The 1,153,433-nt window shown below is 41.5% G+C and overlaps 2 protein-coding genes across 3 annotated transcripts; one reads left to right on the top strand and one right to left on the bottom strand.

The window, feature by feature from the left end:
• Positions 1 to 592,302: 592,302 nt before the first annotated feature.
• On the bottom strand, positions 592,303 to 1,142,533 carry CTNNA3 (catenin alpha 3). Of its 2 annotated transcripts, XM_035137674.2 has the most exons (18): positions 1,142,424 to 1,142,533; positions 1,139,263 to 1,139,371; positions 1,131,770 to 1,131,962; positions 1,121,409 to 1,121,575; positions 1,112,819 to 1,112,938; positions 1,044,552 to 1,044,815; positions 1,035,754 to 1,035,957; positions 854,272 to 854,352; positions 852,311 to 852,463; positions 793,333 to 793,425; positions 763,019 to 763,175; positions 728,292 to 728,492; positions 692,466 to 692,617; positions 653,093 to 653,185; positions 636,553 to 636,734; positions 610,845 to 610,950; positions 602,002 to 602,136; positions 592,303 to 593,008 (listed from the first exon to the last, which is right to left on the bottom strand). In XM_035137674.2, the coding sequence occupies exons 2-18, from the start codon at positions 1,139,362 to 1,139,364 to the stop codon at positions 592,721 to 592,723; spliced, it is 2,691 nt and encodes an 896-aa protein (XP_034993565.2). In that variant the 5' UTR covers positions 1,139,365 to 1,139,371; positions 1,142,424 to 1,142,533; the 3' UTR covers positions 592,303 to 592,720. The 2 variants fall into 2 exon arrangements, with proteins under 2 accessions (XP_034993565.2, XP_034993568.1); XM_035137677.2 differs by lacking the exons at positions 592,303 to 593,008; positions 602,002 to 602,136; positions 610,845 to 610,950; ... (2 more) ...; positions 692,466 to 692,617; positions 763,019 to 763,175 and having other exon boundaries at positions 728,331 to 728,492.
• LRRTM3 (leucine rich repeat transmembrane neuronal 3) lies at positions 900,507 to 993,209 on the top strand. Its single transcript, XM_035137678.2, is given in 3 exon segments — positions 900,507 to 900,669; positions 900,672 to 902,239; positions 992,977 to 993,209. Coding segments are annotated over 3 exon segments (1,785 nt in total). The 5' UTR covers positions 900,507 to 900,641; the 3' UTR covers positions 993,166 to 993,209.
• Positions 1,142,534 to 1,153,433: the final 10,900 nt, after the last annotated feature.

Here is a 1,153,433-nt window from a genome sequence, read left to right as displayed (position 1 = left end):
CACGCACGCACGCACGCACACTCCTCCTCCTCCAATGACAATGGGTAGATCATTGCCAGGTTTTTAATACTAGGAGTAGATTGCAGTCTCTTGGGAGTTGGATGTGCCTGCTATATATTGATCTCACCTTCCTGCAATCTATCAGCAAAAACTTCTCCTGATGTCCATATAAGAACAGCTCACCTGTGTGGCGGAGCTACAGCAATAGCCTCCCTCCAGTGGCATCAGCAGGGCAGGGCGAGGAGTGAGATTGTGATGATTCTGTCATGGCGATGAAGTCACAAACTTCATTTGCATTTGTTAGCCATCTGCCATGCGAATGGTGGTAGTAGGCTGGGCCTAAGGTTGTCAACTTTTGATTTCAAGAAGGAGTGAGGCCAGACAAGCATAACAGAATTTGGTTATGAGGACCTGGTATCCTATGGTTGTAACTGAAGGAATTAGGATGGGTAGGGCTAGGATATAATTTTTCAGATCACGGCATACCCGTCAAGATTTCACAGACAAAATAGGCATACCCTTGAAACATCCCAGTTCTTGTACAGTTGGAGAGCATCCCTGGGTATAGCTTGCTGAAGGTTCTGCCTTGCAACAGACTATCAGCAGTTCAAAAGGTATCTCTGGAACTGCGTGTTATAAAGTGGCAAGCTGTGCACCGCAAGGTGCCTTAGCATTCATATCTATGTGCCTGGAGGCAAAATACAGTGGTACCTTGGGTTACAAACGCTTCAGGTTACAGATGCTTCAGGTTACAGACTCCTCTAACCCAGAAATTGTACCTCGGGTTAAGAACTTTGCTTCAGGACTAGAACAGAAATCACACGGTGGTGACGCGGTAGCAGCGGGAGGCCCCATTAGCTAAAGTGGTACCTCAGGTTAAGAATAGTTTCAGGTTAAGAACGGACCTCCAGAATGAATTAAGTTCCTAACCCAAGGTATCACTGTATACCCTACAATGAGATTTAACTTCGAGGGTCCCTTAGGGGGTGGGTGTGCGCAAATCCTCCTGAGGAATGACCCTTCTAGAAACGAACACCAATGTTTTCTAACATCCCCAAAGGGCAGAAATGGGGGTAGTGATCCACCAGAAATTAGAATGGCTGGAGTGTGTGAAATGTGACTGGTAGTATGGGTGGAGGTTGGTAGAAGGTGGAATTTACTACGTTTTCAGGCCCCAGTATTGGTTGGCAGACAAAATACGGTATTATAGACCGCAAAATACCAGCTGGTACTGGGGAAAGGACATAGCTCAATGGTAGAGCATCTGATAAGAGCTGTTCAGCAGTGGAATGGACTTCCTCAGAAGGTTGTGGATTCCGCTTCACTGGAGGTTTTTAAGCAGAGGTGGGTGACCGTCACGTGGATGACCATCATGTATAATCTAGTTGATATTCCTGCATTGCAGGGGGTTGCACTAGATGGTCCTTGGAGTCGACCTCCAACTCTACAGTTTTGTGCTTCTATGCATGTGCAGGTCCCAGATTCCATCCTCAGCATTTCCAGCTAGCGGTGGAATAGTTCCCTGTCTGAAACCCTGCCAGTCAGTAGTGCTAACTTGGATGCATCATCTGTCTGATTTGGTTGAAGGCAGCTTCTTATGTTCCTACCAAGGGGATGTGCTGAGAGACAGAAAAAGCCAATGTAACAAACATAGCTGCAGCTGGAACTAGGTGGAAGCCATCCCAGCAATACTGTATTATGTTGGTGCAAGCTATAAGGCATTGACAGGCACTCATGCAGACTGGACCTGGGACAGTTGTCCTTTTGGTGGTCATTAATCAATATCAGAGTACATGTTTTGCATGTAGTTCAGCCCTCAACCTATTTAATACCCGAAGCTCTGTAGAGGCACTTCCAAACAAAGCAGTGGGTTGCATGACCTTAAGCACAGGTATTTTTTACTGGGGTTACAAATGATACATTTAAGAGATCTCTCCATGCTCTTCAAATTCCCTACTTTTGGCTAAGAAGCTACAGAAACCCTTTTGCCACAATGCAACTACTTCAGAAAAATCGGTTGAATGGTCATACTTTAAAGGATGCCTTTATCTTAAATATTAGAACCATGGACTTTATAAGAGTTCTTTATTGAGAGTATAAATACATGCAACCAAGGACACATGCAACCAAATGTCTTCTGCCCCTACCCCACTTTAAAGCTGGTGCAGCATGAATAATCTCACCAATAGCAGAGGATCCATCCATGCAATTTCCAGCTAAATGGCTCACTGCTAGGAGACAGCTTGCTTTGTTTGTCTGTTGTCCAGTCCCAATGGATGGTTGCTTGATTCCATGCACATGTGAGCTGGCCCTTCAGTTCACCATCTGGCAAACTGAAACTAGTCAGCGTTTTGCACTGGATAGCCTTGCCACCAAGGAGACCTCAATGGATCTCAGAACACCATTCCATGCCAACATCTTTTAATAGTGCCTGTCAAAACTTTATGATCTTAATCAGATGCCCTCCTTCAAGTCCTCCTTAGATGGGAGGTGAAAAGAGGTCCTTCTCAGTTGTGATGCCCTGTCTATGGAATGCCCTCCCTAGGGAGGCTCCCCTTTGTCCCCAGGCAAATATATTTGTATGCGGTTGGGTTCTTCCAGCATGTTGAAGGTGGCTTTAACTGATGGTTTTATCTCTCTGCTGTGTTTCTGTGGTTCTCCTAAGTTTATTGTACTTGATAAGATTTTTGTAAGTTGTGCCTGAATTTTTTTTATAGACAGAAGGGCAGGGTATAAATATTTTAGATATATAAATAAAAACATGATACCCACTGCAGGAAGAAAGAAATGTGGTACAGGCTTGCTATTCCAAGCCCTTTCACTGGGAATTATTCCTCCATTGCTTCTTATGTCTTTTTCATTTAGTTTCTGTGCAACAAAGAATGAACAACCCATCAGAAAGTTTGCCCATTCACTTTACGTGCTCTTTCAAAGCCTTGTTCTAAATGCAGATAGCCCTAGTTGCTTTCAGAAATGTTTTGAAAACTAATTAGCTAAGTTGGGGTGATGTGCAAAGCATTTAGAATTCCTGTTATCCCTTGAGTCTGATAAACCATGAAATCATGCATAAGTCACCAATTAAGCTCATCCAATGTTTAATGGGTAAAAGATCAGATATATTTGAACTTCATTCAAGCCAATTATGTTTCCCCCACAAACTGGTGCAGTGAAACTATTAATGGATCTTGACTTTGCCTTAGGCTTGAAGCTACCAATTTGTTCCTTTTTGCATGAAACTTCTTACTCTGTACATGTTACATTTTCTTGCTATTTAAATTATCTTGATCTGTCAGATGCTCCGAGAGAGAATGCTGCTTAATGTTCTGAGGTGGCATATTAGTGCAGCAGGAATAAATTAATTGCACTCAGTAGTCACTACATGTGCAGAGCTTGTGGCCTACCAAGATGAGTGCAACCAACCAACCATATATCAAGGACTGAAAAAGTGGGTGGTAGGTGACAGAAAGCACCTAGCCACCATCCATGGCTGGTGAGATGCAATGCGCTCGGAGTGTCGGAAACAGTGCAAACCTGCTAAATTTATCATGTTTTAATAAAGGAAATCACTTTAGTTTACTTCTTTTCTGAATTCCTTTTCAGTTTTCAGTTTTAACTTCTTATAGCCTCGTGGCTGGCCTTACTGCAAGTAGCCTTACAGTGAAAGCCTGACCCAGAAGCAAGCCCCATTGAGTTCAACTGGGGCTTACTCCTAGGTAAACTACTATAGGATTGCAGCCTTAGGGAAGCATAGAATCATTTTGAGAATATTAAGATGATGTTGTAGAGGAACTAATGGGTATGTAATTGGGAGCAGAAATTTGCATAAAAATTTGAACATATATTTCAAAGCTTGGAAACATCAAAGCACATTCAAAGCACATCCTATCAATGTGGATGTTCAGTGTTGTTTTTTAAAGAAAAATGTATGAGTTTCAGTTTTAAGGTGACTAATTATATCAAATAATTTCAGACAAATGCAATACCTTCCCTTTTTCTCTTTTTCCTGAATGTGGCTAATGTGCATTTTCAGTATATATGGTAGGGACAAAGTCCTCCTGTTTTTCTGAAAGCAATGGGCTTTAATGCTGCCCTTGACAATGCGATAAAGGTGATGCTCTGAGTTTTATTGCATTTTAACATATTTATTTATTCAACCAGTGCTTTTCCCCCCTGCGGGGTTCTCAATGGTACGCAGTACCAGTACCTTTTTTTTCTAGAAGAAAAGTACTGTATGCAAATATGTATATTTATAAACCTTGGGTGAAAGTACAATTTATTTTAGTGAATCATCATGCTTCATGGCCAAATGGTCTCCTTAATAAAAAAAAATCATGGTGTTCACAACAACATTAACATTTCAGTAAACCAAATAGTGGTGTCAATTCATGTAATGAGTCATTTTCATGCAGCATATCTACAGCAATTCATTTTGAATGCCATTGATGTCCATTAAAATCCCATTGATATTGATGGGAGAATGAAGCACATTTTGGGGACTTTCCCCCTTGAAAACAACAGGTGCTTAACATTGGGTCAATAATATATGCATGGGTATGAAAGTTGCAGTCCCACTACCTCTCCATTCCAAACAGGAGGAATAGAGCATTTGACAGCTCATGGAATCATTATGAGATTGCAGAAGAAGGCCAAGTCCTTGCAAATTGTCCAACAAAATGCATATGCCCCACGTTCCTTGGCAACGGAAGTTTCCGTTAAGTGGGCATGAGGGGAGGAAGCCATGGCAGATTGGTACAAAACCAACAGAAGTTTGTCATGCTGATATACCCTTATCACTGGTGTCACTACTCCTCGAGGCTGAATGAGTCAACTGGACCTTTCTGAGCTTTATAATTATTTATATTGGTTGCATAAAAAAGGAAAGCCAAGAGTCTGAGTAGCGAAAGAAAGTACTGCTGTTGAGGATAGGACAGTCCACACACCCCAATATGGAGACTTGATGCACTTGTTCTTCCCTTCCCTCAGTCATTTCCCACTGTTTACACTCCTGATGGCACATTCCAAAATAAAACTTAGAAGGAAGGTCACAGTGCTTTGGCAAAGATGCCCATAAATCGATAACTTTCCTTGGCGTCATCGTATCTCATTCATTATGTCATTTGGTTTAGTAATTCACCTTGAAGAGTGTGCTAACTAGGCAATGGCACAGCCAGGTTCAGGTGAGCACAGGACTGCAAGGAACACTGAAGCACAGAAAGAGATTGCTTGAGAGAAGGAGGGGGGAAACAGTCTAAATGCAGGGTGTCCTGTTGATGGAAAATAGGCAGAAAATTCCATGGATCTAGCCTGATGCCATCTTTTTTGAGGCAGCTGGAGTTCCAGGTTGACCACCCATGGGGTGACCTCTCCACTGCACCCCTCCCTCCTGCTAAGTGGTAGCAATATCACAGCTGCAGGGAAGTGCACCCCCACCTCTTCCCACCAACCACTTCTGGTGACAAGTGATCTGTGGGGTGTTTTGTTTTGTTTTTAAATGCATCACAAGTTGTAAAGGCAAGGGAACCTGCAGCCCTCCAGATGTTGTTGGACTCCAACTACCATCATCCCTGACTGAGGTTGATGTGAGTTGGAGCCATGCTGGTTGAGGTTGATAGCAGTTGGAGTCCTTATGGAAGGCCGCAAGAAAGATGATCATTGTTGACACCTGCCTGTTTTGTGTTTGCCTTCTTTGAGTCTATCCTCTTGCCCTCTTTTCTTTTCTACAGGTTTTAAATAGCAGCTTCTCTTCTAAATTTATTCCTGCCAAATCCCCACACGAGCACATGTACTTTTCCTAAGAAATAAGCCGAACTATTGTCTGAAACTATTTCACCATGCCTAAACCTGCGGTGGAGTTTGGCTCCCATGTATTACAGAACCAGTTTTATCCTGAAAGCAGGTGGGCTGGTGGTACTTGAGTGAACATTTTCATTAACCTGCATTGTAGCACATGCTCTGAGAAGATTTTCATAGTTTTCGCAATGCTTGGGAAAAGATGCTTTATGACTGAAGCCAGCATATGTGTATATAGCTGAAACTTCACACAAGGATTTTCCTGATACGGTGACACCATGCTGTTTTTAAATGGGTATCATGTATGTATGTGTGTGTATATCAGACAGGACAGTAGAGGCCAGTAAGGTGGCACGGATTGTTGCCCTTTGAGCTTCCTAACAGCAGTTTGCTGGCACACATCCCCATTCCCACATATGGCAGCGATCAGAGTGCCCAACTTAAGACTGGGAACAAACATCCCTGGTCAAATCCCATTCAGCTATGAACCTCACTAGGACATTTTGGGTCAGGTCATGTGACCAGCATGACAAAGCTGCTTCTGGCGAACCAGAGCAGCACACGGAAATGCCAAGCAGTAACTCTTAACAAAAGAAGGCCTTTACTCCCGCTGGGTCCATCTTACAAGGGGTGTGTGTGTGTGTGTGACTTTATTTGGCAGTTCTGACAACTTTTGAATCCCTGAGTTGTCCCCAATGCATCTCCGAAGTGTACCATCTGATCACCTGAAGAAATTCTGACAGATTGCAAAAGCACATCACTGTGAAATGGTTGTAGAATTTCATAAGCCCAACTCTACAGCACATTCATACCCATTTCTTTTTCAAAAAGTTAATATGGTTTATTTATAAGCGGTTTGTAGCTGTTAGAATATTGTGTTCTTTTAAAAAAATAACATTGAAGCAAATTAAATTAGTTGCTTTAGTAACCAGTTGTAATTTCTGGATTCATTAATAACCCATTCATAACCAGTTGTATCTTATATTGAGGAATAATAGAAATGTTTCCCAACCCCCTGCAATGCAAGCATGTGAACACACTGTTCCCCATACAATTTGATTTTTTTTTGAATAGATATTTATTGATTTTCACAATAGAAAAGGGATTTACAAAGGTTTAGAAAGGATGGGGGAGATACAAAAAAGCAAAAATACAAAAGTCAGGAAAAACAGAAAAAACCAGAAAATAAAAAAGAAAAAATAGAAAACTATATAACTTATCTTTATCACAGTGTATATTGGGACCTCCTCGGGTTCCCGTCCCTGTGTTTCTCAAACACACTTCCAATTTAGCAAATTCTACCTCTAAATATTCACTTTTAATACTAAGTTCTTATTTTCTATTCTAAAATAACCTCTTTTACCTAATCCACAGATTTATTTACCACTTAATTTCTATTCTTAAAATATTACTTTAGCGTATTTTTTAAAATACAATTTAAAATCTTTCCACTCTTCTTCAATTGCTTGTTCTCCCTGGTTGCGGATTCGTCCGGTCATCTCTGCCAATTCCATAAATTCCATCATCTTCATCTGCCATTCATCAATCGTTGGTAACGTTTGCTGCTTCCAGTATTTAGCGATCAACAGTCTCGCAGCTGCAGTGGCATACATGAAAAAGGATACCTTTCTCTTGGGAATCTCCTTCCCTACAATGCCCACTAGGAATGCCTCTGGTCTCTTCACCAATGTGCCTTTTAGCACTTTCTTAAGTTCATTATAAATCTTATTCCAGAAGTCATTCACCAGTGGACATGTCCACCACATGTGGTAAAATGAACCTATTTCTTTCTTACATTTCCAACATTTATTGTCATTGTTGTGGTAAATCTTTGCTAGCTTTTCTGGTGTAAGGTACCATCTGTACATCATTTTCATTATATTCTCCTTTAATAAACTACACGCAGTAAATCTAATATTTTCCTTCCACAACTTTTCCCAATCCTCTATCATAATATTATGTCCCACATCCTTTGCCCACAAAATCATAGCATTTTTAGTTTGTTCATCTTTTGTATGCCATTCTAGCAGCAATTTATACATTCTCGAAAGTATTTTCGTCTTAGGTTCTAACAATTCTGTTTCCACCTTTGACCTCTCAATTTGAAAGCCAATTACTCTGTCCATTTTAAACGCTTCATTTATCTGATGGTATTGGAGCCAATCATCCAATTTACCTTTCAACTCCTCATATGTTTTTAATTTAAATTGGTCTCCATCTTGAATCAACAAATCTCTATATTTCAACCAACCGGTCTCCATATTTAATCTTTTGCGAACCTTGGCCTCCAAAGGCGAGAGCCAATTTGGCGTTTTTCTTTCTAATAAATCTTTATATCTGGACCAAACCTTGAACAGTGAATTTCTAACAATGTGCCTTTTAAAACTTCCATGGGCCTTAACATACACAATTTGAAACCATACTGGACTCTGCTTAGCTTTCAAAACATGCTAACAGTTTTATTGCTACAGCAAAAGAGGCTGTTGCTCTTCGCCTTACTCAAATATCTACCAGTTTATCCACGATCCAGGTGTTTGATTTTCTACTTGCCATAACCATATTATACCATATTTTCCCATCTATAAGACGCCCCCTATTTTTGGAGACTCCGATTTAAGAAAATGGGGGGGGGGGGAGAGAGATGCATCCATGTATAAGATGCCCCCTAATTTTTGACATTATTTTAAAGGAAAAAACCCTAGTCTTATACACAGAAAAATACAATATTTCACACAATATTTCACAGATGACCCCCCCCCAATATTATGCAGGATTTCACTAGCCCCAACCTCTGAGCATTGGTGAAGGTTATTTTCTACATACTATGCACTTGCTATGCAATAGCCTGTTCTGCACACATAGGAAGGTTTACTATTAGGATAGGCTCTTAACAAAGGAAGGGGAAGAGAGGAGTAGAAGAGATGCAGTATGTTGTCATTTGGTGTTTAAATGGCCAAGCGAGAACATACAGCCACAGTCTGGACTTAAATAATAATAATAATATATTATTTATACCCCGCCCATCTGGCCGGGTTCCCCCAGCCACTCTGGGCGGCTTCCAACAAAATATTAAAATAAAGAAATCCATCAAACAAACATTAAAAGCTTCCCTAAATAGGGCTGCCTTGAGATGCCTTGGTGATTGCATGCTTTCAAAAGCATATTTTTGTTTGTTTGCTTTGATCAAAGGTACAATGGTACCTCGATTTATGAACTTAATCCGTTCCGGAAGTCTGTTCTTAAACCAAAGCCATTCTTAAACTGAGGCACACTTTCCCTAATGAGGTCTCCCACCACCATCCAGCTTCCGTTTGTAGACCGCAGTAAAGTTCTCTAACCAGAACACTACTTCCGGTTTTGCGGAGTTTGTAAATTGAATAGTTGGTAAACGGGGCTGTTCTTTTACTGAGGTACCACTGTACACTTAAAAAACTGCAATTGTCTCTAATACATTATAGCTCAACACTTCAAGCTCAACTTCCCTGCAGCATGGGCAATACAATGCTTTCTACTAAAGGATGCTGTATATTTTAATCCCATGCATGTTTATTCAGCAGTAAATCCCACTGATTTCAGTGTGCCTTACTCCAGAATCAGAGGGCATAGGATTGCTATGTTCATGTATATGCACTGCATGCACATGCATGTGGTCTGGAATCAAGCTGTCTGTCCCCATACAGAAATTTCACTTTTGGATGAGGGATGAGAATGGAAACACCAAGAATGGCAACCCTGGTCCACTTATGCAAAAACTAATACAGTTTATAAAAGGACACCCCAAACAGACTCCTCAAATAGCAAAATAAGAATAGGAGAAGCACCAGAGAACAGGGCTGATCCCTGGTGCATAAGGATGTTTGCAGGGCAGTTAAAATGTTTCTTTTTGGGACAAAATAATAGTGCCTTCAGAAAGGCCAACAGGAATGGTGGAGTTCCAGAACATCAGGAAGTTCCCCATCCATGGTTAACTTTAAGTGAAAAGAGCCAGGAGAAAATTCTTTGCTGTAATCATGAGTGGTGAAATTGGGCGAATGCGACTTCATTGAATATTCAAAATGGAGGGGAGCAAAATTCTCTAGCCATTTCTTGGGAGTGAAACTCACCAACACAACTTATTTCCCCTGTTGTTATTTTGTTGCTACTCATGCAAATGGCAGCAGCATTCCTGGACAGGCAGCCTGACCATCACTCTGCCCACCCTGCCCATAATTCTCCTAACCTTCCAGGGCATTGGTGTGGGGAGGTGGAAATAGTGGCTGCCACAAAAAATAGCGCAGATTTTTTCTTTTTGCAAAATTGATGTATTTTTGGGGTGGGGAGAAAATATCTAAAACATCTCCCAAAAACTCTCTTCTGAAAAATTTCAGATTACTGTACCTCTAAACTCCCTTCTTCTCCTGCTCTTGTTACTATGCTGCTGCAGGTATGGTTGCTTGTTCAATCTGCCTGTTAAACCATCACTTTAAAATGAGGTGAGTGCTTGCCCCACAGTGGGTAACAGAGGCTGTCAAATGGGACAGCACTTAGTGTCTGTTGACTTTGCTGATCTCTGATGCCAGTTACAGCCGCAGTCGTTTCTGTGTGCACAGCTCCTGCACTTTGAAGCTTAGAGAGATGTGTTTGCTGAACGCGTGGTCTGCAGCTGTTGCAGGAGAGAGCAGCAGGAATACTAATAAAACCTTAAACAATAAAGCCGCCACTTCTTTTTGAGCATGCACTACAAAAAGCCTGCAGATTTAGAGAACGAAAGCAAACAGCCTGGTCCTGAAGGCAGCTTACTTGTGAGCTGTACTTAAATACATCCTTTTTGCAAAAATCCCACTGCTGTGCATCTATGGCAGGAAAAGCCTGCGACTTTGCTGAAGCGGTTTGGGGAGCTGCTACAAGACTCTTGAGAAGTCCCAGCATTTGCATTCTCAACAACAGCTGTCCAACAGAGGCTGTGCTAACTCCAAGTGCATCAGCACCCAAAGCAGCTTGACAAACAAGTAGATCCAATTTATCTGGCAGTGAAGAGATGGCTCCAATTCAACCTTCCAAAACAGTTACATTTTCTCAGCAAAGAAGGAAATTAAATCTTGTCAGAGCATGGCAGAGAAGATGTGGAGCTGTTGCTCCAGAAGTGTATTTTTTTTTTTAAAAAAAGGCAACCAAGTTAGCTTTGTACCAATATGCTATGCTTAAGAATAGAATACCATGGTCTGAGTATGTCTGCAAATCCACAGATTGGACCAGCAATGTTCTTGATCATGAGAGGGTTTACCTGACCTGAAAAGGATTCTAGAATGGTTTTCTAAAATGCATTTTCATGGACTTTTTATGCAGTCTCAGGAAAAAAAATCACAGTTCAAACCCCAGGGACAAAATATTTATATCACATAAAGTACTGTGCTATTAAATAATATCAGTTCATACATTCAGATGACAGTCACCAGATGTCCTGTAATCATATACAGAGAAATGGAAGTTAAACGTACACTTTTGCAAACTAGTCCTATGCCGTCCTTCATCAGTCCAGATCAGTGGTACCTGCTGCTCCATAAATCTGCTCAGTATGAGAAACAATACTTCCTAAAGCAGCATGTTTAAAATAGCTTCTATAGCAAAAACAGCTGCTCTTTCTTAGGAAAACGTGTCTTAAACAATAGTTCCATCAAGCCAATAAAGTCATTGCATTTAAACACATCACATCAGTAGTTTGCAATTAAAATGCAGTGACATACCAGAAGAACCTGGGTCCTTGCTGAAGAAGAAGGGACAGAAGGAAGAATGAATGGTGAGAACATTAGATCACCCCCTTCAGGATTAATTAATTTGCCAGAAGCTGACAAATGTATTTCTGAAACAGCTGAAGGCAAGTGTTAATTGGAGACTTATCTTTCCTACTTTGAAGAACGTTTCAGCCCAAACTAAAATGGGTTTATTTCTGTTTTCAACTTCAGTTCCTGAAGTTGTAGTGGAGTTGTTTACCTGATCACTTATGTGATAAGGTGGACAGATGCTCACAGGGTCCTTGCTTACACCAAAAACTGTAATTGGGCATGTGGGTCTTATATTACACAGCACACAGGGATGCTCCCTCTACTGCTATTACTTGGCTTTTGATTTTCTTACATCACAGGTTTCATCTTTTTAAGGATAAATCAGAGTACCCGCATCTTTGTTCAGGCTGCCACTGCTGCCTGCCAACCAGAGGTGAGTTCCTCTTCTGTCTCATGCAAAACAAGCAAACAAACCCATGTGCTTCACCCCATGCCTGGGTGGCAGCAATGGTGGCTGCTACAAAAAAAAAAAGGGATAGTCAATATTTGCAGAAAATTATGCAAAGTGATCTACCTCTTCAGGGGGTGGAATGCCTGGCTGAATGTATATGTGAGGAGCATGTGTGCATGAAGTGACTGACTGATGGCCACTTTGACCATGCCCACTGCTGGCATGTGCCCCTTGGATGTTTGGCCAACCCTCAGTTAGCTACTCCCGGCCTCATGTCTCCACAAATTGAGCAGGTCTGGCCTTGCTGTAAACTGACTATACAAGGAATGTGTTGTTTCTGTTCTGTTCTACTGCAAAACACTGAACTGCAGTTTTGCAGGCATGCCTCCCAAGGAGTCTGCTTTGATAGTTTGCTGAACCTTCTTTCGATCCTCTCGTGCTTCTGGCATCTGCTCTGTTCTCACCCTTCCACAGGCATTTGCATTTTCCAACACCTAAAATGCAGCTTTTCCAGATGCCAGTGTGAGATGCATACATTTCAGAGAATGACATATTGTGTCAAGAAAGGTTAACACAATTTATTCATCATAAGCAGCAAGGCAGAGAAATTTCTTGATCAGTGGAAGCTGTAAATGCAACTCAGAACCCTATTGATTTTCAGCAGTTTTTGTCCCATGATTAATTGTTTACACTATGTTCAGTGTTAGGCACCAGATAACACATTATTCTTAGTGTTATGACAATATTCCCCACTGACAGCCTTTAGCTGTCTACACTGTCTCCAGCAGATTTGGCAAACATTTCCTGAATTTTTAATGTTGGCTTGTTTTTCACAAGCTGCATGGCTTTTTGTTTTTGTAAAAAATGAGAATTTAGTTAGGAGCAGGGAACCGCAGACCTGCATTGCTCTACATGATTAATTTGAGATTAATTTCAGTTTGTACCTGTACATATTTAATGGCATTCTATGCCCCCAACTAATTCTTTTTTTTTTTTTTGTTACTGTATATTCACTGCATGTTCATGAAACTGACAAGACTGAAGGCATACTCTGTAGGGCACAAATTAGTTTGTAAAATATTAACAGTGTTCATTGGGAGAAAGATATTATCAGCCTTAACCTCCCTGGTTTGATTTAAACGTGAATATTTTATTCCTGCAGCAGTTCTCAATATCCCATGACAGGGCAATTAATTGTGAGGTTTTTATGCCCATAAATGTTTGTGTGCAAATCACATTTTTTTACTGTGCTTCTGATCCTATGGAGGTTGCCATAGATTTTCAAAATGATCTGCCCTCTGTTGATTCTGAGTTGTTATGACAAAATTATCTCTAACCATAATTTAGAACAGGTCAGCACAACTTGGAACCACCAAGGTATTTGCCAACCTTTCCCAGCCCCCAAATATTTTGCCTTCCTGATGTTCCGAACGGCAACTCCCATAATATCTTACCTTTAGCTAATCTGGTTGGGGCTGATGACAGTTGTAGTTGAGCAACAACTGGAATTTACCAGGTTGGAGGAGCCAGCAATCATGCCTTGTGGCCTGCTAGGTGCTTTATGACTTCCTTTTCATAGGAGCTCTGCTAGTTTAAGTATCTAAAGGTGAAAGGCAATCACCTCTGAAACTTATTTGAGTGATAAAATGGGGGTTCTTAGAGGGGAGACAGTGCTGTGTCTTACTCCTATTTAGAATAGACCCATTGAAATTAGTCAACATGACTAACTTAGGTCTAATGATTTGAATGGGTTTACTGCACACCCTCCAACAATTCTCTGATGAAAATGGGGACATCCTATTCCATACTGTCACAGGCGCGGTAGCGGCTACTCTAGAGTAAAGACTCCTCACGACGTTGCCTTTCCATGCTTTTATTCAGTGAAAGCTATTTACAGTGCAGAGTCAGTACTATGTACATGTTGTCAGTCTGGTTCAGAACCTCCGAATGGAGATTCCCGCGTTTTCCTCCAGCAAAGTAGCCTGGGGATACTAAATCTCCGCCCACGACGTTTCCTACGCAATTCCGGGGTCGCAGGGATCGGTCTTCTTCCTGCGGTTTCCCTGTTTCCCCCTTCCGTTCCCAAGCGGCGCCTTGGCTCGGCTACCTTGCCCAAGCCCTGGCTCCTACTTCCTGATTCCTCACTAGAAACACCCCCCTCCCGCTCCCACTTGCGTTTGGCGAAGAGCTTGTGGTTAAGATGGGAGGCGGCTGTCTATAGCTTCTGTCCCTCACACATACCCTAAACATTTCTCCGATGAAAATAAATATTTCTCCTCCAACATTTCTCCAATGAAAATAGGGGTGTATACTTTGACTTTATGTGAACTATAATATTTAGGTTCAACAGCCAACCCACTTACTATTTCCATTTTATCGGTGCATGGAGTGTGTCCATTTATTTATTTATTTTGGTAAATTTTTATTCCAAGTAACATTTTTACAGATCAATTTCATTTGTTGAGACATTAGTGTTACATTAGGAAGAAAAGGGGGAGAGAGGTGGAGATGGGGGGCGAGTGGGAGTGGAGGCGAGTGGCGATGTTTCTATTTTACTTAATATATGTGTGGGGTTTCGTGTCAGCGTTACTTGTGCAGGTTCTCTGCTATTCACTTGTCTTCCTTTGGTGGTGAGAGAGGTTGCAGGGGTCCTAGGGTGTGGTTGTTCATTTGTGATTGGCTGTGGTGAGCTTTGTTTTCATGTGTGAGTGGGGTGGGTGGGTATTTTTGATCAGGTTAGCCATATTGATTCGTATGCTGTTGGTGGATTCTTGTCATCTTGTTGGGCTAATAAAGGGGAGCCATACCGGGGTGAAGGCGTCTTCTTCTATTTGTCAGTTTCAGTTTATTTCTTGATTTTTCTAGTAGGGCTGTTTTTGGTACCATTGGACCATGCTTACTCCTGACAGGTCTCTCCAGTGTCTGGTTATGTTGTTTCTGGCTGCTGAAAGTAGGTGGGTTATGAGTTCTTTGTGATGTAAATGGGCGTTATTGTCTTGAAAGATGTTTAGTAGGGCCAATTCTGGGGTGATTTCTAATACTTGCTTAGTTATTTTACATATTTCTCTTTGGCTGTTGTCCAGAATAGTTGCATTTTGGGGCATTCCCACCACATGTGGAGGTATGTGCCTGTGGCGGTGCACCCTCTCCAGCATTTAGGTGAAGTTCCTGGGCACATTAGCGCTAGTTTTCTTGGTGTTAGGTACCACCTGTAGGTGAGTTTTAGGTTGAGTTGTTTCCTTTTCGTTGATATGGATTTAAAGGGGGGGGTTTAGACCGTATTCTGGTCCACTGGGTGGGGTTAATCTCATAGCTTATGTCGTCCTCCCATTGTATTATTGTTTTGAGTGCTTTTTTCCTACATCTGTTTGCTAATAGTCTGGAGTTTTTCCCTCCATATGAGTGTCTCCATTTAGACTTGTTTAGCACCTGAAACATTTTCTGTGCTACAGATATGCAGGTGGACAAAGGCTAGCTTTGAACCTGCCTCCTGTACTTTAATCAGGAACAACATTTCGGTCAAAGAAAATATAACACTAATTTAAGGTGTTTCTAGGTTGTTGTTTTCAACCGTTACTTAGAGTGTTGTCATTGCTGTGTGTGATAGGTCTTCACTGAGACATATAGCAAGGTTATTGGATGATACCTGTTTGAGACAGATACTAATGCTATATAAAATGGAAGATGCCCCGCCCTGCCCACCCCCCACCAATGCAGGCCCTCACGGCATTAAAACATTACTTGCCAGTTCCAAGTTATTGTTGCCCTTGATGATTCAGCGTAAGCCTGAGTCTGTAGAAAATGTGTCTTTTCGAATAATAAAAAAGGTTTAATGTGTTTATTCTGTTCCCTTTTCAGCCGTTGTTTCTATAGAGGGAATAATGGTGATGGATGGGCCTGTAATTTTCATATTCACTACAGTCTTTTGAAATTGGTTTTTTCATGTGCTCAGCAGGGGTGGGTGGAGAGAACAGGTGTGTACTTTGAGAGACTGACATTTATGGTGATTTGGTTCACATTTGCTGCTTTTCCTCATGTTTCGATCATACCGCCTTCTTTCCTCTCTCCTCTCCCTTCCACTTTCCTTTACTTAATTTTTAACACAAGCTAATTCCAGCTCTGTGTGCATCTGTTCCTTACTTTCAATTCATTTTAATGTTGCGTTCTCCTAAGACAGTTTAGAGGCTCATGTATTTATCAGGCAATTCAAAACAGATTTTCTGAACTTTTTGCCTTACCAGTGAAGCATCAATACATACGTCAGATTTTGAATAACTTTGGAGTGTCAAGTAATTTCCTAAATCTAGACCACTCTTCTCCAGCCTCTTACCCTACATACGTTTTGCCCTGTAACTCCCATCCACCCCAGTCAGCTTCACCATGCTGGCTGGGACTAATAGGAGTCGTAATCGAGACTGGAGGAGGTCAACCTATATATTTAATTAGCAGGGCTGGATTAAGACCAATAAGAGGCCCTGAGCACATAAGAGATTTTGGTGCCCTCATATACATCTAATTCAAAATATAATCAATAATAAACTGTAAAATAAAATTTTGTCTCTCAAAATGAAACAAAATCTACAGTAAGATGGAATATAGTGTTCATTTTTGTATATTTGTATAAATAATGTTTATTTTTGTTTAGTTGCACCATATGGTCCATGGTAAATCCAGCAATGGAAAACTTCTGTGGTGCTCCCTTCCCTTTGCACCCTAAGCACGTGCTTATTTTGCTTAATGGTTAATCCAGCCATGTGCACTGTCAGCCTTACAGGGATGTTGTGAACAAAGCTTCCTCCAGACATGGGGCAGCCATCTTTCCCCCATACAATATCACAGGAAGTGATGGCATGTCACAATGTACTGCCACTTTTGGGAGCTTTTCACTCAAAACGTTCCAGGAAGCACAGCAAGCCCCACACTTTGTGGCCGCTGCAAGTAGTTAGAAGTGATTCTAAAAAAATAAAGAAGAGCCAGAAAGTCCTCAGATCACTTAATAATAATAATAAAAACCCAAACCTTTCATTAGGAGTAAGATATGCTTGGAAAGATTTGCAGATGAGCTCTCTAATTTGCATGTTTGTGTTCCAATCTGAGCATGATCTGTTGGCTGCAGATTGTGGAGGTTCACTCCAAATGGTTGAGCAAAATCATTTTGCATGCCAAGTCTTCTGTTTGGGAAATGAGGAAGTAAAAAGACTGGCCACTGTGAGAACAGAATACTGTGCTATGCAAGCCTTTGATCTGATCCAGCAAGGTTCTTTTCATATCTCCAACGGGGAGACTTAAAGAATGTATCTGTCGTGAAAGCCCACGCCTGATGCTACTTCTAGCCCAGTGTTCACTTCTGGATGCTTTTGAAGTGATTGCAAAAGGACCTGCGGCTGCGGAGTGACGATGCACAGCATTAGAGTTGGGCAAGGCTGTTGAGGTAGATTGGGGAAAGATGTGTCCCAGGGAGTAACAGCTGTGGGAGATTTACGAGTCTTAGGGCAGGTTGTTCTCTGCCCATATTTTTCTAATCTCCTTCTCTGTTGATAATGCCATCCAAGCACAATTCCATAGGTGTGCATAGTAATTAGGTATGGATGGACTTACTGCCTGAGGGCAAAGTGAGAGCTTGGATAGAGCAGAAAGGGAGGTATAATTAATGGACATAATATGGAAATGCATGTAGGATTGTGTGTGTCTTACATTGTGCAGCAGAAATGAGGTGATGGCAGTCATTCATATTGTTGATAATCTGCTAATTTTCTAGAAAAAGAGGTGCCGGGCATCACCATGAACAATTCCCTTTTCCTCTTATGATGACAATGTCACCCACCTGAGAGGCAGCAGAACTGAGTTCTGGCTAAAGAAAAAGCCCTGTTGATCTCTTGTTGTTAATGTCCAAGAAGGCTGAGGCACATAGAGGAATGTTGGCATTCCCCTCTAGCCTCTTGTCAGCCTTCAACCATATTTGTCCAACAATGGAGAAGTATATGTATCAGCACATATAGTTGGGGGAGCATGAGACTCTTAATCTCAGGGTTATGGGTTCGAGTCCCACATTGGAGAAAAAGACTCCTGCTTTGTAGAGGGTTGATTCTAATGACACAGACACAGAATCATAGACCTGGAAGGGACCCACAAATATGATCCAGACTAATCCCCCAAACCTATAACAATATCCTACAAATATGGCTTCCACTTATCTCCTAATTCCACATTTGACCTGGTGAACTGGGTATGTGAGCTTTGGAAAGAGCTGGAGAGAGAAGCTTGACTCTCTCAGCTATGCTGAATCCAAATATATGCCTTTTTGGGGAAGGGGGGTCCCCTAGGGACCTAATAGGAAGGCAAAATCTGTTGGAGTATTAATATTGTGAGCCGCCCTATCCTCTTTTTGCAATGAAATTTGAACCCTATTAATATTGTATTGGATTTTTATTTTTACATGACTTTGGTGGCATCAGGAATGCATTTTTGAGCTGTAATCTTAATAACAAGGATTCTAGTAGCTCTAATGTGGCCTATGTAGTTGAAGAGTAGAACCTTAAGCTTTAACAATTTTTAGAAGATAGATGCCTGCTAATGGTTAGAAAGCACCCAAGTGCTTTTCAGGGGTCTAAGGAGAGCTAAGTGGCACTTGAGCTTTTTGGTGACTTTTGCAATTTTGCCTGTGATGCTGAATTAAGTTTTGGTGATGAGATTTAGCAGTGCCATGCTACACTCCCAATGCAATGGTAGCCACCAACAAAATGTAAACCAAAAAAGCAAAAAAAAAGCCATTGTAAGAAACAAGGCATAACATAGCAAAACACACATATATAGGAACACTGCAAAACATAGGCATAACATAGCAAAACACACATATATAGGAACACTGCTATCACCAGTAGCAGCACAGGGCACCCACAAAACCTGCCCATTACCTATGCATAGAGAGCATCAAACAATGCCCAAGGAAAGGCAAATTACTTAACCAGCATCATGACATTGGGGGATGGAGCCGTGGGCTTGGAGGAAGAATTGAAGGCTGAGAGGGAATTGCTCACAGGGCTAACTACAGTGGTCTCCAGAAACTGCAGTACACGATGAGGCTATTCTGCCAACACATCTGTGACCTGAGAAAGTTGCATTGATGCTCTCTGACCTTCAGGCTGCTAGCCCAGAAGTCCCACCAAACCAGAGACTTCGCCCTAAGCACATCTAGCAAGTCCCTGTTAAGCAGAGGAAATTTACCCACTGCATGCTGGAGATAGCTTTCTGGATTGAGTGGCACCCTTTTTAAAGACTTTGTCAGGGATAGTCTGTTTCTAATGTAACATTCTTCATTTGGTCTGGCTCCACGTGGAACCGCTTGTTCTGAATATTTCAACCATTTCAGTATTGTTTCACCTTGTTCTACTAGAGTCAGCTCCTGGATCAGAACAGCTACTTCAAAAAAATAAATAAATAAAAATCCTGGACAAAGCGTGCTTTCACCCGATTTCCTACTTGTACAATCTGAGTTCTTTAAACATGGTGACAGGATGTTATTATCACATGAATTGACATCTGAGGTGTGTATCCTCTTGCTAAGACATCTATTCCATTGTTGGTATGGCATGACTAGGTGCAGAGTAGGTCTGAATCCTATCTTCTGTTGTGGCTTTTGAGAGTGGGGAGGCAAGGGGCAATCAGTCTGGATTTTTAGCTTCAAAAGGTGTGCTTAACAACTTAAAGTTGTTTTTTCCCCTGGAATAACATTATACCATAATTGGGGCTATGACTCAACCACTGAATGAGCTTTGGATTCCTCCTAGGTCCCTTGCTTCCTTGCCTCATCTGCAACCTTCTAAACTAGGGTTTCCCAAACTTAGGTCTCCAGATGTTTTTGGACTACCAACTCCTATCATCCCTAGCTAGCAGGACCAGTGATCAGGGGTGATGGGAATTGTAGTCCATAATCAGCTGGGGACCCAAGTTTGGGAAACTGCTCCAAACTGTCCCCTTATGTGCCAGTCTTGTCATGCTACTCATGCATCAATGTTTTACCCTGGTTACACCAGCATAGATCCATCTTATCATCATACCTTTGGGCTCCACCACTACAGCTACGCTATCCTCATCAAGAAGTTATAAATCAAGGATAGGGTTGTGCTCAAAGATTTACTTTTGAAAAACTTATATAGAAGACCCGGAATGACTAGCAGACCAAAGGGCTGAACCTTCTTAGGTGCTCTATGGCAACCTGGTTCCTTTATCAGAAGAACATTTCATTTCCAATACTCCATTTTATTAATAAAACTGACCTAGCCTAGGGCTTGCTGATCAGAAGGTCGGCGGTTCGAATCCCTGTGACGGGGTGAGCTCCCGTTGCTTGGTCCCAGCTCCTGCCAACCTAGCAGTTCGAAAGCACGTCAAAATGCAAGTAGATAAATAGGAACCGCTACAGCGGGAAGGTAAATGGCGTTTCCATGTGCTGCTCTGGTTTGTCAGAAGCGGTTTTGTCATGCTGGCCACATGACCTGGAAGCTATACGCTGGCTCCCTCGGCCAATAATGCGAGATGAGCGTGCAACCCCAGAGTCGGTCACGACTGGACCTAATGGTCAGGGGTCCCTTTACCTTTACCTTTACTTACATTTCAGAAACATGATATGGCTGAAAAGAGTACATTGTAGTCTACATGTTACCTTGCAGCTATTCTGTAAAACCCCTGAGCGGTGGCTCTTTTTCATGTTACTATTGTAATTCTGATGCAATTCATACAGGTATCAGAAGGAGAGGATGAGCAGCTTCTTAGTTCTTGATTCTTACCTTACACATGCTGGCCCTAAAAAAAAAAAACACAACAGAAAGTTAACAGAAATATTCAAATCCCCAATGCACATATATAGCCTTTCAGGGGAATATCTTGCAGAAAAAGAGAGAATGAAATCTTTATTCACATTGCTTTTGGATGGCATCACTCTCTTCTGTGGTTTTCAGTCCTATGGTTGCCACTGTTTTCCTGATAGAAACTCTGTGCTGTTCACAGTGGCATAGGAGAATTAAACAGTGTTTCAACAGTAGGCAAAGTTCCCTCCTGTTGAATTTTTCATCTGCCATGTAGCTGTTAAAAGCAAAGATCCTCTTATCAACAAATGGGGCGGGAGTGGGTGGGAAGCAGCTCTAATTGGTGCTGGAAAGAGGCGCATAGATTAGTTTTCTGACCAAGCATTTTCATACAGTTTCAAACACAAGCTGTGATTTCCCTTGAATCCATCTGGTTTTTTCTGGTAGTAATAGGAGGACTATCATTCACATAGTTGCCTCTATGTGGTAGGTAGTAAGCAGGCAAGCATCCTTATTGATTCTGCCATGCAAGCTTCAGCTGGACTCACGGCAGCAGCATCAATCAGTTCAATATAAGAAGACTGCATTTAGACATATTAAAATTTATTTTCTTCAATACTTTTTAGCCCTCCTGGTAAAATAAGTTATCAAAGTGGCTTACAACATAATCCTTTGGATGCACATTTAATATGCTGGAAATATGTATTTAAGAATGATCCATCATCATATCATCTGCTTCCTGACCTTGTCCAATCATACAATTTTAAAATTAAACTTCACGGGGGATCTCTAACTCAAAGAAAGGAAACCAAATTGCATGCCAAACCAATATCTTAAAATCTTAAGTTAATATTGAAAATCCTGCAGGTCACATTTACTTATATTTAAAAAATAATTATGCAAAATCATCAGTAGGCGAGCTATAATATGCATAATTGAAGTGAGTTAAATGATATGAAGAGTTCCTTGAACAAATAGCTATGGGGAACATGTACTTATACATATACAGAGCCATTAGTGAGAATCCATAAGTCTGCTTAATTAGACTTAATTTCAATACTGCTGCAGTCAACACAGAAGCGGGGAGATATGAATATAGACGTTGATGTGGTTGTATGATAAGGGGCTAATTGGATGAATTGGTTTTGACTAATCAGGAAACAGAAAACTTTGAAAAAGGGATACGTGCTGTAGGTCTATTCAGCAACCATATCCACCATCTCTTCTGACTTGGTGAAAAGAATCCTAAATGACTTTCAGGACAAAGATCATACAAGCACTTAATCAGTAGTATGGCTTCTACAGATACGGCCTAGAATAGCTCTGATAAATCTTATTATATATAAGGTAGCATTTCCTAGTTTCATCTCTGTGTGGTTTGAGTCCACAGATGTTTTGAAATCCATGGATTGTGGGAGGGCTCTTCTGGAGAACTTTGGGCATGGGGCTATTTTGTAAGAAGTGCGTGAGAACTGTATAATGCAAGAATATTACAATTACGTTTATTGCATAACTCCCTTTCTCTTCAATCAGCATGGTACTTGTGAATTATTTCTATAGTAATGGGGAAAATGTGGGCTTCCAGATGTTGCTGGCTACAATTCCTACAATCCCTGACTATGCTGGCTGGGGCTGATGGAAGTTGGACTTGAAATTCAACAAGATCCACAGGACCACAGGTTCCCCATCCCTGCTATATATAGTAACTTGCAATTGGCCAGCATTCTGGTGTCTCTCTTGAGGTCTAATATACCTTAGATTCCTTGCTTCTATAAAAGAATAGTATTTGTGTATGCTGCTTGCTTGTGATATTTCCACCTTCCTATGTGAGTTATTGGTTTACAGTGAGCTGAATGGAGTATAATCAGAAATCTAGATGTGTTAGCAATGAAATGTTTGAAAACAGTATACTGAGCTCAGTTTGTGCAGCATCAGTCTGCAATTTGCCCCAGCAAAGATTCACATTTAAGTCGGTTAGGAAAAGATGTGACCTTCTCTTTTCGCTGGGAGGTTTAGGCTGTTAACAATGGTTGTCTGCTACCAACTGGTTCCAAAGGCTGGAATGTGAGGGGAAGCACCAGGCTCCCATTTTGCTTTTCTCGTGACACCTGCTGTGATGGAAATGAACCACATGGTCTTAGTCATTTTCACTCACAGCAGGTTCTTCAAATTGTGGCACAAGATTCTATAACACGCCAGGTGTCTCCCCCCCTCCCCCTTGAACCCAAGGAAAAGAGAAAAAGTAAAAGTATGTATATAGAGAAAAGCTGTATATGCAAAAGAAGAAAGCGGAGAATATGGGAAACCACTAAAAAGATATGCTGCTGCAGAAATAAAATCTGTGTGCAACATTGTAGGTTTTGTACTGAAACATTTAAAAGGCTGTTGAATAGGAGATAAAGCAGCAATTCTTGTTGGGAAACTGGCCACCAGGAATGCACATGACAGTTGAGGTTGCATGGGAATCTTTAGCAAATGCTGCTAGTGCTCTTCTAATCACATGGGATTCCAATTACTGTCCTCTACATGTACTAATAATGGATACTGTCTCTCCAATGAATTGCTATTTAGAAGACAGACACATCTCTGCCTCCTGTGGGCATGGCATGGCCAAGCCTTGCATTGTCAGGAGGAGGAATGGGGAAGGAGCTGAAGAAATCAAGTGCAACATTCTCCTTCCCATTTGATCTAGGCAAACAGATTTAAGATCATTTAGGAGTGGGGGTGGGATAGGGGAGAGAAAGAGACAAGACTATAGTGCTAAAATATATCACATTAATGTGTCCCTTGTTCTGGAAAAGAAGCACATGGAGGCATTGCATTTGTAGCCCATGTGTATGAAGAAAATAACTCAAACAAACTACTGCTCCAACACACAACTTACTGGGCTATTAATCTTGCTGTTCGTGGGGGGAAATACTTTCAGCTAGAAAACTATTTAGATTACATGGGAGGTAGCATAGAGAGAGATTGAATTAAATTCAACATTAAAAGAAAAAATAGCAAAATTCTAGTCAAGGATTTTATTCCCTCTCTTCCTCTTGCCTAAATGAAATATCCCTGCTGCAAGGACATATTGCAAAGCATGGCTGAATGCCTGCATATCTTGGGGAACATATCTAAACTCGATGCATAGGAAGACACAAAAGAAATGATGAACCCATTTAATGGTGAATTGTTCCTTTCGGAATTGTGCAGCTAAAGAGGAAAAGCTCGGTTAGCTATAAGAATGTAGCTCATGAATTTTCTTCCAGGTGTAAAAAATAATAATATCCAAGCAACCAATGTATGAAATTAGAATAGTTGTAGCAAAAAGCAAACAAATGTATGAAAAAAATGATGCACAGTCAAATATGCAAACATGAACATCGGTTAGAATCTTGAATCTAGCAGTACAAATTTGTGTCCTTTTCTTTGGAGTCTGTCTATGCCAGCCTTCCCCAACCTGTATGTTCCAGATATTGTTGACTACAGCTCCCATCAGCCCCAGCAAACATGGCCAGCGGTCAGGAATAGTGGGAATTATAGTCCAACAATATCTGGAGCACACCAGGTTGGAGAAGACTGGCCTGTGCTCATGTACTTATATGTAAAGATGTCTGTGGAGGAAACAAATTGGATAAAATGAGCTCCATCTGTTTGTATGATAGATTAAAGGCAATGTAGCACCTATAAATTCAGGGGACCCAGGTGGCACTGTGGGCTAAACCACTGAGCCTAGGGCATGCTGATCAGAAGGTCGGCGGTTCGAATCCCTGTGACGGGGTGAGCTCCCGTTGCTTGGTCCCAGCTCCTGCCAACCTAGCAGTTCGAAAGCACGTCAAAATGCAAGTAGATAAATAGGAACCACTATAGCGGGAAGGTAAACGGCGTTTCCATGTGCTGCTCTGGTTTCCCAGAAGCGGTTTTGTCATGCTGGCCACATGACCTGGAAGCTATACGCCGGCTCCCTCAGCCAATAATGCGAGATGAGCGCGCAACCCCAGAGTTGGTCACGACTGGACCTAATGGTCAGGGGTCCCTTTACCTTTACCTAGCACCTATAAATTCAGGGGTTGCCAACCTTTTTGGGCCCATGGACACACTAGCAAACCCGACAAACAGTTTTGTGCAGTACACATATCAAAGCCAAGCTGCAATGGAATGCTTCTTTCCAATGCTCTGTCTACTGGAAAACAAACCCCAAGGCATTCAAGAATCAGTTGGATCCCATTAGCCTAAAGGACAGACCATTCTAGTCTTAATCTGCCCACCACCCTGCAGGGCTGGTTCAGAACTATAAGGCTAAATATTAAACTAAATATATTATGAAACAGCAATGCAAAATGCTATTGTTGCAAACAAAGCAGCAACGAAAACTTTCTGAACCGGGATGGATGAACAGTAGATTAATCACAAACAAGGCAGAGAAACCACAAAAAATCTAAGGGCATTAAAAAAAGTGTGTTTTTGTTTTTGTTTTAAGTATGTTTATGTAATTCAGTTGAGAAGCCTGGCCAGCTAAAATACAGTGATATTGGCCAGCTTAAATACAGTGATATTGGATAACCTTCCTGGCCAGCTAAAATACAGTGATATTGGATAACCTTGGGTTACAATCATCTCGGGTTACAAACGGTTCGGGTTACAGACTCTGCTAACCTGGAAGTAGTACCTTGGGTTAAGAACTTTGCCCCAGGATGAGAACAGAAATCATTCGCCGGCGGCAGCGGGAGGCCCCATTAACTAAAGTGGTACCTCAGGTTAAGAATGGTTTCAGGTTAAGAATGGACCTCCGGAATGAATCAAGTTCGTAACCAGAAGTACTACTAAATATTAAAAAATCTGTTTTAAAAACTGATGCACATTTTGGGGCTTGGGGAAAAGTATTTTGTTGGCAAATTGCAAATAAATGAAAGACCAAATAAACTACTGTTGAAGTGAAATTACCAGGTGGTCACTCAATATCATTTTCTTTCCTTGTCTGCCCATCTTGAGTTTATAGCCACAAACAGCATGGTTGTTTTTCTCTTCCAAGCACTGTGTTGCTAGTATATATGTACATAAGATTAAGGACAATTTATAATCAGCTCATATAAATCTGGTGCCTCAGGTTTTTCCTTGCAAATTAAGCCCTCTATGAAGCTTAAGAATTGGAACCTGCTTTGAAGTTGGAAACTAGATTGCACATATGTAACTTTCCTCACTCCTCTGGGACCATTCCTACCTGGCTTTGAGCTTGCACAGAGTTACACTTCATATGTATGGGTCTTTAAAATCTGAATACATTAACAGCAAGGAACCTGCATTGTAGGAGATATGACTTGAAAGGCACGCACACTCACTGTGAAGTTGAAGCATATGAAAGCCTGCTCTGGCAAATGGCATCCACATGTGGAAGGAGACTTGTTGCTTGTGCCCTTGTTGCAGATACCAGCTGATGTGCATCGGGACAAACATCCCCGCCGACACTGAAATGCTCAATATCCCTCCCCCCAAATCAGGCAGAGGCACCTTCTGTGACCCGTATCCCTGCTCGCAGAAGCTGGCATTGCCTGGTTTTCAGGAATCCCCATTTCTCTCAACCTCTTTGCTGCATGCCTCCCTATTCTGCAAGGTCCTCTAACATTTTGTAAAGGGGCATGATCAGAGGGCTATGGTGTGTGGGGGGTAGATGGGAATAAGGAAAGTTTGCTTCCCCCTCCCCCCTTCTGTGGGCATTCTCTGGGTCCAATACATTCTCTTTTTCATATCGTGTAGTCCTCTGGTTGACCATTCACATTCCTGGAGGGCACTTTGAGAAGTGAGAGATGGACCAACATCTCCACCTCTAGCCCTCTGTCACAGGGCCAGGATTCAGTTTTGCCTGCCTGAAGGGGGAGAAGGCAGAGTGACTCCCACTTGCAACTGATTAGCCTTCAAGGACACTGAGGAGAAGATGTGGATAAGGGCCAGCTGGCTTCAGCCTTCTTAAGCAGAGCTTCCAGTAGCAGTCAGATGCTGGTAACAGTGCTTGTATTTCCTGGCCCTACCTTGCTGCTTCCTGCTCGAATTGACCCTTGACCCCCCGATCATCAGATTCCCTGACCCCTGGACCATGCAGATTGCTGTGTGCCCGACCCTAGGACTGGATCTGACTTCGGATGCTGACTCTGCCTCCAGGTAAGTACACCTCAGAGACACTCCTGGTTGGGTGGCCTCTCCCTCCACTGAGCTCTGCAAGTTGTTGCTCAGCAACGAGATTATGACACCCTTCAAAGTAGCCTGCTTGTAAACTTTGCTCTGGGATACATATTTTCCTCACCAGATGCTTCTAAGTAGGCTGCTATTGGACCTGGTGGCTTCTTGGAGGCTATATTTGACTGAGGAGTTGCTGATCCATAATGTAGTCTATATTCTTTGTTGCTTTTAGTCCTCTTTCAGGTTAATCAGCCATAGTAATTTCTACAGACTCCCTTGGCTCCAAATTCATTTTCGTGCTTTTAGTTCTTCAACCTTCCTATTGTTAAATGAAAAAAGTTCACTTCACTTTATAAAATAAGCATGTTTCACCTCTTTCAGTTTTAACATATGCGCCCCAGTTTTATTTACTTTGTACAGTTTTGATGTGTTGCATCAAGCTGTATCAATCATATAGCACAGTTCTATAAAGCAGTGTGATTGACAGCAAGGAGCTGACACATAGCAATCCAAGCAGTTCAAGTTCTAAATCAAGATGTATTCAATGAATATATTTACAGCTGGAAATACTTCTTGCTCATCTTTATAAATGAGATTGCACATTTTTGGTTAAAAAATATAGCACAGATCTTTTCACCTTACTTTTTTACCTGTCACTTAAACTGTCCTGTGACATTGAGTCTCATAATCACCATTCATAACCCTGTCGATATTAGTTGATGTATGGAAGCTTCTTTGAATATAACTTTACTTGGAGCATGCTCATGGACATTCAGTGAAAACCTGTGCATTTCTCACATCTGTTGTGTCACAGGCAGCTTAATCTTTCTACTACCTGCATGTGATCCTTGAGCTGTTTATAATTATCACTGCAGTACAAGAGGAGGAACTGAGAAGCTGCCATATTTTAGCTCTTTAACATCCCGTCCTTAAGAGACCTGAAGTCAACTGATGTCAGAGGCTTCATTGGCACTAGGAGTCATCATGTAGCATCTATTGGAAACACTCAGTTTTGTGAGTGGATGTAAATACTAGCCTACTATACAAAAGTGTAGAATGTTCATTTATTGCTCTACTCACTTTTGCCTCTACCACACCAGCCATTGGTAAGTGCAATGGCTAATGAGTGCAGTGGCTGATGGGGTTGCCAACTGTTGTTTCCTGCTCTCCTGACTCCTCCTGCTGTCCTTCTACAACATATTTTGATTTCCCCTTATTTCCCCTGCATTTTTCTTATTTATTGGTTGGTTGGTTGGTTGGTTGCTTGCCATGTAAGGTAGTGTTCACATAAGTAAAATGAGTGTAAGTTGTGGGCTTACTGTATTTACAATCCAGAGTGTTGCCATCTGCTTAAGTTTGTGAAAGGTATTCAGTCAGGGTGAGTGATACTTGTCAGTATTTTGCTTTAATCCAGACAGTTGAAATTTAACTTGACATTCTACAACATAATATGTTTTTTGATTACATGAAGAGTTTTCATTCCACATGCCTCTGATAAAATGGTATGTTTTGGCTCTATGTCCCCTGCCCCATTTTTGGGTTAATGAATGAGAATATTATTTTTTAAACATCCTGTAAATGAATAACGTGATAAATTTAGATTTGGGAATTGAGACCCAAATATATCTGGAGTTTCATATGATGAATATATACGATGCACAGGATTCAGTATACTAGTCTGTGATGCTAGATAACACAATAGTTACATGAGTTTAAAATGTTTTAGTGAGCATTTGTGAATCAAGGAAGTTCTGTCATTGGCAAAAATCTTTTGCCATCCCATGTTTCTCATGGATGAGGTTCTGGAAAAGCAATTCCAGAATGGGATCAGCCCCTAGCAGATTTCTCTGTGTGGAAGGAATAGTAGGCACGCACTCAAATGATAGAAAGATATTATGGACGAGCAGAGACAGGAATGGTGATGTTCAAGCTCACAGACCAGATGGGCTACTGTGTCTGCTCATAAGGAGGATCAATGTTCCAAAATGCCTCTGTAGACTCTAGAATATATCATTGGTACTGGAGGTTAGAGTAAGCACAGAGGAGAGGCTTGTGGTAACACCAAATTATAGTGACTAAGGAGCCCTAGCTATCAAAGCAGCCCCCATGAGCACATTTAATTTCCATAGCACTGTTTGTCTCCAGAACTTTCTTATTGTTAGAAGAACAGAGAGCTAAATACTTCCCCAGGAAATAAAGCAAGGTCAGAAATGAATTTTAACAAGTTTTTACTGAAAATCATAAAATAGAAAATACAATATGCTTAAATTTCACAGCATTTTAATAAGGTTTCTGAATAAATTGAAATTAAAGTAATGATACAGAGAAATAATTAGGTTTTAACAGCTTGTGCTATCTGGAAATAAAGAGTTACAAGAGAAAGGATTAAGATTCCTATAAAAGAAATAAGAATTAAGAGAGATTCAACCTAATTAAAGTAATAATTCTTTTCCCTTCTACTGGCCAGGCTGGAAATAATGTTTCATCTAAAAAGAAAAAGAAAAAAGGTACTTTTCTTTATAAGCTACTGTACTTTAGAGAAGGTATCCTTATTACTAGAGCACAAATATACCTTAATTCCCTAGAATTATACATATTGTATCTACCTTTGAATCTTCATTTATATTATCCCTACAACTAAAGCCTAGAATTACATATAGCCAGGTAGGTCTAAAAAAAAACACCTGTCAAGTCTACCAGCACATCCTGGAGTCCCTTTGTCCCATGGATATTGTGAGAAAAATATTACACAGTTTCTCTTTCATTGGGAAGGTCACCTTATTTTATGTTTCTTGACCTATTTTAACTACAATATTCAAAGGCTTAGTGAAAGAATAAATTATATTAAAGCATTCTCTGTAACATTCTTAACATATGTCTTTCATATAGAAGCACAAAACTAATTGGTAGAAACCATTACTCTCCCATCAGAGCTTGCCCACAATCTAAGATCTTGGGTAACATGGTTCACATGAGATACTATGCAATGGATGTATGAATAAACATGACTCAATCGGTTCCAAAAGTCATTCATGCTTTCATCTGCTATTTTCCATTCTGCAGCAATTGGTTTATTTGCACAAGTCTTTCTTCCATTTCATCAGCTGCTGATGCAGTAATATATGTTTTGGTGTTTTTTTCAACAGATCTCATAGTGTACAATAGACACACGTATCCCAGCCATCAACAGATATTTACAAATAAGCTACCATCTGTGTGCTCCCTTTCAACACTACCCAGAAGGAAGTCCTACTGAAATTCAGTGAGGTTTACTCCCATCTTAAATTGGGTTAGGGCTGCAGGCTATCTCAATAGCTGGAGTTCAGTATTAACTTGACATAATGTTTCATTTCCCTCACTCAGGCATCAGGGAGGGCTGGTTTAGCACCCTGCTGATATTTTGCATTTTGTATCTTGCATTATATGAATTAGTCCTGCCACTGAACCGCAAATAAGTCTCCCCCCCCCTCAATTGTAACAATTTATTTAATAAACATGTATTTTATTCAGAAGATGGCCATGTGTCAGCTGAAATACAACATTCAAGGTAATCTCATGCGAAAAGAATGATTTCTCCATGTGAAAACAACAATAATGCATTCTATTGCTTTTTGAAATTCACAATGGGAAGCGAGCCCCACTGACTTCTGTGAGATTGACTTCTCAGCCTTAGTGCATATAGTCTGTCTCAAGCAATGACCAACCTCAACAAACAACACTCCCGAATAAAGAAATGCAAAGGTCAGCGGCAATTATACGTCAATGAATATGTAAATAACATATATTGCAAATTAATTTACATATCTGTTTATGTATAAAGTGTGCAAGTTAGTTGTTGTTTAAATAATCCATAGCAAGAACCTGTGCCATGGTAAGGTTGAATGCGTAAATGTAAGGACAGCCACTTGATAGTCCTTTTTCAGTGGATTCAATGGCCAAAGTGTGGTCTCCGGCCAAAGCTGTGGCTTGACATTTCTTCTTCCTCACTCCCCATAACATTCAGTTAAACAAAATGTGAGAAGTGAGATCACTGTGTGGTATGTTTTTCCATCCCCAATATGCTTCATTGCCTGCTATTTGCCTTATGAAACACTATGTGAGGGTGAGGAGAAGAGGAGGAGGAGGAGTTCCCAACATTAATTGCCTATCAGCTGCAATATTTTATTCTAGCTCCAGTAGAGTCAAATTATACAAATTCTTTATTCTACTGGCTCAACATCAGCATTCACAATCAATCTACTTTCAAGCTCTAAAAAATGAGACAATTGCACTTTCCCTTGAGCTTCAATTTTCTTCAGGCAAACTGCCCATCTAAATAAGCCAATACAGGAGATGGGGGTGTCACTTTGCAAGCCCGCCTTTTGCATGGCAGCAGAGTGCTGTGGAATGCTGGTCCTCAGGGAATAGCGGTGTTGCCTGGGCAACCAACTGCCAGAGGGCAGAGCTGAGGGAGGAAGTATAGAAAAACTGTGCTGAAATTGAGACCTTTATTTCTTCTCTGAAAGAACATTGATAAGTGTTGGGCACTCAGGCCCGAGACTGGGCAAGTTCCTAGGGCAAGTGACAAGCAGGTAGATAGAAATGAGGTAGTATGGTGGTATTCCTCGGTGGCAGTTTGCTTAAAATGGAAGAAGACAGCAAGTGAGTCTTGGGGTGGTGACCAAGAGGATGAACTGTGGTGGTGTTGCAAGCCCCCAAAGGCTATAAAAACTACTAGGTCAGTGGCCAATAAAACTCAGGAGCCTGGAGGAGATAATGTCCAGCCATTTATTACTTTCCAAGCAATAGGCTGGATTGCTCCGCAAAAACTGCAACCACGATTCAGCGGTCTGGGGGTGATATTTATAAGCTTTTACACAAAGTATTTCAATTTTCTTATGCATAGAAGTATTCCTCATTACCTCATTCAGTTATTGGATACATCTCATGTTAGTGCGCTTGCGCAAACTTAGCATAAGCACCAGCTGTTTTGCTGTCATCTATAGGACCTTGTGTTGCATTTTTATAGCAAAATCTATTGTGTGTTTGTTGAACCTACGTGTATAGCTGCGTATGTTCTGCAATAAAAACGTTAGCAGCTTCTCTTCCCATGGCAAAGGGCGCTTGCATAACAAAAGCTTTCTCAGCAGTTTCAGAGCTTTTGCAGTTTCTTAAGATTTTCTTAGGGACCCAGGTGGCGCTGTGGTTAAACCACTGAGCCTAGGGCTTGCTGATTGGAAGGTCGGCGGTTCGAATCCCTATGACGGGGTGAGCTCCCGTTGCTCGGTCCCAGCTCCTGCCAACCTAGCAGTTCGAAAGCACGTCAAAATGCAAGTAGATAAATACGAACCGCTACAGCGGGAAGGTAAACAGCGTTTCCGTGTGCTGCTCTGGTTTGCCAGAAGCGGCTTTGTCATGCTGGCCACATGACCTGGAAGCTATACGCCGGCTCCCTCGGCCAATAATGCGAGATGAGCGCGCAACCCCAGAGTCGGTCACGACTGGTCCTAATGGTCAGGGGTCCCTTTACCTTTACCTTTAAGATTTTCTTAAAGCAATAGGCTGTCAATTTTGGGGTCCCTTGGGGCCCCTCCCACAGTGTGAAGACCCCAGGAATAACAGTTGGTCATTCCCTCTGCCCTGCTGGTACAAGGAACAAGAATCCACACAGTTCTTGGTTTCAGCCCCATAGCATCTGATAGTAAGGAAATACACAATCGCATACTTGTACACAGCTGTTGTATGAATAAGTAAAAAATACCATCTTAAGAACACAACAAAAGAGTTATTGACTGTTGGTTGGTGTTCCTTTCCAAAAATTATACCAAACTCCTCCAAAAATCATTGAGTTTCTGGCATCTGAAAAGGAAATGAATCACATGGCACAGGGAACATTTGGTATAAAAATTCCTTTCCACTCCATACTCATTTTGTATTAGCAACATTCAGATGCGATGCAGTTCATGGAAGTTTCCCTGCGATGCAGTTCATGGAAGTTTCTCAAAGGTGTGGGGCAAGAAAAAAGTTTAATGCTATATAAAACTCAAGTTTTTAATAAATAAATAAATATGGGGGCAATTTGGGGACAACATCTATAACTTTCAACACTTAAAAATATTGCATAGGTTGTTTTTGATGCAAGGATCCTGTATTTCAAAAATACATGTACTTGATTAAGCATTTTTCCATGGTGTAAAAAATCCAAGCTGAATGTCAGGAAGGAAAACACAGAAAATCTCTTTAAATGTTTGCCTCCATATCCCCTTTTATTCCATTCAACATTTGAACAAATTAAAGTGCTCTGTAAAAATCTATGTACATATGTGTTTTGATGGATGTATTCAATGAAAGGTACTATTTTTGACTCAGTGTGCAGGCTGTGTTTTACTGTAAGAACACTGTAGAAAGTTATAAAGGGCTAATTTCTTGTAGAAATGCTTAAGATAGTTATTGGCTTTAAATTAGTTTTATAACTTATGTAACTGTGTTGTGTGTATTGCATTTTATAATTGTAAAATGCCTTTATTTTGGACTCTGGATGCTGGCACTGTTTGCCATAGCCAGTATGGGGTGTTGATAAGTAATGAATCAAATATACACACAATGCTGCTGGCTCTCTATGAGGAAAAGCCACACCAGGGCATGGATGACTCCATATATGTAGACTATGCTTGCAATGTGATCTGAGTCTAGTGTCAGGGGAAAAAATCTCAAAGCAGAGTCAGTGGTATCTACTAAACTCTCTTGGTAAATGTCTACTTACTCCCGAGTCTCCACATTACAATTACCAGTTATCTGTAGGTTTTCCTGTCATCAACACCCACTTCTTAGTTCTCTTCCAGAAATGCAGCTCTTACATGGCATGTGTAGCATCTCCTCCCATATTGATTTTCTGATCCAGACCTCATATCCTAGTGGAGGAGTCTTCATGTCTGGCACCAGAAATGAATGAGATAACATCAACAGCAACTGCCTCATCTGTTAAAAGACCTACTGATAGCAGTGGCCAATGCTTCCATCTTGATATCCAGTTGGCATTAGGCAGGCATGGCCAAACGTGGCCCTCCAGATGTTTTGGGACTAGAGTTCCCATCATCCCTGACCACTGTTCCTGTTAGCTAGGGATGATGGGAGTTGTTGTAGAGGGCAAGGTTTGGCCATTCCAGGCATTAGGGATGGGGGAGAAAGTCAACTCAGTATGCTTTTAAAGGAAAATCTATCCAGTTCAGATTTTCCAAAACAATATGTGAACCAAAACGCAGCTACCCTTCAAAATGCACACTTGCCTGACTTTCACAAAGTTTTCCAGCCAAGTAATGTTTACAAAAATGCATACATGAGGGGAAATTGTGCATCAAATGCACATATTAGTGAGAACAACATGGGAAAATGCATTATTTTAGGGGAAATTGCAACAAAAATGTGTTTATTTGGAGACATTTGCGCTGAAATGCAATGAATTTTCAACAGGAGAACTGAATTTAAAATTGGAAGAGTGAGAAACTGAGAGAAGTGGAATTAACAGATTCTTCTACCCCTAGCTGGCGTAGGGCCTGGCCAGTGTGGATGTGATGTGTGTATCTTTCAGATCTTGCAAAGCTTTGCAGAAAGTAAGTTTTCCAGAGTGTTCACTATTGTTTGTGATGTACTTAGTCTGGGGCTTGACCCAGAACGAAGACTAATGTCCTATCCTGAACGTCTCTTTGGCATGGTGAAGGGACTAGAATTCACATTAATTTAGCTTGCTCTAGTGAAAATAAATTCCAATCAGTATTATTATAGAGAGTGACCCACAGAGAGGGAGAATGAATGAATGGCACCTTTGTACTGGTTCCAAGCGTGCTTGTCTTTTTGAGGAGGGGAATGGAGAGCTATGTTTGCTCTAGTGGGTTTGCTTAGCTTAGTGAAATTACTCAGTGAGCAGGAACCAGCTTGCAACTACTAAAAATTAGTCCCACTCATTACCTGAATTGGATAGTTTTGCAGAAGTCTGGTATCACTTGGTTAAGTTAGCTATAAATGGATCTGAAGAGGTCAAAATGCATTTTTTCTGCATTGCCTTTGATTGTTTCAGGAATTGTTTTTCTATTCACTGTTCAATAAAGGAAGATTACTGCTTTATGGTCTGCCTTCATTATTAATAGCTGAAAAAGGAGTTTGCCAAGAGCTTCATTTGAAAACATTTAATTTTTTCAGCATTTAAATAAATGTAATATATTATGATACAGTAATTAAAAAGCACCACTTAGAAGGCTTTAAAGTATAAATCAGGCTATGTAAACATAAAAAGATTATATTATGATGATGGATCTATGAATATATATTCTTTCCTAAATCAGAGGGAATCAGTAATCAAACCTTTATATGTAATGAGTGAGCAAAGCTCCAAAAGGCATAGAATGTTTTGCCTTAGCTACGTTTCTGTTTTGGAATATTCCAGGAGCCAAATAAAGCTTGAATATTTCCTTACATGTCTAAATGGCTTTGAAACAGCAACAGATATAGTTTGGCAGAAAGAAAGAGATGATGAGTGCCATTAAAAGAAAGTGGAGATCTAAGCAAGAACATGAATGAGATTAAATGGTTGAGGAAGGTTGGCAAGTGTTTTCTATTCTTTCCCTGAATGCTTTTCTTACAGAAGTAGGTTTGAAGCTGGTGTTTAAATCTAAAATTAATGTGAGGAAAGTAAACAGAAGCTTCAAGTCCTGATTGGATCATTTCCCCCACTCAATTCCCTCCTTTAGCTAAGACAACATGGCTGAGATGATTGGGGGTGTTTGTGTGTAGCTGTCAGTGAATTTTCAGAGACAGCAGCTGGGTTGGAGACCCTTGCCCATCGATATTTGGTCATGTTGGACTGCAACAATGCTCATTATTATAATGGGTTGTATTTGTAAAGCTTATCCTCTGTAGGCTCCCAGTTGCCATTACAAAACTTTGTTGCCAAATGCAAAGCTTAAATTTTGTCCATATGAATGGGTAGAAACCACTCGGCTATATGAGAATGCTCTTGGCACACCTTTGAATAGCTAATTTTGCTCCATGCTCTTGTCCCATCACCTAACCCCATTCATTTAGAACCAAACTATCAACACAGTTGCATTCTAATCTGGGCTTTTTAGTCATGCTGTTGGGGTCTGCCTTTTATGTGTGTAAATCTTGTATTAACCTGCTGTTAATACCACAGAGCCTAGGGCTTGCTGATCAGAAGGTTGGCGGTTTGAATCCCCGCGACGGGGTGAGCTCCTGTTGCTCGGTCCCAGCTCCTGCCAACCTAGCAGTTTGAAAGCATGTCAAAGTGCAAGTAGATAAATAGGTACCGCTCTGGAGGGAAGGTAAACGGGGTTTCTGTGTGCTGTTCTGGTTCGCCAGAAGCGGCTTAGTCATGCTGGCCACATGCCCCGGAAGCTGTACGCCGACTCCCTCAGCCAATAATGCGAGATGAGCGCCGCAACCCCAGAGTTGTCCGCGGATGGACCTAATGGTCAGGGGTCCCTTTACCCTTTACCTTTAAGCTCACTGAAAGAGAAGAAAAAAAGTTGGTTTATCCTATGGAGGATTATTAGTTTCTAGATAGAAATTAAGCTATACTCTGGCACAAGTAACCTTTAGGAAACCATAAATTTGTTGGTTGGAAAAGTACTTTCCAGTTCTGATGTTTTAATGGTTACATTTTGGCATGATGAGCCAGCATTGTAGATCTGGAAAATAATAGAAATGTCATTTCAAAAGTCTCTAGAAATGTTATTCCTCCTAGTTGGTATCTTGGTAGATTCAGACTACTTGACTAAGAATGAGAGGGACAAGCCCCACCTCCCTTGACAATATTCAATTTGGAGGTGATGCACAACTAATATAGCACATTTTAGACTTGGGTCCCTGATATTGCAAAAACGTGTCACATGTGCATCATTAAGGGCCAGCTTATGTAGAATAAAGTAGTAAAGCTGTCTAAGACTCCATCTCCTCAATCTGCAGGGGGGTTGAATGGTCTGTCTAATGAACCTCCTGCATGTAAAAGCTAGTAATTCAAAGGGGGGGGATTCATTCAAATGCCCCAACTTGATATCCCACATTTCTTTATAGTGAGAACCTTCCTAGTAGAAGAACATTCAAATATCCAACCCCCTCACCTGCAGGCTGAAATCATACAACCCAAGGAACTTGTATCTGACCTCACCCTTTTTGTGGCATCCTTGCTTATAGGATCATACCTGTCTGATCAGCTGTTCCCTAAAATTAAATGGGCAGTTCCAATTGTGGAGTGAATTTTTGCTTTCCTTTTTTTTCTGGCATAACTCTTCCAAGTCTGTAATTTCCCTCTAAGATGCTAACCTTTTGAGACGATTGACATGAGAAAGCGCTCTTTCCTCCTTAGCCTGTTCATCATGCTCAGATGATAAACCTTCACCTAATTTCATTTCAGTGAGACAGCTCCTGAAGCATTCCCCCAAGAAGTACATAATTTAATGGTGGAGCATCAGTCAAGACAAATTAGACTGATTGGTTCTGTATATGTTCCAGCAAGAGCAACATGAGATAGGAGGTGGCTGAACATTTAGATTATTGACAAAGTACAGTTCGCTCCTAAGAAACTATGTAACATTGTTTGGTCTTATAATCAATAATAATACACTATTCCATGCTAGCCAGGAACAACAGACACAGAACAGAATACAAAGCAGCCTTGGACCTGTCCAGTGGAGTTATTTAATTGTTCGATGCTAAGAATGAGTGCTGACCTTCCGGATAAGTCTAAACTCATTTTTCTCCTCTTAGACAAAGACCATAAGACAACCTGGATGGTCTCCAGATTCTGCATGCAGATTTGCAGGCGCAGACCACCCCCCAAAATAAATTAGTTCGCTAGGAAAACAGTTGAAGTCGGCCTCCAGGGTATCAGGGCCAATTTGTTTGGTAGCCCAAATTTTTAGGTCTTTATGTGTTTATGCGCTTATCTTAGATTTTAATCTTTAAGCTGTTGTTGTACACTGCTTTAAATGTATATTTTATTCTTGTGAAAGCCATCCCAGTCGTGCTTTTATAGCTGGTCTTTGACCGTAATAAATTATGGTGGTGATGATGAGTGCTGACATAGTTGTAAACACAAACAGCAGTGGGTAAAGGATAATACTTTCCACAGTAGTCGACAGTTGGCAACAGCCCTCCAAATCTCAGTTTCTAACTGATACTGTACATAATAATTTTGATAAGCTGCTAGTTTAACTCAGATAAATAAATACCTTATTTTCTAAGCCATTTTCTTCTTTTGTTGTTTTAAACTTGCTTTCCAGTTTTCCCCCCACATGTTAATCTGGCTGGTATTAACATACAAAATAGGGGCACGCACCAACCACAGGATGTGGTTCACATCCTGGCTGGGCACATTGGAAAGCTGCCTGCTTTGATTCAAAGCAATGTGGAGGCCGTCCAATTCAGCTCACGGTCGAAATCCAAATCTGCTTTGAGGAGAAAAGAGCTTTCTTTATCCCCATCAAAAGCAGCAATATAGTTTTGAAAAAAGCGAATGAAATTCACAGACTTTAAAAAATATTTGGGGAAAATATAGCTATATATGAATTTGCTAGCTGGGTTTTATCTCTTTTTATAGAATCTGTATCTACCTGGTGCTTAGAATTAGAGAGGGGTGAATTTGCATTTCGGTTTCTCTGTTTTTCATGTTTCCACTCTTAAGTTTGGTTCACCCAATGCTGCATTTGTGAAACTCCCCCCCCCCCTCAGTTTCTGTGTGAAATTTGGACACTTCTCATTATGTGCAATTTTTCTAGTATATGCATTTCCTAACAAAATGTTTTTTGGTACATGAATTTCATTATCGTATGTATTTTGCAAGCACTTCTGACTAATACCTGCAAGTTCGTACACATTATTTTGTTGGGGAAATGCATCACAGAATTTGGGGACATGCACATTTTGAAGCAGAGCTGTGTTTCTGCTCACATATTGGTTTGGGAAATGTGAATTTGGCAAGTTGATGTTAAAATGGTAATTGAATGCATTTCTCCACCATCCCTGCTCTAAATACAGTTCTGGTGAGGTTGAAAGTTGTGCTGGTTTAAAATTACTTCTATTATCATAAATCATAAAGGCACCACAATCAAAGTGGGAAGCAAAAAATAAAATAAAAAATAAGGAATGTAATGCATGCTATCACCACAATCAAGTTTCGCATTATGTTGAGATAAAATTCCTCAGACATTTAAAAATGAAACTACCAAGTCAATGCTTAAATCTTCTATTGACTTTAGCTCAGACTATGTTTCAACCTCATGGCCTCATAGCAAGGAAGTGTTCGTGAACTCCAAAAATCTTTCTTCCAGTTCTTTTGCTTAGCCCACTCAGGACTCAATTGACTATGCTCCTTGATTCTCCACTTAATGAAGAGCTGAATGTTCCCATCTCTATATTCACTGAGTCCATCATTATAAGCATTATAAGCATTATTCTCACAGAAAAGAATAAAAGGAGGGTATAATCCTTCAAACAGAAAAGAGATGAAATACCAGGAAGCCAAAAATTGTCCAGGAGTCATCCCTTTAAAAATGTCCATCTGGGGAAACGAAATGGCAGGCAAATTTAGAACCTCAATTACAGTTGTTCAAAGTATCAAAGTTACAGAAATTTGAACTTGACAATATATTGCCTCCCTAAAAAGCCAGGGTCAGACATATTTCTGAATCATACAGAGAGAACCCATTTTGTACCCAGCTTGATTGTATGACTATGTATCTTTCACTTGATTTCTCACTTGCCAGATATGCAGGGTCTTTTTTTCAGCCAGAACTCACTGGAACTCAGTTCCGTCACCTCTCAGGTAAGCACCATTGCCATTATAAGAGAACAAGGGAGGTGTTCATGGTGAGTTCCAGCACTACTTTTTCTAGAAAAATAAGACTGCAATTCTTTGTGGTGGCATTTTTAGGTTGAGATTATTGATTCCTCTCCTGGAATTCTTGGATTTGTGATGTATATTTAAAACAAGGGTAGAAATGTTCACAGGGGTGTCTTAAGGTTATCTGACGCCATGGTGCAGGGATCCCTCAGGCGCCCCCCACCCCCACGTTTCCCTCTGGGTGGGCAGCACCTCTCCTTTGGGGCCCTCTGTAGCCAACCTTGCTCCCCCCCCTGGCACGCCTTCTACTTCTTGCCCACCGTGGGCAGGACCGCCGACGCCGGACTTGTGCTCCGCCGGGCAGGGCCAGGTGCGGTGGGCAGCCGGAGGGGGCTGCCCGATAGACAGGGACGCTGCCAGCTGTGCTCCACCTCCGCCTGCTTGGCAGAAGTGGCTGCGTGGTGCTGCCATCCAGGGAGCCCTGGCTGCCACGCCAACCAGAGGCTCATGGCCGGCTTCCCCGCAACGGCGCCTGCAGCCCGAGAAGAGGCGGGCGAGGGCGGCGCTGCCGGCGGGGCTTGAGGCGGCTCCTCTGGTAGGGAGGAGGCTTCGGGCGTGGTGCAGCATGGCAGAGGCGCCCTCCAGTGCCCTCCAGAACATGCCGCCGTGGCGCCCTGCGCCAGTAGCCTCTATGGCTAAGATGCCCCTGAATGTTCAACTACAACTCTATGATCCTTAGATCCCAATAAATTCCTTTTAAAATCATAGATCAGGGCTTGCCAACACAGAATTTATGTATTTATGCCTTTATCATTCATTGGTCTACGTGTTGTCATAAGTTTCGGAGTTTGCAGCACAGGGGTTAACTGATTATTTGCTTATACTGAACACAGTAGCCATGACTGCCAGTGTGCCTGTCAGTCCCTCCTATGCCGCTTGCAAAAAGTCTCAGCAAACACCACCTCGAAAATCCCCAAGCACAAGGGACTGTTCCTGCTTAGTTCCTGTTTTCACTGGTTCAGCTACATTGAACTCACATCCCTCCTTAAGCATGCCCACATTTTATTGTTTGGCAGGTCTGGATGCCCCACGGTGGCTGATGTAGGTGCCTTTTCTTCCATTGATGGAGAAGCAGATGGTCCTGCCTCTCTTTCAGCCATAACACGACTTCACCATAGTAGCCATTTTGTGTTGCACTGCATCTCACAGCAGCCATTTTGTTACTGGTGTCTGCAACACTTTCTCTGAATGCCAGGTGTGCCCATTGGGTCGGTGACCTCTTCAACAGCACTGATTAGTTTCCTATGGATGTATGAAGCTGTGTTCTGCTCAGTCAAGCCATTGAGGAGGGTGCTGTCTCCTCCCAGCGAGGTTCTTTTGCATTCCTGCCATCTGAGATCCTTAACTGACTCAACCTACGGGTCTTATGCGTGCTATGCCTCCCCCTCCACGTCCCCGCTGATCAATTTCTGTATATAATTGTATCATTATTCCTGACATTAGAATCAACCTTCATATTGTACATATGCAGTTTGCATCAGTACACTTTTAAAACATCATTGGATCGTTTCAACTCTGGCTGATTATATCGTTATTTGTTACTTATAATACAGACTAAAGTCTCATGAGAATATGTTTCTCCTGAGTTATCTATAAATTGCTTCTCTTTGAATGTGGACAGGTGGTGTTAGGACGGTCTAAATTACTGTTCTGCTACGGAAAGCCAGGCAATTAAGGGGGGAGTCTGCAATGCTCCCACCAATTGTGTTCCATACTGCTGCAGCACCCGTGTTCTCAGCCCTGCCGTGTTCCCGATTAATGTTTAATGGGAAAGCAGCAGGACCCAACACATCAGCATTCCAGGCTGCAGAATGACATTGGAAACTAAAGTGTGATTGCTAAGAAATGATTTCTTTCCCCCAGTCTGAATACCTGGTTAACTGCCGTTAACAAATCCATATTAAAAATGCAAGTGAATCTTACTAAGGCAGGACTTGGCAGGAAACTACACATCATGGATGAGTGTGTTTGACGATGACGATAAAATAAGCCAGGGCATGGATAGCAAGCTTGTGTTGTTGTTGTTGAGCTCTTCATCTGTACTTTTTGTTTAAAAAATAATGTCCAAAGTCTCCTATATGAATATGAGTGCCATATTAGGCTAAATTGATTGTCCATCTTAATTTAGCAATCTGTTCATTGCAGAGGTCAGACAGATTACCCCTGAAACATTCATAACAGGACAGGATGATGGTGGTATGTATCCCTTGTAGTTAATCTCCAGCATCTGTTGACCAGAGGCACACTGTTTCATTGGCTGTTGTGGCTTAGAATCCACAAGCAGACCATGCTGAGAATTGGCACAGAGTAATTGGCTCTGCAGAGACTGGCTTTCCACAAACCAATGCTCAGCTGAGAGCCGAGCTGAGAGCCGAGCTATGTATCTGCTTTGCGGAGCCTTTGTTGACTCAGATGGTAACTGCAGCACATGTTGCCAGAAATTGAAACAAAAGGAACCTACCCACTTCAATTTTGTTTCTTATGAAATGACCAGTAAGTGAGTGACAGAGGGGTTGGTTTTCTTTATCTCATTCATCACTTATTTGAGGGGGGGGGGCGACTCACAACTTTCTTGACAACAGAGTTGATTTGGGCTGCTGCCATTTTGTTTCCCAGAATACCCCAAACTTTGTGGTGTTCCAGGGGATTCCAAGAAAAGAGTCAGGGTGGGGAATGAAAATAAAACCTGTGGTGAGATTGGTTCAGCTGTGGTAGCAGCAGCAGGGGGAGTAACAGAAATAAGTAAGAACACAACAATGAAAACAAATTATTTTAATGAATGGCTTTAATGTGATTTTAGAGAATGAATGTGTTATGCTGCTTGCTCCATTGGCCTGAAAGAGAGATGTGCGCCGCAACCCCGGTCGCCTTTGACTGGACTTAACCATTCAGGGGGTCCTTTACTTTTACCTGCTGCAGAGGGTTTGGGACATGTTCAAAAGAGTACACTTAATTCATGCCTGCATTGGCCATATGCATCATAATGTGCACTCTGCGCTGCCCTGTGACTGTGCATTTTCAGTGCAATTAATATTGATGAGAAAGTCATCTTTTAGGGAAGCTAAATGCCAATTTCTGTTCATCTCATTTGCAGTGATTGCTACTGATAAGCTTCTGAGGAACCCCTGGGTTCTGAGCAGCACAGTTTGAAGCATTGTGGACCAGATAAACGCAAGCAATCAGATTTCTTTCACTGGTAGCAATCATATGGAGTTCTCCCTGTAATTAAAGCAGATATTAATAGTTAGGTTTTCTAGAATTTGCTGGCAGATGGCAGTGCATATTGGAGAATTTCACATAAATAGCAGTATTATGAACATATGTCTGATACATATTTTAAAATGTTGCATTCTTAAAGTACAGTGATGTAAAAAGATTTCATGGGATACTTTTAAACATAGCTGAGCAAACAGCTGTTCTGTGTTTTTGATGAAAGATCCACTTTTTCATGTCTGCTTGTACAGGGATATTTAAAAAAACAACCACAAAGTTTCGGCTTGATATGTATAAAGCAAAAGGGAAAATCAAGATTTGACGAGTAAGATCGAGAGTTAAGTGGTCTCATTAGTATATCTGGTACCTAGAGAAAGCCAACTCCCATATCAACATGCCCAGAGCACAGTGACACTTCACCACAGCAGTTTTTTGTGCATATTTATTATTTTTCATACCATGGAGCGCTGTGAGTATGCATACTGGTGCAATTGAACTGAAGACACATGATCTCCTCAAAGCTGAAAGTGATTGTAGGTGAGTACAAAGTGGCAGAGTTTTGAAAGCAAATTACCTTGGCTGTCCCCCTGGAAATTATTCAAATAAATACTTTTTTGAATACACTTTTGAAAAGCAGAATGTTAATAATAATAATAACAACAACAACAACAACAATAACAACAACAACAACAATAATGGACAAAACTATTCATGGTGAATAGTTCTGGAGTGGGGGCCCTAATTCAGTAGTAGGCTACATGTTTTGCATCCAGAAGATCCCACTGTCAATCTCTGGTATCTCAAAAGAAATTTAGGTAACTGTGCTAAGAAGGATCTTGCCAGACAGCTGCCCTGAGTCTAATTTAATGTTCTGGGCCACATAGAGCAGTGGTCCTACTCTGTGTAGGGCACCTATATATACAGATAGAGCAATGGTTTGACTCAGTATACGGGTGCTTCACATGTGCGGACAAGATTCACACATACACTTTCACATAGTTATGCACTGCTTCCACAAGGTACATGCTCAAAAGGGTGCTTTTTGGTATTATGGTATTGATGTACGGGGGGGGGGGGGAGGACCATTCCTGCAAAAAGTGCTGCACATAGTACTGGTATGTGCCAGTCTATTCTAAGTGGATAGCAAAAATCCCTTCCAATAGCAATCCTATAGTGCTTTGCATGTCACAAGTTCTCATGGAATATGTCCTTATTAGTAGTAACAGGACTTGTGCACATTCTCACCAAGGTTTTGTGCATTAACCAAAAGCTCAGGACCTGAGTGCTAGGAATGTCCTTTACTAAATTTTCCCTTCTCAGAAGGTAATCGAGGAGTTTATGGAGGGAAAAAGGAACTCCCATTAAAGAACTTTACGATGCACAATGGGTTTCTGACCTTGTGTTTTTGGCAGGTATTTCCACACCTCTTAACTTCTGAAATCTCACACAGCAGAGTGAAGTTTAATTGGCATTTTATCTTATGCACTAAAAAGATTTGAGGCCCAATTCCTCATTTTGTGGAGCACTTTTGAATAATTATGATCATTACCAAGGTATGTAATTAAAAAATAAAACAAAAGGGAACCCCAGGAGTGCTATGTTACCTTTTCTGTACCTAAGACAATACTAAATAGCTGCCCAGGGGCTTCCAAACTGCAGACTGTAATTCCAGTTTACCGTAATTCCAACTCTGGGGAAACACCTCATACTTGGGTTAATTTCCCTTGAAATCTATGCAACTTTGATAGGCCATGAGTATGTGCCTTAAACATATATTCAAGTGGTTTTCATTTTCTGAAGATCTGAGTGAGCCACACCATTATTGTGAAAAAGTAGCTAAGCGTTTTGTTAAGTTGCTAATGGGAGGAAAAATACTAAACTTATTTCTTGCACTATGATTGAATTCTTAAGGTACTCTGGTGTCATGTGAATATTAAGGTGATAGGATAAATACACAGATGTGGTTTAGGTGCCAAATCAATGTCTACTTACCTATGTGTAATACTGACAAATACAGACATGAAATATATTCCAGATAACCCTGAAAAAGACCTAAGCATTACGTGTACCAAGTTATTGAGTCCAGGAGGTGGTAAGTTGCACTCCCCTGAAAGTAGCAGGTCTGTAGCTTGTGGTTACACCTGGTCCAACATTGGAGGTTCAGGTGCCATTGGTGTGTATACCTTCCAACACAATGCAGCTCAAATCTGGAACTGCATCCGAAATTGCATCAGAGCAAGGTGACCAAAATGGCCGCTGTACTCGCATGGGAAAAAAATGAGATGTCCCAGTTTTTGCAGGGTAGTTGATGGGTGCTAGGAGTATTTCCCCCCGACTTTTGCTGATTTGCTAACTACAGCCTCTTTTGAACAGTGATGTCTTGCCCAAGGTATTCCATGTTCTGGTAACTTCCAAAGTGGATTACTGCAGTGAGGCTATGTGAGGCTGACCTTGAAGGCCCTCAGAAACTTCAACCAGTCCAAAAAGCAGCAGCCAGATTATCAGCATGGGTTCCATTTAGAACTCATATAATACTCTTTTTTAAACAGCTGCATTGGTTGCTAGTTAATTTCTGGACCCAATTCAAAGTCCTAAATTACTTAGGCCCCAGATCTCTGGAAGAGTCCCTCCTTCTCTTCTGTTGTTCTACTTGCGTGTTTAGACCTTTAAACCTACCCTCAAATAAATTCAGACAAGACTCAAATTTTGGTTTGGTTTTTGGCAGAATTTAGGCCACAACTTTATTGATTACATCAGGTGAGTGGTTGCATAGGCTCTGGTTCTACTAGCTCCATGCACCGTTGCAGGTAGTGCTGACCCAGGGCACCAGCCTAGGTCAGCCTAGGGTGAACACCCGGAATGGCGAAAAGCCGGGGACATGCTATGTCCACCACCCAGATGTCCCCCTGGACTCAGGCACGGGCACAACCCCTCGCAGGGTTGACCAAACCATTGAGTCCCTGGATTCCTTTAACAGAATACCCCTTCACATAGGGATGACGAGAGCGTTCCCCCATCCCTATCACCTGAACCAGAGCCTATCCGCAACCTTACAAGTTGTGATGATTTGCTATGCGGCAGGCGAAACCCAAGTGGCACCAGCCAATCAGCCAAGTGGGGAAAATTCATGCCGTGCCCCTGTCCCAACGACAGGCAGCACACGACGGCATAGCAAGGTCAAGCGTGCAAGCCCTAAAAGTAGGGAGAGGTGGCCGGGTGTTCCGGTGCACTGACCAAAAGAGGAAGCTCTGAGTCACGTGCATGGGCATATTTGATCAGTTTGGCTAGCGTCCCATTGGCCTGATTACACCCAGCATCAAGGGGGTGTTGTGGCTATCCAATTGTACCCACCCACAACACAGGGTTCGGTTGCCAGGTCGCACCACAACATGTGCCCTCTTTGAGGGAGGACACGATTTACAGAACAGATTTCTGCTTCAGATACAGTTTTCCTAGTAAAGGGCCTCTGTGATGTTGAAACTGCACCAGTTGAATCTCTTCTGCTGAAAGGTGCACAGCATCTGTTAGATCAGTGTTTCTCAACCTTTTTTGGGCCAAGGCACACTTGTTCCATGAAAAAAATCACGAGGCACACCACCATTAAAAAAAATTAAAAAAATTAACTCTGTGCCTCCCTATATTGACTATATAATTATGACTGTAAGAAACACTTGCCAATTGCTGTGTTGGTTGCAATCTCCTGTAATAAGGCTTCACAAGCCGCTGATTTCTCTGCCAGCACAATCCTTTGCTCAGCAAGTTTCAGGTTGAGCTCATCCAGCCAGCTTCTTTAAGTTTGTCTAAAACCACCCTCCTGTGGTGGTGGCTGTTGAGAGCTGCGCTCGCCCCGCATCGTGACCCGGCCGGCTTCCTTTCCGGTGGGCCAGTGTTGTGTATTGGTGGCCGCCAGGCACGTGACAATGTAAATCGCCCTTCTCGTCGCCGCACGTCGCGGCACACCAGCCAGCGTCTCGCACACACTAGTGTGCCGCGGAACAGCGGTTGAGAAACGCTGTGTTAGATTAAAGAGTGGCAACTTTAGCCATTACAGTCATCATTCCTCTTTATTGTCTTGCAAATCCCACCCCCTGATCCTGTTGGCAACAGGATTTGCCAATTCCGTAAGGAGGTTCACGGTTGTGACTTTAATACATAAGTTTGATAGCAAGGCAAGGTATATGTTGATATTATCTATCTAGTTTTCAAGTCACTGAATTTTCCTTGACTTCTTAGGTAGGGATTAAACTTTGTTTCATTTTTTAGTTGAATCCATTGTTTGAATCTGATTTTTTGTTAAAAGATTATTCATCTCCTATTGCTTTCAGAAGTTCTTCACTTTAAGGAATAATCTCCACTTTATGGGCAGAACTTTCTGAATCCTTCCCCTTGTGTGCATGGCACTGCTGGAGAAAGTATAGAAATGTCTATGGCAATAAGATCTATTCTGTATTATGACCATTATCTGTCTTAATGTAACAACGTTCAAGCCCAGACAGTCCGTGATCAATGCACTCTGAGAATATCACAACAGCTATTGAAAAAGCAGAGATAACACTAGTGACAGTAACCTAACTCAGGGGCAGGTTTAAATGCACATCAAGGAAGCAATGAAACCAAGAAGAGATAAGTGGGAGCTCAGAACTGTATCTCTAGTGACAAAGGCAATACACTTTGAGTAGTGATTTTCAGACTGTCGGCTGAAAATTTTTCCATCAGTAAATAACACAAATAAAAGGAGGCTTTCTTGTGCAGCAAGAAAAATGGTTGTAGGAAGAGTTCAGAATTATTACAATTTTTTTCAGCCAACTAGCAATATATTGAATTAGCTTTCCAGCTCTCTAGCCTGTTTTTGGTGTTTCTGTCTTTTTAAAAATCTGGCTGTGTTTTTTTTTAAAAGGGTGCCAGTTACATAGCAGAAACAGAAAAAAGATGTGATTAAAAAGATGTGAGGAAAAAGGAGTTGGATAAAATCACTATAAGTTGTTTTGGTGATTAGGAGGTTTAATCTGAAATCACATTAGATTTAAGCTTGTTGGCGTCTATGGTATCTTATCCTTCTTACACGATGGGTGTTTGTTTCTGTTATGCATATATGTTCTTTATTGATATATGTTCTCTATTGCTACAAGGTTGTCATGACCTTTGGATGGGACAGTGTGGATTTTGTTATAAGAGTAGGTAAGGTCATTTGAAACTGGGCTATGCTTTTGGAGCTCTGGCTCATATATATATATATATATATATATATATATATATATATATATATATATATTACACACACATACACACACACACACACACACACACACACACACACACTGTATATATATTCTCAGTGAACTCTTCTGTCTCTCCATTGCAAGATTGCTGAAGGGCTGGAATACTGGGATCATTGAAAGGTTCTTAAGAGACATTAAATTAAGTATAAGAAATGTGTGCGCTTCATTTTGTAATACTGTTTCATTTATTTCATAAAATTGGCAGTTCACTTTACTCTGTGACTTTGTATGTCAAGTAGAGTCTCCTACCCATCTCTTACTTTCTGTGAAAGCTTATAAGATGTGTGTCTGTGGGTGTATTTAACCTGTGCTAAAAAGAAAGCTAGATCACAACTTGATGCCATTAGCAGTCATGAGAATCCTATGACTAATTACTGAAATGCCAGCAAACTGGGTGATTGCTGAAGTTTAAAGAAGTCCTCTTTACTCAGCACCCCACTTTACTTCTGTGGTTTTCTTTTCGTGAGCAAAACAAAATAAGAAAGAGAAACAGCTAGCAGGCTTCTATATCAGTAGGTGCAAAAATATTATTTCCTGTATAACTTTGGTTAAAAATAAATAAACTTATTATATCTTATTCACATGATAATGCTTGCATAATCCCATCTTATAATAAAGCATGAAAGCCTTGATTCCCATTACAACTGTAAACCACTGTATAAACCACAAAGCAATAAATGTACAGTATGGTTTCTCCATCTCTTATTGATGCTATAAATGAAGGCTGTAAATTGCTTTCTCACAGAATTTGTGCAATAATATACTTAATGGATTATGAATGACATGGGTGGAAGTTGACATTAGCACAGCAATTTCTATTTAAATGTGCTTCAGACATAAATACATGGCGTCTCAATAGCAGACTGTCTGAATACATACACCCTTGGATTTGTATTTAGCAGATTTGGTGTGCTAGAGATTGAGGTGGTGAATCATTATTAACTAATACGTACCTGTGCATGTATATCTGTTATAGATCTAAATGACAGGTTTCTCTGGTCTCTCAAGAAAAGTGGATTTCTTAATAGCAAAATTATTTCAAATAAGAATGCTGTTCTCATTTACATAAACCAATCAGCTCAGAGCTAGAATCACCATTACGTTGAATCTGTTACAAAATGATGCCTTAACCAAATTGAAGCCACTGAAAACGTGAAGTTATCTGAGAGTTTCCTTATGTAAAGTATACAGCTGTCCTGCCTCCTGTATTCCTTGCCACAGTTTAGAACATTATTTGCCAATCTCTTCCTTCTAGAGTTTTTTGACTACAACTCTCATTAGCCAATGGTAGTGGTAGTCCAAAACACCAGTTTGGCAAAGGCTCTTTTAGAACATGATGGGAGATGAGGGAGAAATTTAATTAGTTCACATTTAAAGGCAAATTACCAAATCTGCAGTTTCTGAAACAATAAGTGAACCAAAATGCAGATACAGACCCTCCAAGTGTCCCCATTTTCCAGGGACACCCCTGATTTAGATAAGCTATCCCGGTTTCTGATTTGAACCCAGAATGTCCTCCTAGGATGTCCTTATTTTCATTGGAGAAATATCGGAGGGTATGGAGTTATCCAACCCCTGAGCTATCTGAAGGCAAACCTGTATAGGGAAGTTTTTTTAAAAAAATGTTTAACGTTTTATTATGTTTTTATATATGTTGGAAACAGTCAAAAGTGGCTGGGGCAACCCAGCAAGATGTGTGGGGTATAAATAGTAAAATTAGCATTATGGAATGGGACGTCCCTATTTCCATCGGAGAAATATTGGAGGGTATGCCGCTATCATTAAGAATTAGAACCATCATTTTGAAATACTCCTCAGATATGCTTCTAAGATAACTAAATGAGAACATGATTGTGTACCATTGGAGATAATAGTCATGGATATTTCAAGTTGTCATTATACATCTAGATCCATTTTGACCTATACTTTAAAAAACAAACAAACACCAATAGCACTCCTGTCATGGTCAGCATATTTACAGACCTTACTTCAGAAGCCAGTGCAGCTTAGACTATTGAAGGCTCACCAGACATCGTGGGATGGAGTGTGCACCATTGGTGTGAAAATATGGGTGTTATAAGAGTGTCTCCCGTTTAGCTCTTAAATATTCCAGGATGCTTCTGTTCTTTATGACATACATCCAGTGAGAAAGGTGGAAGAATCTTTAGAAGAAGGAATAAAGTGCACCATCTTTTGAATGCAGCATTTTCCACAGGAGACCAATATCTGTCACATATACTAAAATGTCAGCACCAGCAATAACCTTCCAGTTCACGAAGAAAGGATCGTGCTGAATGAATGTGGATTTCTTGGTCATTCGAAAGTGTTTATAGCTTGGACAAGCCATTACATAAAGCCTTTAGTGCTGTAGAATTACAGATGGAGAAAGGGATTTTACAGATGGGCAGTTTTAGTTGATCAGGTTATAGTGCATGCCAGGGATCATCTCCATTTAGCATCTAGGGCACCAAGAGGTGATAGCTAAAGGGGGGGGGGAATGAGAGAGTTAAATGCCCAAGCACTACCACATGAAAAACACTAGTTAATATCTGAACGAAGCTGTTTGGATTGCCTTCAGACGACTTGGAGTTCGGATTTGTATTCCACCATTCAATCCAGAGCAATCCTCAAGGAGAGCTTGCATAAAATGATAAAATGCATAGTTACATTAGGCTGCTTTATCCCAAGACAAATAGTATTTCTCTGGGGCAGCCCATTCCCTTCTGAACCTTAGTTCTCATTAGATTGTTATGGCTATTCTCATTCCTTTTTACCCCATCTCACTTCCCCGACACTACTGGCAACAAGATGGTCACTTGCCTGGCTGTGTATTCCTTTCCCCATGGGCATAGCTGCCAAGTTATCCCTTTTTTTAAGGGAAATTCCATTATGCTGAATAGGCTTCCTCGCGAGAAAAGGGAAAACTTGGCAGCTATGCCCATGGGGACTGCAATTTACACCTATTATTAGAAAGATGATCTATGATACATGAAGCAGCTATTATACTTAACAAAGATGCTGTTGATTCCTTGGATGTCCATATCCCAGTGACAGCTCAGAGAAGTAAAATAGTTAAAACATTTCTCTCCTGGTCATATTAAATTCAAAATCTTTGTAACACCATTGTTTACTGATATATTTGAACTGGCATCAGGTACAGAGGTTTAGATCCAAGATTATGGTTCAGGAAATGTGATACCGACTCATAATTTCCCTTCCTCTTTGCATGTGTTGAGTATGAGCTAGTCAAAATTAGTACTCTTAAGTCCCAGGAATCACACTGGGCATGCTTTAGTTTAGGTATGTGTTGTGTAGTGATCCAGGTTTGCTCAGAAGTGCATCCTACTGTGTACAATGAAGCTTACTAGCAGTTGATTTTGCATAGGATTGCAGCCTAACTCTCTCTGGGTGGTGGCCCTTTCCTTGTTGCCTTTTTCTGAACACCCCTTTCAACACCCCTTTCACCTTAAAAAGGTGATCGGAATCAAGGCCAAGCCAGTGCTGAGTTTTTAAAATTTCCTTTTGGCCAATTCACTCTGAGATGTCATTGGCCTTCCTTTCTGCTGCACCATGCCCCTCTCTAAAGTTCAGCTTGTGATTCATTGCAGCTTCTAACTCCTTGACAGGCCTAATTCCCCATTTTATTGTATGCATTTGCTGTATGTGATCTCTTGCACTTGTCCACTTTATAGTTCTCAGATGATTATTCTAATTTATCAAGGTCACTTTGATGAAATTCTTGGTTTTCATAGTTCCTATCGTCCTTCCTAGCTTTGCATCATTAACAAATTGGATTCAAATATTCTTCACTTCTTCGTTTGAGTATGCAATAGAAAGGTAGGATGGCATCAGTTAACAGAACAGCCTCCTTGTCAGTTTAGCATTCACTTATAACTATGGGCTCAAGGCAGCCAAAATTAAGCACTGCTAAGCCCCATTGATTTCAATGTGAGAATTAACCATTCTCTCCCTTTGAAACCAATAAGACCTATAAATGTTAGATTTTAGTTCAACTGCATGTGGCTTTTGGAATGTGGCCCGTTTCTAACATTTGTGGACCATTTTTCACCACTGGTCAATTGAAGGTGCATTCTTGATCATTTAAGAACTCGTGGAATAAGAGGAGAGGTCTTCTTATGACCAGGAACTGATTAAGGAATCGGAATTAGAGAGAGGGACAATTCTCTCAATGGAGGAATGTAGGAGATGGAGTCCCTTAAGGATCAGTATTGGGACTTGTTCATAACCACTCCAGAGTTACGGGAGAGCAGCAAGGTAGCCAAGTTTCTTGATGATACCAAATTGTTCAAGATGGTTAACACAAAATCTTCTTCTTCCTCCTCCAAAAGGATCACTCCAAACTGAGTGTATAGGCAGTGAAATGGAAAATGTAGTTCAGTGTAAAAAAGTGTACACATTGGGACAAAACAAATCCTAAGTTTACGTATGCACTCATGGGGTCTGAACTGGTGGTAAATCACCAGAAATGAGACCTTGGGGTAGGTAGTAGTGGATATCTCAATGGAGATGTTTACTCAGTGTACAGCAACTACATTTGGAATTCTGCGCATAGTTCTGGTCACATAACCACAAAAAGAATATTGCAGATCTGGGGAATTATCAAGGGATTGGGACATCTGCCCTTTGAAGAAAGGTTGCAACATCTGGGGCTGTTTAGAAAATAAAGAGGAGTAAGGTCTCCACCCCCATTGTTCAGCCCAGACACTAAGGTCCAGCGCCAAGGGCCTTCTAGTGCTTACCTCACTGTGAGAAGTGAGGTTACAGGGAACCAGGCAGAGGGCTTTCTCAGCAGTGGTGCCCGCCGTGCGGAATGCCCTCCCATCAGATGTCAAGGAAATAAACAACTACCTGACTTTTAGAAGACATTTGAAGGCGGCTCTGTTTACAGAAATTTTTAATGTTTGATGTTTTAACGTGTTTTTAATATTCTGTTGGGAACTGCCCAGCCAGATGGGCGGGGTATAAATAATATATTATTATTATTATTATTATTATTATTATTATTATTATTATTATTATTTTATTAGGTGGGCTATGAAAGAGAAATACAAAAATTTGCATGGTGTGGAGAAAATCTGTCTCAGAATTATACAATTTAGGGCCACCCAGTAAAGCTGAATGTTGGAAGATTCAGGAAAGACAAAAGAAAGTACTTTATTCACACATCTATGGAATCTGGTCTGACATAGTGATGGCCACCAACTTGCATGGCTTTAAAATAGGATTGGTCAGCTCATGGAAAGTAAAGGCTTTTAGTAGCTACTTGACATAGTGGGCATATTCTCACTCCTCTATCAGTATACAAGTGTTGATGGTGTTTCCTGCTTGGCAGGGGGTTGGACTGGATGGCCCTTGTGGTCTCTTCCAACTCTATGATTCTATGATTCTATTCTATGATTCTAAGTTGCTGGGAATCACAAATGGAGAGAGTGCTGCTATAATCAGGTCCTTTGAGAAGTCTTCCCATAGGCATTTGGTTGGCACAGTGAGAACATAATGTTGGACTAGAAGGCTCTTTGGGCTGATCCAGCAGGATTTTTCATTTCTTCATGGGTCAGAGTATCTAAATAATGAAATAGTACATACTTTCTCCATGTATCAGGAGCCTAACACACACACAACTCTACACAATTAGAAGCCTTAGTGAAGAGGTAATTAGAGCCAAAATACAACTAATTTAGGTGCCAGCAGTATTTCAAGAGGAAAGGTATTCCACAGCTGTAGAACCACCACTTTGAAGGCCCTCTCATGAGTCACAGTACTGGGGACCTTGCACGGTGATGGTTTAGCAAGTAGGACTATCCTGGGAGATCTAGGAGTCTGTAATGGAACTTAAGCCATTTAAGGCTTTATAAGTCAACACTAAAACATTGAACTAGGTCTTGGTAGTGTAGAGCACTCCTATTGTGAATGAAATTCAGCTCAACATGTCAGTGTACCAGTCAAAAAGCCACAGTTCTACCATGGAACAGGTGCGGCAGTATGAAAGCATCATTATGAAATGAAACAGAAGCTCAGGCATTATAATAAAGAAAAGTAATGCAATATTCCCCACATTTGAATACACCCCAAAAGCATATGTAATCTATGCACTCATTACATCCAACCCCATCCAATTCTGAAATACAGGAACTATATCCACAAAACCTCCATCTTCCCAGGATTCAATTTGAGTTTGTTAGCCCTCATTCAGCCCAGTATTTGTATGTCCAGACATTATTTCTATGTCTAATAATGTGGCATCATGATGGGAAAGACAGTGAGCAATTGAATTGGGACATACCTGTCTGCCTGCATTTAAAAGTCCTCAAAGTACAGTGGGGTGAACAGGCTATTGAAACCAGTTCCATTACTTGTCCCAGATGTCCCAAGCTTTGCCTTCATTTCAGAACTACCTTTACATCTTAGAACAAACTGTTTCAACAGTGCTGTGGAAATGCTTAGATCTCTTAAATACAAAGTTGCTAATTTGGATGGATCACTTGGAGGCCTAGCTTTGATAATGGCAGAGGTTTCATCAGAGCAATTTCTTGTCTGGTTGAAACAGGTTCATTAAGCTAAAAACACACTCAAATCAGGCATCTGCTTAACAAATGCTCCTGGCAAAACTAATTAGATTTGCCAGGTTAGTACGAATCAACAGAAGTCCTGTGAGATTTAAGCAATATTATGTCTTCTGAAATAAGACAGGCTAGTTTTGCAGGCAAATTAACATGTATTCATTGTAAGATGGGTTCAGTAAAAATATTTTTGAAGAATTTGTTTATGTATCTTCAACAATTAGACATGTCTTATAACGAGAAGTGTTGAAACCTTCTGCAGGTGTAATATGCTCCTCTCTTTTTTAATTACTCTAAATTTTGACCTTCAGAATTGGCTTTCCAACTTGCACTGTCTCTATAGTGGCAAGGTATCCTTTCTGAGTGGAGCATCGATTTGAACCCAAAGAACTAACTGATCAGTGATGCTTATCTAGATAATATCATGCTTAAGTCCCATTGTGGCCAGGGCTGGCTCAAAATATTTTTCTGCCTGAGGCAAAGGACAAGAGCCCCCCCTCCGTAATTCTACTTGGAGAAGTCCTCTGCCACCTCTGAGGAAAGCAGGTGGTACAAGACAGGTTGTGTTGCATGCACAGTTCTATCCTCCAATAGAAGAATGCCTGGTGAACTTGGGAAGAACGTACAGCAGGTCACTGCTGCCTGTCCCCCAGCACCTGCTGCTTGTGGCAATCATCTCACTCTAATGGTAGGGCTGGGCTTGATCATGAAGCTTATATCAAGCACAAGCAACTTGTTCTACTGATGTCAATGGGACTTGACTAATTTTCTCTAGGTTGAAGCCTTTGCCTACACCAAGGGTGAGAAACCTCTGGCTCTCCAGATGTTGCAGCATGACCAGTGTTCAGAGATTATTGAAGTTGTAGTCCAGCAACATTTGTAGGGCCAAAGGTTCCTCATCCTTGATGTACACCATACTGGCTCTACAGTGACAGGAAGTTGCTATTGTATGTTATCCAGCCTTGGACACAATTGGTTGTTACTTTCTTACAAATGGGACTTTAAAATTTGTTTAATTGCAGAAGGGAACACACTTCTATTTTATGCTCTGCAAATATTTTATGGAAATCTTTTGTTCTCTCCCTCTTGTTCCATGGTATCCAGTTTCGGTGAGCCTTCCTTGTCTTTTGTAATTATTTCTTCTCACATGAATACTTCCACACCCCTTAACTTATACTTGTTCTATATTTTGCGTTATGACAGGATTGTTTGCATTCATTAGGACAGTACTTTGTTTGTTTCTGTCCTTTGTGGATGTATTTTACTTTTGTTTACTGCTCTGTCCTTTGATTTTCATGCCATCTTTATTGTAGCCACTTTTTTGCTGCTGATCTTTTCCCTACTGATTTATCCTTCCATTATAATGGTTTTTCTTCATGTTCTCTCCCATCTATCTACTGTAGTCAGCCAGAGAGCACATCTTTCTACCGCAGTGTTTTATTCTTCTGATCAGCAGATTGCCTTTGTGCTCTGCCTCACTGCTGATTTACACTCTTCTGTTACGAGCCAGGTTATGTAGTAGCCTCCCTTCTCTTTATAGGTTAGACAATTTTTGTGGTGGCCAATTGTTCTATTTACTCTTTGCTTAAAGATTGCGACCAGAAGACAAGCTTTTTTAAAAAAAATAAAAAAGCAACCACAACCAATGTTGAAATAAGATCCAAATTATCAGTTTCATTCAATATTATTTTAACTTGTATGGTGCTTTGATGGTGTTTTCTGCTTAGCAGGGGGTTGGACTGGATGGCCCTTGTGGTCTCTTCCAACTCTACAATTCTATGATTCTATGGAAGGTTGTTGGCATAGAAATACTTCTCAAACTGATATGAAATGATTTAGAAAACAAGGATGTCTACATCCTTTGATTGATTAGCTGTCTGGCCTTTCATTCAATCATTAGAAACAAAGATAAATACCACAGAATGCCACTGTTGGAGAAAGTCTGAAAATATTTGATTTAAAAAGCAATTGACCTAAACATATATGGAATTTATTTAGGGGATGGGGATAATTTTAAGCAACTCACCTACTCTAGGGATGTACACATCCTAGGTGTTTGATAAAGGATGTGGTTACATCCTAAGGAAGGTGCTACTAGTTGAAAAGAGAATTAAGACTTCCAACATCTTCTTGTGTCTGTTGTTCCTGAGTAGGGATTACCTTTATGTCACAAGCACTTTGAGCCTTCAGTGGCAACCCACAGAATGTCTGTAAGAGATACAGTCTGCATACACACCATACCCTGAAGGCAAATTTAAAGCACATGGCTTTCCTCAAAGAATAATGGGAACGGCAGCTGGGTGCTGGGAATTGTAGGTCTCTGCAAAGCCAGCTCTGGCCAAAGGTTGAAACAGCAGGAAGACCAGCAACAAAAGCCTGGAAACCTCCTTGCACTAACAGACCAGAGAGGGTCCACTAGTATACCCCTCCCCCTCCCCCTACACAGATCAGGCAGTTCTGGGCACCAGAGAGGCTATGCTTTTGTAGTTTCTTATTGGCCATGAACAAACTCATCTTGCTTCCTAGTTCTCAGCCTTTGTTTTGCCCTGTCCTGGACACAGTTTATCAGGAGCTGAGTGTGACATGGTCATGATGCTTCTCTCACTTTTCAGGACAACATAAATGAGGCTGGAGATGCCACTTATTTTATTGGCAGTGGATTTCATCTATTTCTCCCCAAAGTACTCATTTCCTGGCATTTTCAAATGTGTTTTGATACACCTTTTTTGTCAAGAACAGTTGGGAAATGTGAAGGCTGTTAGATCACCAAGTTCCAGTATGCACACTAGTCCAAGAGATACAGATCAGGTCAATTTGTACTGGAATTTGCAAAGATTGAATCCCTCAAGCATCTTTCATTGTAACTCATTTTGGTGGGGAGAGCTCAGCTTTTCAGTTGCAACCTATGTCCCTAGGCTTTCCTTTTCCCTTTTCTGATTGTTTGAAGTTCTCCATTGGTCGGCAACTGCCACAAGCAGAGGACCAGTGGTTGCCTTAAGCAGAGCAGTTCAATGGATCATCCTATATTCTGATATCCCTAATAAACATCCATCTGGAATGGAGAACTCCAATTAAAAGCTGGTTGTTTCAAAACTACACTTTGCAGTTTATAAGTCAATTACCTTTTCGTAAATCAAATGAATGCCTTTAACCACATTAGAAAAATATTCTGAAAAGGTGTTCCAGTCTTGTTTACGCTTTCATTTTAGATTGAAAGATGTTCTGAAATAAACTACCTCCCAGGAATAAATTCACAAGGGTAGCTGATAGCATGTTTCCACAAGCTTCTTTTAAAAAATAAACTAAACCAATCAACCGAAAAAGAAACCTTTAAGGAAGGCTCTAATTAACCACAAGGGAAACATTTTATTATACATTTTATTTTATTTTTATTTGAGAGTGGCATTTGTGAAAGGTGTATGATTATTATACTGTGGTTATAAATGCTTAGCTTACAAAGTTAACTGGGATGATAAGTTCATATAAAAGCCTCTTCCCGGCTCGAAGGGAGGAGGGGTTGTGGGCTGCACGCGGGCTTCACGTGATGGGGGAATGGTTAGCATTCCCCCCAGCCCATTGGTTGACCTCCTGCCGCGGCACGCCTGCGGTGCGTCCAATCGGGGCGCACCGGGAGGGCGTGGCTTGCCTATAAAGGTGAGCCCGCGGCAGGAGCTCGACCTCTTGCCACCTTTTGGACTCACCTCACCTTTTTCTCTTGCTTCGTCGTCGCTCCGTGGATCACTGCCGGACTCGCCGCAGTTCCTTCCGAGGATCGTCGCTGGAATCTTCAAAAAACAAACGGCGTTTTTAAACGCCACCTTTCTCTGAGGGCTACAGCTGAAATCACACACCCCCCCCCCCCCGCAGATCGCTGCCGGAATCATCAACAAACGGCGTTTTTAAACGCCACCTTCCTTCGCTGGATCACAGCTGAAATCGCTGCACAAAGGCGTTTCTAAACGCCACGGTCTCTGGCAGCAGGCTCCGTGAAAAGCCCCACCGGATTCGTGTCGGGCTCGCCTTTTCAGCCGCTCGGAACGCGCACGCTTCTTGCGGGATCGCTTCGGGGCGCCTCTCCCGTCCACTTGGAATTCGGACTACCGACGGGTCCCCCGTCTCCTTCGGACCCGCCTCCCCTCTCCGCATCCTCGCGGCTGCCTCCCCGCGTTCCCGTGGGCCGGACTCTTTTCATCGCGGCTGCGGAAGGGCACTTAGAGCCTCCTCCTTCGAAAGGTTCGCTACAGTTGCCCGGCAGCTCCTTCGGTGCGGCGTCGGCGCGGGAGCCTGATTGGTATCGTATTCCTCCTTCCCGGGGGCTTTGTTTGGGGGGCCTTCGTGCGTTCGGTTTGTAAATTAACAGGCTCAGCCTCGTATGCTTGGGGAACGCCAGGGGTTTCCATAGTAACGCCCTAACTTACCCGGCGTTCTCGCGATATTTTCGCCTCCCGGCCCAGCCGCCATTTTAGGTGCGGCCAACTCCCGGCCCAGCCGCCATTTTAGGTGCGGCCACGTGCGTCCCTGTGGGCGGCCATTTTGGGGAGGTCACTTCTGTCGGTTCCCGGTCCCCTACGCGCTGCCCTTTCTTGGAATCCTAGAAGGCGGCCACCGGGACCTTGCCTAGTCGCCGCCGCCGACTTAGGGCGCCACGTGCGTTCTCCCGGCCGCCATTTTGAGTGGACTGCGCGGGCCTTTAGCGCGGCCATTTTGAGGGTGTCGCTACGCCGAGTTCTTTAATATACCTAGCGCTACTTCTGGGTCCTCTCAGCAACCTTTGAGGGTGCGTTCGGTAGGGTTCCGTAAGCGCACCCCCCTCCCCCTTATTCGGACAACTTTGCTGCCTGGAGGGACCCTACCACTTAGGGTCCGTTTAGCTACCTATACCTCTTCATCCAAAGGGACCTACACGTGGTTCATTTTGGTTGCATGTATTGGAGCCTGTAGCTTATTTGTGCATCGATTACATTGTCGCTGCGTTGATAGTTTCTAATTAGCTGTAAAGTCAGGGGGCTCTTATTCAGGGTGCAGCTTCGCCTTTAAATCCCTCGACACTAATTAGTTACTCAGTGGCGGGCGGTGCAGATTAGCGCTCAGTCGAGATAGGACATTTAATTGACCGGTTAGCGCATTTAATTGGAAATTACCTCGCTTTAATTGCTACATCGGGAATTTAACCAGCATATTAGTTGCCGAAAATTCTGGCTTCGGCGTCTCAATCGGTAATTCTAGCCCATTGGATTTTGATATAGGGGTATGATTTAGTTGCTATCTTTACCATTCACTTGGCTTGTCATTCCTGCTGTCCTGCAGTGCGGTATTTGATCTTCCTATCCAGAGGCTTGATTTAGGTATTGGGCAACACAGCCAGTAGCACGTTATAGTTTGCCGGTTCCACTGGGGCCTTATCAAATTTTCCATCACCCAGAAAGCTCATTTGGACACTGATTTCAACGCCCGGTTTATCCTTTGGTGTTCGATTGTTGATTCCTTCTGTAAGTCATTTTTTGCTATAACTTAGTGTTTCTCTGCGACTGGGCGTTATGGCTCCGAAACGTAAGCAGACTGCATCTGCCTCAGCGCCCGCAAAGAAGCGGACCGCAACTGCGGTCAACGCTCCTAGTGCGCCTACATTCACTACTATTTCCTTTCCTCCTGAGGCGGTAGCTAACCTTTTCTCAGGCTTGCAGAATTTTTTCCAACAGGTTTCAGGGCCAGCGGTCGCTATACAGGAACTTCCCACTGAAGAGTCTCAGGATGTGGTCCCTGAGTCCCCAAGGGAGGATGATGCTCGCCCTGGGACTTCCGCTTCCTCGAGCACTGCCAAAGCCTGTCGCATTGGAACCAGATCCCAATTGGCTGCTGCGGCTACAACCCCTCCTGACCCTATGGGTATCGGGCCATCTACGCCTGGCAGTACTAATCCGGTTTCCCAGCTATCCCTGGGCACCCCCGCTTGTTTGCGCAATCTTTCCCAGGATAACCAGTCTAGGTCAAGGAGCTTGTCTTCAAACACCACCTCTGACGGCGAAAGCCAGGAGCCTGCGCCATCCACCAGTTCCAAGAAGGCATCGGGGCAGTCAGATAAATCGGAGGGAGTGGCGCCACAGAAGACCAGCAGAAAGAAGACCAAGAAGACCAAGCATACGGATTCCCGGGACGACTCAGGTACCTCTTCTTCTAGTTCGGATGACGAGGCCCCCACCTTAGAGGGCTACTGGGGCGAGGGCGAGGACCTTGTGGGTTTGCCAGTTTGGGCGCACGAGAGGCGCGCGAACTCGCACCGCAAGACCTTCAATGGTACATTAGAGTGGAGAGACGGTGCGCTTGTGCCAGATGTAAAGAAATCCACATTTGCGTCGTCAGATTTTATTTTGGGGAATCACTTGTCTAACAAGAAGCGGAACAGGATTCTAAATGGTGATTATGTAGACATATTTACTCTTCTTCCTCCAGCTAAGATTAAGGGAAAAGGGGAGAAGAAGAACATTTACGGCAAACGTAGGTACCGGGAGCCTAGGGCCGAGCGCACCTTCGAAAACTGGTTGGATGGTTTCCAAGTTTATATGGGCACCATTGTGGCCTGCTATCCAAAAAGGGCAATGCACCTCCTGGCCTACATGGCCCACGTCAGAAAGGCCTATGCCCTAGCTGGGGAAGGTCCTGCATTGCTGTATGATGAGGACTTTCGTAGGAATGCCTCCTTGTTGTCTAGCACTAGGTGGGACTTGAGGGACCAGAATTTTTGGGGGGAGCACGTGGGTCCATACATTGAGAAGAAGCAGCCAGACTCTTTTAGATCTGCAAGGGCGGAGTATAAAAAGTCTAACCGTCGCCTCGTGTGTTGGGAGTACAACAAGGGCTCCTGCAGCAGGGCCTATTGCAAATACAGTCATGAGTGCGATAAATGCCAGGGTTCACACCCAGCCACGACCTGTTTCAAGGGCAGGCAGTCCTTTCGGGGGAGGCGAGGTAACTTCCAGCACGGATCAAGGGGCGGATCAGCAGCCAACCAGGGCGCATCAGGTAACCGCTACTGATCTGTCCTTGGCTTTGGCTTACTCCCCGATCAAATTGGACCCCCTAAAATCAATGCTGCAACTTTATCCTAATAGCACGGCAGCCAGATATCTATGGGAAGGTTTTTCATCAGGTTTCAGAATCCCTGTAACTATCCCCCCCTTGTCAGGTGAGCCACCGAATCAGAAATCCGTAAGAGAGATGCCTGAAGTTGCTAAGAAAAAGATTTCTAAGGAGATCAGCGCACGAAGGGTCGCCGGCCCTTTTAGCACACCCCCTATTGCAAATCTACACATCTCACCGTTGGGCGTAGTTCCTAAAAAGAGCCCCGGTGAATTTAGACTCATTCACAATCTATCGCACCCTAAGGGTTTCTCAGTGAATGATGGCATCCCCCAGGAGCTATGCACCGTCAAGTACGCTTCCTTCGATCAAGCCATCAAACTTATTAGAAGGTTTGGCAAGGGCGCCCTTCTGGCAAAATGTGATATTGAATCGGCCTTCCGCCTTCTACCGGTACATCCTCAGGATTTCAGGTGGCTGGGCTTTAAATTTGAGGGGTCATATTTTGTGGACAAGGCCATGCCCATGGGCTGCTCCGTGGCGTGTTCTGCGTTTGAGGCCTTTAGCACCTTTCTGGATTGGGCTATCCGCTTCAGGACAGGTTTGGAGGGTGTCACACACTACTTGGATGACTTTCTTTTCTGTGGGCCAGCTAATAACCAAGATTGTGCTTATCTCTTAGAAGCCTTTGCCTCTTTGACCGCCTATTTGGGAGTTCCTCTGGCTGTTGAAAAAACGGAGGGACCTGTGTCTACCATAACATACCTTGGAATTGAGCTGGACACAGTTGCGCAGACTTCGCGGTTACCAAGAGAAAAGTTAATAGCCTTAAAACAGACTATCTCGGAGTTGCTACCCCTTAGGAAGGTGACCCTTAAACAGATCCAGTCTCTCCTGGGCCATCTTAACTTTGCTTGTCGTGTGGTATCTCCAGGGCGTCCCTTCTGCGCCAGATTGGCCAGATTGTCGGCAGGCCTCAAAAAACCGCATCACAGGGTGCGCCTTAATAAGGGAGTAAAGTCCGACATGGAAGTATGGTTGGAATTCCTTGAAAATTTTAACGGGGTATCCCTCTGGCAGGATAATTTGAGACTCCAGGCGGATTTCCAGGTGCAGTCGGATGCTGCGGGCTCCCTTGGGTTTGGTGTTTATTTTCGCGGCCGTTGGTGTGCTCAACGGTGGCCACCCGAGTGGCAAAATAAGCCTATTACTCGCGATCTAACCTTCTTGGAATTCTTTCCCATAGTAGTAGCCGTGTACTTATGGGCAGAGGAGTTCAAGAATCACCGGGTATGCTTTTGGACCGATAACCAGGCCGTCGTCGGAGTGCTATCCAGACAATCCTCCCGCTCTCCTAGGGTTTCTGCCTTGCTACGCGCCTTCGTCCTGCTATGCCTGAAATTGAACATTTACTTTTCATCCAAATTCGTACCAGGCGTTAATAACGATATCGCGGACGCCTTATCTCGTTTCCAGATGGACCGTTTCCGCTCTCTAGCGCCAGAGGCTCAGGAGTTGCCGGAGGCTTTCCCGGAACACCTTTGGAATCTTGGGAACGAGACGTCCTAGAGGGAGTATTGGCGTCGGTTGCCCCTTCCACTCTTAACACCTATAAAAAAGCTTGGTCTGATTTTGTGAATTACAGGATTAAAACATTGGGGTCGCGGCCTTATATCCCGCCCAATAAGCAGGAAGTTCTGATGTATCTAACAAACTTAAGGTGTTTAGGCAGGGCCGCTAGGACCCTTCAAATTCAAACGGCAGCCATTTCTTTCTTTAGTAAAGCCAGCTATTCCATCGACCCTTGTGCAGATTTCTTAGTCCGGAAGGCCCTAGAGGGTTGGCGCAGGCTCCAGCCGCCGCGTAAGGACTGTCGCAAGCCAGTAACCTTTGACATTTTGATACAAATTCACAAAATCCTTAGGGACCTCTGCTGGTCTAAATATGAGGCTAGGCTTTTCTCCGCAGCCTTTTCGATCGCCTTCTTTGGCGCCCTGAGGGTTGGCGAAGTGGTCTGTGAGGGCCCTTCCAATGACAAGTTTCGAAGGGGCATTTTGCTATCTGACCTGTCATTGTCCAGCAAAGAACTAGTTGTTTGCATTCGCCAATCTAAAACTGACCAGCAGGGGAAGGGCACCTTTATGCGGTTACCCGCTACAGGCCAGATCGGTCCATGCCCAGTCAAAGACACCAGGCGCTTCCTTCATCTAAGGCCCCCTTCGCCTGGCCCCCTTTTGATTCATGCAGATGGTTCCCCCTTAACCCGCCACCAGTTCACGCGCGTCATGCGTCGGGCAATTTCGATTTGCGGCCTACCCCCCTCGGAATTTGCAGCCCATTCCTTCCGGATTGGGGCTGCCACGACTGCAGTGCACATGGGCTTGTCTGCCGAAAGGATTAAGGATATGGGCCGGTGGAAGTCCAAAGCATACAAGGGGTACCTCCGCCCCTCTAAGTAATATCCTCCTACGATAAGTGGCGGCCACGCTTATGGTTTTCCTTTGCTTCACTTTCAGGAATGCTAATTAAGATCTGGATGGTGGGTCATAGCATTATGCATTGGGCCCGTGCACGCGCTTGTGACCGGAACCTGGGTCCTAATCTCGGCCTGCCACGCTGCTTCAGAATCACGTGGATAACTAGACGGGGCATGCGCTGGTCTGAATTCCTGCCTGCTGTGAAGGCCAGGATTGCCTCGGGCGGTCCCCCCGACATCTTGGTGGTGCAACTTGGCGAGAACGATCTGGCGTATCGCAAAGGCCAAGACTTAAAATGGAATATATTTCAGGACTTTGACGAACTGCTGGCTGCTTGCCCGACCTTGACCATCTTTTGGTCTTCGCTGCTCGAGAGGCGCATCTGGCGTGATTGCGTTTCACCGGCCGCCGTGAACAAAGCAAGGAAGTTTTTAGATTTGGCAGTGGCCAAAAAGGTCTTGGCCTTGAATGGACTCGTGATATCACACCCTGCTATAACCTTCAGAGAAGAACGCGTTTACCGCAATGATGGCGTGCATCTTTCAGATTATGGCAATGATGTCTGGCTGGCTGACGTCCTGGTTGCTCTTAGGTGTTGGTTGCGGAGATAGAGGTATTGGCGGCGAGCCCTTTGGGCCCGATTGGCGGTAGGCATTGGATTGATTCTCGAAGGTCCAGATGTGGTGGGGAGGATGCTGCCATCACCTCCCCAAAATGCGGAGGGGTACTCCCTTAAGGAGTCCTAGGGGCGTTGCCAAGTCCGAAACCGTGGAAGGTGAGGGCCTGAGGGCACGACCCCGAATGGTGGCCCCAGGATGGGTACCTAGTTGATGTGCATCGCAGGACCCATCCAGTGGTGGTTAACCCTTCACAGACTGCCAGCAGAGCGGGCTGGAGTCAGATATAGTCGGTTAGATCCAATGCCTATGCCAATACCTCTCTTCTTCGTAATCAATAAAGTTGTGGCCAATTCGACCCATTAACCTTAAGCTATGTGTCCTGTGTCGTTATTCCTTCCGGGGAGACCGCGTGTATTGCCACACAAAGCCTCTTCCCGGCTCGAAGGGAGGAGGGGTTGTGGGCTGCACGCGGGCTTCACGTGATGGGGGAATGGTTAGCATTCCCCCCAGCCCATTGGTTGACCTCCTGCCGCGGCACGCCTGCGGTGCGTCCAATCGGGGCGCACCGGGAGGGCGTGGCTTGCCTATAAAGGTGAGCCCGCGGCAGGAGCTCGACCTCTTGCCACCTTTTGGACTCACCTCACCTTTTTTCTCCCACCCACCTCCCCCCGTTCAGGCAGGGTTTCCTTCTTTTGACGTTGCCTACGGACTTCGGTTGGTCGCCGTATTCGGGGCCTGGTAGGAATTTTCCCACCTGGCAAATTGGCTCAGGCCAGGTGGTTTTCGCCTACCTCGGGGTAATCGTCACAACTGGGGTTTTTTGGCGGTAGGCATTGGATTGATTCTCGAAGGTCCAGATGTGGTGGGGAGGATGCTGCCATCACCTCCCCAAAATGCGGAGGGGTACTCCCTTAAGGAGTCCTAGGGGCGTTGCCAAGTCCGAAACCGTGGAAGGTGAGGGCCTGAGGGCACGACCCCGAATGGTGGCCCCAGGATGGGTACCTAGTTGATGTGCATCGCAGGACCCATCCAGTGGTGGTTAACCCTTCACAGACTGCCAGCAGAGCGGGCTGGAGTCAGATATAGTCGGTTAGATCCAATGCCTATGCCAATACCTCTCTTCTTCGTAATCAATAAAGTTGTGGCCAATTCGACCCATTAACCTTAAGCTATGTGTCCTGTGTCGTTATTCCTTCCGGGGAGACCGCGTGTATTGCCACACAAATGATAAGGAAGGAAATGATTGAATGGAATTCATCTATTATCTATGAACTAGGTATAACAGATTTAAGGTTGGACTGTTCACTGCTATAAAGGAAATGAATCTAAATTTATTTCTATTTTTTATAAGCAAACACAATTATTTAATTATTTGATATGAGATTTTAGAGGTAATTTCTATATGCAATGGATTTATCTCCAATAGATAATAGATTTACATTTACATTTTAAAGAGAAAATGAAATATAATTATGATCTTAAAGGTCTTGTATTATCATATTGAATAGTTTATATAATAGGATGTATTGCACTAAACAATATGCTTATTAATGTTCGTATATTTAGAGTTTGTATGGCACATGAATTGTCTATATTCATTAAATAAATAAAAATGTTTAGCTTAGGTTTAGCTCATTATTGGGCATAAAATAAAAGGTTAGCTTGGACACAATAAGAGACAACATAGAAAGCTGTATTATTGATAGGACAGGTAGAAACTATTGACCACATACTCATTTGTAATGATTACCGTAATGAAGCAATAACTATTATAACTAAAAGTATCAGAAAATGAAATCACCCTTGTCCAACCATATTTGACAGTTTGGAAATTTGTTGCTAGGGAAAAGGATAATGAAGTCCTTATATTTGATGGTGAGTTTACTAGGGAATGCACTGACCATCCAAAATTTAAGGGAAGAGTAAAAGGATGTTTAGATATTTATCATCATGAGGGTGATGGATGACATCTTTCAGCCATTGGTAATGGGATTTTAAAAATTCAGATAGGAGGGAATTCATACTTATTTTAGATAAACTATCATTCATCCAAAAAAGGAGTGGGTGATTTATTCTGCATAAATATATGAGCTGGATGGACTCCGTTTACATATATTATTTACATATAAATGGCATAATTTGCATGAATTTGGGAACATGTTTGCATTTGGTGGACAGGCCTTTCTTCACTGCTCCTGTTTCTCAGGGAGATTAGAAGCAACAGTTCTGAGAAAGTTCTGGAAATCAGAGTTAATAAATATATTTATTTGTACTTAATGTTTAGGAACTTGAAATGTTTGCTCACAGAACATGCAGTGCTGAATTACCAGATAGGCAGAATAGGCGCCTATGGGCCTTACACCTTTTAGGGGCCCTGTGACAATATTGATTTGATCTTGGAAGAAAATTACAATCAAGCTTTCTTAGTTCAATGTTATCTGACTAGAGCGCACACATGAGCTGCCCCCCCTAGATGTACTACTGGCAAGTCAGGTATCCACCGTCTTATATTTGTGCAGCTGCTTCTTCCTGCCTAAGTGTAGAGCCTTACATTTGTCCCTATTGAAATTCATTTTGTTAGTTTTGGCCCAGTTCTCCAATCTGTTAAGGTCATCCTGAATCCCAACTCTGTCTTCTGCGGCATTAGTTACCCCTCCTGCGTCACCTGAAAATTTGATGAGTGTGCCCTCAGTTCCTTCATCCAAGTAGTTTATAAAGACATTGATCAACAACGGGCCCAGGACAGAACTCTGCCACAGTCCACTTGTCACTTTTTTCCAGGATGATGGCAAAGAACTATTAGTGAGCACTCATTGGGTATGGTTATTCAATCCCCAAAATTTGAGATGCTGAGGAGAGTCCCCTCAGCAGTTTATAATGATTCAAGCAAGACTATATTGTCATGAGACAGAGGTGCTCTCTCTCAGCTATCAAAATTTTGAGACAGTTAGGGCTTTAAATGTCATTAATAATAACTTGAAATTGGACCAGAAGCATTTGGGCAGCCAGTGGAGTTCATGTAGGACCACTTTTATGTGGTTCTTGTATGATGTTCTTAAGAGCAGTAGGGACACCACATTCAGAACTAGCTGCAGCTTCCATGAAATCTTCAACAGCAACCCCAAGGAGAGTGCACTGCTATAATCCAATTAGAAGGTTACCAGTATATGGACTACTGCAACCAAGCTATTCCTGCCCAGGAATGGTCATAGCCGGATGGCCAACTAAAGCTGGCCAAAAACACTCCAGGCCACCAAAAGTAATTGAGTCTCAAGTGGCAATGTTTAAGAGCACTCCCAGATTATTTATCTGTTCCTTCAAGGGAAGGACAATCCTATCCAGGATTTACTTAATTTCTGGATCAGGCCCTACGCTGGCTAGCACCAGCTGTGAGAGCAGTTTGGGATCCAAGGGAATCCACGACAACTCAGCCCTGGCTGTCCATACATTTGTTTGCCGGCAGGGAGGATAGGCAATCTCAGATTACACTGATAGTAGGCTTTGGTAGAAGAGGGCAGAGAGATGCCTCTTGCCATCAGCCCATTTGGATTGCAGTCTTATTGTCATGTACAGTTTGGTTCATAATGACATTCAGTTTTGTTGTATTGTCAGCATCATTCAAATATTAAAAAATATGTTACCCACTGCTGAATCCAAAGAAAAACCCCTTTTAATCACAAAATACCTTTGCCCAATAAACTGTTTTAAGAAAGGACTTACAGGCTCCCATTAAAATTGATAGCAAACCTACACATATATTTCATCCTCATTTTGCTGGCTAGTGACTATTGTGAGCTTTGCATATAGCTTTCAATACTGAGAATCTTCTATACTAGAGGGCATACTTTCATTGTAGAGCACTAAAGGATGTATTAATAGAAAAAAAGAAAAGGAAGAGAGAGTTGCTAAATATGGTAGTTTAATATCACAAAATGCTTTTCGCAAAATTGCTGTCCCTGGGTGCCATTTGGGAACAGTTCAACAGAGGAGCTATTCCATTTGTCTGCTGCTTTTGAATTGTGTGTTAACTCATGTGGAATGCAGGGAAATAATTCATTCTTTTTATCACTTTTCAATTTGGTGGGGAGAAAACCTGAATAGGGAATGATCTCAATGAGGTTAAGTAGAGCTGGCTGGTGGCCATTGGGTAAGTTGGGGCAGAGGGCAGGCCAGCTAAAGTGGACAGAGCTATACACACAGAGACACAACCACACACCTTTATCACCCACATGAACATAACTACAGAGACACACTCAACACAAACTGTCACACGTGGACAGATGCAGGGTAAGGGAAGAGCAGGGTGTGGCGTCTCCCGTTCAGCACTTGAAGGCTTCTGCCACCTGAGGCAGTGTCAAGGAGCTGTCAGGTAAGCACAGATCATTCATGGGGCAGGAAAGAACTTGAGACACAAAATGCTATTAGCTTTTATTCAAAGAAAGTGACAACATGGCAGAGTTCCTCTGGCTCATCTCCTCTACTTGGAGATATTGCTGAAATAATAATAATATAGTAATAATTTATTATTTATACCCCACCCATCTGGCTGGGTTTCCCCAGCCACTCTGGGCGGCTTCCAACCGAATATTAAAAACAGTACAGCATTAAACATTAAAAACTTCCCTAAACAGGGCCGCCTTCAGTTGTCTTCTAAAAGTAAAATAGCTGCTTATTGCCTTGACATCTGCTGGGAAGGCGTTCCACAGGGCGGGTGCCACTACCGAGAAGGCCCTCTGAAACTGACCACTACCTGATGTACATCTGATGAGAGTGGTATTCCCACTGCAGTGTATGCCATTTTTTTCATTATCTCTAGTAAAGCAAGAGTATAATGCTCCTTAATGTATGAAATACATTTTGACTCTGAGTGATATTTTCCTACCATGTGTTGCTTTCTTTCCCTTTCTCTCTCCCCACCCCAATGTTTTCTTTTTATAAATAGTGGCTAAAGGGAATGCTGCTTGTTGTTGTTTAGTCATGTAGTCGTGTCCAACTCTTTGTGACCCCATGGACCATAGCACTCCAGGCACTTCTGTCTTCCACTGCCTCCTGCAGTTTGGTCAAACTCATGTTGGTAGCTTCGAGAACACTGTACAACCATCTTGTCCTCTGTCGTCCCCTTCTCCTTGTGCCCTCCATCTTTCCCAACACCAGGGTCTTTTCCAGGGAGTCTTCTCTCCTCATGAGGTGGCCAAAGTATTGAAGCCTCAGCTTCAGGATCTGTCCTTCCAGTGAGCACTCAGAGCTGTTTTCCTTAAAAATGGATAGATTTGATCGTCTTGCAGTCCATGTGAATGCTACAGTGTTTTAAAAGCTTTTAAAGTTTGATATTGGCCAAACGTATCATTTCTTTTCCCCGTTAGTGGTGTAACTTAACATTGATCAGGTTAATATTTTATGGACCAAACTTCCAGTTCCATAAAAGCCTCTAAATGGGGAATTCTGCCTCATTTAGGTTTCTTTAGCTATAAAAAATACCTCTTTATTTCACCCCCAAGGTACCTTGTGATCTGTGCATATCTCTCTTTCAGGATAGCTGTGTCTGGTAGGGTGAGGGGGACCATTAGCTCTATGCTCACCAGGCTAAGTCCTGCTCCATTGACTGCTCTGTTCTCTCATCTGTGAGAGCATTACTTCAGGGCCAGAAATAGCTACGCCCTCCCAGTACTGTCCCTTAGGTATATTGCGGTCATTTGATTTGTGGCATCCACCATAAATATGCCACTTTGGGATGAACTGGCTTCTGTAAGGCTGCTTACCAGTGGCAAGTGCTGACCTGCCATACCTTTCTCCAGGTTGAGTTATCAAGACTTCCTGACTGGCGACCTGTAAATAAAACGGTGACCAAATCTTGATAAAGATGTAAAAATGAAAAACATTTACAGGCATTCCAATCCACCAGGTTTGGGTTATACACTCTGTCGGGGTTCTTTCATCTCTGTACATGCCAGCTAGACTGACCAACCAAAATGTCACCATATAGAAGGTATGGTGTCAATCAGCTGACAACCAATCATCTTGTGACCATGTTTGCATCTTCACAATCCATAAAGTGTACAGCTTCACTCCAGCTGGCGGCACTCTTAGAAAATGCTGGTTTGCATGCCTGTAATTAGGGCGCAGTTACAAAAATAATCTCAAGAAAATAACGAAAACAAAATAGTCCTGTGACTGACTACATTGAAGAAATTTGCAATATTGCTCAGTTTAGCAGAATATGGACAGACATGAGTTTGAGGATCATCTTGTCTGTCTCTTAGTGGACCCATTTCATCAAGCCAGAGCTTCCACAGCCGCTGGCTGCCATTGGCAAGACTGGCAGTACCAGCAGCAGATGTGTTCTATGTTTATGGTAATATTTTATTCTCTTGTTAATTATGCTGTTTTAAATGTGCATTTTATATATGCAGGGCCGGCTCTAGGTAGAGCCCCGGTGGCGCGGTAACCATGCTGCACCCTGCGAGGGCTGGGGCGCCGGAGCGATCTCCGCCCCTCAGCGGCAGGGCGCCCGACCTGCTCGAGACTGCCCTGTATATATGATTTCCTTTAGTAATGTTTTCTCTTGAAACATTGACTTTGCTGCGTCAAATGTGCACTCTGTTGCTGACCTCCTTTGTCCTGTTTTATTTTGAAGTCTTTAAGATAATTTAGTGCAGAATCACCTTGGTTTGTGCACATTCTCCATTGATCCCGCAAGTGCGACAGCATATGAACAATACAGCTTTAAGATAATATGAGTCGGAGGTAGGAAGTAAAGTGTTAACCAAAGAGTTTGCCAAGTTTCCACTGTTCCTGTCTTAGGTTAATTGGATTTTCATTTTGTGGATTTCATTTTCATTTTCTGTGGGTTCTTCTTAAACAACAACATAATTATGATATAACAAGTCTAAGGTAGCTGGCTCTAACTGATCTTCCAATAAATTCAATGACAGATGAGGTATTAGACAGCACACAATTACTTCAAAATGATATTTCTAATGTAGCTGTACTGTGTATAGAAGCAGGGGGCGAGGGCGGGGGAGTAAACAAAACTAATGTACTTTGAAGGAATCCTAATTGTGACTTGTCAATTTTATTTCCCAGGGGGTATTTTTTTTTATAATACCTTTAGATGCCAGTCATTTAAATGTAGACTTCTGTTTTGCTATCACGAGACAATTACGCTGAAGAGAGACAGGAGAACATAATTGCAGTAGGTTGTTGATCACTACTTTTGTGATTGTTGAGTGATATGCTTAAAATCTGCTTGTTTGAGTAACAAACTGAATGTTTTTATCAGTTTAATTGTGTAATTGTAATGAGTTATGCAGCATAGTAACATTGAAGTGAAAGCCAATTTTGCTGCAGACAATTCTGCTAGACTCTAGGAGGGCTTCTGTTGGCATAGGGGGTCAGAGTTCAATGTATTTCCCTTAGATATTATATATGATTAAGCCAGTGCTATTTTCTAGGAAAAGAGGTACTGAAACTCACCATGAATGTGTCCCTTGGTTCCCTTATAATGGCAATGGCGCCCACCTGCAATGTACCAGAACTGAGTTCCAGTGAGTTCTGACTGGAAAAAAGCCATGGATTGAGCACTATATAAATTTTTACCAATAAATTAATTATGTGTCTTAATTGTTACTAATTTTTACTGATTGTGCCCAGTATGTTCCAAATACATTACTTATTCTTAAAGTGAATAATCTGATATAATGGAAAACAACATCCCACATTAAAACTTTCCCTTTTCCTAATGAGTAGCCTGTATATAATTCAAATGAGCAGGCAGTCATTAAAGAGCTCAGTCTGTGGCTTATTGCAACTAATTATTCAGACTTTAGCACATAATTAACATCTTTTTATAGGCTCTAACTCTCCTATTCTCTCTCTCTCTCTCTCTCTCTCTCTCTCTCTCTCTCTCTCTCTCTCTCTCTCTCTGTAAATAACTTCAGCAATCCCGAGTGTTCACTTGTGTGGAGTTGGAGAGTTCTCTAAGAATGTCAGGACACCAGGAGACTCCATAGATTTGAAAAGCAAAAGGGATAATAAGCTGGCTGTTGGATGGAAAGGGAGCTACATGGAAGATATTGTTGCACACACCTCCGATCTGTGAGCAGTGTGAGATTCCAGGGGTTCCAGGCACTTACCCAGGGTTCGGTTTCCTTGGAATGAGGGACAGTGGAGACTGTGGTGTCTTTATGATATATGGCTCATTTCAGGGAATATTTTCAGCCAGAAATCAAGCATGACTTTCCCTCACAAGCTTCAGGCTGCTACCTGCCTCTCTCTCTCTCTCTCTCTCTCTCTCTCTCTCTCTCTCTCTCTCTCTCTCTCTCTCTCTCTCTCTCTCTCACACACACACACACACACACACACACACACACACCTCAACCCTGGCTTTTGTCCTTCTAACAACCAGCCAGGTGAGTGGAGTCACTCATTTGTCCGGTGGCACAAAGCCACTTCCTTTGTTACCTTCACAACCCATACTTAGTAGGCCATTACTAAGAACCTGGCCTTGCTATTCCAACAACCGAATCTTTTCTGAATCCAGGAATTAGGAGGGACTCAGGCATCCTGCCAGCCCAACCCCGCCCTAACTTACAACAGTATTAAAATGCTGGAGAAGCTTTAAAAATATTGGCACCTCTCATCTGGCTGACATGGTTGGAGGTTTAAAAGGCATCCTCCAGATTATGGAGACCTGTGTTTTAGAGGAGAGCTGTATTTCACATTTTAAAGCCCTTTGCTCATCAAAGTAAGGTTTGACAATACACTATTTCACTGGCTGGTGTTGGTGATGGGTTTTTAATTTGTCACCTTCTAGCTCTAACAGCCTGGCAAGGGCCTGAAGAAATAGCTTTACATTTTTCATTTCTTCAGTAAACTTTTAAAAGATTGGCATAAGGCAATACAAGGTTGCTGAGTATGATCCAAATGCTTGAACTTTTAAAAGAAAACCACACACACAACGTAACTTATACACCTAAACCCCTGTTTGGCATGTGGAGTTAAGAGAACTGAGCTGTAAGACTGAAAGTCCCCATTTTAAATCTTACCTCAACCACAAAAAACATTGTGGTCTTAGATAACTTTCAGCTTTGCTTCGTTGCCCCCTCCCTCAATCTGTAATAACCTATTAATAATATCAGCCTACCATACCAGGTTGTTGTAGGGGATGGGGATATCTGCTATAGCTTAACCCCCTAAAATAGCAAATATCAGGGGGTTAAACTGAACAGTAAATAGTTTATTTCAGTTTATTAAAATACAGAAAAAGGAGGAGGGAAGAATTATTAAACAATTCAGGTTCTATTCAACACTAGTTCTACTCAGTATTTAGAAACAGAGTGCAACAAGAACATTTCAATCTAAACCAGATGCAAAGAATGTTTGGCCCTCTAGTTGTTGCTGAATGACAATGCCCATCAACTCTATCCAGCAAGTCCAATGGCCAGAGATGATGAACGTTTAGTTCAGTAACATCTGGTTGGCCAAAGGTCCTCTATATCTGGTCCACACAACACCACCTTCACTGAAAATTCCTGTTCATCTCTGGAAGAGGCTAAGTGGTCCATATGTGTATCTACCATTTTGGGTGTCAAATATTTTCATTCTCACATCCACATGCAAAATCAATATATCCTTGAGGTGATCTGTAACCTAGGTGGTTAAGTTTGTTTGACATAAAATTGTTTTCATGACACAGCTTCCCCCTTCCAGCCCCACCGTTGTTACCATTTTTGGCTTGAGTTCTTTTTTGTATTGCAAGATTTAGGTTATGGACTGTAGTAATGGAACTGCATTTCAAATTTAGCAAAATACCATTAAGAATTAATTAAAGAGTCTGGCTGCGTTCATGAATCACAGCTGTGTGGTCATGTAACACTTTGGATAGACTTTCTCAGCAAAGCTCTGATGATAATTTTTAGAGTGCAGACAGTTCTTCCTTTCATTGTGGTGAGATTCATAGGTATGATTTAAGGGAGGTGCTTTAGCAGAAATGCTGAGAGAGTAGAAAGCAAAGTTATGGATAATATTCGGGAGGTAGGGAAACAATAGATGGCTGTTCTGAGCCTATGTCTGCAAATGATATAAACAGTTGTTAACTTCAGTTCATGAAATTTGTAGAATGTTACATTTGAAAAGGAATAAATGAAATACATATTAAGGAAGAATCATTGCAATGATTTACTTGAGATCACCCACTGGACTGCATTAAAAATTCATCTGGAGGGTACACACAAATCTCTGGATGTTCGTGGTTGTCTCACATGCCTCGCTAGGCGGCGATCCTCTTCTGGTGGCAGTAGATCAAGACATTTCTTTAGCCTTGATCACATCACATAATGTGATGTGAGGTCTGAGCATTTCAGTTGGGGTTTTGCCTGCATGGAGGAATGTGCATGATGGAGAGGGACACTTGCACCAGCTGCTCTACCACGCGTTGGCTGCATGCAGAAGCCATTTCTCAGATGTCTGCTTGAATAGGAATAAATAAGTAACTAACAGTATATTGGCAGGGGTACATATTAGGCCAGCCAAAGTCATACCCTTAGAAATGCTTCTCAGCCCACAACAAACGCGGGGGTTACATTCCGTGGGGATCTTGCCTAAAGCCAGAATCACACATAGTCAGAACACATTGGGTGTCAAGATGCAAGGGATCTCAAAGTCTTTTTTCTGGATGCCCAACCCCCTTTTAATTTTAATGTGTCTTTTTTTGTCATGCATGTGAAGCTGAATGCACACAAGTTAAATGTGTGTAAGTTGCAGGCTTCCTGTACTTTCCCCAGAATGGCTGGCTTGGGTGGACTGGCTCAGGAAAACTCTGCCAAGCTAAACACGGTGTGTGAGCCCTATGCTGTTTATCTCTGCTCTACATGAAATTGGATTTTAATGAATTTCACCAAGTTCTTATATTTCCCAAATGTCAGATGCATAACATTTGTGGGAATTATCAGTGTGCACCTTAAGCCAAGGTGGGCTTTACTTTTAATCTTTTCCCATCACACTGAGCAGGTCACCTCTGGTTGTTCTTGATTTCTGCCTCCTTTCTGACGTCACTCTCATGTCAATAAAACATCCCAGCCATAAGCCACACACTTTCATACAGCTGGTACTGGCATCAATACACCCATCAGCATTCCCAGAATGGAAAGGTAGCAGCCAAATATCTTCCCCTCTCCCAACCCAATGGTTGGTGGGTTTGCCTAGCAAAGTGCCTTGCCATGCAATATTGCTTTGGAATATTTAGCCTAAACTCTTTGAACCTTGAATTTCAATACAGAAAGAAACACTCATTCTGACATTCATTTTGACTGTGCTTCAGTGTGCTTCCATGTCTTCAGTGCTAATATTAGATTTAAACACCCCAAACCGCAAATCGTAACAGAAAATACCCAGAAGCTACCTTAGTTGCAACATTCAGAGGGTTAAAAAAAAGTAAATTAGTAGAGAGTTTTGTAACAGGTTCTATATGCTGTAAATTCTATGTATTTATTATTCCCTAATGTACAAATTGGAGTGTGTTCAAGAGGCTCATAAAATCAAGAAAGTGGATATATGCACAACGTGGCTTGACCTCTTTTGCAACAGGCATCATCATGCCTAGAATTTTCAATGTTGTTTTCCAGGAAAGCAATGGATCAAACAAATTGCGGGAGAGGTCTATTATATATCAGGTTATCTTCCTAATGTATGCTCTTTATCAAAAGGTGCTTTCACATGTCCCTCAGTTGGCCTAATGCAAGAGGTTTTCTGGGTTGATTTGTGATACAGAAAGGCATTTTCCCATGTGTAAATAAGGAGCAACTTGGTAAGTGGAATGGCTGCAGAAAATTGAATAATGTCACAGCGGTTTTCAAGCTTATCCCTATTCCATTGGTCTAGTTTTGTATGGTGCATAAGTCCACACTGATAATAAAGAAATATGGATAGGTATTTTAAAGACTTAGGAAACGATGCATGTGTTCCTGAACCTCCACTTTTAAGTTAAAAGTGTGCATTAAGCATAATCAGAGGATAGTGAGAAAATATTGCACAATGAGTCAGGGATAAAGTGTCATATGTTGCATTTGATTACAGAAACAAACCCTTTCTTTACTAGATGAGAACTTTGGCTGGTATAAATCAAGTGTTGCATTCCTGGAACAATATAGATTTATAGAGAGAAGCCTGCCTTAGTCTCAGCTTCTGCGCCATATAATACATTGTTTGCAAATGTATGCAACTCAAAGGTTCGCTAGCAAAAGTCTGGCAGCCTCGCACACCCATTAGACAAAGAGGCATAAATTTGTCATTTGAGTTCTGCTGAGATGATAAGAATCTGGACTTGAATCAAGGATTGGTTAAACATTATATCTGAGCTTTTATACACTTAGGTGGATAGAGGATTTCCCCCCTGATATCTCTGATATTGGTGGCAGTCTTGACAAAGGTAAACTGAGGAGAAGGGATAGTTGTGTAATATTTCTTACTGGGAGTACCTGCAGATGACCTGTTTATTTGAACACTCATCCTGATTTGATTGCAAGGAGATTAGATGAGGTTGGCATCCATTCTGGTTTATTTCCGGTGAGGTTCGATGATGTGTCAAAGCAAATGTTATCCCACACTTTCCAGTAGGTTTGTTGTGCAAGAACTCCCAATCAAATATAATTGTGCCTCCTGAAATTGCCAGCATGGGATTGAATCCCACTCAAAAATAGTGAGCCTGGAAACACATCCCCTGCGTTTCTACTGTATGCACATTCAATATTTCTGAATGTTTCTGAATATTTCTAATTGCACCTGATAAGCTAGCCACAATGGCTGTACTCTGCCTCCACAGTTGGGGGCAGCAATGCTTCTGAATACCAGTTGCTGGAAAACGCATGTTGGCTCTTGAATCCTGCTTGTGGTTTGGCCACTGTGAGAACAGGATGCTGGACTAGATAGGCCACTGGCCTGATCCAGCAGGCTCTTCTTATGTTGTTATAATAGTTGTCAGGGGGCCTTCCTACAGGGAGCCTCCTCCCCTCTTGCTGACCAGCACTTCGCCCAGTGAGAGCAGCAGCAGTGGGTCAGGTGAGGGGAATCAGGAAGTGAGCAGGACGGAGGCATCAGGGCTCAGCGATGTTGGAGAGCCCTTGCGCGGCCAGGATCAAGAGGTGGAGGGGAGCAGGCAGCCCCTTCCGGCACCCGAATTAAGGTGTGCCACCAAACATAAGGTCAGGAGGAGGTGTTTAGGGGTGCCCAAACTCTTATGCTGGTCCCGTAGCCGGAAACATCCACTCCCGGATTCTGCGAGTGACTGAGAGGTCATGTTTTCTGCTATCTCTGCACTGTAAATGCTATGCACAATAAAACTCTTAAAGACAGAGCAGACTCAGGCGTCTTTACTCAAGAGTAGCCGCAACAACACCCTTACAATAGTAATGCCCATCAATGCAATGCAGAGTACTTAGGCATGCTTGTCACGTATATTCCTGTGCAGCTAACTCCTTCTAGATTCTGCTCCATGCTTATATTAAAGACGCTAAAGGACACTGCTGTAGAGATAGCTGGTCTGGTCACCATTTCTCCCTCCATGTTTAGTTCAACTGTTCATTTGTCTAAAACAAATCAACTCTGATATTCTGGTGCTGATGCCAGGGGCCTTCTGCATTTCCTTCGCCATGGTCAGGCCCGGCTCTAGGTAGACCCCTGGTGGCGCAGGGCACCATGGCGCCGGCCCGCCAGAAAGGCGCCGCGAGCTGCGCCCACCCGCTGGCCGGCCGATCCGCCGGTCCGCCGCGCAGCTGTGCCTGGGAAACGGGGCAGGAGGGCGCCGGAGAGATCATGCTGTGCCTGCCCGCCCACCCGCCACTGCGCCCACCTGCCCACCGCGCTGGGAAACGGGGCGGGAGGGCGCCGGAGAGATCCGGCGCACCACAGCGGCAGGGGCGTTTAAGACGGCCCTGGCCATGGTGCAACTGCAGAGAATCACCACACAGAGGCAGATTTGGGGGAGCACAAGAACTTTGGTCACACTGGGTGCAGAGCCTCAGGGATGCCACGTGGGGTGCTGCAGCTTTGATTTAGAATGGTGTGCGAGAGGTGGAGGGTTGCTGAATTTTAGTGTCACACTGAAATTTGAGGCCCCAAGGTCTGCCACTGCTCCACACACCAGGCTTTAGGAGAAAGGTATTCGGGATCAGAATTTCCATATGGATTTTCACTCTCTTCCCAAAATTAAACATTGAATCCTGGGTTTAAAAAAAAGGAGCTGGAGCTGTCTTGGATCAATTAATGCCTTCATATAGAAATGAAAACCACAGAAGATATAGATAGCTTAGCAACAACTGTTTATTTATGTAGGAAGAGCTTACAATTTGCATTAAACGAACAAAAATGAAAGAGGTAAATATAGAAAGGGGGGGGATATGGAGCTTAGCTACCAACCCAATTTTCCTTTTGTAATACTGTATATACTTTGTGCCATTTGGTTTCCAAGGAGAAATTGACTGTAACTGTTTTCAGCTATATGTGTTGCAGAATAGATATAACACAGTAACATTCTGATGAGATTAGGTTTTAATATAAAAAAGGCAGAAATTAAGTGGATAGTTCATTCGCTTAAGGTAGCCTTAGGCAAACTACACTGCCTGCACAGTCAAGATAACAAGAAACTTCAAAATCTTTGCTCACTTAAAAAGCTGTGTGGTCAGCCATAAAGGAAAACTACTTGCTAACCTCCAAAATGCATATCTTAAACATTTTTCTTTTCCAGATGTTATTCTTTAGTGTGTTTTTTAAGGGAGGCAATAGGCAGTTGCCAAGAAGCCAGTTGCAATTACTGGATGTATTGGGGCTGGGATTTCTAGAAGAGATATTAAAGAATTCACCCTAGAGTACAAAGGAGGCCTCCTTTTAGAAAAGGGTTTCCTGGTCTGATCTCCTGCATTCAAGCAGGAAGCATTCAGTCAACAGTATAGGGAAGGAAGTAAAATGCTTGTAAGATTGGAAAATATGAATTGATTTACATGTAACTCAATGTGAACATAAAAACATAACAAGTGACCATAAAAATTAAGAGCTCTTCTGGATTAAATGCAAAACCCCATCTAGTCCAGAAGCTGCTCTCAAGGTGGGACAGAGCCACTATGCTAGCTTCCCGGCAAGTGGGTCACAGTTGCTTAGTGGGAGGAAGAGGGGTGTGGTGTGGACACTGCAGTTCAAGAACAAACTGGGAAGCTAATGTAGCATTTCCACCCCACCAAACTGGTTGGGGAAACATCCAGAACATAGGGGGGGGGGAATTATGTTGCACAGCTTACAGTCATGGAACTGCTTAGTTGATTTCCCTTGTTCTTGTGCAGAAACCCCTGTGGGAGACTTGCCCTTAAAGGGAAGAACGCCACAATCTGTCCTCCAGTTTCTCAAAAGCTTTTCTCCCCATGAAAGATGCTTTTGTTTTTCTGCTTGTCAGGGCATTCTAAAAATTTATGGTCAAAGGGAGTATGCATGTTTTGCTTTCTGCTAAACATACTCCAGCACATTGCCGTCTCTCCATCTGTACGTCCTTCTTGAACTGGAAATGCCCCATAGGAGGAGACACTTCATAATATATTACCCTGGGATTTAACTGAATTGCAGGTGTTCAGGAATGATGCAGAGTGCAGACCGATTGTAGAATGAAAGGACCATTAAAACATTCCTCGTCCTCCTGAAAATCAAGTAAGCATGGTGGAAATCCTGTATAAGAACTGATGCGCCCATAAGAATTCCCCTGAAATTTCTTTCCCCTTTGATAACTTTTGAATGCAGTTTCCTTTTCTCATTAATTAATGGAATATGATAGAAAGGAACACAAGAGAATTTTTTGGAACAACTACACAGTTTCCTCTGCTCTTCTCTCCTTGGAAAGAATGAAGTACCGTAAACCTCTATTGCTGCTTCAAGATAAATCCTTGATGGCAATTTGTGTTCTTAACATCTGGGGCATGTTGTGGTATTCACAGTGCTTAGCTAAACAAGCACTGAGACAATAGGAGTGTGCCATTTACATCTGGTTACTTTTGGGACTGCAGCTTATCTTTGGTTTAACTGGTAGATTCATCAACTAAACTTTAGTTGATGATTGGTACAGGCCAATTTTAATCAAGAATGGCAAATTTTAATCAGTGCTGCTGTGGGTTAAGCGTACATTTAATTAATTGCTTAGGATATTTTTGGCTCTGATATGTTCTTATAATAGTGAATGAAAAAGAAAAAAATAAGGATAGTTTCATACTCTCTTTAAAAATTAATTCATCCCACTATTTCTTACAATGCCACATTGAAACATAATGCAATAAATTAACCAAGTTAAGCAATGTAAAGTAACACATTGATGACAAATCAAAAGAAAAGCACACTGCTCTCACTATCTGAAAAGCGTATTTATACTGATGTCTGTTTAAATGTAATCCATTAATTGACAAAAGGGAAGAACATTAGTAAGCTAAAAAAAATCAGAAATTTGGCAGCTCTCATTATAATTATGTATGGCCATCTGTATATATTCAGAATATATTCAGAAAACATGTTCTTTTCTTATCGTTTGGGTGTAGGAGGCATCATGTTTTAAGACACAATAATCCATATCTGATCACATAGCTTTTATATTTATCAGAACCTAGTGTGCCACCTTGTTGGGTCAGTTTGGAGATGGGAAAAAATATGAAAAGTGGCCCAATAAATGAATCACTTATTTTGTTATTTATTTAATACATTTCTAATCCACGCTCCCTCCCAAATGAGCCAGGGGCTTTTATGTAAGGATCAAATAGCTGCAGATGGCTTGCAATTTTCTAAGAACTCCTGTTTCTGGAACCATGGGGCTTGCTGCTGAAATTGAAATTTCTGTGCTCAGCTTTCCCATGACCTTCTGTAAGCTATTCCAACAGGGACCTAATGCCATGACATCCTTACATTGTGTTTCCTGTTGCTGCGCCATATAATTCACTGCTATTAGGGATGCTTGATAAATTATTATTTTTCCAAACTCTGATTATGAACGGACCTGTACTACCTGGAATAATGTGCAGGTTAGCTAAAAATAAAACGCATTGAAAATGTGTATTTTGAGATTGAATATATTTAGAAATGCTTATTTTGAGAGCTAGTTTGTTTTTTAAAAGTATTTAAATTTGCATTTACATGCATTATTTTTATTTTAAATCATAGATTAGGCAAGAAGAAGATGGAATGAACTAATGAATGAACTGAGGTGAAGGGGACACGTACTGGAAACAGGCTATTCTGTTCATCCCTGGCTGTCACTGGTGGGACTGGAGAAATGCACAAAGTGAAAACCATATTGCTGGGTAAGTGTTTCTTTTTTAATAATATTTTATTTGATTTTCAAAAATAAATAAAGAAAAATAAAGAAAAAGAACAAAAGAGAGAAGAAATAAAGTTACTTCAAAATATAAAAATTCCACATATCAAGATTGCTCTGAATTTCCTGACTTCCCCCCATCCCGTCAACTGCATATCAATACTTATCCAATTTTTCATATTCCCAATTTATCCATACTTTGTTACATTACGAGTGCATTTAGAATCCTGCTAATATTTTGACCTGTTTGCAATGATTTTGGCTGGGTGTTTCTATATGTTACAAGAGAGAAGGATTTGACAATGGGAAAAGAATTTCATTGTCATCCCCATGTTTCTGATAAAGTGATATTTAACTATAAAAGTATTGTGAATCATAGACCAAAGCCCCTGCAATACACACCCCTATGGGGATCAAACCCATTATCAGCACCATGTTCTAACAGAGGTAACCTACAAGGCTATAGTTTCTGAATGATAAAAATAATAAACTACATACTTATCCAGTCTTGCAATTTATTATTAGAAGTAAATGGAGAAGGGAGCAAGCTATTTGGAATCCATATTGGGTGACAGATTCAAATGAGTGAATCTTTTTATATTCAGTAATGGACTTCTGTTTCTAATTGGTAGGGTGTGCTTGTGTGAAGTATCTATCTTATTACAACCTTTCCGAAAGGACATCAGAGTGGCATACATGGGATTCCCTAATGAATGTCTCCTGCCCAAATACTAACCAGGTTTAAGGCTTGTTCAGTTGCACAGAGAGAGATTTATGAGATGCCTCATTCTCTGAACCATTTATTTGTTTTAATACACACTTTCTAGGGAGTGAGGTCCATTGAACTTGATGGTGCAGAATTCCGAGTAGGCATGCATCAGGTTGCACTGTGGATTAGCATAACAGGTTCGTTCAATTTAGCTGAGAACACAAAAAGCATAAAAGTAAACCTTTTGTGTAATTTCCCCAATATCTATTCTACTGTATTCCAGATTTAATCCAAGTACTAAAATGAAGCAAACTGAACAGGACCACAGTTGCAACTAAATTGTAAGCTGTGGCTTGGAAAGCTGCTTGTAAAACGAAATTATTAAATAGTGTGATATATACATTAGCTTATCCATGATGGATGAGAATGGCACATAGCAATAACCATTGCTCCTGAACTCATAAATATTGAAGGCTATGGCTCGAAGGTTTATAGGCAGGGAAAGCTTTTACTGCCTCACACATCCTTCACTGTGTAATTGCGGTGGGTCTTTTTCAGATAGTCATTGTTATAGCAAGCAATATTATTTTTCCTTTCCGTTCTGGCTTAGGTTTCAGTTTTGTTTAGGGCATATTTAGAATGACACAAAGTAGACTGAGAGGTGTTTTTTTAAGTCTTCCACCATATGTGGTGATGATTTGCAACGCAGTGGCTGCCATTTGTCCCCTTTATGCACAGAACCCCTTTTGTGTCTTTCCTTTATAAAATCTGTAGTTTGGGTACTCTTATACATAGGGTCTGGGGACCCAGGTGGCGCTGTGGGTTAAACCACTGAGCCTAGGGCTTGCTGATCAGAAGGTCGGCGGTTTGAATCCCTGTGACGGGGTGAGCTCCCGTTGCTCGGTCCCAGCTCCTGCCAACCTAGCAGTTTGAAAGCACATCAATGTGCAAGTAGATAAATAGGAACCGCAACAGCGGGAAGGTAAACAGCATTTCCGTGTGCTGCTCTGGTTTGCCAGAAGTGGCTTTGTCATGCTGGCCACATGACCTGGAAGCTATACGCCGGCTCCCTCGGCCAATAATGTGAGATGAGCGCGCAACCCCAGAGTCGGTCACGACTGGACCTAATGGTCAGGGGTCCCTTTACCCTAAGGATGCATCTCACTAATTCATTGTTTCGATATTAAGTCACTGAGATAGCTCAAAGAATTTGTGCATTTTGCTGCTCATTCCATGTCCTGTCACTGCTTGTCTCTGCTCAATATCCCACTTCTCATATTAAACAGAAACAAACTAACCTCTCATGAAATAAATCCAGCTGTGCTGCTGCCTTTTTGGAAACAAAGTGGAAGGGGGAACTTTTCATACATAAAGGAACACATGAAGAGGGGAGCAAAATCTGCCCCCTTTGCTGCCTTATCTTGCCTGCTTTAAGCTGCTTCCCTTCCAGCCAATCTCTTGGAAGTTAGCAAGGCTAAATTGCTCATAGCAGCAGAGTGTAGTGAGGTAAAGCAAGGAAGAAGGAGTTCCTGACTCCAAGGAGACTTCTAAGGGTGTTCAAGTGAATGTGCTTCCAAGCCCCCTTCTGAACTTCCCATACATGCAGTATTGGGACATTCGTGGCAAGCGTGGTGCCTCTCTCCAAAAAAAGCTTCCACATGAATCCCCTCTCATGTGTTCAGGCTGGAAAAAAGAGAGACAACCTTGGCCACCAAGTATTAAAGTAAGAATTAAGAATTAAGAAGGCCCTATGATAAGATATTTGTTAACGGTAACTCTAAACAGATACACACACAGAGAGAGAACTGGGTTCACAACTGAGGATTTTAGTTCAGTAAGAAGCACACCATTTAAAACTAGAAGATAACAATCGAACAGTAGGTTCAACACAACCTGATATTAAGTGCAGATTCACTTAGATTCAAACATATAGCAATTACCCTTCCTTCAAGATTGAATACTAGAAACAAAATTGCATCTGAAAGTATTGATGAATAACCACAGAGGTGCAGGAGCACAAATCAAGTCTCCCAGCTTGCATGCATTTTTATTCTGGATAGTGCTGGTCCTTTTCCTGCACACTTCTTTGTAGTCTGCCAGGGTCTGCGCAGCCCACTAGCTGTGGCACATTAGAGGAAACTGGGTGTTCAACAAAACCGCTTGGTGGTCCATGGTGGAATCAGCTTCTCCTTGCAGCGATGGAAATAACACAGATTGTTCTGGATGTTATTTCAGCAGCCTTTGTGAGTGTCACCTCTGAGTTTTGCAGCTGATCAATGCAATGGCCCCGCATCATATCAGGAGATGCCTGGACAGTATATGACAAAGGACCTGCCTGGTTATAGACAGTATCGTTTAGACAGATAAAACTATCCAACACCTCACTGAAGGTCATGGTATCCCCCCACCCTTTGGTGCAGGATGAGTGCTCCCATGAACCAGAGGGAGGAACCACTTAGCAAATCCGGATCCATTTTGTAGGTGTTCACACAGAATCATGAATTAAGTTTTACTAATTTAATTCCACAGAAAACTACCCTAGCAGAAAGAACGAATAAACACTGAAGAAATCTATGTCATTACTTTTCACTCTCAGAAGTCTTTTTGACAGATACGGAAACAGAAACCTTGCCACAGGCTGACAGCGCTCTCAGCCATCTCCCAGCAGGAAGACTGCTTCTTCCCCTTCAAACTTCACACAGCATTTTCTATGTGTGCTGGGTTTTTTTATATACTTTTTACTTTTTTTGCGCTAACCGTCCTGTAGAGTTAGAAGCATACACTCTACATGTGGTATGCATGAATGTAGTAGTGACACAAGTACAGGTTGCCAGTTAAAACAGTTTTGATCCAGCAGTCCTGGCAGGTATTGAGAGCAGACATATCAGTGCCTTAAGAGAATCTACTTTGATCACCTAAGCCATCTGCTATGAGGAAGAAACCTCTTGCCAAGATTGGAAGTAAACTCTTTCTCTCATGTAGTCCTGCAGCTGGGCATAAAAATGGTTTGAATGAGTAGCTTATTAAGGACAAAAGGAGAAGCAATGCTAAAGATGTACAATCAAGATCACTCACATTTTGAAAATTAATAGCAGCCCTGTGGGGAGGGGAATCAGATCAGGGCTGTAGTGCTGTGGGCTGTAGTGCTGTGGGGAAAGACTTTAACTCTCCCTCTAGTCTGTTTGCTCACTGGAAATCCCCTGAAGCTAATCAGAAACAGACAGCTGTTCAGCTCCCATGACTTTTAATTTGCTTTTAAGAATATGAAATTTTTGTTATAGGACCTGGTGGTTGTGATGGGCACAAAGGATAATGGGTGTCTAGGGGCAGCATCAGAATTGGAAGCAAATGGATTGCATAAGACCTCCCCCCCCCTCAAGTGTAGACATGAACAGTTCCTGACAAAACTATGTGAGCAGATGCCTATGCTCCAGTAAAGCTGGTAATGAAATACCCATCTATTTTAATGAAAGTTCTAGAAATAGTTGCCTGTTATTTCTAGTTCTGTGCTGATAACTGGACTACAATTTCTTGAAAAGTTACCCTATTAAAAAGGCCTCCTTTTTTCTTTCTCCTTCTCAGGGCCCTTAACAATTTATTTAGAGTTTGGAAAAAATGATGATTGAGCTTGTCTTATTTTTGTGAGATGGCCAAGGGTGGTGTGGGCACTTTTCTTCCCCATTCTACATTCCCCAGTCCTCTAATGGAAGGCTGTCATGGACCGGCTGGATGCAGAGGAGTGGTGGGAATGTAATTGACTTAAGTAATTACGTTGCCATTATATTATTCCCTCACCTGTGCCTCCTCAAATCTGTCAGAATATGACAGTGGCCACGCCCTAGGAATGGTTTTCTGACTGGCTGGCTGAACCAGGTGAGGGTAGCCGATGGGTGTCAACCCTCGGGGAGGTAGAGATTTCCCCTGCATGCAAAGTCAGACTCCGGAGGATTGAGCGGACAAGACCAATAGTGGGTCCAACTGCATGTGCTATAGAAGGAAGTGAGGGGCAGATGGGCTCATCAACTTGGGAAAGTGGCCCATCTAGGAGAAGGAAAACTCTGGTCCCAAACCTCTGGTGCCTTGCAGAACATCTTCAGGAGAAGAAAAGGCTTAGGTGTAAACCTTAGACACATGGGCGTACCCAGCATGGAGCAGGGGGGGCAGATGCCCCCCAGAAGCAGTGCCAGCGCAGCCATGGGCGAGAGCGGCGCTGCCAGCAGGGCTGCTGGGCAGAGGCGGAGCACAGCCCGGCGGAGTGCAAGTTCGGCGTTCCCGCCCACCGCACCACGCCCTCCCTCCAGCTCCCCGCCGCGCCCTCCGGCAAGGCCAAGCACGGTGGGGAACCAGAGAGCGCGACAGGAAGCTGGAGGGCATGGTGCGGCGGGCGGGAACGCCAAACTCGCACTCTGCTGTGCTGTGCTCCACCTCTGCCTCTGTCCACCAGCCCCACCAGCAGGCTTGACCCGGGTGGGCGCCGAGTGCGCTGCCTGCGCGTACGCAGGGGTGTCTCTGTGGGAGGTTGCTTTTTCATGGGGGGGTGCTCTCCTATTCCACAGGGTGTGGGGGGTGATCGTGAGGCAGCGGGAAGGCAAAGCGCTGGATCGGCTTAGGAGTCGGCGTCAAGCGGGTGCCTCCTCGTTCCCGCTCGTCTCCGACGGATCCAGGCGGAGAAGGTCGCCCTGCCTTGGAGAGCCACATTGCAGGGGCGCCCAGGATCGCCCGCCACTGCTTCCCTGCGTGTCGCGATCAGGAGGAGGAGGAGGACCCCCCGCTGCCTGTTTCTCCACCCCCGGCCCCTCCCACGCCGGCTTCCTCCACCCTCTCCCCACCGTCTGGCTGCCTTTTGGAAAAGACAGAGAGGACTTTCCCCCCATGCGGCGTCTCCTCCTCCTCTTCCTTCTGCTAACCATGCATGCTGTCAGCGGAGCCCCGGCACCTCCGACTGCAAAAACCTTCACCTGGGCTCCGTAGCCCCGCCCACGTCCCCACTTTGTGGCCCCCTCCCCTCTCGTGCCTTGGCCCCACCCCTTGCCCCCCAGTTTTGATCCTGGGTACGCCCCTGCTTAGACAAATGCAGAGTAGAGTCCTTAGGACAGTTGAATGGTGCCATGTGCGCCTTCTTCTGGCAACTCCTGCAGCCAAGCTGGTGCCAAGCATATTGATCTACTTTCCTTTGGGCCACATCAGCAAGGTCTTGTCATCTGGGCAGCCCAGGACCTCCATACACACTGTCCAGGCTTGCATCCCAGAGAGGTCAGTTTGGTGCTGCTAACTCAGCAGTTTGACTTCAGCCCCGGAGATGCACTCCGTTGCTTCTCAAGACAGACAGATGCCAACAATGTCATTCCACCACATTTATTTCAGTGTAAAAGAAAAGACACTGAAAATTGGGCAAGAAAAATGTATCATTTGTGGACTGAATGCAACAATGGCAGTTTTATTTATACTGACTGTATTCAATGGATTTATTTCCCTTTGAGGCATGGGACAAATAAGTGATCGTCAACCATTTCCACTCCCATTTTTGTTTTCGTCAGAACTCTCTGATCTTCCTGTTAAGGGAGTCCTTCCTTTTACCTCTGAAAGGTCTTTCCAGAAAGATCTATTTAAAAGTAGAGAGATTTTACTTTTAAAAAGTAACAATGAAGAGCTGTCAGGTGCACAGTCTGCAGTGTCCCTGCATTCCCACGCTTACAAGCAAGGGCAGCCAAGGATATCATGGAGTTTTCAAGAAGCATGGACATGCAGGGAGGCTGCAGAATGCAACCCACTGGAGAGGTGATTTGTAGAACGAAAGAAAGGACAAAATCCTCCAATCACCTCAAAAGTAAGGTAAGCACAAAACCTCACTGCCCCCCATCCATGAGAATTTTGCATAAAAAATAAATCATTTCCCGTTTGCTCATTTTCTGATGCAATTTCTTTTCTTCTTAATGAATGGGAAATAGTTGGCCTGAGTGGGGGAGCAGAAGAAATTTTTGATCACAGTTCTAATTACTTCTCTTCAGGTTCAATTCTTGCTAAATGTGTTGTTCTCATTCCTGACTATAATGTGTAAATTGGGCTATTTACAGTTTTTTGTTTTTAAAAAAGCAAAACAAAACAAAAACAAATCACAAGTGGAATAAGGCAAAAACGAGGATTTATGAGAAGCAGAGCAAGTTTCTTTCTTCATTGTGAGTCTCCCAGGGGAGCTCTCATTCAAATAATGTGCAAAATTATGACAGCAAGCTTCTGGAAAATTCAGACTGTTGTGAAGGTGAATACCAAGGGAGCATCTGAAATTTAAAGCATCAGGTAGCTATAATCATTCAGCTACACTGTAATCCACTGACAAGCCTGGTATTCTGTGAAGAATGTTGCTCAAATGCAAGTCTTTGCCATCTCTCCTTGGGGCAAGCAATTGTATAACTCTTTGAGTGGAGATTTAAAATACTTTTCATGGGCTAACTCTCAGGCTTCAGGAAGCAATTGGATGTAGTTCAGAAATGGTCACAGAATTGTACCTGGAAATGTGTTTGTGCATGTGCGTAGTGACGGAAAGGGTATGAAAACAAAGGCTTACCTTTAAATTCTGAGCACATATTCCCCGTTTCCTCTCCCTGAATTAATTTCATTTAAATAGTAGCTTGAAATCAGTCAGCATTTTAGGCACCCTGTTGACTGTGACTTCTCCAGTCTTTTGAAGGTAGTTTTCATATGAGAAAGGGGAAAAAGCCATGAGGTTCACAGAAAGTGCAGTTGGGGGCAAAAAAAGGGGGGGATTTTCTGCAAATGCTAGGAAGAGGAATAATGGCAACACTCTCACCCTAAACATATTGTTATGTTAGTTGAGATGCAAAATTGTAGTGGGGAACTGTAGTTTATCCTTCACTGAGCTACAATTCCCAGCAGCCGTCCCAAAGGCTCACGATCAGAGTTCAAGGAGATAGTCCCACCAGGGGAAAACACTCAAGAAGGATGTAAAACTGGTGAGGGGTGTGGCCTGGACCAGATAGAGAGGGCTAGATAGACAGCCTCTGTCTCTCAGCTCCATGTCCATCTTCTTGGGTGTTGACCTTGTGACTGGAGAAAATGCAGCCAGAGTTCCACACACCCTCTATGTAATGGTGGATCCAAGCACAGACAGCTGTTCAGACAGCTTGCCATGGCCAGCTTCTTGGTTTATAAACAGCTACTTCGGTAATACAAGTATTCAAGCATAGTTTATGGTAAGCAAGATCAAGGGAATGAAAGGAAAGGAATTAGAGCTGAGTGTGCTTTATAAGGGGTAATGGAAAGGGGGGCAAAAAGTGTTTGCCATCATGACATCACAGTGGAGAATCCACAAGGGCAGTCAATAATTACAAGACTTTTTTTTAATGACAAATTTGGAATGGGATATTGGGAGACATCCACCCACAAAATACTTTTCAGGGCCTGCTATGCTTCACAGGTTAGCAGCTCTATTATAAACAAGAATCTCTGTTCAGATGCATATAGTTTAAAGATGATTGAAGTATGTAGCATAGTAGAAAGTGTCACATCTCCCTGGAACAGAGAAATGAGTGATAGAGTACAGCTACTCTTGTCATTATAAACCTTATATGTAGATGGTATATGGACTCAGATTTGGTGGATTCATCATTAGTTCTGTGCAGTTTGAAGATCTGAGGCAATTTTCTGATTTTGCCTCAAGAAAGGAAGAGTGATAGCCAAGTTTTAAGATCAAGGCTAGTTCAGCAGCTGCCTGTCAAGATTGCCCAGGGCTAGTTGATACCCTGCTGCACACCTGCACACACACACACACACACACACACACACACACACACTATATGTATGTCTATAAAATCCTGCACTGTGGAAACTTTCTGGATAATTTTGAGATGGTTTTTTTTCTCACCAACTCTTATATTTTCATGAATATAATACTGAATATTAGCACACAGTTTGAAGCCATATTTATATTCTAATCAATTCACTTCCAATTTAATCCCAGCCTGTGCTCACGGCATCTTTGAAATATTAACCAAGGAAGATTTTATCACTTGCTCCTTCTTGCTTCTAACACAAAATGTATTGCTTTTCTGTAATTGTCAGGATGACGCCACAACATAGATAATTGGGGGTGGGGGAGATCTGTGTATATATACAGAAAGAGAGAGAGAGAGAGAATTTTTTATCCTTTAATGCTTAATACAGAAAAAAGAAGCACCTGAGGATTTAATCTCCCAAATATCACAGTAAAATTACACACACATGCCTATAAAATGATTGGCAGTATCTTTAGTCTCCCTACTACCCATATCAATAAGATTGTATCAGGAATTATGGCAGCATGGCTCACTCCATTACACTTAACAGTTGTGTCAGCATTTCCCCGGTAAACTCATATTTTCAGGGCTCTAAAGCTTGGCTATAAAAATTTTCATTGAGCTAAAACTCATTGCATATGTACTATATATCTTGGCAGGATAGGGTTTTTTTTATTAATTGTAAAAGGAGAACAGAAAATACCCATTCATTTCTTTTAAATTTAAAGTGCAGGGGAAAAGAACAGAGGTTAATTGACTTCAGTTGCTTTGAGAATACCTACTATAATTTTAAAACGCATGTGGTGTTATCTGTTGGCATCCTTACCCTTTCCAAGACGTTAAAAGATCCTTGAATGTCTGACTGGCTATTTATATGATGCCAAATACTGTAATATCTTAGCACCAGCTGGGCTTGCTGCTCCATTTTTAAAAGCTGCTAATCAATTTCACTGGCTCTAATCCCAAGTTATCGAATATTAATAGCATGACTTTTTTCCCCACCCAAAAAACAGGCTCTGTGTTCCCTCTCCTTATACTTCAGCAACAACACTTAGTTTTTGTGCTAAGGATCCAATTTGGTTTCAATATGCTCCAAGGCGCAATGGGGTCATTGATTGTGGGGGAGTCAATATAATTTTTCATTTTGAGAGAAAATGGACTGGACTCATTAGATGTGCACTGCATATAAGTAATGAACATAATAGATTGAATAATACAAAATGGCAAACTTAATGAAATAAGGAAAGGTTATGCCGTTGCATTGCTTAGTGCATTGCTCCAAGCCATGGTGATTCTTGCTAAGATATTTGATATGTATTTTTTATGTATTATGCCAACATGTACGATTTCCATGCTTTCCAGGGCAGTAGTGTGAGCACACTGCATTTTCTGTACTTTACAGTTAGTGAATCTTTCAGTTAATGTGGATGTAAACGATGAATCAGATAATTGCTATAATTGCTATTGCGATATTAAGATTGTATAGTGAAAATTGCACACAATTTACAATGACCATTGCAATTGGCTTCTTGTGCTGTCACTCTTTTGGTTACATGGGCAGGCTGCACAGAGACAGGGCTAGCAGAGAACACCATATGCACATTCAACAGGAAAAGTCCAATCCCAGACTATGCCTAGTAACTCCCCCCCCCCCCCCCGGACTTTGCCACCAACTGCAATAGAGGACTGTATTCAGTAGGAGAATTCTGTCCATTTGTAGGGGTGGGGGAAGAGAGAGAGAGAGAGAGGTCTGTTCCTTCCTCTGAATCAGAAATACTAGCTACAGTGATCTTTGCTCCAGTGCACACCCAGCCCAAGACATTTTGGCACCTAAGGTGAACCACAAAATGGTGTCCTCCCCTGGCCTAGAAAGATGGGGTGAGGAACAAGAGGGAAATAAAGATCTCTATCAGGAACAAGGGGTGTGTGAAAATCTATATTGGGAACAAGGTGAGGAATCAAAGGCTGTTGTGGGGTGGGGAATCACATTGGGCAGGTTCAGAGCCCAGGAGGCCCCAGAGGGCAGCTCCCGCCATTTCCTCCCTAGTGGTGGGAGGAGATCAGCAGCAGCAGCACCTCCTATTTGCCAAGAGGCTACTGTAGAGGTGGCTGAGGGAAGAGATCTGCTTCTGTGCTAATTGCCCAACAACAGAAACTAGTACACAGGATGATAAAATAGATAATTATAGCGATTAAAGTATGGACCAAAGACAAGATGGTGAAATGGTAATGAGCGCCCCTGCATTCTCTGTGAGCTGTACAGAGCCCCCCACCGAGTACTCCCAAAGATAAAGCCTCTTCGATTAATCTTTCTGTCTACATTCAGCTACTTGAAAATATCACCTTGCTGCTCTGGCACTTTCTGGTGAAACAGCATGGACAAATTCACACAAAGTAAGAACAGATGTGAGCCCTTTCCTAAATTCACCTCCACAAGAGCTTTATTTAAGGGCCTTCTCCTGTCTATGCCAAAAAGCTCTTCAGTTTCCCTTGCCACAAATCAGAATGAGCAGCAGCTGCTTTTATAGCTAATCTAATACATCAAATATGGCTCTGCTGGCAGAAGGCTGACTGGATTAGGGATAACACTATCTGTCGCCTACCCAATTTACATGAAGAAGGAGCTGCACTGATAAGTTTGGGAAGCAGGCACTTATTTCAAGGTTTAAATCCTCCTTTCTTTTAAATAAGAGAGTAAGCTGCTTGGCTGCTATTTAGATCTTACAGCATGGCAGTCTTGGGTGCTCTTATTTATTTGGTTTTTGTTTGGATGGTGGATGATATATACAGTGCTTTTTTCTGGGGGTACACAGGGGTACGCATACCCTTAAACATTTTGTGAATCTAAGTTTGGCCTCATTGAGGGGCAGTATTTCAATATGAGTAGGAAAATGAGAGTACCCCTAAACATTTTTTAAGAAAAAAAGCACTGGATATATATCATAGGAGCCACTCTTAGGGGCCGTGGGGGCTTCGGCCCCCACAATAAAATATTTGATGGGGCTGGGCTCCCACAAAGTTGATAGGCATTCCCATTCAAATGGTATGTGTGCACTGCATCATGTGATTGATTATGCGTGGCAGGGCTTACCTGGGCCCCACAGTATTTTATAAAAGTTGGCACCCCTGATATATACACACAGTGTGTGTGTGTGTGTGTGTGTGTGTGTGTGTGTGTGTGTGAGAGAGAGAGAGAGAGAGAGAGAGAGAGAGAGAGAGAGAGAGAGAGAGAGAGAGAGAGAGAGAGAGAAGCAGCTCAGGAGTTGGAGGACCCCAGTATTCACATCCAGAGAACCTCCTTCCCTGTGGCAGCCAAACAGCCAGATTTTATTTATTTATAAGTGGATTTCATTTCAGGGTTGTTTTTTATGATCCTTAAAACATCATAAAATTATAAAATCGTGAAAGCCAGAACAAATTACCAACACTGAATCAAATTAATTCTCTAAAATTGTTTGGCTAAAACCACCCAGAAGAAGTGGAGTAGAAAAAAAGCACCAACAAGTTATGCCCAGTGTCACTTGCCACAAAAACTGTCTGTTGGGAGACATAGTTATTCATTTCATGAGTTCCACTGATGTTTAATATGACACCCTTAGCCTGGTAATAATGGTTACATTAATAATCATCATTAATATTTTTTTGCTCAGAAATATGGAGAGTTGGAGTAGGTGCAATTGAGCTGAAGCCAGAGTAAACACCTACGGTGAGAATGGGAGGATTGGATTTAGGCTGAAGGAGATGCAACAGGTGAGACTGTCAACAAAGAGCAAGTTAAAGGAGTTCAGAACAATTTGATAAATACTGGACAAAGCTAAGATGTAATACCTTGTGCTTAGAGAACATAGGCAGCAGCAGTGCAGCATTATGACACCTAAGTGATGAAAGAATGATGACATAGTTCTGATGCTGCACAGAGTGACCATAGCTGGTCTTGACTTTGAGGTGTTAATAAAAGCAGCTTAGTTTAACTTCTCCCAGAGGTAAGCTTAAACAAGAGATGCTTTCTTCTGAATTGCAAGTCAGTGGCATGTTGTCACGTAATGTCAGTGGGCTAGTTCAAATGTAATAGTCATGCCAGAGTTTCGCTGTTATGTCTGAGTTTCAGGCTTACGCTTTCCACCCCCACCCCCATATTCTGAGACCTTCTTAAATTTCAGAGGTCAAACAAACCATAGTTTGCCATTACATCTGAAGCTGCAAGTTATGGTTTGGGTTTGCTATGAAAAGGGCTGGTGCCAGGCCGCACCACATATATTGTCAGGATCCACCCTTTATCTGTATACTTCTCACTCTAGCAGGTCCATGAATTAAATTTATCACAACGAAATGTTATCACTTATACTTCTCCTCCAACAGGAAGCACAGCCGTGTTTTTGTTTACTCAGCTACTCATCTGTGAATTTGTTTCTCCTTTCGTCTCTTGTTGAAATTTTCTCTTCAATGTAATGGCTTTGGGGGAAAGACATTGAAAGACTCTCTCCAACATCTCCTGGTGAAAAAAGGAGAGCAGTTCATTACAAAAGCCCAATACTGCTAGAGTAGTGACATCTGCAAGTGCAGAGTGTTGTATTATCCACGATTACACATCTGACCCTCTGGAACCAGAAAATTAATAGCACTGGCAAAGCTGATTCTGTGTCACCATTCTAACTGGTATCAAAACAAATAGCATCCAATATGGTATGTGAGTTGCCTTGGCTGTCTACAGTGCTTTAATTATACTGAGTCTGTGTCTGGACCTTATTTTTGGGGGTCCCTAGACCATTTAGTTCAGCAACTAATCTATCACCAGCATGCTCTAGTTAACTCTCATTTGTTGTTATTTGAAAGACCCAGGGAGAGCAGGGCCAGACAAGGTCTGGCTTTCATTATTATCAGACTCAAGGTGCACTGGTGCCAAGGTAATCTTGGCACATGAAGGGATGTAATTTAGAAAGATCATTTGCATCCCAAAAATCAGATCCAAACCAACACCAAACTCGTGACTGCCTCCTTGTGTTCCTGCTTGCTGTTGCTGTAGGATTTCCCTCTTCCCCTTTGATTCTCTTCCCTGTTCTCCTACCAGCTTCCAGCTGATGATTTATGCCACCATTAACCCTATGAATAGGAATCCCACGGTGATGACATTTTTACATTCTGTGTAATTGAATGAAAATGGAGGCACTCTCATGTTTCATCGAGACCTCATATTTGTGCTGAGCTCACTCCATATAGGAATCTTAATTTGAAATGTGTTTTATGTCCTGGAGGAGATCCAGACACATTCAAATGTAATCACAAGCTTCATTATGATGTGGCTGGAGCAGCTGGAGCAGATTCAAAGGGCAGCTACCAAAAATGATAACAGAACCAAAAAAAGTAGATTTATGTGAGAGGTAAGATGAAGAAACTGGATTTCTTTATCCTGGGAATTAAGATGCAGGAGAAATACAACAACTTTCAGCTACCTCCAAGGGATTAGAACATAGGAGCATAGGAAGCTGGGTCAGATCACTGGTACATCTAGCTTAGTATTGTCCACAATGACTGGCAGTGACCAGCGTTCGGAACTCCCATTGTTCTAGGCGCGTTTTGCGACAGAGAATTTCATTAACGTGAGCAGTTTCTGAGCTCTGGGCGCAGTACTGAGCCTAAGGTTTCAGATTAAAACTGCCACTGCTGAAAGAAAAGGAGGGTTTTTTTCTGCCTCCCAGCCACTCTCTGAAGACTGGAGAAGAGACCCTCATAAGAATAATTAAGGAGGCGGGCAGGGGGAGTATGGCTTTGTTTTTTGCAAACATGTGAAGACCATGTGAAAAGTGAACGTAAGATTTTAGCTGCAGTTCATTCATTTTCAGCTTTGTATTCTTGTTATAAAGCATGCCTAGACACTCCATTGCAGTGCCCATAACTCAGGTTTAAGGTGCCATTTAGCTCCTAGCTTTCATGTTTTTACAGTGACTCTCCAGGATTTTTTGGTGATATTCACCTAGGAGTAAACACATTGAATACAGTGGGGCATCCAAGTAAACATGGCTAGAAATGTGCTGTAAGCCTGCTATCTTGTACATGTTTAGCTAGGAGTAAGCTCCATTGGGAGAGGGCTGTAGAGCAGTAACCTGGGCATAAAAGGTTTTAGGGGTCCCCTCCTGCGCACACACCCCTATTTTGTCAGTAGGTAACATTTAAGTTACCTACTAACATTCAAGTTACCTTTCATCATGTGAAAGGCTGGACTGGATGAATCCCAAGCCGGAATTAAGATTGCCGGAAGAAATATCAACAACCTCAGATATGCTGATGACACAACCTTGATGGCAGAAAGTGAGGAGGAATTAAAGAACCTTTTAATGAGGGTGAAAGAGGAGAGCGCAAAATATGGTCTGAAGCTCAACATCAAAAAAACTAAGATCATGGCCACTGGTCCCATCACCTCCTGGCAAATAGAAGGGGAAGAAATGGAGGCAGTGAGAGATTTTACTTTCTTGGGTTCCATGATCACTGCAGATGGTGACAGCAGTCACGAAATTAAAAGACGCCTGCTTCTTGGGAGAAAAGCAATGACAAACCTAGACAGCATCTTAAAAAGCAGAGACATCACCTTGCCGACAAAGGTCCGTATAGTTAAAGCTATGGTTTTCCCAGTACTGTACAGTAGTGATGTACGGAAGTAAGAGCTGGACCATTAAGAAGGCTGCTCGTCGAAGAATTGATGCTTTTGAATTATGGTGCTGGAGGAGACTCTTGAGAGTCCCATGGACTGCAAGAAGATCAAACCTATCCATTCTTAAGGAAATCAGCCCTGAGTGCTCACTGGAAGGACAGATCCTGAAGCTGAGGCTCCAGTACTTTGGCCACCTCATGAGGAGAGGAGATTCCCTGGAAAGGACCCTGATGTTGGGAAAGATGGAGGGCACAAGGAGAAGGGGTCGACAGAGGACGAGATGGTTGGACAGTGTTCTCCAAGCTATGAGCATAAGTCTGACCAAACTGCGGGAGGCAATGCAAGACAGGAGTCATTTAAGTACATTGAATATTGACAAAACAGATGTGTACTTTGGTACAGAGTATATAATGAATATACATTGACTAATAACCATGAATACTAATTCACTAAATAGACAAACCATTTGCCTATCTGGTGAATCAGCATTCATGTTTATTAATCAATTAATCTTTTCCATCTAACTTATTTTGCTGAATGCAGAATAAATATATTACAATCTCTGGTAATTACAAATCTTCACAGAATCTATAAACGTGATTTATAATCTCTAAAATTAAGACCAGAAATTATCAGGCATTTGTGCAATTCTACCAAATTGTTCCTTATTACTATAATTAATTAATTAATCAATCATCTAATACTTAAACAGGTAGCCCTGCTTGAGCGACTTCTTCCTTGTTTTTATTTGGGGGAGCCTATCATTTAATTTGTCAAAAGATGTTTGCCAGCAAGCATACTTTCTGCTGAGAGCATAATAAAGTGCTTAAGGCTTACTTGTCCTTTGGCAGACCTTTCACAATACTTCCCCGGGGGAGATGCATAAGCAAAGAAAGCTGGCCTGCCTTTGCTGCCCTTTGCCAGCTGTGGTTGGTACCGTAGGAGATGGCAAAGATGCTTCATTTGATCCCTGACCTCATGCTGAATTTCAAAGATGAAGCATGAGGTCATGCTGGGGTTTGGAGCTGGGACATGTCCTGGTAACTACAAGAGGGCATGGGCTCTATCAGTTTTGGCTCTGGTTCTGGCTGCACACTGTTGTTGTTGTTGTTTAGTCGTGTCCGACTCTTCATGACCCCATGGACCAGAGCACGCCAGGCACTCCTGTCTTGCACTGCCTCCCGCAGTTTGGTCAAACTCATGTTCGTAGCTTCGAGAACACTGTCCAACCATCTCATCCTCTGCCGTCCCCTTCTCCCTTCTCCTGCACACTGTTAGCTCCACCCTAATTCATGCATCCCATGAATTCTCAAAAGAAAATGGCTTCCCTACCTAAGCTGTACCAGTTTTGGTTTGCTCAAGGGATGCCTACCTGATGTAACCAAGATGAGGAGGCAGCTAAACATTCAAAGAGTAATGTATATTTACAGAAATACATTTAGTTCAAGGCAATGTACCGTATATATATATATTATATTGTTACACAGTCTTCTTGACTCTTTAAAATTTGAAGCTCTTTACACATTACTGCATCGCCCAGATTTGTTGGATACATTCTGCTGAATAAGTGAGTGCATATTACAATGGCTGAATAAGTGAGTGCATCAGATGGCTGAACCAATACTCTCAACTCTGTAGGTCCAAAGCTTTTTCCCTTTGTCCCCATCTTGGCACCCTTGTATTGGGACTTTCTTTGGGGTAGATGTGTATAGGCTGGACTGCCAGTATTGCTTGCAAATGGCCAAGAGATATTTAAGAATATGTCTCCATTAGCACTCCAAGGCCTTGCTGAGTATGGACCTGACAAGTGTATTCTCTGACAAGTGTATTCTCGAGCCAAGTGGTTTGACATCATGGACTGGAGGCTAATGTGTAAGGGGCAGACCAAGCAAGGTCAGATGGCCTGGCCTATCCCAAAATGTCATACATTTCCCAACTGAAGATGGTTGTGAGCCTTCAGCTCACAGGGTCCCATTTTGTTCATTAACATGCATATTAGTAGAGTTGCCAAGTGACCAAAAAGAAACTGCCTTGCCCTGCTGCTGTTCTTTTAATACCACAAAAAGAGGCAACACGTCGACCGATTCCAATGGGCGAAATATATATCTATTTTTATCTTTATACACTATAACGACATGCGATGACAGTGATCCAAGGTAATCGTACTGTTTTGGTTTGGTCTTCTTCAGTTTTTTAACTTAGTGTTTGTATACAATTTGCGGAACAGGGGTCGTATGACCGAAACAGTACGATTACCTTGGATCACTGTCATCGCATGTCATTATAGTGTATAAAGATAAAAATAGATATATATTTCTCCCGTTGGAATCTGTCGACGTGTTGCCTCTTTTTGTGGTATTTTGACTCAAGTCTGCAACACAGGAGTTGTTTCATTAGCGTTGTTCTTTTAATAGATTTTTGAGCTAAAGAAATCAGCAGGTGAAGCTTTTCACAGTGCAGTGATAAACTTTAGCATCTGCTAATGTCTGCACATCAAGCTTCTCTAAAAGGCACTGCTGCTTAAACAGGAATGAAAGAAGTTGCCTTATAATGAATCAGACCATTATTCCTCCTAGTTTTGTATTTTCTACTCAATGACGGGCAGCCTCTCTCTAAGGTTTCAGGCAGGAGCCTTTGGCATGCAAAACATGTCCTCGGCCACGGAGCTATGTCCCTCTGACAGCTTGAGATGCCAGTCTGAAGGCATGTGATTACTTCTTCAAGCCCTGAAGTCCCTGATATATGCCAGCAAATACTATGAGTAGTTTTTTGTAGTTTGCGCCCAAGCCTATCCTGACTAGTGCCCTTCTAATTAGGGCTACATATGAGCAGTGCTGGATCAGGGATCTGTGCATTGTATGCTCTTAAAATCTGAACCAGGTGGCAAATGTTGAGGAAGAAGCCACAGTCCTAAGGATGCATTTGAGAATAATAATGGTAGCATTTGGGGGTCCATTTACTCTGCCACTCAGAGAGAGTTTGTTGCTAGAGGATCCAATGAACCATTTATATTGATCATGACCGAGTGTTCCACTTGCATGTCCAAGGACCTGTAAGTTTAAAGATCATTCAAAAGGGAGTCTTTATAAGAATGCCATCCAGTAAGCATTACCTTATTTCTCTCCCCCTCCCCCTGTATGGGTTCTGTCTGGCATGCATTTGAGAATAAGGAGAGGTTTTGGAAATGCCTGCTTACTCAGTACTTATGCTCAAATGACTACCACCTCAACTTAACTTCAAGTGACTCAGAAAGCCAAGTATATAGCTCTTGTATATGGCTAGCTCTTCATCATCCTGTCATCAGACTACAGAGTTCTATATTTTATTGTATAGTGGCCTGGTGCATGATTAGTCTTGTGATTGTTTACAAGTTGAACAACAATATTTTGCCAATTTCGAGTAAGCATTATAGTGTTGCCTTATTTCACAGGGCTCAATACCTGACCCTTTAAAAAAATTGAAATAGCTAAGAAGTACTACATTTGTTTTTTGAGAACTAATAAATAAAAGTCTCTCTCTCTCTCTCTCTCTCTCTCTCTCTCTCTCTCTCTCTCTCTCTCTCTCTCTCTCTCTCTCACACACACACACACACACGTAACCCTCCGCAATATGTAGGGGCTTATTCTGAATAGGGTTTGTAAAAAGATTATCCAGAATATCAAATGAGTCCTTATAAATGAGAAAGGTGGCTAGTACTTCAGTTTTGCCTTCACACTTCCCATTTACTTTACATTTATCTCTCTCCAAACGTGTACACCCATCAAAGCAAGATATACATATACTGCTAGAGAAATTTGACTGTGGCTATAGAAAAGCTTTATTGATCTGTGTTATCCTTTACAGCAGGAATGGCTCACCTTTTGGCCCAAGGCCTCATTCATCCTTGGACATTGTTCTTGGGACTCCATGCCAGTGACTGGTAGGTGAGGCCCATAGTGCTTGTGGCCACCACACACACACACACACACACACACACACACTTGTGCATGCATGCACCACACATACATTTATTACTGTATGAACAATACACACACACAGGTCACAGGCGCACATATACAGAACACAACATGATGCACACACTGCCATACCCACACAGCCTCTGCCCCACATCTGATCCATGCAGATCAGCTGAGAGCAGGGTGATTCTACCATTCCTGCTCTTCAGATGACTGAACTGACAAGCGGAGAAAGTCCCCTTCTGATCACAGCATATCAGAAACAGGGAGGAGCAATCCAACCTGTTATGATGTTTACTGAGTGTCCAGTAAGATCGGAGTAGATCAGAGCACTCCTTTCTTTTGCTGACCTGCTCAGTTCAGGTTGGGAGTTCCGGAAGAATGGAGTCCTTCACCCTCGGAACTGTGCCAGGCAGTGGCACGTGACTTGCATAATAAATGCAGGTTACATCAGCAAGATTACCAAGAGCTGGTTTTATGTCTTGGTTTCTCTTACACAACTTTTAATCTCGCATCCATCTTGGAACCACTCCCAAGAACACAGGGTTCGAGTATGCTCAGTTTCAACTTCTGTGTTGTTGTTGTTGTTGCCGCCACCACTGCTAAAACTGGAGTGATACTAGAGTCAAAAATAAGAGGTTGGGGGACTGGACCTAGGCTGGTGGTACAGGATCTAGCCCACTCATTTTGAGTTTTTGTGAGTTATGAAAGTATACCACAAAGTATACCACAAACTCTTATATCTGCATAGAATGCATGTCTTTTGAAAAACTGTTTTAACCAAAGGGCATCTACATGATGAAAAAGAGAGGGAGATGAAAGCCAAAGTTTTTCTCAGTAGTAGTTTTGCCTTTCCAGGAAAATGAAAGAAGGAATCAAGGAATATAGATTAAAATGTATTAAGGAGTAATCAACGGTTAATTAAAGATTAATCAAGGGGACAGGCATTAGGAAGCATTCTGATTTCTTTCCTCGCCATATATAATGACTGCCCGAAGGAGGAAACCATAGGCTGTCTTGTTCTGTTGATTAGAACCATATTTCATAATTCTGGCTAGGTGAATATGGCAATTGCCAAATACCTTTTGGCACAAGAGGGCTCATTTGGTGAATAATTCCTTCAGCAGGTATCATAACAGGATCCTAATGCTATTCAGTGATTTATATCTTCTAGTGCCGTGCCAAAACTTGCCAACTAATTTCTTGAAAATGTTCTTCCTCTGCAAAAGAGGCTCCTGTTTTTCTACTTCATTCACAGGGCATTTTAGAATTTATAAAATGTATGTGGTTGAGGTTGGCTGGGTGTTGCAGTGTGACCAAGGGTGGTGTGTTTTCTTCCTTTTTATGAAATATTTCTTCAGTGCTCTGCAGGGCTGCCTGATCTGAAAAACCTCTGTGGGAGGAGTTACCTCACGACATCTTCAAGTTTGCTTTAATTGAAGTGTGTGAAGTCAGTGAAGCTGCCTACTCAGCATTTGAGAATACTGTGCTCAGTGACCTTTTCTTTTGAAAAAGCAAAGTCCTTCCTTTTCCTCTTTAAAAAAAAGTCTTTAAAAAATAAAAGGACTTTGTTGTAAAAAATCTAACAATGAACAGCTGTCAGGCACACCGCAAGTACCTTCCCTGGCTTCTTGCACCTACAGGAAAGCAAACTGGGGGAGGGCATCATGAGATTGTCAGGAAGTGTGGACCACTGAAAAGGCAACTTACAGAATGAAAGGAAGGACACTGAAACAATGCCAGCATAAACATTAAAGCTAGCACAGAAACACTCCATGAGAATGTCACTGAATTTTCTCTACATTTTGCTAATTTCCTAATGCATTTCTTTTCTCATTAATGAATGGAGAATGGTAAAATTAGCAATTAGTTACTTTTCAATCATCTTCCTTATAGTAAGATATACCACTACACCAGTTGCTTAGCTGATTAGGATTGTACTGTTAGTAACTACCGGTATGTCTCTATGGAGAACTAAGTCCTATTGAATTCAATGGGGCATACTCCCAGGTGGTGTTAAGATTAAACCCCAAGTAATATTCATTTCAATAGCCATTCTCACATCATCTTTAAACTTTACATACATCAATTCTATTTTCAAGCGCTTGCACAGTTTTCCTACATGATATATTGTTTGGAAATATCCCAATTCCCATTTCAAGAATCTTGATGTAGAATCATAGAATCCTAGAGTTAGAAGGTACCTCGCAGGTCTGAAGTCAGTTATGATTCATTGGGCCAAGGATTTGGGTATAATATACAGCTAAAAGATTGGGAAAATTGTGGAAAGAAGGGAAAAAATTACAGCTTGCAATACTCTGAAAGAAAATATGATGGAAATGATGTAAAGATGGTATACTACACCAGTGAAATTAGCTAAAATGTATAAAATAAGTAATAAATGTTGGAAATGTAAGGAAAAAGAAGGATCATTTTATCATATGTAGTGGGAATGTAAGGAAGTTAAAGGCTTTTGGGAAATGATATATAATGAAATGAAAAAGATGTTGAAATAAACATTTGTAAAAAAAACAAACCCCGAAGCATTCTTGTTGGGCATTGTAGGTGAAGATATTAATAGACAGGATAACAAACTGTTTATGTACGCGATGACAGCAGCAAGAGTATTGATGGCACAGAAATGGAAGCAAGAAGAATTACTGACGAAAGAAGAGTGGCAGAGGAAATTAATGGACTATGCAGAACTGGATAAGATGACAGGAAGAATTTGAAACCAACGGGACCAGAGGTTCTTAGAAGATTGGGAAAAAATTGTGAACTATTTGAAAGATAGCTGTAAACAACAGATCATGCTAGTAGGACTACAAGAAGTTCTGTATGGAGGATTATATGAAATATCGCGGGGAAAATTTAGGAAGGACATTGAGTTATGGTGTATTTATAAGTAATAGTGAAGATAATGAGGGAGTTCCGCTTCCGCCTGCAGGAATGGCTGACCCTTGTTCCATCCCTCCGACCTTCATGAGGAATTCGGCGGTTGCCAGGGGAGTTAAAGGCAACCCCCTTACCTCTCCGGGGGTTACGGAGAGGGCCCGCGGGCCCGCGATGCCCCCAAACCCACTCCGACTGTTCAAGGAGTGGGGGGGGGCTGGGCTGAGAGCACTCATGAAATGTCGGATCTCCCGGACGCCAACTTGCAGAGCGGGATCTCCATGATTAAAGAAGATAATTAGGCGTATTCATGGACATGCTTCGGAAGGAGGGGAAGAAGCTCTGTTTACTGCCAAGGAATTTGTGCTGCTGAGGGTGAGAAGTCAAAGCTGTATTTTATCTGGAAGAAAGATTGATGGGGACGTAACGAGAAGGGAAGCGAACTTTTTTATTATTTTTCATATACTCTATGAGTTACTCCATACCTTCCCGGACGGGACGTCCTTGTTTGTTTGGAACAAATGAGAGATAAAGAATACCTGAGTGAGTAATGAATTATAAACTATTCTATTGAGCATATCCTTTGAAGTTGTAAAACTACTGAAGAGAGAGGCCCCCCTTTAACTGGACGGTCGGAGTCCCTGGAATGCGTTCGGTGGATTTATGGTTGTGACGCACTTTGAATTTGAACAGCGATCTGAAGCTAAGTTCAGCTACAGGGCAAGGAGAGCCACAAACTTATCAAGAGTCTATGCATAATGTGACTGCTGTTTCTTTGCCTGGAAAATCTGTAAATTTTACAAAGATCGTTGGTTTAAAAAATAAAAAGCTTAAGAAAGCGAAAGTGATCTAAGCTTTTTAAGATGGCGCTGCTCCGTGTTGAAATGCTGACGCAACAGGACATTCCAGACAGAAGATATATGGGGGGGGGGCAGGACGATTAAAACTCACACAGGAGAAGAATATATGTGAACTCTCGTTTGATACTTATTTCAGCAGCTGTGAAAAAATCGGATGAAAGAAGAAAATATTTTAGTGACTGGTGGGGAAAGATCGGGATTATTTTGGATTTTGAGTGAAGATTTGGACTTTAGAAAAAGACGGCAGTAGACGGGTGCGAGGAATCCCCAAATTTTTGAAGCATGGGAACTCCAGAAAATATTATATGATTTGGCATAATATTTGGTTTAATTGATATGTATTTGTATAATTTGAAATAATGAAGGTGATATAATCATGTTTTAATTGGAAAATTAATAAAAATAGATTATAAAAAAAAGATAATGAAATGAAAGACTAAGTGATGAAGAGGGGAAATGAGGGAAGTCCAAAAATTGTATGATATGAATGAATGTAATAAGATGTTTGGAAATTATATGCAGAAATTATATGTGTGTGTGTGTGTGTGTGTGTGTGTGTGTGTGTGTGTATATATATATGAAGGTACCCCACGGTTCATCTAGTCCAACTCCCTGCAATGGATTTTCATGTTTTAAGCTTATGTTTCAGATCCATTCCTTTTCTGCTCAGGATTCCAGCTTTATATGACTTTTATGGTTACATAAATGAAAGCTCCGTTAGCATCTAGCCCAGGACGGGCCCCAACATTAGACAAACTTGAAGCCACTGCCTCAGGTGGCAGGTGCTATGTGTTGGCAGCAATTGTGGCAGCCACCTGGCTGTCCTTCCCAAGGCCTCTGGCTGGTCCCTTGTATTGGAAGATAGAATGCTCTCTGCCATGTGGCCTGCCATACACTCTGTGTAGCATCTTACTCCCCTGCTCCTTCCTCCTGGGCCATGTCCAGAAAGTGGTGGTGGGGATGAGTGTTCAGACCCCTGGGCCCTCGCTTGTGGGGTGCCTCAGGGTTCCGTCCTCTCCTCCATGCTATTTAACATCTACATGAAGCTGCTGGGAGAGATCATCAGGGGGTTTGGGCTGGGTGTTCATCAGTATGCGGATGATACCCAGCTCTACCTCTCTTTTAAATTGGAACCAGTGAAGGCAGTGAAGGTCCTGCGTAAGTGTCTGGAGGCAGTTGGAGGATGGATGGCGGCTAATGGATTGAGGTTGAATCGTGACAAAACAGAAGTACTGTTCTTGGGGGACAGGAGGCGGGCAGGTGTGAAGGACTCCCTGGTCCTGAATGGGGTAGCTGTGCCCCTGAAGGACCAGGTGCGCAGCTTGGGAGTCATTTTGAACTCACAGCTGTCCATGGAGGTGCAGGTCAGTTCTGTATCCAGGGCAGTTGTCTACCAGCTTCATCTGGTACGCAGGCCGAGACCCTACCTGCCCATGGACTGTTTCACCAGAGTGGTGCATGCTGTGGTTATCTCCCGCTTGGACTACTGCAATGCGCTCTACGTGGGGCCACCTTTGCAGGTGACCCGGAAACTGCAACTAATCCAGAATGCGGCAGCTAGACTGGTGACTGGGAGCGGCCGCCGAAACCATATAACACTGGTCCTGAAAGACCTACATTGGCTCCCAGTACGTTCCTGAGCACAATTCAAAGTGTTGGTGCTGACATTTAAAGCCCTAAACGGCCTCAGTCCAGTATACCTGAAGGAGTGTCTCCACCCCCATCATTCTGCCCAGACACTGAGGTCCAGCTCCGAGGGCCTTCTGGCGGTTCCCTCACTGCGTGAGAAACAAAGTTACATGGAACCAGGCAGAGGGCCTTCTTGGTAGTGACACTCACCCTGTGGAACGCCCTCCCACTAGATGTCAAAGAGAAAAACAACTACCAGGCTTTTAGGAGACATCTGAAGGCAGCCCTGTTAGGGAAGCTTTTAATGTTTAACAGATTATTGTATTTTAATGTTTTGTTGGAAGCCGCCCAGAGTGGCTGGGGGAACCCAGCCAGATGGGCGGGGTATAAATTATTATTATTATTATTATTATTATTATTATTATGTGTGATGGAGGATGCTATCCTGTCACTAATGTTGAATGCAGTCAGTTCAGCTTCTATACATGAAATGGGATCATCATCGAGCCCTTTGCCTCAGGCAGCAAAATGTCTTGGGCTGGACTTGATCTAGCTGGAGTTCCATTGGGCTGGATCCAGAGTGTCCCTGCAAATGTAATGGCACAGAACACCTATGGTACAGATTGGAGCTGTGATGATCTAAGACAGGCATCCCCAAACTTTGGCCCTCCAGATGTTTTGGACTGCAATTCCCATCTTCCCCGACCACTGGTCCTGTTAGCTAGGGATCATGGGAGTTGTAGGCCAAAACATCTGGAGGGCAGCAGTTTGGGGATGCCTGATCTAAGAGCTTGGCAAAGAAGCTTTTCAGCAGCCACTGTAGAAACTAATTTTATAACAGAGCTGTTAGAAATGCATTTTTTGACTAATGGGGAAAATGAGGAGTACAGAAATTTCAAAAGCAGCTGTGGAAGTGGCAATAGCAAGGAACAGAAAGCTACACTGCAGCCAAGTCAATCTCCCCAGTGTATTTTCTCCCTCACAGTGCCTCAAGAGTAGAGAAGTAGTAGGGGTGCTTAACCCTTCCCCTTCCAGTCACATTCTCCCAGCTGCCTTTACCCCTGTGGGATTCCAGGACTGTGTTTCAGTAAAGCCCTTAACTCTAGTAAGGGTCAAAGCAATGGGAAGGGGCAACTTTCAAAGGAAATACTAAGCTGTTTCTTCTCTGATGCAAATTACCCACTCCTGAAAATGGATTGTCGGGGCTTCATTAAAAGCAGCTGCTGGATAACACGTTGTTTGCTCATTAGTGGATGTGAAAACTTTTTAAAAAAAATATGGGGGGGGGGACATTTCAAACATTCTGAGAGCTTGTAGAGGGCTGTGTATCTGAAATGAATATGTGCAAATGTGGATGTGCTGTATATTTACAATGTTCTAATCCCAGTAGAACAGGAGGAATTTAGAAGCGAGGTGTATCATTTTAAAGAGCATTTATTTAACTGCAAAGAAAATTAATGCAGCATCATGTTGACTTTGAAATAAAGCTTTCACCATGGAAATGTTAACAAGCTTCTACTGATGAGCACTGATTAAACCTAATCCTGAGTCGACATAATCCTTTGCTGTTTGGCTAGGGTTGCATGTGAGTTTTCATATAATTCCAAGCCTCACTTGTCTTTTATCACTGCATCTTATGTGGATTGGCACTGGTCAGGTATGCAAGACCAAACTCACTTTGCCTTGTGGCAAAAATAAATAAATAATAAATAAATAAATAAATAAATAAATAAATATTATATTACATCTGAAGCAGCCCTGTTCAGGGAAGTTTTTAATGTGTGGCATTTTAATGTATTTTAAATCTTCGTTGGAAGCCGCCCAGAGTGGCTGGGGAAACCCAGCCAGATGGGCAGGGTACAAATATTATTAATAATAATACTTTAGGGGTGAAATCCCACATTCCCTTTTGTCTGCTACAGAGTGATTTTCTTTAACCATGTCTTTCAGTTTAAAGGAAGAAGACGATGTTCAGGCGAAGGAAATTTGTGGTGATTCTTACAGTCCTGGCATGTTTTGCAAAAGGACAACCTCTTCCTTATCCCAGCATCAACTGAAAATGAGCTTGCTCACATGAGATAATAAATCGCAGTGGCTGCGGAGTATTTATGAGTGCTGCTTCAGCAGGCCTGGCATTTTATAGGAGGGCCCATTAAGTGTTTTTGCTTTCACCAGGTTTATAGGGTTGGCTTATAAGGCAGCTGCAAAGGCAACAAGGGGAATCCAACCTAACAACTGTAAAATAATATATATATTTAAAAGTCAAAGAGATATTTGCATAGAAAAGAGATGGGCATTATTTATTCCCAGTGTGTTTCAAGGATAGCTGTTTCTCAGTGTGGTGTAGTGGTTAAGAGCAGTACACTCGTAATCTGGGGAACCAGGTTTGCGTCTCTACTCCTCCACATGCAGCTGTTGGGTGACCTTGGACTAGTCACACTTCTCTGAAGTCTCTCAGCCCCACTTACCTCATAGAGTGTTTGTTGTGGGGGAGGAAGGGAAAGGAGAATGTTAGCCGCTTTGAGACTCCTTCGGGTAGTGATAAAGTGGGATATCAAATCCAAACTCTTCTTCTTCTTCAGAATATATAAATGTTTCTCAGATTCCTCATTACCCACATCAGTGAGCAAACCTGATCTGGAAGTCTTTATCCAGGGGTTCTCTGGGAGTCCCTCACGGCTGCTGCTGTGGCTTGACATTATTAAGAAGTTCCTTGGCTTGATTCGCTGGTGTCCTTTGTGCTGAACTGGATAGTGCAGCATACGCAGAATGCCCCCCTCAAGTCCCAGGTTTAGAATCTGCTGCAGATTCAAGTGCTGCCAACTTGACAGGTACCCAACCCGTGCAGACAGGATGGCTGCAATGTTAATTTCGTCGTCTAAAGCTGTAGTCTATTAAAGGAGGAAGTAGTCGTAGTCTACAAAAGATGCAGTCTTGCCCCATTCATCTGACTTGGTTTTTTTTTGTCTTTCATAAGCCAACCATCCTAATGTATGTCTCTCATCTGCTTTCCTCGAGGCACTGTTTTCATTTATTAGCATTGCTTCAGCCATATAAGCCCTTGCCATCGTGCCTTTGGTTGTTGTTGTTGAAAATGTGCACTGCCTCCTTGTTTCTTAAGATTCCCTCCTAGTTACCTTGCAGAGCAAGAAAGAAAAAGTGGCTAGGCTGTGTGATTGCACACTAATAAGCAACCAGGAAGATTTTCAAAAGATAACATCACACATGAGTGTCCTTGAAAGTCAGGATGAGATGGGCACCTAAGGAAACTTTTTGCCTTTGAACATTTATTCCAGATTTCCCGGAAAACAGCAAACTAGTCTTTGCATAGAAAATCTGGGGGTGGGGGTGGGTGGGTTTCAAGTTCATAAACCTAAAGGTAATGAGCTTGATTGAAAAGGCAAATTTGTCATTTAAATCTTTAGCAGAAGATACTTCATGAGCGAGCCAGAATACTAATCGGGCCATCTGAGCATGTGCATGACAGGCTGCCACCCAGGCTAATGAAGGTGAGCTTCTTTTGCCTTTGTTTCTGGTTGAATAGTTTGGCCTTGGCTGGTTTTTATTCACTAAAGTATCCATAATCACCTGCCATGCTTTCTTTGTTAATGATCACTCACTATTCAATTAACCATCCATTAAACCACAAGTCTTCAATACCTTCATTCTTACACAGGAGCTTTTAACCTTCTATGTCTCCATAATAGCAGAACCTGCTATTGCCTTGATTTGAGCTAAGTAAATCCTATGAGGAAGTAAAAGTTAATAAACCTCTGAAAGGATTGATTTGTGAAAGAGTAATCTATCAAGGGCATACATTGTTCACAGTTGTCAAAAGGAGAATCACATGGAGCAGATGTTTCGTGTTCTGATTATTTTTAATTTTCTATAGCACCTTTCCCGCTAAAGTGGCATGCAAAGTTGTTTACCTCATTTAAGACAACAGCCACAGTCGGTGAGAAGCCCAAATAAAACCAAAAGAAGTCCACAATATAAGATTATGAAATGTCAGAAGGAAAATAAATTGCTGTTGGTTTATACCGTGTTTCCCACATTTTAAGACACCGTCTTATAATTTTTTTACTCAAGAAAATAAGCCTATGGCTTATTTTCGGGGGGTGTCTTAGTATGGTTCCTGCCTCCTCCTGCCGCGACCGGCGTTGCTGCTGCTGGGCTGGCAGCACTCTGCGAAGGCAGGAGAAGCCGGCCAGACCGCTGGGGGGGTGGGGTAGAAAAAAGTTCGGAGCGCGTCCCAATGGCAGCACTCCTCATGCGCCACAAAAGCTACCAAACAACTGGGGGGGGGAGGTTAAAAAGGTGGCCGGAGCGCAGCCTTATGGCAGCGCTCCTCACACACCACAAAAAAGACGCAGAAAACTGGCAAACAGCTGGAGGGGGCTAAAAAGCAGCAGCGGCCACAGCTTTAAATGGCTGGATCGCGCCTTCCGTCCCGCGCTTGCGCTGCGCGCCAGGTTTTGCCCGATCCGTCGGGGAGCAGGGAGCGCTCAGAATCTGGTGAGGGGGGTCTTTCTTCCCATTTGGGCGCCCGAGCATCGCCGCTCGAGAGGCCGGAGGCTCTCGGCGGAGTGGTCTGGAGGAGCGAACGCAAGCTCTTGGCTGGCTGGCTCGCTTTCTTTTTGTTGCTCACGGAAGGCGGAAGGGGCCAGCAGGGCTCCCGCCACCGTCAGTCGCCCCGCCGCCCCTCTGCCTTGGGCCATGCAGCCCACAACGTTCCGGCAGCGCGGCTCCCGCTGCCGTCAGTCGCCCCAGCGGCGCGGAAGGGCCAGCGGACCCGGCCGCCGCTCTGCCGTGGACCATGCCGCCGCTCTGCCGGCCGCCGCTCTGCCGTGGACCATGCAGCCCACAATGTTCTGGCGGCGCGGAAGGGGCCAGCAGGGCTCCCGCCGCCGTCAGTCACCTCCGGCCGCTGCTCTGCCTTGGGCCATGCGGCCCCAGAACGTTTCGGCGGCGCGGCTCCTGCCGCCGCCTGTCACCCGCCGCCGCTCTGCCTTGGGCCATGCGGCCCCAGAACGTTTCGGCGGCGCGGCTCCTGCCGCCGCTTGTCACCCGCTGCTGCTCTGCTTCGGGCCATGCGGCCCCACAACATTCCGGCAGCGCGGAAGGGGCCAGCAGGGCTCCCGTCACCGAGGGGTTTCCCGTCACCGAGGGGTTTCCCGTCACCGAGTGGGGAGGCTCCCAGCGCGGCTCGCCTGGCGACGCCGAAAGAGGGCCGAGCGCGCGGTGCTTGTGCCTCCTCCTGCTTCTCCCCCCCCCCGCCCGTGTGAGAAATTAGCAGTTGAGGGCGAGGACGGATAGAGAGCTGCACGGCGCTTCAGCAGCAGCAACAGCAGCAACCAGTTCCAGGTGGCTCGGGGTATGGCTTATTTTCGGGGTATGGCTTAATTCCGCAAAAGTGTAAAAATCCTGCTACGTCTTATAAAATGACTACGCCTTAAAATAGGGGAAACACGGTATATATTAGTAACTTTGTATCGATATAACATTTTTTATATGTAACTATGTATTTTTGTAATACAGTGGTACCTTGGTTGTCGAACTTGATCTGTTCCAGGAGTCCGTTCGACTCCTGGAACCATTAAAAAACCTATTGGCTGCAGGAGCTTCCTGCACTCAACCAGAAGCTGCGGAAGCCGCGTCGGATGTTTCGCTTCCCAAAAACGCCCACAAACCGGAACACTCACTTCCGGGTTTACGGCATTCGGGAGCCAATTTGTTCGGGAGCCAAGTCATTTGACAACCAAGATACCACTGTATTTGGTTTAAGTTGTCTGTTGTTGCTTCAGATTTCTGGGCACCCCTTAGAGATATTTCTAATATAATAAGTGGTTTAGGAATTAAATAAACAAAAATCAAAGCAAATTCTGAGGGTTTATGGTTGCCGAAGGCTGTATAGAAAATATTGTTTTCCCATCAGCTCCTGAAATTGCAGTGGCCTTTGGGGATGGGAACACCTTATTTCCCAGCCAGCATTGCAATACAGTCCACAAGACCTCAGAGAACACACTCCTTCCCTCAACCAGGCACCAAATGTTGCTGCCTATTGACCCTTCTGTTGTTAGGAAAGGCAGCTTCAGGAGGTCTTAACCTTGGAGGTGGAGGGAAGTCTGGCAGGGAGGCAGGCAGGCTTGCAGTTTGGTAATACTGTACCACCAGATCTTATCAAACAAGGGAGCTACAGCGTAACTATCCAGACCTGCAAGGAAGCATCTTGAACAGAGGTTCCTCTTGACAGTCAGTGGTGTAATTCCTGACAAAAAGCTTCCAGATCAGAGTTGTCTGATCTGAGCAACAAGGGAGATTAGATTATTGCATGTCCTTTTTTGCCACACCATGTCTTGCTTCACTCCCAATACTTTGCTCCCTCTCTCTGATGTGGCAAAAGCTGAGCCTGATAACCTTGGGAATGAAATCCAAAACTCTGGTGCCTCCACTGAAAGAGTTGTGTTCCAGGAAGTCACTGGTAAATTTTCCCATAAGGTGAAATTTAGAGCAGAACTTCATCTGAAAATCTAAATGGATGGAGAATGGCATACACTTAAAATGAAACGCTTTAACATATACTTAACCTAAGAATGAAGGACTGTTTGTTATATCTGGCACATTGACTCATGATTAGAAGTCAGCTGGAATCTGGAATAGATCTAATATGCTCCACATGCCCAGCGCCAAACAGAAGGCATGCAATGACATTCTACATCAGCTGCAGTTTTTGCAATGTCTTGAAGGGCAGCTATCACAAAAAGCATATTGTACTAATTAGTTTGTGAGGTTACCACTGAGAGTAGCAATTTTGTTCTCTTCCACAATAGCACAGTCAGTGAGGACCTAATGAAAAGACGTCACAATTGCCAAATGGTTTACATTTATTCAGTGCAGCTACATTATGAGGCATATTGCAAAAGTTCTCGTGTTGTTAAGAGTTATACATCCACAGAGAAGGCCCTCTATCTTGTCTACACTGTAGAACCTAACTGGAATTATAGTATAGGGACAGTACTATTTCTGTGGCTTAGTATGTCATCCGCATAGTTTTATCAAGGTTTTAGATGGTTTTCCACAGCTCCATAGGGCACTCAATGTATTATAGCCAGCAGAAATATGTAATAAATCCCTCCCACCCCACCAGTATGCCTAGAGGTGCTATAAACTTTATTGGATGGAGAAGATAAAAATCCCCTCCCCTGTTATAACAGATGTATGGACAAAAGCATAAAGCAATCAGGTGCTCCAACGACTTCTTTTTTTTTACTGAGTGGGCAAACTGAGGAAAGTAGTGGGCGGGGGGGACGGACACAATCAATCCAGTATTCTGGCTCAAAGGGCTTTTTACCAAGAACACAGGCAAGTGCATCACAATCCACCCCTAGAAGAACTGAGCATGTAAGTGGTACAGTAAAGTAACTTGCAAGACTAAGGGGCCGCATAATGACTTATCTACCTACTCATTATCCAATAAGGAATTAGATCAAGGCTAAGAAACCAACTCTTCTCAGATCTACCTGTCTTACTGCAGCTTTCAAGGCATTAAAATTGTGTAACTGTGTTTGGGGAAGCAGCGGCAAAATGGCTGCTCTTATTTGCTGCAAGTTCTACTTGACTCTTTTTAATTTGGGCAGAAATGTTACAAGGGAGGTGGGACTGTCAGATTATACATAAGCAGAAGATCTGAGCTGAGCTCCATTACTGAGACACAGTCTAGGGCTGATAACTGCCAAATCCAATTGTAATGTTGATCAAAAGCATTTTGGGAATGTTTCAGCTTAATCACAGATTTAGCGGTGGGGGCTGGATAGCACATATCGGAGTACAGTATCTGGATGGCTTGATTTCAATAGACGTAGATTACTCCATACCAATTTACAAAAGGAAAACAAAGCTGAAAGCTTAGCTTTTTGGCTTTAGCAGGCCACAAAATGCTATCCTTTGGTCAGGAGAAATGCCAAAGTTAATAAAGAGGTTGGGGTCGATAAGACCCTCATATATTCATGCTGAATGTTGGCTTTTCTCAGATAATCTGCACCTGTTTGATGTATTAAAGCATCCCAATATACACTGTGAAGAATAATGGCAGGCTTAAAATTATACAAGAAACACTGGAAATTGTTAAGAATATCCCACCATATGGACAGAAATCTCTATGAAGTGTTGCCTTTTGTTTCCAAATAACGGAAGAAAACGAATCAAATGTGCAAAAAATATTTCAGAGAAATATTTATTGGAAATGTGTGATTAACTTGTTTGCAGCATCTGCTTTTTCTCTCACTCTCTCAATAACCTAGATTTTTGTTTCTACTCTTTTTAATTAATGAGGTCAAAGTGACTAAAACCCAAAGTCAATTCATATTATGACAAAAATTCTTGTATTAATGTGTTGTTTTATTTGCATAATGAATACAAGTGCCTTTAGAAAGCATGTTTTAACCTTGCTGTTTTAGTTTCAACAAAATAATTTGTGACACTCACTGTCCATTATCATTAACCAAAAATTGTAAACATGGATATGCCAAAAGGTCATTTGGAAGTGATTGATCTAAAAATGAGAAAGCCAGTGTGAGCTGCTAAAGGAGAGCTACAATTACAAGCCTCATTTATTTCATATAGTAAACTTTTCTGAAAATAAGTTAGACCATCAAAATTGGGATTTGCCATGGGCCAAATGCTCAGTACTTCTCAGTTGTCTTTTGGAGACAAAGACGAATAAGCTAGATAAATTATGAGAAGAGCTGCTTGCTTTGATAGTCCTTGAGAATTGACCAAGGCTGAGATCCCACAGAGTTGTACATCCATAAATTGTATGGAAAACAGTGGGATGCATGTAGCTTTGTGCAGGATTCTGGCCATGGTGGGATGAGGTTTGCTTTGGTGGGTGAATTATTATTTGAGGAATGATCTCCGAAGTGTTAAGGAAAGGCTAAATTTTGGTCCTACAGTTGGTCTGTGTGTTTTGTTCAGTGTTTTTGTAATCTTTGTCTTCAGCTATGTGAGCTGCTCTGTGGCTATCCGGACAGTATGGCGGAAAGAGGCATAGAAATTAAATGATTTAATTAACATATAGTGTCTTTTTATTTACAGGTAGGTAGCCGTGTTGGTCTGAGTCGAAGCAAAATAAAAAAATTCCTTCAGTAGCACCTTAAAGACCAACTAAGTTTATATTTTGGTATGAGCTTTCGTGTGCATGCACACTTCTTCAGATACACTAGAAACAGAAGTGTCAGACCCTATATATATACAGAGGGTGGTGGGGTGGGTGGGAATGGGAGATGGGCTGATGGGAGTGGTAAACCTGTAGATGGGTGTTAATGGCTGCTGATGGCTGCAATTAGTCCTGGGCTGAGGTGCTAAAGAAAGCTTGATCATGCATAATGAGATAAGAATCCGATATCTCTATTCATCCCAGGTGCTTCCATGGTTTTAAGCTTGGTAATGATTTCCAATTCAGCAACTTCCCTTTCCAGTCTGTTCCTGAAATTTCTCTGTAATAAAACAGCTGCTTTGAGATCTTGTATAGAATGTCCTGGGAGATTGAAGTGTTCTCCTACTGGTTTTTCAGTCTTATGGTTCCTGATGTCAGATTTATGTCCATTTATCCTTTGGCGTAGGGTTTGGCCTGTTTGTCCAATATAGAGAGCTGAAGGGCACCGTTGGCATTTGATGGCATACACAATGTTAGAAGATGAGCAATTAAATAGTCCTGAGATGGTATGTTGGATGTTGTTGGGGCCAGTAATGATGTTGTCCGGGTGTATGTGGCAGCAAAGTTGGCATCTGGGTTTATTGCAGGCTCTGGTACCAGTGTCCATGTTAAGTCTGGTGGTTGTATTATTGTGGGTGAGGAGTTGTTTAAGATTGGGTGGCTGTCTGTAGGCAATGAAAGGTCTTCCTCCCAGAGCTTGAGAAAGGGAGCTGTCATTGTCCAGGAGAGGCTGTAGATCTCTGATGATGCGTTGTACTGTTTTAACTTGGGAGCTGTATGTGATGACTAGTGGTGTTCTGTTATTTTCTTTTTTGGGTCTGTCTTGCAGCAGGTTCTCCCTAGGTATCAGTCTGGCTCTGTTGATCTGTTGTTTAACTTCATCAGGTGGATATTTTAGTTCTAAAAAGGTTTGCTGTAGATCTCTTAGGTGAGATTCTCTGTCTGTAGAGTTGGAACAGATACGGTTGTAACGTAGGGCCTGGCTGTATACGATGGATTGTTTGGTATGTTTGGGATGGTAGCTAGAAGCATGTAGATATGTTTGTCGGTCAGTTGGTTTTCTGTATAAGGTGGTGTCTATACGTCCATCCTGTATTTTTATAGTAGTGTCCAAAAAATGTATTTCTTGCATAGATTGGTTCATTGTTAGGTTGATGGTGGGGTGAAAGTCATTGAATGTCTGGTGGAAGGTTTCCAGGGTCTGTTGTCCATGTGTCCAGATAATAAAGATATCGTCAATGTATCGTAGGTACAAGAGAGGTTTGAGTGGGTAGGAGTCTAGGAAACGATGTTCTAAGTCTGCCATGAAGATGTTGGCATACTGTGGGGCCATGCGGGTGCCCATGGCTGTGCCGCTGATCTGGAGGAACAGGTCATCACCAAATTTGAAGTGGTTGTGGGTAAGGACAAAGTGGCAGAGTTTGGTAGCAAAGTCCGCTGTGGTTTTATCTGAAATGGTGTTCCTTATGGCTTGTAAACCATCATTGTGTGGGATGTTGGTGTATAGAGATTCCACATCCATAGTGGCTAGTATAGTATTGTTAGGAAGATTGTTCAAAGATTGTATTTTCCTCAGAAAATCTGTGGTGTCACGTACGTAGCTGGGAGCACTGATAGCATATGGTTTCAGAACAGAGTCCATATAGCCGGAAACACCCACTGTAATGGTGCCAATACCTGAGATGATGGGGCGTCCTGGATTTCCTGGTTTGTGTATTTTAGGTAGAAGGTAGAAAGTTCCTGGTCGAGGTTCCGCTGGTGTGTTTGTGAAGATCTGTTCTTGGATGTGTAGGGGTAGCTCCTTGACAATCTTGTTCAGTTCTTTTTTGTATGCTTGTGTGGGGTCTGAGTCCAATTTCATGTAAAAGGCAGTATTGGAAAGTTGTCTGTGGGCCTCTTGGATGTAATCAGTTTTGTTCATGATGACGACAGCTCCACCCTTGTCTGCCTCTTTAATTATAATGTCTGGGTTGTTCCTGAGATTTTCTATGGCTCTCCTTTCAGCATGGTTTAGATTGCCTACAGACAGCCTACAGACAGCCTACAGACAGCCACCCAATCTTAAACAACTCCTCACCCACAATAATACAACCACCAGACTTAACATGGACACTGGTACCAGAGCCTGCAATAAACCCAGATGCCAACTTTGCTGCCACATACACCCGGACAACATCATTACTGGCCCCAACAACATCCAACATACCATCTCAGGACTATTTAATTGCTCATCTTCTAACATTGTGTATGCCATCAAATGCCAACGGTGCCCTTCAGCTCTCTATATTGGACAAACAGGCCAAACCCTACGCCAAAGGATAAATGGACATAAATCTGACATCAGGAACCATAAGACTGAAAAACCAGTAGGAGAACACTTCAATCTCCCAGGACATTCTATACAAGATCTCAAAGCAGCTGTTTTATTACAGAGAAATTTCAGGAACAGACTGGAAAGGGAAGTTGCTGAATTGGAAATCATTACCAAGCTTAAAACCATGGAAGCACCTGGGATGAATAGAGATATCGGATTCTTATCTCATTATGCATGATCAAGCTTTCTTTAGCACCTCAGCCCAGGACTAATTGCAGCCATCAGCAGCCATTAACACCCATCTACAGGTTTACCACTCCCATCAGCCCATCTCCCATTCCCACCCACCCCGCCACCCTCTGTATATATATAGGGTCTGACACTTCTGTTTCTAGTGTATCTGAAGAAGTGTGCATGCACACGAAAGCTCATACCAAAATATAAACTTAGTTGGTCTTTAAGGTGCTACTGAAGGAATTTTTTTATTTTGTCTTTTTATTGTGACTGTCTCCGCTGCATGTTCCCCTATCAAGATCTGTTAACTAGGGCTGAGTGCTAACCAAGTCTCAACTCACAGTGAGTGAGTTGAGACTTGGTTAGGACTGTACATAATTTGTCTTGCGTAGAAGGGAGAGTGGGTTCACACTCACAGAACCCCTAAATTTGGAGGATTGTCTGAAAGAGCCTAAACACACAGAAATTGTATGCATGTATACATACATGCAGGAGAACCTGACTGTGTGGATAGAGCTTGTGGACAGTTTTGTATATATCCTATCACTCTTCCCAATCTGATTGCTGGAGGTGGAAATGGGAGAGATCTCTAGTGGTATGGAGTTGCCTCTCTGCTGGCTAGCTGGAGGCTCCAGCTTTAACCCAGTGGACAGAAATCTTACATTGGCAATTCTCTTTGTCCCCAGATGTAGCATTTCAGAGGAGAGTGGTGCACTGGTAGCTTTGGATCTGCTGGATGCAGATTCACGAAGGGGTGAGCCTATCTACTGTGCCAGCCTTGGGGCCTGGCAATTGCACCTACACAAGCCAGCAGGGCCTTGGATGTGGTGGAAGATATGCCATGTTGCTCCTCCCTGGACTCTCATTAGGATTGCTCTGTAAACACCCTGATGCCTTGAAGGTCAATACAAATTCAGATTTTCATTTAAAGAGAGTCAAGCTTTCTCACTTAGCTAGTATAGTTATGTCAAAAATTAATTAAATGTAACCAAAAAAGGACTATTTTCTCATTCCGTTCTATAAATCCCAGGGAGCAGCAGCCTGAGGGATTTTCACCCCTATTTTCAACTTGCCTTCTCTTGTGAAGGCAAGAAAATGAGCAGCATCAGTGATTTGCGAGGGGACTTGCATATTACTATTGTACAAAGATATGCAGTGTTTGTGGCACTGCTTATTCATTAATATTTGTGTCTGAGGCATTTCATTTATTCTGATCTAGTACAACTAGAAAAATACTTTCCCTAAACAATAAGAAAATTATATTTGCGGAAATTATCAATTTTAGTCAATACTAGCGATTTGCTTCAGTTGATAAATGGTGAGGAAGATGAATAATTTTTCAAATGTTACAAGTTTCAACAATCTGTCTTCTCTGCAAAGAAACAAGCTCAAAAATGCTAATTTCAACCTACAGGGACATTTGCTCAATACATATTCAAAGTTGATTTAAGAGTGCTGCATGAATGAAAAATAGTCTCTGCATGGTGCTGACCTAGATCACTGAAAAAATAATGTAGGCTTGTTTTATTATGTATTTGAATTTACAACAGTCTCTGCTCTCCTCCCAGCCCAATCCCGCTCTTGAATAATTCCTAATTTTAATTGAGCTGTGCATATGCTCAAAATAACAGCAATCCTAAAGCATGCTCTAGGAATGAATTGGTGGAACAATAATTGCTTCCTAAGCCCTGCTGCTCACAGCTGCTGGCATGCAAGGTGTGATGCTGTTTCCTTTTGCTGTGCTAGCTCCAGTCTGATGCAGATAGGTGCTTGAGGACTGGGCCCTGCAGGGGATTTGTTTGCAGGACTTTGGGAGAACTGCTGGTGGTAGCTTGTAGCCTTGATGGGTGCAGGAGGGGCCTACCCAGTGGTAGGCAGTAGCAGATGACATGGCGCAGGCTTCCTCAGACTTGGCCCTCCAGCTGTTTTGAGACTACAGTTCCCATCATCCCTGACCACTGGTCCTGCTAGCTAGGGATCATGGGAGTTGTAGGCCAAAAACATCTGGAGGGCCGAGTTTGAGAAAGCCTGACATGGTGGGATGGAGGTGTTTACCTACTTCCTAGCAGGTCTTGCTGCTGTTTACCAGGAGAGAAAGATGGGAGGAAGCAGAGAGGGCTTCATTGTGCAAATGAACCAGCAGGAATACCAGATTGGCTCTGCTGCTGTACTTGCACCACACTGACCTTCCCACTGGGCACCTCTTCCTCCTGGTAAGCAGGATCAACTCACCTTCCAGGAGGTCTGGTAAGCACCTCTTGCCCCACTACCACACCATCTGCTGCAGCACTGTTCTCCCTGCTATGGATGGATCTGGGGTTAGGATTGCACTTAATGTATTTAAGCTACAATATTTGCACCAATAAACCTACTCATACTGAGGTCACCCTGTCTACATTACCTGGTGGGGCTTACTTCTGAGTAAACATGTATGGGTTTAATTTGATTTGCATCCTGCTTTATCTGTGCATAATTCCATAACTATCCCATTATTCTGCCTAAAAGCAAAAGGGAGTACATTGGTACATACCTGGAAGGAAAATGGTTCCACCTCAAAATAGGATTATGTCTTCCTGCATCTGGAAGCAAGATTTGGCGAATGAATGATAAAGCAGATGCAGAAAACTGCCTCATGACCTGGTTTCTCTGCTGTTGAAGGCATTTTCAGAATCAGGGCATACACTCTTTTGCAACCCCATTAAGCATTTCTTAAAGCAGCACAGACAAAACAATAGCTTTACCTACAAATCCAAATATCATCTTCATTGAACCATTAGGAATGTTTGGTTAATTGTAACGTACTCAGAACAGTGCCAAAAATGGTATATTAATGAAGTACTAATAACCACTTTCAGATGCATTAAGAAGCAGAGAGGAAGATTCAAAATAAGGTTTAAACAGCATGTGCATTGATGCAGTTTATATTCCTCTCTACTTCAAAGTGGGGAGCTTCCTAAATTAGCTTAGAAAAGTCCTGGCCTAGCTGGGTGTGGCTTGTGGCTGTGTTCACCTCTGTTTTACATTACAGCTTTATTCATAATGTTGACAGTAAAGCTATGTTTCTTTATCTCATTAACAGATTGAAGTTGCAGTGTCGGACAATAGACATATCTTGTGTTGGGAGACTGGCTGTTGCTCCTAAAATTAATCCGCCTGAAAATGAAATTGATTTTCTTGTTTCTCCTAAGTGGTTATCTATTTTCTTATGGTTTGGAGGGTAATATAAATACTCTTAGGCAAAGCCATCATCAACAACTGACGCCAATGGAATTTATCATTTCCCATTGTATCTTAAATAGTTTCTGTTTTTAAGCAGGTAGATTGAAAGGTTTCAAAGTGACCCACCCAGGAGAAACATTTCTTTTTTAAAAAATCTGATTAGGTAGTGATCTACTAATGAGAGTGTGTTTGTAACTTACATATAGTTTAGCTATCCCATCCTTAGGTGTTGTTCATTCTTACAAGATATTTTTATTAAGAATAAAGGGGGGGGGATCATAACAACCAAGAAGCATAATACAATTTATCCAGCACCAATTCATGAATGATGTATACTATGTATAAGTGAACTGCATTTTGAAATAATTACAATTTCTTGTTTCTTTTTTTACTATTGATAACTTTTTCAGTGTCCTAGCCACAAAAGTATGCTGTTTCATACTGGGGTAAATACACTCAAGCCAGAGTAAATTGCTTATCCCCATAAGTACCTGCTACTCAGACCTACCATCCATCAGGATCCATTTTTATATTTGAACGGAGGACATATTTGAAAGGAGAAATTGATATATTTGAAAGGAGGACATATTGGCTAAAATAATTGCCACATGTCCGCATGTGAAAGTACCTGTTGCAGTATAATGCAGACCAAAATAGTAATATTTATGTAACTTACCTTGGATATTGGTGTGATGGGTTTCCTGAAGAAATGCTGCCAGTGGTTTATATTTCCTAACCTGTTCAGAGGCTCTTTGTCTTTTTGTAACATCTCCCAGACTCCTAACGTTTTGGCTGCTTATTCTGATGTCACTCATTACAACATAGGGAAATACACCTTTATATTAGGTCAGTCAGTTACCCTTTCTTTAGTCAGGGAAGAATACATGAATCTTTGCGAACTAGATCCTGAATTAATCCTCTCATACAAAGGAGGATTGTGCTGCATATATTTGGTAGACAGTGGGTGGCGCTGTGGGGTAAACCACAGAGCCTATGGTTTGCTGATCAGAAGGTCGGCAGTTTGAATCCCTGCGATGGGGTGAGCTCCCGTTGCTCAGTCCCAGCTCCTGCCAACCTTGCAGATCAAAAGCACGTCAAAGTGGAAGTACACTAGATAAATAGGTACCGCTACAGCGGGAAGGTAAATGGCGTTTCCGTGTGCTGCTCTGGTTCGCCAGAAGCGGCTTTGTCATGCTGGCCACATGACCTGGAAGCTGTATGCTGGCTCCCTTGGCCAATAACGCGAGATGAGTGCCACAACCCCAGTCGGTCACAACTGGACCTAATGGTCAGGGATCCCTTTACCTTTACTCTCTTCCGTTCTGTCATTCCCATAGACTCTTCTGGATCCTTTTTGCCATGCAACTTGGTATGTCAAGTAACGTAAGGCTATGAGCTGCAGGTCTGTGTCTGTTAGCTCTGTGTTGATATCATTCACCTCCACTAGCAGTGCAAAGGGAAAGACTCACTTGTATTTAATTCCTGCTTCTAGGAAACATTAGCAGCCATCACATTTTTCTCCTTTCCATACTAAGAGGTAGAAATAAAATAGCTCTTCTCTCACATTCCAATTGCCTCCTTTGCCCAAAAGGCTTTTCTTGAGGTGTCTTTTGGTAGAATGCTATAATTATGTCCCAAGGAAAAGAATTTTTGTTCAGCTTGTGCCCAAGGCTTCTGTGAGTATGCTAATGTCTGTTGGTCCTATAGTGATGTTTGGAAACAAGCTCACCAGTTAAGCAAAAATCCAATTACCGGTAATTCTAACCTTCAGCCAAGTCTTTCAGATGCAAATGTTTCATCTGTAGCTGTGGTACTTGAGATCATCAGTCTTTATATGATTTTACCATGCATTTTTAACCCCTCTCCAAAGCCTCTGAGCCTGTTAGCTACTTCAACTTTGCCTGTGAGTATATCAGTATTAGTTTCCAGAGGCTTAAAATCCTCCTGCTAATCTTTCCCTAAGTCTGCCCATTTGAGAAGTCACCTATTTTATCAGGTTGGTAGCAAGGACCATTGCTTCCCCTCTTGTTGCCTTTTGAGAGTCTGGCCAGTATGTTGTTTGCTTGTTAAATTTCTATATTGCCCTTCATCAGAAAATCACAGGGTGGTTTACAATATAAAAACACAAAATTGCATGTTCACGCCCAGAGACCCCCCTCCTAAATAAATTCACACTTGACTCAAATTTTAGTTTGGTTTTTGGCAGAATTTAGGCCACAGCTTTATTGATTACAGAAAGTGAGTGGTTGCATAGGCTCTGGTTCGACTAGCTCCCTGCACCCTTGCAGGTAGTGCTGACTCAGGGCACCAGCATAGGTCAGCCTAGGATGAACACCTGGATAGGCGGAAAGCCGGGAACAGACTATGTCCACCACCCAGTTGTCCCCCTGGACTCAGGCATGGACACAACCCCCTCACAGGGGTTGACCAAACCATTTGAGTCCCTGGATTCCTTTAACAGAATACCCTTCACATAGGGATGGTGAGAGCGTTCTCCCATCCATATCACCTGAACCAGTGCCTATCCTCAACCTTACAAGTTGTGACAATTTGCTACCCGGCAGGCAAAACCCAAATAGCACTAGCCAATCAAGTGGAGAAAATTCCTGCCGTGCCCCTGTCCCAATGACAGACGACACACAATGGCATAGCAAGGTCAAGCGCAAAAAGCCCTAAAAGTAGGGAGAGGTGGGCGGGTGTTCCGAATGTACGCACCGAAAGAGGAAGCTCTGGGTCATGTGCATGGTATATATAGGTCCCTCAATACGTTTGGACTGCACCCCATTGGCCAGATTGAGGCCCTCTAGACCAGTGTTTCTCAACCTTTTTTGGGCCACGGCACACTTGTTCCGTGAAAAAAATCACGAGGCACACCACCATTAAAAAAGTTAAAAAATTTAACTCTGTACCGCCCTATATTATGATTATGACTGTAAGAAACACTTGCCAAATATTACTTTCCGGCGGGTTAGTGTTGTGCATTGGCGGCCGCCAGGCTCGTTTGCATTGAGCTTTGGGAAAGAGGAGGAGAAATATTGCTTTCCGGCGGGTCAGTGTTGATAATTGGCGGCCGCCAGGCACATGACAATGCAAATCGCCCTTCTCGTCGTCGGACATCGCGGCACACCAGCCAGTGTCTCGCGGCACACTAGTGTGCCGCGGAACAGTGGTTGAGAAACGCTGCTCTAGACCTCTCATGGAGGAGTCACATGAAGAAGGGCTTCAGATGACTATCGCAGTGTCTGGGTCGGTCCATGTGGGGAGTGGCGGTCCTTGAGGTATTGCTTAAGGCTTTATAGGTCAAAACCAACACTTTGAATTAGGCCTAGAACTAATTGGCAGCCAGTGCAGTTTCGCCAGGATTGGCGGTATATGCCCCTTACTTGGCCTGCCCCACCTCCCACACCATCCCTTCCCCTACCCTGAACCACTGTGATTGCCTTCCTCCCTCCTCAGCTTCTCTTCTCCCTGGGAGAAGCATAGAACCACCTCATTCACCAGCAAAGTCATGTTTCGCTCTTTACCCAGTTAGGTACTGGCAAGCATGACTTGCCTGGCCAACCGCCTAACAGCTGATTTGCAGCACAATATCTGAGTCCGTGGTTGTTTTTTAAAGGCTAATTGTGAAGTGATGGACCCAAGCATCAATCTCTTGTTGCCTGTCATTTGTTTTGGTAAAGGTTATTGTTATTTGACTGTAGTTGAGGATTCTGGTTTTAAACTGTGATTTGTTCATTTATTTATAAATACTGTTGTGTGTTCCCTGCTTCTCCAAACAGCACCAATGATAAGACAATTCCTGTCTTATATCAAAAGGCTTATAATCAAAATGCACAGATATGTAAGTGGAGCATAAATAGGGACAATCTGGGACTTCTGCAAGGTAGCAGATTTGCTACTCCAAATCAGAACCCCAGAGAGTGGCCCTGTACAAAAAGGGCTTCACCTGTAGGGAAATCAGGTATTTCTGTGCCTATAGTTCTGCTAACTATTTTTTGTTACACATCCATTTGCCTGTCACTCATCTTACCCATTCAGGAAATCATCCAAAGCCATTAAAGAAACATTCAGGTTCTTTTGTCCAATCTCGGACTCTTACCAGGCGACTCTTTTAAGGCAAAGAATAGTGATTGACCCATTCACAGTAATCAAACAGCAAATTCATGGCACGACTCAATGTTGTGTCTCAGTGGTGCCCAGACTTTGACAAGAGTAGCACCAAGGTCCCAATTATTAAATGAGTGGTTCCCAAACGTCTGAGAGCTCAGCTAAGGCACTTTTCTCTGAGCTAAAATTGCAGGTACACTTCCAGATATTTTTGTATGAAAAACATTATTCTATTTCTTATGCATTCCTCAAATGTAGACGCCTCCCCACCCGGTTTGGAGGACTTTTAAAGTTGTTGCAGGAATGTGTTTTTGCAGAAGTTTTTCAGGCTATTAATGGAAATAGCTGACTAATCACTTAGAAAGGGAACAGAAGAAATTAAAGGGGTGAGTGGGTGCCTAATTAGTCTACAGGCCTAATTACTGAAGACTATCAAAATGAGTCAGCATGTCAGTGTGTGTGTGTGTGTGTGTGTGTGTGTGTGTTAGAGAGAGAGAGAGAGAGAGAGAGAGAGAGAGAGAGAGAGAGAGAGAGAGAGAGAGAGATTATTAGTTTTTGCCATTTGAGGGTACATTTTAAATAGTGACACTTGCTTCTGTTTGGCAACTGAGGGGAGGGGCCCTGTAAAGACTACAGTGGTACCTCGGGTTACAAACACCTCGGATTACAAAGACTTTGGGTTACAAACTCCGTTAATCTGGAAGTAGTACCTCGGGTTAAGAACTTTGCCCCAGGATGAGAACAGAAATTGCTCGGCGGCAGCACAGCGGCAGCGGGAGGCCCCATTAGCTAAAGTGATACCTCAGGTTAAGAACGGTTTCAGGTTAAGAACGGACCTCCGGAATGAATTGAGTTCATAACCAGAGGTACCACTGTATTTCCTCTAATCCTCTACTAGTAGACCGTTCCAGCCTCTTCCTGCCCTCTACCCGCAGTGTTTACCGCCACTGGCTGGCAGCACATTTTAAAAACCAGGAAAAGGGGAAAATATCGAATGAACAAGTGAGTAGTTGGAGCAGGATCCTGTAAATTCAATTTATCTTTCCTGAAGTTGACAATTGGAGCAGGCTTTGCCATAGGAAAGAATGCTGGAACAGGACTGTGCATAAAAGGAAGAAAGCTATTAGAGGGTCGAATTCTAGCTACATATGCAAATTGGAAAGTATTCAAATGCTTCAGAACAGAGGATGCACAATGAAGTGCTCATTTTAATGTATCCTGGGTATTCGAGGCTTGGAGTGATTAACAATCCAGCTAACACTCCATCTTCCCCTTGAAAGGCAGAGCTAAAAAAAGCTCCTTGTGTTGAACAGTGCAGGGAATTTATGGAATGTGTCTCTTTCACAATCATTACTTTAAATGGAGTTCTGTTCTGGAGCATTCAGTGACTGTGGGAAGGTAAAAAAGCCTCTGAAATCATGACACTGGTGGGGTCAATAGGAAAACCTCTATGGACGTGATCAGTGCTCTTTTTAAAGAGGCTGCAGATTTATCAAAAGAGAGATGTGGAAAGAAGGGGACATTTTCTTACTAACTCTATAATGACAAAACCCAACCTCCCACCAATGGTTCTCCTAAACATGTGCCATTGTTCAGTCTTACATATTCCCTCTGAATTCTTAACTTGCCAGGAACAGGCCATGTGAGTTACAATCATGGAACAAAGCTAGTCAGATACAAAAGTATTTACATTTATTTATTACAAGAATAAGAAGTGTGCAAGCTTATCTTATTACTTTAAAATAGTACAGCATTTTTAAACGAGTGTACACATTGTTGACTTGCTACTGTCACTTTAAATGCCCACAGCATTTATTCAGCTATCAATGATATACCAAGACAGCTTTAAGGAAGCAATTCATTAGACTATTAAAGCCCCTTAGGCAAATTGATGATTTATTATGTCCACCCCAGGTAAGTCTCACCAATAGAATAACAGGGCTCTGCTGGAAAACTCTTTTCCAAACCCTTTACTAACCTAGTGAAGTGCAGGTTTGTCTTGCTGTGGAACTCTTCCCTCTGGTAGTCCAACCAGTCAGTAGAGACCAACATCCCAAGCGTCTTCTCTCTTCTGCAGACAGGTTTTCCCCCTTGTCTCCTCAGCCTAAGACATGTGATTCAGCTATACCCAACAAGCCTTTGGCCACCAAGCCACACCACTTGCATCTCGGGTCTTCTACCTTCTTCCCCAATCCTCTTCTTCCGAATCCATGAACACCAAATATGAGTAGCTCCAACTCTAACCAACCAATCCCCTGCTGACCAGCACCTGGCCATAGATTCACTTCTTCTGGGCCCTCTATTCCAGTCCCAGCCAATCCCATTGTCTAACTGAATTCTAAACTGCCACTCACCGCTTGGAATATGCATACAGTACAGTAGTTCTATCCTTTTGCTTTCTGAGAATTTCTAACTCACACCTGCCAGTTAAGGTCCCAGATGACAGTTAAACCAACAATCACCATATCAGACAGAAAACATCCCACATCAAATACGATTCGGTGGTGGGGTGAAAGCTGATTGGCTGGGGCTGTCGCACAAGGGAAGAAACCCAGCAACAGTGACACGACTAGCATGACACAGGGGAGAGGTGGCGTTCCTCCACTCTTTAGGTCGGTAGGCTGTTGTGACTGGCCGCCCAGCCGCAACGCCACCCACTGGGAAAAGGTGAGTGGACTTTCCAATGTACATTACAATACAAATGTCAAAATGCACACAATACCCATTAGCACTGAATTCAAATAAACAAGAATTTCTTCACAGGATGTAAACTGGTGAGCCCATTCCAGTTGCAACTCCAAACTCAGAGACAGTTGTCTGACTGTTAACACAGCGCTACACAATGGGAAACTGTTCATGTGAATATCACAGGGAAGCAAGCAGTGGGGGACAATACACAAGGCCTGGCTAGTATCTTTTTGATACTTAATGGGGATGTCTAGTTGCACCCAGGGCCATTAGTTGTTACTTGTGATGTCTCTTACTACAACAGGATCAAAATAAATGTCTGCTTCAAACAAAAGAGAGACAACACAGTTTTTGGATTTTTAAAAAAAATATTCATCACCATATCCTGATTTCTCATCTACTAAAAGGCTTGAGGGCCAGAGAAGAGAGGTTATTTCCCACCCAGCATTTTAGAAGTCTGCAGTCATGCTAAAGGGACAACTGCCCAGGAAAGCAGGAAGCACAACGTGGATGAAATGATCTCATACATTCCCTGTGTATACTGGCTCTCCATGCAGTTAGTGGAAGCTACCACATAGAAACAAGTCATAAGGTCTTTTAGTAACAGATTTGATGGAAAGAACTGTTGTATGTTAATTTGAAGGGGGGGGGCACACACAATATTGAGAACTTAAATAGTGACCAGGTTCAAACATCTGGTGTAGACCTTTTCTCTACAGCTGTTAAATTCCAACTAGCACATTATTTTTACCAGCATTTTTCTTTCTAGCAAAGAAATCTAGTACAGAGATGAGGCTTATTACGTGTCTGACATTAATTTCTCATTGTTAAACTTATCTACAAAAGGCAGTTATAAAATTGCTCACAGCAATCAAGATCCTGGTTTCATGCCAGTTTTTCAACAGATAAGCACTTTCAAAAATAATTATTTTTCAATAGTTCTATTGAAGTTGAAAACAGTTTTCCCCCTTCAATCTTTTCAGTTTTCCTCTTAATTAAATCTATTTTCTAGAATTGCATCATGCACTACAAATACAAAACACTATCTTCTGCATTCAACAGCATCCAACATGCCTTTGATTATGGCATGGTCTTGTTGCGGTATTTGTAACATGTTCAAAATTTGTTATCCCATGCTCATATGATGCTAGTTTTTATTTTTAATTATTGGCTGCCTGGGAATAAATCTCATCCACATTGGGGGCAGAGGGAGGTTAAACCAAACTAAAGAGCTTATGACCCATGTCTGACTAATACTAATAGGGGCTAATCTCATTAATGCACTCTTCTTAAAAGACATCTAGTAGTGGAAAATGTGCCTTGTAATAGTTTATTCCCGTTGGAGCAAGTTTGCATCATTTAATACCACTGGGTTTGAAGGGGGTTAGACTGATGAGTAGTCACAGACACTGTGTTTTCATGCAAATGTATGGATACTAAAAATTTAAGTAGTTTAGTAATGCAGTAGTACTAAAAATGTGAAGTTTATTTTCACTTGGGTTTGTGACCAGTATTATATTTTTTTTAAAAAAACTATGCCATTATGGCAAATGTGTTTCATTTATTTTCAATCTTTGTCACCCTACGCTAAATCTAAGTTGCTTTAAAACTCATTTAATGGAAGTAGTAATAGGTTTGTAGGAAGATTTAAGGAGCCCCACCCCCCTACATCAGGCATCTCGCTCCAGGCCCAGTGCCAGCTCTCAGCAGCCCTGGCTGCCATTGTCTCTGCAGAATGAACTGTGTCCACATTGAGGAGGAAGTGTGGCTTCCTCTCCTGTCCCATCTGTTATTCTGTCTCTGCATTTCCCTTTCCTGCAACCATTAACATGTGGCTAGGAGGAGCTGGGTCTTAGGACACATTAATGGACTCATTTGAAGTCTGCTGGAATTAAATTACCTTTCTTTGGCTATTAGCAAGGCCCCAGCCTAAGAGATGCATATGAAGCTGAAAATAACCACAAACACCTCTCCCTCTTCCCCGGCAGTAAAAATGCAATAATCATAAATTAAATAACTAGCGGTTGGCTACATTTTTATGAGACCCAACATCAGCCGCCTGAACTGGCTGCCTCACTCTACTGGCTGGTAGGGCTGTCTTTGTGATATGGGTAGAACAATTTCTGCAAAGGATTACTTTGGTTTAAAAGTAATTCAGCATTCCTTCCCAAAAGCTTGTGCCAGACAGCAATGCTCTGGGCTTCTGCAAGGGGGTTGGAGTTAGTGCCCAGCCCGTCCTAAGGAAAGAATAAGCATTTTCTTTTACCTTTTGAAGTTTTGTGATGCAAAATTGCACACCTTTCCCTAGATAATTAGGGCATCACGATGTGCTTTGATGGCAGAGTACATTTTCTGCCTCTTGTTGAATGCTATCCTGCCCAGCTTTGTTGCTTAAAGCCATTTTCCAATTAATATAAATGATGTGCCCATTGGTTTAAAAGCACAGCTAATGGAAAATGCACTACAGCTATTAAAAATATTACTCTGTCAGTTGAATTAACTAGTATATGTATTAACACATTTTCTTGGGTTGGGTTTTGCTATTTCTATTTCTGAGCCCAAATTTTTTTGTCGGGGTGGTGGCAGCTATTGTAGCTATCAAAAATGCTGAATGAAGGTTGTTGGTTTAAAGTCAAGGGTATTTCAGGAACATCTGCAAGTAATCACTGGTAACCCAAAATAATTAAAAGCAGTATCTGCAAAATGGTTGGAGTAAACCTAATCAGAACAAATTTAGCCAGGTTAAAAAATTATTCTACTTAGTGGATAGTGGATAAGTATGGAAATTCCTTTCTATGTACGCAGGTGGTGCTGTGGTCTAAACGACAGAGCCTATGGCTTGCCGATGAGAAGGTTGGCGGTTCGAATCCCCACGATGGAGTGAGCTCCTGTTGCTCAGTCCCAGCTCCTGCCCACCTAGCAGTTCGAAAGCACGTCAAGTGCAAGTAGATAAATAGGTACCGCTCTGGTGGGAAGATAAATGGTGTTTCCGTGCATTGCTCTAGTTTGCCAGAAGTGGCTTAGTCATGCTGGCCACATGACCCGGAAGCTGTATGCCGGCTCCCTTGGCCAGTAACCCCAGAGTTGTCAGCGACTGGACCTAACAGTCAGGGGTACCTTTACCTTTATGGAAATTCCTTTCTATGTAGCTCATGTTTCCCCTCCCCCTTCATTTTTCGGGGAAAGCATGCATTTTGATACCAGAAGAAACATGTATGATCAGTGCAAATGAAGTGATTGTGTTCTCTTTACTGGAGCTGCTTGTCCAATGAAGCATAACAAAACATGGATCCAAAGATGCCAGTAACTTTCTTTCCCACTTTTTTCTTTCATGGTAGAACTCTCAGGAATCTCCAGTGCAGGCACTAACCAGTCTCTAGCTTTAGCAAATAATAATAATAATAATAATAATAATAATAATAATAATAATAATAATATAATTTATTTGTGCCCCGCCCATCCGGCTGGGTTTCCCCAGCCACTGGGCAGCTTCCAACAAAGATTAAAATACATTAAAATGTCACACATTAAAAACTTCCCTAAACAGGGCTGCCTTCAGATGTTTTTAAATGGTAGTTGTTTATGTCTTTGACATCTGATGGGAGGGCATTCCACAGGGTGGGTGCCACTACTGAGAAGGCCCTCTGCCTGGTTCCCTGTAGCTTTGCTGGACCTCAGTGTCCGGGCAGAACGATGGGGGTGGAGACGCTCCTTCAGGTATACTGGGCTGAGGCCGTTTAGGGCTTTAAAGATCAGCCACAACACTTTGAATTATGCTCGGAAATGTACTGGGAGCCAATGTAGGTCTTTGCAGGGTTTTGCAAAGCCAGACAGGGTTTTGCAAGGAACCACTAGAGGCAGAGGGAGAAGACCTGACTTGAGTGTGCCACACATTTCTTTCAGAGAGTGCTCAACTGAGAGTGCTCCGCCCACATGGAAATCACAAATTCTTACTTAGAATCATAGAATTTTTGGACGGGACCTCAATGGTAATCTAGTCCAATCACCTCAGCCCTCCACTAGTACTGGTAGTTCTCTACATAAATTCCCTCCACCATAAGTGGCTAAACTTTATCTTTTAAGATGCTGTTGTACATGCTATAATGTATTGTGTAGTTTGTTTTGAATGGAGGCATTGACCAACTCCGACACAGAACCACATTGACCAGGTGGCTGGGTGGAAGGAGGCAAAACCCAGGGATGGTGCTGCCGGCCTTTATGCCTTGCCAGCCGCAAGGGCACACGTACAGCCAATGTCCTCTTGGCCTGTGACAGACAGACAGACAGACAGACAGACAGACAGACACACACACACACACACACACACAGAGAGAGAGAGAGAGAGAGAGAGAGAGAGAGAGAGAGAGAGAGAGAGAGAGAGAGAGAGAGAGAGAAGCCACTGATTGGCCCATTTGAGATGGAGGAGCTGGCGGGAACTTGAGTCAGATTGCCAGGTGGCCAGAGGAATTTCCCTAACAGCTGCCTGGCCATGTGTGCTCTATTTTCACTGCCCAAAGATGGCCGCTGAACGTGAGAGCCCACAATAGGCACCCACCCAGGAAGGGGTAAGTGTCCATTTGGGGGTATTGTTGCTACTTTGTGCCTAATATTTACCTCAGTGGTGCAAACAAAAATGATGGTCACAATAATGCATCTTGTTTGAATTTCAAAGCAAAGGAAATGGTTAAAATGGGAATATATCTGCATTCTTAGATCTAGTTGGATGGGGCTACTTGATACAAGGCTTCAGTTTCTGATTGGAACAGGGGCGTAAAAGCTTACGAACACACACTTACATATGTAATTGTGTTGTGTGTATGTATAAATTCTCCCTTGACGTTTCTTATTACCTATAAAGTGTTGTAATTATCAGATTGCAAAAAAACTGTTATCCATTATTTATTAACATTGACTCTTTACATAAAAGTCACTCAATTCATAACCACAGATTACCTCAGAAAATGCTGTTTACTGCAGTTCTTCTGTGTTAAGAAAATGAAGTACTTAATTATTAAAGAATTGTACTGGTGTTTTCAGTTAATAAATTTTGAAGGAGGCATAAAATAGAGAAGAGAATTAGCTGCAGAATAAAAACCCACAAACATTTAGGCTGCTTATGCTGATTTGGCAGGCCAAAGGAAACTGGCCCCTTGAACCAGTGCTCTCTATAAACTTTAAAGTAAACAATGTTTGCCTTTGAACCCTTTTCACTGATGTGTGACTCAGGAAAGATTCAAATAAGTATGGAAATGATTTGAAGGACCCAAAATATTTTGGAATGGCCCAAAGTGTGTCGTGAATGCAAGTCTACATTATACAGCAGCTTCTGAGGCAGAGCTCTTCCAAGCAGTGCATGGGGAGGGGGGGAATCTGTTTCTGGACTGTACCACTTCTGAGTGTGAGTGAGGCAAACAGGACGGTCCAACCTACTCAGAAGTCAACCTTCCATATTTTCAATGAGATTTACTACTGTGTAGAGGGATGTAAGGAGGCAGCAGCTTGTGTCCCTTACTGTGATTGTTGCAAACAGCACTGTTAGCAATCCACTATAGTTTAGCATTTGCCAAAACCTATGTTAGTCATCTCATTATCTGCTATGGTTGAAACTAACTTAATTGCATCATTAATTTCAGTGCATTTCAGTGGAAAGGAACCCTCAAATGCAGAAAATGATAACCACTTGTGTGAGGGACAGGGGATATCGCGAAGTCCCTCCCCTCCTGAGTTCAAGCCCGTCCCCGAGCAAAGGGGAAAGCAGGGAGAGTTCCGATTCCAGTGGGGAAGCAGGAAGTCGTGTCCGAGGCTCAGGCAAGGTAGAGGAGCCAGGGTCCCAGGTGGGACAGGAAGGGGCAAGCAAGGGGGGAAGACCCATCCCTCCAACTCCAGAATTACGCAGGAAGAGGAGGGGCAAGAGGATGGGTCTGCCAAAGCTTTTGTGTTGGAGAAAGACGCGCCAAAAGCCATTAGGAGGTTCTGAAACCGACTGACAACATCGCTCCGTGTAAATAGCAATGACTTGAGCACTGTAAATACGCAGCACCAATAAAAGAATAAAATGCAGAGCTGCGTAGCGTCGTTACTCTGAAGTAGTCCACTCCGGCCACTGTGACAGCAACCTCCTAATCATTTTTGGGCTACTTCGGAGTTGCCGGGATGAGCGTGTCCGAGGCGGAGAAGTGGCGGCAGATCGCTGAGCAAGCCCAGCTAGAACTGCAACAGCTGTCGCTGCAGGCGCAGGGAGAATTGAAGGCAGCTAAAGAGGAGACTAAGAAGGTCCAGGACGACCGGCTACAACTTGCGGAACAGGTGAGAGAGCTCCAGGAAAAAGAGCAGCATTTAAGGGCGGTGGCGGTAGACCTCCAAAACAAGCTGGATGCAGAGAAAAACAAGGCGGGAGGGGCTCCCCAAGTCCAAGTGCTGCCAGGAAGGAGAGCAGGGACCCTTGTAAGCAAGTTCAATGGAGACCCGAAGGAGTTTCAGGGCTTTGAGACTGAGATCGTGTATGCTCTTGAGCTGCACCAGAATGAGTTCCCCGATGATGAGCACAGAGTAGCGTTTATTGTGGAACATCTCACCGGAGCAGCCAGGGAGTGGCTAAGACCATTAATCGCAACCAAAAATCCTTGCATGAAAAATGTCCAACAATTTCTAGAAGGTTTGAGGACGATGTATTCGTCCGATAGTCATTTGGACCAGACTAAGGAGGAACTGCATAATTTACGCCAAGGAAATATGACAGTTCGCGCATATTGGGCGAAATTCACCATGCTGGTGCACAGACTGGGGTGGGTTTTGGATTCGCCTCCCATGCAAGCTGCGTTTTACTTGGGTTTGAGCGAGGAGGTGAAGGATGAACTCTCGAGAGGTCCAAAGCCCAGTACTATGGATCAGCTGAGCAAAGCAGCTCTGGCGGTGGGGGTGAGGCAGGAATCCCGGTGGAACGACAAGCAAGCGACGCGCGCAAAGCGGGCTTGGTTCCCACGGTCGCAGGAGAAGCCACTCCCTCAACAACCCTTTCAGGCCACGCCTGGAGCCAGCCAGGACCAGGAGCCCATGCAGATTGATAGCGCGCGCGCGCGGGCTTTTCAAACCCCAGCGGCGCCAAGACGCAAGGAGGGAAGGGGCGGGAATTGCTTTCTCTGCAACTCACCCCAGCATCTCGTCAGAGACTGCCCACATCGCAGGGAGTGGCAAGGAAAGGCGGGAACGGTGGTGCCCTCCTCCACTGACGCAGCACCACAGCAGGGAAACGGGAAAGCCTGGCTGCAGGAGACAAGGGGCAGCAGCCAGGCACAGTCAGCAGACAACAGCCCCAGCCCGCCCACCCGCACAGAGAGGTGCAGAGCCAGCCCACCCCTCCCAGAGCAGGAGTGGTTCTAGAAGTGACGCTAACGCTCCCAAATGGCTATCCCCTGACGGTCCTCGCCTTAATTGACAGTGGGGCGTCCGCCAACTTCTTCTCGAGAAGCTTTGCAGAAGAGCACCAAATCCAGCTTTTGCAGTTGGATTTTCCTCTGCACGTAGCAACCATTGACGGCAGGGAGCTGCTGGGAGGGGCCATCACACATCAAACCCCCCCCATGAGAATGACGGTGGGAAGGCACTCAGAGACACTGGCGTTCAACGTCACCACCATCTCAGACCCCCCCATCGTCTTGGGCATGAGCTGGCTGGCGCGCCACGACCCCTCCATCAGTTGGCACCAGAGGTGCATCACGTTTGGGTCAGACTTTTGTCTGGAACATTGCATGCAGCACCAACCAGGGGAGGGGCCTCCAATAGCCACGGTGGCCACCATGCATATCAAAGGGGGTGAGGCAATACCCAAGCAGTACTGGGACCTGCAGGAGGTCTTCAGCGAAGCGGAGTCCGACCACCTACCCCCGCACAGGCCTTTTGACTGCCAGATCAACCTGGTGCCAGGGGCGACGATACCCCCAGCCAAGCTGTACGCCATGTCAGACCAGGAGCTGGAGGATCTGCGCGCTTTCATCGACAAGAACCTCAAGCGGGGGTTCATAAGGGAAAGCAAGGCAGCAGGGGGCAGCCCGGTCTTCTGGGTGGACAAGAAAGACACGCAACAGCGCCGTCTTGTGGTGGACTTTAGACGGCTGAATTCGGTGACAGAGCCCGTGGCTTTCCCCATGCCCAGAGTGGATGATCTCCTGACAGCGGCACGCAGGGGCAAGATTTTCACCAAGCTGGACCTAAGGGGGGCGTACAACTTGATCAGGATCCGGGAAGGAGATGAATGGAAAACCACGATGTTCACGCCTCTGGGCTCTTTTGAATATCTGGTGATGCCCTTCGGTTTGCAAGGGGGCTCAGCATGCTTCCAGGCCTTCATGCACCACGTCCTGGGGTCCCTCCTCTTCAGGAAATGCTTGGTCTTCCTAGATGACATCCTTATATACTCGAATGACCCAGTGCAGCATGTGAAAGATGTCAGAGAGGTGTTGCAACGCCTGAAGGAGAACCACCTGTATGTGAAGCTGGAGAAGTGCAAGTTTCACACCAAAGAGGTGGACTTCCTGGGCTACAAGCTGTCAGACAAGGGGCTGGCGATGGACAAGGACAAGGTGCAGGCCATCCTGGACTGGCACAGCCCCAGGACGCGCAAAGATGCCCAACGCCTACTAGGCTTCGCTAACTTCTACAGGAAGTTCATCAAGAACTTCTCTCGCGTTACGGCTCCCATCACGGACTGCCTGAGAGGCAAGCAGAAGTTCAAGTGGACACCAGAGGCGCAAGCAGCGTTCGAAAGCCTCAAGAGAGTGTTCGCCTCAGACCAAAACCTGTTCCATGTGGTGCAGGACGCGCCCCTACGCATTGAGACAGATGCTTCTGAAAAAGCTGTGGGCGCAATTTTGTTGCAACTGGACGCCAACAGGGAGTGGAGACCCTGTGCCTTCTTCTCCAGGAAGCTGACACAGCCTGAACGCAACTACACAGTGTTTGATAGGGAACTTCTTGCGATCTACGCTGCGTTCCAGCACTGGCGACACTTCCTGGTGGGCGCGAAGCACCCCATCCAGGTGTGCACAGACCACAAGAACCTGGAGTTCTGGAGAACTGCCAGGGTGCTCAACCAGCGGCAGATACGGTGGGCAGAGTTCTTCTCGAACTTCAACTTCTCCATCCACTACATCCCGGGGGAGCAGAATGTCAGGGCGGATGCCCTCTCCCGCAAGCCAGAGTACATGGAGGAGGAGGCGCCACCAGCCCCAAGGCACGTTTTCCCCCCGTCGGCATGGTCCTGCGGAGCAGCTGTGGTGAGCGAGGCAGAACTCACAGCACTGACGGCAGCGGATGAATTTGCCAACCGCATCTTCAGAGAACTGAGAGGGGGGAGGGAGCAGGCAAAAGACTTTGCAGAACGCAGAGGGCTGCTTTTCTACAAGGGTGCGCTGTACCTACCCACCACCCAGCTTCGACGTACGGTCCTCAAGCAGATGCACGACAACCCTACAGCGGGGCATTTTGGAAGGGACAAAACCGCTCACCTAGTCATGAGACACTTCTGGTGGCCAGGGGTGCGGGAAGATGTTCGAGACTATGTAAGGGGCTGTACCACCTGCCAGCGGGCGAAGGTGGTCAGAGCAGCGCCACCAGGGTTGCTGGAGCCCTTAGCCACACCACACAGGCCGTGGGAAGTGGTGTCCATGGACTTCATCACAGATCTGCCTTCGTCCAGGGGTAAGACTGCAGTGTTGGTGGTGGTGGACCTTATGTCCAAAATGTGTCACTTTATACCGTGTGCCAGGGCAGTCTCGGCAGAAGAGACAGCCAAACTGTTTGTTGATCACATTTTCAGACTGCATGGATTACCTTTAAGGGTTATTTCGGATCGTGGCCGCCAATTTGTTTCCAGGTTCTGGCGGCGGCTCATGAACCTCCTGCAGGTGGAGGTCAGCTTGTCGACGGCTAGACACCCGCAGACCAACGGACAAGCGGAGAGGGTCAACGCCATTCTGCAGCAGTACCTGAGATGCTACGTCAGCCAGCGGCAAACGGACTGGGTGGATCGCTTGCCACTAGCAGAATTTGCCTACAACAATGCAGTGCACGTCTCCACAGGGGTGTCGCCCTTTAAGGCCAATTACGGGCGCGACCTCAGATCTTTCCCAGAGAGGGAGAGGGAGGAGGAGGAGGAGGAGGGCCCACAGGCTGAGGATTGGGCAGAGGAACTGGAGACGGTGCACCAGCAGCTCAGAGAACACTTGGAGAGGGCCAAGGAAGCGTACAAAAAGGGGGCAGATCGCCACAGGCGACAAGGGGAGGTCATCAGGGTGGGGGACAAGGTGTGGTTGTCCTCGGAGGGCCTTCCCACCAGAGGGAGGTGCAAAAAGCTGGCACCCAAAAGGCTGGGCCCCTTCACGGTCACGCAACAGGTAAACCCGGTGGCATACAGGCTGGCACTGCCAGAGGACATGAGGGTGCATCCAGTGTTTCATAGATCGCTGCTGTCGCCGTACAGGGAAAGCAGCAGGCTCCGAGACGGCGAACAAACCCCCGAGGGAGGGGGGGAGAGGGAAGGCAGGGAGCAACTCAATGAGGCCACGGCCATCCTGGATTCAAGGTGGGGGGTGGGGGGACTGGAGTACCTCATGGCATGGGAGGATGCTCCACCGTCCCAGAATGAATGGGTCCCAGCCACTCAGATACAGGAGGAATTCTTGGTGGAAGAATTTCACGCCCTCTTTCCCCACAGACCCAAGCCCTGGCACATGGAAAGGGAGGGGGAGGAGGAGGAGGCACGGGAGAGCAGCTCACCATGGCGCTGGGAAGCGGAGTTTGAGGAACCAGAGGATGAGGTATGGGTGTCACCGAGATCCACCCAGTCAGAGGAAGGAGCAGATTGGCAGAACGTTTTTACCCCCACCAGCTCTGACGCCACGGACTTTTTGGGATTCCCGTCCGCCCAGGCGGAAGGGGGGGGCTCGCAGGACTGGGGGGAGGTATTCACACCAACGGGCTCGGAGAGCACTGAGTTCTTAGGCTTCCAGTCGTCACCGACACATGGGGGGGGCCTGGGGAGGGGTGAAGGAGAGCTTGGGAGGGGGGTGGATGTGAGGGACAGGGGATATCGCGAAGTCCCTCCCCTCCTGAGTTCAAGCCCGTCCCCGAGCAAAGGGGAAAGCAGGGAGAGTTCCGATTCCAGTGGGGAAGCAGGAAGTCGTGTCCGAGGCTCAGGCAAGGTAGAGGAGCCAGGGTCCCAGGTGGGACAGGAAGGGGCAAGCAAGGGGGGAAGACCCATCCCTCCAACTCCAGAATTACGCAGGAAGAGGAGGGGCAAGAGGATGGGTCTGCCAAAGCTTTTGTGTTGGAGAAAGACGCGCCAAAAGCCATTAGGAGGTTCTGAAACCGACTGACAACATCGCTCCGTGTAAATAGCAATGACTTGAGCACTGTAAATACGCAGCACCAATAAAAGAATAAAATGCAGAGCTGCGTAGCGTCGTTACTCTGAAGTAGTCCACTCCGGCCACTGTGACAACTTGTATAATATCTGTAGACTTAAAAACCAACAATAGTCAATACCGCCTGTGCAATTTCCATTCCTGACCTAATTTTTTTTTTTTTAAATGCAGATTGCTCCAATTTTCATTTCTGTTTCTGATGAAATTCTTGGACATCCCCACTCCCAAGTAAGTGGCTGTAAGATTGCTGCCTGAATGCTCCTTTGTATGAAATAAAGTTTCCTGGGCCTAGAAAACGAGGTGTTGGGGAGGATGCTAGACTAGCTTTCCCCTGACACACAAATTTTCAGGGTTCAGGAGTGGGGAGGGAGGGCTACAGAAGAAGATGCACTCATGTACTTGGAGACTAAAATGTTACAGACCAGAATAAATTCAGCACAGGTCAGAAATGTGAAGGTTTTTCAAAAGGATCTTCAGTGATCATTTTGCATATGTTTTCTCTGCAGAAAGGTAAATGGTTTACAGGGTGAGGGGCAGTGGTAGGGGTTGACTGAAAGGCAATAATGAAGAAGTTTCTTTTTCTGGCCATCAACTTGCATATTGCCAATTTTGTAGCATGAATGTGCACCATATTCTTATCATAGTCTTGCAATGCTGTCTTGCAAATAAAGTGAGGAAAATTGCAACAGCAGAAGCAAATGCTCTTTCTGTGGTATTTCTGTCATCGTCCATTTCCCCAGTCATTTGCAAAGTGAGCAAAGGATGCCCTTTCCTCACACCATTACACAGTGCTATCAGTCTTCACTACTGCATTGTCTACATTTGTGGAAGCTTACGGCAAATTGCATAGCAATTGAGATGAACATTATAATAAACCTTCACTTACAAAACAGCTTTTCTTGGAATTGATTTATTTCTCCCAACTCTATATATGGGCAAATTTGTGGATCAGCTGTTCTTACTGATTTTCCTCTGATAACAATAATACTAAGGCTGCATTCCTATGGGAATTTGCTTGGGTTTATCTTTTATTTCTGGGATTTATTTCTGAATAAGGAGACATGTGATTTGGCTGCATAGCTCTCTTATATCAGATCAAATCAACTCAGACAAAAGAAAGATGATGTAAACTTTGGTAGAATGTTGAAGTGTGACAAGCTTTTTCATGCATAAATGAATAAGGCATGAGCCAGCAGGAAGTTCTTTTATACAAGCTGAACCATGGGAGTGGTGCAAGAATGCACATTCATTTAAATGATTCTTGGGCACGTGAACTCTGCCACTGCTTAGACTTTCCTCACCAAAACTAATACCATACATTTAGCACACATGATTTTTCCTCAAGTAGTCAGAGAACAGTAATTTATTGAGGATGCTGAGAATCATAGCTGCCAACTACCTGGGGCTCTGGGTGCCTGAGCACCCACAAAATTCCCCATGAAGGGGCCAGGCACCCACAAATTTCAGTGCCAGGACCATGCATGCTGCGTGACATCCACGGCCCCGGGCACCCACGGTCACAGGGCCAAGTTGGTACTCCTGCTGAGAATTATAGCACTGTTGATGGGTTAACTACAGATTCCATAATTCTTTAGGGGTAAGTTACCGGTATGCGTTTTAAAGGTGCTTCAGATTAGCTACTGTGTGTGTGTATACACTAATTGTAGAACACCCTGTTTTTTAAAAATATAAGACTTCCCGGAAGGGGGGGGGAATCATAACTTACAGAGTAGGGGGGGGGGAACATATTTGTGACTTTCTCTTAGTACATTCTGATCAATAGCAAAGGCATCTGAGGGTCTTGTAGTCCAGAAAAAGATTTGCCATGCAGTTGCAGAAAATACCACCCAGAGACTAATGGAGTGTCAGAGAGTTTAATTAGATACTGAGGTAGGAGTTATAGGCATCATTATGTACAACAGCACAGCCTGCAACTTAGAAAATCCTCATATTGTTAAAGAGTTGGTTAATATTGAACAAGCACTTCTGTGTTTCCTCTGCTAAAGAAACCAGATCATTGTTTTCGTGCAATTGGAAGGGCAACATTCATTTATATGTAGTAGGAAAGACTGTATCTTGCTGAAGCTCAGCCAGATTTCAAACCCTTTGGCCCCATTCCAATTCTTAAATCCCACTGAAATCATTACTTACGAGTCATGACTAATTGGGTCTAAGTGCAACTAATCTAAATTGGATTGGGGCCATTGGCTTGAATCCTAACGTTTAGCTATGTGACTAGAAAGAAATTCTGTTGATGGAAGAAATGTTGCACTTATGGAAAGACACCTTCCATGAGTCTCACTCTTTTTCTGTTCATGGAGGAAATAGTTAGAATCCAAGCCATATTTTAAATTTATATTTGTTCCCCAACATAGTTACTTATTTAACTACATTTTAGCCTCCTCCTTTTAGCCTGAGATTGGGGATACCTGAGCAATTCACATCACTACCGCAAAATCAAACCTATTAAAATACATTTTAAATGTAGCCACATAACACATCCCAATACCATTAGATTTGAATTGTGTTCTAATAATTGCTTTGCTATTGCTTATGGATTGAAGCTGCCGAGGGAGCCCAGTTTGGGGCTAAAAGGTGGTGTGTGATAAAAATAAAACAATAAGTATATAGGAGCATAAACAAGAATCAATGGAAACAATGGCAGCAGTTCAACTGAACTTAGTTGCACTTAACGCCCAATTTATTGTGATGAAGTATTTCAGGTGAAGTTAATATCTGAATTAAGGCCAATAGGTTTGAAATCTAGTTCAATTTCAGCAAGCTATCTGGAGAAAGGTCTTTCCTACATTGTATAGGTAAAAGGTACCTTTCCAGTTTCATGAAATGATCTGATCTCTGGACTTTCTTTAGCAGAGGTAAAACAAGTTTTAAAAAACAAAACCTTATACAACAGCAAAGGCAGTCCATAAAACAACAGAAACGATCATTTTCCATTTACAGATGGAAGAGGAATCAGTTTTAAATGGATTTATACATGGCAGAACAGAGCTTTTTTCCCATCAGACCACCTCTCTCATTGCGTACCTGCTTACATCGTGCAGTGTCAGGGATTTTGTTTTAAAGCCCAACTAATTATATACAAACAATACATATATGTGCAATACATATAAAAGAGTCAAGCCCTATGTTGTACTATATTTCTGTAGCATAATTATCTATTAATACATACATATTTTATACACTTAAATGCATTACTATGCATCTGTTTGTGTGCTGGTTACTTTTGCAAACCTGGAATATATGTATTTATAATATTATACATATATTATAAGTACTGTATAATGTATTTAATATAAGAGAATTGTACACTTTTTAAGCATATTTAAAGTGGCAGGGAATATTTTTTTTAAAAAAAATAATAATCATACAGCTAAGCTTCTATGGGGGAATGATTCAACCAGCATGTTGCTATGCTTCCTGGTAAGCTGAATAAAACATTTATATATGATCTAACTATCCAGAAGAACGAGCCCTGCTCAGACTGTACACTTCTTTCATGTTTTAAAAATCCTGCACATAGTGAACTAGCACTTTAGGAAGAAAAGCTCTCTTCCTGCACACAAATTTTCTATGGAGGTGCTTTTTTGTGGTGGTACGTTCAAATATGCAGTCCCCTCAAGTGATACAGGCCAAGCAAGACAGTGCTGTGACAATTCTGAAAGTATTCTCAGGACATGTCACTTACCATTCGAGTGGCCTTTTAAAACTCTTCCACACCCTCCAGCATTTCTCCAATGAAAACAGGGTCGTCCTATATTATTATTACTGTATTATTATTATCATTATTATTACCTCACCCATCTGACTGGGCTGCCCCAGTCACTCTTGGCATCTTCCAACATATATAAAAATATAATAAAACATTAAACATTTAAAACCTTCCCTGTACAGGGCTGCCTTCAGATGTCTTCTAAAGGTTGTACTGTATAGTTATCTCCTTGGCTTGTGGGTCATATAACTCCGTATCCTCCAACATTTCTCCAATGAAAGTAGAGACGTGCTAAGAAAATTAGGACATTCCGGGATCAAATCAGAAACTAGGACGGCTTCTGTAAATCCGGGACAGTCCTTGGAATATAGGGACAAGTGGAGGCTCTGCTCTTCCCTCCAGATCCTCGAGCCTCTTTATCTGTCAGATGTCACACTTTGGATTCAGGAGTAATCATGTACAGATCCAGTAATTAATAATGTCCTGAATTCAGTTTTGCGAACTGAAATGAAGCACTGTGTATGAATGATTGTTACTAAACATGGAAGTAATATTTTATTAATCAACATTAATGTTTCAGCTCTTATGGACCAACTAAATTTGGAATTAAATGGTATTTCCATGAAAAAGAGCTATCTGTGTGGTTGGAAGTTTAAGAGAGTTGCTTCTGTCCTGTTAGACAATTGGAAATAAATATTTCCATGTGATTTATGTAACTAAACAACACATTCTGGGCAGCATCAAGCTAGAGAATAAACAGTTTACATTAACATTTGAATAATGAATTAATCTGACAAAATCAATGTTTGTGGACATTCTGGGAAGAAAGAGAGGCGATTAAATTAATCCTATAAATTTTTCATGATGAAATATATTCAGCATTATGACGTTCAGTATTTGCTGGGTTTTTGAGTAGTAGAACCAAAATATTGACCTAAGCATGCATGGCTGGGAAACTCATAAATAGTAGCAGTTCAAGAAGGAATTAAATGAGAGAAAGTGAAAGAAGAAGAAATAGTGCACATTTTAAAAATGGAACTTGAATCAAAAACGGGTGTTGAATCTCAATCCTTCACTGCCTCTGATGCACATTTAAAATTTCACAGAGGCTAGAAAGTAAATGGAGAAATTTGCTTTTGATGCAAGATCTTTCCGGAACAAGAGTACAATACAAGCCTTTCTATTTTGTTCTAACCCCCTCTCTGTTTATAGTGGTTCATCAGGGCTTTCGTCCATAGCGCTTATCCAGTTTTGCAACCCGGTTCATAAACCCACACACCCTGTTAAATGCTAGTTCAGTTATTAGTCTTGTCTCTCCATGCTTCAAGCAGGTTATTTTGACTCGGGGAAAAAATCCTGCATATGCAATATATATACACAGTATATAAAATTCAAATATATTTTCAAGTTACCCCATTGCTGCTTGGAATGAAGGTCAGACTGAAATTGTCAGTGGTTGCTCTCCATAGCAAGCTTTCCCCTGATTCAAACTAAAGCATATTGCAGGTCAGGTCCCCCCCCCCCCCAACAGCTCATCTCAGAAATGAAAAAGGTTCCTTCAGGGAACTTCCTTGTAACAATATAATTTTCAAATTGCCACTGCTGCTCCCTCTGCTGTAAGAGGGATGCTGACAAAGACGCTCAGAAGTTGAGGTATTTTTATCTGTTTCAGTGTTTTAGCTTTTGTATGTTTTAAAGTAGGGTTGCAATTTTTTCTTGATTTTACTGTTTAATCTTTTATAAACCACTGAGGTGAGTTGCTTTTTGTTTTGTTTCTTAAATCAAGCAGTGAAACAAATGATAAATAATTAAAGTTTCCGCCCATAGGCCCCCTCTGACATCAGAGTCCTACCCCCACCAGATTGGGGGGGGGGTACAGCTGTAGCAGCACGTCACAGTCTTACACACAGGAGATTGCAAGCCACCCAAAAGCACTTTGTGGGCAATATTAAACTGGCAGCTTCCCACTTGCCTGCAGCTGCCTAATAAAGGCAGAGTTCTGGACAAAGGATAGGAGGATGAGCCCAGTAGAGGGGTTGTGCTGGTGGATAGGGCCCGTGGCCCTGTCAAATCCCAGAGGATGCCAGTGTATTATTGCTGTGCCAGCTCTCTGCTCTTATATATTGTTTTTTATCTTTCCATTTGATTCACTACACTTTGCAAAGTTTCTGATTTGGAATACACTTTGAACTTCTGCACAGCAACAAACCATTTAAATATGGATTTTCTTTTGTCTAATCTTAACTTTTCCACTGAAAAAGATTGCTTCTTTGATTTAAGTAAAAACATTGGACTAAACTTACCTGTTTTATTTGGATAGTTTTCCCTAGTACGTTTTCCTATTTTATTTCCCCTGGGGAATTAAATCTGATAATGATAGTTATAGGTATAGGCATTCATAATTATTTTCTACTTGTGGCTGAAAAGAGAGAAACAGATTCCTAGGCTGCAATCCTATGCACGTCTACAAGTCCCACTGAGCACAGGTGTACTCAGTGCTATTTCTATAGAAAAAGAGGTGCCAGAACTCATCGTGAACTTGTTCTCTTATAATGGCATTGGCACCCACCTGAGAGATGCTGGCACTCAGTTCCGCAGAGTTCCCACAAAAAGAAAAGTCCTGGGTGTACTTAATTCTGAATAAGCATGTATAGGATTGCATAGGGACCTGAAGTTGTTGGCTTTGGATATTCAAGGGTTCCATCTCCTGATCAGTACAGGCAATTCATGAAGACCTATGTGACCAGACAGAGTCTCAGCTAAAAGGCTCTGGCTGATTCAAATGGGACTGTCAGGCAAGGCTTAAGACACTTTCAGACCCTCCAAGTGTCCATATTTTCCAGGGCCATCCCAGTTTCTGATTTGATCCTGGAATGCCCTTCTTTTCCTTAAGATGTCCCTATTTTCCTTGGAGAAATGTTGGATGATATGTAGTTATCCGACCCCCGAACCATCTGAAGGAAATCCTGTATAGGGTAGGGTATTTTTTAAAATGTTTAATGTTTTATTATGTTTTTATGTATGTTAGAAGCTGCCCAGAGTGGCTGGGGCAACCCAGTAAGATGTGTGGGGTATAAATAGTAAAATTATCGTTATGGAATGGGACGCCCCTATTTTCATCAGAGAAATGTTGGAGGGTATGCACTTCACTTCCCTCAAAGTGGGCTCCTGCCAACTTGGTATACAACATCAATTGGTGGGGTTACACAAATTTTGCGGACACCCCTAGTTAAGAGGCATGTCAAAGAAGAACACCAACGTTAATCAGAAAGGGCTGACCTCTGAGACCCCAGTCCAGCTCTAGCTCTGCTTAGTTAGACATGAGGGCAACTAGTGGCTCTGAAAACCCATCCTCACCAAAGATGTATCAAGGCAAATCAAGAGGACCAGAGTGAGCTCCTCAGTACACATCCATTTGTCCAACTTCGTTAACATAGGTTGGATATGCAGAAGCCTAGTTTTGCAAGAGGGTATCTCTATGCCAGAGTGAGAAAACTCTTTTTAGGGAGCAGCATAAGGAACAGCTTCTTGCGGTTTATGTGGACCATGATGGCTGTGCCCCACCTGCCTTCTAAAATCCATTGATCACGATTCCCTGATAGCTCCTTACAACTTCAATTTGCTTGCACAAGGCTGTGCTGAGGGTGGTAGGCTAGGTCACAAATAATGGTTAGTGACTCTACTTTGTGCACACCATATTTCCCCATTTCCTTGCACAGCAGAGCCAACTGTATGTATCCAGCTATATCCAACTGCAACTTCTCCAGAGTGCCGATGTGGCAGTGCATTCATGAAGGCTGCAAAGCCAGGTCACAGTCACAGGAAGAGGCATTGTTTCATCTTTGGGTTACGGTGTTGGTAACATATACCAATGTTTGTCATGTTTGATTTACCAGCCTTGACTGGTATGCCAACTATGGCCAGGAATAGCCTCAAGCTTCAATTACTCTGTGGGGCTGTCAAAATGCAATTTTATTTCACTTCAGGTTGGGCGATTTCTTAGTTAGATTAATACTATCAGCAATTTAAGAAAATGTTATCAAATTGGTTTCTGACCACACACATTTGTTTAGTCTGTCTTAAAGAGAATATACCGTAGATAAATGCATATCTAATGCTCCAGATCACTAAATGCAATGCTCAATGCCTCTTGTATATGGCTGTCAATTCTGATGCCAATGTAGCATGATATTAAGCTCTTTCTAATCTTTTGTCATCCCAGTCATGGGAAGTTACATATGGCTTCTGTCACTTGTCAGTGGCCACATACAGGTCCTCATAACGGTGAGGATAAAGAGAGGCGTTATGCTCCAATAGCCATCAGACTTGACAGTTATATACAGGAGACACGATTCCTGCAGTTTCTCATCTTTCTTTCTTTCATGAAAAGTATCTTGTCTCAAATGCTTCCGTGTCATATTGGCTTTACATTTGCTCATCAGTTTTTGGAGTGAGGTCTGTGATTACCAGTTTCAACATTAAGTTCAGCCCTCTTCACTTGTTAAAATTAGAGTAATGTAAATACATAAGAGGGAGCAGCAAGGTTAGGGTCGCTAGTCCTCTAATAAGATGCATAGTTGATGGCCTTTCAGAGAGTCCAAGAAGAGAGGGGCCTGAATGAATAACATAGGCCAGAAATAGCCAACATGGTGCCCTCTACACATTCTTGAATTCCAGCTCCCATCAGCCCCTTTCAGCTTGACCAGTGATCAGGTATGGCTGGAGTTGAAGACCTCCAACATCTGAAGGGGTTCACACTGTGGAAGGCATAGACCGCCAAATATCAACCATTAGATATCAAATAGCATGGCTTATCGGGTATCACATGAGATGTGTAGGTCAGAGTTACTGCCTCTACATAGATTTTACAATGTGTACACAGGATTAATCATTTAAGTCGCTGGACAGTTCCTGGGTACTAATGAAGTGGCAATGGTTTTGTTTTTTAATCTTGCAAAGCCACCCTGTCATCAGCAAGGAATAGAGAATGAAATTGATAATTTAGTATTCAGACCAAGCCTCTGGTGGACAGTAGATGCTGATGGCATTTAGCAGTACTTGTGCTTTTCAACAATGATTCGTCGTAAAACATTTGTCTCCTGACTCTGTTATCAAACATTCTTTGGCACTCTCTCTCTCTCTCCTTCTCTCTCCCCCCCCCCCCACCCCGGCATGTCTCTAATGCCAGTTGAGATTTGAAATAGTCTAAACAACTGAATACTTAAACTACAAGGAGTCTGGGGCAAAGAATCTTGTATTTGTAAAAGGGCAATATTTGCATTTTTAGAAGATAGTAGTAGCAATGATTCCTGTAACTCCATAAGCCCTCTGACAAATAAGATTCCATTTATTTATATAGCTATATGGAAGAAAAGATCCAATATAATAATTTTGCTTTCTGCATCATTCCCCCTACCCCTCCATTTCTAAGTACCATTTGTTGCAAAGGCTTCAACAGAAAACTGGAAGGCCTTCACGAACAAAAATAATGGGGAATTACCACCCGATGGGACCCAGGTGGCGGTGTGGTTAAACCACTGAGCCTAGGGCTTGCTGATCAGAAGGTCGGCGGTTCGAATCCCTGTGACGGGGTGAGCTCCCGTTGCTTGGTCCCAGCTCCTGCCAACCTAGCAGTTTGAAAGCACGTCAAAATGCAAGTAGATAAATAGGAACCGCTACAGCGGGAAGGCAAACGGCGTTTCCATGTGCTGCTCTGGTTTGCCAGAAGCGGCTTTGTCATGCTGGCCACATGACCTGGAAGCTATACGCTGGCTCCCTCGGCCAATAATGCGAGATGAGCGCACAACCCCAGAGTCGGTCACGACTGGACCTAATGGTCAGGGGTCCCTTTACCTTTACCTTTACCATGTAATGTAGGGCTAGCCAACTTGATGCCCTCCAGAGGTTGTTTAAAAATACTCCCATCATCTTTGACCATTGCTCAGGTACCTGGAGCTGATGGAAGTTGTATCCATGACATAGTGCAATCTTGTGGATGTTTACTCAGAAATAAGCCACACTGATTTTAATGGTGCTTACTCCAAAGTAAGTTTGTACAGGGTTGTAGCTTGAGAATGTTTGTTCCTAAGCAACTTTCCTAATGCCACTCTTTATTTTTAACCTACTGTATTCAGCACTGGATATTTTTGTCATCCATCATCACCATCACCATCACCATCACCACACCATCTCAATTTAATAGTGTGCACACAAATAATATACATAACACTAAAATTAAAACGATGTTACAATTTTGTAATCCCTAAAGCAGGGTTACCAGTGCTTCATTGCCAGACAGTATGGCCCCATCCCTACGTGGAGCAAGGGGAGGGTACAGTAGTAATTACACTCAAGGATGCTTGAGTTAGGCAGACGGCAAAAACAGAAGCATAGTCATGGCCAGGGCAAGTTCTGTAGTCTAGTGAAGTGCAGGCAAAGCAAGGCAAGAGGAGGCATTCCAGTCAGCTCAAATTCAATTCACATCACATTCATTTCAATTCACTTTTCAAAACAATATGCAGACTGAATCCCAGCTGTCCTTCAAAATTGGCCCTTTGCTGCATTTTGTCACACCAAGTAATGCGTACAAAATGCATATACTATGATAAACTGTGCATATAAATGCATATATTAGTGAAAATAAGATACAAAAATGCATCAGCGGAAATTGCTTTGGAAAAACATTTGCACACAATATTTTTTAATAGGAGAAATTAGCAGGAAAATGCTGACAAGCTCTCTTGAGAACTCCCTCCTCTGCTTCCAAACTGCAGGCTGATGTGGAAATGTGGATAACTGAACCTCAGAGTGGAAAAATGAGAAATTCTGTAAACTTTCTTGTGATCTTCAGCTGAAGGGTGGTATATACATTCAAATAAATAAATAAATAAATGGGAAGAAAATGAAATTGAGATATTCTTCCATTGCTAGTGATGGGTTGTTCAGATTGAGGAGCAAGCTCTGAGGCCAGAGCTTTAGAAGTCTGGGTAAGTGAGTATTGTCCTGTGGACTCAGCTGGCAATTCCTTGGGTAGGTTTGTACTGTCTATGATTGCATCCTTCCTGCAGAGCAGGAATAGTGCTGGTGGCACTGGAAATAAAGCAGCAGGTGGACCTGCACTTTGAGACCCCTACTATCAATTTTGACTCAGGAATCAAAAATATAGGAAACGCTGTCCTTGTGCATTACTTTATTCGTAACCTTCTATTTGAATCCTTACTTCTGAATTGGTGCTTTTATCAGGCTAGTAGAGATGAAAATGTTCTTCTGTTCTGTTTCCCTACAGTGGGATAGAGTGGTATTCTATTCAGTGTAATTTGGATTCAGAGCTACATTTCTTCCTGTTTTCCTCCACTGAAACTATAGAATACTGATGAATCTCAGGCAAAATTCACTGAGGGAGCTTGCCTTGTTTTTCTTTGTTGTTTTCTAACCAGTTTTCCCCTTTCTATGTACTGTTTTGTTTTTTGAATCCCTTTCCTGCTTTCATCTTGTCCCAGCAAAAAAGCTAAAAAAATTAGGAGCTTTGGAAATGAGAGCTTCACTGGTCTTGTATGTCATACTTTCAACCTGAGTGCTTCATATTTCCTGTATTTTTGTGTGTGCTTCTTAAGCAACACCCTACACAGGGCACATGCACAGGGAGGTTCCTGGTGTGGAGCTGTGTCAGCTGTCCCTGAGCTGGGAGCACACACAGCTTCTGGAAGAGGAAGACGTGTATTGCTTCAGGGTTCTGGAAGGGCACATAGTGGTAAGGTTAATGTAAAAAGTCATTGGAATGTCCAGGTAAAGGGATATAAGCTACCAGTGCTAACCAGGGACTTAAGGCTGATACCTTGGAGAGCCATTGTTGGAGTGACAGCCAGCAGTGGTCTGACCCAACATAAAGCAGTTTCTTATGACCATAAGTTTAAACCTAATAAACAATAAAAGGGGAAGGGAAGCACGAGAGGCTTCTTTCTGTCACCTCTCTTTCCCACAGAGACCTTTCAGGTTTGAAGCCATTGCCAGTTCTTTCTTGACATAAATCCCACAATATACCATTGCAGCATTAGCCCTATTCAGAACAGTTGACAGTGGAGTCGACCAAAGTGGTGGCAACCCTGGACTGAATTGTAAGTAGTGCCGAACCCAGGACCTGATGGGAGATGCAAGTGTGGTTGAACTGACCACGAAGTTGTCAAATTCAACATATACACAACATACACACAACTGAATTGGCAAGAAAATTGAACACAGCCACATTTGATTTCAAAAGAGGATGAAACTTACCCGTAATAGGGATTTTTTGAGCCTCCAGCACTTGAAAGTATGATAAAAATGTATACCTAACAAATAGTCACCTTGCAACTTCTCTTTCTATAATAAAACTTCTATAATAATGCCCAGTTGTGTAGATTGACATATAAACTAAACAATATCTTAGATTTCTTTTCAGACCTAACATACAGGATAGATTATCCCAGGACCATTTCCTCCCATTTTACTTTAAACAAAGTGTTGTGGTTTGTTAGTCAAACAAATGGTGAGTTGGGTATGCTTACATCCAAAAAACTGGCTCATATGTTTTCTGACTAAATGTCAGTTGATGCTGCTGTTCATCTTGTACAGAGCAGTATTTTTAGTGTTGCCCACTAAACATTGAACCCTGGGCATACGTATGCCCTATTTCTCCCCTCGCCCCCACTGCCACCACCAAAATGGTGCCTCTATAATCACTTCTGATAAGGGCTCTATTTAATAGGTTCAAAATGATTTGGCCCCAAGTCAGCCTGTCTTTGCATCTCCTTAGAAATTGAAACTTAAAAAGAGCTACTTTGAAATCATTATTTTATTAAAAGGAATTCACTTCTGAGGGGAACAAGATAATTTGAAATTAATTACCATCTTGTAAAAAACAGCCATCCAGTTGCTTGCTATGCAAATGCTACACTTGGAAAAAGTAACAAGAAGACCAGGAGAAAAACAAAACATGATGTGGAAAGAAATCTTTTATGTTGTTATTTCAAACTTTAGTCACTGTTCTTGTGACGGGGACTCATTATAACTGATGATACATATTGGCTCAGTGGAAGCCATTAGGGAGAAATCCAGTGAACTATCTTCTCCATTTATTATCTACCAGCCAGCAACATTCTCCATGAGGGAAGAAAAATCTATATTCACTGTCTGAATCATCAGACAGAATATTAAGAAAACCAGCAAACAGGACGCCAGATCCAGCACTCTCTACAAGTAGCAGCAGCTTGGGAAAGAGAACCAAAACATGGACCATTTGTAGTATCTTGCTCTGGGTGATACAAAATTTATTACATGCTGAGAATCTGGTTGAAATGGGAAATTTCCTGGGTCAGCCACCAACCGATCAAAACAGGAAGAATAATGTATTGGGAGAACATTGTATTGGAAGGGTCATATCTCAGCAAATATGCTTTGCATGGAAAAGATCCTAGGTTCATTCCATGGCATCTCCAGATAGGGTTGGAAAATATTTCTCTCTGAAATCCTGAAAAGCGGCTGTCAGTAACTGTAAACATATTGAGCCAGGTGGGCTAATGTCTTCATTCAGTCTAAAGCAGTTTCCAGTTTCCTGGTGCCAGAAGTCACAGTTTGCTGGGACATACAGGAGCTGTACAAAAGCATTTGCCAGATTACTGTATACTGGATTTGAAGTGTGAGTGTCTAGGTACATGTGCAAATGGCCATCACAGTGAGCAAGAAGAATAAAGCAGCTTTGCTCTCCAAGGTTCTTCACCCCATGCTCTCGTGCTGCTTAATTCCTCCTCTCTTGTCCTAGATATAGATACTTCCTGGTCAGGCTTGGATGTCTAGCCTGTGTTTTGTGCTTCCCAAGGTGGCTCTCTGTACCAGCAGAGTCTCTGTTTCAGACACTCCCACAGTGCTCCTTTCTGACTGGGATTCCAAACCCACATTTGTGAATAATGCATGCACTGCCAAAGTTCATTGCACAGTGTTTTTATACACATGAAAAATGTGTAATTTAGAAATCTAAAAATCATTACCTCAGATAAATTTGTATCTAGTCATCAGACTATCATCTATTATAAGCAAGAATAACAAACAAAAGGGAACTACGTGGCTAAATAAAATTAAGAAATGTTAAAATAAGTAAAATAAATACAATTTGCATAGACCTGAATAAAATAATATAAAAGCATAATCCAACTTAAAATTATATCGAATATGATAAAACTATCAAGTTTGGTTAAGGTAAGAGAGGGAAGACAACCTTTACAACTGCTTTGTAGAAAAATGAAGTACATATGTTCGTTGTGTATGGTACACGGAAATGAACATTTTATTGTTATTATGAAAATCTTCTGTATTTCTAACACACCCACCCACCCACACCCACACCCACACCCACCTCTGTAAATGAATAAATCTGAGTCTCCCTGCTCTGACAGAGCATGCCCCTGTAAAACTTGCTCTTAAAATTTGTTTAACACAGGTTGAAATAACTTCACACAAACGTGAACAAAAGTACAGTATAGTCCTATAGAAATAATAATGTAGCAAAATTTTGAACTTCCCTAGCAAGCCACAACATTCTCTCTTAGTTTTTCCCCCTTACCCTCAATTACAGCAGATAGAAAATGTGGCTTTTATTGTAGTTTGGCTGCTCACAGCTCTTTATGTGCATCAAATATATTTCCCCTCTCATGCTTTTGAAAACCTTATTGATTTAGTCAGCTCACAAAAAATGCCATAACCTTCTATTTAATATCTCATGCAGCAACAGATATCAAGATTCATTATAGAAAAAGAATTCACCTTAAATAGTTTTGCACTCCTTTTTGTATGCTACTTTTGTATAAGCAAAATTAAAACAGTTATCCTTCAAATGCTGGGGATGTATTCCCCCCCCAATATACTGTACACACCTGATAGTTGCTAACTTCTTTGTAAGGCCTTCTAGAAATGTTTGATATGTCTGTGCTTGATTTCACCCACTCTATGGCCCTATTTTGGCCATATGTCTATAGATTCGCATAGTGGTTAGTAAATGTATATTCTGGGATAAGAATGCAAAACTGATGCCAAAGGTATCTATGGAATGGCATACCAAATTGTTAACAGGACCAAAAGCAGTGGAATTTTCTGTTACCTATTGCCATGGGTTTGAGCTTTTGTGGAGTCTGAACCCTCACCTTTATTGATTGATCATACTCTGCTGCCCCTTTATGAGAAACCAAGTGGAACGTTGGAAAAATTGGTGGGTAGGGCCTCTGCTCTGTCTGAGGATGTTTCCTACAATAAACATTTGATTTTCTACATCTTTTTGCTAGAGCTAGCTAACAGCCAGCAGAATACAAATAAGTTGAATTCATGTCAATTCTGTCATTGCCCCAGCATGCACACTCTGCACTAGACCTGTCAGTTTATTGAGAAATTGAAATGTGGAATTAAAGCAGTATTGAACGGTCAACAGAGCTCAGTTGCCAGCCTCCCTTTCATCCCTGCAAAACTTGCCTGTGAACAACCATCAGCATAAAATTGCTTGCTGAACTCCAATCCCACTCGCAGATGGTGAAACAGTTGCAGTTGTTCTGTTTCCACAGAGGAAGACCAAGAGATGATCACCACCCCAAAGCACGGTTGCAGTCGTCAACTAAGGAAGCATTTTGGGCTTTAATCAGAAGGGGAAACTGGGGAAGATCTGTGCATTCTTGATAAGGAATGGGCAAATCTGTCAGCTTTTGAAACAAAATAAAAAAATTCATTCCAGCAGCACCTTAGAGACAACTAAGTTTGTCATTGGTATGAGCTTTCATGTGCATGCACACTTCTTCATATACATTGAAACAGAAGTCACCAGACACTTATATATAGTGAGAGGGTGGGGAGGGGTGTTACTCAGAAGGGTGGTGGGAAAGGGTAATTGACTGACTGATAGCTGTTGACGACTGTTAACGACTGAAATTGGTCTTACAGGAAAAAGCTGGGGGTGAGATGGCTAAAGATAGCTTTATCATGTATAATGAGATAAGAATCCAATGTCTTTATTCAGACCAGGTCTCCATGGTTTTAAGCTTGGTAATGAGTTGCAATTCAGCAACTTCTCTTTCCAGTGTGTTTCTGAAAATTTTCTGTAATAAAACAGCTACTTTGAGATCTTGTATAGAATGTTCTGGGAGATTGAAGTGTTCTCCTACTGGTTTCTCTGTCTTGTGATTCCTGATGTCCGATTATACCTATGACAAACTTAGTTGGTCTCTAAGGTGCTACTGGAAGGATTTTTTTATTTTGTTTTGACTGCGTCAGACCAACACGGCTACCTACCTGTAACTATGTCAAATGTCTGTGGTTGATATCTGATAGCCCCTTCACAAGTGGAACTCATCGCTTGATCCTACAGTTATCAGGTGGTGAACATGCACATGTGAATGAATTCTTAAATTCAAATATATCTTTATTATTTAAAAATTATAAAACAAACAAATTATATACAAACACATACAAACACATATTATACTTACAAACATAAATTATACATTCCAATAACAAATAACAAACAATGAACATAAAACCAATTATTCTATCACTTTCAAACTTATAATCTATTATCTAAATTTTAAAATGACTTCGTTAAACTTGCTGTATTTTATCTATTGTTTAGATATTTTTGCACAGTTTTATATACATATTACCTTCCCCCCCTCATTTATTCATGTATTTAAACATTTGTAATATAGATTTATAATATATAGTACAAGTGATACAAGTATATATACAAGTAATATACATGTGAATGAATTCTTAAGTGTTGTAAGTGACCTCTTACAACGCTCAAGTTTTGTAGCTGGAGTCAGTCAGGGTCCCGCCCACCCATGCCAGGTGGGGGGAAAAGCCAGCAAGGCACTTTCTGTCTTTCTTTTATAACAAAAGGCATTGCCAACATTCCCATTGGGACATTCTGTGGCAAATGAGGAAGTTGCTAGGCTGCTCACTGCAGTGAGCACTTTGAAGTATTGGCAAATCTTGTTTTTTTAAAAAAATAAACAAAAGGAAGATACTGCAGGGGAGGAGGGAACCCTCTGTTCCCTTGTGAATGGCAAATCCACTCATCTCCAATTGATTTCACTCACTGCATGAAAGCAAATTGTTTTTTCAACCATTCTTCCCCCACTCCTCAAACAAGTGAAAATCTGGGCCAATGTTTTTAGTCCTGCATTAAATACTTCTTATTATGTTTGGTTGATATGATCATTTCATATGCATTCACACTTTCAACCATTCTCTTTGCCATTGGAATAAAAGATCATCCTCTTTCCTGTTCTACTGCTGCAGTCCTGATGGTGCAAACAACACTACTGTACACTCGCTGTGAGTTGAGAAAATCACACTTTTCAGTAGATACTCCTGTGAAGGAAATCAATATGCCCAACCTAAGTGAAATAACTGCTGGCAATACAGTAATTAGGTCATTAAATAGCAACACAGAATGCCCTCAGCTCTGTTAAAAACAGCACATGCTAAAGCTGGAGGTAGTTAGCAATATCAACTAATTAGATTCAGAACAAGAGAGAGGATAAAGAATAAACTATTTTTTAATTGATAAGGTTCCCGCAAAGCTGTGAGAAGAGATCACAATAGCTAGATTTTTGGCACTTTGTGAAATATCAGCTTTAATCTCTTGAGCAACCTGCTATTAATAGACGCTAGAAGAAACAGACGCTAGAAGGAATACTCCAAACACATGGAAAATACTTCTGAGCTTAATTATTATGAAGACTAGGTAATCAATACAGATACCATATCTCTCTAAAACCAGAGAGTAAAATCAAAAGAGAGAAACGCAAATCCTTCACCGTTTTCTGATTTTTTTTGAAATAGCAAATAAGATAATAAGTAGCTGTATGTTTTAACAATGCGAGAAGAAATATATTTGCCAAGGGAAGATACAAATTGATCACAGTGCCCTGTGATTCAATGAGGTATGGGTTTACCTATCCACAGCCAGTGGCCATTCTGAATTGTTAAACAGAATTTTTTTAATACTAAAAATGATAAATGCATTTTTACATGCATTTTAGCGTATATACTTTAGCTTTGCCTGTTCAACTACTGGTTGATTCTACATTAGAGCTGCTAGAGGAATCTTTCCTTCCTTTGCAGGTTCTGATACTGACCTAATCCCCACTTTCTACACCTATGTGTGGATTTGAAGGTACTTTTATGCATTGCATGGTTTGGGCCTGGAAAACTGCATGGTCTAAGAGTCACCCAGTGGGCTCTATGACTGAGGTTGGAGCTGAATGCACAGCACCTTAACCCAGGGCTCTTTTTTAGCTAGAACTCACCAGAACTCAGTTCTGGCACCTCTCAGGTGGGCGCCATTGGCATTACAGTGGTACCTCGGTTTGCGACCACAATCCGTTCCGCGGAACCAGTCGCTCCCCGAATCAGTCGCCGAAGGCATGCTTCTGCGCGTGCACGAAGCACCAATAGAGCACTTCTGCGCACAGGCTGCGCAGATCGCTTCTGCGCATCCAAGCACCGCAGAACCCGAAGGTAAACACTTCCGGGTCCGTGGTGGTCGGAAACCGAAGCGGTCGCAAACGGAGGCGGTCGCAAACTGAGGTTTGACTGTATAAGAGAACAAGGAAGGTGTTCATGGTGAGTTCTGGCACCTCTTTTTCTAGAAACATGGCACTGCCCTAACTGCTTCAAATTCTGTCTACAACCCCATTGTATTATAGTAGGGCTGATATGTTTTCAGCATTTCCTTTGCAAGTCTGGACATAATTTGATGTTCCTTGGTCGCTCAAATTCCTTGTGGCCATTTCATGAGCAATATTCCTCCCATTACAGCAACAGCATTACCAGTGCTATAATCTGAATACTCCCTTATAATGTGAACTTTTATAGGGCAATCAAACATTTTGTTGAGCTGTTAGATATTATGCTGTAAAATGCATCCTTAATTAATAGATGCCTGACAGGTTCTATCTGGTGTATTTTACATATGCACAACCTCTTGGGTTTTTTGGTTTAATTTCCTGCATGTTAGCATCATTCAGTGGGATATTAAAGATGTCCAATTTATTTCTCCTGTCAAATCTACAAAGCAGGAGCAAGTTCTTGTAGTGATTGTGGTATTCTGGAATAAGCTATGAAGTTGTGCCCCCATTTTATGCTCTATAAAGCACTGAGTGTATACTGCATGTGAGTGTGTAGACATGGTTGGAACTGCAGATCGAATCCAAGAGATTATTAAAATGTCCATCAGACAATTGAAAAGTTTGAAATCTGCAACATGGCTGTGAGCAAAAAGGGGAGTGGTAACTTCGTCCAGTCACATCCGGCTCTGTGCCGTCTCTCTATACTTAAAGGCAGTCAGGTCATGTATTCACAGCAGTGGCTAGAGAAGAAAGTACATTTAACTAGTACTTTCCCTATTTGTTTTCTTCACCTGGGGCTTATGTCTATTTCCCCCTTACTCTTCCTTATGATTAGATGTTAATGCTCTTTCATTGGGCCATATATATACTCGTGTATAATCCGACTTTTTCAGCACATTTTTTATGCTGAAAAAAACAAACCCCTCGGCTTATACTCAAGTGAGGGTCCCACCTGAGTGCATTTCTGACAGCAGCAAAGGTGGTGGCAGAGGAAGGAGCAGCCTGAAAGCAGACCTTTCGGGCTGCTCCTTCCTCCTCCTCCGGTTTGTGCTGTGGTGAACTGGCTTATACTCAAGTCAATAAGTCTTCCCAGTTTTTTGTGGTAAAATTAGGTGCCTCGGCTTATATTTGGGTTGGCTTATACTCAAGTGTATATATAGTATTTGTATACCATCCATGATGTGTAGCTTTGTATTTCGCTTTTTAAGATGTATATCCTTTTAAAGATGATTTAAAAATGAACAGTTAAAAGGGGGGAGTTTGCAGATGAAGGGGATTGGTCTACTGATTGCTGATGTCACAATGACAAGTCGCTTGGCAATGGCTGCTTGCCATCTTGCTTCCTCTCTTCTCTGGACACACAGCACCATTTTAGATTGTTTCCCTATCTCCTCTGGCCACTATGGAGGCTCACAGGTTCCTGCCTCACCCATCCTTCAAAGGAGCCAATCTGCAGCGGCCTGGGGGGGGGCATGGCCAGCTACTTAGCCCGGCTGACCACTCAGCACAGCATCTAGTCAGCCGGGAGCATCACCCATCCCTTCCCCTCCCTTCATTAATAGTTGATTACTGCTCTAACTGTTTATTTTCAGCTAGCCGGACTTTACTGTGGTCTTTTGGCGGTTGCCGTATTCGGAGCCGGGAAGGAATTTCCCCTGCTCTGCAGGTTTCACCTTCCCCATGGTCACAAGTTTGGCGGTTTAGGCCTTGGGCGGAATCCTATAGTCTTTCATCCAGCCGGGGTGTGGTGAAGTGGTGACTCACCCACCCCATTTCCCCTGTAGTGGCGTTAACAGGGTGCCCCGTTAGAGGGCTCTGGAAGGAAGTCCAAAGAGCCAAGTGCGTAGGCCTAGTGGACCATAGAGCTTCCCTCAGCATTTGGGGGCCATCTGCATAAATATGTGGTTTTTTTTTAAACATAATTTTTATTAATTTTACAAATTACAAAAAACGGTACATACATAAACACCTTTTCCACCTCCTTCCCACCCCCCTCCATGGGTCCTCCCCTGCCACAGAAGTATCCCATGTAAGTGAACAGTCAGAGATGGTCCATTTTATGCTTGGATTTCTGTCCTCCTCCCCCTCCCCTGTCCCCAAAGCCCCCCCCCCCTGCCACCAGGGAGCTCCAGTAAACCAGGGCAGTACGCAGGAGGTCATCCATCCAACCATCTATTATCATACCAAAAAAAAGAGTAAAAAAAGAGAAGAAAAAAATATCAAAAAAGAGAAAAAGACAATACAAAACAGAAGAAATCTTTCTTTCATTCATAATTATTAAACCATATTTTGTGGGCTTCCCCACCCTCCCCCCTTCCCCGGTTTTCATCCCTTTTTTATCATCTTCAACAGTTTCTTATTTTATAAAAATACACCTTTATACCTTATACTACTTATAAATTGATTATTATCATTTTCACCTAATGTCCAAATCACTGAAAAATCAAACTCCCATTTTATCTTCCCGTGCCTAATTTTTACCCCCTCTATAAGCCTCCATATTTTCACATTTTTCCAAAATCAATTCACTTTTAAAACTATAACTATTCCCAATTTAACCTTACATCCCCGATTACCGGCTCCACCCCCCCAATCCAGCAAATTCCATAATCAGCAGACCAGTTATAATCCTGTTAATCCATCCTTATAATCACAACTTCACTTTCCCTTCACCCCACCCCCTGTTTACAACCTTTTGCCATCCAGGCCTCCATACAAGACCCCTGAGTTTCTTCTCTTCTCTGCATATTTTTTCCCTCTTCCCTGTGGGCATTCTGAAATTCCAGTAATACCAATCGTGCCCCCCTCAAAGGGAAGGCACTCCATCCAACTTTTTGTAGAGTAAAGTCATCATTTTTTTCGTGGTGGGCTTCATTTTGTGTTAAATCATCACAGTCCTCATCTTCATCTTTTCCTTCCAAATCACAGTCACCATCATTGTCATTCTCACATTTGTCTTCTTCAGTTTCAAAAGCTTCATCTTCTAAGAAATCATATTCTGCCATCACCATCTGGAATTGTTGCTGTAACTCTTGCCGTTGTGTCTCCTCTTGACATAGTTCTATTCTTGCTTCCCACATTAAGGTCAAAACAGACCGCTGGAACTCAGGCGAATACCTTTTTGTTGACATAGTTCAATCCTGCCAAGGTCAAAACTTGTCACATGGGGTGGAATATGATCACAGTTTATTTTCTCGACTCCATTTTAACAAGCTGGCTGCATTCTTCAAGTCTTATTAAAAATAAAGTTTGAACTCATAAATATGTGTTTTGCAATGGATCCACCCCCGAATAGACCCTGTCATGCCTCAGTTCCCCAGTGGGGGCAGGCTGAGAGGGATACATGCCCAAGACCTTTGCCAAAGCTTTCTACATCTGAAATCAATAGAGTTGTGGCCATTTGAATCCCAGACAGTTGTTGTGTCCATTTATTTTACCACTCAGATTCTGCGGCTGGGCACGAAACCGATGTTGTCCTTTCAGAATCTGCTACTAGACTATGCTGTTGTGAATTAAAACAGTGTTTTACTTCAGTTCCGCTTCTCATGAGATATATAGTCACTGCTTTTCTTCCATTTTGTGGAAATAAAGTATTCATTACCCATGAAGAAAATGATAGTAACACTTAAAAATTCTGGACAAAAATGCTCATCAGATCTGCACTTAAGCTAAGATGCTGAGTTCTCTGTGTCATCACAAAGAAATCAATGGCATCTTTAAATTGGCAATCAAAGCTTTGACATCTGTGAAGGCCTCTGCTGAATTAAGACTTGGTGTATTCTGGGTTTTCTCTAGGGCTTGTCTTCTCAAAAAGAAAAAGAAACAATTTCACATTTATACAAAAGAAAAGAACCGGGGGGGGGGGGGAACCAAAGCATACTAAGCAACAATAGGAAATGAAAAAGGCTAGGGAAAGTATCAGGTAAGTGATTTATTTAACCTGACCCAAAGTCCAAAAGGAAGGTAATACAAAACAATGTAATTTAAAGGCAACATATGTTATCTGGAAAAAATAAATTAAACTGGATTCCTAACCTACAAAATCCAAGCCTATAAAATACAGTGATAATCACACTGACAGTTAATTAAGAAGGAGAGCAGTGTAGAGAAGTATATCTGAGTCTGTCAGAAGTATGGACAATTCCTTTTTGGGTTTCCAGATAAGTAAAATGATAGCTACGATTCACAGGAGTTTCAGCTCCCCTCTTCCCTTGAATCTGGCAAATGGACTCTTGCCCCAAATGGAAAGCAGATTTCTGCATCTGATTGTAAGTTGCTCCAAAGAATAGTGTTGCTCTGCTGCTGAAGTCTCTTACCTGGGTTGTGTGGCAGCACCCATGAAATGGCAACAACAGCAGCGGGTTTCAGCGAGCTCTCACAAGATCTCACAGAACTCTCATGAGATTTGGTGAAGCTCTTGCAGGCTCTTGCTGGAAGCCACTGCTGCTTCTCCACCAGAAGTGGAGAAAGTTGGGGTGCCTTTGAGGTCACTGGCCCTCGGGGTTGCGCCACCCAAGGCTTCACATTGCCTCATGGACCATGCTCCAAAGAGATGTATGTCCAACATAAAAAAATATTAAACACCAGCATACCAATGATTGGATAGAAATTACAGTTTCAGCTCTACTGCTATCTAAGGATAGACCATTCTATTTCCAGTTCATGTCATTTTTCATATGTTATGCATATGTCCATTCCATTCTATTTCCACATCTTTTTTGGTGTTTATATCTTCTGTCTCAACATTTTTGCCTGCCAATGTTATATTTATATACAGTTCTAGATGTTCATTTTAAATAGATACAGCTTTTTATCAAATATTATCAAATTGGCCTGTAAGAGTTGTGTGGCAGACAGAAATTAAACAGGCTAAACCTTTTCCAGCATGGAAATGCAATTACGGGGAAAGCTTCACCTGTTGACATTTTGTCTGTCCCATATCTATTTACTTGTGTGTGGTTGTCCTTCACCACCACCTGCAAAAGAGGACAACTTTGCATAAGATGAAGCATATGAAAAATTTGTGCAAATTTGTGCCTTATTGAATGAGTGTAACAGAGACCCCAATCTACATATGGTATTCTGGGCCCAGAAAATCTTGGAGGCACCCCTGTTATTCCTGTGATTCCATACAATGCTGCACCAGGTAGACAATGTCCACTGCTGATCTACTCTTACATTTTGTGGCCGGCAACGCAAGCACCAAAGGCTTCAGTATCTGTAAACTATGTAGGATGAACTTTGTATTAAGTCAGGAATCATAGCTGTCAAGTTCTCCCCTTTTTTTAAGGGACATTCCCTTATGCTGAATAGGCTTCCTCGCGAGAAAAGGGAAAACTTGACAGCTATGTCAGGAATAGCCATCATAGTGCATTTCAGGTGCTGATGGCCTCCAATTCCCATCAGTCCTAGCCAACAGTTGGGGATGGTGGGAATTTTAGTCCTGCAACATCTGGACTAAAATTGGCTACTCCTTTATTTAATCTTATAAGAACACTAGGGGCAACTTTCTCTGACTTACATAGGACATTGGCATGTTACTGTGTTTGGTAGTAGGTTGCCTGGAAAGTATAAATACATATTTGGCTTGCCTTTGTCTCTCCGTCTGGCAGGTGTTACTTTGTTCTCAGAGATTTCTTTTCAGTGTTTAATTAGTTTTGTCAGTCAGCTGTCTCATATGGCATTTCTTGAGTCATTACAATTTTTATCCAATTAACAGCAATATTTTTTGAAAGGCATAATGACTAGAATGCCACTGGAGGTAGAAAAATGAGGCCCCCCCTTCAGTGTGCAACTACATCTCTAGAGAAATTGTTTATAAAAAGCAAATATACAACTATTTGATTGTTTCATTGAAAATACAGCGGTATTCCTGTTCTTGATAGGAATAGACTAAAAAATGAGGCATTTCCTTGCTCCACACAGCCGTTACTAGGGATGGGTGTATCAGTCTATTGGTGGCCCATGCCACTTTTGAATGTGTTTGCCCTGAAAGCTGTTGTGTCTGGTGCAAAAATTAACAACTGCATGAAAAACCACATTTAAATAAGTATTTAAACCTGCATTTCAAAATGTATTTTCTCTGACTGAATTTCTTTCAAAACACATTTCTAACCTGCTTTTGAGCTGGGAACTGCTCCCTCCTCTGTGCCAAGGTTATTATGTCCACTAGAATATAGTGAGGAACTGTGATCCAGGCTCATAGCCAGAGGGAGACCAAAAAAGTGTGCTTGGGAGGAGTGTTACCCGGTCTGCTGGTCTTTTAAATACAAAACTGTAACCTGTTTTTATCAGTGTATCCTGTACTTACAAGTGTGATGCATCAGAATTTGCAACAAACAGTGCAAGATGTCCTGCCACTCCATGATTTAAACCAGGAAAACAGAATCTTCTGAATATGGCCAGCCATTATAGATGGCCCTGCATCTGATGAAAGACGAGGCTGTGCAGGTTTAGTCTCACCTAAGTCTATTGTATGCTTATAGGTGAAGTCAGCTGAATTTCTTGCTAACTGCTCAGATGTATCTTTTCTTTCCAAAGCAGCTCCAGGCCTGCTGATAGTAGAATCAGTGTTTTCTCCATTGGTTAAAGGTGCCACCACACTGCCTCCGACAGAAATTGCTGTTCAAAATTTATTTCTAGCAAAGAAACTTATGGTGGATATTTGTTTTGAAGTTATGATGATAATAATAATGCTGGTGAATTGGGTGTCTGCAACTCCCCTAGCCAGAGGGAAATATAACTCTATCGCTCCCCCCGAAAAGGCATAAAAACATGCCCCCCTCGACAAGAGGCAACTTTTTCTGCTGTTGCCATTGAGAATGTGTGTGTTTGGTCAGGTAGGAAAAATCTGCATCCCTTTTGAGTCCCTGATTGGTGATACATAAAAACAAATTGACCAAGCCTGTCGATATTCCTTCTCTCCATTTTGACCTGTCTCCTGGCCCTTGTCCATTGCACCCCCTCCAAATAATAGCACATGTATATTTAAAAAGAAAAATCATTTTATGTTGCTCTCTAAAATTTCTGTAGTAATTTTTAAGTATTTGTTTGTAGAAAAAGTTAAAATAGGGAGCGCATAGAAATGTCACATATTTGTGAAAACAACATGAAAATGCATTTTATTAGGGGGAATTGCTTTGCAAAATGTATATATTAGGCGAAATTGCATTTTAACCTGTGCATATTAGGAGAAATTCACTGCTGAATTGTTAGGAGGACTTTAAAAAGGTAAATCACAAATTGGTGTGGAAATGTTTAAAAGCTAAAAATGGGAAAATGAGAAACTGATATTGACAGAATTGCCCATCTGTATTTCTGGGTTACAACCCAGTTGTAAACCAGGAAAGTAAATGCCTTACAGGAACAAGTATAGAGGTAAAAGGGAAGGGATAAAGAAATTTCCACAGTAAACCAGAGGGAGAGCTAATTTGTGAGAAGAGATTCATCCCTCCTATACCAGGAGCCAGAGACTTGCCAAGATCTGTCTAGACAAATGAGGTTTTAGGGCTCCAAGCTTGTGAGAGCTTGGCTACTCTCATCTGTGGGAGATTTCAGAACAGGAAGGATGCTACAGCAAGCAGCGAGACAGGGAGCGATGAGTGCATATTTATACATCAAACCAATGCAAATTGTATGAACTAAAGTAGCACAATTTGAATGGAAGCTATGGTGAAGAGAAACCCTCAGAGAATAGTACACAAATGAATTCTGGGGAAAGAAATGTTTAAGTCCTTAAAGATTCTGTAACTAGAAACAAGATTAGAAAGTAACGCCAGTGGAGCAATACATCCAGAAAAGAACCAGTGCCAGAAAACAAAGTTTGGTATCACCAGCTTTGCTTCTTCCTTTGCTTTATTCTTCTAGCAACGCTTAGTTAATCGAGGCACATCAGAAATGCTACAAAAGAAATAATGATACAGACAGCAGTAGAAATAACAGCCAGTTTTTCATTTTCTGTAATGGGACTTTGATAATAATATAGCATTGTAGTTGATTCACTGTAGTGTCTGGAGGCAAACTCAGAAAAGGAAAAATGTTTCTTTAAAAGCTTTCTCCATTCGAAGCTTTTCATTTTCCCAGGACAAATGGAAGAACTGAATTGCACAAAGAGCGTTGTGCCATGAGTTTTATAGTCAACTCTGAAATTAGTTCTTGGGGTTTGATAAATGGATTAGTAATGCCTAAGATCCAGGCAACTATGTGGATAGTTCCATATGCATAGCCACAACTTATGTAGCCACATCATATAACAACATCGCCTTATATATATAACAATTTACTAGTGTTCAGTGTTGTTAACGTGCTTTTCAGAAACAAAGGAAGAGAAAACTAGGAATGCATAAGCGTATTTCCATTTCAGTCGCAGATGTGTTTCACCTCATTTCTGAATTAATTGTTATTTTTAAAAAAGAAACAATAACAACCCCAAAATGAAAATAGGACTTTAATCTGTACTTTATGACAAAATATTTATTTAACAGCAGCCCCATCCTCCATCATACGCTAGAGCAAATGACTTTTGAAACTCTGGGGAAAGCTGTTTCTGGGCTGACAAGCAGAGATGCTCTTCTGTGAGTCAGTGTAGTGTAGTGGTTAAGAGCGGTAGTCTCATAATCTGGTGAACCAGGTTCATGTCTCTGCTCCTCCACATGCAGCTGCTGGGTGACCTTGGGCTAGTCACACTTCTCTGAAGTCTCTCAGCCTCACTCACCTCACAGAGTGTTTGTTGTGGGGGAGGAAGAGAAAGGAGAATGTTAGCCACTTTGAGACTCCTTAGGGTAGTGATAAAGCAGGATATCAAATCTCCTCCTCCTCCTCCTCCTCTTCTTCTTCTTCTTCTTCTTCTTCTTCTTCTTCTTCTTCTTCTTCTTCTTCTTCTTCTTCTTCTTCTAGCTATGAACACCATAGCTTGCAGAGGCATACCCAGGATCAAAACTGGGGGGGGGGCAAGCCATGGTCATTCAGGTTGTGACATTTCACCACGGAAAAGGCGAATGAAACCAAAATTTAAAGAAAATTATATATAATTATAGCAGTGCTTTATTACGGTAGTTATTACAATTATTTGCTTGAATTTTTTAAAATTAGTTACATGTCCTATACTAATAACATTTTTCTTGGGTTTGAAGAAAACTTGTTCAAAACTTTTGTTTCAATCCAGTCCTGATTTTCCTTGAAGAATTTCCGATGGATGCTCATCAAACACAACCCAGTCAGTCTGTCCTCTCCCATTGTACTTCTGAGCCAGGTCTTTACCCTTTAAAATTTAATTTTCTACAGAAATTACTTAACTTACCTTTTTAGAACCAGTTTCTTATATCCATTTAGGCAGCCTCAATGTCTTCTAAATGTGAATAAGAAGGTAAACTAATAGCGGGCAGCTCAGTTTAGCGGCGGGCGGCTCAGTTTAGTGAAACGGAACTCATTAGACCCCTCTAGAAGATTCCCTCTTCTCTCTGCTAGAGCTCGCTAGAGACCTCTCCCTCCCTTGAATCCCAATGGCTGGCTGACATAGATTACCAGTCGCTAGGTGGCTCTAGATCAGGCACCCCCAAACTGTGGCCCTCCAGACGTTTTGGCCTACAACTCCCATGATCCCTAGCTAAGAGGACCAGTGGTCAGGGATGACAGGAATTGTAGTCCAAAACATCTGGAGGGCCGAAGTTTGGGGATGCCTGCTCTAGATATTTCTCGGTTTTTACACCATTTCAGTGTGGAAAACAACTGATTATTCAACATCGCCCTACCTAATTTTGTTTCGTTTCATCACTTTATAACCATTTAATTTTATTTTATTTTGCTTCTGGGGGGCCAGCTGCCCCCCTGCCCCTCGCTGGGTACGCCCCTGGTAGCTTGAATGATTTGGAAACAGTGAGGTAGGCACAGCCTCCTTTGAATGCCGAAGTGCATATACCTGATTTTCCCTATGCACCTTGAATGCAAGCCACTGCTGCCTTCTCCTTCCCCAAGCGAGAGAAAGAAGAATTTGCTTTTATGGAATGTGGTAGGGGTGGTGGCTCTGGCTGGGCTCATGGAATGTCTATTTCTTCTGAGGATCCTGAGATCCATAACATGCAAGTTCTAGTTTAAAAAAAACAGAAACAAAACTATTGTGGGTCAGAATTAGATCAATTTCTAGAGAAGGTTTGCTCACTCTGAAGGAATGGATCATGCCAAATTTTGAAGGATAGCTGCAGTGGTTTTATTTTGCACTTTTGGAGGGTGAAAGAGAATTATGTACTCTCCCTAAATGTTTTGTTGAGAATTTTGGTCTGAAAATTGCAGAATTAAGAGAGGTGCCGCTGCGTAAGAAATCTTCCAGACTTTAGATAAATAGGTCCAAGGGTTTTAGTACTAGGTGCCATTAAAGATAGACCCCACTCAATGAAGCTGTCTAAAATGTCTATGTGTGTACAAAATTGAGTGACATTTGTAGGCAAAGTCATACCTTCCAATGGGTGGAATCCTAAATTTCAGGATGGCAACAGCTGTTTCCCCACAAACACAGTATTTATAGTTGTGTGGTAGGTAAGAAAGGAAACAACCTCCCTCTTGTGTTTTCTAGGCAATTGGTCTCAAAATTGCAGACACAAGAGAGGCACTTCTGTGTAAGAAGGCTTCCAAATTGTAGTTAAATTCATCCTAGACCTTTAAAGCTGTTTTTTGGGGGTGGGGGTGGGGAGAAATGGAAGAACTAAAAGGCATTTGCTTTTTAGGTCAAACTATTCCTCTGATTAATGGGTTTGAACCGTCAATCAAATAGCTGTCCTCCGGCCCCCTTCCCATGCTGGTGTTTGCTGTTCCTTCCCCGATTGCTTAACTCTGGCATTTTAGCTATATGATTTTAGCTTACAGACATTTAGCTAGAGCTAAACTGAATGATGACAGAGCTGTTGGTTATCAAGTCACCCAGTGGCTGGCTTGAGAATTACTTCTTTAGGATGCAGTTGCCTGACATCTGCCATCATAAGATTCTTAAAGGAGCAGTCTCTTTCACATGCAGATATTGGCAGCCAAAATATGGTGTAAAACGCACTTCTGTTTTTCTCCAGAAAAGTGTGCCAGAGCTCTAAGATTCCATCTAAGACAGAGTTTCCCAAACTTGGGTTTCCAGCTGTTTGGGGACTACAGTTCCCATCACCCCGATCACTGGTCCTGCTAGCTAGGGATGATCAGAATTGTCCAAAAACAGCTGAAGACCCAAGTTTGGAAAACCCTAATCTAAGAGATGGTAGTGTAGTGAGTGGCTTGTACTTAAGGTATCCTGAAGAGAGAGTTTCGGAGATGACCAAGTGACAGGCAAGGAAGAGTGGTCCTGTATGAGAGACCCAGTTTTACTTCCCTTGTATCCCCCTGTTCTACTTGGCTGAAGTCTAATAATTCTCTATCATATGTCCTGTTCTTCGTTTATCATTGTATCAGAGAAATAAAATGATTGTGCGAAATGCAATAGCACAACATTGTGAGTTACGGTATCTACACCCTCCATATGAGCACAGATTATACATTCCAATAAGGAGCATTTCTTCCTCCCTGCTGCGTCAGAGGCTTCCACCTACATTTGTGTAAAGGTAAAGGGACCCCTGACCGTTAGGTCCAGTCGCGGACGACTCTGGGGTTGTGGTGCTCATCTCGCTTTATTGGCCGAGGGAGCCAGCGTACAGCTTCCGGGTCATGTGGCCAGCATGACTAAGCCGCTTCTGGCGAACCAGAGCAGCCCATGGAAATGCCATTTACCTTCCCACTGGTGTGGTACCTATTTGTGTGCACTTTGACGTGCTTTTGAACTGCTAGGTTGGCAGGGGCTGGGACCGAGCAACGGGAGCTCACCCCGTCATGGGGATTCAAACCACCGACCTTCTGATCGGCAAGCCCTAGGCTCTGTGGTTTAGACCACAGCGCCACCCACATCTTTGCTTGCTTTAGTCAATTTTCCACTGTTCAAGAAACAAGGGGGAGTTGGATGTTTGGCTAAATTACAGTTCTAAGCTAATCCTTTTGGAACAAAACCATTCATTCTCGTGTTGTGCAAGAGAGTAAAAATATAACGGGAGATAGGTGCATTAATTTTTGCCTTACAAAATGTTCCAGAAAGATAAAATGCTATTACCCAATGAGTTTTAAAAAGCACCTCTGCTGCTGCTGCCGGTGAATTATTACTACTTAGGAAAATCAATAATGACATTTGATTTTTCAGGACATTTGAGAGCCTGGATGATCCACTGTTTAAATACAGAAATCTGTCTTACTTGAAGTCATTAATAGCGAGAAATGTCAAGCAAAGTACTTTGTAGTCAAGGAGAAAAATGAGCTTTATTTTAAAGTCTGGGATGACAGTATACCATACAGGCCTGACACCAGATGTTTGTGGATTTTGCACATTCACATACCACAAGGTCCACTTTCTCCCCTCCCTCCTGGCAACATTTCACTTCTTGGTAATGATGCTGCTTAGACTGTAAGTTCTCTGTGATATGTTCTGCTTTTTCTCTCATTTTCTGTATTATTGTTCACAGTTCCAAGGAGTGAATTTATGCCCCCTTCAAGCCTTGGTTAGGAATTCTGATCCTTCACATGTCAAGGGTAATGTCAGGGAGTGTGAGGGCATGCAGCTATGTGCACTATTCATCCAGCACATCACTTTCATCCAGCCATGCAGGAGTTTGAGGGTGGAGGTCTGCAATGGTTTTCTTTGGAGCTCAAGAGTTCATCTCAGGCTGGACCCTGAGTGCTTGAGTCTCAGTGGATGTTTAGTAGAAGTTTCTTGGTTAAATGGTAATGTGGCTATATTGTAAACCTGTAGAATGATTGCATTAATTTAGCAGGAATTGCATGGTGAGCAAAGAATTATGACATGTTTGCTTGTTGTTGTTGTTGTTGTTGTTGTTGTTGTTGTTGTTGTTGTTTTTGCTTCATAGCATTTTTATTCTGGAGTAACTCCTGTAGCTGAGAGGGGTGCATACGATATGAATTGTTGTAAGTTTCCAGGCACGCCTTTCCCTCACAATTCTAGGCATTTCTTTTTTTCTCCTTGGTCCCCCCCCGCCCCGCCCACAGGTAGGGCCTATTGAATTCAGCCAGTAAACTAAAGTCCCTTGGTGCTTGGCTCTTGGCCCCCTTCTCTTCACTTTATGTATTCTTCATTTTGACAATCTGTTTCTTCTTTTGACTTGAAGTATCAGTCTTATGCTGTCTCCCTCTGTTCTTACTCACATTTCCAATTGTCCTGTGGGCTATATGTGATTGGATGTCCAAAAATAAACTCCAACTTAATATGCAGATGACAGAATTTATTATGCATTCTCTAAACCTTTCATTTCAGCTGTCAACATCACCCCCCAGCCCTCTCAACAAATTATGAATGTGGACACTATCCTTGATCCTTCTCTTTGGCTTTCAGCTCATGTTATTGCTCTGAGGTCTGCTATCATGTTATCAGCTAAGGTCTGCAAAGTTCTTCTGTCACATACGTTCCCAAAATCTGTCCTTTTTATCTACTGACTCTTAGTAGATTCTTATTCATACCTTCATTCTATCATATTGACTTACATAACATTTTGTGCATCAGTCTTCTTATCTCTCAGCTTAAGTCTATTATCTCTGTTTTCCTCTGATCTTTTAGTCTGCAATCCTACACCTCCTTCCCTAGGAATAAACCCCAATGGAACACAGTGAGACTTATTTCTGAGTAGACGTCTATAGGATTGCAGTGTGTGTGTGTGTGTGTGTGTGTGTGTGTATTCATGCTTATATCATGTTCCTCCTCTGTGTTTCCTTTCACAAATTTCCGCTTTTATTTTTTATCAACCTATTTTAATTTTAATCAATTTGTCTTAACTTTTCAGTCTTTCCACGGTCTTGTCTCTTATCTATTTTTGTTGCTTTCTCTCTCCTCTCTTCCTTGATCCCTCTGCTCATCAAACACTAATCTCCTTATAAACCTCCATGCCTGTCTTGCCGTTTCTTGTCTCCTTGCATTTTTCATTGTGACAAGCTGAGCTGAGTGTATCACCTAACTGTCGCAGTACCATTTTGTGGCTGCAACAGTGAGGAGCTACTTTCAGCACCTTTCAGGGTGGGCTGGTGAATTCTCTAAGCTTTGGGGCACAGAGAATTTATGTTTATAATATCTAGGAATATCTCAAAACCAGCAGTGTGTGGTAGTCCTGGGGCTCTCCAGCACCATGCTGACCTACAGACTTTCCTCTGTGGAAAGTCACATTGTTGGCAGAAGAAAATGGCTCCCCTCAGTCCACACTTCCACTTGTCCTGCCGTTTTAGGCATGGGTCTGAGTGGTTTTGACTTGGCCCTGCCACTTCCCCCTGAAAAACCTACTCTTTAGTGCTGAATCAGAGCAACCAGCATCTCAATTGCCATTTGTTCTGATTCAGTGCTAAAAATTGGATTTCCTCAGGAGAAAGTGGCGGGGCAAACAGAAGTGTGAATAAGCCCTTAATTTGCTTAATCCTGTTTGTTTGTTTTTATTAATACAATTATATCTCAACTTTACCCCAAAGAGATCTCTTCCCTGCCACATTATCCTCGCAGCAACCTTGTGGGGTAGTTCAAGCTGCATTGCTGTTTTTCTGCCACTGAATGAACAATCAGTTTGGTTTTTACAAAGAGCTTCGTATTGCCTTCAGCCGAGTGAATTTGTGGGTTTCATGCCATTTTAGGCAGGGCCGTCTTAAGTGTACCGGGCGCCGTGGCGCGATTATCCCTCCAGCGCCTCTTGCTTGGCGGGAATGCTCCACTTGCCAGGGAGCCCTGTTGTTCTTCCTCTGTATGCCTTGAGAAAGGATTTTTTTGGGGGGGGAATAAATAAATAAAAGCACCCCCACCCCCGTGTGCAGAGGCAGCTGCGATCTGGGCAGAGCAAAGCGAGCGTAGCGAGGAGAGGAGCGGTGGTGGTGGTGTGAACCCTGCCCTCCACCCTCTGACCGCCCAGGGAAATAGGTGGCACTGCTGCTCATCCTCTCCCACTCAGTGGCGCAGGTTCGAGGCATTAGGGAACTGCAGGGGGACGTGAGGGGACAGCCCTGGCGCAGCCTCACCTGGGTGGGCGCAGGTTTCCCTTAGCCGCAGCCGTTGGCGCTGAGGGCCAGAGCTCTCCTGCCGGAGTTGGGCTTCCCCGGGCGGGGGGGCGGACTGCTTCTTGGTCTCGCCCCGCCGGCCCTCCTCCAAGTGTGAGGAAGAGGGGGCGGCAGCAGCTCCTCCTGCTGCTGCTCACTTGACATGCAGCCCACGGCTCGGCTCGGACGGCTGTTGGGGGAGGCGGGCCCCGCTCTTGTTGCCACGACACACAACAGGATCTAACTAAACTTCCCTCCTGGAGAGCGAGCAAGCGGGCAGAGCAGCCAATGCGGGAAGCCGTGTCTCCTTCGCTCACCAGCCCAGAAGAAAAGGAGCAAAGCGGGTGAGGCGGAAGTGCGGGCGGCTCTGTATGCCCCCTTGATGCGCCCCCTGCTGAGCGGGTGCCCTGGCGCACCGCGCCAGTCAGCTCAATAGGAAGGACGGCCCTGATTTTAGGGCAAATCCCTAATACTACCATTTGTCTGTCGGCTACTATGTGCTTCCAGTCTTCTCGTATCAATAGCCTGGAATAATTGTCTGTTTCACTGATTTGATAAAAATGCATCATCTTCTGTTGGTATCGCTGGTTATGAAGCGAGGAAGAAAAGTTTTAGAGATCACATTTGATGAATTATGTAGGCCTCTTACACAGTCACATAGTCATTTGACACCTGTGACCTACTTAAACTATGGAAAATCCTGTTAGAGCAGGGGTCCCCAGACTTACGGAGCGGCGGGCCGGTGCCCGCCGCGCCGACCGCGCGGTGGGCCGGACTGCAGGGGAGTGCGCGCGCAGCGGGCCGGAGGGCGGGGGAGTGCTCGCCCGTGCGCATGCGCACACGCACACGGGCGGAAAAAAAATCGGCGAAAATCGCTTGTGCGCATGCGTATGGGCCTCCCCCGACCCGGAAGTGCACCAGAAATGACCTCTTCCGGGTCGGGAGAGGCCCGTACGCATGCGCACAAAGGATTTTCGGCGATTTTTTGCCGATTTTTCAGATCGCCGCTGCGCTGCGCGCCGTGAGAGCGGGCGGCGGCAGCGGGCGGCGGGGGTCGTCGCGGGCCGGATTGGAAGGCCGATTGGGCCGCATCCGGCCCGGGGGCCGTAGTTTGGGGACCCCTGTGTTAGAGCAATCACAGATTTGGAGTGACACACGAGTAAGTAGCTCACAGAACTTTAAATAATGTGACCTTAAAAAAAAAAAAAGGAAAAAGGAAATGGCTGGATTTTCTAGCCTTGAATTAATTTTACATTAAACTGGCTGAAAGAACATGGACCTACTTTTGTGGCACTTTGCAAGCACTTAAGGAGAGTGTTTCTGGGCAATTATATCACTTTGAGCAGTTACTTTGATAGGGCCAAGCTTAATGTGACATGCAATTGTGTGCATCTTCTTTCTCCTGATAGTTTAAAAAGAAGAAGCCCTAAGCAGCTTCAGCGTGTTGTAAAGTTAGATCTGAAAGTGTGTGTGTGTGTGTGTGTGTGTGTTCGTTCTCTCCAGTTGCTTCCCACTCAAAGTGCCACACCCAAGTTGCTTTTCTCTCTACAGGCTAAAGATACAGAAACCCATATTTTTCTCCATGGGGGGGGGACATTCTTGGAGGGATAATTTTAAGCAAAAATTATACCACAGGGAACCTAGCCTTCTGCTATTCCTCCATACAAACTCACAGTCCCCTGAGACTGCATTATAACTGACCATGTGCTGGACCTTAGGAGATCAGATTTACCACATACACTGATGGCCACTATGTATTTCATCTTGAGAAACAAATAAATATCTGTTTTTGATAGTAATGCCTTATTTTATACCAGGCATGAACAGCTTCTCCCATCAAGATATCAGACCCTCCAAGTGCCCCTGTTTTCCAGGGACAGTCCTGGATTTACAGGTGCTGTCCTGGTTTCTGGTGTGATCCTGGAATGCCCTGCTTTCCTCTTAGGATGTCCCTGTGGGTTAAACCACAGAGTCTAGGGCTTGCTGATCAGAAGGTCGGAGGTTCGAATCCCTGCGACGGGGTGAGCTCCTGTTGCTCGGTCCCAGCTCCTGCCCACCTAGCAGTTCAAAAGCACATCAAAGCTCCGGCGGGAAGGTAAACAGTGTTTCCGTGTGCTGCTCTGGTTCGCCAGAAGCAGCTTTGTCATGCTGGCCACATGACCCGGAAGCTGTCTGCGGACAAACGCTGGCTCCCTCGGCCTATAGAGCGAGATGAGTGCTGCAACTCCAGAGTCGGACACGACTGGACCTGATGATCAGGGGCCCCTTTACCTTTACCTATTTTTATCAGAGAAATGTTGGAGGGTATGGAGTTATCTGACTCCCAAGCCATCTGAAGGCAGCCATCTATAGGAAAGGTTTTCTTTAATGTTTAAAGTTCTACTATGTTTATATAAATGTTGGAAGACGCCCAGAGTGGCTGGGACAACCTAGTCACGTGGGCGGAGTATAAATAGTAAAAAATATTATTATTATTATTATTATTATTAATGTTGGAGGGAGACGAGCTTCAGCGATGGAGAATGACTGAATTACATCACCACCATACGTTCCAGAATCAGAGGCTGAGATGGGAGTAATCAGCCTCCCTGGGGAGTGGCAGCTCATCCGCAGATTACCCAACACCTGCCCCCAAATTCAGAAGGAAGGAGAGGCTGGGGCGCTGGATGGAAAGCCCGGAATGTTTCTTGGCAACTCTCCAAAGTCGCCTCCATTTAGCAGCAAGCTTCCAATTCTTAGGATGAAAAATTGGTTTTAAGCTTTGGACATATCTGAGCAAAGGGGGAGAAACTACTTTGCTAATTAATTCAGCCACTGAGGTGCTAAAAAGTATTTGAACGGAAGAAGGATTAACATCTATGTAGACTTGGTATGTTGGAACTGAAAGGGGGGTGAGCCTCCTTTGTTATTATATTTCGTTTTGCTATGTTATATGGCAAAATCCTCCTCTGAAAGAACCAACTGCCTGGTTATTTATAGCAAGTGAAACTGGAGAGGTGGTGTATTTGGTGACATAATATGACACTAATAATCATTAACTGTGTGGAAATAACAATTATTCAAAAGTGGAAAACCAAGCTCAAAGTATTCGTCTGCAGATATATTTGGAAGAGGATAAAGAGTTTCCCAACTTTGATTTGGAGAATGACTGGAGAGACGCCAAAAAAACTTTGGAAGTTTGCCTGGAATTTCAATTGGAATGACACAGCCCCAATTAACTGAGTGGCCATGACCGGAAGTAGAGCAGCTTGTTGAATTAAATGCAGAGCCTTAGGGGGATAGGTGCCTTTTAATATCTTACTTAATATTTGCATTCCCAGTTTTATATGGCAAAACCTTCCCTGGACAGGTTAACCATTTGAAGGACAGCTGGTCTTAAAAGTATTGGGCAGATGCCTTGATTTATTTTTATCTGGACTGACTTGGCTGCTGCCCGAGGTGAGAAGATTTTTGGACTGGCTTGGCGGAAACATCTTTTTGTGAAGAGATATCGTGAACATACAGAGGGAACTCTGGAAGTAAATTCCACACAGAATATATTGTTTTGTTTTATCTTGCTTGTTTGATAAACTCACAGGCTGTGAAAAGTAATGAGGATTAACACCGGAATGATTTATGGGAACTATCATGAAAATTATGAAAGCAGTAGAAGTATGAGATGATCAGAGCCCCTCGACCTCAGAACATGGGAAGATACCTCCAATTATATATATATATATATATATATATATATATATATATATATATATATATATATATATATATATAATTTGGCATGATATTTGGACTGTTTGATTATTGAATAATATGTATAATTTGGAATATTGAATTGATTGGATTGTTAAAGTGGAAAATTTAATAAATAGTATTTTTTATATATAAAAAAGAGAAATGGTGGAGGGTATGAGATGTACATACTAAACAGCTGTATATTGGGGTCTGCCAGGTGCTTGCACATTGTTTATTTCCATGCTGTGTGCTGTTGCAATCACAGCTGCAGGCAGGCCTTTCCTACCTCCCTGAGCAACCAGTAACTTTAATGGAGGGGTGGGAGGGATGTAATTCCAGCAACTGCTGCTACATTAGCATTATGTGTAGGGAAGGAACAGCTGGCAAAGGTCATTGTGAATGGAGCACTGGTATTGGAACAACATAAGTGAAGAACTGGATGTTTAGCACCCGGCACTTTGGGTGACCTCCGGCATTTTGCTTCCCCCCGGTCTCCATTTTCAGTTTAAGATGGTACATCAGCCACTTGGAAGGCTGCGAGTCTCAATCCGAAAAGAATCTCTTGCCTTTGACACAGCCTTTGATAAGGGCATTGCTTTGGGCTCGCTGTTCAGCCAACTGTGTGTGCAGCAAGAATCGGTGCTCTGCACTGTGACCTTGGTGTATTTGACTTGGGAGCCCCGGAGAGATGTAAAGAAAATAAACAGAAAACCCCAAGTGTGTGTGTGTGTGTGTGTGCGCTGATCAGCAGAAAACATGAATGAATACGCTGCAAGGTTGATCGATATTTTAGTTCTTCTATTAGCAGTTCTCCTTTTGCATGACCCCCCAGACTAACAAAGCCATGTGGCTCCTTTTTTCCAGTGCCTCTTTGTACTGTGACACAGTGCCCTGCCATCTTTAAGGAAATGGGATTCCTTGTATTAGCTGTTGCCAATAAACCTAGCTCAGCTGTCAAGAAAGGCAGATTTTTCCTATGTGCTTTATGTCATGCAAAGTTTGTATTAGGCATTCTGTGTTTATTAGGTATATGCTTCTTCAGACTCTATCTTCAGTTGTCCCTTCATGTAATTATGGTTGGTTTTCTGGTCATAAATAAGGCTTACATGGGAACTGAAGGCAAAGGGGAAATATATGTAGGTGAAGAAAATGGTCTCTCCAACCATTTATCATTTCATGCAGCAGTTATTCTTTGAGTGTCAATGGCATTTGTGTGAGAGGAGGAGTTTGGGGGGGGGGATGATTGTGAACTCATACTCACTTCCCCTACAGCAAGTCATAGAATCTTAGAGTTGGAAGAGACCATGAGGATCATCTAGTCCAGCTCCCTGCAAATCAGAAATCTTTCAACCAACACAGGACTTGAACCCACGACCTTGAGATTAAAAGTCTCATGCTCTACCAACTGAGCCTATTTCAGTCCCATTAAGCTGGTGAAGAAGAACTGTGAGATGCTGATGAGGTCTGTTAACCCCATTCCAGAGATCTGTAGTTCTGACATCTGCACCCCTAAATTGTCTAAAAGAGTATACTTCCAGATGGACCATCACTCACTGGTAGAGAACATACTTTGAGGTCTTAACTGAAGCTGTAATCCTGCACAAAGATACTTTCAAGAAAGCACCATGGCAATCAATGGGGCATGATGCTGAACGAATCCGTGTAGGTGCATATACAGCCTCAGGCGGATTTGCTATGACATATTCTCTTTCAGACAATTTGGTTCCCTGAAGAATTTCCATTTCTGAAAAATCTGCCACAACTCAATTGGAAATAATAGAGCAGACTTATAATAAAGTGTGTTTAAAAAGTAAGGAAAATGACAAACCCAAGTGTTTCTGATGTGGTGATTATTAGCATCGATTATGATTTTGTGGTAACAATAATGTGAGATGTACAGGAAGAGGGTCCACCCTCCCTGCACAGTCGGCTATGAGTCACAGAGAAATGAAATTTTTAATACATAAGGAATTAACTTTTATTGAACCAATCATTCAGTGTAAAAAGCACACAGCCTTGCTTGCTGCCTGCATATCACTCTGAATTGGGGAAGTGTCCATTTCCATCCTGAAATGCCAATCTGTATCTATTTGCTTCTCTCTGGTGGAAATCAAGTCTCAGACTATTTTGCTTTTGTTTTCCCCCATCAGGCCATTTTATATAATACCCAACACTCAGTGCTTCCAAGAGTAAAACTTAAGTCAATGTGCAGAGCTTGCATGCTGCACCCACTGTAGTGTAGATTAGTGCCTAAGGGCCAAACTGCACATTATGTTAAATGCATGACCATATTTCACGTATCTACATTTTGTTTTTGTTTTTAAATAGCAGCTGTTGTGGGTTAACATTTTTCCTTGAGCTTTGGTGTCAATGAAAATCACCACCTGCAAGCAGCTACAGTATATGCTCCGTAGGGGAAGCTTCTACAGTATTTGGCATCAGTGAGTTTCCCAAGTGAAATAACAACTTCTGGGGTATGATCTCTGCTGTTGTACTTCCAACAGAGATCAGGGTTGTTGTTGCCTTTACTGCATTTTCAAGGTGGTCAAAGGGTGTTTGCAAGCATCTTTGCTTTAATTCCACAAATCATCTCTCTGGTGGTTTGTGTAAGGATAAATGTTAATATACCTTTAGACACACTTCCCATATCTAGTTTAGGAAGTTAGGCCATGGAGGTGGCAGGGGTAGAAGCAGAAGGAGAAAGTTGCCAAAGGAGAGGGGTTATGTTGTACTGAGTTCTATAATCAAGTATTTCTTGTTCAAGCAGCCTCCCTGACTTCCCATGATTCAATTGAAGCTTTGGGAAAGATGTCATGAGGTCAGTTCACCCATGAATTTTTTTGTGATCAGGAAGCACAGGTAGTTGGGGAAGCTGTAGAGTGTAGGATAAATGTTTAATGGAAAGAAAAACAAGCACCCCACCCACAGCCAACTTGCAGCAAGAAGGTAATCTCACCTTTGCCCCCACTAACGTTCTAAAGAAATATTTTAAGTGCCTTGAGAATTGGACAGAAAAATGGAAGCTTCTTTTTGCAATGGAAGAAAACTTTTAAGAAATTGGAGAACAGGTTTGAGCACAGTACTAGCTGAAATCTAACCCCTGCCCTGAATTTAAAAATTGGACTTAGATAGCCATTCTCTGTTAGCTTCACTCTTAAATTGTCCCCTATTGGCGTAATAATACTGATATCCTCTGCCTTTAAAACTCTCTGCCTTGCTTACTGGGCAAGGCCCACTCAGCATGCCAGCACTGGGAGGGTAAGGCCGCTTGTGTAGAGGCAGTTCCAAGGGGGGTGTTTGTCATATACGTGGTTTTGCATACACATGGAATGCTTGGAACTGATGCATGATGTGATAATACTGTATTGTTGTTACCCTTGTTGAGCGTAGACATCTTTCTGTTTTGCAAGGTGCTGAAGGTAGCGTATGCCAGTCCTTAGGATTTGCTGATGGTATCAGATACAACCTTTTTCCAGATCCACCTTTAGTCCCAACTTCCAACAAGTGATTCCCCTTTCTCCTTTGCAGTCTTCCTTTTTCTTTTCCCATTCTGCACAAGTGCCCAGCAGCTGCCATTTTAGATTGCCTTCTCTTGCCCAACACTACTTTCCGTGTGCAACCTTTTCTTCTTTGTGTTTCCACTTTTCCCCTATCAGTGGTTTTTTTTAATGACTTACTAAAGGGAGGGGGAACTGTATGGTGGTAAAGCCATTTATGTAACCCATCTCCTATCATGGTGCAACCAAGCGGTGAGTCATGTCAATGGGCATTTATTTATTTCAGCATCTAGTTTTGTAAAAATGTTCCACAGGCAAGACTGATATAGGTGAAGGAAGCTTATGTGACTTGATGGCTATATCTCAAAAAGATCTGAAAATTAAACCTGCCATAGTGAAGTTACATTCTCTCGGCCTCAGATTGGCTCTGTGAGAGGGTGTCTAGTGTGTAGCTGCCATTAGGATCATCCAGCTGTCACACAAAGGGGATGTTTTGCCACCAGCAGTTTTTGTTCAAGTGATGCATGTTGTCTGTTGGTATATCTGGATGAACTCAGCATCTACTTGGTGAATCACAGCAAATGTTCACCAGACTACTTGTATGCAGGGGCAGCCTTTCAGGTTCCCTTGATTGGGAGTGGGAAGAGATTTTAGCATACATGTGGGATGGGGAGCAAGAGACACAGCAAAAGTGAAATGCCTGCATTTTTAAAAGCATTTGTTACTTATTTTTATTTTCTAACCTCCCCCCCATCCTTCTTCTGTCATGGAGCCCACATAAGTGTATATGTGGTTCCCAGGCAGTCTCCCGTCCAAGCACTGATCAGACGCAGCTTCATGTGGTTTTATGCCATACCCTGGGACTTCAGAATGGCCACATTTATGGTGGTGTTGAAGGAAACAATATGGCTTGAAATGGGATAGAGCAGCTACCTACATCCACTTGGCTTACCAAAATAGTGCCTTGACAATTCTGTGGCCGTTTGTATTTTAGGTAGAAGTAGCAAGTCCCTTTATAAAAGTGACCTACACTAGAATGAAAGAGCAAGGAAATCCAGAGGAAACTGTAGCAACAATAGACTAGTGGTGGCTGGGGACCATCAAGACTGGTGGGGCAGAATGCAGGGAGCCCAAACAGTAGGCAGAGCCCAAGCCAATGACAGGTTGGTTTTGTTTTTTGCCCCCAGTCTCCTCTCTGCTGAGTTCTATAAGGACAACATAGAGACTACAGAGGAAGAAGTCGACCTGTTGTGCAACCACCCCCTGGACTGGTGGTAAGAAAGATGGCAGACAGGCGGGGGCTGGGAGAGGGCAGGCTGAGGTTGGTGGAGCAGTGCCCCACTTGCCATAACGGACCTGGCTCCACTGCAACAGGCTATAGGAACAAAAGTCATATTGGCCACCCATCTTTTTTCCATGTACATTTTTTCCATGTACGATTATCTACATTGATCGGAAGGCATTCTGCAAGCAGTATTGCTTCAAAAATCTGATAGTAAAGTTTGATCACACCAATTTATAGTTTGTTCCAGGCCTCCATTGGTATTAAATTACCTACTTTCAAATTTGTATCATTTAAATTTGATATTTTATGTCTAAAAAAGAAATTGCATGACTTACCATTCCCTCAGTTTCAATATTTGTCCATCAAAGTTAACAATGGCCCAGGGAAATGTCCATATTAGTTCTTAAGGAAAAGCAAGCAAGGAAAGGAACAACTTTGTTTTCAGGCTGCTAACATCTTCACATCAAACTTCCACTGTCATAATATGTTTACCTGTTTCATTGATTTCAATGTCAGGGTTCCCCCCCTCCCCCGGCGCAGATTGTCAGGATATGAATATGCTACAATTTGAAATAATTTTATTTGAATATTTATATCCCACTGCTCTTTTGTAACTTCTGAGGTGGTTCATGGCATACTTAAAACCAACAATATATAAAAACAGCAAAATAAAACAGAAACCCAATATTTAAAAAGCAACAAAAACATTTAAAGCAGTAGGAGAAAATCAGATGAAAAGGCACAGAGGTCCATTAAAAACCTGTGCAACAGAAATGTCTTCTTCAGCTGGGATGTGAAAACTATGGACAGGGGCACATTAAGGAGCAGAGGCAGGGGATTATGTAAGTGAGGTGCCACAACCAAAAAAACCCTCTGTCCAGAGATGGTGGAGCTCTCAGAAACTCACCTTGGATTAACTTGAAAAATCAGAAAAATGTAAAAAAAAATTAGTCAATCTGGAGGGGGTGATGATGGCCATTTGAATTGAACGCAGCTTATTATTGCTGATATTGAATATATCCCTGTACTATACCTGTTCAAGCACAGAGAGGAACCAAGTAAAAGGTTGACTTAGGAATCCCAAAGCGGGGCCTGACTCATACACCCTGCGTTATGCCAGAGGCCCCAATGAAGTAAAAGCCTTGAGAAAGAGACATTGCAGGAAGACAGAGCAGCCTTGCCAAAAGGAAAACATTCCTAGCAAAAGGATTCCCTTATCAGAAGGGAATGATGCGCTAAACTGCCCCCAGACAGGGAACATGCCCAAGGGCACAGAGAGAAAGTCAGAGATAAGTAACTGACGGCATGCACAGATGATGTGGAGGAGGGGGCAAGGATGCACAGACCACCATAGTGCGTCTGTGCTCTATGTTTCTGACCTTTTGCCTTGCGTGGATGCTTTAGATCCTGCGTCTGTGTCTTAGGAAATCATAGTCAGAGAAGGGTATAAGGGAGCTTTGCGATTTGTGTTGCTTTACTCCTGTCGTGAGCTTGACCACCAGGAGTCTCTTAAATTTAAGAATTAAATTCTTTCTCTGGATTCAAACCCCCGGTGTCATTATTGGCTATCTCTGTCCTGCCTGGGCGCAACTTAAAGGACCCTTACTAGCTGATAAGGCTGCAAATCCAAGGGCTTGAAAATATTACCTCTGCCCTTTGTCTACTGTCCTGCAGCATTCCTCTCCCCATATTCTCATAGAGTGGACCCATATCATTATATTGCGCACCATTGTATTGTATTGTATTGTATTGTATTGTATTGTATTGTATTGTATCGTATCGTATCGTATCGTGGAGGTGGTGGTGGTGGTGGTGGTAGAGTGCTTTGGGGGCAAAAACCAAGGGAAGAAGAGCCTACCTCTTGTAGAGGGCTCACAGGTGTTTAGTTTGCCTCTCTCACTCTGTGTTTTGGCCCTGTACATCTTTATTCCATCCCCATTTGATTTAATGATGGGTATCCATTACACACTACTGCGTACTGCTCAGTCCAAGAGCTGATCTGACCATGTTTGTCAATGATTGGAATGTATGCTTCTATTTTCTAACAACTTTACCAAAGTGAATGTTTTCTAGTTTCTTTAGGCATACAATCCAAATAACCAACGGCATGTGTTTGTTTGTTTCTGTGTGTGTGTGTGTGTGAGAGAGAGAGAGAGAGTATTAGTTTTTGCCATTTGAGGGTACATTTTAAATAGTCCTGCTTCAGCTTACTTTATCAGTTAGGAATGGCCTTTTGAAATGGAAATCAATCTCTTAACTTAATTTGAATCTAAAATTGCTTGGACATTCAGGGCTCGGCTCTGTGGTCTCCTTAAGGCAGTTTTCATGAAGTTCCAATTAGGAATATAATCAAATTTTTGAAACTCTTCAATCACATTGTGCTCACATGTTATTATATAACTAAACTTGTTTGTGAATTCAATGTGTTTATATTCTTTAGACTCTTTTTATCGGCTATTAGACATGCAGCTCTCATGACCTCCCTTCTGTCCTTTCTTAATTCTGTACTTCAGAAGAATATAAAACAAGAAGTTGCTGTCTGTGAACATCATTCTTATTTGGAAAGGAAACCAAATCCACTTGTCATTCTAAAACTCACTTATAACCACAAGATGGGCATGCCATTTATGTAGGTAACAATACAAACCTGAATGTCCAAGTGATGAGCCATTTTGAGAGATGTCGGTTTTTGGGTGCCCTCTGCTTGTGAGACAATATAAATGGGCCTACAGTATTTCCCTATATTCCAACTACTTCAATTTTAACACTGGTAATTTGAGGAAGAGCTCAAAGTTCTGCCTGATGCAATAAAAAGGCTTATTCTACCCCGTTTTCCCGAAAATAAGACATACCCATAAAATAAGCCGTAGCAGGATTTCTAAGCATTTGCGCAATATAAGCCATACCCCGAAAATAAGGTGCAGTTCTGTAGGGCGCCAAGGAAGAGGCGAGGCTGGACGCATAATTAAAAATAAGACATCCCCTGAAAATAAGCCATAGTGTGTCTTCTTGAGGAAAAATAAATTTAAGACAGTGTCTTATTTTCGGGGAAATATGGTAGTACACCAGTTTGAGAGCTGGACTGTAAGACTCTTAATGTGCCAAGAATACTTTGGATTCAAAACTGAAAACTGTTAAGAGCTGTTGGAATTATTGTAGACAGAAACTCTAGACCTCAGTTGTATGCTGCATCAAGAAAGAAAGAGTTTGCAGTTTCTTCCTATGTAGCTAGTGTTTGAATTGCAACTGACTTTTGCTGAAAGGTGCAGGATCCCCAGACTGGATCAGAAATCTGAAGTCTGGAAGGGGGAGGGTGTTTTAACGCTTGTCCCCCTGCTGTGATCCTGATCCACACTGGGAGATGTGCAATTTATCTGTAAAAATCCAAACCTATAATTATTAATTGCATGATCGATATCTCATCTAGTTTGGCCAAAAGACAAATATTCCGAGGCTTGCGCACAGCAGAATGATAGAATGCTGAGGCGGTACAATGGCCTGTACACCTTCAGAATGCTGGCAGGAGAGGCAATTTTTAATGCTCTACAATTGCATGTGTAGGCGTGTGTGTGTGTGTGTGTTGTTTTACACCATTCCAATCTCTGAGAGGTGGGAGATTCCAGAGGTTCCAGGTGTTTAGCCAGGGTTTGTGTTTCCTTTTGGAATGAGGCACAGTGGAGACTGTGGGGTCTTTATGATATATGGTTTATTTACACATATATACAACCTGAGCATACGATGGAGGGGTTGGCAGTATTAACACCCCATTAACACCCCAAGAGGGTCTTGCTTCTGTCGCAGCCACAGCCTTGGGATTCTAACAAAAATCAAGCATAGCTCTATCTCCCGGCCTGGAGCCTGCCAGCTTCTAGCTTCTGGTTCACAAAACTCAACTCTCAATTATGGCCGTGCTTTCTAACTACCACCTAGTTGAGGGGCCCACCTAGGGTTGCAAAACTGCAAAGAAATTGGATGTTTTCAAGCTTTTTCTGAGGAAAATGGACTGCCATACGTCCAGATTTTCCCAGTTATTTAGCCGATTTCTGCCCAGACACTGCTTGCCACTGCAATATTCCAGATATGTCTGGGTAATTCCAGACATATGGCAACCCTAGGCTTATCTGTTACAGAGCCACTTCCTTTGTTACCTTAGTGGTCCATACTTAGAGGACCCTGACCGGGAAGCTAGCCAGGCTATCCCAGGAATTGAATATGTGTTGGATCCAGGGCATACACAGCCCAACCCACTCCAAACTCATATTAGTATGTAATTTACATAGCATATGATGTTTGAGTTAGATCTGTGTTACACTGCTGAATTAGTAAGACTTCCTCCTATTATTTCTTCTTAAGAAACTCAATTCTCTTTTCTTTTTCTTGAGATCTTTCCAGGCTTTGTTTCATTTCACTAGAGAGCCTAACAAGATCATGATCATGAATGCAATGCTTGTAAAAGTACTGGCTTAAATGCTGCAAAATGCACCGGTTTTTCCACAATATCTCATTAATTTGTTTTAGCCAAATAAAGTAAAAAGAAGATGATGCATTGCACACAACATCTTTAGGCTGTCATTTTATATATAAGAGGGGTTTGATTAATTATACAAAATCATTAAAGGAAATGTCGGTGCTAGAGGAATAAAGAAAAACTCCCAAGTACAGAGCTCAGATCCAGGTAAATGTGATTGATGCTTATTGTTGTTCTCGCTGTGAGGCTCCATCAATGTAATTAAATTAAAAGTGAGGAAGTGGGCTGAAATGGTCTCATCACTTCTTAGAAACATGAGAATGATGGAGAGAGAGAGAGTCTAACAAGTAAGTAGCATCCGCATACAACAAAAATGCAATAAAGGCTGGGGCGGGGAGAGGACCTTGGTCAATTGGATATTGTTGAATGTTTCATCTTAATTTTCTTCTTCTCTGCTGCAGAAACAAGCTTGTCTCATTGGGAATATTATAGTTCATTCATGTCCAAACAAATTAATGTCTCAGCTTACCCAAACCATTATGTCTGTTCTATATCACTTGGTATTGCCAGGCATGAAACCTGGAAGGCTTGCTGTGGTTTGATTTGAATAATTTAAACAATTTCTCTTTGGAAACCTTTTGTGGTATGGCAAGATGTAGTCGATATCAGCTAAAATAGATGTGCTATTTTGTTAGCTGGGACCCTAAGTTAGGGAAGTAATACTTCTATGTTAGATGGCTTGGTTTTAAAGATCAGTTGTGCTTAGCACACTAGAGTGAACATACAGTCTAATACTCATGGACAGGGGCACAAGAAATATCTGTAATTTGAGCAGGGAGGGAGCAGTGGCAGCATATTCACAACCATTGCTAAGGCTGTTCTGAACAATTTGAGCAGCTCCATAAAGAAGAAGAAAAGACAGCTCCATGATCACCACATGTTTTGCCCTCATTATCATCATATCATATACATATGTTAATAGCACACTTAGGTGATTGTATGCTATTAAGTTTGGAAGCAAAACAGGGCCACGTATAAACAAAATGGTAATTTCTAGATACAGGATGGGGCACACAGAACTACGTGAGTTTGTAAATTAAAAGAAAAAAATGACAGGACACTGAGTGCTAGGTGGAAAAGAAAAGTGAGAAAAGCAGATGGGAAGTGAATTGGTTCGATTCAGCTTATAGCAAGGCATGGTTGGCCAGAACTCTGAGCAAGAGCTTTCCTGTTAGGAACTGAAGATATACTGCAACATTTTTTTTGAAGATCCCACTTCAAACTTCCTTCCACATCAACTTGTCTGTTGAGGAACACTCAATGCCTTCTATAGAGTCCTTGTGTGTTGTCATCCAGAAGAATTTGGGACATGTACAAGGATGTTCATTGTTGGGCACTGACCAGGTCTGTTAAGCCTGACAGTTACTTTGTATTGATGTCCCTTAGAGCTCATTAAAAAGATTCCCTTGACAAACACAGCTTGAAAATGGCCACTTACCCAGTACAGAGGTGGGTGGTGGTTGCGACCCAGCACAGCGCTTCCCCCTCCTTCTGAGGCCATGCCATATTTGCCCCGACTGTTGGCTCCTCTCCCCTGGCGGCCGCAGTGCCTGCTGGATTCCTGCCAAACCCAGTTTTGAAATTTCTGGCCAATCCGTGGCAGCCCTGGCGGTGGGGCTATTGGACTGGTCTGCTCCAAGAGAACAAAAGGAGGCTGGCGCTGCTCTTGGCAGTGCAGTCAGCCCCAGTGTGTCACCCACCCAGCCCATCCTCTAATCTTGTTTTCTTGCAGACTAACCTTTTCTTTCCAGGCGTGCGGCCATGGCCATGGTCATACAATGGTTGCTGTCTTCAGAACTGGGAAGGTTTTGCCTTCCCCATAGCAATTGTCACAACTTCGGTAGTTTGTTCCTTGGGCAGAATCCTTTAGTCAAACATCTGGGGAAGGGGTGAAGGGGTGACTCCACTTCCTGAGGCAGTAATAACAGGGTACCCCATTAGAGGGGTCATGAGAGTAGTCTCTGTCCACAAGCACACGGCGGATGGGCCATAGAGCTACTCTTAGCGATTTGGGGAGGGGCCAGTTGCGTAAACTCGCGTTTTGCGTTGGTGCCATCTCCCCCTCACTGACCCTGTCATGCCTCAGACCCCCAGCAGGGGGCTGAGAGGGATACCTGCCCAGTGCCTATGCCAAGGTATACCTACATCTGAATTCAATAAAGTTGTGACTATTTTTATCCCAAATATATGTTGCCGTGTCTTCTCCTTTCACCATGAGGTCTGGTTCCTGGGGGAGGGAGTACTGTGTTTGGGTACACAGCCACTGGGTTAAAGCCGCTTCTGATTTGTTTTAATTTGGGAGTAGAGAACTTGTGACCCTCCAGACATTTTTGGATTACAGTTCCCAACAGCCCCAGCTACATAGCTGCCAAGTTATCCCTTTTTTTCAGGGATTTTCCATTATGCTGAATAGGCTTCCTCGCGAGAAAAGGGAAAACTTGGCAGCTATGCCCAGCTAGCATGGCTAATAGCCAAAAATGATAGTTCAGCAACTACTGGAGGGCCCACACCTGTTTTAAATTGCTCATCTATATTGGTACTTGTAGTTGGGGAATAGGATATATGTTTATTCAGACCAGCAGGAATTTTTCAAAGTCTTTGGGATTTTTCCTTGCTTGGCTGTGCCAGGAAATTGGACCCGGGATCTTTGGCATGCAAATCATTAGCCCTATCCCTGAGCTATTGTCTTCTGCAATAAAGGCATGGGATGCTGCTGGAAACAGTAAGAGAAATAATAGGCCATGGAAGACAGAGTTGGTAGTGAGAGCAGAAATACTTTGGAAATACTGGAAATAATTGGGTAGTTAAGCATATCCATGTCACCAGGACTGCAATCTCAAATGGTTAATAAGTCTCATTGAAATTAGTGAGACTTGCTTCTGATTAAGCTGTAAAAGAGCTTTTTTGCATTCTCCACCCATAATGTAAAAGAAAACCTACATAAACTAGAATGGGTGTTGTATTTTACCATGCAAAGAGTAAAGAGAGTTTCTGCTCCAATCCTTATACCCATTTACCTAAATAAACTGAACTCAGTGTGAGACTTACTTCTGAATGAACCTGTATAAGATTGCTCTGTGAGGCATGTTGTTAGTGTCAACATCTTGAAGCACCATGCGGTTTAAAACTGGGGAAATCCATCTTGTGGTCCAGCAGCTTACTGGATTCAAATGCCTTTGTGGGTTATAGAAAATACATATTAGTCATTTTAAAAAAATCCCCTCTGTGAGTGAAGATCAGAAGAAATTTATTTTCCAGAAGACTCACATTCTGAGGACTTAAAGCACTCTAAAATTATGCCACCTGCTAGTAAATCAAAAGAATGGGCAGCCCTATATGGGTCTCGAGATCATTTGAAAATCATGTTATTTTGTTGTAGGCATTTCCTTGCTTTTAGCTGCCATTATTTAAACATCCATTTCCTTAAAGCTGATATCTAAGTTATAGCTTTTCAATATTGTAACAGTGAACATATTAATGCATTCTAATTTATACCTGAAATGGGATGGGGAACATGTGAAAAGGTTGTCCAAAAAGACATGCTGTTTGGAGAATGGAATTAGATTTAAGTACTAAGGAAGGAATTTGCAATACTAGTATGTCTCTTCTCACTTTCTCATTCAAAAGTTTGATGCTTCAGCCATATTCTTTGATAAGCAAAAGCATACCTTCTTCAGATGTGCAGTAAGTCTAGAATTCTAGCAATAAGGTTGTACCAAATAGTATGGGAAACAGCCTTATTAGAAAAACTAAATTGTTTCCTGAGAAATCTCTATGTGGGACAAGAAGCTACAGTTAGAACTGGATATGGAATAACTGATTGGTTCAAAATTGGGAAAGGAGTACGACAAGGCTGTATATTGTCTCCCTGCTTATTTAACTTATTTGCAGAATTCATCATGCGAAAGGCTGGACTGGATGACTCCCAAGCCGGAATTAACATTACCGGAAGAAATATCAACAACCTCAGATATGCTGATGACACAACCTTGATGGCAGAAAGTGAGGAGGAATTAAAAAATCTTTTAATGAGGGTGGAAGAGGAGAGGGCAAAATATGGTCTGAAGCTCAACATAAAAAAACCAACCAAGATCATAGCCACTGGTCCCGTCACCTCCTGGCAGATAGAAGGGGAAGAAATTGAGGCAGTGAGAGATTTTACTTTATTGGATTCCATGATCACTGCAGATGGTGACAGCAGTCACGAAATTAAAAGACACCTACTTCTTGGGAGAAAAGCAATGACAAACCTAGACAGCATCTTAAAAAGCAGAGACATCACCTTGCCGACAAAGGTCCGTATAGTTAAAGCTATGGTTTTCCCTGTAGTGATGTTTGGAAGTGAGAGCTGGACCATAAAGAAGGCTGATCGGCGAAGAATTGATTCTTTTGAATTATGGTGCTGGAGAGTCCAATGGATTGCAAGAAGATCAAACCTATCCATTCTGAAGGAAATCAGCCCTGAGTGCTCACTGGAAGGACAGATCCTGAAGCTGAGGCTCCAATACTTTGGCCACCTCATGAGAAGAGAAGACTCCCTGGAAAAGACCCTGATGAAAGATTGAGGGCACAAGGAGAAGGGGGCAACAGAGGACGAGATGGTTGGACAGTGTTCTTGAAGCTATCAACATGATTCTGACCAAACTGCGGGAGGCAGTGGAAGACAGGAGAGCCTGGCGTGCTCTGGTCTATGGGGTCACGAAGAGTCGGACACGACTAAAGGACTAAACAACAACAACCAATAAACTGAAACTGACATGGGGACAAGTGGAAGAAGATGCCTTCACCCCGGTATGGCTCCCCTTTATCACATACACATCCCAACAAGGCAACGACAAGAATCCACCAACAGCATACAAATCAATATGGCTGACCTGATACAAACACACACACACACACACACACACCACTCACACATGAAAACAAAGTTCGCCAATCACAATCAAACAACCACACCCTAGGCCAACCCCAACCTCTCTCACCACCAAAGGAACACAAGCGAATAGTAAATAGAACCCACACAAGCGACACTGACACAAAACCCCACACATACATAGTACCTGAGTATGCAAAGCATTTAACCTCAAAGGGGCTGAAAGTACATAAGGTAAAACTTAATGATTTAAGATGGAGTAAAATTCTGAATTCTTGTTGATCAGATAGTAGGAGCAGCATCAGCCTATCTTGCAACAAGTCTGCAACAAGTCTGGTTCCTTCTGTCTAGTCAAAAATAGCAGGGATTTCAGTCACATATCTCTGAATGTCTCCTCCTTTTCAATGGCATAACATTACACAGCCTCTATGCAGGGTGATATGTGGCTTTCTGTTTAATAATTCAAAATATAACGATTACCAATTTATATATGGTATGTCTTTTGAAGCACATTTTCTTTTTCTTCAAAGGCATTTTAATTGATTTTCTATTGCAAATTTACGGTGAAGGGAGAAGGGAGGAAAAAAGAGGGAAGGGAACCCCCCCCCCGAACCCCTCCCCCACCTCGTTTGCTCACCCTAGCAATCCAATAACCATCATTATGCCCACCTTAATTTATACATATAGCTTGATATATGCTATCCAAATAGGTATCCAAGCAGTGCTGGTGTTTATAACAAGTGTTCAAATGCAGCAAGGGTGTACAAACAGTTGTGTAATAGACAGTGGGTATTTATCCTTCCAGCTCAAAGTACAATTCTCTCATCTTTTGTGTGCTTCTGTCTACATTGCACCAAGGGCTGATGTCCCTATTGTCCCATTCTGAATTCAGGACTGCAGCTGGAATCTGGTTACTATGGCAGTCCTCCCAGTGAAGGCAGTGCTAAGCAGATCTGGGAGCAAACCTAGTACAGGGAGATGATGCACATTTCTACATAATAATGCAGCAGCTGTGTAAAATTTTAAACCCTAAATAACCATGAGTGAGTCATTCTAAAAAAGAGAGAGAGAAAATGTAAAGGTGCTAAGAAATGCAAATTATTTGCTGGAAAAATCAGAGGAGCCAAAATGGCTTTGAAGAGATTAAGAAGTGTGCCTATGTATCTGCTGTATAATCCTGAAATTATATCAGTGTTCATTATGCAAAAAGTATGGAACACAAGTCTAAGCATCCTGCAGTGGCAATGTCTTGAAGAATACGCAGGGCTTATCAGAAAATTAATATCTTGTTTAACGGATTTGTAACAGGTTCCTCTGAACAACACTTTTCTCCTTAAAGTTACTTTTGGAAATAATAATTATTTACGAATACCAAGTTTACATGTTTTACTCCGAAGTCTCTGTCAGACACATTTTATCTTTTTCCTTTGACAGCACCTCACTAGCTTATTTTTGCTCCATTAATCTTCCCAGCTTCATATATCTCCATTTTGTTATCATGTTTTTACTTATTGACTTCATTTAAAAATTGCAATATTGAAGGTATGGGTCTATGGGTGGGGGAGGAAGCATTTTGCTTCGATCTTTTGAAGCGACTTATTTCTTTCATCTTTCCCCTTGAACTGAACAAGCAACAGACTAGGAAAGCAGATCTGTGGCTTGTCAGGTAACCAGAGGGTGGCACTGGTCTTTCATATCTAGATGGTTTAGGTCACGCCGTGAAATATTTAAAAGAGTTTATGTAAGTTGCAAGCAATGTATGCATTATATAGTCTCTCCCAAACATCTATGCCTGAAACAAGTAAGCGTGACATATTTATATATCCTCTTATCTCTAGAGACTTGTAGTTTAGAGCTAAGCTATATATAGCCAAAGATGCAAGCATCAAGGTAACCATTGTTACAATATGTTTAGTTTCTGCCATTATGATGCCAATGCTTCTAAGTAGTATTTTGTACAAAAATTAAATCAAATCAGCAAACAGATAGGCAAGAACCCCAAACAATGCCTCAGAATTCACAGGACCTGTTTCAGTTAAATATTTCTTGAAATAAGGAAGTTTTTTTTGGTTTTGTTTTTAACTGAAGCACCCTAGATCTGGCTCAACCTTATATTGTAATTGCAAACATTTTTGCTGGTGTACTTGCCTGCAGTGCTGTTACATTATAGATTTTGATGTGGCAGTGAACCAGCAATGTAATTGTTTGGTTTCCCCTAAAGCAGAAGAAAAGAAAACATTGTTGTTTCCCGCTTTAGTCCCTGGGGAATATTTGGGGGCTTTGAACTAGAAGTAAGGTTGAAGGTTCTATAACCATGTCAGAAGAGGCCTGGTGAATCAGGCCAAAGGGCCATAATCTAAAACGGCCTGTTGTACTCGCAGTAGCTAACCAGGTGCCTGTGGAAAACCGAGAAAGAAGTTATGAGCACAACACTCTCCCCCATTTGTGATTCCCAGTAATGGGTAGTCAGAGGCATTTCAACTCCGATACTGGAATTGGCTGAAATCTTTTAAAAATCTGAAAACAGAAACTTGGGGATGGGACCTGGAAAATCCTTAAAGGTCCTGCAGACTCTGTTCCTCAAGTCTACAGCATAGCCCCGTGATATAGGGCAAGAAGGTGCTCATGTGGCAGAAGGCAAATAGTTAAGCGCTCCAATTGAATAAACCATGTACCTGTACCCAGGATATTAACATTGCCTGAATCTCTTATGTGGAGCACTGTGTTTTCATTTATTCTTCTGCAGTGCCCAAGAAACAACAGAGTTTCAATGCTTAAAAGAAAAATATGTCCCAATGCAGCAAAATGTATTTATTTGCTTGAAGCTAAAACTCAGATGTGAAATTGCAACCAGACAGAGGCATTTCTGAGTAAAGTGGTCTCATTTATTCTTCATTGCAGGCTGATCTCTCAAAAATTTGCTTTGAAAATCAGAACACTCAACCATTTACCACGTTGGGGCTGTCAAGGAAATTCAAGGGGGATCAGAGTAATTCTACAATTAAGGGCTACAAACAAGTATGAGCAGAGTAATAGCCAGTGCACTGTAGAGATCCAGAATCTACAATCCTTTTATAAAATGAAATGAACATTAAGATGCTTACCTACACTTCTCACATTCTGCACTCTATCGTGTATTCCTTGCATGCACATGCTTCTATTGATCAAAGCTTGGGTGAAAATCAAACTGTAGCATACTGTAAGCAACTGCTATAAGAATACATCAGCCTGGGTAGAAAAATTCCACATACACGATATGTAAATTTATTTATTTTTATTAAAAAAACCCTGCCTTCTAAATTTTGTAATATCAGGTGTTGCTGTGGCTTATTTATTTTTATACACCCCAGTCTTGTAAGCAATATACATTTGGGTGTCTATTTAAGAAATTGTCATAACATTGTATTGAGAAATAGTTCTTCCCCAAATCACCATGTTTTCTTTTTTTTAAAAAAAGATAAAATATATTTTATCCAGCATTTAACCATTAAGTATCTATAAACATTACATACTTTGAAGTGCATCCAGTCAGCATTCAATGCTCTCGTTCATTCCTGTTGATGCCAGCTGTAGAGCATTCCAGTTGCAGAGCATATATTTTACATGAAAAAGGTCCCAGTTTCCATGCCTGGCATCTCCACAGAAAACTTGAAAAGACCTCTGTCTGAAACCCTGGAGAGCTACTGTGAGTCAGTGTAGAGCAGTGGTTTTCTGATTTGGGGGCACCTTTAGTCCAAATGTGCATTTGTGAACCCACTTTTTAAATTTGAAAGGGGATAGTGCTTCTGTTGCCACCTGGCATGGATGAGCCTGCAACTCTACGTCACACCATTGGTGTGGGTTGGCACAATACTTACTGGTTATAACTAGATTAGGGCATGTCCTCTGGGGCACTAGTCAAAGCTCTTCTGGGTAGACTTCCCCACATCATTTATTTTTAAAATGTTTCTTTTCAGAAGTTTTGAACTGCAAATGTTACACTCCTGTGCAAAGTACTAACATTTTTATTTGTTTATTTATCCATTCCTAATTCCTGTATTAGGGTTGCCATATTTCTAATAGTGAAAAGTTGTTGAACTATTTTTAAGGAAAATTGCCAAAAATGACATTGCTGACACGGGTTGCCATATGTCCGGGTTTTCCTGGACTTTTTTTTAGTGATTTCTGCCTGGACACTGCTTCTGACTGCTGTATTCCGGATATGTCCAGGAAATTCCAGAAGTATGGCAATCCTGTAAGAATCTTTGATAGGTATGGGACCTGAGCCTATTCTTCTTTGAGATCAATTTTTATAGTGTTGAGCCTTTGTGCCATTTGTGACTATGTTCCAACAATTAACAAACATCTTTGCAATTATGTATGCGGCACAAATGTTCACTTTCATTCATGGGCAGTGTATCCCTTTCCCACAGGGCTCTTATCTGAGGTCTGCACATGAGCATCTAATTGTTTTCATTGTTTACCTTTTTGCATGTGATGCTATGAGCTCCTGGAATACTTTTTGAAAGATGGGTAGAATATGGATTTTTTGAATGAATGCAATATAGTCTCAGCTCACGTAACATCTTACCCATCTTTCAATCATTCTCTCAGAACTGCCTTTTTAATTCTTTGTAAATGTCTAGCCTTATGCTTGCTGGAATTCATGGGGCAATCTTTGGTGGTAAAGACTCTCTTACATTTAGACAACGCTAAGTGTCAAGATTATAGAATCAATCAGCAAATAGTCTCAAAGCTGCGGAAAAGATTTCACTCGGCTTCTGCATTTCAAAGGGAAATAGGATAACCTTAGGATCACTCAGATAAGGACTATGTCTTAAGTGATTTACGAAGCAGTGCCTCAGTTGGGAAATGTATTAGCAGGCTTGCATCAAGGCAGATAAAAGGCTTTACGTGCTGGTCCAAAATGTTTGTGCTGTCTCCAATCCCTGAACTATGTTTCTGTAAATGTGACATGAGTTAACATCATGGTTTGTGATGTGCTGGCAGCACAACAGTAGGTATTTCATTTCATCCCACATTCTTATTTACAGTTGTTTGTCCACCTTATGCTCACATGCTGGTGCTAAAACAAACCTATGTACAAAACAAACTCCGTGGATTCACTGAAACTGACTGTGAAATTATGGGTGTGGTGTAGTTATAGCTTCCCCAAGATTTCATATCACCTGGTAACATCATGTTAAAACTATCTGGGAAAGGGCAGGGTCATGTGGGAGAAACCACATTCTAAATCTGCCTCCAGTCCAGTCTTTGGATGCATTCTTCCAACAATGTTCCCTCCTTCCTCACATGCTTTTTGTTGTTGTTTTGTTTCTTTTCCTCTAATTCTGTTCAATTTCATGATGGGGCAGCATCCACTCTCCTAATTTAAGAGTAGTCGGATACAGACATGGGATGAACAGAGATTTGCTTCCAAAAAGTGTGTTATGATTTATTAAAGCTTATTTAAAACAACAGCAGGAAGATATAATATATTGCAGATTGGTTATCTAACAGTGCTTAGTTTCACAATTGCTTAAATATGGTTACTGTTGCTTTAAAATCAGTGGCTATTACTGCCCTAGTTCTCACCCCCATGTAAATCTAATATGCTGTTCCCCATTCCTCCTCCCTTAGTTAACTCACACTAATTTAGAGGACTTCCCTTGAAATCTTTTCATTATATGGAATCCAGTTCACATTCCAGGTTCTCGGAATAGTTTGGAAAGATGCGAGTAGACGTTTGCTCTGACCCACTTCTACCTATGTGATTAAGCTGTTTGTGAATTTGTCCTTAAGTTACTAGGCTGAGGCTCTTAATAAGGATGTATGGATGGCCTAGTAGCAGAATCAGTCAATACTTGCTGTGTGTGTGTGTGTGTGCCTGAACACACACACCATTTTAATTAGGAGGGAAAGGATAAACTTTCCACATGGTATGATCCCACTGAAAAAAGCCTCCTACCCCTCTGGCCTATCAATTTTTAAAAATCCATTCTGCGTGGAGTGGCATGTTTACCATCAGTTCTAGTTGGGTGATTAGAACATTCCAGACTCCAAACAGCTGGCTTTCTGCTTCATTTCTGAGGTGGCAGTTCTGAGGAGATGCCTCAGTGTTGCGAACTATGTGGAGAGGAGAAAATTGTATCACTTTTGTGATTTTCTTGTGGTTTTTGTTTCCCTGATAAAAAGGCTGTTACATAGAAATGTTGTTACTTTTGTTCAAAATAGGCAGAGTTCTCCTCTTCAATTGTCATCATTTGTTGGTGTTTTGTTTTGTTTTGTTTTAGAAGACTCTTTAACACATTAACCCTGGTTTCCCCTTTATATACCAGCATCCATCATTGTAACTCCATTAGCATTAATAGGGTCATCCTGTATTGTGAAAGAAAACCAAGCTTGTGAATATTTTGGGAAAGGAAAGCTGCATAGTGAGAGAACTCAAAAGATTGCTTTTTATAACCATGAAATTCTTTTTGTACTCAAGTGAGAAATACGATACGCTTTCTCTCCAAGGCCCCAGCCTTTCTGTAAAGACCTAGAAAAACTTTCCTTGAAACATCAGAGAGATGGATGAGGATCTAAATTTTTTGACCAGTGGAAAACCTGAACAAGCCTTAAACTGTTTTGAACATCCCTCATTGTTACAGAAAACTCCTGACTGAAGAGAAGATATAATATGAAGGTGATTTTCAAAGGTCTGAATAAGCTCTAAAGCTGAAGAGATCCACACAGTGTCCGTGAAGTTGTATTTTGGAACATTGTTTCATCAGTAAAGCACCATGTTGTGTGGACCTACTATGCACTCCCTGAGGTAATTGTTCTTAGTAGCTGGACATGGAAGAAAGAGAAAATCTAATGGGGATGTTTGCTGTTAAATTTGGCTTGTTCAGAGTACCATTCATTTCAGCAACAGCAGTGTGAAATGCATTCCTTGGAGGTTGGATTTGCCTGAGGCAGTCACCTCCACTTGCCTCATGGGTGGACCGGCCCTCCTTACTCTACAACACTGCAGCAGTTTGCTGCAGGAATGATCCACTAGCTTGCTTTCTACAGTACTGCACTACATCTACCAACAGCAAGGATCAGTTAATGCCAGGAGGCCAATGGGCTTCCATTTGGTCCTATAAAGCAGTACACTTCCTCTGGCCTGCTTTTTGGTATATAAAACACCACAGCTTTGTAAACATACTGCTTTTGGACTCCCCTGCTTGCCTACAAACCACAAGACTCTTTCCCTGAACCAAAGTAGAAAAGTTGCCTGGTGATTAGATCCCTTACTCATCTCTTCTCTAAGGTATGTTTTATGGGTACCTGAAACCCAGCCACAGTCAAATGTTTGCATTTTTTTTCACTCAAGGTGAAATGAACACTCCACCCCAAACATGCATGTGTGTATGTGTGTGTGTGAGAGAGAGTGTTGTATCTCTCTTTCAAAACAGCTATTTATGTGGCAAAAGTTTCATGGATAAAACTACCTTCAAAAGCACCAGGATGGATAGGACATACTACATCAAACACAACTGCACCTGCAGTATAATTTATATCAAGTGAAAAAAATCAGAAAGTCATATCAACTAAGCACATGTTTTGGAAACCATAAATCTGCAATTTTGAACAAAAATGTGGAGAAGCCAGTTGCTAAACATTTCAGGTCTGAGAACCACTTATCAACAACTGCAGCAGAGGTGCCAACTGATCCCACAGCATTAGCGAAGACAGAGAACTTCTGGGCACATTAATATCACATGGCTTCAACCTGGCGGGTGGTACCAATATCACTTAGCTTTGCAAATGATGCCTTTCTAAACATTCCATCCTCAAAGCTCTGTAACTGTTGCCTTGTAAACGACAACCTTTCATTTTTATCAGAGTGGTTGACAAAGGCACAAGTCGAAACATTTTGCCACATAAATAAAATCTGTTTTGTTATCTGCAGTACCATATATTTAGTTACTAACCATATCCCCAAAGGGATATAGGGAAAGCTTGTGTAAAGTGTTGTTTGATGCTATCTACCTATCTGTAATTCTTGTTGCTATTATTTGTATCTTGGTTTTCAGGATACAAAGCCTTACAAGTAATATTAAAGCACATTTTAAAAAAAGTAAACAATAGCAAGATATAAAAAGCCATCACGATAATTCCCATAGGGTAGCTGGTGTTACCTGGTTCTGTGAGGAAGTGGGGGAGATATGTGATTTCTTAATAGTCATCCAGTATTCTCCTTATGCATGGAGACCTGAGAAGAAAAATACAGAGCTAATCCGAGCAGCTCAGTCTATGTACTCCTTGGTTTGGGCCAGTGAGTTCATGGTGGAAGTTCTGCATTCTGTAACTGCAGGACATATTAATAAATACACGTGTACAACATCTACTGGGGGGAATTCCATTTGCAAAATTATTTTGTTTTGGATTATCATTGAACAACCATTTGCCTTTTCAAACTCAGTCTTGTGCTATTATGCTGCCATTCCTTTAAAAACATCCACTGCTCGCTTCCAGCAAAGGTTTCGTATTCATGCTTGCTTAGTGCACAAATGAATTAGGTAATTGTTTCAGTAGACAGATCGTTCTTGCAGATTTATTATTATTATTATTATTATTATTATTATTATTATTAAAGATAATGCAGTGTCTCTGGTAACATTTTTACAGATCAGTTTCATGTGTTGAGACGTTGGGAAGAAATGGGAAAAGAGGTAGATGGGGGAAAGGTGGGTGGGGGTTGGGTTGGGTGACGATGTTTCTATTTTACTTAATATATGTGGGGGTTTTTCATCAGCGTCGCTTGTGCAGGTTCTCTGTTGTTCGTTTGTGTTTCTTTGGTGGTGAGAGATGCTGGGATTGGCCTAGGGTATGGTTGTTCATTTGTGGTTGGCTGTGGTGGTCTTTGTTTTGTGTGTGAGTGAGGTGGGTGGGTGTTTTGGATCAGTTTAGCCATATTGATTTGTATGCTGTTGGTGGGTTTTTGTCATTGTCTTCTTGGGCTATGTATGTGATAAAAGGGAACCATACCGGAGTGAAGCCATCTTCTTCTATTTGTCCCTGTGTCAGTTTCAGCTTATTGGTTAATTTTTCTGGTAAGGCTGTTTCCCATACTATTAGGTACCATTGGTCTATGCTTACTCCTGACAGGTCTTTCCAGTGTCTGGTTATGGTGCTTCTGGTTGCTGAGAGTAAGTGGGTTATGAGTTCTTTGTGGTGTAATCGGGCATTATTGTCTTGGAAGATGTTTAGTAAGGCCAGTTGTGGGGTCATTTCTAATGTTTGCTTGGTTATTTTGCTTATTTTTCATATGGTTGTTGTCCAGAATAATTGGATTTTGGGGCACTCCCACCACATGTGGAAATATGTGCCTGTTAAGGTGCACCCTCTCCAGCATTTTGGTGAGGTTTCTGGGTGTATTAGCGCTAGTTTTCTTGGTGTTAGGTACCACCTTTGGATGATTTTCATTGTGAGTTCTTTCCTTTTTGTTGATATGGATTTAAAGGGGGATTTAGACCACATTCTGGTCCATTGATTGTGGTTAATCTCATAGCCTATGTCGTCTTCCCATTGTCTTTTGATTGTGTCTAGGGGATTCATGGGATTTTGGAGTAGCATTTTGTATATTGCAGATACCATCCCTTTGCCGTGCCCCTTTGTCATTTGGAGAAGGTTTTCAAAGGTTGTCAGGGGCTTGTGGCCATCTGCATCCTGGTTTTGGCCAAGGAAAAGTTTGTTCACATGATTGGGCAGAATTATAGGGGGTTGTTTGGCACAAAGGGGTTAAATATCACATGAATAAAGATATTGTAAAGACTTGTAAAGACTTAGAAATGAATTGGAGCACTTCTTGGATTAATGAAATATTGAAGATTTGACCAACATTTGCAGATTTCAGCATTCTTTTTTTGCCACCCAAAGCACCCTAGGAACTGTAGTTCTGTGGGGACTAAAGACCTTTCAAAGCAGAACTCCTTGGAATCTTTCAGGGGGAAGACATAGCGCTTAAACTAGTGTAAAAGCAATATATGTTAATGGCGTGTATATAAACCTAACATAACTGGTAAATATGATCACATTTACAACATTGTTCTGTCATCTGTTTGTTTCTGGGACCAATGAAAAATGCTTTCTTTAACCTTTAAAGCACTAAAAAGCTTGCAGTCATATAATTTGAAGGATTGTCTTTTCCCATAGGTACCTGCCAGGGCTTTGAAATCCTCATTGATGGCTGGAATGCTTCTTCAGGTTCTCCCACCTAATAATATGAGGTTGATAGCTACCGGATAGGAGCTTTTTGGTGTTGCTGCTCCATTTATGGAATGGCCCTACCAGAGAGTCTTGCTTGGCGCTGTGGTTGTTCAGTCTTTTAACTGTCATGTAAAGACCTTTTTTGTGCTCCCAAGCCCTTTAATTTTAATTTTAATTATAATGGCTACATATACCTAGTACATTAGTTCTTTGTGCCAACTTCTCCCTTTGCTGGTTGCAAAGGTTGCTGCTGTTGCAGCAGCAGCTGTTTGTTTGTTTGTTTATCTATCCATATACCTATCTATCTATCTATCTATCTTGCTGTTGTGTTTTTCAAAATTGTCTTGAGTGTTTACTGGGTTGCATTTTAATGTCTCAGTAAACTGCCCATTGAACTCAATGATAGGTAAGTATAATAAGTAAATGTGGTAATACAAATGAAATACAGAAAGAAAAAGCATTAAATTAATAAGAGTGCTGGGTATTTTAGAATACTGTATCACTTTAACTGAACGCCATATTTCACACAACTTTCTCATTTTTTTCAAAACTAAGCAGCAACTCTCATTAGACCTTTGGCTGCAGGACTTTAGACCTTGGCCCCAGGGTCCAGCCCTAGATGCACCAACATTTGTAATCCATGAAGGGGGTTTCTGTCATCACTGAATATCCACATTATCCATCTAGAGAGCTTCTTCCCCACTCCCCCACAATGTATTTCTCATGTCTTGGCTATTTGTTCTTACGAAACTCTGCAAGTCCCTGAAAACAGAGAAAGTGCTTAACACTGTCTTAAATATAGTGCAGCCAATGTTCCACAGTAATTACTTTTATCTATCATCAAATTTAGTTTCAAGTATCTGGCTCTGTGAATGGAGCTGGTGATCAAATGCTCTATCACGCTGATATTTTTCACGGGAAAAATACTGCTTCCAGAACATGACAGAGCACCTATACAAAGCAGTAGTGACAGCGAGCAGAAAGAGACTGGTGAAATTAATAGTCTGGTCCTATATATGTAAGAGAATACAAGTGCTGAGGTCGAAATTACACTGGACTGCTACTGAAAACAGATGCCATCCCCAATTATGTAACATCTAGTTCAGGCTTCCTCAAACTCGGCCCTCCAGAAGTTTTCCCAGTTCAGGGAAGTTTTTAATATGTGACACTTTAATGTATTTTCAATTTTTGTTGGAAGCCAGATAGGTGGGGTACAAATAATAAATTATTATTATTTGAGACTACAATTCCCATCATCCCTGACCACTGGTCCTGCTAGCTAGGGATCATGGGAGTTTTAGGTCAAAAACATCTGGAGGGGCGAGTTTGAGGAAGCATGATCTAGTTGAACTTATCCCTAGGATTGGCTCCAATGTTGATGAGGAGATTCTTGCGAAAATGTAACCTATTGCGCCATCCTACTGGTGTCCTTTGTGGGAAAGCTGAGGAATAAGGTGGCCAGGTGCAAAGAGGACAGAGCTCCTATACCTTTCACAGTTCTGTAGAACAGGTAAATTTTAGCAGGCGTAGTTTGTATTACAACTCATAATCATGCAGGAGGTCTGTCTTCTTTTGCATCATTAAATGTCTGTCTTCTTTTGCATCATTAAATGCACATTAAATGTTCCCACAGCTTCCCAGTATGATACCGCATTGGGTGCTCTGATGGACTGTGGTAAAATTAAACGGCCAGGTTCCATCCATCATAGGGAGACAGGATAGGTGCCAGTGGACCTTGCCAGGCTATTGGGACCAAATTCCTACCCTTACCTCTCAGAACTTGACAACCACTGGAAGGCCTAAAGCAGGTGTGGGGGACCTTTGGGTCTCCAGATGTTACTAAATTATATCTTCCATCATCCCCTGTCAACATCTGAAGGGCCAAAAGCTCCCCACACCTGATCTAAGCAACTAGTGACATTATGTGGTCATGCTAGGGGATAGGGCAACAGACTCAGTTTTCATTATGACCTAAGAACAATACTTGCTGACCTCCAGATGCTGTTTGAATACAGCTGCTGTCATCCATGACCTTTGGCCAAGGTGTATGGGGCTGATGGGAGCTGGAGTCCAACAACCTCTGGAGAACCACATATTACCTACCCATTGTACTAGACATGTAGAGAGATCCTAGGTGCAGAAAGTTGGACTGTCCCTCTCCTCAGGCCAGGTTTCTTTCTTAACTCATAGGCAGGGTCTTCCCAGTTTCTTCCCCCTGTCTTCCTTTGATGTACACTTGGCTGCCTTTTTTCTACTCTCACCCCTTTTTTCTATTCTCACCTCTCTACTTCTACCCCACCCCAATCACATCAGCTGGCTTCCTTAACTGCTGTTTTTTCTCCTCCCTCTTCTAAGCATTCTCTCACATCTCCCCGGTAACTAACTGCACTCACCTGCCTGCCACTCACTCCATTCTGTTCCTCCCAGCTGGCCTGTGGTATTCTTGTAGGTTTGGGAAGAGTAGGGAAACCTTGCAGTTGGCTTGCCTGAATGCCAGGAAGCAGCAGGAGTCAGGACAACTTCAATAGTTTTATTTATTTGTGAACCAGCAGATCAACAGAATAACAGTTAGGACTTGCTGCACAGGTAAGGCTAAGAGTCCAGCTAGTTCCCACCAAGCTTTGGAGAGAACCACAGACACCCAACAAGGGGAAGGGAGTTTATATTACAGACTGAGGGGCCACACATGCTTCAGGCCATTCCCTGTATAAGGTTCATTGCAAAGGGGAAATCATGAAGGGACTCAAAACCAGCTCCAGGGCAACAGAAATCTGGGGATTTATCCATTGAGGAGAAATGGGAGGGACAGGAATTACTATCTAAAGTTATTGTTGATAGAAGGGTGCATACTGCTAATATGTTTGCACTATATCACACTATGCTAAGGGTTACAACAGGCATCCCCAAACTTCGGCCCTCCAGATGTTTTGGACTACAATTCCCATCTTCCCCGACCACTAATCCTGTTAGCTAGGGACCATGGGAGATGTAGGCCAAAGCATCTGGAGGGCCGCAGTTTGGGGATGCCTGGGTTACAACAAGGCTACAGAGCTGGTAGAAATGATTTCCATTTTATTTATTTTTAAAGATGCCTTTACATGGTGCCTATGGAATTCTGTTTGTAATTAGGTGACCTCTACCTTTTAGTGCTTTAGCAGTCTTTTAGTGCTGCTGGGGCATTGATTTTCCACAATTATCTGAAGGTGGAAATAAAACAGACCTTTCATATAGCACCAATAATAACTCTTCATTACCCAGCAGTGCCTTTCCCCATGGCCAAGCTATTTCTGTAACATTCACTCACAAGCAAGTTTCATTCAGCTAAGGTGCCTCCAACATTCATAAAAATGACTATTTTTCTAAGTCGGGGATGGAAAACCTGTAGCCTTTCAGCAGCTATTGGCCTACAAATCCCATCAGCTCCAACCATTGGTCTTGCTGGCTGTGTCTGGTGGGGGTTGGCATTCAACAATATCTAGAAGGCCACTGGTTCCATATCTCTGGCCTATATTCAGCTTGTCTAATTGCTTCCTGTTCCATACAGCTGAGGGAGATTAGTGTTGAATTAGCCTTAATTTGTCAGCTTCTGTTCTCTCTTTGCAGGTGTGCTACATTTCTAGCTCATAGCCTTCCATCCTTCTTCTTTCTTTTATAGAAAAAAGTGCATTATTTTTCTATAAAGCAAGAGAAACATTGAAAGGACATCAGTAATTTAACACATACAGAAATAGAGGACAGCAGCTGACTAAAGGGGCAATTCATCACTAATCACCAGGTTAGGCTGAATACCCAGTAATAGAGCAGGTGGAGCCACCATAATACTCTTTGCGACACTTCCCATAAAAGTGAGTGAACTGGCAATGGGAGTTCCAGATAAAAGAGCCAGTATGGAAGTAATTTTAGTCTGAACATTGTAAATGGTATAAACTGTGAATAAAAAGAGAATGATTAATTGATTGCTCCCAATGTGTGGCTTATCAGAGTCTATTAAATGACATAAAACATGGCAGTTTAGGTAGGGAGTGGTGACTGGTTTTGATCCCATTTTCTAAAGCGAACATCAGTTGGGCTATATCCTGTCCCAGAACCCCCCCCCCCCATGCTTGTTTCTTCTCCTTTAAGACCTATAGTGAAAATATAAGCAAAATATGAGTCTCTATTTTCCAGCATCATATCATAAAGGGAGTCATTTAAACCCCTACAAACCTTTAACACAAGTCTCATCCAGACTTGTGCTTGTCTCACACCTAGAATGCAAGAGTCTGAGCAGTTTTGCAATTGTCCCACACTACATTCCCCTGAAAAACCTGCTATTTAGTGAAAAATCAGAGCAAACATCAATCTGGAGAAAGCCCAGTTGACGTTTGCTCCAATTCAGCAGTAAATTGTTTAGGAGATTGGACAGATATTTTTTTAAAAAAATATTTTGCATATGCACAGTTTAATCAATCAATCAGTTTATTGTATATAGCCAAAGCCCTTTACAATGTACAGCAGGAGATAAGAACAAGGCTGAAATCACACAACATGACCGATCCAAGTTAAATCAGTTTAATCAAAATAATCAAGATAGTTCATCATATTTCAGTGAATTTGAAATGCTACTCTTTCGACTTGAGTCATGCACTGGCAATAAATGAACAGTGGACATGATGCAAAGTAATGAAACATCAGATTTACAGAATCTGGTCCCTTTTCTGCTGTGTCAAGTGTATTAAATTAATATAACTAATTAAACCAATCCAATGGATCCATATTTTATTGAAATACAGAGACCAGGACCTACACAAGTGACTCTTCTCCCTGCAGACACTTCTAATTTGAAGGTGTTAATGGAGCCTTTACTCTGCTGTAAATTGGCACCATAAAATTCCATGGGCCATTAACAGCAGACTTTTCAGGCCTTACTTTCTGAGAGGATATTCACAGGCTGAGCCTAAAGGCACTGGCATGAACAATTCCATTGAAATTAAGTGGGTTTACTTCCACCATTTTTTCATTTATAGGATGCAGAGGAGGGGGTTGAGGGAAAAATGAATGTCAAATTTACTTAACCCCAGCATCATATGGCCTAAACATTGTTTCCCAAAATCCTGATAGCTGAGACATCAATTTCTTTTTCTGGATAAAAATAGGACACACACTTTACTTTGACATGCCAAAAGGTCTGTATGCTAAGTGTCCAAGAAGAAAAGTGACCAGCTTCAGTGAATCCCACCTCTTTGTTTCTACATGAGTCACTGATATGGGTTTGCTTCTTCTTATCCTGATGGAGGCAAGCCACGACAGCAACTGATGCATAGATCCTACCTTTGAAGGCAGGTAGTTTTGCTGCATCTTTACGCTGGGAGTCACACAGAAGATTATGTCTGATACAAAACAATAAGTAGGTGGGAAACCTCTAGATGTTGTTGGACTCCAACTCCCATCATCCCTGCCAGCATGGCCAATGGTCAGGGATGGTGGGAGCTGTAGTCCAGCAACATCTGGAGGACCTCAGATTCCCCATGCCTAACTTAGGTGGTAGAACAAACAGAGAAGTCAATGCCAAGGAGCAGGGTCAGGGGGGGGAAGTAACCCATGAAAATGAACGTTATTCTGCTTGATTAGGTCCTGTGGGGGTGAGTGGCTCTAGTTCCATCCTTGATGGTGACTTAATCTTACAAGGATTCAGGAGGGCTCAAAAAGTAAACATTTTAATGACTTATTTGAGAACAAATTAGGCTGATCTCTGTCTGTGCTCCCTTTAGCCTGTGGACATGGTCTATGTGGGAAGCCTATGGTATTTGAGATGCTCCAGTTCTGAAAAATGCGATTAAAGGAGAACATGGTTGAAGTTCATAAAATTATTCATGATGTAGAGAGATTGTGGCTAGAGAGAGGTTCCTCTCTCACAACACTAATGATCTACAGTTATCCAATGAATTTGCCTGGAGAGAAATCTAGAACGGACAAGAGAATGCATAGCATCCTTCACACATCACATAGACAGTTTATAAAACTTGCTGCCATAAATGTGATGGCTCTGGAAGGGGAATTGATGGCTGAGTGGAGGAGAAGGGAATGGATGACAATGGAGGATCAGTGTCTCCCAATCAAGATGGGTATACATTTCCTCTGGATTCAGAAGCAGTGCGCTCCAAATTGTTGGGAAAGAACAGGAGATTGCTGTTGTCATCACCTGCTTAGGGCTTCCCAAAAGCATATGCTTAGCCAATGTGGCAAACAGGACACTGGACTTGGAAGGCCTGTGGTCTGATCCAGAAGGTGTCTCTCTTTGTTCTAACCATCCACCATTGCCACAAAGCTGATGCAGAAAAATTGTGGAGGAACTAGTTTTTGGGTTTTGTTCACATTTTCTGGTGTTAGATTTGAAAATCATGGGAGTATCTTAACCCAGTTTTCTCCTGTGCTTGATGGTATGGTGGATCAGGTTGCTGCTGTGCAACTCTGTCTCTCTATTTCCATAGAAATATGGATTAATATACCATGCACAATCTGCTTGTGGTTAGTTTTCATGCACAACCATGGCTTAGCTCACTAGAGCTTGCTTGTAATTTCTTAGAAAATTTCCCATGTTGACAGTAGACTTACATTTTGTGAACATAACTATTATTCTAAAGAGATTGTTCACTTCTAAACATGATTGCTTCCAAATTGTGAATATTCCAAACTGATAGCATAGTTCTTGCGGGAATAGCCAATACTTAAGGCAAAACTTAATTTAGCAGCATTATTTCTGGGAAGGTAGCATTTACTTGCACTGTTTTTCTGATGTTAAAAGGCCAATTGCAGAGGGAGGAGCAGCTGAGCAGTGACATTTAACAACAGCAATTGGGTAACCAGTATATCATTTTAACTATAATATCTCAAACTAGTTTGAAAAGCAGAGAAGTGTGTTATATCTGTGGAAAGGATAGCTAGGTTGGTATTTGGCTAAAATACCTGAATATAGGATTCATGACACTGGACAAATGGTAATGGAATTATGAGGGTGTTGGTCTTCTTTGTGCGTGCCCAATGGCAAATCTGTATTTGCCAGAACCCAAATTAATTCACAGTGAGGAAACTGCTTGGTTCCTTTATCTAGCACTGCTTCATTTAGCTATTGTTGGTGTGTTTCCTATACAATGAAATACAAGCAACACTCCACATTTTAATCAAATTCTGGCTCAGCGAGGCTGAACGTTTACACAAAGGCATATTGCAAAACACAGTTCCAACAATTTAGGACACTCTAAGAAAATGACTTTTATTCTTAATAATTAACCAGTGGTTTTGGACTTAGGACTCTTTCCAACATTACCTCAATGACATGGGAGGCATTGCAACATGTCGTCTTCCCACACTGCTCTAGTGCGTTGGAAGCCCCACATCATTTTCATTTCATTTTCACTTTTAATTTGTATGCTGCCTTTCTATATTACTATACACAAGGCGGTTTACAAGTTGAAAAAACAACAAAATAGACAGCAAAGATCACACGCCTAATAATAATAATCTGATCCAATACAAGAAATCATCATAATTAAAGCATAACTTTAACATAAAAAACTTATATCAAATAAAGCAAAGCCAATAATCTATTAGACTATAATAATAAACAGTAAAATTAAATGTCAGAAAATAATAATTAAACAGTTTACACTTAACAATTACAACAAATAATTACTAAACTATAATCAATAAAAATAATGGCAAGTCACAATGCATAAAATCCCACAAAACATACAAAACCATGTAAAATGATCAATTTGAAAAAATAATCACTTGGTGGTGAGAGAAGTTGAGATACTGGACTTCTTCCAAGTGATCTTGAACTTTTGTCATGCTCTCAGCAAACAGGAAGGTGACGTGCTAGCTCCCATATTGCTTGGTAAACCTCTGTTGAAGGAACTACAGTATAAAAAATAGCTTAAATGTTTGTTTTCATTTGAATGCAACTGTGGCACAATGTCAGATTCATTGGCAAAAGTAATTTGGCTCAGCAGTAGACCTCATCAGACATTCACCTCTGCATGTTTTCAGAAAACAGGCAGGCAGGCCCAAGCAAACATGCTAACTCTGTCCGCATTGTCCCCATCCTAGATTAGCTTTATGCTTCAGATCTTTGCATGTTAAGTGGGGGGGGGATTGTTTTTGTTTGGCTGAAGACCCTTGGAAAGCTCCCGTGCACAATGAGGGTTCACATTTATGTGCAAAATCCTAAGCATGTCCATCTGAATGTGCTAAGATTTCTTCTTCAGATCTTCTGCTCGATGCACGAAGGTTGGAGGTGGAGCTAGTGGGAAAACTGGAGGCATGCCCAGTGTATTTATTGTTGTAAAGGGGAGGTTGATTTAACCCTATTAATTTCTACTTGCCCTTCCGTACATTCAGACTAAAGACCTGAAGAGGGCCAGGGTCTCAATCTTCATTTTTGTGGGTTTCTCAGCAAAAAATTGGAAGATTTTCATGCCCAAGTAGGTTTCCTCCTCTGTTAAGCTGTGTGATTCTTTAGAATCCTCCTCCCTTAAAAATTAATGCTTGATATTTACTGCATATGCATAAACTTAACGTAGGTCAATATTTTGACTGAAAGGAGAGGCAGATGGGTTGAGAGAGAACAAAACATTCTGTTGAATGATCAGATTCCATGAGATGAAAGTCTCATTCTTAAGTTATTGCAGATCTTAGCATGCAGCCATGAGAATCTCTCCTAGAATTAAAACAAAAAGCAAAAAAAACCCCTTCAAGCCTGGTTCATTCAAAGTTCATGGAGTTTTTATGAGTTCCATATAAACCCAATTAACAATTTAGGAGAAAAATGGAATGAGAGAAGCTGGTAAAGGCAGTATTTGGTAGTGGGGATATAGTTTTCTTTATAGGGGTCAAGTAGGAAGGAAATGGGGAAGAGAGAACACTATCATTGTTACTTCGCTTTGCTTGGACATTTATGTTAATGGACCTAATTCCACTGACCAGAGCCAGCATGCTGGAGAGATTAGCTTGCAACAAGTGGTGACAGGCGGGTACATCATCTACTGAATGCAAAGCCATAGGCTCCCAAATGTATAGTGAGTAAAAGATAATGTGGAGGTTTTCCTGGCTTCCTACTGGTGTGTGCAGCTCAAAAGCATCCATGTTTGTAAATTAGGTCTGAGTGGCATCCATGGTCCTTACCTGGATAGTGACAGCCTGCTACTAAGTGTGCAATTATAAGGATTTGTATACCATATGTATTCGCTCTGTGTGTGTGTGTGTGTGTGTGTGTGCACCCACACACACACTATGGCACTTTTCACTAAAATATTGACCACAAATATTGTATGGTGGTCAGATGCCTTTTGTTTGATAAGAATACAGAGGAAGCAGGAAGGAAGAGAAAGGCACCTCCTTTGTTTAATAGGGCAGATTTCTATACCATGGTACCTTGGGCACACAAACGCCTTGGTTCCCAAACGCCGAAAACCTGAAAGTAAGTGTTCCAGTTTTCCAACGTTTTTTGGAAACCAAACATCCAATGTGGCTGTTGGCTATTGTTTCCGGGGCACCTGCACCAATCAGAAGCTGCGCCTTGATTTTTGAACATTTCGAAAGTCAAACGGACTTCCGGAATGGTTTAAGTTTGGTGCTTTTGTTTTTGAGGGTTTTTGGTTAATTTGTTTTTGTGACTGTGTGGAACCCAGTTCAGCTACTGATTGATTGATTGGATTGTGTGACTGTGGAAATAGATAAAAGCCCCACATACAAACAATGACTACCATCAGTGCAGGTAAGAAAAAAAAATACTGTTAATTTTTATCAGCTACAATACTGTCTTATTTATTTTATAGTATAGTACATTGATTATTGCTTTCATTTTATGGATCAATGGTCTCGTTAGATAGTAAAATTTATGTTAAATTGTTGTTTTGGGGTTTGTTTTTAAAAGTCTAGAACAGATTAATCTGTTTTGCATTACTTTCTATGAGAAAGCGCGCCTTGGTTTTGGAACACTTTGGTTTTGGAATGGACTTCCGGAACGGATTAGGTTTGTGAACTAAGGTACCACTGTATGTTGGGAGGTTTTGTTTATGTATAATAGCCTTGAACCAGGATTCTCCATCTGAAGCCATAAGTGGCAGTGTCACACAACAGCTGACTGTGTAGCTCAGCTCCAGGATGAAGCAATTGCAGTGGCAAATTAAAATTCTGGGCTATATTTGTTTAGCTGGTCATATGTGTTGCTTGTCAGTAGCTGCAGGTTGTGGCTCATGAGACCATCAGGAATGAGCACGATAAGCACATGTTTTGTTGGTTGGAAACAGGTCACAACTTTACTTGATATATACAGCAGGTAATGCAGGGTTGGCAGGAATTTGACTCCATTCTAAGCAGCCCTCTCTGCTGACATGTTGTTTTCATTTTGGTGGGAAGCATCAATAAACACCCATGAGAGTCGACCAGTGTTAGATCCTGATGTGGTGCAAGTGAGGGATGGATGCAATGCTGGTCCGCTCCCAAGCTAAGGGCATAACTTGTGCATTCCCTTCCCCTGCGGCTTTTGGGATCCCCCAAACCTCCCTACCCAGAGCCAGTTGAGGTTGGGAGTAAAATTCCTCCCTGGCCCTATCAACCAGTGGCCTAAGACCCAGTGGAATACTAGCACTGAGGGCAGGTGGGGAAGCTTGTGGGGCAAAATGGCCCTGACAGTCAAGTGGCTGAGACTTTAAAGCTTTCGGCTGCCCCACACACCTCTTGTGAGATCCTGCATCTTCCCTTGGAATCTCATGAGAGCTGGCTGGATAACCAAACCCCTCTTCTTGCCCTCCAGATACACAGCAGTGCTGGGCAATTTCTCTCTCTGTCTGTCTCTCTCTCTGTCTCTCTCTCTCTCACACACACACACACCACCACCACCACCACAGAGAGGGGGGGGGGAGAGGGAGTGCAGTGGCACACATATTCACAGTTTGCCCATATCTTCTTATTAATTTATTAGTTTTGGATCATTGGTCAAAAACCTTTCATGAAATATTTAAAATCACCAAGCCATGCGTAGTTAAATGCATTTAAAAAAGAGTTGCCTTCCCAAATGTATCATGTTTCCCCCTATATTGCTCCCCCATTGAACCCAGAGAATTCTTGGAGAATAATCAAACTTGAAAATGTATCTCACAACATACATTTAATCCACGCTCTGATGTGGTATCACAAGTGTAATCAACAAGACATTCAATATCCGAGCAGAAATGAACATTTGGAGCAATTGTATACTCTCCACATTGAGGATTTCCAGAAAATCATTTTAGTAGCAGTGTTTCTGTAGGTGTGATACATTAAGAAATTTTATCAGTGTTTATCAGCTCTCAAACATAGTGTTTCCCCTATAATGGTGTAGATTTTGATGTTGCAAAAGGTTACTGAGGTTCTAAGCAAACAAAGATATTTTTCTGAAAACAGAACATTCAAATGAAAAGTTTTGTGCCTAGAGATTGTGTTTCAATTACTTTTCCTTCAGAACAGATGCCCATTAGGTTCACTTAATTTGAGTCATCTTAAAAACTAGCAACAGGCAACTGGACCCCAGTCTGACACCCCCATAGTTCCTCATCTGAGCCCAACGATCATCCTCAGATGATGCACCACAGAGGAAAGCCCTTTTAAGCTTTATTCCAGGCTCCAGTGTGAGCTGCACCTTAATTGGCCAATCCCATGTGCGAACCAAGAGACAGTCAGATGAGAATCTATTGCCAAAGCATCTGTTGCTGTTCTTGTTGGGAAAGGAAGGATTAAAGAGCCCATTGGTTGCTCCTCCCTGTATTTTGCATCTAGTTACAAGCTGCATATACACACCATACCATAGCTGGCAAGTTATCCCTTTTTTTTAATGCTGAATAGGCTTCCTCGCGAGAAAAGGGAAAACTTGGCAGCTATGCACCATACATTCAAAACACATGACCAAGAGAATCCTGGGAACTGTAGTTTAACCACACAGAGCTACAATTCTCAACACCCTCAACTAACCACAGTTCCCGTGTACTTTAAATTTTCAGTGTGTTTGCAGCCACTGTGTGTGTGTGTGTGTGTGTGTGTGTGTTTTACAAGATGGAGGATACTCTTGTTCCTCAGCAATACTAAACAAATCCCCCCTGCTCTCCTCCAGCAACAAGCGTTTTAGAATATGAATTGCATTTTTGCATTCTTTCGCCGTAAATTTGGAAAATGCCAGAGGACTACCAAGGCTCTAAAAAAAAAGAAAATAAAAACTAATATACTGTACAAAGCTAGATTCAGGCCACCCCTGCTCCTAGATGCCTCTGAAATTCAGCTGCAACATGGACCGCATGAGGGAATCCAAGCGTGTTCCTTGTTTCTTTTCTTTGGATGTCACCACTCATACATCAGTAGAGAGTGGAGAGATCAGTGGTGTATGAAGATTCCTAACTCCGAATGGGCACAGACAGGCGGCTGCATCCAACATGCTGGTCTAATTGTTCAAGGCACTTTGCAGACCCTCCCATGGTAGACTAGAGTGCTCCAACACACTGTTCAGAAATCACAGACAGTGAGCCTTGTACCACTGTCAGTTTTCTGGAGTTAGAGCACTAAACCCCAATAAGCAAAATGTTTTAAAATATTGTTTAAATTGTTTCATTTAATCTCGGTGTTTCTGTACTTCCATTCTGCGTAATCATTTAATTTAACGCCTTTCTTGGTCATTTCTATGGCCCACTCTCAGGAGGCTCCTTCTTCTCCTTTCTCTAATATGTAAGGTTAACCGGCAGGATTTTTTTTAAAGCCTCTTTTCTGTACATTACCATATTTTATCTCCACCTCTGTAGCTTTCTCCCTCAGCCATTAATCTCTGGTGTGAAGCTTTGTCAAATTCTATTTTGAAAATTTATCTTCACTACATCAATTGAATTCCCCTTCATCTGTTATGGCAATAATATTTTCAAAGAACTCCAGCAGCCTAGTTAGCCACGACCTCCCCTGCATGAATCTGCACTGCCTAGCTTTAATCTGCCTATCACAGGCCCACACTCGTACTTAGATCTCTTAAGATAATTAATCCCTTAAGAAAACATGAATGTTAATACTTCTCCCACAAACAGTATTTTGATTGTGGCTAAATTGAACTGTTGAGTGGGTAGAATAGGAGAAGCTTTTGAGAATATAGCCCACACTACAGATATAAACTGGTTTAAAAGACATCCCCTCTTCTTCACGGATCGCTGGGAATTGTCCTGTGTGGAGGCGTTAGAGAATTGTAAAAGATAATTCCCAACTCCTATTGAAACTACAACTCCCAGGATTCTTTGAGGAAAGCCTATGCAAGAATACAGTATTTAATGGGGGGGGGGAATCTAGGGGATTAGAAACTGGCAGAGCTGCAGCTACTTTAGTTAGATCTCTCTCTCCCTTAATAATTATAGTCCTACGACTTTTTGTCCCAGTAGGTGGCGGCACATCATGATTTGGGGTTGTTTGGGGTGGGTTGCTAATGGTAAAGACGGAGCAACTAGACAGGTCTAATCTGGTGTATTTGGTGCTTTTCCGGGGTGCCAGGGTAATAACTCTTCAAATGACCCCCCAAGACACCACAGTTGCCCTTCTTGAGGGGGGAGAGAGGAAATTGTTCAGTCATTCAATTGAATGAAACAATTCATTTAACTTCTCTACAGTCTCCTTATTCTCCTCCAGCAAGCTTCCCGCTCCTTTGTCATTTTGTCACAGAATGATCCATCAGCCTCCTAGCTTGGTTTGTACTTCAGATGCATTTAAAGATTTTTTTTGTCTTTGTTTTAAATGCCATTAGCAATATGCTACTTTTCTACTTCTTTGCGTTATTATCAACCTAATTTTGGTGGGACAGGGGAGTTTGTGTTTCTCTTCATTTGGAAAATACTACATTTGTTTTAAGGGGGTGGGGAAGTCTTGCATTTTCGAGTCTTGCATTTTATAGGGCTTCTTGTTACTCTTCATAGTCCTATCAGCTCACATTATCCCAGACATAATTTGTTTCTAAGGTGGCAGCTTACATGTTCAGCTGTACATAATAATAATGCATTCATGGGTGAACCCCCCCCCCCATCGAAATACTGAAATATTAGATATCTATGAACACACACTAAGCATTTTCAGCCTTAGATGGGAGTGTGTTTGTCCTTGCACTGAACTCCACCAAGAAATTACTATTGTTTAATCACTGAAAAATCCATAAAGACACCATCCATAAGCCTTGTAACAGCTGGGTACTTTAGACTCCATTGTATGTATCCTGAAAACATAAGAACCATGTTTCAGAGTACTCCCAGTTTTTCCAGTTTCATAATTATAATAGTCCCTGGAAGAAGAAATGCTTTGCTAGCACTGTTGCCTATTCATCTAGAAGTTCTTCATCAAGGACTGAGCAGGTTGTAAGAGAACCTGTGCTTGTTACAGAGCAATCTTTCTCAGCCTTGGGTTCTCTCCTCAGATCACAACTCCTGTAATTCCTGGATATTGACAAGGTTGGCTAGGGATGATGGAAGTAGTCCAACACCCTCCGGTGACCCGAGGCTGAAAAGGTTGTCGTAGAGAGTAGAAACTCAAGCTGTACATGGCAACAGGAGACCTAAAGTCAGATTAGTTGCAGCCAATGGGCTTCAAGTACAATGGGAACAATTCTGGTGTTGATTTGTATGCTGGTGAGGCTGTTAGCCTGTTGTTTTCATGCATCTTTGTATAATGCTTAATAAATATGTAAGTAGCTTGTAGAGCTGTTTGCTCTTCCAGTGAATTATTGTGATCCTTAATAACAAGTGTGATTATGTTTTTCCGCTCTACCAAAATGAGAAGTGATCTGAAGTCAGCCCATTAACTAGGAAGGCAATGTACAATAGACTTGGCAAGGGAATGGTCTGCTGAAGTTTGGGCTGCTTGATTCACAGTCCACCCGAGTGAATGCAGCTAGCACGGCCAATCCAATGCATACTTATTTGGCAGTGAGTCCTATTGAACTCAGTGGGACCCACTTTTGTGGCAATCCTGCCAGCATACACCCATCATAGAGGAACATGCCCATGACCCTTCCATGTTAGCCAAGGATGGATTGAGGCTATCCACATGCAGAAAGGGGAAACACCCCAGTGAGCTTACTCAAATGGACACCACACACACAAGGAACAATCCACCAAGCATGAAGCCCCCATGGTGCTCTCACCATAGCTGCCAAGTTATCCCTTATTTTAAGGGATTTTCTCTTATGCTGAATAGGCTTCCTCGCGAGAAAAGGGAAAACTTGGCAGCTATGGCTCTCACATCAACAGCCAGTGGCACAGGCAATACTGAGAGCGCCCCTCCCATGATGAATAACCACCATTTTGAATGACCAACCACAGGGAAGGGTGTATAGGCAGTCCAATGCAACAGCTTGCTTGGGAGGGCGCATGCATGACAAGTGCGTAGGCTTTTCCTCGGACCAGGGTTCAAATCCCACTGCAGGAGCAAAATCCATTTAAAGAGGAATTATATGGGGTACTCTAATGGCACTATCAAGGGTAGCTGGTAGCTCACTCAACAGGCCACTCAGCTTACCTTGAGCAGGCAAGGTAAGTTAAGGCCAAACTCATCTTATGAGAATTTGCTTACTTCCAGTGGGAACGCTGAGTCCTTTTGCCTCTTTCTTTTGGATGAATGATTGACACTCCCGGAGGAAATTTCATAAAAGCTTTATTCTTATCTCTCTCCAGCATACAATAAATGGTCATTTAGGGTTTCTAGTTTAATTCAGTAGGAGTTATCAAAGTAATTACAAGAAAGAGAGGCACCTTTTAATGTATGTATATATGAAACACCCCCTACTACTCCGTTTTCATTATAGCATAAGTGTTTTGTGACCTGCCTCCTCCCTCTCCCACAAATTTGGCAAAGTGCAAGAGATGAAAGGAATATAGGAACCTGTTTTTTATAGAGTAAGACTTTGGTAATCTAGCTCACCATTGTCTGGACTGACTGCTCGCCAAGCTTTCTGGCAGGATTCATTTCCAGTTATACTTGGAATACCAAGGATTGGATTTGGGACCCTTTGCATGCTAAGCATCTGCTCTAACACCAAGACCCCAACCTTCCACCATCCCCTTCCTATAATAAAAATCAAATAGTCACAATAACATAGCTGCCAAGTTATCCCTTTTTTACAGGGATTTTCCCTTATGCTGAATAGTGAAAAGTGAAAACTTGGCAGCTATGCAATAACAAAATGGAGCCTCCATATTCAGAAGCAGTATACCAGCTCAGTTGGTGGAGCATGACATTCTTAATCTCAGGGTTGTGGGTTTGAGCCCCACGTTGTGCAAAAAGATTCCTGCATTGCAGGGGGTTGGACTAGATGGCTCTCATGGTCCCACCCAACTCTACAATTCCATGATTCCACTGATCAACAAGTACAGGAAATGGGCAAAATGGGCGTGGAGCTTGCATTGATGCTTTGCTTACAAGATCCCAGAGTTCCTAGAGACTCTAGCTAGCCACTTTTGTAAACAAGAGTGTTTGATTTAAAGTCATTGTGGCCCAGTGGTTTGAGTCTCAGCCTAGGACCTGGAAGACCAGGGTAAAAATAGTCAATCAGCCATGAAGCTCACTGAATGAACTTGAACTAGCCATTGGATTATATTTAAAGTAAAGGTAAAGGGACCCCTGACCATTAGGTCCAGTCCCAGAAGACTCTAGGGTTGTGGTGCTCATCTTGCTTTACCTTCCCGCCAGAGCGGTACATATTTATCTACTTGCACTTTGTGCTTTCGAACTGCTAGGTTGGCAGGAGCAGGGACCGAGCAACGGGAGCTCACCCCGTTGCGAGGATTCGAACCACCGACCTTCTGATCAGCAAGCCCTAGGCTCTGTGGTTTAACCCACAGCGCCACCTGTGTCCCTTATTTAAAGTAAGGTAAAGGTAAAGGGACCCCTGACCATTAGGTCCAGTCGCGGACAACTCTGGGGTTGTGGCGCTCATCACTTTTCTAGCCGAGGGAGCCGGCATACAGCTTCTGGGTCATGTGGCCAGCATGACTAAGCCACTTCTGGCGAACCAGAGCAGTGCACTGAAACACCATTTATCTTCTACTTGCTCAGTCAACAAAGTAAGGATTTCTGTTCGTGTAATGCAATGTTCTCCATCTCTCCTGCCCCCATACCGCCTAAATATTTTCTAGGAATTCCCCAACCCTCCAATTTGGGGAGGGTGCTGGATGTGTGCAGGGGACACTGCAAGTTCAACTCTGCAAGTGCAAATCATTGTACTAACAAAACACGTGCATTGGATACCACCCACTATCTCACAACCTAACCTTCATCACAGGGTGGTTGTGAAGATAAACTGGGAAGGGAGGGAGGGAAGGATAGCACCTTTGGCTCCCTAGAGGAAACGTGAAATATAAATGTAATTAAATAAAAACTAATCTTGCTGTAATCTAGCAAAGCAGTTCCTATTAATCATGATACAAAGCATGAAATGTTAAAATTATTTTTGTCTGTAATTTCAAACTAAATACGATTTCTAGAGGAATAGGATCTTTTTCCTATTTGCTGTTTGTCATTCTTTCGAAATAACGTTGTTGCCTGCCATAGAAGAAAATAACAGCCTCTAAAACATCTTTGGAGTTAAATGGTGGGCAGTTTGATGCTAACTAGAAATGATCAAATCTGTAATGAACCTTCCCCCCCACACACACACAATGGGGGAAATGTTTCCATTTTCAAATGATAGAACTAGGGAAAAGGAAATTTATGATCTAAACTTGCAGCAAATCATTTGTATTGATCTGTTTGTTTCAATTCTGCTGAGGCTAATGGAAATAATTTGTCACCTGACTTGTCCCAGTTGATTTGAAAAAGTACTGTATCATTTATCAGGCCAGTTAAAGCCCTGGTACAAGTGTGCTGATACAATGTAAAGCATCTAGGAACAGAGTGAGCAAATTATTTCTTTTATCCTTTATCTTTTGGTTTCCCACGCTGAATGCAGTGAAACCATGCATTAGAATGCCAAAATTAGGAATTTGGTTTTGCAGTCTCAAAAGGACAGCTGGTCTAAGTTCATTTTCATGGGATGCCTGATTCTTAGTTGGTCATTTACTGTAACTAGTATAGCTCAAGTTCTCAAAGTTCTCAGGAGACTCCTCAGTCACAGAAAGAACATTACAGTACACATTTTTTTATTAAAGGTTTTCTTGGTTTACAAAGATATGTGCAATGTCTCTCATAATATTTTTACAAATCAGTTTCATTTGTTGAGACATTGGGAAGAAAAGGGGAAGAGAGGTAGATGGGGGGAGGGTGACGATGTTTCTATTTTGCTTAATATGTATGTGGGGTTTTGTCAGCGTCACTTGTGTAGGTTCTCTGCAGTTCGCTTGCACAATTGACATGCAGGTATAGCAGAGTTGCCAATCAGCTAGGAGAAAAATAGCCTGGCTGGGTTTTTGTTTTGCTTTCATGCTGCTTGCCATAAAACCTCAGTGTACTAAACCATTGTTGTTGTTTTTTAAAAGCTGTATACCTCTTGTGAACAGGCAGCTTTGCACTGGTTCTTGCTCCAAATCATCTACAAATAATGGCAGCTGGTAGCTGGTACAGATATTTTCATCCAGGGGAGTCGGAGTGGGATAAGCAATTCCAGTGAGTTGTTTGGGCAGCTGGAATCACGTTTCCGCATCAAACATAGCCTGTAAGAACCTCCAAACCAGCCCATACACAGGATTAAGACTTCAGCCTCATATGCAGTTCTTTTCTGGTGAAATTTAAGCTCCTCCAGTTTTCTTTTTGCTATTTCCCCCTCAGTTTAGCCTTAGTCTTCGTTAATGAGCCATTTTAACTGGCTACACTTGCATAAAATTAGCATGTGCAATTTGCGTCTCCCCCTGTGCACCCCATTACACTGGCAGCAGTGGCAAAATTAGGCCCATGTTGGGCTGTCACAGCTGTGGTCATATAAAATGCTCTCCACCATATTAGAGCATACTGCAGGGTTTTGGTTTTTGGTTGGGTGCAGTTTTGTGGTTTACTTGTTAAAAGTGCCAAAGGATGGCTATATTTTTAATTGCAATATCAAAATGCATGAGAATGAGACTGCATTTTAAATTATAAAAATGGAAAGTGAAAAAACAAATTTACAAGCAACACAAGATTGGTGAATGTTGTATCCTAGTACTTAATAGATTAATTGGTCATTTAATTGATTAGAAGCAACACAGTTAATTAACTAAACATTATAATTGGTCAGCAGCCCTTGTAATTACCCAATTCCCAAAAGACAAATGTCCTACTAGCTGTTGTTAATATGCATGCAATTATTCTAAATTGTAGAGCTTTAGGCTTCAAATGTTACATCTTAATCAGAATGGAATCCAGAAAAGGTTTCCATGTAGCAGTGGCTCCTTCAACTTTCCACAGTCCTGGGCTGCTAAGAAGAAGGGCTATATAACCTAAACTAGCTATTGTTTTAAGTGGAACTTGTCAATCCAAAACCTATTAAAAATAATCAATAATTTGTTTATTGAAAAAGATTTAAAAAAACAGTTAGAGTAAAATGTCAGCCATTTGAGAGGTGCTCTAAACAATGGCCGAGAGAGTAAAAATCAATACACCCCCTAATCCTCTATTAAAAGTAAGCCTGTGTTCAAAGTGAGCTCTGTTCTTCGTATGACACTCCTAATTTCCCAAACTTTCTTCTTTCAAGGAACACTTTCTACATCAACTTGTCTGCTGAGAAACTACTGATGGAACCCTTGCACATTGCAGTGGATTCTGGGGCATGTTCTCTCAGTTAAAACAGAGCATTGGCCAGAATTGGTCAGCCCCATTACTTCTCCTTGCGAGCTGAGACCACACCATTAAATAATATTCAGCAATCCAGTGCAACTACTGTACCTGTTCCCATATAAATCTACCCACAAGTTGGGCTATTCCCCAGAGGTCTTGTCTGAGTGCCCCCACCCAGTGAAATATGACATATGGTAAAGGACTTGCCAATCCTAAGGTTGGCAGTTTGGATCCTCACAGTGGGATGAGCTTCCTTTGCTTTGTCCCAGCTCCTGCCAACCTAGCAGTTCGAAAGCATACCAGAGCGAGTAGATAAATGGCAAGGTAGAGCAGTGCCTTGTTAGAGGAGTGCTCTCCTCCTCTTTGGAAATTTGCCTTGTTCCTTCCGTATTCTCTTTTAGTAACAAGCCATAGGTAGCTCTGAGAACTTTTTGCTGGCTCTGAATAGTTTCCTCTTGTTTCCACTGTTGTGATTAATGTTTCTGTTAGCAAGTGGGACTAGCAGAAAAATGGTGCAGTGTATCCCCACTTCCCTAAGAAGCTTGCTCCTGCTTCAGCTTGTCTCAGAAGCATTGTTCAAGCCTCTTGGGGAATGGGGATGGTCATCCCTTTGCCTTCCTCTCCATCCTTCCTGTTATAAAGCAGGAAGAGAAGTTTAACTTCATGGCCTGCATCTCCCAGCTCTAATAATCCATGCACTTGATAAAGCTGTTAGGAGTCTCAGCAAGTCCATTCTTTCTCTCTCCATGCCCTTTTTCAGCCAACATCCTAACATTCTGTGAGTCAACAGAAGTGAGCGCTGCCCATAGAGAACAATAGAGAAATCCAGCATCATAGCATAGCTGTGCGTTTTCACCCACCTCCAACAAAAAGTGGGAGTTTCTCTCTTTGGTGTTCAATAGGATCCTGGAAGTTACACTTCCTAGAGAATGTGGTGAGTTACTCTATTCTTATCTGCATATGCTCAGAGTCAACTGTGTTCAGTACTTTTCACATCATGGAAGCTTGCAGGTTCCTGTTGGTCTGTTGCTGTTTAATTAAAACTAACCATTTAATTCTTTTAAATATAAAATAAGATACTCTTCTCACCTTTTCTTAAATTGTTGGACTACGGCAGCCAGACCAAGCAAATTATGCTTTATATCTCTATTATCCCATTGCATGCTATTGTTGTGTTACATTGCTGTGACAATATATATATATATATATATATATATATATATATATATATATATCCATATTCCAAATTCCAAATTCCAAATTTCTACTCAGCCACCCAACTTTGCCCTTAGAGGGATCATTTTTGGTGTGTGTTTTTCTATGATTTCCTTATGCATGTGTTGTGTCTTGCTACTGTCTTAGAGATACTCACTCAAAAGATGGGTTACAAATATTTTAAAGAAAATACATAATACATCTCTGGGTGATATAATGGATTGTGGGCAATCTGTTTTTCAGGAAAGCTTGTCTGACATCACTGAGAAACCCCTGGTAATCTTCCAAGGAACTTCAGAGTTCCCATGGAACAAAGTTTGAAAACCATTGCTGTCATGCTGCAGTGGATGCTAACCAGCATGCAGCCATTTTCATTCCCGACTTCTCCAGATATACAGAGTGGAAGTCAATTTATGGCTAATTCCTCAGCAGGAATGCTTGCTCAAACCCAACAGAGCTTCTAGTGGGTATACCAGTTTATGAGGCAATCTGTCATATTTAAGCAGATCTCTGTTCCCTGACTAGCCTAAAGCAGAAGCAAGCCATCTGAGTACTGCATACTGCACTGTTGTGAAAATGTACTAAACAATCATTATGGAAACTGTAATGCTTTGAGCATATTTCTACTAATGGATCAGTAACTTGCATTCTGATTGGTTGAGAGACAATATGTTTTAAGTCACCCATACAGAGAGATCAGGGCAGCCAGCAGCGTTGTAGACTTAAAGCTACCTTGCTGCCAATCCTTGCTTATGAGGCAGTTTCAAAACTATAGATTTTCATCCTATAATTCATTGTGTTCTACTCCTTTGTATTCAGTGGGAGTTGTGGACTTGGAGTATAAATGTGGAAAAGTTCCATAACATCTGCTACTAATTTCTGCCAGATGAAAGTGATAATGATGATGAATATTTCTGTTGATGCTACTGATACATTGGCGCATCTAAGCTCACTTCCACACTGTATGAATATCTAATTGAAAATACATGGCTTGTAACAGAGACTTGTTGACTTGGACACAGTTTTAATCGTCTTCATTCACTTTAGGATTTCTGCTTTCTAATTTTAAAGGAATAGCATTTATGGTGAAAGTTTCTTGGTGGAAGTTTTGCTATAAGGTGTTTGACTTTACCTTGGTAAATGCATTTTATGCTATTGACCTGGAAGACTTGATATTTTTGTGTCCTCAGCTGAAACTGCCCAGCATTGCCTTGGAATTCTAAGAAATGGGGGAAAGAATGAAAGAGAGAGAGGGGAGAGAGAGAGAGAGAGAGAGAGAGAGAGAGAGAGAGAGAGAATGAGTTATAAACGGATAATGTAATTTGTTAGCTTTAGGCTGTGCAAAGTTTTCGCTCCCGCCAACCCAGGGCCCCAACCAGACCCAGAGAACATATGTCTTAGATCTGTTCCTGAATCTATTTGAAAGTAGGGCCAATATTTGATTAGGGTTGTTTTTTTTTAATCCCACAGTCAGGAGGAGGGCTGGGGAAGAAGACACTGCACCTCTTTCGCCTCTCCTACTGTATGACCATATTGCAGAGAGCAGAAGGATTCATTCCTGCTGAAGGAACATTGGGAGGTCTCACTGGAGACACAGGATATCCAAGCTGAACGCTGATAAATTCAGACATACAAAAAGAACATACCAGAGGCTACTGGCTCATGCTTCTGCCTCTGACTGTCAGGCTAGCCGCCCAGAGTGGCTGGGGGAACCCGGCCAGATGGGCGGGGTATAAATAATAAATTATTATTATTATTATTATTATTATTATTATTATTATTATTATTATTATTTCTTTCTTTTTTGGGGGGGGGGAGGCTGCTCTACCCAGGAATCCCAAAGAATGAAAAAGTTATTGTAAGTTCCGTTTTCCCTTTCTCCAGTGGTTTCAGGTTTATTCATTTATTTGGTTTGATTTATAAACCCTCCCTTCTGCATACAGATAGACAAATCCATTTAAACATAGAGCAACCATTTAAAATTATTCATAGCACATCAAACAATGTGGTGGGTGAGGTACACAGTCGCAGTTGACCACTTCACTTAACTGCTTCCAAATGCCTGGATAAAAATATGCATTTTAAAATGGTACCAAAACTCACGTGAAGTTGGCATCATTTCTGAGAAGAAGGAATTCCAGAGAAGGAGTGCTACTACAGAGAAAGTTTCATGCTACTATCACACAATGCACTTCCCCTGGTGGCTATTGGTAAACCCAGCACTGGCTGAGAAATTTCAGTTATTTCAGTCAGACTTTACCTATCATGCTAATCCCCACTGTATGGATAATCACTCTGTGGATCCTAAGCAGGAACAGCGGAACCAGGTGTCTTGGCTAAAACGTGTATATGTATATATTTATTTGACATGCTACCCATTTTAAAATAATGGTGATAGAGAATCCACTCTGACTCATTGATGAGCCACTCCGCTGCGATAATCTCAGTCATCCCTCCTACGTGCACTGCTTGAAAATGTAGTAAAATTTATCACCACCTTGATTGTGATCTTGCAGACTTCCAGTTGGAGAATGAAAGACGTCATGTTTCTCTGGTGAATAAATAATACAGGCTTTGTCAAAATGGATGAGAATTGTTAACTCCTTGATACCATTCAGAGAAGGCCCAGAATGCTAACCTGCTTACCCTCATAGCCAGCTAACTAATCCTTTCTTGGCTGTGCATCTGGCTTCTGAAGTCAGGATACTTTGCTAATGCGGTAGTTATCAAGCCTAAGGAGAACACTCTGTGGGCCTTTATGGGAGCCACTATGTCAACTGTTGCTGATAATAGACACCAATATAGTGATGAGTAAATATCCTTGTCATGCCCTCCAGTGTTAAGGCGTTTTGAACCTCCTTTTCTTCACAGGCTCCATTGAACACACTGGTACTAAACACAATATGACCATAATTCAGAAGTGCTTGCTAGTTATAGCTGTAGCACTGTGGAGACATTAGCAGTTCAGCTGAGCTCAAGGCATGGACAAGTGACAGAACCTGGGGTCTTTGAGGAGAAAGCAAAATCCTTCCTCCTCTCATCATCACCTCATAGGACATGCAAATATACTTCTCTTCCTGGCTTGTCTACTTTTTGAGCTTCCCCCTAGTTCTTTCCCCTAGCCAGTTCCTCTTCCTGGGATGTCCATCCTCTCCTTCTTCAACCTTGCTATCTTGGGTGCCTGGGGAGGTGCCTTGGTAGCTCTGCATGTGGTGACCATTGTTGGCTTCCAGTTCCAGTCTCCCGACATCTCTTTTCCTCTGCTGTTCTCCTTCTGGTTTCAGGGACTCCCTCCATACCACTTTAGCCTCATATTTCCCACTTGCAGGTGACAACTCCCCACAGATGTGACCAGAGCTGATTTTTGATCCAGTGATGGCGCCCAGTACCAGCCACATGTACTGACATCAGCCAATAAATCCTATCCCCATGTGCTCTTGCCCTTCATTCAGCTGTGGCAGCATGGGGAGAGTCCTTCACTTAGAGGGGAAGGCTGACAGCACTCCATGGCCTACCTCTGTAGTCATACTTGTTTTGACATCTCAGACTAGAAATGAGATAAAAACTCTCTGAAAACAGCCATGTTGTGAAATCCAGAACAATCACTCCTATCAGAAGACAATCATGTCTAGTAGTGGTTGACCTGGTATAATATCCACAAATGGTCCAAGTCCTGGTCAGTGTCTCACTACTGGATGTTGTAATAAGCAGTGCAATTTTGTCATGAATCTAGCATTTCTCATATCTGCGCTGAGGAAAAAGAGATCTCAAGCTTGTTGAGGGGGGGGGAATGAAGTAGTGGTCTCTGAGACAGGCAAAACAGGCCGCTTCCCTGGACAAGACCTAAGAAGATGATGTTTGGGTAGGGAAAAACTTGCCTCTTGCGCCCAAGAGGGTGCCAAAAACTTGCATAAACACCCTCAGAACCGAAAAAAGATAACTGGAAATCTTCTGAAGTGGAAATATTTAAGGAGACTGTTTTTGAAGGATCAACAGATGCCACAGTGATCTTAATCCTGGCACCACTACTGTCACTCTAGGATGAAACACTCTTTAATCATTGATTCCTCTTGCAATGAGCCACTTCAGGCTTAAAAGGATTGAATATTGCCATTCTTGGTGGTCCTATAATTTACCATTTAGTGTCTTTGAGACACCTTGCTTTAGCATTCTGCAGCTGTGAGAACAATGAAATGTTTGGCTGGCATTAGGGACTGAAACCTAATGCTTGTAAATACAGTAAAACTGCCTTTGGGCAATTTGGCAACTGCAAGGCATAGCGTTGGAGGCGGTCTTCTGTTCCCACTGATCAGATATTGTCTGGGGTAATTTCTGCTCAAGGTGCTTATTTTGAAGCCAGGAATTGCACTGCATATTTGTGTGACTTCAAGAACCACTCTTGTTTCTTTTATTCAAGGAGGGTGATGAGAGAAATGCTAACATGTTGGTAGTATACAGATGTACAGTTTGCTTTCTTTTAATGGAAATTGTGTCCTCCCTAAAAGAGGGCATGTATTGCGGTGAGACCTGGAGGCTGACCTCCTGTGTTGTGGGTGGTAAGATTGCTCAGCCACGCCTCAAAAAATGGCAACAAGAAATATCTAAATTTATATGGGAGGGCAGGAGACCAGGATTAAACATCAAATTCTAATAGATATAAAGGATAGAGGTGGCTTCACCCTGCCCGATTTGAAATTGTATTATAAGGCAGCCTGCCTCACATGGATGAAAGAATTGTCCTATTTGAAAGATATGAATGTGTTGGAATTGGAGGGACATAATAACTGTTGGGGTTGGCACGCTTATTTAATATATGGAAAGGCAAAAATACACAGAGATTTCTCAAATCATATCATAAGGAGATCACTTCTTAAAGTTTGGGAGAAATATAAAGATCGGTTGGAGTTCAAAATTCCATGGTAGGCCTCTCTAATAGAGGCCACAGTGGCGAAGAAAAAAATATATGTTGGGAAATTGGCCTACCTATAAAACACTTCTAAAAGAAGAAGAGAACCAATGGAAACTTAAGAGTTTTGAGGAATTAAGAGATGTCATTACAGATTGGTTCCAATATTATCAAATATTCGAAAGATTTAAAGTAGATAAACAAAAAGGGTTCACCAAGGAAACCTCGAGATTTGAATCTGATGTAATAAATTCAAAAAGTAAAACCCTTTCTAAAGCTTACCGCCGCCTCCTCTACTGGGAAGTCGAGTAGGAAGAAGTTACATCAGCTATGATAAAGTGGTCTCAAGACTTTGGGTATGCTATAACAATGTCCCAATGGGAAAACCTGTGGAAGAATAGTTGGAAATTTACTATGTGCTATGCCATAAAGGAAAACTTGTTAAAAATGCAACACCGGTGGTATTTAACTCCATGGAAATTAGCCAAAATGTACAAAGGAGCCAAAAGTAATTGTTGGAGATGTGGAGACCAAACAGGCTCACTGTTCCATATATGGTGGCAATGTAGCAAAATAAAGAAATTTTGGGAGGAAATCCACTTTGAACTAGAAAAAAATGTTAAGAATCTCATTTATTAGGAAACCAGAGGCATATCTGTTGGGCATTACTGATTCAGATATTCCTAAAAAAATTAAAGATTTTTTTTTTGTATGCAACAGTGGCAGCGAGAGTTCTTATAGCTACAAGGTGGAAGAGCAACATAATTCCTTCTAGACAGGAGTGGATACAAAAATGGACTGAATATGCTGAATTAGATAGTCTATCTGAAAAATTAATAAATCGAGAATTGAATTTGTAAAAATGGGAGACCTTCAGAACATACCTTAAACCAAATTATACCATGTTAAAATCTGTAGCAGCTTTTGAGTGATCCCAGCAGTTTTTATTAATTGCTTATATAAATATAAACATTTATAAAATGTGAAAATATTAATATAAAAAATATTTTGATATGGCAGTAAATTCATGTAAAAAGAATTAAGGAATAAATGGGAGGTCGGGTATAAAGGATAATGAGATTTTTATTTTTATTGCAACATGAAATTGCAATCACAAATTTATGCCATAATTTTTATCTTATTAACAGATTGTGTAAATTTTATTTTATTTCCCTTTCCCTCCCCTCTTAAGTTGTATCCCTTTTCGGTATTTTTTTTTGTTTTGCATGTAATAAGCATGGAAATAAGCATGACAAAAATAAAACAATTTTTTTAAAAATATTGGTCAGCCACAACACCCTTGATGTTGGGTTCAATCTGGCCAATGAGGCACAGTCGAAACGGATCAAGGGACCTATATATACCATGCACGTGACCCAGAGCTGCTTCTTTCAGTGCATGCATTCGGAACACCCACTCACCTCTCCCTACTTTTAGGGCTTTTTGCGCTTGACCTTGCTATGCTGTCGTGTGTCATCTGTTGTTGGGACTGGGGCATGGCAGGAATTTTCCCCACTTGGCTGATTGGCTGTTGCCATTTGGGTTTCGCCTGCCGCGTAGCAAATCGTCACAACTTGTAAGGTTGCGGATAGGCACTGGTTCAGGTGATAGGAATGGAAGAAAGCTCTCGCCATCCCTAAGTGAAAAGTATTCCGTTAAAGGAATCCAGGGACTCAAATGGTTTGGTCAACCCCTGAGAGGGGGTTGTGTCTATGCCTCAGTCCAGGGGGACATCTGGGTGGCAGACATACAGTAGTCTGTTCCCGGCTTTCCACCTATCCAGGTGTTCATCCTAGGCTGACCTATGCTGGTGCCCTGGGTCAGTGCTACCTGCAAGGGTGCAGGGAGCTAGTTGAACCAGAGCCTATGCAACCACTCACTTTCTGTAATCAATAAAGTTATGGCCTAAATTCTGCCAAAAACCAAACTAAAAATTGAGTCAAGTGTGAATTTATTTAGGGGGGAGGTGTCTGGTTCTGAACACGCAAATGTATCCTCTCCTACATGGGCCAAGCCCCTACCTGAAAGAGTGCCTCTCTCTTGCAAAAGACATAAGCTGCTGAAGTAAAATTCAAACCATGTCACAAAAGCTCAGATACAAGCCACACCAGAAACCTTCTGTCTGTTATTCAGGGCTGCCCAAGTTGCTCAAAGGAAACCACTGTTGGTGGACATCCTATCTCTCAGCCAAGAGGAGGTTCTTCTCAAAAGTAAAGACTGCCAAACCAATGAAGTAGTTCAAATTGTTACTATTTCTTGATTAAAAAACAACACTGAATCTATGCGCCCACTGATGTGCAAACAGACACAGCTGTGCTGCTTTGCTTGTCTGACTTATTAGTTTAATAATCATGGAAGTGACTCCTAAAAACTGAATAGGTTTCTTGTTTAGTTTTTTAATAATAATTATTATTATTGCAGTCATTGGTGCAAGAAAATGTTTCTCCTGCTACAATCTCTTGTTCTTTTGTCACAATCGATTTTCAACTGTAGATGCATACTTTATTAATGTTGTTGATGTGGAAGCACTTGTTAGTGCCATTAAAAAAATATTTATAGGTACAGACAGTACCCAAGAATTTACTGCACTTGCTAATTTAAACCAGTAGGCAGCTTAATTTGACAGGTATTAATCTGGGGTGCAAAAGGGTCACTCAGCGAAAAAGTTGAGTTCAGAAGCCAATGAAACTGCTCAGAATCACCTTCCCCATTTAAAGCTATGCTTAAAATAGTTACAGGATCTTGGACATGCAAATTAGCATTTTGTGAGGATGGAATAACTACTTTGCTGGTAAGGCTGCAATCCTAAACAAACTTACTTGGGAGTAAGGCCCAATGAGCACAATGGGATCAATATACAGTACTAAGTAATCACATATTAGATCAGGCTTGTTGAACTGCTATAGTCATACATATCACAGCCATGCAGTTAACTACATCTGGGTGAATGTTTCTCTATCTCCAGAACACAATCCTGCTCCAATAAAATCAGTTGCCATTGTACCTGTGTGCTGTTATCATCTGTATAGTTAGGCTGCTTAAGCCCACGACTTTAATGGGATAAAATAATCAGCCTAAGCAGGTACAGGGATTACAGAAACTGCTTTTGCCACTTTATAATGATGCTTGCCTTACAAATTTAGAAAAGACATGACTCTCATTCAGAAAAAAAATGTTGTGCTTAGGTCCTATCTGATGCCCTTTTAAATGTGTTGTGGGAAGAAAGGATTACAGTTGTACCTTGGTTGTCAAACTTAATCCATTCCAGGAGTCCGTTCAATTCCCAAAATGGTTCGAAAACCAAGGTGCGGCTTCCAATTGGCTGCAGGAGCTTCCTGCACTCAATCTTAAGCCTCGTTGGACTTTCAGCTTCCGAAAAATGTTCTCAAACCAGAACATTCATTTCTGACTTTGCAGCATTCGGGAGCCAAAACGTCCAAGTACCAAGGCATTCGACAACCAAGGTACGACTGTATTGGTTTGTTGTTCTTAGCTTTACAATGTATTTGTGGTTTTAATATTGTAATTTTATGCTGTGAACCACCCTGAGATCTGTGGATGAAGGGTGGTGTACAACCAACAACAACACTAATAAGGGTTGAGTGAGTTAATAACAAGATAATAATAATAATAATTAATTTATTCCCCAGCCACTCCGGGCGGCTCCCAACCGAATATGAAAAACACAATACAGCATTAAACATTAAAAACTTCCCTAAACAGGGCCACCTTCAGATGTCTTTTAAAAGTAAGATAGTTGCTTATTTCCTTGACATCTGATGGGAGGGCGTTCCACAGGGCGGGTGCCACTACCGAGAAGGCCCTCTGCCTGGTTCCCTGCAACCTGGCTTCTCGCAACGAGGGAACCGCCAGAAGGCCCTCGGCGTTGGACCTCAGTGTCCGGGCAGAACAATGGGGGTGGAGACGCTCCTTCAGGTATAGAAGACCGAGGTCATTTAGGGCTTCAAAGGTCAGCACCAACACTTTGAATTGTGCTCCGAAACGTACTGGGGGGCCAATGTAGTTACCTTGTCTCATTGATTTTTATTTGGACTCAAGTGTGGCTAAGACTGCACTCTTATTTTCTGAACTCCATTGAATGACATACTTCAAAGTTAACATCCATAAGTTTAGCCTGTACCTTTCTGGGTTCATAGCTCCCTGTTTATAACTCCCACAAATATATATTTTTTGGTAATGCTATCCTAAATTTTCAGAGAGAACTTTCTGAAATGAGTTTCTAGTCTCAGATGAGACCTTGCAGTTTTTCCTTTGACCTTAAATAATTGAACACTTTAGATGTTTTTGATTGAGCTTTAAACATTCAATACATTTTAACTAGTCTTGAAATGTGTCATATTTTACTTTCATACTCTTCCATCTGTGGTCAGAGGTCATGTCTGAAGATAAAACTGTATCGTCATTTCAATGCATTTTAATATAGCTTTTAAGATTCAGGTAGGAGTGTGTGTGTGTGTGTGTGTTTTAAAGGGTATCAGTTGCTATTGGAGTGCATTAAAACATGGGAAATATTTCTAAACTTGCTATACCAGCAAAAAAATTAAAAAGGGGGGTGGGAAGCAATAGCACATATGTACTTAATGTTATGCCAGTGTAACATTACAAAGCATATTATAAAGCACAGGGTGGCAAACAACATAATGACAGCAATGTTTGTTTGTTTGCTGGATATTTCTCGCCCACCCTTCATCAAACCATCCCAGGGCCAGATTACAGTCCAATTAAACAATTTCAATTAAACTGAGAACAGGTGTAACCATGGCATATCACTAAAAAATCTCAGTCATAAAACCTGCATGGAGCCCTCAACAGTTTTCATTGCATCAGCTAGCTAACGTCACAAAGAAATTAATATTCCACAAAGTGCCTGGGCAAACAGGTATTCTATCTGGTGCTGAAACGGGAACATTTAGCAGCAGCAGTTGTATATGCAAGAGGAGGGCGTCCCATAGTCAGGCCACTACCACAGAGAGGGCCTAAGCCTGTGTCACCACACAGTGCTCTTCCCCTGGTGATGGAATAACAAGGAGAGCCTCCTAGCACTTTAAAAAAAAGAGTGCATATAGGTAGAACATACAAAACAATGATGTTATACAACAGTATGCAATATAAAGATGTAAGAGTTCTATCGTTCTGGATCAGTTGTTCGTCATTCCCACTCTTTCTAAGCACCTACAGATCGTGATGTCGCAAAAGAAAATAGTACTTCCTTAGAAGATGAGGTGAATAACTTGAAGTAAATGATGTTTTCCGGAACAAGTCCCCAGGTCCTCTCTGTTCAAAGCTACGAGTGAAATTTATTCTCTTTCCTGAGCCATGTTTCTGATCATGGGGATCAATGCAATGCAACAAAGTGCTGTGTTTCATGACCATAGCTGCCAGGTTTTCCCTTTTCTCACGAGGAAGCCTATTCAGCATAAGGGAATTTCCCTTAAAAAAAGGGATAACTTGGCAGCTATGTTCACGACACTTTTGGAAGTAAGGATACGTTTGAGTTGGGGGTGGGGGATTGGTCACCAAATTTTAGGTGTGACACCCCTTCCTCCATTTTGAGTTCAAGTTCTTGCCCTATTGCATGAAAAGACACTATATTTGCCTCCATGCCAATCATAGTGCTCCTAGAGTTCTTCCAACTGCCCCATAGCTGTCAAGTTTTCCCTTTTCTTTCGAGGAAGCCTATTCAGCATAACGGAATTTCCCTTAAAAAAAGGGGAGAACTTGACAGCTATGAACTGCCCCTCACCCAGCTACACTATACAAAAACCACAGTAAGGACCAAGGACTTGATGTGTAGCACTGGTGTCGCTAATTTAGGACAGGCAATGTGGCTGGTGCTTACTGGGCTAGAGCTGTGCAGGTTCACTAGCAGAGGTGCTGGTGCTGCGCTAGTGTGTTCATGTAGCTCAAACCCCACCCAGTACATAGCAATTGTGCAGTCAAGCATATGTTAATTGAATTGCAAGTTTTTGGATATGCTGACGCAATCATGTAACTACTTTGGGATGCAACAACAAATGTGGGATGGATGTTTGAGCTAAATCAAAACTATTGCTTGAAGTTGCCCGGTGAGGAGGAAGAAACAGAGGAAGGACTTGAGAAAGAGGGATCAAGGTGGGTTTTTTTTTTTAGTCTCTGTAGTCTTATACTTTAAGCTGTAACAATACCCAATCCACAATACATCTCTCCCCCAAGCCCTCCAAAACAGGGTTGGAAGGGAAATTAGCTAGCTGTACTGAGTGAATTTTACCTTCACCTCTTTAGCTGACCTGGATACACAGTATGTTATGGCCTTGCAAGCATCAACTTTATCCAGTTCAGTGAATTTTATGTTCAAGTCTTTCCCCAGGCATTTAAATAAACTAACTTGTTACAAAGCTCAGATTAAATCACTGCAGGCAAAAACATAGAAAGCTTGCGGCAAGTGAACCAACACAAAATGGCTTCCAGAGAAATTAGGGTAGTGTAATATTAATGGTATTTGTCTTGGGTAGGAGGATGTGAGATGTATGTATATGTGAGTGTGTGTAAGAGAGGGATATTTATTTCTTTTTTATGCATACCAAATGCCAGGTTAAGTAATTAGGGCCCTCTTTGCATATTATTGTTTGGGTTACAAACCACCCTGACAAGTGTACATATGAACATAATATTGAAGTCAATTCACTACTTTCTGTAGCACTGGAGTCTACCATAGCCAGAGAACAGGATTGGGGAATAAAGAAGCACAGAGTTGAAGTCAGGAAGAAAGAAGCCGACTGCCCTGGGTCAAATAAAGCTCCAGGAAACCCAAGGAGTGTTAAAACCTTGCAGAAGCTAAGATACAGCAGCCACCTTGTTTGAAACCAGTCCAGGAGAGGAAATAGGCAGGAAGAACCAGCTGCACAAATATAAGAGGGGAGACGACACCTGGCTTACCAGTAGTGCATGCGAAAAGGATCTAGGGGTCTTAGTGACTCAAGCTTAACATGAGTCAACTGTGTGATGCAGCAGCAAAAAACAAACAAAACTGATGCTATTCTAGATGGCATCAACATACTTAGTGTCCCCATCAAGGGAAGTGATAGTACTGCTCTGTTCTGTTCTGCCTTGGTCAGACCACACCTGGAGTGCTGTGTCCAGTTCTGAGTGCCCAATTTAAGGAGGATATTGACAAGCTGGAATATGTGCAGAGGAGGATGACCAAGATGATCAAGGGTCTGGAACCAAGCCTTATGAGGAACGCTTGAGGGAGTCGGGTATGTTTAGCCTGGTAAAGAGGAGACTGAGAGGATATATGATAGCCATCTTCAAATATCTAAAGGGCTGTTGCATAGAGGATGAAGCAAGCTTGTCTTCTCCTGCTCTGGAAGCTAGTACCTGAACCAATGGCTTCAAGCTACGAGAAAGGGGATTCTGACTAACATCAGGAAGAATTTTCTGACAGGAAAAGCTGTTTGGCAATGGACCAGACTGCCACAAGAGGTGGTGGGTGGACTCTCCTTCCTTAGAGGTTTTTAAGCAGAGGTTGAATGGACATCTGTCATGGATGCTTTAGCTGAGATACCTGCATTGCATGGGGTTGGACTAGATGACATTCGGGCCCCTTCCAACTCTTTGATTCTATGATTCTATGATAATCACACTGCAAGTTTCACCACAGTATGACTATAAACTTAGTACATGTTAAAAATGCTATAATATTAATAAATGTTGATGACATGATATTGTAGAGTCACAGGAACTGTCAGTTTACACCAGGGAAAAGAACAATATGAGCTGATCTCATTTCAATACTAGGGAATGTGTGCTATTGAATTTCATTATAGTTGCTTATAGTTGTTATTTGTTAGTTGTTATTTTGAAATTGCTAGTATCTCCAGGGCAAGTGAACACATCTAGAAAATGAGTTTTGAATAAACAAAATTGCACACTATACACCTAATTATTACCTGCATTGCACTAATGGTCAAAAATTTAAAACTTCAAATTTGTAATATAGTAGTCAACATTCTTTGTGGTTGTGATTCTGTTCCTCAGTCTTTATATTTTCAGGGAGTGAATTGTATAGAAATAAATGAGACTTACCTCTGAGCAAAATCAATCCCAAACACATTTCCCTAGAAGTAATTTCCATTGAAATCAGCAAGGACTTGTGTTTTAAGACTCTCTCTGGTAAAGAGCACTGGAGAAATAAAAACATCAGCTCGAACAGAATGGGCCAGAATGGCCCCCTCATAAATATAAATGATGCCAAAAAATGGGATGTATTAAAGATAAGTAAGAACAATTTTTCAGAACTTAAACCATTACAATGTTATATTTTGTTAACCCCTTCAGATCGCTTCTAGTCTATAAATGGTATTCTAGAAAAACAACCCAGAATGTTAGTTTTCAAGCTAGCTAAACCAACAAATTCAGCAGACACACATACTCAGATGAGATTTATGTAGTAAGCCAAAATGTGTTAGGAAATATAGACCAACTACTGGCAGGGGCGGACTTTGCTCTCTCAAATTTCCTGGGAAAGGTCAAAATTCAGTGCCCCCTGCCTCCCGTTATGCACGTGCAGTACAAAATAGTTGTGACACCCTGTGGTGCCCATCTCAGCTTGGTGCCCAGTGCAAGGGAACTGTTTGCACTGCCCTAAATCTGCCTCTGCTTCTGGGTTATCCAAACCAACCAAATTCAAATCTGTATTTTATGGATAAGAACTACTATTGAACCATAGTTTCTGCAGACATTTTTGTGGCTAATTCCATGAATCCCATCTAGTCATGTGAAGCTGGTGTTCTGGATCACTTTTTCCAGAATAATATTGCTTAGCTAGAATGGATATCCAAGCTTACCTGGTCTTAGGAGAGACTCACTTGGTGAGCTCACAAAGCCTGCACACCTCTGCCCTGCCTCTCTCTGCCTGGATCTGGGGTGGTGGTGGGGTTGGGGACCAGACAGCCTTATAAACAGTCATTCAGTGAGCTCACAATGACTTGCTCACTGACATCTTGAGCAGTTCACAGTGAAGTCTCTCTAACCTTGTTTTACTCTGTAAAGTTCTAAACCACTTGTACTGAAAGCACCTGATTCCTCATGATCACTGAGACCCTCCAATGGGGCACTTCTGGTGGTTCCCAATTCCCCTGAGGTTCAGTTGGCCTTAACTAGGGACCAAGCCTTTAGCAGGCCCTGCCCTGCGAAACTCACTGCTGATAGAGCTTCAAGCAGGAGCCAACCCTCCTTTTCCTGAGATGTCACTCTTCCAAACACTTTTTTGTCTAGATGGGTCTTTACAACATGCTTTCTAAACATGGAGGTTTGGTTGATTTCATACTTATATGTTATGTGCCATCTTTCTGGATTTTTATGAAACTGCAGGTGATGACTTCGTAATTAATTAATTAAGTAAGTAAGTAAGTAAATAACTCACAGGAATCACCCCCTGCCCCTGGCTTTCTAGGTGGCCTGGACCTGGTAGATCAGTCTCAATTGAATATAATAGTCAAACTTGGCCTCTGGATCTCTGCAGAAGTCCCAGGGGGTGGTTGGTCTGTCACACGTAGTAAGGACTCCAGGAGTCCGGGAAGTATTTTGGAACCATCCTACTTGGAAGTTGGTGTTGTGTGCTGTTTGTCTGGAATAACAGTTATTTCCCAGGATGCTTATGCAAGCATGGTTTCTGTGAAGGTTTGATGGCTTACTGCACGAATCTCAAGTTCTTATACGTGTACTGTTAATTTTGAGGATTGATGTAGCTTAGAAGTTGGTGTTCGGGGCCATTCCAGCTTGGTTCCGGCCTTTACACCGTTCAATTTTCAGTTTATATGCTCCCTACAAAGGCAGTTTAATATGAGAGACATTTGTGTTAAAGGTGAAGGAAGGCCAAAACACCTGACCTGTTTATTTCTACGTGTTTCTATTTTACTAGGGATTCCGTAAATATGAAATTTATAGGAAACTTAGAAGTCTGTAGTCAAACGCCTGGCTGGAGAAGCTTATTTATTTAAGATATTTATGTACCACTTTTCAAACAGACCTCACAAAGCAGTTCACAAAAGGGCATTCAGCACAGCAATAAGGATCAGTTTAAAAAGAGGGTGAAAAAGAAAATGTTACAAGACTATTGTTTAGAACAAGCTATAATGGCTTCCTTAGCATCCTACCCAGGTCAGGGTGCCCCTGTGGTAATGGCTGGAAGAAGCAAGGGGAACCACCATGGACGTCTGGATGGTGGCAGCTCACCTGGATGGTTTATTTCTTCTCCCTTCCCCTCAAGACAAAATAGTCTTTATTGATTTTAAATCAATACAGAAAAAATACAACTATTCAGGTTAAAGCTGCAAGCCCTATTGACTACAGTGGTTGATAATAAGGCACCTGCTTTATAGTATAGTTATCTTATGTATTTTTACTTGGAAATAAACCTCACTTGAGGGGGGATTCACTTAATGCTCCCCATCAGTGGAAACCCTGCACAATGACTTCTGCTTGCCTAAAAGGGTTACCCCCTCTCCTCCCTCCATGCCCCCAAAATTGGCTTGGTGGGTGGTCGGAAGAATCTCTGGAACAATATGCAGGGGGACAAGGGGAGATCATGGCAAGCTGCAGTGCTTCTGTAGATGGAACATTTGTAACAGAGCAATGTTGAATTCCTCCCGTTGTATTTAATGGGTCTTATTCCCAGCAAAGTAGAAATTAGTGCCATTTACATCCCAGTGCAGCTATGGTTTATTTGGATGTTATTTCCATGGGACCTACTTCCAATAACACGTATTTGGGAGTGTAGGCCTAAAGGGGGTGAACTTTGTTTGGAGCATGCTCAGTGTGGCTATCAAACATTCCTCAACTATTTATATAAGCTTCAGGGTTATTAAAATAAGAGAGGCACATTTATGGTAGTTTTGAGGGCATGTTTTTCTTTAATTCTTACATGAGGGCCCCTCTCCTTCACTATAACATATAGGAAGGTTTTGTTTAATTATTGAAAATCTTAATATTTTAATCCTCTGAAGTAGCCAGCTCTAGAGAGGGTATTGGTCATGCAACTCTAACTTTCATTATGGATCTGCCAATATCCCAGCATAGTAATGTGCCATTGATTTTGCTATTATGGCCGATTACCTGCTTCAGCTAAGGGGTAAAAGGTTCATGGATTAATTCAGCCACATATTTTCCCTTTAGTATTGTGTACAAGACATGCACAGACATGAGATGTATGTGAATAGACCATTATGGGAAAATATCTACTTAGTGTACATTTTAAAAAGCACCCTTCCGCAGCCTTCCTCTATGAAAGATTTTGTTTGGTTTAATGATAAAGCTGATGAAACATTGATCCCGTGTTCTCTTCTGAAGTCTTGAAGCAATTATTGTTAATCAATGTAATGGAGATATCACGAATTCCTTGAATATAAGCTTGGTTATTGTCAAGATCATGGTCTGAAGTCTACCATACTTACTCAATTAGAAGCCATTTTATGAAAAATTATGTATAAGGTAGAATATATTATCCCGATAACCTCCAAATTTGACTCCAAGACCTTCCAGATTCTATGTGCAAAGTTGTGGCCCTCAAATTATTGGTTTGCTTGAAGAAGGGGTAGCTGGCCAAACTGAGGCTCATTGTTTGTGAGTGGCTTCCACCAGTTGTTTGTTGATTATCAGAGTCAATGGTCTCAGGTGGTGAGTATGCCAGACAGTGAATTGGAGTTTGCCAGGGCTCCTGCTTGCCTCACTCTTAGCTTGGGTGACCAGCCACCCAGATCCCTAATGGGGCAAGGCTCTTTGCTGCCCCCTCCACTTCCACTTCCCTCCCTGCTTCAATCTAGAAATATCTAAATTTTAAACTATCTTGCACCAGGTCTTGATTACTTTAGCCAGAACTTACTGTCATATTTGGATAGAGGAGATTAACGCATGGAATGTTTTATACCCACACTATTTTATCCATCTTTCAGTACACCAATAGTTCCTATAGATTAAGCTACAAAGCAAGTGTACTTAGGATTGCTTCCTTAAAAACATAATTTTAAAGATTACATATTGTAATCCTTAATTAGAATAATAACTTTGTAAAGTATACAGTTTGGGGTTTTTTTCCCTCCCCCCTTTACTTTCCCTTCTACATGGGTGCTTCTTCTCTTTTATTCACATCACACCATGTTTAGTGCACATAAAATTACAGTATGCACTTTTTAACTTTCAAAAAAGATGTCTGAAAAAAATAAAAAAATAAAAAGGATTTCTTCCTTAAAAGCATGAAACCTTTGGTGGCAAGCATCAGACTCCACTGTAAATCACACTTGAGTGAGACTTTGTTGTTGTTGTTGTAAATCCCAGTATAGTAGGCAGAACCAATTCAGAGTGGGAGGTAGGAAGGCTATTTGGCCTGGTTCTTGAGGCTCAAAGGGGCCTCAGATTTCGACACTTGTTAGTTTGTTTTTTACATTTGATAAGCTCCACGACTTGTTTTTATGCACATTGGATCAAAATGTAAAACACACACTCAGCTTAGCGCTTCAGATTTAAACTATTAAGAGATGTGGTTTGGAAGAATTCATTGTTGTGGTTGCTGATAGATTTTATCATATTAAAGAGTTTAAAATGTTCATAAATATTAATTAAAATGTATCTATTCTGAGGGCACAGGCTTAGACCGTGATGATTGTGTCCTCTCAGACAAACTAATTATACAAACAAACCACTCGTTCTTTTACATGGTGCCTTACAGGAAAACAGTATTGCCATTTTTAATATTTATTATGGCTAGTGGCCTCAAAAGCTGGAAGTGGCCCAGCCTTTGCACCTGGGGCCAAATTGCAGGCGCAAAGGTTAACCATACCTACAGGTCTCTTTTTACATTTGTTAATTTCCTTACCCAGATGTGAGGCTGGGATCCCCACAGAAGCTCAGGTGTTTGGCTCCAAATACTCTTTTTAGAACCACCACCCTACAGACGAAGTTCTAGCATTTTTAAAAAGAAGCCACTTTTGACAGGGGTACAAAGCATCAAAACAGATAACGATAGTGGTGATGATTGGTTTTTTAAAAAAATCTAATGGGTGATGTGTATTTTGGGGAGGAACTCATCCAAGACTCCATTGCCACAGTCCATCCCAAATCCCAAAAACTTTGTTAGGGATAAAATCAGACTATCACAATTGTTCTGACAAGTATGGCTGCCAAAATTAGATCAGTGTTCATAGGAGAGCAGTAATTTAGTTCATGTCAAAATGACATGCCTTCAGGCACTTTGCTGCTCTGGTTCAGCGAAGTATGTGATTTTCCAGATGGTTATACTGTGATATTTAGTTTTTATAGTGAACATGTGATTGGTTTCTATGTCTGTTTTATGGCGAGCTGTTAAACTGACCTGACCATTGCCAGAAGGTGCTATGTAGCTGCAGTAGTTAAAGCCTCTTTTATTAGCTCTCTTGATACCATGGGCAAACAGATAGAAGCTACCTGCTTGAATACAAACAGCATACCCATCCTTTGGTGATAAATTCATCACAACTTTTCCGTTATTGGCAAGTCCTGCTGTTCCGTGCTGAAATGACTGCTTTGTATAAACAACCTGTTGCATGATAATGGCAATTATTATTTGAAAGGCAGTCATGAAAAATTGAGTCCCCAAAGGGTATCAACGGATCTCACTAGGTTTTTGAATGCATCTAGGCTTAGGTCTCCTTCTCCTGCAGGGATGCAGAATTTCCTTTGGGTGCATGCAATTTGTGAAGCAGCATGAAGCTGAAAAGGCAGATGTTGTGCAAAATCATTATATGAACTTACTACTTACTACTGAGGAGTGATACATTTTAGGGCAAAGGATGGAACAATGTTATCTTCTCCCTAGAGTTGGACATGTTTATAATCAAAACATGATTTTTGTACTTGCTTCCTGACTGACATATCTTCCTCCACCTTTTGGCCCTAAAGCTGAATATTATTATGGTTTCAGATTCTTTGGCAGTGACAGTTGACTTGAAATTTACTATAAACCTGTGGCCTCTTCTCCCACTGTACTCTTTTGTGACCTCAGGGCTGAAGTTAAATAGCACTTCACCTTGCCATCTCTCTCCAAGAAAGGTGATAGGGTTAATAGAGCAGAATAAATTCAAATGTGCCCTTGATAGTGTATTAAAAGACTGGCTGGGATGCTTTGGCTTCTCTTGCCTCTGACAAACAGCCAAACACAACCTTTTCTGGTACCTGCAATGATTTGTGCACATCCAGTGGGATATTCCTTTGAAAAGCAGGCCATTCCACCCAACCTATATCACAAAGTGGTTTTGAAACTCCTTTCAGCTTAAAAAGGTGGTTTCCATATAACACAGCCTTTGCGTCTGGCCTTTGCGTCTCTGTCATGAACAATCGGTATAGCTGAAAAATTAGTTTGGATAGGCTCTACTAATCTGAGGTCAGGGGGAAGCATGTTACTTCACTATTCTCGAAAGCTGTCAGTTGAGTAATGTGTAAATGTTTCATGGGGAGATTCTGCCTAAAGCCATGGTGGTGGACTTATTGACATTTGATTCCTCTTCTTTTGCAAAGTACTTCTTTGCAGACTAGATAATTAACTTACAGAACTTGTTGCTGCAAAGGGTGGTGGAAGTTACTCAGGTTCAGCACTTTCATATGACAATTATTTCAGGTAATAGCTGCATAGCTGCCAAGTTATCCCTTTTTAAAGGGATTTTCCCTTATGCTGAATAGGCTTCCTCGTGAGAAAAGGGAAAACTTGGCAGCTATGAATAGCTGCAAGGAAGCAGTGAAATCTCCACTGGGTCCCCTCTTACTTGCTTCATCTTTGCTGCTGCTGCTGCTACTGTTGCCACTAACCAATCTCTCAACAAAGCTCTCTGCCCCTTCTGCCTCCCTCTGAGGAAGCCTTCTTGTTCTGAATTAGCCGGTCCAGGGGAGGACATGGTGGGTGCTTTTCACAACCAGAATGCCTCACTCTGAGGAAGGATGCCCGTGGCTCTTCCTCAGAGCAAGGCAATGAGAAAGGCGGTGGGGGGGGGGGGGAGAGAGAGACCATCAGTGTTTGGCTGGCTCCTGTTAGGACTATGGTGGGATCCAGTAAGGCTGCCCTTTAGGTGGAGTTTTAAAATATATTTAGGAGTAAGTGACCCAGTACACACAATCGTATCACAGCTTCTTGGAGGCATTGTGGCCCTTATAGCTTTTATGCACAGTGCTTAATTCCTATGGCCCTACACCGTCTTGCACGTTGGGGCTTTTAAAGCAGTAAGAACAGTGATATGTTAAATGGTCATAAGAACAAACCATGATTTCAGGTCAACTGTGCTCTACACCAGGCACCCCCAAACTGTGCCCCCCCCCGATCTTTTGGCCTGCAACTCCCATGATCCCTAGCTAACAGGACCAGTGGTCAGGGATGATGGGAATTGTAGTCCAAAACATCTGGAGGGCCAAAGTTTGGGGGTGGCTGCTCTACACCCATTCTTCTGCAGTAGCAATGCCAATGTATATTGTCTTTATTTTTAGAAAACGAAACAAAACACATAACCAATATCAGTAGGAATGGGATAAACATCCTTAGCAGTTATTAATTTGCTTTCTTGTGTGAAAACCATAAATACAATCTTGAATGAATGAATAACCTTCTCCCCATTACCACAGAAGAGCAACTAAAGAGTTAGTTTTCCTATGGAGCTGCTTTAAAAAAAACCACACACAACATAATATTTAGATCCATGTGGGAGGTTTGTTTCTACATGGTAACTTTGCAGGCAGGCATTGGCAATAGAAATTTTAGCCAATGCTGCAGTGTCAGGTTTGGACGACTAGGTATATGTATGTGGCTCTGGGTGGAAATGTACATTGTTATTCACATCAAAAGTCACATTCAGCTGTTTCAGTAGGGCCAACGTGAACCTTGTTGTGTGGATGAGGAGATGCATTCAGGTCTGAATCAGCATAATCTAGACATTTTGGGGCTGCTTCCATTTGGCCCGCTCTCTTTCCTGTTTGCTGCACGGCTTTGACTTCTTTTTAATTCTGGCAGCCATTTGGTATGGCCTGCCAGGTTGAAGATTCTTTTGTGGCATCCCTCTGGTTTTTTAGATTGGTTTTATCAGCTGCACCTGCCTCTGTTTTCACTTGCTGTTTATTTTGCTGCTGTTGTTTTATGTTGGATTTTATTGAATTTTTAAACTATTGAAGGCCACCCATAGGATCGCAAATGCAGTGTAAGGGCAGGATATATATCTCTTGCCAATCTTTTTGTCCTATGAGGGTTTTATTGTTGCTGCTGCTATTGGTATTATTTAAATTTTATTGCAGGCCCCTTTGGAGCCATCAAACGTAAAAGCAGCAGGATATGAATTGGAATACGAAATAAATTAATTTATCTATTCTTCTCTTTTTAGCCTGTCCAGTTTATGCATGATTTCCACATGTTTGGGTGCTGTTGTGGGAAGCCAAGAATTAATAAACAGAGTAGAGCAAATTTTCTAGAGAGGGGTCTCCATTAAAGGTGGCTATTATTATAGCATTTTGAAGATTGGAGAAGCACTGAGAATTGCAGTATTCCAATTGAGCAAATTATTCTGCACATTCACAGCTCAGTGACTGAGAAAATAGCAACAGTGCTTTAATGGCAGTATCTGTGCTCTGATAGGATTACTCGCGGCCAGCTAACATGTAAGAATTGACATTTTAATAGTAAGATTATTGTTTCGTCAATTGTACATGGATTAGCCTCGTCAAACACCCACTGACAATAATAAAGAAATTATATAATTGTGTAGTAGGGCATTGGCATGCGCTATCTTGCATTGCAACCAGCATTCAGTTTTAGAATAATTGTTCATAATGTAGCCAGATAAAATGTTGCTGTAACTGCTGAAAAAGATACATCCAGTTGCTTTTACTGATTATCAGTCTAATCGCTGGCGTCTACAATTTGCATCACGTAATAACTAGTATTAACAAACTTTTTATCAAGGAGTCTTTTTGTCCATCTCCTAATCTCACATTCATGCTTTAGAAAAATTGGATTGTGAATTAATCTCTGAAACCATGAAGACAAATGAAGCATTATGCATGGGGATCAGACAGGCTTCTAGAGACACCCATCCAATAATTAGTGTCTGCCATGAAAAATGTAAAGAGAGCTGGTATACCGTAATCAAATTACTTCTACACACAATTGTCACAGGAAATAACTTGCGACTCCTCGGGTTGCAGATCATGTTTCTTGTAAAATGTTTTTGTGGTCCATCTTTGGCCCAACGCATGCATTGCTGAGTCAGCATGAGAGGAACTGAAAACTGCCCTCCTATAGCTGGTTCCTCTTGTCTTGGCAACACATGGAAGCTCTGGTCCAATCAGACACCCCTCTGCTCCTCTTCCTCTCTATGTGAGCACCATTCCCAGATCTAGTTGCTGTTGCTGGCATGGGAAGAAATAATATGTCAAGATGTCCCATGTGACTGCAACCTCTGTACACTATAGAGACTATGTGGAGAACCACAGTTGTTTTCCCTATAGCTACTGCACACATCTGTTGATAATGTATGAATTTTGTGAGTTGTTTGATGGTTTGGTTTAAAAGAATAAAATGAGAATTTCCTGAATGCTTAGATCCAGATTTGGGGCAAATACTCTCTTGGTGAGAGAACCCAAGCAGAGATTTAAAATCACAAAACATGCAGCAAAGTAAAGCACGAAAATATAGGCTTTTAGACCTCTAAAAATCCCATTTTAATTTGCTTCCCAAGCTTCCTCTGACTTCCCTTTTAGCACAGAAAAGACTACACAGTTTGCTAAGTTAATTTTTTTTTACCTACAAACTCTTCAAAGGTCAGATTTATAAGCTTTTCCACACAGCAGTCAGAAAACGCAGGCAGCCAAATTACCAATTACTGCAAAAATTGGTAAAAATATTTCTAAATTGTTGGTCTAGAAACACAAAAATGGCCTGTAAGCCATGCACACAGTCTGAGCCTGGAGCAACCAGGTTCTAACCTCCATTACATATGAGGTTCACATGGTAGATGAAGTGTTTCTAAATGACTTGTTGTTGTTTAGTCGTTTAGTCGTGTCCGACTCTTCGTGACCCCATGGACCAGAGCACGCCAGGCACTCCTGTCTTGCACTGCCTCCCGCAATTTGGTCAAACTCATGTTCGTAGCTTCGAGAACACTGTCCAACCATCTTGTCCTCTGTCGTCCCCTTCTCCTAGTGCCCTCAATCTTTCCCAACATCAGGGTCTTTTCCAAGGATTCTTCTCTTCTCATGAGGTGGCCAAAGTATTGGAGCCTCAGCTTCACGATCTGTCCTTCCAGGGAGCACTCAGGGCTGATTTCCTTAAGAATGGATAGGTTTGATCTTCTTGCAGTCCATGGGACTCTCAAGAGTCTCCTCCAGCACCATAATTCAAAAGCATCAATTCTTCGGCGATCAGCCTTCTTTATGGTCCAACTCTCACTTCCATACATCACTACTGGGAAAACCATAGCTTTAACTATACGGACCTTTGTCGGCAAGGTGATGTCTCTGCTTTTTAAGATGCTGTCTAGGTTTGTCATTGCTTTTCTCCCAAGAAGCAGGCGTCTTTTAATTTCGTGACTGCTGTCACCATCTGCAGTGATCAAGGAGCCCAAGAAAGTAAAATCTCTCACTGCCTCCATTTCTTCCCCTTCTATTTGCCAGGAGGTGATGGGACCAGTGGCCATGATCTTGGTTTTTTTGATGTTGAGCTTCAGACTTCAAACTTATGGTTCATAAGTTTTAAACTTATGGTTCATAAGTTTTAAAAAATGACTTGTACAGAAACACAAAGATGGCGTGCTTAAGCCATGCAGCCATCTCAGCTTGAAGCAATCAGTCCAGAGGTCCTTCCTGGTTCATTAAGTGCTCCTGGTTCATTAAATCATTAAATGTTGGAAAAGAGAGAGAGAAGAAACAAAGTGACTTGACTTTATTCTTTCCAAGGTGAGGTGGCATGCTACGTGACCTAGCTAAGTCTAGGAAAACAGCTTACTCTATGGTCTTAACTCCTTCCTGCATGAACTAGAGCTAAGCATTCTGGTTATATGCTGATTTATCCCATAAATTATGCCTCTACATTGGTAAAATGTGTAAAGAAAAAGATTAGGGGAGGTCAGATCTTCCTGTGAACTAGGTCTTGTAGTCCACATAAGTCGTGAGCCTTTACTGTTCTTCTACTACAAATTTATATTTACAAAGCTTGTATTAATGTTTAGGGCATTCACCTCATTACTCATTTTGGCATAAGCTTCTTTGGGGCCAACAGAGGGAAGCATTATGCTATTCCACGGAGCAGCTACTTTAGTCAGAAGTGGTTTTATAATTTTGTTCTACTGTCACTTGTGGATGTTCTTGGACTGAGACCAGGCCCTTTTATAAGACCCTAAGACTCCAGGGCTGAAAGTTCATTTGAGAACTTCCTTTCTTCTCATTGCACCCTGTGCCAATGTCATTTTGTCTGAGGGAAGAAAAATCCCTAGATTTGACAGCATTTAATACAGCAGCATGCTAATATCATCAGCTGACAAACAAGGTCGCCATGACAACCAAGAATTTAATTCTGGTGAACAACCAGAAGAAGCCAAGTATCTTGCCCTTTTTGTTCATATTTTGACTGGCAGCATCATATGTTTTAATTTAAATTCTTTGAGTGCTATTCTTTGTCACCCAGCCACACACAAGAGGAAGAGACTTGTGTGAAACCAAAGCTTTATGGATAAGTTTTAAAAAAGTGTCTCAGTCCCCAATTCCCCCCAAATTCCCAGTTAATACTGGGCATGCTTAGTGGAAGCAGAATGTTGGCTGACTGTTGAGGGGAAAATAGAATCCCTAAGAGAGGGAAGAATGGAGTGCTATGGGGCATTTTGTTGCACGTCACAATTGTTTTCCCTGTTGGAACTAAAGTTCACTGCAAGAACAGGCCATTGCCTTTTACTTTCTTTTTGTCTCTCGATAGCAATAGTAGGGTGTGTGGGTGTGGCTGTGTATGCATACACACACTTTATAACGCGACACTAATTATTTTTTGTGACAGATAAATATGATAAATATGGAAATAATTCTTTAGTATACTTGAAAACTCATGTACCTTTTGGAATATTAAATTTTACCACAACGTTCTGGAGGAGTTTGTGGACTTGATAACAGGAATTATTTTTAAAGGCTTTTATATGGCTGGTTAGCAGAGCGCACATAAGGCTGTTTTATTGTAATAAACTATATTATAATGGCAAATAAATTATACTATAGTCACTGTGCTTTGTTTTGACATTTAGCAGATGTCGTCCTTCTAGAAAGAATAATGAATGGAACAAATTTCCACTCAAATTGATGCAAAATTGATATAGTCTAACTATTAACAATTTGTCATAAAACTAAAACTATGAATTGCATTTTAAAGCTTGTCATTTCTGTAACTAGGTTGATTACAGGGTAGGCATTGGGGACTTGAGGCACAAGTCAAATTTCATATGAATGATGTTTCATAAAATGTTTCTACTCCTTTTAATACAGTTGGGAATCATTAAGAATATATTTTTTCTTATTAAAAACTGCTTTCTGGTGGTAATTCCATTTCATTCCAGAAGCATAATTTACAGCTCTGAATTTACTAAATTCACTACTTTTTGTTTGTAATGGAAAATTTATACATAGTGTTTTCATAGGGAAGGAACGGCCCTGGTCGCACTGGTTGATGATCTCCGGCGGGCTAGGGACAAAGGTGAAAGCTGTTTCCTAGTCCTGCTGGATCTCTCAGCGGCTTTTGACACCATCGACCATAACATCCTTCTGGACTGTCTAGAGGGGTTGGGAGCTGGGGGCACTGTCATACAGTGGTTCCGCTCCTTCCTCCTGGGCCGTGTTCAGAAAGTGGTGGTAGGGGATGAGTGTTCAAACCCCATGGCTCTCACTTGTGGGGTGCCTCAGGGTTCTGCCCTCCCCCCCATGCTTTTTAACATCTACATGCAGCTGCTGGGAGAGATCATCAGGGGGTTTGGGCTGGGTGTTCATCAGTATGCGGATGATACCCAGCTCTACCTCTCTTTCAAATCAGAACCAGTGAAGGCAGTGAAGGTCCTATGTGAGTGCCTGGAGGCGGTTGGAGGATGGATGGCGGCTAACAGATTGAGGTTGAATCCTGACAAGACAGAAGTACTGTTCGTGGGGGGCAGGAGGCGGGCAGGTATGGAGGACTCCCTGGTCCTGAATGGGGTAACTGTGCCCCTGAAGGACCAGGTGCGTAGCCTGGGAGTCATTTTGGACTCACAGCTGTCCATGGAGGCGCAGGTCAATTCTGTGTCCAGGGCAGCTGTCTATCAGCTCCATCTGGTACGCAGGCTGAGACCCTACCTGCCTGCAGACTGTCTAGCCAGAGTGGTGCATACTCTAGTTATATCCCGCTTGGACTACTGCAATGCGCTCTACGTGGGGCTACCTTTGAAGGTGACTCGGAAACTACAACTAATCCAGAATGCGGCAGCTAGACTGGTGACTGCGAGCGGCCGCCGAGACCACATAATACCGGTCTTGAAAGATTTACATTAGCTCCCAGTAAGTTTCCGAGCACAATTCAAAGTGTTGGTGCTGACCTTTAAAGCCCTAAATGGCCTCGGTCCAGTATACCTGAAGGAGCATCTCCACCTCCATCATTCTGCCCGGACACTGAGGTCCAGCACCAAGGGCCTTCTGGTGGTTCCCTTGTTGCAAGAAGCCAAGTTGCAGGGAACTAGGCAGAGGGCCTTCTCGGTGGTGGCACCTGCCCTGTGGAACGCCCTCCCAACAGAGGAGAACAACTACCAGACTTTTAGAAGACATCAGGGAGGCTTTTAATGTTTAATAGATTATTGTGTTTTATTTTTCTGTTGGAAGCCGCCCAGAGTGGCTGGGGAAACCCAGCCAGATGGGCGGGGTATAAATAAATTATTATTATTATTATTCCTTATACCACCATTGAAGATGAGCCAAGACCACCTATTCCTTCCTTCATTTCCATATGATCTTGAAAAACTAAAAACTCCTATCCCACAGTGAGTTTAAACATTTGTGAAAATGTTTAATTGTTCTTTTCATTGCTTTTTCCTGACCAAACTTTCATCATATTCACTTCATTAGATCTGGCTCCATAGCATAATGATCATTGTAGTCCATGCATTGTGAACCTCAAGGTTGGGTTACTGCAATGTGTTCTGAGTGGGGCTGCCCTTGGACCTGGTCTAGAAACTCTAGCCTGGTGCAGAATATGGCAGCCAGACTGCTAGTCGGGGCACATGACTGACAGCATATGAGACTGTTGTTAAAACAAATGCACTGGCTGCCCATTTACTACTGAGGTCCTTGTGCTAATTTACAAAGCCCTGAACAACTTTAACAATTTTAAATCCTAGGTCCAGGGTACCTTAAACGGTAAAGGGACCCCGGCCTGACCATTAGGTCCAGTTGTGACTGACTCTGGGGTTGCGGCGCTCATCTCGCATTATTGGCTGAGGGAGCCGGCGAACAGCTTCCGGGTCATGTGGCCAGCATGACAAAGCTGCTTCTGGCGAACCAGAGCAGCACATGGAAACGCCGTTTACCTTCCCGCTGTAGTGGTACCTATTTATCTACTAACACTTTGATGTGCTTTCGAACTGCTAGGTTGGCAGGAGCTCACCCCATCGCGGGGATTCGAACCGCTAACCTTCTGATCGGCAAGCCCTAGGCTCTGTGGTTTAACCCACAGCGCCACCTAAACCCTTATATCCCAGCTTGACCACTGAGATCATATGTAAGAGCATCCCAGTCACCCTCCTCCCCAAGTTGGTGAGGCTCATTTAACATTGACATGAACCTGAATCTCAGCCCAGTCCTTTGGAATGTTCTTATCAATTGAGAATTAGGTGGCACCCTCCATTTTAACCTTTAAACATTTGCTGAAAATGTTTCTGTGCAGACTTATGCAGACAATTAAGGAAACATTTTCAGCTGATGATCCGTAATTTTAAATCCTGATGCGGTTTTAATTATGTATATATATAATTGTTGTACGCTGGTTAAAATTGTGGCATACACATATTTTTAATAAATAAATAAGATAATTAAAATGTCACTTCCTGACAGGACAGGTTCGCATTTGTGACTGATCTAGAAACAGAAAAGAAGCAGCTAACAGAGAGAGAACAGCACTAAGGCAGTCAGGGGAGCAATGGGGCCAGTGAGAGAAGAGGAAAAAAATAGGGTGCATTTTTGCACAGTCGTTTTTTTAGGGGGGGGGTGGATCTTACTACAGAACATTTGCTATTTCCTAAATCAAAACTGGAGAGAATTCAGTGCAGTTCCCCCTGCCACAAGCGCACGGGCATGTTGGTAGGGAAGGTGGAATCTCTTGCACTCAGCTGCTGCTCCATTGAGTAAGTGGAGCAAGTAGATTTCCAAAAGGTAAAGCAAAGGGAGCGCCAGACCCTCCAAAGGTTTCTATGACGAGCTTTTACAAGCTACAGCCTTAACTTATATTACTAGGGTTGCATGCTTGTATCTGTTTAACGCAGGCATAGGCAACCTTGGCTCTCCAGATTTTTGGAACTACAACTCCCATGATCCCTGACCACTGGCCCTGTTAGCTAGGGATCATGGGAGTTGTAGTTCCAAAACAGCTGGAGAGCCAATGTTGCCTATGCTTGGTTTAACAGATAGGTGAATCCACTGAATGTGAGTAGACTGAATAAAGCACTGGCTGATCTGTCCGTACCAGTTCTAATCAGTAAGGCTTGGAGTAAAGAATAAATTTATTGTTTGAGGCTATCTAAGTCCTGGTGGTTTACTGTAGAAGGCAATGAAAAAGAATAAGTGAAAGATGCCATTTCTTTCTACCAATAAGTGATACTTTTGATTCATTACATTATAAATCCCCAAATTTAATCTTGGATTTAAGCAATTTAACTGTCAGAGCAATCGTGACATGCTGGTCAGAACTACTGAAGGGGATTTGGGTTAGATAGAGGTGTCCCTCCACTGAGAAATGAAAGTGAGGAGAGGGACTCCACCACCACAGAGGGCTCCTTTGCATTTGCTAAAAGCACAGGCAGTTGAGAAACTCCTACCTGGGGTATCAGGAGCTGGAGTCAGTTAAGTGAAGTTAACTCTTTATTCAAAGAAATTGAAACAGCGCAAGCCTAGTGATCACAGCAACTGTTCCCAGTAAGGCTTGCCCCAATGAGGCAGTTGTGGGGTCTGAAGGTCCCCACCTTCCCACCACTCTCTAAGGCTCCCACCCTGGTTCCTTGTGTGCCAAGGCCCTGTGACCTGCAGTTCCCTAGTGGATAATCAACACATGGACACGAATATTAGGTTTATGGGTTCAAATAGGCCACAACTTTATTGGTTACTGATGTGAGCGGTTTGGTTTAGGCATTGGGTGAAGCCAGGCTGTATCTATTCCTTACTACAGGAATGGTGGTCTTGCAACCCTTCCTGACCACTGGGCATGCTAGGCTAGGGGCTGGGAGCACAATATGGAGGGTATACCCTCTAACATTTCTCTGATGAAAATAGGAGCATCCCATTCCATAATAATAATTTTAATATTTATACCCCATACACATCTTATTGAGTTGCCCCGGCACGCTTGGCACCTTCCAACATATATTAAAAACGTAATGAAACATTAGACATTTAAAAAAGCTTCCCTGTACAGGATTGCCTTCAGGTGGCTCAGGGGCTGGATAACTCCATACCCTCCAACACTTCTCCAATGAAAATAGGGACATCCTAAGGGAAAGTGGGACATTCCAGGACCAAATCAGAAACTGGGACAGCTTCTCTAAATCAGGGACTTCCCTGGAAAATAGGGACACTTGGAGGGTCTGGACTTCCTAGATTCTTCAGCAGTCTGACAGATCTCTGCCTCTTGACCCCCCCCCCCTGCTTCAGCCTCTGATTCTGGACTGCTGTCTGCCTCAACCTCTTCCTGCTCACTAAACCCTGTTACCTCTCCAGCTTCCAACACCTCCTCTTCCCAGTCTGCCCCCTCTTCTCCTTCTGACCATCACCAACCCCCAGGCTCTGAGCCTTCATCCCCTGGGGGTTCCCTTCAGGGTTCTGCAGTTGCTGCCTCCCACCACTCCTCTGCATCTAGCTGGTCCTTGACATGGGGTGGGGTGGAGCAGAGCCAGCCATGAGAGTCCCTGGCTCCAGAGCTGATCAATTCCCCTAAAATGGGCCTGGCACTGGACCCTCAGGGGTGCTGCCTGGATCTGGCGCAACAGAAACTCGGGGGGGGGGGGGGAGAGCCCTCCTCACTTTCCACCCTGGTCAGTGCGAGCAGCAGGGCTTTGGATGTGGTGGTGGTTCTGGGGCTCCAATTTACACCCTGCTGCGTTCCTCATGCTGATTGCTCTGCTCATGCAGGATTGTGGCCTTGCTCTTTCTGTTCATACATTTCTGAAGGATGGGCTGTAGCTACAATTAATTAAAAGCACCTATCAGTTTCAGTTTGCAGCGTTCACCATGCTAGAATGCATAATTCTGCCTTGCAGTTAGGTTAGGATGTACTGAATGCTAATAGGTAACGCTTAAAACAATAACATTCCCATCAGTTTGCTTTCATCTTCAATATGTGTTGCTACATACCCATAGAATTAGGTCTCCACCCTCTTAATTTTCTTTCATATTTTATCATCATTCAATGTATTATTATTCTATTGCATTGATTATATTATCTCAGTAAAAAGGATTTTTAAAAGCCTGTAATTATAGTACTACGTAGCCATAATGCATTGATACTATTATTTTCAGAACATCCTTTTGTCGTTATAGTTAATGCTCAAAATAATGCCAAATGATGAAATTCCAAAGCAGTACTGAAAATGACAAAATTGGGTCGTTTTAATTATCCATTAGATACCATTGTTGCCATATGATAGTGGGACTAGAATAACATTTCCCCCCTCAATATGTGCGTCTATTCTTTTAACTAAAATGGATGCACAATTTTTTTGTGTGTGGTTCTATGTTGTATCGGAATAAAGATGAATCCACCAGGCTAATCTGCAAAGATTATTCAAGTGTTAAAAGAATATAATTTCAATAAGATTGGATATTTAGTGAAAAAACACCATGCAACACGCAACTGCTAACTGATAGCATTTCCAGGCCATTTATCATAAAATGCATTGCTGGTTTTGTCATTAAGACAAGATTTATATCCTCCAGTTAATTGCTTTCACTTATTATTTTAAAGGCCATATAGTATATAAATCATATTGTTTTAACTTTAAAAGTATACAGAGCCTCTTCATGTGCAGTAGAACTGATGAAGGACAAAATGTATTTTGTTTCATATTAGACTTAAGAATTCCACCAAAGGTTTCAAATAAGACTATGACCAGTGTGCCATTAATATTTTTTTAATCCACACCATTGAAATCAATTTACATCTTGAAAAGGAAGTATGGGATTAAATAACCATGAAGGTTGAATTACTTTGAAATACAATTTGGCTTAGAGTGAATGGCAAAATACTCCAGATATCCTCCAATTGTAGCTGTCAGCACTATTTCAGGATTGCTCAACTTAGTCCGTACATCTTTGTGCTTGCTGAAGCCCTATGCCAGACTCTGGTTCAGAGTGTTGTACTCCTTATACACCCAAGGAGCTTCCTGGTGGCCTTTCTAGCATCTCATGTAGGGATTCCAGAGTGAAGGATGGGTTATGGGCAGTGAGTATGATACATAGGGGGTTCATTGGCTTTGGTGTTTGGGTACCAAACTGATGTCTAGTAACCTATTTCTGGTCCATGTCACTTTTGCATGTGTTTACCCATAAGTCCCCCTGTTCTGTTTCTAAATTAATATGTGAAAAATATGCACACATGAAAATCTGCATATAAATACATATCAAAATGCACATTTCTAGACATACGAAGTATCAATATGCACAATTAAAGCACGCTTCGAAATGCCTTTTGAGCTGAGGATGATGCTAGATTATTTGGGAAATACAAATTCCAGTCGATAACTAAGTTCCCATCACTATGCTAGTTTGTGAAATTCAATATTGGAAGTTTGAATTCTCGAAATATTTCTAGTTTCTTTTTAACACCCCCCCCCCAATTTTTTAACAGTGTTCTTATACATTTGAATCATTTTAATTTTTTGCACATCTGAGATTACTCTTGAATCCCCGGACTTTCCACCCACCCACCCCTGGTTTCCAAGATTTATCTATTATTTCTATTGCATCTACTTTTTTCAAATTCATTTTATATCCTTTTTTAACTGTAGTCTTATTACATTATACGTGTTATAACAACCCTGCTAACGTTTTTAAATATCTACGGTGATCTTTAAGATACTCTATAAATTTTTCCCACTCTTTGCTAAATTTCTTATCATCTTGGTGACTGATGAAAGATTTCTAGTTTCAAGGTACATCAAAGACTCCTCCTCATAGAAGTTTGTGTGCTCTTTGCCCATGGACTTGGCTTTAGCCAGCGTTTAAAGCATTTGGGATTTCTGGTGCCTCCATTGCATAGCTCTCAAAAGTTGTCGTTTGTGGCCAGAGTCAAACAGTTGAACAGGCGCAAATTGGATCCAGACGTACAAGTCTGTTCAAATATATGCTTGAGTCCTCCCTAGCAGCCACTGACACTGAATGCGTCCTGCAACTTTCTTGGGAACTCCTTAGGCCACACTGTGTCACCACTGCCATCTTTCTACATAGCTGTCACATAAAAAGTTCAGTACTCATGTGTGCAATGTTTCAAAGGCCAGCAAAGAAAAGATGACTGTAATTGAATATGATGGTGATACAAGACCTATGCCAGGGGCCAAGAGGCTACAAGGAGGTAATATAAAATGCTCTGGAGTTTGAATTAGGGCTGGGATGGGACAGATAGTGTCAAGCAGGAGACAATTTGTAGCTGCTAGTACCCCGTGATTTACCATCCTTGGTACTGAAGCCCCAAGGTTAGTGTGCAAATGTTCCTAAAATTCTCATTTGGTTCATCTTTTAAATTTTTCCCTCCGCATTAGGTTGCAGGATCTTTGCTATCTTACATAAATCTTTGCGCTGTAGGGTTTTGTTTAAGTTATTGGGAAATTGCCCTTATTCTGATGCCGGTGTTTTGGACCTGTTGGTTAACAGAAACTACCTTTTTAGAGTTCCCCCCTCTTCCTTTCCTAGTGGGGGATTTCAGGAGAGAGAGAGTGCTGTGGTGTCTTTCCTCCCCTGGGAGTTCCCTGAAGGTAAATTCCCAAAATGACCTCCTGTTGGTCTGTTAATCTTAGCATGTGGTAGCAGTCTACCTTTAGTGAGTTTGTTGTCACCTGAGGACTCCTGCTATCCTGACACCCCACTTTCCACTCTATGGCACTCCCAATGCACGTTTACATTTCTGAACTTGTATTTGGAACCAAGATTAGGTAAAATTCAGGGTGGAGGATTCAAAGTGGAGAAGTGACAAGTATGCAAATGGTTAAACACCCTTCGCTCACTGCTTCTCCAAACCAAATTGTATCCTCAAAAGTAGCTGCCCTCATCACCTCCAAGGGTATCAGGGCAGGTGCGCAAAACATTTCCTTAGGCCCTCAGACTCATGTCTCTGAATGATGTCAAAACACCAGATTACTGTCCTTGAAACATGACATTTAAGATGTCAGCAGAGGAACACATTGCCTTTAGAAGCCAAGACAATTTAGATGCTTCATGCATATTGCTGCCCACTTCCCCCGCCACCACTGCTAGAAATGCTGGTTGGTTTATCTTGCCTTCAACTTGTATTTGCATCCTCTTGCTTCGCTAGCGTTTCTCTGTATTTCTTAATGTGATTATTTATATGCCAGGAGTGCTGTCTACACTGTTATCAGTGGTATAGTTTCTGGCCATGTATTTGTTCCCTGGAAATAGTTTTTCTTTTCTTTTCTCGCTGTAGTTTACTGCTAAACTTTGTTTTCAGGCGTTTTAAAACTATTTTATTTATCCCTAGCATTACATTTCTTTAATAAGTTTTCGCTATCGCACCGCAACATTTTCAAGAAAGATAACTGGATTAGTGATTTGGATGTTGGGTCACCAAGGAAGTTCACTAGACAACAGAATTATGCTAATCATAAAGACGATTACTTCATTTTCTTTTCAACACATGATACTTTGCATATACGGTATGAATGACATTTTCTTCAGTATTTCATCTTCTATGTTGTGGGCGTTATATAATTTTTCACATTATGCCACTCTCTTTCCTTTTTCATACTTCCAGCTATCTTAGGTCTGCTAAATGTCTCCCTCTAGCCAGCTTGACAACTCTGCCAAGTGCTCCACGTTCATTCCCCAATTTTCTTGGTGCATTCTGGGGAGGGACCCACAGTTGTGGGAATCATCACTTGCTTTTTGCCTGATCTCTTGCTTATGTTATGCAGGACCAGGAGAAGAGGACACCAGGTATTCCATATTTCATGTTCAGGAAATGATGGGATCTTCAATATGAATGTTGAAGTAATCACCACCACTGGCACATCCCATAGGAGAGGAAGTATGGGAGTGGCCCCCTTTTCATTAAGTGAGAGAAAATGAGCTGAGAGGGGTATTCAGGTGGAATACCATAAGGGTAAGCAAAGAACAAAGAGAGGAATTGGGAATCTTGGCCATTTAGAACCAAATTACAATTTTTGTTAATTGTGCATAAGTAATTAATTATGTGTGCCTTTGAATGATTTAAGTTGCTGTTCTTGGGGGGGGGGAGCAGGACTTTGGCACTCCTTCTGACTAGGTACCAGGCAGGAAGGAAGAAGAGCAAAGATACAGTATTCAATGCGTGTGTAACAGAGTATGAGTCTTGCCAAATAAAATAGAAGCGTGTCAAAGATATATTCTCAGATTTTAAAAGGTGGACCAGTGGACTTGCATGCAACAGAAAAGCAGGAGTTTGTCTGTTTTATTTTAAAAAATTAAAATGGATTCTAAATGTTTTATTTGAGGAAAATGCAATACTAAATCCAACTTATTAGCTATTAGCAATATAAAGAGAAAGATCAGAGCTTTCCACAGTTATCTGTGTGGATCTTCCTTTAAACATTCCCTTCACTCCCCAGTGAAATTTCCAGAGATAAATGGGAAGTTGAGAAATGGGAAGTTGAGCAGTAAGTAAAATGAAGCATTGAATGATATGGATGACTGGAAGATATCACGCTAAATGAAGAAGAGGAATCCTGAACTTATTCTGTTTTGGGGTAAATTCAGCAAAATACAAGCCGAGGGCTGCAAATATGCATTTGGCTTTGTATGGAAAATATTATGTACTTTGAGTAAATGAGGCTCGGCTGAAGAAAAAAATGAAAGTGGTGTGATATTCAAAGACGAGTGTGGGTGTTCACAGAAGATGAAGAAAACAGTGTGGCACAGTACTGACAGTGAAAGGCTGCTCATGAGCCAATATTTATATTTCTGTTGTTTTCATGATTTAACTTTAATTATGTATGGGTGAAAATGCTAAACTCCTAAGTGTCACGGATGAGCCAGTGGCTTCCTGTTCCCCAGAGGGGAACCTGGGGGGGGGGGGAAGAGGACATTGTGCCCGAGGAGGAGGGAGATAATGAGGGGAGAGCTGTCAGAGTAAGTCTAGAGAGCCAGGATGTTCACAGGAGCAGCAAGGGTTAAGATCAAGCTCAGAATGGGGGGGAGGTTTACCCCAGCTCTCACAAGACCCCAGCCTCTCACAAGGAGGGCTGAAAGGCAAGGCGAGAGACTTTGTCATTTTACAGGTTGCTGGAGGGGCAAGCACAGGCCTCAGCAGAGATCTGAACTGAGTGACTCTGATGAATGATTATTATGTGCTACTGACCTGTTGTAAATACAGTAAATAAAGTCTATAAAAACGTCAGGAGACTCTCGCGGTGATTGTTGTGAAGAGAGGAAGCCCTGTCAGCCCTGACACTAAGTAGTAAACCCTCCCAGAAGTCTGATAGTTGATCAGTGCTTGCATGGTGTCTACCTCACATCACATGAAATCAAAAGTGCTTGTGTTGTTTGACTCCTGCCACCAAGGTTTGAGCTAGAGGTTAGCTAGAGATATCCCTGAGGTGACAGGGTTGTGCTCTGTTCCAAGGGCAGTTCTGCCAAAGAAAACTGAGAGTTTCTCTCAGTAGTAGTCTGAAATCTTTTTGTTCTGAGATGTGTGCGCATGCTGCTTTGTGTTGGCCTTTGATGTCATTTTCTTCTTTGAGTGAAAACTTCGAAGTAATCATTCCTGCCTCCTTTAGGCAACTTCCTCTGGAATCATTCAGACACATACATAGGCTGTTCCATTTTTCCATATAGCGTTCTCTCCCTCTCCCTCCCCCACCTCCTTTTTCCCTTCCAGCAGACAAGTACTACCCAATAAAGGCATTTTTTCTTTCTTAGTTTTCATTCAGCTCCAAAACACAGCATCCTTACAGATGAAATATAAATTGCACATGCCAGAGAATGGAGTAGTATCTACATTGTATTGGAAAGCAGTTAATTTAGGGCTGATGTTCATTTCCCTTTTTTGTAGTCAGTTCTTCATAATGATGTACAAAATATACATGTGTCCTGTCAAGTGTGAATATTGTAAAGGTAGGCATCTGCCAATTTAAAAGATGAAATAGGCAGTTAGGGAAGGTTATTGGAGTCATTGTCCCTGAGCTTTTAAAAGACATATATACACAAGACATATTTACTCAAGAGTTCCTTGAAATCAAAGATTTTCTCAGAGATCCCATAGGGCATGGAGTGGTCAACCTGTGGCTCACAAGATGGTTGGACAGCTATCAGCTCCAGTGAAGATAACCAGTAGCTAGGGATTATGAGAGTTGTAGTTCAATGACATTTGGAAGGCCACAGGGTAGCCACCCCTGCTATAAGTAAAGAGGCAGCGGTACACAGTGTTTGATGGTCACTTTGCTTGATCTGTTGCTTGCTACTTGCAGTCCCGATGTCAAGAGCTATGTATGGAGATTAGGTTCTGCCCATGTAGGTTGCAGAGCCTGAAATGCTTCTAGCTTCCTGTTCTGATTAACTATCCCCAGTCCTGCCATGCTAAAGGTAAGGTAAAGGGACCCCTGACCATTAGGTCCAGTCGTGACCGACTCTGGGGTTGCGCGCTCATCTCGCATTATTGGCCGAGGGAGCCCGCGTATAGCTTCCAGGTCATGTGGCCAGCATAACAAAGCCACTTCTGGCAAATCAGAGCAGCACATGGAAACGCCGTTTACCTTCCCACTGTAGCGGTTCCTATTTATCTACTTGCATTTTGACGTGCTTTCGAACTGCTAGATTGGCAGGAGCTGGGACCAAGCAACGGAAGCTCACCCCGTCACAGGGATTCGAACCGCCGACCTTCTGATCAGCAAGCCCTAGGCTCACTGGTTTAACCACAGCGCCACCTGGGTCCCTCCTGCCATGCAAACTCTGTCCTAATTCTGTGCATTACAACTGCTCCGTTGCAGGACAATGCATTTACACTTGGGGGGGGGGGAGAAGAAATGACAAAGCAACCAATTAATGTGTGTACAAATCAGCAAAAAAGAAAAGAAAAAGTGGTGTAGTAAAACAAGTGCCATACTTGGATTGATGAGATCTGGGTTCAAATCCCCACTCAAGCATGATGCTCACCTTGGGAAAGCCACCTTCTCTTCCCCCTAACTTACCACATAGGGTAATTGTGCTTGTGAGGATATAGGAGGCATAGCTGCCAAGTTTTCCCTTTTCTCGCGAGGAAGCCTATTCAGCATAAGGGAAAATCCCTTTAAAAAGGGGATAACTTGGCAGCTATGATAGGAGGATAGCACCAGGGTATGGAGTCCTGAGCTCACTGATGTGTGATAAATATTTGCAAAAATGCACAGGCATATGAATACACCCACCACTTCCTAAATCTTATTAGCAAAAACCAGAAGAATATTAAAGGGATCTCAAATTAGCATTGGTGCCCATTCAGGTTTCCAGATTTCATATCTTCATTCTGAACTGATATCTAGGGAAATGTTAGAAAGCAAGCTGCTGTAATGCAGATGATGTTCCATTTCTAGATAGCTGCTGGATTTTGCACCACATAATCTGTAGTGTTCCAGAAATTAAATCTCATACATTGCAGTGGTAGTCCATCACTTAATTCTTGATGTGTTTGTTGTTTGATGGTGTTAACATCAGGCACATAAAATTGGGTAAGCCGAAATTGGTATTAATTATCCTGTGTCAGACAGTTCTAATACTTCTATTATTACTGTAATATGACTATATGTTTTGATTTTATTGCCAATCTATCTTTAACCTGTCCTTTTAATGACTGCAGTCTAATTTCCAGTGTGCTTGCAACGCTATTGGATTTCCAAATGAAATGAAATAAAGTAAACAGTTCTTACGTTAAATTATTTAAGCTGCTGGTGAAATGAGGATTGCAGAAATACAAGTGCTTTGTATAAAGTACAAACAGCGAAGAGATTTAACCTTTAAGCCAACCTTTATGTTCTTAAGAAAATAAGTGAAAACTCCTTGTGAAGAAAGGCCAAACTAGGCATTTTCCACAGATGCACATAACCATATCCCAACTGCCCTTTTTAAATAGGAAAGGCTGCTTCCAGGGAGGATAAATGATAGAGAGGGAGGGGTGCTGTCAATTGTTTTCATGCTCCAAATCCCTCTCCACCAGCTTTCTCCCAAGTCAGAGTCCCTAAAGGGGCCAACATGTGTTTTGGAACTCCAGTAGAGGAGGGCTGTTTGAAGGTGATGAATGGCGAGCAGAGAAATGATATAGTTGCATGTGTCTCTCTGTAAAGTTTAGTTCGGCCCTTTAAGGACACCCAATGTCCTTTTCCCTTTCAAGATGTTTTTCTAACGCCTCATTCACATCACAGATGTGTACCGAGGTTAATGCTGGGTTCTTGGATGATTATAAGGCTGCTTTGCTCTGTATCTTTAAAGAGTTTTCCAAGGAAAGTTATATGACTCTCACATTGCACGAACTTGTGAAAAGGAAAGCAGCTTCACACAGCTTTCCAGCTGCATAATTACTGTCTAAACAGGACAAGCTTACTGCCATGATGTGTGCAATGAGAGCAGCAGAAAATACCTCAAGTAAACAGGTAATGAGTCAGGGTCCTGGGGAAAAGAGTTGTTCTAAGATTTTATGGGTTTTATCCTGCCAAACTCGGCCTACCACAAGGTCTTGTGTCAGTGAGCAACACTAAAATCTAATAAAAACTTAACAATCAGACATCAAACTTTGGAATAGCCACAGCAGAACACACAAATTGCCCATGTAGCTTCTCTCAAAATACACATTTGTAAATGTCTTTTGAAGTGAGAACTTAATTGGAACATTCACAAAGGGGGAGTCTGGAGGATAACATGTGAATATGGAAAATTGGATTAGTTCATATCAGAGTGTGCTAAAATCCATCTCCTCAAGCGTTTTAATTTTATGCTCAGTAGGAATGTATAAACTGCCATAGGTTAGGAGAAATTAGGTGCCCCTAACTCTTTGAAAGAGGCTTAGAGTATGGAAGAAGATCAGGATGAGGTGCTAGACAGAAGACAGTGACTGCAGTCATTTCCAGACTTCCCTGGGTTTCTTGGGAATGGGGTACAGAACTACAAGGGATGGGAATCTACCTATGTACTCCAGCTATGTACTTGAATTGCATCCCATGGTATATAGCCAACTTCTAAGGCAGGGATGGGGAAACAGATATTGATGCACTCTAACTTCCAACAGTGACAGCCAGCATGGCTAAAGAACAGGGACGATGGGATTTATAGTCCAACAACACCTGGAGGGTGAGAGGTTCCCCATCCGTGCTTGAAGGTTAGGGTGACACTTTGAATGAGAGGGTACACTGAGTGTTTATAGACTGGTGCCAGAATGAAATCTTCTCACTCACCTAAAAGATGAACTGGAGTTTATGGTGCTCCTGCTTATAATCTATTTGACTAGCTGAAAACCCTGCAATTCCCTTTCCATGAATAATCCATTAAGTTCCTGGCTGTTCCTAAAACAAATATGCAGAGGCTAAAACAATCCGTATTTTCAGAATATCGCTTCCTTAAACAAGAACCTAATCACATGCTTTAATGCCCTATACTGAGAAATTCTTCTAAACGGAATCTTTACTAGCAAGCTCTATTTGTACTTTAATTAACACTGTCTGCATTAACTAACATCCTTGTTCCTGGTCTTGAGAAAAGAAAAGCTAGCTAAGCACCGACCATTGATTTGTTTCCTTTTTTCTCATTGCAGGATTAACTGAACATTGGCAAGTAGAAGGAGTGCAGGAGAAATTCTATTCAGTTCGCATTTAAAGGTAAACCTACTTAATGTTCACTGTCCAAAAAATATGCAAACCGAAAAACAGCTATCCTTTAAAATTTGCACTTTTCCAAATTTTGCAATGCAAACTGTGCATATAAATGCACGTGTTAGGGACAATAATATACAAAATGTATTCAATGGGGGGAAATTGCTCCCCCAAAATGTGTATGGTAGACAGTCCAAATTGCACACCAAAATGTGTATATTAGTAGCGGAGCCTAGTGTAGATTAGAGGTTATAGGCAGTGCTTTATATAGTAAAAAAGATGCCAGCACTCACCATGAAGGGGGGAAAAGCACTGGTTATAGTGATGATGAAACTAAAGTATTGTCATGCTGAAGATGAAGCTTTCTCAGCATAGCTCGCCTTTGAGCTTATTGACTTGGGGATGTTTCCCAAGGAAAACTGTCCTTTCTATAATGTGATGGCAACCCAGGAAAAACAGATAATTTGAATTTTGCTCATAAATGATTCTACAAACAAGCTGTAATATCAAAATTATATCACAAGGCAAGCCATAAAGTATATGCAAAGAACTATCTGGTTCAGTACCTGGCTTCCCAAAGTGGCCAAGCAGAGGGTATAGTTAGCCCAAAAGAAAGACCAGCACAGAACCCGTTCCCCGCTGTTCTTCCCTACCAGGTGCTGTTCAGAGGCATACTGGAGGTAGTAGCATACAGCTGTTAAGATTAGTAGCTATTACTAATGGCATCTTAGTGTGCCTTGAATTGGTCTGCTCACCATTTAAAGCCATCCAGATCCATTTGGTCTGATCCAACAGGCCTCCTCTTTTAGTCTTAAAAGGCCAGTTTAGACATATTTGACCAATGGGAAGTTACTGAAGCTAAGCTTCAAGGGCAAAGCCAAATGCTAATCCAATATGGCTGGCTGCTACATTGGAACCTCCCTCTAGAGGAGTCTGTCTTATCAGTTTAGAACTTTCCATCTTGGGGTTGGTGGTGTCTGCTGCACCCCCTCAGTACACCTTTAAGATCATTGTGCTCAGAGGAGCAATACATGGGACTTACTCAAGACTGTCACAGAGCACCCTGAGAGATCAGTTGGATATGTGTTTTCCTTTGTTTTCAGTTCAGAGCATCAACTGTTCTCCGTCACTAGAATGGATGAGGTACTGGGCTGAAAGCTCTTTCTGTAATGAAAATGCAAGTCTTTTTTGGCTCCCACAGATTTCCACAGCAGTTACCAAATGTCAGGGCCTGACCCAGAGTGTTCAAAATTGATGGTCCTGAAACTTTTCTCTGTTGTTGTTCATAAAGAAAAAGGAAAGCTTAAGAAAAAAAATCATATGTGTTTTTTTTTAAGTAGCACAAATCCTATGCTTGCTTTCTAGTTCGGCTTTTGCTAATCATTCATACAGCACAAATTTTCTCATTAAAATGAGTATCCCAGAGAGGCATTTGATAAAAAAAATACCAGAAGTATATTCAGAAACACATCAAAATGTCACAGTAATATCAGAATCTCTGTACGCTGAGCGTTGATTTATAAGTTCAGAAGAATCTTGCGCTACGACTCTCCTGGGGACATACTGCTTGAGAATGTGGGCAATAGATTGCATAATTGAATGCTCCTCCAGATCAAGAATTCCACATACCAGAGAGAGAGAGAGAGAGAGAGAGAGAGAGAGAGAGAGAGAGAGAGAGAGAGAGAGAGAGAGAGAGAGAGAGAGAGTGCTAACAGCAAGGTTTCTCAACTGCTCTCCTACCCAAAATGCTGCTTTCCATGCACAAGAAGGTTTTGATGTTGTTGTTGTTGATGATGATGTTCCCTTCTGCAGTATGTGGATTGGGTTGCTTGCATGAGTAATTAACAGTTATCTCTTATCTCTATAAGCTTGTGGAAGATTTTAGCCTGGACAGTGTTCTCAAACCTACTAACATGAGTTTGACCAAACTGCGGGAGGCAGTGGAAGACAGGCGTGCCTGGCGTGCTCTGGTCCATGGGGTCATAAAGAGTCAGACACGACTAAACGACTAAACAATAACAACAACAACAACAACAACAACAACAACAACAACAACAAATAAGGGATGATACGAGGTAGGGTTGGTGTAAACCATGATTATGATCCAGTAGCGGACAGCAAGATGGGGCAGGGGTGCTTACTGACCTCCTAGCAGGTAAGTCACTGCTCTTTACTGAGAGGGTGGGGGGCAAGGGGGTGGTGAGGTCAGTGCAACTGTCCCACTGGAGCCAGTCCAGTGCTCCTGCTTGTTCTCACCCCATTGCCCTCTCTAGCACCTTATCCCTTCTGGGAGGTCAGGTAAGTGCCTCTTCCCAAGCCCACCAACTGCTCCCAGTGTTATCATTAGGACTCTTACTTTGAAGCTTGATATGTGTTGGAAGCTGAGGATGCATTGATTGGCAGCAAAGTTCTTCCCACCGGATAGTAAAGATTTTCACTTTCACAACTTCTGGGCTTCTGAGTACAGATGGCACTTAGCTTCTCAAAGACAATTGGCTTTATCTTGGCTATAAATTGAGGAATTTCTTATGAGTGTGCTTTGATTCAGTCACATTGATTGCAGAAGCAATCTCTGTAGACTCTTAAAAGTTTAGAAAGGACCCCAGAAGCTATCCTCATTGGCTGCCGTGAAATATGCACTTTAAGCTCTGCAATTGTCATTGTCCAGAAGCTCCTTTCTTGTATTAATGTCCTGAAGATGTAATCCCTCCTTCTCCCCACTTTGTCTAACTGGAAAGTTTTGAAGTTACCATTTCATTCTTAGCATTGCTTTCCTTTTTTCTTTTCGCAGACTGAAAAATAAATAAATAAATAAATAAATAAATTTTATTTATACCTCGCCCTCCCTGGCCAGAACCAGGCTCAGGGTAGCTAACACCAATAAAATTACAATAAAACGTAAAAGAAAAAGAAAAAACAGTTAATTAAAATACAAGTTAAAATACAATTTAAAATGCAGCCTCATTTTAGTAGTAGCCCATAAATCAAAACCATAAAGGGGGGGGGGGAACATAAGGGTCAGACTGAGTCCAAACCAAAGGCCAGGCGGAACAGCTCCGTCTTGCAAGCCCTGTGGAAAGATGTCAAATCCCTGGTCTCTTGTGACAAAGCGTTCCACCAAGTCGGGGCCCGTACTGAAAATGCCCTGGCCCTAGTTGAGACCAATCTAACCACCTTGCAACTCAGGACCTCCAAAGTGTTGTTATTTGTGGACCTTAAAGTCTTCCGTGTGGCATAACAGGAGAGGCGGTCCCGTAGGTACGAGGGTCCTAGGCCGCATAGGGCTTTAAAGGTCAAAATCAGCACCTTAAACCTGACCCTGTACTCCACCGGGAGCCAGTGCAGCTGGTAAACCACTGGATGAATCTGGTCCCCCAGCAAGGACCCCGTAAGGAGCCTTGTCGCGGCATTCTGCACCTGCTGGAGTTTCTGGGACCACTTCAAGGGCAGCCCTGTGTAGAGCAAGTTACAATAATCAAGCCTGGAGGTGACCATCACATGGATCACTGTGGCCAGATCAGGGTGAGAAAGATAAGGGACCAACTGCTTGATACGGCGGAGATGGAAAAATGCCACCTTTGCTGTGGCTGCAACCTGTGCCTCCATGGAACGTGAGGTGTTGAAGGTTACATCCAAGCTATTGACAGAAGGCGCTGGCACTAATTGAGCCCCCACAAGAAATGGGAGTTGGCCCCCCAACCATGGGCGTACCCAGGATCAAAACTAGGGGGGGGCAAGGGGAGGGGCCAAGGCACGGAAGGGGAGGGGCCACAAAGTGGGCGGGAACAGCGAACTCGCGCTCCGCCGGGCTGTGCCCCTCCCTAGCAGCAGGGCTGGTGGGCGGAGGCGGAGCCCAGCCCAGCGGAGCGCGAGTTCAGCGTTCCTGCCCGCCGCGCCGCGCTCTCTGGTTCCCCGCCGCGCTTGGCCTTGCCTGAGGGCGCGCCGGGGAGCTGGAGGGAGGGTGCGGCGCGGTGCGGCGGGAATGGCGAACTCGCGCTCCGCCGGGCTGTGCTCCGCCTCTGCCCACCAGCCCTGCTTCTAGAGTAGGGCAGCTGCCCTAACTTGCCGCATGGTGGGTACGCCCTTGCCCCCAACCCCATGTCATCCCGACCCAGCCATAGGACCTCTGTCTTCGAAGGATTTTACTTCAACCGTCTCCCACGCAGCCATCCAGCCACAGCTTCCAAGCATCTGGTCAGTGTGTCCGGGGCCATGTCTGCAACGCGGTGGTCCAAAAGTTTGTGATCGACCATATCGAAGGCTGCTGACAAATCTAAAAGAATCAGCAGTCCCGACCCGCCTCAATCCAGCTGTTAACGGAGATCATCTGTTAGGGCGACCAAAGCCATCTCGGTCCCATAACCAGGGCGAAAGCCAAACTGAAATGGATCAGCTTCATTCAATTCATAATAGCTCTAGTAGGTACTTTCAGCTTGCCTAGATTTATCTAATAATTAAAAAGCAGGTTTTGGCTATGGGATGTGTATTATTGGAGTAATTATGCATATGTTTGTCCACAGTTATAGCTTATAATACTTTCACATTACGGACATTGTCAGTGACTAAAGCAAATGATTTTCCAATATCATGCTCCCCAGACACATCATAATTTCACTCCCATTGTATTTTGTGGTGCATTATGGCACTTTTCTCTTATTATGGTATACTCTGGGGGTGAGGTGCTAGATTTATCACCAAATATTGGATTGTCTAAACCTGCATTTGTACTAAAAATTACAGAGCCTTGTTGGTGGTAACAAACTGAAGATGTTTGCTATTACAGTCATACCTCGGTTTAAGTACGCTTCGGTTTGAGTACTTTCAGTTTAAGTACTCCGTGGACCCATCTGGAATGGATTAATCCACTTTCCATTACTTTCAGTGGGAAAGTTTGCTTCAGGTTAAGTACGCTTCAGGTTAAGTACAGACTTCCGGAATCAATTGTGTACTTAAACCGAGGTACCACTGTACACACAAGCATACCTGGCTGCATCTGCTACTAACTGAATGGGGAGAGTCCTGGGGCCTCAGCCTCATGCTGTTATTTATTTAGTTAGTAGATATCTACCCTGCTTTTCAACTAGAGTCCACAAAGTGTCTAAGAACTAGGACTGGGCAGATCTGTCAATTTTGGTTTCTCATTTTTCTACTCTTAAGTTCAGTTCTCCTCATTTCCACACCAGTATTTCGGGAGGAAGTCCTCATGAAAATTCACCAGCATTTTAATGTGAGTGTTGTTGTTTATTAAATTTGTATACCGCCTGTCAGGGAGTTGTTGCGGCTACTCCCAAGTAAAGACGCTCCAGTCCGTTGTGTCTTTAAATGTTTTATTGTGCATACTATTTACAGTGCAGAGATAGCAGAAAACATGATCGCCTAGTCACTCTCAGAAGCCGGCAATGGTGCCCGTCGGCTTCGGGGCCAGCCTGCGTTTGGGGGCGCGCCTCAATTCGGGCGCCGGAAGGAGCGGTGTCCCTTCTTCCCCTCGCTGGCTGGGATGGCTTTGACGCCTCCCTGAGCCATCCCTCCTCCCCTAGATGGTCAGAGTGGTGCAGGGGCTCCAATACGTCGCTGAGCCCTTCTTTCACCGTCTGTTCTCCAGAGCGTTGCCAGGGCTCTGATGCCTTGCTGAGCCTTCTCCCTTCCATTCCACTTTCCCCTGACCGGCTGCTAGCGCTGTTGTTAAGTGAAGTGCTGGTCAGGATGATGGGGGGAGGCTCCCTTTGTGCATAGATCTCAGGGCGGTTCGCAACATCAAATTAAAATATAAAAAACACAATGTTTCTTACTAGACTCTTTTTTATGCAAGTTTGCCTACTATACTTTTTGCAAAACAATATCCTCTCCTGAAATGCATTCTATATCTTATTTCCCCAAACATGTGCATTTTTATGGACACTTTCCCTCAGTATATGCATATTTGTACATCTTACTTGGCTGGAGAGCTACACTGCAATATTTGGAGAAACAGGAATTCCAAATGATGTATCTGTTCTTGTATTGTTTTAGAAAGTGTGTGTTAGCTAGGTTCTCATTTAAAACCACATACTCACAAAACAACCAGCCCCACTAAGCTGGAGACAGCCTCAGGTGTTCTTTCCCACAGTGCAGAAGTGATGTTGACCCAGAGCGTGGCAGTGGCAACAGTCTGACTGAAGCAGGCCCTGATGTCACCTGTGTCCTTGTTTAACTTTGCAAAACTTACCATGTGTTGACTTGTACTGTCAAAATATAAATGCAACGTCTAAGAGCAGACAGAGTTTCATTTTGCAAATCAAACCACTCTTGTGGATATGATTATTCATCAGTGAATGTAACTGTGCAATCCTGCCCAGAATAGCTAGCAATTTATGATGGCTGTGCAAATGAAATCTAACTTTGAGGTAGGAAAAGTTTGTGTGTGTGTTGTCACAGAAGTCAGTAAGGGAACCTGGTAGAAATGGGTTTAGATGAAAATGTAAATGAGGGCAATTCATAAAAGCAGAGGTGGATGAAGTATTGGCTCCATGCCTATTTCATGGCCAAACCATGAAATAGCTTTGGCCATCAGGGCAGTGCCTCAGATTTGTGTGCCCCCCTCCTTCTCCTCCCCCCCCCACATTCCCATTTTCTCCCTCTTGTCATGAAAAATATAGCTTGCCATAATGTCTGAACTAGACCAAAAATCTGTATCCTGAAACAGCAGGGTAGCATTTAAAAAAGAAACAACATAAGGCAAAACAGAAATAAAGCAAATAACAGAGCGAGGTCACACAGAGAGTCTCTGGTTCCTACTGCAAGAAGATGGAACTATGGGTGGTCTTAATAACTCACCTTTGCCACTGAAGGCTGCTTGTGGCCCTGTTCCTGTTAGATGTCTGAAGTTACCACAGGGGGTGAACAATAGGAAAAGCTGTGATGTGCTGCAAGTTTCCTCCCCGACTGCTCTAGGGTTAGGAGGCAAGTGATATTTCTGCTCTTGCTAACAAATAACACCATAACGATTTTTTAAAACAGCTTTCAAACCACAGTAACATATTTGACTTTGTGGAATATCTGACAACATTTGACCAGGGTAAATAACAGGCAGTCAACTGGCCATATTTAATTGACTGTTGTGTCAACCCTATATCCAGTTCCTACGTAAATCCTTTATTAACCTTGTCTAATAATCCTAACATAACCACTGTCTATCCTACTGAGCTAGGAGAATTGCACACAAATGGCCTGTGACAGGGAGAAGGTTAAGATCAAAGTCGAACACTGCAATCTAAGCAACATCTTGATAAAACGACAGAGGAAGAAATACTATGGTCTGTGTGCCTTGCTCTGTTACGTCTGGAGGTCGGCCAAGATTCCTATCTATCTTCTATTAAGACATGATAGAAGTTTTTTTAAAAAAATTATACATGGCATGAAGAAAGTGGATAGAGAAAAGTTTTTCTCCCTCTCTCATAAGACTAGAACTTGTGGACACATAATGAAGCTGAATGCTGGAAGATTCAGGACAGATAAAAGAAAGTACTTCTTCATACAGAGCATAGTTAAACTACGGAACTTGCTCCCCCAGGAGGTAGTGATGGCCACCAACTTGGATGGCTTCAAAAGAGGATTGGGCAAATTCATAGAGGCTAAAGCTATCAATGGCTTCTGGCCATGATAGCTATGTTCTGCCTCCATGGTCAGAGGCAGTAATGCTTCTGAGCGACAGTTGCTGGAAACAGCAGGAGGGGAAAGTGCTCTTGTGCTTGGGTCTTGCTTGTGGGTTTGCCATAGGCATCTGGCTGGCCACTGCAAGAACAGGATGCTGGACTAGATTGTCTTTCAGATGATCCAGCAGGTGGTTCTTATGTACTCACGTTCCTGTAACTGCCTCCATTATGTGTTCTTCATTTGATGCTGAACCACCCTGTGTAATTTACTGTAAGTAGAAGCTCTGTAGTAAATGGGGTGCCTGCCTGGTCTCTCTTGCCCTCGCTCAGCTGCCTGTTTCAGTGAGAGAGATACTGAAAGCCACTGTGTTTATCCACTGTTGCCAGTCACCTCAGTGACCTCATGCTGATACAACCTGGCCATTGTGACTTGATGATGATGCCCGAAGAAAAGAAAACACTTATTCTTGTACCCACATCTTGCTCATCACTTTCATGAAGAAGGTGTTGTTTTGCATCTCAGAACAGATGAAGTCTCTTAACTGTGTTTCTTACTCTCCCATCCTTTGGCCTTTTCTCAGGGAGGCATCATGCCATCCACCACTGTTTTTTTAGGCCTCTGGCAGCTGCCCTGTAATTTATGTTGGCTGCCACTATCTCACTGTTATACTCATCTGCTACCTGCCATGCATTTCTCTAATGCAGGGCCAGAAGGCTACATTTCCTTTTGCCCAAGCCAATGTGTGGAGAGGCAAGAAGAACAAAGAGGGTGCAGCAATGGATGTGATCCTTAACTTTGTTTCATCCTGGGGGGAAATTAGGAGAAGTGAGGTATTGACTGCTTCATGGCTCAAAGAGAGGTGCCAGTCACCATAGTTAGTTGAAGGAATCTTGAGACTCCCTGCTCGTCAACCACCAATACTGTTTCTTTTCTTTTTCTTTTTGTTAAGTGTAATACTTTTAAATTGACCGCATCTCTGAAATGAATAGTATATATTCATTCTCTTTCTCCAGAAGTACAAGTGTGAGTACAGACTCTTGCTATTGCTTTTACGAAGTACATAAATGTATATTTTTATATGCCCAGTGACTGTGACCAGTATGGGCCATGCAACCAGCAAAGAGCATGAAGCTGCCTATGCATTACAGTATTTCTCATTTTGAGCATGTTCCTGTGAAATTAAGCACCATTTATTTCAATGGAATGGGGTTAGAGGGCAATCATTGGAATACAAAGGCCGTCTTCTACTCCCCACAGAAATGTACACCACCTACCTTGGAAATATAGAAAATATACATTTTAAGAAGTTTTGTAAAAGTTATCTGTGGCTGGAGTTTCATGTCATTTCATACAGAGTCTGAGCAGAATCTAAGTCAGTGGATGATGCGCAGGTAATAATTCATTTTTCTGCAGAGAAAATCAAATTTCATGTCCTTGCAAAATCTAGGCTTCTTTGAAATGTGACATCCACTTTTCATTTAGCAGATGATACAGGTGCAACAGAACTGATGTGGCTGAAAGGATATTTTTGATGGTTAGGGGGGGTTGCTTCCTGTGACACACACAGTTGGCTACAAGAATTGGCAGAATTTGCCTGGGACACTCAGTCTTGTTTAGCATGCTGGACAAGAGAGAATGACATGTTGTTTGGGGGATTATGATGTCCTCTAAACAGAAGGGAGATGGGAAAGACTTTTCTAGGGATAACGGATTACTAATGAAACTTTTTTATTTATTTTTTTAAAAAATCCCTAGACACAAAACTCCTTGTGAGTCTTGGCTTTGGATATAAGAGAACTGTCACAGAACTGAGGTGTGCTTAGCACACCCAGCCCAAGGAGGACAAATGGCTGGTAGCTTAGTTCTTTATTGACAACTAGCTGGCCCTGCCAGAGTTGCTATGGCTCACTCTGTTAAATGGAGACTCAGAGTCCCCCTCCAGACTCCCCTCACCTTCAGAGTCCCCCTGTTTTACGGGTGTTCTGTTTACGCAGGCACATCCCTGTGATTCCCCCCACCCTGTGCCGATCCATGACGTATCATGCCCCCTCTTCCCCCCCCACCCCCAGTTCATTCCTGTGACTGGTCCCACCGTGTCCTGACCTATCCAGTCCCCTCCTCCCCCCCAACCCCCACCCAGGTGAGTCAGTACCTCCATTCGGTCTAGTCTGTAAAGGCTTCGGCCTAGTATATAAACGGGAGCCGAGGTGCTGTTGAGAGGGAAGGTTTTATAGGTGCAGTACCAGTTTAGCCGCCGCTAGAGGGCGCTGGTTTGCAACCTGGTTCTTTTCCCAGCATGCACTTTTGGCTGAGTGGTGTGTTCTGGAACAGGGGTTTGGGGGGGTCTTATGTGGCCCAGGTGTGGCAGTTGTCTTTGCAAACTTTCTAAGATCCTTTGAACATTTGTATGGGGCGTTGTGTCTGAATTTGAACACAATTGGTCAAGCGGTTTCGGAGAAAAGTTGAGACCCACCCACATGCCCCTTTTACATTTATATAGATATAGATATAGATATAGATGCACACACTTAATAGTAGCTCCAAAGGGGCACAGATTAGACACACACATGCTTCTGGCGAATAAGTAGTTGGTGTCCTATCCCCCAGGCTTGTGCTCTGAGCTGGATTGTCAGAGCAACAGTGTGACCACCCCCACCCCCACAAATCTACATCTTATGGCACGCACACAAGCAACCTGGGATTTTACCTACACAGAAGCTGTCGCTGTGCCTGTCTCTTCAAGCCCCTCCTGGTCCTGGAGGACAGTGGAGAAGGGGGCAAAGGGGATTCTACTGCCATCTCTTTCTCTGCTGCTAGTCACACTCTTCCCTTCAATCCAGCACTGGTTTCTACCCCACCAGATGCAAAACACCCCATAAATTGCACTCCCCTGGGTGGGTCAGCCTCTGGCCTCATGGCCTTCATCACCCGCTCCTTAGTGCCCTGCCAGTCCTTGTCAAATAACATTCCCCTTTCGTCCACTTGTCCTTTGTTTTTGTTTTTTTGTTTTTTAAAATGTTCCCTTGCTAAGCCGCAAAGTACAATGACAACAGACTGTGAATTAGTTACCTGGAAGGACCAAGGGCTTAGGATACACACCATCCTGGACAGTGTAGAATGAAAGAGGTGGAAGAGTATTTTTGTAAAATGGATGGGGTGGATTGGTTAATGTCTGAAATACCTAAAGAAATTAAGTCCATTTTGCTTGGCCAAAGTCACGGATTTCCCCAGTAAGTTGACCCAACACACTGATTCCTTCCTGGAGTCCAGATACATTGTTGTGTATCATATATGCATGCATACTTAATTCAGTTGCAATCAATCAAGTGTCATGTTGTCTGTAGCTAATGGATATTAAGCTTTATTTTATGCAACACCAAATAAACATTTTTACTATGGAGAAAAACCTGTTGTTGGAAACCACAGGAAAGGAGAGTGGTCTTTTGTTCTGGTCCTTTCTATGGGTATCCCATAGGCATCTGATTGATCACTGTGAGAACAGGATGATGGACTTAGATGGGCCATTGGCCCGACCCTGAAGACTCTTTTTATGCATTTAAACATGCATAGGATTGTGCTGTGAATGTCTTTCTTGGTCCTTCTGTGTCCTTAATTCAATTGAATCACTAAAGTGTGACTGTGCTTTTGTAGGTTTTGTTGCCAGCCTATTGGCCAAGACAACATTGGCTCTTTCTAAGGAACCTGCCAGTTGTCAGATTCAGATTGAGTTGGGAACAACTGGATTCTCATATATATATACGGAAAACCCATTAAACCAAAGTCACTCTGATTCCAGTCATTTTCTGTTTAACATTGTGTATGTGTTTTTAATATTTCAAAGCAGTAACTTTCGAAATTATTGCTTAGTTTTACATTTGCTGGGAATATCTAGGAAAATAGTTTGTATGAAAACAGAGTTGGAATTAACAAACGAATTGCCATAAAAGACATTTCCTGAGAGAGATTAATGCACGCTACATGAGTCTAAACTTCCTTCATAGCCAAGCACTGCAATATATTTGTTAGTCATTTTTCATTGGTTCCATTCGACACTGTTAGTGATTTCATTTCCTCCGGGAGGAGTTTCTAGTTCCCAGTTGTTACATCTCATATTTATTGGGCTCTCAGTGAGGATTGTATTACCTTCAAACAATGCAAATAACTCATAATTCAGATTATTCACTTTAAAAGAAAATGGAGAACTGCAACATTAAAAGTTTGGTAATCGGCCCATTCCTGAGTTCGAAAAAAGACTCCTGACTCTTGGGACTATGATACTAATGGGAACTGACTGGCAAATTAAATAATTTGTCAGGGTTTACTGTTACATGGAGAAATGCTCTCTTTTTTTAGTAATTCAACACTTTAAAGCAAAATAATGGTAATGTGGTTTCATTGGATGGTGGAGAAGGAAACTTTTTTGAAAAGCTAATAACTTGGAGTATTCCTAGAAGCAAAAGAAAGCATTGTTTCAGTACCCAGACTGTGAATCAAAAAACATAATTGCTGAGTGGTAGAAACATCTGACCACATCTGATGTATTACTTTAAAGCCACTGCAAGGGAAAGGAGAGAGGAAGTCTGAGTGCCTCACACTTCCTCCACCATCACTTCTGGGTCTAGTTCAGATATGCTTGTTTCCTCCACCTATGGGGATATTTACCTTAAACCTGTAAGTGTGATTGGTGGGGGAGGAAATAGAACTCTAGGTTCCTCTCTTGCTGCTTATGCAATAAGTGAAGTTACAGGGAACCAGCAGAGGACCTTCTCGGCAGTGGGATCCTTCCTGCGGAATGCCCTCCCATCAGATGCCAGGGAAATAAAGAAGTGCACACCTTTTAGAAGATATCTGAAGGCAACCCTGTATAGTGAAGTTTTCAATGTTTGATTTTTTTATGATTTTATATGTGCTGGAAGCCACCCAGAGTGGCTGGGAGGGGAATAATAATGATGATAATAATAATAATAATAATAATAATAATAATAATAATAATAATAGATTGGAACATGTTGCCAGAAATAATATTTTAGCATGTGTGTCTCTATATGTGTGTGAGTGAGAGTGGGGGGGAGGGATGCACCAAAACTCACACACGGCAATGTGGTGGGTCAGGGGAATATGTGGCCCTCCCAGACCCGCCAAGTGTCCCTATTTTTCAGGGACATCACTGATTTAGAGAAGCTGTCCTGGTTTCTGATTTGATCTCAGAATGTCCCGCTTTCCCTTAGGATGTCCCTGTTGGATAAATGTTGGAGGGTATGGAGTTATCCAACCCCCGAGCCATCTGAAGGCAATCCTGCATAGAGATGTTTTTTAATGTTTAATGTTTTATTACGTTTTATATTTTTTGGAAGCTGCCCACAGTGCTGAGGGCAAATTAGTTTAACAAATTAGTGTATTTTAATGTTTCTGTTGGAAGCCGCCCAGAGTGGCTGGGGAAACCCGGCCAGATGGGCGGGGTATAAATAATAAATTATTATTATTATTATTATTATTATTATTATTATTATTATTATTATGTGTGGTGTATAAATAGTAAAATTATCATTATGAAATGGGACGTCCCTATTTTCATTGGAGGAATGTTGGAGGGTATGCCCTCCATATTTGTGCTCCCAGCCCCTAGCCTAGCATGCCTAGTGGTCAGGAAGGGTTGCATGGATCAGGAGCACTGCCCAGTTTGATGTCTCTCGTTCACAACAAGTAAAGATTGAGGTCAAAGTATTAGAAGTATGGTAGCTTTCTAAATACGGTAATTGCACACTGCTGCATGTGATACTCTGTAATCATGTGATACTGTGTAATCATGTGATACTGAATAAGGAATGCCATGCTCCAGAGTAATTTAACTATAAGCCACATCCTGGTAAGTGGACATATTTAAATGCCTATTAGAGAGGATCCTAAATAAATATCTTGCATAGGAAACATACCAGCCTCATTTCTTTTCCAATGCATGACAGGGATACAATAGAAAATTTGTTTACTGTAGCAATTTGTTAATCAATGTATTCATAAGACCATTAACTAACTAACTAACTAACTATATCTATCTAAAAATACAAATTCTACTTCATATGATGGTTGTGTTTATTGAATTTCTGTATCAGGCACCCTCAGAAGGGAGTCAAGTGTGAAATTATTCTTCTGAATTTTGCCAATGGGTGGGTAATGATGACTAATGGAAGATGTAAAGCGAAGCATGATTTATTCATGCACTGTGTCTCAAAACTGCATTATCTTTCCTCCAGTTGTTTCCTCAGAAAATGCTAAGATTAAGGTAACTTTCACAACATCACACATTTAGCTAATTTCAATATGTGGGAGGGTTAGTGCCTCCTATGGGACCCTCTCCTGATAGAGGTTGTCCATCGGGGCCACCAAGACAGACTGAACCCACACAGTCACACACACAGAGAGAGAGTTAGCTTGCTTCTGTGTTAATGATCTAGTAGACTCCATTCACTTTTAGAGCAAAATAAAGCAGCTGTATTTAAGGAACTTCTCAAGGAGGAAACAAGGTAAGGCATGAGGACTGCATACCGCCCCAGCCCCAAGATGCAGAGTGGGTGGGCAATAAGCTAATGTTCACCAAGGGCAGCAATACAACTTGACATGACTCCAGTTGGACATACTGGAAGCTGCCCATCCAGTGGTAACTAGTGACTTGAGCCATAGTTTCTTCCTAATGTATAACTAGTAGAAACAATAGCTTCAGTTAAACTGATGGTACTAATTGCGTGTTTAGACCTTTAAACCTCCCCCTATAAATAAATTCAGACAAGACTCAAACTTTGGTTTGGTTTTTGGCAGAATTTAGGCCACAACCTTATTGATTACATCAGGTGAGTGGTTGCATAGGCTCTGGTTCGACTAGCTCCCTGCATCGTTGCAGGTAGCGCTGACCCAGGGCACCAGCATAGGTCAGCCTAGGATAAACACCCGGAATGGCGAAAAGCTGGAGACATCCTCTGTCCACAACCCAGATGTCCCCCTGGACTCAGGCACGGGCACAACCCCTCACAGGGTTGACCAAACCATTGAGTCCCTGGATTCCTTTAAGTGAATACCCTTCACATAGGGATGGCGAGAGCGTTCCTCCATCCCTATCACCTGAACCAGAGCCTATCCACAACCTTACAAGTTGTGGCAATTTTCTACGTGGCAGACGAAACCCAAATGGCACCAGCCAATCAGCCAAGTGGGGAAAATTCCTGCCGTGCCCCTGTCCCAACAACAGACGACACACGATGGCATAGCAAGTCAAGCGTGCAAACCCTAAAAGTAGGGAGAGGTGGGCGGGTGTTCCAATGCACTGACCAAAAGAGGAAGCTCTGAGTCAGGTGCATGGGCATATATAGGTCCCTTGATCTGTTTAGCTAGCATCCAATTGGTATGATTCAACCCAGCATCGAGGGACCTACCAATGGGTTGTTGTGGCTATCCAATCGTACCCACCCACAACATAGGGTTCTGTTGCCAGGTCGCACCACAACACATGCCCTCTTTGAGGGAGGACACGATTGATAGAAGACCACTTTGGCTGGTTACTTCATCAAGCCACTTTCCTCAGTTTTGCCACAGTTTTTTCAGGTAACAGCTGTCTGCAATCAAAGCATTTGGCTAATGTTCTTATTTTTGAAATATTGCCGAACAGCTTAAAGACATCTATTTGTCAATATTAACAGGATGGAAGAAATGCAAACTGCCCCTATTATGCATAATATATGGAGACAGAATGCTAATAAATCCTGCAAATTGCAGGGGATATTGGGTATGATCCAGCCACAGCAAAGCCCATTCATTTCAGCAGTACAAAGTTGCAAAATACATGCTTAAGGAAGGCTGCATTTCTGTCCATATTTAGGATCTCAGTGGGATTCCTGAATAAACATACATAGGACTGGGCTAAATGTCTCTTCCACTAGAATGGTGACTTTTAAAATGTTTAACATTTGGAAGGATCATGTCCATTCTCTTTGGCTTTTTCCATTCTACATCCCAAGCTGCTCTAAAGTTTTATTTTTGGAATGGCTTTTAAGCAACATTTTCTTTTAAAGGTCTGTGAAAAAACATGGTGTGCTTTTCAGCAAATCAAAGCAGGCTAATGTGCCTGTAAAATACTAATGGCCTCCTATGGAAAACAACAACGACATACAGCTCTTTGGGATATGTCTGTCCAACCATACAAGTTTTCTATTGTTTTTGGTAGTAAAGGTCATATTCTGAGAGAGTTGCTCTCCCCCCTGCTTGAAACCGCAGTGTATGATTTCAGCTAAAATAAAAGATGAAGCAGGGAAAGAAGGACAGCACCAAAACAGAAGAGAAGCAAAAGAAGAGGTGGGGCCTTAAAGCAGGGTCCTATCCAATGCTACTGTTCTACTAGCACAGCACACAGCAAAGCTAGTGCCAAATGTATTGCTCTTTTTTCCTTTGGACCACATCAGTGAGGCCTAGAGGGGGTCTTGTTGTCTGGGAAGCCCAGGACCTCCATACACACTGCCTAGACTTGAGCCCTGGGGAGGTGACTTTGGTGCTGCTAATGCAGCAGTTTTAATTTATTCCAGGAGGCACACTCCATTGTCTCTTGAGACAGATGGATGCCAACAACAGCAACAACAAATCTTATGAAGACTGACAGTTGCATCCAATGCCACGCACACCAACTTCCACTTGAGCATATTTTGAGGGTGTGGAGAAGAGGAGGGGATGCTTTCATTCTGCAAGTGGATGTCTGCTGTGTGCTAGAAGAAGCATGACGTGTGTCCTTGCCCCCCCTCCCCCCCCCCGGGCCGGTACTACCGCTCCTCTAATACCCCAAATTATACTTTTGGTAAAATACTAAAAAATCTAAAGGGTTTTTCATTGATATCAAGACTTTATGGCCTATTTTTGACAAGTGCTCCTGAAGAAGCTTGTTTTGAACCATAGCACCCTGGCCTGGGCTTTTACAATAACTTTTAAAATCAAAACTAAGGGCCATTTCACACATTTTGCACGGCAGGGGTAGTCTGATACCTTGATGCCTCTACCTGTATGGTGGACTTGTTTGTCAGTAGCAGGCAGTGGGGTGGGGTAGCAGCGCTCCCCTGACCTCTGGTTGACTACATTGCTGCTGTATACCAGGATGGATAAAGGGAAGGGCGAGGTGGCAGCAAACTCTGCACAGTGAGATTGTTCTGGCGACGCCAAGCCATCATTCCCACAAGTCTGTTTGCTCCATGCTGGCCTTGCCCTTCCCTCCAAGTGTATAGGAGCAATGTGGGTGACTGGTCACTGCTGTGCTCCACTGTTGTTTGTTTTCCTTCATGTTTTACATATTGATGAGCAAATATAAATGTAGGTTCTAATCAAATACATAGATCAGTTTGGCTGATACACATGTAGCCAGCATCTTTAGAATGCTAAAATCCTGTTGATTGTGTTGTGGAAGGAGACGTTTGTATGCATGGACTGAACCTGGCACTACTCCTGAAGAGCCAATCAACAGAATTTTAGATTTTTAAGAAGGGGCTGTTGAATTAGGGAGAGAAAGCTGCTCGTGCAACACCCAGTTGTGTATCCCTCACTCAGTGAAGGCAGGGGTGGGGATCCTATAGACCCTCTCGAGTTTTTTTGGGTTCCAGTTCCCATCAGCCTCAACTAGCATAGCCAGTGATCAGCAATGGTGGGAGTTGAAGTCCAATGGCATCTGGAGGGCCATAAGTCCTCTATCCCTGACCTAAAGACATATATGCAAAAGTCTGCTTTCTCACACAGTTACCTGGGTGGAAATGTACCAATAAGCTGAAACAAACTCAGGGCTACTTGTCCGCACTCCACTTTTCACCTGCCAGTGTTTCATTCTCCTATCCCTTCAGAGTTGTTGCAGTTCAGTGATTCTGTGGTTTTCTTCTTCTTTCATTTTCATTTTCTTTTGCGCAGGAAAGTCAGGCACAGCAATTTATTAACAATATGTGATATTGACAAGAAAGCCAAATCATCCTCTAGGTGAGTGCTTGTGATTGATGTGTAACTTTAAAAATTGAATTTGGTATTGCAACTCACCCAGGTCAATTTGTTTAATTGTATTAGAAGATCATAAACCAGACAGACAGCAAACTGTTTTAGCTCTTGCAGTGTGGTGTGTGGCCATAACTTAGAAACGATAAGTGACTTATTGAGGTACATAATTGAATCCTGAGGAATCTCATGCATCATGCCCACTCCACTGCCACGCAGTCTTCTAGTGATCTGTAATACCCGTTCTGTTGGATGGAATATGGTTCAGTGAGCTTGAAGATGAAGAAGAAATAAAAATAAAATGTGCAGATGTAGAAGAAAAAGAGAATATTGGCTTAGATCTGCAGCTAGAGTTTACACACCCACATACACCCCCACCCTTGCTCTTTTTATCCTTTCAGATAAAATAGAATCCAAACAACATTATATGAGAGGAAAAGAAAAAGAGGATAGGCAATCTAAAGCTACAAGGTCCAATTCTAAATGTCTACCTCAGCTAAAATCTTAATTGATTTCTGTTGGACTTTTGTCACCCAGAGCCTATTAAGTCAAGAGTACTTGGATTTAGTCTTACTGAGAAATAATCTTTATCCAATGGAACAAGAAAGCACAGGCAAACCTATTTATTCACTGTGTTGAATGAGCTACCCTTGTTCTTCTGCCTTCCTCCCCACTGTGGATTTTACTTTAAAGTATGGATTATACCTGCTGCTTGGTTGTACTGGATTCTCTGCTTTCATTTGAACCCTTGAATCTATCCTGTTGTATCATAGCCACGCAGAAGTATGGAGTTTGCTGGATCTATGAAAGGGAGAGGGTCCCTCCCTCCTCACCTTGCATGGAAGAGCTTTCCATGCAGAGACCCCTTTCCCACAGCACCCAAATGAGCAGCTGGGTGGCAAAGCAGAGAGCAAGGGGTGGGGATAGTCTGTGTAAATCCTCCACTCCCATATGTTCTTTGTGAACCCCCCTACTGTAACATAGGTGTCGTCTCCTAGGGGCCAAGGCAGTTTTGGCACCCCAATATTTTTACGGGTGGGACCCCCCCTCACTATTCAGAGGAAGTCATGCAACGTTGTGCCACCGCTCCCCCCCCAGTCCTCTGGAAAAGCTGGCACCTCTGTACTGTAATATTGTGATACGATTACATTAACTTTCAATGTCTCATTGGGTGGAATAGCCCATGTCAGTAATACAGGAATGAAAAAGAAGGACAACAATAGCACTGAACAGGATTATTATTTTTTAATGTTAATAGTATCACAGATAGAGCATTTGGGGATGGGGACACTGCCTCCCCAGCTATTTCAGCTTGTTAATAATAATGGAGGACATATCAGACTAACTGCAATATTACTTAGTTTTTCCTTCTCTTGATTCTGATGTGATTCTGTCTCAGGGGAGGGGGGAATCAGTGTTGACCAACTTCTGACCCAACCTCAAAAAGTGCAGACCCCCTGCCCACGAAACCTTCATTAATTGTAGCAACTGAGGGGTGAAATGTTTGTTAAACGGTAGCAAACATTTAATGCAATATAATCAGAAGAGAAACACTGTATGCATCTCAGAATATTTTTGTATCGAGGATGTATGATTTGCACTGTTGTCTGGGTTCTTTTCTTCAGGCTGAACAAATATTCAAGTTCACAGTACATAGCTATAGCTGTCTGCGTTTAGGTGATAAATACAAAACATACTCTTGTCACACTGTATAGATAACATCATTTAACTGAACCCACAGAGCTTTATCTGCAGGTAATTGAAGTTATAATTACAATGGTGTAGTACTTTTATAGAGTGTAGCTGTCACCTAGGAAACCAGTGGCATACAGAATAAAAACATACCTATAAAATACACAACTGGTAGAAGTGAACATCTAAGTAGCAATTGTCCTCTAAATATAAAAAACACCAACTCTTCCGGTGCAAAAGGTTGCTTTCAAAACATTATTTCCAGAGAAAATGTTCCCATTAAATTTCTCTAGTAGCTTTTGAAATTGTTACTGACCACATTTGTCTGTGTCTGGATTTCTACAGACCTCCCGGCTCTTTCACGCATTAGCCTTTTTCTTGATTTGTGTGTGTATTTTCACATATTTCTACGTTTCATGGCCTGACCTTTATAGAGATACTGGCACCTAAACGTGCGCAAAGGACAAGATGGTGAGTGTCAACTGCCCTCTGGCAAAAAAATGCTATCCAGCCCTAGCACTGATCAGAGAACTAAGGGTTTCTGGGAGTTTGTTCCAGCTGTAAGATCTCCAAGAAGGCCAGGCTATTGCAGACCCATCTCTTTCTTTCTGTGATGTCGTGCCTGTTTCCTGTGCATCTTCTTTCCTTGCATCAAGTCTTCTTCAAAAGACCATTCAGAAGGTCCATTCACTGTCACTGGTGCTTCCTGGACCCTCCTGTTGTAGAAATGCTGGACAAGTCACCTGTACAGCACTGGCAAGAGTCACGTGTGTGTGTGTGTGTGTGTGTGTGTGTGTGTGTGTGTGTGTGTGTGTGTGTCTTTCTTTGGGCTTATTGGTAGCTTTCTTTGGACTGTGTAATAAAGCATTTAGTCTTCTCCCCATTTCTGTGTTCATTGTGTTCCAAATCTAAAGAGAACCTCTGCCCTTGGTAGAACACTGGGGTGGGGTAGCTTTTTATGCCTGTGGCTACATTGCCTTCAGGGTCCTAATTAACTCTCTGGAAGATGCATCCTGAAGGTAGGTGTAGCCAAAGCAAAAAGTCGGTGTGGCCAAAGCAAGAAAGTGCTTGGAAATGAATTTGTAATGAATGACAGGCTTTCCCCCTCTTGCAGTTTGGAAGGCAATCCAAATTAACTTGGAGGACCCTGCTTGTTGACTTGCAGCCCCCTGCCTCAATTTTAAGCGACCCTGAGAGGCACTTTTACTTATTGATGTAATATCTTACATCTTTTTGATGTAATATCTACTGATATGTTCTCAGATATCTCTTTAAATTTGCTCTTTATATTGATAATGCACATCTAGTGTTCTGGATAGGGTTTCAGAAAATGTAGGGAATGTAGTGCAGAGGAAGAAAAGAGAAGTACTGGTTGCTCACACAACCATTTATTAAAAACTGTATAAATAAATGGCAACAATTAAATTCTATTTGACATTGAATTTGAGTTTCAGATAATGAAATTACATTAAAATTTGAATGCCAACATTTTGAAATTTTGCCTAACCTTGTTGAAACTCAAATTACTAGTAAGACTACATTTGTAATGCAATTATGTTGTGAATTGTTAATGTAGCCTGAGAACTATATCTTGCTTCTCTTCCTTGGTGGGAGGGTGGACCTTTAAACATTCTAGCCCTGTGAAGATTGTTTTTAGAGTTTTGACCTTGGCTAAATGTAATGCATGATTTTGTCATTCAACATTAGCAGATAAGCTTTCAAGTAGAACTCAGATACAAAGGCTAATATATTTTTAAATATACTTGGTTTGCTCAGTAATAGAAATGATTAATAATGTAATATTAGGAGAGCTAGATTCATCAATCATAATGAACACAGAATTTGGCAGTAGATATAAAATGTTTTACAAGTGCTTAGAATGGATAGACTTGCAATGGTGTGATAATAAAATGGTATGATAAGAATGTGAATCATTAACACTTCTAGTGGTATAGTTGCCCATATGTAGAAGTAAAAAAAAAAGTTTGCTGGAAATGAGATGAAAAAATGATTAAAATGAAAAATGTAACTGCATTTATCTTCTGCAACAATGGATTTGCTATGTGGAAACATATGTAAACTCCTGTGAGATGGAACGAGAGCAAGATTAACCAGAGCCAAAAAACAGCTGGCAGATGAAAATGCTAAAAAGGAAATGAGAATATGTTGTCAAGATGAAGAAGCAAAGAGCAATGGAGAAGATGGTGAGTGATTCTTGATTAAAAGGCAGGTGGATTCTGAAATAAACAGTACCAAAAGAGCAAAAAAAAGACTAGATGGCTGGATGCCATACATGGATGTTTTATGGAGAATTTGGGGGCAGGGGCATCCATGTTATGCTGGGATCAAGAAATTGTGGTGACCAGAGAAGAGAATCATGGTCACATTTCTGCAACCCTGATTATGCTGTATAAATATATTCCTGTTTTAAAGTTGTTTTGTTTGATATTGCTACCAAGAAAACATTGAATATCTCATAGATAAATTGTGCAGATATAAATAACATGGAACATTGCGGAGATATGAAAAGTTTGGAACCTTTTGAGTCGTCTTGATAGATGGGTAGTGCTGTAAGACTCTATTTTCTTTAAGAGCTGACCACCTATGTTCAGCTGGGTTTGCTGCTGAGTGTAGGATCAGAAGAAACGTGCCATATATATATATATATATATATATATATATATATATATAGTGTTTTTATAACATGTGAATAACAAAGCTTTGCATTTATATACAGTAACTGCATTAGGGCTGGCTCCTCTTTCATTTTTGACTAAACCATGGTTGAATATGAACCCTGAAAACTGTGGTTTAGTTTTTAAAAATGGCAATGGAAGCTTTCACTACCCCCACCCAATGGAAAATAGAAGGGGAACACATGAGGCTTCCCACAGCTCATGTATGAACCTGTGGCCCTCCAGATACTCTCGAACTCTAACTTCGATTAGCTCCAGCCGGCATGCCCAGTGATCAGGGATGATGGGATCTGTAGTCCGTGTGCTGCTCTGGTTCGCCAGAAGCAGCTTTGTCATGCTGGCCACATGACCTGGAAGCTATACGCCGGCTCCCTCGGCCAATAATGCGAGATGAGCGCGCAACCCCAGAGTCGGTCACGACTGGACCTAATGGTCAGGGGTCCCTTTACCTTTACCTTATCAGGAAATAGGGATGGCTGAACCTGGACTAAAAGGACTGTTTACTTACCAAAGCAAAAATGAATGCTATCTTTGAGAATATTAATGCAGCTTGGTAGATGAAGATGCCCTGCTGTTAATAAGAGAGGAAGGGTGGTATAAATATAGACTCTGTGTTAGCTTTTGGTGTGGAGTGGGTATCAAAATATTCTGAGTGCAATTTCTAAGTGTCAGCGTACAAATGAACAAATGTTAGAAATGTTTTTGTACCTCATAGTGTATCCACAGGAATAAATATATTTGGAATCATGCAGAGTTACAGCTGCTGCTATATTCAGTCACTAGTCAAAGCAAAGACAAAGTGAACTAATACTGACACAGAGGGATAAATGCCATGGTAAGATACAAACAGTGAAAATTCCATTGAAGGTTTGCCTCACTGAAAAGAAAGTCAGCAAATTGACTATGGTACACAAACCTGATACACATCAACTTGACACATATCAAAAGGATACTTGCCCCAAAGTGACACTCCTTGATTTCCTACATCACAAAGGGTTGTCAACAAGAGATATTATATTTCAAAGAAGCAACTGATTCATCACACACTGTCAATTCAGTTTCTACTGAAAAAACACACCTTTATTTGTCTGTTTTTCAAACTTTTCGCTATGGATAATTTTGACATCATGGTTGCTTATTTGACTCTTCTGTCAAAATCAGAGGTAGACATTTCAAAATGCTTATTTGTTAATACGGTAGAATTGTACACAACAGTATTTTACTCAGTGTTTTGTTCTTTTAAAGTTATTCTCCAACATGGTGTCCCCGAGTCATTCCTGGCTCATTGAATGATATGCCATCTGGATGATCATGGCTAATCTGCCTGATATCTTGGCTATAGAGGACTCTAACTCAGTTCAGTAGGTTGGAATACACTATGTTTTGGAATACAGTATGTGGTGACTGTGGTGATGCAGAACAAATTTGGGGCATGTCTGAATGCACTGGCACATTATATATGCACATTGTGACATGTATCTCACCACATACTGTTTCTAACCACCATGTGTTCCGTTTCTAGGACATGGTGATGTCACTATGCATATGCATTCACAATCATGGTCATGGTGTGGAAAAATTAATGGTATTATGATGACATCACATCAGTGATGATCACTTCAGTATTTTGCCGCTGTCCATGCTTTCTCCTGATTCATAAGTTACTGGAATATCATGGGAGTCCACACATCTGCTTGCCGCTTTAGGGGATTTCTGCATCTGGAATCTGTGCCCCCCTCCATTAATGACACAGTGTCAAATCTATGCAGTAGTTGGACAGAAGATTATCTTACATATATTCTTGTACATAGAGCCAGTGTGATGTAGTGGTTAGAGTGCTGGTTCTGGATTGGGGAGATCTGGGTTCAAACCCTTGATCAGCTATAAGGCTAGTAAATATCTGAGTTGTTTGGAGAGTAAAAGTGGAAGGCAGAAGTGTGTAAGTGGCCCTGAGTTCCTTGAAAATAGGATGTGATTGTGGTGATATAAGTACAGTACAACAAGTAGCAGTAATGTGTGCCAAGTAGTGTTCTCAAACGTTATGGGACTCTTCCTCATTTCAAGGCATTCCTTTAAGACCCTTCTGTTCTCTGATCTCATCAGTAAGTATTTTTAAGGCATGGAAACCAGAAAGTCAGTAGCCAAGATACACTGTATGTGCATTTATCTTTTGGAGTTATTCCAGACTTGGGGGTATCATTTCCTGTGCTTTTTTATACTGGAAGTGGCATCACTGTGAGATATTGTCCTGTCATCTCAGGACTTTGCCTTCAGTACAGTCTGCACACCAGGAAAATACTCTGTTTTGGTTGCAACTGGATGTTCCTGGTGTCTGAACGAAGCTAACCAAACCTGATATAAACAGAATCAATTCGGGGGAAATATTGATCTAGCCTTTTTGTCCTCTTTCTCTTCCTGAGAGACTGTTAAGATACCAGCCATCCTAATACAACATTTTTGGCAAGTGTGCTGCAAATCAAGCCTAAGGTATGAGTAGGGGTGTAATCTGATTCCTGGTATCAGTTTAGGTGACAATTTGCCAGACTCATCATCCATTCCTATTTCATTACAGATCTCACTTCGCAAGTTTTAATTAGTTCTGATCTGGTCCTTTATGTTATTGAAAAATAGCACCGTTGTTTTTGTGTGTTTTTCTAATGATTGCAGATGAGCTGAAAAATCGATGTGCCGGTAATTGCCCACTGAAGGATGCATCTTGCCTTAGGGTTATTGTCTGTTCAAGTGAAGAAGGAGGTCACACACACACACACACACACACAGTTGCTGTTGCTAGTCCTTTTTTCTTTTCCACTAGCTAGCATATTAACAACATATATCGCCCAGCAAATGTATTTCCTATTTCATTGATTGTTTCTTTGGATTTAGCAAAGCAAAACACCTCCTCCCCAATCGCTGGTACAGAGACTCCAGACTCCTTGAGAAAGACACCTAAAGTATTCTGAGCTAAGCTGTGGTCACATTAGTTCAAACGACATCTATTTAAAAGGTATTGATTCAACTAGGGTCATGGGAAGTTTGCAAAACGAAAAACATTTGCAAATGCAGTTGTGTGTGTGTTTTTTGTACTTGTTTGGTTGGGTATACTCCACTGCTTTGCAAAGCACAACTGATGGTCACCTGCTCCTCAAGCCAAGGGGAGAAGAGACATTGTTTTATATGTTCTGTGTCATCCTCCCTCCCCACAGATGAGAAACTGAAATGATGCACTGTATCTGCAAGAGAAAACTATGCAAGGGGCAAATCAAATCAAGGGGTGGGGGTGGGGAATGTAGTCCAATAGTGCTGATACCTCCATGTCACACAGGCATGGGCAGGACCGGGACATTCACAGGGAAACCAAAATGCTAGTTTACAAAGCTATTGTACTACCAACCTTACTATATGCTTGTGAAACATGGACCACTTATAAACGCCATCTCCAACTCCTCAAAAGATTCCATCAACGGAATCTTTTACACATCACTTGGGAAGACAGGCGAACTAATATCAGCGTACTGGAAGAAGCAAAGATCACCAGTGTTGAAGCAATGATACTTCAACATCAACTTCGTTGGACTGGTCATGTGCGGATGCCTGATGATCGTCTTCCAAAACAACTACTCTACTGCAAACTTTAAAATGGAAAGTGTAATGCTGGTGGTCAACAAAAGAGGTTTAAAGACTGTCTCAAGGCAAATCTAAAAAAATGTAGTATAAATACTCACAACTGTTTGTGCTGGCCTGTGAGTGCTCCAGTTGGAGAACAGCCTTTACCAAAGGTGTCATGACCTTTGAAGACACTTGAACTCAGGATGCTAGGGAGAAACATGCTAAGAGGAAAGCATGCTTGGCAAATCCACACTGTGATCAACTCCCACCCAGAAACCAATGTCCCCACTGTGGAAGGATGTGTGGATCCAGAATTGGCCTCCACAGTCACTTACGGACTCATTGTTAAAACCGTCTTTATGGAAGACAATCTTACTCAGCTACGAGTGATCGCCAAAGAAGAATGGCTCACAACTTACAGTGGATGCATTGTGAATTCATTGCAGTCAGTTTCCTATTGTTCTGATCAGAAAGAGTGACTGCCACTGAAAGTGGAGACTCCATTGGAGGCAGTGTTCTTTTTAAAAATAGTACTTCTGGAATTGTAATGAATTACAGGGGGAGTGGCTTAAGCTAATGGATAGGAATTTGAGAGGCGGTGGAGAAATTAACATTAGCAGACTTTATATAAAAATGATTGTGGATGGAGGAGAGTCTCTCCCTGAAAGGGAAATCAAACTGATTTGGAGGAGAAACTGCTGGAAAGTGGGAGTGGGGTAGATGGCAGGATAGGCTGTTTATTATTTCCCCAATCCACCAAATAAAAAAACCACTTTCTTATATCTAGAATAGGACACATTTCAGGGCAGTGTGGTTTATGATTCCCCCCCACACACCTAACCCACCTCCAAAAACCCAGTTCATTTAATTCAAGGCTTAGCTTGCAGGGTGTGCTTATGACATTCATATTCCCCTCACAGAGCTACTGTTCTCAGAGTTCCTTAAGAAGACGGCTTGACTGTTACACCACTTAGAGAACTCTCAACTTTCAGCATCCCTTAAGTTCCCAAGCTTCTTTGGGAGAAACCATGTCACTTCAAAGTGGTATGATACTGCTTTAAATGCATAGTGCAGATGGAGCCTTAGTATGCAGTATGGTACATTTGCATCCTCTCTCCCCTGACCATTTATCTCTGGTCTGTGGAGCAAGCACAAGGCAAGAAGATCACACAAGAATACAAGCATAATTCTGTTTTACAACAATACAGGCCAATATCCTGCTCCTGCCCAGATGTGTTACAGTGCACACAACTTGTGCCGTGGACTGTCCATCTGGGCCTCCTCAATTGCTTTGGTTTTATTTGCTTCCCAGAAACATCAAAAGCAATTGTCCATTTTCTGTTTCCCAGCTCTCCTTATTACAGTTAACATCAGACAAGTGTCAATGTATTAACACATGACACACACATCACAGTTGTGTGGAATCAATACAAATAAAAATGCTACTTCAGATAAAAATAACTTTCCAGACAGCCCAATGGACCATCCTTATTGTACTGATAGAACAAGGATAAAACACTAAATTATATGTTTGTATAGACTGTTGACATCTGAAATTGATTACCACCTGACATTTTAAACCTAATTCTGATATCTTTATAAAAGCCTTTTTGTCCAAGTAAGTTGTGTACAAATTGTTCTCCTAACTAGATGGGACATCTTAAGCATCACAAATCTATCCCTCTGCTTTAACAAGACACAATATAGATCACACGTCTGGGGTACTAAATGTAAGTAGAGGATGAATGAAGTACATTCAAGTGATTTGGGCTTTGTTGCATTTTTTAAGCTGTAAAACGTTACCGTTTTTAATGGGAGTCAATCAATATTTGTCTGGTGAATATCAGAATTCACTTGAGCCACGTGTTCTCATTAAATAGAATAGCAATGTTCAGTTAGGGTGGAAATGTTGCACATTAATAGATCACTTATAAAAAGTGTATCTAAGAGAATGTGGTGAAGTGGCAGATGCAGATGCAATAGGGGCTCATGTATGGAGGAACTACTACCGGTATATTCCTGCTTTCTGCTACTTCTGCATGACAAAAGAAGTGCCCTGCTAGATCAGACAAAGATGCTTCTCGGCCAGCATCTTGTTCTCACAGTGGCCTACCAGATGCCTGTGGGAATCCTGCAAGCAGGACACAAGTGCAATTGCACTCTCCCCACTTGTGCTCCATAGCAACTGGTACTTAGAGGCACACTGCCTCAGATATTGGAGTACATAGTACACAGCCATCATGACTAGTGTAGTTGCTAGCTTTGGTCTCAATGCATTTGTTAAAACCAAGAACCTTTCCGTCGAAGGGCCTTCAATCTCCTTGAAGTTGCTGGGGCTTTTGGGGTGGTGGTGGGATTTTTTGGCATATTGCCATGAGACATCATCATCATCATTCAGCTAGTATTTTAGAACAATGTACTTAAATAACTTTTTTTCCCTTCTATGGGAAAAACACACCCCAGTTTGGGTGTGGAGAGCTTGCTGTTTGGTGGGTGTGGTTTGGGAGACTTCTGTTGCCTGGCATTTATCTCTGGCTGCTGCAAGCTGCCACTTTGCAAACTCAGAAAATAGGTATGGCAGATAGAGACACTGGCACTGAGTCAACTGACCGCCAGCGACAATTAGCCACAGACAAACTTTCATCACAACAGGCAGGTTCTCCATAGCTCTGGAAGACACATAGTTCATCTTCTAACCTCCTATATTCCCACAACATTAGAATTCCATAGTACTCTGCATTCAATGAATAAACAAATAAAACCATGAAAGTGATATCCCCATGTGCATGCTCATAACCATTCCTCCCCCAGCCTGGGAGAGAGAGAGGTATCCACTGACTTGCATAGGGGAAGCAGGGGTGGAAAAATAGGATAAATCCACAGGAAAGACGGGGCAGCGGAAATGCCACTCCCAGTAAAGACCTTTTACCCCAAAGGTCGCTGATGGGGATGTGAGCTTCAGCTTCTCCCCACATGTATGTGTGAGAATGCAGTGGAGATTTCTCTGTTGACTTGCATCGAAAAAAGCAACACAGTTCTCAATCCCTTCCCCAAATACTGTGATCGGAGAAATAACTTACTGTGATTAAAAGGTAGAGCTGCCCATCAAAACAGATATCCCCCCCCAACCTTTTCACACACAACCCTCTCAAGTTCAGAGAGTTTCCCAGTCAGACTGGTATCATTTCTCACCATGGGGTTGAGGTGGGGCAGGGGAGGTAATTCATTTTTTTATCACTGATGTCGCAAATCTGCTAGGAAGTTGAAGAGGTCCTGATCCAGCCTGAGATGCCTTGCTAATGATACGCTTCAACTTGGAAATGTGAGAACCTTTCCTGAATCACCCTGATTTGCCTCACAATTCAGGGTACACTGGGAACCAATGTAGAGCCCTAGTGATGACACATTGTGAAATTTCCCACTAGCCTCAGGGAGGCAAACTACGTAAAATTTCTTATGCAGGTTCACATTAGAACTTCAGCAGGAGTCTGAACCACTATCGGACCAACACTGCACTTGCGACTGACCCGCTGTCTCTAAGAGGGCTCTAACTTAGGTATTTTAAGCTCTTGCCACATCTCTGTTACTAAGTAGAGTCTGACTTCTAAGTTTTATTACTAACTTTTGTTGTTGTCGAATGGGGTGGGGAGAAGGATAAGGGATTTTTGTGACCTTAGTTCTCTACCTGAAATAAATAAACCTCATCATATCTTGCTTAATATTTCTTATGAAGAAAAACAGGTCGTAAATAGCATTGGCAATGTAAATGCATTGACTTTTTTTTAAAGAGATGAGTTTGACATTAACATGAGGCAATCAAAAGATGAAGCATATGGGAATACTCATAATGGCTTATGAATAAGGAAAGGTGTGTGCGCGTGTATGTGTTCCCCAGACCATTTGGAAATATCTAAAACATATTTTTACATCTGCAACAGGCTTATATAAGTGATGCTTAAAAAACCAAAAACTTGCCTTTATCCAGTCAGCTTTCATGGTGTGCCCATTGAAACAATATTTAATTTTTAAAGTGTTTTTATTTTTAGAGATACCTTCAGCACCACCAATGGGTATAGTTGCGATACACATCAAGAGTCTCTTCTCTTGTCTCAGGGCCAAATTGGATGTTCCATTGATTGAATTAATACAGTTAATGTGCATAAAAACACCAGGAGAACCTGCTGGATTGGGTCAATGGCCCATCTAGTCCAGGATCTTGTTCTCACAGTGGCCATCCAAATGCCTATGGAAAACCCACAAGCAGGACTTGAGCACAAGAACACTCTCCCCTCCTGTGGTTTCCAGCAATTTGGTATTCAGAAACATTACTGTATCTGACTGTGGGGGCCAGGGCCACCTTAAGCCCATCCAGCGCCCTGGCGCTGAGGTCCCTCCAGCGCCCCCCTCCAGAGCCTCTCCAAGGGGCCAGGAGTGCCAAGCGGACCGCGGCAGCAGCGGGAGGCCACCTCTGAGGACTGCGCCTCCTTCTCGTTTCCCCAGCGCTGGGTTCCACTCAGTCAAGCTTTGCCACCAGCACGCGTACTGCGGGACCAGCAAGAGCGGCTTGGGCGCTGTGCGCGTGCTGGTGGCGAAGTTCGACTGAGCAGAACCCAGCACTGGGAAAACGAGAAGGAGGCGCAGCGTGGAGTCCTTGGAGAAGGAGAGAGACGCGGCGCAGCCTCTCAGCTCGTGCAGTCCTGGTCAGATCGCCGGAACCCTGCGCTCACTTGGCGCCCTTCCAGTGTGTTTTCTACAGAATATGTAGGGTTTTTTGACAAGTCCATATAAAGTGCTGCTTGGGGTCTGAAGGAATCTAGCGCTAGACTCACTCAATAGATATCTCTGTCATGAAGGAAATATGTACAATTGCCTCCACCCAGCCAACATAATGCAATCTAATTACAGCGGGAGATGATTTGGTGCCATTCTCTACATCATTTGGCAACTAAAGCAGTCCAGAATGTACGTTCAGTAAATTTGAACAGTCAAAATTATTAAGCGACCAGGCATCTTCCTCTGCTGCAATAAGATTGCTATAAAGGAAGCAGAACCTCTGAGGGGGAAATGTCCCTGCTTCACATAGTACTACAGATAGTTTTTGTTGTTGTTGTTTAGTCGTTTAGTCGTGTCCGACTCTTTGTGACCCCATGGACCATAGCACGCCAGGCACTCCTGTCTTGCACTGCCTCCCGCAGTTTGGTCAAACTCATGTTCGTAGCTTCGAGAACACTGTCCAACCATCTTGTCCTCTGTCGTCCCCTTCTCCTAGTGCCCTCAATCTTTCCCAACATCAGGGTCTTTTCCAAGGATTCCAAGATAGTTTAGCAAGTCACAATTTTGAAACTTTCTACCTCCAGGCAGCGGCATTTTCTGCACTGATTTGCCAAGGAATTCTTTGAGCATCTGCCACAGAACCCCTTTGTGTTTCAGAAGATTTTGAGTCATTGCCATTCAGTTCACATGAAGCACTAGCCAGGCCTGTGTGAGGGTCGTTGCAGGGTAAGGAGATCAGTAGTACTGGGCAAGCTTAACTTTGTTTTGTTTGCCATTATTGATCTTCTCATTGGGGGTCTCCAGCATTCCTTGGAAACATGTTCGTTTGATAGGATGAAACAGGGTTGTCTTATGTTGTTCACATGGCTGGATATTGAGCTGGGATAGCTCAGTCGGTAGAGCATGAGACTCTTAATCTCAGGGTTGCGCCACACATTGGGTGAAAGATTTCTGCATTGCAGGGGGGTTGGACTAGATGACCCCTGTGGTCCCTTCCAACTCTACAATTCTATGGTTCTTTTAAAAACAAAGCTCCAGCAATTTGGCTTCAGTGTAGTCCTTCCAGGAAGATTTGTTGAGGGGGGGAATTTTAAAACGTAGATAATATTGTCATGAAAATAAGTATATGTTTAATTTTATATTTCCCTCCCTCTCTCTTCTGGAGAAAACTGTCGTCTCGTGTGTGTGTGTGTGTGTGTGTGTGTGTGTGTGTGTGTGTGTGTTAGAATTATCCTTGTGTTAAACTCCAGATATAACCCTACTGATTGGAATCAGTTAACAAAGGCATTGGCTTGCACCTTTTTGAAGCTGATTGAATTCTCATTAGAACCTCCCTGGGCCAGAGAGAGAGAGAGGGAGGGAGGGAGGTTACATTTCATGTGTTAGGGAGGTTTTTAACAGAGGTAAATGAAAGGCACCCATTTTGTATCACAGCTGCTAGAAGCATGTCTCTAATTAGGGAGGCTGCTTCTGAGTGCTCTGTTTTAGAAGAAAGAATCACTTGATCTATCATAGTATTTTTCCATTTGTACAATCTCTTCAGGGCTGCCAATTTGTAAATGTACACACACATCAGAATACAAGAGGAGCCCTGCTGGATCAGTCCAGCGGCTCGTCTAATCCAGCATCCTGTTCTCACAGCGGCCAACCAGAAGCCCCAAAGCAAGACCTGAGTGCAGCTACACTCTCCCAGCTTGTGATTTCAAGCAGCTGGCATTCAGAAGCACTTGGTTCTTCCTACAGTAAGAATTACCTTCATGGGACATTAGTGTGGCATAATAGCTTTTCCATATAGGCGGAGCTTTTCGGGACGGCAGAAACTTGAGTTTTCCATATGCTTAATAATAATACAACATTGCAATAATGAAGCAGTTTAGAGTAATGAAGCAGTTTAGAGCAACCTTTTTGCCTGGTGCCTAAAGGTGTATAATGAAGGTGCCAGCCAAACTGCCCTGGGAGAGCTTCATTAACTGGCCCTGCGGCCAGATTTGCTTCCCTTTTATGCTTTGCATTTTGATTCCAGCATCTGGGCTTGATGAGGCGTATGACCCTCATCTCCTCCCCAAGATAGCGAGCCCCACCTGGGCTGTGGGTCCTTGCCTGCCTTAGCCTCTGTGACATTTGTGACAAATATGTAAACTGAGTGACAAAGCAGGGTGCAGATAAATTGGTCAGGCCTAATTGTTTATGTGTTAGGAAACATCACAGTGACCTAAAGATCAAATGAGCAATCATGATGCCATTATAGAATGGTGTGTGCTCGTATTGGGGTCTACTTAACAAGCGTCCTTAACAAGATATATAGTTGAATATATATTCTAGGGATGAAGAAATTGTTGTGCTCCAAATGTTGGAGTATAACTCCATGCTAGTTGGATTCCTGTAAATCTGGGGGGCATAAATTCCCCTTCCCTGTAGATACATACAACTGCCAGAACTAGTAATGGAGCACCAGGAAAATTGTATTACATAGAAATATAAAGCCAGGTCTTATTTCAATTTCATCTAAGCCTTAGCATAGTGGGTATTCTTTTTGGATCATGAATCCAAAGATCTGCCAACGAATATTGGCATGTTTCAAAACATTGTCAATATAGTAATCCCTAATGTTCAATTTATTTGTTTGTGCCACTGAGTTCTTTACAAATATTTGCAAGTTTGCTACAGGACCAGAAAGATGTTTTCTCAACCCATTGTTTGTTTAGCTAATAACTACTTGATTGTGCTGGTGTATTTTGACCAAGGGAAGTTTCTAATCTTACTTATTTAAGCTGCAGTCTGATACACAATTAATCTGGGAATAATAACTATTGAACTTGATGTGAGTTACTTCTGAGGAGAAATGTATAGGGGAATTGTTCCAATGGATAAAGAGATTTTGCTATCCTTTAACTTCCAATGTAAATAAACAGTTAAAAGATTTTGAGAAGGCCTTTAGGAGTTTTACCTCTGGACAGCTATGGGTGAAAGCTTCTGTTCTTGGTACTGATAGCATCTCATGTCTTCTTTTAATGTACATTGAGTCTTGTATAAGGTTTTGAAAATCTATGCTGTTGTGATAATTAAACTTTTAGAAAGCTGAAATCAATGGTGCATGTTATGAGTGCCTAGCCTTGGTTGGATCATTGTTTATTGTTTTTAGGGTCCCTGTGGAACATCTACCAGCTGTTGGATCCACAATTTTGTTTTCGGTATCAAGAGTTTGGAATATGTCTTCGATAGCTTTGTTTAGGCCTTCACAATAATGAGGGTGGTGAATTGAAGTACATTTAAAAAAAAAGTGCCAAATTTTCATTTTTTAAAAGCAGTATATGTGAATTGCAAACTAACAGCAGACTATTCAGAGCATAATTAGTAGCTTACAAAGAAGAGCTTTAGTGTTAAGCCAGCTAAAGCTTTAAGCATCTGAATATTGTTTAATGCTTTTCATGGTGGCAGGGTAAATGCCTTTTATTAGGATGATTTCTGGCCATTTATTAGGATGGTTTCTGGACATATCAATCATGGAATCCATTCATTTCTACTATATGGAATCCATTCATTTCTGCAGTTCAGTGAGCAAAGCATTGCTTTTAGTGCAACAAAACTGAATAGTCAGATATCAGAATGAAATGTAGCATGCACATGTAGTGAACAATTCTGTATTTAAACCCCAGCTTAGATTCCCCTATCTGATTTCAAATTTGTTTGGGGGCCTGGGAATGCAGCATCTCCTGTGATTCAAAGTAGCAGCTGGTGGGGCAGGGCACTGGCAAGGTCAGTGCAGTACAAACATATGTGGGGGAAGCATGTGGGGGGGAATGCAAATAAATTGCAAGCTACTATGAACTGCCAAAGCACAGTGGTCTGTGCAAAAAAATCAGAAATGAAAAAGCAATTTCTATCACATCAATTCACTTTGGAAAGAAGACGTGGCAATTTGGGACTTTAAAGCTCCTAATAGGCAGGATTCCTGATTGCAAAGAGGTTCATAAGTGTTCAGTCAAATGTTCTTATAAGCCCCTTCAGACATTCCTGCTCAAGTGGGGAACATTGGGTTGGCCTTTTGAATGCATGAATATGTAGGACCTGTGATGTCAAGACAAATGAACCAATGGCAGCCAAGGCACTAGAAGGGAGGTTTGATGACTCTCACAACTTGTGGCACAAATGGGCTTTTTGCTAACATGAATATAACAGGAAGAACATTTAAGAAAATGACAAGTAGAGAGCAGATTTCTAAAAAAAATTAAAAGATGCTGCTTTTGCATTTTTTGGGGACTCCTGGCAAATAATTTTATTTCTTATATTCAGGCATTTTATATATATATATATATATATATATATATATATATATATATATATATATATCAAGAACAATGTGAATAAAATGAGAAATATGATGAATGCATTTTTAACACTGTGAAATGAATATGTCAAGGTAGATGGACAACTCCATATTTTTGGTGTGCATGATGAGGTCAAGTTGTGAATGATAGATAATTTTGAGAAAATTGGGTCGTATTTGTCCCATTGTTGATGCCAGCGCAAGGGAAATCTAGATTTTGGCAAGAGTTCTTTTCTGCTTAGCTTGACCTGCAAAAGCTCATGAATTAATTTTTGATCTGGTTGTCAGACGGAAGAACGGTTTAGTATTTAATGCTTCTATGTGGGTGGGAAACTAAACAGAAGCAGCTGTATGCCATGCATTTGACACATGCCCAACTTTTCTAGATATTGGGCTTAATCTTTCTAACCACCACTTTTTCAATTTCAATTAGCCAATAAAATTTCCTTCCAATGAAAATAACACCTAGGTCTGAATTTTATTAGTGGAAAGTAAGCCTCATTCAGATCAGATAATGCTAAGGTTTCCAACCAAATTACTATGATTTAACTGTTGATTTCAAAACACTGGGGGTGGGCAAGTTGTCTGTTCCTCCCCTCATTTTTCCAATCTTAAATTAAGTTTTCTGTAAGTTTTCTGAAAATCGGTTTTCAATTTCAGAAAAAAATCAAGTCCTCATGAAAATTCATCAGCGTTTTAGAACAAATTTCTTCTAATATTCACACCTTGCCCAATTTACACATTTCTTCAAAGCAAACTTCCTTATATAATGCAATTTTGTGCATTCTTTTCACTAATATATGTATTTTAAGGTACTCTTTACCCTAGTGTGTGCAGTTTTGTATACTACTTCTCGCATTTGCCCATGTGATGAAATCAAACAGTATGAGCAAAGAAAACATTGCCACCTGATGACTTGGTGGTGTTAGATGGTTGGCAGGTGGGTAGTCTCACCCACCCGAGTGGCCTGTAGGGGTTGGGAGAAGTCAGGAGCCAACCTGCCAGCCAAATCCAGTTCTCCACCCCCAGTTGAAGAGGTATGTAGCAGGAGTCATATGTGACAGAATTGGCATGGTATATGCAGGAGCCATTGTTTGCCTGATGGAATCCTGGTCTTTTATAAGGAACTAGCTGACCCTGCCATGCGTTGCTGTGGCTCATCCGTGTGATTCCCCCACCCTGTGCCAATCCGTGTCGTATCACGCCCCCTCTTCCCCCCACCCCTGGCTCATCCCTGTGACTGGTCCCACCATGTCCTGACCTATCCCGTCCCGTCCCCTCCGCTCCCCAACCCCCACCCAGGCGAGTCAGTACCTCCATTCGGCCTAGTCTGTAAAGGCTTCGGCCTAGTACCGTATGTAAACGGGAGCTGAGGTGCTGTTGATAGGGAAGGTTTTATAGTTGCAGTACCAGTGTAGTCGCCGCTAGAGGGTGCTGGTTTGCAACCTGGTTCTTTTCCCAGCATGCATTTTCATCTGAGTGGTGTGTTTTGAACACACAGGGTTTGGTTTTTTTTATCTGGCACAGATGTGACATCTGTCTTAGCAAACTTTCCTATAGCCTTCGGACATTCGCATGTGACGTTGTGTCAAAATTTCATCTCAATCGGTCAAGCGGTTTTGGTGAAAAGTGGAAACACACCCACATGCCCAGTTTATATTTATATATATATTGATTGGCACTTTATAGACTACAGGCAACTCCCCCTTTGCACGCATTCAAGGCACATGTAACTGTGCATGAGCGCATTGTCATGAACCCAGAAGTGGCATGAAAAGGGCCCAAAAAGAGTCTGAAGGTGGCAAAAATGGCATGAAAGTTGTGTCTAGCAATCTCATGAGCCTTTGCACTGACCTCTGAGGCCTATGGAGACTTGGAGTTTTGAGCAAGGAGATTTGGAGGAAGCGATTGTGGTGGAGTTTGGTGGATTTTTGGTTTTTAAAAAAATGTTTTTTCAAGGGTTTGCAGAGGTTCAGAGGGCATCTGCAGGCATTTTCAATGATGTTCCCAATATATAAGAGTTTACCTAAACATGTGGTGACTCAGAACATAACTCCTGCGCAAATGGGGAGTTGCCTGTACTTTGTTAATGTACAAAATACATATTTCAAAGGGTTTCTTGGGCATAATTACGGTATGTTTTAATCAAATACTCAGATTTTGAGTTCCTAACACAGTATCCTAATATACGAATATAAATGGTTTTTAATAAAAACATACCTGTGCACAATATTAATGCATATAATTTAATACTTAACAGCTGAGTGCTTATATACATATTAGTTTGATGATTTAATCTTTTCTTATAAGAAAATTATAAGAATTAAGACCTTGATACATTTCAGACAGTTTGGTGTGGGTGGGCGGGCTTGTGGTGGGTGCCTTTAAATTTCTGAGTTATTTAGAAAAAGGAAGGGCTAAACTTAGGGCGTTTCCAGATTTTTATCAGAATCCCCCCCCTTTACTTCAGAGAAAATGCTGTGGCTACACAAGTGTTAAGAATACAATTGAGTGTTTACGTCTGAGCAGCTGTATAACACTCAAGCTTTGGTAGAGAGAGAAATTGAACCTCATCAGATTTTCCTGCCCTTTTGCTCACAAACATTTGTGCCTTTAATGGGGAGGGGAAACAAGTTGAGACCAGGCTCTATTTATCTTGGGGAAACTGTCCCACCTGAGTTTCAAATGTATGATTCCTTAAGGATACTCCAGTGCTGAACTGCAACATCACTCAACGTCAGCCACTGCTTATCTCTCTTTATTTCATTATTCATCAAATGTTACTGTGATCTGGCAGGCTTTCAGAGTTCAAATGCAGGGTTAAACAGAATGGTAGCATTAGACGTAGACAGAAGCAAACATTTCCATCATCTTGGCATGGCTGGGCATGCTGAATGGGAGAGAGGGAGAGTGGTAAAAATAACTTTACATCTGACAGTCGTGTGTGTAAAAGACGGCTGTACAATATGTCCAGCTATTCTGAATTCCAAGACCTGAGCATTGTTACAGCCATTCTTCAGTAACACAGTTCCTGAGTTCAGCAAAGAGCATAGAACTATATCATACAGCTTGTCATTTACCAAATGCTTATACACAATTTTTTATTCTAGAATCAATAGAGCAACATGTTATATGTGGGGCCACCTCTGAAGATAGTTCAGAAACTTCTGCTAGTGCAGAATTCGGCAGCCAGGTTGCTCACTGGGTCAAGACAGTTTTAGCATGTTACACTGATCCTGGCCCAACTGCACTGGCTTTCCCTCTGGGACCAAGAGAAGGGACTCCTTCAAATATCTCAAAAGCCAGACAGGTTTGTATGAGGGAATACAGTCTTTCAAATAGTTTGGACCTAAGCTGTGTAATAGTTTTTGTGAAGATTCTATCTAGACAAGGCAGAGGTGCTATTGCTGCATGGTTCATCTAGCCATGGGAGGTAGTGTTCAGCCTTTCTCCAGTGTGGCCACCGGAGGTTCAGTGGGTGGGTGGTGTGGGACTTTAATATGAGGTGGTGTGGGACTTTAATATGAAACTGGTTACTGGAGGCTTAAGTCGCCTTGGTGGAACAAAACATTTTTCTCCACATGAAGCTGGTGTACCAGTAACAGCCCCTCCTGGACAGAGACCGAATAGAAACTATTTGCCCTATTTTTGAGGAAGGCATCTATGTGTAAGTAATGTTGCTTTTATCTTGTAGTTTAATCACCACCATGCCATGATATGTCTAAGTAAGAATTTGAGAGCCTTGTTCAGTCCTTTAGTTTTAAAAAGACTTGCATGCATCAGGCAGTTCAGCAATCGGCGAGGGTGTGTTTAAACTGGTAACCTAAATGCGTTTGAGGTCTCTGAGCTCATTAATGGCATCTTGAGGCCATTTTGCCCTGTGTCCTTCTCACCCCCCTTTTAAATCATGTATTCATACCATGTCTGAAATTTCTGGGTTCTTGGTGCTCTTCCTATATTTCCAGACAATTAATAGCTCTAATTATTAGCCCTCAGACAGCAGCTGCAGATTAATATTGTTGACGGATGACAAGGATATTTGTCTTCTTGTATCAAGCAGGACACATTCTGTTACCCAAGTCACACGGCATACAATCAACTAGGCTTAGGAGTGCAACAACTCCCCAGATAAAGGGCAGCCTGCCTTTCAGCAGAGTTTTCATTAGCATCCCATTCTAAAGAGAAGTTTTAGCTATAAGAAATTTCAATGCAGTGAGAAATCCATGTGTATATTAAATTACCTAATCCCCACCCAGCAGCTTCTGGTTTCTAATAGCACTGGTGTGTGAATCATTTGAGCTAGGCTTTTTCATTAGTTTTAAGGGGGTGGGTGAAAAACGGTCCCTGAAGATTGGAATGATCTTCAGGGGCCTGCCAGCATTGAAGTGGTGGCAAAGTTTACACACAGAGTGAGAAACCAGTATTTTCAGCTCCATCCACCCCTGAAGATTAATCCAAATTTTGGGGGTGCTTTTGTCCTCACCTCCTGAAATTGCTGGAAAAATCTGAGCCAAAGTATTCAGTCCATGGCAATGCAGAGCACTCAGGAGTGCGTATGCGGAATTAGGAATCATAACAATAATAGCTAACCAATCAGTGCATGATTTTGAACTCTAAACTGGGAGCGGGGGGAGGACTTGGATTGCGAAATATCAGAAGAATCCCCAGTGCAAATCTCACTCCCAGTTTTTCCATCTCAAATTGCCACCCAAATCTACTTTGAGGGGATTTTTCTCTTTCTTGATTTAGTAGTATAAGAAATTTAAGTATAAATAAATAACGTAAAATGTTGCAGTGCTCCTCAAATCAAAGCTTCTATGTGCTTGTAGTTATTGTGGGTGGGATGGGGAACACAAATACAGCCACTTTGAATGGGAAGTAATATCAAGCCTCTGCTCCATGGTCTTTCTATTGGAACTAAACTAAGTGTTCGCCAGATAATCAGAGTCACATAGATAATCCCAGAAGAGCATTTTGTTCTCATTCCGTGAGCGTAACTGATACCATCATTCTCAAATGTCAATATAGTATAGCTTGGACCTGCCAAAAGCTGAGATACCCACTCTCTGCCTAGAGGGACTTGGAGGAAAGTTCAACAAGGAGACTATTGGGAGTCTCTAACAATTTGTTATCAAGAGCATTGAAGTGAAGCTCCAAATGGTCTCTGACTTCCCATGCTGCTTGCTCCAGTGACAAGAGCAACAAAGTGGTCATTTTCAATTACCATTGGACTTTAAAACATAAACTGTATTACTCCACTGTCAGCTGCTCAGAAACCTGGAAAAGAAAATAGCCTGCATTTTTGTTAAATTGCTTTCTTAAATCAAAGGACGAGCTTCTCCTCCCTTTTTTTGCACTGATAATTTTTTTGCACTGATTTTCCAGATCTACACAATTGAGAGTCCTACATCCAAGGATGATCTTCATCCTGGACTTCTGTTTGCTGGTGCCCTTTTCATGGGATAAGGCCATCTATATATATATAAATGTAAAGGGTCCATGTTTGGGGCTTTCTTGGAAACCGCTTGACCGATTGCATTGGAATTTTGGCACAACGTTCCATGCGGATGTTGGAGTGTTTGCATATATATAGATTATATATACATCATACCTGACACAGGTAAAAACTAAGTTTTCGGAAAATCCAGACAAAAAACAACAGAAAAGGTTGCAAAACATCACCCTCTAGTGGCGACTACACTGGTACTGCAGCTATAAAACCTTCCACGTCTCGAGGCCAGGCCAGGCCCAACAGCCGCAACTGCCAATGGAACCGAGCCCCGAGAGGCAGCCCACCCCAGTGGACAATCTGGCGATGGAACTTTCAGCCCAAAAAACGTGCTGCCAGACCAGCCCCCATCACAAACAGAACCGCAAAAAACCCACGCCCCAAAGGCCAGGCCGTAACCCACAGGCACAGCCACCGACGGAGCACACGCCCCGAGGTAAGGCCAGGCCCAACATACTCAGCCAACCGGCGGACAAGAGACCCGAGAGGCAGCCCGCCCCCAACATCATTGAAGCGACAATCTTGACAGGACCTTTCAAAGGTGAAGATGTCCTCATTCCACGCATTCCTGTCATTCCTACAGATATACCATTTCCATTTAAAAGATTACAATTCCCTATTCGAATAGCATTTGCAATTGCCATCAACAAATCTCAAGGCCAATCTTTGAAATTCTGTGGCTTGGATCTACAAACAGAATGCTTCTCACATGGAAAATTGTATGTTGCATGATCGAGAGTTGGAACACCAGAAAATCTCTCTATCTTAACAAACAATGGAACAACAAAAAATACTGTCTATCAACAAGTATTGTAATATTCTAAAACTTTACAATGTCAAATTTCTATTTCCAAATTGCCACAGCAACGCGTGGCCGGGCCAGCTAGTCAATTATAAAGACAACAGGAGACCTATGGCGTTGGAGTCAAATGCTAATCACCCCTGACCATTGGCCATATTGACAGGGGCTTATGTGAGTTGGAGTCCAACAATATCTGGATGGCTACAGGCTCCCCATTCCTGCAGTAGATAATGGGAAACTATGGTTTATTCAACAGGGAAAGCTTTTGGTCTTCTCCTCTCATGCATGCAGATGGAGGAGAGGATCAGGGATGCACTCACCCAAGCTTGCTGCAGCTTGTTCCCACCACCCAAACCATGGGTTAGATCAATGGTCCCTAGCCCTTTGGGGACAAGGGCTGCATTTGGAAGTGGAAGAAACTGTTGTGGGAATCCAAAATAGCAATTTCACAGAAGACAAACTGGTGACGCTCCCCCTCCCCCCCAAAAACAGGAAAAGCACCTACATATGCTACACACACCCCTAAAACAGGCAAAACACCTAGACACAACCCACCAGTAAAAGACAGACAATAAAGCAGGCAGCACCCCCTCAAAAAACTCAAATAGGGAGGGGTAGCAGGCCTTTAGTGGGCCCCAAATGGGGTCTGAAGCTGCTGAGGTGCCCAGAAGTGCCACATTGGGCACCCCAGGGTTAGTTCAGTGATAATTGGAAATAATTTTGTTCTCTTAAATGCTTTAGAAATGTTATTGTAAAATATTTTAGCATCCTATTGATAAATATAAAGGACTGCTTTGCCAGTGATTTGGGGAGAGTTTAATAAAGAGTTACTGACATTTGCTCACAAATTCCTAAAGAATTCTTTCCAGAGTCATTTGTGATAAGATTCTGGAGTGAATGAAAAGGTCCGGCTTAGGCATAGACAGTTATTAAGCTGCTTATTATAATCCTCTCTAAATATTTTAAATTATGTATATTTGCATGTGAAAGTTGTTGCATAATCATTTGAGTACCAAGATGCCAGTCATTGCTGAATTCATCTTAATTTGTTTTTAGCTAGTTAAAATCTTTCTGGAGAAGCACCACCTCTTCTTGAATTGCCTTAGGATTTTACAGATGGAGTGAAACCCCTTAGGTGAATGATGCTTTGTTGGGAACTGATAGGATTTCTAAGTCTCTTGACCCAGTATAAAATTGCCGCCATTGGAGACAAAAGAGAAGCAATTACCTACTTTTACAATTCCAACACGGAGCATTTTTACAAGACATACAGTACTTTACGTGCATACATGTGGGAAAGCAGAAGGCTTTTTGTCAATGACATTGAAATATTGCTATAAATATTCCCCAGTCTTACAGCTTGTTATACCAATGAATAGGTGCTTAAATAGGATTAGGGCTGTCTAATGGCAGGGGCAACCCAGTCAGATGGGCGGAGTGCAAAGAATAAAATTGTTGTTGCTGTTGCTGTTAATCCAGACCATGCCATCAGGCTTGTGCTGCAAGTGCATTAGGCTTGCACGTGTATATGGATACTACTACACCTTCTGAGTGTTTGTCTGTACTCCTCTGGTTTTGCCTCAGGGACAGTGGACCGGCCCCCTGATGAAAAGGTTTGCTGACCCCTGCCCTAAACTATATATAACTTTTAAAAATCTGCTTCAGCTCCTTGTTTTTCTGAAAACCCTAAACTGACATTTCACACACACACACACAGAGAGAGAGAGAGAGAGAGAGAGAGAGAGAGAGAGAGAGAGAGAACACATTAATTCTGCTATGGTATTAAGGCTGTGCTGAAGAGCAGTATATACATATTTTAAGTTAAATATTTATTAACCATATTTATATACAGCTCAGGAGATGCATAATAAGAGTACAGGTCCAGGGCTGTCATACACTGTCAACAGCAGCATTAACCATAATCTCAAACCTTATGGTGGGAGACTCTAATGGTATACCCAAACCTGTATTCAGCAAGAAAGTAAAACCTTTGAAGAGCTGCTTTCTCTTCATGATAGAGGTATCTGGTGAAATAAGAGGCATAAAGCTGGAATAATTTGAAAGTTCTTTCATATATCAGATCCAGCTGTTTTATCTTAGTTTGTTAACTGACTTTAAACCAGAGTTTCTGGCTTAGGCATAATGGGCAGCTCTGGTTCAATGCAAGAAAGCATCTCTGGGTGAAGGCAGAGCACGCAATCAGAATGTTTGTCCCTGACTTTTATGAAGCTGGGGATAAACATCTAAATGACTGCCTCTGGCTAGAGGACAACCTCACAAAAAAACAGGGCCTGCTCTCTATTTTTTAAAAAACAATGGGTATCAAAGAGATTACCGAAACCAGTGCTGCCTGTCAAGCAAGCCACTTGATGACTCTTCTCTCCAGATGACCAAGCAACTGTGATCCAAGCCTCTTTGAATTGCTTTTATTGATGTCCTCTCCAGTGAAAACATAAAAAATGAGCCCCAACTAATTGCGTATGAAATTATTCATCTCTTTTGCTTTAATGCTATTCCAGTCCTACACTATTAATTCCCTTTTAGTTGGTGGTTTGTGTTGGGCATACAACCCAAACATGAGAAGAAGAAATTAACAGGATTCTTATATTGGAGAAAAGATAAGAATATCTTGTTTATTGAATACAGTTCTTAAAATCAAGGACCTCTCTCTCTCTCTCTCTCTCTCTCTCTCTCACACACACACACAACCTTAATCAACATGGTTAAGACTAATTGATGCATGAAGGGATTAATACCATAGAATAAGCACTGAGGTCACTCAAGCCTATTGTTCAACCAGAGAAGCTCAGCATTTGAGGAGCTCTGAGCTGATTGGTGCAGTTCAGAATACATGGCTCTTACAAGCCACTCTTGATTTCCTACACCAGTAATTTAGGAACTTTCAGCACTTTGGAACTTAGTTTTACTGCCTGTGCAACTTTTTCTGAATGCTGTATGGAAAATTGCCTGACCTTTGAATAGCTTGTAAGTAAACCTTTTTTGTTTGCCAAACTGTGTTTTTTTTCCTATGCTGGGGGAAGAAGAGAACTTTGGAAGAAACTCACAATGGCATATTTTAAAGGTCCAACAGCCTATATTTTAATGTTTTACTTGCTGCATATTTGGTTATTTTAAATCTCTGCTGCGGATCTCTCACCAAAGAGTACTTGCCCCAAACTTGGATCTTGGCATCTAGGAATTCTCCCTTTATATCTATATTTTTCCTTGAACCAACATAAACAAACTCATACATGAACAGCATTGACTACTGTTGCAAGGGACGGGTGCTCTGACTAGGAGTTTAGAGTGACAAAGAGAAGGCAAAAAGTAGGAGTGTGGCTGTGGCATCAGGTGTGTTAAGCTGCTTCAGGTAGATGCTTGATTATGAGAGGCTTGTCATGTTTTCAGAGGAAGAACATACATGAGCACTTGAAATAGAAAGAACAAGTAGGAAATCCGGGGGATTTGCGGGATTTTTCTCTATTCGGGATAACAGCGGAAAACGGGTTTAAATACGGGGATTTCCCGTGAAAAACGGGAGACTTGGCAGCTATGATTATGAATTAACTCCTCCCATAGGGCTTTTTCAGATCAGGAGCATGAGCAGCTGGGAAGGCTGCAGAATGCTAGAGAAAAGTTTACCAGAAGAAAAAATGCACACAACACCCTTGGTCACCTCAAACTGACTGAAATTCTAAAGAAATTCTCAAGTGCTATGAGAATGAGACAAAAGAAAGGGGGAGGCATTTTACAGAGGAAGAAAACTTTCAAGAAACTAGAGGATAGGCACAGAACTAATTAACACTGTCTCGCACCTAATTGTGGATTTCATAGAACAAATCCTGTCATTCACAGTAGTTGAATATCTTCAGAAGGGTGAGCTAAAGTTACAGCTGTCCAACCTACTGATCAAGTATCTCTCACCGGGCAAAGGTCAGTGGCAATGAACAATGGGGAAAAGGTCTGCAGAAAACCTGGTACTCCCACTAGTTCAAATCTCTCAGAAATTCTGTAGACTATTGGCACTACCAAGTCTCTCAAGTAACCCAAACAATTAAGATATCAACAGACTATAGTTTTTAAAGTAAAAAATGGGCTTCCCCTTTTTTTGAGACCGAACATCTGTACCTCCACAAAACCTCACAGCAAGCAGGTCATCCGCAAAGAGGAGAATCTCTTCAGGTGAAGACTTTACTAATGGCCCAATCTCTGAAGCAAGGGACACAGAGGGTAAAGGTCTTGGAAACTTAGACACTGGAGTAACTCTACAATAGCATGTTAGAAGGATCTGACAAATACTTTGTTCTTGGCTTCATAAAGGTTCCTTGGGCCACACAGTGACCTTCATTTCCCACTCATAACAGGCATGGAGGAAGTGCTTGTTCATAATTCTTACTTCAATGATATTGACTGAATAATGTAGTGGTCTTCAGCCAGTGTGCCTTGGCACCCTGGGGTGCTTTGAATGATGGTCAGGGTTGCTGCAGGCGACACTGGCCTCTCTCCCTCTTTCCTTCCCTCCCACCTCTGATGCCCTCTTGCCTCTCTGCCTCCCAAAAGCTTGCATGGCTGTTTGTTGCAGCAGTGCTGGCTGCAAGCTCCCCAGGTGAATGGTGCCTCTGGGGCTGGCCAGGGGTTGCTGTTTGCCAGGAGCTGAGGCGACCGTGGAAAGAGGAGAGGAGAGTAGGCTGAGGGAACACTTCACAAGGAAGGATGCTTGAAAAGGGATGAGGGGCTGCCGGCTCTGCAGGCAAGGGGTGACATAACTCAGCTTCTGAAGCTTGGAGTGAGTTTCCCCACATGGGAGCCACAGAAAGAATGTAGTTGGTCAAGGGAGCTGTGGACTCAAAAAGGTTGAAAATGTCTGGAATAATGTATTCTTAAATTGGTATGACAAAAATGATTGTGTCATGCTTTACACATTTCAGTTTGTTTTGAAAATCATTCTGAATATGTGACTGGGACTTGATTTTCACATTATTTTGGACCACACTGTTGGAACTGTAGTTATCAGATTACAAGCATTGCTTTTATTCCCTAGAGCCCCATCAGGATGAAGGGGTTGGTAGCAACAACATCACAGCAGTGCAAAAATGTGGCCTTGCAGCCTAATCCACTGGGTGATTTATTTATTTTTAATTTGGAAGTGACTGCCACTGTGTTCAATTGGGCTTGCTTGAGAGTAGGGCTGCAATCCTATACACACTTTCCTGGAAGTAAATCCCATTGTACTTGATGGAATTTCCTTCTGGGCAGACTTGGGTGCTGCATGTCTGTTTAAGAGTGCACAGTACAGGATCACACCCTTACATTTCAAACAGCTGGTTTGGTTTCAGGCGCTAGTCACTACTTAACAGTGGCTCTGAAATCTCTGACAGAGTATCATGGGCTGTTTCTTACACTGACACTTTTACACTAAAGTTTATTTTCTCATCCTTATGCACATTTCACCTACTGTTTATTACAGTGTTTTCTCTATCAGTGCAAACAAAAAAACAAACAAACAAAACCTAAAACCAATAACTATCAAGGCACAATTTTAAAGATACATGCTGATATACAGGGGAAAAGGAAGAAGGAAGAGAAATTATAATCTAGTTGTGTATTGATTCTGTAAACATTTGCAATGAACGCCAAAATGCATGGATGTTTCAGCAGTGCAATTTGGGATGAAAAACTGGATCTGTCAGGATCCAAGTTTTGCACAATATGTTATTGGGAAAGTGCACCCAGGGCATCCATTTTCTATACAAATAGTTATTTTTAATACTCTATTCCCTTGAATTATAGTGGACTTTACTTTTCCCACAGAGAGCACTAAGATAGCATAACAATGAAAGTCATTGTGGTTTATTTACTGGCTGATACTAGGCGCTCTGCTTCCTCAGAGGGAATTTGCATTTCAATGTTTTTTGTTGCAATTGTTTTAATAACTGGCAATACTTATCCCACAGCAATTTCACTGGTGTGTAGAAAAGATTGGGAGATGGGTTCCCCCATACAGACGGCACATAAACATGTCAGAAGCATGTTGCTGTTCTGATGCATTTGTTTGGGGCAAGTCACGTAAGCACAGATGCACAGAAATTTCTGGCATGAATCTCTAAACACAACTTGAACATTGTGGAATAGGTCATACACTGGTGTTAGCTCTTAAGGCAGGGGGAAATGACAGTGTTCATCTAATAGTCTTTAACAGAAAGCAAACTCTGCCTGTACATCTTTAGGAGCAGACCAGTTGCCCTAGCATAACCTGTGCACTGCCATATGGCTACATGAAAGGATAGGAGAAGAAACAGATGTCAAAAGACAAATTTATATGAACAGCTGTACAAAGTACAGTTGTGTAGCCTAATAAATGTTGGCTTATTTTTCCAGTATTTTCAGTCCAGTGCCAGATAAATACACAGAAGAGAGCTTTGCTGTTACCTGTATTTTGTATTACATTACATCAGGGAATTAAATTAAATCAGGGAAGAACATGGAGTTATCTCTATATGTGGGCAGCTAGTTTTGTTTGTCTGTTGTGCCTTGAGTCAAGAACAGAGGGGAAAAAGAAAAAGAATTTGGGGACAAAAAATTCTCAATCAAATTCTCCTAGACATATATATTAAAAAAGGAAAAAAAAACTTTACGTTTGAAGCAATAAGGAAATACAGAAAGGCATAATGAGAGTGAAACAAAGTGTTGTGCGGCCGGTGGAAGTCACTATATTATTTATTGCGGTTATGTAATGATGAATTTGGTGGTGGTAATGTGTTAGTCTTTTCCTTTTTTTCTTCTTCTTCTTCCCTTTCTTTCTTTCTTTCTTTCTTTCTTTCTTTCTTTCTCCCTCTCTTATTCTCTTCTTTCTTTCTCGATTACTAGTAGTATGTTTCAGAATGTAAGATTTTGAAATTTTTCTTTTTCATTTTTTTGGTGTATCGTTCCATTATGTAGTTTTAATCAATAATTTTAAAAAAATTAACAAAAGGGTCACCAGCACTATCAGATAGTATAAAAGGCTCATGTCCACTTACATCCAGTGAGAATCTCAGTGCAGACCTCACTGTTGATACTGGGTGATGCACCTATTGCCTGTGAGGAGTTCGAACCTGTGGTCTCCTTGGAAGAGAGGGGATTCTCCAGCAGCAGAAACGGTCATAGGATGATATGAGCTTCTTGCTTTGCTTTTTATTTTCCTAATCTTTTAAATAAACCTGTTAAAGAGCAACTCTGGTAGTAGAATCCTAGAACTGCACAGTTGGAAGTGACCCCGGCGGCAATGTAGTCCAACCCCTGCCTTGCAGGAATATGCAGCTGACCCATAAGGGGATTGAACATGCAACCTTAGCATTATCAGCACCATGCTCTAACCGACTGAGCTATCCCAATGGCTGTCTGAATCCAAAAGAACTACTACCTTTGGAAGCCAAAATCTTTGGCAGAACAGGTCCCAAGGACAGTCCCTTATAAGAACTGTGCTATGCGGGGGAGATGCTCTCTTTGCTGTTTGTGTTATTTTTGCTGCCTTTCTCCCTTTCATACACAGACGGATGAATCAATAATGGAAAATTGGGAACGTTATTTATGATGACCGGCAATAATGCACTGGCATGGAAGCGAGCGTTCCCACTGTTGCCAGAACATTCAAAATGCTAGTTCAGTCTTCAGATGTAATGAGGCATACAGTAATGGGACCACTGAAGTAAATAATGTGCTTCATAGCCCACTCCTGTTGTACTATTAAGAAGAGAGGGATTCATCTCTTTTGCACTCCATGCTCTACCGAGTAAGTAGCTCGTGTTCTCTTTAGAACTCCCCAGCCAAACTCCCCCAAGCAGAGATGACATAAAGATTAAAAAAAAACCTTCTGAATACATGTAATTTAAAATAATAATTTTTGTATCTCATGCAGCTGTTGTAGTGCTATGCAGAGTAGAACTAGTTTAAATTGAAAACAAAGAAGTGCAGTAGCTCTTCCTATGAATGGAATTGCTTTGTGGAAATGTTCTGAAAGGGGAAAGAGGTGTAGCTCAGTAGAAGAACATAGGCTTTGTATAAAACAAGGCTAAGCCCCTGGCATCACCAGGCAAAGCTAGAAAAGGCTTTGCCTAAAACCCTAGAGAGTTTCTGCCAGTCAGTACAGGCAACAACTGATGGAGTTGCATCTGAGTGATACGCAATCGCCATGCATGCACAGCACCAAACCTGGAAGTAGCCCAAAACGTTGTAAAGATGTGATGAAAAGGTTCAGAAAAGGGCGTTAAGGGTCAGCAAGGGGAGGTGTGGCAGAGCGGGCTTACGTGCACTCCGCCAACATATGTGGGGGTCCGGAACATAACCCCCGCGCAAAACGAGGATTGCCTGTATAGACAATACAAATATAGAAGGATCCCTTATCTGATTCAGCAGGAAGGTATGTTCCTAAAGACAGGAATCCAGCAATCTCTGGAATGTTTGTACCCACTGGTACATAAATACCATTCTACTGTTATCCCAATCTATTCCCACCCCTTAAAAATGCTGGTGGTTTAGAAGGAACATAAGAAAACAGGAAGCTGCCTTATCCTGAGTAAGACCGTTGATGCATTTACCTCAGTCTTGTCTACATTGATTGGCAGCAGCTCCTCGGGATTTCACACAGGGTTAGCTTAACAGGTGACAAGGGCACAGGAAGTTAATGTCTCCCTTCCTTCCAGTGTGGTGTAGTGGTTAAGAGCGGTAGACTCGTAATCTGGTGAACCAGGTTCGCGTCTTTGTTTGTTCCTCCACATGCAGCTGCTGGGTGACCTTGGGCTAGTCACACTTCTCTGAAGTCTCTCAGCCCCACTCACATCACAGAGTGTCTGTTGTGGGGGAGGAAGGGAAAGGAGTATGTTAGTTGCTTTGAGACTCCTTTGGGTAGTGATAAAGCGGGATATCAAATCCAAACTCTTCTTCTTCTTCCTTTTGTTTCTTTTTTTCAATTTCTGGAATTTCTGTCATTTCAATCTGTTGTAGAAGAGATGTGTGAACAATAATAGTTCTGTGACTTCAAGAAACTTCCTCAATCCATCCCTATAACTAGGGATGTGTGAAAGCTTCCTGATAAATTTTTGCTAACATATTGAAAGCCCTATTGTCTTTTACCTGCTCTGCGGTTTTACATGCAGAAGAGTCTAAACTTGCTATGAATTTTCTTCTGGTGCCAAGAAGGGATGCAGGAAACCCCATTGAGAGTTCTAATTGAAAATTTGGCTTTCATAAAAAATTCTTCAGAGGTTTCTCCTAAAGATGAGCTGCCACATTCTTTTCAAATATCACTGCATGCTAGTTATGGCTAGAAATGGATGGATCAGTCTGTTTTCAGACCATGTCAATTTCAGATGTAGTCGTTCATCAGGTTGTTTCATTCCATTTGTGCATTAATGTGTGAACTTTTTTTTTAAAAAGTACAAAAACTCATATTTAAATATGTTTTTGACACATTTAAATACATATTTTATATCAGTGTTAGCATTTCTAGATGTACTATATTCTAAAGCATGCATTCTTATTGAAATTTGGTACATTGTACCAGATTTCATTTCACCAATACTACATCTTTTTTCCCCTTTAGCTTAAAAATTTATGGCAAAATTCAGAAAAGTGAGATAGTATCAATTCCTGGATTAGTCCAGGAGCTGCAAATTAGGTCAGTTCACTTAAAAATGCAGACCAAATGAGATTCTCCTCCATCACTGTGCATGAAACCAAAGATAAAATCTAATTTAAGCTGAATAACTTTCCTTAGTTGATCTGTCAGGAAAATATTCTGCACACCATCCATCAAGCAATCTGTCTGCTCGGCACTGCAAATCACCCTCCTGCTCTCTCTTAACTTTCATATTTAAACAAAACTCCTGCAATGCAAACAGCCAGTCGTACCAGATGCTTCGGCACAGATGTTCTGTCCAAGCATATTGCCTTGGTGTTCCAAAGGCATTATCTTGAGTCCTCCCTCAACGTGACAGTTGTTTCATTTCACCTGTTGGAAGCCATCTTCTTTCACAGATGGTTATATTCAGTTCACTGACAAAATATGCAAATGGCGATGGGTTATATCTACCTAGTCTGCGCTGTATCACCCAACGCTGCTGCAGCTTCCTTCCAGCTCATCCAGTAATGCAAATCCTTGCCCTTTGTGGAAGGGACGAGTTTGCCAAGTGCCCAAGGGGGTCTATTTAGACCTGAATGTCTACTGACATGGAGAGATGACATATTGCTGCTATAATTCTGAGGTGTGAACCCACCAGGCTGGAAAGGATTAGCAGAGAATCCTCTCAGCTCCAGGCCCAACAACTGAACTACTCTCTTTGCTCAAGCTGCTGGCAAGGAAACAGAACAGACCAAAGCAGGTCAGCAGCATAGGGATTGGCTCTAAGCTGTTATTAACTGTCAGCCTGCTCAAAGGCTCCTGATTTAGAAACTAACATAGGAGGTAGAGGAAAGTCAGAATTATATCTATATTGCAGTGCTTGTTGTGGTGAAATCTCTAACACCAATTTGACTCATCTGGCGTTAGCGTTTCAGCTAATTCCAAATATGTGTATTTATTTCCTACACTGATATGCCACCACTCTGCCAAGCACTCAAGGTGTTTAATGTTTTATAATAATGGCCTGCAATCTCAGAAGACGGGATACAAATGGGAATTTGAGAGGAAGAAGGAAACTAAGATTATGCAGGTGCCAGTGCTTTCATAGGATTACACATCATGAAGTCCCATAACGGCCAAATGGAATAGTTGTTGTGGCAGACAGTTCTGGGAGGGGGAGGAGCCAAATGACAGTTGCTCTGAGGGCTTCTTGCTGTGTCATTTCTCCATTTGCCTCACCTTTCTGGGATGGCAGCTGATGAAGGTGGCTTTGGGAGAGGAGGTGCAAAATAGCAGTTGGTCTTACCTGAGCTAATGGAGGATGCCCCACTTCACTCTCTTGGAAGAAGCTATGTGGAATAACTAGCTGATGGACTCAAGGATGCATAGAATTGCTTAGTCGAACTCAAGGCTGGGGGACTTGCGGCATTCCAGATGTTGTTGAGCTACAATACCCACCATCCTGTCATGACCCATGGTGGTCGTTTATATGGGAATGTTAGGGATGTGGATTAGGATATATTATTAGATAGATCCTATCCAAGCTTGTGTTAGCAAGCTTCCAATATCAGCAGAGTGACATTCCCCTTTTGTGCGCAGCAAAGCATGTGCGTTAGATTCGCTAGAATCTCTATAACAATATTACACTTTATAGTTCAATATTACACTTCCTGGCAAAGGTCCCCTTTGTCCCTCTTAAAAGAAATACACAACACAGTGTTTATAAAATAAGATAGAGTTTACTTACAGTTTCATCCTGAGTTACAGCATAATCTCAGAAAGGCAGGCTTGCTTAGAAAAGTTACAAGTATATATATATCTAGAGACTACTTAGTAAAGTAAGACTCCATTTGGTCTCACTCTTGGCTGCAGGCCTAGAGTGAGAACCATGCTAACTAGAGATTCTCTGGAGATGTGTCCTCATCGAAGGAGGAAGTAGCTAAGAGAGCGAGTGATTGCAGGCTAGGGCTTTTGTCCCACCTAATCTCTTCAGCATATCTGGAGGAACAGGAACTGACCTGTAGTCAGGTGTCCCTCCAGGTGAGTTCCTGTTAGTGGACACTCTAGGAACTGTTGTGACTTGTCTGCCCCAGTGTTCCATCCCACAGTTTAACTGGCCCATGGACCCCTGCTGCCCGCTTGGGGACCTCCCGTGCGCCGCGCTAAACCGGCGCAGATCAGAGTGAGGACCGCCTTCCTGCAGCCAATGGGAAGCTGTGCACGCCTCCTTCACATTGGAAGGAGCGCCAGAAATAGCGTTTGCGCATGCATGTGTGTGTGCACACTCCGGCCCACCTCAGCGTCTGCGGGACCATGAACCGGCCCAAGCCTCAGAAACTTTGCCACCCCTTTCATACACTATACCAAAAATGCTTAGTTTTAATCAGTGCTATTCTTCTAGAAAGAGAGGTGCCAGAACTCGCCATGAATGTCTCCCATGTTCACTTATAATGGCAATGGCACCCACCTGAGAGCTGCAAGAACTGAGTTCCAGTGACAGGTAGGTAGCCGTGTTGGTCTGGATCGAAGTAAAATAAAAAAATTCCTTCAGTAGCACCTTAAAGACCAACTAAGTTTTTATTTTGGTATGAGCTTTCGTGTGCATGCACACTTCTTCAGTTCCAGTGAGTTCCAGCTCAAAAAAGTCCTTATTTTAATTACCCTGTGTTGTCACATAAACCTTGGGGAAATGGCATGCTGTATAAGCTTAACCTTACAATGATGCCAACAAAAAGTTTTAAACATCAAATTATGTCTTGAAACCAGAGACTGCCAGATCAGGAAAAGGGCAGAGTTTTGTCAGATTAAAAGTGACAATGTACTTTATAGATAAGGCATTTTTTAAAAAATCTCAAATTACCTTTCTATAATCTCTGTAACCTTTACCCTCCATGACTCTTATTTCCATCCTTTACCTTTTTAATATCTTGGCCTACTGAGCGAAAAGTTCAAATTCTCTGCTGGTTTTTTTAAAGAAGAAAAATTCTTTGAAATGCTGGTGGGAAAAGATTGCTGCAGAGTCATCATTCCCTCTGATTACGTCAATTCGGCATGGGTCAAAAATGGGTTTGATCTCCAAGACTGTGTCCCCATGTATTATGAAGGTTCAGAGCTGACAGTGCTTAGCATCGCACCTCCAAACTACCTTTGTGATCATCTGAGAGAATGAAAATGTAAAAAGAAGTTATAGGTGAGGCTTCAGCAAGTGGGACAGTAGGGATTGAAAAGGTTCAAAGGAACATGGTCCTTGGTAAAGTTTTCCTCCCTAGAATGTCAGTGGACTAATGACTTAATACCTGATTTGAGAAGCTGGTTCAGACACTTGATTTCTCATGATCTGATCACCCTGCCCTCAATAAGGTGCTATGGCTTATTGAGGTGCCCTCAATAAGGTGCTATGGCACTCACAAGTGCTATGGCTGCCTGCTCCAAGTTTGGTCTGAAGCACATGAGAACAGTGGCCTTGAAGTGCCCATAAAAAGCTAGCATACACACACACACACACACACAAATGCAATTTTTTATTTGTGGATACAGAGCAGGGATGGACACAGCAGCTAATTCTGTCCCATTATGGTCTTGCTAGCATTTGATTATAGATGTGCCCTGTGGCATGAAATTACGTTCCAAAGGAAAAGTGTAGGATCCAAAAAAGGGACTAAATCTCTAACACAGAGTTACGAAATGTCAGATTCCCAAGCAAACTCACATTTTAGAAATAAGTATTTGCTTTTAGATCTCATACAAAACATGCCCTGTATTTATGCACTATGTCACAGGAAATTTGGGATCCGTTGCCTGTCAAATCCAGCATCCCATTACCTGACACTGATGATAGATATACTTTGCTCCCCATGATTGGACACAATTTCAAGCTTTAGGATTTTCATTAAACTACGGTATCTTTGAACAAAAAAAATCTCCCTCCCCCTCAAAAAACCTTCCTGTATCAGAGACAAGGATTGTGGCAGAGTGGGTCTACATAATCCAAAGTTGGCAATGTCGTCCTACAACAGGTTTGCATATATTCATAAATATATTGAGGCAGCCACAAGCTTCAAATTACCTATTTTTTTAAAAAAAGTATAACAAGGAATGGTTTTTACTGTTCCAGGAAATAAGCTTTTAAGGATCTTCAGTCAACCAAGGAGTTCCGTTGTGAAGGAGATCAACAACTAAATAGTTGTGAAGGGATCTTCTAACAGCTGCTAACTTTTATATTTTTGTCAGAGCCAGACTTGGGCTGGATCTAGACACTTCAAAAAAAAGTTTCAGGAAAACGTGTTGTAAACTTCATAATAGGAAATCACGTTGCTGAAAGACGGAACTCCACAGCACCATCTGGTGTCATAGTGTTATAATGCATTTAAAACACTTTTTTTTTCCTTTTCTTTTTACTAATGTAGCTGAGTCCTTGATCACTGAGGCATCACACAAATCCAGACCTGGGATGAGAAGTTTCCAGCCAAGCTGGCACACCAACTTCATGGGGCTGAGGTGTCTTCAGCCCCCTGAATATTTGTTGGAAGGGAGCTGAGGAGGCCAAGCGTGGAGCTGAGTTTGACACAGCTTCAGTGGTTGGCTCCTCCTGAGCATGAGAGATGAGGAGCCACCGGCCATTGAAGCCACCTCATGCTGGGCTCCAGTGGGCTCCCAATGATGTGTCATCACATGTGTCGCACATTGAACGCACAACATCACACACATGTGATGCATGCTGGGCCCTCTCAATCTTGGGTGCAAGTTGGCACCTCTGCAGCCAAGAGTCCCTCTTGTCTGCTAGAACCAGAACTAGAGAAGTGCAGTATGCAGATCAGAGACAGCATGTCTATGAATTACCAGCAGTAGAGGGCTGTTCATGGGAAACTACAGCAGTAGAGGGATGTTCATGGGCTTCCCATAGTAGTAGTAGTAGTAGTACGGTAGTAGTACGGTAGTAGTAGTGGTAGTAGTAGTAAATTTATTATTTATACCCCGCCCATCCGGCTGGGTTTCTCCAACCACTCTGGGCGGCTCCCAACAGATTAAAAACAGAATGAAAAATTTTCCTAAACAGGGCTGCCTTCGGATGTCTCCTAAATGTCAGAGAGTTGTTTATTTCCTTGACATCTGATGGGAGGGTGTTCCACAGGGCAGGCACCACCACCAAGAAGGCCCTCTGTCTGGTTCCTTGTAACCTCACTTCTTGCAGTGAGGGAACCGCCAGCAGGCCCTCGGCGCTGGACCTCAGTGTCTGGGCTGAACGATGGGGGTGGAGACTTCAGGTACACTGGGCCAAGGCCGTTTAGGGCTTTAAAGGTCAGCACCAACACTTTAAATTGTGCATAGGCATTAGATGGGTCTGTGGTCTGATCCAATAGGGTTCTTCTTATGTTCTTAAGCTCTGTTGACCATGAAGACCAGAAGGGCAGGGCTTTTAATATTTAGATCAGTCTTTGCCAATCCAGAGGCTTTATTGGAACAGTGAGTTCCACTCGTAGAGGGGAATGGCTGTGGGGTGTCACAGGGAAAGGTGTAAGGGGATAACCTTTTATGTAACTCTCATTGAGTAACAATGTAAAAACTTCCCTGTATAGGCCTGGCTTCAGATGTCCAAAAAGTTGTGTAGTTCTTTATCTGCTTGACATATGATGGAAGGGCGTTCCACAGGGCAGGCACCACTACCGAGAAGGCCCTCTGGCTGGTTCCCTGTAACTTCACTTCTCACAGTGAGGGAACTGCCAAAAGGCCCTTGGAATTGCTCCAATGGGACAATTTTTGTGCTGATGGCAGCAGAGAGGAAGATATTAAACCCATTTCCTGCTGCCCCAATGAAAACTGCCCCTCCACCTGCTATTTCTACTTTAAAATAAAATAAAAAGGTTGCCGATACATTTAGCACCACACCTACTTTGACCCTTAGTCACAGGCTTCCAGCCTCAATGAAAGGTTTGATCCCAGTTCAAGTTCTAGACTTCCTGACAATTCTCTCCTTTGTGCTATATGTTTAGCCTTTGGTCCAAACAGTTATCTTTTCTTATATGATACATTCTGCTTCAATTGTCATTCATCTTATACGATGATTGAGACCTGGATGGTGTTATTGCTTCAGTTAAATCTTTGACCTAGTTGAGCTTTAAGTGAATCGTGACTCTCCCTCACTTGGTATTTTAACTGTGTCAGTCACATTAACATTTTAACATTTAAACAACACCCTTTCACTTGTTTGTGTAAACATGCATCTTATCCCTGAATAGCCATAAGTACATTGCTCTGATCCGATACACCAGTGGCACTTTATCCCTCTTTTCCTTTTAACCACTCTTCCCCACTATAGCTGAAACAGAAGTGTAAAATGCTGAAATACCACTATCAAGGTCAACAGTACCAGTAACTATTGTGCACACAGAGAAAATTTGAAGTGTCCCCATTATATAGGTTCAAATGGAGGATATGATAGAATGGTAGCTTTGCTGAGGATAAAAATCAAGTGAAAATGATACCCCTTGATGTGTCTAATTGCATCATTTCATTTGTAATCACTGACCTTTCTTCCTTGCACAACGGAAAAGAGATAGGAAGGCAAATTCCTCCTTCCTCCTACCACCCCGCTTCATTTGATTTGGTGCCAGCAAAGGATTATTCACTCTTTGCCCCATCCTGGGCCCAGTTACAATATTGATGCTCAGTGCATTTCACTTGAATGTTTTTGAGCTTCATGTTGTTTGTTTTTATGTGAAAGCAGAGGATACCAAATAATAATCAAAAAGAGGAAGAAAGGACTTTCATATACCAGAGTAAGCAGATATTTAAGGTTTCATTGACTCTGAACACACGGTAAGGTTTCATTGGGGTTTTTTTTTTAGCTGTCAGTAAAAATCTATATTGATATAAGAAGGGCAAAAGCTGCAAGCTATCTGCGTAAAATACTTAGTCTGATGGCTTGACAAGAAATGACATTTGTCACATTTCTTCATGCAGCTGTAGAAGGAATCATGAGACATGAGTTCATTCTTTCTGATTTGATGATTGTGGCTACACCCAAAGACCCTCATGTCTCTGAAAACTGGCGGACAGCAACTTATATCACCTGGGCCAAATCTGCCCCATAAATTGTATCTTCTGCTAAATTGTATCCAAATGGCCTGCTTCAAAGTAAAAAAAAGAAAAGAAGAAGAAGTATACACAAGCAACATTTCTAACAATAAGATTGGCAGCAGACCACTGGAGTGGAGGTGGAACATGGTGAATGGATCCCTCCTCCCTTGTAAAAAAAAAAAAAAAAGCCCTCCAGCAAAATAGTGCATATGTGGATACATGCTGGCATTTACTCCGATTATGTTGTTGTCAGCTGACCTTGTAGCTTGGGTGAATTAGATTGGAACAATCACTTAGTTTCTGGAGTTCAGAGGCTTTATTCATGTAGGAACTATTTACAGGAGGAGCGGAAATGAGACAGAGAAAATATCACATATTGTCTGGAGAGAGCAACAAACAAAATGGCTCAGTTTTTTGGAGTGGACAAGCAGTGCCCTTGTGTGGTTTAAAATAACACATGCATTAACTGGAAGCTTAAGAGAAGGAAATGTATTTGCTTTTCTCCAATAGTCGTGTGTTAGTGTGAGAGGAAAGGATCTCTATCTCTCTGTGTTAGATATGTGTCAATTACTGTGTGTAAATGGCTCTACCCACCACCAGCATTGGCCATATGGCCTCCGAGGAGCAATCCACCTCCACATGTGGACCATGGACCAAAAAGGTTGTTCACTTTTTAAAATATAGCTCCTTGAGGCTGCAGCTGTCTTTCTGAGCTGATCCTGTCATCTGTGGCACTAGAGCACAGATGCCATGCTCAGAATCAGATATGCATAAATAAAATATATAACGTGTTTAGCTCCAGCCAGAGAGCTGCAGCCAGTCATGATTTTGGGAGTACTGTACGTGCATGATGCATGCATTATCAGAACTCATGCTTGCATCATTTAAACATTTTTAGGCTCACCCATAAAATCTTAGGCGTACTTCTAAAAACATGCAAAGTGTCCCAGTGTGTTTCTTTCTTTTCTTTTCTTTTAATATATTTATTGGTTTTTTTCAAACAAAAACAAAACTAGCACACCAAAATAGCAAAAGAAAAACAGAAAATAAAAATAAAAAGAATTACAGAAAAACAAGACAATAAAAAAAACCTATCATTATATAAACTCAATTCATAACACAATTTCGACTTCCCCATCCCTCCCTTCCTGAGCCTTTATGAGCCTTTATGATATCCCAATTTACACAGCTTTCCAGTGTCTTTCTTAACATGCTTAAACAGAACCATACTTGTTGAAGAGGCAGGGAGTTTTGCCCTACTCCTCACTCTCACTCTCTGAGACAATGTTACAGGTAGGTAGCCGTGTTGGTCTGAGTCGAAGCAAAATAAAAAATAAAAATAAAATTCCTTCAGTAGCAGCTTAAAGACCAACTAAGTTTTTATTTTGGTATGAGCTTTCGTGTGCATGCACACTTCTTCAGATACACAGATTCTGTTTCAGTGTATCTGTGTATCTGAAGAAGTGTGCATGCACACGAAAGCTCATACCAAAATAAAAACTTAGTTGGTCTTTAAGGTGCTACTGTTTCTCTGAGACAATGTTTGTAGTTTCCATATATTTTGAAGATGATGCCATGAAGGCCCAGTCATACTGTTCTGCAATGATGAATTAAATAATATCCCCTGGGTGTCATCCGTATTTTTAGCTGTCAGTTCCTTCTACCCTCCAATTGCCTCCTCTGTGTGCTGTTTCTCATGAAGACATTAAAGGAGGTTTAGAGATCACAGGAGGCCTTTAGTTAGAGCAGCAGATAATGATTCTCAATTAGTTCAGGTAATGGTAGTTATCAGCATTTTGGAGGAAATGGAGCTTGAAATGTTTTGTGGATGAAAGGTGAGCAGGATCTCACAAAAGAGGGGAGGAAATGCTCCTTCCTGTTTATGCATGCGGTTTGTACAGAGATATTTTATTTCATTGTACAATCTTTTGCGGGAAACAGTAGTTTATTGTTGAGTGACTTTAACATCATTTTTTAAAAAGCAACAATCCTTAAAGAAAAGTCTTCAGGAAAATCTACTGAATCCAACAGCAGAGTCTACTGTCTGATGTGGGTGCAAACCTGGGTTGCCATGTGTCCTATTTCACAGAGGACAATGCACTCTTTGAAGGGCTGTCAGAGAACAATCCTCTGTTTCCAGGGTAGGCAGATTTCAGACTTGCAGGATATACGTTGTGGAAGTGCAGGAGACAGAACTAAGAAGCGGACTGCCTCTGAGCTCAGCCCTGTTGGGGATCTGAGGTGAGATACCCACAAAGTGGAAGTTGTTCCTGGTTCCAGTCACCACACAGCGGCAGCTTAAGGTATAAAACAGTTCACTGCTGCAGAAGATCAGGCTTCAGTAATACAGTTCTGGATACAGAAATACAGGTGAAACTCGGAAAATTAGAATATCATCTAAAAGTGCATTTATTTCAGTAATGCAACTTATTATTTTTTCTTTTTCTTTTAATTTTTACAAATTTTCGGAATTTTTCCGTTTCCAATGCATTCCTATGGGAAATCGCGTTTCCAATGGCATTTTTTGACTTACGAATTTTTTGACCTACGAAGGTGCCTTCGGAACGGATTAAATTTGTAAGTCAAGGCACCACTGTACAACAAATAAAAGCTTGACATATCTTGCTTTGCATGTCATGCATCTATATCATAGATTGGTTTCACCTTTTAAGTTGCATTACTGAAATAAATGCTCTTTTCGGCTATATTCTTATTTTTCCGAGTTTCACCTGTATACATACAGCTTGTAGGCTTTGCATATACAGATACTGTACTGTAAGTCAAAAGCATGTCTGTTGCAACAGCAATTCAAGACTTAACACAAACTCTGACTCATGGACTTACAGACATGAGCTGACATGCCTTAATCACTGGACCATTGTCACGGCTGACCTTTCCCCTATTGGCTAATCTCATATGGGTCTATCAATGAAATCAACTGCTTTCTCCATGTCCAGTTCCTCCACAAACCCAAACTTTTCTTTTCAGTACAAGATTGTGAACTCAAAACCCTATCACATAAAGCCCATGCCTAGTTCTCCTCACCCCCAAGCTTTCCTCATCTTAACAGCATCTATTGTGGAACAAGTGAGGATCAGAACGCTTTGCTGATCAACTGGGAATCACCCAGAGCTCTTCAAGTAGATCCTGATCTACCTTCTTTCCGCCCCCGCTTTATTTGAAGGCATCTGTTTGAAGGGCTGTCTTGTCCAAAGCCACTTTAAGGATTCAGAACCATTAATAAGGGAGACAAGGCATTTTAAGGAAGTTTTATTAATAATTAATTTTAACTGATTTTATGCACTATATATACTTTCTTGCTTTTCATAGTTTTTAGGTACACAGTGTAGAAACTTCAGGAATGACACAGAATATAAATAACTGAACATACAACTTGTTTGCAAATCTTTGTCTTCTGTTTTTGTGATGGGTGGCTACCCTAGTCTAAAGGTGCATCCACATTGCATCATGATGCTCATTAAGTCCCCACTCTGAATGCAGCTTGTGATGCTGATAGGATCACACATCTAGGGCCAATAGTTGCTATGGGTGACTAGTTGTGCTTTACTTTTAGTTGAGCTGAGATCTCAGTGCTTTCATACACAAAACAATGAGTAACATAAGCATAAAAAATGCAATCATAACATTTTATTTTACAAGATAAAGAAACCCACAAAGCAATGTGTGTGTGTGTGTGTGTGTGTGTGTGTGTACGTACCCTATACACAAAATCTATTTACAGTCTATTCGGTTGCAATGGCATGTTCAGCTGTAGATGTCAGGAAACTACTTTGCCCTTTTGTTGCAGTTTTAATTTTTTCCCCTGAAGAATCAATACTTGTGTTCTGAAAGTCACTGTAGCCCTAGAGCTATTGAGTCTCTTCTGAAATTAATTTTATTTTCTAGTCAAAGGAAAATAGATTGAAAATGCCTTTAATAAAATAAATAAATAATTTCAATAAAATATAAGTTAGGATCCAATAGATGTTTCCTTGTGCAGAAATAGTCTTTCACATATGGAGGGGCTTATAGGAATGAGATGAATTATCCAGAGAAATGCAATTTAGTCTAAATGAAACTCTTTTTTTGTTGCCCTTGACACTCTTTGGATTTTTTCTTCTAAGCAGAAAATTCCACATTTACCTTAATAGGCAGATTTCTGGGTCAGATGCAGCTCTGATCTTACCAACTTTGTCCACTGATGGCAACTATTGGACAAATTCATAGAAGATAATGCCTACTAGCCATTCAGTAGAGCAGGGGTGGCCAACTTCCAAGAGACTGTGATCTACTAACAGTTAAAAACTGGCAGTGATCTACCCCCCTTTGGGGGGTTCAGGTCAAAGTTGTTGAGGTTTTTTTATAGGAAGGAAAGCCCTGTTTTGGCGGGGGTTCATGTAAAAATTGTTGAACTTCTTTAGAGAAGAGGAAAGTGACATTGAGCTTCTTCTTTTTTTAGGAAGGAAAGCCCTGTTTTGGGTGGTTCAGGTCATTTTAGGGGTGCAGGGCAAAGATGTTGAGCTTTTTTAGGGGAGCCAAAGGTTTTTTAGCTTCTTGGGGGGGAGCCACTGATCTACCGGTGATCTACCACAGACATCCAATGATCTACCAGTAGATCACGATCTACCTGTTGGACATGCCTGCAGTAGAGGATAATACCTAGGTTGGAGAAAGTATGCCTTTGAATATCCATTTCAGGGAATCGCTACTGGAGTGAGTGCTATTTGTAGGAAAACTCCCCACCACCACCACCACCCCAAAAAATCACACAAGAACTTTGGACTCATCTAGTAACTTCTTCCTAGGATGTGGCCTTCTTGAATTTACAGAGATCACAATAATGTGTAGAGAGAATTCCATGCACACAGTGCAGGGTGGGGAGATGGGATTCTTCTATCATCTTCTCTAAGCAGGAGAAAGTGTGATGTGCTTTGACTCAGTAATCCCTGGGTATCTGGCCCAAGCGGCTTTGGTTTGTTGTTGACCTTTAGTCTTGAAGCACAGCAGCCTGGAAAATCTGATGAGGCCAGGCATGCTGCATCTCTGCTACACACATATCATAAGAAGCTCAGGGGGCGAGAACATTTGTAGCCAGCTGAGAGAGAAATAAGGCAGGGAGAAGCACCCACAGAGGTGTGCCACTGATTGCTTTTAACAAGGAAGTTATCAGTGGGACAAACTGGTGAATGGTGAAGTTTCAAGACTGATTTCTTAAGTAGAAAACTTGATATATCCAATTATGGTTCTTTGAGCAGAACTAGACTGCAGTGTGTTCAGTAATCACACTGCACATGAGGTGTTCTGAGTAATATTCTTGGATGAAGAAAAAAAATTCATGGAGGGAAGGGAGACTTCATCAAGAGAGTCTGTAAGTGCATGACTTAGATGAGCAGTGGCAATGCAAGGTCTTCATCCATACTAATCTCTCTAAATTTCACTGATGATGACAGATTTCCAAATAAGACGCAAAACAGCAGTAAAAAAAAAAACACCATGGGATTCTTATTTAAACCCCCCCCCCCAAAAAAACCACAGCCTTTCCTCCACTGAGTAGTAAATAAAAGCCATTTGATGCTAATATCATATTTGGGTGCAGAATAGAAGGAAGTTGCAGTCTGGAAAGAGCAACAACTGACAACCTTCCATCCCCAAATCTTGGGAAAGATTTCTTTCCCAGAGTCAGGCAGAGGAACTAAAGTTGTTATTCTCTAGGAAGTCTACATTGGGGCACTGGCATGCCTATGCAGTTTGCATATGGTCTCCTGTCCAGAGGCACAGATCTGAAATAACTCCAATTCCTGCATTTACTCATAGGTAGGACACTCATCTTTAGCAGCAGGAGTAGAGTTTGACATACTGCACAGAATAATTGCATAACATTAAAACATGCTAAATTGGAAAACAAGAATTTAAAATCTACAGCCATAGACTTTTTCAATGAATTGATATGAATAAATGATGCAAATATATATGCCTATCTATGAAAATGAGAGGTAGCTAGCATTTGTTTTAAAATCAGAAGAGAAAGTTTTGAGAGGGGTTTTTTTATAGCAAAGATGAAGTTACAATCAGCAGAAGTGGCTCCTTTCTTATCAGTTGAGGAGACTAAAATAAATAGTTATGATGTTCTTCATATTCTCTCAAAGGCTGGCCTGAAGTTCCCTCTCACCTTTCATGGTACCATTCTCCACCTGTAAAAATGGACAGAGAATTTCTGTCCGTTTATAGGGAGAAGGGAGACTTTCTAATACATTTTCATGGTGGGCTTGCCTGATTTGAATAGCCAGTGAGTTGCACCTTCTCCCTGTAGTGTTTTTGGAGTTGTCCCAGTCAATCAGATTCCAGGAAGTATGGAAGCGAGGGCAAAGAAGGCCAAGCGGTTTTTTGCCTCCATCCCTGTAATCAGTTAGGTTGCTTCAAGTCATGTGCTAATCTAGAAGCAAATGTAGAAATTAAACTTCACTGCAGATGCCTCCTGAGAGAGAGAGAGAGAACCAAACCACCTAAAGAAAAGAGAGTACCATGCAATGCTACAAATCCCTGGGCTGCATTCATTTTCCTAAAGTCAACACTCTGCTATTCTTATTGTTCCTTAGCCTAATGGAATTTATTGAGGCTATTCATCCTCTGTGTGCACAGCAAAAGTGCACTTTTTAAAGCTGAGAAAGCTATAGAGTTAATAGCTTAATAATTCACCAAGAAAAACTGATGTGCTGCTGACCCATGTATCAGGCTGTCAGCAGTGCTTGAGGGTAGTTCATAAATTGCATGGGAAGACTCTGTGGGTGCTCAGGACCAATCCTCTTTTCAAAAGAAAATGGCCTTGTATAGGAGGTCATGAGGGATTAATGCAGAGTTATTCTCCAATTTAATTTGCATGCCAGTGAAGAAGGTGAAGGGGCAGGAGAGAAGTAGCTCCACCATCAAGAGCTAATAAAGAGAAGTCCATTTCTTTAAAGACAAAGCAATCCCATCATTTTGTGTAGTAAGTAGCTTGATCTTCACTAGGAGTGCAGGCATTTCATTCCCTAGAGCTCCCTTGCAATTTGAGTGCAACATGGATAAAGGTATATGTGTCATCTGAGTCCACTGAAAAGCATTATGTTTTGAGGCATTGTGAAACTGGTGTAAGCCCTGTGGTTGTAACAGCAAAAATATTGTAATACTAAACTAAGTAACAATGCTAGGTGCTGCTTTTCCTGGTGCTGCTGTCAAAGTTCACCCTTGTGCTCTTAAACATAGGCAACGGGGGGGGGGGATTGAATAGCTGAGGTGCTTGAAATGAGAAGACTCTTCCAAAGACTCTTGGCAGCCATGCACTTTACCTCCATATTGGCTTGAGGCCTCCAGTGGATAGAGCCAATATGGATCGCTCTTTGGCCCTTGCTCATTTCAAAATATGACCCACACTACTACTACTACTACTACTACTACTACTTTTTTTAAAAAAAGATTGCTGGCAAGGGCTATGTGTAGGCTTCTAGGTGGCCAAAAAGTAGGACTGTGGGGCCAGCATTGTCTTCATGGCCAGCTTTGTGTTACACGAACCATTCAACATCTCCCAACTCCTTCACATTCAGTCTTGGCACTATTATGTTTTTTAAACCCATTGCTGACTGCAGTCATCTATATCCTGCACATCTGATCAGTATTCTTCTCAAGCTTCCTCTCAGATGTTGAGATCAGTAGAGGGGGCCCTCTAGGTAGTTCCACTGCCATGAGAAGCATGGGAGCAGGGACCTGGGAGGAGAGGGCATTCTCTGTAGCAGCCCCTAAGCCAGGCATAGGCAAACTCGGCCCTCCAGATGCTTTGGGACTACAACTCCCATCATCCCTGACCACTGGTCCTGTTAGCTAGGGATGATGGGATTTGTAGTCCCAAAACATCTGGAGGGCTGAGGTTGCCTATGCCTGCCCTAAACTATGGAATTCTCTTGCTACTGAGGTGCATCTGGCACCTTCACTCTGCTGTTTTGGTCATATGCTGAATATGCACTTCTTTTCCCTGCCCTTTGAAACTTGAGATAGATGGACAGATAGGAACATATTTTAGGACTTGCCCTGGTTTGTGATTGTAATTTGTTTTAAACTGGTTTTAATGTTGTATGCCGTCGGGCACTTGGAATATTGATTGAAGGGGAGAGGGCATGGGAGGAGTGGAAGAAGGAGAGAAGGAGAAGAATAATTTCAGTATTATTTTACTATATTCACCTTGGTCTTGAGAACTGTTTTCTCCTATATGTATTACACATCCATTGTGCATTTGATTGTCTTGTCAAATGCTTGACTGCTGTCCTTTTTCTTTTTCTTTTTCATGTTTCTTTTTTGTCTCAGTTGCAAACATCCCTTTGCTTCCAGGGAAACTGTCCATGTTTTGCTTAGATGCTACACTGCCGAGCCATCTGGGTCCATCTGGGTGGCAAATTGTTCACCCTAACAAAACAAGACAAGAGAACCAGCTCCCATCCCTCCGCATCTCAAACTCTGTAAACAGAAGTTTAAATAGTGCATCCCAGGTGACCTACACTTGGAACGCACCAGGTCAGTTCATCAACTGAGTGACCAGTTAAATCCACTTCAGTTTAACATGGCTCTGGAGGACAGTATGAACCAGAAGGGAAGAGAGGGACGTGGCTAGTGCGTTTTGCCTATATTGTGTTAATCTTTTCAGTGACAGGAGGCCTGGAACAGAAGCACTGGAATGCAAACTGTTGCCAAAGGGAGCAGGAAAGATATATTCCAAGTGCAAATTTGTGAACAGCTGCAGTTCCTAATCAGAGGAAACATGACAGTACAATGCCACTTATTGATTATAGGAAGATTGAGAAGGGCTGCTGTTTTGGCTCAGGCAGAACAAAAGGGATGTCACTGATATGGACATAATTGTATGCAATGGGTTCTATGCAAAAAGAAAAAAATTAGTCAGTACAGTAATCAAAATAATAAGTAATAAATTTGATAGAATCCGTGGCACCAAAATCTGTGATTCACAAAGGAAGCAAGATAGTAAGGGTCTGCCTCATATTACTCTTGCATCGGCCATTTTACAAGACACTGCTCTGAGCCCCATCTTCCTCTGAAGTTGACATGAATGGCTATCAAAGCTCAGGGCTTTTCTCTTCAGTGGTGCCCCCATTTTGTGGATTTATTCCAGAAGGCCTTTAGATTTTCTTGCTGAAAATTTGTTTGCGTGTGTGTTTTGTGTTGCATTAATTTTTAATATCATTTGGTTTTCTGGTCCCCATCATTACCATGTTTCATTGGGATTGTTTTTGTAATGATCTTTTAATATGTTTCAAAATGCAGTTGCTTATGCATTTTGTTATGGACAAAGATGTGTGTTATGAGTACTATAAATGAATTAAAAAAATTCCTTCCAGTAGCACCTTAGAGACCAACTAATTTTGTTATTGGTATGAGCTTTCATGTGCATGCACGCTTTAGATACACTGAAACAGAAGTCACCAGACCCTTATATATAGTGAGAGGGTGGGGAGGGCTTTTACTCAGAAGGGTGGTGGGAAAGGGTGATTGGCTGATAGGTGTGGTAAACCTGTTGACGACTCTTAACAACTGCAATTGGTCTTGTAAGACCAATTGCAGTCATTAGCAAGGGACGCGGGTGGCGCTGTGGGTTGCGATACATGTCATGATGCAGGTAGTTATATTCCCTTTGCATGACATTTCATTCAGTGGATGCACATCCCAAGTTGAGGGAGCGTCAATCTCTAGCTGCTTCATACCATCTATCTCTCTCTCTCTCTCTCTCTCTCTCTCTCTCTCTCTCACACACACACACACACACACACACCATTGCACCCTTTCACAAAGGTGTATAAAACTGCCCAAAGGGAGGGTTTTGTTTAACAGTAGGTGTGTTCTTGAAAGCTCCTCCACCATTTTAGTTTAGCATTATTGGAAATATTGTCAAGGGTTGGTCTAAAGTGTAGGTTGCAAGTGTAGTTGGAAAACAACCCATTTACACAAATCAATAACAGAGTAGATGGTGAGGGGTGAGGAAAGCTATTACAGTGGTACCTCGGTTTATGAACACAATTGGTTCCGGAAGTCTGTTCATAAACTGAAGCGTTCATAAACTGAAGCGAACTTTCCCATTGAAAGTAATGGAAAGTGAATTAATCCGTTCCAGACGGTCCGCGGAGTAAGCGTTCATAAACTGAAGCAAACTTTCCCATTGAAAGTAATGGAAAGTGGATTAATCCGTTCCAGACGGGTCCGCGGAGTACTTAAACTGAAGCGTTCATAAACTGAAGCATGGGTGTAATTGGTTCCGGAAGTCTGTTCATAAACTGAAGCGTTCATAAACTGAAGCGAACTTTCCCATTGAAAGTAATGGAAAATGAATTAATCCGTTCCAGATGGGTCCGCGGCGTTCATAAACCGAAAATTCATAAACCGAGGTGTTCATAAACCGAGGTTCCACTGTACAGGATGTTCACTCTATCTTAACTTATATTTTGTAGGCTCGTGGCATACAGTATTTTACTTTTTTAAAAAAAAAGTTTGAAGTTTCTCATGCATGGCTTTCAAGTCCACCTAATAATTCCCCCCCCCCCCCGACAAAAGAATTAGAAAGAGAAAGTTGTGTTTTAATAAAGAAGCATACTGTTCATCTGGGTAAGACATAGTGTGTAATCTTTCAAGTGTAAGATGATTTACAGTGGAGTTTCAACTGATCAGTTCCCTAAAGAAAATTGTATTGCATTTGATTTGCTGCCTTGTGCTTTCTAATTTTGTTTTCCTAATGACAATTGATTAAAAATAAACTAATAGAAAGTCAGTTGATTGAGCTGGTTACTGGCTAGGGGACACTCCACTCATCTGCAGTGCTGTAATGAAGTATTTATCTTAGCAGGAGTCCAATTTCCAGAGCCATGTGAAGAGAAATCAGAAACAGGGTGGGGGTGGGGGGAGATAGAATACAGAACACTTTGATCTTGGGCTTAAACTTCTCTAAACCACAGAAGGGTTTTCTATCCCTATGCATAGTCTGCATGGGTTTACACACACCTGTCGATTTTCTCACACATTTAACAAGTTGGTTTAGAGGAAGTAGTTCTGAGTCCATGAAAGCATGAAGGATGGCACAATGCGTGAGCAAGTGAACATATGGGTAAGAGAAAGTTCCTACTCTTCTATGACCCTCTTCAACCTTCAAGGTCAGGAACAGAGTTCCTGCAAGCTGTCCCATTTATTCATGAGGCCAGTAAAGAGAGGTGACCTTTTCAAGTCAGTCTGTTTGTCCATCTGGCTCAAGATTCATTACACCAGTAGTAGATACTGTGACTAGAGATGTGTGAATCTGTCAATTTTGGTTTCTCATTTATCCATTTTTAAGTTCAGTTCTCTGCTTGACCCCCCACTTCATAGGCATGGGTCAGAGTGCTTTTGTCTTTGCCCCATTGCATTTCCCTGGAAAACCCACTCTTTGGCACTAAATTGGAACAAATGGTAATCCGCAGAAAACCCAAATGCTATTTGTTCCAATTCAGTGCTAAACCAAAGATTTTCTTGGGGGAGATTGAACCTGGGACTCAATTATGGAGTTATAGCCCTTAACATGGTGCCCTGCAGATTTGCAGGTTCCAACTCCCACCAACCCCCACCAGGGATGATGAAAATCGAAGTACAAAACATCTGGAGGGCACAACAGTGGGGAAGGTTTCCATAAGGGAACTCCTTGTCAGTGGAGATCTTCCATGTTCCCTCCAATATTTAGACTGGCCAGTTCCAGTCAGCTTTTAAAACATGGGTTATGGTTTATTGTGATAAAACAAATTGCTATTGTAGCCTGTTTTTAATGTTCCGCTGGCTTGTTTCCATTTTCTTTTCGTTGTGATGCATTTCCTTTTTTTTTGTAAGCTGCTTTGTGAAAGTACCCTGCTTCGTAAGCTACAAGGCAAAAGTAATAACATAAAGTTGTTGTTGGATATGCCAGCTGCCACAGTCACCCGGAGGCATGTGTAGGTAGCCTTGCTTATATTTTCTGTGTGAATTAGGGTAAAACAAGGCGGAGCAGCACATTTGGTAGATTCGACTTCAAATGTGAGTGGATTCAAATGTCTCCCCCAAATACAGTGGTGCCCTTTTGCCTAATATATTCGTTGTGACTTCACGAGTGTGTACAGATCATGCAGACCAGTTTGTGTTGGCATCCGATGTTATGAAAGTTCTGTCTGTGGTTTGCTTCTCAACAACTGAAACCAACCACTTGCTGCTACAGTTGCTATGGGAGGAAAGTATATGTATGAGCAGGTTCAGAGTCTCACTGATTTAGATGGGACTTCAGCACGCCTAATGTCTCTGCAATGTGGCCATTATCTGCAATCACGAAGCACAGAAATTTGAAAAATCAAAGCTAGTATCATATTCTTCGCTACTAACAGATGTCCTGGTCACTCAGGAAAAAATCATTTACTCGCACAACATGAAAACCAGGGTTGTTTGCATGTCTATTTAAAAGTTATTGGATGAGTGACAATTTTCCCCAAGCTCTTCGTGAACAGTCTTTTCATTGTCTATAATGGGGAGCAGAAGGTAAATGTCAACACCAGACGCCTGGGGCACACGCAGAGTACATTCATCTAGCAAAGTCGCAATTTGCTTTAGACTCATCCGTGCTGCCTTAACTATTGCCTGCTTCCCTCTGTTGCCTGAGGAGAGCACCACAGAGTGCAAGATCACAGAACAGTCTTGAGGCAGGGAAGACTAAGGCAGCCTTGTGCGCTGTTAGGAAAATAAACGGAACGTGAGGGATTGTAATTAGAGCGCTCTGAAGAAATGTTCAAAATTTGATTTCCACAAGCCAAGGTTTCCTCCGCTTCCCACTTTCAGAGTATTTCTAATTACATGCGCTGAGGCAGTCTTGCAAAAATCTATCTTGTTTTAAATCAGCATGGCAAATAAGGTAATTTTTCCTACATGCACATTAACATGAACTTTTCACTTGAAGCATGGCACATGCATTGAGATACTGATAAATATGGTTCCTGGAAGACTCTTACATTTGAGCTGACATTGCACGTACTCATATGACTGGCTGAAGGCAGAAGCTGTTTACTAGTATATTGCAAAGGAAATTGCTAGTGGTCAGTTGATATTTCTAGTGTGAAAAATGTGAGAAGCATCTACGGAGAGGGGAAGGAGAACAGGTTATGAATAGCAGCAGTAGCATTAGTGTTTACTACTATTCCCATATTGCAAATTGGAGCAAGTGCTGAAACTGGGAAAGAGTGCCTATATATGATAAAGGTAAAACTCAAACCAGGGACTTCTAATTCATAGCTCTATCATTGCCACTATAGCAGGGAGGGGGGAGCTAGTGCCCTCCATGCATTGTAGGCTTGCAACTCCCAGCTTCCCTCATAACTGGCAATGATGGTGGATTTTTATATGGATTTTTACCCTGTTTCTCCGAAAATAAGATGTAGCCATAAAATAAGCCACAGCAGGATTTTTATGCATTCAAGGAATATGAGCCATACCCCGAAAATAAGCCATAGTGTGTTGTTTTTGAAGAAAAATAAATTTAAGACGGTGTCTTATTTTCGGAGAAACACGGTACCTAGGCTTTTTTTTCTTTTATTGTAACGATTTAATTTCTGACTTATTTATAGCATTTTTAACCTGTGTCTAGATCCACCCCAGGGCTGAGTCCAGTTGTCTTCCATGGTAATGCAATCCCATATCCAAGACAAGTCAAAGTTCTGTTCCCTGATTTGCCTTTCTACTGACCAGAATCACCTCTGTCTTGTCTGGATAAAGCACCACATGGTTCCAACTCATCCATTGCTTTATTGACAGACCGCAGAAACGTATTTAGAACTTGAACACTTTCCTTCAGTTGTGATGGAAAGAGATAGAGTTGGTTGCCATCAGCATATTAAGTCAGAGCCACAGTTTCTCAATGACCTCATCTAGTAGTTTCATTCAGGACAAGAAGGAGCCCTGAGGCCCATCAAAAGCCAATGGTCATGGGGCGTAATAGGACGCACCTTCAGGAACTGCCCTCCCATCCAAGCCCAGTGATCCAGAAGGGTATTGTGATGAGTGGTATTGAAAACTGCAGAGAGCTCTAGCAGAGCCATCGAGGACACACTCCCTCTGTGCAGTTCCCTTTGCAAACCCGTAGCTATTTAAACCAGTAACATTTCTTTATTTGAGAAAGCATTCATCCAAGAAGGCAATGTGTCAGTTTTGAGAGAGTGTTAAGAAGCACTTGTAAAATCACAAAAGGAGCACTCTTCAAAACATTATTAGAAGACCCAAAGCCTATCATCTGGATTTTATTTATTTTTTTGCAATCAATTAGAAATATGAATTTTCCTTGAACTTGTAATTGCTGAGGTCAGAATCTAAGTGATTTAAAGTGGGGGGGGGGCAAAATTACCTTGTGGACCATGAAAACACTGGTGCTGTTTGAGTTTCGTGCTATATTTCTTACCATAACATTTAGCACTGATCTAGAACATTGCACATAGATTACCACAGTAATGTAATAATTAACTCCTTATTACACCTGAGGCATTAGAAATTCCTCATCCATCCATAGATCATTCTTCTATCCAGTGTTATTTTTCAAGAAAGAAGTGCCGGAAGGAACTCATCATGAACACCTTTCTTGTTCTTTTATAATGGCAATGGTGCCTACCTGAGAGGTGCCGGAACTGAATTCCAGCCCTGCTTTTATCACTTTCCCTTCATTGCAAGGGTAACAATTGTGGTGCCCTCCAAATGTTGCTGTCTACAACTTCCACCAGCCCCAGCCAGCAGAGCCAAGGAAGATAGGAGCTGTAATCCCATTGGCTACCCCTGCCATACAACAATACTCAAGTTAATGCAGATTCAATACCCTAACTCGCCAGCATAGCAGGTAGACCTGTATACAAGCACTGTATTTGAAACCATTCATTCCTGAATCGGGAAGCATTCATGGCAAGGGGTTAGATAGTCTGATTGGTTGCACTTGGATGGTAGTCAGTGCGTGGATATACAGCCCTTTCAGGAGTTAGGGGGCACATGACATCCCACCCCCCTCGCTAAAGAGGGTCTAAAAGTTTACTTTTTAAGAAAAACACTCCTTAGCATTAAAGCAAGAGCCCACAGACTCCTCAAAAAGACTCTGGAGACACACACATTTCCTACCTGTGGCAAATGAGTGTATGTCATTGTCTGAGAAGAGATTCACTCATCTTACAGCGCATGGAAGTCATATGAAGACTCAGAGGTGCCCAATTCTGTCTCCCGTGTAATGACTGTAATCCCAATTGTCACAAATTGCATCCGCCTTGAAACCCCAGGAATTCTTAATAGATTCTGAAAAAACACAAAATAGACATAAATCTGGAAGAATTACCTACTGATAACAATTGTCCAACCATGAAAGAAGCTCTATAAATCCTGCCTAGAGTTACTTGCCTACTTTGAAGCCAATTTTAAAATCATATATTATTGTGTAAGAAGCAGCACACTTCACTAGCTTGAAAAGAACAGTAGTTCACCTGCTGGCTCTGAAATTAAAAAGTTTAGAATGTAAGCTTAAATGTGATTATGGCTAAATTGTACCCCAGTGTTTTAATTTAATGTGATTCTTAAAGAAAGAAAAAAAATCAGAGGGATCCTAAGATAAGTTACCATATAAGGAAGTTTGTGGAAGGAAAAGTTCACCTCACTTTCTCTCCCCTTCGTTCCCCACCAACAGTTCCCTACAATCACTGGAGGGGCTTTTCAAGGGGTTCAGGTTGTGGGGGGAGAAAGAGATGGAAAACTTTCATTTCATGAAAGTGTTCCTGTTGGTTAGAATCCGTTATGAAGTGACATGTTGCAGATGTCCAAATAAACTGTCTTTCATTTCTGATTTCCACAATGGCCCAGTGCATTCCTAAGCTTTGCTAGAATTTGCACATTTCTGCTCCACAAACTGGGATGTCCTGCTTAAAGTGGGACAGTTGACGGGTATGATACCATCACCTTAAATTGGGTCTGGAAACAAATAGGCAGCCAATCTTCTCTAGATGAGGTTGCATCTAGCGAACCAGCTAAAACTGGGGTGGTGGGTGGGAAAGCGCTTCTAGCTACCAGTGCCAAGCTTTACCTCCATAGATAGTGCTAACTGCATGAACACTCCCAAACTACATGCTGACTTCATCTAGGAGCAGCAGGATATTGCCTTCCAGAATGACACCTTTCCTGGCCCACAGTGTTTCCAGAAACGCCACATCCACAGTATATATTTTAAACAGTTTGAGTTCCCTAGGAAGAGGTGATGACTGTAAAACAACTCTGGAAATTGTAGCCCTGTGAGGGGAATAGGATCTCCTAACAAATCTCAGCACCCTTATAAACTACAGTTCCCATGATTATTTCACGGAAGCCATAACTGTTAAAGAGCGCGTCCTTCTGTGGCTACTCCAAAAGTAACTGATTTTGTGTGAGTACTTTAACTCCTCTTTAATCAATGCATCTGATTTCTGAGAGCCAGTTTTAATCTTTAGGCCTTGATTAAATGAGAGGGGCAGGAAAACCATTGGAAGCACTGGGTTGAGCAAGGATTTAATGATATAGAATTAGAAACTTACCTGTGGGCAAACATCTTCAGAAGACTGTCAAGAATTGCTGTAGGATTTCCCCCTCCCCCCTCTTAAAAGCGCCATCATTGCAAGACATAGAGCTTGCATGATTAACACACTTTCCTTTCACCATGGCAATTAGGAATAATGAAGATACTCAAGGAGTCAACATTGACAGAAATGAGTAGAATATTTCACTAATGGGGAGATTAGTCATTCCACTGAATCGTGACATAGATGTGGTAAAAGAGAATCTATATCATCTATCTATCTATCTATCTATCTATCTATCTATCATCTATCTATCTAGAAACACAAGGTGAATTGGTATAAATCAGAATAGATTTTAATGTAAGTCAAAATGATGTTTGCTCAGAGCATGCATATGCACTAAACCCAAAATGAGGTCTAGGGGCAATTTAGGGGTGGATGAGGATGGACAAGCTACAATTTTATCTAGACTAGGGTCACATCCACACTATGATGATGCTTTATTTATTTATTTCATGAAAATTATACATTGTTTGAATGTTTAAATAAAAACCTCAGAGTGGTTTACAAATGAGTTAAATTTGACAGCAGGCACAGTTGGTTGAATCTCCCATGAATCTTCTAGCCATGTCCTAGGGGACAAAAATGAAGGTGTGCACACACAGCAACATCCATATGGCAACATGCTTCTAAGTTAGAGAAAACTCTCTGAAACAGACAAGTTGTTTTCCAAGTACACACTAAAAAAAAGTTCGAGAGCACAGAGCTGATTCCGAACTGAGCAGAGAAGGGTGTGCCCATCCCTACTACCAACCAGTGTATTTGGGAATATTATAAGCAGGTGGTATTCTTCCACCTTGAGATACATTTGGTCCCTAGAGAGGAATTTGATGGTTTTTGCAATTTAGAGCTCATTTTTCAGAGCATCCAGCATTCTCCAGCATTCAAAACTATTCCTCCCCCCCCCCATCCCAGAATAATCAAGAGACCAGTTAAAGTGTTTGCAGTCCATAAATCTTCTGGGGCTTTGCAGCTTTTATTTAATTAGTGTGTTAAAATTAGCTATGATTTCAATTTACCCAAATTGACACTTGGCTTTCATGTCAGTCAATTGCGATTTTCTGTTATTAGTCCCATTTTCCCCTGGATATATAACAATTTTACACACTGGGAAAATTTCACACCTTTAAGTAACACCCTCCTTAGCATTTAACAGAAGATTGTGGCAGGAGTTTTCATTAAAATACAAATTGCTCTGAAGTCATGGAGTGAGGTGGGTGCTTTAGGTACTCCTTACACAGCACAACTTAAATCTGTGGGTCACTTTTTTTAAGGGGGGCTGGGGAAACCAAGTGACAATTAGGTTTTTTTTTGTAGGGCTGTGCACTGGATTCAGCCGAGGGACAAGCCTAATCGAGCCTGTTCAGAGGGATCTGGGTTTTGCTCAAGGCATGTTGAGACAGCTATGCATTGATACAGCTCAGGCTCCATGGACTAGAGTGATCTACGACTGTCAGGGAGTGGGGCATCAGGCTGGAGGGAGAGGCAGGCATCACATGGGAAAACCTCCAGAAAGGCCAAGACCTACCTCACTGGCAGCAGCATCTTCCCAGGAGAAGGTAGGAGTCTGATGCCCCCTGACTCACCTTGCTGAGTGGAGCTGATGAGCAGAAGCAGTTCTACCTGAGTCTTCATTGCCTTGAGTGAATTGCAGGGCAGTCCTCCTTCATCCTCTGCTATGTTGGCCACTCTGCCCTCCCACAAATTGGCTGATGGCTTCAATGACCCCACCAGGCTGTGAGAAGCAGGTTGCAGGTTGTAGTTAAAGGTGGGTCTGAAAAGGCTGGAGACTACCTCTTTGAACCACAAACCAGTTACCTCAGAAGTTCTACACAAACCTGTACACACGTACACTGGCTTGCCGTTATCTAGCCACAAATTTTAAAATAATGAGATGTGAAATCTGATAGCTTCCATCCTGAGGGCCTTGAGATACTTTTGCTTCCCTGTGCCTGCTTCTCCCACTCCTTGGGTTCCTCATCCTAACGCATGATCCTATAAGTAAAATCTCCCCACAATTATGTGCTATTTAGCCAGCTACACTCAGTTGTGTCAGGGTTCCTGTCCATGTCACATTTGGTCGCTGCAGGTCTGCCACTCCTCTGAGTTAAAGGAAAAACACTCCCAGATGTTGGCAAAGAGTGAAATCTATGCAACAGCTGCTGTCTAAAGTAAAACTTTATATGCCGAGCTGTCTCGTGCGGAAGAATCCAGCATTCTTCTTTCATGATGTGCATACATTTAGCTTGGCAGGTGGCATCATTTGAGCCCAGGGATGTGTGCTTGGGAGAGGGAGAGGTGAACAGCTCTTTGATAGGTATATAAAATAGCATCCTTCATGTAGCTTGAGATCTCTTAAATTAGTTATGTGGTACCAATACGAGGGTAGGTTTCTGAAAGTATATGTACATGGCACTTCATGTATATTGCATTAAGCATTATAAGTGAAAAACAATTGTGGAAATGGCTTTGTTTTCTTTCCAAAGTAAACAGTCTGTCTTATCTTACATAGTAAATAGCGCTTTGGACTCCTGCAGAGGATAATTTCCTAGATGCAAAAAGTGTACAGATGTAGGATAATGTATTCCTCTAGTCTCATTGGTTTGCTGTGTGTGCAGTTTGATGCAGAAATGTTAGGAAGCAATTTCAACTTACAGGTACAGTACCGTTCTCAGATTGCCAGCCAGGCAGCTGTGAAGGTTTCAACCCAGCCAGAATCAATTTCTTGCCAGTCGCATCTTGATTCTTCTCTCTCAGAACCAGATTTACACTCGAGAGTAGAGGACAGAAAAGATGCAATTCATGGATGGTAACCATTCGTTCAGCTAATGAAAACTGAAAAATGCACAGGGGAATAACATGCAACTCTTTACTTGTAAGATCTGACTAAAGTTCCACACCCTCCAAGATTATTTGTATAGGTGACTTTGAAATGTTGGTTTCTTTGTGTCTCATCTATCCAGTAATTGAGGTTTTTCGTTTCTGTTGTTGTTGTTGTTTGAAGGACCATGGTGTGGGGAACAGCTATCCCTCTCTCCCAGCTCAGTGGCCCCAATCCATCTCACCCCTCCTTGAGTGGCTACTGTTAATCTTGTTTTGTAAGTGGGAGATCAGTCCTGTCACTGATTTTCATCTAAGCTGCATTTGCAAATGTACCTACAGGATCATTTACACTCTTGAGGCAAATTCTATAAAAGTGTTTGATTTTCTCTTGTTGAGAAGCTGCACAATTTGAATCTCTGGGAGTGGAGAATCAGTGCTGTTCTAAATAACTTGAGTCTGTAACATAAGAATATTTTCCATATATTTTTAAAATAAAAATAATTGTTCATTTGTTAAAAACAGAAGACGAAAGAGAAGCCAAAAACATTGAGTTTATAGCATTTTTATTTATCCAATTAGGCTGCTGTGAGCTAAAACTTTGGAGGAATACTCTTTTTTATTTCCATGAACGTTGGCCCTGGCTGAGCATCTTAGATATCATTCTTGGCATTTGCTTGTAAGTGTTAACAGTTTGAACAGATGGATCCATGCTCTCTTGGCTGGTTTCCAGATTCATGGGGAAAGGGTGTAACAGGGACATCAACTCCTATCATATGGACCAAGTCTGCTCAGATGTTTCTCTATATGAAGGTTTCAAAGTTCGTGGAGATTTTTTTGGCATCTTAATATTCCCAGCAGGGGATTTCATCAAGATTAGGATTTTTAGGGCTATCACTCAACAGGGAAATCAACACCTATTAGGGGCCTAAACATATGGGAAGATGCTACTTTATAAAGATTTCAAACTGGGTTAGGCACGTTGTGAGAAATATCATGCTCATTTCTACGTTTTCTGTATGAAACAGGTTAGTAGACCTTGAGCCTCTTGAAATGCATTTACAGTGTGATTAAAGATAGAGCCCAGTTTTTTTTATAGGGACATGCACCAGATTTGGCTGAGGGCTAAGCCAAACGGGAGACTTAGGGGGCCTCAGACAAGTCCACATAGCTACAGACTACTGTGAGTCAGGTTGGATTGGCCCAGAACAATCCATGGCTGTCAAGGGGTGCAGCATTAAGCAGGAGGTTGTGGCAGTCAGTCAGGAAACCACAGGAAAAGGCTGAGACCTACCAGACTGGCAGTTGCATCTTCCCTGCAGAATTTAGGCTGAACACCATGTCTTTCCGTCTTGTTTGATGCCTTGCCCTGCAGGATCAATAGCTTTGCTCAACAGCTGTTGAGTGGAGGCATCAATCCGGTGAGTTGCGGGTGCTGCTTTGCAGAACCACACAGGATCAGATCCTCCAGCTTATCATTTGATAATACACATGATTACATCCCATACAAAGAAACTCTTATCACTTCCAATTATGAGCAGAATTACCACTTGGCACAATTAGGCCAGGATAATTTCATAGTCACTGCATTTTAAAATATTCCCTCACTGCATTTTAAAACATCCTAAGGAGGAGTGATGACAGCGATATATTCTCTGGATCAAAGTCTGATTTCCCTTGGATGTCAGTGTGTCGCTAGATTGACGTACCGAAGCGTTTTATTCTATCATATGTGGATGCTTTTGAGCCATTCTAGAGGCAAGAATTTTCAATGCTGTGGATCTCAAAATAAGTTATGAGCTGTATGATTACAAAAGTGGAGTGAGCTAAATTATTAAACAATTATTGAAAAATAAGCATTCTCCATGAGTAGTCACTTTTATTTATGAGCTCTTGCTGATAAATGTATTCTTGCCTGTGAGGCTTTGTTAAAAATAAAATCAGTGAATTAAATTAATACCCCTGGTTTCTAAACAGAAATACATGAATTAATGCTTCCATTACAGCCTGTTTAGGCTATGATGCAATCCCATTTCCTGTGGGTTTTATGAATACAAACACCAGGGGCAGGATATTTAATATCATAGAGATTTGCACAGCAAAATGTCTCTCAGGATGTCTCAGTGGTTGACTTTTGTTAATGTTCAGGGTCTCACTGATGCCTGGATGTGGGTTGGAAAATGAATTTTTCAGCCAGATCTACATGAAGTAACTCTTCCTCAAAATTTGGCTTATAAATTCATATATTCATACTGCAAGCCAATTAATGGTTCTATCTGGGGTGGAGATGGTAGGACCTGGATGAGTAGTTGTACAAAATATTTTGTCCGCTGTTTGTTTTACTGTTTTAATGTCACATTGATTTTGCTGGGATGGGGTGAGCCTGTGCTCAGCCTGTACCATGCAAGGTCATGAACTGGAGTGATGGCACCGAATCCAGTGAGGCTTTATACCAGCACAGAGGGGGGGCTTGCTGCCTCTTTCTGCTTTGCCACTACTGTAGTGTAATATGTGAAGGAGGAGCTTGCATGAATCTCCTGCTGGAGAAGCATATGAGCTGCAGTGCAGCAGGACAACAGAGGCATGACTTTCCCTTTTTGTATGTTCCCTAGAAAATAAATAGAAGTCATTCAGTTTGCTCCCCCTGCTTCTCTGTAATGCGTGATGCCTTTGTTACATTGATTTAGTTTAGAACACAAATGCAGTCACTAATGACGTTTGAGGAAAGAGTAACAGCCTGACCTACAAATCAATCTGAAATACTTGGATTGACTTCTGTTGGACTAAATTGCCTTGCATTCACATGCTGTCTCTCAATTGGTTCAGGAATCAGGCTGCCTGATATGACTTTGCAAAGGGGGCCTTGCAGATGACTTGGAGCCATCATGCAGCCTTATGTTGAGTATGTGTAGCGTATAGCACCTGGGCTGCCCATTTCTACTCACACTTGGTTGTCATGGCAAGCAGGCTGATAAAGGGTTGCACATGCCAACATTGACACAACTTATAGATTCTGTTTCTTGCTATCAATGCACCGTAGGTTATTTTCTGCCTCCTCAAGTAAAGTCAAGCATAGCAAAACTAATAATTATGGTACATTTCTGCATCTTGGAGCATCTGACAAGGGCTATTGAAGTTGCCCTTGGGGAGGGAGGAGAAATCCATAAGGAGACAATTATGAAAGGGTTTGTATGAGTGAGTTGAAACACAAGCTGAATCCTTCTCATGTTTTGAGCCTAAGTGATCAATCAAGCAAAGCTGTGCTTGTTCCCTTCTGAAGAGAGCTATGAATATTGTGTTTTTCAGCTGTGTCTTTTTGAAAACACAATACCTGAAACATTTGTACTAGAGAGAGTTAGTCAAAAGGTTAATTGCTTCTATCAGATTTTGAACGTTGTGGAACATCCAGGTTTTCTTTTGCAAGCATCTCTTGGCAAAGCCAGGTATTTTGCTCACCTTTTAAATTAGCAAAATACCGTACACTCCCAGGCTCTCAAAACAACACTACAGGATTCACTTTTTTCTTGAAGGGTCTAGAGACTCCACAGATGCTCATTGGTAATTCTGGATCTCTTGAGTTGCCTTCCACTTAAATTGCCATTCCAGATATGTGAGCCTGTGCATGGCAAGGCTGCTCAAATCAAGGCTGAAATAAATCATTGGTGAAGGCAACAAGAGTTTCTGTTAAGCATTTCATTAGCTCTCCATGCAGGTCTAGAGACTTCAAATAGTAGTCAGTGAACAAACTGGAAAACAGCAGACCTGAAAAGGGAAGACTTTGCCATTGGAAAAGAAAGAAGAAAAGAACATTTAAATAAAGAAGTATTAGGATTTTTCCTTCTTAGCGACATGAAGCACCATGGTGGGTTTGGTTAGGGAAGATTGCCCAGAAGGAAATGTGTTCCTTGAGCTGAAGAAGGTTCCCAGTCCCTGCTCCTTCTGGCAGTGAGGGAAGAAACAAGCTCCCTGCAGCTTTTCCTTCTCTGGTTTATGGTTGGAGCTAAGCAGCCCTCCCTTGCCAATCTTTTTTTCACAGGAGACAGGGGGTTCAACTTCTGAGTGGCTCTTATATAAAGGTAAAGGTACCCCTGACCATTAGGTCCAGTCGCAGATGACTCTGGGGTTGCGGCGCTCATCTTGCTCTATAGGCCGAGGGAGCCGGCGTTTGTCTGCAGACAGCTTCCGGGTCATGTGGCCAGCATGACTAAGCCGCTTCTGGCGAACCAGAGCAACGCACGGAAACGCCGTTTACCTTCTCGCCGGAGCGGTACCTATTTATCTACTTGCACTTTGACATGCTTTCGAACTTCTAGGTGGACAGAATCTGGGGTCAAACAATGGGAGCTCACCCCGTTTCAGAAACAAGACATTCCAGTCCCAGCTGGAGATCCCAGGAATTGAACCTGAGGCGTTCTGCATGCAAAACAGATGCTGTACCTCTGCATGGTTCCCTTTATGCCCTCTGATTCAGCCAAGAATGGGGAGCGCTTGAGGACTCAGAGTAGAGGAGGAAAGTTGAGACTATGCAGTGGAACCTGCTTCATTAAGCTGTTGCTGCCTCCCTGTGAGGCTGGACCTGACAAGGCAGGGAACTCCAAGGCTACCCTTTCCTAGCCTGTGGATGATGGGGGGGCCAGCCTGCTTTGACAGAGCAAGAGAGTTCAAAGGACAAGAGAAGAGAATAGGAGCAGACTCACCTTGCACGTGGAGTGCTCAACTTCAGGACAAGAATTCATGCAGGGAGAGGGAAATTTCCCTGCCTCTGGACAGGTAGGTGGGGAAACTTGCTGGAACAACTTAACAACTCCTGTGCAGTTTTAGACTTCTTCATGTTGTTGGACTAGGTATACTGTAAATGCCTTGTAAGCAGAACTGTACTCGATTCTGCTAGCCACTGAGTTTGTACCGTAAATTGCTATAAAAAAAGTTTTCCATACAAGTGAGCGCCTCTGTAATCTCGTCTTGGGCAGGAGACAGGAGAGTCCCATGGGGCTACAACCCTTCCGTATCAGGAAGCGGGGCAGCCATCTTTTCAGCTGAATGGAATTCCTGTCAGGAATGGTTCCAGACTCTTTTAAAACAGCAGCTGCTGTGCTTTCAAGCCTCTCCAGGCTGCTAGAACAAAAACAGTTTTAAAAGAAATCAAAACTTAAAAGGCAGCCTTTGGATGTGCTGATGAATTTGTAAATTCCTAATTTTGCTTTGTTTTCACACATTAAAAAAATAATAATCACAGATGTAGCCTGAAATGGTATTGAATAGATTTAACCCTGTTCACATGTTAAATCAGCATGGATTGAAATGAACCCCATTCAACACAATAGGACTTCCAAGTAAATTTGTATAGGGTTGCATTGCAATCGGTTATTGGTGAGACTGTTGAAGAAGTCTTGCACGAAGTATTGGTTGTCTTGAGAACTTGGGAGGTATTCCCATCATATGAACAAAGTTACCCCACCGTGATAATTTTCATGATTGGATAAAAGACTTGCATTTGAAAGGCGCCTAAGGAACGTAACCGTTGATTTTCCTCTGCCATTTTCCACTTCGGTTTCTGCCTTTCATATGCCAACAAAGCCAGACTCGCTTCAGACAGTTTGGGTTGTTTACAAGTTCTTCATGCTGATTTCTATGATGCTTTGAGAGAAGAATAGCTCCATGATGTCTGTTGCTTTTGATTTCATTCAAATGAAAACAAAGGACAACATGGGGAAAAGACACTTCAGAGGAAAGCAGAAGATCCCGGCCTATGAATAAAAAAGTGCATGTCAGAAATCGATTATGTTCACCTTAAGAGAACAGAGGCGGGGAATTCTTCTGAAATATTTAGATTTTAAAATAGGTTTGCCAAGGATTCCTGCCATAAAGAGCATGACTTAAGAGTAACTCAGTCCTGAAACTTAAATACAAAAAAACCCCAACCTTCCGCACAGAAAATGTCAGGGAAGAGGGTTACAGGGTTGCCTTCCCATTTTTGTCAGGGGGGCATTTTGTCAGATTGAGTGTTGCATATGTTGCTCAGCAACCTCCTGAGGGGCACGTGGTAGTGACAGACAGGATCAGACACAAAAGTAGGCAGAGCAAACAATGTGCATTTACCTTTGTATATAGGGTGGTTTCCACATACACTTGTATCCTCCATTCAGACCAGCAAGAAGCATTTTCAGCATTCAGGACATTCAAGGAGGGTGCAGCGCTTGGCCCAGTAAGTGGTGTGGCCAGGTGAATGGAAATATGATGTGGAGGGGTATGGGCAGAATAAAATCCTAAGGGCCAGATAGGGAAACCTGGAGGTTCACATTTGATTCCTGAGCCTCAGGTTCCCCAATCCTGCCTTAGAGTTCATAAGTAGGACCTGAGTGTTGAATACTTCTGTGAGGGACGAGGGATACAGGGAAGTCCCTCCCATCTTAAGTTCCAGCCCATCCCCAAGCGCGGGAGAGAGTAAGGAGAGCTCTGCCTCCAGCGGAGAGTCAGGAAGTGGTGTCCGAGGCTCAGGCAAGGTTGTGGAGCCCAGGCCGCAGGTGGGACAGGAAGTAGGACGCACAGGGGGGAGGCCAATTCCCCCAACTCCCGAATTGCGACGCAAACGTAGGGGGAAGAGGTTGGGTCTGCCAAAGCTGTGGTGCTGGAAGAAAACGCGCCAATCGCCATTCGGGAGTTCAGACACCTCACCTTAAGGATGCATTTTTACTGCTCTGAACACTGTAAATAATCAGCACTTAATAAAAACCTTAAAAGACCATGCTGGAGTCGTTACTCTAGAGTAGCCATACCAGGCCCTCTGACAGCAACTCCCGAATCTTTTTTTTGGCTACTTTGGAGTGCAGCGATGAGCGCTCAAGAGGCTGAGCATTGGAGGCTGGAGGCCGAAGCAGCGAAGCAGGAGCTGCAGAACCTCACAGCGCACGCACAGCAGCAATTGCATGCCGCTCAGGAGGAAGCGCGAGGGGCGCAGGAGGAGCTGAACAAGCTGGTGGACCAGGTGAGGACAAAAGAGGAGACTGAGAAACAGCTAAGGGTGATGGTTTTGGACCTACAGAAGAAGTTGGAAGAGGAGAAAGCCGCTAGAGGTGGGGGGGTGCCCCAGCCGCAGCTAGTCCAAGTGAGAAGGGGACAGAGCCTAGTCACCAAGTTTAGCGGCGACCCTAGGGAGTACCTAGGATTCGAGACAGAAATAAATTATGCGCTGGAATTGCATGCAGCAGAATTCCCAGATGACGCGCACAGAGTCTCCTTTATCATAGAGCATTTGACGGGGGCCGCCCGAGAATGGGTAAGACCGCTCATCGCGCAAAAAAATCCTTGCATGAAGAACGCAAAATTATTTCTAGAAGCTTTAAAAATAATGTACGCTAGTGACAGTGAAATGGAGGCCACTAAAGAGGAGCTTCATAACTTAACACAAGGAAAATCGACAGTTAGGGACTACTGGGCGAGATTCACCATGCTGGTGCACAAACTGGGGTGGGATCTGCAAAGTGAGCCAGTGAAATCAGCCTTCTACATGGGTTTGCACGCAGACGTTAAGGATGAGCTGGCAAGAGGTCCCAAACCACGAACTATGGATGAGTTAAGCAAAGCGGCGCTAACGGTGGGGGTGAGACAGGAATCCAGATGGAATGACAAACAAGCGACGCGCGCAGCAAAACCTTGGTTCCCACGCTCCCAGGACAGACCACATCACCAAACCCCACCCCAGGGCCCGCCCCCACACCCGCCCAGGCCAAGCCCAGAGCCGGAACCGATGGAGATCGGAGGAGCGCGCGCGCGGGCTTTTCAAACCCCGGCGGCGCCAAGACGCAAGGAGGGAAGAGGCGGGAATTGCTTTCTCTGCAACTCCCCCAGGCATCGCGTCAGAGACTGCCCTCATCGCAGAGAGTGGCAAGGAAAGGCGGGAACGGTTGTACCTTCCCCAGCTGACGCAGCACCACAGCAGGGAAACGAGACAGCCTGGCTGCAGGAGACAAGGGGGAGCGGCCAGGCACAGTCAGCAGACAACAGCCCCCGCCCGCCCACCCGCACAGAGAGGAGCACAGCCAGCCCACCCCTCCCAGAGCAGGAGTGGTTCTAGAAGTCACGCTCACGCTCCCAAATGGCTATCCCCTGACAGTCCTCGCCTTAATTGACAGTGGTGCCTCAGCCAACTTCTTCTCGAGAAACTTTGCGGAAGAGCACCAGATCCAACTTCTGCAGCTGGATTTTCCCCTGCACGTGGCCACCATTGACGGCAGAGAGCTGCTGGGAGGGGCCATCACGCATCAAACCCCCCCCATGAGAATGACGGTGGGAAGGCACTCAGAGACACTGGCTTTCAACGTCACAACCATCTCAGACCCCCCCATCGTCTTGGGCATGAGCTGGCTGACGCGCCACGACCCCTCCATAAGTTGGCACCAGAGATGCATCACTTTTGGATCGGACTTTTGTCTGGAACATTGCATGCAGCACCAACCAGGGGAGGGGCCTCCGATAGCCACGGTGGCCACCATGCACGTCAAGGGGGGTGAGGCAATACCCAAGCCGTACTGGGACCTGCAGGAGGTCTTCAGCGAAGCGGAGTCCGACCACCTACCCCCACACAGGCCTTTTGACTGCCAGATCAACCTGGTGCCAGGGGCAACTATACCCCCAGCCAAGCTGTACGCCATGTCAGATCAGGAACTGGAGGATCTGCGCGCTTTCATCGACAAGAACCTCAAGCGGGGGTTCATCAGAGAAAGCAAGGCAGCAGGGGGCAGCCCGGTCTTCTGGGTGGACAAGAAAGACACGCAACAGCGCCGTCTGGTGGTGGATTTTAGACGGCTGAATTCGGTGACAGAGCCAATGCCCAGAGTGGATGATCTCCTGACAGCGGCACGCAGGGGCAAGATCTTCACCAAGCTCGACCTAAGAGGGGCGTACAACTTGATTAGGATCCGGGAGGGTGATGAATGGAAAACCACGATGTTCACGCCTCTGGGCTCTTTTGAATATCTGGTGATGCCCTTCGGGTTGCAAGGGGGCTCAGCATGCTTCCAGGCCTTCATGCACCACGTCCTGGGGTCCCTCCTCTTCAAGAACTGCTTGGTCTTTCTGGATGACATCCTTATCTACTCCAATGACCCAGTGCAGCATGTGAAGGATGTCAGGGAGGTGTTGCAGCGCCTGAAGGACAACCACCTGTATGTGAAGCTAGAGAAGTGCAAGTTTCACACCAAAGAAGTGGACTTCCTAGGCTACAAGCTGTCAGACAAGGGGCTGGCGATGGACAAGGACAAGGTGCAGGCCATCCTGGACTGGCACAGCCCCAGGACGCGCAAAGATGCCCAACGCCTACTAGGCTTCGCGAACTTCTACAGGAAGTTCATCAAGAACTTCTCTCGCGTCACGGCTCCTATCACCGACTGCCTGAGAGGCAAGCAGAAGTTCCAGTGGACACCAGAGGCGCAAGCAGCGTTCGAAAGCCTCAAGAGGGTATTCGCTTCAGACCAGCACCTGTTCCACGTGGTGCAGGATGCGCCCCTACGCCTGGAGACAGATGCTTCGGACAAGGCTCTGGGAGCGATTCTGTTGCAACTGGACGCCAACAGAGAGTGGAGACCCTGTGCCTTCTTCTCCAGGAAGCTGACCCAGCCGGAACGCAACTACACAGTGTTTGACAGGGAACTTCTCGCGATCCACGCTGCGTTCCAGCACTGGCGACACTTCCTGGTGGGCGCCAAGCACCCCATCCAGGTGTGCACAGACCACAAGAACCTGGAGTTCTGGAGAACTGCCAGGGTGCTCAACCAGCGGCAGATACGGTGGGCAGAGTTCTTCTCGAACTTCAACTTCTCCATCCACTACATCCCGGGAGAGCAGAATGTCAGGGCGGATGCCCTCTCCCGCAAGCCAGAGTACATGGAGGAGGAGTTGCCACCGGCACCCAGGCATATTTTCCCCCCATCAGCATGGTCCTGCGGAGCAACAGTGGTGAGCGAGGCAGAACTCACAGCACTGACAGCAGCTGATGAATTTGCCACCCGCATCTTCAGAGAACTGAGAGGGGGGGGGAGCAGGCCAAAGACTTTGAGGAAAGGAGGGGTTTGCTTTTTTACAAGGGAGCCCTGTACCTGCCAACCAAACAGCTGAGAGGTAAGGCCCTCAAGCAGATGCACGACAACCCAACGGCGGGTCATTTTGGAAGGGACAAAACCACTCACCTAGTCATGAGACACTTCTGGTGGCCAGGGGTGCGGGAGGATGTTCGGGATTATGTAAGGGGATGTGACACCTGCCAGCGAGCAAAGGTGGTCAGAGCGCCACCAGCTGGTTTGCTGGAGCCCTTAGCCACACCGCACAGGCCGTGGGAAGTAGTGTCCATGGACTTCATCACAGACCTGCCGTCGTCCAGGGGCAAGACCGCAGTGTTGGTGGTGGTGGACCTCATGTCCAAAATGTGCCATTTTATACCGTGTGCCAGGGCGGTCTCGGCAGAAGAGACGGCCAAACTGTTTGTTGACCACGTATTCAGACTGCATGGATTGCCTTTAAGGGTTATTTCGGATCGTGGCCGCCAATTTGTTTCCAGGTTCTGGAGGCGGCTCATGAACCTCCTGCAGGTGGAGGTCAGCTTGTCGACGGCTAGGCACCCGCAAACCAATGGACAGGCGGAGCGGGTCAACGCCATTCTGCAGCAGTACCTGAGATGTTACGTCAGCCAGAGGCAAACGGACTGGGTGGATCGCCTGCCACTGGCAGAATTTGCCTACAACAATGCGGTGCACGTCTCCACAGGGGTGTCGCCCTTTAAGGCCAACTACGGGCGCGACCTCAGATCTTTCCCGGAGAGGGAGGGGGAGGAGGAGGAAGAGGGCCCACAGGCAGAGGATTGGGCAGAGGACCTGGAGACGGTGCACCAGCAGCTCAGAGAACACTTGGAGAGGGCCAAGGAAGCGTACAAGAAGGGGGCAGATCGCCACAGGCGACCGGGAGAGGTCATCAGGGTGGGGGACAAGGTTTGGTTATCCTCGGAAGGTCTTCCCACCAGGGGGCGATGCAAGAAGTTAGCACCCAGGAGGCTGGGCCCCTTCACGGTCACGCAACAGGTCAACCCGGTAGCCTTCAGGCTAGCACTGCCGGAGGACATGAGAGTGCACTCAGTGTTTCATAGATCGCTGCTGTCGCCGTACAGGGAAAGTACCAGGTTCAGGGACAGCGATCAGCCTCCAGAGGGAGGGGGGGAGACGGGAGACGCCCGACAGCTCAATGAGGCAACTGAGATTTTAGACTCAAGGAGAGGGGTGAGAGGACTGGAGTACCTGATAGCATGGGAGGACACTCCGCCGTCCCACAATGAGTGGATACCGGCCACAGAAGTACCTGAGGAATTTTTAGTGGAAGAGTTCCACGCCCTGTTCCCCCACAGGCCCAAGCCCTGGCACATGGAAAGGGAGGGAGAGGGGGAGGGGCAGGAGGAAGGGATAGCAGGCAGCAGCTCTCCATGGAGATGGGAAGCGGAATTTGAGGACACGGAAGAAGAGGTGTGGGTTTCACCGAGGTCAACGACGTCAGAGGCAGGAGAGGACTGGCAGAACATTTTTACTCCCACCAGCTCTGACGCCACTGACTTCTTGGGATTCCCGTCTTCTCAGGGGGAAGGAGAAAGATCGCAGGATTGGGGGGAAATTTTTACACCCACAGGCTCGGATGCCACAGACTTCTTGGGGTTTCACTCGTCCCCAGCAAGCGGAGAGCCACTAGGAAGGGGGGGAGAGGAGCCTGGGAGGGGGATGGATGTGAGGGACGAGGGATACAGGGAAGTCCCTCCCATCTTAAGTTCCAGCCCATCCCCAAGCGCGGGAGAGAGTAAGGAGAGCTCTGCCTCCAGCGGAGAGTCAGGAAGTGGTGTCCGAGGCTCAGGCAAGGTTGTGGAGCCCAGGCCGCAGGTGGGACAGGAAGTAGGACGCACAGGGGGGAGGCCAATTCCCCCAACTCCCGAATTGCGACGCAAACGTAGGGGGAAGAGGTTGGGTCTGCCAAAGCTGTGGTGCTGGAAGAAAACGCGCCAATCGCCATTCGGGAGTTCAGACACCTCACCTTAAGGATGCATTTTTACTGCTCTGAACACTGTAAATAATCAGCACTTAATAAAAACCTTAAAAGACCATGCTGGAGTCGTTACTCTAGAGTAGCCATACCAGGCCCTCTGACAACTTCTGTTCAAGATGGCAGCCAACCCGCCATGTCCCTTTCCCAGGACACTCCATTCCATATTAAAACCTGGTTCTTGTTTTTCCTTCAGCAGCTGGTTGCCATTCTGTGCCCATTGAGCATGTACCACCCTGATTCAACTGTTTGGAAGGCTTATTTATTATTTAAAGTATTCTTACCCCACTCTTCAGCTGTAAAGGCCCACGGTATGGCTTACATTAAATCAATAATAATAAAAAATGGTCCCTATCCACAGTTTTGTAATCTAGAAGACACAAGACAAAAGGAAAAAGGATTGAGGAGGGCAGAGAAAAACATTCAAACTTGGACACCAGTTCTTAAAGTTATATAATAGTTTCGTACCCTGCTATGTAAATGGTAACAAAAACAATAAAACGTTTTCTGAATCCACACAAACACAACATTTTAAGAACAATTGACAGCTGATATAAGAAGCAGCTAAAATGTCAGTGGATGCAACTTGTCAAAAAATGAAATGTAACAAATGATATCTAAGAAGCTAAATAAATAAAAAGGACAATGAAAAGCAAATGGGGGCATGCCCCATGTTTATTTGATTGATTGAGCCTGTGTAGAGCTTTAAAATCAACTCTCAATAGCCTGTGTGTGTGTGTGGTGTGTGTGTGAGTGTGTGTGTGTGAGAGAGAGAGAGAGAGAAGAAAGAGAGAGAGAGAGAGAGAATCCAGCTTTATAAGACTCTGGAAAAATATCCTGGAGAAAAGCCCCAGTCCCTTTTCAAAATGTTCTTCCAACAATACAAAATTTTGAAGTGAAGTGACTAGCTTTTATGTTGTTATATTGTTGGATAGTTGCAAAAGAGCATTGCTGGAGTGAGGGAGGGGGATCTATCCATATTATATCTTAGAGGAGAGATGCCTGTAATATTTGTCTGGTAAGAGAATCCTGGGACTCAGCTGTATTAGTTTTTTTAAAAGTGTTTTAAATGTGTTATAACACTGTGCCACCAGATGGCGATGTGGAGTTCCATCTTTTTGCAACATGATTTCCTATTACAGTATGAGGTTTACAACATGTTTTTCTGAAACTTTTTTTTTATGTGTCTAGATCATAGCTGTCAAGTTCTCCCTTTTTTAAAGGGAAATTCCCTTATGCTGAATAGGTTTCCTCACGAGAAAAGGGAAAACTTGACAACTATGGTCTAGATCTAGGCCTTGTTCTGTTTATTCTAATGGCAACAAGGGTTGTCGAGACTCAGATGTAGTGGGGTGGGAAGCAGTGATAGTTGGCTGTCTGCCAGCTTGCTTTATCATTTATTCTGTTTCCAATTAAATTTCGTGTGTGCTCACATGAAGATAGCCTTAATAGGCAAGGCTGGCTCAAGACATTTTGCTGCCTGAGGTGAAGAGCAAAATGGCTCCAGGGCCCCATGTTCTTGTAACTGCCTGTTTGTGATCTAGAAGCTGGTCTAGAAACTTCACCAGCAGGTGTCTTAACTGAGACCAGGCATTATAAACATAGAGAGTTGGGATGAATCAGTTAATTCCATATTCACTCCGTTTCTCACTTTTCCAATCTTAAGTTCAGTTCTCCACATTTCCACATCGGTTTGCAATTACTATTTTTAAAAGCCTCATGAAATTTCTCCTAATAAATAATTTTTGTGTGCAGTTTTGGCTAAATAATAAACATTTCTGCAAATGAGTTTTCCTATCACACTGTGGTATGTTATTTTCACTACTACAGGCATTTCTGTTCGCATTTCTGTCCAATATGTACATTTTTGTTTTGAGGTTTTTTCCTACAGTCAAGCGGTATATAAATCTTATGAGAAAAATAAAAATAAAAATTTATCTTTTCATGGCTGATGGTCCGGGGGGGGGGGGGGTGGAGGTTGTTTTCCAGACACTCCAGGCTGGGGGAGGCTGCTCTGGAGTGTCTGAAGCAGCTGAATTGCAGCTGGAAACTTTTTAAAATTCAGTTTCTAAAATTTTTTATTGGCCTTTATTTGGAAAAAGAAAAGAAAGCCAGTAACCAGGGTGATTTTAGGTGGGGGGGGGTGCCAGCCTGAAGAATTTGAAGAGTTGTACAGCTAGTTCTATTAATTTGTACTTTAAAAAACCCACCTAACTTTGTGTGGTAGGTTTTGAAACTTCTCTTGTTTAGTGATGCATTTAAATTAGATCTGCACTCCCTGTATCCTAATTTGCATTATGACTCCTTGTCAAGAACACCAAGACAAATCTGCTTCAGCATTGATATGAACCCTATTTGCAGACAAGGGGACCCTTCAGCGAAGGTCATAGAGACATTGATTTACAGAGACAGTTGATTAATCAGAAAATGAAAAATAACATGCCATTGTTTTGAAAGAGATGAAGGCATGAACAACCTCTAGATAAAAGAATATTGGAGGAGATAGGTTAAATGGTTAATGATGAACTAATACGAATACTGTATGAAGTCCTGTCGATTCTTTAGCTTAGGAAATAGATTCACTCAGCTGCGCATTCCTTAGGAAGTAGTAAATGCAGACAGAATTGGACATTGCAAGATCTTGCAACGTCCCTAGCTCTTAAGAAAGGGCTGCTTTGTACTTCCATTTTTTAAAAGTGCCCTTAGGACATATTGAAGACGGTCATCTCTAGTTTAAATGACTCTTCTCCAGTTTTAATTATTGTGTATGCACCAGTCTTTATCCAACAGGATTGGTTGTTCTTCTTACGCTATCAGAAGTGGCTTTTTGGTAATGTTTCTTCACCACAAAAGGAAAAATGGGGCTTAGGAGGAGATTAACTAGCTACAACTTTATGAAGGATGTCGGCTCGAGAGGTTATTAGCTTCAAGTCATACTGTCCTAACCTTGAACCCGGTGGAAGTAATCTGACCTCCCTCATAAAAAAGTAGGAAGCTGCCATTGCAAGCTGCCTGCATAGATGTGTGACCCTTAAGATCCACTGTCATTTTAACCACCAAAGTTGTATTGAGTTTCTGGTCTATTTAAAACCACAGATTTCCAAGCCTACCCCAACTTGCTATACTTGTATAAAGCTTAACTGAGGGAACGCTTACATGGACCCAGCATATGCTGCAGCAGCTCTTCCCATGGTGTTACTCTCCTGATGCTGTTGGAATACAGCTCCCATCAGCCCCAACCAGCATGGTGAGTTGGTAGGGATGATGGAAGTTGTGGTCCAACAACTTCTGGAGGTCAAAAGGCTGGGGAAGGCTGTGCCATAGTATGTAGATGCCTGATTTCCCCCTTCCAGATCTGGCATTAAGCTCATCCTACATTGTGATAAACCCTCCAGAAAAAATGAAATTTTACCTCTTTTATGGCCATAGGTTTGAGTACATGGATTTAATCTGGGTCCTCTAAACCAGATCCAGAGAAAGCTATGAAGCTCAGGCTTCTTCTCCCATTCTTAACTGCTGAAACACCAAACGGGTCTTCCACGGGTTGCTGTTTGTTCTGATTTAGCACAAAAGAGCAAGTTTTCTGGGGGGGGGGGGAGTGGTGGGGCAAAGGCAAAACTGCTCGTGCCCATGCCTAGAAAGTGGAGGACAAGTGGGGAATGGCTCAGACTCATGTTTTCTAGGCACAGGACAAGCAAAAGTATGGATGAGCCCTATGGTTTGGCTGCTTCATTGGGTCATGACACTTATGGAAAAGAGTCACTCTGTATTTTACATTTAATGTAAATTTAATGTAAAAATTTGGCTGTTGCCATATTTACTGGGAAACGTGGTGGTACTGTTCATTTTTATGACAATGGTGCTGTTTTCTTTTTCTTTTCTTTTTTTGTATATTTGACCTGAATAATTTTATGGATGTGTTTCTGTTGCTTTTATGCCTTACTGACTGCCCTGAAAACTTTTAGGTGGGGTGGTGGGCCGGGGGTTTTATTTCAAATTTTATAATAAAGAAATGTAAGTTGTTTGCCATTGCTAATTTAAGAAGTAGGAATAAACATGAAAGGGACAACTACAAAGTGCACCCCTTCTCCAATTGCCGCATCTGCGTCTGCAGCATTAAAATTGAGATAGATTGCAGATGTTCAATGTTTCATAGGGAGCTACATGTACAGTTCATAAGGACAGGCGGGTAATCACAGGCTGCTGAAATTCCAGATGCCACGAGCTATGTAACTTGCCAGTAAGGAATACATTCCCACCAAGATCAGACAGACAGACAGAGAACTCAGTGTCGGCTCTTTTTGAGCAAGAGGATAATGCAGTCGGATGTAAGGTGCAATTGTTCTGCATCTACATTGCCATTCAATTGCTACACACTTCTCCCAGCAGCTTCATTGGTACTGACTACCCATCTTGTAATTACCATAATTATATGGCTTTGGTCGTGTGGAGTTGATTTCTAAAGCAGCTCTATCATTCGAATTTCTCCGTAGCTTTTTGTTGGGTGGAGATGGGGGGAAAACAGGAGGTCTGTGCAAAAATGTTCCTTCCCAGCAGTCCTGAAGCTGTCTCCTGTTGCAGACCAAAATGTGGTTTATGGGTGCAGTGTTTTGAAGACTGGAGCAGAAGTAAATTTTATCAGGGGGTTTAACTAGAGGTTGTTGACATGGCTCTGCCTTGCTGAAATAGAAATATAAGATACCATATACATCTTGTCCCCTTTTGACGTGCCCAATAAATATCCCATCGCTGCTCTTACACATCCTCCTGGTGATCATTGCAACTGTTCTAGAGTTTTTGACACTTTGCTGACCAGGTTAGTATTGCTACTCAAGTGCAATATGTGCTCTGCATGATTCTGTGCATTGCTGCATTCCTTTGTTTTTAAATAACTTTTCTCACTTTAAAGTGATAAACACAAGCTTTTCTAGTTCTCTTTACAACTTATAATAATAAACTTCAGATTGGGTCCAGACTTGAGCAACCCATTAGCGATTGATGCTTGGGAAGAGTGAGGAAATAGTGTTGGGAAGTAACCTTGGTGAGAGCCATGGATACGCTGAGATGTTTGCTATTGGTGGGAAATAAATGCTTAGACAAAAGATGTCCAGAGGGTTGGAGAGTACGGATCTCTGGGGAAGAAAGCTGTGGGCCAGATAGGACCCCTGACTCAACTGAAAACAAATTGTGGTGTTGCCGGCAGGTCTCTCCCCTCCCCCCCCGGCAGCCCATCCTGTCCCCATTGCCCTTCAGAAGGCAGCAAAGGAAGCTGAGTTGCTGCTGTCACCAAGGAAGGTGTGCCCTATTTCTTTTCTGGAGGTGATATTGGGAAGCAAGCTGAGAGATGGAGGAACTGAGTGTTTCATGACCATTGTATCCCTTGCGCTTGCTGGCCATAGAGTGATTTGGGACATGCGGGCTTCATCAGGATTAAGGCTCCATGGGAAGTGGACACAGTGGTGACCAACAAGCCCCCCAGCTATGGAGTACTTTGAGATGAGCTTCATCAGTGGGCAGGCCACCATCATAGGTGTGCCATGTTGCCTGCAGCATGGAGGTTGGCACATTTGCTCTGCAAAAAGAAGAAAGCAATGAGTGTATCTACCAATCTCTCTCCCTTCACTACACCACATCCTGAGAATGAATGTTTCTTCTGTGTTCTGCTAAAGTCTCACCCCAAATAATAAAAAGAGCGCAGGGAGAGCATTGTTTTCAGCCAAATGTCTTCAAGGTATCAAAGCAATCATCTCTGTTTTTGACAACCAACAATGGATATTCAGAGGTGTCTTCCTTTGGAACATGGAGATTCAGAGGAATACAGTGAGCAATAGAGGAACATATTGACCATAGCCTATAGTAGTTGGTAGAGATTGTTTAATCCCCAAACTGGTGACAATCCTTACATCTTGCATCATCCTAGGACAAAATGATACTTTGAGGGTTTTGAGCTTGGGCGGGGGGAGCACTATAAAGTGTATGTAATGAAGATAATTGAGGTCTGTACAATTCTGCATGGTGTGAAGAAAATTAGCATAATTATTTATGCTTTATTTCATTTCCCTCTCCCACCCACTTTTGGCTCTGCCCACTGTTGACTGCAATCCCCAGGACTGGGCCTTATCATTAGGCAGAGTGAGACAACTGCATCAGGCAGCTGGTGTTGAGTGTTGTGAAAGAGTAGCAAATTGTTAATGATTTAATTTGTTATTACTGTATTTGTAATCTGAGGGAGAGGTACTTGTGAATTTTTTTGCCTGAGGTGCCAAAATAACCCAATCAGCTTTGGATACTATGTACCTTGTCATGTGTGTGTTTGGTGGGAGACTATTTGCTGTTCTGCCCCAGGTAACAAAATGTTTGAGATCTGATTGATATTTCCTGTGGGTCAGCGGATGGAGTTGTGTGTGTGTGTGTGTACGCGCGCACACACACAGTCTCTTTTCTGGAGACTGATAGAGATGCTGTACCTTTAAGAGAAGAGGATTTTTACCTTTGTGGCTTCTGCTGTCATTGCAGCAGAATGACATTGACATTGACAACCCTAATGGGGCATCAAGAAATGGGATGAATTTCACATATTGATTTGAATCAAGCAGCCTGGTCTTTGTCTGTAGGCCCCAGACACATAGCAATCAGACACAGGGAGACAAGAAAAAGCTCGCAAGTATTCCTGAAACCTCTGCTTTCCAGAGGTGATGATAGCTGAATTTTATTGCAGGCCAGAATACATGATTGCCAACCACATATCAATGAGAACTGTCATGCAGTAAAAGGCTCAAGGGATAGGATGCTAAGAAGAAGGAACCGAGAACTCTTTTAAACTTTGTTCTACCTATCAATAAAACTGCAGACAAATATAATTCATGTGTGACAATACCTTCATAATCCCTCTAGCATTTTGGGTATACTTAAAAATAAGAATCTCTATATCAGTTTCATAATATTTGACACTTGATTTGGAAAGGACTAGATACTTAGGAGCTTTATTGGTAAGCATTCAGTAAACAAGTGTGGATGTTTCTGTCTTTCCTTGGAATGTTGGCAGTTGTGCCTTGATGTATCTTGTCATATTGGGAATTGCAGTTCCTAGTATCATCTGTGACTGAGAACTCTTTGAAAACTCAGCTGCCCCCAACCAAACACACCCAGGAACAAGGGAGAGTTTTTAAATTAGGGATAGTGGTGACAGAAATGGAGAGATCTTTCTATCCTCAACACACACACACACACACACACACACACACACACACACACACACACACACACACACTATGCTGCATGGAGTCAAGCAAGGGACATTATCAAAGTTCTTGGATACATTCTAGGTGGAGAGAAGCTCTCAAGGAAGACAGTGACTAGGGCTGGTGTGGGATGAGATGTGGTCTGGGGGTGAGAATGCCGTCTAGGGAGAGTCATGAAGGTTGAATAAAGAGGCCCAAAGTGCCAAATTTGGCCCCTTGACAGGAGGTTTTCCACTCAGTTTAGAGCGAAAATAGCTGACCAGCAGGCTGCTTGACCAGTTGGTCTGGTCATGCACTTCCTAGCAACCAAGGAGAATTACATTGATTGGGGTTTAACATTCAGGGATTGGGGGAGCAGCCTGCCAAATCAGCCTGAACAGTGGATGTGGATGTGCAGAATCTGGTTTTGCATTCTGAGCAGGCAAAAAAAAGAAAAAAAGAAATAAAGCTAAAAAAAACATTTTATGTGCTGGTTGGGATATACCCTTCAATTTGCTATTTAGCACCATGATCAGTGTTCCAAATTAGTTAATGGTGAACTTTGGTGGCATCTCTAGTTTTTAAAACAGAAATGGTCGAGCAGTTCATTTCAAATGCCGCAGGAAAATGAAGCGAAATACAGTGTTGGTTCTTATTCTGTATCTAAATGGCCCTGACCTAAAACTCCCCATAAATTAAGCCACCAAAGAGCAATACATAACCAACCAGATATTCTGCCAACTCCACGAAAGGGCTCAATGGGATTTACTGTAAAAAGCATCAGAGAACTAATTGCAGAGCTAAAAAAAGGAATCAGCGTGTTGCAAGAAGTCATTACTCACCCCAGCAATACACCTTGTAAATTATTAGCACATTTAAGCAAAGCTTCTTGCGCTGGTACTGTGATGGTGACCTGCTGCCAGACTCTGATCTTTTGTAACAAATCACTGGCAGACAAATGTGCTTTTCCTTCAAGAGGCACCAGGAGCTTGCACGACATGGAGAGATTAAAAACAACTCTAAGAACAAAAAGCTGGGTTGCAGGAAAGGCTGCATGCTCTCAAGGATAGTGAGAATCAGATTCCTCCAGTCAGGAGACCTCCTCTACCAGCTTGGAACATGTGACACTGCCTTGTCACCCAGTCAGTGGCCCATTTAGCTCTGTAACGCAATGGCATATCTGAAGACATACAGTATATGTCACATGCAAAGGTATTGTCTCCTACCAAAGAGACAATGGCTCTAATCCAAAGGAAATTCATTGCACTTATCCTGTTGAAAGCAATGGGAGATGTTGTGACTAATTTATATAGGCATTTCTGTCAGTTGTGGCTAACTTATGTATTTGAATCATAGAATCATAGAATCATAGAGTTGGAAGAGACCACAAGGGCCATCCAGTCCAACCCCCTGCCAAGCAGGAAACACCATCAAAGCATTCCTGACAGATGGCTGTCAAGCCTCTGCTTAAAGACCTCCAAAGAAGGAGACTCCACCACACTCCTTGGCAGCAAATTCCACTGCCGAACAGCTCTTACTGTCAGGAAGTTCTTCCTAATGTTTAGGTGGAATTTTCTTTCTTGTAGTTTGAAACCGTTGCTCCGTGTCCGCTTCTCTGGAGCAGCAGAAAACAACCTTTCTCCCTCCTCTATATGACATCCTTTTATATATTTGAACATGGTTATCATATCACCCCTTAACCTTCTCTTCTCCAGGCTAAACATACCCAGCTCCCTAAGCCGTTCCTCATAAGGCATCGTTTCCAGGCCTTTGACCATTTTGGTTGCCCTCTTCTGGACACGTTCCAGCTTATCAGTATCCTTCTTGAACTGTGGTGCCCAGAACTGGACACAGTACTCCAGGTGAGGTCTGACCAGAGCAGAATACAGTGGTACTATTACTTCCCTTGATCTAGATGCTATACTCCTATTGATGCAGCCCAGAATTGCATTGGCTTTTTTAGCTGCTGCATCACACTGCTGACTCATGTCAAGTTTGTGGTCTACCAAGACTCCTAGATCCTTTTCACATGTACTGCTCTCAAGCCAGGTGTCTCCCATCCTGTATTTGTGCTTTTCATTTTTTTGCCCAAGTGTAGTACTTTACATTTCTCCTTGTTAAAATTCATCTTGTTTGCTTTGGCCCAGTTGTCTAATCTGTTAAGGTCATTCTGAAGTGTGATCCTGTCCTCTGGGGTGTTAGCCACCCCTCCCAATTTGGTGTCATCTGCAAACTTGCTCAGGATGCCCTCAAGCCCATCATCCAAGTCATTGATAAAGATGTTGAACAAGACTGGGCCCAAGACAGAACCCTGTGGCACCCCACTAGTCACTACTCTCCAGGATGAGGAGGAGCCATTGATGAGCACCCTTTGGGTTCGGTCAGTAAGCCAGTTACAAATCCACTGAATGGTAGCATTGTCTAGCCCACATTTTACCAGCTTCTTTACAAGAATATCATGGGGCACCTTGTCAAAGGCCTTGCTGAAATCAAGATAGGCTACATCCACAGCGTTCCCTTCATCTACCAGGCTTGTAATTCTGTCAAAAAATGAGATCAGATTAGTCTGACATGACTTATTTTTCAGGAACCCATGCTGACTTTTAGTGATCACAGAGTTTCTTTCTAGGTGCTCACAGACTGTTTGCTTAATGATCTGCTCTAGAATCTTTCCTGGTATTGATGTCAGGCTGACTGGGCGGTAATTGTTTGGGTCCTCTCTTTTCCCCTTTTTGAAAATAGGGACAACATTTGCCCTCCTCCAGTCTGCTGGAACTTCGCCTGTTCTCCAGGAATTTTCAAAGATTATTGCCAGTGGTTCTGAAATCACCTCTGCCAGTTCTTTTAATACTCTTGGATGTAGTTCATCTGGCCCTGGAGACTATTTGAATCAGTCTTTTATTCCCATTTTATGATTCATCTGATTGGTGGAGCATTTTAGGTAAATCCTGAAAAGGGGAAAGAGAAGGTGCAACAAATTTGTGCCATTTCAGAGGACTGGGGGAAAGGTCTTACAATTGCAGCGGGGGCTTGTTACATCCCACTGTTCTGGAAATGGAGTCATGCTGGGAAGGAAGGCATGGCCTTGAAGGTCAGACCCATAGCTGCCAAGTCTCCCGTATTCCCCGGGAAACCCCCGTTTTTTCAGCTGTTCCCAGCCGGAAAAAAACACGGATTTTTTTGTTTTTCCCTGGTTTATTCTGGTGTGGTGGCCATTTTGGAACTGGGCGGAGCATGGTCAGAAGCGACTTTTGATGCTGCTCTGCCCAGTTCCAAAATGGCTGCAGTGCGACTTCTGGTGCGACGGCCATTTTGTTTTTGTTTTTTATAATAATTTTTATTAATTTTATAAAAAGGACACATACAAAGCATACAACATAAACTCTGTCCCTTCATTTTCCCTCCACCCACAGGCCCCCTTCTGCCACCAGTGAGACCCATGGGCATTGGGAAACAAAGGGGTCCATTCCAAGCTGGGTTTGACCTCCCCCCTCCTTCCTCCCCCCTCATCCCCCCCCCTGCCACTGAGAGGATAAAGACGGAGGATCTCTGGGGTTTGGCTTGTCCCCCAGCTATTTCTTCGCTATATTGAAAAAAGGGGAAAAAATAAAAAGAAAAAAGAAAAAAATATAAAAAGGGAGAAAAAAGAGGGGGGGAAAAATAAAAAAAAGAAAATATTAGTGGCTTCCACTACTCTCCTCCTCCTGGATTTCCCAACTTCATTACATAATTATGGCGGGTTTTCTACTCCAATACAAAATCTTATTCTTACAATATTAACACAATCCTCCTCCTCCTTCATGCTGTCCCCCCCTGAGTCCCCCCCCCTGCCACTGGGGCAGCCCGAGGGGCCCAGCAGTCAAAAGGTTCCATTTTTGTGTCTGGGTTTCCCTCCACCCCTCCCTCTCTCCCCAAAGCACCCCCTGCCACTGGGTACTAAGAGTAAGGAGAGGGAGACAAGCAGTTCTCCACCCAAACAACTTCTGATCACCAAAGTTACTAAAAAACAAACAAACTCTAAGCATGTTTCCTCAGCCATTCTTCTACTCCCTCCAGAAAACTCTTAACCCTAAACTTTTTTTAAAAAAATCTCTCCTCCCCCCCCCAATGTCCCTCCTCCCAATTGGATCAGCATATCCTTTAACAGGCCAAGACTCCGACAATGTTATTCATAAGCCAAAAGTATACCTTAAACTAAAATTTTTACCCCGCACCAATTCTATCCCACTTCCACTTCCAGGCCTTTGCTCCCCCCTCTTTCTGCCTTTCCCTCCCTTCACTAACACCATTCAACATTTCAGTCTCTCCAGGAATTTCACTTCCATCAATCTTCTCCTTGTCGGCCTCGTCTCCTTGTTCAGATCTTTGTTTTTCATCATCCAACACATATTTTTTTTGGTCTAAATCAGTCTCCAAATTGTCCTCAAGTTGTTGCTTCTCACACACAGTCTCGTATTCAAAATTGTCCTCTAAATCTTGCTCTTGCACCTCATTCTCCTTTTCTGTTGGATTCAAACATTGCCTTTCCTTGTAGATATCTTCCCATATTTGTAGGTAGCTCCGCACAGCCTCCTGGAAAGCTCGAGAGAACTTTGTTTTCATAACTCACTTAACCACAGGCAGACTAGAGATAAGGGCCGAAGGGTACTGGAAAATTCCTCTCTACCACGTTGTCGGCTCCATCTTGGCTGTTCTTATCCTTTGTCTTTAACCTCATCAGATTTCAAATTTACAATCCACTTAAATCCTTTTAAAACCTTTTGAATCAATTTTTCCAATTCACAGGAATAAAATCGTCTTTCTTAGTCCTTTAGCAATTTGACAGCTTTTGACAGCTGTCAAAGCGTCCTCCCCCTTGTTGCTGCTGAACCTCAAGGGGCAACGACACCGGGGGCTGGGGAGGTTTGGAAAAGTCTTTCTTTCTCTCGGGGCCGCAATCTTGAAAGAAGTTTTCCCTTTTCGGCTTGGGAATGTTTAATGCGCCTCCCGATTGTCCATTTGGAAGAGATCGGCTTCCGTTACTTTAGAATCTCTTCCTATCTTCAAATTTAAAATTTTTAAGATCCGAATGGAGATTTGACTTACTTTGAATAAGTCTTTTATTTCCTTGGAAGAATCCGCCGCTTGCAGGCTGAGGACTCGGAGCTTCACTTCAAGGAGGTAAGATGAAACCCAAAAATGGCTCCCGCGACTCCACTCCGCTGGCTCTCGATTGCTCTACTGAGCTCTCGGGCAGCAGAGGATTCGCGTCCGGAGCAAACAGCTGGGCACTATGTCACCGGGACTCTCTACCCGGTGTTTTTTCGGGGAGTCCGCTCGCTCTGCGGACTTCCCCCCCCTCCACGAAGCCAGGGACCTCGGAGCACGAAGTCCCTGCGTCCAACTTCACCAGCGCGACAGACCGGAAGCCTCCGCGACGGCCATTTTGGAACTGGGCACAGCAGCATCAAAAGTCGCTTCTGAGCATGCTCCACCCAGTTCCAAAATGGCGGCAGCGCTACTTCCGGTCTGCTACTTCCAGTCCGGTCCCTTATTTCTCGGGCTGGAACTTGGCAGATATGGTCAGACCTCCAGGGCTGAACCTCTGGGGAGGAGACAATTCTATTTTATAGGGGTGCAGAATTGTGGCCCATTGAAGTTAATGAAATTTCAATGGGTTCATTAATTTCAGTATGTCTACTCTGAGTAACACTTTGTTGACTACCACCCCATTTCCCCACCCCCAAAGTTCCTAATGCAACAACAAAAGAATATATTATTAGATGAACAATGTACAGGCCTTTCCAAAAAGCAAAACAAAAACGAACTCCATAGCAAGTTTTTGAGCCAGATGATTTCCTCACATTTGTTTTTTGTGGATTTGTGCGACCAAATCCTATACTGGAAATTTATAGATTTCATTTCTAAAATAAACTGCCGGGTTGGGTGGGTGTCACTCTGGTTTGCTTGCGTTGTTTCCATTCCAGAAAAGACTTGGCTGTTATTTTCCAAACATCGCTTAGTAACAGATCCAGCGCTCAGCACCAGCCGCTGAATATAAATCGTCTTTTTCCTCTCTTGATATCCAGCTAATTTGATTCAGTTCCATTATTTAAATATGGCATTATATACACCTCCTGGTCTCATTCCTTTTCCTAAAAGAATCGCTAGGCTTAGCAATAGCTAAGGTACAGCAGCCTTGTCTATATTGCTAACACAATGTAATTTTCACCAGCCATGTTATGCAGTGTGCCTTTGTTAATGCTGTCAAGTCTGATTGCTTCTCCCACACAGATGTCCTTTTTAGAATGTACTTGAACTTCTGAGCCATTTCCAAATTGCTCCAATCAAACTCTTTCTTTTGGAAAACAGCCCTTTTGGAGGATGTGAACTGACGTGCCTATGGTCTATGTGCTTTCACCCATGCAACTAGCGCATTTGAGCATAATGGGGGAAACTCTGATGATGATATCAATGCTAAATCACCTCCATTAATTGCAAACAGATGCCAAAAAGATGGTTTTTCATAACGCATGGATATAAAACTGGGTCCAGAAAGCATAATGAAACAATTCAGCCAATTTGGTGATTCTGATTTAACGCGAATATACCTATTTGCATTTGGCCGCTACTGCTAAGTACCTTCCTCATCTTGACAATGTCCTGTGATGCTTCAGGGGTGGGGTGGGGACAATGCAGGATGTATACAAATAATTCTGCAGATCACCAGAAAAAGAAAAACTGTAAGGCCCGATCTGGGTCGATGCTAGAGTGCAGGACTTACATGGAGGTTTCCTAAACCAGAATCCATAATGTTTGCGCGACGAAGCTCCCAGAAATCCCATAAATAACTCACAACTCACACGATATTTTAGGTTTGGGTTTTTGGCATTATTTTGGCCACAACTTTATTTAAATACAATTAATTCTGAGTGTTGGCTTAGGCTTTGGTTAATCTATCTGTCCACTCTAAGGGGTCAGGTCCAATTCCATCTGCCCGGTTTGGGCAGGACCAATTCCATCTGACCCCTTTTGGGTCAGGGCCATTTCCATCTGACCCCCGTTTGGGTCAGGACCAGCTCCAACTAACCTATGGGTAGGTAAGTCAAGTAAACACCCCAAGGAAGTGGAGGTACTGTTAACAGACACTCTCCTCTTGACCCAGGAATGTTCCCCAAGGCTCGGCTCTGTAATGGCCGCACCATCCTTGCCTATGGCAGGATGAATGGACTAGAGTCCCTGAGGCCCAGGATTCCTTTAGCGGAATACTTCTATGAGGAGCAAGATAGGGGGGTAGGCAATTTAATGCCATGCCCCTCCTATAACCAATTTATTAACCAAAGCCTAACGGCCAACCTAACAAGTTGTGACAATTTGCTAAGCAGTCGGCAAAAACCAAATGGCAACAGCCAATCAGCCAAGTGGCAAAATTCCTACTGGGCCCCTGAATACAGGCGACCCCTGAAAAGGCAAAGCAGGCAGGTGGGAGATTCGAAGGCTTGCCAAGAGTGAGCTGAAAATGAAAGTACCTGAGTTTAAATAAGTGGCTCCTGTCAATCAAAACTGTGACACGACCCATGACTCAGCCTAACTACAGCCCACCCCCTCCCAGATTTCTTTTGAGCTCTTCCGCAACCCCCACTACACTCTATGGAGTATAATGGGCTATGTTGCATACCCTCCAGCATTTCGAGATGAAAATAGGTGTGTCATTTTCAATAATAATAATAATAATAATAATAATAATAATTTTGTTATTTATTCTCCACCCATCTGACTGAATTGCTCCAGCCATTCTGGGCAACTTCCAACATATATAAAAGCATACTAAAATATTAAACATTTTAAAACTTCCCCATACATGGCTGCCTTCAGATGTCTTCTAAAGGTTGTATAGTTACTTATCTCCTTGGCTTGGGGGTCACATAACTCCATACCCTGCAACATTTCTTTGATGAAAATAGGGACATCCTAAGGAAAAGCAGGACATTCTGGGATCAAATCAGAAACCAAGACAGCTTCTGAAAATCTGAGACTGTCCCTAGAAAATAGGGAAACTTGGAGGGTCTGATGTTGCTGGGACTTAAATTTGAACCTGTGCAGGCAGAAAGTACTGCTGTGCTGACCTGGGAGTTGCAGAAGGTTCCTCTGATTTCATCCTGGGATGCAGAAACTTTTCCTGCCTGATGGCGACATTTCCTTGTGGACAACTTTCCGTGAGCCACACACAGTGGATAGGACTGGACCCCAAAGTAGTCATAGCAACAAGCTTTTTTTTTTTTGGTACAGTAGGCTACAATCCAAATGTCATCAGCCCCTAAACACTCACACACATATAGGCAAGTGCACACACTTCTCCATCCATCTTCCACCCAGGTGAGCAAGAAGCACTATCACCGTTCAAAACAAAAGCACTAAAAAAAGACATGAGCCACATTTGGTCTGCAGAGTTTTCCCCACTCTATTTTATATCATACTTGGCCTGTTCAGAGGCTTCGCCCTACCTGCCAACCATGAGGTCCCTTGCTACACAGTTTTATTCTGTTGTTCTGTTCTGGAAAAAGGCTCTGAGCACCCACATGCCTGAATTGCTCTGAGGTTAAATCCCATGAGGTTCCCAGTACAGGGTCTGGAGTCCCTGCCAATAGTTTCATTCTGTACAGAAAGGATCCACTCCTATCTGCAAATTGGCACCATTTTTATTTTATTGTGTCATCGCTGTAAACAACTCCATGTCAATGGGCCAGTTTTAGTGAATGCTGTCTGTGCCCCAGTGCGAAACAGACAAATTTATATTCCTCCCCCCCAGCTTCTTCAAATTTCTATGTTTAAGAAACACAGCAGATTTTACTGAATTTAGCTTTCTTGCATTCTTAACTGCAGTAGTCCTAGATATATCATTTGCTGTGGCACAGTGCTGCCTGAAATATAGAAAACAATAAGGCATGGCTATAAAAGTTGCTTCCATCTGCACATTATAGTACTAAAGCGCTTTTAAAAACTCCCACCCGCTATATACAAAATGATGCTACGGAGTCTTTAGCCTGGTACGAGCATCAGAACAGTTGGTACTTCCTCCCCCAATCCTATGCCAGTCAATCAATGTTTCATTTTTCAATAGCCTTGTTGGAAAGGCTAGATACAGGAGAGTTGCCAACCTTAATTCATCAAGTATCTTATCTGTGTCTAGGAACAAGCTCCTGTAGGTGATGAGGGTTTACATAGAGCATCCATCTTACATTATTGTTCATTTCTGAATCATTGGCAGGCTGCCATAGATGGTGTCCATTGATTCGGCAGTCTCTTGCCCTTCATGCAAGGTTACATACAACGGCATCTCTCTTTCAGTCTCCAGCAGGAGGCTAGTTCCCATTGCAGACGGCAGGAGGAAGCCTTTTTCTACCACCAGCTCTTTTGTTGTTTGCAATCTTCTTTCTCAGTGTGTGTGTGTGTGTGTGTCCTGAATTGGCAGCAGGAAGATTACTGTACCTTTTAATTACTTGAAAGGCGGTAGGGTGGAATAATATCACAATATTTTTCCTCTTCAGTATGGTGCTGTGGTGTGCCACTACTTCCTAGTCCCTTGCATGGGGAAAATAGACTGTGAAAACGTATTAACTATCTTCACAGTTTATTCATGCTGGTAATAGTTCTTTTTCAAAGAGGTCAATAAAACATTTTCTCCTTTCACTGGAGTTATTATCTTTTTCTTAGGGAAATGTTTTGGCTCTTAAAAAAATAAGATAGTTCACAAACTTAAAAGTATCACTATGTGTTGTGTGTAATTTCACACTGTAAAATAATGATTAATCACACATATATACATTCTTCCCAGCCGCCCTCATCAGACAGTTTCTTGCTTTTCAAATCTTAAGTTCGGTTCTCCACATTTTCCCGTGATTTTTTTAAACTCATGCAACTTTTCCAGAATTTTAGCTCAAATTTCTCCTGTACACACTTTAGTGTGCACTTTTGCCTCATATGCATCTTTTTGCAAAGCAAATTTCCACAAAATAATGCAATTTTGCATGTCGCTTTCACGGATATGTGTATTTTTATGTACTTTTATCCCATTACATGCAACAGCTGCTTTGAGACCCATATGAGATGGAAAACAGAGTCATTTAAAAAACAAAACACTTTTCTGTGCCCCATACTTGGCAGAACTGCATTGCAAAATCCGGAGAGATGTCAATGTCAAAGGTCATCAGTGGTTTGGTTCTCATACTGTTTTGGAAAGAAAAGAGCAGATTAAGCAGGCATGCCTTTAAAACCAAACTAAGTAAAAAAAAAATTCCTCAATCTATTTTCTGGCCTAGCATCTCGGTCTCAGTAAACCCATTACTCAGGCATAGACTCTGCTACTGTTCTCCTGCAGGCTGGATCCGAGTTGCTTTCCTGGATCAACTATTAACTTGATTTCAGTTTGCCAGTCCCAATAGATTTCAGCTCTGAACAGATCTCAAGTCTAATTTGCAAGCTGTGTTTGTTTTTAACTCAAGGCAGCTGATGTGTCCATAGTCCATTGTTCTGCACAGGGCACTCCAAGCACAGGGAACTCTCACTTTCTATTTGTTTTGTGTCATCCATCTAGAAAACGGATGACATAATTAGCTTGTATCCTATTATAATGGACAACAGTCAAGGCCCAAGTTCACTGAGCATAAGTCATCAATGTACATTTAAAGTACCCATTTGACTTGCACTGAGAGAACTTTATCAGCCTCCTTTTTCTTCCGATTCTTCCTCTGCCAGTTCATTTGACAGTCCATTTTGCTGCTTATGGAACAGGTTGACTCCCCTTGCCATAAGTTCTCTAAATCTGAGTCAGAAGGTTCAGGAAAAGTGAAAGGTGCTTCTAGAATGTAAGAAACGTAGGTTTTCACAATTGAAAGTGGATTATAGCCTTCTATTGCACCAGTGCAGCAAATCCACTTGAAGAAGGGGGCGGGGAAGGCATTTTCCAGTTAGGAAGGCTATGGAGAAATGCCCTGAAAAATTAAGAAGACATATAAACACCCTGCAAGAAAATCCAAATGAAAGTTCATGGCTGTATAACCTCCCCACAAACAAATGGAGGAGATGAACAGAGCAAATGTTTAATATAGAGCAAAGATAGTCTAACTTCTGTGTAAGATTTGTGCAAACAAATCAGGATGAATGCACAATACACAGGCCATCTGGAGGAGCCTGAAATCATCTGGAAATCTATGTTTTCATCAGCACATTACTCCAGGAGCTGCAGATCATAATGCTTTAAATTTCCAAAGATCAAACTCCTAAAGGATCTTAGTTAAAAGTCTTCTGTTTCTTTTTCTTTTCTTTTTCTACATGTGCACATAATTTATTTTGCTACTAAGAAATCTGATGACTAATCCTATTAAAAAAAATTCCTGTGAGGTGAATAACTTTGAAAAGCATCTCCTAGCTCCCCTCCTCCAGTCTCCTAGAACCCACAGACAAATGAAAGGGGCCGAGCAGATGGTGATTGTGGGCAGGCGCAGCCTGAGACTGCGTGCGAAAGACCCCGGAGAGTCCTAGTGGGCACTGGGAAGGTGGGGAACTTCAGTCCTCGCAACTGGTTCATTGGGGCAAGACCTCCTCGAAGGAGTTGCTGGGGCCACTAGGCCAGGACTGCGGATTGTTTCCTTGAATAAAACAGTTAACCGATGCATTGTTTTGTGCTGATTCCAGCTGAGACATAGCCACCCAACAACTCCTCACTCAGAGGAATTCCATTTGGAAGAGTTATCAATTTGGTTACTTAGCAGCACACTGGCCTTGGTTTAATGACAGGAGTCTTTATTTCAGAAGAAATGCTTGTATTAAATGAAGGTCACCTCTCATGTTCAATTTAAGGTGTCATATTTATGGCAGGTCAACTCCCATTAAGCTAATAAAGGTTGCTATGTCACATCTTTTTGATTTCTAGTGGGATGCAGTCATCCTTAAGAGAATAAGTTGCGTACGGTGCATTCCTACATGATGAGCAACACATTACCATGTTAAACATTTTCTCCTGAAAATGGGAATAAGCCTAATAAATGCTGTTCGGTCTTCAGTGCCTTTTAATTAATACATGAGGCTCACTGGGATGAAATTGGTAGGGAAACCAAACAATTACAACTGTTTGCTAAAATAACAATTAAAAAAAGCTCAACTAGGTTTTTTTTTTATCAAACTGCCTTCATGCTCATTAAAGTCTCTCTCTAATTCTGTAGGCTTCACACCGTTATTGTAACTGTACCCCCTTTCCCCCCTTTGACATTTCTGATTCCAAAGTTTATAATTGCATTGATGCTTCTTAGAATAAAGTTTTCTACTGATTTAAGGTTTTGCTGGAAAGCAGACAAAGAATGAAAAGTACAAAGGGATAGGAGGTCTCAGGATAGGAGGAAGCCTAGGGAGGTCCAGTCCTCAGGGCCTCTTGGCTGTTCCCTCACTGCGAGAAGCAAAGTTACAGGGAACCAGGCAGAGGACTTCTCGGTAGATGTCAAAGAGATAAACAACTAACTAACATTTAGAAAACATCTGAAGGCAGCCCTGTTTAGGGACGTTTCTTAATGACTGATGTTTTAATGTATTTTTAATCTCCTGTTGGAAGCCGCCCAGAGTGGTTGGGGAGACCCAGCCAGATGGGCAGGGAATAAGTAATAAGCTGTTGTTGTGGTAGTGGTGGTGGTGGTTGTGGAGAGCCTGCTTCAGAGCCCTCACCACCTTTCCAATACAACTAGGGTATGTATGACCTTGCCCCTGTTACTGGGAGGTGATATAAAGCCTCTGGATTGGACTGGCCTGATTTACATAAAAGAAAGCTGAACATTTAGCCCTTGCTTAGTCAACACATAGCACTGACTGCATTTCAGAGTTCAGCTCCTCTAGTTTAAACTCCAACCCTCACCGCTGTCCATGCTGAACTCTGAAGTGAAGAATGCCCAATGTCTTTTCTATAAGAAACGGGGTCCTGATATGGATTTGGGCCATAATTTGGATCAGGGAGGCTGCTGATTTAGATCTGGTCCATGATCAGGGCTTTTTTTTTCAGCGGGAACTTTCCAGGACTCAGTTCCGGCACCTCACAGGTGGATGCCATTGCTATTCTTAGAGAATAAGGTGAGTTCCAGCACCTCTTCTTCTATAAAAATAGCACTGTCCATGATATAATCCCAATATTGCCCCCTTCCCAGCTGCATTTTATAATGGAAAAAGAAGGGTGTCCCAGATATGCATAGGGTAACCCTTTGTTTAATGGTGAGAAGAAACCAATATTTGGCACCCCATTTGGAGCATGTGCCAATCTTGAGTGATGAGCAAAGGAGACAGAATTCTGCTCAGTGCATGAAAATGTGTCAGAGGCAGAAATGCTCCTGATTACCAGTTGTTGGAAACTGCAGGAGGAGAGTGCTCTTGTGCTTGGGTCCTGCTTGCTAGTTTCCTGCAGGCATCTGGTTGTGAGAACAGGATGCTGGTCTAGATGAATCATTGCCCTGATCCAGCTGGCTTGCATTATGTTTAGAAGTGTGTGAACGCCAACTATGTACTGATTTGTTCTCTTCACTCCTGTTGTTGCCTTTACCTTTCTTCGTTACATGATCAGAGGGCAACACAATGATGCAGCTGAAGCTTAGCAGCTTTGGGTCTGCTCAGTGGCCACATGAGAAACTACTCAACAATCCTATATACACTGCCTTGAATTCCACAAACATAAAATCATATAATATAGACACGGGTGGCGCTGTGGTCTAAACCACTGAACCTCTTGGGCTTGCTGATCGGAAGGTCGGCGATTCAAATCCCCGCGATGGAGTGAGCTCCCGTTGCTCTGTCCCAGCTCCTGCCAGCCTATAAGTTTGAAAGCATGCCAGTGCAAGTAGATAAATAGGTACTGCTGTGGTGGGTAGGTACACAGCATTTCCATGCTTGCTGGTCATGGTGTTCCGTTGCGCCAGAAACGGTTTAGCCATGCTGGCCACATGACCTGGAAAGCTGTGTGTGGACAGCGGCTCCCTCGGCCTGAAGCGAGATGAGTGCCGCACCCCATCATTGCCTTTGACCGGACTTAACTGTCCAGGAGTCCTATAATGTAGAATTGGAAGGGACTCTTAAGGTCATTTAGTACAACCTCTTGCAATGCAGGAATAAAGGTGGTTTAGAAGATGGAAGAAAATAGTATATAAACAATATGTACTAAATACTTTTAGGTTTTCACTACATTCTTGTGGATGTCGCCAGTGGTGGCTTGTGCAGGGGGTGGGGTGGAGGCAGTGCTCAACTGGATGGGTTTGGGGCAGAGTGTGACAAGATGCTGGTGAGGTTGGGGGAGCTTTAGGTGCACAGTCACACAGCCCCAGAGTTCTCCAGATCTTGCCACTGCTGCTTTACTCTGTCCCATCCGCATCACAATGAGTGTCACCACTGCCTCCACTCCTCTCCTCATGAGCCATAGCTAAATAATGTTTTTCATACCCTTGGCTTCCCATCAGTATTTTCAAAGATCATATTTAGTTCAACATAACATCTCCCTTACGCTATGGGTATGAAGGTTCTCCCCCCACCTCTCCATCAAGGCTAGCGTCTAGAATGCACCACGTTTTTTCCTTTGTCTGCCTTCTGTACTTTCTGCTACAGTGAAAGTAATTTTGTTTTAAATTATTATTCTGTCAAACACAGAGAGGGGGCTAAAAGAGCTTGTCAGCAAGAGAGGCAGCAAGGTAATTATCCACATTATAGTCCTGTTTGTGACTCCTAGACCAACCTTGCCTCCGAAATGGGTGTTTATTGTCCCTGAACACAATAAAAAAAGTCTCAATATTTCTTGTTTAAATTCATACTACATACTTACAGTTCTCATAACTACCTCCCACAGGACAGGTGCCTGTGAAAAATGGAAACATGTGGCTGGTTGACTTTTCCTAATAACTTGATCTTGGCAAGCTTTACCCATAAACCTATGTGTGCATTTCTGTATGATTCAGAAATGGGAAGCAGAGCAAAAAAATGTGTTTATTCTTCAAAAGTAGTATATAAACTTTTTAAAAACAATCCAGTAAAACGCCACAGCCACTGGCAGCTTCGAGGAGCAAACTATCAAAGTGGTAAACAGTAATATTTAAACAAAACATAATTTACAAAAATAAATGAATAAAATTAACAGATAACTGCCAAGACAGAGGTGAGATAAATGGATCGAAGTGACTGGTTTGTGGTGGTGGTGGGGTCTGCCCCAAGGAAAATATGCACAATTTTCCAAGCTTGACCACCCACTCATCAAATTATCTTTCAGAAACAAATGACCCCCTGGAACACAAATGTCACCCAAGTCACCCAAGAAGCAGTCAGGAGCATAGGGAGGAGTCCTTTCAGGACTGGGACCAGTGGATGAGAGTAGAAAAAGTGAACCAAATTCTAGATGAGGTGTGGAGAACCTTTGGCCCTCCAGATGTTGCTGAACTGCAACTCGCATCAATCCCAGCAAGCATGGTCAGTGGCCAGGGATGATGGAAGTTTTAGTTCAGCAACATCTGGAGAGCCAACAGTATCCTATGCATTACTTAGAGCCAGGAACAGGGAGTCAGTGGCTCTCCAGATGTTGTTAGACTCCAGCCCTCATCAGCCTCAGGGATAATCAGGGATAATCAGTGATCTTGTCCAACAACATCTGATGGGCTACAGGTTCCTCAGTAAAGATGGCAGAGCAGGTTGGAGATAAGGATTAAGTCCTTTACTTGCCTTAGTGAAATTTTGTTGGCTTTCCCTCCAGTTCCTCTGAATTCTCACCTAGAGCAACAGATTTTTTTTCTCTTTATTGGGGATGATAAAGCAATGAAAAGTGCCAGGCAACAAGGTCATAGAAGGAGTCTATCTTAATAAAGAAATGAATGTGTTGGGGAAGGTAACTGTCAGTCATGCTAAATCTAATGACCTGTCACTTGCGGAACACATTTTTATGCCTACATTACAGTAGGGAGATGAGGTCAGAAAATGAATTCCATTTGCTTTGACACATTAGTACACTGGATCATTGCTTTATAATTCAAATTATACACAAGCAGACAAAGAGCTAGAACATGGCTTTGTACTTAATAAACAAAACATACAATGAATTGAGAGGAGAGAGAGAGAGAGCGCTTTGCTCTCGGTGTCATTTATTGTTATACAATTTTTGCATAGCTCCAGATTCTCCTCCTTCAAACAAAGAACTATAAAAAGTGCCTGGATACTTTTTGAGTAAAATGTGTGTTAATGAATAAGAACCAGTCATTGTATATAGTCTGAACAAGGTTGTCCAGTAGAAGCTGGAGGAGGTTTGCTGCACAAAATACTTTGTGGAAAAATGAACAATGGATAGATGTGATAGCAATAAAGCTGCCTTGTGGCATCTAATGGATGGAAAGATGAGGTATCAATATTTTAAAAACCAGCTCTTTGAGCTTTTCTGCTGTAGGCGTGCTGTGGCTTCTAAGAAAGAAAGGGTACGTATCTCATGTTAGTCATACTTAAAATAGGGATGTGGGAGAAATTTGGCTCATACCTGAAGGTGAGCCTGCCTAATTCATGCTTTCTGAAACAGTATGAGAATTTAAAACACAGCTAACCTTTGAAATTTGTACTACTACAGATTTTGCAGTGCAGATCTCCCGCCAAGTAACATGTACAGAAAAGCATATACTGGGGGCAAGTGTGCATAAAAATATACTAGTGAAATAACACAGAGGGTGATTCTAGTGGGAGAAGTTGCTTTGCATACAGAAATGTGTATATCAGAAGAAATTCACACTAACCTTCATGAGGACTTTAAAAAGAACATATTTATGTGGCAATGTAGAGAAATGAGTATGAGTGGAAAACTGAGAAACTAAAGGAAACCAAAATGGAAAGAGTCACTCACCCCCCCCCTTACAGTAACCGTAGCCCTACCCTACTTTTTTGTTTTAGCTTGTGTTAACAATATTCAGAAGTAAATGCATACAATGCTTTTTAATAAATAACATTATTTTAATAACATCGTTTTTGAAATCACCCTTACAACCTGATTCTTTCATGGCTGACCAGAAATATCTCATGGATTTCACTGGAGCTTACTTTCACGTAATTAATTAATTAATTAATAAGTGTACACAGGTTTACCACCTTCATTTCCCTGATCCTTCCATCAAATTCAAATACACAACTAATACACAACAAATACCCAGCTTCACAGGCTATTGATTGGAGCTGCAGAAAATGTTGGCCAGAACCATCTTCCACTCCTGGAGCATCTCATTCCACAAAGCATCTGAAGAAAGACTGTGTCACTAGGGGAGCAGGGCATGGCTGTCCATACAGTCATGCAATAGGACGGTGGGGGCAGATACCTGGAAGGACACAACATTGTGATGCTGAGTCCATCCTCCAGATGCATTGTGGGGGGAAGTGGTTCTGGAGTCAAGGAGGGTTGTTGCCATCACTTCCACAGCACAACTTTTTTTAAAAAAAGAAAGAATCAAAATGGTTAAAATAATTAACAGAATCCTCTGCTAATGGCTGTTGAAAAGCAACCCCCCCCCCAATGCACCTGCAAAAGTATTCAGATTTTCTTTGGTTTGTCAGGTTTTTCACCTTCCCTCTTCACAACCCCTCCCCCAAAGTGACAAGTTCTCTTAAGAACAGTGCCACCCAACAGTAATCATGCAGTGCTTTCCCCACTGACGTGTCTATACTAGTGTTGAACACAAATATATTATTTTGTCAACTGTGTATTGCAACTGTACAAAAAACAATGGGAGGGTGTAAATGGTGGGACGGTACTGCTTCATTATAATACAATGCCGTTGTCCACAAATGTAGGGTGATTTAGAATTGGTCTTTTCAACACTTTTATACTGCATGTTTGTTGTTTAGTCGTTTAGTCGTGTCCGACTCTTCGTGACCCCATGGACCAGAGCATGCCAGGCACTCCTGTCTTCCACTGCCTCCCGCAGTTTGGTCAAACTCATGTTGGTAGCTTTGAGAACACTGTCCAACCATCTCGTCCCCTGTTGTCCCCTTCTCCTTGTGCCCTCCATCTTTCCCAACATCAGGGTCTTTTCCAGGGAGACTTCTCTTCTCATGAGGTGGCCAAAGTATTGGAGCCTCAGCTTCACGATCTGTCCTTCTAGTGAGCACTCAGCTCAGCTCTAGTGAGCAGCTCTGATTTCCTTCAGAATTGATTGGTTTGATCTTCTTGCAGTCCATGGGACTCTCAAGACAGAGTCTCCTCCAACACCATAGTTCAAAAGCATCAATTCTTTGGTGATCAGCCTTCTTTATGGTCCAGCTCTCACTTCCATGCATCACTACTGGGAAAACCATATCTTTAACTATACGGACCTTTGTTGGCAAGGTGATGTCTCTGCTTTTTAAGATGCTGTCTAGGTTTGTCATTGCTTTTCTCCCAAGAAGCAGGCGTCTTTTAATTTTGTGACTGAGGATCAACTATATAAAAGTGTGGCTTTTGGGAGAAGCTTTACTGAGGTTTGAGAAAGCTAACAAATAAAGAGCTATTGTGTGTGATACATTTCAGGCATAACTATAATAAATGAAAATGACCACCCAGGGTACCAATAGGTACTGAAAAGGTTGGTATTCCTGATACGGTATAAGCATTTTCCTTATTTTTTAACCCTGGGGCACTAGTATTGAATAGACTGCTGTGACTTTCACACTGAGGGGAAAAGTTATAGATGGTACTGTGTTCAGCCCTCTCAATTACTACCGGTAAGACTCAATATATTTTTGCTATATAGTCCTAAGACATCTAAGTAGACTAAAACTTTGACTCATTGTAATAATCAGCTATTTTTTCCATTAAACACTGCATTATATATAGATATTTTCTCCCATCAAGCCCTGTGTAAGAAACTGCTTGCAATTGATCAGCACCCCAAAGGATCAAGTCTTCCTACTCATTATCATTTTATTTGCATGCCACATTTCCATAGTTAAAGTCGTGTGTTAACTGGATCTTGGTTGATTGCTTTTCTTTTAAATCTTTATACTTCAGGATGGCATGATTCAAGCCTTTCTCAGAATCAAACCCCAGGGATTCAGAGGATCTGAGTCCAAGTTAAGCACAAATCCTCTAACTCCCATTCTTGCTTTCCTGAGCAGCAGTTGCCTAGGGAAAACAAGAGATAACAAAATGCAAGCTGTTAAATACAAGACCATTCTGGGCAGCTTTGGCAACTGTTTCCAAGGGAATTGTAATGTTATGTTGGGAATGGAAAAGTTGGGGCAATTAAGATGGAAGAGAAGGAATAATGGGCTAGTGAGGAAAAAGAAAGAGTTGCTACAAATTTCTAGAACATATCTACAGAGTGGATGGTATATTCAAGTCCTGGAAGTGGATAGAGGTGGAGCAAAAGAGGGATGAGAGATGGAATGGTTGGTGCATGGGGAACTGGAATACTGCAACGTGAAGGAGCAATGTGAGAACATCACCATACAGAAATATTTAGGCAACATATGAGACTCTGGGAGAAAGAGCTTCAGTGTTGGTTCATTTTCCAAGAAAGGATACGGTCTTGTAAAGGTATCACCTGCTGGAGAAATATTATTCCTTCCCCCATGAATGAAAAAAACATTGTTTTAACAAAGGTCTTTCTATAGGCTTCCACTCTCTTCCCAAACTCGGAGCATGGTCTTCCATCTGTCACAAAAGAACAGGAAAAGTCACAGGAAAATAAGGCGAGGTAGTACCTTGGATCTAAGGGACCCAGGTGGTGCTGTGGGTTAAACCACAGAGTCTAGGGCTTGCTGATCAGAAGGTTGGCGGTTCGAATCCCTGCAACGGGGTGAGCTCCCGTTGCTCGGTCCCAGCTCCTGCCCATCTAGCAGTTCGAAAGCACATCAAAGTGCAAGTAGATAAATAGGGACCGCTCCGGCGGGAAGGTAAACGGCTTTTCCGTGCGCTGCTCTGGTTCGCCAGAAGCAGCTTGTCACGCTGGCCACATGACCCAGAAGCTGTCTGTGGACAAATGCCGGCTCCCTCGGCCTATAGAACGAGATGAGCACCGCAACCCCAGAGTCGGACACGACTGGACCTGATGGTCAGGGGTCCCTTTACCTTTACCTTTAGTACCTTGGATAGCTCCATGTGGAACTCAGACTCAAATGCCAGTTGAGGAACAGATAACCCAAGACTGAAACCTATCTAGGGTTTCTCCTCAGTCTGAGTGGTTAGCTCTGTCTGGTTGGGAGAAGTCTCTTCTAGTTAAAAATCTCCTTCTTCAGCAGCTGTTGCTTCTGATGGTGCGGAGGAAACAGTGACTCTGCTAGGACTTCTGGGTAGGAGTCCTCAGACTCAGAAGTGGCAGCCAGAGTGATGGCATCTTGCTTCAGAACCGCTACCAATAAATGGGTATCATCCAGGGTCGATGTTGCAAACAATTTCCCTCTTGGTCAGACACTTTCTCTTGAGTCCACAGCCTCATTCCCCAAACCTGAGGATTCTGGCACCCACCCAGTGTCATGGGGACTCATGATACATGCAACATTTTTGTGGTGGAGGGGAGGAAGAAAGAGGAGCAGAGGGAGAGAAAACAGTGCTATTCCTCTGCCATAGGGTCTTCCCCTTGGTTGTTTATCTTTGATGTTAATCCTTATGTGGGTGGGGTGGTAATTTTTTGTTGGATGATTTTTGTGGCTAAATACTTTTAGTACATTTGTTTCATTTTAATGGATTTTCACTGTATAGCTTGCATGTTGTTGTCTCTGTAAATGACGAAGACTCCTTCTGGGTAGATACATAAATTGAGTTGAAAATAGCCTTCCTTTTTGCTTCACGTTGCTGCCCCCACAACGGCTATGCCTGCATTTAAGAAGCAAGAAAAATAAATAAATTAGTGACATTGCTGGTAACTTATTCCACTGAGATCTGGCTCTGTGCCTCATCTCTATATTTAAAAGCCAACAACTCCTCAGCAACATTAAAACTACTCGCCCTTTCCTTTATCTTGTAGCGGCAGCCCACCTTGTTATACCCCAGGGATGAAAAGTTGGTTCAAATTTCACAATTGGTAATTGGCTCAAAAAGGTTGTACACATTTCAATTATGGGAAAATTCACTCATCGCCTGCGTGTGCTGCAGGGAATTGCAGAGCTGGAGGAGGATGAGATAGAAACAGGAAGGGGGCACAGCCCAAACTCTTGGCTTGACTCAGAGAACTTTTATTAAATCCTGGGGAAATCTTGAGCCAAACCAAAGGGAGTCTTAGTGGGCTTGCCCAGCTTTCAACAAATATGCTGGCTTTTACATTATGCCTTTGAATTAAAGCTATAATTATTTCATCATTTTAATTTTGAGTTATCTTCTAAGCAACCTGACACGTGTTGTCGTAACCAGCCATTCATTGGAAAACACCTTGTTTTAGCTGCAAAGCACATGAGTTTATTCAAATGATTTGTTTTGTCAGGAGCAAAAGGAATGAGTCTTGTCAGCTGTGCCCACCCGTCATGTATATTTTTGTGCTTTGGATCAACAGCAATATTTCTTTTTGCCTTCAATGTCATGGCATATGAAGCTTGGTTCCTGCTTGTTCCCTGTTTGAAATTACGCACAGACTCCTTTATCTACCTTGTGCCACTCCAGGGGACATTTAACCCACCCTGGATCCGATCTTGAAGCAGTATGGGGGGGAGGGCTAAGGATTTTTAAAGAGGGTTTTAAACCCTATTTTTAGCATACAGCTAAAACAAGGTTTAGAAAGGGTTGAGAGGAGTAACACCAGCACAGTGTGAAATCGCTGATTACTTAAACTGGTTATCATTCTTAGATGATCCCTGTCAGTTGGAGATTATGCAGTAAACAAGATGATATCATGGCACTACATATTCAACTGAATTTGGACATTTGATGACATCAAAAAAGGAACAAGAGAGTAAGTGTTATATGAACAAATGTTTTTGGAAGCATTGACCAAAACAAAACAACAAAACACAACCCTCAATTACAAGGGTGTTTGTATGTGTGTTTTGACACAGCCAAAAATGTTCCTGACAGTTTCAGCTCAACCCTATGTGCTAAGTAAGTTGAATGTTGGACTCCATATTTCTATAAAGTTTTAAATTTTCACAGCCTGCTCACCTAACACTGTCAAAATCTGCTTTTTTAGCACTTTTCTCTTGTACATTACATGTGAACTACTAATGGGTGAAGAGAACTGAAACAGATGCCAGAAAATTAAAATCAATTGATTTTCTCCAGAAGATTAACAAGATCTTTTATCTTGGTGACAAACAGTTCTATCCTAAATAAGCATCAATTTGACCTCATGGCTTTGAAAGGTTGCTATTAATAGCCAGGTAATATTCATTAAGAATCATGCAGTTTTCAGCAAGTTAGCTGGATAGGTTAAACAAAGGTCTTCCATTATTAAAATGAAACAGCTTGTAAGGCCTAAAGGAGGAATCATTATGAAACGGTAATCAGATAGCAAAATATGTTTTGTTCTAACGGGTGCAAGGTAATATATGATGAGCCATTAGTGTTAAATTAACTGTTGGTGTCAAATGAATATATTTAATAATACAAATAGCAATGGACAAACTCCCTAATCTCAATTCAGAAAGATGCTGGCAATTAAAAAACAATATTGAAGAATGCTTCAAAAAGCTTCTTCCATCTCCCCATCAAGCATTATATATTTGTTCATAATTGCTCATTCCATGCTGAGTCCTCACACACCCTTCCTTACCTGCTGGTTGCAACTGTAGTGGTTGCAGCAAAAGGGAAGGATGTCTATCTTACCTGATCTTCCTCGAGTCTGGACCAAATGCTGATATGGCAGCATCCCTGGCATTAGGGACTTTAGAAAACAGCATTTCACCAGGGCATCTAATGTCCCAGAAAATTAATTTGAAATTGAAATTGAAAAGAACCCGCAAGGAAAATACTTCCTGTCTGCATCTCCTTCTCCCCATTTCCAACCATGTCTAACTAGGAGTTTAAATAGGAACAATCATATTGCTGCCATTTTCAGGTGGCTTGGGGCCACCACCTCTCACAGTGAGCGATTGATTACCTTCTTGGCTCAATTATAACAACAACAACAACAACAACAATAATTTATACCCCGCCCATCTGGCTGGGTTTCCCCAGCCACTCTGGGCGGCTTCCAACCGAATATTAAAAACAGTACAGCATCAAACATTAAAAACTTCCCTAAACAGGGCTGCCTTCAGTTGTCTTCTAAATGTAAAATAGTTGTTTATTGCCTTGACATCTGCTGGGAGGGCGTTCCACAGGGCAGGTGCCACTACCGAGAAGGCCCTCTGTCTGGTTCCCTGTAACCTCACTTCTCGCAATGAGGGAACCGCCAGAAGGCCCTCGGTGCTGGATCTCAGTGTCCGGGCTGAATGGTGGGGTGGAGACGCTCCTTCAGGTATGCAGGACCGAGGCCGTTTAGGGCTTTAAAGGTCAGTACAGTACCAACACTTTGAATTGTGCTCAGAAATGTACTGGGAGCCAGTGTAGATCTCTCAGGACCGGTGTTATGTGCTCCCAGCGGCCACTCCCAGTCACTAGTCTAGCTGCCGCAATCTGGATTAATTGCAGTTTCCGGGTCACCTTCAAAGGTAGCCCCACGTAGAGCGCATTGCAGTAGTCCAAGTGGGAGATAAACCTGCTGTCCCACTCTTAACTCAGTTTTATGATCCATAAGGGCCAAGGGTCCAGTCTGCAGGTAGTTGCCCAAACCTATCCAAGCACCATGTCCCCATTCTCAGACCACACCAAGTGAAACGCATCCAACAAAATACCACTAACCATTGCAGTTGACACCTCAAACTGTTGACTTGCTACAACAGTGCAATTCTGGTGGGTGCAAGCACTTTTGTCTTTGAATTGCTTCACAGACAAGTCACAATGCACCTCCAATAGTTCCCACTGCTCAGTTGGGCCAGAATGTTGTATGCTCTGGATCAACCAGGAAAGTTGCACAAGACAACCCGAGAAAATGCAGTGGCCTTCACTGCTGCCAAATAGGGTCTAAAATGAGACTGCACTAGTGTCTGGTTGCAAAATATTGTAGTACTGTATATGTATGCTTGACCCGTCTGTAAAGGTAATATGTATAGAGAAGTAAGCCCTGAAGGCCAGAGAGGATTCTGGAAGCCTTAAGACATCTGTGTCTTTGGAGATGAGTCATTCTGAGAGAAGGTTTTTGAGAGGCCTGTATTATGTGAGCATAAGTTGATAAATACAACACCTGTTGTTTGCCTCCACTGGATTACTGTCTTCTCAGAAAAATGCCTGCCTGGCTAAGCTGCTGTAGGCCACAAAGCTACTTAAGAATATGTTAATTTTGTGGAAGGAGCAATCTCCAGATTCTTGTAGCCCAGTTTATTATTTTGGGAGCTTCTGCAGATTTGGAAGAATGTCCATTTCTTTTCTTTCTTTTCTTTTGTGTCATTTCCGGATTGCTACCATTTAGCTAGGCAAGTAGGTTGATCAGCAAGGAACATTTTGATGCCTCTTCCCTGACTTATACCAGCCTGGCTGACCAAAAATCAGTTGTCCACTTGCAGTCAGTCCACCTGGCTGCATCAGAGGAAAGGAGAGAGAGTAAGGCCTTCTTCATCAGTCTGTCATTTGGTTCCATGCCCTCCTAAGACTGTCTCCTCCAGTTAGTATGGATTCACAGCCGCATTGAGAAAATAAAGAAAACACAAAAACCCAAAGAATAAAAACAACTGGAATATTTCAGTAGCTCAGTCACCAACAATTTGCCTATACTGTACCAGTTATCCATCAGGAGATCAGCTGGAAGACGCCTTGACAGATATAAAAAGACACAACCCAGATAACAGATTTGAACCAGATGGCTAAAGGAACAAGCCAAGTTTGATACTGTTTTTGTTTTGGAAGGTGCCCTGAAGGCTTTCGATGTTGAAAGAAAGAGTAAAAATGTATTAGACCTCACCAGAATGGTCAAAACACATGAAAAGTGTCACCAGGATTTTAAGTATATTGGCTCCTATATTATGATGATGATGATAATAATGATATTTCAATATATATTACTCCCAGAGGAGCCCAGGGCAGTAAACACCTCATCATCATTTTTTAAGCATTCTAGAGACAATTAAAATACAGTGGTACCCCGGGTTACAAACTTAATTCATTCCGGAGGTCTGTTGTTAACCTGAAACCGTTCTTAACCTGAGGCGTGCTTTCACTAATGGGGCCTCCCGCTGTCGCCGTGCCGCTAGCACGCGACTTCCGTTCTCATCTTGGTGCAAAGTTTGCAACCCGAGATACTAGTTCCGGGTTAGTGGAGTTTGTGACCCAAAATGTTTGTAACCCGAAGCATTTGTAACCCAAGGTACCACTGTATTCTATAAACAGTTCAAAATATTATCTCAACCAGTAATATGAATACCATATTAACAGGAACAGAAAAAAAACCCTTTTAACCTATCTGAGCTAGGCTGCTAGAAGGCAAGGCAGGGTAAGATACACAGGAGGGGAGACCTATTAGGAACTGCCCTCCTTTCAGCTCCTGCTGGGTATTTGCTCTCCTATAACATAACTGGAGATTACTCGTTATATTTCAAGTTGTGAAGAAATTTAAAACCTGCCCCAAGGTGTGTGTGTGTGTGTGTGTGTGTGTGTGTGTGTGTGTCTGCCTTCTTAGCAAGAGATGTGTATCCCCAGAGTCTGGTTCAGCACAAAACCTTTAATCTTGGATTTGTTGCAGGTTTCTGACTGACAGTGAGCTATTGGAATGGCCTAAAGAAGGAGAGCTCTGTGTGTTTCTTTTTGAGGAATTATAGATGGGCAAACATGGACTGCATTAACTTGAAATAGTGTGTGGGGTTTTATTCCAGCTTGTGTATCATAAAACCTCAATTATTCAGGATGCCAGATGCAATATATTCATAACTACTCACCAGATTAACAAGCATTTCCATACTGTACACCATGCTGACTCTTCCCCATGGAACAGCCTTCCCCAACCAGGCACGCTGCAGCTGTTTTGGACTACAACTACCAACAACCCTAGCGGTCTGGAACTGATTAGGGTTATAGTCCAAAGCAGCAAGGGGGGGCGGGACCAAGCGGGGGAAAGCTGCCATAGAGCTAAAAAAAAGGTCTGAGTCATACGCAGCAGAGTACAGTGGTAACTTGGGTTAAGAATTCGTTCTGGAGGTCCGTTCTTAACCTGAAACTGTTCTTAACCTGAGGTACCACTTTAATGGGGCCTCCCGCTGCCGCCGCACTGCCACCATGTGATTTCTGTTGTTGTTGTTGTTGTTGTTGTTGTTGTTGTTGTTGTTGTTGTTGTTGTTGTTGTTTAGTCGTTTAGTCGTGTCCGACTCTTCGTGACCCCATGGACCATAGCACGGCAGGCACTCCTGTCTTCCCCTGCCTCCCGCAGTTTGGTCAAACTCATGTTCGTAGCTTCGAGAACACTGTCCAACCATATCGTCCTCTGTCGTCCCCTTCTCCTAGTGCCCTCAATCTTTCCCAACATCAGGGTCTTTTCCAGGGAGTCTTCTCTTCTCATGAGGTGGCCAAAGTATTGGAGCCTCAGCTTCACGACCTGTCCTTCCAGTGAGCACTCAGGGCTGATTTCTTTAAGAATGGATAGGTTTGATCTTCTTGCAGTCCATGGGACTCTCAAGAGTCTCCTCCAGCACCATAATTCAAAAGCATCAATTCTTCGGCGATCAGCCTTCTTTATGGTCCAGCTCTCACTTCCATACATCACTACTGAGAAAATCATAGCTTTAACTATACGGACCTTTGTAGGCAAGGTGATGTCTCTGCTTTTTAAGATGCTGTCAAGGTTTGTCATTGCTTTTCTCCCAAGAAGCAGGCGTCTTTTAATTTTGTGACTGCTGTCACCATCTGCAGTGATCAAGGAGCCCAAGAAAGTAAAATCTCTCACTGCCTCCATTTCTTCCCCTTCTATTTGCCAGGAGGTTCTTATTCGTTCTTATCCTGAAGCAAAGTTCTTAATCCAAGGTACTATTTCTGGGTTAGTGGAGTCTGTAACCTGAAGCATCTGTAACCCAAGGTACCACTGTATCCATGCAGTTTCCCAGCCATGAAGGAGAGCCCCAAATTCTTTAGCCTTTTTATCACATGCACTGCCATCAGAAACCTCATTCGCTTATACTTTGGATTCTCTATATTATGCTAGACTCTATGCTGTTCTGGACATTTCCTGTGAGCCAGAAAGAAGATAAGGGCAGATGCAGAATGTGAAATGTTTACTGCTTGCTCTCATCAGGAGAGTGGAGGTGTATATTACCTTTATATTTATATTTCAGCAAGCCAGATTCACATCAATATTCTACAGATAAAACCCCTGGATAAAATTTACTCATGGTCCCAACCTTCAAAGCACTGTACCAATAAACTACAGCTGAGACTGCAGAGGTGGACAGTGCCATGAAGCAGGCTGTCAGAAAGAAACATCTTTGCACAGCTGTCTCCCCCAAAGATGAAGGTAGATGAGGGCCCCACAGAAATCAACTCCACATAACTAGAGCCATAGAATTAATTGCAGGATGGACAGGCAGCACCTATGAAACCCCTGGAATAACAGGTTGTTTTCAGCTAACTTTTTCTCAAAGTAAACCTGCTGAAATTAATGGATTCAAGTTAAACCTGGTCACTAATTTATTGGGTCTACTCCGAATAAATCTTAGTCACCCACAACACTCTGCTGCATTTTTCTCATGTTCTAAAATACCTTCCTCTGCCCCTGTAAGAATGAATTCCTCATTGGTAAGTTACCTGGCTACTGAAATCTGGAGTTTCAAAATCTTGTGTTCGCCCCCTGTCCCTAAAAGAGAACATGTGGCTGCATTTGAAGCATTAAACATCTAGGATATTTCATAGCTTTAATCCCACAGACTTGAATATGATTATTGGAGAGGCTGTGGGTTTGTTTGTCCCTTTCCGATGTTATTCCAACTGCTTACATGAGTAATGACAAGCATGTTTTATTCACTTACTATATTTTCAAATGGATAGCCCACCCGCATGGCATCAAAAGCCTTCAGGAGGTTTGCAAGACAAAAAAATCAATAAGACATCACATCAATAAAGTTATTCAGTTTTTTAAAAAAACAAAACAAAACAGAAAAGTGCAGTGTACCACGTTTCTTCATGAAACTTGGTAACAGATTTGGACATCAAGTAGTGTTCAATTGCTTGCTGAAATGAAATATATATATTACCATAATGGGTTAGTAGTGTGTTATTGGTTCTCCAGGAAGAGGGCAATGTACACAGAGGGCACCATGTTACCAAGATATCCAGCCTTGACTCCAGCTATTTTTGTTTTTCCCTAAGAAAATTAGAATTCCAGGAGGGACCGTGGAAGGAGAGATGAAGCGCTTTGGTGAAACCACAACTGCCCAGCTAGGTTAGTGGGTTGGGCCAATGAGGGGGCGAATTTCAGTCCTGGTGTGTAGGACTACAGTCAATCAAGCTATTTCCCAGGTTGGGAAGAAAATACCCCAAATGCAAACTGATCTGGGGAGAGTTTGTCCATTGTTAGCCAAAGCAAGCCAAAGCAACAGCAGATAATGAATGAACCTGCCAGAATGACTCACAAGGCAAACAACTCCAGATGACTCATTCAAGCAAGCCATGCCATATGTGGCAGCTGAAGGAACACACTCTTTCCTCCCCTCACACAGACTGCAGCCTCCTTTTCACAAACAGAACACGAAGTGGCTTTTGGTTCTGTATGCTTGTTTTGAGGGGATATTTTTGTATGCAGGAGCATCTCCTCATGTGAGACGTCAACAGCAAAGCCCAGAAGCAGATTTAAGAACCTCCTCTGCTGTTTGTGAAAACTAATAGCTGAAGTGCTTTGTCATCAGCTCTGTGGATGCTCATTCCATGCACACTGCACCCTTCTCCCGAAGCAGACCTTATAGGGGTGCTAACTAGGATAGTTCAATCTGAATGTTGGAATGTTCAGGACAAACAAAAGAATTGAACTACTATGGAGTTCATTACCACAAGATACATTTCATGACCGCTAACTTGGATGAGGATTAGACAAATGCATGGGAGATAAGGCTATCAATAGTCACTAGCTGTCACGGCTAGCTTCTACCCCCACTGTTGGAAGCTGTGTGCCTCTGAATACCAGCTGCTGGGAATCACAAGTGAGGAGAGACGGTTGCACTTAGGTCCTGCTTGCAGGTTTCCCATGGACATCTGGTTGGCTACGGTCAGAACAGTTTGCTGGACTAAATGAATATTTGGCCAGATCCAGCAGACTTGTTTATGTTATCACAGCATGGAGCAACCTGATCAGGGAGGAGATAGAGACTGTGGTTTCTAGCAGAGCTGGCCCAGCCATTAGGCAGAGTGAGGCTGCTACCCCAGGCAGCAGATGCCTCCCAGCTGACACCCCTGCAGGTGCCCCACCTGCCCCACTACATCTGCTAGTGGTAGAGGAGCACTGCTGTGACTAGTGCTGATTTTGGTCAAGGTCATGTCATTTGGGCTGAGATCTCACTCAAAATTGCTTCTCCGCCAGCAGTCAATGCAACAGGGCACATGGCAGCAGAGCAGGCAGTGTGGACAGTGGCAGCGGCAGCAAGTGTAGTGGTGGCAGAAGTGATGGCAACAGTGGCAGGGCAGAATGGCACTTCCTGTTGCACCTCAAGCAGAGAAACAGGATGTGCTGCCCTGGTTTCTAGCATGATAAATGGGGCAATTGCCAGTTTCTATTGAGTCACTGGGATCTAATATGTATGCTTCACAAATCTTGGGCTGCCTATCCTAGGAATGTTTTTTTTTGGGGGGGGGGAGTCTAAAAGCTTCCATACTTTACTTTGTTTGTGTGCATGCACAAATATCCATTCATATTTATGATGCCTGTGATTGCTGGACTGATTTCTCTTCTCTAATAACAGCAGCTTTATTACAAAGGTAATACCAAATGCCTCCTTCCTGTTCAGGACAGTAGGGAACAATGGCTAAAGGAATTCTACATTAATGTATGAAATGTAGAAGTCTGTAGTGTGCAATAAAGAATCAATAGCAACAAGCTCCCCTCCTATTTGTGATGGAAGGAGCCAAGCAACTCTAGATTGATATATGAAGTCTTAGAGGTTATTTTTTTAAAGCAGTATAAATAAAACTAAGACACAAATGTCAGCATGATTTAGGAATGTATTTCTGTTCACAGAAAAACAGTGGTAGGCCAAATCACAGGCGAATCAATTTGGTTTTTTTAAGAACAAATTTTAGCCACAGGGTGCCTTGATTTACATTATTCAGTGGAGAAAAGCCTCCATGATCTTTACTCACATACCTGCTTGGAAAAGTTGAATGCAGAAGTTCATAATTGCACAGCTTATCTATTGGCAGATGTGAAATATGATAGGCAACCGAGTGGGGTGTCTTGATAATACCACTCTGTTAACAAGAAGTGTTTCTATACCCTTTTTCTTCCATTTTCTCTTCTGTAATAAATCCCACACTTACATTCTCCTTCAAAAATTGCCTCAAAAGATGTGCTAGGCTGTTGATGATGCCTCCTTTCTTTAATTTTCTGGCAATGAAGTGGGAAAGAACCCACACCTGCTTGCATACATACTCTGGGGAAATGTGTGCCTTACCAGTACTGGCGGCAGTGCTTTTCGGGGTGACTGCAAATACCACACACATCCAGGCAGAAGTCCTCTTGGAGCTATTGCCATGTGATTGTCATACCACCATTGTGGATTCTGGCAGCGACCAGCATTAGCAGTTGGCAGAGCACAGCAGGGTGGGATGGCAATGCTCACCTGGCTTCCCAATGCAGAAGACACTGCCAGAAGCCAAGAGAGTGGGGAGATGCGGCAGGGAGGGCTTTGTGGTGTAGGTGCAGCGGCAGAACAATCCACTGCTCCCACTGAGGCAGCTGCACTTTGCTGACATCTCCACCACCTCACCCCTGTTCCTCTCCCTCTCTTTTACTGGCAGTGACCTCTGCATTAAGAAGCCAGGTAAGCAATGATGCCCCATCCAAACAACCACTACTGGTCACCAGCCATTTTGAGAAGTGCCACTTCTGCCACAAAATTGGCAGCTGCTGCTTCAAAAAAGAAGAAGAAGATAACCTTGGGTGTTGGCTTTGGGATATTTGTCCCACAAATTTTAAGCATTGTCACCAGATAACTTAGATTCAGCTTTAAAATAAACAGGTGCTACATTTAAGTCCCCGGTAATTCCTATCTAAAAGAAAACTGATCTGGTAAAGCTAGCTGAGTAACTTCCAAGGCTGTAAACAGTGGGAGATACAACACAGGAATCTGTTTGACTTATCTTTACTCCCTCTGATAGCATGGCACAATGTTGCTGCATGCATGCTCACTCCAACACTTACTTAACTGCCTAGCATACTCAACCATTGCATGAATGAACAAATATAGGGATGACAGAAATGAAACTACTACTACTGTCTGCAGTGTGGGAGGGAACAAGGGATGTGTGTGAATAGTTGATGCTATGTTATGGTAAAAATATGAAAAATAATATGCTATCTATTTAAAAAACCTAGACCTGCTCAAAGATGTAGAAAGTGTTAAGTATTATTATTTATCTCATAGTTATATTCATGCTTTGATAGATTCAGTGACTCTGAATTCTCATTTCTTTCTTCCCATTATTTCTTCGCAATGCAAGTTTTTGATTTGTTTTTAAAAACCACTAGGGCTCCAAACTTTAACTGACTTCCTTAGTACCTAACTCGCTTGATGAATTTATGGGGATCAATTTTTACCAGTGAGGGAAGGGTTGTGAGCTAAGGGCACACTTACTGTACTTGCATTTTTTAAAAGGCAATTTTAGTTCTGGTGTGTTACTGTGATGCAGAAGGACAAAAGATATTAGCATGTCAATGTTTTAGAATACAGTGATTGATAACATTTGTTAAGAATTGTGAGGCTTTTAAAAAAATGCTATGCCACAGTTTTGATGATTAGGCATATGTAACTTTAATGAAATCAGCTAGTTAATACTGTAGGTAGATGGCTAATAATTCTTACATTAACTGATGATTCTTTACAGCTGTGAAACAAACAGATTAAGGGGCATGTGGCAGGGGGAAATACTCCAGCAAAACACAGCTGTATCGCAATTCAAAGCAAAGGGAGAGTTCTTTCGGGCTCATGTCCTGCTTCTGGGCTTCCCATCGGGGCATCTGGTTGGCTGCTGTGAGAACAGGATGCTGCTCAGTCGGTAAAGCATAATACTCTTAATATCAGGGTCATAGGTTCGAGCCCCACGCTGGGCAAAGGATTCCTGCATTCTAGGGGGTTGGACTAGATGACCCTTCCAACTCTACATTCTACTCTATGATTCTACGACTAGATGAGCCACTGGCCTGATCCAAATGGCTATTCTTATGTCCTTACATTGGAATTTACTCACTTAAAGGACTGGTGCTAAGTCCCACAGATTTCAAGAGGGTTTTTGTCACAAGTAGCTTTTGTTGGATTTCTGCCAGAGTAGCATTTGAATTCCTACTTTCAAAGTAAAATGAACCAGCAGCGGGAGAGCATTAGGTTAATAACACGGGGCTGCTTTTTCGCTCCTCTTGGGATGCAGAAAAGAACAGCCATATTTCTGAAGAAATGAGAACGAAATCCAAAGGTTCTTGCCCTGGTAAGATGAATGCATTTCCTGATCTAATTAGAAAACTTCAGTACTTGGAAAGTCCATTTTATGAAGGAATTAGTCCCCACGCCACCAGCAAAAGGAACTAGTGCCATTTCTCATTGACACAGTTTACCCACGTGGTCCTTTTACAAGCTGCTCTCATCAGGTGCAAAACATATTTATGAATAATCAAATCATAGAATTGTTGAGTTGGAAGGGACCACAAGGGTCATATAGTCCAATGCCATGCAATGCAGGAATCACACCTAGAGAATTCCTGACAGGTGGCCATCCAACCTCCAACGAAGAACACTTGACAAGCATGCTTCATTTTTCAATAATAAGTTTGTTGATTTGCTAGCTCTCTCTAACCCTTGCCACACCAGTTAATTTCATCATATAAACTGTGTCCCAGTTTATATATTTTCAGTTTAATCACACCTGCTGGTGCAGCAAAGTAATTGGAAATACTGGTATGGTCATGATCAAGCAAATAATATAAAAACCACTGTAGCAAAGCTTGTATTATACTGAAAACTTTCAAGTAATAAAATATTTTGCATAGCACCACTTGCCAAGCTATGTCAATACAAGATAATGGTTTGGGCAAATTGCGTGAGTGAGAAATTAGAAGCCTAACTAGAAAAAGGAAGCATAATATTGAATTTGCATAGCAGGGATTCAGTGGATACAATATAATTAATTTGAAACTTGATCCTTAAAACTCAGTTACAGGGGAAAATCCTGAAGTGCTTGAAATGCAGCACTTTAAAGAGGCAAACACAAAGCCTGACAATGGTGTGGGGGGGAATTAATTCCTCATTATTTTGAATTTGTTTTGACATATCAAGGAAGCGAATTAGGGTATCTGCAAAAGATGCTAATGCTCAGTAAAGTTCTTGTAAAAGACATCAGAGTTCCATAGGTATTCCATTGCTCTTGATGAGCTATTAGGTATTCAAAAGCTTTTGTATTAGCTGCAACATCAGAGGCAATTCAGTGTGAAGACACAGGCACGGCTGTCATTGCAGTGAATCATAAAGGCCCCTGAGCATTGACAGTTCCTTCTAGACTAGAGACCACTCTTGGTTGTGTGGGTTTCTTAGCTAATGGCCTACTTTGGGTGGGTGTGTGTGATGATACTATTTCATTATATCTATATATGAGCATCCAGACTTCTGGATGAGATGGCTATTCTACGTTTAAGTTGGAGCAAAAAGAATAAGGGACCCTGAATCTAAAGCAGGATTATTTTATTTTATTTACTTGATTTTCTTTTAATTTAAAAAATGTCAACCTTTCCCTTCAAACAAGTGTGCAGGATGACTTGCACATATATGTATACTGCTTGCCAAATGCATAAAATGCCTTTTTGTAAGACACTGAAAACATCGTCATTCTGTTGCCAATATTATTTGGCATAATATCTTTAAAATAATCCCGGCTGTCCTGTATATAGTTCAAAAGGGTGCACATGTCTGCAAATTCATTAGCGGGTGATTAAAATGCAGAGGTTTACTTGACTCCAATGAAAGATGGTTTCAAACGATGACTGAAATAGACCATTGCGTTATTAGGCTACTCACTAATCTACTGGGGTCTCTCATTAGCATGCTTGAATGATAAAAGGCCTAAGAAAAGTTTCCACCAAATGAGGCTTTAAGTGGTACATATAATGCCTGAGAAACATTATAAGTCATGTTTATGATTTGAAAACCTTTTAACAGCACCTGACTCACTGCATCCCCCCCCCCCAGGAAATGAAGAATGCACACATTTCCTAAATGTTGTATATCAAAGACTTGCTCTGAGCTAGAGGTGTCGGAGGAATCCATTGAAAATGAACTATGAAGCAGATTTCTTTCCATCTACATCTTTGACCGGCAAAGTGAGCTTTGGGATACTTACAGTAAGTTCACATTTGCTACTAGGTTGAGTTCAAGTTGCTACAATTGGCACATAAAGGTCTTAACAGCTAGGGACCAGTTTAGTTAAGAGATTGTCTTATCCCATACATGCCATCTCAATCACTTCTATCTGCAGAACTTGCAGTTTTACAAGTGCCACAGTGTGTTTGTTCTGTATTTGCAAGGACTGATTCCTTACTGTGGCAGCACCTCTGCTCTGAAAGCCTGCCTATTGGCATTAGGCAGGTGCATTCATTACACTTTTTAGATGCCTTCAGTAAACTTTAATGTTTCAGTAGGCCCTATCCAGATGCATGATTTTGTTATATCTGTTTTAAAATTTGTTTAATATCCTACTGTGTTTATTGTTTTTGGATACTTTTGATTTATTTTAAATGCTTTAAATATGTTTATACTGTACTTAATTTTTTATTGTATTGCACATATATATATATGTGCTGTCATGGGTTTCTTTGAGATGGTCAGGAGAAAAAAACAACATAGATGCATACAGTAAGTTTATTTAAAGCCAATGCCGTTGTTCTAGAAAAAGAGGTGCCGGAACTCACCACGAACACCTCCCTTGTTCTCTTACAATGGCAGTGGTGCCACCTGAGTTCCAGCAAGTTCCAGCTGAAAAAAATAACCCCTGCTTAAAGTGAAATTATGCTGTTCATGAATCTGTTAACAAAAATTCCACTGGACAAGCTTAGGCCCTCTGGCACACTGAAAGTGGGTTTGGGGGGAGATCCTGACAGTGGTACATTCTGGTTGGGGGGTCCAGAATTGTGGCCACATCAAGTCATTTGTAATTGCCATTATTTGAATAGTACCAAAAAGAAACTAGAACTTCAAAAGAGAATTATTAAACATGTCAAGTAGAACTCATTACAATTATTATGGAAATTTTGTGTTAATGATATCCTCCTTTTGACAATTGCAGTTTAAGACATGACCCTCACCTGTGTTTTTTCCCATAATGGCATTGCGTGTAATTTTATGGCATCTGACCATGACCTTGTGACAGTATCTTCATTTTCTACCCATCACTCCTTCCCAGATTATTTTTAATGTGTAGTGTCAGTGATTAAAGGAACTCCTGGTCACTAATAATAAATCTTGAGCAAGCAGTTGTCTCTGACAACTTAAGTACATTCTTGCAGTAAGCACTTGAAACAGATGCTACTGGCTTTTCCTTCATGAGTCTACAAGGTCAACTGGAAGTCCTTCAAGTGAGAAATTAGTGTGTGCACTCGATGATCTCAGCAGCAACTGAAGTATTTCACTTTGTACTTTTGTGTTGTAGCTTTCAAGGCAATAACAAACATGAGCAAAATCCATTTTGCTCAAAAGAAAAGAAAAGTTTGCCTGTTTGACCCGTGGTGATAACACTACTGTAGTTATTATGAGGTATGAATGAATAACTACAACACATGCTCTTAGAATACATTGCTGTCTTTTTAACAGTTTGATCTTGTATTGGCACCTGAACCTTGGTTGCTGTAAATCTTAAATTTTCTTTGACATCAAGCCACTGCCTCCACCATCTAAAATACTATGCTTGGTCTTGCATAGATGAACATAATTTCAACCTAAGATCAATTGCTAAAAGAGCTGCACTAACAGAACTGGTTTATAATTCATGAAACCTGAGCTCTTTTTACACCTTGACATTGGCATTGGGGGACAGCAGAACTTCTGTGCCTCTGATAGCTGTGTGCCAAGCAGAAATTCAGCAGAGTAAACCTTCTTACTTAAAAGCAGTCCAGGGATAGCACTGCCTATCAGCTTCCTCCTTCTTAGTCTTAGTGTTGCCCTTGCAGAACTTTGTGGGGAAGAGGATGAGGACAAAGCTGGATGTCAGGGTACAGAGAGGAAATAGGAGCTCTCTTAAGTATCCCTAGGTATGTCACAGTCGAGAAGCAGTGGGCAAGGAGAGGAGACGTGGGATGCAGCCATCCTCAACTGCTATAGGGGGAAATATTCCCACCACATCATCTGTTCCTGGGAAGGAATGAAATACAGATACCAAAATATCAAAAGGAGTAGGGTTATGATTTGGGAAGCAAATGCTGGAATGTGCCAGGCCCTCTGGTCTTAGCAGGAAGCAGGAGCTCAGAGCATCTGTCTCCTTTAGGGATAGCTTTCATAATGCCCTTGCTCAAATTGAAGAAAGCTCTTTTGTGTGTCACTACCTGGTCCCTAGGGACGCAGATGGCACTGTGGGTTAAACCACAGAGTCTAGGGCTTGCTGATCAGAAGGTTGGCGGTTCGAATCCCTGCGATGGGGTGAGCTCCTGTTGCTCGGTCCCAGCTCCTGCCAACCTAGCAGTTCGAAAGCATGTCAAAGTGCAAGTAGATAAATAGGGAAGATAAACGGCGTTTCCGTGTGCTGCTCTGGTTCGTCAGAAGTGGCTTTGTCATGCTGGCCACATGACCTGGAAGCTGTACGCCGGCTCCCTCGGCCAATAATGCGAGATGAGCGCACAACCCCAGAGTCGGTCACGACTGGACCTAATGGTCAGGGGTCCCTTTACCTTTACCTTTACCTGGTCCCTAGTGTATTTGCAATGCCAGTCCCTGTGATTCTTGCTCTCACCAATCCCCTCTTTCTCTGGCCCCCTTACTTCTGTCGCTAGTGAAAGATAACTATCAATCCCTCTGGAGCAAGACCATAGTGAATAAGATGCTGAGTATAGGCCTCAATCCATCCAGCCTTATGTCACGATCTTGATACAGCAAAGACCCTTATTAAACAGAGGATTATAGATATAGAAAGACAGAAGGATTTAAGTAAAGTACCTCACTTTCTAATTGAGGAGGAAAGGAGATACTTGGCCCGCCCAGCCAGATATTTATTCCACCTGGAAATACCCTCTCATAGAGAGCATTCACTTTGGCCCATAACCGCATAATGCCTTCAGCAGTTCTCCAAGGGAAGTACAAACGGATCCCCTTATGTGAGAGATGCTGCCTGTGCGGATCAGGAGAAGTGGAATCTATTGGACATATACTTCTGCGATGCTGCTTCTACGAGGAGGTGCGAGGCAAGCTTATCCACACTATACTGGCAGAGCTACCTGGACGCTCGGATAATTCCTATATAGAGTGGCTTCTTTCCGACGCCAACCCTAATGTGTCAGCGAAGGTTGCCAAATTCTGTGCTAGAGCCATAAAAATTCGGTCCAATCTAATTAGCAGTGTCCAAATAGCCTCAGAACATCTTCAGGACTAGCTAAAGAGGATCCAGTGATATTAACTGCTGCAGTCTACTTCCCTAAGTATTAATACTCCTTTTAATTAGTTTTGTTTTAACCAATTGTTAAATCTTATGCTTATTGTCTATTTTTAGATATTCTTGTTTTCTTTTATTGTTTTTATGTATCGCATATTTATATGTGCTGGTCAAGAACCGTAATAATAAATCAATCAATCAATCAATCTGGCCCCCTCTTGCATTGTTGCATAACTTTGCATCCCTACCTCATGTTAGGCAGCTAGGAAACCATAATGAAATCCAAGCAAAATTTTGTTTGCTTTCTATTTTGTTTTAGCACTAATTAAATTGAAAGTGACTAATTTAGTTTTCATTATTGTATTAACTAAAACTGAATGCACATTCCTATTGCTCTCTGGTAGCCTAAGGGAATGTATTCCTAGCCTCCTTTATATATTACGGAGAGTTTAGCAATTGTAGTAAAGAGATTAAACTTCATTCTTAAACCAGAGCTAGGTTTTTTCCACATTTCCCTAAAGTGTTATAGAAAATAAATGCTGCCTCTCCTTAGACAATTGTTTCATTAGCTGGCAACGAACTTCACAAGCTTTCTGAATATAGAGTAATTTAATAAAGTCTTAACATTTTTCATTAAACTATAAATAAATAAGTAAATGCAATGCATATTCTATTTTTCCACAGTGGAAGCTTTTGTAACAAATTACAATATTGTACCAAGACTCCAATGAACAACCTAGTTTCAGGAAATGAATTTAATACCCCACAGTATAATACTAAACATGTCTACTCAGAAATGAATCCTAATGAATTTAGTGAGACTTACTCCCAAGTAAGTGGAGGTCGGATTGCAGCTTTCGGTTTCATTGATTTCCTACCCCACTCCATCCATTCTAGCCAGTGATAGTGGAGGGGTTGAGGAAAAGGCTATAATATTGTGTCAATGAACATGGTTGCCACTCTTTTTTTACTGCATTACACATTACAATAATACATCTAGGCATCTGCTTATTTCCCCGATATCCTTCTGGGGGATATTGGGTACACATTTGATTTATGCATGTTGATAAATTGCAAGGCTACATTTATCTTGCTAAATTTGTTGGGCTGGCATATAATGTGGTTACAGACACTCATCTTTGGTACACACAACTGTTGGCGTATTTCTAATACAAATATGTGGTAGAGTTGCACTGAAAATTCTCTATTGCTCTGAAATTTGCATATTCAGTACAGCCAAACTAATTACCCACAACTATCCAATTCATCAATTGCTTTGATGCTGTTCAGTTCTTCTTTGATGCTGATGTTTTTGGGCACCATTCTTCCTTATCTTTGCCCATACTGCCTTCACTCTGACTTCATGAGCATCCATGATGACACCATCATGGCAAACAGAGCATTATGACATCACTGATGAAACCATGGAGGTTACTGCAGCTGATCAGATTAAACACAAGTAAGAACAAGTCAGGCAATGGCCAGCAAGGGCACAGAAGTGAAAAGGGTACAAAGAAGAACAGCAATTGAGGAAACACAGAGAATGGAACAACATTGGTATGACACAAATATGATCACAATGGGTGTAAGCATATTATCAAGAACAGGTGATGCTTTCTGACAACCAAAAAGTACATGAAAGTAAGTACAGTATGTTGTTTAAACTTAGTCATAATCTGTGGTTTGGAAAGCTGACCACTCATTTTCTCTTATCTCCAGTATTATCTGAGCAATGGCATTCAATGTATCATGTTTGTTTTATCCAAATGCTGTCAGAAAACACTAGCCAAAAACCTGGGACTGGGTGCTTTCATTTATTGACTATGGTACCATAACAATAGAGCACTCAGTGGTGAACGTGAAAAATATACAGTATATTACAGTGATTGCCTATGTTGTAGAAAGAACATATTTCATTGAATATACAGTCATCACTGTGAATACTCTCTTATCTATAAGTCCTTGCTAAACAATTATGGATAGTCCTGCAAGATTTGAATGGTTGATAGGGAAGTACTTTATTTCCAACAGAGGTTATCTTGCATTTCCCCAGGGACTTTGTTTTTATTGTTGTCAGTTAACTGTTTCACCTTCAGTTGCTAGAAAGCCTTCTCTAAAGTCTGTTCATTGAAGGTTCACAGTAACAAATGGCACAAGGGGAATAACTCGCTGTTTGTTTGTAGGCCAATAAGCATTGGTGGAGTCAAGGATGGAGCCATTCCACTCCTATAACACACATACACACACACCTGAAGCAAAGCAGGTATGTGTCTGGTTAGTGCTTGAATGGGTGGTTGCCTGAGAACCACATGTATGTGCCATTGGATTCTATGATGAAAGAACGCCAGAATATAAGAAATTAAAATAGGGTGGTGCCCAGCTAATGTGCTCCATTAGTGCAAGAGTTTCTGCTTGCCACAATAGAACTCCACCCCCCCCCCACACACACACCCTCTAAATCTGTTCATAGTTAGCTATGTGTTTAATAGCACAATACTACACATGTCTGCTCATAAATAAGTCCCACTGAGTTCAATGGGGCTGTGTCTCTAGCAAGTATGATTCCATCTTAAATCAAGCAATTTTAGCACCCATAGCCATTATTATATTGAAGCAGCTAACATTTTCCCATATAATATAAGTGGGTTAATTAGCCACAACCTCTACCATCTTGAACAGATGGCTGTTCTCTTAGAACTGTCCTTAAAAGGTTAGTATGCATACAGTTTTAAGGATCCTACTGTTAGAAAGGGAGGATGAAAAGAAGATTAAACAAGATTAATTAAAATAGGATACTTTGTTTTCATCTAAAATTATTTGAATACCTGCCTAGTCCATATCCAGTTTGAAGATAAAGAACCATAAGAAGGGAGAGCAGAGGCCTTGAAGATGGCTGCTACCTGGGCAGCAGACAGAAAATCATACAACTCAGCAGGTCGCATCCTTCTTCAATATGGCAAGATGTATTGTATTTTTATTTAAATTACTTATTTCTAAATTCACATCTAGACACCAAAATTAGCACATTCAATTTGTTTTGGTTTTTTAATTGATGCTTTTATATATCCCATGGGAAACATACAAAAATCAGACAATCTTACAATATTATTTTTTATATATTAATAATATACTTACACCAGCAGGATAATATTATTACTTACTCCCACAGGTTTTTACTGTGGATTATATTATATTATTAATATTGTTGTGTGACTTATTTTACATGTTACAAAACTAAGCATTTCACTCCATCAACCAAAATTCTCAATTCCATTTTTGCATCACTAGCTACTACTCCATTTATTATTATCTAGCTCTTCTTGGTGATTTTCTCTGTTGTTTAACATGGTTAAACAACAAACCTAACTGTTCTCGGATTTTCCTGATGAAATCTATGTGACTTAGTTCATTGATGTTCTCCCAAGGCCTAACATAAGAAGCCCTGCAGTAGTTAAGATGCGTAAACTTTGAATTTCATATTCTTGCAATAATCTATCCTTGACAAAAATTTAATAAACAGCTTAAGGGTTGAAATAGAGTTCAGCCTGAAGAAGTCCCCATGTTATCTCTGGTACACAGCTCCAGAACACTTTTGCTACACCGCTAAAAAATACCTTTTGTTTCACAAATAGTGTGCAACTCTTTGCCCTCTTTTGTCTTCTTTTTTTGTGATGAATTTCCCTCTTTCTTTTCTTTTTTTGAAATGTGTCAGTGGCTATCTTAATAGCTTTCTAACTTCAGGGAGCCCTTCCAACAAAGCCCTGGGCACCTGCCATATAAGCCTTGTGTGTTTCAAAAGATTGGGGTCATGCTTTAGAATGCACCCTCAATGAAAACAGTGGCATAGAAATACAATCAGTCAGTCAGTCAGTCACTGGTCTGGCCTGTTGGGCATAATTGTTATCCAGCATAAACTGATAGTGTCCCCCCAAACAAAACGCAGCATTCCCCCGCCGTTGAAAATTTCTGGGGATGGTGGGCATTCTGTCTGTTAACATAAGAACATAAGGAAAGCCCTTGAGGAGCAGGCCCATCTAACTGGTCCAGCATTCTCTTTTCACAAGCCAACCTGCAAACGAGACTTGAGTGCCCCAGCCTTCTCCTCGTTTGCAGTACACAGCAACTGGTATTCAGAAGCTTACTGGTTTCAACAGGTAAGATAGAATATTTTAAAGAGCCTTGTCCACCTTGATTTTCTCTTTGACAATTGTCTGATATTACTGCCCAAGAACCCTAAGACACCCCAATTTGAAAAACAAAGCAATAGCAGAGTAATGGATGGTAAAAGGAAAGATGTAAAAGAAAATTAATTATTTTAAAATCAGTATGTAGGCATTTATGATGCTAATGCCATTGGTGCATGAAGTCTAATTACAGTTTACAAGTGGCATGGATCAAAATGCAACGTCTGCAGTCAAATAGTTATTTACTAATAGGAATTGTAAGAAGTTTACCAATGTTTGTAACTACAATTACAGTTCTAAACTTTGGATGAATGAATATCTCCATTCGATTGTGTGAGGGTTATGATTGAGAGGTTACAAAGAGTCAATTCATAATAGATTGAACCAGATCTCTTGGCTTACTGTGAGATTATATTTATTTATTTACTACCTGTTCCCAGCCATGCATTGCTGTGGCAATCATTCCCCCCCAAAATGTGTGTTCTGTTAAACCCCCCAACCCCACCCCAACCCATTCATCCTCCCCAAAGGCATGGCCCTCCCCCACTCAGCGGCCCCGTTCCTCACCCCAGACATCTGGTCCCCCCACTGCGTGACATCGTCTTCCTCCCGTGTGAAGGCACCTGTCACCCCGGCCCCTCTCTCTCTTCCATCCGCACACCCCATGTGCATCTTGGGAAGGGCCTGGTCTGTTCCCCTGGCTGCGCAATGCTGGGCAATGCCATGTTACTGTGATGTCACAGATAGTCTGTAGCCAATGGCAGTAGCTGAGGCATCCTCAGCTGTGCTGCTTTGACATCCAGCAGATGGCAATACAACTAACATTGGAAGAAGGTTTTTCTAAAACAGAAGGTCACAAGTGAGACATCTATATAATCTAGGTATATAAAAACGCTCGTGTACGGTGTAACAACGTGTCAAATTTTCAAAGCAATCGGTCAAGCACTTTAAGAGATTATCGATTTTGGACAAAGTAATCTTTACATTTTTATTTATATAGATTTAAAAAGACTTAGTTTACTAAAGAAAATATATGCTGCCTGCAGGATTGTTAAATTTCAGCCTAAAGTTTCAACCTTTTCCATGGTAGGGTTGCCATATTTCAAAAAGTTAAAAACTTGACTTGCCTAAGATCCAAGAGAAAGCGCCGCCTTTCAGAAATCCCACCCCCACCCCCACCCAGGTAATGTCCAGGAAAATACAGACCTAAGGCAGCCAACTTTGTCAGTGCAAGTTTAATATATAAAAAAGTAGCAAATCAAAACTATATATAGGGCAATTCTATATTGGATTCAAAGGTCAGTGTCCAAATCTATTTTTGCTATTTTGCTTTTACAGGCTCAGAGCCTAAACTGTTCTGAAGAGCAATAAATAAGCTGGAAGGGAGGGGAAAATATACCACAGGCATATGATATTATCATGCACACACCTACAGTGACTAGCACTAATCAGGTACCTGCAAAAGTTATACTCAGTCTGGTGTGGGGAATTTATGGCTCTCCAGATGTTGTTGGACTGCAGCTCCCATGAGCTTTTACCACTAGCAGGCTGGGGTTGACAAAAGCTGGAGTCCAGCAATAAATGGAAGGACGCAGGTTGGCCTTCCATGCACTAGACCTTCAGACCATCTGCCAGCTTCAGGAATGCTTCCACCTATAACAAAAAGGCACACAAAAAAGTGAGAGTGGGTATAGGGTAGTGCCATGTCTACTCAGATGTCTCATTAAGTTCAATATATGCAAAGTGCTTTGGATGCTTGGCATTTGATGTATAAATGCTACAATCTTTATTAGGATTTTATCTTTAAAAATCATTTTACAACCAATGTTTAAACTGCTTTCTAAACAGTGTATCTCCTGTGGGAATTGCAAATCAGGTTTTGGCCAGAGCACCCCTTGTAAAGGTCATTCTATTTTTAGACAATCCTATCCTTAATCTATTTTTTATTTACTTTCCATTTTCAGGTACACTCAAAATACCGTACAGTACTCTCCCCCCCCCCTTTCTGGTTTGTAAGAAATTAGATAACTGAGGGGGGAGATGTTGCAGCTCTTGCCTATAACGGATTTGACCTCTGCTGTTTTTAGGTTTAATTGACCAAATTTAAATGTTCTCTCAAGAGAAAACAAATTACTGTTCCATTATTCACTAATCATCTGCATTGCCATTTCCTGCCTTGCTGGCTTTCATTGATACACAAAAAAGTAGGGCTGCATCACTGATCACAAAAAGCCCACGGAAATGCAGAATTGATATTTTAATAATCTCAAGAAGAATACGTCTAGGAAAATGTGGCATGAGATATGCCTCTTAGAGAATGCAGAAAGAAGTATAATATTTCCTACGGAATGCATATAATCATCCCAGTGTGTGTTATTGCAGCAGCAAAGCTGCCATTATATTTTTTTTCCTCATCACCAATCTTATTTTTCCTCTTCCCCTCCAACATCCCCATTCCTCCTCCTCTCTTCCACTCAATCCACCCCCTTTGTTTTGCCACTCCATTAGCAGTAACATCACTGGTGTTTTCTCTGCCTCCTCCCTGTCTCACTCTGAGGAAGGACCAAGACCAAGAGGGTCCTTCCTCAGAGTGATGCATTCTGGGTGAGGTGGCAGAGAAAGTGCCACAGTGGCTAGAAATGCTGCTTACATTTTCTTTTCTATATTTAAACCAGAGCCAGAATGTGTCACTGCCATTTATGAAGAGCAAGAAGGAGGTGGGCAGGAGAGATGCTGGTGCAGTGAAGGTGTGCAGAGAGGGGGGCAGAGAGCAGGTGGGGGTGGAGCTGGCATGCATCCCAGGGGCATGCCGCCCGCACTCCTCTTCTTCCACCAGTGGGTGTGCTGATGGGAGCACCAGGTTAACTATTCCAGTGCACCCACAGGGCACCAATTTCCCTTCCATCTTGCCCTTGCCTTCCATCTTGCCCTTGCAACAACACACCTGCTGGGAAGGTGGCATTGTGGCTCCACCCTGATGAGTGAGCCACATCCGGTTCAAAGAACATTTCTCACTGTGGTGGCAGGCCCTCTCCCATCCACCAACCTTGGCCCTTCTTCATAGGTTAGAGTGAAGCAGGGCAGGGTATGCAGAGAGCCTTGCCAGATGAGTGTCTGGTGGCAGCAGCAATAATGTGAGCTGGGAGAGGAGGGGTCCCAGGAACACCAATTTATCACCTTGCTGTGTCTGGCATTAATTACATAACATGTATTGTCATTACATTATTCTACCTCAATCATTTCAATGTGAAGGAAACACAATGCAGATGGGGGGGGGCATAATCAATTACAGTGGATACAATAAATAAATACACACCCAGCAACACAAGGGGAATGGTATGGTGGCTATAACAAACAGCTCAAGGGGTAGGAGCTGACTCCCAGTAGATTTATCCTGAGCATATATCCAAACTTCCCCCCAAAAGCATGGTTTTGCACCTCAGCCATGATGAACATCCAGTAGCCATCTTACTTTGTAATGAGGGATGTGGTATAACGTAGAAAGTGTTTCATGAATAAACCTAAACATTGTGGATTTTAATTCCTTTTTCTAAGTCATAATTGGTATATAATTGGTATATAATTGGTAAAGGGACCCCTGACCATTAGGTCCAGTTCTGACCGACTCTGGGGTTGCGGTGCTCATCTCGCATTATTGGCCGAGAGAGCCGGCATACAGCTTCCAGGTCATGTGGCTAGCATGTCAAAGCTGCTTCTGGAGAACTGCTTCTGGAGAACCAGAGCAGCACACGGAAACACTGTTTACCTTCCCACTGTAGCGGTACCTATTTACTTGCACTTTGACGTGCTTTCGAACTGCTAGAATGGCAGGAGCTGGAGCCAAACAATAGGAGTTCACCCCGTCGCAGGGATTCAAACTGCCGACCTTCTGATTGGCAAGCCCTAGGCTCTGTGGTTTAACCCACAGTGCCACCTGTGTCCCATGGTATATAGGAAGCTGCAAATATTTTTTTAAAAAAAATCTCAATGGGATAGTGACAAGTTATGAACTTGGGCTGGTTTTGTACCACTTGTAAAGGACATGACAACCCTTGTGTAAGATCTTTGGACATTTCTTGAAAATCCTCCCAATTAATCAAATGTCTGACAGATCAGACTTGGCTTGTGTTTGTTTGCATTTCATGTGTGAATGTGAGCAAGAGAGAAGTGGAGATTTAGCACCATCGATCATCTCTTTCCTACAGTTGCTTGGAGGAAGGTCCAAGAAAGTGACCTTCCCTACAGTAACAGTTAGCAGTGCTCCTTCATCAGCATTTGCAGAGACAGATATCCTTTAGGGCATCAAAGTGTTCCTTTTGCAATTACTATTTAACTTCAAATTTCTGGTTTATGCTTCTTCTGAGTGTCATGAGAAAAAGCTAATGTTCATATAGTGAACATAATTGAAATACTGGCTAATGCAGAATGCTTATCCTTGAAAAATATATTCTGCAGCAGATGCATGAAGTCCAAACAATGCATGCAGGCCATTGGCTGTGAACAGAAGCCTGGGGCACCTAGCATCTCCAGGTAGGAGTGGAAATGTCCCATGTCTGAAACCTAAAGAGCCACTGCCAGTCAGGGTAGACAATAATGAGTTAGATGGGCCAATGGTTTCACAGCTTCCTATGTTGTCTGGGCTCCTTCAGAAGGAACGGTAGGATATACACTCATTCACCCTAGTAATGAGAAAATACTGGTTAGGATTATTCCATAATTATGATGGGTCTTCTGTTTAGGCAATGAGATTGTGTAGCTCCCTCTCCCCACAGCAGCCGTGGAAGCCACTCGTGGGGATCAGGGGACCCTCCAGTCCAGTGCAACATCCAAACTATTTAAGGGTTACAACTGGAAGCAAAAATTGGCAAGTCCTCTGTACGTGTATAGCTGAGCCTACCATGGCTCCATGGATCAGTGGTTCTGTGTTTAGAATAACTCCATTCAGTAAAAATTAAAGTTACATGGCTTAAAAAAACCCTGAACATGTAACCTGATTTTTGCAAAGACCGTGTTCATGGCAGGTACACTGAAAAACAATACCTCATACTTACCAAATGCTTATTTCCAAGCCGGAAAAAGCTTTGCAGTTCTATTTCATTGTGATTTATTTATTTGGCTTTCACAGAAGCTTGCAGTAAATGGCTTGTTGCTTTGGGAGTATTTGAATGGTTGTGACACCATATATCTCTCCCTCTCTAGGTTCTAGCTAAGTGCCTTGGAGGTCCAGGGACATCTGCTCAATTCTCTTGATAACATAGATTTTGTCTCATTTTCCCCCCTTCTCTCCTTTCTGTCTTGGCAGAATCTGGCAGGGCTGATTCAAGAGTGCTTTAACACAGAGATGAAGGGCATCTTTAGAAATCTGAGCTGAATGTTCCAACTTTTAAGCAATTATTTCAGAAAACACTTTTGTGACCCCAAAATGCTCCAGTTCTCTATTGTGTCACTCAGAGGAAATAAGCATGCACACTCACACAAATGCTTGCAAAAGCTTCTAAGGGGTAATATACTCTACATCAAGAAGAGAACTCTTATGAAAACAAGACATCACACCCAGTCTTCTCATCATGTATTGTTATTCCTGGAGGAAAATTCAATTCTAATGGCCCCAGGGACCCCTGTGATTCAGCCACCTTCTCTGAATACTTTCAGACTAAGTGTTTTGGCACCCTGGCTGAGGTTAGCATATTGCCTGACATGCTGTAGGTTGGGAAGTCCTTTACATCATCATCCACAGATGAGCCACTCCATTTTGTCAGGGGCCAAGTTAGTGTTGCCAGGGCTGGTCATACTGTGTGCCTCTTGGCTTAGGTGGCAGATTGGGACGGACAGGGGAAAGTGCCCCCTGTTCCCATAGCTTGCTTAAGCCTCTGTTGCCGCTAGGTATCCTGGACACCTTCCTGAATTGCCACTGAACTGCTGGAACAAGCACGTCCACCAACCACTGCTCTGAGCCCCTACCACACTGAGCCACTAGTGATGCTCTACACTGCAGCCTGCCAGGGTACCATAAATCCTGCTACCCACCCAGGCTCCAACTGCACCAGGCTAGGGATGGGGGAGAAATGTCTATACCAGGCATGCCAACTTTAGGGGCCTGAAGTGTCTCCAGCCCCGCTCAATCTTTGTTGGAAAGGGGCTATCAAGGTCCATTTATGAAAAGGATCCTAGCCCAAATCCACTCAAGCTGGGGAGCCATTAAAGGTTGCTCTAAGTACCCCTCTTTTCACCACTCTGATGTTTATCATTGTCTCCTCCGTTTTTCTCCTTCCCTCCAATCTCCACCAAACCTGCCAGTTACGACCTATTTATATGATGAAAACATAATGCCAAATGAAAGTAATTGATGACTATCTCTACTGCACAAGACTAGTGACTGGCCCAACCCTCTAAAGCCAAAATCACACATACTCTGTACCAGATAAGCTGGGGAATATCACCCCCCTCACCCCCGCAGATCCATGAGAACTGATCAGAAACTTGTCATGTATTAGATGCCTATCTTGATACATTGAATTTGTTGTTTTCTCTTCAGGAAATGAAAATCATTGATATTAATTGCATCCCTAGTTGCCACAGATTTCAAAAGGTACATGTACTATCATATATCTTCAGTGAAGTACCAGCTTTTTGAGCTATGACTTGCTAATTAAAATTACCACTAAGCATTTCTGTGCTGCTACATAATGAAACATAAAGTGTGGGAACAGTGTTGTCATTACTCACCATTTTGGAGTATCAGGTGATCAATATAAAGGTTTATATTAACATGGGGAAACCAGTCCATTTGTTGGCTGTCCAGCTTTTAAGACATGGTTATCAAATCGACAGAAATGTGGTATTTTACCACCAGTGGAGACTTCACTACTTACAAAAAATTCAAAAGCACTAACCAAGCACTAGTAGTTCAGTGCCTGGAAGTATTTTCCTCCGCAGTTCAGAAGGTTGTGCATTTGCCATCTGTGGAGCTGTGATATTTTAACTCTGTATTCATTTCTCTCTCAGTAGGGTTGACCAAGGTTTTATCGCTTAATTTATCACCCTGGCTACATCCAAGGAACATTCCAAAGGTGGCTGAAATCATAAAAGTGAATGAGAAGTTCCACACGCCTGCTAAGTTTGGTGCATGTAGAGGTGCTATCATTACTCGGCATACGTTACTTTTCACATTTCAACATCACTTTTTCCAACTAGCCATTTTTGCAATGTTAATTAATGTCACAGCTTGCTGGGCACATTTGACGGGACAGAATTTACGTGGGAAGCTATTGGATGTACTCTGGACTATAATTAAGTAGTTAGCTTTCTGTCATTCTTCTCAGTGTCAATACAGTTCTACTGGCTTGGAACTATACATGTTCACACCAGTAACTCATTTATAATAAACAGCCCTAGCTATGGTGAAAGATCTGTATAGCTTATTACACCAAAACTATAGCAAAAGCAGCTCATTTATTCTTCTCTCCAACTTTCTGCACTTCCTCTTCACTTTCTCCTTCAGCTGCAATCTCCTGTTACTCATATTAAACCAGTTGTGGCCAATGTATGTAACCCACCTTGCCAAAAAATCAACAAACTAACTTTTTGGTTCAGCTGCTTTCCTAGGACTACAAAAACAGGAAAGGGCAGGGGATTGGAGTTATCATTCACCTCTTCTGCCACAAATAGGTATACCTGGATGAGCTCCGTACGGTTTGATTGGCCACAAGTTGTGGAATCTTGATTTAGAGGCTCCACCACTTTGTTTTACCTACATCTGTCATTTTGAATTCCCCTTGTGGTTCCTATTGCTCTAGACAAGTTTATCACACACACCCCTTTAATCTTTGCTGTCCACTGCATCCATGGCTTTCCCCATTCTGTTTAAATGGGCTGTCTTTCAGGGATCCACACTGCATCCAGCTCAATTGTGCTACAGATATGAGTTATCATAGTTCCAGTACAACAGGAAGGACGCCTGCTTGTAAAAGGGATGCTGATAAGTGGGTCTCCCACACTGTATGTTCTTTCTTTTAGAAATGCTAAATCCACTCCACATCTTCTTGAATGAAAGCTCCATTGTGCATATTTTGTGGTTGCTGCTTCTACTTTTTCAAAAATGCATATGTGTTCATATAGACCAGCGGCAGGAAACCGTATCAGTCCAAGGTCCACATTTGTTTCTGAAGAACCTCTTGAGGGGCACTTGTCAGTGTGGAACAGGGCCAGAGGCAAGACTAGGCAGAGCAATATTAATATTTGTACAGAAGGTGAATACACACACACACACACACACACACACACACACACACACACACACACACTTCCTCTCTAGTCTCCATCCAGGCAAGCAGGAATCATTGTCAAAGTTCAAGGACACACTCCAGCCAGGCAAAAAGCACTTAAGCCTATCAAAGCCAGTGAGTGGTGTGGCATGGGATGACAGAGATGGCTGAGGAGGGACTGTTTTCAGTGCAGAATGAATTCTATCAAGCTTTTATGCTAGAATAAACCAGACCCTGGCTATTGCATTTTGCACCAGCTGATGTTTCCTTCACTTTAAACCTAGCATGAGATGTGGTCTATACATGTAACAAATTGCATGCGGGTGGTGCCATGGTCTAACCACTGAGCCTCTTGAGCTTGCTGATCGTAAGGTCAGCAGTTTGAATCTGTGCAATGGGGTGAGCTCCTGTCGCTTTGTCCCAGCTCCTGCCAACCTAGCAGTTCGAAAGCATACTAGCATGAGTAGATAAATAGGTACTGCTGCAGCAGGAACGTAAACGGCCTTTCTGTGCACTCTGGCTTCCGTCACGATGTTCCATTGAGGCAGAAGTGGTTTAGTCATGCTGGCCACTTGACCAAGAAAGCTGTCTGCAGACAAATGCCAGCTCCCTTCGCCTGAAAGTGGAAATGAGCGCTGCAACCGCATAGGCAAATTCAACTGGACTTAACTGTCCAGGCGTCCTTTATCTTTTACCTTTACCTAAAAAAGGGTAAAGGGACTCCCTGACCATTAGGTCCAGTCGTGACCAACTCTGGGGTTGCGGCGCTCATCTTGCATTATTGGCCGAGGGAGCTGGCATACAGCTTCCAGGTCATGTGGCCAGCATGACAAAGCCGCTTCTGGCAAACCAGAGCAGCACACGGAAATGCCATTTACCTTCCCTATTTATCTACTTGCACTTTGTTGTGCTTTCGAACTGCTAGGTGGGCAGGAGCTGGGACCGAGCAACGAGAGCTCACCCCGTCACAGGGATTCGAACCGCCAACCTTCTGATCAGCAAGCCCTAGGCTCAGTGGTTTAACCCACAGTGCCACCTGTGTCCCATACCGTTACCTTACATGTAACAAAAAAGAGTGGTAAAAAATTCACTGTGCCCCTTCAGAATGGAGGTGCGAACAGCGGTGAAGCTAGCCACTCGGGCACCTGGAGCGCCACACATGCCATGCACCCAGGGGCGGACAATCCGTCCACGGGGGGGGGGGATCAGTGCAGCGGCAATCCGTCTGGGGGGCTTTTGTCACCCCCCCTCGGGAATGACTCCTGGGGCCAACCACCCCCACTGCCCCCCCTTCTTACGTCCCTGGGGGTGAAATCAAACCTTTTAATCTTTCCCCTTTTAAAAACAGCCTGCCTTTTCTCACCCCCCCCCCCTCAAAAAACACCTAAATAGTCAGAAAAAGCGGGTGAGCTGGAACAATTCACCCTGATGTGTTTCCATTTGCTAGCATTTTTTTAATGTAGTGGTGCGTTCAAAAGTGGCATCCTCATATCTGAAGTATTGAAATGCTTTCCATGATTACATTCCAACTTTATTGTGCTGCATGTGTGACCAAGCTTCCAACAGATAGGTCCCATTAGTGTCAATGAATTTAGACATGCCTAACTTTCTCCAGATTGTGCCCAATATATTTAATTTATGAGAGCAAGATCAGCAGCATTAAGTTTTTATAGTGTCATTCTAATAATCCACGGACAAGTTTAAGAATAAATTGCCAGAAATACCTATTTAGGTACTTTAAAGAGGGAATCAGCTTATGGTATTTTACTTGATACTCTTTATTTGGTTAGAATAGCTAATCAATGAGTTGTAATTGTTTTCCAATTTGAGATAGAAGAGGCTAGAAAGCCACAGTTCCAATTACTGTCATATGCAAAGCAGGAATTCCCTGGCAATGCCTCTGCCAACCAATTGAAATGATAACACAGTTCAAATAAATTTGTGAGATGGTTTGTGTAATGAAGAGTTATAGTACAACTTTTTTATAAAAAAAACCACTCATACAGCATGTTTATACTTTTGTAAGGGTGTATTTCACGGAAGGTGATTTAGGAAATTATTCACAGCTGATTGAAAGTTACTATAGAGCAATTAGGAAATTGAAGGTGTCCTTAAGATACAGGTTGATATGGCCAGCAGCTACAAATGCTAATACTGAGCTTGATTTCTTCCACTGTGTGGAGGAAATTGTCTTGTGTGCCTTCTTGGTCTTGTTTAGAGCTCTCTGATTTATATGATAAACTATCATACTGTGGTTTGCTTTATGCAGGTCAATCTCTAGGAGACTCATTTTAAATTTATACATGAAAGCAAGTACCTAATCAATGACCTGTTTGACCTCTGGCCAATCAGATTATGAAAAATTGTTTGTTCTGTGCAATACCATCACCAGAAGAATGAGCTTTGCTATCTGCTGCTTGTTACCAGTAGAGGGTGTCTCACTCTGTTCCTTATAACAACTGGAGCTGAGGTCTAGTGCTTCAGGGCTTTAACTCTGCTGTTAGCATGCAGGCCAGAGGGTGATTCACCTTGCTATTGCCGGTAATGCACTTTTAATAAGTTATTTTTATGCAAATTTAATTTTATTATTATTACGTTCATTTGAACTGTCTTTTATGTTGATATTATGGACACTGATGGTTGTGGGTTTTTTTTTTACGCTTTCAGAGCATAACATGCATGAAATAACAAAGTGAGCATGTCTCTAAGAAACTGCCTAAATTTACTTGAAATTTAGGGAAAATACAGTGGACTCTTGTCATATATGCCTGTTTATGTTTTGAACAAACAAAAGTGTGTCAAAGTTCAAGGCCTTATACCATTACAAAAGTTGCAAGCCCATTTAGTAGTAGCTGCTAAGTGGCAGGTTCTGAGAGGAGAGAGAGGTCATCACTTTGAGAACTTTATCAGGTGGGGCCTGAATCAGGTCAATGCCGTCTGATTGGTCTGGATGACAGAGGACTCTTGATTGGCTGGATGTTCCAGTCAGTTGGGAGTTAACTGTCAGTTGAGTGGAGAGGCAGTGGAGTTGAGTCAGTTGGAGATGAGGAGGGAAAGGGGAGTTGATACGGAAGGCAATAGACCAGAGAAAGGCAGGACTGAATATTTACAGCCAACAGGGTCTCTTGAGTCTTAAGAACCTATCAACAAGCACCTTTAGGACCGTAAGTATCCGTATTACCTTAAGTGTATAGTATCCTGCTAATTAGCCAACTACCTTGGTTTTCAAAGTTCATTCTGTCTCTCGTGTTGGTGTCCATCTCATGCCTAAGCTTAGCATACCAACTATTTGGCACAAAATGTGTTGTCAGGGATACTGGTTCCCTCAGCATCATGTTGTATAAACATAGGTTTAGGTATCTATTTATGCTGCCCCCAAATTAGTGAAGAAGCACAGATACCTAAACATTTTGTGCTGAAGTATTTGGCTTATATGTACAGCTTGCTTACCCATCACTATTCATTACAAGTCACATATTCTGGGTCAACTGAAATGTTCTGTATAATTTATGTGCTCAGTTTCATATGAGTTAGGAAGAAATGCACACCATTATATTCACTTTTGGCAAATTAACAAGAATTTTTCTTTGGAGCACAGTCTTTTTGCCATTGGCTTATTTTTAAAATGTTCCTAGAACTCAAATTATAAATCCAGTAGTTCATTTCAACAAACCATTATACTCTGCACAGCACATGAGATTTATTTGCAATGAAGGTGGAGGGACGCTGATGAAGTTCACCCCAAACAACAAGCTTGTCATATTAATTTACATGGGTCATAATTCTTATTTAAACTGGGAGTCAGGAAACCTTATCCTGAAACTCTTGCTGCATTCATCACAAATAATGAGGTGCATTTTGAGTGAATGTCAATCTTTTGTGCCCACATAGCAGCATTCAGACGACCAAACCAGCAAACTCAGGGGCCCTGTAGTACATGCTCAGAAATCATTTGATTACAGTACTCCTTTCCAGGTCTCAAGGAGAAACTACCCTACCTACCTAATTTCTGTATTTTAATCCAGTGATATACCCATAGCTGTGTTTGTATTCATGTCATGGTTTCCTGCCACCAAGTCCTGCTACCCATCTCCATGGCTCCCACTTCTACTGATAATTTATATTGCCTCTTAACAACAGCCGGCCCCATTTCCTCATAGGGAAGAGTGGATAATGGGCACTGCTGGAACAGGTTCACAGACTAGTGTGGCAGTAAAGTTTGCCACCAGTGGAGCTGCTGATACAATCCAACAACCAATTAGGAGTCAGGGCACTGAGGCTCATGACAGCTGAAGAACAGGAGAAAACCATGGTTCCTGAGGCAGGTGGGGGCTAACCCACAACCTGTGGCCAGATGTCATGATGCCAAAAGTTTTTGTGTGTGGACTTTTAAGTCCCCCGCACCCCACAATGTTTCAATTTTTTCATTAAAAGTTTTACTGACTGCTCTAATAAGCATGCTACTGTAACACTTTGATATGCCACAATATGCTTTTTATTTTGTTATTTTTGGTCTCTCAAGACGGCCCAAATTTCTGCATTCTATTTTTTTAAAAGAAATGTTTATTTTAATAACCACTTCCATAGGTCTTTGGATGTAGTTCCCTGGTGCTGAAAGATTATCAGCCCCCCCGACCCCGCACCCCAAATATGTCCTTTAGAAAAAAATGGCCCCCGCGCATTTACACTTTCCCTGTGTCTGCTTGGACATGTAGCCCTTGGCCCAAAAAAGGTTAGCAACCCCCAGCATAGGTAATATACTTTTGCCTGCCCCCCCCCACCCTGTGCTAAGTTGGCAAACAGCATTGTAAGAGTGTACAGGAATAAAAATACTATGAGTCAATTTGGAACTCTTGAAACTTGAACACCCTAGGGTTGCATCATCACCACCACCAAATAATAAAGGAACAAATTACTCAATTTCTATCCTGCCCTTCGTACAACAATTTTAAGGCATGCTACATAAGAAGAGCAGAATGGATACCATCTTATGCTGCGTATCAGATATAAAACCACAACTAAAAATGAACTGCTCCTGTACCTTCAACAGCAACCTGATCTAAGTAGATGATTTCCTGGCAGGAAGATAAAGTGATGGGGGAAGGCTTGGATGATTGCCTATGCAGCTATAACCTCTGTTCCTCTGTAGAAACTCCATGAGGATTTAAGAGATTTATGCTATAATATCAATTTTGTTTTGCATGATATTTCACTGGTTAGTATCATCTTCATTGTTCACCGGGGGTGCTTTTTTGGTTTTATTACTGTGCAGTTGAAGTCAAGTTTTCTATTCCTGGCATCACCAACATCATAAGTAAACTCACAGGATCTTGCAAAATGACTGAGGCAGGGCGGACCCTCTCTGGAGCTCACAATGGGGTTATTTGTCCCCTGTGTAGGGAGGATGGGGGGGAGGTAGAAACAGCTGCTAGTACTGCGGTGGGGTCAATATCATGGAGGTCCTGTTGCACCAGTGGATCTGTGCTGGTACAGCATTGGCTACAACCCTATAGATGCAGGGACATAAATTGCGAAAACATCCTCAATTATGGTTTTCAATACAGCCTCATTCTCTCCCCCCCCCCCCGCATAATTTTAAACTGAGAGGTCTGGATCAAGGGATGGGAGACATCTGCCTAGCTTTGTATTTTAATGCAAGCATACCTAATTCACTCTTCTCACCATGCAAAAAACAGAACACCAATATCCTGTGTTGTTGTACTCTTGGGGGGGGGGAATTGGAGAACTATATCACAAACTTCAGAGAACCGCGAATTTAGAGGTGTAGTTCTCCAACTCCCAAAAATGTGCATAAAAGTAGACGTATTAGTGGAAAACATAGTGGGGGTGGAATTAATGTATTAGTGAAAATGGCATACAAAATGTACTGCCTTGTGAACATTTCTTGCAAAAATGTGTATATAAGAGAAACACACTAAAAAGCTGGTGAATTTCATGACTTTTATTTTTTAAAAAATTGCAAGCTGATGAGACAATGACGCAAGCTTCCTGGATTCCAGAAAGTATATCCAGTCATTCCTATGCTAAGACAGAATACCTTTTCTAGTCTTCTGTATGCAGGATGAATTTTATTTTTGTAAAGGCATTTGAACACACGACCCTCTACCTGCATGCTGAAGTGGTACAGTCCAGGAGAGCCAATTGCCACTTATTTCAGCTGCATGTATAAATTAGTCAAGTTAGAACCATTTCGAGATGACTTGCTGAGATATGGTTTGATAGAAAGTGGTCAGTTAACTGTAGCAGTATGTTTTTCATGTAAAACGTGGCTCATTGTTCCTCAGATAAATGAGTACAACTGTGTATGTACAAGAGGAGTGAGGGGCACTGCTTTGATTTCTATTGAGCTAGTCAACATGTTCCAAAAATTTGAATATTTAAAAGGAGTAGGATTTTTACCCAGCAGGAATTAACTTGGAAAGGACACTTTCTCTATATACTGATATGTAATGCCTGAGTAAATCATCTTGAAACTGCTTTGAGTACAGCAGTGAATTTGAGTGGGAAGACATTACATTTTCCATATAAAAGAATTATTGAACTGCAACACAAGATTGGTGCTGTGAATGTTTGATTCAACTATTAAATCATTTCAATCGGAAGGATGAATGTATAATATTTCAAGCCAAATCTCTAAAGAAACACACAGACAATCTTGCTATCTTGAAATTTTATCTACCGGATAAAATACCGTCCTATATCAAAAGTATTTTTAAGGTAAATTAAAATCGCATGGCTTGTAGCACCAAGCTTCCTTTACAATTTGATAATATGACGGTGTATGAAAGCTTATTAAAGGTTTTGCCTTTAGAAAACCAAAAGGAACACCTGACTTTAGATGCTAACACACACATTTCATTGGTGATTTGGATTATTTTGCCTAGTTAAGCTAGTGAACAATATGTTTGGCTTGTGTTAAAATGCCACATATCACATAATAAGATTAAAATGGCAGCATATCATCAATATATGAGAATTATTTCATTAGTTCTTAAGTAGGAATGTTAAAGTCATTAATGAAAAATGCAATATTTGCCCTGCAATCATGTGGTTCCAGGGATGCTATCTCACATCAGATCTTTCTCTAAGGTGCACCGCCCTCTCTGCCACCACAGAAACTTGTATGCCCCTTGCTATATACCAACATCAAAAGCTCTAACATTCTTACAGTGGTTTAATCTCTCCTCTCAGGGAATTTTGGGAATTGCAGCTCTGTGGGGGCACGAGAGGCCTCTTAACAACTCTCTGTGCCCTTAACAAACTACAGTTCCAAGGATCTTTAACAAAACCATGAGTCTTTAAAGTGGTATAAAATTGTTTATAGTGCATATGGGGCAAGGGTGACTCAGAAATGGATCGGGACATTTTTCAAATGCACAGAAACAGATATCAGGCAAATCTGGGGGCCTCTGCACACTCCTAATGTATGTTCTTATTGTGATGGCATGGCAGACAATATGCCGACTTTTTGTCACTTTAATTCATTGCCGCTGATGCACATGAATCCTGGATAACATAAACAAAATAGAGTACACCCTTGCTCCCACCTGCCAAATCAGCCCAGCACAGTGTGAGATGAGGTAAATGAACCACCTTGTAAGTTTTAATACATTTTTAATAATTAAATTTGCTGTTTCTGAGTAACACTATGCTCTCTCTGCTTCAAACTGTACTGCAGATTTGAAGCAGCTCTGCATAAAACAAAGCTCTGTGCTTTCCATTCATTATAAACCTACAAGATGAATCTATTAAATGACTATAGCTTCTTCCTTTTGGCCAAAGCAGATAAAATTTACAGGCACAGATGCTCCTCCAGAGTGGATTAAGCCTGCCAAATTGCAGACAAATATTTCCAGGAGCTTTGGTAGGGAAAATGAAAGAGATTCACTTCCCTCCATAATTCAAATTTGGGCAATACCTTTAATAGAATGTGAACATGGTTTTTGGTATACAGGCTAATTGAATAGTGCTTTTCTTTCCTGGCAAAATTCTATTGTGTCTCATGGAATGATAATACTTCCATCTCATGTATTATTGGCATGACCTATTTTTTTTCCCTTTAGTTGATGTTGGTTTTAATTTTTTTATATAATATACCATCAACCCTCATTATATGCAATATGACATTCTTTAATTTCATTCATTCATTCCCCCTATCATAGTAATATAAATGTCTTTCATACTAGGCTCTCCTTCTTAATGCTCCATATGGAGGTTTACTTTCTTGGTGGAAGTGGTGGAAGTGTGTGTGTGTGTGTGTAGAGGGGTCATCTAGCTCAGCGTTTCTCAACCGCTGTTCCGTGGCACACTAGTGTGCCGCGAGACGCTGGCTGGTGTGCCGCGACGTGCGGCGACGAGAAGGGCGATTTGCATTGTCACGTGCCTGGCGGCTGCCAATAGTCAGCACTGACCCATCGGAAAGGAAGCCGGCCGGGTCACGACGCGGGGCGAGCGCAGCTCTCAACAGCCACCACCACGGGAGGGTGGTTTTAGACAAACTTAAAGAAGCTGGCTGGATGAGCTCAACCTGAAACTTGCTGAGCAAAGGATTGTGCTGGCAGAGAAATCAGCGGCTTGTGAAGCCTTATTACAGGAGATTGCAACCAACACAGCAATTGGCAAGTGTTTCTTACAGTCATAATTATATAGTCAATATAGGGCGGCACAGAGTTAAATTTTTTAACTTTTTTAATGGTGGTGTGCCTCGTGATTTTTTTCATGGAACAAGTGTGCCTTGGCCCAAAAAAGGTTGAGAAACACTGATCTAGCTGACCAAAGCTGCTTTTATTTTAAATGTCAGGCCTCATAATTGCAAATCTTCTAATTTGTTCTGCCACAGAATGATTTGGGCATGTGCTTTTTAATATTCTTATTCTTGAGTTGTATTGCCTGTAAATAAATCATGATCACCAACAAACTTATTTCTTTAAGAGCTAAGATTTCTGACAATCCCTTTATTCTGAAATATAAATTATTCATTGCAAGCAGCCACAGTTGGTATTGATCAGAAATGTTTTGTGACTTGTTAATCCATAAAATACCTCATGAATGTTGCTTATATGTGGAGTGGGTTATCCTTTTGTTTTCTCCCATCCTTTCTGCTTATATCATTCTTAAGTAATTCATTAATAATGTCACATATATTAACTGGGTTGCATAACTTTTTCCCTTTTAAGATGATGTTATAATGAACTGGTTCAGTGATGCGTAATATCTTGTCAACAGAATGCTTGTTAAGATTCTGTTCATAAAATGTCACAATTTTAAAGCCTCCTTTATTTATTTATTTATTTGTTTGTTACATTTATCCACCGCCTTTCATCCGAGGATCACAGGGTGATTTGCAGTATAGAAATACTGGAATATAAGGCATACATTTATCCTGCTAAGTCACATTTTAAATGTCTGTGGTCTGATGGAATTAATATCTGTAGATTATGTAGACTTTTTTGTTTTTTTAAATGTAGCTTCCCTCAGCTAGGTGACCTTCACATATACATGAAAGTAAGCTGTCTAGCTCATTTGGAACTGAACTGCTACAGAAAATACATTGATAACAATAACACTTTCACAAAACAATCCCTTGGCAATTTGCCTACATTAAAATATTGGAATTACTGATGGAGTGGTTGTGAAGGATGAGTACAGCTATGGGTGGGTTATTTGGAGATTCTTGATAATATTCATGACTAACTTGGGCTGGAGCGTGGGCATTGTTTTAATATATTGGAGGAATATAATTACACTTTCTCTGGATTCCTTAACAATGTGACTTGTGCTTTTGCACCTCAGTTATCTAAAATGATTTATTGTGTTTATTAATCCCTTTTTACACAAGAAGTGTCTCAAAGAGATTAATAAAAATTGTTATAATACCAAATAGTACAAATATTAAAACCAAGTAAATAAAATAAAAAGCGAAGAACACATCCACATATGTAAAAGGCAAGTCTCGCCATAGCTGCCAAGTTTTCCCTTTTCTCACGAGGAAGACTATTCAGCATAAGGGAATTTCCCTTAAAAAAAGGGATAACTTGGCAGCTATGAGTCTCGCTGTCAACATGGGAAATATGAGCAGCAGCCTTTGCAGCTAGGAAAGGGGATGTCTTTCCACTCCCCCTTTTTAGTTGCTCTACAGAGCTATTCGTCTGTAGGATAATGTTGCAAAGCTACAGAATATCCTGAGCATCCTGAGTACATCTGATTAACTCTGGGGTGAAATCTAGCCTTTTCAGCTGGTGAGGATTCTAAAAGTCCTCCCTTTTCAATATGTGAGAATGATGAATTACCTACAGGCTTCTCTATAACCTGCAGGAGGAGTTTGATGGCTGTATGAATAACAGAGGAAAGAAAAAGTAGTGTGGCTTCTCCTGGTAGTAAGTTTACATAAATATGAAGTGGTGGTTGGAGTGTAGGACTAGATGAACCTGGGAAGACCAGGGTTCCAATCCCCACTCAGCAATGAAGCTCACTGCATGACCTTGGGCCAGTCACTGCCTTTCAGCCTGTCCCACCTCACAGGGTTGTTGAGATTAAAGGGGGGAGAGAACCATGTATGAAGCCTTGAGTCCTTGGAGAAAGGGGGGGGCAATGTAATAAATAAAATATATTACAAATCAAAGATGAGAGAGTGCAGATTTTTAACACAGATACAGATACAAGGTAAATCTTGGGGCCTCTAATACTTTACATTTGTATAGTATATCACTTTCTGAAACAGTTCAGATGATCTAATTGTAATCCTTTCAATAATTCTGTATGGTAAGTTAGCATTATATCCTTATCCCACATACTGCAGACGTGGAGGGGAATTGACGTACTGCAGTTTGCCTAAGGTCATCCAGCTGAGCTCACGGCAGAAGCAAGATTCAAACCCGGACATCAATATTCATACGGTAGTTCAGACTCTTGGCCACTATGCTACATTATTAAAAAGGAACCCCAACAAATGCCCTTAAACTACACTGTTCTGTTTTAAAATGTGTATCATAAATTATGAATCAATGTAAACAAAATCATACTAGAGTATTACAATGTAGATAAAGTGTATGCATTATCACACACTTTTTTGTTTCAAAACAAAATAGAATTTTACAATTATTTTATAAATCTGATTGTTTCCTCCTCTGATGAAGTACATAAATTTCACTAGTATTATTATATTCCAGACAATTTCAAACCATTCTACAATTAATGGTGTTTAACTTTGCTTCCACACTTTAGCAATAGTTTACCTTTACTGCTCATTTTTTTAGACTTTGTGTTTTTTGTTTGAATGACATGCTGTGGTTAACGCTTAAAGTGTCATTCTTAAGGATATCATCAATATATATTTTTATTTCAGAACTGTGCATGGATCACATGTGTTTGCAACTCCCAAGTACCCTCAAGTCAAGGATGGTGCCTTTTAACACATCTACTGTTCCTTAGTCTTTTATTTTATCCTTCCTTGTATGCAGCAGCAGTGTGTAAGACAAGTAGTTACAGTAGCACAGAAGAGAGGATTAAGTGATTACTTGGCATTTGAAAATTGCATGTCTGTTTAAGGGCTCTTACAAGTATTTAGAAGAATGTGTTCTCACTGTGGTATACTTGGCTTCCTGACAAATTTCCTCCCTAAGCTGAGCACAGCACCAGCATCCTACCAGAATAAAACAAACAGGCACCAGCATACTTCTAAATAACACACCCTAATAGATAAGAGTTGGCTTGAAACTAATTACATAAATTTATCTGCTGTGGGTTCTTGGTGTTGTTCTTTTTAAGAGAGCATAATATGTAAATGTAACACAGTTAATTCATATGATTTATTTGGGGAAACTGGTCCAGATTTATTTATTTTTAAGTTCACAAATATAAGCACCATAAATAATCTATATTATTTTACTTCTTTAATTAATTAATTATTCTTTTAGCATATTAAATGGCTATACTTGTTAGCAGGATCATTGCACTGTTGCCTTTTTGAGATAATAAAATTGATTTAAAAAAAAACAGGTACCACACATGGTTCGTTGGAAAGCCTAGATTTTCAAAGCCTAGATTTTCCAGAGCAGCTCTACTCTTAATTCCTAGCCCAACCAATTAAAACTGGAATTTGACCCCTAACAATAAATTAAATGTTACTTTTATTTGAATTGACACAGGAGTACAGCCCCATCCAAAATGTAGGGTGGATGTTTCAAGTACTATGCTGTACTGTGTAAGCAACCAATTCTTAATTTCTAGAATGCACATAATCTAAATCATCTGTAGAGAAGGGATGAGGAATCTGATGCTCTCCAAATGCTATTGGGACTCCACCATCCGTAACCATTGGGCTTGTTGGCTGGGGCTCATGGGAGTTGAAGTGTAACAACGTCTGGAGGGCTATGTACCCATCCCTCAGTAGAAGCTGAGTTTATCCATTCCTTAAAAGAATACATGCACCCATGGGTATTTTTCTTCACAGCATACCTTTTTAAAAATATAATCAAATTAACAAGTTAAAAATGAAAAGTGTGCATAGATATCACAAGTGTATGTATATGTATTTACCATTTAAAGTTAAGCCAGTATGTTTAAGTTACATATGGATCTATGGTTAATCAAGAACAATTAGAAGTGTTTTTTCCCAATAACTTCAATCTATCATAGGCTACAAAACAGACTGATAACATTGCAGTAACTTAAGGTCTAATCAAACTTCAGTGTGTTTAAAAATTATCATTTCATTTTAATTATGTATTCCAGCTAATCATTATATCAATTTAGATCACTAGATCTTCTTCAATCCTTCTGATCATCATTGTTTTCTTTTGCTCCAAAACATTAATTTATCCATTTTCCAGTTTAATTAAATCAGCCTATCAGTTCATCAACATTGCTAATATCCCCACCCTAATTCAATCATTGACCTAAAAATATTCGTATTCTTGCAGAGTTATGGATTCAGCTGAATGGGAATATAATATAGTAGTTCATTAAGCTAATTCATTCTAATTTTCAATTAATCTCTTTCATTTTATCAGAAACACTACTAGCTCAGAGAACTCTATTCCTGTAATGTAAAATAATAATAATAATATCAAATCCTGAATTTTCCATTCAATTAAATCAATGTGCAGAACAATTCTGTGCATGTGTACTCAGAAGTCCCAGGTACTCTCAGGTAAGTGTGCTTGGGATTGTACTCCTAGACTTCCTTTGGCTCACTCATCTTTTCTTCTTTGCACTCTTGCTTTGAAAATGTACTGTAGACCACAGTGGTTTTCAAATGCTACTTTTCACATGTAAAAGGTTACTATTGCTGTCACCTCTCTGTCTGCATAGATGCAAACATTTATGAAGAAATAATCCATGTGGAGCAATTGGATGCAGGGATTTAGCTTGAAATGTTAACTTTGAAATAAAGCTTCTGAAATTCAAGCCAAGAAGGATGTTAATGAAAATAAACAGACCTCTAGACTGTCACCAAAAATATAGAGACTTGCAACTTCTGTGGATATTGCATATCAAGCTAAAATTGTGTAACCCCCAGAACTGACCTCTGTGACCATCCCTATCTTTCTGGATCTGGCATACCAAGCAGGTGCCCTGCCCCCTTCCTAGCAAGGTAGAGAGCTTTTAGCTCTCCACCTCACTTACCAGGCTCTGGGAGGCTATCATACAAGCTCTGAAAGCCTCCCAGACCTTGGTGAGGCAGAGAGCTTAAAAGCTCTTTCCACAGTGGGAAAACCTAGCATGGAGTGAACTTTTAAGGGAAGGTTTTACGTTTTTGAGACTACAGGAGGAGACCTGCCAATAGATTGGCCCAATTCACAGGATTTGTTTTGCCTGCTCTGCATTGGCATGGAGATGAATCATCTAGTGATAGAAGCATGGTAAATAGAATAATTTGGTCACATTTTTGGTAGGTAGGTGTGTGAATTCACTAGGCAGGGTTAAGCTTAGGTGATCACTCTTAGTCCCCCTGAGGAGTTTAGTCCCACAACCTGCCTTCAAGGCTGTGAGACATGTTGACAAGGTAAGGATCAGAGGCTAATCTGTACTACCTGATTTCTGGACGTATTATCACCTATACATAATCTGAGCAGGCTGAAAGCAAAGAGTAAGGTTACCATAACTTCCGTCATAGAGCTTCAGTATGCCGATGACAACATAGTGTGCACATGCTCAGAGGATGACCTCCAAACCATCCTAAATATCTTTGCAGAAGCTTACGAAAAGCTTGGCCTATCACTCAACATCCAAAAAACCAAAGTGCTGCACCAACAAGTACAAAATAACCCCTCTGCAGCGCCACAGATCCAACTCAATGGTGTAGTGATGGAAAATGTTGATCACTTCTCCTACCTAGGCAGTTATCTTTCCACAAGGGCCAACATTGATGCCGAAATCCAGCATCGCCTGAACTCTGCGAGTGCGGCTTTCTCCTGATTGAAGTGCAGAGTGTTTGAGGACTGGGACATTTGCAGGGAAACCAAAATGCTTGTTTACAAAAACTATTTTACTACCAACCTTACTATTATATGCTTGTGAAACATGGACCACTTATAAACGCCATCTCCAACTCCTCAAAAGATTCCATCAACGGTGTCTCTGAAAATTTTTACACATCACTTGGGAAGACAGGCAAACTAATATCAGTGTACTGGAAGAAGCAAAGATCACCAGTGTTGAAGCAATCATTCTTCAACATCAACTTCATTGGAGTGGTCATGTTGTGCGGATGCCTGATGATCATCTTCCAAAGCAACTACTCTATTCTGAACTTAAAAATGGAAAGCGTAATGCTGGTGGTCAACAAGAGAGGTTTAAAGACTGTCTCAAGGCAAATCTTTAAAAAATGTAGTATAAACACTGACAACTGGGAAACCCTGGCCTGTGAGCGCTCCAGTTGGAGAACAGCCTTTACCAAAGGTGTCATGGGCTTTGAAGACACTCGAACTCAGGACACAAGGGAGAAACATGCTAAGAGGAAGGCACATTTGGCATATCCACACTGTGATCAACTCCTGCCCAGAAACCAATGTCCCCACTGTGGGGATCCAGAATTGGCCTCCACATTCACTTACAGACTCATTGTTAAAACTGTGTTTATGGAAGACAATCTTACTTGGCTACAAGTGATTGCCAAAGAAGAAGAAGAAGAATTCATTTTTAGAGATTCATTAAATTATCTCCTCATTCAACACACTTTATTTGTGTTTTATTTCTTTGTCATGGTCACAAAAAGAATTCTGACTTAAGCTAGATCCGATAATCTAAATTCTGCTGTAAATCACTGCTGAATAGCTGCTTGAATTGTATGACAGGCTAACCTATTATTTATATAAAAGTATCTAACTTTTACTCTGAAAGAAATTATACTACTCTAGCTTGGCAGGTTGCTTGTTAAGAACCAAGCCGGACATGGTTAATCTAACTAATCCTGTCATTAGCCTTTCTGCAATTATGGGGGGCAAAGTAAACTCTCTGATTGTGATTGACATCTGTTTGATTTGGCTTTAAGTTGAGCAACCTTACGTCTATATTATAAAATGTAATCCTTAATGACATCTTTTTTTAATTATTATTTTTAATTGGAACATATTTCTCTTCAATTCGTATTTTTATGTGAATATGAAATTTATCTAAACATAAGAAAAGTGTCAAGCTCATGAAAAAGTTGAGAGGATAAGCTGTGTTCATACTACAAAATTATGGGTTTCTGTTGCAGGAGATTATTGTCACCTTTCTAGTGTGAAAAGTCAACCACCATCCTTCTCATAACATCACAGCTTTCAATTAATAATGCATGCAGAATTCACTGGGTGAGTAAATACTCTATATGCATATATGGTGTTTGCACTTGTTTTATGCAGTATCATTTCTGAATGATTGAGCCTGAAGTATAAAATGTAAAATATTTCTGGAACCAGTGATGGGACTCAAAGGAGAATGAGTTTTCAGAGTGCAAACAGCGGGTGCAATCCACTGTTAAGGCCCATTGATTTCTGTAGAATTAAAATAAGTGTTCAACTCTCTTCCATTGGAAACAGTTGGACTCCTTAGAGTTGAATGTGCTTAACTTTGGTTAGACTATGGAGTTTTGCCCACTGCGCAGCCTGCTATCCATCAAGCCAGAAGTGCTCCTTCCAGCCATTGTAAGGCAGCCATCAAGGGCTCAATAGGCAACCAGTGGCAGGTAGCAAAAATGGGAGGGTTGTCAAGCCCCTTGTGGATAATGTTGGGCAGGCCTGGTATACTTTAAATGAATTTATGGTTCCAGTGCATGTGTGGGGGATAAGTAGTATATTTCCGAGACAGAGCCTGGAGCTGTAAGTGGTTCAGGAAACTTTTTGTCTGCTGCTACTATCATTTTCCAATGTCAAATCAATTTCAATAACCAAGTTTTATGCAAAACTTAAAATAATCCATTTCTAAGCCTGTGTTGGCTTTGTATGCCAATGAAAGCAGAACATTGGCATATGTGCTCAAAATAATCTCAATTTGAAGCATGAGAAAGAATGAAAACTGGAAACTTTTGAATTTTTATCCTGTTAATGTGAATTTCAGTGACATCACTAAAGTCTTTCAGTTTTTCTGGTAACCTACTTCTCCAAAGAAGAGTGGTAAAGTCTGATACAACCAGGTTAATTTGCTGGACACACCTGAAAGTGGGCAGAGAAGCATTGCTTAACAGGAACTAGGGTAGACAGAAGGTATGACAGGAAAGAGAATGAATCAAGTACCAAATGATTGAGCCCTCCAACACATTTTTTTAGAATGATGGGAAAAGGCAGCAAAAGCAGGTGCAGCCTGCTGCATATTTCATCCAAAAGATAATCCACTATACAGTTCACCATAACAATTATCTATATTTGGAACCAAGAAAGGAGATTCCAGCTAAACATTAGGAATAACTTTCTAACAGGAAGTGCTGTTCAGTAGTGGAATGGACTATCTCAGAAAGGACTACTTTCATTAGATGTCTTTAAACAGCGGTTGAATGACCATCTATCAGAGGTTCTTTAGTTGTCATTTCTGAATTGCGGGGGATTGGATCAGATTATCTTTTGGGTCCCTTTCAATGTCACCTTTCTTTTCAAATAAAGAAAATCCCTGGACTCACTGAAATATATTTTTTGGTCACAAGGAAAACTGAGAACCTGGAGAGAACCATAGATTAATAGATAGTTGTTGAAGGCAAAGAGTAACATTTGGAACAATCATCTGGATTAATCAATCTGAAAGTTTCTCTTTCTGCAGAAAGATTTACCAGTTTAGCTCGATCTATTTTCTGGCTAGCCTCAAAGGGGGGTGCAAGTTCCTATGGGAAAGCTTTCTTAAGATGAATCAAATAACGATTGGAAGCATCGTCACACAGGCCCATCTTGAAATTGTGGGCAGGTTTGTAATCTGACACTGATTGCCGATCGCACCTCATTGAAGTGTATCTATCTCAAAAAGTCTGTCTGGTGTAGTGGTTATAATGTCAGTCCCCACTCAGCTGCGAAATTCACTGGGTGAAATCTTGAGCCAGTCATTGTCTCTTAGCACTAGCCTACTTCACAGGGTTGTTGTGAGGAAAAGATGGGAACGGGAGAACCATGTACACCACCTTGATTCCTCTTGGAAGAAAGATGGGGTAAAAATAGAATTATAAATAATACATAAATAAACAAACCCAATTACCTGACTGCCTATTCAACTTGATCTTCATGTCTTACTCGTTTGTGATGGAACCCAACTTTGAAAGGTTCACATCAGTAACACTGCAGTGAGCAATGATGAAAGATAATGGAGTAAAGACATTCTTTTCCATATACTGTGATGGGAGAAAAGAGGAGTAAAATGTCACCTCTTGAAAGTGGAGAATAAAAGCTTCATGTCGTATAAACCTTACAGATATATCTCCCTGCTCCGTAGAAGAGTATCAGTGGAGACATAAAGATAAAAAGTTTTGAAAGATCTTGTCATCCTTGCTCTTGGGTTGTCAAATGTCACTTTCAAAGGCAGGCTGCCAAGCCATGTGCCATAGGTTGTTCAGGGGAGGGTGGGGGGCGTGATCATACACAGAGAGCCACAATTCAAAGGCTCTTATAAAGCAGATATTTCTCTTGAAGTAGTGGGCATGTTGTTTCAGCAGATCCTTTTGCTGAACTGGAAGCTTAATAAATGGATTGTGGTCTAGTAAGGAGACCTGCTCATTTAAAGCCTGTATGTGTTTATTGCTCCTCTGTTTCCTGACCTACAATGTATTAGTGATGCCACAAAAGGGCATTTTTGCTCAAATGTTGGAAGACCAAACTTTATTGTGAAGACTAAACTCTGCTGCCAATTCTTTTCTTGATTGCTTTGCATTTTCTGCTGGTGGGGGTGTGGGATACTTCCTGTTATATGCCCTCTACGTCCACAGTTTAGGAAGCTAAGCAAATCAGAAGTGTGTGTCTGTAGAAGAAATCACACAGTTCCTATTACTATTCTGGGTATAGCTTTCCCATATACCTATTTACTGACTCAAACATAGCGTGATAACCTGGAAGTTGAGTAATGAAGCTAGAAGAACTTTCTTTAGCATTTATCCAACTTCCATAGTCTACATTCCATATATTCAAAGAACATGTACAAATGTTAAGACATCACACAATTTAGGGGCAGAGACTAGAGATAAGCATGCTTTCCTGCTGACTTAATTCCACAGAGTGTCTGGGATGTCTGTTCATTTATGTTTCTAGGTCAGAAAGTTTGCAAGTGAGTAAAATTTTTAAATTAGACCCAGTTTCATATAATATTTAAGGAAGTTTAAAGGGACTAGCTCCACAGGTTCTCAAACGTTTTGTATGAGAAGACATTCCCATATTGCCTCAAAATCAATTTCATGTGAAATTTTGTAAGCAACTCCAGAGATGCAGTTTTGTACTCTCAAATTACATTAACCTCAGTGTCAGTTTTTACAGTGAATTTTAGGTAGCATTGTTAGGAACAAGAGAAGAAACTCAGTGGTATGGACATCACTTTCCAACAAAATAATAATATGTCTTGATATTTGCTTGCCTGATTCCTGTGCTATTGGATGAGGATAAAAGGAGTTTAGATGTAGTAGGACGGGGATCATTCAGTTCAGCGGTCAGCTTGTGTCCCGCCCCATGTTGCTGGACTACAACTTCTATCTCTCTTAACCATTGCCCATGATGGTTAGGGTTGATGGGAGTTGGAGTCCAACAACATTTGTAGGACCATAGGCCCCCTAATTTAGTTGATCTAAGAAGTAGGAGGTAAATCTCTAAAAAATAGTTCGGGGACTAAAGTGAACTTGGATGGCTTCAAAAAAGGATTAGACAAATTCATGGGGGATAAGGCTTTCCATGGCTACTAGCCATGACGGCTATGTTCTACTTCCACTATTGGAGGCAAGATGCCTCTGGCTACCAGTTCCTCGCAATCACAGGTGGGGAGAGTATTGTTGTGCTCAGGTTCTGTTTGAAGACTTCCTATGGGAATCTGGTTAGCTGCTGTGAGAACAGGATGCTGGACTAGATGGGCCTTTTGCCTGATGCAACAGCTCTTCATGTGTTCTTATGACTTGGGAAAGATGAGGGAAATGTGTTTGTTTGTTTGTTTGTTATCACATCTTTGATCTACTTCAGACATGTTACATGTGGGCCTGGGTCTTTGCTATATATAGCATGTGAGCTATGAACCAGGTACTTACATACCAATAGAGTGTTCAGATCTTGTCTGTTGTGCCATGTATGTAAAAAACTGCATGTTATGGAACATTTCTCAATTACTTTGATTTTCTGGAAAACATTGAATTGGAAAATGTCCCTAGGCAAATTAGGCTACTTGGCACAGGGTAATTTGCATCAGAGCATTTTTAGTATGTACCAGTATGTGATGCCCTAGAGAGTGATCTAATTTAGTGTACTTATTTTACTTGTATTTAGTAAACAAAGCTGAAAACTTTGAAATTGCCAGGCTTGCCTAATATTTATTTGCTATTGGCATCTATTCAATATTTATTTGAAATTGGCATCCAGTAATTGTTACTAATGAACTTAAGAAAGATATCCGCCCCCCAAACTGGTAAAATCACTGTAATTGCCCTAGAATGTATCGGGACTTCAGCTGCCTAGATGAGAGTCAAGGCATGCTTGTACGATATTACTAAATGCCATGTGATATGGGACCTTGTTTGATTGAAAAATACCATTTACCATATCATCAGGAGCAGTGATTGTAGCCTGGTGTGGCTGTGGGGGACCCTAGGGGTGGGGATCTTCACCCATGCGATCACCAGTGGCGTCTTCAGCCTCAGTCAGTTGTAGGATCTTCTGAGGCTTTCTGCCCAAATTTCAAATGGCCAATCATGGCCAGACTAGGGAGCACAAGTGTTGAGACGGACCTGACAAAGACTGTCTCCACTCAGAACTGCTTCCATGCCTTTTATTCCCATTGCACTGGGAGTGGGCAGCACAGTCTGCAACGGTCATCCCATCTTCCCACCCTTTATATCTTGGTGGAAAAAAGCATTGGGTTGCTCTAAACTGGAACAAAGGGGTCCTGCTAAACAGGTCCATGGCAAAAGGCCTAGATGGGGACTAATGGGCCAGAAAACTTCCTCAAGTGGTGGCTTGGGTTTGCCCCATTTTATCTGCATTATTGTGTGTGGGGGGGTGTCCTTAAATGCAGAACTGACCCTAAGGGAACAATCAGCCAGCATTCAGGCTAAGCTGATTTGGGATACAAACCCAACACCTATGCCAAAGCCAACTTACGTATGTAATCAATAAAGGTTGTGGCCATTGCAATCCAAAACTGTTGCCCTGTCATTATTGGAATGTACATGCCATCAGCTCTCAGGGAACCAGGGCTCATTGCACCTGGGCCCACCATATTAATATACTAGAAAGACACTTTGTGGAACATCATGCTAGTGGGAGCTATTGTGGATAGATGAATGTGAACTCTTGTAAAAGTCAGGGAGACAGCAGTTGAAATTGACAGGAACAAAATGGCCCCAAATATTACAGTGGTACCTCAGGTTACATACGCTTCATGTTACAGACTCTGCTAACCCAGAAATAGTATCTTAGGTTAAGAAATTTGCTTCAGGATGAGAACAGAAAGTGTGCGGCTGCAGCACGGCAGCAATGGGAGGCCCCATAGGCTAAAGTGGTACCTCAGGTTAAGAACTGTTTCAGGTTAAGAATGGATCTCCAGAACGAATTAAGTTCTTAACCCGAGGTACCACTGTAAGTGCTTGTGGCCAAACATTTTACCTACATTCACCCATAACACTGGAGGGCTGGCTAGATGACATTGGAGAGGTCTTGGCAAAACTACGAAGTCCACTTTCATCATATGAGACTGCTAAGTAACATATTAAGACTTTACGGATTCTATTAATGCATTTTCACCAGAGCTACTGTTATCAGTAGGATCCAAAATCTATAAATCTATTTGTGGCAGAAACTCAACCTTGGCAGCTAGGAGTAATTTGAATATTACCTGTGCCTGGATACTAATTGAGCCAGAAGGTGAGCATATAGTGTTCATCCACAGGTATGTGGATTTAAAAGCTAGGTGCAGAAGCAGGGCTGAATGGATGTTTGCACTTACAAAGTTCAAAGGGGCCAATTTATTCCAAAGGTGTTGCCATTTTTTAACCACAAATCTGTTTAAAATGCAAGTCTTGTCACAGAGGATTCGTTCATCCTAATGAAACTTGACTCTTGCTCCATTTCTTTGTGGAGGACTGATTTCTAGGACAGTCAATTCATTCCCAGTGAAGCTTCGGTCCAGTCGGACTAAATTTTCACTCAACTGTAAGTGAGTTCTTTTGCTAATCCCTCTTGGAATGCAGTAATTGCCTTACTATTTAGGTAGTAGGTACGATATCCCAAGAGGGTTATTATCTTTTCCTGAGCTGTCACTGAGCCATTGAAACTATAGCTGCTCAGGGAAGGAAAGGCTAAAGTCCCTAGTTCCCAGTCCCTCTGTAGCTGCTCCTAGCAGGGAGCAAAAAGAAATTGGTTGAGCCTTGCAGCAAGTGCTCCCCATTGGGAATGGAGAGAACTTCAAAGCTCTTCTCTCCTGTGGTCCTGAAATTCTCAGCATGCATGAGCTGAAAGGAAATGAGTGGAGAGTCATGTAGACTGTATTCTCACATCACTAACATCTATAGATGTTACTTTACAAGATGCAGGGATATGAATCCCCTTCAAGATTACTTTCTTGATTCTGTGGGCGACAGAAGTAAGACTGTACTATGGCTTTGGAGGTCCAGGGGGGCACTTTGTCCAACAGAAGAGCTTCCACTGACTCACTGACATTTTTTGCTACCTTTACCAGAGTTACTTTTATTTAAAATTCACACAGAAACATATCTGAGCATATTTGTCTAGTATTTCTGTTGTTAGCTGCCAAATTTGTTGTAGCAAGGTTCTGGAAAGGTGACATTTTACCCACATATGTGTTGTGAATTTATAAGGTGTGGGAACTTATGGTCATAAAGAAGCTAGAAGTTGTCAAAAGGCAAAGCAAGCCAGAAAATGTTTTTGTCAGTGTGGGAACCTTTCTTAACCTTCTATGAAAATAATTCAAAAATACTGGGTAAATTGACTAAATGCAAAGCAATGTATGGACTGCTTAGAGAGTGTTCAGAGACATTCAAATGTAACAGATGGGAAAGCTAGTTAGGTGGAGGAGAAATATAATGATGTCGTTCACATTGAGAGGTTATTTATTTATTTATTTATTTATGTACAGTAAAGGGAATGTCATCCAAGCTGATCAAGATTCAGCTTCTGTTTAACCATGGCTACTTAGGAAGGTCTGCATTGATGTTCCAGAACCAGAATTCAGTCTGTGATATTGCAGTCTCTGAATGTGATGATTAGTACATCACAATTCAGGGAAGCTGTAAGGCAACTTTTTAGAACATTGGCAGCTTGGCCATTGTGATGAGCGGAATGCTCTTTGTACCACAGAAGGGTTTGAAAGGGCAGAGCAACCGAGGTGAGCAATGTTCAGGGAGGCTCTGAGGATGAATGTGGATTGCCCAGGACTGGTCTTGCTGCCCAAGGTGGAACAGCAGATGGTGACCTCCCCCAGTCAAGACACATCATACCCAAGCCTGGCCAAGTTATTTTGGCACCCGAGGCCGAAAATCTCTGAAGTGCTTCACAGTAAAAATAAATAATTTAACAATTTGCTGCCCTTCTGTGATGTCAGAAATCAGCTCCCTGAGGGGACTGCTTCTTTCTGTCGAATGGTGAGGCCAGCCCTGATTGTTCCTGTGAAATTTTGCAGCTCTTACTGAAGTGCTTTTGTTTCCTTCAAAGCCCCAGTTAAAACCTGATGCATTCAATGTACCCAGGCAATGGGGCTTCTTCTTCCTCTCCTCCTGTCTCTCCTCCCATCTGCTCTCCCCCTGCAGTGTGCTCATAAATTCTGTCTCATAGAGTTTGGGGGTGCTCCAGAGCAGATTTTGCATGGGTGGGTGGGTGGGTGGGGGTATTGTAAGGAGGAGGAGAGGAAAGATAAGTCTTGTTGTGCAAGTGGATTTCCACTATGCAAGCAGGCAGGCAGACATCACTGGATGTCACCAATTGATTTCTTTCTCAATTTTTGACTGTTCTATAGAGACAGAGGTGAGACAATGAAAGGTCATTCGCTGATCATCTTCCTCTTGCCTTTGACCACAGTATTAACAGTATGAATGATTTTTCTCTTTGGTCTCATTTTAGTAATTTTGGAAGTGTCTATAATGAATTCAGATCCCTAAAGATTTGCAAGAAGTTTTTGCATATATTGTAGTATAGTTAACAACTATTTATGAGATAACATTTGATCAAGAATTCATTGTCTTGTTTTAAATAGATTTTTTCCACTGCCTCAATGACAGATCACTGTTTTTACTCCTGATGCATAGGGAGAGCGTCATTTCAAAGGAGGCTAGATAAAAATCATTTATCACTAAATAGCCTTTTGCCAAACAAGTCAATGGATATATTTTACAAGGTCTTTCTGACACTTGTGGAGGATGTAACGGCTCCTCATGCAGTCGATTGTCAAGTCACTCAACAAATAAAACAAAACTATCAGCAATTTTAGTTTAGAAAATGTAGAAACATCTCTTGATTTTTCTCTTGCTAAATTTATAACATGGAATCATTTATTTGAAGTGCACTGTTACAAGTGCATTTGATTGTTCCTCAAGCACTGCACTTCTGAGGGAACTAGGAATGTTGGAGAATTCCACCAGAAAAGGAAATGAAAATTGCTACTATTTGCATTCTTCTCCCAAGTCTAGAACAGGTATCAATCCATTTAATATGACTGGTATTCAATCATAACGTTCTTGGTTTTAGGGTTTATTTACAGCTTACAACCGATTCCAAATTAATGGTGTGTTGTTGTTGTTGTTTTAACATTGTTTTGATATTTCATTAAAATGAATGGTGTGGAAATAATTACATCATTGCAACATAAGCTTTCATGGACTATAAATCCACTTCCAATCCAAGTAACTTCATTGTACTAGCCATTGGCCATGACAAATCTGAATCAAGAATAAATACAAGCAAAAGAGGTGTCGTGCCACAAATAATGGTCTCTATTTAGATCTTTGCATCTCTCTTACAGTTCAATGCTATATTGTCCAGGGTGTTCTTTCTGATCTTTTTGGCCACCAAATCAAAAAGGGTGACATTATGAGTCCCTGAAGCGTTTACATCATTAAGAAGAAGAGAAGGAGGAGGATTTTGGATTTGATATCCCGCTTTATCACTACCCTAAGGAGTCTCAAAGCGGCTAACAATATCCTTTCCCTTCCCCACCCCCACAACAAACACTCTGTGAGGTGAATGAGGCTGAGACACTACACCACACTACACCATAGGACCTTCTCTGCGGGTGAGAGACATCTTTCCTGTATGGACGGTAAGGTGAGAAATTGCTCCTGGACAATATAGTAAATAGTGCAAGATGTCTTCCACCTGCCCACATATACAGAGTTGGTACCCTGTTATATCATCTGTCTAGGACGGTGGAGGGCATAGCTTGAAAATGCAGCTTAGTAAAAACAAATCTAAGTGAGACTGGCTGGAGATTTGACAGGTAACTGGCTCTAAAATGGACCGTTTTTAGAAGGGGGAACCAAGGAGAGCATTTAGAGGATTTGATCACTTGCAGATTACAGTGTCCAGTCGCACCAATCCCTTAATTGGCATTTGTCTGTGGATTTAATCTCCTCTAGTTTATGGAAATAATAAGATTAGTTACAGGTAGGTAGCCGTGTTGGTCTGAGTCGAAACAAAATTTAAAAATTCCTTCAGTAGCACCTTAAAGAGGTGCACCTTATGTATATACATAAGGGTCTGGTTACTTCTGTTTCAGTGTATCTGAAGAAGTGTGCATGCACACGAAAGCTCATACCAAAATAAAAACTTAGTTGGTCTTTAAAGTGCTACTGAAGGAAATAATAAGAGTTCAAATAATGTTGTGTGTTAGATTTCCACCATTGACTGTTCTCCAATTCCGCATAGCACAGGGTTGGCAAGCAGTCACAAGGCATGTAGGACAGACTTTTCAGGTAATTAAATCTGGTGTGATCAGCTTTTGCAAATTACATCATTAATTATGTTTACTTCATAACTGTAATGATGCTGGTTGCTTTCTCACGAATAAGACGTTCCAAACTCTGTGCCTAGTTTTTACAGAGTTTTACTACATACATACCGTATGTACATGACAGAGCATCAAAATCCATGACTCGCCTAGTCCGATTCAGAATCTGGAAGCACCCCCCGTCGTGACTTTCGCCAACAGAACACCCTTGGCACCTTGAATCTCCTCCTCTGCTCCTTCCTCCCCCCCCCCTTGCTGTTGGGGTGATGGGGCTGGTGAAGTGCCCTCTCCACCAGAGCTGCTTAGCTGAGGAGCCGCTGCTGTCTCCTCTGGAGCTTCCCCCTCTTGAGCGCTGTGGTCCGACCCCTCCAGCCTTTCCTCTGGAAACCTAGCACTCTCAGCATACTCAAGGGTCTGCACTGCTGTCTGAGCCCCAGCAGCACCCTCCAAAGGATGCTGCGAAACGCTAGCATCCCGGGCTCAGTCTTCATCGGAGAGCCCTTGTCCCGACTTCCTGGACTCTCCGCTGACCCCTGGTGGTCCCCTGACAATAACTGATGTAAATTACACTAAATAGTGGACAGTGAGACAAATAGTTTGCTAAGGGTGTTGGGAATTGTAGCTTTGTGGTGGGTAAACTACAGTTCCCAAGATTCTTTGCAGGAAGCTATGTGTTTTAAATGTATGTAAAGCATGTTTTAAATACATGGTATGGACATGACCTTAGCCACTATGCTGCACCTCAAGTACATGGGAGAGAAAAATGAGACTACAGTGGTACCTTGGGTTACAAACACCTCGGGTTACAAACACTTTGGGTTACAGACTCCACTAACCCAGAAATAGTACCTTGGGTTAAGAACTTTGCCCCAGGATGAGAACAGAAATCTCATGGCAGCAGCGGGAGGCCTCATTAGCTAAAGTGGTATCTCAGGTTAAGAACAGTTTCAGGTTAAGAATGGATCTCCAGAACGAATTAAGTTTGTAACCAGAGGTACCACTGTATATTTTACCACCAAGGGACGCCCTGCTTGCACCTGTCATGGTCTGCCCTTAGAGCCTTCATAAGGGAGCTGCTGACAAAGGAACTGTGAGGGGATTTCTGGCCTTTTGAATTTAGGTATAAATATCAGAATGGGGTTGCTAGGTGCTAAGCCATCAGCTTTTGGCCTACATTTGAGATATTGCTAACTGGCCTATTTGTAAGCATTATGCTCACTTAATTTTATTTTGATATATTTTGAACGAATTGTTAATTGTTGGATGAAAGTGTTTTGTTTTACTTCTCATTCATATCACGCTTATTGTACAATGGTATTTAGATTGTGTATTCTCTGATCACAAATGCAGTATATAAATTAACTGAATGTAACTCCTGTGACCATTTCTGGCTGGAAGAGCCAGGAGCTTGTGATTCAGCTACTGGCAGGCTGCAGTAGCTAGCTGGTCAGCTATCAGGACTATACAAATCTGATGGTCATCTAGTCCAACCCCCTGCAATGCAGGAATCTTGCCCACAACCACTTGCTGGGTGGGCTTGAACCACCGATTTTCTGGATAAGAGCCAGGTACACTGATCCCTTGTGAAGAGGTTGAGTCTTGAAGGTTGGCAGAGAGGTATGGAGAACCACATTTTACTCCTGGGCCATAGGCTCCTCATCTCTAGCATAAGCTTTTTGCTTTGGCCCAGTGAGGCAGCTTTTATGTTCTAAAAAAGCAGGCTGACTGCTTGACTCCACTCTAGGTTCAACACTTATCTCCAGTCCTATGAAATAACTTTCTGAGGTCAGATTACTGTAATCTCAATACACCAACCCGTTTTTTCCTCCACAGGGAGCATGTAGCATGCAGGCTGACTTGTTGTAAAGCTGGTTTTTCCCTCCTAACTTAATCCTTTTATCAATAGTTTTAGAGAACTTGCTTTATGATGGTAAATAGTGCTTATTGTGGATCTTATTTTAAATGTCAAACATGCCTCCTTTTTGAAATGTAGTTAGATCTCATTAGACAGCATTATCAGAACAGAATATGTATGTGATCATTTTTATGTTCAGCCATGAATCACTGTATAAATTGTTTTAATAGATTAAAATATGTTATAAAACTAGATTAAAACAAGTTATAAAACCATATAATAATTTTAAAGGGACTTTATTTTATTAAGCGAGATTATGGCTTAGTATAATGTGGAATATAAATTGTCAGCCTAAGTTTGAGATTTTAAAGCAGTTGAATCTGCATTCATTAAGGGGCTTAAGTATGCAGTAAATACCCTATGCACTGGGCCTAGAGACAAGCATTTTTAAACTTCAGTAACAAGAAATAATTGCAAAATAAAAAATAATGCAATTTTGCTGGTTGAATATGGAGGCAAATAAAAATAATCCAAGTATTGGCTTTTGTTTAAATCCTTGCTAGAGGCAACTCTGAAGGGCTTAGATCTTGCCCACTAACAATGCCTCTTTAGCAGATGGTAGAATACCCACTGACCCCTTATCTTCTTTGAAGGATGAAAAAGGTAGTCTTATGTGGTCTTCTGGGTCCACGATGTTCTGAGGTATGCATTGTTTGCGGTTTTCTTTGAATGGGTTCTTGATAAGCCTCCAGGTATTTGCTTTCCTGAGTGCTTGTATGGGGGCAGGGGGACAGGGATGTGGTTGTTGATGACCAAATAGAACAGGGAGGATTGTGTCAAACATATAAAGGGAGGCCAACTGATTTCTAGCTCAGAGGGACGGGAGGAACTTTCCTAAATTGGGTCCTTGTAGAGCTATCACAAGGATTACACAGCTACCTGAGGTCTAAAGATAGGAAGGTTACTTCTGCCTAATTGTTTTGGAGTAAGTCTGAACCCAGGACCAGCTCTGTCCACAGATAGTGAAGACGCTAAGTTTCAGGCAGCAGATTATTGGATGCTGGGGAGCAGTTGTGAGGTGTTGAAGGACAGAGCTGTGTGTACCACATGGCCTGCCTTGCCTCACCTGCTTACATTTCCACCAGATCATGCTGTCCTATCCCCAGTGTTGAAGTTAGATCTACGGTAAAATATGTGCAGTGCGCATAGGAATTCGTTCATATTTTTTTCAAAATATAGTCCGGCCCCCAACAGTGTCTGAGGGACAGTGAACGGCCCTCTGTTTAAAAAGTTTGAGGACCCCTGGTCTAGAGAGGACCCCTGATCTAGAGAAAGAAGTTTGAGAACCACTGCCCTAAAAAGAAATTAGTGATTGCATTAAAGTTGCATATGCTGATGCAGTAGTTGCCAGCAAGGCAGTGTTGCTCTCCTGTATTTCCAGTGCTGAACCTTAGGAAGGACAAGGTAGCAGGGATCTTGGCATTGTGTGGGTACAGTGTCAGGAGCACTAGATTAGCGCTGTCACTGTGTCCACACCACATCAAGCTTCCCACTGTATTGGAGTACTTTAGTGATAGGAAAGTATATAAGCCTAAATTCAGGAAAAAGAAATACATAGTACTAGAGAATGTGAAAAGAAAAAGTAGTTGAGAAAGTGGATCTCCTAGGCTCACCTAAATTTAGTAGCAATTGTTGACAGATTATGTTTGCTGTTGTCCACATTCTTAAGGAACAACACTTGTAGGACCTGGAAACTGGTTGGAGACTTCACCTTGCCAGTGAATGAAAACAAATTTTTTTTTTTTTGAACATACTTTTTATTAATTTTACAAAATACAAAAAAGCAAAAAAAAAAAAGGTACATACTTAAACCCCTTTTCCACCTCCTTCCTACCCACCCACATGGGTCCTCCCCTGCCACAGAAGTATCCCATGTATGTGAACAGTCAGAGATGGTCCATTTTATGCTTGGGTTTCTGTCCTCCCCCCCCTCCCCTGACCCCAAAGCCCCCCCCTGCCACCAGGGAGCTCCAGCAAACCAGGGCAGTACGCAGGAGGACATCCATCCAACCATCTATTGTCATACCAGAAAAAAAAAAAAAAGAGAAAAATAGAAATAGGAAAAAAGGGGGGAAAAAAAAAGAAAGGGCAAAAAAAGAAAAAAGAAAAAACAATACAAAACAAAAAATTTTTCTTGCATTCATAGTTGTAAAACCATATTTTGTGGGCTTCCCCTCCCCCCCCTTCCCCGGTTTTCATCCCTTTTTTATCATCTGCAACAGTTTCTTACTTTATAAAAATACACCTTTGCATCTTATACAACTTATAAATCAATTGTTAACATTTTCATCTAATATTCAAATCACTGAGAAATCAAACTCCCATTTTCTCTTCCCGTGCCTAATTTTTTGTTTTTTCTCCCTCTATAAGCCTCCATATTTTCACATTTTCCAAAATCCATTCACTTTTAAAACTATAACTATTCTCAATTTAACCTTACATCCCCGATTGCCGGCTTCCCCCCCCAATCCAGCAAATTCCAAAATCAGCAGACCAGTTATAAACCTGTTAATCCATCCTTAATCACAACATCACTTTCCCTTCACCCCACCCCCTGTTTACAGTCTTTTGTCATCCAGGCCACCATACAGGACCCCTGAATTTCTTCTCTTCTCTGCATATTTTTTCCTTCTTCCCTGTGGGCGTTCTGGAGTTCCAATGATACCAATCGTGCCCCCCTCAAAAGCAGGGCACTCCATCCAACTTTTTGTAGAGTAGAGTCATCATTTTTTTCGTGGTGTGCTTCATTTTGTGTTGAATCATCACAATCCTCATCTTCTTCTTTTCCTTCCCCATCATTGTCATTCTCACATTCATCTTTTTCAGTGTCAAAAGCTTCATCTCCTAAAAAATCATATTCCGCCATCACCTCCTGGAATTTTTCCTGTAACTCTTGCCGTCGTGTCTCCTCTTGACATAACTCTATTCTTGTTTCCCACATTAAGGTCAAAACAGACCGCTGGAACTCAGGGGAACACTTTTTTGTTGACATATTTCAGTCCTGCCAAGGTCAAAACTTGTCACGTGGGGTGGAATATGATCACAGTTTATTTTTCGACTCCATTTTAACAAGCTGGCTGCATTCTTCAAGTCTTATTGACAATAAAGTTCGAACTCACATTTCACAAACACTTAAGCCAAAAAAGAAATTCCACAAAGTCCAGAAATACAAAGTGAAGTAAAATTTGACTTATAAATCCTGACAACTCACTGGGTTGTCTGGGCTGCCGGCTCCCGAGTGGAAAGGTTTTTTCTTAAGCTGTACCTCTTATTGCAGGGCAGTCATAAACCACAGTCTCTCTCCCCTTTTCACCCTGCATCAAAGGGGAGATTCTCTTTGATGCCTTTGAGGGATCCTTTGAATTATAAATCTTCTGTTTATGGCTTCGGGTTTCTATTTACTGTCTCTTTTGTTGCCGTGGGGGGGGGGTGGCTTCCTCTTTTCTCCCCTCTCTCCCAGATCCAAATTGTTTTATAATAATCCAAATCATGAGGTTACTTACAGTCTTTTCCAATCGTTTTATTTTCGGAAGAATCCAGCGCTCTCCGCCTTCGGCTTGAAGCTTCTCCCTGCTAGAATAACGTTGCCGCTCAAAATGGCCCCCGCGACTTCTACCCTCCTCGCTCCGGAGCTCTTATTAGAGCTAGCCGAAGAGTTGGGGAGTCCGGATTGGGTCTGTGCCGAGCAAATTGCCCTCGGGACGCCCTTCCCGAGGTTCTAAGGGGCGCAGCGTCGCTCTCGCTGCCCTCCCCACTCCTAGCAGAGACGGGCCGTCTCGGAGACGAGACGAAGCCCCGCCGATCGACGCTGGCGCTGAACCCGGAAGCCGAATGAAAACAAATTATTCTCTCTGAGCTCAGACAGATAATGAGGAGTACATCATTTTTGAATAGTGTTGCTAAAAGGAACACAGGAGTTTTGCAACCATTTATAGAGGTAGTAAAAATTAAGGAGGCATTGAAGTTGACAAGTATCAATCCCTCAGCTACTAGAATTGATGGGACTCTGAATTTGTCTCCCCTGCATTGAATCACTTCAGTTAAAAGGTTGTCAGTGATTTAGAATCCATTTATAGAAAATGCATTCTGTTTTATCTCCTGTAGAAAGCACAGGTTTTCAGTGTCAAAGCAAACCTAATACAGTTCTCTTTATTATAAGATCACAGGTACATTTGTCTGATTTGGAAAACACAAATTAAATGCCTATATTTTATACTCTGTGGATGGAAAACTTTGGTCCTCAAATGTTGTTTGGCTCCACCTCCCATCAACTCCAGTTTAGGAACACCTTGGTAATGGCTATTTTTGGTAATGCCAACCAAGATTTTCATAACAGCTCTGAAAGCTGTCGATCACCACCCTATCATGCAGAAACTCTTCAAAAGTCCACCTTATCTCATTAATTTCTTTTTCTTGCACCCACCCACCCAATCTGGTTGGTGCAATCAGGATTTGATAAGGCTAATTACTACTACTAAATTAATATAATAATGTGAACAGAGAGACACATATAGCCAGCTTGCCACTCAAATTCATACAGCAACACAAAGAGTCCAAAAAGTAAATTGAGTGGTGTGGTAAAATGATTTTATTTGCAAAAGGGACATAGGTTGAGCAACTGCATGACCATTTTATCACATGCCAATTTCTGTTCCAATCTACTCAACCCACAAAGTACTTTACTTTGAGATTATTGCCAAAATAGTTCATGCATAGTTCTAATCCAGTACAGTGGAGATTGTTGTGGCTTCTATCATATTAAATGAGCTTATTTAGAACTGCCCCCATGTCAAGTAGTCAGATTGGATATTCTAAGATGCAAGATGGTGACCTCTATCAAGTGTTGCCAGTTTCAGCCACATATCTAACGATACGATCAATTTTTTGTTGTTGTTTAGTCATTTAGTCGTGTCTGACTCTTCGTGACCCCATGGACCAGATCACACCAGGCACTCCTGTCTTCCACTGCCTCCCGCAGTTTGGTCAGACTCATGTTCGTAGCTTCGAGAACCCTGTCCAAGCATCTCGTCCTCTGTCCTCCCCTTCTCCTTGTGCCCTCAATCTTTCCCAACATCAGGGTCTTTCCCAGGGAGTCTTCTCTTCTCATGAGGTGGCCAAAGTATTGGAGCCTCAGCTTCAGGACCTGTCCTTCCAGTGAGCACGCAGGGATGATTTTCTTAAGAATGGATAGGTTTGATCTTCTTGCAGTCCATGGGACTCTCAAGAGTCTCCTCCAGCACCATAATTCAAAAGCATCAGTTCTTCGGTGATCAGCCTTCTTTATGGTCCAGCTCTCACTACCATACACCACTACTGGGAAAACCATAGCTTTACCTATACGGACCTTTGTTGGCAAGGTGATGTCTCTGCTTTTTAAGATGCTGTCTAGCTTTGTCATTGCTTTTCTCCCAAGAAGCAGGCATCTTTTAATTTCGTGACTGCTGTCACCATCTGCAGTGATCAAGGAGCCCAAGAAAGTAAAATCTCTCACTGCCTCCATTTCTTCCCCTTCTATTTGCCAGGAGGTGATAGGACCAGTGGCCATGATGTTGGTTTTTTTTTATGTTGAGCTTCAGACCATATTTTGCTCTCCTCTTCCACCCTCATTAAAAGGTTATTTAATTCCTTCTCACTTTCTGCCATCAAGGTTGTGTCATCAGCATATCTGAGGTTGTTGATATTTCTTCCAGCAATCTTAATTCCGGCTTGGGATTCATCCAGTCCAGCCTTTTGCATGATGAATTCTGCATATAAGTTATATAAGCAGGGAGACAATATACAACCTTGTTGTACTCCTTTCCCAATTTTGAACCAATCAGTTATTCCATATCCATATGATCAGTTATAAATAATTAATTTGTTGGGGTTGAGCCCCATTAATCTCTGATAGTACATTCTGGAATGTATACTAGATTGACTTCATAGGCGCCAATTATAGGGTATTTTTTATGGGTGCTCAGCACTCACAGTGCGGGCTCTGACATGACTTCCTGTTTCTACCGAAAGTCATGCCAGAGGCCCAAAGCGATCCCTGAGACTATGCCGGAGACCCTACCAGGCCTCCGATGCAACTTCTGGTACAAACATACAAGTCATGTTAGAGGTCTTGCGAGGTCTCAGACGTGATCTCCAAGGCCCTGCCAGGCCACAGAAGCGTTGCTGCGGCGCGTTGATGTAATGTGATGTCATGATGTTGCGACGCGGGTGCCATTTGGGCCCAAGTTGGCACCCCTGATTCATCTATAGATGCAGCTTTTTTCATCCATGTGCGGGTGTAATTATAGTCCTGTATAGTCCTGTACTCATAAAATATTTTGACATGGATTCTTGGAATAATATTGTTGTAAACCACCCTGAAAATGTCTAATTGAAGGATGGTATAGAATTTTTTTAAGGGAGAAGGCAAAATTTTGCCCAATCCAATGCCTGGGATGGCTGATCTTGTGTATATCTGAGACCCTTCCCTGGTAGATTGCCAGTGACCCAAAATAATCCCTAGTAAAGGTGACAGATGATACCCATTGTTACTTGGGCTGCAAGCTATGATACTGCTTTGTTGAGGGTGGGGTTAGACTTGCTGAGAATACATAATAGTCCTGTTGAGCTCTAACCTTTAATTGGCAATGTTTGGGCAACCTTGCTTTATGTTTAGTGAATCAACACTTCTAGGCCCCTTTGACCAATTCTCTTGTTGGCCAGAATACATTTCTGAGTACTATGTTCTCATTTACCTGTGTATATTGCTATCTCCATGAAATTAAGGCTAAACTACCAGCTTTCCATGTACCCCACTTCCTGCTGCTCAGAAGACTTTCAAGTGCACCAGTTTCTGCTAAGTCCCACAGACCAATGCATCCTACAATCTCATGGCCTAGGGTAGGCTTTCCAGCCTACTCTCTCATCTTAAACACGTGGTTAGGAATCTATAGCCCTCCAGATTTTGCTGGACTATAATTCCCATTAGCCCCATGTAACATGAGCAAAGGTCAAAGATGATGGGAGTTATAGCACAACAACATCTGGAGAAACAGGCTAAGAACACCTGCTTAAACGAAGGGAAATTGTGCCAACCATGTATTTTCTCATTTCCCCTGTCACTCTTTGCCCAATCATTTCCAACAAAATGACTGCAGTAGTTTACAATAGTTCTATATTCATAAAGGCTACACTATAGCATTTGCGTATTTGTACTCATTCGACCATTCACCTGCCTCCCCCCATTTGATTTCAATTACATTCTATGGTGCTTTTTATTTATAGCATGTAAGGATATACACAGTGAAGAGCAGATTTGCTGTTATAATTATTTTGTATTTGTTTAACTTCCTACTAATCACTATAGCAAATTCCAACATACTATATACCATGTTTACCTTTTTTGGCCTCCTATTTCTCATGTTTTAATTAGTTTTTTTATTGCTTAAGAAGCCTTTTGAGTTTGAATTTAAAGAACAGTAATGATTGCTTCTCCTTTGGAAATGAGAAGTGTTGGTGTTCTTGTATAATCATGTGGATTGTGCTATAATACAATAGAACTGCAGTGGCAATCATGAGTACAAACAAAAGGCAGGAATGACTGTTATGGAATAAAGAGAAATCAAAGTATTGAAAAAGAGCAAGTCTATATCCTGCCATCACTTCTGAATGTTTGTTGTTTAAGGAGCATTCTGAGGGGGGGGGGGCAGGTTTTCAAGACACCACCACCATGCTGTCTATGTTTCTCCCCTTTGAAAAGCTAGCATTAGAGTACTCAATTAATTTTGTATGGTTTGAAAACACCGAAATTTCAAAAGTGTAGCTGTTCCACCAACTTTTCCCGCCTCCTGCACTTACATATCAACCTTCTCAAGCTGTACCATCAGCTGGAGAGGCCCTGGTAGTGGTGTTGCCTCCACTGTGCTGCCCACTCAGTGATTATGGGCCTTGTCAGTGGTAGTTCCCCATTTGTGGAATGCCTTCCCTGACAAGGAGCATCTGTCTCCCTCATTGACTTTCAGAGGAATTACAGATACTGTACATATACTATATATACAGATACTACTGTATTGACAACCTTGAAATGTTTTTTGCTGGAAGAATAGGTGAAGTTTTAAAATGTGTTTAGATGTTTTTAACTGTTTTCAATATGCCGCCCCTCTAAATATTTACTGTCTTGTCTGATCAGGCATGTGCTTGGCCCCCTATCTGCAAGAAAGCTAGTGCATTAAACATGTGGAGAAGGCATAGCATGCTTCTGCTGCTAAATCAGGTTTAGAATGAGGATATTGCTTTTTCCAGGTTACTTTTTGATCATTTGGTGTGATATAGGGTGCCAGCTATGAGGTAGCAAGTGGCACAGCAACATACCGTAAATGCAGGATCCATCATGCAATGAGGGGTGGATAACAGCAATTGACAAACCTATCTTCCACAATTTCTTTACCCTCCTTGTACATTCATCTAGGCCAAATGACCATCACTATTTCTTATGGGAATTAATTCCATGAGTTAATTATAGATTCTGTGGGGAAGTGCTTTTCTCTTCTCTGTCCTGAGTCTGCTGCCAATCAATTTAATTGAATGACCCCAAGTTCTTATACTGTGAGAGGATCCCCCCCCTCTCCACTTTACCCACAGCAGACCTTGAAATGTTGTAAGCTTTCCCTACAGGAATGGTTCTCCTTTTTTGAGCCCTATGCAGGCTGTACAGTGAAGTGTATAAAATAAACAAGCACTAGCTTCGCTTCCTGCGCCGTTGTTCCCATCTCCTTCAACTTGCGGAGGGGGGCAGTGAAGAGGGAAGCCTCCTGTATACATGGAGGCTCTTCACATGATTTGGAACCCTCATTTTTCAGTGTTGTAAAATGCTTGGAGCTTTCCCCTGGATCCTAGAGGTTCCTTTTTTCACACTGTTGCCCTCTGTGTACTTTAATGCAGTTTAAGTCCATTCTATCCTTATATAATTTGTGTACATATTGTCTCTGATATTGCCTAATATTTAAGTGCTTTCTAAATGTGTCTTGTTTCCCCCCATTTTTTCCAACGGCACATTATCAGCTTTCCAACTGCATACTTCCTTCCATTGTGAAAACTGTTTAACCTTACCTTGCTTTCTATTCTTTAGCCATTTACCAAACCAGCATCTTATCCCATTACTGCTGACTCAAGTAGCTTTGGTGAGGGACTTTGTTAAAAGCTTTTTCAGTGTTCAAGTATATACAGGGTCTGACAGATAAATCTTTGTACCCTACTGACACTCAACTATAAATTTCTAACTCTTGTGTTAATGGAGAACGCAGAGAAAATAACTTTTTGTACTTTTCAAAGTGTCAGAAACGGTTTCCTGGAGATAGAAGCACCCTGGAAGGCAAAAGCATATATGTGCCTCTCTAGAAAACTGCAGTTGGAGACTGTAAAACAGAGCTCTAAAAATAGACAATTCATTCTTTAAAATATGTCATGCAGCTGCATGGAGGAAGTGACCACATTGATGCTCATGGCTTTCTGGCAGTGATTCGTGTGAGCTTAGGAGCACATTTTTCACCTGGCCTGCTTGCATGAATCGCTGCTGGGAATGTCACTGCTCACTGTTGTTGCTGTGCTCATATGTTGCCACTTCCATGGGCCTCTCAGCACTGAGGATTCAGAGGCTTATTAACTACCTCTCAGTATGCTGTTGCTCTAGTGTTTGGGAGATACATTGCTCTCTGGCAAGTTTTCTATGACTGTCTGCTTTATAGTCAGCAAGCACTGAGGTTTTGCTTGTCTGTAGTTACTGATCAATAGATTTTCTGTATGCCCTTTGCAATCTTCTTTATTACATTGGGATACAAACAGTCTGTTCAAATATGAATTAGGTAGCAATTTCATCACATTTATGTACCCAGCTAAAACAAAGCTCCTTCATTTCATCCTTGAGTTTGGGTCATATATTCCTGGATTACTGTGCTTCTTCTCTTCAACCAAACTGCCTTTCAGTCACTAACAGATGAACAATCTGTCATCAGCAGTATCGGCCTTATTTTATCATAGGTATCTTCACCATTTTGGTCCTATTTTGGCATCCCTTTCCCCTTTTAAATTCATATTTCCAATTAGCCTTCTCTAATGTTGACTCTTGCCAAGAAAATTTTAATTGTGCTTCATGTCTCCTCTTGGCCTTTTTGTTTGTTTTTTGTTACTCATAACAAAACTCATTTTCTCTACCCCAGTCCATAAATGGCTTAAGGGCAAGTTTGTATCTAGAGCAGAGCATTTGAAAAGTTCAGACTAATGATACAGGAGTGTGTGGGTAAATGCCAAATTGAATTAGTTCTCCAATGTTTCACTTTTGAAAGACTGTCAACCATACATTTCATTTCTAGCTCAATTTCATTGTAAGGACCACTGTGAGCTACAAGGTGGCTTTGGCAACTGAAATAGTTTAATTATACACATGAGGGCTGAGCAAAAATTATTAACATCTAATTAATAAAATGCCTCCCTTTTGAACATAATAAAAACAATTTTGCATGGTGCCATCTTTAGAGAGCATCCACCTTGCTCCTAGAGACGACCACACTATGGGTTTCATCTTGGTCTGGGTGGATTTATATACCCAATCAGACACAGGTGTCTAAGATGGTGTGGCTTACAGTGTGCTCACTCAATGGAGCAACATGAATGCAACTAGGAAGCCACCTTCGGTGGACACTGTTGCTGCCACGGCTGATGTGAGCAGCTCTTCTGCCTGCAAAAAGTTGCTTGTGTCAGTTGCAGCAGCCAGCAAAATGTTGCACCCTAGAAATTTTGCATTAGAGGCACTGTTACATTGTATACTGTAAGCACTACCATTTTATATGCATTATGGGCTGCAGGTCAGTGGTAGAACAACTGATTAGCATTGCAGGGTCAGTGGTAGAACAACTGATTAGCATTGCAGAAGGTCCCAGGTTCATTCCCTAGCATCTCCAAGCACAGGACTGGGAGAGTCCCCTGTTTGAAACCACCAAGACCTACTGGCAGTCAGTGCTAACAGTACAGAGTTAAGATGGAACTAATGATCTGATGCAGCCTAAGAATGTATAAATAGCCCAGCTAGACCAGGCCAATTGCCCATCTAGGTTTCTATCCTGTTCTCAGAGTATAGTGAAGCTTTTAATGTTTGATGTTTTATTGTGTCCTCAGTCAGATGGGCAGGGTACAATTAAGTATTATTGTTGTTATTAGAGTGGATGCCCATGGCAAGAATTTCAGTAGGACCTGAGTGCAACAGCACTTGTAGGCCCAGGCACAGTAACCTGAGGTCGCTGGGAGCAGGAAGACAGAACAGTGCCTTGGGATTGAAATGGCCACAGCTTTATTGATTACAGATGGCAGTAGACTATGGCATAGGCATTGGGTATGGACCCTGAATCAGCCTGCACGTTTGTTGGTTGATTGAGGTGGAAACTTATTCAGAAGGGAGAGGGGATGCCACAAAAATGCCCAGCAATAACTGGAAGGATAAAGGTTCAAATCTCCATACAGTCATGAAGCTCACTGAGTGACCTTGGGCCAGTCACTCTCTCAGCCTAACCTACAGGGTAGTTGTAAGGTTTAAAGGGAAGATTCTATGATTCTATGATCAAAGGTGTGTGGGTGTGGGAGAGAGAGAGAGAGAGAGCAGGCATTGTGTTTTTCTTTTTGCTTGGTGACATGTACACAGCACCAGACAAAATTCCTCTGCTGAAAGTATATAATCAGGGGCAGAATTTTATCCTAGCAGAAATACCTACCAGATTTCTACTTAAAGCATTCTGTGTGCCTGACTGGTTCAGCACTGCTTCTTTCTGGGGATAAGGGCAACCTCGATGCAATCAGGAGAACTCTCATTTGCATATATAATGGTGATACTCACCATGTGAATACAAATATTAAATTTATTGCAGGGAGTTGGGCTGTAACACATATTGTGATAATTGTCTTAATTGTGTCATTAGATGAGAGCAGCATTGAGAAAGCCATATATTATACAGAAACACATGGGGGAAATTGATCCTTTCTCTTAAAGGTCTGCATTAACTTGGTAGAGGAAAGGTGTGTTAGGGCTAAATTCCTTGTAGCAAGATTATGAACAGAATTGGAACATGCACCTGCTAACAGCTAGGAGGAGGTTAAAATGAAAAGAACTGAACTTGGAGTTGCTGTAAATCACTCTAATTTAGCAAGTGCCTTCAAGTTGTATTCTTGTCGCTAGGGTGAGCACCTCTTTCACAGTGATTAATGAGATACAATGGAAACCATGAAAAGAAAGGCACTATCTTAAGCTGTTTTTTTGTAGCAATCCCAAAACTTTGTTTAAGTAAAAAAGAAGAAGTTGAACTCATATAACTGTCCAGTTTGGAGAATGTCAGCATTTGTATGTGGTGTGTAAACTCTCCCTGGCCTGATTTAGAATTGGTTCAAGCAAATGATTTCAAGACAAATAGAAATAAAAGATTGCATCTGAAGCCCTACAAAGTAGACCCATTGAAATTGATGGGCATGATTAACCCCAGTCAGTTCATTCCAGTGAGCCTAATTATTTGGTGTGGGGAGGGTATATAGCAGTAACAGTGTATAATGGCAGCATTGCTGCAACATCCATGTTAGGCACATTATGAAATTGCATTTCCCTTGATTCTTGGCTGGTCTGGACACTGCTGTGCATGTTCACTATGAACGGACTTTGCTATGCATTGCTAATGGAGGCTACACCACAAAACCTGCCTTGCTTCTCTTGCCACCAGACAGTAATGTGGTAATAGGGAAAAAGACATTCAGAATGGAACTGTGTGATTTGAATTTGTCAAGTTTGCTTTTTGCTTTTTGAAGTTTGCTTTTTTGAATGCCCTCCAAAAAATTAAGCCCACCTCAATACCATTCATCTGAGATTGCCAACAGTCATGCAGAAACGATTTCAGACATTCATGTTTCAGATATAAGTTTGAGAGTGCTGACAATCACTTTACGGTGTCTGTCACCATTCAATGGTGTATCCCATAGTGTTACAGTCACTTCCACCATCTGCTTGGGATGATCAACATTTGCACGGGATTGTTGATAGTGATTCATTATACCAGGGGTCAGCAAAAAAATTTCAGCAGGGGGCCAGTCCACTGTCCCTCAGATCTTGTGGGGGACCAGACTATATTTTGGAGAGAGAATATGAATGAATTCCTATGCCCCACAAATAACCCAGAGATGCATTTTAAATAAAAGCACACATTCTACTCATGTGAAAACACCAGGCAGGCCCCACAATAACCAGAGATGCATTTTAAATAAAAGGGCACATTCTACTCACATAAAAGCACGCTGATTCCCGGACCGTCCGCAGACTGGATTTAGAAGGCCCCCGGGCCTTTGTTTGCCTACCCATGTATTATACTGTACTGTGGAAGTTCACTGTATCAAATATATTGTAACTTTTTAAAGTAACATTCCTTGTGTTAAACAAAGAAACCCAACAGCAAAGGAGTGGTAGCCAGAAGAATGCACCATTAAATCATTATTACCAAGACAACTATGGGTTATTTGCTTGTAGCAGTTCAGTGAGAGAAAGAGACGTGCTGAGTTATGAGCTTTCAATGCCCAGATGCCTCCTGACAGTCTTTAAAACATTTAGCACTCTTACTACTGGGACAGGTGAATCTGTCAATTTCAGTTTTTCATTTCCTCATCTGTTTGATAATACGAAAATTCGCCAGCATTTTAGTGTGAATTTCCCCTAATATACACATTTTTGTATACAATTTTGCCTAATACATACATTTTTGCAAATCAATTTTCACTAATGTGTCATTTCTACCCTTTGGTTTGCCCTTATCCCCTCCTTTGCAAAGAGGACTCAGGAGGTTGGGACCTAAATAGAGGGGGTTGAGGAGAGTGACGTGGGGCCTGAAGGCCAATTAAGAAAGGAGAAGGAGCCTGGCTGTATAAGCCTGCTGCTCCCTTGAGCCCATCCTCTTTGCCATTTAACTGTGCAATGTGGGTTTCAGCTAGTCATCTGCTAAAGCAGGCATCCCCAAACTTCAGCCCTCCAGATGTTTTGGACTACAATTCCCATCTTCCCCGACCACTGGTCCTGCTAGCTAGGGATCATGGGAGTTGTAGGCCAAAACATCTGGAGGGCTGCAGATTGGGGGTGCCTGTGCTAAAGGGACTGAGGTGGAATCTACACACATATAAAAACCATTCTGAAAATACATTGAATTTTCCATAAGGCTCACCATCACCTTCTAGTATATTGCACTTAAAACGCTATATTTACAGCTGTACAGCTGAGTCCTAAGTAGAATTTTTTGTTGCTGTTAATGTATTCAGTATAGGCAGGAGAGGATGTGGGGAATAAAAACTGTAGGTGTACTGAGGTATTGTTGGGTTAAGGGTACCTTTTAGGGTACCAGATGTATTGAACACTGGACAAGCAGGGCTTGGGTGTGCATGCTGAGTTTGATTATTAACTAACTAAATAAAAATATCCAGGGCTCACATAACAAGGAGGAAGGCATTTTCTCCCCACAGCTGTATCACTTGTCCAGGGATCTGGCAGGATCTGGCCATATCCAATACATAGCCTATTAGTTTCATGCCGAATTTTGTTAAAATAATTGCCATTTTTAAAGATTCAGCTCACAATCTGAAATAGCACCTAGTGGTTTCCAAACATAGACAAAAAGCAGTTTCTCCACCTTGGGAACCCACAGAGCTTCATTTTATACAGAATGACTCAGAACCTGAAATATATATTGAAGTGGAGGCAGCACAAAGAAACATTAGAATTGTTTAAGGATTTACAGACACAGGGCTGATCTTTTTTTCTGCCTTGTGCACACCCCAAAGTAAGACACCACATTCTTTTTCAGGTGTGAAATGTCAAATAGCAGCAGACAAATTGGTAATATGCATTGATAACCAACCTCTGCATCAGTTGCAGTCATTTTGTGGTGAATTTGGAGAGGATGAATTTGTTTCCATTACAGTGATTCACACAGTTTTCTTTCTTGGGCAAATAGTGGCCCTACATGTCTTGCAATGGCAAGGAGATGTTGTAAACTAATTTATTTGTTTATTATATTGATCCATCACTTTTCACACACTAAAGACTGTTCCCAAGTGTATTGCAAAATAACTATGAACTAATTGCCAGGACTGGTTGGACAGTGTTCTCGAAGCCACCAACATGAGTCTGACCAAACTGCGGGAGGCAGTGGAAGACAGGAGTGCCTGGTGTGCTCTGGTCCATGGGGGTCACAAAGAGTCGGATACGACTAAATGACTAAACAACAACAAATTGTCAGGACATTTTAAGCATGCTTTGTAAAGTGGTTAATCTCTTACATCTCAAAAATCCTATCAAACTTTTCTATGGTTGGAGATAAGAAGTTATTGCTAGAATGTGAATCTCTGTTTCTTGGAAGCATAACATAAATTCCACTTCTCCCCTGACAAAATATTTGTGGTTGTTGGGTGGAGGGCACAGACTGTGTTTGTAAGCTCTTTCTCCTGCCTTTGTAATGAGGCATTACAACCCTCTTTTGCTGCAGAATGGTTTGGTGTCATCACTTACAAAGTCATTTAATAGCTGTACTAGATCTAAATCTAAACTTTATGTTCATTTTTTCCCCCTTGCAAGCTGCTCACAAGGCTCGAGTCAGCATTGGTCACAGCTGAATGCCTGTACTTGATGCAGTGGCACCCACCCAAATGGGAAACAGTAGATACACCTTGTGTGTGGGGGCGGGGGGGAATATTGTGCTTCTGCATTTGAAACAGCTCAGCCATGTGTCTCTCTTTCCCCCCAAACTGTAGGTGAGAAAGAGGGAGATAAAGAAGTTCACAGAGTGTCATGCACACTATGTACTTTTTAAATTAGCATAAGGGTAGATGATAAATTTGATTCATTTGGCACTTAATGGAGAATCGACCTAATTTGCACTTTCTGGATAAAAGAGAATGATCCTTTGCAATTCACACTTTTCCAGATTTTACAGTGCAGCTCTCCAGCTGTGTAATGTGTAAAAAAAACCCACCATATACTAGAGTGAAAAATGTGTGCATATATATATGCACAAAAATAACATACATAAGGCATCGTATTAGGGGAAAAAGTCTATGCAACAAATGTGTTTTTTAGGGACAATTGCAAACAAAAATGTGTATAATTGGAGAAATTAAGTCTATAATGCTGATGAATTTTATTAACATTTTATTTTTTAAAAAAATCAAAAGCTATAGGGGGAAATGTGGAAAACAGAATCTAAGATTGGGGGAAGGGGGGACAAGAAACAGAAACAATCCAAAAGGGACAGATATACTTAGTGTAGGTGAAATCCCCCTCCCCCCGCTCTCCACAATTGTTCAGGTGCTTGGGGTGAACTGAAACCCCTCTGAAAAATAAAAGTTTTTCATAAGCTTTGGAGTGGTGGGGGTGACCACTTATCAGAACCACATATGTAGTGGTGTTGCTCTTTTTAAACTTCAAAACAAGGGTCCTGTACTGTTCAAACTGGTACCAGGCGCTCTCTGTCACTCTGGAATTGTTTTGGAATGATGCAGTGCAATGCGATGCTGCATCACTCACAAGCTACTCCAAGAAGAGCGATCATGCAAAGCAGCTTTTCCTTGAAACTTTTCCAAAAAACCCCCCAAAAACATTAACATTAAATTGTCCAGTAACACAACTTGCATTAAATATTTGCCATAACTAAACAATATGAGAGTGCCCTTATTTCAGCTTTAGGCAAACCTATTATTTACATAACTTCTCCAAAGATCCTTTTGAGTAGTGGACAACAAGAAATCTCTTCCATGTTCATTGACATAAGAAATAAGTGAATGCCACACCATGTCAAACTTATCTCTTTTGGAAGTTCCTTGTACAACCCTTCTGTGACAGGTGAGTCTTTCTGATAAGGCCACATCCCACACAGCATTAAACCATAGATTCATGTGTATTTCTGATTGCTTTTTCCTTTGCTGGGTTATCAAGCCTGCTTAGGTTAATACTGTATAATTCCAATTGTTTTGACCCTGTTGCACGCTTTTATAAAGATTTGTATCATTGCTTTGGCAGATGTGACAGTTATTCCTAAGTATTTAAAGCAGTCATGGGCTATGGCTGGGGATGAGTTAGAGAAGCCAGACTGACTGGACAGATTACTAACTTTGAATAATTTGAAAACCTGTCACTTTGCAGAATATATTGTGTTGCTCCAATATATAGGGGAGGGCCTCACAAGGATCCTGGAATGTTATCTGCAAACATTTTCACTTTGTATTCTACACCTTTCTTTATTGCTTCCATTACTTATACAAAGCAGCCTATATGGACTGGCTTGCAAGCTGCGGGACCTTTGTTTGAAATTTAAAAGGGGGGACAGGACTCTACTATTTTGAATGATTAAGGTAAGCAGCAGCTCCTATCTGCTTTCCTATTCCAAATATTGGAGACATTTCTCTTTTGCCTCCTTCCACCACACCCATACACACAAGAAATTAAGAAAATAATACTCCACATTTTCATGTACGTAGAAGAGGTAGATTTGCACCCAGCACTACTTCCAATCACATATTTGTTACTGAGACAGCACTGCAGAAAGAATCATTCAGAGGAATTGCACCACCAGGAACGTGTGAAGAAAACACCGAACCCTTAAGGGAATACATTGCAGACATATTGATTTTATAGCATTAGAATTGTCACATATTCCTCCAAAATCCTGGGAATCGTAGTCACAAGACTGCAATTAACACTCTGTAAGAGACCACTAGCCTATTAAGTTGCTTAGGATGAGAGAATAACTATTAAATCAATGGTATAGATATGCCTGAAGGAACAGAAGCCAGCATAGTAATGACTGGGCAAGTGAGAACACGCACAACTACTATGTGCCAATTCACACATGCCTGTCACCAGCGGAACACACATGGTGACTCACAGCTGAATGTGTGAGATAACAGAGAAATATTGTACTTGTGCTTTCGTCATATGCTGAAGACACACTTCTTTGCTCTGGCCTTTTGACACCCAAGATAAATGTTTTTGGGACCCATCCTGTGACTAATGCATTTTAACATTGTTTTTTTTTTATGTTGGAGTTTAGATTGTTGGGACCTGCTGATGAAGAATGCTTAATAAATGTAATCGTGGTGATTACGACAATTTTTTTTTAAAAAGCATTCTCATAGCTGCTGCATGAGGAAGGATAGTAGTCACTTTTTTACAAGTAGGGAATCATAGTATTTGTTTTCCAAAGCTGCAAAGATTCCAAGCTGAGATGTGATTTGAACAGAGATTTCTGAGACTTAATTCTGCTTCATTCTCTCTTCACTGTGATACTGGGGAAGGGAAAACCCTGATAGGACTCTGGTAGCACATGCTGAAACTATGCCTAGACTGGATTAGTCCAATGTGCTCTGTATGATGGCCGGCCTATGAGGCCATGTGATGCATCCACCTCAGGCGTCAGGATCTGTCCAATCCATAGGGATGGCAGATCCATCCCCTAATACAGAGGTGCCACTGCCTCAGGTGCAAAAATGTCTTGGGGCCAGCGGTGTGCATGGGACTGCCATAGAAGAGTCTTCAGAAACATCTGCTGGTCCAAGATGCAGTAGCAAGGAGTGCTTGCTGCCTGTGCTGCTTAGTGATTTGTTTCCAGGCTCAATTCAAGGTGGCTGTCCTTACCTTTTAAATGCCTAAATGACTTGGGTAGTAACTTGAGGGACTGCCTTTTCCTTTCTGCCTGCTCCTTGAGATTCTGTGAGGAAGCACTTCCCTGTGCCCCACCCATGAGGGAAGTAAGGTTGGTTAGGGTGAGACAATAGTGCCTTCTAAATGTCTATGCCAGTATTATGGAACACCTTGCCCCATAAGGCTGGCATGGTTCTGTCTTTGATTGCTTTTTTGCTGGCTGGTGTATCCTTTTTATTTTAGTAGGCTTTTCATTGGCCAGGCAGAATTGATTAGGGTTTTATCTGCTGTGTCCATCCCTGTCAAGTTTGCTAATTTGTGATTGTTATATTGTGATTTCTTAATACTGTTAATACTAGCAACATATTTTTATAATGTGGTTATAATAACTGCAATCTACCTTTTGTATACATTTGTATCGGAAAGGCATTTTAAATGAATAAGTACATGATTTTGGAACTCAAAGCTGTTCTGAATGTCTCCCTCCATTTTTGCATAGAATCACTTTACAAAATCACCACTCCATTTTTTCCCTTGCCAGATAGACCAATTTGCTTTAATGTTCAGTTCACATGGCAAATAGTCGAAGTATGAAATGAAATCCAATGAAGCATTTGGAATAAGAAATGTAAACTATTTCAAAACATAAAAACACAATAACTTGACTGGGCTCTGCTAAATAGCTCTGGGGCATTTGTCCGCTATAGTTTGGTTTAAGTATTTTTTTTAAGGTTTTGTAATGTAGTGCTGCATAAACTCAAGGCTATGTACTCCCTTCATAATCCCACCTCATTAACCACAAGGACATAGCCCATAATAGTCCAGTAAACTGCACCGCAATACAGAGGATTAAATTTTACTCTGCACTGACTTGTCTTCTAGCTACTGTGCACTGACTTGTCTTCTAGCTACCAAACCTTTCATGTTTCCTATGCACCATGCATCTGGAAATAACATGGTTATTCTAAGAATTAAAAGATGTGTGGCTCTGTAATGAACTAGCAAATCCTATAGTATGTATTGTAAGCACAGCTTTAATCATCTGATAATATAAAGGATTGTAGGCCTCAGGAATTCCTTAATGCAATATTCTGAGGTGAGGAAATTATGCAGCCTCTCTCCCCTCCTTTTTGCAAGCTGTAATGTTTATTTGTGATAGACTTTAGCATCTCAAAACGGTGACATGTTTATGGCCCAATACAGGAAGCACAGCAAATCTATAGTATTGTAATGTGCTAAGGAAATTAATGATGGATTGGATGATGCTACTATCAGTGACTGGCTCAGCTGCATGTGTAAGCACTGACATAGCTTGAGTGTTTAACCCACTGTGTGATCTCAAGCAGAAATCCAGACAACAAAAAGGGAGAAATACACAATTTCAATTTTATTAAACAGTAAATCAGTCACAATAGAGGATAATTGCCAAAAACGGATGGCTATTTGCCATCTTCAGGAAAAGGGGATTAAGGTAAAGGGACCCCTGACCATTAGCTCCAGTCGTGACCGACTCTGGGGTTGCGCGCTCATCTCGCATTATTGGCCGAGGGAGCCGGCGTATAGCTTCCAGGTCATGTGGCCAACATGACAGAGCCGCTTCTGGCAAACCAGAGCAGCACATGGAAACGCCGTTTACCTTCCCGCTGTAGTGGTTCCTATTTATCTACTTGCATTTTGACATGCTTTCGAACTGCTAGGTTGGCAGGAGCTGGGACCAAGCAACGGGAGCTCTCCCCGTCACAGGGATTCGAATCGCCAACCTTCTGATCGGCAAGCCCTAGGCTCAGTGGTTTAACCACAGCGCCAGCTGGGTCCCTAGTTAAATGTGCTAATTGCTTAATCTTGCCAAAGGCAACCCCCCCACACACTTAAAGCATCCCACCCAGGATTAAATTACAGATCTATTTTTAGTTATGAGTAGATTGATAGTATTTGCAACACATGGTCTCTTCTTCCTCAGGTAGAAGCAAGAGCTAGGCTTTTTCCAGCCATTCCATGGCAAGGGATTTTTAGACAGAACAGGCAAACTTTCCTAGAACTGTCTCATCTGAGTGCCTTGGATAAGGGGGTAGCTGGGATGGGGGATAAATTCAGATCACTTTTCATTTTAATATAAAGCTGCCCAATTCACACTTTCCAAAACAATGCTTGAATCAAAACAGAGACATTCCTCCAAATTCTCATTTTGTGTTCAGTTCTCCAACTATATAACATGCACAAAAGTTTGTATATTATGATGCGTGCACAGAAATCACTTTATTGTTGAAAATATCATAAAAATCCATTGTATTGAGGAAATTTCTTATTAAAAAATTGTGTAGGGAAAATGTGCACTGAGGACTTAAAAAAAAACTCGCACTTGTGTAGAACTTAACGTCTGCTTGGACAAAGGAGGAAATAAGAGAAACTGAAATTGATGTATTTGGCCAACCCTAAGGTACTCAACATGGCACCTTCCATATATTGGACTCCCAAGTCGCATTAGTCCCTGCTAGTATAGCCACTGGTCATGGATAATGAGAACTGTGGTCCAATCTGGGGGGCACCATGCTATCTACTCCTGCCTTAGCATCACCTCATCTTTACTGACACAACTGTTCTTGCCCAACCCTCTTTGTTCTTCATCATCTTTTTATCTCCTTTGCTCAAGATGTTGCCAATCTCCCCTTACCAGTAATGATTAATGACTATATGTGATCTGTGAGATACATAGTATACTTGCAATACGTGAGATTTATAATAAATGCCTTTGAAAGCATAATGCATACTGTAACTTGGAAAGCATCTTTGTTAAAAGCAGAAACATTTCAATATAATAGAACAAGAACTAGGATGGTCTGAAGGACAAATGAGTACAGTGGTACCTCAGGTTAAGAACTTAATTCATTCTGGAGTTCCGTTCTTAACCTGAAACTGTTCTTAACACTTCAGCTAATGGGGCCTCCTGCCGCCGCCACGCGATTTCTGTTCTCATCCTGAAGCAAAGTGCTTAACCTGAGGTACTATTTCTGGGTTAGCAGAGTCTGTAACCTGAAGCATCTGCAACCTGAAGTGTCTGTAACCCGAGGTACCACTGTACACCAGTTTTAGCTAAGCAGGTCTGGATCTGGCCACTGCATTGATTGTAGACCACATGAGAACTAATGTATTTTGTCTTGGGTTCTGTGATGGAAGGAAGATGGGACAAAAATGAAATGGAAATCATTCTTATATAACTTCACTGCTGAACTCTCCCATGCAGCACACATTTTGGGAATTCCCTCCAGGTTTTGCCAACTTTACACTGGTTCAAATAAACTAGTCTGGGTCTGCCACCAGCCAATCAGGGATGCCTTTTAAAACTATGTCACTGGGCTTCACCTCATCCACCCTGCCCACTTTTATAAATATTTTGGTTCATACAGACCTCAATCAAAAGTAAATGTGAATAATGGTCAGTCTTATAAGGCCTTCACCTGTCTCTCCAGGAGGAGCTAGCCAGTCAGTACTCAAAAAGTAACAGGCTCAGTTGCCTGTTTATCAGATAAAGGCAGGTGAACCTAGGAAATCAGGCTGAAAATGGGAGTGGGCAGAAGACTGTGAGTTGAGAGATAAGTCCGAGCTGCAAAAGTGGGGAAAGTTTTTATATTGGCCTGAAATAATTGGAAGCCTCTAGCAAACTGAGAAACAGATACATAGGCTGTTGCAGTTGTGTAATGTCCCGATGAGTAACAGTATGTTGACATAGAGGATTAAGGCATAACATGCTGGTGTAAAATCTGCAACGCTGTTGGCAGATTTGTCACAGAAATAGCAAAATTGGATTGATGGGTAGAGATGTGTGAGCACCTCTTGTGTGTATCGGATTGTCTTAGAATTAGCAAAATATGTATGCATGAAGATTTCAGAACATCTAATTACCGTTTTCTACCTACAATTCGAAGTGCGTGCATTTTTTCCATGTTACTTTATTTGGTTTGAGTCAGGAACATGCACTTCATGCCAGAATTACTTTATTGTTTTGAGATTAAACCATATGGAATCTCTGGGGATCAAGGGTAACAGGGCTGTTTTGCTAATTAATTTAAAAAAATCAAATAAAAGTCCCCCCTTTTGTTGTTTTCTCTTTCTTTTTTGGTTGGGGGGAATTAGACCATTCAAACATGCAACTATCAGTGGAAAAAAAATAACTAAAAATGGGATTGGGCTGCTGACTTAAATCATTTCCTTTCTGATTGACCAGAATGCTTCCCCTGACTATTCTCCATGCTAGAATAGTCAGTATCCAGTTCATCAATTAATATAGCACATCAAGTGTTCCCAAAGATGCAGAAACTCATGTCAAATTAGATTGCCTACCTACATCGAAGTTTTGGAGGAAATGGCCAAATGCTATAGATAGTTCAGATGGGTGAGATTGGTTCTTGAATGCCTAGGAGCCTGTGACTGACCTATTCATGGATGGTTTATGAATATTTGAAAGATGATAACTTGGATGGGATTGAAAATTTGGAATTTGACTGCATTCTGATTGTCCAAATCACATTTACATTGAAAAGCAAGGAAACCATCATGCTCTGGTAAGGCACAGTATTATCTTAAATAGCACCCAATCATATTCTTCCTCAAATCAGTTGCAGAATTCCATTTGAGAGGAGAATCAGGCCTCCATATCCCTTTAGAGCCAAATACTTTTCAGATAAAACCATTCACATCCCTTCTAACTTTGATGCCATGGTTGATCAGATCTACTTTTTGTAGCTTTGGAACTTGCTTGTCCAGTTGTTAGGGATACTTTTTAGCTTGTAAAGAGTGAGGATGTGGACAGGATTCGTGAAGGTCCTTCCTGGCTCGTAAAAGCTGCCAGAAGGATACCGGGTGACTAGAAGATGTAGGGAGGCTCCTCAATGCTTTCCTGCATGAGGAAGTTGCTTCAGAAAGCATTACAGGTAGTGGTGAGGTTTTTGTTTTTTTAAAAAATACTGAACCCCAATGTATTTGTGATAATTTCTGACCGGTCTTCATTGCTCTGTTCTTGGACAAGGTGCTTAAGCATGTGGAAGCATCTTAATGCTAGGTTTTCCTGGATAGTTTTGAATCATCTAGAGCCATTTCCATTTGGTTGCAGGCCTAGATAGAGGCTGAAGACTGGTTTGGTTGCCTTGATAGTTTATACAGTTGAGACAATGGTAGCCTGCCTCTGTTGGTTCTGTTAGCATGCTCAGCAGCTTTCGATACCATGCACCATAGTATCATGGATCACCTGAGTGGCACCATTCTGAGATGTCAGTTCCTTGCTAGAGGGGTGGTTTCAGAAGGTGGTGCTGGAAAACTCCTTGGCCACTTGCTTATTGCATCTCATAGGGTCATTATTATTATTAATTATTCATTAAATTTCTATACTACACATCAGGGCTTCCTGTTTCCGGCGGTGAGAAATGGCTGACTCCCATACAACTGGTCCTCAGCCGTGCTGGTAATTCAGGGTTGATATGGGGGTAATTAGCCCTGGCAGACTCCCCAGGGTGGGGGAGGAGTCTCGTAGACCCACAGATTGTCCAAGATTGTCAGCTTGCATCAAGGTGCAAGCGACAGGACACTGGGTCCCAGAGCACGACACGGCCGGCACTCTCCGAAGTCACTTTCATAGCCGGACATATCCGTTTGATAAAATTATTAGATTTGGACAATTATTAGATTTGGACAATAAACAGCCTGGACTCTGGACTGAAAAAAAACCTGCAGAACTGCACAGTCCCTCGTGTTTAAGCTCAGACGTCAAAGAGATTCTCATCATGGTGTTTGGATTACGGAGGTGATTGGTACTTTCTTTTTTTCTTCTCAATACCTACAATTGTTTTTCTACGCCAAGCCTCATTAAGAAACCTTTTTTTAAAAAAGTACAGTTGGACTTCTATTTATAATTAAGTATTCCATTGCGCAGCTTTACTTAGACTTGAAATACTTGATAAAGATAAAAGAAACAAGATGGCGCTTTTTTGAGGGAAGTGGAAGATGCTGGCTGGCTGGCTTTCTAGTGACTTGAGACAATAATTTGGAATAACATACAGTGCATCTGTTTGCAGAATTTCTTCATTATAAGCGAGAGAGAAGGCTAAATGGATGTCTAGCAGCCCCTCTTCTGGGGCCCAGAAGGGGGAATTGTGTGGTCTCCGAAAGCTGATTGATCGCCAAATAACTTATATCTGTGGAATACAGTTCATTTACATTCCAATACAGTGGTACCTCGGGTTACAAACGCGTCAGGTTACAAACTCCGCTAACCCAGAAATAGTACCTCAGGTTAAGAACTTTGCTTCAGGATGAGAACAGAAATCGTGCTCCAGCGGCACGGTGGCAGCAGGCAGCCTCATTAGCTAAAGTGGTGCTTCAGGTTAATAACAGTTTCAGGATAAGAACAGACCTCCAGAAGGAATTAAGTTCTTAACCAGAGGTACCACTATATTGCAAACAGTATGCTCAACAATTTTCAAACGACAGGCTTGGACAACAGCCTGGATTGGAAGATTGGAATGAAGTCAGGAAAAGCTGTGCTGGCAAGTAGACAGTTGAAAAAATACATATATACAAATAAAGCTGTATTCGATGGATGAAAGGATATATGATTTCTGACATGATTGAGAATCGCATAGCTAGGGACTGAGAACTTAAAAACGTTAAGATTGGAATGTGGAAAATATGAGAACAAGAAATAAAAGGCAGAAATGAAGATACTGGAGATATACTTCAAGAGGTCCAGACTATGGGAAGCCCGGGAAAAATAATAATTAATAATTTGTACTGTAATTTGTTTTTTATTATTTTAGTTTATTTTTTAATTGGATTATGATTATGATTTGATGGATATGTTAATTGGAAAATTAATAAAAATGTTTTTGTTTTAAAAAAATTCTATACTACTAGTTGAATCTATGTCTGATGATGATCATGGACTGGATGCAGGTGAACAAACAGAAGCCTCCAAGAAAATGGAGGCAGATCAAGGAACTGGGGTTCAGCTTGTTTTGTATAAGGTTTCACTCCCTTTGCCTTAATTTACTCCGATATTTTTATAAACCCGTTAACATATAGCCAAACATTTCCTGCATTCATTATTGGATTGAGGAAGGAAAGCACCCAACAACTCTGAAGTGGTTAAAGACCGAATGCTTTGACTTTTTTCTATAGATTACATGGTTCTGTTTGCCTAAAGCTGAGTTGTCTGCTGTTGCCATGTTTGCAATCAAAAATATATGTTCCTGAAAAGAACGACATGACCTGATGGAAATAGGCTTGGTGCAGAAATTACCAACAGCTCCCCTTGAGCTGCTAACTCGAAATACTTCTCAAATCCACACTGGGAGGAGCTGCTTGTTTTGTCAAAATGACTACTGTGTTCAGGTTGTTAAGTAATTTTTAGCTGCAATTTGTTTTTGTCAATAATTTTCTGTTCTACTGTCTTCTGGTTCACAGAACAAATAGTCTTGAATTAATGTCCCACACTTCTTTAGTCTGTCTGTCCTCCTTCTCCTACTGCAGTGCTTTGCCAATGCTATTGGGTGATTTACTTCCCAAAGGTTGAGAGGGAGGAGAAAGTGACCCACTATTGTTTACTTGCAGGAGAGCAACTGCTCCCTCCTCTTAAGAACTGCAAAGGTGGATAGCACTTCATCCTGCCTGAAGGAGGCATTGCTGCTGTTGTGATAGCAGCACATTACTCCAAAACCCAGCAGTTGTTGAGCCTAGCAATCAGCATGTACAGGCTTGATGCTGTGCAAGATTAAAATGCATCTTGTACTATTTAAATATGGCTCTAGTCAGTTGGCAATCCTAATAAAGTAGAAGCACAACAACCAACTTGTGTATTTGGCAACCCAGTAAGCTAATGCTTGTTTGAGACATTTATGCTTATGCTTATATTCATTCTTTTAAAACATGTACCAAACCTCGTTTCAGTCCTATTCTTTCAAGTAAAGTGTCTGTAACCCAAATCGACCGAAAACTTAGAACTGCAAAGCTTCACTGCTTATGCTATCAGTAACCTTGATATCAGGCCAGAATGTCCTTAGCAACTGCTTAGTGACCACATAGCAGAAATAATACATTTGTGTGTATGTGAATTCCCCCCCCCCCTTCTGAGAGCAAAGAAGTAGTTGGGGGCTGTGGATATAAGTGTGAAGATCAAGCTGGAACTGGGATGCAAAGCATTTTACTAATTGGTACAGAGAGATTGTAGGCCTATGTAGGATGTTTCCATGCCAATGAAGAGGATAATAGCTGAGATATTTTTCGGCACCTAGAACATGGATTTTGGCACTGCTTTGCAACTTTATGGTATTCTGGATCCTGTGGGAGAGGACTTTGTTTTCCATCCCATGTGTCTAAACATGCAGTTCTTTCTCTGTGTCAGTTTGGAGAAGGCTATGGAAAGAACTCAGAGGGACAATGTGTCGACAGGCACCTTCTTCTTTCAAGCCTCACCTTTCCGTTTTTTTCTTTTCTTTTTTTGCTTGCTATAAGGATTCCCTGGACAGGATCTTTGATAGGAGTAGGAGTAGACTTCACCCTTCTGTCACCTTGCATCAGGCATTGTTCATTTGACCCTAATGAAAGAAATGCCAAGGAAGCCCAGACAATATTGGCAATTATAAATAATTATTCTAAGTAAAAATTGTATTCTTAGTCGTCATTTAAGCGAAATGAAACCTTCCAGAATAGAAACAGATTTAGAAATAAATAGAAACAAATGTGGATTTCAAAAAATGGAACAGATGGACTCGATATCCCTTCATGCTACTGTATAGGCTCCAGTATCAGTCCCTCCATTTGTCTATGAAAGGGGCACAGAACAACTGCATCAGCAAAGTCTGCAGTCAGCTTTCAGCAAACATGCAGTTTAGTCAATTAAAAGTTTATGAAATACCGTTAATTAAAATGTGCAGAGAATGTGAGAAATCATTTAGTGAGGTATGTTCAATGTATAAGATTAATGGGAACAATATGGAAAGATAAATGTTTGGCTGAATGTCAAGAAAATCTTCTTGACAGTGATGTATATTGCTATAAAGAATTTTTCCATAGGGAAGTGATACAAACCCATTATCAGGGACATGTCATGCCAGAGAAGATAAGAGCTGCAAAGGTGACAAAAGTTCACTGCTTGAGGAATCTGAAGAAGGAAAAGGTATTATTGCATACCTTGCTGGTTGTATGGCTATCATTCATTGGCTACATCAGTGGTTCCCAACAGGTGGTCCGCGGACCCCCAGGGGTCCGCGAGCTATGCCAGAGGGGCCCGCAAGATGCTATTAGAATAAAAAATATATTAAATATATTTCGCATGATAACAGATTTTTTGTTTTGGCCGCTTCCTGCATGAGCAGAGTCTAGCGCAAAACTAGAATTAGATAGAGGCAGTAGTTCTGCTGTATGCCGTTAGGTGGCGCTTTACAAACACTACTGTTTTGCAAAGAGGCAGCGCGTGCACTCTACTAACGCTCACCTCCCCAAGATGCTTTGCGCGCGTCGGCTTCATTTGTGCGCTACTGCGCAGGTACCCTGTCTTCTCCATTCCCCTCCCTCCTCCCTGGCGCACGCTGCCTCTTTGCAAAACAGTAGTGTTTGTAAACAAAGCGTTTTTCGCGGAAGCTACAGTTCGCGTAGTTAAAAATGGACCGTTGGTTAAAAAGTGGTTCGTTAAAACGACAGAGGCCTACAGATGAAGAGGAAGAACTGTAAAAAACGTATAAATATAAAATATAAAAAGACTCTTAATTTGGCTCTCACTTTTTAATTTTAGGATTAGGAATTAATGGGGGTCCTTGTCACAATAGCGGCTCGATGAGGGGTCCTTGAGAAAATTTTGTTGGGAACCCCTGGGGTACATCTTGATGACTTACTTGTGTGAAAAGGCCACTGCAGATCAAAGAGCATAGATGGTGCTTTAAACATTGCCTACATGCAATCACCAGGGGCAAGGAGGAAAGCAGCTCAGTCTATTTTCATGTATCAGACCCAAGGTTCAATCTCTGGTGTCTCCAATAATAATAATTATTTTTTAATCACAGGCAATACAGTTGAGAAAGATCTTAAAGCAAGATCTGGAGAGCCACTAATAATTACAATAAATATTATTGGGGATAAATAGACCAACAGTCTACCTCAATACCAAGGTATTATTTTGTACGTGCAAATACATCTCTTCTAAATGAGCACAGATGTAATTTTCAGCTGTGATTCACCGAGTGATTTACACATGTATATGTGAACAAAACCTCCATAAAACAATCCAGCTTCTCTCATACTCAAATCCCTCATGGGTTTCTTCTCAAATTAACTTAAAAACAAAACAAAACTGCACCTGCTCATGTCTGATTTCCAGCTGATTTGGGGAAACTGTGTATTCTGTATTGCACGGCTGATTAGAACGAGCAGACTTTGGCTTAATCATTCCAAGTAGGCAGAACTGAGAAATACACTGTATGTATTCATTTATTTTTACCTTAACATTAATAAAATGCCATTCCTTACTGTAAAGCACCACTCAATATTTTTTAACAGGGAAAATGTAACAAATGACAAATCTACACTATTAAAAGCAAATAACATAAGTCTCATAAAATGATTGCAAAGTTGAGATAAAAATGTTTTAAATCATTCATGGCATAGTAGAACTTAAATTTTAAATGGAGGAAGGAGGGCCCCAACAACTACAGCGTGTTAATTGCCAGCTCTAAACACGTATGGGTGTAGTCAAACAAAATATTCACCACTGCTCAAGCTGCTATGGTGAAAATGTCTACTGGTGATTTGTTCATATCTGATCATATGAGGTATGTGGGAGTATTTCCACACAGCAGTTGGCTGTGGACTTGACAATTTTTTCCACTGTGTCCATACAATATTGTCACTATTAAAGTGCTGTCCCTTCTTCCTGCTCCCATTCAATCTGGATTTACCATTTTTGTGGGACTTGTTTAATCATTGTATTTTCCAATGGGTAAAATTCAGTTTACATGGGAAATTAATAAGAGGATGCCGTATGGGTATTTCACAAAACCTGCACGTACAAGCAACACACAGTCACCAATAAACTGCTGCATGGAATAGCCCTGATTGAAAACTATACATCATCCTTCATAAATGTGTGCATAAATGTAAACCAGATGTGAAACAAAGGTCTTTCATGGGTTTGTTTGAGGGAGGCTTTCGAAGAATTTCAGCAACTTCAAGTTAAAAATACTCTTAAGTACAGGGATAAACTTGACTTTATCTGGTCACGCTCTTAAAATCTGTGGATTGAATTACTTCCTGCACTTGCTGGTACCTGCATTATGAAAGGATATACACAGATGGGTAAGGAGTAGGGACATGTGAATGTCTGAGGTTAGAAACTGTATAAATAATAAAATTAAACGCTGAAATGTGTGAGCAGGTGAAGGTTGGAATGTGAAGGTTTGTTTGCAAGAGAAACATGAGAGAAGAACAGAACAATGTGTACATAGAAGCTATTGCTATACCGCTGATGACAAAGGAAGGAGTGAAAGATGAGAAAGTTGCTATGCCTTGTGATTATACCAGTAGAAGGAAGTGTTGCCATACATGGACTTAACTGCTTCTTTGCTTGTAAATGTATAAATGTGTGTGCTTTTTTTCATATTTGGTGTGCTACCCACTCAACAACTTGCTGGTTGAGGTTGTGTCACACTGACCTTGGCTAAAAGACTAAGCAATCTCTAGCCTTTTAAACTGGGGGAGGGGTTATTGCTTTGTTGTGTATTTTTGTGGTTTTTTTAAATAGTGAAGCGCCCTGTGTTCCTCAGATGAATAGTAGTGTAGAAATTTAATTAAAATAATAATAATGATGATGATGAATGCATCATACCCTCAGGCTTCCCCTTCACTCATTACCTAAATAGGATTTTTTTTGGGGGGGGGGGGAACACAGCAAAAGAACCTACAGTACCCTCTCTTAACATGAGGAAAGAGGAGGTGGCTGCTGACTGAAGGTTTTTCAACAGAGCTTGGATGGCCACCTGTCATGGATGATTTGAGAGTCCTGTATTGCAGGGGTTGGACTAGATGACCCTTGGGGTACCTTACAATTCTATGAGTCTATGATTCTAAGAAAAACAGAGGCATATTTAAGGAAGCACCACAAGCCTCCCATTCTCGCGCACCCTTTTCATGCAGAAACAAATTCTCCTTCCCTCCCACCATTTCCCAAACCCCAATTTCCACCCACCCTTCACGACTCACTGTACAAATTATAACTTTTAAAAAGTAAATAGAGCTGATGAGTGGCTTCTTCCTCTGAAAACTACCATTTAAAATTTCTAACGTCCAGACCTCGCAATCACAATTCAGGCAAGGGGAAAAAAAACCTCGGAAAGGCACTGAAGTTGGCTGGCTGGTTCTCGAAGAAGTCAGTTTGCCGCGCGCCAGAGAACCCAATACATCTCGGTGTCAATGCAGAAGCCTTCCCTCCACTGCCAGCTACGGTCACCCACCTGAGACTCAAGCAAAGGCTCCTCCCTGGAGGAATGTCTGGCTCTCAGAACGTGCTTGCAGCCGAGGGAATGAATTGTGTAGTCTCCGGGAGGAAACAGCCCACTGAAAGGTTCTGATTGGCTAACAAGGTTGCCACGTGATCCATGCTATTCCCCCCCCTTTGTGCTGTATGGTATTCCTGTGACATGATTGGCTAGACGGCTGAACAAGAAGAAAAGGACGCCATTTTGTATGCTCCCAGTGTTCTCAGGAATGCTGCCTTATTTTGAACTAAAACGGTCAGAACTGAAGATCGATTGAAGGATCCTGTCCGTAGCAGCGTTTTCTGATTACCTACAGAACAGGAGAGTGGCAGTGAGTTGCAGAAACCTCTGCAGAAGTCTTTGTAAGTGAACATGAAGGATATATGGTTGGGCCGGAGTGTGTTTGGCTTTAGAATTTAGGAGTTTTTTTCAAATAAAAAATTTCTCCTTACAAGTTCCTCAGGGCTCTGCCATAGTCTGTTCAATAGACACACCTCTAGTACACTTGATTACTTGCTTCCCCCTGCCTTCATCTGACTAGGAACATATAGAAATGGGGAGGGGGACGAAGCTTAAAGGATATTTCAAATCCAGCCCTACTGATGATCCCTCAAATGTTTTTAAACTGAACTCAACTGAATTCAGCTCCCTCTTTCCAATTATTCTATAATCACTAGATAAAGCTGAGAAAGTTCATATATCTAAGTTCATACATCAGGGAGAAAAACAGATTCCTACTTTGGAAGGATTTTTTTGGCATTCAGAAAAGGTCTGTTCAGCCAGCAATTTTGAAAGGGAGGTTAGTGCCTAAACCACCCAGAAATAGCTGGGAAATGGCTTGTAGGAAAGAAGATGAACATTTTATTTCCAGCCTTATTAAAATTGCTGGAAGATGTCCGTCCAAAATGAAGTGTGCTTGAAATATAGCCCGTGTCTCTAGGACCTTCTACCCACCCTTTTAAGTTAGCCATCCCTACACCTCTTCTTTCACCTCTTCCTGCTTCCTGGCCTGTTATCTCATTTTCCTCATTAGCTTTTTTGGCTCAGGTTATGGTGAGGCACTCTATCCTCTTGTGATAACAGTGGTTGTACATATTACTGGCAAGAAATGTAGTGTTAGGTTCCAGGTTAATTGGTGTCTGGGATTACCAAACCATGGGAGCAACAAAAGCCTGAGGCATTAAAACGAAGATCTGTGTACTCCTTCAAAGCAGGCTGTAGAAGACCTCCTAAGGGGATTGTGGATAGTAGCAAATATAATAATGACATGTGCTTGGTCATGGGTAGGGACAATATCTCAATTATGTAAGCGTGGCGGATGTTCTTTTCTAATGGGAATGGGAAAATGATGATAGGCATTGTGGAGGCTTTTTGAATGCAAAAGTGTTTCCCCTCAGACTGGTAAACAGAATTCTTCTGTTATAATGTAAATCATTTAAAGATGGCTTATGCAAGAGACTTATATTTGAAATTGCTTCTGGTAACTGCACTCTGTTAGTTCAGGAGGCATTGTTGGACAATTGCTAAATCTGGAAGAAGAGATGGGGACAAATCTGAGTAACTTCACCTTTAAACGCAATCGTTGTGAGAACCAAAACACAGCCAACCTTTGAAATTAGAACTTCTCTGAAATTTGCAGTGCTGTTCTCCAGCCAACTAATGTGTACAAAAATGCAAATACTAGGGCATTGCTTGCATAAAATGCACATATAAGTGTAAATAACATACAAAATGTATATTAGGGAAAATCAGATTGCAAAAAGTGTATACAGTGGTACCTCGGTTTAAGTACACAATTGGTTCCAGAAGTCTGTACTTAACCTGAAGCGTACTTAACCTGAAGCAAACTTTCCCATTGAAAGTAATGGAAAGAGGATTAATCCGTTCCAGACAGGTCCGCGGAGTACTCAGCCTGAAGTGTACGTAACCCGAAGTATGAGTGTAATTGGTTCTCGAAGTCCGTACTTAACCTGAAGCGTACTTAACCTGAAGCGAACTTTCCCATTGAAAGTAATGGAAAGAGGATTACTCCATTCCAGACAGGTCCGCGGAGTACTTAAACTGAAAGTATGCAAACCGAAGCGTACTTAAACCAAGGTATGACTGTATTAGGCAATATTGCATAGAAAAGTATGTTAGGAGAACTTTACACTAAAATGCTGATAAAAGTTCATGACACTTTATATTAAAAAAAGTCACAAACTGATGTGGAAATGGGAAGAACTGATTTTAAAATGTAAAAATGACAAACTCTGAAAATCCAAAGTTGATTGATTCACCTATACTCTTTAGAAGCAACTTGCTGTTCTCCTTGTTAGACAAGCTCCTCAACACTTTTTATCTATGGCAGGGGTTGTCAACCTGGTCCCTACCACCCACTAGTGGGAGTTTCAGAATTCTAGGTGGCCGGTAAGGGGTTCTACAACACAAGCTGAATCCTCCTTCCATCGAGCACTGGTAGGCGGTAAGGAAATTTTACCATCAAGAAAGATGCTTAGTGTGCGGTAGGTATAAAAAGGTTGACTACCCCTGATCTATGGGAATGTGCAATGTAACTTGAAGGCTGTTATGTTGGGTCAAGTGGAAGGAATACCATATCTAGCAGATGTTTGCATGATGACTACTAGGTACTACCATAGTCACATCCTGTCTGCTCAGTTGGAAGATGGTGGAGAGAAATGGTTTTGGAAATTTGAATGCAGCCAATTTAAGGCAGAGGTCTTAGTTTTGCATATGGTTGGCAAGAAGCAGCCTTTGTAGGTGTATGTATTGGCTGCTGTTTGTTTTGGGAGAACTAGTGCTGTCTTGTCAAAATGCTTGCCTGCTTCCTCCTGCTCAACTTGTGTGTGTGTGTGTGTGTAATAATATAATAAAAGGACCTCTGGACAGTTAAGTCCAGTTAAAGGTGACTATGGAGTATGGCACTCATCTTGCTTTTCAGGCCGAGGGAGCCAACGTTTGTCCATAGATAGCTTTCTGGGTCATGTGGCCAGCATGATTAAACTGCTTCTGGCACAAAGGAACACTGTGACAGAAGCCACAGCGCATGAAAATGCCATTTACCTTCCCACTGCAGTGGTACCTATTTTTATACTCACACTGGTGTGCTTTTGAACTGCTAGGTTGGCAGAAGCTAGGACAGAGCAATGGGAGCTCACCACTGTCATGTGGATTTGAACCACCGACCTTTCAATTGGCAAGCCCAACAGGCTCAGTGGTTTAGACCACAGCACCACCCACGTCCCTCAATTTTCAATACTCTAGTACAGTACACTTTCCTGAGGTCCTTTAGAAGGCATCTCAAGGCAGCCCTGTTTAGGGAAGCTTTTAATGTTTGATGGATTTCTGTATTTTAATATTTTGTTGGAAGCCGCCCAGAGTGGCTGGGGGAACCCGGCCAGATGGGTGGGGTATAAATAATAAATTATTATTATTATTATTATTATTATTATTATTATTATTATTATTATTAAAAGACAACTGACCCTATAAAAGCTGTCTTCTAAAATTTCCTACTGCTTGCAGGAAGTGCTGGAATAATAATAACATTTTTCAAGTCAGGCATTATTTCATGGTACAGTCATGTTCCTGTGAAAATAATTTTTGAGAATTACTGAATTCAATAGTCTCAGAGACAGGATCTCTGAAAAGAGAACTCAGCATAGAGTCCAATTGTGGAAATTTTGGCAGGAATGATATGCACTAAGGTGAGGAGAGAACGCACAGTCCAAATGATTTAAGGCCTTTTTCTTGTGGTTGTCAGCTGGTTAGCAGATGGAACCCCCTCCCCCCGAAGTTAGTCATAGTTTTAAAAAGAGGTGCTTCAATAAAAATAAATTGCTCTATCAATTACTGTGTTTTTCCATGAGCCTTCATCAGATCCGCCCACAATTGTCATTTTCTTTCTAAGCCAGAAAACCCCAACTATTTAAGCCTTTTATAAGAAGGTAGATCTGCTCCCAGATCATTTCATTGCTTCTTGCTTTTAAAAAATATTCCTCCAACTCCTAGTTATAAAGCCAGATGACGTGTTAAGTCTCAGAATCTGAACATTCACAATACGATACATAAAATTTGTGTCAACTGCTGTTAATCTTATTTATTTAATGTTTTAAAAATAAACCTTACTGCATGAATATAAGGCCCAAAGAAGGCTAATTCTCCTTTTAATTTAAAGACTAACTTGAAGTTGTGCACTTCAGTTATGCAAAGTGTTTGTCCACAAATTACTGTGATAAAAATGTAAACTGACAAACCATCAACAAAAGCAGCTGTCCAGAAGCTCAAAATAGGGCATCAGTTTTTTGATAAGCAAAGAGACAGGAGTATTTTAAAAAGAAGACAAAATTATCTCCATTGAGATGCTGGTCCACATATTTCCATGTTTGCTGAGTGTATTAATAAGTAAACATTTAGCCTAGGAAATGTATAGTTTTCATGTAAGAGATTCTGGAATGGAAGGTGCACATGGAAGCACGGGAAGACCTTAGCGTATTCCACAGAATACGCTGCCTGGCCACACAGCTTACCTACATACTGGTAATTGTGCTGTCAGTATGCAGCAATTCCAGTTAAACGGACTGTAGAAACAGGGCTGGGAGAGCCCCTTCAGAATGGATAATGCCTGCCAAATTACACGCAAATAGGTCAAGGGGCTTTGGGGATGGACACTTTGTGATCCCCCAAATTTATATTTTGTTCCTTAGATCCTTTTCTAATGTAGAACAAATATTATGTTGCACCTGTAACAGTAGCACAAACTCAGATCATATTGGTCGAGTGGGCATATACAGTGGTACCTCGACATCCGAATGACTCGACTTCCGAAGGTTTCGACTTCCGAAGTCGGCAAACCCGGATTTTTTCCGCCACGCGCGCGTTCTGCGCCTGCGCAGAAGTAGTGTGCGCGGTCGGCGCATGCGCAGAAGTGGAAAATCACGCTTTGCGCATGTGCAAAATGGGCGCTTAGACAACCGAATACTTCGACTTACAAAGAGCGTTGCGGAACGGATCGCCTTTGTAAGTCGCGGGAGCGCTGTATTGTGTAAAGCAGGGGTTGTCAACCTGGTCTCTTCTGGCCACTAGTGGGCGTTTCAGGATTCTCGGTGGGCCATAGGGTGTTCTACGGCACAAGCTGAACCCTTCTTCCATAGAGCACTGGTGGGCGGTAAGGAAATTTTACCATAAAAAAAAGATGCATTAGTGAGCAGTAGGTATAAAAAGGTTGGCTACCTTTAACTGGTACCACAGGCTTTATATACTCCTTGAACTGAAATGATAATACAACTGGTTAAATAACTGCTGCTTCTGTTTCAGGGGCTTTAATAGCCGGGCAACGAAAGACTGGAGGAATTTAGATGAAGAAGTATCTTTTAAAAGGCCTAACTTTAGCTGTTAATTACTGGAACTAGATGAATATGTTCTGATACAATAGAATTCCACCTCTACCTGCACTCCTGCTGAACTCATTTTTGTGCCTTAACTAAAGTGTAGTTCTTCCCTCGGTCCAGCTGAAACTTTTTATGTGGCCTTGCACTACTTTGAACTTGAAAAAAGGCACTTAAATTGAGGTGGGGACAGAAACCATTTATATTTGCACAGTTAATTATGCAAAAGTCCACAAATGTGGAAAAAGGAGAGCATAATCCAGGTTTGCTCTGTTGCTCATAATAATGGAGTCTTTATAATTATGTGACTATGACCTGTATCTCCAATAATATAATTTAATGCAGCATAGTTTGTAAAAGACCTTAGTTGCCACCCTACCTTCCAACTATTATTTATTAAAATAATTCTTGCTCACATAAGTAATTATAATATAGGTCCATGCAGGTGAATAAATGCTTTTATTATTCTTTTTCATTATGCTTTTGTTATTCAAGCAGAAAAGGACTAGGGTCTTAGGTAGATCTTGGCACGAGTAAATTCTGCTCTAGCCTAAAAGTTCTGTTTGTTCTGTGTCTCTTTGGGCTTTGGACATGATGGAGATAGAGCAGTATGAAGCAATAATAAAGTCACCAGGAGTTTAAGGGCTTGTCCACACTTCCGCTTGCCCTTTGCCAAGAAAGAATGAGTCCAAGTAGTTTTCCACTTGTCCTGTGCTTTCTAGGTGGTTTTGCTTTTGCCTTGCCACTGTTCCCTGGAAAACCTGCTCTAAACTAGATAGGAACTAATGGAAATCTGTGGAAAACCTGATTGGGAGGGGTGGCTAATACTCCAGAGGACAGAATCACACTTCAAAATGACCTTAACAGATTAGACAACTGGGCCAAAGCAAACAAGATGAATTTTAACAAGGAGAAATGTAAAGTACTACACTTGGGCAAAAAAATAATGAAAGGCACAAATACAGGATGGGTGACACCTGGCTTGAGAGCAGTACATGTGAAAAGGATCTAGGAGTCCTGGTAGACCACAAACTTGGCATGAGTCAACAGTGTGATGCAGCAGCTTAAAAAGCCAATGCAATTCTGGGCTGCATCAATAGGAGTATAGCATCTAGATCTAGGGAAGTAATAGTACCACTGTATTCTGCTCTGCTCAGACCTCACCTGGAGTACTGTGTCCAGTTCTGGGCACCACAGTTCAAGAAGGATACTGACAAGCTGGAACGTGTCCAGAAGAGGGCAACCAAAATGGCCAAAGGCTTGGAAACGATGCCTTATGAGGAACGGCTTAGGGAGCTGGGTATGTTTAGCCTGGAGAAGAGAAGGTTAAGGGGTGATATGATAGCCATGTTCAAATATATAAAAGGATGTCATATAGAGGAGGGAGAAAGGTTGTTTTCTGCTGCTCCAGAGAAGCAGACACGGAGCAATGGATTCAAACTACAAGAAAGAAGCTTCCACCTAAACGTTAGGAAGAACTTCCTGAAAGTAAGAGCTGTTCGGCAGTGGAATTTGCTGCCAAGAAGTGTGGTGGAGTCTCCTTTTTTGGAGGTCTTTAAGTGGAGGCTTGACAGCCATATGTCAAGAATGCTTTGATGGTGTTTTCTGCTTGGCAGGGGGTTGGACTGGATGGCCCTTGTGGTCTCTTCCAACTCTATGATTCTATGATTCCATAAACACGATTTTAACAATGGGTCCGTAAGTGACTGTGGAGGCCAATTCTGGATCCACACGTCCTTCCACAGTGGGGACATTGGTTTCCAGGTGGGAGTTGGTCACAGTGTAGATTTGCCAAGCATGCCTTCCTCTTAGCACATTTCTCCCTTGCGTCCTGAGATTGAGTTTCTTCAAAGCCCATGACACCTTTGGTAAAGGCTGTTTTCCAACTGAAGCGCTCGCAGGGCAGTGTTTTCCAGTTGTCAGTGTTTATACTACATTTTTTTTAGATTTGCCTTGAGACAGTTTTTAAATCTCTTTTGTTGACCAGCAGCATTATGCTTTCCATTTTTAAGTTCGGAATAGAGTAGTTGCTTTGGAGCAGTGGTGGTTTCAGCAGCGATATATCGCTGAGTGAAGCCACCATCCCACTCTGCTCTCATATTTCACAGAGGGAGAAAAAAAACTGCATTGGCGAGGCACCAATATAGCTTGTTCCTCCCTCTGCATCTTCAAACTGCTCAGCTGAATGTGTAGTTGCCGCTCCCCTCAGCCAAGCAGTTAAAGGATCCCCCATTCCCCCAACCCAGCTCTGGCTCTCACGCAAGTGGGGAGAGCACCGGGGATGATTCTGCGAGCCGTTCAAACAAGCTACGTTGTTACAGCCTGCTAGGTGCTGGGGTGAAAGCGCCTCAGCTCCCAGGGTGAGAGCTGTGGCCATTTCACCCGGTGCCTTGCAGGGTGAGGCCAATGCAGCTTGTTTTTTCAGCTTCGCGGTATATCGCCAGACTGCGATGTTTAGGATATACTGTGATGTTGAAAAGCTGATATCGCCCAGCCCTAGTGTGGATATGCCCTAAGTTAGGAAAAGTTGTATCCAGACGGAGCTTGCTGATTGTTGGGTGTCACTACAGTGATACCTCGGGTTATAAACGCTTTGGGTTACAAACTCCGCTAACCTGGAAGTAGTACCTCTGGTTAAGAACTTTGCCCCAGGAAGAGAACAGAAATCGCACGGCAGCGGGAGGTCCCATTAGTTAAAGTGGTACCTCAGGTTAAGAACGGTTTCAGGTTAAGAACGGAAGGTATCATTTTGACTCATTTCAAATAATTTTTGAAACTAAGAATGCTGATTCTTGGTTAATCACTGGAAAGTGTCAGATTGCTTTATTTGCTCACAGCAAAATAAGATTGCAGGAGTCTGTTTGGAGCAAATGCTTTCTCAAATACTCGTACATAGAATTATAGCCTGCCAGTTGGAGTCTCCAACTTGGTGTGCATTGGACCTGCCTTGCCATCTCTTGGCAGATATCAGGGGCAGCAAGAGGGTGGATTGATTTGTGCAGTGTGAGCAACAGGAAGTTTGAATATTCCTTTAAAGATGCACTGCAGCCATTGCCCTCCAGCATCACAGGATCTATCGTTCTTATGAGCATGTGCAATTACAATTGTGTTACTAGTTATGATATGGTTATATTCTACCTCTGGGATGAGAGGGAGTCATGTTTTTGAAACTAGTTGGTGAAGAACAACAGTGGGAGAATGTCCTGTATGTAGCAGGCTGGCCACTGTGGGAAACAAAAAAGATACTAGACCAGATCCAGCAGGGCTCTTCTTAAGTTAAACTCCTACAATAGTGCATGATATATATTGCAATAGGCATGTGCTTACTCTTTTTAATAAAAGTGGATGCACACAACCTTTGAATTGCCATTACTGAAGCACTCTTTGGAAACTGATGTTACTATTACTGCATCCCCTTTAACCTCAACTTACTTTGCTATACCACAAGAAAGGAGCCAAATTTCTTGAAACTTCCCTCTGTCTAACCTTGGATCCATCAGAATATCCATTTTCTGCCTAAATCTCTCACCATCCCTTAGACAGCACTCATTGTAGCAAAAATGAACAAAGCTACAGTGGGAGTGATTCGAAATAGTCAGTGGCTTGGCATTTGGCTTGCGTATTTTTTTCCACTTCACTGCCTGTTTTGTAATTCAAATGCTACACACCCACTCCCTAATGCAGCTGATGGGGTTGCTTTCAGTGCTGATCGGCTGATGGGGATTGGGAAGGAGCCCCTTTGAAGTCTGGAAAATGTCTGCTTCCAGGTGCAGTTTGAATGCTAACCATGTGTCTGCAAATCACATTTTTTTCCTTCTGCAGACTGACAGAGAGAAAATTACACAGTTTGACACAGTTTGAATCCATATGATGCCTAAAACTTACAAGGGCTTCCACTCTGCACCCATCAGCTGATTGGAGTTGAGAGCAAGGATCTTTGATGTCATCATCTGACGTCAGTGCTCACATAGCATATAATAGACCTGCAGGCGATAGGGGTGTTTTGGTTCAGCCTACCAGGTGGATGCAGTAGTTTCCCATTTCTAATCCATTGAATTGAACATGTCTGAAGGTCCTTGGGATGAAGATGCAGGAAAAGTATCATATAGAGTGGTACCTTGGGTTAAGAACTTAATTCATTCTGGAGGTCTGTTCTTAACCTGAAACTGTTCTTAACCTGAGGTACCACTTTGGCTTATGGGGCCTCCCACTGCTGCTGTGCCCCCGCAACTCGATTTCTGTTCTCATCCTGAAGCAAAGTTCTTAACCCGAGGTACTATTTCTGGGTTACCAGAGTCTGTAACCTGAAGTGTCTGAAACCCGAGGTACCACTGTATTGCAAATGAACACACCACCTTTGTAACAAGATAGAAGTCTTGAAACTGCAAGCCTTACTTATCCGTGAAGGCATAGGATTTATTCTTGAACCTCTGAGGTGTGTGGCTCTCTGTGCGCAAAAAACAATCTTGGTTATCCTTAGATTGTTTTTACAACTTTTAATTATTACTTTTTAATATAATTGTGATCGGTGAAAAACTTAATATTACTGCAGGGTAGTCATCTTATTTCTGTGCTGAAACTGTGCTGAATACAGAAAACATCAGAGTGTAGGTTTGTCTATAAGTTGTGGTTAAGAAAAATATTGGGAGAAAGTAAACACGGGTGGCGCTGTTGTCTAAACTACTGAGCCTCTTGGGCTTGCCGATCGGAAGGTCAGCGGTTTGAATCCCCGCGACGGGGTGAGCTCCCGTTGCTCGGTCCCAGCTCCTGCCAACCTAGCAGTTCGAAAGCACATCAGAGTGCAAGTACCTGTAAATAAATAGGTACTGCTCCGGCAGGAAGGTAACGGCATTTCCATGCACTGCTCTGGTTTCAGCAGAAGCGGCTTAGTCATACTAGCCACATGACCCAGAAAAATTGACTCCATCGGCCAGTAAAGCAAGATGAGCGCCACAACCCCAGAGTCATTTGCGACTGGACTTAACTGTCAGGGGTCCTTTACCTTTTTAAACTTGGTAAAAAGCTGATAAATCTTTTGGGAGGACTTTAAAAAATCATAGAAATGGGGCTAGAGAAACATTTCAGATTGAAAAAATAAGCGTCTGAGAGAAATCAGAAAACTGACAGATTCATAAACTCCTACTTACCACTTAGCCTCCTCCATTTTACAGATAGATTAGCAAGACACTAAGAACAAAATATTAGCTAAGTTACCCACTCTTGCTCCTTTGGGGGATAAAATGTAGTGGATATGAAAGCTTCAAGGCATCAGCACTTTCCATATATCTGATATTAATAAAAGTTGTTTCTTTATAAAGAAGCTTGACTGCTTATCTGATCAATCCAATGCCACACATGCACAATAAGCAAGAAATAGAATTAGCAACTTAAAAATAACTTGCAATTAGTTTTTAATTACAGCATAAATTTCACCTAGTGTATGTTGTAACATCACTGAATTTTAAAATACATTTGTTTGTTTGAATAAGTAATAAAAATACTGTTTATCTTTCAGTTTGAAGTATTGTTTGCTCTTGCCTATTTCTCACCACCCTCAGCTTTTTCTATCTCCCCCCCCTCCCTTGCCACAGAAATGCTGCAAGAACAAAACCAAATGAAATGTTCCCAATATGTAATCATTCTGGTTCAAGACTATAATCTTTTAAATTGCTCTACTATGTTACATAAAAAGAGAAATATTATTAGACAGGAGTAATTTGGTATAAACTAAATTCTGGACGATAGGGTTTCTGCAGTTATTTAGGCTTCAGGAAAAAAAGTGCTAGCAATGAGAATAATTACATTAGTAGCACACATTTGCAATTCTTATGAGTCAAGCAAGCCAACATCTTGGTTTGTTAGTGTGAAGAGATGAGCAAGCCTGAAAAAAATAATAGTCCACCCTCCCCACAAATGATTCGGAAGGGGGTAGTAAAATGTTTTCATGTGTAAGAACTGCATTCTCAGGCAGAGATTCGTCCTGTGTCTTGCAGCAGTTCATTCAGCTGAACAGAGAAGCTGCTTTTTAAAAGCTGAATATTGGCTTGAATATTAGGCAGCAATTGCCATGGCAAAACGTCCTACAAAGTTCCATCTCTGCAGTTTCTCCTGTCAATGTGCATCATTTCATTTGTAGAGTGAAAATAGTAAATTTACACATCATGTTTCACTATCATTTTCTTTGACAAATGTCCAAGTTAAAATAAACATTCAGAGCAATAGTAACACTTAAACAATTGAAACTCAGCACTGTTTTATTTTTCATTGTCATGCATTATGTGACACGGGAGATTTGTTTCTTTTTACAATAAGTTAGAGAAATGAAGCCCCAATGTGAAAAAGGAAGATATCTAAAAGTGACGAAAACATAAAATACCTCTGTACTAGATATATTATTATAAATTGTTTAGTACAATTGCATTTAAATATGAATCAACAACTACCAGCAATCTAGATACTTAATTTTTGAACAATAGTTCATTTAAAACCCTAGTTTCTGAAGATGATACCTGAAGAAGAAATTTAACTGAAAATTCTTTTAAAAGGGACAAAATATAATTCGGATGAGCTGAATGGTTATGCAATGCATGATTTGAGAGAATGTTATTTACAGTAAAGAAATAAAAATTATGAAAGACCTTAGTTCTGAGTTTCCTATGAACTGGTTAGAGGCAGGCCCTGAGCAGAAGATATAGTTTTGACCCCGTTTTAGCACTTTTGAAAACAATCTGAGAAGTCATAAGCAGTTAAGGGACTACCTGATTTGGTTCAAGTTCAAATCTGGACCACAATTCAGAAAAATAAAGCTTAATGGCTCCCGCATTCGCTATCATGATATATCTATACAGTGGTACCTCTACTTATGAATTTAATGCGTTCCGAACACACATTTGTAAGTCGAAAAAAATTGTAAGTCAAATCCCATAGGACTGCATTGGGAGAAAAAAATCGTAAGTAGAAGCAACCCTATCTAAAAATTCGTAAGTAGAAAAAATCCTATCTGAACCACATCCAAGATGGCGGACGGAGCTCCATTTGTAAGTAGAGGTACCACTGTATCTATCTATATCTATCTGTCTGTCTGTCTGTCTGTCTATCTACCTATCTATCTCCCAGTTGACAGAATTGGATGGCATTTGAAGGCATAATTGCCTCTACTTAATGGATAAGGTCTCCCCAGTTATAGACAAATGTTCTTAGTTGTCATGTTGCATTATAATTGTTTCATGACAAAAATGCAATTACTGTATTTTCTTTCCCCCCTTTTTTCCTGTAATCAAAACAATTGAATGGTGTGCAGAAAGGGGAGGGTTAACCCATCTCTCCTGGTGTGTGCCCTTCTTGTGATTGTGTATCAGAAAGAGCATGCTCCCCAGCAGCCACAGTCATGCTCACTGGCCCCCTACTCACTACCTACCACTGCTGCATAGGGCCACCCCTTCCTTAGAAAAATGTAGATGCCCTACTACTTGTTCCTATAAGCTCCTTCTCTTCCTGCAACATGAGTTCAGAACTCATTTCCCCAATATTCTTCCTAAGGAAAAATTCTCTAAAGTTAAGCTCCCCAATCCCCGCCCCTAGAATAAGGATTTATCTTCATTTTTTCTTCCAGAGATCAACAGCCCCTGCTTATAATTGTCATCTCAGTCTGGACTGCATCTTCGTTTGTAATAAATGAGCATCTTCATACATCATTTAACTAACATACTTTTTCCCATGTTCATTGCTTGCTTTTGAAGCTATTCGGTAGCATGTTATTTTTGGAAAATAACATCAAATGTATGAGATTTCTCTTTGGAATAAAGCAGACTTTCAGAAGAGGGCCATATATATATAAAATCACCCTTTGGAGTCCACCCATCCCTAAGTCTTTAATTTTTTTGAGGACCCATAGATCATCTTAATCCATATAAATGCCAGGAGGCAGACACTGAGAGAGCCCAAAAGATGTAATGTTTTCTAAGATAATAGCTCTTAGATATATTGGGGAAATGAATAAGAATCAGACTAATGATCCTTAGTACTTACGGCACTGAAGTTTGTAATTATGAATTTGGCCCACTTGTACTGCTTGGCTGATGATACCTGAATCAAGCACACATGTCTGTACACACACACACACGCAAAATGAATTTTTATCTAGCTCAGAAAAGGTTAATGAGCCAGCTGCTTTCTAGATAGATGTATAGAATTTCTTGTTAACCCTGTGACTCATTCAATTTTCATTACTGAAGCTCACGAACTGTTTGAAATTGACATGTAATTTACATAACAATGCCAGGTTGTTTAGATTAATTGCATTTATGCACTATTCTCTGTTTGAAAATCTTGAGAAATCTTGGCAGGAACAGCACAAGGCGTGTTGGTGGCCCATCTAGTCTAGCATTCTGTTCTCACAATGGCCAGTGGGAAGATGCCAATGGGAAGCCCACAAGCAGGGCAAAAGGTAGCAGGGCTCTCCCACTGACATTTCTTTAGCAACTGGTACTGGAGTATAAGGGTGAGTATGGGGTGAGGTCCTGTTGCTCGGTCCCTGCTCCCGCCAACCTAGCAGTTCAAAAAGCATGTCAAAGTGCAAGTAGATAAATAGGTACCGCTTCGGTGGGAAGGTAAACTAAATGGACCAACATATAAGAAGAGGTACACCAAGGCCTAAAAATGTGTCACTATGGTGGCTGGTTTTCATGCTATTTACCCTATAAAGGATGAGAATGATGCTCAATACACTTCCTGTGTGTCTTGCAGTCAGAAAGCACACTGATTTAGAGTCAACCACATAGCAATCCCCGCGATGGGGTGAGCTCCTGTTCCTCGGTCCCAGCTCCTGCCAACCTATAGCAGTTTGAAAGCACATCAAAGTGCAAGTAGATAAATAGGTACCGCTACAGCGGGAAGGTAAACGGCATTACCAAGCTGGCTTATGGTTTTTGGAGGCAAATATCATACATTATATCAGAAATGATGGATCTAACAGAGGGACTTAGCCCAATGTTGATTTTGTTTAATTGGATTGCAGAGGATATTCTAAAATAAATTCTTTATTAAAGACTTCCATTTATTAATAACAGCAAAAATTGTATGGGTGCACAAGAGGAAAAAGCCACATATCACATCTACCTGGGAATGATCATTGAAATGTTTAGAGCTTGCAGAACCGGACAAATTAACCAACTTGGTTCATTTGAGAAATACTAGTATTCAGATTTTGTTTGCTGAGATGGACAAGTTTGTGTTCATTATTGAAAATTTAAGTCTTGGCAGGATTTTGTTTTTCTAAGTACTGTAGTAGAATATGTGTGTATATTTATCTATTTAAAGTATTATATAATATATTAAAATATAGAAACATTTTATTTATAAAAATTCACAAAATGATGATGATGATGCCAGGAATGGGGCAGCACACTTCTGCCTCATCAGCCCGGCCAGGTCCCTTAGAGGGATTCTGGCTGAGTGGGCAGAAATAATGAAAATGGGGGAAACAAAATGATGGATGAATGGGGGAGAGTCTGGAGGATGAGGAACAGATGTTGACGGTGTGACTTCGCCCTAATTTTCACAGTCAGTTTTAAACTTGTTGCATCCCTCAATAGACTGTGTGGGAGTGACACACCTCTGTAGACCCCTGGGACAAGAGCAGGGGCAGGTTGCTTCCCCAACACCACATCAGCTCTTTTTGGGCATTCACCATGATTAAATCTGTCCACTGAGATCAATGGAGACAAAATAAGTACATGGGGAGGGGCTTGCCAGCCGGTTTGTTTCTTAAGCATTCTTTTGCATAATAGTGGGGGTGTCTACCTGGTAACTTCTCTTCTTTTTGCTTACAGCTTTTCCAAACAAACATTGCTGCTGATTTGAGTGAGAGAGATGCTGGTGTCCATTGTGCTGTCTAACATCTGCCACCCACCTCACGTGCTCTTGCATAGCTTTTCTCAACAAGGATGAGACTGTGTTCCTGATTCTGCTTGCCTTGTGCCCACGGTCTGATGAAGCCTGTTTTCATGAGATACAGCCCTGACCAATGTGTCTGCATGCTTGCTCCCTGCCTGAAGAAGGCACTGCCTCAAGGGGAGCAGTCATCCATTGTGACATTGTACTAATGCTGTCTGTTTGAATGGGAAGGACCAACCATTGCAATCCTGTGCTGATGCTTCCTACCCCAAGGGGAGGGACCAGCTAATGTGACCTCATGCTGATGATGCCCACCTGAGGAAATAAGACAGAACCTGTTACGATCTGTGGAGCCTCATTGCCTTGATCATTTGTTTTTCGTCTAAATTAACAACATCCTTGGATTATGAAGTAACCAAGACTTTCTCATATTGCCAGAAATGGAGGCTTGGAATCTGTGTGAAGATGTAGGATACAAAGATGTTGGATTATTTTACTTTCTGCCCTTGACAGCTGTCGAGAAACTGCATATAAAATAGTTGTCTTCTTTCAAGTTGTTTTCATTTCTGGAGACCCACAATTCTAAAAAAACAGCAAAATCACCAATACTTTGTTTTACAGAAATTTGGACTGCAGTACCTATTAACTTGCATTGGGTTGTATCCAGAGTTGCCATGAAAGGCTCCTTCTCTGAAGGAAAGAGAAAGAGGGAGCTGTTTTTGCCTATTCCTCCTACAGCCTCTCGTGCATGCACTTTCCCCTAAAATAATTTTGTACACATGTATGTTCCCCCCATTCACATTTTTGGAACCAAAAACTACACCTCAAAATTTAGGGAAGTGTGCAGTTCAGTTGTTAAACATGTCCAGATTAGGATATTCAGGATTTCCAAAGCTTTCAGAGCTCTCCTTTGTTGCGAGTGTTCCCTAAGTGAAGTTCCACTCACGGAAACTCACTCTGGATCCATAGCGATTTTGTAACATTTGCATTTTTTAAAAATGGCATTGGACAGTTTCAGACACACTGGAAATTAAAACAATAATCAGAAGTAAGCTTATTGGGCTTAAAGTAGCAGCCAGGTATCCTGGGGTTCATCACATTTAAGCAAAACGGTCTTATTGCGATCTCACTTCCATTGCATATTAGTCTTAATATAGTCTATCAAGCTAATGTGCCATACCTCTGAGAGCTGACATACTGTGGAACCTGCACTGTATTTCCTGCACTGGTGAATAAGAGATGAAATAAGCTTGTGCGTTTATTTTTAAGTTGCCTAGATACAGGATAATCATCCATGAATTTATTCCATCACTAACAATTAACTGCCATCTAGAGAGATACAGAGTTTGTCGTTAGCTTTACTGTGGATAATGTGCACATGTCTTTAAGAGCATTAAACTAAGTCAGGGAATTGTAACATTCCCAGCGTTTCATTAAACGAAATTGGTAGTACCGTGTTTCCCCTTTTTAAAGACACCGTCTTATTACTTTTTTTTCTCAAAAAACCACAGGGTGGCTTATTTTTGGTGGGATGTCTTACTCGTATTTTTATTATGAGTCTGAGGGAAGGGAGGTGTGCGTCCCTGGCCCAGCCCTCTCTCCCCAGCCCTGGGATGTTCGCAAAGGGCTGCTCTCTCTCTCCTCTGATGTGGGGACTCACTTAATAGCAATCTGCTACACTGGAGCTTCTTAAATCTAAACCAGTATAATGGAATCTATCTGTGTGATACAGTCCTAGCAGTAGCCTATAGTAAAGCAAATAAGGATCTCTACTAGCCAGCTGCCCAAGACTTAAGTTCCAACAATGTAACACTTTGTAGTGCTAAAATAAAAAAAATCCTTCAGTAGCACCTTAAAGACCAACTAAGTTTTATTTTGGTATGAGTCTTTAAGGTGCTACTGAAGGAATTTTTTTATTTTACTTCGACCCAGACCAACACGGCTACCTACCTGTAACCAGAACTTTGTAGTGCTATCACTGATAGCAAAGAAGCTACCTGCTGAGAACAAAGAAGCCAGCTAAACAGCAATTAAGATTGCTGACTTGGTAAATGGTAGCAATTAAGAAGCAATTGAGCTAGCAAGGTAAAATTTTGTGGGTAAAGGAAGCTAGGACCGGCAGTTTAACTTTTGTGCTCACAAACAGCAAGAAGGAAAAAGTCCTTAATTTTTTTAAAAAAGTCCCCAAGGCAAGGACTGCGATCCAGACTACTTACAAATCCTTAAAGGGGCAGCTCCACAGACATGCAAGCATAAGGTAGAAAGGAAGGCTGCAAGGAGACAACAATCAGACACAGGAGACTGCCGTCAAGAGGAAATCAACAGGCAACTCATGGGTGGACGCATAGAATGGAAGGGAAAGGTGGAGGGAAGCGAGAGGTGGGTTCTGTGTGTGTGTGAGAGAGAGAGACAGAGAGACAGAGAGACACAGACGCGCACACGGAGATCTCTCCCTTAAAGGGAAAACAGCCTTTGCATTCAATCGCTCCTCTCCCGTCAAGAGGAAATCAACAGGCAACTCATGGGTGGACGCATAGAATGGAAGGGAAAGGTGGAGGGAAGCGAGAGGTGGGTTCTGTGTGTGTGTGTGAGAGAGAGAGAGAGAGACAGAGAGACAGAGGACACAGACGCGCACACGGAGATCTCTCCCTTAAAGGGAAAACAGCCTTTGCATTCAATCGCCCCTCTCCCGTCAAGAGGAAATCAACAGGCAACTCAGGGGTGGGCGCATAGAATGGAAGGGAAAGGTGGGGGGAAGCGAGAGGTGGGTGCTCTCTCTCTCTCTGTGTGTGTGTGTGTGAGAGAGAGAGAGAGAGAGAGAGAGAGAGAGACGCAGGGGGCGGGGGGAGAGAGAGAGACAGACGCGCTCACGGAGGTCACGAGGCTTCGGCAGCCAGCAGCTACGGCTCTTCAGTGCATTTTTACAAGCTTTTAAAGGAAATACGTGTCTGTGGAGCGACAGCAAAATGGAGATATTTTTAAGGGGGGGTTGGCTGGCGGGAGGGGGGTTATTGCTACTGGGTGAAGGGTCTATCAGTATGTCTTATTTTCGGGGTATGGCTTGTATCGCGCAATTGCTTAGAAATCCTGCTATGGCTTATATAATGACTACGTCTTAAAAAAGGGGAAACACGGTATATATTTCTCTTAATGCAATCATGGGGACATTAGCTAAACACATTTCTGAACTAATTCTCAAAATTGTAGGAGTGCTGAAGAATTAAACAGGTAGCAACTCTCCTGGCATGGTTCCCATTTGCCATCATTACTTGCATAGTTCTTCATATTAATGATTCTGTGTTGCTGAGAGATCAGCTAGACACAATCAGCGCAAACGGTTCAGCATGATAGAGATAAGAACATAAAAAGAGCCTGTTGGATCAGGCCAATGGCCCATCTAGTCCAGCATCCTGTTCTCAGAGGCCAGCCAAATGTCTGTGGGAAACCTGCAAGCTGGATTCGAGCACAAGAGCACTCCTGTGGATTCCAGAGACTTATTCAGAAGCATTTGCTGCCTCCAGCTGTGGTGGCAGGGCATAGCTATCATGGCTAGTAGCCATCAATAGCCCCCCTCCATGAATTTGTCCAGTTCTCATTTAAAGCCATCCAAATTGGTGGCCATCACTGCCTTCTGTGGGAGCGAGCTCCATAGTTTGACTGCACTGTGTGAAGAAAACCTACGTGGAGAATTCCTAGTTGGATCTATTCAATTCATCCTATTGACATCAGGTACAATTTATGTGAATTTTTTATTCTATTTTATTCTTTATTAGCTGTGACCGGCCACGCGTTGCTGTGGCAATTATTCCCCTCCCCCAAAAAGTGTGTTCTGTTAAATCCCCCCAGCCAAGCCCTCCCCCACTCAGTGCGGCCGTTCCTCACACCAGCCCCGTTCCTCACTCCAGACGTCATGACACCTCTCTCTCGTCCACCCGCGGCGTGATATTCCCAGCCACACGTTGCTGCGGCAATAATTCCCCCCAAAAAACATGTGTGTTCTGTTAAAATACCCCACCCCGACCCATTCATCCTTCCTACAGCCATGGCCTTCCTCCACTCAGCGCCCCTGTTCCTCTTCCAAGCCCCGTTCCTCACCCCAGACATCACGACACCTCTCTGTCCCCCCTGCTGCATGACATCATCTTCCTCCCATGTGATGCCACCCGTCACCCCGACCCCTCCCTCTCTTCCATCCGAACACCCCATGTGCATCTTGGGAAGGGCCTGGTCTGTTCCTCTGGGTGGGCAATGCTGGACAATGCCATGTTATTGTGATGTCACAGATGGTCTGTAGCCAACGGCAGTAGCTGAGGCATCCTCAGGGTTGCTGCTTTGACATCCAGCAGATGGTAATACAACTAACGTTGGATGAAGGTTTTCTTTAAAAAAGAAGGTCACAGGTGAGACATCTATATAATCTAGGTATATAAAAACACTTGTGTACGGTGTGGCAACGTTGTGTCAAATTTTCAAAGCAATCGGTCAAGCACTTTCGGAGATTATCGATTTTGGACAAGGTCATCTTTACATTTTTATTTATATAGATGTTTTTTCTCTTGATACGGTTTATTATATGACACCAGCATCATACTGAAACTTATGGAGATGGGAAGCATAAGAGGCGTCCTTTCCCTGTGGTTGCAAACTAGAAAATGAAACAAAACAGCCTACCTACTTTGGTTGGCTGTTTTGGCCCAGTTGCCAATAAAGCAAGCTGCAAATCTGTTTCCCTCTTCCTCCCCAGCTACATGGGTTTTCTTAGCCATACACATTAACTGAGGCAACAACTTTTGTGATAGAATCTGCCCCTGGGCACTCTAAACACTGCTGGACACAACTCCTATCAGGAGTAATACTACGCTGAAGGCATCTCCCATGCTTTACCCATTCCACCCCTCTTCTTCAGTTAGCGACAAAAGAAACTACATTTTAAAAAATCAAAGGGGAGGAAATGAATGAAAATCTCATGGGCGGGGTTTGGAGTTTTTGTTGCCCCTAATGTACTTTCAAGGGAGCTGAAGGGTTTGTGGGTGTCCTTTCATGCTATAAATATATTCACTGCTTTGTATTCTGCAGCCTTCCTGGGTGCTCACATTTCCTGAAATCTCCATGGCATTCTCACCTGGGCTTTCCTGTGAGTAGGAAGCTGGGGAGGCTGCCTCCAGTGAACTGACAGCTGTTTGTCTTTTTCTGTTTTTTAGGCAAGGTTATTTAACTTTTAAAGAAATCATTGCAGAAAGATTTCTTTAACTGGGCTCACTTTTAACTAAATATGCATAGGGTTGGACTGCAGAGCTTCTTTTAGGAGACAGAAGCAGTGCTAATGGCTTTGCAGAACAGATGCTCACAATATGGGAATCTTTTCCATTGCTCCAAATGTCTGCCAAAATGTGTTATTGTTGATGATGCATTGAGGTTGTGAGAAGCCTGTACATTGCAATATTATATACAGCAGTTATATAGATTCCCAGGATCTAGTGATTTATTTTTTGAAAGTTTCTTTTTGTATTTGAGATTAACTAAGGAAACAGGGGGAATGTGAACTTGCTGATATGTTATCTAATGATGACAAGTGCAATTACTAGTGAGAAATGAATGAAGAACAATTAATGGTGATATATTCTTTTACATTCCACATTCTTTATTTCTTGGTTCAAAATGCTATAAGGGGCAGAGATTTGTGTTATCTATGGAAATGTGGTAGGGTTTTGTTTCCTTTTTGCCGTCTTAGGTTTCTTTGCATTTTAGTGTTATCAGCTCATTTGTGCCTTTGGTAAGACTCATGGCTTCGACCAATAATCTCTTATCTTCGGGGCTCAGCAAAGGCATTTGTGTAACAGCGATGATTAACATTTTATGAATGCAGGTGCCCTTCTGCAACAAGTAATAATAAATAATAAATAATAGCCCCGACTTCCACAGGAGGATTGCTCTGATAGAACTGCCGCAATATTGGATCCAGAAACTGCTTACAAGAGACAACTTTAGGCAGTTTTTGCCATGCTGCTTTTGGGGAATTAGGAAATCTTCTGAAAGTCACTCTCATGATTAATGTATATAAGGAAAGGCATAGACAAGCATCTACTTTGAAGGCTGAAACTGCACAATAAACTTATTTCTCCCTTTCTGATTATTTCAAATTAGCCTAGACAGACTATGAATAGAAGCTGAAGAATTGTAGGCAGAGAGAAACTACTTAACCCCTTTTCCTTCTGGTTCTTTTCTTCTCCGTATCCCCTTCCACTGTTGCCCTGGGTGGAAAATAAAATAAAAAGTGGGGTAGAGGGGGGTTGAGCTGAAAAATAACGAGAGGGGAAAGGGTCAGGCAGCTTCTTTCCTCCGAACCCACTTTCGTTTCTGTGCAGCCTTTCAAGGCTGGTTTTTCTCTTGAAAGAAAGAGCACAGAAATAATAATTTTAAAAAACACAGGAAAATTGGTGTAGATAGTTGGAATCAGGCATGTGTCTGCTAAGAAATTTATTTGCTAAGAAAGGATGCAGAAGCTTGACCTATTTGCTTTCTTTCAGTATCATCAGGCACTGTCTCTGAGTAGTCATTTTGGGGCCCATGGGCTGTGGGTCCCCAAACTTTAGCCAAAAAGTCCTGCCCTGCCTGCGCCAGTGGCTGTTGAAGACAGTTCAGAAGCTGTAGCTGGGTCATATGTTGTGTGCATTGCAACAACTCCACTGGTAGGGGTAGGTGATACAGCGTCCAAAACTGGTTTGAAGTCCCTATCGTGATATGGGTTTCATAATTTTTGATACTATAAAATATTGTGAATCATGGTGTGTGTGTGCGTGTGTGTGTGCAGGAAAAACCATGAAGCCAACCAATGCCTCTACGTAGCTCCATCCTTATTTAAGACATTGTGATATATTGATACAGTATATCGTGTTTAGGTGGTGATGTATTGCAGTGTTGAACACTAGATATTGCCCAGCCCTCTCCACTGACTCTCAACCCCAGTTCTAAGAGTTGGTCTGAGCCATTACAGCACCAAACAGACCAGGACCAAATACCTGTTGGGCCACCTTCTCCACACCAATCCACAATCCACCCATGCACTGAATTTATCTGGGCTCCCCTGCCATCTGAACTGTGAGAGGCAGCCTTTTAAAATAAAAACAAAACAAAAAAACCCACTCTTTACCTTTGGAACGATAGTTTTAAAAAGATGCCACAAACTCCCCAAGTGGCCTGGTGATGCTGTCATTAGGCACCAGATATTTTTCTGTCTAAATAGACAATATGACTGTATTGTTGCTGCTTTACTTTGTTGTGTTGTACATTCATGCTTAATTTTATTATTTTCTTTTTAAAGTGCTTCTGTTGTTTACCCAGAAAGACAACCTGGGAACATAATTTATTTGATGCAGAAGATATGAGATATGAATTATTTTTTTAAAAATGAAGTAAATAAAAAATAAAATATTTTAGAAGTGTTTAGTTTTCTAAAAGCATGGTTGCATTTTTAAAAAAACATTGATGTACCATGGCAGCAACATTTGAAATTGCATGTATATAAAAAACTTAGCAGCTTAAAAATACTTGTACATGGCACTCCAATCTCTCAGCGGTTAGAGACTTGAGGGGTTTCAGGTGCTTACCCAGCATTTTGTTTTGTTTTTTCATGATAGTCAGTAGACATTATGGTTTTTAGGATAGAATGTTTTGTTTACACATACATGCAACCTGAACATGAGATGGAGGGGCTCACAGTATTAAAACCCCAACAGATCTCTTGCTTCTCCATTAGTCACAGCTTTGGATCCAGGACACATCAAGCATGGCTTCATGTCTAAAGCTTCCAGCCTGCTTCCAGCTCTGCTACGGTAACACACAGCACACTGACCTATTGTTCTCCCACCTGGCAGCTAGCTGAAGTGGGAGGAAGACCCACCCATTAGCCTAGAGGGCACCAACACTTAGTTGTGACTCTTGCAACCTAGGTTATTCTTTCGGGATCCTGATGAAGACACTTAAGTGACCAGCTAAGGTCATTGTCTTCCAAAGAAACTGGTCTGACTATTTCAGCAGTTTCCTGTGTTAGATTCTAACCCTCACTGGGTACAGGACCCCAAGAATTCGGTGGGACTCAGGTCATCCAGGGCACTCCCTAAACCCACAACAATGTTCACTGCCTAACTCCATCTTGCAGTTTAACTTACGGTAGACTAAATGAAATTTACTTAGTTTAGGTATTCTGATACTATATTTCAGCCATATTCCCAATGTGATGCTAAAGAAAAAGCCAGAATTGGTGGAAGCCATTGGGGAATGCTTATCGATCACCAGCTCATACTGGTAGAATACAATCTGTGAATCACCTTGCTTGTTGGAGCCTTCCAGCCTCCAGTTATGGGAGGGAAGAGCTTTCTGACAGTTTCCACATAACTGGTATAATACACAAACCTGTCCCTAGGCGCCCCATTTACAATATTGTTGAGCTATTTCTCTTTTTTTATTTTAAAATAAGCTTTGTTAGAATTCAAATCATAACATAATGTTGAGCTATTTCTCAATTCTTTAAGTGTCTTATGAGGTCACTTGCATAACTTAATTCTGGGAAATGTAACATGCTCTCAGGAAAACCTAAAATCTCTTTCCTTTGTTATATTGCTGCAATTATAGCCAGGTGAACTGTATGAACTGATCGTCATTCAGTATTAAAGAAGGTGATGCTTTTCATTAAACCCTTTATCTTATAAAACTGATACTCTTCTGGGACCACAGCAAATTATGATGCTTCTTTTTTGTGTTTTTCCTTTCTTTTCTCGATGAAATGTGCCAGAGCATTGGGGGTCAATGTGCATTATATGCACAATGTGCATACCGGTAAATAGAAGAATCTCCCATTAACCACAACCAGCATGGTCCATGGTCAGTAATTATGGGAGTTACAGTCTAATAACATTCAGAGGACTACAGCTTTGTTCAGTCACTGAGGGCAAGCTTGAAGGACTTGCTTGCAAGAGCTCTTGGTCCTCTGAATTGTGACTGGGCCACTTGGGCCTTAATCTCTCTCTCTGGTAGCCACAAGGGAAATGATGGTTGTGACAGATTTCTCTTTGGGATGGTGATCAAGATTTTAGCCGCTCCTATAGCAACAAATATTTATTTTTAAGATTGCATTTTGCTAATAGCATCCTGAGTCACTGCTGCAGCATTTGGTGGGTGAGATGAATAGGGAGTATATTCTCCAGTGTGCGCCTAAAATACTTAAAATGCACAATGTATCTGCAGGGAAATGTAGAGAATATGCCATCTAAAATAGTTGGTTTTCTTAGAGTTCTTATAGCCTGAAGCAAAAGGATGCTTCTGTCAGACTTTTCTCCTAATTTACTTGTTTTAAATTGGCATTGCTTTAAATCTGCAATGTGTTCATATGGAAGGAAGAGGTGATTTTCTTTTTAGGTTAAATAGCTTGGAATAGGCGGTTTCTTCCTAGAGAATCTGTGCTGCCATAAGGCTGCATCTAATTTTATAGTTCCATTATAAGGCCACACAGTCATCCAATTGTGTTACAATGAACAACATGGAGAGAAACAGGATTGCAGTCACTGTCTTTACCAATTGACTGGTGTTCAGAACTTAAACATATATGAAGGGCCAAGTTCATGTGATGCTAAACATGTCACTTGAAGCAGCATGAATATTTTGTGAACTGTAAATGCAGATCAGGTTCAGAGTCATGGGGAGGAGATTCACCATTTCCTCTCATGCTACAGTCTCAATGACAATCTTAAAAGAGCACATGAGTGCACAGAGTATGGGCCTCTCTTTTGTCTCTTGCCCTGTGGTTAAAGAAAGACAAACCCATGTTCGACTTACAATGCCACCAAAGCCTTCCGCTTAACAACCAACAGACCTTTAAGGTAGAAGGAAGAATCAGAGAGAACCATGAGCATAGTTCTGACCCTTAGGTAGCCAACATGGTGCCCTTCAGACGTTTCTGGACTTGAACTCCCATCTGCCCCAGATCACATGACCATTTGGTGGGTAACTCATTGGCTAAGCCTGTTCTGTCCTTACAGTAGTGGTGGGGGAGCAGGTATTGACGCACTTTTTAATTTAAACTCTCCATAGGCAACCGAGTAGCTAATTCTAAGCCTATAAGATCCCAGTTTGATTTCAAAATGCAAATGTCTTCTGGCTGTCCAAGCAAATTGAGGGAATAGCTTCTTCCCATTTATCTGACTAGAATTCTTTTGCTTTTCTTATTTAACCATTTTGGGTTCAGGGAAGAGGTGGCTCAGATACTAAGTGGACAATGGAAATGTCAAAGATTTTGACATTTTTGAAATAACAGGCTTGTCTAATTGGGTTCCTTGCAGGTGAAAGATGTGTGCCCACATGCCTGTCTCCCTTACCAAGCTATGTCTCCTTTGCAGCCTCAGAGTGGTAGTGAAAGGGACAACATTGTGCATGTACCTACTCACCTAGGAAGCCTTGTATTTCAAGGTCATGTTGGTCTGAAAGAAAACTTATATTCTTCAAAACATGTTAAGAATGTCATAAGCATAATTCCCCTCCCCCAACATATTTTTTCCAGCTTTGGTTAATTATCACCACATTACCAATTTAGTATAATAGGATGTGTTTTGATGCAATCTCTCCTATCTTGCAGCTCAGTTGTAGAGCACTTACAGTACTTTGAATGCAAAATAGTTGTGAGGTTTAATCCCTGGCAAGTTCAAGTAGGGCTGGGAAAGATCCCTATCTGACACCCTAAAGAGATGCTCAATGTCAGTTTCCACAGTACTAGCTTAACTGGAACCAGTGGCTTAATATGTATCCTGTATAAGCTAAGTTGCTTAAATGTTACAGGCAAATAAAAATCTAGTTTCGTGAGGACCCCAGAGTGATACTTAACAACTGTGTAGGCCAGTACCTATAGCACTGCAATCTGTTTCCAAGAAATACACTGATCAATATTACTCATTTCATTTCATTTCTGAACTGCCCTCTCTTCCAAGGGAACCCAAGGTGATATACAATGGGAAGAATGAAAGAACAATAATCATCTCCTAATGTAGACTTAACAGATGACAATACATAGCTTTAAAATAGCAGAATACAAAGGTGTTTTTTTCATGGGGACAGCACATATTTGTTGCAGAGTTTGGTAAGTGCATTTGCTTATGTACCGTAGTTGTATAAGACAGTGTGGTAGGAATATGCCTTTTTTTTAAACAGGAGATAGTGTAGTATATATTCCTAATACTGTATTTGAAGAAGCAAATGCAATAAAAGTTGAAGCTGAAGTTAAGGAAGTTCCCATAAAACAAAGCAAAACCCCCTGAAATTAAAGTAATTAATTTTGAGACTTTTAATGAATAGTGTGAAAACATCTTTTTGGAGTAAAGTGTATTACAGAAAGCGTCTCATTAAGCTGGATAAATTGCAATATTAAGTGTCCATGGTTTAATAATGTGATTTTCTCTCCCTTTTATGAGAGAGAATATTTTTGAGTCATGTGCCATTACAGAAAATTAAATCAGTATCTCCAGCAACACTCAATTTAAAATCCAAAAACAACAACACATATCCTCCTTTCAAGGTTTAAAGAACTACATAATATTGCTTGGCTTCTTGATGCTCTTTATGAACTTTTTAGGTCTAATAGGAAAAACTTGGACATTTCTGTGAGTAATGATCTGTTGGCTTGAGTGGATCTGTTGGTCTGCATATTTAGTTTAGTGATTGAATTCTTAATTTTAAAATATTTCACCAGCAAATGTTAGAGCCAAGTTCAAATAATAATAATAATAATAATAATAATAATAATAATAATAATAATATATTTATTTATTTATTTATACCCCACCCATCTGGCTGGGTTTCCCCAGCCACTCTGTGCGGCTTCCAGAAGGATATTAAAATACAATAATCTATTAAACATTAAAAGCTTCCCTAAACAGGGCTGCCTTCAGATGTCTTCTAAAAGTCTGCTTACTGAGTGATCATCATTATGCAGTGACTGGAGTGGGGAAGGGCAATTGTACTAACTAGGAATATTTGCATATGGACCTCCACATGAAGGCCATGGTACATGCAATATGCTACTGTATGTGGAGGTATGTGCTTGATCCATGCACAGCTGATCACCAGTACAGTAAAACCAAATGGTGTTCAAGCTTCTCATAGGCATCTGGTTAGCTGCTGTGAGAACAGGATGCTGGACTACACGGGCCATAGGCCTGATCCAACGAGGCTCGTATTATGTTCTTAAACGGTTTTGGTTTGACATAAATGTTTCTCTTTCTGTTGACCGTATTTTTGTTATCTTGACTCCTCTACCCTTTTGTTTTTGTTATATTTTATTTGTTTAATTATTTGGATTTTAAATTGTATAAATGGTTATCTCAGTTGTTTTGTAAGTCCTCCAAAGCAGCCAATGAGCAGGACATGAATACACTTTGTGAAGAATGAATGAATGAAATGGGCTTAGCCTTCCATGTGTGAGGTACCATAGCAGAAGGATGCTCCAGGTGACCTGACTAGAAGTCAACTGGTCAGGTAAGAAAGAGCAGGGAAATGCTAGAGACTCCAATCCTCAGCCCCATTGGGTAAATCGAGGGAGGAAAGTGCCTTCATTCTTCCTCTTACATGATTCTAAGTTCATACAGTGTGAATGCCTGAAAAGCACTATTGACATACAGTACCACCAAAAAATAGATGTTCTGTATGTTTAGTTTATACTTTCCTCTTTATACCCTGCCTTTTCACTCAACGGGGATATAATGCAGCTTACAGCCGTAACATAAAATATTCTGTACCAATCTGCAAACACAAAGTGACATTTCAGTAGAGAAAGCTTGAACAGGACGGTGTGATTCCCCCCCCCCCCCGATGAATTCTAAATGACATGGAACAGCTTTATAAGACAAAGTATGAAACTCCGCCAAATGGCTTCTTTTATGGCTACCTTAGATCCTTCAATCCAATGAAAAATTGAACACTTGCCTCATTCTACAGTTGAGTGACTTGCCTGAGTCATTGGTTCCACTTCTGGGAGCTTTGAACACAAGCCGTTTTGGTCACACTTTTTTCCTCTTAGGTATCCTATTCAGTGCTAAAGTATAAAATGGATTTCATTAAAAGTGAAAGTAATAGAAAGCTTACATCGTGCTCCTGTGATGCAAATATTAGATGAAATGACACCTTGCATACTAAACGATTCCAGTTTTTCAAAGCAGTCAGTATTGAGGCATTGCATTTAAAGTACAGTGGTGCCTCGCTAGACGAAATTAATTCGTTCCAGGACTCAATTAGTCCTACGAAAATTTCGTGTAGTGAGGCACTGTTTCCCATAGGAACGCATTAAAAGTCAATTAATGTGTTCCTATGGGCTCCAGGGGGCTGGTGGCGACAGCGGAACTTGCTCTCTTGGCTCGGGGAAGGCAGGCAGGCGCTTGTTCTCTTGCCTGCCTGCCTTCCCCGAGCCAAGAGAGGTGTGTGTCACCGCCTCGCCCGACAGAGCCGGCATTTGACAGAGCTTCCGAACCCCCGTCAGATGCGGGCTCTGTTGGGCAGGGGGGGGGGGCGGAGAGGAACGAAGGAAGAGAAAGCAGCCCTTTTCCTTCCTTCCTCTCCCCCTGCCGCCGACAGCTTTCCCCCCCACCCCGCCTGACACAGCGTGGATCAGAGGAGAATCCTCCTCCGATCTGCGCTGTGTCAGGCGGGGTGAGGGGAAAGCGGGGCTTTCGGCAGCCGGTGAAAAGTCCCCGCACCGGCGCGCTTGGGCTCCGGGTGACGGGGCCGAAGTGCGTCGGTGCGGGGGTGTTTCGCTGACTGCCTTCCCCTTGGGGGAAGACGAAGCGGCGGCCATAGAAAACCTCGTCTTGCGAGGCAACCTCTGATCGCAAAACCTATTCGTATGGCGGAAAATTTGTCTAACAGGGCATTTGTCTAGCGAGGCACCACTGTAGTTGGAATGAATCAATAGCATACCTGCTGCAACAAAATATCCAGGAGAATCTTTTGAGGGAAAGGAAATCTTTTGACATATCCATGCTGATGGCAGATATGCTTGTGTCAAGAAACCTAATCTGCCCATATGAAGCTGCCATTACTGATGAGTGGTTCATCAAGCTCAATGTTGTATACAGTGACTAGCAGCAGCTGTCAAGGGTTACAGACAAGGGGCTATTCCTGTCCCTACATAATGCTGGGGATTGAATCTGGGACCTTCTACATGGAAGCAGATGCTTTACTACTGAGCTATGACCCTTTCTCAAATTTATCTACAGAATGGTGAAGTGGGCTTTGTGGTATGAGAGTCAATATTGCAGCCTATCACTTACCATTTGGGACAGAGCTAGAAGTAGCATGTCTAGTGGGGCAGAGCCACAGTACTAGCTTCCTGGTGGTTTTGTCACTGCCACTTACCACGGGGGGTGGTAGAGAAGCAACAGGGAGGTCAGAGTGGTGTGGGTGCGCCAGAAAAAAACAATCCTTTGCTTCTGCTAGTGTGCCTGCACTGAACCTCTCCCAGTAAGCAGGAACAATACTTCTGCTGGCATTGCCTCTCCACCCCACTTCTGGGCAGAAGATACCGGTAGCAGTGCTACCCAGCTCACCATTAAAACTCCTAAAATGCCCCAACAACATCAGTGTATTGGTGTCTTGTTAGATGAATGAAGTCGCCATAGACAGAGGCAGTATATCAGAGGCATTGGGCCATGTAGTTAGAATTAGCTGGATTAATTAGAATTAGGTCTGATCCTGTAAAGCAGTTCTTAGCTTGAGCATTGCTTTAGCAGATAGGCGCATGCGCACCCACCCACACCATTTTCTGTATAAAATAAGCATTTAAGAAATGAAATGTTGCAATAAAATGGGACTTCTGCATGATTAAGTGAGCAAGATAGGCTGCAATTCTAACCCTTTTTCCTGGGTGTAAGCCCCACTGAATTAAATGTGACTTACTTCTTAGTAGACATGTTTCAAATTGCAGCTGTAGAAGGTTTGTGGTGGAGCATTTGTCACATCATTAACTTTGCCTTTAAGGTGCCACAAGATTCATCATTGTTCTTGCTGCAAATGGCTAGCAAGGCTGCCCCTCTGGAAATTCATACACTTTGAAAGGGAATACAGAGGGAAGATAACTGAATTGTAAATATTTGTTGGTGGCTGAGATATGCATGTCTGTTGTGTACTATGATGTGTGTGGGTTTTTTTTTTAAAAAAAAACACCAAACCCACATATATCCAGAGAGTGGTTGACAAAACAAGAAAAAGACTTGTGCAACATAAACCAATAGCAGCAGAATAGAAAATGTCAGTTGAAAGTGTGAATGAATGTTGGAACAGACTGAGGCATTTTCATACATTTCTAGTGGCAAAGAAAACAACAACAATACATACAAATATATATGTGTGTATATATATGTGTGTGTGTGTATATATATATAATATAGGTAAAGGGACCCCTGACCATTAGGTCCAGTTGTGACCGACTCTGGGGTACATCAAAAACATTTTCAAATATTAAGAACACCTGAAAACACTCACAAAGCCGTATAAATATTAATTTCAAGGTTACCAGGAATCATGTCTTTCAGCCATCAAATTGCCAAGGTGTAATAAACAGACAGGTAATAAATATGGGAGAGGGAGGGGTCAAATAATCAGCATGCTCTGTATAATTTTTAGCGCCAGATTTTATTTAAACTTATAATTATTGCCAACCCAAAAACTGCTGGTGTTGCTACTTGAAGTTCTGCTAAGTTTGCTAATGGAAGAGTTGCCAGAAGAGATAAATATGTCCAAGTATTTAACATAAATATTGTGGCCAAAAATCCTAAGACCACCTTTAATGCACCAAGAAGGAAGCAGTGTACTGCAGTTGCAAGCAAAACTAAATAAAGAGGCTTGTAAAGAAGATGTTAGTGCTTAGTTTCAGAAGTATCCTAGGGAAATATGCTACATAGGCCTGTACTGGTGCAGCTGTGATGTGCAGGAACCATGATGGATTGTATTATTGACGCTGAATCCATACTGAATACAACATATTTAATGTACTTAGGACCTAACTGCATGCTACACAACTAAGGACCTAACTGCATGCTACACAAATGATGTGATTAGCAATCACATCTTAGAGTTTGTTAAAACAACAAGTGTGTAGGGAAGTGGGGGCTAAGCCTTCGCTTCCCAGCCTTTCCCACAGAGCAATTACCATTAGAGGGGGAAACTCCAGTATTGGTTGCAAAGGTGCTAGGTGGTTTTTACCAAGATCACAGCTGGGGAAAAGACTTAAATCAACCTTCCTGGCACACAGAGGTGCTAGTCACAGCCACCCTATACATACAAACACACCTCATCATAAATTTTTCAAAATCCACAACATGACTGCTAATCACATCATTCACATAGCATGTAGGTATGTTAACTGAGAGCAGCTACCTTGTCAAAAGCTTTGTAAGGAAAGGTAGGCTGAAATGACACTGGGCACCTGCATGCTTTTCTCAAAAGAAGGGGGATAGGGAATCAGCAGTAGAACATTGTGAATGAAGGCATCTGCTAGATTAGCACAGATGGGCTTGTGATAATTTTATGAGAGCAACCTAGGTTTCCCCATCACACAGGAAATTATCTAATTAATTTCAATATACAGTCAGTCTGCAAATATTAGTCTCCATTTAACATATTCCTAAGTATTTCTATTTCCTCTGCTGGATCTTCAGATGGCTTAAATCAACATAAAGGTAAAGGGGCTCCTGACCATCAGGTCCAGTCGTGTCCGACTCTGGGGTTGCGGTGCTCATCTCACTCTATAGGCTGAGGGAGCCGGCGTTTGTCTGGCCAGCATGACAAAGCTGCTTCTGGCGAACCAGAGCAGCGCACGGAAATGCCGTTTACCTTCCCGCCGGAGCGGTCCCTATTTATCTACTTGCACTTTGATGTGCTTTCGAACTGCTAGGTGGACAGGAGCTGGGACCGAGCAACGGGAGCTCACCCCGTTGCAGGGATTTGAACCGCCAACCTTCTGATCAGCAAGCCCTGGACTCTGTGGTTTAACCCCCAGCGCCACCTGGGTCCCTAAATCAACATATGGTAGTACATATCAAATTAAGGCTACCAGTAGGGATGGAAGGATTGGTCAGTTTTGATTCTCTTAGTTTCACATTTTTCTAATCTTAAATTCACCTGCTATGCTTCTGCAGCAGTTTGCAATACAGTATATATATTTTTAAACGATCATTATGGAAATGCTTCATTTTAATACAATTTCTGCAGTTTTAATATATGTATCTTTTGCAAGCAGCTTCTAATATAATGTATTGTCTATGCTATCTTCAGTAATCTATTCATTTTTATACGCATTTCCCAATAATATATATTGTAATGTACAAATAGTTTTATTGAGATATTTTTTGTGTGGTACATAGGAAACTGCCTTATACTGAGTCAGACTGTTGGTCCATCTAGCTCAGTATTGCCTACACAATGGTTGTCAGGCTCCTCAGAGTTTCACTCTTTCAGCCATCCCTGGGGATCCCAGAGCTTTTATACAAAACGTGTTTAACCACTGAGAATCATGCTTTACCAGTGTGCAAAAGTACATGTGTGACACTGCAACGCTGCAAAAAAACAAACAAACCAAAAATACAAAGATCTTGAGGCTACCATATTATGATTGCTTTAACTATCCTCTTTTTTGGTGGGGGGCAGTGTTTATCTCTCTGTGTGTGTGCATACATCAGTGACATCAAGTAGAGGGTAGGTGCAAATTAAGTGAAGAAACTCAAAGCTGTAGCAAAATGAACATGCTTCAATGTATAGAAATACTTCTGGTTAAATGAACTCTGGAAGAGTGAAAGACAAGCTAGAGGGTGAATTTATGGAACACAGTAACGGAATGCAATGTGGATAATCTGTTGCTAGCCCCAGTGGGGATTTTGAGAAAAATCTGGTTTTAAGGTTGCAAGTTTATATAGATTTAGGATTATCAAAGCCATGATGCAGTGTGTGAGCCAAAACAAAAGCACAAGACCCATACCTGCAAAAACAAACAACTGCTGAGAAATCAGTAAGCTATAGTAACATACCAGTTCTGTGTGACTTTCAATTTGGCAAATGGGTTTGCTACAGGAATCCTTCACTGGCAACTGGGAAACATGAAATGGCAATGTAATTTCATCCCTTACTAAATTGGAATAATTTCCGCAAAGTCACCTAAGACCACTCCATGTACATTCGTGTAACTAAACAAATACGGTAATACCATGCTTCTTAAAAAGAAGGAAAAATCTTTGTAGCCAAGGTTTAGGCATTACATTATGCTTCTCATCAAAGTCTGCTTTGCTTGCTTACTGTCTTTTGTGCATATTTAGATGCTGATTGAGCAAAATCTGGTGAATTAATTACTAGCATAATTATGTAGCATTGGTTAAATTATTCTCGCTTCCCTGATTGATGGGAGACAACTCAGCAGTTTTACCACTCACACAAAGCTTTACCTGGCTCCAAGGCCTCATTTATTCTACCACTTTCAAGAAACTCCCACTGCCCAATTTTTTCAGGTATGCTGAAGGAATGATCCCTGCTCTTCCTATGACTTTGGGCTTCCTTTCTAGTCCACCACCACCTTTGCTCCTGAGCTCCAGGGGGCAATGAAGGAGAACCAGAGATCAAAGTGGGGCTCACAGTGGGTTCATTGAGGGGTGGGACACAGGCAAGGCATATCTGAAATGAGGCTCTTCAGGCTGCCTTAGAAACTGGGATAGAAAAGCTAGGAGCCAAATGGCTCCTGGGAATCGGGTTGTGGGCACCAAAACAGAATGTCTAGTCACCATTTGGGGGCTGGGTCGGAAACGCTTTATATTTATTATTTTAATAAGCATGAACTAAAACACAATTCACCTAAGTGACACGTTGTTAATGTCACATTTTTAACAGGTAGGTAGCCGTGTTGGTCTGGTGTTGTCAAAAATAAAAAATTCCTTCCAGTAGCACCTTAGAGTCCAACTAAATTTGTCATTGGTATGAGCTTTCGTGTGCATGCACACTTCACTTCTGAAATTTAGTTGATCTCTAAGGTACTACTGGAAGGAATTTTTTGTTTTGTTTCAACATTTTTAACAGAAATTGTTAATACATGTTTAATTAGGTGTTTACAATGACCGCTCCCCACATCAAATGGGGGGTGCCTTTTGCCTGGTCGCACGCAACCCCACGGATACCAGTGTGGCTTCTGGTAGTTCGGGCTGGCTTCATCCTCCCCAGGCTGGATACCTGGAGGTCTCTGCCTACCTCAGCCAATCACCCAATCTGCCTGGGGAGGCGTTGCCAGGGGATCGGCCAGGTAAGGGGAGGGACTGCCCTGCCCATACAACAGAAGGTGAACCTTACCTGCAAAGCAGCTCCAGAGCTTCTCCCACCCTGCCCTCCCTCAGGTCTTCTTTTGCAGGTTAACCTCTTCTTGCTGCTACATCAGGGTTGCTGTTGAAGGGCTGGAAAGGAATTTTCCTGCATTGGCAGGTTTTGCCTTTCCCGTAGCAAAACGTCACAACTTTGGTGGTTTCAGGCCTTGGGCGGAATCCTTTAGTCTATCTTCTGAAATGGGGGAGGGAGGTCATGAAGCGGTGACCTATGCCCCCTTTGCAGCGGTGATCTCAGGGTTCCCTGTTAAAGGGTTCCTGAGGGGTGGCATTGGCCATACACCAAAAGGTTGTCACTGCTCTCCCCTCCAACGGCAGCGGGGGGGGGGGCTCTCGGCTTGAATATATGTTCTCCAGAGCCAGCCCAATCTCCACACATTCTGGATAACCCTGATGTTTCCCAGATCCCCGGCTAGGGACTGGGTAGGATAAACGACCAATGCCTGAGCCAAGGTTTCCCTACATCTGAAACTTAATAAAGTTGTGGCCAATTTTAATCCCATAGCACGTTGTCTTCTGTCATTATTCTGCTCAGGGGTCGCCTGGGGTTGGGGGGATTCTGCCTGTCCACACAATAAAAATATTGGTACCGTACTTCAGATTTCAAAACACTCTACTTAACACCTTAACATCTATCCTTAACATATACTTCAAGGCTTCAAAGCACATACATTTCTGTAATCCTTGAATGTCAGCCAGGCAAAAAAATGGTACCCAGACTTTTTGAGGTGCTCGCAAATGGAGAATCTTTAGGCACAAAATGTGTGTGACACCCTGCTAATTTTGAACCCTGCTAGCATGGTTTTCTCTTTGTCTTCAGTGGGAGCAAGGTCTGAGTGAGCTGGAATCCTGACACTCATAGCATTAAACAGGTTGAAGCACCTTAAGCTATAAAATACTTTATAGCATGTTTTGTGAATGGGATTTATATTTTCTGTCCATGCGCTGTTGGTGTTTGACTGTGGACTTTTAAAACCTTGGTTGCCCTACATATGAATTGTCCTGCTTTTATGAGCACTTGCAAAATACAAATTATTCAAGCTTCCTGGCTTCATTTATAGCTACAGGGGATTCTCTCCCTCCCACCCTTCATCAATTTTTCACCTCTAATCGGGAGGTCTAAGGAATAAATACAGCCCTGGTGAAATAAGAGCTTCTTCTTTCTGTCTTTAATGATGGAGAATGTGTAATACTCATTTGGAGTGTAGTGTCCTTTTAATCAAAACAAATAGTGTAATTTCAGAGACCTACACAAGGTAACCTTTAGAAAGGAGGATAAAAATCATTACTGGGAGATAATAAAACAATAAAGCAAATCCATTTCTTTTCATTTCCCTGCATCCAGTGGCACTTCTATTCGTACAAAGATCAACCTGGATTAACTTCCCTTCTCTTTGATTAGCCCTTATTAAGGTGAGAGCATTTCTGCAGCACATCAGTGTCAGACATAACACATACTTTTAACAAGCATCGTGAAGACGTGAGTCTGGTGAAAGGGGAGGGGGAGCCTCGCACCTTATGTATGTGGTGTTCAAGCCATTTCTCAGATGGAAAGTACAACGGTGCTCCTGGGCACCTGTGGTTCAGGGCTTCATGTGAAGCTACATGCATACAGGGGTATTTAAGATCCATTGGCTGATTGTAATAAGAAAAAGAAGCTTTCGGCAGTTTGCAACTTTGATCTGGGAAAGCATGCTCGGTCCCTTTTCAGACTTCATTTTCGGCTCCAGGTTGCACTTCTCCAGGAGGGGTCAAGATGGGATCTTTTCTCAGAGTAAGGCATGTGCTGCTGTTGCTTCACCACAGCAGCTAGAATTTTTCTTTCAAGTTTAGTTAAAACTTAATTTAGTAACTTTGTTTTAAACTAATTTTTAACAAAGAATTTGCAGCTGCAATAACAAAGCACTCTCCTGGGCCATCTTACCCATAACTTCTCGCTCTAAGGAAGGACCCCTTCCCCCAGCGTAAGAAATTGAAGAGGGGGAGGCAGAGGATCAGACCAGTGGCCCATCTAGTCCAGCATCCTGTTCTCACAGTGGTCAACTAGATGCCTCAAAGGGAAGCCCACAAGCAAGAGCACTGGTTTCCAGCAACTGGTATTCAGAAATATTACTGCCTCCAATTGTGGAGGGCAGAGCATAACATCATGGCTAGTAGCTATCAATTGCCCTCTCCTCCATCCATTTGTTTAAATCTCCTAAGATCTCTGTACATGAGCCATGCCAGAGCAGTGGGTGGTGGCAGCAGTGGTCAGTATGGCAAATGAGTTGGACTCCGGGAACAATATTCTACCACCCCTTCCCTTACCATTTTATATGGTTGCTTCATGAAACCACCAAGCCTGAAATTCAAAATGCTGCATACTACTTGTAGGAAAGAAGTGTGGTTGGTAGGAAGACAGACAAAAGAACTTGTATTGAAATGGATTGTGCCTGGGAGAAGCCAGGGAACCAGTAATAATTGTTCTACAGTACATGTAAAACAGACAGATTAAACACTGCCTAATTGACAGCTTCCCTCACAAAGAAAAAAATGATTTGGTAAGAGTTGAAGTGAAATATGAATGAATATTATTCAAGGAGTGATCTTATCCCACTGGAGGATTATTTTAACACATACATGTATGTTCCGACAAGGGCACTGCATTGCTAAGAGACTCAGTTTTCCCTACTTCAACTTAGGTTTACCTACCTCTCAAGCTTCTTTTATGCAGATTGAGGTCATTGGGGAAACTGAATGAAATATAATAAAAAAGAAGGAAAAGGTAGTGGAGTGATGATGCACTGCTCACCTTATACCTAGCCAAATAAAATAAATTAAAATGGACAGACCAGTTGTTGGAGAATTTAGTTTCCTCCAGCACTGAGAATCTTGGGAGCCTAGTCAAACATCTGTTGAATTAAAATCTCTTCATTGTGGCTTTTTAGGTTTGAAAAAAACATGATAAAGGTGTGTAAAATGAACTGTATGGACAAAGGAGAGAGAGAGGGGGGGGGGTTTCTCCCTCTCTCTTTTCATGAGGACATGGGATAATCCAATGAAACTGAATGTTGGAAGATTCAGGAGAGACAAAAAAATGTACAAGATGTAGTGATTGCTACCAATGTGAATGGTTTTAAAAGAGGGTAAAGCAAATTAATGGAGGATAAGAAATCCAGTGGCTAGTAGCCGTAAAAGCTATGTTCTGCCTCCAGTGTTGGGGTCACTATGTCTTTGAACAATGATTATTGTGAATCTCATAGGCATCTGGTTGGTCACTGTGGGAGCAGGAAGCTGGACTAGATGGGCGTTTGGATTGATCCAGCAGGGTTTTCCTTATTGGGAGAATGTGCCTATATTACAAATTAAAACACAACCATTATTTTTGGGGTGGGGAGGGAATATAGATGTCCCTTGTTCTTTCTAGTCTTGTGTGGCTCACCTGTAGGGGACACTGTAGGATATCCCTGCTTCAAGTCTCAGAAGTCAGTCCTATTGAATTCAGCAAGGCTTTCTTACAGGTAAACAGTGTTAGGATTAGCAGTCCAATTATTTCCTGCCTAGGAGGCTTTCAAACAGAAGGGTACCTGTTCTATAAACATTGGATTTCACTGATTTTAGCCCAGAGAATCAAGATGAGTAATGTTAATATAACAAATGAAAATGTTTACATTTTGAAAACACGAATTGAGTAAGGTACATTTCCAAACATGAATTTAAAAAGAAAGCATTCTTTGAAGACCCTTGACATCTGATGCATCTCTTCCACTTATGTAGAATATTTTGTTCCAACAGATGCTTCCACCAATGGAAGGGAAGGGTAATTTTCTTCCATGCTGTTCTGGAGAGTCTCCAACCTTCTGGAATAGATTTTTCAGGGTGTGCAAGAGGCTGCAACAAATATGGGAAATTTGTGAAATTTGCCTTCCTTCCTCTTACATTAGTAAAAGAGTTAGACCACTGGCTGATGATGTATTATTGTCCTTCCTTAGATTTAATTTTTGTATCTGCATAAATAGAGAGGCTTCACTTAATCTCTCATCATGCCTGATGATCACATTTCTATGTCGCTGTGCGTACGTACATACAGTGGAATTTGAGGGACAAAATGTGTACTTGCAGTTTTCCTAAAGGAAAGTGAGATCTTTGTGGGACAGTGTAGAGTGTGATACATCATGAGGCGATGGGCTGTTTTATGCTTCACAGTGGAGTTTTTCCTTTGTTCTGCTGATTTGAATCCCTGTTGAACTTGTATCAATAAGACCAGGCATACACTGAAGATGTGGCAGTTTTCTCTTTTGTCATTTTGTGATCTGAAGATCATACGGGAAGAAATCGGAGCCCACAGTGAGGATTTGTGCTGGCTGGAGCAAGTTGCAGGGGGTGTGGTGCTACCAGTCATTTTATACCACAGTTATTCTTAAGGGAGAAGTGAAATTGGTCATATGTAGCTCAGTGGTAGAAGATATGCTTTGCATGCAAAAATTTCCAGGTTCAATCCCATGTGTCTCTAGGTAGAACTGGGAAAAGCTCCTTCCTGTACCAAACCCCAGTGAGCTGCTAATTGATCTCATGATGATCTCTTTTACAGAGGAAGTAAATATGATTTGAGCGTAGTATGTCATAGTTTTGAATGAGTTACCAAAGCTTTTCTTTCTCTCTCTCTCTCTCTCTCTCCCCCCCCCCAGTTTAAATACTTTCTTGAAATTCATAGGTAACATACACAATATACCAAGATGAAAACAACTGTGTACTAATAATCTTATATATGTTTACAAAAATTAAATTTAAATTAAATTTATGCAATCTCTTTTTTCCTATCTTTTTGCTAACATAGAATAGACTTCCTATAATTTCCCGATGCATATAACCTTTCTGGTGATGAATGTACTTATCATTATCAATTGCGCCATTTCCACATATTCCAGTAATTTGCACTGCCAATCTGATAAGGTTGGAACTTTCCCCCCTTTCCAAAATTGCGATCAGTATTCAGGCTGCAACTGTTGCATATAGAAAAATTTCTCTTAGATTTTTTGGAATGTCTTTACCTAAAATTCCTAGCAGAAAGGCTTCTGGCTTTTAAGAATGTTAACTTAAGATTTCCCAAAGCTTTTTAAGAAAACAACAACAAAAACACAGGCATGTAGTTAATATATGGTTAGCACATCAGATAGAGAAGGGGTCTCATAGCTAGCGCCTGTGGGTGCACATGTGCCTGCAGAAGCCTTCCCTGGTGCCACAGGGTCCCATCATCCAACTAAAATTTGGCTTGAAAAACACCCCATTGTAGCCAATAGAATAGGGTATGATATGTGCTTAATTGTGGATGGTGTATATGATCCCCATGACAGTTTCACCAGTCTGCAAATGGGCCCATGGACCCAAAAAAGTTGGTGATCGTTGAGATAGAGACCTAGCATAGCTCTCTTCTTCATATGCTGGTTTATTATATGTACAGAATATAATAGACAGACAGATAAAAATTAACAGAGCATTCACAAACATGACCTTGCGCCTCCCCTTGCAGTCATCTGTTATCTCAGTCGTAGTATCTAATTCTGCACAATGTATAGAAACAAGCTTTGACAGAACAATATGCTCCTTTTGTGGAGTTGTTGCTTTCTTCCTTTTTAGGTGTCAGAATGCTGGGGGCTGTCATGTACTGGAGATGTTGCTAAGACAACCTGCTACTACAACAGAGTTTTGCTTGAAAAGGTGGCAGGCCAGGGACATTGTTAAGCCAGGAGCTTTTGACATCCTGTGGAAACATTTCTTTCCTGACAGCAAAAAAATGGACAGTAGTCATTATTTCAGGGAGAAGTCACTAAGGAACATCCTCCCTTCTCATCAAACATACTTTTGTATGATTTCTACCTTGTCTCCAAGCTAGCTTTTAAAAATACTCTCCAGCTCCACAGTAAACAAAAGTTCTTGTTTTCCGAAACTCCTAAGGTACCAGAAAGCAAAGTTGCTTCTTGTAAGCAACAACAATATTGCATTAAATGTGTCCCTCTTTTAAGGATTTTTTTAAAGCCAGCAGTAGGACAACACGACTCTTTTCCTCAGTTATCCCAGTTTTTTATTCAGTGGATGTCCTTTCTTTTTCTAGGATGGTGTGGAGGGACATGGGTATTTCGTAGGGTTTTGCACTGGTTTTGACCAAGGTGCAAATCCCAAGTCAAATTGGGCCTATTCAGAGCGATTTGGGTTCAAGGTGGGTTGAGACAGCCAGAAATCACTACAATCACTTTTGATGGCCTAGAGTGCTCCAGGGCTGCCAGGGGGTGGCACATCAGGCAGGAAGGAGAGGCATACAGCAGGTGGGAAAACCAAGTAAAAAGCGGATGCCCACCTCATCTCTGGCTGCCTCTTCCCAGGAGAAAGTAGGTGCCCTACAATGCTCCACCCTGCAGGATCGCCACCTTCACTCAACAGCTGTTCAGCTGAGGCATCAATCCTGTGGGGTGCTTACTTGTAAGCAGTTTCCCTGCAGAGAAGCATCCTGCAGAATTGAGTCTCACTGCAGGGGAGGGCAGTGGGGAAGACACAATATGTTTTCCTCATGACTGTGGGCATCAGAGGGGCAGGAGGCATTGGAGAAGGAGGAGGGAGGTGGGTGACAAGGGTTGGAAGCAGTGAGTGGTGCGTGTGTCTCAGGACTGGATCTGCCGCCCCTCCCAGCTGTGGCCCTCATGGGAGAGCCGGCCCTGCTCACCAGGCCCCAGAGTCTTGCATTCCAAACTGCCTCTCACTTCTCTCACTCAGTGCTGTAGACAGTTTCTCTCCCCATCTCTTGAACCTGAGCCCAAGTGATTCAACTACCTGAGCAAGTCTTCGGTCACCAAGCCACTCTGCCTTCCTAAGTCTTTCTTCTTCCTCAATCCTCATCCTCTTGTGTCTTCTTCTGACTCTTCGCTATGAACACCAGCCAACATGGACTTACACCTCACCAGACAGAAGATGTTCCCCATCAAACACATTGCAAATGACAGAATACATTATACAAGACCCATCAAAACACAGTTTAAACACAGTGGATTTCTTCATAGAGGGAGCCAGGGGAGCCAGTATCCCAAGCATCTTGTTTCCCCTACTTGTAAGGGTTATTTTTTTGGGGGGGGGAGAGGAGACTGTCACGTTTCTAAGATCAAAGCCAGCTTCCTTATATGTGAGAGTAGCAGTTGAGGTAGAACCAGTCTCTAAGAACAGGGAACACCGAGGTTTAAGTGTGTCATCTAGGTGGTCACTGTGTGAACAGGATGCCAGACTACATGGGAATTTGGCCTGAATTTGATCAAGCAAGGCTCTTCTTATGCTCTTACGATATTATCAGAGCTGTATTTGTTTCCCCCCCCCCCCCAAAAAAAGTCAAAATATGACTGTGGTTTACTTTAAGTTCATAACTTTATGAGGTCATATTTCCCCCTTCTCTTACTTGTTCCTCACCATGGTGAGGTCACACAGGTAAGGATATTCCAATTTCTGACATTTAAAGATATCAACACTTTCTATCCTTTCTGGCATGTAAATGGCATAATAATAATTGTAGGTTTTTTTTGGCATATCATTGATTTACTTATTTGTAAGTATTTATTTAAGTGGTGTAAGCTCTGTTCATAATTCATATGGAGAGCCTTGTAAGGAGAAGCACCTGCCCTCTTTGAATGATTAAATTCAGCATCCAGTGGCATCTTCTCTCCCAGGGTCAACAGCCACTTCATGAGATTATTTTCCCTAGAGCTACAGTATAGGAGGAAAGGGTTAAACCGCACCGCATGTGCAGCAGTGCTAAGCCTTATTTCCTCCATAAAGCTGCTATTTTTAAAGGAGAGGGGACAACAACAAAATAAATGTAGTCACACATTTAATGGATTGTCTCTTTCATCTATTAATCTATTAGACAGTAAGCTCCTCAGGGCAGGAACCTGTCTTCTTTACAGTTACCCTGCAAAACAACAGGCACATCAGTGACTGGTGTTACATGAATAACAACAAGCATGGTAATTTGTATGATTTATTTGCAAGTGACGCTTTCTCAGAGAACAACTAATGATGGTAATTTTGAGAACTACAGAAGCCGATGTACCACACTTCTTCCATTATAAGAAATAATAACAATAGGTCTGCCACTGACGAGCATGGCTGTCAATTATGAAAGTTCAAACCCAGGTTGTAATATTTGACATAACTTAGTGGGTATCCCAGATTTCCAGCCAGTATATATCAGTAATCAGTGTAATATACAAGGGGAGGTTGGGAGAAGACTGGTTTGCATTAAAAAATATAATAAATTGAATGCCACAAGTGTGAAGTGGAAATGATTTGTTTATGTTCTTTTGGAGTAAAATATGTTTTAATTTTTCCATCTGCATTGCTGCAATGATTTGAAAGCCAGATCACGTCTACCCAGTAGCATTATTACAAAACTGGAATTAAAGCTCAGCCTACTCAATCTATCTGTATCGTAAAGCAGTCAAGAAAACGCTGATGGTGGTTGAACACTTGATAGTTTGTCAGGCTTTATGAACTAATGGAGTGTAGATCATCAATAATTATGTTAATAATGGATTTATGGTACTATTTTAAAACAAAGGAATAGTGTAAGGAATATGCCTGAATGACTGATTATGAAAGAACCAAAACACCCCCCCCCCCCCCGTGTATGTGTGTCTGTATTGTAAATTCTGAGGAGTGAAATTCACTCAGTTATGGGAATGAATTATATGTGATTTTTTTAAGTATAATTCAGTGAATATTGCACTAAACTACACCATACCAAATTGCTCTTTTTTGCTTGAAAATAGTCTGAATAAAATTCTTCTCTTTCCTTTAGGTAGTAGTCTTTGGGGCAAACTCAGAATTTAGGGAACTGTCTCATTACTGTTCATCCTTTCCTGCCTCTGTATGATTCTCTCTTGCTTGCTTTTTTAACGACCACAATAAGAACACAAGACACATCTGTCATGGATATGGCATGGGAGTTATAGTATGCACAACTCTGAATCCTTGGTCAAGAGCAATGGATGCTGGGAGAGACAGCAAGAGCAGGCTGGGCCTTTAACAAAACTTGCTAAGTCCCTCTCTGCTAGCCCCAATTAGCTGCCTGCAAAGGAATGTGGTAATTGCCTTTGGCTGAAGAAGAAACACCGGTGTTCCCTATTTCCTTATGGTACGGATGGGAGGGGGTTTAATCACTCTATCCTGTCCACCTGGGGTCGGCTTGACCCTGATGAGTTGGGAGGGAATGAGAGAACTGTCTTACTATCTGCTAGTATTAGATCAGAGTGTGAAGTAAGACAGGTGAAGACAAATGGGCAACACCTGAAATCATTGGTAAACTGCTAATTGGAGCCTCATTTCCATTGGTGGGAAAACGGAACCCCACCTGACCCTTTCCCCATAACTTGGGAGTTCTAGCATTAGAACTTTGCATTTTGCCACTTGCAATTTTGCCAGAGCTTCTGCGAGTATGAAGCTGTGAGAGGAGAAGGGGGGCCTGCGGGCTGCGCCTTCTGAAAGCTTTGCAACAAGATTTATCTGCATAACCGTATGTATCCTTTAGTTAGAGCAATTTGTATGCTTATGTTTATTATTTGCGATCTCTGTAACCTCACAAGAAATGTGCACTGCTAATTTTTAAGTTGTATGTTTTACACTTTTTAATAAAGCCTTGAAAAGGTATATTTTGGTTTGGACCTTGAGTATTGTTCAGGGTGGTCTTGACCCTTGACCCTTTGGTCGCATACTGAGTGTTGGGCTGCACAAGTGAGTGGGCCTGGGTTTGAGTAAAGAAACCAAACCAGTTGAATTTCTGCCTGCTTTATTAAGAGTAGTCAGAGGCTTGCAACCTTGTAACAAGGCGGAGAACTTTCCCTTTTGGGCTCTCTGGCCAGGTGCAAGTGAGAAAGGGTGGTGGCAGCGAACTACCGGGAAATTGTTTTGACTACGGCTCACTAGAGAAGTGCTGAGTTGTGTGTTTCCCACAAGCTGCTCAAGCCAGGAGATTGGCTGGGACAGGCAAGTGAGAGCCACCGACCATTACAACATCCTTCTAGGTCAGGCCATCTAGTCCAGCATCCTGTTCTCACAGTGGCCAACCAGATACCTATGGGAAGTCTGTAAGCAGGACCTGAATGCAGCAGCACTCTCCACACTTGTGTTCCTGAGCAAATGGTTTTCAGAGGCCACATTGGCTGCACTTCTCAGTAACACTGTGCAGATGTTCTGAATTGGTATAGTGGATACATTGTGGGTAATGGTCACGTTGACCCTATCCTCTCTTTGGGCCCAACTTGCATTTCTTGAGACCTTGTGCATATGCAGCGTTAGAATACATAGAAGTTGGGTACTCTTACAGGGTGGAGTCAACAGCAATGATACCCCAGTGTGAATATAATATATAGACTTGCACTGCCAGTCAAAGGTGGCAGTGATGTCACAGTAATCAAGTGATGTTGCAGTCATAGCAACAGAATAGGGCTGGGGTGGGAAGCAAGTCCCCAGAATTCCAGCCATCATGGGTTTGATCCCCGTTACTAGGAAGAGATGTAATGCTTCTGTGGCAATGGAATCAATATTGGGCTTTGCTCAAAGAATATCTCAGGTCCCTGGGCCTACCTTGACACTCCCCCAGTGTGAGCGTATTTCAGACTTTTCACTGATCAACAACATGAAGCTACTGCAGCTACGGAAATCTTGTAATCAGTTGAAAATTAATAACTGTGAAGGAAGCCCTCATTCTCAGGTGAATTTACCATTTTCCATCAACCATAGTCAGTGGGATGATCTGCAAAAGATACCCAGGAATATTGTTTTAGAAGTATGCATGAAAGGAGTTTTATTAGTTGCATCTATTTATCTACTGCACTATTGTATCCATACATAAGCAGAAATCTGCTCCTAGATCTTAGGAGCAATCATGCAAAATTTGGTTACAATATCTAAAGTGGTGTCCAAATACATAGTGATAAAACATACAACTTCCCAAAATATATACCTGTAGTAGATTTGCTGAAAAATCCTTAACAGAGGGACTTGGGCTTCCTCCTACTCCTCCATATACACTACAGTGGAAAGGTAGTCCCACTGAAATAGTAAAATGATGGGTTGTTGGTTTGGGATCCTAACTACTTTCAAAATTCTAATCCTTTGCCTGATTTCTGTTTTTCATATGCATGAGTTTGTGAATGTTGCATGGTTTATTTCATAGTTTCCATTTTCACATTTTTTGTGCTAATCTTCTTGCAGTGTTTAACTGGGAACAGTGAGGTGTAAAAAACAATTAACGTCTATTTGATTTGTTTACATTCCTGCAAAATACCATCTTTTAAAACACAGTCTCCTTTCAAAGAAGGGGAAACCACTATCTAGCTCACGTGAGACATTTAAGATTGGAATGGCATGTTAGAAACATACTAAATCAGACAATTGCTCCAGCACGTTCAGTATTACACTGATGGTTAGTAACTTTTCAGTGCTTCAGGAAGTATCCAAACATGTACTTGACCACAGAGCTCTTCATTTAGTTATTTTTATTTCTTAGCATTGGTTGTAGTAAAACCTCAAAGCACTTTACAAAAGGAATAAAACGATAAGATTATTGGTTAAAAACCACTAATATTAAAAACATTAAATAAATTAAAATCAACCATGAGCTAATACCAGATTAAACACAATGCTTTCTGCCATCATGTTGATGCTTGCTTAAATGAAATGTTTTTAACAGGCACTGAGAAGTGAAGGTGCCTACCTGATATCAATTAGCAGGGACACCCAGAGTGTGAGGGGCTGCCATACTGGGGATATAAGAAAGCATTAATTTCCATTCTGACCCGTGCTCATCACACACAGCACTGCCCCATCAGCCCTTACCTGCCTGCCTTCTTACAGCCATTCAGGAGTTGGTTCTGCCTGCCATTGACTCTGGCTCCACGTATTGTTGCCCCCTCCCCCGCTTTACACCCTACTAGTCACAATGGGTACCAACCATCACTGAGGGAGGGGCTTGGGGAAGGGTGGTAGCTCAGCAGAGGGTCCTGGGTTCAAGCCCTGGCATCTTCTAGTAGATCTGTGAGAGACCCTTGCCTGAAATGCTGGAGAGCTGCTGCCAGTCATTGCCAATACAGTGGTGCCTCGCTAGACGTTCCATGGGTCTTTTCGTATAACGAAAAGTTCGTCTAGCGAATCCCATAGGAATGCATTGAATTTTATTTTATGTTGCCCATAGGAACGCATTAATTGAATTTCAATGCATTCCTATGGGAAACTGCGATTCGCTAGACGAATTTTTCATAAAAGGAATTTGTCTAGCGAGGCAACCTCCGCTCGGAAAATCCTTTCGTTAAGCAGGGCATTCGTTAAGCGAGGCACCACTGTACTGATGGTCTGACTTAGTAAAATGCAGCTGTTTCCCTATGAATTCTGAAGTTACAAGGAAGGTGAACTGGCGGGGGGTGTTTGTGGGGGGCAGTTTGGGCCACACATTCTTGCAAGTATGAGGTGGTGTGATGACTTTTATTTCTGCTTTTAAAACAATTAAAATGGCTATGGGATTTGCTGAGAGTAGGGAAATAATATTTCTCAAGGCCAGTGGTCCCTGCCAGCCAAACTCAATCCTATTATTTCTCTTCACCTCTCCTTGAAAATCAATAGCCATTTAAGCATATGGTTGAGATGGTCATGTGGTTAGGCAAAGCACTTAGTCAACTTCAGGCTTTGAATTTCAAGTATTTTTTTACTATTATTAAAGGCTTTAGATAAGTGAATAGAGGAAATAGTAAGATGCACCGAAGACAAAGACAAAGCGATACAGGTATTATCCAGCAAGCTTTTATGCTTGATCCTGATCCTAACAATAATTTCAGTAACTTACAACTGAAGTGAAACTCCCCAGGCCATGAAGGATAAAGATAAACCACACTCATAGTCACCACATAAAATATCTGAGGGAGGATATCCTATCAGAAGGCAGCAAAATGGGGTATGGGATGTCTTCCCTTGGAGGAAATTGGTGTTTTGCTCTTGCCATTTGAGGATGAGAGAAGAGGAAGTGTAAATTTAAATGATCCCCATCTTGGGCTACTGTCAAATGAGAGGCAAAGACCGCTTTGTATATTGAAGAGGATGCTAGACAATTTAAGCCCCAGAGCTTTGTCTTGTGCATTTGCCCAGCTATGCACCCTTTACCATTTTTTTAAGGAAGGAAAAAAGCCCTTGCCTTTCACCACTGTAAATTCCCCAGCCTAAAAGCCAAGTGACTTTCTTTCCCATCCCCACTTCAGATGCCACTGAATTCACCACCACTGTTGGAAAGAAAAGTGTCACCCACATAGGAAGAGCATTTGTGCAGTCCTACCTCCACTTTCTTGGGTCATTTGTGTTGCAAGCAACTCTGCCTGTTTCTCCCCACCCTCCAAATGATAGCAAACCTAACCTCAAGTCTGTCTACTGTTCTCTCTTCCCCCTGACCATGGCTAAACAAGAAGTGGTAGTAATTGCATTCATGCTATTAATCTGCACATCTTTGGTTATGTAAACAGCAGATGTGGGGAGACCTCAGCAGTCTCAGAGATCTGGAGCATGAGCAGAGAGAGTTTAATGCTTCCTCTTCCTACTACAGTCCTGGCAAAAAAATCCCTTCTTTTAAGTTGTTCACATTTCAAGGGAAGTCTCATTTTTTCTTATCATTACTATTATGATTACAACTTGCTAGCCACTTGTTCTGCAAAAAGACTTCCAGGCAACTTACAACATATTTCAGAGCATAGGTAAAAATACATTATAATAAAACCACATTTATGAAAAAGTGTGCAATTCATTAAAAAAAAATACACAAAGCGACCCCCTGCAGAATGCTTCAGCAGCACAACTAACAGCAATCAATATCTTTGCAGTCTCCCAAAAGCCTTGGGGGAAAGGTAAGTTTTTACCTGACACTGAAAACATGTCAAAGATGAGAGGAGATGAAAGTCCCCAGGGAGACCTCAGTGGGGAGGATGTTTCACAAACAAGGAGCCACAACTGAGCATGGGAACTTCCCTTGAAATGCAAAGAGCAGCTTCTGAGAGGGGCTCTTTGCCAGGACTGTGACAGGGAGAGAAGTGTTGGAAGTTGCTGCAGCTTCCCCACAGCTGCTATATACATAACAAAATATGCACCTGAATTGTGTTCAGCAGTTAATGGTGTGTCTAGTTTGGCTTTTTGCCTCTAAGTACATGTAACATTTGCTTCTTGTTATATTATTTCTTTATACAAACATTAAGCCTGTGAAATTAAATCTGTTCTTACTGCATTCAGGAACGCAACCTGCACACTTTTTAATAGGTACAGTTTAGATTTTTGTTGCAAGACACTTTAAGTTTTGGAGAAGGATAAACATATTTAAATGAGATTAAATAATCCCTGCAATTGAGTTTCATAGAAAGATAGGACAAGATGGAAGCTGGGCCAAATACAGTGGTACCTCTACTTACAAATAACTCTACTTACAAATTTTTCTACTTACAAATGGAGCTCCGTCCGCCATCTTGGCTGCGGTTTAGATAGGATTTTTCTACTTACGAATTTTTAGATAGGGTTGCTTCAACTTACGAATTTTTTTCTCCCAATGCATTCCTATGGGATTCGACTTACAAATTTTTTCGACTTACAAATGTGTGTTCGGAACGCATTAAATTTGTAAGTAGAGGTACCACTGTACATACTCAGTGTGAAATTCTACATTCAGGTAAAAGCAGTTAGGCACTCATCTACTTGGATGCTGACAATCCGCTCCCCACGCGATCTTGATTAACAAAGAGTCTTGTACAGGTAGCTTGCTTTCCTTGATGTTAGAAGCTTGTATGTCACTCAATCCAAGCTGCATTGTTTACTGACATTGTATCTGTTTCTTATGGGATGATGTTTTCTGCCATTTACTTTTCTCATTCCTTCATACATCAACTCGATTGGCAGAGCTGGAGCAATTCACCAGACAGGGTCTGTGTTACATTTTGTATTCTCTTTCAATCTTTCCTTGCTGGAAGGAGCCTTGTAGAATCAAAAGCAAGGGAAGGGAAAAAATACAGCATTCATGTACTGCTGCCTTTTGGTAGTTGAAAAGAACATTTGCCACCTTTAGCTTCCTTTCTCTCTTTCCTCTTAAACTTAAAGGAAAAATCTATCAAGTGGCATCATCACAAAGCACCTCAAGGAAGGAAAGCAATAATAGGGGTCAACTACAGTAATAAATTTCATAAACACCAGAAATCACACAGAAGCTATTAACATGATGATGCCAATCTGAAAACCTGTAAACGAATGATAAATTTTAATACTCTGTTGCTTGCAGTTTTATAATCACAGCAGACATTGTGATTCCTCTGGGATAATGTTATTTTTCTAGTCGGAGCTGGTGGTAACAAGGAGAAGGCCATCAAAATACAGGGAGAAGCACATTTGTAGAAAGAACTAAATATATGCATGTACAAATTGTGATTGGCATGATCCCATGAGAATCTATGTGATTAGAGAGTCAGGACTTGTGTAGATTCATAATCCAACTAATTAGAAATAGGCTAACCATTGAAAAACATTCAAAATAGAGGGCAGTAACAACACTGGAAGTCTGGAGGCTAAGGCTGTGCAATGTAAATGAGAAACCCACCATTTGGATAAGTTAAATAGATGGATAGAATGAAATGGTGGGCATGCCCCAGAGACAATGGAAAAGAGATCTATAATAAAGACATTCCATACTGTGCTTCAAATTCAGGAGTAGATGTCCAGCTTGTTGTGGTGTGCAGTGGCAACAAAACTATATTCCCATTGGTTGTAGGGGGAGGAAGGGATGTAAACCTTTGCTTCCATGAACTTCCTATAGTTAATTTATCAAGTCTGATTTGGAATGATTCTCACTTCTTCCAGCAGTCTGTTGCACCCTATTCACATTGTTCAGCTGGTCCCTCCCCCCTCCCCCCACCCCATTTCACAATATGCCTGAGAAGCACTTTTGTTGTTGTTAACTATCTTTCTGGGTCTTGAGCTGATACATAAGGAGCTTCTACAACATCCCTTGGTAGCTGCTTCAGTGACATTATCCAGTGGCTGGAAAAATCTCCAATTTCCCTCTCTTATATCATGATCTAAAATTGCAAGCAGGAAAGATTCTGGTTTTTTAACAAAAGTTTTTTCCCAACCTTTTTTCAATTCATTATATATCATTTCCCAATATTCTTTAACCTTCTTGCATTCCCACCATATATGATAAAGTACCATCTTTCTCTTTACATCTCCAATATATCTTAGACCCTGTTTTATGTTGCCCCACACTGCTTGAGCTGCTGCCCTCACCAAGCCTCAGTCGGCTGTGCAATCCAGCTTTTCATTTACCATGCTCTATAATCCCATACTGAAAATAAAGTTGTACATAACATTTACTAACAGATAATGCATTACATCAGGGGTGTCAAACTCAAATTCATCGGGGGCCGCATCAGCAGTTTGGTCACCCTCAAAGGGCCGGTTGTATCTGTAGGACTATGTGTCCACTCTTTATTATCATAAATTATTGTCACTGCATTCAATTATTACTGTTTTTTGTAATAATGTAAGTAATAACTAGCTCTGAAAGCAGAAACATAGTCAGAATAATGGCAAGTAGATATTCAAATGTACAATTATTGTACAATTTATTGAAAAAAGATTTTTGGTAACTGCACTGGGTGGTGGAGGCTCGCTAGGGTTTCATGCAGGACCTTTGCAGAGCTACTAATACCTGGAGATGCTGGGGTCCTTCTGCATGCAGGACAGATGTTCTGCCAGTGAGCCACCACCCTTCACCAAAAGGACTGACTGAGGTTGACTCACTGGAGCTGCTCTCCTGGTTCCAGGGTTTAAGGGCCAGAAGTATAAAGCAGCATCCTATGTTTCTGAGGAGAGGGAGTGGAGGGAGGGAGGGAGGGAGTGAGGGAGGAAGGAAGGAAGGAAGGAAGGAAGGAAGAAAAGAGGCAGTGGGAGGGAGAGAGGAAGGAAGGAAGGAAAGAGGGGAGAGAAAGAAGAGTAGGAAATAAGGAAGGGAATAAAGAAGGAAAGAAAAAGAAAGAGGGAGAGAAGACGGAAAGGGAGAAAGAAGGAAGGAAGTAGAGGGAAAGAAAGAATAAGAATGAGGGAGAGGAAGAAAGATGGGAAGGACGGAAGGAAGAAAGGAAGAAAGAAAGAAAAGAGGGAGCAGGAGGGAGAGAGGAAGGAAAGAGGTGAGAGACGGAAAGGGAGAAAGAAGGAAGGAAGTAGAGGGAAAGAAAGAATAAGAATGAGGGAGAGGAAGAAAGATGGGAAGGACGGAAGGAAGAAAGGAAGGAAGTAAGGAAGAAAGTAAGAAAGGAGGGAGAGGAAGGAAAGAGGTGAGAGAAAGAAGAGTAGGAAAGAAGGAATAAAGAAGGAAAGAAAAAGAAAGAGGGAGAGAAGACAGAGATAAAGAAGGAAGGAAGGAGAGGGAAAGAAAGAATAAGAACGAGAGAGAGGAAGAAAGAAAGGGAAGGGGGGGTCGCCGCCTTGATTCAGCGCCAGAAAAGAGCGCGAAGGGACCCAGGGGCAAAAAGCATTTCCCGTGCAGCGTGAGGCAGCGGGTGTCTGTTTTAGGGGAAGTGCGTAAAGCCTCAGAGTTGCACGTTCGTGAGGCTGAGCCACTGCTGAGCTCACGTTCATGAGGCTGAGCCACGGCAGGAGGAGGAGGAGGTGAGGCAAGAGGAGGCGGAGGCTTGCCGGGTCAGTGCCTGGCAGCACCGTGCGGAGAGTCCTGAGCCTCTGGGATGCAGCAGTGCTCTGTAGCACTTTGAATCCTCCTCCTCCTCCACACGGCGCTGCTGGGTGCTTTGTCTGTGCTTCAGCAGCAGCAGCAGCCGTTTCCAGGCGCCGAGCCGTGGCAGGAGGAGGAGGATTCAAAGTGCTACAGAGCACTGCTGCGTCGCAGAGGCTCGGGACTCTCCGTGCGGCGCTGCCGGGCGCTGACCCGGCAAGCTGCCTCCTCCTTCTCCTGCTGTGGCTCGGGGCGCTCCACGCAGTGCTGCTCTGGCCGCCTTTCTACCCCCCCCCCCGGCCCCAGCTGTTTGTTGGCGCTTTTTCGGCGCGGTGCTTCAGCAGCAAGGTCCCGCTTCTGGGTCCCGCTGGCTGGGGCACTCGGCGGGCCACATGACGATGTCTGGCGGGCCGGATTTGGCCCCCGGGCCTTGTGTTTGACACCCGTGCATTACATGATCTTTGATGCCTGTTTGGCATTGCTGTATGCTAAGAGTGTCTTCTGGGCAGATATCTGTTTCATCCCATCACCACTTGAGTTGCAGGGGGTTGGACTAGATGACCCTTTCAGTCCTTTCCCTTCCATCTCTACAAGTCTATGATTCTATTTAATGTTGAGGGCATTCAGACACTAGGCTTTCTGGAAGGAGGTTTCTATTCCAATCAGCAGAATCAAGTAGGAAAGCATGGCCAAACTATTTCAGGTTTCAGGAAGGGATTGCAGGTGCATATTTCTAGGGAGGGAGGAGGAATTCAGATTTGTTTGCATTTAATCAGAAATGACCAAATTTACACTTCTCAAAACAATACATGAACCAAAATTGCCACCCTTTGGAATTCACACTTATCCAAATTTTGTAGTGTCTTTATCCAGTTAATGTGCACAATAATGCATGTATTAGGGGAAAATATGGATAAAATACATATAGAAGTGGACACAAAATGCATTACATTAGTGGACGTTGCTTGCAAATATATGTATATTAGTCAAAACTGCATACAAAAATGTGTTCATTAATTCTTGCCAAAACACTTTTAACACATGAAGTGTATGTTTTTAGAACCCACTTATAATTGTAAGTGGGGTGTTTTTTTTTAAAAAAATAATGTTACAAACTGCTCTGGAACCTTAGGGCAAAGGGCGAGCAATAAATAAATGACAGATTTCCTGGAGGATCCCTCTCCCCCGCCCAATGGCTGAGAATGTGAGGATCAATTTGAGATTGGAAAAATGAATAGATCAATGTCTCCAACCCTATTATGTATGCCACCTAGAAGATGTAATGAACCTGTTCTAGATTTCTCCAGAGGGAAGGATTGGAACAAATGGGTAGAAATAACAGGGAAGTGGAGTTCATCTAAACATTCAGAAAAACTTTGTAATGGCAAGAGCTGTTCAACTAGGGGACAGAAACTGCCTCATGGGGTAATGGGCCCTTAAATTACTCGAGGTATTTAAGCAGACTGTGGACAACAGTCTATCAGGGATGCTTAGTTGCAGGATTCTTGCACATAAAAAACTAGCATCTCAAAGTGAATTCCAGACTAAAGTTTTTTTCTGACTTCTAATTTAGTGTATGGTTTCTTTTTAGGGAGCAGCACACACACACACACACACACGCACACACACACACACACAGCACAGTCCAGAAAAACAACAACAACAAATTTGCTAACTCTATTCTCCTGATTGTATAAGTGGTCATATGTGTAAAAGAGAGAAACATGCATTCCCAAACAGCAAATTTAAGAACTGGCATTTGTGAAAAAATTAAAATAGCATTTGGTTTTCCTGATTAATCACATGCTACTTTCAAGTCATTGTAGTACTGCATATGTGAAATAGAGGCACTGGATCCAACTCAAGCTTTTTTAAAAGTTAAAATGGACTAAGCATATATGTTTGTGGATTGGTGACAAGCATTAGACCAATGAATCTTGATAGCTGGTTGGCCAAGGCCAACTAGCAGAGCCAGGTTCACAGCTAAAGCCAGCCACCCAGCCTCAGCACTGGGCCCCTTCCAGTAAACAGTAAGAAGGTTCTGAGTGTTTCATCTCTCTTTCTTTGAGATGATAGATAGAGATGTAATCACACTTGCTTGGGCAGAGATAATCAAAAAAGCACTACAGCCAACACAGAGTTTATTTTTTTACAGCTGCTATGGTGGAGGGTGTACTTATGAGCCATCTTGAGTGTTTGATCCTGTGAATTAAAAAAAGGATAAATCCCCATGAGCACACAGTAAAAACTGATAAGTCTATATAAAATAAGAAGCTTTTCTACCACAGTTTTTGGGCATCTAGAGGTTGCAACACATGAAAGGAAGAAATGAAAGTAATCCATTTAGTGTCTGTGACAACAGCTTTAGCCAAAAGGCCAATATACCATTTTAAAGGGGTTTTTTTAGTGGTGAAAGAACAGTTATAAAATCAAAGACCAAATTACTTCCTCCTTTGCTGTTGCACAGTCTATGATTCTGAGTTGATTATATCTCCAAAAAAAGAGATATCAATAAAGCCTGGGAAATCAGAAGCCAATGACAAGCATACTTTTCAAAGAATTGGATAAATTATCCCATCTTCTAATATTATTGTCCTGTTCCAGATATATTAAGCATCTACAACTGGGTGGAGGACAATCTGGCACAGGGGCAACTGGAGGCAAGCAGCAGGATGTTGGGCTCAAGGATTAGGGAGTGAGCCCTTGTCACTAACTAGAGCAGTTTTCTAGACAGCTCATCTATAACAGTGTTCTTCACCCTTGGCTCCCTAATCCCATTGAATATGCCATCTGAGAACGATGGTTCTTGCAGTTCAGCAACATCTAGTTATCCAAAGTTGAAGAACACTAATCCACACCATTCAGTACCTGGGAGAGCTCCCATGAATAGCAGGGAATGCTCTAGTAGAGCTCAACTGAACTGTCAAGTTGAGCAAGCGCACTGATGACCCAAACTCTGCCCCGCTAGCAGGGTTTTCCAAGAGGGGAAAGCTCTGGTTTGTAACCAAGCACTGGTACCCATACACAGCCTAATGCTACAGTTTTGGGCTTCTCACCTGGTCTGCTGTATACATCCTGTGGTTCAGTTGTGCAAGAAGATAGTAAATTTGTACTTATTCACTACTTAGGGTGAACATGAAGTTTGCATCTGGTCAGACCATTATAATGTATAGAGGTGTTACCTGATCCAACTTTGGTTATAGGCAACACAGGCATTTCTATACTCTAATGATTTTCTGTCCTTTTTAGTCAAAGCGAACCTTGCCAGACAGCCACTTTATATAGCATTAAAATGGTGACATAGTGTGAGGAAGCTAGCAGGGTGATAGATAACCTTTTAGGCCTGTTATAATTGATAAGATGGTCTTGCCTCTCATCACCCAAGAGCATGCCTTTGAAGATATTCACTGGCCATGCTGCCACTCACTGCTAGACTCTGCTATACATTCCTGCATTAAGGATAAGACTGGATAGTTACGGTAAAAGCAATGCATTGAAAAGTTCTGTGGTACTGCAAGGCAACTTAATGAGTCAGTGGGTCTCCATCTGCCCCTATAAAGCTGCTGACTTTGGTTTTACTCTCCAGTCTGACAACGTGACTATTGAGACATAGACTGAACTTCTCCCAGGCTGCCTTATCCCCCTTCAGACCACCAGATGTTGAATCTTGAAAACCACAGGTGTCCCATTACAGGACGGTGCCACTGCTGCTTCCCCCTCTGTTGAAGCCTCACTTACCAGGGTCATGCAGCGGCAGTAGCTTTTGGTGAGATCTCAAGTGAGCTCCACAAGATCTTACGAAATCTTGCTGGAAGCCACCGCCAATTTTGTCTCCTGAGGTGGCTGACTCAGTCTGTTTCATGGGCAGGCTGACCCTGTTGATAACTATCAAGGTTGTCCATCTGTGGTTGCTAACTTTTCCATGTTTGATTAAAAAATTGAAAATGTAATGTAGACATTAACCTGATCTGACATTAAATCTTAAAAGAAGTTCTTTGATGATGCATTTGCTTGACACTACGCTCTTGTTACTATTTTTATAAACCTTTTATTCTGCAAAGAAAGCACAGCTAGTTGTTGATTACAGTCCTGATCTCTCTCTCTCTCTCTCTCTCTCTCTCTCTCTCTCTCTCTCTCTCTCTCTCTCTCTCTCTCTCTCTCTCTCTCTCACACACACACACACACACACACACACACACACACCGGTTTGTATCACATGAAAAGCACATCACCATCTTAACTAATTTATAACACATGGTTAACTATAGGTTATTTCCTTGGTGAGTACAAGTCTGCCCAATATATTTTATGCAGTCATTCATGAAATGGGGTGTGTGTGGTGACTCATAAATATTTCATATTCTGCTAGCAAGGCTATGAATAAAATACACTAAACAATTCTCTTTTGATTACAAAACAACAACCATTTAGTGGCAGTAATAAGTGGTGTTTGTGGCCTGTGTTGATGAATAAAATTGTGTTACAGTGATTTGTTGCCGCAGCATATACAATTATTATTTTAATTATCTCATAATTTTAAAGGTTTTCATGAAGAAACATGTAAGAAAAGTACCGTAGGTTTCTGTAGCACAAATATGCTTCTTTGAATAATGTTTTTGAACTGAAGAGCAACGTTTTTTAATTTCTGCAATGATTGCACACTGGAGAGGTGTTTGGTTCCCCTGGAGACTCAGGCCTCTTCCTTTGAGGGGGTTGGACACAAAAGTCACCCTGAGAGGAAAATTAAAACTAAATTGGAAGTCAAATATACCTGTACAGTGATACCTCCGGTCGGATCCTAAGGAATTCACAACTGGAGGTGCCTGTTCTGTGCATGCGCATGACACAGTAGAGCATTTCTGCATATGCGTGCTGCGTGTAGAGTGCTTCAGCATATGACCTTTGACCCCCCCCCCGACTTGCTGTGATCACTTAAGGAAGTATAAAAAGTGAGGGTTGGTTTGGTTCCAGGGCTTTATGGTATGTGGTGTGTGGACCACTGATGAATAATTACAAAAAGCAATGAAAACTACAGTATAGGATTTATATTGGGGGGGCTACTTGAAATAACAATTTTGAGGCAAAAATTGAACTGGGAAAACATTTGACTCACCATTATATAAAAGTCATCACTAAGATCTTTCTTCTATCAGAAACTTTTCTTCCATAAATGTATATTCCTATTGTTGAGATAGGTGAATGAATTAGCATAACTTAATTTCAGAAGGTAGTGGCAGCACAATTGTGCTGCCAGAAGCCAAAATGGGGGCTATGTGATATTCCACACATTTTTCTTTGGGACCCACAAAAACTCGTAACGAAGGCTATTAGTCAGCTTTTGCTTTGATGATCCTCAGCTTCTCAACAGTGTTGGATGTCCCTCTGGAAGATCTGGGCTGGTGAAGGAGCTGTCTGTTCAGGGACCAGTTTGAAGAGCCTGGATTTGCCATGAGGTTCCTACCATGGTGGGGCCATCGGGGAGAGAAAGAGAAGACTTGACTATTCTAAACGAGGCTGGAAGAATTTCGGTATGACTAGTAACATTTCTCTGAGGGGTTCTGTACATCCCTAGAAATATTGTACAATATATCGTACAAACTGAATTCACTAGAAAGTCTGATATTTATTCAAAGAACACAGTATGATCACAAAAGTAGTCTGTGTTGCATACATTTTTAAACACTAAAAATGTGCATATTTAAAAAGCACTTGAATACACTCAGAGTGTGAAATTACCTTACATTTGGCTAGACAGCTCATAGACGTGTCTCTAAAATATTACTGCAACATGAATTGGGGCTTTGAGTTTGGATTTTTTAAAAATACAGTGGTACCTCTATTATGGTGCTGGAGGAGACTCTTGAGAGTCCCATGGACTGCAAGAAGATCAAACCTATCCACTCTTAAGGAAATCAGCCCTGAGTGCTCCCTGGAAGGACAGATCGTGAAGCTGAGGCTCCAATACTTTGGCCACCTCATGAGAAGAGAAGAATCCTTGGAAAAGACCCTGATGTTGGGAAAGATTGAGGGCACTAGGAGAAGGGGACGACAGAGGACAAGATGGTTGGACAGTGTTCTCGAAGCTACGAACATGAGTTTGACCAAACTGCGGGAGGCAGTGCAAGACAGGAGTGCCTGGCGTGCTATGGTCCATGGGGTCACGAAGAGTCGGACAGGACTAAACGACTAAACAACAACAACAACCTCTACTTACGAATAACTACTGTACTTATGAATAGAAAAAATCAGCGCGTGCTTACGAATTTCTTCGACATCCGAAGGGCCCTTGCCGCCGCCAGCGCTCCTGCCACCTCGCTGTTCGGACTACGGCCGGATTGGACCCTCGCCGCCGGCAGCGCTCCCGGCACCCCGCTGTTTGGCCTACAGCCGGATCAGGCCCTCGTCGCCGCTGCCAGCGCTCCCGGCACCTCGCGCCTTAAAGAGGCAATGCCTGAGCGGAGCCTTAAAGGGGCAATGCCTCAGCGGGGATTCCTACACTTGTTGGGCTGGGGGAATAAGTTTTTGAAGAGAGCCCTCCTGGAAACGGGGAGGAGACCGAAGCAAGCCCAGTGCCTGAGCACCACATTCGGCTGGAGGGAGGTCACCAGTTCGAGCCCCGGTTACGATGGAGGGCACCTGACCGTTAAGCGGATCCAGCCCCTTCCGAGGCTGCCGAACCACATGGCGCGGCTGGATGGGGGGAGAGACCTTTCCCTTTGCAAACCCCTCAAGGATTGGCTGGGACCAGGGGAAGCTCGCCTGTTGCGTGCAGGTCTTACTCTTGAGGAAAGGGACCAGGGAGCCACCGTTAGCCAGGGTGAATCAGGCCCTCGCCGCCGCTGCTCAGGCGGCTCCCGCCGGATCGGGACACCACCGCCAGCGCTCCCGCCACTCCGCTGTTCGGCCTATGGCCAGATCGGGCCCTCGCCGCCGCCCGCCCGCACTCCCTGCACTGTTCGGCCTATGGCCGAATCGGGCCCTTACCACCACCACCGCCGCTCAGCCGGCTCCCGCCAAATTGGCACTGCCAGCGCTCCCGCCACCCCATTGCTCAGCCTACGACCGAATCAGGCCCTCGCCACTGCCACTCAGCCGGCTCCCGCCAGATCAGGCCCTCGCCACCACCGCCGCCAGCGCTCTCGCCACCCCGCTGTTCGGCGTACGACCGAATCAGGCCCTCGCCACCACCACCGCCAGCGCTCTCGCCACCCCGCTGTTCGGCCTACGGCCGAATCGGGCCCTTGCCACCACCACTGCTGCTCAGCCGGCTCCCGCCGGATCGGGCCCTCACCACCGCCAGCGCTCCCGCCACCCCGCTGTTCGGCCTATGGCCGGATCGGGCCCTCACCACCCGCGCTCCCTGCACTGAAAGGTAATGTTTAAAGTGCTCTTTAAAGTCTTTTTTCTAGGCTCCGGAACAAATTAATCCGTTTCCAATGCGTTTGTATGGGAAACCGCAATTCGACTTACGAATTTTTCTACATACGAATGTGCATTCGGAACGGATTACATTCGTAAGTCGAGGTACCACTGTATATGGGTGGTTTTAGACTCCATATTTGCCTATAGCTGCCATAATAGAATCTTGCTTTTGAAGTAATTTCTTAGGTATCAATTACTCTTCATTGAAACCTTAGGGAACTGCTGTAATGCCAAGGCAGCACAATTGAGAAATGTTGTCTTAATAAGGATAGGCACTGTAGCCAGTAGGGTAATTGTACTGAAATGTACTTAAAAAGTGTAATGTATGCCACTGGGAGAAAAGCTGAAGAAATGTTTGGTGATCAGTGGCAGGAAAGGGCCAACATTTTACAAATTATCCCTAAATCACAGGGATATTACCGTGTTTCCCCCTTTTTAAGGCGTAGTCATAAAGTAAGCCGTAGCAGGCTTTTAAAGTATTTGTTAAATAGAAGACACCCCCTGAAAATAAGCCATACCTCCGCGCTGCGCGGAGTGAGACCACGAGCGCCCAGCCAGCCAGTGATACAGAGCATGCTAGCCGCAGCAGCAGGAGGAGGTTGTCTGCCTCTTTTCGGGTGAAGGAGGCAGACGCCCGGAACCGGCTGCCACAGCTGGGCCCGACGAAGGCAAGGCCACTGCTCGCGCCTGGGGGCTGCGGAGGCAGCTGGGCAGGGACAGCCGGAGCCCAGCCGGGCAGCAGCAGCAGCGGGAGGACGAGTACGGTGCTGCTGCTGGCCACGGCAGGAGGAAGCAGGCGCCCGAAAGCGGGCCAGGTGGAGGCGAGCCGCTGCTCGCCTCGCCCCTGGGGGTCGCAGAGGAGGCTGGGCGGGGACAGCCGGAGCCCAGCCAGGCAGCAGCGGAAGGACGAGGACGGCGCTGCTGCTGGCCACGGCAGGAGGAAGCAGGCGCCTGAAAGCGGCAGCTGCTGCAGTCCCAACAGAGCGCGGAGCAGCGCCGCTCGTCCCGAGGCAGTGGGACCCAGCAGCAGCGCCGTCCTCATCCTCCCGCTGCTGTTGCTGCTGCTGCCGGGCCAGGTGGCTCCTGGGGGTCGCAGAGGAGGCTGGGCGGGGACAGCCGGAGCCCAGCCAGGCAGCAGCGGAAGGACGAGGGCGGCGCTGCTGCTGAGTCCTGCTGCCTCGGGAGGAGCGGCACTGCTGCACGCTCTGTCGGGCGCCTGCTTCCTTGCCGCGGCCAGCAGCAGCGCCGTCCTCGTCCTTCCGCTGCTGCCTGGCTGGGCTCCAGCTGTCCCCGCCCAGCCTCCTCTGCGACCCCCAGGAGCCACCTGGCCCGGCAGCAGCAGCAACAGCAGTGGGAGGATGAGGACAGCGCTGCTGCTGGGTCCCACTGCCTCGGGACGAGCGGCGCTGCTCCGCGCTCTGTCGGGACTGCAGCAGCCGCCGCTTTCGGGCGCCAGCTTCCTCCTGCCGTGGCCAGCAGCAGCACCGTACTCGTCCTCCCGCTGCTGCTGCTACCGGTACCTGGCTGGGCTCCGGCTGTCCCCCGCCCAGCCGCCTCCGCAGCCCCCAGGGGCAAGCAGCGGCCTCACCTCCGCCTGGCCCAGCTGCAGCAGCCGGTTCCGGGCATCTGCCTCCTCCTCCTGAAAAGAGGCATAGAATCATATGATTCTATGAAAAGAAATGCCCCGCGGCAATGAGGGAGGATCTCTGGGTTGGCTGGGCATGGGAGTTGAGCGTGGCGGCCCCAGGAGGAGCGCGGGCAGCACTGGGCGCGCTCCTGGCTCTGACCACGCTCGCCTGTGAAAAAGTATGACGTGCGCCCAGCTCCAAAGGTCAAAATGTAGATTGCTTAATTTAAAAAATATGACACCCCACCGAAAATAAGCCATAGGCTTATTTTCTTGAGTAAAATAAATATAAGACGGTGTCTTAAAATGTGGGAAACACGGTACAGTAGTTATAGTAGTAGAAAAAGTGGTTTTTTCTCATTTTGGAGAAGACCATTAATAAGTCATACAATTATTGAAGCATCACATATAGACAAATTTGATTAAAGGCCAGATTCTATTATCTGTAGTATCACATGATAATGCTTTTCCTGCCCTGCACCATTTCAAACTGGAAGTTATGGGGTGGGGTGGCCAGAGGAATTCGCATGCTTAAATGTTCCTACCCAGAAAACGATCTTTGTACATAGAAAACTAGCATGCAAGGAGTGAAGGCTTCTGCCGAGCAGGGGAAGACGTTCATTTCTTTTCACAGAAGAAACTAAAACATAAAAGTTGCTAACAAAACTTTGTCACCTAAATCCACTGATTGTATGAATAGCCTGAAATTGAACTGACGTTGATTTTTCTTCCTTTTGGCGACGTGATGCAATGCTTTTCCTACAGGAAAACCTATACAGGTCTTAACTTGTTAAATTTAATGGGGCTTACTCCCTGGTAATGTGTATGTGATTGCAGCCCTATAGTTTATTTTCAATGATGGTAATATCAAAAACATAGAACAATATTTCCATATCAATAAACAAATATAAATAATTTAACAAAAATATATTCTTAGATATTTACTACTGGATATATATTTCTGTATCATATTTTGCCATATGTGTAGAATTGCATTGGTAAAGTACACTGGGCAAACTTCTAAAGAAAAACAGAGTTGTTGGTAGCATTGTCCATCATGGCTACCCAGCCAGTAAATTTCCACCTTTTGCCAGTGATTTATATCTGCTTCTCCTTGATGTACTAATGGAAGATAATTATTTTTATACCGCTCCCCTAGTGAAGCTGTTACTGTAACTCCCTGATATTTAAAGAACAATATAGATTTTTTTTCAAAGGGATGATACAAAACCATTTTTCAACTCAAAAGCCCTTTTGTTTGGTACATTCAGCAGCATAATTTCTGATTTTTAAGTATTGAATGTGAGGCTTGACTATTTTTTCCAATTAACGGACTTATCCAGCAATATTTCTGGACTGCTCATAAAGTCTGCCACATTGTCTGTGTAAGTCATGACTCTATGCTGCACGCACCAGTTCTAATTCCTATTCTTTCAGATTTTCATTGTTTGTAACCAAGGCTACAACATAAATCACAACAGACAAACAAGACGACCCAAGTGTAACTTAAAGTATATATATTTTCAGAACTACACATTATCAAAAGTTAAACTTGTAAAGTTCCCGGAATAATTTAGATTGAAATATCTCCTTGGCAGGCAACACTTGTTTGGATCAAAAATGTTACAGGCTACTTAACTCTAGTCTTTGAACACTGGATTTCCCTGGCCTTTGAAATGGAAATGTATTTAAATACTCGACTCTGTTAAGTGTGTGTGTGTGTGTGTGTGTGTGTGTATGCGCGTGTGAAGTTGCAATGTGGGGTATATGTCAATTTGTGTGTGTTGACTACAACACAGGCCCCCATAGTTAGGTGAATCCTGGTCTAGCCACTGCACCACACTGCCATATTCTATACCAAAAGGATTTTTGCACAGCATCCACTAGGTGATTCCCTTTGCAAACACTGGCACACTAGCAGAATTATCACTTCAAGATCAAACTGCACATGCACCATATTGTTCTGCCAGAAGGTGTTGTCATATGCTTTAATGGGGCAAGAAAGACTGAATAACTTTGAACTGCTACTCAGAACGTCTCCAAACTGGTGAAAGTATCCCTTCCTCTACAAGCCTGAATAAATTGCATCAATACAGTGTTACGTTTGCTTCACGTCACGGCTTTTCAGGTTACGAACGCAGCAAACCCAGAAGTGTTTATTTCCAGGTTCACCGCACGCGCAGAAGCAATCTCTGCACATGCGCAGAAGCGCTCTATCACGCATGTGCAGTAGCACACTCTACTTACAGACTTTTTGGGGTGTGAATAGCACCCCAAAATGGATCACGTTCGTAAGTAGAGGTACCACTGTAGATTTCACCAAAATTGGAAAGAAATATATATGCCTTTATTTACAAATTGTACTAAAAACTTCAACTTTTGTTGTAACTGTAGCAATTTATATCAGAACAGATTGAAATACAGTGGTACCTCGGTTTATGAACATAATTGGTTCCGGAAGTCTGTTCATAAACTGAAGCGTTCATAAACTGAAGCGAACTTTCCCATTGAAAGTAATGGAAAGTGGATTAATCCGTTCCAGACGGTCCACGGAGTAACCGTTCATAAACTGAAGCGAACTTTTCCATTGAAAGTAATGGAAAGTGGATTAATCCGTTCCAGACGGGTCCGTGAACTGAACTGAAACATGGGTGTAATTGGTTCCGGAAGTCTGATCATAAACTGAAGCGTTCATAAACTGAAGCGAACTTTCGCAATAAAAGTAATGGAAAGTGAATTAATCCGTTCCAGATGGGTCCGCGGCGTTCATAAACCGAAAATTCATAAACCGAGGTGTTCATAAACCGAGGTTCCACTGTATGGCATATTCGTAGACCTCATCAGCTTCCTCATGTGTGTCAAGTTGCTAGTTCTTAACTAAACAGATGCCCTTATTTTAAGCAATATAAGTCTGAGGCTTATAATGGTGTGAGCCCATTTTTTCTTTCTTGCAACTCACCTTAGCTAAAGGGCCACTTGCATAGCAATATCACCAAGAGCAGCATATGTAGAAGTAAAACAATAACTAAAACCCAGACTGGAACTGTATGGTATCAAGATTTCTGATGTAGGATTTCTAAACATGACTTTCCAGTACAGCCATCTTGCCTGAGAGCACAACAGAAGCCCTGAGGTCAACCCTAGGCATGGGCATTCTGCTGGTGATCTGTGAGCCCAAACCAAGGGGCCCTTGCCTTGGCCTGTCTCACCTTCTTTTCCTTGTTCTTTCCACTGTGTACAGTGCTATGCCACAGAACTTTCCCTTCAGATACCATCTCTTTGTGCCAGTTTGATAAATGCAATTTACCTCTCTTTTGGAAGTGATTTTGAGTCAGGGACATTTCAGATTTTGATTGGGGGCAGGGTGGGGTGTTCAGCAAGATTTAAAAGCCTGTGCTTAAATAAATTCAAGACTGAACTGCCAAAATGAACTGTCTATGAATACAATTGCAGTTGCTTTTGTATAGCAGCATCTGCAACAATGATCACAGATCAAACACTAATTTAGACTGCAATCCTAAATACACTTACCTGGAAATAAGTCCCAGTGAATATAATGGAACTTACTTTCAGACATGCACAGGATTGAACGATTGTTGTTAGCATCCACCTGTCTCAAGAAGCAATGGAGTGTGCCTCCGGAAAGGGGGGGGGGAGTCAAACAACTGTGTTAGCAGCACCGAAATGCCTACCCTGGGGTACAAGCCTGGGCAGTGTGTATGAAGGTCCTGGGCTGCCCTGATGACAAGATCCCCTTCTTGGCCTCACTGATGTGGTCCAAAGGAAAGCAGAGCAATACATTTGGAACCAGCTTGGCTGCCAAAGCTGCCAGAAGGAGGCGTACAAGGTATCATCAGGTCTTACAAGCATGGCCACTCACCTGGGATGATGGGAGTTGTAGTCCAGCAAAAATAAGAGGGTCAAATTTCCTTCCCACACCTGTGGTAGAGGCAGTTAATTGGCCAAAAATACAGGTACTCTCTTGCCTTTCTTCAGTGCTTCCCGCAATCTGCTTGTGGTATGGATCCCATCAGACCTACCCAGATACCAGCCAATTTCATTCCCACTTCTGATGCCCTATTTCACTTGCAATTGCTTTTAGACATAGTCTCTCTCTCTCTCTCTCTCTCTCTCTCTCTCTCTCTCTCTCTCTCTCTCTCTCCCTCTCCCTCTCCCTCTCCCTCTCCCTCTCCCTCTCCCTCTCCCTCTCCCTCTCTCCCTCTCTCAGATGGCTTAATTTAAATAAGTACTTAAAATGCCTCTTAATATTTAAAAAGTAGAAATCACTAGCATAAGCAATTTCACTTTTCAGTCATGCAGTCAACTTGCCATAATTTGTGCAACTTCATGACAGATAATGACTGTTGGTAATAACTGCACCTACTAACTCCCCACTTCCCATGGCAATACTTAATAACGACGGCACTGAGGGAGACTTAAAAAGACAGACTAATGATCAAGAAATGTTAAAAGTTCACCACGTGCAAAATGTGTATGCCTCGTAAGCAAAACAGAAAAATATTTTAACGGTAATAAAAGTAATGAGAGGGAGAGCCTTTCATGTTTCTCCCACTAAACATAACATTGACAAGGGCAGCTAAAAACCAGCAAGCTGTAGGCTCATGGCTGTAATCTTACCCCTCTTCCACATCTGCACATGATCAGTCACTCTTGTTACAGTATTTCTGTTCCTTTGTATCATACAGAAATGATCTCTAGTAGGGATGTGTGTAGTTCCCAAAATTCGTTTTGTTCCCTTACCTGTGCTTTTAAAAAATCCAATCTATTTCTGAGTTGCTCTGCTTTCATTTGGGTTCTGAGCTGCTCTATATAAAGCAAAGTTTTATATAGACTCTTATAGGGAATTTAAAAATAAGAAACCCTTTCCCCCCCTTGTAGCAGAAGCAGATGAAATTTGCAAGCACAGGAGCCTTCCATAGTGGATTAAGCATGCCAAATTGCAGGGAACTAAAATGCACTCACTTTTCCCCCAATCCATATTAGGGCAGCATCTTTATTAGTCCAAGTTAGCTCCAAAATTAGCATTAGTTTCACATTTTCTAGGGAGCCTGGGATTTTTGTCTCTTACTCTCTTACAGGTAGGTAGCCGTGTTGGTCTGAGTTGAAACAAAATTAAAAAATTCCTTCAGTAGCACCTTAAAGACCAACTAAGTTTTTATTTTGGTATGAGCTTTCGTGTGCATGCACACTTCTCTCTTACCTTTTTTTTTTTTGAAGAAGAAGAAGAGGCCAAGTTAGGTGTACTCTTGCTTGTACACTTTTGGGGCCTTAGCAGCTCCAATAGGCATCACAATAATGAATAAATAAAGTAGTGTTGGACACTCCCTAGCTGTAAATACAATGTGGAAACATTGTCTAAAGGTCTGATCAAAATGTTCATGGGGGCTCCGGTTCTTCCACACACTGATATCTGAAATACCAGTATTCTGACAATCATTGATGCCGATGAAGTGAGATCATGACACAATCAATAAATTTTCCCCATGATTATGGATCCAAATCAGCAAACACACACTGACACCCAGATCCCTGCAGTTGGTATGTTCTGCCTTAACTTGTTTTGGGCCAGATGATTGCAATAGAAGGAAAAAATTCATTCAAGGGAGAAAATTGGCTTGAGAATTGAAACCAACGTCAATGCCAGTTCAATAGAAAAGAATTGTTCTACTTTGTTCTTCCTTATAACAACTTAATTCCGACAATGAGTGGGAGGATGTGATGACCCGTGTCCCCACTCTACCTTACTATCACTGCGACACAGGAATCCAGAGGGGAAAACACCCACCCTCTGGTCCGGCCGCCTCAAAAATAAACCCCCTTTTACTAATGGGTTTCTTAGTAAGGAGAGCCTTCCAGCTTGCGTGGCCTGGTACCTTAAGAAACTCTAGGCTGTCCCCCAGGAATAACCTCTTGCCTCCAGTAAAGGGTCTCCCTCAGTTGGATTTCCCCACTGTAGAAGTTTGCCCTATGCACTCTGGCAACTTCTTGGCACCTCAGGTTATCCTTCTAAGCCTCCTCCGTGTAACTACAGGACACAAACCACTACCTCCCTGCCTGAGGTGAGTTTTGCCCTCTCTTGAGTCACCACGGCTGTGAGTCCTGGTACCTCGCTGGAAAAATACAGACGGACCTCTTGTTGGCAAAAACAGAGATGAAGTTTTATTGTGTTAAAAACATAAGTGATTCTTTAATGTGTCATTTATTAATTAGCTTTGTTCCAGTTGTACAAAATAAACTCAGTCAAACATTTAACTTTAAGTTTTCCTAGCCTCTTAACTGTCTTCATACAAGCCACCACATAACACCACACCACACCTTCCTCCCTCTCCCTCCTAACTGACCAAACCGACACTCCCTCCTTTCAAACCGGGCACAGTCCCGCCCCCATCAGAGTTCTAAGTCAGTCAGGCTGGAGGTGGGTTAACTCTTTGCCAGCCGGGCAGGAATAAACATTTTAAAAGTGCTTCAATTTGTCACATATCTCCCCCCACCACAAAGACATTGCGTCGGCTTGCTCTTAACTAACTAGAGCAATGCCAAAGCAATGGGCTTGGGGTTATAAATCCTTCAATGCATTCTATAACACTCATATTACAAAGTCAACTAAATTAACATCTCATAAACTTGTACACAAATAAACCATGTTTGGCATGTGTTAGATTATAACGCCTAAGCACAAATGTTTTGCTAGGGTTACCACCGTTTCATATAATACTTTGCACCATTCTATACCTCTCAAAAATATACCTAGACAAAGCGTCCGCTATGATGTTTTCCTTCCCACTTATGTGCTTACCCTGTGTCTATTTTATGAGTTGCTAGGCTGGTCCTCCCTGGGATGTTTGAGAAGATCTGAGCAAACTGAGCAAGGACTAATTTTAACTGCTCCTTTTGCTCTGGGGTCAGACTTTCATCGAATGGCACTTCTGCTAGAGTTGTGCCCTTACTCAGCTCTCCCCACCCAGTTAAATGAATTCCTTGGGTCACCTTCCCCTTTACTTGCAACACCAACTTATTTCTGTCAAAATAAGGCTTAAGTAAGTTTACATGAAAATTTTTACATCGGTTCCCTTCCCCATCTAACTCTACCAAATAGTTCACCGCAGATATCTTCTCGACCACTTTGAAGGGACCGTCCCACGACATCTCCAACTTCTTTCGACGTCTTGTTCTTAACACGAGCACACTGTCACCAGGCTGGAAAGTTCTGTCTCTTGCGTGTGCATCATACCACTGCTTCTGTCGACGCTGTGCCTGCTGCAAGTTGTGAGCAGCTTGCTCCCGTAGCTCTTGAAGGTCGCTCTGCAGCTCCTGTAGATACGTCACAACATCAGGGCTGTCGATCTGCTCCTCCCCCGACCACGCTGCTTTCATCAAGTCTAGGGGTCCTCGTGGCTGTCGTCCAAATAGGAGTTCAAAAGGACTGGACCCTGTGCTCTCCTGCGGCACTTCGCGATAACCAAATAGGAAGTGTTGCAGCCTCTCATCCCAGTCGTTAGGATGATTGATGGAATAGGTTTTCAGCATCCGGCTCAGGGTTGAATTAAATTTCTCCGTCAAGCCATTCGACTGTGGATGATAAGCCGTAGTTTTAACATGCTTAACCCCACAAAGAGTTAAAAGCTCTTCCATAGTCTTAGACGTGAAGGATGTCCCTAAATCTGTTATAATTTCTTTGGGGAATCCCAGCCTTAAGAACACCGACATGAGGGCTTTTGCTACAGTCTTTGAGTCAATGTCCTTTAGAGGTATTGCTTCTGGATAGCGCGTAGCATAATCCACGAGGCATAAAATAAACTTATTCCCCCTTTTTGTAACTCTGGAGATAGGCCCGAGGATGTCCACTCCTACTCTGGAAAAGGGCTCAGTAATTACGGGAATAGACTGTAACAAGCCTCGCGTTTTGTCCGCTCTTTTGCCTGCTTTTTGGCAGATCACACAGGACTTGCAATACTCTTTGATGTCCTTGCCCATCCCAGGCCAGTCAAATCTTGCTTGGATTCTATCACTAGTTTTTCTAATGCCTAGATGCGCTGCTGAGGGTGTGTCGTGTGCCATTTGTAGCACTTGCCACCGGTAAGCTCTTGGCAACACTAACTGTTTCTTCCTTTCCCAAACAGCAGCAGTTTTCCTCCTCCTAGAAATTCTATACAGTCTTCCCTCAATGGTGGTAAATAAGCAGGGGTTCTCCACAGTTACTTCTGCAGTAGGACTTTGTGCTTTACCCCACAGCTCTTTTATAGTTTCATCCTCTTTTTGATCACTCAAGAATTGGGCACCGTGCTCCTGGACCACTGGCACGCTAATCAGCCCTTCATCCTCACCAGGCTCTATGGGTGACTCTATAACTGCAGGAGGATTACTCTCAGTGACTTGAGACTGTGACCTAGTTATCACTTGAATACGGTGCTTCTGACTAGCTAGGTCATTCCCTATTAAAAAGGGTACCTCCAATTCATTTAGGATTCCTACTCTCCACTTGCCACAAAATCCTTTGTAGGTAATATCAACTTCAGCTAATGGTACTTCAAAATGTGGGCCCCATATGCCTTTTAAACTGTAGGACTGACCCTTGAGGTACTGCTCCTTTGGAACAAATTGTGATTTAACAAGTGAGACTTCTGCTCCTGTGTCCCTCAAACCTAAACAAGACTGACCATTTAATTCAATTGGCTCCATGTAATCTTGGTTGCACTCCTGCTCAGCCCTCCAGACCTGTAAGACCTTAGAAGTAGTCTCAGCTGGACTGTCCGCTTTCTCTGAGCCTTCTGTCTGAGGCGAGCTATTTTCCTGTGACTGCATTACCAGTTTTACTTGTTTAGCTGCAGTAGGTGTAGTTTGCGACTTAACCAGCAGGGGGCACCTGGCACGTACATGGCCCTCACGATTACAGAAAAAACAAGTGATTTTCTTTGACCCTGTCTTGTCAGAAACCGATTCCCTGACAGGAAAATTTTCTTGCCTGTCTTTATTTTCTCTGTTTCTCCATGGATTACCCTTCTGTGAGTGTTTTGGGAATGCTATTTCATTGAAATCTCCTTGTAGTTCGTCTAAGACCTCAGCAACCCCTGCCACAGTTTTCAGCTTTTTATCCCTCAAGAACCAACGTAAATTGCTAGGGATTTGCTTAAAAAATTGTTCTAAACAAATTAATTGTTTTAACTCATCAAAGTCCTTCACTCCACTCCCTTGAATCCATCTGTCAAGTAATTTATCTAAGCGGCTAGCTAGTTGGGCATAAGTCTCTTTATGTTCCTTTTTTGCCTCACGAAAAGCCTTTCTGCTTTGTTCAGCCGTGAGTCCACATCGAACCCTGACTCTTTGCTTAAATACTTGGTAACTTGACAGCTCTTCTTCCCTCAGGTCAGCATAAATTTCACTTAGTATCCCACAAATTTGAGGTCTTAAATAAAGCATCCAGTTCTCCTCAGGTATTTGAAATTCCACACAAACGCGTTCGAAGGTAAATAGAAACGATTCGACATTATCGTCTTTTCCAAATTTGGGGAACCTTTTTAAATTAATTGCGATACTATCATTGTTAACTGGACTCCGAGTTAATTCTGATCTCAAACGTATCTCTTCAAGCTTCATTCTGTCCTGTTCTAATTGAACCCTCAACCTCTCGGACTGCATTCTCTCCTCAGCTTCAATTCTAGCTTTTTCCCTCTCACTTTCAGATGCTATCTTTTCCCTCTCAGCTTCAATTCGGGCCATCTCAATTCGTAGTTTCATCAGTTCTACCTCAGAACCTGGGCTTCCCTCAGCCCCTTCCGTTCTTTCATCTCCTTTTGCCTCTCTGGGTTTTCTTACGTGAGTCATTTTCCTCACAGGAAAATCCTGACAGACTCAAACCAAACTAGGCGCGTGAGCTTTGAATTTCGATCACGACGCTGCCACCAAAAATGTGACGACCCGTGTCCCCACTCTACCTTACTATCACTGCGACACAGGAATCCAGAGGGGAAAACACCCACCCTCTGGTCCGGCCGCCTCAAAAATAAACCCCCTTTTACTAATGGGTTTCTTAGTAAGGAGAGCCTTCCAGCTTGCGTGGCCTGGTACCTTAAGAAACTCTAGGCTGTCCCCCAGGAATAACCTCTTGCCTCCAGTAAAGGGTCTCCCTCAGTTGGATTTCCCCACTGTAGAAGTTTGCCCTATGCACTCTGGCAACTTCTTGGCACCTCAGGTTATCCTTCTAAGCCTCCTCCGTGTAACTACAGGACACAAACCACTACCTCCCTGCCTGAGGTGAGTTTTGCCCTCTCTTGAGTCACCACGGCTGTGAGTCCTGGTACCTCGCTGGAAAAATACAGACGGACCTCTTGTTGGCAAAAACAGAGATGAAGTTTTATTGTGTTAAAAACATAAGTGATTCTTTAACGTGTCATTTATTAATTAGCTTTGTTCCAGTTGTACAAAATAAACTCAGTCAAACATTTAACTTTAAGTTTTCCTAGCCTCTTAACTGTCTTCATACAAGCCACCACATAACACCACACCACACCTTCCTCCCTCTCCCTCCTAACTGACCAAACCGACACTCCCTCCTTTCAAACCGGGCACAGTCCCGCCCCCATCAGAGTTCTAAGTCAGTCAGGCTGGAGGTGGGTTAACTCTTTGCCAGCCGGGCAGGAATAAACATTTTAAAAGTGCTTCAATTTGTCACAGAGGACTAGAGAGAAATAGGTACATGTTGGTCCTCCAATACGATTGCTACCTGGCACAGGGTGGGACTGTCAACCACTGTCCATTGAGTTAGTGCTCAATGTATTTTAAAAGCATGCTTGATTTGATTTTAATGTATATTAAAATCTGGAAATCACAGCCCCCTGCCACAGGGGCATACAAACTATTCACATGTTACAATGGAGGGGGGACAGGATCGTGTGCACTGTCCTAACTCCCAACTTTCATGAATTCTGCTGATGGTGCGTGTACAGATAAAGAGCACACAGTTTTATTCCCTGTTTAGGAAAGTTTTTAATGTGTGACTTTTTAATGTATAGCCAGGCTAGCCTCCTGGTGAGGTGATAGCCTGGGTGGTAAACCATTAAGGGGAATCAAGGTTTGAGATGTCAAATGAGTGGGGCCCTTCCCTCAACATAAAAGGCCAGAATTTGGAGTTGAAGGGGGCAGTGATGTGACCTAGAAATAAAGCAGCAAGAGAGAGTAAGAGCAACGCTTGAGAACAGTGCCTGGTTTCTGTTTGAATCCAAGGTTGTGGCTATGGAAGAAAGTCTGGGTATGGTAGATTCTATTGCTGCTTTCTAAATTAGGTTTTCTAACGGACACAGTCTGGTGTGCACTGAATCCATATTTGCTATATTGCTCATTAGCTTTTATCCTGTTTCTTTCATTCCCATGAGATGCATTAACAAAATAACCAAGAGAAAAATCTCACATTTTAACATTCAGGAGCTTTAATGATGTTTTAGTTTGGTTTATTTTTCATAAGTTATCTGTGCAGTACTTTGTCAGCATAATCTATGGCTTGGCTATTAAATATATATATAATAAGCAGAACAAATTATGAAATGAAAAATGTACCATCTTATTTTTAGCTTTCCATCTAGCTGGTTTTCTAATGAGTCCCATCCAGGGATCTTAGAATATTTACTGAATAGAAACTTATTGCGTAGACAGGCGGAGTCCCCCAAACCCCCAGGCGACTCCTGAGTGGAATAATGACTCAAGACAACTTGCTATGGGATTAAAATAGGCCACAAGTTAGATTCAGATGTAGTGAAACCTTCCCAGTCCCCAGCCGGGGATCTAGGAGACATCAGGGTTATCCAGAATGTGTGGGGATTGGGCTGGCTCTGGAGAACATATGTTCAAGCATAGAGCCCCCTCCCCCGTTTGCCGCCGCTGGAGGGGAGAGCAATGACAACCTCTCAGCATATGGCCAATGCCTTCCCTCAAGACCCCTTTAACAGGGAACCCTGGTATCACCGCCACGAAGGGGGCGTGGGTTACCGCTTCACACACCCCCATTTAGGAAGATAGACTAAAGCAGGCTTGTTCAACAGGTAGATCATGATCTACCGGTAGATCACTGGAAATCTGCAGTAGATCACTGGTAGATCACTGCCCCCCCCAAGAAGCTGAACAACTGTGGCTCCCTTAAAAAAAGCTCAACATTTTACCTCAACAAACTCAACAACTTTGACCCAAAACCCCCTAAAAATGGGCCTTGCTCAACAACTTGGACCTGAACCCCAAAAAAGGGGGGGGGTAGATCACTGACAGTTTTTAACTCTGTGAGTAGATCTCACTCTCTTGGGAGTTGGCCACCCCTGGACTAAAGAATTCTGCCCAAGGCCTGAAACCGCCAAAGTTGTGACGTTTTGCTACGTGAAAAGCAAAACCTGCCAATGCAGAAAAATTCCTTTCCGGACCTTCAACAGCGACCCTGTCGTAGCAGCACCTGCGTACCTGGGGAGAAGCGGTTAACCTGCAAAAGAAGGACTTAATTGAGGGAGGGCAGGGTGGGAGACGCTCTGGAGCCAACTGCCGCTTCGCAGGTAAGGTTCACCTGTTGTGTGGGCAGGGCGGCCCCTCCCCTTACCTGGCCAGTCCCCTGGCAATGCCTCCCCAGGCAGGATTGGGTGGTTGACTGAGGTAGGCAGAGACCCCAAGTATCCAGCCTGGGGAGGATGAAGCCAGTCAGAACTACCAGGAGCCGCACTGGGATCTGGGGGGCTGTGTGTGGCCACGCAAAAGTCACCCCCCCATTTGATGTGGGGAGCGATCATTTAAGAATACAATTCTATGGGGGCCTTTCTGTAATTTTGGTAAACTCACAGTAAAGGCAGGCAGAAGACCAGAGCTCTGGCCAGTTGGTATGAGTGTGCGTACAATTGAAAACAAGGGAGTCAGAGCTAAAGAGGGGGGAAAGGTAGCAAGAAATTATATTTACTTAGCTGAAGTATGTGGGGTGGTGGTGGTAGAGGAGGAAAGGATTTCTCCAGCACTGTTTCCCTGATAAGCTTGCTTTGAATAAAGAAGAAATACCCAAGGGAGAGCCTTATCTCTGATCTATCAGGTCACATGTAGCTCTGACCCCAAAGGAGCAAATTAGAAGAGGCAGTTTGCATTAAAGAAATTCAGTTGGCAATGCAAAGGGAGTTCCCCATGAACATGTATGGAAAAACAATATGATCTACTCTTGTGACGACTTACAGGAACCCAGAAGAGTTTACAACTTTTGCCCAGTGGCAAAAGTGTTTGGAGGCAGTATTGGGCTGGTGTTTGGACCAATAAACTGAAGACAGGGGTGTTATGTGTCCTGAGTTCTCATGTCCAGGAGATGGGGAGGTGAGCTGCCCTGGATGGGGTTGAACTCTCCTGGGGAAGCAGGTTCACAGCTTGGGGTGCTCCTGAATTCAAAACTGTTGCTGGAAGTTCATGTGACCTCAATAGCTAGGAGTGTCTCTTTTTAGTTCTGGCTTCTTCTCCAGCTACAGCCTACTTTGGACAGCGATGATTTGACAGCTGTACTGCATGCTCCGGTAACATTTGGTTAGATTATTGCAAGGTGCTTGCCTTGATAATGACTCGGAAACTTCAGTTGGACCAAATGCAACAACCAGATTAGTGATGGGGGTTCAATTTAGATCTCATTTAACCCATTTTAAAACAACTGCTCTGGTTCCCAGTTTGTTTTCGGACCCAATTTCAGGTGCTCATGCTAGTGTTTAAAGCCCATCCATGCCACTCATTAAGGAAAATACAGGGTATTCAATACTGTTTGCGGACCCTAGCAGGATGTTTTCTGTTTTAACGCCTCAGCTGTGGCTTTCCTTTTCCAGGAAACTCCACCCCTCTATAGGAAGTGTGTTTGTGTTTCCTTGTTTCACAAAGCTACATACTGCTTCTTGTGGTAAATTGGTCCTTCGTATTTTATGATGTATATTAAAAATGTGGGAGCTTAGAGAGAAGCAGGTTCCACAACCCCAAAAGCTTCACTATTAAGACAGTCCCTCCCACCAATTCTCCACACACAAGAGTTGCCCATTGGATCAGAGCCAAAGGCTGCAAGACACAAATACTCACAGTAAAGTAGTCTGATGAAAATCTAGTTTTGACATAAATCTCAGCTCCTTACCTTAACCTTGAAGCATGGGTTTCACTGAATGCAAAGCAAATTGTAACTTAATATTTCTTTGTGCTGCTTCATCTCATTTATATTTTATGAAACGACAATAAAAGCTGAATGGTTTTTTGTTACTCTCTGTAAGAATGGCCCAATGATTTTTCAGCCCTAATGAATGAAAAAAGAAGCAATGATGCACCTACCTCTTTTATATGCTTATATACTTCTTTACATCAAAGATTTCAAGCATGCTGTGAAATAAAACTAGGCAATCAAATCAAGGAGATGTAGACAGATTTTCTGCTATGATATAACAAGGGGAGGTAGAAAGAGCTGTGAGGTTTGTGTGTGTTTGATCCAATTCTGCATGATAGGATAGATCCAAGCATTGTCATGATTGCTCGGAAGTTAGCTATAATTGGAATATTCAAGATGTCTTATCATGGGATGACTAGAAGCCCACACTTCCCAGTGATGGCAAGTTGGTGTCTTAACTTCAATTTCTTTGGCAGAGAAGCAAATAGTGGAGGCAGGGAAATCAAAGCCCACTTATTGTGAATCATGACATTACCACATCAGCTCTGGATTCAGCATTCAGCATAGCAAAAATAGTATCTTGATATAGCTGCAATCTCCAGAGCCAATTACAAGCCCAATGAACCTCGTAGGAGAGCATTTTAAGTTGGCTGTTTTCTTGCTATGTAAAGGTAAAGGGACCCCTGACCATTAGGTCCAGTCGCGGACAACTATGTTTTTATTTTGGGAACGGGAGCTCACCCCATCACGGGGATTGCTATGTGGTTGACTCTAAATCAGTGTGCTTTCTGCCTGCAAGACACACAGGAAGTGCATTGAGCATCATTCTCATCCTTTATAGGGTAAATAGCATGAAAACCAGCCACCATAGTGACACATTTTTAGGCCTTGGTGTACCTCTTCTTATATGTTGGTCCATTTAGTTTAGTATTATCTACACTGACTGGCAGCAGCTTTCCAGGGTTTCAGAGAGGAGTCTTTCCAAAGCCCTCTTTGGAGATACTGGGGATTGAACATGGAAACTTCTGCATAGAAAGCAGATGCTCTACCTGAGCTACAACCATTCCCATGAATAAAATAGAAAGGATATATACCTCTGCTATACCTTTTGGTGGCTATTATTTCCTCTTTTTTTCCTCCATGGTGCTGAGTTCGTCTTCTGTTAAATCCTTAAATCTGATTTTGCTTTGGGTTTTTTTGTGTGACCATAGCTTGTCTCTGGATTTCAACTGTACTAGAAAGCAATGGTAGGAAGTGTGAAAATTCCGTCTGTGGTAGGAGTCGAACAGAGGTGAAACAAATAGAATGCACCTCACTGAAACCTCAGTCTTTCGGAAAAGCTCATTAAAAACCCACCACTCTGTGGCTGAGACCTGCTGAAGAACTACCGTATTTTTCGGCGTATAAGACAACTGGGCGTATAAGACGACCCCCAACTTTTCCAGTTAAAATATAGTGTTTGGGATATACTTGCCGTATAAGACTACCCCACTTCCTACGATCGTCTTTGGGCCGGACATGCCCACGCTGCCCATATCCAAAATGTCCACAGCGCCAGAAATCGCTTCTGCACATGTCCCGGAAGCCAAAAATTGCGTCTGGATGTGCACAGAAGCGATTTCCGGCGCCACGCTGCCCATTTCCAAAATATCCGCAGTGGCAGAAATCGCTTCTGCGGCTGCGTATAAGACGACCCCAACTTTTGAGAATATTTTCCTGGGTTAAAAAGTAGTTTTATATGCAGGAAAATACAGTAACTAACAAGCAGAACCTGAAATGCTGGGTTGGTGCCAGTCCTCTTGAACTGAATTAAGCCACATAAGATGGAATAAATGCAGCTCAATTTTGTGTATACTGTGGACTCCAAAAAATGAATTGCAAGCAAATAGTACATGAGATGGAAGAACACTAAGTAAGACCATATTTTACAATGACAGGATCACATTTTGCTCTTTTATAAAATCCAAATAACCCTATTGAATTGTTTGGAGAGGCTGCAGAATCACAAGGGCATAGGTGAGATGGGAACAGGTTATAAGGGAGGTTGTAAGACAGCAGAACACATTAGTTAACTGAAAATCTTTCCTGCATAAATTTTGTTTCCCCCCAGATACTAGCATAACTTAGAAACTGTTAAAAAGTGGTCTTTAACTTTCTTAGGCTATACATTTCTTAGGCTGCAATCCTATACAATCCTATACATACTAAGAAGTATGTTCCATTTGACACCGTAAGTTTTAGTTCTGAGTAAATATGCAAATTATTGTGATATGTATCCTGTTAAATAAATAACCCTTGTTGTACTTAATTAGGCTTTTGACACAACTTAAGTGATTCATTTGCTGTCTATTGAAGTAATACTATGAATGAGCCCACTAACTCCTTGCAGGCAGAAAGTTAGGACATCAGGGACAAAAGGACTAAATCCTTCTCTCCCACATACTAGTTATCAATGAGCAAGAAGCTTTAGGGGAGCATTCAACCATCTAAAAATAAGATAAAATAAAACAAAATACTGTAAGTTCTCTGTGATGTGGTATGTGCAGTTTGTGCACAGTTGGTGTCATATAAGTAGTAATAAGAGTAATAAGATAAGGCAATGTATAAGTTCCATCTATTTTGTCTTAGACCCAGGTGGCGCTGTGTGCATATCAGCATGTATTGCAACGAACTAGGTCTGATGTGTAAGGGATGCAGGTGGCGCTGTGGGTTAAACCACTGAGCCTAGGGCTTGCTGATCAGAAGGTTGGCGGTTCGAATCCCTGTGACGGGGTGAGCTCCCGTTGCTTGGTCCCGGCTCCTGCCAACCTAGCAGTTCGAAAGCACGTCAAAATGCAAGTAGATAAATAGGAACTGCTACAGCAGGAAGGTAAATTGCGTTTCCATGTGCTGCTCTGGTTTGCCAGAAGCGGCTTTGTCATGCTGGCCACATGACCTGGAAGCTATACGCCGGCTCCCTCGGCCAATAATGCGAGATGAGCGCGCAACCCCAGAGTCGGTCACGACTGGACCTATAATGGTCAGGGGTCCCTTTAGCTTTACCTTATCTAGGCAGTTATCTGTTAATATATTTTTAGTGACTCTTAAGCATAGAAAGGTTGTAGATTAAAGCCTCACATATTCTGAGGTCTGATGAAGTTTATATCGCATACCTAGTGTAGCTCTTTATTTTCCACATTTTGTACAAGCACATCACAAAAGCTTTGACATTTGCTTTCTTTTCTTTGTTTTTCTCCTACTAAATAGCTTTGAGAGATAATGTTTTTAAATCCAAGTCCTTGCTTTTTTAATTCCCTCCTGTAATTTCTGTTCCACATGCTATGGAAGGTTATTTACCCAGGTATCCTAGTTTTGTCTCAGAACCACTCCCAGATGAAAAACAATGCATAATCCAGATATAGGTGATGGACAGTGTGGGTTTGTTCAGCTGGTAGGTGCGGCAACCTTAATATCATCTAGAATCTTGAAATATGGACTTGAATAAAACGGAAGCCAATTGGATGTCTGGTTCTGCAGCTTTTCCATTTGGATCTGCTATATTCTTAAATTTCAGAATCCTGCCCACCATGGTGACCTCTTCCCTCCTGTTCCATTCATTGCAGTCTGTTCTGTTGTGTATTATTCCACCTCATTCCATTGTGCACATATTTTCACATAAATTATATTTTATGCATCTTTTGCACATCTTTTACCCTTTTGGGGTGCACCAAAATGCATTGTGAAATTTGGAGAAGTGCCTAATGTGACTAGGAGTTGTGTTCTGATCTACAAGGAAATTCAGTGTGTTGGATTACAGTGGTTCACTGTGGAAAGTGGACCAAATGAAATCCTCTCCCATGGCTCCTGAAAGCTACCTTATATTTAAAAGAAACAAAAATATATATGAAATAAATACTTTTCCAGAAGGAAGGAATAAATGGTAAGAGAACAGATAAGCATATTGCTTAATTTAACAAACTTCCTTTCCGTTGTCTTACATCAAACTGTAAGACAGAAAGCCTAAATATGAGTAGCTGGTCTTTTGAATTTTCCAGAAACATGAAAGACAGGGAAGGATGCTTCTCACTGCTGAGAAGTAGGATGTTGCTTTCCTACTTCAGTGAAGCTGGTGTCACAGCCTTACTGTGCCAGGTCAGATGAAAAGCACAATTTAAGCAGCCACAGTGAATGGCTGCCATCTGTGCTGCAGATGTCACACTTACTTGTCCTCCTAAGAACTGATTTGAGGTTTTACTCATAGAAAACTAAAATTAAGAAGGTATACAGAAATGCAATATGTGGGGTAGACTTTTTTTTTTCCTATGAGAGAAGTAATAATTGGAGGAACTGCTAGGGAATTTTTTCTTTATAAGCTTTGGAGATCGGTTCCACCTGGTGGACAGTTACAGTGAACTGTCAATGATAACATTGAACTGTCACAATGACACACAAAATGCTTGTTTTAAAAACTACAACTTTATTTTAATGATAACTGTTTTAATGCTAAGCTGAAACTGTGCACTGGCCACCCATAGCCCAAATGAATGTTAAACCAAAAGAATATTCATTACATTGGCAGAGTATTCTGTTAATTAGAGTATCAGCAATTTGATTAGAGGCTAACCAAGATTTCTCATTATGCAAAGTTGTTTATAATTTTTCTGTGCATCCTGATGAAATAATCTGTACCAGGAATCTGTACACATTCACCCTTTGTTTCTCAATCAAATTGGCTGGTACGCTGCTTAGGACTTCTTTAGTACAATCAAGATCCAAAATTTGTTTTCTCAGAATTGTTATGCAGAACTCCAGAGTACTCAGGAATGAAACAAGTCGCTGTGGTGGATGCCAGGCCACCACCAACAGATGACAACTCTGAAGCAAGTGAACATGTATTTGGGTGGAGTGTGATTGCACAGGCAGGCCTTGCCCTTGAACAATGCCTGCAAACTATGCAACCACAAGCAGTATGTGCTCCTATGAATGGGTATGTGCTCAAAACCTCCTTCCATCATTTCCCCCTTTGTATAATGAGTGGGGACAAGGCCATTGGTCTATTCTGTTTTTGGCTTTATTAGCTTCCATGTGCTGGGAAGGGAACTTTTGCAGCAAGAAGCCTGTTGTACTCAGGAATGTTCCTTGCATGAGTAGAACCCTGAATTTTCAATATTCTCAAATCATATGAGGAGCCAACATAAGCCGAGAAGGCTTTGCACTGGAGGAGCTCCCTTCTCAGTGTATGAAAAGTGATGAAGCCAGTGGTGGAAATGCAATAGATAGGGCCAGATCGATGGGCTCCTTCCCATTCTCTCCCCTCATTGGGTGAGATTTTAACACCTGTATAAGGTTACATATAATATGTGTACTGAACATACACTGTTTGGGGTTGAGGATTGCCATCACAATCCTGCCCTGCTCTGTATACTCATTGGTACCTCAGAACTGTTGTCTGAAAGGGAGAAGACTATGGAGCTAATTGGCGTGCTACTGATCACATATCTCCAGATTAAAGAGAGAGAGCTCTTGATTTTGTTAAGGGCTGTTGACTCTTCCAATTCACTTCCTGATTCATTCTACCAACTTATATGCAAATCAGAAGATGAAGGGTACTTATGTTTGCATTCAGAAGTGAGAGGACTGGGAAGGCTGGAGCCAGGGTAATTAGACACACAGTTGGCTTCCATTTTATTTATGTGCCTTTCCGTATACAGGATAGACTGGCTTGGTGAATAGACTTTCCCTGTGCTCCAATTTTGTGGCTAGCTGTTATTCAGAAACCAACCTGCACTCTATGCAGGAAATGCAAGCTTAACAAGCTAATTATATGCATATTTAGTCTTTATTCAGTAATTCGTTCCAATTTATTCCATGTTTTAATCTCACCTTTCAACCCGAAACACTCTCAAAGCCATTTAGAAAGCATGATTTATTTGAAATACAATAAAAAATTATGTACCTACCTATATGCATACACACACATGCACACAGTTGTGCATTCCACAAATCCAAATGTCCAGTGAATTAAAAAGGCTTTGGCAGACATCCACAATAGCACCAGATTCCAAAAGGAGGGAGTCACTTAAAATGCCACTTCAAAAAATGTCCTGCTCTTACCAAATGTCAGCCTAATGTCCCGTGAAGTTCAGCAAGATTTACACACAGAAGAGTGGCCCATTCAAAAGCAGTTAATTCCTTTACCAACCATTCTTTCCCAGAGACACAATTTGCTCATTTGAGATTATTGCTATGCATTCAGGCAGGTTTTACTTGGCACGCAACATATCCTATAGATCTGTCTCCTATACATTTATATCTCACCTTGTTTACGCCAAAGAACTCAAGGCAACATAGATGATGTTCCCATGTGGTCTCCCATCCACAATATTGAGCATAACTACACCTACTTGGTAAACGGGCTGCATGATTTCAGTCTTATCAATGATTTCAGTCTTATCCTGTACAACATGTACCTTTGCTTTGTTTTTGACATTTTCTTTGAAGTAGAACTTCCACAGACATCACTGGATGATCTATACCGAAAGGCTTTTCAAAAGAGAAACATAATAAATGAGAGAAGCAAATAGAACATTAGGGGAATTTTTTGCTTTTGTAACTGTATTAAAGTGGGTCACATTTGGGCTTAGAACCTTGGCTGTGCTTGTTGCAGTTAAATAAATATAAAAGCAATCATAGGATTTAGGATCCTAAAGCCAGTGGCATTTTTCAGAATCAAATTCAAGCTGGCCTGAGTCTGCTAAGTGATTTAAATTGACACAGCTCAGGGGTAAGCTGTATTTTATAGAGGTGCCTGCCAGTATGTTTGAAATCTAATTGCAACCAAGTTTTAAAGCACTGGTTCTTGCACAGTGATGCTTCATGTTCTTTTCAGGAGCATCTGAAAGGTTGCACTAAAAAACACCATAAATATTGTAAAAATGAATTCCTTGCTGTTCCTTGGATGCGGGCGCCACTGTGGTCTAAACCACTGAGCCTCTGGGCTTGCCAACCAGAAGGTTGGCAGTTCGAATCCCCGCAATGGGGTGAGCTCTCGTTGCTCGGTCCCAGCTCCTGCCAACCTAGCAGTTCGGAAGCACGCCAAAAAGTGCAAGTAGATAAATGGGTACTCCTCCGGCGGGAAGCTAAACGGTGTTTCCGTGCACTGCTCTGGTTTTGGTTTTCCGTTGCGTCAGAAGCGGCTTAATCATGCTGGCCACATGACCTGGAAAAACTGTCTGCAGACAAACGGCGGCTCCATCGGCCAGTAAAGTGAGATGAGTGTTGCAACCCCAGTGTCGTCTGCGACTGGACTTAAGTGTCAGGGGTCCTTTACCTTTACCTTTAGTGTTACCTATTAGATGCAGAATAATTCTGTTTTCAAAAACCACTGTGTGTTTCAAATCATGGTGCTCTTTTCCAGAGATAAGTGTATGTTCTGTCAGTCATGCAGGGGCAAATATATTTCAAATGGAAATAGGGTGTTTTCAAAACCAAAAATAAAAATGTGTTAATTTCCAGAAAGACATGACTGGTGTTGCTATCACTTTCTATTCAGATTTGTTTTCATTAATATGTAGGTCCACGAGGTTTCATAGACAGACAGACACAGTTTATTTTTTCTTTCCTTCTTCAAGATTAAACAACAATAAATATACAAGTGTTTACTGACTTTTTTTTATTATGTTCTCCTCTATACACAATTTCACGTATATGTTTGGTATCCGGGAACGTAACTCCCACGTAAGTCGGGAGATGCCTTGTATTTTTGTGCTATAGAAGACCATGCCTTTCAGACCCCACCCCACCCTGAAAATTAATATACGGTAGCTTCAAGGCTTCAACCAATGCGTATTTTATATGCATGAGTCCCAGTTGTGTTCCGTTGAGCTTATTCTCTGGTTAGTGTGTGACAGGCTATTATTTCCTAAAACGGGCATCCCCAAACTGCGGCCCTCCAGATGTTTTGGCCTACAACTCCCATGATCCCTCCTAACAGGACCAGTGGTCAGGGATGATGGGAATTGTAGTCCAAAACATCTGGAGGGCCGAAGTTTGGGAATGCCTGTCCTAAAAGGGCTGAGTTTAGACCTGTAGCCACTGAGAGTGAGGCTGCAGAAAGCAAAATGTTCTATGTTCATTTTTTGGTTTTGGTTTGTTTTTTTTTACTATTTTCCTTTAACAGGTAAAATATTAAGGAAAAGCACAGTTTCAATATTTTTTTCTTATTGGTTTAGTAAAAATAAAAACTAATAACCTCTCCAGTGTCCCTAGTGGCAAAAGCAACTAATAAACCTAACAAGATTTTAAAACTTTATAGAATATTTTTTATTTAATTTTATTAATAATAATTGTAGTAAAGTATTCGATTTTTCAACCCTGTACTCACTTTATTGGGAGCAAGCCCAATTAAACACAAAGGGATTTACTTCTGAGTAGACATGTATACCATTCTGCTGCAAATAGCTGTTCAGTGAATACTTAGTGCATTCCTGGACTTCAACTATGGCACAATAGGACTTGTAAATAAAGTCTCTATACCAACCTGCTCCTAGAGATTCAGGGCTTTACAGAAAGGAGGTAAACAGACATCACTCCTGTGTAACCATCAGCTCCATACTGCAGTCAATGAAATCATACTCATTTCTTAGTATATACTCACACCCCATAATGATGACTTCAGCTCTCTACTGAAAATGTCCAGAAATAACCTCTCTCCATACTTCTTAAAGGAACATGCACTAGTCGATCACATGTTTATAAGGATAATTTATTTGTGCTTTTGTTAAGGATGCAGCTCAGTAATGACCACAAACAACTTTTGGTTAAAACGATATGCAAGGTTTTAATGTCTTGTATATGATAATCCTGAAGCTATGCATTTTTAAATGCTTGGCATTCAATGGGCTTCAAATGGGGGCTATGCTTATTTCACAAATAGCAGGACTTATTCTTCAATGTTGTGGGGCATTATTACAGCCAGACCAACAATTTGTGAGGCTCACAGAGCTTTCCTGTAAAATTTGCTAGAGGGAACTCTGTGAGATCACTTCCTTTGTTTTTCTTGGCAGGAAGCTGTAATACTACATCCTGCCTGCCTGCCTTGGCAGCTGCTTCTTTCTTCATCATGCTTCCAAGCTGACCACATGTGCATGTCTGAGCTCTGCAGCTCAAACACCATTTTTGAACTTACATTTTATAGTTTAGATATTAACTATAGTTTAGATAGTAACTATAAACCTGCCTTCATTTTGCTACTGTAATTGCTGCTTCAAGACCTAGATTATGTAAGTAAATACCACTTTTATTTTTTCCACAAAGAATGTGTGTGTTAAGGGGGAGAAAAGGGGTAATTCAGTCTGTCTTAAAGAGTCCTGGGTTATTGTTTCTAGAAGGTTCAATCAACCCTGTCTTGTCTTCCAAGTTTAAGCTGCAAATCATGGTACTCTGCTGATCTCACTAAGGTGAACAAAAAAGGATAATAGCTAAACAATATATCCTCTCCTAGTGTCTAAATCCATGCCTACAGATATGTGGACTGAAATAATGGACACAGCTACAAACATTTAGCGAGCAAACACTCATAACAAGTGGATAATCAATCTAGCTGGTGGCTGATAATTCTAATTGATACTGTTCAGTAAAACAGTCAAGGGGTCGGGAATAATACTGTGAGAATTTGTAGAATCTGGGACCAAAGGGTTTAAATCCACAACTCAAACATAAATGAAGGAACCTCCAGGATTTAAATTAGTTGTATGAAATATTTTATCCAGTCAAATGCAATTTACAGACAGTCTTGTATTATGTTTCCTATGTCCCATGATTCATATAATAGCTAATAATTTTAACCAAAGTTGATTAGGGATACTAATTATTACGGTAAAACCCAGTTTTCTGTCCATACCCATGATTCTGTACATTGTTTAATGCTTGCTACTACAATAGAACATGCAACTGTAGATGACTGGAAGGTTATCAGTCAGCCATGAGAAATGTTATTTTTGGACAGTTGTTTTTCTAAAAAAACTACTCTTGGTGAAGATTTTCAAATTAAGCCAGTGTAGTCACAGCTTCAGTATTTGTAGGCTGTTGGACAAGAAGGTATTAGCAGGCCTGCCTGGTCCTTTTTTGTCTCTAGACATGGAAGGGGGAACCCATCCATTAGAAATATATTAAGTGGATACGCAGAACCTGAGGACTTTGCATGTGTTTGGTGGACTTTTGTGACAAAGCAATTGTTCCCGCTTGAACATTATACTTGCAAAAATGACTTTATATGGAACTAATGATGATACCTGCATATGTATTTATGTAAAAATAGCTTGTAAAGCCTGTTGTGTCTTTGGGTCCTCAATCCAGTTGCATGATGACCTCTTGACACCCATCTCTAGATGCTCCTTTTAGAATAAATAAATAAAATGTACAAAGTACTTTTTCTTATCACTGAAAAGCCATGGGCCAGATTCTGATATTAAAGGAGGGGACTCAGAGGACAAAGCTGACAATTACAGGCAGCTCTCACATCTCCATCTATCGGTATTTGTTACTCGTTTATTTTACCGCATCAACTTCTTCTAGTCTTTTCAGACTCGTATGTCCTCAAAATGTAGCCACCACTGGGGATCTCTTTAAAGATGTAGCATTCCCACCAGTGCAATGTCTTTGAAAACTGAGCTGTGAGGTTGGAAATGTTGTGATACCTTTAATACTTACATGGAGGTTCATTGTGGACCAACTTTGTCCTCTCTCCATTGACTCCTTTTAGAAACTCTGCAGGTTTATTTGAGAATCTCTCTGGGCTCTGTTGTTGTTGTTTTTAAAAAGATGTTTTCATCCTTTGAGATCATGCTTTGATCTACGTTTAAATAGGCAAGGGTGAGTCTGACCTAGTTTTCCCCCACCCCTTTGAGCATTTGGGGACTTTTAGAAGCATTTTATTGAAGCAAACATATAAGAGTATCTGAGGCCAGTTTTAACACTTCAGAGGATTGTTTTGAATACTCTACTATTTATATTTTGCTTTTACTGGCATCTATTATTTATTCATTATGACACTTGGGGACCATTAAGTCAAGAAACCTCAGTTGCTGAAGCACCATTTCTAAATTCCTTGCAATGTTAGCTCTTACTAAAATAAGAAATATATGGGTTAAATTGATTTTCAAAACTAATGATCAATTTCTACTAGGGCTGGGGAAGGTTTTCAGCCCCAGAGCCACATTCCCTCCTGGGCAGCCTTCCAGAGACCTCATACCAAAGGCAAAAGTGGGTGCAACAATAATGTAAATTTTGTACAGCTGGCTAGTTTCTACACACATTCACCCATACCTTTCTCTATTCTCTATCCAGGCAAACTAGAGGCATTGTCAGAGTTCTAGAACACATTCTAGAGACAGGCAAAAAACTGACTAGACCACTGCCCCCATATGGCAAGCCACATCACTACAGCATCTCCATGAAGAGTTTTCTAGACTGATTCCATCCATAGTGGCCATTGGCTCCTCCTGGGCCGGAAGAAGTTTAAGAGGGAGATAGTAAGGTGCCTTATACTCAGTATTGTCTACTCTGACTGCCAGTGGCTCTCTGGGGTTTTAGACAGCAGCTTTTCCCAGCCTTACCTGGTGACACTAGGGATTCAACCTGGGATATTATGCATGCAAGGCAGATGCTCTGCCATTGATCCGTGGTCCTTTGGTTTGTCCTCTGATCTTGATAACACTTTGCTTCTGATTCTCAGTTTCCCCCTGCTCATTCATTCTGCTGCCCGCAGCCCATCGTTGACTTACTACACTGATACCTTGTATTTCCTCCAAGGTGTTCAGTTTGGCACGCATGGTTCTCTACCACCCGTTTCATCCTCCCAATGATCTTGAGAATTGCTTGAGTGAAAATCGTTCACCCAAGGATACTGTGAGCTTGAATAGAGCTTTCAACCTGGGTCTGCCAGCACACTGCTTCCCAAGCCCTCTCTAGCAGACAGGAATAATTTCAGTGGGGCAAGAAGCAGGGGTTCTTTCTCACACTCCATCAGAAATGGGAAAGTCATGGATAAAAGAGATTGAAAGAGGTGGGCTTTTGAAGAAACCCTCAACATGGTGTGGGGGAAAACCTAGAGGATTAAGTGTCCACACTTTGGCATGAATCAGTTTTATTATATTTCTGCATTCATCTGTTATTTTTTAAAACACACACACACACACACAAATAAACCCACATTTAGAAGAAATACAAGTTTCTTCAACACACTCCTATACATGTTTAATCAGAAGTCTTAAAAAATAAATAAATCATGGATCGGCTTACTCCCATGGATCAGCTTACTCACAGTTCAGTATGCATAGGATTAAAGTCTATATATTTTGAGAGAAAATATATCTATTTCTAGAAACATTTTCTCTCAAAATAGACATTTTAAAACTCATCTTGATATCTTCCTCAGCCGAGAACTGCGTCAAAATTTTGGAAGTGTGAAAGCTGGTGGATCCCTAAGTTTCAATTCACACTTTGGTCAGCAATGTTAGGTCAGTTTGTATTGGAATTCACAAAGATTGAACTCCTGAAGCATGCCCAGAAGAAGCTTTAAAACAGGAGAAAGAAATGGGGGGGGGGGGAAGCAGGCTACTGCAAAACCAGGCTGAAAATCAGAAAAAAAGAACTGATGAGGAATGTCAAGCAGAGGCAGTACATGAAAGCAAACACACCTGTCGCTCTACTGGCCTGCAAGGGCTGCTTTTTCTTGTGCCTTCTGAAAGCCTTATAAGCTGTTTTTTCTCCCTGTGACATTGTGTCTCCATGGTGTGAAGGAGAAGAAGCTGATCAAAATCCTAGCTATAGAACTCATCACAAGAGGAGGGGGAAGCGCACATAGGTTATAGAGGAACTAGGAGTGATAGCCAAAGGTATACATAGGAAACTTTTGAAGAACAGATACCGGTAATACATTCTCAAATGTATTGAATGGCTGTGAATTTTAAACAGCCATTTGGGGGGGGGGGGGAGAGAGAGAGAGAGAGAGAGAGAGAGAGAGAGAGAGAGAGAGAGAGAGAGAGAGAGAGAGAGAGAGAGAGAAGAGAGAAGAGAAAGTAACCAATGTGCAGTTTAACCCTCCCCCTCCACAACCCTAACAGATGGCTTTCTAAAAGCATTACAGACAGAAAATTTAAATCAGGGAAGACCAAGTTTCATGGAATTTGGCCCCTTCTAATTCAAGCAAGGGATGCTTATATTTTTGAGCACCCCTGCTTTGAACAATTGCCCCAATTCTGGATGGAAGTCATTACAGTGTAGGGAACTGTGAATTCTAGGTGCAGTTTGTCACATATAGTATGTGCATATGTGTCTATTTCATTGTGTCACTGGTAACTTTTTGTGTAAAGGATCCCCAAATATGTAGCTTTTACACAACCATAAGAATTGGATGATCAAGAGTTGTAAAATCATAAAGCTGATCTAGTCCCTTGCTCAGTACATGAAATCCAGAGCCAGAACTTCCCAACAGATGGCTGTCCAACTTACACTTGAAGACCTCTAGCAACGAAAAGCCCTCCAAGTAATTGGTTCCATTGTTGAACATTCCTCTTAGTGTCCAACTGAAATCAATCCTGCTGTAAGTTAAACCCATAAGTTAAACCTGCCCTCCAGGGCAAAGAAAAGGTTTTTGTCCTCTGCTGTGTGACAGCGCTTCAAATATTTGTAGGGTGCTACCATGTTTTCCCTCCGTTTTATTTCCCAAACAAAAGCATTCCAAGATTATTCAACCTTTATTCCAGGACTTTTTTCCATACCATTGACCATCTTGGTTTCCCTCTTGTAAACCTATTCTAATTATGTCTAGATAATTAAAGCATGGCACCCAGAACTGGACATAGAATACCAGAAGAGGTCTGACTAGTGCAGAATGAAGTGGGCCCTTTGCTTCTCATGATTTGGAAACTTGAATTATGTTAGTGTGGCCTAGAATCATATCAGCCTCTCTCTTTTTTTCTAGCCACATCATTTTGCCAACTCATATTCAGCTTCTGGTAGACCAAAATCCTGAGATCCTTTTCAGATATGCTACCTTCAGTTCAGGTATCTCCTACCCTATAGTGATGTGCTTGATTACAGGGGAGGGGGCAAAATGGAGAACTTTGTCCCTATCAAAACTTTGCTAAGTTTCTGAGCAGCTTTCTAGTCTAGCATCCTTTTATTCCTACCTTTTGAGGTGTTAGGTGTGCCTCCCAGTTCTGTGTAATTGGTCACATTTAATAAAGATCCCCTCCACCCTTCCATCCACCCTGTGGCCCTCCAAATATTGCTGGACTGCAACTCCCACCATCCCTGATCACTGGCCATACCATTTGGAACTGGTGAAAGTACTTAATAGAGCAGCAAGGCCACCATCACATCCACAGTCTTGCCAAGAGTGCTGGCTGTGACCAAAGATGGGGCAGGCTGGGGAATGTTCCCCACTGGTTGCTGCCAGCAATAACTTCTACCCCTTCACCTGTTTGGTGGTTGAAAGGGGGAGCTCCATGCTGGTGGAGTTATACTGGCATCACTCCATAGGCAGATGTCAACAGGGGGTGGGTCACTTCCACCCAATCCACACCAACACCATTCCAGTCATTTGGATTCCTCTGCCAATCACTGGGGGTGGGAACAACCAAGCCCCCCCCCAATTACCTAGGATAGAGTCCAGCCGTGCCCCACATGAAACTTCCCTTCAGTTTGAAAATAGGCTTGTAATGAGGATTATCTCCTTGGAGAGGGAGAGAGAGAGAGATTTATGCATCCAGTTAACTGTTCCTCTCCCCACTCCCCAATAATAGTCATTGGCTTTCACTTCATGCCTACTCTTCCTCTTCAGCAATCAGTCATCCTGTAAGGGGAGTTATTTCTTTTTGTGACATTCAGCTTTCATTCTTTTATCATTGCCTCTTTTCTGTTGTTGTTGTTGCTACTGCTGCTGTGCCAGTTAACTCACCCTGATTATTCACATTGTCACAGACACAAGCAAACTAATTGAACTTACCTATGTACTGTCAAATGTAGTTGCCGACAATGTTTGCTTTGTCTCGCAAGCAGAACTTCTGTAAAAACCAAAACCATTATTCAGCTTGCAGCAAGTGCCTTGGTGAAAAATTTAGAAATGGCTTCTTTGGGATTTCAGAATGCTCTAGTAAGGAATAGGGATGGGGGAGAAATTCAGTACTGTTTACATTAAAAGGAAAACCTACCGTGCCTAATTTGCACTTTCTGAAACAATATGAGAACTGAAATGCAGCCATCCTTCAAAATCTATACGTCTGCAAATTTTGCAGCACAGATTTCCAGTCAATTAATGTGTCCAAAAATGCATATGCTGAAGTTGTGTCCATAAAAATGCATATATTGCTGAAAATAATTTGCAATAATGCCTTGTTTTAGGGGCAATTGCTTTCCAAAAATTTGTATATTAGGCAAAATTGGATACTAGGATGTGTATATTAGGAAAAATTCACATCAAAATACTGGTGAGTTTTCATGAGGGCTTTTTAAAAATAATAATAATAATAATCACAAGCAGATGTGGGAATGTGGAGTACTAATTTTAAGATCAGAAAAGTAAGAGGTTGAGAGAACCTGAAGTTGACAGATTTGCCCATTCCTAGTCAAAAAGACTCTTCTGCAGGCATCCCCAAACTTCGGCCCTCCAGATGTTTTGGACTACAATTCCCATCATCCCTGACCAGTGGTCCTGTTAGCTAGGGATCATGGGAGTTGTAGGCCAAAACATCTGGAGGGCCGCAGTTTGGGGATGCCTGCTCTTCTGCATCTTCAGAAGAGAAAAACCATTATTTATGTTACAGGTAGGTAGCCGTGTTGGTCTGAGTCGAAGCAAAATAAAAAAATTCCTTCAGTAGCACCTTAAAGACCAACTAAGTTTATATTTTGGTATGAGCTTTCGTGTGCATGCACACTTCTTCAGATACACTAGAAACAGAAGTGTCAGACTCTATATATTTAGTTATTTATGTGTAACTCATGGAGCCTGCTTGAAGACAGTTGATGTAAATGAGTGTATTTCCATTTGCCTCACTGGAATCTCCTGAAGGTCATGGGGATTAATGAATCGGCAATCTGCAGATGGTGACTGAATAACTCGGAAGTCTTGCTAGCACTACTGCATTTATACAGAGAAGAAAAGAAGCAGAACTGTTAGTCTTTTCTGCCTCCATAAACTTTGCTCACAACGTAAATAGTGCTGAGAAACCTCTGCTAGAGATGCTTAGTTCCTTTCATAGAACTTGAGTTTACAATGTTTCTTGCAGATGACGAATGACAGTTAGTGCTATTATTTATGCATTCACTATCTATGAAACCAGATAACTATTGGAAGGAATTCTGTTATCTAATCTGTGGCTACTGTACACACATCCTGGATATTAAATGAAAGAGTTCTAGACTTTGCATTTTAATGTGATTACCACATGCATTTTAGTTTGTTTGCACTTTGGTTGAGATTCCTATGTGACCTAAAATCTTCCAAAGACTCAGATAAAATTATAACCTAGTATTTGAACATAGAATGAAAGGTGGGTTTTGAATATCTACATATTTTATAGTCTCCTATCCAATAGAGAGTGTTGTACCAAAGGGGAGATGAGCAGCAAGAAGATAAACAGCTCTGGGCCATAGGCCAGAGAAATTTGGAGGAGGATGAATAGCAGTCCAGGAAATTCAGTATGCTATATGCAAAGGCTGGATAACCCTCTTTATTCCAAGGGCTAAATTCCATGATGGGAGTGTATACAACTGGTGGGCAGGACTAGATGCAAAACTGGGGAAAGTCCTGAGGGCCAAACTGAGAGAGCTGGAGGGCCACATTTGGCTCCTGGGCATGAGTTTCCTACCTGTGCTCTATTCTTAAACTTCAGTCATTGTAGCAAGGCCTTGGTGTGTTGTCTTGAATAGTTGTGGCACTTGCTGTTCAAAGGCAGCAGGGGAGGGGGGGAAGCTTGATCTAAAATGAATGTTTTAACATTTAAAAAGTTAATTTGAGACATGAAAAGATTTCTGAAGAAGTGATCTCTGAACCTATGCACTCATAATTCGTTAACCCAAATGCCATCTACTGACAAATTTAATGAAGGCCCTTTTTCCTAGACAAATGAAATGCCAGGAGTCTCCCAAGTACATAGCAGTTACAGGAAGTGTGGAACTGGCAAGGGGTACCTTTATGCTCACATATTCACAGGCTATGATATCTAAAAAGGACTGAGAACGACTCAGTGATAATAAGCAGCTGAGCGAGTGAGTTACACTGACCATCATTTTTGTATCAGTTCTACTTGGAACATAAATGTGTGAAAAGTGGAAACATGAGTCATGAATCCATTTAGTGGTTTGCTTATTTTTTGTGATATCCACTGCATTCTGATTTAAATGCTTGCAAGCCAGTGGATCACAGGGCTGTCATGCCTTGGACTCATATTTCCTATGCCTTTCATGACAGCTATCTGCCCCGTTACAAGAATAGTAGCAAAAAGAGCTGTCATGAATTTTGCTTAAAGCACATTTTCATGTTAAATTTGGAGGCCCCTCAGGGAATATCCAAGGAATTTTGTGGGAAACAAATCACATTTTGATAAGACTCATGCAACTTGTAAGAGGAGTGGGTGTTCTCACATCCTTAGCCCTATCAAATTTCAGAGAGGTAACTGTCTTTCTCTATATCATTCCTGGATAAAGAAGGAATATTTCTTGCTTTCCTGCTCCATTGCTCTTAGTGACAGTCTAAGGATTGATGACCTGAAACAGAATCTTTTCAGAACATAGAAAATGACTCCCAAAAGAAGTGGTGGAGTCTCAGTGCTTCATACATTCTGAAACAACTTTCTAAAAATATGGTACAACTATAAGCATAGAGTACAGACTTAAAAAAAAAAATTCTAGGGCACAATCCTTGCCTTATGCTTTGGAGCATGCACACTATGGGGTTCCTTTGGTTCACGAGATAACAGTCCCCCCCCCACGCTATAGTGGGATTCCTGCAACAGCAAGAGTTGTTGAGCTAGAGGACCTTTGGGTCACGTTTCAACTATGATTCTATTACTTCCTTCACTGTTAATAATTTTACAGATGCCTGATAGAGCAATCACTTCCTTCTTGTTTTTCAAAACTGTCAGAAAAATTGACTTTGCTGAAATAATATGTTGGAAACTTAAATCAAAAAAATTACAATATTTGTTTTGCTCTCAATGACTTCCCATTGTCTTTGTCTTGCACCACAATGAGGCTAGTTATCAAAGCTTGCTGCATATGTTTGGTTTCTCTTAAATGCCCAGGAGGTTGGTATTTGATGACCTTTTACCCCAAGAATTCAGTTTCCTGAAGCAGAAAATTAAGCTTTTTTTTCTATTTTCTGCAGAAAAGTCAATGTGTCCCCAATATTCATGCAAGACTGTGCTGACATACACCTAGCAGAGAAAATATTAAGTACTATCCCTAAATAGCTGGTACAGCAAAAGGAACGGTCTGAACAAAGACATAGGGTTGGATCCAGACTAAGTTAGTCATGCTTTGGCCTCATTGAAATCAATGAGGCTTAAGTTAGACATGACTTAGTTGTCCCCTTGATTTCAATGGAACTAAATAAGGCATGACTAACTTAATCAGCACAGTCCAATCCAGAAGTGAATCTCATTGAGGTCAATAGGGCTTACTTGCACATAAGTGAGGCTAGGATTAGAGTTTTTGTCTAGATCCTTCCCTGTGTTCAAGACAGTGGCCAGGTGTTTTTCCCTCAGCTACACTGAAGCTTCTATTAAATAGGACTGAGATCCCTTGCTTTGACTTGCATTTTCGCAATGATGTGTCAAGACACAGTGAGATTTATTTATATTTTAGTTGCGCTAAGGAGAACCTGTAGATAGTCTAACTCAGATGTGGGAATGTTTTCAATAAATGATTTTGACCTTCTGAGCTTTGAGTGGGGCGGAAAACAAAACTTGGTTCAGCACTTTTCTCCTGCAATACAGGAAATGAAATCCAGAGGTGTGAACAGGTATATATAATTGAACGGTATTGAAAAGTAGACTTCGCCACAAAAACTGCAGATCCAAAAGCTTTTCCTAAATTCTACCACTTTAGGCTCTTTTCCTATACCATACCACTTTAGGCTGCAGAGAGCTATGTGTTTATCCCTACCCCTCCTTGATACATTTATGTTGCATAGATTCATTGAATTGTTGACTTGGAAGGGACCACAAGGGTCAACTAGTTCAGTTGCCTGCAATTGCAGGAATATTTTCCCCCAACATGGGATTGGAACCCTGAGATTAAGAGCTATCCCACAGGTCCATAGTAAATTAACATGTCAGGAGAGGGGGCCAACCTCACTTTCTTACTGATATTCACCTGGTAGATGAATGAGCTTTCCTCTCCCCATAGAGAAGCATTCAGACATATATACGCACCAGGCAGTCCAGGATTTTAGCATAAGGTAAAGGTAAAGGGACCCCTGACCATTAGGTCCAGTCGTGACCGACTCTGGGGTTGCGCGCTTATCTCGCATTATTGGCCGAGGGAGCCAGCGTATAGCTTCCAGGTCATGTGGCCAGCATGACAAAGCCGCTTCTGGCAAACCAGAGCAGCACATGGAAACGCTGTTTACCTTCCCGCTGTAGCGGTTCCTATTTATCTACTTGCACTTTGACATGCTTTCGAACTGCTAGGTTGGCAGGAGCTGGGACCAAGCAACGGAAGCTCACCCCGTCACAGGGATTCGAACCACCGACCTCCTGATCAGCAAGCCCTAGGCTCAGTGATTTAACCCACAGCGCCACCTGGGTCCATAGGATTTTAGCATAATTAGAGTTGGCAGTGGCAAACACCAGGAGCAGCTTGTTTCATGAAGCATAGCTACAGCAATGCCCCCCCCCCATCAGTATCACTGCCACACACCAGGAAAGGGGGACAAGGTTGGGGCTGCACACAGACTGCCATATAGGCTATGTTAGCGCACCACACCCCAACCACACCATTATCTTACCCTCACTTTAAGTGACAGTGATGCTGTGGCTGGGAGGCTACTGCCATGGTTCCCCACCCCGCACTCCAAGCAGGTGGACTGCTCCTTGCAAATACTGCATAATATATAGTGCAGATACATGTTGGAGTAAGAAAGCACAGGAGAACCTAGCCAGTTGCAACCCCCTGCTGAACAGGTTCTCCCACCTGCTTATGATAAGGATGGACAGATCAGCCTATTTCTGACCCATGACGCTTGTCTCATCCCAGTTCCAATCTGCATATAAATCTGGGAGGTACAGTTCAGATCTGTTAGCTCCAGAACATGCACAGATTGAATAGTTTAAAAACAAGTTTCAAAATAAGTTATCTCCGCACCTTACACAAACACCAGTGTGTAAATGAAAAATAGATTTGTTATAGTTACAGGTAGGTAGCCGTGTTGGTCTGACGTAGTTGGGGGGAAAAATTCCTCCCAGTAGCACCTTAGAGACCAACTAAGTTTGTCATAGGTATGAGCTTTCGTGTGCATGCACACTTCTTCATATACCGTGCATTCAGATACCGTGCATATGGTGCATGCACATGAAAGCTCATACCTATGACAAACTTAGTTGGTCTCTAAGGTGCTACTGGAAGGATTTTTTTTTAATTGTTATGTAAGGGTCACAAGGAATCTGAATATAGACATATCATGCTAGCCAAAACACATCTAAGACTAAAGCCCTCTTCAAGCATCCAGTAAATAAATAAATGATGATGATGATGATGAATACCCTGCCCATCCGGCTGGGTTTCCCCAGCCACTCTGGGTGGCTCCCAACAGATTAAAAACAGAATAAAACATCAAACATTAAAAACTTCCCTAAACAGGGCTGCCTTCAGATCAACATGTGAAGGGAACCTTGAGGAAGGGTGTCCACAGCCCTGTCACCATTCCAATTGCCCTCAATGAATTGAAAGGCAATCATCTGAAGCAAGGAGCTTCCTATAACCATTGAGACTTCTTGTACATCTTAGAACTCTGGGGAAATTGAAAAATAGTGGACCCTTCCTGCAAATAGTCACCCTCCACAAAGAATAGTGCTGGAGGCAGAGTTAAATGCTCGTCCCTACCCTGCCTTATCAGTTGCTTGTCAACTATGCTGCTCCAAAGGATTATAATACTGAGTTGTTAATATAAGGAAGAATCGGCTGTGCAATTTAGCCTGAAGTGAAATTGGATGGGGAACACTTGGGGATGGAAACACTTTGAAAAGACTTCAGAAACAGGAGGGGTCCCCACTCCATCCCAGACACAGTTCTAAAAGCAACATTTTTACATCTTGAAATGGGCTTATAAAGATCATGGGTGGTGTGAAGAAAATGGGACAGAGATAAATGCTTCTTCCTCTCTTATAAGACTAGAACTTGGCGTCACTCAATGAAACTGTTTGGCAGTACACCCAAGAGAAATTTCAGTAGGGTCCAAATCAAAACTGGAAATGCCTCCTCTGGCCAAATGTTCAAGAAATTTTGACAATAGCCAAAAGACACCTGGAAAGGTGGGGCAATATTTCAGGGAGAAGAGAGTGGAGTCATCAGACACCCTTATTAAAGGTTTTTTGGTTTTTTGGTATTTTCTTATGATAAAATTTATAGGCAATTCTGACTTGAAAATCAAGGGAAGTGCACCTGCATTATTTCAAAGCAATGAATTTTATACATAAGGCAAAAATACATTTTGGTTCACTCATGACTTCAGAAAGTGCAAATTTGATATCGATTCCCCTTTGAATGTGAACTGAACTGAATATCTTGCCCATCTCTAGCTAGAACGCATGAGTAGTGGAGAGAGACCATAACTACAAGTGTCAGTTCAGATGACATGCGAAGCCAAATCTTGGGTTAGTAAGACACAGCTTGGCAGCAAAAGAGAGCAGGGAGGGAGCTAAGTGGCTGTGAGCTCCTCCCTGGAAGGACTAATTGCTTGTGTCATCTCAGCAAGCCAAGGTTTGGCCTTGTAGGTCATCCGAATCATCTTACTTTTCCCAAATTACAAACTACTGACTACAGTATATTTATAGTGTGACTGCTGGGAGGAGCACTGAGAGAAGAAACATCATGGTGCAGCTGTAGCAGCACAACCAGACGCCTCCATCTGCCCCAGCTGGAACAAAACATGTCACTCCCGTATCGGTTACAGCAGGCGCTGTAAACCTACCAACAGTTTATCTTCACCCCCAAAGGCACACTCCTCCATTGTCTCCCAAGACAGGCAGATGCCAGCAACAAAAACACTACCTGCTTGCTTTTCTAGGCTATAATCCTATACCCATTTACATGAGAGAAGCTTCACTGAAATTAGAGGGACTTACTTCAGAGTGGACATGCACAGGATAGCATTGTAAGGCTTTAATCCTATATCCATCTACTTGGAAGTAACCCTGTTACATTCAGTTGTGTTTCTGATATAAGACTGATCCATTATAATCTATCTCAGATATAAATGTGATTTGATACAGACAGAAACAGTTGTCTCCTCTGTGTTTCCTGTATTTTCTTGTAATATGTAGTTCTGCCCTATGGAAATGCCAAGCAACTATTCAGACAATCAAAGAGCCATAATGCAATGAACCAATAATTTTTAAGACACTAAGCCTGGAGCTACTTCATTTTATAATATACTGTATAAACAAATGTCTTAAAGTCAACTTTTCAGTTAACATGTAATCACACTTCTAAATGTGTGTCTTTATGCATATTACAGCTAATTCATGCAAACTGAAAATTAATTAGGTTTTAATAGTACACCAGCCAAACATCTTATAATTATATCTATAAAGCCATTAGATGGGCAGAAAGAACAGTTAAAAGGGCAGAACAAGCTGGCCAAATCTCACTGCTGACAGTAAGCAAACCACAACAATCAAAGCTGTAGCTTTTACAATTTTAAAAAGGACCCTTTTACAACTTAGAAAGGGACTTGATAAGAGATTTACAAAATTATGAATGGTAATGAAGAAATCTAACAGATATTTTCTTCTTCTTTTCTCATAATAATAGAACTTGAGAAACCCCCCCCCCCCATGAAATTGGTTTGCAATAAATTCTACACTGACAAATAAAGAGACAATGTAGCCATGTCACCCTCTTGTCTCAAGGCTCCACCAAACAGCCTGTTTATCCATCATTCTATCTTGAGTTCATGTCAGTTTTGCATGTGTTTAATCATAACTCCATTCAGTCCCATTTTTACAATGATCTGTGTGGTGTGTTTTTTAAGCAGATGAAAATTTCTATTTAAACATTTGAGCACAAAACACTTATTTAAACACTTATTTTATCTCAATGTACTCATTTCTAAATGTACTTTACCCTTAGATTCATTTTCCCCCTTCTTCTACATTTTAATAGATGTTTTTTCAAGGCAATAGCTATATTTCAAAATCTGGAGAAGTGCAGAATCCAAAGGATATTTGTTTTCCAATATATCTGTATTAGTTCAGGAGGTGCAAATTGAGGCACTTAAAAATGCAGACCAAACAAAATTAAGGGCTGTAGTGCTATGGTAAAGTACACATTTTGCATGAAGAGGTTCCCAGATTCAATTTATGGTATCCCGAGGTAGTGCTGCATGAAATTCTATAGAGAGCTGCCGCCAGTCAGTGTAGACAATACTGAGCTAGATGGACCAGCAGGTATAAGGGAACCTCTTAAGTCCTCCTATAGCAGGGGTCAGCAAACTTTTTCAGCAGGGGGCCAGTCCACTGTCCCTCAGACCTTGTGGGGGGCCAGGCTATATTTTGGAGGGCGGGAAATGAACGAATTCCTATGCCCCACAAATAACCCAGAGATGCATTTTAAATAAAAGGACACATTCTAATCATGTAAAAACATGCTGATTCCCGGACCGTCCGCGGGCTGGATTTAGAAGGTGATTGGGCTGCATCTGGCCCCTGGGCCTTAGTTTGGGGACCCCTGTCCTATAGCGTTACTGGAAGCTCCCCATCTAAAGCAAATGAAGATGGCAGCATGACCACAGAAAGAAAGAACTCAAAAGGCACACCATTCCTGGGAGTAGAGCCCTTTGAAAACAGTGGGGCATATCTCAGAATGACCATGCCGGGCTAATTGCTTAATAATACCATTATATTATTAAGCTAAGGTTGAATTTTTTAGCATAATCTTTCAATATATATAGCTTAATATATATATATTAAATGGTCATGGGGAAATGGATAGAAAAGATAAGATAAATGGAAATAAGTTTGATTGGAGATGTAATATTTAGAGACAGTAACGCAAATTAATGAGAATATGTCAGTTAAGTGATGTGGAGGGATTGGGAAGTTTGTTTTCTTTGTTTGTTATTGAATTTTATTATACTATTTGTTTAAAAGATGTATTTGTTCTTATATTGTATTTTAATAATTTAAATAAAGACAATTTTAAATTTAAAAAACAACAACAACATATATAGCTCAGACATACACTCTGCTCTTTTGTGGATAACACGTCTGTGAGGTGGGGTTGGTGTGTATTGGGAGTTTCAACCAGGAAGGCCCAGGTTTGAGTCTCTGCTTTAGTGTGAGGCTCAGTGGGCAACTGTGGACCTATTACTTGTAGACTAGCCTAAAAAATGGGTAATCTCCATGCCCAACACTCTAAGCTCCATAGAAGGAAGGACAGTCATTCATTCATTCATTAAATCTAGAGTTTGGACCTGCTATTGTTTATACTATATGGGCAGAATTCCACATGGGCACCCCCACTAACTGAAAGGGAGGAAGGGAATATCACCACCTCCCTGAAGCTCCCAGTGCCACCTTTCATACTTCATACTATTTCATACTATTTTGGAGGGTCCTCCGACCTCCCAGAACAGATGGGAGGTATAGTGAGCTGCAGGGAGTGGGTAAATCATGAAAACCACCCCCTTCAGCATTTTGCCAGAAGAATTCCTCTGCTATATCATGTGGCCTTCTATCTGCAGGAAGCAAAGTCTGGCTCCATCCTGGTGAAACTCAAAAGTAATGTATATTCCCCCCCCCTTCTGCACTGCAGTCTCTATCAAAAAATTGATTGCTTCTGTTTCCTTTTCACTGATGCCAGTCACATATGGAACAGAGCATTTAGTGATCCCATTGAAGATATCAAAAACAGTGAAAGTGATGTCAAAGGAGAATACATGTTAGAAGAAAGAATCAATTTTTTATCCATTCTAATTGCTTATATTATGAATTTCATTACAGCCAATTCCATTATATGAATCCATTCTCTCAAGATAGTCAATAATTTGAAAGTTCAAGTGGATTTAATAATTCATTCAGTGGGCCCTTAAACTATTTCAGTTTCCCCCAATACCATATAACAATTATCACGAGAGGCAAATTTAAACTTGTGTGCTCAAAGATTTTTCTAAGTACAGTATGACATTTTTTCTTCTCTGCACATTCTATAAACTCCCATAGGAGAAAAATTCATGAACAACTAATAGCAGACCCAGTCAATTTAGAGACACACATTTATTCACCCAGTTCGCTGTGTAGTTAGTTCAGGTTCAGCTGAGCTAAATAACAGTTGCAACAAATGTGTGTGCTACTAGGTTAAGAAAATGATGCAGACATAAGCTCTCTTCAGGCATTCAGAATGAATGTGTAAAGAGTTTTTATTTTTTTTCATATATGTTGCCTCGTACCTTCCCGGACGCGATGTCCTGGCTTGTTTGGAGTGAAAGAGAAGCAAAAGACTGTGTGAGTTGAACTTTATAACTGTTGTTACTGAGCATATTTTTTAAAGATGTGGAGTTGCCGATGAGAAAAGCCCCCCCCCCTAGTCGGACGGAAGGAGTTCTGGACGCGTTCGGAGGATTTATGAGCTGTGACGCACTTTAAATTGGAGCAGCGACCTGAAGCTAAGTTCAGCTATAGGGCAAGGAGATCCATTAATTTACCAAGAGTTTATGGTTTGATGTTTGGGTCTCCTGCCTGGAAAAGCTGTAAATTCTATAAAGATCGTAAATCTTCATAGCTATGAGAGAAATCGAAAGTGATTTGAGCCTTTCAAGATGGCGCTGCTTCGAGCTGCTTCGACGCAACAGGGAGCTCCACTAAGAAGATTTATGGGGAGGCTGGACTGATTAACTCACACAGGAGAAAGAACATCTGTGAAACTTTGTTTGATATTTATCTCAGCAGCTGGGAAACAACCGGTTGAGTGGAAAACATCTATGTGACTGCAAGGGGAAGATCTGGATTATTATGAACTTGGAGGACGATTTGAACTTTAGAAAAAAGACGGCAGTGGACGGTTGCGAGGAATTCCCAATTTCTTGAAGCATGGGAACCCAAATAAAAAATTCTTTAGATGATTTGGCATAACATTCGGTTGGATTGATATATATATGTGTATAATTTGAAATATTGAATGTGATATAATTGGTTTTAATTGGAAAATTAATAAAAATATTTAAAGAAACAAAAAAAAAAACAGAATGAATGTGTAAAGATTGCTGTGGCATTGTGTGCAGAAACCCTGCCTGCAAAACCTAATTCCAAGAGGACACCTTCATGCACTGAGTGCAAAGGTTTGAAGGGGGCTCCAACCATATTCAGCTGAGCATAGTTGCCTCTGTGGGACTGGGAATGCTGTGTTGTCAGGGTTCCCAATTGCACAAAGGCGTCAATGCAGGGATGTGGGGCAGCACATTCAGAACATTGGGAAGGAGGCTTCCAATTGGCATCTGATTGGCCGCTGTGAGAACAGGATGCTGGATGAGATGAGCCATTGGTCTAATTCAGCAAGGGACTTATGTTCTTACCATCTTCTATACCAGGCATGGGGAATCTGTGGCCCTTCAGATGTTATTGGATTCCAACTACCATCAGCACAAGCCAATGTGGCTAATGATCAGGGTTCATGGGAATGCCACAGGTTCTCCACCTATACGCTGCATATTTTACCCCACAAACAAGCCAGATGTGGCTTGAATGCGCAGATAGGGCCATGATATTGCATTGTTCTTAAAGTTTTAAAGAAAAACAGCGGACAACATGAACTCTTCATGTGATGTCAGCTTTGGTCATTGCTGCTAATGTGTTGGATGTTGAATATGAATAATGGGTTTAAGGTCACTATGGCCATGAACTCACCAACCTAGTTGATGGATTTTCAAGCTCAGTTTCAAACAGCTTGCCCCTTAGGTATGCTGGAGAATTTAGACTCATGGCAGTTAAATGCTAGAGCAATATTTAATAAAAAATGAAGGAGTGCAAACCAAAGTAAGCAGTTTCACATGCATTTTTAAAGGTATTTCTGATCATTAATGGTGTGTGTGGTGAGGAAGAGCCATAATCCTGACATTAGCTGCTCTGCTGCCTACATGGACAGGGCCTGGGCAGGGAGGCAACAAGTTAGGAGCGCCAGTGTATCTGCGCAACACTGGCACTGCCACTGCCCCAGCCCCACCCATGGAAGCAGAGGTGATGCTGGAAATTCCACCCACCACATGTAGCACCACTTTTAATATATTTATAGTTCATTGTTCTGGACACCAAAAGTTTTTTTTTTAAAAAAATAATAATATTAATATAATCTACTTATGCAACCATAAGTAAGATGAATTCAGCAGAAGGAAATGTCCATAGAACAGAGTTCACAGCAATGCCCTTCACTGAAAAAATATATATCCAAAGTTTGTAAATCATTAAAATGACAATCTGCACATGGAGGTGCATGAATTGGGGTTGGGGTAAGTGAATTTAGGTTTACTATCTAAAAGGTTTTTAAGACTGAAACGCTATGGATGGGTGGGTGGGTGTGAAGATTGTAATGCAGCACCAAAATGTTGCAACACAGACTTCAGGGAAGCCTCTTTGGGAAGGGCATTCCATAACCAGGGTGCCAGCCCTGAAAATGCCATGTCTCTGCTGCCTGAGCTTTCATTCTGGTCTGTAAGTGGGAGCCTTGGGACCCAGTATAACATTGATTCATTTGGTAGAGAGACACCCAAAGACTAGCTTCAGAAGGTAAGATAAGTTCCAGAGGAGGTTTCCTGAAGGGAAACCTGACCCAAACGTTTAGGGCTTTAAATGACACTTTTAATTTGGCCCCAAAACAGACTGACTAAACACTGGCATAATATGATCATATTCCAGCTAGCAATCTCTGTACACTCTTTGAAACTGCATAGAGTTTCTTCCATAGGAGAGTTGAGCGTTCAGTACTATATACCAATGGAAACAATACGGCTGACGGTCTATATAAAATAAATGCTTTCCACTTTGATTCCAGATATGTGTTTGTGAAATTTAACATCATCATGCATCAGGAATCCACTGGAAACCACCTGAGGGGAAAGAAGCAGCAGAAAGCACTTAGACAAAGTAAGTTTCAGAACTCTTAATGCAATATTGTACTTACCTTTTCTTAACTCATTCCTGAAACAGGAGTGGTGTTCTCCTTCAACAAAGAAGACTTTGGGCTTTTGCACATTTTGTGTGTTTTTATTGTTTATCTGGAAAAAATGGGTTGCTGTGTATTAGAAAAGTTCCCCTCCATCAACCCCTCTGCTCATAATCACACCTTCCAAACACTGCATTGTAGTGAAGATACAGGACATCAGCCTGTGCTTGTGTGCAACATTCAGCTACACACTTTAAAAGTGCTTTACTGTAGCCTGATTGAACCTACTAATCATGATGATCACCAACAACAAATAATCTCCACTCCTTTGGTAATCAATAGGCACTTTACCAACTCTTTCTAGTTGCTGGAGGTGGTAGTGGGCTAATGGAATCAATCCTTGATTGCAAGCTATTCTCTCTCATTGTATGCCTTTTGTGGACACTTTTTACTCAAGATTTGTCAATTATTTTCAATGCTTTGAGCCATTAAAAAACATATTTGTGTGTTTATGCACCAAAAATGCACTGCAAAATCCAGAAAAGTACATATGCCTGCTGGGAGTTGTGTTTCATTTCTCAAGCAAGTTCAGGTGTATCAGATCATGTCAGTCCCCTGTGAAAAGTGGCCCAAATTTCATCCCTAGATGGAGCCAGGTAATTTCCTCCTGTATTTTTCTATGTCATCTGAGTGAAAATCTGTACCTATATCCATCCATCTACCTGGGGGCGGGGGGCGTGTTTGCTGTCTCCAGACCTCAGTAAACCCTGACAAGTTAATCACAAAGTTATGCAACTCCAGATTGGCATTTTAAATATGAAATGAAAATCAAACTTGAAGCATTATAGCTCACGATGGTGTATGAATATTCATTCATTCCGTGGCACTTCCATGAATTCTTTTAATTACCATCTTTTCATATTCCAGTTTCTCTGTAATTCGTTTGATAAACACTTCTGCAAAGGGGTTGCAAATGGCACTTTCATTTTGCCAATCTCAGAGGTTATTATGAAGAAAATACATCATCAGGATTGGTCATTTTACATCTACTACGTATGAGAATCAGGCCTAACTGCATTTTTGTTTAATTGGTGATGCCTAAATCCATGAAGTAAGGAAATTCTATTCTTACACATCCACAAATAATTAAATATGGATTCATAATTAGCATCCACAGAGACTTTGACAAGTTTTGCAGCAGGGGCCAGGGACCAAAAGGTCAATAATTGAAATCTATCATATGTGTGGGTATTTAGTGGCTGAAATGCAAGCAGAATCCATAGCTGAACAGACCCCGTTATGTGTACTGTATACCAATTATGTGTATATGCATGATGGATTAAATTGCTGCCAAAATGTACAATGACCACTAACAAGGAGTTAGTTTGGTAAAAGTTAAACACTTTTAGATGTAGGAATCTCAACTCACAGGTCATCCAGCCTGTGCTTTTAGGTTTATTTTACTCCTATGCAGTTACTGTATACAATTTCTGAAATATATAAAGGAAAACATAAATATATGCTTCTATCAAGGATGTTTACCATGATGTTCAGTATATAGAGAGCTGCCGATGGGCTGGAAGTGTGAGAGAAATAAATAGGTAATATAACAGCATCTCAGCTACTAAGGACACCAAGTCATCTTGTCTAAAAGCGTTTGCACTTTCATCTGTCCTTTCCAGTCTGCCTGCCCGATGAGGGGTACTGTGAACTCAATATCTGTGCACAGTCCTTCAGTAGCATATACAGTATTGGTCAAATGAAGATTTCACTTTTTTTCCTCAGTTGTAAAAAGTATCACTGCAGATGATAGAGATACCGGTAGATGATAGATGATAGATAGATAGATAGATAGATAGATAGATAGATAGATAGATGCTTAGGTGGAAGGAGCTCCCCACTCAGCCGGCCAGGTATCCCTTTACATTCATTTGCTGGAGCTTTGGTGGTATATATTGCCATTATGTCACCACAGATAAAGAGGAATCCCACTAGTACTTTGCACCAGTAGAAGAGGTTAAGCATCAACAGCAGGAAGAGAGAAAGGCTCCCTCCAGGTGCCCTTTCATTGCTTATGATGATGAGGAATAATGGGAGTTGTAATTCTACAACATCTGGGGGGCCACAGGTTGCTCTAGCAGTAGGGGAGGAGGACAGCGGCATCCAATTGGTGATGGAGGCACTACACTCATTAAAATGAGGCAGGGTATCCTGGGGAGCTCCAGGTTGGTGGTGGCAGCAGCCCTGCATGTACACACACCCCAGTGGGGCCACCAACAATCTAGAACTCCCCCACAATGGCACTGCCTCGCCCCGCCCTCCCCTCGCTCTAGTGAGCATAGTGCTGCGACTGGAATGACACCACTTCTTCTGCCCTCCCCCTTATGACCCATCACTGGGTTCCCTATCAGTGATATAAAGTGAGTCTGCTCAAGCTGAGACTAGTTGGGGAGCTTTCCTAGGATTGACTTTGCTGTCAAAGCATGGGAGCCTTTTTTATTTGTATCCTTTGGGTAGCCTGGGGCTCAGGGACTGCACTGCTCACTGGAGTCTAAACGTCAGCATTTGGGGGCTTTCGTACACACTTTTTGACTGTCCAGAACTTGGATGAAAAGTAGCCAAACATGGGGACTATGTCTTATTTAAGTGACTAGCACAAAAATTGCCTTGCTGGATCATGCCAGGGTCCATCTAGTCCATCTCCAGCATGCTGTTTTCAACAGCAAGCAGTTAGGGACTTTGGGGGAAAGAGGATTGACTAGGATCTGAAGATGAACTCTCGCCTCTGGGTTCCCAATGACTTGGTACTGCATTGAGCTAATCATAAGTAGACATGGGCAGGAAGGCTTAATCACACTTTTATGAGCTGTGTCTTCTATGGTTAGTTTGAAACATTGTTGAGCAGCACAAGGAAGTGGGGAAGACACTTGGAGAACTAGAATATACTGTATTGTCTGAACAACCTGGTGCTTAATTTAATACAAATTGACTTGGCTGTCTTGCATGAGTCATCCAGTGAGCACATTATTATTATTATTATTATTATTATTATTATTATTATTAATTATTATTATTATTATTTGCAATGCACCTATTCATTGTTTGAGGCATCCAGGAATTGCTATTTGGAGGGCTGGAGCAGGAGTTGATGGGCGAAGACTGATTCTGCTTTGATGCAAAGGGTCAGCCTTTTGTTCTCTAAATGACTGTCAAACCAGATTATCTTAAAATATTTTTATCATATAAATCTTAATGCTAATGCAGAGAGAGAAAGAGATGACAAATCCCTCGGTAATGCTAATCAACAGTGCATAAGGGTCATCGTTTGAAGGAAATGTATTTCATTTTTTAAAGTTTTCTGAACAAACCTGACCTGTTCCATCTTTGGAGCTTCAAATCTCATAGTAAACTAGCTGGCCCGGCCATGCGTTGCTGTGGCTCATCCCTGTGTCCCCCCCCCCATGTCCTGATCCATGACGTATCCCGTCTTCCCCCGTCATCCCTGTGATTCCCCCACCCTGTCCCGACCCATGACCTATTCCATTGCCTCCTCCCCCCCCCAACACCCACCCATGTGAGTCCCCACCTCCATTCAGCCTAGTTCAGCCTAGTTCGGCCTAGTCTGTAAAGGTGAGCCGAGGTGCTGTGGAGAGGGAAGGTTTTCTAGCTGCAGTACCAGTGTAGCCGCCGTTAGAGGGTGCTGTTTTGCAACCTCTTCTGGCTTCTTTCCAGCATGCACTTTTGGGTGAGTTGTGTGTACTGAAAAACAGGGTTTGGGTTTTTTTACCTTGCACAGGTGTGACATCTGTCTACGCAAATGGTATATGCTTCCTCTCACAGTAGCATGGGATGTGTGCAAATTTGAACGCTATCGGTCAAGCGGTTTCGGAGAAAATAATAATAATAATAATAATAATAATAATAATAATAATAATAATAAATTTTTATTTATACCCCGCCCTCCCCAGTCAAAAACCGGGCTCAGGGCGGCTGACACCAACAGAACCACAATAAAACATAAAAACAATTAATTAAAATACAGATTAAAATACAGTATTAAAATTTAAAGTGCAGCCTCATTTCAAGTAGGCCATAAATCCAAGCCATGAGGGAGAAAAACACAGGGGTCAGGCTGAGTCTAACCCAAAGGCCAGGCGGAACAGCTCTGTCTTGCAGGCCCTGCGGAAAGATGACAAATCCCAAAAGTGGAAACACACCCATATGCCCCTTTTGCATTTTATATATATAGATAGTACATTGGCCTGTGGATGTGCTGGTGTTCTTTGGTATGAATTAACTGACTCCCTCCCGATCTGCCCTTCACTATAGCTACTCATTAATCGATGAGTGTGTGACTATGGGGAAGAATTTTGTCTTGTACAGAAATTCTCTGTGGATTTTTTTTATGTCATGTACATTCTAATTTCCTTAAATACATTTGGTTTTCCTTTGATGGTGATTATGATAATCTATTACCAGAGTTCACTTGAGGCACCTTCCTATGTCATCCGTTGGCAAATGCTGTGGAAACTAGTAGGGTAGTTCTTTTTAAATAGTTTTGGAGTCACCACAATTATTTGTGGCAGAAGTTGAGGCTTGTTTTATAAAGTTGTTTTGGTCCTGTTATCCCCACCTCGAATCCAGCTCCTCTACAGATGCATTTACCAGTATATTTTCAGGAACAAAACTCGCTTCAGTACTTTGATTCGCATTATTACATAATATATTGATTTGATTGATGTTAATCAAATTAACATATTAACTTTATTAGATATTGCAGTCCGCATTCTTTTCTCTTACTTCATAGAATCATAAAATTGTAGAGTTCGAAGGGACCATGAGGGTCATCTAGTCCAACCCCCTGCAATGCAGGAATCTTTTGACCAATGTGGGTCTCGAACCCATAACCCTGAGATTAATGACTGGTGCTCTACTGAGTGAGCTATCTTCATTCAGGAGTATTGAACTTATATGCAGGCTTCAACATGGTGCCATCCAAAGGTTTTAAACTATAACTCATCACCCTGACCATTTGGCATGCTGGCTAGGACTAATGAAAGCTATAGTCCTAAACAGCTGGAAGGTAACAGGTTGAGGAAAACTGTTCTACAGCTCTCTTGTGCCATTGTTAGGAGGCTTAAACGTCACTCTGTCTATCATGTTTTAACATATAAATGTGCTTCAATCTATGAGGTATCCAGTGCCATGGGAACGGATAGCTGAAAATATTTTCTTTTCAGCTTAGCAAAAAGTTGAATAGACACATTGTTCTGTATTCAAACTGATTCTTTCTCAGCAATATTGCCAGTTATTTATCTGCTCATTCTATGTATGTATAACATATTTAAATGCAAGTTTTAAAACACAAATATATGTTTATGCAAATAATAATAATAGAAACACAGAGAAAATAAAAACATATATTATTTACAATTATATTTTTTTTAAAAAAAGAAATATAATCCTCCTGACAAAGAACAGCAAATATTTAGCCTGATGCTGAACAGAGAGCAATGTTGTTCCCAGGCAAACTTTCCTGGGAAGCAAATTCCATCCATGGGGCACCATGAACCATAGAAGGCCCATTTGGCAAGGTCACCTGGACGAGATCCTCCAAAGTTGACCTCTGCACATAGACAGGTAGATGCATTCCTTCAGAAACTGGGTCCCAAGCTGCATCTTCACTTTGAATTGTGCTTGGAAAAGCACCAGTCCTCTAAACCAGGCACCCCCCAAACTCCGGCCCTCCAGATGTTCTGGCCTACAACTCCCAGGATCCCTAGCTAAGAGGACCAGTGGTCAGGAATGATGGGAATTGTAGTCCAAAACATCTGGAGGGCCGGAGTTTGGGGATGCCTGCTCTAAACCATCTGTTTTTGGACTCCAATTCCCATCATCCCTAGTTAGCAGGGCCCAATGGACAGGGATGATCGGAACTGTAGTAAAAAAACCAAACAAACCAGCTTGAGTCTCACATTTAGAAAACCCTACTCTAAACAATCATTTCGATGTACGATTAAAGGGCCTTACTTTTGGTTAAACATGTGTAGAATCACTTTCTGACTGTCTTTGAAGACAACCAAAATTGATTCAGACCAAGGTTGCCATATTTCAAAAAGTAAGAACCAGGAACCCTGAAAGTTGTTGAGCTTTACAATAATGCAATTTTTAGATCCACGGCAAAGCACTTCCTTTCAGAAATTACCCCGACATCAGTTCCGCCTTTGAGATCCCGCTAATGTCTGGGACAATTTGAACGTATGGCAGCCCTAATTCAGACTGAGGGCAATGAGTTCTGAATAGTCAATCACTTTCTAACTCTTTCAAAGCACCACCCTTTGATTCATTTCTAACATCATTGTGGTTAAACCACTGAGCCTAGGGCTTGCTGATCAGAAGGTCAGCGGTTCGAATCCCTGTGACGGGGTGAGCTCCCGTTGCTTGGTCCCAGCTCCTGCCAACCTAGCAGTTCGAAAGCACGTCAAAATGCAAGTAGATAAATAGGAACCGCTACAGCGGGAAGGTAAACGGCGTTTCCATGTGCTGCTCTGGTTTGCCAGAAGCGGCTTTGTCATGCTGGCCACATGACCTGGAAGCTATACGCCGGCTCCCTCGGCCAATAATGCGAGATGAGCGCGCAACCCCAGAGTCGGTCACGACTGGACCTAATGGTCAGGGGTCCCTTTACCTTTACCTAACATCATTGTACTGTTTGGTTTTAAATTATTTTTAAGTTGCAGTGACAGCCCTCATAAAATAAATACATAAATAATAAATACTGGAATGATTCATTGTATATTTACACTTTGGTCAAACATTATCAAACACTGATGGTGTGTAACTGGTTTTATAAATATTGTTAGATAATGGAGACTGACAGCATGGTTGCTATACATGAGTATAGCAATCCCCAATCAGATTGCTAGGACATTACTAGTTTACTACATTTTATGACAGCAAAATATATAGACTTCAGGATGTGACTGCCTGCAGGCACAGCATGTAATGTTTGGTGAGTATTTTGTCTTGGCTACAGTGATGGGCATTGAATACCAGTCACTATCTTGACAGTTAAGGACAAATTGACTGATGGGATTGAGCCATCTTTAAAATATAGTAGGATTAGGGGGGGGAAACCAACTATTGTACCCACTAGCAGGCATGCAGTCCAGTAACTGAATAGTTGAATATTTGTTTTCTGGAACAAATAGTACTACGTAGCATTAATAGAGATTTTAAATAAATTCAATGGATTTTTTTATTTATTATGGAGGGGTTACTGGCTATCATTGAGTGTGGAGGAGTTGCTGACAGTCAATTGAAGCACAAGGAGAAACGGAAATACATGCCAGGTGGTCTTCTTCGTTCACTGCAGAAATGGCAAGCTGCTTTTGTAAACTGAAGGATTGCCTTTTCAGCACTGAGCTGTTTGAGTGAAAAAATCTTTAATTGCATAAAGATTTCTTCCTGCTATTTACAAGTAATAGATGGGAAATTGGGAAATAGTTTAGGGAGAAAGTGAGAACCTGTCAGTTTTCAAAATATATTGTGCTAGTAAAGTTGGTTTCTGTTAGAGTCCTATGTAGGCATATAAAGCATGAAAAAGATTTTTGGATTTTAAGAATGATGAATATTAGGCAATAGGATCCTAGAAACTGCTACAAAGATTGCTCTTAACTTTGAACAAGTTATTAGGGAAATGCAAAAACAAGATTTAGAAGAAGACATTCTTTCAGTTGGAGAGGAATGTGTTATTTAAACAGGGGGTGTAGAGTTATTGGTTTGTGGATTTTTTGCTCGTTTTATTATGTATTTTGTGTTTTTATTTTGTATTTGTATGCTCTAAACCACCCTTAGACCTACGGATGAAGGGCATTATTCAAATTTTATTTATTTATTTATTAATTATTAATTAAACATGAAGACAGTAGCCCAGTGACATTGTATATATCCACCTTAAAGGTTGTACATACTTTTTTCAGTATCTCACTCCTCTTCACTAAAGAATTTGCAAATCTTTCAGTTTTGTGTCATTTTGTAGATAGAATTGGCCTGAATCTTATGCAGGGGTTTAGTTCCAAGGGTAATGCATATGTGTGAAAATTGCATATAGAAAAAATCGTGTTATCCTTGGAGCCACCCCATGACTAGCTATCCGGCCTTCTATAAGGCAGTCCGGGAGAGGGAGAGCATCCCTACTAGTCCCAGAGCCAGCACCCCAAGCAGGCCCTGCACAGGAAGCAAGTCCAAGAGCTTAAAAGTGCATTTTGCTCCAGGGGGTATACTGTGCACATAATTTTTCAAAGCAGAGATGATTTGAAGAATTTTGAGACAGTAATTAGGTGACCAGCTATAAGCAATCTTTTTAAAACGTAAAGTGAGGTGTCCCTTATTGTTCAATCCTAAGAAATGGAAGGTTAGGAATTCAAAAGTAGTCCCCCTTATCCTTATTTTAGTTCACAGACTGGGCAAAAGAAAGAGTGAAGAACTGGAAGACGCTGGATCCTTGCCCAACTTACTCCCTGACACACCCCTCTTTTGGCCCTACCAATGTCAAATCTCCAAAGTCGATAGCGCAAGGAGTGGATGTTGGAGTAGTGGAGGGATGAGTGATCTGATGTACAGTATCTTACGGTCCCTGGAAAGCCATTGATAACCACTGTCTCTCCCTTTCTATTAATATAATAAAGTTCCCATGGGAATGGAAAACACTGGGAGATCTGCAGTTGTGATTGAGCACCTTAAGGTCTTGATCATTTCAGCAGGAAAGGGTTAAGGACATGCTAAACATTCCTGTTGAAATTTGAAACTGGATTGTATGCATTGAGTAGGGAAATACTTATTAAGGGAGGAGGATTGGAAACTTTATTTTTATGACCCAGTGTTATTTCTTTTGTTAGAATTATAAAATTTAATTGCTAGCTACATATATCTATGTCATTCTGAGGTAGACTGGTAGACATACGTGTATGTGAATGCGAGGATCCCAGGGGGTGCAAAAAAAAAAAAAAAGAGAGAAATATGGCCGTCAAGACATCTTTTCTTTGGGTTTTGATTGCCAATATATTACTTTTACAGCCTCCTGTAAATCTCACCCAGCAATGAAGCTGCATAACTAAAACATCATGTTTCATCTTCTCCATTCTGTTGATCAGCAGCTTAATACATTGACAGAGCTGGTGCCAGTGCAGGAAGCTGAGGGTTGGATCCAGGTCATGGAAGGGACAAAGATGTTGACTCTGTGTTGACTCTCACAGAAAGGATAGAGGAAGCCATTTTTGCCGCTTTTCTTACCCCTGCAGCTTCAGCGCCACCTCCGGCATTGTTCTGGAAGTCTTGCCTATGTGTTTGGACCATGTCTTATGCCTGTCACCCTTCCCCAACCCTCATGGAAAGCAACAGCAACCTACCTGCTGGGAAGCTAGTGTAGCAGCTCTGCCCCACCAAGGAGAGCTGCTCCTACTACTGGGGAGAAAGGGGAATTGGTAAAAAATCACCTCCTACTAGAAACATTGTGTCCATGGGAACTCTGGATCCAACCCGATATAAGTACTAGTCACTTACGTGTGTGCTTGTAATGTTGGGGCTGGGTGGTAGGTGGGTGTTACCTCTACAGCATTGTTTCTTCTTATGAATAAAGAGCACTCATTTACTTCTATAAGAAGCTGAATCACTATTCTGTTTCTTACACAACTAAAGGACACCATGTAAGCAAAGCCTGTCCCGGGTAATTCCAGAGTCTGCAACGAGGCTCAGGTTTTGCCCTTCTGAACTGTGTCCCAGATTACAGTTAGTTTACTGTGCCTACTGCAACTCAACATCAGGGAGTTCAGTAGTGGATGGTGGGGTGGCAGTACTAACCTGGCTTACCAACAGCTGAGCTGCTGCTGCTTACTGGAAGGGAGGAGGGGAAGGGGCAAGGCAACAGGGAGGTCAGCGTGGTGCAAATGTCCTGGCAGTGCCAACCTGCTGCTCTGCTAGTGTACTTGGTTCTCTATCAATGGCCACCAACTTGGATGGCTTTAAAAAGGGAGAAATTTATGGAGGGTAAGGCTATCAATGGCTACTAACTACAGTGGCTGTGCAATGCACTAGGATGCTGGGCTAGATGGGCCTTTGGCCTCTAGTTCAGCTGAGCTTTTCTTGGTTTCTTATAGTCTCCCTCCTTCAGAACTTTGACATATTCTTGAACTGCATTCCACTTTATTTTTTGATAATAGCATCTGGTATATGTATCTATGCCTGCATGTAGTGATTTCAGTTTTCTCATAGGCATTATGAACATTCTTTGTTGAAAGGATAATTATATTGAATTAGAATGTATTTTAAGTAAGATAATTATCCTTTGCCTAAAGAATGTACATAATGGCTATGGGAACCCTGAGGTCATCCATACGACAGACTCCCACGCACAACCCTTCCCTGCGCTCCAGCATTTTGCAAATGTAGCATTACAGGACGGTTCATTCTTGCAAGAATCTCCTAAAACACAGTAACTCTGTGGCATGGGAAATGTATGGCCTCCCAGATGTTGTTGGACCAAAGCACCTTTTGTACCTGCCCATTTGCCATGCTGACTGGGGCTGATGGGAATTGGAGTCCAACAACAGGTTTCCCATCCTTGCAGTGGACCTGAATAGTTGCAAGAGCGTGTCTGTCACATGTAGGCAGGCCTGTGGACACAAGAATATTTTTTTACTATTGCTTAGTTTTTTGTTCCTCTTTTCTTCTTCATTAGCTTGGAAGACACGTCTTCTACCATCTGTTTACAAGAAATCTTTATTTAATCCAGTGACACAGTCCCATCCTTGTTATTAGCATAGCACTTATTTGATAGTGGTGAGTTCTGCAACAAGCCTATAATTGCTCCATTTGCAGGGGCCTTTGTTCCCTTATAGAGGCCTCTTCTCTTCATTGTTTGCTGAAACTCCTTGGATTCCCTAATTTATACCAGTCAATTACTGTCTGACCAAGGATGGTTAATGAAACAAATCACAACAAGCATGGCTACTTCGTACAAATGCTGCCCTCTTTCATGTGGTAGTGCCAACATTTGGTTTACTTTCTTCAATATCCCTGGACAACAGTAAAAAAAAAAAATCAAACTGGAACATGACAGCCAAATGACTTGCATTAAGATAATCATCAGCATACTAGATTTGAAATAAGGGGGTTCTCACAATGGTGCCATGAATTGCATTATGATGACGCGCCTTTGAAAATCAACTGACAAATCCATGTTGGTTTTCAAAAAGTGTGTTCAATTTTTAAATGGCTTTCTCTTTTGCACTAATTCATATTCAAAAGTTATGCATTAAGAGATATACTGAATTCTTAGCATTGTTTGCAAAATACCCCATAATATTTATTAGCATTTCTATAGAGCTTCTCCTACATTAGCAAAACCCGCCCCACCAAGTAATTGGGCTGACTACCAAACTGGGCAGTGTCTCTCCCTATTTTAAACTGCTCTGTAATCACATTCAGAGATTTATTCTCCATGGATAAGCAGCTCAGTCACTGTCCTCCTCCAGACACTTCTGCCAGAGATTCCATTGTCTGTCTGCTCAAAGACCACAAGAAACACGCGGCTGGATCAGGACAAAAGCCTGTCTAGTTGTATCAGTCTTTTTCCCAGCAACAGATATTCAGAGGCATACCTCTGATTCCTGAGGTGGTACACACAGCCATCTTGGCTGGTAGCCTTGGTTAACCTTATCCTCAGTGAATTTGCCTGAAACCTTTTCAAAGCCATCTAAATTGGTGATCATCATTACACATTGCATTAACATTTTCCCTAGTTTGCAACTGTACACACTGTGAAGAACTTCATTTTGCCAATCCCGAACCTTCCCACATTCAGCTTCAGCAGATGACCCCGGGTTGTAGCATAGTGAGAGACCGAGAAAGACTTATTTCTATCTTGTTTCTCCACACCATACATAATTTTATACGCCTCACCATGTCCACCCCTTCATCTTTTTTGCAAACTAAAAAGCCCCAGCATTATAATATTTATTCATAGGAGTGTTGTACCAGCCCCATTATCATTTTGGTTGCTTTTTCTGAACATTTCCCATCTCTGCCATGTCCTTTTTGAGATGTCAGGACCAGAACTGTAAACAGTTTTCTAATTGTGGTTGTACCAGATCTGTATAGCAGTGTTATGATCTCTTCAGTTTTTGTTCCAGACCCTTTTCTAATGACCCCTGACATGAAATCTCTTTTCACAGCTGCCGCACAGTGATTTGATATATTCACCACCAATTCATAAGTGTATATGTGAAGCTGGAATTTTTTGCCCAATGTGAATCAATTTACATTTGCTTACGCTGAGTTGTATTTGCCACTTTAACACCCATTCGTTGAGTTTGGCTGCCTCTCTGGAAGCTGAAGCTCCCTCCTGGCTTGCTTCTTTATCTAGGAGCCCTCTTTGTAAATATAAGCGTCTGTTTTCCCTTGTGCTGGGTAGATCTAATCTGGGTTGTGTGATCATTATTTGTGAGTACATGCAAGGGATTATTGCAAAACCCAGTCAGATTATTTTCCCATTACTACTTTTAATAAATAGGGCATGAAAGGCAGAGTTGGATAAGTTTGATGCATTATGAATTAAGAATTGGTGTACGAAAATTAGGGTTGTTCATTAATGTTTTTACCATATTATTGAATGTTGTCTGCTTTTGGATTAGTCTCTTGTTTTAAAACAGACTGTCTCCATAGCACTTTACTAAGGAGGCATAATATAGAACTTTCCTGGATCTGTAAGGCAGCAATGGGGTAACATTGGCCCTCTGGGTGTTGCATTTCCCATCATTGGCTGTGCTGACTGGGGCTGGTGGGAGCTGGAGTTCAGCTACATTTGGTGGAACACAGGTTCACAATCCCCACTATAAAGAGTGTGCAAAGGCTCCCCCCCCCCATTTTGCTCCTCCCAATTTTGCCTGTGGTTCTGCTTACCATTGGCATGTGGCCTTTGGAAAGTTTTTCCAGAAATATATGTGGCCCTTGAGCTGAAAAAAGGTTCCCCACATCTGTACTAGGGAAATAGGGCATCTGAATCCAGCTCTGTCATCTCTACCACTTTCCCAAGTTGTTGTTGGCATGCATCTGTCTCCCTGGGTAGATAACCAACAGCGTTAAAATTGCCAATGGCAATCAGTCACATGATTGGTATAGTATATGTGCTACTGAAGTGAGCACCAATCACATGGTTAGTGGTGGCAATCCCTATTGTGAGCAAATTGCTGTGCAACTTTTAATTCAGGCCTCATGAATCTGTCCCAGTGGCTAACAAAATATGACTTGCATTTAATTTTGCCTGGCTTTATCTGTAAGAAGGTAATCAAATGAAGGTGGTCTAATGGCAATGCCAGCCGGCGAGAGCGAATCTCTTCTAAATAAATTAGCTACCAAATATAAATTGAAATTATGATTAAAACTAAGCATTTGAATCAAGGTTGCTTTGTTGTTAAATCATGGTTAAAACTCATGATGTAAATCAAAGTGGTTTAAATCTATTTGACCGGCTCCTGAGATTATCTGAGAAATGCTAATTAGATTTGGAGGCTCAGAGAGATACTGTAAGGGGGAAATGATAATAGAGACCCACATTGCATTGATTGCATAGGTAAAATAATTAGGGGTTTCATTTAAAGAAAACAATGGAATTGACTCACAGAGTCTGGGCAGGTTTGAAATAATTGAGACAATTTGCGCAAGACACCCTACTTGGAGGGAGGGAGGGAGGGTGGTAGATGGTAGAATGTGGCCTTTGCTGATCAAAGAGCTTTAAATACAGAAGGAAACCATGACAACAGGTGGCGTAAGTTCAAGGAACCAATTGGTGGAAGGAGTTGGAACTAAGGCATGAAAAAAAATAAGTTACTGCTCTTGCATTCCGTAGATTTTAATCCCATTTTATTATCTTCCTTAAGCACTTGTGGTAGCTTGCAGTAGCAGCTTTCAAAACAAATCTGCTTCTTGTGTGGCAAATGATTCCCAAACTGTTTGCTAGAATGACTAGTATACTAAGGTGTGGCCTTAAAGCACAATCCTCTGCATGTCTGCTGAAATGCAAGTCCTGAGATGCAAACTTTATTTGAAATTCACATTTCTCTGAATTTTGGAATGCAATTCTCCAGAAATAATGTGTAAAAAATGCATCTAATGTGGCAATGTGTTCATAAGTATGCATACAACAATGCAGTATTTTATGAAATTGCTTTGCAAAAGTGTTTAATTAGAAGAAATTCCATACAAATGTGTATATTAGGGGAAATTAAGATGCCGATTGGTTTTCAATAGGATTTTTTAAAAATCACAAACTGAGGTGGAAACGTAGAGAACTGAATTTAAGATTGGAAAAATGAAGAATTGAGATAGAGGGACAGATTCACACATCCCTAGTTGTGAGGCCTTTGATGTGTTCACTACGGCAGTGCCTTGGAGAGGGGAAGACCTGTGGCTTTGATCCCACTGTCATGGTCAACAATATTGTCTTAAGGTGTGTAAGAAGGACAGGATTTGCTAGTGAACCCTGTATTTCGCTTGACTGGTCTGTGGAAGAATCTCATTGGTGTTAAAGATTGCAAAATACTGCAACAAACTTCACCTATCCTGAGCAATGAAGGACTGGGGCTAAATTCGGTAATAGAATAATCTAGTGCTGGGCAACCCCCCCCCCTTTTTATATTCAGTATCCAGTTGGAGACACCAAATTTGGGGTGGAAGCATTTAGGCATTTCTTGCACACACAAAACTTAGAATGTGCATTTTAAAAGCATTATTTTTAGTGCAAGGTGTAATTTCCCTCCCTAGAATGATCTGGAGTAACATTCTGGGGAAAGAATATGACTGCCAGTAGATGCCAAGAAGAACTCTACACTAACCTGTGAAATTAAAACACACACACACACACAGAGAGAGAGAGAGAGGGAGGGAGAGAGAGAGAGAGAGAGAGAGAGAGAGAGAGAGAGAGAGAGAGAGAGAGAGAGAGAGAGAGAGAGAGAGAGAGTCCAATATGTTTGCTGTTTTTTAAGCAAAAGATACCCACCATCAATGGTAGATCTTTACCCCCACAAAACTCAAAACAAATTCCTCCCCACCTCAAATTCCTCACCCCAGTTTCAAGGAACAAAATTCATCTCCCCCCCTTTTTATCTGAATATTCTTCCTCAAGAACCTTTGGCTCAGCACTACAAGAATCTAGCTAAAATAAAAGAAAGGCAGTGTGGGTAGAACTGGCCAGAGTCAAACTGTGCATGTGGGAAAGCAATTTTATTTGACATGATTTATTTTAAAATTAAGCCAGTGCCTTTCTAATGAAAATGTCAAAATGGCTTAACAATAAAACGAACGAAAAGTCAATATTAAAATAGCATATGAAGCCTATGTACAGTTTTACATCTAATTTTAATTTGAATGACAATCTGAATCCCAAAAGCTTCCTATAATTGGTGACAGAAGCACAGAGCACCTCTCTGCCAAGGGTGTTCCCACGTAGATGGTGTCACAATGGTCCCATCTCAATCAGCCTAATAAGGCAAACAGATGGACCCTGAAGCAGGCTGCCTCTTGATGATCACTCAACTGCAAATGTGGGTCACATGGGGAAATTTTATTCCTTCAGTTACACAGGGCCTATGCTGCTTAGGATGAGTACCTTTAAAATACTCCATAAAGTAGCATGTATAATAGGAAACCAATTGAAATTCAGAAACACAAAGCTTTTCTCCAACACAGCATAAATGGAGCAGCTTTTAAAAAGCTAGCATCTCCCCAGTCAGTTCTCTGATGGGAAAGCTGGGTAAGGGGACTGAATCTAGCCCTCTACTCTTTCAGACAGTTGAATGGCAGAATCTCATCTTTTAAAGAAAGAGAAATGCATGTGCACACATGTTGAAGAAAGAAGAAGAAGAAAACTGAATGCAGGCCCTTTGTATGTATGCAGTTCACACTAAAAGATGGATCAGTGGATGAGCTGCCAGTACCTTCCAGAGGTGTGGTATGGCTGAAACAATAAATGAGAGACCAAGCATTTAGGCCTCTGCCTCAGATGGTGGTCAGTCACTCCACTTTGACGCTACCCTCTCCTGCCCACCACCACTGAAAGTGTGGCAGCATCTTTGCAACTCCTTGCTTCTTGCCCAGCCAGACTAGTTAGCATCATTATCCTGTGTCACCATATAACTCAGAGGTTAGGGCCAAAGATAATAAACAAAAATCCAGTAGTAGGCACATCACACTCTTTCAGGAATAAGTCTCCTTCAACACTCTCCCTCTGTCTCTCATGGGGGGGGGGGCAACAAACCAAACTCTCTCTAACGATCTCGCTTTGGTGTCAACCCATCTGGGGTCATCCCCACTGCTGCTAACCCCACCACCTGCAGCAGAGCCTGTTTATATAGCAAGGCAGGCACTGGACCACATCCACCCCACTTATTTCTGGTTATATAAATGTTAGTAATACACGATTACTGCATCATCCTTCTGCTTTCTTGCCTTTTTCCTTGAAGTATATTACGGGATATAATTGGAGACACATTCCAATTATGGAGTAGGTTAACCAGCAGAATCTTGTATCACACTAGCACAGGGTTGTTTTGTTATTCTCAGGGTGAGCTTGGAGACACAATTCACTTTCAGAGATGCTTATTTTCTCAATAAGATCCCATAGCACTGGGCAGTCCTTTTTTCTTGACAGCCATGTTAGTGTTGTCTCCTTGGACCTTCCCTTCTCCTTTGTACCCCGTTACCTCGTTCCTTCACATTTTCTAATATTACCCAATATTGCCCAGAAACTATAATAAACTGAAACAATAATAGAAAAAAACCCAGGAGTGAATTACTTCTGTGTGTGCCAAACAATATTTATTTCACCTTGATTAGTAATGTAAGTCGCACCATGACTCATCAACATCAAAGTAAGCTGAAAAAAGCCATGACTCCAAGAAGTGAAAGACTTTAAACAAAATATCTGCAACCTGAGCCTTGTGGAATTTGAGTTTCTGAGGGAGCAACTCTGATGTCCACAACCATGTCATATTGTGGTGCCAGTTGTGAGAACTTTGATTCCAGCTAGAATGTGCAATTTGCTGCAATTGATAGGATTACTGCATCCCTGATTTGCACAAATCACATCAGTCATCTGCCCATGAAGGTGCTGGTATGACTGATACTGCCATATCATCTCAGCCAGGCCTGGCATTGGCACATGGCATCCTCAGATAGTGGCTGCAGGTCCCACCACTGGTTTCTGTCCAGAGAAGGGGGGAAATTCTATTATGCGAGCATAAATCCTTGCACTGGTAGATTGAGTTGCTTAGCACTACTTTGGATACAACCCACTGTTCTTCACCTTAGTACCTACAAAATAAGTAGTAGTAGTAGTAGTAGAGTGGAGAAAGCAGATTTAGTATCCTTTCATGTCAACCCTACTTATACTCACTAACTAATCACAAAAGCATTGAGGGCCAACATTTCTAATACATTTTACAGGAAATTGTTAACAGTTTCCTAGCAACCACTGTAACAGATGTGAAGCTTTGTTGCTGCTGAGTTTTAAGAACAACCCCCCCCCTCCAGTTTATGTTATCCACTAGAAGTGGAGGAAGCAACTATTATATTATACTCCATGTTATACAGCATAAGGAGGAATCTGCTATTTTATGCCCCATGAAGACCCAACATGAGAGCATCCAGCACTCAGAAAAAGGCCTTGTGGGGCATTTTTGCTTGCATATAAAACATGTGCACAGGTACACAAGAGGTGCTAAGTTGCACCTGCATAATTTGGGTTCTAAAACGTTCAGGAAACTTCCACGAGTAGAAGAAGCTCCTCACTTTATGCCTTCACCCTCCATGACTTGGAAGGGTCATTGGGGGGGGGGAGCTTAGTGTACATGTCCCCATTCTCTTAGCTTGCATGTAGTTTTACGTGTAAGCCAGGGGTGTGGAAGCTCCAGTCTGCAGGCATTTTTAGGCCTAGCAAGGTCCCCAGTTGGGCCTGTGAGGCTGTTTCCCCATAATTATGCCCACCTGCCTCACACCTGATGTCGTATGTGATATCAAGTGTGGCATGATGTCAGGTGTGGGGCAGGTAGAATCATGTGTGCAGGAGTTGAAGCCACCTCCTTCAGGTTCGCTGGAATGGCTGCACTATTGAGTTCCCCATGAGGAACACAGCTGAAACTTGCAGAAGGTAGGGCTTGAGGTCACTGATACCAACTTGATATAAGTGATGTCAGTCCTACTGGACTGGCCCTGCCCACCTCTCAAAGTGGCCTGCCATCAATAGGGGAGCCCAGAATATGCTCCACTGACCAGAGCCAGTTCCCCATATCTGATGTAAGCAGGGTATAACTAGGGCACCTCCTGCTTAAATCTCTAGGTCATTGATAGATTATGGGTGCTGGTATGGAAAGGGAGCTAGTTTCAGGCTTGTCAGTGAGAGACAATACATTCAGGTAGATCGTTGGTGCAAGTAAGCATGGCATTTGGTTATGTTAGACACCACTTATTCAGGAAGGAGAGGTGTAGGCACATAAGCACAGGACAGGGTCCCACTCTCCTTTCATGTTGTGTTCAGAAAAGTAACATCTGACCATGTCCTGAGATACAGAGGGTAGCAGAGATGGTGGAATGAAGGAAGTTCACAGTGAAATAGTCAACAAAATATAGGGATATATATGTTCAAAACATCTAATAATCAAGGATTTCAAAAGCCCTTTCATCTTTGGTGTATACTTTGAAAAACATTAAATGTAATAATCCACAAAGCTATATCTGTTTCTGAATTGCCACATTTTGGGAACTGGGACACCACAGGAAAAGACGTTTATATACTGTGCCGTCTCCTTACATTGCATTTCAATTTATCATAGTGTCACAAATAAAGGTGATTTTTGGGTCATTTACAAAAATGGTTTGCTGCTCTATCATATCAGGGCCTCCCCCCCCCCCCCGATGAGAGCTACTGGAGTTAAATGGATCTTATGAAAGGTGCAATTATCCCAGTTTTCATATAAATTATACAGAAATTTATATAATCATTTTCATTTTTGATGATGTTGAAACAAATGGTGGCTTTCTCTTTGACAATGATTATTTCAATCCTTTAGGGATTTAGTATGTTGGCCTCAGGGAGACTAAAATACTTTGGTTATTTTAGTTTTAGCAGTTTTGGTTCCCTAACTATATATTGTACAACTATATGACAGCATCAACCAAATGGAATATGCATTTGATCATTGAAGTCATTGTGCCAGCTGGTAGAGTTCTGTCAAAACATCACCTGGGAAAAACGGGGGGGGGGGGAGCAGGAGAGAAAACATTTCACAAACTCTATACATGTTTTACATTTTTTTAAATTTCCCCTCCTATGAGATATTAAACTTCATCACACTGCAAGATACCTTAGTTGTTCATTATTAGGTGGTTAAAACTTCAATTTTCTTCAGGTTTATATATTTTTCATTGTTAAGCAGGACTAGTGGGTTTTAAGGAAGGAAGGTAAAACAGTAAAGTGTTGGATGAATCAGAAAGCCTCCTCCAAAAAACAGAGAGCTATGAAAGAAGCAGGAGAAGTACAAGGTTTTCTTTCTGCTCCTGAAGTCCAACACACCCTGCAGCTGTATCAGTTTCCCTCACTTGAACAGCTGGTCCAATTATACATTATCCTTGTAGTGCTGATTATTTTAAGATTTTCTGAAGGCCACCCATTGACTTTAATTAAGCCAGTATTTCATAACATGAGCAAAAATCTAGTCTTATTAACTATCCCACTAGAAATAATGTGAGAGTTGCTGCACTGCAGTTCTTAAGAGTGTGAACAGTAACATCCCATAATCAAGTCCACAACCACAAATAAGGATGTTCTAAGATTTCATTCTTTGCAATATGAATTTTTCTGCATCATGGAGTGAAAATAGACTGATCCGTTCCTCCTTAACCATGAAGTCCCTAGGTGACATTATTAGACAACCTCTTTTCAAGCTGCCTCAGCCCCTTTCTGAAACCTGGGGGACAACAAAGGTTGTTTTTAATGTATAATGTGTGTGAAGTGCTGTGAACATTGCAAAGCTTTGAACAAATACTAATTTATTTATTTTGTATTAAACATGGCACATTGTGATACTATTTTGTTTTCCTAATATTGTGTTCAAAATAGTGAGATTCCAGATAAAATATATTAAATAATGGGTGAGTGATCAAAATTAAAGCACGCTTAAAAACAGAAGAAATTGTGTTAAAAGATATGATGGCAATGACTGAAAAGTGGGTTTAAAAAGTCATAGGCTGCTTTATCGTGTACAAATGAATATAACATAATGTAATGTAATGTAAAATGAGAACATCAACTATTACTTTACTTGTAGGATTAGAGAAGTGAAAAAATAACTACACAGAACAAGCAGCCTCTTGGTGTAGGAAACTTGTGCAGTGAACGGAATAATAATTTCAGTTTATTTCTCTTCCTCTAAATTCACTCATGATTTGAACGGGATGGATTTTCTTCTTAGCCGACCCTTTCCTGACAGCTGCATAGATTTCCTCTGGCTTCTCTCTCTTAATCAAAGGCTTCTTTTCCGGAGCCTTCATCCGCCACATCACCACAGGGTGTCGTGGGCCAGCAGGACTTTGAATTCTGATAATCTTCGTAGAGGCGATATAGGACATCTTCACTGTCTGCACGACGGCATTCATCAAGTTCTTGGCAGCCTGAATTAGTGAAGTCACGCTGTCCAACTGTAATCAGAAACACAACTGTTACAGCCTCGGAAATCAAGCTAGCTGTAATCAAAAACAAACATTTAAAATGAAGGTGATCTTTGCTTCCATTTGTGCATTCCATGTAAGGAATAACCAACATGAATGCAGAAGGGTCAAAAGTTATTTGCAATGTTGGATAAATAGAAGCTTGAGGTGAGGACAGAGTTACTTTAACCATGGGCATTTTTTTGCATTTGTAAAGCATTACATCTGGTCTTTTCTTACTGGAAACCTAGAGACAGCACAATTTAAAAAACCAACCCAAGAACAATACAGTAGAGTCACTAAATCACAGTCTTAAATATATTTTTGGCTATAATGTGGCTTAGAAATGATGTTACACATCTTTTAACCCCCTCATCTTTTGTGATTTCAGAGGTCTGCAAATTTGATTAAGAAGGTTTATATTGAAAAAATATTAACTGCTTGATCAAAATGTTCTCAAAGCGATGCATACATAATAGAAATAGATAGATGATAGATAGATAGATAGATAGATAGATAGATAGATAGATAGAAAGAAAGAACTTGGCTAAAATCAAATATATCTATAAAACCATCAGAATTAAAAGCAAATATTAAAATCAACCAAACCTTTAAGACATATGTAGGTAATGGAACTATGTGTCTGGATTATTATGTCATTCTAATGAGGAGTAGGACAACTGTGCCATGTCTCCAAAGCATGGAGAAAAAGAAACCAATGGATAAAAAAGTTTTTAGAAACAACTTGAAAGTACACATTATATTTTAATATTCATATGAATGGTGTATGTACACATATTGCTTTCGTTCTCTGTGGAGGAAACACAGTTATCCAGAACATTCAGGAAAACTGATGCCAGTTTCTAAATAAAATCTTCTTACATCCCAAGTTTTTTCTCTAACATTTTCTCACTCCTAATTCTGCTTTGGGACTTTGAAGCAGGCTTCTAACTCTGTCTCTGCAGCTGGGTTGGAATTATGCAACATATTGGTCCCATCCTCATACAACAGCTATGTTGGGACACATGCAGCCCTATCAGATAGTTTGGTACTACCCCCAGCCATCTGTCCTGGGGGGCGGTATCTGCAATACTTGCTGTTTATTGGACTGAGCTATGCATATGCAGTCCTGCTCAATATGTACACACAAATTGAATTACAGCCTCAGACTTGGCCAAATCTATCTTAAAGATAGGTGGTCATTCCAATATTTACAGTAAACAAGTTTTATTTATTTCTGCAAATAGGCCACTTGGCATTGTTTCCTGTGGGCTTTCCAGAGGCATCTGTTGGGACACTGGGTGGAACAGGATGCTGCCCTAAGATTTGGCCGGATCCTGCAGGCATCTTCTTCATTCTTCCTCATACTAGTACTTTCCCTGTTTCTTTTTCCACAGTAAACTTTTTAAAGTCAGTGTTGATGTAGCAAATAAGATTTAACAACAAAGGAGTTCAACTTTGCTGCTTTGTAATAGAAAGCAACAAGCTCTAATTGCTCAACACTGCAATGAGTCTTGCCTTTCTAGTTTTGCTGCTAGTTTTGTATTATTTATTTATAACATTATTTATAGCCTGCCTTTGGGAGCATAGCCCATTCAAGACAACTCACTATGTCATAAAAGCATAATACATAACACAAGCTTTTAAAAAAACGAATAAAGGAGCAGTATAGTATTAACAAAAACATATGCCAGTTAAACAACAGAAAATTCCTGTAGATGTATTGTGCCACTGTTTAAATACACCTAAGTTGGGGGAGGAATTCTGGAACTCTAGAAGAGCAAAAGATTTTTAGGCAGATGATTTCCAACATGGACAGCATAGCATTTGAACTGTGTCGTATTTCATTTTTGTGTATGAGCCTCTTGGTGAATGTTAAAATTCTTCAGCATTTCTTTCCATGTGCTGTGAATTCCACTTCCAGCTTAAGCTGCCTTTGCTGTTGTCATTTTGTACTGGAAAATTGGCAAGGGATAAATTTACTGTAATTCATATCAATAACCTGAATGAATAACTTTTAAGCTTCGAAGAGTCACTGTGCTCATATTTAATTATAAGGTTGACAATTTCAATTTAGAAATGCAGCTCCTTTCTGAATAATTTTAAAGAATACTGTGTTCTGGGGTTTCTGCCCACCTCTTGAAGATCCATCTGATTATTCTGAACAGGTTTTGAAGTTTGGCTTTTATAACTTCCAAACAGAATTTGTTTCAAAAACTACTGCGGAATTAAGTGATAAGAATTTGTACTGCATCATGAGAATGTGATCAGAATGAATTTTGTAGTGCTCAGGAAGCTGCATTTGGGTTTTTTTCTTGTGATATGCACAACAGCAGTGACCAATCATTTTTATGCCTCTCACTGAGTTAAAAGAATAAGAGAGGTCCGCTATAATGCTTGCTCTATCTAGTACATATGGCACCGTACAGGCCCTGGCACCACTGGAGAGGCTAGGGGAGTGTGGACTCATTTGTTCTTTGCCATTGCCAACCCTATTTCTTCCACCCACACATAACCCAAACTCCAGTTGCCCATGCCATTTCTGCCACAGGATGACTGCCTGTATGTCAGTATGTATCAGTGTTAGAGGGCATGTGTTTGTCTTGTGTGGAGTGAGAAAAATAAATAAAATTTGGACAATTGAGAGCTAAACATATGACTTCCCCCAAAGAAGGGAATTGTTTTAAGGGTTCTGGGATTTGTAGCTTTGTGAGGGGTAAACTGCAGTTCCCATGTTTCTTTGGAGGAAGCCACTTTAAATGTATGGTGCTTACGCAGCTCTAGTGTGTGTAATGGCTGGTGTGTAGGGAAGGCTAGGACTGGGAAGGCTCAGGTTTTAAACCCCCATTGGACATGACCTTATAATAGCTATCACCTTTCAGTTTAACCTACTCAGACCGCATGAAGTACAGTGGAACCTCGGTTTATGAACACCTCGGTTTATGAATTTTCAGTTTATGAACACCGCGGACCCATCTGGAACGGATTAATTCACTTTCCATTACTTTTAATGGGAAAGTTCGCTTCAGTTTATGAACGCTTCAGTTTATGAACAGACTTCCGGAACCAATTACACCCATGTTTCAGTTTATGAACGCTTCAGTTTAAGTACTTCGCGGACCCGTCTGGAACGGATTAATCCACTTTCCATTACTTTCAATGGAAAAGTTCGCTTCAGTTTATGAACGGTTACTCCGCGGACCGTCTGGAACGGATTAATCCACTTTCCATTACTTTCAATGGGAAAGTTCGCTTCAGTTTATGAACAGACTTCCGGAACCAATTGTGTTCATAAACCGAGGTACCACTGTACTTATTGGTGGACACCAACCCCTTGGTTTCACGCGATGTGGCCATCTACATTTTACAGGCCCTGAAACTCAGGGCCACCTTTTTGGCTGACTTGCCCAGCCCTAGTCCTATGTAAATTCCTGTTATACTCACAGTTGACACGCCTTGCTTTGCCTTTTACCTTACCAGTCGCACTCAGCTGGTTTTTACATTTAATGTTATAATTGTATTTGTTGTATTCTATGTTGTTGTGCGACAGTTGCCTGTTTGATCTTTTACATGTGCTATGGCTATATGGGTAATGCAATAAACTTTGGATTGATTGAACCTACTCAGAGAGTAATGGAAAGGAGAAAACCATGCAAGCTAATTCCAAAGATGAAGACAATTTACTCCAGTGAGCATTCTTTTAACTTGGCATTATTGGCAGCGTTGTAATGATTGCCTTTTACTATTCTGTTTTGTTGTTGTTTTGTATATTTATGACTTTGCATTTTATTATTTTGGGTTGTTGCGTAAGGAGCCACCTTGACTACACTTTGGGGTAGAAAGAGGATTCCAAACAAACAATACTTCACTAATTTCCAGTACTAAAATTCTACGTCGACTGGTATCTGCATTCTTCACCTTCAAAAAGCACTATTTTTAAAACAAATCACATAATCACACCCACCCCCAGGTCAGGCTGCAGAGGGAAATGAACATGAATTGTAGTAGATTTGTGGTTCAGTCACAGTCCTTTAGTCCTTGCACATTACAGCAAGCATAGTTTATAGTTTTACCCACAGCCTGTTCCATACATATCTGAGTAACGTTCTGCAGGGAATCTAATATCACTGGGATACCTTTTGTCTTTCTCTACTATTCTCTACAGCCTCTTCAAGGCCTCATGCCATCATAACCAGAGAAAACTGGTGAAATGAGAATCCACATAAACACAAAATAGACAAATATTTCTTTACAGCACCCTGAAGTTCATCTTTCAAGGATGCTTCTTAGATGACATTTTGCCATCAGCATCCTCTTCCTGAGAAAAAAATGTATGTACCTTGTATCAGGCATACTCTCATATAAATCACCGCTTTCCCCCTTCCAAATATACACAGTCAGGAAATTATCAAGCCCCCTTTCATATGCAAAATAAATTTGAGAGTGGGGCAGAGATGCTATCATGGGTGTAGCCAAGGAGGCACAGGGGGGCAGCTGCCCCTCTGATCAATTAAGACAATAGAAATACTTAACTAACAGACTAAACACATCACTTCTGGGCCCCCCACAAAAGTCCTGCCCCCCCACAACCTGGCTCCGCTCATGGATGCTATGCTAGTTTCCTGGCAGATGTGTTGCTGTTGCTTACTGGGAGAGAGGTGGGGAAGAGGTAGGGCTATTGGGTATTTTGGCATGTTGTTGGAGTACCAGATTGGCCTGTGTGTTTCCACCGAGTCAAGCTCCCTGACATTTCCCATTAAGTAACAGCGGCCCACCTGCCAGGAAGCAAACATAGGGGTTATCCCCCACCTAGTGAACTGTTTCTGCCAATCCATGTGCATGCTGGCTCTTATGAAGGCAAATCCCTGCCCTCAGGTGAAATGCCATAGGGTTTTGATCCAGACCAGATTTTGCTGCAAACTCCCTAGCCCCTGCCACTGTTATCCCTCCCCTCCCCTGCCCTTCCCCAGCTCCATGCAAATTTGAAGCATTGTGACAGTGTAGGAAGGGGAATAGGTAGAGGGGTGTGACTTGTGAGCATTGTGAGCGAAGGAAGAGTTGGAGCAGAGGTTGACCTTGGCCTGTCATTGCAGGGGCATCTCCAAATGGAGAGATTCCTGCCCTCCCCACTCCTTTCCAAGATGCGTTTGCATCCCTGCTTTAGACCAATTTTCTTTTCTGTGCTTAATGTGAGAATTGTTTTGCTGCCAAGGGCTGCACTTTATATCAATATGTCTTCTCCAAGCTGCCATCCTAGAGGAAAAAGAGAGTGTAAGAAAATAGGGGGAAATGCAGGTTAAACTGCAATCATTTCTTCTTTGATCCTTAGACTGACAGGAAGAGCTTGATATGTCATTCCTATGCCCCCCCTCCAACTGAAATCCAGTCACCTCTGAAGTATTTCAATATTTACAGCCAAATAATTTAAACCATAGTCTGGTCATGGAAATCAGAATCAGATTCAAAGTGTACAAACAAGAAGACTAATGAATGTTCTTCAATTCCATCTACATTTTGCCTTCCATGCCATTACTGCAGCTGCTGAATATCTGTAGCAGATTCTGGCAGAGAAGGGAAACTGGAAGAGAAAAGGGCAGGCCATAAGGAATACAATTTAAGCAGAAGGTCAACACGTAACTGAGTTTGGCAAAAGCTATACATAGTTAGAATTGGCCAGAAATCAAGTATCTGTACATCAAAAGCAGCAGTGAAAAAGGAACAGTGGGTAGTTTCTCCCGAACCATCCAAAATCTGTTTCAGGCAAGCCAAACAATTAAAGCTTCTGAGGAACAAAGACAATGGAATGTGTAGCTTTCTAAGGCAGTGCCTGCCCATCACCACCTCTGCCCACTACTCATGCCATATAGCCTTATGTTGGACCAGCAGCTCCGTGCATCCTGAATAAAGTGGGGCTGGGGGTGGGCAGAGATGAGAAAAAGATAAGTTGGGGAGTGTGGGGAGGAAGGTCTCCCTCCTCTGAGAGAAAAAGGACTGAGAAAGTTTTATGGAAATGACAAAGTCAGATAAAATGTTATTGTTGTCTACATAAACTGTGAAAAGAAATGAAAGGGATAAGAGAGGAAAGCTGTTTTAAGAGGAAGAAGTGAATGCAAAAGGACCAGGGGGAAAGGGATGAAAATAAACGGCATGGGGTGGGATAAGGTTCAGCTGAGGAATGGCCCTAACTGGTGTACCAGCCAAAGCTGGTTGAAGGCATTGCTGGCCACTATTAACAAAGATGAACCCAGGAGCGAGCAGCCCCAGGTTTCAGATAATGGTTCCAGGGGACATAATTCTTATGCCTATGTAGATACTATGCATTAGCTTGGTGTGAAAAAAAGATGTCAGTCTAAGAGCATACATAGTTAGAGAGCAGATTGCAGGGGAGAACTCTTGGGATATGTGTGTGTATGGTTGTGTACTGTAGAAGGTCAGGAGGAGAAGGTGGAAAATTCACAATCAAGGGCGTACCCACCACGGGGCAAGTTAGGGCAGCTGCCCTACTCTAGAAGCAGGGCTGGTGGGCAGAGGCGGAGCACAGCCCGGCGGAGCGCGAGTTCGCCATTCCCGCCGCACCGCACCCTCCCTCCAGCTCCCCGGCGCGCCCTCAGGCAAGGCCAAGCACGGCGGGGAACCAGGGAGCGCGGCGCGGTGGGCGGGAACGCCGAACTCGCGCTCCGCTGGGCTGGGCTTCGCCTCCGCCCACCAGCCCTGCTTCTAGGGAGGGGCACAGCCCGGCGGAGCGCGAGTTCGCCGTTCCCGCCCACTTTGTGGCCCCTCCCCTTCCGTGCCTTGGCTCCTCCCCTTGCCCCCCCTAGTTTTGATCCTGGGTACGCCCATGTTCACAATATAAAAAAGGACTTGCCTAAAGTGAAATAGTTTTCTTTCTTCTTGCCTGCTGCATTGATTTTCTGTCAGATGCTCTCTTCTATTTAGCAGTTCATTTGTCATTATGCCAGTAGGTGGTATTTAGGATGATTATGAAAAGCAGGATGTGTTATCAGTTTTCTGTTTACAGCATTATAAGAACTTTATTAGAAGAACCTGTAGGGTTGTTTGGTTGTGACTGATGTCTTATTCTCAACTTATCCTTGCCAGGGCTTCTTCCACCTTCCTGTGGCTGACCCCAAACAGCTCTTGCCCATGTTAGCAATCTATGGTCGAGGATCCAGATATGAGCTGTTTGGCAGAGGTACAGACTCTCATGAGAGGTGGTGGACTCTCCATGCTTGGAGATTTTGAAGCAGAGGTTGGATGGCCATCTGTCATGTATGATCTAGTTGAGATCCCTACATTGCAGAAGGTTAGCTAGATGACCCTAGGGACCCCTTTCAATTCTACATTTCTATTACTCCGCATGTATGGATCACCAGCAAGGACTTTTCCTCTGCAATCACAAGAAAGTGAGCACATTTGATTGCACACTTTAGTAAACCATTTTTTTACCCATGCAAAAGCTTGGAGAGCAGTGAGTAAGCAGAAAGCATTGCAGTTGTTTTTACGAAGGCTGTTTCTATTTACAGCTTTAATAAGTCATACTGCATGAGAAGCAATATCCCACATCCCCCCAAAAATCCCACCATATTGTTTTGCAAAAATCTGAATTACTGCTACTGCATTCCTATTGCAGTTCAAGTCTCTTTGCTATGTTTGTTAAAGCTATTTGCATATTGCCATGGAACATACCTAAATGATAAGCTCGCAAACTTTATAATGTAAAGGTAAAGGACTCCTGGACGGTTAAGTCCAGCCAAACAGGCCGAGGGAGTCAGCGTTCGTCCACAGCTTTCTGGTTTATGTGGCCAATATGACCAAACGCTTCTGGCGCAACAGGACACCGTGATGCTTCCATTTACTTTCCCGTCACAGTGGTACCTATTTATCTACTTGCACTAGTATGCTTTCGAATTGCTAGGTTGGCAGAAGCTGGGATAGAGCAATGGGAGCTCACCCCGTCACACAGATTCAAACCACTGACCTTCCAGCTGGCAAGCCCAAGAGGCCCAGTGGTTTAGACCACAGCACCACCCGTGCTTCCTAATTTTATACTTCATCTTGTGTAGCGCAACTCAAACTATTAACAGTGGCAGGAGAAGAGTGGTCAGTCTTTCACTATGGTAGCTCAGCAATTGGTTCTATGAATGTTGATTCTGCCACTTTACCAACAGGTTTGTTTTCTCCTATGCATTTCCCATGAAACATATTCACAGTGTTTATTGTTATAAGAATGAAGGGAACCCCTGGAGGAAAGTCTCATTTTTGTATTCTCAGTCACTGGGACAATTCATCTTTCTCACATATTTCCTGGAGTGCATTGATATTCCTCGTAATGAAAAAGATGCTTATTTAAGAGTAGGTGTGATTGCAAGAAAGGAGTAAAGAATTATATAATAATGCCACATTTAAATAAATAGAATTGGATCGTGTACATAAGGAATATTTAACTAAAATTGAATCTAAACATGCTGGTTTTTTTAATACCAATCCTACACTTTTGCAGTAGCATGTTTGCCCATAACTCTGGCATAGCAACCATATAGTACCAGCATTGTTCTTGATTTTGCTCTAGTACAGCAACATATGCATCCCACTTTCCCCCATTATGTTTCCTATGTGAGTAATCCCAAGTCTACCTGCTATTTTAAGTAATTATTTGGTAATGCAGCATGTCTTGAAATTGGTGCACTACACTAATAATGCTGCTCATTTTGAGGGGGAGTGGGGGAATAGTAAACATCAAATGTATTCCTCCCCCCCCTCCCCCAGATCTAGCATGAAAGATCTTTATGCTGATGCAACAAATACAATGTATATTAGAATATTCACGTGTATGTATGTATTCCTTCCAAATGAGGGCTAAACTGCCGCACCCACAAGAGACTAAAATATTTTTCTCATGGATCTGACATTTTGTCTGATTATAGTGCAGGTTGTACCAGAAGATAATGGTATAATGAAACGACCTCAGGACAATTTGCACTTACTGCTGACATGATGAGTTCTCCACCTAAATTCTGAATTTCAGCTTTAACTTGACTGCAGATTTTGAGCTGGTGGGAATACAGTTTGATCTGTTCTAGATAAGCCAGTAAGTCCTGCTTACATGATGGGTCTTGACACTAAAAAGAAAGGGAAAAAAATATTTCATTTTGCTAACATTTTTTTTTTTTTGGAATACAGGTGAATCCAAATACGTATTTTGCGTGAGCCCAGGAGACCGCATACATATAGTAGTATTTTTTTAATATAAAAAAATGTTTTACTTGAAAAGCAGACATCCATGCTACAAACTCCCAACATTTTAAACAATGGTTCTCTAAATATCTCACTTCTCCAGCACTACCTATAAGGTGTAAAGGGTTATGATAAAGTGGCTGCCACTGACATTTAGCATTAGTCCAAACTTCTCTGCGTCCATGCATCCATTGCTAAAATTAATACTGACACAGCTGACCTTCCTCAGTCCATGTAGTAATGAATATTTTTTATGTGGGCATTCTCAGGCACACCTGTTGATAATTTTTACTGTGCACAAAAATACATGGGAGTGGTTCCTTTTAAATAACTAGAATGCATTGCTCAATATTATTTCCGCGCAGTGTGATGAATGAAGACAAGCATTCCAATCCAGCATTTGGCATGTGTTACTTTAAGATAAGCATATGGAATTGCACAGAGGAAACATGCAAGCTTGTATAAACTTCCAAATTAATTTGGGCTACTGGGAATGGAGTTTGTAACTGGCTGGTGTGTGTGTGTGTGTGTGTGTGTGTTGCATGGAGTGTGTGAAATTCTGTGCATATTTTTGCCTTCCTGTATACTGGCAATGCATGTTTGCAACACTTATTTAATTTCTGCATCACTTGTAGTTGAGATTCCTGCTTTGCGGGGGGTTGGACTAGAAGACCCTCAGCGTTCCTTCCAGCTCTACAATTGTCTACAGTGATTCTAAGCACCCTGAAGTTAAGCTTTCACAATACAACAAAGCATATATAGCAACACACTTACAACAGTCTGTTTTGATATCACGCAGAATGGACCTTCTCATAAGATGGTATATGCAGATTGCCCTCTTTTGCACAACATAGTGATTGGTTGGATAGGTAGCTAATAGATACGCTTTTTCCACAACATGGAGTGATATAATAGTGCCACACTATCTCTCCCCAACCCCCTCTCTCAGTTCTATGTATTGCTATTTAAAAGTAAGCCCCACTGTGTTCAGCTGGACTTACTCTAAAGTAACATAACATAACCGGTGTGTGTGTGTGTTGATATAGATATAATTGTTTATGTATTCTGATCCTCTTCAAAAGCAAAGGGAGCGCTCTAAGCAGTATAATGCAGATTGAAATCAATGTTGTGTGTCATATGACCATTAGACACTACCAGTTGTCGTATTAGCTATTGTATGGTTACCATGATATTTCCCGTAGGAACAAGAATTCCTTTCATTCTAATGAGTGTCTGTCATCCAAATTAGCCATTTCATTTCTCACAATAAAAAGTAATGATCAAGTGGAGCTGAAATGGGCAGATTCACTGAAAACAATGGTAGACTATTCATTGATTTCAATGGGTAAAGCCATTTTGCAGAATAGCTGGGGAGGGGGTTAGTTAATATAATTCCATAATTCAAAATGCTGTAAACTGCCTCAAGTATACATTATTTGGGTTTTGCTTTACTTCCATTTCATCACTTTCCAAGGACATAAAATTACTTTGCTGCTGTACTGATTCTAGTAATGGCTAGTGCTACAGATCATGGCCATAATCCAGTACGGATCAAAGTACACTTAAGCCTATTAAAAATGAAATGTGCTGGATTGTCGCCCCTGATACTGCTTTCAGTGGGTTCTCATCAAATGGTGCATACGTTGAAACTGTGTTTAAGCAATTTGAAATAACACCCGGACGACTGTGCTTATTGTAATTATACAACTGTGATTTTTGTCTCAGTTATTTTATCATCGGCTAGTACCCTTTAATGGTAGTTTGGTGATATGCAACAAAATGGAATATAAATGAAAAAATAAATATCTTAATTACAGTTTGCTTTAAGTCTTTGGCTCCCACAGCACAGTGATGGTAGCATAAAGTGTATTGTTATGGCTGCTGGGTGAGCCTCCTTTGCTAAATTGATTACTTGCCCATAGTCAAAGATGATTTTTTTGGTGTTTCCTCCTGAATGGGGCAATTTACTTGCAGGCTGGAGTCTGGGATCAGACTGAGACTATAAGGCAGTTGGCAGTTCTGAATTTGGGCAAAGTACCTGAGCCCCTTCAGTTTTGCAGGTAGCTTGTTGCCAGTGCAAACAAAACTATCCTCTTAATAGTGGGGAATAATATTTCTGCAATTTAAACAAATGAACTCTTAGCAGATTTATTTTTAGAGTTTATGAGTACGGGTTGCTGACATATTTTAAACCTGCAATGAAAATGGGTTGTAACCTGAATGAATGTGGCCACTTGTATTGCATTGTGTCATATTTCTTTAACCAGAAATAAGAAGTAATTTTGTTTTTCTTGTAGATTTTCAAAATGGCCCTTGCTAAAGTGAATAATCTATATGATGTAGTTAATGTTAAGCCACAACACATATTTTTTCCCCAGAGGCAAAAATCTTAAAGCCTAATTCAAATGGTTTCACAGTTCTCTATTTTGATGATATGAGATTGTATGCAGCTTGAGTAAAAGTCATTCATTTGAAACTGCTCTACTTTATGAACTGGAAAAGGTCAAAGAGATGCAACAATGAGTCTTCATTACACAGTGATTGCTTATTTCAGCTGCTCTCTCGCTTTAGAAGCTACATGGGGAAAAGAAAAGAAGGATTTGTTTTTCTTACTTGCATGTAATTTGGGATACTGAAAAATCTCTCTTACATTATGGCCAAGCTGCTGATTGAGAAAGGAGTGTCAAGATAATAGAATCGTGCTCTGTGATGTATTGTGATGTATTCTAATGATGTATTCTAATGAACGGACATTATTGGTTGTGACAAGAAGACCTGTGAATGACTCTGTTATTCCCAGTTTAGGGAACCAGAGCGGGGAGAAATTATGAGAAAGGTATGTTCCATCTTGCCGACGTGGGGATTCAGGGCACAGTCCAACAATCGCTGTGTTCCTTCATCTCAGGTCGGGGACAGAGGGTGGCGCTAGGGAGGGAGTTGTCACCGCGGCACCCCTTGGTGTGTGGAGCCCCGCAAGGCGCAATCCTTTCCCCAATGCTTTTTAATATCTTTATGCGCCCCCTTGCCCAGATTGTTCGGAGTTTTGGGCTGGGTTGTCATCAATATGCTGATGACACCCAGATCTATCTGTTGATGGACGGCTGCCCTGCCTCGGCCCCGGACACACTCACCAGGTGCTTGGAAGCTGTGGCTGGATGGCTACGTGGGAGCCGACTGAAGCTAAATCCTTCGAAGACAGAGGTCCTCTGGCTAGGTCGGGGCGACATGGGTTTGGGGGGCCAACTCCCATCTTTTGCAGGGGCTCAATTGGTACCAGCGCCTTCTGTCAAGAGTTTGGGTGTAACCTTTGACGCCTCCCTTTCCATGGAGGCGCAGGTTGCATCCACAGCAGAGGTGGCATTTTTCCATCTCCGCCGCATCAAGCAGTTGGTCCCTTACCTCTCTCGCCCCGATCTGGCCACAGTGATCCATGTGACGATCACCTCCAGGCTTGACTATTGTAACTCGCTCTACGCAGGGTTGCCCTTAAAGCTGACCCAGAAACTCCAGCGGGTGCAGAATGCCGCGGCGAGGCTCCTTACAGGGTCCCAGCCGCGGGATCACATTCATCCAGTGCTTTACCAGCTGCACTGGCTCCCGGTGGAGTACAGGATCAGGTTTAAGGTGCTGGTTTTGACCTTTAAAGCCCTATGCGACTTGGGACCCTCGTACCTACGGGACCGCCTCTCCTGGTATGCCCCCCGGAGGACCTTAAGGTCCACAAATAATAATATTCTGGAGATCCCGAGTCATAAGATGGCTAGATTGGCCTCTACTAGACCCAGGGACTTTTCAGTACTGGCCCCAACCTGGTGGAACGCTCTTTCCCAGGAGACCAGGGCCCTGCGGGATTTGTCATCTTTCCACAGGGCCTGCAAGACAGAGCTGTTCCGCCTGGCCTTTGGGTTAGACTCAGCCTGACCCCTGTGTTTTCCTCCCTCATGGCTTGGATTTATGCCCTACTTGAAATGAGGCTGCACTTTAAATTTTAATACTGTATTTTAATCTGTATTTTAATTAATTGTTTTTATGTTTTATTGTAATTCTGTTGGTGTCAGCCGCCCTGAGCCCGGTTTTTGACTGGGGAGGGTGGGGTATAAATTATTATTATTATTATTATTATTATTATTATTATTATTATTATTATTATAGAACAATCAAACAATCCAGGCCCCAATGGCTGGGGCTGTGTGCACATTTCGAGGTGAGATAATTGCAGTAGTTCCTATCAGCTATTAAGAGGCAAGGGGAGATCTAAGTCTAGCTTCTTGAACCCTCATCTGAATAGCCAATTTATGCTACTTTCAGTTTTCTCAAAGGCTACATGCACCAGCTGTAATAGTTGCACCAGGGAGCAAACTGCACATGCAGTACCCATTGGCACACATTTGCTGGGCAGATACTTGCACAAGGTGAGGACGGAGAAATGCTTGGAAAACAGTACATCAGAAAACTATGGACCATACTAAGCATGTCATAGAACAGGGGTCCCCAGACTACGGCCCGGGGGCCGGATGCGGCCCAATTAGCCTGCCAATCCGGCCCGCGATGACCCTCGCCGCCCGCTCTTACGGCGCGCAGCGCGGCAGCGCTCTTCCGGGTTGGGAAAAAAGCGCCGAAAATCCTTTGTGCGCATGCGTATGGGCCTCTCCCGACCCGGAAGAAGTCATTTCTGGTGCACTTCCGGGTCGGGGGAGGCCCACGCGCATGCGCACAACGGATTTTCGGCGCTTCCCCCACCCTGGAAGCGCGTCGCCACGCCAGTAAGCACTCCCCCGCCCGCCGGCCCGCACAGACGCGCGCTCCCCCACCCTCCGGCCCGCTGCGCGGTCGGCGCGGTGGGAACCGGCCCAAACGCCGGTAAATCTGGGGACCCCTGTCATAGAATCATAGAGTTGGAAGAGACCACAAGGGTCATCCAGTCCAACCCCCTGCCAAGGAGGAAACACCATCAAAGCATTCCTGACAGATGGCTGTCAAGCCTCCGCTTAGAGACCTCCAAAGAAGGAAACTCCACCACACTCCTTGGCAGCAAATTCCACTGTCAAACAGCTCTTACTGTCAGGAAGTTCTTCCTAATGTTTAGGTGGAAGTTTCTTTCTTGTAGTTTGAATCCATTGCTCCGTGTCCGCTTCTCTGGAGCAGTAGAAAACAATCTTTCTCCCTCCTCCATATGACATCCTTTCATATATTTGAACATGGCCATCATATCACCCCTTAACCTTCTCTTCTCCCGGCTAAACATACCCAGCTCCCTAAGCCGTTCCTCATAAGGCATCGTTTCCAGGCCTTTGACCATTTTGGTTGCCCTCCTCTGGACACGTTCCAGTTTGTCAGTATCCTTCTTGAACTGTGGTGCTCAGAACTGGACACAGTATTCCAGGTGAGGTCTGACCAGAGCAGAATACAGTGGTACTATTACTTCCCTTGATCTAGATGCTATACTCCTATTGATGCAGCCCAGAATTGCATTGGCTTTTTTAGATGCTTCATCACACTGCTGACTCATGTCAAGTTTGTGGTCTACCAAGACTCCTAGATCCTTTTCACATGTACTGCTCTCAAGCCAGGTGTCACCCATCCTGTATTTGTGTCTTTCATTTTTTCTGCCCAAGTGTAGTACCTTACATTTCTCCTTGTTAAAATACATCTTGTTTGCTTTGGCCTAGTTGTCTAATCTGTTAAGGTCATTTTGAAGTGTGATCCTGTCCTCTGGGGTGTTAGCCACCGCTCCCAATTTGGTGTCTTCTGCAAACCTGCTCAGGATGCCCTCAAACCCATCATCCAAGTCATTGATAAAGATGTTGAATAAGACTGGGTCCAAGACAGAACCCTGTGGCACCCCACTAGTCACTACTCTCCAGGATGAGGAGGAGCCATGGATGAGCACCCTTTGGGTTCGGTCAGTAAGCCAGTTACAAATCCACTGAATGGTAGCATTGTCTAGCCCGCATTTAACCAGCTTCTTTACAAGAATATCATGGGGCACCTTGTCAAAGGCCTTGCTGAAATCAAGATAGGCTATATCCACAGCGTTCCCTTCATCTACCAGGCTTGTAATGTCCCTGCTTGCCTGTAAAGCATAGGAATGCTGCTTTGCATATATCAAAATAAGCTTGTGGAAGAGAGGAAGGATAGCTACTTCCTTCCCCTGGTTGGCTGCTTTAAGCTGTTCTCCCTTAGCCTGGTTAACTTTCAGTATCAGCAGAGGTGGTGGCTTTATTCATGTCCTGAGCTTGATATAAATGGGGAAGTGCAGGTTCATTAAACACACAAGGTACACTGGGGCATCTAGCTTTACTTATCTACAATATTTGAATTAGGAGAGGCCCTGTAACCCCTGGACAAGTGCCTGGACTTGATGGTAGGCTAGACTCTGAATCCTGGCAAAGTGGAGGCACTGTGGGTGCGTGGATTCCACGTATGGATATTTGGTTAATTGGCTGCTTTGGGGGGGAGTTGTACTCCTGAAAGAGCAGGTACATGGTATGGAGGTGCCCCTGATCCATCTTTGTTGCTAGAGGCCTAGGTGACCTCAGTAGCTGTGAGTATCTTCTACCAGCTTTTGACTGGTCAGAAAATTAAAGCCATTGGGATAGCCTGACCACAGACATCCATGTGCTTGTAACCTAAAGGCTGGATTACTGACATGTGGGGCTGCCCTTAATGTTGGTCCAGAAGGTGCAAACTGCAACTGCTTGACTTCTTGTCTGAGCAAAGTACTGCCAAGACATCACACCACTGTTGACAGAATTGTATTGTTTCCTAATTAGCTACCAGACTAGGTTCAGGGTGCTGGTTTTGGTGTATAAAGCCTCATACAACTTGGGAGCAGGATACCTGAAAGATGGGTTCACCCCTTTATACCCAGTTGTGGTACCTACTATTTGAAATTCCCTCCCCTTCAATATTAGACAGGTGCTATCTGTCATCATTTTGGAGCCTACTCTTTCTATTTCAACAAGCCTTTTAAACTGAGATATTTCCCAGTCTGCATCTGCATTGGAATGGTTTTCAAGAAGTTTTTATTGTTCTGTGGCTCGTATTTTGCCTCCATAAGCTCTTTTGGTAGGAAGGGTGGTATATAAATAGCATTAAATATATACTATACTATACTATACTATACTATACTATACTATACTAAACACAAATTTAACACGGATTTTACTGTCCAATGAGGCCATTGATCCATAAAATGAAATCAATAAAACAGTACAAAATGAAAATGTGATTTTTTTTTCTTACCTGGGCTGATGATAGTCATTGTTTGGATGGGGGCTCAGGGTCCTCTTCCACATTGGAGTGCTTCCATGGCTGCAGCCCAGTCGCGGACGCTCCGACGCCTTCTGGGAGGCCGGGCCTTTGCTCCGGGCCTCCGCGAAGCCATGGGAGCGCTTCCCTGGCTGCAGCCCAGTTGCGGATGCTCCGATGCCTCACGGGAGGCCGGGCCTTCGCTCTGGGCCTCCGTGGAGGCATTGGAGCGCTCCCATGGCTCCGTGGAGGCCAGGCCTTTGCCCCGGGCCTTCGCGGAGCCATGGGAGCGCTTCCACAGCTGCAACCCAGTCACGGACACTCCAGTGCCTTCGCGGAGGCCGGGCCTTCACTCCGGTGCCTCCGTGGAGGCCAGGCCTTCACGGAGCCATGGGAGCGCCTCTGCAGCTGCTGCCCAGTCTTCAGGCCTTTGCAGAGGCCTCCGTACGCCTCTGACACCTCGGGTTACTTCCGGGTTACAGTCGTTCGTAAACCGAAAATTCATAAACCGAGGTGTTCGTAAACTGAGGTTCCACTCACTATGCTATGCTCTACTCTACTCTACTGTACTATGGTACCTCTGTTTTCAAATGTCTCCGTTGGCTAATGTTTCAGAACTTGAACACTGTAAAGCCGGAAGTAAATGCTTTGGTTTTTGAACATGCCTTGGAAGTCAGACAGGAAAAGCGGCTTCCGCTGAGTGCAAGACCCTGAAGCCTAGCTGTTGGCTATTGAGTTTTGGTTTTCAAACGTTTCAGAACTCGAATTGTCTTCCGGAATAGATTACGTTCGAAAACCGAGGTACTGCTACTGAGTGAACTGGTGGCAGCGCAATTGTAAAGTTTAGTTTATACTAAACCAGTATCCTTGATATGTAGCCTTTTATTTTTAGACTAGCTGGACTGCATCTGAAAAGTGAACAAATTCTTATTCCTGATATAAGAGAAAATAAATTAATGTGTCATATCTTCTGTTTTAATTTAACTGCACATAAATTCCAATGTACAGCTTATAATAATTTAATTTAATTGAAAAAGTAGGGTGATAGGTAACATCTCAATGAAACAATGGAAAATTTTATGAAAGGAGTGACAGGGTTTTAAAGTCATTTGACCAAGACAGTTCATTGACAAATATTGATGTGGCTTATGTACTCCTGGTCTAATAGCTTACTATGCAACGGTTTGCCAACTGTGATAATTCTTAGGTGTTTTTCTGACACAGAAACTAGACTTTTGAAGAAGGGAGCCACAAATACAAAGAATATAAAGGTATGAAGCATGGTAGCAGTTGTATTCATCAACTACTGTGTTAACTACTGTGTTCAAGTTATTATACATACCTGATTAGAAATTAGTCTTGCAAGCATATCCATTCTTGATCCTGACTCTGAGATCATTTTTGCTGCATTAATAACATCTGATGTATTCTTCAGTGGGCCTCTACCCCTTAAAAAAAGAAAGGCAATAAATATAATGAATTAAGTATGCACTGTATTGCAATTAGTGATGTTAAATTCTTGAGAATAATATTTTGGACAATATTCTTGAGAATATTCTCGATTAATGAAAATATTGGAGAATTTTCATTTAAAATAGGAGAATACTTATTTTAATGCATTGAAAATTAATTGATATACATGTTTATTCATGAGTAAACTTGTTCAGATGGCAACCAAAAACTGTACAGATACTTTTATTCAATGGGGCAATGCAGTGAATTCACATTCTTTGATTTTTTTCACCAAACCTGAAATTGAAAATTCAATGTGAATGACTCACGTTAATCACTAAGCCTGCTACTAACCGTATATTTACCATCAGCTTTGAATTCTAATTATGTTGTGTATGTATGAAATGTAGCTTTAAAGTAAAAGGAATATAAAAAAACCCCTCAGGTCCGCTACATAGCTGCCAAGTTTTCCCTTTTCTTGCGAGGAAGCCTATTCAGCATAAGGGAAAATGCCTTAAAAAAAGGGATAACTTGGCAGCTATGGTCCGCTACATGAGTATGTTCTTTAATAAGCATCTATACATGCTACAGTATTTTCGGTGCAACACTAATAAAAATCAATAAAAAGTGGGAGGAATCTATAAAACTTTCTTACTGGTCAGCACTGTTGACATACTGTATAGGGAAACTTATTGTTTAGTAAAGGAAACAGTGAAATTATATAAGCACAAGCCTACTTGTCACTTGCAAGTATCAAATTAAAAAGTAAAACATGTTTTATAGTTAATGTTAGCCCATTCTAGGGTGATAGCACCAGTAATTGCCATGTTAAGGTTTGGTATAATGAAACTCAGTAGTTTAATCATATTTTATTCTTCCATTAGAACATGTACATGTTATAGGACAAGAATACAACTGGCATGTTAAGGTTTGATACAGTAAATTCAGTAATAGGTTATCTTGTGCTTCTAATAGTTCTAACACCTAATAACTGTTTTGGTGACTAAAACACAGCTTGATAAACAAAACTATATGCATACATATAAAAAAGAAGCCATTAACATTAAATATATTATCATTACATATTACATTTCAGAACTGCCAATGGTGAATGACACAATGCCCAGTAATGTAACTAGATCAAAAAATAATTATTCATAACTTACACTGGCAATATCACAACTTGACTTCTTATTTACTAGATTTTTCTAGATGGTTCTTACATTAGAATTTACAGTTTGTGGAGAATATTCTCCGGAGAATTTTCAAGGAGAGAATATTCTCATTCTCCAGAATATTCTTCGGAGAATATTCTCACCTCACATCCCTAACTGCAGTACTGGAGTTAATTACACAACAGTTGTCTGAGAATTAAAGGCAAACCTTCTTCCTGGATTTTAAAAAAAAAAATCCTTTACTGCAGCTGTATCCAAACTGTTTAATTGTTTTCTTGAATTGATAGCCATCCAATCCTTTCCAATCAAAAGGTGGTTGTTTTACTTTAAAATATCGTAAACTGCTTCCAGAAGTCACACCGGCACAATTCCTACCTTAGCATATATGCTACCAGTACCATCAAAGCCCCTTCCCGTGAGGATTAAAACTGTCATCAAGACTGCTTTCTGGGGCAGTAATAGTGTGACAAGAGGTGCCCTGTCTTCCTGGCCGGCACGTTGTCACCTTTTCTTCACCTGGATCTGATCTGGAGGAAAGAGTGCTTTGCGGGAGATGTGTGCGCTCTGAGCCACTCTTATCATGAATGGTGCTGTGGTTTAAACCAGAGTCTTTTGGGTTTGCTGATCAGAAGATCAGCAGTTTGAATCCCCGCAATGGGGTGAGCTCCCGTTGCTCTGTCCCAGCTCCTGCCAACCTAGCAGTTTGAAAGAAAGCCAGTGCAAGTAGATAAATAGGTACCGCTGCGACGGGACGGTAAACACCGTTTCTGTGCGCTCTGGTTTCCGTCACAGTGTTCCGTTGTGCCAGAAGCGGTTTAGTCATGCTGACCACATGACCTGGAAAGCTGTCTGTGGACAAACGCCGGCTCTCTTGGCCTGAAAGCAAAATGAGCGCCGCAACTCCATAGTCGCCTTTGACTGGAATTAACCGTCCAGGGGTCCTTTAACTTTTTTACCTTTTATCATGATTCCTACTGAGCTACGTATCTCAGATGGCAGGTTAAAAGGGACAGTGGAACAAGCCCACCAGCTAGGCTGCCAGAGCAAGGGCACCCCCATGCCAGCTACTGCAGGCAACCCTTGCCACTCAACCTCCTGTTGATGGCAGCTATCAGGCCGCACACTTTGGCAACGTCTCATAAGATTCAGGGCAGCTTCACTGCAGCATCTGCAGTAAGTGATAGCTGCTGGTGCGGTGGTGGTGGTGGGTCCTGACTTTTCTCAGGTGGCAAAATGGTTTGGTCTGATCCTCAGTAAAGTTGTGGAGAATCTATAAATGGCATCTCAAGAGCATAGGAAGTTTTGGTAACCGAGTGCAAGAAATTACCAATAAGTGATTATGTGACATTTTCCCAGTCATGCCACATTTACCTCAATATGTGACTATTAGTGCCACTCATCTACACTTAAATTGGTCAAACCTAGAAATGAAGAACGAGTACATCTTAAACACAATAAGAACCATTCTGCAAATGCTACACTTTCAATTATTCTAATAAATGAATGCTCCCGGAGACAGAATTACAGTGAATTATAAATTATCCAGTAGAATCTGGTTTTAGCCATTCAACTCTTTGATTGAGGGGAAAGAGATCATACTTTTCTAATTATGTTCTGTTCAAAAGCAAACAATGCAGCTTACATTTCATGCAGGCAAGTATTGTAATGATTCCTTGGACGTCACCAGGAATAAAGTTTAGAAAGTATAGCCTGATAATTTCATTTTCTAGGGTACCCAATAGAATAGCTCCTGACCCGTCCCTATTGCCCCTAGATCATCGCTGTGGCATTATGTTAAATGTAGTTATATTTGAACTACAGTGGTACCTCAAGGTAACATAACTTTTGGGTTGTAAACGCGGCAAACACTTCCTGGTTTCGCCGCATGCGCAGAAGCGCACCGTGCACATGTGCAGAAGCAGTGACTCTTGTTGTGGACTTTACGGGTTGTGCACACACCCCTGGAACAAATTAAGTTCGTATCCGGAGGGTCCACTATATACGTTGCTCTTTCCTTCCCAGTACAGCAGCAGCAACAGTTTCTGAGAGTGAAGGTTCGTCCTCATCCTCTGCTACCTACTTCCCTGATCCTATCAGCATCATGGCCCTAGATGCCCCCAACATGGCTGTCATTCAGGGGTGGCTGCCCCATTTTGTCAACTCAGGCTAAATGGGAATTGCCACCTCTTGACCTTGCTCTAGCATGGCTCACTTCTGCTGCCACCACACCCCAGCTCCTGACAAAGTCAGCAGGAGCCAGAGAGTGCTCCTCCAAGTGTTGCCTGCATTGCAGAGAGCCGAGTGGCAAACAGCATAGATGAATATCCTGGCTCTTGCTGAACTCAGTGGGAGCCAGAGCGCTCCACCTGGGGGTAGGGAAGATGAGTGGCAACGCTGCACACTGGAATGCCTCCTTGGTGGTGGCGTGGATGGAGCACCACCTCTTGCACTTCCACCACCTGAGGCTGGCACTTCACCCACGTCATTTTTACAAGGACAGCTTAGGAACAAGCTGAGAGCCTCACCTAGTGCTCCTGCTTGCTCATTTTTCATCAGCAAATGAAGAAGATCAAGGACCTTCTAAAGCTAAATCCTTCCTCTGCACTGGGCCTTCGTTTGATTTTCATCCAAGACAAATTTTCCTAATTCTTAGTCACAATGTGATAGCTTTTGAATGCCACTAAGAGAGAAGAAGGAATAAAAAGGAACAGTACATTTCCTACTAAGTAACATATTGCCCTCAGAATATTCTGGTTTTGTATTACACATAGATTTGCATTATCTTGGGTGCTTGATTTTCTAAAGGTCATTCAAATTGTCATATTGTGAATACAACTTCAGAATTTTTTTTTTAAGAAAAGAAAAAGATGGGGCAACTTTTAACAGATATATATTGGCATAAAATGCTACAGGGAAGCTTAAAACAAACTGTTATTTGTATTCAATTTAAATCAGGGTCAATGAAGAAAAATTGTATTCTATTTCAGCATGTGTTGTAAGGCATGCTGAAATAGAATCTGAAAGGAATTTGAAAACTTTTAGCAAACAATAATTATTCTACATATCTAACTGCAAAAGGTTTCATCAGTTGATCAACACCCCACCCCACCCCACCCCACCACCGGCTAGTTGTAAACTAGGGGTAAACTCTTACAAACTGAAATAGCTGATGGACCTTGAAACACACTTTCTTTCAAAACTGCTGCTTTCTCTCTCGCTTCCTACACCTTGCTATTTTTGGCAAAGGCAATGAGCAGGAATAGGGTGGGCAGGTGTCCTACTTTACAGAGGACATTCCTCTGTTCAAGGGGTTGTCTGGTCCAAATTCAGTTTAGAGTTAAAGAACCATACAAAAGAAGAGCAGCAGGATCTTAAAGTAGCCCGTGTGCAGGTGGCATGCCTGGATAGCAGACTGAGTAGGCACATAGGTTATCTCTTCCTCACTATGGTGAGATTCCTGTATTTCAATTTAAATTAAATTATTTTCATTTTTGCATCTGTATATGTGTGTGTGTGTGTGTGTGTGTGTGTGTGTGTGTGTGTGTGTGTGTATATATATATATATATATATATATATATATATATATATATATATCAGCACTTGTAATTTTTACATATTTCTGTGCCTTTTTTAATGAAGAAAAATTTTTTTATGATCCATAAGTGGCCATTCTAAGGATGAACTTTAAACACAAATAGGCCATATTTAAGCAGTATCATTCTGCTGTTACCAATTGCTCTGAAGCATTAAGATTACATACGAAGTTTCTACCTAGAAACAGACCTTTGTGACTCAACCATTTCACAAATGCAATTAATTTGGGGAGTGGGAAAGACAAGGGGAGAGACTGTGGTAGGTGCACATGAACAGGTGGGAAAGGGAGGAAGGATATAGGCTATTGAGGGGTGATATTTCTGCTTCACTCCAAAATAAAATATGGTCCATCCTCTGTTTTTCTCTTACTTGTGGATACAATAAATGCCAAAGAGACACTGGAAAGTGTGGGAGTAATAAAGGCACGTTCTGTTCAGAAAAGGTGTGAATTTTATTTTATTAGTTTAAAGTCAGTAGCATTCAAGTTTGTGAAAATTCTGTGAACACAGTGGGCAAAATCTGGCAGAAGTTAAGTAACAAGTAAGCCCTAGGGGTGAAATTAAATGGGTGTTAATCTGCTAATGGAAGGGTAGCTATCCATCAATGGACCGGGCAAGGAAGCAATTTTTGGTTATCCCTTCTCCCTCCTGCAGCCCCCATATCTGATCTGGAGGATTGGGAGACCTTTAGGGGCAGGGGGGAGAAAAAAATTGTCCCTCCCTCCCTGTTCCACTTAAGAATGCCCTTCTTTCTGTGGGGAGACACCCATTTGATCCCAACCATTCAAATCATGACCAGATGTGCAGTTGGCAATTGCAGCTACTTACCAGTATGTCTAGATAGAGATCCGTTCACTCTAGACTATGTAACTACAGGAGTTGGAAAGGATTAGAAATAACCTTTGCAGAGGGATGTAACTCTCACTGACATTAAACCCTTTAAATATAACACTTTGCTAGTTGAATATGTTCTGTCATTTGAAGCAATTTTTCCTATCGGGATCATCTACTATCAGTGCTTCTTTCTTTCAGATACAGCCATTGAGATATTTCATGTTGGTTTCAAGCTCAATGTCTCTTATCTTTGTTAGATCTCACTGTGACTCCCTCAGGATTCAACAAGGCTTGCAAAATAAATAACTAAACATACCTGCACTTCTTCTTCCTCTGTAAATAACTCTGTCAGCTATTCCCGACTTTTCTGTTTTGAGATAGTGCTTGTATTTTGTCATTGAAAAGACAAATGCGTCGTGAGCATTTATTTTCATGACTAAGATAGCAGACTCCTATACCCTGGCCACTAAATGAGCCTTGGAGCAGAGTCTGGCAAGCTTAGAAGCAGACACACAAGAAGTATTTGATGGGCATTTCAGACCTCCATTTTGGTTAAATGTCAGTTTTACTGGATGGACTAAATGTATGTGGCAAGATGGAACAATGCTTTTTACTCAGCAATTGATATGGACAGTGAAGGGTTGGGACTGGACCCGGCAGTTGTACCTGAAAAGGGTGGGGTTTTGAGCTGAATCCTGTAAAGAACTTGTTCATTATATAAATGTACGGCACTTGCAATTTTCAAGAATAGATGGATCCAGTCACTTCAGGAGCCTAGAGAGATGAAAACTTTTGTTGGGAGGGGACAATAAAAATGAGGCGGCTGACTCCTCCCATTTTTGCATTTTTAACTCGGGCCTTCACATCTCTATTGGCGCCTACTGGAAATTGCCCAAAAGATGATTCAAGGGCAACAGAACTTCCACATCCTTCCATCTCGTATGAAGTTATGTCTGTTCTGTGCTGGGTTAACTAAAACTCATGACAACAGTTAAACATAAAATTATCTTTTCTAGTGTAATAGGCACATGCCTCTGATTTATGCTTCCTAGTTAGTGTGTGAATAGCTTGATCTCTCCCCCATTTGAATCTTCCATTTTGAGGAACAGGTATACAAATGTTTTCTGATACTTCTGTTGATCTGGAAAGATGTACCAAATTTCAAAGGGGAAGTGAGCTTTTGTAAACCCCAAAACTCTGAGGCATGGATTAAAAGGAATGGAAAAGTGGGGAAATAAGGTGCTGCAGGGGCAAAAACCGAGTGAGGGGAGCCTATTATTCCCCATGGGGCCTTCATAGGAGAAGTGCTTTTCGCATCCCCACCCTTGGTTGTTTTTTTTACCCTTCTCCAAATGTTGCCCCTTTTTTTGTGCAGTGGATCACCAATATCAGGGACCACAGGGGCAAAAACTAAGGAAGAGGGAGCCCGTTGTTCACAGGTTATATCAAGCTACATAAGAACACATATAAAAATGGCTGTTGTGTTATGAGAATATTCATATGCTCCTCTGTTAAATTCATATGTTCATTTTTCTATGTCAACATGCTGAAGGTACACTCTGTTTGCAGCTCACACTTAAACACATTTACCTTAAAGCAAATCCTACTGATTTCAATTGAATTTATTTCCAAATAAGTGAGTTTAGTAATGCACACCAACAGCGATTACAATTTGAACTATACTAAAATTATTTTAAGATCAGACATAGGAGGGAAATTAGTTCTTCATCTCAAGCACAAGGCAGCAAAGTGAAATGGAAGATCAGTTTATATTAATCTGATTCCCTGGAGTGCCTAATGTGCCTTTTGAAAACTGCAAAAACAAGTATCTCTGCATCGATAATAATAAAAAGTGATTAGGAACAAATGAATGTTTTTCTCCTCATTCTTTAACATGAATGAGAATGAAAGAGAGTGGCCTGCAAAACTTTTACAAACTCCTACTGTGGAACGGGCAATCTCTGTCAGGTAGGAAGAAGCCCTTCTAGAGAGAAGTAGCATTTGTGAAACACAGCATTTATTCTGAAAGAATGAAGTGAAGTTATCTGGATTAAATAAATTATACACCTAAATGTAATTGAGCAATCAGCATGTTTATAACTGATGGTCTATAAACAGCTGACCTGCCTTTTTTATCATCATGTTGCTTCTAATCTTGTTACTCAAATGACTTCAGCAATTGCAAGAAAATGTTATTAGTGTGCCCTTTTGCTTTTAAATTTTTTTGGTCAACACTATTAAACTGTATTTATGACTGAGACAGTTTGTAACATTGGACAATAGAGAAGTAACTGACCAGCTAACTTGCCACAGGATTCCCCACACAGTATTTCACAGGTGATAATAGGGACCCTCCTGGAGGGATGCAAGGAGGGCCAGATTTCCATTTTGCCGTGGAATCATCTATTCTGCTACTTTTCAGCTTCCATTAAAAACATCAATCCATCTCACTATCAGCTACGGCTGAAACTTATGTGATTAATTACATAAATGAATTCAATACATTTCAACAGAGAGCACAATGTAGAAAATAATTATTTATGTAATGTTTGCACACTAAAGAATCACGATAGCGAAGACTGCTTATATTGGCTTCTGTAATTTCCATCCCTCATCATGGACAAACGTGAACTGTGAGAATCTCCAATCTCATTCCTTTTTCTGATGGAATTTGGTAGCATCCCTGCTCATCTGTGAATGTGTAGTGAATATATTTTTCAGAGTTAAGATAGCAAGTGTCACAATGAAAAATAATAATATGGTGCACAAATATATTGCAGATGACTTCTGGAAACCAAAAGCAATCCACAGACTACAGCATAAATATATGCATGTATGTGTATAATGTTATTCAGTTAAACATTCAATTTGGTGAATTGAACATCAATTTAAACAACACATCATCATAATGCTGGAAATTTTCCTGGGACGAGGAAATGAGGGGAATTGGTGTTTCTAACAACTCTCAGCACCCTTAACAAACTATAGTTCCCAGGATTCTTTGGAGGAAGACATGGCTGTTTAAAGTGCTGTAAACTTATAGTGCAGATGGAGGAGCCTTTATGAAAAAGGTGCCACCCCACCTATTATTTAACCTGTTGGGATTTTTTTAAGCCTTAGGATAGCTGACTGCACTTCACTTCCCACAGCTAACTGTATAGAATTCAAAAATTAACATTAATCGTTCCTGTGAGGAGGAACAGAACTGTTGCTGTGAGGGAAGCTCCTCCTTGTCTGAAAATACTGAGCTAAACTTAGCTGCCTCAGAAGCCTGTAGGCAAGGGCAGTTTGTTTCATTAGGCATGCAAAAATGCCAGAGAGCGCGCTCTGCTCCACTTTGCTCAACTTCATTTGAGATATTGTGTTAACTAAAGCAAAACAGAAAGCAAACAAAATTAAGTTTTAATATTGTATCATAGCTGTCTGCCTGAGGCTGAGATTCAAAGCTACATAGCATAGGGGGCTGGGTAGAAGGAGAAGTGCATTGATTGGCCCCATGCTGGCCAAGTGACATTGCAAATCCATCACGCAACAGTGTGACTCGCAGAGAGAAGCCAGGCCACAGGGCTTTGTTGGAGGATGCCACAACTTGGCCAATACACAGTCAGGAGAACTCGGTGCGGTGGGAAAACAATTTCTGTACTAAACGGGGCTGTTGCTCTGAGCTCATGTCTGCTGCTATTTCTAGGTTGTTTCCTCCAGGGTTTGCTTCCCAAATCATAACCCTAATTTTCTAGATCTTGTCTCTTTATTTTACTCCTCCCTCACTTTTACCTGGTTATGCTTATTTTGATCACATTTACTTTTGCTCTGCAGCTTCTAGTAATCTCCCTGTCTCAGTCTGTTTGTGGATAATTCTACCCCAGGGTCCCCAAACTAAGGCCCGGGGGCCGGATGCGGCCCAATCGCCTTCTAAATCTGGCCCGCGGACAGTCCGGGAATGAGCATGTTTTCACATGAGTGGAATGTGCCCTTTTAATTAAAATGTATCTCTGGGTTATTTATGGGGCATAGGAATTCGTTCATATTATTTTTCAAAATATAGTCCGGCCCCCCACAAGGTCTGAGGGACAGTGGACTGGCCCCCTGCTGAAAAAGTTTGCTGACCTCTGTTCTACCCCATATTCTTCCAAATCCTTTCCCCTTTCTAAGCTGCTGGGATTAGCCTTCTTCTGTTCCCCTAGATTCCCTATGAGTTGGAGCAGGGGTTCCCAACAAAATTTTCTCGAGGACCCCTCATCGAGCCGCTATTGTGACAAGGCCCCCATTAATTCCTAATCCTAAAATTAAAAAGTGAGAGCCAAATTAAGAGTCTTTTTATATTTTATATTTATACGTTTTTTACAGTTACGATTTAGGTACAATGGACACTGACAAGATCGGTTCGAGAGTCACTGACTTACTTGCTTGAACATCAAATGCATTATCTTCCTCTTCATCTGCAGGCCTTTGTCGTTTTAACGAACCACTTTTTAACCAACGGTCCATTTTTAACTACGCGAACTGTAGCTTCCGCGAAAAACAACGCTTTGTTTACAAACACTACTGTTTTGCAAAGAGGCAGCGCACGCCAGGGAGGAGGGAGGGGAATGGAGAAGACAGGGTACCTGCGCAGTAGCGCACAAATTAAGCCGATGTGCGCAAAGCATCTTGAGGAGGTGAGCGTTAGTAGAATGTGCGCGCTGCCTCTTTGCAAAACAGTAGTGTCTGTAAAGCGCCACCTAACGGCATACAGCAGAACTACTGCCTCTATCTAATTCTAGTTTTGCGCTAGACTCTGCTCATGCAGGAAGCGGCCAAAACAAAAAATCTGTTATCATACGAAATATATTTAATATTTTTTTTATTCTAATAGCATCTTGCGGACCCCTCTGGCATAGCTCGCGGACCCTTGGGGGTCCCCGGACCACCTGTTGGGAACCACTGAGTTGGAGTAAGTGGCTCTTTCCGACATGACTTCTCTTTCTACGTCCTGCTCCTCAGTGTGTGCTGCCTCCCTCACTAACCATCTTCCTTACTACTATCTCTTGCTCTCTTACCCTGTTCCCAACCCTAACCCTGCGGAAAGCCATCTAATTAGACTTCAATTTGATTTTGACCTGTTTTTAGGAGGTAATTTAATTATTGTTTGATTTTATACCAATGTTATACACCTGATGTTAGCTGCCCTGAGCCCGACTTCAGCTGGGGAGGGTGGGATATAAATAAAAGTTGTATTATTATTATTATTATTATTATTATTATTATTATTTGTACTCGTGAAGGATAAGGCTATCAATATCTATGCTCTACCTCCACTATCAGAGGCAGTTGCACTCAGTTCTGACTTCTTCCCACAGGCATTTGGCTGGTCACATTTGCTCTTGAAGGGGAGGAACTGACCATAGTGACCTCATGCTGATGTTGCCCACCTGAATGGGAGAGAAACTGGCTATCATGCCCCTTGCCCCATCCATCTGAAGGAGAGAGAGAAAAGACTGCTCTTCATGAACCATACTTTACTATCCCAGCCTCACAAATGCAAGTATAATTTATATTGTTATTTATTATTATATTCCACCATCCCTCCAAGGAGCTCAATGCAGCACATGTGATCTTTCCCCTCCCATTTTACTTCCTCACAACAACCCTGTGAGGTAGGTTACCCTGAGGCAGTGACTGGCCCAAATCCCCTCAGTGACCTGCATGGCTTAGTGGGCATTTGAACCCTGGTTTCTCACGTTTCAGAGCTTTAAATGTTTGGTGTGGCTTTAACTAAAGTGTTGTGGTTGCTCATTTTAGTTGTGAAGCTCTTCATAGCTTCCTGGCCTTGCAACATTTCTCCTGCCCTTAAAGTTAAGCCTTCTAGCTCTTTGCAGCCTCTTAGCACCACATTTTCTGGAATAATAATAATAATTTATTATTTATACCCCACCCATCTGGCTGGGTATGGGAGCAAGAGTGCTTCTTAAAAGCTTTATCCAACACTCATTAATTGCCAAATAAAGCTTGGGGGGGGGGAGAGTACCAGCTCTACTGAAAAATACAGTGTTTCTTATCTTCGATTGTGATACTGCAGGGGTGTGTGAATATTGTAAGTGGGTTGCTGAGTTCTGAACTTAATCTTTTTGGCTTTTAAGATCATTTTGTGGCTTTCCAATGTAAAGCCCAGTATCAAAACTGCTTGTGCAATTTGCAAGAGACTTGGATATATGCTGTTACGTTTATTTATATAGAATTAGATTTAATCCTTTGCATGCAAGTAAATGCTCTCTCTCAGCTGTCAAACTCAGCTCTAATAATAAGCTGGCTAAAGGAATGACAAGCCCAATCTGTTCAGCAAGAATTACAAAATTCTTTTCTGTGGTCTCTAGTCAGCCACAGAAAAATAAGATTATGTGAATCAGCTTCTAGTGTCACAGAGGCACAAGCAAACCCTGACATGGTATGTTGATGTGTTTTGCAAATAATGCTAAAATAACATCAGCAACGAAATAATGTCAGTAAAGACAGATACCTATTGTCACAGAGGGAGCGTTGTGACTACTCTAGAGTAACGATTCTCCACACCGTTGCCTTTTCATGCTTTTATTATGTGCAGGCTATTTACAGTGCTAGAGCTGTGCAGGATACATGTTATCAGTCTCACACAGAACCCTGGAATGGAGGTTCCCGCATTTTCTTCCAGCATAAGAGACTGGGCATTCCAAATCTCCTCCCCTGTTTCCTCTGGCGTAATTCCGGAACCAGAGGGAGGCAAGCTCTCCTTTCCATGTTTTCCTTCTCCCCCTCTTCTCCCTCTCTCTCTCTCTTCCTGTCTACCGTGCAGCAGAGGCTCTGCCATCCTGCCGGAGCCCTGTCCCCTTCTTCCTCCTCCCTCGCTGGACTCTTCCCCCTTGCCGCTGGTGCTGGAGGAGGAACTACTACTCCTCAGGATGGAAGGGGGGGTCTCTGTACCTTTTGTCCCTTACACCTATGAAGCATAATTTTGCTAGAAATACAGCAGGAACACCCTATGATCAAGTAGGTCATCTACTCCTGTACTGAAATAATCTCCAACAGGTGATTTTCTACCTTCTTTTTAATAGATAAGAGCACAAGTCAGCCCAGGACTTTGAAGTCCCACATATTTCAATGAGATAATTTCAATTCTATTCTTTATATCACTTGGATTGAAATCTGGGGGCCTTAATGGTGCACAGCTTTGGGCTGGATCATAACTTACGCTAGTTTCAATACTGCGCACTCTACCTACCTATTTATTTATCTATCTAATTATAAGAAACAACTATCATCATATACAACCAATGTATACAGCCAACAAGAACACTAGTTTTCCTCTTTCCTTTTGCTTTAGGGGGGGGGGTGCAGGTTTTGCAAGCTACAGCTTCGCTTTAATCAGCAGCTACCCTCTGGTGCCCATCATTGTTTCTGCCAATAATGTACCGTTGGAACAACACTAATTCCAAGATTGCACTCTGATTTTGCCATTGGTGCTAATAGCACCTGCTGAACCGTCAGTTTTATACTTTGAAACAGGGATGGGGAACATGTGGCCCTTGTGATGTTGTGATTCCACATCATCTAGAGGGCCATTGGTTCCCAGGCCATATTATCAAACTAGAGTTTTTTAGGAAAGGAAAAGTCAGAGTTGGTCCTGGTAACCCCGCATGGCTGAAAACACCTGAAGTTGGGGGTTTGTTTTGTTTTTTACCTATGTACCAAATTGGCCAGATTTTCATCCTCCCACTTAACTACAGCAATATCTAATGATAAGACAGTCTAAACCAGGACAAATAATCAATATATGGGAGATAAAGGGGAGCAAGAAAAGCTTTAGAAAAATAAATTTCGCTGTTCCTAAGGCAGATGATTTCATTTCTAAGTAAAATATATTAAGAATTTTAGTTATTTAACAGATTAACCCACCTTTCCACCACTTAGATTTTCAAGATGGCTAACAAACAGTTCCTTTCAGTCTCAGGGGGGATGGCCTTCCACATCTACTCCTTCTCCTCTAGAACAAATCAAATGACTCCCTCACCTTACCCCTGATGCCATGAGAGTGTACCAACACCTCTGCTCTTGCTCTCCAATTATGAGCTCTCCACCCTAGTTCAAGGACACAACTGATAATAAGAAGAGATCAGGACAGCTCCCATCACACAGCTTTTTCTCAGGCAGCTGCCACAATGGCAGTGAGAATCTTAATTGGTTATAGTATTCCAGTCCCCCAAATACTTGTATTATGAACTTGCATCTGAAGGCAGCCCTGTATCGAAATTTTTTAATGTCTGATTTAAAAAATTCGATACAGGGCTGCCTTCAGATGCAATTTCACAATTTTTAATGTGCTGTAAGCTGCCCAGAGTGGCTGGGGAAACCCAGCCAGATGGGTGGGGAATAAATAACAAAAAATATTATTATTATTATTCAGTCCTTTCCTCTAATCTTAAGTTCTCAAGCTTTCTTGAGCCCACTTCATATGTTCTCCTGGTAATGTGGGGTTGGACAAGGACTGCAGAAATTGCCTACTTTAATAATAATAATAATAATAATAATAATAATAATAATAATAATAATAAATTTATACCCCGCCCATCTGGCCGGGTTTCCCCAGCCACTCTGGGCGGCTTCCAACAGAAACATTAAAATACGCTAATTTGTTAAACATTAAAAGCCTCCCTAAACAGGGCTGCCTTCAGATGTCTTCTAAGACTAGCCGGTTCTAAGAAGTGCCACCCACAAGGTTTAGGTGAATCTTGAGCATCCCAGGAAGCTCACACCACCTTCACACTCCTAAATTTATATTTTTAATCCCTGGTGTTCAGTACATTGGTTCAAACTAGTAAGGTGGCAGTAAGGTGTTAACTGCATGTGATGTGACTTGAGCCTGAGTGGAACTCGCTTAAAAGATTTTTTTGAAGTCTAAAGTCTTTTTCCCACTTACCTGGGAGTAAGCCCCATTGAACTTGTTTCTGAGTTGGTAGGTTTGTTGTTAAAACAATATAGACTTACAGCAAACTTGAGTTCTCCTTGTTTACTAAACAGCTTACAGTACTCACTTGGGGTAAGTTGACTAAATAAGCTAAACTAATTTCCAAGGGTGTGGATACCACCTACAGCATATAGGCATAAACCTGTTCTCAAAGAGCAAGTTCAGCTTAGAACTGAGCTCAAAGACTAGGAAGATTCAGGAAAAGATTATGCAACTCAGAAGATTTTTGCAGCCCAAACAAAAAAGCACAATTTGAATGAGTGTCAGAATTCTGTTTAAGCCCCCCTGCAAGAACAAGTTCCAGAACTTCCTAAAATACTTCCCTCGTTCATAAATCCACAGTTAGCAACTGAAATGGAACAAAATAAAAACAAATAAATTGCAGGATAGGTAATGTAATTAACCGCACAGGGAAGGAGTCGTGTGAATTTGCATTTGATATGTTCTTGGAACATCTGTTATGCAATAGTGACAGGTGTTTATTAATATGGATGTCTAATCACATTTCTAGGTCGCTAATGCCTCAGTAATCCATCTTTCAAATATGTATATCTTTCATTATACATTACAATCACTTATCAAAACATTTTACATTTATCTTTTGCACATGACTACTTCTGACCTATCAGGAAAATGTGCTTCTTTTGAAGGTTAATGCACTGTTTTAATTTAATCATTTGATATGACAAAATTTAATAATATAAATAAAGGGTACCATACATTAGTTCTGGTTGTGTCCATAGATCCCAGCGGCTATAGGGGTTTCCTATGCTCAATAATTAATATTCTTGTAGGCTAGGAGCTGGGATACCGAGTTTCAAATCTTCACTTGACCATGAAGCTCATTGTGTGGGTGACCTTGGATCACCCACCTAATCTATGTCATAAGGAGGCAGAGAACCATGTATTTTACCTTGAACTCCTTAGAAGAAAGATAGGGTGTAAATGAAATTATCATCATAAGCAGCCCCAGAAACTTTAGATAGCACCACGTAGGGGTTAGTGTGACAATTGTGCACATTCATATGAAGAATGTGTACAAACTTCAAGTATCATAAGACAATTTACTCAGTGCTCAGCCAAGATGGATAAACCCCAACTAATGCAAATTTATCTGAAATGTTTTGTATGTTGCCTGGGTAATATGCATAGCCTCCACATCAATTTTAGACTTTCCCCAGGCAATATGCAAATCCCTAGGCAGAGAAAATGCACAAAATCCCCTGTGCTGTGCTGTTAGTTTAGGCACACTCTCCATGTCTTTGTGTCAATGTGCACCATTACCAGTACACATTCTCTGTTGAATTCGTGCATGCAACAAATACTTGTGCGCACAGCTGAGGCACACCCATGTGCGCACGCACACACACACACACACACACACACACACACGCTGAACCCTATGAACATACAGCAATATCATAGTGCATAGTGCAGGCATAAGGTGCTTCCAAAAGATGGGTTTTTAAAAAAGTTAACTTTACTACTTGTGACCCATCAAGTTTAGGCATTATTATGGGATTCCAGGTGCTTGATAAATTCTACCCCTGCCCCCAATCTCTGCCTTGTTGGGCAAACAGCAACGGCCTACTGATTCTCTGGCAGGCGACAATCTGGTGAGTTGTGTTTAGCTTGGTGCATGACAACAAGTTGTGCAGGCAGGTTTGGTTTAGAATATAAATAATAGATGATGCTATTTGGTATGTAAAAAAAAATCAATTTAAAATAAATGTACTGTATCTGAAACAAAATATGCCAGAATTCATTTAGTGGAACTACATACAGATGGCCTCCCTGTCCTTAATAAATTATCAGGGCACAGATCCAAAGAAGTGATTTCTGCGGACAGCCTGTGCCTTGTATCATGCGGCAGTTCCCATAGCCAAAGCGGTTGGTTGCTTTTTAAAATTAGCCAACTGCTTATCTCTCCAGCTGTGGAAACCACTCTTTGTGGCTCCTTAAGTTTTAATTCAAAATCCTCATTCTCTTTAGCTTTACTCCTCGGTTACGTTCTGGGACTTTATGGCGAACCCCATTGAAAATGTAGTAAGTTCACCCTTGCTGTGCCCATAAGAACACTGGAAGGAAGGTCATCTTGACATCTCTGTGTGGGACAGAGTGCTGATTATTTCTACCTCTTACTCTGATGCCGTCAGACAACTCTGACCCCATGCACTGGCACTAGGAGTCCTGCTGCAATATGACACAGTGGAGCCAGTGCACTGCAAAAAGCATTTGATGCTCCTCTTTGGGAATTCAAATATATTTTCAATCATCCAGACCTTTTAAGGGAAAGGCAGACACGTTGTTGTTTAGTCATTTAGTCGTGTCCGACTCTTCGTGACCCCATGGACCATAGCACGCCAGGCACTCCTGTCTTGCACTGCCTCCCGCAGTTTGGTCAAACTCATGTTCGTAGCTTCAAGAACACTGTCCAACCATCCTGTCCTAGTGCCCTCAATCTTCCCCAACATCAGGGTCTTTTCCAAGGATTCCTCTCTTCTCATGAGGTGGCCAAAGTATTGGAGCCTCAGCTTCATGATCTGTGCTTCCAGTGAGCACTCAGGGCTGATTTCCTTAAGAATGGATAGGTTTGATCTTCTTGCAGTCCATGGGACTCTCAAGAGTCTCCTCCAGCACCATAATTCAAAAGCATCAATTCTTCGGTGATCAGCCTTCTTTATGGTCCAGCTCTCACTTCCATACATCACTACTGGGAAAACCATAGCTTTAACTATACGGACCTTTGTAGGCAAGGTGATGTCTCTGCTATTTAAGATGCTGTCTAGGTTTGTCATTGCTTTTCTCCCAAGAAGCAGGCGTCTTTTAATTTCGTGACTGCTGTCACCATCTGCAGTGATCAAGGAGCCCAGGAAAGTAAAATCACTCAAGAGAGTGAATATACACACCAATGTTATCGTATTTCAATTGTCTCCCTCAATTCATGCGTGCTTTTTAATTTTAAGTCATTTTTTTTATAAATTTAATAAAATAACTGTTAGAATTTAGATCTAAATTATTTTAACTGAGAAAAAAAATCTAACAAGTCATGAGGTGGAGGAAGACTTTGTCCAACAGATTATACTATATATGGTCAACTTCCAACTATAAATCACTGCATCTATTTACAGTGTTTTAACTGCTGCTAAACATTGTGCAAAAATGTGCAACTCCCATTAGCCAATGGGAGTTGTAGTTCAGCAAACGTCTGGAGGGCCAAAAGTTATCCACTGGTGCATGAGGGGATTCCAAGAATGACAGAAGTGTGTGTGTGTATATATATACACACACACACACCCTGCCACCCACAATCTGGTAAAAAAAAAAAACCCACACCCTGCCCCAACTAAGCCAGCCCCTTGGGGCCCAAGCATGCTCAGTGACTATGGCATGCTGACTGACTGGTGTGGGGGTAGGATGGAAAATGGAAGGAAAAAGTGGAATGGAACTGAGGCTGGAATCCTACACAGCAGCACTCCACACTGCAATATTTTGTTGCAGGTCAGTAGTTCAAAGGATAAGATATAGAGAAGGTATATTTCTCATGGACTGCAAGAAGATCAAACCTATCCATTCTGAAGGAAATCAGCCCTGAGTGCTTACTGGAAGGACAAATCATAAAGCTGAGGCTCCAATACTTTGGCCACCTCATGAGAAGAGAAGACTCCCTGGAAAAGACCCTGATGTTGGGAAAGATTGAGGGCACTAGGAGAAGGGGACGGCAGAGGACGAGATGGTTGGACAGTGTTCTCGAAGCTACGAACATGAGTTTGACCAAACTGCGGGAGGCAGTGCAAGACAGGAGCGCCTGGTGTGCTATGGTCCATGGGGTCACGAAGAGTCGGACATGACTAAACGACTAAACAACAACAACAAATATTTCTTAAGTCAGGTAGTACTACTACTACTATTAAACTAATACACATTAAGTCTGGCAGACACAGGGATCTGGAGCAATGTAGAGAACACAGTTTTTGTATTAGGGATAATTGGAGGAGGGGGAGAAATTGCTCAACAGTTCCTCTCCACTCATTATTTCCACTTCTGTTTACACATGAAAATGTTTATTCCCACTAGGATTAGAACACAGATGTTGTAAGTGACCAGTTTAAATAGCCAGCAATAACATAGATGATGTCTGGACCATTCAATATAGACACAAAACATTTTCTGTCCCTGTGAGAAACAATCAACCAAACAACTGCCTTGTGGAAAGGTCACACATTCCCCATTTTGTTTTATAGGAACAATGTTGTAATGGACAGCTGCTCTAGGGCCACCTAGGCAGAAGACTTCAATCAAATAAAAAGAGACTTTAGAGCCACTAAATTAAGAAGGAATGGGTTTCTGTCGTTGGAACACTGTTCTGCACTAACACTATCAAAATAACTCATCCAGCATCTCTCAAGTGAGGGAAACTATCCACCTATTGTATCCCCCAGCAGCCTTATAAAACAACAGCAATGCTCATCAAGGTAACAGTCCATTATCTGGATAATCTCCCCCATGATGTACAATAGCAAGGGCAAATCTGTAGTCTTCCAGCTCACATCAACACCAGCAACTTCTGGAAGGCCACAGGTTCCCCATTCCTGCTATAGAGAGCATTTTTAGATTAAATTTCCTCCCCACTTTCCTTTCACCTCAGCTCTGTTTAAAATCATAAGGTAGAACTGATATATTTCCCAAAGAGGCAAAAATACTGGTTGTTGTTGTTGTTGTTTAGTCGTGTCCGACTCTTCGTGACCCCATGGACCATAGCACACTGGGTGCTCCTGTCTTCCACTGCCTCCAGCAGTTTGGTCAGACTCATGTTCGTAGCTTCGAAAACACTGTCCAACCATCTCGTCCTCTGTTGTCCCCTTCTCCTTGTGCCCTCAATCTTTCCCAACATCAGGGTCTTTCCCAGGAAGTCTTCTATTCTCATGAGGTGGCCAAAGTACTGGAGCCTCAGCTTCAGGATCTGTCCTTCCAGTGAGCACTCAGGGCTGATTTCCTTCAGAATGGATAGGTTTGATCTTCTTGCAGTCCATGGGACTCTCAAGAGTCTCCTCCAGCACCATAATTCAAAAGCATCAATTCTTCGGCAGTCAGCCTTCTTTACAGTCCAGCTCTCACTTCCATGCATCACTACTGGGAAAACCATAGCTTTAACTATATGGACCTTTGTTGGCAAGGTAATGTCTCTGCTTTTTAAGATGCTATCTAGGATTCTCATTGCTTTTCTCCCAAGAAGGAGGCGTCTTTTTATTTTGTGACTGCTGTCACCATCTGCAGTGATCATGGAACCCAAGAAAGTAAAATCTCTCACTGCCTCCATTTCTTCCCCTTCTATTTGCCAGGAGGTGATGGGACCAGTGGCCACGATCTTAGTTGTTTTTTTTTGATGTTGAGCTTCAGACCATATTTTGTGATCTCCTCTTTCACCCTCATTAAAAGGTTCTTTAATTGCTCCTCACTTGATGCCATCAAGGTTGATGTCATCAAGAATGATCTCAATACGAATCCAAGGCAGACCTTTTAACATCACAGTAATCCAAGTTTATAAACCAACTACCCTACCGGTGCTAAAGAAACTGAAATTGACCAATTCTATGAAGACCTATGAAGAGATGGTTGGACAGTGTTCTCGAAGCTACGAACATGAGTTTGACCAAATTGCGGGAGGCAGTGCAAGACAGGAGTGCCTGGCGTGCTATGGTCCATGGGGTTTAGTCGGACACGACTAAACAACAACAACAACATGAAGACCTTCTAGAAATGACACCAAATAAAATATATTGAAAAGATAAGCAAATTTAGGAAGTAAGCTACTTCGGAAACACTTGGGCATACTATAATCATGTACTGTTAAACACAGCCTTTGCCTAGCATTAAAAATGAAAGCACTAAAAGAAATAAGAGAGAAATGTAGGCACTGATTGTATTGTTAATTGGCTACTCTCTTTGTTCATGTACTTGATTCATCTGTAGTACATCAAACATCTCCTGACAACACCTGACATCCCTAGTGGCATAGTTTTGTTTGGAAGCTAAGGTCAAACCAGTATATTTACATAAGTGAACCTAAGCAAATTGACATCCTCAATCCTGTTTATCATGATGCAAACCAAATAATCCCTTGTTCTATTTACTTGTTTACTTTGCTTTGTACATAACAATTATTTCAATTATGCATGTTAAACTGAGATCATGAATAGAAATAGAAAGTAGGAAATTAGCTTAGCAGGTTTTGTGGTTGGGCATCAGATGTTTCACCAACAACACCTGTTTCAACTCATGAAAGATTTAACACAAGAGGGAGGTTAGGATACTTTCAAGAATGGAGAACCAGGGGTTTAATTTCATACCACAATTAGACCCATCTTCAAACATATGAAGAACAGACAGAATGCAATATAGACCTCTTCCATTTCACTTTATCCAGAGGAGAACCTACCTGAATAGGTTAGAACAGAACCAAAGGTGAAACAGAGAAAGAACTGCTTTTTGAAACATTAATAATAAAGAAAGAGGGAGGGATAGCTCTTCACTAATATTTATAAAATAGTAGTGCAGCAAAACAAATGCAATTCCTCTGCAATGTAAAAAGGACAAGCAAAGGAAGTCCAACAAGAAATTCCAGAATAAGTTTGCCAATTGAAATAATAAAATAATAGAATTGTATAATTGAAAGAGACCCTGAGAGTCATCTCCTGCAATGCCCCTGCAAGCCAGGGTACATTCTGAGCTTTGGCGTGCCTGATCTTCCTACAACTGTAGGATACTTTGTGATTTCTACTTTCTTCCATTTCTTACACATTCCCTTATTTCTTCTCAGCTCATCTATATGCTCTTTATGCAGGCACACCATTTTTCTTAGGTGTCTCTCACTTTTCTTTCTTGTTGGAATTGTCTGCATTTGTGCATTCAATATTTCACCTTTAAGAAACTTCCATCCATCTCAGACTCCCTTCTCTTTGATTATTTCTGACTATGGGACCTCACCCAGTAGTTCAGTAAGTTTCCTTTCTGAAATCAGTCTTCTTAAAGTCTAGAGTGCATGCCTGGCTGTACTTAATTTTCCCTTGCCTGTGTATAATGAATCCCAAGAGGACGTGATCACTTCCTCCCAAGATTCCCTGTACTTCCACTTTGTAGATTAGTTTCTCTGTTATGTACTGAGCTGAATCCTAGAACAATAGGATTCAGAATCAGCAGGAGCTACCCAATCCAACTCCAGGTGGAAGTGAATCCGCAACCTGATTGGCCTGCTGGAGCAGCCAATCAGGCGGCTGGCAGAAGTGAATCTGCTACCTGATTGGCCTGTAGGAGCAGCCAATCAGGCTGCAGGCAGAAGTCAATCCACAATATAATTGGCCCACAGGGGTAGCCCTGAAGTAGCCAATCACGCAAGGCCCATTGTGTAAATAATGTATATAAGCAGATGGTTTTGGGAAAAGAGCCATTCGTCTTCTCTTCTTCTCCTTGATGAATATGAGCTGAATAAAGAGCATGAAATTCACTCTCGACTCCGAGTATATTTCACTGGCGACGAAGGTGGGATCCTGCTGAGCTGACCGCCACCACGCACTGCACCGCAGCACCGCCACCTGCTGCACCGCTGCATCGCACCGTGCATCCAGGCTTCAGGAACACCCCAGGCCACAACGCACACGGAGGCGGCCAGCAGACCTTGGGGACTACGAATGCAACTTCCCGGGCAGGACTGGAACTTAGAGGGGAGGGATGTTATGTACTGAGCTGAATCCTAGAACAATAGGATTCAGAATCAGCAGGAGCTACCCAATCCAACTCCAGGTGGAAGTGAATCCGCAACCTGATTGGCCTGCTAGAGCAGCCAATCAGGCGGCTGGCAGAAGTGAATCTGCTACCTGATTGGCCTGTAGGAGCAGCCAATCAGGCTGCAGGCAGAAGTCAATCCACAATATAATTGGCCCACAGGGGTAGCCCTGAAGTAGCCAATCACGCAAGGCCCATTGTGTAAATAATGTATATAAGCAGATGGTTTTGGGAAAAGAGCCATTCGTCTTCTCTTCTTCTCCTTGATGAATATGAGCTGAATAAAGAGCATGAAATTCACTCTCGACTCCGAGTATATTTCATTCTCCTTGATAGGTGAGGACCAGGTCCAAGAGAGATTACCCCCTTGTTGCTTCTTCCACATTCTGCGAAATGAGGAAGGCAATTGAGGAATTTGTTGGACCTTACATTCTTGCAGTGTGTGTCCCAACAGATAATCAGGGTATTTTAAGTCCCCTATGACTACTATATCTTTCCTTTTTAAATGTTTTGTAATCTTGCACCACTCAGATTGGGGTGGTGTACAGCAGTATAAAGGCTCGTTTCAACTATATTTTTAATTTCCCCAATAACCATGCAGGTTATAGCTTCACGAGGGAAGACTTTGACTTCTTTGTTTTGGTTTATAGCTCTAAAAATAAATAAATCCAAGTATACAAAGTGTGCATTAAACTAATGCATTTTCTCAATCCTGTGTGATCCAGATGGTACCTCCACTAGGAAATTCTCTGCTTGCTTCGTTTGATACCTGCTGCTTTTGGAATTCCACTCTTCAAGACTGCAGCCCCCAACACTACTCTACCATCTGCCTTCACCATTGATATGCTTGTACACTTTTAACAAATATGGTTCTGTTTATTTTACTGAGAATAATCCATATGGCTTATGCAGAATAAAGTGAACAAGCTTTTATTTTCTTGGTCCAGCTAACTTATGAAAGTCTTGATTGTAAATTCACAATTTACAAGAACAGTATATTACTAAGTTAATTGCACAATTCTCATTGACATCAATGGAACTTTTTAACCAATTTAGCTGGATCCGACCTCTTATGTCCAAATAAAAGGTTATGTTTATATATTTCTTCATTGATTGGGAGTACTTGATTTACCTTACAACCTTACCTTGTTGTAAGGACCTGTTAATATGGATCCGAGAGAACAGGTAGTAAAAGTTTTTGCAAGGCATTTATTTAATACTATGGATGAGAGGCCAGGAGGGATGCGGGTGGCGCTGTGGTCTAAACCACTGATGGGAAAGTCAGCGGTTCGAATCCCCGCGACGGGGGTGAGCTCCCGTTGCTCAGTCGCTGCTCCTGCCCACCTAGCAGTTCGAAAGCACACCAGTGCAAGTAGATAAATAGGTACCGCTCCGGTGGGAAAGTAAATGGTGCTTCCGTGCGCTGCTCTGGTTTCACCAGAAGCGGCTTAGTCATGCTGGCCACATGACCCGGAAAAACTATCTGTGAACAAATGTTGGCTCCCTCAGTCAGTAAAGCGAGATGAGCACTGCAACCCCAGAGTCGTTCACAACTGGACTTAACTGTCAGGGGTCCTTTACCTTTTTTATGAGAGGCCAGTGAAAGTCGATGTATGCTTGGTAAAATGAACAGTGGCTGTGAACTGCACTCCATTTCATTTCTAAGTCTGTTTTCCTTAACACCAGTTACAGGTGGTAGAACCAGTAGCAGGGAGATTCAAAAGCTTCCTGTGCCAAAGGGTTTTTGAGGAAGGATCCTGATACTATTGTTTTAAAGTGCAAATTTCAAAATATAATGGCAGATAAGGGTGGGATTTTGTTTGTTTTAAACAAGAGCTTATTTTAAGTTTGCACAACGGAAGAACTGAGATGTTACACCACACAAGGATACTACTTCTCAAACAAAGCAGAACGGACTGTAACATCTTAAAAATCTTGTTTGTTTGGAAATTCTCTTGGAGTGGTACTTAAGACAGTTCAAATGGCAAATGGACTATTTATGAGTGATCCAGAGATTCCTGTGCCTGTGCCCAACTGATTTCACCCACCAGTTTCCTTAATTTGTCTGTTTTTCCCCCTTTTTGGTACTACTTTAGAAACTGGTCTAGAGAAGATCCCCCTACTTTTGAGAATAGTCTTGTTTGAGTGACGCAGGAGGCTGCCTTTGGAAGGGGGTCATGAAAGTCCTTATATATATGGGAGAGCTCCCATTTATTTCCATAAAAGCCAATCTACAACATTTCAGCCAACATGTATGCTTATCAGCCAAGCCAAACATAATGTTTCACAATACTGTATAGATATGTCCTTGGATTCACAGCATCCTTACCATTATGTGTTACGAAGCAAGTTCGGGATATAGCCTTAAACACTGAGCTGCAGTGATCCGGGAAAAGTGGGATTTCCCTGTGCAGCTGTATCTCTGTCTCGTAGTCTCTATCAATAGTTTCAATTTCCAGCCAGAATATAATTACTCTTTTAGTTTTCCTTAGGTCTTTAACTAATCTTTTTTATCCAAAAGGTGATTAAATGGTAATAAAATGCCTGCAAAGATGTAGTTTGTGAAAATGGATACTAGGTGCACTCTGATCAGTAGACCCAACCCTGATAGCATTATGGAAAATTTCAATATTTGAGACATAAGTACAGAAACACAAAGGCTGCATCTACACCACCATTTAAATTCCTAAAACATTCCCAGAGAACACTGGGAATTGTTGTTCTCTAGAGGGATCTGTGACTCTACTCCCTCTCCATATCATCATATTCATGATTCTTTGATGAAGCTGTGACATTCAAAGTAGTAAAACCATGTAAATTCTAGCATAGATAGGCCCAAAGTTCATAGTGAAGAACAAATGCTGTACACATTCAAGAACTTTTCTGTTTTTATCGTGAGTAATTTCATAACCACAGGACTTCATTCCCATTAGGTCACTTCACTGTTTAACAGTGCTAAAAGGATCAACCAGAGAAAATAACCTCAAGTAAAATCAAAGGAAAACAAAAAGGACAAAGATAAACATCACTCTTTCTCCCCTAAAGGCAAGCACAGTATGATGGTTTAAACGGCTTGGCATTTCAGTATTTCACACTGAATACTTCAATTTTCAGTTTTATTAGTTGTGACACTCACTTGTCATCTGTCATTATAAACTCTTTTGTGTTTTCCACTCTGAACGTGACAATTGCTTTTAGCTCTATGTATGTATGTATTTTAAATCCTGCATAATTACCTTGTGAAGTCTGTCATCTCCATCATAATCACACACATCCGTTTAGCCAGAACGATGATGTCATTGCTGGTATCATCCCATATTTCAATCTCTGCATCAAGTTTACTCTTGACTTTCTTAAAGTCAGCCACTTGCTCAGCTATCTTTTCTTTCTCTGCCTCTGGCAACTGAGTCATCTTTGCCTGCAAGGTAAGATAATTTGATTTGCAAAACATCTGCCTTTGTCAGAGGGTGTCCTTTCTTTGTGGATGCAAATGGACATTAACAAATGACTGCTCTGAATAAGATGTCATTCTGAAACAACAGCTGAGATCTGATCCCTGCATCTTTGGGCTATGCAAATGTCCAAGGATTGGCTGGTCCCGCACTGGGTACTTTGAAAAGTCAAAACTGCACCACTGTGTGTGTTCTGTGCACAGATTGTAATAAATAAACATGTCATACCCAGGGCCCCTTTTAGTGGGACAGGCCACCCAGTAACAGAGATAAAGGGCAGTTTAAATGTAAGGTCGCCATTCAGACTGAAGAAACTTCACCACGCAGCAATAGAGAAAAGTATAGCTTTTGGGTAGCCATACATTACAGAACAACCACTCAGATTGGCTCATTTAGAACAAAGAACTACCAGTTGGTGAAGGCAAGGCCCATTCTGTTTACCATTTATGAACTTCATCTCCTTCTTGGAAGAGATTAACCCCAAACCAAATATGAGAGATTCGGCATTGCTCCATATTGGAATAGCTCATCCCACCCATATATGGCGTATCTGGGGTTACAGTGACCCAGTGAGTTGCAAAGGATGTACCTCTGTCCCAGATCCTCTATCCTGCATCCTTTGGGCAAGTCGCCAAGGCCTTTTCCTATGTGAGCTCACGTCCATCGCCCAGCTGTCACAGCCAAAGCCTAGGTCAGGGGTCCCCAGACTACGGCCCCCGGGCCGGATGCAGCCCAATTGGCCTCCCAATCCGGCCCGCGACAACCCCCGCGACGATCTTCAAAATCGGGGGAAAATCGCCGAAAATCCTTTGTGCGCATGCGTATGGGCCTCTCTCGACCCAGAAGAGGTCATTTCCGGTGCACTTCCGGGTCGGGGGAGGCCCATACGCATGCGCACAAGCGATTTTCGGCGTTTTCCCCCCCGACCGCGTGCGTTTTTCCCCCGCCCTCCGGCCCGCTGCGCGCGCACTCCCCTGCCCTCCAGCCCGCCGCGCGGTCGGCGCGGTGGGCAGCAGCCCGAAGCCCGGTAAGTCTGGGGACCCCTGGCCTAGGTGCTTCCCAGCATAGGTGCTTTCCCAACACAGATACAATTAGGTATTGGCAAACATTAGAAAGCAATATAATACATAAGGAACATTCCATCAATGCATGGGGTATCAATAGCATACAACAATTAGTAATATAGATGGCAATACATTCCCAATAAGCACATTGGGGTCTGCCAGGTTATTTATGCTGAAACGGAAAAAAAGACATTTCACAGCCTTAGCGCGGCCCATAGCCCACTTCCTATGCAACAGGCTTCTGCGCCAAGAACATCCTTATCAAAGTTCCAGGCATTTCGCCAGTTTGGACACAGGAACAGGGCAGCTCGGCCTATTCCGTTGTCAGGAACATTCTCTGACCAGGTGGCTTCATGCAAACATAGGCATTGCTGACTGCCATAGGATAGGGACAGCATCTCAGTAGGGCAAAAGATAGAAAATAAGATTTATCAGAAAGGCAAAATGGCTAATATTCCTGAGAAGCATAGGCCCGTTTCTCCTACCCCGTAGCCTATGCCCACTCACTACATTAGTATAGCACTTTCCTCTTCCCCAAAGGAATTAATAGCAACTATTTACCTATATAAAGGTAAAGGGACCCCTGACCATTAGGTCCAGTCGTGACCGACTCTGGGGTTGCGGCGCTTATCTCGCGTTATTGGCCGAGGGAGCCAGCGTACAGCTTCCAGGTCATGTGGCCAGCATGACAAAGCTGCTTCTGATGAACCAGCGCAGCACACGGAAACACCATTTACCTTTCCGCTGTAGTAGTGCCTATTTATCTACTTGCATTTTGACGTCCTTTCAAACTGCTAGGTTGGCATGAGCTGGGTCTGAGCAACGGGAGCTCACCCCGTCACGGGGATTTGAACTGCCGGCCTTCTGATTGGCAAGCCCTAGGCTCTGTGGTTTAACCCACAGCGCCACCCGCGTCCCTATTTATCTATATAGAAGGAAGTAAAGAAATGTCCTCAGGGAAAATCATCACAGTGAGGGAGAAATACCATCCCTGATGAAAGGCAAGTGTTGTTGATTGATACTGGGGGATGTATCAGTTGCAAAGGTGGATACTGCTCTTCGGTATCACGACAATTTAAAATTACTGATATCGTCATACTCATTGTGATCCAAGCATATTCTTAATTTAAATATGTTCATATATTACTGTATTGTGTAGTTTGGGCCATTTGTTTTGACTCCATCTTACCCAGGATAACTCATTGTTAAGCTGCTTGTATACATATATAAGGACGTGGGTGGCACTGTGGGTTAAACCACAGAGCCTAGGGCTTGCCGATCAGAAGGTCGGCGGTTCAAAACCCTGCGACGGGGTGAACTTCCGTTGCTCGGTCCCTGCTCCTGCCAACCTAGCAGTTTGAAAGCACACAGTGCAAGTAGCGGCTTAGTCCTGCTGGCCACATGACCCAGAAGCTGTCTGCGAACAAACGCCGGCTCCCTCGGCCTATAGAGCGAGATAAGCGCTGCCACCCCAGAGTCGTCCGCGGCTGGACCTAACGGTCGGGGTCCCTTTACCTTTATACATATATAGTACAAATACATGTATACTGACAACATAATACAAAATTTAAAAAATCCTTCCAGTAGCACCTTAGAGATTTTTTATTTGGTTTTGACTACGTCAGACCAACCCGGCTACCTACCTGTAACTAGAACTTCATACAAAAGGAGGATAAAGTACCAGGTATTTTATTTTGGTGTATGTGTGTGTTTGTTTGTTTTGTGGAATGCTCCCCATCCCTTCAATATGAAAGGCTCATCAATACAATCTTTCTAGAATAGACAAGGGAATGATTAGCTGAATACTCCTGGCCCTCCACTTACTACTTTCTGTGGGTTACCTGCCAGCACAGACCACCCCTTGCTGTCATTTGGTGCCCACTGTCTGTAGTGGTATTCCTAGAGCGGCTGCCAACCACTTCCTCCTCCTTTGGGCTAGCAGGAGGTGGTGGTGAGGTTTCAGCAGGCAAACAGCTGGCACCTCCTGGATTCCAGTTGTTTCGCAACCATACCAAGTGCTGACACCAGGCCTGGGTGCTGCAGTGACTAGATCAGATCCACAGTCTCTACAGTAACTGACAAGCAGAATTACCTGAATTCAGATGCACTTGAAGCATATAACTTCTATAAAGGAAAAAAAATCAGTTTCTCTCCTGAAGGCATGAAATATGGATAAACTGTTTAGTCATTTTCAAGGCCCATGTTCTATTCCTCCTTCTATTTACATGCTTTAATTTCCAGGAATTGTCTAGAAGCATGTATTTAGTGTTTGTTTTAATGATGCCCAGCCTCTTTCCAGCTGTCAATGATTATGCCATCTGCCTTGCCAAAAGGCGCTCTGAATAAATGCTTGAGGAGAAGAGGAACTGCTCTGGTATTGGAATAGAAATCTGCTAATATGTGAATGGTTATCTATATCTGTAGATATATATTCCTAAACTAATCTGACATGTTTAGAAATATGTATCTACAGATTTAGATAACCATTCACTTGGTCACCACAAGGAACATTTTTTTAAAAAAAACTAAAGAGAAAAAAAGAAATGTGTAAGAATAACACAACTGAAAACAACCCTTTTCCTACTGTGCTTTTCACTTTCAGAATGAGAGGACAGCTCACGTGGATTGAAACATAAAACATTTTTAGACTGAACTGTGACTAAATTCTAGTTACATTGGATAAATTATTTTAAACCATGCAGATCATGGAGAAGAGAATATAGCCTCCCTTCAGTTTTAGAATTCCATCCAACTGCATGAGAAAATATTGATTACCTCATACATTGGGGAACCTTTTTAGGGTTCTTGATCTTTCCTGGCACTACAAGGTAGTGAAACATTCCAAATCTTAACAGAGGACATATTTAGAAGCAAGTTTCTCCAGGTCATTCATTCTATCTTCCTTAGTAGCACAGTGCCAGGCTGCTCATAAATCATACAGAATAATCAGCCTGTAGGCATTGATCTCTATGGGAATATTCTATGATGGCCAAGGACTTTTCATATTTAAGGGGAACAATATCTAAAAGTTACAGGTAGGTAGCCGTGTTGGTCTGGATCGAAGTAAAATAAAAAAATTCCTTCAGTAGCACCTTAAAGACCAACTAAGTTTTTATTTTGGTATGAGCTTTCGTGTGCATGCACACTTCTTCAGATACAGTGAAATGGAAGTTTCCAGGCACTTATGTAGAGAAGGGGTGGGGATGGGGAGGGGGGATCACTCAGAAGGGTGGTGGAAATGGGTGATTGACTGACTGATAGCTGTTGATGACCGCAAACGACTGCAAATGGTTTTGCATGAGAAAGCAAGGGTGGAGATGGCTGAAGATCGCTTATCATGTATAATGAGATAAGAACCCGATATCTCTGTTCAAACCAGGTCCCTCCATGGTTTTGAGCTTGGTGATAAGTTGCAATTCAGCAACTTCTCTTTCCAGTCTATTTCTGAAATTCTTTTGTAGTAAGACAGCTACTTTGAGATCTTGTATAGAATGTCCTGGGAGATTGAAGTGTTCTCCTACTGGTTTTTCTGTCTTCTGGTTCCTGATGTCAGATTTATGTCCATTTATCCTTTGGCGTAGGGTTTGGCCTGTTTGTCCAATATAGAGAGCTGAAGGGCATAAGATCTCAAAGTAGCTGTCTTACTCATTATACATGATAAGCGATCTTCAGCCATCTCCACCCTTGCTTTCTCATGCAAAACCATTTGCAGTCGTTTGCGGTCATCAACAGCTATCAGTCAGTCAATCACCCATTTCCACCACCCTTCTGAGTGATCCCCCCTCCCCATCCCCACCCCTTCTCTACATAAGTGCCTGGAAACTTCCATTTCACTGTATCTGAAGAAGTGTGCATGCACACGAAAGCTCATACCAAAATAAAAACTTAGTTGGTCTTTAAGGTGCTACTGAAGGAATTTTAATATTTAAAAGTATTCAGCTGAAACAGAAACCAAAGCAGACTTATGGATGCATTCAACTAAATTTTAAAATTCAAACCAGAAGTGCAGTTCTCTCTCTTACTTTACATGCTTGAAAGGCTCCTTCTCCTCTTTTCCTTGCTGCCAAGGGCGTACCCACCACGGGGAAAGTTAGGGCAGCTGCCCTACTCTAGAAGCCAGCTGCCCCCCCCACAAGGGCATACCCACCGCGGGGCAAGTGGGGGCCGCAGGCTGCCCCTCCCTAGAAGCAGGGCTGGTGGGCAGAGGCGGAGCACAGCCCGGCGGAGCGCGAGTTCGCCATTCCCGCTGCGCCGCACCCTCCCTCCAGCTCCTCGGCACGCCCTCAGGCAAGGCCAAGCACGGCGGGGAACCAGGGAGCGTGGTGCGGTGGGCGGGAACGCCGAACTCGCGCTCCGCTGGGCTGGGCTCCGCCTCCGCCCACCAGCCCTGCTTCTAGGGAGGGGCACAGCGCGGCGGAGCACGAGTTCGCCGTTCCCGCCCGCTGCGCCCTCCCTCCAGCTCCCCGTCGCGCCCTCTGGCAAGGCCAAGCGTGGCGGGGAACCAGAGAGCGCGGCGCGGCGGGCACGCCGAACTCGCGCTCCGCTGGGCTGGGCTCCGCCTCTGCCCACCAGCCCTGCTTCTCGGGAGGGGCACAGCCCGGCGGAGCGCGAGTTCGCCGTTCCCGCCGCGCTGCGCCCTCCCTCCAGCTCTCCGTCGCACCCTCAGGCAAGGCCAAGCGCAGCGGGGAACCAGAGAGCGCAGCGGGCGGGAACGCCGAACACGCGCTCCGCTGGGCTGGGCTCCGCCTCCGCCCACCAGCCCTGCTTCTAGGGAGGAGCACAGCCCGGCGGAGCGCGAGTTCGCCGTTCCCGCCCGCTGCGCTGTGCCCTCCCTCCAGCTCCCCGTCGCGACCTCTGGCAAGGCCAAGCGCGGCGGGGAACCAGAGAGCGCGGCGCGGCGGACGGGAACGCTGAACTCGTGCTCCGCTGGGCTGGGCTCCGCCTCCGCCCACCAGCCCTGCTTCTAGGGAGGGGCACAGCCCGGCGGAGCGCGAGTTCGACGCCAAACTCGCGCTCCGCTGGGCTGGGCTCTGTCTCCGCCCACCAGCCCGGCGCCTCTGACTGCACTTTCCCCGCCCACTTTGTGGCCCCTCCCCTTCCGTGCCTTGGCCCCTCCCCTTGCCCCCCCTAGTTTTGATCCTGGGTACGCCCATGCTTGCTGCCTTTTAATAATGCAAAATGCATGATGTAATAATATTGTGTTGCTAGTGTCCCTGCCTCTATATCACTTTGCTGTTTGCTTACTGGCCAGAGAAACTTAAGTCACATAGAAATAGCCTCCTGATACTGTCTGAGACCATTTGTCCATCTTGTACAGTATTATCTTCACTGATTGACTGTAGCTCTCCGGAGTTTGAGACAGGAGACATTCCCCAGTTCTGCCTGGAGATTCCAGGACCTAAAACTGGGACTTTTTGCATTGAAAGCATCTGCTGTACTACTGAGGTACAAACCCTCCCAATCAATGACATGTTTTGCATTACTAAACGAAACCAGGTAGTGCCATTGTTTGGAGCAAAAGCCATGTCTGACACACATCAAGTAAGTACAGTGGTACCTCGGGTTACAAACACCTCAGGTTACAAACACTTCGGGTTACAGACTCCGCTAACCTGGTAGTAGTACCTCGGGTTAAGAACTTTGCCTCAGGATGAGAACAGATTGCATGGCAGCGGCAGCAGGAGGCCCCATTAGCTAGTGGTACCTCAGGTTAAGAACCATTTCAGGTTAAGAACAGACCTCCGGAACGAATTAAGTTCGTAACCAGAGGTACCACTGTTTTATAATAGGTGAAGTGGGGGGATATTCCACAGGAAAACGAAGGGAAACAGATGGTTCTTCACTTAACTTGGAGTGTTGCACTTGTGTGGATCTCTCACATATTTGGGTAGGTGGCAGTAGTTACCCTTTAAGCAATAGATTTCACCTTCATAAACTGCCACAAAGAACGTGGGTGTGTTACAATAAATAGCAATGGCTAAATAGAGCTACAATGGCCAACCTATCTTTTTCAGGTAGGTTGTTACCTTGTACTGTGGCATCAACACAGTGGCCAGTCTCTCCTTTTAGTAGGTTGCATCAGGAGGAGGTCACAATGGCCAACTACTACTGCATAATGAAAGAGCAGCAATGCCAAGGGTCTCTCTGCCTGAAGGAGACAAGTTGGCCATTCTGGTGACCTTCTGATACCACCTGCCTGAAGATGAGTGGCTGGCCATTGTGACCTCCTTCTGATGTCACTTGCCTGAAGGAGTGAGGCTGAAAAGGAGAGTTTATCCATTGTGACCTAATCCAGAGCCAGCCCACCCATCAGGCAGTGTGAAGCACCTGCCTCAGGCTGCATATGCACAAGAGGAGGCACCCTGTCTGTCCCATCACTTCCAGCACATGGAGTTGCTATTCATCTTCCCTTCCCCTTGAGTGAAAAGGTAAGTGGCAAAACCTTCTTTTGGCCACCCTTCTTGTCAAGTTCCATGAGAGAGGGCATTCTGGCATGTGATAGAAATGGGGAGGGGCAGCACATTCCCATTTCACATCACCTCTGCCTAATACTGATGCTGCCTGCCAGAAGACTGACTGTACCATGTACTTCATGTTGATGCTGCCCATCTTTAGGAGAGAGAATGTGGTCCATGTACCCTACTGCAACTCCTGCTCATCTGACAAAAAGAGACTAAAAGACAACCCATCATGCCCACATGTTGCCAGCCACTGTCCTAAAAAAAGGTACCCATCACATTCCAGACCAGACTGCTTCACTGTTTTCCTCCCATATGGAAATTTTGCCTCTTCAAAGGCAGGGGCAGCAGTTCACCAGTGCATTGTTAGAGCTCAGGTGACTGCCCTCTTAACACCTGATTGTGTTATGTCTTAACACCTCTCTATGTCTACCTGTGGGTGAATAGAGTTACATGGCTTGAGGATGAGAAAGCACCAGAGAACCAACCTGAGAAAGGTTGCAGTTATTTCCCCAGGAGAACAATGGGATCCTAAAACTAAAGTAGAAGATGGAAACTAGATTTAAAGAAAACTAAAACATGCAGCAATTCTAAATGAGGATCCTAGGTAGAATTCTGCCTGATGACTGCTGCAAAAGGCAAAAAGCAACAACATCAAGCAACAGAAAGTGATAATGGACACCTTGGTTTGATCTCCCTTGTAATAGAAAAGCTGAGATGAGGTCATTAAAATAAATCTGTGCTTTGGGATAATTGTTTACTGCATTAATAAATGTTAAAAGAAAAGCAACTACTTCAAATTGTGAGCTTGCTACATCCATTGCATAAAGAAGGTTTTTACATTTCATATGGCTTGCTATTTTAAAGGGATGTTTTGGAAAATAAGATTATTCATTCTCCCTATTACAAATTTTACCTTAAAGATTCAAATTACTAATGGATGTTTTTACATGATCACAACCTCTCATATGACAGTATTTCATAGTATAGAGTGCGTTACCCAACCCAGTAGAGAGGAAAACAGAATCTATTCAAGAAAATGCCTTTTTATGAGACAAGTTAAAATGCACAAATCTTTAAGAGACTGATTGATAGCCCTTCACACATCGACCTAACCAGTTGTCTTAAACAAAAGGCCAGAGGTTGATCAGTACTAGTGTTGCTCTTTGCTTTTCCATCAGGCTTGTCTGCAATGGGAGTTATTACAGGACTGCTGAGGTAGTGTCACCCTGAAAAGAGTTTTCACATGACCATTATAAAATAATATTTGTTTGGGATACAGGTAGAGCCAGTGGTTAAAAACTCAGCATCCAAGTTTCCTTTAATTAGAATCTACTACTCAAACATTCCAGCACACCTTGATCCTATTTGCTACTCCTTGCTTAGAGGAGTAGCTCCTTGCTTAGAGGAGTAGTTTTTAATAATAAACGATTATGTAATGCCTAAATAATTTTTCAGAATCCATTTTAAAATGACATACTTTCAGGCATACAATTTCTGGCTACTATTCTATTAGAAATTGGACAACTTCTCAATCTTCATCCCCATTATAAAATCTATTCAGATTACAGGACAGTAAAATAAGTTTAGATTTTGTGTGAGACATTAAGGATGTGCATAACAGATGGTTAATTAACATTATAGCAATTTCACTTCACTGAAAAACAAATTCCTGAATATTTTTGTGTCTGCCAACCAACAGGCTGTGAACTTAGACTGAATTTTAAATACATAATCAAATTAATCTGACATCAGTCCATCCTGAGGCTGTGGAGCCTTATAGAGGTATTGTTCCTCATTCAAGAGAATAACAGAGGAAGAGGATATTCACTGACGTCCAGCGCCGAGGGCCTTCTGGCGGTTCCCTCACTGCAAGATGTGAGGTTACAGGGAACCAGGCAGAGGGCCTTCTATGTAGTGGCACCTTCCCTGTGGAACGCCCTCCCACCAGATGTCAAGGAAATAAACAACTATCCGACTTTTAAAAGACATCTGAAGGCAGCCCTGTTTAGGGAAGTTTTTTTACTGTTTGATGTTTTATTCTGTTTTTAGTCCTCTGTTGGGAGCCGCCCAGAGTGGCTGGGGAAACCCAGCCAGATGGGTGGGGTATAATCATCATCATCATCATCATCCGGCTGCAATCCTGTACCCACTGAGGAGATAATTCAATCCCAAGATCTGCCAGGATGAGTAAGTTCGGATCCAATGGATCCCCAAGCTCAGGTGGGGCTACACTGGCATAAGCCCCAAGCCCAGCTCAGCCAGAGTAAAAGTTATCATACCAACTCACCTGGAGCTGAAGGTACTTTTTACCTTTTATGATTCCTAGAAATGGTAATTAATGAATAATAAAAGTTGATTATATGTTGATATTTCTTTTGTTTCATTTACTAACCCTAAGAATTTGGTTGGGGTCAATGACATCTTTATAAGATTATCAAGGGCTCAATGAACTCAGAATGTTGGGACAATTTGATTTAAATTTTAAAAAAAATAGCAAAAAGAATTATGGGAAAGTGTGTGTGTGTGTATTTTGCTGGCTTCTCACTTCAGTTTCCTTATCCAGAACCCACACAGCCTTGCTAAACTATTTCCACTGTGAATTTATTTTTAAGTATTACTGAACACAAAAGTGAACAAAAGAAAATCCTTCTCAAATGGCCCTTCTCCAAAAGGACATATAAAATAAATCATGATTCTGGTGCAGAGACATGTGGGGGTCAAAGCAGCCTGTTAAATTCAAGCGTAGCAGAGCTGTTTGGAGACTACAATGCATCTGCAAATGCATTTTCATAAGCAAAAAGATATGGAGGCAAGGAGGTTGAAGGGCAAGCAGGAGCTATTGTGAAATCATGTCAGGCATCTTCTGCATAACAATCATATCACTGCAAGAGTTCTCAACGTTACATAAACAGCTTGTCTGTGAATCCAATTTTATATGTAAAATATAAAATATCTGCTTGGTTCTCACTGCCAAAACAAAAATACAAACCCTATGCCTTCTCACCTATTCATCTGCTTTTCCATTTGAATTCAGTCTCTTAATCCAACTCCTGAGTTTTGGATACACTGCTGGGCTTAGTGTCACATTAAGGTCCAGTGTACTATGAGATCACTTCACTACATTAAATATCTTAGGTGCTTGATCAGTTAATACCATTCCTCACCATAACTACAAAGTAGAGGGTTGAGTGGCGAAGATAAATGCACAAGTTAAGACCATTGTAGCTTTAAAATGGCTCAGTTTGATATTGTATATAGTTTTGCATGCTTACTCTATTGTTTTACTGTACTGTAAATGTTTGTGTTTTCTGGAATGACCCACCGCACCATTGTCTAAAAACCACCAAGATTCCACATTTACCATTTAATGCACAGTTCAAGAATTCCCTGCAATCCATCCTAATGCATAGTAAACTATGAAATTTGCTTCAACGGGTGATGGTCCAATGGTGATGGCCACCAACTTGGATAACTTAAAAAGACAAATTTAATAAATAAAAATTTAAATTTAAATTAAATCATATAAAATTGAAGGGGAATTTTTAAAAATACAAATTAATGGAGGACAAGGATGGCTATGTTCTACCTCCACGGGCATAGGCATTAGGCCTCTGGATACCAGGTGTGGGTAATCTCAGGTGGACCGAGTGCTGTTGTGCTCATGCCCTGCTTGTGGGTTATCCCATCAGCATCAGACATCACACTCCTGAGGGAACAAGATACTGGACTAGATGGGTCATTGGCTTGATCCAGGAGGGCTGTTGTTATGTTCCTGTGCCGCTATTGCCATGTTTTGCCACAATTTGTATTTTCCCCAAGAAGAGACATTTCCATATGGGAGCTTGAGCACACATGTACAATGAATGATGCAGTCCTAATGGGAGTGGCATGGCATAATTCAGCAATAACAGTAGGCAGTGAGTACCATATACAGACAGTTGGCAACAGGAAGGGAAGCAGCAGAACTTTTCCTAGGCAAATTGTCAGCCTCCAGAGCTAAACCCAAATCTGAAACCACAGTCACTCTGCAACCTACCTCACAATGTGGTTGTGAGCATAAAATGGGGAAGGAGGAGGAGAATTATGTTCACCACCTTGGGCTCCTTTGAGGAAAAGTGGGATATAAATTCAATTAATGAACAAATCCTGTCAGCATCCCTTCCTGCCTATTTTCCAGGGTGGGGTGGGAATAATTGTGGCTAGCAATCACAAACTACACATATAAAACAATCCACAGTTCTACCAAATCATAAATTAGGATAAAAACCAAGACCACAATAACAATCACAGGCAGCCACATTAAAATATCAAAACATCAGAAAGCAGAAGTAATTCAGCCTTTTTAAGCAACCACATCCTAGCCAGCTTCCGAAAACAGTACAGTGTAAGGGCCTACCATACAGCATGTAACCTTCAGCTTCTCTGATACCTTCACTGAGCAAAATCTGTTCTCAGTGAATACCTCACACTTCTTCCAATGCTGCTGAATGCAGCAGCCTTGGCTTCATAGCTGCCTTTGCACTTACACACGTTTAATAAAGAAAGGGAGGGTGGAAGAGTCATGCTCCAAACATTTAGCCTTAGACTGTTTTTAAGCCACCCAGTGTTGCTGGTGTGCTCAAGACATGGACCAAGCACAATGCAATTTCACCCATTTTTCCAAATTATTCCACATGGAAACTATTTTAAGGAAATCCCTTATTTATTTGAAACCTCCAAAGGTAATAATTTTAAGGCACAATTCAGACCAAATTGGGCAGCAATGGTACCTTAATTGCCAAGTGTTTTGTTTAGTTATTCTTGTAGGGAATCATCGTGTTATGTATTCAGTTGCCTGTGTTTGCCTGAACTTGAGTCTGAACTAAGGATTCTGGGCCCGATACATATCTAATCACAGAATGTTTCAGGATTTGGGCTGTAGCCATTGGTCCTTAAACTCTAAGTTATGATTCAAAGCTTGGGAGTTTAGACACTGTTGTGTATTGAATAGCAGGCACAACACAGGAGCAGAGTAGCCAGGAAGGAGTTAAGGCTAGGAGTGACTGTTTTAATTAGTTTCACCTGGAGTTTGTAGGCTGGCCCAGTTGGCTGCATATATATAGGAGTAGGCTGGGAGTTGGTCTTTCTCTTTTACTTGTCTGCTGTGAATAAAGAGATTGTTGCAACCCCATTGCCTGGACTTATATGCAACAGACACATTGAGAGTGGGAGTGGCCCAGGCCTTCAGAAAAGTATATAAGCAGTTGCCTTGCCCCAGTTGTCCAGTTCTTTCAGTTCAATAAAACTTATTGGTGTTATCACTGTGTCTTGCTTCATGGGAACCCACCTACACTTCACATAATTTCACACAATATGTTTTAAGAACACTGCAAAGTCACAGTTAAACCCTGGGGAATTAGCTGATTTTAAATATTTGCACTGTTCCTTTATTTGCACTGTGCCCAGTCTTATTCAACATCTTTATCAAAGACTTGGATGATGGGCTTGAGGCATAGCTGCCAAGTTTTCCCTTTTCTCGCGAGGAAGCCTATTCAGCATAAGGGAAAATCCCTTTAAAAAAGGGATAACTTGGCAGCTATGGCTTGAGGGCATCCTGAGCAAGTTTGCAGACGACACCAAATTGGGAGGGGTGGCTAATACCCCAGAGGACAGGATCACACTTCAAAATGACCTTAATAGATTAGACAACTGGGCCAAAGCAAACAAGATGAATTTTAACAAGGAGAAATGTAAAGTACTACACTTGGGCAAAAGAAATGAAAGGCACAAATACAGGATGGGAGACACCTGGCTTGAGAGCAGTACATGTGAAAAGGATCTAGGAGTCTTGGTAGACCACAAACTTGACATGAGTCAACAGTGTGATGCAGCAGCTAAAAAAGCCAATGCAATTCTGGGCTTCATCAATAGGAGTATAGCATCTAGATCAAGGGAAGTAATAGTACCACTGTATTCTGCTCTGGTCAGACCTCACCTGGAGTACTGTGTCCAGTTCTGGGCACCACAGTTCAAGAAGGATACAGACAAGCTGGAACGTGTCCAGAAGAGGGCAACCAAAATGGTCAAAGGCCTGGAAACGATGCCTTATGAGGAACGGCTTAGGGAGCTGGGTATGTTTAGCCTGGAGAAGAGAAGGTTAAGGGGTGATATGATAGCCATGTTCAAATATATAAAAGGATGTCATATAGAGGAGGGAGAAAGATTGTTTTCTGCTGCTCCAGAGAAGCGGACATGGAGCAATGGATTCAAACTACAAGAAAGAAGATTCCACCTAAACATTAGGAAGAACTTCCTGACAGTAAGAGCTATTCGGCAGTAGAATTTGCTACCAAGGAGTGTGGTGGAGTCTCCTTTGGAGGTCTTTAAGCAGAGGCTTGACAGACATATGTCAAGAATGTTTTGATGGTGTTTCTTGCTTGGCAGGGGGTTGGACTGGATGGCCCTTGTGGTCTCTTCCAACTCTATGATTCTATGAATATTTATACATTCCCCCCCCCCAAATTCTAACATAATAAATTGAAGAAAGAGTAGGTATAATCACTTATGCCCTGGTTATCTGCATTCATTCTATACAGAGACTGCATGGAGGTTGCCAACATGCTGTTACTATTGGACACCATTGTGGAAGCATGGTGAAGATTCTATTCCTCTGAACATTCACCTGGGCAGAAGAGGACTTTGCTCCTGTAGACTGTGTAGAAGACAGCTGTTGATCAGGACAGGTGCTTTGGATAGCTGCCAAAGCATAGTGCAAAAGGGCACCAGCCATTTGGCATCTGTACAGCAGCCATCTGGCCAGTTTGGATGTTTATCCAACTTTATGTCATTCCTCGCAAAGAGAAAATAGTACTTGTGCAGCAGCAGGTGAGCTTATCCCAATGAGTGGTAATTCTCAAGATGGTACGTACAGGTTCCTAGGAGAGCATATATATCTCAGATTATGGCTGGCTGGGTTGCTCGCCTTCTATAAAATTGCTATTGCAATCTGAGAAGATTTTGCCATTTTATTGCTAGAAAGGCACTGCAACTTAAAAGCAAAAAAGGGGGGTTGCTACTTTGACTGGTACCGTTCCTACTGTTTGTTTCAGTTTCTGAAAATTTAGTGAATGATAGGGTAGCAAACTGTCTCTTGTATATTAACTAAGGTGCATCCCATAATAACAGGAGTTAATATTATTAAAATAATGTCCCCAGAGACTTTTTTTAAATAAAAGGAATTGTGGTATCTACATTGTACACAAGTTTAGACGTGTGTGTGTGTGTGTGTGTGAGAGAGAGAGAGAGAGAGAGAGAGAGAGAGAGAGAGAGTTTTCCAGGATGCAGAAAACCTTGGCTGATTGTAAACAGGATAAACAATTCACCTAGAGACAAATTGTTCGGCAAACCCTGACATTCAGCTGTCATTCTTCTGAGTGTCTTCCTGGAATGGTGGGTCTCTCTGATGTAGGGAACTGGCACTGATAAGGTCTTAACAGAAGCAGCATGCAAGGAACAAGGGAGTGGACACAAGATGGAGGGTGCTTGTTTCTTGCTTTTAGTGCTCAGAAAACTATTTTTGTTCACAATGAGACTGCAAACCCAGAGGAAATCAAGCTGCAAGAAGGAGCATCTGGAACTGCACCACTTGGACTCTCTTTTTCTGAAACAGCTGCTTTACATCTATAGCTGCAGGCAAGGTAGTGGGTGCATGCTTTATTCAAATATTTCTATCCCATCTTGTATCACTTGATGCCAGGGAGATCAAGATATAAATTACATAAAAGGGGTGACTAACCTGTGGGCCAGATTCAGCCTGCAAGTTTCAGGAAGTGGCCCATCAGCCCCCACAGCTTTATCTCCTGATCTCAGCAGAGAGATTGGAAGATAAAGTGTTTTCTCGGTTCTTTGGATTTTGCATTCTGCACCATACCTACCCTAAAGCTGAGAGGGGGCAGTCCTGGAAATGCTGCTTTTTACCTTTCACATCTCTTTCTGTGAAGTGTAAAAGATGGTGCTACCACCCCTCCACTCACCTGCTCAGAACTATGATTGGAAAGGTTGGAAGTGCCGCCATTTACTCTCCAAAGATTGTCTTTCCCACGCCCACTCCCAAGCTGTGATGGAGAGAAGTGGAAATGCTACCTTTTACTCTTCACAGTAAAATAGTTCCCAATGAAATCTTATTATTTCATGTTCCATTAAAACTGAATATGACACTACAGTATCTGTCAGATTCACAAATACAGATGTACTGCCCTCATGGGAGATTTCACATTGCCTAGTTATCTGATTTCACATTGCCTGGCGTGCTATGGTCCATGGGGTCACGAAGAGTCGGACACGACTAAACGACTAAACAACAACAACAGTTATCTGAGCAATGTAGGTTAGCCTAAATTCTGGGAGTGTGAATAGTCTCCATAAGAGCCAGGCTGCAGGGAGAGAACTACAACATAGCAGTATTAGCAAAACTGTTTAAAACTAGTTTCCTTTTGTATTCAAACAACATACCTGAATATGAACACTCAATAATAAGAATCAGCCCTTCATGGAATGAGCACCTTCCAATTTTGAGTGGGCATTTCACAAGCAAATTGAATACACACACACACCCCAGCGTTGAGAACTTCAGCCTTTTCTCATTCAGTTCATAACTAATTTCACTCATATAGATCCATCTCATATGCTTTTTCCAGAAATCTACTGGAGAAAGGAGTTAATATTTTGGCACAATTCACAATGAAATAAAGACTCCTTAAAGGAAAAACAGTACAGGCAGTTTGATCAACTATTTTTGAATAAAATGGCTTTGGTACATACCCTGTCTGTTTTCCCTTCAGTTTGAGTACTGGTGCGGCTGTGTGCATCATGATCGTCTTCAAGATCAGAGACATCTTCAAGTTCTTCTGGGGTCTGTGAAAAGAACGTGACATTATTCTTATGCATGAACTTTAAAAATGTCATACACCTGTGACAGAATACCAGACTTCCGCCTGGACCTAATGTAGGTGGCATATTGCCCCCCACTTCCACAATGAATGCACATATAAGAAAAATGTGAAGAATTCAAGAACATGAACTATTATTCATTTCAGCCTATTTAACTAGTTTTTGTGCAGCATATAATTATATAACTGAATGTACAGTCAGACTGTTTTACCCCCATATTTTGCACTGATCATTCCTGATTTTCTGGGATGTTATATTTGTGACAGTTATGCATGGCTTACACAATGCAATGTTTCTATCACAATGCTATCACAAAATGGCTTGTGATTATATAAAAAACAAATGTTACAAAGTAACCTATGAGGCTTGTAAAAGGAGGCTGATTTCACCACGTTATCCTAATAATTCATTAGGATAAATATTAGAGCTACCGTATTTCCCCTTTTTTAAGACACCGTCTTATAACTTTTTTTCCTCAAAAAAACACACGGTGGCTTATTTTCAGGGGGTGTCTTTTTTTAAAAAAAAGTGCTGGTACAACTGGGTCCCAGTGGCTCAGGACACTTGGCGCTCTCTTCCGCGCACATTATAAACACCACACTCTAGCCAACTGAGCTCTCCAGTTTTTACTGTCAACCAGGCTGGCAGCAGCTTTCCAGGATTTCAAACTTGGGGGTACCTGGGGGTTAAACCTGAGATCCTTCTGCATACAGAGCACAGGGTGCTCTGCCACTCTGTTATGGTCTTTTCCATTTTCTGCCTCTTCTATTTTTTCCCTTTTCCCTCCTACCCATCCTGAGTCAAGGGCTCTCCTTCCTTGGAGGCTTTTAAGCAGAGGCTGGATGGCCACCTGCCTCGGAGACAGATGTGCACACAGGGGGGGACTTTGTGAGGGAGGCCGTGGCCCGTCCCACTCTGAGACGCTTGTGAGGGAAGCGCGAGGGGGACGAGGCTTGGGCCATGCCCCTGGCGCGGGCGCGCGCAACCCCAACTGACGGACCAACTGAGGGAAGGGAGGGATGAAAGGGGAGGAGGGGGAGGGGAGCAGCTTCGGCCCTCAGTGAGGAGGCCGGGGCGGCTGAATGACGAGCCGAAGCGGAACCTTTTCTCTGTCGGGGGGGGGAGAGACGTGCGCGCAAACACACAGAGACGCGCACGCGCACACACACACACACCCCGAGAGAGAGAGACACGCGAGCGCACACACACACACACACACACACCCCGACACACCGAGAGAGAGACGCATGGGGGAGAGAGAGAAAGAGACACACACACACACGCGCACACACACACACGCGCACACACAGAGACGGACGCACAGGGAGATAAAGAAAGAGACGCGCACACACACAGAGAGAGTGCGGCTGCAGCGCTGACAAAGCACAAAGCAGCGCTGCACTTAGGGGACGATGGCCAGGGAGGGGGGCTGCGGGGTCGAGGCAACGTGTGAAAGGGAGGGATGGCGAGGAAGAAGTGGGGAGTGAACTGATCGGGGCTTTAACATGCCCGCACGCGCAAAAGGGAGGCTCGTAATGTGGAGATCGGTTCTGGCTGCTTCTCTTAAAGTGCCTAAGCAACGAGCCTCTCTCTCTTTCCTCCTGCCGCTCGTGCCCTTGGTGCTCCGTGCGGCGCTGCTTCACGCTTTGTCAGCGCATGAGCCGCCACCGCTTCCGGGCACTGACCCGACCCGGCAGGCTTCCTCCTCCTGTCGCGGCCGGCATGCTGGGTCCTGCTAGCTGGTGCGGAAGTATGGCTTATTTTCGGGGTATGTCTAATAGCTCTCAAATGGTTAAAAACCCTGCCATGGCTTACTTTCTGACTACGTATTAAAAAAGGGGAAACACGGTACGTGTGTGCAAATGATCTCTCACAATTCTCCAGAGAAATTGGGACCATCTCATCAGCTGGAGGTCAGGTGACCAGTGCTGCCTCACCATGTTGTCCACTTCTGTTTAATAGTTGACTAACACTTCAACAATATCTGCTCTCTTCTCTGCTATATCTCTGTACCAAAAGCACACAGCCTCATCTGCCACTAAGGTGCGTGTGGTGCTGCTGCTGTTTTGATGTCTGAGCAGCTGAAAATGTCCATTAGCAGTCAATAAGTCTTTAGTTGTTGAAGTTAGGCCTCAACTGAGGTTAGACCACTTAACAATCAATAAAAATTGATACTGAAAAGCTCTGCAGGCGTTTGCCACTTTCTTTCACCTGTCCCACCCATTTTCTCTAATTTTGGGGTAAATTTTGCTATAACATGGGGTGGTATTCAACTGCTCAGAATAAACCAGATGAAATTATTAGACATGTATCTACAAAAATTCTGACAAGCTCTAATGACAAATAAAATCCTGGTTGAACTAATTAAATTCTAGCTGAAATAGTTTTATTACAGACATATACACACTTGGTTTCATTTGTCATTTTTCACTCCTGTCACCTAATTTCTGTATAGTGCAGCTGCTGCTACTGGGAGCTATAGCTCAGAACATCTGGAGGGCACCAGGTTAGGGAAGGATGCCCTATGCTGACAGGCAGTGGCTCTTCAGATTCCCATTTAGAGGGCTTTCTCAGCCCCTAGGACCTTTTTCCTGGAAATAATATGCATTGTCCTTTCCCTAATTTAGTATTCTGCAGTGAAAATCCTCTTGAAATTGTGAGCGACACATTGATTATACAACATCCCTGATCCCTGTACTTTGAGAATCTCTCTCCTATCAAAATGTTCAAAATCCTTCTCTTTGTGGGTACTTTTCAAGTGCTATAGCAGAATATATATGAATGGTATGGCCTTGCAATTAGTGTAATAGCGTGGCTATTACTCAATCTAGCCCAGTATTGCTTACTCTCCAAGACCACAATAATCTCCATCCCCACTACCCAAGATCATTTTAATTTACATAATGAGAATGCAGCCAGATTAGACCAAAGGCCCATCTAGATCACCATCCTATTTCTACTAGGGTCAAACATACATGCCCAGTAAACCAACAGACAGTGCTGGAAAGGCAATCACCCTCCCCTGTTGTTGCTCCCAGGCAATGGCACCCTGAGACTGAATATGCACACAAGGCCAGTGCAAGGCACTTTACTGCATGAAGTGAAGGACAGAGTGCTGTCTCCTAGGGTTCAGCCCTGCTCACATAAGGAGCAAGAGGTGCAGCACTCTCCAGCAGATCTCCATACTGCCAGTAACCCAGAAGAGTCATGGGATTGGGACATCTCTGCCCCAGGACTGGAGTGCCTACACCAAATGCCTCAGTTCTTGGCCAGCACTTACATCTCTCTCTCACACACGCACAGCTGCTTCCCATCTCCTGCAGTCATAGGCACAGAGGAGATGACAAGGCAGGTAGAAACTTCAGAGCCACCACTGAAATTCCTGGCTAGCTGCATATGGGGCAGCTTGGGAGGAGAGAAGGTAAGTACATGCAAACACCTGCTCAGATCAGGGCCTGAGAGCAGAAATGGAGGTAGCCTCCAGTTCCTATAGGTCCAAAGTTAAGATGCTTCATTACTGAAGCAATGACTCTTATGCAAACTCCACCCTTCCTAACCTGTGGAAATGGGCACACATACCCTGTCTCACAAGTGAACAGAAGCCAATCAGCCTGGCAGTTGAGAATTACTTCAACACTGCAAAGAATCAGGAGCAGCCAACTGAGCAGTGCAGGCATGGCTGTTCTGCTGATCTTGCTTCCCAACGGCATGCACTGCTATTTGTTACTGAAAGGGGGTGGGCTATCAATGGAGGAATCAACATGGTGCAGCTATAGCCGAGATTGTGTTGGATTCATTCTGCCGTTGCGTCCACCGTATCCGAGGGCAGTAGGCTACCTTAGTGATAGCAGGAGAAGCTACAGGACATACATGGCCCAGTCCTGCAACACAGCTACTCCCTCCTCCAGAGCATCTGCCACCTGAAGTGTCCCCTGAATTCTGCCCAATGGTAGGGCTTGCTCTGATGCCTACAGATTCATGCCTAACCCTGAGCACACATACTTTAAAAACCTATAAATATCCATAGAGGAAAGCTATCATTACTTCACCACACAACAGCAACTGGTTGGCTACTGTTGAAAACAGAGTCCTAGCCTAGATAGAACTTTGCCTTGGTTCAGAAAGACAATAAAAGACTACATTCTTAAACCACCCTGGTAAATATGAGCTTATAATACGATTGAGCAGGCTGCTCAGAAAAGAAAATCCTTAAAAGATCTTCATTATACGTGTATTTGTTTTTTTTCCATTACATGCAGGAAACCCCAGATTTTACTGTTCCACAGTATACATTCTTTTTTCCTAAGCAGAAGACAATCACTGTAGGCAAATATGCTGTAGTGATGGGTACAAGCTTAGACAGCTTTTTCACTATTTGAAAAACAATCCTCAGACCCTAGAGCAAAGTACAACTGGTGTTACATCTGCAATGCAGAGAGGACTTGACTCATCTAAATCTATAGTTTTGGTCAGAACAAACATAGCATGTAAGAAAATGCAGGATTCAATCCTGTCTTGATTCAGTTCTATATTGAGAGGATGTTGAAACAATATGACAGATAAAAGTAATGGAGGGGGTCCACTGTGGGAGATGCAGTCCCTCGTGCATTTTTTCGGTCAATTATGTAATCATAAACATACACAAAGATTGCCTCCAGACTCCAGTATTCTGTGGGAAGGATTGAAGTGCATACTAGAATTTTAGGTTTGTGCAATTCAACTGATTTAAACAACTCTATTGTCCTAGTAAACCCCCCCCCCCCCCCGGAGGACTTTTTGTCGTTAGATCTGAAATGTGTGGAATGATTGAATAATTAACAGGGAAATGTGTAAACACCACATAAGCAAATCAGGATGTTCATTGTTGTATAACTTTCCTGCAAGAAAATCAGATTGATCAAAAAAGACTAGATATAGTCTAAGCTGCATGAACACTGTGCAAGCAAATCAGGATGAATAGATCAAAATGGACAAGTATAATTTCAGCTCATGGCAACTACCATTTTTAGTCAACCTACCGGTATGCAGAGTTTTACTGACATTGCTGTGGACTGGATCAGTTGAGTGAATGGTTGATGCCACATGCTGAACTCAGCACAGATTGGCTTCTGACTAGATTTACATTGCTATCACTAGCTAGTTTAGTCAAGAAGATTTTTTTTATATATTGCAGGTAGTACCTTTCCCCACGTCTGCTCCATGCCCTATGTTCTGCTGACTTTGCCTTCCAAATGAATGGCATGGATGATCTCACCTAATTCTGCAGTCAATGCAAGGATGCCACACTGCTACTTTGGCAGTCATATCTATGCAATGACATATCAAATGTGAACCTTTTCACCGAGAACTGAAAAATTGCTGGTAGGCTTTTTTTTTTTTAACCCTTCTGGAAGTATTTACCAAAGCTGTGATATGTTCTTTTGAATATATTTTGCCAAAGCTCTTGGCAAATTCTTGGTGAATCCAGAGTTCTTGTTCAGTGAAAACAACTCTGAAATGTTGAAGGTTTTTCAAGACTCCATGTACCGTAAGATTTAGTTATCTCCTCTAAGCAACTTTTTGACAATGCATAAATTCTGTAAGAGTCAATTAATATGCATTTCCCCACAGGGTCCAATCTTCATGTCTGTACTAGCTTTTCTGTTATTCACCAGTGACCCTATTGCTGGAAGACCAATATGTCCTATAAAAATTAATAAGTAATATTCTGTATTTTAAGCATTAAAAATGCTACCTCATTGACAATATTGAACAGATTGTACTTGCACTGGAAACCTCAGTCCAACTGCCTAAATAGCCCTTAAAAACCCAGGCCCACAGAACTTGCATCCCACTTCCATTGACACATGCACTCTTGCCACCACCCCTCGACCTGGAAACAGAATACCTGAGCTGGGTGCAGGTGAGGGGGGGGGTAACAAGTGGGGAAGCTACGTGTAGTCCTAAAGTTATGGGCCAAATTTCGAGGGTGGAATTTTGGGGAGCGGGGGTGAATAGATATACCTGAGGGAATGTGTAGAAGATACAGGTGGGATGGGGGTGGGCTTATAGGAAAACCATTTGGGGGCCCAAATATGAAGGAATGTATTTGCTTGTGACTCCCTTCCCTTGTCTTCTCTTCCTCTCTCCCCATTGCCTTTTTTAGAGTGCAAGGGGGCAGGAGAAGGCTACTGCTCTTGACTGTGCAAGTCAGTAAGGGGCTGCCTAACCTGGCAGGGGTTGCAGTTCATATAATGAAGGCTGTTGCCTCATCAAATCACTGGTAGTGGAATTAACCATTTTAGTTGACGGACTAAGCTTGTATGAGGAGGGAAATTATCCTTAAGGCAGGCATGTCAAACCTGCGGCCCTCCAGATGTTTTGGACTACAATTCCCATCTTCCCCAACCACTGGTCCTGCTAGCTAGGGATCATGGGAGTTGTAGGCCAAAACATCTGGAGGGCCGCAGGTTTGACATGCCTGCCTTAAGGGGTATGTGTGGATGAGGGACGAAGCATGTCTTTGGGTGGGGTTGGTCACAGATACAGTGGTACCTCAGTTCTCAAATGTAATCCGTTCCAGAAGACCGTTCAACTTCCGAAACGTTCAGAAACCAAGGCGCAAAGCGCTAGCTGCAAGTTCAATTGAAAAAAATTGAAAAACACACAGAAGCCGTTCGACTTCTGAGGCATGTTTGAAAACAGAAGCAATTACTTCCAGATTTTCCACGTTCGAAAACCGAGGTACCACTGTACTGCTTTTTGCACTGGCAGAGGACTCGTCTATTTATGCAAAATAGGGTGCCCACTTCCCCCTATCCAGCCATGCAGCCCAAAAAGCTGCTCCTGAGAGTTGGGCGACCTTCCAAAACAGTGTGGGGCATGACATAGAGGAGTTAATGAAGGAAGGAAAGATAGAAAATCCTACAGGAGAGCCACAGAATGTATGTAGTTGGTCAAGGCAGACATGGACTCAAAAGGTTTTGAAACCTCTGCCATAAAGGTCTCCCCTTCACTGCAGAATACTGCTCCCCTAGAGACTTGTCAAAGCTTGAGTCTCCCAGAAGAGAGAGGCTGCAGCATCCAGGAAAGGGACATGGCTGAGACCCTGAACAGGAGAACTTCGTCCCAAAACATATTATTGCAGGTCCCACTTGTTCATTTCTAATCTTGGGAGCATGAAAAATGTTCTTTCAGATTCATTGCCTGTGATTCTGAAAAGGCTATACAGTAGTAATTCTCTCATCACACACAAAAGATTGATCCTCCTTCTTTGCCTCTTCCAAGGAAGTTAGATTCATATGACATCAATGACACTTTATACTACAAGGAGAGAAAAGTACTTAGAAAATGTTTAAGAACTCAACTTTGGGGAGGAGGGTATATAGAAAATATGGCATATCAGTATGGTGGCGTGTCATGACGTAAAGATGTTAAAATCATGAAAGTGGAACAGAACTGTTATAATGTGTAATTGAGCTGTTTAGATGATGCCAAATGAATTTCAATACATTTTATACTCTGCCACACCGTAATATATTTGAGGTAAAACACATTTTACATAAATGGTATTTCAGATATGTTTTCCCAGAGTTCCTCAACATTTTATTGGTATTATTTTTCACTACTCTATGCCTTTCAAGGAGTGTTTTCTTGGCACCACAGGAGTAATGGTGCAGCCCTTGGGGGGAGAGGCAAAAATGACAGTTATTTTGAAAAGCTCTAAAAAAGGACTTCTCAAATAACTTGTCGGTATTTTGGACAATATTTTACATAGGGCTCTAGAGCCCCAAGGAAACATTTCACACTGTGCAAGGATGAGTGTTGCCAAACTCTATCAATTCTTTGATACATAAAAAATAAGAAAGGAAGGGGATTAGGTTGTAATTAAAGAAGGGTAAAACCCAGTGTGGAAGTATTCATATGCCTGGATTTTGGTGTCAGAAATCAGTATCATTTCTGGACTGCCAACCAGATACAGCCTTCCCCTTATCAGGCTGCACCCATGCACCCATGGCTCTGGGTGGAGGAGTGTGATTCCTCGGCTGGAGTAGGCTCAGAACAGGTGATAGTCACATGTCTCATCAAGCCCAGATGCTGTAATCAGCACACTCAATTTCCCCTGTTGGTTGGCCCACGCCTTGGATTTTCCAGGGAGCTTTTTGGGACTGACCTCCAGGTGCCCTGACCTGATTGGCTGCAGAGGAGGGAACCTGGCCTGACTGGACTCTGGATGCGGACTGCACACTAACATCTGCCATGGGATCATGCACTCCAGTGGGACCTGCCACCAGGTAGCCCATGGTTCAGGACACAAATATGTTTTAAAATCCTGATCCCACCCGTTTGAGAATTTATTGTAACTCAGCTTATGTCACAAATTCCCTGGAACAAGGCGCCATTGAGACATTGTCTGAAGCTGTGCAATTGCTGCTGCGCCGGTAGCAGGTTTCATAAGTGTGTGATATGCCCTAACTACAGGTGGAAGAAGCAGACATTACCCAGAGCAGTGCGGGTAACAGGACTTGAGAGCACGTCTGCTTAGAATTCTCACCTCTGTTTTCGTCTTGCTTGGTCTTTTATTGAGAGTGAAGTCCATGAATGCTAATCATACTCTAATAATATTTATAGTTAAGCCCAGCGCTGGTATATTTTACACCTTGTTCACATTATGCTCCAAGCTGCTGTAGTCAGTTCAGTCATAACTCATATAATTCACATCTACCTATGAACTGCCTTTGGCTGAGACAAAAGGCAATCCACCTGATTTCATAACCCCTGCATTTGATTTACAAGTTACATTTGAATAGCACAGTCATGAGAACTGCTGAGCAAGAACAAAAATGCTTAAGGGGAATTATGCCATCTACGATTCCAGTGAAAATTTAGAAAGCCTAGTTCCATAGCGATGTTGGAGCGCTGATTCCCCAGTGTGGAAAGCCAGCATGGGGAAGGTCCATAACATAATGTTAGAGCACTTGCTTTACCCACAAAAGGTCTTGGGTTCAATCCTTAACAACAGCAGACAGGGCTGGGGAAATTCCCATTTGAAGTTCTATGCAACTGCTGACAGCCAGTGTAGACAATATTGAGCTAGAGCAGGGTTTCTCAAACTTGGGTGTCTAGTTGTTTTTGTACTACAACTCCCATCATCCCTAGGTAGTAGGACCAGTGGTCGGGGGTGATGTGAATTGTCGTTCAAAAACAACTGGAGACCCAAATTTGGGAAACTTTGACCTAGACCATTCATCAGACTTGATATAAGGCAGCTTCCTAAGCCTAGCCTGCCAGGACAAATATTTAGGATTGTGGTATAGAAATATAAGGTGGCAGACAAATGTATCATCTTAATCTGTCATTAAGATCTCTTTGATCTTTTTAGTTAGTACCTTTTACAGCCAGAGTCTATGCATGTCTAATCCAAAGTCAATTTATCTGAATCCAGTGAGATTTACTGCCAAGGATGTGTAACTAGGATTGAAATTCTAGTTTCTTAGAGGCCCTTACAAGCATTCATGAGTGTACAAAACAGGAAATGCAAGCAATAATCTGCCCTCTACAGTGGTTGTAGTTTGCTCCTGTGTGAGAAGAGCATTAATACAGTTCATTGGGCACAAAAGTGACCCATCTACTAGCAGCCATTGTTTATTTGGATCTTGAGCTAATGCTCTTCTGAGACTATTGAAATAGAAGGGCACATCCAGAGCCCTCCCTCTCTTCTGGTTTTTTAATCTGTGCTTCTGCAAGTTTGGGGCTATTACTACTTTTTAATGTAATCATGAACACTGGAGAATCCGCCTCATCCCCAATGCTGTTCCTCTGAAAGCCAAAAACATTTCCAAAGGAACAATTGCTCACAAAGCATTTACAACGTTTATAACCAAAAACCCTATATATGTATTGCATCATCAAGGCTATAATAAAGAGGCTCAGTCACAGAGGCCACAAAATTTAGAGGCAAGGCCAAATCTCCAGGTAGACATTGTCCTAAACTTACCCTACAGTGTAAGCAAACACACAAGCACAATGGCACGAAGGCAGAGAGAAAATTGATCCTATTGCTAACAGTCTTGTGGGTTTGTCAGCTTTTATACCTAAGGATTTTGTTTGTTTGTTTCACAATACCCTTAACACCCATATGTCATTCCAAATAAATGGTGATTGCATGGTTCTGCTGTATTTTGTTGACCCAAGAGACAGCAATAGCTCTTTCAGAGCCCTTTAAGCCAGATTTTCAGCTCCATTTCATTGCTATAAGAAGCCTGTATGTAATTCAGTGACCCAAAACACATTAAGCAAACATGCCAAGTTCCAGCCTCGACAAATCAATGGACACATTTTAGTGGTACAGATGGATTATTTATGTCACTGAAGAGAAGCTTCTGTAGGACTCTCTGATCGATGAACTGCAAGACACTCTGCATGTTTCGCTGGTGAAGTTTTGCCTTAAAGTGACCAAAAAAGGTCCAAGACTCACTTCCAAATGAAAATTGGTGGAGTGACCAGGACCTACTATTGATTGGTAATTATATTTTGTGGTTGGGAAGCTGTACGTAAAGACTACAATATGACAGCTTTGTGGACATAAAGATTGGCCTTGTGGGACAATGCATTATACTTGTAATCAACAAAATAAAGATGGTACCCAGGCTTCATCATTTTGTAGTATGGATTTCTGTTCCCGATTATGTGGTCTGTATAATCCTAACCCTAACCCATTACACTGACCTAAGCCAATGCTTACACTATTAGATCTCATAAGTTGCTTTCCAAGATCTCAAAATCAACACTACTCCTGCTTCATCCTGTTCATCTCCAGTCATATTAAAATATATTAAAATATACATGTAATCTGTTCAGTGAGGTCCAGACAAACATTATGAAATATACACAACCAGACGTATATTTGAGTCTTCATAGAAGCCCAGGACTAAGGTTTAAATAGGCTTAATTTGAACCACCATCTTGATTTGGAACAGTGCCCAGCATCCAAATATAGATTCTACCTCCTTTACCTTGGGAACCTTCATGTTGAGTTTGGTAATACCAAAGAGGTAAGTTGGCACAGGTTGGAACTATACAGCCAAATTGGGTAACACCTTGAGAGCCATGCAAATTGGCAAAGCCCTGCCAAATGACGATATCTTCAGGGGTGTCGAAATTGGCAGAGTTCGGAACTGCTGTGCCAGCAATTGGGCACAGTCATACTAAAGCCACATTTCAGACAGCTATCTTCCTTCAAAACGGTGTCTGGAATCACAACAGCAATGAAAACTGCTCCTCTCACCTTGGGAACCCACGTCAAATTTGGTGACAAAATCTCAAGAGGCGTCCAATACACAGAGAACAAACAGACAAACCATTTCCCAAAATATATAGTAGGTAAGCCTCACAACAACCAGAAACCATCAGTCTAGCACAGTAGTTCCCAAAATTCTTGGAATGGTTATGCTTGTTTTATTATCTTAATCTGTTTTTATAATTTCATATTAATTTGTTGTAACCTGCCCTGGGACCTTATGGTGAAGGGCAGGTAAGAAATCTTATAAATAGATAAAATACATTGAAAGCATTTTGGCACAAGGCTATGCAAGGCTGCCACAGAGGATGGGCACGATGCTTTACCTGGTGCTGAAGCCCAATCCTGCCATTTTATCAGACTGGAAGGAAAAGAAGGAAATGGCAAGAGATTCTCTGGGTTGGTTCACTGATTGGGGTGACTGGTGAGAGACATATAGATTCCACAGTGAGTTCTGCATCCAGACACAATTCTAGAGTAGCTGCTCCATTGTACTCATGGGATGAGCTAATAGACAGCATCACAACAGAATTCTATTTCTAAGCCATGAACTTTCTGTGATGCAACTTTCTGTAGTGTGCTTTTGCTTCTATGGAAAAGTCACACCACACAGCCTCCACAGCAACTCTGCCAACAGTGTATCAGTAAAGGGTCAGCAATAGCAACAACTTTATGGCCAATTTAAAACACTGTTATTTTGCAAGTGAATATGCGATAAGGGTCGATGGCAAAAGTAATGCAAGTGAAATGGTTATCTAAGCAGAGGAGCTGCAGGTTAATGCTGTGGGAGTTTCTGCTATGAATAAAATAATAAAAAACATTTGAAACCTGGAAATGGACAATTTTGTTTCACAGTAGCTTAAACACAATTGAAGATAAATGAAAGTTTCGAGAAAGCCAATTTTAAAAAAATAAAATATAAACTTCTCTGCTGAAGTACACTTGGGTTGATAGCTTTAGAATATCTGCTGTGGTGTTTTCCCTCTGAGGTACAAATATTTTCTATTTCTGCAAGGACTATAAATTTCCATACAAATTAGGGCTCTATAAGAATTGCATTGTAATGCTAATTAGATAACTAAGTCCTGTCAAATGGATGCAAAAAAAATAAAATCCAATAATCATTATGCTTCTTTTTCATTATTGCAGCATATTGTTAATTTCCTCCAGGGCTTATTATTGCTTAAATTAGAGAATAGCAGTTACAGTAGGATGGCACTGAAAATGTACTTTTCTCGATGGAGAAAAAGATAGGAGCTAATACTACTAGCAGTACAATACTGATTCACACAGTCAGCTTGGCTATGATATGAGAGAATCAAGAATAATTGTATAACTGAAGGTGGATTAGATCCAAAATATTTATATTCGTCTATCTCTTCTTTCCACCAACTCATTTCAGGGAAGCTGTGAAACTCTTGAACCTGTGGTCTGGAGGTAGATTTGGGTGGATGGGGGTAAATAAATTGAGGATTAATCCAGAGAAAGCTGCTGTGGATTGAGGTTTATAAATTCAGTGAATAGCTAGCTGTATTTTGGCTTGTGTACTGTTTCAGAAAACGCAAATTAGGTAAATTCACACTAAAATGTGAACTGAACTGAATTTCTCCTCTACCTCTACTCACAGATAAGTTCCAACAAAGATCCATGCCAATAAGAGTTTCTAGTTGGCAGGTTCAAATTCAGGTTCAAGTATTTATTTAGACTTCCTATTAATCCCAGATGAGAGGCTGAGTAGTTCCCGCTTGGACAATCTCCCCATAGGTTTATGTAAGTTGGCTATTTTCCTGCAGAGGGAGAGGTGGTGGGGTCTTTGAGTTCAGCTATCTATCTATCTATCTATCTATCTATCTATCTATCTATCTATCTATCTATCATCTATCATCTAATAGCATGATGGTGCAATTGATACTTATTTTCTCATATTCAATGAGGCTTCCTCCCATGCAAGTGCTCAGAAGACTGCTGCTTGACAAGCACCAACTACCTGCTACCTGTGCCATCCTTTTATCTATTACTATTCTTTTCATTATTAATATGTTATTATAGATTATTAGAATATTGCTGCTGCTGTTTTATTGTGTGGGGGGTGTTAGGGGAGGGGTAGTACCTCTGAGGGGTCCTTCTGGGGGAGTTTGTCTACCTTTGGTCCCCATCCTACACTCAGCTCTCACCCGTTGCCCCCAGAAGCTGTCAGCATGTGACAGCGACCACATCCCAGAAACGGCTTCAACTGGCCAGCAAAACCAGGTGAGGGTCTCAAACCATCAGGGACTTAAGGACTTCCCCTGCATGCGAAGACAGGCTCTGATGAGACCAATAGTGGGTCCAACAGTCAATTAGGTGGTTTCTGGATGTGCTGTAAGAGAAAATGAAGGGCAGATGGCCTCTTGTACACCTCCTTCTGGCAACTCCTGCTGCCAAGCTGGTGGCATATGCTTTTCTTTGGACCACATCAGCGAGGATGAGAGGGCGGTCTTGTTTGGCCAGCCCAAGACTGCTATACAAACTGCCCTGGTTCACAACCTGGGAAGGTCACTTCAGTGCTGCTAACACAGCAGTTTTACTTCACCCCAGAGGTGCACTCCATTGTCTCTTGAGACAGATGGATGTCAACAACACCAAAAACATTGTTACATTTCTAATCCAACCTCTATCAGATTATTTCATGGTATGAAAATACAACATGAACTATATATATAATCGTCCTCATAAAATTCAATCAACAGTAAGATCAACATAACTAGCTCAAAAGCAGCTGCAGTTAGAGCTCCAGAAGTGATTGACTAGCCAAATCTTAACTTGGCACTGGAATGAGACCAATAAAGGTGCCAGCTGGTCCTCTGAAGGAAAGGCATTCCATGGCTGGGGGTAATACAGAAAAGAAAGCCTTCTCTTACACCTCCACATAATAGACAGCTGGGTGTCATCAGCATTGTCTTCTCTGGGGTGGGGGGAGATGAGTGGCAGCACTGTGCAGTGGAAGCTGTGGGACAGGCTGGGTGCTGTCTCTTACTCTTCTGCCACCTGAGGCAGCTACTTCATCCAGCTCTGAGTGGAGCAACCGTAACACTGTGTCTCTGAAGAGGATTCCCGGTTAAGTGGGGACCCAGGGTTTGTCTGAAAGGAATCTTGCAAGCATGTCTTGCCCTACCTTATTCCACAAATGCCCCTTCAGATGGCTCAGACAAGGAGTTGTGGCTGATTGTAGAAGATACCACACAGGAACCGGGTAGAAGTTCTTTGTAATGCCCCAATATGCTTATAGATTGAGAGGCTTCCTGGAGAGGAACTGCATCACTTCCTTTTTGCCACAGTGCTAATTGTTGGCACTAAATAATGATGTACATAGTCAAACAACATTACTGTAATTGACCACCATTGATGTTATTTCGTCATGCTTGCACTCTGATCATAGTTATTAATGTTGGCAGGTCATAAATTGTCGCTTGCTCTGAAACAGAGTATCTTTTAACTCTGATTATCCATCACTTGTGAACGTATAAATTGTGTTGACTATGAAAATTGTGCTGCATATGGAGGCAACAAAGCAATGAAGGGTACACGTCTCCCGTTTCCATAGCAAAAGAAAGGGTTTATTTTTAAATCAGCTTTTTGTTGAGATGACATCTAGTTACATATATAATTGGAAACATCAGCTGGGAATTGGAGATGTCTAAGGGGAATTAAATTCCACTGATTATCTATACAGCAGAGTACATTTGAAAAGGATGGATTGGTGAGGAAAAGATGCTCACAGGGAATAAATGCAGAGTCCTTGTATGTCCTGTAACAGAACCTAGACAGAGCTCTTATGCTGTATTTTAAAACATTTTCTTCCAAGAACATTAACCAGATTTTTTAATAGGGAAATGTTTTGTATAGACTGTTCTTCTGTGGCCACAGACAGCAGCACTTTCAATTTGTTCTCTTGCCATCAATTGGTTCAGGGAGATCTTTAAGTCGTTAATCAAACTCTCAAGGGATTCTTCTCTGGGCAGCTGATAAACCACTTGGCTCATCATCACAGCCCAAGTTAAACACATACAGCCCCAAACTCAATTAAGTCTGTTAATAGCTGGTTGTGGGAAATTTTGGACTTCTTGAGCAGTGATACATATTTGTATCTCAGTGGATCATTGAATATCTGGCTTTTCCATATACTAGATCAGGCATCCCCAAACTGCGGCCCTCCAGATGTTTTGGCCTACAACTCCCATGATCCCTAGCTAACAGGACCAGTGGTTGGGAAAGATGGGAATTGTAGTCCAAAACATCTGGAGGGCCGAAATTTGGGGATGCCTGTACTAGATAATGCTGATAATCTTGATTTCTAGATCCCAGGACACCAAAACACTGTCCATCTAAATATGAATGTACATATGATTAATAAACTAGATGGGACCCAGATGTGATTATTTTACCCTGACAATATATATAGGGCTGCTCTGAAGGGCATTTTGAAAACTGTGTATATACCGGTATTGTTGCATACTTCCTTTCCTGAGTGGTGAGACATTGTAGAAGCAACATTTACCAGGTTTTGGTTTCCTTTGTAGAACAGAGGACTTTTTGATTATATTTGTTTTATTTATGTATACAGAAGTAGAACATGGGTGGAGGCAGGAAATGTGTGCTTAAGTAATGCAAAATCTACTACGGAAAATCAGAGCTGTCAGGGGCTACTACCCATGATGGCTGTGTTCTACCTCCACTGTCAGAGGCAGTATTCAGAGCAATGTTTCACTTTGGACCTGCTCGTGGGCTTCCCATAGACATCTATGAGTACAGGATGCTGAACGATGGACTTTGCCCTGAACCAGCAGGGCTATTTTATGGTCTTACGTTTTGACAAGGGGGGGGGGGTCAGGGAGAGAGAGATATTTGCCTCACCTGCCCCTGGCACATTCAGCCAAGTTCCTGCTTCTCCCTCTATCTCTCCCTATTTGACTTATACCACTGCTTTTTGATCACTCACACCTGGCCCCTCTCCTTACCTGGGCTATTGGTGGAGTGTGTCACTTTCTAAGTTGTGATGGTTTTTCCATTCAAGCACACTCAATAAAGCTCCAGCTATCTCCCAACCATTAGATTCCATGAAAGATACATCAACCAAACATCCTGGGCTATCAGAAACCACCCTGGCCAACAATGCAGTTAGAATATTTTAATTATCACATGTAGGTGAGCAGTTTAGAAATAAGAAATGAGCATGTCTGAACATGTGATAATGAGGGATCAAATCAAGTCTGGATGTGATGGATGTGGAAAAGGTATTAACGTATGCGTACAGGAGGGAATGCATGACAATTGAAGTTGGGCCAAATTGCAATTAGGGTATCAGACCTCTCTTCTGACATGAGTATATTTCTACATAATATAGCAAAATGGGGGATTTAAACCCAAGACATGAATAGGAATGGAGAGAAGGTACTGAGAGCACTGCATTTAAATACCTACAAGTAATAACTGTGGTTTCATAAGAACATAATTAGAGCCCTGCTAGAGCTTGAGCTACTTTCAGAAGCATAACCCCTCACTGACACTAACTTATCACCATCCTGACCTCTTCTCTAGGTATCTCCTGCATTTCGTTCTCTGGGATAACCAGCTGGCATATTTCATATGTCAACAAAACATTATTCACTGCAACTATTTAGGAGGTTTATTATAACGATTTCCAGATATACAGCACCTCCTACGCCCATTATTAATTCATTGCTTGCTAGCAGTATGAATGCTACCACACAGGAAGCGGTGAACAGCAAAACAAGCATAAACATAAGCATGTTTAGTTATGGCACTCTTTTCCTGCCCCTCCACCATGAATAAATGTGAATGCTTAGATTACCATAGTTTTAGCTGCATATCTTTTGACAGTTGGTAAGGTGCAGAATAGCAGTCTTGTTAACCCACACTTTAATATTAATCATTAAGGTTGCTTACAGCAAAAGTATTAAGATTCTACACAGCTAATTATTTTTTCTAGATGTTCTCTTTTCCTTAAAGGAAGAATTGGCTGAACAGGCTCATTCTCTCTCTCTTTTTTCCTCTCTCTCACACTCTTAACCTTTGCCTTGAGTAATGGCTATATTAGTCCATTTCCAAGTAAATTTCAGAAGAACACACAGTAGCTGTAAATAATGGCACAAATTGTGTCATCGGCACTCTCTTTATTCACTGATTTGGCTCCTCTGTCTGATCTAGCAAGCCCAGAGCTAAGCAACTTGGTGGCAAGCCACAGAGCAATTTGCTGCTGCAGATCCTTTAATTCACTGCCTTACGTTATGCCTTGGGCAATATAGCTGTAGCAGGGGACACTGTTGAGTTGCCAGAATGGATAACTGTCCATTTACCCTGTGAAAGACACACTGCAGCCACCCTTGAACCAGTATTTATGAGGTTCTTATCTGGTCTTTTTCACGTTAAAGAAGTCAGAAAACATCTGCCACAGGAGGATGAATATATGCAATGGGACACACAGCAGCACATGTCATGGAGATGTGTTTTTGATTTTTCTTACACAGGCTCTCTCAGGACATCTTTAAACTACAAATATAAACCAATTTAAGTGTCATGCCTTCCTATGAAAGGGACTCTAGAAAACAGTTCTGCGATTGGGGATATGTGTGCTTCCGTGGTTTTCTTTACCATTTTTGTATCTGTGCTGGGAAATAACAAATAAATATATCTGTTGGTCTTGTGGACTACACAGCCTGGAGGCATACAATACTATAGACTCGCCAAAGTCCAACACAAAACCCTTGTCTGAAGCATTTGTCCTGCCTATATTGACTGGCCTGAGGGACTCAAGGTTAACCTTGAGTCAATCAAGGTTGAGTCTCAATCCGGCCTGCGGACGGTCCGGGAATCAGCATGTTTTTACATGAGTAGAATGTGTCCTTTTATTTAAAATGCATCTCTGGGTTATTTGTGGGGCATAGGAATTGGTTCATTCCCCCCCCCCACAAAATGCTTTTGTGGCCCACCACATGGCTTTATTTATTTATTAGGCACTTTTTTCATAAAGGTGAACTCAAAATAACTTACCCAAAATCATAGCACACTTATAAATATAATTGTCAATTTTAAGGGAATATAAAAAGAAAAATTCCTGGCATGCTACTCACAGTGATTCTGATAATTCTAGCCTTACTGTCCTAATACTAAAATGAAAGATGAAATTGTAGGTGGTTATGCCTAATTAATTCTTATTTTTGTCAGCGTACAATATTATTTCACCTTTAATTGGCCTAAGAAAAGCAGCATATCCCATCAAACAGATGCAGCAAATGTTAAATTGAGTGTTTATTAATCTGAGGGTTTTTTTTTTTAAAAAAGATATGAATTGATTTCTCCTAGCTAGGTTTAACGGTGTTAATCTTTGTGCCCCCCCCCCTTAAGCAGCTTGTCTCATTAAATTATCCATCACAGCATGGTATGAGTAAAGGCTAAATGCAAGCTTTCTAGTGAGCCCAAGATAAGGAAAGAGACAGAAACCGCTAGCTTCCAGACCAGAAACAGTCTGATCAAAAATTAATTGAAACATATTACACAGCCATAACACTGTGGAATTATGCCTCTGTGAAAGATATACAGAATGAAGATACTATCCAAAATATTAAGCTTATGCAAGGTTGATGGGAGCTGTAATGTAATAGCTTCTGAAGGCCTCCACATCCCTGCCTTGCTACTATCCCATGGATGGCTCTTAGACAAGGAAATCATGCAATTTATAGAAATCAGCTTGTATAATTTGTTTATTGTATATAAGGAGATGAAATGAAATGAAATGGAGTTGTTCAATGGAATATAGAAAAAAGGTAGAATTAAGTGGTTCGAATCCAGCTAGTGTTAGTTATGAAGAAGGCTGTAAAACTAAGCAAACTTACTAAGGAGTACCTGTCCCACTGAACGCAGAGTAAGACTGGGGCATGAGTAAACTTGGGAAGGCTACCTTTTCCTTTGAATATAAAGGGTAGTATTCAATGACGTTTTACTCAGAGGAGACCAATTTAAATGAATGAACATGACTGAGTTAGGTCCATTAATTTAAACAGTTCTACTCTGAATAAAATGTAGTTGAATGCCACCCAATGTGGTTTAAGTTAGTTTTCACTAACTAGCTAAATGGCAATTTGAACCCTGGCCTCCCAGGTCCTATTCCAAAACTCTTAACCACTATGCCATGCTGGTTCTCCACACTGTACTGCCTCTATTTGTTAGTGACTCTTCCATGAGATACATTTAAACATGCCTTTTACATTTGGATTAGAGCTGTCAAATGAATATTCTTTCAGAAAACATGCATACACAGCACTGTCTCCATTCTAGTTTTCTCTGAAGAGTTTTTTTTAGAAGAACATGCTCCCAAATTACAAGAGCCATCCCGCTCCTATGCTTGTTGCAATAAATTTAACAATAGTCTCCATTCAAAATGTATGAATACTAATATTTTGCACTAATAAAAATTCTTTGGCAACTATCATAATGGGCATTACATTTAAAAATAAATATACTGCAGTTATTTTTCAGTTGAATACCTGCTATAAACAGGGCAACTATCTATTTTTCTTTTATTTTTATTTCCTTTATTTTTATATGAATTGATACTTGGCAAAAGAATTTAAACAAAGCCATTCTCAAAGAATGGTGCACATTATTCATGAATCAGTGAGGCTATCAGTAAACCTACTCTACATCTCTACATTAACATTCAGCATTTGTTATACAGTACAGGAGAATAGAAAGAGCCTTTAAAAGCCTTTTTGCCATTCACTTCATTTTTTAAAAAATGCTATTAAAAATTCATTGCAGGGCCATGTCCTGATGTTTTTAATTGACTATGAAGATACAGTATGTGTAGTTAGTGGTACATGCCCAGGAAAACTTTGGATTCTTGTTTTCCTAATAACCTTCCACTCAGGTGGCACTGTGGTTAAACCACTGAGCCTAGGGCTTGCTGATCAGAAGGTCAGCGGTTCGAATCCCTGTGACGGGGTGAGCTCCCGTTGCTCGGTCCCAGCTCCTGCCAACCTAGCAGTTCGAAAGCACATCAAAATGCAAGTAGATAAATAGGAACTGCTACAGCGGGAAGGTAAACGGCGTTTCCATGTGCTGCTCTGGTTTGCCAGAAGCAGCTTTGTCATGCTGGCCACATGACCTGGAAGCTGTACGCCGGCTCCCTCGGCCAATAATGCGAGATGAGCGCGCAACCCCAGAGTCGGTCACGACTGGACCTAATGGTCAGGGGTCCCTTTACCTTTACCTTTATCCTGCAAACAAAAAATGTTTTCAAGAGCAGATATTATTAGTAATAATTTTATTTACCTTGCCCATCTGACTGTAATATGTGTGGGAAATTGCAGTCAAACATATGCATGAGTGCCAGTTAGTGCATGAAGGGGTTAAGGCAACAAGGTTGTGCTCCTAGACTCAGGTCATGCCCCCTCTTTTGCAGCGAGGCAGGAAGTGAAGCCATGTAACTGACCAAGGAAGACATGCCTAAGCAAACTCCAAGCTTAAAGCACATGTTTGAAGCTATCTTTCTGTATTTTCTACCCTAGTATTCTGCCTGTGTTCTCCTTGCTGCTACATGCATGAATCTGTAAGTAAAGCATTTTTAACTGACTTCACTGTGTGTGGTCTGAACGTTCATTGCAAGAGGGGTAGAAAGAGAGGAGCACTGTTTATAAGCAGACTAAATGGGATAAAAGGATCTAACAACCTATATTCCTAACACTATACTGCTGCTTGATTTTTTGAGTTTGCACTCTGCTACTAGGGGCTCTCTCTTTCTGGACAGTTGGTTTTGAATCTAGGCACCTAGCCTAGCTTTTTGTTATTTACCCCACACCATAGCTGCCAAGTCTCCTGTTGAAAAAATCCGGGATCAGCAGCAGCGCAGCACTGGAAGTCGCTTCTACGCATGTCGCAACTTCCGGTGCCGGTGCTGCCCGATTTCCGGTGCCCAAACATGGGCACCGCGGCACCCGAAATCGGTTCTGCGCATGCCCAGACATGCACAGAAGGAGCTTCCCTGGCAGGTAGGAAATCGGGGGATTTACAGGATTTTTTCTATTCGGGATAACAGCGGGAAGCGGATTAAAATCTGGGGGTTTCCCACGAGAAACGGGATACTTGGCAGCTATGCCCCACACACGTGGGTCACAGGGATTCATATTTTCCTCCCACAGTAGGATGTGAATAAATTTTGCTATTCCAAGGTGTGTGTGTGGGGGGGGGGTGTCAGATTGCTGCTCAGCATACCTAAATCCATCAGCACACCCAAAGTAGTTATGTGGATCAGCTATTGATTTCCACTAAAGAAACACACACACACACACACACACAGAGAGAGAGAGAGAGAGAGAGAGAGAAGGCAAACAACCTCATTCCCACGTATTTATAATCAACAAACCCTACAAGACCATAGATGGAACTCAAAGCAATGCCAATGAGATTGTTCCATCAAGCAGAAATGCTGCACTCACAGAGCTATTTCCTTTCTCCTCCCCCACATGCTGTTCTGGGAGTTCCGATCTGCCTAGAGCCAAATTTGGGGTGTGGCAGAAGACAGGGAGAAGGATCCATTGCACTAAGTGGGACCTGTTACCTGTTGCTTCGGCTCCTGCTAGCACAACTATTTCCAGAAAAGAGAGGCCAGCAAGTAAAGACCACCACAAGATCTACAACAGTTTGTATTGTCCCTGCCTCCTTCCCTCCACAGGATGACAGCATCTGGTGTCCTTTGGGAAGGATCCCAGAGAGTTTTAAACAAGTTTCTTGGTAATGACTCCTACGTATGGGTCATTAAATTAACAAAGGAGGTGGCTTTGTGGGATAGGCTCTGTCCTTCAACTGTTTGTCAGTTAGAAGGACAAAAGCGAGAGTTGAGGTGTGCAAGCTAGGAGGAGGCTGGACAGCTGGGAGACAGAGCCATGCCTGATTTCTGCTGGGATCCAAGGCTGTGGTTATGGGAGAAGCGAGACCCTCTTCGGGTGTTAATGCTGTGAGCACCTCCATCATAGGCTCGGGTTATATGTATGTGTCTTAAAGACACTATAGTCTCCACTGTCCCTCATTATGAGGAAATCAAACCCTGGGTAAGTGCCTGGAATCTCACACTGCTCAGAGATTGGGGTGGCATGCAACAAAATGTTAAATATTGCTTTTGTTGTTTTATTAAAATATGTAATTTAATGTAGCTTGTAAGCCATTTTGGAATGGTTTATACCTGGGAGGTGGGATAATAAACAATTGACAAGAGTAAATAAATATGACCACACCCCTCACTTGCAATCTGAAGCAGGACAGACTAGAATCCTACCACCTCTTTCTGCACAAAGGGAGCTAAACTCATAGCTCACACCAAACCAATATTCAAGCAGCTCACATAAGTGGAGCACCTGGGTTGAGCCGGCACCTGCACATGTCTCCCTTTCCTGAGTTCTTGAGTAATATACCAGGATTTGCCCCACTGTTGCTACTGCTAACAAGTCAAAAGGCACATGCCATATAAATGAAGAAAAAACACCAAAGGAGAACATCTCTATGCCTCTATTACTCTTCAGTTGGAGCCTCCGCGTACTGGGCCTCCTCACTAGCTCTGTGCCCACCTGTCAGCAGGCCTGTCAATCAAATTCTAAATAGAAGTCATTACACCACACAGTTACAGTCAGCACCTGAGTAAAAGGCTGACAGGAACAGCTTGCTCATGACTGAGCAACTCCTCCCATACCTGATGGAGCACTGTGGGGAATGAAAATACCATTTTTAAAGAAGTATGAACAAGTATGTGAGCTAAAGGAATATTTTTCCACACTTCCTAGCCTGAAATGAGGAATGGCTCTTCTGGCTGTTGCCTTGATGGCAAAAAGGTGTTAGGAAATATTATTTGTATTCTTCAACAAAACCATGGGATGATCGAATGAAATAAGAAATTCAAAACCAACAACAATGATTCCAGGGGAGGGTTTTTGTTTGTTTTTAAACTAACACAAGGCCAAGTATCTATAATTAAGGTACCATATTTAAAATCTCTGAAAAATGTTACCGTGAGGAGGAGCTATGTAAAGGAAATTATTTTTGACTTTTAACTAAGCTTAGAAATTTGGTCCAGCTTGTACATTTGCCTCTTGATGTGGCACCTCCTGTACTGGACTCCAGAAAAAAAAGGAAAGTCCCTTTCTACACTGCCACAAATATATAACTGTGACGGCAAATTCACCTCCCATTTGCTTATTCATTTCCTCCATGCCTTGCGTTTCTGGACAAGACAGATCTACCTTCACTGCTGCACATGGCCTTGACACCAAGGAGCCCTGGAAACGGCTCCCTCCCCATAGTCTTCAGATGCAGTAAAGTGCACTGCAACTTTCCAATCCTTTCACACTTCCCTGCTCTCCCCACATTGCTGACACACCCTGAAACCACCATCTTCTTGTGACTACATATTGTGTTTGTGTCAACATACTGTTTTATGGTGTATGCACATCAGGGATAGTGGGATGGGGGGATGCAAATTAACAAATGTGACTCAAGGACATACAAGCTGCAGTCCCACAATTTTCCTGGTTGAACCATAATTCCATAGGAGTGGACTGCAAGGTAGAGGGAAGCCACAGAACAATACAGGAAAGGAACAGGGTGGAAATGTGCTCATTCTTCGTATATATTTTTAATGACAGGCAACAAAGATACATAATTTGGGGAGACCATGTGCATTACGAATTTATATCAATTTATACTCCACTGGACTAACTGAAGCACCATAATATATATGTGTATACAGTTTGGGAAGGTGCCTGAACTTTCAAGGAAAATACATTCTGGTCCATTGATTGTTCTGTATAGTGTGGGTTCATGAAGTTTTTTGGGGGTGGAAATACCATTTACAGATTCCTCAAGTATCCTGGGTAGAACTGGAGTGGATGTCACTGACCAGAGCGAACAGATGTGGTAGACGTTTGTGTAGTCAGGAAAACAAAAGGCAGGTTCTGCACAGGGCACTGGGTACAAAATGCATGCATTGTACACAAACCTACCATTTTAACTATTAATTAAAAATGTGTATTTTAACAGAACAGGTTGAACCAAGATCAAGGAGCAAGATGGGAAATAGAAAATTATCTTCAGATTAGACTGATATCACTTTTCAGAATGATTTGTCCCTAGGCAATGCCCCAGGAGTTTTGTTTAAAGCACTCTTCTCAACTTAAAAGTTTTGAAAAAAATAAACATTTTGTATTGAGTGTAGAGAAACATTTGTCCCTGTAATAACTATTTTCATCAGCCTCGACTCCTGAAAAATTATTGGAGTATACAGCAATATTGTTGAATATTCCTTTTCTGTATGAACCTTGTTTTAAATTAAGAAAATCTTCCTGAATTAAGTGGATATTTTCTCTTGAATAGGCCTTTCCTTGTACTACAGGAATATTCTAAAGATAACCAGCTACTTAAATTTGGTGTGAACTTCTAAGGTGCTATAAAACATAATCTCAAGATTACTGTAATGTTACTTCATTACTTGAGATAAGTGGCCTAGAAAATGGGCAGCACACTGCTACAAGAAATACATAGTCAGATCAAAGTTCCCTGGTTGCTTTCAATTAAAGGTGACCTATAAAGGAAAGAAACATTCACTACTTTAAAGGTCCTTTATAATGTACATTATAAAGGACACAGGTGGCGCTGTGGGTTAAACCACAGAGCCTAGGGCTTGCCGATCAGAAGGTTAGCGGTTCGAATCCCTGCGATGGCGTGAGCTCCCGTTGCTCGGTCCCTGCTCCTGCCAACCTAGCAGTTCAAAAGCACAAAGTATAAGTAGATAAATAGGTACCGCTCCGGCGGGAAAGTAAAAGGCATTTCCGTGTGATGCTCTGGTTCACCAGAAGTGGCTTAGTCATGCTGGCCACATGACCCGGAAGCTGTACGCTGGCTCCCTCGGCAGTAAAGCGAGGTGAGAACCGCAACATCAGAGCTGTCCGCGACTTGACCTAACGGTCAGGGGTCCCTTTACCTTTATAATGTACATGGTTAACTTGCAAAACAAAAATATACTATTATTCCTACTCTCTCATACTTTTGACATTGGTAATAGACAGCCTAATGAAAAAGACTAGAGTCCTAACCCCAGCTGTTACCCAGCAGGGTTGAACAGAGCAGTGGGGCCTCTGCTGCCTCCTCAGCCCAGCCACACAGGGCATCCTACACTCGTTACAAAGTGGACACAAATTTGCATAAAAGGGGACACAAATTTGCATTAAATTGGCATAGGGCTATTTATATTAGAATTTATTTCATTCATGAATCACTTGCTATGGAGCATCTTGAAGTGATTCACAAACACAAATAAAAGCCTATAAAACACAATCGCCTATTTAAGCAGCTTAAAGAGTACATATACAAAAAAAAAATGTGTGTGTCTAGATGCAAACTTTGAAATAATTACAACAAACAGAAATATAATGGATTTCCCCAGAGAGGGGAAGGCGCCAGGTGGCTTGTGTGGCTGCTCCGTCTGCTGATGAAAGGAAGTAGCTCAGAGGCAGAGGATCTGCTGTGCATGCAGAACTGCATGCTGTGCAGGCAGAAAGTCCCCGTTCAATTCTCAACATTTCCAAGTTGGGCTAGGAATGTCCCTGGTCTGAAACCTTGGAGAGTCGCTGCCAGTCAGCTAGATGGACCAATGGTCAGTGTAAGGCAGCTTCCTATATTGCACCAGGTATCAAAGTACACTGACCCAGTGAATTTATCTAGGAACACCTGGCGCAAAAGATTGTGGAAGCTAACGGTATGGATCTGATCAGGGTGTGCCAAAAAAAGAATCTCTAGAACAGATTAACATAGTAGGGTTATTTCCTTTTGGGGGAGATGAGACATTTGCCTCCCAACTCTTGCATAGCCAACCTCTCTTCCAGGATTCACAGTGCATTATCCAAAATGAATGTCAATATTTGTAGCATTTCTTCTCAGGTAAGGATGATACAGCAACAATAACTTGTCTTATATTGGTAACTGCTAGTGAATTGTGCTCCTGCTTACTCTAGTTTCATTTAGAGCTTTTTCAAACAGCAGGACAGAAAGTGTTCCTTATAAGTGCTATCTCTCTCCGCAGTCTTTTTGCAGGAAGCAATTAGATTTTTCTTTTTTTCTTTTTTCTTTCCAATTGTACAATATTTGCTCGATTCTTGTTTCAGTGGGAATTTAAAATGTCAAATACCGCAGTAGGGCCATGATAAAAATGTATGTCATACTGTGACTTCTGACACTGTTCTCTAACCTATGCAGTTTTCTCATTCATTTTAACAGTTTTTCTCTGTATTTTTACACCAGTTGAAATTTTCCTTGTAGAGGTTACAAGGCTATTTTCTTGCATGTTTTAATGTTAGAAAATACAATATTGAATAGAACATTGGAAGGGGGAAGAGCCTTTCTATGAAATGTCACTGCAACTGTGGTAATTTAAAAATATCACACCATTAGTCCCGGGAGTAAGTGAACTTCTCTGTTGGTGAGGGAAGGAAGTTGTGCTGCAACCACAATCCTATATGGTCAGGCTAGGACAAATATCCCCTCCCCCTCCCCTTCCTGGGCCATTCATTGACTACAAAAAGGAAGTACGGTATATTCTATTACTATTGGGATGGGAGTGTCACTTTACCTGCAATTACAAATTTTCTATGGCAGTAATCTTTCGCACATCCAAACCATGTATTTAAAGCACAATGCTTCTTCCAAATAATCCTGGGTACTGATTTCTTTAAGGGTGCTGGAAATTGTAGCTCTGGGAAGGCTACACTACAGTTCTCAAGCTGCTTTGGGAAAGCCATGTAGTTTAAATTTGTGTTAAATGTGCTTTAGAAGTATGGTGCTGTTGTGACCCTTCTGTCTTTTAACTATGTTAACGGAGGCTTCTTCCTCTCCCTCTCCTTCCAAAAGCCATTGCAACCACTTCAGGCAGCAGCTTTGATGTTCTCAGTAGTCTGTGTGGCTGGGCCAGAATGCTCCTGGAAACAACACTATGCCATAAATTCACATGGTTTGGGGGGGGATAGCTGCCCCAGTTAGCTACCTTGAACTGAAAGCAGCAAAATCACCTCCCGGTGAGACAGCAGGGCATTTTATTTATTTATTTTGGTAAAAGCAAAATGTGTTGGGCCTTCTGCCAGTATCAGAAATGCATTTCTCCAAGAGGAAACATTTCTGTAAGGAAATATGTTCCATGTGTCCCAAAGCTAACAAAGAACAAAGTCACATCATGCCCACAGAATGCATGAAACATATTTGTGTTTGCACTCCTAGGGTTCCAAGTAGTTGTAATTTCATGTGCCTTGTTGTAACAGCTGTGTTTGTCCACACCAGGCATCCCCAAACTGCGGCCCTCCAGATGTTTTGGCCTACAACTCCCATGATCCCTAGCTAGCAGGACCAGTGGTCAGGGAAGATGGGAATTGTAGTCCAAAACATCTGGAGGGCCGAAGTTTGGGGATGCCTGGTCCACACCTTAGTCCCTGGAACGTGCTGCAAGCTAGACACAGTGATCACATCCACATCTGTGCCTGCTGTCCCGACAATAATCTTTTCCTGCCTGTTATGTTCTGCATGAGATACTCAACATCCAGCTTCCTCATGCGAATGTGGCTCAATGCAACCTTTGCTGTCTCTGCCTGGGGAGCATAATACTTGGACCTCAAAGATACTGTACAGTTGCTAGCCTTCTGTTTTAATCGAAGTAACATGTTCCATCAGCAGCTGAAAACAGATCAGTTTTATTTTCATTGACATGAAGAAAGTGGAGCCAGTTACTTGGCATCTTTGATGCAGGACAAACTCTCCATCTCAAACCTTTGCTTTTCTTTCTGGCTGCTTTAGAGCTACCTTTGATACAGCTATCCCACATATGTCTAGCCTGTCTTCTAGGTTCTGTAAAATACTTTGGAGAAAAAACTGTTAATGTTCAAAAGGTTCCTGCTAGCAAGGCACCATCCAGATATCACCATGTTAACTACAAATACACATTTGTCCCTCTCATGCTCCCGTACCCTTACTGGGACTCATAGCAACAAAATAATAATAATAATAATAATAATAATAATAATAATGACTTGGTGTATAAGTGTGCCAAGTTTCATACGAGTCCAAAGTAAAGGTAAAGGTAAAGGGCCCCCTGACCATCAGGTCCAGTCGTGTCCGACTCTGGGGTTGCGGCGCTCATCTCGCTCTATAGGCCGAGGGAGCCGGCGTTTGTCCGCAGACAGCTTCCGGGTCATGTGGCCAGCATGACAAAGCTGCTTCTGGCGAACCAGAGCAGCGCACGGAAACGCCGTTTACCTTCCCGCCGGAGCGGTCCCTATTTATCTACTTGCACTTTGATGTGCTTTCAAACTGCTAGGTGGGCAGGAGCTGGGACCGAGCAACGGGAGCTCACCCCATTGCAGGGATTCGAACCGCCGACCTTCTGATCAGCAAGCCCTAGACTCTGCGGTTTAAACCACAGCGCCACCTGGGTCTAACTTAATTCTAGTTCTACTCAAAATAGAGATTGCTGCACCAGCCTTGCAGCCAGACCTCTCCACATCTGCCTCCCAAGCAAATACAGTATGCTTATTTCAGAGGAGTTGACAGAGGGCCCTCTAATAAAAGAGAAGCATTGATCTCCTTCCCTTAACTCAGACTTCACCAACCTAGTGACCTCCAGATATTGGTGGACCACATCACCCACCATCTCTGACTACTGGTCATGCTGGTTGGAGCTTATGGAAGCCACCATGTGGTGTCTTATGTTTTCTCTCTACAGTTTCACATAGAAGCACAAACTACATTAAGGCTGCAACAGCCTTGAGAGACTGAGGGAGCTGTCCATTTTTTCCTGTTATGAGAAACAGAATTCTGCAATCATATCAATATTCTTTTTGTGTTCAGTTTTAACCAATCAGTGAGGAGAAGGATAAAAAGACACACAATGAAGACTCAACTGTGCACGTGCCAATTCTAAAATCAATTTCAGAAACTTTCAGGGATTAACTAGAACACTGGTAGAGTCAATGTGTACAACTTTAACAAAACAATGTGGGGAAACTACTCAGATCTACTCTTACTAGTTGGTGTGTATTCTATCTGCAACCTCTCATCCTGTTCCACCTTCCCCAGGCCTAAGTTAGAGAGCAAAGTGTCTGGTGATGGATTGTACAGAGCACAGGTAGTTAATGCAGTGACCTCTAAGTGTTGTTAAGACCACAACTCCCATCATCTCTGGGCATTTGCCATGCTTGCTGGGGTTGATGGAAGTTACAGTCCAACAATATATGGAGGGCACCTGGTATGGAGTACTTTCACTTTTATAATCAAGTTGTTCTTTCCCCAAAGCATTCCTCACTCTTACTTCTTCCTGGATCCTGATGGAGTTATCTACTTCCAGTTAACTCACTCGCTGCTCCCCCTTCACTTTGAAACTTTGCAGGTTTGGTTCAGATATGCTTCCTTTAATTGCATACATTTCATTTACAGAAACGGAAGTTTCAGTTGTGTGGCTGGTATTTGCCCTTAAGGAGGAATTTAGCTTTTTACTAATTGTGGGGCATGTTTTGCCCAAATTCTTATTTTGCTGCATGTCTGCACAGTATGCAATTTAATTTAAAGCCTGAACCAAGTCTGAGTAACTTTAGAAAATTCCTTACCTTCAGATCCACACACTACCTGGCAAATTTATCATTATGTATGTGATTCACTCTTACAGCATTCCCTCGAGTGTTATAAAGAGAAAATAAAGTGGGAATCTATGGTCTTGCTACAGCGCTTATGTAATAGAAGGGGAGTTCAGGCTGGGTGCTCAATTCTTGTATTGAGTGTAGGAATAAATCCAATGTAGGAATAAAGCAATATAATATCTAGCAATCTGGCTCACTCCTCTAGTATAAGGTACAATACACTCATACTGTGATCTTTTTTAAACTGGTAGTTCTCCACATATTAAAAAGTATAGAAGCTATGCTGTTTCAACAGAGAAAAAGTCCAAAATCCACAGTGAGGCAATACATTTATTAGAACCAACCAAAAACTCATAAAATACTGATCAAGGTTTTGGGTTCTTCATAGCTCTTCATCAGCTGCATGTTAAACAAAGCAGCAGGGAAGGGAAAGAAAAAAGTTGGCAGATGTGAAAGCCATGGAATTTGCAACTGGCATTCCTAGGTGCAACCTGAAAACTAGTAGAGCCTCATTCCTCCAACGCTCCATTTTAAGAATGAATTTAGTCAGACTCCAGCTTCCCACCAATCCTTTTTCTAGAGAACTTTAAAGCAAAGAGATCTTCACACTATCACTTGCACATAAAAATATAAGAGCAGCCCTGCTGGATCAACCCAAAAGCTAATCTAGTCTAGCATTCTGTTCTCAAATGACCAACCAAATACCCATGGGAAAGCTGCTTATTTCCAGCAAACAGAACCTGCTTATTTCCAGCAACTGACACAGTGAGGCATTTTTGAAAAGCAATTTGCAGTGGGGAAGAGCATGTTAAAAGAGGAGACAAAATTTCATGTTAGGGGCAAGGCTGATTCAGAAAATATGGCCCTCACTCATACTGTATTCTGATAGGCCATGTAATATAATACCATCTTCACACTCACTACACACTCCCTGGCTGGAGCAGAACACCATTACCACAAAGAAAACCATCTAATTTTCTCTCTCTCTGTGTGTGTGTGTGTGTGGACACGGACACACGCACACATAATGCTAAAACATCAGCTGTTGGGGTGGATAAAGGCAGCTAACAAACTGAGTGCGGGGGAAAGTACGAGAACATTTTGATATCCTTGGAAGCTCTACTTTTATCCACAACATTGAAACAAGTGGATATTTGGTGCAGTTCCAAAATACTGTCAAGGCGAGAAATTAAATCAACAGAGACAGTTTGTGCCATTGTTAAGTGGTCAGTGAATTGCTTCAAATGAACATTCAGCCCAGTCCTATGAGATCAGGGAGAAGCAATATTTCAAAGAGCTGATTATCTCTTGAGATTAGGAAAAGAAATGTTGGCCAGAAGTAAACACACAATCTCATCTATTTGATCTCATGACAGTGATCAGTTTATATCTATTTTAATTCTGCAGAGTAGCCACAAATCCCAACAAGAGCATTGGAGCAAACATAATGCAGACAGTTCAAGGAGAACCAGAAAAGAGTATTCATTATGTAGCCTGGTTTCACTTGCAAAACTATGAGCTGGTGCATGTTACACAATACACAATGGACAAAACAATGTGCCATTTTAGCTGAAACAATGAGTCTTCCACTTAACAATTGATATTTTTTTTTAAGCAGTGGGAATCAAGGAGTGCTGTTCTTAGATAGCTCCCTTGGCTGTGTCAGTTGGATACATAGATATCAAATAAGCAAGAAGAGGAGCTCATTTCATATCTGGTGCATCTCTCAGCTGCAGATGTTCTGGCTTGCTCCTCTGCCTTCTCACTTCCTGTATCAAGTCCTCCCGTCTTCCAGTCTCCACTGTTCTCCATCACACCATTTCCTCAAAGTCCAGTTTTATTCTCCACTGCCACGAAAAGGCAGAAGAAGTAGGAAGCAGGAGCACAAGCACCCACAACACCAGGGTCCAGCCCAGCAATGTTTACCTTTGGCTGGGCAAGCACTGTAGTTACGAGAGAGCTGCTATCAGCATGGTTCCCAACAATAGTATAAAAGCATTGAAGAATAGTTGCTGTGCTGTCCTCTAAAACAAGGACATGGAGCACTAACATGCTATAGTATCTCAGAATATTGTGCGTATTCCTGGGCTTTTTTTTTAGGGGGAAGACTTCCAGCCAAGTTACATGTGCATATATGTATGTAAAATGATTGCTCTGTTAATGCTGTGAGTCGTTACATCCTATGTTCAAGGTTGTATATATGTGTAAATAAAACCATAGATATTAAAGACACCATAGTCTCCACTGACCTTCCTTCCAAGGAAACCAAGGGTAAGCACTTGAAATCCCTGGAGTCTCTGACTGCTTGGAGATTGGAGTGGCAAGCAATGTTTAGATGTGCATATATTAAGAGAATATACATTTTTGAACATGTTTTTAAATTACAATGTTTGTGTGGACTTCAGATAAAAATAAGCAAATACTCCCAGAAATCCTCTGCCATCAATATGTAGACTGTTTTTGAGCTGTGGAACAATTTGCAGAGTATGTGAGTTTTCAGACTTGCCTGAACTAAGCTTCCCTTTGCTTGAAGACTCTACGGCTTTCTTTTAAGGTCTATAAGGCATTTGTAAGTAACTTGTGCAAGATAGCCAATGGAAAAAAATGAAACGTCGTGGACTGACCATGACAACAAAAAAGCAGCCCATGAAACCTGCAATTATCACTACTGAGGACAGAAAATAAAAGTCTTTCCCGTGCCCAAAGATGGAACCTTCATAACCTTAACCTCCGACTCCAGTGGCGTAATTATAATCAGAGAATGAAAACCGTCTCTTGTTCTGAATACAAAGCCACAAAAATAGAGATGGCAGCAAACTGAAAAGGCTCAAAAAGACTTGCAAAGAAGAAGGGCAGGGATCAACACAGTAGCAGTGCAACATTTCAGGACCAGAGAGGGCTGGAGACAAAAGCATTGTCCTTTTGTTCGCACTCAATGGAGGAAGGGGGGGGGAATCAAAAGAACACCATCTTAAGCCACCAAAGCAATGTATGGGGTCAGGCCTAGCACAAGGAGGCAACCTCACAGTCCGTGGAACTTACAAGTGAAGGGAAAGAGCTAAAGTAGTCTTATCCAGTTATTAGCATGGCTGAACTCGTGCCCCAATTCCAAAACCGCAATGCACAAGCATTGTTGCGAATAGTTGGTGAAACACACCCCTCATTTTCATTTTATTTTTTAAAACAAGATTCTAGCTTTGTTAAGAAAAGTCCGTAGCTGTATAAGCAATGACTGGTGAGGTCTTCCTCCTCATAGGAAGCTGCTTTATACCAGGGCAAACTAACTATTCATCTAATGCAGCATTAATTCCCCTTCTCTGGCAGCAGCAATCCAGGGTCTTTCTACACTGGATATGCCAGGAATTGAAACAAGGGTCACATTCACACTATGGCTCTCCCTAAAGAACCCTGGGAACTGCAGTTTATTAAGGGTGGTAGGAACCGCAACTCTGCGAGGGGGTAAACTACAGGTACCAGGATTCTTGGGGTGAAGCCACATGATTTAAGTGAATGGCGTAGATCTGGAGCTTTCGATGTAACAAACGCATGCTGACAGCTATGATTCCCTCCCTATGAACAGCAATAGAAAAATCACATGTAACAAGCAAGCATGCAATAATGTACTTAATTTGTACAATTACAATTTGTATAATGTATGAACATTTCAGAATTCAGCTTTCATTTGTGAAGGAAGAAGGGAGAGGTTTAGCACAAATGACACAAAGTCCTGGTGACGTGATCATATTTTATCGGCCCCGCCCTCAGGAATTTGACAAGAACAAGATCTACTAAAACAAACAATGCTATCGCTATTAGAATACCTTGAAAACTGAGTAAAGTTATGATAGAAGAGCTGGTCAGTGGTTCACCAGTCCAGAATTCCATTGATATCCTAAAACAGACTATTATAACTCTCAATAGAAACCTGGAAGTTAAAACTCTATTCTGATTGAAACTAAAATTTATGCAGAAGATTTCATAGCTCTTTACCACGAAGCTATTACTGTATTTACTTGAATCTAATGCTCACCCTTTTTGGCCAAATTATGCTGCAAAAATCAAGGTGCACATTAGATTCAATGACACATTTACAAATACTTTTTTGTTTGTTTCAAGTTTCTGAAAATTGAAGTGCACATTTGACTCAAGTAAATATGGTATCTTTTCTAGCTAGGAAATCATTGAAGCACACACCGAAGTCAAGTGCTCACAGGAGCTCCCACATTTATTTCAATGGAAGAGGATGGTTCTATGTTTTCCCACCTTTATGTGCACAGAAACATTTCCAACGTTTAAATTAATAAGGATTAAATTCAAAATGTTGCATTCTGATGATTAGGGGGCAGAGAAGCTTTGTGTGCCCTGATTCATGACTGCTGCTGAATATACACACGAAAGCTCATACCAAAATAAAAACTTAGTTGGTCTTTAAGGTGCTACTGAAGGAATTTTTTTATTTTACTTCGACCCAGACCAACACGGCTACCTACCTGTAGCTGAATATACAGTTTGATATTGTTCAAACAACTGCCTGTGGTGAGTTATTATGATTTCCAGTCATTTTTGCTCTGTCGCTTTTTCATTTCCACACAGAGCCTTGGCAGCATTATCTTACCCAGACGGTGACCCCATGCCACTTTTACAGGTATTCAAAGAGTATCATGTTTGAGGCTCCAGTACTCAGCTGGCATCAAATAATATGCAGCACAGACAGCTGCCTAGATACCATTCAGCCACCCCACATAAACAGTGTTATGAACCAGAACTCCGCTTTCCCAACCTTTTAGTCCTCAGTTGTTGCTGCTTTAAAAAGGCCAGCCAGATTGTCATAGAATTACAAGTTCAAGCAATACAATGCCAAATCCAAATGCTCCTTATGTATATATTTACCAATAAAATGGTAAATACATAAGTAACTAATTTACAAACAGGCTTCACTTTAGCACTGATTCCTTACTAATAGTGTAATGTTCAAATCACTTACAGCTAGATCTGGTCTGCAGTCTGATTGATGTGTTGAGATGAACCCCTGAAGCAAATGAATCTGACCGTGTATGACTATTTGACTGGTTTTTATACTAGGTGCAAGCCATAAACGGCAAATATATAAGAGGACTTGACCTCTATCTTGAACAATATAAGCTATTAACAGAACGTGATGTAGAAAATGTGGCAAGTATAGAGAAGAAAACTCAAGTAGGGAAACCATGAAGGCACTTTCACAGAATGAACACAAAATGGTACATTTCTGAACCAGTCATCAGGTTTAGCTCTAATTTGCTCTAACCTAATTCAGCAAATCTCCTAGCAGAGCAATAATAGTGTCTGTAATAGGGCAAAGTACCTGCCTTTGATCTCCCCCCAATGCTTCCTAACATTTTACACATTTGAGAGGTTGCTTAAACTTTGAACTATACCACTGAAAATCTAAGCTAATAATTACTTTTGGCAGACTGTTTTTTAGCAGGTTTTTTTAATTAAAAAAAAACACACCCCACAGTCATTTCATGGTTGAAATAGTTGCCATGCTGTTCCCATTGAGAGATTCTCCTTTTCCTTTCTTGTTGAAAGGAACCCCATGAATTTGTGTCCTTGTTCATTTACATCTCCCAGTTATATTTTGATCAAGAATTTTGTTGCTCGCATCAGTACTCAGATCCTTGTGTAATCAGAAGCCTAGTGTGTTTGGCAGGGAGTCAATGTGTCCCAGCAGTTGGCTGTAAAGCATGTTACTTCCCTCACCTTGGCTGCTGCAGACAGTTCTTATGCCTAAATAGCATTTAGAGATACTGAAGTGCTTTATAGGCAGGTATTAGTTTCTTACAACTAATTGGATGGTACCCAATTAGGAATATGAATGCACCTCCTTTCTAAATACATGCAATTCTTTATTTCGACTCATTTTGTGAGGCACTGTTCTGAACCAGATCTCTGGTTCAAGGGGAAGGGGAAGTGTGCCCTCTGTTATTAAAGCAAACCTCAGAAAAACTGAGGTGTCAAGCTCTCATAACAAAGTTAATGAAACAGAAATGTCCAGATGGCGTATTGGATTATTTAACTTCTTCTGACTTTTCCTTGAGTTGCCAATGCTAAGCATATTCTAATGCAGATTAGGTAACAGCTGGCACCAGTATCTGGCAAACGTGGGCACCTGCCCAGGACTAATTTGCTGTGATTCCTACTTTCCCATTCATTCTCCTTTGCACCTGCTAAGCCATCCGCAGGGAACATGCATCCCTCCATACGTTAATTGACCCCAACTTCCATTAGCCCCAGCCAGAATGGACAATGGTCAGTGATGATGGGACTTGCAGTCCAACAATATTCGAAGATCCACATGTTTCCCATCCCTGCTGTAAGCCCTTGAGTATTGTGAATTAAAAATGGCAGAAATGAATAAGCTGTGTAACAGCTATCTTTTGGGTATGGGGGAAGAATGAAGAGTTTCTACAGAGGGGTATTTTTAAAAATAAATACTAGCAGCATTACAAACCCCAGGAACTGTCCCTGGACAAGACCATTTACAGCCTGATAAAGCATTTTGTTCAAAATGGAAAGGCAAGGCATAAGTACTATTAATAAATAATGAAATGCATTATATGTTATGCATTATAATTATATTAATCTGTTGGTTGGTTGTTTTTGTTTTTACAAAAGAAGCCTCAGAGTGACTCACACAATAAGGAAAAGAATCCTGAAACAATTCAAACAACTATAACTATAGAAAACTAAATGCAAATATTACTAGAATAAGAAAACTACCCGCTCCCAACATAAGATGATCACTCGAATGACAGAAAATAGTGACTTCTATTTTTGATAGGAACACATGTTGTGAAGTCTATCAGTACAAATTCTATTGGGTCAGGTCAGCATTGCTCCTCTAAACCTATCTTGCCCATAGCTTTCCAAATATGGACACAGAAGAGACTAGCCCACAAAAAAAGATTTTCTAGTCTGCCTTCCCATATATGCCTATGTTAGCAATTAGTGGCCTAACAGAAAAGCAACAGTGAAAGTGTCCTTTCCTCATTGTGCTGAGGTGACTCTCACTTGATACAGGCAAACAGGCAAGGGCTGCTTGAAAACCTGCCATAACGTTAAGCGTATTTTCATGTGGCAGAGAAAAGCTAGATTTCGATAATCATAGGACTAAACGCCTCTGCTGGAATGTTCTGTTCCATAATAGTCTAGCAATAGTTTTCAGCTACCGTAGCCTGTCTAGGAGAGAATGAGGGAGCAAGGGAGAGAGTGGGGAAAGTGTAACAGTTCCTGTCCTATCAAGCACAAAGCTGTTATTTCAGGACTCTGATGGATGTCAAAAGCAGAGCTGCAACCAATTTTGCCTAAAGCAAAATTTGAGTAGAATTTGGAGGTTTTGGTCTCTGGTGGCATGTCCAGGGAATCTCAAGGGGGGGGCAAAAGAATACAAATAAGAGTTTCAATAAAACTAGAGGATTTCTGGAGCAGAGAAAGCTCTGCTCAGTGTTTACTAAAGTGCTCACTTCTTCCTACATCCTCTGCAAAAAGTCACCTCCATTCTCCCTGTCACATTCGCAACAGATCTTTTTCTGGCCTCATCACACTGTACAAGCACAGCAAGAAGACAGAGACATATTTTAATGGTTATTTTACTGGGTATTACCAAGGTGAGTGCTCTAAATGGCAAGTGCATTTCATACATGATTTTAAAATCCATACTAGGTGTAGCACCAATTACAACACTGTGAATGAGCTAATTTTAGATGCAAGCCCAATCCTGAACACCCCCATGCCTCACAGTCTCCATGCAGTAATCTGCTGCCAGTATTTTAGAAGTATTTCCTACAGAAAGTCCCCATATTTTCATTATACCAAAGCACATGAAAATGCATGTCTGGGAAATAAAATTTATCTTCCTCTTCAGATATAAGGAAGTAAACACCCCTTGACAACTTTTATCCTTTTATCCTGGGTATATTTATACTTTGTTCTTAGGGAAAAATGAACATATTGATAATGTAGCAAAAGTGTTTGCTCTGCATAATTTGCTGTAATGTGTGTGAAGAATGTGAGAGAAGCTTGCCATTTAACACAATCTTATTCACTTTGGGAGGATGAGGAATCTACATTTCTTTAGGATTTTCATAAGCACAAAGGATGAAACATGCATTCTCTCAAACCCAAGAGCATACAATCATTCACAGCTGGGTTCAACAGAAGCACACCTGTTTTCCAGGAAGGAATCTATGAGCCATGGAAGCAAGCATAATAGTTGCTAAATCTCAATTCATATCCAATACCCAAGACTTGGTGGTGAAACAGAATAGAGCAGAAATCTAGAATTCCAAATTAGTTCATTGGTTTTGCCATGTTAAAATATACCATGATTTAGAAAGATTGTCCCATGACCTGGAGGGCATTTGTAACTTAAGGAGAGCATTCACAGCTATTCACTTTCAAGCCATGTCTATCATGGAGCTGGAGGCTGAGAAACCAAAGTTGCTTCTGCTCTCATCAAATAACCTGTGTTCATGCAGTTCCAGTACAGAAATTAAATGTCTCTTTAATTTTAATCCCAGCCACAGTTACTGCTTTGCATTGTCAACAGGGTTGCTTTATGTTGTTACATCACCAGTCGATACAGAACAAGACTCTGAGGTTCATGGGTTTGAGCCCCACATTGCACAAAAGATTCCTGCCTTGCAGGGGATTCGAACTAGAGGATCCTCACGGTCCCTTCCAATTCTATGATTCTATAATCCAAAATTAGCCTTCAATCAAGTAGCAATTATAGCTTTTTCAAATAGCTGCTACATTTCAAAACAATTTCTGTATAGCTAATATGATACACTGTCAAAAAAAACCTCTTCTTCATATGGTACACAAACATTCTATGCAATAACTCTTGCTTATTTTATTTTGCTAATGTATTTTATTATGTTTTATTTGTTATTTTATTTGGCTTGGACAAAGAATACACATAAAGCATACATATTTGTGTCTAAGAAGAGGACATTTGTGAGCAGTACAGCATCTTCCTAAGTAGGAGAAACTGCACACTGCACACCTTCTCTCTCCAGTGGCTGGTTCTGAATGTTACAGTGCAGTTTCTCGAAACAAAATGCAAACTATTTTTTTGAAAGAATTTGTCTTTGAATTTCACACTTGCCTAGTCACTTGGCTTTAGCCCTCTTTCATATGAATGCTGCACAGCAAAGTGGCTGACTAATTTGTGTTAATTAGCAATGCATGAAAGAATGAAGACACTTACCCGAATCATCATAACTGCACATCTAATGTCATGAATTGTGTCATAGACCTTCTTGGAGATGTCAACAAACTGATTGTCATCAAACAGATGAATTGTATTCCTGCTTATCTTTTCCAATGCAGTGTTGACTTGACCAATAAACTCTGGAATCACTGTTAAATCAAGTTAAAAAGAGAGAATATTAAAGGCAATTGTAGAATGTCTTCTTAGCCATTAACTTTCAGTTTTGAGAAATCCCATGTATTTGTTTTGTTGTTTTTTTAAAAAAAGCTTTTGGGGACAATAGTGGAAAGGAAAAAGAAAATGGAATGTAGACACCTAGGTTAATAATAATGGAACATATTAAAATTCCATTTGCCCACCAGTAAAGGCTTTTAAAGGGGTGGGGATTAATTGTTGATTCACATGATTGCTCCGTGCATCATACCCAGTGGGAATCTCCCAGAATTTGCTGTACTTCGGCTCCCTGCTCATGTTTTTTATTAGTCCAGGACACAGTAGAGAAAGAAAATGTTTAGACAGAAGGGAGAGAAAATAAATAAATGGTCAGTAACAATACAAGAATCAGTTCCTGCATTTACCATCTTGTTTATTTCCTTTCACTTACTCCCCCCCCCAAAAAAAGTTGGGTTCACATGGAGAATTTTTTGTTTGTGTCATATTTCCAAGGGCTGGCTTTGTCTGGCAACCTCTCTTTGTCCTGCTCTGGACGAAGGGCACAAGAGCTCAGAATACTTTACCAGGTTTGATGCCTGAGCTCAGTTTCAGGGACATTGCTCTATCGATTTAGTCTGAGGCACACGAGCACTAAGGGATTGTATAATAAGAACCAGGAACCAGGAACCAGTACACATCTATTATGAAGGGAAGGGTCAGGAATACCGGTACATCTACATGTACGTACATACGTACATATTTATACATACCCCACCCTTCCCGGTTTAAAAACCGGGTTCAGGGCGGCTAATAGCAAATATGAAACATTGATTAAAATGTGACTTAAAAGTAGCATAAAGCAGCATAGAATAAAACATAAAAAGCAGCATCAATATCAATAAAATTCAGAAATTCAGGGGCCATTTTTTTGGGGGGGGGGGAGGAACCCAGTCAGTAGACATCGAATGATCACCAGGGCTAACTGGCCAAGTTGATCCTACTAGGGCCAGCAAGGATGTGTGTGAATAAGAATTTAAATGTGGGGTCCCAGAGAGAGTTTCTTCATAGAAGAGGAAATAGAGGATCAGGCTAATTCAAACTGAAGACCAGGCGGAATAGCTTCCTGCGGAAGGAGATCAAATCCTCCAGGGCCCTAGTCTCGTGGGACAGAGCATTCCAACAGGTCGGAGCTGTTACTGGAAAAGCCCTGGCGCTGGTGGAGGATAGTCTGGCTTCCTTAGGGCCCGGGACCTTTAAGCTATTATTATTCATGGACCTTAGGGTCCTCTGAGGGACATACCAGGAGAGGCAGTCCCATAAGTACAAGGGTCCTGGGCCGCATATAAACTCTCTCTAATCAAGCTCTAACCTGCATTTTGCAACCTGCTTTTGTAGATGCCTTATGAATGTACAAACTGCACGCATGCAAGGACCAGACAGACAATCAGATGAACATATGAAGATTACAAAAAGGACAGTGTGCACAATCCTGACATTATCCTTCATGTGTTCGCTTAGTCACCTGAAAAGGGCTAATATGCTCTGCCTTTTGTATTCTGTACCTCTCAAAAGCATGGAGGCGGCAAAATTCATCCCTCATAATGAAGGGAGAGATTTGCCAATTGTGTTATTGAGCTAAATCTGATCATATAGTTTGCATTGTATAATTATGATTGTATGGCTTAGCCCCCCCCCCATATCCCTGGGATGCTTTCCTCCTAAAATGCTTCTTAAAATGCTTTCCTCTTTGCCTCTCTGTGTGCCAAAGTGTAATGTAAGCAAAAGGAACAGTGAGACAGCTTCCTATCAAGGCCGAATAAGCTGGCCTTGTCTGGAACACAGAATGAGGGGCAGAGAGAGGCTTATCAGCGGATGAGGCATTGCCTCTTGACACATAAACTAGTCTTACTGAAGGCTTTGTTGAGTCAGCATGTGTTTACAAGAAGGACCGGACACAGGAAGATCCATATATGTACTTGTAACCTATGACCCTCTTGCGTGCGCACACTCACAGAGTGGATTCCTGAGGAGGGAGGGAGGAGCCCAAGAAGTGTATAAGAATCTTTGCAGATTTGTCTTTCTTTACTCTTGTCGTGAAGGTGATCACCAAGAGTCTCTTAAATTTAAGAATTAAATTCTTTCTCTGGATTCAACCCTCGGTGTCGTTGTTGACTGTCTCTGTCCCTGCCTGGGTGCAACTTAAGGACCCTTATTAGCAAATAAGGCTACAATCCTACTAATTAATTTCCATGCTGACTGTAAAATAAAAGGGTGTGCACCACAACAAAATTAACTGCATTTTCCTCCAATGATCGATTTTGTATTCAAATAATTTATAACGGCTAAGCAATGCTATAAGTGCAATAGACCACATAGCTAAAACATTGGCATTGCTACCATTAGCTAAAGTTATGGACTTTTTATCCCACAGGGCTTCCCCATGGAAAGTCTCAGAATGGAGTCATATCTTAAGACTTATCAAAAACGTAAAACGTGAAGAAACTTTCTGTGTAAAAGCTCAGCCATGAGCTCTTTCTTTGAATTTCATTTTTTAAGGAGTTTTAAGTACCCATGAGTTAGGAGGTGCTCTGCCAAAAGCATGGAAAGTCTTTAGCATGAATCGTGGGGCAATCTTTGATTTGTAAAAGGTCACATGAGCATCCGTATCCAAAGCTGGTCCTAACTGATTAGCATTTGACCTTCTGGAGACCTCAATGGAAAGCACTTTAATGTTCTCTGTGTGTCTTAAGAGGGATCTTACTAAAATATTACACAGGCTATTTAGCTAGCGTAAGTTTAACTGTGTGCTATTATAATTATAACCGTCACTGTGGCTCTTCATTTTATTGTACCTTTTCCTAACTAGCTGGTGTATAGGCACTCTAGCCCAGTAAAAAAAAACTTAAAAGTATATATTGATTGAATGATACCACAGATCAGTTACCACCTATCCACTACAAAAACAACCCTGACATTAATAAGATACAAGGAGAAAAAGTAATATTACTTTCCGTCAAAACTCAGTAAATGAAATTGTCACTGCAAATAAGCCTTTTTTCAACTCCTAAATGGTTGAGTTCTTATGGTGGATTTGTACAATTCACAAGCAGAAATGACTATTTGGTTAAGAAATCTGGTGTGCAAAGGAATAAGAACTGGGTATCAACTCCTCCTCCCTTCTTTTTCTGTGTTGTCCCTTTATATTCAAGCCTCATTTACAAAAAAAAAATTCTGGTGAAAGAGTGGGACTTCAGATGTGCTTGTGCAACATGTGAACATTCCAACATCCCTAAAGCATCATCTCTTGTTGAAAGAGATTCAAGGAACATAAAGAACCTTGATACTAGGAACCTAAGGCCCATGAGGCATACCATTCAAAAAAATATTAAATACTGTATTCTACCAAGTATACGAAAGAGGAAAAAGATAAATGGATATAGTTCAATATTCCAGATATTAAACAGAATTTTTAACCCAGAATATATAAAGTACTTAACTTGACAAGACATTTGCACCCTCAGATCTCAGATCACACCAGTTGGTCCTAATACATTTTAACGCTTGGCACATAAACTGATCATATATTAAGCATGCCAAGGAGCCCAAGGCAAATTTCCATTTCAAATACAGGTGAACTGAGTTTCTTATCTTAAGCTTTCACATTCCGATTTTCAATGCTATCTATAATTGAAGGAGTCACATTTTTGAGTTTTGATTGTTGGCTTTGATTTGTTACATATTTTGAAAACCTATGCTTTCTGCATGCAGGCCAGGCAGATCACGACACTAGTGTTTCTGTTGCCAGCTACATTGTTTGCCATGGGGAATTCAGATTGAACTCAGGGGTCAGCAAGCTTTTTCAACTGTGGGCCGGTCCACTGTCCTTCAGACCTTGCGGGGGGGGCAGACTATATTTTTTGGGGGGGAATGAACGAATTCCTATGCCCCACAAATAACCCAGAGATGCATTTTAAATAAAAGGACACATTCTACTCATATAAAAACATGCTGATTCCCGGACCGTCCGCGGGCTGGATTTAGAAGGTGATTGGGTCGCATCTGGCCCACGGGCCTTAGTTTGGGACCCCCTGATTTAACTGTTCTGATTATGAAAATGGATTCCCATTAGAAGTACTATAAGTCTACTAACAGTGATAGACAAAGGGTAAATATTTTGTCCACACACAAATCTTAGGAGCCAGCAATTTTTTCAATTGAGATGAAAGCACAAGTAACAGGACAGCTTGGAACTTGCTTTTCTTAGTATATTCTGGTTTTTGCCACAGCCTACCCCACTGCCATTCTTTTAGGCAATTATTAGTTAGTAAGTTCCAGGACTCAAGCAACATAGAAATAACTTTAAAAGTCCTCCAGAGAGTAGCTGCTGAATGTTATTACTCAATGGAGTGGGGGGGGGAGGAAATGGCAGACACAACAGGACTTAAACCTCTCATTGTGGTATAAGAATATGTGGACTCTGACTATTACAGAGAAAGTAACACACAAACTGTGTGTTTTTAAGGGTAAGGAAGACCCAGAATATTTTGACGCCATTTGGTGGGATTTCATTTATTACGTGTCAAAATCAGATACACAAAACTCTTTGCCCAGCAAATCTCCACTGCCCCTAGCCATAACAGATAATTCATATGAAAAATGGAGAGAGAAAGAGAGAGAAAAGAGTGATACAAAAGGCTTATCCACACTTGCCACTCCTCTGCATTTTCCAGACACTGTCCACACTTTAAACCTCCAGTCCAACCAGCTACTTGAAGCTGATGGCAATCAGCAGGAAACCTGAGCTGCCATTTGCTGCACTTCAGCTTTAAAGAGCAGGTTTTTGTGGGGAAAGTTCTGGGGCAAAAAAAGAAGTGCCTGATCACAGAGCTTTACAGTGTGGACCTGTAACTGGAAAGAGCAGGGTAAAAAGCAAGTGTGGATAAACCCATAATTTGAATATTTTTATTTAACAAAGGCATTTCTAGATTTTTTTCTGTACAATACACTAATAGTTGATGAAAATCCTCACTTTTATACACTGTCACAGATTATATAAAGCTTGACAACACCTATATCCATTAGCAAAAAAAGGTATTTAACCAAATTGCATCTCTTCTTTTTTAAAAATTTCCAGCTCTAAATGATTTGGCCCAATGCACATAAACATAAGTTGCAAAACTTACCAAATGCCAAAAAAAATTAACAAGTGTCTACATTTGAGGTTTCCTGTGGAAGGTCCATGATGCTAAATGCAAACAAGAGATCTTATCATGGTACTATCACATTGCTAGGCACTTAATTTAATAAAAAATAATAGTGACCTTAAGTATTCTAAGACCAGAGGGCCACATAGAAAAAGTATCTGAAGAAGTGTATGTATCTGAAGAAGTGTGCATGCACACAAAAGCTCATACCAATAACAAACTTAGTTGGTCTCTAAGGTGCTACTGGAAGGATTTTTTTAATTATTTTATAGAAAAGAAATAACTTATTTTCTTTCACAGGAAAATAGCTCTTTGAACCATCAAAATGTTTTGTAACTTCAAAGCTGTATTTCTTAATTAGGTGTTCTTGAAAATAGTGAGATTCCCCCCCCCCCTTGACCCTCTCAAAATCTAAGTTTTCTAAAGCCATTTAAATCTTTGAGGCCTTATCCCAAAGGTAATCATCATGGATTTCTGTGGATTTTAAAGGAAGGCTGAAAAGTCACCGAGTCCCACAAATTCATCTTATACATGTTATTAGAAGCAAGCTTTGATTTCAAAGCAGGGTAGAGATAGATTTTAGGATAGGCAGAAAGCTGTCACTCCTCCGTGCCTCCTTCTCCTTTCTTTATGGTAACATCTAGTCTAACACAATGTATGATGTGATGTCATCATACTGTGCATATCCTTGCACCACTACCAATGACTAAATATGTGAAGTGGGCATGGTGATATCACACCACAGGATGAAGTTATGTCACACGTCGTGCTATTCTGTATGTTGTCAGGAAGAAGGGAAAAATATATATGGCTTGCTGGGACTGAGAGGAGTTGTAATTCAGTTGTAGCTCAATAAAAATGGTTCAATCTGTGGAATTGTCAGAGGTCTTTATGCTGGCTAATAGCAGAAAATTAATTTTGGGATTGTTGGAGAGGTGGTTCCCTTCAGTTCACGTGTTCCAAAAAATCCTGAACTGTATACTAGTTTACACTAGTGCACAGTCTAAAATAAATTGACGTGTTGGTAAATTCTTATTACTCCACAAACAACGCTTTTGGAAATTAAGACTTAAATGTGTCTCCAATTTCTAGCTGAGAAAAAACTCCAAATATCAAAGTCTTGGAAAGCACTGGTGTATCTGCTATGTAAATAATTCTAATAGAAAAGATAATATAACCTTCTAATGTAAGAGGTGTACCTTCTAATGTAACCTTCTAATGTACACACACACACACACACACACACACACACACACACACGTATTGGCCAAAATGTTTTCAGTGCAGTTGGGTCATCATTCATAATATGCACAAATAATTCCAGGGCAAGTTATTAACAGTACAGTAGAATCCATGATGAGCAGTAGAGAAATGATCTGTTCAAATATAGATGAAAATGAAACAACAAAGAAGAGAAAAAGAATGACCGTATTAATGCGATAGAAAACTATTTTGGCTCTTTAAAGAAGCTTGAACTGTATGACACAGGCAATCTCTGCATATCACAGAAATCTAAGCTTCTTTGCAATTAGTTCTTGCAATACAGTACAGAAAAGGGAAAGATTAAGTTGTTTCAAAATTTTGTTACACGGTGGCATAGACATTCTGTAATGTTTCTGTAATTAAATGTCATTGGTTTCACATTTTCTACAATATCACAAGAGACAGCTCATAAGGACATCCATAAGTGGGGGGCTAACCAGATCTGCCACAACATGCTTTTGATATCTGCTCTACATCTTAGACCCTCATTGTTCATATTTATTCATAAATTATAGAATAGCAAGCTTGAAGGCTAAAGTCAAAAAGGCTGGTTAAAATATGATTCCAGGCACAATGGGAAGGAGGGTGCAGAACCTGCAATAACATACTTCCCTTTTGGTATTTTTTTTAAAAAATATTATTTTATTAATTTTCCAAAAACAAAAAATAAACATATTCAAACGCAGAAAAAAAGAGTTGACTTTCCCCTATTCCCTTCCCTGGTTCCATTGTTTATCATCATACTGCATGTCCATTTTAAATTATAAAATCATTAAAATTACTTATTGTCCAGTCATAATGTCTTTACAAGTCTTTTTAATCCTTTGGTAATTTTTAATGTGAGACAGAGTGTGAAGTACATAACAGGAAAATATCTGGTTAAATGCCACCTCAGCCACAAATTCACCCAGTGGCTTTAGCCAAGATTCTGTTGTCTCAGCTGCACCACCTCTACCTGCAAAATGGTGATAGCAATACTGACCTGTTTTATGAGAGGCTTTTTGAACATTTATAATGTGGTACATACATGCTAAATATCCTGTGGGATTTGCAGGCCAATTCTAAACATGTTTGCTCTGCGGTCCCAACCAGCAATCACGTGTGCCTAGGCCTTTAGCCTTAATTTAAGCATCTCATTAGAAAGCACCCCCACCCTAAGGCCTTGATTTACACCAGTGTTTCCCAACCTTGTGCCTCCAGCTGTTTTCGGACTAAATTCCCATCATTCCTGACCACTGGTCTTGCTAGCTAGGGATGATGGGAGTTGTAGTCCCAAAACATCTGGAGGCACAAGGTTGGGAAACACTGATTTACACAACTTCTAACACATTACCTGCAGCAGTGGATGGCAGGGTGGGGCTGCAGCGCTCACCTGATCTCTCTTGACTGTTACAGCAAACCAGGATGGAGAGGAAGAGAAAGGGCACAGGGGTGACAAGGTCATTTTGGCGTAAAGACACTGGTAGGAGGGCTGCATTGGTTTCACTCTGCACCTTGCTGGAGATCAGGTGAGTGGCACAGTCACACCATGATCCGATGCAGTTTCTCTGGCCTTCATCCCACCCTACATTCAGAGGAAGCAATGGACAGCGAGGAGACACCTCTCAGAGAGTTGTTATTTATTCCCTACTACAGAACTTGCTACAGGTCGGAAGAAATTGCTTTGCCCAACTCCCCAGACTCAGAAAACACTCTCTCAATGCAATCCCTATCACCTCCATGTCACAGGAGCCAACAGCTGCAGAATCAGGCAATAAACCCATAAACGCTTACTGGATTTTTGTAAAGTAAAAGTTCAGGTTATACAACATAAACGATAGAAAATGGTTTTAGAATCTATCAAGAACATCTCCTGAGGCTTAAAACTGAGATTGATTCAGCAAAAATTAATGTTTCAAGTATTATCTAATACAGATAGATGCTGAAGGTGTAATGCTGGAAATGGCTCATTGAGACATGTGATTTAGAAGAGAATTCATGGAGGTAAAGGTTCTCAAGGGCTACTAGCCTTGATGGCTGTGTTCTGCCTCCATAGTTGGGGGCAGTATTCATCCAAATATCAGTTAACAGAAGTCACAGGAAAAGAAAATGCTCTTACATTTGGGTCCTGCTTGCGGGCTTCCCATAGGCATCTAGATGGCTTCTGAGAAAACAAGATGCTAAACTAGATGGGCCACCGACCTGATCCAGGAGCTGTTCTTATGTTCCAATGATATGGGTATGTCGAATGATACAAACAACAACTTCAGACCAAAATGAATGTCTCAATTGTACTGCTGAAACCCTTGATATTTGTAGACTATCGTGTACCTTTGAATTGCTACTTTCTGTTTTAAATGTATGAGACAGGGAGTTGTGGCCATCCTGTCCACATAACGCTATTGCCCACCCTAAAAAGAGAATGACAGGCTGAGACCAAACCCACTTGCATATGCTGTCCTCAGTGAGGAAGAGATGGTGCCCAAGTGTTCATGTTGCTGATGCTGCCTGTCTGAAGGAGAGTGGGCCATTTTAACCTTATGCTGACACTGTCTTCTTGAAGAGGAGAGACATGCCATTGTGACCTCAGGCTGATGCTGTCTGCCTGGACAACATTGGCCTCTAACTACACACTCCCGTCCATTTCCTTGACAAATATACCCTTTGTACCCAGGACCACATAGGAATTAAATATTTTTTTACTCCCATCCTGTCATGTGCATGCTTTTCTTCCCAAGGGTTACCAAAGCTTTCTACGACATGGGTGAATGCTGGCAAACCTGTGTGCTGTGTTTGCCTGCTGTGCTATGTTCTCATACTGCCTGCCAATCATCTCTCAAATCAATGAGAGCAGCTGAAGAGTGAGCAGCCAACCTGTGGGGATGAGAAAACATCAGAAAACTAGCTCAAGAAGGTCTGTTGTCATTCCTACAGGGAAGAGAGATCTGAAACTAAATGGAGAATGGAAACTAATTTTTTTTTATATAAAAAAGACTAAACTGGAACTTTAATACCTCCTACACATCCTAGTCCACATGATGTGTATTCCATATTGAATTTATATATAATGTGGCAGTTCATAATTAAGAATACTTTTGCATAGCGTTGGTTTACTTCATTTTAAAAAGATATAATGGGAATTGTTTTTCAAAGGAAAAAATTGCATTAAAGTAAATGGAACTGAAGCTATGTTAAGAACATTTTTGCCTTTCATTATCTCAGCAGAATGAATCAGGAGGACAGTAATAAAGATAGGAAAATATTTAACCGGAATGGAGAAATGTTACAAATAATGATATTTCAGTATAAAGGCTGTGAGCTAGATTTAGTCTGCACGTTTAGAACAAAGAGAATAATGTAGCTATATTGAAAAGAACATTTACAGAATAGACTTAATAGCACAATCATATTTATTTTTTAGATGTGTATCACACCCTTCCTCCCAAAGTATTCCAGGTATTCAGTATTCAGAAGTAGGTCACATTGTGTCCAATGAGCCTTATTCTCCACTAAGCATGTATACAACTGCACCCCAAATAACCATTATGATAGTAAAACTTGGGCATACCATCTATGCTTAGAGATCTTACCCCTGCCTCATGGATGGAGAACCTGTGATCCTGCAGGGATTGTTGGACTCCAACTTCCATCAGTCTCACCCAGCATGGCCAATGGTAAGGGATGATGGGAATCCGAGTCCAGCAATATCTGGAGGGCTGCAGGTTCTGCCTTACATAATGTCATTACTGTATTGCATTGCCCCAAGAACAGAAGGAAAAACAAGGATGAAGCAGCTACAGTGAATGATTACCACAGCTTTCTTAAGGGATCTAACATCTAGGGGACAATGGATATAGTGTCACATTTTTAGCAGTACCTACCCTGGCTTTGAGCCCCATAACTACTAGCATCTTGTCAAGCAGAAAGCACCTCCAGTCCTGAACAGCCAATCCTCCAGGTCAGCAAAGTTAATTCTGCCGAAAGGGACTCTAAAACCACCCCAGGTGGCACATGGATTTCTGGAGTACACTAGGAAATGGAGAGAGGCTTGTGGGTACGTTGAATTTCTCCCCGGGCACTCCTGTTCCACAGAGCTGGGCTGTCATCCAGGGTTGTGGCAAGCCCAGGGTTCATCATGGGACAAAGTCTGGACTGGAGTGACCAAGGAAACAGTAAAAAGACTTGAAGTAACATAGAAAGCTGCCTTACACTGAGGGAGACCATTAGTCCATCTACACCAAGATTGCATACCCTCCAACAATTCTCCAGTGAAAATAGGGACGTCCTATTCAATAAATAAATAAATAATGCCCCACCCATCTGACTGGGTTGCTCCAGCTACTCTGGGTAGCTTCCAACACATATAAAAACATAATGCAATAATAAAACGTTAAACACTTAAAATCTTCCCTATACAGGGTAGCCTTCAGATGTCTTCTAATGGTTGCATAGTTACTTATCTGATTGGCTTGGGGAGTCGTATAACTACATACCCTCCAACATATCTCCAATGAAAATAGGGAAATCCCAAGGGAAATTGGGACATTCCAAGATCAAATCAAACTGAGACAGCTTCTGTATATCTGGGACTGTCCCTGGAAAATAGGGACACTTGGAGGGGCTGGAATTGGGGACCAGTTTACCTCAGCAGGCCACATCTTCTCCCTCCACTCCTACAGATCAACTTTGACAGACGGGCGGAGCCACCCACCTGGTGTCAGGTGACTGGTAAGTGTGTGCTCCCACCCAACTATCTAAGCTGGGCTGCACGGTGGGGGGGAGGGGGTCTGTTTCAGCAGTGCACCCCCTGCAGGGAATATGCTTTCAAAGCAGCATCCAGCACACTGAAGTCAGAGTATAAAGTGCAATCCTGCTGGCTGCAAGGGTCTGTTTTGCCAGCTTGTTCTCTGGCAGCAATAGTGCTGGCATAAGCACCCAGCAGAATTGAACCACACCCCCAATCATCAGCTGACATCACCCTGTAACATCAGCTGGTGGTCATGTGGCTGTGGTTTGGGGTAGATGGCTTTGTGGGCCAATCTTCGCCTGTGGGCAAGGGGTTCTCCTGCCCTGGTCTACACTGGATGGAAGCAAGCTCCCTATGGTTTCAAAGAGAGAACAGCCCTACCTGAAGATGCCAATGACATGAGTGCTCTTTGTATATGGGCTGAGCCATGTCAGCATGATTGGACCTCACACTGCAAGGGTGCATGTGTAAATGATCTATGGAATTGGCCCTGTCCATACTGTTACCCTATTGAAATGTGGATTAGTTTTACACCACCATGACGTAATCATGGCTTTTATAACTTTACAGCAGTGTGAATGGATTCAATATTGATTATGTATTTTGACTGGCTTCTCAGCATTAATCTATGTCCATGTGAATCCAGTCAAGGAACAGTGCTTCTGTACAAGAAGCACTGAAAAACACATGCTTTAAAAACATTCCTGATTTTATCATAAAAAGGAAGCCATGTGTGTTATCCCTACAGGATTTAAAAAAAAACACTTGCTTGTTCTGTTTTCAGAAGCTGAGATATTTTGCCAATTTCCATTTGCTTACATGTTTGTCTTTATGAAACTCATAAAATAACAATGGGAATTGAATTCAATAGCAAAAAAGAATAAGCCCAGTATTCATTTCTACTTGAATGACAGTGAGTGGATTTTTAGCTCTTGCCTGGAGCATGCCTTTTGCAAATGCAAAACAAAGAAGTTTCCTAATAAGGTTTCCTCACTGAAGCTGAACTTCCTTTGCCCAAACGTGGAGGCTGCGGTTCAGACACATCCATCAATGGAAATGTGCTCTCCTAAGCAATGACCAGACAGCACACTGGAGCAAGTACCTTAAAACAGAAGACAGCTTTTTGTTTTGTTGCGTAGTTGCTCCTAAAGTGGCATCACACTTGGTAAGAATTATGCATAGTGAAAAAATGTATTTTCGCTGATCAAACAAATCCCAGAGTCCACACCTTATTAAAAACAGATTGTTGCTTATAATCTCATAGAAAATGAAGGGTAGATGAATATTAAAAAAAACACCCCCACAGCAACAGTATTCATTGAGTCAGAGATTTGAATATAAATAGCCACTTAACGGGGAATCAGGGTGTGAAACTACAAAGCAGAAATGTTTGTAAGCTGAGGATTTTTTATTTATTTCTGGGAACTGTATTTCTTGCTCTCTACAGGAAACAAAGGTTACCAACTCTCCCTTCCCAGGAGAGGTATTTCAAAAGCTTCACTGAAAGGAGAAGTTTATTCACACTTACAGGTAACTTCCCCCACTGCTACCGTTCACTCAGCTGTTGTGGGATGCAGTATTCCACCTCTGGTGCTGATTTGCCACAAATAGAGCATGAGTGACAAGCACAGTCTATCCAGTGTTTATCAATAGCCAAAAGAAAAAGAAAAAAAACCCCACAGTTTGGCCTGCTGGCACAAATTAACACTAAGACAAGGATCCTAGCTGCAATTGGGAGACAGAAACTATAGCTGGAAAGAGTTTTTTTTACCCTGGTCCCAAAGAATCCACATATATGCTTTATATAGTATTTTCTAACTATGTTCTGAAACAGATTAAATCATTTCCACAAGACAAATTAGAAAAGATGTGCCAGGTCCAACACATCTAAAGCTTTCATTGCCTTTTTTGCACGTGCATCACATGACAACACAGCAAAGTTGCATTCAGCAAAATAAATGAATAAATAAATAAAGATTTTCTCTATTGGTTCTAGCTAATAAGTTCTCAGACAGCTCAAATGTTTTACGTATCTTGTTATTTTGTGGGATAAACATTAACATAATCCTTTAAGTAGTCTATAAGATGCTGTAATGAAGTGTTCCACTAAAGTGCTCCGTTGTTGCATATACTGAACCTATACCTGGTGACGATACTGAATGGCAGAGGACAATTTATAACCTACATTTTAAATCATGTCTTGAATTTTTGAGTTCATTCCCTGATTTATATTCAGTATGTTGTGCACAGATAATCCATTGTTATTAATGGATTTTATTATCCCAATGCAGCTTGCAAACAGAATGAAATCCCTGGCATAGAACTCCAGGTAGAATTTCAAGGGTTCTATATTTGTCTTTTGAAAGAAGTCTGAAATACAAGAAATAGCTGAATTGATCTAAGAATATAAGAACACAGAAAGAGCCCTGCCGTATCAGACCAAAGACCCACCTAATCCAGCCGCCTATTCTCACAGTGGCCAACCAGATGCTTATGGGAAGCTCATATGAAAGACATCAGCATGACAGAACTCTCTCCACTCAACTGGTATTCGGGGCACACTGTGTTGGATACTGGAGGTAGTAAACAGCCATCACGTTTAGTAGCCATGAAGACTCTTATACTCCATGAATTTGTCTAACCCACTTTAAAAACCATCCAAGTTGGTGGTCATCAACTCCATCTTGTGGTAGCAAATTCCATAGCTTAACTAAGCACTGTGTGAAGAAGTACCTCCTTTTATCTAGCACAGGTAGCCTGTTGCTTATGCTCTGCAATTCATGGATTGAATTCCAGGGTTCATGTTTTCTGATGGAAGGGGAGCTAGTTGTGACAGAGGGAGATTTTCTATCAGAGGAAGGTTACTGAAGGGGAGCCTTGAAATCTAACTCCTTGTTTATAATCCTCAAGAGCAAGAAGATATAGGATTCCTATGCTTCCTCAAAAAGAGAAGGGGAAAATGTTCCACGTCCATGGCTTCCCCTTTCCATAGGCTTTTCTTTCTCTCTCTCTCTCTCTCTCTCTCTCTCTCTCTCTTGGATAAACATATTTGCTTACAGTTTTTGGACTTGTAAATCAAGTCTTGAAAACCTATTGATATTTTGTTTGCAAAACTCAATATGCCATGTTTTTCAGTCTCCCTTGTAGATTGGGGTTTAGACAATTGTTCAGCTTGGGGTTAAGGCAAACAATTTGTTCAGTTTGCTGCATCTTTGATGAGATGTTAACTCCACATCCATATGCTAGAGGTGAGGAGCCTCTATGGTAAATTATAAAATCTGCAATTATTAGGGCAGAACTGTACATTATTGCAGACATGGGACTGTAGCTAAAACTGGCATTTCACATGTCACATTCCTCTGCCTGTCCTCATTTAATGTAGTTTCACATCCCCTGGTATGACACATCACTGTGCCTTTCCTTGTATGTAGCAGCCCATGTGGTGGAGTGGCAACAGGAAAATGCAGAACTTGACAACATAACATCATGAGCTATGAAATTACACATTATGGGATGGGGAAGGAATACAACAGATACATTTCCCTACAAACACAGTCCCATTTCTGCTGCAGCATGCAGTTTGGCCTTTAGGCCATATGCAATCCTCCCAAAGGAACTCCTCTCATAAGATTCCATTTGTGTTTATTCACAAACTAGTGACATTCAGCCTGTTGAGTAAACGGGCGCTAGAACGTATGACAATTCTTTTGTTTCGGGCAGGGGGGAGGCGGCAATCAGAGGTGAGAAATGCGCGGCGGAGGGGGGGGGCTCCGATCCCACGTTCAGCCTCGGCTACGGAGCTGCGTTCTTCTTTGCAGCGCTCCCTCCCACTTCTTGGTGGGGTGGGAGGAAGAGAAAAAGAAAGGAACCTTTGGAAAACCGCGTTGCCCCTCTTCACTTTTCCTGCATTTGTCTCGGGTGCTAGAACACACACACACATAGAACCCTTGAGCTTCTCTTCAGCAGAATCAAGCCAAGGGGGGTGTGTTTTTGTGTGTGGGCCAGTAAAGGGGTGTTGAAGAGAAGCTCAAGGGTTCTGCTATGTGTGTGTGTTAGGATTGGTCGGGAGCCAAGGCGCTAGAACATTCAGCCAAGGTGTTTGCGATCCAAGGTACGACTGTAATCCACAGCACCTTCAAATTCCTGTGGCTGTTTCAGCTCACCTTGTCATCTTTCTCTCCTGCTGAAGCCCAGACATGCTGGGAGGCTGGAAGCCTCAATGGCACCCCTCTGGAGGCTTCACCCAGGGCAGAAACCCTGGAGGCTAGATACCCCACCCCCTGCTATGGCTCTGGCCGCTGTTCACAGGTAGAGTGGAGGTTGAACAATTGGCTTGATTACCTATTTCCCTACATATCCATCTTCAAAGCTTCCAGCCTCCCAGCATGTCTGGGCTTCAGCAGGAGAGAAAGATGACAAAGTGAACAGCAGCAACAGGCTTCGTCATTCCCCTTTCCCATGATGCTGTGTGGTAAATGAGGGGGAGACTCAAGACCGGAAAGAAAAGAGCGCCTATTCATTATAATGCTGTTACCAAGCCTAGGCAAGGAGCAGAGGTGAGCGATGGCCGGCACTTCCCACCAAGAGCGCAGCTCGCTCAAGAGACCGGCCGCCGCCGTTGCTGCTGCAGACGTCCCTTCCGGATCCCCGCTCACGGCTGCCGAAGCAACAGAAGCAGCAGTAGCAGCCGCTGAGACCACCACCACTCCTCCTCCTCCGCCACCACAACCACTGTCCTCCTCCGGGCACATCGCCCCTTTCCCCAGCGCCCCTCAGAGACCACTTCTTTGCCGGTGTCCGTCACTTGGTCGGGGTGCTCCGCTGGCCAGCGGGCGCCCAGGAGAAGGCCGCGATTCGGCCTCTTTTGGCAGCGGTGGCGCGTGGGGGGGGCCGACTGGCCCCTCCCACGGTCGCCACTTCGTCAAGGCGCTCCGCTGAGGCCAGCAGGGCAGCGGGCGCCCAGGAGAAGGCTGTAATTAGGCCTCTTTCTGCGGCGGCAGCAAACGAAGCAGCCTTCTCGCGCAGTGAGGCGCTTGTGAGCGGTGGTTGGGAGAGGGGGGGTGGGGAGAGCGTGTGTGTGTGTGTGCGCGCGCGCACGTGCAGTCTCTGCTGCCCAATCCCTGTGTCCCTGGGGCCCATGCGCAGTGACCCAGGGACACACGGGAAAACTTGGACGCAGGGACACAGGGACTTTATTATATAGGATGGCATTTTCTCTCTGAACAAGCCCTGTGACCTGCAGTTCACCAGTCACATAATGCTCTCTTTGAAATGTCTTCCTATGGCAAATTATCCTCAATAGTCTATTTTTTGATGACATCTGCTTGCTGAGCCCCATGATTTGCACTTTTTTTCTAATTTAATGGAGATACATTTTGGCAGTTGAAAGCTGTAACTTGATCTATTTATAGCCTTTAATGCTGAGTGAGATCTTGGAAATGACACCAATGTCCAAACAAGCTCAATATTTAAATGCAGAGGTGGGATTTCCCAAGCCAAATAAGTACCGCTCAGACATGATGCTTATTTTTTGTCCAAAACACACTGTACAGTAATTTTCATGACTGATTGTATCACTATGACAAAAAATATTTACCATCAGACAAAGGTGAAGCTGTGTAGCTTCACTGATTTATTTCACAATAAACAATAAAACTGTAGCCCACACATGCATAACCCAGGTCAGATAATCGATGACATTTATTGACTGTTTAGTGGAAGAAAGGACAAAACAGGTAAATCCAGTGATTTTCTCCCAATGTCCCTTCAGCAACTTTTAAAACAGATGAATGTATTTCTATCACATCTCAATTTAGCATAAGTTTTTTTTATATCCCATTTCTGCATTAATTTGCAATTTATAGAAAATCTGTCTATAAATTCATAAATACACATAGTTCAATGCATTTTCTCCCAATTCTAAATATGCAGTGCTACATTCATTTTTGTACACATTTTGAGCAAAGATCAGCATTGCAAAGCTTGAAAAAGTGTAAAATCTGAAGGATAACAGTGTTCTAAGCTGCACATTTGTATGGGAGATGTGGAGCACGTCAGTTTGTATCAGAATTCCTCAAGCATCCCTTGTGCTATCACTGATTTTCTGATAGAAGCTTTATGTACACAGCTCCACACATAGATCAGGAAAGGAACCACATACGCAGCATCCATTTGCATGTGCTATTCCACATCTACCTAGGGATGCCCAGGTGGAATGAAGCCTGCTTCAACTGGCACATGTCCACCAGTAGAACTGGGGCATCTGTATTTATTGCTTAACACATCCATGCATGTTCTATTATTCCTGGGAAATGCAGATGCCACATCTATAATGTTTAATTAGATCACATTTTCAAAGACAGCATGTTCAAAGAGTAATCCAGTTCTAAATATTCTACTTTTGATTCAAATTAAACTGTATTGGAATTCAAGTCAAACTTGGGAGGCTTTAGTTTACTTTTTATATACACTTTCAGTTTGACAACTTTTATATCACTTAATGATACACATGTAAAAAAGAAGAAAGACCAAGTCGATATAGGAAACATGCAGCATTATTTGAATCAGAAAGCATAATTTAGCATAAGGCTAAAAATAAAAGCCAAGTAAGAGCACTGAGATTTTGGCTGCAGTGCTGCACACATTCAGCTGCTTTAATACCCAGTGAAGTTAACGGAATTTACGCAGCCTGATTGTACACAGGACTGCAGCCATTCCCAATTAAATTTAGCCAATTTGAAGCAAAGGCCAGTTAACCAAGAAAATCTGATCACATGCAACTGGCATTTTGTAATAGTGTATCCAAAAAGGGCAAATAGTTTGGTTTGTTGTTGTTTTTAAAGAAGATTGAAGATTAAAGAGAATGTGGCGGGGGGGGGGGGGGAAGAGAGCGCTAAATATCAGACAGCTTTCCAGCTTTTGCATCTGGCTCAATTAAAATTCCTGGCAATTCAGAACATGGTGACAGTTCACTGTGAGCAGTAGCCATGGCCCCACCTGCAAGGAAATGCAAAGTACCAATAGCCAGGCTAAAACCAGATGAACAAATAAACATATTCTCTTTATTTTGTGTATGGTAAGAGTGCCAGTACCTCTCTGTGTAAATGCTATATTGGACATGAACAGAGATGGGTTTTGTACAGGTATTCGATATGATCTGACTAATCTACTGGCTGTTGACTTTCTACTGTGCTTCCAAGCAGTGAGAAGTATTGTCCATTCATATGCTGAGCTAGAGCTTTCTATCTTCCCCATGGCAAGGTACCATGGTTCAAGCTTTAAATTCTTAAGGTCTCAGGTTCAGCCCTTGGTATCTCCAGTGGAAAAAGAGGTAGAAGTCCTCTTTCTTCCTGAGACATGAAGGAGGCTACCATTCAAGAGTAGAATATACTGTTCTAAATAAACAAATACAGCTCCCCTCCCAATTGCACACAATGGATGCACAACTGCGTATACATTTGGCGCCGAGAAATAAATAATTCAATTGAAATCTGGAAATGGTGAGGGAGCTGGAGAGAGGCCCACCCTGGAGCCCTCAGACTCCAGTGAGGGCAGAGGAAACTCCAAAGAGACCGGAGGCACTGTGGGGCTTTGTTTACACTGCTCCGTCTTCTCCGCCTAACAGCTGGTGTCCAGGTTAGTGCAGCAGCCACTTTCCTGTGCATCCTCCAGCCTCCTACCAGCCCCAGAGCTTCAATTCTTGTTTTGGATACAGTATTTTTGGTCTGGATTGAAGAGAGAATGGCAGAAAGGATGTTTAGAGGCTATATACAGGATGCTCCCCACTTTACGTGATTTCACTCATGTGCGTGGACCTGGAACTTAACCCCCAAGTAAGTGGGGAGTTGCCTGCACTCTGATCTGGTATAAGGCTGCCTCCTTTACATTGCTTTATGATTGTTACACATAATGCAGAATTCAACTGAAGTTTTAAAGAACATTTTTTTTAATCCTCATGTGCCCAGTTACTTGACAGTATGTTCTCAGCTTTTCAGTGCTCAGCTGTGGCCTGAAAAGACATTATTCCGATTCAGAATATGCCCATGGTGGCTTTCGTTTTCTCTGTTTTAATAAAACCACAATAAAGTTGCTTTTGCTCTTTGTTTTTTAAAAAACACTTAAATGAAGTACTGTACTAGATTAAAGAAAACCAGGCCAGTAAAAGCCACCTTCTCATTCAGCTTCTCTTGCATACCATACAAACAGCATTAATTTGAAAATGTTAGATGTTCCACAGGTTATATAGATGAAATGCTACATGCTCTCCCCATCATTCTTTTGCAGACAAAATATGGTGCCTTTAAAATTTGTCGCCTTTTCTGTCATGCTGCACAGCAACAGAAAAGGCAACAAATCCACAAACTGCAGGATTTTGGCAGTTCCATCTGGAATACAGGATAGGGCTTGAACTTTAAGTGATGTTATAATATCAGTGACTGACAGGTGGGCAACCCAACCCACCTTTTGAAGTGATAATCACTGGATCCAGAGGGATCCAACTTCCTATGCCATAATAAATTTTGTCAGCCTTTAAAGTGTGGCAGATTAACACAGCTGTTCCTCGGGGAGTAGCCTACGTACCACATATTAACATACCTCCCGACATTCCCACTTTTAACAGGATTGTTTGACAGTGATTTGTCATCCCTTTGGAAGGGCTTTCTCACAATAGTTTCTCTCATTCCACACATGTGCTGATGTAAGGAACACATCCCACCCCCTCACATAAAAATCTAGCAATTCTTCTAGAAACATTGGTTTATTTCATTCCTGTCACAGCCCTCATTTTCTGAATAACTCCTTGCTTCTCAGAGGTGGGAAACTCGAGTGTGGTCAGATGGTACCTGATTTTAACTGAAATTATCCCTAGCATTTTGACTAAAGTGAAGTTAGAACTGGATTTGGGTGAACAACCTTAGTTGCAACACCTGATAAATCTTTAGGAGAGAAAAAGGAAAGTATACCCTCTTCAGCTACATCTCCAGGGGACATCATGGGTGTGGCCAGAACTCAGACTATACCTGAACTAGTTACTATCTGAACTAGTTTTATTGTTATTTTTTTATTTTTTGTTTTGTTATACCTGAACTGGTAGCTTAGCAGTTAAAATTTTCTATGAAATCTGATTAAAATATCTGAACTTTTAACTGGAAACAGAAAACCATATATTTAGATATTTCCACCCCATGGGAAATATGTTAGCAAAAATCAACCATGTTAAGCCAGGCTGAACATCCTGGGGTAATTCTAATCTGTGAAAAAGGTTGTTGTTATGGTGGTTGTTTTTTAAAAAACAAAAAATACTGTAGTCATTACAGTAAATAACTTGGAATAACTGAAATAATAATTTAATCATGGCAAGGTACCTTTCCTGGCAGACTGCTGACATTTAACAGTAAGTTTGGAGGGGGGGGGAAGGACTCAAAATAAAACTCCAAGATTCTTAATTAAACTGAAAACCAGTGAATATGCATCATTGCCAGTTGCCAAGAAAATTTTCATCTGACTGGCACCAGGAAGATATTAAACCGAGTATAAATTTAAGATTAATAACCAGTCTCCAGAATGAGCTCAGACACACTAAAAGATAACACTATTTGTCAGTTTCCTGTCCTTTGCAGTGCCATCTCTATTATTGCACATTGTCGTCTCCAAATGTTTTATGCCATTACATATATTTTCAAGTCAAACAAAATAGCTGTAGCAGATCCAAATCTTTTCTGATCTAAGTAGTTCAGTATGAATGCTAAACTCAAGCCATTGACTTTAGTGCTATGGCCCTTAAATGAGGAGATTACCTTTTCTCTAGGCTTCTGGTAACTTAATAGCTCAATGGGTATTGAATGCTGCAAGCTATCTGATTAAAAGAGCAAAGGTGGTTGGTGCATACTAGCTACTAAACATATCCCACTTATCTGGGTGGGGACTAGCCAGATATCTGGGTTTTTAGATTACTCTCAAGAAGAAACCTTCAAGGGCTCAAAGGACAAGTTTGCTGGGCGGCGCTGGCTGGCTAGTGCAATCTCAACTTCATCTTGTTCAGCATGTACATTTGTAAATACAGCGGTACCTCGCAAGACGAATGCCCTGCAAGAAGATTTTTTTGCAAGACAAATGCGTCTTGCAATCTGATGGTGACTCGCAAGACGAATTCGTTTTGCGAAAAATTTGTCTTGCGAATCGCGGTTTCCCACAGGAATGCATTGCAATTTAATTAATGCGTTCCTATGGGTAAAAAAAGAAATTTCAATGCATTCCTATGGGAAACCGCGATTCGCAAGATGAATTTTTCGCAAAACGAATTGACTCGCGGAACGAATTAAATTTGCCTCGCGAGGCACCACTGTAAACACTCAGTCTCTGGTACATTCTCTTCACATAGTAACTGATGGTAAAAGGTAGCCTCTGAAACCTCCTACTGCTTAAGTAAATGGGGAGGGTAAAACAGTAATTATCTCTAATTAGAGGTCTATCTGGAATTTAAGAATCACATGAAATTAAATCATTAAGATGTAACTTCTCCCAGCTTTTTATATGGAAATATATGACCTATATAAACTGCCTGAAACTATAAATGTGAGTTGTTTTTTCCCATTTTCATTATTTAGAATTTCCAGGTTAAAAACAACAACAACATTCTATTTCCTTAATTGAAAGCATCTTGACAACACTGAAGTTGTTTCACTATAAATAAAGAATTAAAATGAAAATAATAAAATTAAAACCCATGCTCTTTCTTCTCCAGACGCTTTAATTGAATCCCACCCAATATATGTATATAACGATAAGGCTAGGCATATAAAGCTGATGTACTGATGTTATGCTTAAGACCAGTGCTATTTTTCTAGAAAATGAGGTGCCAGAACTCACTATGAACTTATAATAGCAATGGCAGCCACCTGAGATGTGCTGGAACTGAGTTCTGGCTTAAAAAAAAAAAAGCCCTGCTAAAGACTTGTCAAAAGTAAATATGGATATTACTTTAAGTGATATTGAACTTAGGTTAGACCCTTTGAAAATGGACTTTACAGTAGTTACTTGTCCATTGCTTTTAATGTGTCTCTTGATTACGGCTAACATTGGCTATCACCCCTTATCTAGAAGAAATATATGTGTCTCTTTGCTTAGCTTAACATTGTAAGAATCTTTAGGGAGGATGACTTAGTTAATAGTTAAGTCTCTTTGTATATTTTAAGTGCTTAGGATTCTCAAGAAACATTAAGATAGTTTGATTGTATTCTGAATTGAGCCGAGTTATTTTCTTCATGTGATAGGATTATCAGAGACTGTGACTATGCTGTGGGGTTTGAACATACATGCTTTCTACCATCTGAAGCTCTCTTGCTTGTACCTACTAACTGGCAGGATATTACACAAGTTTTGGTTAGACAGGGAACCTAGACGATGCTCTCCTATTTGAAGTATTGAAATTTAAAATCTAATCTTTGATAATAAGAGAAGTATATGTTTATTAATAAAAATAGGAAAAGAACTCAATACTTAGTACTTTAATTACCCAAACCAAAAATGAACCCACTATTAAATTAATAGGAGGTGTACTCTGTGTTGAAGTGTAGTAATCAGGTTTGTCGGTTGCTCAAATCTTTCTAAAGGCTAACGCTATAAACTGATAACACTATAACAGTTTAAATTCACAACAATAGTTTCAGACAGGAGCACATTCGACTGACTGGCAGTGGCTCTCCAGGGCTCCAGACAGAAGTCTCTCCCAATCCTGGATAGAGTTGCCAAGTTATTGAACTTTGGGCACTTTGCATGCAAAACATGTACTCTAGCACTGAGCTACAATCCTTTCCCAGCCATTCAAACTAAGTCAAGGAATCCATGGAAATGTTTTATATTTTAGATTTGCATCCTGGTCTAACGCTAAATCTGACATTTGTAAAACACAATTGAAAGGAAAAGAGTGTTTATCTGAATAATTAAAAAACAAACAAATCTGCATTCCCAAAACCAGATTCTGTATATTCACCCACAGATGCTGTGGCCAGACTGGCTTTGCTCTTGTTTTTTTCCTGCTCTGGAGGGTAGGGCTCAAACCAATGGCTTCAAGTTACAAGAAAGGAGATTCCAACTAAACATTCAGAAAAAGCTTTCTGACAGTAAGAGCTGTTCAGCAGTGGAACAGACTTCCATGAGAGGTGGTGGACGCTCCTTTCTTGGAGGTTTTTAAACAGAGGTTGTATGGCCATCTGCCATGGATGCTTTAGCTGAGATTCCTGCCTTGTAGGGGTTGGACGAGATGATCCTTGGGATCGTCTTCCAGCTCTATGATTGTATAACCAACCCATACTCTCAGCTGAACTGAGCTGCCCCCTCCCTATGAAGTATCCATCCCCAAACTGGGAAGCTATAAATTCTTATCAGGCTTCCTTGGGGTGTTTACCTTAAGTTCATCCTGACTTTGAGAATCACAGAATTGTGGAATTGGAAGGGACCATGAGGATCCTCTAGTCCAGGCATCCCCAAACTGCGGCCCTCCAGATGTTTTGGCCTACAACTCCCATGATCCCTAGCTAACAGAACCAGTGGTTGGGGAAGATGGGGATTGTAGTCCAAAACATCTGGAGGGCCGAAGTTTGTGGATGCCTGCTCTAGTCCAACCTCCTGCAATACAGAAATATCTTGCCCAACGTGGTGCTCAAACCCACACCCCTGAGATTAAGAGTCTCATGCTCTATCAACTGAGCTATCAAACTTCAACTCCCTAGTATATATAGCATGTGGGTGAAAATGATTCAGGGCATTTTCTCGCTCATTGATTATTTTGGCTTCTGTATTTGTAAATATAAAAATTAAAATACTCTCATTTGATATGTTGGCAATATTTCTTCCTAGTAATTTCTCCAAAGGCTCACAATAACCCTGGCCTCACTAAATCACAGCTGGCAAGATTACTACATGAACAACTTACGGAAGGTAGAATTATATAACAATAACATTCTTGAAAGCAATTGCCTTATAATAGTTTATTTGCTAGGAAAGAGGAAACAAAGGACTCACAAAGTGAATACTTTCCAACAACTAATAAGTATTAAATATATACATACACTTACTTTAATCATGGAGTTAAGCACCTAATTAAGCAGAAAATGCAATTGCATTTTTAAATAGACCATCCCAAACTTCAGGCTCACACATTGTCCTCTCACTGCTCTTACCCTCAAAAAGGCATTATAATTTTTTAAACACACAAACTATGAACTCTGATTCAGAGAAAGCAATTCCTTATGAATTATGCATCAGAGATACATATGGAAGTTTCCATGGTCAGGTGGTAGAAGGCTGTTGAAGAAAGAGATAAAACAAGAAAAAAAAAGTATTCTGGGCCACTTCTCTTTCAGAAAGTGATAGAAAGACAGTTTCTGGATCAGAATGGTTTGATTGTGGAATTTATGTGAATAAGGAAACTAATGATGTAATGCCACCATCTCAGTATGCTACCCTGTGGAACTCATAATTCTTTATGCTCTAGTAACAGTAAGGAAGCTCATTATATTTATATTGTTCCTTGTAGAGGCTAAATCCTGTGTGATTCTTGCAGTGCCTGTTAGTCTCGACCTGAATTTTATTTATGTTTTAAGTTATGTTCTTTGCATAGTGAGATGAATAACCCAGATCTTATTGGAAGCTAAACTATAGCAGATTGGAAACAGCACTGATTGCAGTGAATACAGGATGGGATGGAAATTGCTGCCTCTCAGCCACACCCTCATTCATTATACATGGAAGTGGAACATTCATAGGTGATGGTGCCAATCAGGTGATGAGTGTGGAGAGGTCTACAGGAAGGAAATGACGTGTGACACATACACCCCAACCATAGCTGCCAAGTTATCCCTTTTTTTCAGGGATTTTCCATTATGCTGAATAGGCTTCCTCGCGAGAAAAGGGAAAACTTGGCAGCTATGACCCCAACTGCTGCTGCCTAAGTCACTGTGGTAGGAGTAAAAAGCCAGGGAGGTGTCTGTCCTCCAGGACTGGTTGGGCTGTTAGGCAAAGTGAAGTGACCTCCACAGGCAGCTGATTTTTCGTATCATAAAAGGGAAACAAATTATTAGTTGTTTGATTGTTACTGCATTTTTCCTTCCAGGCTGGGAGAGACGTTCTTGGGGATTTTCTTCCTCAGGTTCCAAACTAATTTAACAGATGCATCTTAGTTAGCTGAAAACATCAACCTGGAGCAACACAATGACTTGGGCCAGCCCTAGAATTCTTAAATTCTAGTTAGAGCAATGATTCAAAGCACTGATTGGTAATACCTTGCACATACTCAAGGCATAACATTCTAAAGGAGACCATTACTGTCAGCAGACATGCCTATACAATTGTGGTGAAAGCCACAATGTAGTAAGCAAAATACTTTTCTTCCTAGAATTTGCCTTTGTTGTTGTATTTGCAGCTATAGTAGGTGTGGCAATGATGCTATTCTTCCTCCTTACTTTCCTTCTGGGCACCATCCTAATTTCCCAAAGATCACAACAACTTTCTGAAGACTTGAAGAACCTTTACTGCCATGGCAAGGTGGCTGCCTTGCATTGAATGGTATTTATTTCTGCGATGCCCTTTTAAAAATGAGGTACAGCTTATCAAATGTGAGTTTCCTTCAGCCTTCAAAAGGTGATTAAATAACTTCTCCTGTCTTGATTTTTATATCATGCACCAGTTTATATATCCACATGGGATTTTGTTTATAATTTTATTACAAAGAAATGTCACCAATTTGACAGCTTCCCAAGCTCTGACAATTGAAACCCAGGGTTTATTCCCCTTTCTGTTCAGTTCTTGTCTAGGTATGGCACAATGCTAGACTATAGTTCATATAACTAATTCATTTCAAATTGTTCTAAATTGCAGTGCGATTTTCATTAATACTGCTCTCAGTTTTAGAAGAGAAATAAAGGATTTATTGCCCTCTGTCATATTTCTCATTCCAATAAAAGTGATACAGTGAGGAGAAAAACAAATAACAACTGCCGATTCAGAACAGGAAAGTCCAGCCTCTGAGGCTGACATTACCATCTGCCCTGATCACTGGCGGTGAGGGGGAGGGGGGTTGAATTGCTATAAATGAAGTGGATTTTGTACGTTCTTGATGGGTTTGTGGAAGCCAGACATATGGGTCTGTGTCCAATGTTCTCTGGTCGGATAAGGGCTCTTGTGGTAGCAGACATGTGCTTGAATGTTCAACAGAGCAGTCCAATGCAACAGTTGATCTCATAAAGTTACCAGAAATCTGCTTATGCATTCTCTTGTGCAACAATGCTCCACTGGCACAAAACAATTCACTAGTGGGATGAGTATATCATTAAGTGACTTAAACATAGCACTACATTGGGAGCAACCCTTGATGCTGTTTCAAGACCATGCAAAATGTACACTTGGAGATATTTAGAGGACCTCTTCACAAAAGCAAGCATCACTTCCTCTCTGTTAATTGCCTTCTTCAGTACATTTTTGGGCTTTTCCTTATGTTATATGGTATATAGGTAGATTGTACAATGATTATCACCTTCATCTGTGTTACTTGTATGATGCTGAACTTAGTTGTTCTCACTATAATTTGGAGGCTTTTATTGTCTCACAGAGTGCATTATAGAAATTGAACTCAAAGGAGAGAAAAAACTCTTCAGAGAAATTATTCAGTTGTAAAATCAGCAAAAAGTTGCATTTTCTTTTAGCACTCCAGTTTGTTTTCTAAAAACCTGCCCCACTTCCCCAATTAAACATCATATTCTGATTTCTATTCCCCAGTCAGTCTCAACAGTCAACAGTCTCAATCTATATAGCACTAGCTATTTCCTAACAACTGCTACTATTAGGCTAGTGCCCAGGCTTGACTCAACTGGGATGAATTTAAAACACTACAGGGAAGCAATTCAGAATCAAGAAAACTACTGGGGAAAGATCGTGTTGCTGCTGACCTAATTTAGCTGACTTTATTTCAGAATGGGTAAGGAAAAACAGTCTTACAGCTCAATCCTATGCTATCCTAAGAGCAAGTCTCACTCTTCTCAATGCGCTGAGGTTCAAGTTAGTATAATGCGGCATTACCAACAGTGCAAGCATAACAACTTCCTAAGTGGTAAATGTATTAGACAATACAGCCAACATATAATCTTCTGGCATCTTACAAATCAACATTATCATGTAAATTGAATGACTGGGATCATTCAGTTAAAGCTTCAATGTATGTAAAGTAAGCATATTGACTAGAACAGAAGTAACTGGTAAAATAAACTTCTAAGCATGTTTACTCAGAAGTAAGTCCCAATGGAATTTACTCCCTAGTAAGGTTGATTATAATTGCAGCTAGGGGGAGAATTCAGTTTGCATTTAAAGGCTACTTCACACTTTCCAAAACAGTACAAGAACAGAAACACAAGCATCCTTCAAAATTCACAATTCTACACACTTTTGAAATGCAGTTCCCCAGCCAAGTAATGAGTATAGAAAATTGCACATTTGGAGAAATATGAACTAAAATGTTGATTAATTTTCATGAGAATTCATTACTACTTATTAATTTACATACCACTTAAAACCCTTTCTTTACACACCTGCGAGAAGCAAAGCTATAGGGAACCAGGCAGAGGGTCTTCTCGGTAGTGGCGCCCGCCCTGTGGAATGCCCTCCCATCAGATGTCAAAGAGATAAACAACTACCTGACATTTAGAAAACATCTGAAGGCAGCCCTGTTTAGGGAAGTTTTTAATGTGTGACATGTTAGTGTATTTTAAATCTTTGTTGGAAGCCGCCCAGAGTGGCTGGGGAAACCCAGACGGATGGGCAGGGTACAAATAATAATTTATTATTATTATTATTATTATTATTATTATTATTATTATTATTATCATTATCATTATCATCATCATTATTATTATTATTATGTACCCTACACACACACACACACACACACACACACACACACATAACGTGTGGACATCCAAAGAAACAATGTTGGAAGATTCAGGACAGATAAAACAAAGTACTTCTTTATGCAGTCCATAAACAACGGAACTTGCTCTGACAGGAGACAGTGATGCTCACCTTGAATGGCTTTAAAAGAATATTAGAAAAATGGACAGAGGAGAGGGCTACTGGCCATGATGACTATACTCTGCTTCCACAGTTGGAGGCAGCAATGCTTCTGAATACTAGTTGCTGGAAACCATAGCAGAGAGTGCTCTTGTGCCTGAATCCTGTTTGCTGGTTTCCCACAGGTTGGCCACTGTGAGAACAGGATGCTAGACTAAATAGCCCACTGGAATGAACCAGCAGGCTCTTCTTATGTTTAACTAAATTTATGTGGGATGCATAATCAATTTTGAATATAAAGTATCTCTTCTGGAGTGCAAAATGTCAAGTAAGCTCACCCGTCTGCCCATCTTTGCAAACAACTAACAGGCTTCACCTTCACTGTCTGGTGGCTTGTATTCTTTGACTGCTTAAAAGTTACTTAGAGAACAGTTGAGGACATAGGCATTTAATTCACTTAAAAGGTCTGCAATTGAAATTAGTGGGGATGGGGAAAATGAACATTTCCCATCCTTTCTGCTACATGGTCCAGGCTGCTCAAAGGATGTAAATAAAGTTATATAATCCTCCCCGAGTCCTGGGAACAGGAAAGGATACACATCCAATTAGATAACATACATTAAAAAGAAGTACAACCATCAGTTCTGGCACAGACTAGGTCTCTGCACAACAGAGGTAAAAGACTGTATAGATTAGGGAGTGAATCTTTGTCCACTGATTCTACAATCATTTAAAACTAATGGACTCAGCATGACCTTTGCGGTAGAATGTAATATGCAATAAAATTATGGGGCCTGTGTTGGCCTCTGGAAATTTGATAGATAGGCACTATTGTGAAAATATGAGAAGGAAGAACTATGACACATTATTATAATCTGACTGGGTCTCCAAATAAAATTACAGCAGAAAGCCCATCTCACTCATCCCAAAGATATACATGTATGTATGTATGTATGTATGTATGTATGTATGTATGCTTTGAAAATGTAGCTTACAATTTAGGAATGGAGGATGAAATAGGGACTAAGTATTATGAAGCTTCAGCTATAAATACTTCCATCTTAAAGGGAAAATGTTCGGCTTATAAAGGAAGAGTGGCATACCAAGGTCTGGATGAATAACACAGGGAAACATTTTGTCAAATTTTCACTAGAAAATAGTATCTCTTTAATGATGTAATATACTATGAAGTCATAATGCTGTTTGCTAGTAATATAAGGGATGGTGAAACTTCTCTTTTCTTGTACCCATTTCTGCCATGTTTCTGTGTGACCTTTCAGAGTTGCAAGCTCTAAAGCAGGCATAGGCAACCTTGACTCTCCAGATGTTTTGGAACTACAACTCCCATGATCCCTGACCACTGGCCCTGTTAGCTAGGGATCATGGGAATTGTAGTTCCAAAACACCTGGAGACCCAATGTTGCCTATGCCTGCTCTAAAAGATCCAGAGTAGTAGATGTGATACAAGGATGGCCCACTACACTGAAGTGTGAATATAAATTCCTGGTGTCCTGAAGATCCCAGGTAATGGCTGTATTTTAATTCATACTTTGGAGCTCTATGCAAATATGACTGAATGGACAATGAAATGTTTTTTGCATCCTTATAGCAGTTAATGCAGCAGGTAGAAGGGGAGTGAAAGGGTTAATTGAATAAACACTTTGGAGTATTCACTCAATCATTCCAAAAGTTGACCAGAAATTGTTTATGTATGCCCCTACGGCAGCTAGAATTTTATTAGCCCAAAAGTGGAAGCAGCAAGAATTACTGACGGTAGAATAGGCATCCCCAAACTGCGGCCATCCAGATGTTTTGGCCTACAACTCCCATGATCCCTAGCTAACAGGACCAGTGGTCAGGGAAGATGGGAATTGTAGTCCAAAACATCTGGAGGGCTGGATTTTGGGGGTGCCTGCGGTAGACGAATGGCAGACAAAGATGATGGAATATGCGGAATTGGCAATGCTGACAGGGAGAACCTATAACCAGAGCGACCAAATGTTCCAGGGAGAATGGAGTAAATTTGTTCAATACATAGACAATCATTGTAAACATATAAAGACACTAGCTGGACTGCGATAAAGCTCACAACGTTTAAAAGAAGAAATGTTTTACTTGTGTTTTAAGTTTTAAATAATTTAAGATGAATATAGACAAAAAATTGGGAAAGAAGTACGACAAGGTTGTATATTGTCTCCCTGCTTATTTAACTTATATGCAGAATTCATCATGCGAAAGGCTGGACTAGATGAAACCCAAGCCGGAATTAAGATTGCCGGAAGAAATATAAACAATCTCAGGTATGTGCACACACACACCAATTCAAGGTGCACAGATCCCAAGGCCACTTTGACACTTGAGGCAGAAAATCCCCACAAGTGCATCTCCTCCACCCCCATGGCAGAAAAAAATGCAAAAACCATACATTAAATAGACATACGCTACTGTTTCATTACTCCCCAATTCAGTTACAAGAGACAGCCACCCAACTATGCCAAATAGCAGGGCTTATGCACTGCTGATAAGAAATACCCAGTTCAATATTTTATTCCCTGGGATCCTGAGGAGCGAGATGAACCCTGAAGAATGACAACTCTCACATTTACAAAATTTAAACATCTTTCCAAAAGGGAAACATGAGGAACTAGAGACAGTAGTTTACTAAGTATAGGGAACAGGAAATATGATACCATACAGGACAGCTGTATGCATCAGAAACAGAAAATTGCAGCTACCATATGTGGAATAGAGGCAGATTTCACCAAACTTCCAAACATAATTCCTGGGATTCCTTGGAGAATCCCCGATTACTTTGCAATATAAATATGCCCTAAATTAATGACAAACCTATTTCTAAGTAATCTCTCATCTTGACTAGAGATTTCCTCTGATGCACATAAGGGGATAAGTTTGCTCTATGAAAATACTTGTTATTGATGTAGGGCCTACAATTTGTCCTCCGTTAGTGATGGACAAAAGTGTTTTCAACAGTGAATAAACCAATAAAAATTATGTCAGAAAAAGTGATTAACTAATGTAATGTATTGCAGATTTAATATGTTAGGCATGAATGCCACGGAATACTACTGTGTATTAAAAAATTGAAATGACTACATGCTCAGTAAAACTTTTTTTTCAGAGGTAGGCAAGCTTTATGGAGGCAACAGAAAAGGCAGACATGCTTTGTTAAGGGAGGTAATTTAATTCCATTTATTGTCATGGAGCTTTCTTTGCCCTGGTTGACAAATGATTTTCAGTACAAGGGAAAAACAAAATTGACTAGGCTCTTTGCAGTGCAATCCTATACATTCCTACTCAAAGGTAAGCCCCATTTAGCTCCATGCATCATCACAGCATCAAAAGGCTGTAATCCTGTTTACCCTCACTTGGGAGTTAAGTCCAATGATCACAAAGGGCCTTACTTCTGAGGAAACATGCACAGGATTGGACAGAATGACTGTCAAATTCAGAAACTGAAACAGAAAATATTTTCTTCTCTAAACTCGGCAGGATTAAGGGACAAATATATACAGGATTTATCTATAAACCTATTAAATCACCACTCAGCCTTGTAGGTGAAACCTCTGCCCTGCCTCTGAGGACACATCTTTTCTTATCCACAGTCATTCAGTTGAGCCTTTCTCTAACTTTAATGGGGAGCTGTATTTTACAGCAAATTTGTGACTCTTCAGATCAATGGTTATGGATGATTTGCAATTCAAGGGCTATTAAAGCAAGCTTTTCCTTTAAAATAAATCAGTGTGCTTGGACTCAGATGTTGAGCCTACAAATATAAGCATGAAGTTTGCACTACGTTAATTGGCATATTTATACATCTAAAGATACTCAGGAATTTGAATCTTCTGTGTAGAACACAGCACAATGGACCAAAATCAAACCAGATGTTAGCAATACAAACTATGATAAGTAAGCAACACCAAATGGTGACACATTTATTTCATACACTGCTTGACTGCTAAAAAGAAAACCCTCAAACTGTTTGCAAAAGATAAAACAATAAAATCAAACACCTAATAACCACTTCCAATGGCTTCATGTAGATATTAAGGAGCAGTGGAGATAACCAGTCCCCAGCAGCACCCTTGTCCTGAACCCCTTGCCTACCTGGCGGCAAGTCAGTATGCCAAGTTCCCAGTCCAGGCCCAATCCACATGTCCAAAGTCAAAACCCAAAGAACAGTCCCACAGAGATCCTGCAGGACCCAAGCTGAGATCCTTCCACAGGGGCAAATGAACGGACACAGCACCTCAGCTCTGATTCCCTTTTGTACTTTGCCTGCTGATTGCAGCATCTGGGCTTGACGAGGCAGGTGACCCTCACCTGCTCCAAGCCTACTCCAGTTGAGGAGTCACAACCTTTCTTCCAGAGCTAATGAGTCCCACCTGGCCACCTAGGGAGCTGGGCTATGGGCCCTTGCCTGCCTCTGCCTCCCATTCCCTCGTCATCCTCCACCCCCCTGTGAGTACTTCCTACACCAACCTCTCCTTTCCCATCCCCAGCTTGCCCCAGTGTGTCCCAGTCCTGGCTACACCCCTCACCGGGATCCTCTTCTTCCTCCTCGTAGTTCTGCCAGTTCATGACAATCCTATAACATAGCTGCCAGGGGGCTGAAAGGCACTCTTCCAATGCTACTCAGTCCCAAAGGTGGGATTGGAACCACTGTAATATTCTTTACTCTCTCCTCAGGGATACGGGCCACTTATGAGGCTAAGCTGACCCATCTAGATGGAACTATGGAGTCCCAGGGGGTGGTGAGGCAGCAATGCTTCTCTTCTCACCTTCAAGGTATGGCCTGGGAAAGGGGGTAAGCTGGATAGCCATGCCTGTTTTCCACAGGCAGGGCTGTGTTGCCCAATGGTCACAGTTGTAGTTCAAGTTAGTTCTCCCTTTATAGATAACTCCCTCTGCTGATCTCATTATGTTCACTGAATAAAAGTGGCCCAGTTCAACCCCAGCCTGTGTGTTTGTCTCTTTATTCAGTCGTCAGAGCACAAATTGTTCCCTAATCTTTAACTGCTGTATTTTCTGACAGGCAGTAAAATTTAAAAAGGGCCTTCTAACAGTAGATTATGTTACATTTTCAGATACTGCACAGTTGAAGAATGCCCTTCCTTTCCCATGTTGTTGCTCTTCTCTCAAAATAAATGATAGTGCCAGGCATGACAAATGCCATGTAGTGGAAGGCTGAGAATGGTCAATCAGTTCATATACATGCTCCCACATTTCAGCTTCAGTGGATGACACTGGGATCTAATTATTGGAATGGGAGAAAAAGTATTCCTATCCACTTTGTCCACACTATCTATCTATCTATCTATCTATCTATCTATCTATCTATCTATCTATCTATCTATCTCATCTCATCTCATCTCATCTCATCTCATCTCATCTCATCTCTATCAAGTATGACCCCCTCACCTTTTTTTTCTAAACTAAGAACCCAAACCCTTTCTTCATAGGGGAGTTGCCCCTGTCTTGTGAACATTTGGTTATACATTTTTTGCAGATTTACAATATCCTTTTTGAGATGGGGGACCAGAACTTTACACAGAATATTCAGCTGTATAATAGCATTACAATATTGGCAGTTTTATTTTCACTGCCATTTGTAATGATCCCCCAACATCAAGTTTGGTGTTTAGTTGCTGTCTTTGCAGCTACTGCATTTCATGATATGGAAAGGGACAGGAAAAGAAAACTGCCAATATTGTGCTGCCATTATGCAACTCTATGGTGCAATAACACTTGGAGCACCAGGCACTATTCTTGATTAGTAAAAACCACCACTGGGGCCCTCAACCCAGATAGGGGCCATGGTACTCAGGGAGCTCTTATTAAAACCTTTCATTCTACAGCTTTCCCCAGCGCTACTATTGGCCCCTAAGGGACAATTTTCAGAGTGGTTGCAATAAACTTAAGGCAATGATCTGGCTGAATAGGGTAACCACCTGTGAGGCAGAAGGTGCTGATGTAACAGCAAAATGTAGGCAGTCTTGGAAAAGAAATGGATTCAATGATGCACATTTGGACAAGCTGCTTCTAAATATTTGATTAGTTTCTGCATGGAAAAACTAGCTGTATCATTGCTTGCTGGATCTAGCTTTTTAGAGCCAATTGTATTTTGCTTTCAGTATGCTTTCCCTTGGGTGGGGTATCTTTTAGGTCATGAACCATTTACAATAATGTTGTTTCTTATGAATTTTAGTTGAATAATTTAAGGGTGCTAGATTCAGATGTTAAAAACTCAGTGTGTAACACACTCGTGAAGAGTGCCATTTTTTTTTTTTGCAACCAAAAGCCTATTATTTATGGCTGCCTTTTGCTATATATGGATTGAGACTCTGGTACATTACTGTCATAGATGTGCAATGGAACAGCAGTCAGTGCCAATTCAAAGTGACTTTGAACCAAGTTATAATGAGGAAGGGTTGAAGTTTACACAAAAGCTGAGCTTTTTCTATCATTTCCAGTCATTCCATTCAAGAAATAATGAGAAAACTGTGTTGTGCCACAAGATTTCTCACCTATTCCTTCCTGAGGAGTGTCACAGAAGAATGAATGAGGAACAGGGAGAAAGAGAAGCAACTGGGAATGCTTCAGGAATTAGTTTTTTGTTAATTCTGATATGAGCTGTTCGGATCCACACCTCCCAAACTAATGTCTGGACTGGAATACAGTCATGCTTTGGATTTCACACTTTTCCAAATCTAAGCATTTCTTTGCGCAAAAGGTATTCAAATTGAATATTTCTATAAAAAACACACAGGAATGTGTATTTTGGGAGAATATGCATATTTGAATACAAAATTCATGCAATAGGAATCGTGCTCCCTTGCCCTATGTGACCCAAACACAGGTGGTAGCAGAAGAAACAAAGGTCTAGGATGGGTTCCGCAGGACTACAAGCCTACTTTGCAGGGTTGGCTAGGGAACCACTCTAATGTCACAATACTCATGCACTCCGGCAGCTTGATTCTATGCTTCACTGCACTAAGGCACCAGTAGCAGGCCATAACATCTACTCTAAGCAACCCAGCTATGGAACTTCACTGTGCAGAAGCAGGCAATAGCACCACACTCCAAAAGCACTTGCTAAATTGACATGTCAAGCATCCAAAGCATTACTTCATTGGAGCTGTAACAGAGACACTTCTTTCCATTACAATAGCTAGGTTTATACAAAGAAGAGCATGCCCGACACCTCAGAATGTAGAAATCTGGGTGTCATAAGGAGGAAAACTAAGCTCTGGCAGGACAGAAGTTAAATAAATTTGGGCTGTTATCTTCATATAGATGGACCTTACCCTTAAAAAAACCCAAAACTTCAGTTGCTGGTGTTTGGCTTTTCTCTACAAAAATTCAATGCAAATCAAAACCTAGGATAGAATGGATACATACCAGCATTTGTAAGATACTGCACATTTCGCATCACTCCTTCAGTGTAGGCCCCAGCCTCGTAACCGTCCATCTCACCAGAAACAATATGTGCCACTCTAGCCGCACGCCCTCGGATGGCACCAGCTGCACGATCTAAATCATCGGCATCCTGTTCTCTTAGGGCAATGATGCATTTGTTGACATCCTCAAGGATATGACTTTCTGTGTGAAAGAGAAACATCAAAACATGATTATATAGACCAAGCTATCACTGATGATATATGAAATTAATCAAACCAGTCCACTGGCATGTAAGTTAACATTTAACTTAAGTCAGTGCAGGCTGGTCCAAACAGCCTTTAGCTATCTCTACATAAAATGTTCATGAACACCTGAAGCATCACACTTTTTTCATCCTTTCTCACACCTTTTTGAGGGGGCATGTCTTTTAAAGCTTCCTCCCGTTCATTTCAATAATTTTTTTGTTTGTTTCATTACAATTTTACCTGAATTGTCTCCCCTTCTCTCAGCAGTTCTGTGAAGCAGTTTAGGCTAAAATAAAGTAACTGGCCCTGGTAATCTAGTCAGCTTCACATCTGAGTGAAGGCTTGAGTCTGGATACCCCCCCCCTTTGAGATTAGCTTCACATGCCTCTTGACTTTTTAAGGTTAGCTCATGACATGATGGTATCTGAGGCAGAAAGATAATGCACATCCCCCCCCCCTGCCCTGGTTAAACAAAAACAGAATAATAGTTGACAATATTAATGGCATCCAACAATCATCTCTATTTATTCATCTCTCTTCAGACCAAAATGTCAAACTTCATCCCACATACTAAACTTACAACCTCCAACAGAGACTATAGATCATTTTTCTTGCATCAAGCCATTGCCATGTAAATTACAAATATTAAATTTCAACGTTCAAATAATAGGATGAGAAGAATCATGTTGATGCCCAACTTGCTCTAAAGCACATCTAATCTCCGGCAACGAAAGCAGAGCAAAGCAACAGGACCCCCTGGAAAAGTGACCCCTTAATACAAGGGAAGACCAAAGAAAATTGCATTGGGCCACCAAGATCTCATGGGGTGGGGCAATACTTGACTCTTCCCCATTGTTACTGAACTGGGGCTAGGGATCATGTGGGTCTCATACAATGTCAGTGTGAAGGTGCTTGTTGTATCTTCCCCACGATACAAAGATAAATTTCTACAACAGCCAAAAATGAAGAGGAAAGGGGTTAAGTCTTTACTAAAAATTAGTGTTTACTAATAAGGAAACTACCAGAACCAAGGGACCTATTTGACTTATTTTAGGTGTTCAGCTAATCACTACTTTGGTTCACAGACTTGAATCTATCCTCCCAGAGATGAGAGACAGTAAGAAATATTGGATAAGAATATAAAGACAATATATTCTACATAGAAAGAGCATAAGAAAGCAAAGGGCTTATTTTGGTGATTCTGTAATCATTAACATTCATATAGCACAGGGGTCAGCAAACTTTTTCAGCAGCAGGGGCGGTCCACTGTCCCTCAGACCTTGTGGGGGGCCGGACTATATTTTGGGAAAAAATATGAACGAATTCCTATGCCCCACAAATAACCCAGAGATGCATTTAAAATAAAAGGACACATTCTACTCATGTAAAAACATGCTGATTTCCGGACCGTCCGTGGGCCGGATTTAGAAGGCGATTGGGCCGCATCCGGCCCTCGGGCCTTCGTTTGGGGACCCCTGATATAGCACTTCTGAAGCATGTCATATACATTTCCCTCAGCAATCTTTACAAGGAAGGTCTATAGTGCAGAAAGAGGGCTGAAGATGAGATTTGAACTAGGTACCAAGTAAGGCTACCTGGCTCAGATTTACTCAGATCTGATGGGAGGCTTCACTTAACAATTAAGTAGCAACATTTTGCACTGGCTGAATCTTCAAGGACGTCCCTACATAGATTCGTGCATTCCTTCAATCTGGAAGTTAATCCTTCCAAACTTTATGGCTTAACTGAACCACTTGAACAGCAGAAACCTCTCTATTCATATTCAGAATTTGGTGAGAAAGGATTGTTACAATGCCTATCACCCCATTTATAGGTGGGTGGGTGTATTTGCCACTTGACATTATGGCCTGAGAGTGGTTTGGCCAATGAGGAGAGGTGGTGACAGGCTATTCATTCAGCCTGCTCTGTCCCACTCTCTTCCCTCTTCTTTATTCAGCAACCACCCTCCTTCCCTTTTGCAGCGTGGACCTACAGACTAGTTGTCTGTTTTCCAGGGCCTGAGTAGGATTTTTTTTTTGGGGGGGGGGAGCCTAATTGGCTCCGGGTCTCCTCTTTTTTGCCTACCCCCCACTGCTGGGCGATGTTTGTTGGTGTTCCTTCAATTTGGCTAGTTGGCATGTAGTCGAGGCAAGTGAGATGATTTCAGAAAGAATGGAACACTTACCTGAATCAGTCTTGGGATGTGGGCATCCCTTAGTCACTGTTGTCAGGCATGGCTTGCAGGTGCTAGGGGGGTGCCCTTTGGCCTGATGGATACATCGGGGTGAACGTTGGCCAATGGGGCCACAATGTGCCTGTAGGGCTCTTACACCTAAGGTCCACGCAACGGGGAGGGAGGAATCGTAAGAAACCTTGCAGCATGCACACAGTGTGCGGCTGTTAACTTGCCCATAAGATGGGGGTAATTTTTTATTAATGAACACCTGCCCAGACTTAATTTGATTTGGTTACATTGGTTGAATCTGACTACTTAAAATTTGTTTTGCAGATCCACAAGTTGTTATATTTAATAAATACAACCTATTTATCCACATTTGGCCGTCTTGACTCTTCTTCCTGGTGTGCTGGCAATTGGATATATGTGCAAATCACGAGGGGTTTCTTAAAGTTGTCCAAGCACTTGGTAAACTACTACATGCACCTGACAATCTTACTGACAATTAGAGGGGGGAAGACCAAAAAATGGTAGCTAAACAACTTTTTCAAGGTCACTTGAAGTGACACCTTAAAAGTAAAGATGAAGTTTTGCGTCTCTCCTGATAATGTTGTTACAAGTTTTCCATCAATAGCTAGAGGGCCCCAGTTAATTCACCAGCTTTTATAGGATGACTAAATTCACTTTGAAACAAATAGATGAACACTTAAATTTTAGGCTCCCCCCCCTGCTCCATTAGCGTTATATGACTGCAGACATCTCTGCAATGTTTTTACTTCTTGTGCAAAGTGAATAACAGAGTGAACATCACATCAGATTATGCATTGCTAAGTGCTATCCATTTCAGAGATGCCAATAAAATATTGTCAGAGGATAATGGCCATCTGCTGCTCCTACATAATTGCTCAGGTGAAGACACTGGTTTTGTGGAAATATTCTATTGTAACTGCTTTATATTTGCAATACCAAACCCTGACACAAATGTGATCTCTGCCCTTGGCAGTGAAATTTGTCCTCTGTGTCTTTGTTGGATAGCAAGTGTAGACTGACATTATGGTTGCAATTCACAAGTCATTTAAAGCAGCAGACTTGCACTTAATCCAGGTTTGGGGCCAAGCTACACATTATACTTAACTGAATGTAGTGTACCAGATGACTTTCAGTCTTTTTTTGCTTTAATAGTTGCTTCAGGAGGGGTCAGGGAGACCAGGGAAACAGTAAGGAAGGGGCACTGCACTGGTTTCCTGTTCTAACTGATCCACTAAGTGATCACCCACAGATTTAATCATTACAGTATACAATATGGAGAGCAGGAGTACAGAGACTGATAATGTTTTGGATTCAGACTGGACCATTGGTACCCATATATGAATCTACATCTCAAGATGCAGAGAACCTGCAAGCAGCAGATAGTGCTCTGTTGACCATCAGATAATGATGCTCAGAGACTCAATATTTACGGTATACTTGAGCTGGGCCAATCAAGAGCATTCTACCAATTGTAGGGAATGACGCTACATGGCTTTATTCCCCTTTGAACCTGGATGTTTTTGTGAGGCTGGAGCACACATAGTCCAAGGTAGCTCACCAAGCTAGGTGTCAGCTAGAATCCCTGGCAGATACAGAATTTTTTAAGGTGGTACCTGCTGAAAAGTGAGGAGTGAAAATGCTTGTTAGAGCAACATTTGAAATTATGATGGTAAAATAAAATATATTTGTTGCTAAACTGGAAAAGTATGCCAGCAAAAAAATTAAGGCGTTGTGTTGTTAATATATAGTCTGAAGTTCAAGATGTAAACAAGAGACATCTGAGGGAAATAAGAAGAGACCAGCTGGCTCATCAGTATATTCTTCAGTATATTCTTTGTGCTAACCCTCTCCTGTCACAGCATATAATCAAACTTTCTTGAGGAAATTCAGTATCATTGCCTGGGAGGACATCCCTTGCTTTTAAGTACCTCGGGATGAGAAAGAGATTCACATCTGGTCTGATTTTTCTGTTCTGTTAATTTTTGTTTTGATCTCCTTCCACTCATCTTTATAAAGACCGAGCATAATAATTCTGAGTTGCCATCATGAATTCTCATTTCATTGCCTATCTTTTAGGTTATAAGTCAATTTGGCTTATGCAACAAGGCTGGCTGTAGACGAAAAACATCTATTAGTTGATTAATCTAGAGAGAGAGTCAATAAAAGTGAGTTGGCTGCACTCCATTCCAATCCACTATGAATCAGCTGGAATGTAAGTAGCAATCATTTAAATCAACATTTTTCCTACCTCATCAATATTTTTATATTGCATTTTAATAATGGTTCAGAGAAAGAGAGAGGATTTTAGCATTCAACAATATGCCATGAATTACTGTTCAGTGAGTTCCAGACTTGTACTGCAATCCGATTGTTCAAGGGACCTCCTCATGTGTTTACTGAATGCAGGAGGAGGAAGCAGCATCACACCTGCTGGCGGTGCCCCAACAGCAATATTCTAGCTGGTAACACCCCCTGGGTGGCCTATTATAAAGTCTTTCCACAGCTACCATTTAAAGTTATATGGTTCCTAGGTTTTTGGGATATTTTGGCATGCTGCCACACAACATTATAATTGAGCTACTGCTACAGAATAATGTACTGGAAAAAACTGTTTTTTCCTCTCCTATGTGTATGGGTGTGAGAGAGAAAGAACCAGAATGGATCCTCAACATGTTCACTTGTGTGGCATGTGTGCAAGCATCTGTTCCAGTTTCTGGGTGGAAGGGATGTGGTTAGTGGGTGAGGCTTGGGAGATGTCTGTTTTGCACAGCTACCCTCTGATACCTCGCAGGAAAACCAAAATGCTTGTTTACAAAAGCTATTGTACTACCAACCTTACTATATGCTTGTGAAACATGGACCACTTATAAATGCCTTCTCCAACTCCTCAAAAGATTCCATCAACGGTGTCTCTGAAAATTTTTACACATCACTTGGGAAGACAGGCGAACTAATATCAGTGTACTGGAAGAAGCAAAGATCACCAGTGTTGAAGCAATGTTACTTCAACATCAACTTCGTTGGACTGGTCATGTTGTGCGGATGCCTGATGATCGTCTTCCAAAGCAACTACTCTATTCCGAACTTAAAAATGGAAAGTGTAATGCTGGTGGTCAACAAAAGAGGTTTAAAGACTGTCTGAAGGCAAATCTAAAAAAAAAATGTAGTATAAACACTGACAACTGGGAAACACTGGCCTGCAAGCGTTCCAGTTGGAGAACAGCCTTTACCAAAGATGTCATGGGCTTTGAAGACACTCGAACTCAAGACGCAAGGAAGAAACATGCTAAGAGGAAGGCACGCTTAGCAAATCTACACCGTGATCAACTCCCGCCTGGAAACCAATGTCTCCACTGTGGAAGGACGTGTGGATCCAGAATTGGCCTCCACGGTCACTTACGGATTCATTGTTAAAACCATGTTTATGGAAGACAATCTTACTTGGCTACGAGTGATCGCCAAAGAAGAAGAAGACCCTCTGATAGGTTTGCCTGAGGAAACAGCTGTTCGAGACAATGGTACTGAGTCAAAATATTTCCCATGACAGCAATCATTAGTTGCAGAAGAAAATCCATTGCAATAGTCAGGTTCACCATAGGTCAAGCAATCACATGGTTCCTCTTCTAATCTATACTCCCGCAAGGTTAGAATTTAAGAGTACTAGACATTAAAACCAAAATAAAAGACTATGATTGTGTGCATGCTCATTATTCCAACATTTACTGGCTGGAGGAACATGAGGGTATGTAAGAGGTGTGACTATAGCCATGGAACCTTTCTCAGTTTGGGCACAACACAGACATTAATATGGAAAGGAAAACCCCAGACTCACTCCAAAGGTGCAGATAATCAGCTACAAATTCAATCTTAAGAATGCTGAATCAGCACTATAAAAAGGTAAATGTGGAAAGGCCCTCACCTGGGTTAAAAACCTGTCAAACCTATGAATACAGATAGTGCTGTATCTAAACAGATCATCACCAACATCATCCCAGTATATATGCTGTATATGAATACAGTGTAAGACTCTATGATCCATGTGAGTAGGACCAATGACAATTTTCACATAATGCAAGGCAGCTGTCACCAGTTAAGCCATGGGTATACTATCTGTGGCCCTGGGGACACCTCTTGGCCTAATTTCACATAGGTGGCAAGAAGGGTTAAAACAAAGGGAGGGAGGAATGAGCAAGTAAGTGAGCGAGCTCTACCCACTCTTAGCCCTGGTCTTACTCACTTTCAGTCCAGTCCCACTCACAGGAAAGGACCCCTGCTCAGTGGTAGAGCACCTGCTTTGCATTCCAAAGCTCCCTGGTTCGATGCCCAACATCTCCAGGTGGGACTCTTTGAGTGCTACTGCAAGTCACTGTATATATTACTGATCTAGATAGACAAATGGTCTGACTTGCTTAGCATATGGCAGATTCCTATGTTCCACAGGCATGTGGCCCATGAGGAATACCCACAAGGGAGCATGCCTACCAACAGAAAAAGGGTTCCCTACCCTTGACTGAAACCATTTACTTAAAACTATATGGGAAAGAGTTCAAAATGACAGGAGTGTAATTGACGAGAGTTCAAACCTTAACCTTTCCACAGTTTTAGCAAAACAAAAACAAAAAAAGAATGTGTTCAAGCTGCAGAAGGATTTTATGAGTGGAGCTTTTGAAGGAAGGAAGGAAGGAAGGAAGGAAGGAAGGAAGGAAGGAAGGAAGGAAGGAAGATTTGAAGGAAAGAAAGCATGCATTTTAGTTTTATTTTACTCAGAAAGTAAAAAGGAAAAAAAGTAGCAAATACCACTAAAACATCTATCTTGTTTATTTAGACAGTGGAAGATTGAGCCTCTTATAATTTACATACAGATTGTCTGTGCAGAATAATCCTCCTGCTCCTTCACTCTCCTTGGAAAGAGGGCATGCAGGGATATGAACTAGCAACTCTTAAAAACATGTCAGTGAATTCTTTCCACTCTGTTCCTCCCAGACTGAGACACCAAGGGTACAGTATGAAACTCAGAATGGGGCAAGAATCCCTGGATCTATCATCATTTGCTTACAATATCCTGGGGATCCTTAGCTTATCCAAGAGCAATTATACTCTACCATTTTGTTGCTATTCAGTTGTGTCTTAGAATAATTAGGGTAACCTCATTAATGTCCTGTGTGGTTTGCTATTAAGCTCACCAGTGGGGAGCTTAGAAAAAGTACCTCTTAGTCAATGATTGGCTTGTGCATATATAAAATATATACATATCCAGATGCTTTGTTTAGTCCAAAAGGTTTGTTGTAGGGGAGGGGGGACATAACAAAGTTTTAAAGACAAAAACAAAATGCAATATCCTTTTGCATTCAATCAGGGAATAAGTGCTCAGGAGCCCAATGCAGAGACATGTATTATTGAAAAACAGGCCACATTTTATTTGTAGCCCATGGCTGGTAGGGAGTGAGGGCAAGATTAGGAGACCAGAAACCCATAAAACCATGGCCGTGTAACAACACAGAAATGTGACCCAATGCTATGAGAATGCTCTCCACAATGACCAGTAAGGTGGAGGGCAAAATTCCTTCCCATCTATGTCATAGCAATGGTGCCCAGCCAAGCGAGAGAGGGTGAGTATCTGTCACTGACACTAGGGCTCTCCAAAGTTGTCAAGTTCATGTTACGTTTCCTGTGTGGCCTAGAGAGCTAAAGTCTTCTCTCTGGCTCCCACGAGGTGCAATGAGCCCACATCATACAGAAGACTGTAATGCCACGGCTCCTTCCCACCAACCTGATTTTCTTGCTAGTTGTGTTCATGGCTGTCTGCTTTTTTTCTTGATGTACAAATGCTCAGTAGCTTTAATAAACAAGACTGTCATCTACCCCCCACTCTCTGCACACTGTGCACCTAGAATAATGATGCATTATAATGTTGCAGCCAGTGTAGCATTGTGAGAAAACAAGAGGGCATGGCTTGCCAAAGGCTGAGGCTGCTCCCATGCACTTAAAGAAGCTGGGGATTTTTCTGGAAGGAGAAAGATTAAAGAAAGAAGCTGCAGCCATTTCCGGGTAAAAACCTTACTCTCAAAACTGCTATGTTTTAAACCCAATCAAGGTTTACAAATGTGTGTATAGGAGTGTTTTAAAACACATAGACAGTGTATGTAATCTATGATGCTATGAGAATCACTATTGTAACACATGGGATATGGGAAACAATTGTACAACATTTATTATGGGCAGCTTCCCTAAATTACTACCAGTACTTAAAACAGCAAATCAAACTTAATAAATAAAATGAATAAAGTGTGAATAAAAAATGACACCGGTGTATAATATAACTCCCTTGGTTGTTTAAAAGTTGTTGTTGTTTTTTAGTTTTTTTTTAAAGTGAACATAAAGGTAAATCAAATAAATGCATCTTGCATTATGCTGGAAAAACCGTGTCAACTACCGCGTTTCTCCGAAAATAAGCCATACAGCGAAAATAAGCCATACCCCGGAAATAAGCCATAACCCGAAAATAAGCCATAGTGATACTTAATATCACCATACTTAATCACCATACTTTATAGTAAAAGACATCCCCTGAAAATAAGCCACCGTGTTTTGTTTTGTTTTTGAGGAAAAATAAATATAAGACGGTGTCTTATTTTTGGAGAAACACGGTACATGATCATTAGGCCACAAAGTGAACACCCATATTCAGTTAGATTTGTCCCCCATAGTGGGAACATTTGATTTATTAAGGAACCTCATCTCACTATGGAATGGCTAGGATGACATTTCCTTTTCTGTATCTTTTTATTTCTTTTTATTTTCTTTTATTTGAAATAAGAATTTGCTCCCATTCAAACTGCACTGAGATCTCAAAGAGGAGTGGGGAAAATAATCTGTGAATATTTTTTATTTAATATGGCCAGTGTTCTATGGGAGGCTGATTGATTGCCTAAGGAGAAGGCTCACTCACCACGTGCTTCCTTAACAGCGAACAGCGCATCCAGAAAGGTCAGCATTACCTGGCATGTGGTCATTCTCTCTTAAGATTCCACAGTTCAAAGAAAATTACAGGCAAAACCCCCCCTTGAGTTGGCAATAACTGACTTTATGTGTAATTAGTTTGCAAAGGAATTGAAAAATTGTGTCCCAGAGTTCTTTGCTTTGATCTAGCAAACACAGCTCTGGCTTGTATATGTAGTATCTGAGCTTCTAGCTAAAGAGTTCTGTTTTGATAGGCCCTTCTGCTCTTTTGCAAGTATAATAAACTGACCAAATATCAGTTCTCTAAGAGAAGATAAAGAAGCTGCTGGTGGGGTGGGGTGGGGGAGCCCCAAACCAAATGCCTGATCTGGTTTCTCTTTGGCTTCCTGGTCACAATAAAAATGTGTGGTGTTTTATGCAAATTCTGCAATATCATACCCTCCAACATTTTTCCGATGGAAATAGGGACATCCCATTCCAACATCCCATTCCATAATGATAATTTTACTATTATTACTATTTATACCCCACACATCTTACTGGGTTGCCCCAGCCACGCTGGGAAGCTTCCAACATATATAAAAACATAATAAAACATTAAATATTTTTTAAAATCTTCCCTATACAGAATTGCCATCCGACGGCTCAGGGGTTGGATAACTCCATCCCCTCCAACTTTTCACCAATGAAAATAGGGACGTCCTAAGGTAAGTGGGACATTGCAGGATCAAATCAGAAACTGGGACAGCTTCTCTAAATCAGGGATGTCCCTGGACACTTGGAGGGTCTGCAGTATGGTTACTGGATTAAGAAATGTAACCAAAAGCATAAAAATACTAATTTAGGATGAAATATATTTAGAAACTTGTATTTTATGATATTTAGACTTGAAAAAAGACAGATTAAATGGATTTAGGAATGAAAACGTGTGCAGCTGACATGGACTGAAAGTAGATGGATCTGCCCATTGCTATTCCTCTCCTCCTTGAAAGAAGCTGCCACAAACCACACCCTTTGTTTTCATTATGTCACAGCCTTCTTCTTCCTTGCTCCCCCCCTTTAATGCATGAAATTGCAGTCTTCTTTAAACACTTATTTCGATACATTTTACTATCTGGTAAATTGTTAATCTGTATTTACCCAAAGATCAGAAAGTTGGGGGTGGGAGAGTAGGCCTGTAAATTTGGATTTTCAAATGTTGATAGTATGAGTATATGTTTTTATTGTCCTGACCTAATACTTTTCCTTTAGGAGAAAATGAGAAATAATTTCAATACACTCCTATTCTGAAGGCTTTTTAATATACATAATCATTTTTAGAAAGTATGCTGTATAATAACAGTCTATTTCTACAAAGTCAGACTTAATGTTATGGGTATTTTATGGATTAACTACACTGGTGTTAAACCTTTTATTACAGCTACTAGCAAGTCACATTCAAACTGTAATGTTTAACATTCCCCCCCTCCCTGCAATCTTTCTGTACAGCTGCACTAAAAGTAAACCTAGAATTAGCATCATGTGGTGCACTCATCTGAAAGCTGGCTTTATAGGGAAAGAAGAAGAATGTCAATCAGAACTTTTGAACCACTGATGGAAAAGTAATTGCAAATAAAGATAAAGATAGGAAAGCCTAAGATCTCAATCAAATTGCTAGCCATTGTCTATTTACAATATGCTGTGCAATTTGCTTTGAACAACTTGAATTTTCCCCGATTACTATCTTAATGTCTGTGACTTGTCGCAACAAATTTGAAACATAAGCCTGATCATAAACTATAATTTACTGTCACATAACCAATTATCCAAGCTGCTTTACCAGTGCAAGTTCTGTTCACTTAAACTGGGTTTCTATCACTGGAATGTTAAGAGGATCAGGCCAGCAGAGACTGAAAACAGCATGGTACAAATCGAGCTTTTGCTGGCAGAATGCCTGTAGCCTACAGCTTGACCTTAACAATTCAGTTCATTTTGGTTTTCCTAATAAAATGGTTTTCCCAGTAGTGATGTATGGAAGTGAGAGCTGGACCATAAAGAAGGCTGATCGTCGAAGAATTGATGCTTTTGAATTATGGTGCTGGAGGAGACTCTTGAGAGTCCCATGGACTGCTAGAAGATCAAACCTATCTATTCTTAAGGAAATCAGCCCTGAGTGCTCCCTGGAAGGACAGATCGTGAAGCTGAGGCTCCAATACTTTGGCCACCTCATGAGAAGAGAAGAATCCTTGGAAAAGACCCTGATGTTGGGAAAGATTGAGGGCACTAGGAGAAGGGGACGACAGAGGACAAGATGGTTGGACAGTGTTCTCGAAGCTACGAACATGAGTTTGACCAAACTGCGGGAGGCAGTGCAAGACAGGAGTGCCTGGCGTGCTATGGTCCATGGGGTCACGAAGAGTCGGACACGACTAAACGACTAAACAAATAAAATGTTATTTAATACAATGACACAAGCTACAATAAAGTTACAAGGTTAAAAGAAGAACAGTTAGGATTTTGGCTTTTAAAAAACCAAAAACTCAGCTATGTGGAGTTTTATGTTTAATCCCAGAGAGCCAATTTAAATGTGAATATCTGAAATTATAAAGTAGCTGTAATACACAAATTACATCTAAGATGTGCTTCTTTGCAACAATTAATAAGGAAACTTTCCTTTCTACAGGCAATATAGTTTAAACTCAAAGATCAGATCTCCTGAATGAAAAACGAACAAACAAATATGCCATTGGCTTCAGGAACCAAACACACACACAACAAACAAACAAACAAATCCTGTTCTTGATTCTGCTTTTTAAACCAGAGAGGAAATGACACTGTTACCTAACCAATGGGAATGGAGATTACAATTCCTATCCTCAATTAAAACATGCTGGACATGCCGGGGGGGGGATAACAATTTATATTATATATACATTTACAGTCCTTATCTCATTCAGACTCTCAGTGGCTTGGATCCATATTTGCTCTTCCATGAATGAAAGGGCTCCTTCTGTTAGCAGATTTCCCATACAACCTCCCCACACACTACCGTAATATGGAGTGGCTCCCCCAACCCCTATAAAGAAGATTTGTGGACAGGGAGAGAAGTTGCCTCCTTTCTTCCATCAACAGAAGAATCCAGGATCTCTGGATGCAAGCCAATGTTTCTTTGCTCTCCATTGTATGGTAAACAACAAAGGCTGAAAGACAGAGAACAATCCCTGAGGTATAGATCAGTTGGTTGAGCATGAGATTCTTAATCTTAGGGTTGTGGGTTTGAGCCCCATGCTGTGTCAAAGATTCCTACATTGCAGGAGGTTGGACTAGATCACCTTGTGGTCCCATTCAACTCTACAAGTTTGTGTTGTCTTGGTATTTAAATCCTATTGAGTAAGCTTAAGGCCATCAAGTTTAGTGGGCTTCAGCATTCTTCCATCTGTGTCACATTGCTGCCAACCCAAGTCTACTCAGTTAGTAGATGGTCCATTCCATGCATTGCTGTCATGATTCAGGGCTCTGACTTCCCATCCTCAATGGAAGAGGCCACTGATTAAAAACTCTCTAAGGCCAGTAGGAGACTATGCCTTTTGACATTCCTACCACCTTTGGAGTTCCAGCACCCTCCAACCTCAAGAGGTCATATTACCTTTCTCAGGCTTGAAGGACTCCAGCTCAGATACTTTGCCTTCCCCCTCCCCTGGAACCAGTGGCTCCTGAAATAGCAGAGGTGCCTCTCACAAGGAGTGTGATTAGTTATGACACTGCAGTTCTCTGTGGGGATTTACTGACAGAGAAGCATAAAAGCATTAAAGTTTAGTGGCACTTGGAACTATCCAAGGTGCTACCCACTTTCTTTGTTTGCCTTTGGTCTGTTTTGTATGACCTTGCTTATCTGGATTTAACTTCTTGTGTGACCTTGCTGGAACCTGACTACTGTTTTACCTGATCTTCCTTCCTGGATTTGGAACTGGGACTAGCAGTATGCAATCTAGTGACTCTTAAACCTGTGATTCGTACAAACACACACACACATGGGCTGGAACCCTGGCCACCAGCAAGAAGAGAAGATTTTCATTGAATTCCTGACCTCCTAAGCAGCAAAGATAGTCTACAGCCCTCAAGGAATCTTCTTCTCTCTTGATCCCTTGGTTTTCTGCCTGATGCTGTTATCCAGAGTGCCTTGGGGATGGTAAAGGAGGATGGGAAGGGGGAAACCTCCCTCCACTGCTGTTCTTGTACACTATCACTGCTGCTCCAGCTACTTCTAGTGACTGAAAGGGACTGGTGAGGTTGGAGGGTGGAGAACTGGTTGGGAGGCCTTTGGGAGATTGAAGTGGATAGTGGGGGCTGGAGGACATATTTATGAGCTCTCAGATTGGCTTGGAGAGGCAAACTCCTCCCCCCCCCTTTGGAAAGATCTCATATTCTTTCCAAAGTAATCGGTGTTGGGCTTGGGACACCCAGCTCTATCTTAGGTCACATCTACACCATACATTTTCCCTATAAGCGGCACATGCCTTCCCCCTCTCAAGAATCTTGGGAACTGTAGTTTGTTAAGCTGGAAACTGTACCTCTTTGAGGGGAAACTCTTATTCCCAGGGGAAGTCATGACTATTAAAGTGGTATCAATGTACTTTAAACATATGGTATGGATGTGACCATGATGGCCGACAAGCTGTATTTCAAGGACCCTTGTGCAACACTACAGATTATATCTCAAGAAAATCGCTAATACACCTCTGAGAAATCACAGCGTTTCCAGGAACATAACTTTGAAAACCCGTGATTTAAGCAATGCCACAGCTAATGTGGGGGAAGGTAACTATTGATGAGCTTCATCTTCTTTCATTGTTGCAAAACTGTGGTGGTAGAAAGGATGTGGGCATCCACATAACTATTCAAGATAACAGAGGCATACTCCTGAACTTGGCAACCCCACATTACAGGCTTACATGTACCTGCCCTATCAAGTCTGGATGATATCAGTCATCACTATGTTCTACTGTAGTAAAAGAAAAGATAAATTGAAAATGGTTTTCATTGTTGTTTTAGTTTAATAAATTATGTTAACTTGAAGACTGCCAATGAAATGCCTTTAGAGAACATTTTCAATTACAGGAAAAGCTATGCTTTTCAGCCCATATAAATTATAACCTTCAGTACAATGCAGCAGCTACTGCATTACCAAAGGGCATTCATCCAGCAAATCCCAGCTCCAGCTAACGCCATCATCTTGAGAAACTCAGCCGATGACTCATAGTGTTCAGCAATGTATCATTTTTAATTGCTGCTTTTCAAACTATTAGAAACCATATATAGCAGGACGTAAGAGATAAGTTGAACATTGCATCACATTATTTCACAGCAAGGCACAGACAGGTGCACGATCCTGCTCATCTCCACCACATCCTGTTGAGGTTCTTCACATACAAAAGCATCTTGGGGCCAGAAAAGAGTAGCCACGTTTGCCTCAATCAGGTGCCCAGCTGATGTCCCCATACTGGGACAGAAAGGCAATAATTCCCATGCAACCTTATTCTCATCCAGGCATCCAGTGGACTGAGTATTTTTGAACAGGCTGCTTCCACCTGGAGTGGCAGAGGGGCCACCAGTCCCAGCTGCCAAGCAAGGGTGCACGGGATTTAGACGTTGCTGCTGAGCTCCTGGCATTATGTGGCATCCACCAGAGAGGTCTCATTGACTTTCCAGAAGTCATGGGACAATATGGGCGTGAGTAAGTAGCATGGCTTTCAGAATCACCAGCAACAAGAAAATCTAGCACACTGAATGCTTATGTAACTTCCCATTTAGTGGCTGGGCCTCATAGCCTGCTCTCTCTTTCACCCACTCCACCATACCCTACCCCACCCCACCCAAAAACTCCTCATTTACGTAAAACAAAAATAAGCATTTATGTAAAGGTGGGAAAGGGATCTTAATTAATAAATTTAGGAGGAAAATGCGCAATAATTTGGCTGTTGTTTCAATAATATATGTATGTACGGAAATACATGACATAAATACCACATTTTATGAAGCTTATGGTTAGATGGTATGGAAATTAAAATGCAGGTTAGGGAACTGGATCCAATACACTGGAAAAATTGTGGGAAAGCTGGAAAGCATAGACATGTATGGCAGTTATCATGTGTGCACAATTCTCCTCCAAAGCAATTTGTGGTAAGTTCCAGGGAAATAAATGTCACACGCTGCCTGTGAACTCCCAATTACTTCTACTAAATGAAGCCCCAAAGTTCATCCTTTATCCTACAAAAAAATAATATTAAGCTTGTTAGCATCAGTCAAATTATGTGTGCTGCAGAACTGGAAACTCTTAGGATTTTATAAAAGGTCAAGCATATAAGCTACCGGTAGGAGTGGAGCACTGAACTTGCCGAACTGATCCAACTGTGAAGAACCTGCCTGAGTGATGGGTATCATTATATTGAAGAGGGTTTCTTGCTTAGAAGTACTCACTCACCACCCCACAGATGTTAGCTTTGCCCTGGTGGCTCATCCGCTAAGGCCAGAGAACAAATTTGAGGGAAACCAAATTTGCACCTGATCTGCAGTGCCAGATTTAATATGGATATTGGAGCACAGTCCACTCCAGAAACTGAACTCATCATGAATTCTTCCATGAGGTGGTCCAAGTGAGGGATTTCATTTTCTTTAACAGAATCTAGCTGCTTAGAGAAAGTGCAGCAGGTGCTAAACAGTTTGCAAAAGGGCTGGAAATACACTGTGATAAATGGTATGTGGTAGCACACAAAAAAAGTATTTTTGAGAGAGAGAGAGAGAGAGCCCTCATGTCATCACACACTGTCCCTCACAGAGGCATTTCTAGCCCTGTTTTGAACTATGTAAGCAGCTGATGAACTTTCTAGCTTCTCCGAGTAGCTAGATCATGTTAGAAATGAAAGTGGGGAGAGTGTTAATTGATTGTAGCCCAACATAAACATAGAAGTATCTCACTTAAAGAAAAGAAGAACTATGCACAATTTCAAAAAATTGAACTAAAAGTTCCATTTTAGTCTGGACAAAACTGACTTAATACTGGTCATGTGCAACATGGATGAAACAGAGCCAAATCCATCCATATTGATTCTCAGCCAAGTGCCTGAACTTGTGGCTCCTTTTTATTGAGCAGGAATACCATTTCAATGATACATTATAACCAAGGACACAGTGGCCAGGTAGTTATTTTGGGATTCCAAATGGAAAAAAAACAGCAATGAATTATTCAGGAATGTAAAAACAACAGACAGCAATGGCCTCTATATAAAATATGTGCATGGAAAACACGCAATCTAGTAAAGGAGCAATTAAGGGAAATTCCACACAATCGGCACCTTATTTATCAAAGACTCTAATGCATTGGTAAAAGCTGAGGGCAGGATAAGACTAACAGAGTTGGAATTAATAATAGATTCATATTCCGCAAATAATAAAGGAGCTGGTATTAACAATATATAAAACACTTTATAAATTATCTACAGGAACATGAGATGGACTAAAAGAAATGTGAGGAAAAGAATTGGGAGAATCAGTTGCTCAGGAAACGTGGGAGGAACTTTGGAGCAACCCCTCCTCCCCCCAAAAAAACAGTGCCTGCAGTAATAAAACAAAATAAACAAGGTGCTGTATGAATGGTATTTTACACCTTACACGCTGAGATCAGTAAATCCCACATGCTGGAGGTGGGGCTGTTCAGATCTCGCACTGTATGACATGTGGTGAATTTGTCTGAGCGTGCAAATATTTTGAGACAAAGTTATTTCAGAATATAGTAAAATAACAGAGCAAGTAGTTCACAGTAGACCGGCACAGGCTTTGCTGTCAAAACTCTTGGATGAGTTTAGCACACAATGGTACATTTTTATAAGATTTACGTATAAATAAGCAAGTGGAGTAACTTCACCTACTGTTCATGGGATTGGTAACATATGGTTGGATCTGTTGGGATAAAGGTAAATATATAAGTAAATATATATTCTAATACTATGGCTTTAACCAATGTAGCACATGACATTTCTCATGACCTTGGAGTCAGATTCCTTATCTTCAGGGGATGAAGGCAAGGACTCTGAAGCCAAAATGGAAAGGCACGCAGTGCCAGCACATCCACCAGGTGAGCTATTGGTGCATATGCCCAGTGCTTTTCTTCTTAAAAAATGTTTAGGGGTACTCTCATTTTTCCTACTCATATTGAAATACTGCCCCTCAATGAGGCCAAACTTCACAAAATGTTTAGGAGTATGCATACCCCTGCACCCACCCCCAGAAAAAAACACTGCATATGCCCCAGCCTGAGGATTCTAGTGCAGAAGACCCAGTCAGACCAGAGATCCCCTTGCTCTATCACATGGGTAGGCAAACTAAGGCCCAGGGGCCAGATCCGGCCCAATTGCCTTCTAAATCCAGCCCACGGATGATCTGGGAATCAGCGTGTTTTTACATGAGTAGAATGTGTGCTTTTATTTAAAATGCATCTCTGAGTTATTTGTGGGGGATAGGAATTCGTTCATTTTCTTCCCTTCAAAATATAGTCCCCCCCCCAGGTCTGAGGGACAGTGGACTGGCCCCCTGCTGAAAAAGTTTGCTGACTCCTGCTCTATCACAAAAGCTAATCCTATTCAAGGCTGCATCAACAGAAGTATAGTGTCCCAGTCAAAGGAAGTAATAAGGTAAAGGGTAAAGGGGACCCCTGACCATTAGGTCCAGTCGTGACCGACTCTGGGGTTGCGCGCTCATCTCGCATTATTGGCTGAGGGAGCCGGCGTATAGCTTCCAGGTGATGTGGCCAGCATGACAAAGCCGCTTCTGGCGAACCAGAGCAGCACATGGAAACGCCGTTTACCTTCCCGCTGTAGCGGTTCCTATTTATCTATTTGCATTTTGATGTGCTTTCGAACTGCTAGGTTGGCAGGAGCGGGGACCAAGCAATGGGAGCTCACCCCGTCACAGGGATTCGAACCGCCGACCTTCTGATCAGCAAGCCCTAGTCTCAGTGGTTTAACCACAGTGCCACCTGGGTAATAGGAAGTAATAGTAAAAGGAATAGTGGGTAAAAGGAAGTAATAGTACCACTCTAATCTGCCTTGGTCAGACCACACCTGGACTACTGTGTCCAGTCTTGGGCACCACAATTTAAGGGGGGTACAATGGTACCTCAACTTACAAATGCCTCAACTTCCGAATGTTTCGACTTACGAAGTCGGCAAACCCGGAAGTATTTTCGTCACGCACACGTTCTGCGCCTGCGCAGAAGCGGCGTGCGCGATCTGCACATAATGGACGCTTCGACATCCGAAGGTTTCAACTTACGAAGAGCGCCGCGGAACGGATCGCCTTTGTAAGTCGAGTTACCACTGTATTGACAAGTTGGAACATGTGCAGTGGAGAGCAACCAAGATAATCAAGGTTCTGGCTGGGTATCTAGCCTGGAAAAGAGGAGACTGAGAGGATAGCCATCTTAGCCTGATAGCCTGATGTGATAGCCATCTTAAAATATCTAAAAGGCTGTCACATGGAAGATGGAGCAAGCTTGTTTTTTCCTGCTCCAAAGGCTTTGGCTTCAAGTTGCAATACAGGAGACTCCAACTAAATATCAGAAAGAACTTTCTGAGATTAAAAGCTGTTTGACAGACTCCCCCCCTCCTTCCTTGGAGGTATGCTGCACTGAGTGGCTCACAAACTGCCAGCTAAGAGTGATGAAAGGAAACAATATGGGAATGTAATGTACATTAAACACATATCTCTGAGATCTGAGGAATGAGAGTGAAGTGGGATGGATATGTTATAGATAGGAGAGGGGCTGGAGTGTGAATGAGCCTTTTTGGTGGCGGTTCCACATCTATGGAATGACACACACACACACACACACACACACACTCTGCTGAAGTGTATCTTACCCTAACTTTATATTCTTTCAGATGCCAGGTAAAAACTCTCAAATCAAATATATTTATTCGGCTGTACGCCCATCATAAAACAACACAACAAAACAAATCAAATAAAAACCACAGACTCATACAAACCACAGATAATATAACACAATTCACAGCTCACGAGGACAAATATTAACAATTCAAAAAACATATCTTGAAGGTTTAAGATTAAGATTAAAAATTTAGGCGCCTAACCAAAATCAATATCTGATGTCATTAAAAAAAAAATTCTTATAACTATCAATAATCAGCTAACATTCCATTCCGTCTCTTGTACGAGAGGACGGCTGTTAGGAATTTAGCAACCTGTAGAGTGATATAAGGGTCCACATCTTGAAGAACCCAGGCTAGCTGAAGGTCAACTGGATTATCAGCCATAGGCTGGATTATGGAGTTTAATATACTAGCACGAGCCGAACTGTACATAGGGCAGATAAACATAACATGGTGTAAAGATTCAGTTGATTTCATTTCGCAAGCACACATTGAAGAGACTTGGCCCTTAGTAAATCTATGTCTCAGCACATTAGTTGGAAAAACATTGAACCTAGCTTTAAGGAAGGCATATCGATGAGACGCGGCCGTAAGCGTTGTTAAGTAGGATGGAGTACGGTAAATAGGGGTTATGCCGATATTTAACGGTGAGCAGACTCCCCCGCCAGCTAGACAATTTTGGTATAGCTCCGCATCATCCAACCTTTGGTTTATACACCTTTTTGCTGCATTTAAATCCAGTTTGAGCAATTCAGAGGGAGAGATCTCATAGGACAACAATTTGGCATGGATTTTTCCGGTCCACAAATTTGTGAAGTCATCCCGCCACATGCATTGAATAAGATAGTGGTTCGGGAGTTTATGCCATAGGGATATCCAGTAAATCAAAACTCGCCTCCATAAGACTAACTCAACTGAAGGGATCTTCATTTCTAAACGAATAGCAGCATTACTTACGCATGTTGGTAATTTTAAGAGTCGACGTAAAAGGAGGTAAAAACTCTCCTTTTAAGAGGCTGATAGGTTGCCATTTTTATGATGCTGTTATTCACGTAATTTATGGTCATTATTGTAGTATTTCTGTTTATAATGAATAATGTTTTTACATTACCTAATTTTCATAAACTTCCCTGTGGACATTTTCGGTGAGGGATGGTATAGGAATCTCTTCAATAAATATACCCAAGGCTAACTCCTGATTTGCTAACCATGATTAACAGGAAGCTGACATTCTGTGTTTACCATAGTTCATGTGTCTTGACATAATTTGTCATGGTGTCAAAAACTTTTAGAATATGGGTTGAGCCAAGAGATGTGAATCAAAACCCTTGCAAGTGATAGAAAAACAAACAAACAGACAGACAAACGATTGATTGATTGATTGAATGATTGAATGAATGAATTGTGGTGACTTCATATAGTAAAGTCATTTTAAAAATGCTTTTTGTGAATGAACCTGATGCTTGACAAAAACTGTCTCCAAGGTATAATTTTAGGATTTTCTTCACACACTTGGATTAGCATATACTGTATAGAAGGGAAATACTGCTAGACACATTTCTAGCGCTTTCATCTCTAAAATTGGTCAGAATGTGGCTAGGAAGGCACAACAAACTTTGCTGAAAGTAAATGGACCCATTGTGCTCCTAACCCTTGTACCCAGGGCAAAATAAATGCTCTTCAGAAGTGATGAGTACATATTACTTCCTACCAAAAGACGATCCTTCACACTGGAAAAAATGCATCAGCCTATCTACGCGCTCTTGAGCTACTCACTGAGCGTCACAGATCCAAATCCTTAATTTCATTAGTAGCAAGGAAGAAATGCTTCTTAATTTCAACCCCTAGCTGTAGTGTTAAACTTAAATATATAGGAAAGAGTTTGTCATCTCTTCCTAATAAATGGCACAATGGACATATTCCATCTGCATGCTTGAAATAGACTGGCATTGCTTTCAGCTCAGATCTGCATTGCTTGGTGTGTGTGTGTGTGAGAGAGAGAGAGAGAGAGAGGGAGGGAGGGAGGGAGGGAGGGAGAAGGTCCAGCTGAACCACACATTTTTGTTGGAAAGAATGAGAAAGTTTAGTAGTTTTAATTAACAGTGAAAACTTCAGAAAGAAGCAGGGAAAGAGTTTAAAGAGAAGGAGCTGAATGTTACCCATTTGCTTATTCTTTAGCAACATACCGGTATTGGTACCCTGTTAAGTATTTTGAAACTTTCTGTATATTTGTTATATATTTTTCAGACTCTCTACTTAAAAGAATCCCTCCTCACTTCTGATGCTATGATTCCAATATCTTAATGGCATTTGAACGTTCCACCTACAGTGCTCCTTTTAAGTTACTAGGTCAAATGCACTGCAGGTTTATTTTTGACAGTTCCGTTGAAGCTTCACCAATTTATGTCAGAAGAGAATCTGATTCATTTGCTTCATCATTAGATCTACTCCTACATTTTCCCCACTGGGTACAAATGAACCTACAGAATAGCTCTTTACCATCTGTGCAATGTATCCTTTTATATCTACAGCAAATGCCTTCCAAGTTCCCTCCAAAATGCAGTCTGGTAATTGTTTGTCTCTTTCCGTTTGCCACTCTCTCAATATGTCCTTATATCTTAAAAAGTTTTTTTTAAGCTGCATTGGTTCCTTCTCATCTCCCATGACTGCCATGTCTCAGCTCCTGTGCCCATTGACTTCCACAGTGATTGAAAAACCTGTCTACTGTGCACCTTAATTATAAGGTACACACTACTGCACTCCCCAAAAGAGGATTAGTAAGATGGCCTACATTTCAGCCTTTTACTCTGCCTGCATTGGGAAATCATTTCACTTTGATATAAATGGGCAAGCACACATAATTTTCCTGAAACTGGCCTGTCAATCTGAACCATCAGCCATTTCCCTGTTGGCAGTAATATCAAGGTGAATGCTGAATCATTCGTTCTCCCTCTTCACAGCACCATCTGATTCATAGCAACATTCATGTAAAAAAAAAAACCACACACAACCATTCCCGCTTTCTACAGTTGGGACATTTTCTACAGTCATAGTATTTCTTCTACAACACAAGCAAAATAAATTTTGTTGTTCAGACACACATCATTATTTCCTGAATAACTCCTGTTAAGGGTTGGAGTTTGGGCAATATTGGCTAATAACAAGATATTGAAACCTGCATGTTATAGAGTGGGTTCAAAACTGCCCACAAAATATTTCTCGCATGACCAACTGGTCATCATTAGATCTACACCATTAAATCACAAGAAACAGGAAACATTTTTTTAAAATGCAGATCTATTCATGAGATAACATATTATGGCATGGTGCACACATAATCTTCTGTGCTATATACATCATTTACTTGGGGAGCGGGGGGAGGAAGTTTCCTGTCTTTAACATTTAAGCTGGTGTAGAATACATCCTCCTACCAACAGACAGGGCTGGGTGAGAATAAATCAATGGTTCAGCACCTGCATTTTGCCCTAAACTCTTTAGAAGTTTCCTACCTGAGAGATCAGAATATCCCCCAAGTCTTGCTCCAAACTGAGTGCTCTCCACAGAATTTCATCTATGCTTGGAATCCAAAAAACAATCCAAACACCATACATATAAAAACACTATTATACCATTTTAACAGTCATGGCTTCCACCAAAGAATCTTTGAAACTCTAGTCTATTAAGGGTGCTTCTAAAAACACTCAGCACCCCTAACAAACTACAGTTCCCAGGATTCTGTCTCAGTCATGGCTTCCATGTGGCATGAGAGTGCTTTAAATGTATGATGTGGATGTGACCCATATTGCATGAGATAAATGGGATTGCTCGGTTTTTCCTTTGAACATTCACAAAGTGCTCTTTGAACCTCAGTCATCTGGAATGTGACATCAGCAGTTTCCCTTCAGGAAACATTGTCTAGAATTTCCTTTGGGATGTGCAATGAGTTCTACAATTCTTTAGATCCTGATTTGTTTCCTGGATTGTACGAGGTGGAGAATTGAGCAGCAATCCTCCAAGGGGCAGGGAGAATCCTTCAATATATAAAACTAGCTTGAGCATAATGTATCCCTAAGCATGACCTGCTGTTTTTCTTTGTTTCCCCAAGGGGAATATTCAAAGTTGTACAATGCGTCTCCGCTGCCTGATGTTATGCTGAGATGCAAAATGTGACCCTTTTGTGGGACCATTTGTATATGTGTATGTGTGCATGTGTTTTTCAGAGATTTTCAAGGAGATTGGAATAAACACTATTTTTTTTTCAGGATGGCTGGTGGCTTAGACAAGCTTTATTTTATTGTATGTTTAAAACAAACAGCAAAAAGCAGATTTGCTCCTATTTCAAGAATCCCAGCAGTATACCTCACTTGTAACAGAACAATCCAAGGAGACAGGGTGCTGCTGTTCTTGTTTTTAAAGGAAGATGACCACCACAATTGTGGAAAATCTTTCCATGGGAAACTTGCCAATCTCCGGGCTTGGGCATTTTCCAGAATTTCAATAAGCCCTTCTTGTTTTCATCCAGTTTTTAACAACCAGGAATAACTCAGTTAGGGTAAATTTCCATTTGATGCATGTGTATTATTTTTTATTACCATTTTGCACATTAGTTCTATACCCTCTCAGAGTGTCAGCTTGAGTGATGAGATCAAACAGACTCACTCAACATAGTTGAGTCAACATAGGTGATTCCAGCAAGAGACTGGAATCAGAGAATTCCTGCAGTATCCATCAAAAGGTCCTGGAATATTTCTGACTGCGCCTGAAAGATGTATTTTTACTAGTAAAATAGACGGCTAGATGCGTCTAGATAAAAAGGTTTCCAGGGGGTGTGCATTTTCATTTTTAAAAAAATTCTGCAGAAACAGCCATGGGTCCTATCAACCTCATACCCAACAGCAGCAATTTTAAAGACTTGTTTTGCTTCAAACAGAGCCTGCTGAGCTGCGATTTTAACAAGCTTTTGTGTGCTACCTAAGTGGAAGATGTTACATTAGCACTCACCTGTAGGCACCCCCCTTTTTTTTACTTGACAGGAATATAAATGTGAGATTTCTATACTTATAATAGCTAAAAGCAGCTGCGGTGAATATGTAACTACTAATGCAAAATAGTTTTTGACATTTCTTTTTCTTTTTTGTCCCTCTCAGCCACATTCAGAACATTCAATGACTTTATTCTGAGTGGGAGATTTTCAATATAGTATATTTCTTTAATTTTCAGGGATTTTTTTCTTTCCCACCTTCAGCTTCATGCTGAAAATTTTCATAGTTCTTCCTTGAAGTTTAAGTTGCCTGATGTCATATGATATTATGTGACTGACAATTGGGCAGCCCCAGCCACCTATCAATGGCCCTCTCTGCCTTCCTTCTAGGGAAGGTGGGAGTTAGGATTGCAACCTTTGTTAATAACATTTGCTTGTCAAACAAATGTAACAAATGAATAAAACAAGTCTAAAATATTGTGCATTGGGGAAAGTTTACAAAACCACAACTCATTTAGAAATCATGTTCATCATTTTGTTTAGACCAATTTTAAAAAAATGAGTTCAGTTCCTAGTTGTTATACCTAATGAGCCTCCCTTTTTAAAGGAATTAATATTCTACAATTTTATCCCATGAACCGCCCTCAGACCTGCAGGTATAGGGTGGTATTGGTCTACACCCCTTCTGTGATGTATGTATGATGTTTCTGAGGTTGGTCTGGAGTTTGAGGGTGGGCAATTTGAAAATTCGTTACATAAGGGCGGGCATACCTTCGTTCGGGGGTCCTCCTCCTCTCTTCTGCATGTGAGGGGAGCACCCTGTTGCAACAGCTTTAATAAAGATCAGGCTTACTAGCTGCTTTGCTTCTCAATATTCTCTGGTTGGCCTCTGTTATTCTCTCCTACTGATGGAGAACCTACAAAGGACTCTATAAGGGCTCTTGTGTACCCCATAAGGGAATAAGGGCAGGTTTTGTTTAAAACAGCAACCTAAATATTTGTATTTTTCAGATCGGACAATGGCTTCTTCAAGTAGACAAAAATGTGTAAACAAGTCTGATTCCTTTTGTTATGTATGTGGCTGCTACACAATATAACAGCATTTGTGAGGCGTGCCTATAAAAGCTATTTTGAAATTCCGCTGGGCAACCAAGACAAGAAATGGGCTCCACAAACGCAAGAGCTACAAGGGCAAATTCTTATCTGAATAACAACAGCTTGTAGATACTGTGTATCCCAAGGGAATACATTTTTTTTTGCATACCTCCAACTGTTACATCGATATACATGTCATTTTCAATGCTATACATGTCATGTTCCATGCTATATAAGTCACTTACATTTATACTCATATTGTACTACTTTGGCTATGTGTTTAATAAAATATTGAATTATTGCATTGTGAAAAACAAAGATTATGGTGAAAAGTGAAAAACATGAATTGCAAAAAAACTAGAGGTTACAGAACAAAACCAACTTCAGATATGAAATCAGCACGTCAAAATTAGGTTAGAACAACTGCAGGTGTCAATGCAACAAAAAAATTGTTTCCCAGTGATGTCTGTCTGTCTGTCTGTCTGTCTGTCTGTCTGTCTGTCTGTCTGTCTATGGCATTTCAGGAAGTAGCACAGCAATCCACCCACAAACTCATCTCTATACCCCATGCTGGAAGGAATTAGGATTGAATGGCTCATCTCAGCCTGTCTTTGCCAATGGGGGAACTCTACCACTGGCTGGGAAGACTTGCCGGCAAGGAGAGCCCCAATATGCCCACTCACAAGGAGGAAGCTACTGCCGGCAGAAACTCACAAAACAGGGTGAGGAGGGAGCAGGACAAAGCTATTGTCTGGATCCTACGTGAACTCTGCTGCCAACACATGACAGCCAAGTGTCCATGCCAGGCCTCTTCTTTAGCCCAGTCTAGAAGCTGGTGTGGCATCCGTATTCAGAAAAGTTAGAACCTTTACTGCTGTGCCTGCTTTTTGGTTACTGGAAATCAACCCCAACCCCATGTCACAAGATGTTTTGCAGACAGGATGTTTTTCATACAGAATGTGTTGCAGGAAAGTTGCTTGCCTATAGCATATTGCCTAAGGAAATCCCTAATATGGAAATGTAACAGAAATGCTGAGCTTTTGCAAGAAAAAGAAGAAGTAACCTTAAATAGACAAAGGAAGGGTGATGTCCAAGCTAATTGGCCAAATTTTGTCACAGTGTATGAATATGTAGTGCTTAATGCAATCAAGGAGAAAGGTATATAAGCCCTGGACACTATAGCTTAGGGCCCAGCCTTGGTGAGAATACTCCGCTGTGCCTATTGCAGTGAGCAATAAGCTTACTTTCTATTTCTCCAACCGCTGCGTTTGTGATACTTGAGAAGCCACCGTACTACAATTCCCGGTGCCACGCTTCACTGGCACAGAAAAGGGCATATCCTGCATCTCATCTTCTGACCTTTCCAGTTATGACCACTGGGGCTTTGGACGTGGTGCTGGTTGTGCCACTCCATTGAGCCCTATTGCTGCTGACTTCAAAAATAAAAAAGGCCTAATAGTTAACTAGAATATTAGGGAGAATTGTTTGTAAAGGCATTCCTACTTGCAGTGACTCTAACAAAGTGCATTTGCCCAGAATGATGGCAGGAAGCAGCAAAAAGAAGACAGCAACTGTCACTGGAGGGCAGTCAAGGAGAAAGGATCTTGAGGTAGTTCAAGTAGTGGAACCGACAGGGGAAGCAATTGTTAGATTAAACCTGAAGCTGCTTGCACCAAGAAATCATGGCCAAATGTTACAACTATGCAAAGCTCTCAAGAGCTTTATCCATGGAAGGTGCTCACACATATTTCAAACTCCATGAAAAATATTATTAGTGGACCAGCAAATGTGACCAAGGTTAAAACAACAGCAAGTAGGGATGTGGAAGAAATTGGGATTGTTTAGCATTTTAATGCAAACCTCTGGAATTTGCACTTACTAAATCAAAATGCAAATTGCAGCTATTTTAGAAATTCACTGCCCTCCAAATCTTGAAATATAGTTCTTTAACTATATTTAACCAAAAATGTGTTCAAAACATGCATGCATAGCTGTCAAGTTCTCCCTTTTTTAAGGGAAATTCCCTTATGCTCAATAGGCTTCCTCGCGAGAAAAGGGAAAACCTGACAGCTATGCATGTATGTTAAGGGAAAGTGTGCACAAAAATGCATATACTATGGGGGAGGGGACCTGTTTTACAAATCTGTACCTCTACCACCCATGGAAGTTGCTTAGGCCTTGCTCCCTTCTATTAATTATGATTATTTTACTACGTCAAAAAATTTGGTACAATAAACAAAACAAAAGGAAACAAACATTTTTCTAAGTACTGTTAGAAAATGAACCTCTGTAGGAAAATAATCAATGTCAGCCCTAGTGGATAAACACTACATAGCATAAATTAGGTTTAATTTTAATTATAGGTTGAATCACAGTGTAAAAGCAACATTGCAGAGTCAGAAAAATGGTTCACCTAGTTCAATTTCCTGACTGTTGTTTACAGAGGAAATGTACAAATGTGCTAGATAACAATAAAACACTTGATGCCCTCTCTGGGCAAAAATATCACTATTAGCGTAAGCCCATTTTGTATTCTTAAGTCCTCACCCACAGCATGTTTCTTTCAAATCATCAGAGCCGTACTATTTATTACTTGTCATAGAAGACTTTTAAACTGTTCATATTGTTTTTCATTCTGCATTTCCTCAAGTGATAGGTTATTTCAAGGACAGCTTTTTATGGAGCCAGTTCCCTTGTAAGGCAAAGACTCACATTATTTTTGTAGTGTCTGTTTTTTTACAAATATACACGTTGAGCAGAGGGGACCATACCTACAACCAGACAGAGAGGGCTTGTCTTCAGAATTCAATCAGCTCCCCAAAGCAATAACAAACAATTTAAGGAATCACAAATCTCATGCTTGGAAGCTAGAACAAAACCTAGAAACTTAAAATGCACAATTGTTTCCTTCAGCCCCTACCCAAGCAGAGATGGTATATCACAAATTCAAGCAGCTAGTCTCCACTAGTCATTAAAGGCCCTTAAGTATGTTCCATTGCCAAAATATGAAGTGAGGACATTTTGAACATACGAAAAGCATATTTTGCACAATATGTGCAAAACAGCTCTCTATCTGACAAGCAAAAACAGATGTTTTAAAGGAACACAAAGTGAGTATTTTAATTAAGTACTTTCAGCAGAAGGCTTCAACTTTTGTAAAAACATTAGGAGTGGGCAAGATGGAGATCAGGAGCTGCACAGAACTCCAAACTGTCTTAAACTACTGGAAAAATAGGCCTTTTCAAAATTTGCTCCCATAGGAGCTAAAACTTGCTCTAAGGTTCTTATTTTGTATTGATACCTGGAGCCTTTTCCAGGATAAAAAAAATCTGTGAATATTGCTGCTGGTTATATCCAATTTTGGTAAAGAGATTCTGGACAAGAAGAGTCTTGAAGAAAATGGATAAGTACACTCAGCTGGAACAGTTAAAGGTCTCTGGTGACGGAATTATTCATAATTTCAGCACAAACCATGCTCTCCAATTCTTAAATGAAAGCCAAACCAAAAATAGGATGCTTCATTAACTGGGATGGATGTGCAATAGTATTTGGACATCTTGCTATCAAGGCATGCAAATATAGTGTTGAGTGGGGAAAGAATGTTGTATACAGTAAAAGTTCAACATTAGCACTACCGAGGTGCACTGATGTTTATTTCTCTTCTCTTCGGAGGTCAAGTGCAGGGAAATAACCTAAAGCAAGTGTTGGGAACCTGTTGCCCTCCATGTGTTGTTGGACTCCAACTCAGGCTTCCATCAACTCCAGTCAGCAAGCCTGATGGGATTTAGAATCCAACAATTTATGGATGGCCACTTATTGTAAGCTTTAGAAGGTGGGGCCTGAAAAAAAAGGGTTTCAGTGTGTACTCACTTCCTAATAGAATCATTCCTGTTGCAGCTAGACAGCCATGTTCTCTTCCATTCTAACCCCCCATTTTCTATTCCTCATCAGGGACCTTCCAAGCCATTAGAGAGGTTGGCCCCTGCCAAGGGTGCAGGCAGGCTCGGTGTGTGTGTGTGTGTGTGTGTGTGTGTGTGTGTGAAAATCATGCCGCTTGTCAATGTGTCTGCGGGCAAAAGGGGTGTGTGAATCCACCCCCCCCACTCCTTCAGGTTTAACTGCCCCCAACCTGGCCAGAGGCCAGGGCTTCCCTATAGATCATTGCTCCTGTCAGCTCCCCACCCCAGGTAGCAGCAGGAGGAGGCAGCAGTGCTTGTCTTCAGTGCAGCCATCTTTGAAGTAATAGCAGCCACTGACACATTCCCACCCACCCACCCCCTCTCTCTAACAATAAGGCAGCTTAACTACCTGCACTGCAGCAGCAGCGTGAGAGGAGGAGGAGATAGAAGGAACTTGAGATGTGGCGCTGGCAGGCGCTGGCACTGCACTGCTCTGGGCAACTTGCCCTGTTGAAGTGAAGGGGTGAAAGAACCGGAAAGGGAAGTGGGGGAAGACGGGTTGCTCTTTGCCCCTAATGAGGATGGACAGGCCAAGATTCGACTGGGCTCTCTGGCACTGCTTGCAACACCTGGAAAAATCAAACCTTCCTCCTCCAACTAGGAGTGCCAGTGAGACATGCTTCTGGCACAGGTGCCCTATCTCGCCTGCCAGTTTGGTTGTTGACTTCCATGGCTTTGGAGGCACCAGTATAGATCCTTGCAAAGGATACAAGGGAACCTGAGTATGCCTCTGTTCCTCCTTACTAACGCTCAACATTTAGTGGCTACTGAGTATTCTCGGTCCTCATTGAATTATTTCATTGGGAGGCGGGGGGGGGTGAGCCCTTAGATTTTATTTTTGAAATATTTTCTTGTACTTCTGCAAAGGTCAGATCTCTCCTGTTCATCCCCCTTGTTTCTCAGTTGATCTAGTTTGACTCTGCCACTTGAGTTCACTATTAACAGGGGGTTGCTTAGAGTAACCTGAAAATGGAGCTCCCTCCTATTGTCCAGCAGGAAGAAGCAAGTCACATGGTGTGACAAATGGTGTGGAATTTTTAGCCAAACCAGCATATCTTCGTGCTCTTCCTAGGCCCCATAAATTTGTGTTACCCGGAACTGAATGGTTGCTGTTTCTCATTTGTTGCTTCACACAAGTCAAGTTACTGGGTGCCTTAAGACAATTTGGATAATTTGTAGTTGCATTTCATCACAATTAGCTCAAAGCAGGGCGAGCACAGTTAACGAAACATCACAGCTGCTCACTAAAATGAGAGGGCTTTCTGCAGAAATACCATTAAAAGGTTGAGCCATTCTTTGAGAAAATAAAGCAGAATCAGACTCAATACAAGTGGCTGGGGGAACCCGGCCAGATGGGCGGGGTATAAATAATAAATTATTATTATTATTATTATTATTATTATTATTATTATTATTATTATTATTATTATTACAAGATGAATAAGAGAGCCAGTTAGCTTCCCCTCCTTAATTGCTGAAGAAAGACTGCAGAAAACCACCACTGAATGTGACTGATAGAGTGAATTTACACTCAATACATTTCTAGTGAACACTATTTTAGAATACATTTTCCAAAACTAATATGCATATCTCTCTTTAAAAAATGTGAATTTGGCACAGTATATTTGTTAAATTTAGGAAGTATTTCAAAATATACCATAGCATGTGTGTGTGCATGTGCAGGCTGTACACACACACACACACAAACACCATTGCTGGTAAACTCTTTTAATTATACATTTATTTATTGTTCAACCAGTTGCAACTTAATGCTAGATACCGGTAACTATAGATAAAACCATAAAGCCAAACTCCATATAAAGGCCTCTTTTTTGCTGCTGGTAAATAATATTCAAGGAATAGGAGACACAAAGGTGGCTTTATGACCCATTTATCTCTACAAATCTAATGCCAGTTCAATATACAAGAGGTGCTGTTGCGCATAGCCTTTGAAAACTAATAGGGACCCAAGAGGTATCTGAAGAGGCTAAAGGGGATGAAGTGGCAATTACTTTTTTTCCCTAGTCTTGAGGTGCCCCATATGACTGGCAGAAATGTTAGCAATCCGAAATGCCATGCACACAGCATCAGCATACAGAGTGTAGAATCCAATACAGTACCCTTTACAGAATCCAGAGCATCCTAGCTTGTATTTAAAGCTTTCGCATCTGCAAAAGGGTGCTCAGTATAAATATATAAGCAAGATCTTCGGAAGGATCTGGCATTGAGGAACTACCGTACGTGCCACAAAACTCCTTCTGTTTCTCTCATGGTTGTCAGTCATGTCTCTTTATCTGTACTCCATTACAGCCCATCACTTAGCTGTCTATTTCCCTTCTGACACCAGTATACCTCTAATCCAAAATGTGAGGGGGTGGGTGGAGGTGGACAGTTCTTTTGCACTGCCAATGGCTCTTAATGGTTCCCCATTGTCACTCAATGTCTCCACTGCACCAGAAGCGGTTTGGTCATTCTGGCCACATGACCCGGAAAGCTGTCTGTGGACAAACACAGGCTCCCTCTCCTGAAGCGAGATGAGCGCTGCACCCCATAGTCGTCTTTCACTGGACTTAATCGTCCAGGGGTCCTTTACCTTTACCTTCAATGTCTCTGCACTTAGCTAGCCCAGCTAGGCTGATTTGCATAAGCTAACCCAAGCATTCGTTGCCTGGCACAGTCCTGCAGCTTTTATTTTCCCCCTTCCTATCCCAGATATTAGCTAAATTTTAGCATTCATTTATTTATTGAGTTTAGAAGGGAGGAGTGTCTCCCCTCATGGTTCATAACATTACAAACAATGGTGAATACTCTAAGCTGGTGTGAAAAGGAGTGCTTGACAGCTACGCTAGAATGATTTCAAACCCAAGAGCAGAGCGGTTTTTGCAGCAAAGTATGGAACAAATGGCAGGCCTCTCTGCACCATACTGGTCATAGATTTCTTTTCTTTTTAAATTTTCAACCCATCTCAAATCTGTCTGTGACTGATTGTGGGAATGGTGAACCTCACAATATTTAATTGGGTTTAATGATGAATGGTACAAGGAAGACTTGTTCAAAAACTGGCTTCCCAAAGTCAACACAGTTACAACAGAATGCCACCAAGGGTTTCTAGTTAAATATGAAGGAAGAATAGCAGTGATAGATTATGCAGAAAACATAAAACACAAGGAATTAGGGGGTAAAAACAGAAAATAATGCCACAAGAGATTCATCCCAAGAAAATCTGGCAACAATAGCTGAAACAGGGTATATTCACCACAATATTTTCCACCATTTAAAATATGCAAGCCCATAATGTACAAGCAAAATACTTCTGAGAATATTGTCTGATTCAAAAATGGCAGAAATAAAAATAAATAAAAATTATTGAAGACAAAGAAAAACAGCCAGCATAACAGAAAATATTAGGGCACAAAAATTGCTTTAAAAAAATCTTAGGAATTGGGACAAATAAAATACTTCCAAGTAATGTGTTACTTTTCTGTGATGGAGGCAATCTAGCCTGGCTTTCTTGATTTTTACAGTGACAATGAGAAGAGTGGGGCAATTGTGACATGGATCACAAATGATCTCAACATTAGCAGTGTGCCTTTTTATGCAACTGCCAAATCCTTTGTACATTTTGGAAAACATGTCCGCTTCTGATACAGATCAGTTTATCAGCAATTAAAACAGCTTAAGGACCAACTGATATAAGTGGGGTGCAAATGTCATATAACCCACAATTGTCTCTAACTGTAGGCAACTGAAGTTTTGATGTAGAAAATAAACAATGCCCCTTTATCAGAAAGGTTAAGATCTGATAAAGTTTAAGATGCTAGACAGAGTAAGCAAGATACTCAAAACAATCATATTAGCCCATTAGATGGATGGATAGATAGATAGATAGATAGATAGATAGATAGATAGATAGATAGATATAGATAGATAGATAGATAGATAGATAGATAGATAGATAGATAGATAGAATAGATAGATAGATAGATAGATAGATAGATAGATAGATAGATAGATAGATAGATAGATAGAATAGTGAGGAATGGGGGACATTCCCAGGGTTACTAGTCATTGACATAGGACAAGGGAAAATCTTTCTGGCATTCAAATATATCAATCCTCTCCAGAGCATATACCAGACTTCACACACAGAGCTTCCACACACAACCCCCCCACCACCAACGTCTGACAGCTACACAAGCCTAGCACACCTGATAATTAGAAGCCAGCTCAGATTGTACAAACAGCTTTTTTCAAAGACAAATCTGTGCCGAAGGACAAACAACAAATCCACAAGGAAAAAAGAGGTCCAAAATTCAAAGCCATTTTTGAATCTGATGTCAGAAATGACAATGGTTCTAAAAAGGCTTCAGTGAGAACTGAAATATTTCTACCAACTTGTATCTGTTTGATTTCCCAACCATGACACACAACCCTTCCTTAAACATGGCATCATTCAACATCTTTTTATGACTGTGAAAGATCCCAAAAATGGGATCTCATGTGGGCATTTATGTGTCAGAGCCCGTCATAGCTGCCAAGTTATCCCTTTTTTTAAGGGAAATTCCCTTATGCTGAATAGGCTTCCTCGTGAGAAAAGGGAAAACTTGGCAGCTATGGCCCAAGTTCACATTGAAGATTCGATTCACAGCGCTAAGCCCAGGGGTTGGTGCTCCTGAGCACCATGAAGTGTGTAATTGACATGGGAAGCCATGGGTGAACCCAGCCATTAATTCCCAAATTGGCTGGAGTGTCTTGACTCCCTGAATTTGTCCTGAATATTAATGGTTTCTTCTCAACCTTGCTGTTCTTAGATATTATTTCAGCAGTTTCTATTGATGTTTGTGAAACATGCTACACCCCTTTGCTGCTAGATGTGCCTTATGGCCAAGTAAGCATTTCAGAACATCTTTTCAGTCACATACAATTATAATTACTTTCCCCTGAAAACCCAAGTGTGAGTTGGGTCCACTAATTATCTTTTTATCTTAGTAGGAGTAAAATGTGAACCTTTCAAAGCCTGCCTAGAAATGCTACTAATTTTCATTGAAGGCTATCCCACTGGTGGGTTGCATGCTTCAAGCTATACAGTGTTTTTGCTGTAGCAGAGGATGAGGTGAAGGGAGCAACGAGCCTCTGCTGTCTTTTGCAAACTCCTACAGGGTCTGGCAGCAATTGCATTCCTCTGTCTTCATATTCACTTTCCCTCACACTAATTTCACACCTGGCTAGATACTGGAGGCTGGATGATATAATGCAGCTTCCTAAGGGATTGTGTCGTTTCTCAGATAATCATTAAAAAAAAAAGAGGGAGAGGGAAAGGTATCTCAAAGGGAAAAGATGAAATCAAAAGCAGCACACCTGATACAGCAAGAAAGTCATCAATGCTTGTAATGTCATCCACAGCTTCAGTGAGCACATGTATGTGGTTCTCCCATGTGTTTTTATACATTTCCATGTTGTTCCTCACCACCTGGCTTTTGGGTTTGGCCGCAAGAGCTAAAGCAGCGTTGATAACCTACAGGAAAAGAAAATGCACACTTTTCTTTGTAAAATACCCTAAAATCAGGCAGAAAAGTATTTAACTACGTTTCAGTTTTCCAGGCTCTACAACACAAACACTGGCACCTCAGTTTTCACACCACATAGCAATATTGTGCATATGCTAACCTTCCTGATGGTTTCAAATTATGTTACAGTGAGACAGGAAACAGTGTCAGAGGGTCTCAAATGGAAGACTAGCAGATAGACACAAGCATCATATCCTTTGCACTCACGACCATGGTAGATGGTTAGGGGACCAGGGATACTTAGCTGCTCATCTTTTGCAGCGCCACCATCATGCATGGCCAGAAAGGGGTGTTGCAGCTACTAGGTCAGCAGCAGTCAGGTGACAAAAGGGGCCCAAACCATTCTGCCTTGTCCTATACAGCTCAGCCTAAGAAATTTGTAGTTCATGCACATATTAGGCTTTCAGGCTACTAACTTGTCCCCCTGCTTTCTGTTTCACCTTCAAATCTTCAAACTGACTGCAAGAAAACACTTGTGGTTTTTATTTGTATGTGGAAGAGTCAATTATTTAAATAATTTTAAGAAGATGAATAGTCTGTTTGGTGTCAACAGAGCCTCTGAGCACCAGATACTTCCTGTAGAGCAGGCACAGATAAAAATAATTACAAAATTTTAATTAGGTCAGGGTACCTGTAATGGCTATCTTTTAAAGAATAAAATAATGCCTAATAATTTTAAGAGAAGTGATAAATAAAGACTGGGATCATACTGGAAACCATCCTTGTTTTATAAGTCCAATTTTAAAAGGGGGAGGTAGGGTACTGTATTTTCAATTCATAAATCGTATGACATAGACACATTACGTGCCAACATGAGGCATGACCTAAGGAAAGGGTGGAAAGTTAAATGTAACAGCTAAATCAAACATGTAGTTTTGCACATCTTTTTTAAAATTCTATGTAGAAATGTTTTCTTGTTGAGTAAGGAAAGCTCCCTGAATCTTCATTGCATTAAATTGCTTCCAGCTTTAAAATATACCAAGACATCAGTCCTCAAAACAAAGACATTTTCTTTTAGGGAATATCCATTATTCAGATACTTTTCAAGTTAACAGTTCATTAAAACACAGAAATCTAAATCAGTTTCAAAAAGCTATTAGGTTTGAAGGTAAATCTTGCGTTTCTAATAGAGGTTTGTTTTTTTCATACTAAAGCTGGCTTTGACAAACAGAACAAATAATAAAGAAAAATGGTCAAAAATTAAAAGCTACTAAACCATATTCTGCATTACACAGGCATTTATGATTCACATTATTAACCAAATATATAACACAAAAAGAAATCTCATATGGCCCTGAATATATAAAAGAAGGTACTCCAAGTGTTGGGAAAGCCTGAGATTTGAAGGCAGCTAAAATACCCTTCTCCTTCATGGATCACTGCCTTGTCGTGGCGAAGGGGCTTGAATAATTCAGAGAAGCTATGCTATGCCGTGAAGGGCGACCCAAGATGGACAGATCATAGTGGAGAGTTTTGACTAAATGTGATCCACCTGGAGAAGGAACTGGCAAGCCACTCCGGTATCCCTGCCAAGAAAACTCCATGGACAAAGACAACAGGCATATAAAAGTTATGACGCTGGAAGATGAGCCCCTCAGGTCAGAAGGCGTCCAACATGCTACTGAGGAAGAGCGGAGGACAAGTACAAGTAGATTCAGAGCTGATGAAGCCGCTGGGCCAAAGCCGAAAGGTCGCTCAGTTGCGGATATGCCTGGAAGTGAAAGGAAAGTCCAATGCTATAAAGAAAAATATTGCATAGGAACCTGGAATGTAAGAACCATGAACCTTGGTAAGCTAGACGTGGTCAAAAATGAGATGGCAAGAATAAATATTGACATCCTGGGCATCAGTGAACTAATATGGACGGGAATGGGCGAATTCAGTTTGGATGACTATCATATCTACTACTGTGGGCAAGAATCCCGTAAAAGAAATGGAGTGACCCGCATAGTCAACAAAGAGTGGCAAAAGCTGTACTGGGATGTAATCTCAAAAATGATAGAATGATCTCGATACGAATCCAAGGCAGATCTTTTAACATCACAGTAATCCAAGTTTATGCTACCAGTGCTGAAGAAAGTGAAATTGAACAGGTCTTGTTTTTGCTGACTGTATAGAGCTTCTCCATCTTTGACTGCAGATAATATAATCAATCTGGTTTTGATGCTGCCCATCTGCTGATGTCCATGTGTAGAGTCGTCTCTTGTGTTGTTGGAAAAGAGTGTTTGTGATGACCAGCTTGTTCTCTTGACAGAACTCTATTAGCCTTTGCCCTGCTTCATTTTGAACTCCAAGGCCAAACTTGCCAGTTGTTCTTTTTATCTCTTGATTCCCTACTTTAGCATTCCAATTCCCTATAATGAGAAGAACATTCTTCTTTGGTGTCATTTCTAGAAGGTGTTGTAAGTCTTCATAGAATTGTTCAATTTCACTTTGCTGCCTGATGTGTTTGCAATGCCAGTTAGAATCCTAAAATCATAAAATTTCAGAGTTGGAAGGGCTCCAAGGGTCATCTAGTCCAACCTCCTGCAATGCATGCGTTTGTCCCAGCATATTCTTTTCCAGGTGCCCCTGGAATGTTCTTAAGACACAAAGGCAAGACCCCTCCAGTGTCTGACCCAAACAGGATTCAGGGGTATACAGCCCCTGGACAAAGAGAGACATAAATTGACCATATGGCATAAAGGGATACGAATTGCCATGCTTTCCCCATTCCCTCTGTCTTACATTGCCAGACAGTTTTGCATCTCAGCCTCATGGAAGGCAGTTTTGAGGCCAATGTAAAATCCAAACTCTACATGGTTTGTGTCCTCTTTATACGGAGTCAATTCAACAATGAAAACAAAACTCATTTTTATTGTTTAGCTTCCTAATTAAGGGCTAAATTGTGCTCATACACTGCAGTCCTGCACCATGTAAATAAATGTTATTTTTTCATCTTAGCATATGAATAATTCAAAGTTATATAAGCATTAACTAATAGAATAGCATCCTTTGTTTTTGCCAGTTCAGCATTTCACTCTTTGAAATAATTCCACTGTCACTGAAGCCCCTTAAACAAAAACACTAGGGTGATATCTCTGAAGAGGCGATTTAAACTTCCAGTACAATGCACCAGTGCTGCTGAAAGCAATATAATATGGTTCTTTGCAGCAAAACATCAAACCAGAAGATTTAAGATATTATTAGGGGGGCATCCTTACAGAGACACATACTTAGCGTATCCACCTGTTGGAAATTTGTCTTTGACATTCTATACACACTTTGAAAAATGCATCATAGTAGGCATGGCAGGTACAGAAGAACACGGCAAGCTAATGCCAGCCTTAGCCACCATCTATCTCCCCCTTCAAATTAAATATGTCCCTGGGCCAACACACCTTTTTCATAATTAAAACAGGTACAGGCAACCTGTCTCTTCATCAGACCTAATGCCATCCACTTCTTTTAGTTTTCATTAAAGTGGTTTCTCTGAAGATTAAAAACAAAAAACGAAGCAAACCCCTAAAACTGAGGGCTGAAATCCAAAGGGCGAGATGCAGAATACTTTTCTGCCACTCTTTCCTATTGCAGGGCTTGCACTGCATGAGAACCTGCTCCTGGGAGGACACTGAATACAGCAGTACATTGTTGTTGTTGTTTTTTTAAAAAGAATAATTTAATGCATAATTATAATGTTAATTAAAATGCTGTTTTACTGGGTTTATGTTGTACATTTGTTTTTATGATAAATATGTTCCTGTTTTCATGTTGTATTTCTGTACACCTCTTAAGAATTTTTTAACATTAATGTCAACTAACTGTCTACACCAGCGCAAGGGGATTTCCTCCTCTCTTCACTCCCCATGTGTGCCCTGCACCAGCCCCAAACCTGGGAGGAAACCTAGAAACAATTTAGGGGAGTGTGGGGAGGAGAGGGGGAGAACCTTCTGCACCAGCCCCAAATCTGCTCAAGAGGGTTGGGGAAAAACCTAGAAACAATTTGGGGGAGGAGAGGGGGGAGAACATTCTGTTGCACCAGGAGAAATCCTTGTAATGACAAAGCATTCGCCTTAGCACTACATTGAATACAACCAAATGTGGTTCAGAAACACTCTTACTTATTTATTACGTTCATATCCCACTTTCCCCCCAAGGAACCCAAGGTGGAAAACATGACACTCCCTCTTTCCTTATTTATCTTCACAGCAACCCTATGGGGTAGGTTACTCTGGGAGCTGGTGACAGGCCCCCAATCCCCCAGTGAGCTTCATGGCTGAATAGGAATGTGGACCCTGGTCTCACGGGTCCATGTCTTACCCTTTAACAATTACATCACTCTGGTTCTCCTTTAAACAAAATAAATATATAAGGATATGAAGCTGGGGGTGAAACTTGTCACAATGCTTTGTTTCCATGGAAGGAAATGCTTGTTGCTCACACTTTAGGAGGTAGGAATGGACTCTGGCCAAGAGAGGCAACTGATGCTATTCTATCTCTCTGTGCACTTTGGGTCAAATTACATCTGAAGTGTGTTTCAGTTTCTCAGCATTTATAATAACATAACATGAAATTGCCTCCAGTTACAATTTATATGAAGAGAAACATGCTGCTTGCTCAAAATGGCTGAATTATTTCTTACATTTATGGTTATGCCAGGTAGCAAAGCAGAGTAGTCCCTTTAGGAACAATACTGCCAAGGAATAAAATGCCCAGGTACCTTTTCTGACACAGTTTTCTGTTCTAATTTTTCAGAAATAACATGACATTCCATTAAGGAAATGTGGAGGATGCATCAGATTTGGATCAGGCAAATTTAGGCTTAAATCCTTGTTCACTGATAAAGTTGTAAAGTGTGTGTGTGTGTGTGTGTGTGTGTGCGTGCACGTATCCTGTAGCCCTACATATGTTACTTGGCCTCAGCTCTCATCATCCCTGTCCATTGGCCATGTTGCATGTTGCTGACAGGATATGGAGTTCAACAATATTTAGGGGAGTACAGGTTCCCCATCTCTACTTTAAATAATCATAGCATGAGCTCTCTGCTGCTTCTTTTGGTAAGAGAATGAAAAAGCAAATTTTTGTTTCCTGTTTTCCCTCAAACAAGTCAAGTTTAAATGGCACCTTCCTCCTCACTAGCAACATCACTTGCTGCACCAACCAGATACCAGTTCTTAGAAAGATCATAGAACTGTAGAGTTGGAAGGGACCATGAGGATCATCCAGTCCAACCTCCTGCAATGCAAGAATATGCCGTTGTCCCATACGGGGATCAAACCTGCAACCTTGGCATTAACAGTACCATGCTTTAACCAGCTGAGCTATATGCCTTCATGTATTGCTTCACCCTGTCCAGCTCTATCAAGGCATGTCACTAGAATTGTTAGCCTCTCCCATCCTCACTTCTGTAAGGCTTCCAAGCCTTGAACAGTGTATAGTACTAGTTTCTTTCCCCACTGCAGCATCTGCACAGTGGGATAAAATTTGTTTCAGCCTGTCCTGCAATCATCTCAAACAGAAGGCGTCTGCCAGAAACTGGCTACTGGCCATAATGGCTGTGCTGCCTCCACTGTTGGAGGTAGTATGCCTCTGAATAACAGCTACTAGGCATGGGTTTCACATAGGCATCTGGCTGGCCACTGTGAGAACAAGATGCTAGGGCTAGATTGGCTTCAAGGATACAAAGCTACTTAAGTCACAACCGGACAGAACCATTGGTGTAAATTGTGTTTAGCATTGCGCTAGAGCCAGAACAGCATATGGATGAGTAATCTAGCAACATCTGGAGGGCCACAAGTTCCCCATCTATGCACTAGAGTGACTTGCAAATGATAGATCATGGAGCAGCAGTGGGTTACCAAGACTTTTAGGGAGACCACACTGATCCATACACTCTTGAGTGAGGGGCAACAGCACACAACAAGGTTGTTGTGAAATAATGAGTGGCTTTTGGAAGAGGTTTGGAGAGCTTGGGCTTTTTCAGGGAAACACTGGAATCCATATTCTAGAAATCTAGAAATTTGTTTGCAAATAAAGAGAGAGTGAGAGCGGGTGGAGGGGGTGGGAGAGGAATGAAAAATGCTATTTTCCCTGTAGCGTCAGGAGGAGATTTCCAAAACACTTGCATTCTTGATCCACTTAACTGGTTTTGAAATAACGGACTGTGAGGCTCCTTAGCCAACCTGTACACAAAACTCCTTATTTAAAAAAACATTTCGTATTTCCTTGGTGAACAATTTAGCAACCTACTTGCACATAAAGTGAAAGGACAGGCTACGGTAGCTTGCTAGTATATGTTATATAATTTGCCTAGGGCAATCTTGGTTCATCACATTCAATATCCCACTTGAGAGATACATATGCAATGAAGACAAAGGCACAACTGTTAGCCCAGGGCTGACTAGGAGTTTGCAGGAGTTGCTTATGATGCTCTTGGAACCGGAATTCCACAGCTGTGACCCTGGAGTCAGGTTCAGTCCTGTATTGGCTGTTTCAGCCTAAAATACACCATGAGCATTTGGCTTATCAACTTGCATTTTGTTTATACTTCTGCGCTACTGTGCAATCTTACAAATGTTTACTCAAAAAAATGCATGTCATTGTGTTCAGTGGGGCTAATTCCCTAGTGTTCACAGAACCAAAGCCTTCATAATGCAGATCTTATTATTGCCTGGAACACCACCTTGTGCATCTCCTTTGTATTGATATTCGGTAAACAATCCAATAACCTATTTCTTTTTAGTCAATAAACATCTCTCTTTTAACTATCAATCCTAGTATTGTCTCCTGGAATGATATGCCTCAAATGCATTTCCTTATACCACAATCCTATAACCCTTACTGTAATCCTATAATCCCATTTAATTCAGTGGGATTTACTTCTGAGTAAACATATATCAATTGAGGCTGCACATCTCTTTCCTGTTTTGCATTTGCAATGTTACACAGTTGCCCCTTCATATTGTGCTGAAGAAAATCAAGCATTCAATGATAAAGGTATGTAGTCTGTGCAAAATATTCAAATGAACATTTTGCATCTTTTTGTGGTATTCAAATAAAAGCAACACAACACAAACTGGACCTTTAGAATGCAGATCATCATCTGGCATGGAAGAAAGTGAAATAAATTTGTCATTTGTGATGTGGCCATAGGGTTAGGATTGGTATACTGTAGGACCAAAGAAGGGAAATCCATTAGTGGCTAATTAGGCTGTTTTTGGCAGATTTTGCAAATAGTATTCCATATGTTCCATATCGATTAAATCACATCAACCTCCTGCCTCGAATTCAGCCTTATTCTTGCAATAATTAGGCAAATTAGAATCTTCTTTCTGACACTGTGCCAGCTCCCACTGATCTGCTTTACAGGGTGCATGCATGCATGAGCTATTATATTAGGTCAAGATCATTCAGTGATGTAGCTCCAGTTTTCTGAGGAGGTCTGTGTCTGATTCCAATATGGCTGCCCACGCTCTTAATGCAGTTTTGATACCTGCTGAGCAGGATCTAGCCAACCTGTGTCACAATCCAAGTTTATCTGGGGCAGAGGAAGAGTATCACTAAACTAAGATTGTATAATCCACTGGTCCGTCCCCCCCAGCTGTGCCACAAAGTCACTGCTTCCAAATCTGACAGCTTTCATCATGCCAATCTCCAGATTAATTGACTGCCTTTCATGTGACCAAATATTTGGCTGGTCTCTATCCTTGCAGCAGTCTGGGAAAACCAGCATAGTAAAGCTATTCTCATTGGCTACCTTCTGTAACATCAGGATAGTCCAAAACAATGAGTAATTAGAGGCGAAATGCACTGCCTATTGGCTAGAGCAGGCATAGGCAACCTTGGCTCTCCAGATATTTTGGAACTACAACTCCCATGATCCCTGACCACTGGCCTTGTTAGCTAGGGATCATGGGAGTTGTAGTTCCAAAACATCTGGAGAGCCAAGGTTGCCTATGCCTGGGCTAGAGCGTTGCACTAGGACCAGGGAGAATCCTCACTCAGTCATGAGGCTCAATGGGGGATGCTAGACTTGTCATTCAGTCTAACCTACCTTACATGATTATTGTGAAAACAATATGGTAGAAGGAACTATGTTAACCATCCTGAGCCCCTTTGAACAAGGACAGTATAAACCATAATCAAATTATCAAATATTTACATTTTATTTAAAGTTGAACCTCTTTGTTTCACAATACCAGATAATTAAGGTTTTTTTTGTAATACCTTTATTAGTTCAACGAAATGGCCAATTTCCATATCAGTTTCATATTTGGGCGGGCGGGCTAGGGGACTAACTACTGCTCTTTCTTATCTTGAAATAATTAAGAGATGTCCAAGTGTTGTGCATTCTTGCTTATTCTAAAAAACTTTCTAGTTTTTTTGGTCCTTCAACATGATCCTCCAGTACAGTATAGGCCTTACAGATCATACAACGTGAGGCTGCCTAGACTGCTGCCTGTGGAGTTCTGAAAGACTCTGTTTATTTGTTTTTTGTTAAAGCCAAAAAGTAGGATTCAAAAACAAAACTTGAACAAGGCTTTTAACTTTTCTTTTTTAAGCCCTCTGTTGTTGCACTTTCACAAAATAACAAGGAAAAGAAAACAGATTTCTTCAATGTTCCACAGGCAAGATTTTGGATAGCCTTCTTTCTTGCAAAGCCAGTGGACCTAGAGAAACATAGAAATATACAAAAATATAGAGGTATACAAAAAGATGGAGCTGTATGATACCGAAATGTTCAGAGGCAAAACAGCAACAATGGGGGCCTTAATCCAACTGGAGGCTGGGTAAATGACATTGAGCTTAAATTTGAGAGGGAGGGAAGATTCCTGAATCACCTCATTATTCAGCCTCTCCACAGATAGCCAATGCACACCTCTACAATATGTTTAAAGACAACATGTTTAAATATCTCATTAGGTTACCTTTATTGGAGATAACCAAGTGACGCCATCAAGTAATTCTCAAAATCAATTTCTCTAAGCAACAGAGAATCCAGCAAACTGGATTTTAAAAAAAACCAAATAAAATTTTTAAAAATGACCAGAAGGGTGTTTGTGGCCAATTCTTCAACACATTAGGATTTCTTTTTTAAGATATGAGATTGATGAACTCCTTCCAATGTGGAAATTAATTCTAGACGCTGCTGCCAGAGCATAGGCCCTGCAGCCAAGCTGTTTGCTGAGGAGTGCTTTGGCAGCCAGGATGAAGAAAGTGATACAGCGGCAGTGGAGTCACTCTGCTAATCTAGCCTGAGGGACAGAGAAGAAGCCTCCATGCCAACCCCTCCCTGAGTGAGAAAGGGGAGGGAAGAAGAGGATGGTTCTTTGCCCACAGCTGGCAAGCAAAGCAAAGCAAAAGATCTCCTTATCTGGATATCAAAAGAGGCAAGGAAGAGGATGTAATGAAATTTAACAGAAACTTAAATATGCCTGGAAATAGAAGAGATAGAAAAGGTTATAGGGGTTTTATGAAACAGGCAGAGAGTGGGAGGTGTAATACATCTGTGCAATAAAACGTCTGAGAGGGTTCGACAAGAAAGGTTTAAATTTGTATTTATTATTCCATTTATATCCCACCTTTCATCCAAGAAGCTGAAGTAATAAAATTCATGGTCCTCACTCCCTTCCTTTTTCTCTCACAGCAAATTTGTGAGGTTAGGCTGAGAGACTGTAACTGGGCCAAAGTCAACTTCATGGTTGTGTAGAGAGTTGAGCCCTGGTCTCCCAGGTCATAGCCCAACAGTCTATGTATTATACCGGTAGTGGACTATGTGTTATAGCCCACTACACCATATTGGCTCTCTCCCGAATGTGCCGTTAGTGGTAGATAGAATGTCTCACGACCTCATTTCTAAGATGTAATCAAGCTCAGTCTTCTCTTTTATCCCATGTGAGTGATTCCACAGATTAGTGACCTTTGTATGACCCACTTCTAAAAGCAGGTGCTTCAGAAGTGGGTGCCTGAGGTTACATGTTTAAGTATTGCTCGTGGTCCCATCACATGTGCATTTCCCCCCTAAGAACAACCATTCCATTTGACTGGGAGTTCAAAGCTGGTCAGAAATGGTGGTGGTTGCATCATTCCTTCATGCAACATGGCCACATGGCTTCTAGATAAGGTAGGATTGCCATATATCCTCTTTTTCCAGGACACGTCCTCTTTTTCATCAGTATGTAAAATAAGAGTCGTCAAAGAGATCCATAGTTAAAAGTAGAAGTTGGCAAATGTGCCTCTTTTTTGCTCTTTAAAACATGGCATCCCTATCATGTGGTTAGGATCAGAAAGTATTGCCTCTATTTTGATTGTTAGTAGTGGACTGCAACAGCTGTACCCAAAGACATATTTGGTGATAATCCCAGGTGAGTACAAGCACTCATACCTTCAGTTGAAGATTAGCAACTGGTCAAGATTAGCATAAAAATGTCCTTGGCTGGATTTGTTAATTGTTTTGTTTTGCTGTATTATTGCTACTGATTTGTCAAGTGCTGTAATATGCAGAAAAGCTTGAAACCCATTTCTGACCCAACCAACCCAAAACATTTTTCTAATCGAGCTGGAATAAAAAATGCCCCTCTCCCATCAGTCAAGTTATTTTGACACCCAAGGCAGAAAATCACACAAGCATCTCTCCCCATTCTTGACAGTAAAATATAACAGTGATAAAGAACAATTCACTGCCCTTAAGTGACACCCAGAATTAGTAGGACAGCCCTAATTCTGAAGCCTCATGTGCCCAACCTCATTTAGTTTGCTTATAAAAACAGTTTAATAAAATGCCTTAGTCAAATCAATACTGTATCTAATGGAGATGCTGTGAGAGGATGTATACAAGAAACAGATCGATTCTGGAATATTCCATAGGCTCATAGCTGCCAAGTTCTCCCTTTTTTAAAGGGAAATTCCATTATGCTGAATAGGCTTCCTCGCGAGAAAAGGGAAAACTTGGCAGCTATGCATAGGCTAGATTCAACTAAATAGTTGCACTAGCTAACAAGTTGTGCTAGCGCATATATATGCTCACTTCCTCTCCTTGTGTCCTCAACTCCCCCCCCCCCATCAGCTCTGAGGGGTTGGAACAACCCCCAGAACACCTCATGAGAACAGACGCAATTGTTCCACCCAGCTGGGAGAAATATTTACATTGATGGAAGGATCGTAACAGTCCAATGCTGAATTCCTCCCCTTGTCTTTTGTCACTCAGACATCACAGTGCTTACAACCCATTATTACATTGGCCTGGATCCAGAACAAGTTGGTTGCACTTAGGCCGCATTGAAATAATAACAAACCTGAGCACTATTGATTCCAATGGGGCCTATCTGTGAAGAACATGCTGCGATCCAACTCATAATAATTTCACAATGACTGCAAAACAAAAATCCAAGTGCTCTACAGGAAGAGCCTGATTCCCTTCAAGGAATGTTCAAGTTTGAAGCCTCGCTGACGTGAATGAAGTTTCTGCCAACAAAACACTTTATATCCAGGTAACATTTGGAAACAAAACTTTCCAGCTCAGACTTCTAAGTTGGACAGAATGCATGTGCACAAGAGATAGGGAGCAGAAACATATGGTGTCAATGCAGAAGGATGGAATCCTGCCTACAAATGCAAAAATAGACTAAAATAGACTAAATCAAGTCAGATGCTGGACAGCTTTGTTAGCTTTATGCCAATGTTAGGCTCCCATTTGTCTTACCTGGCATACACTACTCAAATTACTTACAGGGTACAGCCGTCCATATCAAAGCTTCTGCTGCAGTAATGTGCAAGATGCAGATACAGCAAATCCTCCCCCTCTCCACAGCGTTTCAACTGCAAAATCTGTTGTCTTCATCAGCAGTTGGCAAATGTAAGAATCCAAGGAGGAGTAATAAGCATTCTTGCTCAAATGTGGCAATGCCAACCCATCTTGTGCTTTAATTTACATGCTAAATTTGCCCATCTGAAATCTCTTAATGGGTGTTGGGAAGCTAACCATTACCAATGCCTCAGCTGATTCCTTGTATTACGGTACTGTTAAAAAATAATAATCATAGAGCATTAGCACAACAACAGCAATTTATCATCTTGGACCTCCTGTCCTTATGTTGTTTTATTGCTATAATTTGTTATAGTTGTGGGCCTCTCACCTGCTCAAGCAGTACAAACTTTTGACTTAAATGGGAAACATTTTACAATCCTGTGCCAGATTTAATCAAATTGTGGCTTCCACATACGGTGGTACCTCGACTTCCGAATGCCTCGACTTCTGAAGGTTTCGACTTCTGAAGTCGGCAAACCTGGAAGTATTTTCACCGTGCGTATGTTCTGCGCCCGCGCAGAAGTGGCGCGCGCGTTCTGCGCAAAGCGCAAAATCACGCTTCACACATACTCAAAATGGAAGCTTCGACATCCGAAGGTTTCGACTTACGAAGAGCGCCGCGGAACGGGAACTCTGTTCCCTTGTTTAAATCCTACCAGCTATGCAAGAATTACTGAGGTTGGCCACAGATGATCCTTTACTATAAGAGAGCCGCATGTAAGCTTATGGAACACATGCACTGACCTAGATGAGGTGATAAAATTGTTCCTGGAGTACAGCTGAGCCAAAATGTCTTTTTCTCACCCTACTTCCGGGGAAAAGAAGACCCCTCTGCATAATTTTATCAGAATTTTCTCCAGTTTTATGTTGTAGCAGGCACCCTCTTTCCTGACACCAGAATGACATAAGGTCCAGGGTACTATGAAGGATGCAAAATAGTGGCCAAGTTGCCAACACAGTTGCTGCTGTTACACTTATAGTCAGTGCTTCCCCAAGGGGTACTCAATGGTACGCAGTACTGCCACAGCAACACCTCTTTTTGTTGTTGTTAAAAAGTGTGACACTTACTGTAACAACTTCATGGCGAGTACTGGCACCTATTTTTCTAGAAATAAGCACTGCTTACAGCAGCACCAACACAAACACCCCGAAGAGAAAGGGAATTTGTGCTCCCACCACTGCTAATAGTGAGCCCCACTCCTGAGAAGCTATTGAAGGATTTATCCTCCCACTGCCCACAAATAGGGTGCAACATTTTGAGATGCCATTTCCATACAGCTCTATTGTAGATGATATCAGGATAGAGATTGTATAATTTGATGCTTCTACCTTGGGGGGGAGGGGATATCCTGCACATAGAAAATCAGATGTCAGAGATAAGGGTTTTTAACCTAGACCTCTCCCTGATATGGGGCACCATTTAATCATACACTCTGCCTTGGATGTCATAGAGAGACATCCAACAGAGCTCCAGAGGAAGATCTCTGCTCACGTGACAGGATTTCCTGTTCCTCTCTTACCCAAGAAACCTCATGTGCTGCCTGCAAATAGGCCCTGGAGGATCCCCCACCCCTAGATTTCAGGGACACACAGAGGGGATGGTGAATCCATTCTGCTAATGGCGTCCATTCCTGTGGTGAACAGGTATCATTCATACTGTCCAGGAACAGTTTTGCCACTAATCAACAGGCTTGTCAGGAAACAAGACACAATTCCTTTCCATTCTTACACTAAGCTACACCTTGAACCAATTGCGAAATTTGGGACTTTGCAATCTGATATTTTCATCATGCTGCCTAGAGGAATCCTGACTGCAGACTGACATTATGTAGCTCAAGTCATTTATGTTTCTTCTGCCTGCATAGAAAGAAAACAGTCGTGAGTAAATGAGGACAAGGAGTACACGATGAGAACTACTGAATATATGGTCCTATTAATTTCAACGGAAACAAGTTTCGTTATTCTTGAACTTTCCTCAAATAAAGTAAGGATCTGGTCAGTATTATTTTGCTTTAATTAAATATAGATTTACTGGATGCACTTACACCAAACTCAAATTACATGTTGAAAATAGGCTTGTTAATAAGAGCAAAATAACAAGATTTGCATTAACCTATTGCTATGATTGAATCTAAGCTCAAAATGCCACCAAATATAAAGAGATTTCCAATTTTAATATGATTGTGATTACTAATAAATGGAACACAAATATTCCCTTCTTTTCTTATTTTTAGAAAAAGGGTTTGGTATCAGTACTAGTAGAACTTTTAATGATCTAGATATATGAACTTTAAAAATAATGAAATGAATCCACAGAAGGCTTCATCTCCTATGGTCTCTGATGAACAAGAAAGGAAATTTGAACTTATAAACTGGGGGAGGGTAGGAAATAGTGCAATTTTGAGTGCAATTACCTTTACACTTCCTTTTAGCATACACTGCAATATTCTGTCTTGTCTTGAGAGACATGATGGCTTTTGACACTCCATTCCAAGCCACATAAATTAACAGGCAATGGTCAAATGTGCTATAAGGTGGGAGATACATGATCAGATCTCCCAACCTCTTTTCCCTTTACATCAAAGGAGCAGAAGGGAGCAACTAATGGCCAAACTATATGTGACTTTTATTACATAGTTTACTCTTGATTGCAAGTTTTTGTCTCTCTTTCCCCTGTGCTAGCAATTATGAAAGAGCAATTCAATCAAGGGCAAACTGTATGATAAATATCATCTATCATTTAGTCTTAATTCAGTCAAGGAAGAACTGGGGGGGGGGAGAGGTCAGTGAATCCCCCCCGTAAACCAATAAAATCTTTAATGAAAATTATTTCAAACAAACCAATAAACGGAAATTGTTCTGGGACTAAGCCTTGGTTTGGAAGGTGCAGAACACCCACTTGCACCATGGCCACCTGGGTGTTTGTTTGCTCTTCTTATAAGGGTGGCTTTGGCAACAGCCACTGGGGACAGTGTTCCTACAACTCCCCAATCCTGTTTCAGAAGAACCCCTTCCTTCCCTTTGCCCCAGTACCTGAGGGTCATCACAGTCCATACAATCGCTGGTGGCTCCTTAATTTTTAATGCTTGCAGTTGTACTCTATGTCCATCTGGGAACTGTAGTGCTACATGTGAGCTGAGACCGGGAATAGCCAGTGGTGGTGGAGGCCCTGTGTTGTCACAGAGGTTACATATGGGAAATGCCAGGGAACCCAGAAGTCTAAACTGACAGATCCTGGCTTATGTTTTTCAGCAGGACTCAGGGACCACCCTGGACCCTCAGCCTTTCGGTGTTGCCTCCTTGAGTCAAATTTAAGAGTTTAAGGAACCTCTTTATAAAGGGTCACACGCAGTGATGGCGCAAACAAATAATACCAAATAAATCTCACTACACTCCTGCCCCATGCAAGCTAAAGCCTACTAGAGACATTACCCTTGAAACCATAGGCTGTGTACCCACCATACATTTGGGGCTCATCCCCACTTCCCCTTAACTCATGTGCCCAGCACACATGGGTGTGTTAACAGATTTGCTCTTTGCTAGACCGGCCAGCCTGGTTTGCAAAAGTCAGCCCAGGGATTCCTTGTCTGGCACAGTTCTGCAGCTTCTCCTTTCATAGATATCCCAATTAATCAAAATTTATACCACTGATCAATTTCTAGCATTTTTTTTGGGGGGGGGGGGTTTCCTGCAAATCTATAACAGTATTTCTCCTGTACAGTTTTTAATGCCTCTATTGTTTTGAACCGATGCATAATTATAAAGTAAGTAGAGCTTATTTTTAAAGTTTCCAGGTTGATGCCTGATTCCTTCTTAAGTGTGGTAAAGGGGGGGGGAAGGCAGCTGGCTTCTTATTAACAATGTTTATTACGAAATATTATTTGATCGTTGGCATATCGAAAGCAACCAGTTGCTCTAATCCCTTTATTTTGTTTTAACATGTGCCAGTCACGCCATTCTCCTCTTTCAGGGAAGGGCACATTCAGACAGCAACCGGGACATTCCAGAAGGCATGCAAGGCCCTGAGCAGCATGGATTTCTCCAGCAATTTGGAAGGATTTTACAATTCAGAAAGGCAAGACTGGAATGCCATGGAAGACGGAGTTTTGCTCTTGTCCATCAGCTTGTGTGCTGGCAAAGGAGACCATTCTCTTGAAGCATGGTTCTGTGAAGGAAGAAGGACTTGGTATTCCCCTGGCAGACGTGGGAAATGGATGCCCAATGCCCCTGCCCTGACATTGCTCCCAAAGAAAGCTTGGCCCACCTACTTCAGGATGAGAGCATCTCCTTTCTGCTCTCATGCAGGAAGGTTCTTCTCCCATTCTCTGTTGACACTCAACTTGTAGGGTGTTCTCCCAGCCCCATGCAAATCTTTCCTTCCTCATACCTGTTCTTTTTACACAGAGTGCTTCTGCAGGAGCCACAGCAGCGCACAAAGGAGATCCTGGAAGAAAGATGGGTGCAACTCCTGTTTTAACCCTTCGTATATCGCCAACTTCCGTCTAATTAACTCCAATCTGACTATATTTCTTTCTTCAAGCAAAATTATAGAAGATGCAGAATTCGTCTTATCCTTTTATTTCAGCTTGAATATTTTTAGTTGAGAATCACCTGCTGATGGTAGGCAGCTCAAGGCTTCATCCTACACCGTGGGTGCAGCTGAGAGCGCTCTCAACTGCTCCCCCTCCCGCTTGCCCTTCGGCAGCGTTTTTTTCCAGGGATGGTGGGAGATTTGGCACTCTGGCGGAACCCTCAACACTCCGCACACCCTTGCAGAGCTTGCCTTGGCGCGCTCCCCTCTAACCTCTGTGAGGCTCAGGTCCGTCCAGAGATCAGACCTGTGCTCCCTCTTCTGTCGGCAGGAAACCGGAAGTCTCATTAATGAATACTTTCTTAAGCACTATTTCCAAGATCTACATCCTCTGTCTGAAGCTACTATTAGTTCTACCAGAAACCAGAAACAAAGTATAAAAACACACACAATGCCTAATAGCAGCATCAGGGAGGCCATTTTGATCAGGGAAATAGTATGGGCAGGAGAGAGCTAGTACAATTGGCACTCACCTGAAGGGTAGATTTACACTGCCTGCATAGGGTCATTGGACTGGCTCCATCCAGTGGATGAAGACTTGGAATGTAGGCTTGGCTCCCAAGTCAGTTGGTTTACAGACTTGTGGAACAAGTTAATTTTTGTGCATTACACTCTTGATGTTGAAATGTGAGAAATAAACCTAAAACTGGAAAATTGAGAAACTGAGAGAAACCAAAATTGACAGATTGACTATCCCAACCCCTGAATCTAGTTATTTTATAATGATGGTGTAAAACTTAAACTGGGTGCAAAGCTTTTGGAATATCCTGTCCAAGAAGCTCTGCCTAGAGACCTCATTACTATCATCAGGTGTAAGGCAAAAATGTTTCTGTTCTCCCAGGCTTTCAAGAACTACTAAAGGAAGCACTTTCAGCTTACAGTAGTTTGATTTCACCATCTGTTTTGCTGCTTAACTTTGTTCTTTTAATTTGGAATGATAATATTTTTTGTGTCTTACCATGCTAGCTGCCCTTGGAACATTAATCTATGCTGAAAGAGTAGGTTTAATTATGTGTAACAAGCAAGCAAGCAAGCAAGTAATAATTGTGGTATACTGTAATATAGCCCCACCAAATTTTCAATACCCCCAAATACAATTTTTAAGTTAGCATTTTTACTTTTTGATGTTATATTGTGCCTCTTTGAGTACTGGAAAAAACAGGTCCTATGAACACGTAAATCCCACTGAAAATGGAAATTACTTCTAAAAAAAGATGGATAAGATTGTGCTGTGAGTAAGCACAGCCAACAAGAAGTAACGAACTTGTAGAATACCCATGTGCACATCATATAGCTATCCATTGAATGGTTTCCTGGGGTCTTCCTACTATGAAGCAGAGTGATTTATTACAGAGGCAAATAAATTTATTGTTTTTACATTTTCCCATGCAGATTGCATGACAAGCTGGAAGACATTAACAGGAAAAAGAATAGTTATGTATTTATTTACTATTAAATTTATATACCACTCAAAAGATCACAGGGTGGTTTATAGCATAAAAAAAATTGAAAACACAAAATAGTATCATCATAACAACAACAAAAAAAAACAATAATCCCCTTCCACAAACACATATTTTATTTGTTACATTCTTACTAAACCTTTTATTTGTTATTACTGAAATGCATCTACAAATTAAACTATAACTGTTCCAACCACACATGTTAAAAAGAAAACTTTCTGTTAATGACACAAATTATTCTTCTTTTTCATAGCTCCTCTCTTGTTTATGTTTGAATATTATATAATTGCAAAACAAATTAAAAATACATGAAATAAAAAAGCAATCACAAAGAAGTACACTAATTATATGCACTGTTTTGAATAAGCAAGTGTCAAAGGCATAATTTGTCCATAATATAAATGATATGATTGACTGCATGGGCTGGCTGTAGAAATTAGCTTCAGGTAAAGCATCTGTCTCCAGTTATTAGCAGCCAAAGAGACAGAGACCCTTGTGGCTATAAAAAAGGCAAGAAGAACTTTTAGTTACAGGCAAATGTACTGTACCCTCTAACAGTTTATTAAAGGGCAAATATATATATATATATATATATATATATATATATATATATATAATCAGTTTCATTCCAAAAAACTTCAAATTCTAAACTGCTCGCATGAATTCTAGCAACCCTCCACTTTCATGAATATTTGAGTGTGTGCATGCTTGCAAATAATCAGCATTACTCAGCATTTTATCCCAGCTCACAAACGAAGTTCTGTGTTGAGAAGATACCAGGCAGTGCTGGCCCAAGCTATTTTGGCACCTAAGACAAACCACAAAATGCTATGTGTGTCCCCCCCCTCCCCGCACCCAGGGTTGAAGGGATGAGTGAAGATCCTACTCTGGGAACAATGGCAGAAGAAAGACCTACATTGGGGACAAGGATGGGAGGAGACCACCAGCCCCTCCCATGCACCAAGAGGCTACTGTAGAGGTGGCATGGGGGCAGAGCTGGCCTCCCAAGGAGCACACCACAGCTGTTTCTGCCACCACAGCAGCAGTTGGCGATGCATTCCTTGGAAGCCAGAACTGCTGTGCCAGTGGATTCTGCAACTTGAGGCAATCGTCTCACCTTGCTCATGGGTGGGTTGGCACTACTTCCAGGAGAGCATATATATTGTAAAATCACAGAGGACCATTATGATTTCCAGGAGGTTTAGGTGGTATACAGCAATGTCCCCTTTTTTGCCTAGAACCCTATGAAATCCTGCTATATTTTCACAAAAATCTCAAGTGGTTTACAAAACCCAACAAAAAAGGGAGAAATGTAATAAATGCATTATGAATTCCACATTCAAAATCAAACAATACTACTAATCATAATTCTCTAAACAATATACATACGTAAGACAAGTAAATCCACAAAATCATATACAAGATATATCAAGACACATCAAAATGGAATGCAAGTACAATATATTCAACAAAAATTCACGAATGTCACAAATATATCGCAAAAGAAACAAAATAGAACCCCCAGAAACGTTCGCCTATGTACTCAATCTATGCAAATCTATGCAAAACTAATCTAAACATGAGAATAGAAGGAATAAAATAAGGTGACTGGTATTTCAGAAAAGATGATTCCATAAAAGAAGATTCGGAAGAGTCCAGTGTTCTGGCTATGTACTATTAAAGAATTATTTAGAATGACTGTAGAACAAAATTTCATAAATATTAATGAGAGACTGTTTCATTGCAAATTATTTCTGCATGTCTTTATGGTTTCTAGGTGAATAAACCTCTACACAAAACCTGAATGGACGTAGTACATTTCCAAACTCTACACCTTTGAGAAAATATACCCCTGGGCCATGAATTTCTGCATGGGTGAGGGCTGTCCTTGAGACACACATCAATATTGCCTTGCAGGCACTATATGTTTTCCTCTTCCAAAAAGGCATTTGAGGTCACTCTGAAATCAAAGGACCACAGCAGCACGGCCATGCTTTCAAAGGATATTACTTCCCCACTTCCTAGCAAGAGAAAAACTAATGTGGCTGAGGCATGCACATGCATGCATTTTTACCAGACAACATCTGAATAGACACAGGGATGCCAGGTAATTGAATTAGCCAGCTAAAGAGCCAATAAAATAGCAAGGAAAGGAAATAGCTCGCATAATGACTGTTAATTTTAAAAACTGCTGTTGTTAAAATCAATTGGGTACAACATGGTTCTCAGCTATAGAACAGTAGATTCTGCATTCCAATGAATTAAATTATAACTTACAGAAAAAAGGAAAGAAAAGGCACACAGGAGCTGATTCTCAGTGGTAAAATACAGAAAAGGTACAAAATATGAGTCACACTTTCTCTGGGAGATGCACCAAATCCCTACATTTTAAAAGGTTTTCAGATTTTAAAAAATGGCTTTAATTGTGTTTTTGGTATTGTTCAGCTGCTTTGTTGTTTGCCACCCTCGGTGCCTTTGGGAGGAAGAGCAGGAAAGAAATTTAATGAATAATAATAAGATTTAACAATGTAGGTATTGTAAGCTTAAGGTAAGCTAAAGGACCCCTGGACAGTTAAGTCCAGTGAACTGAAACCATGGGGTGCAGTGCTCATATCTGCTTTCAGGCCAAGGGAGCCAGCATTTGTCTGCAGACAGCTTTTCCAGGCCATGTGGCCAGCATGACTAAACTGTTTCTGGTGTAACAGAACACTGTGATGAGTGCCAAAGTACAGAGAAACACTGTTTACCTTCCTGCCACTGTGATACCTATTTATCTACTCATGCTAGTATGGGGGAAGCTCACCCCGTAAACGGATTCAAACTGCCGACCTTCTGATCGGCAAGCCCAAGAGGCTTGGTAGTTTAGACGACATCACCACCCATGTCCCTCTTGTGGGTATTGTAGCTAAAATATTGAGATGGATGAAAATATTCAATAACTAAAACAAAAATATAGGATTGCAGGCTCAGGTGTAGTGAACCTGGGTTCACCAGGAGCATGAGGGTACCTATAAGGACAGGGCAACAGCTTGGGATTGAAATGGCCACAACTTTTATTGATGACAGATGCCTTTGGCATAGGCATTAGGTATGTATCTGGCATCAGCTAAGCCCAATTGTTGGCTGATTGGTCCATTAGGGTCAATTCTGGGTTCCCCCATGACACAGATCAAATGGGGCAAACCCACCAAGTCTCTACTTGGGGAGTTTTATGGCATGTTGCCCCTCTGTGTGGGCCTTAGGATAAACTTTCTCCATGGACCCCTTTACCTGGGTTCCCTAAACCTTTGTTCCAGTTTAGATTAAGGATCCAGGCCAATACATTTTCTGCCAAAAATTGTGACAGTTGCTATGAGGTAGCCAAAACATCCAGGCAAGCCCAATTTTTGTGCAGGCAGATTCCTCCCTGGCCCGAAATATGGCGACAGATAGATTCCACAGCAAGGTTACTTTCAGGCACTGCCAAGATGTAAGGTGGGTGGGACTTCCATTGCCAACTGTGCTGCCCCCTCATAGCACAATCAGAATATATGGTATGAGTGGAGTTAATGATTAATTCTAAAGCCTGTACTTCTAGATTGCACCAGCTTTATTATGGAGCTCATGACGATCTCAGTTATGCAGCAAGATGCATTTCCAGGCTATTCCCCAGGACATTGTCTGAAGCAGTGTTTCTCAACCTTTTTTGGGCCAAGGCACACTTGTTCCATGAAAAAAATCACGAGGCACACCACCATTAAAAAAGTTAAAAAATTTAACTCTGTGCCGCCCTATATTGACTATATAATTATGACTGTAAGAAACACTTGCCAATTGCTGTGTTGGTTGCAATCTCCTGTAATAAGGCTTCACAAGCCGCTGATTTCTCTGCCAGCACAATCCTTTGCTCAGCAACTTTCAGGTTGAGCTCATCCAGCCAGCTTCTTTAAGTTTGTCTAAAACCACCCTCCCGTGGTGGTGGCTGTTGAGAGCTGCGCTCGCCCCACGTCATGACCCGGCCGGCTTCCTTTCCGGCGGGTCAGTGGTGTTTATTGGCGGCCGCCAGGCACGTGACAATGCAAATCGCCCTTCTCGTCGTGGCACGTCGCGGCACACCAGCCAGCGTCTCGCGGCACACTAGTGTGCCACGGAACAGCGGTTGAGAAACGCTGGTCTGAAGAATAAAGGGAGTTCCAATAATATAAAAGGCCATTCCTGCAGTAGAATACACTCCCAAGTCACAATACACCTTTTAGAACATGTAATTTCAATCTTAATATTTTCCTTCATTCCTGTTTACTAAAGACTTCTTTTTTGTAGCCCCTAGTTCATTCCATTTTGCTTTCATTGAAAACAATCCTCACACAACAAACTGAATGGAGCTTTGGGCTGCTTGCTATTGTGTCCTATTCCATTGTAAGGCAACCTTCTTTCTTAAAATTGGTAGTTTCTGATCAAAGGTGGTAACTCTCTAATAGTAATGCTATTCTGCATTACCCCTGACACTTCTAGCATTCTGTTTCTTGTCTCTTCCAAAACAACAACAACATAATACATTAAAATACACTGATTTTGTAAAGGGATCATGCAAAATGGGGAAATTAAAGAAAAGACTTTCCGGCACAAAAAAAGAATTCAAATATTCTGATACAAAGGGATATGAGAGAGACAGAAAATGATCACATCACACTTTTGTGAATTTGCTGTGGACTTTAAAGGGGTGTCAAGCTTTACGTACATCTTTCATTAACAGAATTTCCTACAAATGATATAAGCTTCTGGACATATAAAGAAAAGTAGTATTGCTTGAATAAACAATGATTTCACCAGAGTTTTCAAACCTAATACTGTACAGTATTATAAATGGCAAGGAGGACTCTGCAACAAAATGATGCAATGTATCTCTGGTATATTTGTGCTTCCCGTGTCTCTGGCTGAGGGGGCTGGGAAATAAACATTACGCTCTAAGACTCCTTAGATCTTGCATCACATGGAAAATGTATTTTTAGTTTTTGAATATTTAAAGCCAGTCTGCATGCAAGTCAACAGAGCATGAGGCTTCTGTATGGAATTGAGTGCTTTGTTTGCTCAGGGAGGCAGTCTGAGGGCAATTAAATTAGCCTCACCTCGCACCTGAAATATAAAAATATACTACATTGCAGGGCTGATATAAGCACCGCCCTCCAACCTGCAACAAGGTGTTGTGCCTGGGGGGTGGAGGAGGAAGTAGTATGTATGTGAGATGCTTCTAACCCCTGGATCCAGCAAGTGTTAAAATATAAGCCAGGCTAGCTTCCTGTGTTGAGTTGATCACCTAAAGTACTTGAGTATTGGAGTTGTGACTGGAATAAACTATTGCATTTTGACAGCATGGGTGCAAATGTATTGCCAGGTGAATACGTGCAGACTATTCTCACTGGGAGGGCCACCATTTCTTTACCTGTTCCTGAGGTTGTATACCTCAATCAAGAAAGCAATTAAGATGCAAAAGAGGCATGGAATGGGAGATTCTGAGCATCTGGGTCGCCAGTATCTTAATTCCTTCCTTAAAGGATTTTTGGTTCTTGTAAGAGAGAACCCAGGAACAGGTAGTTGGACAGGTGTGGAATTCTCAAAGAAGAGGGTTGACCAACTGAGGATGCAGAAGGTGTTCTCAGTACTTCTAATCTCTCCTGCATTCTACGCCATGCTTCTCAATACTGTGTACGCACAACTGCCATCAGCAGTCCTGCACGTAAGGTTATTGTTGGCTAAACTTGACATGGACAGACAGTCTTTTAAATACAGAATGCCTCCCAATAGAAGACTGTCTTCTGACAGCCCAAAGAGTCATAGAATTGTAGAGTTGGAAGGTGCCCCAAGAGTCCCCTAGGGCAACTCTCTGCAATGCAGGAATCACAGCAATCTGTCCTCTGCAAGAAAAGGGCACCCTCATGAAGATTCTTATTCCTCTTTCTCGGTCCAGTATACCTAAAGGAGCGTCTCCACCCCCATCGTTCTGCCCGGACACTGAGGTCCAGCACCGAGGGCCTTCTGGCGGTTCCCTCGTTGCAAGAAGCCAAATTGTAGGGAACCAGGCAGACGGCCTTCTCGGTAGTGGCGACCACCCTGTGGAACACCCTCCCATCAGATGTCAAAAAGAAAAACAGCTACCAGATTTTTAGAAGACATCTGAAAGCAGCCCTGTTTAAGGAGGCATTTAATATTTAATAGATTATTATATTGTATTTTTCTGTTGGAAGCCGCCCAGAGTGGCTGGGAAACCTAGCCAGATGGGCGGGGTATAAATAATAAACTATTATTATTAATATTGTTATTATTATTATTTCTGCCACCCTCTTTCACCCACCACACATTATCGCTGGCCCCAACCTAAGGCACCGTGATTCTAAGCATGTCCCACCTTGTGTTACTTTAACAGTGTTAGAAAGGAAATTAAGAAAACGGTTAAGAGATGTAAGCAACAGGTATATTAAAAAAAAAAATCTCCCTAATTAAAACAGCAGCAATACTCCCTTCATTAATACTCAAAATGGTCTTCGCAAAAATTATTTACTTTTCTATATCTAAGACATGTTTATATTACTAAATTATTTACATTTCTAAGCTGTGTATATAAAATAGATCCATAGAAAATTGGAAAAGAAAACAACAAAAACAATTATAAAACTAGAAGAGTATATCCCGGTCCTAAATATGCTATACTGGCAGAAAGCTGCACTGATTTCAGCTGAACTGACTTCCAATCAGTGTCTGTAGGATGGTAGCAACAGCCATAAAAATAGCAGTAAAACATTTTTCCTGCTTTTTCAAAATGTCATTTCCGCTTTAATAGCACTAATCTCAAGACTATGGTATGTACCTTTAATTAATATCCTTATTGAAATGCTGGAAATGGCACTTAAGAAAATGTTGACATTGTTTGAGACACTAACATCTGTTTTGCCAATTTTAAGGCAGATGGTTAGTAGTTCACTGACTCTCCACTTTACCCTATTATTTCTGCCCTTGTTCAGTACTCAGTATGTGTAGAAAATAGTTTTGGACAGAAACTCTGTCTAGCAGCACTCTGCACACATCAGGAGATTCAAAATGGAATAAAATTGTGATCATTTCAATTACTTTGATGAACAGCATGCATGACTCTTTAATCATGACATCAAGATCTAGAGACGAAAACCAAATGGATACCTGACATTTAGTGGAATGAAAGCAAATATAATACACAGGAAATTGAGGTGCTTTCAGCTCCAAAAATCCATAATAACACAAACAGATTACCTAGAAACCAACATATTGGATGAATAATTTTGCAGGATCACATTGCTCCTAAGTGATAGCTTTTGTACAGAAGATTTTTGCATTTTTGCCAGCTTACATAATTATGCTTGCTGGAGACATGAATCAATATGTGTACAAACTAGAGGAGGCTCAACAATGCAAAGTTCAATAAGGGCTAGGAACAAAGCATAGGAAGAAACTGCAAAACCAACAACACCCCAAAAAACCATTGATGGCTTTTGGATGGAAACGAAATATTGTGCATCTATAAATGAAGGTTTACAGCACAAGCTTCTATATGTTTATTCACATGTAAGACTTGTTGAGTTCAAAGGGGCAAACTGAGAGGTAATTTGGTATAAAGGGTTGTCCAAGAGGTTGTTATTTCATCCCACTGCTTTCACCAGGGAAACCCAGGGTTGTCTGTGGATTGGTGTTTGTTCCAATTCAGCAACAAACAGTTTGGTTTCCTGGGGAAAGTAGTGGGACAAAAGGAAAACCTCTTCGACCCATGCTTAGAAATCATGAGACAAATGGAAGAAATTGTGGGACATAGAGAAGTGTGAATGAGCCCTAAGACTGCAGTTGCAGATACTATTATTATTTAATGCTTAAGTGGGATATCCAGACATTGCATAATGAGTTGTTCAAATAGAAAACTTAGGCCTGCAATTGTGGGGAAGGCGTTAGACAAAACCCAGGACATACTCGGGGAACACAGCAAAAGGGCACAGGAAATCGCAGGATGCAAAGAACAATACATGACTGTGGATCTGTAATAACTGTTTCAGTCATTACATTTGAACTTGTATCACTTAAACACAAACACAATAATATAATCAGACTCTACTGAGGTATTTGCCATTTGTGTATCCAGTTGTCGTTCGCTCTCTCTCCAAGGAGCTTAGTGCAGCATACGTGGCATTATTTCATTTTTATCCTCACAGCAGCAGCTCTATAAAGCAAGGTACTGCAGTGTTGCGGGCAGGCTGCTGGCTGCCTCTTCACTGCAGCTCAGAGATGAGGAGCCAGAACTCCGGAAAGTGTGCTCCTGTCTCACACCCCTTCTCCTCTCAGGAGCAAATCCCCACCATGCACTGAAAGAAATGCAGCGCTGGATTAAGCTGCAGTTAACACTACCCCTAATTCTGGTTTAGAAAGTATCTGAAACCATAGATGAATGTTTGCTTCAGATACTGGTGAAAATGGGAAACTTTCAATGGGACACAGGTGGCGCTGTGGGTTAAACCACAGAGCCTAGGGCTTGCCGATCAGAAGGTTGGCGGTTCGAATCCCATAGCAGTTCAAAAGCATGTCAAAGTGCATGTAGATAAATAGGTACCTACAGCGGGAAGGTAAACGGCGTTTCCGTGTGCTGCTCTGGTTCGCCAGAAGCGGCTTTGTCATGCTGGCCACACGACCTGGAAGCTGTATGCCAGCTCCCTCGGCCAATAACGCGAGATGAGCGCCGTAACCCCAGAGTCGGTCACGACTGGACCTAATGGTCAGGGGTCCCTTTACCCTTTACCTTACTCAACCCAATAAATAAATGTTTAGGAACAGACCAGGGCAGGTGTCACACTGGTGGTTGAGCCAACCAGGGTTCTAGGACCCAAACAACTACCTAGGAATGTTGTCTGATGATGTTGGGTCTCCTTAAGGATATTTGTCCATAGAGGTAGACATGGAATCATTAATTTAGGAGGGCCCCCAATGATCATCTATTCGAACCCCCTGCAATGCAGGAATTGCAGCTAAAGAATCCCTGACAAAATTCCCATCAAAATCTCCATGGAAGCAGAGTCCACCACCTTCTACTGTCAAACAGCTCTGTCAAAAAGTTCTTCCTAACTTTTAATTGAAGGACAATTAGTGTACACAAGCATAATAAATATACTGGTACGTTATGACCATATATGACCATTTCTGGTTAGAAGTACAAAGAAAATCCCATAAACATCCAGAGAAATAATGCTCAGAGGCAGAGGAAAAGAAAACCAGGTTATGTCTGCCACACTACTCTGACTCCTGCCCTAAGTAGCTCCAACCCAAAGGTGAACAGTTATCTGAGAAAAGCATTTTAAGATGGCGAAGGAAGTGAAGCTTTTGTGAACGAAGGACCATAGTACTTCAGATATACCATATACCCAAGCAGAATTGCAGGCAGTTTCACCTTTCCTGCTATAAACTCTACATATTATGTAGCAGAAGAAGCAGTGGGGTGGTGAGGTATAAAGATTATGGAGGCATATGGGTGGCAGTTAATTAAAGCCACAGTTGGATTGTGGTAAATCTCAGGGAAAATGTTCCAGCGGCATCACTACTCTTTCAGCATGGCATCAAATTATTTTACACATTTATTGGCCACTTTAGGACTTCTCTCATTTCCTCTTTGTAGCAATAAATACGGCTCTATTTATAGAGGGCCGTCTAGGCCATTTGCCAAGTAGGTTTCATTAATATTCTGAAAAGACAAAGTATACTTCTTTAAAGTATTGTGGTTGGTGTCTTAATAGTCATATAATATTAGCATGTAATGTTAAAAATAATTACAGCATATAGGGCTCTCAAGCGGCAAGACAGGATGACATTAAGAATAATATTACTGTACACGAATATGCTGCATATTTGTGCTTTCATAAACCAATTGCGGATGTAAGGATAAAAACAGATGGCTCTACCAATATGCCTATATTATTCAAAAGTAGCTCTGCAAGCTGGAGACAAGAGCTAACATTTCCTATGACTGCCTGCATTTCACCACCATACTTCAATATGACTCAAATTATTAGGCAGCCCCCACCCTCCACAGAGGCATGTAAGAGCGTCAGCCACTGTGGGTGGGTAGGGAGCATTGCCAGCTTAGCCATCAGTGGCTGAGCAGTTGCAGCAGTATATCAGCCTTCCCAGCTAAGAATAAATCACTGCCTATTTCAAGCCATCATTTGCCATTGCCCCTGTCATTCCCCTCCCCAGGCCCCAGGCCAGCAACAGAGGGAACAGTGACAACCCAGTAAGGATCCATCCTTAGGGCCTAACTACATGTCACATTAATGATATAATTAGCAATCATGTTGGGTTTTTAAGAAATGACATGGGCAGGACTAATTTGAACTATAAAATGGTCATCATCATCATTTTATTTGTAAGCCACTTTTCCATAGTTAAAACAATGCTCGAGGCGGTTTACAACATAACAAGATTAACATAATTACCAACGTAAGTCATAAACAATATATAAAACAAATCAAAAGGTACACAACCAAATGGGAAAAATTTCCACATAAATCATAAAATCTATCTAAACCTAAAAATACAACATTAATATCAATAACAATTTAAAATGACATAGATAAAAAATAAAAACAATTTAAAAAGGAGCCCTCTCTGTTGAGCAGCAGCAGTCCTTTATGGAGCCTGTCAGGCCTAGCCCCAAGCCAGATCGAGAGAGGCAGGGCAGGGCCCTTCAGGCTCCCAGCAGGTTGGTCCTGGGCAGCAGCGGCAGCAGCAGCAGCAGCAGCAGCAGTCCTTTACGGACCAGTGGTGATTTTCTTGAGACAAGACACTTTTTTTCCTTGAGTCAACATTTTTTTTTAGAAAAAAGCACTGCATGTACCTTATATCTTTTAATATACAAAGCTGTATAAGTCAGTTACAATGACAAACACTACACTACTACATCCCTACTCTAGAGGAATCATAGGTGGAGAGTAATGAGGAGCCAAAAACAGAGGCCAATAAGTGCTTTAGTGGTGTATATTACCATACTGCTTAAGCTGGCAACTTTTATTGGCTCTGTAACTCTGAAAAAGAGAGAAACTCATCACAGTGACCTATGGTATCAATTGTTTCTCGAGCACTCACTATTCTCTCATTCCAGTCCTCAAACAAACATCTGTCACACTGCTGTTAGGTCTGGATTGCAACAGACTGTCAACCTTTCATACACATATGAGTCAAACCTGAATTTGCTGTGCCAGAGTATGCCCTGTACCACACACTGCAGATACAAAAGAACTGTCTCTGTATTGAAAACATGTCAGGACCCATGTGCTCTCTTATTATATCTAATAAATACATGCCTGGTAAAAATGAAAGGTTTTTTTAAAATTATGTTGGTTTCTCCCCCCCCCCCCAAAAGTGTTTCCTAACGACTATCGATATTGCGATCAGGGCTAGCCGTGCCACGAAACACAGTGAAATAACTTCAAGTCCCCCTAGGGGTGACTGTGGGCAATACACTGCAGGTATTAAACTAGATGAGTCTTGGGTTCCTTCTAGTTCTACAATTCTATGATTTTATTATCTGCTTCAGGTGGCACCACAGGGGAGGGAGGTGATAGAGAAAGGTGTCTGAATGGTGCAGCAAGGCCTTTGAAAGTTCTGGTTCCTCTCTCCACTCCCCACAGTGCTCATAAACAAGTGCTCTTACCTGACAGCACGACAGACAGCCCATACAACCTCCCCTCTTTCACATGGTGCCACCATCTGGCAAGCATGATGGGGAGGCCGGTGACAGCAGGAATCCCACCACCAGGGCTACAAAATGGCAGTGGATGCTGGGTGGGGCCAGGAAAAGCATCAGCCCTGAAGACCCCTTGCAAATGGCTCACTAACCTCGCTGGTGTAGATGCCAGGCTTCTCTGCTTCAAGCAGCAAAATGCCTAGGGCTGGAACTGAGGAGGATATCAACTTGCCCTAAGAACTCCCAATTAACAGCCGAATGTGGTGGAGCAAACAAAGGCAGGTATCCTCCCTACCGTTTTCTAATGGAATGACAATGCACCGATAGCCCCGAAGGACAACATGCTACTGCAAGACAAGCCACACTCTGCATTTTTGAATCTGTATGGTATGTTGTTTGTAAATACAAATAACAAAACATTTGTCTTTTAATATTTTTCTCTTTATGCTTATACTTTTTTCAATGACTCATTCTGACATTACATTACTGCACACATATTGAACAGATTCTTTTAAAAATATATTGAATGTAAAAGTCATACCTGTGGGCACAACGTCTCCATATGACTGGCTGCTGTTTGGACAATTTTTATTCCTTCTTTGTTTGTTGATACTGAGCAAGCAAGATTAGCCACCTGGAGAAAAAACATTGACATGTTTGCATTTATCCCCAACACAAATACATAGTCCATAAAACATTTCTTTCTAGAACATTATTTTCACAAATAAGCATCCCATACTTGCATATGATTTGACTGCCCTTTAATTTCAGATAGTGTCCTCTATGTATTTAGAAGGGTGATATGCTAAGATGCCAATGACAAGTATACATTCTGTGCATGTGGTCAACAGGAAATTTAAAATGTCTGTCATTATTGTTATATTGCCAGATTTGTATATCTCATAAAGAAATACAGTAGTCATTGTCATTTATTGCAACACTGATGGAGGGAGCAATCTCACCCAGAGAAAAGCTGTGTTTTGCTAAGTAGTCAAGATAATTATAGCACTGCTAGGATAGCTCCTTTTTTGCCATAGCCACACATAACCCTGGATGGCCATTTGTTCAGTGAAATGTTGTAGATTGTAATAGTGACCTGTTGACATAGATGCCTTGATAGAAGCTGGCTGGATAATACATTTGATTGTGTGCTTTGAATTTTGCTTTAAGCCACTGACACTTTTATCTGTTGAGTTGTGAACTTAAGTTATGACCTTTGATTGAAGAAAAAAACCTACTGACAATAATGAAAAATTCTACAAGCAATAGGATCTTTTCAGGACATCAAATTTAAAACATAAGACCTAAATAAAACAGGTTGTCAGCTGGCTATCTTTGTTAAGCTAGCTCCCCACTAACAATTCAGAATTATCAGTTTATATTACCTGAATGGGATGTAATGTTTCCTTAATGGCCAATCTATACACAGGATGGGTTCTGAGATAAGCATTCTACTGGGGATTAGAGTCAGGTTTGTAGAAGAAGGGAAACTTAAATTTGGGCAAAGAGCCAGAAAGTAGTGGGTATTGACCTTTTGGAATCCGATGCAGGATTTATGAATGTGCCTCCTCCTCTAAGTCTTTTGGCTTCCACTATGCTCTGCTTGTATAGATATAGCTCAGGGCAAAAGAACTGGATCTCCCCTAGCCCTTGCAGACAAGTTCACCAACCTATCAAACACCTGTTATAGCAATGGCATCATATGATAATCAGGTCTTTTACTGCCTTTGAAGCACCACTGATCAGATGAGGCTTCAAGGGATTGGCTGTACAATCAAGTTCCCCACACAGGGAACTCTCGTCATGCAGCAAATTCAGGAGATTTGGAGTCATCATCTATAAATTATTTTCTGCAGGGATTGATTTAACTCAATTGCACAACCACACATCTACCTGCCCCACTCTGGATAGCACAGATAACATCAGGTGTGGGGCAGATGAGCATGGTTTGGGGGAAACAACATCAAGGGGCCAAATTGGACCTACGTTATATAAATTGCAGATAAACAGATATTACACAAGTCTTCATTGCTCTCATTATACGGAAACAAATTCTGCAAAGAGCTTACTATTGCTCAGGGAAGCTGTCCAGAGTGGCTGGGACAACCCTGCCAGATGGGTGGGGTATAAATAATAATAAAAAATTTTTTATTATTATTATCAACTAGTGCACCCACTTTGTAACACTGTTTTGTAAAACTGAAACCATTCAAAAGAGGAGGTGAGATGAATGACATCAAAACTGATAATGTTATGTTGGAAGGATGTAGAGACCTTCAGATCACACCAACTGCAAGATATCTCAGGAGTCAACTAAATTTGGCCCAGAAGGCCTAGGTGCAATATTATTTGTTAATTGAAATCACGGTTACAGCCTATCAGTTTGCAACCAATTTTTCAATTTATCTGAGAGACCCTGATTTACCTACTATAAGTTGCCTTTCACCTCTGCCCTAGTTTAACAGCCCTAAATACTACATACAGTATTGTACTTGAATAGGATTGCTGCTGTGTCTCCAAATTGAAAACAATAGCCTTTTTGTTGCAAACACAGTGTAGCAAATAATTGTTTATATCCCTTCAATATTGTTCCTCACTGTAGCTTGAAAAACCTTTGTCTATAGGAAGCCTATCAACTTCTGTTGATCAAAATGCTTTTAGCTTATCAAAAACGGTAAGATAATTTGCTGGAAAAAGAGAAGAGGGAATGATAACAATGCCCCCAATCTGCCAAAATATAATTACAGCTTCAGAATGTCTACAGTTCAGAATGCTAGCATCTTTAATTATTATAAAACTATAAAATAATATCTCATGCATAATCATTCCCCTCTATCTTTAATTATCCCATTAGGGTACAATCAAGATGTAAAGAGCTAAGTTACTTGCCAATGCAAGAATAAGGCCATAGAAACCCAAAATATAATGTGAGATCACTGACGTATTTGGAAATTTGTAGAGTATTACAAGCAAAACATTGTGCTATAATCTATATTATCATCTGGAGATACCACAGACATGCCCTATGAAGAAGCAATCCATTGTTTCAGTGCTACTGAATCTACACAGCTAAGCAAAATACAGGACAATGGATCTCAGAATAACTGGTTTGGTAAAGGCTGCACTAATGCCAAAATTATTTATTAGAGCAAATAAGCAAATTCAAAATTGGAGATGCAGTATGGATAGCAAAAAGCTCATATAAGCACCCAGTGCAATTAAAGTTTCAAAAAAAAGTAGATGATGATTAAAGGATCATTTATGTTTTTGGCAAATAACAGTAAAAAGGATTAGGAAAACCAACTGTGAAACAATGATACCGAAGCAAAATTTAACAAACAAACTGTGAAGGTACAGTTTTAGAGCTTAGCAAATATATGGAGAAAACTGTTCATCTGGAAAACTATTTTCTAAGCAACAGATTAAAAAACACATTGAACTATTAAAGTATCAGCACCAGATACGTTAACACAGAAAACCTGAAGGATATACATAAATACAGGGATCTAGTTTTGGAAAGTAATAACTTAATGGTATTATCAAAGCAGACACCCAAAAATACTGTTAAGAAAAAAAATTAATAGTTTTCTTAAAATAAAATAAAAGAGAGACCCACAGGTCATATCCTACAGATCAATAAACTTACAAGTTTGTCAGAGACATTTCTTTTGTTTGAGAGACTTATTGGAAATGTATCTTAATCCATTCACAAACTCAGGTTTATTCTTTGAAAAGAACAAGCAGACTTTAAAGACTCTGCTTGTACTGATTTACACAGCATTATCCGATTAAGAAATGCACTATTCAAACTGTTTTAATTGTGCTCTTGTGGCCCTTAATGGGATTTTTTATTACAATAGTAATGTAAGTTTTGGAAAGGAATTACTGGAATTTAAAACTGATCATGTACATTGACTGTAAAGGCAAGGTGTAAATAGCTAGAATTCAAAATAACTAAGAGGTAAAACCAAGGTTTCTTGATCAAACTCATATTCCCCCTCTTTACGGAATACTGAGATCTATAATGTATTCTATTGCATACGCAGTAGTATAGATACCAGAAATGAAAATAAGACCCAATAGACTTTAACATTATTTTGCTCCAGGTGGACTTGACTCAATCCAGGGCTGCCTTGACCCAATCTGGAGAAATCCCAGATTGTCCTGAATCGGTTCAGGATCTGGGATTTGTCTGGACTGGATTTATTAGGACTTTATAGGTATGTATGAACTAGCATTTTGGGTTATACCTAGAAATAAACTGAAAGTCATTGCAGATGAAGCAAAACCTCCAAGCAGACAGCCAATCTAGGATAACAAAGATATCTATATCTTAGCAAAGATTTTAAAACATTATTTAGTATGCAGAATAACTTGAGTCTTGTTAAATGCAGCAGTGTTAAAATATATTGAATAATCTGCTGCAGCCAATCTGATGTTAACAAACTTCTGACAAAAAAAACCACTGTAACAAAGCTTAGATTTATGCAGATGGAAACTGCAGCCCTGACAGATAAGATGATTAAAAATGCTTGCTTGTATTAGAGTAGCATTTTCAGCTAAGGCATAAATCTCGAAGATATCCTTCACTATGGAAATACTTCTTATATGAGAGAAAGGGGGGAAATGGATAACCCAAATGGTAGCTTAAACCCCAGTTTGGGGCAGGAGAGAGCACATTGGCTGTGTTAAGGTAAATTCACAGAAGCAAAGTTCCCTGTTCCATCCTCCCCCTTGCAGCCACCCACACCCATGGAAAAGCTTCTCTGGTGAATTGGGAAGCCCTCCTGAACTATGGGAGATGGTGCACAGGAAAGCCTTGGGGAATAAAATGAGACCTGGATCTTAAGCAGTGGTGTGTTCCTCAATCAGTTCCAACCTTCATTTGCATTTCCATCTGGAATTCCATCTGGTCAGAAGAAAGTCCCACTGCATTCAGTGGGGTTTACTCCCAGGTAAATGGGGTTAGGACTGCAGCCATTCAAACAGATGAATGCTACAGTCAAGCTTACCATTGTGTTCACTTAAAATATCCAAGGTGTATCACATACTAAAAGTAATGCATAACAAAAATATCATGAGCATCAGCAACATTCTTTTATTTCACAGCATTTTCTTTTTTTTTCTCCAACTTTCTTCTACACTTGAAATTTCTTGCTGCATTGAGATTCTCACAAATTATATCTTGCTGAAAGCAAATGAAATTCTATTGAGGTCCATGATAAGCTGAGGTGAGTTTTATTCTTTCACCTTTCATTGAGATTGCCAAAGCAAGATGTTAGTATTTTGTGGGTTTCTTTAATATAAAGCAAAAATAATAAAAGTGGATTTACCCAATCAATATTTAAGCAGCTCAGGTTAGGAGACATAGGTGAGAAAAGACAACACAGCCATTATACACACAATAATACACACAAAAGCATGTGACTTGAACAAGGGCTGCTTTTTGAGAGCTAAAGCTCCGTTACCCCTATTGCAGACTGAATCACAAGAAGTATGTTGCCATGGGATGGGGGGGCCGACCATATTAAATGGGCATTGGTATTGGGATTAAATAGGCCACAACTTTATTGATTACAGATGTAAACCGATTTTGGTGAAGGCAATGGGTATGTATCCAAGATCAACCAACCCATGTGCTGGTTAATAATAGATGGGTTGATCCTGGAAACGAGGTCACCATAGCTGCCAAGTTTTCCCTTTTCTCGTGAGGAAGCCTATTCAGCATAAGGGAAAATCCCTGTAAAAAAGGGATAACACTTGGCAGCTATGGAGGTCACCCCCAGGAGATACATCAAGTATGAGGCTTCCTCCAGAGCCACCTCTTGAAGAGCTGCTATGACCCAATCAGTCCCTGTGTGGGCTCCCAGACAGCACTATTCCTTCCCAGACCCCTTTAGCAGGCTATCCATATGTTAAAAATCCAGACTCAATGCCTTAACCACCAAAGTTGTGACAATTGCTATGAGGAAGGTGAAAACATGCAGACAGGCCAATTAGTATGCAGGGAAAATATCTCCCTGGCCCTGAATATGGTGACCAAGTATTCCATAGCAAGGTCCTAACCAGTTCTAGCCCACTTACCTTTGGGTATGACCATAACACAATAGAGCGGGAGGGTGGGAAATCTGGCATTGTCCAGAAATAAAGGCCAGAGCCCGGGCACCACTCCCTTTTATACTGAGGAAGCAAAGCTGGCTTTGGCCAGGTCTCCACCCCCACCCAGCCTCTCCAGCCCTGATGTAATTGGACCACGTCTTGGACCTCAACATGTTATAATTGTGTGACCAGAAGGGTAGCCCCAATGTTCTCCCTCCAACCGCATGAACGATAAACCCCCTAGGGTTCCATGATCTGTGGCATAGCCGCACCAGGCCGCAAAGCCCCCCATATCCCATGAGTAAGTGGCTATTCCCAATGGCTTCTTTACTGAAAATTGCCCCCTGCAGCTGCTTTTCCCTAAACAGACAAGATTATTATTATTATTATTATTATTATTATTATTATTATTATTATTATTATTGCTGTGTGAGGCCCTCCTGCTTTGCTTCAGGGCCCACTTTGGTAGATCCAGCCCTTCAGTTCAGATTGCTTCATTATCCAGAGCTTTGGGCCTCCCATTGACTTGCATTGGGAAACCAAACTGCATACCCTGCAAGTGCCCCCCCCCCACAGAACATCCCATTTTTTCTGCCGATATCTCATCCCCCAAAAAACACACAGCACCCCAAGGAAAGAAGGTAGGAAGGAACATTGCGGGTTGGGTGTAATGCAAGATCATACATTCAAATTTTTATGCATCTCTCTCATTTAAACTATAACTTCCAAACTCTGCATGACAACTGCATTGACAGAAAGTCTCCCTATCTCTGTGTGTACTAATTAAATAGATAATGAGACAAAATAAATGAATGTAAACATCTGGGGTAACTGTGACACAATTATCCCACATTTTATTGATTGATTAACTTTGTATACTGCCCTATACCCACAGGTCTCAGGGCAGTTCACAGGATAAAATCACAATATAAAAACAGATACATAATCAAAATAAAAACAAGAACAACCCAATCCCCTCCAACAGATTTTAAAAGGGCACTGAATGTCAGTCAATCAAAGACGTGGTTAAAGAGGAACATTCCACCTATTATTGCCCATCTCTATTATTGCCCATCTATTATTGTCCTTACACATCAAAATGTATCTTAAAATAGAAACTGGTGGTTTTTTCTAAATCTGTGTTCAAAAAACACATATAGAACTAGATAGGTTTAAGCTCCATTTTATAGTTTTATTATTTTGTATTTGCAGAACTTTAGAGATGACTTTGCCAGGCCAAATACACACACTGCAAGTCATGGAACCCATACAGCACTTTTGTATTATTTATTTTCTCCTCCCAATACATTTGTGCCAAAGAAAGTTATTCCACATTTTTGTATATGGTAAGGCTCAGCTGACCTGTTATGGCCTCCTTTTACCATTGCACAGCTCAATGCAAAGAGTCTCTGCTGTGGTCTCCGCTGAATACTGAGAGTTTTAAATCTCATTTAAGTCAATTATATTTGGGGGCACTTTGCAGGATCAGATCAATAATGTCAAATCAATAAGCTTTACATTCAGCATAAGATGTCTGAATTGCACATTTAATCTTAAGCATTTGACAGGCAGAAGTTTACAAAGCCAAATATTTTGTCTAAGAACTATGTTTCTTTAGTCTTATTTACCAAAACTAATCCAACAGATGCCCAGATATACTAATTCTGCCCAAAAGGATAAACTGCAATCTGTGTGTTTTTGGTAAAAAGTACAACAGCGCACCTTGCGGTAGTTTATGCTGGAAATGCACTACTACTGATCTGGCTAATCTTTAACCTGGGGAAATTGTAACCATTGAGCATGTCTAATTATTTAACCCTTAGCATTTATCTATTTCTGTTTCTAACTATGAAATGATCAGACTGTATCTCCTATTAATAGAGAGACATAACTACTTTCACTGAGATGCAGCTCTGAGGGCCTTCTGGCAGTTATCTCATTGTGAGAAATGAGGTTATAGGGACCCAGGCAGTGGGCCTTCTTGGAAGTTGTGGAACGCCCTCACATCAGATGTCAAGGAAATAAAATGACTATCTGACTTTTAGAAGACATCTGAAGGCAGCCCTGTAGAGGGAAGCTTTTAATGTTTGATGCTTTAATTTGTTGGAAGCTGCCCAGAATGGCTGGGACAACCCAGTCAGATGGGCAACATATTATTATTTACAACAACAACAACAACAACAACTTGGAATGGCATGGGATCCCTCCTGCCTTTTGGTTTTGAATTTCCAGAGCATATTTATTACACAAATTCCTCTACAGGGCAGAAAAGAAGTTCATGAACTTGTTACCTTCCAATAAAGCTGAGCTTGTTCATGACTTAGGAAGACACTGTACAGACAACTATTATCAGTTATATTAAAATTTGCTTTCTACTGCATGAATTCAACAAGGTTTTATTTTGTTGCCATTTTAATGGAAACAAGAACATTTATATGTTATGCATATAAAATAAGATGAAGTTCCTGAAGGCTAAAAGTGAGAAAATGTGATGAGTTCGAGAGCATATAAACCTATCTGGCAAAACAGCAATAGGCTGTATTACTACACCTGAGATGAAAATGGTTTAAGGTATAACACCAGAGATATTTTAACTTCTAAACAGTAGTTTTCTCATTCTCTGAAGTTACTTGGTGAGAAAAAACAACCAGAAACTAAAGGATATACAAATATCATTTAAAGCTTCAAAATACTACAATGCTGAGCAAAGAAAACAAGTTAACATTTGGAAGAAGCCCTTCCAGAGGCAAGATCAAAAGCCACAATGTGTAGGAAGATCATATTTTATCTTGAAACAAGGAGACTGATATTTTGATTGTTTGAACGTTTATTTGCTTTAGTTTTTTGCTACCATAAACAAAAGCTATTTTTGTCATTTTATATCATATAAGTCAATAATAACTGCTTTGGCGAAGGTATTTATCCACATAGCAGTACTATATTTTTTGCTCCATAAGACACACTTTTTCCCTCCTAAAAAGTAAGGGGAAATGTCTGTGCATCTTATAAAGCGAATGCTGCGCGGAGGAAGGACGAACAGGCGCCATGGCTGCCTTTCCTTCCCTCCTCTCTGGCTCAATTTAAAGCAGCAAGGTGGGGCAGGAGCCACTTACACGGGTGTAAAGCAAGCACAGCAGGAGCCATGTAATCTCTCCACCCCTGTGCTCAGCCGCCCCATTGGGATCACCTCCCTCAGCTTGGTAAATAGATTGCATGTCATACACAATTTGTAAAAGCTGCACAGTGTGGTGGTATGATAAATATAACTATCCCTCTGTCTCTTATTCTTCCGTGTCCAGGTTTGCTTTCATTAGGTTGACAATCATAGCTTTGGTGATTTGACAATGTGATTCTATCATTCTGTTATGAGAAAGCTTACTAACTTGCCTCCATATCTTCTCAAACTATCAATTGAAATAGATGGCCAATTGAATTATGCCCTCCTACTTGAGGTTTTGATGGGGGGGGGGAGTGATGCACATAAAACGGGAGAATCTGATATCTTTAATGTTGATTTTTTTTTCTATATTACTGTTCTCTAAAACATAGATGGCTGCTTTAAAAACCAATAAGAATGGAGAAGACTCACATGCCAAAAATATCCTGCTGTGAAAATAACACCTTTGAATAAAATGAGGCAAAGAACTGCTTCTTAGGACTGCTTTGGTGCATTTTGTAGATCATTGACTACAAAATACATGTGAAGTACATCAGCCTTGAATGACACATACAAGCAGAAGTCACTTCTTTTCCTGACAAAAGGGGCAGGGAATGTGTGGCTCTCTAGAGGTTGTTGGACTACAGCTCCCATCAGCCCTTTTGGTTGGCCACGCTGACTGGAGCTGGCTGGAGTTGGAATATATCAACATCTGAACGGTTACAGGTTCCTTACACCTACCCTATAAAATACATATGCATGCATAAAAAAGGAGATGATGTGCTGGCAAAGGCACTGTATGAGATCCTATACTGAACAAAGACTTTCTGCTTGTATCTAAGATATGCATGCAATTCAGTATCCCTGGTATCCAACAACTAGATGCTCTCTCTCCACTGCTTCTATCATTAGCTCCACCCTTGTTTACATTGAGTTCCTAAGTGCAGAGACTCCATAAAAGTCATTCATGCTTCATGGGCTATGTAAAAATATATAAATAACCCCCATGCAAATGCATCCCAATTTGAAACATTAATTATGTTGTAGAGGCTCAAATACAGCATTGCTAACTATTCACAAGCATGAAAAACTATGGGAGAAATTCAGTGTTGTTCAAAGACAATCATTCTGTTTCGCCAAACAGAACGATGCCCCTCTTGTAACTCTGTGTGCTGTTCTGGGGCTTCTGCCAACCTGCCCCCCCCCGTCACCAATTTAGGGGGTGCGGAAAGGAGAAGAGTGGGGAAAGCCCCCCTGGGTAAGCAGAACTCCCTGCAGAGGGCTTCAGCTGGACTCATTTGTTGTATCCCACTTTATATGTGGTATTCATCTAAGCCCTACTCAGAGTAGACTTATTGGAATCAATGAACCTAAGGTAGCCATGTCCATTAACCTCTATGGGTCTACTCTGAGTAGGACTAGTATTGAATACCACCTGTTATAATCAAAGCAGAAATCCATTATGATAGCTACCACTAATTTGGCTTCATCAACCCCAACACCTCCAGCAACCTCTCCAAAAGGAAGCTGAAAGGGTACTGAAAAACTGCTCTACAGTTCATTCTCTGAACTACATCCGGGCCTTCCCAGATACCTGGAGTGGCCATCTAATTACTATTTTTTAAAATAATCATTTTTATTTTATTTTTTCAGTATGTGGTGACATTTTAATACAGAAACCTTCTTCAAGCATTCAAAGCAATGTGTGGGTCTGAAAATCAGATACACATGCACTGGCCATGTCCCCAACATCCCCAGGGGGAACATGCTCCGCCCCTACCTGTGTGTGCAGAACACAAGGTTCTGCAATGGGATGTTAACGACATTCAGTTGAACATGGTTAGAATCTGATGGGCAAGGAGCAATCTAACCTCTCCCTGCAGATCTTCACAGGTCTGGAAATGCATCAGTACCTGCACCCCTTACCCAACTTGAGCCCCCACCCATTCTTTTGAATGTTTGAAGAGCAGGGAGGCTGACTTGAATAAAATATTGTGAGGGCCCAGGTAAGCCCCACCCCGCATAACACACCATTTGAATGTGAATGGCCATCAACTTTGTGGGGGCCCAGCCCCCTCAAATATTTTATTGTGGGGGCTGAAACCCCCACAGCTCCTAGAAGTTGGCTCCTACGTTGAAGAATGATTCTATCTTGGGATATGTTAGGGTTTTTAAGGTAAACTTCCGCTAAGTTCAATGGACTTTAATGTCTTTAACTCTGTGCCTGATTGGACCATTGGCCTAGTGTTTTCTATAACAGTTTAAAATCCATTTGAATTAGCTTATTCACAGTTGGTTATTATGCATTAGCTTCCCCCCACATGCAGTTGATCACAGAGCCAAAATGATCTAGTGGATCTGTCTAGTGGATCTGAAGGAAATAGTGAAGCTCCCTTTTCACATATGCAGAGCCGCATGGGAACTGCTTTCGTTTGGCACTTTCCCATGCCATTCAGAGCCAGCCCAAGACATTTTGCTGCACGAGGAAGAGCAGAAAATGGCATTCCCAACCAACACCAAGTGCATAGTACCCAAGGCCAGCCAAGTTATTCTGGCACCTTAGATAGAAAATCCCACAATCACCTCTGGCAATAAAAGAAATACAATTCAATAATGATTTGCGGCTGCTTCATGACCCCTAAATCATCTGCCTGAGACAGCCACCTCACATGAGTTTGTCTCACTGGTATGCCAACCATGCTAGGGGAGCAAACTGCATGCAGTACACCTTTCTAACCATTTAACACCTCTCAGAAATTGCCGTCTGAGGCAACTGCCTCACTCTGCCTTACAGTAGCCCTGCTCAGGAAGCAAGTTAAACAACTTAGCCAGTCAGCTAATGACCATCTGTATTTCCACCCCTCTTGCGATTATGCTTATAAGAAAATGGCCAAAAGAGCAAGTGGAGTAATTTTGGGGTGCAATTTCCCAAGGTTACAGGAATATATGAATTACATCAGAAACAAAGGCCACAGTGTTGTACTACATCCTTGTTGACTGTGCCAGTTTAGATTGCTTGCAGTAGTCTCTTTGCTTCTTTCTATACACCTTTATATGCCCTTGCAGGAAGTCTTACACAGATGCATTGTATTTATATGAAAAATTCGTCAGAGAACCTATATGCTTACTAATAAATAATGGTTCTGGTTTATATTTCTAAGGAGGAAGATCTATTGAGGTATATAGGGATTCTATTTAACAGTGCTTTTTATGTGTATTTATGAATGCTGTATACATTTTCATTGTGGTGTATAACTTATATAGAGTGGAATATTTGGTTTATGGGGGGAAACTATATTTCACTGGGTTGAAAAACTGACCTCCGACATGCAGTAAAATAATACTACAAGGCTAGTTGATGTTTCAACCTCTTTCTCAATGTGAAACTGAGCTTTAGCAGAGCTCTTCTGGATGTCAAATACTGAGCAATAACCAGCACACAACATTTTGGTTACTCGTCTAACTATAATTTCTATATCATTTAGAATTCTTTATGTTAAAAGATAAAACATATTTCATGTTACAATATAATCCCCCCCATCCATCATGTACACTAGCCCAGTTCAGACAGTTGTTCAAGTCCTCATAAACTATGGTTATGCTGTGAATGGGTGTTTTGGCCCAGCACTTCTCTCCTCACCCCTTCTCTCTCCTCCACTTTTGTAAGCTGCCTTCAGCATGTAGAGTCTGGCTTGAGTTAAACCAGTGTTCCCTATTACTAGGGAACTCTGGCCTAACGTCAGTTAACCAATAAAGCCAGAGTACCCTGGTTCGGACATAATCAGGAACTTTGGAATAGGCTGTGTAGACATCACCAGCTTAAAAAAGCAGCTAGGACATGCTTTCTGTCAGTTTGGATCAAACCTGTTTGGGGGCGGGGGGGGATGCATCAAAATGCGGTATTTCATAAGAAACAACAGGATAGATAAGGATTGTGGCTAATGTGTGTACACCACTTTCCAGACCAGTATGACCCAGGATCTTTATACTAAAGTTGCATGGTGGGAGGAGGGAAGGGGTGAAGTTCAGACCTGATGCCCAACCTGATTTCAAAAACTATTTTTTACGAAGTCTCAATGATTATCCAAACTGGGCCACTGTGTTTATCAACCTCTTTACTATTTAAGAAGTATGTTTAAATGTTATTCTATTGAGACATTTTTTCAAAATTTGCATATTTATATTTGATAACCACAGGCACTACACTACAAATCTGAACATTCACTCCCTTAGAATATGCATCCCTTTTAAAATTATCATAGAAAGCATAATTTAGGTTTCAATCGTACAGTCACTTGTGAGTAAGGGCCACTGAACTCAATGGGGATTACTTCTGAGTATATAGGATTGCACTGCTAAATTATTTTCCTTCTAGGAAAAGGATTGTTTTAGTTATGTACTATGTTATTAATGTCACATCTGCTATTGATTTGAAAAGATTACACAGCATACCCACAGGATGATTATCTTTGCCCTACTGCCGCTGTAACTTTCTTGTTAACGAGGGAAGTGTCTTACGGAATCATATAATCCTTGAAATGTTCACTGTAATTTTATTTGTCAAGGTACTAAATGGTTGAATTGGCTACTTAATAAATAAACAAGCAGTGTGGAAAGTATTACTTTTCATCCTCTTACTAAATTTGGCATCCATTTTGGTACAGTCCTAAAATAAAAGTTGTTTTTAACTGCAAAGGGCAGGACCTTAACTGCCCTTCTAACCCTTGCATGCTTCCAACCCCTGGATCCAACAAGTGCTAAAATATAATCCTAGCTAGCTTCTTTGGTGAGGCAATTGCCTGGGTGATGGGCCATTAAGGGGAGCAAAGGAAAGAGGTTCTGTCCCAAAGCTCCTTTTTTTGCAGGACAGGAGAAAATGCTTCTTCACACAATGCATCATTAATATATGGAATTTACTGCCACAAGATGTGCCACTTTGTTAAATTGATTTAAAGTGGTTTTGGACAATAGCCACAATGCCCATATGCTACTGTCAGGTCCCAAGGCAGGATGCTGCTGAATGGCTGTAGCTTGGAAGCAACAGTGGAAGGAGTCTGCTGGTAAGCTTTCCATGGGAATCTGCTTGGCCACTGGGGGGGGGGAGATGCTGGACCCAATAGATTACTTTCAGATCAGACTAAACTTTTTGTAATTAAAGTCAGTATTCTGGCATTGTGAGAACTCTTAATTAATGTACACATTGCAACTAAAGGCAAGAGATTGAATTTATAATGTTAGAAACCTAAGACCTTTCAGCCTAATGGATTTATAAAGTGCTTTGACACTACCTTTCCTATTCAGCTGGCCCATGAGAGCAGTTCAGGAAAGGGAGACTTAATGAGATCTAAGCAGCACCAGATAAATGCAGGGCTGTTAAAGTAAACAAAAATCCCATTTGGTTTGTCAGTTTATTGCAAAGTATATTGACTGTAAATACTAATGTTCACAGCCACTAGATAAGGGCTGGTATGTTCTGCTGACAAAGAAACAATCTAAACTCAAGCAATATGCTTCAAAAGCAAGACTTTTTCTGCAATTGCATCTTAACAACTGCAGAAAGTATTTCCTAAATTATCATTGAGGAAAACAAAAGCAGCAGCACAATCCAGGATGCATTTACTCAGGGAGATGTGCCAATGAGTTCCAGGGCTTACTTCTAAGTAAATCTGTAGAGGATTGTGGCCATACATGGAAACGTCATTGAGTTCAGTGGGACTTACTTCCGGGTAAGTGTTTTCAGAATTACAGCTTCAGTCTTGTAAATGGGACAACATATATGTATATCACCAAGCAACCCCATAAAAGGATGAAAAGATCCCAGAAACCAAAAATGTTTACACATCAGCCAATATGCATATGTCCTGCACCATATTCTTCTTCAGAACCTGCTTCACAGCAACCTGAATTTGCTGGCATTAAAAAGTAATTATTTCACAGAGCCCACTTTGACATTACTGCCCATATTACTTACAGGCAGACTCCTAGCCTCGGTATTCCCATCTGTAATACAGGTAGATAATGTATGAGAAGCATTTTGAAAACAAGGTACCAAGAGTGGGGAACCTAACAGGACTGATGGGAGTTGGAGTCCTACAACATCTGGGAGACCACAGGGTCACTATCCTGCATAATACAAACACAAAGCAGTATTATTGCTTAGGGATGCCTGTTTTATTTATATTATGTACATTTTTAATGAAAAAGGCAGCATATAAATTTATAAAAGAAATAAAGAAGTGTCCATTATTTGTACTAAAAGTAACTCAGTGATATTTTAACACAAATAACATTTAAATTTCTATCTTGTTCTATCTTGTTCTAGATATGAGATTAGCAGTCCACAAAATACTAGCACCACAATCCAACAACGATCACTTATAGTAAGGGATAGTTTTGAACTATATGTTCCTCATCTGGCATAGCAAAAACATAAATGCAAGTTAGTAAGTAGCACATTTCACTGTGGATATAGACGTAACACATATCCTCCTGTCAAGTTATCTGTTGTCCTTGTCTCCTGCTACTTAGGGCAGGACACCTGTCATAGACATGTTCCTATTTCATCCCATGGGCACATCCCAACAATACTCCCTTTACCTGGCTCAAGTGGCAGACTTGTGTCACCGGAAAGCACAAAGGGCTAGAGAAAGTGGATATTAAATAATGTGTTTTGTTGGGAGATTTTAACAGCTATTTCAAGAAAAATAAGCTTTAAGAAGTCTGATATACTGTTTGTACCCACAAGTGTACAGTGGCCAAAAATGGCTAAACGAAACTATTTGTCAAAAAAGTGGAACTCCTCCATAAACCTTTATAAATATCATAAATCTCTGCTGCTTAAACTAAAGCCCTCACTATAGGTCTCTTGTTTCTGCTCTTTTATAAATCTCTGTTCTCTTGCTTATAAGCATTGGGTTATTTATCTATATATTTATATTTTAGCTTTTCTCCCCTATTTTTAAATTATATATGTATATATATATATTTCATTATCTTCTCCAAGCCTTATAGATGATAATGAACATGTAATGGTCATGTGAACCTCCTCCTGTCAACTTGATCTGATTCACATGGAACTCCCGAAATGTATCACCAGCCAGGTTTCAATGCCAGTGGTTCACCTTAATCAATGCATAAAAGCAATCATAGACAGGGAGCTCAGGAGTGACCATGTCAATTGCCCCTTCCATCTTATCATTGATAGGGTTGCCAGCCACATCATCAAAGAAAGATCCCAGGACATTCAGGGATTCCTGAATGTCCCCCAAAGCAGATATAGGGGAGTTGCAGGGGTGTGCAAGGGGAGGAGGAGGGAAGCTCTGTTGCACTAGAGATAGTTCCTGCATTCCACTTGACCGGATTAGTTGAAAACAGCCTAGGGTCCTGAGGTTAGCTAATACCATCCTGAAAACCATCTCCGCCATCTCAGGGAAGAAGACTGCTATGCAGCAGGGTGGATGGTATATAACCAGAATCCCTACTTTGGTCCAGTACTAGGTGCAAAGCCTCTGACCAGGACCCAGGCTGGTCTCCTGGCAAGGGTGATTGAATCCTGGTGGTCAACAACAACTCCTCCACTCAAGGCTGTGATGGTGCTGTGCCAAGTACTCAGATGGACAGAACTGAGTCACATCCAGACCACCCAGTTTGATGTTGGTTCATCCGCAATCAAATGGTGAATGAGTGGAAGATCTGGTGTTCACCAATAGCACTGCTAGTCTAGAGGGCTGGCAGGCATGATAAATCAAATCCTGGAGATAGGCAACCAATTCAAAACAGAAGAACTTCTGATACTGACGGTCCCTTCTCCTTACTGGCATGACTGCCAGCCTCTCTCATATCTCCCCTCTTCTGTGAGTAGTGCATTTGAGACACAACTCTCACTGCACATGTCTGGTGCACAAAAATAGACAAGCATAACTGACAGCAACCAGGTACACAAGCCCCACTCTAGGAATTCATACAACTAATATCAAAACCAGAGTACAGACTAGGCTTAGATGTTGGCTTATTTGTTTTCAGTGTTTATACTTGATTTGCTTTTACTTGCCCATTTTTCTCTGTGGGACTACAACTCTTCTCAGGCTGGATCTCTAATGTACTATTATACCACAAAGGATGGCTGATGGCTTTTCAGTGCCTCCTGTTCACCAGTGAAATAACTAATAGTTAGGAGGCATACATTGCCAGACTGTACCACCAGCAGCCACCAGAAGTTAGAAAAAAAACATCTCATACCTTAGATTGCTTTGGTTGCTTCCTTGTCTGCCTGACTTCCCAATGACAGGTTAAACTTACATTCGAGAGAATGGGAGAGTGAAACAGACTGTTAAGAAATTAATTTCTGCTTTAAGGTGCAAAGAATAGTGGCAGATGAGCAAGGGGACATTGCCTGCCTTTCTCTTTCAGGTAGGAAGCAGGTATGTGATGGCATGTTGGTCAGTTTCTATTTCCATCAATGTAAGGGCACTGGGATGCAGGTGGCGCTGTGGGTTAAACCACTGAGCCTAGGGCTTGCCGATCAGAAGGTCGGCGGTTCGAATCCCCGCGACGGGGTGAGCTCCGTTTGAAAGCACATCAATGTGTAAGTAGATTAATAGGTACTGCTCCGGCGGGAAGGTAAACGGCTTTTCCGTGTGTTGCTCTGGTTCGCCAGAAGCGGCTTTGTCATGCTGGCCACATGACCTGGAAGCTGTACGGCGGCTCCCTCGGCCAATAACGCGAGATGAGCACCGCAACACCAGAGTCGGTCACGACTGGACCTAATGGTCTGGGGTCCCTTTACCTTTACCTTTAAGGGCACAGAAGTCAGTCACTGTTCTGGCAGCATGAGGTCACAATCCCTCATCAACATGATGTCATAATGACACTTCGGAGTGCAAAAGGCATTGGTCAGAAGCAGCTTATATAGGCACAGTCTCTTTTTCATTTATGTAGGCATGTTCAAGAGCATATGAGTATGTCTCTTATTGAGATGGGAAGTAACTGCATGATATAACAGGGTGACCACTTGCAGAGTCTGCTAAAGATGGGCACAGCTGCGGGTACTGACATGCCATCCCAGATACAGCAAAGCTTCCGCTTTCATTGGTGCCATGGGGGAGCAGATTAGGAGAGGGAAAGCAAATGGCATTGGTGAGTGGGGGGTTGAGTGGCAGCAGTGGGCAGAGGCCAGCATTATCTGGCACAGGACTAAGTGTGGGGCTTCCAACAGCAGCATGTTCCCTGGGAGGCATCCTGGCTCCTGCCCAAGAACAAAAAAAAGGTGTCCTTTCTTGTAAGTAATAAACCAAACTTTATTTTGACAGTGTAAACTCAGCAACAGCAGAAGGGCAGGATTTTGTTTAGTCTGGGCACCAGCAATGAGGCAAAGATCAAACCAACTTATGAGAGAAGCTTCAGCATTCCCTGAAGCATGGGCACAGCCAGGGTTTTTGTTAGGGGCGCCAGGACTTTTCTTGGTCAGTTAAGTATTTCTATTGCTTTACTTGATCTGCTGCTCCCTGCACCCCTGGCTACACCCATGCCCTGAAGGCAGTTCAGGGACAAGGCCAGGGAGTCAAGGCTTCAGGATCAGGAGTTGTGATCTTAAGACTGCACAGGAGCATGAAGTTGTATCAAGAATTGGCCCTGCTTACCTGCCACACTTTTAAACAGAGACAGGAAAGTACAGCTACTCATGAGAACTGCCTGTCCCACCAAGAGCTCCTGGATTGATTCCAGGCACTCCTTCTAGGGAGCTGGGTCCGCACCAGCCTCTTGAGGTGCTGCTGTTGCATCAGAGACAATGCATGGCTTTCCTTTTCCCTGGATTGCTCAGTCTGTGCTGTGGGGCTCCCTCCTTCCTTGGGCATTGAGAGGGCTTCCCTGGCATTGAATGGCTCTGCCTCCTCCCCCTGCACTAAGGAAGACAGGGCTGGTCAACATGATTCTTGCTCTGCCCACCCATTCCTTCTTCCCCTCCACCCTGGCTTAAATTTGCTACTTAGTTTTCAGGGCCGGCTCTAAGGCAAGGCTGGGTGGCGCAATGTGCCAGGGCGCCAGGCTGCCAGGGGGGCCAAACAGCCGCGCTGGGAAACAGGGCGGGGTGGGGGTGCGCCGGAGGGATATTTGCACCATGGCACCAGGGCACCAGATACGCTTAAGACAGCCCTGTTAGTTTTGCATCCAAGCTTCACAGCAGGCAGTTGTGAACAATTTTTTTCTATTATTCTTCCATTTTCAAAACTCTGAACCACAAATTTCAAGTGTGCTTGTCTGGACTTTGATAGCTCTCAATCCATCTTCATTGTGATGGTTTCCTTGACCTTTAACGTATTTAATGTTTAATCTACATTGATAGTGCAAGATTCCTTCTATGGATTAATAATGGATATGGCAGCACAGGAATGCAATAAAGGGCAATAAAGGCCAGGAAAATATGGAAGTATGTAGCTAATGCTCTCTCACTATTGAAAGCCTCTCAAGGAAAATCAAGGTAGAAGTCATGTCACAGGAAGATATATATAAACAAAGTTCTTATTATGATGTTGAGATTCCCCTAGAAACACAGCGGAAGGACAGCAAAAATCTCATTGATTACCACAAATGTTTATTTGTTACCTCCATTCTTGGCTGAGGAACAAAGATTGGCACTTTAGCCCCACAGCACTTCTGTAAAGTGGGTTAAGCTGGGAGATCACAGCAGTCCTACATGGTAAATTAGACAACGGGAAATTTATAGTGACTGGGGATTTGGAGCCAAGGTTTTCCACGTGATCTAACCTAATGCTGCACTAAAGTATTGTTACAGATCTGGGGTAACAGAGTTTGGGGGCTCAAGGGCAGCCATAACTGCTGGAGTTAGGAAATGTTCTGTGGGAAGACCATTCTAATAAATGCACCACTGTGTTGAATGAAGAAACAAGGAGACAGAGTTTTGTACATGAAACAGAATAGCAAACTTAATTCCTAAGTCAGAGAAACCATAACCCAAATTCTACATTCATTTTTACAGTAGTACCTGTGCGACGGATTGATCTTAGTTTAAGGGTTTGGGAATATCTCCAGGGTGTTAAGAGTTAAGTTACACTCACTCCGTTAGAGTGACAGTTGGCTGCAGAGAGGCGGGACATTCCGCTCTTTAAAAGGAGGGAGCAGCCGTTGGTCAGGAGGAGAGGGCGGGGGGAGAGTGGTGACTGGAAGGAGAGGGTGTGGGGCCAGGATAGTGGTGGTTAGGAGAGAACAAGTAGGAATTACAGTTATACATCTGAATTAAGAAAGCATATTGTAAACAAATGGAATACTGAAGCAATTATGTTATATTAAAAATAAAGCCTAGTTCTTGTTGTGCTAAGAAATATCGTCAACTGTTTGATCCAGCAAGGTGGGCAGGCTCAAAAGGTGGTGAACTCGAAGAAAAGGACACTAAGACTTACAAGGTGATAAGTCAGGCCCTTGAGTCAGCCAAAAGAGGGGTGAAGGGACGAAAAAGCTCAGGAGTGCCACATTGTTGCCCTGTGTGCTGAGGTAACAGTAACAGGGAGGGACCCTAGACAAAGGAAGCCCTGGACCCGAGGCAAAAAGAAGCTTTATTCATAGTAACCCAGAGCCAAGCCTGAAACTGGCCACGTTAGCTGGATAGGAGTACCCTTGTTGTTGAAAGACCCTTAGAGAAAGGGGAGATTCCTATTTTAGGCGGACCTCAAGAGTCTGGTGTAGAAGGGAGTTAAAGAGAGTCCCGTTCTTCACCACAGAGAAATAAAAGACAACAGGGGGAATTTGAGAGTCTGGGGGGAGGTCCGTCGCAACCTGTTTCAGAGGAGCTAGTAAGGTAGATGCAATTTTAGACTAACCTTGAGGAAAATTAGCACCCCACATTTATCTTGCCAGTGCAAAGTCAACAATAAGGTCTCTTTTAAAATAACCATATACATGCATTTCCCAATAAGCCTCATGTTTTGGTTTTATATTGTTACCATTCTCATCAAATATATAACAGATATAGATATAGATATATAGCTTTTGCAGTTAATAGTTTGTCTCTATCCTGCATGCTAAGGGAACATGTGGAGTACTGTGTCCTACTGTGGACACCACACTTTAAGAAGGATACTGACCAGCTGGAGTATATCCAGAGGACAATGACGAGAATGGTGAAAAGCTTTGGAAATCAAGTCCTATGATGAATGGTTGGAAGAGCTGGGTAAGGACTAATCTACACTGATCAGTTATAACGTTAAAAATATATTATAGAAATGTGACACCAGAGGGTGCTGTAGAGCAGTGATCAGTTGCCAATGGGAAATTCCATTGGGAGCTATATTTTTATAGTGTTTTTTTATTAGTGTTTTTGAGATGAGTGTAGATCCAGCCTATGTTTAGCTTGGTAAAGAAAATGGTTGTTGTTATTGTGGGAGGAAGAGATTTTAAAAAATCCAAAGGACTATATTGCAGAAGATATAGCAAACTTGTATGGTGTTGTTTCAGAGGACAAGACAAGCCAGTAGGTGGAAATCGCAATGAATATTTCATTTGCATGTCAGGACCCTCAAGCAGACCAATTGCAATGAATATTTCATTTAACACTAGGATAAACTTTCCAACAGTATCGGTGAAAAAGACTATCAGTGTGGAGGTGGGGCGTGAACTGGAGATATTTAAGCAGTGGTTGGACAGCCATCAGTCATGCAGATCCTGCACTGAACCGGGAGCTGAATTAGTGACACCCAAGGTCCTTTCTAACTCTATGATTCTAAGAGGGAAATATTGTAAAGGCATTAAAGACTGTGATCATGTAATGCCACATCCAAAAACAAGGCAACTGTTTGCAGGCGTCCCTAATCATCCATGGACATAGCCAGACAGGACTACAATTATTGCTAGAGGGCGGCATTTAAGTAAAAGTGTGCTTGGAAATCTTCTTGCAACCACTGACCCCTGGAAAGAAGCCACTGGCCTCTGGAAAGAAGCTGGCGGGCTGTTCGCTCCTTGGCACAAGGTCCCTCCACATCTCAATTCACCCCAGAGACCTCTTTTTGCAGTTGGAGCAAAGGCTAGCTTTGTTAAGTGAAGTTGACAGATAAAACAGTGCTAAATGGGGTGACTTGGCTGCCCCAGGACACGTTGCCTCTAGGTTTCCAGGTTATCTCCCACCCAGGGCCGGCATTATGATGAAGCATCCTCAGGCAATTGCCTCGGGTGGTGAGCTCCTGCCATGATCCAGGGGTGACAGATCCTGCTGCCATGCCTGCTGGTTCCCTGTGGCTGAAGCAGTCACTGCTGCTTCCTCCAAAATGCTGCCTGAGCCCTGGCACAGTTTTACTTTGTAGAGATTTCCCTTGCTTTTTTCAGAATGGTTCATTGTACCAATGCAGTATAGGGAACTAAGGACATCAACAGAAGCCCAGCCAAGGGGGCGGCTTTTGCTCCTTATACCATAAAATGCAGAGCCACCTTATCTTTGTGTCTGCCCCTAAACTAGCCTTCACAAATCAGGTGCCCTCCAGATGTTTTGGACTACAACTCCCACCAGCTACAGAAAGCCCTAAGGGCAGCTACACCTGAGAAGACTGCATTACACTTCCGCCCTTTGAATAAACAAAAATTAAGCCAAACCTTCTCCAGTTTGAATAATGACAAAACCACAAAGGGAGGAAAGTATGACATTGGTTCTATGACAACTATGTGTGGATGCCCCATAAAAACTGAATGAACCAAGAGTGGCAATTCCACACTAAAACACACAGAGAATAAACATCCTCTCCGTCCTCTTTCCAGCAGCTGTTTACCAAACACAACCCTACAATTACTGGATAAAGGGCTCTTCTCCCCCCTTGAATTGTCCATTCACGAAACTACCCACAGCCATTAACAGAATATAAGCATCCTTTCGTCAACTCACAAACTCTAATCAGATGGCACATTCCTGAAAAGCCAGAGTGATATATACTAATTCATGCTACCCATGCAAACTCAAAGCAATATAATTTGGATCCAAGGGCGTACCCACCATGCAGCAAGTTAGGGCAGCTGCCCTACTCTAGAAGCAGAGCTGGTGGGCAGAGGCGGAGCACAGCCCGGCGGAGCGCGAGTTCGCCATTCCCGCCGCACCACGCCGCACCCTCCCTCCAGCTCCCCGGCGCGCCCTCAGGCAAGGCCAAGCGCGGCGGGGAACCAGGGAGCGCGGCGCGGTTGGCGGGAACGCCGAACTCGCGCTCCGCTGGGCTGGGCTCCACCTCCGCCCACCAGCCCTGCTGCTAGGGAGGGGCACAGCCCGGCAGAGCGCGAGTTCGCCGTTCCCGCCCGCGCCCGCCGCGCTGCGCCCTCCCTCCAGCTCCCCGTCGCGCCCTCTGGCAAGGCCAAGCGCGGCGGGGAACCAGAGAGCACGGCGCGGCGGGCAGGAACGCTGAACTCGCGCTCCGCTGGGCTGGGCTCCGCCTCCGCCCACCAGCCCTGCTGCTAGGGAGGGGCACAGCCCGGCGGAGCGCGAGTTCGCCGTTCCCGCCCGCCGCGCTGCGCCCTCCCTCCAGCTCCCCGTCGCGCCCTCTGGCAAGGCCAAGCGCGGCGGGGAACCAGAGAGCGCAGCGCGGCAGGCGGGAACGCTGAACTCGCGCTCCGCTGGACTGGGCTCCGCCTCCGCCCACCAGCCTTGCTTCTAGGGAGGGGCACAGCCCGGCGGAGCGCAAGTTCGCTGTTCCCGCCCACTTTGTGGCCCCTCCCCTTCCGTGCCTTGGCCCCTCCCCTTGCCCCCCCCCTAGTTTTGATCCTGGGTACGCCCATGTTTGGATCCAATCCAACAGAAAGCACAAATCGAAACCCTGTCTGCAAGAAGATTTTACTTCTTGCTGGAAGCTGTTATATCAGAGTGTTGTTTTCTTCTGCCTTCCCCAGTCCCTTTTCTTTCTGTATTACAGTAGTTTGCATGTCATAAGAACGTAAAGAAGAGCCAGCTGGATCAGGCCAATGACCCATCTAGTACAGCATCCTGTTCCCACAGAGGCTGTCCAGATGCCTGTGGGAAATCAGCACGCAGGATGTGAACATAAGAGCAATCTCCCCAACTGTGCTTTCCAACACTGCTGCCTCCATCTGTGGATGCCAAGCATAGCCATCATAGCTACCGTGTTTCTCATATTATAAGACATGTCTTATATTTATTTTTTCCTCAAAGAAACACACTATGGCTTATTTTCAAGGGATGTCTTATTTTTTTCCTCCTCCTCCTGCTGCGGCCGGCATTGCTGCTGCGCCTATCACTATGTCTTATTTTCGGGGTATGGCTTATATTCCTTGAATGCTTAAAAATCCTGCTATGGCTTATTTTATGGGTATGTCTTAAAATATGAGAAACAGGGTAGTTGCCATCGATAGCCATGTCATTATTTTAAATTTTGTATACATCATCCTTTGAGTGCATTGGCAGAAAAACTGTACACGAATCAATAAAATAACAAGCCTCCAGACAAACTATTGAGTATTTATTTATTTTTCTCCGTAACATTAAGCATGAAAACTGCCCTGCAGTTGGGACTATGTATTTCGGAAAGCAGGGAGACAATCATCAAATCATTTACTGCAAAGTAATTCCATTTGCTTCAGTAAGACTAGTACAGGTAGTGTGAAGGCTATGGTTTTAGGCTGCAGCCCTATTATATACACTTACTTAGGAGTAAATATCATTGAACTTAATAGGGCTTACTTCTAAGCAGACATGTATAGGATTGCACTATCAAGTGTATTTAATAACTATGCAGGCCAACAACCTGTGTAAAGAAATTCTAAAACTTAAGAGATGCTCAATCAGTGAAAAAAGAAGAAAGGAAAGAGAACAATCTTTCATGACCGTCAGGTTTTGATGTGAAGTTTATACATATTCATGATACTTAAAAGCTGTAATCTCTGAAGTTATGCTGGGGAATATGTAGCCTAATATATTCTTCCTATTACCCAAAGGGGCATAGATGATTTAGTTGACTGAATACTTTTTTAATCAAATAATGACCTGATCCTATGATGAATAGGAACAGCTTTTAGGAGACTACCAACTATATTTACAAGTTCCAGTTAGGAATTAAAGTAATTCTAATCAACTTTGCATTGCTGTTTTTAACTAGCACTGCAGATGTGGGTTAAGTGAGTGAAAGCCAACTGGTCACTCACTGAATGCAAACACAAAACTATCTGGCCTCTGGTGACCCTTCAAAGATTTTTCCATAATTCAGCTAAGAGGAAAAGAAAACTGTTCTAAAAAGGCAAGAGAAAGACATATTACATAGGATTTCCCCATTTTTGGACAAAAGTGTCCCTTGTCCTGTTTGGACTTTAAACAGGAAGCCTTTTTTCCTGTATTCGAGTTTGACTGGCCCCATCAAGATCAATCCTGGTTTAAGGACCGACCTATGACACATATCAAATCCAGGTGGTTCCTCCAGGATGGTGTTTAGGGTGGCGTCTGTGGCCCATTAAGTCCCATCTGGGTATTCAGACACACACAACGCGCCCCCCCCCGACCTCTTTACTGGGGTACCCTATCTCTTTGGATCAGGGAGAGGGATAGGAATCCATCCCGTGGCAGGAGGAGGAGCCAGCATAATCCACTGGCCATATTGGCAGCAGAAGCTCCCCCCGTCTCACCCATGTTCTTGCTGGGCCACAACCTCTGTTCCAACAGAAGCTGGTAAGCAGTCAGCATCATTCCCCTTCCCAATTTTGGGTGCAAATTAAAAGGAATTCATCTCAATCAAAAAGGAAGGGTGGAGCCTGAGAAATGTAAAAGACATTAATCTAGCCCCACACGTTGTTGCAGCCCCTTGTTGCCATGCACTTATAGAGTCATGAGCGGGTAGGGGTTAGGAGTGCCTTGCGGAGCAGGCCTCCCCACCGTGATGTCCTTGCTGCTTACTGTGATGGGACAGGGCAACAGCAAGGTCAAAGTCAGAACTAGGACACTCACATTCCATGTCACCAAATAACTGCAAATGTGTTTACAAACGTGAACACTGACTGTATGGAGCTCCACTCATGCGGAAGCCTTTGGGCCACTACCATACCACTAGCATTACATTTGAAACAAGCCTTAGTTCACAAACCATTACCTCTCAAATGTATTTTGTAACGTCTTCATGAAGACCAATGTATCCACAACACAGGGAAATGGAAGGAAAAGGGGTGGAGGAAGATAGAGAAAGAAAACAACCAGTTTTGAACATTAGTATTAATCATTTGCCAGAAGCAAATCTTTTATTTCACTTTCTTTCTTTTTTCCTTTTTCTTTTTTTGGAAATGTACGAGTGCTCTTTCTGTCCATTAAAAAGGGAATTCAGACAGAGATGGCCTCATGGGAAAGTGGAGATTGGCTATTACACTGAAGTGAGAGATTGCTTTTCATATACAATTATTGGAAGTGCCACTTGTCCCTAGCTAAATTAAACAGTTGTAGAGGTAGACCATATCACTTCAACCAAAATCAGTACATTTCTCCTCTCTGTACTGAATGATCTTTTGCGAATATAGAAGTGTGTAAAGCAAAATATACTATGTTTTCCATTGTTAAATAAATTACTATTGCGGGGGGGGGGGGATCCAACAATTTTAATTAAGAAGGTCTGGATTTAAAACTAATATAGGTATTTATATGTCTGCATACCCCAAGAATATTTTAAAATACTACCCTATCAGAACTACAAATGCCACTACCCTGGGGTGGGTACAAAAATGAGGTTCTTGGCTTTTATAGCTTTATACTGTCATGATTAAAATGCATTTTTAAATTTTTTTAGTATGATTTTAGTAAGTGGGCAGCAATGATAAGCAAAAGCACTAAGGTCAAATTGTGTATTTGACAACCTTGTAAGCTACTGCTTGTTAGATGCATTTATGCCTATAATATATTCATATATAATGCTTTTAAAAACATGTATCAAACATATTTATTCTACTCTATTTTATCCTTTCATTTTTAACACCCATTTTGATTGACAAATCTTTGTACAAGCGGGTCAGCCTTGAAACCAAGCCAAAATGTATATGTGTGTATGTGAGCGAATGCTTTTTTGCCATAGCTGCCAAGTTATCCCTTTTTTACAGGGATTTTCCCTTATGCTGAATAGGCTTCCTCGCGAGAAAAGTGAAAACTTGGCAGCTATGTTTTTTGCTTGCAGAGGGCTAAGAAGCAAAGAAGCCTTGCAGATGAGCCAGGTAAGCCAGACATTTTCTACTTTGCTATACTACCAACTGTGGGCCTATGGAAATGGAGTATGTTCCCATGCATTTTTCAGCTCAGTGGCATTCTAGATCAGGCTTCCTCAACCTCGGCCCTCCAAATGTTTCTGGCCTACAACTCCCTTGATCCCTAGCTAGCATGACCAGTGGTCAGGGATGATGGGAATTGTAGTCTCAAAACATCTGGAGAGCCGAGGTTGAGGAAGCCTGTTCTAGATCGTGTGACAAATGAAAGTACTTAACCATCCCATGTGTATATAATGGCAGTTTTGCATCAGTGCCAATTGAGAGAAGGCAATTTGGGTGGAGAAGCCTCCTTCAAGCAGGCAGGGCCCACTCCTTCTCACAAGAGGCATTCATCACCTCTTTGGCTCAGGCAGGTGTCCCCTCCCTGCTAGTTTTTATCAGCCAAGAGGGGCAAGAGCCTAGAGTGCAAGTGGTCACCCTGACGATTCCACACACCTTAGCCACATTTTTGAACCTTACTAACTGAAACTCGTCTAACATAGCAGGTTAAGACAGTGCTCTGGACATCTCTCGAGATTCATCTGCACTATTTTATCCTCAAAATGCTTTGCAAACAAGTCACATGAGTACCGTCAGTTCTGTCACCTCCTTCGGGCCAGACTATAAAGGCCCTGCATTACCCAGTAACAGCTCTGCTGGAAAGCACAATGAGGATGCAATGGCGGCTGCAAAGTATGCCTTCTTTGCTGCCTTCACTGCCACTAGGTTGGCTCAATAATGAGCCCTCACCAGTGTTTGATTGCATTTGACTCAAGTTTTCATCCCTTCACATTCGAGCTTTCTCCCAGCTTGTTTCCTCGCCCAAGTTCTGGAGTATATCAGGGAGATAAATGGGCTCCACAAAGCAGGAGAGGGCATTCAGGAGTGATTGTGTCAATTGCCCAAGCCATTTGGATGTTCCAGAGGTCGGCCAGAGCTTTGACAGGAGCACCCGTCATATCAGCTGAAAAATCCCTACAGGATCCTTAGCCCCCCGAGGCCTGTGTGTGTGTATACCCCATCTTTGGTGTGTATGAAATTAGGGTTAGTATGCTAAGTAGACGAAACAAAAAAATAAAAAAAATTCCTTCCAGTAGCACACGAAAGCTCATACCTATGACAAACTTAGTTGGTCTCTAAGGTGCTACTGGAAGGAATTTGTTTGTTTGTTTCAACTACGTCAGACCAACACGCTACCTACTTGTAACTATGCTAAGTAGAATTATTCATTCATTCCAATTTCTATTCACCACTTTCTAGGGCTTTTCTCTTCAAAAGGAAGAGAAATGTCCCAACTGTGTAATATTGATTTTTAGGAATTAAAGCTATGTTTTTTGCTTGCAGAGGGCTAAGAAGCAAAGAAGCCTTGCAGATGAGCCAGGTAAGCCAGACATTTTCTACTTTGCTATACTACCAACTGTGGGCCTATGGAAATGGAGTATGTTCCCATGCATTTTTCAGCTCAGTGGCATTCTAGATCAGGCTTCCTCAACCTCGGCCCTCCAAATGTTTCTGGCCTACAACTCCCTTGATCCCTAGCTAGCATGACCAGTGGTCAGGGATGATGGGAATTGTAGTCTCAAAACATCTGGAGAGCCGAGGTTGAGGAAGCCTGTTCTAGATCGTGTGACAAATGAAAGTACTTAACCATCCCATGTGTATATAATGGCAGTTTTGCATCAGTGCCAATTGAGAGAAGGCAATTTGGGTGGAGAAGCCTCCTTCAAGCAGGCAGGGCCCACTCCTTCTCACAAGAGGCATTCATCACCTCTTTGGCTCAGGCAGGTGTCCCCTCCCTGCTAGTTTTTATCAGCCAAGAGGGGCAAGAGCCTAGAGTGCAAGTGGTCACCCTGACGATTCCACACACCTTAGCCACATTTTTGAACCTTACTAACTGAAACTCGTCTAACATAGCAGGTTAAGACAGTGCTCTGGACATCTCTCGAGATTCATCTGCACTATTTTATCCTCAAAATGCTTTGCAAACAAGTCACATGAGTACCGTCAGTTCTGTCACCTCCTTCGGGCCAGACTATAAAGGCCCTGCATTACCCAGTAACAGCTCTGCTGGAAAGCACAATGAGGATGCAATGGCGGCTGCAAAGTATGCCTTCTTTGCTGCCTTCACTGCCACTAGGTTGGCTCAATAATGAGCCCTCACCAGTGTTTGATTGCATTTGACTCAAGTTTTCATCCCTTCACATTCGAGCTTTCTCCCAGCTTGTTTCCTCGCCCAAGTTCTGGAGTATATCAGGGAGATAAATGGGCTCCACAAAGCAGGAGAGGGCATTCAGGAGTGATTGTGTCAATTGCCCAAGCCATTTGGATGTTCCAGAGGTCGGCCAGAGCTTTGACAGGAGCACCCGTCATATCAGCTGAAAAATCCCTACAGGATCCTTAGCCCCCCGAGGCCTGTGTGTGTGTATACCCCATCTTTGGTGTGTATGAAATTAGGGTTAGTATGCTAAGTAGACGAAACAAAAAAATAAAAAAATTCCTTCCAGTAGCACACGAAAGCTCATACCTATGACAAACTTAGTTGGTCTCTAAGGTGCTACTGGAAGGAATTTTTTGTTTGTTTGTTTCAACTACGTCAGACCAACACGCTACCTACTTGTAACTATGCTAAGTAGAATTATTCATTCATTCCAATTTCTATTCACCACTTTCTAGGGCTTTTCTCTTCAAAAGGAAGAGAAATGTCCCAACTGTGTAATATTGATTTTTAGGAATTAAAGCTTTGAACTTCCATTCTCCTTTTGCAAAGAAAGATCCCTAGGCTCTGTAACTCAGACCTGATTGATCTTGGCATACACAGCAAGGCGGTTGTTTAAAGTTCACAATCCAGTTCTACCTCAAACTGGATTCTGTGACAATACCATGCCAAGCATAATGATGACTGAACATCCAGTAGCACTGTAGTAATGTTACATTATGGAGGGTAATAATAATAATAATAATAATAATAATAATAATAATAATAATAATAATAATAATAATATATTTGTACCCCGCCCATCTGGCTGGGTTTCCCCAGCTGCTCTGGGCGGCTTTCAACCAAGATTAGAATCCATTAAAACTAGAAATGGTTGTCATAGAACTTTCATTTTTAAAAGGTAAGGAGAATCTCCAAGGATAACATTGCACCAATGCTTTCTCATATGTGACACACTGAGCTCAAACAACAGGCATTTTCTGAAATTGTTCTGGGGTGTTTCTTCCAGAAGTACTAATTTACAAAACTGCTGACCACAGCCAGAGCTGCCTTATTTTTTTATTTCTGCTCTGTGGTTCTGCTTGTCCTTCATGCCAACTTGACATCAGTTTCAATTGTCAAGGTAATTCATACTTCTATACTACAAAAGGAAAAACTGTTTTGGTAACATAAATGATGTTTTATGGCCACAGAACTTTAATATGCACTAAGGTTAGTCCACAGACGTCTCGTCTTACTCAGGATTAGCCATACAGTATTGGTTTTATAGCACTACACTTCAGTAACCCGTTTTTGGATTGTAGCCTAGATCAATATTTTCAGACTCCCAACTTGGAGCACGAAACCTTCTAATACTGATGACCTGTCCTAATCACATTTGGAAATTTTCATAGAACCACATTGTTGGAGGTCTAACTAGTCCAACACTCTTGTTTCTCGCACTAAAATCTGACTTTGCACACAGAATAGACTAAGCAGGTTTCCTAGCCCTAAATTTCCTGCCCTTGCTTTTACACACAGATTCAGCTTCACTTACTGACAGAAAAATCTGGATCTGACATGAAGACTACATGCTCCCTTTCAATATGGCTCAGGTAATGTTTATGTGTCATACACAATGGAACTGCTAGAAACATCCTATATAATAATGTCCATGTTGTCCCTGCGTCCAGATGTCCCGTGTGTCCCTGGGTCACTGCGCATGTGCCCCAGGGATACAGGGATTGGACAGCAGAGACTGCGCGCGCGCGCACTCTCCCCCCACTCTGCCTCCTCCAACCGCCGCTCCCGCCGGGGTGGAGGCCGGCGAAGGCCTCCTCACAACCCTCCCTGGCCGTGAGGAGCGGCGGTTGGAGGAGGCGGGGGGGAGTGCGCGCGTCCTTCCTGTCGGCGGCTGGGGGAGAGGAAGGAAGGAGGAGAAAGCGCCGCTTTCTCCTCCTCCGTTCCTGTCCCCCTGCCGCCGACAGCAAGGACGGGTCCCAGGGTTCGGAGAAGCGCTGCGCAAGCGCTTCTCCGAACCCTGGGATGTCTGCTTCCTGTCGGCGGCTGCGGGAGAGGAACGGAGAAGGAGAAAGCAGCGCTTTCTCCTCCTCCGTTCCTGTCCCCCTGCCGCCGACAGCAAGGACGGGTCCCAGGGTTCGGAGAAGCGCTGCGCAAGCGCTTCTCCGAACCCTGGGATGTCTGCTTCCTGTCGGCGGCTGCGGGAGAGGAACGGAGAAGGAGAAAGCAGCGCTTTCTCCTCCTCCGTTCCTGTCCCCCTGCCGCCGACAGCAAGGACGGGTCCCAGGGTTCGGAGAAGCGCTGCGCAAGCGCTTCTCCGAACCCTGGGATATCTGCTTCCTGTCGGCGGCTGCGGGAGAGGAACGGAGAAGGAAAAAGCAGCGCTTTCTCCTCCTCCGTTCCTGTCCCCCTGCCGCCGACAGCAAGGACGGGTCCCAGGGTTCGGAGAAGCGCTGCGCAAGCGCTTCTCCGAACCCTGGGATATCTGCTTCCTGTCGGCGGCTGCGGGAGAGGAACGGAGAAGGAAAAAGCAGCGCTTTCTCCTCCTCCGTTCCTGTCCCCCTGCCGCCGACAGCAAGGACGGGTCCCAGGGTTCGGAGAAGCGCTGCGCAAGCGCTTCTCCGAACCCTGGGATATCTGCTTCCTGTCGGCGGCTGCGGGAGAGGAACGGAGAAGGAGAAAGCAGCGCTTTCTCCTCCTCCGTTCCTGTCCCCCTGCCGCCGACAGCAAGGACGGGTCCCAGGGTTCGGAGAAGCGCTGCGCAAGCGCTTCTCCGAACCCTGGGATGTCTGCTTCCTGTCGGCGGCTGCGGGAGAGGAACGGAGAAGGAGAAAGCAGCGCTTTCTCCTCCTCCGTTCCTGTCCCCCTGCCGCCGACAGCAAGGACGGGTCCCAGGGTTCGGAGAAGCGCTGCGCAAGCGCTTCTCCGAACCCTGGGATATCTGCTTCCTGTCGGCGGCTGCGGGAGAGGAACAGAGAAGGAAAAAGCAGCGCTTTCTCCTCCTCCGTTCCTGTCCCCCTGCCGCCGACAGCAAGGACGGGTCCCAGGGTTCGGAGAAGCGCTGCGCAAGCGCTTCTCCGAACCCTGGGATGTCTGCTTCCTGTCGGCGGCTGCGGGAGAGGAACGGAGAAGGAGAAAGCAGCGCTTTCTCCTCCTCCGTTCCTGTCCCCCTGCCGCCGACAGCAAGGACGGGTCCCAGGGTTCGGAGAAGCGCTGCGCAAGCGCTTCTCCGAACCCTGGGATGTCTGCTTCCTGTCGGCGGCTGCGGGAGAGGAACGGAGAAGGAGAAAGCAGCGCTTTCTCCTCCTCCATTCCTGTCCCCCTGCCGCCGACAGCAAGGACGGGTCCCAGGGTTCGGAGAAGCGCTGCGCAAGCGCTTCTCCGAACCCTGGGATATCTGCTTCCTGTCGGCGGCTGCGGGAGAGGAACGGAGAAGGAAAAAGCAGCGCTTTCTCCTCCTCCGTTCCTGTCCCCCTGCCGCCGACAGCAAGGACGGGTCCCAGGGTTCGGAGAAGCGCTGCGCAAGCGCTTCTCCGAACCCCAGGATTCTAGCGCCCGTTATTGAACGGGCTGAAAACCACTAGTTTTATAATAAACAGGAATAAAGGTGAGGGGTTAACCAGGCCTTAAAAGCAATGCATCTTTAATGGCTATAGAACTATTGCAAACTTTATACACAGCAATATGGATATTATCTGGCTCTGCAAATTTCAATGGACAAGCGTCCTCACTGGGAGCTGGGACATTTGTAATGCAGCAAGCAGCTCTCAAAATAAGACAGCATCAGTTGAAAAATGTCTAGCCATTCTTTGTTGCAAAGCAGATTCATTGCAAATAAAGTATTTATCTATATAATATGTTACTCATCTATTGACTAGCCTAGAAGCATTCAATTAATTTTCTCATTCATATTCCAGCCTTCCCATAATATGTAGCATTGCAGCTTCTATATCAAGAGTTTTTCCATTTCTTTTCATTTTATTGGATTTTCTTGCCTTTCCTGTGTACAGTTAGAGACATCAGGGAGAAGGGTTATCTGCTTCCTCCAGTTACCGTGGAAACGTTGCATAGAATCAGACAGCAATAGCTCCTAAGAATTTTTTAAAAAATATTTGTCTAGTATAGATCACATAAAATAAAAAAGGGGATTGAAATGATATAAAATATGCTTACATGCTCCTAGTATTCATTATGTGATCTTAATTCAGTTTAAAAGGATGATAAAACATTTTTACAAGGGCTCACTCTTCACAGTAAGATTACTGTTCTAGGAAAGGTAAAAAAAGGATAATAAAGGGACATATTAAAAACATTTATAAGCATTACCGGTAGAAACAAATAATTATAATATGGGACTTAGTATTCCAACCGAAGCACAGGACTTTATAAATCTAAAAAAGTTTCACAATATGGACACATTACATGAAGCTATTGTTCTGAGCCCTAAATGCCCAGGGTTGTTGTTTTTTACCCTCAAAATCATGGAAACTACAGAGCTGTGGACATTTATAATTTATACTGTAAACTAGGGAAGGCTAAAAAAGTCAACTTTTGCAAATTTCTCTCAGAAATAGCCTAATCCACACATCTTGGATTGGAACTTAGCTGTCTTACCAGATTTTGCACTTCTCTGAACTGTGATGCAGTTCTTCACCATTTAAATACATATTTTGAAAGTACTCTCTATAATTATCATTTTAATGTAGAAATGGAATGGAATATAAATATGGGTAAAACAAAATGTGAAAGTATTATGAAATCAAAATAGACAAATTCACCTTAATGTAAGCTGGCAAGCATGGCTTCACATCATTTTAAAAGCAATTTTAACAGTGCAGTTCTATGTACAATATGTTCACTCGAATGTAAGCCTGATAGAATTCAGTGGGGCTTGCCCTGAAGTGAGTATGCACACAACTGAGCCTAAAGTAGCAGCAGCAGTATCAACAACAACATCTCAATGGGTTCAATCAAGCCTGTTTGCAAAGTTTTCCCAAAACCTGATCTAGTAAAATCATACTAATCATATATATAAATGTTCCCACTGCGTGCGTGGATGAGACAGCCTTTCACTGTAACTGCTGAACCGAATTGCATCAAATTAGGACAAAGCGTACCTTGCCCATCAGGGAAGGATCTGGCATAATTTTTTTTTCCAAAAAAGCACACCTTTCATACCTAAAATAATGATAAAACACAAAAAGTGGCACACAAATTAGACATCACCAGCAGAAGCTCTGAAGACTCCAGCAGCATCCAATAGAAAGGCAGATCGCGCACTGTCACCAGCAAAAGCTCTGAAAGGCGGCGCCAAATAATGATGTCGTCAACCGAGCAACTGAAACCACCAAGGCGGCCATTACCAGACAACCCACAGAGTCAGGCCAGGGCCAAGGAATGGAGATACAGGGAGGAGGCCTCGGATTGCATTTAAATACTAGCCCAAGCCAAGGCCGACAGACTAGGTCTCGCCTCTACTTTAAAGCCTACAAACTAGGCCTCTGCTCTACTTTACAAACTAGGCCTCGGCTCTACTCTCTACTTTACAGCCCACAGACTAGGCCTTGGCTCTAATTTACAGCCTACAGACTAAGCCTCGCCTCTACTTTACAGCCTACAGCCTAGGCCTCAGCTCTACAGCCCTTTAAATACTATTCCGAATGGAGCCCTGGGTGGGGGGGATGAGGGGCCCGAATAGGTCATGGGCTGACGTAGGGTGGGGGGGGAGCCACAGGGTGGGGGAGGGGGGACGGGATACCTCATGAGTCGCTACAGGATGGGAGTAAACACAGGGATGAGACACAACCGGGGGGGGACATAGTCCAGGAAGAAACAGACACATCCTCCCCCTTTCCTGGGAAACATTGACCCTGAGCATAGCTGTCAAGTTTTCCCTTTTCTCACGAGGAAGCCTATTCAGCATAAGGGAATTTCCCTTTAAAAAAGGAAGAACTTGACAGCTATGACCCTGAGTCAGGCACAGCAACGAGTCATGGATCCTCACAGGGTGGGGGCAGCCACAGGGATAACCCACAGCAACGCATGGGAGGGTCAACTAGTAGATAATAAAATCATACTAATCCCCCACCAAAGTAAAGGGGAATTTTTCCTTCCCCTTTGATCTCAACAAAAGAAGGGCCTTCTCTTGCATCTAAAAGATTCCCTTAGAGGAAACAACATGGAGTCCACTTTCCAGGTGTTCCTCCTGCATCATTTGATTTTTAATATAGTCATAATTTATTGTCTTCCCAAGAGGCAAAATTGTTCCAGTTATTGTGATGGTGCACCATGATCTAGTGACATAATTCATAGGCTTTAATGAGTCACTGCCAGAGACAACTATCATACAGAGCGAACTAAGTACATTCCAAACAAAGAGGTCAGCCTGAAAATGCCTTGCCTGTTTAAATATAACACATCCACATAATATAATATGGCATATTGCTCCTCTGCTGTAATGTCTGAATCATCTGGATGTCCTAATATACATTTTCTTAATACGGTAAAAAAGCAATCACCAATCTTTAATCATGTAAATTTCTATGCAAGATGGATACATGCATACTATAATGTTAATATGACATTTCATAGGTCAATACAACTTTTAAATGTCTTTGTTTGCACAATGCACCATCTGCCATCCCTGTTAACTGTAGGTTGATTGACATTTCTAACTGGTATTGAAATATACCTCTCAGGCATCCTGAAACTAGGAAATCTTTACTTGTTCATCTTTGTTCTTCTGTAATAAAGGTTGTGATTAAATGGATTAATCAGGGTGTAGGCATATCTAGCTTGCAGCTCAGTTTAGTAATGGAGGAGCTGGAGTTGGTTAAGTGAATTTTATGGAGAACTGAAGCTTTTATCTAATTATTTTCATAATGTGGGGTGAACCAGAGGGAATGTGTGTGAAATATAAAGTTGAGAGCCTTGACTTCAGAAGCATTAGTGGCATCATGAAACAAAATAATCTGAACACAGATTACACTTTGGCTTGCTTAAAAGTGCAGCCATGAGAGAATTTTGATTTGAGAGAAGAACTGTATAATGTTTTTAAGGTACATCTGCTCTCTTTTGAATGTATTGCCCCAGTGCAGGCAAATTAGCTAAAGCAACCTCCTCATTCCCTACCTTACAGAGGCAAAAAAAGGTGATCCAGTTTATTGCTTACTATATGTTAACAAGTCAAATTATTTTAGCCATCTTTTCCCTGCTCCCTCTGCCAAGTTGCCTTTTTATATATCTGGTTGAGGTAGAACACAAGAGGAACTTCAGTTTGGAGATCCATATGCCAGCACTAATTCCATTTCCTTCAGCCACAGCAATCTCCTCCCAGTATTGGTCCCTAGTGGCTGCTGCAACTGAAACAGCAGGTCAAAGTTTCTCACTCCTACATTAGCAGTGAGCATGACAACCCTTGCTCTGGTGCAGGTGTAGGAAATCTTTGGTCCTGCAGATGTTGCTGAATTAATATTATTATTATTCAAACCCCACCAATCTGGCTTGGATGTCCCAGCCACTCTAGGTTGCTTCCAACAAATATAAAAACATAATAAAATATCAAACATTAATAGTAGCAATCTGATCCAATATAGAAAGTCACAATAACTTTGAAATAAACATATCAAATAAAGCAATCCTATATAATAATGTCCATGTTGTCCCTGCGTCCAGATGTCCCGTGTGTCCCTGGGTCACTGCGCATGTGCCCCAGGGATACAGGGATTGGACAGCAGAGACTGCGCGCGCGCACTCTCCCCCCACTCTGCCTCCTCCAACCGCCGCTCCCGCCGGGGTGGAGGCCGGCGAAGGCCTCCTCACAACCCTCCCTGGCCGTGAGGAGCGGCGGTTGGAGGAGGCGGGGGGGGAGTGCGCGCGTCCTTCCTGTCGGCGGCTGGGGGAGAGGAAGGAAGGAGGAGAAAGCGCCGCTTTCTCCTCCTCTGTTCCTGTCCCCCTGCCGCCGACAGCAAGGACGGGTCCCAGGGTTCGGAGAAGCGCTGCGCAAGCGCTTCTCCGAACCCTGGGATGTCTGCTTCCTGTCGGCGGCTGCGGGAGAGGAACGGAGAAGGAGAAAGCAGCGCTTTCTCCTCCTCCGTTCCTGTCCCCCTGCCGCCGACAGCAAGGACGGGTCCCAGGGTTCGGAGAAGCGCTGCGCAAGCGCTTCTCCGAACCCTGGGATGTCTGCTTCCTGTCGGCGGCAGCGGGAGAGGAACGGAGAAGGAGAAAGCAGCGCTTTCTCCTCCTCCGTTCCTGTCCCCCTGCCGCCGACAGCAAGGACGGGTCCCAGGGTTCGGAGAAGCGCTGCGCAAGCGCTTCTCCGAACCCTGGGATATCTGCTTCCTGTCGGCGGCTGCGGGAGAGGAACGGAGAAGGAAAAAGCAGCGCTTTCTCCTCCTCCGTTCCTGTCCCCCTGCCGCCGACAGCAAGGACGGGTCCCAGGGTTCGGAGAAGCGCTGCGCAAGCGCTTCTCCGAACCCTGGGATATCTGCTTCCTGTCGGCGGCTGCGGGAGAGGAACGGAGAAGGAAAAAGCAGCGCTTTCTCCTCCTCCGTTCCTGTCCCCCTGCCGCCGACAGCAAGGACGGGTCCCAGGGTTCGGAGAAGCGCTGCGCAAGCGCTTCTCCGAACCCTGGGATATCTGCTTCCTGTCGGCGGCTGCGGGAGAGGAACGGAGAAGGAGAAAGCAGCGCTTTCTCCTCCTCCGTTCCTGTCCCCCTGCCGCCGACAGCAAGGACGGGTCCCAGGGTTCGGAGAAGCGCTGCGCAAGCGCTTCTCCGAACCCTGGGATGTCTGCTTCCTGTCAGCGGCTGCGGGAGAGGAACGGAGAAGGAGAAAGCAGCGCTTTCTCCTCCTCCGTTCCTGTCCCCCTGCCGCCGACAGCAAGGACGGGTCCCAGGGTTCGGAGAAGCGCTGCGCAAGCGCTTCTCCGAACCCTGGGATGTCTGCTTCCTGTCGGCGGCTGCGGGAGAGGAACGGAGAAGGAGAAAGCAGCGCTTTCTCCTCCTCCGTTCCTGTCCCCCTGCCGCCGACAGCAAGGACGGGTCCCAGGGTTCGGAGAAGCGCTGCGCAAGCGCTTCTCCGAACCCTGGGATATCTGCTTCCTGTCGGCGGCTGCGGGAGAGGAACGGAGAAGGAAAAAGCAGCGCTTTCTCCTCCTCCGTTCCTGTCCCCCTGCCGCCGACAGCAAGGACGGGTCCCAGGGTTCGGAGAAGCGCTGCGCAAGCGCTTCTCCGAACCCTGGGATGTCTGCTTCCTGTCGGCGGCTGCGGGAGAGGAACGGAGAAGGAGAAAGCAGCGCTTTCTCCTCCTCCGTTCCTGTCCCCCTGCCGCCGACAGCAAGGACGGGTCCCAGGGTTCGGAGAAGCGCTGCGCAAGCGCTTCTCCGAACCCTGGGATGTCTGCTTCCTGTCGGCGGCTGCGGGAGAGGAACGGAGAAGGAGAAAGCAGCGCTTTCTCCTCCTCCGTTCCTGTCCCCCTGCCGCCGACAGCAAGGACGGGTCCCAGGGTTCGGAGAAGCGCTGCGCAAGCGCTTCTCCGAACCCTGGGATATCTGCTTCCTGTCGGCGGCTGCGGGAGAGGAACGGAGAAGGAAAAAGCAGCGCTTTCTCCTCCTCCGTTCCTGTCCCCCTGCCGCCGACAGCAAGGACGGGTCCCAGGGTTCGGAGAAGCGCTGCGCAAGCGCTTCTCCGAACCCTGGGATATCTGCTTCCTGTCGGCGGCTGCGGGAGAGGAACGGAGAAGGAGAAAGCAGCGCTTTCTCCTCCTCCGTTCCTGTCCCCCTGCCGCCGACAGCAAGGACGGGTCCCAGGGTTCGGAGAAGCGCTGCGCAAGCGCTTCTCCGAACCCTGGGATGTCTGCTTCCTGTCAGCGGCTGCGGGAGAGGAACGGAGAAGGAGAAAGCAGCGCTTTCTCCTCCTCCGTTCCTGTCCCCCTGCCGCCGACAGCAAGGACGGGTCCCAGGGTTCGGAGAAGCGCTGCGCAAGCGCTTCTCCGAACCCTGGGATGTCTGCTTCCTGTCGGCGGCTGCGGGAGAGGAACGGAGAAGGAGAAAGCAGCGCTTTCTCCTCCTCCGTTCCTGTCCCCCTGCCGCCGACAGCAAGGACGGGTCCCAGGGTTCGGAGAAGCGCTGCGCAAGCGCTTCTCCGAACCCTGGGATATCTGCTTCCTGTCGGCGGCTGCGGGAGAGGAACGGAGAAGGAAAAAGCAGCGCTTTCTCCTCCTCCGTTCCTGTCCCCCTGCCGCCGACAGCAAGGACGGGTCCCAGGGTTCGGAGAAGCGCTGCGCAAGCGCTTCTCCGAACCCTGGGATGTCTGCTTCCTGTCGGCGGCTGCGGGAGAGGAACGGAGAAGGAGAAAGCAGCGCTTTCTCCTCCTCCGTTCCTGTCCCCCTGCCGCCGACAGCAAGGACGGGTCCCAGGGTTCGGAGAAGCGCTGCGCAAGCGCTTCTCCGAACCCTGGGATGTCTGCTTCCTGTCGGCGGCTGCGGGAGAGGAACGGAGAAGGAGAAAGCAGCGCTTTCTCCTCCTCCGTTCCTGTCCCCCTGCCGCCGACAGCAAGGACGGGTCCCAGGGTTCGGAGAAGCGCTGCGCAAGCGCTTCTCCGAACCCTGGGATATCTGCTTCCTGTCGGCGGCTGCGGGAGAGGAACGGAGAAGGAAAAAGCAGCGCTTTCTCCTCCTCCGTTCCTGTCCCCCTGCCGCCGACAGCAAGGACGGGTCCCAGGGTTCGGAGAAGCGCTGCGCAAGCGCTTCTCCGAACCCCAGGATTCTAGCGCCCGTTATTGAACGGGCTGAAAACCACTAGTATTCAATAATCCATTAAAATCTAAGAGTAAAGAGTGAAATTAAACATCAGCAAATAATAATTAAAGCCCCACTAAGCATGGTCAATGGCCAGGGATGGTGGAAGTTGAAGTTCAGCAACATATGCAGAAATCAAAGACTACATAGCACAGGGATGGAGGTGTGTGTAACCTGGGGAGAGTCTCAAGGGCCAGATAGGACACCTAGGTGTCAACAATCTGGATAATAGAACTATGGAATTGTAGAGTTGGAAGGGATCGTGAGCATCCATTTCTATATGATCAGCACTGATAAAAACACCAGACATGTTATCTGTAATTTCCCAAAAATAATGTAAATTTGTCCCACAAAACTAAATACTGAAATTACAATTGGATCTGTACTTACTAAAAATTCTGCTTATGTTAGCAGAAACCAGAGCAAGTACTCTCACCTCCTTAAACTCTGGAGCACTGGGAGAAATGCCAAGTACATGTGTAGGGGGAAGAAAAGTAGAGATGCATAAATGTCTGCATTGATGGAATGATCTCCTTAGTGCTATGTCGAATTCCAAAGAGTTACCTTTTATCTCAAACAGGAATTCTGCAACCAGATTTTTGCTGTGTCTTTGGGACATCTGTGAAAATGTATCATTTAGCTATTCTTTTATAAACTGAAAGCAGCAAAATAATAATAATATAGATATTGTCTAGTATGGGCTCTTGAATTCCACTTCATATGCATATGCTCATCAGGGATTTCAATCCTTAAGTGAATCAGAAAGGTCATCAACTTATAAGAACCATGCTTGTTTCTCATATCACTGTACTATTTAGGTTAATGCTTAGCTCAATTAACACTACACTTTCAAAGCAAATCCAAATGAATGCAACTGTTTGCATCTAAGTGGAACTAAAAATGGAAGCCATGTAAAAAGAACAAACATTGATATTTTAAGTACCTCTTTTCCATTTCCATCACAGACTTCCTGCTGGAGCAATCTGTGTGCAAAGCAGAACCTTTGCCTTCATAAGCTCCAATTCTCTGCTTATTGTATTCAACACATATAATTATCTCATAATAAATTCAAAAATTCATATTCAAAACTCTTCAGTCCTTTCACATGATAAGCACTGAGATGGAGTGAATAGTAGAGAGATGTTATAATTACACTACATATGCAAAGGAGAAATAAAATGTATGGTATCAAATGTCCTTCAAAATACAAAATACAAATACTCATCAGTCAGTTGTGTAATGGCGAGGATACCGTATATACTGTATATGTGTAGGTGCATAGGAAAATGAACAGAAGGAAAATGAAAATATGAACTGTGGAGAGGGAGGAGGATAGTAATCATACAGGCTTTAAAAAGATACAAACCAAATATCCTGCAACAAGCAAACTGTTCCTGCAAGCATGTATCAGTACCTATCTTGTAAAAATGGTGCACTGTTCCCCCCCCCCCAATGCCACTGAGCCTGGGATATCAGTGGGACAGCTGAAAGGATATGTCCTGTTGTTCCAACTGCTTCTACCTCTGATATATTCAAATGCAAAAAGGGTAGAGCCCCCCCCCCCCCATTTTTAACTCTCCTATCCCATCACTTAATCATGACCATAGGCAGCAAATCAATGGAAATAGGGAAGCCTCCGAATAATTGCCTTTCCAGTCACTAGTGTTTTCTAGATATCAAGACAGAAGTTCAACCCTAGTTGAATCAATGCCATATTTATTTATTTATTTTTTTAAAATGCATGTTGATTGACAGGTAACTGCAGACCTTTTGATGAGTTCTTCCCCTCTTATCCATTACCATAATATTCCTGAGATCAGTGATAAACCAGATCAGAATAGGTGTTAGTTACTCCAGCATTAGTACCTTTACCATACCATCCATAAGACATACTATAAATTGCTAAGTGTCACCACTTACTGTATTACAAAGCAACAGCATTCAGCGAATAGCAACCAAGGTTAATTAAGGTGCACCAGAGATCTATGATGTGATTATCATTACTGAGCACTATTCCTTTTGGCTCTTCAATCTCTATCTACACAATAGATTCAAAGACTATAAAACTTCATTAGTAGTTTAACTAAGCAATCCAGCAAGAATATGAGATGGGGCAAGCTTTTTGCTTAGTAGCACAGGAAACTGTGTATATGAAGGCATAATTACGAAGCATTTTTTTTTTAGAATACATGACAAAACATCAGTAGTAGTCTACAGGGCTTTTCCCCCCGCTGGAACTGACCGGAACCTCTCAGCACCTCTCAGGTGGACGTCATTGCCATTACAGTCATACCTCGGTTTAAGTACAGTTCGGTTTGAGTACTTTCAGTTTAAGTACTCCGCGGACCCATCTGGAATGGATTAATCCACTTTCCATTACTTTCAATGTGAAAGTTCGCTTCAGGTTAAGTAAGTATGCTTCAGGTTAAGTACAGACTTCTGGAACCAATTGTGTACTTAAACCGAGGTACCACTGTATAAGAGAACAAGGTGAGTTCCAGCACCTTTTTTTCTAGAAAAGTAACTCTGGTAGTCTATATGAGAAAACAGTGACAGTAGTATGCCTACATTGCAAAGAGCAGCCTCCCCCTTCCAATATTCTGGCTATAACTCCCATCAATCCCATCCAGAAAATCTATGTTGGTTGGAGAATGAGAACTATAGTCCAAAACTTCTGGAGGGCACCAGGTTGGGGAAGGGTGACACAGATGTTTGTGCAATATGTTTATGTTTGTTGTACGGTGCTTGAAATCACAAAGTCAATAAATGAGAGGACAAAATATAGCTATCTTAAACAACTGTTCTAAAAATCACCACTGACAACATGATGATCAGCAGGCAGACTTCTCGGTCTGTACAGGAATAGGAATTTAAACCAGAGCACTTTGCTTTTTTGTGAAGCTCAGCATGAAGGTATCACTGCAATATTTCACTGGTAAATAACAAATTTATTTCAGTGGGTGTTACCAATATAGCCACAAGTGAGTAAATTTACACCAAAAAAGATTGAAGGCCATTTATCACAAAAAAGAAACACTGGAATTTCACTGAACATAGCACAAATACATCAACTGCGTATTTTCAATGAATCTTCGATGTTCTTTATCTGCCATGGAAATAAAAACCGTGTGTTTATGGGTGATATAGAACAGTAACAATTACTCTTGCCAAAAGTATTGTTACAAAGGCATTTATTATGAGGGTGTTTCAGAAAGAAGCAGCAAAATGGCTGCCCATGCTTCTTGATTCACACACCACTGTGTTATTACTGAACCTATACTTAGCTCTTCAATAGCATGCTAGGCATCATCCAGAGCACAGAAGATCTCTGCTTGGTGGACTCACAATGTAAATAATATGGGAGAAGAAAAGGCTTGAGGATAGTGTAGCAAGGGTAAGGAAAGGAAGAATTGGTGGCAGTACTCCCCTGTCCCCAGGCACATTGGTTTCAGCACTTTGCTGTCCACTTATTTAATTAATTTATTTAACAAAAAATGTATACTGCTTAACTTCAAATAAAGCCTCTAAACAGTTTACAAATAATATAAAATATACATTAGAATGCCCATAAAATTCAGCATTAAAAACAAGTTCATAAAAAGGAAATTAAATAAAATCAAGAGTTAAACGCATACATTTTAAACTTAAAATACAGATTAAGATACACATCAACTTTATGTGTCTGGGTAGGCTTCCCAAAACAGAAAAGTTGCTTAGCAGGCACCAAAAAGAATATAGGGAAGGCACCTTCCTCGTGTCAATGGGCAGGGAGTTCCAGAGTGTAGGAGCTGCCACGCTATAAGATCAGTTCTTTACAAATCGCCTCCCCTAACACCCCACAAATACAGGACAAACATTATCCAGAACTTGTAAAAGTGCCAGTTCTACATATAGTAGTACAGTAGTCAAGGAAACTGTCAAGGAAACTGGCACCAAGATGTTAAGGGCTTAATATACTAATAGTAGCACCTTGAACTTGGTCCAGTAACAAATTGGCAGCCAGTGCACATGTATGAGCAGGGGTGGTTATAAGCCGAGAGGATCTCACTCATGCTAGCAACTGCAATGCAACATCTGTACTAGCTCCAGTTTCCAGGCCAAATGCAAGGGTAACCCTCACAGTTCAAAAGTGGCTTAATGGGGAACTGAGATTTAATGTCAGTTTATTAACTATTATCCTGATCCATGATTTGACCCTGATTAGGAAAACACTGAAGCACTCCATATATTAATGGGGAACTGTGGTTTAAAAAGGGACCAGGAATGAAGTTCCACAGCTAGCCTGCAATAGGAGGAGGGAAGGGGGCAAGGAGTGTCCAGGCTTGATGCTCTTTTCCAAGTATTAAGCCAGAGATGTCAAATCTTTCCCAAAAACAGAAACACTGGGTTCTAGATGCTGCAACACAAGGAACCATTCAGGCAACTGTGGAAACTCCTTTCTTATATTTAGTGAGAACACCAAGGACTCTTCTATCAGAATCCTGAGCATCTCCATCACATTTCTCCTATATCACATTATGATGGCATGTAATTCAGCTTCTCCAAAGAGATCGAATTTGGAAAAGCCTCAGTTATGTATAACAATCTCTGTTCTCAAAGAGTGAAAACACATATATAAATTGGAAGCTTGGACACTGTTATCATTACTGTATTTTGCTGCAACCCTTTCCAGGGAAAAGATGGCAGAAGAAAGAGTTAACCTCCTGTTCAGAAATAGAGAGGAACAACATTGTCCATAGGGGTCAGCCTTTTTGTGTGTGTGAATTAGTTGAATTAGAAAGCCCAGTCCTGTCTCAGCTCTATTAATAATACCAATACATATTCAAAATTACGTTTCCTTTCGCCTGACACCTCGGGCTGGTCATTTTTCATTTATTCTGATTTGGAGAAGTGTCTTTACTAAATTGTGATTGATTTTGACAGGCTGATCCTAGGAAAAAATATATATAGCTAGCATAAGGGACTTCTTTCCCCAATGCCTTTATTCTGTGCAAGAACTGTGGTGTTATTGGATATTCTAAATTAAGTGGTTTTTAAAATATCTGGGGGCTTACTGCATGACTGAAAAATATAGCACTTTCTGCTAGTTCCTACCAGCCCATGAGCTCAGAAAACAATGAATTATAATAATAAAGATTGTCCTTGATCCTCTCAGGATTTCACAGACTCTGCAAATCCATTCTGCATGTCCTGCAGGGCATTTTTTATTTCATTTCTCTCCACTAAGGATCCCCAGGCTGGGAACATTCCACAATCCTGCATTAAAAGGAGACTGTTGAGCTAGTTCATTATTGGGTTTCCTTCTGTGTGGGAATATCTGCACCAGTGAGAAAGGGAGCACATAAAGGTTAGAACTGATTGATGCTGATGACCTGACAGATCAACTCAGGGCAATTAGAGTTTCCCACACCTATTGCACGACCCAAGTTTCCTCAAATACATGCACTCATTCACTTCTTTTAAACTAGTAAATGGAGGATTATGTGCTAATTGATCCTGATACAGTTTTATTCATTAGAGGCTTCCATATTCAGAATCACAAAATTGCAATATAAGAAAATTAAATTCAACTGGGCCACGTATCTCTTCCAACTATGATTCCAACTATACTTCTATGACTACGATTATCAATGAAATTGGCTGCAAGTCTTCAGACATCAAGTTGCCTTTGCTATCTTTCATTCTCTCTGATCAACATAGCAATTAAAATCTGTCAGCAGGATGTCTAACAATGAGAAAGACTTTCCAAAAAAAGATTACAGCGTGGAACACTCCTGCCCAGTGATCCAGCCATTAATCCGTGCCTTCTTGCAATATGTTGTTGTTGTTGTTTAGTCGTTTAGTCGTGTCCGACTCTTCGTGACCCCATGGACCATAGCACGCCAGGCACTCCTGTCTTCCAATGCCTCCCGCAGTTTGGTCAAACTCATGTTCGTAGCTTCGAGAACACTGTCCAACCATCTCGTCCTCTGTCGTCCCCTTCTTCTAGTGTCCTCAATCTTACCCAACATCAGGGTCTTTTCCAAGGATTATTGCAATATGCTCTACTCCATTCTACTTCCTCCATGGCTTTCCAACTTTACCTTCCAGAAGACTGTCAACATCCTTATCCACTAAGCATGTTCAGTCCTCATTGGGTGGTTTCTTGTTTGTTTGTTTGTTTGTTTGTTTGTTTGTTTGTTTGTTTTGGGAGGGGGGAGGGTTTTTATACTATGTTGTTGTTGTTGTATTTCTGCAAATATCTGAGTTTCCCTGAGCTTGTTGAGATCTCCCCTCCACGGCGCTCTAGAGTTAAAGCTGGTATAATGGGGCACAACCCCTACTTTGCAACTGCTTCCCTTAGAGGGCAGGGTAGAGCTCTGTTAAACTCAAAAGACATAAGACAATTGCTGAAGCAATGTTTCCAGCTTGCTGCTCTAAGTTGCCTTGCATCCAACCTCAGATACTCTCTCTGCAGGGAGCTGACCAGGGTCCTGATCTCTTACAATTAGATTGATTTTGTGTCAAGTCTTGCCAGCAACCCTTGCAGTGTTCTAGTCTCAAATAGGACAGGGTCTCTAAGCAAAATCCCCTTCTCTCTTTTGCTTCTGCTGAGTCCTCAGTGTGTGCTAGTCAAATAGCCCCCCATTGCAAAAGTGCACAAACACCTGACATGCTGGTCATGTACCACTGGGAAGCTCAGATGGAGGGCAGTTTACCAGCCTGAACTTGTTCCTCCTGTGACCTTGCACTTTCTCAGGTCTTAGTACAGGTGAGCAGGTTATGTTGGGTGCTAGGCTTAATTCAGCAGAATTGGATTTTTTGCCAGTAGTCTGGGGGGGGGGTTTGAAATTATGCAAATAGCAAAATGGCAGTATCACTGGAGTTCATAATTCCTTGGCAACGCATGATGCTTCATTTCAATATGGAGGTGTGTGTTATGGCCCCTATATTCTCTCCATTTGTATTTTAATCTGAGAGGAAAAAATCTCTGTCCCCCCTGACCCACTCATTTAACTGACTGCTGATGTGGTGAAGTCTGTGGTAGGGATAAAAGGAGGACCTTCCTGTTTCTCCCCCCTCTCCTTCACTGGCACCTGTGCCACAGTTACTGTTTCCTTCTGTTGCCTGATAGTGTGAAACACAGATAAAATTATATGTCCTGGGGCTGCTGGCACATGCAATATGGCATAATACTTCAATGGGTGGTGTGGGATAAGGGAGCCCTCCTGTTGTTTTTGCCTGTGAGCAGGCGTGAATGGGGGTGGGAGAGAGAGACAGGAGGGAGAGGGTTGTCATTGCTACTGAAGAAGCAACAGTCACCAGGTAACAAAAAAAATGGGGTGGGGGGAGGTCACAAGTGAGCGAACTGGAGGCTTCATGAATCAGGACCAGAAATTATTAGAAAATTTAGTATTCTAAGGAGAAAAAGCGAACCATTCCTCAAGTGCTTTCCAGTTTCACTCATAATAGGCAACCTCAGTCCAAATAAAGCACCTGAGGTTCTCACCAGTCACTAGATTGGTACTTGGGGTATATGGGGTGTTAAGTGAGGGGTAGTACAATTCAAAGTGTTGGTGCTGACCTTTAGAGCCCTAAACGGCCTCGGTCCTATATACCTGAAGGAGCGTCTCCACCCCCATTGTTCAGCCCGGATACTGAGATCCAGGGCCAAGGGCCTTCTGGCAGTTCCCTCACTGCGAGAAGCAAAGCTACAGGGAACCAGGCAGAAGGCCCTCTCGGTAGTGGTGCCCGCCCTGTGGAACGCCCTTCCATCGGAGGTCAAGGAGATAAACAACTACCTGACATTTAGAAAACACCTAAAAGCAGCCCTATTTAGGAAAGTTTTTAATCTGTGATATTTTAATGTATTTTGGTATTTGTTGGAAGCCGCTCAGAGTGGCGGGGGAAACCCAGCCAGATGGGCGGGGTATAAACAATAAATAATAATAATAATAATAATAATAATAATAATAATAATAATAAATAGTATCCTTTGGTGTCCTCAGGTGGGGGACACATACTGCTCTTTCTGAGGTAGTTTGTCCACCTTTGGTCCCCAGCCTGCACTCAGCTCTCTGTGGCTCCTAGAAGCTGTCAGCATGTGTGACAGCAGCCACACCCTAGGAAATGGCTTTGACTGGCCGGCTAAATTGATGTGATGCAGAAAATTAAAGTATAAAACGCTTTCTGTGTACTGTGTGAGAATGGATTGTGGCTGCAGTATACTTCCTCAATTCTCTCTGTTTCCCAGGTGCATTATTAGAAATTGCTTTGACCAAGACAATGGGTGATATATTCCTGCTTCAAAGTCTGATATTGAAACTGTGTCTTTTTACTGAACTTAATTTAATTCGATGCCCACAAGTATCAAACTGAATTAGTAGTAAGGGCTGCCAAGTTTACTAGGGTCTGGGGTGCTACTGATTCATAAGCAACTCTGCAGGATTCCAACCAGTGGGGCTGAGCAGCATATCAGGAGAACTGTGTGTATTTCTTCATTATTTTGCAGAAGGTTCTTTACTGCATGAATTACCTGTTTTGTTTTCCCACTACTTCGAGAGAACTCTTGACTGATGATGATATGTTGAAAATCAAAGTCAATTGCAAAACAGCTTGGCAGAAAATTCTGGCCTATTATCTTTTCTCAAAATAGAAGGTATGCCATGATGAGCAAATATGCACTTTTAAGTGGCAATAAGTCCTTCTGCAGTGGTGCTCCAAGTAGCAGGAACTGTAATCAATCAATAGCAAAGTAAACAGAGTCCTTCCAGGTAAAGAAATAAATAAGCTACCAGGATTTGCTATGGGTGATCTGGTGATTCTGTCATAATGCATGTCACTACTGGTATTGACTAACGTCAAGCACAAACTTGGCAGTTGGTTAACCAGGTTTGTATGTCTTTAACATTAGCCACAAAATCATACCAAATTAAAACAAAGTTTTCACTTTTCATTGGCTTCTAAGTGCTCTCCGTTTGTGTGTCCATTTTTCTAATAAAGCAATATCCCACACTCTTGCGTATCAGTAGTTTATATCTGCTTCCACCATGTATCTCTAAAATAATTAGTCTGGCATTAGTAAGTAAATAACTGGCCAGTTCCCTGCTGCTACACAAAACTGACCCATCTTCTGTTGTTTACCCTTTACAATGAGTCTGATATAACAAAACACAGTGTTCCAATACAATTTAATCCATGGATATTTCCACCATAAATGCAGATATGTTCCTTTATCTTAACATCCTTTCTAGTACCTCAGAGAGGAACCTGGAGCCATATGTGATAATCTTTGTGAATTTATATGCCACTTATGGAACAATTCAACGTAAGTTCCCCATTTCTCACAGAGTTAGATCTAAATGGTGTCTTGTCCCATAAGGACCACCATGTCACTTCATCAAACGGCAGCACCAGTTCAAGTTTCCATGTGAATTTTAGTGAGTTCACAGGTCATCCTTCAGAATATAGTAAATATATATATATATTTGGGAGGTCAGGCCATTGTCATGACTTCTGGTCACTAAAAGCAAAGATTCAAACCCAATTAATTTTCTTAGAGCAGATTCTTTTTGACAATTGCAGCAAAGTTATGCTCTGGTAAGTCTTTTCATCAAGTTTAAACTTCTAGTATAAAACTCATTGTGACTAAATAAAGACATTTAAGGCGAGGCAATGCAGCAGGTTTCAAATAGCAATTTTTAAATTAATTTGAATATTAAATTAGAATTTTATCAAATTAAAAACTGCACTCAGGCTTTCATTCCTTACATTTATATCCCACATTTCTTCCATCATGGAACCCCAGGTGGCATGCACATAGTAAGAACCGGTGCATGCAGTGGTGTGTCATAGTTGCTTACCTGGAGTTGTGTCTTTTTTTTAAAAAAAAAATATTTTTTATTAATTTTCCAATTAAAACCAATTATATCACATTCAATATTTCAAATTATACACATATATATATCAATCAAACCGAATGTTATGCCAAATCATCTAAAGAATTTTTTATTTGGGTTCCCATGCTTCAAGAAATTGGGAATTCCTCGCAACTGTCCACTGCCGTCTTTTTTCTAAAGTTCAAATCGTCCTCCGAGTTCATAATAATCCAGATCTTCCCCTTACAGTCACATAGATGTTTTCCACTTTCATCCGATTGTTTCCCAGTTGCTGAGATAAATATCAAACAAAGTTTCACAGATGTTCTTTCTCCTGTGTGAGTTAATCAGTCCAGCCTCCCCATAAATCTTCTTAATGGAGCTCCCTGTTGCGTCGAAGCAGCCGAAGCAGCGCCATCTTGAAAAGCTCAAATCACTTTCGTTTCTCTCATAGCCATGAAGATTTACGATCATTATAGAATTTACAGCTTTTTCAGGCAGGAGACCCAAACATCAAACCATAAACTCTTGGTAAATTAATGGATCTCCTTGCCCTATAGCTGAACTTAGCTTCAGGTCGCTGCTCCAATTTAAAGTGCGTCACAGCTCATAAATCCTCCGAGCGCGTCCAGAACTCCTTCCGTCTGACTAGGGGGGGGCTTTTCTCATCGGCAACTCCACATCTTTAAAAAAATATGCTCAGTAACAACAGTTATAAAGTTCAACTCACACAGTCTTTTGCTTCTCTTTCACTCCAAACAAGCCAGGACATCGCGTCCGGGAAGGTACGAGTACCTGGAGTTGTGTCAAAGTCTGGGTTACAGTTACACCACTGGGACAAGTGCCACTATTCCAGCAGTCCTACTGGTGCAACCACATGGCCCCACAGCTCTGTCCCAGCCCCATCCAAGTTAGCAGCAGCAATGTCAGTGTCAGGAGGGCAGCTCCACATCTCTCCCCCCCCCACCTCTGCACACAGTTACATTCACTAAAAAATTTTTGTTTGAATGTTGGTTCTTTTAATGCCATAGGTAAAGGGTAAAGGGACCCATGACTATTAGGTCCTGTTGCAGACGACTCTGGGGTTGCGGTGCTCATCTCACATTATTGGCTGAGGGAACCGGTGTACAGCTTCCAGGTCATGTGGCCAGCATGACTAAGCCGCTTCTGGCGAACCAGAGCAGCGCAAAGAAACGCCGTTTACCTTCCCGCTGGAGCAGTACCTATTTATCTACTTGTACTTTGATGTGCCTTCAAACTGCTAGGTTGGCAGGAGCAGGGACCAAGCAACAGGAGCTCACCCCGTCACAGGGATTCGAACCACCGACCTTCTGATCGGCAAGCCCAAGGCTCTGTGGCTTAAATCTATACTTCTTTCCTGGATAATTGTTCCATGAATTCTAGGCCCCTAAAGTACTGGCAGGATATATATTTATGATAAATATATTGGACAACTTTGAATGATCTGGTATTCAACACAAATGCATCATATCAAATTTCAAGTTCCTCATTTTCCATTTTTGCCATAAATTTCACTGGCCACGATGGTCAGTTTAGGCACAATGCAAAAGAAAGCCACAGTAAAATGACTCTTTTAGTGTTAGTTTCATATTTATATGATAATTACATCACAGACATATGGGCAATAAACCTTTGCATGATTGGAATTTTGCCCAGAGAATCTGTACAACCCACTATAATATGGCTGCTTAACTTTTAAACACAATGTATTATTTATATTGAATTATAATGCTACCAATTCAGAACCCAGGCTATCTCACATTTCAATAGAAATGTTTTTTTTTTACCTTGTGAGATTACCACACAGCTATGTTATGAGGTCTTAGTGGGGTTCTCTTCCTTTGAATATAGCATCAGAAGCATTGAAGGGAAGGTTGGGCGAAATAGATTTCTAATAAACTGATACAACTGTGGCAGAATTCTGTTCTAAAATAATATGATGCACATAAATGCTCATTTAGTTGTAGTTTTATAAGATGGTACTGTTAGAAGTATAAAAATAAACATATTCAAAAAACAAAAACAAAAAAGAGTATAGTTTCCAAAATGCCATCTTAGTGTACATGCAAATCAAATATAAATAAATATCTATATATTTACCTCATTTACATGAGTTTTTTCCTTACTGTGCGCAACTGCACAAATCAATTTTCCCAAACACAGCATTATGCATATTGGCTTGTGATAAGAATAATTTCTTTCCTATAATATGGCCCAAATAATATCTGACCATTGAATTGTTGAATAGGCCAACAAATTATCATCTCTGTTTATGCAGCTCAAGCTAGATCACCGTCTTTGTGCACTACAACTTATACAATTCCCCTGGGGATAGATTCATCCATTCATTTCAAAATCTTCTTTAAAAAAATATATTTATTGGGATATTTTTTTAAAACAAACAAAAAACATACAAAAATACAAAACACAAAAATACAAAATACAAAAAATACAAAAAACAAAAATTCTAATTTATAAGCCTTATTTCTAATCTGATGACTTCTTCATTCCGCCTCCTTCTGCGTTCCTTTACAGATCATCCTTAGTAATCTCTAAATCTTATAAAAACTCTAACTTTTACTTAATATCACCTTATTTCTCTATCTTTTATATCCTACCATTTTACACTCTATCTATATCTTTCCTTTTAATTCCATTATAACTATCTTCTAACAATACTTATTTCACACCATTGTATTATCTACAGCCTCTTTATATCTCCCTCATTTCAAAATCTTCTACAAGTGTATCAGGTCATTTGATTGTTACCTATTGGGTAGCTTCATACATAATATCAGCGAGAAAGTTACAAGCTATGTTTTTGACTCCAAACAGTGTCAACTGCCAAAGTGTTTTGGTTTTTTTAATTGAAATGATTTTTTAATTGAAATGATTTTATTATTATTATTATTATTATTATTATTATTATTATTATTATTATTTTACAACTAGCGTTTCTGAAAATCCCTGTCTTCAACTTTCTGTTGGATTGTCTCACTTGTCTTTTGTGAATTATATTGTAATGGCACCAGCTTCAAACAATAACTATCTGAGTGACTGATGTGACTAGACAATATGATGCTGACGTAAGTGAGAAGGGCTTACTACACTTTCAAGCCATTACTAGCTACATTACTAACTACTACCTAAGTTTCACTTTGTTCCCCTCTTAAAATCTGAGAGAAGCATACATACAGCTTGAGATTAAAATTAATTGGAGAGAATGATTTGACCACATGGTCTCCTAGAGCCAGGATAAGCTACTTCTTCCAGAGAGAAGAAAAGTGCTGAGAGGAGGAGCTGTGTAGGGAAAGAGTTAACACCTTCCATACATGCACCCTTTTGTGTTTTAAACTGCAGCCCCACACACTGTGTAAGATGTTATTGGGCAGACTCTTCAGTGCCCATTTTGCCCATGACAAGAGTCCACTAAATCTCCATTACTGCCCCATACGCATAATCAACGGTAGAAAATACGTATGTTTTTACACAAATATGATAAATTCAAATATATTTAATTTTAGATCCTTAACAGCCAAGCTACATAAACAACAACAAAAACAACAGTCTTTCTTCTAAAATTCTGAGTATTCAGTGCTATTCCAAATACATTTCTGGCAGGCTGAAAAGGGGTATTTGTTTACATGATCCAACTCTATCCATTTTCCCCCTGCCCTTGTTTCTAATAGTGTTGGATACTAAAAGATATTTATTTTTGCATACACAGGGCTGCAATCAAAGACACATTTACCTGAACATAATCCTCTGAATTCAATAAGTGCTCAAAGTAGAGACTTCTGAGCAGGCGTGCACAGGGTTGCATTGTAAATCTGTTAATTTGTGTGTCAAATATCCCCTTGTATGACTGCTTTCTTGGGAGTATTTTACATATGATATACTACTAACTTGACAGATGCAATATAGCTGCTATCTAATTAATTTCCTGGAGAGCCAAGCACTACTATTTATTGAAAATGCACTCAGCATCATTAATCATGCTGTTTCTCAGAAATACATGTAAGTACTTGGGAACCACATCATGAAACTTTTAAATAAGAATTTCTTATAGCTGTCCCTTTTTTTCATTACATGTATCCAATAATGGGATGATAACTCTCAAAACCAGAAATTAATAATTGGAGCACCAGAAGCAGTTAAATTATAATAATTAATATCTCTAAGAGTAAATGGAAGCATTTATGCATACCTAAATTAGCCTAAGAATTTCTCTGAATCCAGTGTTAGAAGGATTAAAACAGCCCTCAGCTATATGCTTGTCAATGGTAATATTGCCAAGACCACATAACACCGGTCTTGAAAGATCTACATTGGGTCCCAGTACGTTTCCGAGCACAATTCAAAGTGTTGGTGCTGACCTTTAAAGCCCTAAATGGCCTTGGTCCAGTATACCTGAAGGAGCGTCTCCACCCCCATCATTCTGCCCGGACACTGAGGTCCAGCACCAAGGGCCTTCTGGTGGTTCCCTCGTTGCAGGAGGCCAGGTTGCAGGGAACTAGGCAGAGGGCCTCCTCGGTGGTGGCGCCTGCCCTGTGGAACTCCCTCCCAACAGATGTCAAAGAGAAAAACAACTACCAGACTTTTAGAAGACATCTGAAGGCAGCCCTGTTCAGGGAGGCTTTTAATGTTTAATAGATTACTGTGTTTTATTTTTCTGTTGGAAGCCGCCCAGAGTGGCTGGGGAACCCAGCCAGATAGGCGGGGTATAAATAATAAATTATTATTATTATATTAAAATGAAGGAAGCAATTACCTTAAAAGAAAAACTCTAAAATTACACACGTAAGTATTATTCAATCTCAATCTCACCCACCCACCCCACAAACCCACCTGACTGTAGAGGACCCTCAGCTAGAGATGGGTACGTTTCTGAGCACAATTCAAAGTGTTGGTGCTGACCTTTAAAGCCTTAAATGGCCTCAGTCCAGTATACATGAAGGAGCGTCTCCACCCCCATTGTTCTGCCTCAACACTGAGGTCCAGTGCCGAGGGCCTTCTGGCAGTTCCCTCACTGCAAGAAGCCAAGTTGCAGGGAACCAGGCAGAGGGCATTCTCGGTAGTGGCACGCCCTCTGGAACACCCTCTCATCAGATGTCAAAGAGAAAAACAGCTACCAGATTTTTAGAAGACATCTGAAGGCAGCCCTGTTTAGGGAGGCTTTTAATGTTTAATAGATTATTTTATTTTATTTATCGGTTGGAAGCCGCCCAGAGTGGCTGGGGAAACCCAGCCAGATGGGTGGGGTATAAATAATATTATATTATTATTATTATTATTATTATTATTATTATTATTATTATTATTAAGAGATTCAGTTCAGTTTGCCTTTAAAGGCAAACCTGCCTAATTCACACTTCCCAAAACAATATGGGAATTGAAATGCAGTCTCACTTTCAAATTTGCACTTCTCCAAATTCTGCAATTCAGTTCTCCAGCCAAGTAATGTGAACAAAAATGTATATACAAGGGTAAAATGTACATTGAAATGCATATATTACTGAAAAGGGCTAATATATATTAAGTACAAAAAGGCATATTAGGGAAAATAGCTTGCAAAAACTTGTATATTAGCAACTTTGTATATATACAAAGATGTATATATTTAGAGATATTCACACTAAAACACTGATTATCTTGAGGATTTTTTTAAAAATAAAAATAAAATAAAAATGTGGAGAATTGCAATATTTTTACTGGTACTTTTTATCTTACTGTTACCAATTTCTAAACTCAGATTTATGCTGCAAGCTCCCCAAATACCTAGGTTATAACATGGCCTATATGTGCTGCAGATAAATATATAAATATATAAACAGATGCCTGTTTCTGTTATAACATGTGATATAGCATTAGGGGACGACAGAGGATGAGATGGTTGGACAGTGTTCTCGAAGCTACGAACATGAGTTTGACCAAACTGCGGGAGGCAGTGGAAGACAGGAGTGCCTGGCGTGCTATGGTCCATGGGGTAACAAAGAGTCGGACACAACTAAACGACTAAACAACAACAACATAGCATTAGGAGAAGGAAGATAAGAATACAGTATTCCTAATTTTAGCTGGAAGTAGGGATCCAGAAATGTGTGTAAAACATACCGGCAAACAAAAATTGAACAGATGCAAAAAAAAGTGAGAAGCTATAGTGCTTGCCAAGGAGCTAGCTTATTATATGCAGCTTATTATTAAAGAAAATTTAAACATGCACATGAAAGCATTTGTTCTCAAAGAGAAGAAAGAGGAGGAGGAGGAGGAGGAAAGAGAAGAAAGCACTTCACAGATTTTCAAAGAAATTAGGGGGAAATGCTGTTTATGTTTTGAGGTTACAAACCTTGACAGTGCTTCTAATAATGCTTCCAAGTCACTAAATTCTGCAGAGAGGTGCATTTTTACAACTTTAGGATGCATAATGTAAAGCTAAATTTTTAAGCGTGCATACCCACCCACCCACCCACACTTAAAAGCATCATTGTTCAGAGCAAGGAGGGGGAAGCTGTGGCCCTAGCCAGAATTGTCAGTGCTCAAGACTGAAGGGAGTTGTAGTCCAACAACAGCTGGAGAGCCATAGGTTTCTCTCATGATTAGAGGCACTCTTTTGAGAAAATAGATTTTGTCCAAGGCATTCAAATTCCTTAAACAGAAAACAGTCAAGGCTGATACTTCAGGCCTACACATACTAAACCATGGTAGCTGCATTTGTAGCTGCATGGTAGCTGTCACATTTAACATGGTTCACCCCTTTCACTAGGTGGCATGCCTCTTGCAGGCATATAATATAGAGTTATAGCCAGTTTACTAAGATAGTGTAGGGCAGACTATTGGAGGGTGAATAGTGCGTAGTTATTTTTGTGATTTTAAGTTGTTTTAAACTGTTTTTAATATTGTGACCGCCCTGGTTGGATCTGCTAATTATAGGGTGAAAGTTTTATTTATCCCAGTGACCAGTAGAGTTATTAAAGCCAAAATTGTATCACAGATACAATTTCTGCAGCACTTACTTGGTTTCCATGCTTTTAAATGCACACGGAAGGAGCTCAATCCTATTTTCTTTTGTTTTATATTTGGCATTCCTAGACGTGTTACTGTTGCTGCTCTTAATTTGGACGCTGGTCTAAATTCTTTGAGCTAATGGATCTAATCCATTAAATTTTGGCTCTGTTGCTATCTTTTGCTTACTCCCAGTTCCTTTGTATTCCAGGAAATGATAGACAAGTCTGCCTAGATAAAGAAATTGTTGCAAAACTTGTGACAGTTGAACTTTGGTCTTCTTATTTGTTATCTACAAACTGCCAAACAGAGAGTAATGGATATCAACTCGCAAAGTCCAGTGCAGATCAGAGGTCTTGTTCTACCCATCACTGGGTTTGCGGGGTTCTAGTTCTAAGAATGGGGTGCCTGATCTGAAATGGATATCTGCTCTTAAAGCTTTTTCTCTGGCATATTTAATAAAGGTAAAGGGTCTAAACCACAGGGCGTGCCGATCAGAAGGTCAGCAGTTCGAATCCCTGCGACGGGGTGAGCTCCTGTTGCTGGGTCCCTGCTCCTTCCAACCTAGCAGTTTGAAAGCACGTCAAAGTGCAAGTAGATAAATAGTACCGCTACAGCGAGAAGGTAAACGGCATTTCCGTGTGCTGCTCTGGTTCGCCAGAAGCGGCTTTGTCATGCTGGCCACATGACCTGAAAGCTGTACGCCGGCTCCCCCGGCCAACAAAGTGAGATGAGCGCCCCAACCCCAGAGTCATCTGCAAGTGGACCTAATGGTCAGGGGTTCCTTTACCTTTACCCCTGACCGTTAGGTCCAGTCACGGATGACTCTGGGGTTGCTATCTTTGTGAAACAAATTGTTTAGCAGAATATCTCACTAGTAGTCACAGAGGCAACTCTAAGGAATTCAAATCCCCCAGTAACTTTTCAAATTATAGCAGTGTTGCCTCTTTCCAAAGAAAGATGAACAAAGCACAGTAGTAGTTATGAAGGATATGTCACACGTCTACCTTCTTCAGATACTTATCGCAGAACACACAAAGGTGCCTGTTGGTACACATGGGGCTGCCTGGGCAATATTGCACACACCAACAACACTTCCCAAGACACCATATGATTGGCTGAGACTGGAGAGGGTTGCTTCACTGTGCAAAGTGTTTCTAGCAGGCAGATGGGAATTGTGATTATTGAGGGTTTCTATTCCCATGTTGAAAACTCTTATTATAATGAATTACCCACTTCACTCAGTCAATTGCACATCAGCTCAGTGGTGTTACTAGCAAAGCTACTCCTAAATTTTCCTGCCACACTTTCACATGTCCTACAATCCAGCATCCAGAGTAGCAAATATTTATCAGATTAGTCTCTTCTAAGTTCAATGGTATGCACACACACACCACTTGACAAGAATTTCCATGAATTCTTGATTCTGATTGTGAAAGTGAAGAGCACATGTTCTTTTCTCTTGCATGGGTTCAGTTCAGACCAGGCTTCAGTAAAGTAAAGTTGAGGGTGGAGTGAGGCAAAGGCAGTCTGCAGCTAGAAAAAGCAGTTCTATTTGCTCAAAACAGCAAGGTAAGCAAAAATTACTAACTTTTATAGGTGCCAAACAATTAGCCTGCTAAGCTGAAGAAAACAGAGAGAGGTGGGGTATAAGAGAACTTCAGATTCAGTCATACGAGTCTATGTTTCATGGGATGCAGTGGCTGGCTTTCTCCCTACCCCTTCCTGAGCTACTATTTGGCACCTGACTCCAGTTAGTAGATGTCAGGATTCTAATAAAAAACAAAGTAGATCCTGCAAATGTAAAGTCTATTCACTCCTGGGCTACACTATCCACATGTGAAAGAATATGCTTATTTGAATCTCTCTTAATAATTAGACAGTAAGTACCTAACATTCTTTTAAAGACTCTAGACCATTCAAAACACCCACAGAAGACTCCAATAATAGCTACAAGAAAAAAACAACAGTATGCTACAAACACTTCCACATGAACAAACATGGAGCAGGGCCATACAAAAATATGTATAATAGGGAAAACCAAAAATATGCTGCTGTGAACATAGTCACCAATGCAGTCCCTGTACCTTCCTATGGGACAAAATACAAAGGGATTACTGAAAGCTAAGGTTACATCGGGTCCACTGCATTACCAACAAACTTACCTCAATAAGCCTGCATGTGTGTTCTTTAAATATAGCAGCATATTCCATTATTTCCTTTTCTCTTCCATTTTTGGCAGCTTCAGTGAGCACAAGAAGTGGAACAGTTGTGTCCAAGAAGGAGTCTGAGATATGATCAATGATAGCTTTGCGGAGCTGGGAAAAGAAAGCACCATTAATTAAATCACATATCATGGTATTTCGTGTGTGTTATGCTATGCAGTAAATGTACTCTACAAATAAGAAACCTTGGGTTGTATCCAATGCTCTGTGCACATAGTTTTTTGCTAATGCAATGGGACTTCCATTTCCTTTCCCCCACCTCATGCCCCCATCTAAGTTGCTTTGGACCCACCAGGTCCTCTACTCCTGCTTTGTGTCAGAACTGACTACTAACACAATCAGCTGGGTTAAATTATTCACTCTGAAATATGACTCTTTCTATTCCTTATCAGTACATGTAAAAATACTAAATGTAATGCAAAATGAAACAATTTGCTTTCAAAATTTTATTAAAGAGAAGGGATATTGATTGATTAGTCATGTACATAGAATGGAAGATGGCAGGATCCCCACGGATGTGCTTTATGGGTAGCTGGCCTAAGGCACCAGGCCAACTCTGTGCTATAAAGATGTCTGCAAACGTGAGATGAAGGCTGGCAACATTAACCCCATCATGTAAGAATCCCTTACTGATGACTGCAGTGTCTGGAGACAGACATTCAGGTCATGTATCCACAGCAGCAACCCGTGGAGAAATGACCACTGGAAATGACCGCTGGGAGGAGCTCAGAGAGAAGAAACACAATGGTGCATCTGTAACAGTGAAACTAGATGCATTCATCTGCCCCAGTTGCAATAATAAAACAGGTCTCTCTTGTATTTGTCTCTACAGCCGCAGCAGGTGTTGTAACTCTTCAATGGTTTGACTTTACCCCCGAAGGTGCACTTTTCCATTGTCTTTCTAGACAGATGGATACCAACAACTTCAAAGAACAATATCAGATTTAAGAGTGTATTTTTCAGCCTCCTGTTACAAATGCTTGGTGAGAGTATCACTTTTTCTAGTAGCTAGTAGAACTTAGTGAATTTCACATTGTAAGTTGATTTTCACAGTACTTGGTACCTAAATGTTCCTGGATATGAACAGTAAAATGTATGTGTACAGATCTGCACACTCAACATTATAATCAAACATGTACAACATATAAGATGAATCCACAAACTGGTTCTCTGTCACCTTTGGCACCCAACATAAATTATTTGCCTAACAACATGCCTATTTCCATCACATAATCAATTTAATATTCTTATACTAAGCATAGATTAGGAACATGATTCTGTCTGGGTTTGTGGGGTAATAAATATGATTTATATTCTAGCAAGGCTATGCTAGATTGTGGCTGTTAGTTTTAATTTTATTTTAATGCATTGTGTAAATATGTTTTTAAAATGTATTGTGTAAGGACACTTTTAAACAACCTCCAGTATGGAAAGAATCATTTTCACAGAAGAAAGCTGTTAATTTGTTTTCCATACTTTCTCTCAAAACAGACATTGCTGTGCAAGAGGGGCTGACTAGATCCAGATCTGCTTAGCTTTCAGTAATGCTGCTTCCTGTGCCTTTGCCTAGGACTAGGACTATTTAATCTCTCACTTTTATATAATGGAATCTGTCATCCAAGGAACTGACTAAGTCCACACCTTCAAGCAATAAAGCAACATTAGGTGTTCTCAGACCACTCACTGGACCCTTGAATATATGCTTCCAAATCTTGGACTTTTTGTGTTTCTACTGTTCCAAACCTCCATCCCTAATCTGCACCCCTAATCTCCATCGGCAGTTCTTTTTTAAAAAAGTGTGTCTCCTTAAAATAAAACAAAAGCATGTCATTATTATTATTTTATGTTATAACTGCTTGCAGAACTATCTATTTAGCATACTTTTCCCCTGAGGAGATTACCTGCCTGCGGAGGTCTCTTGTTTTCTTGCACATATTATCTATTGCAATATTCAAGGCATTGCTCCTTTCTTTTTTGTCAGCCTGGAAAAAAACAGCAAAAAAGAAAATTTTGAGCATACAAAGCTAGTATGTTTAACATCTTAATAAGAGCAACAAAGAGTCCCATGGCACCTTAAAGACTAGCATTTCTCCCTCCCATAATTCCTCTTTAGAAAATAATATATTCAATCTACTTTAGTAAATTATATTCTTGAACATAACAAAAGGTACAAAAGTACTGTGTTCAGCAAGAGTGGTTTATTCATTCAGGCCACATGTACAGTACTTGCAATAAATATATTCTTCTGGTTTCAAGGATTTCCAATCAACTTATGTTCATATTGATCTAGTATATCCAGGCTTACCGTAACATACATTCATATGGGCACTGTCCAGCCCCTTGCACATTTCCCTACTTAGGGGCTCCATTAGAATATATATTATTTTCATAGGATAATTAATAATAGTAGAGTCAAATAAAGAAATAGCTCCAACTTCTACAAGTTAAAAATAACTATGTAATGCATAAGTGCTATTTATCTTATTTATTAAATTTGAATGCCGCTTTTCATCCATAGATCTCAGGGTGGTTCACAACATAAAAATACATAATCAGCCAAATGCTTGGTTGAAGAGGCCTGTTTTCACCTGATGCCTAAAGGTGTATAATGAAGGTGTAAGCCAAATCTCCATGGGGAAAACATTCCACAAATGGAAAGCCACTGCAGAAAAGTTGTCTACAAAAACCAAACCTAACATCTCTGATCTTACCTTAAGGAAAATACCAGGGTAGGGGTGCAGGGTGGGGACTGATACCGGTCGGTACTTCAAGCTTGTAATCAGAGATAATGATTTTACCCACCCGAAAACTGTAAAGTCCTTGAAGAAAAACCACTACAGTAGTCCTTCTGAAATCTGGCAAGATTTCTTTCCTTCAGAGAGTCTAACCTGGGAGCAAATTTCACCCAATTCTGCCAAAAATCAAATTTATGGAGGTTTTGTGGTGGTGGGTGGGGCAGATTTTAAAGGTGCCCAGCATAGGAAAAGATCCTCTGCCTGTAACTTGACAGGCCTTATCCATTCTGGAGGTGCCTGCAAATTTCAACCCTGTATTGCATCCCAAAATAAATCCTACCTCCAACACCCACTAACTTCCCTCCCCCCCACCCCCCACCCCATACAGACATATCCAACTCATTCTTACAACCTTAACCATGTCTTGCAAAAGGAAAAGGTATAGATACTTTTATTTCCCAGTAATAGTGAATTTTGGGAAATGTTGGCAGAAGAAGCCTCATTCCCCCCCCCCATCAGATTCAGCCTAAAACTGACAGGCTGTTTTCTGAAGCACTAAATCAGGATCCAATCCAAACCCTCCAGTCTGTTTATACCCCTAAAACTGACCTTCAAATCCCCACTGAGACAAGAAGCAAACCCTGTAATTTTGAGCAAGTCACTATTTCTCAGTCTTGTGATGGTGTTGTAAGGTTCAGCAGCCTAGGAAACTCCTCCGCAGAAGGGGAGGGTAGAAATGTTATAAGTAATTAAGGCACATTAAGATCAATCAATGGCACTGGAAAAAAAGATTTTTCAGGGCTGGGCTATCATTAGGCAGAGTGAGACTGCTGCCTCTGGCTGCTGATTTTCGGTGTTGTGAAATGGCAATAAATTGGTATATTATTAAATGTATTGCTGTTAGATTTTTTGCTGCCAGAGAGAGGGAGAGGTGCTTGTTGGATTTTTTTGCCTGAGGTGCCAAAATAACTTGACCAATTTTGGGTATTATGCACCTTGAATTTTGAAGAGGGCAGATTTGCTGCTCTGCTTCAGGCAGCAAAATGTCTTGGGCCAACTCCACTAAAAATGTTTACAGGTCTACATGCTGAAAATAATCAGGGTTCTGCAGTAACTGCACAGCTCAGCAGTGACTAGAAGGAATCATTCACTCACTGTGTTTCCAATGGGAAAAACTACTCGGGCTCACTTAAGACATTTTCCTGCATCTGCAGAAGTCTCACCATCTTGACAGTTTACAATTTTCACAGAGACTGGGTGATCAAAGAAGCTGCTATGAACATATTGAGCTGAAGCTTCATGTTGCAACAGTGAAAAGAAGCTTCAGGATATTTCATCCCTTTCCTCACCAGTTCTAATATGAATTCTCGGATCAAGTACCCAAGCAAGTAATGGAAGTTGTGCAGCCTTTAGCATCGCCACACAAAACTAGAATGAACACTTTTTGTTTGTTTCATTAAAATATTACATGTACTGAAAGTACTAGAATGCAAAAACATCACTGCAAGTTTGCTGTTCAGGCTACAGAACAGCAGTGGATGAGCTAGATTTCATTTGATCATTGGTCCTTTGACATGGTGAAAAAGTAAGCATATGTAATCTACTCTAAATGCATATGAGGTCTGAGAGCCTAGAAGCAAAGACGCCACCTGACCAAGGGGACAGGCAGCCTTTACAAAGCCAACCGAATGGTATCCTACTATAGTAAACCAAGATTAACTGTCATATCTTTCTTTGCATGGAAACCCTTAAACAAGGGAATGGAGAACTTTATTAGCCTAAGGGCAACCCAAGGGTTGCATGCCAGAGGTGGATAGGCCAGAGGCGAAAGTAATTTGAGCAATAAGAGGGCACACTTATCTTTCTATCATAGCCCAAGCAAAACTTCTCTCCATTCTCCATCCAGCAAGCACTATCACAGTTCAAATACACATTCCAGCTAGGCATAAATAATGCAGGACAGTGCTAGTAAGTGAGGGTGGCAAGGAAAGGGAGTCTGGCCTAGGGAGAACCCCAAAGGTCAAATAGGCCTGGGGTGTCACAAAGCCTCCCTGAGTGTCAAGTTCTATATCCCTGCCTCAAACAGAGCTCATTAAGAAGATTACATTTTTGCTAGAAGACTATCTCAATCAGAATTCCCCATGGCAAAGCAGCTGTTTGTCCCAGTATTTTCATTCTACCTCTTCTTTGACCCTATGGTTTGCTTCCAGTTTTGCTACGGCTCTGCTCTGGGAATGAAAGAGTCATCCAGCTCTTGAATAACATCAATGAAGAGTTTTCTGCCTTGCAAAATCCAGTGGGAGTGAACAGTCCAGACTCCGGACTGTTCTTTTCCACATAATTGCAGAAAACTCATGGTTAGGATTGGAAACATGCAACTAACTATGGCTACAATGCTGCTTACTGGGAAGTAAATTCCATTGAACTAAATGGGATCTGTTTACAAGTTAAACATCTCTGTTATAAATATTCTTCCCTGCCTTTGTGCAGACAAGGCTATACAACATGCTTAGAACTGTATCACTCATTGTTATTTTTTGCAGAAGTTTTCTCCTGTAAATGTTACTTTAGGCCAGCGTTTCTCAACCGCTGTTCCGCGGCACAGTACTGTGCCGCGGGACGCTGGTTGGTGTGCCGGGAGACGCTGGCGACGAGAAGGGCGATTTGCTGCCCTGTCACGTGACTGGCGGCCGCCATTAGGGGCGCTGACCCTCCGGAAAGGAAGCCGGCCGGGTCACGATGGGGGCGGGGCAAGCGCAGCTCTCAACAGCCACCACCACGGCTGTTTGTCTCGCTCTCGCTCCTCTTGCTGGCGGCGCCCGGGAGTTTTTTGGTCAGCGCGGAAGTGAGCGGCCTCTTCGGCAAGGAGTCCTGCAGAAGGTGAGGTGCTCTTCTTGCTAGCCCAGGGGTCGGCAACCCACGGCTCCGGAGCCGCATGTGGGAGCCTCAAAAGGGAGCCTCACCAAGAAGCCCCAGCCCACACAGACAGGGACCGATCGGAGGTCGGTCCGTCGTTTGTTCCCTTCCGCTGCAGAAACTCCGCCACCGGGGCTGCGCGCACGGGGAGAAGGCGGCGAGTGGCTCCGCCAAGGACATAATGCAGAACAGACCCGCAAAGGAACCCCTCAACAGTCTTTTGCCATTAAACTCCAACTTTTACACCATGCACTTTTTGCACCCGTGTGTGTAATGATTACGTCTCCCCTCCAAACTAAACTAAATATAGGGCGGCACAGAGTTGGTGTGCCGCGGGATTTTTTTTCATAGAACAAGTGTGCCGTGGCCCAAAAAAGGTTGAGAAACACTGCTTTAGGCAGTGTTGATAGCACTGCAAGCGAAGTATGTCTCTCAATCCCATGGTTCACTATACATTTAGAACAATTTGCCCAAATAAATTATTTGTCTCAGCACCTTAGTGTAAGAAAACTTATCTTAATTAAATATCTCAAGAGCATCTATGTTAGTCTGATGTAGCAAAAACAAAAACAAAAAACAAATAATCCTATGCCACCTTTAAAGAATGTCACAATAAATCAGTTCACCTTTATATGTTGTGTTCTACATTTTCTTCATTGGATATTGTAATGTTTGTAATCAGTTGACTGTCAGACCTGATTTTTTTTAACTAAGGTGTTCAGATTTTTTTTTAAAAAAAAAAACCCAACATTTTCCTGTTAATCCAAACAAAAAGGAAACAGTTTGGGAGTTGACATCTATCATAAAATGGAAATACCAGAAAATGTGGATAAAGTAAAAATACTGACTTTTGCTTGTCACGTGTGTGTGGCTGCTTCAGGAAAATACTAATTTTATTAAAATTTTAATGTCAAGCTTATATTTTAAGGGATTTTTTTCTAATTCCCATCTTGCTCCTTTGTTTTGACAAGGAGCAAGTTCCCCTCCACCCCACCCCCACATTTGGAGTTACAGTACCAAAAATAGGAATAATGTTCACATATAAAATTTATCATTATTCACATCATTATACATATGATTCATACACACACACACAAACACAAGTCCATGTATATCCCAGGTTACCTCAAGTAATCAACACATAGATACATACAACAATGCATATAACTATAAAAATATGTCTGTATTAATATAAATATGTATAGATACAATTATGCTGCACAAATATTGTACCACATGCGGCTTGACTATTTATTTGTATTATATGCATAATAAAGATTTATTATGTATAATTTAGTATAAAATTGGTCAGATGTTCTAAAAATAACAAATACACAAGCAGGTTACATATAAGTGGCCACTCAGTACAAGGGCTGCCAAGTTCTGAGTATAAATTCATTTAAAACAGATTCCTCTTCCACTCACACCAAGTTCCAGCACAGCAGCATATGCTGAGATGGTTGTGCAACTGCCCCGGGCACATAAAGGGTTACTTAGCATGCCACCATAGCCCCTTGTGTTGACAGAATATTTAGAAGAGCACAACATCGAATTCCACTCTTTGTGTTTATGCTACCATTTTTATTTCAGAAACTGAAACCATAAAGAGTACAGTGGTACCTTGGTTTACAATCATAATCCGTTCCGGAGGTCCGGTTGTAAACCAAAACAGGTTGTAACCCATGGCGTGCTTTTGCCAATGGGGCCTCCCAAAAATTTTGGTTGTAATCCCCCCCCAATTGGTTGTAATCCAAAAAAGGGGACATGAACTTCCAGGTTTGACGTGGTTGTAATCCAAAGCGGTTGTAATCCAAAGTGGTTGCAAACCAAAGTACCACTGTACTGCAATCTTACATATAAAAGCAAAATTACAAATTCACCAAGGGTGAAGGCCTTGGACTCCGCAGAAGATGGGGGTCTGGTTGACAAGGGCCTGATCTGTGAGGCATTATCTACATTTTGCTCATTCCTTCCTCTTATTTATGCCTGAAATCTGGTTGGAGCGGATTGTTGCATATCTCAGGATCACAAAGCTTAATTTTCCTCAGAGAAGAATCCTTATTTTAAGAGTCCTGGAGTTATACGAGAGACAGCACAGCTCCTTTCCAGTTTCCACTCCAAGTTGTGCGTAAAGCCATGCTCAGCCTCTGGGTGACATCCTGTGCATTAGTATCAGCTTATCAACAATTTGAAAATCACCACAGGTGCTGGTTAGTGAAACTAGCGAATGAGAATAGAGTTCATACACTTGCTTGGTCAGTGTGTCCTGTATAAGATATATTGCTGTGTTTACATTTGACATATCCATGACCCTCTGTGCTTTTACAAATGAAAGTGTCTGCCTACCCATTGTGCCAATGTTTCGTTGATGCTATTCCATGGTGGTTGTCCTGATGAATTCTCAGAGCCACTGTTTCCCTGTGGTTTCATATTCCTTTGATAGAGGAAATAATAACCAAAAAAACAAAACAACCCCTCTAACTAATACTACTTGCTCTATGTTCAAACTGCCTGCCAATGTTCCACATGTGTTAACCTCCTTGTTCTCTGCAATATTAATGCTAGTAGCAATATCCAGTGAATGAGGAAGCAGAGACTTTATCCAGTGTCTCCCATGGTTTCCCTCTGGGGCACTTTCCCCCTGTTGATTCTTCAATGCTCTTAAAAAATGATCTGTACCTTCCCCCATTCCATCCTCAGACAACAGGCAGAGTCAAATGGGGCTGTAGGATGGTGCGGAGGCAGGTTTTGTAATTGAAAAGCTGAGCTTGGAAGAAATGCTGTATTTTCTTAGTCTCCCCCCCCCCAGCTATCTCTCCCTCCCCCTTTTCACACACTGAAAGTCCAATCCAATTCCTCAGTCCCCTACTGTCCTCCCATAGGGGGGCGAGGAGCAGGAAATCTCTTCTAAACCTACTTTTTAAGCACATAAGGCGAAAACAAATAAATGGTACACAATTTTTGTTCATTGTTTACATCCTTACCAGGAGCCAATTTACCTCGAAATAATGACTTGGTCTCCTGAGAGGCTGGTATGCCAAGAATGATATGATTCACACTGTACAATTCAATGAAGCAGCATTTTGCACTGTCAACTTGCTCACCCACTGTTGTTTGCAATGCCCAATATATCTCATGTTAAAAGTGAGCTACACCCTAAGCTGGAATTTGTTAATATATTTTTGGCCGTGACTCTGGAGCTGCCCAGTAGAAGACTATTTTCCAATGTGGGCTTGATTTTACTTGGTTTCTCCTGCCACCATAGAAATAGAAAATGTGAAACTAGGTATTGTTATTGTTTGTTACTATGTATTTTTGTGTGTTTATATTATAAACTGCCCTGTGATCCTTGGATGAAGGGTGATATAGAAATTTTAATAATAATAATAATAATAATAATAATAATAATAATAATAATAATAATAATGTGGAAAACAAAGTACATGGTACAGCCAAGCAGGTTTTAATGGCTGTTTACCAACACACCAAAGTAGGATTAGCCAGCCTCTCATCCACATGCTAGGCTCCTTTGCATCTTTTCCATATCTGATCAAGTTTATATTAACATTTGCCCTTGGCAGTCAGTTGGTTGTCCATAATGACAGAATCAGCCTTGCTTCAGAAAATCGTAAAATGCTTTTAGAGATCTATGTTATGTTTGATAGACACTATTTCATATCTATATCTAAATCTATACATCTGAAGTTACACATTAGCTGGAGATTTTCATTTTCCAGAGTGGGCCAAAAATAGAGTATGAAAGACTTGTTTGCTCTGAATGTATACATACATTTCTTCTATTTTAAAACGAAAAGGCTTTATTGAGTTTGCAAAACATGTAATACAAACAGAACCGCCAATACCCTTCCATAAAAACCAATGGGAATTATTCTTAACTGGAAATGTGGGTTGAAGTGTCATCAGTGTGCAGATGAAATCCAGCTCTCTCCCTCCTTTTCAGCAAATCCAAGAGAGACAGTGGATGCACTGATTTAGTGTGTGGGTGTGGTTAATGGTCTGAATGGGGGCCAATAAATATTCTCAAATCAGGCAAGGCAGAGGTACTGCTAATGGGTTGTTTGTCTGCCCAGCTAAGCAACCACAAGTGATGTTTGCAAACCAAGAAGCAGCATGAAAATCCTTTTCCTTTTGTTCCTTCTGGCTGTAAAAACAGGCCACAATGCATCCTAAATTTGGCTTGAAAGATCACAAGTTGCACAAACCTTTTTAAAATATATAAGTGGTGTTCTGTTTTTTAGATGGACACAGGCCCAGAGATTGCTCTGAGTGACAGAGCATGGCCAGAATTTTACCACAATGCAACAATTAAGAATAGAGCATTGGCTTCTCAGATATTCTCCTCCACACAACTGTAATCACACTGAAGGGAAAGCAGAGCTGCACTTATGGGCCCCATCTCAATGTCTCCTGCTGGCCCCAGCACCTCTGCCAGGCACATGTCTGGAAAGAGGAGCCTACTGTGCACAGATAGGCTCTCCCCATGATCAAGAATGCTGATTGCAAAGAGTTCCCGACCATAGGGTTAGGGCCAGACCAGCTCACAAGGTTTACAACTGGGAGGCGTATGGAAAGGGTTCAGATTAACCAGTGTTCATGCTGGTACCTCTTAAGTAGCTGCCATTGACCGACCAACCTCTTCCGTTATTCCCAACTGTGAAAGATTCAAGGGGATTATAAACACCCAAAAGCTGTGAGTGTGAAGCCAGGTATAAGAATCATCAGGCCTGGGGAAAGAATGCAGTCGTCCTGGCCTCTCTATCTGGATTTAGAGACCCTCCCTAGGCCACACCCCATTCCCAGGACACAACCCTCACTGACCCTGTTCTACACAATCTTCATGTGTTTTTGCCTGGTTGGAATGTATTCATGACCTATGATAATGCATCTTGCTTGTCTGTATACATGGGGGGGTGTAGGAACCTCTGATGTGTGTGGCTGGAAAGCAAGCTACTGCACAAAGTAGGAGTAATATCTGTTGCTCTGCCCACTTTTGCCCGCGGCCCAAGCCACTTTATTTTTTACTCTGGCCCACGAGGGTATGTAGGCTTTGGCTGAAAAAGGTCACCCACATGTGGATTGGGATGGCAACAAACTTTAAAAGGTAACGGTTAAGGTACCCCTGACCGTTAGGTCCAGTCGCAGACGACTCTGAGGTTGCAGCGCTCATCTTGCTCTATAGGCCGAGGGAACCGGTGTTTGTCCGCGGACAGCTTCCGGGTCATGTGGCCAGCAGGACTAAGCTGCTTCTGGTGAACCAGAGCATTGTATGGAAATGCCGTTTACCTTCCTGCCGGAGCAGTACCTATTTGTCTACTTGCACTTTGACGTGCTTTCAAACGGCTAGGTGGGCAGGAGCTGAGACCGAGCAATGGGAGCTCACCCCGTCACGGGGATTCGAACTGCCAACCTTCCGATCGGCAAGCCCTAGGCTCTGTGGTTTAGACCACAGCGCCACGTGCATCCCATAAACTTATGTATCCATAAATCGTGACTATATTTTATTATTTAGATTTTTTTTTTGTTTCAAAAATAATTGAACCTTCTCAGTGGCAGGGGAAGAGGTTTTGGAGAAACTGGACAATGAGTTAAATATAACAGTCTAACAAAGTAAGAAGGGGAGTTTGCATGGAATTGCACACAAGCTGGAAACTATAGTATTTTACTGAGTATTTTATACAGCAGGAATTCAAAGAAGCTTGAAGGGGATCAAGAAAGCTTGGCTTTGTGAGCATGGTTCTCTAAAGTTCCCTGCAGGAATTCTTTATTTTTTTTAACCCCAGGAAAGAGCAACACATCTGAACAAATTAAAAGAAAGTTGTACTTCTGGAATGTAGAGTTCCTGGGAGATGATGGCAGAGTTCAGAGACTTCACCAAATGCTTGCTCTCTGCAAAATTCTCTTAAACCCAGGCAAAGGTTTTTATCAAGTCTTCCCTCAGAAGAAGAATAAAATCAGTTTTCTTTTCCTGTGAAGGATCTCTTCGTGATTCAAGAAACTCATACAGATAACCCTTCATGTACAGTAATACAGGCATTTGATTATTTTCAGATGGAAAGGGATAAGGATATTCTTAGTTCCCTGCTACACTGACTATTTCCATTTTGAGCTTGGACAAGTAGCATGCACCAGTCTTGTAACCCCAACTGGTCTATGGATGCACGTTTGAGGCAAAAGCCACATCCTTGCTTCCCATTTCTTCATTAGCCTAAGAAGCCAGGCTGTATAATGGAAGACTGCAGTTCCTGGATTCATCAGGGTCTCTTTAGCTCTAGGAATAATCAACTAGAAGAATCCACAGATATGGCATATGACCAAGATGGCCCAGTCTGTGTACCGGATATAATGCCAATGTGCTCAGGCTGCCAGCCAATCTAGCTGAGGGCCTCTGAGATCTATTTCAATTTACTAAAGCTCATTATTGCTGCCTAATCATAATTCCTTGTGCAAAAAAAATATTTATGTCTGCATAATGCATCAGGAAATGTACAAACAGTCTAAGAAACTCACTTAAATCAACCCACGTAAAAGTTCCACACATATAACTACCGTTAATAATGTGAAAGTGTTGAAAGGTATGAAAACCATACCTGGCAATTTTGTTTACAACCATTTTTTCAATCTGTTTTGTATGTCAAAACAAGTTGACAAATTTCCTAGCCAGATTTGTCATGGACTCTTCAGATATTGTAGTTAAAGTATTATTACACCATCATTGTCTGCCCCTCTCAGGGACCTAGAAGAACAAATAATAATAATAACAAATGAAAACGTATAGAGATCCCTCTCAAGGTAAAACAAAATAATTCTGAAACTGGAATTTACCAGTTGCTGGAAATTGTGTGTAGGCAGAGTGCTGTTGTGCTCATGTCCTACTTGCATTTGTGTGGCCACTGTGAGAGCAGGATGCCAGACTAGAAGGGCCATTGGCTTGATCCAGCAGGCTCATCTTGTGTTCTTACCAAACAAATTGATGTGTCAAAGCAAGGGTTCAGGATCCCAAAATGCCTAAAAACTGTAGATGGCAAATGATAACAATTGAAAGGATCTTACTATAAAAAAGCAGTACTTGTCTGTTCCTGGCAAGTCCATGCAAAATGCAGACTCAAAACACAAAGAAGAAACAAAATAGTTCCCCTCATCACTGAAGCCTACATTGTGTTTCTGCAGATGGATGGGAGAGGGGTATTTTCTTTAAGTATCACCCTTTCCCCTCCACTATCTTTATGGATCTTGCAGTTGCGACTTCACAAGAGCTGAAAGGATTTTGCTCACAAAATGATCTCACTTGGACATCCCAATAAACAGTGGTTTCTCGTTACATGAATAAGCCACAGTGAGCTTCAGGCAAATATGAATATTTACATTTAAAATTTCATCTTTCAAATCGGATTGTAAAAACACATTCACATACTTATTTATTCTTTGTTACATTTTCACCCCACCCTTTTACTATGAATTTGATCAGAGGTTTTTTTGGCACTGGTCCAGTTCCCTTGAAAAGCAGTTTGTGGCAACTTTGATCAGAAACTGGCAAGTAAGGAGAAGACTGAGCAGCTGTTCCTGCTATCTCTTATTCTGATCAAATTCAGAGTCTCCATTTGCTGTGTGGAAGTAAAAGCAAAACAAAAAATGCCAGGGCACATCACCCACTTTACAGTCTCACTTGGCCCTAAGCTCCATGGCTAAAAGGGATTTGATTCCAAGTCTCCCCAGTTCAAATCTAAATCATTGTCAATATTCAGTCCAGCTCTAGAATTGATTGTACTAATTAGGTGCCTAGGAAGAGGGGCTGTTAAAAGACTTTTGTTTTAGTATAAATCAGATTTACTACAGGTAACAAAACTTATTGTGAGAATCTAAGGCTAGGGAAAGTGGAAGCCTTATGGATTATTTTTCAATACATACATACCAGAATTGTGATAAAAAGTGATGATTATGCTTCTGGAGGAGTTAAGAGATAGAGCCTGCAATCTGGCTGAGAATATGAGCACAGATCTCCATTACTGTCTTGCATTTGCGACAGCTGTTTTCACTCTGTTGATGTTTTTTTCTGTTAATAGCCATCATTACTCAGAGCAATAACAGCCAATGTGTGCAAACTGCAAATCTAAACAGACTTGAGACAATCATCTCCCCTCCAACAGAAAAATACGTCTTTCTTGATAACTTGGAAGCTGTGGACCTTTTTGACTATGCTTCATACCAGTTACATCATTTCGCTGAGAAATGCAGCTCTTACCATGTTATTATCGGTTGATAGCAGACAAGATACCCAGACATGTGTAATGTATATAAAAGTGATATATTGGGAACAAATTCGGTTCACTGAAGAAACCATCATTCCCTCTAATAGCAAACTTGGATAGTTGAGTGCCCATCAGTTTGAAAGTAAAATGGAGCAACCAAAAATAAAGGATTGGGGTTTGTTTTTGTTTTTGTTTTTTACATATTTCTTGAGGTCTCCCAAGATAAAAAAAAAGTATACAAATGTGCAAATTAAAAGGAAAAACAGAGATGCCCTGTGAATGCCCAGAGTTTATAAAATGTTAATAGTAGCTGACACTAGCAAAGGAGGGAGAAAATGGAGATGCCTAATGAAACAAGACTTCTCAAGAAGTTGAGAAGACTGTGTAGGTCTATCAGTCTATGGTTAAGAACAGTTAAATCATGAGTGTCAGTTGAAGGGCAAACCCCAACCCCAATGAAAAATGGGTGGCAAAGGTAGAAGGGCAAGTGGCCTACTCAGTGCTATTTTTCTAGAAAAAGAGGTACCATAACCCACCATGAACGCCTCCTTGTTCTTAAGGCGCTCAAGGTGGTTTAAAATTTTAAAGTACTAAAACAAATAAATGAAAAGTTTGCCCTATGTGTGTGGGGGGGATTCAACCAAAGCAATTATTGATATTGTATTTGCCTGCTTCTCTCTCTCCTTTCTTCCCACAGGGCACATGGTGTCAGTTGCCCTGAGAGGGTGTGTGATACATACCCTGAGCAGGGCCAACCCTTCCCTGAGGCAGATTGAGGCACCTGCTTTGGGCAGCAGATTCTGAGGGGTAGCAGAGAGGTGTACATGTGCTACATGCCTCACCCTACACTCCCTGAAACTAGTTTGCTGCTTCAGGTCAAGTGGAGGATGTTGCCTTGTCACAAGGGATGAAATAAGAATCAACAGATAGTCCAGCCAACTCCTGAATGTGGAATGAACAGGGGGCACCACCTTGTCTGCCTCAGGAAGCAAAATGTTTCAGGCTGGCTCTGACTATGAGGATAACACCACTTGTATGAAACAATAATGTTTCAAAACTCAGCTCCTGCTGCACTGACTTATTATTTCATTTTGTTTACTAGAAATTTAGTCAGTCAACCATTTTGTCACAATCAAGGTGGCAGAACACCCAGTGTATATATCCACTGTAACCTTGAATTATTGACATTTTCAGCATGGCAACAACCATGACGTATAAAATACACAGCCATTGTGTGGCATCTTCTGGGGGAGTTTTCAGGATATCCACAGTGGAAGAGGAGAGTTGCATTATTAATGTGAAATGCATACAGTTCAAAAAGTGCAGATAACACAAATTTGTGCTATTCTTCTAATCTGTAATGTTGCATATGACACTTTACAGATGACACGGCACATTAAATGCCACAGAAAGGGGAGTGTGTCCAGCTGAGGCACATTAGTTCTTCCAATTCTGCAGTTTCCCTGGGTGGGATATCACCCTAGTATATGGTCTCAGGGATTCGCCTAGCCCTAGTTCTTGCTAGAACCCATGAGGTCTTCCTATGATGATGGTGAAATCTCATCTAAATCTGGCAGGTCCTGACATGATACCGTTTTAGCTTCTATAGGACAGAAGTATACAGTGGACCCTGCCTCCATTGTCCTTTTGCTCCCAGTGAAAAAAACTATGCAAGGATTAGACTAAAGTTTTAAAGGGTGTTAAAGAGGATTCCAGTAGGCATACTTTCTACATAGTATTTTCATTTATAGTGTAGAACAGGGGTCAGCAAACTTTTTCAGCAGGGGGCCGGTCCACTGTCCCTCAGACCTTGGGGGGCAGACTATATTTGGGGGGGGAGAAATATGAACGAATTCCTCTGTTTGTACATACTTTCAACACTATCGTTTAATTTGGGGGTGTTTAAAAATGAAACACAGGGAGTGAGGGGCTGCAGGGTAAGAAAAAGAAAACAGGGTTAAATAAATTTCACCTCCAGGTAATCACTTGAAAAGTGCATTAAGTAAAATATACCGGGTATCTGTTATATCCTGAAGTATTCACCAAGTGTCACAGGCCTATGGGCACTCCAAATGTATATTCACAGTATCTTGAAAAAAGTACATAACCCCTAAGTGAAATGTTCAGCCTCAATTAATTTTGTAGAAGCAGCATCTAAAAAGCTTCGCTGGTCTCCAAATAACTGTCCTTTGGGGACCATTTCACACATTACACGGGGGCAAACCAGGGTTTGCTACTGAGCATAAAATCAAGAGAGAGCTACAGCCAATCACATGTCCCTGAGAAGTATAGGTGTGAAATATGTATTTGCAAACATATGTTTGTCACATTCACACTTTACGTATTTCAGCTGCACACTTAAAACTTTGGTGTGTGCCTAAAATAGTAAATGTAAATTGGCTCTTGATTATATCTGAAAAAACTGTATATGCAGGATATAATTTTATTTTCTCTAGTCTTCCAATGTATGCTATGCCAACATACCTGCGGAAGTTCTTGTTCTCATGGGGCACCCACTGCTTATTCCAGCTCACTAACTAGTATTTCCAGAGTAGCTGAAATAGCCCTCAGCAACATCTTTGACACTTTATATTCTCATTAAAAAAAATGTCAGCCTAAATATGTCGATGTCACAGTACAGGTTTCTGATCTCTACAGTTATTCTTATTCCAGTACATATGCAAAAAAACAAGCATGTTGGTGCAAGCCAAAGTTTAAAACGTTTAACAGCAATTAATAACAATGGGTGCCTAGTAAGTTCATGTCCTATTCTTAGGAAATGCTCAACCCTCTTGAATTAAGTTGGTTGAAATGGAACACCATGGAATGTAAAACAAAGCCACCTTAGAACTAAAGCACTCATTGGCCTGGTTCAGATGTATCAAGGTCATCATCGCAACAAACCAGTTTGCTGCCACATGAACAAGTGATAAACTGGACCACTTTCTTATTCTCCCTCCCCTTCCCTTCCCTGCTCTTCTTCCCCATCTAGCTGCAAAGAAAAGTTTGTGGATTTTAAAACCACAGTTTCCTGTGATAATCTGATCCTTATATGCAAATCTCTGTAGGGAGTCCCGAAAGCTACCATTTCCCAATTCAAATACCATCAGAATCTATGGTTTAAGCAATCAGGAACTTGCAGCCAGGCACACAAGAGAAAGGGAGAATAAAACTATGCATTGTGTGGAGGAAGTGAATACAGAGAGGGTTTTCACCCTCTCTCATAATGCTCAAACTACAGACCAAAAAAACATGTCCATATAGCACAGAATTAAATCTATGAATTTGCTATCACAAGATGCAGAGATAGCCACAAATGTAGATGGCTATAAAAGAGGTTTAGACAAACACATAGAGGATAAGGCTATTAATGGCTACTAGCTACTTCCACTGTTGAAGGTAGAATGCCCTTCAATACCAATTGTTGGGAATCACAAGTGGGGGAGAGTACTACTGTGCTGAGGTTCTCCTTACAGGCTCCTCATGGGCATTTGGTTGGTCATAGGGAAAAAAGAATAATAGACTACATGGGTCTTTTTGGTATGATCCAGCAGGGCTTGTCTCATGTGCTTAAAAGAAAGAGGAAGGAAGGGCTCAAGCACATTGTCACTCTGGAACAGAAGCATCACTTGGTGCAGCATCCTTGTTACATGTAGCCAATATCAACGTCTCGATTAGAAAAGACAACCCAGTTGTTCAAAACATAAATTAACAGAAAAGGAGAACTATGCAGTCCTAAAATGTAAGAAAGTCCCAGTACACATATGATTACAGCCTGAGTCCTAAAACATTATGGAACTCATAGGACAGAGATCTGCATGGCAACACAGCCCTAAAAATAGAAAACCTTATAGACACTGAGATCCTTGATAAACAGTGGCCATATATTTATAAATATGGCTCATATACTGTGTTTCTATAAGCTCTCTGTATAATAAGATGTGTGTTTTTAGCTCCTTGTGCCTGCCAGATCTAAAAGGATTTATCTGACATATTCAAATTAACAATGGCAATGTGAAATGGTAGGTGTTGTAAAATCAAGTCATATTGCATACATTTCTGTAGTATATTAAGAACAATGTTGGAGTGCACAAATAAATTCACCCCTTGAGAGTTGTTAACTTAGACATTAAGATGCTTTGGGGAAACTTAATAACTACAGCAAAACTGACCACTTTCTTAAAACAAGAAAGCGAACCTAGATATGGCTAATTAATATTGGGATCCTAATGGAGTTGAACAAACTTAACTCTTAAATGGTTGTATAACAATGAAGCTTTTTAACAGAATTGTAATGTTCTGTGACCATAGCATAAAATGTGAGCTATCGATGAGGGCCTGAGACAAATGGAATTATTTCTATTCCGATACTAGATGAGGTAAAATTGGAAAAATAAGGCATATCAAATACTTGTAAAATTGAACCAACCCTGAAATATTTTCTTTTGTTGGTACAACTCTAGGGAGCTACTATGATGCCAAAGGCTCAGAAACTCCACAGGAATGATTTTCTTAGTTGTTAACTGTAATTATGGCTTGCTTCACCCCAAGAGCTCAGGACAGGTAGTAACAGTATGCTAGCAACTCTGTCCTATCCCTGTCCACACATACCACTTTAATATGTTTTATGTTGCCGAAAAGAGCTTCATAATCTGTTTCCCCATAAAATAAGCCATAGCAGGATTTTTAAGCATTCAAGGAATATAAGCCATACCCCAAAAATAAGACATAGGCGCAGCAGCAATGCCGGCTGTGGCAGGAGGAGGAGGAGGGGGGAAAATAAGACATCCCCGGAAATAAGCCATAGTGTGTTTTTTTGAGAAAAAAATAAATATAAGACGGTGTCTTATTTTCGGAGAAACACGTTAGTCTAAAACCAGCACCTTGCATTGAATCCAGAAGCTAACTGATAACTAGTGCTCAACAGCCAAATAACTTACTGCCTTTGGTTCATCCTCCCCACAGACTTAAGGAGGGTGTGGGGAATAGTGCTTTGCATCAGCTGACCATTATGTGTAATTTTCAAGAGCAGTCCCAGGAATGAAACTTTGAAGTATTATATACAATAACATGGCCTGTGAGCCTGCCCTTAAAGGAAGAGGCTGTTTCTTTCAGATGTTAATCCACCTAACAACATGGATGGAGGTCTCTTGCTGCATAATTCTCAGGCCACTGCACAGCACTCTGGCAAGAGTCAAAATAAATGTAACGTGTCTGCCACTAAGTTAAAAACAAACCATTAAAGCTGAGAGCAGAACAGGTCCCAGAGAAAAACCAGATTACTTACAAAAAACAGCTATCCAGACTATGCTAGGAATAAAGGGACAATTGTCTAACAAGATCTAGTAAGATAAAACTGACCCTTGCTTCTGGGTTTCAACCTCAACTGTCTTGCTTTCCTACTTCGTTTTCTCTCTAAATCTTTTATTCATTAAATAAATGATTATGGTAACATTAATACATTTAAGAAAATATATCCATTCTTTGCATGCAACTGCAGTAAGTAACCAGCACTTGTAATATATTATTTATATATGACAAGTAATGTATATATTTTACACACACACACACACACACACACACACACACACACAACTTTCAAGTACTGGTCAGTGTGGTTATATATAGATTTATATTGTTTTATATATGCATTTATAATGCTTTAAAATATTGGTGAAGTCTAAATTATATGCTTCCACATGTGACACACAGATAGTGCCTGCTGTGTTCTGTGATCAGGTCCTAGAGAAAACATACACATACCGCCATGTCAAAATTGGCCTTTAATACCTACCCCTGCTCTAGGTGGGGTAAATCTAAGTAAGAAAAGCCATCAAAGTGCAAGTACTCATGTGCCACAGACGTCTCATGGGACTGTACCACTGTAGAATGAATGGAATATATTTCTTGTTAAAACAACATCCTTTTCTTTGTGTCTTTCCATGTGTCCTTCGGGTAGTGATAAAGCGGGATATCAAATCCAAACTCTTCTTCTAAGAGAAAGTTTTTGAGAAGCAATGGGAGCTTATATAAGCAAGTAGTCCTGAGGTAGTACAGTTCTGTGGCAGACTTCACTATCTGTGCCTCTAGAATAAAGTCTTTGAAATTATCCCAAACCAAAAGATCTCCCTCAATATGGACAGTTTAGAATGCACTATTCTGGGAGGGCTGTGAAACTTCTGGATACCAGAAGGTGAAGCAAAGTAAGGCAAAACTAAAAAGATCCTACAGTAGATGGAAAGAGGAGCAAATACATGTCATCAGAGCAGTGTGTTTGTGACACTGGTGATAAATATAGTCATACCTCGGGTTATAGATGCTTCAGGTTGCGTGTTTTCGGGTTGCGCACCGCACCAAATCCAAAAGTACTGGAATGGGTTACTTCCGGGTTTCGGTGCTCGTGCATGCGCAGAAGCACTAAATGACGCTTTGCGCATGCTCAGAAGCATCAAATCGTGACCCGCGCATGCACAGCCGTGGCACTGTGGGTTGCCAACGCTGCAGGTTGCAAACATGCCTCCCGCACGGATCACGTTCGCAACCCAAGCGTCCACTGTAATATGAAAAGATGGGTTGATCTGGACTTCATGAAAAAAAATATAAACAAGTAAATAATATCAAGTAAAAGACTACAACAATGAAATACATACATATTTCTCTCCTAGAGAGAACAAACAATATGCAATCTGAACTGACCACAAATGAGATAATTATTTTATATTCCACTCAACAGCTGCTGTCATTCAGAAGTGTTCTAATCAGATAACCTTCTTCTGCTCCCTAAACCATTTTCTGCTTTTCCAATTTTCTCAGAAAAGGACAATCTTGCTTCAGGTCACTGAAATCTGACTTACTATACAATAGGAAGGATGCATCTACCTTACTTCAGCTCCATGCCAGCTTCCCCACTGTTTACTACTAGTGCCTTTAACACAAGGCTGGATGTGTATCAGGACAAAAACAGGAACAGGAGAGTGTTTATTTAAACCCACAAATAGCAGTCTACTGAATTGGGAGGGGCTGGTGCTGATGAGTGGGCTTGCACGTTCCTATGACCCTTGTGAGCAAAGCCATCGGAAGTACCCATAAGCAGATGACAAAATGGAAGAAAGACTTATGCAAAATAAACCAACTGGAAAATATCACATTACAAGTGCGAATGGATGTCAGAATGGACTATGGCACTTTCACACATCCCTACTTCTACAAATTATTTCAGATTGCCTGTGAGAGGTGCACACAAACGACATAGGTGTCCTTTGGAAGAGAGAGCTTCACTCCTAACTGTCATACATGGACACCACAAACCTTCCAGCAGTTTCAATATGATCTGCATTAACTGGAATCCTTAAGGCTGAAGAAAACAACCAAACATGCATGGATAATTAATAGATCTGTCATCTTTAATCATCATCTTACTCTAGTTGAGAATGAGAAGCAACATCCTAAGGGAAGTGTTTGTTGCCACCGGCAAACTAATCGTTAGATATTGTGACTTAAAAAAAGCACTCCATTTGTTATAGTTGCTGCCAAACTACGGAAGACAAAAGGGATGCTAAATGAGAGGATTTGTTGTTCCAAAAGCTTCAACAAGGTTGAAATTGCATAAAACTATCAAGAAATCATTTTTGCTGACCTTTCAGTTTCTGTTTTCCTCCCACAGTTCCCTCCTCCTTGCTCCAAGTTTAAACTCCCTCTCACCATCAGCAACATGGTAACCATAATTTAGAGTCTCTGTATGGTGCTTGCTTATCCTGTGAGCATTTAAAGATCTCCATAGCACTTCTCCCCAACTTATATTGAGGTTTTGGAGCCAGGTAAGAGACCACATCATCATTTGTTTTCAGGATATGAGATAACATTTCTAATGACACATCAACTGGCTGGAGACAGTAGTAGACAACAGTGTCTTTAGCCATTATGAATCATTATGAATCATTGTTACATCACAGGACTGTTGCTAGGGAATGGTGAAGGTTACCAAGCTATCACCTTCACAGACCCTCCAAGTGTCCTTCTTTTCCAGAGACATCCCTGATTTAAAGAAGCCGTACCGGTTTCTGATTTGATCCCAGAATGTCCCACTTTTCCTTAGGTTGCCCTTATTTTCATGGGAGAAATGTTGGAGGGTATGGAGGTATCTAACCCCTGAGCCACCTAAATGCAATCCTACATAGGGATTTTTTAAAAATGTTTAATAGTTACAGTATTATGTTTTTATATATGTTGGAAGCTGCCCAGAGTGGCTGGGGCAACTCAGTAATATGGGTGGTGTAAAAACAGTAAAATTATCATTATGGAATCAGACGTCCCTATTTTCATTGGAGAAATGTTGGAGGGTATGCCTGCAGCCTATAAATTTGATCCAAATTGGCATTATCTTAGGCATCAGTTCTGTTTGGTGTGCTGGAGACCAAAATAAAAGACAGGCCTTCTGATACCATATATTTATTATTTGCCTCCAAGATCCAGGTAAGGTGACCAGATGAAAAAGAGGACAGGGTTGCTACACCTTTAGCAGTTGGTTTGAAAAGACAGAATGACCGTTTCCCCAACATGAAAGGGGAGGCGCAATTTGCGCAGTCGCGTGCAGCCCACCTGGTATCCCTGGGGCAGTTCTGGAGTTTGGAAGCTGGCACTGCCTACCTGAGGCTGGAGGCTTGAGTCGCCGCCCACTCAGTTAGCTGACCAATCCAGCCAAAGGGAGGCGTGCCAGGGGGATTGGCCAGGTAGGTTCAGGTAGGCTTACCTGCACACAAAGAAGAGGAGCCATTCCTGGGAAGCAGCCGCCGGATTCAGAGCATACAATATATATGTGCACAATAGTTGAGCTGTACATATCTAATGTTCAATGAATGTATAGAGTCGTGTACCTGTTTACATTGTAGCTGAGCTGGATTAATCCACAAGTGTGCACTCTATCACACAAACATGGATGGAGATAGTTTGTACCTGTGTTCAGCGTAACATGTGAAAAATACTTATTAAAGGTGAAGGAGCCCTGTCCTGATCTGCAACTGCTCACCCTGGTACCAGGAGTCCATGTTGTGAAAGGTTCTACTCTCACGTGAACACTCAGCAGGGACAGGCAGGTTCAAAGGCAACTTCCTTTTACTTCAGAACAATACATAGAAATCTATATTGGAGCTAAACAAAGCAGCTTAGACAGCCTTCGACTTGGTCCCAACATGCATGACCCAGATATAAAATGAAGTAGAGCCATGCCCAGTGGGACTAAATCACACCAGGCAAGTATCAAAGGGGGAAATGAAATGTTCCATTACAGGCTCATTAAAGAGATATTCAACATGCCACAGTTATAATACCAAGGGGAGTTTTTGCCTCTCATAATAGTCTATAAGCTAAGGAAACCTGGAAGTATGTTCAGATGGTCCCAGGTGTTTCTCAGAGGTAACTGTATACTGAGTGGTACTTTAATAAAATCCTTATATGCTGCTTTTCTGAGGCTTTCATTGGTTTACACTGCAACACAAAAGCCCAAAATAATTTGAAAAACAATGTATTACTAACATCAGCAACAGCATAAAAGCAGGAACAGAATATATTGAGAACGATATTGACAACTGAAACCTTGACGGAAGAGATTTGCCTTAAATTGAATTTGCAATCAATATCGGAGCATATGCTCCAAATACATCTGGGCATATGATAGAAGTGATGTTGAAGAATGAACAATGGTGTACTAATGACTTTTCTAGTATATATTAAGGTTTGACTTGATGAAAAATGGCCTATTTGAATGCTAGAGTTGTGGAAGGTAATTGATTTTTAAATCCCTTGTGTTATCATTTTGGGTTCCTGGATAACTCATAAAACATTCCCACATTTGTCCAACTAGCTTTATATGGAATTTCCACCAGCTGATCAACAATGTTACACACTTACCCATTTCCTATTAGGTATATTTATTTATTTCCATAATCTAGCCCATGGGTAGGCAAACTAAGGCCCGGGGGCCGGATCCGGCCCAATCGCCTTCTAAATCTGGCCAGCAGACAGTCTGGGGATCAGCATGTTTTTACATGAGTAGAATGTCTCCTTTTATTTTAAATGCATAAGAATTTGTTCTTTTTTTTCTTTTTTCAAAATATAATCCGGCCCACCACAAGGTCTGAGGGACAGTGGACTGGCACCCTGCTGAAAAAGTTTGCTGACCCCTGAACCAGCATATTTTGCATGGGGTAACCTGTTAGGTGCTATTCTCTCCTTGTGGATATAGATAAGGCAGGCTTAAGTGTGAGGAAACAAATATGGCATGGAACTGGAGAAGAAATATTTCTAGAGTCTATCCACTGTGATTCTATTATTTTTCCTCTGATTTGGCTTATTACCAAAGCCCAATGTCTCTAACCTTAAAGTCTGAAATCAAATATGCTGATTTAATACTTCCTAGTTACCTTAGTTACTGCCTGGATCACTGTGGTGAAATCCCCGCTTTTTGCTTTTTAAAGACAGTCATTTGTTTTGTAACAGACTGGTCTATTGATTTGCAAAGGCTTGTAAACTTAATGACTAGGAAAGCCACTTATTTTAGTCCCATTCAAAGAAATCCCTGGAGCCACTCTAGTCTTGTTTGCAAATTAGTGAGCCCAATGTTATCCCCACTTACTCTAGATTTACAAGGCTTCCAAATTTACCAAGTGTAGCTAAACTCTAAAATTGGTTTGTTGGTCACATTTTTTTCTTCCACAAGTATTGAATTTCTTTTTCGTACTTTACAGTGTTCCTTCTCAGAACAACTGGGTAATGATATGTGTTTTCTGTAACTTTGACACCGGCTGGAAATGCCAGTAAGATGGACATAGCAAAATAAATACATAATAAGTCTGCAAATATTCTGTTGCATTTGCCTAAAACACAGTGGTCAGCATGCCCAATGGTCATAGATAATGGAAGCTGTTTTCCAGCTAGTATATCGGACCACAGATAGATGGTGTGAATTCTGTGCATGTTTGTTCAGAAGGAAGTCTCACTTATGTAACTAGGATTGAAGCTTTAAGCAGATACTGTATTTAAATATGAACCTCAATGATCAACAATAATCTTGTGTTGAATATAGCAGCAGTGGCACAACAAAAGTAACACAACCTGTGTTTCATAATGGAGAGCCTGCATTATTATTATTATTATTATTATTATTATCCTCTAAATATGTGAAATTACTGGAATACCAAAGATTTAAAAATAGAAAATGGTGGCATTTTAAAAATAAAAAAGTGACATACCAGTAGTTTTAAGTTTACAAATACAAACATAAAATTTGGTGTTGCAAGATGCACACAAATCTGAAATTAGGAACAAACATGGAATATTACCCACAAAATAATATTGAACTTAATTATTATGTTATAAAGGGCTAGCTAAAATAAGGAAGATGTGACAACCCACTGTCCCAAGCTGCAAGTGGCAAGAATTTTAATACCAATGTCCAGAATGAGATCAGCCACTGAAGAGATATATAACCAAATGCTCAGTTTTCAGTGGCCTGGTTCACACATTACATTAAACCATATGTTACTTTAAACTTTAGTTTATTCTAACTACGTAAATAGCTCCAAACTTCTTAAAAGGAAGAACAGTTTATACATATATAAACATGCTTCAGGGCCGACAAGCAAAGACAATCAAGTATAGTCAAAATTCCACAACTATCCAAATAATTTATTAACTGAAAAAAAAATATCCCAATATCTCTCAGGTGTCATATTATTCCAGGGAAGCCAGGATGCACTGAAAAATAGATTTTTTTAAAAACCCAGGAAGTTTTAAATCCTTAACAGACATTGAAGAGAAGACCTCTCACAGCAAGATGGCAATACAGTTCATTAGTATATATGTAAAACTATATTAGCCCAAAATTACAGGCAATCCAAATCATTGAACAGAATGTATTTACACATTAAATAACCCCAGTGCAAGCTATTACATTCTGTATGTAGGTAAAACCCATCATCAGTTTTATTTTCAACTTTTATAACCAGCCACTGGGGACTTATGTCTAGTCCTAGGCTTCTACAAAAATAAAATAATTTCACAAAAGGATTTTTTTAACCAGTAAATTAACTTGAAATATCCTTTCTCTTAAATTTACAATAACTATAAATTTCTCTTCACATTTTCCTAACATAACATTATCAATCAATGGTTGGACTTCAGGTTATACAACTGCATTGGATTTTTTAAAAACGAACAAATCTCTTTATAAGTATCCTGCTCAACTTCAACATAGCCGTGCTTTAATTCTGCAAGGCAATATTTCCTATTTTAACATGCCAACAGTAACTCCTTAAATAATTTTAAGCTGCTCAGTGTCATGCTCGTTATCTGTAGTTTGTTTCCATTCTCATATGATACATGGAAACGATTGCAGCATTTTAATTTCCATACACAATTGCATTGATTCTGAATCAAGGTGTTTCCAGTTTAACAGCTCCCTTTTGGAAGCATTTGGATGGCCCTATTTGGCACCGGGGGGTTCCAGGCAAGGAGCTACCGGGTATTTACCTGTCAATAATTGACAGCACAGTGTAGCATTAATCTGCCCTCACAAGTCATAATAATTTGCTTCTAGATGCAGCCATTTAGGTTGATATCACCTCAAGTAAAAAAGATCCATGGTACATTTCCATGGTACATTTCACTCCAATTAATAAAAATGAAATGTTTTCCTGAACCATTCTGCATATTATTCAAAGCTGAAGTCAAGAGTATTCCACAAGGCACTTATATGAAACAACTCAATGAAATACACCAGAGGAGAGTGTCCATATTTATGCAGAATGGATGAAAAGACGGAAGAAAATCAGAAGGGAGAGCACACACATCTTTTGAATATAGTATATTTCACAATGATGTATTTCTATAGACATTTTCTATCATTTCTCCACTTACTGAAAAATATAGAATGGCACAACATAAAAAAAAATGCTATCAGCTAACAGCAGCTGGTGTTCTCCTTTCACTACACATTTTCTTTCTGGCATACAATCCCAACAGTTACTACCAACATGACTTTCCCTAGGAGCAACATCTGGAAACTTCTAATATAAGCAGGCTTGGGCTACCTCCAGTTCCTCTGCAATAAACACCTTTTTACCCTCTGATATCAATATTACAAATTTATGCTCCCTTTCATCCATCCTGATTATATGATTAAGCTGCAATCCTATACAAACTTCATTAAGAGTGGGGAAGGGTGTGCACTGCACACCCAATTATCTATCTGAACCTCAAACCTTCCCTAAACTAGTGCTCATTCTCTCCTCTGCCTCCACACTCACATCCAATGTATTACTTCTCATTTAGGGACTATCTCCTGTGCTGACCAATCATATCTGGACAGTACAACCAATCACAATCATCACTAGCTGGCACCTCTGTATCCAGGGTTTTTAAAAAAAGAAAAGAAAAATACATTATTTTAAACAAGAAATTGAAAAGCTTTCTAGTGTGGGTGGCTCAAGACAAATGTCAGAGCATTTTGATTTTCCTTTTTTTTTTTGCTTCTCCCTCCTTTGATTATACACTAGCCAATTGAGAGTCTCTTGGGAATGCACTAGAAGGAACTGTCTGAAATAAGTCACAGGATCACAACTTTACAGCACAATCCTAATCATGGTACTCAGAAGTAAATGCTATTTAATTCAAATACAGGTAACTGGAGTTAGGATAGCAGCCTTAGTGAAGCAACTGCACCTTTCATGTCACCTTGGGTAGGTACTGTTATGTTCACTGGCCCTTCCAAAGCAACATGCTAGAAACAGTTGACAAAGCAGCCATGAATGCACTTTGTAAATGCTGGATTTTATTGAACCGGTACAGTAGTAGCTGTCCATATTTTCTGCTATTTGTTAACTACAAACAATGAGCAATTCTTATGAGCAACTTTTATTGTCTATTATTATTGTAGCTGTTTTTGTTTTCTGGGCTTTCTTAAAATAAAATAAGAAACAAAAGAGTACCAGCAGAATTAGGATGCAAAAGGGTATATCCTACCTGAGATGGACCGGTGGTCTAAGTATGTACTGTACTTGCTTAAGTATTTCATATTTACTTACTTTTAATCTCATTTTTACCACATATTGAAGGTTGTAAATAGAACATTATATGGCTGAAGAATTCTGGATCAAAATTTGCTTCTTTTTTAGCACAGCCTGAACATCTGTAATCTCAAGGCCACCCATCATTCTGCTCTTCTTTAAGAGATGCATAAACCAGCTCAGCTTTTCCTGAATTAATTTGAACAGCCACAATGGACTGGGGTCCAGTTCATAAATTATTATTCCTTACCTCTTCACCATACTACCAGGCAAAAATTTCCAGCACCCCAACCAAGTTGAGTGTGATTGGGTTTCTCTACAAAACAGAGAAATTGCAGTATAATATTGATGACTCAGCCTCCAGACAGAAACACCCTGTATTCACCTGACTGTTCACCAAATGAAACATCACTACTGGACAGCACTTTGGAGATGCATAGTAGAGAAAGAAAAATATGTATTTATTTCTGCCACTGCTGCAACAGGATTTTTTTTAAAAAAAAGAATTTATGCCACCATGAAAGAACTTTTGGTTGACTCAAGCTTCAGTCATCTCTCCATGCCCCCCTCCACTTTATTTATCTAAGCTCACAGATGTGTAAGTAGCTGCTAGTTCAACAAAAGAAACACCTTGCCTTCGGAGAAATCAGGAAATAAGCTAATTTTGCACCTTCTTACATGGAAATATATTTGTATAGAAAGGGGCTTCGAAGAACTGCAGTTAACAAGAATGAGAAGGAACAGATGTCTGAAATCAAAATGAATACCATTTGTCAATCATTTCCAAAATCTGTTATCTTACATTATTTTTTGCCACTCAGACTGTAGCCTAGAAAAAAATGGTTCAACTGATTGGATATAATTTTAAGCTGTCAGTTGTCTAAACTACCTGCTCTGGTTGCCCCCCCCCCAAAAAAATAGGATCTTCTACTTAAAAGAAATTGTCCTAGTTTTAACTTTTTGTTTATTAACCATTTCCTTATATTCTGTAAATCTTGTACCTTCACATACTTCAATATGAGTGCATGTACACAAACCTTTTGGAGGGGGTGTCCATTTGTTTCTACATACCATGTAAAAGTATGTACTTTGTGTTTTATATCTGTTTTCAAGGATATGAGCCTGTCTCCTATTTAGGGTCATAACTTTGGAAATACTGGTGCAATCTTCACACCACACATCAAATTACAGAAAATTAGTTGGCTACCAAATATGTAATAGGACCACTTTTGAAATAGCTGTGTGGGATTGTTAAAATGGTACTTCACCACATGTCCTTGGTCCAGCAGCACAGACAGTATACCAGAAAGGAGGGGAGGGTGCAAAATGGAGGGGAAATATCCATTTTCAAGCCAAAGGGTTAGCCCTTCAAGGCTCCAAAGTTCTCCAAAAGCCATTGAAGCTAGAGGCCAAGGCTTAAAAAGGTTAAGTTGCCCTCAGCTTTTTTTTCAGAGCAAATTGCTCACTCTGCGCTATCCATGGTCCTGCAACTCTGACCTGCCTCCAGCTTTCTAGCCTTGCCATTTTCTCTGTGAGAGCAAGCATCAAATCAGAACACAACAAAATTGCTAGTCAACCCTGATGTCTTGTGACTTTTTTAAAAACTGTGACAGCTGGCATTCTTTGGATCTTGAGTAAACCTTTATACTGTGGATTGATGACCCTACTCTGCAATGTATATGTTATCACAAAGATGCAGATTCCCAGAGCTTTTGGAAATCAATTTCTGATGGCTGTACAGTGTCCATAAAAAGGAGGCGTCAAACACTTTTCATAGTATGAAGAGGATGTTATAGTGTATTAAGTGTATTGTGGCAGTTGATGATCTGGCAGTTGCCCTTGTCTCATTGATCTGAACTAATACAGAATCGGTTCCAGCAGAGTAAAAGGCACTTCCATCAAACCATTATCATTCCAATTTGGCTAATTTATTTCCCGCTATTTTGTAGGCATCTTGGAGAAGATGGTCCATAAACTTCATTAGCATCAGATTAATTTGATGAGGACATGTAGCTCAGGGACAGAAAATCAATTTAATTACGTCCTCTGAACTTGTCCAAATATGCCTTCAAAACTGGAACTTCAACAATGAGCCCCTGAACCCTTGGCAAGAAAGGACTTATATTATTCCTGATCTGAATCCAAGAACCATTGATTTGTCCTGGGGTAATACTGTAGTGCTTCCATGTGATAAAATGATATTTTTCAAACTTATGCTGTTCTTTGAACTTTTAATATCTTCTAAAATACATCTTGGGCATCTTGTTGCAATATCATCTCTGTTCATCTTTTTTTCAGTTGTACTACAGATGTGTGGGGTGCCTCCAACTATTACTGGGTGCCTCCAAACTGTCATCATATTGTGAGAGGGATTCAAACACATATCAGAAATTTAGCTTTGAACAATTAAAGTGGAATAAAGCACTCTGTCACCCTAGCACAAGAAATCCACTTAAAAAATAACATGGACTTTTTATAGTTAGGAAAGTGACAGGGAAATGCTCTGAAAAGTTTATTTTAGTTTATTATGTTTAATTGGATTATGATTGTGGAAATAAGTGAGCAATCTTAACCAGGAAGCTTTTATAGGAATCAAGAGCACCACCTGACCCACTCTGATCTATTGTTATAAAAAGGCTTGTCTCACTGATCTCCCTATAGTTTCATCCTTTGGACAGAGCTGGGACATGGTACACCTGACTGAGATTCAGAAACTGATAAAGGCTCAGGTCCAGACCAAACTCTATTTTGTCTCTTTAGAGTTGTCATAATGTTTTAAGGATTGTTTCTGTGAACCCAATTTAGCTAGGCAATTGGATCACTGAAAGGTGACCCAAAGATGTAACACTCTATTACAAAGGAAATCTATATTAAGTGAATAAATTTATTTGCATGTCTCTCTCAATATTTTTGCTGTCATTTGGTGTTTTATTAAAATACACACTGAATCTACTGGAATGAATCACTTTCTACCAACTAATGTATGTTCTTAAATATGCATTAGGTTGGCTCTACTACTAAGACTGTGTTGACACTGCTGAAGTTGAGGAACTACTATGACTCACTCCATAACAAAGACAACCTACTTCATCATAACTGGAATGCTGAATACCTTAAGAGAGAGAAGAATTAGGAGATTTCTTTTGGAATTTGCCCTTGAGAAGCATCAATGTGAATCCACTTTATAACAACCTTCCTTCCTAATCAGGCATGCACATATATTCCATTGCTGAGTAAATAAACATCAGTGGTAACAAACCAATTCATTATTCAATGTAACCTCTTTCCCTATTTTTCCTGAGGTTCTAGATGTCCCACGGAACAATGATGAAGGACACACAGTGAAGAAAATAGACTCTTGTTTATTCTGCTATGGGTATTTTGTCCCAAATAGCAAACCTCAGTGAGGAGGGAGAGGCTACTGCATCTCTATTTCCTATGCAAGCAGAAAGTATTTTTTAAAATGGAAAAACTTAATTAACAGTCTCTGTCAGGTTCTTTCCATTTACTAAGGTCTCTCGATGGTCAAGGTGCTTGCTACACCCATAATAATCTCCTTCCTGGACAGATGATGGGCCATTAAGCTTAATCAATGTCCTATAGAATTATGTGCTCTTTGCTAAATAAAAACAAAACAATTGCCCCTTTTCCTCAATCGTTCTCTTCCTGATATGAATAGCAAATTAAGACTGGCTTTGGGCACTTCAAGAAGCACTGACAATTAGATGTGCAAGTGAGTAGATTATTAATGTTAATATTATGGGTCCATGTATGTCCAACAGGACCTGTTTAGCAGCTGGTTTCTCATGAGATGAAATAAACCATTTGCAAAGTCTAATGTTGAACATTAAAATTGAGGCAGCTGGTTATGTTCCCAATGCATGTTGAGAAAATCACTCTTTTTATCTGGGGATTTCCTCCAGTGCTTCTTGGAACACCGCTTGGGGCATCTTCTCTTGCAGCTCACCTAAACCTAATGTAACACTACTAATAATCTAAATGCTTTGGGTAGAGAGTCTACCAAGAGGGGATTAGTTTAAACTATAATTCACATCCCATTATGTATTTTAGCAAATGATAACATTTCCTACACATCTTAAGTTAGCAAAGCATCTGCCAGGACCATGCAGCACTGCCGCATTAACCTCTTGTGCATAGGTGGAGTGGTAGTGGGTGCTACAGTGACTTTGTGAGAGACAGAAAAGCACTATGGGGCAAGTGTCTCCATCATTATTCAGTGAGGAGATGGCTATTTGCAGCATATGCAACCCATATAAGACATGGAGCCTTTGCTTCCCTAGCGTACATATGTATCCCTACATTGTTGATGCAATGGTGGGGAAGACAAAAAAAAAAGATGCCATGAATTCATTGAGTAGACTTGGCCAAGTTACTGAGCATCTGTAAAATGGTTGTTGTGACTAAAAACAAGATTTAATTACTGTAAAGCATTTTTGCAAAATTATATTTCTAAATATGTGATTACTAATAAATATTACTACTGACAATGGGAAACAGTTTCAGAGTTATAGATTAAGCATTGGAGGAGTCATCTAATTTAGTCTTTGAAACATCTAAAACAATTGCTTCATGTAGCAGGTATTCCCTGGTGCCCTTTTCAGGTTATCTAGAAGTATAATGTGTTCGTTGCAGCCACAATGTTCCTTCCAGCAACAATTTTTTTGTTGGGTAAAAAACAATGTTCTTAATAAAGTGCATTTTAGAAATAGGCTGTATTATGTTGTTAAAGTAAGTACATATAATGACATAATTACAATGTATAATTATGTAATTCTGAGAGGTAAGTACATGGCAAAATAATTGTGTGGCACATTCAGCAGCCTAATGTAAAGTTCAGTATTGGGAAGGACAAAAACAAACAAATCCCAGTAACTTTTTTTTTTGCTTTTTTATATTTATTAGTTTTCAATTATGTTACAGTACATTACTCTCCATTACATTACAAATCAATACCACCACCATTTCCCCTCCCCCTTCTCTTTCTACATCACCCATCACTCTTATTTGTTCTTTTTCTCTCCCCTCTTACTTCCCTCCGCCCAGGCTCAATTTCCTTCCAGTACATATATTACAGTATTCTTTGCAGGTTCTAATCTTCCCCAGTTTTTTTTTATATTTGTATTTTGTTTATTTACTAAATTTCCTATCGCATACTTCACATTTTAGTCCAGGCATATTAGCATATGTTTTTCTGAGCAGCTTTGCCTTATAGTCCTCATAGCATTTCCATTCTTATTTTTATTTTTTTGATTTGACTGCAAATCCCAGTAACTTTCCATCTCCATCATCTGCCTTTTGCCTTTAACATCACCATTTGAAAAACCACCCCACTTGGGCTGTTATGCTGAAATTGAATTGTTGTTAAGTATTGGGTTGTTAAGTATTGGGTCGAGAGGACAGAGGACGAGATGGTTGGACAGTGTTCTCGAAGCTACGAACATGAGTTTGACCAAACTGCGGGAGGCAGTGGAAGACAGGAGTGCCTGGCGTGCTATGGTCCATGGGGTCACAAAGAGTCAGACACGACTAAACGACTAAACAACAACAATTGGGTTTTATACATTCAATGTAATTTTCTATGTTGCTGGAGTGTTTTTTTTTTAACACAACCCATTTCAGGTATAGGAAAGATCATATACAAGTTGTCTTAAATGAATAAACAATATTGCCATTACGAAATATACTGAAACTATCTGGTGCCCTCCCCCATTGTGGAACTCCCTTGCCATGGAGATGGGCATATCTTCAACATTCCAGACTCTTAAACTGGCTTTAAAAGCACATCCTTTTAGGACTGCTTTTCTTTGAAGAAGATTATTCTCAGAGAACCACAAATGACTGAATAAGTCTGTAAGTTGTTATATTAATGTTACTAGCTCTCTATGATTTGTTTTTATTGACCTCTGTTTTGTGTTAAATTGTTTTTAATGGATGGGTGGGTTGTTGGTTACACTCAGTTGTAGCTAACTGAGTTTTACTCAAAGTAGGCCCATTAAAATTCATGATGTTCATTTGTAATTCCCATTAATTTTGCTTGGGCTATGCTATGACAAATGTGGGAAAGAAAGACATTTTAGAAATAAATAAATTAAATACCTAGGAAGGTCCATGTGCTTTGTAAACAAGAGCAGGGAAGATGCAGAAAGCATAATTTCTATCTCAAATATAAAGAAAACCACAACTTCCTTTATAAGTGTGGGGCTTGATGAAGACATTACTACCTAACCCCACAAGTGAGAGATTTCTGTAATGGTTTAAATTCTAGATACTGGTACTTAGAAGCAGTAGGTAGGCTCTTCATCTTCAGCCCTGCCCCTCACCCACACTCCTAATAAACTTGAGAAAGGAGTTTTGCTTACCAGGAAGTCAAATTATTGATACAGCTACCTTGGGACACCCCCCTCCCCAAACAAATCAGGCTATTTAGACCTGAAAACACAGTACAAACATAATAATTCTTGCAGGGCTAGTTGCCATGCATGCCCAATGACTTGTGAATAAATTTACTTACAACAGGTTATCTCTGGGAAATAATGAAAACCACCTGAGGAGCTCAAATAGCTACACTATTAATCATCTCAGTGTTCTGGAAATAACAGCATGCCCTCAGGGGAAGAGTATTTGTGCAATATGCAAAATGGGGAGCTAAAAAATATAAATCACATCTGATCCAAAAATGTGCTGATCCAGAGCTGTGGACCAGAGGTGATAAGTGTGGCTTTTTCACATGACTGGGTGACACATGTAAGCATTTAAACTTGCTGCACCTCATGGCTGCCTACTTTACAGAGGACAGTCCTTTGTTTGAAAGTTCTCTCTGTTTGACAGATACCTGGTCCAAGTCTGGTTTACAGATAAGAAATCGTAAGAACAGAAGCAGGAGCCTTGCACTTGTCTATTAGCAGTTATTAGCACCTGTCAGCAGACTGAGCAAGCACACTAATCATCCAGTGCCTTCCTCACAATAGTTTAATATACTGTACTTCTATTTAAATTATAGCAATTATTTACCAGATCTTTGACCATATAATAAATTTGATATTGCTGTTCCTGCTGCTAAAAACTAAAAGCTGCCTATGGAGAGAGAATCACACTGCAAGGCTTGGCTGGTGTAGCATTGCTGTGCGTCATTTGTGGGAAATGAAAGTGGCAGTTGCAATATCCAGCTGCCACAGGGCACACATCAGCACAGCAATGGGCCCTGCCAGGGTGCTCTGTCCCTGGTAGTTTCTCAAGGGTGCTTTTGTCCAGACAACAGACATACCAGCACTCACTTTCATGCCTTTTCTGTAGCTCAGTGATAGAACACTTGCTTTGCATGTAGATGGTCCATGGTTCAATCCTTGGCATCTCCAGGTAGGGCTGGAAAAGATTCCATGTCTGTAACCCTGAAGAGCCAGTGCGAGTCAGTGTAGACGACACAGTGTAGACAACAGATTGGCCAATTGGTTTGACTCAGTGTAAGGCAGCATCTTATGCTGCCTTGGGCTGCCACAGACCAAATGGTGATGTGAAGATATTCCAAGGGGGCATCTCCTCACTCTTCCAAGAATATTTGACAGTGAAACTCTTCACAACCCTCCAAATTCTTACAGAAGTTTTGCCTTCTTAAAGGGTCCTCCAGATTAATCTCAAATTTTGCTTTAGGCAGAACATGAAGCAGCTTAAAGGAGTGAAGCTCCCTCCCCTAAGAATCTGCACAAACCTTTGTGAAGTGGCCTTTTAAAAATCCCTCAAAAACGCCTCCAGGTATTATGCCTCAGCATGGCCCTCCAAGGTAGGCATTCAATTTCCCTCTAGGTGAAATTCAGGGGGAGCTGAATCAGTCACTAATCGTTATTAGGGCCTATTGCACTGACAGTATTTTCTGACCTGCCTTGTGATCATCAGCAGATGAATATAAAATTGTATATGATAAGCAGGGGGGAAAAACAATTTTAACCACAAGCTTTGAAGCGAGATCACAGTGGAACAGCTTGGGGCCAGTTTAAAAGGCCAAGAGTCAGTCTAGCTTGCTGAGGTTTTCTTCTCTCTTCTGCTTCTCTATGAAATAGCAACATTTAGTCTCTCCCATAAACAATATTCTGTTCTCTTAAAACGGCAGAATTACCAATAAAATACATTATGATTCTCATCACTTATCTCCTCTTTCTCACTTTCATCTTGTATTTGAAGGCACACACACACAAAGCAGAACAATAAAGCTGCAGACTGGTAAATTACCCTCTTCCAAAAACTTCAACTCACATTATTTTATTGCAATAAAATAATTATATTGTAATTTAAGGAAGATGGACAAAGATTTGCCAGTATATATGCTGTCCACTTAATGTGAACATTTTTGTGCATGTAAAAAGTTGGTGCCATATTATATACATTTTTATTATAGGATTTTATTAAGTTTTATTTAAAGCATGCTGCACGTGTTTATTGCAAAACTAGAAGCTATTATGAAGCCCTAGGAAAATACAAAGTTTTGCATTACATTAGAAAGGCTTCTTAAAACTGCCATTTTCCTGCTAAATTCTTCTCATTATTTTCACTTCAAAACAACTCAGCCACAAACATAAAATTTACTTCAGAACTCTGCCCTGCTTTGCTTCTACTATCCATAAATCGCTTCAATAGACTTTATAGCAGGGATGCATTTATTTATTTATTTATTTATTTATTATTGGTAAATGTATCATGCCCACTGTTACTTAGTGATACACTAAGGTATGCCTCCAGTATAGAAGGTGCCTGTCAACATCAGGAAACCCCCTTGCTGCCTCCTGCTTTTCACCCCAAACCTCTCTGATGCTGCAAGAGAGGCTTGGAGAGCTTTGAGAAAACAGCAAGAAGAGGTTCAGGACTGACTGATTCCCCTCCATCTCAGCAACACAATCTGATCCTAATGTCCTTTAAACTGAAATTAGATGTCAAGTGGAGAAGGCTGGGAGAGAGAAATTATCTTAATTTACAGAAAGTTCAGCATGTATACCCACCACACACAGAGCACTAAGCAGCCCCAATTTGTTTTTATTATTACAGATCTTCTGCAACGGTGAACAAAAATTAATTTATAATTTGGGGGGGGGAAGAACAAGCCAACTACAATTCAATCCTGTAAACTAACTGAGTCTGAGTGTGTAAAGGAGTGACTGATGAGAGGGACACAAAAAAATCCAGGATATATTTTGCCCAGTTCTACCCAGTGGTGTTGACTGCAAGCAGTGCAATAGCAATTAATTTACTGAATGGGAAAAATGGGAGCCTGTGGACCCTCATATGTGCCAATCACACACACAGAAAAATTGGATCAGAATGATCTGTTTGCAATATAATATCCCTGTCGGGACACAGCCTATAATCAGCAGGTGATATATTAGAGACTGAGTTGCTATATTATTCCCTTTTGTTGTTTTTGCCCACTTTGGAATCTGAGTGAAATGTATGGTCTCCAAAATGGGGCTAACAAGACCGAAAGGGACGCAGGCCTTTCTAGGGACTTCTGAGTCTTTCACACATCCCGGCGGTTCGAATCCCTGCAATGGGGGTGAGCTCCCGTTGTTCGGTCCCAGCTCCTGCCAACCTAGCAGTTCAATAGCACGTCAAAGTGCAAGTAGATAAATAGGTACCGCTACAATAGGTAAATGCCGTTTCCGTGTGCTGCTCTGGTTCGCCAGAAGCGGCTTTGTCCTTCTGGCCACATGACCTGGAAGCTGTACACCGGCTCCCTCGGGCCAATAACGCGAGATGAGCGCCGCAACCCCAGAGTCGGTCACAACTGGACCTAATGGTCAGGGGTCCCTTCACCTTTTTAAGGCTGCCTATATGGAGAAATGCTGAGCATCGAGACATGGGCTGCTTATGAAAGCCATCAACACCAAGGAATGCTATGTACAGGCTACAATTAAAGAGGCCCCATCTTTGAGGTATGCAGTGACACAGTTCTCTGCAATTGAGGGCAAAGGCTTAAAGCTCTTCTAAGCTCTAGACTGGGGTGATAAACTATCAGCCCCAAGCAGCATAGCCAATGGTTCTGGGATAATGGGAGTTGTTTTCCAGCAACATCTGGAGTTGTACCATAAGCTCTCTATTCCTGCTCTTTGTTCTGCACAAATGCAGATTCCGAAGACCACAAAGAATAACAAACTGTACTCTTGGCAGGTGTGGCCTCAAAAGAAAGCAAACTAACTAGTAGTTTAGATATCTTAATAGATTCTTCAAAGTTTGCTTTTTCGTTTGTTGGTGGGGGAAAGGATTGGGAGGGGGGAGATGAAAGAAAAGAAAGAAAAAAAGAAAGCACCATGAGAACACATTATAGGAACCTATTTACACCAGAAAATCCTTTTATATTCTTACTAGCTATAAATCAGTAGCATCCTAGACTAAAAAGAACTGGTTGATGAGCTAATTAACTAACCAAGGCTGCCTGTACAATTAAGTTCCGGTATTTCTTCAAGAATATCGCCTATTACAATTAGGCTATCTAGCAACTTACAGTAGTTGGGCTGACTGAAAATGATTTGATTGATTTTATGCACAAATACACAATACAGGAAAATTCACTTCCAGGAGGTATGAATAAATATTTTTAGCAAGGAATTTGTCCTTCTTTGTCATCCCACCCGCCCCATCCTGCAGAATCAAAGTGGAGCTCAAGAAAGGGGTGGTGGTGGCTAAATACACAACTGTAATCATTGTGAATAGACCATCTTGATTCTAGCCCCAGAATGAATGGATATAATTATATGTCTCTTTTCTATATTCATGGGTTTTTTTCCTCTTTCACTTGCAAATCCACTAAACAGTCATAATGTCGTTTCCTTGAGATGTTACTGAATACTGTATGAGACCAGTTTTCCCCATCTGCGGAACTCAGCACATGACCTCAGACCTGAACATCTCATATGGGTAAGCACTTTAATTTACAGAGTGATGGGTACTCAGTATATTTTACTGGCAATATACAGGTTCAAAGAGAAATTTACAGAGAGCTTTAAAATATTTTGAAAGGACAAGTCAAATTACAGGTAGACTGTACTCTAATTGCTTACACCTGCTGGCAGTCAAAGTAGACAATACTGAGGTAGAGGGGCGAAACAGATTGACCTGGTATAAAGAACCTTCTTAGTTTTTATGCATAGGATCACGCCACAGGGAAGCACATCTATACTGCTTTCTCACTCACTCTTGTGCTCTGTGTGTGGTGTGTGTGTGTGTGTGTGTGTGTGTGTGTGAGAGAGAGAGAGAGAGAGAGAGAGAGAGAGAGAAAATGATGGGGTGATGGGGGCCATGCAGGCGTCTATATGCAGAGCATATCACCAGAGGCAGCAAGCTCTGTCCCAGTGAAATATATTTTTAATGAAATTCAAAAAAGTCAAAACTGGCAGGTGGGTGCTCAGATCCCATCAGCTGTAAATGTACTATGGTATATCAAATTAAGTTGAAGAAAATCAGAGTTTGTAGATGTGCCCTTTCTCTTGAAATTTTCTGGTTGTTTAGTTGTTTAGTCGTGTCCGACTCTTCATGACCCCATGGACCAGAGCACGCCAGGCACTCCTGTCTTCCACTGCCTCCCGCAGTTTGGTCAAACTCATGTCCATAGCTTCAAGAACACTGTCCAACCATCTCGTTCTCTGTTGTCCCCTTCTCCTAGTGCCCTCAATCTTTCCCAACATCAGGGTCTTTTCCAGGGAGTCTTCTCTTCTCATGAGGTGGCCAAAAGTATTGGAGCCTCAGCTTCAGGATCTGCCCTTCCAGTGAGCACTCGGAGCTGATTTCCTTCAGAATGGATAGGTTTGATCTTCTCACAGTCCACGGGACTCTCAAGAGTCTCCTCCAGCACCATAATTCAATAGTATCAATTCTTCGGTGATCAGCCTTCTTTATGGTCCAGCTCTCACTTCCATACATCACTACTGGGAAAACCATAGCTTTAACTATACAAACCTTTATTGGCAAGGTGATGTCTCTGCTTTTTAAGATGTTGTCTAGGTTTGTCATTACTTTTCTCCCAAGAAGCAGGCGTCTTTTAATTTCGTGACTGCTGTCACCATCTGCAGTGATCAAGGAGCCCAAGAAAGTAAAATCTCTTACTGCCTCCATTTCTTCCCCTTCTATTTGCCAGGAGGTGATAGGACCAGTGGCCATGATCTTGGGCTTTTTGATGTTGAGCTTCAGACCATATTTTGCACTCTCCTCTTTCACCCTCATTAAAAGGTTCTTTAATTCCTCCTCACTTTCTGCCATCAAGGTTGTGTCATCTTCATATCTGAGGTTGTTGATATTTCTTCCGGCAATCTTAATTCTGGCTTGGGATTCATCCAGTCCAGCCTTTCGCATGATGAATTCTGCATATAAGTTAAATAAGCAGGGGGACAATATACAACCTTGTCGTACTCCTTTCCCAATTTTGAACCAATCAGATGTTCCATATCCAGTCCTAACTGTAGCTTCTTGTCCCACATTTCTCAGGAGACAGATGAGGTGAGGTGAAATATTCTACATCATTGCAAAAGAAAAACCAATACCTAGATCAAGAAAGAGTAATCAATTTAAATATGAATAACTGTCTAATGAATCATTCTTCTGAACTCTGTAAATAATGCAGCTATGAGATTGAGGATGCTTTCCACAGGGGGGGAAATAGGTAGTGATGATAATAGATGAATTTTTAAAAATCCCTAACCTTATGGTACCTCTAGGATATTAACAGACATAGCTTCCAACAGACTGCTACCAATTTTGGGCTAAACCACAAAGAGATCTAACACTTATTAGACATTTGCATATATGATTGTTTGAGCTACAAAAGTAAGCAACTTTTAAAATTTTAGTTCTGCTTTATTTTTTAACATGATGAATGTTCTGCCATAGGAAATAAAAATCATGAAACTGAAACTGTAAATTTGCCATACAGGAACAAAAACGCAGAGAACAGAAATGTCAGTCTTCTCATGGGAAGCACCTTTACTTAGTGCACAGAACTCTACAAATGTGTTTTCTATTCCCAGTTTTGCCCAATATCAATAGGTGAGTTTGGAGAGAACATCACTTAAGTTTGATTTTCTTCAATATCCCCATCTGCTATGCGACACTCCACAATGCTAGACATGCAGTTGAGAAGTGGTGGATAAGATCTCCTGAGCACTGTCACTGAGAAAGGTCAGATAAGATTCTGTGCAGGAAGGAGTCTACAATTTAACACATTTCACAGTTGGGCAGACAGCTACTTATTGCAGTCTGAAGGAGTAAGTGAAAAGTGTTATAGCCTTCTAATTTTGTCCCAGATCTCTTAAGTATTTTATTGAATGCTGTTTCAGAGTTTTTATTTACTGGGCTACACATTGTAGAAATCAGCAAAAAAGATGTATACATGCTCTATGACAGGGAAAATCAAACATAGCTATTTTGAAATAGAAAATCAGTTGTACTGTATACTGGATAATTTACACTAAAATCTATACACACTTACTTGGGAGTAAGCCCAATTTAACACTATGAGACTTACTTCCAAGCTGACATGCATAGAATTTTAATGTTAATCACCAAGATGGTAGACAGAAAAAACAAGGAATGGGATTTCTGTCTCTTGAAAGAAAAGCTGATCAATGTTTCATTGTAAAATGGTTGTGGAATTTATATCATTTGAATCATTTCTTACACAGAACAAATATCTGTGTGTACAAAATCCATAACATGTGGAATGGCCGTTTATCTTAAGCACCAAAACATTTCTGAATCCCTGATACCATGTAAAAAACAAAATCATAAGTGATTTCACATCTGGACGTGTGTGTCTGTGTGAGTGCATGTGTGTGCATTTGTGAGCATGTGTGTGGGTTGTAGTCCAACAATATACCTGTGGGATAAGCTGTTATACCACCCGGTTTAAGTTCCCCATGACACAACAAATGAAAACAAAAATATAAACATTTTGTATCCAATGTTAATCATACCCAAAGTAAATCCATTAAGGTTACTTGTTATGTATGGGCTGCAGCCAATAGGTATTTGTGACAATTGCAACCAAATGCATACACATCTAATTGCAATCATGTCAGTCATACTTCTGGGGGTGCATTTTAGCTTTAACGAGTCTGAGTTACAAGCAACATGAAAATCTGACTCTGGTTTTACCAGCATGGCAGAACAACATTTAAATGTCTGTAATGTATTATTATTATTATTATTATTATTATTATTATTATTATTACTACTACTAGGTAAAGGTAAAGGGACCCCTGACCATTAGGTCTAGTCGTGACCGATTCTAGGGTTGCGCGCTCATCTCGCATTATTGGCCAAGGGAGCTGGCGTATAGCTTCCAGGTCATGTGGCCAGCATGACAAAGCCGCTTCTGGCAAACCAGAGCAGCACATGGAAACGCCGTTTACCTTCCCGCTGTAGTGGTTCCTATTTATCTACTTGCATTTTGACGTGCTTTCGAACTGCTAGGTTGGCAGGAATTATTACTACTACTACTATTTAATAAATAGTAGTAGTAGTAATAATTTACTAGTAGTAAATTATTACTACTACTACTATTTAAAAACCAATAGCTGTAAAATACTGCATTCAAAGCTATCTCTTATATACACATTCCTAAAAAGCATCAATGGTTCCCACGATCAGTTCCATGTTTTTTCCATTAAATACAGCATGAAATGCTGATCGTACACATTTTTGATGCAGAACCCTTCCATTAGCTTACAGATTAAAATGACAGGCTTTTCTTAGCAGCAGCTAATGGAAAATTCTAAATATGCTAAACAAGACAAGAAAAGTTTGTACTAAATTTGGTATCTTTTGATCGCTCAACCTCACACGCATACTCTTCAAACACACACATAGTGTTTGCTAGCTGCCTAAAATGCCAAAGTGTCCTTCGGGGAGTTACTCAAGCCCAGACCCAAATCTTCACAGCCCTAAGAAGTCATTGCTGCCACCCTTGACAAATACTCCCAAGGCAGAGGAAGAGCTGAAGCCAGTATAGACCCTGCCAGGGAGCTGGTCACTCAGAAGGGCTGGCTGAGCCTGAGACCAAGATTGGAACAGAGGAGCTAGACAAGTTTCTGTTTCCAAAGACATGGTGTCAAATATGCCAGCCCACACAGACCGAGCCATTCTGGCAGAACACTTACAGGCAGACATTTGTTTATATAACGTGGGTGTGATTCATGTGAGTGACAGCCTTCACCCTGCTGTAAAAAAGAAGACGCAGGAGGGACACACCAGGTGTTGGAGAGCTTAGCTTTTGCATAGTCATGTGTGAACTCTGTTTATGTGCCCTGTGCCCTGTAATTATGCCTCAATCATGTACTGATTTCTTGAATAAAGCCTCTAGATGTTTTCAAGTTCAAATTCCGAGTGTGAGGGTTCATCCACATTTCCACTTGTCCTTTGCTTACCGTGTTTCTCCAAAAATAAGACACCGTTTTATATTTATTTTTCCTCAAAAAAACCCACATGGTGGCTTATTTTCAGGGGATGTCTTATTTTTTTTATTAAGTATGGTACAGTTTAACCTACAAGGTTAAACTGCCTATCACTATGACTTATTTTCGGGGTATGGCTTATTTTCGGAGAAACACGGTAGAAAGCACTAAAGAGTAGTGGGACAAGAGGAAGTGTGGATAAGCCCTGATAGTGGGAAGCAAGGCAGTTTAGCTGTATGTGCACAAACAGCATTGGGTTCAAGTGAACATCATACAAACCAGAGATTGTGATTTAAAACAAATTCTGGTTATTTAAACAAGCCAGCTTCTTAATCCTTGGCTTGAAGTTGGTTTGTTTAGCATTCTGTATGCACATATACATGTATTTATGCGAGCACTGCTTAGGGGGTTTTGCATTCTGAATTCTGTCACTGACATCCCAGAATCTTGTTAAGGGTTCTTGAGTTGAATCCTTATGTGAATTCATAGCACAAGCTACTCCATGAATTGTGACATAAGCCAGGGCTTGACATGGGAATTCAGATGTCCCTTAACTGTATGAAAAACACAACATTGCCTTGCAATAGCAGTTGAAACAAATTTCAAAAGGTTGGGATGAAAATACATGGTAAGAATTCCCCAAGCAAAAACACAAACATGTAGAAATCAGAGGGCCTTGTTAAAAGACAGATGAAGTAAATTATTGGACCATCTAGGTCAAAGAACTATGGAAGGGCAGGAATGACAATACGAAGGGCACTTGCCAAACTTCTTATCTGAATGAATTGCCTATCCAGTACAGGTGTAATTTAAAACAAAAAAAAACTTGGTGGGGGTTATCATCTGCTTGAAAGAGATTAGCCAACATAAAATGGCATTTCCACCGAAAATTTCACTAGCCTTCCTCAGATGGTCTGCTTAAGAAAACTTCACATTCACCTCAAAACCCAAAGATGAAGTGCAAATTGTACTAAGTTTGTAATCATAAAATGTGTACATCTACTTTTCCGGTTTATCTGTGTGACTTCCTAGTTATGCAAATAATACTTCATCCCAGTTAAAATAATTATGACTTCCCTCAGAATACAAAATTTGTGAAACAAAAGTGATTACTGATAGTGGAGTTATCACTAACACAACCTGTCCACAACAGCACCCTCCCCACCACCCATTCCCAGCAAATTGTATTTAAATGCAAACTACCCCCGAAAGTGGAGGGAGAATATAGCCAACATGTTTAGCAGTCACTGATCACCTTATTCTTCATGAATTTGTACAAACCTGATTTAAAGTCATCCGAGTTGGGGGTCATCACTATATCCTCAGGGAGAAAATGAAATATGTCATGTGAGAATGAACTTTCTTTTATCTGTCCTGAATCTTCCAGCATTCCGTTTATTGGATGTCCATGAGTATGATGAAAGCAAAAAGATTATCCTTCCTTCACTCACTCCATAATTTTATAAACCTCTATCCTGTTCTCTCTTACTCAGATTTTTCTCTAAAGTAAAAAATAAAATGTAGCTTTTTCTCATAGGGGAGTTGCTCCATCCTCTTGATAATTTTCATTGACCTTTTCCAAATTTTTTCCAGCTTTACAAGACTGTTGTTGTTGTTGTTGTTGTTGTTGTTGTTGTTAACCCAGCCTTCACCATAAGGTCCCTGGGTGGGTTACATCATTAAAACACAACACTCTCTTTGAGGTGAGGTGACCAAAACTTTACACAATATTCTGAGTGCAGTCACACTGTCCACTACCCCAGGTGCTATGAGAGCATGCTCCACCACAACATCAATGCACACAGAACTTTATAGAGAGCTTTATATGCAAAAGAGAAAGATCCCTGCTTTTACACTTCTGTGGACAAGGTTCAATCATATATTTAGAGCAGAAGGCAGCAAAAAAGGAGCAGAAGGCTGGCTAGGTAAATACGTAGAGAATTGGATTATGTAATAGACGTATGCAAAGGTACTTGTATGTGTACTCAAAACTTCCAAACCAAAATTGCCTGGGCCGACTTCCAGGTCAAGTCTGTTTTGAGTGCTGTGCATTCAAGGCTTTTGGTTCTTTTGCTTTCAATGAATGTTTTAAGCTTCAAATTCTTAAGGATTTGAAGCAACAAGAGCTAGTTGTGGAGCAAAGTGACCCAATCATTGTGCTGTATATTGAGAGAGAAAGAGAGAAGTTGGGGGTATCAAAGCTCCATTTTCACCTTCCATAGAAATTCTATATACTTGTTGAAATGCTGTATCTTAAATATGCCAAATAAGCTGGAATACATTGAAGACCTAGCCTCCCCTTACTGAACACTATGTTCCTGAGCACAACATTGCCACCCACCCCTGATATTTAATTTTTGAAAAGCCTTGACATGACTGCTAATCACACCATTCATGTCATGTGTACTGGTAGTTAGGCCCTGGAAGGAAGGCAGAATGCAGGGTAATTGAAAAACTGTGCATGGCTTCTTATACAGGAAACTGGAATTACAATACTGGTAAAATAATTCGTATTCAGAATCTGTCACCATCCTTTTCCTCTTTCTCCAGGGAGAACTTTGCATTTACATAACTTGAGACTGGGATGCACTCCCCCTCTAGCTTCTCTGTACCATGTGGGAAACATCAAGATAAATGGTAGACTGCCAAATAAGGAACACCACTGACTGTCTACAAGTAAGAACATTCAATACATGGATGTCCATCACTTGATAGTGCAGCACTGAATGGGAACTCGCATGTTTCTCATGTGGGAGACAGCAAAGAAGGCAACACAGATGCAAATGCAGATGAGTCTTAAATTGCATAGAATCAATGTGCTCCCATTTTGCGGCACAGTTGGCAATTTCCTCTGAGGTGCCCACTTGATCTATGGGCACAAGACAGACATTTGAGGGTTGCAGGGAACCCCTCTTTCTAACCCAAAATAGAGGGCAGGATATTGTAAGAGGATCTCAATTCTGCAAACCCACGTGTCTCCTACTCCTAAGCTGGCGAAATATAGGGAGATGAGAAGGCTATGAAGAACGTGCACAGCATTACTTCACTAACTGCAGAGTATATATATTATTATTATTAACCATCCTTATTTATTTATAACAATTTATACCCACTTTTCATGAAAATGATAGAGGCAGCAAACAACAACATAATAAAATGTACATTTTTAAAAGCATAACAAACATGGAAAATGAAAAATTAATTGGAAACATTAAAAAGTTGACATGACAATCAAGCCCACCTTAAAAGGCAGCATCACAAAGCTCCCACTGAAAGGGATGTGTCTTAGCCACCCTGCCATCTATTGGGTCATGAGTTGGACACGACTAAACGACCAAACAACAACAACATACCTCGTGCCACTTGCCATCTTCAAACAGTGTGGGGTTTCAGAGGTAGATCTCAGAGATTCATATGGGGGTTATGTGCCTTCCATACGTGTGGGGGATCAGGGAAAATGCATTGTAGTATGCCAGTCAGTATATAGACATGCCTCCACATACACACACCTCAATAAAAGTTAACTGCACTGGTATCAGACCTGTTAAGTTTTCCTGCCTGATTACTCATAGTTTTTACCATCTGTATACCAGTGGTAATAGCAAGGATTAGTGTGTTTTACATGACAATGTAATGCCTGTGGTGTTCAATTACACCCATTGTGTATATATGCAGGTTTCTGTGAGTATGGGCTTGTTGTGTGTGTGCTGTTTTCTTGCCTAAATGAAAATAAATGTGACATCCAAGCTTTATGTTAGGTGAAAGTCCCAGCAGCAGATGCTGGGCTTAAAAAGCTTAGTTAAATTACCCAAAAGACAAAGATGACAATGAAAAGCTGAAAGCCCAGAGAAATTTCCAACCATTTCACTAGTGTACACTGAGGCTGACCAGTCTGCTCCTATTTAGTCACCCAGAACAATCACTCATTTCCCAGCAAAGGGCTTACTCATTTTCAAGATTTAAAAGGGGGGGAGGGGGGAGGAAGATATTTCTGCACATGCCCATAATATTCTTCGCCACTGGGGGCAGCTTTACATAAGACTGCATTCACCGAAACCAAAGCAACAGTCGGAGGAGCTTTCAGAATGACAGTACGCAGAAGTGAACAGTGCTTGTTCATTGAACAGGGTCATCCTGGCTTCTGTGCTCCAACGCAGTTTCCTTAGCTGGATCGGGAGTGCTAACTATGAGAACTGCTGCCCAATGGAATACAGACGGGTGAATTCAGACAGCTGAGCATCACTTGGAGGAATCTATCATGCTTTGCACGGGGAGATTTTAAAGAAGCTCATTTCTAAATGTAAAGATGCAAAAACGCACCATCCATGAAGATCCTATTACCTAGGAAGAACTTGACATTCTGCTGCAAATGCTGTGTTGGGATTTATTTATTCTTGGGATGTTCTGCATGGCTGGCAAAGAATAATGTTCCAAAATCGGTCCATCTCCCAAGGGGTCCAATTTTTCTTCCTGGGTGTCAGCAAGCCCTGACTCACCACAGAGCAGCTGACAGGGGCTGTCATGCTTGTGGCACCCTAAGCAAAAGCAAAAGACCTAACGACGACCTTTGAAAACACAAAGGATGGGTAGGTTTTCCATTTTATTTATTTATAGTTAGCCTACAGCAGTGCCTGCACTGATTCTGTTTTAATTGCTCTATAGGTTTGCCTCCCTGCAAGATGTGACCAGAGTTAAATTTCCAAGAGATTGTATTTGACTGTGGCTAGCTTATGTGCATGATTTTTTTTTCTTTATTACATTTTCCTTTATTAAAATAAAGTGGGGGCAAGCTACAAAGTACTTATGCTGCTGGGGGTTTCTTATGCATTTAAGTAGCAATTCTGAGCATGATTGAAATAGATCTGGATTGTTTATTTGGGGGGATAACTTTTCTAAGTTATTTTTATTTCCAGGTTTCAATGTATTTAGGCTACTGAGCGGATCAGCTGTAGCCCTGGTAATAGCCCCTACTGTATTACTGACAATGCTTTCTTCTGCTGAACGAGGATGCCCAAAGGGCTGTAGGTGCGAAGGCAAAATGGTATATTGCGAGTCCCAGAAATTACAGGAGATACCCTCAAGTATATCAGCTGGTTGTTTAGGTTTGTCCCTCCGATACAACAGCCTCCAGAAACTAAAATACAATCAGTTTAAAGGTCTTAATCAACTCACCTGGCTCTATCTAGACCATAACCACATCAGCAATATTGATGAAAATGCTTTCAATGGAATACGCAGGCTAAAAGAGTTGATTTTAAGTTCCAACAGAATTGCCTATTTTCTTAATAACACCTTCAGACCAGTAACAAATCTCCGGAACTTGGATCTGTCATATAATCAGCTGCAGTCTCTGGGAGCTGAACAATTCAGGGGCTTAAGGAAGCTGCTGAGTTTACATTTGCGGTCCAATTCCCTGAGAACAATCCCTGTCCGAATTTTCCAGGACTGTAGGAACCTCGAACTCTTAGACCTGGGCTACAACAGAATCCGAAGCTTAGCAAGGAATGTCTTTGCAGGCATGATCAGGCTGAAAGAGCTTCACCTGGAGCACAATCAATTTTCTAAGCTTAACTTGGCTCTTTTTCCAAGGCTTGTCAGCCTCCAGAACCTTTATTTACAGTGGAATAAAATCAGTGTTATAGGACAAACGATGTCCTGGACCTGGAGCTCATTACAAAGGCTTGATTTATCTGGCAATGAAATAGAAGCTTTCAGTGGACCTAGTGTTTTCCAGTGTGTGCCCAATTTACAGCGTCTCAACCTGGATTCCAACAAGCTCACGTTTATTGGTCAAGAGATTTTGGATTCTTGGATATCTCTCAATGACATCAGCCTTGCTGGGAATATATGGGAATGCAGCAGGAACATTTGCTCCCTGGTAAACTGGCTAAAAAGTTTTAAAGGGCTGAGGGAAAATACAATTATTTGTGCCAGCCCCAAAGAGCTGCAAGGGGTGAACGTTATTGATGCAGTGAAAAATTACAGCATATGTGGCAAAAGTACTACAGAGAGGTTTGAATTGCCACAGGCTTTCCCAAAGCCAACCTTTAAACCCAAAGTCATCAGGCCTAAGCATGACAGCAAGCCCCCCCTGCCCCCCACCGTCGGGTCCACAGAAGCCAGCTCAGAGCCTGAGCACGACACAGAACACATCTCTTTCCACAAAATCATAGCAGGGAGTGTGGCCCTTTTCTTGTCTGTGCTTGTGATCCTGCTGGTAATCTATGTGTCGTGGAAGCGGTACCCTGCCAGCATGAAGCAGCTGCAGCAGCGCTCTCTCATGCGAAGGCACAGGAAGAAGAAACGACAGTCGCTGAAGCAGATGACTCCAACCACACAGGAATTTTATGTCGATTATAAGCCAACTAACACCGAGACCAGCGAGATGCTGCTGAACGGGACGGGACCCTGCACATATAGCAAAGCAGGCTCCAGGGAATGTGAGGTATGAACCATTGTGATTCAAATGAAATAAGCTTTTACAAAAGGTGGGTTTGTTGAATCTCAGTGTCTAAGATGAAGGTTACATTTCTCTTTTCTGCCACAAGCACTTCTATATCACATCTTGACACATGCTCATCATATGTTGGCCTTTTCCTTTCCTTTTATCATTTTAAACTTTCCTCCATAAATCCGCTGAAAGTGAAGAGAATGCTAATCAGAAGTTTGAGTTCACGTTCGACACAGTACCTGTTGGTACAGGTGCTTTGTTGGTTTTCATTCCATCATCATCATTATTTCAATGGAAAGCTTATTTCATAGCTCATAAATCACATCTGCAGTGTTGCTGCATTGTTTTTTAAATGCAGTTGTTTGCATATGTGCTGGTTTTATGTGGACAAATAATGCTAAAAAAAGAACAGTGCAAGCATTTTAATGAATGCTGAAATTCACTTCATGATTCAAGGATGCATGGCAGCCAAGTGCTGTAGGCTCATACACATTTTAGGACATGCTTTGGATTATAGATGGTGCAGGAACAACTGCGGCCGAATGCTTGATTTCTGTTGAATGCAAGGCATTACCAGAAGCAAGTGAGTTTAAAGCAACATCCTGAACTACTGGGGGTGGGGGCAGGGGAATCATTTGAAGTTCAGGGGAGGAATAAAAGCTTTCATGAGGAATAAAAGAGGGGTACTAGAACAGAATGGGATTCACTGCACTGTGCTCTAACACAATAGTTTGTAGAGTTGATAACTACTAATTGAAACCTGTTTATGTGGTTTCATATAAAAGATGCTAGTGTTTCTCCCTTCTCGCAGTCAGTTGCCTTTCAGAAAGTAGTCAAAAGGCATTCATTAAATGAGGAGACCAAATTCCTTATTGATGCAATTAGAGGAGCTGAAATGTACAGTTACAAAGGCAAAACCACTTCCTGCACACATTTGCTTGGGTGCTCATTAGAAATTCATTCTTCAACAGTGTTAGAGGCATTAACGTGATTGACAATGGAGGCATTAAATCTGTCATTTTTCTATCTTGAAAAAATGCTACGTTGTGCTTGGTGGTGTTTCAGTATGCAATTTGCCACTTTGGGTACTTAGAAAGCTGGCGGAGCTACATTTTAAATACAGCACAACAACTAGAAAAAGCTTGCAGTGAAAACTGGATACTTGCCCAGTCTAAGGAAAAGCACACCAGAAATTCTCTTTTAGGAAAAGTCCATGGATCAATGGGGGTTGGAGTTGGGAATCAATTGATTCTTTTGTATAACCTTGCTGAATGGCATTTTAGAGACACACTTGTTTGTTTATTTTAATACAGATGCAATGTTCAGAATGGATTGGAGGTTGTCATGGTGGATACTTGTAATCCATAAGACCCACCTGAAATGCCATGGCAAAATATAGCCAAATTCCTCTAAATATTTTATAATTAGCAACACATATTACTCCTTTATGAACAACAGATCTTTTCCCTCAATCTTCAGAAACAAACTGAAGCATGTTTATAAAAGGTGGCAAATAATTTCACCACTTCTGTTGCATAACTTGATTTGGCTTTGTACACTGCCCATCTCTGGCCACTTGGGAGAGAATGTATCTACAAAGCGGTTGCACTGCAGCAATCTAGAAAAAGAACATCCATGTTCTGGGGTATTTTTGCTTTTGGGGGGAGGGGGAGATAGTGAAAGAAAATCACTGTGAATTATTTCCAGAGGTAATAACTGCAGAATCTAATCACCAGCAATGCACTTAAGGTGATTTTCAGGGTATAAAGTTGCTTTTGTTTTACAGGAATATAAGCAGAAAGAAAGTGAAAGGCTGCTTCATAATTTTACTGATGTGAAACTAGTATCATACATTTGTTGAAACCCAGGAGTCAGTGATTTCAACTTGATTAAATATGACGCACTTTACTCAGGAGATGTGATTTTCTGAGTCAATGTTCTTCTTCAGATATAATATTACCATAAAAGTGAATATATCTAGTGCCAAGAGAGCACCAACATAGTATCAGATAATATCTGTACTGAAAATATTGACTTTCTATTACTGCAATATGAAAAATGTCAAGGCACTCTCTCTGGATTGGTGGGAAATGCCATCCGTGCATATACAAAATGAGAAAAATTAATACCACCCAAAATTATCACACAGAAAATGTTTTCCTAGTCTTTAATTCTTTGTATGAAATTTGCAATGAACATATATTTCATAGTGTTAACCAGGGACAGTTTTGACATGGCAATATGAGAATATTTTATTTTTTAAAATGTGTCTGACTCAAATATGGTAACAAATGGATTGCAAATATTGGTAGAGCGACTTTACATTAGGCATGTTTCTTTGTCTCTGACCATACCTGAAGCTAACACTACATTGAAGAAAGCTCAAGTACCCCTATACAAAAATGCTCTGGTCGGAATAATGTGCTAAAGCATTTTATAACCCAATAACTAGGGGTGAGGAATGTAGAAAAGGAAACCATTAAGAATAGTGGTGTCTTTCCAAATGCCCAACAGTTGAACTATTGATATCGATAATGTTTCATATTTATTATGTAGAATTAACACATTAAAAATATTGCCCAGGCCTTAAGAAACTCCATTTTCAGCTGAAGGATATCTAGCAGGCAATATTTATTTGTGTATAACTTCAGTATAAACCGAGTTGAACATGTAATTATCACTATAGTCTGAGAAAGAAGTGTCTGGCCGACTGTGCAGCTTATGCAGGCCAGTTCTAACCACTCTAGTCTACAATATTTTTAAAAAGGCGGGGTGGGGTGGGGGTCAAAGCTGAGTTAAATAACATTAATTTCAGGAGATGGAAATTGATTGTAAATGGTTGAACCTTCTCTGTGTCAAGAGAATCAAACCATGCTTTATTCATTATTTTGTGCAACAAACAGATAATTGGCCAGTGGTTTCCACACAGCATCTTTCCAAGATGCAAAAAAGGGAGTTTATTCCTCTATCTTTAATGCTACGCAGAAGCAGGTGGCAGCTTGTCATGCAGAGATGAAAAAAGCTGTGTCTGTAGCCATAACCTCCTTGTACACTGCTACTGGGTATACAGCAACCATCTACTCCTTTGCATCACAAAACTCTACCCAAATCTCTTAACAACAAACAATGAAATATTCAGGCTCCCCCCGAATAGATGCCATGCCATCTTTTTTGAGGAATAAATTTCATTGTGAAAGGATGCTTGTCTAGATGGGCTTTGATCTGATCCAGAGGTCTCCTTATGTTCTTAAGGCAGTTAAGCTTTACTGGACAGAGGAAAGCAAATCTTATGTGATCATGGCCAAAGGAAAAGGCTCTCTTAGGTGGCAAAATCTGCACATGGAAAGATGTTGGGAGAAACATGCCCTTTTCTTGAGACTGTGCCATGTGTTTTTACCACATTTGGGGGGGGGGGGTGCTTCACAAGACTTCTTTGCCAGATTACTAGAAAGAGAGAAAAGAACTGTTTTTTTGTGATACTTTCACCACAAACATCAACAAGGGAATCAATTGTTGAGATCAAATACCAGAAGAAGTCTTCCATAGGCATCTGCCTGGCACAGTGAAAAAAGGATGCTTGACTAAAGAGGCTTTGATCTGATCCAGAGGTCTCCTTATGTTCTTAAGGCAGTTAAGCTTTACTGAACAGAGGAAAACAAATCCTAGGAAAAAGGAGGTTGCAGAGCACACACCTGTTTTCAGGTGTATGGCTTACAGAATTCAAAGCAAGGAGGAAAGCCTGTCAATCAATATGGAATTAAGGGGCACAGCCCACACAGCCACCACTTTTGACCAAAAATTCTGTAGTGGAATCTCAGGCACCTAATTCCTCCCCAAGCACATACATGTGCTGCCTTTAAATAAGCCAGCTCCACACTTTAGAAACCCTAATGCAAGATGCATGACTGTTGGTAAAGACAGAAGTACTTCACAGCCTCAACCATCACTCTGCACTTCGGAAAATCATAGGATCATAGAATCTTAAGAGTTGGAAGGGACCCCGAGGGTCATCTAGTCCAACCCCCTGGAATGCAGGAATCTCAGCTAAAGCATCCATGACAGATGGCCACCCAACCTCTGCTTAAAAACCTCCAAGGAAGGAGAGTCTGCCACCTCTCATGGGAGTCTGTTCCACTGCTGAACAGCTCTTACTGTCAGAAAGCTTTTTCTGAATGTTTAGTTGGAATCTTCTTTTCTTGCAGCTTAAAGCCATTGGTTCGAGTCCTACCCTCCAGAGCAGGAGAAAACAAGCATGCTTCCTCCTCCGCGTGACAGCCCTTAAGATATTTGAAGATGGCTATCACATCTCCTCTCAGTCTCCTCTTTTCCAAGCTAAACATACCCAGCTCCTTCAAGCGCTTCTCATAAGGCTTAGTTTCCAGACCCTTGGTCATCTTGGTTGCCCTCATCTACACACGTTCCAGCTTGTCAACATCCTTCTTAAATTGCGGTGCCCAGAATTGGACAAAATCTACCAAGTGTGATCTAATGCAGAATAGAGTGGTACTATTTACTTCCCTTGATCTGGACACTATACTTTTGTTGATGCAGCCTAGAATAGCATTAGCTTTTTTTTGCTGCTGTATCACACTGTTGATTTATGTTAAGCTTGTGGTCCACCAAGACCCCTAGATCCTTTTCACATATACTGCTAGTAAACCAGGTGTCCCCCATCATATATTTGTGCATCAGGTTCTTTCTGCCTAATTGCAGAACCTTACATTTGTCCCTATTGAAATTCATTTTGTTAGCTGGTGCCCAGTTTTCCAATCTGTTAAGGTCATTTTGAATGCTGATTCTGGAGTAAAGAGTATTTTAGGTGGCAAAATAATAATGTAAATTTTGAGTTAAAGTATAGCTGTAACAGTTGGTTAGGAACAGAAGAGGAATTAATAGGAACATCCTATGCCCTTTTAAAATGTGGTTCTTTGGGGGGTTATTGGGTTGTTTTTATTTTGATTATATATATTGTGGTTTTATATTTTGATTCTTTTCTGTGATCTGCCCTGAGACCTCTGGGCATAAGGCGGTATATATATTCAATAAAATAAATAAATTAATTAATATGCTAAGACCAGCTTTAATATGTTGTGCCCCAGGAGTCAACAGCAACAACAGCACAAATGTTTATTTCATGTTTCATTTCATTTTTAAAGATCTTGTTGGTAAAATTCAGACAAACCTTTTCTTAGCATAATGGGAAGATGCTGTCTCTGCATATCACAAAGTAATGAAAAAGTGAATTCATAGCTTCATTCTTTGGGAGGGGGTGTAGGATTTTACTGTTCGATCATGCTTCACTCCATTTTCCTACCAAGCAGGCCTTATTATTCATGAAAAACCATTATTTTAGGACCATCTAAAATATCCATTTAAATGTTCTGTACTAAGCATGACATTCCAATCTGAAGAGTTGATTTTGGAACTAACAATATCAGGACATGAACGGTTTTGTTTTTTGTTTCCAAATGTTGAATACCAGAAAACAATATGCTTTTGGTAACCCTAAACTCTCTGAGGGATCCAGGTCATCTCTTCTCCATAACCCGTTTATGTCTACCAACCCATTAATCAATGTCCTGGTGGTGCTGGTCCCATGGGATTAGCTTTATTCAGTCCCCTACAGATAAGGTACTTTTCTGCTATTGAAAATGAGTATGCTACTCCAGCTTAGAATGAGGAGAGTCTCACTTCATCAGCCAGCATGTTTTCTGAGAATATGGAAAGGTTGGCAATTGAGTATTTACAGAGTTAGCCTTAGCCCTAGTGATGTGATTTTAATTCACTAGGTTTAGAGTAAGCTCCAGCTCTCCATTATCACCTGTTGCATCTCAATCAAGGGTCTCCTGGGCTCCTTCCCAGACTCTCACGTAGCCAATTCACATGTGCCTACAGTGTAAGAGTGGCTTTCCCAACATGTGAGTCTGCACAGCTTCATCAAGCAGGGTGGGAGACTACTGACACAAATGTTGTCTAGAGAAGGAACAGTGTGGGGTTATAGCACAGGGAAGTCACTCCAATGCTTCTGCATGTGAAGATGGCACATGATCTCTAGCAATTGCAATCTTATTCATTTAAATAAACAGGATGCACTTTTGACTTGTCTTCCAGCCACCCCACCCTACCCCATGTTTTGGATTCCAAGCTTCTAAATCGTTTAAGCTGCTCATATACAAAAGCTGGTGGTCAATGAAGTATGATGGTACATTAGCTCATATCAATATAAAGTGCCAGCATACCTGCTGCAGAGCACTGGTGGTAATCCAAGCCTTCACCTTTCTAGGGATAAACTGAAGTAGATGCTACAAGTGGGCTGTTGCTAAATAAATTACTTCAGTTCTTGAGATTGATATTCTATTCTCAAAAGCATTTCTCATAGAAGTTCAGTACTAATGAGACTGAAACTCTGTCACATTACAGGAACCTCTGTGTTAGGCACACATGCATATATACACATTCTCTGCGATGCTGTCCGTGTGGATCTGGGGAAGTGGAAACCATAGGCCACATACTCCTGCGATGCAGCTACTATGAGGAGGTGTGAGGCGAGCTCATCCACACGACGCTGGCTGAGCTTCCTGGACGCTCGGACAATTTCTATAGCAATTTCAATTTCTAGCAAAGGTAGCCAAGTTCTGTGCTAGAGCCATAAAAATCCGAGCCAACCTAGTTAGTAGTGCCCAAAAATTTGTTGTACCCTCCCAAGTAGTGATACCTTCTTTTATCTAATAATTTTTATAATGGTTAAAATGGTTTATATTTATTGCTTATATTTTAGATTGTATTTTGGATTGTTTTATGTATATATGTATATGCTGGTCGAGTACCGTAACAATAAACTAAACTACACATTCTCTGCTTAACTTTGGTTCTAAAAATTAGGGTGGTGGAGTCAATTAAAATGGAAGTATATGTTCTGAGATGTTTCCTTGAAGGGCATATCTAGGCAGCCAGGCCTAGGACTGTTTTTGTAAAAATACTTAGGAGTGTAAGCTCGACAACTTTCAGCTTTTTCTAAAAGAAGCTCAACAATTTTGGTGTCCTGGTTTTTACTTTTTGAAATATGGCAACCCTAATGTATACAGCTGCAATGTTGTATAAAGTGTCCATTGTTCCATTGTAAAGGAGAAGGATATCAGAACAGGTGGAGGCCACACAACTTTCCTTCCAGCAAAGAAATAGCTGTGACAACATGGGCCCCTGTAAGGCATTTTTCAGTTTAATTTGCTGAGTATTTGTATAACTGCAGTATTTATGTGTCCACAGCATCTTTGCAAACAAGGAGGATAGGGAGAAAATCACAACTGCCACACCCCCATGGCTCCCCAGCAGGCTTGCCAAACCCAGTAGACATCACCCACCACTGTATGGGAGAAATATGGCAACCTCCACTGTAAAGTTAAATTATGCCACACACAGTGTGATACAAAGATCTTCCTGTGGAATTGAGGGGGTGGGGAGCAGCCTGCCACTGATCAGAGTTCCACCAATGCTTACCACTGTAAGTTAACAGAGAGTGCACACACGCACACACAAAATGTTACTGCCACCACCACTCATTAAGGTAAGCCCTTTCCAGAGGCTGAATTATTTTTACCATTTCTTATCTCCCTCATCTCTTGAAAACATTGCCAAAAATATTGCCCTGCTTTCTCAGACTGCAAATGGGGCTCCAGAAGCAGGGTGGGTGGTACTTTTGACACAGATTGAAAATATTTGGTAAACTAATTTTTTAAAGAAAAGCAGTGACACCCAGTGGCGGGATTAAGTAAAGCAGGCAAGGGTGGCTTGTTGCTGCTATTGTTTTATTTACTCCCAGGTATTTGGTTGCCCCATTTTTTCACTGAGAACTGCTGCAATGGGCATAAGGCCCAACACACAATTATTTCCCTTTTGTATCTGAGCTGCAATCAAAATTAAGATGCCACAAGTGATCAATTCATTACAAGTATGCAAATTATATACTAATGCTACAAACAAATAATTTACTAGATGTTTGCAAAACTACAATAACTACCCAGTTATTAATATTCAAAACCTAGTGCCAAACAAGGAAATATTATTTAGCATCTGACCAAATAACAAGACCTGATGTACATTCACATTAAACATATGCAAAAAGCAATGGTGTATACCATGGGTGTCAAACACAAGGCCCGGGGGCCAAATCCGGCCCGCCAGACCTCGTCATGTGGCCCGCCGAGCGCCCCAGCCAATGGGACCCAGCAGCGGGACCTTGCTGCTGAAGCGCCGCGCCGACAAAGCGCCGACAAACAGCTGGGGTGGCGGGGGGGGTAGAAAGGCGGCCGGAGCAGCGCCGCACGGAGAGTCCCAAGCCTCTGCGACGCAGCAGTGCTCTGTAGCACTTTGAATCCTCCTCCTGCCACGGCTCGGCGCCTGGAAACGGCTGCTGCTGCTGCTGCTGCTGCTGAAGCACAGACAAAGCACCCAGCAGCGCCACTTTATTCTGACTATGTTTCTGCTTTCAGAGCTAGTTATTACTTACATTATTACAAAAAACAGTAATAATTGAATGCAGTGACAATAATTTATGATAATAAAGAGTGGACACATAGTCCTACAGATACAACCGGCCCTTTGAGGGTGACCAAACTGCTGATGCGGCCCCCGATGAATTTGAGTTTAGACACCCCTGGTGTATACCATTTATTCAGAAGGTGTACCTTATTACTGCTGTGTTCACATATCTTTAAGATACAGGACTACATGCCTATTGGAGCAATACTTCTCTTTAAACTTAATTCTATCTTTAAGCAGTGCATATAATACTTTAACAAGTGAAGAGCCAATGCCCTAGGAACTGCGCTGGGGGTTGCTTCTCCTTGTCCAGAGCCAACACCAATTGAAATAATGAAGATTTCCCTTTGAGAGCCAAACCTGGCATTCTCTTCAAATATACGAGGGTGATCAGTCCACCTGTCTGGTGCCTGGCATCCCTATTTGGATAATACTGAGTGAAGTACTCATAAATATACACAACAGAGGAACAAACTAATTATCTGAGGGAAGTTGCATCCATTATTATTATTTAAATGGTATCAAAAGGCAGAACCAGAGAAGGATTACCCAGCGTGCTAATTAAGACACGGAGGAAGCCAAATTGGAACATGTGAGAAAAAATTATTCAACCATGCATCTGTGTGGCTTCTGTGATTGAGCATCTTTAGATGGATTTAAAATTCCCCACAACTAAACAATGGATGGCTGTTCCCTTGCAACTAAGGCAGTTCAGGGCTAAATTAAAATAGCACCAGCTAACTAAGCAAATGAACCAGAATAAACTGTGCTTTTCATACCAAAGCATATTTTGAGAACAGGATCAGCAGGATGAGGGAAGAGCACCTGCCTATGCCTATATGTCTCTATGGCTGCATTTATGCACATGCTCGAGTTCAAGGGCAAAAGAGGATGCTGCTTGTATATCAGAGGTGAAAGACGTGCCAGAATATGGTTGAGCAGAGGGTCATTAATGCATTCATCAAGCAGTGATTAAGGGGACTTACAAGATTTAGCACTTTGGAAATGCATTTCTAAATAATAGCTAATTAACTCTACTCTGAACTGAAGCACCTCTGGGATGGATTATTTAACAGTTCACTATACAACTGTATGAAAAAGTTAGACAGAAAGTTAAGTAAAAAGACTAAATAAGCTGTGAATGTGCATGGAAGATTCCACTTGTAATGTTATCCAAAGCAGTTCTAACAACCAAAGATCCAACATGCAAAAGCTACTGCATATTATTATTATTATTATTATTATTATTATTATTATTATTATTATTATTTATACCCCACCCATCTGGCTGGGTTTCCCCAGACACTCCAGCAGACATCATGGTCATTTTCATATTGTTATATTTGAAGTGTAGGGGCAGAGCAACAAAGTTAAATTTTCCTAAGTGTACTCAGTGCTATTTTTCTAGAAAAAAAAGGTGCTAGAAGTCATAATGAGCCCCTCCCTTGTTCTCTTACAGTGGCAATGGCATCCACCTGAGAGGTGCTGGAACTGAGTTCTGGTGAGTTCCAGTTGGGAAAAAAGCCCTGAGTAAACTAGGTGTGTCTCTAGTACTAAATGTTTTATTTACAAATACTAAACCAGAGTGTGGTGAAAGTCAGCAAACTCTTAAAGCATTAGGACAACCATTAATCATGCATCAGGTTCCCAAAGAGAGCAAATGTAACTGAGGGATACCTTGGTTTTAGCTAGTTTGAGTTAAAAAAAACCCCTCTCTGGTCACCGTGTCCAAATTCAGGCATAACAAAGCACTTTCATGACCCTTAAGCTCATCTGCTCTCCTTCCCCCACCCTTTTGTGACTAAGGAGAGGAAATCTTAAGTTTCCATTTCCAGTTTGTAACAAATTGCAATTTCCCATATTGTTAAAAAACAGCTAACTGTGGTTTATTCAAACCATATCCTGATATAAAATCCTACTTTGATGACCAACAGTGGTTTGTTACAAATCACAACGGCTCAATGCAGTACATTATTGGATCAAAACACAATGGTTTGCTGTTAAGTCTGAATTCAGCATGTATATATTTAAATTTTGAACTCCTCCTACTTCTGTTATTCTCCTGTAAAATTCTGGTGTTATTATATACCAAAAGCTGCAGCCACTAAGAAACATACTGCATTTTTCTTAACTTCCTAATCACCTATTCAGGTTTGTCAGGCAAAACCGTAACTTTCAGCTCATTCATGGCTAATCAAGAAAGCTATGATTATATTCCTTTTCACATCCTAATTATATAACAAATAAAATTAGTCACCAGTTAAAATAAAGCTGTATCCTAACCATACCCACTCAGGAGTAAGTTCCATTGAATTTAATGTGGGTTACTCACAGGTAAGCTGCATTAGAAACATAGATACCTTATATCAGGTCGGATCAATGGTCCATCTAGCTCAGGCATCCCCAGACTTCGGCCCTCCAGATGTTTTGGACTACAATTCCCATCTTCTCCGACCACTGGTCCTGTTAGCTAGGGATCATGGGAGTTGTAGGCCAAAACATCTGGAGGGCCGCAGTTTGGGGATGCCTGATCTAGCTCAATATTGCCTAAACTGACTGGCAGCAGCTGCCCAGCTCAGACAGGGAACATTTCCAGGTCCACTTAGAGATGTTGGGGATTGAACCTGGGAACTTCTGCATGCAAAGCACATTCTCTACCACTGAGCAACAGCCCTTCCCCACCCCTCAGATTCCAGCCCTAGCTGATTATAAATTGAGGCAATTAAAGCTTGCAGTCCTATTTGTTACTGGCCTTTCCCCCTCTACTTAAAGTGGAGTTGGTGGTCCTTTGCCCACCCCCTGGGACCTTCAAGAAAAATAGTAATATTCTATTCTATTCTATTCTATTCTATTCTATTCTATTCTAGATTGGTATGTAATTTAAATGCATTGAATATATGAAAGTCAATCAGTGAGTGAATTTAGGAAAGGTCGAAACAATTGATGCATCTATAGTTTTAACTCTGCTATGAGCAAACCTCAGCTTTTTTTTTAAAAAAAAATCTTGTCAAAGGAGCCACAGTCAGCGAGCAGCTGCTCATTGATAAGCCAAAGGGGTACTAACCTTTACCACAGCATCATGTACCGTTTTTTATTAAGAACATAACTATGCTAATATTAGACATCAGAGGCTTGCTGTGTCAAGAAAAGGTCAACATTTTAACATCAGTGTCTGAAGTCACGATTGCAGAATAACTGCTGGAGGTAGAAGAAATACTGCAATTGTGGTTATTGCTCTAAGATTCAGATTGATGTGGTAACAGGGAGTGGAGCTTCTCTATTGTTTTATGAAAAGCAAAGTGCTCCATATGTGCAAAGGCAAATGAGAGGGAGGGAAGCAGATTTTCCAACTGTATAAATTCTCCATCAGACACCATACACTAAAAAGAAAAAGAAAAAAAAGAATATTAAATGAACCCAAAACATGACTTGCTCCTTGCTTACACCTTGTATCACTGGTGATTTCTCCATAGGAGTCAGTAGTTCTTATCTACTGTATGGTAACTAATAATGGCCTTTGCACCATTGTAAATCCCAACTGAGCGACACACTAGTGCACACCATTTGATCAACCGAAAAGTTATCCATCTACTCCTGCTTCCTCATCAAACTTTAGCTGCCCAAAACTGGCACCTCTCAAACTCTGGGCTTCTCCAGTTTTCACTAACATTGCCTGTTAAGCACAACTCAGCTGGTGGGTTAAATTGGTTCATGTTACACCACGGTCAGTAGGGCCTGCAGTGCAGACCTTCAGCGCTGACTTCTGTCAGCTTACAGAGGAAACAGGATCACTCCTGACAATATCTGGTATTATTGTTTGGATGTTTGCGGCCTCAGGGGTGCAGTACATACTGTGTTTCTCTGAAAATAAGACATACCCTGAAAATAAGCCATACCCCGAAAATAAGCCATAGTGATAGGCATTTTAACCTTGTAGGTTAAACTGTACCATACTTAATAAAAAAATAAGACATCCCCTGAAAATAAGCCACCGTGTGTTTTTTTGAGGAAAAATAAATATAAGACGGTGTCTTATTTTTGGAGAAACACAGTACATATGGAGAAAAACAGGAGAAAAAAAGGATAACCATCGCCACCTTAGTTTCTGGCTAAAACATTCCTGTACAGTATCAGACACAGACCTTGGCTTCTGTTTATTTTAGCCAACAAGGAACTCCAAACGCTGTCTCCAAAAACTTCTTCTCTGCCCTCGAGTGCCTTCTTGCTTTGGTTCTGCTAATATCATTAGATAGATAGGACCCAAGTATTCCTGCAGGCGCCTTCCTCATCCTCATTTCTCCAGCCCTTCTTCTCTCAATTTATACCAGCTGCAGCACAAGCTCAGAGAGACTCCCAGACTAACAGCTACTAGGCCCAATAGGCTGAACTACACAGGCTGATGCATGCAAGATCTCTTGACAAACTGAAGGACAATGAGAAATAGGTCCCGCATGCACATTGCTCCAGAATCATGACCTTTAAAATATGTTGGGAGCTGCAAGCTACGTTAAGGTTATGTAACACTTTGGGGGGCACAGCAGTCCTCGCCTAACAGCACCCAGGCCTCACTGCAAATCATATAAGCCATTATGTTTCACCGGTACTTCTTTGTTGCTGAGAGTCCTACTGAGTTATGTGAATCCCATAGCTATTGCAGAATAAAAACTGTACTTCCGATTTGTTTTTGTTTTTTAAAACTTCATCCATATACAGAACTAGTTCACACATCTTATTTCACTTTTCTGCTGCTACAAGGTAAATGCTACATTCACCTCATAGTTCAGCTGAGGTGTGTACTTCTTAGAAAGCCATAGCCCATGTGCAGATAACAGTGCATATACCTATGACAGCTTCATGAATAGGAGTTCGGGGCACTGCAGTGACAGGGAAACCAAACCTGTAATGTGTGTACAGCATGGAAAGGCAACTTGAAGTGAACCAAGGAAAATGATCTCACTACAGTATATCTTAAGCTGCTAATGTGTTCATAGCCATGGAATATTGGTCCATCCAGCTCAGCATTTGCACTGACTGACAACAGCTCTCCAGGATTTTAAACCAGGCCCTCTCCAAGTCCTGTCTAGAGAGGTTGAGGATTTAACCTGGGCCCTTCTGCAATGCCAACCACTGAGGCAGGGCTCTTTCCCACATAGAATGCGGATGCATGATGTGATTCCAGTTTTCATATCCTCAGAGGCGTGGATGTCACTATGCATCTCAATAAAGTTGCCTGTTCAAAACATTCCTACAGTAAATTTGATGCATGTATTTGGCGATGTTTCAGAAGATATTTTGCCACATTCTGCCTGGTTCTCTCAGAAGAATTTAGCTGTGATTAGGGCATGGGGAATCCTACTTTCTTTCTACGGGAATGTATTCAGGTTAATTTTTCAACTGACTGCATTTCTGTTGACACTGCAAATTGTTTACTTGTATTGTACTCTGCTACTTCTGCCATTATCATTTTAACAATGAGTCATTGCTTCAAAACAGAGCATTATGTCCTATTCTGTTATCTTTTCTTTTGAATTACCAAATACTATCTATGTGAGGATACAAGTATATGTGTACTGCATTAGCCATATTTCCCCTTTGTTAAATTCAGAGCTGACCCAAAACAGTTTTAGGTTTGTTTATAATTTTGTTACCATAAAAGACAAAGCCCCTCTGTTTTGGGGGTCTGCTTTTGCCTGCTGCCTTAATTTTTTTAGTCCAAATCTTGAACATTAATCACAGCTGCAACTAAACTGTGCAAAAGCCACACATGTCTGATTTTAAGGTTCCAGGAAAATGTGCCATCCCTCATGAACATAGCCAGGATTTTTGATGGGGGGCAGACTTTATCTTGGAAGGACAGAACCAAGCTATTTGTGATATGATTGGTCAGTTAAGTATTTGTATTTATTTACTTGCGGGGAGGGGGACTCCCCCTCAGCTGCCCTTGGCTACGCCCATACAATCCATGCTAGTATAGCATGGCATAGATTGGAGAAGCTTGCCGGCTTTGGGAGCAAAGACCTTTATCCAATCAAATTGAGGGAAGGTCCCCAGCTGGATTGACTTGAAGCATAGGTGGGCTCTTTTTATATATTCACTATAACCCATCCAACTATATGACTGTAGGCAGGCCTAGAGGTGGAATTAAGATAGACCTTGTTACCAATCACAGTAAGACTGGTCTTGATATTTTTAGGGGACCCCTCTTGGGGGCAGGCTTCCAAAACAAAAGTGGGCAGTGAGGGCAGCACAAAATTATGCAAACTATGGGGGCATTTAGAATGGGGAAGAACTTCTTACCTTCCTTGTTTTGTTTCTTAAAAAGAAAAAGAAAACACTTCCTAAATCTATACTCCCTTTCTTCCCAGAGTGCCTCTGGGAAAGAAGCTAGTCTCTGAAGCACTCTGGGAAGGAAAGAAAACAGTGATGGATAGCCAGATCTCTACTGCTTCTGTTGCTTGACATATTTTTACATGAAGCACTTTCAGAGGGTAGGAGAAAATGCAGATTTCTCGGAAGAAACATTTGGTGAACTGGTAGTATGCAGTAGAGGAAAATACAATGTTTTTAATAGGATGTTGCCTATCCTCAACACAGTCACTAATGTGATCCATCACAATTCACTCCATTTTGTCTTTGTGAATGTTTAATGCACACTGTCAAAAGAGAGAGCTCATACCTCTGTGGTGGAAGACATGCTTTGCAAGTACGGAGAAGATCCCTTTGCCCATCCACAGCGTCTCCCATTAGGAAGGATGCTGAGACCCAAATGAGTCATGATAGAGATACATAATTATGCTCTCCTATGGGTCTTTATTTTGCTAATTAGCAGCCCCATTGGGTTTCTTTGAAGATCTGCAAATTGTTGCTCTGGGGGAGAGTATTTATCCACTCCCTCCCTCCCCCCATCTCTTTTTCTCTCTTTTACACACAGCTGCCATTATCTCTTTCATGTGAGAGGAGAAACAGCATTCATGCCTGCCCTTTGTCCCTTATGAAGCTATTAGCAGGTGGTGGGGATTTAGAGAAAGACCTAATGAGAGCAACACTTTCCTGACTTCAAAGCAGCCCTATGGAGCTGCTGGACAACAACAAAAATCATGCCCGTTTGGCATCCAGGTAAGGAAGGGCTGGAGCTCAGTGGTGTGCATGCAGAAGGTCCCAGGTTCAATGCCTGGCATCTCCAGGTATGGCTGGAACCATCTCATTGGAAACCCTTGAGAACCACTGCCACTCAGTGTAGACAATGAGCTAGATGGAGCGATGGTCTGATTTGGTATACAGCAGCTTCCTCTGTTTTATGTTCAGGTAGCTTGGAAAGACCTCTGCTTGGCATTAACAGTTGACAAAGACAACTCTGGTCTAGATGGATAAGTGTTCTGAACCAGTTTAAAACAGCTTAATATTTTTATGTGATTACCATTAGCAGATGTAACGGTACCTGGGAAGATGAAAACAAGTGGTGTATTTGTTATAGCCACTACTGTAGCTGCCATTTTTGTAACAGTAAAATAAATAATTGTTAAGTATGTTTAATATTTTATCTGAAATTAAACATTTTCCCCTTGGGGTTCACTATTATTCTGAATTTTGAAATAGTGACAGCAAAAAGGACAGTAAAATAAAAAAAAACCTCTGGTTTACTTCCCTAGCTCCATAAAGCTAGTGATTTCTATGCTTTGATTTCCATATAGAAACTGACGTGGCAAATACAACATTTTAACAAAGCCAATTTCTTTTAAAGCCTTGTTGAACTAATTACATCCAACCAGGGTGCAAAAATACATTTTGTCAGGAAAAGAAAAGCGGACTTCAATTAAATGTAAATCCTTATTCAGCACTCTAAATTCTTAGTTGCTCAAACTCATTAATGAGGTGGTAAATAAAACGTTCCTAAGTGCATATGTTGTGGTTAGAAAACATTACAAGCATTCATTATTTTCACTTATTCCATAAGCCAAAGCCAGCCGCCTTATTATTTCCCCCAGGTATTCAGGATGGTGAAATTCAAGCATTCCAAAAGACTTTAAACAATGATGTGATGGCGAACACAGGGTTGCCCCTGTGTCTATTTTCCCTGTCCCTCTCTGTATCATCACATGTAATAATGAGAACAACTAATGTTTGATGACATCCTATTACATGTTTCCTGCTTTACCCATGATTGGCTGCCACAAGGGTGTGAGGTAGAAACATGACAGTACATGCAGGTCCCCCTTTATGAACAAAATGCATTCCCTGGAATCATTCTTTAGCCAAGAGTTTGCATAATGAGTCAACGATTTTTGTTTGCAAAACAATTCAACAATGTCCACTGATTCCTATGGGGAAATATTGAATGTGTTCTTGACCATGGAATCTGTGGTGCATATAACAAGGTTTGGATAAATGAATTTTCAAAGAGCGAGTATTCATAAAGTGGGACCTGCATGTATATTACTATTACATAGTTAATTTTTGTAGCTAATTTCCATAGCTGTAGTGAGAGGAAGGGGAAACTCAGCTACTCCCCCATATTCACTGTAACTTCTAGTTATTCTCTAAGACTGCCTTTGCAAATGATACCCTCCAACTGTTTTGGACTGCAACTCCCAGGCAGCTGGAGCTGATTGGCATCAGAGTCCAAAACAGCTAGAGGGCACTAGGTTCGTGACAGCTGCCTAAAAGGTGTCCTCCTCCCCTTCCTCAATTCGTAACTTTTCTCCTTGAGTTTTACAGTACGGGATTATCTCTGCCTGTGATGTTGATTAAATTTGGTGATATCCAGTGCATGGAGCTCACTAAAGCATGCCATCCAGCCAACATTATTTAAACATTTGTTTGAGACAGAATTCAGTCACAGCAGTTAATCTGTAAAATACACTCAGCTCCCTCCTCAGGCAATCAGCAGAAAGAAAGCCTACAATGGGATGTCACACTAAGCCACCAATAAATGGCTCACAGTTATAAGATGCTAAGTAGGTGCTCATAGGTAGCACATGCCATGGGGAAATGTCAGATTTCCTTTCTAAACTTGCTTGCTTGTTATAATGTTCTGGCTGAGGAGTTTTAAGTATCCACATGCCACATTAGCGTAGGGAGGGATGAATTCACCAACTGTGAGGGAAAGCTTCTGCTGATTTATTTTATAATCTGACTAGGATTCTGCAGGATGACAAGGTGTCCTGTGCTAGAAGTCCTGTTTGCCAAGGAAAACAATTCATCTTTCTCACTAGGAATCCATTCAATAGACTGAAGGCCACTCTCCAAAGGTGACCCTAGCACAGCACTGCTTCACAACACAGGAGCTAGGCATGCAAATGTGCCATTTCCGACAGCTGCAGTTTTACCACTCACTGACAGTGGGGTTGGAATCCAGCCCCAGTGCAAGTAAATAAGTTACCATGACAGTTTTGGCACTCTTAGCTGCTGCTTTGGCATTGGGTCTAGGATTTATTTATTTATTCCTATTCTGTTAAGAAAATAGAAAGTTGCATGATACGAAATCCGACCATTGGTCCATCTAGCTCTCAAGGGCCTTTCAAGGGCCTCAGACAGGAGTCTTTCCCAACCCTGATTGGCATTGGCAGGGACTGAAGCCAAGGACCTATCGGCTTCAACACATGTGTTCTGTCATTGAGCTATAGCCACTTCCACTGAAGGGCAGCCTTTCCTGTAACAGCTCAAATGCATTTGGGGGCAATCCTCAAGCAAATGCTGTGCATTATTGAGGAATTAAGGAAATAAATTTGAGACATGCTTCCATTCTATGTGTCTAGGAATTCAGAAATTTGGTCTTGGCTTAACAGCCAGCCATTATTTGTGGTTGCCAGTAACTGACTCCTCAAAATGGTAAGGGAAAGAAATCAGTTCACTTTCAGAAATACAGGAAGCTGCCATACACTGAGAAAGCCTGTCAGTCCATCTAGCTCAGCATTCTTGACACTGACTGGCAGCAGCTTTCCGGGATTTCAAGCAAGAGTACTTCCCAGTCCTACCTGGAGATGCTAGGGGTTGCTTTTGAATGCAATATGTCATATGATAGCCATCTTCAAATAGCTCAAGGCCTGCCACATGGAAAAGGGAACAAGCTTGTTTTCTCCTGCTCTGGAGGGTAGGACTCGACCAATGGCTTCACATTACAGTCATACCTCGGTTTAAGTACGCTTTGGTTTGAGTACTTTCAGTTTAAGTACTCCGCAGACCTGTCTGGAACGGATTAATCCACTTTCCATTACTTTCAATGGGAAAGTTCGCTTCAGGTTAAGTACGCTTCAGGTTAAGTACTCCGCGGACCGTCTGGAATGGATTATTCCACTTTCCATTACTTTCAATGGGAAAGTTCGCTTCAGGTTAAGTACGCTTCAGGTTAAGTACAGACTTCCAGAACCAACTGTGTACTTAAACCGAGGTACCACTGTACAAGAAAGGAGATTTGATCACGAAAAACTGTCCAACAGTAAGCACTGTTTCACAGTGGAAAGGCCTCCATCATGAGGTTGTGGACTCTCTTATTTTTTGAGGTTTTTAAGCAGAGGTTGGATGGCCACCTGCCATGGATGCTTTAGCATTCCTGCATTGCAGGGGGTTGGACTAGACGACCCTTGGGTCCCTTCCAACGATTTCATGATGCTATGATTCTATGTGCTCCACCAATGAGCTACAGCCTTTTTGTCCCTGCAGTTTGGGCTGTGTCCTTCTTCCCAGATGTGTTAGCATTTTACCTTCAGGGAGAGATTTATTGGGGGAAGGACTGAGAAATTGTATTCGCACAACCAGAAGTGGCGCAGTGCACTCTCCTGCTCCTTGATTCTACCACCTCATTCTTCCACAATCTTCCACACAAGGCCTCAGTCATGTGAACTGAGGAAGGAAGTTTAAGGACCCAAAAGTACTTGCTTTTGCTCTCTGCATCATTTGAACATAGGAAGCTGCCTTATACCAAGGAATATTGATCTATCTAGGGGAGCACTGTCTACACAGACTGGCAGTGGCTCTACAGGATTTCAGATAGGGGTCACCAGCCCTACCAAGAGATGCTGGAAATTGAATCTGGAAACATCTGCATGCAAAGCAAGTTCTCTACCATTGAGCTGCAGCCCTTTCCCTCAGCTATAATCCTTCACTCAGCTCTCAAATAAATTGTTGGGACTATTACCTAGTGCAGCGGTCATCAGCCTGAGAAACTACAGACACATATTTTAGAGTGGAGGACAGGGGCAGACTTTGGTAATATGGCACTCCCAAATGGATCTTCTAAATTTTGCAGCCCCTTGACTCAGTACCCTGTGCAGGGAAACCACTCACACTGTCCTAAATCCAGTGCTGCTAGGAGGGTCTTTAAAGCAGGGACAAAGACCCTGGGATCCTCCAGATGTTGTTGAACTCCTGCTCCTATCAGACCAAACTTGCATGGCCAGTGGTCAGGGATGAAGAGATATGTGGTCCAACAACATCTGGAGGGTTATAGGCTATAGGGTTATATGCCTGCTGTAAGGAGAAGAGCAAACTGTTTCCTCCCTGGATAGATTCTCCTTAGCTGTTTTGTTAAGTTAAAAGGAGGAGGGAGGAAGAACTGAGTTCAGGAATAATAAGCCATGCAGTGCATGTCTTATATACATGGAGGACATGTCCTTGAAATACTTTCTTTAGATCAAGAACTGTATGTCTGTGCTTTAATGGGGAAAGGGAACAGAGATCCAATTCCATCTCCCTCCATGCCTATAATTTTATATAATAGTAATGTCTGCTATTTGCAGTTTCATTACATCTGGTGCTATGTACAGAGATGGAATGTAGATATTCTCTCCTTTTATTGTTGGCTTGCAGGCATGCAAACACACACACACACACACACACACACACACACAGAGAGAGAGAGAGAGAGAGAGAGAGAGAGAGATATTTCTCTTTCATAATATAAATATTCAAAGTGCAATAATATGGTGGTGCATGCATTATAGAGCTCATGGGTGCAAGTCCCTTTGTTCTATTAACCACTGCTATTCATATGCATTCAAAAATGAACAGGTCTGTGCTAAAAGGTTACATTCATTAAAAAGAGAATAGGCTTCTTTTTAGTTGAAACCTTTTCCTTATAATTCTTAGCTAGAACCGCTTTGTCTGGGGAACAAAAGATATATGGGTTAGTCAATCAAGCAGCCCACTGAAGGCTAATATTAAACAATATTGCCAAAATGCACACTGGCAGCAGGCAGCCTGTGCCACCAGAACAAATTTTATGCAACATATTCAAATAGTGTTTCAAAGAAATGGCCAAACGTAGAGCTCATTGTCTGCACTACTGCTGAACTGGGGACCTCATACAGCAAAGGACTGATTAGTTGAGAAGGCAACATTTGATTTCTTAAACAACTTGTATTTGGTCATACTCCCAACAGCTAGAGTGTTGCCATAGCTTTGCATTTCAACGAAATTTAATTTAAATTTTTTACATTAATGATTTACCACGGTCATGACATGTAAGTCATAGCCGTGACATGTCTTTACCCTAGAAGGAGAAAGCAGACTTGCCCAGGGCTAATTTCACAGTAGTTTAATTATTAAGAGGCATCTTCCTTTCACATGTATTTTTCTAAACGTATTTGAAAAGAGGAGGGGGGAGATAGAAGCTCTGGACAGAGAAGATCTCTGTTTAACGACAGGCTAGTTTACAAGCAGACAGCTACGCTGCAGTGCATAGACAACATTTCTTCAGCTGATCTGGTTCATTAAAATGCAAGCTTACAACAGGCTCTCTTAGAGCTGCAGCTGAATTATCCATGGAGTTTTCCTCCCCTGCAGGGCCACAGTGCACCAGTGCACTTTGGGTAAATGGGACAATTCCAGGAGAGTTTAATCAGAGTGTTGCAATCTGCATCTTTCTGGAATGAGTCTCTCTCTCTCTCTCTCTCTCTCTCTCTCTCTCTCTCTCTCTCTCTCTCTCTCTCTCCCCCTCTCTCTCTCTCTCTCTGTGTGTGTGTGTTTGCTAATTGGCAGGAACATAATGATAGTCCTGGCTTGGGGCCAATGCTTAATTTCTAAAATGAGAGGCAAGGAGCCAGGATTTGGACTTGCCTCTAAGATCACCCTTATCGACATTCTAGATCGTGGATTCTGAAGTACATTTCCACTTGAACAACTGTAATAGTCATGGGGAAAGTCAAACTTAGAGAAGTTAACAGGCAGGGGTTAGCATATGATCTTCCCCCATATACTTGGCAAATAATAATAATAATAATAATAATAATAATAATAATAATAATAATAAATTTTTATTTATACCCAGCCCTCCTCAGTCAAAACCGGGCTCAGGGCAGCTGACACCAACAAAACTACAACAAAATGTAAAAAAGAAAAACAATTAGTTAAAATACAGGTTAAAATACAATTTAAATTTTAAAATTTTAAAATGCAGCCTCATTTTAAAATGGCCCAAATCAAAACCATAAGGGAGGAGAACATAGGGGTCAGACTGAGTCCAGGCCAAAGGCCTGGTGGTGTCTTATTTTAAATAACATTCTAGGTCCCGCTGTTGTGTACAAAAACAGTGAAAACTGAACCACCAGAGTGAGGTTGGCAGCAAAAAAGCAGGGACACCCCAAATTTAGACACTTAGGACTCAGCTACACAGCTGCAATTATAATGCTATAAGTGCATTATAAAAATGTGACACCAGATGGCACTGTAGAGCTCGATGGCAGATCGCAAATACCGTATATTTTATTGCATTTTTATAGCATTTCATAGTGTTTTTTTAATATCTGTGTAGATTCAACCTCATAATAAAGTCCTACAGAATAAATGTACCATATTGGCCTGAATGTGCCACACTGTCCCCCCCAAGTCCGACCGTGAAAAGTTAAGGTGTGGCTTGTATTTGTGATCTTATGGTATGCAGCCAGGAGCGCAGGGCAAACAGCACCAGGAGCGTGCAAAGCGGTGTCTGCCCCACACGCAGTCCCTATCCTCTCCCCCAAGGCTGGGAAGGGAGAGAGTGAGGAAGGGGAAAGTTCGCCAGCAATGCAGCATGGCTCCCCCCCCCAGTATGCAGCCAGGGGCAGCGAGGAAGGGAGCGGCTTATATTCGGGTCTTTTTTCTTTTCTCTCTCCACCCCCCTCCAATTTAAAAGGTGCGGCTTATATCCAGGTGCAGCTTATACAGTGGTACCTCTAGTTACAAACTTAATTTGTTCCGGAGGTCCGTTCTTAACCTGAAACTGTTCTTAACTAGAGACATGCTTTTGCTAATGGGGCCTCTTGCTGCCGCTGCGCCGCCGGCACACGATTTCCGTTCTCATCCTGGGGCAAAGTTCTCAACTCGAGGTAACTCTTTCAGGTTAGCAGAGTTTGTAACCTGAAGTGTTTGTAACCTGAGGCATTTGTAACTCGAGGTACTACTGTATTCGGGTCAATACGGTAAGTATCCATAATAATATAGCAGCCTTCTGGATCAGACCAGTGACCCATCTAGTTCTGAATTCTGTGGTTGCCATGGCCAACCAGATGCCTACGAGAAGCATGCAAGCAGGACCTGACCTCATTAGCACTCTCCCCTCCTTCAATCCAGCAACCAACATTCAGAAGCATACTGCATAGAGAGGCTTCGGGACACTCAGCAGGTTTATACCACAGTATTCACAGAAGTAGGGCCTCATGCAGCTGAAAGGTCCTGTGCCTGGCCTTCCTGCTTCATTTCAGCCTGTACGCCATGGCTAGGGCTCACATGCAAATGCAACGTGCTGTAGGATGAACACTAGGCGCTAGCACAAGAGAGAGTTCAGAACCTTTCCCCTGGTTCTGAACCTCTGCAGGGAGGCTGGGTCACTTCAGTGACCCTCCCTCATACAGAGTAACTATGAGTAACCCTGTCTAGTCTGCAGCTGACCAGCCTCAAGCCAGGAAGTCTCCACCAATCCCACTCCAGTCTCCAGGATAGACATCCCACCGTGTTCTCCAGGACAGACAAAGGCAGCTATAGGGGTGTATGAGACTAGGTGCCTCTGGTGAAACCCTGCTTGGTGGGGCAGAGGGCCCTCACTGCAAAAGTCCTGACATAGTGTAGTCTAAAGTGGTGGCAGCAGCAACAAGAATGCAGAGTTTTGCCCAGACATGCTCTCTCTGGCTGGACCAGGGCTTGCCTCCCTCCTTGGCATAACCCTTCTGCTTCTGCTGTTCACTGTGGAAGCACAGTTGGTTGGAAATTTGATTGTTTCCTTTCCTGGGAATGCATGAAGTAGTGAGAGATGCCGCCTCAGCATCTGGAATTGGCAACACTTGAGAAAGCAGACATGTCTTTAATAGCACTCGCTATGGTCTAACAAATAGCATGAATGAGCAACAACTCTGGTTGGAAAATAGTGAGCCTGGAAAAACAAGTTTCCCTTTGTAAACCTGGGACAGAATAATGGCTTTAATTACAACAATATTAGTAATAAGATCAGACATAAAGGGCCATTGACAAATGTGAGCCACTGTAGCCAAATTAGAGTACATTTAGCAGAAACGATATTGAGCATAGTGTATGCTTATTAGCTTCGCTGCCATTAGCCCATGTTACCTAACATAACAGGCACACACTTCATTAGAAAGCAGTGTTGGGTTTGACAGTGGCAGCAACAATAGCCCAATAGCAGCGGTAACCTTATGCTCTACAACTTCTGTTAATGATCTCAGGGTGCAGAATTTACACAGCCAATGGGAATGGAGCCTGTTGTAAAGGCAATGTTCTTTCCTTAGTGTTCATTTTTCACAAGTATGTATGATTTTAGTTTCAGTAGTAGTGCTGGCTGGAGTACAAGAAGGTCACAAAATAAGCATCATGTAATCAAATGAATGCAGGATATTTAAAATGAAAATGGCCTCAATCCAGCTAAACTTCAGTTCCTCTTTAGGTCCAAAGGAATGAGTTAGCTGTGAAACCATTGAAGCTCATTGGTTATGTTATCAACAGGACTTAAGTAAGAAGTATAACTGGATTGGGGCCAACAATTTTACCTGATCTCTGATTTACTTGCTGAAAATATTAAATTTTTGAACGTGGACTCTAGCTTGAAGAGTGAAATTTTGTAACCCAAAGGACTCCGATAGGCCCAAAGAGATAATGGGGAGCTCTATATTGTTCCCTCTTCATTAAACATTTATTCTACTGAAAGTAATTCAAAACTTATTTATTTAGAAAAATAATAAAAGCTATTGTTAAAAATAAATCTCCAAGTAGTGTGCAGATAAACTGATGGATAAACATGGCTATAATCCATCCAATTAAAAGTAAATTTACATAAGATCATCATTATTAAAAACAAGGCTAAAATCAATAAAACAAATATAAGTCACTGAATCATTTGCTTGGATAAGCTTGCTGAGAATATGAGCGTGCCAGAGTAATGCCAATAGCCAGGAAGTTCTAGAGCACAGATGCTACCACACTAAAGGAGTAACTCCACAAATGTGGAACATACATTTTTTAACATATTACTTGACTGGAAAATTGCACTGCAAAATTTGGAAAGGCATGGAACTTTGTTTCAGTTTGCATATTGTCTTGTACAGTGTGGATTTGGTACATTTGACTTTAAATTTGAAGTGAATCAAATTCCCATTTCCACTAAGTTGTTTCTTAAGGATATATATTTCAAATGTTGGAGAGTTAATCTGCAGGAAGGCAAAGTGAAAGGTATGGTTGCATATGTTTTAATAGACACCTGTTTACAGTTAATTTAATACTGAATTCCAACAAGACCTTTTCTTGTGACTTGCACAATAATAATTAAGGGAAATACAGTATAACAATTATGCTTATTTATTAATTTGGAAGGATTTTGGGTGCTTAGCCACAACTAAAATTAAATGGAAATGTAAACAAGTTTTTAATGTATTTATATGCTGAATTAATTTGAATTAAAATTGTGAAAGGAAGTGTCTGTGTGCTTTAACACTAGTTCAAGATGAAGGCCCCAGCTGCTCATAAAATTAAATACTGCCTTAAGTAATGCTTCTAATCACTATGAAAAACCTGAAGGACTCTAGCTTTCCATATAGCTTGTCAGACATTATACAAATGATGGCAACTTGCAGACTTTCAAGATAAACATATTGTTCAGCCTGCAAGTCAGCAAAAGAGCATTGCCTTACAAGCTACTGTATTCTTTTCATTAAAGTAAATGGGTTAAAACTCCTACAGTCACCAATACCGCAGTTAGGACCAGAATAATAAACCAGTCATCAAAGCAATCTAATTTTAGTATTAGACGCCTTCTATGCTTCAATGACTGATGCCCTATTAATCTGAATCCTAATTATACGAAAGCAAGCTTAAGTCCTGATATAGATAAATAATACCTTGTTTGTATATTGCTAAGTTCAAGTGCTGGGAATGAATCCCGTGTTTTCCTAGAGAAATGAACTAGTTGTGATGTTAAATGCATCTTTGCCTTTAATGTGCCAAATGCAAATAGCATCAACTGAAGTGGGGTGGGGCTGATCATTATCAAAATACTGTAGCAACAGGTATAGAGATAGAATGTAGCTGAAGTCATGAGAAAAGTTTGTCCTCTAAAGGCACTTTTTGCAAGATGACTCATTTTATATAACTGACACACATACCCTATGCAGTTAACATGTGAGAAGGAGGGAGTACGATTGGACCATCTGGCTATGCCCACTGATATCCAGATATTGAATGGCTCTTCTGCACAGAGCCTCATATAGGCACAGTACAAGATGTATGTAAAGGTCAGAGGGTAGAGCTAGTGGTCATCAACCTCCTCATCTCCCAAGATATTGATTGCACCCAGAAATTATCTAAAATGCTTTTTATTTGCTGTTTTATTTGCAGTTTCTAATGCACATGAATATTTTACCTTTCACTTCATATTTACTGCAGTTTCCTAAATAACCTCCTGTAATGGAATTTGTCAGAGGTTTTTTGATAGTCCAAATAATAATTTATATTAAGTAGCTCTGCTTCACCCAGTTTATCTTGTCAGAAAATATTGATTACCCAACATGGTGAAGTCACAGTATAAAATATTAGCTTGTTACCAGGGCAGTAGTGACAACATTTTGAGGTGCTGGAGTTCAGGTTCTCTGAGAGTATTTCACAAACACTAAGCCAAGTACTAAGCATTTGTCTATTTATCTCTGGAAAATTTGGCAGAAGTAAATTCAAGTATCGTTCTGAACTTTTTTGTCATTTGTAAATAAAAAAAACATCATGGTCAAAACCAAAATGTAGCACAAAGCAAATTTTTGAATTCTCATCTCATAACTTATTTACCAGATATCTTGAGGGTTTCAGATCATGCTTGCAAAAAAAAAAAATCTTCCATTGCTTTGCCACCTTCACAAATATCCCAATATGCTTTTTCAGAGTTCACAGTTCACATGTCTTAATCACTGTGCTCTCACCACAATTTTTCCCCATCCTTAGCTTTTTTTTAAGGGGAGGCATTGTGTTTGTTGAATTTAGTCTTTGTATATGGCAGCACAGCCTCTGAAGAGGAGGGATAAAATGGAAGACTACATACAGAAAGCCTGAGGTGAGAACAGGGCCTGGAGCCAAGGTGGTATGTCCTTCTCTCCTCCCCACCAGCCTGATTAAACTCTAAACCTTAGAAGACTGAACCCATATATATGACAAAGGCACCATAACTTGGCCAATTCTAAACATAGAGGCATCATTCACATTTAACTGTATTGGATGAAAAGTAGCCAAGCCGAGCTATTATGAAGCTATGATTCTGAAATAAAATATGGTCAACAACTCTGTTGCTTTCCACCTCTTAAAATCAGGGAAATGCTTATGAACATCTAAACCCATTATATTCAAATGGCAAGAGCTGTAGGATTGTGATTAGAACCCTACTGTGTAAGCTTAAAATTCTTAAGAATAGCACGAATTAAAATCTATTCTTTTACTCCATGCAAACAGAAGGGTGCATAAGGTTAGACACAGATAGCACACATATTTACAAGACATAGCCAATGCACAAATCAGAGCACATTTATTTCCAGAAATGCCTGTTATTTCAGCAATTCATGCATCAGTGAATCTATATTGCAGCTTGAAGATAAGAAAAACAATCCTTTATTACTGAATAGAGGACTACTGTACACAGTGCAGATGAGATATCACTTTGCAATTTTAATCTTGCCTTTATAGTTCCATCATGGACTTGTTTGAAATCTTTTCAAAGAAAGATGGCATTTTTTTTTCACTTTCACTGTATAAAGGACAATCCTGTAGATAAACTGTACCTGGTAAAAGCATAAGTAATAACAATGCTAATAGCACCTTTGAATAAACAGAATATCTAAAAAACAGAGTAGCATACTTGAATGGATTCACCCATTCAATGCTTACACGCTTGGAGGAATGTTGTAACTAGTTAATATTTTAAAAGAAGATTATTAGATTGTCTCCATGAAACCACCTTAATAAGATTCTATTGGGGGAGGGGGAAAATATGCTCACTTCAGTACTCAGCGTTCTCTTGATCTCATTATAAAATTGCCACAGTTTTTATGAACAGACACTACATGACACATAATTCACGCTTTTACTGCAAACAGCATCTCTGATAGCAAATATCAGACAGGGAGGGAGCTATTTGTCACAGATAAAAAGGCACTCACCCACCTGCCACCCCAAATCTGGATCTGGGACCCAGAGCTATTTTTTCTCAAGACAGTTAGCTGAGCATGCTTAAAAAAACAAACTCTTGGACAACATCACATGTAGTTTAGTTCTCATTATCTTCAGCAAATACACCTTTTTCTATTATTCTATCACCATTCCAGAAAAGTCTTCACTTGTTTATTTCTTCTTATTACCGCTGTTGGCCTCTGCCCATAAAAAGAAATTGCTGCATTAAAGTCTTCCTCAGGTCTTTCATATTATTTTTTGTCCCCTCTGCCCTGCATCTAGCAATCTGTGGTATACAGACTATTAGTTACATAAATTTATTTTAAAACAACTACAGTACTAGTTTGCGAGAACTGCACACAGGTGGGTCTCCAAAGAGGAGCTCACAACTACTTTGTTCCTCTAGTGTTTTTTTAATGCCACACTGAGCTAAGCCAATAATTGACAGTGTGTCATCCAAACCCAGGCTCATAGTTAAGCTTTCTCATTGCTAACCACAAACTGTAGCCAATAATAAACTTTGGCTTATTCCAACCACCACATAGTCTATTACTAACCAAAAGCAATCCAGTTTTCAAACCTCAGACAGTATTAGAGTTTCTGAAGAAGAAATTAAAATCAACAGAGGGTCCCCTACATGCTCTTGGAATAGGTTATATTTTGATATAGGGTTTTTAAAAGATATTTAACATACAATGTACAAGAAATGCCTTCATTGCAATTCTCCTGTTGACATCAACTTTTGCACATCCTCAATTGATCTAAGAGTGTTGGATGAAACTGGAATCTTTTTTTATTAATTCAATACTTGTTTTTCACTGCAGAAGTACAAGTACAGAATGTTACTTTGTAACAAATGGTGATAATAATAAACTCAGTTCCAAGTACAGCTTAACAATTAGGAGATTTTGAAAAATGCAGCAGCAGGGTTTTGATCGTTTATCAGCAAGAAGATTCAATGAAGTTGAATGCATACCAATACGTGGGTATTTATTTATATGAAAAGCTCTCTCGGGTATGTGGATTTGGTTCAGAAAAACAACCACCCTTAAGGCTGATTATGACATTTTACTCTAGCAATTATATTACTAGACCCCCATTCCTCTTTCTTCAAAGAAACAAGCAGCACAGAGATTTAGGCCATTTGTCACATTTCCTGGAGCCAGTTATTGTTCTCCTTGTGTTCATTAACAAACTCCATTGGTAACATTGTCTTCACAGATAGCAGACAATAAACTGACTTTTAGCAGCTACACTAATTAAAACAATGCCAAATCACTTTGGAAGTCTTTTATTTGGTAGCAGTGCTTAATCTTCCTTCTGCCTCACCATGAAAATCTTAATGGCTTGTAGGAGTTTGCAGTAGGATTTAGCTCCAAGGAAGCAGCAAGCCACACATACTAACCTATGGACATCCAGCACTCCCATCACTTAAGGCAATTTTAGTTTTATACACAGAGCCGTTTTCCTTGAATATATAGCGCAAACATGATGCATATCAGAGAAATCAAGCTTCTTGTTGATGAGAAAGGTGGAGGGACAGATTCTGCCTGAAACTAGTCTTCTTATTCTTATAAGAAAACTTCAGCAATGTACAGTATTATGACTCTTGCAACTCCTTGCTCTCATATGTGTAAATTTGTTTTGTCTTCATAGCTAAGACCTTTTCCCAAACCAATGCTATAAATATATCACTGCTTCTAAACCTCTGACAGAAATAAAAGTAAATGTGTTGGTTTTTTAAAATGAAAATGTTGTAAGCGAAAAATGGCTTATCTTCTGAGTTACAGCAATAAAACTCAAAGACAAGAGGAGTTAGGAGTCCATTGTTGTTTACTGCAAAGCAATAGCAAAGCAAAACTGCAACCCCACCCAAAGGTCCAGACAGGGGTATTTATAACATTTCAAACAAAGGATTTCAATTTTAACCAATCATGTACATCATTTCATGTTTAATAAGAATGCTCAATAAGCATTGCTAACTAAACTTTGATTCTCACCGTGATCTGTTACATTGTGTTAGTATGCATGTTGGGAACCTGTGTTACATGTAGCCATTAGTACCATGTATCAATTTATGTTCTAGCTTATGAGCTGTATCTTTGTGATTGACTTATTAGTGTAGCTGTTCTGTCCCAGTGGGGGACAGCATCTTGCCAAATCATCAATTTCTTAAAGCAGTAGGTTACCATAACTTCTCTATTAGAAACACCTTAAAGACCAACTAAGTTTTTAAGGTGCTACTGAAGGTCTTTAAGGTGCTACTGAAGGAATTTTTTTATTTTACTTCGATCCAGACCAACACGGCTACCTACCTGTAACCAGAACTATTAGAAACATAATCAAGGATTTATAGGGGTTCACATTATCACATTCATTATGGCCCTTTGGGCCACTACCACAAAAGGACTATAAAAATACTTGTGTCAATAAAAAGCCATGATGCAAAAATATTTTAGATGTCATTGTTCTACCAGTAACCAACCCATGTACCCATGTACCCTGCTGGCCATAGAGAATGAATTTCTGAGGTTTCCTGAAGGCAAGATCTGTTATAAGTTATTGATGGGAATGAGAGCAGATCTATAGAGGTGTCAATAAGTATTACAAGCTAGTTCATCCTAAAATAGATTCCCAAAACAGCCAAAATTTCAGTTACTTTAGTTTTCACTGTCTCAGTTCATAAATACACAGCATCCAAAAATTGCAGGTTTTGTTTTTCATGTCGTCACTTTGCTTCTGAAAGTACAATTCAACTAGGATAACCAGTGGGAAATTATGCTTTCACTGAACACATTTAAAAAGAAGACAAAGCTTATCTTGCACTCTTAAAACAGTATGCAATCAGTTGTGAGTAAAAGTTAGCTTGAAGTAAAATTTAAGCTGGTTCCTATGAACCCAGAGAAATGGATCCTGACCCAGGGAGAGCCCAAGGATCCAGGCAAGCAGACGAATTTAAGCGTCTCCTGCCCACCAAATAACAGAGACCAAACCAGGACGTACGAAGCAAGGCACTTTTATTTTCGCTGTTGCAACAGGGTCCTTCCTCTCACGCAGGAGAACAAGGAAGGGACCCCCCAAAAAGGTGTCCTACCCTTAAAAAGAAATTTGAAATTGGTTTCAGCCCACCCCCCAGAAGCATCATCCATATGTCACAGAAGGGGTGTAGCCCAAGACCGCCCTCCCTAGATTCATCATAGGTACATCATGAAAGGGGAGGTCTGGTGGCAGTAATCTGAGCAGTCTGGACCCTGCCCCCTGCCCCCAAAACCTAATCAACAAAAAAGAGAGATTTTTACATTTCCCTGTTTCCCAGCCAAGTTAATCACACCCTTTTCAGGATGCCAGGGATTTTCACTTTAATTCCTGAGACAATGAGAAGGTTCCCCCCCACCCCCCCTTCTTCCTTGCAGAGGAACACCTGGTCAGAGAGAGAGTCAAAATGGTGTCAGAAAGGCCTGTCTTCCTGTGCTGCTTCAGACATGTGCCTGTACTGTACATGTTTTATGAACAATTATTTTATATATATATATATATATATATATATATATATATATATATATATATATATATATATATATATATATATGACCTCAAAATTCTTATAACAAATGACAGTCCAAAAAAAATCCTGAACCAGTTCTTCTGCAGTATTGCAACATAGCTATAGTAGAGTAATGCACTTAAAATACAGTATACAGCAGTGCTCCCCTAACCTTTTTATCACCGCGGACCAGTCAACGTTTGATAATTTTACTGTGGCCCGCTGAGGGGGGGGGCGTTTATTGTTTATATTTTATTTAGATTGTTTTGATTTAATAATTTTAATTTAATTGTATTTAATGATCCTTAGGCGGCCCGGTACCAATTGATCCACGGACCGCTACCGGTCCGTGGCCCGGGGGTTGAAGACCACTGGTATACAGTACAGTCTTTTCACAATAACTTGAATGTGTCAATGAGCAGAAACTTGGACCTTGTTAAATTTCTACACTCACTTGAACTATGAAATGCAAGTTTGGGCTCAATTACCTGAGTGCACTAAGAGACAGCCAAGATGGTATTTGGCCTCTTCAGCAGCCTCAGCCTTTGTAAAGGTAAAGGGACCCCTGACCATTAGGTCCAGTCGTGACCGACTCTGGGGATGCGGCACTTATCTTGCGTTATTGGCCGAGGGACCCGGCATACAGCTTCCAGGTCATGTGGCCAGCATGACAAAGCCGCTTCTAGGGAACCAGAGCAGCACACGGAAACGCCTTTTACCTTCCCACCTACAGTGGTACCTCTACTTACGAATGACTCTACTTACGAATGTTTCTACTTATGAATGGAGCTCCGTCCACCATCTTGGATGCTGTTTAGATAGGATTTTTTCTACTTACGAATTTCTAGATAGGGTTGCTTCGACTTACGATTTTTTTTCTCCCAATGCATTCCTATGGGATTTGACTTACAAATTTTTTTGACTTACGAATGTGCATTCGGAACACATTAAATTCGTAAGTAGAGGTACCACTGTATTTATCTACTTGCACTTTGACGTGCTTTCGAAATGCTAGATTGACAGGAGCTGGGAGCGAGCAACGGGAGCTCACCCCGTCACGGGGATTCGAACCGCGGACCTTCTGATCAGCAAGCCCTAGGCTCTGTGGTTTAACCCACAGCTCCACCCGCGTCCCTTTCAGCCTTTGTAGCTGAATTGAATTTGGGCCCCACCCTTCCAGGCCAAGTGGGGAAAGGCCTGTAAGGCAGAGAGCAGATGCTCCAGGACCAGTGCCAAATTTACGTATAAGCTAAACGAGTTATAGCTTAGGGCCCCACTCTCTTGAGGGCCCCCTAAAAAATAAGGGGGGAAAACTGGATGCACTTTTCCAAAATATAAGATAAAAAACAAATAAAATAAAACTTACATACAGCAACAGTGTTTTGTTTTGTTTTGTTTTGTTTTGTGTTGTGTTGGCTCCTATGATGTAAGTAATGGGCCCCACCTGCTAGCCTTGTCCCTAAAATATTATAGATAAAGGGCCCCATTACCTTCAGTAGGTTAGGGCCTCATCAAACCTAAATCAGGCCCTGTCCAGGACTCACAGCCAAAATGGTCAACCTGCAAGATCCTGCAAGGACTTATTAGGGTAGACACAACTCCAGCTCTCTCCCCCTCACACACTATATGGCCCTGCACCACTGGGCAGTCACCCCATGCTCAAATCATGCCTGGACCAAGACTAAAAAGAGAAGCTTAGAAAAAAAATAATATTTTACTATCTTACATCCTGCATAGAGAAATTATAAGAATATAATCATGTTTCATTAGCTTTTATTTGTGTTTGTTGTAATTAAAATGAATAGAAACACTATAGAACAAAAATTGAGATCTTACACAATCATTTAGTAAACTGTTAATCATACATCTATCTAATAAATGGGGCTAATTATTGTATTTTAACAGATTCTAAGTATTTTCAAAGTCTTCTCTTTACTAGAGCAAAAAGCACTAGCATATGAAAATCTCTATTTATTGAGCAACTTCACCACATTCATTTTATTTAAAGCTCATACAGAGAAGGATATTGAAATCTTAGTGCTATAGTCCACTATTTCCTTTAGACGTTGGAATTTATTTTGACTTGCTGAATGAACTCATACCTGTTTATTTAGCAATACAAATTCCGGCACCATGTTGTCAAAAAAAATACTCTACATACAAATAGTTATTTTCCTAGGTCCCTAATTTCTATGGGGAATTTTGTAATAGCAACTAATGTGGAATATAAAACAGCAGTTTAACTCACAAATTTCTATATTAAATTATGCAACATAAACCCAATAAATGGGTTTCCTAGAAAATTCTCACAAGCTGCTTCAGTGAACTTAAGACATTTTTTTGAAGAAGAAGAAGAAAAATCTTGTATCTGCAGAACAAAAGAGTCAATTATCCAGTGGGCAATGCTCATTTCTATAGAGGTCATTTTTCAAGAGATTATTAAGGAAGCAATTCTACCCTTGAATCTTTTGTGTTTCATCAAAAACAATAGCTACATTATCTAATAGGAGAGATGTAGAGCAAGGAAAAAGCAAAACCACAAAATGGAGTCCATCCTATATGAAAATACAGTGTGTTCAGTTAATACTTTGCTGTCATCACTGTAAATTGCTCAACCATTGCAAACAATGCCCTTGAATGTGGATATTAACTATGTCTGTCCAACAACAACAAACCCTTCACATGGTTTTTATGGCAATGTGTTGAAAAGAAATAAAGAATGTGCTTTTCAGAACATAACTTTCTTTTTTGCATTCTGCATATAACAGCTTTGTTATCAAAAACGTCTATCAGTATGTTGAATGCAACAGTTTTTAAAAAGTCTTTGATTTAGGTGTGATCCTAGATCAATTTCTCCAAATGACTTCTTTCTTAAGATATAAAAATCGAAGTGTAATTGAAAGGGGGAAAATTACTGGTAAATGCAGGATCAAATATCATTATTCCCCTGCTACACAGGCACATGATAGCCCACATCAGTGACTAGACTTATTCACGGGGGGTTAGGTTTAGAAGAGAGAGAAAATACTCAGCAAAGTACTAGCCATAACAGATACATATTTCTAAGAAACTGCAGAGAATTCCATGTCTGCTTCTAGGCATACAGTGGTACCTCGGGTTAAGAACTTAATTCATTCTGGAGGTCCATTCTTAACCTAAAACTGTTCTTAACCTGAGGTACCACTTTAGTTAATGGGGTCTCCCGCTGCTGCTGTTGCACTGCCGCCACACGATTTCTGTTCTCATCCTGAAGCAAAGTTCTTAATCCAAGGTACTATTTCTGGGTTAGTGGAGTCTGTAACCTGAAGCATCTGTAACCTGAAGCGTCTGTAACCTGAGGTACCACTGTACTGTCAGTTTCTATTCCAGCCTCAGTGAATGAAAGGCAACTTGAAAGCAAGTTGCTAAGTAAGAATCCTTTCCCTCCTTTGTTTAAAAGACAACAGACTTCAATAGGTAAGTCAATGGCAGGGAACATGATTTGTACAGAAGACACCATGCTTGTGGCAGTAGTTATAATATAGGCTAATAAATTGTCATGGGTGAGCCATAGGAGCTGGGGACAAGGAGCTGGGGACCAGGAACAAGGAGCAGGGGTGGATTTAGGGGAGCACCACCAGTTTGCTCGCACTGGATGTGGAACCTCAGGGACGCTGTGGCTATTATTTAGAATGGACTGCAAGATGTGGGACGATGCCAAATGTTGGTGTTGCACAGGGTTTGAAATTCAAGACCCCAAGAAGGACTGTTACTGCAAGGCGTTGCACCAGAGGGCAGAACTGGGGAGTCAAATAAGAAGTAAAACCTAGAGCCAGGGAAGAGAAACACAACACAGTAGAGCCAGGAAGGCTCTTGTTGCCCAGGAAAAGTCCCTGTACTCACAGAGGAATACTGTTGTAGCTCTTCCCGAAAGGCCTAATGGTAACTGTTTAGGCATTACACTTCAAACATTACATTACTCTCCTTATTCTGTTAACCACCCTAAGACCCCCCTGGGTGTAGGGCAGTATATAAATTCAATAAATAATAATTTAAAAACCTAGCATTAGTTTTAGACACACACACCCCTCCCTCTCAGTGTGGGGAAATCTAATGAATGAACTCAGCTGTACCACTTTTAATTGAATGCAGCATCTCCCTGACTCCCTGCTTTTTTAATAAAATAAAAAATCAACATTATTTTGGGGGACACATCAGGAGAATAGGGAGACAAAGACCAGTTCATTAATTTTGGGAGCAGGAGGATATTTGTGAGGACTGGAGAAAAACATGAGGTTGAGCCCTCTTTCTGGAATGTTACACAAGAATAGGCCCTGAATAAACTCAGAAAAAAAACCAGAATTTTATTAAACTGTCAGAAGTTATCAGGCAAGCGAATTCCTATCCATTCAACTAAATTTCAAGTTGAACCAGTTATGTATCTTTCTTCACACTGTACAGTACAATCATAATTAGAAAACACCTGTTGCAACACTATTTAGCCAAGTGTGATCTGTAATAGTTAAGAAGGCCTTAATGGAACAGCAATAGAAAGAATACCTTTAAAACTAGTTAATAGAGATTATAGCAATGAACAGTTCATTTGCTGCCCCCTCAGGAAACAGACATTTTCCCGCTGTGAACAATTAACTGGCTCCATTGTGAGATGCCTTCACCTTGCAAGTTAGCAATGGAAAGATGACAAATGACACACGGTTATAATTTCTTCAATGCAGAGAAAGGCGCGCGTGTGCACACACATACACAAGCACTAGTCTATGTTCAGGACATTTTTGTACATTCCAAGGGTACAAAAATATGAAGATGTGACACGTGAATAACTGAAAAGATAGTTCATGGGAAAACATGCTAAGAACATAGCAGAGCAATACATGAAGAAAAATGAATGGCAGGAGTATCAAGCTTTATAAAATAATAATGTCTACTATAGAATGTTCTATAAGATATATTCTGCATGAAAATATAATCAAAATGCAGTATAACAGAGCCAACACTCAGGAGAGCATCAACTTTCTTTAAAATTACAGTTTAAATGAAACTACCCCTATTGTAAACAGTTATTTTCCTAATAATTATAATAGTAATCAGATTAGGATCTTTATGTTCTAGGGTCCAGCTTCTAAAAGGAAGATCATGGTTAGTAACCACCCCTTCTTTCTGTATGGTTACAAAGATTGTTGAGCAATGGACAGGGATTCCCCCTCCTTTTATGTAAAAATGTACAGTAGAAATGCTTGTCACTGTGACTGTGACCTGGTTGCCACAATCACACCTCAGGACAGTTAACCACAGCTTCTCAGTAAATGCACTGGAAATTATGGATAATGGTGCAAAAATAAAGTCAGGATTCATAAGCCAACTTTAAACCATGGATTCATGTCCTGGCTTGTTTGAAAGTCATTAACCATAGTTTTCTGCTCAGGCTTTTTGGGGGAAGCCTTTTTGTTGAAAGGAAGGGGAGTGAAGGGGCTGTCAGCACAGGAAAATCCTGCATTATTAAGCTTTGATTTTGTCATTCAAATGCAGCCTATGTTTCAATTTAACTCATCATACTGCATTTTCAGTCAGTATAGAGCAGGCATCCCCAAACTTCGGCCCTCCAGATGTTTTGGACTACAATTCCCATCATCCCTGACCACTGGTCCTGTTAGCTAGGGATCATGGGAGTTGTAGGCCAAAACATCTGGAGGGCCGCAGTTTGGGGGTGCCTGGTATAGAGCATATCACTTCACTGGAAGTACCTGACTGCTAAGGCTCAAAGATGCTGTTAAAATGGAAGTACCGCATAGTTCTTCTCTCTAATAGCACCACTGCATTTGCATCACCAATACAGTTAGTTGACTGGTGCAGAAATTTGAATGGACCCATAACATAGTGAGACACACATCCTGCTTACTAAATGGGTTGCTCCTTGTGCACACATACAAAACACCCTCCCCCCCCCCAAAAAAACACACAACTCCACCCAAGACCAAAAGCATAAATACAAGGTACAGTGGTACCTCGGTTTATGAACACAATTGGTTCTGGAAGTCTGTTCATAAACTGAAGCGTTCATAAACTGAAGCGAACCTTCCCATTGAAAGTAATGGAAAGTGGATTAATCTGTTCCAGACGGTCTGCGGAGTACTTAAACTGAAGCTTTCATAAACTGAAGCGAACCTTCCCATTGAAAGTAATGGAAAGTGGATTAATCTGTTCCAGACGGTCCGTGGAGTACTTAAACTGAAGCGTTCATAAACTGAAGCGAACTTTCCCATTGAAAGTAATGGAAAGTGAATTAATCCGTTCCAGATGGGTCCGCAGCGTTCGTAAACTGAAAATTTGTAAACCGAGGTGTTCATAAAGCGAGGTTCCACTGTACTATAGGTTGCCCTTTGCTACCTACAAGTATAAGTATTACTCTCATCCATATCCCCTATCACTCTTCAAAAGAGAAGAGCACAGTCATGGCTATAAAACAATTGTTCAAGTGTCAAACACCCATATGTCATTAACAGATGGGGCAATATGGGACCTTCACCTACACATAACACTGGCAGGCAGTTAACCAAAAGCCAAAGCTTGATCTCATTGTCTTCTTATTGTGCAATTAAGTAGAAGCTGAAGAATGGGAAAGGCAGACAATGTCAGAGCTATAGTATCCTCTTTATTATTCCTAATGGACACCAAAGTCAATATATATCTGTGCAGGGAGTGGCCCATTTAACATACTAGTACACTAATAATTCTTGTTTGTAGTAAGATCTCCACATATCTTAATACTTTTGCCTCAGATGTCTGTCTTGCATATTATAAGACAGTAAATAGCTTTCACAGTCACTGAGGTTGCAAGTCAAAATAAATTTAGATCAAGTACAGCTAGAGTTTGAACTTTTAATAATTGCTTTTAAGGTTCACAATTCTAAAGTAAGAGGAATTGCTCAAACTTATTTGATCTCTTTCTCTTTTTTTGCAAATCTCTACATCTATTAGTTAGTCAAATATGTTTAGAAAGACTAGTGAAGACAGAAAATGGCTAAGCTAGTCAATAATATGTCTTTAAGCATTTTGCATTCAAATCTTATGCACACATAGTTACAAACAATCCTATTAGGCAGCAGCATTCCAAGTAAAGTTAAGCTGTGATTAATCTGAAAAGGCTATAGAAGCTTCCACTCATTCCATACAGAACTGGTGGAGGGAAGGGAGCACACAAGCTGGGGAGGGGGTTAGAGCTGGGCTCATTCTCATTCATTACATCTGAATGAAGCTGTTGTCTCAAAGGCCCTCCAAAATTGCATCCTTCTGCAAACAGATCAGCTTGGAAACAAAACAAGTTAATATGATTGCAATGCAAATGGACTGCAGTCCAGGGAGCTGAGCAGATCTCTAGCCCTTACTTTTTAAGGGATTCAGTCAAATCCATTGCTCATTCTGAGAACTTTAAGCTACCCTACAGCCAGTGTGCTCCAACACATATATCCTAGGAGTTTTTTCTTTGATAGTTTCTTCCTTAGTATTTGGCAAATTGCCATTAGTAGCTGAAGGGGTAGTAGCCTATTCCCACAACCTTGGGTTCAGCTGATAAACATGGGAGGAAAAAATGTCTGTTGTTTCATATATGTTAGGGACCAAGGCTTGTGCTACCATTTATCTTTATTGGGATATGACAACTTGTAAACTCAGCCTGTGGTAGTTACCCGTTAAGATGAGACTTCAGGACAGAATATAGGAAGTAAAAGCAGCTCTTCACAGAAGCACATGGCTTGAGTGTCTGATCCACAGGGCTTCTGCTTTGAGCCCAATGGTGTCTAATAGAAATCTCAGCCTAGCAGATTGTAAAAGAATTTTTAAAAAATTGAACACAGCAAGCGGGCTTTGCTTTTGCTCTCATAAGTACTCTGAGTGCTGTGGTGTTAAGTATTTGAGTGCAAGAAATATTCAGGTCATCTTTAGCAAAAACCAGCTGCAGAAGCCTCAGCAGCTTAATTTGTTATTTTGTATAGTAATTACTCAGCTATTGACCTTTTAGCAACTATAATACATTATTCAGTAGGTATTATGGTAAGTATTGAAGAAGTATTACATTCAGTTTTTTCTGTGCAATGGCTACTAGATGTTGGTGCTGCTGTCATTGTTCCAGTGCTTCTGAGCCATTTAACATGTGTATAAATTAGCTAATATAAAGGTAAAGGGACCCCTGACCATTAGGTCCAGTCGTGACCGACTCTGGGGTTGCGCGCTCATCTCGCATTATTGGCCGAGGGAGCCGGCGTACAGCTTCCAGGTCATGTGGCCAGCATGACAAAGCCGCTTCTGGCAAACCAGAGCAGCACATGGAAACGCCGTTTACCTTCCCGCTGTAGCGGTACCTATTTATCTACTTGCATTTTGACGTGCTTTCGAACTGCTAGGTTGGCAGGAGCTGGGACCGATCACCATTTATTTTTTGCTAGAGCTGCCATGGAGATTCACCACACGCCAGAGGCAACTGGCATGGCAAGCAGCTGACAAAATGATAGCCTGGGTGTTAAGCTGCTGTTTTATGAAACAATTTTCAACATCTGCTACATGGATGGGCATATATTTTAATATGTACCTTAACCTCAAGTTGACAGTTAAGAACGGCAGATTGGACTTAGTTCCAAAGGATCCTCATCTCAAAAGACTGGGAAGGCACTCTCTAGCCTTTCTCCAGTACCATTTTCCCAAGTGCCACAACCCCTCCAAAATTTCACTCATAGTTGTGCTCATTGAGTTGTCCCTTTGAATGTAATGTAGTTTATTTCCACTACAAACATACCATATTTTTCGATCTATAAGACGCCCCCATGTATAAGTCGCCTCCTATTTTTGAGGACTCCGATTTAAGAAAATGGGGGGGGGGAGACAGAGATGGCCCCTGTGTATAAGATGCTCCCCAATTTTGGATATTATTTTTTAGGGGGGAAACCTAGCCTTATACATGGAAAACTACGGTACTTTTCTTGTCTTCATCTCAGCCCAACCACCAGCCAACAATTTAGTCCAGTTTCAGTTTCTCTTCTACATTCTTTTCAGCCCAATATTTAAAATAAAAAGAGACTGTGGCAAGGTTACACTGTATGTGGCTGGGCAATTTCCTTTAAAATTCAGAACAATTAATATGGCAGTGGGGAAATCCGAAGATGGCTTAACCACCCATCCAATGCCATGTCAGGTTTATGTCAGCAGGATAGTATTGTGCTCCTGCCTGTTTTCAGGCTTTAAACACCACCCCATCAGAAACGGGGACTGTGAAATTTCTGGATCCTTTGGATTGAAACCATTTCTCGGTTCACACTCCCAAACTGCCTCCAGAACACACACACCCTTTTGGCCCTATTAATGTTGGAGCTCCATGCATCAAAGTTTTCCACAACAGTTGGGTCGAAAGATCTGACATTTTATCTCCCTCTGTGACATCAAAGCTGTTTCTGATGTTGGAAAGGAAGATATAATATATCCTGCATCCCCAGGGTTGCTCTCCCAGGAACCATAAAAATCTTAAATTCCCAGCACAAAATGGGAGTCATTTTTTATAGATATTGTAGATTGCAGGCCTGTGTTTTGGCAATTAGAGCCTAATGTAATGCTGTGTTCTCATGGTATTTCGCCCATATTCAGCATTGAGCACAACACTAGCACTATTGAGGTGTTCAGTTGCACCATGAGTCCTTACCAGTTGAATGGGTGAGTGAGAACAAATGTGGTAGCCATGGAATAATCTCCCCCCAAAAAAACATTCTGCAAGGCATAGTAACCGCAGATAGGAAGGCAAAACATGTATATGGGAACTCTGTATATGGATGGATGTGCAATGTGGGGTCTATATGGGAGAGTTAGAGAAACATTGCATTATTTAATCCAAGGAACTAACTCAGCTAAAGCTGGCCTTGCTTGCATCCGTATGACTGGCTTCCAAGCATGCCACACATGGACACACATAGACACACACACACACACACACACACACACACACACACACACGAAATTATCTAATCGCAAGGGAAGGGGGGGGAATCCATTTTTTAAGATTATGGTTCAACCAAACAAGATCATTTCTTTAAGTGCTGCTTTACTTTGTGAAATGTTTCGGATCTTAGCAGTTTTGTTCTAAAGTAAGTCACAGGGGCTATTATTAATTCCGTAGATGCATTAGAGAGATGCAATTAAAATGTTGCATCTTTTTCCGTCAGGAAGAGGTGATCATAGCCTTGAAGGTTTTACTCTTGGAATAATGCCTAATGGTCCTTGAAAATGTTACAAAAGTGGTTCTTTGGCACTATAAATGCAGAATCCCCCACTTAAGCAAGGTGAAAACCTTTCTTATTTGCTCTTCTAAAAACTCTGAAGTGAGATTAATAATTTTTATAGTCTCACATTATTCATTAAACATATATAAAGAAAAACATTTCTCTACCATATTTGCTAGTAATGACAAAAAATTTCCTCATGTGGAATGTTTACATCTAAAAATCAACACATTACCGGTATATCTTTGGCCAGAATGCAGCTAGTTTTATGTATCCAAGAAGATGTCAGGCTTGTTTTTCCTGAACAGAAGCACAACCTTCCAATTCACATGGCAAACCACTTTTGAAACCAAGAGGAATTTCAAAAGCAGCCTGTGATTGGCATGGGGGGGATGAGACCAGCCTACTGTTCAGTATCAAAAATCCCCCCAAGCATAGCCAAGTCATAAAATAGTTCCTCTGAACTGAAATTAAAGTACAGAGATTAACAAATTCTAGTAGCTCAAACTTGTGTGTCTGAGTTGCTGCATTATGTTGCATAACAAGGGGGCTGCAATCCTTTCAGGTATTACTGCTCTCCACAAGGCACCTTCTATTTTCACTGTGCCATCAATCTCCCAAATTTAAGTTTACACTGATGTGGCAAAAGTCAGAAGTTCTACCTAGTGAGCAATAGCTGCACAAAAGCAGTTTGTCGGTGCATGGATCATTCTCCACTCAATAAGATTCAAAACAGACCACTACATGGCTAATGGGTTTGGGAATCAGGCTGCAATTCTGTGCACACTTACACGGGAGTAAACCCTGTTGAACACAGTAAAACTTGTGTCCAAGTAAATGTGCATACGGTTGTAATGTCTGTCCTACAAAAACTGGCCCACACTTTGAGCTGGAGATCTTATTGGTAATGGCCCATTGATAAGAGGACATAATGTACGTAATGTGACTCATTGAGTTCCTGGATTTTTTGTTCATGTTGATGTTTGGTTGCCATTGAAAGGGCAAGTAAGTGAATCAGCATCTGAAGGGAAGGAAGAGATATGAGCCAGAGCTGAAGGAGAGAGGATAGCAGATATATACAGAGTGGAGGTGAGTTATAAGACTAGGTATGAGAGCAGTAGGCAACCTGTTTCGACATAGCATAGACTTAAGAGATGAGAGATACTTTTCTCAAAAGCATAATGTGTTTTCATTCATTGTATGCAATTAATCAAGAAGTTTGTGCATTTATCCTTGGCATCCTGCATATACAGGCAACAACTGTTTTGTACAGAGTTGCGTTCCTGACCCCCCACACACATCAATGGAGTGTGTGCAAGCCTTCTCCGCCTTGTTACACCCCCCACTCCCTTTTCTGGCCACTTCTGGGTTGTGGTGATGCATGCATACATTGAACATGCCTAAAATGGTTGCTGCCAGTAATGATATATAAATATGGTATATAAATAAATGGTATATAAATAATGCCATTGCCCAGTTGTTTTAGACCAGAGCTGCTAGAGTGGCTGAGTTCAGGGCTGTGGGTTATCTCAGTCTTGACCACATAAACTTTGGATGAAAGCACATTTGATTGTGCATGCATATTCAGGATACCCAAATTTCTTTAATAAATGGGACTTGCTTCCAATGTGGTGTGTTTTAGAATCACAGTAGCAGCAACGGACCAATCCCTGACTTAGAGCAAGTGATTATTTTTAAACTGCCAGTATCAGCCATCACAAGCCTTATCACTTTGGGCTTATTTACACTTTCATTTGACCCATATTTCAATCGTATTGTGTACTAATTAATTCCCGTGGAATTAATTTATTGTTGTGCCACAGCTGTGCCTTGTGCAAAATCAATCTAACCCACTGAACTATAGCTCGGTTATGCAAGATCTCTTCAGATTGTCCACACATCTGGTAAGTGGGTAAGTCTTTCTAAGGGCACAGATGCAGAAAAATGAGAAAAGCTCTCAGACCCAGGGGAATTAATCGGTACATGATACAATCAAAATACAGGTCAAACAAAAGTGTGGATGAATCCTTTGACCCTTATCTTCCCCTAGCTTTGCTCACATTTCATAGAACTCACCTGAGATGAAGTAAATACTGCAATCCAGAGAACGCCAAAGTCAGGTGCATGCACTCAACTGAGCTTAAACTCTCCACCCCACCCCCCACCTACCCACTGCCACCATCACAATAAACACAGTCCCACATCTTAAATACAATGTGACAATCTGTATTTGAAACATGCTGATTTCAAAAGATGTTTCTATGTAGGGATGGGGGAGAAATTGAGTTTGGTTCACATTTTAATGTGAATCTACAGAAGCTGCAGTTACCCCAAATAATACATGGACCAAAGTACACCTATCCTTCACAACCTGTTCTTCTCCATTTTTCAGTGTAGTTCTCCAACCAAATAATGAGTACAAAAATGTATATGTCAAGGGAAAGTGTACGTGAATGCATGTGAGATTGTTGGAGTATGATACACATGCATTATCATTATTATTATTATTATTATTATTATTATTATTATTTACTACCCTTCCTCCCAAGAGCTAAGGGCAATGTACATGAGATTAATCTCACATTCTCAAGGATTTTAGGTTAAAATGAGAGAGATTGAATGGCCCAAAATAATCCAGTGAGCTTCATAGGTGACCAGGGATTTAAACCATGCTTTCATCTTTGTCTAAGTCCTAAACTCTAGTGACAACACTGTACTGCCAAAAAGAGGGGCAGGGCAAATTTCAATGTAGCATGGAAGCATTCATGTGTGCATGCAAATGATCTTTTTGGAATGTATCTAAGGTAATAATAATTTCATGACTCACTCTGTCATAGAAGTTTTGCATTTAGAATATTGAGTAATAACTATAATTACTATGTGATTATCATAATATATGAATTCACCCCCAGAGGAAGTTGCAGCCCAGCACACAGGTGTTATGGCTATTTCTTGTACTTCAGAAACAAAGCTCTAGATTTAGAATGAAAGGAATGAAACTAAGCATCACTATAAGCAATGATCTGGCTAAGATCATAACTGAAATTAGCTATTTCAGCTGTATGCACAGGTGTCAATTTTTTAAAGTACATTAGAAAGCTGTTAGGAAAAACAGATGCAATTTAAAATATTCAGACATTTTTCAAAGATTCTATGGATACTTTCCAAAGCTGCTCTTTGGTTTTATTATTAGCCATAAACTCCTTTTAAAAACTTTTTAAATAACAGGGGACTCCACAGCAGACAGGTCCCTCCACCAGTGATCATCTTCTTCAGCAGTGGAGAGGAACTTCAACCCCATCTTAACCTCTGAAGGCAGCAGATTGGATTGCTCTATTTAAGTCTATTACATTATGGAGAGCACCTTGTGCTGCTTTTCATAGGGTTCAAAGTCTTTCACATAATGCAACAAACATATCATTAACTTTTATAATGAAAACACTGTAATTAAATCAGTTACCATCCTCCAGGACTTGATTGCCTCACTACATTGCCACTATATATGCAGAAAATTACCTTTCAGTTTATTGTGGCCCCAACAATTTCCTTACCCCTTTTCATATATTTTAAACACTTTCCAGGCCATCCTGTGCCACCAAGAGGGCACCTTAATGATGTTCTCTTTATAAATTCCAGCAATAGTAATTTATAAGGGTTGATCCCTTCTCAACTGATTTATTCTTCCCTCCACTATGATTCCCATGATGATTGACCTGACACTTCTATTAAGGTTTTTCCTAAGCTTAATATCATTTGTGACACCTTGATGGCCTAGAAGAAACAAGCACCCCCAAAAGCTTCCCTGCCTAGTGCACTGGAGGTGACTATTCCCAGAGATAAGCAGCTACTGTACACTAAAGCCTGACCAGTCCAGTATTTAACCTCCATGATGTGACTGATTATTTCTCTCATTGCTGAGTTCACATTTGCTTGCTCTGGTACCTGATCTCCAACCCAGCGGCGGAGAGCAGGCGCACTGCCCCCAGTGACGTGGCGCACGTTCTGCAGGTGGGGTGCGGGGTGCGTTTTGGGGGCTGGGCGCGCCGTGCGCAGTGACGTGACGCACGTTTTGGGGGCGGGGCACGTCGTGCGCAGTGACATAGTGGCGCGTTTTGGGGCGGGGCACACCGTGCGCAGGGGCAGGGCGGGGTGGGCAGCGGCGATGGCGCCCCTGGGATTGTGTCACTCAGGGCGCGCCGTCCCCACCGCCCCTATCTTCCTACGCCCCTGCTCCAACCCACTCATGACCACTTGTCTTGCCTCTGGCAAATAGGTTCATCATCTTACCTATATCCAATCTGAACTCCTTAGTGGCCTAACACAAGCTAGGAGGGCCAAGGACTGACACAGACAACACATCTACACTTTATATATCTGCTGCGGGAAACACAGGTGTTTTCCACACCAGTCACAATATATAGAACTCCCTTGAGTATCCTGCCATATTTTATGAGCCAATTATTCTGCAACAAACATCCTGCCAGTTTTGGAGTGTTGGAAATTATAGCATAAACTACAGGCTACACAGAATATGCAAGAGTTTGATTACTCCCATTTAACGAACTTTCCATAGTCAATATTTTCCTCTTTCATTCAGCATGTAGTTTCTGACTTTTATTTTCTTAGCTATATGTTTGAGAATTTACAAGGAAAATTCAGGGGTGGGGAGAACCGAAACTTTTGTAAGCATATTTTTCAACAGCCTGCTAAATCTTGCAATACATGATATGGAAAAGTTAAGAGTATAGAATTATAATTACCAGGTGCTTTTCAGTTATTTGTAGGGATGTGGAAGATAAAAGGGGGAAAGTTTCTAACTTTGACAAATGAACACATTTCAGTTTTCATAGGAATGTAAGCTTATTATTTTTGGAGGTGACATCCAAATTGAACAGCAGTGGATTGTTCAAAATGCTGTTGTGCTCTGTCAACATAACTTGCTAGCATATTTGTGGCAATAATGAGCAAATCTATTCTAATTGCTATTCCCTTTGACCTGCACTAGTTTTTTAATGGGGACCCTACACTCCTTTCTTAAAGGGATTCTGCAAAGAAAATATTTAATTGCCAATAAAACACAGTTGTGTAAAAACTTACTGTTGACACAGAGCATTTTGCAGAAGTGAAGCCATTTTACTTTTTATCTAATTCATACTAAGCTCTGTGGGAGTCTCTCTTTGAGCTTGTTTTCACACTGTTTTCCATTTCTCTGACTGAAAAACAGCATCCCCAGTAATGACATTTCTACGGTAATAGAACCTGCAGCAAAATATAACTACCATTTTGAGCTTCACTGTACTATAGGTTTAGTAATAGAAATGAGTACCGGTAATTGACAACAGTATTTGGATTCATGAATGTGTAGTAGAGCAACCTAAATTAACCAGTCTGGAGTGATTCTCTGGAGCTCTGTGGCCTAATACAGACAACAAATTTATCCAGTGTAAGATTCTCTAACATGGTATGCTTTGTTGTGATTTTTCTGCCACACATCCCAATGTATGATAAAAGTTGGAGATTTTATCAAGTGCTCCACATTAGTCACTTGGTAAGATGCACCTAAAACTCAGTAAAATACAGATACGATTTTTTAAAAAAATAAAAAATAGTATGGTTTGGCTAAATCTACACATTATGTTAAGAGTGTACTTTCAGGTGCATGCTTACAACTGGCTATATATATTAGTAAGCAGATGCCACAGAACTTAGGTGCATAGAATCAAAGTCAAGGCCCTCTTGAGCACCTTCTCAGGGCCTAAGGAATTGAGTATGTCCTAAACTATCTTACTATCAGTGCAAAGAATACACCAGGCAGCGGGCTACGGACTGCAGGAGAACTGCTTGTCTTTAGGCCAGAGCTTGGCTCTTTAAAAGACTCTAGTTTTCCAAGGAATTGAAGCTTAGCATAGGTGGGCTGGAGGCAGAGGCCCAAAAGGCTTCACTTCACTTCCAACACTTGTTGGAGCAAGTTGTTCACTAAGAGCTATCCATGGTGCTGTCACGACTTTTTGTCCCCACCTACCCTATGGGATTACTTTGATCATTTCAAATGCTGTTTTAAAAAAATCATTGTTTATGCTATTGCTGGACCCAGTGGAATGCCCTCCCATCAGATGTCAAGGAAATAAACAACTATCTGACTTTTAGAAGACATCTGAAGGCAGCCCTGTTTGGGGAAGTTTTTAATGTCTGATGTTTTATTGTATTTTTTATATTTTGATGGAAGCCGCCCAGAGTGGCTGGGGAAACCCAGCCAGATGGGTGGGGTATAAATAATAAATTGTTGATGTTGTTGTTGTTGTTGTTTGTTGTTGCCATCATTATCAGGCTTCCAACCAGTTGCTACATCATCTGTTGGATCCCCAGAAGTGAGTAGGGTTGCTCCACCTTTCCCCTACATCTTCTTCTCTTTTCCATTTTTGCATTGTGAATAGTGTATTGCAAAATAGCCTGCTCTCCCAAGTTCTGCTCCTCATCACTACCTCTTGTAAGCACCCATTGTGAACTAGCTGAGCTCTCAACAGGGCCTGGTCTCCCAGCTCCCAACCTGAAATATCTGGTACCTTCATTACATAGTGTTAGTTCATGAAGTGTTATATGCAACTGCAATGGAATTTAATCCAGAGAGCTCATTTTGAGAAATAGAGCAGTAACACCAGAAGGTCAAGACCCTGGAGCACTAACTAGGCTCTGTGGGAATGTCTGCAAAGGACCTCCTTGGTCTTCCTCAGTAATATAAATATTTCATTTTCATAGAAATTACATACTACATCCCTATTTCTCACCCACCAAAGGAAGGTTTTAACAGCAAAGCATGCCAGCAAATCCTCATTTTCAAGTGCAGTGTTACTTTAAATACTTTGGTACATTTTTCATGCACTAACATTACAGATTCTTATTAATGGTCAATTAAAGCTTACATCCTCACTACGAATTATTGAGATAATAGTTCTGTTCCCACTAATACAAACATTTTCTTCCCAATTAGGATTCAGTTTTCTCTTGTAGACCAAAAATCTTTATACATTTTTTCAGATCAGTAAAACTTACATTAACATACATACACTGATTCCATAAGACAACGCAGTAAGATGAGAAATTATCTTGAGAGAGTGTAAGAGGAATATTGATATATTTCTGAGAGTAATAAATCTGCTTGCTTCCCAAATACAACTAATGTTGAGTAAGCAAGGTAATGGTAATTCTAAGAAATGGATTCACCTTGATACATCAAATTTGTGAAGCATCTCTTCTTCTCTACTTGTAGCCTGTTACTCTGACCTCATATCATTACACTGTAAAAGGCAGAAATGGAAGAAGAGCACACTCAGTAATAGTAATTCTTGAAAGCAAAGGAAATTTCTGGATTAAGTAATCTTTATCTATTCGTTCTGCTGGACTCATTACATATGAATGTTACTCTTACTCTTATTAAGACAAGAGAGGAAGGGAAAGAAGGTGAAGGCAATCCATAGTGAGCAAGAGCATAGTGCAGTCTTCCAATTCCCAAGACCAGCAATCAACCCCTGCAAGAGACTTTGATTTATTTAAAGTATTTTAGGAAGTTATTAGGGTGACACCCTCACAAATCAACAAACACACAAGAGCAATGCTATATATAGATATAGCCACATTAGCAATAATACAAAAGTGTTTAAAAAAACTGCTCTATAACACATAAGCTAACGACGGTCTCAGTTAAAGGCAGCAGTGAATAGGCAGGTCTTCAATGCTTATCTATTGATGCAAGGAGCTTTCTTTGATCGGTCTCTCTATAATTTAGCCAGATCTTCATAGTATTGTGTTGGCTAAGTCTCTACCTGACATCTCTCCACCTGACAATTGGAATTAGTATGTTCACGCTACTGTGAGATCAGCAATTGCCACATGACTGCAACAATAAATACAGTGCAAAAATAAAAATACAGTGTCATTGCATCACACACAGGGGTTCCATTCCAGAGGCAGTGCACATACACAAAACTGTGTATAGACAATGTTTACCTGGTTGCTAGCTGGCAGGGATGGAGGAGAGCCGCGTGTCTCTGCTGCCTTCCCTCACTCCTTCAAGCAAAGCAGATTGCTCTCCCTCCTCTCTGAGGGAACTTGGGAAACAGCAACCCAGCTCCCTCAGCTGCAACAACCATTGGTGAAGTGGCAGTGGGGTGTTTAGCTCCAGTGGTGCAATGGTTGCAGTGGAGGAGGGGTAAAGACAAAGTTGGAAGCGAGAAAGAAAGAGGTAGACAGAGGAAGAATACGAAACTTAGCTCCCTTAGCTGTGAGACTAACGGGGAAGTGTTGGGGAAAAGAGAGAAAGTTAGAAGGCAGGAAGAGAGAAGCAGACAGAGGGAAAGACATGCAGAATCTGCAGCTTCATTCCAGCCTTTTTCTTTTGCCTTCATCTCCCTCTGTCTGCCTCACTCCTCCTTCCTTCCATCTTCATCTCTCCCCCAATGCCACTTCCCTGCTGGTCTCACAGCCTAGTGGGCCAGGTTTCTTCTTTCTCTGTCTGCCTCCCTCATCTTCCCCTCTGCCATTGTCTTGCACCCTCCTCAGCTGCAACCGTCGCCCAGAAGGCAGCAGCTGCCACCAGAGCCAAGCATGTGTGTAATTGTATTTATGCATGTTAAACATGCCTATACTATATCTGTAATCATTTCAGCTTGCTAAAACACTCTAAACATACAGCACTGCCTTATTTGGGATCTTCAGTATAGGGCCCTTAACTAGAGAATTAAACTCATCAACTTATTGAGTGTCTCTGATGGTATGCTACTGCTGTGCTCTGCCCACACACACACCAGATAATGAAAATATATAAAGCTGTGGTAATTAAAGACAGTGAAGGTCACTGGATTAGCAAGATTTACAATACATCTCTGGCTAGATTTTGCCAGTCACTGCTCTGTCAACTTTAATTCAAAAGAGGCATTAATCAGAGTTGTAGGCTAATTTACTAATCTGGCATACAGTGAATGTGTGTGTGTGATATCTGAACTTCTTCTTATACATTCCCCCACCCCAAGAAGCTCTTCCCTTTTGAATAAGAATGATATAAGCTGTCTTCATGATATGCAACATATCAGTGAACTCCTGGAGGTGAAAGTGGAATTGCATCTTCTGACCCTCCCATCTGACTTTCATATATGAGTTGCACCTTGTGCACAGTCTATTATGTGTACAAGCTATATGTGTATAGGTCTGATACAAAGGATCTACACTCTGGAAACAGCAAAGCTCTCCCCGCCCCTCAACCTCTTCCCAGGCCACTTTGATTTGTACACAGATCCCTTAAAGTGCCCCAAAAGCTGCAAAATTTTCACCCAGCAGCTGTTTCAGCTTTCATTGCTGACGAAGTGGTTCCTAGTCCACAAAGGAGTATGCTACAATGAGGCCTTAATGCAATCTGGGGGAAAATGTCTGTGATCATCACACATTCTTATTTATAAAGGACCAAAAGGCTAGGTGCAATACAAAAATTAAAACTAAAACAGATACTGCCCATCAACTTACAAGCTAAAGATAAGATACAATAGTGAGCAAAGGAAATAAAAGAGAAGGAGTTCAACTTCCTGATGACATTTCTTACACACAAACTCATGTTATATCCTACCTGGGAGACTTTTCTTTGTAGAAATGTCATCACATATGAAGTAGCTCAAAGCCAGAACTGTTAAAATATATATTTTCTGCATTCACCAAACTCACAAAGCCCTCCATAAATGCACTGAAAGGTCCTAGGACCCAACAAATTGTAAGAGACACATGACATATCAGAGCAATGAAAAATACCCTTGAGGCAATGAAGAAGCTATTGTACTACAATGCTCTACTGTTTCAATACTTGTAGAAACTCTTAGGTGAGCTTTTTCCTGAATTTGGAAAACTTAGCTGGGTTCAGGGGGAAAGAGGTTGTCACCTTCTCATGTGGCCTTGCGCGTGCAGACACACACACACACACACACACACACACACACACACAATCAATCACCCATCCTGAGAAAATGGGGAAAATGTCCAGGAATGGCAAAAATGTTAGCAAGCCGTTAAACTATGCTACATAACTATAAAGTATAATGTGATCTTGCTTATGAGTTAGGTTCAACCTTTTTAGTAGTGTGCATCAACACATAGGCCTGAATTAAACGAATCAAATTTAATTCTTGTAGAAGCCAACACAAGGGCTCCCACTGGTGCAATGGCACTTTCCCACCTCTCCCCCAAATCTGCTCAGAAACACAAGAAGAACTCCCGGAACAGTACATGGGGGAGGAGAGGGAAGATCACTTGACTTTGCAAGCAGGAATGCTTGCACTCGCAGAGCAATCAGAAGAGCATGACATCCCTTAACTTCAAATCCTACACATATTTACTTTGAAGAAACTGGTAATGAAATGGACTTACTTCCAAGTAAATATGTTTTGACCACTTTCAGAGATGAACTTTTTCAAATCTGTTCCTACAAAAACTGGAAAAGGATGCCTTTTTGGTCTCTCTCAGAAGAAAGTTCATGTTCAACATAGATCAGGCATAATAAAACATACCAGAGATTATTTTCCATGCTTTTATGTTATGTTTTATCATTGATGTTTTGCAATGTGTTTCTAATGTTTTACACTGCCCTGAGATCTTTTGATAAATAGAGGTATATAATCGAATAAAAATAGTAATAAAAATATTGATACAAAGTTATTTCTTCCAATCAGGTTCCTTGTAATTGTGTTAGTGAAGTGAGAGAGTACTGTTCCATTCCCCTCAATGCTGATGACATGGAAGTAAGTCAACAGGGGGAAAAATCTTTGGAGATGACAGCATGACAACAGCAGGGGGCGGGAATTATTACAGTTTCATTAGGACTGAAGCATGGAGGAAATTTAACTTGATGGCTTGGCACCCACGTCAATTACTCATCCATAGTTGTCTGGCTATTGATCAAGCACTGACTCAGCATAATTCATCATTCTCTGTTAGCATGTAAGAGGCAAAAAAGACACACTTTGAAAGCAGATGGTAATGCAGTACAAACACAGAGGATCCTTTATTACATAAAAAAAATATCCTCCATTGCATATGGTTCCTTTTTGCCAAAACTGGTCAGGGTATAAAACTCCAAATTTATCCATTTTCATAGGATCAAAAATGTAGGCTGAATAGCAGCTAATGACTGTAACTTGTGTTAAAATAATCCACTGCCTTGGAACCCCACAGGTCCTGAAGTACAGCTCTGAACTGAATAGATTTTTATTGTTGTAATTTTAAATAAATTGCCATTATACTGTGCAGTAAGTTGCCTTTGTAGAAAACAGAACTTATTTGACATGCACACCATAACTGTGTATGTATTGGTATCCTAACCAACATATGAGAATTCATTTGCTTTCATTTTCTATGGATTTGTAAATTTTGAAAAGAGCAAAGAAATGAAGAGATGATTTGGGCTAGAGATGAATGTACATTATTTATCATAGTGCTGATCCTTTAATTTAAAAAGAAAACACCTGCAGCCATATTTCACTTTGATCATAACTTCATAAGCAGATTTGCTTTGATTTTGTTCAAATAAGTAGACCTTTTTATGACCTAAACTTGTTTAGTGACAGGGAAATGAAGTGTGCTGTCTACTGCTTGCCAGTCAAAAAAAGTAGGGCAAGATTCACTGTGTACGGTAATTTGAAGAATGATTTGCTGGTGACTTTCTAACACAACAGTTATGGTAGCACAGGGGAGAGAACATGCTTGTAAACAGGCACTCCCATGATTGTGTCTATGGCAAGAATCACTAGGTTTGCCTTTGCCAATATTGGAAGCCATCTAATATTGAGTCAGACCATTGGTGAATCAAGTTCAGTGATGTCTACACTTAGCAGAGCTCTCCAAGGTTTCAGTCAGGGGACACAACATTCTGAGTTGCTGGTCCCGACCCTTCCCTAGAAAAGGGTTTGTCTGCTTGTGGGATTAATCTAGGGCATGGTAGTTTGTGAACCAAGAGAGATTTGTGTTTCCCTATGTGGCATGCTTCCTCACCTACTCAAGAGCTGCCATTCCTATGGCTCCTTGTGCATAACCCAAAGGGAAGAGCACCTGGTGGGATGTAGAAAGCACCATAACCGATCCCAGGAACAGTGGGAGGGAGTGCTGCTGATAGGAATTACAGGCCAAAATTATATGTAAGTAAATGTCTAGTTCACTCTGTGACACAGACTTCAAACTACCATGTCTGGCTTTACGTACGAATCAGGCAGCCAGAAATGTGTAAGGTGGTTAAACAAAGGAAAAAAGAAGCAAAAGAATACCAATAAATCCTGTCATTTTTTCAAAACAGACAAGGGTCACCTCCAGGCTGTTAGTACTTTGTGGGAGGTATTAAATCACATTCTAGAAATTTAGGTCTGCACATTTAAACTGAATTAGAGCACACTTGCACAGCAAATCCACTTTTTTAAAAAATAAATTGCCTTTCTAAGGTTAGGACATTGGTAAAGAAATGCACTAAAAAGTGTGGGACAAATGATTGATGGGACGACATATCACCTCCATGCAAGCAATGAAGATGAAAACTCACTGTCGTATAACCTCCCTACAAACAAATCAGAATGAGCACTTAAATTACAGTGAGCATTGATTGTAAAACTGCTTAAGCTTTGCACAAGACAATCAGAATAACTGCTTTAAAAACAGATAATCTGAAGAAGTCCAAACATTTTCTGCAGTCTAGATCAGGCAGTATGCTAGGGAAATAGATAAATAAATTCAAGATGAAAATGATTTCAATATAGAGACAGTGTCTGTGGCAACCAATGATGAAGAAAAGCTGCTAGATGCATCATGAGACAACAACGTAGCGCTTTCAGAAGACAGTCAGGTAATTTTTTATTTATACCACGGCCTTCCCGATTTGAAAACCGGGCTCAGAGCGGCTAACAGCAAATATGAAACACTAATTAAAAGCGAGTTTAAAAACAGCTTAAAAACACAACGTAAGTATAGCATCCATGTCAATAAAATTAAAAAAAATCAGGGTCATTTTTTGGGGGGAAACCCAGTTTAGTAAACATCAAGTAATTGCCAGGGCTAACTGGCTAAGTTTGGTCCTGCTAGGGCCAGCAAGGAGACCAGGGAAGAGTTTAAATGTGGGGTCCCAAAAGGGTTTCTTCATAGAAAAAGGAAAGGGAAAAGGGAATGGAGGATCAGGCTAATTCAAATTGAAGGCCAGGCAGAATAGCTCTGTCTTACAGGCCCTGCAGAAGGGGATCAAGTCCTGCACGGCCCTAGCCTCGTGGGACAGAGCATTCCACCAGGTCGGAGCCATCACTGAAAAAGCCCTGGCCCTGGTGGAGGATAATCTGGCTTCTTTGGGGCCCGGGTCCCTTAAGCTATTATTATTCATGTCCTCTGTGGGACAGACCAGGAGAGGCGGTCCCATAGATAAGAGGGTCCTAGGCCACATAGGGCTTTAAAGGTCAGAATCAGCACCTTAAACCTGACCCGATACTCCACCAGGAGCCAGTGCAGCTGGTAGAGCACTGGGTGAATATGCTCCCATGACAAGGACCCCGCTGGAGTTTCTGGGACAGTTTCAAGGGCAGCCCTGTGTAGAGCAAGTTACAGTAGTCAAGCCTAGAGGTGACCATCGCATGGATCACTGTGGCCAGGTCAGGGCAGGAAAGGTAAGGGACCAACTGCTTGATATGGCGAACTTGACTGTTGCTGCAACCTGCGCCTCCATGAAAAGGGAGGCATCAAGGATTACACCCAAACTCTTAATGGAAGGCATTGGCACTAATTGAGCCCCCGCAAGAGAAGGGAGTTGGTACCCCAATCCTATACCATCCCAACCCAGCCAGAGGACCTCTGTCTTTGAAGAATTTAATTCCAGTCGGCTCCCACAAAGCCATCCAGCCACACCCTCCAAGCATCTGGTCAGTGTGTCTGGGGCCGAGTCGGGGTGGCTGTCCATCAGCAGATAGAGCTGAGTGTCATCAGCATATTGGTGACAACCCAGCCCAAATCTCCAGACAATCTGGCCGAGGGGGCGCATAAAGATGTTGAAAAGCATCAGGGAAAGAATTGCGCCCTGCTGCACTCCACACACCAAGGAGTGACATGACGACATCTCCCTCCCTAGTGCCACTCTCTGCCCCCGACCAGAGATGAAGGAGTGCAGCCATTGTCAGGCTGTGCTCTGAATCCCCACGTCGGCAAAGCAGTGGTCCAGAAGATCGTGAACGACCATGTCAAAGGCTGCCGACAAATCTAAAAGAATCAGCAGTCCCAACCCGCCTTGGTCCAGTTATCTAAAGAGATAATCTGTTTAGGCGACCAGAGCCGTCCCGGTCCCAAAACCAGGACAAAAACCGGAGTGGAGTGGATCTAGAGCCGATGTTTCCTCCAGAAACCTACCAAGCTGTTCAGCAACCGCTCTCTCAATTATCATACCCAGATATGGAAGATTCGAAACTGGGCAGTAATTGGCTAGATCTAAAGGATCTAATGAAGTTTTCTTTAAGAGCTGAAACACCACTGCTTCCTTCAGCTCCTCTGGGAATGTCCCCGTGCCAAGGGACAAATTGATGATTTCAACCAGGGGGACCCGCACAACATCTGGACATGCTCTAATCAGCCAATACGGGCACAGGTCGAGGAGGCAAGTGGTGGGCCTACCGGCTCGGAGGAATCTGTCCACATCAGCAGGAGTGCTACACTTCTGGATTCATGTTTTTTCAAAGGCCTAAAACATAATGGGTAATTCATGATTTTGCAATGGAAAAGGCCAGATTAAGTAAAGCTGTAAAGTGAAATGGTTTATTTTGCAAATGTGATTGTCCATTAGAGTAAGAAACAAAAATATACCTTTATATGGACCAACCAAAGTTGCAAAATAGCCAGAAAGCTTTGCCTGACTCTTCTTCAGTCTACATATTATGTTAAACAAAAAAGGCAAAAAGAGGAGGGGATTGGGATATGATAGAACCGCCTCTGTATGAGTCATATTTTAATTGAGAACTGTAGAACATGCAAGTATTAAAAATTTTCTTTCTTTCATGACTCATAAGACTGCATGTGCAGAATGTGATTGTGGAAGATGGGGGGGGGGTGTTACAAGTTCATAATAGGCCTCAAAAATGATGCTTGGACGCTGTATAAGTTTGCCTGGGGGCAAGCATTCCTTGCCCCAGACATGGTTTACCTGAGTGCATGCATTAAAAATAAATAAAACCAAAACTGTGCTTGCCATGAACATGCCGTGAATGCACTTGCAATTGTCATTTATGTCCTGTTACCTAGACCAGTTTGATACAGGGTGAGTCCTTTAAAAGAGGCCCCAGGGATACAGAGTACACATGTATTTTCTGCTCTAACTACTTCACTGCTAGCATTGAGTCCAGGGAAGGGGGTTGGAGAGACTCCTGAGCCCTTAAGATGTGGCATAAGATGACCCCACTAGTTACAGGTTTCTACCACCACCACCTTGAAAACCAATTGCACATCATTTCTGCACTGCACAGGGATTTCTGCTCAAGGCTGGTGCAGGAGTGTCAATGTCTGCTAGCAGTCAAGCTTAGGAGACACTGCAGTTTCCAGCACTGAAGCTTGAATGTTGAAAATAATGCCAAGCATCTACACTCTTCCACTGCTCAAGCAGTTAATGAACGTGCTTGTTTTATTGCCATATAAGCTGTGTGTGCCTATAAACCAAAAGGCAGATTTATCAAGAAGCAGGACTTGATCAGCAACTGCAGAAAACTGCTGGTCAGCACCAAGCCAGTGTGAACAAGTTTGGCCTTCAAGTGTATTATATATTGTAAGTGGGCTGCTGAAGCAAATGTGCCATAAAGGATAAATCATCATTGTGTGGGTGTAGGTGACTATGGTCTGGCTCTGATATTTCCTGTGCATTTATTAAGTAGAAAGAGAAGGCCAAAAAGCTGAAGCCAAGTTTGTTTCCTTCTGTACTCTGCATTATTGTACCTTGTTTCTCTTTCATATCCGTAATCAATGCAGAAGCTGTTGATCGAAAGATTATTATTGCATGCTATCAGAAGTAGAAAAAGAAGGTATTAAAAAAATCACAAAGAATTGTGGGTTGTGGATATTTTTCCTACTGAAATGCTTATATCCCAGCCCCTCCCAGGGCAATTGTTCCACTGTGACTTGTTGTGATGCAAGAGTGCTTTTAAAAAGCGTGGTAGAGTCAGTAATTTCCCTTTGGGCAAGGAAAACATAGATGCACACTTGGACATAGGTGTCTATTTTCCCCCAAAAGCAACAGTAGCTTCCGCAGCACAGCTAGAGAACCTAAGAGCAAGGTTCAAGAGAAAACAAAAATGATTTTGCAACCTATAGCAAACTCTGGGGGGAAAAACTGTGAGAGAGGTAATACTGCGAGAGAGATGTATGTGTCTGAACTCAAAAGACTTTGTGAATTTGGCAATATTCTTAGACTCTGCAAGATCAAGTTTATGACCCTGTCGTTATATGGGCTGTCTGAGCAAGCAACAGAACTTGATAAAGGAGCAGTTGATAAAATAAACCCCTTACATTGCATCTTTTTTTAATAAATATGATTTGGATTACCGGATCTGTGACCATACAATAAAATTTGTATTATATCATACGAGTGGGAAACATTGCTCTGTTTTATGATGCAAAGTAGGCTTCTTTTCAAAAGACATTTTTCCTGAGGTGCACCTTCCTTTCTATGTTTTAAAAAGCAAAATGAATTTCCACAGCAACCACCATCTCCACAGAATAAATTCTGGAATAAACTCTTTCATTTACACCCTTCATTTTAGAGCCAAACTAGATCCAATAGTGCAGTCAAAGGTTTCTTTTCATGTGCCTATCCTCCAAGATACATATGTTCATATAGGGAGGAGGATGACACGGAAGCTTTCATCATTACCACATTTTACCACACCCCAGAACATTGATCCAAGATTGAGAGAGGAAGTAGGAAGTGGTGGGGCTCGGGTTCAGCATCTCTCTCATGTGTACTCATATGACCCTAGTAAACTGCCTTATACTACGGTATGGCTGCTTGTCCAATTAGACCAGTAAAGTTCACTTTGATTGGCAGCTGCACTCCAAGGTATGAAAGCACAGTAACTTCCCCATTACTTGCTACCAGACTCTGTTAACTAGAAATGCCCGGGACCACAAGCATGCAAACCACTCAGTTATAGTTATAGCTCATTTCACTATTAAAATAAAACCTTCCCCCACCCTGAATGATGTGGACACATTAGCTTCTTTGTGTCTACTCTGACCCCTAGGCACGCTCTTCAAATGCATCATTGTTAATTGGGGAAGAATTCCATAGGGCTTTCTCAACACACTGAAGGCCAAACTAAGGATATATTTTACCCTCAAGTACAATATTTTTCTTTTCAGAAATAATAAGCAAAGAGCCCGTGATTTGTGAAAAGAAAAATCTTGTATACACAAGAGCAAAATACAAAACTAATGAAATGTGTTGTTTGGTCTTCTATGGGCACTGTATTAAGGAAGCCCCGAGTTGCCCTGTCTAAGGAATACTAGGGTCATACCAATGCTAAATAATTTGAAAATGTATCTTTTTTGGGGGGTGCCTCATTTTATTTCTACAAATTGCATTACACTGTCATCACCTGAAAGTCATCACCTGAAAGACGTAAAGAGTCTTTGAATCAAACATATTTATTGCATAATTTTGAGATAATGCATGCAACATCCCACTCCTGATATAAATGGTGTTTTTCTGGATAAGATTTCTCTTTCTCCTAAATGAGGCCATTTTCAAAATAAGTTATATAAAATGAGAATGAGAGAAGTAACTCTAACTAGAGACTGGTTCCTTCCACCTCTAATTATTCAGAGCTAGCTTTTCTTTGCACTAACCAGACTCTTAATGAGAGCTGTCATAGCCTAACAAAATGCAATCATTAGAAGTACTGTAGCATTAGTAATTATGCCATATGTGAATGTGTCCTTGCAACAGTACTTCACAATATTTAAACTAGTACTGTTCTGCCACCAGCAATGTATTGAGGACTCTCTTAACTCAGAGAAGTGGGATATGCAATTATGCTTTTTAATTAAGATTTGCTCAGTGTCTCCAGAGCAAAGCCTCCTACTACTCAAGTGGGCTGGGCTGACGTACATAACGTTGAGAATGAAAGCTCATTCTGAATTGCTGTAGACGGCTTTGCAACTTTGAACAGAGAGACCCACAACCCACACACGGTGTACAATTTATTTGTGAAATAGCTATACAATGTAGACCAATGTTTAAATCATAATGATAATAATGGTATGTTCTTCAATATCTCATTGTTCTATATAACATTTTCTTTAGTTTTGTCAACTGGCCGGGTCGTTCCTCCTCAGTTCTCTCCCTTGCCACATATACATACATTCCATTCCTTCTCCCTCTTCCCAGCTAGTTCCTCAGAGTTTTTGTTGATAAAACTGGCACTCTAAAGTAAGACCCTTAGGGATTATTTCACCAATTCAGTAATTCCATTTTTGTTTCAGTTTCCCATTCAGAAAATAGGACTAGGACAATCATTCTTCTTTCTTCGTCTGCTAACATTAGCATTCATCGTGGGTAACTATATTTCTTACTTTGCCAATGGGCACCTTCCCCTCACTGCAATAGTCAGTAAATTATGCTTGTTTGTCCTGAATGACTTATATTTCACACCTTCATCAGGTTTAATTCAAATGCAAAACATCTGCCCATGAATGCACTACTCTTCCATGTATATTTAATTTGCTATATTGCTATAAGATCTATCATAAAGACAGTCATGCATGATATTAAATGCAGTTTATGTTATAAGAATGTCATTTGTTTAATTTGTTTTAAAATAATTCACCTCTGGCGCATTTCACATTATAATTATGTTAATACCATTACTCTACTCTGCAATGTAGTGGTCTTGTGTCTTGCACAAGGTCACTTCTTTTCACACATCAGACAATTAAAAAGCTGCTGTCAAAGAAGTGACACAAAATTTATTTTGTAAATTAATGACCTAAAGGGATTAAATAAGAGAGCTGGCCCAAATGGACTTCTGACTTTAGAGAAAATTTTGCTATTATACCTGACAAATGCAGCTGCCACATATCAAGACCAGATTTGAACACAATTGAACAATTGGTGAATATTGTGTTGATCAGAGGCGTACCTGGGGTTTTTTGCATCCTTGGAAAGGAGCTGTATCAGCAACCCCAGTCAGGAAAAAAATTACTTTACTGCAATAGCCACATTAGAAATTACTACATTTTACATGGCCCAAGTACTTGGAGTGAGGGTGAGGTCCATAGCTGCCAAGTTTTCCCTTTTCTCGCGAGGAAGCCTATTCAGCATAAGGGAAAATCCCTTTAAAAAAGGGATAACTTGACAGCTATGGTGAGGTGTGGAGGAAGGGCAAACAAATTCACACGTCTTTGTGCTACGGTGAGAAGGACAGGAAGTTTCTTCCTTGTTTGATCTCACCACAACAGTGGCATTGTATCGCTACACACACATATGGTGTATACTCCATAGTCTGATACATGATTTTTGCACCTTCCTCCGCTTGACCTGCACCTCTGGAGCGGGCCAGTTTCACCAACCCTTAGGTATGCCTCAGGTGTTGATGATACTGACAATGTTCCTGAGTAATGTGAGCTGCCTCTAATTAAGTGTTCAGGATGTGTCAGTGGATTGCTTTCACTCAGCACTGCCTTCAAATCAGGTTGAACAGTTGACTATGGGTAACTTTTCCCTTCCCACTATAGCATATTTTTTGAATTGCTTGAATCATCTGACTTTTTTGCTTTGAATGGCCATTTTTGTGTGTGGTATACTGTGGTCTGAATTGCACAGGTGGGTGTATGTAGCACAGGCATAGGCAAACTCAGCCCTCCAGATGTTTTGGACTACAATTCCCATCATCCCTGAACACTGGTCCTGTTAGCTAGGTATGATGGGAGTTGTAGTCCCAAAACACCTGGAGGGCCGAGTTTGCCTATGCCTGATGTAGCAGATGATAATAACCATGCATGGGCCCAAGGAATCCTAGTTCCTTAAAGAGTGACATTTGCAGGGTAAACCAAAAGTGGTTTCAGACTTCCTTTCTTACTGCTGAAATTTGCATTTCCCATTTCACTTGTAATTTGCACTACTCATTTCACCTGTAGACAGCGATTCCAGGAAGTACCTCAATTTATATTTTTGTAAATCACATATCTGGAAATTAAAAGGTCTGAGGAATGACATCTAGTTCTACCCATCATTTCCCAAACTACCGCTCCTGTCTTTACACTGCAATTTCCAACTTCTATAGTTAATATGATGCATTTACAAAAATCCCTAGCTTCTCGCAGTATTTCTTCTCTACTTCTGTGTTAATTAAATACACAACTAACTTTCATAGCTGGTAAAAATAAGTAGCATCTAAAAGATGGACATTATTAAGAGTTTATGGAGAAACACACTAACCTTATATCAAAGGTTTTTATGTCAGAGATAAGGGAGAAATAAGAAATTAAATATATATTCCAAAAGAGCAATTCCCTAGCTGTTTTACAATCCACTAAAATCAATGAGATTTGCATAAAAGTAGCACTTGGCTGACTTTGCCTTCTAAATGCTTTCATAGGACATGTTTGAGAACTCATAAAACTATTAATACATTCTGATGACCAGAAACAACAAAAGCAACCAACCCAATCTATGTCTCATAATGGATTTGAGAGATCTGTTGTCCTAGGCTTCTAGAATTAGCATATAAACACTTATACATTAAATCCTTCTCAAATTCCTTTGTGCAATTTCTCTTATGATCTCTTTAAATAGCAAGCATTTCCTTTTGTATTCTCTCATTGTGAAATTATACACTGTGATCTCTACTTTGAGGACCTAGGACATTTGCACCGTCATCTCTAAGGATGTTGTCAATTTTATCAATTTCTGAAGTCTTCCTATTTCCCCAGCTCTTCCTATTTCCCTCATCTCCCAATAAAACATGTATTCATGAATATTGGGGTTTTTTAAATTTTAATAACTTAGAGCAAGCAACTTTTTTATAGGCTTGTGGTACCAGCACTCTAGGTAGTAGTTATATATATATGGGGTATGAAGATGACTTTCAAACTGAACTTTTATTTCTTTTGTTAGTTAGTTGTGAAGTCTCCAGATAGTCAGTATAACATGCCAAAGAGATCATTTTTTTAAACCATGCTGCTTATATATAAAGTGGCTCATTGTTATATGGCAGAAATCTGTGGGAAAGATGCCCATCAACCCCTAGAAATAGTTAACCAGGGAGAAGAAATAAAAACAACTCAATCATTTCCGTTCCAACACCGCAAAAAATGCAGCATCTCAGTTCCATATCCTCATAAATACTGAAGACAGGCACATAAAGCTTACAGCGTTGACCCCAGTGAAGCATGAGTAATATAATATATAGCAATGTAGTGTTTAAGGGGGGAACTGCTATAATGTGATATGACGCAAAACTAGCATGTAATTTGATTGATTTGCAAATGATATTTCAGGTTATCGTCAACCTTTTCAGACCCAAGACCCACTTTTAACCCAAACATGCATTTGGGGGACCCATTTCCTCCCCCCCAAAAATATTAGCATGGTGGTAGTACTTCTGCTGCAACCCACCTTGGATCAGGCCACAACCCACTTGTGGGTCCCAACCCACTAGTTGAAGACCAGTGCTGTAAAGAAGGTTAAAATTCATGAGCAAACATGTTTTGTAAAATAACAGATTGTTTTTACTTCACTGCAGAAAACCACAGCTAATTAACAATGCTCATAAAACACTAAAGTTTGATAATTTGGCAGAGGCATAGCCAGTAAAAGCTCAAGGGGATCACTCATTACTGTATGCTGCCACTGCTTCCAAATAAACATGTCCCATGTCAGCCAGGCACCACAAGACTGCAGAGGGTATTGACAAATAGTAAATAGCAACAGCAGCCTTAAAGAAGGATTAGCCACACACACATCCCGAAAATCCAGTTTTCTTACTGTGTTATTTGCTCACCAATTACTATACTAGTGAAAGTGGTTGGCACCTTCAATCCTTACCCACTCCACCCCTATCAGCTGGTTTGCTGGCCCAGTTCATGAGGGGAGCATCCTAGCAAGCCTCCTTCCTGGATCATCCCACTCCCCACTGACTGCCTCCCTCAAACAGCATCTACCCACCTTGTTCTCCTTGAGAGGAGAAGCAGGTTTAGGGTGGCACAACTGGTGCGGTCACACTGGCCACCATGCTGCAGGGGGCACCAAAACAATGCTGTAGAACAATGCTAAGAGAGGTGGTGCCATAAAATTTTAGCATCTCACAGGGTGCCACTGAAAGTTGAGAGCCCAAAGTCTGCCACTGCAGACCCATATACAGTCTTTAATGAACTGCATCCGTAACAGAGCTGATCCCACAAAGATGAATTTGCCAACCAGTCAGCCCATGCAGGGTTCAAATGCTGGTTAGCAACTCTGCAGAGGAGTAGCTAGAAGCATCTTGGTCACAGCTGAGAGTTGTGCAGTGTGCCTCCTCCTTGGTCTGAATGGAACTGGCTGTCAGGGCCGGCTCTAGGTAGACCCCCGGTCGCGCGGAAACCATGCTGCGCCCTGCGAGGGCGCCAGAGCAATCTCTGTCCCTCAGCGCCACGGCGCACGACCTGCTCAAGACTGCCCTACTGGCTGTGGGGTGGATCCTGTACCTGTGTGATATAGGGATGTTGTTTGGATTACTACAAGGTGCTCTATGTGAGGCTGCCTTTGGGAAATGTTCAGAAACTTCATTGGGTTCAAGATGCTGTGAACAGACTGCTGACTGGAGCCAGTTACAGAAGGAACAGAAACTCATTGTTACGACAGTTCTGCTGGTTTTTGGTCCATTTCTAGGCACAACTCAAAGTGCTGATTATGGGCCTGCTTGGGTTTTGAGATCTCCAGGGAAGGTATTTATCTCAGTCCCACCACCCTCATAGACACATTTGGACACAAGGAGGGCCTTCTCAGTGGCTGGTCCCAGATTGTGGGACTCCCCTCCACAGGAGGCTAGGCTGGCCCCTCTCTACTTACCCTTCACCAGGAGGCAATTTTTGTTTTGTTTTGACAGACCTTTGTGTTAGCCATTTGCTCAAGCTCCCAGATGTGTTTGAACAAAGCAGCCTTTCCCCCTGTATCATGGGGAACATAGGAAGCTGCCTTTTACTAAGGCTACCTACACAATAGTGGCTTAAAATGTGGCAAGGTTGTTTCCCCCACCCCACCCCATTGTGTTTCAAGTCGTATCATTGTACACACAGAGAGGGGACAGGTACATCTTCATCTGATGTGCATTGCCTGTTTGGTTTCACCATGCCTGCAACCTCTCTCTGCTCTTGTACTCCTATTCATGAATGCATCATCTGCATATGCACAACATCTGTTTCAAGACAGATGGATAAGAAATTCAATTTTCTATCTATTCCTGTTCTCCTGCATGTTTTGCCTAAAATGGAGGCAGAGCTGAGTGACAGTTGGCTGTATTTACTGAGATGAGGGGTGCCTTCCCTCCTTCCCAAGAGGCCTGTGAAGCACCTGACAAAGCCTCATTTGAATATCTACTTCCCCCTCCTACACTCCATCTTAAGACTCTTACTGGATGCAGACAAGGATGGATTGACATATCTCTCTCTCTCTCTCTCTCTCTCTCTCTCTCTCTCTCACACACACACACACACTGTGGCGAGTTACACCAGTAAAGGGTCCCCGGACGTTTGACGGTCTATTGACCCTATACCTCCCTCGCCTATTTCTTCCCTTTTGCTGCCACCAACCAGTATATCTGTGTACTGGTACACAATTGATTTGAACTCAGTCAGTTGAACAGTGAACAAAACAATTAAGTTTATCTATTGTGCACATCTTACAAGCATATTAATTCTTATTGGTTTCTCAATTATGTTTACTTTAAGCTTAACTGTTAGTCTTAGTTCTCCCCCTGTTCTCCCTAACTGACATTCTCTTCTTAACTATTATAGATTCTCCCCACCGCTCACCTCTAGCTTCTCTAACCCTCTATTTCAAAATCCTTTCTACCTCTCTCATCAAATCCACCTCAGCTCAACTCCTTTATCTCCATCTAACTCCCCCTCCTGTCTGCCTGCTCCCCTGCTTCTGGCTGGAGAGCTCCCATTGGCCGTTTACCTCCCTGGCAACTTAACTCTTTCTAAGCCCCTAGAGGTGAAACGCCACACACACATACACCCTTTCATTTTTTTACCACCTAGCCTGAAGAAGAGTTCTAGGACACTCAAACACATGTTTTGTGTCATTTTCATTGGCCTAATAAAACTATTGTCCTAATATGTGTTGTCATCAAATTGAAGATTTGGACAAATGGATTAGAAATATTTCATGGATGGGACATATCATCATAGGGGAAATGAATTTTATGCCGGGTTATATAAGAGACAACCAATGCCCTAGGAAACCCTTCAGGTTCTACAGAGACTAATAGTATATGGGAGTTCTAAATGTGGAATGGTATTATTATCTTTCACCATCCCCCTACTTCTGAGATTTGTTACATTGGTCTGACATTACACACTGTGCAATATGTCAGATTCAGATCATGGTGTGATTTCTAACAGTTTGGTGTGTGAGAGAGAGTTTTAAACATTTCTGTTTGATCATGGAAGTATCCTCTGGTGTAAAAAATCATTGATGGATTTTTTTTAAAAAAAATGGGTAAATAATATTATGCTAAAATATAAGTTAACATTAAAAGATCAGTGCTGGATCACATACATTCTGATCCAAAATAAATTAAGAGGAGTTATATTGAATCAGGCCACAGATCCATTTTGTCCAACATTCACAACTTTGGACAGAAAAGGCATTGGGTCCCATCTTTATCCTATTGGGCACCCCACTAAAGGGATCCGGGAAGGGATGTCTCTGTCCAGGAGTCCATACAGGGACTAATGGGCCATAGCACCTTTCCAAGTGGCAGCCCTGAAGGGCTCATCTGAATCTGATGAATGTCATAGAGAGACCCACTATTTAGGATCGACCCATCTCTTTATCAGTCAGCAGGTGATGCTCCTTGATACTTGATGCATTCCCAATGTCTTCACCAAAGCCTACTTACACCTGTAATCAATAAAGTTGTGGCCAATTTCAACTCAATACTGATGTCCTAAGTCTTATTTCTACTTTGGGTGGCCCCACACCAGGGCCCCATGCTTCCTACACTTGGGCCCACAATGCAGCTAGATTATGGACAATGATCTTATGGAGAGCCCTGTTTAGGTGCCCATGATGCAAAGTAAACAATGCATACTCTCTTTCCTCACCACCCGCCATTCTATGCTTTACACAGAACGCCCTCTACTGTTCTGATAATAAGCATTATTTTGTTGCAGAAAATGATAATTTATTCATAAGAAACAGAGTATTTGTATATGCCCAGATGTCTCCTCAAGCTATAAAATGTGTTTTAGAATGACAAGAAATTTTATGTGATGAACAACATCAGCCCCAGTGGGCCCAGAATACCCATGCTGGCCCATAGTGTGCCTCCCTGGGTGGTCCAGCCCTAGCTGCATCACTGTTCTGAGCATGATTTCAACAAGCTATCATGAGACCAATATCAACTGACAGACCTATGCTCCATTAATTTCTATAACCCTCTTTAAAGCCATCTAAGCCCATAGGCATCACATCTTGTGGCTGCAAATTTCACTAATTGATTTCATATTGGTTTAAGAACAGGATTTAGACTGGACATATTTGGGTACTGTATGATGTTATAAGATAATGGGGTGTCCAATAAACAACTTATCTCCCCTGGATAAATTGATAACACTTGCAGGTATGGTGGGCTGTGGCAGAGGTGGCTTTAGGGCAGCACAACTGGTTCAGTCGCACTGGGTTCAAAGCCTAAGGGGCGCCACAACTATAATGTACAATGGAAGGTGAGACGCAGGGGGCACAGAAATTTGGTGTCGCACAGGGTGCAGATGAAATTTGAGGCCCCAAGGTCCACCACTCCCTGTGGTCTTACAATCTCATGGTTACCACCAATAGCACCAATCACATCATTAACCACCAATCTGTCATGGGAGGCCTGCTATGGTTTACTTATCCCATCACTTTCTTACTGTATGCAGAATCTATGCCACAAATTACATTGATTAAAAGTAGCTACAGTACTATCATAAATGCTTGTATCTCAATGATGCCATCATTTAGTTTCATATAAATAATGCCTTGTGTAGCTTTTACCTACAGTATGTACTGTATGAGATGAACAGCCAAATACATTATAATTTATTTGCAGGTTAGTTATATGAGAATAACTGTTTAAATATATTACAATTGCCTTAAAGATGTTCCATTTACATTAATTATGTTACTGTTGCTTTAAAGAGGTCTCTAGACTTGCTCTATTTCTTACTCCAATGGTACCATTAGCCAAATACCCTGCTAATATCTACCTAAGTTAAGTCATTGGCTGTTTAGCAGACTTCACCTGTTCTCTTTTACAGGCATTGTTGAAGTTCATACTAGATGTCTGGTCAGGGACTTGCTGTTTCTTCAGGTTTAACTGCCAACCACTGACACACTGATCCAGCTCTTCCCAAAAACTGCTGCTAAATTCATTGCCACCCCCTGCAGACTTTCTTAGTTTCTGCCTTCAGTAATTTTACCTTTAAGGAATTGACTCCTCTCCCTTCACCAGCTGCTTGGTACTGCAAGGATTTCTCAAGCTCCTGGGCCCATTCTGGACCCCTCCTTTTCTTGTTGCTGTTCTCAGCTCCAGACTCTCTCAGGCCTGCTTCTTTGGCCCCTCTTCTCCACAAAATTGCCCATATGACAGAGCCAGTAGCAACCAGCAGGATAGTGCGGTGTTGCTCACATGGCTCCCCAATGCCATGCACCACTGTCAGTTACTGGAAGGAAGAGGAGCAAAACCGTAGGGGCGCTCAGTGTGGGGCAGTGTTGGGAAGACAAGTGAGCAATGCTGGCCACTACTGGACTAGCCCTTAAACAGTCTTGAACTTGCCCTTTTATTCTATGCATTCAGAGCCCTCTAACCAACCACCAGGTTCTTGCTTGAATTCCACACTCTCTTTGGCCTAGATCTATGGACCAATAAGTTTGAAGCAATGTCCACAAAACGACCTATCACATTCTGCCCTTTTGAATTCCATTTAAAATTCTACAGCCAACTGCCATAACGGAAACCTCAGAAATTACCTACTCATCTCTTCAGCAATTCTATCAGTTTAACTGCTTCTTGGCAGACCGCCAACTGAACTCCACTACAATGGATGTCACCAACTTTGGTCATGCCAGGTTTTCCCCTTTAACACAGTAAACTATCTACAGTCTAAACCAGGCATCCCCAAACTTCGGCCCTCCAGATGTTTTGGACTACAATTCCCATCTTTATTAATATAGAAACAGAAAGAAAACAATTCCCAAGATATACTCAGTATAATGAAATGGATCTGTAGAATATAAAAGGAACTGTAACTTACCACAGGTTTTACTTACGTTGTTTCACATTTTATATGCAGGTAATATGTATGTATATTTCGGGGGGGATTAAGTATACTTAAAACTAGTGAAGATGGGTGGGGTTTTTTGTGGGGGGGGGGTGTTAGTGGCACTGCTAAACAAAGGGAACAATGGATTGCCCAAAGCCCTAAGAAAGCCTTTTATGTATTTGAACATGGTCCTGGCTATTTCCATGCTAAATATTTTGCTGCTTAAGCAGCCACCTGTTCTGTTCCCTTTAGCTGCCCTTACTGAGGAGAAATGTTTAGGAAAAGCATCTGGAAAGTATTAACAGTAATGGTCCAAGAATAAAATTATGCACAAGTGATGAGGGCGAGATGCTTAGGCAGATAATTAGGCAGATGCTTCCAAATTTAACAAACTACGCCCCAAAGACAGTGGCCCTTCTCCAGTTAAGGGAGTAGGTGAAAAAGGCTTCTGCATGCATATCACTACCTGGATGGGGAACAAAGTGTGTGAATGTGATTCCCTGGCCCATTTCTGCACCTGGTGGTACAGCCTTCCCCACCACCATCACCCCCCAAAAATCCCACATATCAGCTATTTACAATAGATAATGTTTCCCGTTTCTTGTCAAACCACTTATAGTAAGATTTTGCTCTTTTTTTATCAAGGGTTGCACAACCGTAAACCTGGCTTTGTTGAATTAGCACCAGGATCAATTTAAGGACATCTGCTTTTGCTTCTGTAGTAAGCAACACATGGGGAGGGGACGGGACCTGGTGTGATACTACTCAAACAATAGAATGAGGAGAAACAAAACTTTCTTATTCATTTTGCAACCATGATAGACTCTCCTGGCTTTGGAAGCACAAACTGCCTCCAACAGCGGAGGCAGAACAGAGATATAATGCCATAGTTTAGCTTTATGAAGAAGCACTTTCTTTTGACTGTTCTGAATCTTCATTGCTGAAGTTCTGGTCTTATGAGAGAGGGGTGGGATTCTCTATTCAGTTTCTCCATACCATGCATAATTTTCGACACTTCCATCACATTGCCTCTTCCTCACCGTTTTGCTAAACTTAAAAGCCCCGATCGTTGCAAATCCTCCTGCTGGAGGAGTTGCTCCACCCCCTTGATAATTTTCATTGCCCTTTTTTTAACCTTTTCCAACTGCACAACATCCTTTTCAGGATGACATTGCTATAACTCTACACAGTATTCCGAGTGAGGTCACACCATAGATTTGTATAATGGCATTTCAATTTCAATTCCTTTCCGAATGATACCTAGCATGGATTTTTTCCCTTTTCACAGCTGCTGCACACTGGCACTGGATCTAGGCACATCAAAAAAGTGTTTCAGGAAAACGCATTGCAAACCTCATACTGGGAAATCATGTTGGTGAAAGACAGAACTCCACACCACCATCTGGTGTCACAGTATGTTATCTATATATATAAAAATGTAGGCATTGCATGTGCGGATGTCCCAGCCTTTCTCCGTAACCGCTGAACTGAATTGCAACAAATTTGGGCACAACGTACCTTGCCCATCAGGGAGGGATCTAGCATAAAAAAATTATTTAAAAACCACACCTTTCACACCTAAAATAATGATTAAACACAAAAAAGTGACTCCCCTATTACACGTCACCAGCAGAACCTCTGAAGACTCCAGCAGCATCAAGTAGAAAGGCAGATCGAGCGCTGCCGCCTACAAAGCCTCTCCGACATTGGCGCACACCTCCTGAGGCGACGACTTACAGTCGTTGCCTCAAACGCCTGCTCGCCATTTTAAGCTGCCGCCTGAAACTGCCGCCTCCAACGACACGTTCCCATCCGCTGCCTCCTGCCGCTGGTGCCTCACGTTGCAGCCTCAATCGGCTGCTCGCAAACTCCGCCTTCCCCACCCCCAAAAAATCTCCTCAAAGGGGAAAAAAACTCTGCACCCTCCATCCCCAGCGCAATAAGCCCGATCTCACCACCTCAAAAAAACAAAAAACAAAACCAGAGACCCAGTCCGGATTCCGCCGCCTCCCCCCACGCTACCGCCGCCTCAAGGGCCCTGATCCCCACCACCACCAAAAACACCACATGATACACCTCACACCCCGTCCTACCCGAATCCACATACGACCCGCAAACTCCACCTTCTCCTCCATAATAAAGACCTCGCCAAAGCTAAAAAAACAAAAAACCACATCCACCGTCGACGATACAATAACCCCGACCTCCCCAATGCACAAAAAAACAAAGAGATAGTCAGGACTCCGCTGACTCCCCCGACGCTCCCCCACCCCAAGGACCCCAATCCCAACCAACAGCTCAACCACCTCACGAGGCAGCTCAATCCCCACTGTCCTCCCTGACCCTGCCAAAAAAATAAAGACCACCCCAACCCCACAATCACATCCATCCTGAGACCCACCCCACCCCCTATGCAGCCTCCCCCCCACCTCCTCCTAAACCTCAATCCGGAAAAAAACACGACCACTAAAAAAACAAAAACAAACAAAACCCACAACAGGGCCAACTACCACCATCAGAAACCCAGAAAAAAACAACCAACACTCCCAAAATAATTCCACCCACCCCCACCAACTCACACCACCCCAAAAAACCACATCCACTACCAATAAGAATACCCAAATCAAACTAAACATCAAAAAATCTAAATTTAAAAACAATACACCATACCACATACCCCACCCCCACCCCAAACAAAAAACACCAACAACTGAACCCCAAACCACATCTATGTAACAGTGACTCACAAAAAACCACCCCCACAACTTCTAAACATACCAAATAAAAACACTCACCTCTACTCCTTTCCTACAATCATCAACAGACCCACAAATCCCAAAGGGAAAAAAACAGCAACCCTCCAAACTCAACAGCACCCACCCCCACCCACCCCGAACACCAACAAAATCACATCCACTACACAGAGGACTACCCAAACACAACACAACTTAAAACACACACACAAAAATCACGACATTCAAACACACACCCCAAAAAAACCCACCACACACACAAAACACCCACATTCCAACCAAAATCCACCACAATGCCTTATTCATTACATGCACATATAATCCAACTTGGGATGATATAAAAAACCAAATACTTCCTCCCCAATCTACACTTGACAGACATGACATTACAATGCATGTTTTCAGACAAAAAAAACACTAATGGATATGGACCTTTTACAACCCCCTGCATTTGGTAAGGATGAATGTGTCGGGACGGGGTGGGGAGAATTAACAAAACACACGTGGGGTAGGAGAGTCAGGGTTGGAACAGGTCATAATTTCACAGAACACACGTATTGGGGGGAATGAGTGTGTACAAAATGAAGGAGGACTCTGAACCAGAGAGGACTCTCCACAGAGACTCTGAAGGTCCATTTAACAGAAAAAGGTCCATTTAACACAAAACCCACAGCAACACGTGGCCAGGCCAGCTAGCAATACATACCAGTATAAAAAGCTTTTTCTTTACAGTACTAATGTACCTGAGTCCTGGGTCAAACATCTGCATTTTGCTATCCACTATGATCCCGTTCCTGGTCAGTCACTGCCAGTACAGACCCCATGACACCATCCCAAGTGCTGCTTTTTCACCCAGAGAGTGGAAGATACAAGGAAGATACAGGGAACCTACATCTTTTATCTTGCAGATGAAAAAGCAGTTTGGCAAGAGTACTGTATTTCTGACTTGGAGAAAGGCCACAAAGTATAAATAGTTAAACAACATCTCTCCACCTGTCCTTATTCCACAGATGAATGTATCCTAGAATTCCTAAGTCATTTCTACATGGAATAGAACCATGATTAAGCAAAACCGCAAGCTTTTAAACAATGGCATGCTTACTGGAGTGTTTTCCTGATATATTGACTGCTTATGAATCTCTAAAAATGGGACATTTTTCATCAAGGAAATTAACAAAACACAAAGGCTGGGCTCAATCCAGTTACAGTAAATGCAGAAGGTTGTTTAGAAGCAGAAAGCTCAAAATTAAGGTTTACATCTGTATTTCACTCAAAGAATGTGTTTTTCTACAGCTGGTAAAGCCAAGGGCAATAGTGTAGATTTGGGTTTTTCCTCCCAAAGCTGTCTGCTTGATTCATGCCTTCATCAAACATTTCTTGCAGTGTTCCACCGGCACCAATTGTGCTGTAGCTGTTGCATTATGCTTCACTTAGCAAAGCTGCCTTTTCCTTGTCCATTTACCGGTATCCCTGCCCCCTCCCCACCGTCAATAAGCTGCAAGGCTTAATGATCTTCCGGCAGGCACAGGTCGTAAGATTTCTTCATGGACAAAACGGGCTTTATATCTAAGCTACAAGTGTCAGGATCAATGTTATTCAAACCCCTGGGCCCATGGAGCAGTTATCACTGAATGAAGTATAAGAAATGTGTCAGAAACCACAATCTGGTTTCTCCTGCATGTGAAAAATCAGGTTACTATAGGGGGGGGGGGAGACAATAGACTAAATCCAGGGAATGTGTTATTGACACTATATGTATCTAGGGACTGGCATAAGCTGCAGGGCCTATTTATTAGCACTGTGAAGTTTATATGATGATCAGGGGACAGTACATCATCATGCATCAAAGGCAAAAGAATTAGTAGCGCTGTAACAATTCACAACAAGGCAGCACATTTATTAGTTTTGTGGCACATCACTTAAACTTTTATGCTCATTTCTTCAACTGAAATATTTAATGCTAAATTCCTTAAGTGGATCCATTATGCTTTCTCTCTCTACTTCCATTATCTGTTTCAAAGGAAAAACATGACCAGCCCTTTTTCTATTCATAACTTTTTTCCATAACTGACATGGAAAATTGACAGTAAAATTGAAACTGACAATAAGGGACTGGGATACTTGTGAAGAGTAGTGGGGATCTACCCCAGCATGTTATCCCTGCAGATAATTCTATTTGAATGAATTCACTAATATTTAGCTGAAATGTTCTATATTTGATAAATAAACCACCACTAAAGGTGCAATGTTCACAGGTACTTAAATTGGTGTATGGTTTGTGAAATGCTCTGAAAGGTCTCCAGTGGTAAGGTAAATTGTGACAAAGGAGGTAGGCTCAAAAACCATGGTATGTGTATTTTATTATTTTGTTTAGCACATTTATATTCCCACTTTCCTCCACCATATAACTCAAAGTAGTGGGCATGGGATTCCCAGAAGGTCTCCCATCCCATCATTGAATAGACTCACACATGAAAACCTCAGCTTCAAAATGTGCTTTCAGGTGAAAACATGGGGGCTTGTGGGCAATATCTCTTACTATTTTTGTTTTAAATCTCCTTGCTTAATATAAACCATGCAACATTTTCAGGACTTGGTTAAATACATACATGTAATTAATATTACATTTCTTTATTAAACACTTTTAAATATGCATGTTAGGAAGATCCAAGGAAGTATTTTTTTAGCAATGGCAGGTATCCTAAGATACTCTTTAGCAAGGGGACCCCCATACCTCAGGAGCAGACTTTCAGGGCTGCAGAGAGCTACAGGAAGAAGAAATAAAGCCTCTTTCAATGAACAGAACTCTGTTTACAAGAGTTCAAAGCCTGTTTAACTGAGCATAAATCTAATAGTTTGCTGCATTGTACATATGGTACCATGAGTGTTTAAAGACAGACCGAGAGGGAGAGAGAGAGAATATGTTGTGTCACATTTACGGTATATTCTTCAATAATTTCTTTGAAATAACACTCAAAAGAAAGCTTATTTACATATCACTTGGGGGGGGGGGGAGAACAAAAGCACAACACTTTGGACAATCCACTTAAAAGCCCAGCAACTTCTACCACAATAAATTATGTTCAGTTTGTTTTTTGGAGTGCTGAATGGCTTTGTTTATGAATGTGAAAGATGAATTTGTCTCAAGTTTCCTTTTTATCTACAGAACAGAATCCAGCTCAGTAGTTAGCTGTGACACTTCTAAGGAGGCAACAACAACAAAAGGCAGCTTAATGTGATTGTTTCTCATTGCCTATTTGTGTGTGATGGTATGCATATTTTAGTCACAAGACTGTTCATGTTCAATCTGGCATGAAATAAATTGAGAGTATGATTTCATTACAAATCACATTGAGTACCTTTTTAATATCGAAGTATATAAAATCTACTTGCTTTCTTCCATTAAGTGCACACATCTCTATAAAATTGCAATCAGATTTCCTAGTTTTATTGTTTATCTGATCTAAGAGCTGTTACGTACTGAGTGATACTTGAACTGAAAAATAATACCAGAATGAAACTGTCCTTTTAATATAGACATAATTTGCTTGCTGATGGGGATTCTTTTTTATTCAGAAGACTAACTATTAGTCCACCCAGCTAAATCTTAACTTTGCCTTTTGTTCAACATCGTCAGTTATTTTATTTTTTAAAAAAGTTGCAAAGATTTGTTTCATAGCTACTTGGTAACATTTTCAGTTTGAATGAGAGAACTAAAAGTAATAAAATAAAATAAAAATAGCTCTACCTAAAGTTCCAAAAGATCTGTGTATTTTCCAAGTAAAATTGGAATTGAATCACCCACTACCCCACTGCCATTCATTCCACCATACTTAATGTTCATTCAGAGACATAATTACTTTTATGTTTGATAGAGAAAGAGGCAACAGAGTTCAGCAGTCAAATGATAGTTTCAGCTATGTAAGGAGTTCAGGGAACAGCAAGCCTCTGAATTCAAATTTCATCCATAACTTTGATGGACATCACTAAAATTGAAACATCCAAGTAAATGGCTTGGACACGTTTAATGATGATATACTTTTTCACTTTTTACACTGAAACTGATATAAGGAATTTCACCTTTCTGTTTTCCCCCATATGAATTATCTTCCTAGTGTCTAGACCTCTTATTTTCTTGTTAAGTTTCCATCGAAAAAAACAACCCTATGAAGTTATTTGCAGCTATTCATTTCCTCAAATCAGGAGGGGGGGTTGGTAGTTCTGTTTGTTCAGTGTTCAAAATACTTTTCACATAACATAAACTATCACATTACTGCCTGATAGGAGAACTATTTTCTTTTTTGAAGCTGCAGGCTCACTCAGTAGTTTGCTTAGGACAAATGCCAGCCCATGGGAACGGCTCTTCCATTGATTTGCAGACACTTCCATACCCTGGCAGTTGATAGTGATAGCGGAGATAGACACACATTTTAAATGTAGTGTCTATTTCCATGAAATGTAGTGGAAACGGAACCTGTGTGTGAAATGGTCACCACCTGTACAAGCATGATCTTCTGAAGTTTCTTCCAAGAATGTGTATAATATATTTCAAATGTTCTATCAGTCTCCCTAAATATAACTCAGATAAGCCAGACACCTGGTAGTTATAGAGATTACTTTAAAAGCATTATACAAGCTTCTATTACTTCCTTAGGATTGCATAAACTAGCACTCATACGGCACAAAGCAGGCAAATATTGTGTGGAAAAGGCAAAGCAAAAGACTCCCCCAAAAAAATCTCGCACTTTCCTTGGCATAACAGCCACAGTCTCTTTCAGAAGCCAAGAACACAAGCATTATCTACAAATAAGTATATTTATAACTCAGATATCTCTGTGTATCTTTGCCATTTTATCTGGATCTGACATTTATATTTGCTAGTTATCTAGTCATTAGCGAACTTGGATTGTTGCCAACTGAAAAGGGGGGGGGCATAAAATCATAGGGTTGGAAGGGATCCAAAAACAATCTAATCCAACCACTGCATTAAGAGTGCATTCAGTGAGAGAGATGGAACACATACATTATTTTTCTTTGCTGTGCATGTAGCCCATGCCACTGATTAATGTAAAACCCTATAAATCAAAATGTATTGCTATATGCCCATAACAAAGCATTGGAAAGCAACGGAATTTGTATTTTCCGGTGGCATGCATTGGAGTATACAGAAGAAAAACTCACAGCGCAGAGTAACATACATAGTGGGGACATGGTTGGATAATGCATCTCTGAATCCACCCTAGCGTAGGATTTTCTATAGCCAAAACCCCACTGTAGTCAACTGAGCCTCTTTTTATAGCCTCTGAAGCATTACAATATGCAAATACTGGGGTAGTTATCAATAGCATCACAGTACATTACTATCACTATGAATCACAGTGACCCTTTCCAAATACAAAATTTAGTTCTTCCATGCACTACTATTAGTAGAATTTGTAGTATTAGTAGTATTTAAGTATTTAAGGAGTAAGCAGTGGAGTTAGAGGAGTAGCAGCAGCAGCACTGGGAGGAGGCACTGGCCCACAAAACTCAAACTCTTTTGGCCCACAAACCCCAAACCATCCCAGCTGTTCTGCCTCCAGCAGGGTCTGCCTACCAAGACACCTCAGTTGGTGCAAATCCAAATATGCTTGGTGATGCTTGCCTGATTCATCCTGCCAGCTGCATGAGAAGGATGCTATTATAAACTCTTTTTCTGCCTCTCACTTGCAGTCACATAAAATCCCAGGAAAACACAGGCAAACATCCACATACTCTGAGCAATCTTCCCTTCACCCAGCAGGCTTTGCTGTGGCAGTGAGGGGCCCTTTTCAATTAGCAAACAAATTACAGTGTTTTAATTTCTTTTCATAATCTCTGGTAGAAATACATGGGTTCGTCATTAAAAGATAAATACTCATTCTGTAAATCAGTTCAAGTTATTAACATATATTAAACAGACTTTTTATTTTGAGGATTACATTTGAGGCTTCTTGCATCAGAAGGTATACCTCAGTTTAAAACTGCTGTAGGAAATATGAAAGGGGAGTTCACTTACTGCATTGTGTACCCAACCACTTTCAGCCATCTGCCTCTTCCTTTGGTTTGTAATTTGCTAAATCACTACCAGGCTATCATCTTAAAATGTTGCAACATGTATTGGACAAACATCAAATACACAGCAATTTACATGAAGAAACCTATATAAATGTGGACGGGAGTTTCAATAGAGTATTTCCTGCCCATACAGTCTTTGTAACAGAATCTGCAAGATATATCTAAGTGCTCAAAGGGCACAGAACCAAACATTGGAAAGCAGCCTCAGTATAATCCCAAATTCTGCTAACCACGTACTGTAGATCAATAGCTTTGTTCCACTGAGCATCAGTGATTTTTCCAGATTCTTGCAGGCCTTACATACATCATCAGTAGATTTTTTGTTGATACTGTCTATATCATAAGGGAAGCCAATTAGGGAATTTTAATGTTATAGCTGTTGGAACCTGTCTCCAACAAATTGTATGGCCATGTGTAAGACAGCATAGTAGTAGAAACCTCATTTGAATTTCTACTTTGGATCTTGCAATGCCTCTTCTTGGACTTCATACTCACTGTCATTTCTTTGTCATTTTTCTAACTTGCTCTGTCTCAGAATTTGGTAGTATGTCTAGCTCCTGACACCAGCATCACTGGAGCTTAAATGGATGGGGTAGGACAGAGTGGCAGCGAGGTCAGGGCTGCGCAACTGCATTAGCAGGAGCACTGGATTGGCTCCAGCAGTGTGTCCATGAAGTCCCAACCTCATTGTAACGCTGCCCTGCCCTCACCCTATCCACAGGCTGCAGGAATACCTCCCTCATTGGGAGGGGTTGGGAGGGTGACTGCCCTCCCACACCAGTTGCTTCTGTTGCTATCCCATATTGAGCAACATGGTTTGAGGTTATATGGGCTGAATTGGTGTGCACTGTGTCAATGGTGTGACCGCATCACTAAGTAAGTCCAAATACCGTTTTTCCAATGCACACCACTTCAAAGGTTTCTGAGGGATAGTTTATACATTTAGAAAAGCAAATGATAAAGTTCATCATGGATTGAGAAGCACGTCAAGGTGTTTGGGGGTGTAATGTTTGAATACTGATTGTTCACTTGATAGAACTCCAAGCATGAAGAATAAACTAAACTCCCTCCCTGACATATCAGTTTTTTTGTGTACTGATCTTTTTTGAAGATGGTGGAGCTTTCAAGTATAAAACTGTGGTTTTGATGTAGATTCTGATTAATAAAAAATACACCCCACTTACCAAGTCTGCATATGTCCCTAGTCAAACACTACTTGAACTTGAGCATTACACATGTGACCATGGAAGCGTGATATTTAGGCTCTTTAATCTGGACCTCCTCACATTGGTACTGTCCTGTTACTTGCTTTAATTACTTGGATGAATTAGCAAAAGACATTGAGTCTCAATTCTGAATTTAAAGATAGAAAAGTGTTTATTTACAGAATCAAAGTGGCAAGAAGTCAGCATGGAAAATGGTTTTGTGGCTTGAAGCACCAAATGTAATGTTTAAAGAAAAGTAAAATGGTTAGTTCAAATAGAGAGATTGACAATCCAAACCCACATTGTCTATATTTCACTTTTTTCTAAGATAGGATAGACAGAAGCAGGGAATCCTATGGCTTTTGTATAATGATAAGGGAGTCGTACTAGGCTGTCCTGGAGGCCTAAATGCACCAGGAAGAATACTTGAATGCAAATAAGACAACTGACCACATTAGGGCAGAAGCATTGCAAAAATTATTAAATGGGGCAGACAGAAGATAGAATTTAATGCTTATAATTACCCTTTTCAAGGAGAAGAGGGTGCAAGTTTCCTAAGTTTCATGGTAACTTGACAACATTGAACCCACTTTCTGCCTCCACTTTGAACTTGCCGCATTACATAAACAAAGCCTAATGTATGTTTAATATCACTAATAACTAAATACAAGAGCCCCCCATCTTGAAAAAAAAATCTAGCTGGTTGGGCCACTGCTTTGGTATTCAGTGCTCTGCTGCATAAGGAGCAATTTCTCAGTGTTTTATAGCTTGCAGTCAATAAAACTAATTATTGGAATTATTTGCATTCCAAATGCTATTTGTGATATTAAATGTTAGAAATATTTTACTTAAAATTGGAGCTTAGTTTGTTAAAAACAGATCACAGTTTCAGACAGATCTGTGGCTTCCCTTCATATTTATGAAGAATATAGTAGTTCAGACAGTAGGTTAAGAGGAGTGTCTCAAACTGATTTTATTCTATCCATGTTTACCGCCCTCTACTTACATACTTATAGTCAACAGGCAGAAATAAATGATCTTTCTCTCTTGATGTTTTAGTGCCTGTTTAGCACCTTAAATATTATGAATTCAACAGCTCTGCCATGAATGTAAGTTACCTGTAACAATTCAAAGTTGAAGGTTGACAAGGTGAAAAATACTCAACAGGAGCTCAGTGTCTTGACATGAATTCTACAAGCTGTAGAGCTTTATTCAGCATATTGTTGATATGACAATACCTTAGACCTTTTAGACATTCTGCACCTGAACAGAAAAGACACTTCTAGCAAAGGAGCTTTGAAATGTTTTTATTCCCAAGACCTGATAGTGAAAATACATCATTCCAAACAGGCTTGCAGTTATAAAGCTGGTCAGCTGGGCATTGCTCACAGTTATTAGAAAAGTATTGGTTAAGTTAAAAAAAACACCTAAAACACCCACTGTGAACTTGTAGCTGCAATAAATGATGTTAATCCTATTCAAAAATACTACTTTATTTATTTGTTTTGGGGCACAATACTGTAACAAGAGGTTAACAGAACAATTCTACACATATCTACTCAGAAGTAAGCCGCACTGAGTTCAAGGAGGCCTACTCTCATGTGAGTGTGGGGTTATGGCCTAAACTATTGTTACCAGTTTGGAGCTCACAAATCACACCTTGAGATCAGATATCAACCCACAACCACACCAGTATCAGGTTTGTTATTTCCTTTTGCCTCACTGAATCTTGAACCATTTAGGCCAGGCTTCCTTGCTACAATCTACAAATCCACTTCTCCCCCTGCATGCCACGGAAGATGGAGACACAGCATCTCTGTGTCATCAAGCAACCAGAGATTGTTTAGTGACGATCAGTTGACAAATTATTGCATGCCAAAGTGGCATGTGGTTGCTCAATATTGGACTCCTTTTGTTTTTATGTTACACACCTTTTTGACCTGCCTCACTGTATCTCAAGTTAGCCTTATAATAAATAAGTGTATGACCTGATGAACACATGCAGTAGAATGAACAGTAATATTTTTCAGACTTTAAATGGAGAATATAGCAAGTGAGGGTAAACTAGTACATCAGAAAGAAAGGGGATTGGGATTACAGTATTTTCTATTTACAAGGGGCAATCTTTAACACAAAACAGCACCCAAAATGTGAATCCCTATCTGCAGTCTCAAGTGGTCCAGACCATTCTGTCACCTCAATCTTTCAGTGCCATCTGATAATTTATCAGTTTCTTTAGAAACAAAAGCATTTTAATGTATAAGCTGCCTAACAATTTGATAGAATATTGACTCTGTATTGGGCACAGGGCTTGGTAAGGGAAATGAAAGAAACACCACCAGGGTGGGGATGTAGTAAACACCAGCCCAGATATTGGAAATTGCAAGTTGTTTTAAACTGCTTTTAATGTTGCGTTTTGTGCAACCCACCCTGGGACCTTAGGGTGAAAGGTGGGTAATAAATAAAATCATCTTCATCATACTCAGGCTGTGTGTACACTCCTATTCAGTCTGCATCCAGCACAGTCCCACCACTGGAAGAAGAGTAAACACATTAGCCACAATCCATATCTATCCTGTCTGCACTTTATTGGGAAAAACTGCATTTTGATGCATTTCCACCAAATCAGCTTCAAACCAATTTGAGAAAAAGAACAATCTAGCTGCATTTTAAACTGGTAATGTGTACACAACCTCAGACTGAAAGACGTGGGTGCAACACAAACAGGCACATTTATTCAGGTTTAGGCTGCCATCTGCATGGCTACAAGCAAGCTGTTCAACAATGTACTCCAATCACTTCTTGTTATTTCCAGCATGGAGGCACATATTTTAATTACATAAAGCAGCAGCATCCTGTAAAGTTCTCATCTGTCTTGAGAGATGCAGTGTTAAATGTCTCCTTACTAACAGTTGCAACTGAAATATGGGCAATGCCGTGTCTAGCATTTAAAGCCAGATTGTATAATATTTTGTCTGGTTTCCAAATGGAGGTGTAACAACGTGCAGGCTTAAGAAGATATGGGGCCATATGTTACCTTCTGCTTCGGCAAGAAGAAGGGCAGCAAAAATCTGACTCAAGTGGGCTCTCCAGGGATACAAAATAAGCCAACTGTTAACAGTGGAATGCTTACCTTTTCCTCCGGCTCTTCAGAAGATTCTTAGTGAAGGCTCCTGGGGGAGTGAGCTGTATATGCTATGACTGAACAGCTCACACCTGGGAAGTCTGGTGGAAAAACTGCTTTTCCTATTTAGCCTTGGAGGAATTCACACTGTATGTTTTACTGAACCTTCCAATATTAAAAGCATTGATTGATCCTGCCCTAAATAAGGGTGATCAATAATAAGCACCCATCAGTAGTCCCCAAAAGCCTAAGTATATGAATTAGTGTGAGAGAGATTGAAGAGTAGGGGTTAGGAGGGGCAGAGAACAACTATTGTTAACTTGTAATTTGTGTTAACAGAATACTTTGTATGAAAATAAAGCAGACAAACAAGAAAATCACATTGAAAACAAGGGGATGGAAAATTGTAGCAGAAGGGGATGGGGAGGAAGAAGCAAATATAAATGAAACAGAAGTTGGTTAGGAATATGAAGAGAGGCAGCAGCAATCAGTTCCAACTTCGCAGTAGGCTATATATAACTTATTCTATTATTTTATTACAATTGTATAATAAAATATATATTCCATTTTATTTTCAAGATCCATAAAGTCTGTTACTAGGAAATCACTTTACCAGGGAATCACTAACCAAACATTCTAAAAACTGGATATAATCAATGTGCAATCAATGCATGTAGGTGGGTATTCTTTGTGAATGAAGTCTGCCTGTGTACCAACTCTATGCATATAGGTTATGTATGCATGATTGGACTTCAAACTTCAAACCTGTTGATGCTGCTTCATAGTGCAGCATGGGACTCTCTGAAAGGCCAACAACCGTGCACTGCTCTTTTAATCTCTCCTTTTCAAAGCTTTGGACTGCAATCCTATACAAAGATATTTGGGAGAAAATTTCATTGAACCTAATAGATTTTACTTCAGAGTAGACATGCATTGGATTACATTTTCAGTCAGTTCTTTAAAAGCCCTGCCTATCTCTGTCACAGCAAAAATTGCCTCCCTCTAAAAGCAAATTTGAAGACTTAGTTAGTTAGACTTCATGTGGTTTTCCTTCCCTATCCTTTGCACAATCATTTCATTTAGCAACACACCTTCAAAGATGTCACATTATGCTGACTGGGAAGAGATGGTAAGATCTGCTTTCAGCTATATAACATACACAAAAATGATCTGGCAGGAAAAGGAGAGGAACTTGGACCTCCCTTATGAATTAACTCGATAACCACAGGGAAGCCCAGCTCCCACTTTGACAGGCTATAATAATCCCATGTCATTTTCATAAGCATCATTATTATTACCTTGTTCATGTATAGCACAGTTAAAGAAATGTGTCACTATGTTAACATGCCATTCTCTTCTACCATATATGGAAAGGATCAGACCAAAGTCCCAGCTAGTCCAGTATCCTGTTCTTTCAATGGTGCCTTTGGGGAGCCCCCAAGCAGGTCATGAGCACAACAATACTCTACCCATTCATATTCCCCAGCAACTGATATTCAGAGGTATACTACTTCCAATTCTGTAGAAAATTCCTAGTTTATTACAGAATGTAGAGTCTTTAACAACCAACTTCTCCTTCTGATGTTTCCAGTTACCGCTAACACTTTACTGCTTCACTTTACTGCTTGCTTCATCTCTTGAAGTGAAATTATTCATAATAAATACAGCTTTACACCAGATGGCACAGAACTAAAGCATCCTGCTTGAAAAGGACTTCCCTTGTACTTTTACTTTACTGTAGTTTATTAGGCGTTACCTTTGAACACATAACAATTCTTGGAGTTTCTTTAATTTTTAATTGAGGCCTTTTGCTTAAGGACTTGTCCCAAACAGGAATCCTGATATTGAGGCTGCATTCTATACTAATTTCATGGGTTTTGATTGGCTCATGTTTTAAATTATTTGTTACATTCCTGCCACTGTCATTCTTAGCTTCATAGTTGATGAAAGTGTTATTATTTAGGATATTGTGAATTGCCTTGGACAGCTATGCAAGAAGGCGACGCATAACTATTTTTATAAATGAACAGTGATTAAATAAAAATTAAAAATAATAAAGTTATTTACTGCCCTTCATCCACAGATGAAAACACATAACATATTAACAAAAAAAATGTTCAAATGAAAATTGCAGTTGCATTTAAATTGAGCGCCACACTTGGGTCCGTGCTTCACCTCTGCACTTAGCCCCCTCCATCTCCTCAACCCCTAATCCAAGAAAACAAAGTTTTTTATAATCAGAAATCATGGATTCTGGTTCATGAATTTTCATGAGTAAACAGATATGGATTGCTATTCATACACAGTACACTATAGAAATTTCACTCCCAGTAAGCATTTTGGATCACAGGAGAACAGAATATAAAATCAACATGATTCCTGCTTCTTATCTTATGAAAAAGAATATACATATCTCTAATGGGATTCAGTATTCAATTTTAAAGCTTGCTTTATTTATAACTTACAGTCTGCTGACACAGACTTCTCAATGTGCCTACTTTTTAGGCACTATAAGTTAACCACGCTGCCTGGTCTTAACATTTCATATGTATTCCATCAGAAACAGACAGTTCTATAGACATATGTTTTTCAAAAGTTCCAAATTATATTTTTGAATGCCAAGAATATGAGGATCCATTACATTCCAGATGGTTTCTTTATTACAGATCACAAAAACCCGACAAACATAGTTTACATGACTAATAACAAACTCCTGAACTACATCCTGTAATGTGGACTGAATGTGTGACAATTTTTATAACCCTTAATTCAAGGACATCATACTTTGCAAATTTAACATTTCCTTAATATACACAAACAAAGCACAATCCATGGTAAATGATGACGTAAATCAAAATGTATTGGTTTAAAAAGCAACAACAACAATAATAAAGTTTTCAAGATGTTCATCTTAACACAACTTGCTAGGAAGAAAAAATCCAATAATTTTGTTCCAGCCAGTAGTAGGAAAAATGTTATTTGGGTTACCACTAACTCAGGATTCCTCCAGACTATTTCTATTTCCAGGTGGGATTCAATCACATACTTGCAGATTCAGGATGCATAATTATTGGGAGGTCTTGCACACCAAACCCACTTTGCCAAAAGATCACGTATTTTGCAAAGGGGCATGAAAATGCACTGGAAGGTGTAGAATGATACTTGCTTTGACCTCCCCCACAAACATATCAGAATGAATGCTCCCTAAATAGCGGTCATCTAATCTCCCTGCAAACAAATCAGAATTAACACTCAATAAACAGGCCATTGCCCTCAGTGATAGAACATATGCTCGCAGCATAACAATAATATTTTTTATTTATTACTTATACCCTGCCCATCTCACTGGGTTGCCCCAGCCACTCTGGCTGGCTTCCAACTTAATAAAAACACAATGATGTATGTAGGAGGTCACAGACTGAGCCTCTACATCACTGTTAAAGGCTCTGGTAGCAAAGCTGGAAAAATCCTTGCCGTGAAACGCATTTTGAATGTGCAAATGAGTGGGATGAACAGGAAGCAGACAGTGGAGGCTAGTCCATTAGATGGCTGGAACACTATCCCAGTAACTTCCATCAGCTCTCACCTGCCTGCCTTCTTATTTACAACGAGTCTAGGGAGTAGCCCTGCCTGTTAGCTTCATTTTCCTTAGTCTCAATGTTGCCCCTGTAGAACTCTACAAGGATGTGGACAAAACTAAAATTAGTTGTTTCTGCCTATCATTGGTTCTGCCTCCTCTTATTGCTGGTTCCAGTGAGCTCCAGCCACCACAGTCCCAATCCCCGAGTTTCTTCAACTTGTCCAAAACAATGCTTAATATATTCCCCTCTGAGAGGAGCCATGGCTTCTGCAATGTTAATAAAATCCTCACATACAAACACAGTTGAGAACACATGTTCATTTGCAACATGCTGAGGCCACAAATTCCACTGTGATGAAATGAGCTGTTGTCTTCTATTAGGAAACACATACTGAAATGAAACGTATGTACTGTAGGGATATTATCATAATGGCCTTGGAATACAGGAAGTAAAAGATCTCATTTACTAAGATATGCCAAACTTTGGAGCTTTACAGGGAATATTGGAAGTTAGAATGTTCAGTTAGTGCTCCCAAATGAAAGACTATTCAGCGATAATTAAACCAAGTGAAATAGCTTTCAAAACACTTAATCCTTCATTAAGCTCGTCTTGCCCACAGCAGGCATTAGTCTCATGAAAACTATTACTTGACCCACCTTGTCCCACAAATGAAGAACCTAACCCTCCCTTGAGGCACAAAAATCATGTAGTATAATGTGAAAAAAGGAAAGCAGCATTACTACAGCAAAGAAGTATAGAACCTCTTCCATCCATCTAGATTTCATCCATGTCTAGAGTTCCACTCCTGTCTCATCAGCTCCCTCACCAGGATAAGCACCAAGGTGAGATAACTACTTTAGCGTGGCCATATTTTTGCAAAATATGCAGTCAGTTAAATCCTGAAGGCTATGCTTTTGCAGGGCAGATGATGCCTGAACAATGCACAAGTATGCCCAGCATATCAGCTGATACAACAAAACAAAGGATAAAGCGGTCTGTGAATGTAATTTCATAACATTTAAATGGGAATGGTGGCATAGGCAAATTACTTTATGACTGGAAATACTACATAGGTTTCTTTGCTTATTACATTTATATTCTGTTTGTCTTCCACAGCCTGTATGTCAGAAAGGGGAAAGCTGTGGTCCTCCAGGCACTTCCAGACTACATCTCCAGTCATCCTGTGCTGTCTGGAGCTGGTGGGGGTTGGAATCCAACAACATCTGGAGAGCCACAGGATCTCCACTCTTGCTGTATGGGATTCCCAGCTGTTCCCCCACCATCCAGGCACTGAGTTGACTTTGATCTCCTTAGATTTAGCAAGGTTGCTGTCTGATATGCCTTCCCACCATGTCCTGGGAAATGATGCAACACTTATTATGAAGATTCGTGTTAAGAAGAGCTGTTGAAGGCAGAGGTACTTTATTTGTATGGGAGCCACTTGAAGACTATAGCTCATTGACTTTCTTGAATCATTTGTATGATGTTGAGAAAGTGGAAGGGGGTAGTTTTTCTCCTTCTCTCATAATGGGAGAACCCAGGGCCATACAATGAAGGCGAATTGGAGATTCAGGACAGACAAAAGGAAGTGCTTCTTCACATAGCACATACTTAAGCCATGCAATTTGCTACCACAATATATATTGATGGCTTTAAAAGGGGGAGGGGTGATACTTTTCCTCATTGAATTTGTCTAATCAATGGTTATTAGTTACAGTGGATATATATTAGTTCTAGTAACAGAGGTAGTATCCTCTGAATACCACCTGCTGGCGCACCCAAGCATAAAGGAACTATTGCTCTCATATCCTGCTTGTTTCCATATGCATCTACTTGGCCAGTGTGGGAACATGATACTGGACTAGGTGACCCTCTTGTCTAATCCCGCAGGGCTCTTATGTTCTTATTGATAGCTACTTGTGTTGTAGGCACAGTCACTATTCTATGACTGGTTCCTGCTTGTTGGAACATATTCACAGAATGGCACTAGATATTGGCCTTTGGTCCTTTCAACATCTATGAAGGTGAGCTGCTAGGAACTTCCCTTACCCTAATGGGTCGCCCATATCTCTAGCATTAGACCCAAAATCACATTTCATACATTTATTCAGCTCTTTTTTAGAATCAGTGAGCTTCTTTGTTCTCACATAATGAAGTATCATGACTTTTTGGCATTCTCTGATTTATACAGTATTTTATTTTTCAAAAAAAAAAATCTCAATTCCTTTGCTTGCCATTTCAAAGCAACACAGCTTGGTCTCATAAAATGTCATTATTTGCTGCCACAAAAAGCTTACATATATCATATGTCAAATGAAAGTATTTCATAATGTGTGGGTGGATAGTGAGACAAGAGTTTCTCAACTAATTAGTAGCTAGAGGTCTCCGACTCTTCCTTTACAGCCAAAGGAGACCATTCTATATTGTCACTAAGTGACGTACTCTTCATTTGCATGTCGAATGGCTGGACTTGTTTTTCAGCAAATTTTTCTTTGAGAAGACTCAGTAGGTGGGTTTAGCTTTTGGCTCAAATCTTACCTAAGGATCTTGCTTAGGATCAAACTAGCTGAGTAACTCTGGAGGTTTTTCTACTTTCTGATTTCCTTGGTGTGTGCAACTTGAGTCATTTGGGATAGTTCACCTGATTTCTTCTTATGCTCTGCTTAAAGATGCTGATCTGAGTTGGGGGAAGGGGGAGAAGAGATGCTTGGATTGGGCACTGGGCTTGGCGATACTTAGCATTTATATAGCTTTTCTGTAGTGTTCAAACTGCTTCACATACATTATTTTCACAAGCCTCCCCCCAAAAATGTGAGGTAAGTCAGTAATTCAATTGTTTTGCTGCTGGAGAGGGAGTGCTGAGGCTGAGAGAATTGAGGCTTGCCCAAGGCCTTCTAGTGATGAGGTAAGATTTGAGCCAAAAACTGTCTAGCTCACAGCGTAACCTTAAGCATATTCACTCTCCTCCTAAGTTAAATGAGATTTCCACTGGAATTATTCTATCAAATGCTGGAGTAGCATAGCCATTACTATACCCCACCAGCATTTGTTAGAAGAATTCCAGAGTTACAATTCTATGCTTTTTAACAGTTCCTAATTCAAGGCCTCAAGTCTGATACATCTCACATTAATAATAATAATAAAGACTTTCCTCTTAGCTGAGCTGAGAGCCAGCGTGGTGTAGTGGTTAAGAGCGGTAGTCTCGTAATCTGGTGAACCGGGTTCATGTCTCTGCTCCTCCACATGTAGCTGCTGGGTGACCTTTTTCTAGTCACACTTCTTTGAAGTCTCTCAGCCCCACTCACCTCACAGAGTGTTTGTTGTGGGAGAGGAAGGGAAAAGAAAATGTTAGCTGCTTTGAGACTCCTTCGGGTAGTGATAAAGCAGGATATCAAATCCAAACTCTTCTTCTTCTTTTGGACAGGGTAGCTAAAAGACACATTATGCATTGTGTATTTGTTTAAGGCCAAGCTTCCTCATTATAGGCATTCTTACACTGTAGCACTCTATAGGTATTCATCATCACTTTCACTTACTCCTTTTCACAAACAACCATGCTAATATAATATATAAAAAGTTTTTTAATTGCTATAAGCCACTTTGAGTGGCGCATGGGCTCTAGAAGTCTTTATTAAATAGAATGGTAACTATGAATTGAGATGTGACAGGAGAGCTGTGATCAGACTCCTGCTGTTGTTCTTTTCTGATAAAGATTAATAGCAGCCACCAAGCGGGGGGGGGGGTGATGCAATGAGGACCATGGAATTTGGAAAGCGAAGTTAACCCTATCCCCTATCTAATTTTCCTAATGATCTGTCCCATCAGGCAAACAGCAATTAGAGTGGAGGGGATGATTACTATTATGAAAACAGTCCAGGGGAAAAACATTGGGGGGGGGATGGAATAAAATAATGTATGTAGGAATAAAAGAAAAAAAGTATTTCTGACTGTAACAATGGTAAAAATGTATTAATTTGAAAATTGTATTAAGTGGTTCATGGAGTGGTGAAACATTTGTGTAATTGATGTATTCAAACAATCTATTACAGATTAATGATGATGAAATATCATTAGCTGAAATAAATTAAGTCTGGCTAAACTACCATTGGTCTTTGTAGGAGATGACTACATTTATGAAAGAAATGTCCACATTTTACCATTGTGGGATATTTGTGGGATAATAGATTTAGAGACCAAGTAGTCTACAACGGAGTATCAAATCTATAATGAAATTAAAAATAGATGGGAAGGAGAGAGATGGCTTGGGTTTTTTTTCCTAGTTAAGAGTTCTTTTATTTGAAAAACAGATATTTAATAGATAGTACAGAATGTGGAGGGGAAACAGAAAACAATAAACCTTCTCCCCAGCATCACAATTCCAATCAAATCTCTCCCATCCCTTCTGTACCTGCTACATCTAGTTTAGTGCTCAACTGTCTCTTTACTAACTACTTTTCATATTTATTTCCACCTCTAGATACCTTTATCTATGAACGTGTCAACATTTCTTGCATATGACCAGCCTACAATAAGTTACTGTGGTGTACACCATGAACTTCTTGCTCATAAGCCCTATGAATCTAATGCACAGGAAGAAACAATGGAAACACACTTAGAGACCGATTTGGATCTGAGCACAATCACAACGGTAGCACGAAATCAGTGATACATTCAATGGCCTGAAATACAGCCAAGGGTTGCCACCATATTTTTTTTTCACATGAAGGATGAAATGAAGATTTCTTCAGTAATGGATTCCAAAATTCCTGTTCTGTTGAAATTTACACATTCAGATACAGATTGTTTGATGTCTACAATTTATAATTAGCTAAGTTGTGCAGTATTTTTTGACTTTAAAAACAGTACAATCCTTAAAATAAATCTTTTTTCAAAACTCATCCTACCTACCTGTAAAAAAAAACTGTACAGATCTAATGTATTTTTTCATATTGTAAAGTTTCAATATACTGAGATGTACTGGTATGTACAGGACCATGATTTAATTACATTTTACTTTGCAAATTTCAGTTTCTAAAATTTTAAATTAACAAAAGTTTTATCTTGTGTTATATTCAGAGTTTCTCAGTTTTGTAGAAACTGTTTTGTTACTGCTTTTGTGCCCAGAAAAAAAAAAACCTTCACTCTAAAATTCTGTGCTGTGCAAAATCTGCACAACTGACTGTGCAGGAAATTCTATCTATTTGTTCCAAAAATAATCCATTAACAAAATGGAGGGGTGGATTGTACAAGATTACAGAGACAATGTTTTTTTCCTATTAAAAAAAGAATCAAAGTTTTTTTTAAAACAGTTCTCAGAATTAACTGTTGCCTTGTATTGCAGCCTGGTTTGTAAAGCAATGAAATGTAATGATAAAGAGGGATATTTTATCAATGCATCTGTGAATGAATGACTCATTGTCCTATTCCTTCATGTAGTACTGCATCAAAAAACAGAAAAACACACCACAGAGAATATGTAAGAGCATTGAAGACAAAGGAAGTAACCACAGCAACAAAGTTACATTCAGTTAATGGCTGACCAGGATGCAGTTTTAGTTAGTTTCTAAGTAATTCAGATAAAGCAACTAGGTAGCCATGACAATTAGATGTATTTTAATTCTTCAAGTATTCAATCAGTACAAGCACCAGCAGTATGCTTTTACAGCTGTTTTGTCCTGAAAATTAGCCAATAAGTCAATTCCCTGGTTTTACAATTAAAAATATGCTTTGGGATGATAGTACAATGCATGTAAAAAGTTGTCTAAAGAGGCCTGAATGTTGGTTTTGGGAATGCCATTTGGACATAACAAATTACAACTGTGGAATAAAATGTAGAGACAAGTCACACATATCCTTTTTAGGATGGGGTTCAGTCATGTTGCCTTTTTAGGGGTTATCTCTGACTGAATGAAGAGGTAGTAAATTAATCCTCCAAACAATTGTCATGGGCACAGATCCTTATTTGGCACAGTCACAGAAATGGATTCTAAGGGCAGGTTCACACATTACCTAGCCTCCTACCCTTCCCACATGCATATTTGCACCTTTGTATGTACTCGGCAACATGCATATAACCTGAATGTTCCATGCACAGGCTCATTTGCATTTAGATTTGATTGACACCATCGGACACACACACAGCTGTGGCCAAGTGGGGAAGATAATATGAATTGGAACTACATATGGATGTGCCCTTTACAAGCAGAACCTGCACTATCTCATTGCCTAACAAGTGTGATAGGAGGCAGTTGCAGTTGGGTCCTCCTTTAAGCTAATGCAGGAACCAGCTCCCAGTTTGGATCTGTACTCATGATTGCCTACAGGTTACAGCTACTTTACCTCCATATTCAGTTAAAGGTGACAAAAATAAGTCAGACAAAAAGAAACCCCCCCCCCCAAACCATAATGAGATTATCTCCCTCTTCTCTATAATTACAGGTAACTTAATAAGGAAAGATATTGACCAAAAAGTATTGTATCACAGAACCAATTATAGAGAAAGACCTCTAAATAATATTTGAATATTTAAGGTGTCTAAAATCTAAATAAATGGATTCTAGTTGTTCATACTGAACCTACTGATTGCCACCCAATTTCCTCCTTTGAGGAGGAAATCTTCATAATTTAGCTTCAAAAATGCTAACACTACTGGACCATAGCAACAGAGGTTACTGTACAATTACTTTAAAAATATGGAAGGTTACATAAGTTAAAAGATTCATCCTCTGGGGTTCTGACTAGGGATAAGTATTCAGGATTACCTGGGTTTTCCAAAATGTTAGGGCAAAACGTTTCATACAGTAGTAACAAATATCTTCTTTTTATATATAAATAAAGAGAAATTATTTAACCACAAATCTATTTTTCTCAATACTTCTCCCAAATATTTTACAGTAACTTCATGAAAGAAAATTAAAAACTATGAAATCCACCATTTGTATAAAGCAACTACAACTATTATAATTAAAAAATTAATTACCTTCAGAATATTGTTAAAAAAGAAATATGGGAATACAAAATGTCAAAAAAGAGTACACTGTATTATTTATTTAGCATCCTAGATTTTGTAACATATTTTGCATAAATTATTTGCTATTCAAAATATTTTATTTGTCATTTTTAAAATTCATCCTAACTTTCATAAGCTTTTCAGTTTCTGGTTTCTTTATTATATTGGCATAATGATTCTTGGATTTCTGATCTTCATTTAATAATCTGGGCCAGAGCCATGAGGTTTGAAAATGGATTTAGCTACTTGCAGTGGGTAGTAAAAAGAGGTGGGGGAAAACTGTATTCACATGTACTGCATGAGAAAAAACATTTCTGGACCTTGACTACTTTAAGTATGTCGTTTAAGTATGGAATTAATTTATCTGTTTGTGATGGAAGTTTAGAGGAAATCTCCAGAATTGTGAGTCTGGTAAGAGAAAATACGGTACAAGTTCAGTAACAAACCAATATAATATTACGTTCTTTCCTCACTGTTGGCTCATGAAGACCACTTCATATGTTATTACAGCAGCATGGTCACTAGCTACTAAAAACAGAACTGTGTAGATGCCTTTCTATGACTATGAGGGGGGGTATGCTGGCACGGTTAAAACTGCTGCACCTATGTGTATCTATGCACTTCACATAAGGAAAGGCCTCCATGTTTAATATTACTGGTAGCTACCATGCTGAACCTCAAACAACTTATAAACTTCATATGGCTTCACACTTACACTTCAGATGTTTGTTAGGGCTGAATGGGTGCACAATATGATGGGGGAAGAGACAGAACTGTAATAGAAAGCTCCTCCACATTCCTAGATGTGATGATTAAAACATGTAGAGATCCCTATGCATAGACATAATGCTTTCCACACATGTTCCAAAGAGTTTGGAGAGGAATTTGCCTCTATACTGGTGTGCCCCACCCTGCAATATGTTAACTTGGCCCAACTACCGGTATAACATCTGAAAAGAGCTTAGGTGGCTTTTGGAAAGCCTCTTGCCTCTCAAGAGCACCAAACCATATGAGGACATGAAAAGGGGTTGGTTTGTAGAGCAATTATGTGAGGTATTCATCCAGCTTTACTGAGGCGAAAACAGGAGTGCCCATTTTCTCTTTCCACAAATAAGCCTTCTATTTCCTGTTAGCTAAATGAGAAACTTACCCTCTCCTATTCTTGAAGAAAGAATTATTACCTGTTTGTACCATGGCAGCAGAATAAGCATATACTGAATACATAATTTTTGCTGCCCCTCTTGCTGTTAGCATCAATCTGCTTGGGATACAATGGATGATCAAGCACCTGACAGGCCACAATATAAAGCTGGTGGGTGGGTGTCATTTGCTTGCTGGGACTAAGCTATGTAGATGCTTCAGCTGGCTTCCATAATGCTGGACACATTTCATATTTGAGCCCAGTAATTACCTTCAAATATCTAGTTGCGTTATTACTAGGGTGCCGCTTTCATTTTATCATGCAGTGTGCAATAATCAAATAATTGGGAACTCAGTTTATTAATGGAAATTTTCAGTAGCTGTTAAAATTAATGAAAACGTTAAAAACCATCAGCCTCTTCTCTTCTGGAAGGACGACTGATAGCTGTAGATACTACACCCACCTGCATGCTGTTCATTCTAATGTGATCACTGTTGATAGTTCATAAGCAATGAGCCAAGATTAGAAGGGCCTTCTGCACAATGGATCCTTTCAGGTTCCTTCTTCCAAAAATAGCAGAGAAAGCATGGGGAACCCCAGGATAAATGCAGATGTGTTTGTGCTCTGGATCCCAGTGTACATGGCTTGCAGTAATTAAATATTCAGGTAGGTAGCCATGTTGGTCTGACGCAGTCGAAATAAAAATAAATTGTCCAGTAGCACCTTATAGACCAACTAAGTTTGTTCTGGTATAAGCTTTTGTTTGCATGCACACTTCTTCAGATATTCTTCAGATATTAAATAATTACTAGAAGACAATAAATAAATCCATTTGTCCCAGCCATCAGGGTGTGTAGCTCTCAATTAAGGGAAGAATTCAATGTTGTCCTCTTCCAATGGTTCAGTCACCACAAGCATTTCAGCTTGCCTGGTGGAATGATTTCCTCTCTCTGCCTCCCCACATGCTGTTCTGGGTGCTCTCCCGACCCTCAAGAGCTTACGAGAGGGCATGGAGCACGAAGAGAAGTCACATTGCACTGGTGGAACCCACTGTGCTGTTTCCTGCTACTGCGCCTACTTAGCTGAATCCAGCCCTATGTCCTTAGTTTTAAAAGATGCACACAGAAAGCTGTATTACCCTGTGTCAGAACACTGGTCTATATCTAGCTCAGTTTTATCTACAGCTCTACAATGACAAGCAGCAGCTCTTCAGAGTTCTTACACTGAATCACAAGATCACACCGAAGGTGCAGAAGAACCCCAATCATATTTCCAAAAATATGCAGGGACTCAGCTACACAGCTGCAAATAAAACGCTTTAAGTGTGTTGTTAAGAGCATTATACGAATGTGACACTAGATAACGATGGTGAGCTATGGAAAATTCAATATATATTTTTCAAAACTTTTTTTAAAAAAGCATATTCACTACATTTTTTAATATGTGTCTAGATTCCACCCAGGCTGGGGTAGAAGACAGCCTGAGCATGCCAATAGACTATTTCCTCTATAGGTACAGAGTAAGCATTCCCAGCTTCTGCATTATGCGGGAGACTTTGGGTTCCAGAGCTCAGCATTAACTCCTGAAAGATTCTGGTAGCCTTAGCAAACCTGATTGAAATCAAGTACCAAAGTCAGCTTTTCTAGATATTAACAGTGGTCTGGTCACATAAACCTGAAGGATATGCTAATGTTTTTCTAAGTAAAGACAGGTAAAATCTACTCAATGTTTGACTGTATCCTTGTGGAACAAGAGCTACATTAGCTGGGATAAATGCTAGTAGAAGCTGGAATACTGTCAGTCTTTGGTTTTAGCTTAGTTTATTAATTTATATTCCACTTTTCTGTATAAAACACATCCAAGGCAGCTTACAATCAATCAATCAATCAATCAATCAATAAGGCAATAAGAAAACCAGCATCAATTATGAAAATGCACTAGAAGTGGGGGGGGGAAATCTTTAAATGTATTTCACAGGAGACACTGGTGCGAATCTTTTAAATATTCCGGTTCATATGTCCCTGCAACTAATTACATGGTTAGGAGCTGAATTCAAGTTCACTACAACACTGGGCTACAGGGAAACTGGGTTCTTCCTTAGAAAGAATGGCACTTTATGAAAAAATATATTCTTTTCATTTAATGTGGTTTTTTCTTCAGCTGCTGCTGTGCAAGAGAGAGAAAATAATGAAATAACATGTTTTCATTTGAGCTGTTAACATTAACTGAGTCTTGGACAACTGGCTTGTACTACCACCCAAGGTAACAATGTCCTGCATGCAAGCTATATGTTGTATAAACTGCTTATTTCATGTTCTTCTTAGCAAATCTTCACACTCACTAGAATGAGAATTGTGGAGGCTCACAAAGTGCCATTGGGTCCTCTGCATCTCTAAGCGATGAAGGTGCGAAGATGCCACAGTGATCTTGCATACAGCCAAGATTGAGAGGTGATGCTACAGCGAGTGGTGCTGTGTGCTGAGGTGCTCACAACAGCCATCAAGAGAATGTGCAACACTTGTTCAGAATGCACGAAAAGGTAAACAAGTAAGTTGCTTAAGGAAAAACACTTCTAAATAAGTTGTTGTTTAGTCGTTTAGTCGTGTCCGACTCTTCGTGACCCCATGGACCAGAACACGCCAGGCACTCCTGTCTTCCACTGCCTCCCGCAGTTTGGTCAAACTCATGTTCGTAGCTTCGAGAACACTGTCCAACCATCTCGTCCTCTGTCGTCCCCTTCTCCTAGTGCCCTCAATCTTTCCCAACATCAGGGTTTTTTCCAGGGAGTCTTCTCTTCTCATGAGGTGGCCAAAGTATTGGAGCCTCAGCTTCACGATCTGTCCTTCCAGTGAGCACTCAGGGCTGATTTTCTTCAGAATGGATAGGTTTGATCTTCTTGCCGTCCATGGGACTCTCAAGAGTCTCCTCCAGCACCATAATTCAAAAGCATCAATTCTTCGGTGATCAGCCTTCTTTATGGTCCAGCTCTCACTTCCATACATCACTACTGGGAAAACCATAGCTTTAACTATATGGACCTTTGTCGGCAAGGTGATGTCTCTGCTTTTTAAGATGCTGTGTAGGTTTGTCACTGCTTTTCTCCCGAGAAGCAGGCGTCTTTTAATTTCGTGACTTCTAAATAAGTAATTTGTTCAAATAAAAGAGGCCTTGCATATTAAAAGCATGTAAAGAAGGTGCAAAACATAAGCGATTTTTTTGCATTTCATTTTTCCACTTTTTAACTTTTAAAAAATAACATGGGGGAAAGGGACGTGGACATCTACTTTTTGATGAGATGCAATGTTGCAACTCTTTTCTCAGCATAGGAAAAACACTAAAAGTCTTCCATCATCACTACAAAACACCAGAGGCACAAAAGTTGAAGCAGAAATCATGCACACAAACCCCTTCTTTTCAGTACTTCTTGTATCAACAACAGTAGCTGTAAGAGGTTGCATAAGCAGAAAAGTCATTAGAAAGACAAATCCTTGGCCTCAAGTCTTAATGAATGGCTTGACACTTGGGAAGAACACTTCTTTCCCTCAAGAGTTTACATTATTATTAGGGGGGGCAAGAAAAGAAACATGCACACATAAGCAAAAAGGGATTTAAAAAAAACAAGGACTTTTAATGCTTCTCTTCATGAAATATATGGCCAACTTCCCACTACATGGGGAATGGCTATGAAAGAGAGTTAGACAAATTTCTGGAGAATTTTGAACATGTACTCTCTCAGAATATGCATTTCGATAATTTTGTTTTAGCCAAGAACTACAATGGGATATTTTCAAATTGCAAAAGTCAGTGGATAATTCAGTGATCTAATCCACACATTAGGCCAAGAGATGAAGCGCTAGTCTTCTTAACAGAGAAGTTTAGATTTCCCAATCAGCCCTGCACTTACCCACCTCAACAATGTTTTAACCCAAAGCAGCCTCAGGAGGATTCAAACTTGGACTGAAACATGTCCAAGGATGTAACCCTTGTACTGATGTCCAGTTAAAACCCATCCCTTCAAATGCAGCTTCCCTCCTGGGTAAAGGTAAAGGGACCCCTGACCATTAGGTCCAGTTGTGACCTCATCTCGCTCTATTGGCCGAGGGAACCGGTGTACAGCTTCTGGGTGATATGGCCAGCATGACAAAGCCGTTTCTGGCAAACCAGAGCAGCGCATGGAAATGCCGTTTACCTTCCCACCGGAGCGGTACCTATTTATCTACTTGTACTTTGAGGTGCTTTCGAACTGCTAGGTTGGCAGGAGCTGGGACCAAGCAATGGGAGCTCACCCCATCGCGGGGATTCGAACTGCTGACCTTCTGATTTGCAAGCCCTAGGCTCTGTGGTTTAACCCACAACGCCACCTGTGGGTATGGTGGGCTGTGGCAAAGGCGGATTTAGGGCAGCACAACCGGTTCAGTTGCACTGGATTCAGAGCCTCGAGGGCGCCACAACTATAATGTACAATGGAAGGAGAGACGCAGGGGGCACAGAAATTTGGTGTCGCACAGGGTGCCGCTGAAATTTGAAGCCCCAAGGTCCACCACTACGTGTGGTCTATTTATCTACTTGCACTTTGACATGCTTTCGAACTGCTAGGTTGGCAGGAGCTGGGGCCGAGCAACAGGAGCTCACCCCGTCGCAGGGATTTGAACCGCCGACTTTCTGATCGGCAAGCCCTAGGCTCTGTGGTTTAACCCACAGCGCCACCCGCATCCCTCCTGGGTAGAGGTGTCATATTTCAAACAGTGAAAATCTGGACAGAAAACTTGTTGAGCTCTTTTTTTTTATTGGCCATTTTTGAGCTATTTTTATGCCAACATGGGCATTTCATAAAACTAGTATCAAAGCAGTTTTCAACAAATGTGTGTGGGGTGTGTGTGACCACACAGAGATCTAAAGTTACAGATCATCAGCTATTAAAAAAAAATGATTTTCCTAATTGTCTGCATAAACCTGGCAGCATTATCTCTCCTCCACTTTGACTCTCCTCTACGAACAATACAGCCCAAATACTGATTCCCTTCCCCGATTCTTCTTTTTAAAAGTAAACATGCATTTAATATATCACATAGATAGGCCCAAGAAGTGAAGGAAAGAGATTGTGAACAGAGACCCCACTGGTTTCATCTCTTTAAGAACCCAGGAATAAAGTATGAACTGCGGTCTTCCAGAGCTCCCACAAATGTTTTACATCTATGCATGAAAGTATGGGATTATTTGAAATAATCAGTCTTAATAATGAAATGTTTTTACTGGGCTTCAATCAAAAGTAGTAAGTGAACACATTTATTCAACAAGGAACTAGAGTATCTGCAACACACTCATTATTTCTTCATTAATCAATGGGCATGTCTAGTTAACTTTCCATGCTCCTCTTCCCACTCAAAAAGCTTCTTTGAGTAATATATGCCATATTTCATCTGCATTTTGCTCAAACAGATTTCTACTCAATTCAAGTCATTTGAAAAAGACCACAGTGAGAATTTTTTATTTCATTGGAATCAGGTAGCAGAGAGTAGTGCTAAAAAGAGATATTTGTTATTAAAGTTCATACATACAGAATGGACTTTGGTAATCTTTCATAATATGGCACCTTGTGCTAGGCCAAAATTTGTCACGCCCAAATGGATCTTTGCAATTTTGCAGCCCCTCAGCTTGGCTCCCTGTGCAGAAAAACCACCCTAAATTTGGCACTGTCACATGTTGGGAGCAGATTCATATTGCCAGAACTTGCAATTGAGAATTTGCAGCTCCAAATAAATATTTTGCATCTGTAGGGTGCAAGCATCTGTAGGAATACTTGCAGGACATACATTCAGTCCATAGTTAAGGGACTTAAAATCAATAAAAGTGATGAGCTGAAACATGCTAAGCTCTGTGTTGGACTGTGACCATGGAAAAGCTCACTTTTTTGACTATTTTTCCTGGCACTAAGATGTTCTAACACTAGCCATCCACAGGGTCTCTCTTTAATCTTAAACCACATGTCACAGAGAGGAGATACCTGTTTTTTTCCTGAAAGGGTTCAGTCATGGATAATTCTTTTTAGCAACTCAGAGTTCATTTTACAGCAAGTATCTAACAGGATACATCCACCAATCCCATTGTGCAAACAATGGTTACGTTCATGGATTTTTCTAGGCATCTACAGTATGGAAAAGAGGGCAGACAGTGCAGTGAAAGAACAGTAGTCACCGTCTAACAATGAAGGTAAATGTATATGGTTGTTTTTGTTCCTACTTTTGTTCCAACTAGCTTTGACCTAAAACACACCACACACACACCCTTTGCAGATCTATTTTCAGTTAAATAATGAGCACTTATTTTGGTGATTCTTGAGAGGGCCCTGTGAACAGAAGAAGAGTGTTCACCTATCCAACCTTGCTGCTGGTGAAAACCCACTAATGGAGCACTGTAGCTATCCATAGCCACATTGTCCTCTTTTTCCAATGCCAACTGAGACGGAGAGAAATGTTTCCTGTCCTTAGTGAAAATCTGCCTTGTGATGTAAAATTGCCACAAAGCCAATTCAGAGGACTAATCTGATTGCCTTCAGTTTGAATGGGTGGCTGGGACAGCAGGTGGTACACGATCTGAGATTTGATGGCATCCCACTCCCTACCAATTAAAGAACAGGAAGGAAATGAAAATGACAATAATGATGCAGTTTTTATAGCAAGCAGCTGCTGAGAAGAACAGGTATGAAGAAAGCAAACTTTAAGGCACAATGAAAATACCCAATTAAGAACATTGAGCTCAGCCCTATGAAAATAGGCAATGAACCTGTTCTGGATGGGGTTGCACTCACTCTGAAGAAGCAAGTGCACAGTTTGGGGGTACTTTGTCACTACAGGCCCAATCATCCTCTGTGGCTACAAGTGCCTTTTAGCAGCTTTGTCTGGTTTGCCAGTTATGGCCATTCCTGGACAAGGATAGACTAACCACTGTGATCCATGTGATGTTAATCTTGAGGCTGGATTACTGCACTGCACTCTATGTGGGGCTGCCCTTGGGCCTTGTTTGGTTGTTCTTTTTCTTATTTTTTTATAATTTTCATTTATATGTATTGCAACACTTATTCAAACATAATTCTAACATTTCAAACTTTGACTCCCTTCTCCCTCTTTCTGTGGTTCATTTATTTTCATCCTTTCCTGCATACTCCAAATTATCTTAATTTATTTTTTATTCATCTATTGCCATATGTACCTCATATGTCTTTTTAAAACTGCAGACAATTAAGAAAACATCTTTACATAATAGCTGGTTTCTGATTTTCACATTTAATATGGTTTTTATTGTATGCTTTTACGTATGGCTATTGTAAATTATGAAGAGCAGTGTGTAAATATTTTAATAAAATACCTAACCCTGACCTAATATGAGACATGGACCCAACACCTCACATGTCAAGGACACTGAGGGGCAGGCAGGGTCCCCTGGAACCAATGCTGAGGATCCTCTTGAGAGGCCCTCCAAGTTGAGACCCACTAAAGAACCACTGGAGCTGTCAGAGGAGGTGTAGGAGAACATCCCTCCCCAACTTTCTCAAGAACGCTGATGTCAAAAGGTCCAAGTCTGGGCCAAAGAGCAACAACATCTACTGGCCCAGAAAGCAATCCCTGAAACTCCTTCACTACTAGCAGCTACAGTTAGAGTATGATCTAGGGAACCAGAGAACATAAGGTCTCCCTCTTGAGCCTTCTATTTGCTGGAAAGAATACAAGTCTCTGGCTCCTTGATCCTGATTCTTGTTTCCCTTGTTGTGTTGTACCTTGCCAGAACTCCCTGTGATGTTGACCTTGGACTGTTGCCTGACCCTGCTTCTGGATCACATTTTGGACCTGGACTGATTCTCCATGCTTGATCTTGGTTTCTCTGGAATGCACTGCACTTGCAACCCTGTCATTGTTGATGAATATTTTAGTAAAAGGCTTATGCCTCCTGAGACTGAGACCCTAGCTCCTGAGGGCCCCCTCTGGAGCATGAGAAATATGAAAACTGGATATACATTTCTCAGTCCCTGGGAATTACAGTGTATATGTTGTAGCAATCACAAACTCCAGTCTCTCTGGAGCCAATACATTTACTAATTTCTTATGTCAACCCAAATCATTAGGCTCAAATCATTAGGAAAATAGTTTATTTGCTGCAAAACAAATGTATTTGCTACAAAGCACTGCTGCATCTTTCTAAGTATATTGTTGAAATGATTTTTTGTTGAGTACTTCCAGCCAAAGAGGTGCATAAAATCTCCTATCCTCTACAGATCAATCCTTAAAACCATTTCTTGTTATTAAATTCCTCCCACAAAATATTTCCAAGTTTAAACTCACTATATAGTGTAGCAGAGAGTAACTAGGTCAGTGTCTATTTCCCCCTCTAACTAATTATAGAATCTGATTTATTTTAATTAGAAGGTTTCAGAATAAATCAACATTAACACCAGCAGAGTTCATCAAGATCAATGTTATTTTAATGAATATCAAAGGAATTAGTGTATTTCAGTGTTTTCCACTGGAACACTGAGAATTATCAAATAAACTGAAGGTACAGCAAATGCACCTGTGAAAATTCCACATGACACAGACCTTACCAGTCTACTAACCTCAATTTTGCACATAAATTACTTTTTAAGGGGTTTCTTTAAATGGTTAACTACAACATAGATTCTACTGAGTAGTGGGAAATGACCTGCAACACTGACTTCATTATAACTAAGTCCTTTTATCTCAAAGGTCTAATGTATTCATAATGATGAATATTTCCAAGTGCCACTAATTTTGATATTACATATGTAATGATAATCATCTACAAGTGAGCATTAATTAACACTACATTACCTTGCTGATGCATTACATCTTGATTAATACCGAAAGGTCTCCAGCTGAAAGACGGTCAAACTTCTAGTAGACAATAGTGGACAGCAGCTGCTTTTTGATACAAGGAACACCACATAGCCCACAGCAGGTGACTCTTGAGAGAAATATCCAGCACCAATGCATGCCCTCCAACATAGGGACATCCTAAGGAAACGTGGGACATTCTGGGATCAATCAGAAACTAGGACAGCTTCTGTAAATCCAGGACTGTCCCTGGAAAAAGGGGAAGATTGAGGGTCTGCCAGTGCAGTTGGAACCCTGGTCATTCCCTAAACACATTAAAATTTGGTCTAAATTATTTTAAAGTTTTGGTCTAAATGTTTTCCCTATTTCCATTGTCGAAATGTTGAAGGTTTGTAGTTATTCGACTCCTGAGCTGCCTGAAGGCAATCTTGTATAGGGAAGGTTTTTTAATGTTTAATGTTTTATTATGTTTGTATATATGTTGGAAGCTGCCCAGAGTGGCTGAGGCAACCCAATAAGATGTGTGGGGTATAAACAGTAAAATTATCATTATGGAATGGGTCGTCCCGATTTTCATTGGAGAAATCTTGGAGGGTATGGACAGGGGCAAGGGGAGATGTTCTGATAGTGAGGCCTACATGGACATATGGTGGGCCTGCTTGGCCATTCATGGGGCTTAGACTGATGTTTGCACATAAAAAGCCTGATGTCCAGTCCTACATGGTCAGCTAGTGGATCTCTCATCTGTGCAATCCCCAAATGCCATAAGCAATACTGATGACCAAACTGATGACTGAAAGGGCACCTGCTGTACTCCTACTGAAGGCAGGAAGCATGTTGTTGTTGTTTAGTCATTTAGTCGTGTCCGACTCTTCGTGACCCCATGGACCAGAGCACGCCAGACACTCCTGTCTTCCACTGCCTCCCGCAGTTTGGTCAAACTCATGTTTGTAGCTTCAAGAACACTGTCCAACCATCTTGTCCTCTGTCGTCCCCTTCTCCTAGTGCCCTCAATCTTTCCCAACATCAGGGTCTTTTCCAGGGAGTCTTCTCTTCTCATGAGGTGATCAAAGTATTGGAGCCTCAGCTTCAGGATCTGTCCTTCCAGTGAGTACTCAGGGCTGATTTCCTTCAGAATGGATAGGTTTGATCTTCTTGCAGTCCATGGGACTCTCAAGAGTCTCCTCCAGCACCATAGTTCAAAAGCATCAATTCTTCGGTGATCAGCCTTCTTTATGGTCCAGCTCTCACTTCCATACATCACTACTGGGAAAACCATAGCTTTAACTATACGAACCTTTGTCGGCAAGGTGATGTCTCTGCTTTTTAAGATGCTGTCTAGGTTTGTCATTGCTTTTTTCCCAAGAAGCAGGCGTCTTTTAATTTCGTGACTCCTGTCACCATCTGCAGTGATCATGGAGCCCAAGAAAGTAAAACCTCTCACTGCCTCCATTTCTTCCCCTTCTATTTGCCAGGAGGTGATGGGACCAATGGCCATGATCTTAGTTTTTTTGATGTTGAGCTTCATATTTTGTGCTCTCCTCTTTCACCCTCATTAAAAGGTTCTTTAATTCCTCCTCACTTTCTGCCATCAAGGTTGTGTCATCTGCATACCTGAGGTTGTTGATATTTCTTCTGGCAATCTTAATTCCGGTTTGGGATTCATCCAGCCATCTATATACAGAATGATGAATTCTGTATATAAGTTAAATAAGCAGGGAGACAATATACAGCCTTGTCGTACTCCTTTCCCAATTTTGAACCAATCAGTTGTTCCATATCCATTTCTACCTGTAGCTTCTTGTCCCACATAGAGATTTCTCAGGAGAAAGTCCTATTCAAAGTGAGACACTCGTGCTCACTCCTACTCTGCACCATCAGCCAGCCAGCTGCTCCTCAGGGTACTTAAGGAGCTAGCCTCCACAGCATGGAGAGAGAACGTGAACCACTCTTACCAATGCTGCAAAGTGAAAGGAAGGAGAGGAAGTGACATAGCAGGGTTGAATGGCTTCCTCTGAGACAGCACTCCTGCACAAGTGGTTCCCATCATAGCTGCCAAGTTATCCCTTTTTTTAAGGGATTTTCCCTTATGCTGAATAGGCTTCCTCATGAGAAAAGGGAAAACTTGGCAGCTATGGTTCCCATATAGCCCATCCCTTCAGGTGAGATCAATTCAAGTCTCTTCCAATGAGAGGGGTATGGGGCAAACTTGCCCCCACCAAAGGTGGGGTGCCATTCCTTTTGCTACAAGCCAATAATTCTAAAAGCCTTTTCTACAGAGCCTTTGTCATAGCAGTCCCTTAAAGCAACTTAATCATTCATTCAAAGGGTCTATCAATGCATTACCATGGCAGTATCCCTGGAATTGAGCGATATTGTGGGACAGACAGAGCCTTTGATCATTGCTTGCCTACCTGCACTATAAAGTGATTGTATTGCTCTTAATGTTATTTCAAAGTCAGAGAGAGTAAGATATTGCATCTACTAATCATGTGCTCTTTTGGAGGAGAAAACTCTTTCATTAGAAGTAAGAGTAGTCATTAATAATAAATCATGTGTCACCCCAGCACTATATACTTCAATCTTTCACTGCCTTAATGCTAAAGTATGTCATAAATGAGGCATGAAAAGCTATTACATGAAACACTCAAAAGGAATAGATTTTGTTGCTTTCTTTGTATCAATAGAAATAATAACTGATCTATTTCAAAGCTAATGATAATTGTACACTTCCACCTGCATTTTCAGTCCATTTTGCTTTGGACTGAGACTATAAATAAACAAAAAAGTCTCCCACTGTTCCCAACAAAAGTGAAAGTATGGCTTTTCTTTCCAGAAAAAAAAATTATTTTAAGGAACAAAATCTGAATGAAAGCATGCACTGGGAGGCGATTATTATTTTATCAGTCTCATCCATGTTTGTTTCTTCTCGTTACACTTTCACAGCTTTCTTCCTTTGTCGAAAATCTCACTGGCATAAGCAAGAAGCCTAAGCAATACCTATCTCCAGACTTTCACCTGACCTACAGTGAGGGAAAAAGTATTTGATCCCCTGCTCAATTTGCCCATTTGCCCTCTGACGAAGAAATGACCAGTTCATAATTTTAATGGTAGGTTTATTGTAGCTGTGAGAGACAGAATAACAACAGGAAAAACCCCAGAAACCCAGAAGAAAAAAGTCAGAGATTGATGTGCATTATAATGAGTAAAATAAGTATCTGATGCTCTGTCAACCAGTCAGATGTCAGGATACCTGGCAGCCCCCAGAGCTCTCTGCAAGGAATAAGTTTAAACATGGCAAACCACATCCCGCTGCTGCATTTAAGCTGCTGCAAATAGAGGCACCTATTAGATTCTACCCCAGTCCCCTCACCTAATCCTAACTCAAGCTATCATTTACTGAACTAAAACAATGATGATGGAATTATCCTGTTTCTCTTTCTGAACTGCCTATGTACTGTATTTTCAGGGTACCACACACACACACACAGAGAGAGAGAGAGAGAGAGAGTCCTGTACATAAACAGAAGACCTGCAAAAGAGATTCATAGCTGCCAAGTATCCCGTATCCGCCGGGAAAACCCCTTTTTTCTTACTGTTTCCCGGCGGTATCCCGTTTGGCGATAAATCCCGGCATTCTCCCTTAAATTCGCTTCTTCCCGGCGGCCATTTTTCTGGTGCCGCTTTGCCCTTCTATGGGCACCAGAAAATGGTGATGCCGGCGCCGGAAGTCGCTTCCGCGCATGACCGGAAGTTGCGTGACGCGACTTCCGGTGGCGGTTCGCCCTTCTGTGGGCATCAGAAAATGGTGGCGCCGGCGCCGGAAGTCGCTTTTACGTGTTTCCAGTCATGCGCGGAAGCGACTTCCGGCACTGGCGCCGCCATTTTCTGATGCCCATAGAAGGGCGAAGCGCCACCGGAAGTTGCGTCACGCAACTTCCGGTCATGCGCGCGCTGCCGATCCCGGATCTTTACGACCCGGACTTGGCAGCTATGGAGATTGCCTATACTGTATAAGCAATGTCTTTTGCAGAGACTCTTTTAATGTACAGAAAAGATGAAGACTGCAATGTGATTGTGTACGCTGCTCCTACTCTATATGTGTTCAGATGAATATCAAAATAGTGCCTGCAGCATATGCTGTACAGCTCTCACCACACAATCAGAAACTAAGGATTTAGATAGCAGGTTGGCCTAAGCAATATTAGAGAGAGAATCCTCAGAGAGGCTCTGAACTTCAGCGGCTTCTGCCCGTTGGCAATATTTCATTTAAATTTCCAGTGTCAACCATTTCTTAAATTTTATTCTCTTAGTATCTCTTGCTCACTCTCTACTGGATGGCTTGTTATAATCATTGCCAGTGAGAAATAGTTTACTACATCCTAGATTCAAAACTGCTTACAGTAGTGGAAACTATTCCAAGCTTCCTCCAAGTAATTAACTTTAAAATCATACTGGAAACAAAGTTTGCATAATAAGAGAATATGAGGAGAATGCACTTAATTGATGACATGGTCAGGGAAGTAAATATTAATAAATTGTTTTAATAACACCATATATTTTTAAAAAATAATGAAAAGACAGTTATCTGTAATAGCCCTGAATCTTATAGTCCCCAAAGAAATCAGATGAAAGCATTCATTGCAGCACAGGGATTGCTGTCTCTTGAAATGAATAAAACACCCAAAGCTTTTTTTCACTATGAGAATACACACACTGGGGGGGGAAATATTAATATGATTCTGAAGCTCTTTCAACATTCATAGAGACCAGCTAATTTGTAAGTGGCATCCAAGTATGTTAACATTAGACAAGGTTCATAAAACTGTATGAAGTTACACATAGCCATTTTTTCCCTTAAAGTGTAGAACCCTAATTCATGTAGAAGTGAGCTGAAAAGTCTGATTTATGAGCCATAGATGTGGATAGATTTAAAAGACAAATTCTTACTTTGCATGGAAATCTGTACCTTAGTCAACTCTTTTAACACTCACTGGAGAGGCAAAAGGATGTGAGAAACTTGTCTAAGGGTTATGTGAGTGTGCTTTGAATATTCAATAGGCCCAGAGTTCCCACCTATCAAGATGAACACCAACAACTCAGTTCCAGTTTTCCTTAAATGATATAGGTTGACAGAAATATCCATGTGAAATTATTCATTCATCACATTCCAAAACCACAGCAGCAGTAGATGCCAACAACTATTGAGCCTATAATATAGATGTGTGGAAAGAAAATTAATTGTATTATTTGAAAGATTTTTACAAAGATGGGTGACTGCTTACCATCGAAGAGATACAAATTCAATTGGGAAATGTTCAAGTATCGTGGCTATTAGTCTATCAGTTAAGGTCATTTTCCCCTGGTTAAAAATGAAGCCATGAGACAATTAACAACATATGAAAAAAATAATATAATAATGAAAAGGTTTGTATCATCTTTGTATCATCATCTATTATAGAGGTTCAATTTTGTCCTTAGAAAAATTTGAGAAGGTGAATTGTGATTTAGAAATTGAAGAGGCATGGGACAGACTGTGAACAAAGGTGCCATACAAATCCATATCGGCAACAACCAGAGAAGGAGCCTTTAAAATTTTGCATGGCTAGTAATTAACACATAGATTCCTAGCCTATATAAAACAGAACAGTTCTCCCATGTGTTGGAGAGGATGTTCCACTAAAGGGACTCATCAGCACATGTGATGGAAATGTCCAAAAATAGAAAAGTTCTAGGAAAGGTCCCACATTTTTCGCTCCATAAGATGCACCTGACCATAAGACGCACCTGGGTTTTTAGAGGATGAAAACAAGAAAAAATATTCTGAAACAAATGTGTACTAAACTATTTAATAAACTATCAGTACTGTATATCAGAATAATATTTCAACCATGTAAAGTGATCAGCAGTCAACAGTGGCATTAAGAACCATCAACACTGTCATTAACAAATGAAGAGAGACTTTATCCCCTAGTAAGGAGGACAGGCAATGGAAATATATGAGTTTCCCACATTGAGTCCCTTAGATCTAATGACTGTATGGTTTGGCCCTACACAATTATTTTAATAAAGCCAAAAGAAGTGGGATTGCAGTTGTTCATTGCAGAGAGCTCTGGGGGTTTTCATATTGGGTGGGAATGAGGGAGAAATCTGATTCAATTCCCATTTAAAGTGAAATCTACCTAATTCACACCTTTGTACACAACACAAAGACCAAACCACAGCCGCCCTTCAAATTTCACACTTCTGCAAAGGAGGGAACTACTGTCCCGGCAAGACCAGTGGCAGAGGGAGGATCTTGCATGGTGGCATGTCGCCTGTGGGGACGTAGGGCGTTGCCCACACAAGCGTCGTCCCAAGGTTGGCAGGAGCTGGGATCGAACAACAGGAGCTCACCTCATTGCAGGGATTTGAACTGCCAACCTTCCAATCGGCAAGCCCAAAGCTCAGTGGTTTACACCACAGCGCCACCCGCATCCCTGCCTTAACTAGTATAGTCACAATATATTGCAAATTAGAAACAAATAATTTCCCATCTCTCTTGTGGGAATTGTCTTGTCTGCAGGTTTTCACCTACCTCATAGCAAATGCCACAACTTTTGGTAGATAAGGCATTAGTTTGGATCATTAGCTGATCAGGTATCCTGTTAAAGGGGTCAAGGAGCAGTGTCTCTGTCCAGGAGTCCACACTCAATGAGCCATAGGACCCTTCCCAATGGCAGCCCTGGCAGAATTGTATCACCTGGTGTATGTCAGGGGGCAACCCCGCCCACCCTACTAATCAACCAGCAGGCAGGCTACTTGATACCGTATACATACCCAATATCTTGGCCAAAACCTACTTACATCTGTAATCATTAAAAGTTGTTGCTTATTTTAACCCTGTGTCTTATTTCTATGGTTGGCCTCTCACCAGGCTGCAGGCATCATGCACCTGGGTATGCGAACAATTCAGGATGTATCCTTAACAAATGCTTCATCTGAAGCAACATCAAATCAATTGACTAATGACACATTACTGAAAGGATTTGGACACGGATCTCTATGCATCATCTGAGAAAAGATCAATTTCTCATGAGTCTGGAGATCTCACAGAAGCTTGTCTATCTGAATCATGTTTTCTATATTTGAAGAAGTCAGTTTTCAAAGGCAGGTGCTCCTGTCTTCAAGTAAATTTATGATTTATGGAATTTATTACCTAACCATAAAACCATAATCATCAGGACCAATTCAAACATTCCCTGAGAGGCACAGTCCCCTCAGTGTGGACTATTTGAAAGAGCCATCACTTAAAATTGTGTCCCATGAAAAACTTCAGAGAAAATGTCCATATACTGTTTTGAATATGCATGTTCTTCTGTCAGTATCACACTACTTGATGACACATAGCCAAATGACACACAGCAGTGCATACTGCTGTCGTTGTCTGCATGGTGATGTCATACACTACCATTCTCTGGATGAAAATCACAAACAGTGTTGCGTCATCTTAAAGACTAACCAGTTTATCATGGCATAACTTTTAATGGACTAAAATTTTATGTCATGAATCAAATGAAGTGGGTTTTAGTTGGCTTGTATATAAAGGAGAAGACTATAAGGTGGGAGTTGAGTGGCAATGAGATGCAAAAATTAGAGCTTAAATGTATGCTACACAGGCACACATTTTTACAGTAGCAGATTCTGTGTGTGGTATTTTGATATGCAAAAGCTGTTTCATACATGGAAGTCATCATTTTGTGCTGCAGTCATTCACTTCTGAAAAATGCAAGTGTGAACTCACCTCAAGAGAAGGATGTGTCACATTTGAACCAGCTTTTTCAATTCAACAACTTAGCAAAGGAGAAGAAAACGAGGAGGCAAATGATGCATGTGACAGATGACAAATGTTTCCAAAAGGATGCAGGCAAAACTTTGTTGTTGTTGTTTAGTCGTTTAGTCGTGTCCGACTCTTCGTGACCCCATGGACCATAGCACGCCAGGCACTCCTGTCTTCCACTGCCTCCCGCAGTTTGGTCAAACTCATGTTCGTAGCTTCGAGAACACTGTCCAACCATCTTGTCCTCTGTCGTCCCCTTCTCCTTGTGCCCTCCATCTTTCCCAACATCAGGGTCTTTTCCAGACAAAACTATATAACTGAAAACCATTTTGGATACTGACATGGTTCAGCATCCCACAATACCCATCCCCACAGCAAAGGCAAACGTTTCACTGAATAACAACAAAACACATGTGAAGGAAGCACAGTTGGTGCAGGGTGAATCCACATAACTCTTCTGTGACTGAGAAGGCTCAGATCCCAGTCCTCCATCCCTAGGCTGATTCCAGCTGGGCAAGGAATCTATCAACAGCAATCTAGATTCTGTTCCCTGGCAAACGCTGTCTGTTTTCCTCTTTTCATTCTTACCCTGGTTTATGTAGCCACTGCTGCTCACTCTTTACCCAAGTGGGCTCCAACTAAGTAGCCCAGATCAGACCTTTATTAACACATTATCTCAAGCAAGACACACTTTAATTTTGCATTTGGTGAAGTAATCCCAACAAGCAATAAATTACTGGTTTTTACTAGAAATATGCACTTTATTGAACAAAAATAGATTTGTGCAGTTCAGCTTGCATGCAAAACAAGGTTGGGGGTTAAAAACAAACATTTGGCCAAGCTAGGACCAAGTTGTTGGTGGGAAACCACTCTTCCTGCCAGGTGCAGCAAGACCACCATGCCAGCCCACACTGGACAGCTTAGCATCACAATTAGAATCATAGAATTGTAGAGTTCGAAGGGACCCTTATTGTCATCTAGTCCAACCCCCTGCAATGCAGGAATATGCAGTTGTCCCATATGGGAATCAAACCTGCAATGGTGGCATTATCAGCACCACGCTCTAACCAACTGAGCTATCCAGACAAGCAGACAATTCAGAAAATACAAAAATGCAATGTTTTAGCAATATTGTCATCAGGATTCTCCATTAAAATTGAGCAAACAAAATGGTGATACATTTCAGAGAAAATGGCCAGTTTGGAAGCAAACAGTTGTAGAGAGGGTTGTGTATTTATATTTGTTTGCCTGACTCTTTCCACAAAACACAAGCATATAGAGACCATTAGAAGCTTAGAAAAGAATCTGCCAACAACCAGAAAAAAGAGAACATTGGGATTTGGGACTATGTGAGATCAATTTGAATAACATTTATTTATGTTTTAACCATTCAAAGAAGACAGGCACGCCAGTAACTTTGCATTATGCAGTTGGTAGGGCATTATAAATGTATCCTCCTGTAACTAATGCACAGGCCAACAGTATAATCTGCAGCAAACAGCATAAGGCATGTGTGGTTAACGATAAGGAGCAGGGACAATTTTGTATCTGTATAAGTAACATCCATTCTACTTTAGATAGATAGGTTATCAAGAATCATCCGTCATGCTGAGCCAGGTGACTTTGCAATCAATGGCTGGAGCTCCATGGGAGTCACGCTGCCTTATAGGAAGCAAGTATAAGCAGTGAGTTACGAGGTACAGAACCAAACATTGATTGTGAATCCTGCTTATTTATTTCCCAGATCTACACAGTGACAAAGCACCACTAAATTTATTTCATAAATCTTTAATATTTCTATTTACAGTGTGCTATATAAAATATAATTTTAGAGCTTAATGATGCTTTCTGGCTATGCTTCTGCTTAAGCAATGTCTCTCTCTCTCTCTCTCTCTCTCTCTCTCACACACACACACACACACACACACACACACACACATATATTTTGTGTTGTGTTTAGGATAAATAATGGTCACTGCTGGAATCTCAATAAAGGGCATGGGTCAACACAAACATAAAATTGGAATTCAGCCTACTGAATATTTTTCCTTTTCTTTTCTGCTGTACAGTCAGCAAGCATTTTTAATGTAATTGGTGTCTGACCTCAAATAGCACATGTTCTGCATATGATTTTCTTTTCCTCCTATTACTTCTCCCTTGGGGACTATGTAGTTACATAGCCCAATCATTACCAATATGTTTGGTGTTATTTAGTACGTCTTCTTCCTACCTAAGGCTGCAATTCTAGGCATACTCACTAGGAAGTAAATCTGATTAAAATCAATGGGACTTATTACCATACAAACATGGCTTGGACCAGGCTATACATCTTTGGTACAATAACTTTGTATGTGGTGGCTTGGTGTTATTGTGGATAACAGAACTACTGCCCCGCCTCCCTAAGCTGTCAGCCAACAGATCTCTAGAACTTGCAGCTTTCCAGAAACAGCATCTCTAAAACTTGCAGTTTTCCAGAAAAGCCATGTGGTTAAACCTTTCTTGAACCATAGGTGCCAATTCTAATGGGCTCAGGTCCCTTCACCCCCCTTCCTCAATAAAATATTGGGGGGCTTCCCCCGCAGTGTTGAATACAATCAGGGGCAGATTTCATAGATACCAACTCTAGGGGGCTCGGGTGTGTTGCACCCCCAATAATATTCTTCTGTAGTCAGAGCTGCCCCACAATGCCATCGGCCACTGCCATCGCTCTGGGGCTGCTTCCCCCCTCCTTCCCCTCCTTGGCAGGAGCAGGAGGAGGGAAGGAGGTACATAAGTGTTTTGGGGCAGTGGGATGCAAGGAGTGGAGCATGCAGAGTCATCGCCCAGACAGCTTTTTGTTTTGCCGTGCTTGGAATCAGAGCTGTTGCATCCAGGCCACTCAAGCCCTTTCCACCCCACATCTCTCTGCCTCGCAGCAATGGGGCCCCACCTATCTGACCCTGGACCTCAAAAACTGTGAAATAGAATGGTGCTTCTTTGCCCCTACAACCTTCCCTGAAAAAGCAAGGAAGAGAAGGAGAAGTCAAGAACCAGCAATCTGCATAGTGGCACAAAATACTTTATCGGATGAAATAATCACAAAAATTAAGTGCTGATCTAGACTAGACCTAATATTACTGCAATCAATTAGACAGCGTGAGCTTGTTTTCTCCATCGGAAATTGGAACACGGTGCATTTTACATGAAGAGAGATGCAGAGTTTCCTTTTACTTGATCCATTTGAGTGCTGGAGGTTAGAACCCTGCACTGCTATTCTGCTGACTCTCCTTGGCAACCAAGAAGTTAGCAGCTCCGAACAAATAATATATAGAGAGAGAATGAGCTTTTCTCTAAAGCAAAGAAAATTAGGAACAAAAATAGAATGGTCTTTTAAAATAGAAGACCTATTAAAGTTAAATTCTTTGACACCCACTGTCCCTGCACATTGGTCTCAATGTACTCATTGTCTGTTTTACACAGAGTCTATATATTCATAACCTGTACATACATATGTAGGCTCTGTACATGTTTTATGTACTTTAAAAATGCAAAAAACCAGATTGCACAGAGAGAACCTTTGTGTGTACTGCTGGTACATGCATAGCATTGGTGCAGAAAAGCTGAACTCCCTATCCAAGTATTCATTCAACTCAGAAGCCACATGCACAAGAATGTGCATTTGTAGAGCAACATACTTTGTTTTTAAGTAAGGCTGTCAATCAATCTCCCATTGATACCAGTAATTTTTTTATGTATCGATGCATGGAAAACCAAACTTTGGAGATGGAGGATCAATCAGTAGATGATATATTGATATTATGAACTGGAAGTGGAAGGATAAAACACACTTCTCCAGTCCATACCATTCAAATGTAGTTTGTGTCCACTTTCAACTTGAATCACTCTCATCTAGTTTTGCCTTGTTATTTGAAATACATTTTATCAACAAATTAGTTTTACCACAAGCCACCGCTATCAGTCTCTATTATATAAAGCTATTCTCCCTCCCCCCACCCCCCAATGTTGTAGAAAATCTTTTTCAGTCTGTCATGGACAGACTCTAGGTCAGCTTCTTGATGACCCAGCAATCAATGAGAGCTTTTTAAAATGTCATCCAATCAGGATGGTGGTGGCAAGTCAAAATTCAGTATCTGCTTTCTATCAGCTTAGGCTGGTATGTCAGCTGGGACTGACCCTGGAAACAGTGATCTATGCTCTGATAACAGAGCTCCATGCTCCAGTTAAAGCCTGTGTATTGTATTGCCCTTGAAGCTGCTATGTGCTCAAAATACTGCAGGCAGGATTTTAACTGGAAAAGCTCATCAGGAACATATTTCATCCGTGCTGCGAAATCTATACTGGCTATTTGTTCACTTCTGAACGCAACTGTGATCAGCAAGAAAGAAATGTACACTATTCTTGGATTATAAATTTAAGCATTATGCAAGATATTAATTAAGAAAGGGGGATGAAGGCCATCCTACCCACCCAACTCACTGGCCTAGCTTTTCATGCCACTTCTATGCCTTGGATGATCTGAGTGTTCACACTTGAACTTTCTGTCCTATGTTGGGCATATGGTTCAGAGAGGGGTAGGTCTCTTTTCCTGCAGTTGCTCAAATTCTGTTGGGTGGTCTTTACCCATGGATGACATGGCACACGCAAATCAGAAGCTCACCCCCCTGCTATTACTGTACTCATTTCATTAAGATATACTGTTATTTTTCTTTCAGCTATCTTAATATGTGGCACACAACCAGCCCACCTAGAAATATATTTAGCCATTTCTGTCTGTCCGTCCCATTTTTTCTGGCACTGCCAGTCTCTCTACCCTGCCCTACCATGCCCATAGCCACAGGTACCTGCCCACCCCACAGGAAGGCCCCCTGCATATATTTTTTTCTTCCAGGGTGTGATAGAGCCAAATAAAAATTGTATCTCAAGGAAGATAAAAAATATGACCATACCCAACCAACACTGATGAAATAGAAAAACTCATTCCCATCTGTCAACAGGACATCCAGCTTAATGCCCAAGGTAAACCTGATGAACACAGTGTTCTGTGCTGCAGATCACAACATGCCATTTAAAAATGTTGGACTTACTTTTAAAAATGTTAAAATGAAATTAAATATATTTATGCAAATCTTAATAAAATTTGTAAATAGTAAATGAATAAGAGTATAAAATTTTTTTAAGATTCTGAATCTCACTGACAAGACACAGCATTCTCCCATTACAAATTTTCTCATCTCATCAATTACAGCAGATAGAAATGCATATACTTCACAGTTGTATCATTTCCACCCACTAGATAAACCGCAGGCTTATAATCAAACATCTCCACATCTGTCCACAGAAACTGTCCCAAGTTGGTCAAGGCACCATACAAAGAACAATATACAATAATATATGTGCAAGGATACTTTAGATGAGATTCCTGCATTGCCGGGGGTTGGACTAGATGACCCTTGGAGTCCCTTCCAACTCCACAATTCTGTGGCTCCTATGACTCCAACCTGGTACTCAAGTACCACAAGTCCAGGTATATTCAGAATACAGCATATTTGTGAACCTTCCTTCTAGGACAATTGAGAGCATCACATTTAACTAGGCTTTAATAAACACCGTCCCCTCCCTTTGTTGTTGTTGTTTAGTCATTTAGTTGTTTCCGACTCTTCATGACCCCATGGACCAGAGCACGCCAGGCACTCCTGTCTTCCACTGCCTCCCACAGTTTGGTCAAGCTCATGTTCGTAGCTTTGAGAACATTGTCCAACCATCTCGTCCTCTGTCATCCCTTTCTCCTTGTGCTCTCCATCTTTCCCAACATCAGGGTCTTTTCCAGGGAGTCTTCTCTTCTAATGAGGTGACCAAAGTATTAGAGCCTCAGCTTCAGGATCTGTCCTTCCAGTGAGCACTCAGGGCTGATTTACTTCAGGTTTGATCTTCTTGCAGTCCATGGGACTCTCAAGAGTCTCCTCCAGCACCATAATTCGAAAGCATCAATTCTTCGGCAATCAGCCTTCTTCATGGTCCAGCTCTCACTTCCATTCATCACTACTGGGAAAACCATAGCTTTAACTATACGGACCTTTGTCGGCAAGGTGATGTCTCTGCTTTTTAAGATGCTGTCTAGGTTTGTCATTGCTTTTCTCCCAAGAAACAGGTGTCTTTTAATTTCGGGACTGCTGTCACCATCTGCAGTGATCATGGAACCCAAGAAAGGAAAATCTCTCACTGCCTCCATTTCTTCCTCTTCTATTTGCCAGGAGGTGATGGGACCAGTGGCCATGATCTTAGTTTTTTTGATGTTGAGCTTCAGACCATATTTTGCGCTCTCCTCTTTCACCCTCATTAAAAGGTTCTTTAATTCCTCCTCACTTTCTGCCATCAAGGTTGTGTCATCAGCATATCTGAGGTTGTTGATATTTATTCCAGCAATCTTAATTCCGGCTTGGGATTCATCCAGTCCAGCCTTTCACATGAAGAATTCAGCATATAAGTTAAATAAGCAAGGAGACAATATACAGGCTTGTCGTACTCCTTTCCCAATTTTGAACCAATCAGTTATTCCATATCCAGTTCTAACTGTAGCTTCTTGTCCCACATAGAGATTTCTCAGGCGACAGATGAGGTCATCAGGCACTCCTACTTAAGAACTTGCCATAGTTTGCTGTGGTCGACACAGTCAAAGGCTTTTACGTAGTCAGTAAAGCAGAAGTAGATGTTTTTCTGGAACTCTCTAGCTTTCTCCATAAGGTAGTACAATATGAACGCAAGTGAAATTATTAAATAATGGAACTTTTTAAGGCACCAGTTCAATTGCTCTGCCCATCTGAAGAGATACATCAGATCAGACAATTCCTGCTTCTAATGCTTTTTAGTGAGCACCACCCCCAAACTCTGCATATAGTTCAAAAGAAGCCTAATTTCACCACTATGGAACAAACAAATGCATTCCAAGTGTGATTGTTCATGAAAGATATTTTTCCTTAGCCAAATGTTTAGCAGCATCACATATGCCACTGTTTGAATTGTTGTTACATCCAATGCATAAATCAGAAGGGACTGATGGGGGAGTAATAGCAACAATCATATAACTTTGTTTTTAACTATATCCAAGGGACTTAGTTTCTCTGCAGACCACACTTAGAGAAGCTAAGAAACGAGTTTCCTTTATATAGCTCCAATGCTGGTGTACCCTTAGCTCTAAAGTAAAATAAACTCTACATGTTGTGTACAGGTTTCTGTCTGAGGAAACAGCACTCCCAAATATCAGGAAAAAATATACTTGCTCAATTTTCACCCTGTCTAATCTCCAAAGAGGTGTGTGTGTATGGTCTCTTCTGAAAAATAACCCTTTTGTTCTTTTGTGCTTTTTTCTGGGAGGACGCAGGGGGATACATGCCCCTAAACATTTTCAAATTCAAATATCCTTTATTAGGCATATCAAACCACACATTATCACATAAAATTTATATACAGATTATATAAAATACAGACTCAGTTGAGCAAGGCTTATCCCAGTCAGTTCCTTAACTCCAGGAAGAGTATAGATATATATAAATACTACACCGAACACTGCCACACCACCTACCAATTAAGGAGCACTAACTCTCTTTGTAATGGCCCAGCCTTTCTGCATGGACAGCACTCAAAAATTCAGCTACGGCTGTAGTAATTTGATCATCCCTGTCCGATAGTAGGACCTGAACGGTTGGTAGTTTGGAAATCAGCCAATTGAGTTGCAAGGCCTCTAATAGTTGTCTTCTGGCATGAGTTCCAAATTCACAGGAAAAGAAAATATGCTCCAAAGTATCAGGTTCTTGTTTACTACATTTGCAGAGACGCTCTGATTCTGGGAGACCCAAATATCTTCCTCTCACCATCATCGAGGGGAACATATTAAATCTGGCCAGCATAAACAGCCTACACAGTTCGTGGTTTTTCAAATTTGTCATGTATCCCTTTTGAAAATCTCTGCACAGAGGGAGATTTAAATGGAGAGGAGAACAGGTGCTGTGCTTTGCAACCTCAAGCATGGAGAGAACACTTTTTCCTATAAGAGTCTTCCTAATAATTTCCCAGATGTCTTTGGGATCAGAATTTTCAAAGTCAACTAAGTTAAGCCCTATCGAATTCAATTTTCTCCTACAAATCAGTGATAGATTGTAAATTATATTATCACTTAAAAGATCATACAGGAGAGAGTTAGGGGATAGGGCTCTGTAATGCAGGAAGATCCAATATTTCATGGTCCTCAGCCATGCTCTTGCTGATAAAGACAATATTCCCAGCTCGCAGCATATTGATTCATATTTTACAGAACTTGCGAGTCCTAGTAATGACCTCAGAAGGGATGCATGGAATTTATCCAGCATCTTAAGGTCACCTGAAATCCACAGTGGGGTGCCATATAAAAGTTGGGCACAAAGTTTCATGTCAATTACTTGCAGTACTGCTGGAATGTATCTGTTTCCTTCAGGAGAAAAGAAATAAGATTTGATATGGTGGGCTGTCCCTTTAACCTTAGCTATTGCCGCACAGATGTGTGTGTTCCAGTTCATATTATTTTTAAATACAATCCCCAGATAATTAAAATGCTTCACTTCCTGTATTAGATGTCCATTGATTATATAGTTTTTTGGGTTCCCTCTTTTTGTAAACTGCATAATTTTGGTCTTGTCATAGTTGATTTTTAAATTATTAAGGGAGCAGAAGTTTGAAAAGCTCTTAAGTAATTTTTTAATACCCAAAGAAGAAAGTGAGATAATTGCTGCATCATCTGCATATAATAATAAAAAAGTGGGATATTGTTTAAATAAGGAATATGAGAGGTTACATTCTGAAGAAATAATGGTAAATCAGATAAGAATAGATTGAATAGAGTGGGTGCCAGGACACAGCCTTGCCTAACTCCTCGATTGTTGAAGATTGGACCTGCAAGTCTACCATCTTTTGAAACTTTAACATATATTTGGTTATTAGAGTGCAAATTTTGTATCAGTGTCAGTAGATGTGGATCTATTCCAAGGTGCTCCAGTTTGGTCCACAGTTTGTTACGATCGACCGAATCGAAAGCGCTTTTTAAATCTACAAATGCCACAAAGAGTCTTCGTTTGTTTTTTATGGTATATTTATCTACAAGATGACTTAACACTAAACATTGATCAAGTGTTGAGGAGCCTGCCTTGAAACCAGCTTGTTCCTTACCAGGCAGACCTTTGGTTAGCATCCATTGTTCCAGTTTAATAAGCAGGGATTTAGCATAGATTTTGCTTATGCATGGTAACAAACTAATAGGTCTATAGTTCTCTTGACAGTTCCTATCGCCTTTTTTAAAGATCGGCACCACTATTGAGTTATTCCACGATTTTGGTACAAGGCCTGAATGATAAATAGAGTTAAAAAGCGGGACAAGATTAATGGCCCACCATTCCACATTTAGTCTCAGCAAGTCTATTGAGATGCCGTCCATACCCGGGGATTTTCCCTGTTTAAACGAAAGAATTATCCTTTTCATCTCCTCTTCAGTAATTTGAAATTGTATGGTTCTTGCCGCAGGAGACTTAAAATTCTTCTTTGTAAAAGCTTGAGGATCATAAAAGACAGAGCTAAAATACGTAACCCAAGCTTCATCCCTTATATTGGGGAAATCAGTAGTAGTTTTTATTGAGAGAAGTGACCAGAAGGTTTTAGAATCTTTAATTTCTAGTGCAGCCACAATTTTGGACCATTTGGCTTGTGCAGACATGAATTTTTTTTCTAGGAGCATATTCTTAAAAGCATTTTTCATTTCAAAGTAGATCTTCCAAAGATCTTGGGAGTTGGTAACAGAAGCTTCTTTTAGGCAAGTTCTAAGTTCTTTCTTATGGTTGATACAATCTTTATCAAACCAGTTATACTTGTTTGAAGGTTTGTTGCTGAGTTGAAGATTTAAAAAAGAAGAGAATAATTCCTGTATAGTATTATAATAGTAATCATTGTCTGCCAAAGGCATCAGATTTTGGTTGGCCAAAGGTTCAAAAATAACTGGGTTATTTTCAAATACTGCTAATAGATCCTCCCTATTTTTATCTCCTATATAAATTCTTTTCGCATAGATAGTCTTGTCGGCACTAATAGGAGGACAGGTATCATTGTTTCTGGGATTTCTGTACATCTCTAAAACAATTGGAAAGTGGTCACTCTCTGAGCGGGTTACAACTGTAAAAGAGGAAACTTCATCTAAGATTTCAACAGAAACTAGAGAATAATCGATTACACTCCTGCCCCTTTTGGAGCAGAAGGTAAATTCTCCTGGGATATCAGGCCATATTGAACCATTCAGAAATGTAAGATTAAATTCCAAAACCAATTGTAAAAGTTTCCCTCCGGCTTTATTAATAATATTATCTTTCGAATTTCTCCCTAATCTCAGTGGGAGTGGAGAATCTTCGGCTAAAGTTGAGACATAGCGTTTATAGAGAACTGTATTGTCTGATCCAATTCGAGCATTGGTGTCTCCCATTATAATCAGGGGGACATTGGGGAATTTACTGCGTATTAAATACAGCTCTTCTGAGACTGTATTCCAACCAGAATCTGATTTAGCTTCCGACTCTATGGGAGGGAAATATATATTTAGAAGAAAGATTTCTTTATGTGCATTAAACAATGATAACAGTTGAGCATACTGTCCAATATTTCTGATATAATTAAATTTAAGGTTAGAAGACTGTTTAATACCACAGATCAGACCGGCTTTGGGGCGTCCATTCCTTGAGATCTTGGTAGCAAGTAAATTATAAGTGGTAAAATTTGGAATTTCTAAAGGTTTGAGGGACCAAGTTTCCTGCAAGAAGATTATATCATGTAGAGTAAGAAAATTTATAAAATCAGAATCAGCTAATTTACACAAAAGTCCGGCTACATTCCAAGACATAATTGAAAAGGTTTGGAGAGATCTTTGATTAGGGGATACTAATGGTCAATCCGATAAGGGGAGCACATTTCCATTAAATTTGTTTACATCGCCAGAAGGATTATCTATCGGGTCTTCAGCAATAATGTCTGAGGACATATTCAGCTTACTCACATTAGAAGAGAATGGATTAATACAATTGGATACCTGCATGACCGTGATAGGCACTTTATGTGAGGTACCCAGTTCGGACTCATTAAGTTCTCTCATTTTATCCCAGGCTAATGAAGTAGCTATATTTGCCTCGGAGGGAAGTTGTATGGAGGTTGAGGCTTGGGGAGAGCTTTTCACCTCCGGTTTGTTGGAGAGTGGATTCATCTCTGCATCTACCTGCTGGCACAGAGGGGCAGATGGTTTTCCAACCCACAAATCTAGCTCGTGATGGTATAGATGAGGAGCAGATTTTGAGACACAGTCAGGCAGGTTTTGCTTAAGTGGCCCCAACTGATCTTTCGTTAGGGTTATAAGACAGGAGCACAGGGTGTCAAGTTTGTGGAGTATTTCGTTCTGGGCTTCTTGAGGGAGAGCTTGGTAGGAGTATAATAAGTTGTTTTCAAAACTATCCAGGTCGTTTCCTTGATTCGTTGCGTGCATAGGGTCATAGGAGTCCATCTTTTGGTGTTCTTTGATGGTCAAGTTGGTCGGGTGATTAGAGTTTCCATCTGAAGGATTTATATCAATTATGGCAGGTTGGTCAATCTTATATTGTGGGATTTTTAACGGAGTTGCAAGATAAGGAAAAAGAGGTGTTGGAGACGCCTCATTTTTGAAATATCTTGATATTCTTACGCCACTTATCTTCAGGCGGTCTCTGCATTTGTACACTGTTTTTGCCAATCTCTGGTCTCGAAATGAGGCCACCACCCTAGCATAAAAGCCATCAAAATATAAATATTCGACGTGAACTAGGTCAGTAGGATTGATAAAAATACCTGGCATATATGCCTTTAAAAGGTTCCATAGGTGAGCTTTACGTTCCTCTTGTGATAGAAATCCTGGAGGCTTAGGGTATCTTGATAAAACAAGCTTGTCTTGAGACAGAACCAATTTCCAGTTATTATCTGAGGGAGTTTTCTTCTTGTAGAATTTGGGTTTGTCTGCAGATAAGACGTAGGCCCATGGATCTTGGATCAAGGGATCTTGCTTAGGATTTGGTGTATGTAGAGATACTGCGGAGTCCGAGAGTTCCAATGCATGGTCTGAGCAAGAGTTTAAGGTATTCTTTTGCTTGGGTGGCTTCTTCACTGGAGATGTCACAGAGTTCACTCTATTTGAGGGACTCTCAAGAAGTTTAAATAGCTTTTTAAAATCCATTTTTTTATATTTCATTGCCTTACCGTTTTTAACATTTTTGCTCTTCTTTACATTAGTGACTCTCCTTTTATGGACGTTAGCCCTGCAGCTTCTTTTTGTCTTCTTTAGTAGTTTATTTTTGCAGAAGGGGGGCGGGGGGTTATTATTACTTACGGGTTCTGTGATCACACTGCCATATTTTCCCCAGAAAGTTTTGCAGGTATCTGTCACAATGGTAAGAGTTTTAGTACAGATACTGAGAAAGGATTTTATGTGTTCAATGTCCTCAGTTAAAAGCACAAGCCACTTAATAATTGATAGATCCTCTTCATTTGCCTCAATGAGTTGAGGATTAGGATCTTTAGTTGTACTAACACTTCCCAAGGACAGTTCTGAGATTTGCTTTAACATTAATTCCTCGATTTTTTGGACTTGGAGTAATTCATGGGGTGTTCGGGATTTAGGGCTCACTTTCGGAGATGACTCAGCAGTTGTAACAATTGCCTTTGTCCCCTTGGTATAACTTCCCTCTGCGCAATCTTCTCTCTGCACAGCAGGTCCTTCGTTATGTTTGTTAGAAGGCTTGGCGAGGGAGGGGATAGAGTCTGGGTTCTGCCGTTTCCTTGTCACCCCCACTTTGCCCTTGCTTGGATAGCAAGAAGTTATTTTTGTTTGCACTTTCTTGGAAGTAGGTGAAGGCCTTGAGGTTTTACAACCACTCCGGGTCGATACCATTATTTTGCTTAGAATTGAAAAATCTAAAAAAGTCTTTAAAAGTCTCACTGCAATTCCTTAGCCGGATAATAATGGTAGGGAGTGCAGACAAGCATAGATAAAATAAAAGCAGCCACAAGATATGAGGCTTTCTTCTCCAATTAACGCTGAAGGCCTCGGCGCTTCTCTGACTCGTATCCAAATGAGAATCAGTAGTTTAAAACAACTTCCTTAAACTTTGACTCCTTTAAAACATTTAGGTTTAGGTAGGATGCATTAGGCTAAAAACTAAACTAAAAGGTTAAAAAATAAGTCAATTTAAAACAATATAAATCAGAGTAAAACAAACCAGGAAGGTCGGGAGCTGAAACCTTCAGAACCTTCTCCCGCCGCCATCCCTAAACATTTTGTGAATCTTTGTAGTTTTGTTCATTTACTGCATTTATTTTTACCAATTTGAACTATAAAATGGTTGTTTTCTTGAGTCAAAATGAGAGTAGCCCTAAACATTTTTTAGAGGGAAAAAAAAGCACTGTGCCCAAGCATCCATATTTTTCACTAAGGCCCTTCTCATAATGTTCCCACCACCAGAGGTCAAGCAAGTGGCAACAAAGGAGGGGACTTTCTCATCTTATCTGTGGTATCCCATCCAGATGAAGCTTGCCTGGCACCCACTTTGTTATCTTTTAGACAGCACACTTATTTTCTCAGGCATTTTAATAGTTTTTTATTTCAAGTACTGTATTGAAAATGTGCATTGGAAATGAAGCATTTATTCTGCTGTTTTAATGGAGATTTAATGTTGCATTTAATTGCATATCTTGTTATTCTGTATTAAACTGCCTTGAAATAAAAATTACGGTATGCAGGGTGGTATAAAAAACACTTTAAATGTTGTTGTATGTTTACATGCCTCTAGAGACTGACTAAAAATATGCTTCTAAAATGTGCCTTAATGTAATAAAAATCTATAATTAATAAATTTGTTGTCAGAAATTAAGCCAGTCTCACTTTGGGCATAATTCTCAGATCATAAAAGGAAACTCAAGCACCCAATAACTTCAAGGGGATCGAAACTGCTTACTTCGTATTTTTACTCGTTAAGTGGAATTTTCACTCCTTGTTATGATTGCTAAACAATTATCCTGTTTCACAAGTCCACTAAGATAAAGAGGAGAGGGAGCCTCATAGCCAAGGTCCCAAGTAGGTATGCTCAGATCTAGATGTGGATTTAATCATTGTTAACAATACCTGGTCATAAGGAAGATCTCATTCTGCTGAATCAAAACATTGCCTTCTTTCTCCAGTTCTTTAAACAGCAAACTCTCAAAGTGGTTTAATAACAGGGCTGAAAGCTTTAACTAATTAATTAGTGTCATTAATTTACTATTTCATTAATTGATTTAATGTGTAGATTGCTGATTGATTAAACCATGTTGCACAGGAAGAGACAAGCCACATTAAGCACGAACACTAGGTGTTGTCAACTGTTCTGTTAACAAGCTTCATACATCTCTTGACTTCTGTGTTACCGGTAATAGGCTAGCAAAACTTGTATTGGCAAAGTTCAAAGCCAAGGGGCAGGATCTCATGATTAGATTCTATGTTATAGGCAGTGTTGATGTTATTACTAGTATATCTTTCTATAGCAAGCAGTATTTAATAGGTTGCTAAATTCAAAATGCAGCAGCAGATATACTGAGTTCCTAAAGTTATGCTAAAAATTACTTTAAAATCACATATATAAGTAACTCAGCAATAAGCATTCCTATCTATTCTTCTGAACAGATCATCAAAACTGATTTATGAAATTATACTTATTAGAATACGATGTATACTTAAACTGTGTTCCAAAAGCAAGCAAAGAACCAGTGACAAGGAAGTCAGGATGTTGCTAGTCAAATACTAGAGAAATATAATGCTCCACTGATTTGAGGCAGGAATATACAAACTCTTAAAGTACTTAAGAAGTTTCAGAACAATTTGCAAAGGCAGACAAAAGCTGAAGAACTTTTCTGTTATTTTCTTTAAAATTCAAGACCTAATGACACTGATAATTTATTCTGCATGCTTTTTGAGAAAAATACATTTATTTTTAGTTACTTTTGAGAAAATCTGTACATATATTTGAAAAATGCATTATATTAACTCCTTTCTATCTCAAACAATAATGCTTGAAAGCAACAACAGTTTATTTAGGAAGCTCCTATGTTAAATACCATGGGGAGGCAAACAGAACCCACAGTAAAGGTACAATCAAATACTTAATACCTAGATTTGTACTGTTAATAATTGTGACTGGTTCAACAGCTTTTGCCATTTCTGAACCAGGAAATCCTGGGCACAGTTGTGCATGCTTTGGTTAGGTCAAGATTGGATTACTGCAATGCACTCTATGTGGGGCTTCCTTTGCGCTTGATCTGAAACTACAGTTTGTGCAGAAGCTACAGATTTAAAAAATAATAATCCCAGTTCCTCCTCTTCCCCATTCACTCTTAAAAATCCTGAAATGCTCTAGGGCAAATTCTTGGCAGAACCAGCTATGAGATATGAAAATTAAATATAGTTTCTGCAACCATTAATTTGAACAATAGAATGACTTTGCCATATTTTTAACGCATTTAAAAAAGCAAAAGCAAGTCATGTTAAATACATTACGGTAAATTCTTTTCTATTTGCAATGGACTTATTTACAGTAATTTTTGAGGAAGGAAAATTCCTTCTCGTGAATTAAAAAGTGTGGTAGTTGTTTAGTCAGTGAACACTTCCAATATTTATTTGCAGTGCTAGGTTATTGCCATAATCAAGGATTTATTCTACCTTGGAGGGAGGGAAAATACCATTTTGTTGAAGGCTTCCTGGGAAAAAATGGTCTTCAGCAGACTAATATATTTTGGGTGCTGTCAAGTATACCAAATATGAATTACTGACTATTGTACTGAATCATCCTCTCAAGATCCATGAGCTGTGCATCACTCTATATTTTTCTAGTGCATTCCTCAAATAAGTATCCGATTAATGCTGAAATTGCTGGCTCAGAAACATTTAATGAAGAACAGGACTTAAGCAAGAAAAATCTTTAATTTTGTTTCTCCAGTTCTCCAGTACCACATGCCAATTTTTAAAAACAGAAGGATGTAACTCAACATCTACACCTATAACATGATTTCTTTGAAAATTATTTTATCATGACACGTGGGCCACAACAGTTAGAAATCAATGGGCCTAAACATGCTTGGCAGTGGTCATGTTTCCATGTCACACTAAATCATGATTTAGGGTGTGCACAAGCGGGAACAAGATCATGCAGCTTTTCCATGCTGCTGGGAGGAGGACTTGGGCAACATTTGGTTTCACTTCCCCTCTAACTCTGCTCATTATGCCATCCAGCCAGACTGGGAATCATAGTTTATAACAGACACTGCTTAATTCAACAAGTCAGGTTCAGAAACCTGTTTGAAGTTATATTGTTTTGAAACTGAGCAGATTGTTACAAACCACAATCCCTGGTCTGCATAACACAAGTAAAATTCAGGGGGAAGGAAGTTTGATGCTACTCAATTTCTCCTCCAGATTGTTGGGCATCTGTCTGTCTGGGGGGACAATGGAGGCAGCGCCGTCTTAGGCGCCCCCAGCGCCGTGGTGTGCCGGATCCTCCAGCGCCCGCCGGATCCCTTCGGCGCCCTCCCGCCCCGTTCCGGCGCCCTCCTGCCCCGTTTCCCAGCATGGTGGGCGGGTGGGCGCCGCGCACAGCGCGGGTGCAACAGGCGCTGCTGCGCGGCAGGCAGGCGGGCAGGTGCAGCTGCGCGGCGGACTGGTCGGCCAGCGGGTGGGCGCAGCTCGCGGCGCCCTCCTGGCGGGCCGGCGCCATGGTGCCCTGCGCCACCCAGCCTGCACGTAGGGCCGGGCCTGAATGGAGGAGTGCATCGTTGGGGCCGAGGTCAGACTGCTGGAAGGTTGCAGTGCCTACTGTGGCTATAGAGACTGATACAGGAAAGACATGTCTTGTTGTGGCTGGGACACATGAAGGTGCCCAGTTATGCTGCTGCAGATGCACCATAGTGTTTCTTCTGTCTGCACTCCTCCCAGCGGTCATTTCTCCTCTGGTCGCCGCTGTAGATACACAACTTGACTGCCTGTTTCCAGGCACTGTGGCTGTCTCAGGGAATTCCCACATGGCAGGGTTGATGTTGCCAACCTTCATATCATGTTTGCAGACATCTTTGTACTGCAGAGTTGGTCTGTCAGTGGGCCTGGTGCTGGAAGCCAGCTCTCTATAGAGCACTTCCTTGGGAATCCTGTCATCTTCCATTCTGTGGACATGGCTAAGCCAGCATAGATGTCGCCAAGACAAAATTGTCTACTACCTCAAGCATGTGGTGACCAATGCTGATGTGTGGAGTGCTGGCAACGCCCTGACCCAAGATGTTGCCCAAGATGTTGTAAGGTCAAACTTCTGCAGGCTTGGGCAAAAGAGGCTCCAGCGGATTGAGCAGATGAAACCAGTAGTGGGTCCAATACTGGGACCAATGGTCAAGAAGGTGGAGCCTGTCTTCACATGCAACAGAAGTCCCTAACTCACTGGGGGTTTGAGACTCAGCAGCTGGTTTACCCGGCCAGTCAAAGGTGTTTCCCAGTAGAAGGGGAAAGGGGCAGGGGAGTGCATGAGCTGAGGCTTGCGCTGACTTATTATAGAATAATAATAATAATAATAATAATAATAATAATAATAATAATAATATAATTATTCCAATGCATGCACATCCTGCAGCATGCCTCAGCATTGCACACAAATGTGGCCTTTCTGTTAGATTGTAGGTTGGCAAAAACTATCAAGGGGGGCAGGGCAGTTCCAAACTAAATGTGTGGTGCCTAACTGTAATCACATGGCTCTGGCCCTGTTCACCACAAGCACTCCTAGTGGTAGGAGTGCAATTCATTTCCTAGCGGGAAAGGGATAGAAAAGGAAATGGAAGAAGGCTTAAATGATAAGGTGAGGAAAGGACAGACCCAACTGTTGGGAAATTAAACTATAAATAACTTTTTATCTCCAACCCAATTATTCCTGGCTTAAAAAAAAACCTGTAGAAGAGTAAAGCAGGTTTAGGAAGCCTGGTTTTTGAATGTGTGTGAACATTTGTCATGGTGGCGCCCCAGTTAGAATGCCCACCTCCAATAAGGTCAACCAGAACAAACAATACTGACATTTCAGCAACACGTTAAGACCTCTCAGTGGTCCTCTTCACAATGCTAGTATAGGTATGCTGCTGTAACAAGGAACTGTGTTTAGCTTCATGTAATGTTTTGTACTTGATTCTATGGTTGTTTTATCTGTTGTTTACATTTTCACATTTTCATTTTTGTATTTATTGTTAATTGATTTAGGTTTGCTTTTAACTTACACTAACCATATGATGAAGGGCAGGATAACAAATAATAATAATAATAATACTGTGATCGTAGCCTCAGTTTTTGTATGTAACCTCCACCATTTTGTTGGCATTGTCACATAGAGTTAATTTGTCCCCCCCCATTTTCTGTAGAATATATCAACTTCCAAACTACACAACCACAATCTCTATCTTTGTTTGCAAACCTCCCTGTAATGAGAATGTCGCAGCAGTGCAGAAATCTCCATCATCAAAGACTAAATAATTCAGGAAGAACTGGAAGTCATTCAAACATTTCTATTCTTCAATTGTACTTGAAAAGCTTGTCACAATGAATAACTGTGATCCCCACAACATTAGGCTCATTTGGAAGCTCTTGTTTCTCTAAATCATAATATATTTTTGCTGGGATCATGCATTTTATAAGCAAATGGATCCTTCAAATTCTGCATTTTATAAGCAAATGGATCATTCAAATTCTTCAAAGCAATAAGAATCAAATACAACAAATCTTTAATCATGATACCTAGAGTGGGTATCATCTTTTTAACTATAGGGTCATTGCCTTCTGCACCCAGGGCACGCAGATGGAGAGAGAATTATAAAATAGCACAGCAAAAAAATCATCATCATAATCCACCTTAGACCCTATTCTTGATGTAATACAGGATAGTAGAGGACTTGCTCTGACTGGTAATTCCAGGCAGCTCACTACCCACCTCTCAATGTGAGGAAGGCGTTTGAGATCCCTGGCACACAGAGTATCATAGTTGACAGCTGTAATATTAAACTGAAACATGTGAAACTCAGCATCCCAGTTTCAATAGTAGGATCCAGTCTGTTTGTTCACCTTGTGCATTTATCTTCAATATTACTGTATATATTTTCTGCTAGGAATCATGTTGTGTAATAAAACTGTACAGCCATGAGACAAGAGGAGATTAAATGAGCCCTAAGAGAACTGTTGGAAGGCAGCCTTGTATCCCTTAATCTGATGCTATTGTCTTTTCTTATTGTCAGCCCATTGTATGCATTTCTAATTTTGGATTCTCTCCACTACACATCTATGGATACAACATGTCTCATTTTAGGCATGGTTTTAAAGCATTTTTATAGAGTTTTGTGTTCTTAGAGTGTATTTTGTTTTGCAGATTTTAGCATCTACTCTTAATACTTCAAGTCTAGACCATTAATTCTGACTTAGAAGAACATCCTAGGGCTAATGCAAATGAATCCCGGGTACATGGCAGCTCCTGAAAAGTTGATTGCTCAGTGGCTCCTGGCAATCAAATTTTAAGCAGCTACAATGCTCAGCAAGTCATTATAATGAAATGTAATGAAAAATTTCAGCACAAATGCAAAGTGTAGCTTCTTGTTTGATTCAGGCAGCCTTCTTCCGTAATAGGGATTCATATTTTTTATTTATTTCATATGTATTATGTTCTAAGCTTTTCATATACTAGCTACTTCAAAGACAAAGGAACTGACAGCAGAACTTCATTTATTCAAATAATACTCCAGGCATCATTCAAAATAGAAGTATGGGTAAATGACATTAAACTAGGTTACAGAAACATGGGAATATGAGAGACCTGAATTTTCTGATAACTGGTAATGAACAACAGTGAGAGGGGTTCTATACTTACATCACATGCAATGAACCCACAGGGTCCCCTTAACCTTGCACAGTTCACCTACTCTCTCTAAAAGGATGTGACTATGTTAAGAAATAAACAAAACTGCTTGCCTAGAAAAGGTGCATGAAATATTTGGAGTCTCCATTTCTCATATATATAGTTCTCACATCCTGAAAATGGATATTTTACACTGTTCTGCACATGTCCGTCCATTCATCCCCTGGATCAGGCACAGGTTAATAATTGGAGCAGAGTATTGTTGCTAAAATTCCACATACTCATTGCAAACAAACAAAAATCTTCCAAACATGCTGCAGTCTACTGTCCAATCAAGAGCAGCTAGCCTTATTATGGAAGCATGCAATTTAGGAATCCATAGAAAGTTGCTTTTTTTCTAGGTCCAGACCATGTGTTCATCTAGCCCAGGGATGGATAATCTTTTTCAGGGTAAGGGCTGCATGTCAGATAGATGTGGCAATTCTTATTTTTTAAATACCTGGGCAGGTTTCGCAGGCACCACAGAATCATAGCAGTGGGCCTGTGGTAGTGGCCAGTGTAAATTAAAGGGCTTTTCCATACAACTGTTCAAAAAAGGAATTGTATTGTTGCTCTACTTATCCTAGCTGGAGAAGACATGGAGCTGTGAAGAGATAACCATGCTTCCATTTATTTTACAGCCTTTGCTTATAAACAATACCGTACATCATGATGATGATGCAGCAACCAAGGGTGGTATTCAAATATATTTTACTGGAAGCTGATCTACTAAAAATAATTACTCTTAATAAAAATAAAAAATAAAAATAAAATTTCTTTTTCTGAAGAAGTGTGCATGCACATGAAAGCTTATACCAGAACAAACTTAGTTGGTCTATAACAGGCATCCCCAAACTTTGGCCCTCCAGATGTTTTGGACTACAATTCCCATCTTCCCCAACCACTGGTCCTGTTAGCTAGGGATCATGGGAGTTGTAGGCTAAAACATCTGGAGAGCCGCAGATTGGGGGTGCCTGGTCTATAAGGTGCTACTGGACAATTTTTTTATTTTTTTATTTCGACTGTGTCAGACCAACATGGCTACCTACCTGAATCTATAATTAATCTTACTTAGTCATTAATTTCAGTTGGTCTCCTCTGGGTAAAACTTGACTGAATGTCACCTTGCAGCTCCTAAAATTGGAGGTGGAACCTCCTGGGTATTTCCTATTTTCTCTGGAAACTCTTTTTGAAAACAAAAAACTAACATGGGTTAAGAGTTCCCAGTTCTGTGGTAATACTCCATAGAAGCACAGAGGCATTTCATTCCTTTAAAATACAGAATGAAAGGTGGGAAAATACAAGTTCACACAATGGTGTCCACATTTGTGAATAGTTGTATCTTTGCCATTACAGATAATAATCAGTAAGTAACTATGACATTCATTCAGCCACATTAACAATACATGTTCTATCTGGGTGAAGAATCCCATTTTCCCAATTTGAATATGAAGAATATTCAATAGAGGAAGGATACCTGGATTCTGCGCAACAAATAACTGAAATAATTGTACTATAAATAATCACACATTTTTCTCTGTTTACCCACCTTCCTTTCCTGTTTTCCCTATGGTTTTCATCTTATTAAATTCATATATATTGTAGATATCTCTCTATAGCTATGATAAAATACTGAAAGCACTACATGATCAATAAAGCTCTTGGGGGGACGACGACACCTGAGAGAACACATAGCATCAATAGTTTGTACACATGAGAAGAAAATAAAAGAATATCATGCCTCAACATGAATACCATTAGCTACTCAACAAAATTCATTCCCAAATTGTCTTCTGAATAAGAGTAAGATATCTATTTGTTCAACACAGAGGTTATGTTTCCAAATCAAACACTGGGTGAAGTAGTTCTGTCTAGTAGTGTTGCTGGTATTTGTTTTATCTCTTTACTGTCAGTAACATTCACTATAGTAGTGGTTCAATCTAAAGTCTACCTCCAACATCTAAGGATTGTATTTTCAGAATACATTATAAACATTTCAGATTTGTGAATCTAAGACTTTTCCCTACTGAACACTGACCTCTTAAGCTCACTCTTCACATACTGCTATTTTTAAAAGTAACCACATGTACCAGGAAAATGTTTACAGAATAATAATCAACGATATCTTATTTCTAATGTTCTGAGAAAACAAGAAGGCTAAAAAAAAATTACTTACCATCTCCTTTTCTGTTGACTTTTGGAAAAATGGTACCATAGAGCACCATGGGTTAAGGTCGACTTTGTACATATACAACATATTCAGTAGTATTCTGAGAATCAGCAGTATATAAATACCTTTCAGAAAACTTTTTTTTCAAAGTACTACTGAGTAGACACCAATAACTATTGGACCACCTTCATATATGCAGCAGGGCAAAAAACAGTGAAAACAGCAAGAGTGGGTGGAGTAAAACATTCACTTACATTATTCATGTACTCTGAAAGAAGATCTTGGAGGGCTTGACGAATAGCATTGCACTCCGTGATAATGCGCTCACGGTGAATATCACGTGTGCAAGAAGAATCTGCTAACAAAGCAGCACCACTGATAATTCCTTCTAAACGCTTTTCTAGTGATGGCCTTATTTTGTCTTCCTTCACAGTAAGAGGATCCAAGACAACCAGATTCTATAGGGAAAGATAAAGGGGGGGCAATAAGAAGAGTACTCATGCTCACACTGGTCTTCTTGAACACATAGCTGGAGTGCATATATCATATCCCCAGTGTAACCATCCTACTGTTTGAATCTTGATACAGTAATCTTCATCACTGAAGGACAGCAAGAAATTCAAAGCAGCAAGAAATTCAAAGCAAAGTTGTACATTTGTTTTATATGGTTCTCGTGCAAAGATCTAGTCCTTTGGGTCCATTACAATAGATGCAATAGATGGCTACAAAATGCCCATTGGCAGACAACCAGGGCAAACCAATTGTTGTATTATCTGTTTATGTGCTGGCGAGGGCCAGCCCACAGCAAGGTGAGGTGACGGCCTCAGGTGGCAGGATCTGCCAGGGCAGCAGATCCTGATGTCAATTTTTCTTCCCCTCCCCCTCTTCCTGGTGTAGCTCTTCCCTAACCCTTTCTTCTCTAGCAGGGAAGGGAGGTGCCATTTTGGTGTCTACCTCAGATGCCAGAATGTCCTGAGTGCTAGTTACCTTAGAAAACCTGGAGTGTCAATGCATATAATATGCATATAATATGTGAGATTTGCTCAGATTTTTAGCAGGACAGGGTGTGGGTTGTAATAACCCACTTCTCATCAATAGCAAGATAGGAATTGGCTCAACACTGAGGTTTATTTATTTTTTAAGCCCATCCCTGCTCACACACTGTCTGGTCTCTCCCTTGAATGACCCTATGTCATTCAAACCCCTGGGCCCACAGAGCAGTTATCACTGAATGAAGTACTGTATAATAAATGTGGCAGAAAGCACAATCTGGTTTCTCCTGCATATGAAGAATTAGATTACTATAGGCAGAGGTTTTCAACCTTTTTGAGTCCACAGCTCCCTTGACCAACTACGTTCTTTCTGCAGCATCCCTGTGGGGCTCAGGAGCCCAGTTATGTCACCCCTTGCCTGCAGAGCTGGCAACCTCTCACCTTTTGAACACCCTCCCTTGTGGAGTGTTCCCTCAGCCTCCTCTCCTCCCTTTTCCTTGCAAGTCCTCCAGGCAGCCACTGCTGCCGCCCTGGTCTCCGAGCTGCTCCCCCTGCCCCAAAGAGAGGTGCCTCCTCACACTGCTCCACAGGGACCTGAGAAGCAGCCTGAGGAGCTTGTAGGCAGGGCTGCTACAGCAAACAGCCGTGCAAGCCTTTGGGAGGCAGAGATGCAAGAGGGCATGGCACACTGGTTGGAACCCCCTGCCCTATGTTAATTTTATGTTTGAAAACTGCCCTGAGAACTTATAGTTGATGATGCACTAAATACATTCCTAAAATAAAGTAAAATAAATTGGCCTCAAAGATTATGATGGATTCCTAGCCCAGTTCCTTTTATCAAAAGACAAACTCTGGTGTGAAATTCCTCTTCATAGTTTGATCATGGGGCAGATAAAGGAACTGGCCTCAGAAATACTTTTCCATGGATGCCAACTTGCAGAAGTAGTTTTATAAATTAGTATAATTATCTATTTTAAATATATTTTTATACTGCTTACTATTACAAGTAAATCTCAAACTAGTATGTAAAGACAGAAATAAAATACATTTAAAAATTTCAATAAAAATATTACAGATATCATCAATAATAAAAAGCAGTAGTAGCAACAATAAATATCATTTAAGCCTCTGCATGCATCTGACCCCTCCATTTTCTTCCAATAAAAGTTGTTGCTCTTGCTGCAAGTGGGGCATCTTTAAACAGGAAATTCAGGAGTTCTCCTGCCACTATTTCATGCATTTAAGTTGCGTCTCAATAAGGCAAGACATATGCAAATAAATGCTGGTGATTTCCTGTTTGGGATTTGAGGGTTAAGTGTTTGAAGAAAAAATTAATGAAATGGATTGTGTATTCTGTAAAGTGAGGTTTGTTTAACTGGAAAATTTTGAATGAATACATCAAGATTCTCTGTGTGTATTAAATTCCTTTATCTGAAAATGGAATAATGTTGGTTTGTTTATCCAAAGCATTATCAATTTCATACTATCTAATTTAAGCAAATCACTTTCCTAACTTACGATAATGGCAAAAACATTAGAAATTCATCAAACTATTACATTTCTTTTTTTCTTTCTTTTTCTTTTTTGCAGCACCCTCTTCTCACAGCAGGGTGAGTCTGCCTGATTGCAAAGAAATCACACAAGAGCGAGAACTCTTCTGGGAGTCTTTTTCTAACTACAATACTAATTCATGAAAATTAGCAATATTTAATTAAGCAAGAAATATCTTTTTCTGTGACTTCTTTCGGAGATGAAAATTAAGGAACTGCGGCAACGAAAGCTTAATTTGGGGTTGTGTGGAGTATTTTGAGGAACTATGTACTATAATGAAAACAAACACATTTGTAGAAATGTCTGAATGAACAAACTAAATTTCAAAATGCTGGGCCAGCCCCTGCACCTGATTGGCCTTGTGAGTGAGGCCCACCCCACCTGCAATGTCCAGTGCGACCAGAGGTGGGCGGTACCAGCTGGCTATCCCCTCCCTGACCACACAAGAAGATGACAGCCTCCCAGGACCAACTGTAACTTTATGGAGACAGAGAAAGCTATATTTAAACTATGACTTTTTTCATATAATCTAACTTTCCATTTTGATGTGATCAAATGGGTCACCTTCCACATAGTTGTTCCTTAGTGGATTCTGACCAAACATCAGCATCAATGAAGACAAATCTATGAGAAGAGTGCATTCATCTTCTAAAGCAGGGGTCCCCAAACTAAGGCCCGGGGGCTGGATGCGGCCCAATCCCCTTCTAAATCTGGCCCGCGGACGGTCTGGGAATCAGCATGTTTTTACCTGAATAGAATGTGCCCTTTAATTTAAAATGCATCTCTGGGTTATTTGTGGGGCCTGCCTGGTGTTTTTACATGAGTAGAATGTGCCCTTTTATTTAAAATGCATCTCTGGGTTATTTGTGGGGCCTGCCTGGTGTTTTTACATGAGTAGAATGTGTCCTTATATTTAAAATGCATCTCTGGGTTATTTGTGGGGCATAGGAATTTGTTCATTTTCCCCCCAAAATATAGTCCGTCCGCCCCCCACAAGGTCTGAGGGACAGTGGACCGGCCCCCTGCTGAAAAAGTTTGCTGACCCCTGTTCTAAAGAGATGGCTGTCAGTGGGTTGAGCGGCAAAAGAATTAGAGTAACTTTAGAAGGTTTCGGCATTTCAAGTTTGAGAAACATTAGCATGGGTCAGATCTTTTTCTAAAAAAAACCTAGACTTAAGAAACTGCTCTCAGCAAATATGTACCAGCAGCTATAATGGTGTAGGAAGATAAAACTAAAAAGCTGAAATGAGCAGGTCCTTCCTGTGCCCTCTTATTTCCATCAAATATCTTAAGCTAGCAAAATCTCAAGAATATTATAACCAAGATACTGCTACAAGGTACATCAAATCATTAAGCTCTGTTAACAAATTATTAAATAATTACACATGCCCACTCTAATGTACAGAGTTTGTGGATGAGATTTTGCAGGCTGTCCCAACTTTAGATTTCAGTATATATGTTGCTATTATTTTTCAAGGAATTGGTCTACATCATCTGGATATGCCCTGCTTCCTTGGTCTGGATTGTGAATGCAGATTGATATTCCAAAGAGAAAACATTCTTATTAGAGGTACTGCCAAGGCCCGTCCTTCAGCCATAATTGTTGATCTGTAATATGCAGTCTGAGTCCCTTCACTTGCAATTCTAATGTTCCAATCTGAGGGTAGCCAACCCTTGATAATTTTGGTATAGTTAGGCAATCCATTAAAAATCATACTGACAAAGTGAAGGAGAACAGATAAAATGGGTGGTATTCAACTAACTTTTAAAAAAAACTAGGCCCACTGAAATTAATGAACATGACTAAGTTAGGTCAATTAATTTCAGTGCATCTACTGTGAGTAAAAGTAGACCACCCAATGATTTTTTTAATCTTCAAAATTCTCAACTTACTTAAAAAATAATAATAAATCATGTCCTCCCTCAAAGAGGGCACGTGTTGCAGTGAGGCAACCAAACCCTTGTGTTGTGGGTGGGTACGATTGGATAGCCACAACACCTGATTGGTAGGTCCCTTGATGCTGGGTTTAATCTGACCAATGGGACACTAGCCAAATGAATCAAGGGACCTATATATGCCAATGCACGTGGCCCTGAGCTTTCTCTCTTGGTCTGTGCATCGGAACACCCACCCACCTCTCCTCCCTATATTTAGGGCTTGCTCACTTGACCTTGCTATGCCGTGGGGTGTCGTCTGTCATTGGGATAGGGATAGAGATATTGATGATAGGGATGGGGGAACGGTCTCGCCACCCCTATGTGAAGGGGTATTCCATTAAAGGAATCCAGGGACTCAATGGTCTGGTCAACCCTGCAAGGGGTTGTTCCCGTGCCTGAGTCCAGGGGAACATCTGGGTGGTGGACATAGCATGTCCCTGGCTTTCCGCATTCCAGGTGTTCACCCTAGGCTGACCTATGGTAGAACCCTGGGTCAGCACTGTGAGTCCACTTGGAGGACTAAGGAGGAACACATGACTAAGGCTAGTTTCCTGTTCCTCCACATGCTAATTAGATGGGAAAGGCGGTAGATAAATTCTGAAGCAAGCAGCCATTTCCCTCTCTCACTCTCTTGGACTCTTACACTCTTGGATTACAGTTACTCTCTCTCTCTCTCTCAGGGCCTCCAGCCTAGAGAGAGATGAGATGGAGTCTCACTTCTTATAAGTGAACTTGACAATGTATATATTACTTTTTACCTAAGCAAGTCTACCTCTTGAGTATGCTGTATCTCAGGAAGATTGTAAGTAAACATCTTTTATACTTTTAAGAGCATTGTGTCGTGTCTTTTCTTTTAAGAGGGATAAAGGGGAAAATACCAGGAAAATGCACTTTATTTTACAGGCTTAAATCAAGCCTGCATAAACACTTTTCTGCTGTGCATTTTGCAAAAGGGGAATGTTTATACTCTGCTAAAGTTTGGTGCTTGCTAGCGCAAGCGGGGATAGGATATATTAAACAATATCTCCTCATCCACATTCCTGAACATTCCCACAAGCACTACCTGCAACGGTGCAGGGAGCTAGTCGAACCAGAGCCTATGCAACCACTCACTTGCTGTAATCAATAAAGTTGTGGTCTAAATTCTGCCAAAAACCAAACCAAAAATTTGAGTCTTGTGTAAATTTATTTAAGGGGGAGGTTTAAAGGTCTGAACACGCAATTATATGTAGTATGACCAAATGCTGCAGTGGTGATCATCTTCGGTACATAAATTCATTTTATATTAGTTCACCTGAGCATCCATAATTTCAGCACAAGAAAGTGATGTTTGATTCATGATATGGTGTTTTAATTCTTACTACAACTTCTGTCAAATCTCTATGTTTCCTTCATTAAAAAAAAGAACTGAGAGTGGAGGAAGACTGAAGATAAAGAGCTTATTATCCAATTGAGCTTACCAACAGAAATCTGATATGTGCTGGGCAACTTGCATTGATGAGTTTAAAAGGAGCAGTAACGAAATCAATACAAATGAGTGAGCATTTGCAGTAGACAGATCTGATCAAACAGATTTTTTAATCTGTCCTGCCTGAGTGCTTCATGCGTTTTGCTCCTGTAGAATTAATGGTGTGGTAAGAAGATATTAGATTTAAATGGAATGCTTAGCTACAGACTTTTCCACCAAGTTTCCAGTTTTATACATCATCTGAAATGCTTGTAGTAGCTCCACTCTAACTTGGTTTCACTTCAGATTAGAGACACCGACAAAACTTTCTCTCAGAAAATAAATTGGAGGGGGCCTCCTCAAAGAAAAGATTAGCTTTTTTAAGCCCCTGAATTCTTCGCCACTTTTGACTGAAGTCTAAGCTGGAGAAGTATTGCCATCTTGGACCCCAGCAAGGTTTTTCTCCCTGTCCTATAGAAGCTAATGGAGTGGCTCTGTTCCATTAGCTTGTATGGAGTGAGGGCTCTACAGAGCCCAGCCTTAAGGGTCACTCCTGCACCCGCAACCCCCCTGCAAAAAAATACCAATGCAATTTAATGAACTGTCTTGACTCCATTAGCTTGCTTTGGTGGTGGAAAAACCATTGCAGGGAAAATTGAAGGTGGGGAGGAGAACCACCCACTGAGGATAAGTAGGGGGTTTCTTCCTCACACCGCCTCCACTTTTTGCCACTGCAGGATCTCTTCTCCCACACACCCAGGAATTAATGGCACCATTTGTTCCTGTGGGGCTGGGAAAGTGATACAACAGAGGCCAAATCCTGGGGTAGTGGGAAATAGCCACACACTCCTTTAGGTCCTACAAGTATCTTTGTCCTGCCCCATTAGAACAACCTCATCTGATTTCAGAGACAAAGAAGCTGCCACAGGTGAATAAGGAACTGTATATCCAGGTCCTTTGTACAGGGGATCGAGAAAGAACTATCTATCTGTCATTCCTTTCCCTCTGTTTCAGATGGCTATGATGCCATTTCTCAAGAGATGCTGGAGGTAACTGGGGCACTGCTGGAGCTAGGAGGTGCCACAAGGTCTTCAAGTTATCAGGGTCTTCATCACAGAAGTAGCCTTCTTGGCTTAGGCCTATGAATTATCTCATCTTACCTCCTGGTCCACCCATTGATATCTCCACATATGTCATTTGAATAGGGCTATGGATATACAAAACAGCTATGATTCCCAAGAACATGCTCAACTTTTTAAAATTGTGGTAGGAAGAGCTGTGGTATAGCCATGCTTCCCTAAGATGGCTGACTAAATCAACACGTTGCAAGCATTTCTAGACCTGTTGAAGTCTCCTTCTTACACAGCTAGCTGGAATGCAGTACAGTAACTGACCATCTAATGGGGGCTTTAAATTTCAGTTATTACACATTTAGTATTATACTTTTTATTACAATTACAACTATATAGTACTGTTAGAATGTACTGTAAGCCTGAAGCTTTGGGAAGTATTCAGACTCACTTCAGCTTTTGCCCAAGTATAAATCCTAACTTCCCATACTGTATATGAATGATATTAAGAAAGCTTCCAGACAGTACTTGTTGAGTAAGCTCTTTCAAATATTTCCAGACTATAAACATTTAATGAGATTGGCTGCCAACAGACTGTTTACTACATCCATTTATTTCATTGTACTTTATTTATAATGCAGAAGATAGAGCAAAGGTTGTTTCAGGTTTTTATCCAATGCCATTTCCCCATAAATAAAGAAAAATGAAACAATTTAATTCTCAAACATTCGTAAAAGGTTAGATACTCAATAAATTTTGCTTTATCTAACTCACTCAGCCTAAGGTACCATTTGCAATACTTGGGTTAAAGAAAAATAGAAAAGGCTATGAACAAGTAAACATTTAACAATATAATCTAAGGTCAGGATCCAAAAATGTATATATGGGTGCTCTGCTTATACACAGAGGCAGCCCCCCAATTCCTTGAACACCTCCCCCCCCAAACAAAGCACACCATAAAGGATGATGACCTGTTGCTAGAAATAGATTCCCTCCCTCCACAATATGTGAGAAGCATATTTTAACATATTTAGTATATTTTAACTTGCGTTGTGCAAAAATTATCATGTATCGCCCCATAAACACATATTTCAGATGGTTCAAAATGCAGCAGCCTATTAATTGGCTGGAACTGGTTGATGGGAGACTAAATACCCATGCAGAAAGAATTATATTGGCTCCAATTTGTTCTGATGCACAATTCAAAATATTAGTTTTGATCTTTAAAGGCCTAAATGATCTTGATCTAGAATAGCCCAAGAATTGCCTCCTCCTATTTGAACATGCCTCCATGCTCTAAAATGTGTCACCAAAAAGGTCCCTCCCCCAAATCCCATCTCTTTCTGATCTCATACCAATGTGGGCAAGAGTAAAGTCTTTCAAACAGTGCAACCTTCCTTGTAGACCCCTTTGCCAAAGAAAGCCCAGTAGTGTAGCTTCATTTTCACATTTGGGGAAAAATATATATGAAAACTTTTATTATTCAGAGCATTTTTTGAGAAATTGTTGTTAAATAGTAAGAAGGTGTGAGAAGAACTTGCTATTGTGAATTTTGGAGGTATCTATCTATTGCCTTTATGTCACCTTTTGTTGCTTTTAGTTTTAAAGATTGGGATTTAATTGGGTAGTTGATTGTCTTGATGTTTAATTGTCAATTTATTGCTGTTTTCATGGAGCCCTGTGGAGGCATTTGCCATTTGTAAAATTAGTCAATGGGCCAATGCTATAGTACTGGGGTACCTATTGTGATACCCACCAGATGTTGTGGGCTACAAGTCCCAGCATTCCTTGAGGCGGATGGCAGTTGTAGTCCACATTGGCTATCCTCTGCTTTAGTAGATACCATGTTTACATCTGATCCCTAGGTTGCAGGTCACAATCACTCACCAAAACAAATCAGCGAGGCTGGAAGAGTGTCTGAGAACTGCTATGAAACTGATCACACACAGGTCAGTAAGATTTGGTTTTCTGGTATGCTACTTTCCACAAGCACATCATTTAAAATAAATTAGGCCATTTTACAGAGTGTGCTACAGTGCTACACATTCACCTACCTCAAATTCATCAAGGGCACTTCCAAGAGTAGCAGACTGTGATGTCGACTGAACCTTTTGATTTCCAATTCCTTGAGAAGCATTGGAAATGACATCAAGAGCATTCTGTATTTCATTACAAACAGAGTCCTTGCTGGCTGCTAGAGATGAAATGTCTGAATGTTCCAAACAAGCAGAGCAAATTGAATGGAGAAGAGATGAATTTTCCTTCAGAGAAGCACGTGCTGCTGCAATGTCATCGCGTTGATTGTTGGATTTTAAATCCTGTCAGGAAAATCATACATATGGGGATTATTACTATTATTATTTCATCTTAAATACTGGCAAGCAGTGTAGCAACACATTATTTCAATTTGTTCTGTATCCACTAAAGAAAGAAAGAGAGAAAGATTCAATAAAGATTTATTAACTGTGTATTCTCCAGCAGCACGTTTTGCTGCTCGTTTATAACAAGCCTAGGATGAAATGGAAAGAAATGAATTCTAGCTCAGGAGGAAAGAAATATTTTTGTGTTTGTTTGTTTTTCAGAGTGCCTGGAATAGTTCAATCTACAGTAATTGTTCACTGCCCTTAAGAACACATGAACTGCCTTTCTGGATCATGTAGCCTGAATATCTTCTCCAGCCAGCTGCCCACCAGGATTTTCCAAGTAGGGCATGGCAGAGAGAAAAATAGCCACCTCCTATTGCTTGCATGCAGTATCTGACAATCAGAGTTCACCCCCCACAGCAGCCCTCTGTAACCCCTATGCTGTAGGAGCCAAAAGCTGCAGAAGACAACAGCCCTTTAAAAGCACAGGCAGATCTGACGAAGGTCTCAGGCTTCTCCACCTTGCTGAAGCAACAGCCTGCCTTCCTTGTGAAAGAACATGATATCACAATGCTCTGTCAAAGGTGCTGCTTCTGACCTGTTGAAGCCAGACCCTACAGGATCTGCCTTGATCTGACCTTACTAGACATGACTTTGTCTTACTTGACCTAATTTCACTGCATATTACTCTACCTTACTTTCCCTTACACTCTACTGCCAGTAGGTGCCACTGTTCTGTTCCACTTCCCTTGTGAGCCTGGAGACAGCCCAAACAGGACAATCATTTATTTTGAATTGCTAGTAACCATTAAGAAATGGTTAAATTAGTGTTGCACAGGCCCCATATTCTGATTTAAACACGTCGTTAAAGAATATACTGTATCAGCCCAGCAACAGACAGGAGACTCTTTTTCAATAGCAACTCAAAACACTAAATGCTTAGTAGAAGGAGGAACAATGAGTTTGTTTGTCCATGATGAGAAGTTATAATTTTACAGTTTCCAGTAGTATGCATTTGGATACCACAGTGTTTGTTTGTTTTTTAAAAATGCAATAAACAGAAACAGTCGGAATATAATGAGAAGCTACAGGTCATAGCTTCAATTTTCTCGTTTCAAAGAACAATCATAACCACAACAGAAGCATTTTCGGGAAAGTTCTACATGTTTCAGGTAATGCATATGGGTTAATGAGTATTCAAACAATGCAACACAATCCAATGCTATATTCTGCCCGGTCAAAGAAATATATTAATTTTCCACTGGAAGTACTTGTCACTATGTAAAGAACAGGATCTTTATAGCACTTTTGAGTGTTCAAAGTCCTTCACAAACCTACGGTATTAATCTAGACTACTCTGCTGACCATATTGCTAGCGCCAGCTGTTCAGTTTAAGCACAATGGAGAATCATCATCATACCCATTCTCTAGGATCCCTAGCTATTCATGAACCTGATCCTGATTGATCTCAGTACCCTAAGTAGGTCAGTTTGTTGACCTCATCTTGCAAATAGTGAGGTTCATTTAATCCAACCTAATAGGTTCACGGCTGAGGTGAGATTTGAACCTGAAGCACTGACAGAAATAGTTCAATATACTATAGTACTTTGTGTATGCCATCAAATGCCAACAGTGCCCTTCAGCTCTCTATATTGGACAAACAGGCCAAACCCTACAGCAAAGGATAAATGGACATAAATCTGGCATCAGGAATCACAAGACAGAGAAACCAGTAGGAGAAGACTTCAATCTCCCAGGACATTCTATACAAGATCTCAAAGTAGCTATCTTATTACAAAAGAATTTCAGAAATAGACTGGAAAGAGAAGTTGCTGAGTTGCAACTTATTACCAAATTTAAAACCATGGAGAGACCTGGTCTGAATAAAGACATTGGATTCTTATCTCATTATACAGTACATGATAAAGCTTTTTTAGCCATCTCACCCCTTGCTTTTTCCTGTAAGACCAATTGCAGTCGTTAACAGTCGTCAACAGGTTTACCACACCTATCACCTATTCCCACCACCCTTCTGAGTAATACCCCTCCCCACCCTCCCACTATATATAAGGGTCTGGTGACTTCTGTTTCAGTGTATCTGAATAAGTGTGCATGCACACGGAAGCTCATACCAATAACAAACTTAGTTGGTCTCTAAGGTGCTACTGGAAGGAATTTTTTTTATAGTACCAAGAGTACAAGATGTACAATAATCAAAACTAGAAAAAAATAGAGTGAGCAAGGAAACTGAGAAAAGAAATAACCAACATGCTAAAGGAACAAAACGTTGGCATTATGTAACACATTCCAAACAGAGAACAATAAAATATAATTTTAAGAAGATTCCTAGAGAAAAAAGCACCCAAGGTTAGCCTGGGATTTGTAATTATGAACTAGAGCATGCTGGCATCTCGTCTTAGATAAAAAGCTCTAAAAAGCAGCATGTTTATTTTTCTAGTAACACAAAGAAAATAAATTCCCTGAGCTTATTTCTACTTTGCAACTCAATTCCTATTCAGCCACATTTTACAATATAGTAAAAGGGCAGGAAAAGTGGGGGTTGTCTTTTCTTTTTTAAAAATATATATATTATCATTTAGATTTTTGTGTACCATTTCTATCCTCTGCCATAAAATCCCTAATAAATGCAGCTTAATTACTGTCTAACAACAGTATGAAGGTTAATTATACTTGCACATGCCTCAAGATCCATTAATATTTTTCCTTGCAGCTTTTTCCTATTTCCCCACACACAACTGTATAATTTTCATGTAATTCACATTTTGAGAAAACTTGTTGGAGGGAGTATGAATAAAAACAGTCCTGGAAGGGCTGTAGCTCAGTGGTAAAGCATTTGTTTTGCATGCAAATCAGCCCAGACTTGTTGCCTTCCATCTCCAGTTAGGTCTGTGAAAGAGCCTATGATGCACTTGAAAGACACTGCTGTTATAAACAATGGGTAGCTAGATAGATCAGTATCTGTCTGCTTGGGGTGGGGGGATAGGCTAGAGCTCTCCATTAGTGGCTGTATGAACAGAAACAATCCCTTAAAATGAAAATGTTTCATATTTTCCACCTGTGTGAAGTCTGCAAGTCCAGTGAATTCAGATTACACATAAAAACCAGGTGGAATGAAAACTAGTTCATAGGAATGACACTTTGTGATGGTGTTCATTTGGGGCCATATCAGATTAGAATCAATATGGCAGGTCTTAGAAGAGGATACCAGGATGTGGCAGTACTGGAGAGCAACACTTTTCAAGCATGCTATCTACAAACAGCTTGAAGTACAATCAAGAAACCTATAATCTATTCTAACTGCAAAAGGAAGGAAGACATAAGGTTATATAGAAACTATATTCTAGTGATCAGATTTCAAGTTACATGAAGCATAGCCCAAAATCAGTTACCAGGAAAAGCATTTGTGACAACTTTACCAAGTTGTAAATGTGAGTTTTTATTAAATTACAGTCATGATCCACCTCTCAAATTATCAGCAATCATGCTAAGAATTATATTAAAGGAGATGGTTTTGCTGGCTGGATTGTAGATATTTACTAGAACCCTTTCAATAAAAATAAACCAATATCTTACTTGTTCCTTGGTAAAAGAGGTAAATTAATCTGTCTTTTTAAATATGCATCTAGCTAGGGATAGTTTGCAGCCAGCGTAGCATATAATTGCCATTCTGCATCATATTACTACTCTACAGATATATTATTCAGCAGGAAGTATCATATGAGCTTAAGCTAATGTGTGTTTCCAAATACATCATCAAAGGGGTGATGAGATAGTGGAGAGTGGAAAATGGATTTTATATCTATCCAAGAACCTGAATACTGTTGCACACCACCACAGTCTTCAAGCGAGATTCCAGGGGTTCCAGGCACTTACCCATGGTTTGTGTTTCCTTTTGGAAATGAGGCACAGCAGAAACTGTGGTGTCTTTATGATATATGGTTTTTTTACACATATATACAACCTGAGCCTACAATGGAGGGGTTCACAAACTCATAATACTACCCCCTCCCCCAAAAAACAGACACCTATCCCCAGATGTACAACAAACACCTTTCCTGGAGAAAAATCACAGACAGGTTAGCAAAGGCATTAGGATATACATTTTCAAAAACAGATAATAAAACCCAATTACTCCACATAACAGCACTTTTTAAAACTTTAAGATGATTTTGAGCATCACTACCACAACATTTCATTCTCATTTTGTTCTACATGAGTTCTCAGCACCATCTAGAAATTCAGCTGGCCACTGAGGTTCCATGCTTCACTTGGTGAAGTATTACACTTCTGAATTTTTCAATTTCTTATGCATACACCAGTTGCCACCCACAGGCATGTACATCATATCTACTTGTACTGAAATCAGAGAAAATAATGTATTATCTGTTGTAACTTCAGCTTTTTTCTAATTTCAGTCGCTGTATGTGTTTTGACTTGTTCTCAGATACTTTTAGTTTAATATTTTTAAGAAATCCAATTAGTAGCCTCTTATGGGATTAGTGTCATTTGGATTTGTCCTTCACCAATACTTTCACCAGTTTGTGGATCCATTCTGCAATAAATCAGCTCAGACTCTTCAGGTATATAATCTTTCCTGGTCTTGGATGCAGTTTGATTTCAGTGAGCTGTTCTTAATACTTGGTCTAGATTCATGTGAAACTGTCAGGGTTGTAGAGACACACAACACATACAGGATTTTCCCCCACCCACACCGATTATTTATTTAGAATACTTAAATTCCACTATATAGTAACAAGAGGCTCTCAAATATTCTTACAAAATAGTCTCTCAATGAAATCAAACTCAAACTAATACAAGGAGAACAGATGGCATAATGTCCATATGATGCCAGACTGAATCTAGCATTTATTTCCTCGTCTTCCCTCATATTGTCCTTACACTATCACCTACTAGGCAGCCATTCCTATTGAGGTAATCTGAGACAAAGGTGTTCAGCCGAGCAGAGAGAACTCACCAAGCCCATTGTGGAAACAGTCTTCCATATTATATTTGCAGCAGGGGTGGGCAACCTTTTCCTATCAGTCCTCTGGGAAATCTGTTAGTGTATAGCATGCAAAAAGTGGGTGAGTCAGAACCAATGATGGGCAGAGTCAGGGACAAAAGCATCCCAATTGTTGTTGGGATCCCAATTGTTGCCTTGCTTCAATTTTCACATATGTACCTCAGATTAGAAATCCAACTCATATGCTGGTCTATTTAGAAGTAAACCCTACTGAGTTTGGTGGGGTTGCTCTCAAGTAAGTATACAGAGCATTTTTTAATTTTATTTTACTTCAGCAGACAATGTACCCACTATTCTGGAAAGCAAGTAAAAGCATTTCCTTTTTTTAACTTTAGCATGCTATATACATGTTCATACATAAATGACTCCCCCACCCCAAGTCATACAACTAGGAGAAAGGGAAATAAAATAAAATGCAGACCCTTCCAGTTGTTCTGAAACTACATATAAAGGAGAGGGGGCTTTTAAAAGCCAGGAAATAAAATGGAAAGGAACATAAAGGAAGCAAATCTGATGGGATGGAAGAATGGGGCAGTTTCAGATTGTGTCAGCACAGAAAATGAGTCCGGAGACACAGGCTGTCCACTTGTTTATTAGCAATTGCCCATTTTAGAAACAGCTATTTCTATTCTCCATTCTTCTTATCAAGTTTTATCTGCACTATATCTTTCTAAAAGCATAATCCTGTGTACTCCTCTATAAAATAAAGCAGCAAAAGGGGCACCATTGTTGCTACAAAATGTGTGAGAGAAGAAGTTGCATTGAATACTGTAAGAAGCGTCGTTCCATGCCCTATAAGCCCAGGATGCCTTTGCCCGGTGACACTGTGGCCCATGGATTGCAGCAAAATACTGGGGAAGGTTTTGCCCAGTATCTTCTCTGTGTGGTGGGCTCATGGGAAAAAGCTGTCCCATGAGCCCTTGCTGAAGAGGGGAGGGAAAAGCTTATATAAGGCTGCTTCCCCTGGAACTTACAGCCATTTTGCCTGGTTTGAATCTGCACCCTGGTTCCCCAGTGAGACCTTGCTTGGTTTGCACCACGGCAAGGTTCAACAGTGGCTAACTCCCATCGTACAGGTTTGCAGCGATCCAAACCCAGCGGATCCATTCCATCAACATGGGGCTTGTGGAATGATGAACTGATCCTGGGACCCAATGCCATGCCAACCCTTGCCCTGCCTGCTGCTGTCAATAAAGATTTTATCCCATCACCATTGCTGCTCTCATGGGTCACATAATGCACCTGCCTAGGCAATGTGGAGTTTGTGCACGGGGGCATTCTGCACCCACTTCAGGATCTCTGCCAGTAAAGCTGGGCCAACACAGTATCAGGAATGACAGTGTGGAATGACAGTGCAATAACATCCCTGCAGTCATAACCCCGCAACAGCAGAGAAAATGGAATTTATTCACACTATGAGAGAAATGACGGATGACATTGAGATGGTGGTGGCTAAGCCTGCTCAGTGATGCCATGGATTCCAGTTACTGAAAACCACGCCTGTTTCTGTTTCCTACAGGGAACTACCCTGGGCTCTGTTTCTTGTTCATAAAGGAATGTTTATTTAAAAATACAGTTTGTTAAGCAAGAGATTCAAATTGCACTAATGAACAGTAAAACTGATCTTCCAAAGTCAGCCTGGCATATGGTATGTTAAGATATTACATTAATGAAACCTGAACACGTTTTAAAGTGACATACAGTAAAACTAATGCAAAAGAATTTATTCAAACATGCTTATTAGGCTTCCAATTTTCCCTTACATTGACAGCAGGCTTTTAAAACAAATATATATAAATCATAGTATTAAATGAAAAAAGCCTCAAATATTTAGTAAGGGGAAATCATAAAAAGATGAAGCCCCTCTTTAAATATTAACTTAATAATAAATGACAGTCAAAAATGTGTTTTGTGTAACCAGAGAATATTTACAGGCTGCAAGACCATGAAGAAGGAAAAAAACTATCTTAAGCCCTTGAGTTCTGTACTGAATGTTAATGCATTTGTATATGATAGATTTAATATGAGAACCAAGAATAAATGACTTTCAACAGCTGCACTCTGGACCTATAAATCGCTCTTGGTGCTGCAAAATCCATACAGAGGAAGAACAGCTGTATAATTTACAGCATCAGCATTTGTCAAGAAAAGCAGCCAGTACAGGTCCATTTTCAGCTTCAGAAGGCACCTTCTTGGGGAAAAAAGTGTTTGCAGAGAACATACTTGTATAACTACGCACAACCTACTTGTATAAGTAAATAATTACATTTATTTAACTTTCACATTGCTACATACAGCATCCTCTTTAACCCTTAATAGATCAAAGTGAAATTCAAAGAGCATAAACACCATGACAGTTTTAATGCAATTTTAAAAGTACGTAGCTAATTAGCATTTGCCTTATTATGCTTTGCCAGAGTTAGGTAAAGGAGCCCCTGACCATCAGGTCCAGTCGTGTCCGACTCTGGGGTTGCGACGCTCATCTCGCTCTATAGGCCGAGGGAGCTGGCGTTTGTCTGCAGACAGCTTCTGGGTCATGTGGCCAGCATGACTAAGCTGCTTCTGGCGAACCAGAGCAGCACACGGAAACACCGTTTACCTTCCTGCCGGAGTGGTCCCTATTTATCTACTGCACTTTTTGATGTGCTCTCGAACTGCTAGGTGGGCAGGAGCTGGGACCGAGCAACGGGAGCTCACCCCATTGCAGGGATTCGAACCGCCAACCTTCTGATCAGCAAGCCCTAGACTCTGTGGTTTAACCCACAGCGCCACCTGGGTCCCTTTTATGCTTTGCCAGAGTTATGCTATAGTAAAGTAAGAAGACCTATGCAATTTCACAGGGCACCAAAACTATGAGCTAACATAGAGATTTGATGGGAGTTTCTTTCAACATATTTCCCCATCTATTATCCCAAAGACAGGCCTAAAAGACACAGCCACCATTCATATATCAGTTTCCTCAATGTTTAAGAATTACAGCTCCTCTCTGAATCTTAACACATCTACTCCTCCCATATTTGATTTATTCAAGCAGATATTTTACCAACCCAAAGCTTTTAAAATCTGTTTCATAGATTTGGGCTAAATGAAGGTGGTATTTACAGCATTTTCTAGGTACTAATTGTCTTATTATCTCTCAGCATTTAAACTATTAATTTTAAATTCCTGCCTGCAAAGGAAAAAGAGGACAATTTGCCTTAATTCCAATTTAAGCATTTGAAATCAAAATCAAAATTTCTCAAATTCTTCAGAATTCACTTTGGCATTGGGACAGGAGATCTTTAATTCTCTTTCTTCCCAACACCAGCCATTTGGTTTTTCACCTACCTCGTAGCAAATCATCACAACTTTGTAAGGTTTGGCGGTTAGGCATTGGAGTATTAGATTTGAGGTGAGGTGAGGTGAGGTATAGACCATCACTTACCCCTCCTATTTCAAGGGTATTCCGTTAAAGGAATCCGGGGGGGGGGTGATCCTGTCCAAAGCCCAGGCGGTGGCTAGGACCATGGCATGACACCTATCCATACCTGCCAAGTTGCTGTCGGAGAAATAAGGGACCGGGCGGAAGTAGCAGACCGGAAGTAGCACTGCCGCCATTTTGGAACTGGGCAGAGCATGCTCAGAAGTGACTTTTGATGCTGCTTTGCCCAGTTCCAAAATGGCCGCCGTGCCAGAAGTCGCACTGCAGCCATTTTGGAATTGGGCACACAGCAGCATCAAAAGTCGCTTCTGAGCATGCTCCGCCCAGTTCCAAAATGGCCGCTGCGCCAGAATAAACCGGGAGAAAACAAAAAATCCATTTTTTCAGCTAGGAACAGCTGGAAAAACGGGGATTTCCGGGGGAATACGGGAGACTTGGCAGCTATGCACCTATCGGTGACCCTGGGGGAGCCTGAGTTGGTTTGCATCGACGGGGCTCCCCCTACTGGTGGTTAACCCTGAGGAGACTTCCTGCAGGCAGGCAGGAGTCAGATATAGTCGGGTCGGTTCCAATGCCTAAGCCATAGCTGTCAAGTTTTCCCTTTTCTCGCGAGGAAGCCTATTCAGCAGAAGGGAATTTCCCTTTAAAAAGGGAAAAACTTGACAGCTATGGCCTAAGCCAATACCACTCACATTCTGTAACCAATAAAGTTGTGGCCTTTTTTAGCCCATTAACCTAAAATACTGGTGTCAAGTGTCTTTATTCTAACAAAGGGGAGGGTCCGGGGTCTTGCCACGCAACACTGTTGTCCTAATGTGGACCAGGCCTCATGCAACTGCTATGTGCATTAGGAGAAGCTCACATTCACTCCAATAGGAAATTCCATCTACAATGGAAATAAAGAGACCCAGGACCTCTATCCACATCAGGGGAAAGGGTTAAAGCACTGCTAAAGGTCACACGATGGTCTGCACCTGCAATTCACTTTTCAAAAGGCATTCACTCAATTGCTAGTTGTATGGTGTATACTAGTTCCTCACCAAGATTGAAGAACTCTGGACTGAACCACTGCAGCTGCCTACATGCAACAAACTAGTGCACCCAGGGTTTGCTTTGCTTTTACCATGGGGAAAATTCAGAAATATGAATCACACACACACTGTTGTAGTCTGAGGCACAGTCTAGAATTCTACCTCCTTATTTGGAGATTGTATGAAACAGCTCTGAAACATTCAAAGCTATGGACCAAGGTTTTATTTCTGAAAATTCAACTGGATCTTGGATTGCAAAGTTTACTTTTTGTGCATCTTGATATTTCAAATTCCTTTAAGCTCAGACGTGTCATCTATTCCTCTCTTTCCCAAGTTCTCTTCCACTTTGTGTAAACCAGAAAGCTTTAGAGAAAGAGAATATTGTATCTGCAAAGTAAAGATGGGAATCCATTTTTTCTTAGTTTTAAGGACATCTGAAATGAGACTAATATTAAACACTTACTGAGAAAGCCCTATTTAAATTCAGTATATTCTGCCATAAGAAAAAGTATTCAGCAGTCTACTTAAACAGCTCTTTCTAGAAATATGTGCCATAGTTAGTGAAAGTACAGATACTTGCCTGGGAATCTGCCAGGGTCTCAGGGTCAAATGCCACATTATATTGTATTCAGATATAAGAATAGACCCACAGTGTTGTCAGTGTTGCGAAGCACCCTCAGAAGGAGGAACTTTGCAGTAGCGAATTGGAGAGAGCAGTGCTTAATCCTTTCCCTGCCACTTCTACATAGGAACTTCCTTTCCACAAGTCACTCCCCCTCTCCGGACAAAGGGTTCCACCTCAAAAACCCATGTCTCATGAGGTAAATAATTGGTCTGAAACACTGGCAAGAAAAAGCACCAGAAGGCAAGAAATTTAACTGGAAAACTGGCTGGGGTGTGTGCTTTCTACAGTATAGGGCAAGTAACACATCTCAGTAATAAATGCATAATAAAGGATAATTTAATGAAATGTAGGTTTTCCATATTTCAAAAAGTGAAAATCCACACACAAAAGTTGTTGACCCCTGCTCCAAACTAATAAACAAATAACACAAGCAGATGGTACTTGTGCCCCTAGTTCTATAATTCACAATATTTAATTTTTAAAGACAAATAATGCTATGTTTTCTACTAACTTCAGTAAACTGACAACAAATCACAACACACAATATTACCAGCAAAAGCTCTACTGAAAGCACTTTAGTCAATGCAAATGCAAAATAGATTTTTTTGTTTGTTGGTGGTGAATCTAGTTTATAGTATGGCTTAAGTGTTTCTAAAGAACCTCTTGCTTCTTTTATTGAGTTAGAGAAGTTTCATTTATATGAGTTGCACATAAGCCACAGAAAGAAAATAAACTAAATTATACAATCTTTAGTAAATGGATTTTGTGCTCAAGATAAATATAAAGATAACTAAAAACAGGTTTTTGAACCAAGAAGAAAAGTAGAACTGTTTTTAAAATGCTATTAACTAATTTGCCATCCTGCATGATCCCCAAGCAGTACTCAGCTTCAGTAAGTGTTTTTAAAGTAAGATAGATTTGGAAAATAACCAAGAATTCCTTATCAGTGGCTTGCCTCTTCCTTAATTTGATCTAAGAGGACTATGGTGATTTTCCGTGTGCAGGCTGATTTAAAATAAAAAGTTTTTAACTCATCTTGAAGCAATTAAGTGTATATATGAACAAAAATATTTATAAATACTGTACATTATCAATTCTGAGTAACAGAAAAAGGGAGTGTACTTTTGTTCAAAATCAGATATGATTGCTAGATAGGCATGCATCTATCCATCTCTATCAACTGTAGTTGGTAGCAGAGAATATTTGCTAGAGCAGTCTAATTAAATGCCAAATCTGCTACGGAACAAAGCATTAAAAAAAACTTCTATTACGAGGCGTTCTGAATTTCTGCAGAGCCTTGATGTTATTTCTTGAAGTTCAGTTTATATCTGGACTATGACAGATTTTCATAGTGCATATTTCAGGAGTATGTACAATTTAGATGCATTTGATATATAGTTTTTTTAAAAAAACTAATGAAATTATTCTGAATAACAAATATCTTTAAGATACAAGAATGGCTGCCATCTGAAGAGACAACATGAACCACTTGCTAATGTGAATAGTACAAGGCTCCTAGGCAAGAGCCCTTGTGAAATTTGGGCGTTCAATGTTTTTTAATTTTTTTAACTAAGCAAAATACTAATTGCACCCAATGTTTTGTAAATACTTCATTATTTAAAAAATAAAATATGTCTGAGAATCAATGAGAGCTACTAGCTCACTTTATAATTATATAGTTTAATACTTGCAATAATTCAAAATTTCTTCAAAAAGATGAAGAACCCTGCATTTATTTTCTATCTATGGCAAAAGGTTCATTTGTTCCCATAATAGGAATGAGATAATGTTTTTTCATCCAGAGAATAAAATAATCTCTGGACCACCAAGATTCTAAATCTTGCCACAGAACATAATAGTGAAATGTTCGGCTAGTAGTGTCATTTAAAAATGTCATATCTCCAATTTTCCTGTGCTGGTTATTCCATAGGTATGGATAGTGAGCTTGAGTCTCACATTGTGTCTGATCTACAACATCCAATTGCATCCATTACAAATTCTACTTTTTACATCTCCATCTGTAAATCTAATGGTTTCTTACTGCAGAGGGATCACTACTGTGAAAAGTGGTGTTGTAGTGCAATGCATCATGTAGTCACCCATTTATTTTGAATGGGGAATTGGAAATGCTTTTATTACCTCTCTTAGGCCAATGCTATGGACCTCTTTGATGTAGCACAACCACTGTGCAAGGATCACCTCATTTTCTTAATTACAATCGCCTTATTCCTGTGGCTGTATTTTGTTTTAACTGTTTTTAATACTGAATTTTAAATTGTTGCAACCCACTCTGAGACCTGCAGGTGATAATGATAATGATGATGATAACAGATTAACTGTTTGTCCAAAACCAATTCTGTGTGAAAACAGCCGAATTTACCATGCCACAGAGAAGGCTTGGAAACTAGCAACACTGATGGAGACCAATATAATATGGTATTTTCAGGTAAGTGCTTCCTCATGAGATAATCAGATGTTATAATCCCCACACAAGGATGGTAAGAATCAGCCCTGTGTCTATCTAGTTAGTACATCCCCACAGGGTACAGCACATAGCTGTTGCTGATCGATTATTGAAAGTATATTGTGGTCTGAATGTATTCTATGGACTGCAGTAGAACTAGAACACTTTTAAGATATAAAATAAATTCAGCCTCTGTTCTGTAGCCCGTATCATTCACAGATAACCAAACACCACTGATGACAAGGGAATGCAGGTGGTTTATTTTTATTCCGGACGTGTAAATACCTTCTGAAGAATTAATTAGGAGAGTTATAATTCTACCTGACACCAGTAATAAGATTACTTACTGATGATGTAACTGAAGTCACAGGGCTCCTATGAACAAAATAATGCTCAAAACAGCCCTCAGAACCTGTTCTTTTCTCTTCTTACACATTTGCTTTCTGTCAGAACAGAACAGAAACCCATTTCAGTGGATTAATGTAGATGACAGGAAACATGCAGAGATGTCTATCCTCTTGCTAGAAAGCCTTCTAGGACATGATCTGTTCTATCAAACAGTTGTCCTTGAGTGCAAAAGGAAACTTGTGGACATTCCTTGCATGGATGCTCTGATTCTTCTTTTGTGGAAATTGAGAAAAATTCATTTTGATAATCTGCCATCTATTTGAAAAAAACCACAGATGGGTTGGTGGGATTGAAGACCTTTTAAAATCTGTAGCTATAAAGTGAAAGAGAGCACTATACAATTTCCATATTATGAGAAAGTAAATAAATATTGATCAGACCTATTCTTATGACAGAGCTATACTTTTCCAGTACTATTTCACTGTGAGCTTCAAGAACAAATTACAAAAGCCAATATACTTTCTTACAGAGAAAAAAACAGGTCACACTTTAAGCTTGACAAGATGCAACATGAACAGAGAAGAGTGACCAAAGATGATAAAGGGTCAGGAAACCAAGACTTATGAGGAATGGTGGAGGGAACTGGGTGTGTTTAGCCTGGATAAGAGGAGACTGAGATGAAATATGATAGACATCTTCAAATATCTAAATGTCTGTCACATGGAGGATGGAGCAAGCTTGTTTTCTCTTGCTCCAGAGGGCAGGACTCGAACTAATGGATTCAAGTTACAAGAAACTAAACATCAGGAAGAACTTTCTGAATGTAAGAGGCGTTCGACAGTGGAATGGTCTAGTTGAGATTCTTGTATTGCAGGGGGTTGGACTAGATGACCCTCGGGATCCCTTCCAACTCTACAATTCTATTATTAACTACCTCTTTTTATTAATAAAAAATAAAACATGTTTTCCCCTTCATGGATCAATGCCTTGTCGTGGCGAAGGGGCTTGAATAACTCAGAGAAGCTATGAGCTATGCCACCCAAGATGGACAGGTCATAGTGGAGAGTTTTGACTAAACGTGATCCACCTGGAGAAGGAACTGGCAAGCAACTCCAGTATCCCTGCCAAGAAAACTCCATGGACAAAGACAACAGGCATATAAAAGTTATGACGCTGGAAGATGAGCCCCTCAGGTCGGAAGGTGTCCAACATGCTACTGAGGAAGAGTGGAGGACAAGTACAAGTAGATTCAGAGCTGATGAAGCGGCTGGGCCAAAGCCGAAAGGACGCTCAGTTGCGGATATGCCTGGAAGCGAAAGGAAAGTCCGATGCTGTAAAGAAAAATATTGCATAGGAACCTGGAATGTAAGAACCATGAATGGCGGTAAGCTGGATGTGGTCAAAAATGAGATGACAAGAATAAATATCGACATCCTGGGCATCAGTGAACTAAAATGGAAGGGAATGGGCGAATTCAGTTCGGGTGACTATCATATCTACTACTGTGGGCAAGAATCCTGTAGTAGAAATGGAGTGGCCCTCATAGTCAACAAAAGAGTGGCAAAAGCTGTAATGGGATGCAATCTCAAAAATGACAGAATGATCTCGATACGAATCCAAGGCAGACCCTTTAACATCACAGTAATCCAAGTTTATGCACCAACTACCGGAGCTGAAGAAAGTGAAATTGACCAATTCTATGAAGATCTACAACACCTTCTAGAAATGACACCAAAGAAGGATGTTCTTCTCATTACAGGGGATTGGAATGCTAAAGTAGGGAATCAAGAGATAAAAGGAACAACTGGCAAGTTTGGCCTTGGAGTTCAAAATGAAGCAGGGCAAAGGCTAATAGAGTTCTGTCAAGAGAACAAGCTGGTCATCACAAACACTCTCTTCCAACAACACAAGAGACGACTCTACACATGGATATCACCAAATGGGCAGCATCAAAATCAGATTGATTATATTCTCTGCAGCCAAAGATGGAGAAGCTCTATACAATCAGCAAAAACAAGACCTGGAGCTGACTGTAACTCAGATCATCAGCTTCTTATAGCAAAATTCCAGCTTAAGCTGAAGAAAGTAGGAAAAACCACTGGGCCAGTAAGATACAATCTGAATCAAATCCCTTATGAATACACAGTGGAAGTGAGGAACAGGTTTAAGGATTTAGATTTGGTGGACAGAGTGCCTGAAGAACTATGGATGGAGGCTCGTAACATTATACAGGAGGCAGCAACGAAAACCATCCCAAGGAAAAGGAAATGCAAGAAAGCAAAATGGCTGTCCAACGAGGCCTTACAAATAGCGGAGGAGAGGAGGCAAGCAAAATGCAAGGGAGATAGGGAAAGATACAGGAAACTGAATGCAGATTTCCAAAAAACAGCAAGGAGAGACAAGAGGGTCTTCTTAAATGAGCAATGCAAAGAAATAGAGGAAAACAATAGAATGGGGAAAACCAGAGATCTGTTCAAGAAAATTGGAGATATGAAAGGAACATTTCGTACAAAGATTACCATAATCAAGGACAAAAGTGGTAAGGACCTAACAGAAGCAGAAGACATCAAGAAGAGGTGGCAAGAATACACAGAGGAATTATACCAGAAAGACATGGAGGTTTCGTACACCCCAGGTAGTGTGGTTGCTGACCTTGAGCCAGACATCTTGGAGAGTGAAGTCAAATGGGCCTTAGAAAGCACTGCTAATAACAAGGCCAGTGGAAGTGATGATATTCCAGCTGAACTATTTAAAATTTTAAAAGATGATGCTGTTAAGGTGCTACACCCAATATGCCAGCAAGTTTGGAAAACTCAGCAATGGCCAGAGGATTGGAGAAGATCAGTCTACATCCCAATTCCAAAGAAGGGCAGTGCCAAAGAATGCTCCAACTACCGCACAATTGCGCTCATTTCACACGCTAGCAAGGTTATGCTTAAAATTCTACAAGGCAGGCTTAGGCAGTATGTAGACCGAGAACTCCCAGAAGTGCAAACTGGATTTCGAAAGGGCAGAGGAACCAGAGACCAAATAGCAAACATGCGCTGGATTATGGAGAAAGCTAGAGAGTTCCAGAAAAACGTCTACTTCTGCTTCATTGACTATGCAAAAGCCTTTGACTGTGTCGACCACAGCAAACTATGGCAAGTTCTTAAAGAAATGGGAGTGCCTGATCACCTCATCTGTCTCCTGAGAAATCTCTATGTGGGACAAGAAGCTACAGTTAGAACTGGATATGGAACAACTGATTGGTTCAAAATTGGGAAAGGAGTACGACAAGGTTGTATATTGTCTCCCTGCTTATTTAACTTATATGCAGAATTCATCATGCGAAAGGCTGGACTAGATGAATCCCAAACCGGAATTAAGATTGCCGGAAGAAATATCAACAACCTCAGATATGCAGATGACACAACCTTGATGGCAGAAAGCGAGGAGGAATTAAAGAACCTTTTAATGAGGGTGAAAGAGGAGAGCGCAAAATATGGTCTGAAGCTCAACATCAAAAAAACTAAGATCATGGCCACTGGTCCCATCACCTCCTGGCAAATAGAAGGGGAAGAAATGGAGGCAGTGAGAGATTTTACCTTCTTGGGCTCCTTGATCACTGCAGATGGTGACAGCAGTCACGAAATTAAAAGACGCCTGCTTCTTGGGAGAAAAGCAATGACAAACCTAGACAGCATCTTAAAAAGCAGAGACATCACCTTGCCGACAAAGGTCCGTATAGTTAAAGCTATGGTTTTCCCAGTAGTGATGTATGGAAGTGAGAGCTGGACCATAAAGAAGGCTGATCGCCGAAGAATTGATGCTTTTGAATTATGGTGCTGGAGGAGACTCTTGAGAGTCCCATGGACTGCAAGAAGATCAAACCTATCCATTCTTAAGGAAATCAGCCCTGAGTGCTCCCTGGAAGGACAGATCGTGAAGCTGAGGCTCCAATACTTTGGCCACCTCATGAGAAGAGAAGAATCCTTGGAAAAGACCCTGATGTTGGGAAAGATTGAGGGCACTAGGAGAAGGGGACGTCAGAGGACAAGATGGTTGGACAGTGTTCTCGAAGCTACGAACATGAGTTTGACCAAACTGCGGGAGGCAGTGCAAGACAGGAGTGCCTGGCGTGCTATGGTCCATGGGGTCACGAAGAGTCGGACACGACTAAACGACTAAACAACAACAAAACATGTTTTACTTTAAAGTGCTGTTTGCACTGTTTTGTATCACTTTTTTGCCCAGCTACTCTTGGATGAGTGGAGGTTTATGATAATTGGTAATTTATACTTAGATTACCAACTATACTTATACTTATATACTTATGGTGGTAGCAGGAAAACAGTGTTGAAAAAATAAGTAACTGGTGTATGAGATGAAGTGGAGTGAGAAAATAGTAATTACCTGACGCCTCTATGCGACCACTAAACTCCCCCCCCCCCGACCACATGATGATCCTTCACTCAACACTGGCAGAATATGATAAATATGGCAAACTCAAGTTAATAATCTGGCTGCACTGTTCTGAACCAGATGAAGTTTCTGAACATTTTTCAAAGACAGTCCTACAAGTAATAATAATTAATAAAAATAATAATAAGGCATTTGGAGATGTACTTATTCATTCTCCCCAAATATGTTGGTCTCCATTGTATTTGTGTCAATCAATATGTTACAAATTACTAGTTGCATCCATTAGGAAATGAGGTAGGTCCTTTTTTTTCCAACTTGATGTTCTAGAGAGGCAATTAGAATGCATCCAGCATATCATTACCGAGCACATTATCTCAACTTCCTTCATAACATCTCAGTAGCTGCCCAGTGTAGAGGTCAAGCATAGCGAAGATGTCCTTGTAATAACTCCTACTAGGAATGTTTGTGTTTAAATGTAGCCTGATGAACCCTGTAAAGTTATGCAAATGAAAGATTTTTGATGTCGAATGAGCTGTAGGTGGAGGTCAACAGATTGTCTTTGACAAAATGTACAAAAACTACACAACATGTAGTTTTTAACTGAGCAGACATTTGCGTTTGGGGTTATTTTGAAGCGATTTTAAGCATTTGTCTTTGTACAGTATCTAAAATTGTGACACAATCTGGAAGAAATAAAGTGTAACATTCTTCATCCCTGTTTCCATTTACCAGAAAAACAGCTGACTGAAAGATGAAGTTGAAACAAATGTTGCAGAGATGCAGTTAACTGGTTGCACAGTGATCTCACCACCCTTAAAGCAATTGTTGCTACATAGGAAAGGGGCCCTGATATCCTATGGATTCATTGACCACTGCAGTGAAGGAGCAGAAATATTTCCAAGCTCCATAATTAGAATTGTCAAAGTTCACCAACCCACTTTCATCCCCTGGACTTGCAGCAGTGATGGAACACATGGCAGAAATGTGCCCTTTCTTACCAGCCTAGGAGGAAAAACTGGCAGTCACTAATGCTTGCTCTGAGAGGCATGAATTAATTCTGCTGACTAGATGTAGTCTTCTGCACCTGAACCTGCCCGTCCCCCAACCCAACTTTATAGTTCAAAAAGCACAGCCCTTTTCAGGTGTGAATCTGGGGTGAAATGAAGGCTGGGATACTGCAATGATCGGTGTGTGGGGCTGCCCTTGAGATTGGTTCGGAAACTGCAGCTGGTACAAAATGTGAGACCTGACAAGGATACCTGAAATATAATCTCACCCTTTTATATACTAAGCAATCACTGTGCTCTGGAGGTGACGACCTCCTGCAGATACCATATTATCATGAGATCCATTCCACACAATTTAGGAATTGGGCCTTTCGTGTTATGGCACCTACTCTTTGGTATTCACTCCCCCAGGCACAGTCTGTTGTCTTCTCAGTGCATACTGAAAACCTTCCTCTTTCTACAAACTTTTTAAGTTGAGATTTTTCCCTGTCTCAAAGAATTGATTTCTAATATTTGTTTCATTGTTTTATCACTTGTTGTTTGTCACCCTGGGCTCCTTTGGGAGGAAGGACAGAACATAAATTTAATAGACAAGCATGTTTTTGGGTGAGGGGAAACAACACACCAACAGGCTCCTCTGGCACCCTCCACATGTTCATCCAAATGCGCATAGGGCAAGCCAAAAGTCTGCCACCTTGATGGTGTTGACATTCCACACAAACTGGTTAATCTGAACTGGCTTATTAACACGGCTCTGTACAGCTCCTAAGCAGGGCCACAGTGACTGAAAACTGCTGCCAGTTGTCTGAGCCAGGGGATGGAGAGGAAGAGGGAAGCCAGGAGGTTCAATAATATTTAAGGAGAGAATGAACCATTAACCCACTGGGCATTAATGCAACATATATCAGTAGCCATGTTCCTACAGTCCACTAAGCATAGGGGCCATTGTATAGTAGTTAACAGTATGAATATGAGTGGGGGGAGGGCTATGTCCCCAAATCTATTTAGATGTTCAGAAGATTTAAATTAAAACATGTTCAGTGTTTTATAGAACACCAGAGGAATACCACCAAGGGTGGTAGTTCTGGTTGATTGAGGAGAGCCATTTTCCTTGCCTCCACCTTTGTATCCACCTCTTTAATTTTACGACCCAGAAATTCTTTATTGGTATGCTTGATTCTCCTTGTGAGAGAGGCAGAGCAAATTACAAAACATCACATTAATTTGTCCTAAGGGCAATGCAAGTTTTCATGGCCTTGTTATTCTCTTCCCGTACGCATGTGACAAACAGTGTTTACCTATAGCTGTTATTGGTTTCCTATCTCTGTGGTACATTTTAATTGTCCTGGGAATGTAATTGCCTAAAATATCCCCTGATTCATGATACTTAAGGAATATTAATGACAAATGGTTTCTAATTTAATCACCGTAACTATTTCTCAGAGGTTTCTGTGCTAAGGCTCAGTTATATGCATTTCTGCATAAGAAGATAAATAAGAAGAGTTATGCACCATGCATTCCTCATCTATTAACATCATAATAATACACATTTACATAGAGGTTAATGCCCACTGTGTTCAATGGGGCTTACTCCCAAATAAGTGTGTTTAGGACTGCAGTCTTTCAGTGAAATCTTATGCATGTCTACTCAAAAGCAAATTAGTCTTACTCTCAGGTAAGTGGATATATGGCTACAGACTAAAAGGGTTAGCCATAAAAAATAGCATGAAAACATCCTGCCCGTAAACTTTTTGGGTTTTTTTGCAAGGCACACCAAGGACAAAGGTTCTAAAAATAGAAGAATTTTTTCCCCTCAGATTCAAAGAAAGATTCATCTTCAGAAACCTTCAAAGTTGCTGCTGGAAGAAGAAAGAGAGAGAGAGAAAACCTAGTTGCTCTGAAACAGAAAATTGTGTATCATCCCATTTAGTCCTGGGATGGAAGAGAAGAGTAATTGGCTAGGTGTCTGGAATTGATCCTCAGGTATGTAAGATTGCCCAGGTAAGAGATTTGTGAGGAGGGAGATTGCCCAAAACTCCCATTATTGGTCTGACCACTGCTGCTGTTGTGCTTGCATGTTGGCATTTACTGCCTCTTGCAGAGCTTAGTTTTTTCAGTTATGTTTTTCCATAGATAGTTTATTGAAATATTATTTAAATGTGAGCATTATGTCTTAAAATAAATTATTATGTATATACTGTTGACATTATATCTTAATATTGCTGTTTTCATCATGTATAATGTTGATCAGTTTCTATTGTAAAGAAGTAGCATACCAATTAAAGTCTAGTATAAACTAATCTAATCAAAACCAAACCACCAAAATCTGGAGATGTCTTACTGCCATGGTTGCTGTTCTGCATAGTGTAGCACTGACCTCCTAAACCTAAGCCATATTAGGTTTTAAAAATATTGCATTACTTACTACAGGTGTTCTCAACTGTTTTGTGAAAATCTGGTATATCCGAAAATACATGCCTGCACACATGCCCCCAATAAACCTTGGTTTTGTTAAACTTCCAGGATAGACTACAGATTGGGCCAGGCTTTTTATTTTCCCTTTTAGCCTGTTTTCTGCAAGTCTGGTATATTGGAAAACTTGAAACCTAAAAATAAAAATTGACCACACAGAGAGAAAACTGACACATATTCATGCAAGCCCATAATGGACCTCAGAGGGTGTCAGAATCCAGAACCCACAGAGGGTGACAAAATACTAATGCAGAGGTTTTCAACCTTTTTGAGTTCACGGCTCCCTTAAACAACCACATTCTTTCTGAAGCACCCCTGTGGGGCTCATGAGCCCCGTTATGTCACCCCCTTGCCTGCAGAGATGGCAGCCTCTCAACCTTTTTCAAACACCCTCCCTTGTGGAGTGTTCCCTCAGCCTCCTCACCCCTCTCCTTGGGAGTCCTCTGGGCAGCCACTGCCACTACCCCTGGTCTCTGAGCTGCCCACCCTGCCCCAAGGAGAGATGCCTCCTCTCACTGCCCCACAGGGGCCTGGGAAGAGGTTGTCCCCACCCTTAGTGGCCCAACGGAGACTAGCCAAAGGTGGATGTGAGGCCAACACCATAGGCACCTGGCACTCAGCTCCCAGGCAGGCCTTGCATGCAGCAAGCACAGGAAAGCCAGTGCAGTGTCTATCTGCCCAGTCTCACACTTGTCTGTCCATTTCCAACAGCAAGGGCTGACAGACTGGCTGGCTGGGCTACAGAGAGTGGTTGCTCTTCCTGTTTAGTTCCTGGTTGCAGTGCCTCAGCCTCTCCTACCTTTATGCACACCTTTAAACATGCTCACACTGCACTGGACACCAGGACTGGACACCCATCCTCCCATCCATTCTGAAGAGATAGAAATAAGATTGCTAAAGGAATTAAAGAGATTTTGGCAGAAGAATCTAATTTATTAAAAATGGATGAAGTCCTTGTTAATGTGTGTGGAACCCTTTAGGCTACACCATAATAAAATGTTTTAAATGTATGAAAATTAGCTGCTGTCATTTTCCATATTCAAGAAAACACAAGCTGTTACTCAGGAATATAAATGGAAGTTTTCCTTAGTCTGACTATACCTCTGAAATTTGGACAGATATTCACAACCAACAATACATGTTGTTGTTCCAAAAAATGAGATTTCAAAGAGTGTTAGAGGAAATATTTTCTTCTAGCATTGGCCTATTTTTTTTTCATATTCAGATCAAAGAGGACTGAAATATTGCTGCTCATCATTTTCTCTATTTTCAGCTTGTCCCTGAAGGTATTATCTGATGTAATGCTGAACTCACTGGCTTTTGGGATCAAAACATTCTCATAACCCAGGATCCCTAAAGGTTTCTGTGATCAGCCAAGCAAAATTCACAACAAATGTGGAAAATTGGAAAATGTGATTTATTGAAGCTGTAGTAGAGGTAGCTCCAGATGCATATTGCAGTGTTCTTTTTTAAAAAAGGAAGGAACCAGCAAAACAAAAATCTCATTCATTTAGTTTCAGAAAGGTGAAAATCTGTACATATACTCCATGCTTTATCCATTCTGCACTCCTTTATACCTCAAACTTTGGGGTTAGAGAGTTGCATCCAACTAAGTTTTAAAGATTAGAGCAACTTAAATTAATGGACCTAAGTTAGTCACGTCATACATAAGAGCCTGCTGGATGAGGCCAATGGCCTATCTAGTCCAACATCCTGTTCTTACAGTGGCCAACCAGATGCCTATGTGTAAGGGGGAGGGATTATAGAGAACCCTCCCCCCTCATCAGAAGCAGCCCGTCTCCAAGCAGTCATGAGAGCGAGGGGTCTGAAGGGGTGAGTCAGGAAACAGAGAGGGAGTGCCAGGGCTCTGGCAACATCAAAGAGTCCCTGCTCCATAGGCAGGAAGAGAGGGAGGTGGAAAGAGTGGACAGGAATAGGTCAGACAGAAGACCCGTCCCCCCCCCCGACGCCGGAATTGAGAAGGAGGAGGAAAGGGAGGCCCTTCTCAGTTCCGAGGCTTTTATGCTGGTCCCGAACGCGGAAGGGAGTAGTGCAGGAATCTGACTCAAGCAGGTAGACATGAAATGAGCAATCCGTTACACTATAAATAATGTGCACCAATAAAAACGTCTGAAAGACAAGCATGTGTACGGCTGTTACTCAAGAGTAGTCACAACACACCCTGACACTATGGGAAACAAACAAGCAGGATTTGAGCACAAGAGCACTCTCCCCTCCTGTGGTTTACAGCAACTGGTATTCAGAAGCATTGCTGCCTCCAATTGAGGCATAGAATAATTATCTTCCAACATTCATCTTCATTGGATGCCCATGAATTATGATAAGGGGGGACTCCATCCACTTTCTCCATGACATGCATGATTTTATAAACTTCTATCATGGCATCTTTTGCATGCATTTTCTCTAAACTAAAATGTCCCAAACATTATAACCTTTCTTCATAAGGGAGTTGCTACATCCCCTTGATCATGTTGGTCTGAACTCCCTTTTCCAACTCAACAGTACCTTTTTTGAGGTGAGGCAACCAGAACTACACTGTTCTGAATGTATAACAGCATTGGCAGTTTTATTTTAAATTAGTTTCCTAATTCCTGCATCACAGGAAGTTGGACTAGATGGCCCTCGTTGCCCCTTCTGTTAGCACCTTCTATGATTCTATTATCCCTAGCATGGAATCTGCCTTTGTCACGACTGCCAAACCCTGAGGTGACATCCTAATCAAGCTACCTAATAAGACCAAGAGGCCTCATTCCTGGTCCGTCACCACCAGTTCAGACCTCATGAGCTTTACACTCATTTACATTGAATTGCATTTGCTGTTTTACTGCCCATTCATTCAGTTGTGAGAAGTCCTTTGGGGTCTCTTCACAATCTTTTTCTGTTTTAACAACTCAGAATAATTTAGCACCCTCAGCAAACCTGGCCATCTCCGTTTATGAACAAGTTAAAAAGCACAGGTCCCAATACCACTTTCTACTTCTCTCCATTCAGAGAACTGTCCATATATTCCTACTCATTCCTTCCTGAAACTTAACCAATTCCTGATCCACAAGAGGACCTCTCCTCTTATTCCATGACTGCTAAACTTACTCATAAGCCTTTTGTGAGGTACTTTGTCAAAAGCTTTTTGAGTGTCAAAGTATACTTTTAACCCCCTCCCCGAAACATCACATTTGGTCTTGCACTGAATGTAGTACTGCCAGCCTAAGATCAGCAAATAGAAGAACTACAGTAACATAACTAATTTACAATTTACAGTTGAGGCCTTTTGCATGGATTAAGGGTGGCACTGAAGGAGAACAGGACTCTAATGCCTTTAAACAGTTATGTGGCAGGTAGTATTAAACAAAGTAAGCCTTTTTAAAATTTGAACTATAATTATGGGGAAAGGTTCACATGTTTATATACCGTCTCTCAGACATCTTATTACTTATGTGTGTTCCACCACTGACTGCAAAAGTATATGCAAATTTGTGTGTTCTTTTGCAAGTGCAGCAGAAGACCCAATCCACATGCAGTATACTATATATTATGTTGGCACATGTGATCATTGTTGCCCAATGGCAGATGCTCTTCATGAAGAATTGTATATGAGTTTCTTCTATTAATTTTGAACATTCCATTCCATGACAGGATGAAGAGAGACTGAATTAACCCTACAAATACAGTAATTTTCTTCCCTTTGTTCTATCTGTCACCCCTACTCAATTGCAAACTTTCAGCAAATGTCATTGGCTCTTCCACACTTACTGCTAAATAATTTGCTTTAGATATCTTTCTTCCTGCAACACACTTCTAAATTTCAGCTCTGGATTCTACTTCAAAGCTATTTTTTTTTTATTTCTGAAAGTTCAGTTGTCTGAAGCATAACTGTTGTACCCATCAGATACTAACTGGTATTGTGTGATTCCTTATCTTTAAAATCAGTGAACTACAAAGGAAGTCATTTTACAGTTAATTTGTTGTACATGTTGGTATAGAAAACAGAAGGACTATTTCTACTCACACTCCAAAGAAATTATGTTCTGCTTTAAGATCAATTACAGATAGTCAATAGGATAAAGCACTGGGAAATGCTGCATCCTGCCATTTAAAGACAGGATACTTTACTAGAATTATTTTTCTCCAGTGCTTCTTTTTTTATTTAGAGCTCTGATAATACCAATATGTTGCTTTAATACAATATATAGATGATGCAAAAACAGAATTAATCAATTGCACCTGATTTTATATAGCCTATAATATGCCCTAAAATTATGTACATATTCCTAGCGACATATTGAGATATGGCTATAATGGATTTTAAAAGTTTCTTATTCCTACATGTTCAGGCACACACATTTTTCCATGACAACACACATATCCACTTGACATCCTTCCACAAGGCCTGCAAGATAGAGCTGTTCTGCCTGGCCTTCGGTCTGGGCCCAGTTTTAACCCCCCCCCCTCTCTGGGACCCTGTAAGTTACCACTTTGGCCCTTTTATCAGTTCATGTGGGACAAACATGGATAGGTGGCCCTGATGAATACTTGAGGTTCCCGACCCCTATGGTTGTAATTCGTGGGCAGTCATTTAATTTTACCCTGAATCTAATTTTTAAGCTGTATTTTAATCAATTGTTTGATTGTGTTTTAATGTATTTGATATTAGCTACCCTGAGCCCAGTCTTGGCCGGGGGGGCGGGGCAGGGTATAAATAAAAATTTACTTACTTACTTACTTACTTACTTACTTACTTACTTACCCAATCTTCCATTACACTTCAGGGCAGAAGTAAGTTTCATTTACTTCATTGAGGTTTGCTCCCAGGTAAATGTGTACAGGACTGCAGCCTAAGCACAATATTAAATATTCTGGTGCCTTTCCTCCTGATTCATAGGCTAAAAATGATAATTTCACATTTCAAGGGGTGGAACTCTAGTGCATGCTTTTAAAAGGCAGCCATAATTACCTGTCTCATATTGTGGTTAAAAACAACATTCTGAACCAAAGGCCCACTTACCCCAGCATTCTATTCTCAAAATGACTAATGGGATTCCTATGGGAAGCTCACAAGCAGGACCTGAAAACAACAACTGTATCCCCCTTGTGATATTCAGCAACTGGTATTATCAGAAACAGAACAAAACCTTTTCTCTATCCACCTTCTCCACACCATGCATATTTCCATACATCTCTATTATGTTCCCTCTTGAGCTTGCCTTTTTTCTGACCTATACATCTAGAGTAGACTCACTACCACTGATCTCACTCATAAATATGTCAAGATTTGTTTTAAAGCGCTTACAGAACACAGGGTGAAAAGGAGGTATGTAATCTTTATGGCACATATTTTGTCAGCCATTATAACACGCCTCTTTCTCTCCATTTACCTATATTTTGCCAGTCACAGAATCTCACTTTTTTCTATGTCTACCCCAATTTCAATTCATGGATTAACTACAATGGGAGCCAGCAACATCTGGAGGACCATGGATTCCACATGCTTTCCTAAATAAGGGAAAGAGAAATATGTAGACCCAGGGGAAAAATGATAGCATATCTATCTATCTAGATATATCAGTCAAATGGATCCTACTATATGAAAAGAAGCAATGGAACAATGAAATGGAATTGCCCTAAATACCATATTTTTTCTGCAAAGAAAGTTAAAAGGAAAAATCCAAAAGAAATTTTGTTGTGGTGATAAATACACCAGATTTTCTTAATAAGCACTTTGCTGCCAATCCTTTAAACATATCAGTCACTAATTTTTCTAACAGCTGATATGCCAAATGCACAGGCACTGATTTTACCATATAAATACTAAAATGATAACGACTGTCAACTTCAGAGTCAAAGTTGCTGTAGTTTTGACAGGCAATTGATATACCATGCAGGCTTATATGAAATACACTTACAGCATTATAAATAGGGTGTTCTGTCAAAGTGTGTGCCAACCACTATAAAAGATTCTAGAGGAAATTGTGTGTAGCCCTCAAAGAAACCACCCAGTAACTGTGGATATATTTAGGCATTTAAAGCAATTCTGAAAGGACGGTTAGGCTTTTTCGTGTGTATGGTATTGCCAAAAATATCACAAGAACATTCTTTCATATAAGTAAAAGTAAATATTCTATAATGTACAGCTTTTCAAAAAATCTAACCATACTATGTAGTAATTCCACACAATCAACTTTAAAAACACACCCACCTGGCAGCTTCTATTACTGTGGGAAACAATGGAACAAACACCCCCTGCTCTCTGCACTGGATGCAACTGAATGAACAGGTGTGCCTGAGGCCTACTCTAATCAATTGAACTGAGGTACACAGTTAAATTAACTGGATGGTGCTTTTTGTGAGGCTTATGGAAGGTTAAAGCTCACAAATGTGAAAAGTCATGATTTTTTCATCAATCCATTCCAAATCATTTTTTAAAAGTGTCCTGAATCTATGTGGCAGCTGTTTAATCAGTTTAATTTTCCTTTGTCCATCAATAAGATTCCAATTATTGCTTCTCCAATTTGTAAACCACCCTATTCTCAAACCTCAAGGCATTTGAGCAAATATAAAACCATAATAGTAAATGATGATGCTTTCTCATCAAACCACTATGCTCCTAGGAATGACATGTGAGCACTCCACTGCCTTTTGTCCCTTTCTGCATGAAAGAAGAGAGGTTGGGGTGGACAAGAAGGGGTGACCCTCTGACTTTCCTTTCTATTTCTCAAGTAAAATGGTGCCATAGGAAAAGGTACCCCTGACCATTAGGTCTAGTCGCGGACGATTCTGGGGTTGCGGTGCTCATCTCGCTCTATAGGCCAAGGGAGCCGGCGTTTGTCCGCAGACAGCTTCCAGGTAATGTGGCCAGCATGACTAAGCCGCTTCTGGCGAACCAGAGCAGAGCACAGAAACGCTGTAAAATAGTAAAATGGTGTCATAGTGACCATCTGTTGTGGAAGGGAAAAAAGAACAGCAGGACTGCATCGGGGTACCACCTTTCACAAAAATGATATTAACATCTAGAAGTTGATACTTTGAAAAATCATATCATCAATTATTAGGGTTGCTAGTCAACCAGAAAACAAAACCCCATAGTTTCTTTAAAAAGTGTATGTGTGTGTGAGAGAGAGAGACTGAGTGAGTGAGTGAGTGAGAATCTGCCCCTGACTTGTAATCTGGGGAACCGGGTTCATGTCTCCGCTCCTCTACATGCAGCTGCTGGGTGACCTTGGGCTAGTCACACTTCTCTGAAGTCTCTCAGCCCCACTCACTTCACAGAGTGTTTGTTGTGGGGAAGGAAGGGAAAAGGAGATTGTTAGCTGCTTTGAGACTCCTTCGGGTAGTGATAAAGCGGGATATCAAATCCAAACTCCTCCTCCTCCTCCTCTTCTTCCATCATACTGGAAAATCAACTACAGTACAAAAGGAAGTCGTGTCCTTGCCCGCAATACATGAACTTGCTACAGATTAGATGCAAAACCATACCCTCCAACATTTATCCGATGAAAACAGGGACATCCCATTCCCTAATGATAATTTTACTATTTATACACCACACATCTTATTGGGTTGCCCCAGCACTATGGGCAGCTTCCAACATATATAAAAACATAATAAAACATTAAACTTTTTTTTAAAAAAAAAACCATATACAGGATTACCTTCAGACGGCTTGGGGGTTGTATAACTCCTTACCCTCCAACATTTCTCCATTGGGAATAGGGACATCCTAAGGAAAAGTGGGACATTCTGGGATCAAAGCAGATGGCTTCACTAAATCAGGGACACCCCTGGAAAATAGGGACACTTGGAGGGTCTGCAAAACTCAATAAAATATTGGTTTGGTTTTTGTTTCTTTTCTTAAAGGAAAGCAACGGGGGTGGCAAGGCTCCAAAATACATGTATGTATATAATGTTCTGTGGAAAGAAGCAAGAAGGTGCAGCAGCTAGAGGCCTGCATTCTTTGCTTCAGTGGGTCCAGATGTTGCTTAAGTTTTGCCTCAGTCTGCAAAAAATCTTGCAAAGCAGAATGTTTGTGAACAAGTTGAATAGTTCAATAAAATGTGCAACATCCCTTGACTCAGGAGGAAGACAAAATCCTGATACAGTACATCAATATAACTCCACAAACTTAAGCGTTCTAGGTTTTCCAAACAAATATTGATGAATATCTCTCCTCTCTGGAAAAATATACTTGACCCAGCTCAGTCTAACTTCATGTTTGTTGTTCAGGTTTTTTCAGCTCAAAAGTAATGCATAATGTTGACATGTGTTTTAAATCAAGTTTTAGCTTCTTGTTGATTTAAATTATTTTTAAAAAAAATGTTTAAAAATTATTTTTTTAAAAAAATGTTTAAAAATTATTTTTTTAAAAAAATGTTTTAAAATTATTTTTAAAATGTTTTAAACAGTTGCTTTTAACTTTTTAATTGATGATGTCATTGTTTTATTCTTTTTGTAAACCACTTGGAGGGTTTTTGGTTTTTACAATCAAAAGGTATTTATTTATTATTTGTTTCATAAAATTTATTATATATAATAAATTTTCTGAAACAAATAATTAATACTGTATAGAAGACTGCTTTCTCCTGCTGCTTTTTCTCAAGTGACACCAACAAGTGGGTACAGTTTCAACGTAGATTGCTACTTTGAATTCAACATTATATTCACAACTTATTAAAACAGTTATGAATAAAGCATTGCCAACTCACACCACATATGAAACTTTCTGTGCTATCATTTTGTTGTTATTCATAGCTTTGATCCTATTTTGCAACACATGTGGAAGACATAATTAGATGTAAACAGTCTTTTAAGTAACAGTTTTTTCTCCCTTTTCTTTTCACACATTCAGCTGGCTCTTTATAGAAATAATCATATATAATTTGCATCAACTTTAATGAGCAGCTATGTAAGAAAAAGCTTCTCTGGGACAGAGTAATTCACACCTTTAAGATATTCTGCACAAGGAAGCCAGCAAGCTCAGGTAGCTGCCACTGCAATGGAGCCAATTGCACTGATACAAATTTACATTTTATAGATTTTCTCTGCCCTCTTTATGGCTCAGACCCACTTATAAAAACAACACAAAACCTTGAGCACAGTGGAAGGAACACAGGAAACTAAGAAGCTGCTTTATACTGAGTTAGGTGAATAAGTATTGTCGATTTTGACTGGCAGAAGCTTTCCAGAACTGCAGACCAGGAATCTTTCACAACCCTACCTGGAGCTGCTGGGGAATGAATCTGGAACCTTCTGCACAACAACCAGATGCTCTACCACTGAGCTCCAGTGTTTTTTCCTAAACCTAATTTACTTGGGATTTAGTTTTCACACGAAGGGCTTTCATCCATGGTTTCACCAGGGCCAACCTTTGCTCATAGTGAATGCTATCTTTAGCTCCACCTTTATGGTTTTTCTAACAAATCACAAGGTATGTTCTAAGGTGCTAGAAGACTGAGCAAAGCCCAAGGAAGAAAGCTTGGATGAACCTATACTCAAGTTACCCATGGAGACTTTGAGGTTAATCATCAAAGACTTCCAGCTGGGAAGCAAAAATTATCTTTAAATAGCATTTTCCTTAAACATTTATCATTTCTAGGAAAGCAACATTAAAGAATGTTGGATGTAGCCATAGCCGCGCACCTCTGTTCTTGGAGTTCGCTATGGACTGTCACTGGCTGCGTAGAAAACTGTAAGAATGGGTTTATTTTTATATAATCTCAAAGGAAAGAATTCCTCCCACCCTCTCACTTCAGAATCTCACCTGAGGTTGTTTAATATGTGTATTCTAAGTCAATGTTGACTTCGGTTTTCCTAACTGAAATATACAAGTGGAATCTGTAGTGTGGAGTGCTCTTGTTCAGGATTCCTTCAACTGCACAGGGTTGGACTAGATGACCCTTGGGGGTCGCTTCCAATTCTACAATTCTATGACTAAGCTCTATCCTGCAAGCTGAAAATAGCTTACAGTGATTTTTTAAAAATTCTATTACTTTTATAATATTATAAACACAGAAAACAACATAACAAATAAAAAACAGATACAAACAATAACAAAACATAAAATCATTTACACTTTTCCTTGACTTCTCTTACCATTGTATTTGGGACTTCCCCAAGTCCCCATATCTGATTTCCATTTCCAATCATCACTAGCAGTTTCATAATCATCGCCTTAAATCTTTTCCACCTTAATGTATTTCAATTCTTTACATCAAAAACTTCACATTACAGTCATCTTTATAACTCTCCTAGCATCTATCTAGTTCCCTAAGCCTAAAACCAATGTCTTCCACAGAAGTCCACACTTATATACCACAATATTTCCCTAAATATACTTTAAATTTGTTCCAATCTTCCTCCACCGACTCTTCTTTCTGGTCTTGGAGTCTCCCTGTCAGCTCAGCAAGTTCCATAAAGTCTATCATCTTCATCTGCTACAGTGATTTTTCTAAATGTCAATAATCTTGTCACCTAGATGTTGTAGTTGCTATTGAGGGAACTTAATTCATATTCTCGTTTTCAATATAGTTTTTCATATGTCCAACATATTTGACTCACAATAACAAGTATTTTTAAAGAAAAGAGGGGGGAATTATGTATGTATGTATGTATGTATGTATGTATGTATGTATGTATGTATTGTCTTGTTCAGTTTCTGTTAATTGGTTCTCATGGGAAACTTACAGATTCTTGCTTCACACAATTAACTCAAGGCATTGTCAATTTACTCTTGGCAGAAAGCCAAGGTCTGCCTGACCTGGAAACTACTCTCTCTGATTGGTTAACGACCAGCACTGAACTCTGTTATCTAGGAATGCTAGCACAGTTGTTTCTTGTTGGGTGTTAGGAGTAGGAGTGCTGCGTATGGTTGGAGAGAGAGAGAGAGAGAGGATTTATTTTGCTTTGCTTTGTATGCAGAAACTCTGCTGCTTTTATTTTCTTTTAATAAATCCTGTAAATAGTTATTCTGCGTCTAGCCGACTAGTCATTTCCACCTCAACTAGCTTCTGCACTGTGCAGGAAAACTCTGCTACGTTTGGGCTAAAGCCACTAGAGCTATGCCTGACACTTCAAAATTCTAAGATGTCTTACACCTTTTCTCCTTTCTGCAATAATGGAACCCAAAGTGACATAGATGTGGTTCCCATGCACTGAGCAAACTCAGTCTTCCTTAACTTCAGCAATTTTCAAACAGTGTGATCCTGTACCAACCTATTCAAGGCTATTCCCATAAATGCTTAATGCATGTACATTAACAGCCTTAAATAAGCAAAGGTGTAATAAAGGAAAAGTTAACACTAGATTCCCTGTTTGTGGCCAATATATGAAAAGTGGGGAAAAGCACAGCCCGAGCAACAGCCTATCTAATACAATTAATATTCATAAAGTTGCCTTTGAAGTATCACACAGGGATATGTAAGTGAATTTAAGCAACACCATGCATGCTAATAGGCACAAGGTGAAATGTTAGAGAAATTACAATAGAAATGAATGACAATATGTCAACATTTAGACAACCACTTTAAAAGGGTATTCTGAAATGAGAGGAATTAGTAGAATTCCATCTTTGTTAATGTTTGAAATTATTGTGAAGACTCATGCTCACAGCATGTTTTGAATAAAGAGGTGACATTACAATTCAAATAAATGGACAACTGACAGATAACAAGAGTGTTTCTTGTCCCTGAAAGCTGCTGTCTTTCCCTTAAGGTCCTTTGATGCACAGAAATCCTTTAATAGCATCACTAATTTCCAAGATAACACACTATCTGACATATACTGAGTTACTACTGTATGAAAGAATTTGTTTAATTGCATTAAGAAATTTATCAGCACTATTATGATCACATACACATTAATTTGTACTACATACATGTTAAAGGTAAAGGTAAAGGGACCCCTGACCATTAGGTCCAGTCGTGGGTTGCGCGCTCATCTCGCATTATTGGCCGAGGGAGCCGGCGTATAGCTTCCAGGTTATGTGGCCAGCATGACAAAGCCGCTTCTGGCAAACCAGAGCAGCACATGGAAACGCCGTTTACCTTCCCGCTGTAGCGGTTCCTATTTATCTACTTGCATTTTGACGTGCTTTCGAACTGCTAGGTTGGCAGAAGCTGGGACCAAGCAACGGGAGCTCACCCCATCACAGGGGTTGGCAGGAGCTGGGACCAAGCAACGGGAGCTCACCCCGTCACAGGGATTCAAACCGCCGACCTTCTGATCAGCAAGCCCTAGGCTCAGTGGTTTAACCACAGCGCCACCTGGGTTCCACACATGTTACCCATATTTAATTCTGAGAGAAGAAATGGTCTTCACCATGCACTACCGGTAGGATTAAGACCCAGCTCCTCTTAAAGGAGGAAATTAAAATTTCCATTTTAATTACTTAGGAATTTAGCCTACTGAAGAGCTTTGACAAGGGAATCAAACCACTTTAGGGAACAATTGTGGAGGGGTTGTTGATTGGCAAAAGCTAGCCATTAAGTTTATACACTAAAGGAGATATATCACATTCTATAAAACACCCTTGAGTAGCATTAAAGGCTGCCTGGGGCACAATTTGATCATGTAAGTGCTCTGATGGGAATTCACAGCAGGATAAAAAAGCTGTGTATGAAGGAAAGTCAAGGCAACAAGCTTCTCCACAGAATGAGGGAGAAGGTAGTAACAATATAGGCACTTATAAAAGCATGCCAGACTGAAATAAGTTTGGCTAAAAGTAGTGATTATCATAATACCTAATCAGATGCAGCTACTGAATCTTCACACATACACACAAATAAATGCTCTTGACAGTACACTAGATCTGCCATATGCATCTTGTGAATCAAGAAACTCACTTTAAAGACAAATGACCAGAAAAAATAAGCTGACAAGCAATATCCTGTTAAGAGTGCACCCAAAGCATTTCATCTTCAAAAGCAACTATGGAAGCTCTTACATATAACTTCTTAGCTTTTTATTCTGCTCACAAAACATTGTTGTTGTTTTGTATACTTTAATACAAACAAAAAGTTAACCCCATTTAAAACACAATTTTTCTGCCTTTGAATCTCCTTTATGGTTTCTTCAAAATACCTTTGCCTCCTACGGTGACACAGATCTGAATTGGCTCCCCCCCCCCCCATTTGCACTATATATACCGGTACAACTGTTAATTATATCAATGGTGTCACATACAGGTTGACCTGCATATTTGTGAAACAATGCAGCCACTGTTGATCATATTTGCGTATACTAGCCTATGTAAAAGCCACTCAATATCCTTTGTCTATGCCCTTGACCCCCAAAATATAATTAGGAATCTACAGATTTATTGAAGTGGTGTCACTATCTTTTACATTGCTCCATATCTTATGCCAGATACTATGGAAAGCATGGAAGTGTCTATTGATGTAAGAAGATTTTGTTGAGAGCACAACCTGGGTAATTGTATACAGGTAATTCATTGTCACTCTGTAATTAAATTCTGAGCTGCAGGAAATCTTTCCTTCAGCCTACCCTGTAGGATTAGCCATTTGTCATCGGTAAATGGAGTCTTTGCTGAAAACTGGAGCACAGCAAGCATAACCCATTTTATAAGGGAAACAAACCTGAAACAAAGAAGAAAGCTATAGTGCAACCATAGCTGCCAAGTTTTCCCTTTTCTCATGAGGAAGCCTATTCAGCATAATGGAAAATCCCTGTAAAAAAGGGATAACTTGGCAGCTATGGTGCAACCACTTTAACACCAGCCACAGGGAAAACCTACCGTAGGAAACTATCTACAGGGAACACCTGGGAAAGCAGTTTGATTAAAGACAAAGAAGATGGTTGCAGGTAGGGGAGGTCATGGTTAACTAAACTGCTATGTTCTTTGAAGATACTACCACCACTATATATAGGAAAACTCTGTAACTATCAGGGCTTTGATATTAAATATATGTGCAATGTGTGCACCATCCATTCATATAGGTACAGAATCTTCATTGGTATTGATATAATATTTTCACCCTGATTTCTGTAACTAAACTGAATGTTTCTGATCATTAGGGTTTGACAGTGCCATTGAAGCCATATTCCACTAAACATACAGTGAAGCAGTCCAATTTATTAAGTGAACATAATTTTTATATATTCTTTATACCTGCACCACCACAACCCTTGCAAGCATCTTGACACAAAACAGAGTATTTGTGGCTGGGTGATAATTGTTAAATACCATATGGTACAGAGTGGGGGAGGAGTTGGGGGTGTCACACTACTGCCTCCTTCAAAAAGAAGTCAATATCCATTTTTTATAATAATCAAGAAGATACACAATGTGAAATGTCTATCAGAAGCATTTTCATTCACATTCCATTCAACAAACCTGATTTACTCTTATACATGATTTAACTATTACGCTCAGTATCAATCAGACCAGTTATAAAATGTTAATGAGGGCCTATTGGTTTTTATTACTGACTCTTGCAGAATGAAAGTAACTGTTGGCCCATGCAACCCTTCTGCATGCACAGCTGCCATAACTGCATGCTGTGCTTCCACACTGCTCAGCTCCGAATACCTGCTTTGTGCTGGCCTCCCACTGCCCAGCACATCTGTTCATAATTTACCTTCCAAATGCACCGTTTCTTCACATTTTGATTCCCCCTAGGAATCTTTTAACAATCTTCCTACTGCAAAGCAACAAAACAGCAGCACAGCTTGCGTGACCTTACAAAAGTGCCTTAAGATTGCCATTTATTTCACTACTAAAGAGTAGCAACTCTTAAAGTACTCTTGCTTCAGTCCCTACTGTTCTGAGTGATTAGCGAAGTACTTTGGGGCATTAGGTGCTTGTTGAAAGGAGTGAAAAGTATGCTTCTTTGGGGAGAAAATTGTTGAATGTGTATTGTACAATGCAGTCACACTTGAGCATCTCCCCTGAAACCAACCCTTTAGATGCAAAATTGCAGCATAATTTACATGTCTAATTTTTAAGCCTTTTGAAAATGAAAGCATGACAATAAATTATATGGGAAATTATTTGTCCAGCCATTTAGCAGAATTTTTAGCAACTGGACAGGGAAGGGGCTAGAAGAGAAGCCAACCCCTTCTTTTAAGACTATAATCAGGCAGACAGGACAGGCATCATAAGAGGCATGGAATTTGACTCATTTTATTGCCTTAAGGTATAACTCAATAACCAACTTTCATTATCTGGTTTATGAGCTGATGCTTTTTGTGGGCTTCCTAGACTTTTAGATGCCTAAAAGGGCAAAAGGTACCTAGTGTTCCAATAGCAAGACCTAGGACTTGGGCACCTTTCCCACTGGAAGAAAACCACCCATGGCTCAATTCTGGGCATGTTTGTTCAGAAGCAACCCTCAGTTGGTTAAGTGGGGCTTAACTCTCAACAAGTAAATGTAGTGGTAGCTGCTACCCATTGGGACTGGTTGAATAGAAAAGAGGGAGACCAATGGTAGATGAAGCCAGAGCCAATGACAGATGGAGCAAATTAATTCTAGTTTTGTGCCCATCCTCCTCCTTTGCTGAATTCTAGGGAGGAGGAAGCTGATAGGCAGTGTCACCCCTTGGACTGTGTGTTAGCAAGGCAAGCTGGTGTGATTGGCTGAGGGCTGGCTGATGTTGGTGGGGCAGTGCCCCATTCACCCTAATGGACCTACCTCTATTGAGTTAATGTACACAGGATTGCAGTCTTAGATGTATACACATTGACAACCCATTATTCAGTACAGTAAGTGTTTCTAGTTTTAAAAAAATGAATTACTTTATGTGGAAGGCTGTGCTCATTAATGTAAACTGCAACCACTGTAAAATACAGTAGTCCTGTTTGGGGATGCCTGCTCTAGATAAACAAACAGTGGCCCTCCAGATGTTTTGGCCTACAACTCCCATGATCCCTAGCTAAGAGGACCAGTGGTCGGGGAAGATGGGAATCGTAGTCCAAAACATCTGGAGGGCCGAAGTTTGGGGGTGCCTGATCTAGAGTATTTTTAAGTATGCAGTCACAGCAGTGCATGCTGCAAATGTTGAACATATTTTTAAAAATCCAAATAAGGAAGTACACATTGAAGCTCAAAAGGAAAAGAGAAGATGGCAGCAATCAACAATTGCACACACACACACAAAAAAAAAAAAGCCCAGAAACCAGATACGGTGTTTTTGAAAGCTATTTTCCTATTTTGTGAGCAGAAAACGCAAAAATGTTTTTGAATGATATCTGGTTCCACTTGTGAACATGTTTTGCTCTATAATCACAGACAGTCCCTCCTCTAATAATGTAATCTAGTGCATATTTATTCAGCAGTAACTTCCACTGATTTCAATGGTACTTATATCCAAGGTAATTTTATCTCCTACAACACCCTTAAATGAATGCATTATGTACTAATTTGGATTACCTGATCAATAATGACTGGTTAAGTGTTGAGAGGGGGAATCATAGCTTATATTGCACTTGATATATAAGAGTTATGATTTGCTTTCATGTTGTCACACTCATACATTTACAACTGAAAATCCCAATAAATTACTTGTTATGAAGACATGTCATCCAGCTCAAAAAGTATGCCAAAAACAAGTGAGACTTAAATGGATGCTTTCAACAAGCAATGCTGCCTCCAGAATCACTTTGGCCTCAGCCTGCACCATTTCTATCAAAACAATCTTTAAACAAAAAATCAATCCCTGTTGCACAGCAAGGAACACCAAATAAAATAAACCAATTTCAAAGGTCAACTTCTGAAAAGGAAGAGTGACAGGACATGCTACAAACAAACACATATGAATTAGTGTTTTGGTGGTTAACACCACCAATTCTGAAAGGGTTCTTGTACTTTTCAGAGTTGCACAGATGGAAAATTCCACTAAATATCATATGGTTTCTCACATCAATATAACAATCTAACAGAAAAAGATATACAGTGAAATTTTTCTTTGACATTTTTCCTGAAACCCTAAATAGTAACAAGAAGCTTTTCAGATTTTGCAACTAGGTGCAAATATGTAAAACAGACAACATTAATTGTATTGAAGTCTTCCATTGGTTCTCAGACCATAAATGATAATATAAAAGGGTATTACAGAAATAAATTCCATATTTTCTGCCTTTTTTAAATAAAAATGCCAAAACTCAGGGTTAGAAATAGGAACCGTTTCCAGTCAAACATGTTTTTTTGCAGGTCTTGTTGTATAGAGAACTCTTCCTGTACTCAGCAAAATCACAAACTATTGGAAAAGAATTAGTCATATAAGACAACTGCAAAACAGTTGTTAAATAAGATTAAGTCTACCTCTACGGTGGATAACAATATCAGACGAATCACTAATAAACTATTGAATTTGGTCCTCTCCTCTTACAGATTATAATGGATGGAAGAATTGTACAAGGCTGCTAGAAATTTTTACACACCTGTAAAGAAACCATTGTGTGCATTTTCTTTCTTTTCAACTGCCTCTCCTGAACTCACCAAAACACCATTGGCAAAGTAAACCAAAATGCTTAGATATTTAATCAGTACTTTACCTCCTATTTCAATGCTTGATCTCTCTTGTGGGGTATGAAGCTATAATGTATAATAGAAGCATTTTCCACACCGTAAGAAAAATAAATAAATAAATCCTGATAACTGTTTTACACAACATAACTTTGCATGCTGGAGAAAAATACATATCTACTGCAACAGCATATATTCCGGCGTATAAGACGACTGGGCGTATAAGACGACCCCAATGTTTCCAGTTAAAATATAGACTTTGGGATATACTCGCCGTATAAGAAATACGACCCGGCGTATAAGACAAACCCCAACTTTTGAGAAGATTTTCCTGGTTTAAAAAGTAGTCTTATACGCAGGAATATACAGTAACTGTTATGTGCACTTGCAATAATGTATCATTACATTTAGATCCTACTTCTTCTCCAAGAAGCTCAAGGTGGGATACATACTTCTCCCACCCCCTCAATTTTATGCCCACCACAACAGCCCTGTGATGTAAGGTTAGGCTGAGAGATAGTGACTGGCCCAAGAACACCCAGTAGGCTTCATGGCTGGGTTTGAACCCTGATCTCCCAATATGGCCCCTTCATGGATCACTGCCTTGTCGTGGCGAAGGGGCTTAAATAACTTCGAGAAGTTATGTTTTGACCAAACGTGATCCACCTGCAGAAGGAACCGGCAAGCCACTCCAGTATCCCTGCCAAGAAAACTCCATGGACAACAGGCATATAAAAATTATGACGCTGGAAGATGAGCCCCTCAGGTCGGAAGGCGTCCAACATGCTACTGAGGAAGAGCGGAGGACAAGTACAAGTAGATTCAGAGCTGATGAAGAGGTTGGGCCAAAGCCGAAAGGTCGCTCAGTTGCGGATATGCCTGGAAGCGAAAGGAAAGTCCAATGTTATAAAGAAAAATATTGCAGAGGAACCTGGAATGTAAGAACCATGAAGGAAGGTAAGCTGGATGTGGTCAAAAATGAGATGGCAAGAATAAATATTGACATCCTGGGCATCAGTGAACTAAAATGGAAGGGAATGGGCGAATTCAGTTCGGATGACTATCATAGCTACTACTGTGGGCAAGAATCCCGTAGAAGAAATGGAGTGGCCCTCATAGTCAATGAAAGAGTGGCAAAAGCTGTGCTGGGATGCAATCTCAAAAATGATAGAATGATCTCGATACGAATCCAAGGCAGACCTTTTAACATCACAGTAATCCAAGTTTATGCACCAACTATCGGTGCTGAAGAAACTGAAATTGACCAATTTTATGAAGACTTACAACACCTTCTAGAAATGACACCAAAGAAGGATGGTCTTCTCATTATAGGGGATTGGAATGCTAAAGTAGGGAATCAAGAGATAAAAGGAACAACTGGCAAGTTTGGCCTTGGAGTTCAAAATGAAGCAGGGCAAAGGCTAATAGAGTTCTGTCAAGAGAACAAGCTGGTCATCACAAACACTCTTTTCCAACAACACAAGAGACGACTCTACACATGGATATCACCAGATGGGCAGCATAGAAATCAGATTGATTATATTCTCTGCAGCCAAAGATGGAGAAGCTCTATACAGTCAGCAAAAACAAGACCTGGAGCTGACTGTGACTCAGATCATCAGCTTATTATAGCAAAATTTCAGCGTAAACTGAAGAAAGTAGGAAAAACCACTGGGCCAGTAAGATACAATCTAAATCAAACCCCTTATGAATACACAGTGGAAGTGAGGAACAGGTTTAAGGATTTAGATTTGGTGGACAGAGTGCCTGAAGAACTATGGATGGAGGCTCGTAACATTATACAGGAGGCAGCAACGAAAACCATCCCAAGGAAAAGGAAATGCAAGAAAGCAAAATGGCTGTCCAATGAGGACTTACAAATAGCGGGGGAGAGGAGGCAAGGAAAATGCGAGGCAGATAGTGAAAGATACAGGAAACTGAATGCAGATTTTCAAAAAAAAAATAGCAAGGAGAGACAAGAGGGCCTTCTTAAATGAGCAATGCAAAGAAATAGAGGAAAACAATAGAATGGGGAAAACCAGAGATCTGTTCAAGAAAATTGGAGATATGAAAGGAACATTTCATGCAAAGATTACCATAACAAAGGACAAAAGTGGTAAGGACCTAACAGAAGCAGAAGACATCAAGAAAAGGTGGCAAGAATTCACAGAGGAATTATACCAGAAAGATATGGAGGTCTCGTACACCCCAGGTAGTGTGGTTGCTGACCTTGAGCCAGACATCTTGGAGAGTGAAGTCAAATGGGCCTTAGAAAGCATTGCTAATAACAAGGCCAGCGGAATCGATGGTATTCCAGATGAACTATTTAAAATTTTAAAAGATGATGCTGTTAAGGTGCTACACCCAATATGCCACCAAATTTGGAAAACTCAGCAATGGCCAGAGGATTGGAGAAGATCAGTCTACATCTCAATCCCAAAGAAGAGCAGCGCCAAATAATGCTCCAACTACCGCACAATTGCACTCATTTCACACGTTAGCAAGGTTATGCTCAAAATTCTACAAGGCAGGCTTCAGCGGTATGTGGACCAAGAACTCCCAGAAGTGCAAGCTGGATTTCGAAGGGGCAGAGGAACCAGACAAAATAGCAAACATGCGCTGGATTATAGAGAAAGCTAGAGAGTTCCAGAAAGACATATACTTCTGCTTCATCGACTATGCAAAAGCCTTTGACTGTGTCGACCACAGCAAACTATGGCAAGTTCTTAAAGAAATGGGAGTGCCTGATCACCTCATCTGTCTCCTGAGATATCTCTATGTGGGACAAGAAGCTACAGTTAGAACTGGATATGGAACAACTAACTGGTTCAGAATTGGGAAAGGAGTACGACAAGGTTGTATATTGTCCCCCTGCTTATTTAACTTATATGCAGAATTCATCATGCGAAAGGCTGGACTGGATGAATCCCAAACCGGAATTAAGATTGCCGGAAGAAATATCAACAACCTCAGATATGCAGATGACACAACCTTGATGGCAGAAAGTGAGGAGGAACTAAAGAACCTTTTAATGAGGGTGAAAGAGGAGAGTGCAAAATATGAAGCTCAACATTAAAAAAAAACCAAGATCATGGCCACTGGTCCCATCACCTCCTGGCAAATAGAAGGGGAAGAAATGGAGGCAGTGAGAGATTTTACTTTCTTGGGCTCCTTGATCACTGCAGATGGTGACAGCAGTCACGAAATTTAAAGACACCTGCTTCTTGGGAGAAAAGCAATGACAAACCTAGACAATATCTTAAAAAGCAGAGACATCACCTTGCCAACAAAGGTCCGTATAGTTAAAGCTATGGTTTTCCCAGTAGTGATGTATGAAAGTGAGAGCTGGACCATAAGGAAGGCTGATTGCCGAAGAATTGATGCTTTTGAATTATGGTGCTGGAGGAGACTCTTGAGAGTCCCATGGACTGCAAGAAGATCAAACCTATCCATTCTGAAGGAAATCAGCCCTGAGTGCTCACTGGAAGGACAGATCCTGAAGCTGAGGCTCCAATACTTTGGCCACCTCATGAGAAGAGAAGACTCCCTGGAAAAGACCCTGATGTTGGGAAAGATTGAGGGCACAAGGAGAAGGGGACGACAGAGGACGAGATGGCTGGACAGTGTTCTTGAAGCTACAAACATGAGTTTGACCAAACTGCGGGAGCCAGTGGAAGACAGGAGTGCCTGGCGTGCTTTGGTCCATGGGGTCACGAAGAGTCGGACACGACTAAACGACTAAACAACAACAACTCCCAATATGGATTGAGAGACTTGATCAGGGTATTCAGAATGCAATGAACATTTGTACTGAAGTGTATGCATTTCACAATAATACTGGTATATTTTCCTTTAAAAAGATTAAATCCTTGTAGGAAAGTTGTGTTCAGAGGTACTCAAAACCCCACACTAGGGGTCTGTGGGTCAGGCTTCTTTATTTGGCCCTGCAGACACCACTTTCTCATGGCATCATTTCTGGAAGCCATTTCCTATCAAAATCAATGAAAAATCAAACACTCATCAAGAGAGAAATTACTATTCATGACAAAATGAAATGAAAATGAAATTGCCCTTTATAACAGTTTGAGCAATGACAGGAACCTTGTCAAAACCTATTATCAGGGGCATAAAATTTTATTCAAATTCTCAAAACTGTATAAACTTTTACAATAGATTATATAGAAGCTACAGCTTGCCTAACCCTAACCAATTGCTATATTATTAGGGATTCTAAATGAGGCTGGAAAAGATGTGACCTAGGAGATCTGAGATCAGATTAAACAACAACACAACTGTGTGCTCTAGTTTGGATTGGATCAGTATTGTGCATTTAACTTTTCTCCTGCAGGTTTCACATTACATTCACCCTCCAAATGCTATTAGCATCGCTGGAAAAGTAACAACACCACAAGCACAGTACTGTATAAGCATGTAGCTGTCTCCCCACCTGCTGTCCTTGCCCCAAAAGTTGCTTTATGAGGGAAGAAAATACAATATACGGTAGTATGGGATAAGAGCATGGGGAAAATATTTTAAAAACCCTTTGAAGGTTCTTATTTTTTCCAATTTAAGTCAAGAGACCCTATCATGGCTCTCCATGTCACATCTCCCTTGGACCTTAAAGAGCACCTTTAACCATCACATAGTTTTTCATTCACAATGCATCCCACCTACCTTCCCCCATCCTTTTTATGTACAAATGAACTGCACTTAACAGCATGCCTACTCAGAAATAAGTCCCAATGACTTCAATGGATACTTATCTATACAGACATAAGATGCATAAAGGTTTGCAACTTAAATATATTTTGTGTGCCCAGGCACATGAGGGGAAGGGGGTCAGAGCAGCAAATAACACAGAGAGATTCAACAAGTCACAATATATTGGTTACAGCAACCTTGGCATGGGATAGCCAATTCCTTCCACCTCCCAAGGAAGCCAAGCAGAAGCAAACTGACTTCCTGAGGTCTGGCCTGCTTATGCACCAGACAACACCATTGCAATAGCTGCAGAACTGTACCTGCAGTGAAGCAGACCTGTTCCTCACCCACTACTGCTGGACACAAAACAAAAGCATAAGGTAAGCAGGTTACGTGGGTCTTATACAGATCTATGGCTAAAAGAAATAATTTCTTTTTACTGAAATAAAGAAGTTATGAATAACTTTTTTTATGAATAAAAAAATGAATGCAACACTAGGGGATCTGAAAGTTGCTCCAGGACAACCACCAAAGACAGGCTAGTAAGATCTAGATTTAACATTTCTTAGAAAAGATTAGTACTTTAATTGACGTTTGATATATAGGTCACTGTGCCAAACCACCAGTATGTCAGTGAGTTGTCAGACTTATAAAGTAGGCATTCAAAAAGAAAAAAAGAAAAAGTTCTAGCATAGTGCCAGTTTCTCCATTACCTACTACATTCGTAGGGTACTGTGCTGGGAACTTTTGTTAATTGTTAACTCCACCAGTTCAATTACTGCCTTGACAACAGGTTTGTACTTGTCTATTAGTGGTGTGGGGGGGTTTAGAGAATGCAAACATGCCTAAGAAAATTTGTAAGATTAAGTACAGTAGCTTCAACAAAAGAACTTTCTATTCATTGTTTTAAATAAGTGATCAGCTACAATGGGTACTATTTCTAATGTAAACATGCAGACTCACAATTCCTAATTAGAGGTCAGAATAAATGAAAGATGAAAATATAGCACAAAATCTTGTCTAGAAATTAGGGGTGTATGCAGAACACTTTTCTGCCTAAAATATTCTGTGTCATGGCTATTTTGTTGCCCACTTCAAGCATTTTAGCCTGGGTAGAGGAAAGGAACACTGTAATTGTTTCAAAACAGCTGATAGTTTAAACATCAGTCTAGAGTTAATGTGGGTGGTCTTTTCAGAAAACGCTTAAAAGAATTCACACACGATTCATATGTGAAGGTGGCTATTATAGGGCAGACCCAAATACATCTTTAAACCAATTAAAACAAGTTCCATTTTAAACCAGTCAGCTCACTAGGGCAAGGAGTGGTACTCATGCCTGTTTCCTGTTGTGGCCTACTTACCACAAGAAAAATGAAAGGGGGCTGACTGCATCTGAGCATGCTTCAGGGAGGGAGGGAAAGAGGGAGGGAGGAGACAGACACAAACTTACTTGATTTACAAAAAAAAAGGACCCCTGGACAGTTAAGTTCAGTCAAAGGCGACTATGGGGTGTGGCGCTCATCTCGCTTTTCAGGCCAACACTACAAAACTGAAATACAGCCATATTTTGGAATTAACACTTGAATTTTGTAATGCAGTTCTGCAGCCAAGTGAAAATAACACGCAATAATACATTATAGGGGGGGGGATGAAAATTTCCCATCAAGAACCATCAAACCAAGACTCCATCAAAAGAAGTGATGCTACTAAATTTAATAAAAAGAGAGTCTCGAATATATACCTGCTTGCTAGGTGACAAGTCCTGGTCTATATTTACATTTAGGGTTGCCAGATTCAATAGAGGACAGAATTTCTGTGCCTTTAATTGCCCTGCTCTCTTTTGAGTCTGGAAACTTAAAGAGAAACCAGCAGACCCTTTGCTTGGAAATTAAATAAAGGGTCTGCTGGTTTCTCTTTATGGTTTCCAGACTCAAAAGAGAGCAGGGCAATTAAAGACACAGAAGTCCTGTCCTCTATTGAGTCTGGCAACCCTATTTACATCATAAAGTTAGGTAGGGTGAGCTCTGATTAATATAGGTTGACAAGACACCAAGCTATCAGTCTCCTTAAACAGAAAGGGTATAATCACACATCATGGCACCAGGATCTAAAAAATGCACTGGATGAATTAAGGAGCATTGCTTTCATTTGAAAATAAAGGAAGTCTAGTTAAAAATGGTGCTGGAGGAGACTCTTGAGAGTCCCATGGACTGCAAGAAGATCAAACCTATCCATTCTGAAGAATATCTGCCCTGAGTGCTCACTGGAAGTACAGATCCTGAAGCTGAGGCTCCAATACTTTGACCACCTCATGAGAAGAGAAGACTCCCTGGAAAAGACCCTGATGTTAGGAAAGATGGAGGGCACAAGCAGAAGGGGATGACAGAGGACAAGATGGTTGGACAGTGTTCTTGAAGCTACAAACATGAGTCTGACCAAACAGAGGGAGGCAGTGGAAGACAGGAGTGCCTGGCGTGCACTGGTCCATGGGGTCACGAAGAGTCAGACACGACTAAATGACTAAACAACAACAAGTTTTAAATTACTGCCGTTCCCTTGTAAACAAGACGACTTCATAATAAATAATGCTAAATGTTTATACAAACAGAACAGAAACTGACATTCCACTGGACTCTCAAGTAGGGAGGGAAGTATTTTACCAAAGGTGATGGGGAACAGGTCCTCCTTTTTACAATGAACTAAACAGAAAAAAAGAGCAGAACAGCTTGATTCCTTTGGCAAAAACAGGCTCCTTCAACAGGCTCTCTGGTTTTGTTTCGGAGCCTACAGCTTTCCCACTGGTTACTCAGCAGTTTGTAGCTATCCTGCTGTGTTAATTGATAGAGTAACAAGAACCACCTGTCAGCAGACTCAACTGTTTCTTAACACCCACTGGGTCTGAACACATCTCTGCAGTACATACAAGGCCAACAGAGTTTGTTGCCAGTCACACAGTTGTGAGAAAAGATGTGTTTCAAGTCAACAGGGAGTTCACCCCCTAAGGCCCTGAATGTTTGCTATCCTATATCACAATGACACCATTAAGAAATGTGAAGTATGCACACAAGCAACCAACAAGAAACCAGAATTCAGAATGACATTTATTGACATTTATTAGCATGCAGATTATATTTGAAATTTTTCAATCAAATAGTCCCAGGGCACAAGTGTAGGTGCAATTCCAACAGCTGGTAAATTAAGTATAAAAAATATGCTGTCAGATTCAAGTAACTAACATTTGGAGATATAAATTAACTACCACAACTTTTAGAATGTTCAAAAGTCTTGCAAAAAAGAGAAGTAATTATTGGTGCAATCATGTAACCTTATGAACACTTATATCTTATCAAATGCAGTGACAAGCACTGCATCTGACTTTGAAACAACTTCCATTCACAGTGAACTTTATAGAGTCTTGTATTTCACCAAACGTTAAAGTGTGGCTTGACATGCTCTTTAACTTCAGAATGATCACAGATGATGAGGATTCATGCACTGAAAATGTATCAAGTGCATATATCGTTTTAACAATGGAAATTAGGTTTTCAGAACTGTCATTCTGTCAGGAATATTTTACAGTGACAGCAGAATCACCTCTAATCTGATCTGCTAAGAGAGCTGCCTGAGGTTGGAAATCTGATTCACTGAAAGAGCTACAGAAGTGTGTGCCTTTCTTTAGTATTGTTCACATGCACACACATACAAGAATATGAGTATATAGCAAGACAACCATAAAGGCATTGTGACATGGAAAACCTTACGCTTCAGTTTGAAACATAATAATAACAGAGACAAGTATCAAAATAACTGAAAAGCAACATATTGGGTTTTTGACCAAAATGTATTTTATAGCCAACTGAGTTTTTAAAAAATAGTAATAATAAATAACTGTAGAGGTACATGGTGCTTAAGAACATGTCTGTGCCCAGAAACTTCTAATCACACACACACACAAAAAAAAAATATATTTAACATCCAGCCTGAGGAAGATGTCTGTCCAAATCAAAGCTGGCATGCTACATACTGGTTCACCTTAATAATGTATATTGCTTTACTGACTCAGTAAAGCAATATGGAACAACACAGCATTTTGATCATGCTGATGAGTTTCTTTTGTTCCCCAGCAATCAAATGGACATTTTGTTTGTCAGAAGCTGATGCCGCACTTCTGAGAAGCTCTGCAAAATGCCAATAACCTCCAGCAATACAAGGGGGCAGATAGAAAATAATAAGTGGGAAACTGTGTGTATATTTTTTAAAAAAAATCAGTGTCAGAAACTAGCTGCGTGTGGTGTCACAGCCTCAGCAAAACAAAACCCAACTTTGAAATTTCAACTATCTAGTTCCAAAGCTTGATAAATCATGTAAAAACAGACATCTCATTCTAAAATGACATTTTTGTAACTTTAGTTATTGCTAATAGAACAGCTGGGGTTTATATGCCCTATGGCTATCTATGCCATATGCTAAGCACTACCAATGTCAAGTTTACCCCGTGCACTTTTAAGACATGTTAAGTAACTCATGCTGCTGAATAAGCGAATGTTCAAATGTGTGGGGAAATGATAATATATTTTTGAACATTTCAGTTTGGGACCATCAGTACCCCAGTTCAGATTCTTCAATAACTTTTTGTGGAAATACACAGTGGTGTAAAATATAGCTATGCCACCTGCTAATGGCATTCATTATACAAAGAAGCACCATGTGCTCCATTTGTTATATAAATAAACATTTACATAATCTCAGTATTTCTGTAGGGCTGTTAAATTGTACCGTAATTAAATTGATTACATACATTTTCATATTACCCAAACCCTTGTTATGGATGTTCTCTTGTGTATATGGGAGGAGCTATGAGATAATACAATACACACTTGAGGAAATAAGAATGTATTTTTTTGTACCTGGAATTTTGCCTGAAAGGATAGAATCCAATGCACATTTACCCTTAATTGAAATAGGAATAAAAATGTTGCCACCCACAATCTCCGCTGAGCGGTAGCAAGATTCCACAGGATTCCAGGCACTTACCCAGAAATATGGTTTATTTTACACCTATTTACACCTAAAGCCTTCAGTGAATGTGGCATAGAACATTTCACCCCACGAGTGTCCCTCATGGCCACTCATAGCTTCAGCAAGCTTGGTTCCAAAGCAGCCGCCAGTCATAGCCCATGGTCTCTCGGTGCCGGCTCCTCCAGCCAATGTCGCATGAAGTTATTCTCACTTCCTGCTTCTCCTTCCCAAAAAACCCCTTGCTAAGCTTCTCTTCTGTCTGCTTGCACTCCTTCTCCCCATTATTCCAAGCCTAGTTTTAAATGGTTACAATCTTCCTGTAACCAACACAATCACTCAGCATAACTTTAGCAACCTTCATTGGCAGAGACCCAAGGATTTCCCTCTGATGGGCCATCAACACCTTTTGTCATGCTTAACTACAATCCAAGGTGAGGCCCTGGCCTGGAAAGGGAGCTTAGTCTGTGTTTTTCCACTGGCCTGGAATCTTCCCTTCAATACTCCAAATATCAGCTTAATTTTACCCCTTTATTAATTTAAGACATTCACTAGTTCTAGCAGTTGTGGGTGTCCCTGCATCCCCAAAACTTTGTTACCCCAGATCTGTAACAAAACAACAATAATAATCAGAGGCTACTGGCGCAAGGCGCCACGACGGCAAGTTCTGGAGGACGCCTCCACCATGCCCGCCATGCCTGGAGCCTCCTCCCTGCCGGAGGAGCCGCCCTGAAACCCCGCCAGCAGCTCCACTCTCGCCTGCCTCTTCTCGGGCTGCGGGTGCCATTGCAGGGAAGCCATCCGCGAGCCTCCCGTCAGCGCAGCAGCCAGGGCTCCCTGATGGCAGCACCGCACAGCCACTTCAGCCGAGCAGGTGGAGGCGGACCACAGCTGGCAGCATCCCCGCCTGTCAGGCCACCCCCTCCGGCTGCCCGCCATGCCTGGCCCTGCCCAGCGGAGCGCGAGACCGGTGTCGGTCCTGCCCACAGCAGGCAAGAAGCAGAAGGCGCGCCATGGGGGGGGGACGGCGCCTCGGAGGAGTTGAAGTGGCAGCTGCTGATCAGCCAGTTCATGGTGGCTGCCGGCTGCACCGTTGACTAATCCTGGCAGCTCCTGCAGGCCGCCCACCGGCAATACGAGGTGGGCCGCAGAGGAGCCCAAGGGAGAGGTGCTGCCCGCCCAGAGGGAAACATGGGGGTGTGGGGTGCCCAAGGGATCCCTGCTTAAGACGGCCCTGATAATAATGCATATAATATATACTGCAAGGTCTGGAAAAACCCATTACTTTCCAAAATACATACAGACCAGTAATCAAAGTAAGCATTTCGCTATCTCCTAATCTCTCCCTATGCTCTTTGAGCAACTAACTAACAAACCAAGTTTTCATATGCTACCATATATCATTCCCTTTTGCAGTAACACACAAGGACCAAAATAGCTGAATAAAGACTAAGGAGCATGCCTTTAACCCACAGAGCAACCAATTTAAATTGCCCTTGCATTTATCAACTGAAACTGTTGGTTGCAATCCAGCAGATGAGGTCCAATGCATAGTAGGAAGGAGGAGAGCACAAGAACTGCCCTGCTGGATCAGACCAACAATGGTCCATCTAGCCCAGTATTATATTTCCAACAGTGGTCAGTTGGAAAGCAGCATATGAAGGCAATGGGCTCTCACTTGTCGGGTGCCTCAGGGTTCTGTCCTCGCCCCCATGCTTTTTAACATCTACATGCAGCCGCTGGGAGAGATCATCAGGGAGTTTGGGCTGGGTGTTCATCAGTATGCGAATGATACTCAGCTCTACCTCTCTTTCAAATCAGAACCAGTGAAGGCGGTGAAGGTCCTATGTGAGTGCCTGGAGGCGGCTGGATGGTGGCTAACAGATTGAGATTGAATCCTGACCAGACAGAAGTACTGTTTGTGGGGGACAGAAGGCGGGCAGTTTCCGAGCACAGTTCAAAGTGTTGGTGCTGACTTTTAAAGCCCTAAATGGCCTCGGTCCAGTATACCTGAAGGAGCGTCTCCACCTCCATCATTCTGCCCAGACACTGAGGTCCAGCACCGAGGACCAGACCTCGGCCCTCCATATGTTTTTGGCCTACAGCTCCCATGATCCCTAGCTAGCAGGATCAGTGGTCAGGGATGATGGGAATTGTAGTCTCAAAACATCTGGAGGGCCAAGGTTGAGGAAGTCTAGCCTAGACTAACTAGTCAAGAGAGGATGGACATTAAGAAGCAATACTTATGGTAGTCTTCCGCGGATACTCCTTCAGATGCCTGATTGGCCTCGGTCCAGTATACCTGAAGGAGCATCTCCACCCCCATAGTTCTGCCCGGACACTGAGGTCCAGCGCCAAGGGCCTTCTGGCGGTTCCCTCGCTACGAGAAGCCAATTTACAGGGAACCAAGCAGAGGGCCTTCTCGGTAGTGGCACCCACCCTGTGGAATGCCCTCCCAACAGAGGTCAAAGAGAATAACAATTACCAGACCTTTAGAAGGCATCTTAAGGCAGCCCTGTTTAGGGAAGCTTTTAATGTTTGGTGGATTTCTGTATTTTATTATTTTGTTGGAAGCCGCCCAGAGTGGCTGGGGGAACCCGGCCAGATGGGCGGGGTATAAATAAATTATTATTATTATTATTATTATTAGCCCTCCCCTAATGTTTGCCCATGCTTTTATTGGTATTGGGAGGTACACTGAACATGAAAGTTACATTTAGCTGCCGTAATATCAATTGATAGATCTATCCGCCAAGAATTTGTCCAATAACCTTTTAAACAGTTCAAAGTCAGTCAAAGTCATATCAGTAGATTGGACTGTTGTTGGGTTGTTGTTTGTTCTTTGTGTAAAGGAGAGAAAGACATGCTTTGGCATTTTGCCATCATAGTTTAGAAAGTTGAGCAAGCAACAAAGACTGACAAATGAAATTTAGAAAGTCCCAACCAAAGAAGAATGGATAACCAAGATGATGGACTATATCAAAATGGCAAAAATGACCATGAAGATCAGACACCTAGATGATAAGAAATTTAATAAAGAGTGGGGAAAATTTATAGAGTGCCTTAAAGATCACTGAAGATATTTTAAAATGGTATGAGTTTTATAACAATCCTGCTAATGTAATAAAGTTAAAGTTAAAAGTGGACATAAAACGAATTTGAAAAATGTAATTAGATGCAGTAGAAAGAACAGATAAATAGCAACAATCTTTATTACGGTCCATAGACCCAACAATTCGTTACCAAGTGATACACAGCTAGGACACCCCGCCCTCAAACCACTCAGACCTCTTACTCAAATTCGGAGTAGGAAACATTAGTTCTTGTGACCACCGATAAAAACTTTGCCACTGCTAGTGTTCTGGCATTTGACCGGTCTTCCAATAGGAACCTGATATAGAAATCCTCTGATTTTCCTGGGAGCAAGGCTAGCAGGGGTGAAATCACTTCAGCCCTAGCTTGCTCAAACTTCCCACAGTGCAGCACAATGTGTTTTATAGAATCTACATCATGGGTAAACGAGCACAGTCTTTCCTGGTAGGGTACTCCTCTCATCCTGCCCTCCAGCACTGCAGAGGGGAAAACATTCAGTCTTGCTTTTGTGAACAGCCTTCGGTAGTTTGGCACTGTCAAGTTTTGAATATAGGCTGCTGGCTTAAAGACATGCCCATATTGTACTCCTACTGCCAATGGACTGCAGATCGCGAGTGATTGATGTCATAGATCACTGTGTGAATTATCCCAAAGTCTTTGCTTTAAGGTCTTTAAGGCACCTTCATATCCCAGGCAATAGAGTTGGGTGGGTGACAGGCCTAAAGCAGTGGCTTTTCTCGCCATGGTTTTCTGCCATTGGCTGATGTATTCCTCATTGTTCAGGTATTTATACAGTCCCTCCCCGAGTTCAAATACTGCAATCTTGAGCCAATGTTTTAGTGCAGCCCACCATGCCTTTGTTGAAATTGGGCATTCACCCGTTTCTAGCAGGAGTATGGAATTTCGAACACAATTGGGCACCTGAAGCAAGGATCGAATAAATTGTGCTTGGAAGCCATCTAGCTTAGGCAGGTCCCCATTCTGCCAGACGTTTGCTGCGTACAGGATTTGGGGGACAGTTTTTGCATTGAATACTTTTAGAGCTGCTGGTACGTACTTGCCGCCCTTTGTATGGAAGAATCGAAGTATTGCTAGTTTTGTAATCTCCGCCTTTTGAAGGGAGGTTCGCCAGTGGTACTTCCATGATCTTGTATGGTGGAATGTAAGTCCCAAATAGCTGAAATATTTAATCTGTTCAAGTTCATGGCCATCCAACGACCAGTTTAACCGGGAAAAGCTTCTTTCAAATACTAAGATTTTTGATTTTTCATAATTTATTGTTAAGCCATTTCCAAGTCAATAATCAGAAAATTTCATCAACAGGTGTTTCAAACCCGGTCTGGTGCATGAAATTATGGCCGCGTCATCAGCATAAAGCAGCAAGAGGGTCCTTCTCATACCTATTTTTGGAAGGTGACCATCTGCGTCCATTAGGCACTCTTCTAGATCATTTAGGAATAAGCAAAACAATGTTGGGGCCAGGACACAACCCTGTCGAACCCCCCTACTCATTTCAATATTATTTGATAAATAATGGAAACCAGGGGTGCGGTGGGGGGAAGTCCAGGGATTCAAGTAATCCCAGATGTGTAAAAAAACTGAAAATGATTTAAATGTACATAACAGTTAACAAATTAAAAATAAAATATAAAAAGACATATGAAATTTAGATAGAAGAAAGAGTTGTTTGGTTGTAGGAAGCATCTTCTCAAAACTGTTCTTATAAATAGCTCGGAATGATTGCAATTTTAGAGCTAAGAGAACAAATATTGTGATAATATAAAGAGAAGGGAAGACATGAGAGTGGATCAGCTGTGCACAGAATATGTTCCCAGTTTAGGATGGTTTTTTAAATTACACATTTCCTGTGTAGGAGATAACAGGATCACAAGTGCTCATCTATTTAGCGATGTATACAAGCACTGGAGAAAGTGCAACCAGTCCCAAAACATTCAAAGGGACTATCATATACACACTTTCTTGGGAGTAAGTCCCAGTGAACGCTATGAGGCTTACTTCTGAGTAATCGTGCACAGAATTGTGCTATAAGCAGATATACGGGGCAAAAAAAAAAAGTTCAGTGCTTTATTTTTCTGCATAATTTTTTCCATTTCAGTAGTACAAGTAAAATAAATATGCCAAATTAGATAAAATAAATATGCCAAATTAGATCGACAAAAAATGTTCTGGGGCAAACTGAAGTTTTCTGTATGCAAATTAGCCGATTCAAAATTTTCCAGAAAAAAACTCACATCACTGGATATTTAGAATTCCACCTTGTGTGTCTACCCATATTTACAAGGCATTTCCTAAACAGAATTTCAGTAATGCAAAGAACCACCAGCAGGATTGTTCCCCCCCCCCCACGCACACACACAAAGGCATGGAATTGAGGAGCAAATAACAGACATAAGTCAGGTGATGGGTGAAAAATGGCCACAACTTTATTCAATTCCAAAGCAGCAAAGTTGGCATGCCATGGGGCTTAGATCTATTCATTAGGTGAACTATTTTCTCCTGGCCAATTTGCAGGGTTCACCAAAAGTAGGAACTTCACCTGATGTGTTTGGGGTCCACCACAGCATGAACTGGAGCTGGTATCCCCATCAGGCAACCTATTGAGGGCACTGTGACACATCAGCCCCCAAGCTGGGCTTTTGGATAACTTACTCTAGATAAGGTTTACATTATGCATACTGGGTTCATGTTTTCCATTGAAACTGAAGAATACAGATAGATTAAAGGTAATGCTTGAACCAAATCATTCAGTTATTTATGCAGTTCTAAATGCTAAATCTCTCTCCTCCACCATTCTGTCAGAGGAACCTGGTATTTTATTATGACCAAATCCTTTTTAAAAGTTAATCTTCATATCTATGGTGTTTTTTAAAAGAATGCTTTAATTGCAATGTTCATATATGAGTCAGAGAATGTATTACATTTATGGATTACATTTTCCATTTATGGAAATAATGTAGGATAAATTAATATACTCTGCTCTAGGTGAATGTCCATCTAGAAAAAGAAAATATATGTTTTAGAATATTCCCCCTTTAAATTTATGGTAGTTTATTGCAGTCACTAAATCAAGATATGAACATATTTTCTATTGATAAGATATAGGCTCTTTCCCTCCTTTATCCTTCTGAAAAGGCCATGCTAAAGATACTGTATGTGACCACATCTACTATTTGAGGCTTACCACCTTTAAAAGTCATATACTGTTTGTGTACCACAGTAAATCAAGCATGAACACAGCATGTCAGTCACACTTCATATTATTGTACAGTCTGTCTTCTTACTACCATGGGCAACTTCAAATAGATTTTCAATAGTCACATTCAAGGAGAATTAATTTTACAGTGAGTAGGAAATATCTGAATGGAACCAATATGCTTCTTTAAAAAATCAACTCTCTAAAAGGTGATTGAAAGGGGTTTTTTTAAGGCAACTGGTTTTGGATATAAAACTAAGGTAAACTTTAATGGGCTCAGTGATGCATTTCAGTCATCACTACACTGAATATTAGCATAGGTATAGTAATGCCATTGCTATGGTCTCTCATGTAGGCCAAAATACATTCTCTTGATAGTGTGTTGTGTGTACCCCATAAGGTAAGGATGAGTCTTAATTGTTCTGCAGCTTTGAATATCTTGCCACAGCAATGTCAGAAAAGGGGTATGATTTAGAGAAAACAGAAGGCAATTACATCCCTCTTTTTCAGACCAAAGGCTTGGTTTCTCATAGGCACTCATAGATCTTGCCATCTTACTCGTTCCATTGCTATTGTTTACAGGGGTTTATATGCTAGATATGTAAGCCAAAGGGAACATGTCACTTCACTTAATAATAATAAAAGAGTAACCTATGCTGATAACATTGAACTAGTTGTTATGAAGTATAAAAAGGGAAATAACCACAGCAAATGCTCCCATAATACACACATACACTGAAATCTTTTCCATCCCCACTGGAATCTGAAAGACTGAACCTTTTTTGACTGAACAAGCATTAATAGCTGGGAGCAATCAACACTGAACAAACATGAAACGTCACAGGTCTGGGAAATCAATGGCCCTTCAGATGTTGTTGGACTCCATCTCCATTGATCCTAGACCATTTGCCATACTAGCAGAGGCTGATGAGAGTTGCATTCCAATAATATCTGAAGGGCCACAGGCTCTGCACTTCTGTTCATAAACACAGCTACAAACCTGTGAAAGAAAATGCAGATTCTGTATGAGAGAGAGAGAGATGCTGGGAATGAGACAAAAGGCCAAAGATTAATTGAGAACACAATCTGCTGTGCTTCCTCTGCCACACACAACTCCTTTCCTGATTCATTTCTCATATTCTGATAAGCAGCTTCTACCTTTCTTTTCTTTCTTAAACATGTCTCATCATCTAAATTCTGGATGCAAGGGGACTGCCAGGTAACCTGACATGACAATGTAGAACTGTACTCTCTTGCCTTGTGCCCATGACAAAATTCATCATCACAGGGGGTGCGGGGGCAGGGGGGAGTAGTGTGGCACTGGGCTTGCTCATCCTGAAGAACACACAGATACAGCAGATTAGAAAAATATTGATAATGTAATTGCAATCATTGAATTATTTTCCTAATTTAATAGCAGTTGTACATCTTCCCACCCCAGCTTAGCATCCAGGAGGCCAATATAGTTATATTTTTAGTAGTATATTAGGAGGGGGGCAGAAGTTTACTGGTAAATCCCTGGGTGGTCTCCAGTAGATCCTCAAGGGTTTCTGATTCCCAATGGCTTAATAGCAACTGTTCAACAGCAACTCCACTCCTCCACTACTTACTTACTTACTTACTTACTTCCTTCCTTCCTTCAGGGGTGAATGCTGAAAGTGGTGCAGCGGACTCCTTCCACAGTCTTGGCCGTTGGCCTATGGGGTCCCTCAAGGTTCTGTTCTGTCCCCCATGCATAGCTGCCAAGTTTTCCCTTTTCTTGTGAGGAAGCCTATTCAGCATAAGGGAATTTCCCTTTAAAAAGGGAGAACTTGGCAGCTATGCCCCCATGCTATTTAACATTTACATGAAACAACTGGGAGACGTCTGGAGATTCAGGGTTCAGTGTCACTAGTATGCTGATGACACCCAGCTCTAGTTCTCCTTTCCACCTAAATACAAGGAAGCTGCCTTAGTGACTGGTGTCTGTCATCAGTAATAGACTGGATGAGGGTGAACAAATTGAAACTTAATCCAGACAAGACAGAGGTGCTGTTGGTCAGTTGGAAGACAGGCCATGGAATAGAGTTTCAGCCAGTGGTGGATAGAGTAACATTCTCCACTCTTTAGCACTCAATCAGAGCAAATGGCAATTTAGGTTTTCTTTGGATTGACATTTGCTCCAATTTAGCACTAAAGAGTGGGTTTTCCCTGGGAAAGGAGCAGAGCAAGAGGAAAACCACTCAGACCCATTCTTTCTAGGCTCAGGGCAAGCAGAAGTGGATAACGCCTGAATCCTTTGCATTTGGGGTTCTAAAAAAGAACAAAGAAGATCTGACAAGCTGTGTAATATTTTTAAGTTTTTTCTTTCTTTATTCTTTATCCCACAAACCACCTCCGTACAGAAAATGGTTTGTAGTTACCTTTCCTTCCACAGCAACTAATCTAAAGATTTACATTACATGTACCTCTTTCTATCCTCTCTATACAGACGACTAACTTTCATTATGAAAACAGAGACTGGAGAAGCATATGGATTCTTTCAGAGTTGTGTGCATCATTTCAGATACAACCAATTAATCCTCAAACCCCCCCCCCCACTCTGGGTCTCAAATTCAGTACTCCAAAGTCACTTAAAAAGCCAGAGACAACATAGCATTTTTTCAAGACTACTTATTTGTCCTGGGTTTGTCAGTTGTTGTTTTTTTATATTTTATATTGAGAAATAATTACAAGTAATGCCCTTAAAATTGCTTTTTTTGCAATTTAACCTTGAATGTTAACCCATGTCCTGGTATGCCCTGTAAACACTATTCATTCCTGTCCATCCCAGCCACAAACATCACCCCCCCCCCGAAAGCACTCTGAAATTATGCCTCCAGCAAGAGCAGACTGAGAATAAGTTAACACCATTGTTGCTTTAAAGGTGAGCTAATGCTTCCCAGCTACATAAAATTTCCCATTGCTTGAGTCAAGCTTCAGTGCTCTGGGAAGAGCAGTAGATAGTAGTATCTATTTTTAAAATACATATACTGCTTACTAGAACAAAATACCTATAAGTGGTTTACAATTTAGTAAATAAAGTAATAAATGCTATACTTTTCCTGAAAAGGTCCACTGGTGAATTTTCCCATTGTTTTCTAGATTGAGGGTCATTGGATTCTGGGCACCTGTTAGCTACAGAACTAAAAGGCTGCAGATTTCAAAGCACCTTTTAGGGTGTCTATTGTTTTTTAAGGGAAAGAGAAGATCAGGGAAGGAAAAAACCTGAGCAGGTCAATAAGTTTGAAAACACTGGTTTCATGATCATGTAAAAAGTATATAAGGAAAGTATTTGGTTAATGGTTTTAAAAAGTGGTAGCTGGCTTACCAACTGCGTGTATTTCCTTCAGACCTATCATATCATCAGAAAAAACAGTGAACTCTGACATAAATATAACTGCTAGCCATGGCTGTGCACAGCCCAAGTTCCTGCTAAACAATTTCTCTGAGTGTTTGCCAATACAAAATAACTATAAGAAATATTAAGAAGCATAAACACAATACTTGGTGCTGACCTCTGAGACCTTTTTATTTCCCAAATCACTCCAAACACAGAGCTATTTTAATCTGGTCCCAAGGACACAATCAATTTCAACTAGAGCATACACCACACTCCATAAAGTTCTCCAATTGAGCTGCAAAACATGGGGATGCTAGGTACCCAAGTCACCCTATTGGTTAAACTTTGCCCAAGGGAAGTCTGTAGCTGGTAAATTCTCCCTCAGCAGTAGGGCTAACTGCAATTAATAGAAATTACTACACAAGGTTTGGGGTGATATAGATTATTTCTGCAGAAGAAAAACAACATAAATATAAAGCGTTGCTTGATATATCATCTTTATTACTTTTATTTCCAGGGTGGCTGGGTGTTTTAAAGAATTCTTATTAGTGCAATTTAGACCCTTACAACTGGAAGAAAAAAAAACCATCAGTCTCCATTGGTTAACCATTTAGAATATTTCCATTGTGGCATGGTAAACTATTCTATATTTGTCCATAAGCAAAATGCTGTGAATAGGAAAAGATGCACATTCTGAGTTCACACACCAGCTGTTTATTAATACAGTCTGAAGCTATTGTTCAGGATGCTTGTTGTATTTCTTTTCATTATCAAACATGAATAAAGGACTGCAACAGCATCAGAAGCTGACATGACAAGATCCACATGACATACATTTCTTTGAATACTGCAACCAACTGCCCTAAATTGTTTGGTGAGGGGAAAAATATACAAACTGAATCATTGGCATATAGAATTTTAAGAATAAATTAGTCGCAACATCTTGAATTTGCATAAATTCTGAATGGGGAGATTTCATGGTGGTGCTCAGGACTCTGCAGTTCATGGTGGCAGTGCAGGCTCACAGCAGCTGGGAGCTGTAGCAGTTGGATTTGCCTTTGCATTTAGAAATGCACAAGGCAGAACTATTTAGTGTTGCCTTTCTTGCCTTATACTGGATATGGTAATAGATGTGGCAGGGATGTTGCAAGTCTTTGCTTTCATTACAACAGTTCTCAGGAATAGTGATAATAAATATTTTTATTATTTATATGCCACCCATCTGACTAGGTTACTCTGGGCGGCTTCTAGCAAACTATAAAAACACAATAAAACATCAAATATATAACACTTCCCTATACAGGGCTGCCTTCAGCTGCCATATAGCTGTTTATCTGTTTGACATCTGATGGGAAGGTGTTCCACAAGCTGGGAGTCACTACCAAGAAGGCCGTCTTCCTGGTTCCCTGTAACTTCACTTCTCGCAGTGAGGGAACTGCCGAAAGGCCCTAGGAGCTGGATCTCAGTGTACAGGCTGAACGATGTGGTGGAGACACTCCTTCAAGTATACAGGGCTGAGGCTGCTTAGGCCTTTAAAAGTCAGCACCAACACTTTGAATTGTGCTCGGAAATATACTGGGAGCCAATATAGATCCTTCAGGCTTCTGTGCATGTCCATGCCACAATTTACATAAAATGCCACCAGATGATATTGCTCCTTAAATAGACTACTCAGTAGTGATGGTTTTAAAACAAACATGCTTTCCTCAAGAGTGGGAGGAAGGGTGCTGACTGTATGAGAGAGAGCCATGGGATCTGTCCCACCAATGTGGCTGCTATTTATACACCATCCCAAACCATGTGGGGTTTCATCATGGAAAAGATGTTCCCTGCAACTGTGTTTGTATGTGAAACCTGTTGTGTATTGAGTCAAAGGATTTTATATCTGTATTATTATTATTGTATGTATTTGCATTAGGGTAAAGTAACCCATTTAAGCTGCTGTATTTGGATCCTCTGTCTTATTGGTTTCCTCCAAAAGGCAGCACTGTGATTGCCTGATATTGTTCCCTCCAAAATGTATCCCTTTCTAGCTAGTCCCCCATCCCTATAAATGTAGCTTTCCTCTCCTCAGAGCTTAGTTTTGTTTGCTTTAATAAAGAAGTGTTACTAGAGAACTGTCTCCAGCATATTATGTCAAGAGAGCTGAAATCACAAACCCCACTTCACAACAAAACCCACCAAATTTATACATTTCAAAAGGGATTAAAGTAAAATGTCATCCCTAGTTACTGAGGATACGTGTTTCAAACCACGTACAGACAATCTAAAGCAGCATAGGATCACATAGTGGAATATATGGGTGATGTTTCCTTGGCCAGCCTCCAGAATTGGTATGTTGATTGGTTCTATGTGCACATTGGTTGGCAATGTGTGGAGGGCAGCAGGCAAGATTCCCTCTCTATGCATTGATGTTACAGTTTTAGAACAACAGAATAATAATTTGCTGTTTCCTGAACTCTTATTGTGTGAATTTAAATCATCCATATATCTAATCTCTATGACTGCTGACTAAAAAGCAGAAGTCTTTAAAACTGCTAGCTTTCTGGCAGCTTGCAGCGAAAATTTTAAGGTTTTAATAAAAGCAGATACACAATAGTTTTTCACAATGTATTTAGAGACCGAAGCAGAAGCAATGCATTTTAAAAGACAATGCATCTTTTATGTCTTATCGAAGTCAGAATGTGAATGTCCTAAAGTTTATATTAAAAAAGACTGAACACTGAACTGTGAAAGTCCTCCAGAAATACAGGTTTTCTTGTTTTACTAAAGAGCCTCAGAGTACTAGAGAAAAATGCTTTTATAACACAATGGCATTTCTCTTCTCAGAGAATTTTAAAGATCCAAAACTAGATTCAGTTGGATGTTAGGTCTGTCACAAGGAGAACATTGACTTCCTCCATATGCAGTGATTATGTGAAAAAGCAAACAGTTTTTGAAAGATGGTAGGCAACACAAAGAATATTCATTTACCACTTGGACTCAATAATTTTTCTGCTTAATTATGTGAATGAATTTATTCCTGAGAAATTATATGAGCTAGTGCTAAATCTATCTGTGGCAGCAAAAGAATGCAAGTACCCCACTGAAAATAGTCTCTCCCCTATACAGCATAAACTGAGGGATAGGTGGGTAATTGTAGGGAGACAGAAGGAGGTGGCACCTACTAGGTTTCATTTCTGAGGCTTATGGCTGGCCTGAAGTCTCATGATACACAAGTTAGCTCAAATGGCATAACAAAACTTCAGGAAAGAGGTTGGAAATGGACCTTTATCTTTCCACAGAGCTGTTGGATTTGGAGCATTTTGGGAAGACCAAAGCTGTTGGACTTTGGTTGGTCAACCTCTATAGAGACCATGATTTTTTAATGCCTGCCCTCATTGGCTATTGGGTGTGTTATAACTTAATCCCTTATTAGGTAAAGGACAGATGAAAACATGTCTGTCAATGGTAAAACCAATGAATGGATTAAGGGATATTGAAATTGAACAAAACTCGTTATGCAATGGCAGCAAACAATTAATACAGAATCTGTAATAAGGAATAGATGGGAAGTCTGACACATTGAAAAAGACCACTTTTATTTTATATATTTTATGTTTTGAAGGTTATTAATTGATGTATTAATTCTCTTTTTTTCTTTGGTGGTGATGGAATTTCTTTTCTTTTTCCGTATGGTGTATTAATGTGAACGGTAACAATTAAATTTATTTAAAAAAGAAAGAAAGAAAACATGTCTGAAAAGTATTGGAGTTGGTTTGCTATTTGTTCTTTTATTGTTTTATTTGTTCTTCTATTCTTTTATTCTTTTATCCATGGTTCGTTAGCAGGCTTTTTGAGGCAGTCTTATTCAGGTTTTTTCATTAATATATTAATGGAAGATGGAGCCATGTGAGTGCCCATAAGTCACAGATTTTCCACCAAATGTAAAGTTACACAAGTAATGTCAATGTGACTAAAGCATACCGTATATACTGCCGCTAGTTGTACAGTACAGCTGTACTCCGTTTACGTAACCCTCTGGTTACGTAAACTTTGGAGTGCGCATGCAGCAAACCCAGAAGTATTTTACCGAGTTTCACCGCACACGCATGCACAGAAGTGGTCTCAGGATCCAACTGGACCTCTGGAATGGATCCCTTCCACAACCAGAGGTACCACTGTATATGTATATACTGTAAATAGCTTTTTGCAAGGGGAGGAGAGACACAAATGGGGGGCACATCTTTAAATTTTCCTGAAGGCCTTCCAGTAGTAGGGGAGAAACTGCCTCTATGCCTTCCTTGATTTCTACAACCAAAGGCAAGGGTTGGAGAAGACTTTCTTTTCTTACTAAGCTTTCAAATATTCTCCAAAGGTTGGAAGTAGCAGATCAACAATACCATAAAAACAGAAACTATTTGTTCAGGTACTTTCAAAAAGAATTCTAATCTGAAAATCTGGCTCCAGGGGCTGGCATTTATCCTTAAAACTTTCCTCCTTCTGTTTTCACATTTATAGTTTTATCATCTTTTGCCTAACATTTTTGACAGTCCTTTTTTAGACTAGATTTCTCCTCTGACTTTCTTATCTGAGTGCTAAATATTGTAAAGCCAGGCATCAAAAGATGGTGGTGATACTTTGGACAGCTTCACCTATAGCATAGCTCCAGGCATCCTTCAGCAGTGAAGAGAAAGCCAATCATACTAGAGGAATGAAAGACCCATCGCGTAAGGTTCAGTACAGATAGCAAGGGAAAAATACGTTGGAAATTATTCTATTAAGTCTGCTGAAACAATACTGAATACAAAACTTCCCAGAACATAGATTGGTGTGGGATGCACATGTAATTTAAGAGCATTATCTGAATTGACACTCAAATATTTTTCTGCTTAAGAAGCAAGACTGAAGAAAATGCATAGTCATGTTTAAAATGGTTAAGTGCCAATGGTTAAGTGCCAAGATCCCTGAAATCTTGCTACCACTTAGCAGAGATTGAGGTGGGCAGCAACAGCAGCCTTTCCTTGCAGCATCTTTCTCTTTTTAAGCCTAAGTCTCAGAATTGTATACAATGGTGGTTTTCATTTAGCAGGAGGCAGGTCCGCTGCTGAAATTCAGCACAAGTCACCAGTTCCCTGAAACCAGTTCTAAGGATTCTCTGAAGGAGAAAGGAATATGACATGGAGGGGTGCAATAGGTACGGCAAAAATCAATATGGCCCAACTTCTAAGAGTGGAAATTCTTTTTCCAAAAAGGAAGTCACCACTGGAAAGTCACCACTTGGCATAACTGAGGTCTCCAACTCCCCATCCTCAAGGGGAAAAGGTTGTGGATAAGGCATCTTGGAATTGACTTGTCTTTAGAGTCAGCCTTAGATAGCCCTGCCTTCTTGGGAATTCCAGCATCAGAGGAGTTCACAGTGCAAGCACCTCTCCAGCCTGAAGGGGTCACAGTGCTCTCAGTGGACTCCTAGGACTCCAGCCCAGAGGAAGAAGAAGAAGAATGGGAGAGCAGAACAGGACCCTAACTCAAATCTGTCTCAGCCAGCATGACTGACGGTCAGGGATTATGGGAGTTGTAGTCCAATAGCATCTAAAGGGCCACTGGTTCCCAAAACCTATGTATGTGAATCCCCACCGTGCCCTTGATGAATTGGACCAAGTGCTTATTGTACAATGGACGCACATTTTGTGCACCAAAAGACTGATAGTCTTGCTCCATCTTCTGGAAACTGGGAACACGACTTAGCATACCCAAATATGTCTAAGGATTTCTATTGAACTGATATGTTTTTGTCTGACAGTTTTTTATCTGCACAAAGAGATGGTCATGACATTCTTATATGCCTTAAAATAGCACTATTTAAATAATTCATGGTCAATTAAAAATCTTTCCGTACAGACAAATTAAAAGCTCTTTTATCACATATTATTAGCCTCGGGGTATACAATCAAAATCAAACAACTACCTTAACATCTACATTAGAGTGGGGTGGTATTTTTACATTTTTAAAGCTCTGTTGTAAGCTATCGTGTCACTATATAATCAGAGATGTCTAAGCAGAAACAAAACGTCCTTTGAATTTGAGCCAGCAATGCCACTGGCACGCCAAAGGCACTACCAACATTAAGAACATTACTGTTTTAACCAAATACCTAGTTTGACAAATGTACTGCTGAAACAGGTCATAATATTAATACATATATGATGATCTTCTAACCCCTCCGTTTTTCTAATTGACTAATTAGCTAAAACAATTTCAAGATGATATTGCCTTCCTATCACAGCAAGGGGCAGGAAGAATATTTTTAGTCCACCTGTCAACATATGATCCAGGGCAGCATACAATACAATAAAGCAGGCATCCCCAAACTGCGGCCCTCCAGATGTTTTAGCCTACAACTCCCATGATCCCTAGCTAACAGGACCAGTGGTCAAGGATGATGGGGATTGTAGTCCAAAACATCTGGAGGGCCGAAGTTTGGGGATCCCTGCAATAAAGCATCAAAACAAGCAGTAAAATAATGCTACAATAAAACAAATCCAGCTCAATTTATAAAAGCAAAATAAAAATACAGCATATCATTAAGATCACTCAGGGAGTTACAATTTGCCCACCCCATTGCAAAACTGACAAAATTCCTAGTACAGTTTTAAGAACCAGGTAGAATGTGATTCTAAAAACATGCAATTACAACAAGGCCTCTTACAGATGTAAAGATCTAGAGTGAACATCAGGTACTGTTACTTCATAATCATTTTTAAAGCTTTATTGATATACAGAATGTTGTACAATCTTCATCTAACTATTGTCTTCACAACTGAGCAGCAGAGGGGAAAACCTGCCCAAGAGTCTACCTCTGAAAAGCTAGGAAGGGTTTCCAGATATAACTCCCCAACTCCATCCCCTGGGCTGTAGGGTTCCCAACTACCAAAGCAGAACAGCAAAAGTCTCATGCAAGTTGTCCTGAATGATTCTACTTTTATCAATGTCCGTAGAAATGAACCAATATAAAAGAATTCAGCACTGCTTGTCTACAACTACATCAGTGTTCTTATACTACATAGTGTTTCTGCTTCATGCACAAATGATGCAGAAGAAACCGGTTTGTGTTAAAAGAAGCTTGAATAAGATTGTTACTAACTAGCAATTTCAATTCAAAACAAATGAATTAAGGATATCATAAAGTTAAATATTTAATTGATTAGCCAGCTTTATAAAAAATGCTTATGTTTAATCGATTATTTTATTTGATTTTTCTGTTGGAAGCCGCCCAGAGTGGCTGGGGAAACCCAGGAAGATGGGCGGGGTATAAATAAATAATTATTATTATTATTATTATTATTATTATTATTATTATTATTATGCTCCTAAGAATTCAATTATTATTTATTCAACAAAGTAACAACTTACATACTATTAATAAATGAGCTGCACCACTCATGGTTGAGATGTCTCAAAAGGCCAAGTTTTATATTTTATTTTTCATTTCCTTTTACATTAAAACAAAGAACAAAAATACTTTCTAACAATAAGCAAATGGGCCCTTAATCCTTGGCTTCAACTATTAAAATCTGCCCTCACCAAATAAACCTTTTAAAGGTTGCAGCTTACAGTATCTGATGCTAAACCACCAACCAGAAGAAATAAATGCTGTCAAAATGAATGGAGATATGTTTGAAAACACTGCCACCTACTGGCAGTAGAAAAAGCAAGATAAAAAGGAAGTCACACAATACAGTGGTACCTCAGGTTACAAACGTTTCAGGTTACAAACTCCACTAACCTGGAAGAGTTACCTCAAGTTGAGAACTTTGCCCCAGGATGAGAACAGAAATCATGTGGCGGCGGCTCAACAGCAGCAAGAGGCCCCATTAGTGAAAGCACGCCACTAGTTGAAAACAGTTTCAGGTTAAGAATGGACCTCCTGAACAAATTAAGTTTGTAACTAAAGGTACCACTGTATACCAACTCATAGGCTCCTAGAAGTCTTTCAGAGCATTCACGTGATTTTTTGGCATCAAAAAACCAGATAGTTCCCCCCACCACCTATTTAATCTGAATTAACCTTTGCCATAGAAAATATGATCCATAACATCATAAAATATATGTATCTGTAAATACAGTGTGGATGAATCTGGTATCTCATCTCAGACTTTGCATATGTTCACATTACTGCTTACTCTGCATCCAGTGCACTCCCACTGGTAGTTTTTGAAGTTGCATTCACACATTAGCTGCAATCCATATCAATCCCATACTGTTGTTCCTTGACAATAATACAATATTTTCCTCAAACCAGCTTCTTCAGCTTTCTTCTAGAAAACTGGATATGAAATGAACAGTAATGTGAACATTTGATGAGTGTACATGTGCAGATGGCAGCTTCAGTTCTGGAGGGGTTACAGGCGGGTCATGTGAAAACACCCCCACCCACTCTCTGATGTGAACAACATTCTGCAAATGCAGCTTGAAATGTAGCAGGGGAAATGACCTTGCTGCTAATGTGTCACGTTTTGCATTGTATCTTCTTTTTTAGGAGGGCTAGAGACTAAGGGAGGAATTTGATGCTGTGCTAATTTGATAGTTCTGTCAGAACACACATTTCTGTTTGCCAGATGGAATGATCTCTCAATCCCCTTCCCCCATTTGCGGGGGGTTCTTTCTCCACTCCAAATAGACCTGGATGGCATGCATGAGAGGGGCAAGTCCCCCTGCACTGCTGCCTGCTAGTGCAACTACTTAGCTGAATCAAGCCCTTTCTTTTTAAAAAGAAAAAAGAAAGTCCAGAGTCTGGGCATCTGTCCAGGGTGCCAATGAAAGCCTTCGCAGGCACCTGGGCAACCTTGGGTGTCAGGTTGATGATCCCCAGGTTGGCTACCCCTGTTCTACATAATGTGTAATTATAGTTTAGAACAATTGCTAGAAGGCACTGAGCATGATACTGATGAATAATTGACTATTTATTGATACGGAAGAAATGTAGAAGAGAAATCTAGTGCTTTAAAACAAAGCTGTTTAAAGGGTATTATTTTATTCCTCAGAGCACCAAGTAGAGCTCAAAAGTTTTTTGTTTAGAAAAGAGGAAAGAATAGAGATAGTTAAATCACTCCTGGATATAAAAGTGCTGGGAAAGGTCTGTATTTTAGGGTTTTTTCCATTGGGGTGAGCTCCCGTTGCTTGGTCCCAGCTCCTGCCCACCTAGCAGTTCAAAAGCATGTCAAAGTGCAAGTAGATAAATAGGTACCACTCCGGCAGGAAGGTAAACGGCGTTTCCGTGCGCTACTCTGGTTCGCCAGAAGCAGCTTAGTCATGCTGGCCACATGACCCGGAAGCTGTCTGCAGACAAACGCGACTCCCTCGGCCTATAGAGCGAGATGAGCGCCGCAACCCCAGAGTCATTCATGACTGGCCCTAACAGTCAGTGGTACCTTTACCTTTACCTGGGTTCAAAATAATTCAACAACCCTTTATTTACACTCTGATTTTCTACAGTAGTATCCAAAGCAGCTTAGAAGAATACTATGTAGCTCAGCTGGTGGTAAGACCTCTGTCAGCAGAAGAGGGAGGGAAACAATTTTTAGCAATGCACCCCCCCTGCAGTCCTCCACAGTCCTCTTACATCTACTCTGGAGGGCCCCTCAACCCTCTGGAGCGGACCTAAGGGGCATGGGAGCTACAAGGGCAAGGAAAATAACCAAATCTGATCTCTGGATTCCTCCTCCATCCCTTGCAAGCAATCATTTCACCAGGGAAGAACACAATATAACTTTAAAATAAACTGCTTGAAATAAACTGAGAAACTCCTTCTCTAGTCTGGACAATGGGTGCTTCACTCCAGCCTGCTCTTCGTCTAATTAGCTAGATCTGCTTTCCTAACTGTCAGTCATTGCTATCATATTATTCATTGGCTAAACACATTGAAAGGTGAGCACAAGCTACTTTTCCACAAAACAAATGGGAAGAATATTACATTGGTCTCTGTTGTGCATGTGTCTGTCCTATGGATTCTGGGCTGTACCCTATATTTTTGTCCTGGCATTAAGAAAACAAACCTCAGTAAAATATGGGGGCTTAGTGATAATTTTCAGTTTTTAAAACATTGCAAACAGCCTCTGTTTACACCTTCATGAGACATTGTGAGTAAAATTCAGGGCACACATCATATTGAAATAAACAGAAGATGCACGTGGTAGCAACATTTACGTACTTTGGTTTGAGATCAGTTGAAAACTGGTGATCCAAATGCACAAACACATACGATTGGGCTACTAAAGTTTCTTACCTGTTGTCGTTTGAATGCCAAATGGTCCAGCTTTTTCAACTCTTTCTGGAGGTTTTTATATGTTTTCTGTAGTTCAGATTTACTAGATGCATTCTGAAGATACACGAATGTCCTTTGAACCTATGGTCAAACAAGGAGAGGGGTTTAAATATTATTTTAAAATCTTCTGTGCTTAATTAGGAATAGGCTCAGAAAGAATAAGCTAAATTGGGATCTATTTGCTTTGACACCAGGTCTAGCCACACTATCGGGAACATAACGGTGCCTCTTGGTAGCTTCCCCTCTGTACCCTCAACCCAAACAGGAGCTGCCCCTCCCTGGGGCATCTGGTAAGGTCTGTACCTTTTCTCCAAAAGTTACCTGTTAGTGGCAAGAAAGATATTAGGTGGTGGTAGCACCACTGTGGATATCAAGATCTTTGGGCAATTTAGTTCTCTGGATTTCTTTTGCTGTTTTCCAGGTGAAATGGAAGAGGGCAGCTGCTTTGGTGAGGATAGCTAGACTGGGGTTGGGTCCAAACTAACTGAGCTTGAATTTCAGAGGAGCTTGGGCTTGGCTTATAAATAAGTAAACTCAGGAATTCAAACATCATCTGCATTGACGCACAACTATTATTTCATATATGTTTTTGTATGAGCAAAACATGCATGCTTTGTCTCAGGAGATTCATACTTTAAATTCAATTCCCATTTCATTGTCCAAAAATGACCTTCAGGTAAATTAGGGCATGCAACCCTAGTTTACAGAATTAAAGTATGGACGATTCATTTTGATGAAAACTATTTTCCCCCATTTGCATCCATCAATGATTCAGTTTATTCGTGCACATTATGCCTGAACTAACTTTCAATTAAGAGAGATGGGTGGTTTTGCAATTAAACTTTCTTCAATGCTTTTATTTACTATAGCTTTTCTTTCACATTTAAGAAACACCTGTTGGGTGTGCAATGCTCAAACAAGGGATTCCAGAGTATTCCCCGTGTGTCTCAGTATCTGCTACTGGAACATAAAAAGCCTTTAGCTCTCAGCTGCTTTAAATGCATCAAATCATTAATTGCTTTTACACAGTTACTATGGTTACAAACACAAACTGGAAGGGAAATGTTACAGAGTGTACAATGATACGCTGAAACACACAGGCCCATGGATTGCAGTTAGTATATACTGGTCCCACATTATGGATCAGAAACTAGGTTAAGTCATAGATGTATTCAGACAAACGTTTTAACTCAGATGCTGTCCATCCACACTGCATTGCTTTAAATGGGATACACATTCAGGTATGAAATCTTTTTTAAGCCGTGCACAGGGCTTGGCTTAGGTTTGATGAGGCCCGAAGCTACTGAAGGTAATGGGGCCCTTTATATGTCCAGCTGTCGTTTGTCAACAACAAATTGTCACTGTTTTTTGTGTTGAATATGGTAATTTATGGACCTACACAAGACAAAACACTGTTGCTGTATGTAGGTTTTATTTTATTTGTTTTTTTAATCTTATATTTTGAAAATGTACATCCAGGTGTTTTTTTCCTTTAATTTTTTTGGGGGGCCACAAGACAGTGGGACCCTAAACTATAGCTTGTTTAGCTTATACTTGTACATAAATCCAGCACTGGCCATGCAGCATCAATAGATCAACCTACATTTGTATCCTGGTTTCTGATCCAGCAGGTGATATGCATGCAAAAGCCAGCTTGGATGGACTTGAGTCTGTAGATGAGCCTTTACAGTTCCCCTGCTGGAAACAGGCTGTGGTTGCTTGAGCAGAGGGACTGTGTCAGCTTTCCTGTGGATGCACATCTTCAAGACAAACTGTTCCCCCCTACATGCATATAGGTTTTCAGATTCCAAGGGAGCATCAGTCTCATACTTCAAAGGAGCTTATAGGAAGATGATGATCTGGGAAGATGTGTACTCCTCTCTTTGGAGTACCCTAAGCTGGAGGCAAGCAAGTCACAGACTGTTGGCTTCCTTTCAGCCTAACTCTAAAAAGCTACTCACTAAAAGTTTGAGGCAGCAAGAGAAAAGTGACTTCCGGTCTGGTGCCATTGTTAATCGGCGGGGGAAACCTTGGTCTCTGAGGTCCCCAGCAACTCGGGGGGGTGAGCTGCTTGAGCGACGCGGCCCCCTGGAGAACCCCCGGATCGTGCTTTCCGGGAACGTGGACACCCAGCAGAGCTCCATAGAGTCCCGCTCGCTGCCCGGTAAGCCCCTTTTTAGGGGCGACGAGAGCAGACGGAGCGGGACGGAGCCTTGGGTAGATTCGCTTCCTCTGAGGTGCAAAGCTCCGTGCTGGCGACAACTGTGCAACAGATGCCTCTAAAGAATTAATTTGGACTTGTGAGTAAACCTTTTGATTGGGTTAAAAGAAGAATTTGGACTTGGGAGGGGAATCTAAAAGAAAACGGAGGTCGTTCCCCCTCCCCCCACCGAGATACGAACACGCAATTATGAGCCTGCAGCCATTAAGCTGGAACGGGACTCTGAATTTCTTTAAAGATCAAGCTGGACCCCTTCCCTGAGGTGGCGGAGCCAAGGGAAGGTGATTTTAATTTCTGTTGATATCTGCAAAAATTGGAAGTGGACCCAGGTGGCGCTGTGGGTTAATCAGAAGGTCGGCAGTTCGAATCCCTGCAATGGGGTGAGCTCCCATTGCTCAGTCCCAGCTCCTGCCAACCTAGCAGTTCGAAAACACATCAAAGTGCAAGTAGATAAATAGGGACCACTCCAGCAGGAAGGTAAACGGCGTTTCCGTGTGCTCCTCTGGTTCGCCAGAAGCAGCTTTGTCATGCTGGCCACATGACCCAGAAGCTGTCTGCGGACAAACATTGGCTCCCTCGGCCTATAGAGTGAGATGAGCGCCGCAACCCCAGAGTCGGACACGACTGGACCTGATGGTCAGGGGCCCCTTTACCTTTATTAATGAGCCCTCCGGTAACCTGGGGGCAGGAAACTGGAAGCCTTGACTAGCCACCATTGTGATGTCAGAGGCTAGGGAAGTTTTTTATTATGGTGAACTCTTGAATCCTTAAAGAAGATTTAATCAATGGACTGAATAGGATTGGAGTTTTAAGAGACTTTGAAACGGAAAGGAGAATTGGATTTTTTATAAATTGGACAAAGGAACCAGTTCAGTAGGTAGTTAGGAAGTGGAATGTAAAAACATTGTATCGTCTCTGTCACAGCAGCCTACATGCCACATTGTAACATGAGAAGACAAAGGCTATAGCCAGTCAAAACAATAAATCACGAGTTGAATAAGAATTGGATACAAAGTATATGGGAACAAGTTCAAGAAGTGGTGGTAGAACTGCAAGAGTATAAAAGACTTACAAAGTTATGGATTGAAACCCAACATCAACTTCTCCCAAAAGACAATTTTGAGCCACAGGCTGAAGTCGTAGACGTAGAAGATAAGAACATCAAAGTATTAAAGGAGGAAGACCAAGAAGAGCAAGAGATATTGAATGAAGAGCAATCTGTGAGAGAGGTTGCAAAGGACATATACTACAAACAGGGAGCTCCAATGCAAGAGAAAACCCAGGACCCTGCTCTTCCAGTGGGAGAGGGAGAACAGGTTCTTGGTAAAGACAATCAAGCGGTGGCACAAGACAAAGATGTGTCCTGGATTCAAACCTCCCTAGTGAGAGAGGGGAGGCAAGAACCAGGTGAAGGACAAAATATATGGGGGGGGGGACAAGAAAAAGGAAGAATTGGAGTGGGGATGGGATAAGGAATGGGAACTGCAGAAGGACGGGTGGAGAGAGGGGGTGGGCTGGAGTGGTCAAGAGATGGAGTGGGTTGAATGCTATAAGGCAATGTAATTAAGGGACGGATTAAATGGTCTGAAACTGGAATGTATGAAGGAGCTGGTCGGGATATCCAGGGAACTGTCATCCAGGGGAAGGAGAGGGGTTTTAGAAATTGTAATAGGTTAGAAATGAGGTACAGTATTAGATTTGGTAAGATAGAATATTTTTAGAGAAAAATAATAGGCCAAGGGGAGTATTTAGAGGGAATAATTTTTTATTTAAATTGGATTAAAGATTTTTATTCAAGTTATTATCCTAAGATTTAAATTGATAGCTATGGTTTTGTTTAATTGTGAAAATTGCCAAGGTGGGGTATAAATAGACTCGGGAAGGGAGGAACGGGGAAGTCGAAGTTATGACAAAGTTATCAAAGTGAGATTGGTTTTTGTGTTTTTCATTTTTTTCTAGTTTTTCTTTTTTAAAAAAAAATTGATGATTTTTTTTATTGTATTATGATGTGATGTGATGATCTGTAGTTTCAAGTTGAAAATTTTAATAAACATATTGGGGGGGGGGGAGAAAGGTGCACATATACAAGGCTACCCAGCACATCTGCAGGCAGGACACCCACTTAACAGTAGGAAGCTAATATTTGTAATAGTGGTCACAAATGAGTATTACTTAGTTAAAAATAGCTGTATTGTTTTGCAACAGCAAATGTACTTTAAACGTGGATGTGCTAAAACTCTACACTAAAATGTGTAACAGGCAGACCTCCATAATCTGCATGGAGCTCAGTCAAGTCACACAACCTACATTTTAACTAATATAATCACTATGCAAACATCAGCATGACATCAGGAACAATGTCAGTGCTCGACACTCCTGTGCTACCAGGTTCTTTATTTTAAGGTGGTGTGTACTTATGGGACATAAAGGTCCAACAAGAGAGCAAGAATGAAGATACAAAAAGTTCTTAGACTATGAAGTGGAACAGGACAGTAGGGTACTGACATCACTCTCACTTAACTATACAGGCTTTACAGACACTAGACTATAGTAAAGATTGTATGGCATGCCACCATTTTTATAGTGCTTGTTATATCAGAAGTTGCATGATAGAATTCCTGCCTACTATTTAGATTGATCACATTTCATTTTATATTACCTGATGTCATATATAATTAAAACCACGATGCCTGGGAGAGAGGGTCTCACCTTAGCAAGGAGACACAGGTGTTACAGTGCTTCAAAAACCAGCTCCTAACCTAATTCTGATGAGTAATGGGCACATTTGTAGAAACTGCATGATGTGAATTTTAATAATCCTCCACAATATAGCTATTCTATACAGTATCATTTCATGCACTGCACGCCCCAGACTAGACAGTATGTCTCTGACACTAAAACGATAAAATGCTGTGCCAAAACCCATTTATGGATTTGGCCCCCTTCTCCCACCATTTTATACATTTAACAAATCTCTTACTTGGTCAGCAGTTTCATTTCGTAGTGAATGACATAACCTTTAAAATTAATTTCGGTTCAGTGATCAAACTCCTATTTTATTCTATGAAAATTAGAAAACCCTGGAGCAATGGAACTGGAAAGCAAAGAACCTCTTCATCTGCTCTCAGATGATTAATGGGCAAACCTTAACAGCCAAAATCCTCATGAAGAAATAGTACAATATGTCAACATTGCCACTATAGAAGAACACATTCCAGGGGAAGCTTTATAGACATATATTTAAAAATATATTGCCTTTTTAATTGACGTGAACTAGCAAACATTCTGAGAAGGGTTGCTCTCAGTGCTGCACAACCGTTTCTAAGGTACTGCTGAAGTTCAAATGCCTTTTCTTGGATCAGTTCCATAGTTAAGAATATTTCAATTACCTGAGGGAGCTCTAAAATATAATAATGAAGGTTAAAAGACTTTGGATAGAAAAAAGCAAAGTCAGAACTCATTACAGATTTCAATTGTATTAGAATTTGGCCCTGGATGGCAGCGACCAAAATGCTATTAACGCTTGATGGCTATTCAACAGCATATGTTAAAGTTACCTGGTCATCTCAGTCTATTTTCTAATTAATGTGACAACATAAAAAAGAAATGCTTTTGGCAGATGCAATATGATGAACAAGCACTGCAAAGCAATGAAAAATATACTACTACTTCCACAGAACAGAACTGAGGAATATGCTGGGCACTGTAGAGGAAGATTATACAGCTGTCTAATATGCTCTGTAAGGAGAGAAAATCATTCTTTACTGATGGTTTATTTTCCATGAATACTACATTTTTAGAAAATGGAAAGGAGACGATTATAGTATTCTTTGGTATATGCTCCATATTTCTGAAATATTCAACAGCACACTTGTTTGGTTTTCAATCATTTTAGCAATTTCTAACAATTCACACAATAAAGTAACCAGAAAAGTTTCAGAAGTACTGAAAGTACCCACAAGATGATTACTTAAGATTGGTTATTATTGCTATATGAAGCATAGTGGCAAGTCAAATTTCAGAACTCTGATAAAGCTTACATATAAAAAAACTATAGTGGGCTATAATAATAATAATAATAAGGCTCAACAGAAAAACAACATTCTATCCCTGCTCTGCACTCAGTCTATGGAATATTATGGATTATAAATAAAAATATGTTATTTTTATTTTAAAAAACTGAACTGTTTCACTCATAGTGCCTGTATAAACTAACATATGCTATTAAAATAGGACACTGGTCTTCCTCAGTTACCTCCAATGCAGGGTGCAGTCACAGATGCACCGCTGCGGGATGTTCTACATGTAGCTGCTTCAATGCCTGCTTGGAAACTGCTACCTGCCTTTCAACAGAAATAGTCTGCATACACATTTCACAACCCACCCACCAATAATCCTGGAAACTATAGTTTAAGGGTGCTGGAAATTGTAGTTCTGTAAGAAGTAAACTGCAGTTCCCAGGATTGGGGGGGGGGCTGCTTGAAATGTACAGTTTGTCCACAGACATAGCATGCATATAAGGGAATAGAATTCCAGCTCTGATCCCATTGTGGAAATGCATTCTCTGCATTTTGGCTACATATATAATCTCTCCCCCTCTTCCAAGATTAGTCACTATGGAAATCAGTTCTTCCAGTTTACAGCTGAATGGACAATGCACAGGTAAACAGTGTCGGGATGGGGGAATGGGGAAGCATGGTTCATACTGTCACTATTTTTCCTAGAAATAAAGCACTGCTTAGGATGTTAAAATACTGCAGTGAGGTCACACAGAGGAGGACACACATTAGCAGGTCTCCAAAACTCAATCTTAAAAGCCTCTAGAAGTAGATGTATTTCTGTACAGAAAAGACATTGAGGAAGGAATGCTGCCTTGATGTCCCATTTCATCGATACTACGGTGATATATTTTTCAATTGATATTGTTATTATGCACATTTCAGCATTTTAAAATTAGGTTATTGGATTTACTGATTTTTCTGAACTAAACTTTTGTTTGGATGGAAAGTCAGTCTACAAGATTTAAAACAAAGCAAAAACTAAATACTTGCAGAAATATTTCAAAAGAAAGCAGAAAACAGCAAATAACAAAAACAGTAGGTGCTCATTTATGAGGCTTTTCCGTATTACCATCCATACGCAGCACCCCAAACCATTCATTACATTAGTACAGATTACAAAAAAATACACATTATTACAAAACTTACATGAATGTCGTATGAAGGTAAATGTATGTGCATACTATGTAATCCTGTCTTCTGAGCCTAAGGTGACAAAACTGCTTCTAGATAACCTGGATTTGAGCCCATGCCTCTTAGGAAGGCCAATATCTTTCTTTTCTACCTTCTCTAAAGTGGTTGTGGTGGCAAAAGAATTGCTGTTAAGATGCATGCTGTACAGAAATGTTGTTATATAAAACAAGAGCACGGCAAAAGCAGTATAAGTGTTCCTTGCCCCTTAGAGATGCCATATGCTGTTCATAAAAATGAAACATTTGCCCTGATCTATCTGCTAATAAGTCATGTTTAAGTCCCACTAGAATCAATGAAACTAGTTAGCCATGACTAACTTAAGTCTCATGGATTTCAATGGAACTAGAACATAATTAACTTTGGTTAGAGTTGAGCCATGGCTTGGTTGTTGCTTTTGAAAACAAAAAACAAAAGCAAAAACCTCCCATTTCTAAAGTTTTATTTATTTATTTTTAGGAATTCTATACAGCCTATTCAAAGCAAACTGAACAAAATACCTTACCAGAAGAAAAATAATGTAAATAAATATAGTACAATAACCACATATTATAACTAAGAACAACACCATAAACTCACACCAACAACTAAAATCATCCACAGCCAAGGTCATAAAGACTGGAGGGATGGGGACCAATAGTAAGATGCTATAAAAATTAAAAAGAGGAATTAATACCAGTTATGTCTGAAAGTCCGAATTAGCCCCAGGTCAGTTTAAAAAATAAAAAGTCTAACTCCCAAAACATTCGATATAATGGAATTTGTAGGTTGAGCTGCAATGATTTGAAATCCAATCCTTTCCTTCATCAGTAGCAAGCTCCACGGCTTACCAACATGAATTTGAATTTACTGACATGTTCCGCTTTTTGTATACTGTATTCGTATTTCCAGTTATCTGTATTCCAATGTTTTGAATGTTTGCTGTAAGCTGCTTTGGACACAGCTCATTGTGGAAAAGCTGCATATAAATAAACACAATCAATGAATATTTTAATTATTTACTCAAAAAACCTGAAAATTAAGAAAGCTTGGTAGCCGAGAATATGGGAAACCTCATTTGCTGGCCATAGTAGCTACTTACCATGGTTAGATGTTGCAACAGGTATGAGACATCAATCATATCTGCCAGAATAAGAAGCCTTGTAACAGCAGCCAGAAGAGCACGTGCTACTTGGACAACGGCCTCCCTTTTAGGCAAATAACAAGGATCATCTGTGAACTTTTTTGCAGCTACCCTCAAAGCTTCACCTGTAAAATAAAGATACAAGTAATGCTACATCTGCTTTCCTTTGGACCACATCAGTGAGGCCGAGAGAGGGTTCTTCTCGTCCAGGCAGCCCAAGACCTCCACACTGCCCAGGTTTGCGGCCTGGAGAGGTTACTTTGGTGCTGCTTGTGCAGCTGTTGGCTTCACCTCCAGAGGCACATTGACAGATAGATGCTTCAGATTTACAGAGATGTGGAGTTGAAAGGAAATAGTTCACCTTTGTGAAAAGTTTTCTCTTTTTTGCATTCTTTATTAGAGAAAACAATAACTAAGGTAGGGAATCTTAAAATTACATGACCATGTATTCATTTTCATGCTACAATATACCAGTTTCTACCTATGCATCATGCCAATTATTGCTTTTTAATATAGGATATGATTTATAATATGTATCATTCTGTGTTGTAGTTGATAAACACTGGAGCAAAAGGCAGCACAATGCAACTTTTCAATATTGTGTAGTTTTAGAGCCATCCACTTTACAGTCACTGTGTACTTACTCCAAGTAAACTGTTTGTCTAGTACAACTTGTTCATTTTGCATTCTGGGGCTGTTTCAACACAATACCATAGAATCTCCAAATCTTGCAGTGTGGCTGTATACCACTGGGAACAATTGGAGTGTCAAACACAGGTTTAAATGTTTCCTGTTAAATTTTTTAGCATGTACAATACATTAACATACAAAGCAGCTGTCAATCTGGGAGAGAAAGGCTTACAGATGCCAGGTCTGGGCATACATCAGGGGTAAAACTTTATGACCCGCTGGTTCCTTCCAGCATTACAATTCTGACGACATTAATTTGTTTTATAACTGCTTTGCATCACCAATGCCAAGAGCAAAAATGAAACCATCCCTATTTCCTTCAGAAAACTCTCTTTTTTCACTGGAGGGTTTCACAAGAATAAAAAAGAAGAAGAATCAATACATTAGACTGTTTTCAAGTTGTATCTCCCTAGCCAAGAAAGACATACAGAGACTGCTGGCTGCAGCTTTGAAGAATTGCTACAGTGGAGCTAATAGATTTGTTGGGCACAGGGGGGAAAAACATCACTGAATTCAGGGAAGGGGGAAATGGGACAAGGGAGAACTGATTAACTTGGCAAAGAGAATTTATTACTGCAAGGCAGACTGAAAAAGGGAAGTGGAAAAAAATGTGAAGGAAAGCAGGAAAAGAACTGATTGATTAATTCTGCATGCAAAATAGCAGCACTTCGATGATCCAAGAATGAATGATAAGAGACAGACAAATTTAGATTGGAGATTAAAACAGCATTAAGTTTGCCAGGGGAGGGGGCATGAAATGAAAAGGCCACATGCCCAAGCAGAAGTTGTCATGAATAGAAAGAGAAAGAGAATAGAAAGAGGAGAAACATGCACCCTTCAACAAAGCAAAACTCAACAAGTTTCCCACAAGCACAACCAGGCAACCTTTCTATCGAAGCCCAAGGAGCAGTGCAATAGCAACTGTGATAAGATGTTCACATTCCACGTTTCCACATGCACCCAGACTCATCTTTGTGGGGGAAGGAGAGCACTACTGTACAACCCTATCATGTACAGCAGGCATCCCCAAACTTCGGCCCTCCAGATGTTCTGGACTACAATTCCCATCATCCCTGACCACTGGTCCCGTTAGCTAGGGATCATGGGAGTTGTAGGCCAAAACATCTGGAGAGCCGCAGTTTGGGGATGCCTGATGTACAGGAATGGAAAAGACCACACTGAATTCTGTGATCTGCTGTCACCCCTGTTCTTTGTTTTGAACTCCAATTCATTCCTGCTTTCTGTCCAGCACTTCACTTGAGCCCTGATTAGACCTTATGACTGAACTGAAAATAACAATTCAAGTTGGGAGCTTAGGGCCTTGCTGATCCAACCCTCAACATTCCAAAAACCTGTGTGCCCAGTCCCTGATGTTCCCATGTTGTGCAGGGAAGGTTTGAAGGGGGCTTCTACTCATATGCACTCAGGGCTCCTGATTGTATGGAGGCTTCTGCTCATGTTGGATCTTCCCTACTCAACATGAAAAGGTGTGTGTGTGAGAGGCAGTCATACACAGAGGGGGTGAGGCACTCATATACAGGGAAGTTGGGGTGGGGAGAACATACAATCCCCTGCCTCCTATATGCAAGCAAATGCTCTATTGCCTGGTCAAACTTTGATATTTTCTTATACCAAAAATTATACTTTGTTTAATGAGATAAAAGTCTTCCTACAACTGGATCTAGAGAGAAATCTGATTATCAGGAGTGATACTACCATGAGGCAGAATGAGACAATTACCACAGGCAGCAGAGGTGGCCCAGGCCCCATGCTCATTTGCCTCAATGACCCACCCACCCAGTTGCTCCATCATCCTCAAAGTCATCCCCTGTCTTTCTCCTCTCCTCCGCTGCTGTGGCCCCTGCTCATCTGCGCCACCATTGCCTCAATTACTCATTAACTGCTATTTTGCCACTGCAAATGTTGAAGCAGTGCTGGCGGTCTTCCAGACTCACTCTGAGGGAAATCCAGGGATCTTTCCTCAGACGAACACGTTCTGGGCAAACTGGCACAGAAGGGTGCTTGTGCTGCCACCACTGTGCCATGATAGTTAAGCTTTTTTAAAAAAGTGAACTAAACGTAACTTTAAAGGTCATTATCTAGGCAGTGCTGCAGAGGCTGCTGTTGGCCGTTCAAACTTTCAGTGGAATTTGCTTCCAAACAAGTATGCCTGGAATTTAAGCCTTCAATCTATATCCACCCTTACTTGTTCTGGCCTTCACCTCCCCTTCCCTCTAGACATCTGCTTTTAGCTGCCACTCTAAGAAAGCTAGGCTGAAAGCAACGGGCATTCCTTTCTCCTCCCACAAAGAGTTATAAAAGCTTGCTCCTTCTGCCAGGAATACAGTCACCCACTCTGTAACCCTCAGGTTGGCAGCTCTAATTTTCCAGAGCAACATTAGCAATAAAGTTCGCTAGCTGAAGTTTCCAGGGGAGATTTGAACATTATGCATGACCTTAAATTTGACTTATATAGCTGTACACTTAGTTTAAAACACCCTCAACCTGCTTTTACTATTTCTGTAGCATATTGCCCTGAAGTATTTGGTTAACATTGTTCTTTCACTTCACCTTGAACCACTTTGGCATTATAAAAAAGGAGAAAATGTATGTCACAAGCTGTTATTTTTGATGCAAGGGTATACCTTTAGCCTGTTGTCCTTCCCTACTGTTGTAATTATTGGAACAAACAAGACAAGCCTTTTTTGTTGTTATATGCAAAGCCAGCTACAAGTCTGATCAAACTCAGGACTGAGGAAGTTTCTCTCACAGACAAAAACAAATAAACACACTACTCTATGCAGCTGCTATTTGCATTTCAATGGAGTCTCCCATTGGCAGTGATCGAACCTTCCCTCAAAACACCAATGGCAAAATACAAAAAGAAAGGCCATTATCATTGGGAGAGAAGCAGACAGAAAGAATTAGACTCCCCCTTCCCAAATCCATGCAGTTTACTGCATGTTATGGGCATATTTTTGTCACATAAATAGTTTCATAACAAAAAAATGCACATTAATTGCATTCATGCAATTAGCACTATCTAGTTTGGGCCTCAGTCACAAATGGGGAAGGGGCTTTGCTTTGGAGAGGCAGTTACTCTTTGAAGATATCTGAAAGATAGATACAGTTTAGAGATTATGAGATTTTGTGTCTGGCTGAGCCAATCCCAACAGGTCTCAAGTGTTGCTTACTGAAGTGGGTGATTAGCAATTCTAATTTGTAGCTACAAATTCTTAGATTAAATCAATATTTAAACATGCATCAATGGTGTGATTGGCTGATAACTCATCCGTGCAAACAATAATAAATTTAATTAATTAAAATAATTACTTTAAAGTCTTTTTTTTAAAATATATTTTTATTAATTTTCCAATTAAAACCAATTATATCACATTCATTATTTCAAATTATACACATATATATATCAATCAAACCGAATGTTATGCCAAATCGTCTAAAGAATTTTTTATTTGGGTTCCCATGCTTCAAGAAATTGGGGATTCCTCGCAACCGTCCACTGCCGTCTTTTTTCTAAAGTTCAAATCGTCCTCCAAGTTCATAATAATCCAGATCTTCCCCTTACTGTCACATAGATGTTTTCCACTTTCAACCGATTGTTTCCCACCTGCTGAGATAAATATCAAACAAGGTTTCACAAATGTTCTTTCTCCTGTGTGGGTTAATCAGTCCAGCCTCCCCATAAATCTTCTTAGTCTGGAGCTCCCTGTTGCGTCGAAGCAGCGCCATCTTAAAAAGCTCAAATCACTTTCGTTTACTCTCATAGCCATGAAGATTAACGATCTTTATAAAATTTACAGCTTTTCCAGGCAGAAGACCCAAACATCAAACCATAAACTCTTGGTAAATTAATGGATCTCCTTGCCCTATAGCTGAACTTAGCTTCAGGTCGCTGCTCCAATTCAAAGTGCGTCACAGCTCATAAATCCTCCGAACGCGTCCAGGACTCCTTCCGTCCGACTAGGGGGGGGGGGCTTTTCTCATCGGCAACTCCACATCTTTAAAAAATATGCTCAGTAACAACAGTTTATAAAGTTCAACTCACACAGTCTTTTGCTTCTCTTTCACTCCAAACAAGCCAGGACATCGCGTCTGGGAAGGTACGAAGTAACTCATATGAAGAAAAATAAAAAAAAACTCCATTCCCTTATCGCTCCGTCCCCATCAATCCTTCTTCCAGATGATATACAGCCTTTGACTCCTCTCCCTCAGCAGCATAAATTTCTCAGCAGTAAACAGCGCTTCTTCCCCTCCTTCTGAAGTATGTCCATAGATTTAAGCCTAATTATCTTCTTTAACCATGGAAATCCCCGCCATGCAGATTAGCGTCCGGGAGTCCTGGCCCTCGTAAGTGCTTTTCAGCCCAAGCTCCCCCCACTCCATAAACAGTCGGAGTGGGTCTGGGGGCATCGCGGGCCAGCGGCCCCTCTCCGTAACCCCCGGAGAGGGTAGGGGGTTGCCATTTACTCCCCTAGCAACCGCCAAATTCCTTACGAAGGTCAGAGGGATGGAAAACAGGTCCGCCATTCCTGCCGGCGGAAACCGGAACTAAAGTCTTTTACAAATTTGATTTGGGCAAACAGTAAATGATATCAAGTACCAACTTATCCCAAAAGAGAACAGACAGATTTGTCCTAAAATTGTTATTGCTGACCACTGTATTACGGTATAACATTGACTGCCAAAACTATCTTTAACATGTGCCCACAACTTGTACAACCTTTTGATATTTACTAAAGACAAATAGAAGCAGCATTAAGACAGAAAATGCAGCATTGCTATCATCAAACTGCCGGCCCAGGTTCGCCTCTAAAACAGATAGCAAGGGAGTTTGTACAAGAAACTAAGACTTGTAGCTTGAGAACTAAAGAGAATTGTACCTCTCATGTAACATGCTCTCTAAGCAACTATAAGTTCCAGAGTCCCTTAGCTTCTGCTAGCGTTTCCATTGCAGAAGCAAGAGGAGCCAATAGGATGGGGCTGCAGGATACAAGGCAAGCATCATCATAAATCAGGAAGCAGTGTCCCAAAAAATAATATGAAAGAATTGCATTCCACAATTAGATTCAGTGAGTATTTCCTTATACTGTATACAGTTTCCTGATATGAGAAAATTACATCAGCAAATTAAGAATGTCAAATCCATATCTTCCGATTTCCTTTTGGCTTGAGAACAAACAGTATCTGAAGCAACCTATATTTGTTTCAAAGTGATTGTGGTATTTGTGAGCTAAAGTTTATCTAGGAGTTCACTTGAGATGTGATAGCAACTAACTGCATGCAACACTGACAAGGCAATAGACGGAAATAATACAAGCTGCAGCTGTTGCCTTCAATACCATATATAGGCTGTAAGTAATGGGAATAGATATCAAGCATTTGAGCTATGTCTGAACCACTTCTGCCTGGGGGAGGAGGGAAAGGGATGAAATGCACAAATGATTATCCTAGGAATATGTTAGATTGTTGTCCTGGTTTTACAGTAATTAAATATCAGCCTCACTAACATGCTGTTAATTAAATTATAGTTTGATATTAACAGTTTGAAAACTCCCACTACAGACTAGTTCCTTTTTTGTGTTACAAGTATTTTTCTTCCCACCTGCTTTTGAGTCATACCACACACAGTCATACCACACAGGATTTCATGTATCAGAAGAATAGTGTTTGAATTTATAAAGAAAACACAAAAAATCCTGTTAATAAACTTTTGTAAGGATGTCGAGAAGCATTTCGTTCATAGAAGCATAAATACCTGTACAGTGGTACCTGGCAAGAAGAATGCCTTGCGCGACAAAAAACTCGCAAGACGAAAGCGTTTTGCGATGTTTTTGGCGCTTCGCAAGAGAAAGTTTTCTATGACCGCGCTTCGCAAGACGAATTTTTCGCCGGTTTTTTTTTTTTTTTGCCACAGCAAACCACGCTTCAAAGGACGAAATTATCGCAAGACAAAGCGACTTGTGGAACGAATTACTTTCGTCTTGCGAGGCACTACTGTATTTCACTTTCTAATTCGTCATCTCTAAATAAGGCAAATGCACTAGGAGCAGGGTCTCCCAAACTTGGATCTCCAGCTGTTTTTTGGACTAAAACTTCCATCATCCCTAGATAGCAAGACCAGTGGTCAGGGGTGACTGGAACTGCACTAAGTGAACTCCAAAGTCGGGAGGAGGTGGGAGGTGGGAGGGGAAAGTTAAGAAGAGAAAGGGAGTAACACACCATGGGTGGAATTCAACACTGATTGTGCTAATATGATTGTTCTGTCCTCTGAATCTGTGCAATTGCAGTCATGAACATAGGGCCATTCTGATATGTTTTGAAGCAGCATGCGGGCCAAAGTGGGGAGACCTTGCAACAAGATGATGAAGTTGTCAGGTCAGGGGATTAATTTCTGCCAGGAGGTCAATTTAATTTATTCAATTTACTTAACATTAAAAAAAAAACTCTTAGTGGTTTATGAGAAAAAGTACAATAATAAAATCACAACTAAAAAATAAAAGAGACATATTACCAAAATATAAAAACACAACACTGAGCAGCGCAATCTGAAAAAAAAATGTTTCAACAATCAGGGAAAACCTAAGTAAACAAAAAATGTTTTAAAAGACATTTGAAATATTCCACAGTTGATACCTCACAGATGACAAGGGGGAAAACATCCCAAAGGGTCAATGCCAAATTAATAAAGTATGAAGATGAACAATACACATAAGCATTTGATTTTATTTTTTTTTTTGAAGATAGCTATTTTTGAAGATAGAAAAAGGCTAAGTAGGACAATGTCCCCATACAGCATGTGACTTTGATCCTCCAAACCAAGGGCTCATCTACACTTCTACTACACAGAAAACAGAGCGGTTTTGCCTTTGCCCCGCCACTTTCACCCAGAAAACCAGCTCTTTAGTGCTAAATCATAACAAAGTCAATCTACGTAAAACACGATTGCTGTTTGCTCCAATTCAACGCTAAAATGTGGGTTTTTCCAGGGGAAAGCAGTGGGGCAAACTGAGGTGTGGATGAGCCCTACCTGAAACAAGTTCTTATACAAAACAGAAGATGTTTTGTATAAGAAATGGGAGAATTGAATGCAGTAACTACCAGTCTGTATCATTTGCTACCAACGAGCTTTTCTCTCCATCACCCATATGTACTGTTCATTTATGAACCTGCCCACTCTCCCTTCACCTTTTTAAACCATCCATTATTGCCTATTCTGTCGCCTCAATGATATTTTATAGGACCAAGCACATAAAGGCTAAATAAATTTTAAATAAATCAATGATTAAAAAAATAGAAAAACTGACAAGGTTGAAAATCTGACTCTTTGTTCATTAAGGCACAAAGAACTTATACAGCTAGGTGTTATTTACCATTATATTTACATGGCAGAAAACAGATGCACAAAAAATCACCCAGGGATCAGTTTCATTACATCCACTTTAGCTATTACAGTGCCTATTGAGTAGGGAAATGAGCTCCAGATTTTTACTGTAGCCAGCTCTAGTGCAAGCACCCAGTGATGGTGAAAAGCTGTCATATAAACACAGTGTTGTAGAGTTAGAAGGGACACTGAGGGTCATCTAGTTCAATCCACTGCAAATCAGGAATCTGAACTAAAGCATCCTCAACAAATGGCCATCCAACCTCTGTTTAAAAACCTCCAAGGAAGTCCAAGGATTCCACCACTGCCCGAGGGAGACTGTGCCACTGTCAAACAGCTCTTACTGTCAGAAAGATCTTCCTGATGTTTACTCAGAATTTCTTGTAATTTGAATCCATTGCTTCAGGTCCTAGTCTCCAGAGCAGGGAAAAAAAACAAGCTGGCTCTGTCTTCTATGTGATAGCTCTTTAGAAATTTGAAGATGGCTATCATATCTCCTCTCAGTCTCCTCTTTTCCAGGCTAAACATACCCAGTTCCCTCAACCATTCCTCATAAAGCTTTGTTTCCAGACCCTTTCTTTGTTTGCAGCTTCCTCCTTGCATCATTTCTTCTGTTATCACCAGGTTAGCCACTGCTTTACTTTTAGGTGAAGACAGAGGCAAAGCAGGCATTGAGAAATTTCACCTTCTCTCTGTCAACCAATAGCATTTTTCTATTTTCCACAAAGAGAACCCACCACTTGCTTGTTCTGCTTCTTACTTTGAACATAGTAATAAATAAATAAGTAAATAAATTTTAACCTTTCTTGAAAGCCTGATTTCATCCCTGTTCCACCCTTCTTACTCCTTTTCCAGCATGTGAAAGGTATGGATTAATGATAATAGAAAAGAGCAACAGTCATGTTTGCTTCTCAAAGCTGGGTGGAAAAAACTGGACTTGCTCTTACTAAAATAATTTCACTATTCATATGTACAAAGAAGAAGAAACACACCTCACTACTATTGTATCTCAACAAGAGTTCTAATGTACATTTTCCTGTAGACTCTAAATAATGTGAGACATTTTATAGCTGGAGAATGCAACATGATAAAGAAATGAAGGAGTTCTTTGGGTATGATGCATGACTCAATATCCATGGAGATTTGCAACAACTACTATAGCATGATATGTTACAGCGGTTCTGCATTCACTAAAATTAGCTTCAGCAATTCCAGTTGTTTGGTGCTGTTCTTTATTGTATTATCCTCCTTTCCACAATGATAGAAGATTCCCTTGTCAAAATTTCAATTAAAATTCATGTATGTATGTATGTATGTATGTATGTATGTATGTATGTATGTAATTGACTTCATGAATATTTTATTTTGACAGTTATCCCAAGTACTGGTCTAAATGTCAATTGCAAAGTGAAAATTTAGGTTGCCTGGCATTACAAAATTGTAAGTTCTGGTATACTGAGATGGATAGGTAGACTAAAATGAGTGATCCTCACTAGAACATTGTATGATTATGGCTGACAGGTAATCTTTTCAGTTCAAGTCACACTGTATTTTCTTCCAATCAATTTGAAAGAATCATTGAAAACATTTATAATATGCACAGGAACAAGCCTGTAACTTATTCAAATATTGGATAGTGGAAAGTGGATGGACAGCAAACATCACACCATGTTGCAATGTACTTATCTAACCCCAAGGTTTCAGCCTCACCTTCCCCAGTGCCTTGTATCTGTGTAGTGTACTGCTGAACATATGAACATGATGACAGCCACAACACAACAGGAACAAACTGAAATCAACCTTCTGATGGTACCACTTTGCAGTCACCACCACTATGAAGTTAACTTTTTTCAACATGTTACCAATGATCCATCCAGGGTTCCCTGCAATTGATATGCTCTCTAAACACAAAAATGAATCAGTTCCAGCTAATGCATCTCTTAGACACAAAGATGCCCATGAATTTCCTTAGAGAACACTTGTGTTCCATTTCACAGGGAAAGGGCTGATTTGCCAGTAACTAGTGAGATTGAGAAAAGAAGGAAAACAATGGTTTAATAAGTTTCAGAATGGGCATGTGCTTATTTTTCCAAACTATGGGGATTGTTTTGCAATTTTAAGAATCGTAATGGGGGAAAATTCATAGATTAGAGTCAAATGCACTTTAAAAATAATGCAGCCGCTCCTTCAAATAGATGTGTTATTGTCATAGCAATGACAGACTTACTTTCTTTGCGGACATCACGCAGTGCAGCATTAAGTTCCTCCATTAGCACAGGAGCCTCTTTAGCAATTTTTTCCCCTTTGTCCAGTAAGTTCCAAGTGGCTTCTTCCACAGAAGCAAGGATAACACGGGCTCGTTTGGAGCATCCTTTTTTCTTATTAGAAGGGTTTTGAGGGCAATTCACTAATGTGGTAACCTAAAAACATAAAATACATTTTGGTACTTTCAGCTCTGAAATTAAACAGTTACATTTTTCAGCATATATTTAGAAAATAATGATCACAGATAACTGTGACTAATGAAGCTCTAAGGGAATTTTATATCAAATTCATAATCCATGATTTGTGCACACAGCACTGGCATATCCAACATATGGTATATGAAGAAATAAACTCAGAATGAAGCACACACAAACAAATAGTCTCATTAATTGCCCCAAAAGAAGCCTCTAGCTTTTCAAGCTGTTGTAGTGATTCTTCACACAAAGGCAAAATATTTAGAGGTATAACAGTGGTGTCAAAACAGACATCATATAATCATAGTGATCACTTTGCTTATACAGTCATACTTCATGATACGTCCGCTTCATGTTGCGTCTTTTCAGGTTACGGACACGCCGAACCCAAAAGTCCCGGAACGGGTTACTTCCGGGTTCGGTGCATCCATAACCTACGCACATGCGCAGAAGTGCTAAATCACACTTTGCACATGTGCAGAAGCGCAGCATTGTGTCACGCGCATGCGCAGATGCAGCGCTTCATGTTGTGGCCTTTTTATGTCGCGAACGGGCCGCCGGAATGGATCAGGCCAGTCTGGGTACTAAATCCAGCCCGCCTGGCCATTTAAGAACCCGCCATGAAGCCAAGACTCCCCGCGATGGCAACGGGAGGAAGAAGCCAAGCAGCAGTGGCTCTGCCAATCACACACCGTGCCTGGTTTACCTCAGCACGTTTGATTGGCAGAGACGTCCCCAAACCGCGCTGAAGTAAACTAGGTGCGGCGTTTGATTGGCAGATCCACCACCGCTTGGCCTCTTCCTCCTGCCACCCCCGCCACCATGATGCTCCTGTGGGCCAGAGAGCAGAACCAATGAGCTCACTCTGCCTACCTGCTTCACAAGAAGAAGCGGTGGTGGTGGTGGTGGTGGTGGTGGTGGTGGTGGCGGCAGCAGCAGCCCCTAGGAAGGTAAGTGCAGTGCCCTCTTTCTCTGAGTGGGGAGGAAGCCTGTTTCGCGCCACCGCCACCAGCCCTTCAGCGAATGAGGCAGGCGGCAAACCAAGAAGGCGGCTGGGGCTGGAGGGGTGGGAAGGAAGACTACTTGCCCCCCTCGCCTCTTCTTCCAGCTCCCCCGCCCCCAGTACCGCTTCTCCAGAGCTGCCATCCCTCCTTCACCTCAGCCGTTCTCTGCATATTGTACTTACCGCCCTTTTCTCCAAGGGGCGATTGTTGGTCTGTGTGTGTGTGTTTTGGGGTGTGGCGGGAGGATGAGCAGCATGCTGGTGGGTGAGCTTTTCTGTTGAGGAGCCTTCCCCACCCCGTTCTAATGCACACTATTTTATTTTATCATGGCTGCCCTTCCCCCGCCCCATTCTTCCCAGTGTGCATAGGAATTGGTTCATTTTTCCCCCTTCAAAATATAGTCCGGCCCCCCACAAGGTCTGAGGGACAGTGGACTGGCTCCCTGATGAAAAAGTTTGCTGACCCCTGCTTTAAAGCTACTCGGAATCAAATAATAAAAGCTATGAAACAGATCACTGCTAGTAAATGAAAGTGACAAAAAGAACAGAAGGAGAAAACCACTCTTGCCATATAACTTTGTACAGTAGGCAGAAACACCCCTGCATAATCCCTCAGATACAGAACATTCATGTTTACAAACAGAAGAAAATCAAGTAGTCCACACTGTGCAGTCAGACAGAAGAATAAGCAGTTTATACAGGTGAAACTCGGAAAATTAGAATATCATCTAAAAGTGCATTTATTTCAGTAATGCAACTTATTATTTTTTATTTTATTTTAATTTTTACAAATGCTTTCTTTTGGAAATTCCACAGTAATAAAACAAATAGTTTTAAACATCGCTATTACATTTCATTAATTACATTCCATTTATAATTGACCCGCCTAACGAAAAATAATTACAATTACAACAAATAAAGGCTTGACATATCTTGCTTTGCATGTCACGTATCTATCTCATATATTTGTTTCACCTTTTAAGTTGCGTTACTGAAACAAATGCACTTTTCAACGATATTCTAATTTTCCGATTTCACCTGTACACAAAACACAGCCTCCCAATAACTTCAAGGAGAACTGTTGTCGGTTAGTACCACTACAAGCACAAAAACTTGTGGAGAAAATGACAATGAAGTGACAGGACCTATAGCCAAAGAATTAGCACAAGGCATTGAAGGAACATGTCACAAGATAGTTATTTACACCAAAAGAAGCAGTTCAAGCTCATTGTAGTCTTAAAGCGAAGACCCTAGCATTGCAGACACAGATACACCAATTATTCATGCTACTAGTGATTTCAGAGACAATAAAAATGCATGCTTATGGATCACAATGAATAATGTGGGGAATTCACGGAATTCAGTCAATGTAGAGGGCAATCACGTGACAATGTAGCCAATATGGCTGGAAAGTATAATGGCATTCAACAAAAAATGATGGAAAGCAACAAGTGAGCAAAATTTATTCCATGTGATGGACATCCCCAAAGTCTAATTGGACAAATCACAATTGATTCATGCCTGGATGCAGAATTATTTTCTGCCACAATGAATGAGCTTTATTGTGTTTTTTCAGCATCTACAAAAAGATCTGAAGAAGCATATTTGAAAAAGTGTGTATGCACACAAAAGTTCATACCAAGACAAACTTAGGTGGCGCTGTGGGTTAAACCACTGAGCCTAGGGCTTGCCGGTCAGAAGGTTGGCGGTTCGAATCCCTGCAACGGGGTGAGCTCCCGTTGCTCAGTCCCAGCTCCTGCCAACCTAGCAGTTCAAAAGCACGTCAAAGTGCAAGTAGATAAATAGGTACCGCTACAGCGGGAAGGTAAACGGCATTTCCGTGTGCTGCTCTGGTTCGCCAGAAGCGGCTTTGTCATGCTGGCCACATGACCTGGAAGCTGTACGCCGGCTCCCTCGGCCAATAACGCGAGATGAGCGCCGCAACCCCAGAGTCGGTCACAACTGGACCTAATGGTCAGGGTCCCTTTAAGGTGCTACCAGAAGGATTTTTTAAATTTTGTTATAAAAAGATGGGCAGTCTAAAAAATTCTTGCCTCTTGAGTCATTGTGCTATATTTGGATCTGCAAACAGTATCAGAGCTGTTTCATGAAAACATTCAACAATCTAGCTGCCTTAAATGAAGTTTATTCCATTTATGAAGAGAAACACCTGTATAAAACTTTTCAGAAGGGAGCCTAGTAGTATAATTTAGAACAAGGAAATACTGGATTAAAGGTAAAGGTAAAGGGGCCCCTGACCATCAGGTCCAGTCGTGTCCGACTCTGGGGTTACGGCGCTCATCTCGCTCTATAGGCTGAGGGAGCCAGCATTTGTCTGCAGACAGCTTCCGGGTCATGTGGTCAGCATGACAAAGCTGTTTCTGGCGAACCAGAACAGCGCACGGAAACGCCGTTTACCTTCCCGCCGGAGCAGTCCCTATTTATCTACTTGCACTTTGATGTGCTTTCAAACTGCTAGGTGGGCAGGAGCTGGGACCGAGCAATGGGAACTCACCCCATTGCAGGGATTCTAACCGCCAACCTTCTGATCAGCAAGCCCTAGACTCTGTGGTTTAACCCATGGCGCCACCTGGGTCCCACAAGGAAATACTGGATTAGAGAGGGTTAAACATCCATCAACCCCCTCTCAGTCACCTCATTCCCAAAATGGCTTTTTCTGTAATGAAGGGCATTAGGGGTAGTGTTCCACATTAGCAGAATTGTTGTATAAATTCAGAAAAAGGTAGCATTAAATTTTAGCAGCACAATAAGCAGATGAACGGTTACTACAGAGCTTTACATACCTAATACCACATTGTTAAATATGAAATTGCTTCAGATGTAAAGGATTACCATTTTGTGCAAAGAATACAATTTAAAACTGGATTAGCATATCTTAGTCCCAATTCTAACATTGCATTTCTCATCCACACAGGCTATCCCAGCCATCTCTACTTATGTGGTAACCCATGCAAATGTTCTGTGCAGTCACTATTATTGACCAGCAGTTTCTGTCACTGCAGGGGACTGCATCTGAGGGCCAGTGTTTTATAGTGGGTAGGAGCAATGGACTCATAATCTGGTGAACCAGGTTCGATTCCCGGCTCCTCCACATGCAGCTGCTGGGTGACCTTGGGCTAGTCACACTTCTTTGAAGTCTCTCAGCCTCACTCACCTCACAGAGTGTTTGTTGTGGGGAGGAAGGGAAAGGAGATTGTTAGCCGCTTTGAGACTCCTTAGGGTAGTGATAAAGCGGGATATCAAATCCAAACTACTACTATTCTTCTTCTTCTTTTAAGGAAAGAATATCTGACTAAATCTACCCAAAATCACATGGGAACACAAACCCCCAGCTCTAAATTAACATTCTAGCAACTGGACCACAGAGGGGCAAGATTAGGGGTAGGCGGTCTGTGGCAAATATAATCAAATCAGTTATTTCGATAGTGCAGCTATATAATACCACTTATAGGTGACACTGAGAAGATGGGGGAGTAGAGAAAGCCCTTCCACCTTCCTGCAAAATCAGATGTTTACAAGATGTTAAAGAAATTTTGGTAGAGCCTGGTGGAGGAAGTAAACAATGAAGGGAGAGCTAATCTCTGCTAGCTGTGTCACTGACATGTAGAACAGAGAATATAGAGCTTGATAAATGATAAAATGACATTTTTTTTCTTTTTTTCTTTTTTACCGATATTGGTCACATCTTTTCACAGCTTATACAGTACTTGCAATGAAAGATGATTGTATACATGCTGCTTCTTACACAGAAGTGATATCCACATAGGACAGACCTTATATTGTCACATAGGTAAAGGTAAAGGGACCCCTGACCATTAGGTCCGGTTGTGACCGACTCTGGGGTTGCGGTGCTCATCTCGCGTTATTGGCCGAGGGAGCCGGCGTACAGCTTCTGGGTCATGTGGCCAGCATGACAAAGCCGCTTCTGGAGAAACCAGAGCAGCGCATGGAAACGCCGTTTACCTTCCCACTTGGAGCGGTACCTATTTATCTACTTGCATTTTGACGTGCTTTTGAAATGCTGTCACATAGCTCAGAGCATTTATTTGCCTTCTGGTTTGGGGCACTCCATGGAAGTTGTAAGAAGAAGTGAGACAGCCTGCTGGCCACATACATCTGTCTGAAAACACAAGGAATGCTGAGAGAAATATGCCTCATTCACTAGTATTAGGTTTAGGGGGAAATAACTTGTAACAAATTCATCACGGTTTAAAAATTTAAAACAAACTAGGGGGAACACACAGAAAACTCTGGCTAAAAGTGCCTGTCATACTAGAACTAAGTACAGCTCAGAGTTTGGGGAAAAGAAAAAGAAAGAAAACTTCCATAAACCAAATCCACCAAGAATTTTTGGATTATCAAGTTGACCTGCATGGAATGGAGACATAAATTAACAGTAGGAGAGAGTTCTCCTAACTCAGTATGAACCTCTGACTAAAAATGGCTAGGTTAAAGGGCAGTGCAAAAGAAGCAAAGTGGTCACTTCAAACCTAATAGTTTATTTATCTGCTTGAACCATTTATACACCAATAGCACCTACCGGTAGTAAACTTTTATCTCACTGATGAATAATACAAATAAAATGGGCAGCAGTTTAGTATTTAGTTTCTATAATCTTCATACTTTAGTTTAATACTGCAACTTTATTTTCTGCTTGTAAAAAAAGAAATGAGAGAAACAGTTTCAAAATTAATCTTTACCTACAAATAAACAAGGAACAGGGATTATACAGATTGGATCTAGAAAATTGGATTAGAAAATTGGATCACATTCACAGAACCACAAGAAAGTGAAGTTCAGACAACAAAGTTAAGACAACTCAGGAAAAGAGAGAGAAAAATATTCATGACTTGGCTAAGTGAGAATTAAGAAAATGATGAAGGGCATATGATATAGTTACAATAATAAAAAAATGCAATTACCAGGGGAAACATGTGTAATCAATTGAAAGAATTTACTGCAAGTAGAGGCCATTGTGAAAGTTATGGAATAACTTTGTGAAAGTATGGAATAAATGGAATGAAATTATTGAAATATATCAGAGGGTAGGCATCTGTGTAAACTAGCTAACTGATTTACCTATACATATGCCAGTGGGAAGTTTTAGGTTCAGGAAAAATCAAGCTTTTATGTGAGTACTAAGGAATATGTAAAAAGGCTAAAATTTATGAATAGAGAGCTATCTAAACAGAAGAGATTCAGCTTAGCTGTTGACAGTGCCGCTGGAAGCCACTCGGGCATCCGGAGCGGCAAACATGACGTGCACCCGGGGGTGGGGCGTCGCTACGTAGCGTGCATGCGCAGCGTCACTACGTACGATGCATGCATCGCTACGTACTACACATGCGTCACTATGTATGACACATGCATCATTACGTAGTGACGCTGCACATGCACGCTACATAGCGGGGTGCCGCTGGCGCCGCTCATGCTGCCCCCCAAAACATGGAGCTGGGAGTGGCCCGCTTCCACCTTGCTATGCCCCTGGCTGCTGAACCTAAATTATTACAGTTCAGCAGAAGTCACTTTATGCATCCCCAACACTAAAACCAGAGCCTGTCAGCTTCAAAACTTAACTCTGGCCATAGTTCTGAAACATTTGCAAAGCATACTCTCTGACAAAGTCTAGGCCTAAAATAGCACAAGTCTCCTTGAACTCACAAATACACAGAGGAAAGCACAAATTACACACAAGCCTCTATCTTGCCTTTTGTTCACATACCAGTTCAATAGTTTTGCAGAGAGGAGGTTTGGGTCTCCTATAACCTAGTCTGTATTGAGTCATTGCCTACCTGCAAGCCCTTGCACTGTTCTCAGTAGGAAACAGATTTCTAACAGGCCAAAAGAGGAGGTTCAGCCTCCTCCCCTAACATTCACATATTCTAGCCCACGTCCTCTTTTTCATGGGTATGGAAAATGAGAGTTGTCATAGCAATCCATAGATAAATGAAGAAGTCGGCAAATGTATCCTCTTTTTTGCTCTTCAAAATATGGCAACCCTTGATATCTTCACTGTGTGCACAAATTGTGGTTTACACACTAAGTTCATAATCCTTATTTTTGGTAGGCATGAGTTCACACTTTATGCAGTGGAAAATGCATATACAGCTATCCTGAGTCAATATTTTGCTCAACTGATTTTTCTGAACTCTCATAAAATATCACATGAACCATCTCAAAAAAATTCCTAGTTTCATTTAATAGTTCCATAACACACCTTTCCTATTTCTAATTTACCTGAATAATGAGAGGTTCCAGTAACTTCTCCACAGTATGTGTCTGAATCTGCAGGTTCCGTGGATCAATTTTCATTTTCATGTATGGCATGGCTGCTGACATTTTTTCCCTGGGAGCAAAAGGAAAATAATTTATTATGTAGTTGTATCAGCAATCATGGTATCTATAAAGCTAAGCATATATGCTTAATTACGCCAAGAAATTTACAAGCTAAAGCCAGATTGAGAGGATGAGAAAGCAGCAGGAAGGCTAAGACAATAAAAAAGACAAAACATATTCATCAGGGTTCCAAATGAATGCAACTACAGTACACTTATACATAGACAGTGCCATTGGATATACATAGACAGTGCCATTGGATATACATAGACAGTGCCATTGGTTAATCTAGCTCAGTATTGTCTACAATGACTGGAATTATCTATCCAAGGTTGCAGGAAACGGTCTTTCCCACCCCTATCTGGAGATGCTGGGGACTAAAACTGGGACATGAATGCAAAAAAAAGATGCACTACCATTGGCCATAAGATCAGGTGCATTCGTTTCAGCACAACAACAACAACAACAACAACAACAACAACAACAACAACAACAACACACTAACTTCAGAAGGTAGAAGATGGAAACTTGCAAGTGTCGGAATTATATTCTTGAGCCAAAGTGAGAATTGCTGAGCTCCGGACTTTATAAAATAATAGATTTACAGTGCAATCCTAACCATATCTACTCAGAAAGAAGTCCTCCTGAGGCAAGCGGGGCTTACTCCAAAGTAAGTAGGGTTAGGATTGTAGCCTTATTTGTAATCTCTCCTGGTAGATATATGGTTTTTCCAACTAAGTCTCCATCTGCACTAAGTCCATTCTCTGTAATTGCTGCCCTTCCTTGCACCACACCTTAGAAATAATCCAAACAACACTTTTGTGAAATAGTTGTAGATGCCTATTGTTGTGTTGTCCCTCTATGGCCCCATTCACATTAGTAGGGACCCCTATCCCAGTCATAGCTGCCAAGTTATCCCTTTTTTAAAGGGATTTTCTTTTATGCTGAATAGGCTTCCTCGCGAGAAAAGGGAAAACTTGGCAGCTATGATCCCAGTACTGCTGCTGTTTCTTGCTTGCTTGGACCAGCCTACAGTCATACTGCCACATATAAGTACCCAACATTACTACCGGTACAATAATGCCAGCTTGCAACCAGACATTATTTCCAACCAGTTTACCATGGGAGGCAAGAACATAATTATAAGGTGAGCAAGTAAACTTATGCAGAAATATAATTCTTCACGTCAGACATGATCAAAAGACATATAAACCATAATGTTGCAACCTCAGAGATATTTGGGAGAAATCCTGTTTAGCATATATAGATATGGCCTTTATCTCTCATTCACTTATCTCAACAATATTATTTTATACTCTGATTCTGACAGCCTCCTTATCCCACTGGTGTATTTATTTTTGTCACGTAGACAAGTGTTACATCACTTTTGGTAAATACTAACATTTGGCTCAGTCCTCCTCAGTTAACAAAAAATGGCATCTCAGACTTTCACTTATGTGATATTTTTCTCATGTGCTGAACTACGGGAACATCTGTTCTCAGATTCTCCTGGATATGGATTCATAAGTGTTAACATCCTGTACCATGATTAGAAAAAGATATTGAACTATTTATCATTTGATTGTGAATCCACACCTAGAAAAGCTGGGTAGCATCATTGAATTATTGCCATGTATGACTTTAATTAATTCTCCTACTTGATTACTTATTTGACATGGCCTTTACTAACCTCTTTCAGAGTGTTATTTCTCAAACAGAGCCTTTAGCCCAGTTGGTTGCTCTTCCAACTGGAGCCAATAAATCAATAACTGGGCCATCATATAAAACCCAGTTATTTGGGTAGAACAGCCTTGAAGGGACTTGTGTCAGCCTATCGCAAAATACATTAATATAGTTATAGTACAGCTCTGTGCATGCTTACTAGGAAGTAACTGCTATTGAACTAAGTGGGGCTTATTTCTGAGTAAACATGCTTTACTCAAGATCATTGTTGCACAATTATACTAGTATATATTTTTTTACCTTTTTACTAGTAAGTAAAAAGTTAGTTTCTTAAAGGCAAAACTGTGAAAACTCAATAAAATGTGAGCTTTTTCATAACAATAAATCAACATAAAGGGTATAACTTAACATACAGTATAAAGTCTTAATATTGAATGCTTCATAAAGTGTCTTAGAAGTCGACACAAAAACTAAAGAGATGCAACATGTGTTATATTTCCTTCCTTGATTAAATATAGACCTTTAAAAATAACTATACAACTAGTGGAGAGATCCCAATTGTTTTTAATCTGTGTTACCTCAGGCCCAGAGAGATTCTGCTTTATAAACCAATTCCAATAATGTTGCAAAGGTAGTGAATACCTTTTGACATCTTCCAATGCCCTGCAAATTACAAGTGCTATAGACAGTCACATATTTTGCCAATGTTCACATAGCCAGAACCTACACGATTATTGATTTCAGTGGGATTTACTCCCAAGCGTGCATACATTTGAAATATGAAGTCAGTATTTTGAATATTTTGTCAATATCATCCCACTAGTCTTGCACATAAATTCTGGGTTCCTTAGCTAACTAGATCTCCAGAGCTGTACAATAAACTGTACAAAATTTGGTTATGTGCAGAAATACCTAATTTCTATAATTTATTGATTTCAGAATTTGAATCTTCTTGGTCCAGTTTGCACAGAATATATAAAATCTTAAATTGTAAGAGCATATTTTTGTATGCACTTGAGACAGAAAGAATATTATTAGGTGCCGTAATTCCTAATAAATCTTTCTCTTAACAAAACTAGATGGAATAACTACACATACAGAATTTTAGTACAAAGCAATGTGTAAAGCCACTTTGGTTTTTTCTTTCTGTATATTGAATGAACGAACAAAAACTGACACATCAGGAGTTTAAAGTTTTTTGTAACTTTAACAAGAGTACTGTCAACTCAGCTAATGAGTGACACTTCCTTAGTACATGTGTGCACTATATGTTCTCACTTGCCTTAGAAAAAACCAGCTAGTCTGTTTCAGTCACAGAACTCAACTGAATGGTAATTTGTGTCAAAAGATTTTTAAAGGTGCAATGCTACAACACTCACCTATTCAGAATACAATCAGTTGCCGTTCAAGTGCTGAACCAGTGTCTAGGCAATTCTCCCAAAGTTTAGAAGTTCAGTGCAGCTATTATAGCTCACTACTTGGCTTATCATACATCTGCAAACAGAAAGCCTGACAAGCACTGCAGTGTATTTCAGGGTAAGTGACAGCAGAGCCATAGGAGCTGCTAGACAGTGGGGGGGGGGCAATCCTTAAAGCTATACAGAGCAATACTATACAAACTCTTGGACAAATGAAAAAATAAAAATAAAGAACATAATTCTTCTAGTCTACATGGAACATACCTGGATAAAAGATGCCTTGTTTTGCCAAGAGAAAACTGTCTTTGTTTCCAGATTATTGGTGCCCCCCCTTTCTTCTCTCCTACAATTTGGTCAAATGCCAATCTCAGCCTCAAAGCAATGACTCAGAATTTCAAAGAGCACAGCAGAGGGATTCATAAGGTTATCACCCACTGCACTGGGATTGCAATGTTATTGTTATTTTTTCTTTTCTGCATCGTGTGGCAACCCACAGAATATTGCATCTGACTCATAAGATGTATTTTGTCTACCACCCACTTCCAAACAGAAGTATGTTGGTAAGAAGCAGTACTCAACCCTGACAGTCATCTAGAGCAGGTTCTGCCCATTTGTAGATGATGGAATGAATGATTATGAAATTTCAACACTTCTTAGAGTCCTCAGACTGCTTCCACCTTGAGCACTGACTGTGGAAGAGCCTTCTCTGTTCATTCACTTTTACAGGGCATCTGCATGTTTTCTCTGTTCAGCTTCTAAGTTCTCTCCCCCCACCCAAGCTAGAATATCTATCTATCTGTCTATCTTGATATAGATACAGGCATTTGAAATTTCCACCCAGCTGTGGTGGTAATCTTACTGTAGGAATTTCATTCTCTATCAAGGAGGAAACAGAGCTCTTTACTGGAATAATGACGACCCTTGCTGTAACACAGAGCAGACTCCCTGGAAAAGACCCTGATGCTGGGAAAGATGGAGGGCACAAGGAGAAGGGGGCGACAGAGGATGAGATGGTTGGACAGTGTTCTCGAAGCTACGAACATGAGTTTGACCAAACTGCGGGAGGCAGTGGAAGACAGGAGTGCCTGGCGTGCTATGGTCCATGGGGTCACGAAGAGTCGGACACGACTAAACAAGAGCTGTAACACAAAGTAAGAGAGAACTGCACATAAAACCACCAAATCTCTTAGGAGGCCAAGACAGTGCAAAGGCATACTTGACAGGATATGTTTTATAGTTGCAGTTAGCTCTTAATTTTATATTTCTCACCTGTCATCATCATTAGTTGATGTCAGCACAACTCTAGGAATGTTATTTGTTAGCCTCTTTTTTGTTACTGAGACAATACATAAAACACAAATCATGTTTTATAGGCGCCACCAAAAAATTGTTACTATATTTTTTCTTTAATTTGCCCTTATGCAGGAAAGATATTTAGAATGCAAGAGACTTGTTATCTGTGAAATTTTTACAGTTTTTCTTGGAATGGAAAATATGGTGTATTCTCCCATAACAGCAACCTGGCTGTTGTAAAATAGTTGGCACAAAATATTATAGTTCTATAGAGTTTAATGAAGCTAAGCCAATTTAAAGCAACAGCATGTCTGTTCTAGCTAATGCTAAATGTCAGCATAATGTCCTGCTCAGTTGACCTATGACACCATACGTGATAGTTTACCATTTCTTAAAAACTATGCCTTCCTGTTTTTTAAAAAACCTAATAAACAAAATGATGTGTCCAGAGCCTTGTCTTTAACTGAGACTTTTACAACCTTCACCAAAAATTATAGCTTTTTTTACTTTGAAACCGGCAATTACATTACTTTGATCTAGATTACATTTTTATGTGTTTTATCCTTCATCGCTTGAACCTCCTTGATCTCAGTGGCACTTGTGAGGAATTGCACACTGTCTTTTTATGGCATATTTTTATATATTTTATCAAGTTGTTCTTTAAACTTTGGCAAAAAAATATAAATCCTTTCCCCCTTTTGTCATATAATCTATGTTCTTAACATAGCTGCCAAGTTATCCCTTTTTTACAGGGATTTTCCCTTATGCTGAATAGGCTTCCTCGCGAGAAAAGTGAAAACTTGGCAGCTATGGTTCTTAAGCCCCTACCATTTCAGCTGCTAGCTACATCTACCACAAATTGAACGATTCCAGGAGAGAGAGGAAGATATCTAAGCTGTGCCACCTGGACTTTTCTCTCCCCTTTCACAGGAGAGAAAGAGAGGCAGAAAGGCAAGCACAGCCTAGGAGTCTACTTTATTTGGGTTCTCCACAGAGGGCTATCTACAAACAACTGTCCTGTGGGAAGATAGAGATAGAGGTAAACAAAGAAGACATCATCCACCACTAAGGACCCTCTGGTAGGGATAGGAGAGAAATTTGCATTTAAAGGAAACCTACCTAATTCACACTTTCCAAAGCAATTTCAAAATGAAACACAGCCATCCTTCAAAATTGACACTTCTCTGAATTTTGCAATGCAGTTCTTCACCAAAGTAATGTATACCAAGGTGAAGTATGCATAAAAATGTATATACAGTACTCATGAAAATAGCAAGTGCATTCTGTTAAGGGAAACTGCTTTGCAAAAAGCTAATATTAGGCAAAATTGCATTAAAATGTATATTAGGAGAAATTCCCACTAAAATGCTGATGAATTTTCATGAGGTCTAAACAAAAAGAATTTAGAAACTGATGTGGAAATGTGTAGAACTAAACTTAACATTGGAAAAAGGAGAAACTGAGAGAAACTGAATTTTTAAAAATTGTCCATCCCTATACCCTATGGGAAAGATCCTCATGACTTATGTTTTTGTTATTGGATTAATGTATTTTCACTGATGTTATGAAAGCTGCTTTGGAAATATTCGTATCCTTAAAAGTGGGATATAATGTAAGTCAGGGGTCAGCAAACTTTTTCAGCAGGGGGCCGGTCCACTGTCCCTCAGACCATGTGGGGGGGGGACTATATTTGGGGGAAAAATGAACGAATTCCTATGCCCCACAAATAACCCAGAGATGCATTTTAAATAAAAGGACACAGTCCACTCATGTAAAAACATGCTGATTCCCAGACCGTCCGTGGGCCAGATTTAGAAGGCGATTGGGCTGCATCTGGCTCCCGGGCCTTAGTTTGGGGACCCCTGATGTAAGTAAATGTAACACAGCTCTCAAATTGGTCATAATCCAGCAGCTGACACAATCATTATCAGGTAGAGTAGAACTAATGGCTTCACATTATTCCCTTCCCTTAAAAAAATAATCACTGCAGTCCTGTCTTCCCCATCTCACTCATTTACTCAAATCACATGATATAGGTTTTTAGTGAGTTACATGATATCCACACAGTGCTGTAAAGGCATCTCTGCAGAGAAAGGCTACAACAATAAAGCATCTCCAAGGTTTAAATAAGGCAGCAAGATGCAACAAAGGACAGATCTCCTGCAAATGCATTTGTCATATGGTGATAAGAACAACCACACTAGTTGAAATTCCGCTTTCAATTAACACAATATACACATAATAATGATGATGATGATGATAATAATAATAATAATAATAATAATAATAATAATAATAATAATAATTTATTATTTATACCCCGCCCATCTGGCCGGGTCTCCCCCACCACATCATCATTTGTATCTGGCGTTATGATTTTTTTGCTCCAATTGCCATGTTAATACTACTTTCAGCTAAATTGTTGATGGATGATGAAAACCACTCTTTGGGCCCTTTTTCTTAAGTATTCATACTTGTGTTCATTATGTTATCAGGACACTTTTTTACAACCATGCTTTCAATACAATTTGCTCCTTCAAAAAATTGGGGGTGGCCATATGGTTTTGTTTGCAATAGGTGCATGGCCCATAGTTTCTTGCTAAAAATCCTGTAGCTTTTCATACCACAAATGTTCCAGGGAGGTTCTTGTTCTGCTTTTGTTGCAGTAGCATAAGAGTGCCTCTCCAGATAGCAATAATAATCTTACTGCCACCCCAATCTCTGCCAAGCAGTGCACAATATTCCAAGGAGTCTTGGCACTCAACCAGAGTCTGTGTTCCTTTGGAGAAAATGAGATATAGCAACGTCTGCAGTGTCTTTGAAATATGATTTATTTACACATATTTACACTGGAAGACTTCAATAGAGAAAGATTTCATAGCATTCACATCTCAGGAGGAGCCCAGCTTCACAGCATCCCAGCAATGGATTCCTAGGCATCTCCATGCCTCTCTCCCAGCCTGCCAAAATGGTTCCTGCCTTCACATCACCTCTAAATTTCAAAAGCATGCATTTTTCCTGTGTGACATCACACTCCTCTGTTACCCTGGCTACCTCCCTCTCTCAACTCTCCTATTTTCTTCCGTTAACTAACACACAACGGGGGGGGCAGGAACTGTATGGTCATTTGTTCTTCAATGGCCCAGTTTTCAGTATCCTTAGTTCTTGATGACATCACTAACAGACATCTCCTGAACAGGAGAACTGGTTCAGCCTATATTTTTCACTGGCCTGGAATCATACTTCTAAAAACAGCTAAATTCTACCCCTTTAATAAATGTAGAAATATGGGGAGTCTGTCCCCCCTCCCAATTTAGAACAATATGGTAACTCTGGGGAAGCCTCACAGAAGTAATAAAAAGGAATGATGTATGGATGGTCCAGTATAAATCTACCTCTAATGTACTATTAATGACAAATTAAAGAAAACACTCACAAGAAGTCCACCAGGCGGGATAGGGCCTTTCTGCCACACAAAAAAATCTCATTGGGCTACCAACACTGCTTTTCTTGCAGGGCTCTCAGCTTTTATCATTTATCAAACTCGAAGAAATTTGGTTGGTGCCATTTTTCAATAACTTTGTAAAGAAACGTAAAAAGAGCCTGGCAGGATCAAGCAAAAAGCTTGTCTAGTCCAGTATCTTGTTCTCAGAGTGGCCAACTAGATGCCTATAGGAAGCACCACAGCACTCACCCCACTCATGATCCCCAGCGTCTGGCATTTAACATGTATCTGTTCCTGGAGACAGAGTATGGCCATCATTATTAGTAACAAATGATAACCTTATCCTCTTTCATTTGCCTAATCCACTTTTAAAGCCACCTAAACTGGTGACTGCCATCACATTTTGTGGAAGTGACTGCCATCACATTTTGTGGAAGTTATCACTGCTGTTTAAAGTTTTTGCACATCTAGAAAAGCCTCACCTGACAAAAATGTGCAGGATGCACCTTCATCCCATGAATGTGGGGGGGGGGGGTTAAGTGCCATGACCAGGCCCTACATGAGGCCTTGGAAAAGCAGTCCACCAATTGTAGCTTCTCCCATTAGTGTAATTCATTTGTGGAAACACCATATTGGCAACCATAGTAAAGACCAAATCCCCTCTTCTGCCTAATATTGGGTCATTTCATATGGGATAAGGAAGTATTCTATTCTGTTTCCAGAGTAGAAAGCTTAAACGCCCAAACCAGCACCTTGATTTGGTCCAAGAAACAAGCCATATAAGCATGTGGGTAACAAACAGAGTCAGAACTAAAAGAAATGTAACCATAAGCCACATGTCATTGGTTGCTGGAAGCATTCTGATTCCAGCTCCCATCTTACTGTAACTGCCACTTTGAGCAGTTACTGGTTGATATGGGGAAATGAAAGAGGCTGAGATAAGGAGTTATTAGAGTCTTTCTTGAACCTTGGAGCTAGGTCAAAGTATTGCTGCAAGTCTTGGGCTAGGGCTGAGTTGGGAACAGGGAACTAGAAAAGAACAGAAGGAAAAATGCAGGTTATGATTGTACAGTGGTTGTGTACATAATTAAAGATGTTGTGTAAGGTACAGGAGATTAATAAGCTAACAACTTTTTCTGACAAGCTTATTATTGCTGCCTGGCAGGCAGAAACTTAGTTGGTGAGGTTTTTCTAGTATGGAGATGAAATGAGAGGGAAAGCTTTGCTTGCTAAATTTCTGCCAGCCAAGCAGTTGTTAAAGACACAGGAGCCCTACCAGGAAAAAAACAACTTCAAATGTTTACAAGGTATGGCAGCTAGAAAATTCTTCCATTTAAACTAGACTCACCCACTTTTTACATTCATGCTTTTAACAGCACTTATAGTTGCTCATTACCAAGTGATGATGCTGGCTTAATCTGCCAAATTCCACATATCAAGATGCTGTTGAAGGCACATTTGCAGGCTAGGCTGTCCCCTCCCTCCTTAGCTAAAACCAAAGCAGAACACCATGATTTGTGTCTTTGATTTGACTATTTTATCTAGTACTTAGTGGAAAAGGACATAAGACTGATCTTCCCCTGCCACAGTGTTTACCTCTGAGAAGTCAGATATACCCATTTCCAAGTTTATCTATTAATATTCCCTGACTGCTTACAGATACTGGAAAGTGTAACAAGTTGATTTTCAGCCATCTTGCAATACCTTTGTCTCTATATGTGGAAATGGAGAAAACTGAAGATATGAGCCTTCCTTTCTCCTTTGGAGGAAAACATAGAAGATAATCTAAAGAATTTGTGAATACAAACAAGGAGTATGTAATCTGCAACTTTAGACCTTATAGATTCATTGTTTTTGAAAAAATGTAAAAAAGCTCAGAGACTGCTATTGACAATAAGTTGTCTATGAAAACATTTTACTAGAACATTTTGCTTGATTTTTATGGAGAAAAGAGTTCGGGAATGTATGGGAAATGGATGGTAAAATAAATTTGAGTAAAACTGGATACAGGCAGAATTCATAGCTGTCAAGTTTTCCCTTTTCTCGTGAGGAAGCCTATTTAGCATAAGGGAATTTCCCTTAAAAAAAGGGAGAACTTGACAGCTATGGCAGAATTTATCAGCTGGGAGAGGAGTACATAGTCACTAAAATGGTGCCTACCAGTCTGTACACATTATAGAATGAAGGGTGCAATCCCAATTACATTCACTAGAAAGTAATTCCTATTCAACGTCAGTGGAACTTGACTCAGAGTAAAGATATCCAGGGACTCAATTGGATTTGCCCTAGTAAAAACATCTAGCTCCAGGCTGTAGGGAGAGCTATACGTGCTTGCTCCAGCCTTTGTTGTTAAAGCATTTTTGGTGACATTTTATTTTATAGTAGCAAATTGAATTGTGTTTTCAGATGGGCTATAGAAAGTTTTGGAGGAAACTCTGTTTAGAATTAGTCAGGTTATCAGCAGTCTGTAGTTGACCTCCTTTGTAATGCTTTTAAAATAAATAAATAAATAACTTTAAGATATTTTAGTTTTTTGTTAGACATTGTGCACTGCCTTGCTCCTGCGATTGAGGGGGCTAGGGCTGCACAATGTCAGCATGCCATGCACACATACCGCAGGGTGTGCGGATGTACCATGCGGACACCCCGTGACTTGCAAGCATGCCTGGCATTGCAACCACCACCTCGCTGAAAATTTTCAGGGGGCCTTGACTCCTGCTTTCACCTGGTCAGATAAAGCAATCAGAGTACTATTCCTGTCAAAATTAAAAGGGCCCATGTGTAGCTACTGTAGAAAGAGACAGTGAATTCTTTCCAGTGAAAACAGTAAATTCTGCTCTGGCTGTCTACATACGAATAGGAAACATTTACCTAGCTGTTCCTGCAATAAAGCTTAAAATTATTGTTTCAGTCCACATGACTACACAGCTGGTGATAATCTATCATTCTAATCTCTCTCCTATTCTCCCTTCCTTTCTCTTTACCTGTCAGGATGCTGGTTCTTTCAGTTTAAAGTGCCTTCTGCTGACTGAGGTCCCCTGTTCAGGTAATCAAACTACCTATGCTAATGATTTAGCTTTTGAGGTCTTGAGTTATTAAGAACAGAGAGTCCTGTGATACTTCTAGTAACAAATGGATTCTGGAGTAAGCTTTCATGGTCTTTCCAATGCACAACTGCTATTCTCAGACAGAAGTAGAAAAAAGATACAAGGTATCAAATGAATGCAATGAAATGTAAATGGCAGAGTTTGCCACAATTAATTTATAACTGAAATGTATGCAGAAAAAGTGGAATGGCCATGACACTAACAGCAGTTATTATTTATAATGCAATCATCTTAGCATTGCTTGGTCAATTAATATCTGTAGTAGAACATAATACTTCAAAGACCACCTCTGTGACTGCCATCTGTGTGCCCCTTGCACAGGAGGTCTGGAGGATTATATCCAGAGAACAGGCCTTTTCAGTTATGTCCATCCCCCTGCCCTTTGTGACAGGTTATCCCCAGGAAAGCATGCCTGGTTTCATCTTTATCTATTTTTAAGTGCCAGGCAAACTTTCCTCTTTGTCTGGCTTTTGGCCCTTATTATAAAGGGTTTCGGGCATTTGTTTAATGGGGCAAGGTCTGTAAAGCCTGTCTTTTAGCGATATGTTTTTAAAATGCATTGGTTGTGTTTGTTTTGATTAATTTTACTGTAAAGTTATTTGGGTCATTTTTGTGAAGAAAGCAACTAACACATATGAAATACAGTAGTACCTCGGTTTACAAACACAATTGGTTCCGGAAGTCTGTACTTAACCTGAGGTGTACTTAACCTGAAGTGAACTTTCCCATTGAAAGTAATGGAAAGTAGATTAATCTGTTCCAGACAGGTCCGCGGAGTACTCAACCTGAAGTGTACTTAACCGAGGTATGAGTGTAATTGGTTCCAGAAGGCCATACTTAACCTGAAGCGTACTTAACCTGAAGCGAACTTTCCCATTGAAAGTGGGATTAATCCATTCCACACAGGTCCACGGAGTACTGAAACTGAAAATACTCAAACCGAGGCGTACTTAAACTTTTGAGGTCTGAGTTATTAAGAACAGAGAGTCCTGTGATACTTCTAGTAACAAATGGATTCTGGAGTAAGCTTTCATGGTCTTACTCAGTGTTTCTCAACCTTTTTTGGGCCACGGCACACTTGTTCTATGAAAAAAAATCCCACGGCACACCAACTCTGTGCCGCCCTATATTTAGTTTAGTTTGGAGGGGAGACGTAAAGCATGCCACTGAAGAACTGCTGCGCGGTAGCCAGGCGGACCCACCAGGCGCTCTCACCTGGGATGGGAGGTGGCGAGGGGCCCTCTCCTCCCTATCTTTCCCTTTTTCCCTCACCTGGGGGGGGCCTCCCTCCTTTTCCTCTTCTCCTGGGGCGGCTGGGGTGGCGACGGCTGCGGCGACGAGGCAGGGAGGTCCCGGGCTTCGGAGCTCTTCCCGGCCGCAGGCGGGCTCGCTGGGGGGCTTTAGCGGCTCCCCACTTGATCCGCCGGGCGATTCCGATGCCCACGCGGCTGCCGCGGAGCCCAGGGGTCCGGCGATCCTCCGGCCGGGCGCTTTCGTTGTCGCTCCGGTGGGGTTGCGGGGGGGGGCCTCCAGCGGCTCCCCGGTCGATCCGCCGGGCTCACTTGGCAGTCCGGAGGCTAGGCTGGCGGCACAGGCACGCTGGTCGCTCTCAGGAGCTTCGCGCTGCCGTGCCGCGCGCCATCTTGCCTCGCCGGAAGTCCGTCAGCGCCCTTCTCCTCGCCGCACGTGGCGGCACACCAGCCAGTGTCTCACGGCACACTACTGTGCCACGGAACACCGGTTGAGAAACGCTGGTCTTACTTAAGGCATACTTAAACTATGACTGTAATAACTGTTACAGGAATAATAATGAGTCCATTGCCTCTGATCATATTCCAATGAACAGAAGCAACCTTCTTGTTCTGATAAATCAGTTTTTTGTAGATTCTCCTTTGTTAGAGAATGGTAGCTTTCAAATCAGTAGTGGAATGCCCTGTGAGATGAAAGCATTCACCTTTTCAGTGTGAAGGGTGACCAACCTCCAACTGTACACCTGTCCATGATTTCAAACAGGCCCGGCTCTAGGTGTAGTCCCGGAGGCGCGAGGCCAGCAGGGGGGGCGCTGCGTGGTGAAGCAGGGCGGAAGCCGTGCTGCGCGCTGTGAGGGCGGGGGCGCCGGAGCAATCTCCGCGCCTCAGCACCAGGGCACCCGACCTGCTTGAGACGGCCCTGATTTCAAACTATGATTGCACAGGAATGCTGACCATGTGGCTGCTTCTTTCCACATATAGCTGTACAGGACCCTTTCAGGAATGCAGCCAAATTCAAGGATGTCAGGGTAGATGGGTAGATGGGTAGATGGATTAACAACAGGTGTGTGGCCGGCAGGGCAGTCCTACATACTTTCATTAGGGCTTACATGTCATCCTCTTACCACATTCAGACATGCATTCAGACAAGGTATTATTCAACACATACAACATCACTTCAAGATGTCTGAATTTTACATATTGACAGTCAGTTATAAATGTCATGGACTATAAATAATCTAAGGGACAATTGTAATCTTCCAGTGGTTGAAAAGGCAAATTATCATCCTGCCAGGGTTTTGTGTTGGGACGCGGGTGGCGTTGTGGGTTAAACCACAGAACCTAGGGCTTGCCAATCAGAAGGTTGGCGGTTTGAATCCCCGTGAAAGGGTGAGCTCCCGTTGCTCAGTCCCAGCTCCTGCCAACCTACCGTAGCAGTTCAAAAGCACGTCAAAGTGCAAGTAGATAAATAGGTACCACTACAGCGGGAAGGTAAACGGCGTTTCCGTGTACTCCTCTGGTTCGCCAGAAGCGGCTTTGTCATGCTGGCCACATGACCTGGAAGCTGTACGCTGGCTCCCTCGGGCCAATAATGTGAGATGAGCGCCGCAACCCCAGAGTCGGTCACGACTGGACCTAATGGTTAGGGGTCCCTTTATCCTTTACCTTTAGTGTTTTGTGTAATTTGATAACTGACAGTGCTTGGTTACCAATTGATTAGTTTCAAATTAATGTCAACCCCTAACTGCTATGATGAGGGCAAAGACCAAACTACAGGTTACATTAAATGTGTTGTTGCAATTAATGCATCTGGGGGGGTTAAAATAAAATAAACAAAAGCAGCCACAAGAAGTGGATTCAACCTTTTTCCTCTGCA

Source organism: Zootoca vivipara, chromosome 5 (assembly GCF_963506605.1).
Source record: "Zootoca vivipara chromosome 5, rZooViv1.1, whole genome shotgun sequence".
NCBI lineage: Eukaryota > Metazoa > Chordata > Lepidosauria > Squamata > Lacertidae > Zootoca > Zootoca vivipara.
Note: the sequence above shows the minus strand (reverse complement) of the source record. Positions and strands in the feature narration are given on the sequence as shown.

Bases quoted from the DNA above. Each gene is read 5' to 3' on its own strand.
- CTNNA3 (XM_035137674.2), bottom strand. From the start codon at position 1,139,364: ATGTCAGCAGCCATGCCATACATGAAAATGAAAATTGATCCACGGAAC. The intron at 852,464-854,271 runs GTAATCTCCTCA...TTCTTTTCCCAG, and splicing joins CAAGAGACCTCCGCAGGCAG to CTCCGCAAAGCTATCATTGA. The intron at 636,735-653,092 runs GTATGTACCAAA...CTTACCTTGCAG, and splicing joins CTGAAGGGAAAACAGACAGG to GCAAAGATGACTCAGTTGCC.